Source organism: Hypanus sabinus, chromosome 6 (genome assembly GCF_030144855.1).
Source record: "Hypanus sabinus isolate sHypSab1 chromosome 6, sHypSab1.hap1, whole genome shotgun sequence".
NCBI lineage: Eukaryota > Metazoa > Chordata > Chondrichthyes > Myliobatiformes > Dasyatidae > Hypanus > Hypanus sabinus.
The window spans coordinates 5967091-7057698 of NC_082711.1; the positions used below are offsets into that span (position 1 = coordinate 5967091).

General features: G+C 47.4%; 9 protein-coding genes across 27 annotated transcripts; 4 read left to right on the forward strand and 5 right to left on the reverse strand.

Moving 5' to 3' along the window:
* Window positions 1-940: 940 nt before the first annotated feature.
* Window positions 941-184336, reverse strand: LOC132395266 (uncharacterized). Its single transcript, XM_059971599.1, has 30 exons — window positions 184045-184336; window positions 167305-167506; window positions 165340-165533; window positions 157240-157349; window positions 154803-154877; window positions 128307-137478; window positions 125988-127058; window positions 121104-121263; window positions 112902-113127; window positions 109243-109455; window positions 103175-103378; window positions 98901-99082; window positions 93328-93460; window positions 91854-91907; window positions 86096-86215; window positions 81430-81676; window positions 78579-78712; window positions 77779-77976; window positions 71603-71754; window positions 63640-63799; window positions 49236-49344; window positions 47666-47799; window positions 35838-35949; window positions 29475-29701; window positions 27570-27603; window positions 22414-22509; window positions 20964-21139; window positions 8007-8242; window positions 4094-4147; window positions 941-1460 (listed from the first exon to the last, which is right to left on the reverse strand). The coding sequence occupies exons 2-30, from the start codon at window positions 167400-167402 to the stop codon at window positions 1391-1393; spliced, it is 14151 nt and encodes a 4716-aa protein (XP_059827582.1). The 5' UTR covers window positions 167403-167506; window positions 184045-184336; the 3' UTR covers window positions 941-1390.
* A 96086-nt stretch (window positions 184337-280422) lies between these two features.
* hsf1 (heat shock transcription factor 1) lies at window positions 280423-462794 on the reverse strand. Of its 8 annotated transcripts, none has more exons than XM_059971620.1 (14): window positions 462461-462794; window positions 411681-411789; window positions 410316-410452; window positions 384114-384238; window positions 380554-380629; window positions 365925-365986; window positions 359737-359833; window positions 358680-358810; window positions 346196-346396; window positions 326472-326555; window positions 312762-312867; window positions 300977-301042; window positions 296959-297025; window positions 280423-289461 (listed from the first exon to the last, which is right to left on the reverse strand). In XM_059971620.1, exons 1-14 carry the CDS (start codon window positions 462554-462556, stop codon window positions 289250-289252), a joined length of 1569 nt encoding a protein of 522 aa, XP_059827603.1. In that variant the 5' UTR covers window positions 462557-462794; the 3' UTR covers window positions 280423-289249. The 8 variants fall into 8 exon arrangements, with proteins under 8 accessions (XP_059827603.1, XP_059827602.1, XP_059827601.1 ...); XM_059971619.1 differs by having other exon boundaries at window positions 346196-346393; window positions 358680-358813; XM_059971618.1 differs by having other exon boundaries at window positions 358680-358813.
* Window positions 452148-712862, forward strand: bop1 (BOP1 ribosomal biogenesis factor). 2 transcript variants are annotated; one of them, XM_059971616.1, is made up of 17 exons: window positions 452148-452197; window positions 463092-463239; window positions 483536-483727; window positions 489160-489282; window positions 632558-632712; window positions 633317-633434; window positions 655647-655748; window positions 660506-660718; window positions 661300-661461; window positions 662170-662250; window positions 664969-665038; window positions 668508-668640; window positions 682750-682930; window positions 695766-696054; window positions 697036-697120; window positions 704249-704356; window positions 710696-712862. In XM_059971616.1, the coding sequence occupies exons 1-17, from the start codon at window positions 452163-452165 to the stop codon at window positions 710847-710849; spliced, it is 2349 nt and encodes a 782-aa protein (XP_059827599.1). In that variant the 5' UTR covers window positions 452148-452162; the 3' UTR covers window positions 710850-712862. The 2 variants fall into 2 exon arrangements, with proteins under 2 accessions (XP_059827599.1, XP_059827600.1); XM_059971617.1 differs by lacking the exon at window positions 452148-452197 and adding an exon at window positions 462523-462620.
* On the reverse strand, window positions 538857-579800 carry scxa (scleraxis bHLH transcription factor a). 2 transcript variants are annotated; one of them, XM_059971628.1, is made up of 2 exons: window positions 579062-579800; window positions 538857-539085 (listed from the first exon to the last, which is right to left on the reverse strand). In XM_059971628.1, exons 1-2 carry the CDS (start codon window positions 579551-579553, stop codon window positions 538978-538980), a joined length of 600 nt encoding a protein of 199 aa, XP_059827611.1. In that variant the 5' UTR covers window positions 579554-579800; the 3' UTR covers window positions 538857-538977. The 2 variants fall into 2 exon arrangements, with proteins under 2 accessions (XP_059827611.1, XP_059827612.1); XM_059971629.1 differs by lacking the exon at window positions 538857-539085 and adding an exon at window positions 555054-555644.
* Window positions 711880-882303, reverse strand: mroh1 (maestro heat-like repeat family member 1). Of its 4 annotated transcripts, XR_009512556.1 has the most exons (44): window positions 882194-882303; window positions 880996-881180; window positions 849736-849881; window positions 846877-847008; window positions 844690-844852; window positions 843591-843689; window positions 842766-842917; window positions 840501-840641; window positions 838608-838700; window positions 835254-835332; window positions 832913-833026; window positions 828126-828202; window positions 820840-820962; window positions 819505-819615; window positions 799365-799509; window positions 797253-797290; window positions 790319-790460; window positions 780473-780525; window positions 777458-777571; window positions 774659-774778; window positions 773984-774106; window positions 769256-769402; window positions 759911-759937; window positions 757804-757926; window positions 755412-755491; window positions 754383-754518; window positions 753044-753139; window positions 752264-752368; window positions 751353-751488; window positions 749592-749704; window positions 747381-747533; window positions 735876-736030; window positions 732874-733039; window positions 732276-732478; window positions 730164-730301; window positions 729801-729915; window positions 725502-725648; window positions 723460-723648; window positions 722733-722888; window positions 720620-720754; window positions 718751-718853; window positions 714754-714819; window positions 712682-712956; window positions 711880-712195 (listed from the first exon to the last, which is right to left on the reverse strand). XR_009512556.1 is itself a non-coding variant. In XM_059971605.1 (43 exons), the coding sequence occupies exons 2-43, from the start codon at window positions 881015-881017 to the stop codon at window positions 712874-712876; spliced, it is 4959 nt and encodes a 1652-aa protein (XP_059827588.1). In that variant the 5' UTR covers window positions 881018-881180; window positions 882194-882303; the 3' UTR covers window positions 711880-712873. The 4 variants fall into 4 exon arrangements, 3 of the variants coding, with proteins under 3 accessions (XP_059827588.1, XP_059827591.1, XP_059827589.1); XM_059971605.1 differs by having other exon boundaries at window positions 711880-712956; XM_059971608.1 differs by having other exon boundaries at window positions 711880-712956; window positions 882181-882198.
* LOC132395276 (uncharacterized PE-PGRS family protein PE_PGRS54-like) lies at window positions 799516-803315 on the forward strand. Its single transcript, XM_059971627.1, has 2 exons — window positions 799516-801752; window positions 801924-803315. Exons 1-2 carry the CDS (start codon window positions 801597-801599, stop codon window positions 802674-802676), a joined length of 909 nt encoding a protein of 302 aa, XP_059827610.1. The 5' UTR covers window positions 799516-801596; the 3' UTR covers window positions 802677-803315.
* Window positions 882304-887111: 4808 nt separating the features above from the next.
* Window positions 887112-927440, forward strand: LOC132395268 (testis-specific serine/threonine-protein kinase 5-like). The gene is made up of 8 exons (XM_059971603.1): window positions 887112-888660; window positions 899203-899310; window positions 900627-900829; window positions 901849-901904; window positions 902552-902681; window positions 911955-912070; window positions 914643-914819; window positions 926905-927440. Exons 1-8 carry the CDS (start codon window positions 888565-888567, stop codon window positions 927309-927311), a joined length of 1293 nt encoding a protein of 430 aa, XP_059827586.1. The 5' UTR covers window positions 887112-888564; the 3' UTR covers window positions 927312-927440.
* Window positions 927441-928523: 1083 nt separating this feature from the next.
* Window positions 928524-963237, reverse strand: hgh1 (HGH1 homolog (S. cerevisiae)). The gene is made up of 7 exons (XM_059971604.1): window positions 963112-963237; window positions 960698-961272; window positions 959037-959137; window positions 957716-957814; window positions 950572-950663; window positions 946308-946430; window positions 928524-929139 (listed from the first exon to the last, which is right to left on the reverse strand). Exons 2-7 carry the CDS (start codon window positions 961237-961239, stop codon window positions 928960-928962), a joined length of 1137 nt encoding a protein of 378 aa, XP_059827587.1. The 5' UTR covers window positions 961240-961272; window positions 963112-963237; the 3' UTR covers window positions 928524-928959.
* Window positions 963238-1007714: 44477 nt separating this feature from the next.
* LOC132395271 (NFX1-type zinc finger-containing protein 1-like) lies at window positions 1007715-1082476 on the forward strand. 7 transcript variants are annotated; one of them, XM_059971614.1, is made up of 15 exons: window positions 1007715-1007786; window positions 1010237-1010390; window positions 1020814-1022195; window positions 1024465-1024975; window positions 1035555-1035695; window positions 1039375-1039520; window positions 1043083-1043223; window positions 1046487-1046673; window positions 1057230-1057344; window positions 1058766-1058888; window positions 1063862-1064016; window positions 1068163-1068305; window positions 1070451-1070561; window positions 1078002-1078073; window positions 1080098-1082476. In XM_059971614.1, the coding sequence occupies exons 3-14, from the start codon at window positions 1020837-1020839 to the stop codon at window positions 1078044-1078046; spliced, it is 3177 nt and encodes a 1058-aa protein (XP_059827597.1). In that variant the 5' UTR covers window positions 1007715-1007786; window positions 1010237-1010390; window positions 1020814-1020836; the 3' UTR covers window positions 1078047-1078073; window positions 1080098-1082476. The 7 variants fall into 7 exon arrangements, with proteins under 7 accessions (XP_059827597.1, XP_059827598.1, XP_059827596.1 ...); XM_059971615.1 differs by lacking the exon at window positions 1007715-1007786 and adding an exon at window positions 1007985-1008121; XM_059971613.1 differs by lacking the exons at window positions 1007715-1007786; window positions 1010237-1010390 and adding an exon at window positions 1010429-1010661.
* The last annotated feature ends 8132 nt before the right edge of the window (window positions 1082477-1090608 follow it).

Consider the following 1090608-nt stretch of genomic DNA (forward strand, 5'->3'; position numbering starts at 1 on the left):
GGTGTTCACTGTTCACCTCCCTCACCTCCATTCAGGGTCCCAAACAGTCCCTTCGGGTGAGGCAACACTTCTCCTGCAAATCCGCTGGAATAGTCTGTGTGGCCTCCTCGACACTGGTGAGACCCAGTGTGAATTGGGGGACCACTTTGTAGGGCACCTCTACTCCATCCCCAAAAAGCAGAAATTCTCAGTAATTCCAATCCCCATTCCTGTTCTGATACATTAGTCCATGGTGCCCTCTTCTGCCACGATGAAGCCACCCCACCCCCATTTGTCCCATTTACCAGAAGCATTGTTGAGGATCCCTACCACCCATCCCACAATCTCTCTGACCCACCACCGTCAGGGAGGAGGTTCAGGAGCATCAGGACTAGGGCTGGCAGACTGGGAAACAGATTCTTCTCTCCGGCTGTGAAGCTAATGAAAACCCTGTCACCACCGAGGTCTCATCACTAGGGCAGTGAGCTGTTTACCCCTGCTGTGCACTACTTGCACTTTGAATTATATTTTATTAACTTACTTGTGGTAATAGTTTGTGTTATGTGCGGTGTGTGGTGTACGTTTTGTAGGATGGAGGAACGTTATTTCATTTGGTTGTCTATATGTAGAGTTCCTTGTAAAAATATTCAGTCCCCAACCCTTTGTTCACATAAATGAGTGTTAGAACATAAAAATCTACAGCACATTACAGTTCCTTCAGCCCACAATGTTGTAACCTACTCTAGGAGCTGCCTAGAATTACTCTACCACAAGGCCCTCTATTTTCCTAAGCTACATGTACCCTTTGTACCCACCTCCACCACCTTCGCTGGCAGTGCATTCCACACGTACACCACTCTGTGTGTGTGAAAAACTTACCTCTGACATCCCCCTGGTACCTACCTCCAAGCACCTTAAAGCTACGTCCCCTCATGTTAGCCATTACAAGCAGGGAATTCGATCAATTTAACTGAAAATTTTTATTTGTGAATCACAAGTTCCTTTTCACAGCAGAGCCCGAAAAATGGAAAATTGTAAAATATGAAAAAGTAAAAATTCAAAACCTGAACAAGTGCTCCTCCTTGCCCGGGCATGGAACTATGTCGTCCCGTTTGACCCGGGACCTAGCTGCAGAACTCTTCCAGCAGACAGGCAGAAGCAGAAAAAAATCTGCACATCACTGCATGAGATTCAGCAGTTTGATAACATACCACTGGGAGCAAGCTGAAGGCAGAATCAAGCCCCCAAGAATAACCTGGCATTATCCCCCCATTGCCCTGCCAGAACGATAACAGTGCAGGGTCCTTGCAGAAACATCGGCCGAGCACAGGCCTGGGATGGAGGAGGCTGCTTTCCGGTATACATGGTCACCCTTGGATCCGGAGAGTGGATGGACGGCTGAAGATACTGGTTAGGCATTGTCGAAGTCCCCCCTTGTGGGGTACTTGTAGTCTTGCTTCTCTAACACAGGGGGCTCCGATCTGCAGAGAGGGCAAATCCATCAAACCTTCCTTCAGGCTCAACGAAGACCAGTTCATCACCAAACCCCTTCAAGTGTCATAACTCAGTGGGTCAAAAATCTCACCAGTGTGGGAGGGGGCAGTAACGATGGAGGGGAGGTACTGCTGGGGGGGTCACTGTCAGAGGGGTGGTACTGAGGGAGGCTCACAGTATCAGAGATCTCTCTCCTAAAATTGAACATTTGCTACAAAATCACTAAGGAGCCGTTTTGGAGACTGCCAGAAGATTCTGGGAGTGGAGTATCACATCAGGAGTAGACCGGTCCACGGTGAGGGTGTGGAGTGAGGGATGAGGTGGAGCCCGTGGTCTGGTCTACAGTGAGGGTGAGGAGTGAGGGATGAGGTAGAGCCCATGGTCGGGTCTAGAATGAGGGTGAGGAGTGAGGGATGAGGTAGAGCCCATGGTCAGGTCTACAGTGAGGGTGAGGAGTGAGGGATGGGGTAGAGCCCGTGGTCGGGTCTACAGAGAGGGTGAGGAGTGAGGGATGAGGTAGAGCCCGTGGGAGGGTCTACAGTGAGGGTGAGGAGTGTGGGATGAGGTAGAGCCCGTGGTCGGGTCTACAGTGAGGGTGAGGAGTGAGGGATGGGGTAGACCCCGTGGTCGGGTAAGGGTGAGGAGTGAGGGATGAGGTAGAGCCCATGGTCGGGTGAGGGTGAGGAGTGAGGGATGGGGTAGAGCCCGTGGTCGGGTCTACAGTGAGGGTGAGGAGTGAGGGATGGGGTAGAGCCCGTGGTCAGGTCTACAGTGAGGGTGAGGAGTGAGGGATGGGGTAGAGCCCGTGGTCGGGTGAGGGTGAGGAGTGAGGGATGGGGTAGAGCCCTTGATCGGGTGAGGGTGAGGAGTGAGGGTGAGGGTGAGGAGTGTGGTGGTCACATCAGGTGTAGATGACGACTACCTGGAGGGGGATGAGAGTACTGGACCCGGTGAGGGGGATGAGGAGGACTTTTTTGAGGCCAAGATGGCCGACTTCCTCGACCCCAGCCCCGAGTCACAGCCCGTCTCTCTCTGGAGGAGATCCGACAGTCCGTGCGGGATTACTGGAGGAAACCTCGAGGCCTCGTGGCCACTGATCGCTGGTCGGGTCTGGGAGGGGTCTCCAGTCGATCCACATGACCCTCCAAAAGATGGAGAGGGGAGCTGAGGTGACCCGTAAGGATCGGTGTCAGTTCAAGAGGCTCCTGGAGACGGTCACAGGGAGAGGGCAGGAGGGGGTCACAGGGAGAGGGCAGGAGTGGGTCACAGCTCCAGCACTCCGTCCACTTCCTCGCCTTGGCGGTCCGTGTTACCGTCCGGCAGCGGAGCAGGTGTCTCTGTACACCGGGGACCCGGGGAGTAAGGTGTAGCATCAGGCAGTCCCGTTCAACGGGCCCCTGAGCAGGTTTACTGTCCACCTGTCCATTCTGGGGGCGGGTCACAGGGCGGTCCGTGTTACCGTCCGGCAGCGGAGCAGGTGTCTCTGTACACCGGGGACCCGGGGAGAAAGGTGTAGCATCAGGCAGTCCCGTTCAACAGGTCCCTGAGCAGGTTTACTGTCCACCTGTCCATACAGGGCGGTCCGTGTTACCGTCCGGCAGCGGAGCAGGTGTCTCTGTACACCGGGGACCCGGGGAGAAAGGTGTAGCATCAGGCAGTCCCGTTCAACAGGTCCCTGAGCAGGTTTACTGTCCACCTGTCCATACAGGGCGGTCCGTGTTACTGTCCGGCAGCGGAGCAGGTGTCTCTGTACACCGGGGACCCGGGGAGAAAGGTGTTGCATCAGGCAGTCCCGTTCAACAGGTCCCTGAGCAGGTTTACTGTCCACCTGTCCATTCTGGGGGCGGGGGAGTCAGTGTACCATGCGTACACAGAATGCGAGAGGTCGCAGCCCCTGTTTGAGTGTCTCAGAGAGCTGCTGAGGTTCTGGCTGCACATTGGTCCCACACTCCTCATTTATGATCACCCAGATCAGAGGGGACAGGCAAGAGGAGGATCTCCTGCTGGGCTTGCTCCTGGGCCTGGCCAAGATGGCCATTCACGGGTCAAGGCGGTGGAAGATGGAGGGTGCTGCCTGCCCCTTTTCCGAGGATACGTCCATGCCCGGCTGTCCTTGGAGAGGGAGCACGCGGTCACCATGTGCACATTGGGGGATTTCCGTGAAGGATGGGCTCCACGGGGTGTTGACTGTTTTACAGACACTGGTAACTATATTCCAATCTGAGTATATTCAGTGCTTTGTAAATACTGAATAGTTGGACCTTGTGCATTTGTGATGTAAATAAACATTTATAGCTTTGTAAAACAAAGGGGTGGTACTGAGGGAGTGCTGCACAGGAAGTAAGGATGCACCGAGATGTTAACACCCAAACAATCCCAGTCCATACAAAGTGGACTGTGGCTCCCAGGTGCAGGCGGAGTCACTGCTCCCCCCTCGACGTTCCTGATGGCATGTGCCTTCATGAGCAAATCCGTGCAGAGAGACGGGAAAGGGAGAGAGAGGTTGGAATTCTGACAGAGGATTTGAAGGGGAGTTCATGTGTTGGTGGGGGAGGGAGTGAGGGTGCCTCACAGAGAGACAGAGAGAGCCTACCAGCTTAACACTTCAGTATCTACCTACCTGTACTCCCTGTTCGGAGGGAGGCCAGGGTCCACGCAGTCCCTCTTCTCTTTCCTGAGGGGGGAGAGAGAAGAGTGAATCCTCAACTGTGACAGGGGCAGTGCTCTGGAGCCTTGCTGGGGGAGAGGGTGGTAGGGGCGAGGGAGTGCCAGCCTCATGATTAAAATGGAGACTGAAGATGTCGGAATCTGGATCAACACACGATCCAGATTAGAGGGTAGGTCTTTCGGCTGAGCAATGTTCTACAGACAGACACATGAATGAAGATGTTGAGATGTGGACAGTGTGTAGGCAGGAGGGGTTAGTCCTCATTTTATTTATTTATTTTTAGCTGGTTTGGCACGTGGAGGGCCAAAGGGCCCATTCTTGTACTGTACTGTTCCATGCCAGGATTTCTGCAGGGATCACTCCCTTGTCCATCTGCCCCTCCCCACTGATCTTCCTCCCGGCGCTAATCCTTGCAAGTGGAACAAGTGGCCCCTCACCTCCTCCCTCACCACCATTCAGGGCCCCAAACAGTCCTTCCAGGTGAGGCGACACCTCAACTGTCAGTCTGTTGGTGTCATATACTGTGTCTGGTGCTCCTGTGTGGCCTCCTGTATATTGGTGAGACCTGGTGTAGATTGGGAAACTGCTTCGCTGAGCATCTACGCTCCGTATGCCAGAAAAAGCAGGATCTCCCAGTGGCCACCCACTTTAATTCCACCCCCCATTCCCTTTCCGATGTGTCCATCCACGGCCTCCTCCACTGTTGTGATGAGGCCACACTCAGGTTGGAGGAACAACACCATATATTCCGTTTGGGTAGCCTCCAACCTGATGGCATGAACATCAATTTCTTGAACTTGTGGTAATGGCCCCCTCTTCTTCACCATGTCCCAGCCCCTTTCCCCTCTCTCACTTCATCTCCTTGCCTGCCCACCTTCTCTCTCTGCTGCTCCTCCCCACCTTTCTTTCTTCCATGGCCTTCTGTCTCTTTCACCAACTTCCCGGCTCCTCACTTCACTCCTTCTCCCCCTCCAGGCTGCACCTACCACCTCGTGTTTCTCTCTCCCCTCCCCAACCTTTTAACTCGACTCCTCAGCTTTTTCCCTCCTGTCCTGCCAATGGGCCTCCACCTGAAACGTCGACTTTACACTTTTCCATCGCTGCTGCCAGTCCCGCAGAGTTCCTGCAGCACTTCATGTGCGTCGCTCGGATTTCCAGCATCTGCAGATTTACTTGTTTTATTTACCGAGATACAGTGCCACACTGCCCACCCATCACTGATCACTGGCCTAGTCACGGGACAATTACCGGTACGTCTTTGGACTGTGGGAGGAAGCTGGAGCACCCGGAGGAAATCTAGATGGTCATGGGGAAACATACAAACTCCCTGCAGAAAATGGCAGGGATTAAGCCCGGGATTGTGCCAAGCACTAAGCTGCCACACTGCAAGATGCTCCCTGGATTAGAGAGCGTGTTTAAGAAGGTAAGACATATCTTATGAACATAAGAACATAATAAGAAATAGGAGCAGGAGTCGGCCATCTGGCCCATCGAGCCTGCCCCACCATTCAATATGATCATGGCTGATCTGTCCATAAACTCAGCTCCATCCACCTGCCTTTTCCCCATAACCCTCAATTCCCTTACTATGTAAAAACCTATCTAGCCATGTCTTAAATATATTTAGTGAGGAAGCCTCAACTGCTTCCCTGGGCAGAGAATTCCACAGATTCACCACCCTCTGAGAAAAACTGTTTCTCTTCATCTCCACCCTAAATCTTCTCCCCTGAATCTTGAGGCAATGTCCCCTAGTTCTAGTCTCACCTACCAATGCAAACAACTTTCCTACTTCTATCTTATCTATCCCTTTCAAAACTTTGTATGTTTCTATCAGATCCCCTCTCATTCTTCTGAACTCCAGAGAGTATAGTCCCAGGTGACTCAATCTCTCCTCATAGGTTAACCCCTTCATCCCTGGAATCAACCTGGTGAACCTCCTCTGCACCGCCTCCAAAGCCAGTATATCCTTCCTCAAGTATGGAGACCAGAACTGCACACTATCTGGAGTCTAGATAGGCTCTTCTCTGGAGCAAAGGAGGATGAGAGGTGATTTAATTGAGGCATACAAGGTGGTAAGAGGCAGAGATCGAGTGGACCGCCACAGACTTTTTCTTAGCTAAGACGAGGGGGCATAATTTTAAGGAGGTTGGAGAAAGTATGGGGGGGGATGTCAGAAGCAAATTTTTACAGAGAAGGTAGTGGGTGCGTGGATCGTGCTGCTGGAGGCAGGTAGATTAGGGACTTTTAGAGCCCCTCAGACAGGCACATGGATGGTAGAAAAATGTGGAGGGTAGCGTTAGACTGATCCCGGACTAGGTTAAAGAATTGGTTCAACATTGTGGACGGAAGGGCCTGTACTGTTCTGATACCGCTCCATTTGTAAACTCCAAACCCTTTATGCAAAGGCTAATTCGCCATTTATAAACAGAAGAGATTCTGCAGAGGCTGAGAACCTTGGGCAATGCACACAAAATGCTGGGGAAGCTCAGCAAACCAGGCAGCATCTATAGAGGGGAACAATCAGTCAATGCTTCTGGCCAAGACCCTTCATCAGGACAGTTCCAAGGTTCATTTATTATCAAAGTATACAAGACTGAAATTCTTCTTCTCCAGGTAGACAGGAAGCAGCATGATCATCAACCCCCAAATCCCTCCTCCCACACAAAAATGAACAAAACAGAAGACATATCAACCCCCAAATCCCCCTCCCCTAACAAAAAAATGGGGTGAAAAACACATGAAAAAAGTCTATAGCAGGCTCTTCCCTCTCCATAGCAGAGCAATCCCCAGTGATCAAAAGGCAGGCAGCAAGCGCTCACCCTCCACAATTGCCTCAATGTTTCAATATCCCTCGTTGCTTTAATCTGCTTGCGACCCTTCCCGCAGCCTGCTCTCCATGAGGTTCACATACACCGTCTCTGCTCCCCGGAATCCTCTCAGATACCGCAGAGCGCTGAAGCACCAAAACGAACTCCAAACTTCCACACTCATCTCAATGTTTCAATCTCCCTCATTGCTTAATCAGCAAAATGGAGTGGAAGATGGGCTCGTGCCCCATCCCACAGCCTGCACGTGCTTGGCACCTCTGCCTCCCGAATCCTCTGGGAGAATGCCGCTTCATCAGGACAATACATCAATACGCGCCTTCTTTACTTGCAGCAACATCGACCAATCTGTTGTGATTCATGTACAGGAACACGTCCTGCTCTTCACTCCTCTGCAATCCGGCTCAGCCCACCTGTAGAATCCTCCTCCGCAAGCGCAAGACCTCACACTTTCACCCACTCACTCTCTGGTTGGAGAACACCACACACAGATTGAGCAGAATTAGACCACTAGCTTCACCACGTCATCATCCCTCTCAACCCCCTTCTCCCCATAACTTCCGACACTGACTAATCAAGAACCGATCAACCACTGCTACATATATACCCACTGACTTGTTCTTCAGTCGTCTGTGGCAATGAATTCCACTCTGGCTGAAGAAATTCTCCCTCATCCCTGATCTAAATGGACATTCCTCTATTCTGAGGTTATGCTCTCTGGTCAATGTTTCCCCCACTATAGGAAACATCCACTCTATCTAGGGTTGGGAGGAGGAGGAGATAGACAGAGGGGAAAGGTGAGAAGAGGAGCAGGCGTTACAAGGTGTAAGAAATCTCCAGCGAAGGACGAGTTTGTGGACAGGGAAGAGGAAGAACCCTGGGAAGGAGGGGGCAAGTGAAATAGCTAGGTTTGGATGGCAGGGATGGGAGGGGCATTGGCCAGGATCGAGTGAGCAAGGAGGGTGGGGATGAGGGTTGATGGGGAAGAGATGCTGAGGACTCAGGGCAGGGTTCGGTGAGGGGAGGGTCACAATACTCACTTCAATACAGGGGGCTGTGTTTGGGTTTCTGTGCTGATGTTTCTGTGTTTCTGTGCTGTGTTGACGAGCCGTGAAGTCTGTCCCCTAGGAGGTAATTCCGGATGGTCCATCTCACACCACGACCTCTTCCTGCTCTGAGAAAAACTGTCGCGATAGATACAGGAGGAGGAGGTTGAGGTTGAGGCACCCTCATTCGGTCCTGGCCAATTAGAGACCACTTCCTCTTTATTCGGCACCTGAGGGGAGACAGAAAGCAGCTCTGTGAGAGGTTTATTCACGGACTACGTGGGTGCAGAGGGGATTTACCCGGATCTGTCTGGATTAGACAGCGTGTCTGATGAGGACAGGTTGAACGACCTAAAGCTTTTTTCTTTGGAGTGAAGGAAGGTGAGAGGTGATTTGAGAGAGGAGTACAAGATAAGATGCACAGACAGAGTGGACAACCAGAGACTTTTCCCCAGGGCCAAAACGGCTGATACCAAGAGGCATAATTTTAAGGTTACTGGAGGGAGCTGTGGCGACCCATTTCCTGGCACATCCGAACCGACTCACAATTAGATAGCCTACGGGGGTTTGCGAGCACAGAGCTTTGGAGCCTCTGCGCCACGGGGAGCAGGTTGAGGGAGGCTTAAAAGTGAGGCTGAGGATTTCGAATAAAGTTTTTCCTTCGACTGCAGCTACCGACTCCGTGTCGTAATTTTAGCGCTGCGTGTAGCACACCGCTACAATTGGTGACCCCGACGGTCCAAACGATTTTTGGACCAGAAATGACCGACGCCGCCTCTGTTCATGCAGTTTCATTGAAACTGCCGGGTTTCTGGACACAGCGCCCGAACCTATGGTTCCAGCAAGCTGAAGCCCAATTCCACGTTCGCCAGATCACCTCAGAAGACACCCGCTACTACTACGTGGTGAGCTCCCTCGATCAGGACACAGCGGCCCAGGTCGCGGAGTTCGTACAGTCGCCCCCGGTAGACGGCAAGTACACGGAATTCAAAGCCCTGTTCCTCAGGACTTTCGGACTCTCACGGCGCGAGCGGGCTGCCCGTTTACTGCACCTGGATGGCTTGGGAGACAGACCTCCATTGGCTTTGATGAATGAGATGTTGTCTCTGGCCGACGGACACACATGCCTCATGTTTGAGCAGGCATTCCTGGAGCAGCTGCCCGAGGACATACGCCTGCTGCTGTCCGACGCGGATTTCAGTGACCCCCGGAAGGTGGCAGCCCGGGCGGACTTGCTGTGGAACGCCAAAAAGGTGAGTGGGGCGTCCATCGCACAGATCTCCCAGCCACGCTCCCGGCAGCAAACCAGTCCAGGCCCGGCCGCAGAGCCCGCCAACCCCAAGCCCAATGAACACTGGTGCTTCTACCACCAGCGGTGGGGCGCAGAAGCCCGCCGTTGTCGCCCGCCCTGCAAGTTCCCGGGAAACGCCAGGGCCAGCCGCCGCTGATGGCTACGGTGGCTGGCCATCGAGATAGCCCCCTGTATGCGTGAGATAGAAGGTCGGGACGCCGGTTTTTGGTCGATACTGGGGCTGAGATCAGCGTTTTACCCCCGACGAGTTACGACACCCGCAGCAGGGCACCGGGTCCCCCCCTGAGGGCCGTGAATGGCAGCACAGTAAGGACCTATGGCACCCGTCAGGTGCAGCTACAGTTCGGCTCCAGCCAGTTCACGTGGGACTTCACACTGGCCTCCGTAGCCCAACCGCTTCTGGGTGCGGATTTTTTGCGGACTCACAGCCTACTGGTCGACCTGCCCAGGAAGAGACTGGTACACGCCGAGACCTTTCAGACGTTCTCCCTGGGTACAGCCCAGTTGCCAGCCCCTCACCTCTCCATCACGCTGTCCGACAACGACTTCACCAGGGTCCTGGCGGATTTCCCATCGGTTCTGGCACCGCAGTTCACAGCGGCCATGCCCAGGCACGGCGTACAGCACCACATCCCGACCCAGGGACCACCCCTCCACGCCCGCGCTCGGCGGCTTCCCCCGGACAAGCTCCAACTGGCGAAGGAGGAGTTCCAGAGGATGGAGGAATTGGGGATCATCCGGCGGTCCGACAGCCCATGGGCCTCCCCCCTGCACATGGTGCCCAAAGCGACGGGGGGCTGGAGACCGTGCGGCGACTACCGCAGGCTGAACGAGGCTACCACCCCGGACCGCTACCCTGTGCCGCACATTCAGGACTTTGCAGCAAACCTGCACGGCGCACGGATCTTCTCCAAGGTAGACCTCGTCCGAGGGTACCATCAAATCCCGATGCATCCTGATGACGTCCCCAAAACGGCTCTCATCACCCCGTTTGGCCTTTTCGAGTTCCTCCGCATGCCGTTCGGCCTGAAGAATGCCGCACAGACGTTCCAGCGGTTAATGGACGCGGTGGGACGGGACCTGGACTTCGCGTTCATCTATTTGGACGACATCCTCATAGCCAGCAGCAGTCATCAGGAGCATCTGTCCCACCTCCGTCAACTCTGCGCCCGACCGAGTGAGTACGGTCTTACAATCAACCCCGCCAAATGACAGTTCGGACTCGATACCATTGACTTCCTGGGCCACAGGATTACTAAAGACGGGGCAACCCCTCTGCCCGCTAAGGTAGATGCGGTCCGCCTCTTTCCCCGACCCACCACGATCAAAGGCCTTCAGGAATTCGTAGGTATGGTCAATTTCTACCTCCGCTTCCTCCCTTCAGCTGCCCGGATCATGCGCCCCCTGTTCGCCCTGATGTCGGGTCCGAGCAAGAACATTACCTGGGACGAGGAGTCCGCCGCCGCTTTCGTTCAAACGAAGGAAGCTTTGGCTGACGCCGCAATGCTAGTACATCCCAGAATGGACGCCCCTACCGCCCTCACAGTGGACGCATCAAACACGGCAGTCGGTGGGGTGCTGGAGCAACTCATCGCAGGTCGCTGGCAACCCCTGGCGTTTTTCAGCAAACACCTGCAACCACCCGAGCTCAAATACAGTGCTTTCGACCGGGAACTGTTGGCGCTCTACCTGGCAATCCGGCATTTCAGGTACTTCCTAGAAGGTCGGCCCTTCACCGCGTTCACGGACCACAAACCGCTTACCTTTGAGTTTACGAAAGCGTCCGACCCCTGGTCGTCCCGCCAGCAACGCCACCTGTCCTACATCTCTGAATACACGACGGATGTCCGGCACATCTCGGGTAAGGACAATGTCGTGGCGGATGCGCTCTCTCGCCCTACCGTTCATGCCCTTTCCCAAGGGGTAGACTTTGAGGCACTGGCAGAGGCGCAGCAGGCGGATGAGGAGATTCCGAGTTACAGAACCGCAGTCTCCGGTTTGCAGCTCCAGGACCTCCCCGTGGGCCCGGGTGAGAGGACCCTACTCTGTGACGTCGCCACCGGCCAGCACCGTCCCGTCGTCCTGACAGCCTGGCGGCACCGCGTTTTCGACTCCATTCATAACTTGGCGCATCCCTCCATCCGGACAACTGTCCGGATGGTTTCCAGCAGGTTCGTTTGGCACGGACTCCGCAAACAGGTCAGTGAATGGGCCAAAATGTGCATGCACTGCCAGACGGCCAAGGTGCAGCGGCACACCAAAGCCCCACCGTAGCAGTTCCATCCCGCCCACCGGCGTTTCGACCACATTCATGTGGATATTGTGGGCCCCCTGCCAGTGTCGCGCAGAGCGCGGCACCTCCTGACTATCGTGGACCGGTTCACAAGATGGCCAGAGGCGGTCCCGCTCACCGACACCACCTCCGAATCTTGCGCCCGAGCCCTGATCACCACCTGGATATCTCGCTTTGGTGTACCGGCCCACATTACCTCCAACAGAGGCGCCCAGTTCACCTCCAGCCTGTGGTCAGCTATGGCCAGCCTTTTGGGGACTCAGCTGCACCACACAACTGCCTACCACCCACAGTCGAACGGGCTAGTGGAGCGTTTCCACCGTCACCTGAAGTCGGCCCTCATGGCCCTCCTGCGAGGAGCCAACTGGGCGGACGAGCTTCCCTGGGTCCTACTCGGCATCCGCACAGCGCCCAAGGATGACCTGCACGCCTCGTCGGCCGAGTTGGTATACGGCGCGCCCCTGGTCTTCCCCGGGGAGTTCCTACCAGCCCCAAGGGGGCAAGAGGAAGATCCCACAGCAGTCCTGGGCAGACTACGCGAGAAGCTCGATAACCTGGCCCCCATACCCACTTCACAGCACGGGCGGCACCCGACCTGCGTACCCAAAGACCTACAGAACTGTAAGTTTGTGTTTGTACGAAGGGGCGGGCATCGGCCACCGCTGCAGCGGCCATACGAGGGGCCGTTTATGGTGCTCCGGAACAACGGGTCCATGTTCGTGCTGGACGTTGGAGGGAAAGAGGAGGTTTTCACGGTGGACCGCCTCAAACCGGCCCATGTGGACCTGGCGCAACCAGCCGAGTTTCCGGCACCCCGGCGCAGAGGCCGACCTCCCAAGCAGGTTCTGGCCCAGACTGTGGACATTGGGGGGTGTATCGCCGGTTCTGGGGGGGGGTTATGTGGCGACCCATTTCCTGGCACATCCGAACCGACTCACAATTAGATAGCCTACGGGGGTTTGCGAGCACAGAGCTTTGGAGACTCTGCGCCACGGGAGGCAGGTTGAGGGAGGCTTAAAAGTGAGGCTGAAGATTTCGAATAAAGTTTTTTCCTTCGAATGCAGTTACCGACTCCGTGTTGTAATTTTAGCGCTGCGTGTAGCACACCGCTACAGAGCACAGGGGTAAGATTTTCACAGAGAGAGTGCTTGGTGAGTGGAACACCCTGGCAGGACTGGTGATTGAGGCACTTGGGGGCATTTAAGAGTCTCTTAGGTGCATGGATGATAGAAAAATGGAGGGTACGTGGGAGGGAGGGGCGAGATTAATTGAGTGTTAAAAGGTTAGCACAAAAATGTGGAACAAAGAGCCTGTACCATGCAAAAATGGCCTACATTCTACGACCCAAAGACATGTGACGGGTGAGGGAGCAGATGACTGGACAGCAAGGATAAGCCAGGTAACTACAGGCCAGTGAGTCTTGTAATGACTCCAACCTGATGGCATAAATATTGATTTCCCCCAGCTTCTGAGTGCCATCCACAAACTGATTGTCCTGTGCAAACGGTCGGTTTATTTCCTCTGTGTAGTTACAGAGGTGCAGAATCAGAATGCCCAATGCTGCAACCCGGAGCTTAAAAAGCAATCAGCTGGAGGAACTCAGTGGGTCAGACAACGTCTGTAGAGGCAGAGGGAGAGTCAGCATCAGGACTGAGTGAAACTGTACACAGTACTCCTGGTGGGATCCTCCTAAAGATCTACATGATTAGAACATTCTTATTCTTCCAATGAATAGTTCTTATGGTGGCTTGTTCTTCACACACAGGGTAGCCATGAGACCATCAGCATCATTCTGTGCTGTGTCATGACATCATTGTCATGTGTCATGTCATATGACATCATAATCACGTGCCATGTCCTGTGACATAAACATGTACCATGTCGTGTGACATCATCACATTATGTGCCAGGTTGTATGGCGTGAGTGATCACGGTCTTTGGCAAATTTTCCTACAGTGATTTGCCACTGCCTTCTTCTGGGCATTGTCTTTACAAGGTGGTGACCCCAGCCATTATCAATACTCTTCAGAGATTGTCTGCCTGGCGTCAGTGGTCACATGACCAGGACGTGATCAGCTCCCATGGCTTCACGTCATCCTGATTGGGCGCTAAGCAGATGCTACACCTTGACCAAGGGTGACCTGCAGGCCAGCGGAGGGAAGGAGCACCAAACACCTCCTTTGGTAGAGATGCATCTCCACACTGCCACACTCTCCTTTACTCATAAGACACTGGAGCAGAATTAGGCCATTCAGCCTATCAAATCTGCTCAGACTTTCCATCATGGCCGACTTATTATCCCTCTCAACCCCATTCTCCTGCCTTCCCCTTGTGACCTTTGACTCCCTGACTAATCAAGAACCTGTCAGTCTCCACTTTAAATATACACAGTGTATTGCAAATTATTGCACAAATCTTATCAGCTAATCCTGTGGCAGCAACTCAATGCATAAAAACATGCAAATGTGGTCAAGAGATACAGTTGTTGTTCAGACCAAACATCAGAATGGGGAAGAATGATTGCCGGTGCCAGACGGGGTGGTCTGAGTATCTCAGAAACTGATCTCCTGGGATTTTCACACACAACAGTCTCTAGAGTTGACAGAAAACGGTGTGAGAAACAAAAGGAAATCCAATGAGTGGCAGTCCTGAGGGTGAAAACAACTTGTTAATGAGAGAGCTCAGAGAACGGCCGGACTGGTTCAAGCTGAGAGGAAGGTGACAGTAACTCAAATAACCACACATTACAACAGCGGTGAGCATCCCTGAATGCACAACATGTCAAACCTTGAAGTGAATGGGCTACAGCAGAAGACCACAAGATCATGGCACAGGAGCAGAATTAGGCCATTTGGCCTATCGAGTTTTCTCCGCCATTCTATCATGACCGATATATTACCCTTCTCAACCCCATTCTCTTATCTTCTCCCTGTAATCTTTGACGCCCTAATCAACAAGGAACTCGTCAACCTCATCTTAAATATACCCAATGATTTGGCCTCCACAGCTATTTGTGGCAATGAATTCCACAGATTCACCAGCCATCTGGCTAAAGAAATTCCTTCTCATCTCTTTTGTAATTGGATGTCCCTCTATTCTGCGACTGTGCCCTCTGGTCTTAAACTCCCCCCCCCCCCCCCCACACACACACAGGAAACATCCTCTCCACATCCACTCCATCGAGGCCTTTCACCATTCAATAGTTTCAATGAGAACACTCCTTGTTCTTCTAAACTCCATTTAGTACAGGCCCAGAACCACTGAATGCTCCTTATATGTTAACCCTTTCATTACTGGGATCATTCTCGTGAATCTCCTCTAGACCCTCTCCAATGCCAGCACATTTTTTCTGAGGTAAGGGGCCCAGACTGCTGACAATACCCCAAGTGCGGTCTGACCAATGCCTTATCTCGAAGGCAGGTCATTCAGTTGGTGAGAATGCTGCAAGCCAAAGGACTTGTCTCTGTGGTGACTAACTCTCTGATTCCACACCATCCTGGCCCAGGGTTTCATCTGCACATTACTACACTGGATAATAAACCACTGGTGCAGAAAATCATAGAGTCATAGGTCACTACAGTACAGAAACAGGCCCTTTGGCCCATCTAGTGCATGTTGCACCATTAATCTGCCTAGTCCCATAGCTCTTCACATCTCTTCCATCCACGTACTTATGCAAACTTCTCTGAAATGCTGCATTCATCACCTTCACTGGCAGCTCATTCCACACTCTCACCATCCTCCGAGTTAGGCTCCTCCTCAGGTATTTCACCTTTCCCCTTTAACCTATGACCTCTAGTTCTAGTCTCACCCCTCCTCAGTGGAAAATGCCTGCTTGCATTTACCCTATCTACACCCTCTATCAAATCTCCCCTCAAACTCCTACACTCTGGGGATTAAAGTCCAAACCTATTTAACCTTTCCCTATAACTCAGGCCCTCAAATCCTGGCAACGACCATGTAAATTTTCTCTGTACTCTTTCAATCTTATTTTCATTTTCCCTGTAGGTGGGTGACCAAAACCGCACACAATACTCCAAAGTAGGTCTCACTGACATCTTATATAATTTCAACATAACATCATGAAGGACATGAAAAGTATGAACCTCACAGTCCTTCTTCCCCGCCCCCCTGCCCCCCCAAGGGAAGAGAAACTTTAAACTAGAAGTGGAGGTTTAAGGTTGAGAGGTGAACGATTGAGGTGTGAGGTTGAGAGAAGGACCCAAGTGGCAATTTCTTCACAGAGAGGATGTTGGGTGTATGGTGCAGGGGACGAGAACAGCACATACAGAGAGCGGGAGGCAGCCAATGGGCCAGGCAACAGCCACGGAGGGGGAGATAGAGTCCACATCTCGGACTGAGATCCTTCATCAGGACTGAAGGGAAGGGGCAATAAGAAGGTAGGGCCAGGGGAAGGAGTACAAGCTAGAATCAGGAGAGGTGGTTGAGGCTGGTCAGAGAGACCTGGACAAATGGGGTGGCTTGGCACCTTCGCGGTTAGTGCAACGCATATCAGCGCCAGTGATTGGGGACCATTCCCCACCGCTGTCTGTAGCTCTCCCTGTGACCTGATGCACTATCTCCGGATGCTTCGGTTCCCACCCCACAGTCCAACGGCGTACGGGTTAGTTAGTGAGTTGTGGGCGTGCTGTTGGCACCAGAAGCGGGTTTCCCCCAGCTCGTCATCAGACTGTGTTGGTCACTGACACAAAGCAACACATTTCACAGTATCTTTCAATGTATCAACGTCAAATAATAGACAATAGACAATAGGTGCAGAAGTAGACCATTCGGCCCCTCGAGTCTGCACCGCCATTCTGAGATCATGGCTGATTATTCACTATCAATACCCAGTCCCTGCCTTGTCCCCATATCCCTTGATTCCCCTATCCATCAGATATCTATCTAGCTCCTTCTTGAAAGCATCCAGAGAATTGGCCTCCACCGTCTTCCGAGGCAGTGCATTCCACACCTCCACAACTCTCTGGGAGAAGAAGCTCTTCCTCAACTCTGTTTTAAATAACTGACCTCTTATTCTCAATCCATGCCCTCTGGTACTGGACTCTCCCAACATCTGGAACATATTTCCTGCCTCAATCCTATCAAATCCTTTAATTATCTTAAACGTTTCAATCAGATCCCCTCTCAATCTCCTCAATTCCAGCGTGTACAAGCCCAATCTCTCCAATCTCTCTGCGTAAGACAGCCCTGCCATCCCAGGAATCAACCTAGTGAATCTACGCTGCACTTCCTCAATTGCCAGAATGTCCTTCCTTAAACCTGGAGACCAAAACTGTACACAATATTCCAGGTGTGGTCTCACCAGGGCCCTGTACAAATGCAAAAGGACATCCTTGCTCTTGTACTCAATTCCCCTTGTAACAAAGGCCAACATTCCATTTGTCCTCTTCACTGCCTGTTGCACTTGCTCATTCACCTTCATTGACTGGTGAACTAGGACTCCTAGGTCTCTTTGCATTTCTCCCTTACCTAACTCTACACCGTTCAGACAATATTCTGCCCTCTTGTTCCTGCTTCCAAAGTGGATAACTTCACATTTATTCACATTGAATGACATCTGCCAAGTATCTGCCCACTCACTCAGCCTATCCAAGTCTCCCTGTATTCTCCTAACGTCCTCTTCGCATGTCACACTGCCACCCAGTTTAGTATCGTCAGCAAACTTGCTGATATAGTTTTCAATGCCCTCATCTAAATCGTTGACATAAATCGTAAAGAGCTGTGGTCCCAATACAGAGCCCTGTGGTACCCCACTAGTCACCTCCAGCCAGTCCGAGAAACACCCATTCACTGCTACCCTTTGCTTTCTATCTGCCAACCAGTTTTCTATCCATGTTGAAACCCTGCCCCCAATGCCATGAGCTCTGATTTTACTCACCAATCTCCTATGTGGCACCTTATCGAATGCCTTCTGAAAATCTAGGTACACAACATCCACTGGCTTACTCTCATCTAACATCCTTGTTACACCCTCAAAAAACTCCAACAGATTAGTCAAGCATGATTTGCCCTTGGTAAATCCATGCTGGCTCGGCCTAATCCTATTTCTGCCATCAAGATGTGCCACTATTTCGTCCTTAATAATGGACTCAAGCATCTTCCCCACGACTGACGTTAGGCTAACAGGGCGATAGTTCTCCGTTTTCTCCTTCCCTCCCTTCTTGAAAAGTGGGATAACATTAGCCACTCTCCAGTCTTCAGGAACTGATCCTGAATCTAAGGAACATTGGAAAATGATTACCAATGCATCCGCAATTTCCTGAGCCACCTCTTTTAGAGCCCTCGGATGCAGACCATCTGGACCCGGGGATTTATTAGCCTTCAGTCCTACCAGTCTACTCATCACAGTTTCTTTCCTAATGTCAATCTGTCTCAATTCCTCTGATATCTTATGACCCTGGCCCATCCATACATCTGGGAGATTGCTTGTGTCCTCCCTGGTGAAGACAGATCTAAAGTACACATTAAATTCTGTTGCCATTTCCCTGTTTCCCATAACAATTTCTCCCAATTCATTCTTCAAGGTGCCAACATTGTTCTTAACTATCTTCTTTCTCCTCACATAGCTAAAAAAGCTTTTGCTATCCCCTTTTATATTCCTGGCTAGACTGCGCTCATACCTGATTTTTTCTCTCCGTATTGCTTTTTTAGTTAAGATCTGCTGTTCCTTAAAACTTTCCCAATCATCTGTATTCCCACTCATCTTAGCCCTGTCATACTTCTTTTTCTTTAATGCTATACAATCTCTGACTTCCTTTGTCAACCACTGTGGCCCCTTCCCCCTCTTTGAATCCTTCCTTCTCATTGGAATGAACTGCTTTTGCATCTTTTGTATTATCCCCAAGAATATCTGCCACTGCTGATCCACTGTCTTTCCTGCCAGGGCATCCGCCCATTTAACTTTGGCCAGCTCTTCCCTCATGGCTCCGTAGTCTCCTTTATTTAATTGCAACACTGACACCTCTGATCTGCCCTTATCCCTCTCAAATTGTAGATAAAAACTTATCATGTTATGATCACTACTTCCTAATGGCTCCTTTACTTCAAGATCACTTATCGATTCCTGTTCATTACACATCACCAAGTCCAAAATAGCCTCGTTCCTGGTTGGCTCAAGCACAAGCTGTTCCAAAAATACATCCCTTAGACACTCCACAAACTCCCTATCCTGGGGTCCAGCACCTACCTGATTCTCCCAGTTCACCTGCATGTTGAAATCTCCCATAACGACTGCATTACCTTTAGCACATGCCAATGTTAACTCCCTAATCAACTTGTACCCAATATCCACGCTACTGTTTGGGGGCCTGTACACAACACCCATTAGGGTCCTTTTACCCTTACTGTTCCTCAGCTCAATCCACACAGACTCTACTTCCCCTGTTCCCAAGTCACCTCTTGCTAAGGACTGAATCTCATTCCTCACCAACAGGGCCACCCCACCCCCTCTTCCCATATTTCTGTCTCTACGATAGCACGTATACCCTGGTACACTCAATTCCCAGGCCTGATCCCCTTGCAGCCATGTCTCCGTTATCCCAACAATATCGTAGTTCCCCATTTTCATCTGAGCTTCAAGCTCATCTGTCTTATTTCTGACACTACGCGCATTCAAGTATAGAATTCTTAGCCCATTCCTCCTCTCTTTGCTTAAAACACTGTCTACTGTACCTAACCCAGCTCCTTGAACTTCCATCGGGCTAATTGCACCCTGAATTTTGATGACCTTCTCAAGATCACCCAAACCTTCTACACATTTAACCCCATGCTCCTTCTGACCAACCCTCTGGATCTGGATCCCTGCCCCCTGCACATCTAGTTTAAACCCCCCCGAGCAGCACTGGCAAACACACCTGCAAGAATGTTAGTACCCCTCTGGTTCAGATGTAGACCGTCCCTTCAAAACAGATCCCAATGTCCCTGGAACAAAGACCAATTATCCAAAAACCTGAACCCTTCCTTCCTGCACCATGCTCTCAGCCTCGTATTAATGTGCATAATCATTCTATTCTTCACCTCACTCGCACATGGTACAGGTAGCAATCCCGAGATTGTCACCCTGGAGGTCCTGCCTTTCAGCTTCACTCCTAACTCCCTGAACTCTCTAAGCAGGACCCCCTCACTCACCTTACCTACATCGTTGGTCCCTACATGGACCACTACATCTGGGTTCATGCCCTCATTCTCAAGAATAGCCTGCACCCGATCTGAGATGTCCCGGACCCTGGCACCAGGGAGGCAACATACCATCCGAGACTCCCGATCTGCTCCACAAAATCTCCTATCTGCCCCCGACTATAGAATCCCCTAAAACTATCGCTCTCTTCTCTTCCCTTCTCCTCTTTCTAGTTGAGGGTTCAACCTCTGTGCCAGAGGCAGGACCACTACAACTCATTCCTGGTAGGTCATCCCCATCAACAGTATCCAGTATGGTATACTTATTGTTAATGGGAATGGCCGCAGGGGTGCTCTGCTCTCTCTGCCTGCTCCCCCTGCCTCTCTGGACCATCACCCATCTGCCTACTTCTTGGTTTTTTGGTGTGACCCTGACTTCCCACATACTGCATACGGAGCACACCACTGCTCTGACTGTCTCCCCCATACCTGAACTGGATTAATAGAATAAGTCTAAAAAGCACCTAGCGACCTTACCTTCTTCCCCTCAGCGAGCAATCACACAAGCTTACCGAAGTCCCCTTACGCCGAAGCCCACTTAGCCAAAGCCCACTTAGCCAAAGCCCAGGACTCTGCTTCCACGGACTCCGCTGCCCGCTCTGAAAAGAAGTCCTGCCTTTTAAAGTGCGCGCTCGACGCTGACGTCACTCGTGCCTGCGCAGTTCCCCCTCCTCCACAGGTATTGACCAGGTAGGCTTAAATCCTACCTACACGGTCGAATTCTCTGAGCTCCCAGCTGAATCACAAGCTGTAACTTGCTCCCGATTCAAATGACCACTCTGAAAAGAAGTCATTAAAGTTACTAAATAAAGAAGTAAATAAAGTTACTCTTTCATCTGGTTTACATGGGCATCCTGGATAGCATGAACCAGTTGGGCCGAAGGGCCTACTTCTGTGTTGTTTGACCAATGATACAACCACTCACCACTCACTTCACGGTGGTTGGGGGGGGGGGGGGTAATTGCTAATGTGTACGGCTTCACACCGTCACATGGAAACCCCTGTAACACACGCAAAGTGCTGGAGGAACTCGGCAGCATCTGTGGAGGGGAACAAACAGCTGACATTTCAGACCGAGACCCCTCGTCTGAAACTCTGAGCTTTGGAAGCACCAGAACTCATACTTTGTCACGATGGGCCGGAGACGTACCTTGTTGTCAGCACCCTGGTATATCACACGCAGAGACTGCAGCCTCTGGACGCCCTGATGCAGCTCGAGACGCCGAAGCACCTGCTGCCACCGGTCCATCAGCATCTCCATCCACAGGGCAAACGGCGAGGGCATCCGCTCATCATCCAAGACCACCACATCTATCCGCTCCATGCCTGGGGGGGGGGGGGGCAGGAAACAGAAAAACAGTGCAACTGAAGGAACCTTCAAGGTAAATAGGGGCCAGAAAGGAGCCAGGGGAACTTTGGAGCCCTCTGTACTGATCCCAGGAAGTCCCCACACACCCGTCCTGGGATTTCACTCCGAATCATTCCCCACATCCAATCCCATCTCTCTCACTCCCACACCGATCCCCGGAAGATCTCCATAGACCTATCCTGAGGTGTTCCTCCCAACTATCTCCGGCATCCAAATCCACCTCCCTTACCGTTGCACCTCCCCTCCAAGGCAACAGCGTTCTTACCTGTTCACCTGCATTTCCTTTTCCAGACCCCCCCACCCTCTCCTCACCATATCTCACCTCCTATTGCAAAACCCTCTCCGTAAGATCAGAAGACACAGCAGCAGAATTAGGCCATTCAGTCATGGCTGATTTAATATCCCGGTCAACCCCCATTCTTCAGCCTTCTCCCCATGACCTCCGACACCCTGACTAATCAAGAACCTGTCAACCTCCACTTTAAATATATCCAGTGACTTGGCCTCCAATGAATTCCACATATTCACCACCCTCTGGCTAAACAAATTCCTCCTCAACTCTGCTCTATTCTGAGGCTGTGCCCCCGGTCCCTGGGCCTCCCACTACGGGAAACATCCTCTCAATGTTCACTCCGTCTAGGTCTTTCAATATTCCTCCTGATGAAGGGTTTCAGCCTGAAACGTCGTCACTACCTCCTCCCATAGATGCTGTCTGGCCTGCTGAGTTCTGCCAGCATTTTATGTTTTTATTTATTTCCAGCATCTGCAGATTCACTCGTGTTGCCTTTGAATATTCGATAGGTTTCCCCGCATTTTTCTGAACCCCAGCACTTATAAGCCCAGGGCCATCAAATGCTCCTCACGTTAACCCTTCCGTTCCCGGGGTAATTCTCGCGATCCGCCTCTGGACTCTCCAGCTCATCCTTCCTTCGGTAAGAGGCCCAACACTCATAACACGCCAAGTACTGTTTGACCAGTGCCTAACAAAATCTCAGTGTTACATCCTCGCTTTTATATTCTAGTCTTCTTGAAATGAATGCTAACATTGCGTTTGCCTTCCCCACCACCGACTCCAGCTGAAAGCTTAGCTCTCTGTCTCAGCTCCACTCCCCGTCATCCCACCCACTTCCTGCCTTTACCGCCCACTTACCAAAATCACTGTCCTACCCAGCCTCATTCCACCCCACACCTCTCCCCCCTCCACCCCAGCCCTCACACGCCCACCACTCACCCTTGCTGTCCAGTCTGTGGGTCAGGATGAGGAAGGGTATGCCGACACAGAACTCACAGGAGGAGAGGAAAAGGAATGGAACGCGTTCCTCGCGCTCTGGGATCGGCAGGAGAGAGAGAGAGAAAAAGGGGAGTCAAGGCAGAGAAACATTTCCTTTCACACTCCCACATCACCTCTGTCCATCGAGTAGTAGAGCACGGGAACTGGCCCATCTGCCTGACTGGTCTATGCTGACCAAGATGCCATATTTTGTCCAAAATCAGGTTTACTATCACTGACATATGCTGGGAAATCTGCTCTTCTGTGGCAGCAGAGCAATGCAATTTATAATACAAAAATATAAAAAGTTTATACACAAATAGATAATACACATAAATATATAAAAATATACATACAGACATGTATATACACACACATATACACAAACACTGTGTGTGTGGTATGAGTGACAGAAAATAAAAAATAAGGCAGGCCATTTTATGAATGGAGCAGCGTTAGAGAGGGGAGGTTTTGGTGGAAACAGGAATGGATGAGATGCATATCAGGAAAGTTTCTTCTTTTTCATTCTTCAATAATGACTCCATTTCCATTTGTTAGTACATTGTTAGAGCAGTGATGATGGCTCCGTTCTTCTTCTGACAAACTGCTTTAAAAGCCATTTCATAGGCATTCAACAAATTCACTCTCCAGATCCATTACTCATCTACCTGCATGTTAACATCTCCCATGACTATCATGGCATTGCATTGTCGACACACTTTTCTACTTCCCATTGTAATCTGTGGTCCGCATCCCAGCTACTGTTTGAAACATAGACACATAGAAAATAGGTGCAGGAGTAGGCCATTCGGCCTTTCAAGCCTGCACCGCCATTCAGTACGATCATGGCTGATCATCCAACTCAGAAACCTGTACCTGCTTTCTCTCCATACCCCCTGATCCCTTTAGCCCCAAGGGCCATATCTAACTTCCTCTTAAATATAGCCAATGAACCGGCCTCAACTGTTTCCTGTGGCAGAGAATTCCACAGATTTACCACTCTCTGTGTGAAGAAGTTCTTCCTCATCTCAGTCCTGAAAGGCTTCCCCTTTATCCTTAAACTGTGACCCTCGTTCTGGACTTCCCCAACATTGAAAACAATCTTCCTCCATCTAGCCTGTCCAATCCCTTTAGAATTTTATACGTTTCAATAAGATCCCCCCTCAATCTTCTAAATTCTAGTGAGTATAAGCCTAGTCGATCCAGTCTTTCTTCATATGAAAATCCTGCCATCCCTGGAATCAATCTGGTGAACCTTCTTTGTACTCCCTCTATGGCAAGAATGTCTTTCCTCAGATTAGGGGACCAAAACTGCACACAATACTCTAGGTGCGGTCTCACCAAGGCCTTGTACAACTGCAGTAGAACCTCCCTGCTCCTGTACTCAAATCCTTTTGCTATGAATGCCAACATACCATTTGCCTTTTTCACCGCCTGCTGTACCTGCATGCCCACCTTCAATGACTGGTGTACAATGACACCCAGCTCTCGTTGCATCTCCCCTTTTCCTAATCGGCCACCGTTCAGATAATAATCTGTTTTCCTGTTCTTTCAACCAAAGTGGATAACCTCACATTTATCCACATTAAATTGCATCTGCCATGAATTTGCCCACTCACCTACCCTATCCAAGTCACCCTACATCCTCTTAGCATCCTCCTCACAGCTAACACCGCCGCCCAGCTTCGTGTCATCCGCTAACTTGGAGATGCTGCATTTAATTCCCTTGTCTAGATCATTAATATATATTGTAAATAACTGGGGTCCCAGCACTGAGCCTTGCGGTACCCCACTAGTCACCACCTGCCATTCTGTTGTAATCTGTGGTCCGCATCCCAGCTACTGTTTGCACACACCTTGTATTGCAAGGACACGCAGGTAAGCATGACTCTGTTGGTGACCTAGGACTGGAAGATGTAGAATCGTTGTGGGCAGCATTAAGAAACTGCAAGGGTAAAAGGACCCTGATAGGACATTATACAGGCTTCTGAACGTTAGCCAGGGCGTGGATTACAAATTACAATGGGAGATTTAAAAAATACATGCCAAAAGGACGATGTTATGATAGTCATGGGGGATTTCAGTATGCAGGTAGAGTGGGGAAATCAGAATTTGTAGAATGTCTAAAAGACTGCTTCCTAGAGTAGCTTGTGGCTGAGCCTACCAGAGGAATGGTTATTCTGGGTTTGGTTTTGTGTAATGAACCAGATTTGATTAGGGAACTTAAGGTAACTGACCCTTAGGAGGTAGTGATCAGAAAATGATCAAATTCGCCCTGAACTTTGAGAAGGAGAAGCTAAGCAATGATGTTTCAGTATTACAGTGGAGTAAAGGGAATTACAGGGGCGTCAGAGAGGAGTTGGCCAGAACTGATTGGAAGGGGACACTAGCAGGGACGACACCAGAGCAGCAATGGCTGGAATTTCTGGAAATAATTCAGAAGGTACAGAATATAATCATCCCAAAGAGGAAGTATTTTAAAGGCAGGGTAACACCACAGTGACTGACAAGATTAGTCAAAGCAAACATAAAAACAGAAGAAAGGGAATTATAGACCTGACGTCAGTGGTTGGGAAGACATTGCCCTATTGTCCTGTTTATTGTAATGCCTGTACTTTTTTGTGCATTTTATGCAGTCCTGGGTAGGACCATAGTCTAGTGTAGCTGTGTGTTTTTTTTTTCTGTGTTGTTTTTTTACGTAGTTCAGTCTAGTTTTTGTACTGTGTCATGTAACACCATGGTCCTGAAAAACATTGTCACATTATTACTATGTACTGTACCAGCAGTTATGGTTGAAATGACAATAAAAGTGACTTGACTTGATTGGAGTTGATTGCTAAGGATGAATATTCGGTGTTCTTGGAGGCACATGATAAAATAGGCCAAAAGTCAGCATGGTTTCCCCAAGGGAAAATCTTGTTTGACAAATCTGTTGGAATTTTTTGAGAAAGTAACAAGCAGGATAGACAAAGGAGAATCTGTGGATGTTCTGTACCTGGGTTTTCAGAAGGTCTTCAATAAAGATACTAACTTGGATAGATAACTAGCTGGGAGAGTGGGAATGATTGGAGCCTTTTCTGATTGACTGCTGGTGACTACTGCTTTTCCACAGGGGTCGATGGTGAGACCACTTGACTCTTACGTTGTACGTCAATGATTTGGATGACGGAATTGATGGCTTTGTGGCCACATTTGTGGATGATACAAAGATAGGTGGATGGGCTGATAGTGTCAAGGAAGTAGAGACACTGCAGAAGGATTGGGAGAATGGGCAAAGAAGTGGAAGATGAGATACAGTGTTGGGAAGTGTGTGGTCATGCACTTTGATAGAAGGAATAAAGACCCAGACTTTTTCTAAACAATGAGAAAATTAAAAAATCCAAGGTGCAAAGGGGCATCGTGCAGGATTCCTCAAGGCTAACTTGTAGGTTAGGTTGGTGGTGAGGGAAGTAAATGCAATATTAGCATTCTTTTCCCAACAATTGGGTACAAATGCAGACAGAGCAAAGAATTAAATTGTACCACAGGGGCAAAATACAAAAGGACGAAGAATGCAGGACTGAAGGTGCTGTACTTAATTGTACATAGCATTCAGAATAAGGTGGACGAACTTGTGGCGCAATTAGGAATTGATGAGTTTGACGTTGTGGGCGACCCTTTAGAACAGAGGTAAGGAGGAATTTTTTTAGCCAGAGAGTAGTAAACCTGTGGAATGCTCTAGCACAGACTGCGATGGAGGCCAAGTCCGTGGGTATATTTTAAGTGGGAAGCGGAAATTGATCATTTCAGGATTTGTCAAGGCATCAGAGGATATGGTGAGAAGACAGGTGTATGTGATTGAGTGGGATCCGGAATCAGCCATGATGCAATGGCGGAATAGAGATGATGGGCTGAATGGCCTAATTCTGCTCCTATGTCTTATGGTCTTATCTAAGAAAGGATTGGTTGACATCGGAGAGGGTTCAAAGGAGGTTCACAAAAATTATCTGAGAGTGAAAAGCTTGTCATATGAAGAGTGTTTGATGGCTCTGGGCCTGTACTCACTGGAAATTAGAAAGATGTGGGGGAATCTCACTGAAAGCGACCCAATGGTGAAAGGTATTGACAGAGTGGATGGGAGAGAATGCTTCCTATGGGGGGGGGGGGGGGGGGGGGGAGTCTACCACCTGGGTGTATCTGAGGCAGAGGTTGATAGTCAGGGCACGGGGAGAAGGCAGGAGATTGAGGCTGAGGGGAAATGGATCAGCCATGATGAAATGGCTGAGCAGACTCAGTGTGCCAAACACCCTAATCCTGCTCCTAAGTCTTATGGTTTTATAACTTTTAACCTCATCCCAAACAGAGATTAAGGATGAGAAGATGAGTGTCATTTGTCGTGTGTACATTGGACCATGTAGTGAAACGTGCCATTTGCAACAAAGCAGTGAGGATGTCGCCATGTCGCCAAATGTCCGGCCCCACATAGCATGCCCACAGCTTCCTGAATGCGGGAGGAAACTGGAGCACCCGGAGGAAATCCACATGGTCACGAGGAACGTACAGCGGTGAGAATCGAACCGGGGTTGCTACCGCTGTGCCACCATGCTGCCCTGTATACGACTTCCCTTAAAACTTGCCAACTGTCTGCTAAAAGCTTTTACTGTACCTGCCTTAAGCACTTCCTCTGGCAGCTTGTTCAACATAGATGTCTAAAGTAAGTTGCCCCTCATAGACCAGCACAGCACAGTACAGGCCCTTCGGCCCAGAATGCTGCGCTGACCCATTAACCTACTCTAAAACCAATCTAACCCTTCCCTCTCACATACCTTCCCATTTTTCTATCATCCATGTGCCTATCTGAGTGTCTTTTAAATGCCCCTAATGAATCTGCCTCAGATAACAGTAGGGGTCCATGCCATAAAAAGGTTTTGGAACCCCTGCTCTAACCCAATGCGTCCTTCTCCCATCTTCTCTCCCCTGGTATCACGCCAACTGGCCTCAGTCACAACAAACCCCCATCACAAACCCCGGAATGATGTACAGTGGTCCTCCAGGGAGAGGGCATTGCCCGCACACCTCACCCCTCAGAGCGAAACCACAATTCAGCAAACCCAGTGTATGTAAAGACTGAGACTGACCTTCGTACTTGAGAACCACCTCGTTTGCCGATATCTACGGAGAAGAGAGGGAACATACCAAATGACTGGAAGGAAAATAACTAGATAGGGAGACAGCACTGTCCGAGCTAAATCCCCCCACTCACAGGTCAACAGTAAACTCCCCCCCCCCCCCCCCCCGCCGACACTACACCAGGTCTCATGGCTCACCAGGCTCACCCATGGCTCACCAGGTCAACAGTCAAATCCCCATACCCACAGCCCATCAGGTAAACTCCCCCAACCATAGTCCACCAGGTCAAAGGTCAACTCTCCCACCCACAGTCTACCAGGTCAACAGACAACTCCCCCACCAACAGCCCACCAGGTCAATAGTCAACTCCTGCACTCACAGCCTACCAGGTCAACATTCAACTCCCCCCACCCACACTCCACCAGGTCAATAGTCAACTCCCCCACCCACAGTCCACCAGGTCAATAGTCAACTCCCCCACCCACAGTCCACCAGGTCAATAGTCAACTCCCCCACCCACATTCCACCAGGTCAATGGTCAACTCCCCCACTCACATTCCACCAGGTCAATGGTCAACTCCTCCTACCCACACTCCACCAGGTCAATAGTCAACTCCCCCACCCACAGTCCACCAGGTCAATGGTCAACTCCCCCACCCACAGTCCAACAGGTCAACTGTCAAGTTCTCCATTCCATGGCCCACCAGGTCAGTGGTAAACTCCCACCCCCATTGCTCACCAGGTCAACAATCAAATCTCCCCATCCAAAGCTCACCAGGCCAACTCTCCTACCCCAAAGCCCATAAAATCAAAGGTCAGCCCCCCTCTCACCCCAATTCAAAGGGTCAAATCCACTCACAGGTCACAGCTCCACTGCCCTCAGGTTATAAGGAAGTCAAAGGTCACCACTCAGAGTTCATACGATCCATGTCCAACCCCACCCACAAGCCATAAGGTAGCCTGAGTTGGTATAGGACATTCTGAAAGTGGAGGGTGAGCAACCGGAGGTTACGGTCCATATTGGTATAAAAAACGTAGGCAGGAAAGGAGATGAGGTCCTGCATTGTAAGTATAGGCATTTAAAAGACAGGTCCTCTAGCATTGTGACCACAAGATTATTGTGATGCAATGTGGAAATGAAAGGAATGAGCAATGCCTGAAGGGTGGTGTTGTAGGGTCAGCTTCAGCTACCTGGACAACTGGGATCTCCTTCAGGACACTGATGACCACACGAGAGAGATGGGATGTATCTGAACTGGAGGAACACCAATATCTTTGCAGGGCGGTGTTAAGAGTAAAAAGGTTGCAAAGGAAAGTGTTGTAATCTATGTGCAGAGCCACACAAATGTTCATGGTCTTAAATGAATACTTCCCGCCTACATTTAAGGTGAAGAAGGACTTGGACGCTAGGAATTCACCAATGGACCAGTGATATCCTGGAGCATATCAACACTATGAAGGAAGTGAAGTTCTGAAAGGGATAAAGGTAGATAAGTGACATGATGGTTGGTGGAGTTGTGAATAGTGTAGTATGTTGTCCTAGGTTACAATGGGACATTGACAGGATGTAGAGCTGGTCTAAGAAGTGACAGATGGAGTTCAACCCGGAAAAATGTGAAGTGATTGACTTTGGAAGGCCATATTTGAAAGGAGAGTACAGGGTGAATGGCAGGATTCTTAGCAAAGTGGAGGAAGAACAGAGGGAGCTTCAGGGTCCATGTCCATAGATCCGTCAAAGTTACCATGCAAGTTGATAGGATGGTTAAGAAGGTGTGGTGTATTAGTTGGGGATTGAGTTCAAGACAGTGAGGTAATGTTGCAACTGTATAAAACCCTGGAATATTGTGCTGAGCTCTGGTTGACTAATTATAGAAAGAGTGCAGAAGGGATCATTGAAAAACAATGGCAGGAACCTCAACAGGATCTGTCGGATTGACATCCGTTTGATTTATTCTCATCATCTTCACTTTGCCCAGGAATTTATCCAGCTCCTGGAGTGGCGGGGTCTCTGATGCCACTGGCTTCCTCAGAATCGTGGCAGGTTCTGCTTCCTCGTCGCTCTCTTCAATCTTGGGCAGACTGAAGTCCACTTGGGATCTCGCACACACAGCAGTCATCTTCTTACAGATTCTGATCAGCTCTACCCGGGAGAAAGAAACAATAAGCAGTTATCAAGTGTACGGAGGGGGGTAAAGAGTCGACATTTTGGGTCGAGACCAAAACAAAAAGAGCTTTGACCAGTGAGCAATCTGGACAACGGAAGTTTGGAGAGGAGGGGGCTTCAATCAGGTCCACTGCCCGAGGATAACAGGCAGCAGTGGGTCACTACAGTCGAAAAGAGCACTGACCAGTTGACCAGTGGCCAATTGGTGTTGGTGATTGATTAGCAACAGCAAATTAAAGGAAGGCAGGGCAAGCACTGTGGCCATCATTGCAGCGACAATCATCTGAGTGGACAGAGTCAGAGTGGTGATCTTGAGGCTTTTGCTCTTCGAGGCTTCAGTCAGAGAAAGCAAAGGGAAGGAAAGCTCAAGGTTAAGTTTTTTTTCCCTTCCCGTCTTTATATCTGCTCAGCTGGGACAGTAGAGATGCCCGGCAGGATAGTTGAGTGCTCCTCCCTGACCACTACATCTGCGAGAAGTGTATCTAGTTACAGCCTCTAACAAACCATGTTAAGGAGTTGCAGCTGAACTGGATGAACTCCGGATCATTCAGGAGGCTGAGGGGGTGATAGATAGGACTATAGAGAGGAAGTTACACCCAAGGTGCAGGACACAGGAAACTGGGTGACAGTCAGGAAGACGAAAGGGGTTAAGGAGCCAGTGCAGTGTACCCCCGTGGCCATCGACCCCCCCCCCCCAACAACAGCTACATCTCTTTGGATATGTCAGGGGGGTTGACCTATCAGAAGAAAGCCACAGACATCAGGTTTCTGGCACTGCCTCAGTGTCTCAGACGGGAAGTGGGGGAAAAGAGGTAAGCTGTGTTGATAGGGGATTTGTTAGTTAGGGGAATGGACAGGAGGTTCTGTGGGCGGGAATGAGATTCCCAGATGGAACGCTGACTCCCGGGCGCCAGGATCAGGGATACCTCAGACTGAGTCCTCAGCATTCCTAAGTGGGAGGGTGAACAGCCAGAAGTTGTGGTCCATGTAGGTACCAATGACATGGGTAGGATGAGTCATGAGGTTCTACACAGGCTAAGTTAAAGGGCAGGACCTCCGGGGTTGGGATCTCAGGATTGCCACCTGTGCCACGTGATAGGCTAGAAATAGGAAGATTACATGGCTAAGGAGTTGGTGTAGGAGGGAGGGCATAACGAACAAGAGGAAAATCTGCAGATGCCGGAAGTCCGAGCAACGCACACAAAACGCTGGAGGAACTCAGCAGGCCAGGCAGCATCTATGGAAAAAAGTACAGTTGGCATTTCGGGCCGAGACCCTTTGACAGGATTTTTGGATCCATGGTTTCTCTTCCAGGGAAGGTAGGACCTGAACAGAAGAGGCAGTTTGCACCTGAACTGGAGGGTGACTAATATCCTAACTGGAAGGCTTATTAATGGTGCACAGTGAGGTTTAAACTGGAGTTGCAGGAATATGGAAACCAGAGTGCCAGAACAGTTAGTGGAGAGTTTGTGGAGGCAGACGTCAGTAGGATCGCAGACAAAGTCAGGAATCAAAAGGCTGAGCGTGGTGTGACTGGTGTCCTGAGCTGCGTGTGTTTCAATGCAAGAAGTATCGTAGGAAAGGTGAATGATAGTGTTGAAGGTGAGGTGGCTGGTTTACAAATAGAGGCAATGTGTAGTGAGGAGAGGCTGTTGATCAGGCAAAATTGCATCAACAGGGTGAGTTGAAACATAAAGGGTAGAGTAAGAACTGGTGAGTACAGAACTGAAGGTGTGAACCTGAATGAGCGCAGCATATGGAATAAGGTAGATAAACTTGCAGCACAGTTGCGGATTGGCAGGTATGAAGTTGTAGGCATCACAGAGTCGTGGCTGAAAGATTACAGCAGGGAGCTTAATGTCGAAGGATAGACATTGTTTCAAAAGGACAGGCAGAGGGGGCAGCATTACTCTGTTGGTAAAAAATGAAATCAAATTATTAGAAAGAGGTGACAAAGGGTCGTAAGGTGTGGAATCATTGTGGATCGAGCTAAGGAACTGCAAGGGTAAAAAGACCCTGAGGGGAGTTGTGTACAAATCCCCAAATAGTAGCAAGGATGTGGCTCACAAATTACAACAGGAGATAGAAAATGCATGCCAAATCAGCGATGTTATAATAGTCACAGGGGACTTGTATGTGCAGGTAGATTGGGAAAATCAGAGCAGCTTGTGGTTGAGCCCATGAGGGGGTCAACTATTCTGGATGGGGTGATGTTCAATGAACTGGAATTGATTAGAGATTTTAAGATAAAAGAACCCTTAGGGACAGGAATCATAATATGATTGAATTCAGCCTGAACTTTGAGAAGGAGAAGCTAAAGTCAGGTGTATCAGTATTACAGTGGAGTAAAGGGAATTACAGAGGCATGAGAGAGGAGTTGGCCGGAATTGATTGGAAGAGAACACCAACAGGGATGACAGAAGAGCAGCACTGGTGGGAATTTCTGGAAGCAATTCGCAAGGCACAGGATATATCCATCCCAAAGAGGGAGAAGTATTCTAATGGAAAGATGACACAACCATGGCTAACAAGAGAAGTCAAAGCCAACATAAAAGCCAGTGAGAGGGCATATAATAGAACAGAAATTCGTGGGAAGTTAGAGGATTGGGAAGCTTTTAAAAACCAACAGAAGGCAACAAAAGAAAGTCATTAAGGTAAAGATGGAATACGAAAGTAAGCAAGCCAATACTATTAAAATGAGGACACCAAAAGTTTCTTCAGAAACATGAAGTGTAAAAGAGAGGAGAGAGTGGATAACTTCCAGAGTGAGACCACAGTAAAACGATGCTGAAGAGGTAGTAATGGGGGACGAGGAAACGGCAGGCGAACTGAACAGTATTTTGCATCAGTCTTCACTGTGGAAGACGAGCAGCATGGTAGAAATTCCAGCTGTCAGGGATCATGAAGTGTGCTAAGTTACCATAACTAGAGAGAAGGCTCTTGGGAAACTGAAAGGTAGATAAGTCACCTGGATCAGATGGTGTACACCTCAGGAGGCATCAGTAATGATCTTTCAAGAATCACTAGGTTCTGGAATGGTTCTGGAAGACTGGAAAATTGCAAATGTCACTCCAAGAAGGGAGAGAGGCAGAAGAAACTGTAGGCCAGTTAGTCTGACCTCAGTGGCTGGGAGGATGTTGGGAGTCGATTATTAAGGATGAAGTCTCAGTGTATTTGGAGGCACGTGGTAAAATAGGCCACAGTCAGCATGTTCTCCTCTAGTTTTTTATCTAACAAACTTGTTGGAATTCTTTGAAGGAATAATAAGCAGGAAAGACAAAGGACAATCAGTTGATGTTGTGCACTTGGATTTCCAGATGCCCTTTGACAAGGTGCCACACATGAGGCTGCTCATCAAGCTACGAGACCATGGTATTACAGGAAACTCTAGAATGGATAAGGCAGTGGCTGATTGGCAGGAGGCAAAGAGTGGGAGTAAAGGGATCCTTTTCTGACTGGCTGCTGGTGACTCATGGTGTTCTACAGGGGTCTAGCTGGGACCGATTCTTTTCACGCTACATGTCAATATTTAGATGGAATTGATGACTTTGTTGCAAAGTTGGCAGACAATATAATGATAAGTCAGGGGGCAGGTAGTTTCGAGGAAGTAAAGAAGCTACAGAAGGACTTAGACAGATTAGGAGACTGAGCAAAGAAATGGCAGATGGAATACAGTGTTGGGAAATATACTGTCATGCACTTTGGTAGAAAAAATGAAAAGGGTTGACTATTTTCTAAATGGAGAGAAAATACAAAAAGATGAGGGACAAAGTTAAAGGAGGGAAGTTTAGGGGAGACATCAGGGGTAAGTGTTTTACACAGAGGGTTCTGAGTGTCTGGAATGACTTGCCCGGGATGGTGGTGGAGGTCAAAACATTAGGGGTATTTAAGAGCCTCTTGGACAGGCACATGGATGAAAGAAAAATGGAGGGTTATGGGGTAGTGTGGTTTAGTACTTTTTTAAAAAAGGAATATATGGGTCAGTACAACATCGAGGGCTGAAGGGCCTGTACCGTGCTGTGCTGTAGTATTCTAGTGCTCTAGAGGGACAGGGAGCCCTTGTGCAGGATTCCCTGAAGGTTGATTTGCAGGTTGAGTCTGTGGTGAGGAAAGCAAATGTGATGTTGGCCTCCATTTCAAGGGGAATGAATTTGACAGTGGATATGCAACGGCAAGCATTTAAAGATCGCGTGGATGAACTACAACAATTGTTCATCCCAGTTTCCCGGATGAGCATTGTGTGCCCATGAAAGGGTGGATTTTGCTCGCAGTGTGGAAAAGGAGTGACCGGTGGAAGCCTATCAGTGTGTTTAACCCTTGCCTGCGTTGATAGCTTTACCGCATGAAGACGGTACCCTTTTGTGTGGTCACAGTCGGTGACTTTAACAGGACTTTGGAGGACAATGTGGGAGAATTGACGGCATCAGCTTACTTGGAAAAGAAATTCTCTCTCTCTCTCCTCAAATCTACTCAACTCTATATCACAAACTGAACTGACTTCATTCCTATACCACCGTAAGACTGTATCATTTACCACCTGAGCTTGAAGAAATTTGGGGTTCTATATTTCCACACGTATATATGCATAAACTCTGCTAACCTGTATGATTTATCTGGTTTTATATTACTAGATTATGTAGGTACTAATAAACTAGTGTTTTGTTTATAGCAAAACCAGACTCCAGGCATGTTCCATTTCTGCTGGTTCTTTTAACCCAATACGGGGTATGTAACACCATAGACTCAACCTGCAAATTAACCTTTAGGGAATCTGCACAAGGACTCCCAAGTCCCTTTGTACCTTAGATTTTTCATATTCTCTCTCCATTTAGAAAATAGACAACCCTTTCATTACTTCTACCTAAACGCATAACCATACACTTCCCAACGCCGTATTCCATCTGCCCATTCTCCTAATCCAAGCCCTCCTGTAGTCTCTCTACTTCCTCAAAACTACCTGCCCCTCCACCTGTCTTCACATTGTCAGAAAACTTAGCCACAAGCCATCAATTCTGTCATCTAATTCACTGACGTACAACATAAAAAGAATCAGTCCCACCACAGACTCCTGTGGAACACTGAGTCACTGGCAGACAACCGGAAAAAGGTCCCCTTTATTCCCATTCTTTGCCTCCTATCAGTCAACCAATTCTCTACCCGTGCTGGAATCTTTCCTGGTGTGGTTCTTACTCTGCATTATATGTAACACCCCCCCAACAAACCCCACTAATCCACAACAGGGGCTTATTTGTTAATATAGCTCGCGCGCACGCACACGCACATCAGGCACCACCTACAGAAATGAATAAGCAGTCAACGTTTCTGGCTGAAGACTTTCCTCAGGACTGAAAGGGAAGGGGAAAGAAGCTGGAATGAGAAGGTGGGGTGGGGGAGGGTAGGAGGACAAGTTAGGTGGTGATAGGTGGAAAGAAGTGGAGTGGGGAGGACAGACTCGATGGGTGAATTGCCTAATTCTGCTCAAGTCTTATGGGTAACCTAAGAAGCAGGGAGGTGATTGGGGAAAAAGCCAATTTACTGGAGGAGGAGAGCAGAAGGGACCATTGGAAGAAGAACAGGAGGAGAGACACCAGAGGGGGTGATGGGCAGGTGAGACCAGAAGGGATGAGAGGTGAACCACAATTGTGAAAGGGAATAGAGAGAAGGGGAAGGGGAAGAAATGACCAGGAGTTAGAATAATCGACGTTCCTCCTCCAACCCGAGTCTGGCCTCATTGTGGCAGTACAGGAGGCCGTGGACTGACACAAGATCACACGACCATAGGGTCAGAAATAGGTCACTGGTCCATCGAGGCTGATGCAATGACCTCTCAGTCCCTTCTTCCCATATCCCCTGACCAATCAAGAATCTATTAGCCTCTGCCCTAAATATACATAAAGTCTTGGCCTCCACTGCTGCCTTTGGCAAAGAATTCCACAGATTCACCACTTGCTGGCTAAGGAAATTCCTCCCCATCTCTGTTCTAAAAGGATGTTCACTCTTGACATGTTGGAATGGGATTGGGAATGGCAGGTTGAATTGAAATGGTGGCCACCAGGAGATCCTGACTTTGCTGCGGACAGAGCGGAGGTGTTCGTCAAAGCCCTCTACTTACTGGGGATAATTTCATCGATTATCTGCAGTGGCCTCAGAAGTGGTTCAAACTGCACCATCAATTCATTGCAGATTTCATCCAGAAACTGCTTCAGGCGAGAGTGGATTTCTTGCTAAACAGTAAGAGAGACGATGGTTAATTCACCTTATCCAAGTTCAAGGTTATTGTCATTTCAACCATAGGCACATATACCACCAAAGGAAACAACGTTCCTCCAGACCAAGGTGCACAACACAGTGTATAACTCACACACAAGACAAGGTAATGCGACCCAAACAAATTAACGAATAATTCCAATTCTTCCCACCACACAGTGGTAGTGTTTACCATCAACTTGTGGACAGTGTTTGATGAAAAGGGCTGATGGTTCTCGATCACCGCTCCTGTGTCAGGAGGTCACAAAGTGCAATGCAGCCAAAATTGGATTATTATTGTCACAGTGAAAAGCTTGTCCTGCACACGGTTTGTACAGATCAGATTATTACAGAGCACTGAGGTAAAACAGTAACAGAATGCAGAGTGTTACAGTGACAGAGAGTGCGCAGTGCAGACAAACTAATAAAGAATGAGGTAGATTGTGAGGTCAAGAATCCATCTTACAGTAATAGGCACATAAAATGGGGGTGTCACAGTAGTGCAGTGGTAAGGGTGATGCTACCACAGCTCGGGACATCGGAGTTCAGAGCCCCATCCCAGTGAACTCTGGAACGAGTCTCTGCATGTCCTCCCCGTGGGAAATGTGGGATTTCCGCAGGTCCTCCAACTTCCGCCCACAGTCCAGGACGTACCAGGTAGGTTAACTGGTCATTGTAAACTGTACTCGGTGACGCAGGACAAGGTAGCACGAAGCCAGCACGGTTTCCTTCAGGGAAAATCCTGCCTGGCGAACCTGCTAGAATTCTTTGATGTCCAGGACGTACCAGGTAGGTTAACTGGTCATTGTAAACTGTACTCGGTGACGCAGGACAAGGTAGCACGAAGCCAGCACGGTTTCCTTCAGGGAAAATCCTGCCTGACGAACCTGCTAGAATTCTTTGATGTCCAGGACGTACCAGGTAGGTTAACTGGTCATTGTAAACTGTACTCGGTGACGCAGGACAAGGTAGCACGAAGCCAGCACAGATTCCTTCAGGGAAAATCCTGCCTGGCGAACCTGCTAGAATTCTTTGATGAGATTACAAGTAGGATAGATCAAAGGGATGCAGTGGATGTTGTATATTTGGACTTTCAGAGGGCCTTTAACAAGGTGCCACACGTGAGGCTGCTTACCAAGTTAAGAGCCCATGGTATTGCAGGAAAGTTACTAACATGGTTGAGCATCGGCTGATTGGCAGGAAGCAGTGAGTGGGAATAAAAGGATCCTTTTCTGGTTGGCTGCCAGTGACTAGTGGTGTTCCGCAGGGGTCGGTGTTGGGACCACTTCATTTTATGCTGTATATCAATGATTCAGATGATGGAATAGATGGCTTTGTTGCCAAGTTTGCAGATGATATGAAGATTGGTGGAGAGGCAGGTAGTGTTGAGGAAACAGGTAGGATGCAGAAAGACTTAGACAGATTAGGAGAATTGGCAAGAAAGTGGCAAATGAAACATAATATTGGAAAAAGCACTTTGTTCGTAGAAATAAATGTGCAGACTATTTTCTAAACAGGGAGAAAATCCAAAAATCTGAGATGCAAAGGGTCTTGGGAGTCCTTGTGCAGAACACCCTGAAGGTTAACTTGCAGGTTGAGTTGGTGGTGAGGAAGGCAAATGCAATGTTAGCATTCATTTCAAAAGGTCTAGAATACAAGTACAGGATTGTGATGCTGAGGCTTTATAAGGCACTGGTGAGGCCTCACCTTCAGTATTGTGAACAGTTTTGGGCTCCTCATCTAAGAAAAGATGTGCTGGTGTTGGAGAGGGTCCAGAGGAGGTTCACAAGGATGATTCCAGGATTGGAAGGGTTATTATATGAGGAACGTTTGATGGCTCTGGGTCTGTACTTGCTGGAATTCAGAAGGATGAGGGGAAATCTCATTGAAACCTTTCAAATGTTGAAAGACCTAGACAGAGTAGATGTTGAAAGGATGTTTCCCATGGTGGGAGAGTCTAGGACAAGAGGGCACAGCCTCAGGATAGAGGGGCATCCATTTAAATCAGAGCTACGGAGAAATTTCTTTAGCCAAAGGGTGGTGAACTTGTGGAATTTGATGCCACATGCAGCTGTGAAGACCAGGTCGTTGGGTGTATTTAAGGCAGAGCTTGATAGGTTCTTGATTGGACACAGCATCAAAGGTTACAAGGAGAAGGCCGCGAAATGGGGTTGAAAACTAGATAAAAACGAATCAGCCATGATTGAATAGTGGAGCAGACTCAATGGGCTAGGGCCTAATTCTGCTCCTATGCCTTACAGGATTTGGTAGTTAGGGGAACGGACAGGTTCTGTGGGCAAGAATGAGATTCCCAGATGCCTCCTGGATGCTAGAGTCTGGAATATCTCTGATCAAGTCCTCTGCATTCTTATTGGGAGGGTGAACAGCCAGAGGTCGTGGGTACCAATGGCACGGTAGGAAGAGGGACGAGGTTCTGCTCAGGGAGTTTGGTGCTAAGTTAGAGGGCAGGACCTCCAGGGTTGTGATCTGAGGATTGCTAGTGAGGCCAGAACTATGATGATTATACAGTTTAATACATGGCTAAGGAGTTGGTGTGGATGGGAGGGCATCAGATTTTTGGATCATTGGGCCCTCTTCCAGGGAAGGTGGGACCTGTACAGGAGGGACGGTTTGCACCTGAAATGGAGGGGGACTGAGTCAGAAGGTTTGTTAATGATGCACTGGGGAGGGGGGTGGTGGCAGTTTAAACGAGATTTGCAGCAGAATGGGAAGCAACGTGCCAGGACAGTTAGTGGAGTGGTGGAGTGGTTGTGGAGAAAGATGTTGGTAAGACTTCAGACAATGTTAAGAAGCAAAAGGTTGAGCATGGTGTGACTGGTGTCCTGAGCTGCCGATATTTCAAAGCAAGAAGTATCGTAGGAAAGGGTGAGTACAGGACTGAAGCTGTTGTATTTGAATGCGCTCAGTATACGGAATAAGGTAGATGAACTTGCAGCACAGTTGCAGATGGGCAGGTATGAAGTTGTAGGCATCACTGAATCATGGCTGAAAGATTACAGCAGGGAGCTTAATGTCCAAGGATAGACATTGTTTCAAAAGGACAGGCAGAGGGGGCAGCATTGCCCTGTTGGTAAAAAATGAAATCAAATCATTAGAAAGGTAACATAGGGTCAGAAGGTGTGGATAGACCTAGGGAACAGCAAGAGTAAAAAAACCCTGAGGGGAGTTGTATACAGACCACCCCCCTCCCCCCCAAAGGGTAGTAAGGATGTGGCTCACAAATTACAATGGGAGATAGAAAAGGCATGCCAAAAGGCCAATGTTACAATAGTCATGGGGGATTTCAAAATGCAGGTAGATTGGGAACATCAGGTTGGTGCTGGATTACAGGAGGGTGAATTTCCAGCGTCCTATGAGATGGCTTTTTAGAGCAGCTTGTGGTTGAGCCCACAAGGGGATCAGCTATTCTGTATTGGGTGTTGTGCAATGAACCAGAATTAATTAGAGAGCTTAAGGTAAAAGAACCCTTAGGGGAAAGTGATCATAATATAAACAAATTCACCCTGAAATTTGAGAGGGAGAAACTACAGTCAGATATATTGGTGTTATAGTGGGGTAGAGGGAATTACAGATGCATGACACAGGATTTGATCTTGATCCGGAATTTCTGGAAGCAATTCGGAAGGCACAGGATATATCCATCCCAAAGAGGAAGAAGTATTCTAAAGGAAAGATGACACAACCATGGCTAACAAGAGAAGTCAAAGCCAAAAAAAAGCCAACAAGAGGGGAGGGCTTATAAAAATTAGCGGGAAGTGAGAGAAACAGGAAATTTTTAAAAACCAACAGAAGGCAACTGAAAAAGTCATTAAGAAGGTAAAGGTGGAACACAAAAGAAAGCTAGCCAATAGCATTAAAGAGGATACCAAAGGTTCCTTCAGATACATAAAGTGTAAAGGAGAGGCGAGAGTGGATATCGGACTGCTGGAAAACGATGCTGGAGAAACAGGGGACAAGGAAATGGCTGACAAACTGAAAAAGTATTTTGCATCAGTCTTCACTGTGGGAGATACTAGCAATGTGGTGGAAGTTAGGTCTCTATTCATTGGAGCGTAGAAGGTTGAGGGGGGATTTGATCGAGGTATTTAAAATTTTGAGAGGGATAGATAGAGTTGACATGAATAGGCTGTTTCCATTGAGAGTAGGGGAGATTCAAACTAGAGGACATGATTTGAGAGTTAGGGGGCAGAAGTTTAAGGGAAACACGAGGGGGTATTTCTTTACTCAGAGAGTGATAGCTGTGTGGAATGAGCTTCCTGTAGAAGTAGTAGAGGCCAGTTCAGTTGTGTCATTTAAGGTAAAATTGGATAGGTATATGGACAGGAAAGGAGTGGAGGGTTATGGGCTGAGTGCGGGTAGGTGGGACTAGGTGAGGGCCGAGATGGCCTGTTTCCGTGCTGTGATTGTTATATGATTATATGGTTCCATGTGTTAGGGGTCATGAAATGTGTGAAGCTGCCTTTACTAGAGAGAAGGTTCTTGGGAAACTGAAAGGTCTGAAGGTAGATAAGTCACCCGGACCAGATGGTGTACAGCCCAGGGTTCAGAAAGAGATGGCTGAAGAGATTGTGGAGGCATTAGTAATGATCTTTCAAGAATCACTGGAAGACTGGAAAATTGCAAATATCACTCCACCCTTCGAGAAGGGAGACAGGAACAAGAAAGTAAATGATCGGCCAGTTATCCTGCCCTCAGTGACTGGGAAGATGTTGGGAGTTGATTATTAAGAACGCAGGCTCAGGGTACTTGGAGGCACATGATAAAATAGACAACACACACAGAATGCTGGTGGAACACAGCAGGCCAGGCAGCATCTATAGGGAGAAGCACTGTCGACATTTCGGGCCGAGACCCTTCGTCAGGACTAACTGAAAGGAAAGATACTAAGAGATTTGAAAGTAGTGGGGGGAGGGGAAAATGCGAAATGATAGAAGACCGGAGGGGGTGGGATGAAGCTAAGAGCTGGAAAGGTGATTGGCGAAAGTGATACAGAGCTGGAGAAGGGAAAGGATCATGGGACAGGAGGCCTCGGGAGAAAGAAAGGGGGAGGGGGGAAGCACCAGACGGAGATGGAGAACAGGCAGGGTGATGGACAGAGAGAAAAAAAAACAAACAACTAAATATATCAGGGATGGGGTAAGATGGGGAGAAGGGGCATTAACGGAAGTTAGAGAAATCAATGTTCATGCTATCGGGTTGGAGGCTACCCAGCTGGTATATAAGGTGTTGTTCTTCCAACCTGTTGCTTCAACTTTACAGTAGAGGAGGCCATGGATAGACATATCAGAATAGGAATGGGACATGGAATTAAAATGTGTGGCCACTGGGAGATCCTGCTTTCTCTGGTGGACAGAGCGTAGGTGTTCAGCGAAACGGTCTCTCAGTCTGTGTCGGGTCTCACCAATATATAAAAGGCCACACCGGGAGCACCAGACACAGTATACCACACCAGCCGACTCACAGGTGAAGTGTTGCCTCACCTGGAAGGACTGTCTGTGGCCCTGAATGGTGGTGAGGGAGGAAGTGTAAGGGCAGGTGTAGCACTTGTTCCACTTACAAGGATAAGGGCCAGGAGGGAGATCGTTGGGAAGGGATTGGGGGGGGGGAACGAGTGGACAAGGAAGTCGCATAGGGAGGAATTACTGCAGAAAGCAGAAAGGTGGAGGGGGGGGAAGATCTGCTTGGTTGTGGGATCCCATTGGAGGTGGTGGAAGTTACGGAGAATTATACGTTGGACCTGAAGGCTGGTGGGGTGGTAGCTGAGGACAAGGTGATAAAATAGGCTGTAGTCAGCATGGGTTCCTCAAGGGAAAATCTTGTCAAACAAAATTATTGTGTGCAGTTTTGGTCACCAAATTACAGGAAGGATATTAATAAGGTTGAAAGAGTACAGAGAAGGTTTACAAGGATGTTGTCAGGACTTGAGAAACTGAGTTACAGAGAAAGGTTGAATAGGTCAGGACTTTATTCCCTGGAGTGTAGAAGAATGAGGGGAGATTTGATAGAGGTATATAAAATTATGATGGGTATAGATAGAGTGAATGCAAGCAGGCTTTTTCCACTGAGGCTAGGGGAGAAAAAAACCAGAGGACATGGGTTAAGGGTGAAGGGGGAAAAGTTTAAAGGGAACATTGTGGGGGGGGGGGCTTCTTCACACAGAGAGTGGTGGGAGTGTGGAATGAGCTGCCAGATGAAATGGTAAATACGGCTCACTTTTAACATTTAAGAAAAACTTGGACAGGTACATGGATGAGAGGTGTATGGAGGGATATGGTCCAGGTACAGGTCAGTGGGATTAGGCAGAAAAATGGTTCGGCACAGCCAAGAAGGGCCAAAAGGCCTGTTTCTGTGCTGTAATGTTCTATGGTTCTAAATATGTTGGAATTCTTTGGTGAAATACCTAGAATGATAGACAAAGGAGGGTCAGTTTATGTTGTGTACCTGGATTTTCAGAAGCCCATGGTATTACAGGAATGATTCTAGCTTGGATAAAGCAGTGGCTGATTAGCAGGGGACAAAGAGTGAGAATAAGGGGAGCCTTTTCTGTCTGTCTGCCAGTGACCAGTGGTTTTCCACAGAGGTCTGTTTTAGTTCCGTATCTTCTTACATTATATTTTGATGATTTGGATGATGGAATTGATGGCTTTGTTGCAAAGTTGGCAGACAATATGAAGATAGGTAGAGGAGTAGGTAGTTTTGAGGAAGTAGAAAGGCTACAGAAGGACTTTGATAGGTTAGGAGAACGGGCAAAGAAACGCCAGATGTAGTACAGTGTTGGGAAGTTCATGGTCATGCACTTTGGTAGAAGGAAAGAAAGGGCTTACTATTTTCTAAATAGAGAGAAACTACAAAAAAAAAGAAGGTGCAAAGGGTCTTGGGAGTCCTCATGTAGGGTTCCCTAAAGGTCAATTTGCAGGCTGAACCTGTGGGAAATGCAGTATCATCACTCAATTCAAGAGGAAAAGGTCTGGAAAGGTGCTTAGGAAGATTAATGGTCTGAGGGTGGATAAATCTCCTGGACCTGATGGAATGCACCCTCTGGTTCTGAAGGAAGTAGCTGGAGAGATTGCAGAGGCACTAACAATGATCTTTCAAGAATCGATAGATTCTGGCATTGTACAGGATGACGGGAAAATTGCAAATGTTACTCCGCTATTTAAGAAGGGTAGGAGGCAGCAGAAAGGAAACTACAGGCCTGTTAGCCTGACATCAGTGGTTGGGAAGTTGTTGGTATTGAATTGAATTGAATGACCTTTATTGTTATTATACACAGATACAATGAAACTCTGTTTGGCTTCCTCTCAGGCAATCAAACAAAGCGGTAGATAAAACAAGACAGTAATAGAAAAACAGTATTAAATAGATAAGTAGCAGAAAATAAGTTGCAGCAGCACCAGAATATCACAGTGATGCACAAAGTGCCGTTATTGCAAGTATTTGAGTCCTTGTGTGTGCTCACAGTTTCAGTCACTGTTCTGTGGGAGTGGTGTGATGGAGGCCACAGCTCTGGGGTAGAAGCTGTTCCTCAGTCTATTTGTTCTGGCTCTTAGTGTCCTGAACCTTTTGCTGGACGGCAGCGGGTCAGACAGGGAATGGCTGGGGTGTGTGACGTCTCTGGTTATGCTGATTGCTTTCCTCCTGATTCTGCTGGAGTAGATGGTGTCCAGTCCTGGGAGCTCCATCCTGACAATTCACTGGGCCACCTTCACCACGCGATGCAGGTCTTGTCACTCAGCGGCTGTGCAGCTGGCACACTACACGGTGGCGCTGTTGGTCAGGATGGTTTCAATTGTGCTTCTGTGGGTAGCAGTTAAGCAACATTTGTGGGAGTTTGGCCTGTTTCAGCTTTCAGAGGAAGAGTCGTCTTTGTTGTGACTTGTATCATGTGTATCAATTGTTCGGGATGAGATTACGAAGTACCTGGAGGCACGTCATAAGATAGGCCAAAGCCAGCATGGTTTTCTGAAAGGGAAATCCTGCCTGACAAACCCACTGCAATTCTTTGAGGAAATTACAAACAGGAATTATAGGAAAGATATCAACAAATTAGAGAGAGTACAGAGAAGATTTACTAGAATGTTACCTGGGTTTCAGCACCTAAGTTATAGGGAAAGGCTGAACAAGTTAGGTCTTTATTCTTTAGAGCATAGAAGGTTGAGGGGGGATTTGATAGAGATATTTAAAATTATGAGGGGGATAGATAGAGTTGACGTGGATAGGCTTTTTCCATTGAGAGTAGGGGAGATTCAAACAAGAAGACATGAGTAGAGAGTTAGGGGGCAAAAGTTTAAGGGTAACACAAGGGGGAATTTCTTTACTCAGAGAGTGGTAGCTGTGTGGAATGAGCTTCCAGTAGAAGTGGTAGAGGCAGGTTTGGTATTGTCATTTAAAGTAAAATTGGATAGGTATATGGACAGGAAAGGAATGGAGGGTTATGGACTGAGTGCGGGTCAGTGGGGCTAGGTGAGTGTAAGCGTCGGCACGGACTAGAAGGGCCGAGATGGCCTGTTTCCGTGCTGTAATTGTTATATGGTTATATAGGGTGGACAAAGGTGATGCAGTAGATGTGGTGTACTTGGATTTTCAGAAGGCCTTTTACAAGGTGTCGCACATGAGACTACTTAGCAAATTAAGAGCCAATGGAATTGCAGGGAAGTTATCAGCATGGCTGGAGCATCGGCTGATCAGCAGAAAACAGGGAGTGGGAATAAAGGGATCCTATTCTGACTGGCTGTCGGTTACCAGTGGAGTTCCACAGGGGTCAGTGCTGGGACTGCCGCTTTTTATGATGTATGTCAATGATTTGGGCTATGGGATTAATGGATTTGTGGCTAAATTTGCCGATGATACAAAGATAGGTGGAGGAGCAGGTAGTGTTGAGGAAACAGAGAGCCTGCAGAGAGACTTAGGGGAATGGGGAAAGAAGTGGCAAATGAATTACAATGTTGGAAAGTGTATGGTCATGCACTCTGGTGGAAGAAATAAATGGGCAGATTATTATTTAGAGGGAGAGAGAATTCAAAATGCAGAGGTGCTAAGGGACTTGGGAGTCCTTGTGCAGGACACCCTAAAGGTTAACCTGCACTTGAGTCGGTGGTGCAGAAGATGAATGCAATGTGGACATTCAGTTCTAGAGGATTAGAATATAAGAGCAGGGATGTAATGTACAGGCTCTATAAGGCACTCGTGAGACCACACTTGGAGTATTGTGTGCAGTTTTGGCTCCTTATTTTAGAAAGGAGAGGGTCCAGGGAAAATTCACGAGATTGATTCCAGGAAAGAAAAGGTTACCGTATGAGGAACATCTGGCAGCTCTTGGACTGTATTCCCTGGATTCAGGAGAATAAGGGGGGGATCTCAAAGGAATATATGGAATATACAGGAATAAACATTCTGAATGTTCAAAAGCCTGAACAGATTAGATATGGCAAAGTTATTTCCCATGGTAAGGGAGTCCAGAAGAACAGGGCACGACTTCAGGATTGAAGGACGTCCATTTAGCACAGAGATGCAGAGAAATTACTTTAGTCAGAGGTGGTAAATCTGTGGAATTTGTTGCCACAAGCGGCTGTGAAGGCCAAGTCATTGGGTGTGTTTAAGCAGAGATAGATAGGTTCTTGATAAACCACAGCATCAAAGAGGGGGAAGGCAGGGGAGTGGAAGAATTGGATCAGCCCGTGCTTGAATGTCAGAGCAGACTCAATGGGCCAAATGGCCTACTTCTGCTCCTATATCTTATGGTCTTATGGAAAAGCTAGGATGTAATGTCAAGACTTTATAAAGCACTGGTGAGGCCTTAATTGGAGTATTATAAGCTCTTTTGGACTCCTTATCTTTTATTTAAAGGATGTGTTTAAACTGGAGAGGGCCCAAGGAAGTTCACAAGGATGATTCCAGGATCGAAAGGCTTGTCATATGAAGAGCACTCGATGGCCCTGGGCCTGTACTCACTGGAATTCAGAGGAGTGACCTCACTGAAACCTCTCGAATGGTGAAAGGCTTTGATAGAGTGCCTGTGGAGAAGATGTTTCCTATGGTGGGAGAGTCTAAGACCAGAGGACACAGTCTCAGAACAGAGGAGCCTACTTTCAGGAAGGAGATGAGAAGGAATTTCTTTATGAATCTGTGGAATTCACTGCCACTGGCAGCTAAGGAGTCCAAGTCTTTACATATATTTAAGGCAGAAATTGACAGATTCTTGTCTGGTTGGGATATGATGGGCTATAAGGCTTAGACCATAAGGCATAGGAGCAGAATTAGGCCATTCGGCCCATCTAGACTTCTCCGTCATTCTATTATGGCTGATCGCAGATCCCACTTAATCCAATACACCGGCCTTCCCACCACATCCTCTGATACCCTGACCAATCAGGAAACGATCAACTTCCACCTTAAATAAATCCACAGACTCGGCCTCCACCGCAGTCTGTGGCAGAGCATTCCACAGATTCACTACTCCCTGGCTAAATAAATCCCTCTTTATTTCTGTTCTAAAGGGTCACCTTCAATTTTGAGGCTGTGCCCTCTAGTTCTGGATACCCCTATCACAGGAAACATCTCCACATCCACCCTATCTAGTCCTTTCCACATTTGGTAGGTTTCAATGAGATCCCCACACATTGTTCTAAATTCCAGTGAGTACAGGCCCAAAGCTGCCAAACTCTCTTCATACAGGGAGAAGGCAGGAGACTGGGGCTGAGAGGAAAATTGGATTAGTCATGATGAAATGGCAGAACAGATTTGATGGGCCAAATGGCCTAATTCAGCTCAGATATCTTATAGTCTTATGGCACAAATTTATTCTCAAAGTACATATGTGTCACCATATACTACCTTGAGATCCAATTTCTTGCAGGCATTCACAGTAGAAGATAGAATTGCAATTGAAACCCTACCCTCAAAGACCGACAAAATACCAATGTGCGAAAGAAGACAAACTGCAAGCAAAATCATAAGAAATATAGAAAATAGGTGCAGGAGTAGGCCATTCGGCCCTTCGAGCCTGCACCACCATTCAGAATGACCATGGCTGATCATCCAACTCAGAACCCTGTACCTGCTTTCTCTCCATACCCCCTGATCCCTTTAGCCACAAGGGCCATATCTAACTTATCTAAATATCTAACATATCTAAATCACTAAATAAATAAGTTAAGAAATAATACAGAAGTTGTGGAATCATTGAAAGTGAGTCCACAGGTTATGGAATCAGTTCAGTGTTGAGGAGAGTGAAGTTATCCACTCTGGTACAAGCCTGATGGTTGTGGGAGGGTAAATACTGTTCCTGAACTCGTGGCCGCTGTACCTCCTGCTCAATGGCAGCAGCAAGAAGCCTGGGTGGTGGGTCCTTGACGCTGGATGTTGCTTTCCTGCGACGACACTCCTCATAAATGTACTCAGTGATGGGAAGGACTTTTCCTGTGACGGACTGGGTTGTACCCACTACCCTTTGTAGCCTCTTCCATTCCGGAGCGTCGTGTTTCCACCCCAGGCTGTGAGTTGGTCGAAGTTTCAGATGACGTGCCGAATCTGTGCAAGTTTCTAAGACAGTAGAGGCAAAGCCATGCCTTCTTTGTCATGGCACCTAGGTGCCGGTCCCAGCACAGACCCTACGAAATGATAATGCCAAGGAATTTAAAGTGACAGCCCGCCCCAACACCACGGGCCCCTCACCTTTAAGAGATCCAGTTGGTCTGTCAGCTTGCGGCAGGCGTCGGAGAAGATCTGCTCCTTGTTCTCCTGGACGTGCTTCTCCATCTGGGATTTCATCCTGTCAAAGCAGCGAGTACCGTTCTCCGACGCGCACGCTGCGAGGAATTGGGAGCGTTAACAGACCGAGCCTTCAATAGCTACATCAGATCCACACTCAGCGTGCACAGCAAGACCCCACAGTAACCTGAAGCCAGCTCTAACGGCCTCTGAACAACCAGGCCCTGCTCCTGGTCTTCACGTGTGGCTAAGCCCAGCTGAACGGTTTCTACTGATAGGAACAGGAGCAGGGGCAAAGGGGGGTTACTGGCATCTTACAACCCGTCACTTCGGGCAGATGGGGTTCGTCAGCCGTGGTGGGCAGCTCATCGAGGAGAAGGAAAACTCTGCTCTCAGCCTCCGCTGTCTTGTGGCGATACCCACTCATGGGGAAGGCTTTGGGAGAAACCCCGAGGAAACATTTGGAACTGGGATCCCTAAAGCAGTCTGACGTTGAGTTCAACGCTGCTGCCAAACTGTATCGGTCTCTGCCGTTCCTCTGGGTTCACCTGCTGCGTGGAGAGGGGAGCCTGCTGAATGGGCAGCAGCTTGCCCTCCGTATCGTACAGTCCTGGCTTGTGTACAACACAGACAGCTGAGACACAACTTATACATGGTCGACCCCAACCAACCCCTATCATCTTTCGATAGTATCGATGGAGAACAATATTACACTGCTCCTGCTCAAAAAGTGACTTCAATACTGCCCACCAGGGTGAGACAGCCCCTTGACAACATCGTGTGTTCTGAGCACAGACACTCCAACACAGTCAGCTCACCCGAGGCACTGCCCCTCTGAATGAGTATAGTCCCTCCTACAGGACCTTGCTTTCTCAATACCACCCCTCCCGCAGTGTGACCCTCCCTCAGTACCGCCCCTCCCACAGTGTGACCCTCCCTCAGTACCGCGCCCCCAAAAGTGTAACCCTCCCTCGGTACCGCCCCGCCAACAGTGTGACCCTCCCTCATTACCGCCCCTCCCACAGTGAGACCCTCCCTCGGTACCGCCCCTCCCACAGTGACCCACCCTCGGTACCGCCCCTCCCGCAGTGTGACCCTCCCTCGGTACCGCCCCTCCCACAGTGTGACCCTCCCTCAGTACCGCGCCCCCAAAAGTGTAACCCTCCCTCGGTACCGCCCCGCCAACAGTGTGACCCTCCCTCATTACCGCCCCCTCACAGTGTGACCCACCTTCGGTACTGCCCCCTCACAATGTGACCCTCCCTCGGTACCGCCCCCTCACAGTGTGACCCTCCCTTGGTACCGCCCTTTTGCTTCTCAACTCGGCTACTGTTCTTCAGTCCCTGAAGTTGAGCTGCCTGTTTACAGTACGACAGGGCCTGGCATCGATGACAGCTCATAAATCACGCAGGTGCTGGGGGAAACGGCACTCCCTCTGTCTCACCACAGGCCTCGAAAGGGTCTGCCTCTGCTCACACCCCCAACAACCTGTGTTCTGTGGGCTCGTTTAAAGAGTCGGTAAAAGGCCGCTTACACGAGTAGGCTGGCGTCATCCTATTCTGCACGGTTGGAGTGAGGATGCGGGAGATGCTTCGCTGCCGAGCAGAGATGTCGTTGATGAGGAAGATGGCGAAGTTCTCCAGCTGTAAGTGTGGGGAGAGAGAGGGCGAGAGGGAGGAGGTGTACAGAAAGGGGTATACGCATACAGGAAGAGATAGGGGGAAAGACGGAGCAGAAAATATTGGAGAATCAGATTTATTACCAAAGTTCAAAGTAAATTTTATTATCAAAGTACCTACAGGTCACCAAGTACAATCCTGAAATTCATTTTCTTGTGGGCATCCCAGTAAAACAGAAAGAAACAGAACCAGTGAAAAATCTGCACAGAAGATGGACAATAATACTGAGAATATTGGAGGGGTCTTTGGAAGTGAGTCCACAGGCTGTGGAATCAGCTCAGATTTGAGGTGAGTGAAGTTACCCACACTGGTTCAGGAGCCTGATGGCTGTGGGGTAACAACTGTTCCTGAACCTGGCGGTGTGGGGCCTGAGGGCTCATTGTGGTGAGTGAAGTTACCCACACTGGTTCAGGAGCCTGATGGCTGTGGGGTAACAACTGTTCCTGAACCTGGCGGTGTGGGACCTGAGGGCTCATTGTGGTGTGGGACCTGAGGGCTCATTGTGGTGTGTGAAGTTACCCACACTGGTTCAGGAGCCTGATGGCTGTGGGGTAACAACTGTTCCTGAACCTGGCGGTGTGGGGCCTGAGGGCTCATTGTGGTGAGTGAAGTTACCCACACTGGTTCAGGAGCCTGATGGCTGTGGGGTAACAACTGTTCCTGAACCTGGCGGTGTGGGACCTGAGGGCTCATTGTGGTGAGTGAAGTTACCCACACTGGTTCAGGAGCCTGATGGCTGTGGGGTAACAACTGTTCCTGAACCTGGCGGTGTGGGACCTGAGGGCTCATTCTGGTGAGTGAAGTTACCCACACTGGTTCAGGAGCCTGATGGCTGTGGGGTAACAACTGTTCCTGAACCTGGCGGTGTGGGACCTGAGGACTCATTGTGGTGAGTGAAGTTACCCACACTGGTTCAGGAGCCTGATGGCTGTGGGGTAACAACTGTTCCTGAACCTGGTGGTGTGGGGCCTCGAAGCTCCTGGGCCTCCTGCCAATGACAGTCACGAGAAGAGAGTATGGCCTGGAAGATGGATGCTGCTTTTTTGTGCCAGAGCTTCGTCCATCATCAAGGACCCCGTCACCCAGGTTATGGTCTCACCACTGCTGCAACCTGGGAGGTGGTATCAGGCTTATTGCTCAAGAGAGGCTCTAACAATAAGCCATGAAATTATAGGCTAGTGAGCCTAACATCAGCCATTAGTAAATTACTGGAAGGTATTCTAAGGGACGAGATATATCAGTATTCGGATAACGGCCCGATTAGGGATGGTCTACATAGCTTTGTGTGTGGAAGATCGTGTCTAGCCAATCCTGTACAGATTTTCCAGGAAGGTCGGTGAAGGGAAGGCAGTGGATGTTGTCCACATGGACTTCAGCAGGCCTTTTGACAAAGTTCTGCTTGCGAAGCTGGTCCAGAAAGTTAAGTCACTTGGCATTCAGGGTGAAGTAGTCAACTGGGTTTGACATTGGCTTCGCAGACAAAACTACAGAGTGGTGTAGAGGGCTGCCTCTCTGACTGGAGGCCTGTGACTAGTGGAGTGCCACAGGGATGGGTGCCGGGTCTATCGTTGTTTATTATCGACACTAACAATTCAAATGATAATGTGGCAAACTAGACCAGCAAATTTGTGACACGTTAGGCACAAGTAACATAGACGGCCACATAGACGGAAGATGTCAAATCAAGGACTAAGAACTTTCTATAGGGGCACGATTGAGAACACCCTGACTGGCTGCATCATTGCCCGGTATGAGACCTCCCTCAATCACAGGACTCTGCAGAGAGTGGTGCAGACAGCCCAGCACATCTGTGGATGTGAACTTCCCACTATTCAGGACACTTACAGAGACAGGTGTGTAAAAAGGGCCCAAAGGATCATTGGGGACCTGAGTCACCCCAACCTCAAACTGTTCAGGCTGCCACCATCTGGGAAACAGTACCACAGTGTAAAAGCCAGGACCAACGGGCTCCGGGACAGCTTCTTACTCCTCATGTATGTGAAGGATGTAAGAAATAAAGTCAATTCAACATGGATGGTGTAGAAGGGAGGGGTTAGATTGATTGTGGAGTAGGTTTCGGACAGGCTGATACAACTCCCCAAGCCCGGCTGCAAAGGGTGGGGGGGGGGTTGGTCACGGAGCAAGCAACCACATCCCATTGAAAAAAAACCCAGAGCTACAGAAACACTAAGCTCCAAAAAGACCTCATCCCTGGGAGAGGAAGGATCTAAAGTATGGGTTACACTTGGGGACAACCTTAAAGACCGTCCCAGCAGAGAGGACTCGGGCAAGCTGCTGTCGGATTTCTATGACCCAGTAGGCATGATGGGGCTTAAGAAGAAAGAAGAGGAACATCACAGGCTGAAGGGCCTGTACTGGGCTGTACAATTCTGCACTCTGTGGACAGTTCAGACAAAGGTGACTAAGAATTGATCAGATCATCATCCAGGGGTCTCACTGCTCCTGCAGGACAGAACTCCCCAAACGAGAAGCTGGAGGAACCCAAAGGATAATCGGGCACTGGACACAGACTATCGGAGTTTTGTTTATTTGTGTGTTCAGGAAAGCTTCCTTAGTCAGCATGTAGAGGTCCCACAGAGAGTGTCTGATACTGGATCTGCTATGAGGGAATGAGACAGGACAGGTGACAGAAGTTTGTGCAGGGGAACACTCTGCGTCCAGTGACCGCAGTGCCATTCGTTTCAAAGTAAACATGAACAAAGTGAGATGTCTGGCCCGTGGGCTGAGGTTCAAAATGGGAGAAAGACCATTTTTGACGGTATCAGAAATTCTCTGGGAAGTGTGAATTGGGACAAGCTGTTTTGTGGCACAGCTATACTTGGAAACAAAATTTTGAGAGTACAAAGCTTGTACGTGCCTGTCAGAACAAAAGGTAAAGATAACAGGTGTGGAGAACCTTGGTTTTCAAGAGATATTGAGGTCCTGGTTAAGAGAAAACAAAAGAGGTACATAGCAGGTTCAGGCAGGTAGGAACAAATGAGGTGATTATGGAGTATGAGAAATACAAGAGAACACTTAAGAAAGAAATCGGGGGCTAAAAGAAGGCATGAGGTTGCCCTAGCAGACAAGGTGAAGGAGAATCTTAAGCGATTCTACAGATATATTAAGAGCAAAAGGATTGCAAGGCATAAACCTGGTCCTCTGGAAGACCAGAATGGTAATCTATGTTTGGAGCCAAAAGAGTTGGGGGAGACCTTAAATGCGTTCCGTGCATCTGTATTTACCCGGGAGAGACAGACAGAGTCCACAGAAGGGAGGAGAAGCAGCATCAACCTCATGGCCACTGTACAGAGCACTGAGCAGGGGGTGGCTGCTGCCCTGAGGCAAATTTGCGGGAGAAGCCAGAGAGTGGAAGAAGAGGGTTGCCCCTTTGACGGGAGGCCTTGGACAAGTGGTTTGCTACGGGGTCCGGTGTTGGGTCTGTTACGCTTGTGGCCCCTCCTTGTTGAGAATCGCAAGATCGCTATTAAGTCAGGTCAGGAGACCCAGGAAATGGGAGAGAGACGTTTGGGATGTCCGGGCCCCTCAGCGATACAAAGCTACGGGAAAGGTCATTGTCTCTTGGAGACGGAATTGTGTATTAAGCACTGCGCTATTCATCGACGTCCTCAAAGAATGAGCAATGTGGGCTAATTGACATCTGAGACCCTGTGAGTGGGGATAAAAGAGGGTCTGGGGAACAACCCCTTTCTCACACACCAGGAGAAACGCGAGAAGTCCCGTGACAGCGTTTAATAGCGACAGCCAGTGGAGGGCCCACGTGTGTCCTTTCCCGTTGCCCGGGATTGAGGCCCTACCACGGAAGGCGGCTTAGCTAAGGAAGAGATCACCACCGACGCCATTTCGAAGGATCGACATCATAAACTGGAAAACGGGCAAGTTCTAAACCTCCGTCTCTCTCTCCAACCAAAAGCTGCAGCTTGAATGAACTAAAGTGACTTTTATATTTCCATCGGACAATACATTATCCCCTAGACAACGATAGAGCTATTTCTTATTATTATTATACCCACGCTTTTAGATTTAGTATTGACGATGTATATTATCTGTATGTTTGCATTGATATTATTTTTGTGTATTTTTATCAATAAATATTGTTAAAAATAGTACCATCAGACTTCAACGGACCTCTCTATCTTTGCTGGTAAGTGACCCAGTTACGGGGTACGTAACAATTGGGGTTCTTGTCTCGGGATTTGACACCAAATTGGGAGGCCAGTGAATCTGGCTTGTAAGTCCAAACTTGGATCTGGTTACGCGGGTAGCCAGACGGGAAACCAGCAAAGATGGACGTGGATGAATTTATAGAAAACCCGATTCTGGAGGCACCAGAGGCGGCCACCAAATTGGACTTGATAAATCTGGCGAAGGGTCTAAACCTCGCGGAGGTGAGGTTGTCAATGAAAAAGCGGGAGGTGTGAAGGGCAGTAACTCAGTATTATATCGGGAAGAATGTGTTTGCAGCTGAGGTATTGGAAAATATCCCTGAAAAGGTACCAGCTAGTGGGACAGCTCAGTTAGAGTTGGAGAAACTCAGGTTGGAACATGAAATTAAGTTAAAGCAGCTGGAAACGGCTGAGAAAGAAATGGAAAGAGCCGACAAGCAAAGGGAGCATGCGCTCCAGCTAAAGGAGTTGGAGGTGAAACGGGAGCAGGACAGAGCTGAGAAGCAAAGAGAGCACGAAATTCAGGTAAAACAGCTGGAAGCAGCTGAGAAAGAGAAACAGAGGAAACATGACTTGGAGATGGAGAAGTTAAGGCAAGAGCAAAGAGTTCAAGGGTCAGACCAAGAGTAGCGGTTTAATGTTAGTCGGGAGTTGAGGTTAGTACCTCCGTTCGAGGAGACGGATGTTGATAGTTATTTCTTGCTTTTTGAAAAGGTGGCAGTGAATCAGAAGTGGCCCAAAGAGCAGCGGGTGGCATTGTTACAAAGTGTGTTAAAAGGGAAGGCTCAACGAGCATATACAGCATTGTCCATGGAGGAGGAAGAGGCGGAGAGTTATGACAAAGTAAAAACAGCCATTCTCCAGACTTATGAATTAGTACCTGAAGCGTATAAACAAAGGTTCAGAAATTCAAAGAAAGTGTGGAATCAGACGTATACCGAGTTTGCCTATGAGAGGGGTGTGCTCTTGGACCGTTGGTGTACAAAAGAAATAGTGGAAGAGGATTCTTGGCGTCTCAGGGAGTTAATTCTGATTGAGGAATTTAAAAGTGGTGTTTCGGAGGATATCCGGATGTATTTGAATGAGAAGCCGAATAAGTCCATCTCCGAATTTGCTAGGTTTGCAGATGAATATGCCCTAACCCACAAGACAAAGTTTTCCTCGAATAAAGGTTCCCAGAGAGACCGTGGGAAAGGTATAGAAAGCCCGCTGGCTGAGGCAGAGGTCCCGCCGGGAGCTAGTGGTAAGAGTGGGGAGGGGAGGCAAGACGGCCAGAGATTTCCGGGCTTGACCTGTTTTAATTGTGGAAAGGGGGGACATATTGCATCTAGGTGCTTTGCTCCGAGGAAGGAGACAGGAAAAGGGAAAGCAGCAGTCCCTATCGGATGTGGCGTGGTAATCAGTAAATCGACAAGAGATCCCCGGGTAGACAGAGTACGAGAAGGGTCTGAGACTTGTATGTCAAATGGAACCATGTCTGTGAGGGAGAGAGACACATCAGTTCCCATGCGGATCTGGAGAGACACGGGCGCTGAACTGTCATTGATTAGCAGTAAGATACTAGATTTTGGTCGCAAGACGGGAATGGTAGCTGTGAAAGGAATAGGAAAAGGGACCCTTGCACAGGATCATTATGAATTGTGAGCTAGTCTCTGGACCAGTTGAAATAGGGGTGCGATCAGACTTCCCGAGAACTGATGCGGACATCCTTCTGGGTAATGATTTAGCCGGTGGTAAGGTTTGGTCAGCAATGACGCTGACGAGACAGCCGGTGGAGGCTCCACCCTTAGATTCCAAGATCTATCCCACATGCGCGATCACTCGCAGCATGTCGAGAAAGGCAGCTGAGAACGAGAGCAGTTTAAATCCGGTCCGTATCGAGTTGACCGAGACGTTTTTACCGACCCTGTACCACGAGGGTTTAGAAGGTGGTAAAACTAAGAGTAATAAAGTGAAAGAGAGTAAGGGAGAGGAGGTAGACCTGCCCTTAGCGAGGAGAAAAGTTATACAGGCACGACGTAAACATGAGAAACAGATAAAGCTGTTAAAAGGTCCAGGGTTGGACATGGATGATCTGTCTGGTTTGGCAGAACTGTTTGAAGAAGTTGAAAATTCTAGAGGTGTTCCCGATAATGAAATGTTGGCAGTCCTAGATGAAAAGGGTGCCCTTACCTTGAAGAAGTCTGCTGGGTTGGCAGATGAGGTTGTTTCAGCCCGCGGGGGTGAGTTTACTCCGGAAGGGAGTTGCCCAGAGAGTAGCTGGGAGAATCAGGGGAATTTAGAATTTGGATCGGGTACAGGTATTGAAAGCCTGGAAGAGGCAAATGTCCCGTTTGAGTGTGTCCAAGATGTGGATTCACGTGGTACTGAACCTAGTAATGGAGCTCAGAAAAAGTCTGAGGTATTTGATTCAGTTGAAAAGGAATGCAGTCCTTGTGGGTCAGATGGACTTGGTTCAGTGAAGAAAGGGTTAACCTTGGTAATAGTGGGAAGTGAGAGTTCCCAGGTGTTTGTGCTTGAAGGTGTGTTAAAAGTTAGTGAGGAGATCAAAGGTGGGGAGATGAATATTATTATTGAAGGAAAAGGGAAATATGTAGTTCCCAAATTGAATGAAGAAAATTTAAAGGCTGGACTGATATCAGAAGCAACCACCAGGCTACAAAGACAATGGCTTGGTACCAGAAAGCCTGTGAATCAATTACAGGTTGAGTTGGAAGGTAAAGGGGCCCCACACGCTATTGTTATTCCAGAGTGTGGTGTAAAAAGGCAGAATTTGAAATGCTGTTTGAACAAAGAGTTTAAACTGAAAACTAATAGCCTGAAGGGTCCTGAAGAGAAAACTAGCAACTTGCTTAAAATTAAAGAATTGGGTGGAAATTCAGAAGATGGTCTAAGTTTGGAACACATTGTTGATAAAATAACTCCTATGGAAGGAGCGGACGAAAGCCTATTTCGCCAGGGTACCCAAGCTCCCCACGTGGGAATTAACCGGAAAAGAGGCAAGGGTTAATGGGGACGCCATTTTTAAATAGCAGAAGCCGGTTTTAAGGGATTTCAACAAAGCATGTGAATAATAAAAGACAACCCCCATGGAAGCCTGCCTGTTAAGTTTGAAAGCAACATAAAGATTAGTATTTGCATGAACTTTTGTAGTATACCCGTAAGCTAAGATCACGACTCTTTAGTTTTTGTTTGCTAAAGAAAAATAAGACCTAAAAATAGGTGGTTATTAAATTGGAGTCTGATGCTACAAGACTTTAGTAAGATACAAGATGTTAAGGTATTAAAGGAAGTGACAATGTAATCGTTAACTGTTTAGATGCTGAATTGAATGTATAACTGTATTACTCTGTAGTGAAAAAAAAGCTTTTGTATTGTGTTAGATTCTAAAATCCTGCAAGACTCTGTATTACTTCGTTTTTTTCCGATGGTAAAAAACGCGTTGAAGAAAGGGGGTTTTACACCTGCACCCTTCCTTTATTGAGAATCGCAAGATCACTATTAAGTCAGGTCAGGAGACCCAGGAAATGGGAGAGATACGTTTGGGATGTCCGGGCCCCTCAACGATACAAAGCTACGGGAAAGGTCATTGTCTCTTGGAGACGGAATTGTGTATTGAGCACTGCGCTATTCATCGACGTCCTCAAGGAATGAGCAACGTGGGCTAATTGACATCTGAGACCCTGTGAGTGGGGATAAAAGAGGGTCTGGGGAACAACCCCTTTCTCACGCACCAGGAGAAACGCGAGAAGTCCCGTGACAGCGTTTAATAGCGACAGCCAGTGGAGGGCCCACGTGTGTCCTTTCCCGTTGCCCCAGGATTGAGGCCCTACCACGGAAGGCGGCTTAGCTAAGGAAGAGATCACCACCGACGCCATTTCGAAGGATCGACATCATAAAACGGAAACCAGGCAAGTTCTAAACCTCCGTCTCTCTCTCCAACCAAAAGCTGCAGCTTGAACAAACTAACAGTGACTTTTATATTTCCATCGGACAATACATTATCCCCTAGACAATGATAGAGCTATTTCTTATTATTATTATACCCACGCTCTTAGATTTAGTATTGACGACATATATTACCTGTATGTTTGCATTGATATTATTTTTGTGTATTTTTATCAATAAATACTGTTAAAAATAGTACCATCAGACTTCAACGGACCTCTCTATCTTTGCTGGTAAGTGACCCAGTTACGGGGTACATAACAGGTCTGTCGTTGTTTGTCATCTATAACAATGGTCTGGATGATAACGTGGTTATCTGGATCCGCAAATCTGCGGATGACACCAAGATTGAGGGTATAGTGGTCTGTGACAAAGGCTTTCATGGCTTGTAGAGGGATCTGCATCAGGTGGAACAATACAGATGGAATATTGAATTGACATAGGATCAGAAGGTACAGAATCTTTATGGTTTGAGCTAAGAAATCGCAGGGGTAAAAGGACCCTGATGGCAGGTATCTACAGGCCTCCAAACAGCTGCAGTGATGTGGACTACAAATTACAACAGGAAATAGAAAAGGCTTGCCAGAAGGGCAGTGTTATGATAATTGAGGGGGATTTTAACATGCGAGTGGATTGGGAAAATCAGGTCGGCACTGGATCTCAAGAGAGAGAATTTGTAGAATGTCTATGAGATGGCTTTTTAGAACAGCTTGTTGTTGAGCCCACTAGGGGATCGGCTGTACTGGATTGGGTATTGTGTAATGAACCAGAGGTGATTAGAGAGATGGAGGTGAAGGAACCCTTAGGAGGCAGTGTTCACAACATGAATGAGTTCACTGTGAAATTTGAGAAAGAGAAGCTGAAATCCGATTTGTCGGTATTTCAGTGGAGTAAAGGAAATTACAGTAGCATGAGAGAGGAACTGGCCAAGGTTGACTGGAAAGGGACACTAGCAGGAAGGATGGCAGAGCAGCAGTGGCTGGAGTTTATGTGAGAAGTGAGGAAGGTGCAAGACAGATATATTCCAAAGAAGAAGAAATTTTTGAATGGAAAAAGGATGCAACCGTGGCTGACAAGAGAAGTCAAAGCCAAAGTAAAAGCAAAGCAGAGGGCATACAAGGAAGCAAAAATTAGTGGGAAGACAGAGGATTGGGAAGTTTTTAAATGCTTACAAAAGGAAACTAAAAAGGTCATTAAGAGGGAAAAGGTGAACTATGAAAGGAAGCTAGCAAATAATATCAAAAAGGATACTTAAAGCTTTTTCAAGTATATAAAGAGTAAAAGACAGGTGAGAGTAGATATAGGACAGATAGAAAATGATGCTGGAGAAATTGTAATGGGAGATGAGGAGATGGCGGAGGAACTGAACAAGTATTTTGCATCAGTTTTCACTGAGGAAGACATCAGCAATATACTGGACATTCAAGGGTGTCAGGGAAGAGAAATATGCGCAGTCACAATTACGACAGAGAAAGTACTCAGGAAGCTGAATAGTCTAAGGGTAGATAAATCTCCTGGACCAGATGGAATGCACCCTCGTGTTCTGAAGGAAGTAGCAGTGGAGATTGCGGAGGCATTAGCAATGATCTTTCAAAAGTTGATAGATTCTGGCCTGGTTCCGGAGGACTGGAAGATTGCAAATGTCACTCCGCTATTTAAGAAAGGGGCAAGAATTTGTTATAGGTCTGTTAGCTTGACATCAGTGGTTGGGAAGTTGTTTGAGTCGATTGTCAAGGATGAGGTTACGGAGTACCTGGAGGCATATGACAAGATAGGCAAAACTCAGAATGGTTTCCTTAAAGGAAAATCCTGCCTGACAAACCTATTGCAATTTTTTGAGGAAATTACAAGTAGGTTAGACAAGGGAGATGCAGTGGATGTTGTGTATTTGGATTTTCAGAAGGTCTTTGACAAGGTGCCACACATGAGGCTGCTAAACTAGAGCCCATGGGATTACAGAAAATTTACATATGTGGATAGAGCATTGGTTGATTGGCAGGAAACAGAGAGTGGGAATAAAGGGATCCCATTCTGGTTGGCTGCCGGTTACCAGTGGTGTTCCACAGGGGTCTGTGTTGGGGCCGCTTCTTTTTACGTTGTATATCAACGATTTGGATTATGGAATAGATGGCTTTGTGGCTGTTTGCTGATGATACAAAGATAGGTGGAGGGGCCAGTAGCGCTGAGGAAACAGAGAGTCTGTAGACAGACTTGGATAGATTGGGAGAATGAGCAAAGAAGTGGCAAATGAAATACAATGTTGGAAAGTGTATGGTCATGCACTTTGGTAGAAGAAATAAACAGGCAGAGTATTATTTAAATGGGGAGAGAATTCAAAGTTCTGAGATGCAACGGGACTTGGGAGTCCTCGTGCAGTATACCCTTAAGGTTAACCTCCAGGTTGAGTTGGTGGTGAAGAAGGCGAATGCAATGTTGGCATTCATTTCTAGAGGAATAGAGTATAGGAGCAGGGATGTGATGTTGAGGCTCTATAAGGCACTGGTAAGACCTCACTTGGAATACTGTGTGCAGTTTTGGGCTCCTTATTTAAGGAAGGATTGCTGACATTGGAGAGGGCTTAGAGAAGATTCACTAGAATGATTACGGGAATGAGAGGGTTAACATATGAGGAATGTTTGACTGCTCTTGGACTGTACTCCTTGGAGTTTAGAAGAATAAGGGGGGACCTCATAGAAACATTTCGAATGATGAAAAGCATGGACAGAGTGGATGTGGCAAAGTTGTTTCTCATGGTGGGGGAGTCTAGTACGAGAGGACAAGACTTGAGGATTGCAGGGTGCCCATTCAGAACAGAGATGCAACAAAAAATCTTTAGCCAGAGGGTGGTGAATCTATGGAATTTGTTGCCACGGGCAGCAGTGGAGATCAAGTCATTGGGTATATTTAAGGCACAGGTTGATAGGTAACTGAGTAGTCGGGGCATCAAAGGTTATGGTGAAAAGGTGGGGGAATGGGACTAAAGGGGAGATTGGATCAGCTTATGATGAAATGGCGGAGCAGACTCGATGGGCCGAATGGCCGACTTCTGCTCCTTTGTCTTATGGAATTTAATGCAGACAAGTGTGAGGTTTTGCTCTTCATTAGGACCAACCAGGGTAGGTCTTACACATTGAACGATAGGGCACTGAGGAGTGTGGTGGAGCAAGGGGATCTGGGAATACAGGTACATAGTTCATTGAAAATGGCGTCACAGGTAGATAGAGTCGTAAAGAAAGCCTTTGGCACATTGGCCTTCATAAATCAATGTATTGAATACAGAAGATGGGTCGTTATGTTGAAAATATACAAAATGTTGGTGAGGACTGATTTGGAGTATTGTGTGCAGGTTTACAGGAAAGATGTAAGTAAGGTTGAAGGAGTACAGAGAAAATTTACAATGATGTTGCTGTGTCTGGAGGACCTGTGTTATGTGAGAAGATTGAATAGGTTAAGACTGTATTCTTTAGAATATCAAAGATTGAGAGGACATTTGATGGAAGTATCGAGGGGGAAGGGATGCAGAGTTCTGGACCATTGGAACCTCCTTTTGGGCAGGACTGATTTATACAAAACGGACGGGTTGCACTTGAATCCGAGGGGGACCAATATCCTGGTGGGAAGGTTTGCTAAGGCTATTGGGGAGGGTTTAAACTAGAATTGCTGGAGGTTGGGAAAAGAACTGAAGAGACCAAGGAAGGGGCGGTTGGCTCACAAATAGAGAAAGCTTGTAAGTAGTGTGAGAGGGAGGATAGGCAGGTGATAGAGAAGGGATTCACTCACACCTATGGTTTGAAATGTGTCTATTTTAATGTAAGAAGCATCACAACCAAAGCAGATGAGCTTAGAGCGTGGATCAGTACTTGGAGCTATGATGCTGTGGCCATTACAGAGACCTGGATGGTTCAGGGGCAGGAAAGGCTACTTCGAGTGCCGGGTTTTAGATGTTTCAGAAAGGACAGGGAGGGAGGCAAAAGAGGTGGGGGCGTGGCACTGCTGATCAGAGATAGTGTCACGGCTGCAGGAAAGGAGGAAGTCATGGAGGGATTGTCTACTGAGTTTCTGTGGGTGAAAGTTAGGAACAGGAAGGGGTCAATAACTCTACTGGGTGTTTTTTATAGACCATCCAATAGTAACAGGGAGCAAATAGAGAGACAGATTCTGGAATGTTAAAATAATAACAGGGTTGTCGTGATGGGAGATTTTAATTTCCCCAATCACAGTATAACTTATTATTAACATATCCTATTGAAGGATATTTGCTTAAATTGAAAAGTCAATTCTATATCTCTGGGGATAAAAGTAATAAGCTCTCAGCTTCCCAACTAAGAGCAGTTAGGGCTAAAAGATAAATTTTAAAGATTCGTAAAAACAATGGAGATATAGTAACTATGAGGATATTAATAATACTTTTCAAGATTTTTATTCTGATCTTTATAGATCTCATTTTCCTGCAGATTACTCCAAAATGGAAGCTTTTTACTTAAGATTAAATTCCCACAAATTTCTGATTACGATCAACTGATGCTTGATGCTCCAATTACCGAGCATGAAATTCAGAAAGCTATTTTATCAATGCAATCGGGTAAAGCTCCCGGACTTGATAGTTACTTGATGGGATTTTTCAAACAATTTGGAAGATTACTTTCTCCGTATCTTTTGGAAATGTTTCATGAATCCTTTGAGAAGGGTAATTTACCTTCTTCTTTTTATGAAGCATCTATTTCCTTAATTCTTAAAAAAGATAAAGACCCTGCTGAATGTTCATCATATAGACCTAGTTCACTATTAAATGTGGATACAAAAATTCTTTCTAAAATAATGGCTAATCGCTTGGAAAATATTTTAATTAAAATTATCTCTATGGACCAAATGGGCTTTATTAAAGGCTGTTACTCTTTCTCTAATGCACGGAGATTGATGAACATTATTTATTCACAATTATCTAAGCAACCTCAATGTGTTATCTCTCTTGATGCAGAGAATGCATTCGATAGAGTTGAGTGGCCAGACATGTTCAAAGTATTAGAAAAATTTGGTTTTGGTAATAATTTTAATAGATGGGTTCAAATGATCGATAAGAACCTTATTGCCACTGTCATTACTAATAATTACAAGTCTTCTTTCTTTTCACTTTCTCGTGGTACTAAACAGGGATGTCCATTAAGCCCTTTATTATTTAATCTTGTATTGGAGCCTTTAGCTATAACATTATGGGAGGCCAAAAACATTCATGGTATTTCTATAAATGGAACCTTACATAAGATTTCTCTTTATGCAGATGATCTTTTGATTTTTATTTCAAATCTTGAGGAATCAATTCCTGATCTTTTGGAAACATTTTGGAAAATTTTGGAAATTTTTCAGGATATAAACATAATTTGAATAAAAGTGAATTGTTTCCATTAAATGCTCCTGTTAGTACATTGATATTCCTTTTAAAATTGTTAATACATTAGATATTTAGATATTATAATTACTAAAAAATATAAAGATCTTTATAAAACTAATATAGTTCCTCTAGTAGACTCCATGAAATTACTATTTTCTAGATGGAATCCACTTACTCTTTCTTTAATAGGTCATATCCATGTTGTGAAAATTATGATTTTACCTAGTATAAGATGATGAGAGGCATTGATCGTGTGGATAGTCAGAGGCTTTTTCCCAGGGTTGAAATGGCTAGCACAAGAGGACACAGGTTTAAGGTGCTGGGGAGTAGGTACAGAGGAGATGTCAGGGGAAAGTTCTTTTTTCCACAGAGAGTGGTGAGTGCGTGGAATGGGCTGCTGGCGATGGGGGTGGAGGCGGATACAATAGGGTCTTTTAAGAGACTCCTGGACAGGTGCATGGAGCTTAGAAAAATAGAGGGCTATGGGTAACCCTAGGTAATTTCTAAAGTAAGAACATGGTCTGCACAGGATTGTGGGCCGAAGGGCCTGTATTGTGCTGTAGGTTTCTATGTTTCGATCATGATGCAGGGGTATAGGTCATTAGTGAAGCTAATGAACTGATTCTCCCCCACCCACATGAACGATGATGGTCAGGGTGAGTCTGGTCATTGGACTGGACAGCTCGGGAAGACAGCGGGGTGACAAGTGAGGCTCAGCCTGCTGTACTCACTGACCTTGGCACGCACTGCCGACAGCTGCTGCCACTGAATATGATTGACGGGCCGAATGTCGCCTTCAATCTGTCTCACTCGCTGCAGCAAATCAGAGAAGAAATATTCCAATTTCTCCAGGACGTCCACTTTAAATTTCTCCAGGTGCTGGGGGATGGAGATACTGTGGGAGGAAGGAGCGGGCAGAGGGGGAGAGGGGTTAGTCTGTGCGGCACAACAGGCCTTTCGGCCCAAAACATCCATGCCAGCCAGCATCCCCGACAAAGCTGGTCCCAAAGAAGAGAAAATCGGCAGATTCTGGAAACCTGAGGAACACACACAAAACGCTGGAGGAACTCAGCAGGTCAGGCAGCATCTATGGAAAAGAGTACAGTCGATGTTTTGGGCCGAAACCCTTCAGCTGGTCCCATTAGTCTCCATTTAGCCCACATCCCTCAAATTGCCTGCAGTCCTGGACAAACCATGTACAAGTTCCCTTCCAATGTGATGGCTGTAACCAGCTCAATCACCTTCTCTGATAACTCATCCCAACTAACAAACAACATCACGAAATTACCTCTTGCTCCCTTCTAAACGTTTTCCTCTCTGAGGGAGCTTTAGAGCATCAGAGGGAGGGGTCAGGGGGACAGAGGGACGTTGGAAGGGTGGGGTCAGAGGGATGGAGGGATGGAAGAAGGGGGGGGTCAGATGGATAGAGGAAGTGGGTCAGAGGGATGGAGGAAGGGGGGTCAGAGGGATGGAGGGACAGAGGAAAGGGGGAGACATGAAGTAGAGACGAAGATGGAGAAGGGTAGGGGAGGTGGGGAGAGTAGGAGAGGTTGGGGGTAGGGGGGGTGGTGCTTGTGAAGGTGATAGTGGAGGTCAAGAAGACAAAAAGGGATTGTGAGGGTGAGTGTGATGGACTGAGGACGAGTGTGAGGACAGGGAATGTGAGGGTGAGTGTGAGGACAGGGATTGTGAGGATGAGTGTGAGGGCGAGGATAGGGATTGTTTTCACCTAACTCCACCCCCACACCCCACAAGGACATCCACCTCTCCCCCTCCCCTACCCCCACACTCCACAGGTATCACCCCCTCAGAGACATCCACCTCTCCCCCTCCCCTACCCCCACACTCCACAGGTATCACCCCCTCAGAGACATCCACCTCTCCCCCTCCCCTACCCCCACACTCCACAGGAATCACCCCCACAGGGACACGCTTATTTAAATCGTGCTTTTAGGGATCCAGTATGGAATTGACCCTAACCCTTACCCAACCAGCCACAACGCCCAGCAAAACTCTGACTTTAACCTTGCCTAATAATGGGGCAATTTACAACAGGAAATTAACCTACGAATCTATACATCTTTGGAATGAGGGCAGAATGTAGCGGAGACACACGCACTGACGGAATGAATTTACAAACTGATGAGAAAGGACGCTGGAACTGAGCTCTGAAATTGGACTCTTCAAGCTGTGATAACCTGGGCCAACTATGTTCACCCTTCACTCCACCCAGCTGAACCTCAGTACTTCCCTGCTCTGTCTGCTTCTCTTTTCCCTTGAGTACCCTACACCCCGCCCCGATAACCCTCGCCCATCGCCTGCACTCTCCCCATCCCAATAACCCTCGCACATCTCCTGCACTCTCCCCATCCCAATAACCCTCGCCCAAATCCCGCACTCTCCCGGTAACAATAACCCTCACCCACCACCCATAACTCCAATAACCCTCGCCGATGCCCCCCTCCAGCAGTCTCCCATAACTTCAACAAACTTCGCCCACATCCTGCACTCTCCCCACACCAATGACCCTTGCCCATGTCCACCTCCCGCACTCTCCCACAGCCCAATAACCTTTGCCCATGTCCACCTCCCGCACTCTCCCCACCCCAATAACCCTTGCCCATGTCCACCTCCCGTACTCTCCCACAGCTCAATGACCCTTGTCCATGTCCTCCTCCCGCACTCTCCCACAGCCCAATAACCCTTGCCCATGTCCACCTCCCGCACTCTCCCCACCCCAATGACCCTTGCCCATGTCCACCTCCCGTACTCTCCCACAGCCCAATGACCCTTGTCCATGTCCACCTCCCGCACTCTCCCACAGCCCAATAACCCTGGCCCATGTCCACCTCCCGCACTCTCCCCACCCCAATAACCCTTGCCCATGTCCACCTCCCGCACTCTCCCCACCCCAATGACCCTTGCCCATGTCGATCTCCCACACTCTCCCACACCCCAATGACCCTTGTCCATGTCCACCTCCTGCACTCTCCCCACCCCAATAACCCTTGCCCATGTCCATCTCCCACACTCTCCCACAACCCAATGACCCTTGCCCATGTCCACCTCCTGCACTCTCCCCACCCCAATAACCCTTGCCCATGTCCACCTCCCACACTCTCCACACCCCAATGACCCTTGCCCATGTCCATCTCTCACACTCTCCCACAGCCCAATGACCCTTGCCATGTCCACCTCCCGCACTCTCCCACAGCCCAATGACCCTTGCCCATGTCCACCTCCCGCACTCTCCCACAGCCCAATGACCCTTGCCCATGTCCACCTCCCACACTCTCCCCACCCCAATAACCCTTGCCCATGTCCACCTCCCACACTCTCCCACAGCCCAATGACCCTTGTCCATGTCCACCTCCCGCACTCTCCCACAGCCCAATGACCCTTGCCCATGTCCACCTCCCGCACTCTCCCACAGCCCAATGACCCTTGCCCATGTCCACCTCCCGCACTCTCCCACAGCCCAATGACCCTTGCCCATGTCCACCTCCCGCACTCTCCCACAGCCCAATAACCCTTGCCCATGTCCACCTCCCACACTCTCCCACAGCTCAATGACCCTTGCCCATGTCCACCTCCCGCACTCTCCGACAGCACAATAACCCTTGCCCATGTCCACCTCCCGCACTCTCCACACCCCAATAACCCTTGCCCATGTCCACCTCCCACACTCTCCCACAGCCCAATGACCCTTGTCCATGTCCACCTCCCGCACTCTCCCACAGCCCAATGACCCTTGCCCATGACCACCTCCCGCACTCGCCCCACAGCCCAATGACCCTTGCCCATGTCCACCTCTCACACTCTCCCACAGCCCAATGACCCTTGCCCATGTCCACCTCCCGCACTCTCCGACAGCACAATAACCCTTGCCCATGTCCACCTCCAGCACTCTCCCACAGCCCAATGACCCTTGCCCATGTCCACCTCCCGCACTCTCCCCACCCCAAAAACACTTGCCCATGTCCACCTCCCGCACTCTCCCACAGCCCAATGACCCTTGCCCATGTCCACCTCCCACACTCTCCCACAGCCCAATGACACTTGCCCATGTCCACCTCCCGCACTCTCCCCACCCCAAAAACACTTGCCCATGTCCACCTCCCGCACTCTCCCACAGCCCAATGACCCTTGCCCATGTCCACCTCCCGCACTCTCCCACAGCCCAATGACCCTTGCGCATGAACACCTCCCGCACTCACCCACAGCCCAATGACCGTTGCCCATGAACACCTCCCGCACTCTCCCCACCCCAATAACCCTTGCCCATGTCCACCTCCCGCACTCTCCCCACCCCAATGACCCTTGCCCATGTCGATCTCCCACACTCTCCCACACCCCAATGACCCTTGTCCATGTCCACCTCCTGCACTCTCCCCACCCCAATAACCCTTGCCCATGTCCATCTCCCACACTCTCCCACAACCCAATGACCCTTGCCCATGTCCACCTCCTGCACTCTCCCCACCCCAATAACCCTTGCCCATGTCCACCTCCCACACTCTCCACACCCCAATGACCCTTGCCCATGTCCATCTCCCACACTCTCCCACAGCCCAATGACCCTTGCCATGTCCACCTCCCGCACTCACCCACAGCCCAATGACCCTTGCCCATGTCCACCTCCCGCACTCTCCCACAGCCCAATAACCCTTGCCCATGTCCACCTCCCACACTCTCCCACAGCCCAATGACCCTTGCCCATGTCCACCTCCCGCACTCTCCGACAGCACAATAACCCTTGCCCATGTCCACCTCCCGCACTCTCCACACCCCAATAACCCTTGCCCATGTCCACCTCCCACACTCTCCCACAGCCCAATAACCCTTGTCCATGTCCACCTCCCGCACTCTTCCCACCCCAATGACTCTTGCCCATGTCCACCTCCCACACTCTCCCACAGCCCAATAACCCTTGCCCATATCCACCTCCCACACTCTCCCCACCCCAATGACCCTTGCCCATGTCCACCTCCCACACTCTCCCACAGCCCAATAACCCTTGCCCATGTCCACCTCCCACACTCTCCCACAGCCCAATGACCCTTGCCCATGTCCACCTCCCACACTCTCCCACAGCCCAATAACCCTTGCCCATGTCCACCTCCCACACTCTCCCACAGCCCAATGACCCTTGTCCATGTCCACCTCCCGCACTCTCCCACAGCCCAATGACCCTTGCCCATGACCACCTCCCGCACTCGCCCCACAGCCCAATGACCCTTGCCCATGTCCACCTCCCACACTCTCCCACAGCCCAATGACCCTTGCCCATGTCCACCTCCCGCACTCTCCGACAGCACAATAACCCTTGCCCATGTCCACCTCCCGCACTCTCCCACAGCCCAATGACCCTTGCCCATGTCCACCTCCCGCACTCTCCCCACCCCAAAAACACTTGCCCATGTCCACCTCCCGCACTCTCCCACAGCCCAATGACCCTTGCCCATGTCCACCTCCCGCACTCTCCCACAGCCCAATGACCCTTGCGCATGAACACCTCCCGCACTCACCCACAGCCCAATGACCCTTGCGCATGAACACCTCCCGCACTCACCCACAGCCCAATGACCGTTGCCCATGAACACCTCCCGCACTCACCCACAGCCCAATGACCCTTGCGCATGAACACCTCCCGCACTCTCCCACAGCCCAATGACCCTTGCCCATGTCCACCTCCCGCACTCTCCCACAGCCCAATAACCCTTGCCCATGTCCACCTCCCGCACTCTCCCACAGCCCAATGACCCTTGCGCATGAACACCTCCCGCACTCACCCACAGCCCAATGACCCTTGCGCATGAACACCTCCCGCACTCTCCCACAGCCCAATAACCTTTGCCCATGTCCACCTCCCACACTCTCCCCACCCCAATAACCCTTGCCCATGTCCACCTCCCACACTCTCCCCACCCCAATAACCCTTGCCCATGTCCACCTCCCACACTCTCACACAGCCCAATGACCCTTGCCCATGTCCACCTCCCACACTCTCCCCACCCCAATAACCCTTGCCCATGTCCACCTCCCACACTCTCCCACAGCCCAATAACCCTTGCCCATGTCCACCTCCCACACTCTCCCACAGCCCAATAACCCTTGTCCATGTCCACCTCCCGAACTCTTCCCACCCCAATGACTCTTGCCCATGTCCACCTCCCACACTCTCCCACAGCCCAATAACCCTTGCCCATATCCACCTCCCACTCTCCCCACCCCAATGACCCTTGCCCATGTCCACCTCCCACACTCTCCCACAGCCCAATAACCCTTGCCCATGTCCACCTCCCACACTCTCCCACAGCCCAATGACCCTTGCCCATGTCCACCTCCCACACTCTCCCACAGCCCAATAACCCTTGCCCATGTCCACCTCCCACACTCTCCCACAGCCCAATGACCCTTGTCCATGTCCACCTCCCGCACTCTCCCACAGCACAATGACCCTTGCCCATGACCACCTCCCGCACTCGCCCCACAGCCCAATGACCCTTGCCCATGTCCACCTCCCACACTCTCCCACAGCCCAATGACCCTTGTCCATGTCCACCTCCCACACTCTCCCCACCCCAATAACCCTTGCCCATGTCCACCACCCACACTCTCCCCACCCCAATAACCCTTGCCCATGTCCACCTCCCACACTCTCCAACAGCCCAATAACCCTTGCCCATGTCCACCTCCCACACTCTCCAACAGCCCAATAACCCTTGCCCATGTCCACCTCCCACACTCTCCCACAGCCCAATGACCCTTGCCCATGACCACCTCCCACACTCTCCCACAGCCCAATAACCCTTGCCCATGTCCACATCCCGCACTCTCCCACAGCCCAATGACCCTTGCCCATGACCACCTCCCACACTCTCCCACAGCCCAATAACCCTTGCCCATGAACACCTCCCGCACTCTCCCCACCCCAATGACCCTTGCGCATGAACAGCTCCCGCACTCTCCCACAGCCAAATGACCCTTGCCCATGTCCACCTCCCACACTCTCCCACAGCCCAATGACCCTTGCGCATGAACACCTCCCGCACTCACCCACAGCCCAATGACCCTTGCGCATGAACACCTCCCACACTCTCCCACAGCCCAATGACCCTTGCCCATGTCCTCCTCCCGCACTCTCCCACAGCCCAATAACCCTTGCCCATGTCCACCTCCCACACTCACCCACAGCCCAATAACCCTTGCCCATGTCCACCTCCCGCACTCACCCACAGCCCAATGACCCTTGCGCATGAACACCTCCCGCACTCTCCCACAGCCCAATGACCCTTGCCCATGTCCACCTCCCGCACTCTCCCACAGCCCAATGACCCTTGCGCATGAACACCTCCCGCACTCACCCACAGCCCAATGACCCTTGCCCATGAACACCTCCCGCACTCTCCCACAGCCCAATGACCCTTGCGCATGAACACCTCCCGCACTCTCCCACAGCCCAATGACCCTTGCCCATGTCCACCTCCCGCACTCTCCCACAGCCCAATAACCCTTGCCCATGTCCACCTCCCACACTCTCCCACAGCCCAATAACCCTTGCCCATGTCCACCTCCCGCACTCTCCCACAGCCCAATGACCCTTGCCCATGTCCAGCTCCCACACTCTCCCACAGCCCAATGACACTTGCCCATGTCCACCTCCCACACTCTCCACACCCCAATGACCCTTGCCCATGTCCACCTCCCGCACTCTCCCACAGCCCAATGACCCTTGCCCATGTCCACCTCCCGCACTCTCCCACAGCCCAATGACCATTGCCCATGTCCACCTCCTGCACTCTCCCCACCCCAATGACCCTTGTCCATGTCCACCTCCCGCACTCTCCCACAGCCCAATGACCCTTGCCCATGTCCACCTCCCGCACTCTCCCACAGCCCAATAACCCTTGCCCATGTCCACCTCCCGCACTCTCCCACAGACCAATGACCCTTGCCCATGTCCACCTCCCGCACTCTCCCACAGCCCAATAACCCTTGCCCATGTCCACCTCCCGCACTCTCCCCACCCCAATGACCCTTGCCCATGTCCACCTCCTGCACTCTACCCACCCCAATGACCCTTGCCCATGTCCAGCTCCCACACTCTCCCACAGCCCAATGACACTTGCCCATGTCCACCTCCCACACTCTCCACACCCCAATGACCCTAGCCCATGTCCACCTCCCGCACTCTCCACACCCCAATGACCCTTGCCCATGTCCACCTCCCGCACTCTCCCACAGCCCAATGACCCTTGCCCATGTCCACCTCCCGCACTCTCCCACAGCCCAATGACCATTGCCCATGTCCACCTCCTGCACTCTCCCCACCCCAATGACCCTTGTCCATGTCCACCTCCCGCACTCTCCCACAGCCCAATGACCCTTGCCCATGTACACCACCCGCACTCTCCCACAGCCCAATAATCCTTGCCCATGTCCACCTCCCACACTCTCCCACAGCCCAATGACCCTTGCCCATGTCCACCTCCTGCACTCTCCCCACCCCAATGACCCTTGTCCATGTCCACCTCCCGCACTCTCCCACACCCCAATGACCCTTGCCCATGTCCACCTCCCGCACTCTCCCACAGCCCAATGACCTTTGCCCATGACCAACTCCCGCACTCTCCCACAGCCCAATGACCCTTGCCCATGTCAACCTCCTGCACTCTCCCACAGCCCCAGCCCTTACTTGAATTGCTTGTTCCAAACCATCTGCAGGGGGGTGAGCAGTGGCCGGCTCAGCTCTTCATTGAAGTCGATGGCTCCACACGCAGGGGACGAGAAGGTCCCGTTACGACTACACGTTGCCTTGTAGGTTGGGTACGGAAGGCCACTAGGAGGCTGCAGAAGGGAGGCAGAGAGAGTCCAGTGGTTGAGATGCTCGGGACTCGCGGGACTCGGATCAGACCATCAGACTCAACCAGCTGGCCCGTCCATTTTCCTCCAACACATTCTCCAGTGATCCCTCTGTAACCTTTGATACCCAACAAACCAGGACCCCAGCAAACCCTGTGTTAGGGATTAGTGTGGGGACTGATACAGGACTGTGGGGAGAGAGTGGGACGGTGGGATTAGTGTGGGGAGAGAGTGGGACTGTGGGGAGAGAGTGGGACGGTGGGATTAGTGTGGGGACTGACAGGACTGTGGGGAGAGAGTGGGACGGTGGGATTAGTGTGGGGACTGATACAGGACTGTGGGGAGAGAGTGGGACGGTGGGATTAGTGTGGGGACTGACACAGGACTGTGGGGGGAGAGTGGGACAATGGGATTAGTGTGGGGACTGACACAGGACTGTGGGGAGAGAGTGGGACGGTAGGATTAGTGTGGGGACTGACACAGGACTGGGGAGAGAGAGTGGGACAGTGGGATCAGTGTGGGGACTGACACAGGACTGTGGGGAGAGAGTGGGACAGTGGGATTAGTGTGGGGACTGATACAGGACTGTGGGGAGAGAGTGGGACAGTGGGATTAATTTGGGGACTGACAGGGCTGTGGGGAGAGAGTGGGATTAGTGTGGGGACTGACACAGGACTGTGGGGGGAGAGTGGGACAGTGGGATTAGTGTGGGGACTGATACAGGACTGTGGGGAGAGAGTGGGACAGTGGGATTAGTGGGGAGAGAGTGGGACAGTGGGATTAGTGTGGGGACTGACACAGGGCTGTGGGGAGTGAGTGGAATTAGTGTGGGGACTGACACAGGGCTGTGGGGAGAGAGTGGGACAGTGGGATTAGTGTGGGGACTGACACAGGACTGTGGGGAGTGAGTGGGATTAGTGTGGGGACTGACACAGGGCTGTGGAGAGAGAGTGGGACAGTGGGATTAGTGTGGGGACATACAGAACTGTGGGGAGAGAGTGGGACGGTGGGATTAGTGTGGGGACTGACACAGGACTGTGGGGAGAGAGTGGGACAGTGGGATTAGTGTGGGGACTGACACAGGACTGTGGGGAGAGAGTGGGACAGTGGGATTAGTGTGAGGACTGACACAGGACTGTGGGGAGAGAGTGGGACAGTGGGATTAGTGTGGGACAGACAAAGGGCTGTGGGGAGAGAGTGGGACAGTGAGATCAGTGTGGGAACTGACACAGGACTGTGGGGAGAGAGTGGGACAGTGGGATTAGTGTGGAGACTGATACAGGACTGTGGGGAGTGGGATTAGTGTGGGAACTGATACAGGACAGTGGGGAGAGAGTGGGATTAGTGTGGGGATTGACACAGGACTGTGGGGAGAGTGTGGGATTAGTGTGGGGACAGAATCAGGACTGTGGGGAGAGAGTGGGACAGTGGGATTAGTGTGGGGACTGACAGGACTGTGGGGAGAGAGTGGGATTAGTGTGGGGACTGAATCAGGACTGTGGGGAGAGAGTGGGACAGTGGGATTAGTGTGAGGACTGACACAGGACTGTGGGGAGAGAGTGGGACAGTGGGATTAGTGTGGGGACAGACACAGGGCTGTCGGGAGAGAGTGGGACAGTGGGATTAGTGTGAGGACTGACACAGGACTGTGGGGAGAGAGTGGGACAGTGGGATTAGTGTGAGGACTGACACAGGGCTGTGGGGAGACAGTGGGATTAGTGTGGGGACTGAATCAGGACTGTGGGGAGAGAGTGGGACAGTGGGATTAGTGTGAGGACTGACACAGGACTGTGGGGAGAGAGTGGGACAGTGGGATTAGTGTGAGGACTGACACAGGGCTGTGGGGAGAGAGTGGGATTAGTGTGGGGACTGATACAGGACTGTGGGGAGAGAGTGGGATTAGTGTGGAGACTGACACAGGACTGTGGGGAGAGAGTGGGATTAGTGTGGGGACTGAATCAGGACTGTGGGGAGAGTGTGGGATTAGTGTGGGGACTGACACAGGACTGTGGGGAGAGAGTGGGATTAGTGTGGGGACTGACACAGGACTGTGGGGAGAGAGTGGGATTAGTGTGGGGACTGACACAGGACTGTGGGGAGAGAGTGGGATTAGTGTGGGGACTGAATCAGGACTGTGGGGAGAGTGTGGGATTAGTGTGGGGACTGACACAGGACTGTGGGGAGAGAGTGGGACAGTGGGATTAGTGTGGGGACTGACACAGGACTGTGGGGAGAGAGTGGGATTAGTGTGGGGACTGAATCAGGACTGTGGGGAGAGTGGGATTAGTGTGGGGACTGATACAGGACTGTGGGGAGTGGGATTAGTGTGGGAACTGATACAGGACTGTGGGGAGAGAGTGGGGAGTGGGATTAGTGTGGGGACTGACACAGGACTGTGGGGAGAGAGTGGGATTAGTGTGGGGACTGACACAGGACTGTGGGGAGAGAGTGGGATTAGTGTGGGGACTGACACAGGACTGTGGGGTGAGTGTGGGATTAGTGTGGTGACTGACACAGGACTGTGGGGAGAGTGGGATTAGTGTGGGGACTGATACAGGACTGTGGGGAGAGAGTGGGGAGTGGGATTAGTGTGGGAACTGATATAGGACTGTGGGGAGAGTGTGGGATTAGTGTGGGGACTGACAGGACTGTGGGGAGAGAGTGGGACAGTGGGATTAGTGTGGGGACTGACACAGGACTGTGGGGAGAGAGTGGGACAGTGGGATTAGTGTGGGGACTGACACAGGACTGTGGGGAGAGAGTGGGATTAGTGTGGGGACTGAATCAGGACTGTGGGGAGAGTGTGGGATTAGTGTGGGGACTGACACAGGACTGTGGGGTGAGTGTGGGATTAGTGTGGTGACTGACACAGGACTGTGGGGAGAGTGGGATTAGTGTGGGGACTGATACAGGACTGTGGGGAGAGAGTGGGGAGTGGGATTAGTGTGGGAACTGATATAGGACTGTGGGGAGAGAGTGGGACAGTGGGATTAGTGTGGGGACTGACACAGGACTGTGGGGGGAGAGTGGGACAATGGGATTAGTGTGGGGACTGACACAGGACTGTGGGGAGAGAGTGGGACGGTGGGATTAGTGTGGGGACTGACACAGGACTGGGGAGAGAGAGTGGGACAGTGGGATCAGTGTGGGGACTGACACAGGACTGTGGGGAGAGAGTGGGACAGTGGGATTAGTGTGGGGACTGATACAGGACTGTGGGGAGAGAGTGGGACAGTGGGATTAATTTGGGGACTGACAGGGCTGTGGGGAGAGAGTGGGATTAGTGTGGGGACTGACACAGGACTGTGGGGGGAGAGTGGGACAGTGGGATTAGTGTGGGGACTGATACAGGACTGTGGGGAGAGAGTGGGACAGTGGGATTAGTGGGGAGAGAGTGGGACAGTGGGATTAGTGTGGGGACTGACACAGGGCTGTGGGGAGTGAGTGGGATTAGTGTGGGGACTGACACAGGGCTGTGGGGAGAGAGTGGGACAGTGGGATTAGTGTGGGGACTGACACAGGACTGTGGGGAGTGAGTGGGATTAGTGTGGGGACTGACACAGGGCTGTGGAGAGAGAGTGGGACAGTGGGATTAGTGTGGGGACATACAGAACTGTGGGGAGAGAGTGGGACGGTGGGATTAGTGTGGGGACTGACACAGGACTGTGGGGAGAGAGTGGGACAGTGGGATTAGTGTGGGGACTGACACAGGACTGTGGGGAGAGAGTGGGACAGTGGGATTAGTGTGAGGACTGACACAGGACTGTGGGGAGAGAGTGGGACAGTGGGATTAGTGTGGGACAGACAAAGGGCTGTGGGGAGAGAGTGGGACAGTGAGATCAGTGTGGGAACTGACACAGGACTGTGGGGAGAGAGTGGGACAGTGGGATTAGTGTGGAGACTGATACAGGACTGTGGGGAGTGGGATTAGTGTGGGAACTGATACAGGACAGTGGGGAGAGAGTGGGATTAGTGTGGGGATTGACACAGGACTGTGGGGAGAGTGTGGGATTAGTGTGGGGACAGAATCAGGACTGTGGGGAGAGAGTGGGACAGTGGGATTAGTGTGGGGACTGACAGGACTGTGGGGAGAGAGTGGGATTAGTGTGGGGACTGAATCAGGACTGTGGGGAGAGAGTGGGACAGTGGGATTAGTGTGAGGACTGACACAGGACTGTGGGGAGAGAGTGGGACAGTGGGATTAGTGTGGGGACAGACACAGGGCTGTCGGGAGAGAGTGGGACAGTGGGATTAGTGTGAGGACTGACACAGGACTGTGGGGAGAGAGTGGGACAGTGGGATTAGTGTGAGGACTGACACAGGGCTGTGGGGAGACAGTGGGATTAGTGTGGGGACTGAATCAGGACTGTGGGGAGAGAGTGGGACAGTGGGATTAGTGTGAGGACTGACACAGGACTGTGGGAAGAGAGTGGGACAGTGGGATTAGTGTGAGGACTGACACAGGGCTGTGGGGAGAGAGTGGGATTAGTGTGGGGACTGATACAGGACTGTGGGGAGAGAGTGGGATTAGTGTGGAGACTGACACAGGACTGTGGGGAGAGAGTGGGATTAGTGTGGGGACTGAATCAGGACTGTGGGGAGAGTGTGGGATTAGTGTGGGGACTGACACAGGACTGTGGGGAGAGAGTGGGATTAGTGTGGGGACTGAATCAGGACTGTGGGGAGAGAGTGGGACAGTGGGATTAGTGTGAGGACTGACACAGGACTGTGGGGAGAGAGTGGGACAGTGGGATCAGTGTGAGGACTGACACAGGGCTGTGGGGAGAGAGTGGGATTAGTGTGGGGACTGATACAGGACTGTGGGGAGAGAGTGGGGAGTGGGATTAGTGTGGGAACTGATACAGGACTGTGGGGAGAGAGTGGGATTAGTGTGGGGACTGACACAGGACTGTGGGGAGAGAGTGGGATTAGTGTGGGGACTGACACAGGACTGTGGGGAGAGAGTGGGATTAGTGTGGGGACTGACACAGGACTGTGGGGAGAGAGTGGGATTAGTGTGGGGACTGAATCAGGACTGTGGGGAGAGTGTGGGATTAGTGTGGGGACTGACACAGGACTGTGGGGAGAGAGTGGGACAGTGGGATTAGTGTGGGGACTGACACAGGACTGTGGGGAGAGAGTGGGATTAGTGTGGGGACTGAATCAGGACTGTGGGGAGAGTGGGATTAGTGTGGGGACTGATACAGGACTGTGGGGAGTGGGATTAGTGTGGGAACTGATACAGGACTGTGGGGAGAGAGTGGGGAGTGGGATTAGTGTGGGGACTGACACAGGACTGTGGGGAGAGAGTGGGATTAGTGTGGGGACTGACACAGGACTTTGGGGAGAGTGTGGGATTAGTGTGGGGACTGACAGGACTGTGGGGAGAGAGTGGGACAGTGGGATTAGTGTGGGGACTGACACAGGACTGTGGGGAGAGAGTGGGACAGTGGGATTAGTGTGGGGACTGACACAGGACTGTGGGGAGAGAGTGGGATTAGTGTGGGGACTGAATCAGGACTGTGGGGAGAGTGTGGGATTAGTGTGGGGACTGACACAGGACTGTGGGGTGAGTGTGGGATTAGTGTGGTGACTGACACAGGACTGTGGGGAGAGTGGGATTAGTGTGGGGACTGATACAGGACTGTGGGGAGAGAGTGGGGAGTGGGATTAGTGTGGGAACTGATATAGGACTGTGGGGAGAGAGTGGGATTAGTGTGGGGACTGACACAGGACTGTGGGGAGAGAGTGGGATTAGTGTGGGGACTGACACAGGACTTTGGGGAGAGTGTGGGATTAGTGTGGGGACTGACACAGGACTGTGGGGGGCAGGACAGTGAGAGTATTTGAGGTTTGAGACGGGGCTACGGGGATTAGTCTCGAAATGAATCAGGTCGATGAGGGGAACCAGCACTGATATGACAGACCATCTGTCCACTGAGCACAGGAGGTGATTGGTTGTGAGTCGGTCGGGAATGCTGACTCCAGCTCAGAACACAGCCCACTGACCCGTGAACCCCAGCGCAGCACAGTGTCCAAACTGTTCTTCAACGCCATCTTCTTCCCAAAGCTCAGCTGTGTCTTGATTTCTGCAAACGAGCCCTCGATGTTCCAGCTGCAATCCTCGGCCGCCTGCTGGAATATCTCTCGGGCGCGGACTAGGCAGTGTCGTACGGCCTCGCGCATCTTTGCCTGGAGGGAGGCACTCTGCGGAGAGATATCCACAGTGAAACACAGTCGGGGCCCGGGGAGGGACAAGCGCAAACAATACAGCGGCCTCACCTTCGATTCCAGCACCCTCCTCCTCACGAGATGCTGCAGTTGCTGGAAGCCAGCATTGTGGCGAGTGCAACACTATTACACCGGCGACCCAGGTTCAATTCCCACCGCTGCTCGCAAGGAGCTTGTACATTGTGACCGCGTGGGCTTCCTCTGGGAGCTCCTGTTCCCTCCCGCAGTCCACAGGTTACGGTCAGGGCGCGAACTGTAGTAACACTCCCTGGGTGTCCCAACACATCCCCCTACTGCACTGCTTTTTGACACAGACATCACTTTGATGTACACGTGTGATAAAATAAAGCTAATTTTTAAAATCTTTTTCAACACACGCAAAATGCTGGAGGAATTCAGCATGTCAGGCAGCATCTTTGGAAAGGAGTAAAGTCTATGTTTCCTGCCATCATGGAGGCTCCCTAGATGGAATACGAGGTGCTGCGAGTCTGGCTTCATCGCAGCAGCCCGAGGACCGACATGTTGGTGTGGGTCCTCTCGCTGCCCGCTGCCATTCCACAACCCCCACCCCCACGTACCTGGGCTCTGCGATTGGTCAGGTAGTTCACTACGTGACTGACAAAGGTGGCCAACTTGCGGATGACCACCTCGGTGCCCAGCGCCCGTCTGGCCAGCGTGATCCGGTGCACGAATCTCTGCACGGCGGGAATCTCTGCGGGGAAACCAAGGGAAGGAAGCTGGCATCAGTGTTCCCAAGTGGGGCTTCTCAAACAGGAGAAAGTCTGCAGATGCTGGAAACCCGAGCAACACAAACAAAATGCTGGAGGAACTCAGCAGGCCAGGCAGCGTCTAACCCACCAATCTTTGGAATGTGGGAGGAAACACACGCGGTTACAAGGAGAACGTACAAACTCTTACAGACACCGGAGAGAATCGAACCCTGATCCGTAATCAACGGCACTGTAAATCGATTATGCTAACTACTGCGCTTCTGTTCCTGGGCTCGAGGGCCTGAGTTACAGGGAGCTGTTTAGCAGGCGAAGACTTATTCCTACAAAGATAGGGTATTAAAAAGGTGTCCTTATCACAAGATGTAAAATCATGAGGGCCATTATTCCGGGTGAATGCGAAGGCTACCCATCTGTCTATTGATTGACTGGTTGATTGACCGATTGCCCCAGCACAGCACAGGATATTCCAGCCCACTCAGCCACGTTGCTCAGCAACCAACCGATTTTAACCCAGGCCTAACCACAAGAGCAATTAACCTGCCGAAGGGGCGCCAAGGTAGCGCGACTCTAGTACAGCTCGGGGCATCGCGGTTCAGAGTTCAATTCCAGCGTCCTCTGTGAGGAGCGTTTGTACGTCCTCCCCGTGGAATGTGCAGGTTTCCGTGCTCCAGTTTCCTCCCACAGTCCAAAAACGTACTCACCATTGTAAGTCGTCCCTTGATTAAGTTAGGCTTAAATCAGGGTTGTTAGGGGTTGTTGGGGTAGGGTGGTGGGCTCGAAAGGCCTACTCCGCACTTCATCATTAAGTAAAAAGCTGGTAGGTCTTTGGACCGTGGGAGGAAAGCAGAGCACCCACACGGTCACGGGTTACAGACGACGTGGGAACCGAACTCTGAACTCCGACACCCCCAGCTGCAATGACATGGCTCTGTTCTTCTTCAGGTTTTGGGGTTTAAGGTGAGAGGAGAGAGATTTAAAACAGATCTGAGAGGAAACGTCTCTGCTCAGAGGGGTGGTGTGTATATGGGACGAGCTTGTCAGAGGAATGGGTGGGGTGAAGCTGTATAAAAACACTTACCTGGAGTTGGGTGTGGTGTGAGTCAAACGGGCAAATGATTCACTCAGGTAGGCTGGACCCATCAGAAGAATGAGATGGGGAGGTGGGGGTGGAATTTAATTGAATCTATCAAATATTGAATGGCTTAGAACAGGACTCATTCAACCTACAGGACATGCTCTCTAATCCAGGCAGCATCCTGGGGCAAATCTCCTCTGCACCCTCTCTAAGGCCTCCACATCCTTCCTATAGTCAGGGGACCAGAGCCGAACACAATGTTCCAAGCTCCTGGAAGCTGAGATTAGGGGTCTCTCCAGCACATGGGCACTCATGGGTAAAGGATCCTGTAGTTAAAGAGGATGTGGGGAATACGAAGGTACAGACTTCGTCCCTCTGTACCCGTCTCTACATCCTTCGGTTTCCTAGCAACACACACCAAGAGCTGGGAGAACCTTGCAGGTCAGGGGAATAAACAGTTGATGTTTCAGGCCAAGGCTCCTCACCAGGACCGGAAAGAAAAGGGGAAGATGCCAGAATAAAGCGGGGAGAGGGAGGGGGGGGGGTGGTGAAGCAAGAAGCTGGAAGCTGATTGGTGGACAGGGTAAAGGGGTAAAGAAGCAGCAATCCCATAGGATAGGAGAGTAGCCCATGTGAGGAAAGGAAGGAAGAGGAGGGGCAGAATGGGGAATCGAGAAATTGATGTTCATGCCCTCAGGTTGGAGACAATGTGAAAAATCATGAAACTACCCTCTAATAGTTCAAGAAATTACCTAGGGTGATCTGCATTAAAGGTGGGGACAACTTTTTTTGATGAAGGATTTTGGCCCGAAACATTCACTGTTTCATTCCCCTTCATGGACGCAGCCTGACCTGCCAAGTTCCTCTAGCTTTCTGTGTGTGTTGCTCAACGTTCCAGGCACCTTTGGAATCTCTTACAGTTTTATCTGCTTCCACTGGCAAGATGGATCCCACCACCAGTAAACCTAACTTCCAATGTTAATGTTACCCCAGAAATCACGGGATCCTTTTATCCCCTCACGGAACTGCCAGGGAACTCCGACATTGACCTGAAGAAGCAAAGGGGCCTTGGTTTAAACGGCCACCTAAACTAACCCAGACACCCCAATCTGAGAGTCAAAACACCCACAGACGCTGGAAATCCGATACAACAGCTGGAAACCCTCAGCAGTGGGTTTCCACGGTAACGTAGCGGTTAGCCTGACACTATTACAGCTCGAGGAGTCAGAGTTCGATACTGCGCTGCCCGCAAGGAGTTTGCATGTTCTCCGCGTGACCGCGTGGGTTTCCTCCCACAGTCCCAGGACGTACAGGCAATAGGTTAACTGGTTACTATAAATTGCCCTGTGACTAGGCAAGGGGTAGATAAGTGAAGATTGCTGGGCTGCCTGGCTCATTAGGCCGGAAGGGACTGTTTTCTAAATGAAACATTAAAAATAAATTTAAAAAGTCTGTGAGAAAAGAAAGTTAACGTTTCAGGTCTGACAGATCTGGGTCTCGAACCTGGAGAATTATCTTTGGTCCTTGTCCCGACTGGATACTTCCAGCATTTCCTGACTTTATTTCACACCCCCACCCCCTGTCCAAACCCCAGCGAGGGTGGCAGGCTCAGGAAGGTCTGACCTGTGTCCTCGATGTTGTGAAAGACCCGCGGAGGTCCATCCCGCTGAAGCTTGTCACGCAGTTTCAGGTACTCGGTGGAGCTGACCGTGAACACGGGCAGCTGGGTGCCCACGGGAGGGTCTGGGCCTGGTCCATCTGCCATCTTGGGATACACTTCGCACACATCATCCTCGTCCTCGTCCTCATCACTTTCCTCCTGATCCTCATCAGAATCCGTATCTTCATCTCTGGCCTGGCACTTCAGATCCTAAATGCACCAAAACAAACATCACAACCTGGGAGAACGCAGTCAGCTGGGCAACGCGCACCGATGGCAGACAGACTGGGGCGAGCTGATACGACGGAGGAGCCAAGCTAACATTAAGGGGAGTCTTCTGCTGAGGAAAGAATCCTCCTCTCTCCGCTACTCCCCGCAGCAACCAGGTAAATAAAGTTGAAAGACAACAGAGGAAATTAACAAGGATGATGCAGTGACTGGAGGACCTGAGGAATAAGGAAAGATGAATAGGTTAGGACTTTATTCCTTGGAATGTAAAGATTGAGGGCAAATTTGATAGAGGTATACAAACTTAAGAGGGGGCATAGATAGGGTAAATGCAAGCAGGCCTTTTCCCACTGAAATTGGGTGAGACGACAACTAGAGGTCATGGGTTAAGGGTGAAAGGTGAGAAGTTTAAAGGAGACCCAAGGGGAAACTTCACTCAGAAAGGCCACGAGAGTGTGCAACCAGCAGCCAGTGCAAGTGCTGGATTTCAACATTTGATGAAGTGTGGATAGGTACATGGATTGTAGGGATATGGAAGGCTATGGTTCGGGTGCAGATCACTGCCGCAAGGAAGTTTAAATGGTTCAGTCTGACCTAGATGGGCCAAAGGGCCTGTTTCTGCGTCATACTTTTCTATGGCTTAATATTAACTGAGGGACAGTGAAAATCTTGCCAGATCAAGTCATTCGCAGTGTATTGGCATGTGACAATGATAAACCCACTTCATTTAAGCCTGTGTAATTACTGCACGTGGTGACAAGGAGGAGAAAGTCTGCAGATGCAGGAAATCCGAGCAAGACACAAAAGAACTCAGCAGGCCAGGCAGCTTCTGTGGAAAAGAGTACAGAGACAGTGTCACACCATGGGAGGGGTAGTGCCAATCAGAGTACCACACCTCAGTATCACCCCTCCCACAGTGTGACCCTCCCCCTGTACCACCCCTCCCAGTGTGACCCTCCCTCAATACCCCTCCCACAGTGTGACACTCCCTTTGTACCGCCCCTCCCACAGTGTGACCCTCCCTCAGAACCGCCCCTCACAGTGTGACCCTCCCTCAGTACCACCCCCACACAGTGCCACAGTGTGACCCTCCCTCAATACCTCCCCTCCCACAGTGTGACCCTCCCTCAGTCCCTCCCCTCCCACAGTGTGACCCTCCCTCAGTACCACCCCTCCCACAGTGTGACCCTCCCTCAGTCCCACCCCCCCACAGTGTGACCTTCCCTCAGTACCACCCCTCCCACAGTGTGACCCTCCCTCAGTCCCACCCCCCCACAGTGTGACCTTCCCTCAGTACCACCCCTCCCACAGTGTGACCCTCCCTCAGTCCCACCCCCCCACAGTGCCACAGTGTGACCCTCCCTCAATACCTCCCCTCCCACAGTGTGACCCTCCCTCAGTCCCACCCCTCCCACAGTGTGACCCTCCCTCAGTCCCACCCCCCCACAGTGCCACAGTGTGACCCTCCCTCAATACCTCCCCTCCCACAGTGTGACCCTCCCTCAGTCCCACCCCCCCACAGTGTGACCCTCCCTCAGTACCTCCCCTCCCACAGTGTGACACTCCCTCAATACCTCCCCTCCCACAGTGTGACACTCCCTCAGTACCGCCCCTCCCTCAGTCCCACCCCTCCCACAGTACTGCCCCTCTCAATAGCACTGTCTGATCAGATTTAGTCAGTCATTTTTGAAGTCAAAAACCTCAGGGTCAGGCCTCACGGTTTTCAGCACTTGCCCAGACTGAGAGCGCACATGGAAATTTGTTACTGATTATTTATAACCGACGTTGATGATTTTCACGGGAATGCTGCCATATTGAACAATGAAGCTTCAGGCACTGACCTGCTAAACTTGGTACTATTCTCAGGCAAGTAGCTGGGTGTGAATCTGGACTGATCCTTGCTTCAGAGCATCTGAATGTGGACACAAGCAGCTTCAGGCAGTGACCTGCTAAATCTGAGACTGTTCTCAAGGAGTAGATATTTATTATGTGAAATGCCAGACTACTCTTGTTAGAGTCTGTCTGGTTCACCTAGTTTAACTGGTTTGGACTGTCAGAACCACAAGGGACAAAGCTATGAGGCTGAGGGTGGGGGCAGAAACCAGAGAACAATGTTGGCACAAACACGAAGAAATCTGCAGATGCTGCAAATTCAAGCAACACACACAAAATGCTGGCAGCAGGCCAGGCAGGGAACACCTGACGAAGGGTCTCGGCCCGAAATGTCGGCTGTACCTCTCCCTATAGATGCTGCCTGGCCTGCTGTGTTCCACCAGCGTTTTGTGTGTGTTGAACAATGTCGGCTGTAGCCCGGGCGCGAACCAGTAAGAAGGTGACCCAGGTAGGTCAGGTGACCTCGAGCCAATGGGATGCAGATCCACCAGTTCACTTGAAGAGGAACAGTACAAGAGTCGGGAGTTCCAAATACACAGGGGCGATAACTCTCCAGCAGGCAGAGACCAACCATCACGGATAAGGAGGACCCCACGGACACGAGAAACGCTGGGTCAGTGCAGACTCCTTTCCTGAGTAATACCTTTGCTCTGCATTGACTGTTAGTGGAGGGTCAGGGGTTCCAGTAGGGTGCATACGGAGACAGTTTGTGATCCCACATGCTTTTTAGTTGAGGCAATTAAAGTTACTTGTCAATACATTCAGATTCTCCGTGCCTCATTGATCATTATCACAGTGGAAATCGTTCTCATGCAGTACAGCTCCCTCTTCAATACATTTCCTCCAGCACTATCTACTAAGTGCAACGCCTTCCCAGTTTTTCAATGCAGTGTTGAATTTGCCATGTGTCTGTGATGCTGATACAAGCAGTTGTTTCACTGCACACGTGTACTTGAGAGTAAAAAACACTGGCCCTCGTCCCCACCGCTTTGTGTCATTTACCGGGAGAGTCGGAGACCGTCACGACCGGGGTCTCCCCACCCACCCGACACCCCACCGCTTTGTGTCATTTACCGGGAGAGTCGGAGACCGTCACGACCGGGGTCTCCCCACCCACCCGACACCCCACCGCTTTGTGTCATTTACCGGGAGAGTCGGAGACCGTCACGGCCGGGGTCTACCCACCCACCGCTCTGTGACATTTACCGGGAGAGTCGGAGACCGTCACGACCGGGGTCTCCCCACCCACCCGACACCCCACCGCTTTGTGTCATTTACCGGGAGAGTCGGAGACCGTCACGGCCGGGGTCTACCCACCCACCGCTCTGTGACATTTACCGGGAGAGTCGGAGACCGTCACGACCGAGGTCTCCCCACCCACCCGACACCCCACCGCTTTGTGTCATTTACCGGGAGAGTCGGAGACCGTCACGACCGGGGTCTCCCCACCCACCCGACACCCCACCGCTTTGTGTCATTTACCGGGAGAGTCGGAGACCGTCACGGCCGGGGTCTACCCACCCACCGCTCTGTGACATTTACCGGGAGAGTCGGAGACCGTCACGACCGGGGTCTCCCCACCCACCCGACACCCCACCGCTTTGTGTCATTTACCGGGAGAGTCGGAGACCGTCACGGCCGGGGTCTACCCACCCACCGCTCTGTGACATTTACCGGGAGAGTCGGAGACCGTCACGACCGGGGTCTCCCCACCCACCCGACACCCCACCGCTCTGTGACATTTACCGGGAGAGTCGGAGACCGTCACGACCGGGGTCTCCCCACCCACCCGACACCCCACCGCTCTGTGACATTTACCGGGAGAGTCGGAGACCGTCACGACCGGGGTCTCCCCACCCACCCGACACCCCACCGCTCTGTGACATTTACCGGGAGAGTCGGAGACCGTCACGACCGGGGTCTCCCCACCCACCCGACACCCCACCGCTCTGTGACATTTACCGGGAGAGTCGGAGACCGTCACGACCGGGGTCTCCCCACCCACCCGACACCCCACCGCTCTGTGACATTTACCGGGAGAGTCGGAGACCGTCACGACCGGGGTCTCCCCACCCACCCGACACCCCACCGCTCTGTGTCATTTACCGGGAGAGTCAGAGACCGTCACGACCGGGGTCTCCCCACCCACCCGACACCCCACCGCTCTGTGACATTTACCGGGAGAGTCGGAGACCGTCACGACCGGGGTCTCCCCACCCACCCGACACCCCACCGCTCTGTGACATTTACCGGGAGAGTCGGAGACCGTCACGACCGGGGTCTCGGCACCAGGACAGTCAGCTGTTTGCCGTTTACCTGTGCTTCGAATGATGTTTTATTAAATTATTTTTAGCAATATTTTGTTTGATGAGCTGAGTGTGATACATATTTTGTGGGTGCACAATGGTCCAGAGGAACGTTGTTTCATTTGGTTGTACATATGGATAGTCAGATGACAATAAACTTGAGCTTATTCCAACCCTGACTTTGCTCAACCTGGGCACTCACCTGCAGCCCTCTCTTGAAATTCAGGCAAATCTTTTGCTTGCAGAAGTGATTTCGGGCCCTGATGGCATTCAGGGAGAGTTCCCTCTGCCTCACGCCTTCCTCGTGGTGGAGTCCAGTCAACTGTGAGAAAAAGAGCAAAATGTCAGACTAGAACTCCTAATTTCAGGATCACAGCACCCTGCTAACTACAAATGAGCGAAAGAATGAAGCATCGCAGCTGAAAACGTCAACTATCCATTTCTCCTTCATAGATGCTGCTTGACCTGCTGCGTTGCTCCAGCTACTGGTTTCAAAAGACCTCTTCATCGTGGGAGCGAAGAAAAGATCTGAAAAATTTACTGCTGACTCCACCCACCGTAGCAGTCTCCTATTCACCAAGTTGCCACCGGGGAGACACCACGAATCTATCACTACCAGGACTACTCTTCATCTGCGAGGCTTCTTTCCTGTAGCTCTCCAGCTTCTCAACAAAACCGCAACTGTCCCTGAGCAACATCCGTGAAATGGTCTTTCCTGCTCTCCGTGTTCTGTTGATAATCATTGAGTCTGTCCACATGTTCACATTTATTGCTGTTTGCACACGTGACCGCTCTGCTAATTGTTGTTTGCTCATGGCTGTTTGCGCTATTGTCTTGTCTGTTCTGGTCTTGCCCTGTGTTTTTATGCTTGGCACTGAACCACAATCAATTCTAGTCTGTTTCACAGACTGGCAATAAAGAAATTCTGATTACAGACACAGCGTCATTGAGAAGCACAGCACAGAAACAGACCCTTCAGCCCATCTAGTCTATGCTAAACCATCTAAATCGCCTACCCCCATCAACGACCACAGCCTTCCATACCCCTACCATCCCATCCACGTACCTATCCAAACTTCACTCAAACATTGAAATCGATTACTGGCAGCTCATTCCACCCTCCAAGTGAGGTAGCTTCCCCTCGTGTTCCCCTTAAACTTCTCACCTTTCACCCTTAACCCATGACCACCCAACCTCGGTGGAAAAAGCCTGCTTACATTTACCCTAACAATACCCCTCCTAATTCTGATTCTGATCTTCTGTCTTGCCAGATTCCTCCAGCTCCCCAGCACCCTCATCACCAGCGGGAGAGCAGAGTGGGTCTTGGCTGAGCTCCTTCTTTGAAGGATTTGCGATATGGACTTGACTGATGATCGCTGGAAACTGGCACCACTGAAGCTCCTGGGATTGTGTTGGTGAGCTGGTACTTTCGGGCTGGACAGAAGAACGCTGAAGTGTTTCCCAGAAGCTGGTGTTGGGCTGCTGAACTCTGTGCTAGAGACAGCATGGTGGCCTAGCAGTTAGGGTAACGGTTTACAGTGACAGCTGTAAGACCAGGGTTCAATTCCCACCGCTGCCTTTAATGAGTGTGTACGTTCTCCCCGTGACCGTGTGGGTTTCCTCCCACAGTCCAGAGACGTATGACCAGTAGATCAAAAAACATGGTAGAATCGGGCCATTCGGCCCATCACCATTCACATACGGCTGATTTCCTTTCCCTCGGGGTAACTGGGAGGCTGAGGAGTCATCTTGTACAAGTACATTAAGATCACAATGGGCATAGAGGGGATAAGCAATCTTTTTTTCCAGCATTAGAAATCAAAAACTAGAGGGATAGATTTAGGGTCAGAGGTGAAAAGTTTAAGAGACTGAAGAACAACTTGGTATGTGGGTTTATTAATGTCACATGTACCGAGGTACAGTGAAAAACTCTTCCTGCATACTGGTCCTACAGATCGGATCATTACACAGAGCATTGAGGTAGAATAAGGTGAAACAATAACAGAATGTAGAACAGAGTTTTAGTTACAGGAAAAGTGCAATGCAGGCAGACAGGAAGGTCAAGGTCATAACCAGGTCGATTGTGAGGACAAGAGTTCATCTTATTGCACGAGGAGACTATTCAATGGTTTTATTACAGTGGGGTAGAAGCTGTCCTTGAGCCTGGTGGGTCAGTATATGCTTTCAGGCTTTTGTACCTTCTGTCTGATGGGAGGCGGAGAAGAGAGGATGTCTGGCATAGGAGGGGATCTTTGGTTATGCTGGCTGTTTTACTGAGGCAGTGAGAAGTTTACACAGAGAAACATAGAAAATAGGTGCAGGAGTAGGCCATTCAGCCCTTCGAGCCTGCACAGCCATTCAGTACGATCATGGCTGATCATCCAACTCAGAACCCTGTACCTGCTTTCTCTCCATACCCCCGATCCCTTTAGCCACAAGGGCCATATCTAACCTCCTCTTAAATATAGCCAATGAACCGGCCTCAACTGTTTCCTGTGGCAGAGAATTCCACAGATTCACCACTCTCTGTGTGAAGAAGTTTTTCCTCATCTCAGTCCTAAAAGGCTTCCCCTTTATCCTTAAACTGTGACCCCTCGTCCTGGACTTCCCCAACACTGGAAACAATCTTCCTGCATCCAGCCTGTCCAATCCCTTTAGAATTTTATATGTTTCAATAAAATCCCCCCTCAATCTTCTAAATTCCAGTGAGTATAAGCCTAGTCAATCCAGCCTTTCTTCATATAAAAGTCCTGCCATCCCAGGAATCAATCTGGTGAACCTTCTCAGTACTCACTCTATGGCAAGAATGTCTTTCCTCAGATTAGGGGACCAAAACTGCACACAATATTCTAGGTGCTGTCTCAGCAAAGCCTTGTACAACTGCAGTAGAACCTCTCTGCTCCTGTACTCAAATCCTCTTGCTATGAATGTCAACATACCATTTGCCTTTTTCACCGCCTGCTGTACCTGCATGCCCACCTTCAATGACTGGTGTACAATGACACCCAGGTCTCGTTGCACCTCCCCTTTTCCTAATCGGCCACCGTTCACATAATAATCTGTTTTCCTGTTCTTGCGACCAAAGTGGATAACCTCACATTTATCCACATTAAATTGCATCTGCCATGAACTTGCCCACTCACCTAACCTATCCAAGTCACCCTGCATCCTCTTAGCATCCTCCTCACAGCTAACACCGCCGCCCAGCTTCGTGTCATCCGCAAACTTGGAGATGCTGCATTTAATTCCCTTGTCTAAATCATGAATATATATTGTAAACAACTGGGGTCCCAGCCATTCTGAAGGGAGGCCCGTTTCTCTGATTTGCTGAACCCAGCAGTTCCACGCAGCCACAGGCAGAGCATCTGCCATTTCAAGATCCAGATTAGATGCTTTCTGTGGCGAATAGATAAAAATTGGTGAGGGTCAAAGGGGACGTGCAGAAATTCTTCAGCATCCAGAGGAAGGAGAGGCATTGACGAGCTTCCTTGCCCATTTACTGGCAACGCTCTTTACATAGTAGACAGCAGATGTATGGAATGAGGAAATGATAAAGGCAGGTACATTATGTGGGCAGGTATATGGATAACCAGAGCTTAGACAGATAGAAAACACGAGGAAATCTGCAGATGCTGGAAATTCAAGCAACACACACAAAATGCTGGTGGAACACAGCAGGCCAGGCAGCATCTATAGGGAGAAGCGCTGTCGACGTTTCGGGCCGAGACCCTTCGTCAGGACTAACTGAAAGGAAAGATAGTAAGAGATTTGAAAGTAGGAGAGGGAGGGGGAAATGCAAAATGATAGGAGAAGACCATAGGAGATGGGGTGAAGTTGACAGCTGGAAAGGTGATTGGCAAAAGAGATACAAGAGCTGGAGAAGGGGAAGGATCATGGGACGGGAGAAAGAAAGGGGAAGGGGAGCACCAGAGAGAGATGGAAAACAGGCAGAGTGATGGGCAGAGAGAGATGAAAAAAAAGAGGGGGGAAAACCTAACTATATCAGGGATAGGGTAAGAAGGGGAGGAGGGGCATTAACAGAAGTTAGAGAAATCAATGTTCATGCCATCAGTTTGGAGGGTACCCAGACAGTATACAAGGTGTTGTTCCTCCAACCTGAGTGTGGCTTCATCTTGACAGTAGAAGGATTAGAGGGAATAGCTTTTATTTTATTCGGAGATACAGCACAGTAATTGGCTTTTCTGGCCCAATGAGCCCACACCGGCCAATTGTACCATGTGGTCAATTAACTTACTGATGAGTAAGTACATCCTTGGCTGGTGAGAGGAAACCCACAGGGTCACAGGAAGAACCTTGTAGATAGTAGAGGGATTGGAGCTGGGTCACAAGCACCATACTAGCGTTTGGCTAGCTGTTACGATACCATGCCATGCCGCCAGGTGCAAGGAAATGGGAGCAGTTTGAACTGAGATCTTGGTCAGTAAGGACATGCATGGCTCAAAGGGCATTCTTCCTGGCTATCCACTCTCTGATTGTATGCCTGCTTTCTCAGAGAACCATAATAAGTACACAGAGTGGCTAATTTATGAGACACACCTGCTTATTAACACAAGCGTTTAATCAGCCAGTCATGCGGCAGCAACTCAATGCACAAAAGCATGCAGACACGGTCAAGAGGTTCAGCTGTTGTTCTCACCAAACATCAGAATGTGCTCTGAGAGGTTTTGACCGTGGAATGATTGCTGGTGCCAGACGGGGTGGTCTGAGTATCTCAGAAACCGCTGATCTCCTGGGTCTTTCACACACAACAGTCCCTAAAGCAGGGGTCCCAACCTGGGGTACTCGAACCCCTCTGTTAAAGGGATTGGTTGTGGGAACCCCTGCTCTGGAGCTTACAGAGAATGGTTTGAGAAACAAAATACATCCATGAGCAGCTGTTCAAGTGGGGAAAACACCTTGTCAGAGGAGAATGGCCAGACTGGTTCCAGCTGACAGGAAGGTGACAGTAACTCAGACAACTCCATCGTGTGCAGGGAGCTTCTCTGAAGGCACAAGCAGATGGGCTACAGCAGGAAAAGACCACAAACGTACAGAAATACACTCAGTTGTTGCTTTATTAGGCACCTCCTGCACCCAATAAAGTGGCTACTGAGTGCATATCAGATATGGTTTCCCCCACCATTAGACTATGCAACAGCAATCTGAGGAAGTGGAGCAGCTGGTGGATTGGTATGAGAAGAACAAGGTAAGCCTGAACGTGGAGAAGGCAAAGGAAATCATTGTGGACTTCAGAAACCAACCCCACTCCACAAATACATGGGTCCTCCACAGAGAGAGTAAAGTGCACCAAGATCCTGGGACTCCTCACCAGGTCCCTTCATATCACCTCCCTGAACAAGAAGGCACAGCAGTGCCTCTGCAGCTAAGACAACTGAGGCAAGCAAGGCTCCCCCTTCCCATCTGAACTGTGTTTTACAGGAGCACTATTGAGAGCGTCCTGACAAGTTGCATCTCCACCTGGTATGGGAGCGGTCGAGCATCGGCCCAGAAGGGTAAAAAATGGAGACACAGCAAAGGGTTATATCGTACCAGAGGAAAAATTCAAGAGGGTGAAGCATGCAGAACTGAAGGTACTATACTTAAACGCTAGTAGCATTCTGCATAAGGTGTCAGGAAATGTATGATAATGCATTTGCCATCTTTACCACAGACTCAACCTGTAAATTAACCTTCTGGGAGTCTTGCGCGAGGACTCCTAAGGCCCTCTGCACCTCTGATGTTTGGATTTCTTGACGGCTGGGGAGGCCAAGTCATTGGGTATTTTTAAAGTGGAGGTTGACAGGTTCTTGATTTGTCAGGGTGTCAAAGGTTATGGGAGAAGGCAGGGGAATGGGGTTAATAATAAATCAGCCATGATGGAATGGTGAACGAGATGGACCTGATGGCCCAATGGCTTAATTCTGCTCCTATGTCTTATGGACAATGATAGAAACACTCACGTCCGCTTCCAGCTGTTTGATAGCCAGTTCCTGCTTTTCGGCCAATTTTCCATTCTAGAGACGAAAGAAAAACATCATTGTAGGAATTCCTCTGAATAATAAATGATCCTCAAGAAAGCACGAGGGCTTGACAGCCTGAGCCAACTAGCAACTACCCAATTCATCGTAGAATTCTTGTGAGTTTTATGACTTGGCCGAGGAAACGGAAGGTGGGTTAGTAAGTTTGCAGATGATGCGAAGTTGTGAATAGTGTAGAATGTTGTCCTGGGACACTGACAGAATGCAGAGTTGGGCTGGGAAGTGGCAAATAGAATTCAATCTGGAAAAGTGTGAAGTGATTCACTTTGGAAGGTCAAATTTGAAGGCAGAGTACAGGGTTAATGGCAGGATTCTTGGCAGTGTGCAGGAACTGAGGGATCCTGGTTTCCATATCCATAGATCCCTCAAAGTTGCAGTGCAAGTTGATAGGATGGTTAAGGAAGTGTACAATATGTTGGCTTTCATTGGTCAGGAGATGGCTGAATTCAAGAGCCACAAGGTAATGTTGCATCTCTATAAAACTCCGATTAGACCATACTTGGGAGTACTGGTTCAGTTCTGGTTGCCTCATTTATAGGAAGGATGTGGAAGCTTTAGAGAGAGTGCAAAGGAGACTTACCAGGAGGTTGCCTGGATTGGAGAGCATGTCTTATGAAGATAGGTTGAGTGAGTTGGGGCTTTTCTCTTTGGAGTGTAGGAGGATGAGAGGTGACTTGGTAGATGTGTGCAAGATGATAACAGGCATAGATCGAGTGGACAGCCAGAGACTTCTCCCCAGGGTGGAAATGGTAATACAAGGGGGCATAATTTTAACGTGATTGGAGGAAAGTGCAGAGGGATGTCAGAGGTAGATTTTGTTTATATATACAGGGTGATGAATGTGTGAAAAGTCCTGCCAGAGGTGGTGGTAGAGGCAGATACATTAGGGGCATTTAAGATAAGCACATGGATAAGAGAAATAGAGGGTTATGTAGAAGGATAGCGTTAGATTGATCTTAGGTTAGGTTAAAAGGTTGGCATAACATTGTGGGCTGAAGGGCCTGTACTGTTCTAGGCATGTCTGTAGGGAGGGTAGCACGTCTGGTGAAGGGGCTTGTCGTGTCTATTGTGGGGCAGCTCACTCATCTTTGGTCCCCACTGGACACTCAGCTCTTACCCGTGGCTCTAAGCTTGCGACAGCAACCACACCCCGGTACACCACTTCCACAGACGAGAGTAACCGGCAGCTTTATACCCCAGGAATGTGGCGGACTGGGCAGATGAGATCCAATGGCCAAGGAGGTGGCTCTGCAACATTCCGTGGAGAGCATTTTCGGTCATATTTATGCAGAAATAGAGAATGTTCTAAAGGGCACACAAAATTCCTGGCACCACTGCAAGTGTTCATTCAAGGGCACACCCTGGGCATGCAAAGCCATTTCAGAGTGTCGATTACCTCACTGCTGGACCGTAACCATTCCAGCTCCAATTTCCAGGCTTTGTGGTCCTCTTGCTTCTGGTCAATCCGTCGCCTCAGCTCAGCAATCTGAGCTTCCAGGGAGCTGCAGGCGTCAGTCATAGACAGAGCTCTGGCAAAGGAGAAAGCAAGTCAACCCACAGCAAGCTTGAGTGCCAATCCACCGTCTGCACACCCTGCTGCTGCTGGCTTGTGTGGAGAGTGTCCTGAGAAGCTGCATCGAGAAGGCGGCTCAACATTGAGTAGCTAACACTGCCCAACGCATCACTGGCACCAACTTACCTGCCATCAAGGGCATATATATAGAAAGATGGTGGAAAGGAGCCAGTAATATCATGAAGGATCCCACCCTCCCTGCTCATGGACTGTTGGTCCCACTCCCATCGGGGAGGAGGCTATGTAGTAGGCACACCAGGAATAGTCTGAAAAAAAGTTCCTTTCCCCAAGCAGTAAGGCTGATCTACACCGCCACCCACAGATCTGAATCTGATACTCCTTCACCTCACTGCTGCCTGCACCCTGAACTACACCGTGGAGTCAGACTGCACAGAAACACATCCAGCGGCCCAACCAGTCCACACCTGTCACAGGAAAGCAGCATCCATCATCGGAGCCCACCATCTCTGCTTGCTGCCACCATCGGGGGGGCGGGGAGTACAGGAGCCTCGGGACTCTCACCACCAGGTTCAGAAACCCCTCAACCATCAGGCTCTTCAACCAGAGCGGATACTGAAACTTTTCCTACAACCTATGGACTCACTTTTGATTCTTCAGCTTATGTTTTTGATCTCTATTGCTCAATTTTCTTTCATCTTGCATTGGCACATTGGTTGTTTGTCCGTGTCGTGTGTGGTCTTTCATTGTTTCCACTGTGTTTCTTTGTACTTACTGTGAATGCCTGCACGGAAATGAATCTCAGGGTTGTATGTAGTGACGTATATACAGTACTTTGAATTTTCTCCATCCAAGCTGGTACCATTGGCCGTGTTTGACGCATATCCCTCAAAACCATTCCAACCCATGTACCTGTTCAAGAGCCTTTTGAATGTTAATGTCCCTCCCTCAGTCACTTCCTCTGGCATCTCATTCCACATAGGTACCACCCTCTGGGTGAGACGGTGTTCCTGTTAAATCTCTCATGTCAAACTCTGACCTATAGTTTTTGATTCTGGTTTAACGTGGTGCTGGTGAACTACAGTGACAACTTGCTGATAGCAACTGCTAGCTACTTTATTAATTACACTTTTCATCGAAAGGGACTGCAACCAACAGCTTGTAACTTCCCCTTTGGAGCTGAGCTTTTGAACTGCCTGCTGGGCTGCTGTTTTTGCAGTGTCTCACAGGTGCGGGATAGCTGGCTTGTGGTGTGTACAGGTGGGGCCCAGGACAACACTTGGCTGCTGCAACAGACGAGGAAACAACTTGAAGCAGCGGGATTTTTAGTATCCTGCTTTATATTATTGGCTACTTTTCCCTCATATTTCATTTTTTCCCTTCTTATAGCTTTTTTAGTTGCCATTTGTTGGATTTTAAAAGCTACCTTATATGCCCCTTCCTTGACTTTTATGCAGCCTTTAACTTCCCTTGTCAGCCACGGTTGCCTAACCCTGCTATTTGAGAACTTGTCCTTCTGTGTGACATATCTATCTTGCACCTTGTGAACTATTCCCAGAAACATCAACTACCTCTGTCTGTTCTGTCGTCATCTCTGCCAGTATCCTCTCCAATCCACCTGGGCAATCTCCTCTCCCAAACCTCTGTAATTCCCTTTATTCCATTGTGATATTGATACCTGTGACTCATGTACTATTTGTTTCTTTCAAATTGCAGTATGAATTCAAACATATTCTGATCACTGCCTCCTAAGGGTTCCTTTTCGTTAAGCTCCCTAATAAGATCTGGGTTATTACACAACACCCAATCTAAGATACCCTTTCCCCGAGTAGGGTCAAGCACAAGATGACTACTCACCGGGACCATAGCCCTCCATACCCCTACTATTCACGTACCTATCCAAACTTTTCCAAACATTGAAACTGAGCTCATATGCACCACTTGCTCTGGGAGCTTGTTCCACACTCTCACAACCCTTTGAGTGAAGAAGTTTTCCCTCATATTATTTTTAAACCTTTCACCCTTAACCCATGACCTCTAGTTGTAGTCCCATCCAACCTCAGTCGAAAAGCCTGCTCGTATTTACACTGTCTATACCCCCCCATAACCGTATATACCTCTGTAGGTACAGCTCTGTCAAATCTCCCCTCAATCTTCTTTGTTCCAAAGAAGAAAATCCTAACCTATTCACCCTTTCTTTATAACTCAGGTGTGTAGGCCCCCGTTAGTCTCGATAGACCATGGATTTGTGCCTTGGGAAGTTTCCAGGGCGTAGGCCTGGGCAGGGTTTTTTTTAAGGGAGACCGGCAGTTGCCCAAGCTGCAAGTCTCCCCTCTCCACGCCACCGATGTTGTCCAAGAGAAGGGCATTAGGACCCATACAGCTTGGCACCGGTGTCGTCGCAGAGCAATGTGTGGTTAAGTGCCTTGCTCAAGGACACACATACAGCCTCAGTCAAGGCTCGAACTGGCGACCTTCAGATCACTAGACCAACGCCTTAACCGCTTGGCCACGCGCCAACATAACTCGGGTATGGCAGGCCCGGCAACATCCTCGAAGATTTTCCCTGTACTCTTTCAATCTTACTTACATCCTTTCTGTAGATAGACGGCCGAAACTGTACAAACTGTAGAGCTCACCAATGTTTTGTACAACTTCAACATAACATCCCATCTTCTGTACTCAATACATTGATTTATGAAGGTCAATCTGCCAAAAGTTTTCTTTGGGACCCTGTCTACCTGTGATGCATACCATCACTCACAGGCCTCCAGTCAGAGAAGCAACCCTCCCCTCCACTACCACTCTCTGGCTTCTCCCACAAAGCCAATGACTAATCCAATTTACTACCTCATCCTGAATGAGCAGCGACTGAAACTTCTTCACCAACTTCCCTGGCAGGACCTTGTCAAATACCTTACCGAAGTCCATGTAGACAACATCCACTGCCCTGGCAACTTCCTCAAAGAGGTCTGTGAGATTGATTAGCCATAACCTGCCACACACAAAGCCACGGTGACTATCCCTAATCAGTTCGTATCTATACAAATGCTCACATATCCGGTCCCTTAGAATACCTTCCAGTAACTTTCCCACAAATGTTGTCAGGCTCACCGCCTGTAATTTCCTGGTTTCTGTTCAGAGTCTTTCTAACACGGCGGAACAACACTGGCTGTTCTCCAATCCTCTGGTACCTCCTGCCGCTAGAGGTAATTTACTTATCTCTGCTAGGGTCCCGCCAAGTTCTGCACCTGTTTCCTGTAGGGTCCGAGGAAACAGCTTGTCAGGCTCTGGGGATTTATCCGCCCTGATTTGCCCCAGGGTGGCAAACACCTCCTCCTCTGTAATCTCTACAAGGTCCATGAAGTTGATGCCTCACTCTTACAGGTGAAGGAGAACCCTAAGGGCCTCTACAGGTATACTAAGAACAAAAGGATTGCAAGGGACAAAATTAGTCCATGTGAAGATCACCATGCTCATCTCTCATTGGAGCTGAAAGAGATGGGGGGAGAGCTTAAACTGAACTTTTTTTGCATCTGTTTATACTTGGGAGATGGACACTGAGTGTATAAAGCTGAGGCAAAGTGTGTGGGAGGTTATGCACCATATTCGGATTTCCTAAGAGCAGGCACTTGCTGTCTTGAGTCAAACCAGGTGAATAAATCCCCAGGGCTTGACGAGGTGTTTCCTCAGACCCTGCGGGAGGCAAGTGCAGAAATTGCAGGGGTCCAGCAGAGATATTTAAAAGGTCCTCAGTCACTGGTGAGGACCGGAGGATAGCTAATGCTATTCAAAAAAGGCCCTAAATATTAGCCAGGAAATTACAGGCCAATGAACCTGACGTTAGTAGTGCACAAGTTATTGGAAAGTATTCTAACAGACAAGATATACAAGAACTTGACAGTCAGGGCCTGATTAGGGATCACAGATTGTTCACCCTCTGGCTAAAGAATTTCCAACTCATCTCTGTTCTAAAAGAATATCCCTCTATTCTGTGGCTCTGCCCTCTGACCCTAGTCTCCCCGAGATAAGAAATATCTTCCCCATGTTTACTTTGTCAGGGTCTTTCAATGAGATTCCCTCCCATTCCTCTAAATTCCAGTGAGTACAGGCCCTGAGTCACCAAACACTCCTCCCACTTTAACCCTTTCATTCCCAGGATATTTCTCGTGAATCTCCTCTAGATCCTCTCCAATACCAGCACATCTTTTCTTAGATAAGGGGCCTAAAACTGCCCATAATACTTCATGCAGTCTGGACAATGCCTTATAAATTCGGCACGGACTAGAAGGGCCAAGATGGCCTGTTTCCGTGCTGTAACTGTTATATATGGCTATATAAAGCCTCAGTATCACACCCTTGCTGTTACAATCTAGACTAGTCTTTTACATGCAGGATGAAACAGTAAATTGGATTAGACATTGGCTCAATGGGAGAAGCCAGAGAGTGGTAGTGGAGGATTGCTTCTCTGAGTGGAGGCCTGTGACTAGTGGTGTGCCACAGGGATCAGTGCTGGGTCCATTGTTATTTGTCATCTATATCAATGATCTGGATGATAATGTGGTCAATTGGATCAGCAAATTTGCAGATGACACCAAGACTGGAGGTGTAGTGGACAGTGAGGAAGGTTTTCAAAGCTTGCAGCGAGATCTGGACCAGATGGAATTTAATGCGGACAAGTGTGAGATGTCACACTTCGGAAGGACCAGCTCGGGTAGGACTTGCACGGTGAGCAGCAAGGCATTCAGGAGTGTCATGGAAAACTGGGATCTGGGAATTCTGTGAAAGCGGTGTCAGAGGCTCATAAAGAAAGCTCATGGCACGCTGACCGTCAGAAATCTAAGTACCGAGTGGGATGTTATGTTGACGTTGTATGGGACAGTGGTGCGGCCTAATTTGGCGCATTGTGTGCAGTTTTGGTCACCTACCTACGGGAAAGAGATCAGTGAGATTGAAAGAGTGCAGAGAAAATGTAAAATTACAGGGACTTGAGGGCCCGAGTTATAAGGAAAGGTTGAATAGGTTAGGACTCTATTCCCTGTAGGAGAATGAGGGGAGATCTGATAGAGGTATACAAAATTATGACGGGTATAGATAAAGTAAATGCAAGCAGGCTTGTTCCACTGAGACTGGGTGAGATAGAACTAGAGGTCATGGGTTAAGGGCGAAATATTTAAGAGAATCTGGGGGATACCACTCATTGGGTGGTGAGAATGCCAGCAAAGGTGGTCGCTGCAGATTTGGTCAATATTTAAGAGGAGTTTGGTTAAGTCCATGGGTGGAAGGCCTATGCAGAATGACAGCTTAGCATGGACTAAATGGGCTGAAGGGCTTGTTTCCGAGTTGTGGCACTCTATCACACACACACGCGCACACACACACACGCACGCACGCTTTCGGTCAACAGCCTGCCCTCCGAGTGACGCCCCTGGCCATACCTCATGATCTCAGTGACATTGTGGCAGTCGGTCTTGGTGCAGATGAATGCGATGCAGCCAAACTGACCGTCCATCAGCAGCTGCCTCCGGAGACTCTCATCCAGGGTCTCCTTGGCCGTCTTGTCGTCCACTGCTCGGGTCACGTTGGCAACAATCCACACCGCGTTGCACGTCTTCAGGTACTGATTTCGAGAGAAGTACGTTGGAGTCATCGTTAGTACGCGGTCACGATCAGCGGCCCTCCCCACCCAAAAGGGACGTCCAGGCCAGAGACCTCCCACCTGGCAAATCCCTTCCTCAGGACATAGCACCTGGCTCAAGGAAAGCTGTCATCCCGCCGCTGAGTGGCTCTCCAGTACGTTGAGATGGACTGGTGACCTGACAATCCACCTTGGGATGGCCTTGCACCTTAGTGTCTGCCTGCAGTGCACTCTCTCTGTAAGCAGAACACTTTAACCTGCAAACCGCAACCACACACACAAAACGCTTGAGGAACTCAGCAGGCTGGGGAGCATCCATGCAGATGAATGAACAGCTGACATATCTGGCCACAACCCTTCTTTAGCAGAATCTCATGTTTACATTCTGTACTGTTACTGCTTTCCCTTGAACTACCTCAGTGGACGTGGTGAAATAATCTGTATGAATGGCATGCCGAGGCCCTTCACCTGGACTGAACGATAGAGGGGAGAGAAAGAGGTGAAGGGAAGGGATGGAGCAAGACCTGGCAGGTGATGGGTGGGTCCAGGTGAGGAGGGGAGGAGGGACCATGGGCAGATGGAGGAGGGGAGAGTGGGAACGGTGACAGACTGGGAGGTGATAGGTGGTTCCAGGGGAGGAGGGACCATGGGGAGATGGAGGAGGGGAGAGTGGGAATGGTGACAGACAGGGAGGTGATGGGTGGGTCCAGGTGAGGAGGGACCATGGGCAGATGGAGGAGGGGAGAGTGGGAATGGGACAGACTGGGAGGTGATGGGTGGGTCCAGGTGAGGAGAGTCCATTGGCAGACGGAGGAGAGGAGAGTGGGAATGGTGACAGACTGGGAGGTGATAGGTGGGTCCAGGGAAGGAGGGACCATGGGGAGATGGAGGAGGGGAAAGTGGGAACGGTGAGAGACTGGGAGGTGATGGATGGGTCCAGGTGAGGAGGGATCATGGGCAGATGGAGGAGGGAGAGTGGGAACGGTGAGAGACTGGGAGGTGATAGGTGGTTCCAGGGGAGGAGGGACCATGGAGGAGGGGAGAGTGGGAATGGTGACAGACTGGGAGGTCATAGGTGGCTCCAGGGGAGGAGGGACCATGGGGAGATGGAGGAGGGGAGAGTGGGAACGGTGAGAGACTGGGAGGTGATAGGTGGTTCCAGGGGAGGAGGGGAGAGTGGGAACAGTGAGAGACTGGGAAGTGATGGGTGGTTCCAGGGGAGGAGGGACCATGGGGAGATGGAGGAGGGGAGAGTGGGAACGGTGACAGACTGGGAGGTGATGGGTGGGTCCAGGTGAAGAGGGACCATGGGGAGATGGAGGAGGGGAGAGTGGGAACGGTGAGAGACTGGGAGGTGATAGGTGGTTCCAGGGGAGGAGGGACCATGGGGAGATGGAGGAGGGGAGAGTGGGAACGGTGACAGACTGGGAGGTGATGGGTGGGTCCAGGTGAGGAGAGTCCATGGGCAGACGGAGGAGAGGAGAGTGGGAATGGTGACAGACTGGGAGATGATGGGTGGTTCCAGTGGAGGAGGGACCATAGGCAGATGGAGGAGAGGAGAGTGGGAATGGTGAGAGACTGGGAGGTGATAGGTGGGTCCAGGGGAGGAGGGGAGAGTGGGAACAGTGACAGACTGGGAGGTGATAGGTGGCTCCAGGGAAGGAGGGACCATGGGGAGATGGAGGAGGGGAGAATGGGAACGGTGACAGACTGGGAGATGATGGGTGGTTCCAGTGGAGGAGGGACCATAGGCAGATGGAGGAGAGGAGAGTGGGAATGGTGAGAGACTGGGAGGTGACAGGTGGGTCCAGGTGAGGAGGGACCATGGGGAGATGGAGGAGGGGAGAGTGGGGATGGTGACAGACTGAGAGGTGATGGGTGGGTCCAGGTGAGGAGGGACCATGGGCAGATGCAGGAGGGGAGAGTGGGAATGGTGAGAGACTGGGAGGTGATAGGTGGTTCCAGGGGAGGAGGGACCATGGAGGAGGGGAGAGTGGGAACGGTGACCGACTGGGAGGTGATAGGTGGCTCCAGGGGAGGAGGGACCATGGGGAGATGGAGGAGGGGAGAGTGGGAATGGTGAGAGACTGGGAGGTGATAGGTGGTTCCAGGGGAGGAGGGGAGAGTGGGAACAGTGACAGACTGGGAGGTGATGGGTGGTTCCAGGGGAGGAGGGACCATGGGCAGATGGAGGAGAGGAGAGTGGGAACGGTGACAGACTGGGAGGTGATGGGTGGGTCCAGGTGAGGAGGGACCATGGGCAGATGGAGGAGGGGAGAGTGGGAACGGTGACAGACTGGGAGGTGATGGGTGGTTCCAGGTGAGGAGGGACCATGGGCAGATGGAGGAGGGGAGAGTGGGAACGGTGACAGACTGGGAGGTGATGGGTGGGTCCAGGTGAGGAGGGACCATGGGCAGATGGAGGAGAGGAGAGTGGGAACGGTGACAGACTGGGAGGTGATGGGTGCGTCCAGGTGAGGAGGGACCATGGGCAGATGGAGGAGGGGAGAGTGGGAACGGTGACAGACTGGGAGGTGATGGGTGGTTCCAGGTGAGGAGGGACCATGGGCAGATGGAGGAGAGGAGAGTGGGAACGGTGACAGACTGGGTGATGGGTGGGTCCAGGTGAGGAGGGACCATGGGCAGATGGAGGAGGGGAGAGTGGGAACGGTGACAGACTGGGAAGTGATGGGTGGGTCCAGGTGAGGAGGGACCATGGGCAGATGGAGGAGGGGAGAGTGGGAATGGTGACAGACTGGGAGGTGATGGGTGGTTCCAGGGGAGGAGGGACCATGGGCAGATGGAGGGGAGAGTGGGAATGGTGACAGACTGGGAAGTGATGGGTGGGTCCAGGTGAGGAGGGACCATGGGCAGATGGAGGAGGGGAGAGTGGGAACGGTGAGAGACTGGGAGGTGATAGGTGGGTCCAGGGGAGGAGGGACCATGGGGAGATGGAGGAGGGGAGAGTGGGAACGGTGAGAGACTGGGAGGTGATAGGTGGGTCCAGGTGAGGAGGGACCATGGGGAGATGGAGGAGGGGAGAGTGGGAATGGTGACAGACTGGGAGGTGATAGGTGGTTCCAGGGGAGGAGGGACCATGGGCAGATGGAGGGGAGAGTGGGAATGGTGAGAGACTGGGAGGTGATAGGTGGGTCCAGGGGAGGAGGGACCATGGGGAGATGGAGGAGGGGAGAGTGGGAATGGTGATATAGGGTGGATATTTTACGTGGAAGCAACACGAAGGCTGCAGAAGATGGAATCTCATAGAGAAAGGTGATGGAGCATGGAACCAAGTAAAGGAGATGGGGCAGTGGAGAGAGAGTAGGAGATGTGTGAATACGATGAACAGACTGAGGGGGGTGAACAGCCAACACCCACGCCTCCTCCCTGCCCCTCAGGGTTTGAGAGAGGTGTACACATGTCTATCATCCCAAGCTTTAGACCATAAGAACACAAGATTTTGGAGCAGAATTGGGCCATTCAGCCATTCGAGACTGCCCCACCATTCAATCATGGCTGAATTATTTTCCCCCTCAATCCCAGACTCTGTAGCCTTTTCCATATAACCTTTGATCCCTGACTAATCAAGAACCTACTGACCTCCACTTTAAATATACTCAAAGACTTGGCCTCCACAACCATCTCCTCAACAAGTTCCACAGATTCACCAACTTCTACTGAAAGAAATTCCTCCTCACCTCTGTTCGTAAGGTACATCCCTCTATGCTGAGGCTGTGCCCTCTGGTCCTAGGCTCTCTCACGAGAGGAAACATCCTCTCCACATTCACCCTGCCTAGACCTTTCAATATTCAATAGGTTTCAATGAGGTCCCCTGCATTCTTCTGAACCCCGTTGAGTTCAGCCCCAGGTTGATCAAATGCTCCTCATACATTAACCCTTTCATTCCTGGGATGATTGTCATGGACCTCCTCTGGACCCTCTCCAATGCCAGCACATTCTTTCTTAAATAAGGGGCCTAAAAGCTGCTCACAATACTCCAAATGCCTCAGAAACCTCAGCATTACATGCTTATACGTGACCCAAGCACCCCGAAGCACAGCCACAGTGACTCACCTCCTTGGCCACGGAGTTCCTCGCAGCGTTGGAGTCCCTGACACCGGGCAGGTCGACCAGGACGGCGCCAGTCTGCAGCACCGGCGAGTTTGGCACTTGGACACGCACCCTCTTGACGATGGGCCAGAACTCTCCCCCACTGCTGTTCCAGGAATCGTTGCGGGAGTCGATGTAGGGCTGCACTTTGGAGCGGAAAGCACTGACCTGAAGGTGAGCCAGTGCACAGAGGCAAGTTAAAAAAATAAAGGCCACAGATCAGACTTCAGAACTACACGAGGCAACAGCCAGCGTGTGAAGAGAAGCTTTAAGATAGCTTATTTCAAAGTAACTTTATTATCAAAGTACATCTTCATCACCATACAATGCTGAGATTCATTTTCTAGCGGGCATTCACAGTAAATATAAGCAACACAGTAGAATCAGTGAAAAACCACACGCAACAGAAACAGACAAACAACCAATGTGTGTAAAAACACAAACTGTGCAACTACAAAACTCAAGTAATAATAATACTTAAGCAATAAGTATAGAGAGCTGAGATGAAGAGACCTTGAACATAAGTCCACAGGCTATGAGAACAGTTCATGGGGCAAGCAGACTGAATTTATTCCCTCCAGTTCAAGAGCCTGATGGTTGGGGGGTAATAACTGTTCCTGAACCTGGTGGTGCGAGTCCTGAGGCTCCTGAACCTTCTTCCAGATGGCAGCAGCCAGAAGAGAGCGTGGCCTGGGTGGGGTTTGTCCCTGATGATGGATGTTGCTTTCCTGCGACAGCGCTCCATGTAGATATGCTCAGTGGTAGGGAGGGCTTTACCCGTGACGGACTGCACCGCATCCACTACTTTATGTAGGATTTTCCGTTCAAGGGAATGGTGTTTCCAAACCAGGCTGTGATGCAGCCGGTCAATATACTCTCCACTACACATCTATAGAAATTTGTCAAAGTTTTAGATGTCATGCCGAATCTTCACAAACTCCGAAGGAAGTAGAGGTACAGCTGTGCTTTCTTCATAATTGCATTTATAAAACGGTCCCAGGACAGTTTCTCCAAACTAGTAATATCTAGGAATTCAAAGTTGCTGTCGGTCTCCACTTCCAATGAGGACTGATTCATTGGCCTCCGGTTTCCCTCTCCTGAAGTTAATTATCACTTCCTTGGTCTTGGAGACACTGACTGCTGTCATAACTTTCATTCTCCCTCCTACATACCGAGTCATCGCCACCTTTGATTCAGCTATGACAGTGGAGCCATTGCAACTTGAATATGGCATTGGAGCTGTGCTCAGCCACACAGTCAGAGGCATAAAGCGAGTCGAGCAGGGGATCAGCACACAACCCAGCCTTGTGGTGTACCTGTGCTGACGGAGATCAGGGAGAAGATGTTTTTTCTTTCTTTTTCAATCTTTTTATTGAATTTCACATATATATATATATATATATATATATATAAAGAGAAACATAACATAATATAAATAGGTTATAAATGCATTAGATTTAAAGTTAAATTTATAATAGGATAACAATATCTTATTAAATATCAACCAAAGAAAAACTTATAATAAACAATCAAACCTATTTTGACTGAACATGAAAAAGAATAAAAATAGTCATCAAAAGAAAAAAAAAGTAAAAATGCACGAAGAAATGTATATTAAAAAAAAACTAAACCTAGACTAACATGGGCAATAATACCAGTTTATATGAGTATGATAGTGTCAAAAACTCCAGAACTCCATACCAGAACAAGAATAAAAAGAGAAAAGGTCTGGAAGAGGCCAAATTAATTCATATGAAAATGTCGAATGAACGGTCCCCAAGTTTCTTCAAATTTAATTGATGAATCGAAAATAGTACTTCTAATTTTTTCTAAACTCAGACAAGAGATAGTTTGAGAAAACCACTGAAATGTGGTAGGAGGATTCACTTCTTTCCAATTTTGTAATATAGACCTTCTGGCCATTAATGTTACAAAAGCAATCATTCGTCTAATTGAAGGGGAAAACTGAATACCATCCTCATTTGGTATACCAAAAATTGCAGTAATAAAATGAGGTTGTAAATCAATATTCCAAATTGAGGAAATGGTAGCAAATATATCCTTCCAATAGTTATGTAAAGTGGGACATGACCAAAACATGTGGGTCAATGAAGCCACTTCTAGATGACACCTGTCACATTGAGGGTTAATATAAGAGTAAAATCGAGCAAGCTTATCTTTAGACATATAAGCTCTATGTACAATTTTAAATTGTATTAAAGCATGTTTAGCACATATAGAAGAGGAATTAACCATTTGTAAAAATTTTTCCCATTTATCTGTTGAAATATTATATTGAAGTTCTTTTTCCCATTCTTGTTTAATTCTATCTGATATTTCTGGTTGTATCTTCATAATCATATTATAAATAAAAGCTACTAATCCCTTCTGACAAGGGTTTAAGGTAAAAATCAAATCTGAGAAATCCACTGAAGTTGAATTGGGAAAAGATGGTAGAACTTTATGTAAAAAATTTCTGATTTGTAGATATCTGAAAAAGTTAGATTTAGGTAATTTAAATTTGTTGGAAAGTTGGTCAAAGGACATCAAAGTATCTTCAAAAAAAAGATCACGAAAACATTTTATACCTTTCCTTTTCCATATGTTAAAAGCTTGATCTGTCCAGGAAGGTTTGAAAAAAAAATTAAGTAAGATAGGGCTATCAAGAACAAAGTTTTTCAGAGTAAAAAACTTACGAAACTGAAACCAAATTCGTATTGTATGTTTGACAATAGGATTGGATATCTGTTTATTGAGTTTAACTAAATCAACCGGAAGAGAAGAACCAAGAATGGAGAATAAAGAATATCCTTGTGCAACATTACATTCTAAATTTACCCACTGTGGGCACAATGGTGAATCCAACTCTAGTTTCCAATATATTAAGTTTCGAATATTATTCGCCCAATAATAAAATCTAAAGTTAGGTAAAGCTAAACCACCATCTTTTTTAGATTTCTGTAACTGTCTTTTACTTAACCTGGGATTTTTATTTTGCCACACAAATGAGGAAATCTTTGAATCAATGTTATCGAAGAAAGATTTAGGAATAAAAGTTGGTAAGGCTTGAAATAAATATAAAAATTTCGGTAAAATCATCATTTTAATAGCATTAATCCGACCAACTAATGATAAGGATAAAGGAGACCATCTAGTAGTAAGTTGTTGAATTTGATGAAGCATGGGTAAAAAATTCAATCTGAATAAATCTTTATACTTCTTAGTAATGATCAGGGAGAAGATGTTGTTGCCAATCCAAACCGACTGGGGTCTGCAAGAGGGGGAATCCAGGATCCAATTGACAGCTGCTGTCTCCCTTGTCGCTTGATTTAACTTCATATGAACTGATAGCATTCAAGCTCTGCCACCACTGTCCAGCATCCCTCATTGATTCAAGTTTGGTCCGGGATTTACACTTCATATATGGGATGGCTTTCCAGAGATCGTACCTAGACCTCTTGTAACTTCCTTGGTCTCCAGACCTGACTGCCTCTGATCTGGTTCACAGATCTCATGGTTCATCCAGGGGTTCTGGTTGGGAATTCTCTGAATGAATTAGTGGGGACACGTTGAGCAGAGAGCAGACCGATGTGGATTGGGGAAGGAAGACTGAATGATGTGGTGGGGACACGTTGAGCTGAGAGAGCAGACCGATGTGGGCTGGGGAAGGAAGACTGAACGATGTGGTGGGGACACGTTGAGCAGAGAGCAGACCGATGTGGGTTGGGGAAGGAAGACTGAACGATGTGGTGGGGACACGTTGAGCAGAGAGAGCAGACCGATGTGGGTTGGGGAAGGAAGACTGAACGATGTGGTGGGGACACGTTGAGCAGAGAGCAGACAGATGTGGGTTGGGGAAGGAAGACTGAATGATGTAGTGTGGACACGTTGAGCAGAGAGCAGACTGATGTGGGTTGGGGAAGGAAGACTGAATGATGTAGTGGGGACACGTTGAGCAGAGAGCAGACCGATGTGGGTTGGGGAAGGAAGATTGAATGATGTCGTGGGAACACGTTGAGCAGAGAGAGCAGACCGATGTGGGTTGGGGAAGGAAGACTGAACGATGTAGTGTGGACACGTTGAGCAGAGAGAGCAGATCGATGTGGGTTGGGGAAGGAAGACTGAATCATGTAGTGGGGACACGTTGAGCAAAGAGCAGACCGATGTGGGTTGGGGAAGGAAGACTGAATCATGTAGTGGGGACACGTTGAGCAAAGAGCAGACCGATGTGGGTTGGGGAAGGAAGACTGAACAATGTGGTGGGGACACGTTGAGCAGAGAGCAGACCGATGTGGGTTGGGGTAGGAAGACTAAATGATGTAGTGGGGACACGTTGAGCAGAGAGAGCAGACCGATGTGGGTTGGGGAAGGAAGACTAAATGATGTAGTGGGGACATGTTGAGCAGAGAGAGCAGACCGATGTGGGTTGGGGAAAGAAGACTGAATGATGTGATGGGGACACGTTGAGAAGAGACCAGATCGATGTGGGTTGGGGAAGGAAGACTGAACGATGTAGTGGGGACACGTTGAGCAGAGAGAGCAGATCGATGTGGGTTGGGGAAAGAAGACGGAACGATGTAGTGGGGACACGTTGAGCAGATAGAATGGACCGATGTGGGTTGGGGAAAGAAGACTGAACGATGTGGTGGGGACACGTTGAGCAGAGAGCAGACCGATGTGGGTTGGGGTAGGAAGACTAAATGATGTGGTGGGGACATGTTGAGCAGAGAGAGCAGACCGATGTGGGTTGGGGAAGGAAGACTGAACGATGTAGTGTGGACACGTTGAGCAAAGAGCAGACCGATGTGGGTTGGGGAAGGAAGACTGAATCATGTAGTGGGGACACATTGAGCAGAGAGAGCAGACTGATGTGGGTTGGGGAAAGAAGACTGAATGATGTGGTGGGGACACGTTGAGCAGAGACCAGATCGATGTGGGTTGGGGAAGGAAGACTGAACGATGTAGTGGGGACACATTGAGCAGAGAGAGCAGACCGATGTGGGTTGGGGAAAGAAGACGGAACGATGTGGTGGGGACACATTGAGCAGAGAGAGCAGACCGATGTGGGTTGGGGAAGGAAGACTAAATGATGTAGTGGGGACATGTTGAGCAGAGAGAGCAGACCGATGTGGGTTGGGGAAAGAAGACGGAACGATGTAGTAAGTACACATTGAGCAGAGAGAGCAGACCAATGTGGGTTGGGGAAAGAAGACTGAATGATGTGGTGGGGACACATTGAGCAGAGACTAGATCGATGTGGGTTGGGGAAGGAAGACTGAACGATGTAGTGGGTACACATTGAGCAGAGAGAGCAGACCAATGTGGGTTGGGGAAAGAAGACTGAACGATGTAGTGGGTACACATTGAGCAGAGAGAGCAGACCAATGTGGGTTGGGGAAAGAAGACTGAATGATGTGGTGGGGACACATTGAGCAGAGACCAGATCGATGTGGGTTGGGGAAGGAAGACTAAATGATGTTGTGGGGACACATTGAGCAGAGAGAGCAGACCGATGTGGGTTGGGGAAAGAAGACTGAATGATGTGGTGGGGACACGTTGAGCAGAGACCAGATCGATGTGGGTTGGGGAAGGAAGACTGAACGATGTAGTGGGGACACGTTGAGCAGAGAGAGCAGACCGATGTGGGTTGGGGAAAGAAGACGGAACGATGTGGTGGGGACACATTGAGCAGAGAGAGCAGACCGATGTGGGTTGGGGAAGGAAGACTAAATGATGTAGTGGGGACATGTTGAGCAGAGAGAGCAGACCGATGTGGGTTGGGGAAGGAAGACTGAATGATGTAGTGGGGACACGCTGAGCAAAGAATGGACCGATGTGGGTTGGGGAAGGAAGACTGAATGATGTAGTGGGGACACATTGAGCAGAGAGAGCAGATCGATGTGGGTTTAGGAAGGAAGACTGAATGATGTGGTGGGGACACGTTGAGCAGAGAATGGACCGATGTGGGCTGGGGAAGGAAGACTGAACGATGTATTGGGGTGCAGACAGAGGCAGAGAAAACATTCACCCACCTGCACTTCGCTGATGGTTTTTGTTGTCCCCAGGTACTGGGTGACTTCCCGGATCTGCGCTAGCTCTGGGTACGGGAGGACTCGTCCGTAGACTGCCTTGACACGGCTGTACGCCACACTGGCCTCAGTACCAGGATCCGGTCGCCGTTTCTTCAATCGCCCCTTCTTGTCAGTCATGTCACTGAGCAGCGAGTGTAGCTCTTTATTCCATTCCTGAGCGCAGACAGCGAGGGATTAACACAAACCGGGACTCCACCATGGACAGTCCCAATTCCGGGTTGGGCATGGTGATAACAACATCATCTCGTAGGAACTCCAAAAACCCTAATCGGTACAGTCCAGCAAAGCTAAGAACACTTCCACCACTTTGTACTCAAGTGGACCTCTTTTAAAAAGTCTAATTGTGTTTTGTTGTAATAATCTGTCTAATTTATGCCTTTCTAGTTACTGCTGCTTATCTGATGCTCTGATCCTGTCACGAGCAAGATTTTCATTACATGTGGACTTGTGCAGGTGACCATAACCTTGACTTTGGAGTGATCTGCAAGCTGTCTAACAAGTCCAGCCAGATCCTCGTCTAAATCATTTACGTGTATCAAAGAATATCCTCCTACCAATTAACAGCACCAGGCTGAAGGACAGCTTCCACCCACTGTGTCAGACTCTCGCACATTAAAAGATAAATTATTTATTTATTGAGGTACAGAGTGGAACAGGCTCTTCAAGCCACGCCACACTGTCCAGCAACCCTAGCCCAATCGTGGGACAAGTTAAAATGGCTAATCAACCTACCAACCGGTTCGTCTTCGGACAGTGGTAGGAAACAGGAGCTTACAGAGGAAACCCACGTGCTCTTGAGGATAACGTACAAACTCCTTAGAGGCAATTTTGGGATCTGAACCCCAGACACTAGTTTGGCTAACCACCACAACTAACCATGGAGCCCCCATAATCTCAGTCTACCTGGTCACGGTCCTCGCACTTTATTCATCTCCATGCTCTGTAAGCCTAACACCAGAATCCACACTCTATTTTGCTTTACACTTGCTACTCTGCCGATGCCTTACATTAGGAATGATCTGCGCAGACGGCGAACAAAGCTTTTCTGTGCATCTTGATGCATGTGACAAAAAAATAAAAAAACAGAAAGGACAGCTTCTACCCTGATGCTTAAAGACTATCGAACGGCTTCCTAGTACAATACGATGGACTCTTGACTTTTTACTCTCTAATCAAGAACCTTCCAACCTCCACTTTAAATACACCTAATGACTTGGCCTCCACAGATTCACTAAAGGAATTCCTCCTCATCTCTCTTCTAAAGAGATGCTTTTGCATCCTGAGGCTGTGTCCTCTGGCTCTAGATGTACCCAGTACTGGAAACATCTTCCCCACACCCACTCTATCTAGGCCTTTTGATATTCGATCAGTTTCATTGAGATCCACCCCCACCCCCATTTGCCTAAACTCCAGTGTGAACAGGCCCACAGCTGTCCTGGGAGGGAAGGGTTCGACTGAGGCTAAAGGGCCAGCACAACATGATGGGCTGAGTGGCCTGTACTGTTCTATGATCTACATTCTGATGGTGTCTCGAGGTGGTACAAGGGAAATCAGCAGCAGAATAAAGTGTCAGTCACCATTACAGTGCAGCCAGACCATCAGGCATAAGATCGTCACCAGGTAGATTGGTTACGAAGATCTTTAGAAGTGAGATGAGGAGGAATTCCGTTAGCCAGACGGTGGTGAATCTGTGCAGGCCAAGTCACTGGGTGTATTTAAAGTGAAGGTTGATAGGTTCTTGATTAGTCAGAGAGTAAAAGGTTACAGGGAGAAGGCGGGGAATGGAACTGACAGCAGACTCAATGGGCTGAATGGTTCCTACAGAGCCCTCAATGGATCTACAGGATGTACCTAGAACCATAGAACACTACAGCACAGTACAGGCCCTTCAGCCCTCTATGTTGTGCTGACCCATATAATCCTTAAAAAAAGTACTAAACCACACTACCCCATAACCCTCCATTTTTCTTTCATCCATGTGCCTGTCCAAGAGGCTCCTTAAATACCCCTAATGTTTTAGCCTCCACGTGGCAAGTCATTCCAGGCACCCACAACCCTCTGTGTAATTAAAAAAAAAACCCCAAAAAAAACTTACCCCTGATGTCTCCACTAAACTTCCCTCCCTTAATTTTGTACCTATGCCCTCTTGTGTTTGCTATTGGTGCCCTGGGAAACAGGTACTGACTATCCACCCTATCTAAGAGTCTCTTAAACGTTCATGCTTCAATGCCCCTGTTGTAATGAAATGGTTTGTATGGATGTATCTCACACCGTGTCTCAGTACATCAACTAGTACTTTCTCCTTGGAGCGACAGAGGATGAGGTGATCTGATAGAGGTGTACAAGATGATGAGAGGCATTGATCGTGTGGATAGTCAGAGGCTTTTTTCAGGGCTGAAATGGTTAGCACGAGAGGGCACAGTTTTAAGGTGCTTAGAAGTAGGTACAGAGGAGATGTCGGGGTAAGTTTTTCATACAGAGAGTGGTGGGTGCGTGGAATGGGCTGCCAGTGAGTGGTAAAGGCAAATAAGATAGGATCTTTTTAGAGACTCTTAGATAGGGACACGGAGCTTAGGAAAACAGAGGGCTATGCGTTAGGGGAATTCTAGGCAGTTCCTAGAGTAGGTTCCATGGGCCTGTAACGTGCTGTAGATTTCTATGTTGTATGTTCGTTGTATATTCTGTGTCATATGACACAGACACTCTGGGCAAATCTTTCTACAGAAGTAGTTTGCTACTGCCTTCTTCTGGGCAGTGTCTCTCCAATACCGGTCAGCCCAGCCCAGCCCTTATCGTTGTCTGCCTGGTGTCGGTGATCACATAACCGGGATTGTGATCTGCACCAGCTGCTCCCGTGGCTTCATGTGACCCTGATCGGTGGTGGGGGGGGGGCTGAGCTGGAGCTACACCTTGCCCAGGGGTGAACTGCAGGCCAGCGGAGGGAATGAGCGCCTTACACCTCCTGATGTCTGACGGAGAGTCAGACACCCTGAGCCAATAGCCTGGTCCTGGACTTATTTCCACTTGGCATGATTTACTTATTATTATTTAATTATTTGTGGTTTTATATTGCTATATTTCTACACTATTCTTGGCTGGTGCGACTGTAATGAAACCCAATTTCCCTCGGGATCAATAAAGTATGTCTGTCTGATGCGTCTCCACCCTGCCAGGATAGAGATGTACAACACAATAAGAGGCAGAAATCGAGTGGGCAGCCAGGGAATTTTTTCAGGATGGAAATGGTTAATACAAGGCGGCATCATTTTAATGTAATTGGAGGGAAGTATAGGGGATGTCAGAGGTAGGTTTTGTTTTTAAATACAGAGAGTGATGGGTGTGTGGAATGCCCTGCCTGGGGTGATGGTAGAGGCAGATACACTAGGGGCATTTAAGAGACTCTTAGATAGACACATGGGTGATAGGAAAACGAGGGCTGTGTGGGAGGGGAGGGTTAGATTGATCATGGCGCAGGTTAAAAGGTCAGCACAACATTGTGGGCCGAAGGGCCTGTACTGTTCTAAGTGACAATAATAAACTATGCTTCCAGTGTAGTGGTGCAGTTGACATGAGCCCTTCATGCAAGTCGCCACTCTCACCTCCTCAGAGAAGAACTCAATGTCAGCCCTGAAGCAGCGCGAGCTGGTGTTGTGGGACACCTCGACAACCACGGCTGTGCAGGCTCTCATGGCCGACGTGGGCAGGACACCTTCCTCGTCCAACAGGGCATTCAGCAGGCTGCTCTTCCCCGAGCCCGTGTCTCCCACCACAGCCACGTAGGTCAGAGGAGGCACCGTCTGCTCCTGCAGCTCCTTGATCTGTTCCCTTTAGACAGGGCGAGACAAGGAAGAGAGGGAGCAGTATTGAGAAAGGTACAGCAGAGGACATAGGAGCAAATTAGGCCACTCAACCCATCAACTCCACCATTGCATCATGGCTGATTTATTATCCCTCTCAACCCCCCACCCGCAACCTTTCTTACCCTGACTAATGAAGAACCTATCAAACTCCACTTTAAATATGCTCAGTAACATGGCTTCCACAGCTGTCTCTGGCAATGAATTCCAGATTCAATACCCGCTGGCAAATGAAATTCCTCCTCATCTCTATTCTGAATGGATACCCCTCTGTTCTGAGGCTGTGTCCTCTTGTCCTGGACTCTGCCATCATAGGAAACATCCTCTCCGTATCTACTCTATCCAGGTCTTTCAATATTCAATATGTTTCAATGAGATTCCCCCTCATTATTCTAAACTCCAGTGAGAACAGGCCCAGAGAAATAAAACCGCTCCTCATACGTTAACCCTTTCATTCCTGGGGTCACTATCAGGAACCTCCTCTGGACCCCCTCCAATGTCAGATAAAGGGTCCACATCTGCTCACAATTCTCCAGAGCTTCAAAAGCTCCTCGTACGCTAAACCTTTCATTCTAGGGGTCACTCTCGTGAGGCAGCAGGCTCCATGGTGGCGGGGTGAGAGTGTTATGATGTACTTGTACATGCACTCGTGAGCAGACCATCAAAGTTGGTGTGCACGTGCCATTGCTTTTATCTGAAATATCTGTTTTGAAACATGGTGGCAGCCGTGGTGCTCAGAAAATTGCTTTTCACAACCGCAGCACCCAGCGTTTTCAACTTGCAGTTGGCAGCATAACAACAGCGCAACTCTGAAACAGCGGAGGGTGAGTGTAAGAGTAGAAGAATGTCAACCGAGACGAGAAACTAGCCACAAATAGAGACGGGTGCAGTAGCAATGCCTGGAAGTGAGACAGCAGAATCTCAGTGGCACCCAGCACCCGTGGGTGACACCGTGCTGGGGAACCGTGGTCGGGCCAGAAGTCCTCCTCCAGTCAGCGGCATTTGCCCGCCACCGCCCGTGATGGTCAACCACGGACTGATAGACGGATGGAAGACATGGCGGCAGATGTGGATTAACTACAGCGTCGTAGCACAACCGCACAAACAAGTTCCAGCATACCAGGCGGCATTATTTTTGCATACAATTGGACCGTCAGGACTTGAGGTCTACAACAGTCTTGTGTTTGCAGATGAGGCTGAAGGCCGATATCTCACAAAGGTTTTAGCTGCATTTGACAGAGATGCTATCGGTGAGAAAAATGAGGCGTGTGAACGGTATTTGTTCAACAAGTGGCAACAAGATCAAGGTGGGACCTTTGAGTCGTTTCTTGCTGCCTTAGATCTCTTGCAAAGACATGTAATATTTGCTCATGTATGTCAGACAGTCTGCTGAGAGACAAGATCGTACTGGGCATTTACGACTCCCAAACCAGAAAATGTCTGTTACAAGAGAGAAATCCAACGCTGCACTGACATCCGTAAAAGCACAGTACTGGCTGAATCAGCACAGCTGCAGATAGCAGGTCCGCTACTGTCCATGGGATTAAACCTCGAGCTAACAAGAAAGGTTCAAAGCATCCTGGGCAGAAGGATAGTGCTAGTGGTGGAGCCAGAGCAAAAGGCACCTTGCACAGCCACAGAAGCAAAGTGAACCCTTGCAAGTACCGTGGCACGGAACATGCAGGAGACGAACAACAACGCCCAGCATACGGACAAGTGTTCAAGGCGTGTGGCATTCAAAATTACTTTGCAAAGGTATGCAAGCAGAAGCCCGTGCATGAGGTGGAAGCACAACGCGATGACCAAACCGACAGTGACAGCAGCACCGAGTCTATCGACAATGTCATACTGGCGGTCAACAGTGTGAAGACAAAGCATGACGTATTCGCACAGATGCTCATCAATGGAAAGCCAATAGACTTTCAAGTCGATAGCAGGGCGAGCATTAACATTTTACCCCGGAAATACTTGGAGGGAGTAGATCACACACTAAGGCAATGCACAAAAAAGCTGATGATGTAGAACAAGACCACCATGGATGCAGAAGGGATGTGCAGAGTGAAATTGCGTAACCCCATGACGAACCACAAGTATTCTGTTGAATTTATCGTGGTCACTGACGGCTTGACACCATTGCTGGGAAACAGGGCCAGCCAACAAATGAAGCTGAATTACGGTCAACGACGGCAACTTTCGCAGGGTGCATGCATCGACACTCACAGAAAAACAATGCACACCAGGAGAACGCTATGCAGAGGTGTTCGATGATGCGCTCGGGGAGCTTCCGGGTGCAGCCCACCTGCAGAATGATGAGGAAGTTCAACCCAGTGTTACCCCCACGACATCTACCTCACGCTATGAAGCGGAAAGTGAAAGCTGAGCTTGATCAACTGGTAGACCCGCAAGGTGATAGCTCCAGCCCATGAACCTACAAGATGGCTTAGCCAGCTAGTGGTCGCAGAGAAGAAGAACGGCAATCTTCGTATATGCATTGACCCTCGACCATTGAACAAAGCGCTGAGGAGAGAACACTACCCTCTTCCGGTGATAGATGACACTTTGTCAGATCGTGACCAGGCTAAGTTTTTCAGCAAGCTTGATATGAGTTCTGCATTCTGGCAAGTGAAACTGGACAGTGAATCAAGCGTGCTCACCACCTTCAACACACCTTTCAGGCGGTATAGACGGCTCAGACTTCCGTTTGGAACCAGTGTTTCATCAGAGATCTTCCAGCACAGACTGCATCAGGCGCTGGAAGGACCACCGGGAGTGACTGGCGTCGCAGACGACATTCTGGTGTATGGAGAAGGGGAAACGCAGGGAAAGGCAATCGCCGATCATGATGTGAAACTTGAGCAGCTATTACAGCTATGCAGAGCAGCATATCAGGCTCAACAAGAACAAATCTGTCTTCAGAGCGACAGAGATACCCTTTTGGGGGCATCTCATCACAAGTGAGGGACTTCAGCTGATACTAAAAAGCCGCTGACGTTCTCAACATACCGGCACCCACAAATGTGCAGGGAGTGCAGAGACTGATCGGATTTGTCAACTACCTGCACCGTTTTCTACCACGTCTCTCAGATACCCTCGAGCCAATAGGACAGCCGACAAAGCCAGATGTAGCATGGGTGTGGTCAGCTGAGCAGCAAAACGCTCTCTGCAAGATCAAGCGATGGTATCCGAAGCACCGGTGTTAACATACTACAATTCAAAGGAAGAGCTGACCATTCAATGTGACGCCAGCAACAAAGGCCCAGGGACAGCACTCCTCCAGAAAGGGCCTCCGGTCACATATGCAAGCAGAGCGCTAACGGACACAAAAGTGCATTAAAAGGAAATGCTCGCAATAGTTTTCACACTTGAGCATTTTCATCAATACACTTTTGGCCGCTTCACAAGAGTACTCAGCGATCACAAGCCGCTGGAAATGATAGTTAAGAAGCCGTTGGTGAAGGCACCAAAGCACCTACAGAGAATGCTTCTTCACCTGCAGAGCTATGATTTCGACTTCACCTACCGTCAAGGAAAGCTCATGCACCTCGCGGATACACTGTCGCGAGCAGTTAGTGGTACTCCAGGCCAGACGAAGTCAACGTGCAATTCCACCTGCCAATCCGTGATGAGCGTCTAGAGCAGATTCGCACAGAAACAGCGACAGATGACACCCCACAGATGTTGAAACGCGTAATCGTCAGCAGATGGCCGAGCGAGCGCGATGCGCTACCACCTTTCTATAGCTATAGAGATGAGCTCACAGTCCAAGACGGCTTAATCTTCAAAGGTGAGCGTGCCATCATACCACAAAGTGAGCGAAAGCAAATGAAGAAAAGAATTCATTCGTCACACTTGGGCGTAGAAGGATGCCTCAGACTCGCACACGAATGTCTGCTTTGGCCAGGCATGAGCAGCAACATCAAGCAATATATCGCTACACGTGATGTTTGTCGCACATACGAAATGAGTCAGCAGAAAGAATCGCTTATGAGTCATGAGGTACCTGCTCGGCCATGGGAAAAGATAGGTTCCGACCTATTTACATTCGAAGGAAAAGAGTACCTCGTCACCGTTGATTACTTAAGCAATTTCTTTGAGGTAGATCTTCTTTGCAATACGACCAGCGCAGCCATTATTTGCAAATTGAAGGATTATTTTGTGAGATGTGTTAGCCCAACACAAGTGGTTAGTGATAATGGGCCACAATACATGTCAGCGGAGTTTCACAGATTTGCACGAGAATGGGATTTTGAGCACTTGTGTAGCAGTCCCGGAAATAGCAAAGCAAATAGAAAAGCTGAATCAGCAGTTAAAGCAGCTGAGCGGATCCTCACAAAGAGCAACAAATTGCGAGCAGATCCCTACCTCGCACTTCTAGACCATCGCAACACACCTCAGCACGAATCCTGCCCAGCGTCTGATGAATCGCCACACACACACACGCTCCTACCTACAACAGCGAGTTTACTGGAACCCAGAGTTGTATGCGAACTTGAGCGTATGAAACAACGCGTCCAGCAGCAGGCCGACAATGACAACAAATCAGCCAAAGATCTTGCCCCACTCGACGAAGGGGATACCGTGCGCATGCAACCCCTGGTGCAAGGTAAAAAGTACTGAGAGAAAGCAATCGTGTGTCGGCGCCTTGATGAGTGTCATATGTAGTTCAAACCCCTTCTGGGATCTACCGACGTAATCGCACACATCTACGAAAGACGCCTGAAAAGCTAATCACACATGAACAGGCAAAATCAGGTCAAACAACCAAGATCAATGACCACAGTGTGTCTACCGCATCAAATGCACACAGCCTAACACTCGCAGAGGCCAATGACAATGACCACAGTGTGTCTACCGCATCAAATGCACACAGCCTAACACTCGCAGAGGCCAATGACAATGACCACAGTGTGTCTACCGCGTCAAATGCACACAAACACTCGCAGAGGATGATGACACAATACAAACACTAACACAAACATTGAAACATGCAAATAACAAACAACAGGACTCGGACAAAACAGTGAAAACTGGCTGTACAGTGAAAAGGCCACAATATCTAGAAGACTTTGTCTCACATTGAATAATTGCATGAACAATTGAACAATAAGTCTGTGACATTATTTGGCATTTTAATGTCATGTTTATACCCAAAGAAGGACCTTGTCCTGTTTGAGGTTGTGTAGTTTGTAGTTTAAAGTTAAAGTCGAACTTTAGTACGTTTTATATTTTGTATATATGCTCATACAAACGGAAATAATGAGTGGTATGTATTTGTGACAGGCCTAAGAGACATAAGGCATGATTAATGAATGCTTTGAAAGTTAATTCCATGAAAATATACTGGAAAGCAGACTCCAGAGAAATTGAGTTTAATTGTTAATACAATTGTTCCTTTTCTTTGTTTTGATGAAAAGGGGGATGGTATGATATACTTGTACATGCACTCGTGAGCAGATGATTAAAGCTGGTGAGCATGCACCATTGTTTTTATCTGAAATATCTGTCTCAAAACAGAGAGATGGCCCACGATTTTGCAGAGAGTGGGCCCAATAATGCAGTGCGAAGAGATTATTGTGGCTTCTTTCAGATAAGACCCTGGACCAAGAACCTGACTTACAGTCACACAGGAAGCCCTTTTCAAGTTCAGCCACGATTTCTCAATTGGATTGAGGTCTGGACTCTGACTTGGCCACTCCAGGACATTAACTTTGTTGTTTTTAAGCCATTCCTGTGTAGCTTTGGCTTTATGTTTGGGATCATTGTCTTGCAGGAAAACAAATCTTCTCCCAAATCACAGTTCTCTTGCAGACTGCATCAGGTTTTCTTCCAGGATATCCTTGTATTTATTTTACCCTCTTGATGCACCATCAATAACTCACTCTGAGACGTAAGGCGAGATATCGGCTTTTATTGACTGAAGAAGGAACCAGCAGTGAGTGACCATCATATTACATCCTGGAGAATGAGGCAGAGGATCAGACCTCGATTGCCTTTATACAGGGGCCTGCTGCAGTGAAGCATCCCCACAGCGTGATGTAGCCACCACCATGCTTCACAATGGGGATGGTGTATTTTTGATGATGTGCAGTGTCTGGCTTACAGCAAACATAGCATTTAGTCGGTTGGCCAAAAAGCTCAATATTGGTTTCATGAGACCACAGAAACTTCTTCCAGCTGACTTCAGAGTCTCCCACATGCCTTTGGCAATTCCTAGCCAAGAATACAGGTGAGTTTTTTTTCAACAGTGGCTTTCTCTTTGTCACTCTCCCATAAAGCTGTGACTGGTGAAGCAACTGGGCAACAGTTGTTGTATGCGCAGTCTCTCCCATCTCAGCCGCTGAAGCTTGTAACTCCCCCAGAGTTGTCACAGGTCTCTTGGTGTCTCCCTCACTAGACCCCTTCTTGCACGGTCACTCTGTTTCTGAGGACAGCCTGCTCTAAGTAGATTTATAGCTGTGCCATATTCTCTCCATTTCTTGACGATCAACTTGATATTCAGTGACTTTTGTGTGACTCCTGTGTGACTGTAAGTCAGGTTCTTGATCCAGGGTCTTATCTGAAAGAAGCCACAATAATCTCGTCGCTCTGCATTATTGGGCCCACTCTCTGCAAGAAATTTTCCTGTATCCATCTCCTGACTTGTGCTTTTCAATAACCTTTTCGTGGAGTTGCCTGGCGTGTTCTTTTGTCTTCAATGTGTAGTTTTTGCCAGGAGACTGACTCACCTTCCAAATACAGGTGTATTTTTACTACAATCAATTGAAACACCTTGATTACACATGGTGATCTCCATTTAACTAATTCTGTGACTTCTAAAAGACAATTGGCTGCTCCGGTGATGATTTGGTGTGTCACATTAAAGAGGGTGAATACTTATGCAATCAATTATTTTGTGTTTTATATTTGTAATTAATTTAGATCACTTTGTGGGGATCTGTTTTCACTTTGACACAAAAGAGTCTTTTTCTGTTGATCTGTGTCAAAAGAAACTAAATTAAATCCACTGTGATTCAATGTTCTAAAATAATAAAACATGAAGGCTTCCGGGGGGGGGGGGGGAATAGTTTTTATAGGCACTGTAAATACAGTACTGTGCAAAAGTCTTAGACCCGAGATATAGGTAGAGCGCCCAAGGCTTTTGCACAGTATTGTAGTAATTTTATTTATTGCACTATACTGCTATAGCAGAAAAAAACTAATCTCATGACATATGTGAGTGATGATAAACCCGATTCTGATAATGGGTCTCTATTGTGGACTGAGAGTGGGAAGGGGACAGGGAGAGGGGAATCATGGTTGGGAGAAGGGATGGAGCGGGAAGCACCAGAGAGACATTCTGTAATGTTCAATAAAACAATTGTTTGGAATTGAATGACCTTGCCTTATATCTCAGGGTGTGTCTGCACCTGTCCCACACCCCCTCCCACAGTGTGCCATCCTCTCTATTCGCAGCATCCTTTGCTCCTGACAGATTTACAAACTTGCCAACAAATACAGTACTTTTCAAAAGTGTTACACACCCCAGCTATAGGTTTTGTGCCTAAGACTTTTTGCACAGTTCTGTAATTTATAGTTCACGATTACTGTGTACTGCTGTCACAACAAAACAAAGCCTACATTAGGTGAAGAAATTCCTCCTCATCTCCGTTCTAATGGAGAACCCTTCTACTCTGAATCTGAGCCCTCTGGTCCGAGGCTCACCCACAATATGGTACATCCTCTCCACAGGCACTCTTTCTAGGTTTTTCAATATTCAACAGGCTTTCAGCGAGGTCCCCTCCTAAACACCAGCAAATACAGGCCTGGAAACATCAAACATGCCTCCCACGTTAACCCTCTCATTCCCAGGATCGTTCTGATGAACCCCCTCTGGGCTCTCTCCAATGCCAGCGCATCCTTGCAGAGACACAGAGCCCACACCCCAAACTCTTCCCCGGTTCTCACCTCCACTCAGACACGTGCTGCTCGCTGACCCCCTCAGCCTCCAGGGCCTCCGAGACGTCCTGTAGCAGCAGGCTGCACTCCCTCAGCTGGAAGCTGACGTCCTCGTCAGATTTGGCCCAGCAATGCACCGGTGATGGTGGGACAAAACCCGTGTCGTCGTCTGGCAAAGAGGAGAAACATCGTATTAAAGACAACACCCCATCTCAGATGTACACTCCTGTCACACGTACAACAAAACCGAGTGAAATGTGTCATTTGTGTCAACAATCAAATCAATCCGAGGACGCGTTGGGGGCAGCCCACAAGTGTCATGAAGTCAGCACAGAAACAGGCCCTTCAGCCCATCTAGTCTGTGCTGGACTATTATCCTGCCTACTCCCCTCAACCTATACCTGAACCATAGCCCTTCATACAGCTCCCTTCCATGTTCCTACCCAGATTTCTCAATCGAATACTGAAAGGCCCAGACAGGGTGGATGTGGAGAGCATGTTTGTTATGGTGGGAGACTCTAGAACCACAGGACACCTCAGAATAGAAGGATGTCCCTTTTGAACAGAAATGAGGAGGAATTTCTCTAGCCAGAGAATGGTGAATCTGTGGAATTCATTGCCCGACAGCTGTGGAGGCCAAGACGCTGAGTATATTTAAAGATGTCGATAGGTTCGCAATTAGACAGGGTGCCAAAGGTAACAGGGAGAAGGCAGAACGGGATAGAAAGGAATAGTAAATCAGCCAAGATGGAATGGTGGAGTAGACTTGATGATATGTCTTATAAACAGTGGTGCCAGAAAGTTTGTGAACCCTGTAGAATTTTCTCTATTTCTGCATAAATGTGACGTAAAATATGATCATATCTTCATGCAAGTTGTCCTACAATGCTTCTGGGACAATGTTCTGTGGACTGATAAGACAAAAGCTGAACTCTGGCAGAACTGCAGACCGCTATGTTTGGAGGAAAAGGGGCACTGCACACCAACACCAAAACCTCATCCCAACTGTGAAGCACAGAGGAAAGAGCATCATGGTTTGGGGCTGCTTTGCTGCCTCAGGGCCTGGACAGCTTGCAATCGTTGAAGGACTGTACCAAGACATTTTACAGGAGAATGTCAGGGTAGCAGTCCGTCACCTAAAGCTTAATAGAAGTTGGATAATGCAATGGGACATTAATTGGAAAGACAAGAGTAAATCAACAACACAATGGTTTAAAAAGAAGAAAATTTGTGTTTTGGAATGGCCGAGTCAAAGTCCTGACCTTAATCTTATAAATATGCTGTGGAAGGACCTGGAGCAAACGGTTTATGCAAGGAAGCCCACCAACATCCCAGAGTTAATCGGGTTTAAAAGGAATGGCATAAAATTTCTCCAAGCCAACGTGCAAGACCGATCAACAGTTACCAGAGACATTTGGTTGAAGTTATTGCTGTACAAGGGGGTCACACCAGTTACTGAAAGCAAAGGTTCACATATTTTTTCCAACAAATACTCTACATGTAATATTGGATCATTTTCTCAATAAATAAATGAACAAGTATACTCTTATCTGTGTTATTTATTTAATCTGGTTATCTTTTATCTAGTTTTAGGACATGAAGATCTGATTCACGTTTTAAGTCATATTTATGCAGAAACAGAGAAAATTCTACAGGGTTCACAAACTTCCTAGCACCACTCAAGATCTAAATGCTGCAATAAAATTTGCATCCATCACTTCTTCTGACAGCTCGGTCTACACTCTCTCCAGGAAAGCATAAAGGAAATCTCACCATGCTTCTGGTGGGAATGTAGAACAGTCCAGCACAGGAACAGGCCCTTCAGCCCACAATGTTGTGCTGAACCAGTTAAATTTGTAATCAAATGGACAATTAAATTAATCCACTCTGCCTACACAACATCCATATTCTTCTATTTTTTCACATTCATGTGTCTATCTAAACATCTATTAAAAGTCTCTAAAGTTTCTGCCTCTACCACCACCCCAGACAGCACATCCCAGGCATCCACACCTCTCTGTGGAAAAACTTGCCCCTCACATCTCCTTTGAAATTTACCCCCTCTCACCTTAAATGTATGCCCTCCAATATTAGATATTTCAACCCTGGGAAAAGAAACTGTCTGTTTACACTATGTCTCTGATAATTTTATAAACCTCTGTCAGGTCTCCCTTCAGCTTCCGCCGTTCAGAGAAAGCAACACAAGTTTGTTCAACCTCTTGATATAGCACATACTCTCTAGTTCAGGCAGAAACCTGGTAAACCTCTTCTGCACCCTCTCCAAAACCTCGACATCCTTCCTATGGTGGGGTTCAAAGTATGCAGCTTTGAGATTTATCTCCATACAAGCAACCACTAAACAACCAGACCAGAACTGTACGCAATACTCCAGATGCAACCTAACTGGAGTTTCATAAAGCCACAACATAACTTCCTGACTTTTGAACTCAGCACCTCAACTAATAAAGGCAATAATGCCAAATGCCTTCTGAACCACGCTATCAACCTGTGTAATCGCTTTAGGGAACTATAAACCTGGACCCCAAGACCCCTGCACTTATCAACACCGTTAAGGGTCTTGTCCTTAACAGTGTACGATCTCTTTACATTTGACCTACTAAGGTGAAACCTTTTGGTCGGGTTAAACATCACCTTTCATTTTTCCGCCGATTTCATTTCATTTGGGGTTTGAGGAGATTGGGTTCGTCACCTAAAATACTTGAAAACTTCTACAGACGTACGGAGAGTATGAGCATTGTGTCTGGCTGCCTCACTGTCTGGTATGGGGGAGGGGGGGCTACTGCACAAGATCAAGTTGCAGAAAGTTGTAAAATTGGTCAGCTCCATCTTCGGTACCAGATTCCATCTTCAAGGAGGGATGGCTGAGTCCTTCATCAAGGACTCCCACCACCCAGGACACGCCCTTGTTACACTGTTACTGTCAGGAAGGAGGTACAGAAACCTGAAGGCACACAATCAGCGATTCAGGAACCCCCATGCAAGGCTGATTGAGAAAGTAAGGAGGCATGGGATCCAAGCGGACATTGTTTTGTGGATCTAGAACTGGCTTGCCCACAGAAGGTAAAGAGTGGTTGTAGACGGGTCATATTCTGCATGGAGGTCGGTGACCAGTGGAGTGCCTCAGGGATCTGTTCTGGGACCCCTGCTCTTCATGATTTTTATAAATGGCCTGGAGGAAGTGGAAGTGGAGGAATGGGTTAGTAAACTTGCTGATGAAACAAATGTTGGGGGTGTTGTGGACAGTGTGGAGGGCTGTCAGAGGTTACAGCGGGACATTGATAGGATGCAAAACTGGGCTGAGAAGTGGCAGATGGAGTTCAGCCCAGATAAGTGTGAGGTGATTCATTTTGGTCGGTCAAATATGATGGCAGAATATAGTATTAATGGTAAGACTCTTGGCAGTGTGGAGGATCAGAGGGATCTTGGGGTCCGAGTCCATAGGACGCTCAAAGCTGCTGCACAAGTTGACTGTGTGGTTAAGAAGGCGTACAGTGTATTGGCCTTCATTAATTGTGGGTTTAAGTTCAAGAGCCGAGAGGTAATGTTGCAGCTATATAGGACCCTGGTCAGACCCCACTTGGAGTACTGTGCTCAGTTCTGGTTGCCTCACTACAGGAAGGATGTGGAAACCATAGAAAGGGTGCAGAGGAGATTTACAAGGATGTTGCCTGGATTGGGGAGCATGCCTTATGAGAATAGCTTGAGTGAACTCGGCCTTTTCTCCTTGGAGTGATGGAGGATGACAGGTGACCTGATAGAGGTGTATAAGACAATGAGAGGCATTGATCGTTTGGATAGTCAGAGGCTTTTTCCCCATGGCTGCAATAGCCAACATGAGAGGGCACAGTTTTAAGGTGTTTGGAAGTAGGTACAGAGGAGGTGTCAGGGGTAAGTTTTTTACCCAGAGAGTGGTGAGTGCGTGGAATGGGCTGCTGGCGACAGTGGTGCAGGCAGACACGATAGGGTCTTTTAAGAGACTCCTGAATAGGTACATGGATCTCAGAAAAATAGAGGGCTATGGGTAACCCTGGGTAATTTCTAAAGTAAGTACGTTTGGCACAGCATTGTGGGCCGAAGGGCCTGCATTGTGCTGTAGGTTTTCTAGGTTTCTGTTTCATCATGGCTGATTTATTATCCTCTCAACTCCACTCTCCTGCCTTCTCCCTGTAACCTTTGCCCTGATTAATCAAGAACCTATCAATCTCTGCATTAAATATACTTAATGACTTGGCCTCAGGACAGATGGGGCTTGTTAACCATGGATGGTAGCTCATCTTGGAGAGGGAAAACTCTGATTTCAAGCCTCCGCTGTCTCGCGGCTACACCCGCTCACGGGAAAGGCTTTGGGAGTAAACCCTGAGGAAAAATCCGGAGTCGGAGTCCCGAAGACGGCTGACTGCTGTACCCAGAACCGGCACGGCAACTCCTGCGACGCTGCTGGCATCAAACCGTATCGACTTTCGTCGTTCCTTTGGACCCGTCATCAGCATGGAGTGGGGGTGGGGGGGTCCCACTGCATCGGCATCAGGCGGATCTCCATATCAACTCTGCCCTGGCTTGTGCCCTGGAGAAGCCACTCCCAGTGACTACCAGAGGCACAGTACCCATGGTCGACCACAACCGACGGAGGCCACTTGGCCTCCACAGCCGTCCACGCCAATGAATTCCACAGATTCACCACCCTCTGTCTAAAGAAATTCCTCTTCAACTCTGTTCTGAAGGGACGTCCCTCTCTTCTGAGGCGGTGACTCCCCACCCTCTCCAAGTCTGCTCTGTCTCTGGGAAGAGAAGGTCCGGCCTGTGACTGGACGGGTAAGACCGCACTTGGCCACAGAACCCGGTTGCCAGGATGGAGTTGCTCGCTGCTCTCACCTGACCGCTGCGAGGCTTCCTCGTCCTTTCTGCCCCAGTGCGCCGCAAACTCCGATCTCTGAAGACCTCCATCCATCGCCTCTGAACAGCGGCTGGCTCCGGCTGCCATGTCGTGCCCAGCAGGGTTCCGGCCAGGGCAGGGATTGTGCTCGCTCTGGGACAGGCGGAATTCTGTCCGGCTGGGAGGAGGCCCCGCCAAGTAGGATCTCACAGGGCCGGGGGAGAGGTTATAGGTGTTCTGCTGAGAACGCTGCCTCTCCTCCCAATCCTGAGAACACACTGCCTCAGCCGGCGGGAACAGCCTCTCACCGGCAGATCCACAGGAGAGACACCTCACCTCGTGGCAATCTGTGGGGGGCAGGGCATACTGGGACCGGGAGGGGGAGAGGAGGCCGGCCTCAGACTTGCACCTGGGCCTGGTGGGGGGGCTCTGGGGGCAAAGAACCTTGGTGGGAGGGGAGGTGGAATGCCAGGGGTCGGGATGGCCAGCAGGGGGGCGCCACCCCAGGCCCCTCTGGGGGATGGGCAGTGCGGGGCGGTGGTCGGTAGCAGAACGAGCCCCAGATGGAGTGGCAAAGCCTGCAGGAGGCTCGGTATGGCAGCCGGACACTGCCCACTGCCCGCAGGCATGGTTACCAGCCTCCCTGCCGCTCCCACTTTCCTTTTTGATGGGCTTCTGGATTCCACCGCTCAGTGAAGCGCTGGCATTGCCCGTCCTGGTACTTGGGTCACCGGCCCTCCTGCTGGTCAGTGACAAGATGCTGTGGTCAGCTGCCAATGGAGGATGACAGGCCAGAGGATCTGGACCGCCAGACGGAAGATGCCAGCTGTGGGGGACAACCTCCTTGGCACCCCCAGCATCATGCCTAGTAGTGTCCACGGCTGGGTGAACTGGCTGCTCCCTTCCCTGGGTGCCTGGAGCAGCCCAGGTTTCTGTCAACGAGGGGGAGACGTACTGATGGTTCCTGGTCACCGGCACGCTGATGGGTGGGATGTGGTCAAAAGGGCTAGTATTCACCCCATCAGTGGGAATACCATCTCTCTCTATCTTCACGTCCACTGCAAGAGGCACTGCAAGAAAGAAATAAGGTGAAGGGGGGGGAAACAGAATTAGAAGGGGCAGAAAGAGCAAAAACCCCCAGATGCTGTTAATTTCAAATAAAGACTAGGGTCCTAGAGCACTACAGCACAGAAGCAGGCCATACAGCCCATCTAGTCCCTGCTGAGCTGTTATTCCTGCCCCAGGGACTGCTGCCTTCCACACCCCTCCCATCCTAATATCTCCTCAACGTTGAGCGCGAGTCCACGTCCACCACTTCCGCAGGCAGCTCCTTCCACAGTCTCACCGGCCCGAGAATGTGAAGGACGCTTTTACAAAGAGGTATAACATAAGGGGTAATAGATGGGGTAAACAGAAGGAAAGTATTCCATTATCAGAGCTAGACTAAACTAGAGGAGATGAGGACAGTAAGTTTCCACTCTGAGATACAGCACACTGATAGGCTCACCAGACCAACGAGCCCGTCCCACCCAATTACACCCATCTGACCAATTAACCTACTAGTAAGGAAGGCAAGTGCAACGTTAGCATTCATTTTGAGAGGACTAGAACATAAATGTATTGCTGAGGCTTTCGAAGCCATTGATCAGACTGCATCTGGAGTATCGTGGGCCGTTTGGGGTCCCTTATCTAAAAAAGGGTGTGCTGACATTGGAGAGAACCCAGAAGATGTTCATGAGAATAAACTTGGCATTGAAAGGGTTAATGTGTGAGGAGCGTTTGATAGTTCTGGGCCTGTACCCACCAGAGCTTAGAAGATTAGGGGAGGAGGGAATCTCATTGAAACCCATTAAATATTGAAAGGCTTGGCGTGGGCATTGAGAAGATGTTTCCTATAGTGGGAGGGTCGAGGACCAGAGGGCACAGCCTCAGAATAAAAGGATGACCCATTAGAACAGAGATGAGGGGGAATTCCTTTAGCCAGAAGGTGGTGAATCTGTGGAATTTGTTGCCACAGACAGCTGTAGAGGCCAAGTCACTGGGTATGTTTAAAGCATAGGTTGATAGGTTCTTGATTAGCAAGGGCAGTAAAGGAGAATGGAGTTGAGCGGTATGATAAATCAGCCATGATGAGTTAGCAGAGTCAACTCGAAGGGCCCAGAGACCTAATTCAGCTCCCATGTCTTATGGTCTTCAACCCTCAGTTCTAAGACCCTTCCTCATTTTGAGAGCTGCCAGCCTCTCACCAGCTGCTTCTAAGCCTCCCCAAGAGCCACTGACAAAGTCACCCCGTGCTCCCCAGTCCATATCGAACCTACCGTGGCAGACTACGGGCTCTCCAGGGGCCTCCGGGTGTGCTGTCTCCTCTGAGTTGGTCCTTCCCCACCTCGGCTGGGACAAGGTCTCACTCCAGGCTGGATCCTCCACGGTGGTGCTCCAAGCTGCCGTTGTCAAAGGGTTTTTGAGCTGCAGCTCGGCTGGCCGGCCGGGGGATCGTGCCACACCGGACTCGTGTCCCCACAGTGATCTGCAGCCCATCGTCCCTTCCTGATCAGGGCTGTGAGAGTCTGGCAGCTCCCAGCTTTTCCTGTGACTCTGTCTCATTAAGGCACGGTCACCAGGGGCCACACTCCACGCAACACAACCCCTAGCACCTGGAAGACCATCCGCAAGTTCCTGCCATTCTGTTGAACATCCCAGAGCAGCTGCCGACCCTACACCTGCAAGGCTGCTTGGAGAACCGCGGCCAAGAGCCGACACATCAACAGAGCTGGCGTTATGACCCAAGTCCAGACATGACCTTTTTGTGATATCATCACTTTCCATCTTGGTGTTGCTGTGATTTAGGTTATTGCGGTGGGGGAATAACCATTCAATATTAACAGGATCGGTCTGATCATCACGATGACCCAGGGCATTGCTATCACGAGCAGGTGGTTTCGTAGTAACAACAGGTTCAGCTTCATTCTCACCACGACCCAGATCGCTACCGTCAAGAGCTGGTGGCTCTGCAATATTACTAAGTTCAGCTTTGTCGTTACTAAGACCCAGGGCATCGTCATTGAGACCTGATGATCCCGCTACATTAACAGGTTTAATTACACTGTCACTATGACCTACATCACTGCCGAACAGAGCTTGTGGCTCTGCAGAAATAACGGGTTCAGTTTCATCATCATTGTGACCCAGATCACCGTCGTCCAGAGCTGGTGGTTCTCTCATATTAACAGGTCCAACCAGATTGTTAGCACCACCTGGGTTGCTGCTACCCAGAGCTGGGGGCTCGACAGCAATAACGGATTGGATTTCATCGTTACTGAGGCCCAGGGCGTTGTTATCAAGACCTCGTGATCCTGTCATACCAACAAGTTCAAACACATTGTCACAACAGCTCAGGTCGTTACTGTCGAGAGTTGGGGTTTCCGCAATATTTACACGTTTGACTTCATCATCACTGTTGTCATGAGCTGATGGTCCTGCAATTTTATCGTTACTTAGATCCAGGACGTTGTTGCTGAGACCTGATAACTCTGTCACATGACAAGGCTGATGCAGGCCGTCACCACGGCCCACGTCACTGCTGTCCACAGCTGATGGCTGTACACTATCACCAAGTTCAAATTCATCTTCATTAAGACCAAGAGCAGGGTCACTATCAGCAGGGTGTCCTTTAGCATTAACGGACTCAGTCTCTTTGTCACTAAAACCCAGGGCATTGCTGCCAGGTTGTGCTTCACTGTGACTGATGCCATTGTCACTTTCCCGAAGACTTCCGAGGTGAAGGCCTGGTTCCACATCAATATGTTCAAGTTTATTGTTGGTACGATCTTGAAAATTGTCACCGAGGGCTGATAATTCTGCCAGGCTGACAGATTCAATCATGTCATCGCTACAACCCAGATGAGTGTCGTCAGGGGCAGGAGGTTCTGCTGTATTGTCAGGTTTGGTCTGATTGTTGCTACAGCCTAACTGGGCTGCGTAATAACCGTCCACACCATCACACTGAGCCAACACACAGCAGCCAGGAGATGATGGCTGTACTACACCAAGACCGTTCATGCCTTCACGGCTCTGAAAAGGGTCACCGCGTTCCATCACCTGACTGGGGTCGGTCGGGTGGGGAGCAGGACTGTCCCGACACAGGGCAGGTAAGCAAGCCGATATACCTGAACTGGATCTATCACCCCTAGCCAAGTCCGCGGTGCCCTCAGCTGGGCGGAAAGGGCTCCGCTCTCTCCAGGATTCCTCAACGTTGTCTACAAGGATACTGCTACTTGGCTTCAGGGGTGTATTAGGTGCTTTCAATACCAAAGACTCCCTTCCATCAAGAGCCATCTCCTCAGTTCCACTGACATCAGAAGAGGTCCCTTCCAGCATCAAGCTCTGGAGTTGAGGACATCCGTCATGTCTGGGCGCCCCAGGGGATTCAGCGATGGATGGAAACCAGGGGAGGGCGATGGGTCCTACCTCGTGTGAGCTGGCAGCCTCCGTGTAAACCTTTCTGCCTTGTGCAAAGCAAAAGGGAGACTCAAGGTCCTCAGCTGGAGAGTTCTCCGCTACCTGGGTGATGCCACATGTGTTTTGACCGAGGTGGGGAGAATGCTTGAGAAGGTCCGGGGTTGCATCCCGGCTATTTCCCTGGGCAGCTTCCGACTCCTGGGTCACGTCACTGCCTTCCGGCAGAAGGCATGTTTCCAAGTCTCCGATTATCCCACCAGATGCATGGCAGACAGGCAGGCCGCATTCTGCTGCCTGGGAGACCGTTGCCTTGGTATCATTAGTCACGTGTGTAAGGGCAGGCCCTGGACCAATCTCACAGAGCCTCTCAAGCTGCCTTTCCTGGTTCCCGGACACTTCCCCTGACTCTAAACCCGAGTGGCCGGGCCGCTGACTGCTGCCGGAGGACGTCATGCTGTGCTGAGGCCCGTCGACCACTTCGGCTTTGCACTGGGCGCTGAGAGATTCGAAGAAGACTTTAACGATTCTCGCCACCTCACTCTGCCGGTTCACCACCGCGAGCTTGGGAAGCCTGTGCTCCCAAGATGGCCTGTACTCAGCGAAGAACTGGCGGACCACACTGCCGATGTAGTTGGCTCGATACTGCTTCAGCTGCCTGGAGAAGGACAGCAGACTCAGATTTATTCTCCTCTCAGACCGGACCTGCTGATCAGAGCACTTCCGTTTACTGGGCGCAAAACTGGAATTGGAATCTGCTGCCTCAGTTTCACAAGGTCTCTTTAGTGCCACAGAACCAAGATGTCTGGAGCCATCTGATGTCCAGCTGCCTGCCAAGTCCTCCTCCTCCAGCTTAATCTCAGAGTGCTGCGGGTCTGGACACTCTGGGTTCAGTCTGGCATGGGTGGAGTCATCTCCAGGGTCCAACTCCACATCAGTCCTGCTTGCAAATTCAGCCCAATTCCGGCCCCGATCTTGGTGAGCCACATCCACTGTTTCTGATTCTACACCATGCAGAGACACAGCCATGGACTTGGCCCGACATATCTCGGAGAACAAAGATTCTTTCCCGTCACCAGCCAAGTCGGTTCTCTTGCCCGCCTGCCCAGACTCACAAGTGTCCATGCCCCCTCCTTCTCCATCTGAAGGTCCACACTTCCTCGAACTGTCTTCTTCTGGTTTTTCTGGCGTAAGCTGCAGTTGCGAGCTTTGGCCCCTGTCTCTCATGTCGTGGGCAAGGTCTGAGTAACATGAAGCTGTCTTAACAGCTCCAATGCCATCCTCCTCACCTTTCTCACCCTTTTCTACCTCTGCCTGGGGTTTTCCTGACATCGAAGCTGGTATTGCCTCGGTACAGGCCCAGAAGTGACCATCAGAGTCAGGTGTTGTGTGAGGTGGCTCTTTCAGTCTTCCAGATGACCAAACCTGCTGGAGTTGTGGTACCCATGAAGGTGATGGTCCTGAAGCTCTAGTTCCATTTGTTTCCCCGTACCTCTCGTCCACAAGTCCCTGATGGTCCGAGCCCCCGGGAACGAGCTTCACTCCTGCAGCAGTCGATGCCTTGCAGATGTTTCTCTCCTCGTTGGTATCCCACGTGGAACTTGGAGCGCTGGCAAAATGAGTAACTGAAGGCTGGAACCTTCCCTCCCCCTGGGTACCTGGTTCGCCAGGACACACCTGATGTAGTTCTGTTTCCAGCACACAGCCAGGGGCAGCCGGGTCACTGGACCCACGCTCTGAGCCGCCAAACACGTGCTCCTTCCTGCTTTGCTCGTCTTCCACCTGCTCAGTCCCAGAGAATGCATCCTCTCCTCCAGCTCCAGTTGCGGGAGGTGCTTCCAAGTCCACGACTGGATGTTCCAGGTGCCCGATCGCTGCGTCACGTAGTTCTGGCTCCAGCACCCCGGGCCTCCCTCCTTCCCTCTTCGCATCCGAGGGCGAGCGCCAGACTGCATCCTCTGGAGGTTCAGTCCCCTGGAGGTCACCTCCCGCCACTCCCACGACACCCGATGGGAACGTGGAAGCCCCAGATCCCCGGCACTCATTCGTTCCGACCAGCTTTCCCTCTCCAGCGCCGGCCACACAATGCCCTGGCTGGTCGATCAACCCCGCAGCCAAGGACGTGCCCACTTCACTGGAAGCTGACTCTCGTTTCTCGGGCACGAGTTCCCCCGCAAGTGCGGTGCTCAAATGCAACCGTGCGTCGAAAGCCAGGAGCCACTCATCTGGAACAATGCCACTGGGCCAGTGGGGGTCGTCTTCCACCACCCTCTGCTGCACCGTCGTCGTCCCAGCCACTGGAAAGCCGTCACAAGGAAGGGTTTCACCTCCCGGCAAGGATTGGTTCAACTGAGGATCACTTCCACCTCTGTAATCAGAAAGTATAATGGCCTTCCTCCCAAAATGTTCCTCCAGTTCAGCAGCAGGTGGTGTGGAGGGTCTGATTTCCCCCTCAGTGACACCAGGACCCCGTGGGGCAGAGATGTCCAATTCCCCCTCAGTGATGCCAGGACCCTGTGGGGCAGAGATGTCCGATTCCCCCTCAGTGACGCCAGGACCCTGTGGGGCAGAGATGTCCGATTCTCCCTCAGTGACGCCAGGACCCTGTGGGGCAGAGATGTCCGATTCTCCCTCAGTGACACCAGGACCCAGTGGGGCAGAGATGTCCGATTCTCCCTCAGTGACACCAGGACCCTGTGGGGCAGAGATGTCCGATTCTCCCTCAGTGACACCAGGACCCTGTGAGGCAGAGATGTCCGATTCTCCCTCAGTGACGCCAGGACCCTGTGGGGCAGAGATGTCCGATTCCCCCTCAGTGTCACCAGGACCCTGTGGGGCAGAGATGTCCGATTCCCCCTCAGTGACGCCAGGACCCTGTGGGGTTGAGATGTCCGATTCCCCCTCAGTGACGCCAGGACCCTGTGGGGCAGAGATGTCCGATTCTCCCTCAGTGACGCCAGGACCCTGTGGGGCAGAGATGTCCGATTCCCCCTCAGTGATACTAGGACCCTGGGGGGCAGAGATGTCCGATTCTCCCTCAGTGACACCAGGACCCTGTGGGGCAGAGATGTCCGATTCTCCCTCAGTGACACCAGGACCCTGTGGGGCAGAGATGTCCGATTCTCCCTCAGTGACACCAGGACCCTGTGGGGCAGAGATGTCCGATTCCCCCTCAGTGACGCCAGGACCCTGTGGGGCAGAGATGTCCGATTCCCCCTCAGTGACGCCAGGACTCTGTGGGGCAGAGATGTCTGATTCTCCCTCAGTGACGCCAGGACCCTGTGGGGCAGAAATGTCTGATTCTCCCACAGTAATTGTGAGACCCCGTGATGTGAAGCCATTGATCTCCAGTTTGGACCTTGTGATATTGTTTACCCCCTCAGGGACAGTGGGTTCCCCTGGGGTGGGAATGCCAGCTCCCCCTTCGGCAACAGTAGAGCCCTGCACTGTGGTGGTACTGGAGACGGTAGGACTCCCTGGGGCAAATGGGCCAGTTCCTCTCTCACAGTCGATGAGACTCTGTGACAGGAGAGGATTAGATCCTTGTTCTGACACAGAGGAACCCTGCAATTTTGGGAGGTCAGCTTCCTTCTCAGGGGCAGTAGGGTCTGGTGATATGAGGGTCTCAGGTCCCCCCTCTGGGACCATGGGACTCAGCAATGTGGGAGTCTCAGATTCTTTCTCAGAGGTGGTGGGGCCCAGTGATGTTGGGGTCTCAAATCCCTCCTCAGAGAGGGTGGGATCAGGTGATGTGGGGGTCTCAGATCCCTCCTCAGAGAGGGTGGGATCCGGTGGTGTGGGGGTCTCAGATCCCCTCTCAGAGAGGGTGGGATCAGGTGATGTGGGGGTCTCAGACACGGTGGGATCCAGTAATGCTTGGGTCTCAGATCCCTCCTCAGAGAGGGTGGGACCAGGTGATGTGGGGGTCTCAGATCCCCTCTCAGACACGGTGGGATCCAGTAATGCTTGGGTCTCAGATCCCTCCTCAGAGAGGGTGGGATCAGGTGATGTGGGGGTCTCAGATCCCTCCTCAGAGAGGGTGGGATCAGGTGATGTGGGGGTCTCAGATCCCTCCTCAGAGAGGGTGGGATCCGGTGGTGTGGGGGTCTCAGATCCTTCCTCAGAGAGGGTGGGACCAGGTGATGTGGGGGTCTCAGATCCCCTCTCAGAGAGGGTGGGATCCGGTGGTGTGGGGGTCTCAGATGCCCTTTCAGACACAGTGGGATTTTCCAACATTGGGTTGCAAACGATGGGACCCTCCCGATTCCCAGGTTCTCCTCCGAGAACCTCGCCCAGCCTCCCCAGGGCCAGTGGACCTCCCACCCCACCCTGCCCTATTTTTGGGGTAGGCCAGCAAACAAACGGGACAGCAGTGTTAGGGTCTCCGTTGGCCCCCGTCCCCATAGCCTCACAGCAGCCAGCCGCGAGGGCTGAGGACAAGCATGGGACCTGGCATATTTCTTCATCTCCTCTCGGTACAGCCCGGGAGGGACCTGTCTCCACCTGGGATGACACTTCCTGCCCATCATCCTCAGGCAGACGGACCTTCCCATTGTCTTCAGCAGGACTACCACGCAGCCCTGTCTTGCCTGTGTCAGTGAGGCCCTTGTGTCCAACAAATGCAGAAGGCTCTGGTGAGATGGGTTTACCGATAACTTCACAGTCCAACCTGGTTGCCAAGGCGATGGTTCCCCCACGTGGCAAAGCCGTCTTGCTCGCCACTGCTGTCAGACTGGCGCTGGCCACATCCACATCCTTGTCTGCACATTCAGACACCATGTCTACTTCCATACTTTTGTCCATGGTCTCTCCGATCTCCTCTGCATCAACTCTTAGAGAGAGGTGGAGCAGTTCAGAGGTCTCCTTGCCATCAGAATCCTCTTCTTCTCCATTAGGGCCACACTGTTTTATATCCACACCAGCTGCACTTGCCCCACCTTCAACTCGCCCGTGACTCGCCATCTCCAATTCCAGAGGAGCATTCAGGTGAATTGTCCCTTCCAAGTTACGGTCAGATTTGAGGTCTCCTCTTAGCCCACCCGTCTCCATCTCCAGAGATGCACCAGTCTCCATCTGCAGAGCCTTTTCCATCTCCATTCCCCGTGGTGCACTCATCACCGTCCGATGAGAAATCTCCACCTCCATTTCCTGTGATTCCGCAATCTCCGGTTCCCGCGATGTACCCATTTCGATCTCCGGTGACACTCTGGTCTCCATTTCCTGTGACATTTCCACACCCCACGACGCGCCCACCTCCAGTTCCTGTGACTCTGTTGCCTCCTGCAATGTACCCGCCTCCACAGCGCACGATGAGTCCACCTCCATCGACTCCTCGGTGTCCATTTCCTGGGCCCTTTGGTCAAGCTGTTTTAATTCACCCTGAGCTTTCATGTCCTCCACATCGACATCAGCTGAAGGCCTTGGTGACCTTCTGTGGGTCTCACTTTCCCCAAGGGCTCTGGATTTCTCTGCACGCGTCCTGCATCCGTGCTCTCCTTCCAGGGGATCCGTGGTTGTGCTGACTTGATCCCGTACTCCTCCCCGAGGCCCCACAGGCGAGGAGTGCAATTTGCAGCAGGGAATCACCGGCCTTTCGTTCTCACCCGGGTCAGAAGGGCCGAATGTTGGGAGGGTGGTAACCGGAACACTGTCATTGTTCTCGGCCAATTCAACGGGCAACTTTGACTCAAGTTTGGTCTCTGAGGCAAAGGTAGGTGAGAAAGGTTTTGGCACGGAATTGTCCAGTGTTGTACATTCGGCCCGAGTTGTGTCAGTAGCTGTTCCCATTTCCCTCACAAAGGATGACCCCTCTCTTCTTCGCTTTACCCACCTGGATTGCCCCACAGTCTCCAGCTTGTGTGGACCTTGTGACTCCATCAGGATCCCACGTCCTTTTGGCATCTCCCAGTTAATCAAACTCCCATCCTTTTCCATCTCTTCTGTGGGTGTGCTTGAAGTGTCTCCAGGCAGAGAGTCGGAAGTTTCTGTCCCCAGGACGGCTTCAGCCCGGTTGAGAACAACGGCGGGTTGGTGGAATTTGTCTGATGACAGTCGCTCCTCTCTCTCACAGGCTGAACCATTGCCACCAGTGATCCCGTCTGCAGTTGTCCCAGCGTCAGTCAGTTGCTCCAGACGAGTCAACTGGACATCCATGGGCTGAGGGAGCACATCATCTTCATGAGCTGCACCCACAAATGCTTTGTGAGGGTAACCATGCAAACCCTCATCCTCTCGACGCCTTGCTGTGCCCTCTGCGATTCCACCTTCCGGCAGGAAGTTTCGAGCGGGCATGCCTTTGCTCTGGCAAGCACCTCTCAGTCTGTCGTCAGGGTCTTCCAGAATTTCTAGGCTTTGGGCCCTAAGTGAATGCTCGGGTGCAGAGCGGCCCTCAACGAGGGTGCCCTCCGAGGGATTTCTCACAGCATCGTGCCGCCCCTCGCTTTTCACGAGGGGGGCTAAAGAGTCCGTCACAGCCGTCTCCTCCCAGTCTCGGTGGGGAGCACCCGAGATGACGCCCGGCACGGGTTCGCCCTCCCTGCTCGGGTGAGGCCGGCCTGGCCAGTCGGACAAAGCTGAGTCCTCACAAGCGTCACCGACGGGCGGCACGGAGCTCCCTGCTCTCCCAGCGGCCGGCGCCTCTCGTTTGAGGGTGCTGTCTTGCTCTGTGAATGGAATCTGCACGCCCTTCCCCTGACGCCGGATAAAGTTCCCGGTGGCAACGCGATCCAGGGTCGGTTCAGTCAGACGTGCTGCTCCAGCGGGAGGTGCCCTATCCGTTTCCAGCGCAGGCACGCGGCCGCGGCCCTGGATTTCATCCCGTGCAGTCCCCGTGCTGCTCGGACAGGGTGAGGCACTGGCAGCCACCACCATGCTGACTTGGGCTCTGTTTTCACCCCTCTCCTGGGAGGGCACGGCCACTGGTGTGGAGTGACAATCCGTCATGGCTTCGAAACCTGCAGGGTTGCCCTGACCAGGGCGAGCTGCCGGCCATTCCCACCCATCCAAGGACAGCTGACGTTCCCGGAGCTCCAGGACCTGCATTATTTAAAAAAAGGTTTCATACGTTAGGATTTTATTCCCTGAAGCGCAGGAGAATGATGGGAGATTTGATAGAGGGATACAAAATTATGAGGTGTGTAAGCAGGGTAAATGCAAGCAGACTTTTCCCTCTAATGTTGGGTGGGACTATAATTAGAGGGAATGGTTTAAGGGTGAAAGGTGGACATGAGGGGGTACTTCTTCACTCAGAGGATGGAGAGAGTCTGGAAGTGGTGGACGCAGGTTCGATTTCGACAATTAAGAGAAGTTTGGTCCGGGTGCGGCTCGATGGGACAAGATAGGTTGAAGGGCGTTCACTACAGGAGCAAACACTTCATTCGCAATTCCCTCTCGGGAAAGAAGTCTGTCCTGAACCGGATTGGACTTCGTTCACAATGACAAAAATGCAGCTGTTCTGCTCTGGGTGCCTCACTGCAGGAAGGAGGTGGAAACTTTAGAGAGGAGATTCACCGGGATGCTGCCTGGATTAGAGAGGGTGCAGAGGAGATTTACCAGGATGCTGCCTGGATTAGAGAGGGTGCAGAGGAGATTCACCAGGACGCTGCCTGGATTAGAGAGGGTGCAGAGGAGATTCACCAGGACGCTGCCTGGATTACAGAGGGTGCAGAGGAGATTCACCAGGATGTTGTCTGGATTAGAGAGGGTGCAGAGGAGATTCACCAGGATGCTTCCTGGATTAGAGAGGGTGCAGAGGAGATTCACCAGGACGCTGCCTGGTTTAAAGAGGGTGCAGAGGAGATTCACCAGGATGCTGCCTGGATTAGAGAGGGTGCAGAGGAGATTCACCAGGACACTACCTGGATTAGAGAGGGTGCAGAGGAGATTCACCGGGAGGCTGCCTGGATTAGAGAGGGTGCAGAGGAGATGCACCAGGACGCTGCCTGGATTAGAGAGGGTGCAGAGGAGATTCACCGGGATGCTGCCTGGATTAGAGAGGGTGCAGAGGAGATTCACCGGGATGCTGCCTGGATTAGAGAGGGTGCAGAGGAGATTCACCAGGATTCTGCCTGGATTAGAGAGGGTGCAGAGGAGATTCACCAGAATGCTGCCTAGATTGGAGAGGGTGCAGAGGAGATTAACCGGGATGCTGCCTGGATTAGAGAGGGAGCAGAGGAGATTCACCAGGATGCTGCCTGGATCAGAGAGGGTGCAGAGGACATTTACCAGGACACTGCCTCGATCAGTGAGGGTGCAGAGGAGATTCACCAGGATGCTGCCTGGATTAGAGAGGGTGCAGAGGAGATTCATCAGGATGCTGCCTGGATTAGAGAGGGTGCAGAGGAGATTCACCAGGATACTGCCTGAATTACAGAGGGTGCAGAGGAGATTCACCAGGACGCTGCCTGGATTAGAGAGGGTGCAGAGGAGATTCACCAGAATGCTGGCTGGATTAGAGAGGGTGTAGAGGAGTTTCACCAGGACGCTGCCTGGATTACAGAGGGTGCAGAGGAGATTCACCAGGATGTTGTCTGGATTAGAGAGGGTGCAGAGGAGATTCACCAGGATGCTTCCTGGATTAGAGAGAGTGCAGAGGAGATTCACCAGGACGCTGCCTGGTTTAAAGAGGGTGCAGAGGAGATTCACCAGGATGCTGCCTGGATTAGAGAGGGTGCAGAGGAGATACACCAGAACACTACCTGGATTAGAGAGGGTGCAGAGGAGATTCACCGGGAGGCTGCCTGGATTAGAGAGGGTGCAGAGGAGATTCACCAGGACGCTGCCTGGATTAGAGAGGGTGCAGAGGAGATTCACCGGGATGCTGCCTGGATTAGAGAGGGTGCAGAGGAGATTCACCGGGATGCTGCCTGGATTAGAGAGGGTGCAGAGGAGATTCACCAGGATTCTGCCTGGATTAGAGAGGGTGCAGAGGAGATTCACCAGAATGCTGCCTAGATTGGAGAGGGTGCAGAGGAGATTCACCGGGATGCTGCCTGGATTAGAGAGGGAGCAGAGGAGATTCACCAGGATGCTGCCTGGATCAGAGAGGGTGCAGAGGACATTTACCAGGACACTGCCTGGATCAGTGAGGGTGCAGAGGAGATTCACCAGGATGCTGCCTGGATTAGAGAGGGTGCAGAGGAGATTCACCAGGATGCTGGCTGGATTAGAGAGGGTGCATAGGAGATTCACCAGGATGCTGCCTGGATTAGAGAGGGTGCAGAGGAGATTCACCGGCATGCTGCCTGGATTAGAGAGGGTGTAGAGGAAATTCACCAGGACGCTGCCTGGATTAGAGAGGGTGCCGAGGAGATTCACCAGGATGCTGTCTGGATGATAGAGGGTGCAGAGGAGATTCACCAGGATGTTGACTGGATTAGAGAGGGTGCAGAGGAGATTCACCAGGATGTTGCCTGGATTAGAGAGGGTGCAGAGGAGATTCACCAGGATGCTGCCTGGATTAGAGAGGGTGCAGAGGAGATTCAGCAGGATGCTGCCTGGATTAGAGAGGGTGCAGAGGAGATTCAACAGGACGCTGCCTGGATTAGAGAGGGTGCAGAGGAGATTCACCAGGATGCTGTCTGCATTAGAGAGGGTGCAGAGGAGATTCACCAGGATGCTGCCTAGATTAGAGAGGGTGCAGAGGAGATTCACCAGGATGCTGCCTGGATTAGAGAGGGTGCAGAGGAGATTCACCAGGATGCTGCCTGGATTAGAGAGGGTGCAGAGGAGATTCACCAGGATGCTGCCTGGATTAGAGAGGGTGCAGAGGAGATTCAGCAGGATGCTGCCTGGATTAGAGAGGGTGCAGAGGAGATTCACCAGGACGCTGCCTGGATTAGAGAGGGTGCAGAGGAGATTCACCAGGACGCTGCCTGCATTAGAGAGGGTGCAGAGGAGATTCACCAGGATGCTGCCTGGATTAGAGAGGGTGCAGAGGAGATTCACCAGGATGCTGCCTGCATTAGAGAGGGTGCAGAGGAGATTCACCAGGATGCTGCCTGGATTAGAGAGGGTGCAGGGGAGATTCACCAGGATGCTGCCTGGATTAGAGAGGGTGCAGAGGAGATTCACCGGGATGCTGCCTGGATTAGAGAGGGTGCAGAGGAGATTCAGCAGGATGCTGCCTGGATTAGAGAGGGTGCAGAGGAGATTTACCAGGATGCTGCCTGGATTAGAGAGGGTGCAGAGGAGATTTACCAGGATGCTATCTGGATTAGAGAGGGTGCAGAGGAGATTCACCAGGATGCTGCCTGGATTAGAGAGGGTGCAGAGGAGATTCACCGGGATGCTGCCTGGATGAGAGAGGGTGCAGAGGAGATTCACCAGGACGCTGCCTGGATGAGAGAGGGTGCAGAGGAGATTCACCAGGATGCTGCCTGGATTAGAGAGGGTGCAGAGGAGATTCACCAGGATGCTGCCTGGATTAGAGAGGGTGCAGAGGAGATTCACCAGGATGCTGCCTGGATTAGAGAGGGTGCAGAGGAGATTCACCGGGATGCTGCCTGGATGAGAGAGGGTGCAGAGGAGATTCACCAGGACGATGCTTGGATGAGAGAGGGTGCAGAGGAGATTCACCAGGATGCTGCCTGGCTTAGAGAGGGTGCAGAGGAGATTCACCAGGATGCTGCCTGGATTAGAGAGGGTGCAGAGGAGATTCACCAGGATGCTGCCTGGATTAGAGAGGGTGCAGAGGAGATTCACCGGGATGCTGCCTGGATGAGAGAGGGTGCAGAGGAGATTCACCAGGACGATGCCTGGATGAGAGAGGGTGCAGAGGAGATTCACCAGGATGCTGCCTGGCTTAGAGAGGGTGCAGAGGAGATTCACCAGGATGCTGCCTGGATTAGAGAGGGTGCAGAGGAGATTCACCAGGATGCTGCCTGGATTAGAGAGGGTGCAGAGGAGATTCACCAGGATGATGCCTGGATTAGAGAGGGTGCAGAGGAGATTCACCAGGATGCTGCCTGGATTAGAGAGGGTCCAGAGGAGATTCACCAGGAGGCTGCCTGCATTAGAGAGGGTGCAGAGGAGATTCACCAGGATGCTGCCTGGATTAGAGAGGGTGCAGAGGAGATTCATCAGGATGCTGCCTGGATTAGAGAGGGTGCAGAGGAGATTCACCAGGATGCTGCCTGGATTAGAGAGGGTGCAGAGGAGATTCACCAGGATGCTGCCTGGATTAGAGAGGGTGCAGAGGAGATTCACCGGGATGCTGCCTGGATGAGAGAGGGTGCAGAGGAGATTCACCAGGACGATGCCTGGATGAGAGAGGGTGCAGAGGAGATTCACCAGGATGCTGCCTGGCTTAGAGAGGGTGCAGAGGAGATTCACCAGGATGCTGCCTGGATTAGAGAGGGTGCAGAGGAGATTCACCAGGATGCTGCCTGGATTAGAGAGGGTGCAGAGGAGATTCACCAGGATGATGCCTGGATTAGAGAGGGTGCAGAGGAGATTCACCAGGATGCTGCCTGGATTAGAGAGGGTCCAGAGGAGATTCACCAGGAGGCTGCCTGCATTAGAGAGGGTGCAGAGGAGATTCACCAGGATGCTGCCTGGATTAGAGAGGGTGCAGAGGAGATTCATCAGGATGCTGCCTGGATTAGAGAGGGTGCAGAGGAGATTCACCAGGATACTGCCTGAATTAGAGAGGGTGCAGAGGAGATTCACCAGGATGCTGCCTGGATTAGAGAGGGTGCAGAGGAGATTCACCAGGATGCTGGCTGGATTAGAGAGGGTGTAGAGGAGTTTCACCAGGACGCTGCCTGGATTACAGAGGGTGCAGAGGAGATTCACCAGGATGTTGTCTGGATTAGAGAGGGTGCAGAGGAGATTCACCAGGATGCTTCCTGGATTAGTGAGGGTGCAGAGGAGATTCACCAGGACGCTGCCTGGTTTAAAGAGGGTGCAGAGGAGATTCACCAGGATGCTGCCTGGATTAGAGAGGGTGCAGAGGAGATTCACCAGGACACTACCTGGATTAGAGAGGGTGCAGAGGAGATTCACCGGGAGGCTGCCTGGATTAGAGAGGGTGCAGAGGAGATTCACCAGGACGCTGCCTGGATTAGAGAGGGTGCAGAGGAGATTCACCGGGATGCTGCCTGGATTAGAGAGGGTGCAGAGGAGATTCACCGGGATGCTGCCTGGATTAGAGAGGGTGCAGAGGAGATTCACCAGGATTCTGCCTGGATTAGAGAGGGTGCAGAGGAGATTCACCAGAATGCTGCCTAGATTGGAGAGGGTGCAGAGGAGATTAACCGGGATGCTGCCTGGATTAGAGAGGGAGCAGAGGAGATTCACCAGGATGCTGCCTGGATCAGAAAGGGTGCAGAGGACATTTACCAGGACACTGCCTCGATCAGTGAGGGTGCAGAGGAGATTCACCAGGATGCTGCCTGGATTAGAGAGGGTGCAGAGGAGATTCATCAGGATGCTGCCTGGATTAGAGAGGGTGCAGAGGAGATTCACCAGGATACTGCCTGAATTACAGAGGGTGCAGAGGAGATTCACCAGGACGCTGCCTGGATTAGAGAGGGTGCAGAGGAGATTCACCAGGATGCTGGCTGGATTAGAGAGGGTGTAGAGGAGTTTCACCAGGACGCTGCCTGGATTACAGAGGGTGCAGAGGAGATTCACCAGGATGTTGTCTGGATTAGAGAGGGTGCAGAGGAGATTCACCAGGATGCTTCCTGGATTAGAGAGGGTGCAGAGGAGATTCACCAGGACGCTGCCTGGTTTAAAGAGGGTGCAGAGGAGATTCACCAAGATGCTGCCTGGATTAGAGAGGGTGCAGAGGAGATACACCAGAACACTACCTGGATTAGAGAGGGTGCAGAGGAGATTCACCGGGAGGCTGCCTGGATTAGAGAGGGTGCAGAGGAGATTCACCAGGACGCTGCCTGGATTAGAGAGGGTGCAGAGGAGATTCACCGGGATGCTGCCTGGATTAGAGAGGGTGCAGAGGAGATTCTCCGGGATGCTGCCTGGATTAGAGAGGGTGCAGAGGAGATTCACCAGGATTCTGCCTGGATTAGAGAGGGTGCAGAGGAGATTCACCAGAATGCTGCCTAGATTGGAGAGGGTGCAGAGGAGATTCACCGGGATGCTGCCTGGATTAGAGAGGGAGCAGAGGAGATTCACCAGGATGCTGCCTGGATCAGAGAGGGTGCAGAGGACATTTACCAGGACACTGCCTGGATCAGTGAGGGTGCAGAGGAGATTCACCAGGATGCTGCCTGGATTAGAGAGGGTGCAGAGGAGATTCACCAGGATGCTGGCTGGATTAGAGAGGGTGCATAGGAGATTCACCAGGATGCTGCCTGGATTAGAGAGGGTGCAGAGGAGATTCACCGGCATGCAGCCTGGATTAGAGAGGGTGTAGAGGAGATTCACCAGGACGCTGCCTGGATTAGAGAGGGTGCCGAGGAGATTCACCAGGATGCTGTCTGGATGATAGAGGGTGCAGAGGAGATTCACCAGGATGTTGACTGGATTAGAGAGGGTGCAGAGGAGATTCACCAGGATGTTGCCTGGATTAGAGAGGGTGCAGAGGAGATTCACCAGGATGCTGCCTGGATTAGAGAGGGTGCAGAGGAGATTCAGCAGGATGCTGCCTGGATTAGAGAGGGTGCAGAGGAGATTCACCAGGACGCTGCCTGGATTAGAGAGGGTGCAGAGGAGATTCACCAGGATGCTGTCTGCATTAGAGAGGGTGCAGAGGAGATTCACCAGGATGCTGCCTAGATTAGAGAGGGTGCAGAGGAGATTCACCAGGATGCTGCCTGGATTAGAGAGGGTGCAGAGGAGATTCACCAGGATGCTGCCTGGATTAGAGAGGGTGCAGAGGAGATTCACCAGGATGCTGCCTGGATTAGAGAGGGTGCAGAGGAGATTCAGCAGGATGCTGCCTGGATTAGAGAGGGTGCAGAGGAGATTCACCAGGACGCTGCCTGGATTAGAGAGGGTGCAGAGGAGATTCACCAGGATGCTGCCTGCATTAGAGAGGGTGCAGAGGAGATTCACCAGGATGCTGCCTGGATTAGAGAGGGTGCAGAGGAGATTCACCAGGATGCTGCCTGCATTAGAGAGGGTGCAGAGGAGATTCACCAGGATGCTGCCTGGATTAGAGAGGGTGCAGGGGAGATTCACCAGGATGCTGCCTGGATTAGAGAGGGTGCAGAGGAGATTCACCGGGATGCTGCCTGGATTAGAGAGGGTGCAGAGGAGATTCAGCAGGATGCTGCCTGGATTAGAGAGGGTGCAGAGGAGATTTACCAGGATGCTGCCTGGATTAGAGAGGGTGCAGAGGAGATTTACCAGGATGCTATCTGGATTAGAGGGTGCAGAGGAGATTCACCAGGATGCTGCCTGGATTAGAGAGGGTGCAGAGGAGATTCACCGGGATGCTGCCTGGATGAGAGAGGGTGCAGAGGAGATTCACCAGGACGCTGCCTGGATGAGAGAGGGTGCAGAGGAGATTCACCAGGATGCTGCCTGGATTAGAGAGGGTGCAGAGGAGATTCACCAGGATGCTGCCTGGATTAGAGAGGGTGCAGAGGAGATTCACCAGGATGCTGCCTGGATTAGAGAGGGTGCAGAGGAGATTCACCGGGATGCTGCCTGGATGAGAGAGGGTGCAGAGGAGATTCACCAGGACGATGCCTGGATGAGAGAGGGTGCAGAGGAGATTCACCAGGATGCTGCCTGGCTTAGAGAGGGTGCAGAGGAGATTCACCAGGATGCTGCCTGGATTAGAGAGGGTGCAGAGGAGATTCACCAGGATGCTGCCTGGATTAGAGAGGGTGCAGAGGAGATTCACCGGGATGCTGCCTGGATGAGAGAGGGTGCAGAGGAGATTCACCAGGACGATGCCTGGATGAGAGAGGGTGCAGAGGAGATTCACCAGGATGCTGCCTGGCTTAGAGAGGGTGCAGAGGAGATTCACCAGGATGCTGCCTGGATTAGAGAGGGTGCAGAGGAGATTCACCAGGATGCTGCCTGAATTAGAGAGGGTGCAGAGGAGATTCACCAGGATGATGCCTGGATTAGAGAGGGTGCAGAGGAGATTCACCAGGATGCTGCCTGGATTAGAGAGGGTCCAGAGGAGATTCACCAGGAGGCTGCCTGCATTAGAGAGGGTGCAGAGGAGATTCACCAGGATGCTGCCTGGATTAGAGAGGGTGCAGAGGAGATTCATCAGGATGCTGCCTGGATTAGAGAGGGTGCAGAGGAGATTCACCAGGATACTGCCTGAATTAGAGAGGGTGCAGAGGAGATTCACCAGGATGCTGCCTGGATTAGAGAGGGTGCAGAGGAGATTCACCAGGATGCTGGCTGGATTAGAGAGGGTGTAGAGGAGTTTCACCAGGACGCTGCCTGGATTACAGAGGGTGCAGAGGAGATTCACCAGGATGTTGTCTGGATTAGAGAGGGTGCAGAGGAGATTCACCAGGATGCTTCCTGGATTAGTGAGGGTGCAGAGGAGATTCACCAGGACGCTGCCTGGTTTAAAGAGGGTGCAGAGGAGATTCACCAGGATGCTGCCTGGATTAGAGAGGGTGCAGAGGAGATTCACCAGGACACTACCTGGATTAGAGAGGGTGCAGAGGAGATTCACCGGGAGGCTGCCTGGATTAGAGAGGGTGCAGAGGAGATTCACCAGGACGCTGCCTGGATTAGAGAGGGTGCAGAGGAGATTCACCGGGATGCTGCCTGGATTAGAGAGGGTGCAGAGGAGATTCACCGGGATGCTGCCTGGATTAGAGAGGGTGCAGAGGAGATTCACCAGGATTCTGCCTGGATTAGAGAGGGTGCAGAGGAGATTCACCAGAATGCTGCCTAGATTGGAGAGGGTGCAGAGGAGATTAACCGGGATGCTGCCTGGATTAGAGAGGGAGCAGAGGAGATTCACCAGGATGCTGCCTGGATCAGAAAGGGTGCAGAGGACATTTACCAGGACACTGCCTCGATCAGTGAGGGTGCAGAGGAGATTCACCAGGATGCTGCCTGGATTAGAGAGGGTGCAGAGGAGATTCATCAGGATGCTGCCTGGATTAGAGAGGGTGCAGAGGAGATTCACCAGGATACTGCCTGAATTACAGAGGGTGCAGAGGAGATTCACCAGGACGCTGCCTGGATTAGAGAGGGTGCAGAGGAGATTCACCAGGATGCTGGCTGGATTAGAGAGGGTGTAGAGGAGTTTCACCAGGACGCTGCCTGGATTACAGAGGGTGCAGAGGAGATTCACCAGGATGTTGTCTGGATTAGAGAGGGTGCAGAGGAGATTCACCAGGATGCTTCCTGGATTAGAGAGGGTGCAGAGGAGATTCACCAGGACGCTGCCTGGTTTAAAGAGGGTGCAGAGGAGATTCACCAAGATGCTGCCTGGATTAGAGAGGGTGCAGAGGAGATACACCAGAACACTACCTGGATTAGAGAGGGTGCAGAGGAGATTCACCGGGAGGCTGCCTGGATTAGAGAGGGTGCAGAGGAGATTCACCAGGACGCTGCCTGGATTAGAGAGGGTGCAGAGGAGATTCACCGGGATGCTGCCTGGATTAGAGAGGGTGCAGAGGAGATTCTCCGGGATGCTGCCTGGATTAGAGAGGGTGCAGAGGAGATTCACCAGGATTCTGCCTGGATTAGAGAGGGTGCAGAGGAGATTCACCAGAATGCTGCCTAGATTGGAGAGGGTGCAGAGGAGATTCACCGGGATGCTGCCTGGATTAGAGAGGGAGCAGAGGAGATTCACCAGGATGCTGCCTGGATCAGAGAGGGTGCAGAGGACATTTACCAGGACACTGCCTGGATCAGTGAGGGTGCAGAGGAGATTCACCAGGATGCTGCCTGGATTAGAGAGGGTGCAGAGGAGATTCACCAGGATGCTGGCTGGATTAGAGAGGGTGCATAGGAGATTCACCAGGATGCTGCCTGGATTAGAGAGGGTGCAGAGGAGATTCACCGGCATGCAGCCTGGATTAGAGAGGGTGTAGAGGAGATTCACCAGGACGCTGCCTGGATTAGAGAGGGTGCCGAGGAGATTCACCAGGATGCTGTCTGGATGATAGAGGGTGCAGAGGAGATTCACCAGGATGTTGACTGGATTAGAGAGGGTGCAGAGGAGATTCACCAGGATGTTGCCTGGATTAGAGAGGGTGCAGAGGAGATTCACCAGGATGCTGCCTGGATTAGAGAGGGAGCAGAGGAGATTCAGCAGGATGCTGCCTGGATTAGAGAGGGTGCAGAGGAGATTCACCAGGACGCTGCCTGGATTAGAGAGGGTGCAGAGGAGATTCACCAGGACGCTGCCTGGATTAAACAGGGTGCAGAGGAGATTCACCGGGATGCTGCCTTGATTAGAGAGGGTGCTGAGGAGATTCATCGGGATGCTGCCTGGATTAGAGAGAGTGCAGAGGAGATTCACCGGGATGCTGCCTGGATTAGAGAGGGTGCAGAGGAGATTCACCGGGATGCTGCCTGGATTAGAGAGGATGCAGAGGAGATTCACCAGGATGCTGCCTGGATTAGAGAGGGTGCAGAGGAGATTCACCGGGATGCTGCCTGGATTAGATAGGGTGCAGAGGAGATTCACCAGGATTCTGCCTGGATTAGAGAGGGTGCAGAGGAGATTCATCAGAATGATGCCTAGACTGGAGAGGGTGCAGAGGAGATTCACCGGGATGCTTCCTGGATTAGAGAGGGAGCAGAGGAGATTCACCAGGATGCTGCCTGGATCAGAGAGGGTGCAGATGACATTTACCAGGACACTGCCTGGATCAGTGAGGGTGCAGAGGAGATTCACCAGGACGCTGCCTGGATTAGAGAGGGTGCAGAGGAGATTCACCAGGATGCTGGCTGGATTAGAGAGGGTGCAGAGGAGATTCACCAGGACGCTGCCTGGGTTAGAGAGGGTGCAGAGGAGATTCACCGGCATGCTGCCTGGATTAGAGAGGGTGTAGAGGAGATTCACCAGGACGCTGCCTGGATTGGAGAGGGTGCCGAGGAGATTCACCAGGATGCTGTCTGGATGATAGAGGGTGCAGTGGAGATTCACCAGGATGTTGACTGGATTAGAGAGGGTGCAGAGGAGATTCACCAGGATGTTGCCTGGATTAGAAAGGGTGCAGAGGAGATTCACCAGGATGCTGCCTGGATTAGAGAGGGTGCAGAGGATATTCAGCAGGATGCTGCCTGGATTAGAGAGGGTGCAGAGGAGATTCACCAGGACGCTGCCTGGATTAAAGAGGGTGCAGAGGAGATTCACCAGGACGCTGTCTGCATTAGAGAGGGTGCAGAGGAGATTCACCAGGATGCTGCCTGGATTAGAGAGGGTGCAGAGGAGATTCACCAGGATGCTGCCTGCATTAGAGAGGGTGCAGAGGAGATTCACCAGGATGCTGCCTGGATTAGAGAGGGTGCAGGGGAGATTCACCAGGATGCTGCCTGGATGAGAGAGGGTGCAGAGGAGATTCACCAGGATGCTGCCTGGATTAGAGAGGGTGCAGAGGAGATTCACCGGGATGCTGCCTGGATTAGAGAGGGTGCAGAGGAGATTCAGCAGGATGCTGCCTGGATTAGAGAGTGTGCAGAGGAGATTCACCAGGACGCTGCCTGGATTAGAGAGGGTGCAGAGGAGATTCACCAGGATGCTGCCTGGATTAGAGAGGGTGCAGAGGAGATTCACCAGGATGCTGCCTGGATTAGAGAGGGTGCAGAGGAGATTCACCAGGATGCTGCCTGCATTAGAGAGGGTGCAGAGGAGATTCACCAGGACGCTGCCTGGATTAGAGAGGGTGCAGAGGAGATTCACCAGGATGCAGCCTGGATAGAGAGGGTGCAGAAGAGATTCACCAGGATGCTGCCTGGATTAGAGAGGGTGCAGAGGAGATTCACCGGGATGCTGCCTGAATTAGAGAGGGTGCAGAGGAGATTCATCCGGATGCTGCCTAGATTAGAGAGGGTGCAGAGGAGATTCACCAGGATGCTGCCTGGATTAGAGAGGGTGCAGAGGAGATTCACCGGGATGCTGCCTGGATTAGAGAGGGTGCAGAGGAGATTCAGCAGGATGCTGCCTGGATTAGAGAGGGTGCAGAGGAGATTCACCAGGACGCTGCCTGGATTAGAGAGGGTGCAGAGGAGATTCACCAGGTTGCTGTCTGCATTAGAGAGGGTGCAGAGGAGATTCACCAGGATGCTGCCTGGATTACAGAGGGTGCAGAGGAGATTCACCAGGATGCTGCCTGCATTAGAGAGGGTGCAGAGGAGATTCACCAGGACGCTGCCTGGATTAGAGAGGGTGCAGAGGAGATTCACCAGGATGCAGCCTGGATAGAGAGGGTGCAGAAGAGATTCACCAGGATGCTGCCTGGATTAGAGAGGGTGCAGAGGAGATTCACCGGGATGCTGCCTGAATTAGAGAGGGTGCAGAGGAGATTCATCAGGATGCTGCCTGGATTGGAGAGGGTGCAGAGGAGATTCACCGGGATGCTGCCTGCATTGGAGAGGGTGCAGAGGAGATTCACCAGGATGCTGCCTGGATTAGAGAGGGTGCAGAGGAGATTCACCTGGATGCTGCCTGGAGATTCACTGGGATGCTGCCTGGATTAGAGAGGGTGCAGAGGAGATTCACCGGGATGCTGCCTGGATTGGAGAGGGTGCAGAGGAGATTCACCAGGATGCTGTCTGGATTAGAGAGGGTGCAGAGGAGAGTCAACAGGACGCTGTCTGGATTAGAGAGGATGCAGAGGAGATTCAACAGGACGCTGTCTGGATTAGAGAGGGTGCAGAGGAGATTCACCAGGACGCTGCCTGGATTAGAGAGGGCGCAGAGGAGATTCACCAGGATGCAGCCTGGATAGAGAGGGTGCAGAAGAGATTCACCAGGATGCTGCCTGGATTAGAGAGGGTGCAGAGGAGATTCACCTGGATGCTGCCTGGATAGAGAGGGTGCAGAAGAGATTCACCAGGATGCTGCCTGGATTAGAGAGGGTGCAGAGGAGATTCACCAGGATGTTGCCTGAATTAGAGAGGGTGCAGAGGAGATTCATCAGGATGCTGCCTAGATTAGAGAGGGTGCAGAGGAGATTCACCAGGATGCTGCCTGGATTAGAGAGGGTGCAGAGGAGATTCACCAGGATGCTGCCTGGATTAGAGAGAGTGCAGAGGAGATTCACCAGGACGCTGCCTGGATTAGAGAGGGTGCAGAGGAGATTCACCAGGATGCAGCCTGGATAGAGAGGGTGCAGAAGAGATTCACCAGGATGCTGCCTGGATTAGAGAGGGTGCAGAGGAGATTCACCGGGATGCTGCCTGGATAGAGAGGGTGCAGAGGAGATTCACCGGGTTGCTGCCTGGATTAGAGAGGGTGCAGAGGAGATTCACCTGGATGCTGCCTGGATAGAGAGGGTGCAGAAGAGATACACCAGGATGCTGCCTGGATTAGAGAGGGTGCAGAGGAGATTCACCTGGATGCTGCCTGGAGATTCACCAGGATGCTGCCTGCATTAGAGAGGGTGCAGAGGAGATTCACCAGGATGCTGCCTGGATTAGAGAGGGTGCAGAGGAGATTCACCAGGATGCTGCCTGCATTAGAGAGGGTGCAGAGGAGATTCACCAGGATGCTGCCTGGATTAGAGAGGGTGCAGAGGAGATTCACCAGGATGCAGCCTGGATAGAGAGGGTGCAGAAGAGATTCACCAGGATGCTGCCTGGATTAGAGAGGGTGCAGAGGAGATTCACCGGGATGCTGCCTGAATTAGAGAGGGTGCAGAGGAGATTCATCAGGATGCTGCCAGGATTGGAGAGGGTGCAGAGGAGATTCACCGGGATGCTGCCTGCATTGGAGAGGGTGCAGAGGAGATTCACCAGGATGCTGCCTGGATTAGAGAGGGTGCAGAGGAGATTCACCAGGATGCTGCCTGGAGATTCACTGGGATTCTGCCTGGATTAGAGAGGGTGCAGAGGAGATTCACCGGGATGCTGCCTGGATTGGAGAGGGTGCAGAGGAGATTCACCAGGATGCTGTCTGGATTAGAGAGGGTGCAGAGGAGAGTCAACAGGACGCTGTCTGGATTAGAGAGGATGCAGAGGAGATTCAACAGGACGCTGTCTGGATTAGAAAGGGTGCAGAGGAGATTCACCAGGACGCTGCCTGGATTAGAGAGGGTGCAGAGGAGATTCACCAGGACGCTGCCTGGTTTAGATAGGGTGCAGAGGAGATTCACCAGGATGCTGCCTGGATTAGAGAGGGTGCAGAGGAGATTCACCTGGATGCTGCCTGGATAGAGAGGGTGCAGAAGAGATTCACCAGGATGCTACCTGGATTAGAGAGGGTGCAGAGGAGATTCACCGGGATGCTGCCTGAATTAGAGAGGGTGCAGAGGAGATTCATCAGGATGCTGCCTAGATTAGAGAGGGTGCAGACGAGATTCACCAGGATGCTGCCTGGATTAGAGAGGGTGCAGAGGAGATTCACCAGGATGCTGCCTGGATTAGAGAGGGTGCAGAGGAGATTCACCAGGACGCTGCCTGGATTAGAGAGGGTGCAGAGGAGATTCACCTGGATGCTGCCTGGATAGAGAGGGTGCAGAAGAGATTCACCAGGATGCTGCCTGGATTAGAGAGGGTGCAGAGGAGATTCACCGGGATGCTGCCTGAATTAGAGAGGGTGCAGAGGAGATTCAACAGGATGCTGCCTGGATTAGAGAGGGTGCAGAGGAGATTCACCAGGATGCTGCCTGGATTAGAGAGGGTGCAGAGGAGATTCACCAGGATGCTGCCTAGATTAGAGAGGGTGCAGAGGAGATTCACCAGGATGCTGCCTAGATTAGAGAGGGTGCAGAGGAGATTCACCGGGATGCTGCCTGGATTGGAGAGGGTGCAGAGGAGATTCACCGGGATGCTGCCTGGATTGGAGAGGGTGTAGAGGAGATTCACCGGGATGCTGCCTGGATTGGAGAGGGTGCAGAGGAGATTCACCGGGATGCTGCCTGCATTGGAGAGGGTGCAGAGGAGATTCACCAGGATGCTGCCTGGATTAGAGAGGGTGCAGAGGAGATTCACCTGGATGCTGCCTGGAGATTCACTAGGATGCTGCCTGGATTAGAGAGGGTGCAGAGGAGATTCACCGGGATGCTGCCTGGATTGGAGAAGGTGCAGAGGAGATTCACCAGGATGCTGTCTGGATTAGAGAGGGTGCAGAGGAGAGTCAACAGGACGCTGTCTGGATTAGAGAGGATGCAGAGGAGATTCAACAGGACGATGTCTGGATTAGAGAGGGTGCAGAGGAGATTCACCAGGACGCTGCCTGGATTAGAGAGGGTGCAGAGGAGATTCACCAGGACGCTGCCTGGTTTAGAGAGGGTGCAGAGGAGATTTACCAGGATGCTGCCTGGATTAGAGAGGGTGCAGAGGAGATTCACCGGGAAGCTGCCTGGATTAGAGAGGGTGCAGAGGAGATTCACCAGTATGCTGCCTGGATTAGAGAGGTTGCAGAGGAGATTCACCGGGATGCTGCCTGGATTAGAGAGGGTGCAGTGGAGATTCACCGGGAGGCTGCCTGAATTAGAGAGGATGCAGAGGAGATTCACCAGGACGCTGCCTGGATTAGAGAGGGTGCAGAGGAGATTCACCAGGATGCTGCCTGGATTAGAGAGGGTGCAGAGGAGATTCACCAGGATACTGCCTGAATTAGAGAGGGTGCAGAGGAGATTCACCAGGACACTGCCTTGATTAGAGAGGGTGCTGAGGAGATTCATCGGGATGCTGCCTGGATTAGAGAGAGTGCAGAGGAGATTCACTGGGATGCTGCCTGGATTAGAGAGGGTGCAGAGGAGATTCACCGGGATGCTGCCTGGATTAGAGAGGATGCAGAGGAGATTCACCGGGATGCTGCCTGGATTAGAGAGGGTGCAGAGGAGATTCACCAGGACGCTGCCTGGATTAGAGAGGGTGCAGAGGAGATTCACCAGGACGCTGCCTGGATTAGAGAGGGTGCAGAGGAGATTCACCAGGATGCTGCCTGGATTAGAGAGGGTGCAGAGGAGATTCACCAGGATGCTGCCTGGATTAGAGAGGGTGCAGAGGAGATTCACCAGGACGATGCCTGGATTAGAGAGGGTGCAGAGGAGATTCACCGGGATGCTGCCTGGATTAGAGAGGGTGCAGAGGAGATTTACCGGGAGGCTGCCTGGATTAGAGAGGATGCAGAGGAGATTCACCAGGACGCTGCCTGGATTAGAGAGGGTGCTGAGGAGATTCACCGGGATGCTGCCTGGATTAGAGAGGGTGCTGAGGAGATTCACTGGGATGCTGCCTGGATTAGAGAGGGTGCAGAGGAGATTCACCGGGATGCTGCCTGGATTAGAGAGGGTGCAGAGGAGATTCACCAGGATTCTGCCTGGATTAGAGAGGGTGCAGAGGAGATTCACCAGGAGGCTGCCTGGATTAGAGAGGGTGCAGAGGAGATTCACCAGGATGCTGCCTGGATTAGAGAGGGTGCAGCGGAGATTCACCAGGATACTGCCTGGATTAGAGAGGGTGCAGAGGAGATTCACCAGGATACTGCCTGGATTAGACAGTATGTCTCCTCAGCATAGGATGAGTAAGTCAGGGCTTTTCTCTTTAGAGTGGAGGAGGATGAGATGAGACTCGATTGAGGTGCACAAGACAAGACTGAGTGGACAGTCAGAGACTGCTTCCCAGGTTGAAAATGGATAATACAAGGGGCATAAATTCAAGGTGATTGGAGGAAAGTATAGGGGGGGATGTTAGAGGCAATCTTTCCCCCCACAGAGAGCAGTGGGTGTGTGGAACGTCCTGCTGGGGTGATACCAGAGGCAGATTCAGTAAGGAGTTTAATAGACAGGCACGTGGATGATAGAAAAATGAAGGCTATATGGTAGGGACGGTGAGATTGATCTTGGCATAGGTTAAAGGCTCAGCACATTGTGGGCCGAAGGGCCTGCATTGTACTGTAGTGTTCTATACTCACTAATATTGTCCGGGAAAGGAGAGAGGTGTCCTTTCCACTCAGTCTGTGCAATTCGTGCTTTGCTCTGTCCTGGCTCAGCAGGCCAGGCACCATCTCTGAGTGGAAACGGACAGCTGACTCTCCATCCGGACTGAAAGACAGAGAGGAGACACCCAGGGTAAATGGTGAGGGGAGGAAGGGTGGATCTACATGAGAAGTGGCAGTCAGATTGAAGAGGAAAACAGAGATGGTTATAGGGGCTGGCTGGAGGCAATTGTGGCCTTGAGGTTATGGTATCTGAGAGGAATTAGCCAGCTGGGAACCACAGGTACCCGATGGGCCAAATGGCCTGCCTCTACATCATAAGTATCGATAGCTGAGCTCGGTTTCTTACCGTCGGTGTGGTGTAAGGCGTGGAGTTATAGCTCGGTACCGGGCCTCGTTCCTGCTCGCAGTCACACAGCTCAAACTGGAAACACAAGGCGATAGTGTGGTTAAGGAGATACACAGCAGGCTTGCTTTGATTAGTCAAGGCACCGAGTTCAAAGGTCAGGAGGTTATGTTGCAGCTTTATAAAACCCTGGTTAGGCCACAGCTTGAGTATTGTATACAGTTCTGGTCACCCCACTATGGTAAGGATGTCGGGCTTTAGAGAGGATGCAGAAGAGGTTTACCAGGAGGCTGCCTGGTTTAGAGGGCATGGGCTATAACGGGAGGCCGGACAAAGTTGGGCTGTTTTCTCTGGAGTGGCAAAGGCTGATAACCTATGCCGAAATCGGTCTGTAATTTAGAGTCTTGCAAATTTCTGCAAGCTCTCCATGTTTGGGTCTCAGATCTCAGGCTGAATAAAGGTACCACTGCTTGAAGTCTGGTCTCTAAAGTCATTTTTCTTCCTCAAGTACTGAAAATAGAGGCACAACCAGCCTTTATCAGAGTCAGGGGATTATCATTGATGTGCGTTATGATATTTGCTGTTTGCAACAGGAGAAAGGCGTGAACATTACTCCAAGTTACATCAAACACTGGGTGGCAAGGTGGAGATACGTCTCTATGAAAGGAGGCGTGAGGCACTCCTTCCCTCCACTAGCCTGCAGGTCACCCTTGGGCAAAGGCACCCCACAATCTCTGGGGTATTGATAATGGCTGGGCTCACCTGTCTTATTAACACACTGCCCAGAAGGCAACGGGAAACTACTGTAGACAAACATTGCCAAGAACAATCATGGTCAAAGGACACGAAACCCACGTAAACGACACAGCACATAATGATAATGACAACGACAACTTCAAGGTATGCGGTGAAATGCGTCAAAGAGGATTGTGCTGGTCATCCCACAAGTGTCATCAACGTAGCGTGCCCTTAACTCCCTAACCCTAAACCACGTCATTGGAGACCTCACCATCTGACGGCAGAGGACTACAAGCTGTTCTTAAAACCGCCTTACCCATTGTAGGCAGATTCACCAGAGTGTCACTGAGTGTACCGCACAGGAACAGGCCATTCAGCCCATCGAGTCCATGTCAAACAAGATGTCTATCTATCCATTTGCTCATATTTACCCTTTATCCCTCTAACCCTTTTCTACCTTGTTGGCCCATAATCTGCCTCCTCAACCCACGGGCAATGGAAGACGACACTGAATGCCAACGTACGCAACACACGGGCACTGAGTGAGACATTGTGAACAGTTTGTGCCCTTTATCTGGAAAGGGTGTGGTATTGGAGAGAGTCCAAAGAGAATTGTTCCAGGAATGAAAGGGTTAACATACGAGGAGCGTTTGATGGCTCTGGGTCTGTACTTGCTAGAGTTTAGAAGACTGAGGTGGGGGGATCTCATTTAAGCCTACTGAATATTGAAAAGCCTCGATGGAGAGTCAGTTCCTATTGCGGGGGAGTCTAGGACCAGAGGGCACACCTTCAGTACAGACGGGCATCCTATTCGGACAGAGGTGAGGGGGAATTTCACTGGTCAGAAGGCGGTGAATCTGTGGAATTCATTGCCACAGACGGCAGTGGAGGTTAAATCAATGAGTATATTTAAAGCAGAGGTTGCTAGGGTTATGCTTTGCAACTTCAAAATATTAAACTAATTCAATGGAAGATATGGAGGCCCAGGAATGCAGGTCTAACTTCAGGCTTACTTTAAGCAAGGCGCATAGTATCATGTGGTAGCGTGTTAATGTATGAAATTCACATATTTACACATATAACCCACAATTAATTATTTAAACAAACAAGAATGCTTTACGTGTGTGTGTGCACGCGTGTGTGTATGTATATACACACACACACGCACACATACATGACAGGGCTAATAAATCAACCATGATGGAATGGCAGGTTTGATGGGCCGAATAGCCTAATTATGTTCCTGTCTTTTATGATCTTAAGGTTAAGCTATGATCTCCTTTCAGCCACGACTCAGCAAAGCCCACAATGTTGTACCTGCCAATCTCCAACTGCGATCCAAGACAACTTACCTTAGTCTGTAAACTGCGGGAATTCAAATATAACACTTTCAGTATTCATCATCCTTTTTGATTTTGTCCCCATTACACTTCAACTCATCCCACTGACTGCAATTTTACCCCATTATTTACCTGTCCTTCCTCAGTCTCACTACACACTGCATCTACTTGTATACCAACTGCCCCATCACTCTGGTTCCCATCTCCCTGCCAAATTAGCTTGAAACCTCGGTTGAGGTTCTTGCGAGGACCTTACAAAGGGATGGGATTCACTGAGAATGAGGCTCTGTCTGCTGTCAGGTATGTTCCAGTGATTCACATTACACTTAACAGTCAGTTCCAACCAAACACATTTCATTTACCATGAAATAAAATTCGGAGTTAGGCTGCCGCACCCTCTCTCCTCGGTCCACTTGAGAACTTTGGGGATGGCCAAACGTCACGGTGTCTCCTTCGCTTAGGACCACGTCACCTGGGAGAGGAGACGCAGGCGATAATCAAGGTAAGTTCCCTCATCACACAAAACAGAACAGTACGGCACAACACGTGGACATGTGCCCCGAAGCTGATGCCAAATTTAACAATCCCTTCTGCCTGCCCTCAATCTATACCCACCCACCCTCACCCCATTCCTGCATATTCCAAATCAAAGAAAATTGATAATACCGGACAACAAACTTTTTATATAGTGTTGCTTCCTCTTAATTTTTTTGTTTATGATAGATCGCTTGAAGCTAAGCACAAATATAATTTCAAACTATGTGTATCACGTAGGAGTCTGGAGAAACAAGAAATTAACTTATATTGAATATAATGCGTTTAATTACATAACAGTGCTGATGTTTTGCCATAGTTCAACTAAGCGAAAACTGTTTGTTGATGACTTTTGTCTGTAGTCAGTGTCTGAGGCTTCTCATTTAAGTGTCCAATAATTATCAGTCAGCACTGATGGATTCGTTACCCTGAGATACCACTTCTCCATGACCACAAAATCCCGATGAAATCTTTCACCGTGCTCATCACTGACAGCGCCAGGATTGCAGGAAAGAAGTCTAAATGAGAACGCAGAAAATTAATCTTTAATGACATGTTGCACTTCATGGTTTTGTATGCTTGAAGCATGTTGTCAACCAGCTGCACGTGGTTTGGTGCTCTGTAGTTGACAGAAAATCCTCAACAACGTCCTTGAATGCCTTCCACGTGATTTTCTCCGATCCCACTAGAAGTTCTTCAAATTGTCTGTCATTGATGACCTCTTTGATCTGAGGGCCAACGAAAATGCCTTCCTGAACTTTGAGATTTGAGACAGATGTTTCTCAGAACAAACGATGCCAAAATGCATCACAGAAATCTATAGCCTTTCTAAAACCCGTCCTGCTATTCAGCACGCGTGCCCAGACAAGATGGAAAACTTTTCAGCTTAGGTTGTGGGCAACATTTTCATTAATTATGAATTGAAATAACAAGTATAGGTGATTTCAAACAAACGTTGCGTGATAGGGAAATTCAATGGTGATTTTCATGATCAGCAGCCCAAAACCCATAAGATACACCTTACGTATTCAGGAAGCAAAATCCTTTGTTTTCAATTCCTTAGGTACATGTGCTTGCTATGTTTATTATATATAATTAAACTAGAGCAAAAAGAGAATGAGAAAGCAAACAATAGTGAGGTAGTGCGCATGTGTTCATTTCCATTCAGGAATTTGACAGCAGATGGCAGGAAGCTGTTCCTGAACATTGTGTCTTCAGGCTTCTGTACCTCCTCCCTGATGGTAGCGATAAGAGGGCGTGGCCTGGGTGATGGGATGCTGCTTTTTTAAGGCATCGCCATTTGAGGTGTCCTCGAAGGTGGGGAGGTGAGTGCCCACGATGGAGTTGAGGGCTTGATGAAGGAACCTATGAAAGAGCCAGGCCTTTCAGTAGTCAAGCCTCCATTCTGGTTCAAAGGTCATTTATTATCAAAGTATGTAACTCTAATATTCTTCAACTCACCAAGAAAGAAAAGTAAATAAATGCAGCACAAATCTCTCCAACCCACGTGCAAAAAAAATGAACAAAATGGATCAGACACATTGACCCCCCACACCCCCGAAAATCCCTCCTTCCCCACAAAACAGTGGCCACTGAGGAAGCATTTCTTTGAGATTCATTCTGTTTGCAGGCATTTTCAGGAAAATAAAGATATGAAAAGCTCTACATAAACAAAGACTGACAAACAACCAGCACGCAAAAGAAAACCAAATGAGCAAATAAAAAAATAACCGACTGTGTGTCTACACGCCTGGTAAGGCACCTCGTGACAACACGTAGCACTGCAGGATTCCTGCCTGCGATCCAACTGAGAATCCTGGCAGAAAGTTCAAGGATGCAACTAATTGAATGGTTCAGCGGGAAAATAAAGATTAAAAGATCTTAAAGATTACATGTACATCAAAACATCCAATGAAATGCGTCATTTACGTTAACCACCACGCAGTGTGAGGATGTTTCAGGGGCAAATCTGCCAGTGTCACCACGCCTCCAAAGTCCTCAACAATGAGGCTGAGCTCCCAATTAGAGATGATCACCATTATCACTGCGTGCCGTGCCGCATGACGTCATTGCACGCCGTGTTGTGTGACACAGGCAGGAATGGCTACTTCGAGTGCCAGGCTTTAGATGTTTCAGAAAGGACAGGGAGGGAGGCAAAAGAGGTGGGGCGTGGCACTGTTGATCAGAGATAGTGTCATGGCTGCAGAAAAAGTGGATGCCATGGAGGGATTGTCTACGGACTCTCTGTGAGTGGAAGTTAGAAACAGGAAGGGGTCAATAACTCTACTGGGTGTTTTTTTTTATATATAGACCAGCCAATAGTAACAGGGACATTGAGGAGCAAATAGGGAGACAGATTCTGAAAAGGAGTAATAATAACAGGGTTGTTGTGGTGGGAAATTTTAATTTCCCAAATATTGACTGGCACGTCCCTGGAGTGAGGGGCTTAGATGGGGTGGAGTTTGTTAGGTGTGTTCAGGAAGGTTTTCAATGGACTGAAAAGCTTGAACATGTAGATAAGATGATAGGAAGATGATGTGCTGGAGCTTTTGGAAAGCATCAAGTTGGGTAAGTCACCAGGACCGGACCGGATGTCACCCAGGCTACAGTGAGAAGCGAGGGAGGAGATTGCTGAGCCTCTGGCGATGATCTTTGCATCATCAATGGGGATGGGAGAGGTTCGGAGGATTGGGGGGGATGCAGATGTTGTTCCCTTATTCAAGAAAAGGAGTAGAGATAGCCCAGGAAATTATAGACCAGTGAGTCTTACTTCAGTGGTTGGTAAGTTGATGGAGGAGATCCTGAGAGGCAGGGTTTATGAACATTTGGAAAGGTATAAGATGATTACGACCAGTCAGCATGGCTTTGTCAAGGGCAGGTCATGCCTTACGAGCCTGATTGAATTTTTTGAGGATGTGACTAAACACATTGATGAAGGAAGAGCAATAGATGTCGTGTATATGGATTTCAGCAAGGCATTTGATAAGGTACCCTATGCAAGGCTTATTGAGAAAGTAAGGAGACATGGGATCCAAGGGGACATTGCTTTGAGGATCCAGAACTGGCTTGCCCACAGAAGGCAAAGAGTGGTTGTAGACAGGTCATATTCTGCATGGAGGTCGGTGACCAGTGGAGTGCCTCAGGGATCTGTTCTGGGACCCCTGCTCTTCGTGATTTTTATAAATGGCCTGGAGGAAGTGGAAGTGGAGGAAAGGGTTAGTAAACTTGCTGATGAAACAAATGTTGGGGGTGTTGTGGATAGTGTGGAGGGCTGTCAGAGGTTACAACAGGACATTGATAGGATGCAAAACTGGGCTGAGAAGTGGCAGATGGAGTTCAACCCAGATAAGTGTGAAGTGGTTCATTTTGGTAGGTCAAATATGATGGCAGAATATAGTATTAATGATGAGACTCTTGGTAGTGTAGAGGATCAGAGGGATCTTGGGGTCAGAGTCCATAGGACACTCAAAGCTGCAGCTCAGGTTGACTCTGTGGTTAAGAAGGAATGCGGTGTATTGGCCTTCATCAATTGTGGGATTGAGTTTAGGAGCTGAGAGGTAATATTGCAGCTATATAGGACCCTGGTCAGACCCTACTTAGAGTACTGTGCTCATTTCTGCTCGCCTCACTACAGGAATTATGTGGAAACTATAGAAAGGTTGCAGAGGCAATTTACAAGGATGTTGCCTGGATTGGGGAGCATGCCTTATGAGAATAGGCATGAGTGAACGCGGCCTTTTCTCCTTGGAGCAACAGAGGACAAGAGGTGACCTGACAGAGGTGTATAAAATGATGAGAGGTTAATCTTTTAGTAGTGGCACGGTAGGGTAGTGGTTAGTACAACACAGTTACAGTACCAGCAACCTAGGCTCAATTCCCATTGCTGTCTGTAAGGAGTTTGTACATTCTTCCTGTGACTATGTGGGTTTCCTCCCACAATCCAAAGACGCGCACCAGTTAGTAGGTACTGGTCAATGTAAATGGTCCTGTGATTAAGCAAGGGTTAAATTGGAGATTTCTGCATGGCACCTGTTAGAGTGATTTTTGGGTTTTGGTCATTTCCATTTAGCAAATGGCTTTGGCTACCAGACTTCTGTTCCTTGAAAATGGATTGTGGATTTAATTTGGAACAATGCATTCCTAGAAGCCGGGAATCCCAGTCCACAGACCTGCTGGCGTCTGTGGCATGGATGTGAATCAGAAGGTGTGAAGTTTGTATGTAGCTTCAAAAGAAAGCATTGCCGATACTTTGTAAATATGGAATTATCCTTTCTGTTTAGCAAATAACTATTGAGCCCCACATTGGGCCAGCAGACCTTTCCACTGAAGAGTCTCCGTATGATGCCGACTGTACCTGGTTTTGTTGAATAAAGACGCTGCTTTGCATCTACCAGTCTCTCTCTGGTGATTCCATTCACGCAACAACAGCACCACTCAGTGTTGCATCTCAGTAAATTAAATAGTTAATCTTCAGATGGAGAAATTCAGAGAACCCAGAGGAAACCCACACATTCACGGGAGAACGAACAAACTTCTTACAGGCATCGGCGGGAACTGAACCCTCATCACTGCTACTGTATAGCAAACACCACTATGAGACCTCCGTCGTTCAGGGTCAACCATGGATGTTGCTGCCTAGCAGTAGATATGGAGATCAAACTGTTGCCCATGTAGCAAGCTCCCTCTCTTCATGCATCTAATGAACCCAATGGGACAGTGGAGATAATGCAGTTTGGTACCAGCAGCATTGCAGAAGTTGCCAGTCAGCGTTGAACTCAACACACAACTGCCTTAGCGACTCCAGCTCCAGAATTTTCCCTCGGGGTTTACTCCCGACACCTTCTCATGAGTGGTAGAGTCAAGGCAGCGGAGGTTGAGATCAATTTTCCTTCTCCTAGATGAGCTGCCAACCACGGCTGACGAGCCCCATCTGCCTGAAGTGACTGGTTTTAAGGCCCCAGTAACCCAATTTTGCCCCTTCTCTTGTCGGTAGAAATGGTTCCTTCAGGCTTAGTAGCTAAGCCACACGTGAAGGCCAGGAGCTGGACTTGGCTGTCAGAGGCTACTTGGGAACATTTAATAGGTAGCGGGAGTTTATCCCCATTACCCTATTCCTGCCTCTCCCCCACGCACCCCCTTCTCCGCTACCACAACCTCCAGGAACCAGCATACATTGGCCACTGCACCATTTCCTCAACCCACATTCAAAAGCAAGTGCAGGAAATAACTCTGTGTTGCTGCTACTGTAAAACGCTGTGCTAATCACGACACGACCATGCTGCCTCGTGAGAGGCATGACCAGCTAGACAATCATCAATTTTCTCCCCAAGGATGCAGTGTCCAAACCTAGAGGGCACAGATTCAATTAGAATTTACTTAAATTATACATCCATCCCGCAACGTGATGGAGTAAAAATCTTTCTGTTATCACTCCGTCACAATGTACAGACAGGTCAGTTTGTAAGTCTACTAGCTTGTAGAGAGAAGCTGTCCAGTAGCCTGTTGGTCCTGGTTTTAATGCTGAAATACCGTTTGCCAGACGGAAGCAGCAGAAAGTTTTGGTTGGGGTGACTGGTGTCCCTGATGACCTTCCAGGCCTTCTTTCTGTGCCTGCTGCTGTAAATGTCCTCAGTGGAGGGAAGTTCACAGCCACAGATGCGCTGGGCTGTCCGTACCACTCTCTGCAGTGCCCAGCGATCAAGGATGGTGCAGTTCCCGTACCAGGCGGAGATACAGCCAGTCAGGATGCTCTCAGTGGTGCCCCTGTAGAGGATATGGGGGCTCAACCCGAACTTCTTCAGTCGCCTGAGGTGGAAAAGATGCTGTTGTGCATTTTTCCCCCCACACAGCCGGTGTGTACAGTCCAGATGAAATCTTCAGTGACATGTATACCGAGGAATTTAAAACTGCTCATCCTCTCAAATGCAGAGCCACTGATGCTGATCAGGGTGAGCCTTTCTCCTTTCCTCCTGTGATCCACAATCAGCTCTTTTGTTGTTTGGACATGAGGGAGAGGTTACTATCCTGGCACCACTGTGTCAGGGTGTCAACCTCCCCTCTGTAGGCTGTCTCATTACCCCTAGAAATAAGGCCAATCAAAGTCGTGTCATCTGTGAATTTGATCGACAGATTGGAGCTGTGTGTGGCAGTACAGTCGTAGGTGTAAAGGGAGTAGAGAAGGGGACTCAGGACACAACCCTGGGAGCACCTGTGTTGAGGGTCAGAATCCCTTCCTCCCTCCTCCTCCCCCATTTACAGATACCAGTACCTATATATTTAGTAATTATTCACTAAATATATAGTATTTAGCAAATAATTATACTTGTATAAATAATACCTATAATTACATATATAGATATTATTATAGGTATTATTTATATTATTATTTATTTGTTTGTAATACCATTATTATAGGTATTATTTATATATATAAACCAGTATATAGTACTATATATGTATATATAAATATATAGGTATACTGGTACTGGTACAAGTTTACAATTCACCATTTACAGTGACCAGTACCTACTAACTGGTGCGCGTATATAAATGATTTAGATGATGGAATAGGTGGCTTTGTTGCCAAGTTTGCAGATGATACGAAGATTGGTGGAGGGGCAGGTAGTGTTGAGGAAACAGGTAGGATGCAGAAGGACTTGGACACATCAGGAGAATGGGTAAGAGTAAAAATTGAAATACAATGTTGGAAAATGCATAGTCATGCACTTTGGTAGTAGAAATAAATGTGCAGACTATTTTCTAAACAGGAAGAAAATCCAAAAATCTGAGGTGCGAAGGGATTTGGGAGTCCTTATCCAGAACACCCTGAAGGTTAACTTGCAGGTAGAGTCAGTGGTGAGGACGGCAAATGCAATGTTAGCATTCATTTCAAGAGGTCTAGAATACAAGAACAAGGATGTGATGCTGAGGCTTTATAAGACACTGGTGAGGCCTCACCTTGAGCATTGTGAACAGTTTTGGGCTCCTCATCTGAGAAAAGATGTGCTGGCATTGGAGAGGGTCCAGAGGAGGTTCACAAGGATGATTCTGGGAAAGACAGGGTTATTATATGAGGAGCATTTGATGGCTCTGGGTCTGTACTCACTGGATTGAGAAGGATAAGGAGGGATCTCATTGAAACCTTTCAAATGTTGAAGGTCCTAGACAGAGCAGATGTGGAAAGGATGTTTCCCATGTGGGGGACTCATGGGCAAGAGGGCACAGCCTCAGGATAGAGGGGTGTCCATTTAAAACAGAGAAGTGGAGAAATTTCTTTAGCCAGAGGGTGGTGAATTTGTGGAATTTGTTACCACAGGCAGCTGTGGTGGCCAGGTTGTTGGGTGTGTTTAGCGTGGAGGGGGGAGAAGGATCAGCTGTGACTGAATGGCCGAGTGGACTCGATGGGGCAAATAGCCTAATTCTGCTCCTGTGTCTTATGGCCCAGAGTGCACCAAAAACCGTTCTCCATCTCAACGCTTTGACATCTCAAACAGGCTCTCTCTCTCTCTCTCCCTCTCGTTAATGAGGGAGGTGGCATGTTGCTATTGCGTGTATGGTGGGGGGACGTTGATGCTTTTGTTACAGCGGGGGTAGGTAGGGCTGATGTTTCTGGGAGGGGGAGGGGGGCTTTGGGGTTCCAACGTTTCCTGCCATTCATCCCTCAGGGCTTTTCCTCTGGTTTGTGGCTGTCTGTGAAGAGTAAGAATTAAGTCGGCTACTGTATATATTTTCAGACATTAAATCGAACCATTGATTTCTGGTCACAAGTGCTGTAAAGGATTACACTAACCGTGCCATCCAGTCAATATTCAGTAACAGATGCCACTAATAGAGGGACTTAATGATGTTTACAAATTGACAATTAAATTTTGCAGAGCCATTAACTATAGTTCACCCTGTCGGTAGCACTGAGTCCCAGCCGCACTCACCGTCCAGTCGCCGGTCATTGACGTAGACGCCGGTAAAGCTGGAGTCCACCAGCCGGTGCTGGTTACCCGAGGTGGAGCGGATCACGCGGGCGTGGGTCCGAGAGATACACCTCTTCTGCGACTCACTGGCAGACCTCAGTTCGTAATCAACCACCTTGCTGTTCCGTCCAATCAGGGTGACCCGCTTGGTGAAGCTACAAGGGGTGGGGGTGAGAGGAGAGAGGAGATCCCATCAGATCCCACCTTCTGTGCAAGCGAGTAAAGATTAATTCTATTTGTCACACGAACATTGGAGCATGCAGTGAAATGTGGAGTTTCCATCAATAACCAGCACGGTCAGAGGCTGCGCTGGGGGCAGCCCACAACTTACCAACCCCAACCTGCAGGTCTTTGGAATGTGGGAGGAAACCCGAGCAGCTGCAGGAAACCCATGTGCACATTCAGCAGGAGTTCAACCCTGCTCCCTGCCGCTACGCCTCCCTGTCACTTCCTCCATCAGCTCATTCCAGGTGCTCACTAGCCTCCGTGTAAAGACGTTACCCCTCAGGTCTCTTTCAAATCCTCCTCCTCCGTGCCCTGTAGGTTTGGACTCCCCAACCCCGGGGACAAAGACTGCGACTGTCCAGCTGGTCCACACCTCTCACAAGGCAGCAGGGTCGTGTCACGGTGATCAGAACGAAGGTGGAGTTATTTCATGCCACTGCCTGCAGAGAGCGGGAACATTCTCCCCGTCTGCACGCGAGTTTCCTCCCACTGTCCAAAGGCATGCCAGTCGGCAGGTTGATCGGTCAAGGTAAATTGTCCTGGGATCAGGCTGGGGTTAAACAGACGATCGGTCAGTGGTGCGGCACTGAGGAATGGATGGAGTCAGTCAGTGGTGGATGGAGTGAGTGAATGAGGGGTGGGCGGAGGGAATGAGGAATGGGGTGACAAGGGAGGGGGCGGAGAGGGAGAGTGTGGTGGAGGGTAGTTGGGAAGGTGGAGGGAGGAAGAGAGCACGAAGGAGTGAGGGGGCGAGTGAGGGCTGAGGGAGCCAGTGCGTGAGGGAGGGATAACATCACAAACTTCAGCACTTTGAGGCCTTTCTGCCCTGGTGTTTTACGACAATTTAACCTCAGAGTCGTCGAACCCTCTCATCACACATCGCCCTTTAGTTTGTTTTTGTAAAAATCATCACCTCACCTCCTGTCCATTGCCAATAGTCACTAATTTGCTTTTTAAAAAATCTTTGGAAACTCTTCCCATCCATCTTCATAACTCTAATTTGATCACATATTCTAATTTTTCATTCTTTATTAACGACGAGCCCTCGTTCTTGTCTGATCTGTCTCCATGAGACAGGAGTAGATTGGGTCTTTTGGCCCATCGTGTCTATGCCGCCATTCAATCATGCATGAGTTATTATGCCTCTAAACCGCCAAGAGAGTGGCTGTGGAGAGGATGTTTCCATAGTGGGGGGCAGGGGAGTCCAGTACCAGGGGGCACTGCCTCAGAATAGAGGGGCCTCCCTTGAGAACAGAGATGAGGAGGAATTTCTTTAGCCAGAGGGTGGTGAATCTGTGGAATTCATTGCCACAGGTGACTGTGAAGTGCAGGTCATTGGGTTTACTTAAAGAGCAGGTTGATAGATTTATGATTAGTCAGGGCATCAAAGGTTACGGGGAGAAGGCAGGAGAATGGGGTTGAAAGGGACAATAAATCAGCCATGATGGAATGGTGGAGCGGACTCATTTGGTCAAATGGCCTAATTTTGCTCCTGTGTCTTGTAATAGAACGCAGAGCAGTTCAGCACAGGAACGGGCCCTCCAGCCCACAATGGTGTGTCAAACCAATTAGATTAGTAACCCAATGGCGACTAAACTAATCCTCTCTGCCCACACCACGTCCACATCCCTCCATCTTCCCCACTTTGATAACAGATTCTGATCTTGTGGCTTTGGGCTTCATGCTCACTGTTGTACCTACTCAATGTAGTTGGTGATGTCGGGCAGCGAAGGTCTCCGGCCAATCCGCCGGAGGTGATAACGAGGAAGGCCATCGCTGTTCAAGCGATGACACACCATAGTCCCAGCCACAAGCTGTTATCGATATCCCACAATGGCTACAGCTGGGGAGCAAAACGAGCAGAGATTTGACGATTCAGCTTCCCACCACCGTCACACATCATCTGTGAAAAGAGAAAGAGTTTACACTCCATCTTGACGAACCCTCGATGGGCACAGATCGAGTGGACAGCCAGACACTCTCCCCAGACTGGAAATGGCTAATACAAGTGGGCGTCACTTCAAGGGTATTTTTTTGTACAGAGAGTGGTGTGTGTGTGTGTGTGTGGAAAATGCTGCCAAGGATGGTGTATACCCAGATATGTTAGAGACATTTAAGGTACTCTGGATTGACATGTAGAATCAGAGTATTACAGCACAGAAACAGGCTCTTTGGCCCATCTATACAATCTGGAATTGTTTTTTTGCCTAGTCCTATCAACCTACACCGTGACCACAGCCTTCCAGTCCGTTCCATCTATGTACTGATCCAAATTTCTCTTAAATGCTGCAATCAAAGAGAAATTTGGATAAGTACAGCAATGGGAGGGGTATTGGGACAATAGTTCAGGTACCTGTCGATGGGACTAGGCAGAAATCTAGTTTGCAACAGATGAAAGACAAACAGGAAGGGTTAGATTGATCTTGATGTAGGGTCAGTACAACACTATGGGCTGAAGGGCCTGGACTGTTCTATATTTTATATTCTATGGGTCGTTCCACCAACTTCTTCAGAAGGATTTTCCACAAATCTCCTCCTCATATGTAACCCCTTCTTACCCGGAATCATCCTCGTGAACTTCCTCTGGACTCTCCAATGACAACACATCCTTTCCGAGATATGAAGCCGAAAACTGCTGACAATACTCCAAGTGCGGCCTGACTAGTGTCTTATAAAAGCGCAGCAACACCTCCTTGCTTTTATATTCTATTCTCCTTGAAATAAATTCCTTTCTCACAGACTCAACCTGTAAATTAACCTTCTGGGAGTCTTGCACGAGGACTCCTTAGTCCCTCTGCACCTCTGATGTTTGAACCTCCTCCCCAATAAGATACCCTTACCAATTTGGTTCATCCAATCTATATGTAGATTGAAGTCATCCATTATAACTACTGTTCCCTTATTACATGCATTTCTAATTTCCTGTTTAATGCCATTCCCAACCTCACTACTACTGTTAGGTGGCCTGTACACAACTCCCACCAGTGTTTTCTGCCCCTTAGTGTTATGCAGCTCTACCCATATCGATTCCACATCCTCCAGGCTAATGTCCTTCCTTTCTATTGCATTAATCTCCTCTCTAACCAGAAATGCTACCCCACCTCCTTTTCTTTCCTGTCTATCACTCCTGAATATTGAATATCCCTGGATGTTGAGCTCCTATCCTTTGTCACCCTGGAGCCACGTCTCTGTGATCCCAACTATATCATATTCATTAATAACTATTTGCACGGGTATTAATAATATTAGATTCAACTTTATTGTCATTGTGTTGAGTACAGATACAAAGCCAAATGAAATGCAGTTAGCATTGAACCAGAAATGCAAAGAATAGTGTTATTTACAAAATAACTGTGAATAAAAAGTGCTCCAGCAGACAAATATAAAAGTACTGAGGCAGTCCAATATGGGTGCAATACTATGATGTGAGGGTCAGCAGGGTCACAGCCTCAGGGAAGAAGCTCTTCCTGTGCCTGCTGGTGTGGGAGTGGAGGCTCCTGTAGTGCCTACCAGATGGGAGGAGGGTAAAAAGTCAATGGTTAAGGCGAGATGCATCCTTGGTAATGCTTTTCGCCCTGCCCAGATGTTCTCAATAGTGGGCAACTGGGTGCCGATAATCCGCCGGGCAGTTTTCACCACCCGCTGGAGTGCTTTGCTGTCTGATATGGGACAATTGCCACACCACACTGAGATGCAGTTGGTGAGTATGCTCTCAATGGTACAGCGGTAAAAGTCCGTCAGTATCCTGGGACTGAGGCGAGCTTTCTTGATGCTCCACAGGAAATAAAGGCGCTGTTGTGCCTTTTTGATCAGGACAGAGGAGTCCAGGGACCAGGTGAGATCCTCGGAAATGTGGACATCAAGGAATTTGAAGCTTGATACACGCTCCACTACAGCTCCGTTGATGTATATGGGGACGTGAGTGTGGCTCTTAGCATGCCCGAAGTCCACAATGATCTCCTTGGTCCTCTGGGTGTTAAGGGCCAGGTTGTTGTCGACACACCACATGGCCAGGTGCTGGACCTCGTCCCTGTAGGCCGTCTCGTCATCCCCTCTGATCAGGCCAACCACCGTGGTGTCGTCTGCGAACTTGATTACGGAGTTAGAACCATGTATAGGAATTAAGTCATAGGTGAAATGGGAGTACAGAAGAGGGCTCAGCACACAGCCTTGAGGCATGCTGGTGTTCAGGAAGATATTTATTCTTATTATTAAATGAACAATAAATATCAAGAACATAAGATGAAGACTCCTTCAAAGTGAGTCCATCGGTTCCGGTGAAGTCATCATCCAGAATGGCAGCTTAAGTCACTAGCTCCTCCGGAAAAACGCTTATTTTGCCCCGTTAATCCATCAAATATAAGACCTTCAAAAATATCTGAATTGATAATGGGGGCAAGAATGAGGAAAAAGAATGGAGATAAAAAAGCATCACTGCGGAGCCTGTGGCTGAGAGGAGAGCAGCCAGCGGCTCTCCAACCCGACCGCGTGCTAGCGAGGCGGACGCTGGGCCTCGTTCAGGCGAATATGATAAAAATTCTGGAAGAGCTGCGGGAGTTCCAAAAAGATATAAAACAGCAACTAAATGATATCAAGTCAGAGCTCGCCAACATCAATCGAAAAATAGCGGTGGCAGAGACACGAATTGAGAAGGTGGAAGATAGCATGCAAAACGTGGAACAGGTGCTAAGTAAGAAGATAAAAATAATAAATCAACAAGAAGGTAAACTGCTTGACCAGGAGGGAAGATCACAGCGGAAAAATATCAGGATATACAAATACAATACAAATACTTTGTCACCTAACAATTGATACTAAAGCGCACAATCATCACAGTGATATTTGTTTCTGCGCTTCGTGCTCCCTGAAGTACATATCGAAGTAAATATAATAAAAATTTTAACTTAAATTTAAAATCATAATTAAAAAATAGAAAAGGGAAAGTAAGGTAGTGCAAGTCAGGTCCGGATATTTGGAAGGTACGGCCCAGATCCGGGTCAGGATCCGTTCAGCAGTCTTATCACAGTTGGAAAGAAGCTGTTCCCAAATCTGGCCGTACGTATCTTCATGCTCCTGAACCTTCTCCCGGAGGGAAGAGGGAGAGAAAGTGTGTTGGCTGGGTGGGTCGTGTCCTTGATTCTCCTGGCAGCACTGCTCCGACAGTGTGAGGTGTAAAGTGAGTCCAAGGATGGAAGATTGGTTTGTGTGATGTGCTGGGCTATGTTCACGATCTTCTGCAGCTTCTTCCAGTCTTGGACAGGACAACTTCCACACCAGGTTGTGATGCACCCTAGAAGAATGCTTTCTACGGCGCATCTATAAAAATTAGTGAGGGTTTGGGGACAGGCCAAATTTCTTCAGCTTTCTCAGGAAGTAAAGGCGCCGGTGGGCCTTCTTGGCAGCGGACTCTGCTTGGTTAAACCAAGTCAGGTCATTTGTGATATTCACCCCGAGGAACTTAAAGCTTTTGACCTGTTCCACCTGTGCACCACCGATGTAGATGGGGTCGTGTGGTCCACTACTCCTTCTGAAGTCAACAGCCAATTCCTTCGTCTTGCTGACGTTGAGGGATAGGTTATTGTCTTTGCACCATGCCACCAGGTTCTTAATTTCCTCTCCGTACTCAGACTCACCATTACCCAAGATATGGCCTACAATTGTGGTGTCTTCAGCAAACTTATATATTGAGTTCGATGGAAACTTGGCTACACAATCATGGGTGTACAGTGAGTACAGCAGGGGGCTGAGTACACAGCCTTGTGGGGCACCGGTGCTCAGAGTGATTGTAGAGGAGAGCTTGTCCCCTATTTTTACAGCCTGGGCCCTGTCTGTGAGGAAGTTGAAGATCCAGCTGCAGATCTGAGTGCTAAGATCCAGGTTCCAGAGCTTAGGAATCAGTTTATTTGGAATGATGGTATTAAAGTCAGAGCTGTAGTCGATGAAAAGGAGCCTTACATATGCGTCTATATTCTCCAGGTGTTCTAAGGAGGAATGTAATGCCAGAGAGATGGCATCTGCCGTTGACCTGTTGCTCCGGTTGGCGAATTGCAAAGCGTCGAGGTTGACTGGTAGGTTATGGTTGATGTGTGCCATAACCAATCACTCGAAGCACTTCATAGCAATCGATGTCAGAGCCACAGGTCGGTCGTCATTCAGGCACGTCACCTTGCTTTTCTTCGGCACCGGGATTATCATTGCCTTCTTAAAACACGAAGGGATCTTAAATTGAAGCAGGGAGCAGTTGAAGATGTCAGCAAACACTCAGGCTAGCTCGCTTGCACAGGTCCGGAGAACCCGTCCCAGGACGCCACCTGGGCCCGTCACCTTCCTTGGATTTATCTTCAGGAAGATTCTTCTAACGTCCTCCTCGGTGACAATGAATCTCAATGCCACCAGGTCTGGTTCATCCGGAGGGGGCAGGATGCTCCTCTTCTGCTCGAATCTTGCGTAGAATATGTTAGGTTCATCAGGAAGAGAAGCACTACAGTTATTGATATTCCCAGCCTTTTCTTTGCGCCCAGTGATCTCATTTAGACCCTGCCATAGTCTACTGGCATCCCTCTGGTTAGCCTGGGCTTCCAACTTGGCTCGATATTGCCTCTTGGCGCCTTAATGGCTTTCTGGAGTTCACGCCTAGATTCCGTGTAGCGACTGGTATCTCCAGACCTAAAAGCACAGCTCTGGCCTTCAAAAGGGACTGGACCTCATAATTCATCCAAGGCTTCCGGTTAGGGAATACCCAGATCGTCTTGTGAGACACACAGTCCTCTGTGCATTTCCAGATAAAGTCCATGACAGCTGAGGCATACTCATCGAGGTTAGCTGCCTCGTCCTTGAATACTAACCAGTCCACCGATTCAAAGCAGTCACGGAGCCATGATCACAGTGAATGGCGGTGCTGGCTTGAAGGGCCGAATGGCCTACTCCTGTACCTATTGTCTATTGTAAAAATAGACAGTGCTATACCTATCTGAAGAAATACTTATTATAATGTGGATTTTATATTAGTCAATTATTCTTTTTTATTCATTCATTCACTCCTTTTACCACACCTAAACGAGGATATATATATATATATATGGGAGGAATAAACAGGGAAATCTTTTCTGTGTAATGGATACAGATTTGTTTACTTACTTTCATGGGTACTGCAATGAGGGCCCTGAACTCACAGGTAGGAGGGGTTATCCCCCACAGCTAGACGTTTCCTCGAGCTCAACACAGGGTCATCTACTACAGACCTCCGCCTTGGAATCACACGTTCATTGCCTTTTCTTTTATTATTCACATTTCTTGGTTCTTATTTGTTCAGGGAGTAGATCGATTAAGTTTTATTCTAATTTTAATGATAGCCAAGCGTATTTAACTGTCAGTGTAAGGACAAAGAAAAATTCATTTCTTTTAATGTCAATGGGCTGTTAAATCCAATCAAACGCAGAAAAATTCTATCCAAAATGGAAAAAGAACAAGCCTGTGTAGTATCTTTAAGTGATAATGAGCATGGAAAACTAACGAGAGTGGGCTTCACTAATTTGTTTTTCTCCTCATATAAATCAGGACATAGGAGAGGAGTTGCTAATCTTACCTCAAACAAGCTAAATTTTGAATATGTATTCGAAATGGGAGATAAGGAGGGCAGATATATTCTGGTAAGGGGAAATACAGATGGAAATTCAGTTACTCTATTGAATATATATATCGCCAGGAAGCGATATTAGTTTCTTTCAGAAAATTACTGATATTACAGTAACAGAAACAGAAGGTCTCCTGATATGTGGGGGAGACTTAAATTTACAATTACAACCAAATTTAGACTCTTCCAATAGAAAAACCTATGAAACAAAATCCTTACATAAGAAAGTTAATACGCTTTTTGAGGATGTTGGTCTAATTGATATGTGGAGGGACCTTTTCCCCAACAGAAGGGATTACACTTGTTATTCTGGCCCCTATTCTGTATATAAAGAATAGACTATTTCATAACATTTGGAAAAGACAAAGACAAAATAAACATCTGTGGAATTGGGACAATGGATGTAAGTGACCATGCACCTATATATTTATCTGTTGATTTTGACCTACAACCAAAGAACACTATTTGGAAACTAAATTCAAGTCTACTCAATGATCTGTACTTTAACGAACAAATTAAAAAAGAAATTGGTCTCTGCTTAGAATTCAGTGATAATGGAGAGGTTTCACCTCCCATTCTATGGGAAGGCTGTTTTAAGAGGGAAAATTATAGCAATATCTTCATCTAAGAAAAAAATAAGGAATAAAACATTAGAGGAATTACAAAATATGCTGAAGGAACTAGAAAAAAAACTACAAATTGACTTTGGCACGGGATACATTAGAAATTTTAAAAATTAGGAATGAGATCAATAGTTTAGCTATGCAAGAAATCCGGAAAAATTTAATGTTTCTGAAACAGAGACATTATGAAAGTGGATCAAAATCTATGAAAATACTGGAGTGGAAACTGAAAAAAAAAGCAGAAAATACAATTCAGAGAATTAGGAATCCAAGAACAAAAATGATTTTAAAAAATAAGCTAAGTGAAATTCAAGAAGCTTTTGAAGTGTTTTACAAAATGCTATATTCCAAAGTTCCAGGGGGAAGCATAACCCAAACTGACACCTTCCTGAATTCTCTAGAGTTACCCACTTTAAACAAAGAACAAAATAGAACGATGACTACTGACATAACTGAAGTTGAATTAAAAGCTGCAATTAGTAGGCTTAAATTAAGCAAATCACCAGGATCAGATGGGTATATGGCAGAGTGGTACAAAGAATTTAAAAATGAGTAAATTCCTGTCCTACTCCCCACACTGAACTGGGCTCTAAAAAAGGCACAAATGCCATCCAGTTGGAAGGAAGCAGTAATCTCAGCTATACCGAAAGAAGGCAAGGATAAAATGGAATGTGGGTCATTTACGGTAGACCAATATAGATCTTAATATAGATATCTGATTATTTACCACCATCATGGCCAAACGATTAGAGGAGTTTCTACCCACACTGATACGTAATGATCAGACAGGTTTTATACAACAACACCAAACACAAGACAATATACGAAGAACACTTTACATTATGGATCATATGCAAAAAATTCAAAGCAATAGTGATAAGTGTGGATGCTGAAAAGGGATTTAATTCGGTTAATTGGAATTTTCTTTACAGAGTTTTACATAGATTTGGTTTCCATGACATAATTATTATAACTATACAGGCAATATATGACAACCCTACTGCTAGGATTAAAATCAGTGGATATTTATCAAATAGTCTTACCCTAGAAAGGGGCAGGAGACAGGGTTATGCATGGTCACCACTACTCTTCGTGTTATATCTGGAACCATTACCTCAATACATCAGACAAAAGAGAGGAGGAATGGGCTAAGAATTCTATACTTGAATGCGCGTAGTGTCAGAAATAAGACAGATGAGCTTGAAGCTCAGATAAAAATGGGGAACTACGATATTGTTGGGATAATGGAGACATGGCTGCAAGGGGATCAGGCCTGGGAATTGAGTGTACCAGGGTATACGTGCTATCGTAGAGACAGAAATATGGGAAGAGGGGGTGGGGTGGCCCTGTTGGTGAAGAATGAGATTCAGTCCTTAGCAAGAGGTGACTTGGGAACAGGGGAAGTAGAGTCTGTGTGGATTGAGCTGAGGAACAGTAAGGGTAAAAAGACCCTAATGGGTGTTGTGTACAGGCCCCCAAACAGTAGCGTGGATATTGGGTACAGGTATTAGGGAGTTAACATTGGCATGTGCTAAAGGTAATGCAGTCGTTATGGGAGATTTCAACATGCAGGTGGACTGGGAGAATCAGGTAGGTGCTGGACCCCAGGATAGGGAGTTTGTGGAGTGTCTAAGGGATGTATTTTTGGAACAGCTTGTGCTTGAGCCAACCAGGAACGAGGCTATTTTGGACTTGGTGATGTGTAATGAACAGGAATCGATAAGTGATCTTGAAGTAAAGGAGCCATTAGGAAGTAGTGATCATAACATGATAAGTTTTTATCTACAATTTGAGAGGGATAAGGGCAGATCAGAGGTGTCAGTGTTGCAATTAAATAAAGGAGACTACGGAGCCATGAGGGAAGAGCTGGCCAAAGTTAAATGGGCGAATGCCCTGGCAGGAAAGACAGTGGATCAGCAGTGGCAGATATTCTTGGGCATAATACAAAAGATGCAAAAGCAGTTCATTCCAATGAGAAGGAAGGATTCAAAGAGGGGGAAGGGGCCACAGTGGTTGACAAAGGAAGTCAGAGATTGTATAGCATTAAAGAAAAAGAAGTATGACAGGGCTAAGATGAGTGGGAATACAGATGATTGGGAAAGTTTTAAGGAACAGCAGATCTTAACTAAAAAAGCAATACGGAGAGAAAAAATCAGGTATGAGCTCAGTCTAGCCAGGAATATAAAAGGGGATAGCAAAAGCTTTTTTAGCTATGTGAAGAGAAAGAAGATAGTTAAGAACAATGTTGGCCCCTTGAAGAATGAATTGGGAGAAATTGTTATGGGAAACAGGGAAATGGCAACAGAATTTAATGCGTACTTTAGATCTGTCTTCACCAGGGAGGACACAAGCAATCTCCCAGATGTATGGATGGGCCAGGGTCATAAGATATCAGAGGAATTGAGACAGATTGACATTAGGAAAGAAACTGTGATGAGTAGACTGGTAGGACTGAAGGCTAATAAATCCCCGGGTCCAGATGGTCTGCATCCGAGGTTTCTAAAAGAGGTGGCTCAGGAAATTGCGGATGCATTGGTAATCATTTTCCAATGTTCCTTAGATTCAGGATCAGTTCCTGAAGATTGGAAAGTGGCTAATGTTGTCCCACTTTTCAAGAAGGGAGGGAAGGAGAAAACAGAGAACTATCGCCCTGTTAGCCTAACGTCAGTCATGGGGAAGATGCTTGAGTCCATTATTAAGGACGAAATAGTGGCACATCTTGATGGCAGAAATAGGATTAGGCCGAGCCAGCATGGATTTACCAAGGGCAAATCATGCTTGACTAATCTGTTGGAGTTTTTTGAGGGTGTAACAAGGATGTTAGACGAGGGTAAGCCAGTAGATGTTGTGTACCTAGATTTTCAGAAGGCATTCGATAAGGTGCCACATAGGAGATTGGTGAGTAAAATCAGAGCTCATGGCATTGGGGGCAGGGTTTCAACATGGATAGAAAACTGGTTGGCAGATAGAAAGCAAAGGGTAGCAGTGAATGGGTGTTTCTCAGACTGGCTGGAGGTGACAATTGGGGTACCACAGGGCTCTGTATTGGGACCACAGCTCTTTACGATTTATGTCAATGATTTAGATGAGGGCATTGAAAACTATATCAGCAAGTTTGCTGACGATACTAAACTGGGTGGCAGTGTGACATGCGAAGAGGACGTTAGGAGAATACAGAGAGACTTGGATAGGCTGAGTGAGTGGGCAGATACTTGGCAGATGTCATTCAATGTGAATAAATGTGAAGTTATCCACTTTGGAAGCTGGAACAAGAGGGCAGAGTATTGTCTGAACGGTGTCGAGTTAGGTAAGGGAGAAATGCAAAGAGACCTAGGAGTCCTAGTTCACCAGTCAATGAAGGTGAATGAGCAAGTGCAACAGGCAGTGAAGAGGGCAAATGGAATGTTGGCCTTTGTTACAAGGGGAATTGAATACAAGAGCAAGGATGTTCTTTTGCATTTGTACAGGGCCCTGGTGAGACCACACCTGGAATATTGTGTACAGTTTTGGTCTCCAGGTTTAAGGAAGGACATTCTGGCAATTGAGGAAGTGCAGCGTAGATTCACTAGGTTGATTCCTGGGATGGCAGGGCTGTCTTACGCAGAGAGATTGGAGAGATTGGGCTTGTACACGCTGGAATTGAGGAGATTGAGAGGGGATCTGATTGAAACGTTTAAGATAATTAAAGGATTTGATAGGATTGAGGCAGGAAATATGTTCCAGATGTTGGGAGAGTCCAGTACCAGAGGGCATGGATTGAGAATAAGAGGTCAGTTATTTAAAACAGAGTTGAGGAAGAGCTTCTTCTCCCAGAGAGTTGTGGAGGTGTGGAATGCACTGCCTCGGAAGACGGTGGAGGCCAATTCTCTGGATGCTTTCAAGAAGGAGCTGGATAGATATCTGATGGATAGGGGAATCAAGGGATATGGGGACAAGGCAGGGACTGGGTATTGATAGTGAATGATCAGCCATGATCTCAGAATGGCGGTGCAGACTCGAGGGGCCGAATGGTCTACTTCTGCACCTATTGTCTATTGTCTATTGTCTAAAATGAAGACATCAGGGGAATTACTATTAAAGGGACAGGGCATAAATTGGCCTGTTACGTGGATGACATTTTGATCTATCTGGGGCAATCAACATACTCTTTCACAAGGAAATCTGCAGATGCTGGAAATCCAAGCAACACACACAAAATGCTGGTGGAACGCAGCAGGCCAGGCAGCATCTATAGGGAGAAGCACTGTCGACGTTTTGGGCCGAGACCCTTAGTCAGGACTAACTGAAAGAAGAGATAGTAAAAGATTTTAAAGTGGGAGGGGGAGATCTGAAATGAGGAGAAGACCAGAGGGGGTGGGATGAAGCTAAGAGCTGGAAAGTTGATTGGCAAAAGGGATACAGAGCTGGAGAAGGGAAAGGATCATGGGACAGGAGGCCTAGGGAGAAAGAAAGGGAGAGGGGAGCACCAGAGGACAAAGAAGTCGCGTAGGGAGCAATCCCTGTGGAAAGCAGAAAGGGGAGGGGAAGATGTGCTTGGTGGTGGTATCCCATTGGAAGTAACTTGTCCATTCATGTCCCCCCCGCCCCACCCCTTCCCACCGATTTCCCTCCTGGCACTTGTCCTTGTAAGTGGAACAAGTGCTACACCTGCCCTTACACTTCCTCCCTCACCACCATTCAGGGCCCCAGACAGTCCTTCCAGGTGAGGCGACACTTCACCTGCGAGTCGGCTGGTGTGATATACTGCCTCCGATGCTCCTGGTGCAGCCTTTTATATATTGGCGAGACTTGAAGCAGACTGGGAGACCATTTTGCTGAACACCTACGCTCTGTCCGCCAGAGAAAGCAGGATCTCCCAGTGGCCACACATTTTAATTCCACGTCCCATTCCCATTCTGATATGTCTATCCATGGCCTCCTCTACTGACAAGATAAAGCCACACTCAGGTTGGAGGAACAACACCTTATATTCCGTCTGGGTAGCCTCCAACCTGATGGCATGAACATTGATTTCTCTCACTTCCATTAATGCCCCTCATCCCCTTCTTATCCCATCCCTTTATTTATTTTATATATTTTTTCTCTTTTCTCTCTCTTTTTTCTTGGTCCCTCTCACAATCACTCCTTGCCTGCTCTCCATCGCCCTCTGGCGCTCCCCTCCCCTTTTCTTTCTCCCTAGGCCTCCCGTCCCATGATCCTCTCCCTTCTCCAGTTCTGTATCCCTTTTGCCAATCAACTTTCCAGCTCTTAGCTTCATCCCTCCCCCTCCTGTCTGCTCCTATCATTTCAGATTTTTCCCTCCCCTCCTACTTTCAAATCTCTTACTATCTCTTCTTTCAGTTAGTCCTGACGAAGGGTCTCAGCCCGAAACGTCGACTGTACTTCTTCCTATAGATGCTGCCTGGCCTGCTGCGTTCCACCAGCATTTTGTGTGTGCAACATACTCTTTACCTAAATTGATGCAATCCTTTGAACAATATAGTCAGTTATCAGGATACAAGGTCAACATAGATAAAATCCAATTACTTTCATATAACTATAGCCAACCAAGAGAAATTGAAAGTAGATATCCCTGGGCATGGCAAACAGAGTCTTTCAAATATTTGGGCATCATTATGCCAAAAGATTTGGCAAAATTATCAGAATGCAATTATCAGCCTACATATAAAATAATAAGGAAAATATAATAAGATGGAACCTAATTCCATTTTTTAGTTGTGAGTTCAAGGAGTGAATCTATTAAAATGAACATACTGCCCAGACTGTTATATCTCTTTCAGACCCTACCAATAGAGATTAATCAAAATCAATTAAATGAATGGAACAAGATGCTATCAAGGTATATTTGGCAGGGTAAAAGGCCCAGAGTTCATCTCAAAACTTTGCAATTAGCAAAGGAAAAGGGGAGATGGGGCCTACCTTCTCTTAGAGATTATTATTTTGCAGCACAGTTGAGAGCTGTGATAAGTTGGTGCAACCCCTCATATGACGCTCAATGGAAAAACATTGAGGAGCGGGTACTTCCCATCCCCATACAAGCAATTTTAGCTGATAACAACCTACAAAGTTACATAGATACTACTGATAACCCATGGGTGAAATGGACTCTTAAAATAGGTAAAACTTTATAAAAGAATACAAACTAGAGGGAGATATGCATACCATTTAAGAATTGCAATATGACTTGGATTTTACACCGAATAAACTGGATGCTAGATTTAAGGACTGGACAGCTAAAGGAATAACAGTTCTTTGCAACATAATGAAAGAAGGAACATTGTTCAGTTTTAAAATGCTTAATGAGAAACGCATTAGAAAAACACGACTTTTATTGGAACTTACAGAAGCGACAATATGTTAATAGGATGGTTAAAAATGTAACCAAGGCAAGTAAGTGTTTGATAGGGCTATTTAGAAAAGCATATAATTCAGATAATGATAGTAGAATCATTTCAAGCATGTATAAGGGTTTGTCAAATCTTAAAACACATTCGACTTCATACATTAAAACAAAATGGGAGAAGAAAGGGGGGATAATTATATCTGAGGAAGAATGGACAATAATCTGGAGGTATCAATGGAAGTGTACCAGTTCACAGAAATGGAGGGAGTTCAGATGGAAAAACTTGAAGATATTTTGTAGCGTTCTCGCTCGGGTGTAATGAAAAGCCGAATTAAACGCCGAGATAAACCGTGGTCAATGAAAACAAGGTCGCAGTAAGATTAACCATTTATTGTTCACTCTTCACATTAACGTATGGTGAAAACTGTTGACAAAACAATACAAGATTGATACAGTATTTGTTCCCTTCTTGATATCACATTTACATTGTAAATACTTGTAAAAGTAAACTACAACTACATTGCATTAAAGTGCAGCATACAGTCAGAATCTACCTACACCATGGACCGCTTTAAATACACTTCAACACAAACTATCCGCAACTCTTTAACTAACGAAAACATAAACCTTATCGGCCGTCGTTACTTTTAACGGGATCGGCGTTAACATTTTAATTCAACATATCGATTATCTATTAACTTACAGCGTTGCTCTCACTGTGTTTTCTAATGCATACAAACAACTTGTTGCTCTGGTCGAGCCCCCGCCCTCGCGTTCATCGGTATTTTCCCTCAAGACGCAGCAAAACCGGATGTGACGTCATCGCATGCCGATATATTTTACAGGCAATGAATATACTTTAAACAATTCTAAATTTAACTAGAAAATACTAACAAATGAATTACTAAGCGAAAATATTATTAACTAAATAACTGCCATAAAGGCAACACATATTTTATTACACCCTCTCAGAAATCCCATTATGATAGTAACCTCACTGTTTGCTGAAGAAATTGTGGAAATCAAAATGCAAACTATTATCATATTTTTTGGGACTGCCCTGTTATCAAAAACTATTGGAGGGGGATACACAATGCGCTACAAGACATCTTTAAATGTGTAATACCCTTAGAGAGTAAGACAATATATTTTGGATATATCCCTCAAGAATGGTTGAAAAGAGATAAATATTTAATGAATATACTGCTGGTGGCCGGTAAATAGACTCTTACTAGGAAATGGTTATCACAAGACAGCCCAACTTTAAATACATGGATGGAAATTACAATGGACATTTACAAAATGGAGAAGATAACAGCATTTGTTAATCATAAGTTGGAACAATTTGATTCATAGTGGGAAGAATGGTTTAGCTACATAACACCTCATAGACCTGATTTTATCCTCACAAATCAATGAATAAGTTGTAAAAAAAAATCACTCCCTACTTGTGCATAGTTCTTTCCTTTCGCTTGTTCTTTCTTTCCTCTCTTTTCTATAAGTATATACCTCAGATAAATACTTTGTGGAGATTTGTGATATATATGATATATATGTACAATGTCTGAAATACATCTTATGGAAATGTTTATTTGATGATGAACTTCAAAAAAAAAATAAATTCCAAAAAAAAAGAAAGTGAGTCCATCATTTGTGGGAACATTTCAATGAGTGAAGTTATCCCCTCTGGTTCAAGAGCCTGATGGTTGAGGGGTAATAACTGTTCCTGAACCTGGTGGTGCGAGTCCTGAGGCTCCTGTACCTTCCTCCTGATGCCAGTAGTGAGAAGAGAGACTGCCCTGGATGATGAATGCTGCTTTCCTACGACAGCATTTCATGTAGATGTGCTCAATGGTTGGGAGGGCTTGACCCATGGTGGATGGGGCCGAATCCACTAGGTTTTGTGTTCTTCATCCTTTGTGATTTTTTTAATACTGCATTTGATCCAGAGTAACAATGATCAGAGGCATACGTTCTGAGATTTGTTGTCTTTGCGGCAATATGAGCAACACACAATAATAGAGACAAACAGTAAATTACAGAAACTATATATTTAATGTAACTATATAGAGTAAAAATAGAAGTAAAGAAGTAGAAGTAGTGTCCAGGGGTTCAATGTCTGTTCAGAAATCTGATGACAGTAGGGAAGAAGCTGTTCCTGAATCGCTGACTGTGTGCCTTCAGGCTCCTCCCTGATGAGAAGAGGGCATGTGCTGGATGATCGGGGTCCTTTTTGATGCATCACCTTTTGAAGATGTCTTTGCTACTAGGGGAGGCTGGTGCCCATGATGGAGCAGACAAAGTTTACAACTCTTTGCACCTTATTTCAATCCTGTGTAGTCACCTGCCCCCCTCATACCAGACAGTGACACAGCCAGTTAGAATGCACTCCACAGTGCAAATGTAGATATTTGCGAATGTTTTTGGTGACGTATCAAATCTCCTCAAACTCCAACTGAAATATCGCCTCTGTCTAGCCTGATTTGTAGCTGCATCGACATGTTGGGACCAGGTTAGATCCTCAGAGATTTTGACACCCAGGAACTTGAAACTGCTCACTCTCTCCACTTCTGATCCCTCTGAGGATTGGTATGTGTTCCTTCGTCTTACCCTTCCTGAAGTCCACAGTCAGCTCTTTTGTCTTACTGGCATTGAGTACCAGGTTGTTTCTGTGGCACCACTCAGCTAGCTGGTATTATCTCACCCCTGTACACCCTCTCGTCACCATCTGAGATTCTACCAACAATGTTAGTATCATCAGCAAATTTTTAAAAAGATGGTATTTGGGCTATACCTGGCCACACAGTCATGTGTATAGAGAGAGTAGAGCAGTGGGCTAAGCACACACCCCTGAGGTGCACCAGTGTTGATCATCAGTGAGGTGGAGATGTTGTTTCTGCACAGAATGTGGTCTTCTAGTTAGTTCTGTACCCTTTTACACTAGTGTACAGGAACTTACATTAAACAATCTCGACTCAGCTCATGTGGCGCCAAGCCAGGAATTAGATGCTGCTGTGAATCATCCTGGCACGTTTTACGCACAATGAATATACCCACTGTGGAAATGCACAGCTCCTGATACCTCAACCAAGCACAATTTCAGAAGCAAAACACATCTGAATCAGGAAGTTTGTTATGACTGAGTCTCTCCTGTGCCTCACCACCACGCTGCCACTCACTTCGGGCTGGAAGCTGCTAGCTAAGATCTCTGAACATGAGAAACGAAACTGAAACTGCTGAGATAAAACAGTGAGAAACACACGCAGTAACAGCAGCATAGTCAAAGTGTCCAATGACCTCTGACCCCACACTGCTCTTATCTTCAAAGTACCTCATTAACTAGCTAGATTAACATCAACTTACCCCCCCCCCCCCACTCAAGACTATCTTTTTCCCATAATTTTTTTAAAAACTGGATTTAAACTCTCCAATTGTCTTTGATGTCTCCTGTGGAGAATACTCCCTCCATTTTTCACATAATTCTGCAGAACTGTTGCAATGATGTTTGATGAGCCAACACATCTGTAAATGTATATGGTGAATTTCCTAATACATCCACTGGTTTAATTAATTACTCATTTAGTTGGTTTTGGCGAAACAGTGTGTGGGGAGGGGGCCTGTTCCCGCGCTGTAGCGTTTTATGTTTTGAAAGTAAATTCCTATTATATGTAAATATATACAATAAATAAAGTTCGCCCTTGGGAAAACCTGGCTCTCCCCCATCCTGCCCTCAACGCCCCAGCTGGCTTGGCCGATGCCATGCCAAGGAAAACTCCTTTTTAAGTGACCCCACCCCGATAAGGAGTCGTCCCAAAGATGCCCACCGCCCCTGAAGTACTTACTGGAGGGCGGCCACTGCGGCGACGCGGGACGCAGCGAAAGGCGACGGTGCTGTCAGGGAAGCACTGGCCGGACCGGACCGGGACTGGGACCGAGAGGGCTCCCCTCGCCCGAGCGCAGCCGGACCAGCAGCGTCTCGGTCAAATGACTGGGTGAGACATGCGCGCTCGCTGCGGCAGAAAGGGACGTCCCAGCCGGGGCTGCCCCCGCAGCGCACCAGGTGCCAGTCCCGAGCGATGAGCCCGGTCCCTCCGAGGAACCGACCAGTTAAATCGTTATATAACCATACAGCAGGGAAACACACTATTCGGCCCGACTCTGAGCTCGTCCCATGATCCTCTAAACTATCTGATAATTTAAATCTCACTCCCCAGCTCTTAAAGAACACAGGACAGTGCAGGCCATTCGGCCACGATGTTATGCTGGCCCTTTCACCTACTCTTAAGATCCATTGAGTGCTTCCCCCCCACGTAGCCCTCCATTTTTCTATCACCCACGTGTTTATCCAAGAACCTCTAATATATTGTATCTGCCTCTGCCACAATATCCTGAAATGGGAGGCTGAGCAGAGGTCGTGGTACATATTGGTACCAACGACATCGCCAGTAGGGTTGGTCGGTACCATCTGAGGGGGAATAATGCTCATGGTGATTTTTGGCAAGGTGTTCATCTCTAGAGTTAGAAAATATATGATAGCATTGCACCAGCGGTGGCTTTAGGTGTGGTATTATGCATTTTCTAACACTACCCTAAAATACTGTAGGCATTTCTGAGAAGTGGCCAATATAAAGTACAACATGCATATTCAACCTAGTGGTATTTTGTCATCAGTGATCCCTCAACATTGAAATTTGTCACAATGATAGCTGAGTTCAAGCACTTTTCATCAAATGTTGCTAGGAAATTCTACATTGAAAACTATGTCATTGGTGACACTCACAGTACAGTGCCCAATTTCAGTAGAGTGAAACATTTCATTTCAGAAAAATATTTGTCTGTTGTTTATTTTGGAAAAGTCAATAAAAACCCAGGACACATATAATCACATGGATTTGTAGAGAATTTGTTCAGGAATTCAAATAAGTAATCACTTTTTGTATATATTGCATATTAACATCAGTACAGCAAAAAATGTTACCCCACCTCAAAAGGTAAAAAATCTCATTTGGAGAGATTTCCGGACTTTTACCAATGTCGTGATATTTTCCATATTGTTGTATCAAATCAAAACAATCTTAAGCTTTTGTCATAGCATATAGAATTACAGTACAATAATTCAAATGTGGGGTTCCACACGGCCATAACCTAGGCCCCATTTGGTTGTAAAATGAATATATGTAATCAAAGACTGCTTTCCATACTTTGTTTTCCATACTTTCATAACCTTTTAATAATAATAGTTTTCCAAGTCTTCCACATCTTCATCTGAACTTTCCCCACTCTCTGAGGTGGATGCCTGGTTCTCACAGTCTGCCGGCCTACACGTGTCAGTACACCTGAGGCCATTTGCAACACACACACATCTTGGGAGTGAACATTTTTTTGGGCACGTTACAGACCAGTAGATCCAGGACGGCATCGGGTGCTGGCTGGCCTTCCATCCAGTGCACCAACAACTGTTCAGCTTCCTCTTCATTTTCCATCCCCTGCCAGGATCTTGGCATTTGTGGGTCCTTCTCCAAACATCTTCTCCACATACCAGCCTGGTAGTTGGCTCGCTGTGCATGTTTTGTTAAGCAGCCCTTGCATGGTGGGAGTTGATGACTTTTGATTTCACCTCTTTTGGCACAGAAAAGGAGATACCTGAGCTCATTGACCTTGGTGGCTGATGCTTCTGGGGCATACAGGAGACATGTAAATGCCCCCAGTTTGCCCATCAGTTCTGGGGAGAGGTCCCATTCCTGACCCAACCCTAAGAATGTGTCCTGAGTTTCCCTGTTGCTGGTCAGAAGTTTTAGGGCACTTGTCTTCCCTTTGCCTGAAAAAGCGCTTACAGTGTCACATCCTGTATATGCGTGCAACCCAACGAGAGACTGACAAATCTCTACGTCAACAGTGGCAGCAACCTTCCTGATGTCTACAAGCCTTGTACGGGTTCTAGTGCTGCACTTCTGGAACAATGGGGCCTTAATCTTGTCACAAAATGCTAAAGACATGATAAAGACATCTGTGTCTTCTGAGCAGATCACTACAGATTGGTATCCCTCTCTTGTGGCATGGCAGCATGGAGAAGTAGGTGGCCATTGTTGACACTGAAGAGCTGACACCTCCTCACTGTCTTGAGATGTGATTCTGTAACCTTTATCATTCACAGCTGCATACAGAATCTTCCCCTGTAGCTTTGCTCTGTACTCCGCCTTCCTCCATTCATGGACTATGAAGCTAATGAGACTATTTTTGTTACTGACTTTGGTTAGGAGGCTCCGCCACTGCCTCATCATCTGTGTGCCTGTGATACCTTGGAACTCACGACCAGTCTCTTCATCCCGTAGAGGTCTTTCACTATTCTTGATAGAGTTCTCCTTGTCTGTGTCGAACACAACATCTATTCTGCTACTCTGACTGCCTTCCCTCAGAGCCATACCCAGAATCGTTATGGCAACATCTCTGAAAGTAACTTTCACTCTTTGGACCAAGTTCATTCCATCAACCACTGTAGCAGAGTTTCCTGGGAGTTGCTCTTCTACTGCTACATTTTTCTGCAAGGTTGTGGCTAAAGTAGCTTTATTTGTCTTTCTCAGCAATCCTCCTGGTGTGGACAGGGCCCAGGGCAATGGTCCAAGGGGATGAGAAAGGATATCCTCCATACATAGACTGTGCCCTTGTGCCATCACTATGATGTGTCCAAACAAAGACCTGTCTGCTTTCAAGATGATCGCCCTCCCATTTGATTTCACTTCTCTCTTACACATATCACTGAATGTTTTCAGCTTGTTGGTTTTCATTGGGTCATGGAATTTCTTTGCTGGTGGATCTTCCTCTAGTTCCTCATCCTTGAAGGTTGCATAGCATTGCTCTCCAATCTCATATGCCTTCATCAGGTCAGAGACAATGTCCTTGGGGGCTGCCTTTGCCATAGAGATGCTAATGATGTCCCACTTCTCTGCAAATGGGTTGACCCCTTCACGTATGAGGCTAACCACTGCTGAAACTGCTCCCTCATCTTTCTGGATTCTTGGCCGCCGTAGCTGCACATGGCAAAGCTCTGATTTGTTGCTTTGCACCATCTCCCTTAGCTGTCCCAGGAACGCACTGTGGTGCTCAGCTGGTATGTAGCAACGCTTGATAGCTCCAGACACGCAGAAAGCCACCACCGCTGCAACGCTGTCACGTATTTTCCAGCACTGGGGCGTAGACCTCACCAAAAATCACCGTAAGAATTACTCCCCCAGATGGTACCGGTGGCCCAAATTTGGGGTCCTGGCTCGCAGACTATAGGTAGAAAAAGGGTGGAGGTCCTGAAAAAAGAATACAGGGAGTGAGGAAGGAAGTTGAGAAGCAGGACCCCGAGGGTAATAATCTCAGAACGCTGCCTGTGCCGCGTGACAGTGAGGAGTGGAATAGAATGAGGTGGCAGATAAACGCGTGGCTGGAGAATTGGAGCCGGGGTGGGGGCAGTGATTCAGATTTCTGGATCATTGGGGCCTCTTCTGGGGTAGGTGTGACCTGTACAAAGAGGAGGGATTGAACTTGAATCCCAGGAGGACTACCTGGCAGGGAGGTTTACTCGAGCTGTTGGGAGTGGTTAAACCTAATAAGGCGGGGGGGGGGGGGGAACCAGTATGATAGAGCTGAGGATGAGCCAGCAGGTTTACAAGCAAAATCAGAATCAGAATCAGGTTTATTATCACCGGCATGTGTTGTGAAATTTGTTAACTTAGCAGCAGCAGTTCAATGCAGTATATAATATAGAAGATGAATGAATAACGAAAGAAAGAAAGAAAGAACAGTATATTTATATTGAATAGACCAAAAATCATGCAAAAACTGAAATGATTTATATTAAAAAGTGAGGTACTGTTCACAAGTTCAATGTCCATTTAAGAATTGGATGGCAGAGGGGAAGAAGCTGTTCCTGAATCACTGAGTGTGTGCCTTCAGGCTTCTGTACCTCCTCCCTGATGGTAACAGTGAGAAAAGGGTGTGACCTGGGCGCTGGGGACCTTAACAATGGATGCTGCCTTTCTGAAACACCGGTCCTTGAAGATGTCCCAGGTCCTGGGCAGATGATGGGTGTATTATGAATATAAGGAAGGGCAAGCCAATGATTGGGTACCAATGCAGACAGAGCAAAGAGTTAAATTACACCACAGAGGCAAAATTCAAAAGGGTGAAGACTGCAGGACTGAAGGTGCTGTATTTAAATATGTGTTGCATTCGGAATAAGGTGGACGATCTTATGGCGCAATTACAGATTGGTTGGTATGACGTTGTGGACATCACTGAGCCGTGGCTGAAAGAAGCCCATATTTGGTAGTTTAATATAAAAGGATATACTTTGTATGGAAAAGACAGGCAGGAAGGCATAGGCAGAGGTGTGGCTCTGTTGGTAAGAGATGGAATTACATCTTTAGAAAGAGGTGACATAGGGTCAGAGAATGTTGAATCTTTGTGGGTGGAGTTCAGAAACTGTGAGGGTAAAAAATACCATTATGATCATACATAGGCCTCCAAATAGTAGCCAAGATGTGGGGTTGAGATTGCAAAGGGAGCTGGAAAAGGCATGTAATCAGGGTAATGTCACAATTGTAATGGGGGACTTCAATATGCAAGGGGATTGGAAAAATCAGGTTGGTGTCGGATCACAAGAGAGGGCATTTGTTGAATGCCTTTTGTTGATGGCTTTTTAGAGCAGCTTGTGCTTGAGCCCACTCAGGGAAAGGCAATCTTAGATTGGGTGTTGTGTAATAACCCAGATCTTATTAGGGAGCTTAATGTAAAGGAATCTTTAGGTGATATTGATCGTAATATGGTTGAATTCATACTGCAATTTGAGAGGGAGAAGCAGAAGTCAGATGTATCAGTGTCGCAATGGAATGAAGGGAATTACAGAGGCATGAGAGAGGAGCTTGCCCAGGTGGATTGGAGGAGGATACTGACAGGGATGACAGCACCGCAGAGTTGGCTAAAGTTTCTGGGAATAGTTCACAAGGCGCAGGATAGATATGTCCCAGAGAGGAAGAAGATCGCAAATGGCAGGGGTAGGCAACCATGGCTGACAAAGTAAATTAAGGGCAGCATAAAAGCCAAGGAAAGGGCATATAAGGTAGCAAAAGTGAGTGAGAAGTTAGATGATTGGGAAGCTTTTAAAATCCAACAAAAGGCAATTAAAAAAAGCCATAAGAAGGAAAAAGATGAAATATGAGGGCAGACTAGCCAACAATATACAGAAGGATACCAAAAGTTTTTTCAGTTATATAATGAATAAAAGGGAGATGAGAGTTGATATTGGACCACTGGAAGATGACGCTAGTGAGGTAGTAATGGGAGACAAAGAAATGGCAGATGAACTTAATGGGTACTTTGCATCAGTCTTCACTGTGGAAGACACTCGCATTGTGCCAGAGGCCCATGAGTGTCAGGGAGCAGGAGTGAGTGACATTGCTATTACAAAGGAAAAACTGCCAGGCAAACTGAAAGGTCTTAAGGTGGATAAGTCACCTGGGCCAGATGGACGACATCCCAGAGTCCTGAGAGAGGTTGCTGAAGAGATAACGGATGCATTGGTCATGATCCTTCAAGAATCACTTGATTCTGGCATGGTTCCAGAGGACTGGAAAATTGCAAATGTCACTCCACTCTTTAAGAAGGGAGGAAGGCAATAGAAAGGAAATTGTAGGCCAGCTAGCCTAACCTCAATGGCTGGCCACCAGGCCATTGTCTCCCAAACTACCACTGACCTTATTAGCTCTGGGGATCCCCCATCCACTGCCACCAACGTCACAGTTCCTGACCCCTGCCCCTCCCATTTCCCGTACTACGTATTGCAAAGCAGCTCTTATCACGTGCATTTCCTCAGTCTGTCGTGCTCAGCTTTCTCATTAAAGACGCTCTTGCAAATAAATCATTTGTCTTGTTTATTTAAAAGAATTATTTAGCTATACCTTGTGGAACAGGTCCTTCTGGCCCAGTGAGCCACTGACTTGAGGTGATGAGAGGCATTGATCATGTGGATAGTCAGAGGCCTTTTCCCCAGGGTTGAAATGTTGCCACAAGAGAACCCCGGTTTAAGGTGCTGGGGAGTAGGTACAGAGGAGATGTCAGGGGTAAGTTTTTTACTCAGAGAGTGCAAAGTGGTGTTATCCATTCTCTTCTAAGGAGATATCAGAATGTGTGATATCCTTAGACGCTGAGAAGGCTTTCGAGCGGGTTGAAAGGAATTATTTATTTAAAACCCTAGAAAAATTTTATTTTGGGCCCAATTTCATTCAATGGATCAAATTACTTTATTTATCTCCCTCTGCTTGGGTTCTTATTAATTTTCAGAATTCCAGACCATTTAAACGTCAGCGTGGAACCAGACAAGGCCGTCCTTTGAGCCCTTTGCTCTTTGATCTGGCCTTAGAATCCTTAGCCATTGCTTTTTGAGAATCTAGTGATATCACTGGCATTTTAAGGAGAGGTTCTACCCACAAAGTTTCACTCTGTGCTGATGTCCTATTGCTTTTTATTTCTAAGGTTGAGACTTTCTTTACTCTCCTGTTTCAGCCAGTTTTCAGGATATAAACTGAATTTACATAAGAGTGAACTTTTTCCTTTGAATAATTTAGTATCAATTAATACTAAATTAAAATACTAAATTTCTAAAGAAATACTAAAGCTGAGCACGACAGACTGAGGAAATGCACGTGATAAGAGCTGCTTTGCAAGACGTGGTACGGGAAATGGGAGGGGCAGGGGTCAGGAACTGTGACGTTGGTGGCAGTGGATGGGGGATCCCCAGAGCTAATAAGGTCAGTGGTAGTTTGGGAGACAATGACCTGGTGGCCAGCCACTGAGGTTAGTATTTTAATTTAGTATTTAATTTAATACTAAATTTCTTCCATTTAAAATTGTAAGAAATCAATTTACCTATTTGAGTGTAACAATTACTAAGAGTTATAAACACCTACTTAAAGAAAATTTTCTTACCCTATTGAATTATGTGAAAAGGGCACTATCAAATTGGTCACCCCTCTTGTTATTGTTGATTGGCCGAATTAATTCTATTCAAATAAATATCTTACCTAAATTTACATACCTTTTTCAGGCCTTACCTGTTTTTATTCCTAAATCCTTTTTTTGATTCTCTTGATTCTATTCTATCTTCTTACATATGGAAAAATAAACATTCTTGACTAAATCTTCAAAAAGCTAAAAAGAATGGAGGTTTAGCTTTACGAAATTTTAGGTTTTATTACTGGGGAGTCAATATATGAAATCTTACGTTTTGGACATATTATATTAACTGTGAAGTCAGTCCAGTATGGGTTTCTTTAGAAGCTAACTCTGTTAATAATTTTTCTATAATTTCTCTTATTGGATCCTCACTTCCTTTATCTTTATGTAAACTAACTGACAATTTGCTAGTTAAACATACTTTGAGGATCTGGGCACAATTTAGAAAATACTTTGATTTATTGAGATTTTCTCTTTCAGGTCCCATTTTTTCTAATTGTTTTTTTAAACCTTCTATGACCGATCTAGTTTTTAAAGAATGGGACAGATTGGGTATTAAATGCTTCCAGGATCTGTTTGTTGGAGGAAGTCTCTTTTTGTTTGAGCAATTGTCAGCCAAATATAGCTTACCAAGAACCCACTTTTTTCAATATCTACAAATTAGAGACTTTCTGTGATCTCGATTATCTATATTTCCCAAAAGTCCCGGTAAGAACTTATTAGATGTGATTTCTAATTTGAAACCTTTCCATAATGGTTCAATATCCAATATTTATGGCATGTTGCTGGGAATGAGAAATGCTCCTTTAGACAAAATTTAAAAATTTTGGGAACAATATTTACAGACTTCAATTTCTGAGGAAACTTGGAATGAAATTTTTAAATTGGTTAACACTTCATCGTTACGAGCCTGCCACTCCCTCCTACAATTTAAAGTGGTTCATAGGGCCCACATGACCAAGGATAAGCTGTCTTGTTTTTATTCAGATATATCTCCCTATTGTGACAGATGAAGCAATGGAGAAACTTCACTAATTCATATGTTTTGGAAAAAGTCTTGAAAAATACTGGAAGGAAGTGTTCCAAACTTTCTCTGTAATTTTCAAAGTAAATTTTAAGCCTAATCCTTTGACTGGCTTATTTGGTATTGTTGGAGGAAAAGATTTTATTTTGGAGGGGACCATTTCTGAACTATTTTCAAAACCTTTGATTTGCTGTTAAAGTACAGATGTTGGCTAATAACATATTTCACTATATGATAAGGATTTTTTTCCTTCTTTTTCTTCCTTTACTAAACAGCTTCGATCTTGATAGTGGGCTTAGATTCTTTTGTTTGTATAATACAATTATCACATTTCAATATTACGATTTCATTTAATTTACGTGAATATAGGGTAATGAGATTGAAAGTGTGATTCAAATATAAGGTATTTGGTATTATTTTATCTTCTTTTGACTTGTACATCTTCTTGTAGTCTCTATTCTTTTATGTACAAATTAATAAAAATATTGAAAGAGAGTGTGTGGAATGGGCTGCCAGCAACGGTGGTGGAGGCAGAGATGATAGCGTCTTTTAAGAGACTTTTGGATAAGTACGTGGAGCTTAGTAAAATAGAGGACTATAGGTAACCCTAGGTAATTTCTAAGTTAAGGACATGTTTGGCACAACCTTGTGGGCCGAAGGGCCTGTATTGTGCTGTAGGTTTTCTATGTTTCTAATTCATTGAAAGTATATTTTTCTGAATATAAGCCCTATTTGTGACAAATGTAACACAGAAGTGGCTACTCTAACTCACATGTTTTGGTCATGTGTAAGTTTAAACAATTTTTGGAGGGATGCGTTCGGAATATTATCTAAAGTTATAGACGTGGATGTTCAACCTAATCCACTTACAGCAACTTTCGGGATTATTCCAGAGGAAGCAGAGTGTCTGCTTCCTCCCAACGTGTGATAGCTTTTTCAACTTTACTGGCTCGGAGAGCTAGTTTGCTACACTGTAAAGAATCTAACCTGCCTACTGTTTTCTATCGGCTCTCCTCCATTATGTCATGTCTAAGCTTGGAGAAAATTAGAAGCCGGACATTTGATACATCCTTTAATTTTGAACAAGTCTGGCGACCCTTTCTTCAATATTTTCACATGATTTAATTTATTTTTATTTATTTATTTTTCTTTATTCACTTTGGGGAAAATCCTTATCCATGAAGGTTCGCAGATGACTGGAAGGATGTGTTTTTCCCTCTCTTTTTTTTTAATCCTCAATTGGACTGCCCAATCTTTCTTTTTCTTTCTTTCTTTTTTTGTTTCAGTTTAGTTAGTGGGTTTTTTTTCCTTATCAATAAAATCTCCAATTTTTTTTAATGATTGCTGTGAGGAGTTGTAGTTTTTTTTGACCATTGTATATATAACAGCTTAATATTTTACCTATTTGATTTTGACATTATATACTTTGTTTTTATTATTTCTGTTTAAATGTCTTTTATATTATCTGTTTGCTAAACTCCTCCTCTGATTTGTATATTCTTTATTTGAAAATCAATAAAAAGATTGAAAAATGAAATGAAAGTGGCATCACAGGCAGATAGGGTCATAAGCAAAGTGTTTGGCACATTGGTCTTCATAGATCAAAGTATTGCATGCAGAGATGGCCTGCGTTTGCTTTGTCATATGCTCTCTCTTTTGTTTTTACAATAGCTTTGACTTCCCTTGTCAGACACGGTTGTACTATTTTACCATTTGAGTATTTCTTCATTTTTGGAATTTTTCTAACCTGCACATTTCTCATTTTTTCCAGAAACTCATGCCATTGCTTCTCTGCTGTCACCCCTGCCAGCATCTCCTTCCAATTTACTTTGGCCAATTCCTCTCTCATACCGCTGTAATTTCCTTTACTCCACTGAAATATTGCTACATCAGACTTCACTTTCTTCCTATCAAATTCCAAGATGAACTCAATCATATTGTTGTCACTGGATCCTAGGGTTCTTTTACCTTAACTCCTTAATCACCTCTGATTCATTACGTAACACCCAATCCAGTATAGCTGGTCCCCTGGTAGGCTCAATGACAAACTGCTCTAAAAAGCCATCTCGTAGGCATTCAACAAACTCACTGTCTTGAGATCCTGATTTTCCCAATCTCCCATGACTACCATAACATTGACCTTTTGAGAGATAAGTGTGAAGTGGTTCATTTTGGTGGCAGAATATAGTATCAATGGTAAGACTCTTGGCAGTGTGGAGGATCAGAGGGATCTTGGGGTCCAAGTCCATTGGACACTGATGCACCATCAATAACTCTGAGATGGGAGGTGAGATATTGGCTTTTATTGACTGGAAGAAAGAACAAGCAGTAATTGACCACCATGCTACATCCTGGAGACTGAGGGCAGGGCTCAGGCCTCAATCGCCTTTATACCGGGATCTGTGGGAGGAGCCACGGGAGCAGTCAGCGGGGGGGGGGGGGGCATGTCCAGACAGGTATATGTAGTTCACCACATTCACCCCCCCCCCCCTTTGTTTTAAAAGAGTCCCCATGGGGCGAAGTTTCTTACAAGTATATTTACAGGTTAAGCCTATCAGGTGGTCGAATCTGTCGCTGCGATCTACGTAGCACCGGCGGTGATTCCACAGGTGCCGGTGGTGATTGCACCGGAGACAGCGGTCGTGCTGGTTCCGGCCTAACTGAAGGTGTCAGCCCACTAGGCGTCAGTGATCCCTCATGCGTGTGCGAGGCGCCTGGTTAATGCGCGTGCGAGATGCATCTTGTTACTGTTATTAAAAACCAAGCTGTAATTATTGCTAAAGCTTCATGAGACCATAAGATATGGGAGCAGAATTAGGTCATTCAGCCCATCGAGTCTTCTCTGCCAGTTCATCATGGCTGATCCATTTCCTCTCAGCCCCACTCTCCTGTCTTCTCCCTGTATCCCTTCAAGCCCTCATTAATCAATAATCTATCAACCTCTACCTCAAATATACCAAATGACTTGGTCTCCATGGCTGACTGCGGCAATGGATTCCACAGATTCAGCACCCCCGGTTAAAAAACAAAAATCCTCCTCATCTCATTTCTGAAAGGAAGCCCCTGTATTCGGAGGCTGTGTCCTCTAGTCTTACACTCTCAGGGGGTTGCTGGGCAGCAAGGCTCAAAGGGCCAGAAGGGCCTATTCCACGCTGTATCTCAATAAAATAAATAAATAGAATGGAAACTGCTAACAATATTCCAAGTGCTTTATGAAGTCTCCGCATTACACCCTTGTTTTTATATTCTAGTCCTCTCACATTTGCCTTCCTTCACCGTGGACTTGCCCTGCAAATTGCCCTTTAGGGAATCCTGCACAAGGACTCCCAAGACCCTTTGCACCTCAGTTTTTTGTATTTTCTCTCCATTTAGAAAATAGTCTACCTTGCCTTTCTTCTACCAAAGTGCATGACCATACACTTCCCAACACTGTATTCCGTCTGCCATTTCTATGACCATTCTCTAAATCTGTCTAATTCTTTCTACAGCCTCTCTACTTCCTCAAAACTAACTGCCCCTCCACCCATCTTCCTATCGTCTCAAACTTTGGCCAGAAAGCCATCAATTCTGTCATCCAAGTCATTGACATATAACATAAAAAAGCGGTCCCAACTCAGACCCCTGTGGAACACCACTAGTCACCGGCAGCCAGCCAGAAAAGTCTCCCTTTATTCCTACTCTTTGCCTCCTGCCAATCAGCCACTGCTTTCTCCATGCTAGAATCTTTCCTGTAATACCATGGACTCGTAGCTTGTTAAGCAGCCTCATACGTGGCACTTTGTCAAAGGCCTTCTGAAAATCCAACTACACAACATCAACTGATTCCCCTTGGTCTATCCTGCTTGTTATTTCTTCAAAGAATTCCAACAGATTTGTCAAGCGAGATTTTCCCTTGAGGAAACCATACAGACTATGGCCTGTTTTATCATGTACCTCCAAATACCCTGAAACCACATCCTTAACAATCAATTCCAGCATCTTCTCGACCACTGAGATCAGGCAACCAGGCTTATAATTTTCTTTCTTATGCCTCTTTCCCTTTTTGAAGAGTGGACTGACATTTGCAGGAGGCAAGGAGCGGGAATAGAGAGGCCCTTTTTGCAGACAATATGGGGAAAGGTTAAGGGGTGGGTAGTGTTGAGAAAGTTAAAAGGCTGCAGAAGGACTTAGACAGGTTAGGGGAGAAAGAGCAAAGAAATGGCAGATAGAATATAGTGTTGGGAAGTGTATGGTCATGCACTTCAGTAGAAGAAATAAAAGGGTTGTCTATTTTCCAAATGGAGAGAAAATACAAAAAAGCTGAGGTGCAAAGGGACTTGGGAATCCTTGTCAAGGACTCCCTAAAAGTTAATTAGTAGGTTGAGTCTGTTGGGGGAAGGCAAATGCAATGTTAGCATTCATTTCAAGAAGACTAGAATACAAAATCAAGGATGTACTGTTCAGACTTTATAAAGCACTGGTCATGAACATTTTTGGGCCCTTTATAGAGGTGCTGACTCTGGAGAGGGTTCAAAGGACATTTACAAAAATGAGACTGGTCAATCTGTGGAATTCATTGCCACAGGCAGCCGTGGAGGCCACGTCTTTATGTATATTTAAGGCAGAGGTTGATAGATTCTTGATTAGTCAGGGTGTGAAGGGATACAGGGAGAAGACAGGAGATTGGGGCTCAGAGGAAAATTGCATCAGCCATGATGAAATGGGGGAGCAGATTTGATGGACTAAATGGCCTGATTCTGTTTCTATTTTTTTGGTCCACTATTCTCACCTCTCCCTTACTGTTTAAAAATGTGAGAAAATGTTGGTATCCTCTTCGATATTACAGGCTAGCTTAACTTCATATTTCATCATTTCTCCCCAATGACTTTTCAGTTGCCTTCTGTTGGTTTTTAAAAGCTTCCCAATCCTCTAATTTTTGCTCTATTATAAGCCTTCTCACTGGCTTTTGTGTTGGCTTTGACTTCTCGTTAGCCACGGTTGTGTCATCTTTCCATTAGAATACTTCTTCCTCTTTGTGATGTATGTATTGTAGGAGTGTCGACAAAAATCGACACGAGTGTAATTACTTCTAACATACACTTTATTGAAACTGCCAACAAATGGCGATGTCATGTGTATATACGTTTGTATATATACACACATACACATGCACACAACAACCCACCCCAAAATGTAATAACATACAATGCAACATGTAACATACACGGTGAACTTAACCCTTCACAGTCTGGGTGAATTCTGCATAATGAAATTAACATGTCCCTACAATATCCTGTCATCCGAATTGCTTCCAGAAATTCCAGCCATTGCTGCTCTCCCGTTATCCCTGCTGGTGTTCTTTTCCAGTCAATTCTGGCCAGCTCCTCTCTCATGCCTCTGTAATTCCCTTTACTCCACTGTAACACTGATACACCTGACTTTAGCTTCTCCTTCTCAAAGTTCAAGGTAAATTTGATCATATTATGATCACTTACCCCTAAGGGTTCTTTTACTTTAAGCTCTCTAATCAATTCTGGTTCATTGTACAATGCCCAATCCAAACTAGCTGATCCTCTAGTGGGCTCAACCACAAGCTGCTCCAAAAAGCCATCTCATAGGCACTCCAGAAATTCCCCCTCCTGTAATCCAGCATCAATCTGATTTTCCCAATCTACATGCATATTGAAATGTCCCATGACCATTGTAACATTGCCCTTTTGACATGCATTTTCTACCTCCCATTGTAATTTGTAGACCACATCCTTACTACTGTTTTGGGGTCTGTATACAACTCCCATCAGGGTCTTTTTACCTTTGCAGTTCCTTAGCTCTATCCACAATGATTCCACACCTACGACGAACCTATGTCACCTCTTTCGAATGATTTGATTTCATTTTTTTACCAGAAGAGTAATGCTGCCCCCTCTGCCTGTCCTTTCAATACAATGTGTATCCTTGGACATTAAGCTCCCTGCTGTAATCTTTCAGCCATGACTCTGTGATGCCTACAACTTCATACCTGCCAATCCGCAACTGTGCTGCAAATTCATCTACTGTATTCTGTACACTGAGCCATTTAAATACAGCTCGTTCAGCCCTGTACTCACCCATTTTGATTTTGTCCACCTTTTACGTCGCAACTCACCCTGTTGATGCAATTTTGCCTCATCAACAGCGTCACCTCACTACACATTGCCTCTGTTTGTAAACCTTCAAGAGGATAGCTACAATAGAAGATTGCAAACATACACAACTCACTGGCCACCGAGGTGCAAAATACAGCGGCTACTAAGTGTATGTCAATAATATAAACCTGATTCTAAATTCATCCTGCAGTGGGGAGCCCAGACCTGCACACAGGAGTCCAGGGGCAGCCTAACCACAGCGGATACAACTGCACCAACTCCTGTGGTCAATGTATTGGTCAGCAGACAGGTATACACACACATTCTTCACATACACCCCCCCCCCCCCACCACCGCATCTCCTCATCTTTCACAAATCGCTCTGGAATTTCTCATGTTTCTCCGAGAGAGGATCATCCCAAAGCTGCAGATTAATCCAAAGGTGAAAGGGGCTTTGATGTTCCTGCTAGTCAGAATGAGGCAGCACTTCGGTGTAGTGTGCGGACAATCCACGCTTTGTTGAATGAAGCAATGTTCTGTGATTGTGGAGATGTGGAGAGGTAGGCTAGACACAGGGGCTAAATCACTGCCAAGACCAGTACTGAGAATTCATTACTGTTACTACCAGGACAGCCAACATTTTACTATTTTTTAATCAAAATACAAAAGGTGCTGGAATCACGCAGTAGGTCAGGGTAACACACAGAACAACAGTGTCAGTGGAAAGGAGTAATGAGGGTTTTGACCCAAAACATTGATTGTTTATTCCCCTCTATAGAAGCTGCCTGACCTGCTGAGTTCCTCCAGCACTCTAGATTTCCAGCATCTGCAGACTCTCTTGTGTTTATGCTCTGCTGGTCAGGCAGCATCTGCTCAGCTGGTCAGGCAGCATCTGCTCAAGGAGAAACAAGTGAGCTGGACAAGGAGAAACAGGACATCTGAGGAGGTCATTGTCTGCAGTCGACCATCACTGCAGGACGTGTGTGTCCTGGACAGGGGAGCGGGCAGAATAAATCCCTCAGGACACCACCCACCCAGCAAACTGCCTTTTGCAAGAGCTCCCTCCTGGAAAATACATGCTGGTGTATTTAGTCACATTTTATTCCACATCCACACTTTAAGCTCAAACATTACTGGTTTTTTAAATATTCTTTATAATGGTTGAATGTTGATTTTTTTTTTGTTGCTCGTCACACCCTGACCAACACTCCACAGCAAACTCCTTGTCCTTAATCAGAATCAGGTTTAACTCTCTGGCATCTCTTTGCAGCAACAGGACAATGCAATACAAATGGCAGCAAGGAATACAAAAAGGAAAATTAAATAAGTTGTGCAAAAAGGTGGGGGGTGTAGTGAGGCAGTGTACATGGGTTAATTGTCTATACAGATGGCAGAGGGGAAGAATCTGTTCTAAACTGCTAAGCCTTTGGGCTCCTGTACCTCCTCCTTGATGGTAGCAAAGAGAAGAGGGCATGCCCTGAGTGACAGGGTCCTTAATGATAGATTCCACTGTTTTGAATCTTTGAAGATGCTGGGGAGGTTAGTGTCCATGATGGAACTGGCTGAGATGACAACTGTCTGCAGCTTTTCCCGGTCCTGTGCAATGGCCCCTCTATACCAGACGGTGACACAGCCAGTTGGAATGCTCTCCATGGTACATCTGTAGAAATTTGCTAGTCTTTGGTGACAAACCAAATCTCCTCAAACTCCTAATGAAACATAGCTGCTGTCATTCCTGTAACTGCATCAATACGTTGGGCCCAGGAAAGATGTTCAGAGGTGTTAACAACCAGGAATTTGAAACTGCTCACCTTTTCCGCTGCTGATCCCTCCCCGAGGACTGGTGTGTGGACCCTCGATTTCCCCATCCTGAACTCCTTGGTCTTGAGTGCAAGGTTGTTGTTGTGACGCCACTCAACCAGCTGAGCTCTCTCACTCCTGTACGCCCCCTGTCACCATCTGAGACCACAGCTGTGCTGAGCTATCAGCAAATTTATACGGTGTTTGAGCAGTCATGGGCGTAGGGGAGAGGAGATTCACTAGTTTATTGTCTGGGTTCGAAGACTTCTGTAATGGGGAGAGATCGGGCAGGCTGGGTTTGTAGTCCCACGGTGAAAGGGGCTGAGGATTCAACATTCAAAATAAACTCATCATCAAAGTACACACATGTCACCAATGAGATTCATTTTCTTGTGGGCATACTCAGTAAATCCAGTAACCGTAACGGAATCAATGAAGGACCGACCAACAGGCTGGACAACAAACTGCGCAAATGCAAAAAGAAAGAAAAAATGAAATAATAATAAATAAATATCAAGAACATGAGATGAAGAGTCCTTGAAAATGAATCCATGGGTTCAGCATTGGGGTGAGTGAAGTTATGCCTTTGGTTCAAGAGCTGGCCTGACTGAGGGAGATACGAGAGGGGGCAGAGGAAGGCAAAAGGTCAGAATCCTTTCTCCCTGGTCGCAGTCTGAACCCTTAGTGCCCCAGTGGCACATGGGGCCTCCATGGTAGGGGTAACAAAAACACCGATTTAGAGAGAGATGGGCGAGGATCGAAGAAGCACGAGTGTTCTGACACAGAGATTGGTTGATATTTGGAATATGTTGCCTGAGGAGGTGCTACAGTCTGATACCATCATATTTGAATAGACAAGACATGAAAGATTGCCATCTTAATGTGGGCAAATGGGATGAGTGTAAATGGGCAAAAGGGATAGCACACTGGAGTTGGGCTGAAGGGCCCATTCTGTACAACTCCATGACAAAGGGGAAATCTCTGATCGGACAATCGTCAGGTTGCTGTGGTGAGCCCAATAACAGTGGAGGAGGAAGAAGACTCCAAGTGGAATCATCAGGACGCTGTCGTGATGGCGTTTTTTTTTAGCAGGCTTTCTGTTTTCACAAGTTGTTAGCTTGATGTTCAACGCCACGCGGATGGAAAGCGGGCAAGGGGGCCGGCTGGATTCGAACTCCGCATGGATGGGAAGCGTGCAAGGGGGCCGGCTGGATTCGAACTCCGCACGGATGGGAAGCGTGCAAGGGGGCCGGCTGGATTCGAACTCCGCACGGATGGGAAGCGGGCAAGGGGGCCGGCTGGATTCGAACTTGGGAGCCTTTGCTCCGAAGTCCGGCTCTGATGCCACTGCGCCACCAGCCAACCTGATGACAGCGGAGCTGTCTGACTTTGAAAGCAGCCTCATCCGTGTCCCTGTGACGTGCACATTATATTTGAGGTTATCCCCTTGCAACACTCCCATGCAGTGTGGACGTCCAGCAGGGTCTCAGGGTCCACATCCAGAGTTGCTCCTCAAATTGATAGGCTCGTTTAGTACGGTGTGTTGGACTTCATAAGACAGGGGCGTGAGTTCAAGAGCTGAGAGGAAATGTTGCAGCTTTGTAAAAGACAACACATGGAATATTGTGGCCGCCTCATCGTAGGAAAGACGTGGAGCTTTGGAGATGGTGCAGAAGAGAATCACTAGGATGCTGCCTGGATTAGAGAGGGTGCACAGGAGATTCACCAGGATGCTGCCTGGATTAGAGAGGGTGCAGAGGAGATTCACCAGGATGCTGCCTGGATTAGAGAGGGTGCAGAGGAGATTCACCAGGATGCTGCCTGGATTAGAGAGGGTGCAGAGGAGATTCACCAGGATTCTGCCTGGATTAGAGAGGGTGCAGAGGAGATTCACCAGGACGCTGCCTGGATTAGAGAGGGTGCAGAGGAGACTAACGAGGATGCTGCCTGGATTAGAGAGGGTGCAGAGGAGATTCACCAGGATTCTGCCTGGATTAGAGAGGGTGCAGAGGAGATTCACCAGGACGCTGCCTGGATTAGAGAGGGTGCAGAGGAGACTAACCAGGATGTTGCCTGGATTAGAGAGGGTGCAGAGGAGATTCACCAGGATGCTGCCCGGATCAGAGAGGGTGCAGAGGAGATTCACCAAGACGCTGCCTGGATTAGAGAGGGTGCAGAGGAGATTCACCAGGACGCTGCCTGGATTAGAGAGGAAGCAGAGGAGATTCACCAGGATGCTGCCTGGATCAGAGAGGGTGCAGAGGAGATTCACCAGGATGCTGCCTGGATTAGAGAGGGTGCAGAGGAGATTCACCAGGATGCTGCCTGGATTAGAGAGGGTGCAGAGGAGTTTCACCAGGATGCTGCCTGGATTAGAGAGGGTGCAGAGGAGATTCACCAGGATGCTGCCTGGATTAGAGAGGGTGCAGGGGAGATTCACCAGGATGCTGCCTGGATCAGAGAGGGTGCAGAGGAGATACACCAGGATGCTGCCTAGACAGAGGGTGCAGAGGAGAATCACCAGGATGCTGCCTGGATTAGAGAGGGTGCAGAGGAGATTTACGGGGAAGCTGCCAGGTTTAGAGAGGGTGCAGTGGAGATTCACCGGGATGCTGCCGGGATTAGAGAGGGTGCAGAGGAGATTCACCAGGACGCTGCCTGGATCAGAGGCGGTGCAGAGGAGATTCACCAGGATGCTGCCTGGATTAGAGAGGGTGCAGAGGAGATTCACGGGGAAGCTGCCAGGTTTAGAGAGGGTGCAGTGGAGATTCACCGGGATGCTGCCGGGATTAGAGAGGGTGCAGAGGAGATTCACCAGGACGCTGCTGGGATTAGAGAGGGTGCAGAGGAGATTCACCAGGACGCTGCCTGGATCAGAGGCGGTGCAGAGGAGATTCACCAGGACGCTGCCTGGATCAGAGGCGGTGCAGAGGAGATTCACCAGGACGCTGCCTGGATCAGAGAGGGTGCAGAGGAGATTCACCAGGACGCTGCCTGGATGAGAGAGGGTGAGAGGAGATTCACCAGTATTCTGCCTGGATCAGAGAGGGTGCAGAGGAGATTCACCAGGATGCTGCCTGGATCAGAGCGGGTGCAGAGGAGATTCACCAGGATGCTGCCTAGATAGAGAGGGTGCAGAGGAGATTCACCAGGATGCTGCCTGGATTAGAGAGGGTGCAGAGGAGATTCACCAGGATGCTGCCTGGATTAGAGAGGGAGCAGAGGAGATTCACCAGGACGCTGCCTGGATGAGAGAGGGTGCAGAGGAGATTCACCAGGATGCTGCCTGGATTAGAGAGGGTGCAGAGGAGATTCACCAGGAAGCTGCCTGGATTAGAGAGGGTCCAGAGGAGATTCACGGGGACGCTGCCTGGATTAGAGACGGTGCAGAGGAGATTCACCAGGATGCTGCCTGGATTAGAGAGGGTGCAGAGGAGATTCACCAGGATGCAGCCTGGATTAGAGACGGTGCAGAGGAGATTCACCAGGACGCTGCCTGGATTAGAGACGGTGCAGAGGAGATTCACCAGGACGCTGCCTGGATTAGAGAGGGTGCAGAGGAGATTCACCAGGATGCTGCCTGGATTAGAGAGGGTGCAGAGGAGATTCACCAGGATGCTGCCTGGATTAGAGAGGGTGTAGAGAAGATTCACCAGGACGCTGCCTGGATTAGAGAGAGTGCAGTGGAGATTCACCAGGATGCTGCCTGGATTAGAGAGGGTGCAGAGGAGAATCACCAGGACGCTGCCTGGATGAGAGAGGGTGCAGAGGAGATTCACCAGGATGCTGCTTGGATTAGAGAGGGTGCAGAGGAGATTCACCAGGATGCTGCCTGGATTAGAGAGGGTGCAGAGGAGATTCACGGGGAAGCTGCCTGAATTAGAGAGGGTGCAGAGGAGATTCACCAGGATGCAGCCAGGATTAGAGACGGTGCAGAGGAGATTCACCAGGATGCTGCCTGGATCAGAGAGGGTGTAGAGAAGATTCACCAGGACGCTGCCTGGATTAGAGAGGGTGCAGAGGAGATTCACCAGGACGCTGCCTGGATCAGAGGGGGTGCAGAGGAGATTCACCAGGACGCTGTCTGGATGAGAGAGGGTGCAGAGGAGATTCACCAGGAGACTGCCTGGATTAGAGAGGGTGCAGAGGAGATTCACCAGGACGCTGCCTGGATTAGAGAGGGTGCAGAGGAGATTCACCAGGACGCTGTCTGGATTAGAGAGGGTGTAGAGGAGATTCACCAGGACGCTGCCTGGATCAGAGAGGGTGCAGAGGAGATTCAACAGGACGCTGCCTGGATGAGAGAGGGTGCAGAGGAGATTCACCAGGATGCTGCCTGGATTAGAGAGGTGCAGAGGAGATTCACCAGGATGCTGCCTGGATTAGAGAGGGTGCAGAGGAGATTCACCAGGATGCTGCCTGGATTAGAGAGGGTGCAGAGGAGATTCACCAGGACTCTGCCTGGATTAGAGAGGGTGCAGAGGAGATTCACCAGGATGCTGCCTGGATTAGAGAGGGTGCAGAGGAGATTCACCAGGACGCTGCCTGGATGAGAGAGGGTGCAGAGGAGATTCACCAGGATGCTGCTTGGATTAGAGAGGGTGCAGAGGAGATTCACCAGGATGCTGCCTGGATTAGAGAGGGTGCAGAGGAGATTCACGGGGACGCTGCCTGAATTAGAGAGGGTGCAAAGGAGATTCACCAGAATGCAGCCTGGATTAGAGACGGTGCAGAGGAGATTCACCAGGATGCTGCCTGGATCAGAGAGGGTGTAGAGAAGATTCACCAGGACGCTGCCTGGATTAGAGAGGGTGCAGAGGAGATTCACCAGGACGCTGCCTGGATCAGTGGGGGTGCAGAGGAGATTCACCAGGACGCTGTCTGGATGAGAGAGGGTGCAGAGGAGATTCACCAGGAGACTGCCTGGATTAGAGAGGGTGCAGAGGAGATTCACCAGGACGCTGCCTGGATTAGAGAGGGTGCAGAGGAGATTCACCAGGACGCTGTCTGGATTAGAGAGGGTGTAGAGGAGATTCACCAGGACGCAGCCTGGATCAGAGAGGGTGAAGAGGAGATTCACCAGGACGCTGCCTGGATGAGAGAGGGTGCAGAGGAGATTCACCAGGATGCTGCCTGGATTAGAGAGGGTGCAGAGGAGATTCACCAGGATGCTGCCTGGATTAGAGAGGGTGCAGAGGAGATTCACCAGGATGCTGCCTGGATTAGAGAGGGTGCAGAGGAGATTCACCAGGACTCTGCCTGGATTAGAGAGGGTGCAGAGGAGATTCACCAGGATGCTGCCTGGATTAGAGAGGGTGCAGAGGAGATTCACCAGGATGCTGCCTGGATTAGAGAGGGTGCAGAGGAGATTCACCAGGATGCTGCCTGGATTAGAGAGGGTGCAGAGGAGATTCACCAGGACTCTGCCTGGATTAGAAAGGGTGCAGAGGAGATTCACCAGGATGCTGCCTGGATTAGAGAGGGTGCAGAGGAGATTCACCAGGATGCTGCCTGGATTAGAGAGGGTGCAGAGGAGATTCACCAGGATGCTGCCTGGATTGGAGAGGGTGCAGAGGAGATTCACCAGGATGCTGCCTGGATTAGAGAGGGTGCAGAGGAGATTCACCAGGATGCTGCCTGGATCAGAGAGGGTGCAGAGGAGATTCACCAGGATGCTGCCTGGATCAGAGAGGGTGCAGAGGAGATTCACCAGGATGCTGCCTGGATCAGAGAGGGTGCAGAGGAGATTCTCCAGGACGCTGCCTGGATTAGAGAGGGTGCAGAGGAGATTCACCAGGATGCTGCCTGGATCAGAGAGGGTGCAGAGGAGATTCACCAGGATGCTGTCTGGATGAGAGAGGGTGCAGAGGAGATTCACCAGGAGACTGCCTGGATTAGAGAGGGTGCAGAGGAGATTCACCAGGACGCTGCCTGGATTAGAGAGGGTGCAGAGGAGATTCACCAGGACGCTGTCTGGATTAGAGAGGGTGTAGAGGAGATTCACCAGGACGCTGCCTGGATCAGAATTGGTGCAGAGGAGATTCACCAGGATGCTGCCTGGATTAGAGAGGGTGCAGAGGAGATTCACCACGATGCTGCCTGGATTAGAGAGGGTGCAGAGGAGATTCACCAGGACACTGCCTGGATTAGAGAGGGTGCAGAGGAGATTCACCAAGATGCTGCCTGGATTAGAGAGGGTGCAGAGGATATTCACCAGGATGCTGCCTGGATTAGAGAGGGTGCAGAGGAGATTCACGGGGACGTTGCCTGTATTAGAAAGCGTGCAGAGGAGATTCACCAGGATGCTGCCTGGATTAGAGAGGGTGCAGAGGAGTTTCACCAGGACACTGCCTGGATTAGAGAGGGTGTAGAGAAGATTCACCCGGACGCTGCCTGGATTAGAGAGAGTGCAGAGGAGATTCACCAGGATGCTGCCTGGATTAGAGAGGGTGCAGAGGAGATTCACCAGGATGCAGCCTGGATTAGAGACGGTGCAGAGGAGATTCACCAGGACGCTGCCTGGATTAGAGAGGGTGCAGAGGAGATTCACCAGGACGCTGTCTGGATTAGAGAGGGTGTAGAGGAGATTCACCAGGACGCAGCCTGGATCAGAGAGGGTGAAGAGGAGATTCACCAGGACGCTGCCTGGATGAGAGAGGGTGCAGAGGAGATTCACCAGGATGCTGCCTGGATTAGAGAGGGTGCAGAGGAGATTCACCAGGATGCTGCCTGGATTAGAGAGGGTGCAGAGGAGATTCACCAGGATGCTGCCTGGATTAGAGAGGGTGCAGAGGAGATTCACCAGGACTCTGCCTGGATTAGAGAGGGTGCAGAGGAGATTCACCAGGATGCTGCCTGGATTAGAGAGGGTGCAGAGGAGATTCACCAGGATGCTGCCTGGATTAGAGAGGGTGCAGAGGAGATTCACCAGGATGCTGCCTGGATTAGAGAGGGTGCAGAGGAGATTCACCAGGACTCTGCCTGGATTAGAAAGGGTGCAGAGGAGATTCACCAGGATGCTGCCTGGATTAGAGAGGGTGCAGAGGAGATTCACCAGGATGCTGCCTGGATTAGAGAGGGTGCAGAGGAGATTCACCAGGATGCTGCCTGGATTGGAGAGGGTGCAGAGGAGATTCACCAGGACGCTGCCTGGATTAGAGAGGGTGCAGAGGAGATTCACGGGGACGCTACCTGGATAAGAGAGGGTGCAGAGGAGATTCACGGGGACGCTGCTTGGATTAGAGAGGGTGCAGAGGATATTCACCAGGACGCTGCCTGGATCAGAGAGGGTGCAGGGGAGATTCACCAGGATGCTGCCTGGATTAGAGAGGGTGCAGAGGAGATTCACCGGGACGCTGCCTGGATTAGAGAGGGTGCAGAGGAGCTTCACCAGGATGCTGCCTGGATTAGAGAGGGTGCAGAGGAGATTCACTGGGACGCTGCCTGGATTAGAGAGTGTGCAGAGGAGATTCACCAGGATGCTGCCTGGATTAGAGAGGGTGCAGAGGAGATTCACCGGGACGCTGCCTGGATTAGAGAGGGTGCAGAGGAGATTCACCAGGACGCTGCCTGGATGAGAGAGGGTGCAGAGGAGATTCACCAGGATGCTGCTTGGATTAGAGAGGGTGCAGAGGAGATTCACCAGGATGCTGCCTGGATTAGAGAGGGTGCAGAGGAGATTCACGGGGACGCTGCCTGAATTAGAGAGGGTGCAAAGGAGATTCACCAGAATGCAGCCTGGATTAGAGACGGTGCAGAGGAGATTCACCAGGATGCTGCCTGGATCAGAGAGGGTGTAGAGAAGATTCACCAGGACGCTGCCTGGATTAGAGAGGGTGCAGAGGAGATTCACCAGGACGCTGCCTGGATCAGTGGGGGTGCAGAGGAGATTCACCAGGACGCTGTCTGGATGAGAGAGGGTGCAGAGGAGATTCACCAGGAGACTGCCTGGATTAGAGAGGGTGCAGAGGAGATTCACCAGGACGCTGCCTGGATTAGAGAGGGTGCAGAGGAGATTCACCAGGACGCTGTCTGGATTAGAGAGGGTGTAGAGGAGATTCACCAGGACGCAGCCTGGATCAGAGAGGGTGAAGAGGAGATTCACCAGGACGCTGCCTGGATGAGAGAGGGTGCAGAGGAGATTCACCAGGATGCTGCCTGGATTAGAGAGGGTGCAGAGGAGATTCACCAGGATGCTGCCTGGATTAGAGAGGGTGCAGAGGAGATTCACCAGGATGCTGCCTGGATTAGAGAGGGTGCAGAGGAGATTCACCAGGACTCTGCCTGGATTAGAGAGGGTGCAGAGGAGATTCACCAGGATGCTGCCTGGATTAGAGAGGGTGCAGAGGAGATTCACCAGGATGCTGCCTGGATTAGAGAGGGTGCAGAGGAGATTCACCAGGATGCTGCCTGGATTAGAGAGGGTGCAGAGGAGATTCACCAGGACTCTGCCTGGATTAGAAAGGGTGCAGAGGAGATTCACCAGGATGCTGCCTGGATTAGAGAGGGTGCAGAGGAGATTCACCAGGATGCTGCCTGGATTAGAGAGGGTGCAGAGGAGATTCACCAGGATGCTGCCTGGATTGGAGAGGGTGCAGAGGAGATTCACCAGGATGCTGCCTGGATTAGAGAGGGTGCAGAGGAGATTCACCAGGATGCTGCCTGGATCAGAGAGGGTGCAGAGGAGATTCACCAGGATGCTGCCTGGATCAGAGAGGGTGCAGAGGAGATTCACCAGGATGCTGCCTGGATCAGAGAGGGTGCAGAGGAGATTCTCCAGGACGCTGCCTGGATTAGAGAGGGTGCAGAGGAGATTCACCAGGATGCTGCCTGGATCAGAGAGGGTGCAGAGGAGATTCACCAGGATGCTGTCTGGATGAGAGAGGGTGCAGAGGAGATTCACCAGGAGACTGCCTGGATTAGAGAGGGTGCAGAGGAGATTCACCAGGACGCTGCCTGGATTAGAGAGGGTGCAGAGGAGATTCACCAGGACGCTGTCTGGATTAGAGAGGGTGTAGAGGAGATTCACCAGGACGCTGCCTGGATCAGAATTGGTGCAGAGGAGATTCACCAGGATGCTGCCTGGATTAGAGAGGGTGCAGAGGAGATTCACCACGATGCTGCCTGGATTAGAGAGGGTGCAGAGGAGATTCACCAGGACACTGCCTGGATTAGAGAGGGTGCAGAGGAGATTCACCAAGATGCTGCCTGGATTAGAGAGGGTGCAGAGGATATTCACCAGGATGCTGCCTGGATTAGAGAGGGTGCAGAGGAGATTCACGGGGACGTTGCCTGTATTAGAAAGCGTGCAGAGGAGATTCACCAGGATGCTGCCTGGATTAGAGAGGGTGCAGAGGAGTTTCACCAGGACACTGCCTGGATTAGAGAGGGTGTAGAGAAGATTCACCCGGACGCTGCCTGGATTAGAGAGAGTGCAGAGGAGATTCACCAGGATGCTGCCTGGATTAGAGAGGGTGCAGAGGAGATTCACCAGGACGCTGCCTGGATTAGAGAGGGTGCAGAGGAGATTCACGGGGACGCTACCTGGATTAGAGAGGGTGCAGAGGAGATTCACGGGGACGCTGCTTGGATTAGAGAGGGTGCAGAGGATATTCACCAGGACGCTGCCTGGATCAGAGAGGGTGCAGAGGAGATTCACCAGGATGCTGCCTGGATCAGAGAGGGTGCAGAGGAGATTCACCAGGATGCTGCCTGGATTAGAGAGGGTGCAGAGGAGATTCACAGGGACGTTGCCTGTATTAGAAAGCGTGCAGAGGAGATTCACCAGGATGCTGCCTGGATTAGAGAGGGTGCAGAGGAGTTTCACCAGGACGCTGCCTGGATTAGAGAGAGTGCAGAGGAGATTCACCAGGATGCTGCCTGGATTAGAGAGGGTGTAGAGAAGATTCACCCGGACGCTGCCTGGATTAGAGAGAGTGCAGAGGAGATTCACCAGGATGCTGCCTGGATTAGAGAGGGTGCAGAGGAGATTCACCAGGACGCTGCCTGGATTAGAGAGGGTGCAGAGGAGATTCACGGGGACGCTACCTGGATAAGAGAGGGTGCAGAGGAGATTCACGGGGACGCTGCTTGGATTAGAGAGGGTGCAGAGGATATTCACCAGGACGCTGCCTGGATCAGAGAGGGTGCAGGGGAGATTCACCAGGATGCTGCCTGGATTAGAGAGGGTGCAGAGGAGATTCACCGGGACGCTGCCTGGATTAGAGAGGGTGCAGAGGAGCTTCACCAGGATGCTGCCTGGATTAGAGAGGGTGCAGAGGAGATTCACTGGGACGCTGCCTGGATTAGAGAGTGTGCAGAGGAGATTCACCAGGATGCTGCCTGGATTAGAGAGGGTGCAGAGGAGATTCACCGGGACGCTGCCTGGATTAGAGAGGGTGCAGAGGAGATTCACCAGGATGCTGCCTGGATTAGAGAGGGTGCAGAGGAGATTCACCAGGATGCAGCCTGGATTAGAGACGGTGCAGAGGAGATTCACCAGGACGCTGCCTGGATTAGAGACGGTGCAGAGGAGATTCACCAGGACGCTGCCTGGATTAGAAAGGGTGCAGAGTAGATTCACCAGGATGCTGCCTGGATTAGAGAGGGAGCAGAGGAGATTCACCAGGACGCTGCCTGGATGAGAGAGGGTGCAGAGGAGATTCACCAGGATGCTGCCTGGATTAGAGAGGGTGCAGAGGAGATTCACCAGGATGCTGCCTGGATTAGAGAGGGTGCAGAGGAGATTCACCAGGATGCTGCCTGGATTAGAGAGGGTGCAGAGGAGATTCACCAGGATGCTGCCTGGATCAGAGAGGGTGCAGAGGAGATTCACCAGGATGCTGCCTGGATCAGAGAGGGTGCAGAGGAGATTCACCAGGATGCTGCCTGGATCAGAGAGGGTGCAGAGGAGATTCTCCAGGACGCTGCCTGGATTAGAGAGGGTGCAGAGGAGATTCACCAGGATGCTGCCTGGATCAGAGAGGGTGCAGAGGAGATTCACCAGGATGCTGTCTGGATGAGAGAGGGTGCAGAGGAGATTCACCAGGAGACTGCCTGGATTAGAGAGGGTGCAGAGGAGATTCACCAGGACGCTGCCTGGATTAGAGAGGGTGCAGAGGAGATTCACCAGGACGCTGTCTGGATTAGAGAGGGTGTAGAGGAGATTCACCAGGACGCTGCCTGGATCAGAATTGGTGCAGAGGAGATTCACCAGGACGCTGCCTGGATGAGAGAGGGTGCAGAGGAGATTCACCAGGATGCTGCCTGGATTAGAGAGGGTGCAGAGGAGATTCACCACGATGCTGCCTGGATTAGAGAGGGTGCAGAGGAGATTCACCAGGACACTGCCTGGATTAGAGAGGGTGCAGAGGAGATTCACCAAGATGCTGCCTGGATTAGAGAGGGTGCAGAGGATATTCACCAGGATGCTGCCTGGATTAGAGAGGGTGCAGAGGAGATTCACGGGGACGTTGCCTGTATTAGAAAGCGTGCAGAGGAGATTCACCAGGATGCTGCCTGGATTAGAGAGGGTGCAGAGGAGTTTCACCAGGACACTGCCTGGATTAGAGAGGGTGTAGAGAAGATTCACCCGGACGCTGCCTGGATTAGAGAGAGTGCAGAGGAGATTCACCAGGATGCTGCCTGGATTAGAGAGGGTGCAGAGGAGATTCACCAGGACGCTGCCTGGATTAGAGAGGGTGCAGAGGAGATTCACGGGGACGCTACCTGGATTAGAGAGGGTGCAGAGGAGATTCACGGGGACGCTGCTTGGATTAGAGAGGGTGCAGAGGATATTCACCAGGACGCTGCCTGGATCAGAGAGGGTGCAGAGGAGATTCACCAGGATGCTGCCTGGATCAGAGAGGGTGCAGAGGAGATTCACCAGGATGCTGCCTGGATTATAGAGGGTGCAGAGGAGATTCACAGGGACGTTGCCTGTATTAGAAAGCGTGCAGAGGAGATTCACCAGGATGCTGCCTGGATTAGAGAGGGTGCAGAGGAGTTTCACCAAGACACTGCCTGGATTAGAGAGGGTGTAGAGAAGATTCACCCGGACGCTGCCTGGATTAGAGAGAGTGCAGAGGAGATTCACCAGGATGCTGCCTGGATTAGAGAGGGTGCAGAGGAGATTCACCAGGACGCTGCCTGGATTAGAGAGGGTGCAGAGGAGATTCACGGGGACGCTACCTGGATTAGAGAGGGTGCAGAGGAGATTCACGGGGACGCTGCTCGGATTAGAGAGGGTGCAGAGGATATTCACCAGGACGCTGCCTGGATCTGAGAGGGTGCAGGGGAGATTCACCAGGATGCTGCCTGGATTAGAGAGGGTGCAGAGGAGATTCACCGGGACGCTGCCTGGATTAGAGAGGGTGCAGAGGAGCTTCACCAGGATGCTGCCTGGATTAGAGAGGGTGCAGAGGAGATTCACCGGGACGCTGCCTGGATTAGAGAGTGTGCAGAGGAGATTCACCAGGATGCTGCCTGGATTAGAGAGGGTGCAGAGGAGATTCACCGGGACGCTGCCTGGATTAGAGAGGGTGCAGAGGAGATTCACCAGGATGCTGCCTGGATTAGAGAGGGTGCAGAGGAGATTCACCAGGATGCAGCCTGGATTAGAGACGGTGCAGAGGAGATTCACCAGGACGCTGCCTGGATTAGAGACGGTGCAGAGGAGATTCACCAGGACGCTGCCTGGATTAGAGAGGGTGCAGAGGAGATTCACCAGGATGCTGCCTGGATTAGAGAGGGTGCAGAGGAGATTCACCAGGATGCTGCCTGGATTAGAGAGGGTGTAGAGAAGATTCACCAGGACGCTGCCTGGATTAGAGAGAGTGCAGTGGAGATTCACCAGGATGCTGCCTGGATTAGAGAGGGTGCAGAGGAGAATCACCAGGACGCTGCCTGGATGAGAGAGGGTGAAGAGGAGATTCACCAGGATGCTGCTTGGATTAGAGAGGGTGCAGAGGAGATTCACCAGGACTCTGCCTGGATTAGAGAGGGTGCAGAGGAGATTCACCAGGATGCTGCCTGGATTAGAGAGGGTGCAGAGGAGATTCACCAGGATGCTGCCTGGATTAGAGAGGGTGCAGAGGAGATTCACCAGGATGCTGCCTGGATTAGAGAGGGTGCAGAGGAGATTCACCAGGACTCTGCCTGGATTAGAGAGGGTGCAGAGGAGATTCACCAGGATGCTGCCTGGATTAGAGAGGGTGCAGAGGAGATTCACCAGGATGCTGCCTGGATTAGAGAGGGTGCAGAGGAGATTCACCAGGATGCTGCCTGGATTGGAGAGGGTGCAGAGGAGATTCACCAGGATGCTGCCTGGATTAGAGAGGGTGCAGAGGAGATTCACCAGGATGCTGCCTGGATCAGAGAGGGTGCAGAGGAGATTCACCAGGATGCTGCCTGGATCAGAGAGGGTGCAGAGGAGATTCTCCAGGACGCTGCCTGGATTAGAGAGGGTGCAGAGGAGATTCACCAGGATGCTGCCTGGATCAGAGAGGGTGCAGAGGAGATTCACCAGGATGCTGTCTGGATGAGAGAGGGTGCAGAGGAGATTCACCAGGAGACTGCCTGGATTAGAGAGGGTGCAGAGGAGATTCACCAGGACGCTGCCTGGATTAGAGAGGGTGCAGAGGAGATTCACCAGGACGCTGTCTGGATTAGAGAGGGTGTAGAGGAGATTCACCAGGACGCTGCCTGGATCAGAATTGGTGCAGAGGAGATTCACCAGGACGCTGCCTGGATGAGAGAGGGTGCAGAGGAGATTCACCAGGATGCTGCCTGGATTAGAGAGGGTGCAGAGGAGATTCACCACGATGCTGCCTGGATTAGAGAGGGTGCAGAGGAGCTTCACCAGGACACTGCCTGGATTAGAGAGGGTGCAGAGGAGATTCACCAAGATGCTGCCTGGATTAGAGAGGGTGCAGAGGATATTCACCAGGATGCTGCCTGGATTAGAGAGGGTGCAGAGGAGATTCACGGGGACGTTGCCTGTATTAGAAAGCGTGCAGAGGAGATTCACCAGGATGCTGCCTGGATTAGAGAGGGTGCAGAGGAGATTCACAGGGACGTTGCCTGTATTAGAAAGCGTGCAGAGGAGATTCACCAGGATGCTGCCTGGATTAGAGAGGGTGCAGAGGAGTTTCACCAGGACACAGCCTGGATTAGAGAGGGTGTAGAGAAGATTCACCCGGACGCTGCCTGGATTAGTGAGAGTGCAGAGGAGATTCACCAGGATGCTGCCTGGATTAGAGAGGGTGCAGAGGAGATTCACCAGGACGCTGCCTGGATTAGAGAGGGTGCAGAGGAGACTCACGGGGACGCTACCTGGATTAGAGAGGGTGCAGAGGAGATTCACGGGGACGCTGCTTGGATTAGAGAGGGTGCAGAGGATATTCACCAGGACGCTGCCTGGATCAGAGAGGGTGCAGGGGAGATTCACCAGGATGCTGCCTGGATTAGAGAGGGTGCAGAGGAGATTCACCGGGACGCTGCCTGGATTAGAGAGGGTGCAGAGGAGCTTCACCGGGACGCTGCCTGGATTAGAGAGGGTGCAGAGGAGATTCACCAGGATGCTGCCTGGATTAGAGAGGGTGCAGAGGAGATTCACCAGGATGCAGCCTGGATTAGAGACGGTGCAGAGGAGATTCACCAGGACGCTGCCTGGATTAGAGACGGTGCAGAGGAGATTCACCAGGACGCTGCCTGGATTAGAGAGGGTGCAGAGGAGATTCACCAGGATGCTGCCTGGATTAGAGAGGGTGCAGAGGAGATTCACCAGGATGCTGCCTGGATTAGAGATGGTGTAGAGAAGATTCACCAGGACGCTGCCTGGATTAGAGAGAGTGCAGTGGAGATTCACCAGGATGCTGCCTGGATTAGAGAGGGTGCAGAGGAGAATCACCAGGACGCTGCCTGGATGAGAGAGGGTGCAGAGGAGATTCACCAGGATGCTGCTTGGATTAGAGAGGGTGCAGAGGAGATTCACCAGGATGCTGCCTGGATTAGAGAGGGTGCAGAGGAGATTCACGGGGAAGCTGCCTGAATTAGAGAGGGTGCAGAGGAGATTCACCAGGATGCAGCGTGGATTAGAGACGGTGCAGAGGAGATTCACCAGGATGCTGCCTGGATCAGAGAGGGTGTAGAGAAGATTCACCAGGACGCTGCCTGGATTAGAGAGGGTGCAGAGGAAATTCACCAGGACGCTGCCTGGATCAGAGGGGGTGCAGAGGAGATTCACCAGGACGCTGTCTGGATGAGAGAGGGTGCAGAGGAGATTCACCAGGAGACTGCCTGGATTAGAGAGGGTGCAGAGGAGATTCACCAGGACGCTGCCTGGATTAGAGAGGGTGCAGAGGAGATTCACCAGGACGCTGTCTGGATTAGAGAGGGTGTAGAGGAGATTCACCAGGACGCTGCCTGGATCAGAGAGGGTGCAGAGGAGATTCACCAGGACGCTGCCTGGATGAGAGAGGGTGCAGAGGAGATTCACCAGGATGCTGCCTGGATTAGAGAGGTGCAGAGGAGATTCACCAGGATGCTGCCTGGATTAGAGAGGGTGCAGAGGAGATTCACCAGGATGCTGCCTGGATTAGAGAGGGTGCAGAGGAGATTCACCAGGACTCTGCCTGGATTAGAGAGGGTGCAGAGGAGATTCACCAGGATGCTGCCTGGATTAGAGAGGGTGCAGAGGAGATTCACCAGGACGCTGCCTGGATCAGAGAGGGTGCATAGGAGATTCACCAGGACGCTGCCTGGATGAGAGAAGGTGAGAGGAGATTCACCAGTATTCTGCCTGGATCAGAGAGGGTGCAGAGGAGATTCACCAGGATGCTGCCTGGATCAGAGCGGGTGCAGAGGAGATTCACCAGGATGCTGCCTAGATAGAGAGGGTGCAGAGGAGATTCACCAGGATGCTGCCTGGATTAGAGAGGGTGCAGAGGAGATTCACCAGGATGCTGCCTGGATTAGAAAGGGTGCAGAGTAGATTCACCAGGATGCTGCCTGGATTAGAGAGGGAGCAGAGGAGATTCACCAGGACGCTGCCTGGATGAGAGAGGGTGCAGAGGAGATTCACCAGGATGCTGCCTGGATTAGAGAGGGTGCAGAGGAGATTCACCAGGAAGCTGCCTGGATTAGAGAGGGTCCAGAGGAGATTCACGGGGACGCTGCCTGGATTAGAGAGGGTGCAGAGGAGATTCACCAGGACACTGCCTGGATTAGAGAGGGTGCAGAGGAGATTCACCAGGACGCTGTCTGGATTAGAGAGGGTGCAGAGGAGATTCACCGGGATGCTGCCCGGATTAGAGAGGGTGCAGAGGAGATTCACCAGGATGCTGCCTGGATTAGAGAGGGTGCAGAGGAGATTCACCAGGATGCAGCCTGGATTAGAGACGGTGCAGAGGAGATTCACCAGGACGCTGCCTGGATTAGAGAGGGTTCAGAGGAGATTCACGGGGACGCTGCCTGGATTAGAGAGGGTGCAGAAGAGATTCACCAGGATGCTGCCTGGATTAGAGAGGGTGCAGAGGAGATTCACCAGGATGCTGCCTGGATTAGAGAGGGTGTAGAGAAGATTCACCAGGACGCTGCCTGGATTAGAGAGAGTGCAGTGGAGATTCACCAGGATGCTGCCTGGATTAGAGAGGGTGCAGAGGAGATTCACCAGGACGCTGCCTGGATGAGAGAGGGTGCAGAGGAGATTCACCAGGATGCTGCTTGGATTAGAGAGGGTGCAGAGGAGATTCACCAGGATGCTGCCTGGATTAGAGAGGGTGCAGAGGAGATTCACGGGGACGCTGCCTGAATTAGAGAGGGTGCAGAGGAGATTCACCAGGATGCAGCCTGGATTAGAGACGGTGCAGAGGAGATTCACCAGGATGCTGCCTGGATCAGAGAGGGTGTAGAGAAGATTCACCAGGACGCTGCCTGGATTAGAGAGGGTGCAGAGGAGATTCACCAGGACGCTGCCTGGATCAGAGGGGGTGCAGAGGAGATTCACCAGGACGCTGTCTGGATGAGAGAGGGTGCAGAGGAGATTCACCAGGAGACTGCCTGGATTAGAGAGGGTGCAGAGGAGATTCACCAGGACGCTGCCTGGATTAGAGAGGGTGCAGAGGAGATTCACCAGGACGCTGTCTGGATTAGAGAGGGTGTAGAGGAGATTCACCAGGACGCAGCCTGGATCAGAGAGGGTGCAGAGGAGATTCACCAGGACGCTGCCTGGATGAGAGAGGGTGCAGAGGAGATTCACCAGGATGCTGCCTGGATTAGAGAGGGTGCAGAGGAGATTCACCAGGATGCTGCCTGGATTAGAGAGGGTGCAGAGGAGATTCACCAGGATGCTGCCTGGATTAGAGAGGGTGCAGAGGAGATTCACCAGGACTCTGCCTGGATTAGAGAGGGTGCAGAGGAGATTCACCAGGATGCTGCCTGGATTAGAGAGGGTGCAGAGGAGATTCACCGGGATGCTGCCTGGATTAGAGAGGGTGCAGAGGAGATTCACCAGGATGCTGCCTGCATTAGAGAGGGTGCAGAGGAGATTCACCAGGACTCTGCCTGGATTAGAGAGGGTGCAGAGGAGATTCACCAGGATGCTGCCAGGATTAGAGAGGGTGCAGAGGAGATTCACCAGGATGCTGCCTGGATTAGAGAGGGTGCAGAGGAGATTCACCAGGATGCTGCTTGGATTGGAGAGGGTGCAGAGGAGATTCACCAGGATGCTGCCTGGATTAGAGAGGGTGCAGAGGAGATTCACCAGGATGCTGCCTGGATCAGAGAGGGTGCAGAGGAGATTCACCAGGATGCTGCCTGGATCAGAGAGGGTGCAGAGGAGATTCACCAGGATGCTGCCTGGATCAGAGAGGGTGCAGAGGAGATTCTCCAGGACGCTGCCTGGATTAGAGAGGGTGCAGAGGAGATTCACCAGGATGCTGCCTGGATCAGAGAGGGTGCAGAGGAGATTCACCAGGATGCTGTCTGGATGAGAGAGGGTGCAGAGGAGATTCACCAGGACGCTGTCTGGATTAGAGAGGGTGTAGAGGAGATTCACCAGGACGCTGCCTGGATCAGAATTGGTGCAGAGGAGATTCACCAGGACGCTGCCTGGATGAGAGAGGGTGCAGAGGAGATTCACCAGGATGCTGCCTGGATTAGAGAGGGTGCAGAGGAGATTCACCACGATGCTGCCTGGATTAGAGAGGGTGCAGAGGAGATTCACCAGGACACTGCCTGGATTAGAGAGGGTGCAGAGGAGATTCACCAAGATGCTGCCTGGATTAGAGAGGGTGCAGAGGATATTCACCAGGATGCTGCCTGGATTAGAGAGGGTGCAGAGGAGATTCACGGGGACGTTGCCTGTATTAGAAAGCGTGCAGAGGAGATTCACCAGGATGCTGCCTGGATTAGAGAGGGTGCAGAGGAGTTTCACCAGGACACTGCCTGGATTAGAGAGGGTGTAGAGAAGGTTCACCCGGACGCTGCCTGGATTAGAGAGAGTGCAGAGGAGATTCACCAGGATGCTGCCTGGATTAGAGAGGGTGCAGAGGAGATTCACCAGGACGCTGCCTGGATTAGAGAGGGTGCAGAGGAGATTCACGGGGACGCTACCTGGATTAGAGAGGGTGCAGAGGAGATTCACGGGGACGCTGCTTGGATTAGAGAGGGTGCAGAGGATATTCACCAGGACGCTGCCTGGATCAGAGAGGGTGCAGAGGAGATTCACCAGGATGCTGCCTGGATCAGAGAGGGTGCAGAGGAGATTCACCAGGATGCTGCCTGGATTAGAGAGGGTGCAGAGGAGATTCACAGGGACGTTGCCTGTATTAGAAAGTGTGCAGAGGAGATTCACCAGGATGCTGCCTGGATTAGAGAGGGTGCAGAGGAGTTTCACCAGGACACTGCCTGGATTAGAGAGGGTGTAGAGAAGATTCACCCGGACGCTGCCTGGATTAGAGAGAGTGCAGAGGAGATTCACCAGGATGCTGCCTGGATTAGAGAGGGTGCAGAGGAGATTCACCAGGACGCTGCCTGGATTAGAGAGGGTGCAGAGGAGATTCACGGGGACGCTACCTGGATTAGAGAGGGTGCAGAGGAGATTCACGGGGACGCTGCTTGGATTAGAGAGGGTGCAGAGGATATTCACCAGGACGCTGCCTGGATCAGAGAGGGTGCAGGGGAGATTCACCAGGATGCTGCCTGGATTAGAGAGGGTGCAGAGGAGATTCACCGGGACGCTGCCTGGATTAGAGAGGGTGCAGAGGAGCTTCACCAGGATGCTGCCTGGATTAGAGAGGGTGCAGAGGAGATTCACCGGGACGCTGCCTGGATTAGAGAGTGTGCAGAGGAGATTCACCAGGACGCTGCCTGGATTAGAGAGGGTGCAGAGGAGATTCACCGGGACGCTGCCTGGATTAGAGAGGGTGCAGAGGAGATTCACCGGGATGCTGCCTGGATTAGAGAGGGTGCAGAGGAGATTCACCAGGATGCTGCCTGGATTAGAGAGGGTGCAGAGGAGATTCACCAGGATGCTGCCTGGATCAGAGAGGGTGCAGAGGAGATTCACCAGGATGCTGTCTGGATGAGAGAGGGTGCAGAGGAGATTCACCAGGACGCTGTCTGGATTAGAGAGGGTGTAGAGGAGATTCACCAGGACGCTGCCTGGATCAGAATTGGTGCAGAGGAGATTCACCAGGACGCTGCCTGGATGAGAGAGGGTGCAGAGGAGATTCACCAGGATGCTGCCTGGATTAGAGAGGGTGCAGAGGAGATTCACCACGATGCTGCCTGGATTAGAGAGGGTGTAGAGGAGATTCACCAGGACACTGCCTGGATTAGAGAGGGTGCAGAGGAGATTCACCAAGATGCTGCCTGGATTAGAGAGGGTGCAGAGGATATTCACCAGGATGCTGCCTGGATTAGAGAGGGTGCAGAGGAGATTCACGGGGACGTTGCCTGTATTAGAAAGCGTGCAGAGGAGATTCACCAGGATGCTGCCTGGATTAGAGAGGGTGCAGAGGAGTTTCACCAGGACACTGCCTGGATTAGAGAGGGTGTAGAGAAGGTTCACCCGGACGCTGCCTGGATTAGAGAGAGTGCAGAGGAGATTCACCAGGATGCTGCCTGGATTAGAGAGGGTGCAGAGGAGATTCACCAGGACGCTGCCTGGATTAGAGAGGGTGCAGAGGAGATTCACGGGGACGCTACCTGGATTAGAGAGGGTGCAGAGGAGATTCACGGGGACGCTGCTTGGATTAGAGAGGGTGCAGAGGATATTCACCAGGACGCTGCCTGGATCAGAGAGGGTGCAGAGGAGATTCACCAGGATGCTGCCTGGATCAGAGAGGGTGCAGAGGAGATTCACCAGGATGCTGCCTGGATTAGAGAGGGTGCAGAGGAGATTCACAGGGACGTTGCCTGTATTAGAAAGCGTGCAGAGGAGATTCACCAGGATGCTGCCTGGATTAGAGAGGGTGCAGAGGAGTTTCACCAGGACACTGCCTGGATTAGAGAGGGTGTAGAGAAGATTCACCCGGACGCTGCCTGGATTAGAGAGAGTGCAGAGGAGATTCACCAGGATGCTGCCTGGATTAGAGAGGGTGCAGAGGAGATTCACCAGGACGCTGCCTGGATTAGAGAGGGTGCAGAGGAGATTCACGGGGACGCTACCTGGATTAGAGAGGGTGCAGAGGAGATTCACGGGGACGCTGCTTGGATTAGAGAGGGTGCAGAGGATATTCACCAGGACGCTGCCTGGATCAGAGAGGGTGCAGGGGAGATTCACCAGGATGCTGCCTGGATTAGAGAGGGTGCAGAGGAGATTCACCGGGACGCTGCCTGGATTAGAGAGGGTGCAGAGGAGCTTCACCAGGATGCTGCCTGGATTAGAGAGGGTGCAGAGGAGATTCACCGGGACGCTGCCTGGATTAGAGAGTGTGCAGAGGAGATTCACCAGGATGCTGCCTGGATTAGAGAGGGTGCAGAGGAGATTCACCGGGACGCTGCCTGGATTAGAGAGGGTGCAGAGGAGATTCACCGGGATGCTGCCTGGATTAGAGAGGGTGCAGAGGAGATTCACCAGGACGCTGCCTGGATCAGAGAGGGTGCAGAGGAGATTCAGCAGGATGCTGCCTGGATTAGAGAGGGTGCAGAGGAGATTCACCGGGACGCTGCCTGGATTAGAGAGGGTGCAGAGGAGATTCACCGGGACGCTGCCTGGATTAGAGAGGGTGCAGAGGAGATTCACCAGGACGCTGCCTGGATTAGAGAGGGTGCAGAGGAGATTCACCAGGATGCTGCCTGGATTAGAGAGGGTGCAGAGGAGATTCACCGGGACGCTGCCTGGATTAGAGAGGGTGCAGAGGAGATTCACCAGGACGCTGCCTGGATTAGAGAGGGTGCAGAGGAGATTCACCAGGACGCTGCCTGGATTAGAGAGGGTGCAGAGGAGATTCACCGGGACGCTGCCTGGATTAGAGAGGGTGCAGAGGAGATTCAGCAGGACGCTGCCTGGATCAGAGAGGGTGCAGAGGAGATTCACCAGGATGCTGCCTGGATCAGAGAGGGTGCAGAGGAGATTCACCAGGACGCTGCCTGGATTAGAGAGGGTGCAGAGGAGATTCACCAGGATGCTGCCTGGATTAGAGAGGGTGCAGAGGAGATTCACCAGGATGCTGTCTGGATTAGAGAGGGTGCAGAGGAGATTCAGCAGGACGCTGCCTGGATTAGAGGGGAGATTTTATGAAGATAGGTTGAGTGAGCTCAGGGTTTTCTCTTTGGAGCGGAGGAGGATGTGAGGTGACGATAGAGCGTATAAGCTGGTAAGAGGCTTTGAGTGGACAACCAGGGATTTTCCCCCAGGGTGCAAATGGCTAATACGAGGGGGCATAGTTTTAAGGTGATTGGGGGAAGCATAGGGCAGGATGTTAGAGATGGGTTTTATTGCACAGTGCGGTGGGTGTGTGGGACGCCATGCCCGGGGTGGGGGTAGGTGCAGATACATTAGGAACATTTAAGAGTCTCTTAGGCATATAGATGATAGTAGATGGAGGGCTATGTGGGGAAAGGTTAAATTGATAGGTTAAAGGATCAGCACAACATCGTGGGCCGAAGGGCCTGCACTGTTGTGTGTTCCCTCCGAACTCCCTGGCTAACTCAGCGGCCGAGGTCAGGGTGTCCGGTCAGGGGATCGCTATGCGGACTCAGGAATTTAATTTAATCGGTCCTGTTAATCCCGTTGACGCACGAGGTTGGAACTGGACTGTGTCCCCATTGTTCCCCGCCGGCAGGAGTCTGTCTGCAGACGGAGCCTCTTTCACGGGGGTGTAAAGTGACACCGGCAGACAGCCCGCTATAAAGCGGCATCGGAGCGAAGGCTGTGCGTCCTGGACCTCGCCTCCTGCTCACAGACACCATGTTATCCAGGTGGGTATCTCCGTCCGCACGTTCCCGGGGCATCTCCACCACCGGGCAGGGCACCACTGCTTTGTTTGGCTACAATCGTTTGACAAACCTCCCTCCCTCCCTCCCGCCCCAAACAGCCCTTCCAGCGGAGGCCGCCTGATGTACCCGCATCGTGAAGTGGGCTCCCGCGCACCATATTCCTTCCGCCAGCGTGACTGCCGAGTGGTCCAACGTTTTAATTTCTTGCTCCCATTCCCGTCCCGACTCATAGGTCCACGTCCTCCTATTGTGCCGAGATGAGGCCCCGCTCAGGTCGGAGGAGCAACGTCTTATATTCCCTCTGGGTACCTTCCAATCTGATGGCGTGAACATCTCCCTCTGCTAAATAATCCTCGGCCACCCCTCCCGTTCCTCACCTGGCCCCTGGGTCCCCTCCTCCTTCCCTTTCTCCCCTGCTCCACTCTCCTCTCCTATCAGGTTCCTCTCCAGCCCTTGACCTTTCCCGCTCCCTGGCTTCACCGCTCACCTTCCAGCAGACCCCTTCCCCACCCTTTCCATTTCCAGACATGCTGCCCCAGTTCCTCCAACATTTTGTGTGTGTTTAACCTACTCCAGAGACTGCCTAGAATTTCCCTCCTGCATAGCCCCCATTTTTCTAAGCTCCATGTACCTATCTAAGAGTCTCTTAAAAGACCCTGTAGTATCTGGCTCCATCACCGCAGGCAGTACATTCCAAGCGCTCACCACCAGGGTTGTTCTACCCAACCTCCTTCGGACTGAGATACAGAGCCCAGAAATGCTCAGCATACTTGTAAAACTTCAGCATTACCTCTTAAGTTCTTGTGGATGCTGGAAATCCAAAGCAACAGACACAAACTGCAGGAGGAACTCAGCAGGTCGGGCAGCATCTATGGAGGGGAATAAACAGTCAACGTTTTGGGCCAAGATCCTTCATCAATGAGGTCTGAAACGTTAACTGTTTATTCCTTTCCACAGATGCTGCCCGACCTGCAGATGCTGAGGCTTTATAAGGCACTGGTGAGGCCTCAACTTGAGTAGTGTGAATGGGTTTGGGCTCCTCATCCTAGAAAAGATGTGCTGGCATTGGAGAGGGCCCAGAGGAGGTTCACAAGGATGATTCCAGGAATGAAAGTGTTATCATATGAGGAACGTTTGACGGCTCTGGGTCTGTACTCACTGGAATTCAGAAGGATGAGGGGGGGATCTCATTGAAACCTTTTGAATGTTGAAAGATTGAGACAGTAGATGTGGAAAGGATGTTTCCCATGGTGGGGGAGTCTAGGACAAAAGGGCTCAGCCTCAGGATAGAGGGGCATCCATTTAAAACAGAGATGTGAAGAAATTTCTTTAACCAGAGAGTGGTGAATTTATTACCACGGGCAGCTGTGGAGGGCAGGTGGTTGGGTGTATTTAAGAGATTGATAGGTTCTTGATTGGACAGGGCATGAAAGGTTATGGGGAGAAGGCTGAGAACTGGGGTTGAGGAGGGGAAACAAGGATCAGCCATGATTGAATGGTGGAGCAGACTCGATGTGCCAAATGGCCTCATTCTGCTCCTTTGTTTTTTCAACATTTTGTTTGTGTTACTCTGCATTATCTCCCTGCTGTTACAGCCCAGACCTCTCGAAAGGAATGCTAACGTCGCACTCCACAGGGAAATGTTGAGGTGGTGCCTGCTTTCTAATGGGTCTGTCATTTTGCAGGTCGGTCATCTGCTGTGTTCTGCTGGTCCTGCTGGTCTCCCTCCAGGCTGCTGCGGAGGGAGGTAAACGAAGTAAAGGTAAAGAAAGATTCCCGTGAAACTGGGCTTTCCTAACCTCACTGATCCCAAACAACACCATCCCCCCAGCAAAACCCACCTAGCCCAGTAACACCGGGCTCACTCCACACCAAATCCCAACGGACCCCACCCCAATCACAAACAACACCATCCCCCAGTAAAACCCACCAAGTCCAGTAACACCGGGCTCACCCCACACCAAATCCCAACGGACCCCACCCCAATCACAAACACCATCCCCCAGTAAAACCCACCTAGTCCAATAACACCGGGCTCACTCCACACCAAATCCCAACGGACCCCACCCCAATCACAAACACCATCCCCCAGCAAAACCCACCTAGTCCAATAACACCGGGCTCACTCCACACCAAATCCCAACGGACCCCACCCCAATCACAAACACCATCCCCCAGTAAAACCCACCTAGTCCAATAACACCGGGCTCACTCCACACCAAATCCCAACGGACCCCACCCCAATCACAAACAGCATCCCCCAGCAAAACCCACCTAGTCCAATAACACCGGGCTCACTCCACACCAAATCCCAACGGACCACACCCCAATCACAAACACCATTCCCCAGTAAAACCCACCTAGTCCAATAACACCGGGCTCACTCCACACCAAATCCCAACGGACCCCACCCCAATCACAAACACCATCCCCCAGTAAAACCCACCTAGTCCAATAACACCGGGCTCACTCCACACCAAATCCCAACGGACCCCACCCCAATCACAAACAACACCATCCCCCAGTAAAACCCACCTAGTCCAATAACACCGGGCTCACTCCACACCAAATCCCAACGGACCCCACCCCAATCACAAACAACACCATCCCCCCAGCAAAACCCACCTAGTCCAATAACACCGGGCTCACTCCACACCAAATCCCAACGGACCCCACCCCAATCACAAACACCATCCCCCAGTAAAACCCACCTAGTCCAATAACACCGGGCTCACTCCACACCAAATCCCAACGGACCCCACCCCAATCACAAACAACATCCCCCAGTAAAACCCACCTAGTCCAATAACACCGGGCTCACTCCACACCAAATCCCAACGGACCCCACCCCAATCACAAACACCATCCCCCAGTAAAACCCACCTAGTCCAATAACACCGGGCTCACTCCACACCAAATCCCAGTAATCCCAACGGACCCCACCCCAATCACAAACAACACCATCCCCCAGTAAAACCCACCTAGTCCAATAACACCGGGCTCACTCCACACCAAATCCCAACGGACCCCACCCCAATCACAAACAACACCATCCCCCCAGCAAAACCCACCTAGTCCAATAACACCGGGCTCACTCCACACCAAATCCCAACGGACCCCACCCCAATCACAAACAACACCATCCCCCAGTAAAACCCACCTAGTCCAATAACACCGGGCTCACTCCACACCAAATCCCAGTAATCCCAACGGACCCCACCCCAATCACAAACAACACCATCCCCCAGTAAAACCCACATAGTCCAATAACACCGGGCTCACTCCACACCAAATCCCAACGGACCCCACCCCAATCACAAACACCATCCCCCAGTAAAACCCACCTAGTCCAATAACACCGGGCTCACTCCACACCAAATCCCAGTAATCCCAACGGACCCCACCCCAATCACAAACACCATCCCCCAGTAAAACCCACCTAGTCCAATAACACCGGGCTCACTCCACACCAAATCCCAACGGACCCCACCCCAATCACAAACAACACCATCCCCCCAGCAAAACCCACATAGTCCAATAACACCGGGCTCACTCCACACCAAATCCCAACGGACCCCACCCCAATCACAAACACCATCCCCCAGTAAAACCCACCTAGTCCAATAACACCGGGCTCACTCCACACCAAATCCCAGTAATCCCAACGGACCCCACCCCAATCACAAACACCATCCCCCAGTAAAACCCACCTAGTCCAATAACACCGGGCTCACTCCACACCAAATCCCAACGGACCCCACCCCAATCACAAACAACACCATCCCCCAGTAAAACCCACCTAGTCCAATAACACCGGGCTCACTCCTCACCAAATCCCAGTAATCCCAACGGACCCCACCCCAATCACAAACAACACCATCCCCCAGTAAAACCCACCTAGTCCAATAACACCGGGCTCACTCCACACCAAATCCCAACGGACCCCACCCCAATCACAAACAACACCATCCCCCAGTAAAACCCACCTAGTCCAATAACACCGGGCTCACTCCACACCAAATCCCAACGGACCCCACCCCAATCACAAACACCATCCACCAGTAAAACCCACCTAGTCCAATAACACCGGGCTCACTCCACACCAAATCCCAACGGACCCCACCCCAATCACAAACACCATCCACCAGTAAAACACACCTAGTCCAATAACACCGGGCTCACTCCACACCAAATCCCAACGGACCCCACCCCAATCACAAACAACACCATCCCCCAGTAAAACCCACCTAGTCCAATAACACCGGGCTCACTCCACACCAAATCTCAACGGACCCCACCCCAATCACAAACACCATCCCCCAGCAAAACCCACCTAGTCCAATAACACCGGGCTCACTCCACACCAAATCCCAACGGACCCCACCCCAATCACAAACAACACCATCCCCCAGTAAAACCCACCTAGCCCAGTAACACCGGGCTCACTCCACACCAAATCCCAATGGACCCCACCCCAATCACAAACACCACCACCCCCCAGTAAAACCCACCTAGTCCAATAACACCGGGCTCACTCCACACCAAATCCCAACGGACCCCACCCCAATCACAAACAACACCATCCCCCCAGCAAAACCCACCTAGTCCAATAACACCGGGCTCACTCCACACCAAATCCCAACGGACCCCACCCCAATCACAAACAACACCATCCCCCCAGTAAAACCCACCTAGTCCAATAACACCGGGCTCACTCCACACCAAATCCCAACGGACCCCACCCCAATCACAAACAACACCATCCCCCAGTAAAACCCACCTAGTCCAATAACACCGGGCTCACTCCACACCAAATCACAACGGACCCCACCCCAATCACAAACAACACCATCCCCCCAGTAAAACCCACCTAGTCCAATAACACCGGGGTCACTCCACACCAAATCCCAACGGACCACACCCCAATCACAAACAACACCATCCCCCAGTAAAACCCACCTAGTCCAATAACACCGGGCTCACTCCACACCAAATCCCAACGGACCCCACCCCAATCACAAACACCATCCCCCAGTAAAACCCACCTAGTCCAGTAACACCGGGCTCACTCCACACCAAATCCCAACGGACCCCACCCCAATCACAAACAACACCATCCCCCCAGTAAAACCCACCTAGTCCAGTAACACCGGGCTCACTCCACACCAAATCCCAACGGACCCCACCCCAATCACAAACACCATCCCCCAGTAAAACCCACCTAGTCCAATAACACCGGGCTCACTCCACACCAAATCCCAACGGACCCCACCCCAATCACAAACAACACCATCCCCCAGTAAAACCCACCTAGTCCAATAACACCGGGCTCACTCCATACCAAATCCCAGTAATCCCAACGGACCCCACCCCAATCACAAACACCATCCCCCAGTAAAACCCACCTAGTCCAATAACACCGGGCTCACTCCACACCAAATCCCAACGGACCCCACCCCAATCACAAACAACACCATCCCCCAGTAAAACCCACCTAGTCCATTAACACCGGGCTCACTCCACACCAAATCCCAACGGACCCCACCCCAATCACAAACAACACCATCCCCCAGTAAAACCCACCTAGTCCAATAACACCGGGCTCACTCCACACCAAATCCCAACGGACCCCACCCCAATCACAAACAACACCATCCCCCAGTAAAACCCACCTAGCCCAGTAACACCGGGCTCACTCCACACCAAATCCCAACGGACCCCACCCCAATCACAAACAACACCACCCCCCAGTAAAACCCACCTAGTCCAATAACACCGGGCTCACTCCACACCAAATCCCAACGGACCCCACCCCAATCACAAACAACACCATCCCCCCAGCAAAACCCACCTAGTCCAATAACACCGGGCTCACTCCACACCAAATCCCAACGGACCCCACCCCAATCACAAACAACACCATCCCCCCAGTAAAACCCACCTAGTCCAATAACACCGGGCTCACTCCACACCAAATCCCAACGGACCCCACCCCAATCACAAACAACACCATCCCCCAGTAAAACCCACCTAGTCCAATAACACCGGGCTCACTCCACACCAAATCCCAACGGACCCCACCCCAATCACAAACAACACCATCCCCCCAGCAAAACCCACCTAGTCCAATAACACCGGGCTCACTCCACACCAAATCCCAACGGACCCCACCCCAATCACAAACAACACCATCCCCCCAGTAAAACCCACCTAGTCCAATAACACCGGGCTCACTCCACACCAAATCCCAACGGACCCCACCCCAATCACAAACAACACCATCCCCCCAGTAAAACCCACCTAGTCCAATAACACCGGGGTCACTCCACACCAAATCCCAACGGACCACACCCCAATCACAAACAACACCATCCCCCAGTAAAACCCACCTAGTCCAATAACACCGGGCTCACTCCACACCAAATCCCAACGGACCCCACCCCAATCACAAACACCATCCCCCAGTAAAACCCACCTAGTCCAGTAACACCGGGCTCACTCCACACCAAATCCCAACGGACCCCACCCCAATCACAAACAACACCATCCCCCCAGTAAAACCCACCTAGTCCAGTAACACCGGGCTCACTCCACACCAAATCCCAACGGACCCCACCCCAATCACAAACACCATCCCCCAGTAAAACCCACCTAGTCCAATAACACCGGGCTCACTCCACACCAAATCCCAACGGACCCCACCCCAATCACAAACAACACCATCCCCCAGTAAAACCCACCTAGTCCATTAACACCGGGCTCACTCCACACCAAATCCCAACGGACCCCACCCCAATCACAAACAACACCATCCCCCAGTAAAACCCACCTAGTCCAATGACACCGGGCTCACTCCACACCAAATCCCAACGGACCCCACCCCAATCACAAACAACACCATCCCCCAGTAAAACCCACCTAGTCCAATAACACCGGGCTCACTCCACACCAAATCCCAACGGACCCCACCCCAATCACAAACACCATCCACCAGTAAAACCCACCTAGTCCAATAACACCGGGCTCACTCCACACCAAATCCCAACGGACCCCACCCCAATCACAAACAACACCATCCCCCAGTAAAACCCACCTAGTCCAATAACACCGGGCTCACTCCACACCAAATCCCAACGGACCCCACCCCAATCACAAACAACACCACCCCCCAGTAAAACCCACCTAGTCCAATAACACCGGGCTCACTCCACACCAAATCCCAACGGACCCCACCCCAATCACAAACAACACCATCCCCCCAGCAAAACCCACCTAGTCCAATAACACCGGGCTCACTCCACACCAAATCCCAACGGACCCCACCCCAATCACAAACAACACCATCCCCCCAGTAAAACCCACCTAGTCCAATAACACCGGGCTCACTCCACACCAAATCCCAACGGACCCCACCCCAATCACAAACAACACCATCCCCCAGTAAAACCCACCTAGTCCAATAACACCGGGCTCACTCCACACCAAATCCCAACGGACCCCACCCCAATCACAAACAACACCATCCCCCCAGTAAAACCCACCTAGTCCAATAACACCGGGGTCACTCCACACCAAATCCCAACGGACCACACCCCAATCACAAACAACACCATCCCCCAGTAAAACCCACCTAGTCCAATAACACCGGGCTCACTCCACACCAAATCCCAACGGACCCCACCCCAATCACAAACACCATCCCCCAGTAAAACCCACCTAGTCCAGTAACACCGGGCTCACTCCACACCAAATCCCAACGGACCCCACCCCAATCACAAACAACACCATCCCCCCAGTAAAACCCACCTAGTCCAGTAACACCGGGCTCACTCCATACCAAATCCCAACGGACCCCACCCCAATCACAAACACCATCCCCCCAGCAAAACCCACCTAGTCCAATAACACCGGGCTCACTCCACACCAAATCCCAACGGACCCCACCCCAATCACAAACACCATCCCCCAGTAAAACCCACCCAGTCCAATAACACCGGGCTCACTCCGCACCAAATCCCAACGGACCCCACCCCAATCACAAACACCATCCCCCAGTAAAACCCACCTAGTCCAATAACACCGGGCTCACTCCACACCAAATCCCAACGGACCCCACCCCAATCACAAACAACACCATCCCCCAGTAAAACCCACCTAGTCCAATAACACCGGGCTCACTCCACACCAAATCCCAACGGACCCCACCCCAATCACAAACAACACCATCCCCCAGTAAAACCCACCTAGTCCAATAACACCGGGCTCACTCCACACCAAATCCCAACGGACCCCACCCCAATCACAAACACCATCCCCCAGTAAAACCCACCTAGTCCAATAACACCGGGCTCACTCCACACCAAATCCCAACGGACCCCACCCCAATCACAAACAACACCATCCCCCAGTAAAACCCACCTAGTCCAATAACACCGGGCTCACTCCACACCAAATCCCAACGGACCCCACCCCAATCACAAACACCATCCCCCAGTAAAACCCACCTAGTCCAGTAACACCGGGCTCACTCCACACCAAATCCCAACGGACCCCACCCCAATCACAAACAACACCATCCCCCAGTAAAACCCACCTAGTCCAGTAACACCGGGCTCACTCCACACCAAATCCCAACGGACCCCACCCCAATCACAAACAACACCATCCCCCAGTAAAACCCACCTAGTCCAATAACACCGGGCTCACTCCACACCAAATCCCAACGGACCCCACCCCAATCACAAACAACACCATCCCCCCAGTAAAACCCACCTAGTCCAATAACACCGGGCTCACTCCACACCAAATCCCAACGGACCCCACCCCAATCACAAACACCATCCCCCAGTAAAACCCACCTAGTCCAATAACACCGGGCTCACTCCACACCAAATCCCAACGGACCCCACCCCAATCACAAACAACACCATCCCCCAGTAAAACCCACCTAGTGCAGTAACACCGGGCTCACTCCACACCAAATCCCAGTAATCCCAACGGACCCCACCCCAATCACAAACACCACCATCCCCCCAGTAAAACCCACCTAGTCCAATAACACCGGGCTCACTCCACACCAAATCCCAACGGACCCCACCCCAATCACAAACACCATCCCCCAGTAAAACCCACCTAGTCCAATAACACCGGGCTCACTCCACACCAAATCCCAACGGACCCCACCCCAATCACAAACAACACCATCCCCCAGTAAAACCCACCTAGTCCAATAACACCGGGCTCACTCCACACCAAATCCCAACGGACCCCACCCCAATCACAAACACCATCCCCCAGTAAAACCCACCTAGCCCAATAACACCGGGCTCACTCCACACCAAATCCCAACGGACCCCACCCCAATCACAAACACCATCCCCCAGTAAAACCCACCTAGCCCAGTAACACCGGGCTCACTCCATACCAAATCCCAACGGACCCCACCCCAATCACAAACAACACCACCCCCCAGTAAAACCCACCTAGTCCAATAACACCGGGCTCACTCCACACCAAATCCCAACGGACCCCACCCCAATCACAAACAACACCATCCCCCCAGCAAAACCCACCTAGTCCAATAACACCGGGCTCATTCCACACCAAATCCCAACGGACCCCACCCCAATCACAAACAACACCATCCCCCAGTAAAACCCACCTAGTCCAGTAACACCGGGCTCACTCCACACCAAATCCCAACGGACCCCACCCCAATCCCAAACACCATCCCCCAGTAAAACCCACCTAGTCCAATAACACTGGGCTCACTCCACACCAAATCCCAACGGACCCCACCCCAATCACAAACAACACCATCCCCCCAGCAAAACCCACCTAGTCCAATAACACCGGGCTCACTCCACACCAAATCCCAGTAATCCCAACGGACCCCACCCCAATCACAAACAACACCATCCCCCCAGTAAAACCCACCTAGTCCAGTAACACCGGGCTCACTCCACACCAAATCCCAACGGACCCCACCCCAATCACAAACACCATCCCCCAGTAAAACCCACCTAGCCCAATAACACCGGGCTCACTCCACACCAAATCCCAACGGACCCCACCCCAATCACAAACACCATCCCCCAGTAAAACCCACCTAGCCCAGTAACACCGGGCTCACTCCATACCAAATCCCAACGGACCCCACCCCAATCACAAACAACACCACCCCCCAGTAAAACCCACCTAGTCCAATAACACCGGGCTCACTCCACACCAAATCCCAACGGACCCCACCCCAATCACAAACAACACCATCCCCCCAGCAAAACCCACCTAGTCCAATAACACCGGGCTCATTCCACACCAAATCCCAACGGACCCCACCCCAATCACAAACAACACCATCCCCCAGTAAAACCCACCTAGTCCAGTAACACCGGGCTCACTCCACACCAAATCCCAACGGACCCCACCCCAATCCCAAACACCATCCCCCAGTAAAACCCACCTAGTCCAATAACACCGGGCTCACTCCACACCAAATCCCAGTAATCCCAACGGACCCCACCCCAATCCCAAACACCATCCCCCCAGTAAAACCCACCTAGTCCAGTAACACTGGGCTCACTCCACACCAAATCCCAACGGACCCCACCCCAATCACAAACAACACCATCCCCCCAGCAAAACCCACCTAGTCCAATAACACCGGGCTCACTCCACACCAAATCCCAGTAATCCCAACGGACCCCACCCCAATCACAAACAACACCATCCCCCCAGTAAAACCCACCTAGTCCAGTAACACCGGGCTCACTCCACACCAAATCCCAACGGACCCCACCCCAATCACAAACAACTCAGCAGGTCTGAGGGGGGAAATGGACCCCTGATATTTCAGTTCCATCCTGACTGAGGGTGAGTGAGCTCGGGCTTTTTGTAGTGAAGGAGAGGCGACTTGATGGAGGTGTACAAGATGGTAAGAGGCACAGATCGAGTGGACAGCAAGAGGCTTTTCCCCGGGCTGGAAATGATTAGTACAAGGGAGTACAACTTTAAGGTGACTGGAGGAAACTAGAGGGGGGGGATGCCAGAGTTAAGATTTTTACAGAGTGGTGGGTGTGTGGAATGTGCTGCCAGGGGTGGCGGTAGAGGCAGATAGATTAGTTGCATTTAAGAGACTCGTAAATAGGAAAAGAGAGGGATACGTGGGAAGGAAGGGTTAGACTGATCTTTGAGTAGGTTCAAAGGTTGGCACAACATCTTGGCCAAAAGTGTACTGTGCAGTAAAGTTCTACGAGACGCAAGAACTTAGAACGTTACAACACAGTACAGGCCCTTCAGCCACAATGTTGTGTCTGACTTTTAACCGACTCCAAGATCACTCTAATCCTTCCCTCCTCCATAACCCTCTTTTTTCTCTCTATCATCCATGTGTCTATATGAGTCTCTTAAATGCCTCTAATTTGCAGGTGCTGGAAATCGTGAGCAACACACACACAATGTTGGAGGGCCTCTGCAGGTCAGGAGCAACTATGGAGTTGACATTCAGGGCTGATCCCCATCAACGGCTCTGCAGGAGTAAGAGGGGAGATGGTTAGTAGAATATAAAAACAGGGGTGTGATGTTGAGGTTTTATAAAGCACTGGCAACACCGCACTTGGAGTTTTGTGTGCAGTTTTGTGCCCCTTATTTAAGAAAGGATGTGCTGACATGGAGGGTTCAGAAGAGGTTCACGAAAAAAAGATTCTGGGATTGAAAGGCTTATTGTATGAGGAGTGCTTGATGGTTCTAGGCCTGTTGAAATTTAGAAGAATGGGGGAGGGGGTGCAGGGATCTCATTCAAACCTACTGAATTTTGAAAGGCCTTGATAGAGTGGATGTGGAGAGGATGGTGAAGTCCAGGTCCAGAGGGCACAGCCTCAGAACAGAGGGACATCCTTTTAGAATGGAGCTGGAGGTTTTTTTTTGAAACAATCTCATTTCAAAATTCAAAGTCAATTTATTATCAAGATTTTATATAACGTCACCACCTCCCTCACTTGGTCCTGTATCCCACCTTCATCTCCTGTGAGATTCCCCCCATCTGAGTTCTCTCTTACCTGCCAGCCACTGCCTCCCTTCCTACTCTCCCCTCCTCCATCTGCCCATCGTCTCCTCACCTGGACCCTCCCATTCCCACCCTCCCCTCCCCCATCTATCGATAACCTCTCCTTCCCTGGATCCAGCTATCACTGGTCCCTCAGGTGAATCGTGGGAATTCTCTACAGGGAGGCTTGGCCATGTTCATTCAGAGCTAAGATGGAGGGCAATAGCACGAGGTAGACTGGCCACCTTCGGGGTCACAGCAGATAGAGAGTTTTCCCTGTTTCTGGTTTAAGGGATGGAGAACTGGAGCTATGGGGCACCACATCCGGGAGCTTGAAAACCACAGTGAATCAAGGAGGCATGGGATTCAAAACCAGCGGCTGGAACACCCAGACTTAGCTGGGAAGGGCTTGGGGAGCAGGTAGAGGAGGGAGAGGATGAAGGGTGAGCGGGTGGGGGATTGCCTGGAAACTGGGGGTTGAGTAGGAATATTAGCCAGGATGGAGGGGAAATTATATTTGGATCTGCAGTGTTCCGTCTCAGTTGTGTGTGGGCATGGTCGCGCAGTGGCTGAAACGCTCCCGTGCACATACCCCTTGTTCCCGCGCAGCTACAAAAAGTTTACAAAATGTGAAAGATGTTCTCTGTTGTGCTGTGTTTCATTATAATAAATAAACACAAAGTGTGTGATTTTTTTCTTTTTCAATTTCCATTCTAAACATTCAAGGCAAGCATTTACAAATATTTAAAGCGCCATGCAGTTTTGTGGCCGTGCTCAGAGTGATGCAGCTGTATAAGACATTAGAGGGAATGTTGTGGATCTCAGTATGGGGCACGGAGAGGGGTTGAGGTGGGGATAAACTCTTGGGGCTCAGATTTGATGTGAGTTCTTCTATTTCCAGGTCATGACAGGCACTATCGATCCACTGACTGCTGTGAGTAATAGTCTCCATATTTCCTTTCCTGGGGTTGGGAGAAGAGAATGGAATTTCCTAGTACGGTAACAGGAGCTGCCGCCTACCTCATCAGTGCTGACCAAATTGCCTCCTTGAGCTAATTACCTTCGTCTGTGTCTGGCCCATATCCATTCCAAACCATCTACCCTGTCCAAGTGTCTTTTAAATGTTGTTAATGTACCTCCTGTAATCACTTCCTCTGGCAGCTCACCACCTGCGCACTCTCTCCACTGTGAAGATTGGTATGTATTCCCTTGCTTTACCCCTCCCCAAGACCTCAATCAGTTCTTTGGTCTTACTGGTGTTGAGTGTCAGTCTGTTGCTGTGGCACTATTCAGCTAGCTGGGATATCTTGCTCCAATACGCCAATGATGTTTGTATCATCAGCAAATTTATAGATGGTATTTGATTTGTGCCTAGCCACACAGTCATGGGTGTAGAGAGAGAATTAGGCCATTTGGCTCATTGAGTCTGCTCCACCATTCCATCATGGCTGATTTATTATCCCTCTCAACCCCATTCTCTTGCCTTCTCCCCATAATCTTTGATGCCCTGACTAATAAAGACCCTAAATACACTCAATGACTTGGCCTCCACAGCTGTCTGTGGCAATGAATTCCACAGATTCACCACCATACGACTAACAAAATTCCTCCTCATCTTTGCTTTAAAGGGATGTCTGTCTATTCTGAGGCTGTGTCCTCTGGTCCTAGACTCCCCCACTATAGGAAACATCCTCTCCACAGCCACTCTATCTGTGTCCTCTGGTCCTAGACTCCCCCACTATAGGAAACATCCTCTCCACATCCACTCTATCTGTGGTCCTAGACTCCCCCACTATAGGAAACATCCTCTCCACGTCCACTCTATCTGTGTCCTCTGGTCCTAGACTCCCCCACTATAGGAAACATCCTCTCCACGTCCACTCTATCTGTGTCCTCTGGTCCTAGACTCCCCCACTATAGGAAACATCCTCTCCACGTCCACTCTATCTGTGTCCTCTGGTCCTAGACTCCCCCACTATAGGAAACATCCTCTCCACGTCCACTCTATCTGTGTCCTCTGGTCCTAGACTCCCCCACTATAGGAAACATCCTCTCCACGTCCACTCTACCTAAGCTTATCAATATTCAATAGGTTTCAATGAGACACCCCCCCCCCCCCCCATGATCTAACCTCCAGTGAGTACAGGTCCAAAACCTATCGTCCATTGTTCCGTGCTCTCACAAACATCTGGGTAGTGTTTCCTGTGGAAAACTCCTCACTGCTCTTGGCTCTTGGGTTCTAAAAATCATTTTTTGCTTCATTTAGTAGTAAAGACTCTTTTTATTATGGGTGGGGTGTGAAGAATCGGGGGGCGGGGGGGGGGGGCTGCACTGCATGCCCAGGGCTCACAAAATGTTTGTGCTTGCCACCTTGGGCGTGTGTGCCACAGGTTTGCCAACCATGCTGACCCCTCAGACCCCGACACTCCTTACTGTCTGTTGTGATGGAAATAACTGGTTCTTTGAGTCTCAACAGTAGAGGCCTGGACACACAGTTTTAATAATAAGGAACTTATTTACAAGGGGAAGTCGGGTCAGCACAAGCAACTACAATACACAGGAAGCGGTGTGGGGCCAGGGTACGGTTACACATACAAAGAACAAGGGAAAAGCACTACCACAGCTATCTCCCCTTGACCTTGGATAGCTGCGGCTCCCTTACCAGGACAAACGATAGGCCTTCCCAAACATAAATCAATGCACTTACCTCCAATGTGGTGGTCTGTAAGAGAGATCGAACCAGGCACAAGTCTCACCTTTTATAGCATGGGGCTGGGCGCGATAATCCAATTAAGGTGACCAATAATTTAGGTGTGCATTGATTAGTTGGGAGGGACCAAATGTTGATTGGCATGTGGTGTGTCCTCCGACCAGCCAGGTGGCAGTGGCCGGTATCTCTGGATACACTGTCTGTGTATCCTCTGGCTCTGGTTTCCCAGAACTGCCGGTGGTCCTCGGTTCCGGATGGATTCCCAGAGAGAAATTCCAGGCGTAAGTTCCTGGAGATTCCCAGGAGTGGATTCTAAGTGCTGGTAATCGTGGGTTGGATTCCAAGTGTGAATTCTGGGGTGGGGGGGAGTGGCAGAATTGCCATGGCTGATTCTCATGATATTCTTTCCTTCTGCAGCTTCCTCTGAGGATTGTCTTTACTCCTCCGATGGTAAGAATGCTCTTCCGCTTCTGCTTGTCTCTCGGGTAGAAAGTGACTGTATCTCTTCAGGAGTACTGAGGCCCCTTCCCCAGAACTACTGCCTTACGGCAGCGGTCCCCAACCACCAGGCCGCGGACCGGTACCGGGCCACAGAAACGATATGATTTGGTGATATGAGTGAGCTGCACCTTTCCTCATTCCCTGTCACACCCACTGTTGAATTTGAACACACGCAAGGTTATTATGCACGTGAAGTCATTGGCCACGTGAGGTCATCAGTCCCCTAAATGCAGTGATACCCTCGCGCCAGGGATTACTGGTTGTCCTCGGGTAACTGGCTGCCTCGCGCGGCCGGCGGGAATTGCCATTGCTACTGGCCTGGAGCGTGGACAGATGGACGCCGCCTCAAAACCTGTTCAGCACACCAAATGTTCGTGGGGAACCCGGTGCTAAAATATTGGCAGACGACCTAATTCGGGCTCAGGGTTTCGTAAGTAGCAGAGCAGCTACCTCGCTGTGATCTACTGAAAGTCATCCCTCGAGCCAAACTTTTGTCAGTCGATAGATCCTACGGGGGGGGGGGGGGGGGGCCTGTTGCACTCCTCGCTCGCTCGGTCGCTCTCTCCGGACTGCGACCGCTGCGGCCCCGGCACGGGGACCTCCGGCCCTTACGTCCTCTCACTGGTGTGTTGCAATGATTTTATATGTTCGTACGAGGAAAATATGCGCTGTGTGTTTAATATCCAAATGTTACTTAAAATGTTATGATGTTATAATTGACCTATCACTACATTCATGAAAGGAAAATATGTGCTGTGTGTTTAATATTAAATTTGTTAGATAAACCCTTTTAGAAACGAAACTGAGTGTATTAGCCAGTTATAAGTGACTTATCACCTATATTCCGGTCATGATTAACACCCCCCCCCCCCCCCCCCCCCCCCACCGGTCGGCCAAGAATACGGTCACTATTAAACCGGTCTGCGGTGAAATACAGGTTGGTGGCCCCTGCCTTACGGTGTCCAATCCCAGCTCAGGCTGCTGCCCTCTGGTTGGGATTTTCCTGTGTATGCCCACTGACATAAGCAAATGGTCAGTGACTGGTGGGTCAGGGGTTTATTGAGTGGCCACCTGTGCACCTGCTCGTTAATCTAATCAGCCATCAGCAGCTCAACACATAGAGGCACGCAGACATGGTCAAGAGGTTCAGTTGTTATTCAGACCAAACATCAGAATGGGGAAAAGTGTGATCTACGTGACTTGATTGTTGGTGCCAGATGGGGTGGTTTGAGTATCTCAGAAACTGCTGATCCCCTGGGACAACAGAGTTTACAGAGGATGGTGCGAAAAACAAGAAACATCCAGTGAGTGACAGTTCTGTGGGTGAAAACGCCTCATTAATGAGAGAGACCAGAGGAGAACGGCCGGACTGGTTCCAGTTGACAGGAAGGTGACAGTAACTCAAATAACCACACATTACAACAGTGGTGTGCAGAACAGCATCTCTAAATGTGGGCAGTTCTGGTCAATTACCAACAGGTAAGATATCAATAAGATTGAAAGAGTCCAGAGAAAATTTACGAAGGATGTTGTCCGGACTTGAGGACCTGAGTCATAGGGAAAGACGAGGAGTTTATTCACTAGAGCGTAGAAGATTGAGGTGAGATTAGGTGGAGGTGTACAAAATTCTGATGAGTACAGACAGGGTAAATGGGAGAAGCTATAGGTGGGATGGGTTTGGAGGGCTATGGTCCAGGTGGTGGTCGATGGGAATAGACAGAATAGTTTGGCATGGACTAGATGGGCCAAAGGGCCTGTTTCTCTGATGTAGTGGTCTATTTCTCTATTTAAAAGGAATATTAGGGGCATCTTCTTCACACAAAAGGTGGTGTGTATTTAAAATGAGCTGAAGAAATAGTGACTGAGGCAGGCACATTAGCGATATTTAAAATGCTTCTCGATAAGTACGTGGATAGGAGGGGCTTAGAGGGCTAGGGACCAAATGCGGCCAGATGGGTCGGTGGGGAGAGAAACTGTCTCTGTTCACCCACTCTCATCTCTTTGACAGATACCGCTTTCGGCCACTACGACTACCATGACTTTCTGCGAGGTATGTTGCACGTCTGGTTTTAGCATTCCAGAAGGCAGGAATCTGCCCGGATACTGGGCACAGTGTGTGCAGGGCACTATGCATCAACAGTAACTACAGAAGCCTTAGGCCCCACACCAGGAATGGTTATTACCCTATAACCATCAGGTGAACCAGTGTGGATAACATAACTCACCTCATCACTGAACTGATTCCTCAACCTATGGACTCACTTTTGGGGACTCGACAGCTCGTATCATTTTCCATCGATTTTAGTTTTGTACTTACTAGGAAAATGAATCTCATAGCTGTATATGGTGAATGCCAGACCCAGGAGGAAGGCCATTCAGCCCATCTAGTCTGTGTTAAATCTCTGCTCTAAGGAGGGCAAGGCCAGTTTATCCACTTTGTCTCTCTGTGAGTCATTGGTAATTAGTTTCTTACTGTCACACATACACTGTACATGTCATACAGACAGGTCAGTCCCTAGTTACAGTAAGAAGGAACAGAACAGGTTTTGTTTTGCCTCTGAAATGGCTTTTTAGAGCAGTTTGTTGTTGAGACTCTGCGGGGATCAGCTATACCGGATTGGGTGTTATGTCATGAACCAGAAGGTGATTAGGGAGATTAAGTTAAAAGGACTCTTAGGAGGCAGTGATCACAATATGATTGAGCTCTACGTGAAATTCGGTAGGGAGAAAGTAAAGTCTGATGTAGCAGAATTTCAGAGGAGTAAAGGAAATTGGAGTGGTGTGAGAGAGGAGATGGCCAAAGTAAACTGGGTAGCCCTGTTAGCTCTGAGCCTGTACTCATCGGAATTCAGAAGGATGAGGGGGATCTCATTGAAACCTTTCGAATGTTGAAAGGCCGAGACAGAGTAGATGTGGAAAGGTTGTTTCCCATGGTGGGAGAGTCTAGGACAAGAGGACATAGCCTCAGGATAGAGGGATGTCCATTTAAAACAGAGATGTGGAGAAATTTCTTTCTGGTGAATTTGTTACCACAGGCAGCTGTAGAGGTCAGGTTATTGGGAGTATATAAGGCAGAGATTGACCACAACATCCAAGGTTATGCAGAGGAGGCTGTGGAACTGAGGAGGTGAATAAAAGAATCAGCCATGATCCTTGACTGGCAGAGCAGACTCGATGGGCCAAAAGGCCCGATTCTGCTCCGATATCGTACGCTCCCGTAGTATCACAGTTCCAGAGAAAGTGCAGTGGGCCAGACCGTAAGCTGCGACGTCATGACGAGGCAGAGTGTGAGGCCAAGAATTCATCTTCATTATACGAGAGTTCCATTCAAGAGTCTGATGACAGTGGGGCTGGAGCCATCCTTGAACCTCATACTTCTGCTGAAATTTTTGTGTCTTCTGCCTGATGGGAGGATGGAGAAGAGAGAATATCCGGGTGGTGGGAGCTTCATGATGCTGACTGCTTCACTGAGGCAGGCTGAGTAAGGTGAGGGGAATGAAGTTTTATGAAGATCTGCAGGGCAGGATTATTTTCATACACAGAGGGTGAGTGTCAGACAGTGTTGGCGAGGGGGCCGCTGGATTATTTTAATACACAGAGTGGTGAGTGTCAGACAGTGTTGGCGAGGGAGCTGCTGGATTATTTTCATACACAGAGTGGTGAGTGTCAGACAGTGTTGGCGAGGGAGCTGCTGGATTATTTTAATACACAGAGTGGTGAGTGTCAGACAGTGTTGGCGAGGGGGCTGCTGGATTATTTTAATACACAGAGTGGTGAGTGTCAGACAGTGTTGGCGAGGGAGCTGCTGGATTATTTTAATACACAGAGTGGTGAGTGTCAGACAGTGTTGGCGAGGGGGCTGCTGGATTATTTTAATACACAGAGTGGTGAGTGTCAGACAGTGTTGGCGAGGGAGCTGCTGGATTATTTTAATACACAGAGTGGTGAGTGTCAGACAGTGTTGGCGAGGGGGCTGCTGGATTATTTTAATACACAGAGTGGTGAGTGTCAGACAGTGTTGGCGAGGGGGCTGCTGGATTATTTTAATACACAGAGTGGTGAGTGTCAGACAGTGTTGGCGAGGGAGCTGCTGGATTATTTTAATACACAGAGTGGTGAGTGTCAGACAGTGTTGGCGAGGGAGCTGCTGGATTATTTTAATACACAGAGTGGTGAGTGTCAGACAGTGTTGGCGAGGGAGCTGCTGGATTATTTTAATACACAGAGTGGTGAGTGTCAGACAGTGTTGGCGAGGGGGCTGCTGGATTATTTTAATACACAGAGTGGTGAGTGTCAGACAGTGTTGGCGAGGGGGCTGCTGGATTATTTTAATACACAGAGTGGTGAGTGTCAGACAGTGTTGGCGAGGGGGCTGCTGGATTATTTTAATACACAGAGTGGTGAGTGTCAGACAGTGTTGGCGAGGGGGCTGCTGGATTATTTTAATACACAGAGTGGTGAGTGTCAGACAGTGTTGGCGAGGGGGCTGCTGGATTATTTTAATACACAGAGGGTGAGTGTCAGACAGTGTTGGCGAGGGAGCTGCTGGATTATTTTAATACACAGAGGGTGAGTGTCAGACAGTGTTGGCGAGGGGGCTGCTGGATTATTTTAATACACAGAGTGGTGAGTGTCAGACAGTGTTGGCGAGGGAGCTGCTGGATTATTTTAATACACAGAGTGGTGAGTGTCAGACAGTGTTGGCGAGGGGGCTGCTGGATTATTTTAATACACAGAGTGGTGAGTGTCAGACAGTGTTGGCGAGGGGGCTGCTGGATTATTTTAATACACAGAGTGGTGAGTGTCAGACAGTGTTGGCGAGGGGGCTGCTGGATTATTTTAATACACAGAGTGGTGAGTGTCAGACAGTGTTGGCGAGGGGGCTGCTGGATTATTTTAATACACAGAGTGGTGAGTGTCAGACAGTGTTGGCGAGGGGGCTGCTGGATTATTTTAATACACAGAGGGTGAGTGTCAGACAGTGTTGGCGAGGGAGCTGCTGGATTATTTTAATACACAGAGGGTGAGTGTCAGACAGTGTTGGCGAGGGGGCTGCTGGATTATTTTAATACACAGAGTGGTGAGTGTCAGACAGTGTTGGCGAGGGAGCTGCTGGATTATTTTAATACACAGAGTGGTGAGTGTCAGACAGTGTTGGCGAGGGGGCTGCTGGATTATTTTAATACACAGAGTGGTGAGTGTCAGACAGTGTTGGCGAGGGAGGAGGTGGAAGCATATACAACAACAAAGTCCAAGAGGGGCTTAGACAAAGTTGAAAGTAAAATTATTATCGATGTATAAACATGTCACCGTGCACAACCCTGAGATTCATTTTCTTGCCAGCATTCACTTAGAAATAGAACAGAAGAATTAATGGAAAATTACAAACAACCAATGTGTAAAAGAAGACAAACTCTGCAAATACAAGGAAAAGTAAATAAATAATACGGAGATCATGAGAGAGAATGGAGGGATGCGGATCATAGGATTGTCTTCACGGTTAGCACAGACATGAGGGGCCGAAAGGCCTGTTCCTGTTCTTTGAGTGACCTTGGTTCTTGCTGGTAGCCATGGAGTGTGTGGAGTGTGGGAGGTTGGGAGGTGTTGGGGCAGTCAGAGGAGGAGGAATGTGAATACAGAGTCCATGAGACAGTGTTGAGGGTAGCACTCACATCCTTTCAATTTCCAGGTCACAGCAGAGGGGGAAGATCTGTCCGCACGAAGAAACAGGGTGAGTAACAGGAATCACAACGTGTCTCTGCACTTCCACTGGAACAGGAGGCAACTCGTCCCCTCAAGCCTAGCCTACAATTTAATGTGAACGTGGTAGATTTTCTCCAGCGCCATTCCCTGTGCCCCTCAACTTTGTGGTCTTTTGAAAACTGAACTACTTCCTCTTTCCACATCTCCGAAATGATCCAGCTTGCACCATCCATCCTTCGGGAGAGAATTCCAGAGATTCCGCACCCTCCAAGTAGTTCTGAAGCACTTCAGTTTTACACACAAACATGTAACAATGACTCCTTGTTTGAGATTCCCCCACCTGTGCAAACATTTCAGCATCAACTTAATCAATTTTATAAAAATTTAATTTAGAGCCACACCACGTTAACAGGTCATTCCAGCCCGATGAGCCTGCACCACCTAATTACAGCCACATGACCCATTAACCTGTACGTGTTTGGACTGTGCGGTGGCACCCGCAGGAAGCCCACGCGGTCACGGGCAGAGCCTACAGACTCCTTTCAGGCAGCAATGTTGAACCTGGGTGGCTGACACTGAGTTACGCTAACTACTGCGTTGCTCTGCCAGCCACTGTGCCGAGTTCCATGAAGCGTAAGACTCTACGTGGTGGAATACCGAGGTGGTGTGTTAGCCTGGCTACTGGGTTAGCAGGTTAACTGCTGATGTGGGTATAACTGGGCGTCGCGGGCTCGCTGGGCCAGACCGCCTGTATTGTGCTGTGTCAGAGGGACAGGCCTCTCTGCCCTCCATGTCTGTGATTTCAATGAAATCTCCTCTTCCTGCAATAATGAACCACAATCCTCTGTGCCCATTGAACAGTTACTTAAACACCTTGATCGTATGTGCTTGCAACACCACCCCTGGTAGCCCATCCCAGGGTCCTACCACTCCGTGTCTGTAAAACCTGCTCTCCACTTTCCCCCTCACCTTAAATATATTCTTTCCAGAACTTGACATTTCTACGCTGGGAAAAACATTCAAATGTTCCTGATGTCCAATGTTTGCTTGGAGCTCACCCCCCCCCCCACCCCACGTCACTCCTGTACTGAGATCCTACTCTCTAACTTCCAACTGAGCTCCCTAAAACCCCTGCTCCTGCCTTGTCATTGGTACGTGTATGGACTGCAACCCCCCTCTCAGAAGGTCCAGCATCTGCTGTGGGCCATCCTTGAGCCTGGCACCAGGGAGGCAACACACCATCCTGAAGTCTCGATTATGGCCACAGGAACATCTATCAGTGCTCCATTCTGTTGAGGCTCCGATCACCATTGCTCTTCCTAACTCTATCCTTACCCCCTTTGCCTCAGAACTAATGAGGCCCAGTCACCTCCAAAGAGATCTATACAGGATGCAACTGGAGAAATGGACCTGTGGCCTTCAGTAGCTCTCCAACCCTCCTGCACGTTGAAGCTCCTCCAGCCCACTCTCCGATTGGCTTTGCCACCATCCTCACTGAGGCTCGATGAGTTTAGCAGCAAGGGTTGGAGCCCAAGGCACAACCATGAATAGAGTTGTTAAAAGCACTGGAGAAGCTGTGACCTGCAGGTCCACCAATCCTGGTGGGAAGAGGTTAAACCAAATGGGCAGGACTTCCTGACTCAGGACGTAGCAATTCCATCAAATTATTGCTCAAGGCTTTCCTTTCCTTTTCCAGTTGGCACCCTGGTCCTTGAAGAAGGTAAGAATCCATTCAATTTCTGACTTTCTAAATGAATTACAGGCTGAAAAGACTGAGGACTGACTCCATCCCTCGACAACGTCCCATCACACACTCTCAGGATCATACAACATAGGAACAGAATTGGGCCATTCAGCCCATTGAGTCTGCTCCCCCATTCCATCTTGGCTGATCCCGGATCCCACTCAACCCCATACACCTGCCTTAGAAACATAGGACATAAAAAACCTACAGCACAATACAGGCCCTTCGGCCCACAATGCCATGCTGGAAATGTCCTTACCTTAGAAATAACCCAGGGTTACCCATAGCCCTCTAATTTTCTGAGCTCCATGTACCTATCCAGGAGTCTCTCAAAAGACCCTATCGTATCTGCCTCCACCACTGTCACCGGCAGCCCATTCCACACACTCACCACTCTCTGCATAAAAAACTTACCCCTGATATCTCCTCTGTACCTACTTCAAAGCACCTTAAAACGGTGCTCTCTCGTGCTAGCCACTTCAGCACTGGGAAAAGCCTCTGACTATCCACACGATCAATGCCTCTCATCATCTTATACACCTCTATCAGGTCACCTCTCATCCTCTGTCGCTCCAGGGAGAAAAGGCCAAGTTCACTCAACCTATTCTTGTAAGGCATTCTCCCCAATCCAGGCAACATCCTTGTAAATCTCCTCTGCACCCTTTCTATGGCTTCCACATCCTTCCTGTAGTGAGGTGACCAGAACTGAGCACAGTACCCCAAGTGGGGTCTGACCAGGGTCCTATACAGCTGCAACATTACCTCTCGGCTCTTGAACTCAATTCCATGATTAATGAAGGCCAGTGTACCGTGTGCCTTCTTAACCTGCGCAGCTGCTTTGAGTGTCCTATGGACTTGGACCCCAAGATCCCTCTGATCCTCCACACTGCCAAGAGTCTTACCATTAATGCTATATTCTGCCATCTTATTTGACCTACCAAAATGAACCACCTCACACCTATCTGGGTTGAACTCCATCTGCCACTTCTCAGCCCAGTTTTGCATCCTATCAATGTCCCGTTGTAACCTCCGACAGCTCTCCACACTATTTATAACACCCCCAAACTTTGTGTCATCAGCAAACTTACTAACCCATCCCTCCACTTCCTCATCCAGGTCATTTATAAAAATCACGAAGAGTAAGGGTCCCAGAACAGATCCCTGAGGCACTCCACTGGTCACCAACCTCCATGCAGAATATGACCCGTCTACAACCACTCTTTGCCTTCTGTGGGCAAGCCAGTTCTGGATCCACAAAGCAATGTCCCCTTGGATCCCATGCCCCCTTACTTTCTCAGTAAGCCTTGCATGGGGTACCTTATCAAATGCCTTGCTGAAATCCATATACACTACATCTACTGCTTTTCCTTCATCAATGTATTTAGTCACACCCTCAAAAAATTCAATCAGGCCATAACTTCTGATGCCCTGACCAATCAGGAAACTATCAATTTTTGCTTTAAAAGTACCTATGGTCTTGGCCTCCACAGCTGTGTGTGGCAGGGCATTCTACAGATACACTACTGTCTGGCTTAAAGAATTCCTCCTAAGCTTTGTTCAAAAGGGTTGCCCCTCAATTGTGAGGCTGTGCCCTGTACTTCTGGATACCCCCAGCAGAGGAAACATCCTCTCCACATCCACCTTATCTAGTCCTTTCAAAATTCGACAGGTTTCAATGAGATCCCCTGCATTCTTCCAAATTCCAGTGAGTACAGGCCCAAAGCTGCCAAACACTCTTCATATGTTAACCCCTTCATTCCCAGAATCATCCTCGTGAACCTCCCCTGGACTCTCCAATGACAACACATCCTTTCCGAGATATGGAGCCCAAAACTGCTGACAATACTCCAAGTGTGGCCTGATTAGTGTCTTATAAAGGCTCAGCATTATCTCTTTGCTTTTATATTCTATTCCCCTTGAAATAAATGGCAACATTGTATTCCCTTCTTTTTAACACATATACACAGAGTGAAACTCCCTCCACACCATCCCGTCACACACTCACGGGGTCAGACACAGAGTGAAACTCCCTCCACACCGTACCATCACACACTCCCAGGGTCAGACACAGAGTGAAGCTCCCTCCACACTGTCCCATCACACACTCCCGGGGTCAGACACACAGTGAAACTCCCTCCACACCGTCCCATCTCACACTCCCGGGGTGAGACACACAGTGAAACTCCCTCCACACCGTCCCATCTCACACTCCCGGGGTGAGACACACAGTGAAACTCCCTCCACACCGTCCCATCTCACACTCCCGGGTCAGACACAGAGTGAAACTCCCTCCACACCGTCCCATCACACACTCCCAGGGTCAGACACAGAGTGAAGCTCCCTCCACACTGTCCCATCACACACTCCCGGGGTCAGACACAGAGTGAAACTCCCTCCACACTGTCCCATCACACACACCCGGGGTCAGACACAGAGTGAAACTCCCTCCACACCGTCCCATCACACACTCCCGGGGTCAGACACAGAGTGAAATTCCCTCCACACCGTCCCATCATACACTCCCGGGGTCAGACACAGAGTGAAACTCCCTCCACACTGTCCCATCACACACTCCCAGGGTCAGACACAGAGTGAAACTCATTCCACACTGTCCCATCACTCACTCCCGGGGTCAGAAACAGAGTGAAACACCCTCCACACCGTCCCATCACACACTCCCGGGGTCAGACACAGAGTGAAGCTCCCTCCACACTGTCCCATCACACACTCCCGGGGTCAGACACAGAGTGAATCTCCCACCACACCGTCCCATCACACACTCCCAGGGTCAGACACAGAGTTAAACTCCCTCCACACCATCCCATCACACACTCCCAGGGTCAGACACAGAGTGAAGCTCCCTCCACACTGTCCCATCACACACTCCCAGGGTCAGACACAGAGTGAAACTCCCTCCACACTGTCCCATCACACACTCCTGGGGTCAGACACAGAGTGAAGCTCCCTCCACACCGTCCCATCTCACACTCCCGGGGTGAGACACACAGTGAAACTCCCTCCACACCGTCCCATCTCACACTCCCGGGTCAGACACAGAGTGAAACTCCCTCCACACCGTCCCATCACACACTCCCAGGGTCAGACACAGAGTGAAGCTCCCTCCACACTGTCCCATCACACACTCCCGGGGTCAGACACAGAGTGAAACTCCCTCCACACTGTCCCATCACACACACCCGGGGTCAGACACAGAGTGAAACTCCCTCCACACCGTCCCATCACACACTCCCGGGGTCAGACACAGAGTGAAATTCCCTCCACACCGTCCCATCATACACTCCCGGGGTCAGACACAGAGTGAAACTCATTCCACACTGTCCCATCACACACTCCCGGGGTCAGAAACAGAGTGAAACACCCTCCACACCGTCCCATCACACACTCCCGGGGTCAGACACAGAGTGAAGCTCCCTCCACACTGTCCCATCACACACTCCCGGGGTCAGACACAGAGTGAATCTCCCACCACACCGTCCCATCACACACTCCCAGGGTCAGACACAGAGTTAAACTCCCTCCACACCATCCCATCACACACTCCCAGGGTCAGACACAGAGTGAAGCTCCCTCCACACTGTCCCATCACACACTCCCAGGGTCAGACACAGAGTGAAACTCCCTCCACACTGTCCCATCACACACTCCTGGGGTCAGACACAGAGTGAAGCTCCCTCCACACCGTCCCATCACACACTCCCGGGGTCAGACACAGAGTGAAACTCCCTCCACACTGTCCCATCACACACTCCCAGGGTCAGACACAGAGTGAAACTCCCTCCACACTGTCCCATCACACACTCCCGGGGTCAGACACAGAGTGAAGCATCTTGAGTGGGGGAGATAGGAGAGACCACTGCACAAGCTGTAACTTGTAGGCCTTCAGGTCTAGCTGGAAAGGGGTTAACCCAAACGGGGAGGGCTTCCTGACTCTCAGGAGGTAGAGATTCCACCAGAGTTTCGGATGGCTGCTCAAGATGTTTCTTTCCTCTTGCAGCTGATGACCGGGTCCTTGACCATCACGTCCTTGAAGACATCAGACTTGCTGAGTGAATTACAGGGTGAGAGACTGAAATCCCTCCACACCGTCCCATCACACACTCCCAGGGTCAGACACAGAGTGAATCTCCCTCCACACCATCCCATCACACACTCCTGGGGTCAGACACAGAGTGGATCTCCCTCCACACCGTCCCATCACACACTCCCGGGGTCAGACACAGAGTGAAACTCCCTCCACACTGTCCCATCACACACTCCCGGGGTCAGACACAGAGTGAAGCTCCCTCCACACTGTCCCATCACACACTCCCGGGGTCAGACACAGAATGAAACTCCCTCCACACTGTCCCATCACACACTCCCGGGGTCAGACACAGAGTGAATCTCCCTCCATACTGTTCCATCACACATTCCCGGGGTCAGACACAGAGTGAAGCTCCCTCCACACCGTCCCATCACACACTCTCGGGGTCAGACACAGAGTGAAGCTCCCTCCACACCATCCCATCACACACTCCCGGGGTCAGACACGGGGTGAAACTCCCTCCACACCGTCCCATCACACACTCCTGGGGTCAGACACAGAGTGAAACTCCCTCCACACTGTCCCATCACACACTCCCGGGGTCAGACACAGAGTGAAACTCCCTCCACACTGTCCCATCACACACTCCCGGGGTCCGAAACAGAGTGAAACTCCCTCCACACCGTCCCATCACAAACTCCCGGGGTCAGACACAGAGTGGATCTCCCTCCACACCGTCCCATCACACACTCCCGGGGTCAGACACAGAGTGAAACTCCCTCCACACTGTCCCATCACACACTCCCGGGGTCAGACACAGAGTGAAACTCCCTCCACACTGTCCCATCACACACTCCCGGGGTCAGACACAGAGTGAAACTCCCTCCACACTGTCCCATCACACACTCCCGGGGTCCGAAACAGAGTGAAACTCCCCCCACACCGTCCTATCACACACTCCCGGGGTCAGACACAGAGTGAAGCTCCCTCCACACCGTCCCATCACACACTCCAGGGTCAGACACAGAGTGAATCTCCCTCCGCACCGTCCCATCACACAGTCCTGGGGTCAGAAACAGAGTGAAGCTCCCTCCACACTGTCCCATCACACACTCCCGGGGTCAGACACAGAGTGAAACTCCCTCCACACTGTCCCATCACACACTCCTGGCGTCAGACACAGAGTGAAGCTCCCTCCACAATGTCCCATCACACACTCCCGGGGTCAGACACAGAGTGAAGCTCCCTCCACACTGTCCCATCACACACTCCCGGGGTCAGACACAGAGTGAAACTCCCTCCACACCGTCCTATCACACACTCCTGGGGTCAGACACAGAGTGAATCTCCCTCCACACTGTCCCATCACACACTCCCGGGGTCAGACACAGAGTGAAACTCCCTCCACACTGTCCTATCACACACTCCCGGGGTTAGACACAGAGTGAATCTCCCTCCACACCGTCCCTTCACACAGTCCCGGGGTCAGACACAGGGTGAATCTCCCTCCACACTGTCCCATGACACACTCCCAGGGTCAGACACAGAGTGAAGCTCCCTCCACACTGTCCCATCACACACTCCAGGGGCCAGACACAGGGTGAAACTCCCTCCACACCGTCCCGTCACACACTCCCGGGGTCAGACACAGAGTGAAGCTCCCTCCACACCGTCCCATCACACACTTCCGGGGCCAGACACAGAGTGAAACTCCCTCCACACCGTCCCATCACACATTCCCAGGGTCAGACACGGTGTGAAGCTCCCTCTACACTGTCCCATTAAACTCTCCCGGGGCAGTTGTGAGTTGCACTGCTGTGTGTGAAAATGCCTGAGTGAGTCTGCAGCTCAATCCGTTGAGCTTTGGGGAGGGTGGCAGGGGTTACTGTGATGAACAGCTGAATGACATCCTCTCTCTTTGGTCAGATTTTCACTGCTCTCTCCTCTCTCTCCCTGCAGATGATTAAATTCACACTTGCTAACAGTGAGTAGTGTTTCTCTGCTGAATTGAGGTTTTGATGTTCTTCAAGTGTGGGACCATTCCAGTAAATTCTTCTTGGCCTCTCTCTGCAGCCCAGTAAAAGCTGGTTTTAGAACATAAAACAGTGGAATGCAGTAACAGGCCTGTCGACCCATCATGTTGTGCCGACCCTTTAACCTGTTCCGAGATCTGTCTAACTTCCCTCTTATGCAATCCTCTGTTTTTTCAACCATCCATGTGCTATCTAAGAGTTTTTAAATGCTCCTAATGTACCTATCTGCCTTTACCCCTGGCAGTTCGTTCCATGTACCCACCAGACAGTGCAAAAAACCTACTTCTGGCATGCCCTAAACTTTCCTCCAATCAACTTTGAAAAGTACGTCCTCTCATATTAGCCCTTGCCCCCTTGGGATATGGGCATAGGCTGTCAATTCTTATCATCTTGTACACCCCTATCAACCCCCTTCACTCCAAAGGGAAAAGGACCAGTTTGCTCAACCTGTCCTCAGTGAGACATGCTCCTTCATCCAGGCAGCGTCCTGGTGAATCTCCTCTGCACCCTCTCTAATCCAGGCAGCATCCTGGTGAATCTCCTCTGCACCCTCTCTAATCCAGGCAGCATCCTGGTGAATCTCCTTTGCACCCTCTCTAATCCAGGCAGCATCCCGGTGAATCTCCTTTGCACCCTCTCTAATCCAGGCAGCATACTGGTGAATCTCCTCTGCACCCTCTCCAATCCAGGCAGCATCCTGGTGAATCTCCTCTGCACCCTCTCTAATCCAGGCAGCGTCCTGGTGAATCTCCTCTGCACCCTCTCTAATCCCAGCAGCGTCCTGGTGAATCTCCTCCGCACCCTCTCTAATCCCGCAGCGTCCTGGTAAATCTCCTCTGCACCCTCTCTAATCCAGGCAGTGTCCTGGTGAATCTCTGCTCCCTCTCTAATCTAGGCAGCATCCTGGTGAATCTCCTCTGCACCCTCTCTAATCCAGGCAGCCTCCTGGTGAATCTCCTCTGCACCCTCTCTAATCCAGGCAGCATCCCGGTGAACCTCCTCTGCACCCTCTCTAATCCAGGCAGCATCCCGGTGAATCTCCTCTGCACCCTCTCTAATCCAGGCAGCGTACTGGTGAATCTCCTCTGCACCCTCTCCAATCCAGGCAGCATCCTGGTGAATCTCCTCTGCACCCTCTCTAATCCCGGCAGCGTCCTGGTGAATCTCCTCTGCACCCTCTCTAATCCCAGCAGCGTCCTGGTGAATCTCCTCCGCACCCTCTCTAATCCTGGCAGCATCCTGGTGAATCTCCTCTGCACCCTCTCTAATCCAGGCAGCGTCCTGGTGAATCTCCTCTGCTCCCTCTCTAATCCAGGCAGCATCCTGGTGAATCTCCTCTGCACCCTCTCTAATCCAGGCAGCCTCCTGGTGAATCTCCTCTGCACCCTCTCTAATCCAGGCAGCGTCCTGGTGAACCTCCTCTGCACCCTCTCTGATCCAGGCAGCGTCCTGGTGAATCTCCTCTGCACCCTCTCTAATCCAGGCAGTGTCCTGGTGAATCTCCTCTGCACCCTCTCTAATCCGGGCAGCATCCCGGTGAATCTCCTCTGCACCCTCTCTCATCCAGGCAGCATCCTGGTGAATCTCCTCTGCACCCTCTCTAATCCAGGCAGCATCCCGGTGAACCTCCTCTGCACCCTCTCTAATCCAGGCAGCATCCTGGTGAATCTCCTCTGCACCCTCTCTAATCCAGGCAGCGTCCTGGTGAATCTCCTCTGCACCCTCTCTAATCCAGGCAGCATCCCGGTGAATCTCCTCTGCACCCTCTCTGATCCAGGCAGTGTCCTGATGAATCTCCTCTGCACCCTCTCTAATCCAGGCAGCGTCCTGGTGAATCTCCTCTGCACCCTCTCTAATCCAGGCAGCGTCCTGGTGAATCTCCTCTGCACCCTCTCTAAAGCTTCCACATCCTACCCATAATGATGTCAGTAAACTGAATACAATACTCCAAGTAGCCAGGACCTAAGTGATGGGCCTCTTTCCGTTATTAGGAAGCCAGAATGTACAGTGAAATATTTGGATCGATGTCCACACTTGCCTGAAAGTGGGAATCAAGTAGAGAGAGTGGTAAAGAAGCCACGTGGCCACGGGCCTGACCAGTGTGTGTGTGAGTGAGTGTGAGTGAGTGAGTGTGTGTGTGTGTGTGTGTGTGAGTGTGTGTGTGAGTGTGTGTTTGTGTGTGAGTGCGAGTGTGCGTGCGAGTGTGGGTGTGCGTGTGTGTGTGAGTGTGTCTGTGTGTGAGTGTGTCTGTGTGTGAGTGTGTGTGTGTGTGTGGTGTGTGTGTGAGTGTGTGTGGTGTGTGTGTGAGTGTGTGTGTGTGTGAGTGTGGTGTGTGTGAGTGTGGTGTGTGTGTGTGAGTGTGGTGTGTGAGTGTGGTGTGTGAGTGTGGTGTGTGAGTGTGAGTGTGTGTGTGTGTGTGTGTGTGAGTGTGTGTGTGTGTGCGTGTGTGTGTGAGTGCGTGTGTGTGTGAGTGCGGTGTGTGAGTGTGGTGTGTGTGTGTGAGAGTGCGTGTGTGAGTGTGGTGTGTGTGTGAGTGTGAGTGTGTGTGGCTTTGGATTTTCAGTATCTGCAGTTACATCTCGTGTTTTTGATAGGTTTATAATATGAGAGGCATAGGCAGAGAAAACTTTTCTCCATGGTAGAAATACTAGTTATATGAATATGAGAGGCATAGACAGACAGTATCTTTTTCCCAGAGCTGAAATGTTGAATACCAGAGGGCAGGCATTTGGTGGGGGGGGGGGGGGGGTGGTAATCTCAAAGGAGATGAGAAGGGCAGGTTTTTTACACAGAGAGTGGTGGGTGCCTGCAGTGGTGGTAGAGGCGGATACATTAGTGACTTACTAGACATTTCGATAGCGACATGAACGTGAGGAAAATGGAAGGAAAGGGACATTGTGCAGGCAGAAGGAATTAGATTAGTTGTCCATTTGATTATTAATTTACTTGGTTCAGCACCACAATGTGGGCCGAGGGGCCTCTCCTTGTGTTGGACTGGTCTATGTTCTGTTTTCTAGAGGGCAGAGTTTTAAGGTGAGATGGAGAAAGTTTTTTTTAAAGGAAATAAGTGAATGTGTGGGGAAGGGATTTTCTCAGAGTGACGAGTGGTGGGAGAGGTAGATACGATCGTGGCCCTTACCAGGAGTTTTGACAGGCACATGAATGAAAGTACAGGCAAAAGAGATTATTTTGATTTGGCATCATGGTTAGGCCAGACATGGTGGGCCGAAGGGCATGTTCCTGTGTTGTACTATTCATTGGAATAGAAGACTACGTTGATCAGTGCGCATCTTGTTTTTATTTCAGAGAGAAGACTTCGAGAGATCTGCTGCTGACTCGAGCTGTCAGGCTTCACTATCACAAAATACTGTGTCACTGCGTTCAGTAACCGAGCATCACCTTGGCTGCACTCCCAACCTGGATGAGAATCACCACGGATCCCTCACTCTCTCTCTATCTGCATTGGGCTTGGGCAGGGACACAGTTCCTTCACTGGAGTGCCATGCTGAAAGCAGAGAGGCTGCAGAGTTTCCCGAACATGGAGACATGGGACTTGGCCCTCAACCACTCCAGAATCCTTACTGGTCTGTCTTTATACTTGGACCGGATCTCAGTTGTTAATCAAAGAGTAATCCAGTAGTTTCACTCAAATTGCTGTAGTGGGATTTGAACCCATGTCATAATACCCATAAAATAAGACATTGGAGCAGAATTAGGTCGTTTGGCCCAGCGAGTCTGCTCTGCCATTCCATCATGGCTGACTTATTATCCCTCTCAACCCCATTGTCCTGCCTTCTCCCTGTAACCTTTGATGTCCTGACTAATCAAGAACCCATTAAGCTCCATTTTAAATATACTCTATGACTGGCTTCCACTGCTGTTTCTGGCAATGAATTCCTCAGATTCACCATCCTCTGGCTAAAGAAATTCCTCCCTCATCTCTATTCTAAAGGGGTGTTCTTGTATTCTGAGGCTGTGCCTTCTGGTCATAGATTCTCCATGTCCACTCTCTCTCTCGGCCTTTCAATGACATTCCCCGTCAGTCTTCTTTTGGGATCCAGCACTAATCTGACATTCCCAGTTTGTCTGCATATCGAAATCCCCATGACTATTATAACATGACTTTTCTCTCTCCTGTTGTAAATTGTATCCCACATCCTGGCTACTGTTCAGAGTTTTGTATATCTCTAATCAGGGTCTTTTTACTCTTGCAGTTTCTTCACGCTACCCAGAAGGATCCTACATCTTCTGACTGAACGTCACCTCTTTCTAAGGATTTGATTCAATGCTTTGTTACAGAGCCACCTCCCCCACCTACCCACCTGTCCTTTCAATACAAGGTGTATCCTTGCACATTAAGCTTCCAACTATGATCATCTTTCAGCCATGACTCTGAGATGCCCACAACATCATACGTGCCAATCTCTAACTACACTACAAGATCATCTACTTTATTCTGTACACTGTGTGCATTCAAGTGTCAGTCCTGTGTTCATCACTCGTTTCAATTTTGCTCATCACACTTTAACTCTTCCCACTGACTGACATTTTGCCCTATCATCTGCCTGTCTGCCCTCAGTCTCATATAAACTGCACTGACTTGTACACCAACTGCCCCATCCTCAGCCCTGTCACAGTGGTGATCGGTACATGTGATAGAGAGTGAGAATGAACGTGTGAGAGAGTGTGAGGCTGTGTGATTGTTGACTAGGATTGATTTTGCTGAATTCTGCTGTAGTTTATTAACTGATGGTGTTGGTGAACTCTGGCCACTTGAGCCAATGCTCAGGCCCGTACCCGTATCGCAATGCTGTGCTATCATATGTGTTTCCTCAATCTGTCGTGCTCAGCTTTCTCATTAAAGACGCTCTTGCAAATAAATCATTTGTTTGTTTAAAAGAATTATTTAGCTATACCACGTGGAATAGGCCTTCTGGCCCAGTAACCCTTTGACTTAACCCCCAGTCTGCTCATGGGACAATTTACCATGACCAATTCACCCACCAACCAGTACCCCTTTGGACTGTGCAGGAAACCATGCATTCATGGGAAGGACATACAAACTCCTTACAGACAGTGGGACAATTAACTCTGACGCCCCAAGCTGTAAAAGCATCTCTCTAACCGCTACATGGCTGTGGCATTGCGCGTTTAAATTCCCTGCCTGCTTTTGTCGATGGCTTTTCCTTACTCAGTCACCCACCTATAACCAGTTCCCAAAGATTCTTTCAAAATTCATTGTTTTATTTGGAGATAATGCACGGGAGCAGATCCCCTGGCTCAACACGCCTGTGTCACACAACTACACCCATGTGTCCAATTCATAGAAAGGCAAAGGAGAAAATCTGCAGATGCTGGAAATCTGAGCAACACACAAAACGCTGGAGGAGCTCAGCAGGACAGGCAGCATCGATGGAAAAGAGTACAGTCGATGCTTCGGGTGAGACTCATCGGCAGGACTGGACAAAAAAGCTGAGGAGTAGAGTTAAAAGGTTGGGGAGGGGAGAGAGAGAGAAACACAAGGTAATGTAGCAAATTGGATCAGCAAATTTGCTGATGGTGCAAAGATTGGAAGTGTAGTGGACAGTGAGGAAGGTTTTCAAAGCTTGCAGAGGGATTTGGACCAGTTGGAGGAATGGACTGAAAAATGGCAGATGGAGTTTAATGCAGACAAGTCTGAGGTATTGCACTTTGGAAGGTCAAACCAAGGTAGAATATACAAGGTAAATGGTAGGACACTGAGGAGTGCAGTAGAACAGAGGATCTGGGAGTACAGATACACGATTCCCTAAAAGTGGCATCACAAGTAGATAGGGTAGTAAAGAGATCTTTTGGTACATTGGCCTTTATAAATCAAAGTATTGAGTGTAAGAGTTGGAATGTAATGGTGAGGTTGTATAAGACATTGGTGAGACCAAATGTGGAGTATTATGTGCAGTTTTGGTCACTTAATTACAGGAAGGTTATTAATAAGGTTGAAAGACTGCAGAGAAGGTTTACAAGGATGTTGCTGGGACTTGAGAAACTGAGTTACAGAGAAAGGTTGAATAGGTTAGGACTTTATTCCCTGGAGTGTAGGAGAATGAGGGGAGATTTGATAGAGGTGTATAAAATTATGATGGGTATAGATAGAGGGAATGCAAGCAGGCTTCCACTGTGGCTAGTGGAGAAAAAAACCAGAGGACATGGGTTAAGGGTGAAGATGAAAAGTTTAAAGGGAACATGGGGTGGGGGGCTTCTTCACACAGAGAGTGGTGGGAGTGTGGAATGAGCTGCCAGATGAAGTGGTAAATGCAGGCTCACTTTTGGCATTTAAGAAAAACTTGGACAGGTATATGGATGAAAGGGGTTTGCAGGGATATGGCCCAGGTGCAGGTCAGTGGGACTAGGCAGAAAAATGGTTTGGCACAGCCAAGAAGGGCCAAAAGGCCTGTTTCTGTGCTGTAATGTTCAATGGTTCTATGGTAATAGGTGAAACCTGGAGGGGGAGGGATGAAGTAAAGAGCGGGGAAGTTGATTGGTGAGAGAGATACAGGACTGGAGAAGGGGGAGTCTGATAGGAGAGGACAGTAGGTCATGGAAGAAAGGAAGGGGAGAGGATCATCAGAGGGGTCCGATGGGTGGGTAAGGAGATAAGGTGAGAGATGGAAAAGACACCTCCTCTTACTTACCCCTTGAACAGGACCCCACTGAGGAACACCAAGCCATTGTCTCCCACACCATTACCAACCTTACTGACTCTGCGGATTTCTCATCCAGCCCCATAGTTCCCGCATCCTGCAGCTCCCGTTTCTCCCTCCTATCCAAGATCCACAACCCGCTTGCCCAGGTAGACCCATTGTTTCAGCTTGTTCCTGCCCCACTGAACTCATATCGGCACACCTCGACTCTGTTTTATCCCCCCTGGTTCAGTCCCTTTCTATCGACATCCGTGACACTTCACATGCTCGGGATCCTTTCAATTTCAGTTTCCCTGGCTGTCGTCATCTTATTTTTAGTATGGGTGTCCAGTCCCTACACACTTCCATCCTCCACCAGGAAGGCCTCAAAACACTCTGTTTCTTCCTGGACACCAGACCCAACCAGTTCCCCTCCACCACCACTCTCCTCCGACTAGCGGAACTTGTCCTCACTCTAAATAATTTCTCCTTTGGCTCCTCCCACTTCCTTCAAACGAAAGGTATAGCCATGGGCATTCGTATGGGTCGGCTACGTGGAACAGTCTGTGTTCCAAGCCTACACTGGTGACCGTCCTGCACTTTTCCTATGCTGGATCGATGACTACCTTGGCGCTGCCTCCTGCACCCTTGCTGAGCTCACTGACTTCATCCACTTGCACTGCGCTCTCAGATTTACCCGGTCCATTTCCGACACCTCCCTCCCCTTTCTCGATCTCTCTGTCTCTGCAGACAGCTTATCTACAGTCTGATAGCTAATAGACAGTCTACTACAAACCCACGGACTCTCACAGCTAACTGGACTCTACCTCCTCTCACCCTGTTACTTGTGAAAACGACATCCCCTTCTCTCAATTCCTCGGTCACCACTGCATCTGCTCTCAGAATGAAGCTTTTCATTCCAGGACAAAGGAGATGTCTTCCTTTTTCAACAAAAGGGGCTTTCCTTCCTCCACCATCAACGCTGCCCTCAACTGCATCTCTTGCATTTCACGCATGTCTGCTCTTCCTCCATCCTCCCACCACCCTACCAGGGATAGGGTTCCTCTTGTCCTCACCTACCTCCCAACCAACCTCTGTGTCCGGCACATAATTCTCCAGAACTTCTGCCATCTTCAGCGGGATCCCACCACCAAGCACATCGTTCCCTCTCCCGCCCCCACTTTCTGCTTTCCGCAGGGATTGCTCCCTCCATGATTCCCTTGTCCATTCATCCCTTCTTACGGATCTCCCTCCTGGCACTTATACTTGCAAGCAGAGCAAATGCTACACTTGCCCCTACCCCTCCTCCCTCGCTACCTTTCAGGGCCCTCAACAGTCCTTCCAGGTGAAGCGACTCTTCACCTGAGAGTCTGTTGGGGTCACGTACTGTGTTTGGAGCTCCTGGTGTGGCCTCCTGTATATTGGTGAGACCCAACCTAGATTGGGAGACCGTTTTGCCGAGCATCTACGCTTTGTACACCAGAACAAGCAGAATCTCCCAGTGGCCACCCATTTTAATTCCACTTTCCATTCCCAATCCGATATGTCCATCCACGGCCTCCTCCACTGCCGTGATGAGGTTGGAGGAGCAACACCTTATATCGGGTAGTCTCCATTGATTTCTCAAACTTCCGTTAATAGACACCCCCCTTCACCATTCCCCATTCCCTTGTCCCTCTCTCACCTCATCTCTTTGTGCACCCATCACCTCCCTCTGGTGCTCCTTCCCCCTTGTTTTTCTTCCATGGCCGTCTGCTCTCTCCGATCGGACTCCCCCTTCTCCAGCCCTGTATCTCTTTCACTAATCAACCTCCCAGCTCTTTACTTCACCCACCTCCTCAGGTTTCACCTATCACCTTGTGTTTCTCTCTCCTCCCCCCCCACCTTTTAGATCTACTCCTCAGCTTTTATCCTCCAGTCCTGCTGAAGGGTCTCAGCCTGAAACTTCCACTGTACTCTTTTCCATAGACGCTGCCTGGCCTGCTGAGTTCCTCCAGCATTTTGTGTGTGTTGCTTCAGCGATTAAAAGGTTAGTGTTAGAGTTCACACTAGGGTTATTGTCAAAGTACGTACTGTTTATAAGACAGCCGGGGTGTAGTGGCATCAGCACCAGACTTTGAGGTGAATGGTCCTGATCTGAGGACGGCCGGCTCCTTGCACGGTTTTCTTTGTGATGGGTTGAGCATCGGGCTAGCGACTTGGCCTCGTAAAAAACAGTCAAATGCTACAGAAATGGCAAAAACACCACCCAATGTGCCGCAAGATGGGAAAAGGAACAAGCCAACGTACCATATACTATCCTGAGATTCATTTACTTGCATGCATTCACAAAGAAATACAATAAAATCAATGAAACACTGCAAAGGGACTGATAAACAACCAAAAAGGACAAGCTCTGCAAATACAAAAAAAATAATACTAATAAATAAATAATATTGAGAAGCTGAGTTGTACTTGTGGACATGCTATGTTGGCACCGGAAATGCGGCCACACTTGCAGGCTGCTCCCAGCACATCCTCGGCCTGTGTTGGTCATTGATGCAAACAACATATTTCACTCTGCATCAATGTACGTGTGACAAATAAAGCTAATCTTCAACCTACCATCCCCTCCTCAGGCACCAATCCCACATCATTTGACCATAATTCAAAATCTTGGTTCCTTAATGCTGTTACAGCAGTGGAAGTGGGCCCCCACTACCTATAAAATGCTCCCTCTGGCATAGAGTCTGGCCCTGTGGCTCAGAAGGGTAGGGAAAGGAAGAGGAAGGCAGCAGAGATAGGGGATTCTATAGTTAGGGGTTCAGACAGGAGATTCTGTGGACACAGGAAAGAAACAGGGGTGGTAGTTTGCCTCCGAGGTGCCAGGGTCCGGGATGTTTCTGATCACATCCACAATATCCTGAGGTGGGAAAGAGAACAGCCAGAGGTCATGGTACATATTGGAACCAATGACATAGGCAGGAAAAGGGAGGAGGTCCTGAAAGCAGACTACAGGGAGTTAGGAAAGAAGTTGAGAAACAGGACCTCAAAGGTAGTAATTGCGTGATTACTGGCTGTGCCACGGGACAGTGAGTATAGGAATCGAATGAGGTGCAGGATAAATGTGTGGCTGAGGGATCGAAGCGGGAGGCAGGATTCAGATTTCTGGATCATTGGGAATTCATCTGGGGCAGGGGTGACCTGTACAAAAAGGACTGGTTGCTCTTGAATCTGAAGGGGACCAATATCCTGACGGGGAGGTTTGCCAAAGCTATTGGGGAGAGTTTAAACTAGAATTGCTGAGGGGTGGGAACTGAACTGAAGTGACAGAGGAAAGGGAGGTCGGCCCACACATAGAGAAAGCTTGGTGATAGAGAGGGGATGTGCTCAGACCGATGGTTTGAGATGTGTCTATTTTAATGTGAGTTGTATTATGAATAAAGCGGATGAGCATAGCGCGTGGATCAGCACTTGGAGCTATGCTGATGTGGCCATTACAGAGACTTGGATGGTGCAGGAACAGGAATGGCTACTTCTAGTGCCAGGTTTTAGATGTTTCAGAAAGGACAGGGAGGGAGGCAAAAGAGGTGGGGGCGTGGCACTGTTGATCAGAGATAGTGTCACGGCTGCAGAAAAGGAGGAAGTTATGGAGGGATTTTCTACAGAGTCTCTGTGGGTGTAAGTTAGGAACAGGAAGTGGTCAAAAACTCTACTGGGTAACAGGGTTGTCGTGATGGGAGATTTTAATTCCCCAAATATGGATTGGCATCTCCTTAGAGCAAGAGGTTTAGTTGGGGTAGGGTTTGTTAGGTGTGTTCAGGAAGGTTTCTTGACACAATATGTAGATAAGCTTACAAGACGAGAGGTTGTACTTGATTTGGAATTGGGAAATGAACCTGGTCAGGTGTCAGGTCTCTCAGTGGGAGAGCATTTTGGAGACAGTGATCACAATTCTATCTCCTTTACCATAGCACTGGAGATGAATAGGAACAGACAAGTTAGGGAAACGTTTAATTGGAGTAAGGGGAAATATGAGCCTAAAAGGCAGGAACTTGGAAGCATAAACTGGAAACAGATGTTCTCGGGGAAATGTACGCAAGAAATGTGGCAAGTGTCCAGGGGATATTTGCGTGGGGTTCTGAATAGTTATGTTCCAATGAGACATGGAAAGGATGGTAGGTACAAGATCCGTGGTGCACAAAGACTGTTGTAAATCTAGTCAAGAAGAAAAGAAGAGCTTACAAAAGGTTCAAAAAACTGGGTAATGATATGAACCTAGAAGATTATAAAACTTGCAGGAAGGAGTTTAAGAATGAAATTAGGAGAGCCAGAAGGAGCCATGAGAAGGCCTTGGTGAGCAGGATGAAGGAAAACCCTAAGGCATTCTACAAGTATGTGAAGAGCAAGAAGATAAGACATGAGAGAATAGGACGAATCAAGTGTGACAGTGGAAAAGTGTGTATGGAACCAAAGGAGACAGCAGAGGTATTTAATGAATACTTTGCATCAGTGTTCACTATGGAAAAGGATCTTGGCAATTGTAGGGATAACTTACAGTGGACTGAAAACTTGAGCCTGTAGATATTAAGAAAGAGGATGTGCTGGAGCTTTTGGAAAACAACAAGTTGGATAAGTCACCGGGACCAGACAGGATATACCCCAGGCTACTGTGGGAAGCAAGGGAGATTGCTGAGCCTCTGGCAATGATCTTTGCATCATCAATAGGGACAGGAGAGGTTCTGGAGGATTGGAGGGTTGCAGATGTTGTTCCCTTTTTCCAGAAAGGGAGTAGGGATAACCTAGGAAATTATAGACCAGCGAATCTTACTTCAGTGGTTGGCAAGTTGATGGAGAAGATCCTGAGAGGCAGCATTTATGAACATTTGGAGAGACATAATGTGATTAGGAATAGTCAGCGTGGCTTTGTCAAAGGCAGGTCGTGCCTTACAAGTCTGATTGAAATTTTTGAGGATGTGACTAAACACATTGATGAAAGTAGAGCTGCAAATGCAGTGTATATGGATTTCAGCAAGGCATTTGATAAGGTCATATTCTGTATGGAGGTCAGTGACCAGTGGTGTGCCTCAGAGATATGTTCTGGGACCCCTACTCTTTGTGATTTTTATAAATGACCTGGATGAGGAAATGGAAGGATGGGTTAGTAATTTGCTGATAACACAAATGTTGGTGGTGTTGTGGACAGTGTGGAGAGCTGTCAGAGGTTACAGTGGAACATTGATTGAATGCAAAACTGGGCTGAGAAGCGGCAGATGGAGTTCAACCCAAATAAGTGTGTGGTGGTTCATTTTGGTAAGTCAAATATGATGGCAGAATGTAGCATAATGCTCTTGGCAGTTTGGAGAATCAGAGGGATCTTGGGGACCGAGTCCATAGGGCAGCTGCTACGCCGGTTGACTGTGGTTAAGAAGACGTACAATCTATTGGCCTTCATCAGTCATGGGATTTACTTTAGGAGCCGAGAGGTAGTGCTGCCGCTATATAGGACCCTGGTCAGACCCCACTTGGAGTACTGTGCTCAGTTCTGGTTGCCTCACTACAGGAAGGATGTGGAACCATAGAAAGGGTGCAGAGGAGATTGACCAGGATGTTGCCTGGATTGGGGAGCATGCCTTATGAGAATAGGTTGAGAGATCTTGGCCTTTTCTCCTCGGATGAGAGGTGACCTGATAGAGGTGTTCAAGATAATGAGAGGCATTGATCGTGTGGATAATCAGAGGCTTTTTCCCAGGGCTGAAATGGCTAGCATGAGAGGGCACAGTTTTAAGGTACTTGGAAGTAGGTACAGAGATGTCAGGGGTAAGTTTTTTATGCAGAGAGTAGTGAGTGTGTGGAATGGGCTGCCGGTGGTGGCGGTGGAGGTGGAAATGATAGGGTTTTTTAAAAGACTCTTGGATGGATACATGGAGCTTAGAAAAATAGAGGGCTGTGGGTAAAGCCTAGGTAGTTCTAAGGTAGGGACATATTCGGCACAACTTTGTGGGCCAAAGGGCCTGTATTGTGCTGTAGGTTTTCTATGTTGCAGTAGCATGCATCTCAAACAGCCTCTGATAACCAAGTCCAGCTCCTGACCTTCACGTGCCCAGCGGAACGGTTTCTACTGACAGAAGGGGCAAAGGCATGTTACTGACACTTTAAAACCAGTCACTTCAGGCAAATGGACTTGTCAGCTGTAGCTGGTGTGTCACTTACAGGAAAACTCTAATCTCAAACCTTGTGGCTCTACGCAGTCATGGGGAAGGTGTACTCATGGGAGTAAACCCCAAGGGAAAAGCCTGGAACTGGAGTCCCTGAATGGAAACCCCTGCAACACCACTGGTGCTGGTTGGGCAGTCATTCATTGATCCTGTTATGGTTATTATTCTATAGATTTATTGAGTGTGTCCACAAGAAAATGAATCTCAGGGATGTAAATGGTGACGTACATTTTGTTGTTGTTGCTCAGTCGTCGTGCCCGACTCTTCGTGACCCCATGGACCCTAGGGTCCACAGGGTTTCCATGGCAGGATACGGATCGCCAGGCCTTTCTTCCACGCAGATGCTGCTGCCCAGGGTGGGACCCGGCCGGGTTTGAACTCAGGACCATCTACCTTGCAGTCCAGAGCTGATGCCACCTCACCACCACCTGGCCCATGCATGTACTTTGATAATAAATTTCATGACATATGTTGGTGATATTAAATATGATTCTGAAATTTACTTTGAACAATGTCAACGGCAGACGCAATCTCAATGGCTCACCACGCGGTGTTAGTCCACCTGGACAACTGAAACACCTACATCAAGATACCATTCATCGACTACAGCTCAGCATTTAATACCATCATTCCCACAATCCTGATTGAGAAGTTGCAGAACCTGGGCTTCTGTACCTCCCTCTGCAATTGGATCCTCGACTTCCTAACTGGAAGACCACAATCTGTGTGGATTAGTGATAACATCTCCTCCTCACTGATGATCAACACTGGTGCACCTTAGGGGTGTGTGCTTCACCCACTGCTCTACTCTCTATATACACATGACAGTGTGGTTAGGCATAGCCCAGATACCATCTATAAATTTGCTGATGATACAACCATTGTTGGCAGAATCTCAGATGGTGACGAGAGGGTGTACAGGAGTGAGATATGCCAACTAGTGGAATGCTGCCGCAGCAACAACCTGGCACTCAACGTCAGTAAGACAAAAAAGCTGATTGTAGACTTCAGGAAGGGTAAGACGAAGGAACACATACCATTCTTCAAGCTTTGGACACTACCTCACTTTTTAAAAAAAAAATACAGTATTTCTGTTTTTGCACATTTATTTTTAATCTATTCAATATACATTATTGATTTACTTGTGTATTTATTATCATTATGTTTTATTTTATTTTTTGTCTCTGCTAGATTATGTATTGCATTGAACTGCTGCTGCTAAGTTAACAAATTTCTCGTCACAGACCGGTGATTCTGACGTTGTCCTGGTCCAGCTTGTTCTTCCACTGAATGAACACCTGAGGGCAGCGCTGAGCAAACAGAGACTTCAAGAAATGTTTAAACAGACACTATGAGGAAATTGGAAGGAAATGGACATCGTGTAGGCAGGAAGAATTAGTTTAATTATAGCCATTTGACTACTGATTTAATTGGTGTTGCACCACATCGTGGGCTGTACTGTTGTGTGTTCTAGTGGCCTGTTTAGCCATCTGGCATTTAGGGGTCCCCAGAGGAGATACGTCTAGCAGAGAGTCCTTTTCCTTTTGGAAGGAATCTGGGGTGAGATTTATATCACTTGAGTACTCCAAGGGCCTGCTCCTCCAGCCATGGCTGCGCTTCATCGCTACAGTCCTGAGCTTCAGGCAGCCAGTTCTGTGAGTGGGAGATCAGTCTGCTCTGAATCAGAATCAGGTTTATTATCACCAGCATGTGTTGTGAAATTTGTTAACTTAGCAGCAGCAGCTCAATGCAATACATAATCTAGAAGTACAAATAAGTAAATCAATTACAGTATATGTATAATGAATAGATTAAAAAACATGCAAACACCAGAAATAATGTTAAGTGAGGTACTGTTCACAAGTTCAATGTCCATTTAGGAATCAGATGGCAGAGGGGAAGAAGCTGTTCCTGAATTGCTGAGTGTGTGCCTTCAGGCTTCTGTACCTCCTACCTGATGGTAACAGTGAGGAAAGGGAATGCCTGGGTGCTGGAGGTTCTTAATAATGGACACTGTTTTTCTGAGACACTGCTCCTTGAAGGTGTCCTGGGTACTTTGTAGGCTAGTATCCAAGATGGAGCAGACTAGATTTACAAACATCTGCAGCGTCTTTCGGTCCTGGGCAATAGTGCCCCCCCCCCCCCATACCAGACAGTGATGCAGCCTATCAGAATGCGCTCCACAGTACATCTACATAAGTTTTTGAGAGTTTTTATTGACATACCAAATCTCTTGAAATTCCTAATGTAGTCGCTGTTTTGCTTCCTTTATAATTATCTTGATATGCTGGGACCAGGTTAGGTCCTCAGAGATCTTGACCCCCAGGAACTTGAAAATGCTCACTCTCTCTGCTTCTGATCCCTCTATGAGGATTGGTATGTGTTCCTTTGTCTTACCCTTCCTGAAGTCCACAATCAGCTCTTTTGTCTTACTGACATTGAGTGCCAGGTTGTTGCTGTGGCACCATTCACCAGTTGGCTTATCTCACTCCTGTACACCCTCTCGTCACCACCTCAGATTCTACCAACAATGTTTATAGATGGTATTTGAGCTATGCCTAGCCACACAGTCATGTGTATATAGAGAGTAGAGCAGTGGGCTAAGCACACACCCCTGAGGTGCAACAGTGTTGATAGCGAGGAGGAGATATTATCACACAGATTATGGTCTTCCGGTTAGGAAGCTGAGGATCCAATTGCAGAGGGAGGTATAGAGGCCCAGGTTCTGCAACTTCTCAATCAAGATTTTGGGAATGATGGTGTGAAGTGCCGAGCTACAGTCGATGAACAGCATCCTGACATAGGCATTTGTGTTGTTCAGGTGGTCTAAGGCTGTGTGAAGAGCCATTGAGATTGTGTCTGCCGTTGTCCTATTGTGGTGACAGACAAATTGCAATGGGTCCAGGTCCTTGCTGAGGCAGGAGTTCAGTCTCATCATGACCAACCTCTCAAAACATTTCATCACTGTAGATTTGTGTGCTACTGGGCGATAGTCATTAAGGCAGCTCAGATTATTCTTCTTAGGCACTGGTATAATTGTTGCCTTTTTGAAGCAACTGGGAACTTCTGCCCATAGCAGTGAGAAGTTGAAAATGTCCTTGAATACTCCCGCCAGTGGTTGACACAAATTTTCAGAGCCTTACCAGGTATAGTCAGGGCCTTCCACCTTGCAAGGGTTTACCCTATTTAAAGACAGCCTAAAATTGGCGTCTGAGACGGCGATCACAAGGTCCCCAGGAGCAGCAGGGATCTTCACAGCTGTAGTTGTGTTCTCCCTTTCAAAACTTCATCAGGGTCTTTCTTCCACCCATCAGAGATTTTTATCCAGGAGCACTGTGTACATAGGGCACTTAGCATTGTCAATGATCCCTCCCATCCATCCAACAATCTCTTTGATCCCCTACCATCAGGCAGGAGTTATGAGGACAGGATGGGAAACAGCTTCTTACCTCAGGCCATGAGTCTACTGGACTCCGTCACCACCCACGTATCATCACGTAGGAAGCAGCAGCAGAGTTATACTGTTTACTTTTTAACTTCAGTCATAAATACACCTTATTATTTGTTGCTTGCTTGTGGTTATTTAACTTTATGTTGTATATGTGACTTAAATATGTCGTGCACCTTGGTCTGGAAGAACATTGTCCTACGTGTGTACAACTGGATGACAGTAAACTGCACTAGAAAGTGAGTCTGGGGCCCTCCACACTGATCTCCAGGGCCTGTCTCTACTACTGGAGTGGATCCATCCAAGGTAACTGCCCAGCCCTCTTCAAAGGATACAAGGAGGCCCAGGTGGCCTGAGAAAGGGAGCAGATGGCTTACTGCATTCTAGTCAAGTAAACAAGAGAATATCTGCAGATGCTGGAAATCCAAACTGCTGGAGGAACTCAGCAGGCCAGGCAGCATCCAGGAGAAGGGTACAGTCGACTTTTCGGGCCGAAACCTGGAGACAGTATTTTGTTTTGTTTAAAAATACCTTAAAACACAACAAAAACAAACAGAAAGGGAAAGACAGAAGCTCAGAGGAGGGTGCAAGTGTAGAAAGAGCTGCCAGGGGAAGTGGTGGATGTTGGTTTGATTACAACATTTCAGAGAAGTTTGGATGGGAAGGGTACAGAGGGTTATGGTTCAGGAGCCAGTCAATGGGAGTGGGCAGGATAACAGTCCAACACAGACTAGATGGGCGGAAGGGCCTATTTCTATGCTCAATGAGTCTAGAAACACAAATAATGGCCAGGTTGGATGGAGTAAAGGTCCTTGACCCTGTTGTACCAGACAGCAGGTATTCAGTTGTCACCTGTATTGAGGTATAATAAAAACCCTTGGTTTACATACTGCTCACACAGATCAGTTCATTACAACAATGCAGAATGATTATAATAGAAGTAATGAGTAGACCTGCAGAGAGGGACATGTAATGGGTCGCCAAGCTCTGCTGCCATCTTGGTTAAGGGTAGAGAGCATCACTGCATTGTTCAGAAACTACGCAGCAGAGACAGGAAGACTCCTCATTCTCCTTTACAGTTGTGTACTGGAAATTATATTAAACAATATTGAATCTTGAATGTACATGAAATAAGCTCAGAACAGACCTGTTAGGAACTCAGCAGGTCAGGCAGAACTTAACTGTATGGAATAAACAGTCGATGTTTCGGGCTGAGACCCTTCATCAGTATTTCCAGCATCTGAAGAATCTTGTGTTTACAAATAGATCTGTCAGTTGGATTTCATCCAGACTTAAGCAGCACTCTCTCCAGGTGATGTTTTAGCACCGCCTCTGCTGCACCACCATTCTGTGAGTTTCCTCCTCCTCCTCCTCACTAAATGCCATCTTTATGGTATATCTGTGTAGATTAATAAAGCACTTATCCTATCTTTTTACACCATCTTTCATTGGATGTCACTGTTCTCACAGCCACCATTGTAACTTTACAGTGCAACTATTGTGCAGCTTCTAAATGGGGAGAAAATTCAAAAGCCAGTGGTGTGGTGGGACTGAGCTGCAGGATTCCCTAATGCTTGCAGGTTGAGTCAGTGGTAAGGAAGGCAAATGCAATGTTAACATTCATTTTGAGAAGACTAGGATATAAAAGCAAGGATGAAATGCTGAGGCATTATTAGACATCAGTCAGACTGCCCTTGGGAGCATTGTGAGCAGCTTTGGGCCCCTTATCTAAGATAAGAGGCTGGAATTGGAGACGGTCCAGAGGAGGTTCATGAGAATCATTCTAGGTATGAGGAGCTTTTGATGATTCTGAGTCTGTACTTGCTGGAGTTTAGAAGAATGAGGGGAGATCTTATTGAAACCTATTGAATATTGAAAGGCCTAGATAGAGTGAATGTGGAGAGGATGTTTCATATAGTGGGAGTGTCTAGGACCAGAGGACACAGCATCAGTATAGAGAGACGTCCATTGAGAACAGAGATGAAGAGTAATTTGTGTAGCCTAAGGGTGGTGAATCTGTGGAATTTATTGCACTGATGGCTATGGAAGCCAAGTCATTGGGTATGTAAAGCAGAAGTTGATAGGCTCTTGATTTGTAAGGGCATCAAAGGTTATGGGGAGATGGCAGGAGAAGGATGATAAATGGCCATGATGGAATGGTGGATTAGGCCCGATGGGCCAAATGGCCTAATACTGCTCCAATGTCTTTGGATTTTGGGGGGGGAGGGTATTCACCCTTAGTCCGTACATAATGCTGGAGGAACTCAGCAGGTTCGGCAGTGTCTGTGGAGGGGAATGAACAGTTGATCTTTTGGGCCAAGACCCTTCGCCAGACCTGCTCAAGATTTCCAGCAGCTGTAGAATTTCTTGTGTGAACTACACAAGCCCACCCAGTTTGCATCAGCATCAATCACTCAATAATTCTACAGTACATTATAGTACAGGACAGCATGATGCATGCCACATTTTAACCTACTCTAAAATCAACCTAATCCTTCCCTCCCACATAACCCTCCATTTATCTATCATCCATGTGCCCATCTCTTAAATGCTCCCGATTTATCTGCCTGTACCAACCCCCTGGCAGTGCATTAAAAATAACTACCTCTGACATTCCCTCTACTCTGATCACCTTAAAATTATGCCTCCTCATATTAGCCATTCCTACTCTGGCAAAATGTTTCTGGCTGTCCATTCGACCTATGCCTCGTACCATCTTGTAAACCTCTGTTGTTACCTCTTGTCCTCCTCCTCCTCTCCTTTTCCCCTTGCTCTCTAGATCCTCTTTTTAATATTCTTGCCATGTTACTTTCAACTCCTTCCAGACTCTATCATGGGGCAAAGTACTTTGGCTAATTAACTTACCAACTCCACAAGTCTTTGGGATATGGGAGGAAACTTGCACATCACAAAAACTGGATCAGCAATTTTGCAGATGACACCAAGATTGGGGGGTGTAGTGCAGTGTGGAAGACTGTCAGAGCTTGGAGCAGGATCTGGTTCTGGACCAGCTGAAAAACAGCAGATGGAATTTAATGCAGCCAAGTGTGAGGTGTTGCAGTTTGGGAGGACCAACCAGTTAGGTCTTACACAGTGAGATAGGGCACTGAGGTGCAATAGAATAGAGATCTGGGAATACAGATTCACAATTTCTTGCAAATGGCATCACATATAGATAGGGTTGTAAAGAAAGCTTTTGGCACATTGGCCTTCATACTGGTGAGGCCTAATTTGGAGTATTCAGGTTTGGTGTCCAGGTTTGGTCACCTACCTTCAGGAAAGATGTAAATAAGTGCAGCGAAAATTTACAAGGATGTTGCTGGGATTTGAAGGCCTGAATTATAGGGAAAAGTTGAATGGGTTAGAACTTTATTCCCTAGAGTGAAGGTGAATGACAGAGGTTTACAAAATTATGAAGGGTATAGATAAGGCAAGTGCAAGCAAGCTTTATCAGTTGAGGTTGTGTGAGACTACAACTAGAGGCCATGGGTTAACAGTTAAGTGAAATTTGGATGCGACTGGTATGGAGGGCTATGGTCTGGGAGCAAGTTGATGGGACTGGATAGATTAATAGTTTGGCACAGACTAGATGGTCTGAAGGTCTTGGTTCTGTATAGTAGTGTTCTATGACTCTAAACTGGAGCACCCAGGGGATGCACATGCAGTCACAGTGAGAACATGCAAACTCCACAAAGATAGCACTGGCGATTGGGATTGAGCTTTGTTGTATTTGCTCACCTGTAACTACTGATGAGACCCGAAGCCAAACAGCAGAACAAGCTGGAATTCAAAATAACCCTTTATTCAGTAAAACTACACCAGTCTCAACCCAATCTCATACACCTCAGTACATATGACTATTTAAATGGTTTACTCCAGGACAATTGAGTCCTTGCCTGGAACAATGACCAAACAGTGAAAGTCAGCCTGGGTTTGGTTTCAGCTGACCGCTAGGTACTCATTGCTTTGGCTCGCTCCAACACTTCCCTCTTGAAGCTGGTTATCTGCAGGATTTGAGCCGCGGATTGATTTGAAAAGCAACAACCGGTTTATGCCGGCTATCAGTCCTTCTTAGTGGTTTGCTAGCTGTTACTTGTCATGGTGGTGCTTGCCACTGTGCTGCGGCTGGTGGTTGGTTCAGTTGGGGGCAACTTGAACTCTTACCAGGAGATGAAGGTCCAGCTCTGTGTTTGAAGATCTACCTGATGAACTTGATGAATCTCCAGGGGCACATGGCTACAGCTGGCAGATGTGGTGATGCCAGCGACGTCCACCTATGATAACTTCATGCAGCACTTCCCAACTGCTTGACAATCTGACCTGGTACCCAGGAATTTTGCCCTTGTGATACCATCTTGAAATGAATTCTAACATTGCATTTGCCTCCTTTACCACTGACTCTACCTGCAAGTTAACCTTTAGGGTGTTCTGCACAAAGACTCCCAAGTCCTATTGCATCTCAGATTTTTGAATTTTCTCTGTTTTGAAAATAGTTTACACATTTCTACTACCAAAGTGCATGACCATCTTCCCCACACTGCAGCTCCGGGTTTGAGTGATTTCAAAGGTCGATGTGGCTGTCTCTGTGCACCTGACCATCTGCTGACTCAGATGTTGGATGCTGTGGCATCATCGATTCCAACACTGTGCACAGTTTTCTTCCCAAAAGTGCTTGAGATGGAGACCCTTTCATTCTAGGAATCATCCTTGTGAACTTCCTTTGAACCTTCTCTAATGCCAGCACATCTTTTCTCAGATGAGGAGCCCAAAACTGTTCACAATACTCAAGATGAGGCCTCACCTGTGCCTTATGAAGCCTCAGCATCACACCCCTGCTCTTGTATTTATGGCCTCTCAGGGCTTTCATTTGATTGATACCCAGGTGACCAAGGTGGAAATGTTTCAGTACATTTGGCTGAAGTATTCATGGATTATTATTCTTTCTCCAAACATTAGGCAAGAGCACACAGTTGAAAGAAGAGTACAGTATCAATGAGGTATCTGGAGATACGCTGAAGAAGATCAGCAGCTGTTTCTGTTCTGATCTTGTTGACTGTGACTGGAAGACCTTCAGCAGCATCCGATACAGCCCAGGGGACTTCACAATCAATTACTTCAATTCCCAGGGAACTACATCTGTGTGAAGCGCGTCCAGCTGAGCCTGCTTGAAACCCGTATCAGGGATCTGGAGTAGCAGCTGGATGACCTTCGGCTTGTACAGGAGAGTGTGGAGATAACCAATCAGAGTTACAGGTAAGTAGTCACCCCTATGTTGCAGCAGGCGAGAAGGCAGGTGACTGTCAGGAGAAATGGAAATGTGAATAGGAAGTTAGTGCTGTGTGGCCATTCCCTTCAATAATAAGTATACCACTTTGGATACAGTTGGGAATGCCATGGCGACCACGTTACTGGCACTGAGCATGGGTCCATGGTACAGAAGAGTAAGAGGGAGAACAGGGGAGTGGTAGTGATAGGGGACTCAATAATCAGGGGAACAGACAAGAGATTCTGCGGACAAGAACAGGACACCGAATGGTACGTTGCCTCCTTGGTGTCAGGGTCAGGGATGACATATATCGTGTCCACAGCATTTTGGAGGGGGAGGGATAGCATCCACATGTCTTGGTACATATTGGTACCAATGACATATGATGGAAAAGCAAAGAGGTTCTGAAAAGAGAATTAGAGAGCTAGACAGAAAACTGAGAAGCAGGAGCTCCAGGGTAGTAATTTCTGAATTGCTGCCTGTGCCATGTGCCAGTGAGGGTAGAAACAGGATGATTTGGCAGATAAGTGTGAGGCTGAGAAGCTGGTGCAAAGGGCAGGGCTTCAGGTTCTTGATGGGATCTCTTCTGGGAGAGATATAACCTGTACAAAAGGGACAGATTGCACCTGAATCCGAGGTGGACCAATATTCTCAGAAGCAGGTTTGTTAGAGCTGTTGGAGAGGTTTAAACTAATTTGGCAGGGGTGTGGGAACCAGAGGTGAAGGGACTCAGGATAGCACGGATGGTAAAAAAACAAAAATAGTATGCAGACTGTCAGATCATGCAGGCAGATGATACGACAAAATTGCAGCCAGTAGGGTGAGTATCAGTGCATCAGGGATGCACAATCAGAATGGGTAGCAAATGTAGTATTCAAGGTGTTATATCTCAATGCATGGAGTAAAAGAAATAAAGTGGATGATCTTGTTGCACAATTACAGGTTGTTAGATATGATGTTGTGCCCATCACTGAATCGTGGCTGAAGGATGGTTGTAGTTGGGAGCTAAATGTGCAAGGTTACACGTTGTATCGGAGGGACAGGAAGGTAAGCAGAGGGGGTGGTGGGGTTCTGCTGAAAAAGAATGGCATAAAATCATAGAAGGTTGTGACATAGGATCGGAAGATATTGAATCCTTATGGGTTGAGTTAAGAAACCGCAAGGGTAAAAGGACCTTGATGGCAGTTATACACAGGCCTCCCAACAGTAGCTTAGATGCAGACCACAGATTACAATGCGCAATAGAAATTACAACGTGCAATATTAAGATGGTCATGGGAGATTTCAAGATACAGGTTGATTGGGAAAATCAGGTTGGCAATGGATCTCAAGGGAGTGAGTTTGTTGAATGCCTACGAGATGGCTTTTTAGAGCAGTTTGTCATTGAGCCTACCAGGGGACCAGCTATACTGGATTGGGTGTTATGTACTGAATCAGAGGTGATTAGGGAGCTTAATGTAAAAGAACCTTTAGGAGCCAATGATCACAATATGATTGAGCTCAACTTGAAATTTGATAGGGAGAAAGTAAAGTCTGATGTAACAGTATTTCAGAAATAAATTTCAGAGTAAAGAAATTACAGTGGTATGAGAGAGAGGAGTGGCCACAGTAAATTGGAAGAAGATGCCGGCAGGGATGACAGCAGAACAGCAATGGCATGAGTTTCTGGGAAAAATGAGGAAGGTGCAGGACAGATATATTCCAAAAACGAAGAAATACTGCCATATATTGAAGGGTGTGAAGGAAGAGAAATGAGTGCAGTTACTATTACAAGGAAGAAGGTGCTCAAAAAGCTGAAAAACCCAAGGTTACATAAGTCACCTGGACCAGATGAACTGCACCCTCAGGTTCTGAAAGAAGTAGCGGCAGAGATCGCAGAAACATTAGAAATGATCTTTCAAAAATCATTGGACTCTGGCATGATGCCAGAGGACTGGACAACTGCAAATGCCACTCCACCTTGTACTAAAGGAAGGAGGCAGCAGGAAGGAAATTATAGACCAGTTACCAGTGGTTGGGAATATGTTGGAGTCAATAGTTAAAGACGAGGTTATTGAGTTCTTGGTGACACGGAACAAGATTGGAGTAAGTCAGCATTGTTTGAATTTCTTTGAGGAGATTACAAGTAGGATAGGTAAAGGGGATGCAGTGGATGTTGTATACTTGGATTTCCAGAAGGCCACTGACAAGGTGCCACACATAAGGTTGCTTACCAAGTTAAGAGCCCATGGTATTACAGGACAGTTATGGTTAGAGCTTTGGCTGATTGGTAGGAGGCAGCAATTGGGAATAAAAGGATCCTTTTCTGGTTGGCTGCCAGTGACTAGTGGTGCTCCTCAAGGGTTGGTGTTGGGACCATTTATTTTTATGCTGTATATAAATGATTTAGATGATGGAATAAATGGCTTTGTTGCCAAGTTTGCAGATGATATGAAGATTGGTGGAGGGGCAGGTAGTGTTGAGGAAACAGATAGACTGCAGAAGGACTTAAGCAGATTAGGAGAATGGGCAAGAAAGTGGCAAATGAAATACAATGTTGGAAAATGCATGGTCATGCACTTTGGTAGTAGAAATGTGTAAATTATTTTCAAAACAAAGAGAAAATCCAAAAATCTGAGATGCAAAAGAACTTCGGGAGTCTTTGTGCAGAACACCCTTGAAGGTTAACTTACAGGTAGAGTCAGTGGTAAAGAAGGCAAATGCAATGTTAGAATTCATTTCAAGAGGTCATAAATACAAGAGCAGGGGTGTGATGCTGAGGCTTCATAAGGCACAGGTGAGGCCTCATCTTGAGTATTGTGAACAGTTTTGGGCTCCTCATCTGAGAAAAGATGTGCTGGCATTGGAGAAGGTTCAAAGGAAGTTCACAAGGATGATTCCTGGAATGAAAGGGTTATCATACGATGAATGTTTGATAGCCCTGGGCCTATACTCACCGGAATTTTGAAGGATGAGGGGGTATCTCATTGAAACCTTTTGACTCAGATTGGATGTGGAAAGGACGTTTCACCTGGTGGGGGCATCTGGGACAAGAGGGCACAGCCTCAGGATAGAGGGCCATTTATTTAAAACAGAAATGCAGAGAATTTACTGGAGCCAGAGGGTGGTGAATTTGTAACCACAGACAGCTGTGGAGGCCAGGCTATTGGGTGTATCTAAGGCAGAGCTAGCTGATAGGTTCTTGTTTGGTTTTGGCATCAAAGGTTATCAGGAGAAGGCTGGGTAGTGGTACTGAGGAGAGGAAAAAAGGATCAGCCATGATTGAATGGTGCAGCATACTCAATGAGCTGAATAGCCTATTTCTGCTCCTATGTCTTATGAAATCATAGTTACAACTGTGTTTTCGTTTTCACTAACTTGCTAATTCATAACTCTGGAGAGGGCATCTGACCAAGTTTCTGAGTTGCTGTTTTTCATTTTGAAACCATAGGCTAATAACATTGTTGCCCACCTCTGCAGACTGTTGGCTGTATATGCTGTGATTCCTTTCTTAGATCGGAAGATGGACGACAGTAGTTTGTGATCAGTAAGGAGAGTGAAAAGTCTGCCATAATGCACCTTGTGAAATTTCTTCAGAGCAAAGATGATTCCTGGGGCTTCCTTCTTGATTGGTCCATTGATTTGGCTGCATGCATGACAGCTTTTTTGGAGCAATCAGGGAAGATATGACTGCTCCCACTTCAAAGTTGGTTGCATCCATTGCGATGATGATTGAGAACCCAGGGAAAAAATATTCAAGAGAAGGCTGTAAAACAGGGTTTTTTCACCTGATCCAAAGCACCTTGGCATTGTTTGGACCATTTCCACCTGGCCCTCTTGTTGAGTAGAACATTCAGTGGCTGCCTCAGCCTGTGCATTGGTGGAAAAAATGCTGAATAATGACTGATCATGCTCAAAAATGATTGTAAAGTGCTGACATCTGATGGCAGCAGCATCTTCAAAATAGCAGTGATGTTTTCAGGATATGGGTGATGTCCATACTCACCTATGATGAGTCCCAAATGTTTGATTGAAGTCAGCATGAAGGTACACTTTTCTGCCTGAAGTTGTAACCCAAAGTCTTGTAGTTTGTTCAAAACTCGGTGCTCATCACAATGATGTCGGTGAAGTAAGCGGCAACACGAATACCACTCAGCATGGCATCCACAAGGTGCTGGAAAGGCAGGATGAAGGAAAACAGCCCCTTATGTGCAGTAATGGCGAGAAGCTCTTGTGATTTTTCTGCCACTTCCACCTTGAGGTAGGCTTCAACCAAGTCCAACTTTGCAAAGAAGCAACCACCATTCAATTTTGTGAAAAGACTTACTGGTACTGGTAATGGTATTGGCATGTCTCCAGAGCTGCCCAAGGTGAGTAGTTGAGAGCTTTGATCACAGCAACTTGTTGCAGCCTATCTAGCTCTTGATCCATGATTGGTAAGGCTGCATATGGTACTGGTATTTTGGGACAGAAGACTGGCTTTGGATCTGGGTGGAGGTAGAGTTCTACTTCTTCTTTAAATACTGCTGCATAATGCTGTTACAGTTGTATGGTCTCAGCTACTGATGGTGGTATGGTGTTGACTGACATGATTTAAACAGCCATTATCTTCATATAGAGGGACGCTCCAGAGATCAAGCTTGTCCATCCATTCAATGCCAAGGACATTCATATCTGGCTGCTCTGTTCGGTAACACACACCATTGATTTGGTTACTATTCAGCTTCACCATGCAGTGGAGTTTGCCAATCAGCTGGAGGGTTCCAGCCAAAACGCTGCAGGTGGAATGATGAGTTGATGTGATTGATGGGGACCCTAACTCCTGCCATGTGCATTTGGAAATGAAGGTGATGTCTGACACCGTGCCAAATTGTAGCTTGACCAACTGATTGTTGATAAATATGTTGACCTACTGTCTCCTGATGGGCGAAGTCCATTTTGAACATGACAATAAATTCCTCGTGGAGTTTGAAACTTCTTGTCCACTGACAACAAAACTTACTCTGTGACCACAGCAATGGCATTCGCAGCATGTTTCTTATTATTTTCTTGCATAGTGCCGCACACCACAGTTCTAACAAAATATGTTTGGTCGGATGGAGACCCTGAGTGATGACGTCTGGGCCACTGGACACTGCATTGACCTTGGTCTATTCAACCAGGTTGGAATCATGTTTCAAGTTGATCAAATGTTGACATTCTTGAGCGACAGCTTTGTAGAGTCCTATCAGGGTGTTGTTCTAGTCTGGCCAGTAACTGTTCACGGATATCTGCTTCACCAAGTCCACAAATAAAAATCAGACATTTTAACTGTGATTCAGTCATGTTTCTCAGCTTCAACTTTTCATATTTGGGATTGACGATACTGGCATATGTAATAAAGTTATCAGTGTCTTGTTTAATGAGTTTTAGGCAATAGTAGTGACATTGAAGTCTCCAAAATTGCTTGTTAGTTGTTGGACAGTTTCATCAAGTGATAGGTCACACAAGTTCTTAGGCAGAATGAAGCTGAAATAACGTTAAGTACCAAATTTTCAAAGTGCACATATTCCAGGAATTGTCTTTACTGGTGAACTTGTCCCGGAATACATCTTCGTAGTGCTTGAACCATGATTCAAATGTAATCCCAAAGTGGCATCAAGCTGGAAATTGGAAATGGACGCAACAACTGACTCATGAGTTCTGTTTGGTGTTTTACACCAATATCATTGGACTCCCTGATAACCTGCTGGTTAACATTTCAATTAGCTTCATCTGTGCTCCCTTAAATTGAGCCTGCTGCTGTCATAAATTTGCATGCATGTCTTCTGATGAAATTGCCTAATCAATATAATACAGCACCTGATCACCAATTTGTTGTGTTCACTTGCCTATTATAACTACAGATGAGACCAGAAGCCAGACAGCAGAACAAGCTGAAATTCAAAATAACCCTTTATTTTGTAAAACTACACCAGTCTCAAATCTCAACTCAAACTCTCACTCCCCATTACGACTGTTTAGATGGTTTACTCCTGAACAATTGAATCCTTGATTGGGACAATGCCAATCAGTGAAAGTCAGCCTGGGATTGGTTTCAACTGACCACTGGATACTAATTGATTTGGCTCAGTGTAACAAATATGGGTGTCTGATGAGTGGGCAGTGGCTGAGATAGCTGTGCTACTGTACAGTGAGTGTAGCTGAGGAATAATAATAGGCTGGAAACAGAATGCACAGGGCTGCTTTACCCCAAAACGGAGGGGTCAATTCAAGTACAGCCCAAGACCATTCAGCCCATCAAATCCATGCTAGCCCCCTGCAGAATCAATCTCTCCCCCAGAATACACCTTTATTATCTGCAAAAATATTTACACTTAAAAAAAAACCTTTCACACACCCAATTGATTCATTCATCACTGACCTATTTTCCAGGGGCAAATTTCACTAATTAACCTACCGGCCTGTACATCCTTGGGAATATGGGAGAAGCCCCTGCAGACACAGGGAGAACGTGCGAACTCTATGCGGATAGCACCGGAGGCCAGAATCAAATTCAGATTCTGGAGCTCTGAAGTATCAGCACAAACTGCTGTGTTGCCAATAATCCCCTTAAACATCTCAGCCAAACGAGATGCAAGTCGTGACCTTTTTCTTATTGTAGATTTGCATATAGCACATATAACAGTAAATAGTCACACACAAAAAAGCCCAACTCTCTGAGTGTGATGTCCAACAACCCTCATCACATGACACTCAGGAACTTGGGCTATATAATATTATTTGTGTGATTGTATGTTTACTGCCATCTTATACAAACTAAGTGCAAAACACACTTGGCCCCAGAGGGACACTTTCATTTAGCTGTATTCATGTATGGTTGAATGAAAATTAAACTTGAACTTATCCATTACAAACTGGGTGCCTGCTATCCAAACTCTGCAAAACCCAGAAGGCTGGGGTAGGAAGCCCTCCCTACCATTGAGCACATCTACATATAGTGCTGTTGCAGGAAACCACCATCCAGGTCATACTCTTTTCTCATAGCTGCCATCGGGAAGGAGGTGAAGGAGCCTCAGGACCCACATCACCATGTTCGGAACAGTTATTACCCTTCAACCATCAGGTCCCTGAACCAGTGAGGACAACTTTGCTCACCCCAGCATTGAACTGATTCCACAAACTATGGACTCACTTTCAAGGACTCTACACCTCATGTTCTCAACATTTATTATTTATTTATTATTATTTTGTGCTTTTATTGTATTTGCACAATTTGTTGTCTTTTGCACATTGGTTGTTTGTCCATCCCTGTGTGCAGTTTTTGCATCGATTCTATTTGTATTTGTTTCTTTGTATTTGATGTGAATGCCCACAAGAAAATGAACCTCAGGGTAGTGTACAGGTGACATATTACTTTGATAATAAATTTACTGTGAATTTGAACCTCGTAGACTATAACCTTCCGTATCCAAGCATTCAAAAATCATTCATTCTAAAATCAGAGGAACAAAGAACCGCTTTGCTTTTTCCCTCTTTAAGGATAGATTATATATAAAACCATCTTTATTATCACATAAAACAGTTGCACTTACAATTTATCTACATTTCAGAATCCCTTCACTCACTCAAGGGATCTGGATTTAAAGCATTTAAATACAATATTGAAGACTGAACGTCTGATATATATTTGCCATCCGCCACAGGAACTAAACAAGGACAGTGCTACATGGAGCGCAGTGTCGTGTCCAAAGGTAGAATATGGTGTGTGGATAGTCTACATAAGGTGTGTAGGAATGTGGATGTGGGTGTCTGGCTAATTTGGAAGACCACCAATGTAAGAGGATGTTTGTTTTGCATATTGGATTTTAAAATCTCAAATCACCAGAAAGCCACTGTTAATTTTCGGTCTGCGGGGGGGGGGGGGGGGTGGTCAAAAGGCTTTGCGAACAGGTGGTAACAATGGAGTCAAAGACAAGTTCACATCAATTTTAATTTCAACAGGAGTGGTGGTGTGGGGAATTTAGGAACAGAGGCACAGCCTCAGAATAGAAGGACATCCCTTTAGAACAGAGATGAGGAGGAATTTCTTTAGCTTGAGGGTGGTGGTTCTGTGGAATTCACTGCTGCAGTCAGCTATAGAGGCCAAGTTATTGGGTACATTTAAAACAGACATTGATAGGTTCTTGATTAGTCAGGGTGTCAAAGGTTACAAGGCAAAGGCCGGAGAATGGGGTTGAAAGTGATAATAAATCAGTCCAATTTTGCTCCTAATGTCTTATGGTCAAATGACCAATTCCCGCCTGTTAAGATATCAGAAAGAATAAAATCAAATCCGTTTACACCCAGGAACATTTAAATGAAAGAGTGGGAACACTCCTCTTGTCAACTAGGTGGCATTTGATCCACAGGTCTATGCACTACAGCAAGCTGAAGGTCTGACTGATTCTGCAGGGATCATAACCACGGGCAAGGGGAGTTGTGGTCAGGACCTGCTCCAGGGTGACTGAGAAAGCACAGGCCTGTTTCCAACTTCAACAGGTTGTGAACTGTTCCCGTGGGTAGGGCAGAGGGAAAGGGACAGCTTCAGTTTCCTGATACTCATCTACACCCTCTCTTACTTTTAGGCTGCCCACTGTTCAAACTGCCCTAGTTTGAGGCCCCAGAGACATAGAAAACACTGACACCCATCTCCTCAACCGACCTGTTAGGTCCCTGTTCTGAACCATCAAAATTCGTTTGTTGAGACTTTGAGAAACACAAGCCCATACTGTTCGGTGTGAAAACAGCTCTAATATCCCAGGGATCTACCTACATTTGGGAAATTTAGGAATATCTCATCACAAACCATTCAAATTTCTTCAGGACTGAGATGTGAATGATAATTAAAAATCACCATGTTAACGGCAGAAGAGGAGGGCATTTATGAAAGAGAAATTATTTAATGGGGTGGTGAATCTTTGGAAATTCCCACTGAGAGGACTGTAGAGTTCAAGACCAAGTTCAAATGATTTTTAGGTATTAATTGGGATTCATGAAGAATAGGTTAGTGGCGTTATGGTAAAACAAGAACTTTAATCATTAGATGGCAGAGCATGGCAATGCTCTGTACCAGATGGTACTCCAGTCTCTTCACACTGAATTCGTGTTCATTTAGACTGTGAAGATCAAAACTGTACACACCACATAAGGACTTCCTACTCTTATACTCTGAGACCCTTGCAAATAAAGACTGCCATTTCATTTGCTTACCTAATAGTTTACTCTCCTGACATATCAGACATGTAACAATGTGTTTGTTTTTACATATTGGAATTACTTAAAAACCTCAAATCAGAATGGCAATATTAAACTTTAGTCTGAAAGTCTCAAAGGGCTTCGGAAATGGGTTGTAAAGTGGAGTAAAGTTCAGATCAGCTTGAACTTTAGAAATGCACACGGATGGGAGGGTTCTGGTCCAGGTGCAGTTTGATGGGATGAGGCAGAGTAACAGTTCAGCACAGATGAAGGGCCTGTTTCTGCTGTTAACTCTATGACTCAGCAAGTGTACAGGGGTATGGAGGGCTATGGTCCAGGTGCAGTTTGATGGGATGAGGCAAAATGACAGTTCAGCATAGATGAGATGGGCTGAAAAGCTCCTTTCTGTATTATAGTAGTGCTCAACGACTCTAATGACTATAACAGCAAGTATAGAGGGGTATGGAGGGCTTTGGGATTAGGTAGGAGGGCCAAAGGGCCTGTTTCTGTGCTGTAGTGCTCCATGACTCTATCAGCTTTCTTTCATTCATGTAGATTAATACCAGACAGGATACCATCACATTTTTGGTACTGGAACCCAGTGACCAACACAGGAATGGAACAGTATTCGGAGGAAGGAGACACCCCCTCAAGGAGGTAAAGGAGACCAGATGATACCTTTGATAACTAGGCCATCAATAGTACACTAGACTAGTGTCTGGGAACTGAGGCACAATCAGACAACTAATTCACATGCAGACTTAACGGCAAGAGGTAATTCACTGGTCAGTGTGTGAGATAGCTGCAAGGATGGCCAGAGTTCAGTTAAATGACTGGAAAGGGTCAGCAGTTGGTGGGGACTTACTACAGTGAATATGGGCAGTCAGGCTCCTGGACACTTCACCTGGAACAACACTCAGCATCAACCCCTCTGGCTTCAGAGAATCCAGATTGCTCTTCAGCTATTTCTTTTCCTTAGGGATACTGTGCGGAACAGGTTCTTTTGGCCCAAAGTGCTGCACTGGCCCAGCTACCCATTGATTCAACCCTGGCCTAATCATGGGACAATTTACACCAGCCCAGCTACACACTGATTCAACCCCAGCCTAATCACGGGACAATTTACACCAGCCCAGCTACACACTGATTCAACCTGGCCTAATCACGGGACAATTTATACCAGCCCAGCTACACACTGATTCAACCCTGGCCTAGTCACAGGACAATTTATACCAGCCCAGCTACACACTGATTCAAACTGGCCTAATCACGGGACAATTTATACCAGCCCAGCTACACACTGATTCAACCCTGGCCTAGTCACAGGACAATTTATAATGACAATTAACCTACTAAACAATATACCCTTGGACTGCGAGGAAACCAGAGCACCCGGAGGAAACCCACGGAAAAGAACCTATGAACACCTTACATGCAAAACTGTAATAGCATCCCCACTAACCTCTATGTAACTCTGGCACCCCAGAGACCATCTAGAGATGTTTTCACTGGTTGCAGCATGCTCCTTCTGCCCTGGAGATCAGCTTCCAGGCAGGGCTGAAACTCTTATCTGCTCTGTGGAACTGGAATTCACCGCATGCCTGTGGATGCTGAGGGAGTGCACAGGGTCAAGATAAGCATCTTTTGGATCAAGAGTTAAGTCAAAGACCGAATAATCTGAACTCTGGGAAAAATCATATGTAAATACCACTGTGGAATTTAAATGTCTGTTAATTAAGTCTGGAATAAAAAGCCTGTTTCAGTATTTATTGCTGGATACAGAGTAAAACTCCTTTACACTGTCCCGCTAAACATATCCACAGCAGGAACAAGAATGGGTCAGATACAGAGTGAACTGCCACCCCTCCCTACCTCCAGGGTAGGGACAGAACAGGATAGAAACAGAATAAAACTACCGATCACCTCCACACCCCGCCCAAACCAATACCCCAGTAGAGTAGGGACATGAATGGGTCAGATACAGAGTGAACTGCCACCCCTCCCTACTCCAGGGTACGGACAGAATGGGATAGTCATAGAATAAAATTACTGCCTGTGTTCGCCCCCCCCCCCCCCCCCAACCAACACCTCAGTAGGGTAAGGAAAGAAAAGATCCCTCCATACGTGTCCTGCCATACATTCCAAGCACAAGGAAAGGGGAGGCTGGATACAAGGTACAGCTCCCTCTTTCTCATCACCCACCTTTATATTGGGGGGGGGGGGGGGGGGTGGCAGTGGATGGGAAAGAAGACCGGGTCAGATGCTGGCCTAAACATGAGTTTGATCTCAAAAATATTATAGGTGACCCTTCTTAGTCACCTGAAATGGCACAGCAGATGTCTCAACCGTAAACATCTCCTGACAAAATACAACCATAAAACAACAGCAAGACCACTCCGGATCAATCTATCACTGGAACTGGAACTGGAACATCAACTTTCAGCCATGCCTTCTGAACAAATGGAGGAATCTGTGTGGTGCCATGGCCCAACAGCTGAAGTCAATTTCCTCCCACCATTTGACTCCATGACCCAACATCTCCTTGGATTCAAACTCTCGGAACAACAAGGACAGCATAGCAGGATTGGTAGAATCGTACTGAGACACATGGTGTCCTCTGCCATTAATAAGCCTCTTTCTATCTCAGCACTAGAAGTGCTGATGTCTATAAGACAACTGCTCAATATTCACTTCCATCTGCTATGCCCTTGATAATGAAGCATTTATGCCTAAAGGAACTGGATAACATTACAAAAATGAGATTCTGCAGGTGCTGGATGTCTTGAGCAACATGTACAAAATGCTGGAGGAACTCAGTATTTAAGGAGTGGAATAAGCAGTTGATGTTTTGGGTCCAGGCCCAGTCCTGAGAAACTGTCTCCGATGCTGACTGTTTATTCCCCTCCACATATGATGTCTGACCTGCTGAGTTCCTCCAACATTTTTTGTGTGTTGATTCTACCAAGAATCTAAACACATCACCTCAAGCACCTGGGAGACACAACTAGCCATGTAAGCTATACAAACAGGAGAGGAGCTGAGTAATCAGCACCAAATTCCCTGGAGCCTTTTCATCCACAAGGTGATGGAATTCTCTCAATGGCTGGATGGAGTGCAACTCCAGTAACCCCAAAGAAGATCAACATACCAATAACACATCTGAAATGCTGGAGGAACTCAGTAGGTCAGGCTGCATCTACGGAGGGGAATATACTATCAACATTTCAGAGTGAGGCCTGAAACGTCAATTGTTTGTTCTCTCCATAGATCCTGCCTGACCTGCTGAGTTCCTCTAGCATTTTTTGTATTACTCTGGACTTCCAGCATCTGTGGTATCTCGTGTTTAACAACTAGCCAAGGCTTCTGTGATGTCTCTTCTGTACATCAGAGAAGGTTGTTAGCAGCATGTGCATGTAAACACCGCATTTAGACCCCCTCAAAACCATATTACCATCTAGCTCTGGAAAACATATCACTGTCCCCTCTCTACTGCTGGGTAACAAGCCAGCAGCTTCATAATGTCTACAGATTGATGTAATGTCAGCACGTGAATTGCAGCAATACAGAGACAGATCATGGGCATCTTCTTTCAAAATTAATTAGGAACTACAATTAAATTGGAAGGGATTTGTTTTGATGTTGTGTCTGTCTTGCTGCATGTTGTGCTGCTAAACATTGTGGGCACGCTGTGTTGGCAACACCTGTGGGCCAACCCCAGCACATCCACAATGAGTGTGTTGCTTGAATGTGCAAACAACAAATTTCACTGCATGCTTTGTGTGTGATTAATGAATCGAATCCTGAATCTACTGACATTGTTTTCTCTGCCACCACTTAGAGCACTGCATGCAACCAATAGGCACTGAGCTCAACTGCTAATCACAAAAATCTCTAACAACCCCAGAGATGCTCATGCCACCTGGCAGTCCAGCAACTTGTGGTGAGCTCCTGGGTAACCACATGCCTTTGCACTCTTGCCCTTTCTATAAAGACCTTCAAATATTTAATTTGCCTTTTTGGCTAGTGTTCCTCATCCACCCCCAGTGCCACTCACAAATTTATAATGACCAATTAAGGCAAATTTGGGGCTCCAACTTGAAACAGCCTTTATCCTCACCCACCTCTCCCAACACCTCTAGAACAGGGATTCCCAACCTGGGGTCCATGAATCCCTCAGTTAATGGTAAGGGTCCAGGGCATAAATAAGGTTGAGAAATCCTGCTTTACAACATTTTTATTTCCAGAGGGAGGAATACTGTAGTTTCATCAGTCTTAAATTACAGATTTCATTAAATAGGCCATCTGTTTTGATCTGGACAAGCAGCCCAGTGTTGTGTCTTGTTAAATTTATATTCCAATGTGACAATCCGAGGAAAAGGAATTGTTAAAATCCAGTTTGTGGCTTAACCAGAAATGAAATGACTACATTCTGCCAGATTGAAAACCTAAATGGTTCACCGCTCCCTTTTCTGGATGAAGATACATCCCCTGCTGAGCTGAGCTGCAACCTCAGGATAACTTGCCAATAAATGGACCAACCCCTAACTGTTCAGGGCTCAGGAAAAGTAGCAAGGTATGAGGTGGCGGGAAGGCGGAAAGAGAAAGAGGAGGAGGGAATGGCAGCAGAGTGATGCAGCTTTGGCACTTTATGTGGGTAATTAAGATACTTGCTGAAATTACTATGCGCTTACATCAGGGGCTTCTTTAGAAGGCACATTTAATTGTATCCAGACTCCCTGGAGTGCAGGAGAATGGGGCGAGATTTGATGTATACAAAATTATGAAGGGTATAGATAGGGTTTACAAGCAGGCTCTTTCCACCGAGGCTGGCTGAGTCTAGAACCAGAGGTCATGGGTTAAGGGTGAAAGGTGCAAGATGACATCTTCACTCAAGAGGGTGGTAGGAGTGTGGAACAAGCTGCCAGCAGAAGTGATGGATGTGAGTTTGATTTTATCATTTAAGAGATATACGGATAAGAAGGGATGGAAGGGCATGATCTGGGTGCAGCGCAATGGGACTAGGCAGAATAACAGTTTGGTAAGGACTAGATGAGCGGAAGGTCCTGTTTCTGTGCTGTAGTGCTCTATGACTTGGACAAGTACGTGGATAGGAAAGGTTTAGAGAAGAGGTTCCCAACCTTTTTTATGCTGACCAATAACATTAAGCAAGAGGTCCTTGGACCCCATGGTGGGAATCCCTGGTTTAAAGGGATGTAGAAGGTAAATGCAACAAGCTAACAGGTAAATGAAAACTTGGTCAAATGGACAAGATTAACTGAAGGGTCTGTTTTCCGCATCTCTATGATGATTTCTTCATTACAAAGTGCATGATTTCAGTCACAATGCTGTTACGATTAAAGGTTGACAATGCGAATGAGGAAGACCATGAAACTCTATATTCAAAGTTTATCATTAATGATTCTTTGTTAATTGAACTAAACACACACTAACCAACAACGAAACCTCTGGGCAACAGCAAACGACAGAAGAGCTTACTTGCACAGCAAAACCTTCACATTTCCAAGTTAGAGCAGCCAATAAACACATTGGGAAGTGCAGCTAATGCCCAGCAGACACACCTATTGGTGGAACAAGCAAACCAACAGCAGGACCTTCCTCTGTTGGTGGACATCACCAGCACAAGGCTCAACCAATGGTTAGGCAGTTACAATGGGAGTACCATAGTTTCCACATCTGGCACCAGATTTATGAAGCAGATATTCTGAGCTGTGTCATGAACACGTCTCTAAAAATTTTCAGGAAAGAAACAACATATCATCAGTGATATATCTTTGGCTTGGGGCTGTGCAGAATTCCTGGATGGCTTCAAATATTTCAAGTCGCTTTGATGGAGGCCAAGGCAAAAACACAGGCGTGCCAAACTGCTCATCTATCCAACCTACCTACCTTGTCAAACCTTTTCTGCCCTACTCTGGGAAAGTCCAGAACAGTCTTGAGCCATTCTCAAGTGGACTGACAAATTGTATAATGCAAGGTCATACAAACAAACATGACTGGGCAACAAATGGCATGACCAGTTCAATGATAGCAGAGTGCAAGTTCAATCATGGTCAGGACGGTGTGAAAAATGTGCTTTGAAAAATGCCACTTACGCTCCTTTGCACAGAACTAACCTGACAGATGAAGTTACTGGGTGGGGATGGGGTGAACAAGCACTGGTTGAAACTATGCTTTATAAGTGTAAGCACCAAGATCTAATTTTTTAAAAACTCAAAATACTGGGAAACATACCCTTTAATTCCCTCTAACTAAGCTAGTGATAGAAAGAACATTGAGTTGAGTTCAATGGCTTGAACTCACCCCACTCTGGATGAGTATATGTGCAGGTTTCAGAGTGGGAAGTTGATATGAGATGTACATGGGTTACAAGTTGTTATAACAGATTCCAACACCCTCCCTATTCCAATTTCTGATTTTTCACAAAACCCTTTTACAAGCTTCCAAAATATAATGTATAAAAAAATAAACCTCCTTTCTACCACAGCATCATAGGATTTAGAGTACAAGCTGAAATATTTACTTGACTTTTAAAAAATTTTTTTTTTTAATAATATATGAATCAAAAATACATCTTCAGTATTCAGCAACTGGATTAACGTGTAAATATACAAGAACAAGGACAATGAAGGCAGGGTTTGGGGAAGGAGAAGTGGAGAAGAGGGGCAGAACAGAAGTGAATTAAACAAGACAGCAAATTATTGTTCCTCACCCAGGACAAAAATCAGAGTGGTTTCAGAATTGCCCTCAGACAGAACCTGATGCTCTTAGGATAGAGGTCAACCTGCTTCCCAAGAGGAGGGTGGTGTGTGGGGTGGACTATAACAAGACCATAAAATTGCCACTGCAATCAATCTTGCCCTTAATCACAACAGGAGCAGAAACCCTATGACTCTCTTCCCTGTCATAATGTACTCTTGCCATGAGAGTTTCAGGTTAGTAACACAAACTGGTCATCAAAATGAAATATTTATAGATACTGTTCACTCCTTCGTACTGCATCTGCATCCATTCCTGAAGCAGAAAGCTATGGGCCGAACAAGCATTCCAGCATGTTTGGGGGGGGGGGGGGGGCAGGGGTGGCGAGAAAGCAGGGGTAGAGAGTTTCTCCCATAGTTAGGAGATGGATGGGTCCTTCGTGTGTGTCAGGTCAGTGCTTGATAGGAGGGAGAGTGGGTCATCGTCCGTAGGTTCTGGATTCAGGTTCTCTTCTGGTGTGAAAAACGGAGAATCTCCAGCTTCAAATAAGACAGGGAGGTCTCCTGCATCATTGGAGTTGGAGTCGACCAGCAGCAGAGGTGGTGCACTGTACTGGACGACCTGTTTACCTGGACAAACGGGGGGCATAAAACAAATTACTGCATTGTAGAGGGAGACAGAAATGGTCAACAAATGAAGAGGGCTGAAAGCAATAACATGGCGATAGCAAGAGGGCCAGTGGCGGTCAAGAGTCAGACACCAGGGTGACAGGAATAGCATCAGTACATCTGAAAGCAATACTGCAAAAAGCACACTCCCATCCCACGGCAGAAAGAGGAAAATGGCAGCCTGATCATGATCAATCTAGAAAAATGAGAATATGTGGAGAATGAAAAACCCTTGAATCCACTTGATCTGTCTGATATCGAGGGGGCACTGAACAGAACTGGAAAAGGCTGCAGAAAGTTGCAAACTTTGCCAGTTCCACCACGGGAATAGATTCCCCAGCATCCAGGAATAGACAATGAGCCCACAAACACCATCTGTTTTTTGTTCTCTTTTTGCACTACTTATTTAATACATATTTTTTATTGTAATTTATAGTGTTTGATTTATGATGTATTGCCACAAAACAACAGATTTCACGATACATGCTAGTGATATTAAACCTGACTCTGACCTCAAACAGCACTAGACAATGTTTCTGACAGTTACAGTTGAGAGTGACCTGCTGATCGGGACCCTGAGACAACTGTATTGTATTCTAGACAAGGTACACAACACTCACTGGAAACAAGGAGCTTGATCACATCAAGGTGCGGCATAATCCATAAATCAGATGGGGAGTGTAAATATTATATACAACACTTTGTGGAAATTCAGCCCTTAATGTTAATTGAGGATAAGCTGATGTTTAAGCTGAAGCATAAAGCCAGCTTCAATCCTTTGTATATTTGCAAAATATACAGAGCCTATAAAAACTATTCACCCCCCCTTTGAAGTTCTCATGTTTTATTGCTTTACAACATTGAATCACAATGGATTTAATTTGGCCTTTATTTTGGACACGGATCAACAGAAAAAAACTCTTTGGTGTTCAAGTGAAAACAGATCTCTACAAAGTGATCTAAATTAATCAGAAATATAAAACACAAAATAATGGATTGCATAAGTATTCACCCTCTTTAATATGACACACCAAATTATCACTGGAGCAGCCAATTGGTTTTAGAAGTCACATAATCAGTTAAATGGAGAATCCTGTGTGCAGTCAAGGTGTTTCAATTGATTGTAGTAAAAATACACCAGTATCTGGAAGGCCCAATTGCTGGTGAGTCAGTCTCCTGGCAAAAACTACACGTGGAGACAAAAGAACACTCCAAGCAACTCTGCGAAAAGGTTATTGAAAAGCACAAGTCAGTCATGAGATGGATACAAAAAAATTTCCAAGTCACTGAACATCCCTTAGAGTACAGTTAAGTCTATCATCAAGAAATTGAAAGAATATGGCACAACTGTAAATCTGCCTAGAGCAGGCCATTCTCAAACTGAGTGTCCATGCAAGAAAGGGACTAGTGAGGGAGGCCACCAATGACATCTCTGGAGGAGTTACAAACTTCAGTGGCTGAGATGGGAGATTGACAAAGAGAAAGCCACTGCTGAAAAAAAACTCAGAGGTAATCTTGGCTAGAGTTTGCCAGAAAGCATGTGGGAGTCTCTGAAGTCAGCTGGAAGAAGTTTCTATGGTCTGATGACACCAAAATTGAGCTTTTTGGCCATCAACTAAATGCTATGTTTGGTATAAACCAAATACAGCACATCTTATCAAAAAAACACCATCCCTACCGTGAAGCATGGTGGTGGCTGCATCGTGCTGTGGGGTTGGTTCACTGTAGCAGGCCCTAGAAGGCTTGTGAAGTTAGTGTAAAATTAATGCAGCAAAATACAGAGAAACCCTTTTCTGTTTCTGTTTTCCTGTTGATCAACGTCAAAAAAGCCAAATTAAATCCTCTGTAATTCAATGTTTTAAAACAATAAAGCACAAAAACTTCCAAGGGCGGTGAATACTTTTTATAGGCACTGTAATTAGAAAAGGGTGATTTGAGCTGCGAGCATTGAGGTACTGTATGCCTGAGGGTCTTGTGTTCTCTGAGGGATTGACAGGAGTGGACGTTGAGTAATTTGGAGAGTCCCAGCTTCGTCCCAGTATACAGGGTAGGGGATTTCTTGGATTTCTTGGGAGTTTTTGGAAATCTTTATCCCACAGACTGAGGATGTTCTGGCGGTAAGTATCTTTGAGGCTGGCATCCATAGATCTTTGGGCTTTAAGGGGTTAAAGATAAGGGGATTGGGTGGAGTTGAAGCAGGGACCAGCCATTGGGGCTGGCACGAGATGAGGTGTGCAATGCTTCCAATGTTATTTTGACCCTCTTAGTTGTAATACATCTCAGAAACGGCCCAGCTGGCCTGGATGCTTTAAGTTGGCTTTATCTATACTCCACACTCAGATCTCCTATACCTCCAGCCACCCAATATTTGTTTCAGATTTGCCATGGATTTTTTGTTGAAGTCACTGAAGACAAGAGAAGGGTGTTTTCAAAATGCACAGGAAATGCAAAAGCTGAACAGTAAACCATTAAAATCATCAGTCTTGCATTTGTGCATGCAATTTAAAGTGGGTGTTGAAGCTGAATTACAGAACATAGAACAGTACAGCATAATACAGGCCCTTTAGCCCACAATGTTGTGTTAACGCTTTAACCTACTCCAAGAAAAGCGTTGGCTGTCTACTCTATCAATGCCGCTTATCATCCTGTACCCTTATATAGGTGTATTATGTGAAAGATGAGATTTTAAAATGAGACTTCATTTGATTTGGAATTTTTTAACAAAAAATGTGGATCATAATTTAAAAAAAAAGAGTTCCCACTCAAACTTCTAATCTTTTGCTGCAAGGTAAAATTTAAACTTAATGATAATGGCAGCATTAATTTGGGGAAGTTCAGAAGGAAGAATTATTAAAAGTTTAAGAGATGCACTAAGGTCGGAAGTTAGTCCCTCTCAAGGACAGTATGTGTGAGTGGATGCGTGGGCGGGCGGTACGGAGGAAGGTAAAGAGCTTGTTCCGCTGCTCCCAGCATAACCTTAGTTGCGTCAGTTGTTAATACAAATGACATTTTTCACTTCATGTTTCAATGCACGTGACAAATGAATCTGAATCTGGGCCTGAGATGCACTACTGAAAGAGAGGTAGGAAGAGCAACTCCCTAATTACTGTAAACTAACTGGTAACTAATTACACTCTGGGCCTGAGATGCACTACTGAAAGAGAGGTAGGAAGAGCAACTCCCTAATTAGTGTAAACTAACTGGTAACTAATTACACTCTGAGCCTGAGATGCACTACTGAAAGAGAGGTAGGAAGAGCAACTCCCTAATTAGTGTAAACTAACTGGTAACTAATTACACTCTGGGCCTGAGATGCACTACTGAAAGAGAGGTAGGAAGAGCAACTCCCTAATTAGTGTAAACTAACTGGTAACTAATTACACTCTGGGCCTGAGATGCACTACTGAAAGAGAGGTAGGAAGAGCAACTCCCTAATTAGTGTAAACTAACTGGTAACTAATTACACTCTGGGCCTGAGATGCACTACTGAAAGAGAGGTAGGAAGAGCAACTCCCTAATTAGTGTAAACTAACTGGTAACTAATTACTCTCTGGGCCTGAGATGCACTACTGAAAGAGAGGTAGGAAGAGCAACTCCCTAATTAGTGTAAACTAACTGGTAACTAATTACACTCTGGGCCTGAGATGCACTATTGAAAGAGAGGTAGGAAGAGCAACTCCCTAATTAGTGTAAACTAACTGGTAACTAATTACACTCTGAGCCTGAGATGCACTACTGAAAGAGAGGTAGGAAGAGCAACTCCCTAATTAGTGTAAACTAACTGGTAACTAATTACACTCTGGGCCTGAGATGCACTACTGAAAGAGAGGTAGGAAGAGCAACTCCCTAATTAGTGTAAACTAACTGGTAACTAATTACACTCTTGTTTATGACAATGTGTCTATTTTTAGAGACTTAGGAATGAAATGTTTAAAATGATGAGAAGCATTGATTGATAAGGTACACAGTCTTTTCCCAGGTTGGAAGACCCAAAACTATGGGGCATAGATTTAGGGCAGGGGCTCCCAACCTGGGGTCCACGGACCCTTTGCTTAATGGTATTGGTCCATGGCATAAAAAAGGTTAGGAATCCCTGATTTAGGGAAGGAAGGGAAAGATTAAGAAGGGACCTGAAGGACTTTTCCTTTGGAGAGAATGATGAATATACGGAATGAACTGCCAGAGGAAGAGGGAGATATCATTTAAGGAGAATTTGGAAAGATATGAGGATATCGGCTTGTAGCCAAGAAACTAGGACCAGGTGAGTAGGCACTGTGAATGTCATGGACTCCTTGGGCTGAGGGCCTGTATGCATGCTGAACTGCTCTATGACAATTTTTGCTGAGACTCCCAAGATAAGCAGTAAATGTGAGAAGTATTCAGCCCTCAAACATTTATTTACAAAAATGAGTATTAGAACCAGGGATTTTCATCAATTCAACTGAGAATTTTTATTTGTGGATCACATGTTCCTTTTTCACAGTAGATCCCAAAAAAACAGGGAAAAATATAAAGCATGAACTAAAAATTCAAAAACTGAACATTAGCAGTTCAAAAGTATTCATCCCCCTTTGCTCGGTACTTAGTTGAACCATTACAGTTAGTAGTCTTTTTACTTGGATAAGTCTCTATTAGCTTTGCACAAAGTGATGGAGCAAGATTTGCCCATTCCTCCTTGCAAAAATGCTCCAGCTGTGTATGTTAAATTGGAGAGCAGCGAAGGACAGCAATCATGAGGTCTTGTCAGAGATGTTTGATCAGGTTAAGGCCGGGCTCTGAATGGGCTACTCAAGGACATCAATTCTCTTCATTTGCAGCAATAATGAATGGGAAGATAGAGAACTGGGAAACTTTTAGAAATCTACAGAACACAACTGAAAGAATCATCAGGAGGGAAAAGATGAAACATGACAGCAAGCTAGCAAATAATATCAAAGTGGATAGAAAAAGCTTTTTCAAAGTATATAAAAAAATAAGAGATGAGAGTGGATATAGGACTGCCAGAAAATGAGACCAGAGAAATTATAACTGGGGACAAGGAGATGGCAGATGAATGAAATGAGTATTTAGCATCAATCTTCACTGTGGAAGACACTAGCAGTGTGCCAGGTGTTGAAAGGTGTGAAGGAAGAGAAATGAGTGCAGTTACCATTGCAAAGGAGAAGGTGCTCAAAAAGCTGAAAGACCTAAAGGTACAAAAGTCACCCGGATCAGATGAACTGCAGCCTCGGGCTCTGAAAGAGGTAGCAGTAGAGATTATGTAGGCATTAGCAATGATCTTTCAAAAATCATTGGACTCTGGCATGGAAGTCAATTGTTAAGGATGAGGTTATGGAGTACTTGGTGACACAGGACAAGATAGCACAAAGACAGCATGGTTCCCTTAAGGGAAAATCTTGCTTGATGAAACTGTTGGAATTCTTTGAGGAGACTACAAGAAGGATAGATAATGGGGATACAGTGGTGTTGTACATTTGGACTTTCAGAAGGCCTTTGACAAGGCGCCACGCATGAGGCTGTTTACCAAATTAAAGAGTTCATGGTATTACAGTAAAGTTACTGGCATGGTTAGGGCATTCGCTGATTGGTAGGAGCCTTTGAATAGGAATAAAAGGTCCCTTTTCCAGTTGCTGCTGCAGGGGTCAGTGTTGGGAGCGCTCCTTTTTATGCTGTATATCAAAGATTTAGATGATGGAATAGATGGCTTTGTTGCCAAGTCTGCAGATGATATGAAGATTACCACAGGCAGCTGTGGAGGTCAGATTGATGGGTGTACTTAAGGCAGAGATTGATAGGTTCCTGATTGGCCACGGTATCAAAGGTTACAGGGAGAAAGCCGGGGAGTGGGGCTGAGGAGGGGAAAAATGATCAGCCATGATTGAATGGCATAGCAGACTTGACAGGCCAAATGGCCTTATTCTGCTCCTATGTCTTATGGTCACTCCATGGTTGCTCTGGCAGTGTGTTTTAGGTCGTTGTCCTGCTGAAAAAGAAGCTTCCTCCCCAGTTTAAGCTTTCCAACAGAGGCTAGGCATTCCAGCAGGACAATATCTCAAGAGCAACCATGGAGTGAGTGGCTTCAAATGAAGAAAACTGATGTTCTTGAATGGCCCAGTCAGAGTCCTGACCTTAACCTGATTGAACATCTTTGGAAGGACAAACTTCAAGGCACAGTACAAAGTAAATGGCAGGATACTTGGTAGTGTGGAGGAGCAGAGGGATCTGGGGGTACATGTCCACGGATCCCTGAAAGTTGCCTCACAGGTAGATAGGGTAGTTAAGAAAGCTTATGGGGTGTTAGCTTTCATAAGTCGAGGGATAGAGTTTAAGAGACGCGATGTAATGATGCAGCTCTATAAAACTCTAGTTAGGCCACACTTGGAGTACTGTGTCCTGTTCTGGTCGTCTCACAAAAGGAAGGATGTGGAAGCATTGGAAAGGGTACAGGGGAGATTTACCAGGATGCTGCCTGGTTTGGTGAGTGTGGATTATGATCAGAGATTAAGGGAACTAGGGCTTTACTCTTTGGAGAGGAGGAGGACGAGAGGAGACATGATAGAGATGTACAAGATATTAAGAGGAATAGACAGAATGGACAGCCGGTGCCTCTTCCCCAGGGCACCACTGTTCACTACAAGAGGACATGGTTTTAAGGTAAGGGGAGGGAAGTTCAAGGGGGATATTAGAGGAAGGTTTTTCACTCAGAGAGTGGTTGGTGTGTGAAATGCACTGCCTGAGTCAGTGGTGGAGGTAGATACACTAGTGAAATTTAAGAGACTACTAGACAGGTATATGGAGGAATTTAAGGTGGGGGGTTATATGGGAGGCAGGGTTTGAGGGTTAGCACAACATTGTGGGCCGAAGGGCCTGTAATGTGCTGTACTATTCTATGTTCTATCTCTGGCATGACCACAAGATTGCTGTCCACCACCACTTCCAACTAACTTGGCAAAACTTGAGCAATTTTGCAAGGAGGAATTGTCAAATCTTGCTCCATCATATTGTACAAAGCTAATAGAGACTTATCCAAAAAAGACTACTGGCTGTAATAGCTGAGAGAGGTGGTTCAACTAAGTACTGAGTAAAGGAGGATGAATACTTTTGAACTGCTGACATTTCAGTTTTTGAATGTTTAGTTTTTCATGTTTTACAATTTTTCCTGCTTTTTGGGCTCTACTGTGAAAAAGGAGCATGTGTTTCACAAATAAAAATTATCAGTTAAATTGATCTAAATCCCCTGGTTGTAATATTTAGTTAGGTGAACAAAGGGTTGGGGACTGAATACTTTTATGAGGCACTCTATAACTCCTGTGCAGCTGTAGAGTGCCTTGAGAAGAAAACCAGATAATGAGAAATCTTGCCATCTACAAGAAACTGAAGAAATTCTGATTCAAACCTGTGAGTATTTGGGACAAATCTGACCTTAGGTTTATTGACATTCAGTGGTCTTTACATTACCTGTATCTTCTGTGTTTGTTTGTGTCTCTGAATATCTCTGTTCCTGTGAGCCCAATAGATCCTGCATCTGTGGAGAGATAGGGATAACATGGACAAAATTATTTTATCAAATTCTTAAATACATCTCAATAAAGTGGAGACACCACTGAACAGAAAATCTTACAAGTAGCAGCGGATACGGTCCAGTCCATCATGGGTAAAGGTCTCTGCACCGTTGAGCACATCTATATGTAGTGTTGTTGCAGGAGAGCAGCATCCATCATCAAAGACCCCCCCTCCCACCACTTAGGCCATGCTCTCCTCTCACTATGGCCATCAGGAAGAAGGTAAAGGATGCTCAGAACTCACAGCATTAAGATCAGGAATAGTTATTTCCCCTGAAGCATCAAGCTCTTGAACCAGAGGTATAACTTCATTCATCTTCACTTGTCCCATCATAAGATGTTCCCACAACCAATGGACTCACTTTCAAGGACTCTTCATCTCATGTTCTCAATATTTAATACTTTATTATTATTATGATTTCCTCTTTCATACTTGCACAGCTTGTTGTCTCTTGCACATTGGCTGTCTGTCCGTCTTGTTGGGTGTGGTTTTTCATTGATTCTATTGTATCTTTCTTTGGATTTATTGTGAATGCTCGCACAGAAATGAATCTCATGGTTGTATATGGTGACAAATATACAGTACTTTGATAATAAATTTACTTTGAACTTAAAGTACATTTTAAAGTTCACAAACACAGGAAATAATAATCTTTTGTGTAAAGTTACACCAAAGACAACAATCTCTAATGAGTTGTTGAGTTTTATGACTCCTTGGGGCTTCATTAGGTATTTGTTGATTGCTCACATTTTAGAATATAAAACATCACAGTACAGTACAGGCCTTTCGGCCTAAGATGTTGTGCCAGCCTTTGAACCTACTCTAAGATCAATCTATCCCTGCCCTCCATTTTTCTATCATCAATGTGCCCATCTAAGAGTACCTCTATCACCACCAGTGCACACCACTTGGTGTAAATGTTATGTACCCCTAGGGTTAATATTTTCTGACAGTATCATTTTACAATGTTGGGAGAATGAGACTGGCTTTTGCACACTGGTTGAGGAGGGAGGGGGAGAGGGGGAGAGGGGGAGAGAGGGGGAGAGGGAGAGGGAGAGAGGGAGAGGGAGAGGGAGAGGGAGAGAGGGAGAGAGAGAGGGAGAGAGGGAGAGGGAGAGGGAGAGGGAGAGAGGGAGAGGGAGAGGGAGAGGGAGAGGGAGAGGGAGAGGGAGAGAGAGAGAGAGAGAGAGAGAGAGAGGAAGACTGCTCAGAGATGGTGTTACCGTTTCTCTGCAAGCATGTTTACACTTTAACAAGGACACTGTCAGCTTCTGTATTCTTACAGAGAGAGAGGGACAAAGCCTGCCTTGAGATGGTGTTTAAACGAACTCTAAAGCTTGTTTTGAATATACAAGGACACTGCCTGCTTGTGAGTTCTTACAGAGAGCAACGAGCAGCTTGTGAGTCGCCATGGTGATTGAGGGCGGCTGTGGCGACCCACTTTCTGCGCAGGTGAACTGGCTCACAAATAGCCCGCGCGTGGGGAGAGACTTTGGTAATGCACCTCTGACGTCATTTCCATCCGGAGAGGGCAGGAACTAGGGATTAAAAGCCAGCGCAGCAAAGTTTGAATAAACTAGTCTCGAAACGACTTACTGACTGTGTGTCGTTATTTCTAGCTCTGTATGTAGTACATCGCTACAAGGTGTTATTTGATGGAGAGCTGGTGTTCAGCACAGTGAGTTAAATAGAAGGTCCGCTGATAGACCTACAGACACATGGTTTTAGACACTGAATGAGCTTTGTTGTGCCCACGGAAAAGGTGGGTTTTGGAGGATTGATCAGTGTGAAAGGGTGTGACCGGTGGGGAGTTATTCCTGTGTCCAACCCTCGCCAGGGTTGATAATTCCACCACGGAAGAACGGTCCCCTTTGTTGTGGTCACAGTCGGTGACTTCTAAGGGATTTCGGAGGACAACAGGACGATTGACGGCGTCAGCTCACCTGAAGAACTAAACACCTCTCTCTCTCCATCGCTACTCAATTCCATACCATGAACTGAACTGAACTTTACTCATCACCATAAGACTGTATCTATTCACCCCTAGGCTTGAAGAAGCTTGGTTTTCCTATTTCCACACTTAATCATTGCTAACCTGTTTAATATATCTGAATTGATATTACTGTATTGCGTAGTTACTAATAAATACCCTGAGTTAGTAGCAATACTGGACTCCAAAGTGTTTTCTATTTCTGCTGGTTCCTTAACTCGTCACGGGGTACGTGATATAACAAAAACACCTGTGACACCCCACCTATACTTCCCTCCAACCACCTTAATCATGTCCTCTCGTATTAGCCAGAGTAGACTACATACAGTCTTGCTCAGATTTGTTGTGGTTTGAGAGGAAAATCAAACTATTGACTGCAACTTGAGACATATTCTTGAAGCCACTGTGCCCAGGCATAAGACAAAGACAGGCAGTAGTGTCAGTGCTTGGAAGGTGGTGATACTCACAGATACTCAGTTTCTGTAGAACCTGGTCTATATCGATTAGACCACAATAGGAATGGTGTGTAGGAAGGATGTGGAGACTTTACAGAAAGTGTAGAGGAGATTTACCAGGGTGCTACCTGGATTGGAGAGCATGTCTTATGAAGAGTTTGAGCAAGCCAGGGCTTTTCTCTAGGAGGAAGGAGGCTGAAGGGTGACTTGATAAGAGGCATTGATCGTGGATAGTCAGAGACATTTTCCTAGGTGGAAACAGCTAATACAAAGGGGCATAGTTTTAAGGTATAGTGAGGGGGGTGTCAGAGGTAGTGTTTTTTTAACTGTTTTTTTTAATACTCTCTAGGGGTGGTGGTAGAGGCAGATACATCAGGGTATTTCAATACTCTTAGATATGCACAGGGATGATATAAAAACAGAGGACTACGTAGGAAGGAAGGTTAAATTGATCTTTAAGGGTAGGTTAAATGGTTGGCACAACATTGTAGCTATAGTGTTTTATGTACTATATTTGTAGTAGAGCAGACCCAAAACCAAATGCAGGGTATTTGACAATTAAAAAGAAGGCAGGCAAGAAAGACCAAACAGTATCTAAGATAATTTCAGGCTATAATGGCCCAAAAATTATTTCTAACTGGAGCTGTAACCTTTAACAACAGAAGCATGTTTTATTGGAGCCTCTACTGCAGCAAGAGACCAATTATTATCATTTTAAAGCATGCCAGAGACTATCTGTTTGGGTAGGTGACTGGAAGCTTGGTCAGGGAGACAGGTTTTAAGGAGCAATTTAAGAATAGAGACATTGGGAGATGTGGTTACCAATGATGGAGCAATTAAACTGGGGAACTTTCAAAGGCCAATTCAAATTATCTGTGGGTTACATGGAGATACTGAAACAAAGACAAATGATTTTGATTTCAAACTGGGACTTTGCCAGTGTGGGAGAGCAAGTACAGGTATGATTATGAGTTCCATTTGGCATAAAGGTTGGATGTTCAGAGCAAACGGGGAACATGTGACATCTCAGGGTAATGAGGACACAGATGAGAGCTTTCATAACAAATGAATTGAGGGAGGGATAGAGACAGGACATGTCACAGGCATAATGGTAGCAAGTTCAAGAAGAACCAAGAAGGAAATGGGCAGGGTGAGTAGAGAGAGGTTAGATGGGCTGTGTAGTAATGCTTACTTAACTGACAGGATTATACTGATATCAAATCTCAATAGCATGGAAAGTAAAAAAAGATCCCCACACCTATAAATCATCTCATTGGCAAAAACAGGAATGGACAGAAAATTAGTTAACAACAGTTGACTAAAAGGTTAATAAGGAAGAAAGCTCTCAGCATTTAGAGAAGACAGGATCCAAACAATCTGCACAATCTGCCTCCCCACTTTCCCACCACGGCTTGTCTCCGCCTCTTTAATTTAGCACAAAGCTTGAAGCAAAGTGCTGGGTACTTACTGCAGCAAGGTTGCCTTCCATGTCTGGCAAATTCAGATCGACAGTAGACGGTGAGGGACTGAACAGCTGCAGATAAGAGACCAACAGATTTATGCAGTGATATCGAGTTAATGTTTGTGCTACCTGACCTGGACTTTCAAAGTCAAGAGAGTGGAAATGCCCTGGCGCAATGGGTTTTCCACTTTAAAAACTCCCGCACAGGTCTCCTGTCATTGTTGGACACGAGTGACAACCACCACTGGGAGACAAGGCCACAGCTATTTAGAAATCTAGAAAATTACCCTACATTTCCAATTTCCCTTTTACACCTCCAAATGTCAGCAGCTTCATTGGAAAGCACAGCAATCCTTTTACCATTCTACTTTGGAGTGAGATTTGAACTCACAACTCACAGAAGGAAGTTCTAACATACTTCACTTAACATTTTGTCCATAGGATATGACTAATGACAGCATTGTCAAAATTTCTAACTACTCATGCTATTGGTGGCCAGATCACTGGTTCAGTGGGATAATCTGCAGTTATTGAATGAGACAGTATTAAAGAAAACCTTAGTAATTACGGTTCCTCAATGCATTACAGAGCAATAAATGAAGTTAATGTGGCAATAATTTAGATAATAAATGAGGTATATCTCAAAACTTTTACTCATCAGGAGATGACACATGGAACAAGAGGTGTGAGTTTCGAAACAATGTAGGTCTCTGATTTGCTGGTAAGTTTCCTAACAGAGGCACATAGCACAGTGGCCATTTTGGAACAGGTGGTACAATTAGGGTTTCTTTCTTTGCCTCATGATCAAGTGGACAGTTGGAATGGTAGAGAAATGGTATGTTCCTCTTGTATGATGTGGAGAATCAGGGAGACCTCCAGCGTCCTTCATTATTCCACTTGCGACCACAACAGGGAGCTAGATGAACTATGGACCATTCAGAAGGCTGAGGGGTTGAGGTACAGTCACAACTAGGATGCAGATAGCTGGCTAACTGTCAGGAGGAAAGGGAAAAGACATACAGTGCAGGGGTACCCAGTGGTCATTGTCCTCAAACGAGTATACTGCTTTGGATTCTGCTGAGGGTTTGACTTATCAAGGGAAAGCCATAGTGGGCAGGTTGCTGGTACTGAGACTGGCTCTGTGGCTCAGAAGAGAGTAGACCAAATAGTGATAGTGGATTCATTAGTTAGGGGATCAGACAGAAGATTCTGTGGACAACAATAAGATTCCAAAACGGTTTGTCCCTTTGAGGTAGGGAAGTATAGGAGGGTGAAGCAACCATGTTTGATGAGAGAGGTGGAACATTTAGTCAAGAGGAGAAAGGAAGTGCACTTAAGGCTTAGAAAGCAAAAATTAGACAGGGTTATAAGACCATAAGACATAGGAGCAGAATTAGTCCATTTGGCCCACTGAGTCTACTCCGCCATTCAATCATGATTGATCCTTTTTTTTCTCCTCCTCAATCCTGTTTCCTAGCCTTCTTCCCATAATTTTTGAAGCAATGTCCAATCAAGAACCTACCAATCTCTGCCTTAAATACACCCAATGACCTGGCTTCCACAGCTGTACGTGGCAACAAATTCCACAAATTCACAACACTCTGGCTAAAGAAATTTCTCCGCATCGGTTTTGAATGGACGAGACTCTCCCACCATGGGAAACATCCTTTCCACATCTACTCCGTTTAGGCCTTTCAACATTTGAATGGTTTCAATGAGATCCCCTCTCAGCTTTCTGAATACCAGCAAGTACAGACCCAGAGCCATCAATCATTCTTCATACGATAGCTCTTTCATTCCTGGAATCATCCTTGTGAACCTCCCCTGCACACTCACAAATGCCAGCATATCTCTTCTAAAATGAGGAGCCCAAAACTGTACACAATACTCAAGGTGATGCCTCACCACTGCCTATAAAGCCTCAGCATCACATCTCTGCTGTTGTATTCTAGACCTCTTGAAATGAATGCTAACATTGCATTTGCCTTCCTCACCCTTCATGTTAACCTTCAGGGGTGTTCTGCTCAAGGACTCTCAAGTCCCTTTGCACCTCATATTTTTGGATTTTCTCCTCGTTTAGGAAGTAGTCCACACATTTATTTCTACTACCAAGTACATGACCATGCATTTTCCAACGTTATATTTCATTTGACACTTTCTTGCCCATTTTCCTAATCTACGTAAGTCTTTTTGCATCCTACCTGTTTCCTCAACACTACCTGCCCCTTCACCAATCTTCATATCATCTGCAAACTTGGCAACATAGCAACATTTCGTCATCTAAATCATTTATATACAGCATAAAGAGAATTGATCCCAACACCAACTGCTAGTCACTGGCAGCCAACCAGACATGGATCCTTTTATTCCCACTCACTGCCTTCTTCCAATCAGCCAATGCTCTAACCATGTCAGTAACTGTAATACCATGGGCTCTTAACTTGGAAAGCAGCCTCATATGTGGCACCTTGTCAAAGGCCTTCTGAAAGTCCAAATATAGAACACCCACTGCATCCCCTTTATCTATCCTACTTGTAATATCCTCAAAGAATTCCAACAGGTTTGTCAGGCAGGATTTTCCTTACTGACTTAGTCCAATCTTGTCCTGTGTCACCAAGTAATCCATGACCTTATCCTTAACAATTAAATCTAAAGGCTGATTTACACTTATGCGTACGGGCTACGCCACAGCCTACGCCGTAACCCTGATTTACACTTCTGTGTTGCTCTACGGCGTAGTGAGCATGCGTTGATGTGCGCCAAAACACTAGTTGGTGGTGGGGTTTCTATGCCAGTGTTGAGCTTCTTCGTGAGAGACATGGACGAGGAAATGCACTTCAAACATTTTTGCAAGTCGGCGGGTAGATTTGACAACTTGGTTTATCTATTGCGCATCAGTATACACACAGTCTACAAACATGGCAGAGAAGAAGCAACCGGAAATGTGTAGGAGGAAATGTGATGCTACCAAGCGGACCAATCACAGTTGTTGCAGTCTGCGACATGGCGACGCGTGAGTAACTTTTCTGGAGAGGTGCATATGGTACAGCGTAGGTATGGCGTAGGGTATGCGATACCTACTGCATCGATGCGATGCACAAGTATAAATCAGCCTTAACATCTTCCCAACGATTGAGGTCAGGTTAAATAGGCTATAATTTCCCTTTTGCCACCTTCCTCCTTTCTTACAGAGTGGAATAACATTTACAATTTTCCAGTCCTTTGGCACTATGCCAGAGTCCAATGATTTTTGAAAGATCATTTCTAATGCTGCCACAATCTCTTATGCTACCTCTTTCAAAACCCTAGGGTGCAGTTCATCTGGTCCAGGGGACTTATGTACTTTCAGGTCTTTCAGCTTTTTGAGCACCTTCTCCCTTGTATTGGGCTCTTTGAGAATTACAAGGTAGTCAAGTAAGGAGCTTTAAGAAGAGACTTGGGAGAGTTAGAAGGGGCATGAGAAAGCCTTGTTGAGGATTAAGGAAACGCCAAGGTGTTCTACATGTACTGTATATAAAGAATAGGATGATGATTGGAGTGAGGTAGGACTGCTCAAGGATAAAGGAGGAAACGTGCCAGGATGTAGAAGAGGGTAGAGGAGGTCCTTAATGTTCATGAGGGACTTTGAATGTGAGGTCAGTGTAGAGCAGACTAACTTGCTGGAGCACATTGAGGTTAAGAAAGAGATAGTGTTGAAGCTTCTGAAAAATATTTGAACATGTAAGTCTTTGGGGCCAGACAGATTATACTCCAGGTTACTATGGGAAGGAAGGGAAGAGACTTGGAGCATTTATTGTGATCATTATGGGCTCCCTGGCCACAGGAGTGTTATCAAGGGTGCTCTGGTTAGTGCGTTAACTGGTCATTGCAGATTGTCCTGTAAGTAGGCTAGAGTTAGTTGGTGGGTTGCTGGGTGGCACAGCTTGGTGGGTTGGAAGGCCCTGTTCCATGCTGTGTCTCTAATAAATAAAATGGTAAAAAAAATAATGGAGAGGGTTCTTAGGGCTAGGATTTACAAGTATTTGCAGAAGCACTGTCTTATTAAAGATAGTCAGCATGGCTTAGTGAGGTGCAGGTTGTGGCTCATAAGTTTGAGTTTTAAGGCGGCGTCAAACAAATTGATGAAGGTGGATGTGGTGTATATAGTTTTTAGTTGGGGGGGGGGGGGATTGACAAGGTTCCTATGGTAGATTCATCCAGAAAGTCATGACACAGAGGATCTAGGGAAGATTGGCTGTGGATTTGGAATTGCTTGCTCTCAGAAGCAGTGGGTACTAGTAGATAAGAGTATTCTGCCTTAAGATAAGTGACTACTGGTGTTCCACAGGGATCTGTTCTGGGATTCCTGTTTGTTCTTAGTGGTTTTTATAAATGACTTTGATGAGGAAGTGGAAGTGTGCGTTAGTAAGTTTGCAGATGACTTGCTGTGTGGATGGTGCAAAAGGTTGAAGGCTATAGTGTGATATACAGAATACAGGGTTCATGACAGGATTCTTAGCAGTGTGGAGGTACCCAGGGATCTTGGGGATCCATGTTCATAGATGCCTAAAGTTGCCACAGAAGTTGATAGGGTTGTTAAGGAAGAGTATGGTGTGTTGGCCTTTGTTAATCAGGGGAATGACTTCAAGAGATTTGAGGTAAAATGTTGCAGCTCTATAAAACCCTGGTTAGACCACACTTGGGATATTATGTTCCATTCTGGCTGCCTCATTATATTTGGATGTGGAAGCTTTAGGGAGGTGCAGAGATTTACCAGGATGCTGCCTGACAAGAGAGGAAAGGTTCAGCGAGCCAGGGCTTTTCTCTTGGAGCAAAGGAAGCTGAAATGATTTGATAGAAATGTACAAATTAAGAAGTATAGTTCAAGGAGCTAGGCAGAACTGTTCCGCAGCATGTAAATGACTAATATTGGGGAGGAGGCAGGGAGGCATTATTTTAAGGTGATTTGAGGGAAGTACAGGAGGGATGTCAGAGGTAATATTTAAATATTTACACTGAGTGGTGAGTGTATGGAACACCCTGCCGGGGTGGTGCTTGAGGCAGATGTATTATGGATATTTAAAAGACACTTAGATTAATCTTAGAGTGGGTTGAAAGGTTGCCATAACATCAATTTGTACATAGGAGGGCACAACGTCATTTTATTCTCGCTGGTACATGGGAGGCTGAAGCCATTTTTAATTCTATACCATATTTACTTCCTAACACTCCTCACTTTTAGAAGATGAGAAATTTGCAATTATATAGGTTCTTGCAGAAGTTTATAAAATTGTGGAGCACAGATAATGCCTTTTCCCCAGGGCAGGGTCACATAGAACTAGAGGGGACTGGTTTAAGGTGAGAGGGGAGACATTTAAAGATGTGAAGTGTAAGCTTTCATACAGAATGGTGATTATGTGGGACAAGCTGCCAGAGGAAATGATGGAGGCAGATACAATTGCAATAGGCAAAGAGGCATTTGGACACTTACTTGGATGGGAAGGTGTCAAGGGGTATGGATCTAACGTGGGCATAAGGGATGAGGTGGCCGAAAATGCCTGTTCCTGTGTTGTTCCTTCTATGATATGAATATCTATTTAGCAATACAGTGTTGAGTAGGTCCTTGCAGCTCTTTTGAGTCGCATTGCCCCAGCAACCCCTGACAATTTTGATTTAACCCGAACCTGGCCACAGGACAATTTATAATGACCAATTAACCTACGTACCTGTATGTATTTTGGACTGTGGAGGGGGAACAAGAGCAACTGGGGGAAAACCCACACATTCCATGGGGAGGACGTACAGGGGCTCCTTACAGACGGCGCCAGAACTGAGCTTCGATTCCCGGGCTATAATAGCATCACGCTAACTGATATGTTACTGTGGAACCCATTATGATAAAACTGCATTTAATACATTAATGAGAGCTTGCCAATTGTTTCAAGAGTTTTGCTGATTTTATGAAATGAATAATATTAAACAAAAGCCACTAAAACTTGACTGCTCTGACAGAGGTGTGCTTTGGTTGAGTGTGGGTGAAATATCAGATACAGTAAATCTTCAACTTAAGATGAACAAGAGATAGACTTTAACCCTCTGGGAGATTAGTCAGTCAGAAAATCACCAAGGAGAAACCTGCATCCCTCTGCAATATCTACGGACTCATTTTCAAGGACTCTTCATCTCATGTTCTCAATATTTATTGCTTGCTTATTTATTTATATATATACATACATATATATATATATATATATATAACTTCTTTTTTTTCATATTGTTGCACACCAGTTTAAGGCTCAAGTTAATACAGTTTCATTGATTCTATTATAGTTACTGTTTGATTATGGATTTAGAGTAGAGATGAATCTCAGCATGACATATATGTACATTGTCAATAAATCTATTTTGAACTTTGAAAAGGATAAAAGCAAACTTCAGTTTGGCTGATGCTTCAACTATAGAATTCACCGAGCTGCAGTTGAACAATCTGCTGATTTGGTTTCACCATGCAGGACTGGAGACCCAGAGTCTCCCACGGAACTACACTTGCATGAAGTATATCCAGCTGCAGCTCCTTGAAGACTGCTTTAGGGATCCGGAGCAGCAGCTGGATAACCTTCAGCTTGTACGGGAGAATGAGGAGATAATCGATCAAAGTTTCAGGGAATTAATCACCCTTAAATTGCAGGAAGCAAGTAGCGGGGTGACTGTCAGGAGAAATGGAGAAGAGAATAGGCAGTTAGTGCAGAGCACCCCTGTGGCCATTCTCATCAATAATACTTTTGTGGGGGATGACCTCCCAGGGGAATGCCATGGAGGTCGGGTTACTGGTACTGAGCATAGGTCTGTGGTAGAAGGAGAAGAGGGAGAAGCCGGGAACTCAATGGTCAGGGGAACAGTCAGTAGATTCTAACGAGACACCCGAATTGTATGTTGCCTCCCAGGTACCAGGGTCAGGGATATCATGGATTGTGTCCACAGCATTCTGGAGGGAGAGGGGAGCAGCCAGATGTCTCGGTACATATTGGTACCAATCACATAGGAAAGAAAAGCAAAGAGGTCCTGAAGAGACAATTTAGAGAGCTAGGCAGAAAGCTGAGAAGCAGGATCTCCAGGTCAGTACTTTCTGAATTGCTACCTGTGAGGTGTGCCAGGAGGGTAATTTGGCAGATTAATACATGGCTGAGAAGCTGGTGCAGGGGGCAGGACTTCAGCTTCTTGGATCATCGGGATCTCTTCTGGGGGAAGGTATAACCTGTACAAAAGTGACGGGTTGCACCTGAACCCAAAGGGGACCAATATTCTCACAAGCAGTTTTGTTAGAGCTGTTGGGGAGGTTTAAACTTATTTGGCAGGGGTGTGGGAACAAGAGGTGAAGGGACTCAGGATAGGATGGATGGTAAATAAAAAAGTAAAGATAGTATACAGTAAGAATGTAGGAAGGACAGGTAAATCATAGGACAAAACTACAGCCAGCAGGGTGAGGACCAGTGCATTGAAGATGCAAAATCAAAAAGGGTAGCATATCAGAATCAGAATCAGGTTTATTATCAGTGGCATGTCTCATGAAATTTGTTAACTTCGTAGCAGCAGTTTAATGCAATACATAACATAGAAGAAGATAAAAAATAGTAAGTAAATCAATTATAGTATACATATACTGAATAGATTGAAAATCATGCAAAAAACAGAAATAATATATAGTAAAAAAGTGAGGTAGTGTTCACTGGTCCAACGTCCATTTAGGAATCGGATGGCAGAGGGGGAAGAAGCTGTTCCTGAATAGCTGAGTGTGTGTCTTCAGGCTTCTGTACCTCCTACCTGATGGTAACAGTGAGAAAAGGGCATGCCCTGGTTGCCGGAGGTCTGAAATAATGGACGCTGCCTTTCTGAGACACCGCTCCCTGAAGCTAGTACCCAAGATGGAGCCAACTAAATTTACAACCCTCTGCAGCTATTTTTGGTCCTGTGCAGTAGCCCTTCCATACCAGACAGTGATGCAGCCTGTCAGAATGCTCTCCACAGTACATCTATATTAGTTTTTGAGTGTATTTGTTGACTTACCAAATCTCTTCAAACTCCTAATGAAGTATAGTCGCTGACTTGCCTTCAATATAACTGCAAAGTGTTATATCTCAGTGCTTGGAGTACAAGAAACGAGGTGGATGATTTTGTTGCACTATTAGAAATTGTTGTGGCCATCACTAAACTATGGCTGAACAATGGTTATAGTTGGGAGCTAAATGTCCACGGTTTCACATTGTATCAGAGGGATAGGAAGGTAGGCAGGCGGAAGGGTGTGGCGTGGCTCTGCTAGAAAAAGATGTGAGGTAGCATTGGAAGATGCGGAATCCTTGCGGGTTGAGCTAAGAAACTGCAAGAGTAAAAGAACCCTGATGGTAGTTGTTTACAGGCCTCCTGTAAACAGTAGCTGGGATGTGGGCCACAGATTACAGTGGGAAACAGAAAAGGCATGTCATAAGGGCAATGTTATGATAGTCATGGGAGATTTCAACATGCAGGTTGATTGGGAAAATCTGGTTGGTAATGGATCTCAAGAGAGTGAGTTTGTTGAATACGCACAAGATGGCTTTTTAGAACAGTTGCTGTTGAGCCTACAAGGGAGTCAACTATTGGGATGTTATGTAATAGACTGGAGGTGATTAGGGAGCTGAAGGTAAAAGAACTGTCAGGAGGCAGTGATCACAATTCGACTGAATTCAACTGGAAATTTGATAGCAAGAAAATAAAGTCTGACATAGCAGCATTTCAGTTGAGTAAATGAAATTACAGTGGTATGAGAGAAGATTTGGCAGAAGTAAACTGGAAGGAGCTGCTGGCAGGGATGACAGCAGAGCAGCAATGGTGCGAGTTTCTGGAAAAAAATGAGGAAGGCACAGGATAGATGTATTCTAAAATCAAAGGAATACTCCAATGGCAAAATAGTGCAACTGTGGCTGACAAGGAAAGTCAAAGTTAATGTAAAGGTAAAACAGGGCATACAACAAAGCAAAAATTAGTGGGAAGCATTTGAAAATCTATAGAGAGCAAGTAAAAGCATCTTTAAGAGGGAAAAGATGAATTATAAAAGCAAGCTAGCAAACAATATCAAAATGGACAGTAAAAACTTTTTAAAGTATGTAAAAAAATAAGACATGTAAGTGGATATAGAACCACTAGAAAATGAGGCTAGAGAAATAATAACAGGGAACAAGAAATGACAGATGAACTAAACGAGTATTTTGCATCAGTCTTCACTTTGAAAGACACTAGCAGTGTGCCAGATGTTGAAGACTGTGAGGGAAGAGAAGTGAGTGCAGTTACTATTATAAGGGAGAAGGTGCTCAAAATACTGAAAGACCTAAAGGTACAAAAGTCACCCAGACCAGATGAACTGCACCCACGGGCTCTGAAAGAGGTTGCAGTAGAGATTATGGAGGTATTAGAATCATAGAACATTACAGCACAGAAACAGGCCTTTTGGCCCTTTTTGGCTGTGCCAAACCATTTTTCTGCCTAGTCCCACTGACCTGCACCTGGGCCATATCCCTCCAAACCCCTCTCATCCATATACCTGTCCACGATTTTCTTAAATGTCAAAAGTGAGCCGCATTCACCACTTCATCTGGCAGCTCATTCCACACTCCCACCACTCTCTGCATGAAGAAGCACCCCTAATGTTCCCTTTAAACTTTCCCCCCTTCACCCTTAACCAATGACCTCTGGTTTTTTTTCTCCCCTGGCCTCAGTGGAAAAAGCCTGCTTTATACCCATCGTAATTTTATACACCTCTATCAAATCTCCCCTCATTCTCCTATGCTCCAGGGAATAAAGTCGTACCCTATTCAACCTTTCTCTGTAACTCAAGTTTCTCAAGTCCCAGCAACATCCTTGTAAACCTTCTCTGCACTCTTTCAACCTTATTAATATCCTTCCTGTAATTAGGTGACCAAAGCTGCACACAATACTCTAAATTAGTATTAGTATTAGTAATGATCTTTCAAAAATCATTGGACTCTGGCATGCAAATCAATTGTTAAGGATGAGGTTATGGAGTACTTGGTGACATGGGACAAGATAGTACAAAGGCAGCATGGTTTCCTTCAGGGAAAATTCTGCCTGACGAACCTGTTGGAATTCTTTGAGATTATAAGTAGGATAAAGGGGATGTAGTAGATGTTGTACATTTAGTCTTTCAGAAGGCCTCTAACAAAGTGCCACACGTGAGGCTGCTTACCAAGTTAAGAGCACATGGTATTACAGGAAAGTTACTGTCATAGTTGAAGCATTGGCTGATTGATAGGAGGCAGCAAGTGGGAATAAAAGGATTTTTGTCTCGTTGGCTGCCAGTGACAAGTGGTGTTCCGAAGGGGCTGGTGCTGGGATCACTTCTTTTTATGCTGTATATCAATGATTTAGATGATAGAATAGATGGCTTTGAAGATATGAAGATTGGTGGAGGGGCAGGTAGCGTTGAGGAAACAGGTAGGATGCAGAAGGACTTACACTGATTAGGAAAATGGGCAAGAAAGTGGCAAATGAAATACAATGTTGGAAAATGCATGGTCATGCATTTTGGTAGTAGAAATAAATGTGCAGGCTATTTTCTAAACGAGAAGAAAATCTAAAAACCTGAAATGCAAAGGTACTTGGGAGTCCTTGTGCAGAACACCCCGAAGGTTAACTTGCAGGTTGAGTCAGTGGTGAGGAAGGCAAATGTAATGTTAGCATTCACTTCAAGAGAGCAAAGATGATTCTGGGAATGAAAGGGTCATCACACGAGGAACATTTAATGGCTTGTACTTGGAATTCAGAAGGATGAGGGGGGATCTCATTGAAACCTTTCGAATGTTGAAAGGCCTGGACAGAGTTGGATGTGGAAAGGATGTTTCCCATGGTGGGGGAGTCTTGGACAAGAGGACACAGCAGGATACAGGGGCATCCATTGCAGAGAAATTTCTCAAGCCAGAGGGTGGTGAATTTGTGGAACTTGTTACCACAGGCGGCTGTGGAGGCCAGGTCATTGGGTGTATTTAAGGCACAGCTTGATAGGTACTTGATTGGACACAGCATCAAAGGTTACGGGGAGAAGTCTGGGGAGTGGGACTGAGGAGGAGAAAAGAGGATCAGCCATGATTGAATGATGGAGCAGACTTAATGGTCTAAATCACCTAATTCCACTCCTATGTCTTCTGGTCTATGGTTAGCCAGAATAAGAATTTGCAATTATAGAGAATGCTGTAGGATGCTAACAAAACACTTCAGTAAAGTCACATCAGTTAGAAAATCTGGCAGCCATTTTCTGTCTGTATTGGCTAAAATAAGATTTGCTTTATTTGTCACATGTACCCTGAAACACAGTAAAATATACCTCTTGCATCAACATCCAACACAGTTTGAGGATATGCTGGAAGCAGCTTGCAAATGTTGCCATGCTTCCGATGCCAACATAGCATGCCTACAACTTGCTAACCCTAATCTGTATATCGTTGTAATATGGGAGGAAACCACAGCACCTGGAGCAAGCCTACATGGCCATGGGAAGAATGCCCAAACTCCTTACAGACAGTGGCAGGAATCAAATGCCAACTGGATATCGCTGGCACTGTAAAGTGATTGCACTAACCGCTTTGCTACCATGTTACATTGGTCTGGATCGTGTGCTGGTGCCTTGGGAGTAACAAGGTCATCTGGCTCTGTGTTGCAGCTGGGTTCAGAGGAAGTGAATGTAGTAGCCTGTAGAAGGGATTGTTATCTTTCTCTCCACATCAGTTAACATTCAATAACCTGGAAACATCACAAACAAACTTACATCTAACAGAGTGCTGGATTCCATGCTGAAAGTCTGTCCTGATAACAAGTTCTGTAGGTTATCCAAGCTGGAATCAATTCGATCCAAGTGATTATACAGATCATTTCTGTACATGTAAAGAAAAAAGAAATACTTTTATTAAATAACAGATAGACATTTAGACATTTCCTGTTTTACATCACGTCGACTTCATCACTCTCCTCACCTTTAAGATTCCAAGCAGCACAAAATGTCCTGTGTGAATTTAAATAAAGCAGCATATTCATCCAGTGAATTACACTGCTACTACCACACTGCACAGCATGCCAGTGACTGTGGGTGAGAATGCCCCAGCTTCCTCCCTCACACTGTCCTTGTGCAGTAGCTATCCTCTGGAGAGTGAACAATCCTGAGCAGAGCTGATACTGAAAACCCAACAGATGGCAGAAGCTAACTTACTGCAAGAAACTGAACCTCAGGATTATATATGGTAACCAATATGTACTTTGATAATAAATTTAACATTCTAATACTTGGGGGGAATCATAGTTTCAGAATAAAAGATACCAAGGGAGGTGGTGGCAAATGGGATTCAGGACCAAAAGAAGATGGGATAGTTGTCTTTAAATGGCACAGGAGTCAGAGTAATACAGCATGGAAACAGGCCCTTTGGCCCAACTGCTCCATGCCAACAACAGCATCTTCCTTGCTGGTCAAATTTGGCCTATTATCCCCCAAGCACTTAGCCAAATGTCTGTTAAATGTTGCAACTGCACTGGCCTCAAGAATTTCCTCTGCAGCTCATTCTAGCTACTTACTACCCTCTGTGTCAAGTTACCGCTGGGGTCTCTCAGTTCTTTCTCCTCTTATCTTGTAACTGTTCTTTCTCATTTTAGAACCCCTAACCCTGGAGAAAAGACTATGCCTATCCACCGTACCATAACCTTATCATGATTACATGGATTTTCTGAGGACACCCCTCATTCTCCTGTGCTCTAAGATTGAAAGAGTACAGAGAAGATTTACAAGGATGCTGTTGGGAGTTTAGGACCAGAGTTATCGGGAAAGGTTTTTTAAAAAATTTTTTTAATTGAATTTTCAAATAGGTTACAGAAAGAAAAAAAAAATTATCAACCCTTTCCACCCCCCCCCCCCAAACATATCCCTATAGGAAAAAAAAAGAGAAGAAAAAAGAAAGAAAGAAGAAAGAAAGAAAGGATGCCTGGATATCGGAAGATCCCCACGTGCTCCATGGAGTTCATAATAGCTTTAATATGTATATTTATTTCTTTCCCCAGATAACTAATAATTTTACCTTCGGAGCACCTATATATTTAATAATATCTTTTGTAAATAAGGGTGCCAAATTTTCAGAAATATTTCATATTTATCTCTTAAATTATAATTTTTTCAAGTGGAATGCAGCTAAAAATTTCATTCTTCCAACAATCTATACTTAAGAATGAATCCGATTTCCAAGTAACTGCAAAAGCCTTTTTGGCTACTGCCAATGCAATTTTTATGAATTCTTTCTGATATTTATTCAATTTGGATTTCAATTTTATCCCTTCAATATCGCCTAGTAAAAATAATGTTGGATTATGTGGAAGTTGTATTCCAATAATTTGTTCCAGTAAAACTCTTAAATTTGTCCAAAAAGGTTGAATTTTAAAACAAGACCAAGTAGAGTGTAAAAAAGTACCAATTTCTTGATTACATTGAAAACATTGATCAGATAAATTTGAGCTTAATCTATTTAATTTTTGTGGTGTAATATATATTTGATGTAAAAAGTTATATTGTACTAATCTTAGTCGAACATTTATTGTATTTGTCATACTGTCAAGACATAATCTTGACCAACTTGTTTCATCAATTTTAATATTCAAATCAGTTTCCTATTTTTGTCTTGACTTATGAATTCCTTGTTTAATTGCCTGTTTTTGAATCAAATTATACATACCAGAAATAATTTTTTAAATTTTTTCTTTATGAATGAAAGTTTCTATTTCATTAGGTTTCGGCAATAACATTGTTTGACCCAGTTTATCTCTTAAATAAGCCCTTAATTGGAAATAACAGAAAAGAGTGTTATTTGATATTTTATATTTATTCTTTAATTGGTCAAGTGACATTAATATACCTCCTTCAAAACAGTCTCCTATATATCTAATCCCTTTGTGAAACCAGTTATATAAAAGTTGATTATCCATTGTAAAAGGGATCAGTTTATTTTGAATTAAAGGTCCCTTTGCTATTAAGATTTCTTTATCTCATCATCAACATTTATCTTATTCCATAAATCAATCAAATGTTTTAGTATAGGAGATTCTTTCTTTTCCCATATCCATTTAGATTCCCATTTATATAAATAATCTTCTGGTATATTTTCTCCTATTTTGTCTAATTCTATTCTAATCCATGCCGGTTTATCTTCATCAAAAAAAGATGCAATAAATCTAAGTTGTAATCTAAGTTATTGGGAAAGGTTGAATAGGTCAGGACTTTACTCCCTGGTGTGAAGGAGAATGAGGAGATTTGAAAGTATACAAAATTATGAGGGTTAAAGATGGAGCAATTGCTTGTAGGTTTCCCCCCCTCAAGTTGGGTGAGATCAGGTTATGGGTGAAAAGGGAAATATTTAAGGGAAACCCAAGGGGGATCTTCTTCACTCAGAGGGTGGTGCAGATATGGAATGAACTGATAGCTGCAAACTTAATTGTAAGGTTGAAGAGAAATTTGGATAAGTATATGGATGAGAGAGGCATAGTGGGCTACAGTGGAGCTAGAAAGTTTGTGACCCCTGTAGAATTTTCTCTACTTCTGCATAATTATGACCTAAAGTATGATCAGATCTTCAGAAACAAGAGAAAATCTGCGGATGCTGGAAATCCTGCCTGAAACATCGACTGTACTTGTTTCCATTGATGCTGCTGGCCTGCTGAGTCCCTTCAGCATTTTGTGTGAATTGCTCAGATCTTCATGTAAGTCTTAAAACTAAATAAAGAGAACTTAAATAAATACCACAAAAAATTCTACTTCTTCATATATTTATTGACAAAAATGATCCAATATTACATGTATTTGTTGGAAAAAGTATGTGAACCTTTGCTTTCAGTAGCTGGGCTGACCCCCTTGTAAAGCAATAACTTCAACCAAATGTTTCTGGTAACTGTTGATCAGTTCTACACATCGGCTTGGAGAAATTTTAGGCCATTCTTCCTTACAAAATTGCTTCAAAACTCTGGGATGTTGGTGGGCTTCCTTGCAAGAACTGTTTGCTCCAGGTCCTTCCATGGCATTTCTATAGGATTAAGGTCAGGACTTTGACTGAGCCATTCCAAAAGACAAATTTTCTTCTTTTTATACATTCTGTTCATTTACTCTTGTCTTTCAGATCATTCTTATTGCATTATTCAACTTCTGTTAAGCTTCAGATGACAGACTGCTATCCTGACATTCTCCTGTAAAATGTTTTGATGCAATTTTGAATTCATTGTTCCCTCCAATGATTGTAAGCTGTCTAGGTAAAGCATCATATTTTGAGGCAAATCAGCCTTAAAACATGATGCTCCTTCCACCATGCTTTTCAGTTGGTATAGTTTTGGTGTTGGTGTGCAGTGCCCTTTTCCCTCCAAACATAGCAATGTACATTTCTGCCAAAAAGTTCAACTTTTATAGAACATAGAACAGTACAGCACAGTACAAGCCCTTCGGCCCACAATGTTGTGCCAACCCTGCCTCCCATATAATCCCCCACCTTAAATTCCTCCACATACCTGTCTAGTAGGCACTGGCTGTCCACTATACCTATTCCTCTTAATATCTTGTCTCCTCTCATCCTCCTTCTCTCCAAAGAGTAAAGCCCTAGCTCCCTTAATCTCTGATCATAATGCATACCCTCTAAACCAGGCAGCATCCTGGTAAATCTCCTCTGTACCCTTTCCAATGCTTCCACACCCTTCCTATACTGAGGCAACCAGAAATGGACACAGTACTCCAAGTGTGGCCTAACCAGTTTCATAGAGCTGCATCATTACATCGCGACTCTTAAACTCTATCCCTTGACTTATGAAAGCTAACATCCCTAAGCTTTCTAACTACCCTACCTACCTGTGAGACAACTTTCAGGGATCTGTGGACATGTTCCCCCAGATCCCTCTGTTCCTCCACACCAACAACTATCCTGCCATTTACTTTGTACTCTGCCTTGGAGTTTGTCCTTCCAAAGTGTACCACCTCACACTTCTCCGGGTTGAACTCCATCTGCCACTTCTCAGCCCACTTCCGCATCCTATCAATATCTCTCTGCAATCTTCGACAATCCTCTACACTATCCACACCACCACCAACCTTTGTGTCATCTGCAAACTTGCCAACCCACCCTTCTACCCCCACATCCAGGTCATTAATAAAAGTCACGAAAAGTAGAGGTCCCAAACCTTATGGGACACCACTAGTCACAACCCTCAGATCTGAATGTACTCCCTCCACCACGATGCTCTGCCTTCTGCAGGCAAGCCAATTCTGAATCCACCTGGCCGAACTTCCCTGGATCCCATGCCTTCTGACTTTCTGAATAAGCCTACCATGTGGAACCTTGTCAAATGTCTTACTAAAATCCAAATAGATCACATCCACTGCAATACCCTCATCTATATGCCTGGTCACCTCCTCAAAGAACTCTATCAGGCTTGTTTGACACAATCTTTTCCAACAGCTTTCCCACCGCAGATGTAAGGCTCAATGGTCTGTAATTATCTGGACTATCCCTGCTACCTCTTTTTTTTAAACAAGGAGATATCATTTGCCTCCCTCCAATCCTCCGGTACCATTCCCGTGGACAATAGACAATAGACAGTAGGTGCAGGAGGAGGCCATTTGGCCCTTCTAGCCAGCACCACCATTCACTGTGATCATGGCTGATCATACACAATCAGTACCCCGTTCTTGCCCTCTCCCCATATCCCTTGACCCCGCTATCTATAAGAGCTCTATCTAACTCTCTCTTGAATGCATCCAGAGGCTTGGCCTCCACTGCCTTCTGGGGCAGAGCATTCCACATATCCACCACTCTCTGGGTGAAAAAGTTTTTCCGCATCTCTGTTCTAAATGGCCTACCCCCTATTCTTAAAACTGTGGCCTCTAGTTCTGGACTCACCCATCAGCGGGAACATGCTTCCTGCCTCCAGTGTGTCCAATCCCTTAATAATCTTATATGTTTCAATCAGATCCCCTCTCATCCTTCTAAATTCCAGTGTATACAAGCCCAGTCGCTCCAATCTTTCAACATATGACAGTCCTGCCATTCCGGGAATTAACCTTCTGAATCTACGCTGCACTCCCTCAATAGCAAGAATGTCTTCCCTCAAATTTGGAGACCAAAACTGCACACAATACTCCAGGTGGGGTCTCACCAGGGCCCTGTACAGCTGCAGAAGGACCTCTTTACTCCTATGCTCAATTCCTCTTGTTATAAAAGACAGCGTGCCATTAGCTTTCTTCACTGCCTGCTGTACCTGCATGCTTACTTTCATTGACTGATGTACAAGAACACCTAGATCTCGTTGTACTTCCCCTTTTCCTAACTTGACTCCATTTAGATAGTAATCTGCCTTCCTGTTCTTGCCACCAAAGTGGATAATCTCACATTTATCCACATTAAACTGCATCTGCCATACATTTGCCCACTCACCCAACCTGTCCAAGTCACCCTGCATTCTCATAACATCCTCCTTACATTTAACACTGCCACCCAGCTTTGTGTCATCAGCAAATTTGCTAATGTTACTTTTAATCCCTTCATCTAAATCATTAATATATATTGTAAACAGCTGCTGTCCCAGCACTGAACCTTGCGGTACCCCACTGGTCACAGCCTGCCATTCCGAAAGGGACCCGCTAATCACTACTCTTTGTTTCCTGTCAGCCAGCCAATTTTCAATCCATATCAGTACTCTGCCCCCAATACCATGTGCCCTACTTTTGCCCACTAATCTCCTATGTGGGACTTTATCAAAAGCTTTCTGGAAGTCCAGGTACACTACATCCACTGGCTCTCCCTTGCCCATTTTCATAGTTACATCCTCAAAAAACTCCAGATTAGTCAAGCATGACTTTCCCTTCATAAATCCATGCTGACTCGGACTGATCCTTCTACTGCTATCCAAATGTGCCGTAATTTCCTCTTTTATAATTGACTCCAGCATCCTTCCCACCACTGACGTCAGGCTAACCGGTCTATAGTTCCCTGTTTTCTCTCTCCCTCCTTTCTTGAAAAGTGGGACAACATTAGCCACCCTCCAATCAGCAGAAACCGTTCCTGAATCTATAGAACATTGGAAAATGATTACCAATGCATCCACGATTTCTAGAGCCACCTGTTTAAATACCCTGGGATGCAGACCATCAGGTCCCGGGGACTTATCAGCCTTCAGACTCAACGGTCTATCCAACACCGTTTCTTGCCTAATATAAATTTCTTTCAGTTCATCCTTTACCCTAGTTCCTTTGGCCACTACTACATATAACCATATAACAATTACAGCACGGAAACAGGCCATCTCGGCCCTCCTAGTCCGTGCCGAACTCTTAATCTCACCTAGTCCCACCTACCCGCACTCAGCCCATAACCCTCCACTCCTTTCCTGTCCATATACCTATCCAATTTTACCTTAAATGACACAACTGAACTGGCCTCTACTACTTCTACAGGAAGCTCATTCCACACAGCTATCACTCTCTGAGTAAAGAAATACCCCCTCATGTTTCCCTTAAACTTCTGCCCCCTAACTCTCAAATCATGTCCTCTCGTTTGAATCTCCCCTACTCTCAATGGAAACAGCTTATTCACGTCAACTCTATCTATCCCTCTCAAAAATTTAAATACCTCGATCAAATCCCCCCTCAACCTTCTACGCTCCAATGAATAGAGACCTAACTTGTTCAACCTTTCTCTGTAACTTAAGTGCTGAAACCCAGGTAACATCCTAGTAAATCGTCTCTGCACTCTCTCTAATTTATTGATATCTTTCCTATAATTCGGTGACCAGAACTGCACACAATATTCTAAATTTGGCCTTACATTTGGCCTTGTACAATTTTAACATTACATTCCAACTTCTGTACTCAATGCTTTGATTTATAAAAGCCAGCGTTCCAAAAGCCTTCTTCACCACCCTATCTACATGAGACTCCACCTTCAGGGAACTATGCACTGTTATTCCTAGATCTCTCTGTTCCTCTGCATTCCTCAATGCCCTACCATTTACCCTGTATGTTCTATTTGGATTATTCCTGCCAAAATGTAGAACCTCAGCATTAAACTCCATCTGCCAATGTTCAGCCCATTCTTCTAACCGGCATAAATCTCCCTGCAAGCTTTGAAAACCCACCTCATTATCCACAACACCTCCTACCTTAGTATCATCGGCATACTTACTAATCCAATTTACCACCCCATCATCCAGATCATTTATGTAAATTACAAACAACATTGGGCCCAAAACAGATCCCTGAGGCACCCCGCTAGTCACCAGCCTCCATCCCGATAAACAATTATCCACCACTACTCTCTGGCATCTCCCATCTAGCCACTGTTGAATCCATTTTATTACTCCAGCATTAATACCTAACGACTGAACCTTCTTAACTAACCTTCCATGTGGAACTTTGTCAAAGGCTTTGCTGAAGTCCATATAGACTACATCCACTGCCTTACCCTCGTCAACATTCCTCATAACTTCTTCAAAAAATTCAATAAGGTTTGTCAAACGTGACCTTCCACGCACAAATCCATGCTGGCTACTCCTAATCAGATCCCGTCTATCCAGATAATTATTAATACTATCTCTAAGAATACTTTCCATTAATTTACCCACCACTGATGTCAAACTGACAGGTCTATAATTGCTAGGCTTACTTCTAGAACCCTTTTTAAACAATGGAACCACATGAGCAATACGCCAATCCTCTGGCACAATCCCCGTTTCTAATGACATCTTAAAGATCTCCATCAGAGCTCCTGCTATTTCTACACGAGCTTCCCTGAAGGTCCTGGGGAATATCCTGTCAGGACCCGGAGATTTATCCACTTTTAAATTTCTTAAAAGCGCCAGTACTTCCACCTCTTTAATTGTCATAGGTTCCATAACTTCCTTACTTGTTTCCCACACCTTACGCAATTCAATATCCTTCTCCTTAGTGATACCGAAGAGAAGAAATCATTCAAAATCTCTCCCATCTCCCTCGGCTCCACACATAGCTGACCACTCTGATTCTCTAAGGGGCCAATTTTATCCCTCACTATCCTCTTGCTTTTAATATAACTGTAGAAACCTTTTGGATTTACTTTCACCTTATTTGCCAAACCAACCTCGTATCTTCTTTTAGCTTTTCTAATCTCTTTCTTAAGATTCCTTTTACATTCTTTATATTCCTCGAGCAATTCCTGGGAGATTCCTGGGAGAATCCTGGGAGAATTCCTGGGAAAATCTGGGAGATTGTTTGTGTCTTCCCTAGTGAAGACAGATCCAAAGTACCTGTTCAACTCATCTGCCATTTCCTTGTTCCCCATAATAAATTCATCTGTTTCTGTCTTCAATGGCCCAATTTTGGTCTTAACTATTTTCTTTGCAATTCACATACCTTAAGAAGCTTTTACTATCCTTCTTTATATTCTTGGCCAGTTTACCTTCGTACCTCATTTTTTCTTGGCGTATTGCCTTTTTTGTTATCTTCTGTTGCTCTTTAAAAGCTTCCCAGTCCTCCGGTTTCCCACTCATCTTTGCTATGTTATACTTCTCTAATATTTTTATACTGCCCTTTACTTCCTTCGTCAGCCACAGCCACCCCTTACTCCCCCTTAGGATCTTTCTTCCTCTTTGGAATGAACCGATCCTGCACCTTCTGCATTATTCCCAGAAATACCTGCCATTTTTGTTCCACTGTCTTCCCTGCTAGGGTATTGTTCCATTGAACTTTGGCCAGCTCCTCCCTCATAGCTCCATAGTTCCCTTTGTTCAACTGTAATACTGACACATCCGATTTTCCCTTCTCCTTCTTAAATTGTAGGTTTAAACATATCATATTATGGTCACTACCTCCTAATGGTTCCTTTACCTTGAGGTCCCTGATCAAATCTGGCTCATTGCACAACACTAAATCTAGAATTGCCTTCTCCCTGGTAGGCTCCGGTACAAGCAGTTCTAAGAATCCATCTCGGAGGCACTCCACAAACTCCCTTTCTTGGGGTCCAGTACCATTCTGATTCTCCCAGTCTACCTGCATGTTGAAATCCCCCATGACAACTGTATCATTAGCTTTGCGACATGCCAATTTTAACTCTTCATTCAACTTACACCCTACATCCAGACTGTTGTTTGGGGGCCTGTAGATAATTCCCATTAGGGTCTTTCTACTCTTAGAATTTCTCAGTTCTATCCATACTGACTCTACATCCCCAGATTCTATGTCCCCCCTCGCAAGGGACTGAATATCATTCCTCACCAACAGAGACACCCCACCCCCTCTGCCAGTCAGTCTGTCCTTTCGATAAGATGTATATCCTTGAATATTCATTTCCCAGGCCCTGTCCATTTGAAGCCATGTCTCCTGACAACAAGGACATAAAGATCCTAGCCTGAGGCTCAGCAATCTCTTCCCTTGCCTCGTGGAGCAACCTGGGGAAATATTCCATCAGGCCCCGGGGACTTATCCATCCTAATGTATTTTAACAACTGCCAACAGCACTTCTCCCTTAATATCAACATGCTCCAGAACATCAACCTCACTCATATTGTCCTCATTGTCATCAAGTTCCCTCTCAATGGAACCGAAGAGAAGTATTCATTGAGGACCCTGCTCACTTCCACAGCCTCCAGGCACATCTACCCACCTTTATCTCTAATCGGTCCTACCTTCATTCCTGTCATCCTTTTGTTCTTCACATAATTGAAGAATGCCTTGGGGTTTTCCTTTACCCTACTCATCAAGGCCTCCTCATGCCCCCTTCTTGCTCTCCTCAGCCCCTTCAAGCTCCTTTCTTGCTACCTTATATCCCTCAATAGACCCATCTGATCCTTACTTCCTAAACCTCATGTATGCTGCCTTCTTCCACCTGACTAGATTTTCCACCTCACTTGTCACCCATGGTTCCTTCACCCTACCTTCACCCTTTATCTTCCTCACTGGGACAAATTTATCCCTAACATCCTGCAAGAGATCCCTAAACATCGACCACATGTCCATAGTACATTTCCCTGCAAAAACATCATCCCAATTCACACCCACAAGTTCTAGCCTTACAGCCTCATAATTTGCCCTTCCCCAATTAAAAACTTTCCAGTCCTCTCTGATCCTATCCTTTTCCATGATAATGCTAAAGGCCAGGGAGCGGGGGTCACTGTCCCCCAAATGCTCACCCACTGAGAGATCTGTGACCTGACCCGGTTCGATACCTAATACTAGATCTAGTATGACATTCCACTAGTAGGCCTGTCAACATACTGTGACAAGAATCCATTCTGGACACACTTAACAAACTCTGCCCCGTCAAAACCATTAGAACTAATCAGGTGCCAATCAGTATTAGGGAAGTTAAAGTCACCCATGTTAACAACCCTGTTATTTTTGCACCTTTCCAAAATCTGCCTCCTAATCTGCTCCTCGGTATCTCTGCTGCTACCAGAGGGCCTATAGAATACTCCCAATAGAGTAACTGCTCCCTTCCTGTTCCTGACTTCCACCCATACTGACTCAAAAGAGGATCCTGCTACATTACCCACCCTTTTTGTAGCTGTAATAGTATCCCTGACCAGTAATGCCACCCCTCCTTCTCCCCCCCCCCCCACCACTCTCTATCCTTTTTAAAACACTGAAATCCAGGAATATTGAGAATCCATGAATCCATTCCTGTCCTGATGCCAGCCAAGTCTCTGTAATGGCCACTACATCATAAATCCATGTATGTATTCAAGCTCTCATATCATCACCTTTATTCCTGATGCTTCTTGCATTGAAGTACACACACTTTAGCCCTTCTACCTTACTACCTTTACATCCTTTATTCTGTTTCTCTTTCCCTGTTAGATCTGGCTTTACTCCATGCACTATACTTGCACTTCTCGCATGACCTTTATCTTCCTCCACCTCACTATCTGCTCTGACACTCTGGTTCCCCTCCTCCTGCAAATCTAGTTTAAACTCCCTGGAGCAGCACTAACAAACCTTCCCGCAAGGATGTTAGACCCCCTCCAGTTCAGGTGCAACCCGTCCCATCGGAACAGGTCCTACCTTCCCTGGAACAAGGGAATTGTCCAGAAACATGAAGATCTCCCTCCTGCACCAACTCCTTAGCTACGTATTTAGATGCATTAGCTTCCTATTTCTAGCCTCATTAGTGCATGGCATGGGTAGCAATCCTGAGATTGCAACCCTGGAGGTCCTGTCCTTCAACTTCGCACCTAACTCCCTAAACTCTCTTTGCAGGACCTCCTCATCTGTTCTTAGGACATTGTCCCAAAAGCACTGTAAAATATCCAGGTGGTCTTTTGCAAACTTAAGATGGACAGCAGTGTTTTGCTTTGGAGAGCAGTGGTTTCCTCCGTGGTGTCCTTCCATGAATACCATTCTTGTTCAGTGTTTTTAGTATACTGGACACGTGAACAGAGACTTTAGCAAGTTCTAGAGTTTTCTGCAGGTCTTTTGCTGTTACTCCCAGAGTTCTGCTCAGCACTGGACAATGTGCTCTAGGTGTGACCTTTGCAGGATGCTCCCTGCTAGGGAGAGCAGCAACAGTACTGAGTTTCCTCCATTTGGAGACAATTTCTCTTACTGTGGACTGATGAAACACTCAGGTCTTTAGAAATGCTTTCGCAGCCTTTTCCAGCTTCATGGCTCTCTACGATTCTTCTAAGGTCCTCCAAAAGTTGTTTTGATCGAGGCATGGTGCACATAAACAGATCTTTCTTGAGAAGAGCAGGCTTTATCAGTAACCTGACTTTGTGCATCTTTTTTATAGGGCAGGGCACCTCTACAACCCACACCTCCGACCTCATGTCATTGATTGGAACACCCAACTCCAAAAAGCTTTTGTAGAAAGCACTACCCCAGAGGTTCACATACTTTTTCCAACAAATAAATAGAATATATTGGATCATTTTTCTCAATAAATATACGAAGAAATATAATGTTCTGTGTTATTTATTTAATTGGATTCTCTTTATAAAATTTTATAACTTACGTGAATAGATAATCACATTTTAGGTCACATTTATGTAGAAACAGAGAAAATTCTACAGGATTCACAAACTTTCTAGCACCACTGTATGGTCCTGGTGGGACTAGGCAGAATAAAAGCTTGTCATTGGCTAGATGGGCTGAAGGGCCTGGTTTTGTGCTGTAGTGCTTGATGACTTTATCTGCCAACATGATGTTCCTACTCCCAAACTTGATGCCCTCAAGTATGGCTTGTTCTTGTTCCTGTGACTTCTGAGTCTATTCTCCATGGAGTAACTGAGTGTAGAGCACCACCCACCAAAAGTGGCCCAAACAATTTAACAACAAAAAAAAGATTTTGTCCAGGAATACATGTTATAATTATCAAGACAGTGTCATGTTGAAAGCCTAAAAGTCTTTGCTGTTTACATTCTCTCTCAAATTCATAAAGAGACCATCAAACATACATAGAAATATGAACATAAGCAGACAACATATAGAATAAAAAGCAGCCATAAAAAGCGGAGATTGAAGCCATGCATTACTAAGGTAAAAGGCCATGCAGTTAATAACTGTGGAAGAGGAGGCTTGTAATTTATTTGAATTACTATCATCTTGGGGTTGGGCATTGAAGAAGACTGAGGCAAAGTCAGAGGGAGTAAGTCCTCATGGGGGATGAATTACAGATATAAAAGAAAACTCCACAACTTTATTAATGTTCATTGCAGATTTACTTTTTCATGAAGAGATTAATGTTGGGAGAAAGAGGTTGGTCAGGATCTCTTGGGTTCCTGGAAAGTTTATATAATCACAAATGAGATAGGAAATGTGAACTAACATTAAAAACAGATGTCATGCTGGACATCGCAAGGAAATATCTATTCATAGCTCATCAAAATTGGTGCAAGAATAACAGTGATGAAGAGTCACTTTAAAGGGTGCACAACTTGAAGACAGCGATCAGAATATACTAAGCACACACAACTAATACAAGATATTGCACAACATCAGCGTATCTAAAAAATAATAAACAGGAAAACTGCATTTTCTCTTGATAATACATCACCGTGTCTATGAGAGAACATTTTGCAACCTCAAATCACCTTCAAAAGGAGGACAGACAATTATAGATTTGTTGAATGTCTAACACTGACACTCCATTATGATTATAAATTTTATTGTCTCGAGCTCCCGATGGGTTTTCACAGAAAGAAGCGTGAGTGTTTACCTATCACTGGTGGAACAGTGAGATGTTGAATTGAGGGAGTTTAAGACCATTTGGCCCACTGTGCCTGCTTGCTTTGCCATTCTGTCATGACTGATTTATTATCCCTCTCAACCCCATTGATTCTCTTGACAACCCTGCCAAGAGTGTGTGATTAGAAAGCTCAATTAGGTGCAAGTGAATGCACTGTCCTGCCTCCCTTTGCTAAACCCACTGCACTCAAGCTGGAGATTTTGTAGTGAGACACGTTGTGCATATCTATGAGAGTGCAGCATAATAGAAGTGCTAACCCTAGCAGAGCTCTGGGATGAGTAGAAGAGGAAAGACTGGAGATAACGCAATTGACTTCTGACATCTGCTGGGCTTGAATCAAACTGAAAGATAAAAACAGAAGATCATGGGAGGCACTACACTGCAGAAGGAACAGCCACCATTTCCCAAATCACATCAGCATCCTCCAAACCTTATGCAAACATTATTTCACTGTAAAGGTGATAAAATGGTGTTTTTGGATATTAGGAAAGAATAGCATGCGCTTTTTGATGTGGTGTATACCACAAGACACTGAGGCCCATCTTTAAAAATAATTAGGTCGCTTGTTCCTACGATGTGGATGTCGCTGGCTAGCCCATCCCTTCACACCACCACTAATTGCTCTGAAGTTGATGAGTAATCTTCCCGAACTTTTGCAGTCTGAACAATGACTACATCTGACCACAACTGGTATCTGAACACGAGATTCTTTGCTGGAAATCTTAAGCAACACACAATCTTGAGGAACTGAGCAAATCAGGTAGCATTGATGGAGTAGAATGAACTGTCAACGTTTCGGGCTGAGACGCTTTATCAGAGTCAGAACTGCTTAACCACGATTCAACGGTCAGGAGTTGCTCAGTTGTATCAATGGTTAAGAGCAGTTTAAAAAGAGGCAAGTTGCCTTTAAGAACAAATAGGAATAGTTAATGAATACTGGCCTTGCCAGCAATGACTATGATCTGTAAATGAATACAGTTCCCATATTCTACTTAATGGACCACTTGGCTTGAATGGCCTGAACTAATGTGTGAAGATGTCGCTGGTGGGGTAAACAAGTAAAAGAGTTAAAATCGAGACTCTTGTTGGATTTACAGTTTACGTGAGTAAATGCAGCTATGTTCCAGGATGGTCCAACTGTTGTGTGCCAACCTGCAGTACATTATGCTGCCATCTCTCGTTACAAACTGAGAATGTTAATTAAATGGAATTAAAGTCACCATTCACAATGCATAGTGAGAATAACCAGATATTGTCAGTTCAGAGATTAAATCAAATTGGCCTTAAGTGTTTGTTACAGTAAGTTCTATGAATTGTTCTAACACAGGAAGTAATTAGACAAATATTTCATATACCACTATAGTCTAGTCTAAAGCACAAAACTCAGGAGACAAACCATCGACCAACATTTTTCATAACCTGATTCCCAGTTATCAACTCCACCCTGCCTCCTGTAAAACTGTTATTCATTTTCTCAGTTCCCTCATCTCCATATCCGACTCCAGGATGGACTTTCCTTTTCAGGTTATCAGATGACCTCCTTCAAAGAACAGGGTTTCCCTTCCTCCACCACTGATGCTGCCCTCACTCACATTTCCTAAACATCTGCGCTCACTCCTTCGTCCCACTGCCTTAACAGTGATAAAAGTTCCTCTCGTCCTCATCTACCATCTCATAAGCCTCCGCATCCAATGCATCATTCTCCACAACTTCTGCCATCTCCAAAGGAATCCAACTGCAAAATGCATCTTTGCCTCCCCCCACCTTTCCAGTGTGGTTCCCATCCTGATTCTTTTGACAATTTGTCTCTTCCCACCAATCTTCCTTCTGGCACTTACCACTGCAAGCAGCAAAAGTAGGGCCTAAGATTCCCACTTACCTCCTCCATCAACTCCAAACAGACCTTCTAGGCGAGGCAACACTTCACCTGTGAATCTGCTGGGGTCACCTATCGAGTCTGGTGCTCCTGATGCAACCTCCTCTGCATCGGTGAAACCCATCGTAAATTGGGGGACCTCTTAGTTGAGCATCTCCGCTTCATCCACCAAAGGCAGAACTTCCCGGTGGCCAAACATCTTAATTCCAATTCCCATTTGTTTCGACATGTCAGTCCATGGACTCCTCTTGTGCCAAGATGAGGACACCCTCAGGGTGGAGGAGCAAAACCTCATATTCTGCCGGAGTAGCCTCCTACCTGAAGGCATGAATATCAATTTTTCCTTCTGGTAAAAAATTCCCTCCACCACTCACCTTTTTTTATTCTTTACTCTGGCCTCTTACCTCCCTTTCACCTCCCCGTGTCCTCTCCTCCTTTCCTTTCTCCTATGGTCCACACTCCTCTCCTATCAGATGCCTTCCTCTCTGGCCCTTCATCTTTCATAGCCACTTGCCTTTACCTATCACCTTCTAGCTATCTTCCTTTCTCCTCCCCCACCACTGTCTTATTCTGACGTATTCCCCCTTCCTTTCAGGTCCTGAGGAAGCATCTTGACCCGAAACATTGACCGTTTATTCATTTCAATAGACACTGCCTGACCTGCTGAGCTCCCCAGCATTTTGTGTGTTGCTTTGGATTTTCAGCATCTGTAGGCTTCCTTGTGTTTACTCTTAAATCAATCCATTATTGACATTATCTAACTCTACCACAGCAAAATTTTTTCATTATGCTTTTCTTTTTCAGAGGCAGATTTAGAGCTCATGGGTGTCAGTTAGGTAACACTTTACAACTCCAGCTCTAAGATCAGGGTTCAATTCCTGCCACTACCTGTACATTCTCCGTGACTGAGTTTCTTCTGGGTGTTCCAGTTTCCACCCACGTTTAAAGACATACAGGTTAGGGTTAGTAAATAGCTATGCAAGTCTGTGGGTTAGTGTTAGTGAGTTGCTATGCAAGTCTGTGGGTTAGCGTTAGTGAGTAGCTATGCAAGTCTGTGGGTTAGCGTTAGTGAGTTGCTATGCAAGTCTGTGGGTTAGCGTTAGTGAGTAGCTATGCAAGTCTGTGGGTTAGTGTTAGTGAGTTGCTATGCAAGTCTGTGGGTTAGCATTAGTGAGTTGCTATGCAAGTCTGTGGGTTAGCGTTAGTGAGTAGCTATGAAAGTCTGTGGGTTAGCGTTAGTGAGTTGCTATGCAAGTCTGTGGGTTAGTGTTAGTGAGTTGCTATGCAAGTCTGTGGGTTAGCATTAGTGAGTTGCTATGCAAGTCTGTGGGTTAGCGTTAGTGAGTAGCTATGCAAGTCTGTGGGTTAGCGTTAGTGAGTAGCTATGAAAGTCTGTGGGTTATCGTTAGTGAGTAGCTATGCAAGTCTGTGGGTTATCATTAGTGAGTAGCTATGCAAGTCTGTGGGTTAGCGTTAGTGAGTAGCTATGCAAGTATGTGGGTTAGCGTTAGTGAGTTGCTATGCAAGTCTGTGGGTTAGCGTTAGTGAGTAGCTATGCAAGTCTGTGGGTTAGCGTTAGTGAGTAGCTATGAAAGTCTGTGGGTTAGCGTTAGTGAGTTGCTATGCAAGTCTGTGGGTTAGTGTTAGTGAGTTGCTATGCAAGTCTGTGGGTTAGCATTAGTGAGTAGCTATGCAAGTCTGTGGGTTAGCGTTAGTGAGTAGCTATGAAAGTCTGTGGGTTATCGTTAGTGAGTAGCTATGCAAGTCTGTGGGTTATCATTAGTGAGTAGCTATGCAAGTCTGTGGGTTAGCGTTAGTGAGTAGCTATGCAAGTATGTGGGTTAGCGTTAGTGAGTAGCTATGCAAGTATGTGGGTTATCGTTAGTGAGTAGCTATGCAAGTATGTGGGTTAGCGTTAGTGAGCAGCTATGCAAGTCTGTGGGTTAGCGTTAGTGAGTAGCTATGCAAGTCTGTGGGTTAGCGTTAGTGAGTTGCTATGCAAGTCTGTGGGTTAGAGTTATTGAGTAGCTATGCAAGTCTGTGGGTTAGCGTTAGTGAGTAGCTATGCAAGCCTGTGGGTTAGCGTTAGTGAGTTGCTATGCAAGTCTGTGGGTTAGTGTTAGTGAGTAGCTATGCAAGTCTGTGGGTTATCGTTAGTGAGTAGCTATGCAAGTCTGTGGGTTAGCGTTAGTGAGTAGCTATGCAAGTCTGTGGGTTAGCGTTAGTGAGTAGCTATGCAAGTCTGTGGGTTAGCGTTAGTGAGTAGCTATGCAAGTCTGTGGGTTAGCGTTAGTGAGTAGCTATGAAAGTATGTGGGTTAGCGTTAGTGAGTAGCTATGCAAGTCTGTGGGTTAGCGTTAGTGAGTAGCTATGAAAGTACGTGGGTTAGCGTTAGTGAGTAGCTATGCAAGTCTGTGGGTTATCGTTAGTGAGTAGCTATGAAAGTATGTGGGTTATCGTTAGTGAGTAGCTATGCAAGTCTGTGGGTTAGCGTTAGTGAGTAGCTATGCAAGTCTGTGGGTTAGCGTTAGTGAGTAGCTATGAAAGTATGTGGGTTATCGTTAGTGAGTAGCTATGCAAGTCTGTGGGTTATCGTTAGTGAGTTGCTATGCAAGTCTGTGGGTTAGCGTTAGTGAGTTGCTATGCAAGTCTGTGGGTTAGCGTTCATGAGTTGCTATGCAAGTCTGTGGGTTAGCGTTAGTGAGTTGCTATGCAAGTCTGTGGGTTAGCGTTAGTGAGTTGCTATGAAAGTCTGCGGGTTAACTCTGGTGAGTTGCTATGTTGCCGCCTGAAGTGTAGCAACACTTGCTGGGCTGCCCCAAGGACATCCTCAGTGTTGGTTGTTGACGCAAACCAACACTTTTCACTATATAACTTGATGTACATGTGACAAAGACAGCTAATATTTTGAATCTTGATTAAACAAGGTCTCGCTATCAACAGACAGCACACTGCAGACCACAACCACTTGGTAAGGAAAAGTTTATCTTTTGCTCTTCTGCTAAACACCTCAATAGAGACAGGTACTCCTTATAGTTCTTTCCATCTCAAATCTTCACTTCTTTCTTAAGGTTCAGAATCCATAACTGGATAAAGTGCTCTAGTGTAGGTCAAACTGCTGACTTATAGAAGTTCAAAGCTTTCTCATGTGTTCATGGGTTCTGCTTGTTGGCAATGCAGGCACTTATTCTTCACTTTTAGTTGTCCCACTGATCAGAGTGGCCACTTCAGAGATTGCACGGGTGGGGTTGGACACCAAAGCTAGCCTAGCCAAAGGCAGTAGATTTCCTCTTTCTGAATACCTAATAGCATCAGTGTTGTCATCACCATTAATAAATCCAAATTTACTTGTTACTTGATTTTAACTTCCCCACCAGTTTGGTGGGCCCTGGGTCAAAGGCTCAGGCATGAGGCTGCATATCTAGGTACTTAACCATAATGTAAATGTACTCATCTTCTCTTGCACTCAGATCAGAAGACACAGAAACAGGATTAGGTCATTTGGACCCTCTATTCTGCTCCATCATTCCATCCCTCTCAACCTCATTCACTTGCCATTTCCCTGTAACCTTTCCGTATATACATCCTTGATGGTGGGTTGACTGCTGCCAGTGATGCACATAACAGTTTCAACTAACATTGTAAAGTATCCCTATCTGCAGCAGTGCAGTTTCCCTACCATGCAGTGATGCAACATGTTAGGATACTTTTTACTGTGCATCTGTAGAATGACATGAGTATAGATGTGCATACCGCAGCTCTCTTCAGCCTGCTCAAAGGTAGAGGCATTGGTGAGAAAACAGCACTAACTTTCAATCCCACTGCTGATTGCACAAGTTCCTGAAAAGAATTTGTAGAGCTTGGAGGCAAATACAGGGTCCAGCCAGGTAAATTATATGCAGTACACAAGGGATTCTGCAGATGCTGGAAATCCAGAATTTAACGTATGGATTAGGGCTACTGTGTTGTGGGCATGCTATGTTGGTACTTCAAGCATGGCAACATCTTTGACCTGCCTGTAGCACAATCCTCACTGATTTGTCAAAAGGACACGAGTTTTGATATACATGCAAAAAATGAAGCTAATTTTTAGATGTTTAATTTTTATAAAGAGGGAAATGCAAAACACAACCATCTTGAAAGATGGAAAGACAGGAACAGAAGAATACATCAGTTTCTGCCATATTGATAGACTAATGATTCAGTTAGCTGGGTTGAAGTTATAGAGTCATAGAAAAGTACAGCACAAAAACAAGCCCTCTGGCTCATTTAGCCTGTGCTGAACCATTTAAACCACCTACTCCCATTGACCTGTACCAGGACCATAGACCCTCTCTATCATCCAGGTACCTAGCCACGCTTCTTGAAATTGTACGTTGAAATTGAGCTCACATGGATCACTTGTGCTGACAGTACATTTCACACCCATGACCCTCTGAGTGAAGAAGTTCCCCTTATCCCATGACCTAGGGTAAAGGAAAGCAGGCTTTTTCCACTATCTATAACCCTCATCATTTTCTATATCTCTATCAAATCTCCCTTTAACCTTCTACGTTCCAAGGAATAAAGTCTTTACCTATTCAATCTTTCCTCATAACTCAGGTATTCCAGACCTAGCAACATCCTTGTAAACTTTCTCTGTACTCTTTCAAACTTACTTAAATCTTTCCTGTATGTAGGTGACTAAAACTGCACACAATATTCCAAATTAGGCCTCACCAATGTCTTATACAACTTCAACATAACATCCTATCTCCTGTACTCAATACATTAATTTATGAAGTTTATGAACCTACCTACCTGTGACAACTCTTTCAATCAATTATGGACCTGTATTCCCAGATCCCTTTGTTCTACCACACTCCTCAGTGCCCAACCATTCACGGTGTAAGACCTACCCTGGCTGGTCCTACCAAAGTGCAAACCTTCACCCTTGACTGCAGCAAATTCTATCTACCATTTTTCCAGTTCGTCCAGGTTGTGCTGCAAGTCATGAGAGTCTTCCTCACTGTCCACTATATCTTCAATCTTGGTATCATCTGCAAATCTACTGATCCAGTTATCCACATTATAATCCAGATTATTGCTCTTGATGAAGAACAATAACAGATCGAGCACTGATCCCTGAGGTGCTCCACTAGTCACAGGTCTCCAGTCAGAGAGGCAACTATCTACCACCACTCTCTGGCTTCTCCCACAAAGTCAATGTCTAATCCAATTTACTACCTCATCCTGAATGCTGAGTGACTGAACCTTCTTGACAAACCTCCCATATGGGAGCTTGTTAAACGCCTTGCCAAAGTCCACATAGATAACATCCTCTGTCTTGCCTTCATCAACTTTCCTGGTACCTTCCTCAATAACTCTGTAAGATTGGTTAGAAATGACCTACCATGCATGAACCCATGCTGACTATCCTTAATCAGTCCTTGTCTATCCAAATACTCATATATCTGCTTCTTTAGAATACCTTACAACAATTTTCCCATGACTGATGCCATGCTCACTGGCCTACAATTTCCTGGTTTATTTTTAGAACCTTTCTTGAATAGCGGAGCAACACTGGCTGTTCTCCAATCCTCTGGCATGTTACCTGTTGCTCAGGATGATTTAAGTATCTCTGCTAGGTCCCTAACTTGCCCCCTACAGGATCTGAGGTAACACCTTGTCACCACCCTAATTTGCCCAAGACAGCAAGCACTTCATCCACCGCATTGTCAGGACCACGGAGCCTCTTTAAGCCAGAGGAAGCGGATTTATGATCAACTCATTGTGGTAAACACAGACACGATGGTTCTGTCTCAGTCCTGCTCACCTGACCTTGAACAGCTAGCAGTCAAATGTCATCCATTTTATCTGTTGAGGGAATTTTTTATAGTCATCCTGGTAGTGGTGTACATTCTACCTCTGGCCAACGACAGGCAGGCACTGGACGAGCTGAGCACTGTGATCAGGAGTCACAAATCACTCTAAAGCCTTCCCAGGAGATTTCCAGGGGATTTCAACCAGGCCATCTTGAAGAGGCCTGACCAACTACCACCATCACATCACCTGTGTAACCAGAGCCACCAACACACTTGATGACTTTTACACCACCATCAAGAATGTTTACCGTATCATCCCATGCCTGCACTTTGGCAGGTCCAATCACCAGGCTGTACTTCTACTTCTGGCACACCGGCAGAGATTGAGGACTACAGCACCAGCAATGAAGGGAAGTGAAAAAACACTTAAAGGACTGTTTCAATCAGTGGACTGGACAATATTCAGGGAATCATCTACTAATTGTCACTGAGAGTTCACCAAGACCTGCGTGTGCCTTCGAGAACATACCGGACATATCCAAACCAAAAGCTGGAGATGAACCATGAGCTTCAGTCTGCTGAAGGCTATCAATATGAGCTGAAAGAAGGACACAGTTGGGAGCTTAACATCAAAGGATATAGAAACATAGAAAACCTACAGCACAATATAGGCCCATTGGCCCATAAAGTGTACCAAACATGCCTTTACCTTAGAAATTACCTAGGGTTACAAACAGCCCTCTATTTTTCTAAGCTCCATGTACCTATCCAGGAGTCTCTTAAAAGACCCTATTGTATCCACCTCCACCAGCTCATTCCACACACTCGCCACTCTCTGTATAAAAAACCTACCCCTGACATCTCCTTTGTGCCCACTTCCAAGCACCTTAAAACTGTGCCCTCTTGTGCTAGTCATTTCAGCCCTGGGAAATAGCCTCCGACTATCCACACGATCAAAGCCTCTCATCATCTTGTACACCTCTCATCCTCCGTCGCTCCAAGGAGAAAAGGCCGAGTTCACTCAACCTATTCTCATAAGGCATGCTCCCCAATCCAGGCAACATCCTTGTACATCTCCTCTGCACCTCTTCTATGGTTTCCACATCCTTCCTGTAGAGAGGCGAGCAGAACTGAGCACAGTTCTCCAAGTGGGGTCTGACCAGGGTCCTATATAGCTGCAACATTACCTCTCTGCTCCTAAACTCAATCCCACGATTGATGAAGGCCAATACATCGCATGCCTTCTTAACCACAGAGTCAACCTGCGCAGTAGCTTTGAGTGTCCTATGGACTCGGACCCCAAGATCCCTTTGATCTTCCATACTGCCAAGAGTCTTACCATTAACACTATATTCTGCCATCATATTTGACCTACCATAATGAATTACTTCACACTTATCTGGGTTGAATGCCATCTGCCACTTCTCAGCCCAGTTTTGCATCCTATCAATGTCCTGCTGTAACCTCCGACAGCCCTCCACACTATTTATAACACCCCCGATCTTGGTGACATCAGCAAATTTACTAACCCATCCGTCCACTTACTCATCCAGGTCATTAGTAAAAATCACAAAGAGTAGGGGGTCCCAGAACAGATCCCTGAGGCACACCATTGGTCAGCAACCTCCATGCAGAATGTGACCTGTCTACAACCACTTACTGCCTTCTGTAGGCAAGCCAGTTCTGGATCCACAAAGCAATGTCCCTTTGGATCCCATGCCTCCTTACTTTCTCAATAAGCCTTGCATGGGATACCTTGTCAAATTCCTTGCTGAAGTCCATATACACTACATCTACAGCTCTAACTTCATCAATGTGTTTAGTCAGATCCTCAAAAAATTCAAACAGGCTTGTAAGACATGACCTGCCTTTGATAAAGCCATGCTGACTATTCATAATCTTATTATGCCTCTCCAGATGTTCATAAATCCTGCCTCTCAGAATCTTCTCCATAATTTACCAACGACTGAAGTAAGACTCATTGGTCTACAATTTCCTGGGCTATCTCTAACTCCCTTTCTTGAATAAAGGAACAACATCTGCAACCCTCCAATCCTCCAGAGCCTCTCCCGTCCCCATTGATGATGCAAAGATCGTTGCCAGAGGCTCAGCAACTTCCTCCCTTGCCTCCCACTGTAGCCTGGGGTACATCTTGTCCGGTCCTGGTGACTTACCCAACTTGATGCTTTCCAAAAGCTCCAGCACATCCTTTTCCTTAATATCTACATGCTCAAGCTTTTTAGTCTGCTGTAAGTTATCCCTACAATCGCCAAGATCTTTTTCCGTAGTGAATACTGAAGCTAAGTACTCATTAAATACCTCTGCTATTTCCTCTGGTTCCATACACACTTCCCCACTGTCACACTTGATTGGTCCTATTCTCTCATGTCTTATCCTCTTGCTCTTCACATATTTGTAGAATGCCTTGGGATTTTCCTTAATCCTGTCCACCAAGGCCTTCTCATAGCCCCTTATGACACTCATAATTTCCTTCTTAAGTTCCTTTCTGTTAGCCTTATAATTTTATAGAACTCTATCACTACCTAGCTTTTTGAACCTTTCATAAGCTTTTCTTTTCTTCTTGACTAGATTTACACCACTGTTCCTGTATCTTGTACATATTGTGTCAAGGTTTTTTGACACAATATGTAGATAAGCCTACAAGAGGAGAGGCTGTACTTGATCTGGTTTTGGGAAATGAACCTGGTCAGGTGTCAGATCTCTCAAAGGGAGAGTGTTTTGGAGATAGTGATCATAATTCTATCTGCTTTACAATAGCATTGGAGAGGGATAGGAACAGACAAGTTAGGAAAGTGTTTAATTGGAGTTAGGGGAAATATGAGGCTATCAGTTTTTTTATAAACCACACAGACTCAAGGCTGTAATTGCTGCCTAAGGTGCATCTACTAAATACTGACTTGAAACGGGTGAAAACATCATGCAATTAATTATTTTGTCTTTAACAATTTTAATAAATTTCAACCAATTTCTAGAAATTTGTTTTCAGTTTCACACGAAAGCATCTTTTCTGTTGACCAGTGCCAAAAAAAACCAAACTAAATCCACTGTGATTCAATGTTGTAAAACAATAAAACATGAAAACTTCTGGGGGGGAGGGAGGGTGAACACTTTTTAAAGGTACTGTATAGCTAGGGTGCCTAAGACTTCCACAGTTCTGTATTTATCATTGTGGAGCTGAGCATGAGCTTGTAAATCAGGCAAAATCAAAGGATGTTAAGAATAGAGAGGCTGGAGTGCCACAGGAAGGCATGGGACAGGTGGCAGAGGAGTGCCAGGGGTGGGTGGTGGCATTAGTGCAAACACACCCAGCCCTGACACACCAGGCAAGATCATTTGATTCCAAGCAATTAGTTTATTGATTATTACATAATGTCTCCCTAGTGTTTTCTGCTCCCTCCCCTCTTCCTTCCCCTTTTCCCAACCATGATTCTCTCTCTGCTCCCTTCCCATTCTCAGTCCATAATGGAGACCTGTATCGGAATCAGGTTTATCATCTCTCATGTTATTAAATATGATTTTTGCAGCAGCAGTACAGTGCAATACACAAAATTACTACCGTACTATTCAAAAGTCTTAAGTACCCTAGCTACATACAATAAAATGGCTTCCGCCTTTTGCATAATATTGTATATGGTGACATATTTAGATTTTGATAGTAAGTTTGCTCTCTGACTTGGAGAAAACAGGGTTTAATCTGGAACAGTAAGCATGTATTTATTAAGGGAAGATTAACCTAATTGAATTTTTTTTTTGACGAATCAATACCCATGTGGGATTACAAAATCCTATAATAAGAGGCTATTCAAATGAAGAAACATGAGATTCTCTGGAATGGCAAATCAGATCTAAAGATTGGCTCAGTGAGGGCACAGATCAGTCATATAACACTGAATAAGGCCCTTTATTCAACTTGTCTGTACCACCCATTGCATTACTTTACTCTAACACCATTAGCCTGCATTCAAAACTACAGATCGATGGGCCAAATGGCCTAATTCTGCTCCCATGTCTTATGCTCTTCTATACTTGGCTATTCAAGTACTAAATGCCTCCTAAATGTGGTGAGAGTATCTGCCTTTACCACTACTTTAGGCAGTGCACCAAAAAATGTGTAGAAAACACTGATCTCTTCTTACGCCCTCTTTTTAAGACACCCACAACATGGGTGTAAGATTTTTAATATCTATTCAACTCATAACTTTATATACACCCATAAGGTCACCCCTCAGGTTCCTCTTCTCCAGGGAAACTAAACAAAGCCAATTCAGTCCCTCTTTATAAAGTGATTCTCTCTTCCAGGGAAGATACTAGTGAATCTCCTCAGCAGCTTTTCCAGCACCACACACAAAATGCTGGAGCAACTAGGAAGGCCAGGCAGCCTGCTGAACTCCCCCAGCATTTTGTGTGTAGTGCTTAGATTTCCAGCATCTATAGATTTTCTCTTGTTTGTGATTGGATCTTCTCCAGCACAATCACATTCTTCATACAGCATGCAATGAGAAACACACATGCTGTTCCAGGTCTGGTGTAACCAAAGTTATAACATGATAGCCAGCTCTATATTCTATGCCCTGGCCAATAGAGGTCATATGTTTTGGGTGAAAGGTGAAATATTTAAGGGGAAACTTCACTCAGAGGGTGGTGAGAGCATGAAATGGACTGCTAGCGGAAGTGGTGGATGCGGGTTCAATTACAACATGTAAGAGAAGTTTAGATAGGCACACAGATGGGAGGGGTATGGAGGGCTATGGTCCAGGTGCTGGTTGATTGGAGTAGGCAGACTAACAGTTTGGTATGGACTAGGTAGGCTGAAGAGCCTTCTTGTGTGCTGTAGTGCTCTATGACTCTAAGCATACTATATGCCTTCTTCACTACTTCATCCAGCTGTGGCTTGATGATCTGTCCAAACGGTCAGAAAATATAATAATCCCAAAATGTGGGGCAATGTATTTGGGGAGCACCACTTAAGCGAAGGGTTATAGATATGTTACAATGACATGAGATTCTGAGGTAAGTGGAGGAACAGGAGGTGAATATCTTGGAATTGTATCTCCAAATCCTTAAAGGGCAGGAGGGCAAGATGTGGGTAAAAAGCCAGTAAAGTGAGACACCAAATACAAGATGAGGAGAACAGCAAGCAACACAACACTTGTTAGAGAAGAGCTAAACTGTACAGATTTAACAACAACGTCAAATGGGCTCCTGTTAAGATGATGACGCGCTTGGCTGCAGCGTCCTCTATGGGTCTGACAAATGGTGCAAATGTTTGTCTTAAATTTTTTTTGAGTGATCACAGTTGGACACTGGCAATCAGGTTAATTGATGAGTCAGACAGTGGGGGAGTTGCGTGGCCTCAGTTGGTGCACAGACCAGGACCTCATGCCCCTTTGTTACTTATTACAGCCGCCCATGGAAAGAAGAGATGCTGGAGGGGGAGTGGGAGAGAACAGAGGAACGATGGGCATACCAAGCCCTGCAGGCAGGCTCCCCCTGGAAGACAATTGAACTTGAACTTGATTATACATGAGATTTACAACAATGTTACTGGGAATGGAGAATTTTAACTTGAAGGAAGAAGAGAAGGTGGAGGTTGTTTTAATGGTAACAGAGGAAGATAACCAAGGTGTAAAATATTGAGAGGACCAGAAAAGAAAGTAGCTCCCTAAGTCGTGGGTCAAAAATCAAAGGGGACAGTACTTGGTAGGAGTAGGGGAAATGAAGAAAGGTTTTAAAACTCACTGTTTAAAATGCCGATGGAGTAAGAAATGGTCACATTTAAAAACAAATGTGTCTGCCATTGCCAATTAACTAGATTCTGAAAACTTGCACTCATTTCACAACCATAATTTTATTTACTAGTTGTGCACAAGAACAGCCTGGCCTGTTACCCAATTTCCCTCGGGATCAATAAAGTATGTCTGTCTGTCTGTCTGTTCTGAAGATTCAACAGAGAAATGCCATTTTTATACAGAACTGACTAGCAGTAACTGATGTTATCCTTTTGGTAAGCTGTACGTTCAAATTCCTTACTTGCAAGATCAATCGCCATTCACAATACAGGTGTTAAGTCAATAGACACTACAAGCAGACAACTGATGATAACTTAAAGTAGTGGTCACTAACCTTTTTAAGCCCAAGATCTCCTACCTCGGCCTTGGTGAAAGGCAAGATCTACTTACTAAATCGTTTAGAGAAACAACAGCTCAGATTGTACTTCCAACTTGAGGCCTTTTATTTGGGCTAATTGTTTTTGAATTACATCAAATGCTTTTGTCAAACTTTCAAATTAATTCAACCAAGAAAACACTGTAACTAGCATATCAAACAGGCCATAGCGCTCTTTCTTTAAGAATATTACAATACTTCATACCTTTAATTCTAAGTTTCATTATTTAATTTTATTTCAACACAAAAAATAAATGAATAAAAATTGACTGTTGCGCTCAGTGTGATGACTGGGGCTGAATACTTCCTGCTAGTTCCCTGAAATTTGGCTCATAACTACAGGCAACCAGTCTGAGACAGCCTGTGAGGTGTCTGTCAGTAAGATAGCTCCTGTACTTAAGATTTAATAATTTTCATCTGTGAAAGTGCAATTTCACACAGATACGTTGACCCGGAGTAGGCACTGACTTTTAGTGCACACATGGTGAGATGAGGAGACTCCTCCCTGCTGACAAGCCCCCAAAAGTCACCATCCCTTCATCTCGCTTTAAGCTCAACATCATTTTGCAAATCAATTACTTCCATTTCAATATCACTTGGCACACCATATACTGGATGGAATTTGGCTACTATCTGTTCTATATCGATCGACAGAAATGGGTTTGAAATAAATGCAGCAATATCTTTCATGAGGTTTGACTCCCCAAAACGCCGATCGAACTCTATTGTCTAGCTTGTCTAGGTAAGCACAGTACTGCTTAGGGCAAAAAGCATTTTTCTTGATGGCCTGTAACATTTTCTCCAAGTTGGGAAAATGTGTCAGGGTCCTGTTCTTTAAATTTGAAATCCAAACACCAAGTTTGGCCTTAAATGCATTTACTGTGCTTATCATGTGGGGCAGGTGTGGGTCTTTTCCCATAAGCTCGTTGTTAAGGGCGTTTAATTTAGCAGTTAGGTCTGTCAGAAACCCTAAATCCAGTAGCCACGCATCATCTGACAGTTCCTTGTGTTCCTTGTTTCTTGTCGACAGAAAAGTCTTTATCTCAGGCAACAAGTCAACAAATCGTTGCAGCTCTTTGCAAAGACTCAAACACCGAACATCAGCATGAAGATTTATGTCTCCGTAAGTGGCATCGAGCTCATCCAATCACACCTCGAAGAAGCGTTGCTTAAGTGCTTTTGCTCGAATCAAGTTTATCAGTTTGACCACCAGTGTCATTACATGAGAAAAGTCCATGACCCAGCCAAGGCCTGCTGATGAATCACACAGTGATAATCCAGGAAGTCAGGAAAATCAGGGTCATTACGGCACAGTGCTATAAAACCAACACACACACTGCCCATTGCTGGGGCCCCATCAATAGTAATTGCCACCAGTTTATGAATGGTGATGTCATGTTCGCGGATATATTTTTAAACTCATTGTAAATATCCTCATCTCTCGTTCTCTCCTTTAAATGCAAAAGAGTGAGGAAGTCCTCCTTTGTTGTAAAGTCCTGGAATGCCATTCTGACAAATACAACAAGCTGAGCTGTTTGCATTACATCCAGGGATTCATCGAACTGCAGTGAAAAATATTCAGAGTGACAAGTCCTTTAACACTTGTCGATCCACGTCCTCTGACAGTGACTCTGCCCTCCTTGTCACTGTTGCAGGGCCAAACAGTATGTATTGTGCAGGATGTTCTGTGAAAAACAACTGCTGGGCCTTCAACCCCGATTTCAGCTCCTCAGCTTTCCTGGCACGGATTGCGCTCTTTGGGCGGTAGCTGTCTAAATTTCTGGTGGTTGGTATTGTGGTGCTGCTCCACATTCCCTCTCTTCGTCAGTGCTTGTGATTGGTGGCACAACATACGTACACACTTGTCTTTCACCAAGGTAAATAGAAATTCCTCTTCCCATTCTGGATGGAATTTGTACGTTTTCACCTTCTTTTGTGGAGCCTCCGCCATGCTAGCTAGCTACCTTGCAGGATATCACCAGGGAGTGCTGTGTATTGATGTTTGCGACAGTCTGTACTCTTATCTAATCTGATTGGTCACTTTGATGCAGCACAAGCTACGCTGAAAAAATACAGCAGTCACATGATGTCAGCACACATGTGACGCACGACGCTGGGTAGTGGAACAAGAGAAACACAATAACCAGGGAAAGCAACTAGGTATGGGTTAAAGATGACTCACATATGCACTCTAGGGGTTAAATTTGCTTTTGCATCAAAAGGTTTATCAGGCATAATTTACGTGTAGTAACTTCTACTTTGAAAAAGGACCACGCGACAACTTCATGCTCAAAGGAACAACTTTATCTGGGATGGCAAAACCAATATTTAACATACAGGGGTTTTCACTGACACGTGGTGCATGGTGGAGGGGCTATACACACATGTGCACTGGGCAGAAAGAATGGAAGTAAAACCCCGCAACCCCGGAAACTACCTCTCTTTACCAAACAGCTTTCCGTAGCGGGAGTATTGCTATATTATCATTATCCAAATTAGTATTACTTATTTTTATAATGCTCACGCTATAACAGTATTTGTGTATTTATTTTTCTTTTTTTTTTGGGATCTACTGGGAAAGATTGACCAGTACTTTAAAGTTACATACAAGAGGTGCTGGAAATCCATGCAACACCACAATATGCTGGACGAACTCAACAAGCCAGGCAGAATATATGGAAAAAAGTACAGTCGACATTTCAGGCCGAGACTCTTTGGCAAACTGGAAAAAAAATTTTGAAGCATAGATTTAAAAGGTGAGGAAGGGCAGAATGAAACACAGGGTGACAGGTGAAACTGGGAGTGGGAGGGATGAAGTAAATAGCTGGGAAGTTGATTGGTGAAAGAGATACAGGGCTGGAGAATGGGGAGCCTGATAGGTGAGGATAGAAGGCCATGGAAGAAAGAAAAGAGGGGAGGAGCATCAGAGGGAGGCGATGTTCGGGCAAGGAGATAAGGTGAGAAGGAATAGGGGATGGGGACTGGTGAAAGAGAGGGCGGAGGCCATTAGCGGAAGTTCAAGAAATCGACCTTCATGCCATCAGGCTGGAGGCCACACCAATGGAATACAAGGTGCTGTTCCCCCAACCTGAGTGTGGTCCCATTGCGACAGTAAAGTGGATGGCCACTGGGAGATCCCACTTCTTCTGGAGGACAGAGAAGAAGCCAGAAGAGCAGGATCTCCCAGTGGCCATCTATTTTAATTCCACTTCTCATTTCCATCCGATATGTCAATCCATAGCCTCCTCTACTGTCACGATGAGGCCACACTCAGGCTGGAGGAATACTTTGAAGTTAGTAATTACCTCTGAGTTGGGGTGTGTTCCTTGAATCTTTCTGGAACATTCTTATCTAGTCTCCATATACCATTTGTGGAAAGAAAAGCTATGCACTTTGAAGGCTTTTCTCTTTTGGGTTGACTGCACCCTGCTTAACCCTCGCCTTGCTGCAACTTCCACACCTCCAAGTGTACCTGAAGAACCCTCAGCTGTCGATTTTGATATCAAGTGACAGGAAGTGAGTTGGGTACATCTATCTGGTATCAATGCAATGGGCCTAATGGGCCTCTGTTGCAAAGCGAAGTTCATTGGTGTATTTCAATTACACAGCTGGTGTGAAGTGCTTGTGAGGAACCTCAGCGGAGTATGCCTTGGATCATATCTTTTAACCAGCACCACACATTCCAAGCCCATAACACCATAAGACATAGGAGAAGAATTAGACCATTCGGCCCATTGAGTCTGCTCCGTCATTTCATCTTGGCTGATATATTTTCCCTCTCAACCCCATTCTTCTGTCTTCCCCCTGCTGAGAAGTGTGAGGTTCTACATTTTGGCAGGAATAATCCAAATAGAACATACAGAGTATATGGTAGGGCATTGAGGAATGCAGTGGAACAGAGAGATCTAGGAATAACTGTGCATAGTTCCCTGAAAGTGGAGTCTCATGTAGATAGGGTGGTGAAGAGGGCTTTTGGAATGCTGGCCTTTATAAATCAAAGCATTGAGTACAGAAGTTGGGATGTAATGCTAAAGTTGTACAAGGCATTGGTAAGGCCAAATTTGGAATATTGTGTGCAGTTCTGGTCACCGAATTATAGGAAAGATATCAATAAATTAGAGAGTGCAGAGACGATTTACTAGGATGTTACCTGGGTTTCAGCAATTAAGTTACAGAGAAAGGTTGAACAAGTTAGGTCTCTATTCATTGGAGCGTAGAAGGTTGAGGGGGGATTTGATCGAGGTATTTAAAATTTTGAGAGGGATAGATAGAGTTGACGTGAACAGGCTGTTTCCATTGAGAGTAGGGGAGATTCAAACTAGAGGACATGATTTGAGAGTTAGGGGGCAGAAGTTTAAGGGAAACACGAGTGGGTATTTCTTTACTCAAAGAGTGATAGCTGTGTGGAATGAGCTTCCTGTAGAAGTAGTAGAGGCCAGTTCAGTTGTGTCATTTAAGGTAAAATTGGATAGGTATATGGACAGGAAAGGAGTGGAGGGTTATGGGCTGAGTGCGGGTAGGTGGGACTAGGTGAGATTAAGGGTTCGGCACGGACTAGGAGGGCCAAGATGGCCTGTTTCCGTGCTGTGATTGTTATAAGGTTATAATATTTAACACCCTTGTTAATCAAGAGCCTACCAACCACAGTTGTAAATATATCCAAAGAATTGGCCTCCACAGTTGTCTGTCACAATGAACTCCACAGATTTGCAACTTTCTAGATAAAGAAAATCCTTCTCATCACTCTGCACCTGTTTGGTTTAAACTGCTAAAGAGCCAACAGGACTTTGTAAAAACATGCACAAGGAATTAGTATCTCCAAGCATTAGCGCAGCTCCCAAATAAAACAGTGTGCACATACAGGTGGCACAGTAGCGTGGTTATTAGTACAATGTTTTATAGTACTGGTGTCCTGGGCTCACTTCTCGCCACTGCCTGTAAAGAATTTGTATGTTCTCCCCGTGACCATGTGGATTTCCTCTGGGTGCTCTAGTTTCCCCCCACAATCCAAAGACTTAACAGTTAGTAGGTTAATTGATCATTGTAAATTGTCCAGCGATTAGGCTAGAGTTAAATCGAGGGACTAATGGGTGCTGTGGCTTGAAGGGCCTATTCCGTTTTGTATCTCAATAAATAAATCCAGGGTTAGATGAAGGCTCGCTTTCCTGTCTTTCCCAATTCCTGTGCTCTCAATGCCAGTAACTGCTAGGGTATAGTTCTGCTCCCTTGATGGCCAAGCCTATTCCATACTTGTTGGTCATGTACACCTCACAAGTGTTTGTTATTCTCTAATGGATGGATCCAAGTTCAGCCTGGTCCAAAGGCCATTAATGTACATTTCCAGTAAGACTGCAGGAAAATTAAAGCTTGTTTATTTTTCACCCCATCTTCAAACACACAAAAGAGTTAAATATAAACTTAGTGGCCACTTTATTAGGTACAGAAGGTACCTAATGAGATGACCAGTGAGTGTATGTCCATGGTCTTTTGCTGCTGTAGATCATTCACTTCAAGATTCGACGTGTTGTGCATTCAGAAATGTCCTTCTGCACACTACTGTTGTAACATGTGGTTATTTGAGTTACAGTCACCTTCCTGTCAGATTCAACCAGTCTGGTCATTCTGCTCTGACCTCGCTCATTAACAAGCCATTTTCACCCACTAAACTGCCAATGTGCTTTGTTTCTTGCACCATTCTCTGTAAACAGACTGCTGTGTGTGGAAGTCCCAGGAGATCAGCAGTTTCTGAGATATTCAAACCACTCCTTCAGGCACCAATGATCATTCCATGGTCAGTCACTTAGATCACATTTCTTCCCCTTTCCAATGTTTGGTTTGAACAACAAATGAACCTCTTGACCACGTCTGCATGCCTTTATACACCGAATTGCTGCCACGAGTGGCTGATTAGATATTTGCATAAACAAGGTGCACAGATGTACCTAATAAACTGACCACTGAATGTATAGATGTGTTCCTACAGTATGCAGATCATTCAGTAAGCCTCACTTGTAAATGGCAGCTAAACACCATATACAGCCACTTAAGGAGAGGAATATTGAAGTTACTGAATTGTGAAGGCAAGGGAATTTTACTTAATATAGTTTGTCCTTACTTGTCAAGACAGGCCACACTGAGACATTGGTCCTCAGGCTGTGGTTGTGTTGTGCCGGCATCGTTATCCTCAAGGATGGAATCGATGAAGGTTGATGGAGAGAGTGGCTCTTCGGTGCTGGTGCCTACAGTGACAACCTCAATATCCGGATGAGCTGTTGGACTTGGGGGTTCTTCTTTAATATGGAGCTGAGCACTACTTCTGGAAGAGACGAGTTCAAATTTATTCTCATTTCAACTGTTTACTGCCAGATCAGCATTCCTGTGGACCACAATACACAACACAAAGTAGTACCACCACAAATAAATTAACAAATAATAAGCTACATTTATGTCACAAGTTAAAATGTAAACACTGTAACAATACTGGCACTTCATGCATGTTGAAACCTGCATGGTGGCAGGGAGTTCAGTAGTGTTGCTCCCTCAGGAAAAGGCTTTTTTCCCCATCAGTTCTTGCCCTAATGCTATGGTACCTCCTGTCTGATAGTAAGGAGTCAAAGAGATTGTTGGACAAATGGTATGGTGCATTGACAATGCTAAGAGCCCTGAGAATGCAGCACTCCTGGTAAGTATATCGGATGGGTTGAAGAAAGCTGCAGTAATCCTCTGAGCAGTCCTCACGATCTTTTGTAAGGACATGCCTTGGCATTCCCATACCAGATGGTAAGGACACTCCCGATGGTGCTCCTGTAAAAATTGGTTAGAAAGGGGCAGGGGAAGTGGTGAATCTCAAACTCCTCAAGAAGTGCTTTCTTGACTAAAGAGGTGATGTTGAGGGACTAGGTGAGATCCTGTTATAAACTGGTGCTCCAAAGTCTCTCCACCGAGGACCCGTGTCTGTGCAGTGAGGAGTGTTCAGTCTGCACCTTCCTGAAGTCCACAATCATCTCTTTAGTCTTGTTTGCGTTGAGTCTCAAATTGTTGGGCTCACATCATTCTAAAAGCGCTCTACTTCCTCTCTGTATGCCGGCTCACTGTGTTTGTTGATGAGGCTGTTAAAAGAATTACCCCTTGTAATAATAAGTGAGGCACAGCGACGGAGCTCTGTACTTACCGACAAGTACCTTTACTGTCTAAAATAACCAGTATGTTAATTTATACACTAAATACCTTGTGTGCACACCAACTAAGTTTTCCTGATCTCCCATGAACAGTCAGAGAACAGAAAAGACATTACCAGTTAAAAAAAAAGGAGTTTCTGCTGCTGGCTGCATGTTCCTCGTAGTCCTGTTTTGAATCTCCATGTGTCTGGGGCACCTCACATTCACAGTAGTTGGTCTCCTGCAGAGTTACCGCCGTTAGGTATTTGGAGCTCCTGATTCTTATAGTGTTCCTCATCAGTTGATCTGATGGATCTCTATCCTATTGGCTCAAGGTCACCTTCTTACTAGTTCTAGTCCAGGATGACAACCCCCCAACCTTGTGCATTTGTGTCTTACAACTCTGACTGGTGCAAATCAGTTAAACTCGGCAACCCAGATAGAATCTAACAAAATTACAGATTGCTTTTTTAGTAGGTCTGGCACTTCACATAATAAATATTTACTCATCAGAGAATGGTCTCAGGTTTAGCAGGTCATTACCTGAAGGTCCACGTGTCCACATTCAATTGCTCTGATTAAATTATCCAGGAGCAAAAATCTGTTCTGAGTCCACAAAATGGGGGGGAAAACAAAGACAATTGGTTTGTCAACTTCTCCTGTCCTTGATTCATTCGAATCCACTATTTTGTAATTCATCAACTTCCCCTGCCCGTGATTCACCCGGATCCACTGATTTGCAGACTGTAGTTCCTTCTGGCCAACAAGGCTGACCACTTTTGTGTGACTTAATGATTTGGTTGGAACTGGATCTAGCAGTACAGTCAAGTGTCAGCAGCATGAACAGGAGATTAAGAAAACTATGTTTAATACACAGACAAGAGAAGATTGGCAAAAGAGGAGAGGCGAGAAGGATACCTTCCATGTACTGAAGGCAAATTACAATTGCAGATTTGACCACCTTTTTATTTTTTTGGTACATTTGGCTCTATATGTGCCAGGACAGGTCAAGCAGATTGCATTAAAAAATTATCTTCAGTTTTATAAATTTCCAGTAAGATGGCAGCATGCTTGATTGCATCAGCTTTTACGAGGTCAACCATAGGTGCTGTTGTCCTTTTGAACATTTTTTAAAAAACAATTGCAAGATCCTGTTGGACATCAAGAACTTCAAGTACGCTATCAGCAAGTTGATCATTGGCAAAGAAACTGAAGAAGTTGACCTGGGTGCAGATTGTGCTGCTGCTTATGACACAGAAGTGTCATTGCACAAAGGCACTGTGTACTCTAACCGTAAGCAATCATCTTAGTTGCTTATCTTGTGATTGTAAGACCCTGTTGGACATCATTAATATAGAATGCTGCAAGTCCGATTTACTGATTTGTTAGTGAATAGCAGAGGTGGAGAGTGTGGAGCTGCGTGGCTTCGGTCATTAGCAAGGACTAGGCCTTCAGCTGCGGTGTTGGCTGTGTACAGCCGCCAGGACAGTGGTGTCTGAGTTGCTGCGTTCCACTGGAGGCAGTGTGGCATGGCATCCAAGCTGGAGTCAATGCTGCTGCCACCCCCCTCACTGCCCTCCGAAGCCATCAGTAGAAGACGAGCCATGTTGTGTTCAACTGCACATTTCTGTAACATTCATGGCCTTAGAATCTTGTACTATAATACTAAATAATACATTTAGTGTGACTCTGTAGCGAAGTGCTACACACAGTGCTAAAATAACGACATGCAATTGGTAAGTCGTTTCGAGACTAATTTATTCAAACTTCGCGGCGCTGGCATTTAATCCCTAGTGCCCGCCCTCTCCGGGCAGAAATGACGCCAGAGGTGCATTACTAAAGTCTCCCCCCTGAACCGGCGATACACCCCCCCCCCCCCCAATGTCCACAGTCTGGATCAGCCTCTGTTTGGGAGGTCTGCCTGTGTGCCGCGGTGTCTTAACCTCAACTGGCTGCGCCAAGTTCACATGGGCTGGTTTGAGTCGGTCCACCGTGAAACCTCCTCTCTCCCCCCCAATGTCCAAAACGTACGTGAACCTGTTGTTGTTGATCACCTTGAATGGTCCCTCGTACGGCTGCTGTAGCGGTGCCCAGTGTCCGCCCTTTCGTACAAACACAAACTCACAGTTCTGCAGGTCTTTGGGTACATGGGTCTGGGTCCGTCCGTGCTGTGAAGTTGGTACGGGGGCCAGGTTGCCGAGCCTTTCGCGTAGTCTGTACAGGACTGCTGCAGGTTCTTCCTCTTGCCCCCTTGGGGCTGTTATGAACTCTCCCGGGACGGCCAGGGGCGCGCCGTACACTAAATCAGCCGACGAGGCGTGCAGATCCTCCTTGGGCGCTGTACGAATTCCAAGCAGGACCCAGGGAAGCTCGTCCACCCAGTTAGGTCCTCTCAGGCGGGCCATGAGAGCCGACTTCAAGTGATGGGGGAAGTGTTCCACCAGTCCGTTTGACTGTGGGTGGTAGGCAGTTGTGTGGTGTAGCTGCATTCCCAACAGGCTGGCCACAGCCGACTACAGGCTGGAGGTGAACTGGGCGCCTCTGTCAGAGGTAATGTGGGCTGATACCCTGAAGCGTGCTACCCAGTGCGGTCAGTGCTCGGGCACAGGAATCGGCAGATGTGTCAGTGAGCTGGACCGCCTCTGGCCACCTCTTGAACCGGTCTACCATAGTTAGGAGGTACCGTGCCCCTCGGGACACTGGTAGGGGGCCTACGATATCCAAATGAATATGGTCGAACTTCTGGTGGGTGGGTTCGAACTGCTGTGCCAGGGCTTTACTGTTCACCTTGGCTGTTTGGCACTGCATGCACGTTCTGGCCCATTCACTGACCTGCTTGCGAAGTCCGTGCCACTCGAACTTGCTGGAGACTAGCTGGATGGTTGTCCTGATAGATGGGTGCGCCAAACCGTGTATGGAGTCAAAAACTCGCTGCCTCCAGGCTGCCAGGACGATGGGGCGAGGTTGGCCGGTAGCCACGTCGCACAGGAGGGTCCTCCCACCTGGGCCTACGAGAAAGTCCTGCAGCTGCAAACCAGAGACTGCGGTCCTGTAGCTGGGCATCTTGTCGTCTGCCTGCTGCGCCTCCACCAGTGCTGCATAGTCCACCCCCAGGGATAGGGCCTGAACAGCTGGTCTGGAGAGTGCATCCGCCACGACGTTGTCCTTTCCCAAGACATGCTGGATGTCCGTCGTGTACTCGGAGATGTAGTACAGATGTCGCTGCCGGCAAGCCGACCAGGGATCGGACACCTTCGTGAATGCGAAGGTCAACGGTTTGTGGTCCATGAACGTGGTGAACGGCCTGCCTTTTAAGAAGTACCTGAAAAGCCGGATTGCCAGATACAGTGCCCACAGCTCCCGGTCAAAAGCACTGTACTTGAGTTCGGGTGATCGTAGGTGCCTGCTGAAGAACGCCAGGGGTTGCCAGCGCCCCTTGATGAGCTGTTCCAGCACCCCACCGACTGCTGTGTCGGATGCGTCCACTGTAAGGGCGGTCGGAACGTCCGTTCTGGGGTGCACCAGCATCGCGGCATCTGCCAAGGCTTCCTTGGCTTTAACGAAAGCGGTCGCGGCTTCCTCGTCCCAAGTAATGTCCTTGCCTTTACCCGACATCAGGGTGTACAAAGGGCGCATGATACGGGGAGTAAACGGTGGTATAAGTTCACCATACCAACGAACTCCTGCAGGCCTTTGACCGTGTTGGGCCGGCAAAGTGGTGGATCGCGTCTACCTTGGTGGGCAGAGCTGTTGCCCCGTCTTTGGTAATCCTGTGGCCCTGAAAGTCGATGGTATTGAGACCGAACTGGCACTTGGCCGGGTTGATCTTGAGGCCGAAATCACTCAGGCGGGAGTAGAGCTGGTGGAGGTGGGACAGATGCTCCTGACGACAACTGCTGGCGATAAGGATGTCGTCCAAAGAGATGAACGCAAAGTCCAGGTTGCGTCCCAACGCGTCCATTAGCAGATGGAACGTCTGTGCGGCATTCTTCAGGCCGAACGGCATTCGGAGGAACTCGAACAGGCTGAACGGGGTGATGAATGCTGTTTTGGGGATGTCTTCAGGGTGAACCAGGATTTGATGGTACCCCCGAACGAGGTCTACTTTGGAAAAGTTTCTTGTCCCGTGCAGGTTTGCTGCAAAGTCCTGTAATGTGCGGCACGGGGTAGCGGTCTGGAGTGGTAGCCTCATTCAGTCTGCGGTAGTCACCGCATGGTCTCCAACCCCCAGCTGCTTTGGGCACCACGTGCAGGGGGGAGGCCCATGGGCTGTTGGACCTCCGTACGATCCCCAATTCCTCCATCCTCTTGAACTCCTCCTTCGCCAGGCGGAGCTTTTCCGGGGGCAGCCTTCGTGCGCGGGCATGGAGGGGTGGTCCCTGGGTTGGAATGTGGTGCTGTACCCCGTGTCTAGGCATGGCTGCCGTGAACTGCAGTGCCAGAATCAATGGAATGTCCGCCAGGATTCTGGTGAATTCGTTGTCCGACAGTGTGATGGAGTCCAGGTGTGGGGCTGGCAACTTGGCTTCACCCAGGGAGAACGTCTGGAAAGTCTCGGCATGTACCAGTCTTTTCCCTTGCAAGTCGACCAGCAGGCTGTGAGCTCACAAGAAGTCCACCCCCAGGAGTGGTTGGGCCACGGCGGCCAGCGTGAAGTCCCACGTGAACCAGCTGGCGCCGAACTGCAGCTGCACTGTGCGGGTGCCGTAGGTCTGTATCGTGCTGCCGTTTGCAGCCCTCAGGGTGGGCCCTGGCTTCCTGTTGTGGGTGTCATACCCCATTGGGGGCAAGATGCTGATTTCAGATGCTCAGGTGTCGACCAAGAAGCGGTGTCCCGACTGTTTGTCCCAGATGTACAAGAGGCTGTCCTGGTGGCCAGCCACCATAGTCATTAGTGGCAGCTGGCCCTGGCCCTTGCAGGGCGGGCGACAACAGCGGGCTTTTGTGCCCCATCGCTGGTGGTAGAAACACCACTGTTCGCTGGCCTCTTCACTCCTGCCTCTGTGTTGTGTGCGCCCCCCTGCCGGGCCTGGTCTGGTCCACTGTCAGCCGGGGACAGTATCTCGTTCATCAATGCTGACGGCAGTCTGTCTCCCAAACCGTCCAGGTGAAGCAGGCGGGCACCCCGCTCACGCAGTGAGAGGCCAAAGGTCTCAATGAGCAGCGCTTTGAATGCTTCATATTTGCCTTCTTCCGGGGGCGACTGTATGAAATCTGCAACCTGGGCAGCCGTCTCCTGGTCAAGAGTGCTCACCACATGGTAGTAACATGTGGAATCAGAGGATATCTGCCAAATTTGGAACTGGGCTTCTGCTTGGCTAAACTCGCGTGGTTGCAGCGTCCAGAAAGTCGGCAGTTTTAGCAAAACTGCGTGAACAGATGAAGAGTCGGTCATCTTTGGTCCAAATCCCGTTTGGACTGTCGGGGTCATCAATGTAGCGATGTGCTACACACAGCACTAAAATAACGACACGCAGTCGGTAAGCCGTTTCGAGACTAGTTTATTCAAACTTCGCGGCGCTGGCATTTAATCCCTAGTGCCTGCCCTCTCCGGGTGGAAATGACATCAGAGGTGCATTACCAAAGTCTCCCCCCGCGCGCTGGCTATTTGTGAGCCGGTTCGCCTGCACAGAAAGTGGGTTGCCACAACTCTATATTTTACTGATATCTTACGTGCTTGCTAACTTATATGTGCTCTATGTGCTTTGTGCACTGTATGACCGTTGGAACCATGTTACTGTGGTTTGTATTTTGGCCCCAGAGGGGTTGTTGCATTTTGTGTGGGGACGGGGGACGGGGGGCTGAGGTTATGATCCTATTGCTTTTTTTTGTGTGTGAGTGATGTGTTCGCCGTTTCTCTTTGAATTTACTTCTGTGGTTTTCTTTGTTTCGTGGCTAACTGAAGAAGAGGAATCTCAGAATTGTATATGGCATACACTGATAATAAATCAACTTTTGAACGCTGTTTTGTTCGGTTGTATTCATGTATGGTTGAATGACAATTAAACTTGAACCATGAACTATAAACAAAGAAACAGGGGCAGAGGACAAATACATGTTGGATTTGTTACTTTCTTTGGAAATTAACAATTAATTATCTGCTTGTATTTTAAGTAATTCTTTTGCACGTAACAGTTCAATACGCTTCCTTGTAGTCACAATACAACATGTATTTGTAGTTGTTCAATGTGTCCCCTGGGCTTATATTGGCATGATTCAGGAAGCCTCTCTTGGTGCTGCATTTATTTGATAGGGGCTTTTTAATTGGTTGACTTATCTACAAATTTGAATGGATTTTTTTCTTATCTATAGGTATAAAAATAGTTGCCTACAAGGCAGCATCATCTTAATTCTTTTTTCAGTCCTGTCACTCAATAGAACTCCATCATTGTCCATTTCAATTTTCCTTTGTTCCATCAATGCTTAATAAAACAGTCGTGAAGCAACAAGTTCTGTGTTTCCTTGTTGGCTTTAGAAAGAACCTTGGATTAACATATCAGAATCTAATGTACATTACAAATAGAAGATTTTCTTTCTTCTCAGAGCAGGATTAGTTAAGGGGTCAATCAAAACTTTACTTTTATGAATAGAAAAGATAATAGATTAAGGATTTTGAATAAGTATAAGGGAAACAACAATATAAAGGTTTTATAAGGCACTGGGTTGGACATCATTTGGAGTATTGTGAGCAATTTTGTGCCCCTTATCTAAGAAAGGAAGTGCTGGTGTTGGGCCCAGAGGAGGTTCACAAGAATGATCCCAGGATCGAAAAGATTAATGTACGAGGAGAGGTTGATGGCTTTGGACCTATAATGCAACTTGCCAAAGACGGCTGTTGAGGGAAATTCATTGAGTACATATAAAGCAGAGGTTGATAGGTTCTTGATTAATAAGGGCATCAAAGGTTAAAGGAAAGAAAGGAGGAAATGGGGTTAAGGGGGATAGCATATCATAGCAATTGAATAGTGGAGAAGATTCAATGGGTCGGAAAGCCTAATTCTGCTCCTTTGACAAATGGTCATGGGAAGCTAAAGACCACAAGGTATATAGGAGCAGAACTAGGCCAATCAGCCCATTGAGTCTGCTCCGCCATTCAATCATGGGCTGATCTAATTCTTCCAGTCATTTCCACTCCCCTGCTTTTATCATATACCCTTTGATGCTCTGGCTAATCAAGAACCTATCTATCTCTGCCTTAAATGCACCCAACGTCTTGGCCTCCAAAGCTGCTCTTGGTAACAAATTCCACAGATTTACCACCGTCCGACTAAAGTAATTTCTCCACATCTCTGTTCTAAATGGATGTCCTTCAATCCTGCAGTCGTGCCCTCTTGTCCCAGAATCCCCTACCAAGGGGAATAACTTTGTCATATCTAATCTGTTTAGGCCTTTTAACATTCGGAATGTTACTATGAGATCCCCCTCATTCTCCTGAACTCCAGGGAATACAGCCCAAGAGCTCCCAGATGTTCCTCATACGGTAACCCTTTCATTCCTGGAATCATTCTCATGAATCTTCTCTGAACCCTCTCCAGTGTCAGTATATCCTTTCCAAAATAAGGAGCCCAAAACTGCACACAACACTCCAAGTGTGGTCTCACAAGTGCCTTACAGAGCCGCAACACCACATCCCTGATTTTATACTTTATACCTCTAGAAATGAATGCCAACATTGCATTCACCTTTTTCACAACAGTCTCAACCTGCAGGTTAACCTTTAGGATACCTTGCACAAGGACTCCCAAGTCTCTTTGCATCTCTGCATTTTGAATTCTCTCCCCATCTAAATAATAGTCTGTCTGTTTATTTTCTCTACCAAAGTGCATGATCATACACTTTCCAACACTGTATTTCACTTGCCACTTCTTTGCCCATTCCCTCAAATATCTTTCTGCAGGCTCTCTGTTTCCTCAACACTATCCGCTCCTCCATCTCTGTTTTCTACTGATGACCCAATGCTCCAACCAAGCTAGTAACTCCCCTGTAATTCCATGGGCTCTTATCTTGCTAAGCAGCCTAATGCGCAGCACCTTATCAAAGGTCTTCTGAAAATCCAAGTACACCACATCTACTGCATTTCCTTTGTCTACCCTGCTAGTAATTTCCTGAAAAAATTGCAGTAGGTTAGTCAGGCAGGGTTTTCCTTTCAGGAAAGCAAGCTGGCTTTGACCCATCTTAACACTGACCTCCAGGTACTGCATAATCTCACTCCTAACAATCAATTCCTACAACCTGCCAACCACTGATGCCAGGCTAACAGGTCTATAGATTCCTTTCTGCTGCCTCCCACCCTTCTTAAATAGCAGATTAACATTTGCAATTTTGCAGTCATCCGGTACAATGTCAAAATCTATCGATTCTTGAAAGATAATTGTCAATGCCTCTGCAATCTCTCCAGCTACTTCCTTCAGAACCTAAGGGTGCATTCCATCAGGTCCAGGAGATTTATCCACCTCAGACCATTAAACTTCCTCAGCACATACTCAGCTGTAATTTTCACTGTAATCCTTCACTTCCCTGACACTCTTGAATGTCCGGTATACTGCAGATGTCTTCCACTGTGAAGACTGATGCAAAATATGCATTCAGTTCCTCTGCCATCTCTGCATCTCTCATTACAATATCTCCAGCGTCATTTTCTATAGGTCCTAGATCTACCCCCAACTCTCTTTTATCTTTTATATACTTAAAAAAAACTTTTAGTATCTTTTTGATATTAGTCGCCAGCTTCCTTTTATAATTCATATTTTCTATCCTAATGACCTTCTTAGTTTCCTTCTGCAAGTTTTTAAAAGCTTCCCAATTCACTATCCTCCCACTAGCTTTAGTTTCCTTGTATGCCCTCTCTTTTGCTTTTACTTTGGCTCTGACTTCATTTGTCAGCCATGGAAGTGTCCTTCCATTTGAAAATTTCTTCTTATTTGTAAGATAATCTGTTTTGCACTTCCCTTATTTTTCGCAGAAACTCCAGCCACTGCTGCTCTGTCCTTCCTGCAAGTGTCCCTTTCCAGTCAACTTTGCCAGTTCTCCTCTCATGCCATTGTAATTTCCTTTATTCCACTGAAATACTAACACATTGAAATTTAGTTTCTCCTTCTCAAACTTCAAAGTGTACTTGATCATATTGGAAGGGTCTTGGCCAGAAACATCGACTGTACTTCTTCCTATAGATGCTGCATTCTACCAGCATTTTGTGTATGTTGCTTGAATTTCCAGCATCTGCAGATTTTCTCGTGTTTGCGTTCAATCATATTGTGATCACTTTTCCCTAAGAGTTCCTTAACCTTAAGCTCTCTTATCACCTCCGAATCATTGCACAACACCCAATCCAGCGCAGCTAATCCCCTAGTGGGCCCAACGACAAACTGTTCTAAACAGCCATCCCTTAGACATTCTACAAATTCTCTTTCTTGAGATCCACTGCTGACCTGGTCTTCCCAATCCACTTTCAGGTTAAAATCCCCAGTGATTGTCATGACATTGCCCTTCTGATACACCTTTTCAATCTCCTGCTGTGATTTGTAATCCACATCCCGGCTGCTGCTTGGAGGCCTGTATACAACTGCCATTAGGGTCCTTTTACCTTTGCCATTTCTTAACTCAACACATAGAGACTCTACAAGTTCCGATCCTATATCATCCCTTTCTAATGAGTTAATATTATTTCTTATATACAGGGCCAAACCACCCCCTCCGCCTACTATCCTACCTTTCCGATAAATTGTATATCCTTGGACATTCAACAGCCATCCTTTAGCCAAGTTTCAGAGATGGCCAAAAATGTCATACTTGCCAATCTGTAGCTGAATTTCAAGATTGTCTATTTTATTCCTTATGTTGCGTGCATTCAAATATAACACTTACCGTCCAGCATTTGTTGCACCACACCTCTATTGCCCGGTAACTCATCCCACTGGCTGTGATTATGCCTCATCTCCTGCCTGCCCTTTCTGTTGCATGCTATCTTTAATTTAATGCCCTTCCCCTTCCTCAGCCTTATCACTCCGGTTCCCAACCCCCCTGCCAAATTAGTTTAAACCCTAACAGCTCTATTAAACCTGCCTTCTATGATATTGGACCCCTTTAGGTTCAGGTGTAACCCGTCCTTTTTGTACAGGTTTTATCTCCCCCCACACCCCTCCAGAAGAGACCGCAATGATCTGTCCCCTACACCAGTCTCTCAGCCAAGCATTAATATGCCTGATCATGCTCTTCTTGCGCTTGTTAGCACGTGGCACAGGCAGCAATCCTGAGATTACTACCCTGGTGGTCCTGCTTTTCCTACCCAACTCCCTGAATTCTCTCTTCAGGACCTCCTCCCTTTTTCTACCTATGTCTTTGGTATCAACATGTAAAGGAGACTGAGATTTTTCTAAAAATAAAAGCAACAAACACGGATTTTACTGCCTGAATTGGTTTTGAAAAGAAACTGGACCAGGAGAAGAAATTGTTTGGGAAGAAAGTTCTTTTAAAGAGTTGACACAGCCACAGTATTCTCAGTTTGCTGTACTATCATGCTTAAGTAACAACATTTTTAAAATAAAGACAAAATTAACTGAAAAGATCATATAATCCACCACAAGAATAAAAGCACAATGTCTCAGAAGTTTGCATTGATTTGGCATGCCACCAAAAATTTGCATAGTGGAGAGTACCCTGACAGGTTGCATCACAGCCTGGAATGGAAACACCAATGCCCTAGAATGGAAAAGCCTACAGAAAGTGGTGGAGACAGTCCAGTCCAACATAGCCAAACCCTCCCCACCACTGAGCATATCTACTAGGAGCAGTGTCGCAGTAAAGCAGTATACAACATCAAGGACCCCCATCATCCATGCTCTCTTCCCACTATTACCATCAGGCAGAAGGTACAGACCCACATTGCCATGTTCACAAACAGTTACTACACTACAACCATCAGGCTCCTCAACCAGTGAGATATAACTTCACTCACATCAACAATGAACTGATTGAACAACATACAGAATCACTTTCAAGGTCTCTTTCCAACTCACATTCTCAGTATTATTTATTTTTTCCCTTGCACAATGTCTTCTTTTGCTTGTTGGTTGTTTGTCAGTCTTTGTTGATGCATACTTTTCCCATAAATTCTATTGTATTTATTTGCCCGTAAATACCCACAAGAGCATGATCTCAAGGTTACATATATGTACTTTGATAATTAAATTACTTTGACTATAATTGTACAGAATGGTTATTTATGAGAATTATGAACCATGCACTGAATATCTTTTATTATCTCTGATAACATGATACACTGCATCCCAGATGGTAGTTCTCCCCAGAAAGGGAGTTGACATCATAATGAAAATCATTACTTTGACCATCAATTCAGCCATCAATTTATGTGATATAAAGCCAATGTACAAAAGGCATTGGAGAAAGATTCAGCCTAACATCTGGTGGTGTTGATATACTCACCTTTCCACATTAAGAGATGGGGAGGGTGCAGGGCTGCACTGTGCCAGGTCCGTAATGTCTGAAATAATTGGACCAGATGACAAAGTGCTGTCTGGTGCATAACAGTTGTTTCCTGGGAAGTTTGCACAAGTCTGCTGTAATCGAAAGCATAGACAAGGATAAAGAGGCTGTGGACACTGCCCCAGTCAGAATATAACATTTAGATCATAAGGCCATAAGATATAGGAGAAGAATTTGGCCATTCAGCCCATTCAGTTTGCTCTGCCATTTCAACATGGCTGATCTAATTTTCCTCTCAGCTCCAGTCTATCAACCTCTGCCTTAAATATAAATAATTTGTGTGACTCCCCTCCAATTTTGGGTATTTTCCTGATTTATGAACAAAATCAACTGTTAAAGTTGAACCAGTTTGCAACATATTGAAAGACTGTGGTTACAATTACTGATACAAGTAATAGATTTTCCTTAATTGTCATGGGCTGATTTGAACCCCCGACAGCTGGTCAATATTCCAGGCTCACACTGTTATACAGCCAGGGCTTTCCTCTTTGTAGCAATGGAGAATAAGAGAAGACTTGATAGACGAGTACAAGATGATAAGAAGCACGGCTAATATAAGGGGGTATAACTTTAAGATTTTGAGAGGAAAGTACAGGGGGTGGGGGGAATCTCAGAGATAAGTTTTTATTGTTTTTTTAAAAAAAACACAGTAAATGGATAGTGCATGGAACATGCTGCTAGGGGTGGTGGTAGAAGTAGATACATTAGGGACATTTAAAAGACTTTTATATAGTTATATGAATGATAGAAAGATGGAGGGCTATACGGAAGGGAAGGGTTAGATTGATCTTGGAGTAGGTTAAAGAGTCTGGAAAACATCACTGGCCAAAAGGCCTGGACTGTTCTAAGTTCTAATAATCAGTAACATACTTAAGAGTCCAATTCTGTCACCAGTTTGTGGAGTTTCATCAACTGACTGTGGACAATTATACATGTACGCTCAGCATGAAATCAATTAAATATTGACGAAGATGCTCCGCATGATTCCAGCACTTACTGTCAGTACCGTTGATTCTTGCAAGGGTTCCAATGAGAACTGGCGACTGTACTTTGGCATGGAATGCGCTGAACTACTGTCATTTAGCATTAGAGGCCTGGAAGAAAGAGAAAAACATATACTTTGAATACTTGATATTCAAAGATCACATGGACACACAAACATCCATTACCTTAGCAATCAACTCAAAACCAAATTAAAGATAAATATTAAAGATTAGCTTAGTCACACATACACCAAAACATCAATATAGTGAAATGGATTGTATGTGTCAACAACCAACATAGTTCAAGGTTGTGCTGGGGGCAGTCACCAAGTGTTGCCATGCTTCTGGCACCAGCACAACTTCTCCACAACCTCCTTTGAGGGAAGAAACTCTTATGGTCATAGGGAGAACATACAAACTCCTTCAAGACAATGGCAGGAATTGAACCAAAATCTTACAGCTGGCATTGTAAAAAATTACGATGACCACTACACAACTTGACACCACACATCAAATTCAAACATCTTGTGCTCGTTGACTTAACCGCAACAAAAGTTTTTAAACTAAACTTAAAAATCTCTCTCTGCGTATCGACTTTGAATATGGAAGAGGAGATTTAAAAAAAAAGATGAAATAGCATTGGGTTATAGTTAGAGTGAGGTTGACAATAATCCACCCATAAACCTTTGCTGACAGTCAATTAGCAAATCTGTACCTCAATTTACCTGCCGGGGAAGCGTGGAAACAGGACAATAACATTGAATAGCATTTAGAAAGACACATGAAAAGGCAGGGAATGGAGGAATATAGACCACTTGCAGGCAGACTAGATCACTTTAAATTAGCATCATGGTCAGCACAGACATTATGGGACAAAGGTCTGTTCCCATGCCATACTGTTATAAGTTCTGATTTCATTAACCCAGCTTTTCTCCAAAACCACAGGAGGTTTTGCAGATGCTGGAAATCCACAGCAACATACACATGTTATGACATATACTGGTGATATTAAAACTGATTCTGAAATGTGGAAGAATTCAGCAGGCCATACAGCATCTATAGAAATGAATAAACTGTCAGGATTGGAAAGGAAAGGGGAAAGGCAGCAGAATAAGGTGGTGGTGGGATGGGGGGTGTGGAAGGAATTCTAGCAGGAAGGTGATGTTAACGCAGAGGGCCAGATAAGATATACCCCAGGTTACTATGAGAAATGAGGGAAGAGACTACCTTACTTTTGGCAATGACCTTTGCGTCCTCACTGGAGTGTTAGCAGATAATTGGAGAGTGGCAAATGTTATTCCTTTGTTCAGGAAAGGGAGTAGGGATAATAATGGGAACTATAGGCCAATGAGTCTTAATTAGTGGTGAACGGAGAAGATTCTTTCAGATAGGATTTATGGAGTATTTGGAGAAGCATAGTCTCTTTATGGATAGTCAAATGGCTTTGTGAGGGGCAATCATCCTTCACAAAACTGATTAAATTCTTTGAGGAGGTAACAGAGCAAAATGATGAAAGTAGAGCAGTGCATATGGTGTATATGGACCAATGGTGTTCCGAAGGCATCTATTCTGGGTCCCCTGTTCTTTGTGAATTTTATAAATAACTTGGATTGGGAAGGGGAAGGTTGGGTCAGTAAACTTGCAGATGGCATGAAGGTTAGTGGAGTTTTGGATAGTTGGTGGGAAGGTTATTGTAATTATAACAGGGCATTGATTGGATACACAGCTGGGCTGAGAAGTGGTAGGAGGAGCTCAGTACCTGAAAAGTGTGAAGTGATTCATTTTGAAAGGCCAGATTTGAAGGCAGAATACAGGATTAAAGGCAGGATTCTTGGTAGTTTGGAGGAACAGAGGGATCTTAGAGCCCATATCTGTAGATACTTCAAAGCTGCCGCACAAATTGATAGGGTTGTTACGAAGCGGTATGGTGTGTTGCCCTTCAATGAAATGGAGTTCAAGTGCTGTTGCAGCTCCATTAAACCCTAGTTAGAACTCACTTGGAACATTGTGTTCAGTTCTGGTTGCTTCATTATAGGGTGGATGTGGAAGTTTCAGAGTGTGCAAAGGAGGTTTATCAGGATGCTGCCTGAATTAGAGATCAGGTCTTATGAGGATAGGTTGAGCAAGATAATAGGGGTTTTCTCTTTGGAGTGATGGAAGATGAGAGCTGACTTGATGGAGGTGTACAAGATAAGAAGCATTGATCAACTGGACAGTAGGGCATTTTTCCCAGGGCAGAAATGGATAATATGAGAGAGCATAATTTAAGGTGACCAGAGGAAAGCAAATGGGGGGGGGGGGGGGGAGTGGTGGTTGTCAGCAGTTAAGTATTTTTTATAATCACAGAGAGTGGTGGGTATATGGAATGTCTTGCCAGAGGCAGATACATTAGGGACAGTGAAAAACTTAGGCACATGGATGACAGAAAAATGAAGGGTTAGAATGATCTTAAGAGTAGGTGACATTGACAACATCAGGGACCGAATAGCCTATACTGTGCTGTAATGTTCTGTATCCTTAAACCCTTCCACTATATGTACCTTTGCAAGTACTTCTTAAATGATGATTGTACCTGCTTCAACCACTTCCTAGCTACTAGGCAAAGGGATGATGGAACTGATGTATGCCACAAACTGAGGGAAATCCAACAAGCCATAAATCACTTCAGCAAAACATCAGGAACAACCTGATGTAACAGAGGAGGTTAGCAGCTGCAAACGAGCAATGCATTTCTACTGACAGGTTAGATCACCGCCTAGCAAGGAGACACCAATGCACAGGACTGAGGGCAAAACTGTAGAGGGTTGCAAACTCAGTCAACTCCACCATGGGACTAGTCTCCTCACCATCAAGGCTATCCTTAACTGGTGGCATCCATCATGAAGAACCCTCATGGTTTTAGGAACTGTTAATTTATAGTAACTTTTACATTCTGCACTCTACTGTTGCTGTAAAACAACAAACTTCACTGCATATGTTAGTGATCATTCTGTGGAGGCTTGTGTTGTTTCAGAAACTGTGTGTATATGTTTCTCTACTGGAATCAACAAGTTTCTACATTACCATACGCTTCAAATACATACTGTACATAGACATCACTGAAAGATACCCAACAACTGCAGCAGGGCTTGAATGGCATTATCTCCTACAAAGTGAAACCAAGTGACAAGGCTTCACTCTCAGATGAGTTCAATGCCTTTTATGCTCACTTTGACCGTCAAAAATTCGAGGAGCCAACATGTACTCCCACAGTTTCCAGTGCCCTGTAATTTTAGTCCCAAGGCTGATGTGAGAGCATCCTTCATGAAGGTGAACCCATGGAAAAAATCCAGCCAGATGAGATACCTAGCCAAATAGTAAAGACCTGTGTTGATTAACTGGCTGGAGTATTCACCTATATCTTTAACCGCTCACTTTGGCAGTCTGAGTTACCCTCATGCTTCAAGCAGTCTCCAATTATACTGGTACTATGAACATGGTATCCTGCCTCAATGGCTATCAACCAGTAGCACTTACATCCACTGTGATTAAGTGCTTTGAGAGGTCGGTAATGAAACATATCAACTTCTGCCCAAGAAGTGACTTGGATCCACTCCAATTTGCCTACCATCACAACAGTTCCACAGCAGATGCCATTTCACTGGCTGTTCACTCAACCCCGGTACATCTGTACGGCAAAGATGCATTCATCAGAATGCTAATTATTGACTACTGCTCAGCATTCAAAACCATCACCCCCTAAAAACTAATCAATAAGCTTCATGACTTTGGCCTTGATATCTCCTTGAGAGATTGATTAACAAAATTTCCTTACTTGCAGACCTTAGTTAGTTCTGCTTGGCAACAGCAACTGCTCCATAATCTCCAACAGCATAGGAGCTCCCCAAGGCCGTGTGCTTATCCCTCTGCTTTATTCGCTTTAAACTTATGACAGTTGGCTAAGCTCAGTTCCAATGCCATATTTAAGTTTGCTGACGACAGCACTAACATAGGCCGAATCAAAGGTGATGAAGGATCAGCACAAAGGAGGGAGATTGAAAATCTGGCTGAGTGGTGCCACAACGGCAACTTCTCACGCAAGAGAAATCTGCAGATGCTGGAAATCCGAGCAACACACACAAAATGCTAGAGGAACTCAGCAGGTCAGGCAGCATCTATGGAAAGAAGTACGTTGACACTTCAGCCTGAAAATTTGACTGCACTTTTCTCCATAGATGCCACCTGGCCTGCTCTGTTCCTCTAGCATTTTGTATCTGAACTTTTCACTCAATGTCATAGAAAACCTACAACACAATACAGGCCCTTCGGCCCACAATGCGTGCTGAACATGTACTTACTTACCTTAGAAATTACCTCAGCTTACCCATAGCCCCCTATTTTTCTAAGCTCCGAGTACCTATCCAAGAGTCTCTTAAAAGACCCTATCGTATTAGCCATTTCAGCCCTGGGAAAAAGCCTCTGACTATCCACATGATCAATGCCTCTCATCATCTTATACACCTCTATCAGGTCACCTCTCATCCTCCATCACTCCAAGGAGAAAAGGCCGAGTTCACTCAACCTATTCTCATAAGGCATGCTCCCCAATCCAGGCAACATCCTTGTAAATCTCCTTTGCACTCTTTCTATAGTTTCCACAACCTTCCTGTGATGAGGCAACCAGAACTGAGCACAGCACTCCAAGTAGGGTATTGATCCAAGTGGGAATACTCCAAGTGACCAAGGAATTGATTATTGACTGAAACTGGAGGTCCATAGGCCAATCCTCATTGGAGGATCAGAGACGAAGAAGGTCTTTGGTATTATTGTATCAGAGGATCTGTCCTGACTCAAGCATGTAAGTACTATTTCAGGGAAAGCATGGCAATACCTCTACTTTCTTAGAAGATTGTGAAGATTCAAAATCAGAATTATTATCACTGGCATGTGACATGAAACTTATTAACTTAGCAGCAATTCAATGCAATACATAATATAGAAGAAAAAATAATAAGTAAATCAATTACAGTATTCGTGTATTGAATAGATTAAAAATCATGCAAAAATCAGAAATACTGTATATTAAAAAAAAGTGAAGTAGTGTCCAAGGATTCAATGTTCATTTAGGAATCAGATGGCAGAGGGGAAGAAGCTGTTCCTGAAACGTTGAGTGTGTGCCTTTAGGCTTCTGTACCTCCTACTTGATTGTAACAGTGAGAAAAGGGCTTGCCCTGGGTACTTTGTAGGCTAGTACCCAAGATGCCATCAGGAAGGTGCCTCAGGATTCGCCACCAGGTTCAGACTCTTGAACCAGAAGGGATAACTGCACTCACCCCTTCATTGAGCTGTTCCCACAACCCATTATCTCACTTTCAAGAATTCTTCATCTGATGTTCTCGACATTTATTGCTTATTTATTCTTACTTATTTTTCTTCTTTTTGTATTTCCACAGTTTGTTGTCCTTTGCACTTTGTTTGTCCATCCTGTTGGGGCGGTCTCTCAATAAGTCCATTGTCTTTCTTTTATTTACTGTGATTACCCACAGGAAAATTAACCTCAGGGTTGTATATAGAGACATATATGTACTTTGACAATAAATTTACTTTGAACTTTTAATTCAAATGTTGGTAGACTATCACTCTGAAGAAAACATGGCAGTGCCTTTACTTTCTACATCACTCCCTACAGTATCATTGCTGTTCTGCGGCAAAACTAGAGAGACCCCCTTCTGACATTCACAACCTGTGGCAAACAAGTTAATTTTATTTTTATTTCGGAGTATAGCATGAAACAGTCCCTTCCAGCCCAACGAGCTGCACCACTCAACAACCCACTTGTTTAACCCCAGCCTAATCATAGGACAATTTACAATGACCTATTAATCTACTAACAGGTATGTATTTGGACTGTGGGAGGAAACTGAAGCACCTGGAGGAAACTCACGTGCACACAGGAAGAATATACAAATTTTCATACAGAGGATACCAGAATTGAACTCTGAACCCTGACGCCCTGACCTGTAATAGTGTTGTGCTAACTGCTATGCTCCTGTGGCACCCCAATGCGTCAATACAGCTTTCCATTAATAATTATAGTGCTGTCCACACAATGAACAAAAGACATTAATTTCATTCTTGTCACAAAATGCTACCAATATATTATTCGTTTATTATTGTTGCATGTATTGTGGAACAGTGAAAACCTGTTGGAGCTCAGACTCACATTTTCCTCTTCATGCCAATGACTCTGTTGGACTGCACAAGTGAAATCAGAAACTGAATTAGCTGCAAAAGAAAAAAAATTAAAAAGTTACAATTCTGTGTAAAAGCAAGCACCAATCCAAATTATAGCCATTCTGTGCCATCAAACGGATCCCTTCTTAGTCCCAGACTGAAAGAATCCTGTTCCTTACATAGACCCATCTCCACCTATAAATCCAATCGCACATTTTCCTTCAGGTCATGGCTCTCCACACAGTTGTTTGGTGAACTCGGTGCAAACGTGAAGTTGGACTGATTTATGACTACGGAGCACCCACCTCCTCTGGGAAAATAAAATCATCCAGTGCTATTCCATACCCATTTGATCATAATTTATTTCTTTAGAGATACAGAGTGGAACAGGCCCCACTGGCTTTTCAAGTTCTGCCACCAACAACACACCGATTTAACACTAGCTCAATCACGGGGCAATTTACAATGACCAATTAACCTACTAATGAATAAGTCTTCAGATTGTGGGAGGAAACTGGAGTACATGGAGGGAACACACACATTCCACGGGAGGACATACAAACTTATTACAGAGGATGCCGGGATTCAACTCCGAAGTCCAACACCCCAAGCTGTAATAGAATCTCGCTAACTGCTATGCTACCATAATTCATCAGCACTTTGCTCAGTTGGCTCACCCTGGTAACTAACCCACTTACAACCAGCTTACCACGTTGGGTAACTGAATAATCAATGCAAAGGTTGTACAGCAATAAGGGCGTGACAACTACTGCTGTAATCTGGCCTACTGTGGCACACTCACCCATCATAGTCACTTTGTCCCATCAAAAAGACCCCTTTTCTCAGTCCCAGACACTCCACTGCCTACACAAGACCTCACAGGGTGGGATACCTCCAAACTAACCTTTCTTGTAAGGCAAAATCCCCCAAACAGTTGTCTTCTCCCAAACGTCATGCCATGCAAACTAGCAAGTCCATTAAACTGACTGCATAATTCTCTGTGGGTCCAACCCTCCTGCCATTGCAACCCACGCACCACCCCAACCCAAAGATTTAAAGATAGGAGTGGAAGGTGAACCTGCGCCACACACCCTCAGCTCAGCTGAAGTCACAGGACAGCCGCCTTGATAATGGAGAGTCCGTTGGGAAGTGCCATTAGCAACATAGTCTAAAAATTAGAAATTTCACACATTAATCAAAAAGATGTCAGCTGATCAGCTAATGCTTTTATTCATTTTTGGGATGTGGGAGTCACTGTCATGGCCAGCATTTACTGCCTGGTCCCTCAATTCCCCTTCAAGGTGTTGGTGGTAAGCCACCTCCCCTGAACCATATCACATGAATTATCATGAATTTCGGTAAGGAGACCCAGTAACCATGAAGGAACAATAAGTAATATACAACTTTGTGGGGACTTGCAGGTCACTTGCCCGCTGTTTTGTAAGCATCTAGTTGATTTCAGTGGAATTGAGGAAGACTGGGCAAATCATTCTGTAGATGCAAGTAATGCTGGAAGTCAATGTTAAGGACAGAGATTGCCAATTAAACAGGCTACTTTATCCTGTGCAGTGCCAGGCTTCAGTGCTCCTGGTGTGGCACGCTGAGGAAAATGGATAAAAAGGGTGCAGAAGGTTCATTTGTTTATAGTATTGAAAACCATGCAATTCAAACAAATGGCTGACTATTAAACTGATCACCTTTTCCAATATCACAGTTATAAAGCTTAATCCCAAGGTTAAAAGTGCTAATGAAATTACCCAGCAGATCTTTCAGAACAAGGTACTGGTCCCATGACTTCAGGCAGCTTGTTCAATACATTGTCATTGTTGTAAATGTAAGTAATTTGGTCTTAAATATGAAACTACCAACCTATTATCCATTTGATGGAGTACACCCCATATTTGAAACCGAAACAACCATAATGCAATTTTCCATAAACACACCAACCTCTGCTAGGTTATCTTCCTGGTAAATACTGCAACACCTTTTCTATCCCACCCCAAGAGGAAGTAACTCACCTCTCAAATTCAACTGATCTAATATTCCACATTGCTACACATTAAACTGGCTAATCTCAGAGATAATCCCATCTACCTAATACTGACCGACTCGTCTGAACCAGATATTGCCAAACAACCACTGTCATGAAAAGAAGTGTGCCTTATTGTAATGGACCTCCATCTTACTTACCTGGCATCCACAGCCACAAATACGGATAAGAAAGTCAGTTTCAGACTTTACAGTAATTGCCTACTTCTCCAAAGTGCTAAGAAAAGGCTCTCCTACCAGATTTTCATCAGAATCTTCACCCAAACACTGAACAGTTCTTTTGCATTGTTTGTTTGTCTGTCTTGATGCATGCATTTTTAAATTTAAAGATACAGCACAGAATAGGCCCTTCCAGCATCTTGAGCCACATTGCCCAATAACCGCTGATAACCCCTGATTAACTCTAACCCAATCATGGGAAATTTACTATGATCAATTAACCTATCCGCTACGCCTTTGGACTGTGGGGGGAAACTGGAAAACATGAGGAAAAGTCATGCATTCCTTGGGAGGATGCACAAACTCCTTACTGAGGATGCTGGATATAAACTCCAAATTCTGACGCCCTGTGCTGTAATGGCATCACAGTAACTGCTACGTTGCCATTGAGTAGGTTCATTGATTCTATTGTGTTTCTTTGTATTTACTATGAATTTCCTCCAGAAAATGAATTTCAGTGTTGTCTATGGTGACATATATGTACTTTGATAATAAATTTACTTTGAACATTGACATTATATTTTTAGCAGCTCATGAGATTAAAGACTCAGAATCAGAATTATCATCATTGGCATATGACATGAATATGTTAACTTGGCAGCAGCAGTTCAATACATAATCTAGCAGAGAAAAAGATAAAAAAATAATAAATAAACAAGTAAATCAATTACATATATTGAATAGATTTTTAAAAAATGTGCAAAAACAGAAATACTGTATATAAAATAAAGTGAGATACTGTCCAAAGATTCAAAGTCCATTCAGGAATCGGATCGCAGAGGGGAAGAAGCTGTTCCTGAATTGCTGAGTGTGTGTCTTCAGGCTTCTGTATCTCCTACCTGATGGTAACAGTGAGAAAAGGGCATGTCCTGGGTGCTGGAGGTTCCTAATAATGAATGCTGCCTTTCTGAAGATGGATGAAGATTCGCTCCCTAAAGATGTCCTGGATACTTTGTAGGCTAGTACTCAAGATGGAGCTGACAAGATTTACAACCTTCTGCAGCTTTTGTTGATCCTGTACAGCAGCCCCTCCATACCAGACAGTGATGCAGCCTGTCAGAATGCTCTCCACAGTACAACAGAAGAAGTTTTTGAGTGTATTTGTTGACAGGCTAAATCTCTTCAAACTCCTAATAAGGTATAACCACTGTCTTGCCTTCTTTATAACTACATCAATAAGTTAGGATCAGATTAGATCCTCAGAGATCTTGACACCCAGGAATTCGAAGCTGCTCACTCTCTCCACTTCTGATCCTTCTACGAGGATTGGTACGCGTTCCTTCGTCTTGCCCTTCCTGAAGTCCACAATCAGCTCTTTTGTCCTATTGGTGTTGAGTGCCAGGCTGTTGCTGCGGCACCACCCCTAGTTGGCATATCTCACTCCTATACTCCCTCCCGTCACTACCTGAGATTCTACCAATAATGCTTGTATCATCAGCAAATTTATTGATGGTATCTGGGCTATGCCTAGCCACACAGTCATGTGTATATAGAGAGTAGAGCAGTGGGCTAAGCACATACCCCTGAGGTGTGCTAATGTTGATCGTCAGTGAGGAGAATATGTTATCACCAATCCACACAGATTGTGGTCTTCCAGTTAGGAAGTCGAGGATCCAGTTGTTGGGGGGGAGGGGGGGGGGGGGTAAGAGGCCCAGGTTCTGCAACTGCAACTTCTCAATCAGGATTGTGGGAATGATGGCATTAAATGCTGAGCTATAGTCAAAGAACAGCATCCTGATGTTGGTGCTTGTGTTGTCCAGGTGGTCTAAAGCCATGTGGAGAGCCACTGAGATTGCGTCTGCCGTTGACCTATTGTGGCAAGAGGCAAACTGCAATGGGTCCAGGTCCTTGCTGAGGCAGGAGTTCAGTCTAGTCATGACCACCAACCTCTCAAAGCATTTCCTCTGAGACAGAGATCACAAGGTCATCAGGTGCAGCAGGGACTCAATGAGTTTGCTGAAAGGAAATGTCCATTATCAATTCCAAACCCCACCAATGTCCCACTATTTTGTTTTGCCCAATTTCAAAAGGTAATTTTAATGAAGACTCCCATTCCATGTTAACATGCCAAGGATACTACTATCACATTAAGACGATGAACAAGTATGGGTTCCATTATCAGTTAAATCCAATTCCCAGATCGTTGGATGCAATTAAACATGACATATAAACAAGTGCACCATGAAGAGCATTCTAACTGGCTACATCAGTGTCTGAAACTGCAAAGGATTGAAATAAGCTACAGGAAGTTGTAAAGTCAGCCAGCTCCATCATGGGCACTGGCCACCCCAGCATCTAAGTATGGCCACAGTAAAAGAATCTCAGGTAGAGTATGTGTATGTGTAGTGTATGTGTATGTGGTGTACTCTGATAATAAATCTTACTTTGAACATCTCAAAGGGGCAATGCCTCAGAAAGATGGCATCCATCATTCTCATTGCTACCAGCAGGGGGGAGATATAGGGAATCTGAACATACAGACTCAATAATTCAGGAACAGCTTCTTTCCCCTGCCATCAGATTTCTGAATGGACATTGGAACCCTGAACACGAAGGGTCTTGGTCTGAAATGTCGACTTACTTCTTCCTATAAATGCTGCCTGGCCTGCTACGTTCCACCAGCATTTTGTGTGCGACAAGAGTGGGATGGCCAATTACAGGCTCAATGCTATGGATTGAACAGAATGCTCTGCACCTGTGTTTAGTACTTCCAGTGCAGAAGAGACTGTATTGTCTAGCAGATTATAAGTGCAAGTGAATCTCTAGGGTGGAAACTTGTTGGAATTGGTGGAAATTGCCAAGGGTGAGCTAATGAATGTGGAGGCTGTGGGCATGCTATGTTGGTGTTGGAAGTGTGGTGGCTCCTTCTAGCTGCTCCCAGTACATCCTCTGGATAGGTTGGTCATTAACGCAAAACAATGCATTTCACTGTATGTTCTGATGTACGTGTAACAAATAAAGGTAATCTTAAGCTTTTAAAAAGATAAATTAAATGCAGTTAAGCAACAAGTCATCTGTGATGGATGGGTAGACATCTCTTTTTAAATCTTTTTATTAATTTTTAAGCAAACATAAATGAAACATGAATACAGAGAGTTTGAGAGTACATAGTTAATAGTTTAAGTAGGCATTCAAATATATGATAATCAATATATATAATCTCCCAAACTCATAGTATTTATGAACAAAAGAAAATAAAAAAAACACTAACCAACATGGGCCATTGCATAATGTCAAATATATACAGTAGTGCCAATAACTCCGAACCTCCATCCAAATAATTAAGGATAATAAAAGTGAGGTTTAGGAAAAGACAATTTAACTCATATGAAAATGTTGAATAAATGGTCTCCAAGTTTCTTCAAATTTAACTGAAGGATCAAAAACAACACTTCTAATTTTTTCTAAGCTCAAACAGTTAGTTTCAGAAAACCACTGAAATATAGTTAGAGGATTAATTTCTTTCCAATTCAATAAAATAGATCTTCTAGCCATTAATTTAACAAATGCAATCATTCGTCGAGATGAGGAGGATAAACGACTATTATCCACCATTGGTAAACCGAAAATTGCAGTAATAGGATGCGGTTGGAAATTGATATTCAGAACTATTAAAATAATACTCAAAATATCTTTCCAATAATTTTGCAAACAAGGGCAAGACCCAAACATATGGGTCAATGAAGCAACATCAGAATGACATCTGTCACAGGTTGGATTAACATAAGAATAAAATTGAGCAAGTTTATCCTTAGACATATGAGCTCTATGTACAGCCTTAAATTGTATTAGGGCATGTTTAGCACAAATAGAAGACGAATTGACTAATAGTAAAATTTTCTCCCACTGCTCAGTGGGTATAAGACAATGAAGTTCTTTTTCCCATTCCTTCTTAATTTTTTCTGATACTTCTGGCTGTATTTTCATGATCATGTTATAAATGACAGCTACTAAACCCTTTTGACAAGGATGCAGAGCTAAAATTCTTTCCATAATGTCCAATGGACATAGTTTTGGAAAAGACTGTAACTCATTATACAAAAAAATTTCTAACTTGCAAATATCTAAAAAAATGAGTTTTAGGTAAATTATATTTATTAGATAGCTGTACAAAGGACATAACGCTATCATCCAAAAACAGATCACAAAAACATGTTATACCTTTTGTTTTCCATAAAACTAAGGCTTGATCCATAAAACAGGGCCGAAAAAAAAAGTTAGATATTATAGGGCTTGATAAAATGAACTTATTCAAACCAAAAAATTTACGAGATTGAAACCAAATTTGCAATGTATGTTTGACTATAGGATTAGTTATTTGTTTATTCAATTTAGATAAAGAAAAAGGAAGTGAAAATCCTAAAATTGAAAACAATGAAAAGTCTTGTACAGATTTATATTCCAAATTTACCCATTGTGGGCAAGCTGCTATAGTCGATTCTTGTGTCCAAAATATTACATATCGTATATTAACTGCCCAGTAGTAAAATCTCAAGTTTGGCAAAGCCCAAACCGCCCTTCTTCTTAGGCTTCTGTAAATATTTTTTGCCTAGTTTAGGATTTTTATTCTGCCACAGATAGGAAGATATTTTGGAGTCAATAATATCAAAAAAAGATTTAGGAATAAAAATTGGTAATGCTTGAAAGAATTTGAAGTAATAAGAATAAGAATTTGGGTAATACCATCATCTTAATAGCATGAATTCGACAACCAATGACAAAGATAATGGAGACCACCTGGTAGTAAGTTGCTTAATTTGGTCAATTAAAGGTAAAAAATTAACTTTAAATAAATCTTTGTTTTTTAGTAATTTTAATACCCAAATAAGTAAAATAATCTGTATCAACTTTAAATGGTAAATGTTTATAAATTGGAACTTGCATATTTAATGGAAATAATTTGCTCTTATTAAAATTCAATTTATCACCAGAAAAGTTACTAAACTGAGCAAGGACAAAATAGCAGGAATAGATCTCTCAGGGTCGGATATGTATAGTAACAAATCATCAGCATATAATGATAACTTATACATCCCCTCCCCGTGAGTAACACCCAAAATATTAGGTGATTCATGAATGGCTATAGCCAAAGGTTCCAAAACAATGTCAAATAGTAAAGGACTTAAAGGACAGCCTTGCCTTGTACCATGAAAAAAAGATCTTTGATTATTGGTAAAGACCGAAGCCAAGGGTTTATAATATATTATTTTAATCCATGATATAAATTTCAAACTAAAATTAAAATGCTGCAATGTATTAAATAAATATGGCCATTCAACTCTATCAAAGGCTTTTTCAGCAAATGACAAATTCTGGTATTTTGGGTGAAGGTGTATATATAATATTAATTTTCTAATGTTAAAAGATGAATAGCGGTTTTTAATAAATCCAGTCTGATCTTCAGAAAAAATTCGAGGTAATATATTTTATAGACAATAGATGCATAAGTAGACCATTCGGCCCTTCGAGCCTGCACCGCCATTTTGAGATCATGGCTGATCAATTACTATCAATACCCGGTTCCTGCCTTGTCCCCATATCCCTTGATTCCCCTATCCATAAGATACCTATCTAGCTTCTTCTTGAAAGCATCCAGAGAATTGGCCTCCACTACCTTCCGAGGCAGTGCATTCCAGACCCCCACAACTCTCTGGGAGAAGAAGATTTTCCTTAACTCTGTCCTAAATGACCTACCCCTTATTCTCAAACCATGCCCTCTGGTACTGGACTCTCCCAGCATCTGGAACATATTTCCTGCCTCTATCTTGTCCAATCCCTTAATAATCTTAAATGTTTCAATCAGATCCCCTCTCAATCTCCTTAATTCCAGCTTGTACAAGCCCAGTCTCTCTAACCTCTCTGCGTAAGACAGTCCAGACATCCCAGGAATTAACCTCGTGAATCTACGCTGCACTTCCTCAATTGCCAGAATGTCCTTCCTTAAACCTGGAGACCAAAACTGTACACAATACTCCAGGTGTGGTCTCACCAGGGCTCTGTACAAATGCAAGAGGATTTCCTTGCTCTTGTACTCAATTCCCTTTGTAATAAAGGCCAACATTCCATTAGCCTTCTTCACTGCCTGCTACACTTGCTCATTCACCTTCAGCAACTGATGAACAAGGACTCCGAGATCTCTTTGTATTTCTCCCTTACCCAACTCTTCACTGTTCAGATAATAATCTGCCTTCCTGTTCTTACTCCCAAAGTGGATAACCTCACACTTATTCACACTAAACGCCATCTGCCAAGTATCTGCCCACTCACCCAGCCTATCCATGTCACCCTGAATTCTCCTAATATCCTCATCACATGTCACACTACCACCCAGCTTAGTATCATCAGCAAATTTGCTGATGTTATTTTTTATGCCTTCATCCAAATCGTTAACGTAAATGGTAAACAGCTGTGGTTCCAATACCAAGCCCTGTGGCACCCCACTAGTCACCACCTGCCATTCCGAGAAACACCCATTCACCGCTACCCTTTGCTTTCTATCTGCCAACCAGTTTTCTATCCATGTCAAAGCCTTCCCCTCGATGCCCTGAGCTTTGATTTTACCCACCAATCTTCTATGTGGGACCTTATCAAATGCCTTCTGAAAATCAAGGTACACTACATCCACTGGATCTCACTTGTCTAACTTCCTGGTTACATCCTCGAAAAACTCCAACAGATTAGTCAAGCATGATTTACCCTTGGTAAATCCAATCCTATCACTGCTATCTAGATATGCCACTATTTCATCCATAATAATGGACTCTAGCATCTTTCCCACCACCAATGTCAGGCTGATAGTTCTCTGTTTTCTCCCTCCCTCCTTTCTTAAAAAGTGGGATAACATTAGCCATTCTCCAATCCTCAGGAACTGATCCTGAATCTAAGGAACATTGGAAAATGATTACCAATGCATCCGCAATTTCCAGGGCCACCTCCTTTAGCATTCTAGGGTGCAGACCATCTGGACCTGGGGATTTGTCAGCCTTCAGTCCCATCAGTCTTCTCATCACCGTTTCCTTCCGAATGTCAATCTGTTTCATTTCCTCTGTTACCCTATGTCCTTGGCCCATCCATACATCTGGGAGATTGCTTGTGTCTTCCTTAGTGAAAACAGATCTAAAGTACTCATTAAATTCTTCTGCCATTTCTCTGTTTCCCATAATAATTTGACCCAATTCATTCTTCAAGGGCCCAACGTTGTTCTTAACTATCTTCCTTCTCTTCACATACCTAAAAAAGCTTTTGCTATCTTCCTTTATATTCCTGACTAGCTTGCATTCATACCTCATTTTTTCTCTCCGTATTGTCTTTTTAGTTAAGTTCTGTTGTTCCTTAAAAACTTCCCAATCATCTGTCCTCCCATTCACCTTAGCTCTGTCATATTTCCTTTTTTTTTAAAATGCTATGCAATCTCTGAATTCCTTTGTCAACCACTGTGGCCCCTTTCCCCCCTTTGAATCCTTCCTTCTCTGGGGGATGACTGATTTTGCACATTGTGCATTATTCCCAAGAATACCTGCCATTGCTGTTCCACTGTCTTTTCTGCTAGGCTATCCGTCCAGTCAACTTTGGCCAGTTCTTCCCTCATGGCTCTATAGTTTCCCCTGTTCAACTGCAACACTGACGCCTCCGAGCTGCCCTTATCCTTCTCAAATTGCAGATAAAAGCTTATCATATTGTGATCACTGCCTCCTAATGGCTCCTTTACTGCGAGATCGCTTATCAAATCCTGTCCATTACATAACACTAAATCCAGAATAGTCTTGTCCCTGGTCGGCTCTCTTACAAGCTGTTCCAAGAAAGCATCCCGTAAGCTCTCTACAAACTCCCTATCCTGTGGTCCAGCACCAACCTGATTCTCCCAGTTCACCTGCACGTTGAAATCCCACATAACTACTGCGACATTACCTTTGCCACATGCCAATGTTAACTCCCTATTCAACTTGCACCCAATATATATACTGTTTGGTGGCCTGTAGACAACAACCACTTGGGTCCTTTTGTCCTTACTGTTCCTCAGTTCTATCCACACAGACTCTACTTCTCCTGACCCTGTGTCCCCCCTTGCAAAGGACTGAATCTTATTCCTCACCAACAGGGCCACCCCACCCCGTCTGCCCACATTTCTGTCCCTACGATAGCACATATACCCTTGTACATTCATTTCCCAGGTCTGATCTCCCTGCAGCCATGTCTCCGTTATCCCAACATCATCATAGTTACCCATTCGCACCTGGGCTTCAAGCACATCCGCCTTATTTCTGACACTTCGTGCATTCATATATAGAATTTTTAATCCATTTCTCCTCTCTCTGTTTGAATCGCTGCCTATTGTGCTTAACCCAGCTCCCCGAACTCCTAATCTAGTAGCCAAAATTTTACTAAAAATCTTAAAATCCGTATTCAGCAAGGATATAGGCCGATAGGATGCACATTCAATAGGGTCTTTATCTTTTTTAAGAATTAAAGAAATAGAGGCTTCATATAAAGATTGTGGCAATTTGCCTATAATTAATGCATCTTTAAAAATTTTACAAAGCCAAGGAGAAAGTATAGAGGAAAAGGATTTTAAAAATTCTGCAGTATAACCATCCGGACCAGAAGCTTTACCGGAATTCATTGAAAAAATAGCCTTTTTTATTTCAGTTTCCGTAATAGGTGTATCTAGGAATACACTAATCCTCTACTGTTAATTTTGGAATATTCAATTTTCTTATAAGTTCACCTATTATAGAAGAATCCTCAACAAATTCTGATCGATATAAGGGATTATAAAAATCTTGAAAGGCTTTATTTATTTCTTTATGGTCAATTGTCAGAGTGCCATCTTGTTTACGAATCCTAATAATCTGTCGTTTAACTGAAGCAGTTTTCAATTGATTAGCCAATAATTTGTCAGACTTATCTCCATATAAATAAAACTGGGTTCTAGATTTAATTAACTGATTTTCAATCGAAGAGGATAACAACAAACTATGCCCCATTTGAAGTTCCACTCTTTCTTTATATAAGTTCTTTACTGGGGGTCACTGAATAAATCTTATCAATTGCTTTGATTTTATCAACCAATGTTAATATTTTAGAATTAGTTCGTTTCCTAACTCCAGCAGAATATGAAATAATCTGTCCACGAATAAATGCTTTAAAAGTGTCCCATAAAATTCCACGAGAGATCTCTGCTGTAGAATTTGTTGAGAAAAACAAATCAATTTGTTGTTTAATAAAATTAACAAAGTCTAAGTCCTGCAATAAAATAGAGTTGAACCTCCAAGATTTAGCATTAATAGATGAATCCAATATCTTAATAGATAACTTCAAAGGTGCATGGTCAGAAATGGTAACAGAGTCATATTTACAATCGATAACATCTGTAAGTAAATGGTGATCAATGAAAAAGTAATCAATTCTTGAATAATTATGATAAACGTGAGAAAAGTATGAAAACTCTTTGTCATTGGAGTGTAAAAAACACCAAATTTCGAAAATTGCTGAATCAGTCATAAAGGAATTAATAAGAGAGGCCGATTTATTCAGAAGAGCTTGGGTGGGCTTAGATCTGTCCATCGAAGGGTTTAAACAACAGTTAAAATCCCCACCCATTATCAGCCTGTACTGATTCAAATTGGGAAAGGATGTAAATAGACACTTAAAAAATTCAGGACAATCAGTGTTTGGAGCATAAACATTAACTAAAACAACTTTTTGATTAAAAAGTAGACTGGTAATAAGCAAAAATCTACCTTGTGGGTCTGAAATTGTTTCATAGTGTATAAAGGAGGTTGATGAATCTATAAAAATGGAAACGCCTCTTACTTTGGCTTGAGAATTTGAGTGATATTGTTGGATTAGTGGATAGTCAACCTAAAAAAGCATTGACTATCCACCTTCCTTACATGAGTCTCTTGTACAAAGATAATATTAGCATTCATTCTGTGGAATACTTTGAATATTTTTTTCCGTTTGATCGGATGATTTAAACCATTAGTATTCCAAGAAACAAAATTAATAATCTTATCCATATTGACAATATTTATTAAAATTAATACATAAGGTTAAAAAAAAGATAAACTCATGAATCCGGAAGAGGGAAGTAAGTTCAAGGAGGAACCAGAAGTCATGACACAGCAACCATGTTTGTAGTTTCATATGAGCCCATGAAGTAAAACTAAGCATAAAGCAAGCAAAAAGAAAAGAAAAAAGAAAAGTCCCCCTCCCTCCACCCTCAAAACCCCAGGAAAAAAGCCAAAAAGAGGCAAGCAAGCAATCTAAGACTAAAACTACCCCCATGTCTCAAGATGGCAACTCAAACAAAAAAAAGTTGAATAAAAGATACAAACCACCCATATTATAAGAAAGGGTTGGTATAACAAAAAGTAAAATATAAAATTAGTATTATATATATAAAACAAAAGGATTTTAAAAAATTACAATGATAAACCCCATATATGGATAATATTGTATTAGTGTTTCAAAAGAAAGTCCTTAAACTTATTCAGACACCTCAAAATGGATGTGATGTTCCAAGCACTAAGGACTTTCGGGAAAAAGAAACAACATTTTATTTTTTTTTAAATCTTAATATTTAAACGTTAAAAATATTAAAAAAGTGTATACGAACTTAAAAGAAAACCCTAATGAATTACTTTCAAAACTAACACATTAATAATATGAAAAGAACAAACTCAGAATAAACCAAAAATGGACTTTTACCGTGTATAAGAAATACGTGTAAGCCATCACGTTAAAAAAATCATCATTTTATAAAAGACCCAAAATCTATAAACTAATTATTACATTAGTCAACCCATAGAAACAATAAAATGTTATTCTTCAAGGAATCTTTGAGCATCCGCTGGAGATTTGAACAGCTGATAAGTCCCGTCTTTGAGAGTAACTCTCAATTGTGCTGGAAATAACAGCGCTTGCTTGTAGCCTTCCTGATGAATTTCTGACATAACCGATTTAAAAGCCATTCTTGTCCTTAAAACTTCGGGACTGTAGTCTTCCAGAATACGGAATTTGAAATCTTGAAAGCTGATCATACCCTTTTTCCGGGCAGCCCGAATCAAATGCTCTTTGGTATGAGGATAATGGATCCGGAGAATTACTTGTCGTGGTTTCAAACTTGAATCTGAATGAAAACGAGAGACGCGATGTGCACGGTCGATTATTGGAGGGGAATCCAGTACTTCTGAGTCAAAGACATCCATTAAAAATTTGGAGAAAAATACAGTGAGATTGCCATTCTCAAATTTTGCCGGAATCCCAATTAACCGGAGATTTTGTCTTCGAGAGCGGCTTTCAAGATCAGTGATTTTAGATTTATAATGATCCATCTGTTGAGAAGTCAAAGCTTGCTGTTGTTGCAAAGTTTCAATTACACAATCTCTCTGGCGAGCGGCTTCTTCAAGAACTAAAATACTTGCTTGTTGTTTTTGTGAATCCAATGTATGTGCTTGAAGTTTTGAGTCAAATGCCTTTAAAATTTCATCGAACGTAAAAAGCTTTGCGGTTAATTTACTCTCCAGTTTTCCAAGTCTATCGTCCATAAGATTTGCAATTGCTTCTAAAGTTAATGGTTCTTTCGTCTGTTTCGATTCCTTTGGTCTAGACATTTCAGCGAGTTGAAAATGATTCAAACAGTTGAAAAAAATTTCATACGTTTAAACCCCTTTAGAATAGGTATAAAAAGGTCAATTAGGGGGTGTTTGTAGGTTAAAAAAAAATAAAAGGATTGGAGCAAAGCCTAAAACCGCTTCACTCCATAAGCGCCATCTTGAGACCTCAGGTAGACATCTCATGAGACACTTCGTACAAGTCTTGTAAAAGAGGAAATACTGCCTGGGAGGAGGAACAGACCCCCATCTTGTCTACAGTATGGAATCTATTCCATTCTTTCAGTTCCTCCATCATCTTTGAACCAACAATGTCATTCTACACTGGTGCCTGAGATTTCTTCCTTCAGCAAGTCCAGATGGTCCTCATCCATTAACTCTTACAAAATCATTCTCGTGAACCTCCTTTGGACCCTTACCAACATCAGCACATCATTTCTTTGATAACAGGCCCAAAATTCCTCACAATACTCTAAGTGCAGTCTGATCAATGCAGGACGTACATTAAACCCTCAGTATTACATTGCTACTTTTATATAGGTCACAGCTTAACTAACCAAGATAACCTTAAGAATAAATACATTAATTTTTGTGGAATAAACTACTGCAAATTCCATTCAGTGCTTTTGCCAAGAGAAGCTAAAGCTTTGTGCATTCTTCTTACTTGTCCTAGCATCATCTCCAATCATTTATTTTGCATGCCCTTCTCCCCAAATAATCTCCTCAATGCCTCACCTTATTTACGACTTTCTGCTGCTGTGCGTGTTTCTGCCGAAGACTGGCCACTTCGCGCCACAATGCTTCGTTTTCACTGAAAATGCCAAGAAAGATTAACATTAGCAATGCTAGAAAGTCATCACAAAGCAGACAGCACCAAATCAAAATTGTATTTAATAATTGTATTTGCAATCCAATGGCAGGATAACATTCCAAATGGTACCAAGATGCACCTGACCCAGGCACTTTAATTTAATTATAACCAGGGCAAAACCACCTTAATATTGTGGGAGAAATGAACAGTTGACATTTTAGGTTGAGATCCTTCATCTGGACTGGACTGACATTTCTAAGTCTCGACCCTGCTAATTCTAATATTTTAATTCAAGATTTTTTCAGAAGTCAAAGAGGAGGCACAAAACTTGGTATTTCACAATTGCTTTATTAAGCATTGATAGAATAAAGAGTTGAAAAATAGGGAGTGAGAGAGGTCTGCTAATTGAAGAGTAAGATGGAAGCAAAAAGAAAAAAGATGGCACAGTTACACAGTCAGCTATTTTATTTGGCAGACAAGAACGAGCCAGAAAACCCCTATTCAAATAATGCAGCACCAGAAGTTTCCAGAGCTTTTCGGAATCATACAAAGGTAACCACTAGGGGACACATTGAACAATTGAATATACTTACTGTGACCACTAGGACACATATTAAGCAGTTACTTGCAAATAAAAACAACTTAAAATATACAAGTTAAGCTGCAAAGAAAATAACAATTAAACAGTTGGATCTAGCAACCCAAAATATTCTCTGTTCAATTCTGTCCACTGATGTTGCAACTGGACCTACTGAGTTCTCCAGTATTGTCTGTGTTGCCCCACATTCCAGCATCTGCAGCCTCATGTGCCACAGTTTAATTTGGCCTTTGTAGCTCCCTTAGCTTTGGAACACAGCTTAAACCATCAAGAGGACTGTAAATATTTTGAATGAAATGAGAGTTTAACCCAACCAAATGTGAAGTGTACTTTGGGAGATGAAATGTAAAGAGACAGTACACAAGACTCTTAATATTCCCGAGCAAAAAGATCTTGGGGCTCAAGTTCACAGCCTCTTAAAAGTGGCTACACATGTTGATAGGGTGGTAAAGAAGTCCCATTGTGGCCAAAGTGCTACACCTCCCATTCACTTCTTCCCCCACCTCCAAACAGTCCTTCCAGGCATGGCTAGGGTTGTCTATTGTATACAGTGCTCCCGATGCAGCCTCCTCTACATTGGTGAGACCTGTTGTAAACTGGGGTACAACTTTGTTGAGCACCCTCACTCCATCTGCCAAAAGCAGAACTTCCCAGTGGCCAAGCATTTTAATTCCGATTCCCATTCCCTTTCCGATATGTTGCTCTTACGTAATAACGAAACCACTCTCAGGGTGGAAGAGCAACACTGTATATTCCAATCACAAACAAGACAAAATCTGCAGATGCTGGAAATCTTTTCCAGCATCTTGTGTGTTAGCTTATATTCCATCTGGATAGCCTCCAACCTGATGGTATGAACATCGATTACTCCTTTTGCTAAAAACAATCCACTCCCCCACTTCTTCTTTTATTCCCCACTCTGGCCTTAGTTCTTCTCACCTGCCTATCACCTCCCCCAGCACCCATCCTCCTTCCCTTTCTCTTATGGACCACTCTACTCTCCTATTAGATTCCCTCCACTCCCACCCTTTACCTTTCCAATCCACCTGGCTTAACCGACCACCTTCTAGCTAAACTGGAGTCTCCCCCCTTCCTTTTCAGTCCTGAAGAAGAGTCGCAGCCCAAAATGTGGACTGTTTGTTAATTTCCATAGGTGCTGCCTGACCCGTTGAGTTACACCAGCATTTTGTGTCGTTGATTTGAAATTCCATCATCTGCAGAATTTCTTCTGTTTATTATATAGCATTCTTGCCTTTATTAGTCAGGAAACAGACTTCAAGAGTTGGAAGGTTATGCTTCTGGACCAGCCTCCCCTGTGGGTTTTAGACAAAGCCCTTGTTAATGTCCACCTTCTTTCCTTCATCAATGTTCTTGATAACCTTTTTGAAAAACCCTAACATTGATTAAAAATGACTAACACGCACAAAGCCATGTTGACTATTGCTAATTTGTCTATCCAAAGATTTATACAATCAGTGCCCCCTTTGTTAGGTACTCCTGCTCGTTAATATAAACATCTAATCAGGCACTCATATGGCAATAACTCAACGCATTAAAGCATGCAAAAATGGTGAAGAGGTTCAGTTGTTGTTTAGACCAAACATCAGATTAAGGACAAAATGTGATCTAAGTGACTTTGACAGTGGAAAAATTGTTGGTGCCAGACAGGGTAGTTTGAGTACCTCAGAAACTGCCAATCTTCTGAGCATTTCACGCACAACTTAAAAAAAACACCCAATGAGTGGTAATTCTATGGACAAAAATCCCTTGTTAATGAGCGAGGTTAGAGAATGGACAGAAGGTGACTCAAATAATGGTGGTGTGCAGAAGAGCATCTCCGAACACACAACACATGAAACCTTGAAATGGATAGGCTACAGCAGCAGAAGACCACAAACATACATCCAGTGGTCACTTTATTAGGTACAGAATGTACTTAACAAAATGGCCACTGAGTGTATATCCTGTCCTTTAAAATACCTTCGAATAATTTACCCATATTGACATCAGGATCACTGGCCTGTAATTTCCTGGTTTATTCTTACCAACCATCCATTAATAATGAATAGGTATCCTCCAGTCCACCTGTGGCTAGGATTATTTGAAATATCTGTTACAAGTCCCCTGCAATTTCTGCACTAGCCTCCCACAAAGCCAGTTCATACTTTGTCAACATCCTGATTAACCTCAAGACAGCAAACATCATCTCTTCTGTAATCTGAATATTGTCCTTGACCTCAGTCTTTTTATTGCCTCAGTTTTAAAGTCAGTTTTAGTCCCACGAGCATATACAAAAGTAAAAATTTGTTAAAGATCTCCTCTTCCTTTCGATTCTGTGCAAAGATGACCCTGCCAATCTTCAAATGGACCAATTTTGTTCATGCAATGCTTTTGCTCTTAATACAACTACAGAAGCTCATGGGATTCTCTTTCATTTTGTTTGCCAGAGCAACCTCATGTCCTCTTCTAGCTCTCCAGATTTTTCCCTAGTATTCCCTTGCATTTTTATATAATTCCATGTGCCAATCTATGGTCTAAGCTCACCCGCCTTACCGACAATACTCCTTGCATTAAAATCAACACATCTCCACCATGGTTTCCTCTCCTAAGCCTCCACCTCCTAGCTGTAAATGAGGTAACAATAGCTGCACAGAATACTGCATAAATATGGCCTGAACAAAGTTTTAAACAGCAATAACTTGACTTACACAAGTTTTATACTCAGTGCCCTGACCAATGAAGCAGGTATGCTATGCATTTCTCTTTTCACTCTTCATGTACTCAAGTTGCCACTTTTGTGGTACCATGGACTCACACCCTATAATCCTTCTGCACATCGGAACTCCTGCCATTCCCTGTACACTTCCTTCCCATTTAACTACTTACTGCTTCATGGTCATGAGCTTGGCATCCAGTGTCTCCTGCTTCCCTTTCATGATTTGGACGTCACTCAGAATTTTACTGACGTCATCCGAACGCATTTTCAGCTCTTCAGGCTTTACATTTGATATCTGGATGTTTGAAAAAAAAGTTCCGTTAACTTAAGACAATGCTGCCAAATGAAGTAGCCAGTAAGGGTCCATCCACATACTGATTGGTGCAAATACACAGAAGTGTTGACAAAAATCACATTATTCAAAAACAAGAGGGAAATACTAAACCAGGTTAAAGAATGGAGAATGTTTGGAGGGGCTGACATCAGTACAGTTTGTGTTGCTGCCTGCTAATCAGAGTTGTTGCTCAAAATCAACACGCAGTGTAACTGTTAGTGACAGTCTTGGATGCTTCTCTTGCGATTGCAAGATCCTGTTGGACATTGATAACAAGAGATACCGCAGGCCTATTTCCCTCGTTTGCTGGGGAGACAGACAAGGAGGCAGCAGCATGGCCTTGGTTGTAGTGAGGGCAAGGGTGCAAGTGGGGTGACCTGTTACTGCAGTCCAGGTGAGATGATGCTGGAGGGGGTGTAGCATGGGGTCTGTGCTCACTTGGGATCTGGCCTTTCCTGTCAGTGCTGCCCTCCAGTGTTTGACTGGCGGAAGGACAGGCTAGATTGCTGGAACTGCACCGTCAATTTGCATGTTGCTCAGGGACTTGGACTATATGTGTGTGTTTTTTTTGTATAATGTGTGTTTCTCTCTCTCTCTCTCTCTCTCACTAACACTTTGAATGTATGTTATGCACCTGGGACTCAAAGGAACACTGTCTCACTCTGATTATCCACATATGGTCTGAATGATTATTAAATTTGATTTGATATGAATTGCAGGACACACACTGAAAAACTCCTGGTCTGAAGAGGTCAGTGTTGAGCCAAGGCAATGCAAACAGCAAGGTGCTTGACAATCAGTGTGTAGTCCCTTGTGAACTGACAAGTTTAAGTTAAGTCAAGTTCAAGTTTATTGCCGTTTGACTGTACTTAGACAAAGAACTGAACAAAACAACATTCCTCCGGACCACAGTGAATCCACAAAACACATCACACACAGCACATAAACCACAATATTACAAGTAAGTTAATAAATTATAATTCAAAATGTATCCAATTTGCAGCATAGGTGAACAGTAAACAGCTCACTGTCCTCGTGATGAGATTTCGGTGGTGGCAGGGTATTCATTAGTCTCACAGTCTGAGGGAAGAAGCTGTTACCCAGACTGGCTGTTCTGGTCCTGATGCTCCTGTATCTCCTCCCTGAAGGTGGTGGATCAGAGAGATTGTGGGATGGGTGGTAGGGATCCTCAACAATGTTTCTGGCCCTTCATATACAACACTTGCTGTAAACGTCACAGGACCCTGCTGATCTTTACTATCCTCTGTAAGGTCTTGTGCTCTAATGCCTTGCAGCTTCTGTACCACACGATGCAAGATAGGACAAAGGATACTCAAAGCTGCTCCTGTGAACAGTTGTTAGAATGGGGGGGGATGGGTGGGGGGGGGGGGGAAGCCTTGTACACCTTAATTTCCTCAGAATGTGCAGATGCTGCTGTGCCTTCTTGACTAGTGAGGTGTTGTGGGTTCAGGTTACATGCACACCAATTGACAGATTAAAAACTATATAACACAGAGCACAACACAGTGCAGGCCCTTCAGCTCATGATGTTGTGCCGATCTTTTAACCAGAAGAAGGCCCAGAGTGAGACAAGTAATCATGTTATAAATAACCACGAAGCAGCAGTCGCAGGAAGTTCTCTGTTCCTCTAGATTTCGGTACTTACAGATTGGTTTTGATTCCTAAGAATCTGTCTAGAATTGGGCCTACCTTCTAAAAAATGCTAGTTTTGGTCCAAAACAAATCTTGGGAGAAAAGGGCTTAAGTGTGAGATTCTGCAAAAGATATACGAATTTATCCTGCAGAACAGTGCTCAGAAAAGGATGCTGGTCATTTACAAAGCTGCCGCCAGGACCTGGCGACCCAAGTTATAGAGAAAGGCTGAATGTCCCTTTGCAGGTTGTTGTCAGCCAAAATTGCCTTTATGGGGATGGGGATGTTTTTCCATTGAGTGTCATATGATGGGTTGCACCAACATATCTCAGCTCTCAACTGTGCTGCAAAATAATAATCTCTAAGAGAAGATAGGCCTCATTTCCTTGGCTAATTGCAAAGTTTTGAGAACTCTGGGCCTTTTACCTTGCCAAATATACCCTGATAACATTTTGTTCCATTCATTGAATTGATTTTGATTAATCTCTATTGGTAGGGTCTGAAAGATACATAATAGTCTGGGCAGTATATTCATTTTAATAGATTCAATCCTTGAACTGAGACTAAAAAAAGGGATTAGGTTCCATCTTCTGATTTTTTTTATATATGGGCTGATAATTTTGCCAAATCTTTTGGCATAATGATGCTCAAATATTTGAAAGACTGTTTGCCATGCCCAGGGATATCTACTTTCAATTACTGTATATGGGCTATAATTATATGAAAGTAATTAGGTTTTATCTATGGTGATCTTGCATCCTGATAATTGACCATATTGCTCAAAGGATTGCATCAATTTAGGTAGAGTATGTTGGTTGCCCTAGATAGATCAAAATGTCATCCGCGTACCAGGCCAATTTATGCTCTGTCCCTTTAATAGTAATTCCCCTAATATATTCATTTTGTCTGATGTATTGAGCTAATGGTTCCAGATATAATGCGAAGAGCAGCAGTGACCATGCACAACCCTGTCTCGTGCCCCTTTCTAGGGTAAGACTCCATTGATTTTAATCCTAGCAGTAGGGTTGTCATATAGTACCTGTATAGTTTTAATAATTGTGTCATGGAAACCAAATCTATGTAAAACTCTGTAAAGAAAATTCCAATTAACCGAATCAAATGCCCTTTCAGCATCCACGCTTATCATTATTGCTTTGATTTTATTTTTTTGTATATGATCCATAATGTGAAGTGTCCTTCGTATATTGTCTTGTGTTTGGCGTTGTATTAAACCTGTCTGATAGTTATGTATTAGTATGGGTAGAAACTTCTAATCGTTTGGCCATGATGGAGGTAAATATCTATAATCTACATTAAGAACGGATATTGGTCTAAATGACCCACACCCCATTTTATCCTTGCTTTCTTTCGGTATAGCTGAGATTATCGCTTCCTTCCAGCTGGGTGGCACTTGTGCCTTTTTTAGAGCCCAGTTCAGAGTGCGGAGTAAGACAGGAATTAACTCATTTTTAAATTCTTTGTACCACTCTGCCATATACCCATCTGATCCTGGTGACTTGCTTAATTTAAGCCTACTAGTTGCAGCTTTTATTTCAACTTCAGTTGTGTCAGCAGTTATCGTTATATTTTGTTCTTCACTTAAAGTGGGTAACTCTAGAGAATTCAGGAAGGTGTCAGCTTGAGTTATGTTTCCCCCAGAACTTTGGAATATAGTTTTGTACAACACTTCAAAAGCTTCTTGAAATTCACTTTTTTTTAAAATCATTTTTGTTCTTGGATCCCTAATTCTATATTTTCTGCTATCTTTTTTTTTTCAGTTTCCACGGCAGTATTTTCATAGACTTTGATTCACTTTCATAATGTGCTTCAGAAACATGAAATTTTTCCTGATTTCTTGTGTAGCCAAACTATTAATTTCCTTCTTAATCTTTTTAATTTCCTTAAATGCATCCTGTGCCAAACTCAATGTTTTTTTCTAGTTCCTTCAGCCTATTTTGTAATTAATGTTTATTCCTTATTTTTTTCCCTCTTATATGAAGCTATCGCTATAATTTTCCCTCTTGAAACTTCCTTCAGAGTATCCCATAGAATGGGAGGTGAAACCTCTCCATTATCATTGAATTCTAAGTAAAGACCAATCTCTTTTGTAATTTGTTCCTTAAAGTAGGGATCATTGAGCGGACTTGAATTTAGTTTTCAAATAGCATTCTTTGGCTGTAGATCAAAATCAACAGATAAATATATAGGTGCATGGCTATTTACATCTATTGTCCCAGATCCACAGGTGTTTATTTTGTCTTTATCTTTTCCCAAATGTTATGAAATTGTCTATTCTTTATATACAGAATGGGGAGCAGAATAATGAGTGTAATCCCTTCTGTTGAGGAAAAGGTCCCTCCATATTATCAATTAGACCAACATCCTCACAAAGTGTATTAATTTTCTTATGTTAGGATTTTGTTTCATAAGTTTTTCTATTGGATGAGTCTAAACTTTGGTTGTAATTGTAAATTTAAGTCTCCCCCACATATCAGGAGACCTTCTGTTTTCATGACCATAATATTAGTAATTTTCTGAAAGAAACTAATATCACTTCCTGGGGATGCATATATATTCAATAGAGTAACTGAATTTCCATCTATATTCCCCCTTACCAGAATATATATGCCCTCGTCTCCCATTTCGAATATTTTTCAAAATTTAATTTGTTTGAGATAGGAATAGCAATTCCTCTCCTATGTCTTGATTTGTATGAGGAGAAAAACAAATTAGTGAAGCCCACTCTCTTTAGTTTTCCATGCTCATTATCACTTAAATGAATTTTCTATAAATATACTACATGGGTTTGTTCTTTTTTCATTTTGGATAGAATTCTACTACATTTGATTGGATTTAACAGCCTATTGACATTAAAAGAAATGAATTTTCCTTTGTCCTTAGCCATGCGTAGTTAACTGTCAATATATCATTAAAATTAGCAGAATAAAACTTAATCGATCTACTCCCTGAACAAATAAGAACCAAGAAACATGAATAATAAAAGAAAAGGCAACGAAGGTGTGATTCCAAGGCGGAGGTCTCTAGTAGATGACCCTGGGTTGAGCTAGAGGAAACGTCTAGCTGTGGGGGATAGGCCCCTCCTACCTGTGAGTTGAGGGCCCTCATTGCAGTACCCATAAATGTGAGTGAAAAAAATCTATATCCATTACACAGAAAAGATTTCCCTGTTTATTCCTCCCATATATATATTCTCATTTAGGTGGGGAAAAAGAAGTGAATGAATAAAAAATAATTGAGTAATATAAAATCCACATTATAGTAAGTATTTATTGAGGTCGGTATAGCACCGTCTATTTTTGCTTCCGTTTAGCTTATCAACATTTTTAAAGTTAGCCAAACCTTATAGTTCTTCTGGAGAGGGTGAGGGCTGTCTTCGGAAAACTAGCAGAAACATTTTCACCAGTTTATGCGTGCAAAAGTTTGCAGATCAGCAGTGACCCAACATACAAGAGTTTTCAGGCATTTCAGAATTTTCTCATCTGGAACAGAATTTCCAGAGCTCCAATCAAGAGTAGAAGAAAACTCACAGATCAGCAGTTCATGAAAGTCCTTGTTCCAGTATTTTCATACATGCACAGAAGCAAAGAATGCACAAACATCGCATCCCTGTGTATGTACACTGACCTAACTCAGCTTGGCTATTTCATCTTTTCTCTCTTGCTTCCTTTCATTTAACACGAGAAAGACTGGTGGAGGAAAGACGTACAGTGGGTTCAAAGTAAAAAGTACATGTATGGCACCATTTATAACACAGAGACTCATATTCATGTGAGCATACTCAGCAAATCTATAGAATAGTAACTATAACAGGATCAACGAAAGGTCAAGCAGAGTGCAGACTGTGCAAATGTAAATATAAATAGCAATAAATAATGAGAACACGAGATAACAAAATAAAGAGTCCATAAAGTGAGATGATCGGTTGTGGGAACATCTCAATGATGGGGCAAGTGAATGTCATTACCCTTTTGTTCAAGAGTCTGATGATTGTGGGATAGAAACTGGTTTTGAACTTAGTGGTGCCAGTCCTGAGGCATTTGTACCTTCTACCTAATGGCAGCAGTGAGAAATAAAAAGCATGCCCTGGATGATGGAAATCTTTGATAATGGATGCTGCTTTCCTATGACAGTATTTCATGTAGATGTACTCAATGGTTGGGAGGGCTTTACCCATGATGTACTAAGCCAAATCCACTCCCTTTTTCGATCAAAGGCTTTGGTGTTACCATGAAACAGCCAATCAACACACTCTCCACCACACGTCTATAGAAGTTTGTCTAAGCTTTGGATGAAACGTCAATTGCAGTTAATTGGGAAAAATCAGCAGCAGTACATTTCGGTACAAGTGGCTGCTCTGATTAGCCAGAGTTTCATGGAAATAGTTAAAAATGTATAAAAAAGAAAATGTAATAAAATAAAATACAGGACAAATTAGAACACTAACAATACCACTGAAGTACTACAAAACTGTATTAATTCCCAATAGTCACTGACTGAGGAATTCATCCAGTGTATGCTGACATTTTCTTTTGATTGACTGTAAATGAACAAAATCAACATAAGAAACTTAGCACAGATAATGGACTGCTTCCATACGATGCTTTTGACAACTGCATCCTCCAAAATCTTCATTTTCATTGTAACATTCAAGATGATTGTCGATACCTTCACATTCTTTGTAGTTCCTAACCTGCTGAAGTAGTGAAATTACTTAATTTTCACTCCTGGCCATTTCTGGCACCTCCAAGCCTGAATACTTGAAAATGCAGAAAGCAAAATAGTTTGAAATGTCTTCCAGCTTATTTCTTCCCAACTATCAGTGACAAAAAAACCATTGCATGTTGAATACAAGCACATGCAACTGACACTGTTTAAAAACTGTTTGCTCTAAGCACATGACTGATGCTAGTTAGAAACTGTTTGACAAGTCTCTTGCCCCAAAGTGTACCAAATAAACAAAGGGAATTGTTTATTCCCAGCTATTTTCTTGATTAGTTGGTATTCTTTAAGAGTTGACCCTAACAAGCAGCTGACCTGATTAACCAGAATCCACTATAATTGACCATAAGACATAGGGGCAGAATTAGGCCACTTGGCCCATTGACCTGCTCTGCTATTTTATCATGGCTGATCCATTTCCCTCTCAACCTCATTCACTTGCCTTCTCCCGTAACTTTTCATGCCTTTCATGGATGAAGCCACACTCAGGTTGCAGGAACACCACCTTATATTCCTTCTGGGTAGCCTCCAACCTGATGGCATGAACATTGATTTCCCTAACTTCCGTTAATGGCCCTCCTCCCTTTCTTACCACATCCCTGACATATTTATTCCCCACCCCCTTTTTTTCTCTCTCTGCCTCTTTCACAATCACTCCTTGCCTGTTCTCCATCTCCCTCTGGTGCTCCCCTCCCTCTTTCTTTCTCCCTAGATCTCCTGTACCATGATCCTTTCCTTTCTCCAGCTCTGTATCCCTATTGTCAATCACCTTTCCAGCTCTTAGCTTCATCCCTCCCCCTCCTGTCTTCTCCTATCATTTTGAATCTCCCCCTCTCACTTTCAAATCTCTTACTATCTTTTCTTTCAGTTAGTCTTGGAGAAGGGTCTCGGCCCGAAATGTCAACTGTGCTTCTTCCTGTAGATGCTGCCTGGCCTGCTGCGTTCCACCAGCATTTTGTGTGTGTTGCTCAAAAAGCTGTCAATTTTGACATCCAAATTATTGGCATAGAAAAAAAAGCTGTCCCAACACCCAACCCTGTGAAACAGCACCAGTCACTAACAGCCAATCAGACAAGACTCCTTTAATTTTCACTCTTTGCCTCCTGCCATCAGCCAATGCTCTAGCCATGCTAGTACCTTTCCTGTAATGCCACAGGCTCTAATTCTGCTAAGCAGCCTCATGCGTGGCATCTTGTGAAAGGCCTTCCGAAAATCCAAGTACACGATATCCACTGATTCTCCTTTATCTCTTTTGTTGTGTACATATATCTACTGGTGTCTCTGGACACATCTTCAGTGATGTTTCTGGAATCATCGGGTGTTTCGGGTCTTTCAATATCATACAGCCTCCTCCAGGTGACCCAGCCGGGCTGATCATACCCCAGCTTGTGTCCAGATGGCGAGCTACTTATGACTCTATGGCTCCCCTCTTTTGAGCCACAGCCATCTTGAGACCCTCTCTGCTGCATCGGTGGTACTGTGGATGGCTCTCCTCTTCCTCTCTCCCTCGATGCCCAAATTGCTGAAGGCTCTAGCTAAGGAACAGGCTTGCGAATCCCCTACAACCAATCTCCACTAGGAGACACATCACTCTCCATCCAGCCTGCTGACAGTTGCTGACCAGGTCTGCTTATTATTTCCTCAGAGAGTTCTGACAGATTAGTCAGGCTGTAGTGGTGTGCTACACGCAGCGCTAAAATTACGACACGGAGTCGGTAACTGCAGTTGAAGGAAAAAACTTTATTCGAAATCCTCAGCCTCACTTTTAAGCCTCCCTCAACCTGCCCCCCGTGGCGCAGAGGCTCCAAAGCTCTGTGCTCGCAAACCCCCGTAGGCTATCTAATTGTGAGCCGGTTCGGATGGGCCAGGAAATGGGTCGCCACAAGGCAATATTTTCCCTTAAGTAAACTATGCTACTGGCCTATTTTTCACATGCCTCCAAGAACCCTGAGACCTCATTCTTAGGAATTCTAACACCTTCTAAAGCAGAGGTCTGGCTAACTGGCCTATAATTTCCTTTCTTCTGCCTCCCTCCCTTCTTGAGTAGAGTGACACATGCAGTTTTCCAGTCCTCTGGAACCACGCCAGAATCTAGTGATACTTGAAAAATCATATCATTACTAATGCCTTCACGATCTGTCCAGCTACCTCTTTCAGAACAGTGAGGTGAAGACCATCAGGTCCAGTTTACTTATCTATCTTCCAAGCATCTTTTCCTCCATAATACCAACTACACTCATTTCTGTCCCCTGACAGTCTTGAATTTGTGGCACACTACAATATGTACCACAACCTCTGTCTATTCTCCCTCCCACTGCAGGATATCTTGGACGCGATCTGAAACATCCTGAAGCCTGGCACCTGGGAGGCAAACATCCATCTGAATTTCTTTCCTGCGTCCACAGAATTGCCTGTCTGACCCCCTAACTATAGAGTCCCATATCACTACTGCCTCCCTTTTCCTTTCCTTATCCTTCTGAGCCACAGGGCCAGACTCTGTGCCAGAGGCACGGCCACTGTTGCTTCCCCCAGGTAGGTAGTCCCCCCAACAGTACTCAAATAGAAGTACTTATTGTCAAGGGGTACAGCCGCAGGGGTACTCTCTAATACCTGTCTCTTCCCTTTCCCTCTCCTGACTGAGACCCACTTGTTTGTCTCCCGTGGCCGGTGTGACCACCTTCCTATAGGCGAAGGTCATCGAGCTGCATCCCCAGTTCCCTAACTTGGTCCCTTTGGAGCTGCAGCTCAACACACCGGGTGCAGATATGGCCATCCAGGAGGCTGGGAGACTCTAGGACCTCCCACATCTGACACCGAGCAGAGAAAACTGGCCTCGCACACATACTACTTCCTTTCTGCAATTAACACAGTTAAACCTATCTCCCCTCATCCCGTTACCCACTAAGCCCTATCACTCTGCTGCCTTTCACTCCGCTGCCCACTGGATATGGCAGTCTTCTTTTTAAACCTTTCCCACTCTACTGGCTGATGTCACACACCTGCGCAGTTTTGTCTCTCTTTTATTCCGAGTAGTAAAACTGCCTTCAGTCCGGAAATCATTAGCCGTTTACCCACGGCCTTCTTGCTCCGAATCAGTTGATGTTTTGGGCTGAAACTCTTCAGTAGGACCCTTGACTCCACTGTAATAGTCATACACTCTCTTAAACTGTAGGGAGAATTCTATTACATTATGATCACTGCTTCCCAAAAGGTTCTTTTACTTTAAGCTCCCTTATCAAATCCTATTTATTACACAACACCTAATATAGAAATGCATTTTTTCTATTGGGCTCAACCACAAGCTGCTCCAAACAGCCATCTTGTATGTATTCTGCAAATTCCTGCTCTTGATTTTCCCAATTTACCTGCATTGACCATACCTAATGACTATCGTAACATTGCCCTTTTGACATACCTTTCTTATCTCCCATTGTAATTTGTAGCCCACATCCTGGCTACTGTTAGAGGCACACATGTAACTCCCATTATGGTCTTTTTACTCTTGCAGAGAGGGAAATCAGCCAAAATCTAATGGCGATGCAGACTTGATGTGTTGAATGGCCTAATTCTGCTCCTCTGTCTTCTTATGGAAGAGGGAAGAATGCAACACACTCACACACACAAAATAGTTTAATTAAGACAAAATAATGTCTTACTATCTTTCCTTTCAGTTAGTCCTGATGAAGGGTCTCGGCCCAAAATGTCGACAACGCTTCTTCCTATAGATGCTGCCTGGCCTGCTGCGTTCTACCAGCATTTTTTGTGTGTTGCACAAAATGGTTAGGTAGCATCTAAGGAAGGAATAAGCATTTGACATTTTGGGCTGAAACTCCTTCATCAGGAATGGAAGAGAAGAAGAAAGAAGGCAGAATAAGTAGGTGGAGAGAAGGGAAGAAGTACAAGTTGGCAGGTAATATGTGAGAGCAGGTGAAGGGGAAGATGGATGGGTGGGGGGAGGAGGGGAAATGAACTGAGAAGTTGAAAGGTGTTGGAACCGCTGCTTTTTACAATGTATGTCAATGATTGGACTATAGGATTAATGAATTTCTGGCTAAATTTGCCAATGATACAAAGATAGGTGGAGGAGCAGGTAGTGTTGAGGAAACAGAAAGACAGCAGAGAGACTTAAGATAGTTCAGGGGAATGGACAATAAAGTGGCAAATGAAATACAATGTTGGAAAGTGTGTGGTCATGCACTTTGGTGGAAGAAATAAATGGACAGACTATTATTTAGATGGGAAGTGAATTCAAAATGCAGAGATACAAAGGGACTTGGGAGTCCTTGGGCAGGATATCCTGAAGGTTAACCTCTAGGTTGAGTCAATGGTGAAGGTGGTGAATGCAATGGTGGCATTCATTTCAAGAATATAAGAGCAGGGGTGTGATGTTGAGGTTCTAAGGCACTCGTGAGACTATACTTGGAGTATTGTGTGCAGTTTTGGGCTCCTTATATTAGAAAGGATATACTGACATTGGAAAGGATTCAGAGAAGATTCACGAGGATGATTCCAGGAATGAAAGGGTTACCGTATGAGGAACATCTGGCAGCTCTTGAGCTGTATTCCCTGGAGTTCAGGTGAATGAGGGGGGAATCTCATAGAAACATTCTGAATGTTAAAAGGCCTGAACAGATTAGATATGGCAAAGTTATTTCCCATGGTATGGGAGTCTATGACAAACGGTGGTGGAAGTGGATACAACAGGGTCTTTTAAGAGACTTTTGGATAGGTACATGGAGTTTAGAAAAATCGAGGGCTATGGGCAACTCTAGTAATTTCTAAGGTAGGGACATGTTCGGAACAACTTTGTGGGCCAAGTGGCCTGTATCATGCTGTAGGTTTCTTATGTTTCTAAGGGGGCATGACTTCAGGTTGAAGGATGTACATGTAGAACAAAGATGTGGAGAAATTACTTTAGTCAGAGGGTGGTAAATCTGTGGAATATGTTGCCATGAGCAGCTATGGAGGCCAAGTCACTGGGTGCATTTAAGGCAGAGATAGATAGGTTCTTGATTAGCCAGGGCATCAAAGGATTTGGGGAGAAGGTAAGGGAGTGGGGATGACGGGAAGAACTGAATCAGCCCATGATTGAATGGTGGAGCAGGATCGATGGGCCAGATGACCTACTTCTGCTCCTTTATCTTATGGTCTTACGATAGGTGGAAGAGGTAAAGGACTGGAGAAGAATGAATCTGTTAGAAGAGGAGAGTGGGCCACGGGAGAATGAGAAGGATGAGAACAAGAGGGAGGGGAGTCAGCAGGAGACGCTCATGGAGTGAGTACTGTTTCAGATTCGCTACATAACCTTTACTTTTTTTAACCTTTGATCACCCTTATCCAACTTATTTTTACCTACACCAAATGTTTTTTGCTATTTTTTTGAACTTATTAAGAGTTTATTGTGAAATTTTTGAAGATATGCAAACAGAAATGTCTATTAGATCTAAAGGACGAGAACCTGGGCGCAATCCGAACGGTAATGGAAAGAAGCAAGCTCATCCGCAACACACTCAATTAACTTATGAATTGTTTATGGAGGTTTTGGATAAAAAATTTGATGAACTACAACAAATTTTTAAACAAGATATAAAGGCTTTTCAAGATTATATGGTTAAGACAGATTCAGTAATTAACCAGCAGCAAGTTCTTATCGCATCTCTGCAAGAAGACGCTCGGAAACGAGATTTGACTATTGAAAAACTGCAACAAGATTTAATTTCGACCACTAAACCGGTGGAAACACTTAAAGCCAAGAGTGTCGACTTTGAGAATCGGTCCAGAAGACAGAACCTACGTATACTTGGTCTCCCAGACGGCACAGAAAAAGATGACCCTTCAAAATATTTTGCTCAACTATTAAAAGAAGCGTTTCAGTCGATTTTCCCAAATAATCCTCCGTTATTGGATTGCGCACATAGAATTTGGCGTCGATCATTGAGTGCTACAGCTAAACCTTCGGTTGTAATTGTCCAGTTATATTATGTACACGACAAAGAACAACTTATTCGTGCGGCTCGGCGGACAGGAATGGTTAAATTTCAAGATTACTATTTTCGTTTGGTTGAAGATTTTAGTCCTGAAGTTATGAAAAAAAGGCTTCTTTTTAAACTGCTGATGTCTGAACGTTATGAGAACAATCTAAAACCTGCGCTCTTATATCCTGCGAAGCTTAGAATTTCTCCACCAAATGCTCCACGTCAGGTTTTCCTTTCAATATCCGAAGCGAGAAGTTATCTGGAGGAGAACTTCCCTACTGCCACAGACACCAGTTTCAAATAAATGAATGATTCTGATTGTGTCAGATGGTTCTCGATTTCTTAAACCAGATTTAGCCTCTGGTTATTGGTGTAGGTTTATCCTATACTTGATATTTAAGTTAAAGTGTGTTTTTGTCATATTAATCGCTCTGTTTTATACACTTTAACCATTATACTACATTCTTGACTATTATTTTTGTTCCTTCGAAGGTGAATTCTTTTTTATTAAGATGGTTTTTTGAAAAATATTTTTGGTTTTGTTTAAGATGGCGTTATTTTTTTCTCTCGTCTTCTTCCTACAATGCACCGCTTATCATAGCTTAAATATTTTTTGTTTTGTCTGGGCTATAGCCCGATTTATAAGCTTTAGTGACTATATTCTTTTTTTTACAACTAACTATATTTAGAAGTATGGTTTTTAGTATAGTGACTTTAATTTTTAAAGTCGGGGTGGTTTTTTTAAATATATATCCTTTATATACGGAGTGGTCTTCCGCTGACAGGGGGGTAAAGTTAATCTCATTTTTTTCCTTTTTCTAGCCATATTTTGGCGTTTTCTTATCTTTTTCTTATAGGGGTGGGACTTAGTTTGTTTTCTAATTTTATTTTTCCTTCACCAGTTTGCTTTAGTTTTTTCATTTGGGCCGTTTTTGAACTTCAAAAATGTCTGCGTTGTCATCACTTCCGGGTCCGCTCTTTATTTTTGTTCCTCTTCCGGGTGCATGAGTTTATAATTTGGTTAACCCTTTTTATACCAAAGGGTTGGTTTTAGAATTATGGCTCAGACCATTAATTTTGTGTCTTGGAATACTAATGGTTTAAACCATCCGATTAAACGAAAGAAGATTTTCAAAGTATTCCAAAGACTTAATGCTCATATCATTTTTGTACAAGAAACTCATGTGAGGAAGGAGGACAAATATAGCTTTTTCAGATCTTGGCGGGATCAACAGTATCATTCGAATTCAAATGCCAAAGTAAAAGGAGTTGCAATTTTTATTGACTGCTCTATTGCATTTGTTCAACACGATATCTTTTTGGATCCGAATGGTAGATTTTTGTTAATTACGGGTTTACTTTGTAATAAAAAGGTTGCTTTGGTTAATGTTTATGCTCCAAATGTGGGTTGTCCTGATTTTTTTAAGTCCTTATTTACTTCTTTACCCAATCTAAATGAATATAAGTTAATAATGGGTGGTGACTTTAATTGTTGTTTAAATCCTTTGATGGATAAATCTTTATCTATTCAGACTTTACCCAATAAGTCGGCCACTTGTATTACCGTAAATTCCGGACTATAAGCCGCTACTTTTTTTCCCACGCTTTGAACACTGCAGCAACACTGCGGCCTATACTACGGTGCGGCTAATGCATGTTTTTTTTCATGCCGCCGAAAACATTTTGCCTCGTAACAGTAGACTGTTATGAATCCCGTAACTGGAGAACTTACCAGCAAAGATAGAGAGGTCCGTTGAAGTCTGATGTCACTATTTTCAAACGTTTTATTTATAAAGGGACACAAAAGTAGGGTTAATACATACATTCAGATGGTGCACATCATCAACACTCAATCTAAAGCACTGGTATAGTAATAATTATCATTAAGAAGTGAGCTCTATTGTTGTCTAGGGGTTAATAGATTGTCCGTTGGAAATATAAAAGTCACTCAGAAAGTCTGCAGGCCTCAGCCCTTTGAAAATCGCTGGGTTTCACGTGGGGCGACCGAGAGAGAGAGATTAGGGGAGAAGAGAAAGAACTTGCCGAATCTTGATGAATCTTCCGTGAAATCGGGGGAGCGTTGGTTTCCTTGCCCCGATGTTAGTTAAAAGCAGTTTTCTGTGATTCCAGCCACAAATTCCAATCCCGGAATCTAACGCACGTGGCTTCCTGCTGCTGCGGGAACACTCTCGTGTCTTCTTGGTGCGTCTGAGGGGGCTGTCCCCCTGAGACTCTCCTTTATACTTCCTCACGGGGTCGCAGGAGTCAATCAGGTTGGGAGGATGCAGTCTCTCTCTCAACCAGCCCACCTTGCCCGAGGGCTTTTCATGTGGTCTCCATGAGACAATAGTCGCTGTCGTCTTATTCTGTATCCTGGGTGGGACGTGCAATTTGGCACGTTTCTCTCTCTCTCTCTCTCTCTCTCTCACTTCCTGGGTCTACTGACTCCCCCCTCAATGGGTGCTCTTGCGATTCTCACAAAGGAGGGGGCTGGGATCACAGCAAGACCAATAAAATTGATGAGTGTGTAAAGAGGGTTTCTTCTTTTTTGTTGACTAGCAGGAATGCTGGTTTGCTGATGGCGAGAATGGTGTTCCTTTGTGGACCAAATGGGGATTAATGTTCTTTCTTCTGAGTCTGTAAGCTTTTGTTGACGGGGTTTTGGGCAGATCGCGCGAGGGGGTCGAGAGAGAGGACGCAATGCTCTAAGCTGGGCGAGGATCGGACCCCAAAGGGGGGTCTGAGGCCGGGAGATTCTCCGAGGAGGGGGGGGATGAAGCTAGATGTGCTTGGTTGACCACTCGGAGGGTCCTGAGCTGTTTGGAGAGTCGAGGAGTTCGGAGGGTCCTGAGCTGCGAGTCGAGGAGTTCGGAGGGGATCGAATGGTGGCCAGAAGACTTCAGTAATTGAGCTCCAACGGTTGTGCACGAAGTGGTTTGGACTTTGATAAGTTTGGCGCCTTTTCTTTAATTTTCTCTTCATATATACTGTATCGTTATTAATCACTTAGTTATAGTAACCTTTATAAATTGTACTCATTTAATCGCTTATGGTGTACTGTCTGTTTTTGGGCGAGGCAGGGACATCACACAGCATCCACACCAGCTGATTACCCAGTTTGGCGGGGCTGAAGGCTGCTCCCCCTAGACGAGAACGAGCTGAGCGAGCCTGAGGCGACCCAGGGTGTTACAAGTAGTTCACAGAGGTCCAATGAAATTGTACGATAAATCAAGCGCACTTTCACAATTAAATTATTGTAAATCAGTCATTTGTACTCACCCTCATCAACATGGAAAACACTCGAAGAAAAGCATATGATGCAGCTTTTAAGTTAAAGGCGATCAATAACTTTTCCTGGTAGGCTGCAGTATATATATTTTTTTACCAGTCGTTAGGAGATATTGGAATGTTGTTCGTGCACTGTTCAGTAAAAAAGTATATGCAACGTAATTTGTGTGTTACCAACACGTATGTATATTTAAAAGTTAGCTGTGTTACAGGCACTGTTCGAAAAAAAGCATTTGCAATATGTATTTGTTTATGTTACCATACAGATTTAATTAAAAGTTAAAAAATCCTCACATGTAATATTTTTCTGTGTAAATATCTCATATTATAACATGGGACACCTGCGGCTTAAAATCCGGTGCGGCCTGTACAAGTACAAATTGATTTTCTTTCTAAAATTAGAGCGTGCGGCTTTTAATCAGGTGCGCTCTGTAGTCCAGAATCTACGGTAACTCCTTTTTGACTGATAATGGAGTTTTTGATGTTTGGAGATTTCGGCATCCTAACGACAAGGAGTTTTCTTTTTTCTCACATGTTTATCATTCTTATTCGAGAATTGATTATTTTTTTATTGACTCTTGTTTTATTCCATCGGTAATCGGTTGTAATTACGATATTATAGCTATCTCTGACCATGCTCCATTAAAACTTTCTATTAAATTTACGGATACAGTTTCTAATGCCAGACAATGGCAATTTGACTCTACCTTACTGCAAGATCCGGACTTTATTAAATTTATGAAGGAACAGATCGATTTCTTCTTTTCAACTAATTCCACGGATGATATTTCTTGCGGAACACTTTGGGACACTTTTAAAGCATATATACGTGGACAGATTATCTCTTACTCCGTTGGATTGAGAAACGCATTAAGAAGGAAACTCTTTTATTGGCGATAAAATTAAAGAGATTGACAAGAAATATTTGATCACTCCTAGTAAGGAGCTTTACAAAGGGTTGAACTTCAAATGGAACATAGTTTATCACTTACATCTCCGATTGAAAATCAATTAATGAAAACCAGATCTGATTTTTATATACATAGTGATAAATCAGGTAAACTGTTAGCTAGTCAGTTGAAGAATGCTTTGGTTAAACGTCAAATCACTAAGATTCGTCAGCAGAATGGGGATTTGACAGTTAACCATGATGAGATAAATAAGCCATTTCAAGAATTTTATACCTCCTTGTATCAATCTGAATTCCCTCAGGTTCATAATACCATGTCTGATTTTCTTGGGAAATTAAAATTTCCAAGATTATCATCCAATGATCTTTCAATATTAGATACCCCTATTACGGACGCAGAAATCAAAGGGGTTATTTCCTCAATGAATTCTGGGAAAGCACCAGGTCCAGATGGGTATACAGTAGAATTTTTTAAATGTTTTTCCGCTACTCTTTCTCCTTGGTTATGTAGGGTTTTTGAGGAAGCAATTAGATTGGGGAATTTGCCACAATCATTTTATAGAGCTTCCATTTCTTTAATATTGAAGAAAGATAAAGACCCTACTGACTGTGCATCCTATACACCAGTATCTTTATTGAATGTAGACTCCAAGATTTTTTCCAACTTACTGGCATCCAGGTTGGAGAAGGTATTACCCCAAATTATTTCAGAAGATCAAACCGGTTTTATTAAAAATCGCTATTCTTTTTTCAACGTTAGGAGATTACTGAATATTGTTTATACTCCTTTACATTGCACTTCAGAATGCGTGATTTCATTAGATGCGGAGAAAGCATTTGATAGAGTTGAATGGCCTTACTTATTTAATGTGTTGGAGAAGCTTAATTTTAGTCCGACATTCATTTCTTGGATTAAATTGATTTATCACACTCCAGTAGCCTCAGTGTTTACTAATAATCAAAGATCTCCCTTTTTTCGTTTATTTCGGGGCACCAGACAAGGATGTCCTCTTAGCCCATTACTATTTAACATTGCTTTAGAACCTTTAGCAATTGCCATCAGAGAATCACAGGATATTTTGGGTATTAATCGTGGGGCAGATATTCATAAGTTATCTTTGTATGCAGATGATTTATTATTATTAATTTCTAATCCTGAGAAATCTATTCCAGCAGTTCTATCATTGTTGGCTCAATTTAGTGAATTTTCTGGGTATAAGTTAAATCTTAATAAGAGTGAATTGTTTCCTTTGAATAGACAGGTCCCAATATATGGAAATTTACCTTTTAAATTGGTTAATGACTCTTTTATTTACTTAGGGATTAAAATCACAAAAAAAAACCATAAAGATTTATTTAGGTTTAATTTTTTTACCCTTAATTGATCAGATTAAAGGCTTGTTTACTAAGTGGTCACCATTATCTTTATCTCTGATAGGTAGGATTAATGCTATTAAGATGGTTATTTTACCTAAGTTTTTATATATTTTTCAAGCGGTACCAATTTTTATTCTGAAATCCTTTTTCACTAATGTTGATTCAAAAATTTCCTCATATATATGGCAGAATAAAAATCCTAGGTTAGATAAAATATATTTACAGAAGACAAAGAAGGAAGGTGGGTTAGCATTACCTAATTCCAGATTTTATTATTGGGCAGTTAATATTAGATATTTGTTATGTTGGTTGAAAGACTGGGGTGGATCTTTTGGCCCTCATTGGGAGAGTTTAGAAATTAAATCGGTACCAGGGTATGCTCTGGGTTCTATTTTAGGGACTTCTCTCCCTTTTGCTCTTTCTAAATTGCCGAAACGAAACCCAATAGTTAAACAGACTTTACGCATATGGTTTCAATTTTGGAAATTTTTCGGGCTGACTCAATTCGTTTTAAATAGTCCTATTGTATCTAATTGCTTTTTCCACCCTTCCATTATAGATCAAGCTTACTCGGCTTGGAAAATTAAGGGATTACTAAGATTTTCTGATTTATTTTTGGACAATTGTTTTATGTCTTTTGAACAATTATCTAATAAATATAATTTGCCTAGATTACATTTTTTTAGATATTTACAGATTAGGCATTTTTTAAGTACTGTACTTCCTACGTTTCCAAATTTTGTGCCTTCAGATATTTTGGAGAGTTTGCTTGAATTAAACCCTTTTCAAAAAGGGCTTATATCAAAACTTCATAATATAATTATGAAGATACGTTCAGAGCCCCTTTTTAAGACCAAAAATGATTGGGAAAGAGACCTTAATCTTATTATTCCTATTGAGAATTAGGATAGAATTCTTCAATTAGTTAATACATCTTCAATATGTGCCAAACATTCATTAATACAATTTAAGGTTGTACATAGAGCCCATATGTCCAAGGATAAATTAGCTCATTTTTATTCTTATATAAATCCTATTTGTGATAGGTGTCAATTTGAAACTGTGTCTTTAACTCATATGTTTTGGTCATGTCCGCTTTTGAAAAAATATTGGAAAGATATTTTTGATATTATCTCTGCGGTTTTGAGTATCGATTTACAAACTCATCCTATTACCGCAATTTTTGGTTTACCAATGATGGACTCACTGCATTTATCTTCTTCTGCCTGTCGAATGATTGCATCTCTAACTCTGATGGCTAGAAGATCTATATTGTTGAATTGGAAAGAAATTGATCCTCCCACTGTATTTAATTGGTTCTCTGAAACTATGTTACGTCTAAATTTAGAAAAAATTAGAAGTGGTGTATTCGATACTTCTTTTAAATTTGAAAAGATATGGAGACTATTTATTCAATATTTTCATATGATGTAATATGACCCTGTTCCAAGTTCATTTGATTTTTCAGCTTTAATCTTATGTATGTTGAGAGGATCGGAGTGGATAACATTGATGATTATGTATTCTCGTGAGATATTATAAACAGCCCTTTTTTTTCTTCTCTTTTTTTAGTTTTTCTTCTTTTTTTGCTTCTTTTTTCTTCTTTATTAGCTATGAGATTAGTAGGTTAGTTAATTTGCATAATCTATATTTTTTTCTTTTTTCTGTTTTTTTTATATTATATATTATGAAATATCTAGATTTACCATGTTCATACATATACTGTATGGTTCATGTTTTGGTAAACTCATTTATACTGTAACCATTGCTTATGTATTTTTTTATGTGTAATGGGATTTTGTATGTTTGTAATCCCCTTATTAATATATCATTTGTATTTTGGTCATATTATTAATAATAATAAAAAGATTGAGAAAGAAAAGAGAACAAGAGGGAGGCGATGGGCAGGCAACGAGCAAAACAAGGTGTAAGAGGGGAGCTAGAATGGGGAATGGAAATAGAGAGAAGTGGCTAGGAGGGAGAAATTACTCAGCATTACAGGAGAATCATTTGCTATTTTGATTTAGTATTGTGAAGGAATTATTCAGCTCTTCAGTGGCAAATGCCATTTCAGTAGTGAATTGAATGACAACGACAAATTGAATTCATTGGGAATAGAACAATAAAGTCACCTCTTGGATAGCTCCATCCCTGTTGCTTTACTTTCATGCAACACCAACAACTGACAGAAAGTAAAACTTACAGGACCCTGGTCAGACCCCACTTGGAGTACTGTGCTCAGTTCTGGTTGCCTCACTACAGGAAGGATGTGGAAGCCATAGAAAGGGTGCAGAGGACACTTACAAAGACGTTGCCTGGATTGGGGAGCATGCTTTATGAAAAAAGGTTGAACTCGGCCTTTTCTCCTTGCAGCGACAGAGGATGAGAGGTGACTTGATAGAGGTGTATAAGATGATGAGAGGCGTTGATCGTGTGGATAGTCAGAGGCTTTTCCCCAGGGCTGAAATGGTTGCCACAAGAGGACACAGGTTTAAGGTGCTAGGAAGTAGGTACAGAGGAGATGTCAGGGGTCAGCTTTTTACTCAGAGAGTGGTGAATGTGTGGATTGGGCTGCGGGCAAAGGTGGTGGAGGCAGATATGATAGTGTAGCGGTGTGCTACACGCAGCGCTAAAATTACGACACGGAGTCGGTAACTGCAGTCGAAGGAAAAACTTTATTCGAAATCCTCAGCCTCACTTTTAAGCCTCCCTCAACCTGCCCCCCGTGGCGCAGAGGCTCCAAAGCTCTGTGCTCACAAACCCCCGTAGGCTATCTAATTGTGAGCCGGTTCGGATGTGCCAGGAAATGGGTCGCCACATAAACCCCCACCCCCCCAGAACCGGCGATACACCCCCCAATGTCCACAGTTTGGGCCAGAACCTGCTTGGGAGGTCGGCCTCTGCGCCGAGGTGCCGGAAACTCGGCCAGTTGTGCCAGGTCCACATGGGCTGGTTTGAGGTGGTCCACCGTGAAAACCTCCTCTTTCCCAACATCCAGCACAAACGTGGACCCGTTGTTCCGGAGCACCATAAACAGCCCCTTGTATGCCCGCCCCTTCGTACAAACACAAACTTACAGTTCTGCAGGTCTTTGGGTAGACAGGTCGGGTTCCGCCCGTGCTGTGAAGTGGGTATGGGGGCCAGGTTACCGAGCTTCTCGCGTAGTCTGCCCAGGACTGCTGCGGGATCTTCCTCTTGCCCCCGTGGGGCTGGTAGGAACTCCCCGGGGACGACCAGGGGCGCGCCATATACCAACTCTGCCGACGAGGCGTGCAGGTCGTCCTTGGGCGCTGTGCGGATGCCGAGTAGGACCCAGGGAAGCTCGTCCGCCCAGCTGGCTCTTCGCAGGCGGGCCATGAGGGCCGACTTCAGGTGACGGTGGAAACACTCCACTAGCCCGTTCGACTGTGGGTGGTAGGCAGTTGTGTGGTGCAGCTGAGTCCCCAAAAGGCTGGCCATAGCTGACCACAGGCTGGAGGTGAACTGGGCGCCTCTGTCGGAGGTAATGTGGGCCGGTACACCGAAGCGAGATATCCAGGTGGTGATCAGGGCTCGGGCACAAGATTCGGAGGTGGTGTCGGTGAGCGGGACCGCCTCTGGCCATCTTGTGAACCGGTCCACGATAGTCAGGAGGTGCCGCGCTCTGCGCGACACTGGCAGGGGGCCCACGATATCCACATGAATGTGGTCAAAACGCCGGTGGGCAGGATGGAACTGCTGCGGTGGGGCTTTGGTGTGCCGCTGCACCTTGGCCGTCTGGCAGTGCATGCACGTTTTGGCCCATTCACTGACCTGTTTGCGGAGTCCGTGCCAAACGAACCTGCTGGAAACCATCCGGACAGTTGTCCGGATGGAGGGATGCGCCAAGTTATGAATGGAGTCGAAAACACGGCGCCGCCAGGCTGTCAGGACGACGGGACGGGGCTGGCCGGTGGCGACGTCACAGAGTAGGGTCCTCTCACCCGGGCCTATGGGGAGCTGCAAACCGGAGACTGCGGTTCTGTAACTCGGAATCTCCTCATCCGCCTGCTGCGCCTCTGCCAGTGCCTCAAAGTCTACCCCTTGGGAAAGGGCATGAACGGTAGGGCGAGAGAGCGCATTCGCTACGACATTGTCCTTACCCGAGACGTGCCGGACATCCATCGTGTATTCAGAGATGTAGGACAGGTGGCGTTGCTGGTGGGACGACCAGGGGTCGGACGCTTTCGTAAACGTAAAGGTAAGCGGTTTGTGGTCCGTGAATGCGGTGAAGGGCCGACCTTCTAGGAAGTACCTGAAATGCTGGATTGCCAGGTAGAGCGCCAACAGTTCCCGGTCGAAAGCACTGTATTTGAGCCCGGGTGGCCGCAGGTGTTTGCTGAAAAACGCCAGGGGTTGCCAGCGACCTGCGATGAGTTGCTCCAGCACCCCACCAACTGCCGTGTTAGATGCGTCCACTGTGAGGGCGGTAGGGGCGTCCATTCTGGGATGTACTAGCATTGCGGCGTTCGCCAAAGCTTCCTTCGTTTGAACAAAAGCGGCGGCGGACTCCTCGTCCCAGGTAATGTCCTTGTTCGGACCTGACATCAGGGTGAACAGGGGGCGCATGATCCGGGCAGCTGAAGGGAGGAAGTGGTGGTAGAAATTGACCATACCTACGAATTCCTGAAGGCCTTTGATCGTGGTGGGTCGGGGAAAGTGGCGGACCGCATCTACCTTAGCGGGCAGAGGGGTTGCCCCGTCTTTAGTAATCCTGTGGCCCATGAAGTCAATGGTATCGAGTCCGAACTGGCATTTGGCGGGGTTGATTGTAAGACCGTACTCACTCAGTCAGGCGCAGAGTTGACGGAGGTGGGACAGATGCTCCTGACGACTGCTGCTGGCTATGAGGATGTCGTCCAAATAGATGAACGCGAAGTCCAGGTCCCGACCCACCGCGTCCATTAACCGCTGGAACGTCTGTGCGGCATTCTTCAGGCCGAACGGCATGCGGAGGAACTCGAAAAGGCCAAACGGGGTGATGAGAGCCATTTTGGGGACGTTGTCAGGATGCATCGGGATTTGATGGTACCCTCGGATGAGGTCCACCTTGGAGAAGATCCGTGCGCCGTGCAGGTTTGCTGCAAAGTCCTGAATGTGCGGCACAGGGTAGCGGTCCGGTGTGGTAGCCTCGTTCAGCCTGCGGTAGTCACCGCACAGTCTCCAGCCTCCCGTCGCTTTGGGCACCATGTGCAGGGGGGAGGCCCATGGGCTGTCGGACCGCCGGATGATCCCCAATTCCTCCGTCCTCTGGAACTCCTCCTTCGCCAGTCGGAGCTTGTCCGGGGGAAGCCGCCGAGCGCGGGCGTGGAGGGGTGGTCCTTGGGTCGGGATGTGGTGCTGTACGCCGTGTCTGGGCATGGCCGCTGTGAACTGCGGTGCCAGAACCGATGGGAAATCCGCCAGGACCCTGGTGAAGTCGTCGGACAGCGTGATGGAGCCGAGGTGAGGGGCTGGCAACTGGGCTGCACCCAGGGAGAACGTCTGAAAGGTCTCGGCGTGTACCAGTCTCTTCCTGGGCAGGTCGACCAGGAGGCTGTGCGCTCACAAAAAATCTGCACCCAGAAGCGGTTGGGCTACGGCGGCCAGTGTGAAGTCCCACGTGAACTGGCTGGAGCCAAACTGTAGCTGCACCTGACGGGTGCCATAGGTCCTTACTGTGCTGCCATTCACGGCCCTCAGGGGGGGACCCGGTGCCCTGCTGCGGGTGTCGTAACTCGTCGGAGGTAAAACGCTGATCTCGGCCCCAGTATCAACCAAAAACCGGCATCCCGACCTTCTATCCCACACATAGAGGCTATCCCGATGGCCAGCCGCCGTAGCCATCAGCGGCGGCTGGCCCTGGCGTTTCCCGGGAACTTGCAGGACGGGTGACAACGGCGGGCTTCTGCGCCCCACCGCTGGTGGTAGAAGCACCAGTGTTCATTGAGCCGGGGGTTGGCGGGCTCCGCGGCCGGGCCTGGACTGGTTTGCTGCTGGGAGCGTGGCTGGGAGATCTGTGCGATGGACGCCCCACTCACCTTTTTGGCGTTCCACAGCAAGTCCGCCCGGGCTGCCACCTTCCGGGGGTCACTGAAATCCGCGTCGGACAGCAGCAGGCGTATGTCCTTGGGCAGCTGCTCCAGGAATGCCTGCTCAAACATGAGGCAGGGTGTGTGTCCGTCGGCGAGAGACAACATCTCATTCATCAAAGCCGATGGAGATCTGTCGCCGAAGCCATCTAGGTGCAGTAAACGGGCAGCCCGCTCGCGCCGTGAGAGTCCGAAAGTCCTGAGGAGCAGGGCTTTGAATTCCGTGTACTTGCCATCTGCCGGGGGCGACTGTACGAACTCCGCGACCTGGGCTGCTGTGTCCTGGTCGATGGAGCTCACCACGTAGTAGTAGTGGGTGTCTTCTGAGGTGATCCGGCGAACGTGGAATTGGGCTTCGGCTTGCTGAAACCATAGGTTCGGTCGCTGTGTCCAGAAACCCGGCAGTTTCAATGAAACCGCATGAACAGAGGCGGCGTCGGTCATTTCTGGTCCAAAAATCGTTTGGACCGTCGGGGTCACCAATTGTAGCGGTGTGCTATACGCAGCGCTAAAATTACGACACGGAGTCGGTAACTGCAGTCGAAGGAAAAACTTTATTCGAAATCCTCAGCCTCACTTTTAAGCCTCCCTCAACCTGCCCCCCGTGGCGCAGAGGCTCCAAAGCTCTGTGCTCGCAAACCCCCGTAGGCTATCTAATTGTGAGCCGGTTCGGATGTGCCAGGAAATGGGTCGCCACAATAGAGTCTTTTAAGAGGCTTTTGGATAGGTAAATGGAGCCTAGTAATTTCTAAGGTAGGGACATATTCGAACAAATTTGTGGGCCAAAGGGCCTGCATTGTGCTGTAGGTTTTCTGTGTTTCTAACAAATTCCGAACTTCCACAATAATGATAGATTGTAGCAATGTGCTACACACAGCGCTGAAATAACGACACGCAGTCGGTAAGTCGTTTCAAGACTAGTTTATTCAAACTTCGCAGCGCTGGCATTTAATCCCTAGCGCCCACCCTCTCTGGGCGGAAATGACGTCAGAGGTGCATTACCAAAGTCTACCCCTGCGCGCTGGCTATTTGTGAGCCGGTTCGCCTGCGCACAAAGTGGGTCGCCACAAGATATTCTATTCTTTCTTGTGTTGCATGAACACAAATTAGAATTAAAAGTATCCTTGCAATAAGAAAGATACCATTGGTGCCATGGTAGCGTAGCAGTTAGTGAGACACTATTTCAGCTTGGGGTGTCAGAGTTCAGAGTTCAATCTCAGCATCCTCAATAAGCAATTCTGTATATTTTCTCCATGGAATGTGTGTGTTTCTTCCAGGTGCTCCAGTTTCCTCCCACATTACAAAGATGTAATGTTTAGGAGGTTAATTGGTCATTGTAAATTGCCCTGTGATTAGGTTAGGGTTAAATCAGAAATTTCTCCAAGAGGACCACGACCTTGTCATAGGGGTTGGAGGCTTGTATGCCTCAATGACCTAGAGCTATGCTGGCTAGAGTCATAGCCTTGTGCTTTGGCTCTTGGTAGGATCAACAATGCCAAAAAGGTCAAAGGGCAAAGCCCAAACTAAGAGTGGTCTACTGGTCCTCCAGATTCGGAGATTCAACTCACCACCAACACCATACCGGATCAAAAAGTTACAGAAACAGCAATAAAGAATCCTTCTATATCTGTGTGAGACAGTACAGACCTTCAGTGCTGCCCTAAATGCCAGTGGTATAACAAGCAATAAGTAAGTAAATCGGGGATTGCTAGGTATTGCGGCTCGCAGGGCCTACTACGCGATGTAGCTCAATAAGTAAATAATAATCATTCCTCCAGAGAAACTCGATGTCAGCCAAGCATGGAATCTTACAAGTCATAGAGCGATGTGTCTGTAGTGGCTGATGCAGTGAGCAGCAGAGGTTTGGTTTGGAAAGAAACAGTGAAGATAGAATCACGATAAGTTCTGTGGCTCTCAAGGACAAGCTCTAGCAGGCAAAGTTGAAATCCAACACTTTACAACAATGAGGAGAGATAAAAATGCATCAAAACTTAACTTGCACTTACATTTGTCACCTTCCTCTTGATATTTTCCAGTAAGTGTTCTTTGCCTCGGATAAAGTACATGTGTTGAAACTCTGTATCGTCCATCTCTGGCTTCACAAGGCCACCTTGTTCAATGTTCACAACTTTACGGAAGCCATCTGGATATTCATGGTGAGAAGAAACAACATTAGAGTAGTTACTTGCTTGTCCCCAGTCACCTGCTCATCATTCCCAGGGATAACAGCGTAATGCTAAACCATCAGATCTGATGACCCCTGTAAAGTGGAACTCTGCTAGAATTCTGTTAGATAAACACATCTAATTTCTCTGTTAAATACTTTCTCAATACATACATTGAAACATAATGCAGGCTTTCATTCTCCGAGCTGTATGCAGAGACAAAGCAAAGGCAGCTGATTGATTCTCTGATTCTTTGGCCACGATGAGGTTGGAGGAGCAGCACCTCATATTCTGTCTAGGTAACCTCCAACCTGATAACATAAACCAAAGCATACAAAATGCTGGTGGAACGCAGCAGGCCAAGCAGCATCTATAGAAAGAAGTACAGTTGACGTTTTGGGCCATGATAACATGAACATTGGTTTCCCCTTCTCCCCCACTTTCCACTTACTTTATTCCCCACTATGGCCTCTTACCTCGTCCTCACCTGCTTAACTTCTTCTTCTTCGGCTGTTCATCGATTTTCGATGAAGACTGAGGCCTGAGCAAGGTTGTATGGAAGACCTGCAGTTGCCCATGCTGCAAGTCTTCCATCTCCACACCACCGATGTTGTCCAAGGACCCATACAGCTTGGCATCACAAAGCAACGTGCCTTGCTCAAGGACACAACATGCTGCCTCAGCTGAGGCTCGAACTAGCGACCTTCAGATCACTAAACTGAGGCCTTGGCCATGTGTCACCTGCCTAATACCTCCTCCTGGTACCTCTCCTTCTCCTTTTTCTCACATGGTCCAATCTCTTCTCTTACCAGATTACTTCTCCAGCATTTTACCTTTTTCACCTACCTGACTTCACCTATCATCTTCTAGCTAGTCCTCCTTCGCCCCCCCTCCAATTTCTAATTCTGGCATCTTCCCCTTTCCTTTCCAGTCCTGAAGAAAGGCCTTGGTCCAAATCTTTGACAATTTGTTCATTTCCACAGATGCTGCCTGACCTGTTGTGTTAAATGGAAGCTTGTCTTTTCTTAAAAAAAAGTTTTAACTATTTCCATGAAACTTTGGCTAATTGGGGCAGCCGTTTAATTGGGACAAAATGTACTGGTCCTAATGTGTCCCAATTAACCAGAATCCACTGTAGTCACTCTTGTCAATTGAACACCTTCAGTTAGAAAAACAAAATCAAGCCCAGGATTTGTCACCACTTACACATGTTGAGCTGCCGTACAAAGCTGGCCATGTTGTTGTGCTTGAAGTATTTTGGAAGCACTTCTTTTGCAAAACGTCCTTGGTCAAAGACATGGAAACTATTGCCACTCTGTGGAGATAAAAGAGGAAGTATGAGAAAAGGAGGTGGACCCTAAATGATGAAGCACCAACTGTGATTTTATTTTCCAAAACATATGCACAATTGAATCATATTCAGTCCATTTAAAGCCAATGAGCTAAAACAAAATCAACGAGGATAACAGATAGAGATAACAGTAAGAGATATTAAACACAAAGTACACTAGATGCTGTGCTCAAATCGACACATACAAACAAGTTGCCCAACCTGCTGAGTTCATCCAGCTTGTTTGTACAGTAAGTGATATATTGGCAGAATATAGTAGTAATGGTAAGACTCTTGGCAGTGTGGAGGATCAGAAGGATCTTGGGGTCCAAGTCCATAGGACGCTCAAAGCAGCTGTGTAGGTTAACTCTGTGGTTAAGAAGGCATACGGTGTATTGGCCTTCATCTTTCGTGGAATTGAATTTAGGAGCTGAGAGGTAATGTTGCAGCTATATAGGACCCTGGTCAGACCCCACTTGGGAGTACTGTGCTCAGTTCTGGTCACCCCACTACCGGAAGGATGTGGAAGCTCTAGAAAGTGTGTAAAGCAGATTTACAAGGATTGGCAATGCCTGGATTGGCAAGCATGCCTTATGAGAATAGGTTGTGCGAACTCGGCCTTTTCTCCTTGGAGTGAAGGAGGATGAGAGGTGACCTGATAGAGATGTATAAGATGATCAGAGGCATTGATCATGTGGATAGTCAGAGGCTTTTTCCCAGGGCTGAAATGACTGCCACAAGAGGGCACAGGTTTAAGGTACTTGGGAGTAAGTACAGAGAAGATGTTAGGGATAAGTTGTTGTTTTTTTTCTTACGCAGAGTGGTGAGTGTGTGGAATGGGCTGCCAGCAACGGTGGTGGAAGCCAATAGGATAGGGTCCATATAACAATATAACAATTACAGCATGGAAACAGGCCATCTCGGCCCTTCTAGTCTGTGCCGAACGCTTACTCTCACCTAGTCCCACTGACCTGCACTCAGCCCATAACCCTCCATTCCTTTCCTGTCCATATACCTATCCAATTTTACTTTAAATGACAATACCGAACCTGCCTCTACCACTTCGACTGGAAGCTTGTTCCACACAGCTACCACAATCTGAGTAAAGAAGATCCCCCTCGTGTTACCCCTAAACTTTTGCCCCTTAACTCACAACTCGTCCTTTTGTTTGAATCTCCCCTACTCTCAATGGAAAAAGCCTATCCACGTCAACTCTATCTATACCCCTCATAATTTTAAATACCTCTATCAAGTCCCCCCTCAACCTTCTACGCTCCAAAGAATAGACCTAACTTGTTCAACCTTTCTCTGTAACTTAAGTGCTGAAACACAGGGAACATTTTAGTTAATCTTCTCTGTACTCTCTCTATTTTGTTGACATCTTCCCTATAATTCGGTGACTAGAACTGTACACAATTCTCCAAATTTGGCCTTACCAATGCCTTGTACAATTTTAACATTACATCCCAATTCCTATACTCAATGCTCTGATTTATAAAGGCCAGCATACCAAAAGCTTTCTTCACCACCCTATCCACATGAGATTCCACTTTCAGGGAACTATGTACCATTATTTTTAAGAGACTTTTGGATAGGTACATGGGGTTTAGAAAAATAGAGGGCTAGGGGTAACCCTAGTAATTTCTAAGGTAGGGACATGTTCGGCACAACTTTGTGGGCCAAAGAACCTGTATTGTGCTGCAGGCTTTCTAAGTTTCTATGTAAGAGAAAGGGGAAATTAGGCCATTCTGCCCATTGAGTCTGCCCCAACAATCCATCATGGCTAATCCACTTCCCTCTCGGTACCAATCTCCTACCTTTTCTCCTGTAACCTTTGACACCCTAACTAAACAAGAACCGACTGAACTCCATCTAAATATACCAAATGACTCAGCCTCCACAGCCGTCCATGGCAATGAATTCCACTGACTAAAGAAATTCCTTCCTCATCTTTGTTCTAAATGGATGTCCCTATATTCTGAAGCTGTACCCTTATGTCCAAGACTCCTCCACTGAAGGAAACATTCTTTCAACATCTATTCTGTTTAGACCTTTCAATATTTGATAGGTTTCAATGAGGTATCACCCCCACCCACCACCTCATTCTTCTAAATTCCAGTGAGAACAGGCCCAGAGTCATCAAATGCTTCTCATATGCTAACCCTTTCATTCCTGGAATCATTCATATTGGAAATAACCTGCTGCCAATTTTCAGCCTCTAATGTTTTAGATATCTTTCCAACTGCATCCCTGCTCAGTCGAGATAGAAGCTAATTATTTTGTCCAAATTCTTAGTGTCATGCGGAGAACAGTTTCTAAATAAACCAGTCACCTAAAAGCGATTTAAAATTTGGACATTGAAACGGAGAATGCTTTGCAAATTTACTGATGATTGTTGGTAGAATCTCAGGTGGTGATGAGAGTGAGATATTCCAACTAGTGGAGTGGTGTTGTAGCAACAACCTGACACTCAACATCAGTAAGACGAAAGAGCTGTTTATGGACCAGGAAGGGTAAGACAGAGGAACACATACCAATCCTCAGAGAGATCAGAAGTGGAGAGAGTGAGCAGTTTCAAGTTCCTGGGTGTCAAGATCTCTGAGACTGTCAAGACTGTGGCTATACTTTATTAGCAGTTTGAAGAGATTTGGCGTGTCAACAAATACACTTAAAAACTTCTATAGTTGTACCATGAAGAGCATTCTGACAGGCTGCATCACTGTCTGGTATGGAGGGGCTACTGCACAGGACCAAATGAAGCTACAGAAGGTTGTAAATCTAGTCAGCTCCATCTTGGGTACTAGCCTACAAAGTACCCAGAAGGACCTCCAGCACACAGGGCATGCTCTTTCCTCACTGTTACCATCAGGTAGAAGGTACAGAAGCCTGAAAACACACACTCATCATTTCAGGAACAGCTTTTTTCCCTCTGCCATCCGATTCCTAAGTGGACATTGATTCTTTGGACACCACCTCCCTTTTATAAAAAAATATTCACTATTTCTGATTTTGCACATTTTAAAAATCTATTCAATATATGTAATTGATTTACTTGTTTATTGATTATTATTATTATTTATTATTTTTTCTCTCTGCTAGATTATGCATTGCATTGAACTGGGCTGCTGCTAAGTTAACAAATTTCACGTCATATGCCGGTGATAATAATTCTGATTCTGAAGTTTATTAGCAAATTTATTGCCAAAGTATGTGACTATATGATACCACCCTGAGATTCATCTTATCGCATTCACGGTAGATTAAAAGAAACACAATGGAAACAATCTTACAGGTCTCAAGTTGCAAATTAAGAATTCCACAGATCAGATTTAGTTCAAAAGGCAATTTGTCTCCATGCACCTGGGGGCAGTCTTCACTTCCCTGCTCTCGGCTTTCAATATTTCCACCCCTCACTTTTCATTTGGTAAGAATTTTACTCCTGGTGGGAGATGTGGTAAGGCAAGTTCTAAATCCAACATCCAGGCGAGGATGATTGAAGGGTTATGTAGTCAAACCCAGACAAGACAGCAATAACAGAAGAATGTAAAACACACCCAACAACTCAGGGACAATTGCTTCACTAACTTTAAAGTGTCATCTGTAGTTTATATTGACATTTAACACTTCTACTCATCTACATGTTTACTCTGTGCTACACTGAACTACGGGTCTTGGATTCTGTTGGCTTCAGTTCAGAACACTATTTGGTTGCAGTTATCCTTTGCATGATTTGTCATCCCCCCGCCCCTTCACATCGGGTACTTGATTTTTTTTAATATATAGGTTCTATTGGCTTTCTTTGTTTCTAAGGCTTTCTAAGGAGACAAATCTCAAGGTTCTATGATGTATACACACTTTGATAATAAATGTATTTTGAACTATTGTGAATGGCCACTGATCTCGCAAGTAAGGAATACAAATGTATACAACTTACCAAATGATCAATATCTGTAACTGATTAGCCAATTCTGTATAAAAAATAGCGTTTTTCTGCCCCGGTTTCAAAACAGTGTCAATGACAGGCCATGCTTGTGCAGAGGTAAAATAAAGTGTGGCTGAGTCGTCAGAATGCATGCGTTCTAGGTCCAGTTATTTTATTATCAGCAACGACATCCCCAACAATCAGGATCTTGAATGAGAGGGGATAACTTCACTCACTCCAACAGTGAACTGTTCCCACACCTATATATAAGGAAATCTGCAGATGCTGGAAATTCAAGCAACACACACAAAATGCTGGTGGAACCTAAGAAGAAGTACAGTTGACGTTTCAGGCCAAGACCCTTCATCAGGACTAACTGAACAAAAAGATAGTAAGAGATTTGGAAGTGGGATGGGGAGGGGGAGATCTAAAATGATAGAAGACAGGAGGTGGAGGGATGAAGCTAAGAGCTGGAAAGTTGATTGGCAAAAGGGATACAGAGCCGGAGAAGGAAGAGGATCATGGGATGGGAGGCCTAGGGAGAAAGAAGGGAGGAGGAGAGCACCAGAGGGAGATGGAGAACAGGCAAGGAGTGATTGTGAGAGGGGCAGAGTAAAAAAGAGAGAAAAGAAAAAAGGGGGGAAATAATAAATAAGGGATGGGGTAAGAAGGGGAGGGGGCATCAACAGAAATTAGAGAAATTAATGTTTATGGAGGATACCCAGACGGAATATAAGGTGTTGTTCCTCCAACCTGATTGTGGCTTCATCTTGACAGTAGAGAAGGCCACGGATAGACATATCAGAATGTGAATGGGACATGGAATTAAAACGTGGCCACTGGGAGATCCTGCTTTCTCTGGCGAACAGAGCGTAGGTGTTCAGCAAAACGGTCTTCCAGTCAGTCCACGTTGGGTCTCACCAATATATATGTAAAGGGGGTTTCTTTTTTTTCTTTTTGTTGGGAAAGGGTTTCCTTTTGTTAACTCGCAGGAATGCTAATTTACTGATAACGAGAATGGTATTCCTTTGTAAACCAAATGGGGATTAATGTTCTTTCTTCTGAGTCTGTAAGCTTTTGTTGACGGGCTTTTGGGCAGATCGGCGCGAGGGGGTCGAGAGAGAGGACGCAATGCTCTAAGCTGGGCGAGGATCGGACCCCAAAGGGGGGTCCGAGGCCGGGAGATTCTTCGGGGGGGGGGGGGGGATGAAGCTAGATGTGCTTGGTTGACCACTCGGAGGGTCCTGAGCTGTTTGGAGAGTCCGAGGAGTTCGGAGGGTCCTGAGCTGCGAGTCGAGGAGTTCGGAGGGGATCGAATGGTGGCCAGAAGACTTCAGAAATTGAGCTCCAACGGCTGTGCACGAAGTGGTTTGGACTTTGATAAGTTTGGCACCTTTTCTTTAATTTTCTCTTCATATATACTGTATCGTTATTAATCACTTAGTTATAGTAACCTTTATAAATTGTACTAATTTAATCGCATATGGTGTGCTGTCTGTTTTTGGGTGAGGCGGGGACATCACACAGCATCCACACCAGCTGATTACCCAGTTTGGCGGGGCCGAAGGCTGCTCCCCCTAGACAAGAACGAGCTGAGCGAGCCTGAGGCGACCCAGGGGGTTACATATAGAAGACCGCACCAGAAGCACCGGACACAGTATATCACACCAGCTGACTCACAGGTGAAGTGTCACCTCAGCTGGAAGGACTGGCTGGGGCCCTGAATGGTGGTGAGGGAGGAAACGTAAGGGCAGGTGTAGTACTTGTTCTGCTTACAAGGATAAGTGCCGGAAGGGAGATCAGTGGGAAGGGATGGGGGGGTTATTAACGGACAAGGGAGTTGCGTAGGGAGCAATCCCTGTGGAAAGCGGGGGGGGGGGGGAAGAGGGAAAGAATGCATGGTGGTGGGATCCCGTTGGAGGTGGCCAAAGTTACGGAGAATTATACATTGGACCCGGAGGCTGGTGGGATGGTTGGTGAGGACAAGGAGAACCCTATCCCTAGTGGGGTGGTGGGAGAAAAGGGTGAGAGCAGACGTGCGTGAAATGGGAGAGATGCGTTTGAGAACAGAGTTGATGGTGGAGGAAGGGAAGCCCCTTTCTTTAAAAAAAAGACATCTCCTATGTCCTGGAATGAAAAGGCTCATCCTGACAGCAGATGTGGTGGAGATGGAAGAATTGCTAGAAGGGGATGGCACTTTTGCAAGAGACAGGGTGGGAAGAGGAATAGTCCAGGTAGCTGTGAGAGTCTGTAGGCTTTGTTATGCCTGCAGCCCCCTCCTTTGTGAGAATCGCAAGATCACTGTTGGGTTGGGTCAGGGGGCCCAGGAGAGGGGGGGAGGGGGGGAGGGGGGGAGGGGGGGGAGGGGGAGGGGGAGGGGGACACACACAGACGTGCGGAATGTCTCGTTCCCCCAGTGATGTAAAGCTACGGGACATGGCCATTGTCACCGGAAGGCGAATTTTGTGGATTGGAGACTATGCTACATGAACGTCCTCGGGCAAAGTGGGCAGGTTGAGGGAGAGATTGCATCACCCCAACCTGATTGACATCTACGACCCTGCGAGTCAGAATAAAAGAGGGTCTCTGGGAACAGCCCCTCAGATGCACCAGAAGAAATGCTAGCACTCCCGTGATAACGGGAAGCCATTTTGAAGGAGGCCACGTGCGTTCAGTTCCGTTACCTGGAACTGGTGGCTTGTTACAGGGAAAACGGCTTTTAGCTATCAACGGGGAAATCAACTCCCCGACTCAACTGATTGGCATCACAAAAGTCTGGGCAAGTTTAAACCGTCTCTCTCTTAAACCCAAAACGCTGCAGCTTGAAAGAACTAACAGTGACTTTTATATTTCCATCGGACAATACATTTTCCCACAGACAATGATAGAGCTATTGCTTATTGGTTATTATTATACCTGCGCTTTTAGATTTAGTATTGACGATGTATATTATCTGTATGATTGCATTAATCTTATTTTTGTGCCCCTTTATCAATAAATACTTTTAAAAATAGTACCATCAGACTTCAACGGACCTCTCTATCTTTGCTGGTAAGTGACCCAGTTTTGGGATTTCGTAACAGCTTATTGTAGGTATCAGTAGATAAACTGTCTCGAGAATAGAGACAGAAAGATCAAGAAAGGGGAGGAGGGGTGTCAGGGGTGTCTCCATTCCTCCTGAGTCGTTGTGTCAGAGTGATGACTTCTTCTCTGTAAACTGCCTCGTTATGATTTGAGATAAGGCCAGTCAATGTAGTATCATTAGCAAATTTAATGAGCAGATTGGTGCTGTGGGGGCACCTGTGCTGAGGTTCAGAGGTGTCGAGATAAGGGAGCCCACTCTTACCACCTGCTGGTGATCTGACAGGAAAACCAGTATCCAGCTGTACAAGGCAGGACGAAGGCCGAGGCCTCCGACCTTCGTCAAGCCTGGAGGGAATTATGGTGTTCATTATGGGGGGGGGAGGATTGTAGCAAGCTGCAGAGAGGTGTAAAATTAGTCAGCTTCAGCAAAACATACTAGCCTCTGTAGTAACCGAGACATCTTCAAGAAGCAGTGCCTCAAGTGACTTCCATCATCAAGGACCAGCACCTAGAACATGCTCTCCCTCCTTCACTGGTACAGAAGCCTGAATTCAGGCACAGCTTCTTTCCCTCTGCCATCCGATTTCTAAATGGACATTGAACCCATGAACACTACCTCACTACTTTTTTTTTGGACTACTTAAATTTTATGACATAATCCAGTAATATTAAACCCTATTCTAATTTATGGAAATGAATAAACACTCAATGCTTTGATTTGAGATCCTTCATCGAGACTGGAAAGAAAGGGGGTAGATGCCAGAATAAGAAGGGGAGAGGGAGGGGAAAGGAAGACAAGCTAGGTGATAGGTGAAGCCAGATGGGGCAGGGGAAAATAAAGAAGCTGGGAGGTGTTAAGTGGAAAAGGTAAAGGGCTGGAGAAGGAATCTGGTAAGAGAGGAGAGTGCATCATGAGAAAAATGGAAGGATGGGAACCAGGAGTAGGTAACGTACAGGTGGGGAGAAGAGATAAGAAGGCCAGAGTAGAAAAATCAAGAATGAAGAGGAGTGTGGAAAAAAACTACCGGAATTTGGAGAAATCAATTCCCATGCCACCAGGTTGGAGCCCACCTATAAGAGATGAAGAGGGATCAAGGGAGATACCTCAATAAGATGTTGCTCCTCCCACCTGACAATAGACAATAGGTGCAGAAGTAGACCATTCGGCCCCTCGAGTCTGCACCGCCATTCTGAGATCATGGCTGATCATTCACTATCAATACCCAGTCCTTGCCTTGTCCCCATATCCCTTGATTCCCCTATCCATCAGATATCTATCTAGCTCCTTCTTGAAAGCTTCCAGAGAATTGGCCTCCACCGTCTTCCGAGGCAGTGCATTCCACACCTCCACAACTCACTGGGAGAAGTTTTTCCTCAACTCTGTTTTAAATAACTGACCTCTTATTCTCAATCCATGCCCTCTGATACTGGACTCTCCCAACATCTGGAACATATTTCCTGCCTCAATCCTATCAAATCCTTTAATTATCTTAAACGTTTCAATCAGATCCCCTCTCAATCTCCTCAATTCCAGTGTGTACAAGCCCAATCTCTCCAATCTCTCTGCATAAGACAGCCCTGCCATCCCAGGAATCAACCTAGTGAATCTACGCTGCACTTCCTCAATTGCCAGAATGTCCTTCCTTAAACCTGGAGACCAAAACTGTACACAATATTCCAGGTGTGGTCTCACCAGGGCCCTGTACAAATGCAAAAGGACATCCTTGCTCTTGTACTCAATTCCCCTTGTAATAAAGGCCAACATTCCATTTGGCCTCTTCACTGCCTGTTGCACTTGCTCATTCACCTTCATTGACTGATGAACTAGGACTCCTAGGTCTCTTTGCATTTCTCCCTTACCTAACTCTACACCGTTCAGACAATACTCTGCCCTCTTGTTCCTGCTTCCAAAGTGGATAACTTCACATTTATTCACATTGAATGACATCTGCCAAGTATCTGCCTACTCACCCAGCCTATCCAAGTCTCTCTGTATTCTCCTAACGTCCTCTTCGCATGTCACACTGCCACCCAGTTTAGTATCGTCAGCAAACTTGCTGATATAGTTTTCAATGCCCTCATCCAAATCGTTGACATAAATCGTAAAGAGCTGTGGTCCCAATACAGAGCCCTGTGGTACCCCACTAGTCACCTCCAGCCAGACCGAGAAACACCCATTCACTGCTACCCTTTGCTTTCTATCTGCCAACCAGTTTTCTATCCATGTTGAAACCCTGCCCCCAATGCCATGAGCTCTGATTTTACTCACCAATCTCCTATGTGTCACCTTATCGAATGCCTTCTGAAAATCTAGGTACACTACATCCACTGGCTTACCCTCGTCTAACATCCTTGTTTTACACCCTCAAAAAACTCCAACAGATTAGTCAAGCATGATTTGCCCTTGGTAAATCCATGCTGGCTCGGCCTAATCCTATTACTGCCATCAAGATATGCCACTATTTCGTCCTTAATACTCAAGCATCAAGCATCTTCCCCACGACTGACGTTAGGCTAACAGGGCGTTAGTTCTCAGTTTTCTCCTTCCCTCCCTTGAAAAGTGGGATAACATTAGCCACTCTCCAGTCTTCAGGAACTGATCCTGAATCTAAGGAACATTGGAAAATGATTACCAATGCATCCGCAATTTCCTGAGCCACCTCTTTTAGAACCCTCGGATGCAGACCATCTGGACCCGGGGATTTATTAGCCTTCAGTCCTACCAGTCTACTCATCACAGTTTCTTTCCTAATGTCAATCTGTTGCAATTCCTCTGATATCTTATGACCCTGGCCCATCCATACATCTGGGAGATTGCTTGTGTCCTCCCTGGTGAAGACAGATCTAAAGTATGCATTAAATTCTGTTGCCATTTCCACGTTTCCCATAACAATTTCTCCCAATTCATTCTTCAAGGGGCCAACATTGTTCTTAACTATCTTCTTTCTCTTCACATAGCTAAAAAAGCTTTTGCTATCCCCTTTTATATTCCTGGCTAGACTGAGCTCATACCTGATTTTTTCTCTCTGTATTGCTTTTTTAGTTAAGATCTGCTGTTCCTTAAAACTTTCCCAATCATCTGTATTCCCACTCATCTTAGCCCTGTCATACTTCTTTTTCTTTAATGCTATACAATCTCTGACTTCCTTTGTCAACCACTGTGGCCCCTTCCCCTTCTTTGAATCCTTCCTTCTCATTGGAATGAACTGCTTTTGCATCTTTTGTATTATGCCCAAGAATATCTGCCACTGCTGATCCACTGTCTTTCCTGCCAGGGCATCCGCCCATTTAACTTTGACCAGTGAGAAGCACATGAGCAGGGGCACTGATTTTAAGAGACAAACAGAAGGTACTTTAAGGGAAAATGTGGAACTTTTCCTCTCTAAAAGAGGGAGTGATCATGATTTGGAACTCATCAACTGCAAGGGTGGTGCAAACAGCCAGGGCTTGGGAATGGCACTTGAGACAAAATATCAAACAGAGTTGCAGGAGGTGCAGGGCTTCAATGAATTCATCTGCCACGAGTTGGGGTGGATTCAATGGCAAATTTGGCTCCTATTGTGCTGCAGCAACTGATGAGGGAGAAGGGTGTCTGAATGAGATTAAGCAGATCTCTTGAGGCATGGAATTCATCAGCTGTAACTTCGTTAAATAATTTTCATTCAACACCACATGCACAGCAATTTTCAATGTCAAATGTAATGTTTAGTCTGGCCTAAACTTGACATATGCTAATTCCCTAAAGCTTCCTTTCAACATGTGCAAGAGTAATGTTTTATACTTTTTAATTGGAATTGGCTCATTATTGTAAGCATATACTGTACTTTGGGACTGCCACCAAGAAAGAAGCAAGTATACTTCAAATCTATCTTACTCTGCCATTCCTGGTTAATGCTATGCATCAATGAAGGGATAGTGAGACTGGTCAATTTAACTGATGACCAACTCAGAGGGGCGGGGGGGGGGGGGGGAAGGGAAATCAAATCCACAAAACGGGAATTAAAATAATCTGTTAGCAAATTATCCTAAATATACACAAGGCTTTCCTGACGTCCTTTCTTGTAACTCCACATTCTTAGTCCACTCTCTGAAGTGACACACGATTCACCTTGTGTATCAGAGTCAATCACCATATTCCCTGTCACGCCTCCGAGGCATCACATGAAGAGCTGCCACCTCACTGTTCCAGTGACCCAGGTTTGATCCGACCTCTGACTCTGTGTGGACTTCATACATGACTGCATTTATTTCCCTCGGGTGCTTGGTTTTCCTCCTAATTAACTAGAATTTAGGAAATTGTCTCGTTAAATTATGCCAGGTAGATGGAAAGAGTTAATGAGTAGGTATGAAATACATTAATTTTGGAGAATAGGACTTTAAGGACTTCGATGGGCCAAATGGTCCACATCCCTTAAGGAAGCATAAAAACAAACTATTGTGCAAATTGATTGGAAAGACCTGGCAGAGGTTGTGCTCAATGGTATCCAGTTAGAAAGGAAGATAAAAAGTTTCTCTATTTGTCACATTTACATTGACACACTAGTGTTGCCACACTTACTGCGCCAACGTATCATGCCCAAAGCTCACTAATCCTAATCACATATCTACTGCCCTTGCAATACACGTTTACACAGCTACAGAAGCTTTCTTTTTAAATAAGATCTTATTTGTGAAAAAATTTTGCTGTTTCAAGGGCAAATAAAGAGTGGATAGAAGTGAGTGTCACAGTCAGAAGGGGGAAGGGGAAGAGTCAGGTACTAGAGTATAGCCCTGTGGCTATACCCCTTGACAATAAATACTCCTGTTTTGAGTACTATTGGGGGGGGGGGGGGGAGAACCTACCTGGGGGAAGCAACAGTGCCTCTGGCACAGAGTCTGGCCCTGTGGCTCAGAAGGGTAGGGAAAGGAAGAGGAAGGCAGTAGTGATAGGGGACTCTATAGTTAGGGGGTCAGATAAGCAATTCTGTGGATGCAGGAAAGAAACTTGGATGGTAGTTTGCCTCCCAGGAGCCAGGGTCTGGGATATTTCAGATCGTGTCCAAGATGTCCTGTAGTGGGAGGGAGAACAGCCAGAGGTCATGGTACATATTGGTACCAACGACATAGGTAGCCATAGAAAGGGTGCAGAGGAGATTTACAAGGATGTTGCCTGGATTGGGGAGTGTGCCTTATGAGAATAGGTTGAGTGAACTCAGCCTTTTCACCTTGGAGCGACGGAGGATGAGATGTGACCTGATAGAGGTGTATAAGATGATGAGAGGCATTGATCGTGTGGATAGTCAAGAGGCTTTTTCCCAGGGCTGAAATGGCTAACACAAGAGGACACAGGTTTAAGGTGCTGGGGAGTAGGTACAGAGGAGATGTCAGGGGTAAGTTGGTTTTTTTTTAAAAACGCAGAGAGTGGTGAGTGCATGGAATGGGCTGCCGGCAACGGTGGTGGAGGTGGATACGATAGGGTCTTTTAAGAGACTTTTGTATAGGTACATGGAGCTTAGAAAAACAGAGGGCTATAGGTGAGCGTAGTAATTTCTAAGGTAGGGACATGTTCAGCACAACAACTTAGTGGGGCGAAGGGCCTGTATTGTGCCGTACGTTTTCTACATTACTCTAAAATATGAAAGCAAGCTAGCAAACAATAAAGTGGATAGTAAAAGCTTTTTCAAGTATGTAAAAGATAAGAGGTGAGAGTGGATATAGGACCGCTAGAAAACGAGGCCGGAGAAATAACACCAGGGGACAAGGAGATGGCAGATGAACCAAATGAGTATTTTGCATCAGTCTGCACTGTGGAAGACAGGAGCACTGTGCCAGATGTCAAAGGGTGTGAAGGAAGAGAAGTGAGTGTAGTTATTATTACAAAGGAGAAGTTGCTCAAAATGCTGAAAGACCTAAGATCACAAGACAAAGGAGCAGAAGTAGGCCATTCGGCCCATTGTCTGCTCTGCCACTCCACCATTTAGTTCCTCTGCCATCTCTTTGTTACCCATTATAATTTCTCCAGCATCATTTTCAATTGGTCCTATATCTACCCGTGTCACTCTTACTCTTCATATATTAAAAAAAACTCAGTATCCTTTTTTAATGTTAATTGCCAACTTCTGTCCATAATTCATCTTTTCTTTCCTAATGACTTTCTTAGTTTCCTTTTGTAAGTTTTTAAAAGTCGTCCAGTCCTCAGTTTTCCCACTAATTTTTGCTTCCTTGTATGCTGCCTCTTTTGCTTTTATTTTAGCCCTAACCTCTCTCGTTAGCCACATTTTTGCCATTTTTCCATTCATGATTTTCTTTTTTCTTGGAATGTATTTTTCCTGCAATTTCCTTATTTCTTGCAGGAATTTCATCCAATTCTGCTCTACCGCCCCTCCATCTAGCTTACTTTTCCAATCAACTTGGGCCAGTTCCTCTCTCATAACACTGTATGTTCCACTGAAATATCAATACACCTGATACCAGCTTCTCCTTTTCAAATTTGAAACTGAACTCGATCATATTACGATCACTACTTCCAAGGGGTTCCATTACCTCTAGCTCCCTAATCACCTCAGGTTCATTACACAGCACCCAATCCAAAACAGCTGATCCCCTGGTGGGCTTATGGACAAGCTGCTCCAGAAAGCCATCCCGTAGGCATTCTACAAACTCCCTCTCCTGAGATCCAGTATCTTCCTGACTTTCCCAATTCACTTTCATATTAAAATCTCCCATAGTTATCTTGACATTTTCCTTCTGACATGCGTTTTCTATTTCCAGCTGTAACTTGTAGTCTACATCCCGGCTGCTGTTTGGGAGGCCTGTATATAACTGCTATTAGTGTCTTTTTACCCTTGCCATTTCTTAACTCGACCCTACCTCTTCTGATCCTATGTCCCTTCTTTCTAGTGATTTGATATCGTTGCTTACCATCAGGGCCATGCCACCCCCTTTACCTACCTTCCTATCTTTCCTATACACAGTGTATACTTGGACATTCAGCTCCCAATCACATCCATCATTTAGCCATGATTTGGTGATGGCCACAATGTCATATCTTTTAGCCTGTAGCTGTACAACAAGGTCATCCATTTTATTTCTAATGCTGTGCGCATTTAAGTACAGTACATTTAGATCAGATTCTGTTACCGATTTTGCTATATTTCTATCACACAGCAAATTATCCTGTCTACTCACCTGCCTGTCCTTCTTGATCTCTTTGCTGCACAGCATCTTTGACTTATTTCTATTTTCCTCTTCCTCGACTCTAATACCTTGGTTTCCTTCTCCCTGCCAACTTAGTTTAAACCCTCCCTAACAGCTATATTAAACAATCCCGACAGGATATTAGTACTCTTTGAGTTCAGGTGTAACCCATCGTTTTTGTACAAGTCATAACTCCCCCAAAATGGATCCCAATGATCTAAGAATTTGAAGCCCTGCCCCCTGCACCAGCTACTTAGCCACACATTCACCTGCTTAATTCTGCTATTCTTACCTTCATTAGCGTGGGGCTCAGGCAGTAATCCTGAGATAATTACTCTGGAGGTCTGGCTTTTCAATTTTCTTCCTAGCTCCCAGTAATCTTCCTTCAGGACCTCCTCTCTTTTTCTTTCTATGTCATGGGTACCAACATGTACCAAGACTTCTGGCTGCTTGCCCTCTCTTCTCAGAATACTCTGGACCTGATCGGAGACATCCCATACCCTGGCACCAGGGAGGCAACACACCACCCGGGTATCCTTGTCCAGCTCACAGAATCTCTTGTCGGTTCCCCTCACTATGGAATCCCCTATAACTACGGCATTTCTCTTTGCTCTCTTGATCACGGCACTGGGCAGAGTGCCAGAGTCCCGTTCGCAGTGGTCTTCCTTTGTCAGGTCAACCTCTCCAACAGCATCTGAAACTATATATCGTTTTTTGAGGGGGACTGTCATGGAAGAGCTGTCCACTATCTCTCTATAGGTATTATCAATCACCAATACTGGTGAGACCCGACGCAGACTGGGAGACCGTTTTGCTGAACACTTACGCACTGTCCGCCAGAGAAATCGGGATCTCCCGGTGACCACACATTTTAATTCCACGTCCCATTCCCATTCTGATATGTCTATCCATGGCCTCCTCTACTGTCAAGATGAAGCCAACCTCAGGTTGGAGGAACAACACCTGATATTCTGTCTGGGTAGCCTCCAACCTGATGGCATGAACATTGATTTCTCTAACTTTCGTTAATGCCCCTCCTCCCCTTCTTACTGCATCCCTTATTTATTTAGTTCTTCCCCCCACTCTCCTTTTTTTCCCTCTCTCTGTCCCTCTCGCAATCACTCCTTGCCTGTCCTCCATCTCTCTCTGGTGACCCCTCCCCCTTTCTTTCTCCCTAGGCCTCCTGTCCCATGATCCTTTACCTTCTCCAGCTCTGTGTCCTTTTTGCCAATCACCTTCCCAGCTCTTAGCGTTATCCCACCCCCTCCTGTCTTCTCCTATCATTTAGGATTTCCCCCTCCTCCTCCTCCCTCTTTCAAATCTCTTACTATCTTTTCTTTCAGATAGTCCTGAAGAAGGGTCTCAGCCCAAAACGCCAACTGTACTTCTTCCTATAGATGCTGCTTGGCCTGCTACGTTCCACCAGCATTTTGTGTGTTTTGTTCAAACACATTTCACATGTTCAACACTATTTTCTTTCCCAATTATTTGTTATGCTGCCATGGTGCATTTTCTACGTCCTAGGAACCAATATACTGAAATTGACTAAAAAAAAATCCTTTTTTTGTCCATTCTACTGAAGTGAGTCAGTAATATTTTCTGGTGTTCTGAACTCTGCTATGACAGAGTCCTTCTGTCATCCTGCCCCCTTGCTTTGGAAAGCCGAGTAACCTATTACCCAACTATAAAGAAATCCCAATGGTTTAGTACCTGGCTCAACAGATGGTTTGTTTCCCACACTCTGACCCCACTTCCACACTCCTTTTGTACCTGTGAGATTTATTGGAAAGCTGAATAGGTGACATCTTATAAAAAAAGACATAAACTTAAAGTGTTGGGATAATAACGTAAATAACACCTGAGTTTCAAAATGGGAAATTAGAACTTGGATATTCAATATTCCATATAATATGCTAAAGTTCATGGCAAAGCATGTGATAACAAATCATTTATTAAAAAATCAATGTTAGGTGGTCAAAAATAGATTAATGGGAAGGGACATTACATTTGATAATTCCTGTTTTCTCCCCTCAGAATAAGGATGAGAGAGAAGCATTGAATATAGTCATAGAAATGAGTCCTGTGGCCAATCTAGTCTGTGCCAAAGTATGAATCTGCCTAATGCCATCAACCACAGCCCTCCATACCCCACCCATCCACGTACCTATCCAAGTTTCTCTTAAATGTTGAAATCGACCCTGCATCCACCACTTGCACTGGTAGCTTGTTCCACACTCTCACCTCTCTCTGAGTGAGGAAGAGTGAAGAATATAGTGATGGTATTTGGATTTTCAGAAATCCTTTGATAAAATTCTACATTCAAAGACTGTGTGTAAAATTAAAGACCATGAGATTGGGGAGTGGGGGCTGACACAGTACAAATAGGAAAAAGGATTAAAAAAAGGTATTTTTTGCAATGTCTAATGGGTACCACAGTGATAAGTGCTGAGGCCAGGTATTCACAGAGTCAGGGTATTATGGCATGGGGAAAAAAAGATCACTGGAGAACTTGTCCATGCCAAATAAGCTGGCCATTTGCTGTGTTTAACCCATATGTCTCCAAATCTTTCCTACCCGGAGAAAAATTTCAAGTTGTATACTTTGATAATAAATGAACCTTTGAATCCATGTACTTGACTAAGTTTCTTTTAACAGGTCTTTTATTCCTGCCTCAACCACTTCCTCTGGCAGCTCATTCCATATACAGTGATATGCAAAAGTTTGGGCACCCCGGTCAAAATTTCTGTTACTGTGAGTACCTAAGCAAGTAAAAGATGACCTGATTTCCAAAAGGCATAAAGTTAAAGATGACACACTTCTTCAATACTTTAAGCGTTTATTTTTTTAATTTCCATCTTTTATAGTTCCAAAATAACAAGGAAAAGAGCCCGAAGCAAAAGTTTGGGCACCCTGCATGGTCAGTACTTAATAACACCCCCTTTGACAAGTATCGCAGCTTGTAAATGCTTTTTGTAGTCAGCTAAGAGTCTTTCAATTCTTGTTTGGGGGATTTTTGCCCATTCTTCCTTGCAAAAGGCTTCTAGTTCTGTGAGATTCTTGGGCAGTCTTGCATGCACTGCTCTTTTGAGGTCCATCCACAAATTTGTATCAGGCTTGTTTAGATGTTCCTTTGCAAACTTCTGATGCTGAATTTTGTGGAGAGGATGCAGGAAAGGTTTTCTTCTGATGACTCTTCCATGAAGGTCATATTTGTGCAGGTATCACTGCACAGTAGAACAGTGCACCACCACTCCAGAGTCTGCTGAATGTTCCTGAAAGTCTTTGCAGTCAAACGGGGGCTTTGATTTGCCTTTCCCATGAGCAGTTCTCTCAGAAAGTTTTCTTGGTCTTCCAGACCTCAACTTGACCTCCACTGTTCCTGTTAATTGTCATTTCTTAATTACATTACGAACTGAGGAAACAGCTATGTGAAAACACTTTGCTATCTTCTTACAGCCTTCTCCTGCTTTGTGGGCATCATTTATTTGCAGCTGCTTAGAGGAATCCATGGCTGCTGATTGTTGGGACAAGGTCTGAGGAGTCAGGGTATTTATAAAGCTTTGAAATTTGCATCACCTGGCCTTTCCTAACCATGACTGTGAACAAGCCATAGCCCTAACAAGCTAACTAAGGTCTGAGACCTTGGCAAAAGTTATGAGAGCTCAAATCTCTTGCGGAGCCCAAACTTTTGCATGGTGCTCCTTTCCTTTTCCCACTCTAAAATTGTACAAAACAAAAATAATACACTAATCTTGCTTAAAATGTTGAAAAGGTATCATCTTTAACTTTATGACTTTTGGAGATCAGTTCATCTTCTACTCACTTAACTATTCACAGCAACAGAAATCTTGACCAGGGGTGCACAAATATTTGTTTGCCACTGTATATATTAAGAAAGCTTAAGAAAGGACTGAGGAGAGCTCAAAGGGGGCATGAGAAGGTCTTGGCATGTAGGATTAAGGAGAACCCCAAGGTGTTCTATGCGTATGTGAAGAACAGAAGGATGACAAGAATGAAGGTGGGGCCGCTAAAGGATAAAGAAGACAACATGAGCCTGGAGACAGAGGTGGTTGGTGAGGTCCTAAATGAATATGCTTCAGTATTCACAAGTGAAAAGGACCTTGATCAGGGTGAGGTCGAAATAAAACAGAGCTGTGTGCTGGACAACGTGGAGACTAAGGAAGAAGTAGTGTTGAATTTTCTTAAAAATATCAAGATTGGTAAGTCTCCAGGGCTGGACGTGATATACGCCAGGTTGCTGTGGGAAGTGAGAAAAGAGAAGAGATAGCTGGAGCAGTAGCTATGATCTTTGAGGTTTTTTTAAAGGAGGTAACAAAACAAACCAATGTGGGTAGGGTGGTAGATGTGGTCTACATGGATTTTAGCAAGGCATTTGACAAGGTTCCCCATAAGAAACTCATCCAGAAAGTCATGAGGCACGGGATCAGTGGAACCTTGGCTGTTTGGATAAAAAATTGGCTTACAGAAGAAAGCAGAGGGTAGTAGTGGAGGGAAAGTATTCTGCCTGGAGGTCAGTGACTAGTGGAATACTGCAAGGATCTGTCCTGGGACCCCTGCTCTCTGTGGTTTTTATAAATGTCCTGGATGAAGAGGCAGAAGGATGGGTGAGTAAGTTTGCCAATGACAGGAAAATTGGAGGAGTTGTGGATGGAGCTGTAGGTTGTTGAAGGTTACAAGACAATATAGACAGGATGCAGAACTGGGTAGAAAAATGGCAGATGGAGTTCAATCTGGATAAGTGTGAGGTGATGCATTTTGGAAAGACAAACCAGAAGGCTGAGTACAGGGTTAATGGTCGGTTATTTAAGGGTGTGGATGAACAGAGGGACCTTGGGGGTTCAAATCCATATATCCCTCAAGGTCGCTGCACAGGTTGATAGGGTAGTTAAGAAGGCCTATGGGATGCTAGGCTTCATTAACAGGGGGATTGAGTACAAGAATAGAGAGGTCATATTGCAACTCCGCAAATCTCTGGTGAGACCGCACTTAACAGTATTTGTTCAATTCTGGTCACCTCATTATAGGAAGGATGTGGAAGCTATGGAGAGGGTGCAGAGGAAATTTACCAGGATGTTGCCTGGATTGGAAAACAAGTCTTATGAGGCAAAGTTAGCACAGCTGGGACTTTTCTCTTTAAAGCATAGAAGGATGAGAGGGGATTTGATAGAGGTCTATAACATTATGAGAGGCATAGATAGGGTGGATAGCCAGTACCTATTTCCCAGGGTACGAACAGTAAACACTAGAGGGCATATGTACAAAATTAAGGGAGGGATGTTTAGTGGAGACATCAGGGGTAAGTTGTTTGTTTGTTTGGGTTTTTTTTTAATTACACAGAGAGTTGTGGGTGCCTGGAATGACTTGCCAGGGATGGTGGTGGAGGCTAAAACATTAGGGATATTTAAGAGCCTCTTGGACAGGTACATGGATGAAAGAAAAACAGAGGGTTACGGGGTAATGTGGGTTTAGTACTTTTATTAAAAAGGAATATATGGGTCGGCACAACATCAAGGGCTGAATTAACCCAAGAGAAAGAGATTATTCATTTTATTCAAATAGACACAAAACTTATTCAAGGATAGATTTTTTCCTACTATCAGCAAATATTCAAGACAGAGTGAAAAATATGGAATATAAACCAAGCATATTGTCAGATCATTCCCCTGTGATAATGACAATGCTAATGATGGATAAGGAGGAATCGATTTACAGATGGAGATTTAATTCAATATTATTAAAATGTCAAGATTTTTGTGATTTTATGAAAAAACAGATTCAGTTTTTTTTTTAGATACAAACTCACATTCAGTTGATGATAAATTTATATTATGGGAAGCGATAAAGGCATATTTGAGAGGCCAGATAATAAGTTATACTTCTAAAATTAAGAAGGAATATATGGTATAAATAGAACAATTGGAAAAAGAGATTACAAAATTAGAAAAAGAATCTCAAAGATATATGACAGAAGAAAAACAAAGTTAATAAGAAGCTGCAATATAATACACTTCAGATATACCAAACAGAAAAAGCAATTATGAGAACTAAACAGAGATACTATGAACTAGGTGAAAGATCACACAAGATTCTTGCTTGCCAGTTAAAAACAGACCAGGCCTCCAAAACGATAAATGCAATTAAAACAAGTGTAAATAAAATTACTTATAAACCTTTAGAAATCAATGAAACTTAAATTTTTTTATTCTGAACTGTATCAATCAGAATCACAAAATGATATTGTTGAGATAGAAAGGTTTTTATCACAAATAACTCTCCCAAAATTGAATTCGGAAGAACAGAAGGGATTAGATGTGCTTTTTACATTAAAAGAGGTCAAAGAAGCTCTAGGATTATTTCAGAGTAATAAGTCTCCAGGAGAAGATGGTTTTCCGCCTGAATTTTACGAAAAGTTTAAAGATTTATTAATTCCTCCTTTTATGGAGCTAATACACCAAGCAGAAAGACTGCATAAACTTCCAGAATCTTTTTCGACAGCTATTTTAATAGTATTGCCAAAAAAAGAGAGATCTTTTAAAGCCAACATCATATAGACCTATTTCTTTGTTGAACACAGGCTATAAAATAATAGCAAAGATTTTATCTAATAGATTATCTAAATACTTACCAAAATTAATACACATGGACCAAACAGGATTTATTAAAAATAGACAATCGGCAAATAATGTAACTCAGTTACTTAGCATAATTCATTTGGCACAAAAGAGGGAAGAAATGAGTGTGGCAGTTGCTTTGGATGCAGAAAAAGCATTTGATAGATTGGAATGGGATTTTTTTATTTAAGGTATTGGAAAAATATGGATTGGGAGTATCTTTAATAAAATGGATTAAAACCTTAAATACTAACCCCAAAGCTAAAGTGGTGACAAATGGGCAAATTTCAATATAATTTCAGTTAACAAGGTCAACTAGACAAGGTTGTCCATTATCACCTGCTTTATTTGTGTTGGTGATAGAACCATTAGCTGAATTAATTAGAACTGACTCAGATATTATGGGTTTCAGAGTTAATCAGGAGGATTACAAGATTAACTTATTTGCTGATGATGTTCTGATTTATCTAACTAACCCATTGCATTTGTTGCGTAAATTATCTTCTAGATTGGAAGAATATGGGAAAACATCAGGGTACAAAATAAATTGGGATAAAAGTGAAATTCTATTCCTTACCAAAGGAGATTATAGTCAATGTCAATTAATAACTCAATTTAGATGGCTGATTAATGGCATAAAGTATTTAGGTATAACAGTTGATGATGATATAAAGCATTTATATAAATTAAATTATTTGCCATTATTGAAAAAAATTCAAGAGGATCTTGATAAATGGATAGTGTTACCAATAACATTAATAGGTAGAGTCAATGCTGTAAAAATGAATATATTCCCTAGATTACAATATTTATTCCAAACACTACCAATACAATTACCGCAGAAGTTTTTTCAAGAGTTAAATAAATGTGAGGAAATACCTTTGGAAAGGTAAGATGTCAAGAATATCGCTGGAAAAACTGACATGGAAAATTGACCTAGGAGGGTTACAATTACCAAATTTTAAGAATTATTACAAAGCAAATCAACTTAGATTTATTGCATCTTTTTTTGATGAAGATAAACCGGCATGGATTAGAATAGAATTAGCTAAAATAGGAGAAAATATACCAGAAGATTTTATATATAAATGGGAATCTAAATGGATATGGGAAAAGAAAGAACCTCCTATACTAAAACATTTGATTGATTTATGGAATAAGATAAATGTTGATGAGATAAAGAAATCTTTATTAGCAAAGAGACCTTTAACTCAAAATAAACTTATCCCTTTTACAATGGATAATCAACTTTTATATAACTGGTTTCACAAAGGGATTAGATAATACAGGAGAATGTTTTGAAGGCGGTATATTAATGTCACTTGACCAATTAAAGAATACATATAAAATATCAAATTACATTCTTTTCTGTTATTTCCAATTAAGGGCTTATTTAAGAGATAAACTGGGTCAAACAATGTTATTGCCGAGACCTAATGAAATAGAAACTTTAATTCATAAAGGAAAAATTAAAAACTTTATTTCTGGTATGTATAATTTGATTCAAAAACAGGCAATTAAACAAGAAATTCATAAGTTAAGACAAAAATGGGAAACTGATTTGAATACTAAAATTGATGAAACAAGTTGGTCAAGATTATGTCTTGACAGTATGACAAATACAATAAATGTTTGACTAAGATTAGTACAATATAACTTTTTACATCAAATATCTATTACACCACAAAAAAATAGATAAAACTCAAATTTATTTGATCAATGTTTTCGATGTAATCAAGAAATTGGTACTTTTTTTACACTCTACTTGGTCTTGTTTTAAAATTCAACCTTTTTGGACAAATTTAAGAGTTTTACTGGAACAAATTATTGGAATACAACTTCCACATAATCCAACATTATTTTTACTAGGCGATATTGAAGGGATAAAATTGAAATCCAAATTGAATAAATATCAGAAAGAATTCATAAAAATTGCATTGGCAGTAGCCAAAAAGGCTATTGCAGTTACTTGGAAATCGGATTCATACTTAAGTATAGATCGTTGGAAGAATGAAATTTTTAGCTGCATTCCACTTGAAAAAATTACTTATAATTTAAGAGATAAATATGAAATATTTCTGAAAATTTGGTGCCCTTATTTACAAAAAATAGGATTAAATATATAGGTGCTCCAAAGATAAGATTATTGGCTATCTGGGGAAAGAAATAAATATACATATTAAAGCTATTATGAACTCAGTGGAGCGTGTGGGGATTTTCCAATATCCAAGGATTCTTTCTTTCTTTTTTCTTCTTTTTTTCTCCTATAGAAATATGTTAGGGGGGAGGGGTTAAGGGGGGGAAGGGTTAATTTTTTTTCCTTTCTGTAACCGATTTGAAAAGTCAATTTAAAAAAAAATGGATGCCACCTTTCTGAAGCAATGGTCCCTGAAGATGTCCTGGGTACTTAGTACGCTATTACCCAAGATGGAGCTGGCTAGATTTACAACCTTCTGCAGCTTCTTTCAGTCTTGTGCCGTAGCCCCCCGTACCAGACAGTCATGCAGCCTGTCAGAATGCTCTCCACGGTACATCTATAAAAGTTTTTGAGTGTATTTATTGACACGCCAAATCTCTTTAAACTCTAAATGAAGTATAGCCGACTTGCTTTCTTTATAACTACATCTATATATTGGGTCCAGGTTAGATCCTCAGAGATCTTGACACGCAGAAACTTGAAACTACTCACTCTCTCCACTCCTGATCCCTCTATGAGGATTGGTATGTGTTCCTTCGTCTTACCCTTCCTGAAGTCCACAATCAGCTCTTTCATCTTACTGACATTGAGTGCCAGGTTGTTGCTGCAGCACCACTCCACTAGCTGGCATATCTCATCCCTGTATACCCTCTCGTCATCACCTGAGATTCTACCAACAATGGTTGTATCATCAGTAAATTTATAAATGGTATTTGAGCTGTGCCTAGCTACACGGTCATGTGTATATAGAGTGTAGAGCAGTGGTCTAAGCACACACCCCTGAGGTGCAACAGTTTTTATCGTCAGCAAGGAGGATATGCTATCACCAATCTGCACAGATTGTGGTCTGCCGATTAGGAAGTCGAGGATCCAATTGCAGAGGGAGGTACAGAGGCCCAGGTTCTGCAACTTCTCAATCAGGAATGTGGGAATGATGGTATTAAATGTTGAGCTATAGTCGATGAACAGCATCCTGACATTGGTGTTTATGTTGTCCAGGTGGTCTAAAGCTGGGTGGACAGTCACTGAAATTGCATCTGCCGTTGATCTAGGCAAATTGCAATAGGTCCAGGTCCTTGCTGAGGCAGGAGTTCAGTCTAGTCATAACCAACCTCTCAAAGCTCACATCACTGTCGATGTGAGCATGACCGAGCAATGGTCATCAAGGCACTGGTATAATTGTTGGCTTTTTGAAGCAAGTGGGAACTTCCACCCGTAGCAGTGAGAGGTTGAAAAGGTCCTTGAATACTCCTGCTAGTTGGTTGGCACAGGTTTTCAGAGCCTTACCAGGTACTCCATCGGAACCTTCCACCGTGCAAGAGTTCACCCTCTTTAAAGACAGCCTAACACTGGCCTCTGAGACAGAGATCACAGGGTCATCAAATGCAGCAGGGATCTTCACAGCTGTAGTTGTGTTCTCCCTTTCAAAGCAGCCATACAAGGCGTTGAGTTCATCTAGTAATGAAGCATCGCTGCCAGATATAGCACAGCAAAAATAGTAGAAATTTAGAGGGTTGGAAAGCTTTTAAAAAGCAACAGAGGTAACTAAAAAGCCATGGGGGGGGGGGGGGGGGGGGGAGGAGAGATGAAATATTAAGGCAAGTTAGCTAATAATATCAAAGAGGATATCAAAAGTTTTTCAGATATATAAAGAATAAATGTGAGGCCTGAGTGGATATTGAACTGCTAATAATCGATGCCGGAGGGGTAGAAACGGGGGACAAAGAAATGGCAGACGAGCTTAAGTATTTTTCATTAACCTTCACTGTGGCAGACAACAGCAGTATGCCAGAAATTCACCTGGACCAGATGAACCACATCCCGGAGTTCTGAAAAAGGTCAAAAAACGAAGAGACTGTGGATGCATTAGTAATGATCTTTCAAGGATCACTAGATTCTAGAACGGTTCTACAGGACTAGAAGTTGGCAAATGTTACTCCACTCTTCAAGAAGGAATGGAGGCAGAAGAAAAGAAAGTAAAAGACAGAAGAGCAGAATTAGGCCATTCAGCCCATCCAGTCTGTTCGTCTATTCCATCATGGCTGGTGCCAGATCCCACTCAACTCTATACACCTGCCTTCTTGCCATATCCTTTGATGCCCTGACCAATCCGGAAATGATCAACTTCCACCTTAAAAATTACCCATGGACTTGGCCTCCACCACAGTCTACAGCAGAGTATTCCAAAGATTTACTACTTTCTGGCTAAAAGAAAATTCCTCCTTACCTCTATTCTAAAGAGTTGTCCCTCAATTTTGAGGCTATGCCCTCTAGTTCTAGATACCCCTATCATAGGAAACATCCTCTCCACATCCACCCTATCTAGTCCTTTCAATATTCAGCAGGTTTCAAATGAGATCCCCATGCATTCTTCTCAATTCCAGTGAGCTGCCAAATACTCCTCATACATTAACCCCCTCATTCCCAGAATCATCCTCATGAACCTCCTCTGGACTCTTTCCATTGACACCACATCCTTTCTGAGATGTGGGTCCCAAAACTGTTGAGAATACTCCAAGTGCAACCTGACTAGTGCCTTATAAAGTTTCAGCATTACCTCCATACTTTCATGTTCTATTCTCCTTGAAATAAATGCCAAACTGAAGTTCAGATCTTTTACTCCTAATGAAGGGTTATGGTCCGAAACATCGTCATTACCTTTTCCCATAGATGCTGTCTGGCCTGCTGAGTTCTGCCAGCATTTTGTTTTTATTGCATTTGCCTTCTTTACCACAAACTCAACTTGTAAATTAACCCTCTGGGATTCTTGCACGAGGACTTCCAAGTCCCTCTGTACCTCAGATGTTTGAATTTTCTCCCCATTTAGGTAATAGCCTGCACTATTGTTCCTTTTACCCAAATGGATTATCATACAATACAATCAACACTGTATTCCATCTGCCACATTTTTGCCCATTCTTCCAATTTGTTCAAGTCCTACCACAATTAACATAAGAACATAAGAAATAGGAGCAGGAGTAGGCCATCTGGCCCATCAAGCCTGCCCCTGCATTCAATAAGATTATGACTGATCTGTTCGCAAACTCAGCTCCATCTACCTGCCTTTTCCCCCCATAACCCTTACTATGCAAAAGCCTATCTAACAGTATCTTAAATATATTTAGTGAAGAAGCCTCAACTGCTTCCCTGGGCAGAGAATTCCACAGATTCACCACTCTCTGGGAAAAAGTTTCTCCTCATCTCCAACTTAAATCTTCTCACCTGAACCTTGAGGCAATGTCTCCTAGTTCTTATCTCACCTACCAATGGAAACAACTTTCCTACTTCTATCTTATCTATCCCTTTCAAAATTTAGTATGTTTCTATAAGATCCCCTCTCATTCTTCTGAACTCCAGAGTACAGTCACAGGCAACTCAACCTCTCCTCATAGGTTAACCCCTTCATCCCTGGAATCAACCTGGTGAACCTCCACTGCCTTCAAAGCCAGTATATCCTTTGAAAGGGATAGATAAGATAGAAGTAGAAAAGTTGTTTCCATTAGTAAGTGAGACTTGAACTAGGGATATTGCCTCAAGATTGGCTAGTCTGTTCTCATATTTCACCTTTTCCCTTCCTATAGCTTCTTGAATTGTCTTTTGATGGATTTTAAAAGCTTCCCAATCATCCAACTTCCCACTTACTTTTGCTACCTTGTACGCCCTTTCTTTGGCTTTTACGCAGTCCTTAACTTCCTTTTTCAGCCACAATTGCCTACCCCTGCCTTTGAGAACTTCTTCCTCTGTGGGACCCATCTGCCCTGCGCCCTGTGAACTATTCCCAGAAACTTCAGCCATCTCTGCTCTGCTACCATCCCCATCAGTATCACCCTCTAATCCACTTGGGCAAGCTCCTCTCTCATAATTCTTTTTATGCCATTATGATACTGGTACATGTGACTTGTACTTCTGCCTTTCAAATTGCAGTATGAATTCAATCATATTATGATCACTGCCGCCAAAACGTTCCTTTATGTTAAGCCCCCTAATTAGTAATACCCCAGATCTTAACACCCAATCTAAGGTGGCCTTTCCCTGAGTGGGCTCAAGCACAAGCTGCTCTAAAAAGCCATCCCGTAGGCATTCAACACAATTCCCTCTCTTGTGATCTGACACCAGCCTGATTTTCTTAATTCCCTTCCATATTGAAGTCCTCCATTACAATTATGACATTACCCTCATTACATGCATTTTCCAGCTTCCTTTGCAATCTTAACCCCACATCCTTGGTACTATTTGGAGGCTATATATGATTCCCATAATTATTATTATTTTTTTTTAAAAAACCCTTGCAATTTCTAATTCCACCCATAATGATTCAACATTCTCTGACCCTACGTCAGCTCTTTCTAAAGATGCAATTCCATCTCTTACCAACAGAGCCACACCACTATGCCTTCCTGCCCATCCTTTTGATACGAAGTATATTCCTTGATGTTAAGCTCCCGTCATGGCCTTCTTTCAGCCATGGCTCAGTGATGCCCACAATGTCATACCAACCAAGCTGTAATTGTGCCAAGTTTGTCCTCCTTATTCTGAACGTTTCGTGCATTTAATTACAACCCCTTCAATCCTTCATTCTTTGCCCTTTTTGAATTTTGTTTTTTTGGTACAATTTAATTCTTTGATCTGTTTGCATTTTTACCCAGCCATTGGATTGTCCTTCCTTACATTCATGTTACACCCATTATCTACTTGTAGGCAGGTTAGTCTCACTGGCCTATAGTGGTTAGGAAGATGTTCGATTCCATTATTAAGGATGAGGTTTCGGGGTACTTGGAGGTGTATGGTAAAGTAGGCCAAAGGCCCTCAGGGGAAATCTTGCTTGAACAATTTATTGGAATTACACAGAAACATAGAAAACCTACAGCACAATACAGGCCCTTTGGCCCATAAAGTTGTGCCGAACATGTCTCTACCTTAGAAATTACTAGGCTCACCTATAGCCCTCTATTTTTCTAAGCTCCATGTATCTATTCAAAAGTCTCTTAAAAGACCCTATCGTATCTGCCTCTACCACCATTGCCAGCAGCCCATTCCACACACTCATCACTCTGAGTTAAAAACTTACCCCTGACATTTCCTCTGTACCTACTCCCCAATACCTCAAACCCGTGCCCGCTTGTGGCAACCATCTCCCCCGGGAAAAAGCCTCCGACTTATCCACACGATCAATGCCTCTCATTGTCTTATACACCTCTATCAGGTCACCTCTCATCCTCCTTCACTCCAAGGAGAAAAGGCCGAGGTCACTCAACCTATTCTCATAAGACATGCTCCCCAATCCAGGCAACATCCTTGTAAATCTCCTCTGCAACCTTTCTATGGCTTCCACATCCTTCCTGTAGTGAGGCAACCAGAACTGAGCACAGTACTCCAAGTGGGGTCTGACCAGGGTCCTATATAGCTGCAACAGTACCTCTCAGCTCTTAAACTTATTGTTTGAAGGAATAACAGCCAGGATAGATAAAGGAGAGCAGATGTTGTTTACCTGGATTTTCAAAAGGCCTTTGACAAGGTGCCATACAAGTTAAGAACCCATGGTGTTACAGGAAAGAAACTAGTGTGGATAGTCGATTGATTGGCAGGAGTCAAACAGTCAGGATAAATAGGGCCTTTTCTGTTTGGCTGCAGTTGATTACTGGTGCTTCGCAGGAGTCCGTTTTGGGACGGCTTCTTTTCAAGGATTTGGATAATGAAATTGATGGCATTGTGGCTAGGTTTGCAGACAATATAAAGATAAATACAGGGGTAGTACTGAGGAAGCAGGGAATCTCCATAAGGACTTGGACAAATGGGAGAATTGGCAAAGAAGTGGCAGATGGATTATAGTGTAGGGAAGTGTATAGTCATGCACTCTGGTAGGAGGAATAAAGGTATAGACTATTTTCTAAATGAGGAACAAATTAAAAAACAAAATCAGAGCTACAAACGGACTTGGGAATCCTGCAAGATTCCCTGTAGGTTAACTTGCAGGTTGATTCGGTAGTAAGGAAGACAAGTGCAATATTAGCATTCATTTCAAGAGGACTAGAATATAGAGCAAAGATGTAATACTGAGGCTTTAAGGCATTGGTCAGACAGCACTTGGGACTATTGTGAGCTGTTTTGGGACCCTTGTGTAAGAAAATATGTGCTGGCATTAGATGGCTCTGGAGTTTAGAAGAATGAGAAGGGATCTCATTGAAAACTGTCAAATATTAAGGTCCTAGACAGAGTGGATGTGGAGAGGATGTTTACTATAATGGGCGATTCTAGGACCAAAGGGCACAGCCTCAGAATGGAGGAACATCAACAGGGTGGTGAATCTGTGGAATTCTTTGCCACAGGTATCTGAGGAGGCCAAGTCACTGGGTATACTTACGGCAGAGGCTGACAGATTCTTGATTGATCAGGGTATGAAGGGATATAGGAGAAGGCAAGAGATTGGGGTTGAGAGGAATTTTGCTCCTATACCTTATGGTTATGGGGAGGAGGCAGGAGAATGGGGTTGAGTAGCATTATTCTGTTCCTATATCTTATGTCTATCCTAAGACATGCTCTCTCTCATTGCTGCCATCAGAAGGTACTGGGGCCTGAAGATATCACAGAGGCATTAGTAATAATCTATTAATAATCATACTATATACTGGGATGATTCTGGAAGACTGGAAAATTGGAAATGTCACTCCACTCTTCAAGAAGGGAGATGCAAAAGAAAGGAAACTGTAGGCCAGTTAGTCTGACCTCAGTGGTTGAGAAGATGTTGGAGTTAATTATTAAGGATGAGATCTCAGGGTACTTTGAGGCACATGATAAAATAGGCAGCAGTCAGCAGGTTTTGTCAAGGGAAAAAGCAGGATCAACAGGAGAATCGCTTGATGTTGTGTATTTGGATTTTCAGAAGACCTTTGACAAGGTAGCACAAGAGGCTGCTTAACAAGCTATGAGAACATAGTATTAAAGAAAATATTCCAGCATGGATAAAGCAGTGACTGATTGGCAGGAGGATAAGGGTGGGAATATAGGAAGCCTTTTCTGGTTGGCTGCTGGTGACTAGAGGTGTTCCACGAGGGTCTGAATTGGATTTTTTTAAAAAAAATACATTTAAAAAATCAATTATTTGGACGAATGAATTGATGGCTTTGTTGCTAAATTTGTAGATGGTGTGAATATAGCAGGAGGTGCAGCTACTTTTGAGGAAGCAGAGAGGCTACTGAAGGACTCAGATTAAGAGAATGGGCAAAGAAATGGCAGATGGAATACAGTGTCAGGAACTGTATGGTTATACACTTTGATAGAAGAAATGAAAAGGTTCACAATTTTCTAAACGGTGAGAAAATACAAAAAACTGAGGCGCAAGGGGACTTGGAAGTTCTTGTTCAGAATTCCCTAAAGGTTAATTTGCAGATTGAGTCTGTGGTAAGGAAGGCAAATGCAATGTTAGCATTCATTTCAAGAGGACTGAATACAAAATTGTGCCAGAGGCCTCACTTGGGAGTATTGCGAGCAGTTATCTTAGAAAGACTGTGCTGAAACTGGAGAGGGTTCAAAGGATGTTCGTGAAAATGATTCCAGGATTTCATATTTCATATGAAGAGCGTTTGATGGCTCTGGGCCTGTATTCACTAGAATTCAGAATGAGGGGTGAACTCATTGAAACCTACTGAATGCTGAAAGGGCTTGATAAAGTGGATGTGGAGTGGATGTTTCCTATGAAGGGAAGAGTCCAAAACCACAGAACACCACCTCAAATAGAGGAGCGTCCTTTTAGAACAGAGATGAGGTAGAATTCCTTTAGCCAGAGAGTGGTGAATCTGTGGAATTCACTGCCACAGGCAGCTGTGGAAGAAAAGTTTTTATGTATATTTGAGGCAGAGGATTCTTGATTAGTCAGGGTATGAAGGGATACGTGAGAAGGCAGGAGATTGGCTGAGAGGAAAATTGAATCAGCTACGATGAAATGGTAGAGCAGACTCAATGGGCCCAATGGCTTAACTCTGCTCCTATAACTTATGGTCTTATTACAACAGAAAGAGCTCCTTACAAAACACAAGAATAGGACATTAACTGAAAACACAAATGGAACAAATGCATAGAAACTGTTATGACAAGTGACGACCAGAGGCAGAGTGTCCTTCAGGACAGATGAGGTCGGACTCCAACCTTCCCACCATCCAAAGGACATGTCAGAAGGGCAATAGTCACCACTTGCCTGGATGAGTGCTGCTCCAACATCTCAAGAAGGTGGACAAAAAGACCAAGTAGCTCACTTAATTTGAATCCGAACCACCAACAGAAACATTCACTCCCTTCAACACCCAGCATATGGTGGGGACCACCCACAAAATGTACTGCAGTAATTTCCCAGACTACAATAACACCTTTCAAAAGACAGATGGACAGGTACATGGATTGGAATGATATAGCCAAACAGGAATCTTGATTAGAATGAACCAGCTGTGCTGAGGGACCTGGCTCCATGCTAAATAAATCTATGACTACTGACATTATCTCTCAAACCCTGAACCTCAACAATCAATAAGGTTCATGCTAGCAGCTGCATGGAAGCTCAACAACTGTAGGTTCCCCTCCAAAATGCACACCACTTTGACTTGGAAATGTTTCATTTTAGGCCTATATGGCTTACCCCCTTTATCCTGAAGCTTCCGCTTCTAGATTGCTCAGATGGGGAAAACATGCTCCCAGTCCCTACCCTGCTAAGTCTTTTTATGGTAATGATAAGTACATAAAGCTCACTAAAACAAGATTTGCACTTATTATCAATGCATGCTGAATAAACTGAGCTTTAGACAGAACAATGAGGGATGGACAAAGGAACAGTTGTGCTTCAAATCCTTCAATGCGCCCAGCCTGAATGTGAAGATCTTTGCAACAATAGGGTCCAACCTGTACTGTTGCAAATTTATTAATTTCATTTGGAGATGTAGCTCAGCACAGGCTCCTCGAGTTATGCTGCCCATCTACTTAACCCTTGCCCAATCACAGGACACTTTACAATGACTAATTAACCTACTAACCCATATGCCTTTGAACTGTTGGAGGAAACTGGAGCACACAGAGAAACCCATGTGGTAATTGGGAGGACATACAAACTTCTTATAGATGACGCTGTAATTGAACTCGACTCCTGAGCTGTAATAACACTGTGCTCACTGCTTCATTACCTTATTCCTCCTTGCCATGGAGAGTATTGCAAGGTATTTTTGACTTCTACCTTAGCATTCTGGTAGTCTCAGAAAGCATCACAATCAAGTGCCAAGTTTCTCTTGAAAAAGATGTGCATTTGTAGTAAGGAGTACTGGCTAAGCGCAAGGACACAAATATTGTGTATTGTGGCGACCCACTTTCTGCGCAGGCGAACCGGCTCACAAATAGCCAGCGTGCGAGGGGGAGACTTTGGTAATGCATTTCGACGTCATTTCTGCCCGGAGAGGGCGGGCGCTAGGGATTTAAATACCAGCACCAGGAAATTTGAATAAACTAGTCTTGAAACGACTTACTGACTGCGTGTCATTATTTCAGCACTGTGTGTAGCACATCGCTACATTGGTGACCCCGACGGTCCAAACGGGATTTGGACCAAAGATGATCGACTCTTCATCTGTTCACGCAGTTTCGCTACAACTGCTGTCTTTCTGGACACTGCGACCACACGTGTGGTCCAGCCAAGCAGAAGACCAGTTCCAGATTTGGCAGATATTCTCTGATTCCACGCGTTACTACCGCGTGGTGAGAGCCCTTGACCAGGAGATGGCTGCCCAGGTTGCGGATTTCATACAGTTGCCCCCAAAAGAACGCAAATATGAAGCATTCAAGGCGCTGCTCATTGGGACCTTTGGCCTCTCACGGCGTGAGCGGGGTGCCCCCCTGCTTCACCTGGATGGTTTGGGAGACAGAATGCCAACAGCATTGATGAATGAGATGCTGTCCCTGGCTGACGGACACAAGCCCTACCTCATGTTCGAGCAAGCGTTCCTGGAGCAACTGCCCGGGGATATACATCTGCTGCTGGCCGATGCAGATTTCAGTGACCCCCGGAAGGTGGCGGCCCGGGCAGACGTGCTGTGGAAAGCCAAGAGGGAGTGTGGCATCCGTCGGTCAGATTACCAGGCCACGCGCCCAACAGCAGACCAGACCGGGCCCAGCAGGGGGGCGCACACAACACAGAGACAGGCCAGTGAACAGTGGTGTTTCTACCATCAGCGGTGGGGCACAAAAGCCCGCCGTTGTCGCCTGCCCTGCCAGGGCCAGCTGCCGCTAATGATTATGGCGGCTGGCCACCAGGACAGCCTCTTGTATGTCTGGGACAAACAGTCAGGACGCTGCTTCTTGGTTGACACCGGAACGGAGATCAGCATCTTGCCCCCGACGGGGTACGACACCCGCAACAGGAAGACAGGGCCCACCCTGAGGGCTGCAAAAGGCAGTACGATACGGACCTACGGCACCCGCACAGCGCAGCTGCAGTTCGGCGCCAGCTGGTTCATGTGGGACTTCACACTGGCCGTGGTGGCCCAACCACTCCTGGGTGTGGACTTCTTGCGAGCTCACAGCCTGCTGGTCGACTTGCAAGGGAAAAGACTGGTACATGCCAAGACTTTCCAGACGTTCTCCCTGGGTGAAGCCAAGTTGCTGGCCCCACACCTGGACTCCATCACGCTGTCGGACAACGAATTCACCAGACTCCTGGCGGGCTTCCCATCGATTCTGACACCACAGTTCACGGCAGCCATGCCCAGACACGGGGTACAGCACCACATTCCGACCCAGGGACCACCCCTCCACGCTTCTGCACGAAGGCTCCCCCCGGAAAAGCTCCGCCTGGTGAAGGAGGAATTCAAGCGGATGGAGGAGTTGGGAATCATATGGTGGTCCAACAGCCCATGGGCCTCCCCCCTGCACATGGTGCCCAAAGCAACAGGGGGCTGGAGACCATGCAGCGACTACTGCAGGCTGAACGAGGCTACGACACCGGACCACTACCCTGTGCTGCATATTCAGGATTTTGCAGCAAACCTGCACGGCGCACGGATCTTCTCCAAGGTGGACCTCGTCCGGGGATACCATCAAATCCCGATGCATCCGGATGATGTCCCCAAAACGGCACTCATCACCCCTTTCGGCCTTTTCGAGTTCCTCCGCATGCCGTTCGGCCTAAAGAATGCCGCACAGACATTTCAGCGGTTAATGGACGCGGTGGGACGCAACCTGGACTTCGCTTTCATCTATTTGGACGATATCCTCATAACCAGCAGCAGTCGTCAGGAGCATCTGTCCCACCTCCGTCAACTCTATGCCCGACTGAGTGAATACGGCCTGACAATCAACCTGGCCAAATGCCAGTTCAGGCTCGACACCATCGACTTCCTGGGCCACAGGATCACTACAGATGGGGCAACCCTTCTGCCCGCTAAGGTAGACGCAGTCCGCCATTTCCCCCAACCCAACACAATCAAAGGCCTTCAGGAATTCGTGGGTATGGTAAATTTCTACCACCGTTTCCTCCCTTCAGCTGCCCGAATCATGCGCCTCCTGTTCGCCCTGATGTCGGGTAAGGACAAGGCCATTACCTGGGATGAGGAGTCCGCCGCCGCTTTCATTAAAACGAAAGAAGCCTTGGCAAACGCCGCAATGCTAGTGCACCCCAGAATGGACGTCCCTACCACCCTCACAGTGGACGCATCTAACACGGCAGTCAGTGGGGTGCTGGAACAACTCATCGAGGGTTGCTGGCAACCCCTGGCATTTTTCAGCAAGCACCTACGACCACCCGAACTCAAGTACAGTGCTTTTGACCGGGAGCTGTTGGCACTGTATCTGGCAATCCGGCATTTCAGGTACTTCTTTGAAGGCAGGCTGTTCGGCGCGTTCACGAACCACAAACCATTGACCTTTGCGTTCACGAAGGTGTCGATCCCTGGTCGGCTCGCCAGCAGCAACATCTGTCCTACATCTCGGAGTACACAACGGACATCCAGCACGTCTCGGGAAAGGACAACGTCGTGGCGGATGCACTCTCCAGACCAGCTGTCCAGGCCCTATCCCTGGGGGTGGACTATGCAGCACTGGTGGAGGCGCAGCAGGCAGAAGACGAGATGCCCAGCTACAGGACTGTAGTCTCGGGTTTGCAGCTGCAGGACTTACTCGTAGGCCCAGGTGATAGGACCCTCCTGTGCGACGTGGCTACCGGCCAACCTCGCCCCATCGTCCCGGCAGCCTGGAGGCAGCGGGTTTTTGACTCCATACACGGTTTGGCGCACCCATCTATCAGGACAACCGTCTGGCTAGTCTCCAGCAAGTTCGCTTGGCACAGAGTTTGCAAGCAGGTCAGTGAATGGGCCAGAACGTGCACGCAGTGACAAACAGCCAAGGTACAGCGGCACACTAAAGCCCCGCCACAGCAGTTTGAACCCACCCACTGGAGGTTTGACCACATTCATGTGGATATCGTGGGCCCCCTACCAGTGTCCCGAGGATCGTGGTACCTCCTAATGGTGGTAGACCGATTCACGAGGTGGCCAGAGGCGGTCCTGCTCACCGACACATCTGCCGATTCCTGCGCCCGAGCACTGATCGCAACCTGGGTAGCACGCTTCGGGGTACCGGCCCACATTACCTCCGACAGAGGCGCCCAGTTCACCTCCAGCCTGTGGTCGGCTGTGGCCAGCCTGTTGGGAATGCAGCTGCACCACACAACTGCCTACCACCCAAAGTCGAACAGACTAGTGGAGCGCTTCCACCGTCACTTGAAGTCGGCTCTCATGGCCTGCCTGAGAGGACCTAACTGGGTGGGCGAGCTTGCCTGGGTCCTGCTTGGAATTCATACAGCGCCCAAAGAGGATCTGCACGCCTCATTTGCCGAGTTGGTGTACGACACACCCCTGGCCGTCCCGGGAGAGTTCATACCAGCCCCAAGGGGGCAAGAGGAAGAACCCGCAGCAGTCCTGGACAGGCTACATGAAAGGCTCGGCAACCTGGCCCCCGTACCAACTTCACAGCACAGACTGACCCCGACCCATGTACCCAAAGAACTGCAAAACTCTAAGTTTGTGTTTGTACGAAGGGGCGGACACTGGGCACCGCTACAGCGGCTGTACGAGGGGCCATTCAGGGTGATCAACAACAACGGGTCCACGTACGTTCTGGACACTGGGGGGAAAGAGGAGGTTTTCACGGTGAACCGACTCAAACCAGCCCATGTGGACTTGGCGCAGCCAGTCGCGGTTCAGGCACTGCGGTGCAGAGGCAGACCTCCCAAACAGAGTCCAACCCAGACTGAGGACATTGGGGGTGTATCACCAGTTCTGGGGGGGGGGGGGGGGGGGGGGTATGTGGCGACCCACTTTCTGCGCAGGCGAACCGGCTCACAAATAGCGGAGAGAGACTTTGGTAATGCATCTCTGATGTCATTTCCGCCCGGAGAGGGCAGGCGCTGGGGATTTAAATACCAGCACCAGGAAGTTTGAATAAACTAGTCTCGAAACGACTTAACGACTGTGTGTCGTTATTTCAGCGCTGTGTGTAAGCACATCGCTACAGTATTCTGCTTAATTGGGCAATGGGCTAATTAAGGCAGCTGCTTACTTGGGACAACTCTTAAAAAACAAAAAAACTAATTGAGAAAATTGCCTGGTTTTCCTTCATTTGGGACACTATGTTGCAAAGTTGGGATAAGAGACTTGTTGAACATGGCCTAACTAGAATCAGTCAAGTACACTTATGTGGCCATCAGAAACTGCATCTTGCTTAGTGCGAGCAGTTTTTAAAATAACAGTTTTGTGGCTCTGTGATCAAGAAGTAGATCAGTCATGATCTTATTGAATGGTGGAATAGGCTTGACAGGCCAGTTAGCCTACTCCTGCTCCTATTTCTTATTTTTGTTACTGATAATTGGTGAAAAACAATCAGCAAGGCAACTCAGAACTGTTTTGCTCACTGCGATTTCACGCATAAATGCCAGATATGGCTGAGACTGAAAATAAAACTCTTTCACTACTTCAGTGAGTTAGGAACTACTAAGAATTTGAAGGTATCAATCATTTTGAATGTTACCTTTGGTCTCCATTTGACACTCAGCTTTCACCTGTGGCTTCAAGTAATATGCGACAGTGACCACAACTCGGTACGCCACTTCGACAGGTGGGCTAAACCAGTTGAGAGTAGCCAGTAGGTCTCATACCAGTGAGAGAGGGACATGCCTGGCCTTGTATGCAAAGTCAGCTCCAGCAGATGGGCAGACAAGAGCTAACACGAGATCCAACCGTTCAGCAATGCAACGTCAAGAGTGAAGGGCAGGGCAAGGCACAGATGTCAACACAACCAGGAAAAACCCCAGTTGTGATGTCTACTTGTCACACTGGACCCACACTTCCAAGGTCGAGAGAATGGAACTGCTCCAGTGACTTTTCCACTATAAAAACTCTCCTGCATAGATTTTAGTCACTGCTGGATATGGCGGACAACCACCATTAGATTTGATACTGTGCTAATTTGTTCTGTACTTAATTTAATACACAACTTGTTACACGCTAAACGGTTTGTCTTTTTTTTTAACTATTTCCATGTAACTTTGCCTAATTGGGCCAAAATGTGCAGGACTCGATGTGTCCCAATTAACCAGAATCCACAACATTTCTCTTTTCGCAGATAAAGCTGAAATCAATTATAGCAACTCTTATCAGCCTGATCAACATCAGCTATCAAAGCACAGACTAAACATTCAAACGGAGGAGGTTGTCCATCTGTTACACTTCCAATTAAAACTGCTATTAGCATTAAGGTGATAGAGATTCAATATGTAGAACATAGAGATTCAATATGTAGAACAGCAAAGAAAACAGGCTCTTTAGCCTATGATGCCGTAAACATCTGAACCCTTCTAGCTGCACATGGACTATATCCCTCCATATTCATGTGCCTAAGAGTCTCCTAAATGCCTCAACCACCACTTTGGCAGCACAATCCAGGCACTCTGTATTGGAACATCTCCTTTGAACTTGCCCCCTCTCACTTTCAATACATGCTCTCTATTATTGGACATTTATACTCAAGGGAGAAATCCCAACTATATACTCTGCCAATGCCTCTTTTTCCCCCCTCAGGTCTACCCTCAGCCTATGCTGCTCCAGAGAAAACAACCTCTCGTTATAGCATATGCCCTCTAATCCAGGCAGCATCCTGATAAACCTCTTTTGCAACCTCTCCAGTGTCACCACTTCCTTCCCATATTGGAGCAACCAGAATTGAATGCAATACTCTACATCACCCAAGCAGTTTTATAAAGCTCCAATGTAATTTTCTGACTCTTGACTACCAAAGGCAAACATACCATTTGCCTTCTTTTCCACCGTCAGCATGATGAACTATTTTCTGGAAGCCATGGGCTACTGAAGTTTCAAGAACAGTGGGCAACATGGTTGCAAAGTATTGCATAGTGCTTAGTGCAATACTTGATGGTGCCAATGATTGGAAGATTGTGGTTCAATTTCCACCACTCCCTGTAAGGAGCTTGTCTGGTCCTACTTTGATCAGGCAGGTTTCTTCTGGGTGCTCCGGTTTCCTCTCACATTCCAAAGATGTAAGGGTTAGTATTAATAAGCTGTGGGCATGCAATGTTGGTGCCGGAAGCATGGCAACACTTACAGGCTATCCCTGACACATCCTCAGACTGATTATTAATACAAATAATCTACTTCACTGTACACTTTGATGTTTGGATGTACATATATGTGATAAATAAAGCTAATCTTTAATCTCCTTCATCTTTAGAATGTATAGTCGGCCCTCCTTATCCGCAAGAAATTGGTTCTGGGATCCCCTGCGGATACCAGAATTCGTGGATACTCAAGTCCCTTATTTAACATGTATCAGTGCAGTGGTCTTTAGGACCCAGCGGCGCAGCTCTGAATCTGCAATGTTTCTGTTCACGAAAATAATCACGATTGCGACCGAAAGTAAGGTAGAAGTAATAACGCAATCAGAAAGAGGTGAAACGCCATCGGTTATTGGAAAAGCGTTAGGCTACAATTGGTCAACGATTGGAACAATTTTAATGGAGCATAAGAAAGGCACTGCCCGATGAAAGCTACAATTATTACTAAGTAACGCAGTGGTTAAATTATTGAAATGCGTATGTTTAAGTGTTTTTATATGCATAGAAAGGTAAAATATATACTATATACTAAGAAAAACGTTTGACTAACTGACACTAAATAATACCGGATGTACCTGTTCCGACTTCAAATCCAACTTAAAGACGGACTCAGGAATGGAACTCATTCATAACCTGGGAACTGCCTGTACTTTTAAGTCATTTCTAGATAACTTATAATATCTAATACAATGTAAATGCTATGTAAATAGTTGTTATACTGTATTGTTTAGGGAATAATGACAAGAAAAAATAGTCTGTACATGCTCAAGCAACCAGTGCTGGAGAGAGAACTTCCGGGTATTCCCGATCCACAGTTAGTTGAAACCGCGGATAAGGAGGGCCAACTGTATGCATCATGTCTGAGATTTGAATGGGGATGAGTGAAATGTAAATTATAAAACTGTATAGTTTATAATGTATAAAATACAGTTATTTTGTCGAACCGTGCAAAAGTATACAAAAACAATAGGGGTGAAAAATTGAAATCAGTGATTGACACAATTACCTGAAACATTTTGCACTCTTTGCTTGGATCATGTCACAGAAATGTTGGCAGCCTGTGTGGTAACTCTGATTCACCCCCCAGCAATAATCATCCTAAAATAGCAGTATAAATAATTTACATCAGCTGTCATAAACCCAGTTAATATTTCTAACTCACCATCCTGTTCCAAATTGATGTTCTGTTTGTAACTGTCCAGAACTGGCTTATTAGGAATCAGTAAGCTATTTGTTCAATTAAAGGGTATCCACAGAATTCTAGCAGAGGAAGCACATGTGTCCGCTCCTCCTTCAGTGATCAGAGTCTCACTGCCCATTATAAGGCATCGATCAGACAGCATTTGGGAGTGTTGTGAGTAGTTTTGAACCCCTTATCTAAGAAAGGATGCGCTGGTATTGGAGAAGGACAAAGAAGTTTCACAAGAATGATCCTAGGAATGAAAGGGTTAATGTATGAGCATTTGATGGCCCTGGGCCTATACTTGCTGCAGCTTAGAAGAATAGGGGCAGGGGGAATTGAACCCCATTGAATATTGAAAGTCCTAGATAGAGTGGATCTGGAGAGTTTCTTATAGTGGGGGAGTCTCGGACCACAGGCACAGCCTCAGAATAGATGGACGCCCCTTCAGAACAAAGTCAAGGAGAAATTCATTTAGCTAAAGGGTGGTGAATCTCTGGAATTCATTTCCATGGATGGCTGTGGAGGCCAAGACATCGAATAGAGTTTGGTAAGTTACTGATTTGCAAGGCATCAAATGTTTTGGGGAAAAGATAGAATAATGGGGTTGATGTATAATAAATCAACCATGATGGAATGGACTTAATTGGCTAAATGGCTTAATTCTGTTTTTGATCTTATCCACTCGTGTAGTTCTGTAATTTGCTTCCCCCATGCCCATCTAATTACAATTGAGTTACCGTCAATTGTTTCCATCACCTTTACAGGGAGCAGGTTTCAGGTCATAACTGCTCTCGGCACACCATAAAAGACATAGGACTAGAACTAGGCCATTCTGCCCCTTGAGTCTGCTCTGAAATTTCATCACGGCTGATTCCAAATCCCATTCAAACCCATACACCTGCCCTCTTACAATTTCCCTTGATGCCCCGACCAATCATCTTCTGTTTTGAATATACCCCCTGGGCTTGGCCTCCATTGCAGTCTGTGGTAGAGCATTCCACAGATTTGGCTAAAAAAAAAATTCTCTTTACTTCTGTTCTAAAAGGTCACCCTCCCAATTTTGAGAATGTGCCCTCTAGTTCTGGATGCCCCCGCCCCAGGAAACATCCTCTCTACTTCCATCAGATTAATTCATGCTGATACAATTGTACTTCTACGCTATATTGACTGTTCTGTTATACATACTATTTATTGTAATTGATACTGTAATTTATTATTTTTTCTATATTATGTATTGCATTGAACGGCTGCTGCTAAGTTAACAAATTCCACGACATATGCCGGTGATAATAAACCCGATTCTAATTACAAATTACTATAAATGGCATATTCAGATGGACATGTAACATAAAGATTTTTACTCCTGTATGTTAAGGATGTAAGAAATAAAGTCAATTCAATTCCTTATCTAGTCCTTCCAATATTCGATAGATTTCAATGAGATCCCCCAGTGTTCTTCTAAATTCCAATGAGTACAGGCCCAAACCTGCCAAACACCCCTCACACGTTAACCCTTTCATTCTCCAAATCACTCCGTGAACCGCCTCTGGACACTCTCCAATGACAACACATCTTTGAAATATGGGGTGCAATATTGGTAAAAATACTCCAAACATGGCCTCAATAGTGTCTTATAAAGCTTCAGCCATATCTCCTTGATTTGATATTCTATTCCCCTTGACTCAACCAGTGAATTAGTCTTCTGGGTGTCGCTTTTGTTATTTGAATTTTCTCCCCATTTAGATAGTAGTCTGCACTATTGTTCTTTTTACCAAAATGCATTATCGTACATTTCCCAACACTGTATACCATCTGCCAATTTTTTGCCACACGTTTCTCTTCACCACCTCAGTCCTGACTTCTGCTGAGTTTAGTCTATGCCCCCAGTTCTCTAACTGCTAATAGAAACATTTCTCGCTCAACAACCAGAAAGCCGTGAAGGGTCAACTCATGTCAACCATGAAGGTAACTGATCAGCTTCGTGGCTGGGACTTGGATGAAGTATGGAACAAAGAAATGGGGAATAAACCGCCCCCTTCAATTCCCCAATGTGAGCTCTTACCTCTTCTCAACTGCCTATCCCCTTTCCAGGTGCCCCTCCTCCTTCCCTTTCTCTTCTCTATCAGCCCTTTGCCTTTTCCACCACTCATCTCCTAGCTTCTTACTTCATCCCCCCTCCCTCCACCTACCTGGCTTCACTCATCACCTTCTCACACTTGCCGTCCTTCCACTCCCTGCCCCGCCCCCCGCTATTCCAGTCCTCAAGTTTCACAGCCCAAAATGTCCATCCCAGCATCTGCAGAATCCCATGATTATAAACTTATGGAAGTAGAGAAAACACATTCACACAATAACACTATCACTATGATTATGATGAAATTAAAGCTTTTTTAAGTGGGATGCAGGGTTTGCAGTTTTCACCATTGATTGAACTTTGTTAGGAACACCATGTTTGGTGAGAAGGCAGGAGATTGGGGTTGAGAGGAAAATTGAATCAGCCATGATGAAATAGCAGAGCAGACTCAATGAGTCAAATGGCCTAATTCTGCTCTTGTATCTTATGGTTTGCTGTGCGTGACCCTTTACCATCTAAACGTTCAGGTCCAGTCACCTAAAGGAATACAGAAAGCTCATCATACAAAAAGCTCACAATTATTAAGGATTGAACTGCTCTGCCAATTGGTACTCACCCCCTTGGATTGGCTCACATCATACTTGCAGTGTGAATAGACCGGAGGATACCATGGAATAATTCACCAATTACTTAAGTGTCTCTCTCTTAGACAGGACTTCGGGCTAAAAATCCACTAACTTCTCTGGAATTATACTGCCTTCAACTCAACACGTCTCTAGGTCGTTCAGAGTCAGTGTGTCATAATCCTAAAGTCCACTTGACAACACCTGTGGAGAAGCAAGCATCTCAGCATCAAAAGTGGGTGATATATGCCGCCCTCAGTCAAGAGCAATTATGGGAAAGCTGGATGTGCTCCACTCCCTCCCATCTTTACTGATTCCTTCCCTGTGTACATAATATTATCTTTAATATGGTACCTCCATGATAAATAATATATGCAAAAGCTTGCAAACTCAGCCAGCTCCAAATTGTGCACTAGCCTTCCCAGCATTGAGGACCTCTTCGAAAGGTGATACCTCACAAAGGCAGCATCCAGCATTAAGGACTCTCATCAGCCAGGGCATACCCACTTCTCATTACTACCAACAGATAGGAAGTACAGGAGCTTGAAGACACACACTCACATATTTTAGGAAAAGCTTCTTTCCTTTTACAACAAGATTTCTGAACGGGCAATAAACTGACCCTCGAACACTACCTCATGTATTGCACTATACTGCTGCCACAAAACAAAAAATTTCACAACATGTCAGTGATGATAAACCTGATTCTGATAAACAGTTACATGTTGATAAAACTTTGAAGTAATACAACAAAGCGAGAAACATGAAAAGCAAAGATATGTTTCAAATATTTGGTATATTTTGAGAACAGCAAATGGAAACCTTTTTCCTTTAAGGCCAAGTGAGGTTTAATTCCAATAGTATCACATTTTCCTTCATTACAAGTGCTTTCACTTGTAATCTCAATCGATGCAAAGTAAAATCTAGTCCTGTGCAAAGTTAGCAACAAGTAACTCAAACTAGAGACTTGTTCAGGCTTGATATTGGCCCAAGGAGGTCGGGTGTTGTGGCTTTGCAGGCCAGTTGCTCTGCAAAGTATACGCTGCACTTGGGATCATGGGAGAGGGAAGGAGGAGAGCCATTTCTACCACCACAGATGCAGCAGAGAAAGCGTCAAGATGGCTCTGGATAAAGAGGGCAGATCAGTGGGTTGCTGCTAGGGCATAAGCCGGGGTCTGATCAACCCTGGTCAGGTCGCCTGGGCGAGGATGTATGATGTTGAAAGACCTGAAACACCTGACAACCGCAGGTAACATCACTGATGATGTGCCCTGGCTCAGCATCATGCAGATGCTTCTGTAAGAACCAAATCAGAAACAATATCACGCTACACCCCAGTAAAAACAACGAAGAGAGATGTTTTGTCACTTGGATAGAAGATTTTGAGCCCAAGTTCCATTCTAGAAATTACAATAAAAAGTCTGAAGTACATACATGTCACCATAGACAACGTTTAACATTTATTTTCTTGTGGGCATTTGCAGTACATCCAAGAAACACAACAGAATCAATGAAAGACGGCTCCCAACATGATGGGCAAACAACCAATGTGCAGAAGACAACAAACTGCAAATACGAAGGAAAAAAAGAAATAATAATAATAATAAATAAGCAATACATCTCAAGAACACAAGATGAAGAGTCTTTGGAATTGAGTCCATAAGTTGTAGAACAGTTCAGTACAGTATTGCAGTGAGTGAAGTTATCCCCTTAAGTTCAAGAGCCTAATGGTTGAGGGGTAATAACAGTTCCTGAACCTAGTGGTGAGAGTCCTAAGGCTCCTGTACCACCTTCTTGATGGCAGTAGTCTGATTAGAGCATGTCCTAGACAGTGGGGGTCCTTGATGATGGATGCTGCTTTCCTGCTCCATGTAGATGCGCTCAGTGGTGAGAAGGCTGTACTCGTGATAGATTGGGCTATGCCTACAAAATTCTGAGCCAATGAATCAGCTCTACAGTGCAATTTCAAGATGCTATCTGTTGGCTGAGATGCTAAAAAAAAATCCTCATCTGCTTTCTCAGAAGGAAATTAAAGATCCTATGATGTAACTATTTTGAGCAACAGATGAATTCCCCCACAATGCCTGGCATTTTTAACCTTTAATCAATATCCAGATCTATTCATTTCCATATTTTTGTTTGAAGCATTGTTTTGAGCAAACATAAAATCTGATTAAGCCACAAAAACACTTGTTTGGAAGGTGCCGATGCCAACTTTCTATGGATGATAGAAGCATCACGTCATTAATAAACATTTTTCTTGGGGGTATCTGGAATTTATTGCATATGAAGCTGATCAAATGTTCATTGGAATTAGAGTTACAAGTAGAAATCAGCAGAGATCCAGATGAGAGAGGAAGAATGTTGGACAGATTGTATTTTGCAGATCAAAGCATTTATCGCTCTAATTATGTTACTGTCCACTCTTATCTAATTTCTATATTTAAACCTGTTTACTTGATTCAAAAATTACTTTTGCTCTAAAGCCCATGTTAACAAAAATATAACAGGGAAAAGTAAAACTTGTATTTCTAAAATTGTTTAATTTAGAACTGAACTGTTACTGAAGTAATAATGTTAGTTCAAATGAGGCATCAGAACAATAAAGCTGAAGTAGGATTGAGGAAATTCAGGACAGGTTCCCAAACTGACATGCTTCTACTTGTCTGAAGTTTAGCCCAAGGGCAAGCAAGTTTTTATTAAAGTGTATTTTCTTCACAAGGGTCAGAACTGGCAGGACTACCTTACCTCCCAGAGATCTCATAAACCATAATTATACAGTACTCAGAACAATTAAAGCACTACAAGTGGCCATCGAGCTCATCAAGTCCACACCTCAGAACAATTAAATCCCATCCACTCTTTCCATGACATCTATCCAGTTCTCCTGGGGATGCACTCACTGAGACAACTGGCCCAAGATTATTAACAAAGGTTTGTATCTGGAAAAACAGGAACCTAATAGGAACAATCCCCCAACTAATGAATGTCAACACACCATGGCCTCATGAAGGTGGTAGAAGCAAACACTACAGCAATGATTAAATGGCATTTGGATAGAGATGTACGAACAGGAAGGGAATAGCTGGCTATGGTCCATGTGCAAGCAAGTGGGATGTTTAGACTGGCATCATGAGTCAAAAGGCTACTTTATTAAGTACACCTGCTCATTACTACAAATACCTAATCAGTCAATCATGTGGCAGAAACTCAATTCATAAAAGCATGCAGATATGATCAAAGGGTTCAGTTGTTCACACCAAACATCAAAATGGGGAAAAATGTGATCCAAATAACTTTGACTGTGGAATGATCGTTGGTGCCAAACAGAATGGTTTAAACACCGTAGAAACTGCTGATTGCTGGAGATTTTTAAGCGCATCAGTCTCTAGAGCAGGGGTTCCCAACCTGGGACCCATGGACTCTTGCTTAACACTATTGGTCCATGGCATTAAAAAGGTAGAGAACTCTAAACTTTAGAGTCTAGCGTTTACAGAGAATGGCATGAGAAACAACAAAAACAGCAGCTGAAGAGCACACAGGTTTCATCCGTCACTAATAAAGTGCACAATGAGTGTACATTGACGTACATCTTCCCTGATTGTTTTGCTCTTCACTTTGAATATGTGCTACCAAGTCCTTGAACCATCCACCAATGTAAATAGTTAATTTCCACATATCCTGTTTAAGCCTATTATAATCCTGCATACCTTTTAACTCTCAGTACCAAGGAAAACAACTGCAGCTTCTCAATTTAGCACATTAATTGCCCACATTATTGTAAGCATGTTTATCTACAAACTACTCAGGGCCCATGGTTGGAAACAGGTGATGTACTTGTAAGACAATGAGGATCTTGTGGCATGGGGCAACATTGTGAGTCTTAGCCCAAAACATTGACTATTTATTCCCCCCCTAGATGCTGCCCGACTTTCTAAGAACATTGTAATACAGTACAGGCCCTTTGGCCCAAAATATTGCGCCACAATATTTTAACCTACACCAAGATCAGTCTAAACCTTCCCTCCCACATAACCCTCTATTTTTCTATCATCCATGTATCTATCTAAGAGGCTCTTAAATGTATCTGCCTTCTCCCATTACCTCTGGCAGCACAGTCCATGCACCGTATATAAAAAAAATCTAACATTCCCTCTATACTTCCATCCAGTCACCTTAAAATGATGCCCTTTTGTATCAGCTATTTCCACCCTGGGAAAAGCTCTGACTGTCCACTCTATGTCTCTTATCATCATGTACACTTCTATAAAGTCACCACTCAACTCCTTCACTCCAAAAAGAAAATCCCTAGCTTGCTCTATCTATCCTCCAGCATTTTACAGTGGTATGCAAAAGTTTGGGCACCCCGGTCAAAATTTCTGTTACTGTGAATAGCTAAGCAAGTAAAAGATGACCTGATTTCCAAAAGGTATAAAGTTAAAGATGACACATTTCTTTAATATTTTAAGCAAGAAAGCTTCTTTATTTCCATCTTTTACAGTTTCAAAATGACAAAAAAGGAAAAGGGCCCAAAGCAAAAGTTTGGGCACCCTGCACGGTCAGTACTTAGTAATACCCCCTTTGGCAAGTATCACAGCTTGTAAACGCTTTCTGTAGCCAGCTAAGAGTCTTTCCATTCTTGTTTGGGGGATTTTTGCCTATTCTTCCTTGCAAAAGGCCTCTAGTTCTGTGAGATTCTTGGGCCATCTTGTACGCACTGCTCTTTTGAGGTCTATCCACAGATTTCCGATGATGTTTAGGTCGGGGGACTGTGAGGGCCAGGGCAAAACCTTCAGCTTGTGCCTCTTGAGGTATTCCATTGCGGATTTTGAGGTGTGTTTAGGATCATTATCCTGTTGTAGAAGCCATCCTCTTTTCATCTTCAGCTTTTTTAAAAAAAACAGACACTGTGATGTTTGCTTCCAGAATTTGCTGGTATTTAATTGAATTTGTTCTTCCCTCTACCAGTGAAATGTTCTCCGTGCCACTGGCTGCAATAGAAGCCCAGAGCATGATCGATCCTCCCCCATGCTTAACAGTTGGAGAGGTGTTCTTTTCATGAAATTCTGCACACTTTTTTCTCCAAACATATTGGCTCATTGTGGCCAAAATATTCTATTTTGAAACTTCATCGTCTACAGGACTTGTTTACAAAATGCATCAGGCTTGTTTAGATGTTCCTTTGCAAACTTCTGATGCTGAATTTTGTGGTAAGGACACAGGAAAGGTTTTCTTCTGATGACTCTTCCATGAAGGTCATATTTGTGCAGGTGTTGCTGCACAGTAGAACAGTGCACCACCACTCCAGAGTCTGCTAAATCTTCCTGAAGGTCTTTTGCAGTCAAATGGAAGTTTTGATTTGCCTTTCTAGCAATCCTACAAGCAGTTCTCTCAGAAAGTTTTCTTGGTCTTCCAGACCCCAACTTGACCTCCACCGTTCCTGTTCACTCCCATTTCTTAATTACATTATGAACTGAGGAAACGGCTACCTGAAAACACCTTGCTATCTTCTTGTAGCCTTCTCCTGCTTTATGGGCATCATTAATTTTAATTTTCAGAGTGCTAGGCAACTGCTTAGAGGAACCCATGGCTGCTGACTGTTGGGACAAGGTTTGAGGAGTCAGCGTATTTATAAAACTTTGAAATTTGCATCACCAGGCTTTTCCTAACAATGACTGTGAACAAGCCATAGCCCTAATGAGCTAATGAAGGTTTGAGACCTTGGTAAAAGTTATCTGAGAGCTCAAATCTCTTGGGGTGCCCAAACTTTTGCATGGTGCTCCTTTCCTTTTTTTCCACTCTAAAATTGTACAAAACAAAAATAATACACTAATCTTGCTTAAAATGTTGAAAAGAATGTTTCTCTTTAACTTTATGACTTTTGGAGATCAGTTAATCTTCTACTCACTTTTAACTATTTACAGTAACAGAAATTTTGACCAGGGTGCAAAAACGTTTGCATGCCGCTGTATATGTGTTGCACAAGATTTACAGCATCTGTAGAATCTCATCTTTGACTTATCTCAATATTATTTTCAGTTTTATTGTTGTAAATGGAATAAGGTTTACAGATATTATGGAAATTAGATAAATGCAATGTCAGCATTCCTTTTGAGAGGGCTAAAATACGTAAGGCTGAGACTTGGAGTCAGACCACACTTGTAGTATTGAGAGCAGTTTTGGGCCCCATATTGAAAAAATGATGGACTGGCATTGAAGAAAGCCCGGAGGTTCACAAGAATGATCCCAGGAATGAAAGGGTTAACGTACGAGGAGTGTTTGATAGCTCTTGGCCTGTACTCAATGGGGTCTATAAGAATGACATATGACCTCATTCAAACCCACCACATATTGAAATGCCCAGATAGTGGATGTGGAGAGGCTGCTTCCTACAGTGAGTGTCCAGGACCAGAGGGCACAACCTCAGAAAAGAGGGACATCCTTTTGGAAAAGAGATGAAGAGGAATTTCTTCAGCCAGTGGATACTGAATCTGTAGAATTCATTCCTACCAACAGTTGTGAGGCCAAGTCAAGTTGAAGATCACGTTTAATTATCATTCAACCTTACATGAATATAGCCAAATGAAACAGCATTCCCCTAGTGCTAAGATACAAAATATCACTAACAGCACGTAGCAAAAAATAGCACGTATGGTTATTTTGCATCAGGAGCATCAAAGGTTATGGTAATGGAATTAGCACAGTACAATTGTTGGGATGTGAGTGATCAGTTCAACCTTCCAGGTGTATGGGTGAGTGGTAGAATCTGGGAGAGGAGATAGATCACGAAAAATTGGGGAGAATAAAAAAAATTGGTTTAGTGTAGTATTAGTGCAAATGGGTGAGTTGATGGACTCAGTGGACAAAGGGCATGTTTCCATGCTGTTGACTCCTTGTAAGCACCATTATAAAGAAAGCAGTGTTTCCAATTCCTTAGATTTGACAAACTTCTATAGATGTGTGGTGCAGAATACATTGACTGGTTGTGTCACAGCCTGGTATTGAAGCACCTTAAACAGAAAAATCCTACAAAAAGTAGTGGATAAGGCTCAGTCCATCATGGGTAAAGCACTCTTCAACACTGAGCACATCTACACAAAGCCACAGCCACATTCTCTTCTCCCTGCTGCCATCAGGAAGAAGGTACAGGAGCCTCAGGACCCACACCACCAAGTTCAGGAACAGTTAATACCCCTCAACCATCAGGCTCTTGAACCAGAGGGGATAACTTCACTCATCCAATCAGTGAACTGTTCCCATAACCTATGGACTCACTTTCAAGGACTCATCTCATAGCCTCAACATTAATTATTCTCTTTGTATTTGCGCAGTTTGTTGACTTTTGCACATGGATGATTTGTCTGTCTTTTGCTGATTCAGTGGTTCTTTGCTTTTACTGTGAATGCCCGCAGAAAATAACTCACATGCAATATACACATGCTTCGATAATAAATTTAGCTTTCACTTTGATTCTACCTTAATGAATTGCTGAACAAACACGGGGGGGAGGGAGAGGGGGGGGCAGATAGCATATTCCCAATCCATTCTTTTCTCTCTTAAACCTTAGCCTTCTTACTAATAACTTGCAAAAAAAAATTGAGACTAAAGCAGCACTCAGCAAATTGCTGGAGAGAAAAATCTTGCTATATTATAAATGTAATCAGCTCTTTAAAATACTGCAATGCCACCGAACTGTGCACATAGCCCTTTTGAGGGGTGTTGTCTACAAATCAGTTCATCAGCTTTTCATTCCCCTCACGTGACAAGGGATAAGAACATGTCAGCCAGTTCTTCAGGCCTGTTTCAGCAATGAATTACATCATTATACTAAACCCCATGTATGCAGTAGCAATTAAGCTTTCTGTTTCACCTATATTGCTGCCGCAAAACAAATGTCATAGCCTATAAGATAGTGATAATAAACCTGATTCTGATTCTTACAATGAATCCGCTGATCCAACCTATCTGGTAAAATAGATATGTTTCACACCTCTCTACAACTACAGCGGCTAAAGTGAGGAAACTTCAGTAAAACGAAACACCATTACTGTAAAAATACGCTTATCGACATTCCTATTTGTTTGCACACAATTCCCAGCCTCTGTTCACTTACTGCGCTCCAGCAGATGAATTCATTGGTGTCAGGATCCTCGATTAAAGTCCACAGCTTGGTGAGGAAGGCGGGCACATTGCTGCCGTGCCCGTCCATCCGGAATCCGAGAGAGGCCTGGAGCCCAGGGTCGGGGCAGAAGAGGGGACCGAGGGAAACTGTTGTAAGGCCGCTCTCAACACCCGGCACCTCTGCCCGACCTTGCAGTCTTCCAAAACGCGCAGTTACTGAGAGAAATCAATTGAAGGGCAAAAGAAAACAACATTCACGGAGCCCTGACTCGCTGTGCCTAACCTGCCCCAGCACACTCCCCGGCAACCACCGCCATCTTACTCACGCAGCAACTTGGCGCCCTTCCCCCTCAACACCCCACCGTCGATTATTTTTACCTCAAATTATCCGCAGCTCCTTTCTTATTCTATTTATATATCAAAAATAAATGAATTTATTTAACTCTTGCGGCTCCCATATTGTGCTTCATTTTAAAAAGAGAAAATCATATTAACCTTTGACCTTTGTCTTAAAATATTTTAACTAAAATATATATATAGAAATATTTATCCACTATACTTTCTATGAGTCTTCTTGCTATAAATTCGATAACACTTTAATTTTTCTCCATAAAATTTACCAGCCGGCGGTTAACCTCTGACCTGCCTTCTCCGAGGCCGCAACATTCCTCTAGTAAGATGGCGGCGGAAAGCATGTCGGTGGCTGGGAGAAGCGGCGGCAAGAGCGGGGGAAATAAGAGGTCAGCTCCAGCGCTGGAGCCCGAGGAGCAGGTGAGTAGTTGCTGGTGGCTGTGAATTTGTGTGAGTTGATTCATGATCTCTGATGGAAGTGTGGGGAGGAGGTTGGAAGGGGAAGACGTAAGGAGACTCGTATTGGAAGTTTCCGGCGTGGGTCTGCGACCCGAACATGCGATTGCCACTTGGCTTGTTAAAGTGTCGTTTTGTTTCGAAGGGAGATTCGCTCCCACTTTTATTAGATTGAAGACTTTGAGTGGCGACCTGGAGGAATTCAAATAATTGGAAATTGGCCCGATCTGGGGATGTAATGTTTGTGGATTTCCAGAATGTCTGGATGCCAAAGTTCACTCCAACAAAATTCATGAGAAATTATATATCCAGTTAAAACTATGCAGTAGAATCATGGAGGATTTCATGTATACAAAGGGAATGTTGAAAACCAGGTATTCTATCTAAATTTACCTTGTAGTTCTGGGTCCATATCTCTGCAGTTTATGGCTCTTGAAGTACACATCTGACGACTTACTATTTAAGTGTGGTGAGGGTTACGACTTCTGATCATTCAAGCAATGAATATGCTTTCCACCACACATCTATAGAAGTTTGTCAAAGTTTTGGATGTCATGCCAGATCTCTGTAGAGGCACTGTTGTGCTTTCTGTGCACTTGCACTTGCATGCTAGGTCTAGGGCAGGTTCTCTGAAATAGTAACACCCAGGTATTTAAAGTTGCTAACAGTCTCCACCTCTGATCCTTTGAGGACTGGTTCTTGGATCTCTGCTTTCCCTCTCCTGAAGCCTAAAATCCGTTCACAAACTAGAGAAAATCTGCAGATGCTGGAAATCCAAGCAACACAAACAAAATTCTGGAGGAACTCAGAAGTCCTGCCAAAGAGTCTTGGCCTGAAACATCGACTGTACCTTTTTCCCCATAGGTGCTGCCTGGCCTGCTGAGTTTCTCCAACATTTTGTGTGTGTTGCTTCTATAATCAGTTCCTTGGTCTTGCTGACATTGAATGAGAGATTTCTTTTATGACAAATATTCAGTCTTCCTGCTGTTACACTTATGCATATTAAGAACATTTAAAAGTATCTTGGACAGGTTTGTGGGTTGGAAAGTTTTAGAGCAAGAGTTTCCAACTTGGGGTCCACAGACCCCTTGCTTAATGATATTAGTCCATGGCATAAAAATGATTGGGGCCCCCTGGTTTAGAGGGATGTGGTCAAATGGAAGAAGCTTGGTGGGCATTTTGGTTGGTATGGGCCAGTTGGGCCAAAGGGCCTATTTCTGTGCTATGTGATTCTGTGACTAGAACTTTCAGCCCTGCCAATGTCCAGACACTAAACACAAAGTACACTGCAGATGCTGGGGTCAAAGCAACACGCTGGAGGAACCCAGGTCGGGCAGCATCCGTGGAAACGAGCAAGCAACATTTTCAGCCGAGACCCTTGACTCCAAGAGGGAGGGGGCAGGGGCCCTGTAAAGAAGGTGGGGGGAGGGTGGGAAGGAGAAGGCTGGTAGGTGCCAGGTGAAAAACCAGTAAGGGGAAAGATCAAGGGGTGGGGGAGGGGAAGCAGGGAGGGGATAGGCAGGTACGGTGAAGAAGGAATTTAAGGGGAATGCACTGTGTAGTAGAAGAAATCAGAATCATGAGAGAAGTGATAAGCAGCTGGAAGAGGAGGCAGAGTGAAACTGGGATGGGTGAAGGGAGAGGGAGGGAATTATCGGAAGTTGGAGAATTCGATTTTCATGCCGAGGGGCTGGAGGCTACCCAGACCGTATATGAGGTGTTGCTCCTCCAGCCTGAGTTTGGTCCTCATAATGGTAGTAGAGGAGGCCATATATGGACATATCTGAATGTCTAGATACTCTTCTTCACACTCTCCAGCGTGATCCTGTCTTCCTTTAATGTAGTGAACAGAGCTTTATGTTATACTCAAGTTACAGTCTAACTAGAATTCTCAGAGTCCTAGCATAATCTCCTTTTGTTATGCCAAATTATACATACAAGGTGTAAACACAAGATCCTGTCAATGCTGGAAATCCAGAGCAACACATACACACAAAATATTGGAAGAACTCAGCAGGTCAGGTAGCATTTGTGGAGGGGAATAAACAGTCAACGTTTCAGGCAAGACCCTTCATTGGGATTCGTAGGACCAATATGTATTGGCTCAATTAAGTGGCTGCCCTGATTAGCCCAAGTTTCATGGAAATGGTTAAAAGCTATAATGAAGGTAAACAGCCATATGACTGAGTAACAAACTATGTATTTAAATGAAATGCAGCACAAATTAGAACACTGTGAATACCACTACCGTACTATAAAACTGTTCTTTTGACTGACTGTAAAAGAGCAAAATCAATGCAGACGCCTAGTGCTGATCATGGATAGCCCTCCTGCATAAAGTCAAAATAAAAGAAAAATCTCTGCTTTTTGAATCAGCATCCCTCAGCCCAAATGGGTAACATAACACAAACTCACATAACTGTCGCTATATAGAAACTGTTCGGCAACAGTCTCCTGTCCTAATTAAGAGGTATAGTGTCCAAAATAAACGAAGGGAATCCCGGCTATTTTCACGATTAATTTTGGTAGTTTAAGAGCTGTCCAATAAGCAGCTGTTCCAATTAACCGATGGCCCAATTAACTGGAATCTACTGTGTATCTATTTTGTTGGCTTTTTAAATTCTGTTTTCAATAATGTCTGAGGAACGGATCTAAAGACTCCCACAAGGGGTAAGATTCTTTGTCTCTTTCCTTGAAATAAGACTAACCCTATGCACAGTACTCCAGGTATGGACTCCTGCATGCCCTGCATAACTTTGCTGTTTTTGTATTCAGTTTCCACGGCAACAAATGGTAATATTTTGCACACTTTCCTGATTACTTGCTGTGACTGCATTTGTGAACAATGCACTAGCACTCCCAGATCTCTCTCTATCACCATTTAGAACATAGAACAGTACAAGCCCCTAGACCCACAATGATGTTCTAAGAGGATATCCTTGTATTCTGAGGCTGTTCTCTCTGGTCCTTGATAACAGTCTCTCCATGTCCACTCTATCAGCCTTCAAATATTTGACAAGCTTCAATGAGATCTGCTCCTTCATTCTTCTGAATTCCAGCAAGTCCAGGTCCAGAACCATCAAACACCCCTCATACATTAACCTTTTCATTCCCAGGATCAAGCGTGTACCTCCTTTAAGCTATTTCCAATGCCAGCACATCTTTTCTTAGATAAAGAGCCCAAAACTGCTCACAAGTGTGGTCTGACCAGTACCTTATGAAGCCTCAGCATTCCATCCTTGCTTTTAAACTTTAGTCCTCTTGAATTGAAGACTTATTGTCAGTACATTATATTGTTGTTCTGAGATGGATAAACTGACTGTGGCATCCTGGTGCAGGAGATTGTTCAAGGGGGAGATGGGAAATGGAATATAGTGATAAGGGAACAAGTGTGTTGTGGAGGAGCTTAAGGTAAAGGAACCCTTAGGAGGCCATGATCATAAACTGATAACATTGACCCTGCTGTTTGAGAGGGAGAAGCTAAAATCAGATGTGTCCATATTATAGTGAGTAAAGGGAACACAAGCAGGAATGACGCCAGGACAGCATTGGCTGGAGTTTCTGGGAACAATTTGGAAAGCATAGGATAGATATATCCCAAAAATGAAAAAATATTCTGAAGGGAGAATGAGGCAACTGTGGTTGACTAAGGATGTTTAACACAGCCTAAAAGCAAAAGAGAGGAGCATATAATACTGCACATATTAGTAAGAAGGTGGAGGATTGGGAAGCTTTTAAAAACCAACAGAAGGCAACTAAAAAAACTATAAAGAGAAAAGAAGAAATATGAAGGTAACTAGCCAATAAAGTAAAAGAGGATACAAACACATTTTTTCAGGTGTATAAGGGGTAAAGGAGAAACAAGAGTAGATGTTAGACTTTGGAAAAATTATGCTGGGAAGGGAGTAATGGAGGGCAAAGAAATAGTGAACAAATTTAAGTATTTTGCATCAGTCTTCACGGTGGAAGCCACTAGCATAATGCCAGAAATTGAAGAACATCAGGGAGCAGAAGTGAGTGTTATTGCTGTTTCTAAGGAGAGGTGCTTTGCAAGCTGAAAAGTCTCGAGGTAGATGGACTGTGCTCTGAAAAAGGTGGCTAAAGAGATTGTGGGGGCTTTAGTAATAATTCAAGAATCTCTAGATTCTGGAATGGCTCTGGAGAACTTGAAAATTATAAATGTCACTCCTTTCTTTAAGACCATAAGAAATAGTACCAGAATTAGGCCATTTGGCCCATCTAAACTGATCCACCATTTCATCAGGGCTGAGCCATTTTTCCTCTCAGCTCCATTCTCCTGCCTTCTCCCCTTAACCTTTCACAACAATGACCTTGCCTCCATAGCCACCTATTGCAGTCAATAATCAATTCAAGGGCAAATAGTTTCAATGTTTGTAAACAAATGGAAGAGAATGGCTAAAATAACTGGGTTCCTTGGCATCCATTGGTCAGGGTTGACCATGGATGTTGCATCCTCGATAGCTACGTGATGCCCAAGCCAGGGCAGTATATTATTGAGTGAAAGTGCTTGTCCATGTGGCAGTCTTCCCCCCTTCACACAACTGATGAATACAAAGAAATGGCAGAGGTTGATACAGTTTGGCACCGGTGGTGTCAGTCAGCATTGATCTCAACGTAGGACTGCCTTAGGGACTCCAGCTCTGGATTTTTTCCTCGGGGTTTATTGCTGAAGTCTTGCCTGTGAGTGGTTATAGCTACAAGGCAGGGAAGGTTTGAGATCAGAGTATTCCTTCTCTTAGATGCACTGCCAACCATGACTGTTTTTAAGGTGCCAGTAATTTGTCAGTAGAAATGTTTCTGCTGGGCTTAGCAGCTAAGCCGCACGTAAAAGCCAGGAGCTAGATTTGGTTGTCAGAGACTATTTGAGATGCCAGTCATTGGGAGCATTTAGTAGACGTGCTGGTTGTCTGTCATTTCCGACGATGATTTTTGTCTGTGCAGCTAAAGAACTGCTTGGAGAAAAACCTGAACAGGAGAAGTTTTATAGTAAAAAAGCTTTTGCACTGTTATAGTTCCTCTCTCTCGGCCTCAAAACTGTTGGTCCAATGGTACGAAAAATCATCACAACTGGAGATGTCCTCGGCTGCAGTGGATAACCATGATGCCTTCTGTGCCTTTCACACTCCACGAAGCGTTGTAGGACTGTCTTGGCCATTAGATCTGGTCTAGAGGTCGCCAACCTGTCGATCGCAATCGACTAGTCGATCTTTGAGATTTTCCCAGTAGATCCCAAAGAAAAAGAAAAATAAATACACAAATACTGTTGAGAAATTGTTTCCAAGTTGCGGGGTTTTAGTTCCATTCTTTCTGCCCAGTGCGCATATGTGTAGCTCCCCCGCCACGCACTACAGTGTACTTCAGTGGTCCCCAACCACCAGGCCTCAAGGAAATGATTTGAGTCAGCTGCACCTTTCCTCGTTCCCTGTCATGCCCACTGTTGAACTTGAATGCATGTGAGGTCATTACCCATGCAAGGTCATCAGTCGCCTAAACGCAATGATACATTCGCTCCAGGGATCACTGGTTGGTCTCGGGCGGCTGGCAGGAAGTGCCAACGCTAGTGGCCTGGAGTATGGACAGATGGGCGCTGCCTCTAAACCTCTTTACCACACTGAATGTTCGTGGGGAACCCGGGGCTAAAATATTCGCAGACGTCTTAATTCAGGCTCAGGGTTTCGTAAGTAGCAGAGCAGCTACCTTGCTGAGATCTACTGAAACAAACTTTTGTCGGCCGATGGATCCTACGGGGGGGTGGGGGGGGCGGGTGCCCTGTCACACTCCTCGCTCGGTTGGTCGCTCTCTCCGGTCTACGACCGCCACAGGGGCCTCCGGCCCTGACCTTGTCCTCTCACCCCACCCATGACCAGCCGCATCTGGCCAAGGCGTCTGGCAGCAGGTGGGTGGGAGCTGGAGTTCGGGCCCAGGAGCTGTCTGATGAGGCAATTGAAACCCTCAAAACTGCTCAAGTACCTTGAGGTCAAGCACCCTGCACTTAAAGGCAAACCCGTAGAGTTTTTGAGTGAAAAAAAACTTGAGCAAGCGGGACAGAAGCAAGTGCTGATAGCCACGTAAACTAAATTGCAGAATAGACAGGACATAAGGAACCTCCTTTGAGTATCGCTGTATTCCGGTCGTGTTTAACACACCCCACCCCCACCCCGCCGGCCAGTCTGCAAGAATATTGTAAATGTTAAACCGGTCTGCGATGCAAAAAAAGGATGGTGACCCCTGGTGTACATACATTATTCCCACTTCCGGGTCGCGGGGTTTAACTTCCGGTCTTTTCTGCCTGGTGCGTATGCATGTGACTAACTGATTTAGTAGGTTGATCTTGCCTTTCACTAAGGCCGAGGTAGGGGATCTTGGGCTTAAAAAGGTTGGTAACTGCTAATCTAGTTGTTGATCTCATCCGCCCAGTCCACCGGAACTGGCTTCGTGTGCTGGGGTAGGAGTAGCCCTATCTCACTGGGGTTGGGGGTTCCTGGCTACCCCCACCGGGTTTACCCGCCTGTCGACATGTGGCCACCGTCACATGCAAACAGTTACTTGGGGCCACAGGTGAGAGCTGGGTGGCAGGTGGGGACTATAGGTGGATGAGCTGCCCCTAGGTGGAGTACAACAAGCCCACCACCAGAGGTGCTACCTCTCCCTGGGCACCCCACACACCCCAATAGATAGTGGGAGCTTATCCCCACTATTCCCCCAGCCCTTGGCTATGACGACCTTAAGGAACCTTTGGAAATAAAAAAGTGGAATAATGGGTGGTGAGGATGTAAAATATTTTGTATCAGACTTCACTTCATTTAAAAAAATGATGATGGTGAAGATCTCATAGTCCTGATGCAGGGACTATGTAGACCTGCAACTACAATTTTTTCTTGCACCACCCTTCCCTCTCACATCCTCAGAGGACTCACTTGGTTCCTTTAGCTTGTTTTTCTTTATTTTCCCGTAAGCCTTTTGTGATGACTAATGTCATTAAAGAGAAATTAATTGGGACTTGATAAGATCCCTGTGCCTAAGCATTCTGAAAGGGGAGGTTTCAGAGGTAGTAGTTGTGCTGATAATGGTCTTTTAAATCTTTTAATTCTGGTGTAGCTTATTGGAGCACATGTAAACATTCAAAATGCTGGAGAAGCTCAGTAGGTCAGGCAGCATTTATGGAGAGGAATAACATTTCAGGCTGAGATCCTTTATCAGGAACAAAACATCAACTATTTATTCCTTTCCATTTTATGTGCATTTCTCTGGATTTTCACCATCTGCAGACTCTCGTGTTTATGATGTAAACACTCTTGCTTATGAAAGAGAGGAAAGAACAAAATAGGGATTTGCAAATAATTGGCTTGACATAAGTTATTCTTAAAAAAATGTTTGAATTTGTTATTAAGCAGGGTTTAAGGTTGAAAAGTCATTGCCAAGTCTACTATTCTTAAGATCTAACTAGGAGGCTAAATAAGGAGAGAACAGTAGATCTAGTATATCCAGGTTTTCAAAAGGAATTTGATAAAGTATATTGGATTATTATTGTCACATGTACCTAGGAACAGTGAGACTCGTCTTGCTTACTGTCACACAGGTCATTTCACTGCACACTGGAAATCCAAAGCAACACACAAAATGCTGGAGGAACTCAGCAGGTTAGGCAATATCTATGGAAATAGATAAATAAGAGCAGTGTGGAAGTTGGGGGCAAAGTTGATGAAATTGCTGAGCACAGCATGGGTTACGAAATAGCACCAATGCAGTTGTCAGTGTAGCGAGGGAAAAGTTGGGGACCATTACCAGTGACAGCTTGGAATATGGACAGTTCCACATTGCCAATGAAAAGGCAGGCATAGCTGGGGCCCATGCGGATGCCCATGGCTACCTATGGGTTTGGGGAAAGTGGGAGGAGTCAAGGGAGAAATTGAGGGTAGGACCAGTTCTGCCAGGTGGAGGAAGATGGTGGGAAGGCAACTGGTCAGGTCTGTTGTCGAGAAAGAAGCAGAGAGCTTTAAGGCATTCTTAATAGGGGATAGAAGTGTATAGGGACTGGACATCCATGCTGAAAGTGAGGCAGTCAGGGCCAGGGAATTGAAAGTTGTTGAGGAGATGGTGTGGCAGGCATCCATGTTGGGTTAGGGGCTGGTCTCTCCTGTCGGTGGTCATTTGGATTGCATAGGTCTGTGGCTGCACTAGCTCATGATGATCAGACAGCTGCAGGCTTGTTCTTGCCGACAACTGCTGTGCACCATCAATGTACAGGACATGACAATTGAGGACTTGGATGACTTTTTTCTGACTATGTTTACTCCTTATAAGTGCTAAATATGCTTTGTGCTGTCTATGACTGTTGCTGCTGTGATTTGCACCTTGGCCCCAGAGTAATGATGTTTCATTTGGCTGTATTCATGTATTGTTGAATGACAATTGAACTTGAAATTGCTTTGGGAGAAGGTAGAGAAGAGGTTCACCCAGATGTTCTTTGGATTGGAGTGTGTTATCTATAAAGAGAAACTGGACAAATTTGGGTCGTATTCTCTGGAGTGTCTATGGCTGAGAGGTGACCTGATAGAACAGGGATTCCCAATCTCTAAGTCATGGACCCCAAACATTAACCAAAGGGTCTGTGGACCCCAAGTTGGGAAACCCTGTGATAGAGGGATATAAAATTATGTGGGGCATCGTGAGAATATCGAATACCAGAGGGCATAGGTTCAAGGTGAGAGGGAAGATTTAAAGGTGCTGTGCGGACAATTTATTTTATACACACAGAGTTTGGTAAGTGCCTGGAAATCAGTGGTAGAGATGGTAGTGCGAGCAACTGCAACAGCAAATGTTTCAGACAGATGCATGAACAAGCAGCGAATGGAAATAAGCAGACAAGTTGGGATTAGTTACGTTGGTAACCTAGTCACTGCAGATCTGGTGGGCTGAAGGGCCTCGTCCTGTGTGGTATGGTTCTCCAATGCTTCATTTATTCAAATACATTGAATGTGGAAGAGAACTGAGTGGTTGGGAGGGGGCAAGTCCCTTCTTGCAAAGTGAGGTTTTGTGGGAAGGTTGGAACTCACAGGCTGGAAACAAACTTATTGTCATAATCAGAAGAAATTCCACAGACTCTTCAGGGTGGGGTCAGATGGCAGGAATGAGAAGGTGAGGGAGGGGAGGAGTACAGCCTGGCATGTGGTAGGTGAGACCAGGTGAGGGGGAAGGTGGGGGTGTGAGAAGCTGGGATCAGGTAGGTGAAAAGGGTAAAAGACTGGAGAAGAAGGAATCTGATGAGAGGAGAGTGGACCATTGAAGAAAGGGAAGGAAGGACAACAGACAGAGGTAATGATAGGTGAGGAGAAGAGAAAGGGTCAGGGGGGAGCCAGAATGGAAAATGTGTGAGATCGGTTTTGTTTGCACAGAGTGGTAGGTGTTTGGAATGGCCTGGTGGTCTAAGCAGTTATAACAGCAATAATTAAGAATCATTGAGACAGACCCTGGTCTCACCTGTCACCTGTCAACTTGTATGCCTTCTCCTCGCTCCACCTTCTTATTCAGGCATCTGCTCCACTTCCTTTCCAGTCCTGGCTTGAAACGTCAACTATTTATTCCCCTTCATAGATGCTACTTTACCTGCTGAGGTCCTCTAGCATCTTGTGTGTGTGTTGTTAATTTAATGGTTAGTTATCACTAGTGGATCCAAGGTTGTCAAGCCGAGGAGTGGTAGTGGGGACAAGCTCCTCACGGCGTGCGCCTGAAATAGCCTCTGATAACCAAGTCAACTCCTGGCCTTCTCGTGTGGCTTAGCCTCTAAGCCCGGCAGAACTGTTTCTACTGACAGGAGAAGGGGCGAAGGTGGGTTCTGTCACTTTAAAACCAGTGCTTCCGGTAGGTGGAGCTTGTCAGCCAGGGAAGGCAGTCCATCTAAGAGAGGGAAAACTCTGATTTCAAACCCCCGCTGCTTTGCGGCCATACCCACTCATGGGAAAGGCTTCGGGAGTGAACGCTGAGGACAAATCCGGAGCTGGAGTCCCAAAGGCAGTCGGACGTTGCCTTCAACCTCGCTCTGGCAGCTCCCGTGACAACACCAGTGCCAAACTGAATCGACCCTTGCCCTTCCCTTGGACATCATCGGTGGCTGCTTGCTGGTTAGTGCAATTGCTTTACAGAGCCAGTGATCACTGGTCGGGGTTTGATTCCTGGCACTCTCTTTCTCGAGTCTGTGATTTTTCCTCTGAATGTTCTGGTTTCCTCTCACAATCGGAAGATAGTAGGGTCAGTAAGCTGCAAGCACCAGAAGTGTGACCCAAGCATAATCCTTTCTGATTTGATTTGATGCAAACAATGCATTTCACTATATGTTTATTCCCAGCCTTTGAGCACCTCTACGTGAAACGTTGCCGAGTAAAGCAAGTCAAGTCGTCACTTTTTATTGTCATTTCGACCATAACTGCTGGTACAGTACACAGTAAAAATAAGACTTTTTCAGGACCATGGTGCTGCATGAAACAGTACAAAAACTACACTGATCTATGTAAAAACAACACAGAAAAAAACTACACCAGACTGTAGCCTTACCCAGGTCTGCATAAAGTGCACAAAACAGTGCAGGCATTACAATAAATAATAAACAAGACAATAGGCACAGTAGAGGGCAGTAAGTTGGTGTCAGTCCAGACTCTGGGTATTGAGGAGTCTGATAGCTTGGGGGAAGAAACTGTTACATAGTCTGGTCGTTAGAGCCCGAATGCTTTGGTGCCTTTTCCCAGATGGCAGGAGGGAGAAGAGTTTGTATGAGGGGTGCGTGGGGTCCTTCATAATGCTGTTTGCTTTGTGGATACAGCGTGTGGTGTAAATGTCCATGATGGCAGGAAGAGAGACCCCGATGATCTTCTCAGCTGACCTCACTATCCGCTGCAGGGTCTTGAGATCCAAGATAGTGCAATTTCTGAACCAGGCAGTGATGCAGCTGCTCAGGATGCTCTCAATACAACCCCTGTAGAATGTGATGAGGATGGGGGGTGGGAGATGGGTCATCAGAGATCCTCGCCACCCAGGCTGTGCTGTGTTCTCACTGCTGCCATCAGGTAGAAGGTACAGGTGCCTCAGACTGGCACCACCAGGTTCAAGAACGGTTTCTATCCCACAGCCATCAGGTTAACTGCACTCACTTGACATGTTCCCACAACCAATCATTTCACTTTATGGACTCTTTATCTTGTTATTTCATGTTCTTGTTTATATTTGCAGTTTGTTGCCTTCTGCACTCTGATTGCTCTTTCATTGATCCTGTTTTTGTTACTGTTTGATAGATTTGTTGAGTATGCCCACAGGAAAATGAATCTCAGGGTTGTATGTGGTGACATATGCATACTTTGATAATAAAATTTACTTTGAAATTTGACCTTAATCTATTAAGTTATTGAATTAGTACCATTGCTCCTGATCCATGTTCCTGAGTGTGCTAATGTTTCCCAGACAAGTACTTATCTGGATCCCTTCTGAAAGTTGCTGCTCAGTCTGTTTCCAGTGAAAGGACTTGCATTCCAGATTGCACCAACTTATTCACAAATGCTGTTTGCCATTGAACTTTCTTCAAATGCTTTGGGCAAATTAATGCCCAACTTGTAGATTTCTATGTTCTAACATGTCCCAATTCTGGTCTGCTCTTCTTGCTTATTTCCTATTTTAAAAAGCACCTTGAAGTAATTTCCTTAGGAAATTACTTAATGAGAATGAAGGGGGATTTTACTGAAACCTAGTCGGTAGCTGTCAATCCCAGGGGTCATAGGTTTATGCCTCTGGTGGGCTCTACTTGTACATTGAACGGATGTTGTGATGTCTGCTCTGGCTCAGTGGGTTGTATTCCTTCCTCCTCAGTTCAAGCTTTTTGGGTTCAAGTCCTACTCCAGAAACATGAGAACACAATTCCAGGCTGATGCTGTAGTGCAGTGAGATCTGTTCCTCTTGAAATCTCTCAGATGCTTGCTTCCAAATATTTCCCTTTCATTAGATCTGTGTAATTTGTCCCTTATATTCAACATGAATATTTCAGTACTATTGTTGTACCATTTTAATAGAGCGTAAAATTTTTATCTTTACGACCAGTCTTAAAGAAACCTTTACTTATTGTTGTGGAGCCCTGTAAGATATGAACACAGTACAGGCCCATCAGTTCATAATACTGTGCTGACGTTTTAATCTACTCCAACGGGTCAATCTAGCCCTTCCCTCCTACATAGCCCTCCATTTTTCTATTGTCCATGTGCCTATCTAAGAGTCTCTTTAATGTCTCTAATGTATCTGCCTCTACACTATCTCTGATAAGGAATTGGAGATATAAAAAAATCATTTTGAACCTATGTAACCAGCTAAAAGAATAATTGGGTCTGAATAGGAATTTTTGAACTGAAATAAACTCTGTCTTCAGCAGTCAGCTAAAACCAGCTTATACTAGTTCTCCCTTGGTTTGCAGAGAGACATTGAGAGTTTGATAGTCCACTGTACCCTTGTTTGAGTAGGGGGAGGAGGACTCACCGATAAGGACAGGAATGAACATCCATCTGTAATTAAGTCAGGGCCTAGCAAAGGGAATAACTGATAAGGACTGGACAGCACATCCATCTGTAATTAAACCTTGATCTAGCAGACTCTTCTTATCTGTCACTAAGTTTCGCACCAACAGATTAGGTGGGCGTACCAGTTCAAATGACATCTTGCAAAGGTAATGTATGGGGCTTACTATGTATAAATATACGGCTGTAAACGGAGAGAGGGGGCCCACTTGTCGGATGGTGGCAGTACTTCATGCCTTCCCTTTGATAACTGGGTCTCAAACTCCTGCAGAGGGTGTGTAATAAACTGACGTAACTATAAGAAGCTGGGCTCCCAAGTTTTATTCAGATTCTACTTTAACACTGGCAGAGCGTTCCATGCACCCGCCACTCTCTGTGTAAACCTTAAGCTCCCCCACCCCATACTTTCTTCCAATCACCTTAAAAGTATTCCCCCTCATTTCAGCCATTTTTCTCCCTGGTTAAAAAGTCTCTAGTTGTCTACTTTATCTCTGCTTCTTAACATCTTGAACACCTGTATCAAGTCACCTCTCATCCTCCTACTCTCCAAAGAGAAAAGCGCTAGCTCGCTCAGCCTAACCTTGCATTCGACATGAATACTTTTTCTGCATTTTTTTAATGCAATGTTAATTTTCTGTCTTCACAACTAGACTTTTCAAGAAACCTTTTCCTTTTGGTGCATAGCCCTGTGATATCTTATCGTTCTAGTTCATTTCCCTCATTAATATATCTGATCCAATCATGGCTTTATACTGTGACTTCTTCCTCTGTGTAAATTGGATTTTCATTAGAGATACAACACAGTAAGAGGCCCTTCTGGCCCAGTGAACCCACGCCACTTAATTATACCCTCATGACCAGTTTCACATGAGGAAACCCACATAGTTACAGGGAAAACATACAAACTACTTACAGTCAGCGGCGGGCAACGGCATTGCGTTACCGTGTGGCCTCTTCCAATCTTGTGTGCTGCAGTCATAATTCCCAGCTGGCCTCTCTTCTGTTTCCTCACTCTTCAGCTGGTTCTGGCAACACCTCCAGCCCACTCGCATACTTTTGTAGATGTTTTCGGAATTTCATTCCCATTTCTCCATTTAATGTTCCTCTGCCCAATCCATCTGAATCTCCGGAACAATAATTGTCGTATCTGTTCATTCCTTTAATTTCTCTGTGGATTTCCTCTTCCATTTACCTTACCGCAATTTTCCAAATTTTATTTTGCTTGACAACCGGTGTTTTGTTCAAAATTACAAATTTGATCTCGAGCCATTGTGTCTATCTCCACTTTGTGCCCAACTCTTAGCAAAGTTACAACTTTTCCTGTTGTTGTATAGTTTCTCCCTGGACTACTAAGCATTTATTCCACTGAGCATAATTGGCAGGGATCCGTGAGAGGGAAGTTTGTTGGGAACCGAAGGATGTGACTGCTTTACAGATTCATGGAAAACGGTCTCCCTTGCATAGATTCTGTCTACATTTCTCACTGTGTCGGTAAAACAGCCAGCATAACCTAAACCATATTCACTCTGCACATTCTCTGCTCTTCACACTCGCATTGACAGGTGGTGCAGAAGCCTGACAGTACGTGCTACCAGGCTCAAGGGCATGCTCTTAGAAGATTCTAAAATCCAACTCCTTGATCGTTAAAAGTGATCTCTCAGTCTACCTTGTTTTGGCCTTGCACCTTTATTATCCATGTGCACTGTACTTCCTCTGCAACTGTAACACTTTATTCTGCATTCTGTTATAGTACTACTTCATGCACTGTCTGAGAGTCATAGAGCATTCCAGCACAGAAGCAGGCAGGCCCTTGTGCCGAGCTGTCATTTTGCCCAGTCCCTTCGATCTGCTCCTGGACCGTAGGCCTTCCAAACCCCAACTGTGCATGTTCTTATTCCAATTTTCTTTGTAATGATGTCATCTGTATAAATGTTCTGTGAGGCAGGTTTTTCACTGTACTCAGTAATGGTTCACTCAGCTCAAGCAATTCAGAGCATGTGGAATTGGGGGCAACGTACAGGGCAGGAGAAGCTGTTAACAAAGACAAAAGAGTATCTCTTGTGTTGCGTACTGGAGTTGAGATGTGATGTTGAAGTTGTGTAAGGTGTTGGAGAGGCTGAATTTAGAGTACAGTCGGCCCTCCTTACCTACGGGGGATTGGTTCCGGGACCCCTCGCGGATGCTCAAGTCCCTTATTCAACCTGTCTCAGTCTAGTGGACCTGAGGACTCGACGGAACCCCAGACCTTATTCAACCTGTCTCAGTCTAGTGGACCTTAGGACTCGACGAAACCCCAGACCTTATTCAACCTGTCTCAGTCTAGTGGACCTTAGGACTCGACGGAACCCCAGACCTTATTCAACCTGTCTCAGTCTAGTGGACCTTAGGACTCGTCGAAACCCCAGACCTTATTCAACCTGTCTCAGTCTAGTGGACCTTAGGACTCGACGAAACCCCAGACCTTATTCAACCTGTCTCAGTCTAGTGGACCTTAGGACTCGACGGAACCCCAGACCTTATTCAACCTGTCTCAGTGCAGTGGATATTAGGACTCGTCGAAACCCCAGACCTTATTCAACCTGTCTCAGTCTAGTGGACCTTAGGACTCGACGAAACCCCAGACCTTATTCAACCTGTCTCAGTCTAGTGGACCTTAGGACTCGACGGAACCCCAGACCTTATTCAACCTGTCTCAGTGCAGTGGATATTAGGACTCAACGGAACCCCAGACCTTATTCAACCTGTCTCAGTGCAGTGGATATTAGGACTCGTCGAAACCCCAGACCTTATTCAACCTGTCTCAGTCTAGTGGACCTTAGGACTCGACGAAACCCCAGACCTTATTCAACCTGTCTCAGTCTAGTGGACCTTAGGACTCGACGGAACCCCAGACCTTATTCAACCTGTCTCAGTGCAGTGGATATTAGGACTCAACGGAACCCCAGACCTTACTCAACCTGTCTCAATCTAGTGGACCTTAGGACTCGACGGAACCCCAGACCTTATTCAACCTGTCTCAATCTAGTGGACCTTAGGACTCGACGGAACCCCAGACCTTATTCAACCTGTCTCAATCTAGTGGACCTTAGGACTCGACGGAACCCCAGACCTTATTCAACCTGTCTCAATCTAGTGGACCTTAGGACTCGATGGAACCCCAGACCTTATTTAACCTGTCTCAGTCTAGTGGACCTTAGGACTCAACGGAACCCCAGACCTTATTCAACCTGTCTCAGTGCAGTGGATATTAGGAGCCAGCCCCAGAGCTCTGAATGCGCAGTGTTTCTGTTCACGAAAATGATCACGATCATGATTGAAAATAAAGTGGAAATAATAAAGCGATCAGAAAGAGGTGAAACGCCATCGGTCATTGGAAAAGTGTTAGGCTACAGTCGGTCAACGATCGGAACAATTTTAAAGGATAAAGTGAGAAAGGCTCTGCCCCAATGAAAGCTACAATTATTACTAAGCATCGCAGTGGTTTAATTATTGGGTTTTGGGGTTTTGAGTTTTTGATCCTCCACATCGACCTGGCATGGTGGAGAGCGCACTAGGATGTAATCTGTCCCGAGTCCCAAGAACTTCCATTCCCGAGCCTGGTGCTGAAACATACGTTCTTAAGTGTTTTATATGCATAGAAATGTAAAATATATACTTTATACTAAGACAAATGTTTGACTAACTGACACTAAATAATACTGGATGTACCTGTTCCGATTTACTTAGTAAGAGAAATTCTGATTTTTTTCGATCCCAATGCAGGATAACCCATGCACATCCTCCCGTATACTTTAAATCATCTCTAGATTACTTATAATACCTGATACAATGTAAATACTATGTAAATAGTTGTTATACTGCATTGTTTAGGGAATAGTGACTAGAAAAAACTCTGCACATGCTCAAACAACAAGTGCTGGAAGAGCACTTCCGGGTTTTCTCGATTCGCGGTTGGTTGAATTCACACACGCGGAACTCGTGGATAAGGAGGGCCGACTGTATTGTGTTCAGTTCTGGTTAATGTCGTCTACTTACAGGAAACATGTCAATTAGATTGAAATAGTACAGAGAAAATTTACAAGGATAGTGAAAGGATTTCAGGACCTGAGTTAGAGGGAAAGGTTAAATAGGTTAGGACTTCTATTCTCTAGAGATTTGATACAGGTATACAAAATTATGAGGGGTATTAAAATAGGTAAAATCAACCAGGCTTTTCTCCAATCAGGTTGGGTGAGGCTAGAACTAAAGGTCATGGGTTAAGGGTGAAATATTTAAGGAGAGCTTGCAGAGAAACTTCTTCACTCAGACAGTGGTTTAAGCGTGCAGTGAGCCTCTAGCAGAAGTGATAGATGTGGGTTTGTTTGGGACGTTTGGATGAGTATGTAGATGGGAGGAGTATGGTCCAGGTGTGGGTTGCCAGGACTAGGCAGAATAACAGTTTGGACCACGTGGGCCGCAATGCCTGTTTCTATACTGAAGTGCTCCCTGACTCTGCTGAATGCCTTTGTCAGTTGGGAGGCTAGGATCAGTGGGACATTGTGAGGATCAGTGGGACATTGTGAGGATCAGTGCTTGATCTTCAGCTGTTTACAATCCACAACATGAATTTGACTGAAGTGTCACTTGTTCAAGTTTGCTGGTGTTGCAACACCATGTGAGATTGTGAATAGAGAGGAGGTTGTTTAGAGGCCACAAGGGGATATTGCTGAGCTGATCGAGTGGGCTAGAGAAGGGCAGACAAAACGTGCTGTGAAATAATGAAATCATTGCTGCGCTGCACTAAACCAAAAAGCAGATTATCTGTTAACTGATGACAGATTGGGAACTGCTTGCGTTCAAAGGGAGCTGGAGTTGCTGCACACTTGGAATATTGTATTCATTTCTTGTCATTTCATTATAGGAAGGATGTGGAAGCTTTAGAGAGGGTGCAGAGGAGATTTACCAGGATGCTGTCTGGATTAGAGAAGGTGCAGAGGAGATTCACCAGGATGCTGCCTGGATTAGAGAGGGTGCAGAGGAGATTCACCATAATTCTGCCTGGATTAGAGAGGGTGCAGAGGAGATTCACCAGGATGCTGCCTGGATTAGAGGGTGCAGAGGAGATTCACCAGGATGCTGCCTGGATTAGAGAGGGTGCAGAGGAGGTTCACCAGGATGCTGCCTGGATTAGAGAGGGTGCAGAGGAAATTCACCGGGATGCTTCCTGGATTAGAGAGGGTGCAGGGAGGTTCACCAGGATGCTGCCTGGATAGAGAGGGTGCAGAGGAGATTCATCAGGATGCTGCCTGGATTAGAGAGGGTGCAGAGGAGATTCACCAGGACGCTGCCTGGATTAGAGAGGGTGCAGAGGAGGTTCACCAGGATGCTGCCTGGATTAGAGAGTGTGCAGAGGATATTTACCAGGATGCTGCCTGGATTAGAGAGGGTGCAGAGGATATTTACCAGGATGCTGCCTGGATCAGAGAGGGTGCAGAGGAGATTCACCAGGATGCTGTCTTGATCAGAGAGGGTGCAGAGGAGATTGACCAGGATGCTGCCTGGATTAGAGAGGGTGTAGAGGAGATTCATCAGGATGCTGCCTGGATTAGAGTGGGTGCAGAGGAGATTCACCAGGACGCTGCCTGGATTAGAGAGGGTGCAGAGGAGGTTCACCAGGACGCTGCCTGGATTAGAGAGTGTGCAGAGGAGATTCACCAGGATGCTGTCTTGATCAGAGAGGGTGTAGAGGAGATTCACCAGGATGCTGCCTGGATAAGAGAGGATGCAGAGGAGATTCACCAGGATGCTGCCTGGATTAGAGAGGGTGCAGAGGAGATTCACCAGGATGCTGCCTGGATTAGAGAGGGTGCAGAGGAGGTTTACCAGGGAGCTGCCTGGATCAGAGAATGTGTCTTATGAATATTGGTTGAACGAGCTAGTGTTTTTTTCTTAGAGAAGGATGAGAGGTGTACAAGATAAGAGGGATAGAATGAGTTGACAACCAGAGAGACCTTTTCCCCCCAGGGCAGAAATAGCTAACATGAGGGGGGCATAATTTTGAGGTGCTTGGAGGAAAGATGGGGGGATGTCAGGGGTAGTTTTGTTTTACTCAGAGAATGGTGGGTGCATGGAATGTGCTGCTGATGGTTGTGATAAAGGCAGATATATTAGGGACGTTAAAAGACTCTTAGATAGGCATATGGATGATAGAAAAATTGAGTGCTACTTGGAGAGGAGGGTTAGATTGATTTTAGAGTAGGTTTAAAGGTTGGTACGTTATTGTGGGCCGAAGGGCCTGTGTGCTATAATTTTACATGTCTGACATATGGGGCTTGAAAGATCAGATAGGCTACTTCAGCTACTTCAGATATGCGATAGGTTGTCTCATTATAGAGCCTTATGGCCGAGGGTAAGAATGACATAGCAGCGCAGTTATCTTAGTCTATTACTGAAAATGCTCCTCTGTTTAGCCAAGGTGGCATGCAGGCCGTGAGAAACAGTGTCCAGAATTAACAGGATTTTCTGTAGGGTCTTTTGTTCTACCATAGCTTCCTATAACAAAGCCAGCCTTTCTAATCAGTTTATTGAACCTGTTGACATTACCCATGTGATGCCATTGCCGCGACACACCACTGCATAGAAGATTGTACCAGCAACAACAGACCAGTAGAACATGTGAAGGAGAGACCTGCAGACTCCAAAGGACCTCAGTCTCCTCAGGAAGTAGAGGTGACTCTGGCCTCTGTGTTGGTGCTCCACTCAAGTCCATCATCCAGGTGCACCCCCAGGTACTTGTAGGTCCTCATCATGTCCACATCCTCACCGTCAAGAGTAACAGGGAACAGTTACAGTCTTCCTAAAGTCCATCACCATCTCCTTTGTCTTACTGATGTTGAGCTACAGATGATTCAGCTTGCACTGGATGCATCACAGTGGTCTTCAACAGTGCTCACCAAGGAGCTGGAAAAACTCATTGGATCAGGCGGCAACTATGGAGGGAAATGGGCAGTTGATGTTTTGGATTGAGACCCTTTGACTTAAAACGTCGACTGTTTATTCACCTCTCCATATGCTGCCTGACCTATTGAATTTCCAGATTTCCAGTGTCTGCATTTTCTTATGCCTCTGGATTACAATGGTCTGCTGGACAGCATTTTACAAAACACTTACAGCTCAGGGCATAGGAGTTCAGAGTTCAATTCCAGCATCCTCTATAAACAAATTTGTATGTTCCTTCTCAAGTGCATGTGGGTTTCCTCCAGTTGCTCTGGTTTCCTCCCACATTCCAAAGATGTACTGGTTACAAGGTTAATTTGACACTGTGAATTGTCCCATGATTAGGGCAAGGGGTTCCTTCCCAACTTGGGGTCCATGGGCCCCTCAGTTAATGGTAAGGCTCCATGGTATAAAAAGGGCTGGGAACCCTCAGGCGAGTGTTAAGTTGGTGGATTGCTGGGCGTTGAGGCTTGAAGGGCCTGTTCCATGTTGTGTCTCTAAATAAAATAATGCTTAAACCCTCAAGGAAGCCGCTAAATTTCTGCAGATTTCTGGGAAATTTTTTCTCCCTGAAGTAGGAAATCTCTCTCATTTTGAGTTGATCATCAATTAGTGTAATGTATAATTGCTGAGTTGTTGCTTCTGCATATTTTTAGCTCTGCCACAAGTTATCTGTGACTTCTATTTGAATTTTTATGTGTGATCTTACTTTGCAGCTTCCCATCTTTGAGAACTCAGCACTTGATGAGGATGCCGGTGATCTGTCAGACAGTGAAGAGAGCATGTTTTCTGGTCTGGAGGATTCAGGGAGTGACAACAGTGATGAGGAAGATGACCGTGAGGGGGACGAGAGTGATGAAGACAGTGACAGTGGAGTTGAAAAGAATAGTGTGAAGAAGGATATCAAGGTGAGGTAGATTCAGATTGTTTTTAAACGTTTACTTCCCTTCCTAATCTAAATGAATATATGTTGATAATGGGTGGAGATTTTAATTGTTGTTTGAATCCTTCGATGGATAGATCTAAACCTATTCGTACTCTTCCGAACAGATCAGCTCTACTTATTAATTCATTTATGGTTGACTCGGGAATTACAGAAATATGGCGGTTTTTGAACCCTAAAGATAAAGAATTTTCATTTTTTTCACATGTATATCATAGCTATTCTAGAATTGACTATTTTCTTATTGATCATCGGTTATTAATGGATGTTATTGATTGTAAATATGATTCTATTACTATTTCGGATCATGCACCTTTGAAGTTATCTATTAAGATTTCGGACTATTCCAATAATATCAGATCTTGGAGGCTTAACGCTACTTTGCTTCAAGACCCAGAATTTATTACTTATATAAAACAGCAAATTGACTTGTTCTTCTCAACAAACTGTACTGAAGAAATCGACAGAGGAATACTTTGGGACTCTTTTAAGGCTTTTATTCGTGGACAAATTATCTCATATTCTGCTGGTAAAAGAAAACAAAGATATTTAGATATTGCTTTACTAGTGGATAAAATCAAGGAAATTGATAAGATTTATTCCGTGACTCCTACCAAAGAACTTTATAAGAAGAGAGTTGAGCTTCAAATGGAACATAGTTTACTATTATCTTCTTCAATTGAAAATCAATTAATTAGGACCAGGGTTCAATTTTATATTCATAGTGATCGTACTGGTAAACTGTTAGCTAATCAATTAAAGGCTATCTCGACTAAGCGACAAATTATTAAAATTCGCAAACAAGACGGTAATTTAACTACTGATCATAAAGAAATTAATAATACCTTTCAAGATTTTTATAAATCTTTATATCAATCAGAATTTGATGGTGACCAGTCCATGATAGATAATTTTTTTAACAATTTGAATATTCCTAAACTGATTGATGAAGACCATAGCCTGTTAGATGCTCCTATTTCTATGGTGGAAATAGGAGAGGCTATCTCATCAATGAATTCAGGAAAAGCTCCTGGTCCTGATGGTTATATAGTAGAATTTTTTAAAACTTTTTCTTCTTTGCTCTCTCCTTGGTTATGTGAAATTTTTAATGATGCGTTTGCTAAGAAGAGATTACCTCAATCTTTTTATGAAGCTAATATTTCTCTAATTCTTAAAAAAGATAAAGATCCTACTTTATGTACATCTTATCGCCCTATATCACTATTAAATGTAGATTCTAAGATTCTTACAAAAATTTTAGCTGTTAGATTAGAAAAAGTACTATCTCATTATTTCAGAAGATCAAACTGGTTTTATGAGGAATCGGTATTCCTTTTTTAATGTTAGAAAATTGATTAATATAATTCATACTTCACCACCCACAATCCCAGAATGTGTTATTTCATTAGATGCTGAAAAAGCTTTTGATAGAGTTGAATGGATATATTTATTTAATACATTGAGAAATTTTAATTTTAGTCCTAACTTTATATCATGGATTAAATTAATATATTATAAACCTGTTGCTTCTGTTCTTACAAATAATTATAGATCCTCTTTTTTTCAATTATCTCGTGGTACGAGACAAGGCTGTCCCTTAAGTCCTTTATTATTTAATATTGCATTAGAACCTTTAGCTATTGCTATTCGTGAATCTCCTAATATTTTTGGTATTACCCGTAATGAGAAGTTATACAAATTATCACTTTATGCTGATGATTTGCTGTTATATATTTCTGACCCTGATAGGTCTATTCCCGCTATTTTATCCTTGTTGGTTCAATTTGGTACTTTTTCTGGTTATAAACTAAATTTAGATAAGAGTGAATTATTTCCTTTAAATGCACAAACTTTATTGAGTGATAGGATACCATTTAAAGTTGTTACTGATAACTTTACCTATTTAGGTATAAAAATTACCAAGAAATATAAAGATTTATTTAGACTGAATTTTTTACCTATGCTTCATCAAATTCATCAACTTACTACAAGATGGTCTCCTTTGTTTTTATCATTAATTGGTCGGATTAATGCTATTAAAATGATGATTTTACCGAAATTTTTATACTTATTTCAAGCCCTACCAGTTTTTATTTCTAAATCTTTTTTTGATAACATTGATTCAAAAATTTCCTCATTTGTGTGGCAAAATAAAAACCCTAGGTTAAGTAAAAAGCAATTACAAAAATCAAAAAAAGATGGTGGTTTAGCTTTACCCAATTTTAGATTTTATTATTGGGCAAATAATATTCGTAATTTAATGTATTGGAAACTAGATTTGGATTCACCACTGTGCCCACAGTGGGTAAATTTGGAATGTAATGAGGTAAAGGGATATTCTCTATTCTCTGTTCTTGGTTCTTGTCTTCCTGCGGATTTAGTTAAATTTAATAAACAAATATCTAATCCTGTTATTAAACATACATTACGAATTTGGTTTCAATTTCGTAAGTTTTTTACTTTGAAAAACTTTGTTCTTGATAGCCCTATCTTACTTAATTTCTTTTTCAAACCCTCTTGGACAGATCAAGCTTTTAACATATGGAAAAGGAAAGGTATAAAATGTTTTCGTGATCTCTTTTTTGAAGATACTTTGATGTCATTTGATCAACTTTCCAACAAATTTGAATTACCTAAATCTAATTTTTTCAGATATTTACAAATTAGAAATTTCTTACATAAAGTTTTACCATCTTTTCCTAATTCAACTTTGGTGGACTTTACAGATTTGATTTTTACCTTAAATCCTTGTCAGAAGGGATTAGTAGCTTTTATTTATAATATGATTATGAAGATACAACCAGAAATATCAGTTAGAATTAAACAAGAATGGGAAAAAGAACTTCGATATAATATATCAACAGATAAATGGGAAAAAATTTTGCAAATGGTTAATTCTTCTTCTATATGTGCTAAACATGCTTTAATACAATTTAAAATTGTACATAGAGCTCATATGTCTAAAGATAAACTTGCTCGATTCTATTCTCATATTAACCCTCAATGTGACAGATGTCATTCAGAAGTGGCCTCATTGACCCATATGTTCTGGTCATGTCCCACTTTACATAATTACTGGAAGGACATATTTACTACCATTTCCTCAATTTGGAATATAGATTTACAACCTCATTTTATTACTGCAATTTTTGGCATACCAAATGAAGATGGTAATCAGTTTTCCCCTTCAATCAGACGAATGATTGCTTTTGTAACATTAATGGCCAGAAGGTCTATATTACAAAATTGGAAAGAAGTAAATCCTCCTACCACGTTTCAATGGCTTTCTCAAACTATTTCTTATCTGAGCCTGGAAAAAATTAGAAGCACTATTTTTGATTCATCAATTAAATTTGAAGAAACTTGGAGACCGTTTATTCGACGTTTTCATATGAATTAATTTGGCCTTTTCCAGACCTTTCTGCTTATTCATGTTCAGGTATGGAGTTCTGGAGTTTGTTGACACTATCATATACTTGTAAACTATTATTATTGCCCATGTTAGTTTAGTTTTAGAGTTTTATTTTTCTTAATATATACTTTTTTTCACATATTTTCAAATTTTTTTTTCTCTTTTTTAATGGTTATTTTTGTTTTTTTTTCATATATAATCATATGGACTTGATTGATTAAGGTATTTTCTTCTGTTGATGTTTAATAGGATATTGTTATCTTATTATCAATGTGATTTCAAGTCTATTGTATTCATAATTTACTCATTATTTTTTTTTGTGTATATATGAAAATCAATAAAAAGATTGAAAAAGAAAGAAAGATTCAGATTGACTTAATTATCATGTGTACAGTACTCTATATCTAAGACTTTTTGCACTACCTCAGTATTTTTCCTCTCTTTTTGTATTACTTATTTAATTTTTCTTTTTTATACAGTACTGTGCAAAAGTCTTGGGCACAGAATGAAGCAAAACACAAAAAGCAGTAAAACATCAGCAAAACAAGTCCCTTTCCTCCTTCCCACTGACACACCCAACTCCAGGCCTCTGGGCCTTCAGTCTCCAGTTTCCAGGCTTCCGTGTTAGGTATCTACCACTGGGCTAATTGCTGATGGGAGCTCAAGTTTGGGGTTCACCAGCCCTTGTGCCTCCTGCTTGTACTGACGTCTGATCCTGGGACAGCTTGACATCCATGGATACCCTTTGTTACCATCCCCATCACTGGACAGAATGGAGACCTGGAGTCTCGATGTCCTTCTTCATCCATCCACATTGCTGACGTAGAGCACCGAATCAGTTTCATGGTAGCACAGTGATTAGCGAGACGCTGCTACAGCTCAGGGCATCAGAGTTTGGTGTTCAATGCCAACACTATCTGTAAGGAGTCTGTATGTCTTTCCTGTGAGCATGTCGGTTTCCTTCCACGGTCCAAAGGTTGATTTGTGAATTGTAAGCTGTCCTGTGATTAGGCTAGGCTTAACTGGTTGCTGAGTAGTGCAGCTTGTTGAGCTGGAAAGGCCTGTTCTGCGCCATTTCGCTAAAGAAATAAACAAATAACTCATCCTACAAATTGTTTCTGTTTGCCCGTATATCTCTAAACTCCTACCATCTTGTATCTGTCCTAAATGTCTAAAACAGCAGCGTTAATATATGTTTTCCCCCTAGGAAGTGTGGGTCCTGAGCTTATGGACAGGATCCATTGGCTCTTTGATATCGATAAGACATCTCCTATAATGGAGCTTCTGAGAGTCTAACTGAGGAAGAGATCTGTGGTGATTTTTTATCAGCCACATGCTTTGTTTTGTAAGTTTGCTGCAGGTGAAAACTGGCTGCCTGTGATTCAGTTTAAACCATTCAGATTAGTTATGATATTTAAAGATAACATCAGTTTCGACTGTCCTACTGGGCCATAGGGTTCTGACAGTAGCTTGCCAGAGTCCTGTGTCCTGGGCCAGTCTTTCAAGTAGTTCCCAGGAATAGCCCATCTTTGAAGATCCTTCCTCTGCCAGGGATGAAGTCTTTCGAGCTTCTGTTTGCGTTTCTGTAGCTCAAGGGTTTTTGCAGGATGGCATTACTAGTCCCATGCCCAACCCTCCTCCTCTCGTAGCCAGACTTAGGACAGTCCATGACGGAGTTAAACTCATACTTAGGAAAAATAAACTTGACTTGGAATTTGAATGTGATGGTGGGATAAATTTATGCTGTTGTTGCTTGTATGCCAGATGTAACAATAAACCTGGAATCAGTCCCAAGGAATGTTGCTTTCCTCATTCTGATCTAGGACAGCTCTCCCTCTGGAGATTAATCTGTTTGTGCTGGTTCACAGGGTAATGTCTGACAGTACAGGCATATCAGCAAATAGACAGCTGCACAACATAGTCGTTGATCCCACAAGCACTTTTAATTCCAGCCTCCTTTAATTTTTCTTATGTTTCTGTCCCAGGTCAGGAAAGAGGAAGGTGAAAGCTGCGGAAAGTTGGTAGAGTCAGACAGCACCCTGCGGCCAGAGCAGTCGGGGTTGACCCCTCCTGTGGATGAATACAAGGAGGACAGCTCGGATGAAGAGGTACAAAGAAATGGGTTTTCTTTCTTGATGCTGATAATTGGGGTTTGATGTTTGAGCTGCAGTTGCTTATTTTAGCTCTGAAATCTCTAAAACCTGAGTCTCCTGCAGTTGAAAGCTTCCGGTGATAAAAGATTAGGCTGGGGAATCCTGGCCTCTGTCTTTGCTCTTTCCACCCTGCTGACTTTCCTCCTGTAATAGCTGCAGCTTGTATTGTTTCCTGGTGCATTGTCCAAGTGGTCATTTTTAATAACTGCACCTTCTGTTGCAGCTGTGATTCAGTGAGCCCTATTAACTGAGACACGAGGCCGTCGATTAAGTACAGATGGAAATGCAAAATCAACTTTATTCGCCTTATACAGTATATTTACATATAGTAGGAATTTGCTGTGGTGCATTGGTTAGGGTGTTACATGCAACAAAAAACAATGTTCAACGATATTAAGGAATTATATAAAAAGTAATTTTAGAGGTTCAAGTATGGAAATGGAATAATATGTGCATAAATACAAGCATGTATTTACAATCTAAACAACATTATAAAAAGTGATTGAAGTGCTTGCAGTACAGTGACTGAAGTTAATAGATAGGGAGGAGTGGGGGACAACTGATGTGGTTGATCAGATTAACTACCTGGTAGAAGAAACTATTAGGATGGCATGAAAGTTTTGTTTTAGTAGCCCTTTAGTGCTTTCCAGAAGGGAACAGGCAGTTTGCCGGCTGGGTAGTGTCTGCAATGATATTTCCTGCCCACTTGTCCTGTAGTGATGGTAGATTGCAGCCAATAACCTTTTGCGCTGACCTGACAGTTCTCTGCAGTTTTCGTATATTGTACGCATTTGGACCCCACATAGTGCTGATTTGTTACAACGTAGTTTTTCAATTCTTTATTGAAATTTTTTTAAATGACAAGAATTCATTCTAAACCACATGTAAAACTTCTCTGGTGGTTGCCATTGCAGTAAACATTTAATCAGTCAGTGAGTGCGCTTTACATACACTCTGAGCCCCTCCCTGCCAATCACATATCAGTTCACGCTCTGCCTCCCCCGCGTGTGTAAACATTCTTGCTCTCTCGCCAATTTATTCCATTTTTTCACCCATACACTCTGGAAAATGACCTGTAACTTGCAGTGAGGGTAGTACATCTAAGATACCTAGGAGAAGCATTAGCACGGATGTGAAACTGCAAGTGATACAGCGTTTGGAAGCTGGTGAGCATCAGGTTGATAGTGAAGATTTACTGATTTTTCATGGTGAGAGCTTCAACGATGAAAAGCTTTGAGAATTGGCAGAGCAACTCTTCCTGGGTGAATCTGAGGACACGGATGGAGAAGAAGAAAGACCAGTAAGAAACTTCACCACAAAATTCCTCACTCAAGTCATGGATCAGTTCATCGATAATGACCCTGACTAGGAGCGAAGCAATAAGACAAAGAGATGACATGATTTCCTGCTATTGAGAACCGCTCCATGAGGGGAGACTTAAGAAAAGGCAGTCAAATGTTTGAAGAAGAAGCCAAAGTTAGACGATAACCCACACTTGGTCCCTCCTCTAAGATGTAACCACCACCCACTTCCCTCCACCACTGCTGCGATGTGTTACTGTGCCACTAACGTACAGGATAGGGCTATTTACGTGTTTGCCATTCCACAAATTATATACATATTATATATAGATATAATTATGCATATATCTCAGGCTTGATTTTCTTTTAATCAGGTACACGTGTCTATTTACGTGCTGTTATAATAACCCCGCATAGCACTGATTTACATAGAGCTCCTCAGCATGAAGTGGGTCTGAGTGTATTGTCAAACCACAGTAATGGCTGACTTGAGTAAAGGCTCTCTATGATGGCAGTGTAGAATTGTACCAGAATGATGTGGGGAAGATGAAATTTTACCAGCTACTGCAAGAAATATGAGCTCTGCTGAGCCGTCGATAGAATGTGAAAACAGACTACTATTTTGTGTCATGATATCCGCCAGGAGCGTTTTTTGCTTCCTTGGCCACTACTTACATTTGAACCTGCATCGATGGCCGACCAGATTATTGAAGAGTATTTAATGTAATTTCCATACACAAATGTAAGGAGAATGGAATAATTGTTACTCTGGATCTAATACTGAACAGAAGTAACACAATAAGAGATAATCATAAAAGGTCAGAATAAGAATCAGATTTAATATCACTGGCATATGACATGAAATTTGTTCTGCTGTAGCAGTATAGTGCAATGCATAGAAATAAAAATATAAATTACAGTAAATATTTTTCTGTAAATGAAAATAAATTGAATAAGTAATGCAAAAAGAGAGGAGGAAAGTTTAAAAAAGATAATGAGGAAGTGTTCATTGGTTTATCGTCCATTCTGAAAGTTGTTGAAGGACGGGAAGAAGCTGTTCCTGAAACATTGAATGTGTGTCTTCAAGCTCCTGTTCCTGAAGCAGAGTATGTGTATCTCCATGATGGTAGCAAAGAGAAAAGGTCCAGGGTGATGGAGGTTCTTAATGACGGGTGCTGCCATTGCCCTTGGAAGGTATCCTGGATGTTGGGGAGGCTGACTGTGTTTACAACTTTCTGCAGCTTTTTCTGATCCTGTGCTCTGGCCCCTGTGTACCAGACAGTGATGCAACCAGTTAGGATGCTCTCCATGGTACACCTGTAGAACTGTGAGAATAATCCTAATGAAAAATAGCTGCTATTGTGCCTTCTTTGTAACTGCATCAATATGTTCAGCCCAGGATAGATTCTCAGAGATGTTGACATCCAGGAGGTTGAAACTACTCAAGCCAGCAGTATATGTATTTGGAGAATCTGTCAGTGGTGTTGAAGGCTGAGGGAAGAATGTTGGCCTTGAGGAAAGAGCAAACTTCTGGCAGTGGGTCCGTGGAACCTTTGATGTCAACCACACCACCAAAGGTGATTTGATACACAGAACAGTCCACCGTACAGAACAGTACATAAGACCTGGGAGCAGAATTAGGCCATCTGGCCTGTCAAGTCTGCTCCATCATTCAGTCATGGCTAATCTTTTTTTTTCTCCTCAACCTCAGTTTCCAGCCTTCTCCCGTAACCTTTGTTGCCATGTCCAATCAAGAACCTATTAATCTCTGCCTTAAATACACCCAATGGCTCAATCTCCACAGCTGTATGTGGCAATTAATTCCACAAATTTACCACCCTTTGGCTAAAGAAACTTCTTTGCATCTCTGTTTTGAAAGGGCGCCCCACTATCCTGAGGCTGTGCCCACTTGTCCTAGACTCTCCCAACATGGGAAGCATCCTTTCCACATCTACTCTGTCTAGGCCTTTCAACATTTGAAAGGTTTCAATGAGATGCCCCGTCATCCTTCTGAATTCCTGTGAGCACAGACCCAGAGCCATCAAATGTTCCTCCTATGATAACCCTTTCATTCCTGGAATCATTTGTTGTGTTAACCTTACTGATCTTTTGTTATGCGCCACATCACATAACTTGGTTGATCATGGTCTTTCCAGAACCATTGTCCTTGGCACTTTTTCTACAGACTGTTTTACCATTGCCCTCTCTCAGGGCAGTGCTTTTGTTACACTGATGACCCCCAGCCATTATCAATGCTCTTCACAGACCGTCTGCTTGGTGTCGGTGGTTGCATAACCAGGACTTGTGATCTGCACCAGCTGCTCGTACAACCGTCCACCACCTGTTCCTGTGGCTTCATGTGACCCTGATCGGGGGGGCTACACCTTCCCCAAGGGTGACCTGCAGGCTAGCGAAGGCAAGGAGTGCCTTACACCCCCTTTGGTAGAGATGTATCTCCAGGCCTACTCTAAGATCAATCTAACCCTTCCCTCCCACATAGCCCTCCATTTTTCTGTTGACCATGCGCCTATCTAAAATTCTTTTAATGTATCTGCCTCAAACACCACACACACCCCACTTTTCACTCTGTGTTTACGCAAAGATGTGTCTGACATCTCCCCTACGCTTTTCCACACTACCTTGATGCGTCCTGTGGTGTGTAGAGGTTGTTAAAGGGACTGATACTGCAGCATTGCTCTGTGCTGGGGGAGTGAGGTGTACTCCAGTCTTGCAGTCCCGTGCACGTTTGTGATCACCCTGTCATAGGAAGGATGCGGTTCCACAGGGAAGAGTGCAGAAAATAATTGGCAGGATTAAGAGAGCCTGAGTTATAGAGGGAGGCTGGCCAGGTTAGGACCTTATTCCTCGAAGCGTAGGAGAATGTGTGGTGACCTTACAGAGGTGAGGACACAATGAAGGGAGACCTTTTAGAAACAGTTACAGTTATGAGGGGTACAGATAAGGTGGGCAGTAACAGTCTTTTCCCCAAGGTAAGGGAGTCCTAAAACAGGTGGTGGTGGGGTGAGAGGGGGAAGATTTGAAAGGAGCCTGAGGGGCAACTGTTTCACACAGAGGGTGGTGGGTATATAGAATGAGCTGCCAGAGGAGGTGGTTGAGCAGATATACTAACTAGTATCATTTAAGAAACAGTTTGTCTTAGAGGGATGTAGGCTAAATGCAGGAAATTGGGACTGTATGGATGGGCATCATAGTTAGCATGGACTCAGTGGGCTGAAGGGCCTATATCCGTGCTGTATTAGACTCCAAGTCAGGCTGGGCTTTGTGATGAGGCCACCAGCGGAACCATACTGACAATATAATCCCCCCCCCCCCCGCCCATTTGTTGTTTCTGCTTTATTTATTTAGTTAGAGATTCAGCGCATAACAGACCGTGCCAGCCCTTTGAGCCACACCACCCAGCAACCCACCTATCTAACCCTAGTCTAATCGCAGGACAATGTGCAACGACCAATTAACCTACCAACTGCTGCATCTCTGGACTGTGCGAGGAACCAGAGAAAATCCATGCGCACATGGCGGGAAAGTGCAAACTTGCTTACAGATGATATTGGGCTGAGCTGTGACCTCGGCCCCGAGCTGTAATAATACCACGATAACTGCTGCAGGACCGTGGCGTTGTTCAATTCTTTTTTAACAATAAATCCTGCATGTTACCATCAATGATGTAAAATTGAGTTTTAGACAATTTTTTCGGTGGGGAGGCAGGGAGCAGCTGCCTGTTATCTGCTTCTGTGATAATTTTCTCTCCCCTTATTCGTGGAGCAGCTGATATTTTTCATTGTGTGCCTCTCTGTGCCGCTTTGACTGTCAGGTGGGTCTTCTTGGTGGGAATGTTAGGCTGTTCTACTGTAGCCAATATCCATGTCTAATGCACTTTACCCCTTCCACCTATCATCTCCCCGCTGCTGACTTCACTTCACCTCCCCAGATGCTGAGTGACGCCTCCAGCTGTGTTCATGTGCCCCACACTCTCAGAATAAGACCATAAGACTAGCAGAATTAGGCTGTTCAGCCCATCGAGTCTGCTCCGCCATTCCATCATGGCTGATCTATTATCCCTCTCAACCCCATTCTCCTGCCTGCTCCCTGTAGCCGTTGACACTATTACTCAGTGACCTGGCCTCCACAGTCACCTGTGGTAATCGATTCCACAGATTCACCACCCTCTGGCTGAAGAATTCCCTTGTCTTCTCTGTTCTAAATGGATGGCCCTCTATTCTCGGGCTGTTGCTGCTGGTCCTAGACTCTCCCACTACAGGAAGCATCCTCCCCACATCCACTCTATCTGGGCCTTTCATTATTTGATAGGTTTCAATGAGATCTCCCCCCTCAATCTTCTAAATTCTGAGTTCAAGCCCAGTAATACTCCTCAAAGCCGAGAGCCGCCTTTGTGGCTTGTATCTCCAATCAAAGAGGAGGCCAAAAACAGCCTACACTTAGCGGTTTGGCTGCCCACGAGCTGTCATTGGAGATATTTGCAGGGCCTGACACTGGTCTCGCTACCCTTAGCTGCTTTGGGGCTTCTGAATGTGTTGGCATTAGTGTTGTGGTGGCTGCCCACACCCGCTGTGTGCCTTCATTCCTGAGTGCTGAGGTGTTTGTTCCTGACATCTGGTTTCACTGCAGACTTGTGGGGAGATGGTGTGCTTGTCATGTTTCAGCTGTGGTTCCTGTGGGGATTGGTGTCAGCAGCTTAACGCTGCCGGATTAGGTGTTCCCTTTGTACTGTTTCTCCTTGGGACTAGTGTTGCGGGCCTGTCCCCTGCCGGCACTGAGGATGTCTGCACATTTTGGATCTGTTTAGTCTGGTTTCCCATTGGTAAATTTAACCCCCTCCCCACTCCCCCTTTCCTCCCACCTTCACTCAGTTCTTTGTTATAGTTTCAACAGACTCTCTGATTCCTGCCAGGAAGTTAACTGTTGCTGTCTAAAGATCCATAGTTTTAAACCCTCTGTGGTATTAATCTTTGTCTGTGTAGTGAGATCAGAGGTTGTATTAGATAAACACTGTCATTGTCAAGATACTTGTATAAATTTCTTTATCCCTTGTGCACGGTTTGATGGTTATGCTGTCTGAATTTTAACTGTCTTATTGCTGCTAAAATTAATTTTGGTGTGCAGTGATGTTTAGAAGATGGGGCTTGTCAGCCACGGTTGGCAGCTCGTCTAGGTGAAGAAAAGCTGATCTCAAACCTCCACTGCCTTGGCCTATTTGTTGAGAAGGCTTCTGGAGTAAACCTCAAGGCAAAATCTGGAGCTGGAGTCCCAATGTTGACTTCAATGTTGACTGACAACTCCTATGACACCATCGGTGCCAAATTGTATCGGTCTCTGCAGTTATTTTTGGGTTCATCAGCTACATGGAGTAGGGGAACCTGCTGCATAGGCAACAGCTTGCTCTGCATCTCGCACTACTCTAGCTCCCATACTGTCCTGTATATCAAGTAGACAGCTAGAACCAATGGAGGTCTAAAACACCATCAGACGAGGCCACTGGATCGACCCAGTATCATCTTGGCTAGAACATACAATACAGGCCAATGATGTGCCGATCTAATTAAACTACTAATTACACAGAAAATGCTGGAGGAACTCAGCAGGTCAGGCAGCATACATGGAGGGGAATAAACAGTCGAAGTTTAGACTGAGACCCTTCTTCAGGACTGTAAAGGAAGGGGGAAGATGCCAGGATAAAAAAAGGTGGGTGGAGGGGAAGGATGATAGCCGAAAGGTGACGGGTGAAGCCAGCTGGGCGGGAAAGGTGAAGGGCTGGAGAGGAAGGAATCTGATAGGGGAGGAGAGTGGACCGTGGGAGAAAGGGAAGGAGGAAGGGACCCAGAGGGAGGTGATAGGTAGGTGAGAAGAGATAAGAGGCCAGAGTTGGGAATTGAAGAAGAGGAGAATTTTTTTAATTGGAAAGAGAATCGATATTCACACCTTCAGGTTGGAGAATATAAAATACAGAATATAAAATGCTGCTCCTCCACCCTGTGGGTAGCTCATCTCGGCACAGGAGGCCATGAACCGACATCGGAATGGAAATACAAGTTGTAATGTTAGGTACTGGGTAGTTCCTAATTCAGCGGATGGTGCTGAGGTGCTCAATGAAGAGGTCCCCTGATTTACGACAGGTCTCACCAATGTAGAGGAGGCCACATTGGGAACACTGGATACAATAAACCACCCCAGCAGATTCACAGGTGGAGTGTTGCCTCACCTGGAAGGATTAGTCCTTTCTGCCTACACAATGCCTATAGCCCTCCATTCTCTGCACATTCACATGCTTAAGAGCCTCTTGAAGGGGCAAATAAAGCTAATCTTTCTGTCTTGATTATGTGGTGGAGTAGGTATGTAAATTGAAATGTAATAATGGGGCAGGGAAATTGTTAGAATCGGAATCAGGTTTAATATCACTGGCATATGTTGTGAAATTTGTTGTTGTTAGAATGTGTGCTGGTCCGTTTCCGTTCTGCTCCCCTTTCCTGTTTTAGTCACATTCCGATGAAAAGATCAAAACATCACAGTAGTGTAGCAGTTAGCATAACTTTATTACAGCGCTAGCGACCCAGGTTCAATTCCCACCGTTGTCTGTAAGGAGTATGTATATTCTCCCTGTGACCATGTGGGTTTCCTCCGGGTGCTCTGGTTTCCTCCCACATTTGGGTTAGTATGTCAATTGTTCACGTGTAATCGGGCAGAGTGGGCTGATTGGGCCTGGAGGGTCTGTTACAGTGCTGTATCTTAAAGTAAATAAAATGAAATTAAACTGGCGGCCTTCTGGACCTGTTTTATACTATTCTTTAATACAAGGTTTTTCAACAGACTTCTGGAAAGACGAAAACAGTCTTTGTCATTTTTAACAATAAAGATATTAGCTTTATTTGTAAAGAGTGCATCAAAACCTGCAGTGAAGTGTGTCATTTGTGAAAGGGAGATGTGCTGGGGGCTGCTCACAAGTGCCACCATGCCACTCGAGCATGCCCACAACATAATAACTTGTACGTCCTTGGAATGTGGGAGGAAACTGGAGCACCAGGTGGTCACAGGGAGAGGGTGACAGCCGTGAGAATTGAAGCCAGGTCACTGTGCTGTGAAGAGTTATGTTAGCCACCTTGCTACTGTGGCCCCCTATGGCTGCTGTTTCTTGTTGTTGTATCTATTTCAGAGCAGTCTGGCCAGTTGACCACAGCAGCTGGTACTGTTGATCAATCTGGTGTGCAGTGCCTGGATGTGTGAGTGATCAAGATTCAAGTTTATTGGTCACGTGTACATTGAAACATGCAATGAAATGTGACATTTGTGTTAACCAACACAGCCTGGGGCAGTCTGTAAGGAATGAGCCAGATTCACGAACAGCTGTTACCCTTCAACCATCAGGCTCCTGAAGCAGAGGAGGTAACTTCACTCACCCCATTACTGAACTCTCTCAAAGCTTACAGACTCTCTGTCAGACTCTCCATTTCATGCCCCCAATATTTATTGCTTATTTATGTATTTTTTTTCTTCTTGCACTTGCTGTTTGTTGTACTTTGCTCGTTGGTTGTTGTTGTGTGTGGTCTTCATTGATTCTAGTGTTTTTTTTGTACTTACTGAGAATGCCTGCAAGAAAATGAATCTCAGGATTGAATATGGTGATTTGTAAAAACTTTGACAATAAACTTACTTTGAAATGTTGCCACACATTCCAATGCCCAACAGAACAACAAGCAGTAAACAACAACCAAAAAAAAAGCTCCGTCCTGCTTCTCACCCAGTCCTTTTACCCCAGGACCAGGCTCAGTGTGGCCCCACGTGTGTGGGTTGTTCGTTTAATTAGCACAGGCGATGTGTCTGGAACAAGGGAGTGAAGCCAGTCAGGAGGAATTACTTCATGCTGCAAGCACGAGGGGTTGACACGAAGCCTGGCCAGCTTCTGCAGACTCACTTTGAAATAAAGTTCAAAGTAAAATTTATTATCAGAGTACATACATGTCACCACATACAATCCTGAGATTCTTTTTCTGCAGGCATTCTTCGCAAATCAATAACTGTAAACATCAGGAACTATGAACTAAACAAACTGTGTGCCAGTGCAGATATAAGTTAACATGACAATGTACCCGAGTCCTAAAATGAGTGTAGTTATCCCCTTTTCTTCAAGAGTCCGGTGGTTGAGGGGTGGCAGCTGTTCTTGAACCTGATGGTGTGAGTCCTGAGGCTCTTTACCTTCTCCCCGATGGCAGCAGCGAGAAAAGAGCCTGGCCTGGGTGGTGAGGATCTCTGATGATGGATGCTTTTTTTCTACAGCAACATTTCATGTAGATGTGCTCAGTGGTTGGGAGGGATTTACCCGTGATGTACTGGGCCAAATCCACTACCTTTTGTAGGATTTTCTGCTCAAAGAGATTGGCGTTCCCATACCAGGCTGTAAAGCGGCCATTTGGCACACTTTGCACTGCACATCTATAGATGACATGCCGAATCTTGGCAGTTTTCAGTCTCACTCTGTATGCTGATTCATCACTCCCTTTGGTACTGTCCATAACAGTGCTGTCTTCAGCAAACGTTGTCGGAGCTGTGCTTAACCACACCGTTATAGAGGTAAAGCGAGTCGAGCAAGGGCATTGCTCCTGTGCTGATGCAGATTGTGGAGATGTTTTTGCCAATCCGAACTGAATGGGGTCTACAAGTGAGGTCCAAGTGCACAAGGGGATATGGAGGCCCAGATCTTGGAGGTTAATGATTTAGTTTTGAGGGGATGATGGTGCTAAATGCTAAGCTGTAATCAGTAAAGACATCCTAATGTATGGATCTTAGCTGTTCAGATGTTCCAGGAGTATGTGAAGAGAATGAGGTAGCATCTGCTGTAGACCTATTGACTCGGTAGGAGAATTAGAGTGGATCCAAGTTGCAATTCAGACAGGAGCTCTGATGCGCTTCAACAGCCTCTCAAAACACTTCATCACTGTGGATGTAACTGCCACTGGACAATAGTCAAATAAGCAAACGGATTGAACAAAGTACATGTTGGGGTATACCAAGATTGGGGCTTAGGACGAGTGGACAGCCAGAGACATTTTCCCTGAAAGGAAATGGCTTATTTATGGGAAGGACGTGGAAGCTTTAGAGAGGTTGCAGAGGAGACTTACCAGGATGCTGCCTGGATTAGAGAGCATGTCTTATGAAGATGGGTTGACTGAGCTAGGGCGTTTTGCTTTGGAGAGGAGGAGGATGAGAGGTGACTTGAGAGGGTTGTATAAGATGATAAGAGACATAGATCACGTGGTCAGTCTGAGACTTTTTCCCAGTGTAGACCTCACTAATACAAGGGGGCAACATTTTAAGGTGATTGGAGAGGAGGGGATGTCAGGGTTAATTTTCTTTACACAGTGTGTTTCCTGCCAGAGGTGGTCGTCGAAAGCAGATTCGTTAGGGACATTTAAGAGACGCTCAGATAGGCACATGGATGATAGGAAAACGGGGGGCTATGGAAGTTTGATCTTGGAGTTGGTTGAAAAGCTGACATTAGATTGTGGGCCGAAGAGCCTGTCCTGTGTTCTGAGTAACACAGAACTTCTATTTTACATCAGGTTATAATAGCAAAGGATGCTTCTTGCTGTTGAACTTGGGCTACTTCAGTGGAGTGTTTGTTCTGACTGTGTTCGATTTGTGTATGGAAACATTATGGGAAGATCAAACCTGAGATTGTGTGCGCCAACAGCCTTTTCAGTTAGAAACCTTTCAGATGAGCAGTGTAAATTTCTGCTTTAAGTGAGTCCAGCTGGCCCTCTCCATCGGCAGTGGGGGAGCGGGGGGGGTGGGATTGCTGTGCAGGATCTTGTCTGTAAAGCCCCTGTCCCTGGAGGAGGCATCTGGTTGTTACTTTTCCTTTCTGAAAGCTTTTCTATGTGGTGTTTGCTGTACTGGATAGCCATCTGTTATTTCTGAGGCTAGAACAGTTCCTCCTAAAGTTACATACATTGGTTCCTTTGGCCGCCCAACGACTCCCTGGACCCCTCATTGTTTTCAGCACAAGCATCTCGTCCACTTCCATAGTTTTCCTCAGGGGCTTTAAGTCATTTTATCAGGTCTTGTAGGGGGTGGTGGTTGAGGGGAGTCATTCTGGGTAGAGAAGAGACCAGTAGGTAAGCCAGTGTTTTGTACAGCCAATGTTCAAAGTTCAGTAGGTTTATTAATAAAGTATATCTGTCACTATATATGAATAAACTATATTCATTTTCTTGCAGGTATTTGCAGTAGAATCAATGAACAACTACACACAAACATACAACCAATGTGCAAAAGACAAACTATGCATATACAAAATAACTAATAATAATAATAATAATAAATAAGTAATACCAAGGCCATGAGTTGTAGAATCCTTGAAAGTGAGTCCATAGGTTGAGGAATCTGGTCATTGTTGCGGTGAGTGAAGTTATTCGGATACCTGATAGTTGAACCTGGTGGTGTGGGACTTGAGGCTCTTGTCCTTCCTTCCTATTGGCAGAAGTGAGAAGGGAATGGAAAGGAATGTAAAGCTCCTGCAGAAACGTCTTGTTGGCTGAGAGAGAGCTGAATGGTCTTGTGTGTGGGGGAAACAACAGTCTCTTCACTGTTTGCAAGTGGTTTTGTTAAAGGTTTCAGGCTTCCGCTTGGGAAGTGGGCAGCACGGGGTGTAGTGTTAGAACAACACATCCTTGGGTTGTGTTGCTCGTTAACGCCAGTGACACATTTCACGGTACTGTATGTTTAGTTGTACATGTGATATATAATTCTGAACCTGAATCCTTTGCTCAAAACTTGGGACAGTAGTGTCGCGGATAGCATTAGACTGGAGTTCAGTTCCTGCCGTTGTCTAAGAGTCTGCTCCTCGTGGCCACGTGGGTTTCCTCCCACGTTCCAGATGCGTATGAGTTAGGTTAATTGGTCACATGGGTGTGATTGGGTAGTGTGGGTTCATTGGGCCTGAAGGATCTGTTACCGTGCTGTATCTCTAAATTAAAATTCTACAAATTAAAACTTAAAACTCATGCCAAAGTGTGTGGGAGCAAAAGAAATGCAAATCATTTCTGTATAGTGTCTCAAATAATGCTTTAAGATACTGTATATTAAGTAAGTATACTAGCAGAATTCTGAAGTGCAGGCACTAGTTCTTATTCAATCTCAGCAGCATGGAAACAGGCTGTTCAGTCCAACTAATCTGCACCAACCACGATTCCCATCTAAGATGGCAGGTAGAGTGAGTTTGATTGAAATTCAAGATTGTTTGATGTCATTTCCAGTACACAAGTGTAAAGGAGAACAAAATAGTTGTTATTCTGGATCAGATGCAGTGCAAAAAGAACACATGAAATATAAATACATCAGGTAGTTTATATTCATAGATTGTATGTCCATAAAATGACACAAGGCACAGGAAATGCTAAAGTAGTGGTGGTTGGAGGTGTGGAGGGGTGGGCGGAGGTGTTGATCAGCCTCACTGCTTGGGGATAGTAACCATTTCTGAGTTTGCTGGAGGGATACATAATTGATTTGCACTGTACATTTCATTGGCGTTGGTGTGAGACTCCTTCCCACCCGTTACATGTGGAAGACTACGCCTTGGTTTAAAGTTCTCCTGGCAAAGATCAGGATTGATACTCGAGTGCTGGCTTGGGCTGGTTGTTGCACTGCTCCACTCCTTGGAGTAGGGTGAGGGCCAGCAGAGACCGCAGTATGTTTGAACATAAAATGGCTATTCCGTGTGCCCCTTCTGTATCTACCCTTGCCCTCCCTCTCTGAAACAATCCTGGAAATTTTCAAAGCAGCATTGAAAGCCGGTGCCTCTTTAAATGTCCTGACGGAAGGAAGGTCTCGCTGCCGAATGATCATTCCATCTGTCTGAAGTCAGTGAGTGACGAGGCATTGTGGAATAGATTGCTGGCAGCCATCCGTCTGGTACTTCCTGACAGTCCCTCATGCCGGTAGCCTGCAGTCTCAGAGCTGACGGAAGTTCAGTCGCACAGTAGCTGCGGGGCTCTCCTGGAATAGCCATCAGGTTTCACTGGAAGCAGCTGCCTGCTTCCATTGCGCTAGGGAGTTGATGGTGGGGGGTGTCTGCCTGTTCACGTGCTCAGGGGGGACAGTGCTAACCTTGGGCCCTGCATCAACACTGTGGGCAGCAGCAGGTTGAATGACCACACATTCGCTACATCTGTAAAGGGCAACTCTTGGTGAAACCTGCATTTAGAATCCATCTGTCTAATCCACCTTGCGACAGTTCTCAGCCGTTGCCAGGAACTAGGAGCTCTGCCCTTTCACCTGCTTCGATTGCAAAGCCGGGGGCCTGAAACATTCCTGAACAGTGATTTCTTTCTGTTAGTAATTTACTGCATCAAATGAATCATTTGTGTGGCCTGCTTGTACTGGAGGGACTGAAGACAGATTAAAGATTAGCTTTATTTGCCATATTTACATCAAAACAGTGGAATGTGTTGTTTGCATCAGCTACCAGCACAGTCGGGGAATCTGCTGGGGGTATCTCGCAAGTGTCACCACATATCCATTGCCTCCGTAGTATGCCCACATCTCACTGACCCGAACATGTACGTCTTTTAGAATGTGGGAGGAAACCCATGCGGTCGCAGGCAGAGCGTACAAACTCCTTACAGGCAGGTAGGTCGCCAGACAACTTGCATCCTGTAACTACATTGTCATTGGGCAACTCTGACACGCTCAGTTTTTTGCCCTATTATTTTTTTAGTTTAGTGCTTGGCCAACTTTGGCTTGCTGATCCCAGGTAGATGGGCTCAACTGTGATGCTTTGGCACTGATTTGAAGCCTTCACCACCCCTCTCTGCCGTGGAGCTGAAAGGAGCCCTGTTGTTGCAGTCTCCATGATGACCACTGGAGGGGGCTGCTGTAACACGAGTCCCTTCTCCCTCCAGTAGCAGTACATACTATGGACAAGGGTGGTTCTGATGCCTCAGCAGAGAGCAAGTGCAGACAAGTAGCCCTTCAGGTGTTTTAAATTTCTCCTTTAAACCCAGAGCATAGGTCAGATAATGTCCTCCAGCTGGGAAAAGCAATTGGCCAGTCACCTCCTTCATTCAAACATACATGACTACCTAAGAATACAACCAAATGAAACAGCATTACTCAAAAGATCAGTTCTGGTCATCTTATTATAGGAAGGATGTGAAAGCTTAGAGAGGGTGCAGAGGAGATTTACCAGGGTGCTGCCTGGATTAGAGATCACATTTGATGGGGATGGGTTGAGTGAGGCAGACTTTTATCTTTGAAGTGAAGAAGGATGAGAGGTGACAATCGGGGTGTACAAGATGATAAGAGGCATAGATTGAGTGGACAGCCAGAATCTTTTTCCCAGGGTGTAACTGGCTAATACAAAGGACACAAATTTAAAGTGATTAGAAATTGGGATGTCAGAGATGGGTTTTTATTGTACAGAGGTTGGTGGGTGCAAGGAACATTCTGCCAAGGGTGGTGGTAGATGCAGAAACATTTAGGAACATTGAAGAGAGTTGGGTGATAGAAAATTGGAGGGCTATGTGGGAGGGAAGGGTGGCTTGTATTTCACTCACCAATACACTTCAGGTCAAGAACAGCTTGGATACAGTTTGTCCCATGAGAATCTCCTCTGTTCCAACATTCCTAAGTCACTCCTTACCCATTCCCAAATTTTCCATCATCTGAGAGCAAGGTGGTTGCCAAGTGTGATTCAAGATGGTCAACGCTTCACCTCGTTAGTGGCACCCAAATCGGGATCACAACACATGAAATCTGTTTTGCAGGAGTAGTACAGTGCAAAGACTTAAAAATCTATAAATTGCAAAAATAAATAGTGCAACTCTACCTCCCCCTCCCCCCTTTTGTGACCTTGTCCACCCTGCGTTGGCCTGAAGCTTTGTGAGATATTGGTGTGCATTATTGATGGATGTCATCGATGGAACTGCTTTGAGGGGTCAGTCCTCTTTACTTCTGTAGCTGCAAGGCAGCTGGGCAGTGAGTTTTACTTTTAGTAAAGAGCTGGTCCTGGGGTGTACCTGTGATTGGGAGATGTCTACGTAAGAGGATCAACACCACATTGTCAAGGCGGCCTCCAAACCTGATGGCCTGTACATCGATTTTTCCGACTTGTGGTAATTTCCCCCCTCCATTTCCAGTTCCCCGTTCTGCTCTCTTATCTGTTTTCACCTGCCTGTCACCTCTCCCTGGTGCCCCTCCTCCTTCCCTTTCCCCCATGGTCCACTCTCCTATCAGATTCCTTCGCTGGCCCTTTACTTTATCCACCCACCACCTCCCAGTTTCTTACTTCATCCTTCCTTCCCCCCCCCCCCCCACCCTATTCTGGCATTTTGCCCCAGTCCTGATGAAGGGTCTCCGTCTGAAACACTGACTGTTTATTCCCCTCCCAGCTGCTAAGTTCCTCCAGCAGTTTATGTGTGTTGCTCTCTGTAAGAGGCTTTCCTTTTGTTTCTCCTTCACTGGAAGCGACGAGTGATCTTTCCCTAACCGAGATCACTGCTGACAGAGATGAAGAGATGGTTTGTTTTGGCAACCTTTCACTGCGTGCTCCTGATGTAACAGCCAGCCGTGGCGGTGGGAGAGGGAGGCGGGAGGTGTGGGTGGAAGGATAGTGGGAGGAAACTGCACACAGGTGTGAGCCCAGGCAGTTACTGACAGACGGCCAAGCCACCTGTTACTCACTACTGTGTGTTGTATGTGTGTGCGTGTGTGTTTTCTTAAATGCTTCCTTTCATCCGGCTTCCCAGAGCTCCCATTCCTTTCCACGTGTGTCCCATCAGCTTCCCCTGATTGAAACCAACTGGCTGCGATCTGTTCTCGAGGGGCGCCTCAGGGAGTGGAGAAGAATGGGGGGGGGGGGGGGTGCTGCAGCTAGACTTGGGGAGCACCACAGGAACGGGGAGTAGGAGATTTCAGTGGAAATTACATAACGGCTGTCAGGGGAGAGTCTGATTACTCTGCTGTTTAAACAGTGTCTGATAGCTGCTTAGGAATCCCCATGCATTCTTGTTTTGACTGTGTGGCAGACTTTCCTTCCGTCCCTGGGCTCTCTGAATCCCAGATCGATGGTCTAATCTGCTGCCGGTGAGGCGCTCTGTCTGGGCATGACGGGTGACATGCACACTTGTTGCACGCGGGCATGTGAGCAGGGTAAAGGAAGGGGACCATCCGGGAATTGGAATTCTCCTCCTTTTCGTTTTACTTATTGATATATTTATCGAGACACCGCGCGGAATTGGACCTTCTTGGCTTTTGAGCTGCGCTGCCCAGCAACTCCTGGCTTAACCCTGGGCTAGTCAAGGGGCAATTTACAATGACCAATTCACCTATTAATCAAAACGTCTTTGGATTGTGGGCAGAAACAGGAGCGCCAGGAAAAATGCACTCATTCCGTGGAGAGGATGTCGAAATTGAACTTTGAACTCCGCCTCGAGCTGTAATGGCATTATGCTGACGCTCCACTACTGTCACTGTCCCAATGAGTTATAGGATAAAGGATTCTCTGGGAATTGTAATCCTCTACTTTTCTTAATGGTCTTTATTTTAAAATTGGGATCACTCCTCCATTTGGGGGAGTGTGGAAATGGATGCTATCTGCTGTAAAAAGGAGTATATGTTAAACAGTACTTGCCTCGATCAAAGCCTCTTTCAGTGAAGCCAAGTACAGCACAATCCCATGAACAGAAATTAAAGGATGCCCAGTGAGGGCAGGGCAATGAGGTTAATTGAGTAGGGTGCCATGGTAGTGTTGTGATACTTTAGTAATACTTGAGTAATGTTGTAAGTATGTTTGCTGAAGCATTCTTGGCCATTTACATAGTTCATTACTACTACTTTATTGCCACCAAACAATTGATACTAGAGCATACAGTCATGACAGCGATATTTGATTCTGTGCTTCGCGCTCCCTGGAGCACAAATCAAAGTAAATATAATAAAAATTTTAATAGAAAAGGGAAAGTACGGTAGTGCAAGTCAGGTCTGGATATTTGGAAGATACGGCCCAGATCCGGATTAGGATCCATTTAGCAGTCTTATCACAGTTGGAAGGAAGCTGTTCCCTGATCTGACCGTATGAATCTCCAAGCTCCTGAACCTTCTCCCGGAGGGAAGAGAGACAACAAGTGTGTTGGCTGGGTGGGTCTTGTCCTTGATTATCCTGGCAGCACTGCTCCGACAGTGTGCGGTGTAAAGTGAGTCCAAGGATGGAAGATTGGTTTGTGTGTTGTGCTGGGCTATGTTCACGATCTTCTGCAGCTTCTTCCGGTCTTGGACAGGACAACTTCCATACCAGGTTGTGATGAACCCTCGAAGAATGCTTTCTACGGTACACCTATAAAAATTAGTGAGGGTTTTAGGGGCCAGGCCAAATTTCTTCAGCTTTCTCAGGAAGTAAAGGTGCCTTTCTTACAGGTTAGATGTAAAAGAACATGAATGGCATATGTCATCATGCTACCACAGCATATATGTGTGCCTCACTAAGTGAAATGAAACTAAATGTACACAAGTTATCCCCGGCTCTTCTGTATGTTTCTTTCAATTAATATTGAAAGATATTTCATATTAGAGGATACTAGAGGAAGGTTTGTCACTCAGAGAGTGGTTGGAGCATGGAATGCACTGCCTGAGTCAGTGGTGGAGTCAGATACACTAGTGAAGTTTAAGAGACTACTAGACAGGTATATGGAGGAATTTAAGGTGGGGGGATATATGGGAGGCAGGGTTTAAGGGTCGGCATAACATTGTGGGCCGAAGGGCCTGTACTGTGCTGTACTATTCTATGTTCTAATATCTATAGTTACAAATCATATCAAATAGTGTGGTGGTTAGCATGATGCTAGTACGACTCGGGGCATTGGAGTTCAGAGTTTAATTCCTGTGTCCTCTGTGGGAAGTTTGTATGTGCTCCCCATGGAATGTTTGTGTTTTCTCCAGGTGCTTGGCTTTCCTCTCAGTCTAAAGCAGGGGTGGGCAAACTTTTTGACTTGAGGGCCACAAAGGGTTCTAAAATTTGACAGGGGGGGGGCCGGACCAGGAGCAGATGGACGGAGTGTTTTGGTAATACACCTCATAAGAGAAAATAAAATATCATGGGATATGTAGAAAACATGTGCTTTAATTTCAATTGAAAATGAACAAATGCATTACAACAAAATATCTGTCTTTGAAGTCCCATGGTATTTAGCTATTTATTGAAATGTCTTTTAAAACACTGAAAATTAAATGAATAAAATACAGTTTTTTTTAATAGTAATAGTTATTATTTTAAAGCACTGAAAATTCTGTTATCCTTCAAGATATTATCATCATCACTCTCCTCCTGACTGTCTTTATTTCAAAAACGGTAGGAGATGCAGTTCTACTTGTCCTGCACCTTCTTATTCAATTGTCCCCTGTGCCAAAACTCAACAACGACCCGCACAATGACAGAACAGTGAGAGCGCGCCAATATGCGGAGCTCTGTGCTCGCAAATCCCCGCAGGCTATCTCCCTTAGCCGGAACGCTGGCTAATTGTGAGCCGGTTCGGATGTGCCAGGAAATGGGTCGGCACAAGGTCACAAAGTAAAGCGCAAATGTGGAGTAATACGCTGCACCTCAACAAAGGTCAATGTATATAGAGTGCGTCATCTATTGGGAAAACGCCAGAATTGCAGGGAAAAAACGTTAACAAGGTTTATTAATATAATTTCATTGAGTTCTGCGGGCCGGATTAAAAAGCTTAACGGGCCGCATATGGCCCGCGGGCCGTAGTTTGCCCATGCCTGGTCTAAAGACATGCAGTTAGTTGGTCATTGTGAATTGTTCCCTAATTAGGTTAGGGTTTAATCAGGGGTTTCTGGCTGGATGGGCCTGTTCCACTCTGTATTTTGAAACAAACATAAATAAATAAATGGACAATCCGAAGTTATCCATTCACCAGATCAAAGACAGCGATTAACTATATTGTGCATGTACTGTGCATGGAAATGTGTCGTTTGCATCAGTGACCAACACAGTGTGAGGGTGTGCTGGGGCCGTGCTTCCGATGCCAGCAACTTACCAATCCTAGCCCATGCGACCTTGGAAAGTGCGAAGGAACCAGCGCACCCAGGCAAAACCCACATGGTGACAGGCCGAACATAAAAACTCCTCACACCAATCACCAAACACCCTTTTTCATGAAGATAAAAGGGAAACTAGGCAAGTAGTCTAAAACACGGTAAGACAGGGTGTTCAGCCCATCGAGTGTGCTACATCAAGGCTTAATTTATTATCCCTCTCAACCCCATTCTCCTGCCTTCTCCCTTTGATGAACTCTCTGCTTTACGTAAACCCAGTGACTTGACCTCCACAGCCATCTGTGGCAGTGAATTCCACAGATTCACCACCCTCTGGCTGAAGAAATTCCTCCTCATCTCTGGTCTAAGGAGATGCTCCTCTGTCCTCAGGTTGTGCTCTTTGGTCCCAGACTTCCACTATAAGAACATCCTCTTCACATCTGGCCCTTTCCATAATCACCACTGGAGCTCTTGCCTCTCTGACAGTGAAAGTGAGAGCTCTTTCCTTCTACCCATAAGTGTGCAGCAACTGAACGGCACGTCAGCAATGGTCAGTTGGTAAGTGTTAGATGCTGGAGTGAAATGAGAGGGTCAATAGCTGATTGAGTGCTAAAGGAACTCTGGGTCAGGCAGTATTTATGGAGGGTATGGATAATTGATGTTTCAGGTCTCTTCTGCCTGAAGCCATTGATTGTACATTTTGCTCCATTGCCGCTGTGTTCCTCCATCATTTTGTGTGTGTGTGTGTGTGTGTGTTATAGCATCTGCAGTCTCCACTCCCTTACTGAGGCAGAGGGCACCTTTGCCAAAGTGATAAAGGAGGATGCACCCTGACCACTGTTTACCTCCACAGTTTATAAGATTGAGAGGTGTAGAAGAGTAGATAAACAGTGTATTTATACTGGGGCCAAAGTATATTTTCCTGGAGTGCTAGAAGAGATGTGTGAACCAGTTTTTTAAAAACGGAGTGATAGGTGCCTGGAACACGATATAGGAGGCAAATACGTTCGAGGCATTGCAGGTCAAGTCATTGGGTATATTTAAACCAGAGTTCTTGAGTCAGGGCATTAAAGGTCATGGAGAAAAGGCAGGAAACTGGTGAACGGTGTTGAGAGAATAATACATCAGCCATGATGGAATGGCGAGGCAGGCACAATGGGCCGAATGGCCTAATTCAGCCCCTTTGGCCTTCTGGTCTCATGCTGTCATTTCAGACGCTCATACAGGTGCATGTCTGTGCAAAGAATGGAGCAATATGGACATTACATAGGCAGATGGGATTAGTTTGGTTATGCATTTAATTGCTAATTTAATATAACATTGTGGGCTGAAGGTTCTGCTCCTGTGCTGTATTATAAAAGAGGAACCAATTTAGCATTCAGCTCAAACACCTTCCATCCATGTGGATAATAGATATTTAACCTGAGATGTAAATTCACTTTCTCTTGCTGAGTTTCAGATTTCCAGCACATACTCTTACTTTTCGAGATCGTGCTCAAGCCCTTAATGCTGTGCAGCTTCCAATATTATCTTCCTAATGTGGCGGGGGCATCGGCACTTGAAGGGCCGCTCAGCGTGCGTCCCACCCTCCCATTTTCCTGTTGTGGAAGAGAGGGAAATATCCTGTAGGACCAGCACTTTTGTTAAATGGTTCTCCAACATATGGCTGGCATTAATCTACACTGTTATGAAATTTTCCTGTCTGCTATTGATCAGTTTGCTGGAGGAGCACAGCGGGTCAGGCAGCATCTATGCGGGAGAATGAACAGTCGATGTTTCGGGACTGGAAAGGAAAGGGGCAGAAGCCAGAAAAAGTATATGGGGAAGGGAGAGGAGTACAAGCTGGCAGGTGATGGGTGAAGCCAGGTGACATGGGGAGGGGATGCAGTTAGGTGGAGCTTTCAGGCGATGGGTGAGATCAGGCGAGAGGGAAGGTAGGTGGGTGGGGATTGGTGGAAGAAGAAGGAATGTAATAGGGCAGGTCAGTGAACCATGGGAGGGAGGTGGGAGAGGGAGATGAGGAAAAGAGTCAAGAGGAGGGTCAGAGTGAGGAATTGAAGCAGAAGGAAGGGGGAGCCAGAAAAATTACAGGAATTTGGAGTAATAGATGTCTGTGCAATCCAGCTGGAGGCTACATAGATGGGGTATGAGGTGTTGCTCCACTAACTCATATGGCAGGAGGAGGTCATAGACTGACTTGTAATGGGATTGGGGATGGGAATTAAGATGGTTGGCCACTGGGAAATAGTGCTTTTTCTCAGATGGAGCGAAGGTGCCTGACAAAGCGGAGCTCCAGTCTCTACTGGGAGATGATGGGCAGGTGAGGAGGAGTGAGAGGGTAACCAGAATGAGGAATGGAAAAAGGGAGAATGAAAGTTGGAGAAAGTCATGTCAAAATATTGAGAGTGCCAGTGAGGGTAGCATTGGAGAGGGCTGGACAGCATCAGAAGTGGAGCGTTGGACAGGCGTTACCTCGACGTTTGGTGGTTCAGAGCTTCCGTCAGGTGACATGACTCCAATTCTGGACAACCTGATGTGGCTGGAGCTGAAATTTGCAAGAGATCTTCTTTATATCTTTCCTCGATCAGAAGAACAGATATTAGGGTGATTACTGAAAATAGCAGAGAGCACGGATCCTTACAGCCCCCTTTGACTCACAATGTGCCAGGATTAATTTAACCCTTCCCTCCTGCAAAACCCTCTATTTTTATTCATCCTTCTACCTATCTTAAGAGTTTCTTAAATGCTCCTAATGCATCTGCCTCTATCACCACCCCCGGCAGCTAATTCCATGTAGCCACCACTCTTTATGTATTTAAATCATGGTGTGAGGTGTCCTTGACGTCTGTGGTGAGAAATCTCGGTGTGAGGTGTCCTTGCCGTCTGTGGTGAGAAATCTCGGTGTGAGGTGTCCTTGCCGTCTGTGGTGAGAAATCTCGGTGTGAGGTGTCCTTGCCGTCTGTGGTGAGAAATCTCGGTGTGAGGTGTCCTTGCCGTCTGTGGTGAGAAATCTCGGTGTGAGGTGTCCTTGCCGTCTGTGGTGAGAAATCTTGGTGTGAGGTGTCCTTGCCGTCTGTGGTGAGAAATCTCGGTGTGAGGTGTCCTTGACGTCTGTGGTAAGGAAATTTAGTCGTGCTCCTTTGTGCCTGATGTGAGACAAGCTGCTGTTCTGATCAGTCTCAGCATTCCTCTGTGGAATGGGCTTATGGAGAAATGGAATGTTGTGCAGTCTCTTTAGCCCACAATGTTGTCCAACCTTTTAATCTACTCTTAAGATCAATCTGACCTTTCTTCTTGCATAGACCTCTATTTGTCCATCATCCATGTGTCTGTCTACGAGTCTCTTAGATGTCCCTAATGTATCTGCCTCTCCCAGCACCCCCTGGCAAGGCATTCCACATGCCAACCATTCCGTAAAGAACATACCTCTCAGTCTCCTGCGCTCTGACTGAAAAAGCCGTCGTCTGACCAACCTCTCCCTGTAATTCCTTCCCTTGAGTCCTGGTAACAGCCTTATAAACCTATAATGCAATTTTTTTCAGTTCAATGGCATTTGCTGTTGACTGTTGAGACCGAGACCCCCCCACCATCACCATCCAGGTCATGCTGTCTTCTCACTGCTGGCATCAGAAAGAAAAATACAGGAGCCTTAGGACTCTCACCAGCAGGTTCAGAAACAGTTATAACCCCTCAACTCTCAAGCTCTTGAACCAGAGGGAATAACTTCACTCACCTCAATGTTGAAATGTTCTCACAACCTATGGACTCACGTAAAAGGACTTTTCAAAGGTTTCAAAGGTACAATTTAATGTCCGAGAAATGTATACAGTCGGCCCTCCTTATCTGCTAATTCCGCATCCGTGAATTCAACCAACCGCGAATCATGAAAACCCGGAAGTGCTCTTCCAGCACTTGTTGTTCGAGTATGTACAGACTTTTTTCCTTGTCATTATTCCCTAAACATTGCAGCATAACAGCTATTTTGCATAGCATTTACATTGTATTAGGTATTACAAGTAATCTAGAGATGATTTAAAGTATACGGGAGGATGTGCGTGGGTTATCGTGGATTGGGATCGGAAAAATCGTAAGTTCTCTTACTAAGTAAGTTGGAACAGGTACATACGGTATTATTTAGCGTCAGTTAGTCAAACGTTTGCATTCGTATATAGTATATATTTTACCTTTCTATGCATATAAAACACTTAAGAATGTATGTTTCAGTGCCGGGCTCGGGAAGTTCCCGAGTTCGATCTCGTGACAGATCGCTGTCTCCACCGTGCCTGGTTTGATGTGGAGGATCAAAATCCCAAAACGCAATAATTAAACCACTGCATTGCTTAGTAATAATTGTAGCTTTCATTGGGGCAGAGCCTTTCTCACTTTATCCTTTAAAATTGTTCCGATCATTGACCGACGTAGCCTAATGCTTTTCCAATGACCGATGGCGTTTCACCTCTTTCCGATAGCTTTATTATTTCCACTTTATTTTCCAATTGCGATTGTGATTATTTTCATGAACAGAAACACTGCGGATCTTTGCCACTGGGTCCTAAGGTCCACCACACTGAGACACATTAAATAAGGTCTTGGGTTCCGCTGGGTCCTAAGATCCACCGCACTGAGACACGTTAAATAAGGTCTTGGGTTCCGCTGGGTCCTAAGATCCACTGCACTGAGACACATTAAATAAGGTCTTGGGTTCCTCTGGGTCCTAATGTCCACCTCACTGAGACAGGTTGAATAAGTGGCTTGAGCATCCACGAATTTTAGTATCCGCAAGGGGTTGTGGAACCAGTCCCTCGCGGATAAGAGGGTGGACTGTACAATGTACATCCTGACAGCACACACAAAATGCTGGTAGAACGCAGCAGGCCAGGCAGCATCTGTAGGAAGAAATACAGTCGATGTTTTGGGCCGAGATCAAGGGTTTCGGCCCGAAACATTGATTGTGCTTCTTCTTATAGGTGCTGCCTGGCCTGCTGCGTTCTACCAGCATTTTGTGTGTGTTGCTTGAATTTCCAGCATCTGCAGATTTCCTCATGTTTGGGAATATACATGCTGAAATGCTTTTTCTTAGCAACCATCCACGAAAACAGAGAAGTGCCCCAAGAATGAACGACAACTAAATGTTAGAACCCCAGAGTTCCTCCCCCCAGCTCCCCTCCCTCCCTTGCGTAAGCAGCAGCGAGTAACAATCCCCCTCCCCCCACCAGCAAAAATAAAGCACATCCACTGCCAGCACTCAAGCGTGAGCAAGGCAATAGCAAAGACGCGGACGTGCAGTTACCCCAAAGCCTACGAGGGTGATTGATAAGTTTGTGGACTAAGGTAGACGGAGGTGAGTTATACAGCTCTCGTTATATGTGCATGCAGTCCAACTCTTTGATTATGCAGTAAGTTTGAAGTTAATAACTCAGCGGGGTGATTGATAAGTTTGTGACCTAAGGTAGAAGGAGCTGAGTTATTAACTTCAAACTTTCTGCATAACCACTCAGAGTTGAACTACACATGCATGTAATGAGAGCTGTATAACTCATCTCCTTCTACCATAGGCCATGAATTTATCAATCACCCATGCTGTGGGCACTTTCTGGAGATTCAAGATCCGTATGCTCCACGACCGCTGGATTAAGTGTGTAAATGTAGGAGGGGACTATGTTGAAAAATAAATGATCTAGGTTTTCTAAAACTGACTCCTACCTTGAGCCACGAACTTATCGTACATTGCCCCTCGTACATTGTTCACCCAGTAATTCAACATGCTGCAGGCTCTCTCTCTCTCCTTAATAAGGGAGAAAGAAGTGACTCCATTTTCCAACGAGTGGGGAGACATAACAAGCAACTCACTGGTTTAAGATGTTAAAAGTCTGTTATGATGTTGCTTTTTTCGAGCTCTGTGCCTTGTTACAGATTCAGGCAACAATAAATATAATGGGTCAGGCAGGAGGTTTTATAACAAATAACACGTTTATTAAACACTGAAAACAAACCCCTCAAAAGTAAACAAATCACTAACGTAACCGGAAATCAGCTGCTGTGCGGCAGCTTAAACAGTTCTTAAAGCAATGAAGCTTAAACAGTTCTTAAAGCAATGTTGCAAAAACAGTTCTTTTAAGTAGTATTGCCAAAAGTTCAAAATGCTCACAGTCCATTTAAGGGAGAGACTTTTTAAGACGATTTAAATTCTCTTTCATGTCGTGTTGTTTCAGTTCCCAAATCGAACTTTTCCCACGAAGAATTTACGAAAGAAAACGGCTTAAAGGCCCTGACCTTTCCTTTACAGAACTATTCCCAATCCTTTCTGCTATTTCGCAGGGATTAACATGGGGACAGTCAACGAATTCCTTCCGAATAAGGTTCAAACAAGGTCGAACCTGTTTCACCGTCGAAATCGATTCTCCTCGATCTTTAACTCCCGAACTCCGGTCTTCACTCTCCACTGATTCTCAACTAGCAGTATTGTAAAGAAACTGCTGGCAATGACCTTTTAAACATTAGGCATTAGATAAAACTTCATCTTTCAACTAAACTGCGTCATTGCATTAAATCATGCAGTGGCATGAAGTCAACTTGGCAAATCCAGCCACGAACTACCCCTCCTCACAGGGAGGGGTCCCTGTATAAAAAAACCTGTCACATGACCTCTACTGGCGGGAAAATGACGTCACTCCACCATCACAAGACCATTACCTCAAGTCCAGTACAGCTTCAACCCCAGTCACGTGACAAGGGTACCATGTACACGTGTCAGGAGTACGTAACACCTCCCTCCAAAAAAAACATTTTTGGTCTGACAAGAACAAAAATTTCAAAAATTATTTACTAGAAAAACAAATATATAAATTTTATAACATGCACAATATACAATACTATCATATAACATCTTACAACTCACAATACAGTAGGAGTGTTACAATTGGAAAAAAAAACACTCCATAAAAAAATTACATTGTACATTCAACATCGAGTTAGACAATCAGCCACCACATTATCTTTACCTTTAATATGAGTTATCACAATATTGTACTCTTGTAACATCAAACTCCAATTTAATAATCTTCTGTTTTTGTTTTTCATCTTACTCAGAAAAACTAACGGATTATGATCAGTGTAAACAATAAGTGGTTTTTGAGTTGTACCAACATATACCTCAAAATATTCCAAAGCTAACACAAGAGATAACAATTCCTTCTCTATTGTCGAATAGTTTCTTTGATGCTTATTAAATTTCTTAGAAAAGTAAGTTACTGGATGATCAACCTCATCACCCTCATTCCTTCGCATTAATACTGCTCCTGCAGCCTCATCACTAGCATCTACAGCTAATGAAAAAGGTTTTCCAAAGTCAGGTGCCTTAAGCACAGGTTGCTGACATATCATTGTTTTCAATTTTTCAAATGCTTCTTGACAAGGCACTGTCCACACAAACTTCACGTTCTTCTGCAAAAGGTTAGTTAATGGAAGGGCAACATTAGCAAAATGCTTACAAAATTTTCAATAATATCCTACCATTCCCAAGAATCTTCTGAGAGTTTTTTTCCCCGTTGGAGTGGGAATCTCTAAAATTGCCCGAACTTTTGCCTGAACAGGAGCTACCTTACCTTGACCCACAACATAACCAAGGTAAGTCACAGTGGCATGTCCAAATTCACTCTTAACTATATTAATAGTTAAGTTAGCTCTTGAAAGCCTTTCAAACAATTTCTCCACCGCAATAATGTGTGCTTCCCAAGTATAATTTCCTGTCATTAAATCATCAATATAAGCATCAGTATCTTTCAATCCCTGAATCACAGAGTTAATCATCCTCTGGAAAGTACCCGGGGCATTCTTCATCCCAAATGGAAGAACATTATATTCATATAGCCCAGATGGAGTTACAAATGCAGAAATCTCTCTACCTCTGTCTGTTAATGGAACACACCAATACCCTTTCAATAAATCAATCTTTGTAAGGAACTTTGCTTTTCCAACTTTATCTACACAATCATCTACTCTAGGAATTGGATATGCATCTGTTTTCATTACAGCATTCACCTTCCTATAGTCTGAACAAAACCTAATACTACCATCTGGTTTTGGCACCATAACACAGGGTGAACTCCAATTCGAGTTAGGAGGTCTAATAATATTATTCTCTAACATATATTCAATTTCTTTCTCAGCAAGTTCACATTTTCCTATGTTCATCCTATATGGGTGTTGTTTAATAGATTTGGCATCTCCAACATCTACATCAGGTGAAGCTATAGTAGTCCTTCTCGGAACATCTGGAAACAAATCCTTATATTTAAAAAGTAATTCCTTCATCTGTTGTTTCTGCTCTAGCTGTAAATGTGCTAATTTCACATCAATATTTTCCAGAATGGTTGAATTTGGTAACCTAACAGAAACAATGTTGGATTTAGAATGAAATTCAGATGAATCATCTATCATGTTCCTAGTTAAATCAAACTCATTCTCACTAACCACAACAGTCACAGTATCAGATTGTTTCTCATAATATGGTTTTATCACATTTATATGGCAAAGTTGTGTTGACCTTCTACGATCTGGAGTTTTTATCACGTAATCCACATCATTGATTTTAGACACAATTTCATAAGGACCATGAAATCTAGCTTGTAAAGGATTTGTCTGCACTGGGAAAAGAACCAATACCTTATCTCCAGGCTTAAACATCCTCATCTTAGCTTCTTTATCATACCAAGTCTTCATTTTCTCCTGAGCCAACTTTAAATTTTCCTTAGCTAAGCTACAAGCTTTATGTAACCTGTCCTTAAATTTCAAAACATAGTCCAACAAATTAGTGTGTATTTCCTTACTAATCTATTGTCCTTTCAATAAAGCTAAAGGTCCTCTAACCCTGTGCCCAAACACAAATGGACTAAAACCTAAAGATTCCTGTACCGATTCCCTTACTGCAAATAAAAGTAAGTTTATACCCTCATCCCAATCATTTTCATTTTCCACACAATATGTCCTAATCATATTCTTGAGGGTAGAATGAAACCTCTCCAAGGCACCCTGCGATTCTGGATGGTATGCAGACGAAGTGATTTGCTTAGCTCCCAATTTATAAACTATCTGTTGAAACAATCCAGACATAAAATTACTGCCTTGATCAGTTTGTATCTCCTTAGGTAATCCAAAATAAGTAAAGAATTTTATAAGGGCCTTTGTCACAGTTTTAGCTTTTATATTCCTAAGTAGTACTGCCTCTGGAAACCTAGATGAAGTACACATAATAGTCAACAAGTACTGATAACCAGTTTTTGTCTTCTGTAATGGACCAACACAATCTACAATAACTTTAGAAAACGGTTCACCAAATGCTGGAATAGGTTGTAATGGAGCCACTGGTGTAACTTGATTTGGTTTACCCACAATTTGAAAGTACGGCACATTTTACAAAACCTCGCCACATCTTTTCTTAGACCAGGCCAGTAAAAATGTTTTAAAATCTTGTCCACAGTTTTCCTTACCCCTTGATGTCCACCTAAAGGCACACTATGAGCTAAAGTCAAAATCTCATTTCGATAAACTTTAGGGACAACTACCTGGTAAACAACATCTCATGTTCTCAATATTGTTTATTTATTATGATTATTATTTATTTGCACAATTTGTTTTCTTTTTCACACTGGTTTGTCTGTCCTGTTGGGTGTGGTCTTTCATTGATTCTGTTGTGTTTCTTTGCATTTACTGTGAATGCCCACAAGAAAACGAATCTCAGGGTTGTGTACAATACTGTGCAAATGTCTTTATATAACTAAGGCTTTTGCGTAGTACAGAATGGTGACATACACATACTTTTATTATAAATTTACTTTGAACTCTGATCTTTCCTCTATATTACAAGGCAGCCAAAACTAATGTCCTGCATTTCCCTCCCCCAGCTGCTGGTGTCTGGATATCTGTCCCATAACAATCCTGGGGTCTCCATTGTTTCTCCCAGGCACAGCTTGTGTTGTGTGACTGCATTTTCTGTGAGTGCACTGTCACGTTGTTTGCTACTGTAATGTATTGTCAAGCTGATTTTCGTTCAGGGTGAGAGACGTTGAATGCCTTGGTGAACTGTTACACTACTTGACCAGTTGGCCCCAGGTGCAGGCTGACATAAGACGTTTAACTGCCTCAAAGGAAGGCCGTTGACAGTTGTTTTTCTTGGGAAAAGTAAACCTCCATAAATCAGTTAAGGGGCTGTGTGGTTCGCCAGTGGCTTTTCCCCACTGTACGCCACAGAGACCAGTGTATTGCACTCTACCCTGAGTGCTACCGCTTCGCTCGCTTGCAGCCTACCTGCTGTGTAAAACTGCGCTGCCAACGAGAGCCGTCCTCTTTGCACAGTACTGACCTGTTTGCCCACAGTATTGTGCTGACCCATGTAAAGAGAAAGAACATAGAACAGTACAGCACAGATCTTTTGGTGCCCGAGGTTGCGCTGAACTTTTAACCTGCTCCACTGTTCCCTGTCGGCTGGTGCAGTAACTGAAATGCTCCTGTGCAGTCTCTGTTGTTGCGCAGTTGTAATTGGAAAGTTTACAAAATATACAAGATCTTCTTTGTACTGTATTTAATTAACCCTTCAATTAATAAAATCAAAATTTTTAAAATTTTGATTAATAGGATGTATATTACAAATAAAGAGCATTTAAAGTGCCGCACAGTTTTCAGGCCATGTGAAAATTTCCTGCTCAGAGCAATGGCTGGTCCTCACAGTTGTTAAAAAAATAAAGGGAGTGTTGATTTAGTCAATGTAACCCTTCCCTCCCTCATAGCCCTCTATTTTTATATCATCCATGTGCCTGTATGATGTTAAATGTCCCTGATATATCTGTCTCTACCACCGCGCCTGGAGGGCATTCCACACAACCACCATTCTCTGTAAGAAAAATTAGATTAGAGTTTAAAGATTAGTTTTATTTGTCACACATGTACATCGAAACATGCAGTGAAATATGTTGTCGACATCAATGACCACCATTCTCCGAGGAAGCCTCATATCCTTGGAATGTAGCAGGAAACCTGTGGGGTCACAGGGAGAACATACAAACTCCTTACAGACAGCGATGGGAATTGAAATTGGGTCACTGGAGCTACATAGTGTTGTGCTAAATTGAGTGGCATGGTAGCATAGCACAATATAACCCTACACCGTGATCATAAGACAGTAAGATATGGGAGCAGAATTAGGCCATTTGGCCCATCGAGTCTTTGCTGCTATTTAATCAAGGCTGATCCATTTTCCCTCTCGGCCCAAATCTCCTGTCTTTTCCCTGTAACCCTTGTTGCCCTGACTAATCAAGAATCTATCAACCTCTGCCTTAAATAAGCCCAATGACTTGGCCTCCACAACCTTCTGTGGCAATGAATTCCACAGATTCACTTCCCTCTGGTTGAAGAAATTCCTACTCATCTCCATTCTAAAAAGATGCCCCTTCTATTCTGAGGCTGTATCCTCTGGTCTAGGATGCTCCCATTATAGGAATCCTCCTCTCCACATCTACTCTATCAAGGCCTTTCAACATTCCATAAGTTTCAGTGAGGTCATGTTTATTTATCTATCTATCACACATGTATCAAAACATACAGTGAAATGCATCCTTTTGTGTTAACAACTGACATGAGCGAATGATGTGATGGGGGCAGCCCGCCACTATTGCCATGAGTTACAGTGCCAAAATCCTATGTCCACAATGTTTGGCAGAACCCTTCCTTCCCCCACAACCCGTAACTCTCCATTTTTCTTGCATCCATGTGCCTGTCCTATTTTATCAACCTCGCCCAGCAATGCATTCCAGTTACCTACTGCTCTCCGTGAGACCCACCTCTGACAACCCCTTCAAACTTCCTTCCACTTACCTTAAATGGATGAATCAGGATGAATGTCAGGGTGTTCCTATGACTCTGATTTAGCACTGGAAACCCTCTCCTACTTCCTCCCCTCTCATTAACCCACCCACATATTAAACTTTGTTCCGAGGTGCTAGTGTGGTGCCGACTGAAGTTTAAATCCCTCTTTGATTAAAAAGAGGTTTTCATGACACAGGAAAGGTTGAATTCAGGCATTGTTTTTTATTGTGTCTCCCAGAAATTTCCCAGGGGTTCAATGAACTGGTGTGAAGTGCAATAACTGTGCACATAGCAACACCCCTGTAAAGGCAGGAGAGTGATAGATGAAATGCTCTAACACTGTTTGATCTACGTGGAGGCTGGACAAGGAGGGAACTTGTCTTCAAAGAGTGATTTAACTTCCACCTGTGTGATCCATCAGAACCTGACTGGTAGTTATATGCAGTGCTACTTCATCTCCACTGTCAACTTGTCCTTGCCTTTGTTCCCATGTTTTTATCCAGCCTGAATCCCTTGGAGTGTTCGTTCATTCACTCCTTTGTGGGATCGAGTTTCCTATTTTCTCCTTACCATGGGAAACAAGTTTAGTCTGCATTTGATAAGGTACTTTCCAATCAATTCAAAAGGCTAGTGTTTAGCCTTTCTTGGGATCATTTTCTCTACAATTACCTTACTGAATCTTCTTCGTATTAACTGGTGTGTGGGTGCCTGCCAGACAGTGGTAAATCTCTGAAATTCATTGCCACAGATGGCTATATCTATGCTCCTCAGTCCTGAGGAGTCATCGGATTGCACTTGATTACATGTTTGGCAAAGACCAATAAAAAGAAGTTAGATTTAAGTGGAGTGGCCATTGTGTGAGTGGGCCAGTGTTGGAGTGGGGTGTTGAGGCTTTGGCTCATCGAGACTTCAGTGAAGAGAAATGTAGATTTTCTTTTTCATTATTTGTTTTTTTTTTATTATTGCAGTGGGGATGCCAGACAGCAATCCTACCAATAGCCATACCTTCACCTGCCACCTCTCCCAACTTTGCACAAAGATTGCTCCCTCCATGGTTCACTTGGCCATTCGTCCCTCCCTACTAACCTCTCACCCGCTGCTCCTCTCTGCAAGTGGCCTGAGTTCCACACCTGCCCATTTTCCTGCATTCAGGGTCCCAAACAATTCTTCCAGGCGAACCTGCTGAGGTTATCTACTGTATTTGGTGCTCCCAAGGTGGCCTCTTCCACATTGGTGAGATCCATCATAAACTGGCAGTTTGCTATGTCAAGCACCACCGCTCCATCTGCCAAAAGTGGATCTACCCAGTGGCCGAACAATTTAATTCTGATTCCCATTCCTGTTCTGGCAGGTTGGCCCATGACCTCCAAGATGAGTGCACCCTCAGGGTGGAGGAGCACCACCTTGTATTCTGTCTAGGTATAGACAGCATGATGGCCTGAATATCGATTTCTCCTTGCGGGTTTAAAATCAGTCCCAGCCCGTCCCTCTTCCATTCCCCACTCTGGCCTCTTACCCCTTCTCACCTGCCTTTCCTCCCCCTGAGTCCCCTCTCCTTCCCTTTATCCAATGTTCCACTCTCCATTCCTTCCTCTCCAGCCCTTTATCTTTGTAACCCACCTGGCTTCACCTTCTAGCTATCCTCCTTTCCCTCCTCCCACCGTTTTAATCTGACATCTTCCCCCTTCGTTTTCAGGCCTGAAATGGTGACTGTTTATTAATTTCCATAGATGAGTTCCAGCAGCATTTTGTGTGTGTTGCTCTGGATTTTCAGCACCTGCAGACTTACTCATGTTTAGGATAGTTGAGTGCTCCTCCTGCTGCTGTGGAAAGGAACAGAGGCCTCCAGTGTCCCTGATGACCACCTGCAAGAAGCAGCTTCTAACAAACCACCTTAAGGGGTTCAAGCTGGAACTGGATGAACTCTGGATAATTCAAGAGACTGAAAGGTTTATGCACAGGATGTACGGGGAGGTAGTTACACCCAAGTGGGTAATCATTAGGAGGAGGAACAGGTTTAGGTAGCCAGTGCAGAGTACCCTTGTGACCATTCCCCTCAACAACATGTATACCACTTTGGATACAATTGGGGGTGATGATCTAGCAGTCACAGTGGCTGGGTGTCTGGTACTGTCTGGCTTTGTGTCTCAGGAGGGAAGGTGAGGGGAGAAGAAGTGAGCTGCGGTGATCGGGCATTCATTTGTTACGGAAATAGAACGGAGGCTCTTTGGATGATTTGGATAGTTTGGTGCCTCCTGGGTGTCGGTGTCCAGGACATCTCAGACTGAGTCCATGGCGTTGTTAAGTGGGAGTGTGAGCAACCAGAGGTCATGATCCATGTAGGCACCAGTGAGGTGGGTAGGAAGAGTGTTGAGGTTCTGCAAAGTGAGCTCAGGGAGTTAGGTGCTAAGTGAAAGGACAGAATCTCCAGGGTTGTGATTTCAGGATTGCTACTCGTGCCACATGATAGTGAGGCCAAAAGTAGGAAGATCATACAGTTTAACATGTGGCTTAGTAGTTGGTGTAGGAGGAGAGCTTCACGTTTTTGGATCATTGGGCTCTCTTCTAGGGAATGTGGGACCTGTTTAGAAGGAACAATTTGTACCTGAACTGGGGGGGGGGGGGACGACGACGACTAATATGCTAGCATGAATATTTGCTAATGCTCTCCAGGGTGTTTTAAACTGAAATATCAACTTCAGGGGGCATGGGAACCAGAGGTTGTCAAGTGGTTGTGGAGAACAATGTTGTTAAGTCTGCATACTAGGTCAGGAATCACAGGTTGAGAATGGTGGGACTAATGTTCTGAGCTGCCCATTTTTCAAAGCAAGGAGTATTGTAGGAAAGGCTGATGAGCTGAGGGCACGGATCAGCACGTGGAATTATGACATTGTAGCTGTTAGGGAGACTTGGTCGCAGGAGGGGCAGGACTGGTGGCTCAAGTGTTGCAAGGTTCTGTTGTTTTAGTCGTGGTAGAATGGGGAGGGGGTGGCACAAGTCAGGGTAAACAGCATGGCAGACTGGAGAGGTCTTCTGTGAAGCTTTACGGAAAACTGAGGAATAAGAAAGTTGTGACCACATTAATGGGGTTAAATTATAGACCACCTAACAATCTGCGGGATTTGAGGAGCAAGTTTGTAAAACAATTCCAGACTGTTGCAAGAAACATAAGGATGTGATAATAGGTGATTTTGTCTTTCCACATATTCACTGGGCCTCCCATACTGTAAAAGGACTGGATGAGAATGAGTTCATCAGATGTGTTCAGGACAGTTTCCTTAATGAGTACATAGAAATGCCAGCTAGAGAGATTGTGATACTTGATCTCCTAATAGGGAATGAGACAGGGCAGGTGACAGAAGTTTGTGTAGGGGAACATTTTGCATCTAGTGATCGTAATGTCATTAGTTTCAAGGTAATTATGGAAAAGGATAGGTCTTGTCTTCAGGCTGAGATTCTGAATTGGAGAAGGGCTGATTCTGATGGTATCAGAAAGGATCTGACAAGTGTGGATTGTGACAGGTTGTTTTCTGGCAAAGGTGTAGTTGTTAAGTAAGAAGCCTTCAAAACTGAAATTTTGAATCTACAGAGTCTGTATGTTCCTGTTCGGAATAAAAGGCAAGGATAACATGTTTATGGAACCTTGCTTTTCTAGAGACCCTGATTAAGAACTAGAAGGGGGTATTGGCAGGCAGGAACGAATGTGGTACTTCAGGAGTAAAAGAATTGCAAGAGAACATTTAAGAAAGAAATTAAGAAGGCAAAAAGAAGATGCGATTGCCCTAGCAAACAAGATGAAGGAGGATCCTAAGGGATTCTTCAAATATTTTAAGAGCAAAGGGATACTAAGGGAGAAAATTGGTCCTCTGGAAGATAAGAATGATAATCCATGTATAAAGGCAAAAGAAGTGGGGGAGATCTTAAATTGTTTTTTTTTGCGTCTGTATTTCCAACAAAATGAATCTCAGGGTTGTACATGGTGATGTATATGTACTTCGATAATAAATGTACTTTGACCCTTTTGAACTTTATTCGCAAGATAGATACAGAGTTTATGGAAGTGAGGCAAAGCAACAGCGAGGTCATGGACCCTATACAGATTACAGAGGAGGAGGTGTTTACTGCCTTGAGGCAAATTAGTGTGGATAAATCCCTAGGGCTTTGACTCTGTGAGAGACCGGTGCAGAAATTGTAGGGGCTTTAGCTGAAATATTTAAAACATCCCGAGGGTTGGAGGACATGTAATGTTGTTTAAGAAAGGGTATAGGAATAAGCCAGAATATTATTGGCTGTTGAGCTTGACATAAGTAGTGAGAAAGATATTCTAAGGGACCATATTTATAAATATTTGGATAGACAGGGACTGGTTAGAGATATCAACACGGCATTGTGTATGGTAGGTCATGTCTAACCAATCTTAGAGTTTTTTTGAGGAAGCTACCAGCAAAGTTGATGAAAGAAAAGCAGTGGATTTTGTCTGCTTGGACTTTAGCAAGACCTTTAACAAGGCCCCGCATGGGAGATTAGTCAAAAAGACTCAGCGGCTCGGCATTCAAAATGAGGTAGTAAATTGGATTTAGACACTGGCCTTGCAGAAGGAGCCAGGGAATGGTCGTAGATGGTTGCTTCTCTGACTGGAGGCCTGTGACTAGTTGATTGCTGCAGGGATCGGTGTTGGGTCTGTTGTTTGTCATCTGTATCACGATCTGGATGATAATGTGGTAAACTGGATCAATAAATTTGTGGATGACACCGAGATTAGTGGTGTAGAGGACAGTGAGGAAGACTGTGAAAGCTTACAGCAGGACCACCTAGACCAGCTTGAAAAATGACAGATGGAATTTAATGCAGTAAGTGTGAGGTGTTGCAATTTGGGAGGACCAACCAGGGTAGGTCTTACACAGTGAATGGCAGGGCACTGAGGAGTCTAGTAGAACAAAGAGATCTGGGAATACAGGTCCATAACTCATTGAAAGTGCCGTCACAGGTAGATGGAATCATAAAGAGAGCTTTTGACACATTGGTCTTCATAAATCAAAGTATAGAGTACAGGAAATGGTATGTTATGCTGCAATTGTATAAGACATTGGTGAGGCCTCATTTGGAGTAGTGTGTACAGTTTTGGTCACCTACCTACAGGAAAGATGTAAATAAGATTGAAAGAATACAGAGATAATTCACAAGGATATTGCTGAGACTTGAGAACTTGAGTTACATTTAGGGAAAGGATGACTAGGTTAGGAATTTGTTCCCTGAAACAAAGTAGATTGAAGGGAGATTGGATTGATAAAGGGATACACAATTATGAGGGATACAGATAGGATAAATACAACCAGGCTGAGGTTGGTGAAAATGCGACTGGGGGTCTTGGGTTAAGGGTGAAAGGTGAAATGTTTAAGGGGAACGTGAGTAGAATCTTCTCTCAGAGGGTGGTGAAAGTGGAATGAGCTGCCAGCAAAAGTGCAGGATGCAGGATCGATTTCAATACTTAAGAGAAATTTGGATAGGCAAATGGGTGGGAGGGATATGGAGGTCTGTGGTCTCGGTACAGCTCGATGAGACTAGGGTTAATGGGTGAAAGAGCTGTTTCTGTGCTGCAGTGTTCTATGACTCTAGGACTCCAGCCCAATCCGCAGCAGGAGCAAGCCACAGTGATGAAGTTTCACGTAGGTTGCTGACGCTTGTTTGAAAGAACAAAGGGGACAAGTGGACCAACCATTGTTGGGAGTAGGCCAGTGGTGCAGGTAGCAGTACCAGGCTTTGGCCCAAAGCAGGCTTTGTCTTGAAAAGGGTGTTGGCTCTGGCTAAGGTTCTCTTTTCGTATGATGGAGTCCTGGGAGACTCAGACTTTCCCAGGGAACTACATCTGCATGAAGTGCATCCGGCTGCAGCTCCTTGAAGTCCGTGTTAGGGATCTGGGGCTGTTGCTGGATGACCTTTGCCTTGTACAGGAGAGTGAGCAGATAATCGATCAGAATTACAGGGAAGTAATCACCCCTAAGTTGCAGGAGGTGAGTAGCTGGGTGACTATCAGGAGAAATGGAAATGTGAATTGGCAGTTAGCACAGAGCACCCCTGTGACCATTCCACTCAATAATAAGTATACCGTTTTGGATACTGTTGTGGGGGATGATCTCCTAGGGAGATACCATGGAGATGGGGTTACTGGCACTGAGCGTGGGTCCGTGGTGCAGAAGGAAAAGAGGGAGAAGAGGGGAGCAGTAGTGAAAGGGGACTCAATAGTCAGGGGAACAGACGGGAGATTCTGTGGATGTGAACAGGACACCAAATGGTATGTTCCCTCCCAGGTGCCAGGGTCAAGGACATCTGAGATCGGGTCCACAGCATTTTGGAGAAAGAGGGAGAGCAGCCAGATGTCTTGGTACATGTTGGTACCAATGATGTAGGAAGGAAAAGCAAAGAGGTTCTTAAAAGAGAATTTAGAGAGCTAGGCAGAAAGCTGAGAAGCAGAACCTCCCAGGTAGTAATTTCTGGATTGCTGCCTGTGCCACACACCAGTGAGGGTAAAAACATGACGATTGGAAGATAAACGTGTGGCTGAGAAACTGGTGCAGGGGCAGAGCTTCAGGTTTTTGGATCATTGGGATCTCTCTTGGGGGAGGTATGACCTGTTCAAAAGTGACAGGTTGCTTTGTTAGAGCTGTCGGGCAGGGTTCAAACTAATTTGGCAGGAGGTGGGAACCAGAGTGAAGGGACTCAGGATAGGTTGTTGGTAAAAAAGCAAAGGTGGAGTGCAGTCAGACTGTCAGGAAGGATAGGCAGATGATAGGACTTAATTGCAGCCAGCAAGGTGAGTATCAGTGCACGAAGGATACAGAATCAATAAGGGGAACAAATACAGTACTCAGAAGTGTAATATCTCACTGCACAGGAGTAATAGAAACAAGGTGGATGATCTTGTTGCACTTTTACAGATTGTGAGGTGAGATGTCGTGGCCATCACTGAATTGTGGCTGAGGGATGATTGTATTGGGAGCTGAATGTCCAAGATTACACATAGTATCAGAGGGTTAGAATGGTAGGCAGAGGTGATGGCATGGCTCTGCTGGTAAAGAATGGCATCAAATCAGTAGGATCAGAAGATGTTGAATCCTTGTGAGTTGAGTTAAGAAACTGCGAGGGTAAGAGGACCCTGATGGCAATTATATACAGGCCTCCCAACAGTAGCTGGGTTGTGCACCACAGATTACAAGATGAAATAGAAAAGGCATGTCAGAAGGGCAATGTTACTATGGCCATGGAAGACTTCAACATGAAAATTGATTTGGGAAAAGCAGGTTGGTAATGGACCTCAAGAGAGTGAGTTTGTTGAATGCCGAAAAGATGGCTTTTTAGAGCAGTTTGTTGTAACCCGACTAGAGGATCAGCTATACTGGATTGGGTGTTATGTAATGAACTGGAAGTGATTAGGGAGCTTAAGGTAAAAGACCCCTCAGGAGACAGAGATCACAATATGACTTGAGTTCAACTTGAAATTTGACATGGTGAAAGTGATGTAGCAGTATTTCAGTGGAGTAAAGAAAATTCCAGTGGTATGAGAGAGGAGTTGGCCAAAATAAATTGGAAAGAGCTGCTGGCTGGGATGACGGCAGAGCAGCAATGGTGTGAGTTTCTGGGAAAAAATGAGGAAGGTGTAAGATAGATGTACATCAAAAGTGAAGAAATACTCAAATGGCAAAGTAGTGCAACTGTGGCTAACAGGGGAAGTCAAAGCTAAATGTAAAAGCAAAAGAGTGGGCAAGCAACAAAACAAAAATTAGTGGGAAAACAGGAGATTGGGAAGCTTTTAAAAACATATAGAGAGCAACTAAAAGAATCATGAGGAGGGAAATGATACAATATGAAAGCAAGCTAGCAAACAATATCAAAGTGGGTAGTAAAAGCCTTTTCAAGTATGTAAAAATATAAGAGAAGCAAGAGTCGATATAGGAAATGGGGGGGGGGGAGGAGATGGCTGATGAACTAAATGAGTATTTTGCATCAGTCTTCACTGTGGAAGACACGAGCAGTGTGCCAAATGTTGAAGGGTGTGAGGAAAGAGAAATGAGTGAAGTTACTATTACAATGGAGAAGGTGCTCAAAAAGATGGAAGACCTGGACCAGATGAACTGCACTCCAGGTTTCTGAAAGAGGTAGCAGTAGAGATTGTTGAGGCATTAGTAATGATCTTCAAAAATCATTGGACTCTGGCATGATGCCTGAGGATTGGAAAATTACAAATGTTACTCCACTCTTTAAGAAAAGAGGAAGGCAGCAGAAGGGAAATTATAGACTAGTTAGCCTGACCACAGTGGTTAGGAAGATGTTGGAGTCAATTGTTAAGGATGAACTGATGGAGTACTTGGTGACACAGGACAAGATAGTACAAAGTCAACATGGTTTCCTTCAGGGAAAATCCTGCCTGACAAACCTGTTGGAATTCTTTGAGAAGATTACAAGTAGGATAGGTAAAGAGGATGCAGTGGATGTTGTACATTTGGACTTTCAGAAGGCCTTTGACAGGGTGCCACACATGAGGTTGCTTACCAAGTTAAAAGCCCATGGTATTACAGGAAAGTTACTGGCATGGTTAGAAAGATCATTAGCTGATTGGTAGGAGGCAGCGAGTGAGAATTAAAGGATCCTTTTCTGGTTGGCTGCCAGTGACTAGTGGTGTTCCGCAGGGGTCAGTGTTGGGACCACTTTTTATGCTGGATATAAATGATTTAGATGATGGAATAGATGGCTTTATTGCCAGGTTTTCAGAGGAGATGGTCCAAAGGAGGTTCACAAAGATGATTCTGGGAATGAAAGGGTTATCATATGAGGAACGTCTCGTGGCTCTGAGAGTGTACTCGCTGGAATTTAGAAGGATGGGGGGGGGGGGGAGATCTCATTGAAACCATTCGAATGTTGAAAGGCCTAGACAGAGTTGATGTGGAAAGGATGTTTCCCATGGTGGGAGAAGTCTAGGACAAGAAGGCACAGACTCAGGATAGAGGGACATCCATTTAAAACAGAGATGTGGAGAAATTTCTTTGGCCAGAGGATGGTGAATCTGTGGAATTTGTTGAAACAGGCAGTTGTGGAGTTCAGGTTGTTGGGTGTATTTAAGGCAGAGATTGATAGGTTCTTGACTGGACACAGCATCAAAGGAAGGCCGGGGAATGAAGGATCGACCATGGTGGGCCAAATGACCTAATTCTGTGCCGGTCTTGTGGTCTTACAGACTCTAGGGTGTGGTTGAGCCAGGTATATTAACAAGATTTGAAAGATATTTGGACAGGTACACTGAGAGGAAAGGTTTCAAAGTAAATTTATTATCAATGTATGTATACATATGTGACCTTGAGATTAATTTTTTGCAGGCACCCAAGTTAAACAAAGAAATGATGCAGGTCTATAGGAGCAAGCAGTTTTAATGGTCTTGGTATAGACTAGAGGGCCAAAGGGCCTTTTTCTGTGCTGTACTTTTCAATGAGTTTATATATAAAAAGAGTAAGCAAACAATATTGAGATTGTGCGGCCGGCAGGTTTTGCCAAATGTGGGCAAATGGGACAAGTTCATTTGGCAGTCATGTTTAGTGTGGGCTGAAAGGTCCATTTTTATGTTGTGTGGCTTCATCGTAGTTCCCAGATCTCTCCCAATCCTTTGTTGCTGACCAAGCTGTGTGTGCTCTTCTTGTTCTTCCTCCTCCAAGTGTCTCTGCACTCAGTTGTCTAGAATTTATTTTCCTGTTAATCTAATGCTGCCGACTCCCTCGTCAGATGGGAGGAATGTGGAAAAATACTTTGTTGGTGAGTTTTGAAATAGTGCTATGAATTTCTGTGTTCCTCTTTTGATAATGAATCATGAACTGGTGGTCCCAGTGCCATCTGACAGAACAGTACATTTCAACTTTAACTTGTATAATTAACATCCCTACTAAATACAGGTTCAACAAAGGGTAAAGTTTAAATGTGGGTTTTTTTTGTCTTCCTTATTGAATAGTTTCTGAAATGAACTGGGGAGAGTCAGAGTAAATTTATTCTCAAAATGACATATGTATTACTTATTTAATTGGTTTCTCTTTATCTAGTTTTAGGACTTGGGTGAAGCTCTTTATCTAGTTTTAGGACGGGTGAAGATCTGATCTCATTTTAGGTCATAGTAATGTAGAAATAGAGAAAATTCACAAAGTTTCTAGCACCACTGTGTATAGCTCTGAGTTTCATTTTCTTACAGGTGTACTCAGAAAATACAAAGAAACAAAACAAAAATAGGCAATAAATAAATGAATAAGCAATAAATATTGAGAACATGAGATGAAGAGAGTCCTTGAAAGTGAGTCCAGAGGTTGTGGGAACATTTCAAAGATGGGGAAAGTGAAGTTGAGTGAAATTATCCCCTCTGGTTCAAGAGCCTGATGGTTGAGGGATAAGAACTGTTTCTGAGCCTGGTGGTGTGGATCCTGATGCTCCTGTACTGTCTCAGGGCTGAAATGTCTAATACCAGAGGGCATGCGTTGAAGGTGGGCTCAAGGTGGATGTGAGGGGTAAGTTTTTTACTCGGTGGTGGATGCCTGGAATATGCTGTCTGGTATGGTGGTAAAGGCAAATGTATTAGAGGCTTTTAAGATACTTTTGCATAAGCATATGGATGTAAGGAAGATGGAGGGATATGGACATGGTGATTCTATGTGAGGCCATGAAGCAACAGTCAGTATATCTTCAGTGACGTGCCAAAATATCTCAAACTTCCAAGGAAGTCGAGGCTCTGCTGTGCTTTCTTTGTAATGGCACTTGTGTGCTGGACCCAGGGCAGATCCTCTGAAATGATAATGCGGAGGACTTTCCTCCTCTGATCCCTCAGTGACGACTGGCTTAAGGACCTCCAGTTTCTTCTTCCTGTAGCCAATAATCAGCATGGTAACAGGCCCTTGTGGCCCAATGAGCCCACTCTGCCCAGTTACACCCATGAGACCAATTAACATATTAACTCATTAACAATGTGCAAGAAAGCAGAACACCCGGAGGTATGTACAGTATGTCTTATGATCTTGTGAAGACCCATGTAATGATAGAACATAGAATTACCTTACAGTATTGAACCCAGCTTTGTACTCATTCTACCTATGCTTGAGTACAGAAGAATGAGGGTGTTTGCATTGATTGCTATTGAATGTTGATAGGCCCAGATGGTGTGGATGTTGAGAGGATGTTTCCTGTAGTAGGGAATCTGGAACCAGGGGGCACAGCCTCAGAGTAGAGGGACATCCAATTAGAACAGAAATGGAGTGGAATTTCTTTAGCCAGCGGGGTAGTGAATCTGTGGAATTCATTGTCACAAATGGCTGTGGAGGCCAAGTCTTTGAGTATATTTAAAGTAGAGGTTGATAAATACTTGATTAGTCAGGACATCAAAGATTACGGGGAGAAGGAAGGAAGGAAAATGGGATTGAGAGGGATAATAAGTCAGTCCGGATGGAATGATGGAGTATACTCCATGGGATGATTGGCCTAACTCTACTCCTTTGTCTTATGGTGTTATGACATAATAGAGGAGGGTTTCCCCGATCTGCTGTCCATGGACCCCTTGGTTAATGGTAAGTCCATGCAGGAACCCTTGTGACGGGCACTGCAATGGTCCTTCCGAGATTGAAAACCTAGCCGTTGTTGCACAGGTAGTATTGAGATGACTTGGAAAGACCTCACATTAATGGAGGAGTGTTGGGCAGGACGGGCCTACTGTGAGTGAGCTCTGACATCCACCTGAAGGAGCAGATGCCCTTTTGATGTAATGGCTCACCTCAATAGCTGGTGCGGTACTCCTGTTCTCTGCTAGATTCTGTGCGTCAGGTTCGATGTGAGGATCAAACCCGGGACCTTGTTCTGGGAGTAGAACCCTTACCTGCTGAGCCCAGTTGGCACTGAAACAAGTGAGTTGCTGATTCAGCCTGTGGCTCTAAACCCTCCCACCCCCAACCTCCTCTCCCCTGCGCCCCAGGATTTTAAAGCAGCCAATTTATTGACCGCAGCTGTCCTTTGGCTCTTTTGCAGCTTCTTGGTTGAATTTGTAAGGTGAACCGTCTGCTGGGGTAATCAATCAAATATGTACTTGGCACTTGCAGCACGCTCGGAGAAAGTGCTCTGATGTGAAGTTATGGTTTGCAATACAATTGGAAGGGTGGTGTGTGTGTGTGTGTGTGTGTGTGGGGGGGGGTTGCAGGGGAAAAGAGGAGAGCAAAAAAATATACAGCCCTCGAGGGAGAAGGGAGGAAGGAAGAAGAAACGAGTGTGTGGTTATACTGGAGAGCATGGGGCCTGCAAAGTAGCAGACACTGCCGTCATTGTGAAAGGAGGAGGAGGGGGTGAGAGAGTAGGATAGAGGGGGTTAAGGAATGGGAACCTCTCTCCTCTCCAGAGAGAGTGGACAGGAACTGGGAAAGTGAAAAAATTCCAGAGGTGGGGAATGTCTTCCTCTTTCTCCAGACAGCCGCCGGGCGCAGCGCCAGCTGCTGTACCTGCAGCTCGGATCGAGCGCAGACTGCCGGCCCTTGGCTGTGGAGCGGACTTGCCAAGTGCAGGCAGATGTGGGCTTTCAGTACATTAACTCTTTCACAGCCCGACCACAGCAGCGTGGTGGGAGTGACCTAGTGATTGAGTCCAGAGCGACCTCGTTCTTTAAGAGTACTTCCTGCTAATTTGTCACACTCCATGCCAGATCATTCTTTTTGGCATTTCCTCCCCCTTTGCCTCATCTATTAAAGCAATCCAGTACAGTCGGATGAAAATGGGAATTGCCGTGACGACCTCCTGTCAGAGAGTGGTTACATCGTGAAATTTGTTACCATGATGAGAAACATACTGTAGGTAGAACACAGGACAGAACCATGCCCTTTGGTTGTGGTCACTGTCCCTTCTGCCATGACAGTCCATGAGCCCATGAACGCTATCTCACCATGTTGCTCTTTGTTTTTGCTTATTTATGTTTTATATTTCTCACTGTAACTTAGGGTACCATTTTAATTTGTTGTTGCTGCTCAATATATTTCATGACATACAGTATGTCCATGATAATAAACCTGACTCTGACCCTCTCTGCCTGTCTACAATCCATATTCCTCCATTCCACGGTAGCTTAACGGGTTAGCGCAACATTATTACAGTTCGTGGTGTTGGAGTTCAATTCTAGCGTTCTCTGTAAGGAGTTTGTGTGTCCTTCCCAGGAATGCATGGGTTTCTTCCAGGTGCTCATTTCTCCTTTCACAGTCCAAAAACATACCATGTAGTAGGTTAATTGGTCATTGTTAATTATCCTTTGATTAGGCTCGGGTTAAATTGCTGGGTTGCTGGCTGGTGCTGTTTGTTGGACTGGAATAAATATTAAAATCCTGCATATTCATCTGTCTGTCTAAATGCTATTATTGTACCTGCTTGCAGCAGCACCCCAGCGGTCGCTCCTTATCGTCATCCTGGTGAGCCTTCTCCAAAGCGTCGATCCAAGTACGGTGCAGCCATCTTATAATCAGTGCTCAGTTTGAATGGCGGACTGACATTATCTCCCCAAGACGCAGAGCAGTTTGTCTACCAGTTCACGAGCATTGTTCGGTCATCATGAGAGAGTTAGGTGGCATTGGAGACTGCAGATGACAGAATCTGGAGCAACAACACATTGGGCAGAGGATCTTGGCAGGCCAAGCAGCACCTGTCAGAGACTCTAGATAGGCATGTGGATGCGATATAGCAGGGAAGCATTAGATTGATATTACAGTCTGTTAAAAGGTTGACACAATGTTGTGGGCTGAATAGTCTGTACTGTTCTATAAGATGTATGCAGGGGTAGTCCGCTTAGTTCCTAATGTTCACTGTGCCATTAAATAATATTGTTGCGGAGTTTTCACCTCAAAACCCCTTTTCTGTACCTGTTCACTGTTCCTCGATTCCTGCATTATTCAAACATCCACTCATCTGCAAAGTGAGGGTCAGGCATCCAAGTCCCAGGACATCACTCCAGGGTTGTGTTCTGGGCCAAGCCATCATCAGTAACCTTCCTTCCATCATGAGGCCAGAAGTGGGGATGTCTGCTGTTGATTTCACAACGCTCAGTTCCATTCACAGCAAACCATACCTGTATATGGTGTGACCAAAACAATATTTGGGTGTAGGCTGATAATGGACAAGTAACATGGCCAGACAGTGACTGTGTCCATTAAGATAAGGCCAGGTCACTTAACCTTGACGGTGGGGAAGCTGCGTTGACTTGGTTGTTAGGCGGACTAGCCTGACATACTGCCTGTTGCAACTGCCCAGGAGAGGAGGTGTTGTGGGAGAGAGCAGAGGCCTCTCTGAGTGTGCTAGAATCTATACTGGATTGGGGGGAGCAACACACACACAATGTTGGAGGAACTCAGCAGGCCAGGCAGCATCTATGGGAAAGAGTAAACAGTTGATGTTTCAGGCCAAGACCCTGCATCAGGACTAGAGAAAAAAGATGGAATTGATCCCATTGATGCTGCCCTCCAGTGTTTGCTCAGTGGATCAGGACAACATCCCATGTATTATCAATCTACAGGCCATGTCACTTAGGGACTTGGGTGATTTTTTTTTGTAAGTTATGTTGTTCTGCTATCATAACAATATGTACTGTTGGTACTGTGTTTTCCACCTTGGCCCAGAGGAATGCTGTTTTGTTTGGCTGTATTCATGTATGATTGAATGACAATTACATTTGAACTTGAGAAGAATCACCATTGACCAAGACTCAACTGGGCCAGCAAAGGAACCTTCTGATACATAGAGCATGAAACACAGGATAATAAGGTAGCATTCACGGGTTCATTGATCATTCCCAATCAGAAATGGCAAAGGAGAAGAAGCTGTTCTGAATCATTGAGTTGTGGGTCTCCAGGCTCCTGTATCTCTATCATGAACGTAGTAGTGAGATGAGGGCATGTGTCAGGTAATGTCCTGTCCTGTCTCTCTTTCTCTTCACCATCTACACCTCGGACTTCAGCTACAACACAGAGTCTTGCCATCTTCAGAAGTTTTCTGATGACTCTGCCATAGTTGGATGCATCTGCAAGGGAGATGAGGCTGAGTACAGGGCGACGGTGGGAAACTTTGTCACATGGTGTGAGCAGAATCATCTGCAGCTTAATGTGAAAAAGACTAAGGAGCTGTTGGTGTATCTGATGAGGGCTAAGGTGCCAGTGTCTCCTGTTTCCATCCAAGGGGTCAGTGTGGACATGGTGGAGGACTACAAGTACCTGGGGATACGAATGGACAATAAACTGGACTGGTCAAAGAACACTGAGGCTGTCTACAAGAAGGGTCAGAGCCGTCTCTATTTCCTGAGGAGACTGAGGTCCTTTAACATCTGCCGGACGATGCTGAGGATGTTCTACGAGGCTGTGATGGCCAGTGCTATTGTGTTTGCTGTTGCGTGCTGGGGCAGCAGGCTGAGGGTAGCAGACACCAACAGAATCAACAAACTTATTCGTAAGGCCAGTGATGTTGTGGGGGTGGAACTGGACTCTCTGACGGTGGTGTCTGAAAAGAGGATGCTGTCCAAGTTGCATGCCATCTTGGACAATGACTCCCATCCACTCCATAATGTACTGGTTAGGCACAGGAGTGCGTTCAGCCAGAGACTCATTCCACCGAGATGCAACACTGAGCATCATAGGAAGTCATTACTGCCTGTGGCCATCAAACTTTACAACTCCTCCCTCAGAGTGTCAGACACCCTGAGCCAATAGGCTGGTCCTGGACTTATTTCCACTTGGCACGATTAACTTATTATTATTTAATTATTTATGGTTTTATATTGCTATATTTCTTCACTATTCTTGGTTGGTGCAGCCAATTTCCCCCGGAATCAATAAAGTATGTCTGTCTGTCTGATATGAGGGTCTTTAGTGGTGGACGCTGCCATCTTGAAAGTGCTGTTATTGACCTGGTCCAGAACAGGTCCTCACGTACAGATGAGGGTTCAAGCTGTAGGTTTTGAAAGCGGATTATCAATTCCTGACCTCTTTTTTGCCACACTGGTTACTGCAGTCCTGGCTACATTCCAAGTGGATTGCTGTGTGTTCGTTCAGCATGGCCAGAATTCCATCGAGGTGTGAGAAGGACAGTGAACCTGAGGATTCCAGAAGTGAAAGGGCTGACACATGAGAAAGGCAAGGATGGGTCGGGGCTTGTTTTCGCTGGAGTTTAGAAGAATGGGGGTGGGGGGGGTCTCATTGAGACGTATAGAATATTGAAAGGCTTAGATAGAGTGGATGTTTACAGTAGTGGGGGAGTCTAGGACCAGACGCCACAGCCTCAGAATAGAGGGGCGTCCCTTTAGAACAGAGATGAGGATTTTCTTTATTCAGAGAATGGTGAATCTGTGGAATTCATTGCCTCAAACGGCTGTGAAGGCCTAGTCATTGGATATATTTAAAGTGGAGGTTGACAGGTTCTTGTTCAGGCAGGGAATCAAAGGTTACGGGGAGAAGGCAGGAGAATGGGGTTGAGAGTGTTAATAAATTAGCCACAATGGAATGGCGGAGCAGATTTGATGGGTCTAATTGCCTAATTCTGTTCCTGTGTCATTTGTCTTATGGTCTTGTTTTCTATCTTAATCTTGATAACCAGGCCACAGCCTCGTGTGGCCAGCATTTAAGATTTACTTGGCCGTGTTGTGCCGTGGTAGCATGACTACTGTATCTGTTTCCATTGATTTTTTTCAATTGATATATAAAACAGATCCCCCTCTTTAACGAGGAACCAGGACCCAGTGGAAAGTTGCACAACGCCAGATGGCCGTGGTGATATATTCTGATCCCATGTGCTTTGCCAGGAGTCCTGGTGCTGGCCTCTCTTTGCTCAGAAAACTGTGGGGATCGTCCTGGATGGGAATTCGCCTCGTCTCTCTCTAAACTGAGCATGCTTCTCCCGTTCTTACGAGTCCCATGTGATTGAGAGATGGGGTGAGACAGCTGTTGTTTGACGTAAAATATCACCAGTAACTTGTTCTGGTCTACATCGATGCCATGGCCAACAAGGCACACCTTCCTCAAAAGACTAACAGATCAGCATCTCACCATTGACCCCTACCAAAAGGTCAAGGTTCGAAGTACATATATGTCGCCATATACAACCCTGAGGTTCATTTTCCTGTGGGCATTCACAGTAGATACAAAGAAACACCATAGAATCATGGATTGGAGAGCGTGATTATGAGAATAAGTTGAGTGAACTCGGCCTTTTCTCCTTGCGGTGACGGAGGATGAGAGGTGACCTGATAGAGCTGTATAAGATGATGAACGGTGTTGATCGTGTGGATAGTCGGAGGCTTTCTCCCAGGGCTGAAATGGCTAGCACAAGGGGGCACAGTTTTAAGGTGCTTGGAAGTATGTACAAGGGGGATGTCAGAATTAAGTTTTTTTATGCAGAGAGTGGAATGCACTGCCGGCGAAGTTGGTAGAGGCGGATACAATAGTGTATTTTTAGCGGTACATGAAGCTTAGAAAAATAGAGGCAGTTTCTAGAGCTGGTTACATGGTCGCATAACATGGTGGGCCGAAGGGCCTGTAATATGCTGTAAATTTCTATGTTCTATCGACTGCACACAAGATGGGAAAAATGACCCATGTGCAAAAGACAGCAAACTGCACATACGAAAAGAAAATCAATAACAATTTATTAATAAATAAGCAATCTATATCAAGAAGATGAGATGAAGAGTCCTTGAATGGTTTACAGATGCATGATACGTAGCATACTATCCAGATGGGTCACAACATGGTAGGGCTTTTAACCTGCTGTTAGAAGACCCTTAAATAGACCTGTTGCTCAACAAAGATGAACTTTTGATTGCACTATTTTCTTCATTGTGGCCCTGGCACCTTATTCTGCCTGTGCTGCACTTTCTCTGTCATGGTAACTGTAACACTATATTCTGCATTCAGTTATTGCTTTTTCCTTTTGTACTCTCATGACGTACTTAAGTTTGGAATGATCTGTATTGATGGTATTCAAAACACAATTTTTCACACTCATTGGGTACAAAAACAGAATTGGGCTCTTCTGCCCATCAAGTCTGCCTTCTCCCTAAAAACCTTTGTCACCTTTACTGATAAAGTACTTACCAACCTCCTGTTTTAAATATATTCAATGACTTGACCTGCACAGCCATCTTTAGCAACAAATTTCACAGATTTACCACCTTCTGGCTAAAACAATTTCTACTCATCTCTGTTCTAAATGGATGTCCCTCTGGCTCACCAACTATAGGAAACTCCTTCTCCAGTTCTGAGTTGTGATTCAGAATTGACCCTTGGCAAATTACTTCTAAATCTGAGCAGTGTGAATGCAACATGCTTTATCGCAATCTGAGCCAACTTTGCATCCACACAGCCGTTTCCCCCTTTCGAAACACAGATGTGTGCGAGGGCTAATTGTGAAGAAAGGATAATAGTCTTGCAAACACGAGATTCTGCAGATGCTGGAAATCTTGATTGACACACAAAGTGCTGGAGGAGCTCAGCAGGTTAGGCGGCGTCTGTGGAGAGGAATACACAGTCAACTTTTCAAGCCAAGGCCCTTCAGTGGGATAGTAGTCTTTAAAGTGATATTAAAAAGTTATTTGTCCCCTCTCCCCTCCTGGCTCCGTCCACACACAGGTTTTGTCTCCCTCATCCCCACCTGGTTCCAACTATTGTTCACCTTTCCCCTTATGGTTCCCGTTCTCACTTCCTTTATTTATCCTGGTGGTGCTTGTCTCCCTCCAGCAGCCTCCAGCTTTCACACTCCTCCTCTGCCACTTTAATCCATCTGTTCTTTTTCCTCTTTCTCTGTGCCTGCCCTCATCTATCATTCATGTGACACCCACTCACCTACCCCATCTGGCACTACCTGCTTGTCATCAGACCCTCCTTCCCCTTCCCCCCCCCCCAGTTCACTACTCTCCTCGGACTCCCTTCTCTCTCAGCTGGCCATCGTGCCTCTCCTCTTTCAGTCCTGATGCAGGATTTCCACTCTGAACATTGAAAGTTTCTTTCCTCCCACTGGTGCTGCATGACCTGCTGAATTCCTCCAGCAAATTGTTGCTCAACGAACTAAATGGGCAGAAATATTACTGGTGGAGAAATGTTCTGTAATTGGAAGGAAAAAAACACTGTTTAAATGGTTTGGAACTATTGAACAGCGATGAATCTGAATCATGTTTAATATCATTGATGTGTGTTGTGAAATTTGTATAAAAATATTAAATATGTAAAAGGGGGCAAAATGCTTGAGGACATGTTTATTCAGAAATCTGATGACGGAGGTAAAGAAGCTTTTCCTGAAATGTTGTGTGTGTGTCTTCAGGCTCTTGTACCTCCTCTGTGATGTTAGCAATGAGAAGAGAGCACGTCCCGGGTGGTGGGAGTCCTTAATGATGCATGCCACTTTTCTGAGGCATCACTTTTGGATGATATTTAAGAGATCTCCAGGTTAGCTCATCGAGCTCATGTTATGTGTCTTTAACAAATCCTAACTAGTCTTTTTGTGAATTTCCTGATCTTTCCAAGTGAAAGCTTGTTGTCTGCGACACAGGTTTCTGATTACTTTCCTTCGCTGTTTGTCCAGGTGACCTGTAGTTTCCTGGTAAATCATGCTATCTGCTCTCAACTACAATTTAGTAACTGCCCTTTGGCTGAGGATTAAGTGCCTCTGCTTTTGCCTTGTGCTACTATTGTAGCAGTCAGTGTAATGATTCACAATGCCAGTGTTTGGGGTTCAATTCCTGTGAGGAATTTACACATTCTCCCCATGACTGCATGAGTCTCCGCCTGGTGCTCCAGTTTTCTCCCACATTCCAAAGACATACAAATTGGTAAATTCTGGACATAACTGTGTTGGCACTGGAAGCATGGCGGTTGCCACCAGCCATAAGACACATCCTCAGACTGTGTTGTTCGTTGGAGCAGACGACACATTTCACTGTACACACGACAAATAAGGCTAATCTGTAATCTGAGCTCTCTTATCCCTCGTTCATCTCTTCACCACTGCGCTCTCTCTCCAAGCATCTCGATTAGTCTAGGCACTCAAAAAGCGTAGTGCAAAATTATGCCACAGCACTGGGGGTGGGGTGGGCAGGGGTGGATAAATAACTTGTTTGGTCTTCAGATGAGCTACAGAGAGATCCCGTTTGGTTTCCTGATTGTGAAGGTGTTGACAATAATTTTTCAAGAATCGATAGATTCTGGCATTGTACAGGATGACTAGAAAATTGCAAATGTTTCTCTGCTATTTAAGAAGGGTGGGATGCAGCAGACAGGAAACTATAGACCTGTTAGCCCGACATCAGTGGTTGGGAAGTTGTTGGAATCAATTATTAGGGATGAGATTACAGAGTATCTGGATGCACATGACAAGATAGGCCAAAGCCAGTGTGGTTTCCTGAAAGTTAACTCCTATCTGACTAACCTAGTGCAGTTTTTTTGAGGAAATTACAAGCAGAGTAGACAAAGGAGATGCAGTAGATGTGTGGTACTTGGATTTTCAGAAGGCCTTTGACAAGGTGCCACACATGAGGCTGCTTAGCAAGATAAGAACCAGTGGAATTACAGGAGCATTGGCTGATCCGCAGAAAACAGAGAGTGGGATCCTATTTTTTGGGCTATGGGATTATTGGATTTGTGGCTAAATTTGTCAATGATACAAAGATAGGTGGAGGAGCAGGTAATGTTGAGGAAACAGAGAGCCTACAGAGAGACTTAGATAGTTTAGGGGAATGGGCAAAGAAGTGGCAAATGAAATACAATGATGGAAAGTGTATGGTCATGCACCTTGGTGGAAGAAGTAAATGGGCAGACTATTATTTAGAGGGAGAGAGAATTCAAAATGCAGAGATGCAAAGGGACTTGGGAGTCCTTGTGCAGGATACCCTAAAGGTTAACCTCCAGATTGAGTTGGTGGTGAAGAAGGCAAATACAATGTTGGCATTCATTTCTAGAGGTATAGAATATAATAGCAGAGATATGATGTTGAGGCTCTATAAGGCACAGGTGAAGCCACACTTGGAGTATTGTGTGCAGTTTTGGGCTCCTTATTTTAGAAAGGATATACTGACATTGGAGAGGATTCAGAGAAAATTTGAATTCGCGAGGATGATTCCAAGAATGAAAAGGTTACAGTATGAGGAACGTCTGGCAGCTCTTGGGTTGTATTCCCTGGAGTTCAGGAGAATGAGGGGGTTTCTCATAGAAACATTCCAAATGTTACAGGTGGAAAGGCCCGAACGGATTAGATATGGCAAAGTTATTTCCCATGATAGGGGAGTCTAGGACAAGAGGACACAACTTCTGGTTTGAAGGATGTCCATTTAGAACAGAGTGCAAAGAAATTACTTTAGTCAGAGGCTGGTAAATCTGTGGAACTTGTTGCCATGAGCAGCTGTGGAGGCCAAGTCATTGGCTTCATTTAAGGCAGAGATAGATAGGTTCTTGATTAGCCAGGGTATCAAAGGGTTTGGGGAGAAGGCAAGGTTGACTGGAAGAGTTGGATCAGCCAATGACTGAATGGTGGAACAGACTCAATGGGCAGAATGGCCTACTTCTGCTCCTATACCTTATGGTCTTAAATTGTGTACTAGTTCATTGCACTGGAAACTATTTTCCTTAATTTAATGCATTATAGTATCTAGTGATTTTTGTATGTTTGAATCAAATTAGTTTTTCACCTTTGACCCCTGGATGGGTCCAGAGTCTCGAGTCTCTTGAGATCTTTCTATTAAATTGTCCACTCCAGGCTCTTCACCTCCTTGGAGTTGGGCATGACTTCAAATAGAAATCTGGTGTGACACCGAGTCCTCCTGGTGGTCTGGCACCGACACCAAGTCTCAAGTGTGTAAAAGGGATTCATGTGTATTGTCATTTGACTCCAGTCCTGGTCCTGATGCACCTGTACCTCCCTGATAGTAGTGTGTCAAAGAGATTGTGGGATGGGTGGTACAGATCCTTAACGATGCTTTGGGCCCTTCGTATACAACGGTCCTGGCAAATGGTGCAAATAGGTGGTTTTTTTACTATCCTCTGCAGGGTCTTAAGGTGTGATGCCAATCTACCCTGATGCACTAATTTACTTCTGACTTTGGTTGACTCGGGCATGTTCTGTTTTATAAATGCAAGTCTGTTTTTGAAACAGGAACCTGAGAAGGGGAACTTAGGTACTCAGAAGATGGTGTGAGTGTGATACATCCTGTCGGTGGAGGCGGGTTCGCCTGCACCATTTGAAAGAAGTTTGGATAATTACATGGATGGGAGGGGTACGAAGGGCTGCTGTCCAGGTCCAGGAGCCTCTGGGCTAGGACTGCCAGACTGGCTAACAGCTTCTTCCCTCACGTTGTGAGACTGAAGAATACCCTGCCACATCGAGGTGTCATCACTAGGACAGTGAGCTATTTACTACTTTTTGTTTTGTTACTTGTGTTCTCATTTTATTGGGATCCCACTGGGCCCCCATATTGTGTCATTTTCTGTCTTTAGATGATGAATCCACTTTGAGAGGAAAAAAATATTTAAATTGGCTGTAAAGTGCTTTGGGACTTACTAATGTTGAGAAAGGCAGCTCTTAAACAGAAGTTCTTCCTTGCTTTAAGTGATGTTGTAGTCTTGGCCTCAATAATATGTGGTAAACCATTCCTTGTTCCAAGAGCCTTGTCTCTTTGCTTCCTCTTGTATTACTGACTATTTGCCGTCTGGGTCTGAGCGTCCAGTCTGAACGATTTTTGTTTTGATTGAAGATTCATTCGATGAGCAAACTTTTAGTCATGGTAAGAAAGGCATGAGTAATGCATACTTCTCGTCCCACTTTCCTTATCTAATCTTGCTGGCGTTCAAGTGTATTCATATAAAACCAATCTTAATTGAAATCTCCAGTGAAAATATCCAAGCTGGAGAAGTAACAGCCAGGCTAGAGCTTTCAGTGAAAGCCAGTTGAGCCCATTATTGCTGGAGATATGATCTCTACAATAACTTTGGGAGCTTGGTGCTGCTGTGTGCTTGGAAATTCCCGCAGGGCTTGAGTCTAAACGTGTGGTGAGGCAGGGTGGTGGGAGGAGCAGGGGAAGATCACTGAGCAACCTGGTATTGTCATCTGGGCCTGTAAGATGACAGTAAGCTGTTGGTCTTGGGAGTTGGCTTGTTGTCCTGTGCTACCTGTGAGCCACGGGATATATTTTTCCACAGGGTTTATTCGGGGGACTGAAGTCTGTGATAGCATGTTCGCCAGGCGTTCAGAGACCGGTTGGCTGAAGTTTCAGGAAAGGAGTGCTGTGGGTTGTGGCTTTGCAGACTAGGACAGTTCAGATTGCCAATGTGCTATTCCTGACTAATTAACTCCAGATCCGTGACCAGGAGTCAGACAAGACCTTTTTAACACAAAGCTGTCTATTCCTGAAGTAACGGAACACATAGCAGGAACAGAAGGGGTAATGCCCTTCGCTTATTTCTACCATCGAGATACAGGAGTCTGAAGATACACACTCAACATTTCAAGCACAGCTCCTTCCCCTCCTCCGTCAGAATTCTGAATGAACTCATGAATACTACCTTTCTTCTCTTTCTGCACTAGTTATTTAATTTTATATACATATTTCCTGGTGTGATTTATAGGCTTTTTATTATGTATGGCAGTGAACTACTGTGGCGAAACAGCAAGTTTCATGACATATGCCAGTGATATTGGGTACCACAATAGCATAGTGATTAACAGAAGCTATTACAGCTTGAGGCATTAAGGTCCAGAGTTCAATTGCGAAGTCATCCTTAAGGAGTTTGTATGTCCTCCCTTTGGAATGTGTGAGTTTCCTTGCACAGTCCAGAGATGTGGATTAATTGGTCATTGTAAATGGTCCTATGATTAGGTTGGGGTTTGTCAGGGGTTGCTAGGGCGGTGGTGCTCAAAGGGCCGTAATCCTTTGATGTACTGTTAAAAAAATAAATGATTGAATGAATGACTGACTGACTGACTGCTGTGTGGGCTCACCTGTTTGTGAGTACCTTGCCCTTTGAGGTGTTTTAGTGTATAAGGAGTCCTGTTGTAATGTCATATTCTATAATTAGAGTTTGGGAGCTTCTGTCTTCCCCCTTGACTTACACCCACCTAAGTTTGAGGCTCAGAAAGGTCTTGGAACTGCAGTGGTGTTTGTCCGTTAATTTCTTGGTGGTGAGATGGACTGTGCTTTCTGGATCCATTCATTTCTGTCCTTCATTTAGGGCAGTGTGACCTCTAGAATATGGATCCCATTTACAGATTATCCTTTGCTATTTCAGTGAACAGTACCTCAATGGTAGGAACTGTGTGTATAAATTTATTCTCTATTTAGAGGTGACGTTGTGCAGTGTGGCCTCTTGGTTGTACAGTGAGGCACCCAACAAAAGAATCGAGTCAAGTCCAGCGGAGTTTCTACACTGTTGTATTTGCAGTTTCTACTGGGTAGCTGAAGCAGCTTCTGTAGTTCAGGAGAAGCCGAAAGGCCTAGAAAGATTGGACATTGAGAGAAGTTTCCTAGGACCAGAAGGCATGTCCTCAGAATACAAGGACATCCACTTAGAACAGACATGAAGAGGAATTTCTTCAGCCAGAGGGTTGGTGAACCTATGGAATTCATTGCCACTGATGGCTGTGGAGGCCAAATCATTGGGTATATTTAAAGCTTGTTAAAGATTGTCAGGATGGCAAAGGTTACTGGGAGAAGGCAGGAGAATGGATTTGAGAAGGATAATAAATCAGCTGTGATTGTATGGTGGAGCAGACTGGATGAGCTGAATGGCCTGACTCTGCTCCATAGTGCTTAGCACGAAGCTATTATAGCTCGGGACATCGGAGTTCAATTTTGGTGTCCTCTGTAAGAAAGTTAGTATGTTCTTTTCATGAGTGTATGGGTTTCCTCTGGGTGCTCTGGTTTCCTCCCGCAGTCCAAAGAGAGAAGCCTCAGAAGGACTTCGACAGATTTGGAGAGTGGGCAAAGTGGCAGATGGAATATAGTGTCAGGAAGTGTATGGTCATGCACTTTGGTAGAAGAAATAAAAGTATACATTATTTTCTAAATGGAAAGAAAAATTCAAAACTCGGAGGCACTAAGGGACTTGGGGTTACTTGTGCATGATTTCCTTAAGGTTAGTTTGTGAGTTGAGCCAGTGGTGAGGAAGGCAAAAGCAATATTAGCATTCAATTCAGGAGGATCAGAATGAAAAAGCAAGGATGTGAGGTTGATAGATTCTTGATTAGTCGGCATGTAGGGATACAGGGAGAAGGCAGGAGATCGAAGCTGAGAGAGAAAGTTGGGTCAGTCATGGTGAGTAGACTTAATGAGCCAAATGACCTAATTTTGCTCCTACATCTTATGGTTAAATACAAAAAGAAAGAAAAAAAATAACAATGATACTAAAAATAAATAAGCAATAAATATTGAGAACATGAGATGTACATATCTTGAAAGTGAGTCCAGTTCAGTGGGAACAGTTTAGTAAAGTTATCCCCTTTGGTCTAAACAAGTTGTAAATTGCAGAGAGGGCAAGGGAGGAGTGGGTGGGACAAAGGTCACCCTATAGTTGCCTATAATGAAGTAAAGCAGGGAAGTGTCTCAACAGAGCAAATGGAAATCTGAAGGCTAATTAGAAACCCTGTAATTGCTAGAGATCTGAAATGAAAATAGACAGGCGAGAATAGTCATCAGGTCCTTATTGTTTTCTTAAAGTTTTGAGTGGCAAGAGTGTCGTTCCCATTGAGCTTCCAATTTCATGGATGTGACTTGGCTGCCTTTTGTTTTATCCGTGTCTGCCATGCATGACATACACAGTACGTTTATGTGCTCACAACCGTTCATAACGACGATTCCACACTCTGCTCGTTGAGAAATTTACTTGGTTGCCAAGGTATCAGCAAGACTATTTCAGAGACCTGTTAGGAGTCAGCCACTGTACTGTGGATCTGGCTAAGGACAGTGTGTCCACGTAGTTTTGTTGAAGGACATCCATGAACCATAAGGCTTTTTACAAGACTTGTAGTTTCTGGTAATTTCTGATACTGATTTTCCCATTTCAGATTTATTTAATTAAATGAGTTGAAAGCTGCCATTGTGGGATTTCAACTTGTGACACCGAATCCTGAACCCAGGTGGTGGGTATGTTGTGGCAAATCTTAGACCTATATATTTGTAACTGAAATAAAAACAGAAAAGGCTACAAACATTCTACACAGCAGATATATTAGGGACATTTAAGTGTAATCAGAATCAGAATAATGATGGATGCTGCCTTCTTGAAGCACCGCGTCTTGAATATGTCCTCAAAGGTGCCTGTGTTGAGGGCTGACTAAGTCTACAACCCATTGCAGATCTTTGCATCACTGTTTACTATAATCTCCATATCAGCCTATCATGCAACTAGACAGAATGCTTCCCCTCGTAATAGAAATTTGCAGATGTCTTTGTTGACATACCAAATCTGCTCAAACTCCTCATGAAGTAGAACTGCTGACTTCTTTGTAATTGCATTGATGTGTTGGCTCAAGAATAGGTCCTCTGAGAAATTGGAAGCTGCTCATTCATTCCATTGCTGACCCTTCAGTATTCCCCCAACTTCCCTTCCTGAATTTCCCAATCCTTGGTTTTACTGATATTGAGTACAAGGTTGTTGTCCATTCAACCAGCCTCCTCATCGCCATCTGAGATTCCAGCAACAGTGATGTCATCTGCAAGTTTATAGATGGTGTTTGAGCTGTGCGAAGCCACACAGTCATGTATAAAGGAAGCAGTTGGCTCGGCATGCATCCTTGAGGAGATCATATTGATAGTCAGTGAGGAAATGTTATTACAGATCTGCGCTGAGGAGAATCAAGCACTACAGCCTAGAAACAAGCTATTCAGTCCATCTCATTTGTGCTGACTTGGTCCCATCTACCTGCACCCAGGCCACAGCTCTCCATACCACTCTCATCCATCGGCTACCCCTCAGATTCCCATTCAGTACAATCGATTGGGACACATTGCGAAGTCGATTTTGGCCTAATAAGCAATTGCTCTAATTAGCTGAAGTTTCATGGAAATAGCTAAAAGGTATTAAAAAGGCAAAACTACCATTTAACCGAGTAACAAATTATGCATTTAAATGAAATACAGAACTAATTAGAACACTGCCATCTCTACTACAGTACTATAAACTATACATTAGTTCCTAATGGTTATTGACAGAGGAATTCACCAGTGTTCGCTGCCGTGTTCTTTTGATTGACTGTAAATGAACACTATCAGCACAGACACCTGGTGCAAATAATGGACTGCCTTCATTTTGTTCCTGCATAAAGTCAGACTGAAAACAAAATGATCAAAATCCACTGCTTTTTGAATCGGTGTCTGAACAGTTGGCTCCCTGGTGTCTCACAGGCACACAAGTGCATGTGACTTACACTTAATTGAAATTATATGACATCTGTCCCCTGTCCCAATTAAGCAGCATAGTGCCCCAAATAAATGAAAGAAGTCCGGGCTACTTTCTTGATTAATTTCTGTTCTTTAGGAGTTGTTCCAAATAAGCGGCCGCTCCAATTAACTGACGGCCCAATTAACCAGAATTCACTGTATTTCACCTTGCACCCTAAGCCCATGACCTCAGGTCCTAGCTTCACCCAACTTTAGGGGGTAAAAACCTGCAGACATTCATCCTCTCTGTACCCCTCACAATTTTGTATACCTTTGTAAGATCTCTGCTCGTATTTCTCCACCCCATGGAATAAAATTAGAAATCTTTTCAACCTTGCTCCATAATTTGGGTCTTCATGTCCCGGCAATGTCCTTGTAAATCTTCTCTGTACTCTTTCAAGCCTATTGATATTTTGCCTATAGGTAGATGACCAGAACTGCACAAAATGCTCAAAATTCAGCCTTATAAAGATCTGAAATCTACTTCAACATGGCATCCCATCTCCTGTACTTAATGCCATTGTGACAAAAGGAATATGGATTGGAGGTGGCTAAAATTGCATGTAGTCTTTTTTTTCCCCCAGTGAGGGGAACTAAAAACTAGGGGTCATAGATTTCAGGTGAGACATAAAAGATTTAAAAGGGCCTGAGAAGAAACCTCTTCATTTGGAGGGTGGTGTGTATATGGAATGAGCTGCCAGTGGAAGTGGTTGCAGCAGGTACAGTAATAACATTTGGACAGGTACCTGGATAAGAGACATTTTGGAGCATCATCGTCATGTGCCGTGTCATAAGACGTAGACGATCAAGGTCTTTGACCACGATTGTTGTTAACAAAATTTTTCTGCAGAAGTGATTTGTCATTACCTCCTGGGCAGTGTCTTTACAAAACGGGTGACCCCAGCCATTATCGATACACTTCAGAGCTTGTCTGTCTGCTGACAGGGCTTCTGATATCCACCACCTGCTTCCATGGCTTCACATGACCCCGGTCGGAAGTGGGGGCTAAGCGGGCTAGCAGAGGGAAGAAGTGCCTCTCACTTCCTTAGGTAGAGATGTAGTTCCACCTCACCACCTATTTAGGGGCATATAGGTCAAATACAGGTATATTGGACTAAGTTGGTGAGTACTGTGATCGGCATGGAGGATTTGGGCCAAAGGCTGTTTCTATACTGTACATTGTTGGTGTCAGCATTACAATGTAATAGAGAAAAATAAGTTACAATAAGAAATATATTTTAAAAAGCAGTGCAAAAAATGCAAAATAATGAGCAAGTGTTCATAGGTTCAGAGGGGAAGAAGCTGTTGAATGTGTGTTTTCAGGTTCCTGTACCTCCTCCCAGATGGCAGTAATGAGGAGAGGGCACATCCTGAGTGATTGATGCCAACTTCAGCCATGAGGCAGGGAGTGGTCATCTCCTGTTCCCAGCACTTCAATGAATCAAATTCTAACTATTTGACTGCTGAAGGTCTGCTATATAAGCCCACTATTGTTAACAACACAGCCACTTGTCCGTTGGAATTTGACATTATTTTCGTTTCCTCCTCATCTTGGAGGGGTCAGTAGTGTTGCCATGTCTGCCTGATTGCATCTGTCGAACTGGAAGCAGTGTTCAATCTGGAGCTCTGTGTGGCTTGATACCATCAGGTGCAGTTTTACCCACTAAGTTTCATGTGGATGCTGATGTAAGCTTCAACAAACTGCAAATCTTGCTCAAGGAGGATGAGAGGTAGACAAGGAGAGTGGACAGACATTACCTGTTTTCCAGGGTGGAAATAGCTAATATGAGAGGTCATAACATTAGTGTGTTTGGTTGAGACTATAGGGGGGATATCAGAGTAGGTTCTTTACACAGTGGTGAGTGTGGAATGTGTTGCAGAGGGTTGTGGTGAAGGCAGGTACGTTAGGGACATTGAAGAGATTCTCAAATAGGCACATGGATGAAAGGGCAATGGAGGGTTAGATTGATCTTGGAGTAGGTTAAAAGGTTGGCACAATACCGTGGGCTGAATGGCCTATGTTCCAAGTCTGCAGAAGCACTTACCCTGACTTAAGCTGTGAGAGTTGTAGGCAGTCCGGCTGAGCTGATAATTTTGTTTTTCTTTTGATTTACGGATTTGACTTTTTTAAAATTTTCTTTACGCAGTTTTACAATAGGCACAGAAATAAGTAGGCCTTTTGTAGTCATCTTTACTGAGATTGGGGAATGAAACTGGGTAATGCTGGATTCCATTTATTGTTTCCCTTCTATTCTCAGCCCAAACCTCCTCCTGCCCTCCTTTCTCCACCCCCGAGGGAGTTCCAGATAAATTATACTCTTTGCACTTTGCACTCACAGTTCAATCCAAAAGGAAAGATTGGGCTATAATCCAGGTTACTGTACTCTTCCCCATCAGGAGAACTGCTTTTTTGTGCTCATGGAGAGATGGCAATTTTAAAAAGTTTTCAAATCCACTTCACAAAAGAGCTTTGTGTTTTCAGTCAACAGTTGTCATTTAAGATCATGGTGTCTTGGCAAGAGATTTGGATTTGCAATGATCTTAAGAAGGTTAGTTAGCTTTAGTTGTCAGATGTACATCAGAACATACAGTGAAATGTGATGTTCTGCATCTATGCCCAACAGTCAGAGGATGTGTTGGGGACAGTCTTCAAGTGTCGCCGTGCTCCCGGCACCAACATAGCAAGCCCACAGCTTACTAACCGTGACCCGTGCAAATGGGAGTACCTGGAGGAGACTCATGCTGTCACGGAGAACAAGCAAGCTTCTTGCTCACTGCAGATCGCTGGCACTGCAAAGTGATTGCAGTAACCGCCACACTACTGTGTGACACATTGAGGTCCAGCTCAATTATTGTTTGTCTAGACTGAGTCACTAAAAGCTATTCCCTAACTCTCGTCACCAGCCTTCATTGAACCTGCAGTGTGCAAAGCTATTGCCAGTTTACCATGGTTGCATTGCTAAATTTTGGGTGTTTCATTGAAGGCTGAAATTATCATTCAGAACTTAAGAAATTTTCCCTGTTGTTTTTGGGCGAGCTAGGATTTTGCTTCTCGAGCTAGCCCTCCCCCAATTGAGATTGACCCTATTCCTCTGTTGCGGTATTTTAAGCAAAGGGGTCCCATATCTCCTGTGCTTTTGGCAGTCTTTATGATTATTGTACTGTGTGTGTGAATATACAGCCTTTGCATAATTTGCACTTACTAACCGTTGACGTTTATATGACTTAATTCATCTTTGGGTTTCTTTGCCCTCCTACTCAAGATTTGTAGTTTTCTCTTTTTAATGAGACCTTTAATGTATATAGTGCCTGAGGATACTCCAAAGTGTTTTAAAAGACATTGATGTACCTTTGATGTGCTGTCACCTTTGCAGAGCAGGGAGTGTGGGAGCCAAACATTACCCAGTAAACTCCACAATCGTGACCAGACAATTTTAACTGTAGAATAAATGCTGGTGAGGGCATTAATTTTTCACATTTACTGCTGTGCCACTAGCCATAGATTCTAGGAAGTTAGCCAGGAAAATCAGTGTAAAGTATAAAAATGAAAATAAATGATTCAGAATATTAAGGGAGAAGTTTTTTAAAAAAAACATTCTTTGGCCCAAAACCTGGTGCTTGGGATGTCCTGTTCATTTAAAGAGAATCAACCTCACAGATTATTAAACCATTTGAAGTTGCTGAAGGAAAGGCCTAGAAGCAGAATTATAAACACAAGAGATTGTGCAGATGCTGGGAAATCCAGAGCAACACATACACAAAATGCGGGAGGAGCTCAGCAGTCGGGAAGCATCTATGGAAGGGAATAAACAGTCAATGTTTCATTAATAGTCTCGGCCCGAAGCGTTGACTGTTTATTAATTTCCTTGAATGCTGCCTGACCTGCAGGAGCAGAATTAGGCCATTCAGCCCATCAAGTCTTAGCTATCATTTATCATGGTTGATTTATTTCCCTCTCAACCCCATTTTCCTGCATTCTCCCTGAAACTGCCCTATAAATTTGGCTAAATTTACATGGGTGGGAGGGCTATGGTCTAGGTCGGGGGTCGGCAACCCGCGGCTCCGGAGCCACATGTGGCTCTTTTACGTCTGTGCTGCGGCTCCCTGTTGCTTTGGGAAATAATTGGTTGTGGCGACCCTTTTCCTGGCACATCCGAACCTGCTCACTATTAGATAGCCTACGGGGGTTTGCGAGCACAGAGCTTTGGAGCCTCTGCGCCATGGGGGGCAGGTTGAGGGAGGCTTAAAAGTGAGGCTGAAGATTTCGAATAAAGTTTTTTCCTTCGACTGCAGTTACCGACTCCGTGTCGTAATTTTAGCGCTGCGTGTAGCACACCGCTACATGGTCAGTATTTAATTAAAATGTATTTTATGTTAGTTTGTTAGTTTTTGAAATGTAATTCTAAATTTGAAGATTATGGTGATCTTGTACAATCTAAATAAGACGTTGTGGCGACCCATTTCCTGACACATCCGAACCGGCTCACAATTAGCCAGCGCTCAGGCTAAGGGAGATAGCCTACGGGGGTTTGTGAGTACGTGCCTTTTGCAGCATCCGCGCCCATGGGGGGCGGGTTGAGGGAGGCTTAAAAGCAAGGCTGTTTAGTTCGAATAAAGCTATCTTTGACTGCAGTTTACTGACTGCGTGTAGCAACCGCTACAACGTGTTTTTATCGCTGGCTGTCCAGAGGGGAGGTGCTGAAACGCTTTGTCGCGTGTCTGGAAGAAGAGAAAACTTTCCTGGGCAGCAAAGGGCTCACCTTTCCTGAGCTGGAACAGCCAGAGTGGCTGGAAAAGCTACACTTCATGGTAGACATGACAGCGCACCTGAACACGCTGAACACAGCTCTTCAACGGGGTAAGGACGTACAGCCCTGCACATGTTGGAGGATGTTTTGGCATTCCAGCGCAAGTTGACGTTGCTTGCCAGAGATTTACAGAAAGGCACATTGTCTCACTTCCCCAATTTGAGAGAGTTCAAACAAGGTCACGACATGATAAATTCGGAGTATTTACATTCTGCAATCATTGCAATGCAAACATCGTTTGGGAAACGCTTCTGTGAGTTCAGAGAGGAAAAAAACACATTATCCTTCCCGGTCACTCCCCTAAGCATCGATCCATCCCTACTGAATACGACTGCATTGTCAGGTGTGAGTCAACCTGAACAAGTATGATAAATATTTTAGTTGCCTATTATTTTACGTATATTCATATGTTTTCATTGTTCAGTGAAATAGTCCTTTTATTTTTCAGGTTGACAGCTGGCTGACGTTATTTTTGGTTTGCTGCTGGTGGCAAATTTAAGTTTGGCGTTTTTCATAAATACAAGAAGGACTCAAATAGACGTTGAGTATTTTACTTAAAAGTAACCTTCAACCCAACGTCTTTTTTTTCGGAGTTCAAAATGTTTTTGTTGCATGCAGAAATGTAATTTCGTTTTCTCTGCAGGAGTTCATCAATTTCATAAATGCAACACATTATAGTTTGTTTATACATAGCATAAAGGCAAAACAAAACGTTGTATGCAGTGTTATTTCATTTTAAATGTCAAACGGGTTTTGCGGCTCCCAGTGTTTTCTTTTCTGTGGGAAACGGGTCCAAGTGGCTCTTTCAGTGGTAAAGGTTGCTGACCCCTGGTCTAGGTGGAGGGCAATGGGACTAGGCCGAGTAAACGCTGACTGATGGGCTGAAAGCCCTGTTTTTCTGCCGCAGTGCCCTGATGCTAATCTTTGTTGCCCTTACTAATCTGAACCTATCAATCTCCACTTCATATATTCTCAGTGAGATGCCCCGCACAGATTCACCACACTCTGGATAAAGAAATTTCTTATCATCTCTGTTCCAAAGGAATGACCCGGTCCTAGACTCTCCCAGTACTGGAAATGTCCTTTCCACATCTACCCTATCTTTCCCAATATTCAGTAGATTCAATAAGATGCCCACACTTCTTGCCGTCCCCCCAATTCTTCTAAAGTGCAAGGAGTACAAGGCCAGAGCCATCAAAAGCTACTCGTGTGGTGACCCTTTCATTCCCGGGACCCTCTCCATTGCCAGCACATCCTGAGGAATGGAGCTCCAAAATGCTCACAATTCTCCAGGTGCGGTCTGACCAAAGCCTTCATCCTCGCCTTTACATTCTCGTCCTGTGTAAGTGAATGAAAACATTGCATTTGTCTTGTTGCTGTGGACGCCTGAGTAAGCAGTTCTTCGTTACTGCATCATTGGTGGCATGAAGTCATTGTTGGCACAGGTCAGTGTGTCTGTACGTGAAGGAATTGGTGATAGCTGAGAGGCTTGTTTAGACCATTTCAAATGATAGCTACCAGTCAACTACACAGACTTGTTTCTTTCAGCGAAGCAGATTGGTTTTTATGATACTTTCATCATTTCTGCATCGAGCTTTTATTTCTAGAGTTATTTAATGAAGTGAATTTAAATTGTCCAGCTGCTGTGGTAGAATTTGAACTCTCTCATCAGTATTACTGTCAATACACCCCAATGTAAACCCAGAGTGGCTGGGAGAACAGACTGGCTCCAGAATCCTTGATGATTTTGCATGTTTTGATTGTTATCATTATGGTCCCCAGCATAATTTTTTAATACAACGTGGAACGGCCCAACAGCTGCACTACCCAGCAACCCATCTGTTTACCCTAATCTACAATGACCAGGGAACCTCTTTGGACTGTGGGATGAATCCCGAACACCCGGAGGAAACCTAGATCCTGAAGTGAAGAACATACAAACTTTCTTATAGAGGATTCTGGAATTAAACTGATCTCTGTCGCCTTAAACTGTAATAGTGCTGTGCTAACCACTATCCTACCCTGGTGCCACATTCCACATTGGAGCAGAATCAGGCCATTCAACCCATCGAGGCTCCTCTGCCATTCCCTGTAGCCTTTGACGCTCTGATTAATCAAGAACTAATCAATTTGCTTTAAATATACTCAGAGGAAATCATGTGTTCCCGGGTAGGATGTGCAAACTCCTTACAGATGTTGCCAGAATTGAACGTCCCTGAGCTGTAATAATATTAACTACTGTTAATTAATTAATTACTTGATGCTGAACTTCGAACTGCAGGGTCACTGGGGTGTTGCCGTTACCACGATAACCCATGACAGGAAACCAGCTGTGACAGGTTGAATTTTTTGTTTTATTTACAAAATTTTTGTTTTATATTACATTTATTACATTACAAACCAGCGTATGATAGTGAAGTTAATTGTGTAGTGAGTACTCCAGTTCGATGCAAAAGCCACTTTTGTAGTTTTGTCAATTTTTTGGTTGAGTTTTCCTCTCTCTTCAGCAGCAGCTCGACAGTGTGATCAGATCACTGTTCTGGCACATTGGTGAAGGGACAGGTCGGGGCCTCTCGTCCTTTGCAGCGCCTCCCAAGCTCTCCAGTTTTAAATGTAAGACAAGTATTGAGCATGGCCCAAGTGTCAAGGTTATGTTCAACTTCCAATATGCTGCAGGTTTTTAGAATTGTCCTCAAATACTCCTTCAATTTTCTTCCTAGCATGGGTGCACAATTGATTGCCCTTCCACTCTGAGTCTGCAGTGAGCTTGCGACGATGTGGGCCACGTTGCAAGTTCCTCTGTTAATTTCGAATGGTGCTCTTTCTGTCTCGTTCTTTGTTCTGTAGAAAGAAAGGAAGCCGGTTTTGAGTTTGCTCTCAATTAGGCACAAGTGTGACTTTGCCTTCTGGATTTCTAGATTCTCCTTAGCTGCAGGGAGCTGAAAGCTGAGTCACCCAGGTGCTGTCACTCAACCTCCCCCTGTGTTTTGCAGCAACTCGCTGAAATCCCCCTTTATCCCCGTTGGCACCTGTCCCACATTCAGTGGCGTTAATTTTTGACTGCCTCTCAAATGCTGGGGAGCCCTTGTTCTGGGTCCCTTGTTCTTGGTGTAAGCAGAGGGATTTCTGTCTGGCTGCTTATAGGAGGGGTAAGCTGCTGGGTTTGACCAAGTATAAATGAACTGGATTTCCCTGAGCAGTACTAACTGATTGAAGAAAGTCAGGTGCTTTTTATTGGCTAATTGTGTCCTGCTGGAAATTGAAACCCAGTTTCCCTGCCCTTCTCTGTACTATTAGAACACAGGAGCAGTCCCTTCACCCCGCCAAACCAATTAAATTCATCATCAAATAACTAAGTTAATCCCTTCTACCTACGCAATATCGGTATCCTTCCATTTCCCTCACATTCGTGTGACTGTCTCAATGTCTCTTAAAAGTCTGTAATGTATCTGCCTTCACCACCACCCCAAGCAGTGCATTTCAGGCACCTACCACTCTGTTTTTTATATAAAAAAATCTTGCCCCTCACATCTCCTTTCAAGTTACCCCCTCTCACTTTAAATGTATGCTATCTGGTAGCAGGCATTTCACCGCTGGGAAAAGATGCTATCTGTCTACTCTGTTTGTACCTCTCATAATATTATAAACCTGTTTCTGATCTCCCCTCAACCTCTCCATTGTCTTCCCTTTAATGCAGGGGTTTCCAAATGGAGCCCTGGGTTAATGGTAAGGGTCCAGGGCATAAAAAGGTTGGGAACCTCTGCTTTAATGTGTCAATCTGGTCATTGCATTGTGAGGATCTCCAACATTAAAACTGGAACACATTAAAATGAACCCATTCACCTCTGAAATGTGAACATTAACAAAAAAAAAAAAGAAAGTATTTGCTGTTCACTGAGCGGGAGGTTGTGAACACACTTACTTTTGCCTGCTATCTCCTTCTTTCTTTTCTCCTTCCCTCTCTGCTCTCACTTTTTTCATTTTCCTCTTCCTGCTCTGTCCCAAGATATAATATTTTTTGATCTCCTGAGTAATTTGATGGAGATGTTTGACAGCTCAGGAAGCCGAGGCTGGAAAACCCACACACTGAACACTCCTATCGCACCTCTTCAGCTTTCAGACATGTGCGATGCGTTAGTTTGATTTGTGGCTGCACGGAAAATGGGGCTGGAAATCTTTTCCTTGCTCGTGCCGAGACTCAAGAGAACTTAATTTAAAAACAAGAGCTCCTGGTTTCATTCCTCCCCCACTCAAACTGGGCTTTATTCTTCTGTGCGAAGTCTGCGATTCCAGACTGATTGTTTTCTCAATTGTACTTCTTCCACACGCCCACCCTGCTCCTGCTAAACCTGTAGCTCCTCAACTGATACCCCGACATATTCAGGTCAGTAATGGACCTATCCACTGCCACTGCTTCATGGGGGCTGACTTCCACTATTTTACCATTGGCAGAATTTTGGGCCCCTTATTTAAGAAAGGATGTGCTGGCATTTTAGAGGGTCCCAAGGAGGTTCACAAGAATGATCCCAGCAATGAAAGGGTTATCATATGAGGAGCATTTAATGGCTCTGGGCTCGTACTCCCTGGAATTTTGAAAAATGAGAAGGTATTCAAATTGGAACCTAGCAAATATTGAAAGGCCTAGATCCAGGGGTTCCCAACACAGGGTCCATGGCATAACAAAAGATGTGAAACCCTGGCCTAGATAGAGTGTACATGGAGTAGATGTTTCGTATAGTGGGAGAGTCTAGGACCAAAGGGCACATCCTTAGAATAGTGGGAAGTCCATTTAGAACAGAGATGAGGCAGAATTTCTTTAGCCAGAGGGTGTGGAATTCTTTGTCACAGACAGTTGTGGAGGCCAAGTCATTGGGTATATTTAAAATGGAGGTTGGTAGGCTGTTGATTAGTCAGGGTGTTAAAGGTTATGGGAAGAAGTCAGAAGAATGGGGCTGAGAAGGATAATAAATCAGCCATGGCTTGGCATCAATGTAGTGTGCCTACAACTCAGTAACCCAAACCTCTACATCTTTGGAATGTGTGTAGAAACCAGAGGAAACCCTCATGGTCATGGAGAGAATGTGTAAGCTCCTTACAGTCCACAGTGGGCATTGAACCCCCACTGGTGGCCTTTGTGAATTTTATCCTCTAGTTTCTTGATCTTCTGCACTCTGGAGTTGCTGGTGACGGATACACCCAGACATAGCTATCTGACTTTCAGTGGAAAGCTTCTGGTAGAAGCTTGAGTTATAAAGTATTGCTTTGATAATAAACTCCAGGGTGTTGCAACAAGATCTTGATAACTTTATAATAATTTGTACATTGCTCTTGAATAATAAGGCATGAATTACTTTCTGAAATGAAGTGCCTTTTGACATTTTGCGAAACTTTTCATGGCCATTAGCAGTTACTACATCACTTTGCAACGAGCAATCAGTGATTGGGGTTCATTTCCCAGTGCTGTTTATAAAGAGTTTGCAGGGTCTCCCCAAGACTGCATGGCTTTCCTGTGGGTGCTCCAGTTCCCTCCCAGCTTCCAAAGACGTGTAGTTTAGGGTAAGTAAATTGTGGACACGCTACGTTGGTGCTAGAAACATGGCAGTACTTGCAGGCTGTGCCCAGCACATCCATGGACTGTGTTGGTCATTTACACGAACAGTGGAATCGTTTACACACTGAGTATATCCCTTGTAAGTTAAATGTCCATGTTAAAGTGTCATTTTTACAATTTGAGACGGTTCCACGTCAGGCAGCGGGTACAAAATCCACCCCACCTGGTTCACAACCATAAGGCTCCTAACCTAGCATGGATAACTTCACTCACCAAAACATCAACTTGTTGTTCCTCTCCATAAATGTTGCCTGACCTGCTGAGTTCCTCCAGCAAATTGTGTGTGTTTCTCTGGGTTTCCAGCATTTCCAGAATCTTTTACTTTGTAGTCTACAACTTACAGACTCACTTTCAAGGACTATACAACTTCACGTCAGTATCATTTTTTAAAATTTTAATTTCCATAATTTCTTTTGCACATTGGTTATTTGTCAAATCATTGTTTATTTATAGTTTTTTTTTCATAAATTCTGTTGTATTTCTTTATTTTCCTGAAAGGAAATGAATCTCGGGGTGGTATATGGTGATATATATGTACTTTGATACTAAATTTACTTTGACATAGGGATATTATGGCCTGAATTGAGACCCAAATCTGAGCTGAAGGCATCTAAGTAAAAGTGGTAAAAGTGATTTTCAACGGTATGGAAGCTGTTGACTGACTAGCGCTAAGGGTCTGTGTCGTCACACACCACACTCTCCGAAAGGGAATGGCCTTCATTCCAACAAGAAGCAGAATCTGAATCAGGTTTACGATCACTGGCATATGTCGTGAAATGTATTGTTTTGCGTTAGCAGTACCTTGTAATACTTAAATAAAACTATGAATTACAATAATAAGTATACAGGAAGAAGCTATTCCTGAATCATTGAATGTAGGTCTTCAGGCCCCTATACCACCTCCCTGATGATCACATCATTACAGAAAATGCTTTGGAAATAGTTTGGTTTATTCAATAGCCACACGTTTCCAATCCCAGCGATAAGTACTGGAGTTGAACTTAATTTATCTGGTGATGTGTGGGCTGCACACTGGAAAAAATGAACCATTTGGAGCTGCCGGGGTTATAGATATTTAAAACCTCAAATGGTTTGCAAATATCCTTGCAAACTCGGTCAGTTCCATCATGTGCACGAGCCTCCCTAGCATCAAGAGCATCTTCAAAAGGCAAAAAGGTACCAACTATCATTAAGGACCCCCATCATCCAGGACGTGCCCTCTTCTCATTGTTACCGTCAAGGAGGAGGAACAGTAACCTGAAGACACACACTCAATGTGTCAAGAGCAGCTTCTTCCGTTTCACTGTCAGATTTCTGAATGGACAATGAACCTATGAACTCTACCTCACTCTTTTGTTTGCTCTCCTTTTTTGCAGTAATTTTCTTATTGTAATTTATAGATTTTATTGTTTTGCATTGTACTGTGCTACTACTGTAAGGTGACAAATTTCCCGACAGTCGCTGGTGATATTAAATTGGATTCTGATTCAGCTAGGGGAGTAGCTATCCTGAGCCAGTCTGAGAGCACGTGCCTTCCAGTTCCACATTCTGCGTTTACTGTTTAGTCACTCAATAAAATCTGCCTTGCTAGCAAAGGTCACATCTCAAATGTAAACTATTTTAAAAAGCATTTTCTGGTTCTGTTTTGCAAAGGAACGCCTGTCTAAATGTTGTCCTGACCCCACTCCCTGTGACATGAGATTGTACTCATTTTACTTTGAGGGGGTAATTTCTGGGACTGGATAGCGGGTGGGGGTAGTTACAGTGTAGTGAGGAATTTCCTGCTTTTTACGAAGTTGAGACGCACCAGCAATGAAACGGAGGTATTTCTGTGTAACATGGTGATCCGAATCCAGTTCGTAGCTTACTCACAACAGTAAGCTTGCAGAGTAACACCTTGTGTCCATCTCTCATCGTTGGCAGCCTGATCGGTTACCATACTTCATATTCTGAATAAAATCTACTTTTATTTTGGAACAAAGAGGTTACAAAGTCAGATTTTTTTTAGTCTGTTCCACTTGAGTGTTTGCCAGTTTTCATCTCTGGAGGCAAAGTGAAGTCACTGTGTCTCTGTCTCTGAGCCTGCCCTGCCCTCTGTGTCTCTGTTGTGTCTGAGCTCTGCAGAAGTCAGGAGGGCAAGTGTGAGAAGCCTAAATGGTCTGATTTTTGCCTACCTCATGCCCGTCTTCAGCTAATAGCTGTGTGGGAATTCTTGCCCAGTATTTAGTTCAAATTGCTGATCCTGTCATTCATTTGGTGAAGAGTGCTGCCAATCTTTCCATAATACATGCCTTATGTGTAAGGTGTGGTAAATAAACCGAGGATCCAAGTAGTTTAGAATGGGGCCTGGCTGGGAGGTAGAGTAAAGAAAAATGCAATTATGAAGAGAAATCTTTACCTTATCCTAAATATATTTTCTCAGTATTTTAAGGATTCAGGATTCAAGATCGTTTAATGTCATTTCCAGTACGCAAGTGTAAAGGAGAACAAAACAATTGTAACTCCCGATCGAATGCAGCACAAAAAACCCCAATAAGATAAAGAACAGAATAATTATAGTAGAACGATAAATATTAATACATAACATAGCTTACATACGTTGATTGTATGTCTATAAAGTTATACTAGGCACAGGAGTGTCTGTATATAAGGTGACTGACAGGAAATGATAAAGTAGTGTTGGTTGGGGGTGTGGAGGAGTGATTTTGTGGGTGGAGATGTTGATCAGCCTTTCTGCTCGGGGAAAATAACTGTTTTTGAGTCTGGTGGCCGTGGATGCTATGTAACCTCCTCCCTACTGGGAGTGGGACAAACAGTCCATGAGCAGGGAGGCTGGGATTCTTCATGATGTTACTGGCTCTTTTCTGGCACCTTTCTGTACATATGTCCTGAAATATGTTGATTTACAGAATATAGACAGAATCATAAGGATTCTTCTTCAGAAAGTGGCTATTTTGCTTCTCTAGCCCACATAGTCTCACTGTAAGAGTAATCTAGCTGCTCCTATTTCTGTCCTTTTCCCACAGCCCTGCAAATTCTTTCCTTTCAGATACTAATCCAGCTACCTTTGAACGCTGCAATTGGAAGTGCCTCATCTCCTGTCCCTGCAGAGCTTCTGAGCTGCAAACACACTTTATATATAAAAATAAATTATTCCTCCTGTCACTTTGGTCAGTTACTTTCATTCAATGTTCCCTATTTCTTGCTATCTAATCTCTGATCATACCCTTTGTGCTTTAAAATCAGACTTGCAATCTCTTCTGTTTCCTATGCTTCTCAAATCCATCAACACCGGAATCAAGTTGGTAAATCTTTTTATCCTCCCCAAAGCCTGCATATCTTTCTCAGAACTCAACACCGTAATCTAAAAATGCAATGTTACTTTCTCGCTTTCCTACTCTTGACCTCTGATATAACCTAAGCTCCCAAATGCTTCTTAACCACTTTCTCAGCCTGCCCTGCTACAGTGCACATACAGCAAGAGAGACTTTTCTGTGCTGTTTAGAATTGTGTCATCTAATTTTTGTCCTTTTCTACCAAAATGTAACATTTCATATTTTTCAGGATTAAATTTCATTTGCCACCTAGCCGGCAATTTCATAATTCTACCAAAGAATAGGCCCTTCTAGCTCACCAAGCCGAGCCAACCAGTAACCCACCTATGTAACCAAAGCCTAACATCTCGGATTGCAAGACCCTGCAGCGGATAGCGAGGTCAGCTGAGAAGATCATCGGGGTCTGTCTTCCCACCATCACGGATACTTACACTACACGATGCATCCGCAAAGCAAACAGCATTATGAAGGACCCCACGCACCCCTCATACAAACTCTTCTCCCTCCTGCCATCTGGGAAAAGGCACCGAAGCATTCGGGCTCTCACGACCAGACTTTGTAACAGTTTTTTCCCCCAAGCTATCAGACTCCTTAATACCCAGTGCCTGGACTGACACTAACTTCCTGCCCTGTTGTCTTGCTTATTATTTATTGTAATGCCTGCACTGTTTTGTGCACTTTATGCAGTCCTGGGTAGGTCTGTAGTCTAGTGGGTTTTTTTCTCTGTGTTGTTTTTTACGTAGTTCAGTCTAGTTTTTGTACTGTGTCATGTAACACCATGGTCTTGAAAAACATTGTCTCGTTTTTACTATGTACTGTACCAGCAGTTATGGTGGAAATGACAATAAATGTGACTTGACTTGATTTACAATGACCAATTAACCTATTAACCGCTATCTCTTTGGACTGTGAGAGGAAACCAGAGTATCAGGTGTAAACTTGTGTCTACGGGAAGGATGTACAAAGGTCTTACAGAGGACTCCTAACTCTGCTGCCCCAAGCTCTAGTAGGGTTATGTTAACTGTTTTGTTAACAGGCCCTTTGTTCACCTGATCCCAGTTTACTGAAAATGCAAGTTCTGTCATCTGCAAGTTTGACCTCTACACCACGTCCAAACTACTAATATCTATTAAGAGAAAGTATGTTCCTGCAACTGATCTGTGAGAAATTCCACTGTGCATTAACCTCCTGTCAGAAAAGTGGTCTCTTGTTACCTCGGCCTGGCCCACTGAGTTCCTCCAGTGTTTAAAGTGTTTTTACCAGCTCTTTGTTTCGTCTTTTAGCCAATTTCCTATCAATGCTGCTGCAGCCCCCTTTCAAGTTCAAGTTTGTCATCTGACCATACATTATACAACCAAATGAAACAAGGCTCTTTAGAACCACGGTGTGCACAGAAAACATATATCACATAGAGCACATAAAACAAAACATTTCCAAAATTAAGAGAATAAAATATAATTCAAAATGCATGTAGTCGCTGATCCAGTGACGAGACCTCGGAGGTGGCAGGGTATTCATTAGTCTCACAACCTGAGGGAAGAAACTGTTACCCAGTCTGCCAGTCCTAATCCTAATGCTCTTGTACCTCCATCCTGACGGTGGTGGGTCAGAGAGATTGTGTTAGGGGTCCTCAACAATGCTTCTGGCCCTTTGTCTGCTAAGCTCCCGGTAAATGTCACTAACGGGGGTGAGGGAGACCCTGGTGATCATTTCTGTGGTTTTTATTCCATCGTCTTTCTTATGGACGTGCAGTGCCTTGTGACAATCCAGCAGTTTTGTGCATTAACAGTGCAGTTTTTATTGACTTCAGTTTTAGTTTATTAACTGACTGAGGTTTAACTGATTCCCAACCACTGTGGTGAGATTTAAGTCTGTGTCCCAGATCAATGGGTTCAAGTCTTGGGATACCAATTAAGTACCTTCATATCAGTCACCTTACTCCAAAAGAGAAATATCTGTGTGCATGTGTATATTTATCTGTCGCTGTTTTCAAATTTCAAAGTAGATTTTTTATTAAAGTATGTATATGTCACCATGTCCTCCCTTGAGATTAATTTTTTTGCAGGCATTCGCAGTAGAACAGAGAAAAACAATAGAATTGGTGAAAAACTACACACAAAGACTGACAAACAATCAATACAATCAATGTGCAAGAGTGCCAAGATAGTGTAGCGATTCGGGTGACGCTATTACAGCTCAGGGCATTCTGAAGTTCAGAGTTCCATTCTGTTAATTGGTATTTGTAAATTGTCTGGTGATTAGGTTAGTGTTCGTCAGGTTTGTGGGGAAACTGGGGTGGCATGGCTCAAAGGGCCTACTCCATGCTGTATCGCTAAATTTTTTTAAAATAAAATGTTGTGCAAATAAATAAATAATACTGAGAATATGAGTTGTAGAATCCTTGAAAGTGAGTTCAATGGGTTCAGATTTAAGGTGAGTGAAGTTATCTGCCTGTAAGGAGTTTGTACATTCTCCCAATGACTGTCTGGGTTTTTTTCTGGCTGTCCGGGTTTTTTCCCACATCCCAAAGCCATATGGGTTAGTAGCTTAATTTGGCAGCAGGAGTTTGTTGGGCCGGAAGGTATTACCGTGTTGTAGTTATTTATTGTTTTTTTTATTATTTAGAAATACACCATCTCCAAAAGAAAATGAATCTAAACAACATAATGATAAGAAATAAGCAGTCAGTGACTTTGTGAAAAGAAATCATGTTTGATTTTGCCGTTGGCAAGATGGTGTCGTGGCGTAATGCTGTAAGACCAGGACTTCGTTCCTGCCATTGCCTGTGAGGTTTGTATGTTCTCCCCGTGACCCCCTGGTTTCCTCCCACATTCCAAAATCCGTATTAATTGGTTACTTGTCACATGGGTGTAATTGGGCGGCGTGGGCTCGTTGGGCCAGAGGGTCTGTTACTCTTTCTTGTATTGAGATTTTCTTGCTTGCACCCACGCAGGTGCATTCGTAATCACACCCACTCTTTCCTGGCAGCAACTTCTCACTTCTCCCCCTTCCTGCTAACTCTTAAGTAGAATTACACACCAGTCCTGTCTGAAAATGGTGTCTGACCCTCAGTCATTTAGTGGAGTGCAGTCACACTAAATGTAGACTCCTGTTATTTGAATCCAAGATGGTAGGGATTGTCACAATCACATAACCAAAGTGTTTTTAATGTTAATTAATTGGTCTTTGGACACACCCAAAATAAATCCTATATATTATAAACATAAGAGATCCTGTAAGTGCTGGAAATTCAGAGCAACACATACAAAATGCTGAATGAACTCAACAGGTCAGGCAGTGTCAATGAAGGGGAATAAACAGTGATAGTCCTGTGTATTAATTATGTTAACTTTAGGTTACCTCCAAATGTACATGAAGGCAGTGGGAGAAGGGGAAATGGAAAGCAGTGTTTTATTTCAATGTGTTAAATGTCCCAGAGTACTTTTCATGTCTGTTGTAAGCTGAATAAAAAATTATTTCTGTGTCGGAACGAGAACCCTCATGATCCCTTTTCACCTGTCACTGCACTGTAAACACTAAGCCACTTTTTATAATGCTGTTTACATTGTAAATAATAATTTATTTATAGAGCACTCAGATAGTGTAGTTCAAATAACTTCACAATGGGATAAAAAGCAAATATGAAAATAAAATAGTAAGACCATCAAATATAGGAACAGAGGTCATTCTTTACGGCCCACCAAGTCTGCTTCAAAAGGCAATGTTTAAAATACGGTTATATAAGTAGGTTTTGAGCTGGCAGTTAAAAGTGTCAACTGAGTCTGCATCCCTTGTAGTTTTAGCTATTGAGTTCCACAGTTGAGGAGCATAGTTCAAAAAGCCTGACCTGCCATTTATCATTTTGAGAGAGATTGTTTAAATTTGAGATACCGGCAGAAGGCGGCCTGTGAAAGCTCGAGCAGGATTATGAAATGAAAATGATTCTGTGACGTACTCCAGTCTTACCGTTGAGCACTTTAAAAATGAGGGAGACAAATTTAAAATCAATTCTAAAAGATACAGGCATACATTGTGGTATTTATGTACGTTTTATTCCATTGCCATACTTCAACCTATAACTTTGTTTCATGTAATTATTCTTTATAATTCCTGCCTAATACATGTAAATGTATAAAGGCGAATAAGGTGATTCTTGGTCTGTTCTGTTGGTCAGCTTTGGTGATTGGATGAGGAGCTGGTATATATTTCCCTCTCTAATTAGACTTTTTACTACTGTTTATCGCCTTTGGCCCTCAGTGGGGGTTACAAGGCTTCTGTTCTCACTGCAGTGCATGTGTGCAGGACCTCTTGGTATTTTCAGTGTATTGATACAACTGAGTGGCTTTCTTATGAATCAACACACATAAAATGCTGGTGGAACGCAGCAGGCCAGGCAGCATCTATAGGGAGAAGCACTGTCGACAGTCAAAGGGTCTCGTCCCGAAACGTCGACGGTACTTCTTCCTATAGGTGCTGCCTGGCCTGCTGCTTTCCACCAGCATTTTGTGTGTGTTGCTTGAATTTCCAGCATCTGCAGATTTCCTCGTGTTCTTATGAATCAGTCAGGAGAAGAGCACAGGTTTCTATGCCCAGAAGGCAATAGAATCCCATCTCCCTCCCCAACTTTATTTCTTTTCCCTCCTTTCCAGTTCTGATGAAGAGCCTCAGCTCAAAACAATGACTGTTTATGCATTTTCATAGACACTGCCTGACCTGCTTAGTTCCTGCAGTATTTTGTGTGTTGCTCTGGATTTCCAGCATCTCTTGTGTTAGTGAACCATCGGGCTTTTTCAGTAGGCTGATAACCCTATGACTGCTTTTTATGTGTTGTTAAATTGTTTATAAAACGAGTTCTTATGACCAATGTTCCCTCTAATATGTAATGACCAGTGGGTGCAAAAATCTTGTGCTGTGCAATTTTATGCCCAGCGACAACACGTGCTCACTGAATAATTTCTTCAATAAAGCAGTATGAGTAAGTCAATTCTAAAATCTGCAAACAAATCATCGCAAACTCCACATTGTCAACACCATCCACATCAAAAGGAAATGTGATTGTGTGCGATCATGAGATATACTTAACATGCCAATGAGGGAGAGGGTGACAACCTTTTGTGCGCTGGTAGTAAAAGATGTGTGCGTATGCATGCCTTAGAGGGAACATTACTTAATACCGGGGTGGAGAAACCAGGATGGTGAAATATTCTCTGAATTATTGGAACTTAATATTCTACTCAAACCAGTATGGATGAGTTTGAGTGAGAGTGTACATCCCATGTTTTTTTTTCATTTTTATTTTGAGATACAGTGTCAGGTAGGCCCTTCCCAACGAGCAGCAACCCACCTGTTTAACTGTAGTTTAATGGCAGGACAATTTACAATGATCAATTAACCTACTAACCCACATGTCTTTGGACTATGGGAGGAAATCAAAGCACCCAGGGAAAACCCACACATTCACAGGGATGGCATATGAACTTCTCATAGACAGCAACAGAACTCCAGACTCTGGTGCCCTGAGCTGTAAGAGCACCACGCTAACCGCTACGTGACCCTAACCTCCCACGGTATCTGTGTATCAGTCTGATATCGGTTACTGTAACGCTATTACAGTGCCAGCAATCTGGGCCAGTTCTGCTGCAGTCTGTAAGGGGTTTGTTTGCCCTTCCTGTGTACACGTGCGTTTCCTCCAAGTGCTCTGGTTTCCTCCCACATTCCAAAACCGTACAGGTTAGTAGGTTAATTGGTCACATGGGTGTAATTGGATAGCCTGGGCTCTTTAGGCTTGACAGGCCTGTTACCGTGCTGTATCTCTAAATAAAATGACATTGTCTAAGTTATATAGAACCGTAGAACATTACAGCACAAAAACAGGCCCTTTGGCCCTTCTTGGCTGTGCCGAACTATTTTTCTGCCCAGTCCCACTGACCTGCACCTGGACCATATCCCTCCATACACCTCTCATCCATATACCTGTCCAAGTTTTTCTTAAACGTTAAAAGTGAGCCCGCATTTACTACTTCATCAGGCAGCTCATTCCACACTCAAGTCTTTGGTCCTAAGTCTTAATATCTTAAGTCTTTGGTGAGAGAATCTTAATTTATGGAATGAAATAGCTTCTGCAGGTGACCGAACAGGAAACTTGTAAAGACTCTTGGGGAAAAAGTAGTGGCGAAGTTCCTACACCTGAACAATTAGCTTCTGTAAATGTTATGGAGACATCCCAAAGGGTAGAAAAAGGTTCATTTGATATTCTAGATATCTTTTCCATTCTGAAGTATGTTATTTTATCCTTGCTGAAGCAGGAACTGAAAACACATTTGTTAGCAGAGACTTTTATAGGCCCTTCAGCACATCTGGCCCATGCTGACCCAATGTCTTATCCAAACTAGTCCTGTTTGCCAGCTATTGCTGCATTACCTCCTAAACCTTTACACTGCATGAAAATTTTTAACTCTTATTTTAAAGTTAGTTTATCTGGTTTATCCTCCTCATATTTTATGGACTTCTAGACACAAAATTAATTAAATCTTGACCATGAAGAGCCTTTTTCTTCCAGCACCTGCTTGGCAAACCTGAGCCCAGCAAAGATTAAAGAGTTGAAACAGCCTTGTGAACGACAGCCTGAATTCTTTAGTTGGTTTAATGTGGCCCTCCATCCATTTAAAAAATCACTTGGAGATGAGGATATTGTGCAGTTAGTGTCTCTGGGCCGTCTTGCTTTCCTCAGTTACGTGTCTCTCTAGTTGTAGTGTAGTCATAAGGGAAAGGAGCCACATTTGATTTTGACCTGGTCTGTTTTTAAGTGATTTCCACACATTAGATTACTGAGGATACGATTTCAAAAAGTATGGGGATTGTGGTTGCCAACTGGGTGCACTTGCTTCTAACTTTGAATGTTAATTTAATGCTGTTGGATATAAAACATAGATTTAATTTAAGTTTAAAATTTTATAACACTTTGAAGCCCTTGTGGTGTGCTGACTTTCTGCAAGAGATTCTCACTTCATCCCACTTCCCAATTTTGCCTGTTCATTTTTGAATTCCTTTTCTTAGGGATTCTAAATCTTAGGATTAAGGTTAGAATTGGTAGTAAAGTACAATGAAAAGTTTGTCTTGCATACTGCTCTTACAGATTAACGTGTACAATGCATCACACAGTGTAACGGGTAGTCAAAACTGCCCAATGCATCACCGGCATCAGTCTGCCCACCATCAAGGACATGATGGAGAAAGGGCCAGTAACATCATGAAGCTTCTTTTCTGTAGCTCTCCAGCTTCTCAACAAAACTCACTCAGCTGTAATATCCTAACTGCCCCTGCACATCATCCGTTAAATGGTCTTTCCTGTCCTCCTTGTTCTGTTAATAATTATTTAATCTGTTTATATATGTACATTTATTGAGTTTGCACGTGACTGTTCTGCTAATGTAGATTGCTCGTGGCTGTTTGCACTATTGTCTTGTAAATTGTTGTTTGCTGTTGTGTTGTCTGTTATGGTATTGCCCAGTGTTTTACGCTTGGCACCGAACCATTTTCAATTTTAGTATGTTTCACATATATGCAATTAAGTGATTCTGATTCCAAACAATCCCAGCCACCCTGCTAACGGACTGGGATTAGAGAAGAGCCTATGTAACGTCCACACCAGGATCACCAGAAACAAAAGCAGTGAAGCTGATCAACCCAGCACCTTTCTTCTCATTAACCCAACCTTCCACACTCCCAACCACCACTACTTCCTGTACGTACAGACAGTCTTATGCCTAGTGTCACATGGACGTCCAAACAGTCTATGTATATAAGCTATTTTGTGTATTTATATTTATTGTGTTATTATTATTATTATTATTATTATTATGCTCTTTATCTTATTGTGTTTTTTTGTGCTGCATTGGATCCAGAGTAATAATTATTTCATTCTCTTTTACACTTGTGTTCTGGAAATGACATTAAGCAACCTTGAATCCTGAATTGAGTTACAAAATAAAAGTGATTCGATTTCAACAATAGTGCAGAATAATGAGTAACAGCTGCAGAGAAAGTGGAGGGGTAAACAGTAAATTGCAAGATCATAATGAGGTGGGTAGTGAGATCAAGAGTTCATTGTTACTGTTCTGGTTTGTAAGCGGCCCTGGGACGGATGGTGCTTTTCTACATCACTGTGGTTTGAAGATAGCTAGCTTGAAGATCTGCCTTGAACGATATGCAAGAAATGTATATAGACTATGTATATTAGTGCAGGTGGTCAATTGTATTCCTAGTTTGCTTCAAGCTAGACAATCTGGTTATTTTCACACCTTTAAAACTCCACACAAAATGGGTTAGAACTATAGAGTTGAATGGGAGCTTTAAAAACCCTGTGAGTGACTGTTGCCTTTGTGGAAAAGCCAGAGACGTTTGAACACATTCATTATTTTATGGGCTGGTTAGTTCACATTGGACAACACTACAGATGGTTTATAAATTGCAATCTACCCGCTGTATGTAGTAGGGTGTGTGATCAAATCGCAAGCTCTCATCCGTCATCATTTTTATCCAACGCTTTCAACAAGTGGCTCAAGAAATCTCTATTCATTTAAAAAGCAAGCACAAAATGGAGATTTGCGTGAGTCGCCAATCCCTTCCTAAGGTTGGAGAAGCTTTGCTAAGTTAGCACGTTTTCTTTCAAGTCAATTTGTCTGCTTCTGAACTAAACTTGTAGCCATTTTGGCTTACAGCACAAAAGGCTGGTTGTTCTGTCGTACTTAAATCAGGTGTTTATGATATCTGCCGGTTGGACGAGCCTTTGTTAAAGCATTGATTCAACCACATCGCACAGTTCAAACTTAAACTGATTGTAGTAGGAAGATCCGATTCCTAAATGGACATTGTATCTTTGAACACTACCTCACTTTTTTTTAATATACTGTACTGTATTTCTGTTTTTGCATTTTTAATCTATTCAATATACATAATTGATTTACTTGTTTATTTATTATTATTTTATTTTTTTCTCTCTGCTAGATTATGTATCGCATTGAACTGCTGCTGCTAAGTTAACAAATTTCATGTCACATTCCAGTGGTAGTAAACCTGATTCTGGACAGTGTTTAACAGGGAAATTCAACTTTGACGGATGACATCAGTGAGCCATTTTAAGGAAATTAGTACTCTCAAGTGCTAACAGTAATGTTTTTGACAGTTTTTACTACACACGATAGATTCAAGATTGAAGTTTGTCAAGTGCATCTCGAAACATACAGTGAAATGTGTTGTTTGCAATAACAACCAACACACCTAAGGCTGTACTGGGGGAGGGGTGGAGGGTAGACTGCAAGTGTTGCCACTCATTCTGGCACCAGCATAGCATGCCCACCGTGTCATAGGAGATGAGGGGTGATTTCATTTTATCATGGATGTGCGTGCTTTGAGCATTGCAGATGGGAATCTGCTTGGTTCACGGAGTTATTCAGGGAAAATTCCAGCGCAGTACAGTACCAGTCCCTAGAGCCCACGATGTTGTGCCTACTTTTTAACCTATGTAAGATTAATCTAACTCTCCCTTCCCACATAGCCTTCTGGTTTTTTTCTATCATCCGATTGCCTATCTGAAAGTTGAGAGTTTCTTAAATACCCCTAATGTATAGTACTCTGCAGTAGTCTTGGGCACCCCAGCTATATATGTGCCTAAGACTTTAGAACGGTACTGTGGTAATTTTATGTATTGCACTGTATTGCTGCCGTTAAAAAAACACACTGTGAGTGATGCTGATATGGACTGAAAGTGGGAAGGGGCAGGGTGAGAAGAATCATGATTGGGAAAAGGAGAAGGGAGTGGAAAGCACCAGAGATCCATTGTATAATGATCAATAAACCAATTAAATGCCCTTGCGTGGTGTCTCAGGGCTGGGTGTGTCTGCATCCATGCCACCCCCCCACCCCTGGCATTCCTTCTCTGTCACCTGTCCCACACCCCTCCCTCCCTTTGGTTCCGTCAAATTTACAAACTTGCTCTCCACTCCATGTTGACAGCTCCATCCTAGACTTTGTGCCTAAGACTTTTGCACAATACTGTATCTCCCTGTACCTCCACCCCTGGCAAGGTGTAGGAATGAGGGAAAAGATCGGCTTTCTTTTGACTTGTCTATGTTCCTCTCCCCTGCCTCAGATTCCTGAAAATGTACGTGGATGGCTTTTCTGTCATTCTCTATTTTCTCTGGTGATTCCTTGTTGGGGACTTCAGAAGAAATGTTATCGGGGAAGTGAAATAGAAAATGCAATTCAAATGAGAAGCTGGAAGTGGGGGAAGAGGTGCCTGCAAATTGGTGTAGCAGTTGCTTATTTTGTTGGAGAGGGCATGAAAACCCTGGAGACTGCCCCTTTCCAGGTGCAGATAAATGCTGTGAGAGAAGGTAGACTAGGTAGTCAGGAGTATTATGAGGTTACTATGGCAGGTACTATTAAACCAAAACTTAGCCACTAACATGTGTTACTTCCCCAATGCTGCTGAGGTTTGAAATTGATATTCTCTCTGATGGTAACGCTTGAATGGGAACAAATGATCAGCTATTGTCATTATGAATTGTGGCGAAATAGCGTAGAATTCTATTAATATTGTATGGCAAGGTGACCATGGAGCAAGCTTTATATGTTGTTTTGTGTACCTCATTACTGCTACATTAGCTTGTGTCTGAGACACACTACCGTACAGTTAATCCCAAATTTTATTTTGTAGAATGGATTATAAAGTTCTCTTACTTGTTTTTAAAGCTCTTAATGATCTAGGACCAAATTACATCACAGAATCGTTTTTGGTTTATAATCCTGCTCGAGCTCTTAGGGTTTTATTCTGCCAGTGTGTTAAATTTAAACGATCTCCCTGGAAAGATAATTGGCAGGTGAGGTTTTTTAAACTACTCTCCTAAACTGTGGAACATAGCTAAAACTACATGGCATGCAAACTCAGTTGACACTCTTCAGCGCCAGCTCCAAACCTATTTAGTTAACCTTGCTTTCAACTAGCACCTTTTTGTCTTTTATTTTTATGTTTGTACTTTTATCCCATTCTAATGCATTTTGAAGTACATTGTATGAAAAGTGGCCTTTAAATGAGTTATTATTATCTACGGAAGTTCCATGTGATTGAGGAGGTATGGACTGATCAACAGCATCGAGACTGGAAATGAGTTTTATCCCCAGAGCCAGCTCTAAACACGTTTGTGTCTGTCGGTGGAAACCTTCTCAATCCACCCCTCCGATTTTAGCATTGGTACTTTTATGTGCTGGAGGTACAGTCCAGAGATGATACAACCCCTAATGCTTCCTGTAAAATTCCCACTGAACCTGCACTTTTGTTCATCTCTCCTGGTGTCAGTAGTTTGTTTTAAATTTTTCTCTCGTGTTTCCTGATGTGTAAGTAGAGGCTGTGTAATTCCAGCAGTTTGGGGCAAGATAGGCTGAAAGTTAAGCACACCTTTCCAACATCTCTTTGCGATAGCATTGATATTGGGAGCATTAGATTCTTACTAAGTAAGGATTCAGATTGAGCTGGGAAAAGAAATCGTGTCTCCCTTTGCATCTGTTTCACCTGCTCTGGATTTGTGTGAATGTAAGTTGATTCTGGCTTGCGTTTTTTGTAAGTTTGAGATTAGTTTTACTTATCACATGTACATTGAAACATACAATGAAATTCGTCATTCTGCATCAATGATCAGGGATGTTCTGGGCAGCCCATAATTGTCTCTATGCTTCTGGCACCTAGTAGCATGCCCACAACTCACTAACCCCATGTCTTTGGACAGTGAGAGGAAACCTCACAGGGAGAATGTACAAACTCCTTACAGACAGTAATGAGAACTAAATCTTGATCGCTGGTGCTGTAGAGCTTTGCACTAAGCCTTCGGTTTTTAAAAAAGAGCTGCACGACGGTACAGCAGTGTAGCAGCTGCCTCAGTACCGGCGATCCAGGTTCAGGCATCACTGCTGGTGGCTCTCTGCAGCCTGCACATCATCCTAGTGACTGTGTGGGATTTTCCTGGGTGCCCTGCTGATTGAGGGTTAATTGCTCACTGTAAATTACCCTTGGTGAGGGTGGGTGGAGTTGCTAGACATCTGAGGGATGGAGGTTGGATGAGATCGAAAGGAAAGCTTTAGAGAGCCAGCGTAATAGTGATGACTGAAATGCCTCTTTGAACCTCTTGATATTCTCATTAAAAAATTATGGGAAATTCTGTACAGGGTTGGTGCAGAGATAATGTTTCCTTTGGCCATGGTGTCAAGGACCAGAGTCTTTATATAAATGGGTGCCTGGGTAGCGTAGCGGTTAGTGCGACACTGTTATAGCTCGGGGGGTGTACTGTTGTTTGGAGTTCAATCCTGGCGCCTTTCTGTCTTTATTTCCTCCCTACGGAATGTGTGGTTTCCTCCGGGGGCTCCAGTTGCCTCCCACAGTCTACAGATGGACTGGGTAGGTTAATTGGTCAGTGTTAATTGTCCTGTGATTAGTTTTTGGGTTAATTGGGTCTGTCAAGAGTTGCTGGGGCAGCATGGTTCAAAGGGCCCTTCACGCTTCAGGGCCATATAAATCCATACTTCCATATACAAGTGGTTAGCCACTCTGGACTGTGCATAGAACAATACGTGAAGTTGTGCTGACATTTTAACCTACTCCAATATCAATCTAACACCTCTCTCACATTCCATTTGTCTATCATCCATCTTCCTATCTGACAGTCTCTTAAATGTCCCTAACATACCTGCCTCTACCACCACCCCGACAAGGTGTTCCATGAGGCCTCTGTTTGAAAAAAACACTACCCCTGGTATCTTCAGTGGGCTAAGACTGAGGTAAGAAATTTCTCACAGAGAGTAATAAAGCTTCCGAGTGTCCCAAGTGGGAGCTCAGCTGCTTCTTCGGAGATTGAGGGTATGGGATGAGTGTAGTACTCTGGGGCTGAGGTCAAACCTCAGCTGTGAGCTTACTGTTGGCAAAGCAAGCACAAAGGAGAAATGGCCTTTTGTTGCAGATATATCAGAAGATTTGAACTTGTACCATGGTGTCAGATCGGTGGTCTTACTTCATCATTCCTGGTGGCGGTGCCCAGAATCACATTACATTGGTGCTGGAGTGCAGGGCAAGGTGAACAAAGGTACGTGCCACCTTTTGGATGACACCTGGATTATTGTGAAGAAGAACTAGTGAACTGGGCTGTTTGCCTTCAGCACAATATTTCTTCCTTAGACAGTTATCAGGTCATTTTCTCTTTGCTGTTACCGGAGTTTTATTGTATGCTAACTGGCCTCTGTTTTTCTCCTTGTGGTAATGACTATTTCTCGTAAGTACCTCAGTGGATACAGAACACTTTGGGAGATTCTAAAAGGGACGAGAGTTGTTGGATAATTGCCAGTGTGACATTTTTATAGAATGAAATGTACATCCAAGCAGTTTAAAAGGGTTCATATGGCCTGTTGTGACTGGGTTGGCAATTTAAAAGAGCTATCCAGTTCTCTCTCACTTTCTGCAAAGCAATATTTCTCATTTATTTAATTCCATTTGGAAAAGTTATTAAATAATCTGAATTAATTGCCTTTATATTCTGTGCATTCCTGATCATAAGTATCAACCAAAAGGAGGATGTTAATCCCAGCACATAACTTCAAATGTCTTAAACTGTGCACAGTGAAACTTATTTTTAATTTTATTAGTATCCAGCAGACGTTGGTGTGAAATGCAAAGCTTGCATGTTTGTATTTATGTGTGTGTGTGTGTGTGTTTAATTGAACAATGTGATATTCAGAACCCCATGACTGTAAAATTGGAGGGTCAGGTGTATTAGAAACTAGCTCTTTCAATGAGATCCCAAGCAGCAGAATAAAGCATTTTGACGGTCGGAAAGCAAAGGTTTTCCTATGTGGTAGGAGCAACTTGCGCATCCTTTCACGCACATCTGTGGGCTAAAGTGATGATTGAAATAAGACCGTAAGACAGGGCAGAATTGAACCATTCAGCCCATCAAATTTCTCATTTGCTTCTGTCTATTTTTAATGGCAAGCCCTCACCTAAAATTTAAATCTGGTCATAATCAGCAAAATAATTTTTACTGAGAGTGCCATGTTCTTGAGTGGTGACTTTTGTAGTCTCGGGGCTCCTCCCTACACTTAAAGCTAATGAATTGTTTTTGGGATATGAGAGACTGCAGATGCTGGGATCTCGAGCAAACTTGCTGAGGGGAATTTGGCAAGTTGAGCAGCAGCTGTGGAGGCAAAGGGTAAACATTTTACATCGGGGCCCTGCATATTGTCCCTACAAGGTGAAATGTGGTCATTAACTTTCAAACAGTGCGTGGCAAGCTCCCACTAATTGTTAAATATCAAAGAATACAGAGTTATTGTGGGAAAATGACAAACTAGTTTACCTGGTTCCAATGGACTTCTTGATATTTATGTATTTACTTGTTTGTTTGTTGGTCTGTCTGTTTTTATTGCTTATTTTGGCACGAGGAGCTGCACTGTCCAGCAGACAATTTACAATGACCAATTATCCTAGTAACCGGTAGACTGTCAGAGGAAGCTTGAGCCTCCAGGGAAAACCCACACTATACGTACAAGAACGTACAAACTTCTTACAGGGGATGTCAGAACTGAACACCAAACTCCGAGCTGTATAGTGTCACACTAACTGCTACGCTAGTTGCTCGAAGGGCAAGCACAATTCAGGAGTCTCTCTTAATTTTGCAACTGTGCTGTCGTATCATTCACATCCACAGGGCCTCTTAATTTCAGTAATTTTTCTTCAAGTGACTGCTGACAGTGCAGATTGCAATGGAGGATGTTTGTCCTTTTTGCCTTTTAGGATGGTGGTTAAGATCTGTCAGTTAAGAGTGACAGTTGATGTGTTGTGGTCTGTTTGTGCCAATTGGCATGTGGTGTATGCGATGTTGGCATCATATAATTTGCCTTGAAATCTTCCTGTGGTTTGTACACGTGCAGGCCCTGGGATATCATGCATCTTTCGACCACAAGGGACAATCATGTTGATTTGAAACTTGATGAAAGACAAATTTAAAAAAGCTTGCGTGGTATGGGGAATTAAACTAGGATTTGAATCAAAAATATTCTGATAACCAATCTCTTAACTTTTTTTGCATCTACATTATCTATTTAGTGGTGAGTCTCCAAATTATATGCTGCAAGGCATAAATAAAAACAAAGTTTGCGCTTCCCTACTGCCCCTGTGCCTTTCTGAATTTTCCAAAACTTCCCAGCAGTAAAATAGTCTGTCAGATATTCATTGTTAATGTAGGAAACGTGGCAACCCCTGGTGCATGGAAAGCTCCCACAGTCAGTATTATGGTGATGTCTACGTGGTTTGTTTCAAAAACATTGACGGAGGGTTTGGTTAAAATCAGCTCTTTTCAAAATAGCACTAAAGGATATTTTAGCATTGGAGGCTTAGTTAACAACTTGCGTAACATGTGCCCTATAATCCTGTTCGGGCTTTCAGGTCTTCGTCCGCTGCTCTCTTGACTTTAAACAATCTCCATCAAGAGATAATCGGCAGGTTTACGTTCCTAAACTGGAATTCAACACCTAAAACTATAAGGGATGCAGACTTAGTTGGCACTTTTAAACACCAGCCCAAAATCTATTTATCTAACCTTGCTTTAAACTAACATCTTTTATTTTTGTGTTTTTTTATATTATTTTCATGTTTGCACTTCGTCCCATTGTAAATCACTTTGAACCACATTGTGTGAAAAGTGCTCTATGAATAAGTTGTTATTGTTTTTATTTTTTTCACAGCTCAATCTGGTAAAACCTGAGATAGAGGCATAGTCAAGCACACTCATTTCTCAATTACTAGGAATTCTTTGGACTATTCTAGTGATGTTTAGTATTTGTGGCTTTCTGGAGATGTGCATAAATATTAAAGTGGAAACCTAATGTTTAATGCTATTGTGTATTGACTGAGATGACATCGGTTGAAGATATTATTATTGGGAGAATGGATACCTTGTTCATATTTCCAGTCTTTCAATTTCCTCTTTTAATTCAGCATATTTCTGGTGTTTTTCATCATTGACTTCTGTAAGTTATGTGTATTTGGATGGTTATTATGGATTGTCCTTTCTGTAATAATGGATCAGTCGTGATATAATTTATAGGAGTCATGACTCTAAAACTGGATTAGGCTTGTATTTATATTACTGTTATTATTATTTTTATTAGTAGTATTATTAGGACATCCTAAATGGGATAGAAGTCCAAACGCTCTGCTCAGATGAGAATGCAGTGCTATGCCCAATAGTGGCACAATTCCTTCTGCTGCTTGGGTTTAATGTAGCATTAAACATTCGTCACACTTTAGAGAATGAATTGCTTAGCTTGGCACGTCTGTGGAAATGCAACCCCAGTAAAAGGAATTGCTCGGGAATTAAATCCTCGTGCAGCATCATTTTGCACAAAATTTTTGAAAAGTTTGAGATTCTTGGTGAAGGCTGAGTAGTGCTCAAGGCTGCCTGTTGCACCTTGCATTTGGTTCTACATTTATTCATTGCCTGGACTAATCGACTACAGTTGACTATTGTTAGGAAGAATGTACTGTTTTCTAAACTTGCTGCAAGAGTTAATTTCTCAGGACTAGGCAAAGACCTAATGCAATTTAAAGTATTTGGAGATTCAGGACAGAGATGTGTAAAAACTCATGGTCAAGATTAATTGGCAATCCCCTTACTGTGCTACTTTTGACTATAAGACGTAGCAGCAGAATTAGACCAGTTGACCCATGGAGACTGCTTCGTCTGATTTATTATTCCTCTCAGTCCTATTCTCCTGCCTCCTCTCTGTAACCTTTGATGCCCTGACTAACCAAGAACCTAGCAACCTCTGCTTTAAATATACTGAATGACTTGTCTCCTCTGTGACAATGAATTCCACAGATTTCACTACCCTCTGGCTAATGAAAATCCTCCTCATCTCCGTTCTAAATGGACCTCCCTATATTCTGAGGCTGTGCCCTCTGGTTCTAGACTTGCTGCTATAGATCTAAATTATCTGGAGATTCGGGACAGAGTTGCATAGTAAAGATTAATTGTCAATGCTCCCTGTGTTACCTTAGCCTCAGTATAAACTCCAGTTCTCTAGTAACCAGCTGAATGAAATTTTACACATATGGGAAAAATAAATACAATGCTGGTCCTTGCAATCAAAGGCAGCTTTGCATGTTATTTGTGCGGAGATTGGGTGCAGACAAAGGCAGTCCTGGCTGAAAGTTAGAAGGTGACTGGCTTCACCCCCCCCCCCCCCCCCCCAAGAGGAACGTTTGTACATACCATTCTCCTTTGGTTGCTCAGGCAGAACGTGCAGATCTGTTTGGGCTGGCTGCTCTCGGTCTCAGTGACCCTACTGCCAGGGTAGTAGCTGGACGTGCTGGTGTGACAGGGTTGGCCATCCCCAGCTTCTCCCAGCAGCAGCACGTTCCCCAGGTGGGAGATGTAACTTGAAGCCAGTCGCAGCGTCTCTATTTTGGAGAGTTTCCTGTCAGCGGGTTCGGTGGGGATGAGGGTCCTGAGGGCCGTGAACGCCATGTTAACGCTGTTGGTCCTGTCTCTCTCCCTGGCATTTGCAGCTTGTCTTTGTCTAATGACTCCTGGCACCCTGGCCTTCCTCTTCCTCTTTCCTCCTGCACCACTGTAAGGTCCCAGGCTGAAAGATGTCTCTGAACCTGAGCTCTCGCTGTCGAGTTCCTCATCTCCTTCTGACAGCATGCTGATCTCCGGGTACAGGCAGCGGCTGGGCACCGATCTCAGCATGGCGAAAGACATCGGTGCAAAAGTGGGGTTTACTCGCCCAGAGGGCCCTTCCTGCTTTTCCCTTTCTCTTGTCCCTTAAAACCCAGCAGATAGAATCCGGCAAAACGAAAGGGACTCTTTTCAAAAATTCATATTTTGGTCACTGTCAGGACCTCTTTCCCTCACCAAGACAACTCTTTTCCCACTTTAATCTGGCTACTTCTTTTCAAACTTTCCCTCACTGCAACTTTCCACCCCTCCCTCCCCCTCTCCCCCTCTCTCCCCCCGTCTCTCTCTCTCTCTTTCTCCCCCCCCCCTCTCCCTGTCTCTCTGTCTCGCTCTCCTCCTGCTTTTTCTCTCACTGTATCTTTCTGTCACTCTATCTTTCTCCAAGTGCTTCAGACTTCGCGGAGATCAGGTTTTTATAAGTGGGAGGCGGGGTCCAGTTGGGGGCGTTTCAGGGAGCTCCATTCTCGTCTTAACCCTTTACCAGGGCTTTTCTCAGCCCTGAGGCACTTCACATGTGTTTGTAGTCACTGGCCGTGTCAGGGACGCAGTAAACCAACATCTTCTATCCTGATCACAGCCTGAGGTTTTGGTTCAAATCCAGCTTCGCAGCTTGAAAACTTTACCTTGTGGTTTTAAAAGCTTAAATTGATTCACAGAACTGAGCTAGCTGCTCCTCCAATCTGTGTTTGTTTTCACAAGATGTCTGGTCTAATTCCCAATATTTTTATAATTCAAGATTGTTTAATGTCATTTCCAGTATACAAGTGTAAAGGAGAACAAAATAATTGTTACTCCCGATCCGATGCAGCGTATAAAAAAGCAGGCGAAGGTGAAGAATACAGTAAGTATGATAGCTTCTATACATAGATTAAGTGTATGTCCATAAAGTGACACTGGGCACAGGAGTGACTCTGACAGAGAATGATAAAGTAGTGGTGGTTGGAGTTGTGGAGGGATAGTTAGTGGATGGAGGTGTTGGAAGGTCACTTTGATTAAACCTCATACCTTTAACCTGCTCCCACTTTTTTTCCCCATATGTCACTGACATTAGAACATCAGAAAGTTTTTGACAATAACAGGCCATTCAGCCCAACAAAGCTTGCCAAGTTCCTATTCACATAGTGTGTTGAAATAATTATTGAGTTTAGATTTGAAAGTCTCTAAGGTATGACTCTCAACTACACAACTAGGTAGTTTGTTCTATGTGTCCACAACTTGCTGTGTAGAGAATTGCTGTATGTTGTGAAATTTGTTGGTTTGTGGCAGCAGTACAGAGCAATAGATAAAAATTCCTGTAAATTACAAAAAGAAATATAAATCAAGAAATTACAGAAGTAGTGCAAAAATAGTGAGGTAGTGTTCCTGGGTTCATTGTCCACTCAGAAAGCTGATGGCGGATAACGGACCTGTGAACAGTACCTCACGATTTGTCAATATCCCGAATCCTAATATGTTCACTTAACCCAAGCAAAAGAGACTCTGCAGATGCTGAAAATCCAAGCATCGCACAAAAAATGCTGGAGGAGCTCAGCAGGACTGGAGAAAAAAAGATGAGCAGTCAGAGTTAGAAAGGAGGGGGAGGGGAGGAAGAAATACTAGGGGATAGGTGAGACCGGGAATGTGGGGGGAAGGGGTAAAGTGCTGGGAAAGAGATACAGGGCTGGAAAAGGGGGGATCTGATAGGAGAAGACAGAAAGAAAAGGGGAAGGAACACCAGAGGGAGATGATGGGCAGATAAGGAGGTAAGGTGAGAGAGGGTAAAGGGAATGATGTAGGAGGGGGGCATCAGCAGAAGTTTGAGAAACCAATGTTCTTGCCATCAGGTTGGAAGCTTTCCAGATGGAATATAAAGTGGTGTTTGTCCAATCTGAGTGTGGCCTCATCATGACAGTGGAGGAGGCCATGGACTGGCATGTCAAAATGGGAAGTGGAATTAAAATGAGTGTCCACTGGGAGATAGAAACATAGAAATCTACAGCATATTACAAGCCCTCTGGCCCACAACGTTGTGCAAACCATGTAACCTACTCTAGAAACTGCCTAGAATTTCCCTACCGCATAGCCCTCTATTTTAAAACCAGTGTCCAAGGTTTTAAGCAGGCACCAAGCAGTGGTCTTGCATGATGGCTCATGGGGTCAAATGGATATAAAAGATTAGTTTTATTTGCCACAGTAACACCGAAACAGACAGTGCAATGCGTTGTTCTATGTCAATGACCATCAGGGCCTGAGATGTGCCAGGGGCAGCCCGCAAGTGCTGCTGAGCTTCTGGCGCCAGCATAGCATGCTGACAGTTTACTAACCCATGTGCACGCTGAGGAAAGCCAAGCAGCCACGGGGAGAATGTCAGACAGTGGCTAGAATTGAATGTGAATCCTGACCTCTGGGGCTGTGAAGTGTTATGCTACAGAGCCCACCCGACTGCTAGCATTTCCTTTGGGAATCATGGTTAAAATGAATAATTACCTCAGAAAAGTATTGGAATGGACTGAGCGTGGCCTATCAAGGTGTCAGCGGGATGGGATAAAGGGAGTTGAGGGGTAGTTGAGCAAGGCAGAGATAAGACCATAAGATGTAGGGGCAGAATAGGCCATTTGACCCACCAAGTCTTCTCCCCATAATCTTTGACACCCTGACTAATCAAGAGCTTATCAACCTCTACTTTAAGTATAAATTACTTGGCCTCCACAACTGATATATTCCACAGATTCACCACCCTCTGGTTAAAGAAATTTCTCCTCACCTCTAGGGACATCCTTATATTCTGAGGCTGTGCTCTCTGGTCCTATACTCTGCCACTACAGGAAACATCCTCTCCATCCTCATGCAATAGCCCTTTCATTCTTGTGAACCTCCTCTGGACTTTCTCCAATGCCAGTAAATCCTTTCCTAGATAAGGGGCCCAAAACTGCTCTCAATATTCCAAATGTGATCTAACCAATGCCTTATAAAGCCTCAGCATTACACCTTTGCTCGTTTTCTAGTCCTCTCAAAATGAACGCTAATGTTACATTTGCCTTCTTTACCACCGACTTAACCTGCAAGATAACCTTTAGGGAATTGTGCCAAGTCCTTTTGCACCTCTGATTTCTGAATTTTTTTTCACTGCTTGGAGAATAGTTTATGCTTAGAAATTACTATACGCAAAGTTGGATTCTGATTCTATGAGCAAATTTGTTCCTGCTCTAATTATCCTTCACTGCTGATGGTAGTAGGGCTTGTAATTGGGGATCAGTTCTGATTCCTTGAGAGTGATGGCCAGGGGAGCAGAGAAATCAGCAGCAAAGCTGCTCTGCGTCGCATTTGCAAAACAATGGAGACCTTGCATCTGGGAAAGTCGTTGGAATAAATGAAATGGTAAGCGTTCGATTTGATATCCACACTGGGAGCTGGACAGTATGGAGCTGTCTCTTTCTCTCTACCATTTTGATATTGTTAACAGCATGGTGTTATTCAGTGGCTGACACTTCTTCAAAAGACATGTAAAATGGAAAAAAAAGCTTGTGTAACCTCCGCACTTCATTTGAAGTGGTCTCTCTGGTGGGTTGCATAAACTGACCTGAAATATGATGTGTTTGAAAGGACCGGTTCTTGGTAGTGAACTGTAGGTTCCACATCAGCACCTGTCCTCTACGATTCACCGTGCTGCCCCTCAGGAGGGGCTACATTCAGTTTAAATAGGCTCAAGAGGCTACGATGCAGACTTTCTTCCTCTAAGGCTCGGTTTTCACATTTGATCTTGTGATTTATGTCTTCCTTGTTGTGTTTATCTCCTCTCCCAATTCTCTTGTTTACTTCTGTTCAGTTTTAAACATTGCAATAGCGTCTGCAGGGATATAACTAGTGTAATGGATGTTGTTAGCATTAATAAATGAATTGATCTATAAATAAAATTTTAAGAATTCTATCCATCAGCCATATTTTTGCACGCTATGGTACCGTAGCAGATAGCGCAATGCTATTACAGGTCGGGGCGATGGAGTTAAGTTCCAGCATCCTCTGTAAGCAAGTTTGTACATTCCTTTCCCTGTGACTGTGTGGCTTTCCACCAGGTGCTCTGGTGTCTTTCCACAGTCCAAAGACATGCCAGTTACTAGGTTAATTGGACATTGTCAATTGTCCTGTGATTAGGTTGGAGTTAAATTGGTGGGTTGCTGGGTGCCACCGCTCAAAAGGCCAGAATGGTCTGTTTTGCACTGTATCTATTATCAATCAACAAATAAATCATCACCATCATAGTGTGTGCAGTGCCCTATGACGTGGGCAATCATGATCTCAGTGACCATGATCTTTCTTGGCAATTTTTTCGGCCTTTTTCTGGGTAGTGTCTTTACAAGATAGGTGACCTCCAACTATTATCGATACTCTTCAAAGATTGCCTGCCTGCCATCAGTGGTCACATTACCAGAAATTGTGACATCAGCAGCTCGGTCAACCATCCACCAGCTGCTCGCATGGCTTCACATGACACTGAGCAGGGGATGAAGCAGGTGCTAAACCTTACCCAAGGGCGACCTGCAGGATAGAGGAGGGAAGGAGCATCTTGCACTTTCCTTGGTAGAGATGTATCTGTACCCTGCCACACAAATAAATAAGTTCCATATGCCTGCTTGAGCTGTGCTAAGTAACCAGCAGAGTTCTGCATTTATTGAAAGCTTCAGTATAATTTCAACCAAATGCACAGAAGGTTAGGCAGCATCTTTGGAGGGGAATAAATAAGTTTGATTTTGGTGATGTCAGTTGAGTGGTTAGTGGTGATGGAAGGAACTGACAGATGCATGGAACGCTCTTGTGTAAATTGGTAAATTAGTTTATTATTGTTGCATGTACTGAGTGACAGCGTTGAGGTACGTCTTTACCAGCGTGGTGTAAGGCAGTCCTTCCCTCCACTAGGGCAAGGTGTAGCACCTGCTCAGCCCCCAGTCAGGGTCAGCAGCTGGTGGACGGTCGTACGAGCAGCTGGTGCAGATCATGTCCTGGTTACGCGATCACCAACGCCAGCAGACAATCTCTGAAAACTATTGATAATGGTTGGGATCACCTGTCTTGTAAAGACACTGCCCAGAAGAAGGCAATGGCAAACCACTTCAGTAGAAAAATTTTGTCAAGAACAATCATGGTCATGAGACCACGATCGCCCATGTCATATGACACAGCGCATAATGATGATGTCATATAACATGGCGTGTAATGAAGCCATAAGGCATGGCACATAGTGGTAATGGTGATGGGTGTAATTGGGGAGCTCAACCTCGTTGTTGTTGGTATTGGAAGCGTGGCAAACCACTTCATGAGAACATGATTGCCTGCATCATAAAACACAGCACATATGATGCTACAGTGGAAAATTGTGTTAACGCACACCATCAAAACGATCCTTTCATTACAACAGCGTATTAATGTAGTTCAAGGGTAAAACAGAGGTGAGGAATTTCTTTAGCCAGAGGGTGGTGAATCTGTGGAATTCATTGCCACTGGTGGCTGTTGAGGCCATGTCATTGTGTATATTTAAAGCAGGGGTTGATAGGTTTGTGATTAGTAAAGCCATCAAAGGTTATGGGGAGATGGCAGGAGAACAGCATTGCTAGTGATAATAAGCAGCTACGATGGAATGGAGGAACAGACTCATGCTGAATGGCCTGATGCTACTCCTATATCTTATGGTCTTAACAGAATATGTGTTCAGTTTTGTGTCCAGAAAATGCACGACCTCAGTAACTGGGTCAGTAACCTGGTTTAAGTACATGAACAAAACCTTAAGACGTATGATTGGAATTAGGCCATTTGGCCCTTTGAGTCTGCTCCATTATTCAATCATGGCTGATTTTTAATCTCTCTAAACTCCATTCTACTGTCTTCTCCCTGTAACCTTGATGCCCTGACTAATTAAGATCAGAAAGATAGTCCAATAATACATGGTAAATAGATGATTGTTCGATGCCAGACTACATTCAGATTTTTATACCCGGTATATATTGGGTCTTCAAACCTTGGCTTGACAGACGACCAGGAGCAAACTGTTTTCTCTGGCTTGGGCTAAAAGATTCACCATGTCATTGATTAAAGGATTTTCAGAGACAAAATTAATTTCCTAGACAAGAAAGGTCTAGGGTGGGATGTCACAGGTAGATTCGTTTTACAAGAGTGATGGGTGTGTGGAATGCCCTGCCAGGGGTGGTGAGAAGCAGATACATTAGGGACATTTTAAAGACTCTTAGATGGACACATGGATGATAGAAAAATGGAGAGCTGTGTGGGAGGGAAGAGTTAGATTGATTTTAGAGTAGATCAAAGGCAGCACAATATTGTGGTGTGAAGGCCTGTACTGTGCTGTCGTGTTCTATATTCTGTGTTATCAGGGTGATGTTGTCAAGTTATCAAACAGCACTGAAGCTAATGAATTTTCATTGTGGCATGGCGCCAGTTCGGGGACACTCATTCTTTTCACTTTCCAAGATGGAGAGGGCCTGAGTGCTTTTCAACTGGCCGTCAAGGCTGAGAGGCTGGACAAACTTTCCCAGCTACTTGGAATAACTTAAGTTCCAAGCTGTTGGCTAAGCACGCACACTCTCATCCTGGGCTGAACGCAGCATTTCCAAAGGAGCTGAATTTTTAAGCGATATTGCAGGCTTTTGGAAGACGTCTGGAGTGCCTTGCTCAGTCCGTGACTCCTTTAAGGCTTCTCCATGCGCCACGCTCCCTCATCTCTGACTCTGTTAAAATGGATATCTGTCCTGTTCTCCCAAAGCTAAATAATAACATTTTAGCAATGGTTGTGGCAAACCCGCTGATTCGGTGCTGGAAAGTGGTTAAATATCTTTGTGTGCTTCATCTCAACATCTTAATGGCCTGAAAAATTCAACAGTGGAAAACACTTTCACACATTAATATTTTAGTATGAAACTACCAAAGAAAACTATTTGTTCTTGAATTTGTATTATTATGTACAAGAATGGTGCCGAGAAAAACCCAGCAAAATCATGAAGGATCCCACCCACCCTGCTCATGGACTGTTTGTCCCACTCTCAACGGGGAGGAGGCTACATAGCACCAACACCAGAGTCATCACACTCAAAAAGTTACTTTCCCAGAGCGGTAAGGCTGATCAACACCTCCACCCTCTAACTCACCCCTCCACATCCCCAATTACCACTACACAATCATTTCCTGTCAGAGTCACCTTATGTACAGACACTCCTGTGCCTGGCATCATTTTATGGACATACAATTGATAAGTATTTATATCTATTGTGTTTTTTATTTTATTGTGTTCTTCATCTTATTCTGGTGATGTGCTGCATCAGATCCAGTATAACAATTATTTTGTTCTCCTTTACACTTGTGTACAGGAAATGACATTAAATAATCTTAAATTTTGATTTATCTTAGTTATTTCCAGACTTTCCCCATTATCTGTACAGTCTTGAAAGGTGTGTATTTAGACTGAAGGGGTTTGTAAAGCAGTGATATGTACTAGACTGTCAAATACTTGATGAGAGTTCTCTGTATTTTAAGTAGCTGGTTGGAATTCAGTCTTATTCTAGATTAGGAACAAGAAATCTCCAAAGCAATGCAACATTAGTCATTCACCTATCAAAAGAGTAGACAGCCATAGACTCTTTCCCCAGGGTGGAATTGGCTAATACTGGGGAACATCATTTTAAGGTAAAACACACAAAGTGCTGGAGGAACTCACAGCATCTATGGAATTGAACAGTTGACATTTTGGACTGAGACCCTTCGTCAGGACTGGAAAGAACCAGAGTAAAAATATGGGGGAGTGGAAAAAAGATACCTAGAGTGTGTTTGGAGGAAAGTTTAGGGGGCATCCCAGTTGTTTGTGCTTAGGACACCCTGCCGGCAGTGGTGGGAGAGGCAGATACATAAGGGACATTTTAAAGACTCTTAGATAGGCACATGGATGAATGAAAACTGGAAGGCTGTGTGGGAGGAAAAGGTTAGACCAATCGAAGAGTAGGTTAAAAGGTCAATAAACATAGAGTCAGAGTCATAGAACACTACAGCACAGAAACCAGGCCCATTAGCCCATCTTATCCATGCTATTATTCTGCTGGTCCCATCAACCTGCACCCATAACCCTCCATTCCTCTCCCACCCACGTACCTAAACAATTTTTTCTTGATTGTTGAAATTGAACCCATATCCGCCTTTTCACTGGCAGCTCTTTCAGTTTGTTCTTAGCACTTGTCCTCTGTACAAATCATCCTCTAGCCCTAAGTGAGTCCTGATGAAGGTTCTTGACCCAAAAAATCAACTGTTTACTATTTTCCATAGATGCTGCCTGGCCAGCATCTTGTGTCTGTTGCTTTGGATCTCCAGTGACTGTAGATTTTCTCATGTTGGTCTTCCTTTAGCCCTGAATGAATTTGTTGTCTGTCCTGTTTACCATAAATCAGGACTTTCAATATGCTCTGCAATTTTCTTTGCCTTCATCATTGTAAAGCTATACAATATTTTCTGCATTATAATTACTCAAGCCCCTCTCCTAAACAAACACTTATTATTTCTTCTGTTATTGGTTTTGGGATCTTCCACTTATAGTGCAGCGGACACTTGCATGCTGCCCCCAGCATGTCCTTGTGTGTGTTGGTTGTTAACAAAAAAGATGCATTTCATTGTCTGTTTTGATGTAGATGTGATAAATAACACTGAATCGGAACCTATGGTCTTGTAGTCTACATTTCCTACTGTATATCCCAGCTAGTGAGCATCCCACTTCCTTATATGCTTATCTGTGATAATTTAGTGCTTTTCTTGAATTAGAATAATACAGATATGTATAACCAGATTATTTTGTACTCCTTAATGCTTCCTTTTCTTGGAATGGCAATAACAACCCTATCTGACAACTTAAGAGTTGCTTATAACCACATAACAATTACAGCATGGAAGCAGGCCATCTCGGCCCTTCTAGTCCATGCCGAAAATTCTTAAGATTGTTATGAAGGTAGTGGGGGTAAGCTCACACTGCCTGTTAAATGCTCCCAATGGTGTGTGTCTCAAATAGCCATTGACAGCGAAGTTCATCACATGTGGCTCAACTGCCAAGCCCAGCGGAACCATTTCTACTGACAGGAGAAGGGGCAAAGGCGGGTTACTGGTGCCTTAAAACCTGTCACTTTGAGCGGATGGGGCTTGGTTGGCAGTTCATCTTGGAGAAGGAAAACTCTGCTGTCAAATCTCTGCTGTTTTGTGGCTATACCCACTCATGGGGAAGGCTTTGGGAGTAAACCATGAGGAACAATCCAGAGCTGAAATCCCTAAGGCATCCTACATTGAGTAGGACGCTGACTGGCAGCTCCTGCGATGCTGATGATCTCTGTGATTCTTTTGGATTCATCAGCTGCGTGGAGAGGGGGAGCTTGCTACACGGGCAACATCTTGCTCTCCATATCGTACCGCCCTGGCTTGTGTATCACATAGACAGCTGGGACGCAACGTCCATGGTCAACCCTGACCAGAAGAGAGCCTCAGATTAATGTATTGTCCTTTAAGTTTATAATTATAATTCTTTCTTGTTCAGTGCATCACAGATGTGTCTTACCACGATTAACACTTTAGATGTGCACAATATGACTTTTGGGGAGGATTGGTGAGATAATTTCGTGCCTCTGACACGCTAAGAATCCTCTTGTGTATTACAGGAGGTCCCCAGGTTACGAACGAGTTTCATTCCTAAGTCCGTCTTTAAGTCGGATTTGTAAGTAAGTCAGAACAAGTACATCTGGTGTTATATAGCGTCAGTTAGTCAAACGTTTTGTCTTAGTATATAGTATGTATTTTACCTTTCTATGCATATAAAACACTTAAGAAACGTATGTATTCCAATAATTAAACCACTGCGTTGCTAGTAATAATTGTAGCTTTCATCGGGGAAGGGCCTTTCACATACTCCATTATTCTCACTTTATCCTTTATCCTTTAAAATTGTTCTGATCGTTAACCGACTGTAGCCTAACACTTTTTCAACGACCGATGATGTTTCACCTCTTTCCAAACGCTTTATTGTTTCCACTTTATTTTCAACTGTGATTGTTTCCTGTCAATGGAACAGAATCACTGCGGGCGGCGGGTCCCGAGCTCAGCCAGGTTCTAAAGACCGCTGCACTGTGACAGGTTAAATGGGACAAGTGGGGGCTGTGCTGGGTTTGGGTTTGGGCATTTGATCCTCCACAATATTCCATGTGGGAATTTAAACTGTGGCAGTGCGAGGGATGGAGAACGCTCTCGGGAGTGGTCTGTCACTGGATCGAACTTGGGAACCTCGGTTCCTGAGCTTGACATTGATCTCACTGCGCCACCAGCCGACTGGAAAAGTGGAGGGGCGGCGGGTCAGGGTGAATCTCGCTAAGAAAAATTTAAGCCAAATACAAAGTTACACACTCAACACAGTGTCAAGGGCAACAACTTAAAATGGTGGACGGTGTTGCGATCCAATTTAAAATAGCGGATGGCGTCATGATCCGACTTAAAATGGCGGACGGCGTTCTCCTTCCTCAGTTCGTAAGTCGGATGTTCGTAACTCGGGGACTACCTGTACTTTGCATGTTGCTTCTGCAACCCTTTGTCATCTATTTTGGAAAAAAAATATTGGCTTCTCTTTTGCTTGAGCAATCCACATTAGATACTGTTTCTTTCCTGTATCCCTACAACTTCAGCTGTGTTAAATATTAATTGTCTCAATTACTTTGTAGCAAAGCATTAACAGCCCTTGGTATAATTCGGTTTGTTTTAACCTCTGTGATCTGTCCGTGGCCGATTTTAAGCTGATGTCAGATACAGTATCCATAACCTGATCAGAGGGCATGCTCACTATTGGAACCACAACCTATTTTATCTTCAAATTCATTGCTATTTTTTGATTAGTTTCTAATTTCCTCTCTGACAACTCTTATACTGTCAGAATTTGGGAAGAATGTGCCATTGTTTGTTTAAAATCTTGGGAAACACTCAGCTTGGGGGCCCTCTTGGCACCTTTTAAAATCCCTTTAACCTGTTCTAAAAAGCTCTTTGGTTTTTCCTTGTGTGGAGACATTTTTGGGTTTTTTTCCCCCTTCTGTTTCTTTCTGACTTCAGTTACTGTATCCATCCATTTTTGTGATGCCTTTAACACTTAGTTTTTCCTCTACACGTCAGTGCTATTTTTCTGAAGTCTTAATACCTTTCAGCACCATTTCTCAGTCAATATCACTTGTACTTGGCCATGACGACATCTAGTATTTCTCTGCTGGTTATTATTGGGGTTTCTTTTAGCAGATTATCTTGGTTTAATTCTGTCACTTTAGTAGATCCTGGTTTTGGAAAGCAATCCTTGGAACCTTTACTCCAGAGTTTTGGAAATAGGATAAGTTTGATTTTACGCTAACTAACCTCCCTCGGCTCCCCAAAGAAACCTTTCCTTCTGTTTTGTGGGCTGTTGCTCTTTGAGTACGTGTGTCTGAAGCTCTCATACACACGGCCTATACTAATCACAAGTGCAGATGTTCAGTGAAGTTAAACCAATATTATTTCTTTACTGCCTCGTGTAGAGAAAACTGTAGCTAATCACGAGGCCTTCTGGAGACGATTGTGCTTTTCCTTTTTGTTCATGTCAATTTAAGAGCGAGTATTCCGGGAGAGTGTATTGCTGGTAAACGTGCTCATTCAGGGAATGAAATCCAAAGAGGGTTTGTTCGTCAGGTGAAGGTTAGGAAGTGGTTGTGGTTTAAATTTTTTTCTATGTATAATTTTATGTTTTGGAATGGTCATTGTATCATTACTGACTGGGCAGAGATAGTGAAGTTATGTTTAGGACAGAACCTTTCATGTTCCGAGCAAGGGTTGAGAGGGATAATAAATCAGTCATGATAAAATAGCAGAGCAAACTCGATGGGTTGAATGGCCTTGTTCTGCTCCTATGTCTTGTGGTCTTATGATCTGCATGTGCATGTGAGGGAGAGAAGGGTGTATCTTTCTAAATTCAAGATTGTTTAATGTAATTTCCAGTACACGTGTAAAGGAAAATGGAATAATTGTTACTGTGGATCCGATGCAGCACAAAAAATACAATAAAGGACACAATAATAAATAAAATTGCTTATATACTTTGAGTGTCTGTACATAAAGTGACTGACGGGAAATGATATGGTTGGGGGTGTGGAGGGGTGGGTTGGTGTTGATCGGCCTTACTGCTTGGGGGAAGTAACTGTTTTTGAGTCTGGTGATGCTCACTCATTCAATCTGATGCAATCTATGGACTCTGGGTTTGCAGTTTACAGACACCTACAATTGCTCTCTGATTGACCAAAGGAGTTTACAGGCAGTCGTGCTTAAATATCTTTGCCTCTATTAAGGCACACTGCACATATTTCAATTAGTACATCTCTCAAGGACAGACCAAGTACAGAAGCCAGGAATTTTCCTTACAGTTTTTCCTGCAATTATTAAGACATGCTTTTTGGTTATATAATATTCTGGAATGCAGGGACCTGAAGTGAATTGCCGCTATTTACTGCCTACTTCCATAACGGCAATTTAATCTCTACAGGAGCACAATTATTGAATGGTGTGTGTTTGATGTAGGATCTTGCCAATGTGCCCCAGGTTTGAAAGGACTGTCTGCACTGCTTCTGTGCTCATTTTTCTTTTGTACACAATCATGCAGATTCATAAGGTTTTGGTTGCCTTTCTGTGTCAGTCCTTAGTGGCCCTCTAGTTAGTGTGGCTGCTTGGCAGAGATTTTCTACTCTTTCCACAGCTTACCCTGTCTCGCTGTTAAAGCCTTTTTGGAGCATTTCCAATTTGCTTGAACTTCAGAATGACATGAAGGCTCAGGCAATCATTCAGGGTATTACTGGCACACTGGCTTTGTTTTCCTCCAAGTGCTGATTTCCAACATAATCTCTGTTTCTGTCCTCTCACTGTCTTTGTCAACTTGTATCTCAGTCAGGTCTCTGAACCTGAACAAATGGCAAAAGACTCAAGTGCTTGTGACATGGTTATTGTACATAAGACATAGTAGAATTAGGCCATTTGGCCCATAGTCTACTCTGCCATTCCATCAAGGCTGATTTATTACCCCTCTTAACCCCACTCTCCTGCTATCTCCCCATACCCTGACTAATCAAGTACTTATCATCCTCTGCTTTGAATATACCCAATGACGTTGGCCTCTACAGCTGCCTGACGCAATAAATTCCACAGGTTCACCACTCTCTAGCTAAAGAAATTCCTCTTCATCTCTGTTCTAAAGGGATGTTCTTATATTCTGAGTCGCTGGTTCATTCAGAACTCATTGAACTAACAGCTCGAAGTAGTTTTTTGCTACTAATTCATCACAGACCATCTTTATCAGAGGCCATAGTTGCTTGGACAGAGAAGAATAACAATACTGTAAAGTAGTGGTCACCAACCCGTCGATCGTGATCGACTGGTCGATCTTTGAGACTTTCCCAGTTGATTCCAAAAAAAATTGAAAAATAAATACACAAATACTGCTGAGAGATTGTTTCTGGGTTGCAGGGTTTTAGTTCCGTTCTTTCTGCCCAGTGTGCATGTGTGTAGCTCCCCCGCCACGCACTGCAGTGTACTTCAGTGGTCCCCAACCACCGGGCCATGAGGAAACAATATGAGTCAGCTGCACCTTTCCTGTCCAGCCCACTGTTGAACTTGAACCCATGCGAGGGCGTCGGTTGCCTAAACTCAGGGATCACTGGGCGCCTCACGCGGCCGGCGGGAAGTGCTGTTGCTGCTGGCCTGGAGCGCGGACAGATGGTCACCGTCTCTGAGCCTGTTCAGCACACTGAATGTTCGTGGGGAAGCCGGTGCTAAAATATGCGCAGATGACCTAATTCGGGCTCAGGGTTTTGTAAGTAGCAGAGCCGCTACCTTGCTGCGATCTACTGAAACAAACTTTTGTCGGCCGATAGATCCTACGGGGGGGGGGGGCGGCGGGCCCGCTCCCTGTCGTACTCCTCGCTCGGTTGGTAGGTCTCCAGAACTGCGACTGCCGTGGCCCTGGCACAGGGGCCTCAGACCTTTACCTTGTCCTCTCACCCCACACATGACCAGCCGCATCTGGCCAAGGCGTCTGGCGGCGGGCAGGCGGGAGGCTGGAGTTTGGGCCCGGAGGTTGTCTAATGAGGCAATGAAGCCCTAAAAACTGCTTCGGTACCCTGAGTCCAAGCACCCTGCACTTAAAGACAAACCCGCTGAGATTTTTCAGCGGAAAAAACGTGAGCAGCACAGGACAGAAGCTAAGTGCCGAGAGCTGTGAAAACTAAATTGCGGAATAGACTGGACATGAGGAACCTGCTTCGAGTATCGGTGTATTCCCGTCGTGTTTAACACCTCCCCACCCCCCCACCCCCTGCCGTCGGCCGGTCCGCAAGAATATTGTCAATATTAAACCGGTCTGCGGTGCAATAAAGGGTGGGTACCCCTGATGAATATACATTATTTCTACTTCCGGGTTGCGGGGTTTTACTGTCCTGGTGCGCATGCGTGTTACTAATTGATCTGGGGTTGATCTTGCCTTTTACTAAGGCAGAGGTAGGGGATCTTGGGCTTGAAAAGGTTGGTGACCACTACTGTAGAGAATTCTTTATTTTAGTTGGGAGCAGAGATAGATTGTTGCCACAAAATTAAGGAAATCAAATCTCTTCGTTTTCTGTCAGGCAAGTGTTGGAACAGTGTGGAGGGAGCTTCCTCCTGCATCAAACTAAAGCTGTCCCTGCCGTGTGAGTGTGTGACGGGACAGTATAAAGGGATTTAATTAAATCAGAATGACTAGTGGCTTTCAGAAAGGTCAAAAGACACGGGGTCCCAAGAGTTACATCCAGAATTGGTTCTGCAGACCGAAGGCTAGTCGGTAAGGTTGTCCAGAGACAAATCTGTTGGGTTTTGTGTTATTGTAAATGTGGAGGCCATGGTGCTTAGGGAAAGTGCTATCTGAGGTACTTGCTTAAATGAGTGTAAGAACATAAAACACAGACCACTACAGCACAGTACAGGCCCTTCAACCCTTCCCTCCCACATCGTTCATTCATGATGTGCCGTGTCATATGACACGGGCGGTCATGGCCTCAGTGACCATGATCGTTCTTGGCAATTTTTTCTACCTGGGGGCAGTGTCTTTACAAGATGGGTGACCCAGGCCATTAGGTGCTACACTTTGTCTGAGGGTGACCTGCAAGCTTGTGGAGGGAAGGAGCATCTTACACCTCCTTTGGTAGAGACGTATCTCCACCCTGTCACCCATCCCTCCCACATAGCCTTCCATTTTTCTACCATTCATGTGCTTATCTAAGTCCTAAATTCTTAAGTGTCTCTATTGTATGTGCCTCTACCCCCACCCTGGCAATGTGTTTTACATATACACCACTGACTATGTTTAACAACTTAGCTCTGACATTTACCTCCCCACCCTCCCCCCCCCCCCCCCATACTTTCCTCCAGTCACCTTAAAGTTATGCCTCCTCATAATAGCCATTTCCATCCTAGGAAAGGTGGTAAGTGGAATTCGATCATAAGAATCATGGTGTAATACATACAGGAAGAGCAGAGGAAGAGATTTGGTTTTTTGCCTAAGAGAATTTTGACAGCCAGAATTGAGCTTTAAAAATGATTGTAATAAATTTAATGGATCTGCAAAGAGTTACCTCACTTCAGAGCAAGGTAAAATGTAACACTCTGCAAATTGCAGAGTAACAGAGAGATCTTGAAGTGTCCACCCACATCCTGAAGGTATGGGAATAGATATACACTCAGTGGCTACTTTGTTTGGTCCACCTCTGCACCTTGTTAATGCAAACATCTAATCAGCCAGTCATGTGGTAGCAGTTCAGTGTATGAAAGCATGCAGCCGTGGTCCAGTTGTTGTTCAGACCAAACATCAGTATGCAGAAGAAATGTGATCCAAGTGTGGAATAATTGTTAGTGATGGGGTGGTTTGAGTATCTGAGAAACTGCTGACCTGGGATTTTCATGCACAATCGTCTGTTGAGTTTACAGAGAATGGTGTGAAAAACAAAAAAAAAGTATCCAGTTCTGTGGGTGAAAATGCCATGCTAATGAGAGAGGTCAGTGGAGAGTGGCCAGAGTTGTTCACACTGACAGGAAAGCCACAGTATCTCAAATAACCACCTGTTACAGCAGTGGTGTGCAGAATGCACAACACATCGAACCTTGAAGTGGATGGGCTTCAGCAGCAGAAGACCACACCAGGTTCAACTCCTATACTTAATAAAGTGGCCACCGAATGTATAAGTGGTTAAAAAAAAAACTGGGACCCTTGTGTGGATAGACTGAGGTGCAGAATAAGAAGAAGGACATTATGTCGATTTAAACCACTGTTTAAATAACATGTAGTGATATCCCAATCTACAGGAAAAGTGTTAGCAGTGGAGGGGGTGTTGAGATTTACTGAGATGTTGCTGGGACTGGAAAGTAAGAGTTCTGAAGAAAGACTAGCTAGGCTAGGGTTGTTTTCTTTGGAACAGAGGTGGCTGAGGGGAAATTTAATGGAGGTGGATAAAATTATGAGGCCTAAGCTGAGTGAACAGGAAAAGCCTATTTCCTTTGTCAGGAAAGTCAGTAGTGAGGGGAAATTAGATTTATTTTTTCCTAATGTTACTTGCCTTCAAAGCAGAATTCACGAAAGTTTCTTTCAATAAGCATCCAAAAGCCTTTATTCTTGACTAAACAGCTTTCCTCCAGGGCCAAGGTGCAAAACGCAGTACCCACAGCCATATACAACACAAAGCACATACTGTAGAAGGTAACGCAGTCCAGCTTTTCTTCCACCAAGCGAACGCAGGAGGGTAGCACCAATGGAAGGGGCCAACTCCCAACCCATCATGGACACCACACTCTTCCAAGTCCTGTGTATCCTCCCCTGGTCTGTGCTACAACCAGGGCTGCTCAGCTCCCCTGCTGTCGTCTTGGCAGTGAACCAGACTTGCGGTAGTCCATATTGCCAACGTCCAACAAGAGAAACATCCAAGACAATCAGTGTTTGTTGGATTGCACACTGCCTCTGATTCTACCCTGGGTAGCTGAAACAGGCCGCAACATGGTGCGCAACGAGTTCAGCTCCACTGCGATTCAGCAGCTCACCAGTGGGTTAGAACCTGCAGTAACTGATGTTCTTGATAACCAGCAGTATCATGCAATCGTGGAAAAAGATATAAAAGACGAATGATTTCACCTTTGGTTGAACCCAGAGAGGCAGAGTGCACCGCCATTATCGTGATACTCTCTGGTCTTGCTGCTCGAGCTGGGTTGAACGAGCATTGGGTTTGTCAGACCCCCTATAGACAGATGGAATTTGTCAGTTCCCTTTCAGAGGTAGCTATTAAAATGGACATGGAGTAATGGGAAATTTGGCACTGTCTGTGCTGGAGGTAGAGAAGGAAGGGCAGTGAACAGGACCATGAATAGTAGTTCATGTTATCAATGCTGCTACTAGTGGTGTGCAAGTATGAGTGTGTGCTGTCAAGACTTAGAGAACATGCACTTAAGGTGAGAGGGGAAAGCTTAAACAAGATAGCAAGGCTATTTTAAGAGGACTGCATGTAAGATGAGGGGGGAATTTAAATGAGATAGCAAGAATTATTTTGCAGAGAATGGTGAGTGACTGGAACAGGCTGCTGGGACAGTAGCAGAAGCAGATAGGATAATGGTAGGTAGGACAGGATGGATAGCAGATAGGATAGGTGCTCAAGGAGCCTTGATAGTGATGGGGTAAGCTGATAGGATACTGTGCTCAAGACACTTTTATGCAGGGAATTGAGGTATATGGATCATGTGCAGGTAATTTAGTTTAGAATAGGCATCAACATCAAAGGGCATAAGACGAAGGAGCAAAATTAGGCCATTTGGCCCATTGAGTCAACTGTGCCATTTAATCATGGCTGAACCTTTTCTCCCCTCCTCTACCCCACTCCCCGGCCTTCTCCCCATAACCTTTGATGCCATGGCCAATCAAGAACCTATCAATCTTTGCCTTAAATACACCCAACGACCTGGCCTCCACAGCTGCCTGTGGTAACAAATTCTGTAAATTCACCAACCTCTGGCTAAAGAAATTTCTCCACATCTGTTTTAAATGGATGCCCCGCTATCCTGAGGCTATGCCCTCTTGTCCTAGACTCCCCCACCATGGGAAACATCCTTTGTCTAGGCCTTTCAACATTTGAAAGGTTTCAGTGAGATCCCCCCTTACCCTTCTAAATTCTAGTGAGGACAGATCCAGAGCCATTAAGTGTTCCTTGTATGATAACCCTTTCATTCCTGGAGTCATCCTTGTAAACCACCTCTGGACCCTCTCCAATGCCAGCACATCTTTTAGAAGTGGAGCCCAAAACCGTTCACGATGCTCGTATTCCTGTCCTGTTCTCTTAAGTGTTCTATGTGAATGGCTGTGGATCTAACTGATTATAAAGGCATAGACTTGTACAACCTTATGCTGACCATGTTGTCTAACTGTGTTTGACTGCATTTAACCCATGTCCCTCAGAGCCTTTCCAATTCTTGTACATTTTAAAGGTCAAAACTGTACCTGTCTCCACCTCTTCCTCTGGCTGCTTGCCCACCATGCTCTGTGCTCTCTGTTGTGGGGGGTTGGAATGGTGGCAGGTGATGAAGGAAAAGTACGTGGTACTGTAAGTTGACTAGGTCAGTTACCTTGTGACCCAGGAAACATGTTGCTATGAAAGATATTAGCATGCTCCCAGTGATTCTTTATTGATGCACCATTCTGTCTGGATGCATAATGACTGGTCTCCACGTGCCGAGGGTCAGCTCATCACAGGAACCCATCTCCCCTCTACGGACTGAATCTACTCCGCTTATTGTCACAGTAAAGCAAGAGCAATCTGTTATGGTGTCATAACACCTTTCATTTCTCTGGTTCTCCATGAGCTCAGTTCTACGTTGTTCACTTCTGACCTAAATATAGGCAATTGATTTTTACCAGAGGAAAGGAATTTCTTCCTGAAGGCTGTCTTATTTTTAATTAAATTATAAAATACAAACATTTTTCTCCTTGAAGTGTGTATTCACTCATTCCGGTTCATAGGTGTGCAGTGTGTGGGGAGTTGGCTTCAACTCGATGAGTGCTGGCATGGTAAAAGAGAGAATGTGTTTCTGGGGAAAAGTGCAAGGAGCTCACATACACTTTGGGGCCAAGTGGCTCACATCCCAACCTGGAAAATCAAGCTCATCAATTTAAAATGAACTGCAATTAATTGCAGTCCAACAATAAGCACAAGTACAAAGCTATAGAGATTTGTAAGGCGCATTTTGAATTTTGATATGCTTTTAATTCTGGCTAGTATTCTGATCTCCAATCTCGGCTGAGGTTGAGAAACTTGAATCACAGAGAAATACAGCGTAGAAATGGTCTCTTCAGTACCCAGTGGAAACCCACACGGTCCCAGGAGGAATGTACAAATTCCGTACAGAGCGTGACAGGAATTGAACTCGATCTTACAGCTGGCTGCTGTGAAGAGTTATACTAACCTCTGTGCTACCGGGATGCCACTGGCATAAATTACTATAAATTCCATAATATCACATAGAAGGAGGCTGTTTGGCCCTTGGAAGAGATGTTAAGTTAGATGAACTCTGAACTCCCGACACCCTGAGTTGTCATAGCGTCATGCTTACCACTACGTTCCCATCAGTTGTAACCTGTGGATTTCTTCCAGGTGATCCAGTTTCCTCCCACCTTCCGAAGGGTGAGGGTAACTAAGTTGTGGGCATGCTATGTTGGTGCCAGAATCATGGCAACATGAGGTGCCCCCAACACGTTCTGAGACCGTGTTGGCCGTTATTACAAAACAGCACCTTTCATTGTGTGTTTTGGTGTATAGGTGATAAAATATAGCTAATCTTTAATCTACACCCTCTGATTATTCAATCCTTTTCAGCGTTATCTAGAAGGCAAGTTTCTGACCTACAACAAGTGGCAGTGGGTTGGAGCTTAACATCACTTCTCTTCTCACTGAATGTGGGAAGTTTCAGAGCTGCTGCAAGTTCGGCTCCACTGACTGTTCTCTTGGATGAAGCTGCAGGAACTGGAATAAGGTGTTGCTCTTTGTAAACTGAGACCGAGGCAAGTGCTCAGCTTTGGATAGAGGGAGATTGAACTTGAACCTTGACATGCTGAAGATTGATGTTCTTCCAAACCAGGAGGAGCCAAAGGGAGAGTGTACAGGGGGCTGCAACTGTGTAGCTATTGGTGAATGTGTGGCATGTGCTTTGAGAGGTCTGGGGAGCTGATGGATGTTCGGAATGTTAAAATTGGTGTTGACAGTGTACGTACGAGAGGCTAGGTGATTGATGGAGCCAAGAGGAATAGTTCTATTTACCTCTTATATCCATACTGTAATTGTTTGGCTCAGTGAATAACACTCTGGTTTTGAGGTGTGATGTTAATGGGTGATGGATCTGTCCATTGTATTGAACAATGACGGTAAAACCTGTGAGAGAGTTTTTAAAGTGGAAAAAGCCATTGCATTGGAGCAGTTCAATTCTCTCAATCTTGGAAGTCCGAGTTTTGTGGTACAAGTAGTCATCACAGCTGGGGTCTTCCTTGGTTGCGGTGGGTGACCGTGACTACTTCTGTGCCTTGTCATGTCCTTCCCTCTGCACAGTGGCCTTTCTGGCCATTGGATCTCACTGGGGTATGTTACCCTCACCTTGTTTAGCCTGACTGTCAATGCGGTGTACCAGGGTGCGGCTGCTGTCACATGCAAACAGGTACTTGGAGTCAACGGTTTCATAACATCAGAGTGCCTGGTGGGGATCCAAGGTGAGTGCGCTGCCCCATATTGAGCACGACAACTCCCTTCACCAGAGGAGCTACCCCTTCCAGGACATGCCAGACACCCTTGTTAGTGATTCCTAATGTTTGAACTGAAGGTGAGAGAGGTTCAGATGAGTGAAAATCTTTTTAAAAAAAAGCAAAAGTAGTAACAGAATTCAGCTCAGGCAACATCTATGGAGAGGAATTTCAGGATCTGATGAAGGGTCTTGGCCCGAAACATTGACTGTTTGCATGAGTTACTCTGGATTTCCAGCATCTGCAGAATCTTTGTGTTTAAGAGAACAATAGAATGTGACAAGCAAACCAAAGATATGACTGTAATAGTGCAGCAGCAAATGGGATCCAAGTAGGAAAAATGTTTTATAAAGTAAGAATTAATTATCGGTTTATCTGAACACATCAATCATTGAGAATAAGGGGGTTTTCATTGAAACCTGTCAAATATTGAAAGCCCTAGATAGAGTGTATGTGGAGAGGAAGTTTCCTATAGTGAGAGAGTCCAGGACCAAAGGGCATAGCCTCAGATAGAGAGATGTCCATTTAGAACATAGATGAGAAAGAATTTAATCGGAGAGTGGTAAATTGCCACAGACAGCTGTGGAGGCCAAGTCATTGAGTTTAAGGTGGAGGTTAATAGGTTCTTGATTAGTCAGTGCATCAAAAGTTCTGCGTAGGAGAATGGGGTTGAGATGGACAGTAAATCACCTATGATGGAATGACAGAGCAGAATCGATGGACCAAACAGCCTAATTCTGCTCCAGTGTCTTCCGGTCTTATTTGTGAAACAATTTGTATACAAAGGTTGGTGTGTAAATTAATAAGCTTACAAATGACATGAAAACGAGGGTTGTGGACAGTGAGAATGTTAATTGTGGGCTATATAATAATATTGTGGCGGCTCATTTCCTAGCGTATGCGAACCGACTCACAATTAGATAGCCTACGGGGGTTTGCGAGCACAGAGCTTTGGAGCCTCTTCGCCATGGGGGGCCGGTTGACAGAGGCTAAAAAGTGAGGCTGAAGTTTTCGAATAAAGTTTTTCCTTCGACTGCAGTTACCGACTCCGTGTCGTAATTTTAGCGCTGTTTGTAGCACACCGCTACAATTGGTGACCCCGACGGTCCAAACGATCTTTGGACCAGAAATGACCGACGCCGCCTCTGTTCATGCGGTTTCGTTGAAACTGCCGGGTTTCTGGACACAGCGCCCGGACCTATGGTTCCAGCAAGCCGAAGCCCAATTCCACGTTCGCCGGATCACCTCAGAAGACACCCGCTACTACTACGTGGTGGGCTCCCTCGACCAGGACACAGCTGCCCAGGTCGCGGAGTTCGTACAGTCGCCCCCGGCAGACGGCAAGTACACGGAATTCAAAGCCCTGCTCCTCAGGATTTTCGGACTCTCACGGCGCGAGCGGGCTGCCCGTTTACTGCACCTGGATGGCTTGGGCGACAGACCTCCATCGGCTTTACTGAACGAGATGTTGTCTCTGGCCGAGGGACACACAGGCCTCATGTTTGAGCAGGCATTCCTGGAGCAGCTGCCCGAGGACATACGCCTGCTGCTGTCCGACGCGGATTTCAGTGACCCCCGGAAGGTGGCAGCCCGGGCGGACTTGCTGTGGAACGCCAAAAAGGTGAGCGGGGCGTCCATCGCACAGATCTCCCAGCCACACTCCCAGCAGCAAACCAGTCCAGGCCCGGCCGCAGAGCCCACTAACCCCCGGCCCAATGACCACTGGTGCTTCTACCACCAGCGGTGGGGCGCAGAAGCCCACCGTTGCCGCCCGCCCTGCAAGTTCCCGGGAAACGCCAGGGCCAGCCGCCGCTGATGGCTACGGCGGCTGGCCATCGGGATAGCCTCCTGTATGTGTGGGATAGAAGGTCGGGACGCCGGTTTTTGGTCGATACTGGGGCTGAGGTCAGCGTTTTACCTCCGACAAGTTACGACACTCGCAGCAGGGCACCGGGTCCCCCCCTGAGGGCCGTGAATGGCAGCACAGTAAGGACCTATGGCACCCGTCAGGTGCAGCTACAGTTCGGCCCCAGCCAGTTCACGTGGGACTTCACACTGGCCGCCGTAGCCCAACCGCTTCTGGGTGCGGATTTTTTGCGAGCTCACAGCCTGCTGGTTGACCTGCCCAGGAAGAGACTGGTACACGCCGAGACCTTTCAGACGTTCTCCCTGGGCGCGGCCCAGTTGCCAGCCCCTCACCTCGGCTCCATCACGCTGTCCGACAACGACTTCACCAGGGTCCTGGCGGAGTTCCCATCGGTTCTGGCACCGCAGTTCACAGCAGCCATGCCCAGGCACGGCGTACAGCACCACATCCCGACACAGGGACCACCCCTCCATGCCCGTGCTCGGCGGCTTCCCCCGGACAAGCTCCGACTGGCGAAGGAGGAGTTCCAGAGAATGGAGGAATTGGGGATCATCCGGCGGTCCGACAGCCCCTGGGCTTCCCCCCTGCACATGGTGCCCAAAGCGACGGGGGGCTGGAGACCGTGCGGCGACTACCGCAGGCTGAACGAGGCTACCACACCGGACCGCTACCCTGTGCCGCACATTCAGGACTTTGCGGCAAACCTGCACGGCGCCCGGATCTTCTCCAAGGTCGACCTTGTCCGAGGGTACCATCAAATCCCGATGCATCCTGACGACGTCCCCAAGACGGCTCTCATCACCCCGTTTGGCCTCTTCGAGTTCCTCCGCATGCCGTTCGGCCTGAAGAATGCCGCACAGACGTTCCAGCGGTTAATGGACGCGGTGGGACGGGACCTGGACTTCGCGTTCATCTATTTGGATGACATCCTCATAGCCAGCGGCAGTCGTCAGGAGCATCTGTCCCACCTCCGTCAACTCTGCGCCCGACTGAGTGAGTACGGTCTTACAATCAACCCTGCCAAATGCCAGTTCGGACTTGATACCATTGACTTCCTGGGCCACAGGATTACTAAAGACGGGGCAACCCCTCTGCCCGCTAAGGTAGATGCGGTCCGCCACTTCCCCCGACCCACCACGGTCAAAGGCCTTCAGGAATTCGTAGGTATGGTCAATTTCTACCGCCGCTTCCTCCCTTCAGCTGCCCGGATCATGCGCCCCCTGTTCGCCCTGATGTCGGGTCCGAGCAAGGACATTACCTGGGACGAGGAGTCCGCCGCCGCTTTCGTTCAAACGAAGGAAGCTTTGGCTGACGCCGCAATGCTAGTACATCCCAGAATGGACACCCCTACCGCCCTCACAGTGGACGCATCAAACACGGCAGTCGGTGGGGTGCTGGAGCAGCTCATCGCAGGTCGCTGGCAACCCCTGGCGTTTTTCAGCAAACACCTGCGGCCACCCGAGCTCAAGTACAGTGCTTTTGACCGGGAACTGTTGGCGCTCTACCTGGCAATCCGGCATTTCAGGTACTTCCTAGAAGGTCGGCCCTTCACCGCGTTCACGGACCACAAACCGCTTACCTTTGCGTTTACGAAAGCATCCGACCCCTGGTCATCCCGCCAGCAACGCCACCTGTCCTACATCTCTGAATACACAACGGATGTCCGGCACGTCTCGGGTAAGGACAATGTCGTGGCGGATGCGCTCTCTCGCCCTACCGTTCATGCCCTTTCCCAAGGGGTAGACTTTGAGGCACTGGCAGAGGCACAGCAGGTAGATGAGGAGATTCCGAGTTACAGGACTGCAGTCTCTGGTTTGCAGCTCCAGGACTTCCCCGTGGGCCCAGGTGAGAGGACCCTACTCTGTGACGTCGCCACCAACCAGCCCCGTCCGGTCGTCCCCGCAGCCTGGCGGCGACGTGTTTTCGACTCCATTCATAACTTGGCGCATCCCTCCATCCGGACAACTGTCCGGATGGTTTCCAGCAGGTTCGTTTGGCACGGACTCCGCAAACAGGTCAGTGAATGGGCCAGGACGTGCATGCACTGCCAGACGGCCAAGGTTCAGCGGCACACCAAAGCCCCACCGCAGCAGTTCCATCCCGCCCACCGGCGTTTCGACCACATTCATGTGGATATCGTGGGCCCCCTGCCAGTGTCGCGCGGAGCGCGTTACCTCCTGACTATCGTGGACCGGTTCACAAGATGGCCAGAGGCGGTCCCGCTCACCGACACCACCTCCGAATCTTGCGCCCGAGCCCTGATCGCCACCTGGATATCCCGCTTTGGTGTACCAGCCCACATTACCTCCGACAGAGGCGCCCAGTTCACCTCCAGCCTGTGGTCAGCTATGGCCAGCCTTTTGGGGACTCAGCTGCACCACACCACTGCCTACCACCCACAGTCGAACGGGCTAGTGGAGCGTTTCCACCGTCACCTGAAGTCGGCCCTCATGGCCCGCCTGCGAGGAGCCAACTGGGCGGACGAGCTTCCCTGGGTCCTTCTCGGCATCCGCACAGCGCCCAAGGACGACCTGCACGCCTCGTCGGCCGAGTTGGTATACGGCGCGCCCCTGGCCGTCCCCGGGGAGTTCCTACCAGCCCCGAGGGGGCAAGAGGAAGAACCCGCTGCAGTCCTGGGCAGACTTCGCGAGAAGCTCGGTAACCTGGCCCCCATACCCACTTCACAGCACGGGCGGCACCCGACCTGCGTACCCAAAGACCTACGGAACTGTAAGTTTGTGTTTGTACGAAGGGGCGGGCATCGGCCACCGCTGCAGCGGCCATACGAGGGGCCGTTTACGGTGCTCCGGAACAACGGGTCCACGTTCGTGCTGGACGTTGGGGGGAAGGAGGAGGTTTTCACGGTGGACCGCCTCAAGCCGGCCCATGTGGACCTGGCGCAACCGGCCGAGTTTCCGGCGCCTCGGCGCAGAGGCCGACCTCCCAAGCAGGTTCTGGCCCAGGCTGTGGACATTGGGGGGTGTATCGCCGGTTCTGGGGGGGGGTTATGTGGCGGCTCATTTCCTAGCGTATGCGAACCGACTCACAATTAGATAGCCTACGGGGGTTTGCGAGCACAGAGCTTTGGAGCCTCTTCGCCATGGGGGGCCGGTTGACAGAGGCTAAAAAGTGAGGCTGAAGTTTTCGAATAAAGTTTTTCCTTCGACTGCAGTTACCGACTCCGTGTCGTAATTTTAGCGCTGTTTGTAGCACACCGCTACAATATCAACCAATTGATAATATGGGAAGGTGAGTGACAAGGAGAGTTAATTCTGATAAATGTGAGGTCTTGACTTTATAAGGATTAATCATGGTATGACCGACACAGTGAATTGTGGGACCTTACACTGAGGAACAGAGAAATCTTTGTATGCACATCCTGAAGGTAGCAGTGCAGGTGAATAAGACTGGTGAAAAGGCATTTGAATGTAAGAACAGGAAGGTTGTGGTAAGCTGCACTGTGGTAAAGATGTGATACACGTGGAGAGTGTGCAAAGGATATTTGCTAGGATGTTGCCTAGGATGGCAGAAGGACGAACTGGGTAGGCTGAGGGAGACGGTAGTGTAGCAGTTAGCATAACACTTTACACTGCCAGCTGTAAGAGCAGGGTTCAGTTCCCTTCACTGTCTAAGGAATTTGTACGCTCTCCCTGTGACCTTGTGGGTTTCCTCTTACATCCATTTCAAAGACGTACATGTTAGGGTTAGTAAGTCATGGATATTTACACCAGGAAGCATGGCTACACTTGCAGGCTGCTCCCAGCACATGTTTGTACTGTGTTGATTGTTGACGCAAAACAATGCATTTCACTTTGTTTCCATGACAAATAAAGCTAATCTTTAATTTCAACATTAGGACGGGAATAGATTGAGCTGATATGAGGAAATTTTCCCCCATAGCAAAGGTGTTGAGGAGCAAGAGATTTTTTCCAGTAGAAGGTAGTTGCATTCCCTTACTGGGTGGTGGGAACAGGCACTGTGCCGAAGTGGAAGTTGGCTGAGCATTGGAATGACCAAAGTATAGAATACTGCAGACCAGGTACTGGTATATAGGATTCCTCCAGTCAGGTACTTACTGATGAGTATGGACAGAGTGGGTATTAGGTTCTGTCTCTATGACAACAATGGTAGATGAATTCATGGTGTTAACGGGGGGGGGGGGGGGGAATGTTGGATCTTGGCATGCCTATAAAATGGCTTCAGCTGGAAGCTGCATATTCTACAGTAGTGACATTTTTGAAAGATAGCCAAATGGAAAAAGGAGAAAAGGATTTTTTTTTGGGGGGGGGAGGGTGTTGGGATTCAGGAGAGGCAGGTGCCTTATCATTGACGGACGATAGGTATAATGACAAAAGCTGACCTTCAGGACAATTACCAAACAGTTCCGGAAGTAGAGTCATCTTTGGTGAGATGGAGGAATATAATAGGGTAGAAAATGTGGTTGGGAATAGTCTGTCAATTGTTAAACAGCTGTATTGTTGGTCAGACTGTAAGCTGAGGAATAATGAGGGGCTTGTAAACCACCGGGGAATGGATTAAGTGAATCAAATTGGAGAAAGCAGTCATAAAGAACAGTTCAATAGAACATAGAAGAGTACAGCGCAGGAACAGACCTTTCTGCCCACAATGTTGTGCCAACCAATTAAATTAGTAATCAAATGGCTAACTAATCGCTTCTGCCTACAAAATGTCCATACCCTTCTATTTTCCTCACATTGATGTGTCTATCTAAAAGTCCCTAACGTTTCTACCTCTACCATCATTCCAGGCACTCATTACTCTGTATTTTTAAAAATACTTGCCCCTCACATCTCCTTTGAAATTACCCCCTCTCATCTTAAATGGATGCCCTCTGGTATGAGACATTTCAACCCTAGAAAAAATATGCTGAATGTCTACTCTGTCTATGCCTCTCATAATCTTATTAACCTCTATCAGATCTCCTCTTAGCGTTTGCTGCTCCGGAGAAAACAGCCCAAGTTTGTCCAATAGTTCTGGAATACTTGAAGGTATCTTCAAGAAATGCATTCAAGATATTTTCCTAGAACAATGCATTAAAACAGCAGACTATTTTGGATCTGGTAATGGGAAAATGAGACTGAATTAATTAGAAATCTCAGTAAAAGGCCCTCTGGGAAAAAGTAATCTTATTGTGATGTAATTTCACATTCAGTTAGAGTGACAAATTCAACATCAAATCTTGGAGTCTTTAAAAAAAAGGCAATTACAGAGGAATGAGGGAGACTTGGCTAAACTAGATTGGAAAATTAGATTAAAAGGTATGGTAGATTAGCAGTGGCACATGTTTAAAGAGTTCTATTATAATTCTCTTGAATGTATATTCCACTGGGAAATAAAGACTGGTTGGGAAAAATGATCCATTCGTGGCTCACTAAAGAAGTTACTGATATTATATTGAATGAAAAAGAATAGTGAAGAATAACAGTAGGTTTGAGTGGATTTTCAAAAGCAGAAATCAATAGATGGAGAAACAAGATACAGGTGGAAGTTAAAGGAATAAAGAATGGATTTTAAGGTGGAATATTAATAAATATGAAGAGAGAATGAGGGATAAGGAATTAGCAGAGATGTTAACCGAATATTGTTTACCTGTCTTCACAACAGAAGCATTCCTAGAGAAAGAAAGTGGAAACCTTGAATTGGTTAATGTAATTAAAGAAAAAAGGCGAGGCAGACTCGAGGGAAGACCTTGGACTTGCTGCCTGAGCTCATAGTTGTTACATTCCAAAATTTCCTAGGTCCTGGGAAGTTTCCTCTAGATTGGAAAGTGGAATGAGGGGGAGAGAGAGAGAGAGAGAGGAAACTGGGAATTGTATGCCAGTAACATCTGTTGTCAGGATGTCAAAGGGCGTGGGGAGAAGGCAGGAGCATGGGATTGAGGGGGATAATGAATCAACCATGATGAAATGGTGGTGGTTTCTCGGTGGGCCAAATGGCCGGATTCTGCTCCTATGACTTGTGGTCATATGGAATCGTTGGAACAAAGTGTTAACAGAGCACTCCAGGAAACCTGAACCAACTCAAGTCTGTCCAGTCATGTTAGCAAAGAAAGGATAAGTTCCAACAAATTTATTAGACCTCTGATATTCAAGGTGGGCTACTGGCATCAAGAGCCAATAATGTGGTTAACGTGGATAGAGGATTGGAGGGTGGAGAACTTGACTTATTCAGATCATACAGTGGAGCGCTGTTGTGGGAAAGCTGCATCCATCATTAAGGGCCCACACCACTGGGTTCAGGAATAGTTAATACCCCGCGACCATCACTCTCTTGAACCAGAGGGGATAACTTCACTCAGCACAACAATGAACTATTCCCACAACCTATGACAAACAAGAGAACATTTGCAGGTGCTGGTAATCCAAACAACACTAACAAAATGCTGAAGGAACTCAGTAGGCCAGGCAACATCTATGGGAAAGAGTACAGTTGACATTTCGGGCTGAGATTCTTCAGCAGGACTGAAGAAAAAAAGATGAGTAGAGTTTAAAAAGTGGGGGTAGAGGAGAAAGAAACACAAGGTAATAGATGAAACTGGGAGGGAGAGGGGCGAAGCAAAGAGCTGGGAAGTTGATTGGTGTAAGAGATACAGAGCTTTCCAATATGTCTATCCATGACCTCCCCTACTATGGTGATGAAGCCACACTCAGGTTGGAGGAACAACACCCCATATTCCATCTGGATGGCCTCCAACCTGATGGCATGAACATCAATTTCTCAAACTTCTGGTAATGGCCTCTTCCCAAACCTCACTTCACCATTCCCCATCCCCTTTTTGCCCTCCCACCTTGTCTCCTTGCCTGCCTATCACTCTGGTGCTCCCTCCCCCCCACTTTTCTTTCTTCCATGGCCTTCTGTCCTCTCCTATTGGACTCAGAATCAGGTTTATTATCACTGGCATGTGATGTGAAATTTGTTAACTTAGCAGCAGCAGTTCAATGCAATATACCATCTAGCAGAGAGAGAAAAAAGTAATAATAAAAATAAATAAACAAGTAAATCAATTGCAGCATATATTGAATAGATTTTTAAAAATCTGCAAAAACAGAAATACTGTATATTAAAAAAAAGTAAGATAGTGTCCAAAGCTTCAATGTCCATTTAGGAATCAGATGGCAGCGGGGAAGAAGCTGTTCCTGAATTGCTGAGTGTTCAGGCTTCTGTACCCTGTACCTGATGGTAACAGTGAGAAAAGGACATGCTCTGGGTGCTGGAGGTCCTTAATAATGGACGCTACCTTTCTGACACTGTTCCCTAAAGATGTCCAGGGTACTTTGTAGGCTAGTGCCCAAGATGGAGCTGACTAGATTTACAACCTTCTACAGTTTCTTTCGGTCCTGTGCAGTAGCCCCTGCATACCAGACAGTGATGCAGCCTGTCAGAATGCTCTCCATGGTACAACTATAGAAGTTTTTGAGCGTATCTGTTGACACGCCACATCTCTTCAAACTCCTAATGAAGTATAGCCACTGGCTTGCCTTCTTTATGACTACATTGATATTTTGGGACCCGGTTAGATCCTCAGAGATCTTGACACCCAGGAACTTGAAACTGCTCACTCCCTCCACTTCTGATCCCTCTATGAGGATTGGTATGTGCTTCTTCGTCTTACCCTTACTGAAGTCCACAGTCAGCTCTTTTGTCTTACTGATGCTGAGTGCCAGGTTGTTGCTGCAGCACTATTCCACTAGTTGGCATATTTCACTCCTGTACGCCCTCTCATCACCACCTGAGATTCTACCAACAATGGTTGTATTGTCAGCAAATTTGTAGATGGTATTTGAGCTATGCCTGGCCACACAGTCATGTGTATAGAGAGAGTAGAGCAGTGGGCTAAGCACACACCCCTGAGGTGCAACAGTGTTGATCGCCCTCCAGCCCTGTATCTCTTTCACCAATCAACTTCCCAGCTCTTTACTTCATCCCTCCTCCTCCCGGTTTCACCTACCTCGTGTTTCTCACTTCCCTCCCCCCCACCTTTTAAATCTATTCATCTTTTTATCCCCCAGTCCTACTGAAAGGTCTTTTCCATAGATATTGACGGGTCTGCTGAGTTCCTTCAGCATTTTGTGTGTGTTGCCACAACCTACAGACTCACTTTCAAAGTCTCTTCATTTCAGGTTCTCAATATTTATTGCTTTTGGTTTTTTATTATTTTCTCTTGTATGTGCACAGTTTGTTTCCTTTTTCACATTGGTTGTTTTGTATGGTTTTACATTAATCCTACTGTGTTTCTTCTTCGTATTATTGTGAATGCCCACTAGAAAACAAATCTCAGGGTTTATATGGTGACATATATGCGCTTTAATAATAAATTTACTCTGAACTATGATTTTCAAGTTGGTAAGCTATGCTCAGTTTTGTTAATAATGAACATGTTGGTAAGAAAATCTAGTTTTGAGGAATCATAGTTTGCAATGAGGTCCAGATGAGTGGTGAATACTAAGATGGCAAATCAAGTCATACTGCACAGAAACTAGTTGCCGAGGGGGAATGATCGATCCTATGCCTATTCCTCACTTTGTACGTTCAAGTTCAACGTAGGCTTGTTATCAGATATGTAAGTATCAGCATATGCTACCCAAAGATTCATTTTCTTGCAGGCATTCTAAGAAGAGCAAAGAAATGCAAATGAATCAATGATTGGCAAACAACCAGTGGGCAAAAACAAAAAAAGACAAATAATAAATAAATAATTTTGAGAACATGACTGTAGAGTCCTTGAAAGTGATGGATGAAATTGCTGCAGAAGTTGTACGTATGGATTTTTAGAAGACCATGAAACGAGTAGAATTAGGCCACTCAGCCCATCAACTCTGCTCCTTCATTCTATCATGGGTGATTTATTATCCCTCAGCTCCGTTCTCCTGCCTACTCTATAACTTTTGGTTCCCTGACTAATCAAGAACCTATCAATCTCTGCTTTAAATATACCTGACTTGGCCTGTGCAGCAGTCTGTGGCAATGACATCTGCCACTCTCTGTTCTCTTCACTTCTGGGTCCTCCCTTTGCTTCTCTTGGCCTCCGAACAAACTTCTTTTCGTGGTACTTCCTCAGCTTCGTACAACCTGTCAAGCTGTCAAAGATGTCAAAAGTTGAAGATATCAGCATTCTAGCTTTGCCAGAGTTACTGGCTGTCTAGACGGCCTCAGTGTCGATTGGGGGGGAGAAAACGATCTTAGCATTTTATCAATTTTTCTTTCCAGGTGTTTGAGGGAAATGTCTGCATGGCAGTGATTATTTTTCAGCCTGACTCAAGCTAATTTAACGCAGATATTCCACCTGACTTTAATAAGAGTAGGGTTTGCAAACACTTGTTACACTTTGTATGCTTTCATTGAATCGACATTTCTGGCTGAGGAAATGGTGGCTGGATGAAGGTGGTGGACTGGCACAGTTTACATTAGAGTTCTGCATTAAATATCTGTGCATAGAGGAAATTGGGTATTGCTTGCAATCAAATTTGGTATCTAGTTGGTTTATTATTCCCATCTTTCTTCCCTCCCTTCTCTCCTCAAGACCACGTCCTGAATATGATGTCAACAATGCCCATCACTGAGCCAAGATATTCAAGATTGTTTAATGTTATTTCTAATACACAAATATAAAGGAGAACAAATAATTATTACTCCAGATCCAATGCAACACAAAAAAAACACAATAAGATTAAAAAAAACCACATAAATTTAAAAAAAAACACAATAAGGGGGAGATCTCATTGAAACCTATTGAATAGCCTCAATGTAGTGGATGTGGAGAGGATATTGTCCATAGTGGAGGAATCCAGGGCCAGAGAACACAGCCTCAGAATAGAGGGACATCTTTTTAGAACAGATGAGGAGAAATTTCTTTAGTCAGAGGGTGGTGAATCTGGAATTCATTGCCATAGAAAGCTGTGGCGACCAAGTCATTGGATATATTTAAAGTGGAGGTGGATATGTTCTTGATTAGTCAGGATGTCAAAAATTACAGTGAGAAGGCAGGAGAATGAGGTTGAGAGAGATAATAAATTGACTGATAGAATAATAAGCAGTCATATGGGACAATTGGCCTAATTCTGCTCCTACTGTCTTATGGACTTGTATACATAAATTGATTGTCTGTCCATAGAGTGATGTGAGGCACAGGACTGTCTATACACAAGGTGACTGACAGGAAATGATTGTGTAATGGTGATTGGGGGTGTGGCAGGGTGGGTTAGTGGGTGGAGGTGTTGATTAGTCTTATTGCTGTGGAAACTTAACTTTGTGAATCTGCTGGTCCTGGTTTCAATGCTACGTAGCTTCCTCCCTGATGGGAATGGGCAAACAGTCTATGAGCAGGGTGAGTGGGATCCTTCATGATATTACTGGCCCCTTTCTGCACCTTTCTGTATCAATGTCCATGATGGCAAGTGGGCTGCTGGTGGTAGTACAGCAGAAAAGAACACTTGCCTAACCTTATTCTCAAAGTTCAAAGTACATGTATACCACCACGAGATTCATTTTCCTGTAGGCATTCACAGTAAATGCACGAAACACAATGGAATTAATGAATGCCCAAACCCAACAGGTCAATCAACCGATGTGCAGAAACAAACCACCAAACTGTACAAATTCAAAACAAAATAATAAATAAGCAATCAAGCAATAAATATCAAGAACATAAGGTGAAGAGTCCTTCAACGTAAGTCTGCAGGTTGTGGGAACATTTTAAATGATAGGGCAAGTGGAGTGAAATTATTCCCTTTGGTTCAAGATATAACCATACAACAATCACAGCACGGAAACAGGCCATCTTGGCCCTCCTAGTCCGTGCCGAACTCTAAATCTCACCTAGTCCCACCTACCCGCACTCAGCCCATAACCCTCCACTCCTTTCCTGTCCATATACCTATCCAATTTTACCTTAAATGACACAACTGAACTAGCCTCTACTACTTCTACAGGAAGCTCATTCCACACAGCTATCACTCTCTGAGTAAAGAAATACCCCCTCGTGTTTCCCTTAAACTTCTGCCCCCTTAACTCTCAAATCATGTCCTCTCGTTTGAATCTCCCCTACTCTCAATGTAAACAGCCTATTCACGTCAACTCTATCTATCCCTCTCAAAATTTTAAATACCTCGATCAAATCCCCCCTCAACCTTCTATGCTCCAATGAATAGAGACCTAACTTGTTCAACCTTTCTCTGTAACTTAAGTGCTGAAACCCAAGTAACATCCTAGTAAATCGTCTCTGCACTCTCTCTAATTTATTGATATCTTTCCTATAATTCGGTGACCAGAACTGTATACAATATTCCAAATTTGGCCTTACCAATGCCTTGTACAATTTTAACATTACATCCCAACTTCTGTACTCAATGCTTTGATTTATAAAGGCCAGCGTTCCAAAAGCCTTCTTCACCACCCTATCTGCATAAGACTCCACCTTCAGGGAACTATGTGCTGTTATTCCTAGATCTCTCTGTTCCTCTGCATTCCTCAATGCCCTACCATTTACCCTGTATGTTCTATTTGGATTATTCCTGCCAAAATGTAGAACCTCACACTTCTCAGCATTAAACTCCATCTGCCAACATTCAGCCCATTTTTCTAACCGGAATAAATCTCCCTGCAAGCTTTGAAAACCCACCTCATTATCCACAACACCTCCTACCTTAGTATCATCGGCATACTTCCTAATCCAATTTACCACCCTATCATCCATCATAAAGATGCTGATAGTTGAGGGGTAATAACTGTTCTTGAAACTGGGTGGTGAGGGTCCTGGGGCTGATAGCAGCAGTTAGAGGAGAGCATGACCTGGGTGGTGGGTGGTGAGGATCGTGGGCTGATAGCAGCAGTTAGAGGAGAGCATGACCTGGGTGGTGGGTGGTGAGGGTCCTGGGGCTGATAGCAGCAGTTAGAGGAGAGCATGACCTGGGTGGTGGGTGGTGAGGGTCCTGGGGCTGGTAGCAGCAGTTAGAGGAGAGCATGACCTGGGTGGATGGTGCTGAGGGTCCTGGGGCTGATAGCAGCAGTTATAGGTGAGCATGACCTGGGTGGTGGGTGGTGAGGGTCCTGGGGCTGGTAGCACCAGTTAGAGGAGAGCATGACCTGGGTGGTGAGGGTCCTGGGGCTGGTAGCAGCAGTTAGAGGAGAGCATGACCTGGGTGGTGGGTGGTGAGGGTCCTGGGGCTGGTAGCAGCAGTTAGAGGAGAGCATGACCTGGGTGGTGGGTGGTGAGGGTCCTGGGGCTGATAGCAGCAGTTAGAGGAGAGCATGACCTGGGTGGTGGGTGGTGAGGGTCCTGGGGCTGGTAACAGCAGTTAGAGGAGAGCATGACCTGGGTGGTGGGGGGTGAGGGCCCTGGGGCTGGTAGCAGCAGTTAGAGGAGAGCATGACCTGGGTGGTGGGTGGTGAGGGTCCTGGGGCTGATAGCAGCAGTTAGAGGAGAGCATGACCTGGGTGGTGGGTGGTGAGGGTCCTGGGGCTGGTAGCAGCAGTTAGAGGAGAGCATGACCTGGGTGGTGGGTGGTGAGGGTCCTGGGGCTGGTAACAGCAGTTAGAGGAGAGCATGACCTGGGTGGTGGGGGGTGAGGGCCCTGGGGCTGGTAGCAGCAGTTAGAGGAGAGCATGACCTGGGTGGTGGGTGGTGAGGGTCCTGGGGCTGGTAGCAGCAGTTATAGGTGAGCATGACCTGGGTGGTGGGTGGTGAGGGTCCTGGGGCTGGTAGCACCAGTTAGAGGAGAGCATGACCTGGGTGGTGAGGGTCCTGGGGCTGGTAGCAGCAGTTAGAGGAGAGCATGACCTGGGTGGTGGGTGGTGAGGGTCCTGTGGCTGGTAGCACCAGTTAGAGGAGAGCATGACCTGGGTGGTGGGTGGTGAGTGTCCTGGGGCTGATAGCAGCAGTAAGAGAACAGCATGACCTGGGTGGTGGGTGGTGAGGGTCCTGGGGCTGGTAGCAGCAGTTAGAGGAGAGCATGACCTGGGTGGTGGGTGGTGAGGGTCCTGGGGCTGATAGCAGCAGTTAGAGGAGAGCATGACCTGGGTGGTGGGTGGTGAGGGTCCTGGGGCTGGTAGCAGCAGTTAGAGGAGAGCATGACCTGGGTGGTGGGTGGTGAGGGTCCTGGGGCTGGTAGCAGCAGTTAGAGGAGAGCATGACCTGGGTGGTGGGTGATGAGGGTCCTGGGGCTGATAGCAGCAGTTAGAGGAGAGCATGACCTGGGTGGTGGGTGGTGAGGGCCCTGGGGCTGATAGCAGCAGTTAGAGGAGAGCATGACCTGGGTAGTGGGTGGTGAGGGTCCTGGGGCTGATAGCAGCAGTTAGAGGAGAGCATGACCTGGGTGGTGGCTGGTGAGGGTCCTGGGGCTGATAGCAGCAGTTAGAGGAAGCATGACCTGGGTGGTGAGGGCCCTGGGGCTGGTAGCAGCAGTTATAGGAGAGCATGACCTGGGTAGTGGGTGGTGAGGGTCCTGGGGCTGGTAGCAGCAGTTAGAGGAGAGCATGACCTGGGTGGTGGGTGGTGAGGGTCCTGGGGCTGGTAGCAGCAGTTAGAGGAGAGCATGACCTGGGTGGTGAGGGTCCTGGGGCTGGTAGCAGCAGTTATAGGAGAGCATGACCTGGGTAGTGGGTGGTGAGGGTCCTGGGGCTGGTAGCAGCAGTTAGAGGAGAGCATGACCTGGGTGGTGGGTGGTGAGGGTCCTGGGGCTGATAGCAGCAGTTAGAGGAGAGCATGACCTGGGTGGTGGGTGGTGAGGGTCCTGGGGCTGGTAGCAGCAGTTAGAGGAGAGCATGACCTGGGTGGTGGGTGGTGAGGGACCTGGGGCTGGTAGCAGCAGTTAGAGGAGAGCATGACCTGGGTGGTGGGTGGTGAGGGTCCTGGGGCTGATAGCAGCAGTTAGAGGAGAGCATGACCTGGGTGGTGAGGGTCCTGGGACTGATAGCAGCAATTAGAGGAGAGCATGACCTGGGTGGAGGGTGGTGAGGGCCCTGGGACTGATAGCAGCAATTAGAGGAGAGCATGACCTGGGTGGTGGGTGGTGAGGGTCCTGGGGCTGATAGCAGCAGTTAGAGGAGAGCATGACCTGGGTGGTGGGTGGTGAGGGTCCTGGGGCTGATAGCAGCAGTTAGAGGAGAGCATGACCTGGGTGGTGGGTGGTGAGGGTCCTGGGGCTGGTAGCAGCAGATAGAGGAGAGCATGACCTGGGTGGTGAGGGTCCTGGGGCTGGTAGCAGCAGTTAGAGGAGAGCATGACCTGGGTGGTGAGGGTCCTGGGGCTGATAGCAGCAGTTAGAGGAGAAGATGACCTGGGTGGTGGGTGGTGAGGGTCCTGGGGCTGGTAGCAGCAGTTAGAGGAGAGCATGCCCTGGGTGGTGGGTGGTGAGGGCCCCCTGATGATGGAGGGTGTTTTCCTGTGACAGCGCTCTGTGTAGATGTGCTCAGTGGTAGGGAGGGCTTCACCCGTGATGGACTGGGCCGTATCTTCTACTGTTTGGAGGTTTTTCTGTTAAAGGACTTTGGCATTTCCATACCAAGCCATGATGCAGCTGGACAATAAGACCATAAGATAGAGGAGCAGAAGTAGGCCATTTGGCCCATTGAGTCTTTACTGCCATTCAATCATGGGCTGATCCAATTCTTCCAGTCAACCCCATTCCCCTGTTTTCACCCCATACCCTTTGATACCCTGGCTAATCAAGAACCTACCTATCGCTGCCCTAAATGCATCCAGTGACTTCGCCTCCACAGCTGCTCATGGCAACAAATTCGACAGATTTACCACCCTCTGACTAAAGTAATTTATCTGCACCTCTGTTCTAAAAGGTTGTCCTTCAGTCCTGAAGTCATGTTCTCTTGTCCTAGAATCCCTTACCATGGGAAATAACTTTGCCATATCTAATCTGTTGAGGTCTTTTAACATTTGGGATGTTTCTATGAGATCGCCCTTCATTCTCCTGAATCCAGGGAATACAGTCCAAGAGCGGCCAGACATTCCTCATACGGTAACCTTTCCATTCCTGGAATCATTCTTGTGAATCTTTCCACTCGCTGCCTCCTGCCTAGCATCCATTCCTCTATCCATGCCAGTATCTTTCCTGTAATGCCATAGTTAAGCAGCCCCGTGTGTGGCACCTTATCAAACACCACCTTGAAAATCCAAGTAAATGACATCCACTCCCTCTCCTTTGTCCACCCTGCTTGTTACTTCCTCGAAACCATGATGACTTTGATTTATTTCATCATTAGTCTCCAAGTACCTCAAAACCTCATCCTTACTAATAGACTCCAACACTCTCCCAACCACTGAGGTTAGGCTAACTGGCCTATAATTTCCTTTCTTTTGCCTTCTTTTCTCCTTTAGGTTTGGTTACTGAGATTCAGAATTGTATTGTGCTGTAAAAGTGTATCGAGGGTCATGTGATATTCAAAAGGTCATACTGTCGCAGGAAAGCAGCATCCATCAGTAGGGACCCCCACCACCCAGGCCATTCTGTCTACTCACTGCTACCATCAGGAAGGAGGTGCAGGAGCCTTTGGACACACACCACCAGATTCAGGAACAGGTAATACCCCTCAACCATCAGCCACTTGAACCAGAGGGGATGACTTCACTCACCCCATTGCTGAACTGTTCCCACAACCTATTGACTCACTTCCAAGGACTCTACATCTCATGTTTTTGATATTTATTTACCTGTCTGTCTATTTATTGTTGGTGTTTTCGTTGGCTTTTATTTTCTTTTTATATTCTCACAGATTTCTTTGCACGTTGATTGTCTATTGTGTCTTTTGTGTTTTCTGTATATGCCTGCAAGAAAACTGATGTAAACGACCAACCGTGACCTCCTTTCAGCCACGACTCAGTGATGCACACAGCGTCATACCGACTAATCTATAATTGCGCCATGGGATCACCCACCTTATACATTTAAATACAGCATCTTCAGTCCTGCATTCTTCACCCTTTCATTTGCTTCTGTGGTACAACTTAACTCTTTTCTCTGTCTGACTTTGTATCCAATCATTGGCTTGTCCTTCCTTACATTCACGTTACACCCATCTACTTGTAAATCTGCTGGCTCATCCTCAGCTCTGGTAAACCTGCCTGCAAGAATTTTGATCTCCCTCAGAATCAAGTGCAACCGGCCATTTTGTACAGGGCACACCTGCCCCAGAAGAGGTCTCAATTATCCAGAAATCTGAATCCTTGCTCCTGGCTCCAATTCTCCAGCCAGGCATTTATCTGTCACCTCATTCTATTCCTATCCTCACTGTAACGTGTCATAGGCAGCAATCCCGAGATTACTACCCTTGGGGTCTTGCTTCTCAGCTTCCTTCCTAGCTCCCTGTGTTCTGTTTTCAGAATCTCCTCCCTTTTTCTACTTATGTTGATGGTACCGATGTGTACCACGACCTCTGGCTGCTCACCCTCCCATTTCAGGGTATCGTGGATGTGTTCAGAAGCATCATGGACCCTGACACTTGGGAAGCAAACTGCCAACTGTATTTCCTTTTCAGATCCACAGATTGCCTGTCTGTCCCCGTAACTGCCACCATCCTCTTTGATTCCCTACCTTTCTTAGACAGACTCGGTGCCAGAGGTATGGCCGCTATTGCTTTCCCCAGGTAAAGCTTTTAGCACGTTGGCCTTCAGAGATCAGGAGATGGGAAGTTATGTTGAATTTGTACAAGACGTTGGTGAGGCCTAATACTTTGGAGTATTGTATACAGTTTTGATCACCCACCAAAAGAAAAAATGTAAATAAGATTGGAAGTACAGAGAAAAGTTACAAAGATGTTTACAAAGGACCTGAGTTATAAGGAAAGATTAAGCAGGTTTTTATTCCTTGGAATGTAGAAGATTGAGCGCAGACTTGATAGAGGGATACAAAACTATTAGGTGTATAGATGGAGTAAATGTAAGCAAGATTTTTCCACTGAGGTTGGGTGAGACTACAACTAGAAGTCATGGGTTAAGGGTGAAAGGTGAAATGTTTAAGGGGAATATGACTGGTAGCTTCTTCGTGGTGAGAGTGTGGAACAAGCTGCCAGCACAAGTGCAATTTTGATTTAGAAACATAGAAAATAGGTGCAGGAGTAGGCCATTTGGCCCTTCAAGCCTGCACCGCCATTCAGTATGACCATGGCCGATCATCCAACTCAGAACCCTGTACCTGCTTTCTCTCCATACCCCCTGATCCCTTTAACCATAAGGACCATATCTAACTTCCTCTTAAATATAGCCAATGAACTGGCCTCAACTGTTTCCTGTGGCAGAGAATTCCACAGATTCACCACTCTCTGTGTGAAGAAGTTTTTCCTCATCTCGGTCCTAAAAGGCTTCCCCTTTATCCTTAAGCTGTGACCCCCTTGTTCTGGACTTCCCCAACGTCGGAAACAATCTTCCTGTATCTGGCCTGTCCAATCCCTTTAGAATTTTATACGTCTCAATAAGATCCTTTCTCAATCTTCTAAATTCCAGATTTCAACATATAGAAGAAATTTGGGTGCAGGTTGATGGGACTGGGCAGGTTAAATGGTCCAAATCAGACCATATGGACTGAAGGGCCTGTTTCTGTGCCGTAGTTTTCAAAAACAAATCACTGTGACATACGCAGTGCCTAGAAAAACTATTCACCTTCCTTGGAAATTTCACGTTTTATTGTTTTACAACAATGAATCACAGTGGATTTAATTTGCTTTTTTGACACTGATCAACAGAAAAGAAAGTGAAAACAAGTTTCTACAAATTGGTCTAAATTTATTACAATTATTAAACACAAAATAATGGATTACATAATTACTCACCTGCTTCAAGTCAGTATTTAGTAGATGCACCTTTGGCTGCAATTACAGCCTTGAGTCTGTGTGGATAGGTCTCTATCAGCTTTGCACGTCTGGACACTGCAATTTTTTCCCATTCTTCTTTACAAAACTGCTTAAGCTCTGTCAGATTGCATGGGGATCATGAGTGAACAGTCCTTTTCAAGTCCAGCCACAAATTCTCAATCGGATTGAGGTCTGGACTCTGACTTGGCCACTCCAGGACATTAACTTTGTTGCTTTTAAGCCATTCCTGTGTAGCTTTGGCTTTATTTTTGGAGTCATTGTATTGCTGGAAAGCAAATCGCCCTTGTCGCAATTCTCTTGCAGACTGCATCAGGTTTTCCTCCAGGATTTCCCTGTATTTTGCTGCATTCATTTTGCCTTCTACCTTCACAAGCCTTCCAGGGCCTGCTGCAGTGAAGCATCCCCACAGCACGATGCAGACACAAGCATGCTTCACAGGAGGGATGGTGGTGTGTTTTTGATGATGTGCAATGTTTGGCTTAACCCAAGCATAACGTTTAGTCTGATAGCCAAAAAGCCCAATTGAAAGTGAGTCCATAGATTGTGAGATCAGTGCAGTGTTGTGGTGAGTGAAGGTGGCTCAGGAGCCTGATGGTTGAGGGGTAATGACTGTTCCTGAACCTGGTATGTTGGACCTAAGCTCCTGTACCACCTTCCTGATGGCCACAGCAACAAGTGAGCTTGACTGCGTGCTGGTGCTCCTTGATGATGGATGCTGCTGTCTTGTGACAGCGCTCCTTGATGTGCTCAATGGTGGGGAGGGCCTTGTTGTGTCCACCACTTTCTGTTGGCCTTTCTGTTCTTTCCATACTGGGGACTCTTAAAGCTAATTCATTTTCCAGTGTGTTGGGCAAACCAAGTGTTGAGGCAGAGACCGAGGAGACATGGTGGGGTTAAATTATTTTCTGGGTTAATTTAAAGGGGGTAATGTGAGGGATAATATTTCTCTGTAAACAAAGCCCGAGGTTGGGATTGAACCCAGGTCACTGGAGCGGTGAGGCAGCTGCTCTGCTCACTGTGTTGCCGTCTCGTCCTTTTAAATCAATCAACCTCACTTTCTAATCCCTGGTTGGCTATTGGTAACCATTTCACACTTCTCTAGGACTGTTCTACTGCAGAGGACAGTAGATCTTACTTAAATGACATCACTGTTAAATGTCAACGTCTGCTCTTAATGTAGTGTCCAAGTGAGCATTGGAAACATTTTCCCTCTTCTGTTTGGTATTGTGCCAAGTATTTGGGTCAGATTATTGGGGGTGGGCATGGGAATACCTAGAGTGCAAGAATAGGGAATAAAAGACCACATGTACGATAATTAAAAGAATATTTGGTTGAGGTCATTGCTTAACAAAGGACTATGAATCATTCCTGACTTTTAGTATGGCATTCCTTTAACTAACTATTCTCATTGCATTCTTCCTCTGTATTTCAGCTCCAGTTATTTTCCTCTACTGTTTTTGTGCAGTAGTTACAGATGGAAAACTGAATGAGGTGTGTTAATGGTGTGGAAGCTGGCGAAAGATCAGTCAGACATAATGGCATTTGGCAGGCCAAAAGGACCGCGCGTCAGAACGCGGTTCTGGTACCGTGAGGGGATGTGACCACTTGGCAAGGCCAGCTTCCTTTTCCCTGCAGATTAAGCCTCAATGAGCTCCTCGCAGACCATGCTGATGGCAATGCTTGGTGAGATAACTACCAATAGCAGGTTGCACAAACTCTTAACCACCTTCAGCTATTTACACACACCATGATTCTAAAGTTGGAACCAAGAGCACTGTGTTCCTTGAGGTCAGCTTTAATGTTCCTGCTTTCAAGTCTCGCTTCAGAAACCAGACTCCATAATCCAGGCTTGTGTGAGACTGAGTAAGCACTGCATTATTGGAGGTGCAGACCACCAACTTGAAAAGTTAACCACAGTTCTTAGCTGCCATTTCACGTGGGCTTAAAAATCTCCATTGCACTACTTGATGAGGACCAGGGAATCTGTATGCCTTAAACATGAGATTCTGCAGATGCTCCAGAATTCAGACACATAGAGACATGCACAATGCTGGAGCAACTCAGCAGGTCATGGAGAGGAACAAATAATCATTGTTTCAGGCTGAGACACCTCACCTGGTAATCTGTATACCTGGTGTTCTGGCTGTTGTTATCCATTCGATCATTTTAATACCTTTAACATCGAAGTTTGAGTTTAAACTACCTGCTGTGTTCCTACTTTACTTTAGTGCCTACTCTCCAGAAAGCACCTGTGTGTGCTAAATGTATTTGTGTATGAACACTGCTATAAAAATTCATGTTCTTTTCTTTCAAATTGACAGCCCAGACCTGGAGGGCTCAGTCTTTTGATTTCAACTCTGTATCAAGCACACCTGTCTACAGCTGGATTCATATTAAACCTCGTTCTGTTCTGTGCCAAAAACATGTCTTGGCTCCAATGCGCTCCTACTGCCCACCCTCTCCACCGCAGAACACCAGTACTACACTTCTCCCCTTTGTCCAATGCCCGCTGAAGCCGGGGCCGAATTAGGGTCAGTGCCCTGCTACGAGCACGTGCACGTGCACATGGGCAGGCAGGCAAGCTAATTTCTGATTTCGTTGTGGTGCAGAGCTGAAGACCCATGTTAAACTTGCTTCACCTCTCCACCAGGCAGCTGACAACGTCAATCAAAATGTGTTGACCGGAAAGAATTTTCACAAAAATATATTGCCATTGATTCTGGCACTTCCCCCTTCATTGTTCCTTCTAAAAATAATGAAAGGTCATTAACTAACCACAGGATTGGAAAAGGTTTAAATGCCTCCTCTTGATGAATTGTGGAACATATTAGACCTCCACAAGCATTCTAACCGCTGAATTTTATATTTATATTTCTCAAGTAATAATCATTAAGTGGTAATTAATATGTATGTGAAAGTTTCTGTGCTGTTTTAAAAAAAATAAATGACTGACTTATCAATCTACTGTACATCGACACAAGAGTGAAATGTGGCATTTGTATCAGCAACCAACGTAGTCTGAGGATGTGCTAGGGGCAGATCGCAAGTGTCGCCACACTTGTTCAATTCTAGTTCATTAAAGGAAGGATTTGAAAACTTCAGAGAGAGTGCAGAGGCTTTTCCTGTTTTGTTTCTACCCAGTGCCTGGACATTCAAGATTCAATTACATTTATAAATTACATTCATAAATTATTCAGCTTTGAGATTTATTTGATCACAGGTAGCCAAAAAGCAAGAAACCTGAAAGAACCCAACTAAAGAAAAAAAATAAAAATAAAAGACCAACATTTGATGTGCAAGAGAAAGAAAAAAAATACAAATCATGCAAAGAATTGAAGCGAACAACAGCATTCCAAATCAAATTGAGTCTTCAGATCCGCAGCCCAGAGTAGGCCCAAAGCCTCGTTTATGGAGCACAGCAGCTAGGGCAGTCTTCATAACCTCAGCACCATGGAGATGACCAGTGCAGAAAATGAGCAAAATTGGCTCTTGTCTCAACTGGCACCCTGCCTTTTCAGTATGTCTGGGCCAGTGTTTAAATTAGCGAAACAACAACACAGCACAAGGCTCAGGTGCGTTAGAGAGAGGAGTGACGGTCACAGTGAGCAAGCAAAATCTGCTCTCGTCTCCGATCAGTGTTTAAATTGTCTAACAGCGTGGCCTGGCTATGGCAAAAGGATCTGGGCCTGGACCAGTGACTCGCTCTGGGCCCAGATTTTGTCAGCCAGCCCAAAGTCACTCTCATTCAAATCAGCGTAGTGCCCAGAGCGGTCAAACCTCATACTAGGGCTGGTTGTCTGGGTACCAAATCTCCTCTGCTCAGTCCCCGACATCTCCTTTCGGTGTCCAGAGCGAACCAACCTAGCTACTGGGCCAACTGTATGGGCATCGGAACACCAACTAATGATTCTGCAGAGCACCATCTCTGCTCATCCCCCAAACTCCCTCACTGTCGCTCACCCCTTCACTGCTTGTGGTGATAACTAACACAATTTACCTCAGAAAAGGTATCCTGCAGGACAAAAGAAAAATGTTTGCAGTGAGGTCTTGCCTTTCACATTTTTTGCATATCCCTTTGCACTGTAATGTGACAAACCTGCAAATTTCAAGTCATATTTCAGTGCCCTTGTACAGAAAAGCCTACAGAAGATAGTGGATACGCCCTAGGCCATCACAGGTAAAGCCCTCCCCACCACTGAGCACATCAGAGTGCTGTCGTAGGAAAGCAGCATCCGTCATCAGGACCTCACCACCGGGTTCAGAGGGGAGAACTTCACTCAACTGTTCCTACAACCTATAAGCTCACTTTCAAGGACTCTTCATCTCATGTTCTCACTATTTATTTCTTATTTAATTATTATTAATATTTCATCTTTTTCTCTCTATTTGTATTTGCACAATTTGTTAGGTTTTTTTGCACATTGGCTATTTTCTGTCCTGGTGGGTGTGGCCTTTCATTGATTCTATTGTATTTCTTATATTTAGAAACATAGAAAACCTACAGCACAATACAGGCCCTTCGGCCCAGAAGGTTGTGCCGAACATGTCTCTACCTTAGAAATTACTAGGCTCACCTATAGCCCCCTATTTTACTAAGCTCCATGTACCTATCCAAAAGTCTCTTAATAGACCCTATCGCATCCGCCTCCACCACTGTTGCCGGCAGCCCGTTCCACGCACCCACCACTCACTACCTGACATCTCCTCTGTACCTACTCCCCAGCACCTTAAGCCTGTGTCCTCTTGTGGCAGCCATTTCAGCCCTGGAAAAAGCCTCTGACTATGCACACGATCAATGCCTTACATCATCTTATACACCTCTATCAGGTCACCTCTCATCCTCCGTCACTCTAAGGAGAAAAGGCCGAGTTCACTCAGCCTGTTTTCATAAGGCATGGCCCCCAGTCCAGGCAATATCCTTGTAAATCTCCTCTGCACCCTTTCTATGGCTTCCACATCCTTCCTGTAGTGAGGCAACCAGAACTGAGCACAGTACTCCAAGTGGGGTCTGACCTGAGTCCTATATAACTGCAACATTACCTCTCACTCCTAAATTCAATTCCATGATTAATGAAGGCCAATACACTGTATGCCTTCTTAACCACAGCGTCAATCTGCGCAGTTGCTTTGAGCGTCCTATGGACTCAGACCCTAAGATCTCTCTGATCCTCCACACTGCCAAGAGTCTTACCATTAATACTATATTCTGCCATCATATTTGACCTACCAAAATGAACCACTTCACACTTATCTGGGTTGAACTCCATCTGCCACTTCTCAGCCCAGTTTTGCATCCAATCAATGTCCCGTTGTAATTTCTGACGCCTTCCACACTATCCACAACACTTCCAAACTTTGTGTCATCAGCAAACTTACCAACCCATCCCTGTACTTCCTCATCCAGGTCATTTATAAAAATCACGAAGAGTAAGGGTCCCAGAACAGATCCCTGAGGCACTCCACTGGTCACCAACCTCCATGCAGAATATGACCTGTCTACAACCACTCTGCCTTCTTTGGGCAAGCCAGTTCTGGATCCACAAAGCAATGTCCCCTTGGATCCCATACCTTCTTACTTTCTCAATAAGCATTGCACAGGTTACCTTCTCAAATGCCTTGCTGAAATCCATATACACTACATCTACTGCTCTTCCTTCATCAATGTGTTTAGTCAGATCCTCAAAAAATTCAATCAGGCTCGTAAGGCATGACCTGCTCTTGACAAAGCCATGCTGACAACTCCTAATCATATTATACTTCTCCAAATGTTCATAAATCCTGCCTCTCGGGATCTTCTCCATCAACTTACCAACCACTGAGGTTAGACTCACTGGTCTATAATTTCCTGAGTTATCTCTACTCCCTTTCTTGAATAAATAAACAACATCCACAACCCTCCAATCCTCTGGAACCTCTCTCGTCCCCATTAATGATGCAGAGATCATCGCCAGAGGGTCAGCAATCTCCTCCCTCTCCTCCCACTGTAGCCTAGGGTACATCCCATCCAGTTCTGGCGACTTATCCAGCTCGATTCTTTCCAAAAGCTCCAGCACATCCTCTTTCTTAATATCTACATTTTCAAGCTTTTCAATCCACTGCAAGTCATCCCTACAATCACTAAGATCCTTTTCCATAGTGAATACTGAAGTAAAGTATTCATTAAGTACCTGTGCTATTTCCTCCAGTTCCATACACACTTTCCCACTGTCACACTTGATAGATCCTATTCTTTCACGTCTTATCCTCTTGCTCTTCACATACTTGTAGAATGCCTTGGGGTTTTCCTTAGTTCTGCCCGCCAAGGCCTTCTCATGGCACCTTCTGGCTCTCCTAATTTCATTCTTAAATTCCTTCCTAGTAGCCTTATAATCTTCTAGATCCCTAACATTACCTAGCTCTCTGAACCTTTTGTAAGCTTTTCTTCTTGACTAGATTTATTACAGCCGTTGTACACCATGGTTCCTGTATCCTACCATAACTTCCCTGTCTCATTGGAATTTACCTATACAGAACTCTACACAAATATTCCTTGAATATTTGCCACATTCCTTCCGTACTTTTCCCTGAGAACATGTTTCCAATTTAAGCTTCCAATTTCCTGCCTGATAGCCTCATAATCCCCCTTACTCCAATTAAAACGCTTTTCTAACTTGTCTGTTCCTATCTCTCTCCAATGCTATTGTAAAGGAGATAGAATTATGATCACTATCTCCAAAATGCTCTCCCACCGAGAGATCTGACACCTGACCAGGTTCATTTCCCAATGCTAAAACCTTCCTGAACACACCTGACAAACTCTACCCCATCTAAACCCATTGTTCTAGGGAGATGCCAATCGATATTTGGAAAATCTAAATCTCCCATCACGACAACTCTTTTTATTACTCTTTTCCAGGATCTGTTTCCCTATCTGTTCCTCAATATCCCTGCTACTATTGGGCAGCCTATAAAAAAAAAACACCCAGTAAAGTTACTGACCCCTTCTTGTTCCTAACCTCCACCCACAGAGACTCAGTAGACAATCCCTCCATGACGTCCACCTTTTCTGCAGCCGTGACACTATCTCTGATCAACTGTGCCATGCCCCCACCTCTTTTGCCTCCCTCCCTGTCCTTTCTGAAACATCTAAAACCCGGCACTTGAAGTAACCATTCCTGTTCCTGAGTCTCTGTAATGGCCACCACATCATATCTCCAAGTACTGATCCACGCTGTAAGCTCATCTGCTTTGCTCCTTGCGTTAAAATAGACACATCTCAAACCTTTGGTCTGAGTGCATCCCTTCTCTATCACCTGCCTATCCTCCCTCTCGCACTGTCTATAAGCTTTCTCCATTTGTGACCCAACCTCTTCTTCCCCAGTCTCTTCTGTTCAGTTCCTACCCCCCAACAATTCTAGTTTCAACTCTCTACAGTAGCCTTAGCAAACCTCCCCACCAGGATATTGGTCCCCTTGGGATTCAAGTGCAACCAGTCCTTTTTGTACAGATCACACCTGCACCAGAAGAGGTCCCAATGATCCAGAAATCTGAATCCCTGCCCCATGTTCCAATCCGTCAGCCACACATTTATCCTCCACCTCATTCTATTCCTATACTCACTAATGTGTGGCCAAGAATACTACTTTTGCCGTCCTGCTTCTCAATTTCCTTCCTAACTCCCTGTAGTCTGTTTTCAGGACCTCTTCCTTTTTCCTACCTATGTCATTGGTACCAATATGTACCACAAGCTCTGGCTGTTCTTCCTCCCACCTCAGGATACATTTACTGTGATTATATAACTTTATAACAATTATGGCATGGAAACAGGCCATCTCGGCCCTTCGAGTCCGTGCCGAACGCTTACTCTTACCTAGTCCTACCTACCTGCACTCAGCCCATAACCTTCCATTCCTTTCCTGTCCATATACCTGTCCAATTCTTTTTTTAAATGACAATATCAAACCTGCCTCTACCACTTCTACTGGAAGCTCATTCCACACAGCTACCACTCTCTAAGTAAAGAAGTTCCCCCTCGTGTTACTCCAAAACTTTTGCCCCCTAACTCTCATGTCCTCTTGTTTGAATCTCCCCTACTCTCAGTGGAAAAAGCCTATCCATGTCAACTCTGTCTATCCCCCTCATAATTTTAAATACCTCTATCAAGTCCCCCCTCAACCTTCTATGCTCTAAAGAATAAAGACCTAACTTGTTCAACCTTTCTCTGTAACTTAAATGCTGAAACCCAGGTAACATTCTAGTAAATCTCCTCTGTACTCTCTATTTTGTTGACATCTTTCCTATAATTTGGTGACCAGAACTGTACACAATACTCCAAATTTGGCCTTACCAATGCCTTGTACAATTTTAACATTACATCCCAACTCCTATACTCAATGCTCTGATTTATAAAGGCCAGCATACCAAAAGCTTTCTTCACCACCCTATCCACATGAGATTCCACCTTCAGGGAACTATGCACCATTATTCCCAGATCACTCTGTTCTACTGCATTCCTCAATGCCCTACCATTTACCATGTATGTCCTATTTTGATTAGTCCTACCAAAATGTAGCACTTCACACTTATCAGCATTAAACTCCATCTGCCACCTTTCAGCCCACTCTTCCAACTGTCCTAAATTTCTCTGCAAGCTTTGAAAACCTACTTCATTATCAACAACGCCACCTATCGTAGTATCACCTGCATACTTACTAATCCAATTTACCACCCCATCATCCAGATCATTAATGTATATGACAAACAACATTGAACCCAGTTCAGATCCCTGAGGCACACACCACTAGTCACCGGCCTCCAACCTGACAAACAGTTGTCCACCAACACTCTCTGGCATCTCCCATCCAGCCACTGTTGAATCCATTTTACTACTTCAATATTAATACCTAACGATTGAACCTTCCTAACTAACCTTCCGTGTGGAACCTTGTCAAAGGCCTTACTGAAATCCATATGGACACCATCCACTGCTTTACCCTCGTCAACTTCCCTTGTAACCTCTTCAAAAAATTCAATAAGATTTGTCAAACATGACCTTCCACACCCAAATCCATGCTGACTGTTCCTAATCAGACGCTGTCTATCCAGACAATTATATATACCATCTGAAAGAATACCTTCCATTAAGTATTATCCACAGGAAAATGAATCATGGTTGTTTATGTGACACAGATATATACTTTGATAATAAATTTACCAGAAATCCTTTGATAACCAATCTCACCCTGATTTTGTGTTGCACTTCTTAAGCCCATTGCCCCTCCTGGAGCATAGGCCGCTGCCCGCAGCTCGCCAGAGTCCTCTATCCTGCGCCGAAGTTCGATCAGCCCTCTGGCTTCTGCTCTTACCACGTGACTTTGTATGTCTTCCAGGTGAAGATCCTTCCTGTCCCAGGGATGAGGTCTGTGGAACTTCGGGTGTTTCCATTGCTCGGGGGTTGCTAGACCCACTCCCAGCCCTCCCCCCTCCATACAATTATACACCGCATTAAACTGGTTTTGTATAAAGAATAACTAGTGTAAAAAGACCATAAGACCATGCGGTCAAGGGGAGAAAGTTCAAACTCCTGATAGACAGTGGCGGGAATTGAACCCACGTTGGTGGCACTGCAGTAGCCTTACACTATCTGCTACACTATGGTGCCTTTCCTAAATTACATCAGACAGTGGGATGGTTTGCCCTGAGCCACCACTCTATTTTGCCTTTACGGGAAAGCCAGAGCTTTCAAATAATCCTGTTGAAATGATTTGGAGGGAATTGGCTATATTTCTCCCTTGAGAGAATCAGCTTGAGGAGTGCTGATACGTTTGGTGTGTTGCAGCCGTTTTTTCTGACACGGGTCCTGGATGAGTTCCTTGGCCACTTTATTAGGTACACCTGCTCGTTAGTGCAAATATCTAATCAGCCAATCGTGTGGCAGCAACTCAATGCATAAAAACATGCAAAAGTGGTCAAGAGGTTCAGTTGTTGTTCAGACCAAACATCAGAGTGGGGAAGAAATGTGATCTAGGTGACTGACAATGGAGTGATCTTTGGTGCCAGATGGGGTGGTTTGAGTATCTCAGAAGCCGCTGATCTCCTGCGATTTTCAGGCACAACACTCTCTGGACTTTACAGAGGATGGTGTGGAAAAACAAAAAACATCCAGTGAGTGGCAGTTCTCTCAGTGAAAATGGCCTTGTTAATGAGGAGAATGGCCAGACTGGGGGCAGCATCATATAATACAACAGTGGTCAGCAGAATACCACATTCACTTCACTCGTGGCCGTGTTAATAGGTACAGGAGGTACTTAATAAAGTGGCCACTGAATTTAGTCACCTGCTCTGAACAATGTAGCACGTTGCCACCATCAAAGTGGGAGTTTCCACAGTGCTACAGCAACCCTGTAAGATGTAAGAGCTGCATTTCAAAAGCTCTTACACCTTCTGACCCATTGAGAGTTGAATCTTCACTCCTGCTTTGTATTTTTGGATCTGGTTGCACTAATTACCTACTAATTATGAGCACCCTCAGCCGATAGCAAGTGTAGACTAGTCCTCTGCCACAGCGGCTCTTGCTCAGACTGCATTTGCAGCTACTTTCAGCTATATTTTCTTGAGCTTTGCATCACAGAGTGTTAACTGCATCATTGTTCCACTTCAGAAATCACTTTCCTTTACCATGTTGCGTTATGAACTTCTGAGTATTGAAAATCGACCTGACAGTGGCTGAGAGGAATTCAGCTTCAGTGGCATATAATTGAATTTTGAATATCCAGCCACACTGCTCAGGTAATTGTGTGGTGAAATACATTATTTAGCATCGTCCAGAGTTCTCAGTAAAATTGAAGCCGGTAGTACAAAAGAGGCATTGCCTATTGGCTTGGGTGGAGGCAAGGGTGCAGAAGGTGCTGACAAGATGGCTTGTCACCAGGAAGGGTGGAGCAGCAGGTTTTAAGATGATTCCGCTAGAGGAAGGCAGAGAGAGTAAATAATATTTTGCTGAAGAATTATGGTAGCAGAAGCAGATTCAATCAGAACTTTCGAAAGGCATCTGCATACATGTATACAGCCAAAGGAAAAATTGTTCCTCTGGACCCACAGTCCACCCACAAAACATATATCAGATGTAGCACATAAAACAAAATATTACCATGAAAAGTTAATGAAATATAATATAATTCAAAATGCATGTAGTGCACAGCATGGATAAGCAGCAAACAGCTCACTGTCCCTGTGACGAGATCTCGGTGATGACAGGGTATTCATCGGCCTGAGGGAAGAAGCTCTTACCCTGTCTGCCTGCCCTAATCCTGATGCTCCTGAACTTCCTTCCTGCCAGTGGTGGGTCAGAGAGATTGTGTGATGGGTGTTAGGGATCCTCAACAATGCTTCTGGCCCTTGGTCTACAAAGCTCCCAGTAAATGTCACAAATAGGTAAATATCATAAATTCTCTGCCAGGGATTCAGTGTTTTTGCGTCTTGAGTGCTATGTCTAACAACACAAAATCTGATTTCTTATAAGACTCCTTGACCAATGTCCATGTTGTACAAACAAGAAATTCTGACACTGGCCAATGCCTGACATATTGACTGTTCATTCCTCACCATAGGTGCTGCCTGACCTGCTGAGTTCCTCCAGCTCTTTGTGGGTGTTGTTCTGTTAATGGAAGTTTGGTAAATTGATCGATTATTTTCACTGCTCTGAGGTAGAGGGAAAAGCTTTGCTTTGCATGCCAGCCTTGCCGATCAGCAGTGTGTTGAGGTAGTACAGGGGAGAACAGTAACAATGCAGAATGTAGTGTTACTGGGGAAGTGCCGTACAGGCAGATTGAGATCAGGGGTCCATCATATTGTACTAGGAAACCGTTCAATGGTCTTGTAACATGGGAATAGGATCTGTCATTGAGCCTGGTGGGGCGTGCTTTGTATCTCTGCCGGATGGGAGGGGGGAGAAGGGAGAATGTCTGGGATAGATGAAGTCTTGGCTTCCTTACTGAGGCAGCGAGAAGTGTAGACAGTCCACAGAGGAAGGCTGCTTTCCGTGACGAGCTGAGCTGTGTGTGCAAGATTCTTTGCAGTTTCTTGGAGACTTGGGCAGAGCAATTGCCGCACCAAACCGTAATGCATCTGGATGCGATGCTTTAAGTTGTTGCGCCAATTAAAATGTGGTGAGGGTGAAAGGAGGTATTTATTTAGCCTCTGTAGGACGTGGAGAGCGTTCTTGGCTGTGTCATGTACGGGGTTGAAACAGAACAGGATGTTCATTCCTGGGAACGTGAAGCTGGAAACCTTGGCACTGTTGATGATATTTGATGGAATAATAACTTTTGATCTTGGCCTTTAATTATGATTATTAGTCCATAATGTAAACGCCAACTGTTTATTCCTTTCCATAGATGCTGCCTGACCTGCTGAGATCCTCCAGCATTTTGGATGTGTCAGTAATATATTTTTATTTGGATGAAATTAAATGTCTTTTATTTTCCCAACACTTTCATAGGATATCCGGAATACTGTGGGTAATATCCCTATGGAATGGTACAAAGACTATCCACACATTGGATATGACTTAGATGGGAAAAAGATCTACAAACCAATCCGAAATAAGGATGAACTGGATGAATTTCTGGATAAAATGGAGAATCCGGATTACTGGTATGGATAATGAATAAATTTATATTCTGTTTACTTTAGTGGGGCAGTCTAGGACCAGAGGGCACAGCTGCAGAATAGAAGGACATCCCTTTAGAACAGGGATGCAGAGGAAGTTCTTTAGCCAGAGGCTGGCGAATCGTGAAATTCATTGCAACAGGTGGCTGTGTGTATATTTAAAGCAGAGGTTGATAAGTTCTTGATAGTCAGGGTATCAAATGTTATGGAGAGAAGACAGGAGAATGGAGTTGAGAGGGTAATAAACCTACAGTTGTTTACCCCGTGGTGCACTGAACTGAGGCTGATGTTGCGGGCCAGCTCCGGGGTCCGTGTCTGAGGACTCACTTTCATTGTAAATGCTGCTTGCTTGCTTTTGTTGTTTGCACAATTTGCATTTTTTTCTCTCTGCACATTGGGTCTTTTTTTATGGGTTCTTTTGGGTTTCTTGTTTTGTGGCTGCCTGTAAGGAGACAAATCTCAAGGCTGTATAATGTATACACACTTTGATAATAAATGTACTTTGTACTCTGCATGTCGGAGTAGAGTCGATGGTCTGTTTCTGCTCCTATGTCCTATGGTCCTATTACCGCTTGCTTCTTGTCCACAGGCGTACCGTTCCAGATAAGATGACTGGCACTGACATCCGGCTTACAGATGAACAAATCGACCTTGTTCACAGGATTCAGAAGGGACAGTTTGGAGATGCCAAGTTTGACCCACATCAGGTGGGAATTAATCTTTTTGAATTATGTTTCTAAATGGTTGTGAGACCCTGATATCTGCCTGCATATCGGAACCCAGAGGTTAGAACAAAGCACTGGGGCTGAGCGGTGTACAAAATTATGAGGGGTATAGATAGGGTAAATGGAAACAGGCTTTTTCCGCTGAGGTTGGGTGAGGCTAGAACTAGAGGTCATGGGTTAAGGGTGAAAGGTGAAATATTTAAGGGAATCTTGGGGGGGAGGTATTTTCACTGATTGGGTGGTGAGTGTGTGGAATGAGCTGCCAGTGGATGCAGGTTTGATTGCAACATTGAAGAGAAGTTTGGGTAAGTACATGGATGGAGTGACATGGCCTTGGTACAGGTTGAAGGGATTAGGCAGGGTAATAGTTCAGCATGGACTAGATAGGACAGAGGGCCTGGTTCTGTGATTCTATGATGGGACCATTGTTGCAAACACGATGAAGTATTGTTCAACTTTTGAGTCTCTGCAAGGACCTTGCATGAAGTGAGTTAATTATGTGACAGATAGTGAAGAAGCTTGTAAAAGGATACTACAGGAGAGGGGTTAGTTGTAGATGTGAGCAGAAAAATGGCAGATGGAGTTTATCCAGGTGGCACCGTAACAAGGTTAGCATATTTTTCCAATGCCAGTGACCCAGGTTCAATTCCCACTGTTATCTGTAAGGAGTTTGTATGTTCTCTCCATTCCTGGGTGGATTTCCTCCGGGTGCTCTCGTTCCCTCCTTCGTTCCAAAGACCTGCTGGTTAGTAGGTTAATTTGTCACATGGCTATACTTGGGTGTCGTGGGCTCATTGGGCCAGAAAGACCTGTTACCAAGCTGTATCTCCAAATTACAAAGAAAATAAACTGTAAGGTATTGCAACTTGGGAAGTGAAGTGTTAGGGAAAGTATGCAATAAATGGCAAGATCCTTGGGAGTATTGAGTACAGAAGAATCCTGGGATGCAAGTCCATAGCTTCTTGAAGTAGTAACAGAAATGGTTAAGGTGGTTAATGACATACTTGCCTTCGTTGGCCCCGTCACTGAGTATGAGAGTCAGGAAGTCATTTGCAGCCATATAAATCTTTGGTTAGGCCACATCTGGAGTGCAGTGTGCAGTTCTGATCGCCCCATTACAGGAAGGATGTGGAGGCTTTGGAGAGGTTCACCAGGGTTTTTCCAGGATTAGAGAGTATTAGCTATAAGGAAAGGTTTTCTCTGGAGTCAGAGACTGGGGCAACCTGATAGAAGTTTATAAAATGGTGTGTTCGCCAGAGAGGATAAACAGGCAGTGTCGGGACTCTTTAATTTCATTAGGCAGAATCCTTAAGGGTTAAGTTTGCCCTGTATGTTAAGTGTTACGTTGTGTGTTATTATGTTTTGGGGATGGGACATTTTCATATATATATGAAGTCACCAATTGTTGACAGTTTCGATTAAGTGTACATTAGAAGTAATTGCACTCGTGTTAATTTTTGTCGACACTCCTACTTTGGTGACCCTGATGCTCCTCTGGACATTCCGGAGTGATTTCGCTTGTTTTACAATTATGACTGCAAACGTCTTTGCTCTTAAGCTCCCTGAACTCTGGCCGGAACATGCTGCCGTTTGGTTCACTTGAGCAGTGCAGGGAATCTGGCAAGCTGACACAAAATATTATGTTGTCACAGCATGAGACAGCTGTACAGCGACCAGGGTGATGAACGTTCTACAGCACCTCCAGAAGTCAGCAGGTATGAGAAGAAACTCCTTCTAGAGACTTCCAAACTTTCTATGTCTGAACGCGCTTGTCGGCTCCTCTCACTGCCTGGCTTTGGCGACTCCAAGCTGTCGGAGTTGATGGACCACATGTTGTCCCTCCAACAGCCGTGTTTCATCTACAGAGAGCTTTTCCTGCAACAACTACCAGGCAAGGTGCGGTTGGCTCTGGCAGGCTCTCCCCTCAAAGACCTCCAGGCTCTAGCGAGAGAGGCTGACGAGGTGTTTTCCATCATCCAAGAGGGCCTGTGTGACCACGTGGCTGGACGACTTCGCTGCCTGGCTGTCACCTTCTCATGACATGATCGCATCAGCTCAACAATGGTCTCCCACCCTGTGCCTCTACCATGCAACGCTTGGGCCGAGAACTAAGAACCCTGTGGGTTAATGGAGTCGGGAAACAGAATGGCCAGCACCCGTTAGCTGCTGTGGTTGTTGGCAGATCAGGCAGTTTGTTGTTCATTACAGACTCTGTTTCCTCTGTGACGCAGGCATGCAGGCGAGCAGCCTGCTCACAGCTAAATTGGACATACTAACTGGGGCATATGGGCCGTCTCTCAAGGCTGCGAACGGCAGCACCATCCGGACTTTTAGTAGCGTGAGATGGCAATGACATTCAGAAGTTCAGCGGGAATTTTGTGTTGGCAGCGGTGTCTACACCCCTGCTGGGAGCCAACTTCCTCTACACCCACAGCCTTCTCATTGATGTCAAGAACCGGGCCTTGTCAACGCAGAGACTTTCTACTCCCTCCCTGCCATACCCAGCCCCACCGTAACATCAAGGTTGTCCAGCGCACTTTCTGCCTCTGATAACTTTTGTCTGCCCCCTTGCTGAGAGTGGTGGGCACCTGAAATGTGTTACCAAGGGTGGTAGTGAAAGCAGAGACGATAAAGGCATTTACACAGATGCATGAACGTGCAGGGAATGGAGGGATATGGATCACATTCAGCTAGATAGGTTTAGTTTCATGGCCGGCACACTGTGGGCTGAAGGGGCTGTACTGATGTATTTGGAAGATGAATTTGGTGAGGTGTAGTAAGGCAGGGAAAAGAGGGAACTTGTCAGTAGGCGTTTTAAAGGTAGCAGACTGATCAATAAGAAAATATTTAGAACATAGGACAGTATAATACAGTACTGGTCCATCAGCCACAGTGCTGTGCCGACCTTTTAACCTACTTCCACATCATCATCGTCATCATTATGTGCCATGACGTTGGTGATCACAGTCCACTACCGAGATTGCTCTTGGCAAATTTTTCTGCAGAAGTAGTTTGCCATTGCCGCCTTCTGGGCAGTGTCAATGTAAGATGGGTCCCCAGCCATTATTGACATCGATACTCTTCAGAGGTTGTCTGCCTGGTGCCAGTGGTCACATAACCATCCAGCAGCTGGTCCCATGGCTTCACGTGACCCTGATCGGGGGCTAAGCAAGTGCTACACCTCATACAAGGGTGACCTGCAAGCTAGCAGAGGGAAGGAGCACCTTACACCTTCAGAAGAAACATATCTTGACCCTGTCACCCAGCTCCCACATTGGCCTCTGTTTTTCTATCGTCCATGTGCATATCTCAGAATCTCGTTAACATACCTGCCTCCATCACCACCCCTGGCAGGGTATCCACACGTCCACTGTTCACCATGTAAAATAAACTACCTGTGACATCTGAACTGATCACACCAGCTGCAAACTCACTTTCAAGGACTCTTCAACTCATGTTCTCGGTATTATTTATTGCTTTTATTTGTACAATTTGTCTTCTTTTGCACTTTGTTTATTTATCAGTTTTTGTTTATGTAACTGCCTGCAAGAAAATGAATCTCAAGTTAGTATAGAGTGACGTACACACTCAAGTCAAGTCAAGTCACCTTTTATCGTCATTTTGACCATAACTGCTGATACAGTAAAAACAAGACAACGTTTTTCAGGACCATGGTGTTACATGAAACAGTACAAAAACTAGACTGAACTACAGACCTACTCAGGACTGCATAAAGTGCACAAAACAGTGCAGGCATTACAATAAATAATAAACAAGACAATAGGCACAGGAGAGGGCAGTAAGTTGGTGTCAGTCCAGGCTCTGGGTATTGAGGAGTCTGATGGCTTGGGGGAAGAAACTGTTACATAGTCTGGTCCCGTGAGCCCGAATGCTTCGGTGCCTTTTCTCAGACGGCAGGAGGGAGAAGAGTTTGTATGAGGGGTGCGTGGGGTCCTTCATAATGCTGTTTGCTTTGCGGATGCAGTGTTTAGTGTAAATGTCCGTGATGGCGGGAAGAGAGACCCCGATGATCTTCTCAGCTGACCTCACTATCCGCTGCAGGGTCTTGCGATCCGAGATGGTGCAATTTCCGAACCAGGCAGTGATGCAGCTGCTCAGGATGCTCTCAATACAACCCCTGTAGAATGCGATGAGGATGGGGGGTGGGAGATGGACTTTCCTCAGCCTTCGCAGAAAGTAGAGATGCTGCTGGGCTTTCTTTGCTATAGAGCTGGTGTTGAGGGACCAGGTGAGATTCTCCACCAGGTGAACCCCAAGAAATTTGGTGCTCTTTACGATCTCTACCGAGGAGCCGTCGATGTTCAGCGGGGAGTGGTCAATCTGTGCCCTCCTGAAGTCAACAACCATCTCTTTTGTTCACGTTCAGAGACAGTTTGTTGGCAGTGCACCAGTCCATTAGCTGCTGCAGCTCCTCTCTGTAAGCTGACTCGTTCTTGCTGATGAGACCCACCACGGTCGTGTCATCGGTGAACTTGATGATGTGGTTCGAGCTGTGTGTTGCAGCACAGTCATAGGTCAGCAGAGAGAACAGCAGTGGACTGAGCACACAGCCCTGGGGAGCCCCCATGCTCAGTGTGATGGTGTTGGAGATGCTGCTCCCGATCCAGACTGACTGAGGTCTCCCAGTCAGGAAGTCTAGAATCCAGTTGCAGAGGGAGGTGTTCAGGCCCAATAGGCTCAGCTTTCCAATCAGTTTCTGAGGGATGATTGTGTTGAATGCTGAACTCAAGTCTATGAACAGCATCCGAACGTATGGATGCTGTCTTTTTTGTCCAGGTGGAGGGTGATGGCAATGACGCTGTCTGTTGAACAGTTGGGACGGTACGCAAACTGCAGGGGGTCCAGTGAGGGGGGCAGCAGGGTCTTGATATGCCTCATGACGAGCCTCTCAAAACACTTCGTAATGATGGACGTGAGTGTAGTCATTGAGGCAGGACAGTGAAGACTTCTTTGGCACCGGGACGATGGTGGCAGCCTTGAAGCACGTTGGAACGGTGTCACTGCTCAGGGAGATGTTGAAGATGTCAGTGAGAACATCTGCTAGCTGGTCTGCACATCCTTTGAGCACTCTACCAGGGATGTTGTCTGGTCCAGCAGCCTTCCATGGATTGACCCCACACAGGGTTCTTCTCACATCGGCTATGGTGAGACACAGCATCTGGTCATTTGTAGGAGGGGTGGACTTCCTTGCTGCCACGTCATTTTCCGCCTCAAACCAGGCATAGAAGTTATTCAGCACATCTGGGAGGGAGGCATCACCCGCACAGTCAGGTGATGTTGTCCTGTAATTGGTGATGTCCTGGATGCCCTTCCACATGCGCTGCGTGTCACCGCTGTCCTGGAAATGGCTGTGGATTAGCCGGGCATGTGCACACTTTGCCCCTCTGATGCCTGCGACAGTTTGGCCCTTGCTGTTGTTAGGGCTGCCTTGTCGCCTGCTCTGAAGGCGGAATCACGGGTCCTCAACAGCGTACGCACCTCCGCGGTCATCCATGGCTTCTGGTTAGCGAGTGTAGTGATGGTCTTGGCCACAGTGGCATTACCAATGTACTCGCTGATGTAGCTGGTCACTGATCCCGTGTACTCCTCTAAGTTGGTAGAGTCGCCATCGGTTGCAGCCTCCCTGAACATGTGCCAGTCAGAGTGCTCAAAGCAGCCTTGAAGAGCAGAGATGGCTCCTGCTGGCCAGGTTTTCACCTGCTTCTGAACTGGTCTGGAGCGCCTGACCAGCGGTCTGTATGCTGGGATTAGCATAACAGAGATGTGGTCTGAGTAACCGAGGTGGGGGCGGGGCTCCACCCGGTACACGTCGGGATGTTTGTGTAAACCGGGTCCAACGTGTTCTCCCCCCTCATTGCAAAGTCCACATGCTGATGGAATTTGGGGAGCACTGACTTAAGGTTCACATGCTTAAAATATCTGGCGACAATAAACAGTCCATCAGGGTGTGCGTTCTGCAGTTCGCTAATAGCCTCATACAATTCACAGAACGCCTCCTTAACATTAGCACTGGGGGAATGTAGACACCGAGTATGAGGACACTGGTGGACTATGAGGACTCAACGTTCAAAGTAAGTTTTATCGAAATTTTATTGAAGCTCCTTCATGTATACGAACCCTGAGATTTGTTTTTTGTGGGCATACTCATTAAATCTAATAACCATGACAGAATCAATAAATAATACATTCTTTATACTAAATTTTCTTCGTTTATGGCTTTGATAAAGCCAGAACACAGGGTTAATAGGATTCTTATCAGTGTGCAGGAACAGAGGGATCTTGGGCTCCATGTCCATAGATCCCTCAGGGTTGCAGTGCAAGTTGACAGAGTTATTCAGAAGCCATATGTCTTTTGGCATTTGTTAGCTGAGGCGTTGGATCCAGTCACACAAAAATTATGCCCAGTCACCTTAAAAATTCCTCCAATCACCTCAAAATAAAATTATTTGGGGTGCTTTTCTATTATTAAAAGAAGTATAGAACTGGACAATTATACTGGAACTGCATGCAGGATGAATTACGCCACAGTTTTTGTTCTGTGTATAGCTCTAGCCACCATATTACAGGGATTGAACTGGAGAGGGTGCAGGGGAGATTTAGAGGAATGTTACTGGGACTGGAAAATTGCAGCAACAAAGTAAGATTGGATAAGCTATGCCTGTTTTCTTTGGAACAGTGGAGTTGGAGACAAGACATAATTGAGGTGTGTAAAATTGAGGGGCCCAGACAAGTCAAGTAGGAAGATTTCTTTCTTCAGAGACCTCAGTAACCAGGAAGGTAGATTTAAAGTAAGTGGTAGAAGGATGAGTGGGGGATAACAAAAGCATTTAGTTGGGCGACTGAAACTTGCTGCCTAAAAAGTGGTGGAGGATTGAAAGGAACCCCATGCAAAGCTTATAGTGAAAGTAAGGAGCCATGGGATACAAGGGGACCTTGTTTTGTGGACCCAGAACTAGCTTGCCACAGAAGGCAAAGAGTGGTTGTAGACGGGTCATATTCTGCATGGAGCCCAGTGACCAGTGGTGTGCCTCAAGGATCTGTTCTGGGACCCCTACTCTTCGTGATTTTTATAGATGACCTGGATGAGGAAGTGGAGAGATGGGTTAGTAACTGATGACACAAAGATTGGAGGTGTTGTGGATAGTGTGGAGGGCTGTCAGAGGTTACAGCGGGACATTGATAGGATGCAAATCTGGGCTGAGAAATGGCAGATGGAGTTCAACCCAGGTAAGTGTGAGGTGGTTCATTTTGGTAGGTCAAATATGATGGCGGAATATAGTATTAATGTTAAGACTCTTAGCGGTGTGGAGGATCAGCGGGATCTTGGGGTCCGAGTCCATAGGACACTCAAAGCTGCTGTGCAGATGGACTCTGTGGTTAAGAAAGCATACAGTGCATTGGCCTTCATCAGTTGTGGGATTGAGTTTAGGAGCCAAGAGGTAATGTTGCAGCTAAATAGGACCCTGGTCAGACCCCACTTGGAGAACTGTGCTCAATTCTGGTCGTCTCACTACAGGAAGGATTAGGAAGCCATAGAAAGGGTGCAGAGGAGATTTACAAGGACATTGCCTGGATTGGGGAGCATGCCTTATGAGAACAGGTTGAGTGAACTCGGCTTTTTCTCCTTGGAGCGACGGAGGATGAGAGGTGACCTGATAGAGGTGTATAAGATGACGAGAGGCACTGAATGATGTGGATAGTCAGAGGCTTTTTCCCAGGACTGAAATGGCCAGCATGAGAGGGCACAGTTTTAAGGTGCTTGGAATTAGGTTCAGAGTAGATGTCAGGGGTAAGTTTTTTTTTAAAACAGGGAGTAGTGAGAGCGTGGAATGGGCTGCCAGCAATGGTGGTGGAGGTGGATACTATGGCATCTTTAAGAGACCCCTGGATGGCTACATGGAGCTCAGAACAATAGAGGGCTATGGGTAATACTAGGTCATTTGTAAGGTAGGGACATGTTCGGCACGGTTTTGTGGTATTGTGCTGTAGGCTTTCTGTGTTTCTAGAATTGAACTCATCATGGTTAAACACTACTGGGATGTTTAGAGCACAAGACATAGGAGCAGAATTAAGCCATTTGGCCTATCGAGTCTGCTCCATGTTCCATAGTGGCTGATGTATTATTCCTCTCAATTCTATTCTCTTGCCTTCTTCCTGTAACCTTTGACACACTAAGCAAGAACCTATCGACTTCGACTTTAAATAAACTCAATCACATGGCCTCAACAGCCAGCTGTGGCAATGAATTCCACAGATTCACCATCCTCTGGCTGAAGAAATTCCTCATAATCTCTTTTTGAAAATGGACATCCTTCAACTCTGAGGTTGTGCTCTCTGGTTCTTGACCAGGGTTCTGCTAGAGAAAATGATTTTTAAAAATAGATATTGGTTTTTGAACCGTGGGATGTACAATGCTAGCACTCGCAGTGACCGAGCAGCCCCGTTATCATTTCATTAGAGCTCTTTCAGCCCAGTGTGGCAGTGCACAGTAGAACTGTGTTTATTTCATTGAGTCCATTCTGAGTTTTTGACGTGAGGTAGGGGAGGCTGTTTATATTTGGTGAGCGCTATATTGCACGAAGGGGAGGACGGTAGGTAGGCTGATGGTGAGTGCTGTATTACACAGAGGAGAGGATGGTAGACTGTTAATCGATAAACACTGTATTGTACAGGGGAGGACAGTAGGCTGATAATTGGTAAGTACTGTATTGCACAGAGGGGAGGATGGTAGACTGATAATCGATGAACACTATTGTACAGGGGAGGACGGTAGGCTGATAATCAGTGAGCACTGTATTGTACAGAGGGGAGGACCGTAGGCTGATAATTGGTGAGCACTGTATTGTATGGAGGGGAGGACGGTAGGCTGGTAATTGGTGAGCACTGTATTGTATGGAGGGGAGGACGGTAGGCTGGTAATTGGTGAGCACTGTATTGTATGGAGGGGAGGACGGTAGGCTGGTAATTGGTGAGCACTGTATTGCACAGAGGGGAGGACGGTAGGCTGGTAATTGGTGAGCACTGTATTGTACAGAGGGGAGGACGGTAGGCTGGTAATTGGTGAGCACTGTATTGTACAGAGGGGAGGACGGTAGGCTGGTAATTGGTGAACACTGTATTGTACAGAGGGGAGGACGGTAGGCTGGTAATTGGTGAGCACTGTATTGTACGGAGGGGAGGACGGTAGGCTGATAATTGGTGAGCACTGTATTGTACAGAGGGGAGGACGGTAGGCTGGTAATTGGTGAACACTGTATTGCACAGAGGGGAGGACGGTAGGCTGGTAATTGGTGAGCACTGTATTGTACAGAGGGGAGGACGGTAGGCTGGTAATTGGTGAGCACTGTATTGTACAGAGGGGAGGACGGTAGGCTGGTAATTGGTGAACACTGTATTGTACAGAGGGGAGGACGGTAGGCTGGTAATTGGTGAGCACTGTATTGTATGGAGGGGAGGACGGTAGGCTGATAATTGGTGAACACTGTATTGTATGGAGGGGAGGACGGTAGGCTGGTAATTGGTGAGCACTGTATTGTATGGAGGGGAGGACGGTAGGCTGGTAATTGGTGAACACTGTATTGTATGGAGGGGAGGACGGTAGGCTGGTAATTGGTGAGCACTGTATTGTATGGAGGGGAGGACGGTAGGCTGATAATTGGTGAACACTGTATTGTATGGAGGGGAGGACGGTAGGCTGGTAATTGGTGAGCACTGTATTGTATGGAGGGGAGGACGGTAGGCTGGTAATTGGTGAGCACTGTATTGTATGGAGGGGAGGACGGTAGGCTGATAATTGGTGAGCACTGTATTGTATGGAGGGGAGGACGGTAGGCTGGTAATTGGTGAGCACTGTATTGTATGGAGGGGAGGACGGTAGGCTGATAATTGGTGAACACTATTGTATGGAGGGGAGGACGGTAGGCTGGTAATTGGTGAGCACTGTATTGTATGGAGGGGAGGACGGTAGGCTGATAATTGGTGAGCACTGTATTGTACGGAGGGGAGGACAGTAGGCTGGTAATTGGTGAGCACTGTATTGTATGGAGGGGAGGACGGTAGGCTGGTAATTGGTGAACACTGTATTGTACGGAGGGGAGGACAGTAGGCTGGTAATTGGTGAGCACTGTATTGTATGGAGGGGAGGACGGTAGGCTGATAATTGGTGAGCACTGTATTGTATGGAGGGGAGGACGGTAGGCTGGTAATTGGTGAGCACTATATTGCGCAGAGGGGAGGACGGTAGGCTGGCGAGGAGCATGAAGGGGGTTTTCCGAGCATTGAATGGACTCGCACAACTTGGGCTGTGACGTCAGCCTCTCCCTCCTGAATTACCTCCCTCATCTTCCTTTGACGCACCACTGACTGACTTATGGGAGTGAACAAACTCCACTGCTGTGGTAGAAAATTGGAGGGAAATTTTCATTCTGAAGAAGAAACTTTGACATGCCGCTACTCAGCTGCTGGTGTCCCACTTTGCTGTTATTGTAGGTATTACAAAAGGTGGATTGTGTAGATTAGAAGTGAGTTACATTGTGAAGTTTTCTTATTTTGTGCTGTTTTCTTGTTTAATCAATGTCAAAGAAACAAGCACAGGTTTCACATGCTAGCTCTATATTTGAGCCTGATCACGTCACTTAGTGAGAAAATGTTTCGTTCAAGGTCTTGTGTAAAAGTGTGTCTTAGGCTACGTTTTTATTCATATTACTTTGGCTTATGGTTTCTAGTAACTTTGCTATTCAACATTGCCAATAAATTTTCATGTTGTAAAATCAATTTACAACCTTTATTTAAATTAAATCTACTAAGCCTAACTTTAGAAAAATTAAATCTCAATTTGGGTTAAGCTAGTTATTTAACAGAAATTTATTATGCTTACCTTATGAATTTTTAAGATTTATGAAAGGGAAAGAAAAAGATTAATTTCAAGAAAGGTAAGCTAAGCCTAACTATCTGTTTATTTTTCAAGAAAAGTTGGCTACAAATTCATTCTCTACTCAAAAGAGCATTGACAATTTCTTTTGGATTATATCTACAGCTTACTGATCTCGCTAGTGGACTGTGAGCTGTCGAATCATTTTTACGCAGGGTCTCCCTGAGACCTAAAAATTATTTCAAAAGTTCCTCCAAGGCAAAAGCGTTGAGAAAGGCTGCTCTAGACTCTCCCACTAAAGGAAACATCCTCTCCACATACACTCTATCCAGGCCTTTCGATATTAAATAGGTTTCAATGAGATTCCCCCTCATTCTTCTAAACCCTGACAAACACAGGCCCAGCATTTGCAGGTCACAGCTCAAGTTTACTTCACCTGTGATCTACTTACCAGTACGAGAATGTGGATCAGTTTTGGTTACTTCTCGACCCAGCAACCAGCATCGAAGCAGTGGCCAGAGTGGATTGCTTCCTGTTCGAACGGTTCCCTGATTTTGATTGCACAGCTTGGACGGCGCCTTCCTCTCTCCCTCAAAGCTCACAGTATTTTTATTATCAAAGTACATATAAGTAACCATGTATAACCCTGAGATTGATTGTCTTGTGAGCCGACTCAATAAATCCACAGAATAATAACCTTAACAGAATCAATGAAAGACAGCACCCACTTGGGCATTCAACCAATGTGCAAGAGACAACAATAATCAATCAATCAATCATGAACATGAGATGAAGACTACTTAAAGTGAATCCATGGGTTGTGGGAACATTTCAGTGATGGATATGTGAAGTTGTCCCCTCCGGTTCCTGAGCCTGATGGTTGAAAGTTAATAACAGTTCCTGAACCTGTTGGTGTACCGCCTTCCTGATGACAGCAGCGAAAGGAGCGCATGGCCTGGGGTTGAGGGGTCCCTGGTGATGAATGCTGCTTTCCTACAGCAGCATTTCATGTTGATGTGCTTAGCGGTTGGGGGAGGGGTTTTACCCATGATGGACTGGGCTGTATCCACTGGTATTTGTAGGGTTTGTCATTCAAGGACATTGCTGCTTCCATACCAGGCTGTGATGCATCCAGCCAATATACTCTCCACCACTTGCCTGCCCATCACTTTTCTCTGGTGCCCCTCCTCCTTCCCGGTCTCCTGAGGTCCACTGTCCTCTCCTTTTAGATTCCTCCTTCAGCCCTTTGCCTCTTCCACCTAACACTGTGTGCTACTTCCTTCATCCCCCCCCCCACTCCCCTACCCTACCACCCTCCCTCTCTCCTATCACAGCCAGCTTGTACTCCTTCCCCTCCTCCCACCTTCTTTTCTGGCATCTCTCCCCTTTTTCTTTACTGTCCTGATGAAGAGTCCTGAACTGAAACTTCAACTGTTCATTGCCTTCCATAGACGCTGACTGACCTGCTGAGTTCCACTGGCGTTTTCTGCCTGTTCATTGCCTTCCATAGACGCTGACTGACCTGCTGAGTTCCACTGGCGTTTTGTGTCTGTTCATTGCCTTCCATAGGCGCTGACTGACCTGCTGAGTTCCACTGGCGTTTTGTGCCTGTTCATTGCCTTCCATAGACGCTGACTGACCTGCTGAGTTCCACTGGCGTTTTGTGCCTGTTCATTGCCTTCCATAGACGCTGACTGACCTGCTGAGTTCCACTGGCGTTTTGTGCCTGTTCATTGCCTTCCATAGACGCCGACTGACCTGCTGAGTTCCACTGGCGTTTTGTGCCTGTTCATTGCCTTCCATAGACGCTGACTGACCTGCTGAGTTCCACTGGCGTTTTGTGCCTGTTCATTGCCTTCCATAGACGCTGACTGACCTGCTGAGCTCCACTGGCGTTTTGTGCCTGTTCATTGCCTTCCATAGACGCTGACTGACCTGCTGAGTTCCACTGGCGTTTTCTGCCTGTTCATTGCCTTCCATAGATGCTGACTGACCTGCTGAGTTCCACTGGCGTTTTCTGCCTGTTCATTGCCTTCCATAGACGCTGACTGACCTGCTGAGTTCCACTGGCGTTTTCTGCCTGTTCATTGCCTTCCATAGACGCTGACTGACCTGCTGAGTTCCACTGGCGTTTTCTGCCTGTTCATTGCCTTCCATAGACGCTGACTGACCTGCTGAGTTCCACTGGCGTTTTCTGCCTGTTCATTGCCTTCCATAGACGCTGACTGACCTGCTGAGTTCCACTGGCGTTTTGTGCCTGTTCATTGCCTTCCATAAACGCTGACTGACCTGCTGAGTTCCACTGGCGTTTTCTGCCTGTTCATTGCCTTCCATAGATGCTGACTGACATGCTGAGTTCCACTGGCGTTTTCTGCCTGTTCATTGCCTTCCATAGACGCTGACTGACCTGCTGAGTTCCACTGGCGTTTTGTGCCTGTTCATTGCCTTCCATAGACGCTGACTGACCTGCTGAGTTCCACTGGCGTTTTGTGCCTGTTCATTGCCTTCCATAGACGCTGTCTGACCTGCTGAGTTCCACTGGCGTTTTGTGCCTGTTCATTGCCTTCCATAGACGCTGACTGACCTGCTGAGTTCCACTGGCGTTTTGTGCCTGTTCATTGCCTTCCATAAACGCTGACTGACCTGCTGAGTTCCACTGGCGTTTTCTGCCTGTTCATTGCCTTCCATAGACGCTGACTGACCTGCTGAGTTCCACTGGCGTTTTCTGCCTGTTCATTGCCTTCCATAGACGCTGACTGACCTGCTGAGTTCCACTGGCGTTTTGTGCCTGTTCATTGCGTTCCATAGACGCTGACTGACCTGCTGAGTTCCACTGGCGTTTTGTGCCTGTTCATTGCCTTCCATAGACGCTGACTGACCTGCTGAGTTCCACTGGCGTTTTGTGCCTGTTCATTGCCTTCCATAGACGCTGACTGACCTGCTGAGTTCCACTGGCGTTTTGTGCCTGTTCATTGCCTTCCATAGACGCTGACTGACCTGCTGAGTTCCACTGGCGTTTTGTGCCTGTTCATTGCCTTCCATAGACGCTGACTGACCTGCTGAGTTCCACTGGCGTTTTGTGCCTGTTCATTGCCTTCCATAGACGCTGACTGACCTGCTGAGTTCCACTGGCGTTTTGTGCCTGTTCATTGCCTTCCATAGATGCTGACTGACATGCTGAGTTCCACTGGCGTTTTCTGCCTGTTCATTGCCTTCCATAGACGCTGACTGACCTGCTGAGTTCCACTGGCGTTTTGTGCCTGTTCATTGCCTTCCATAGACGCTGTCTGACCTGCTGAGTTCCACTGGCGTTTTGTGCCTGTTCATTGCCTTCCATAAACGCTGACTGACCTGCTGAGTTCCACTGGCGTTTTGTGCCTGTTCATTGCCTTCCATAGACGCTGACTGACCTGCTGAGTTCCACTGGCGTTTTGTGCCTGTTCATTGCCTTCCATAGACGCTGACTGACCTGCTGAGTTCCACTGGCGTTTTGTGCCTGTTCATTGCCTTCCATAGATGCTGACTGACATGCTGAGTTCCACTGGCGTTTTCTGCCTGTTCATTGCCTTCCATAGACGCTGACTGACCTGCTGAGTTCCACTGGCGTTTTGTGCCTGTTCATTGCCTTCCATAGACGCTGTCTGACCTGCTGAGTTCCACTGGCGTTTTGTGCCTGTTCATTGCCTTCCATAAACGCTGACTGACCTGCTGAGTTCCACTGGCGTTTTGTGCCTGTTCATTGCCTTCCATAGACGCTGACTGACCTGCTGAGTTCCACTGGCGTTTTGTGCCTGTTCATTGCCTTCCATAGACGCTGACTGACCTGCTGAGTTCCACTGGCGTTTTCTGCCTGTTCATTGCCTTCCATAGACGCTGACTGACCTGCTGAGTTCCACTGGCGTTTTGTGCCTGTTCATTGCCTTCCATAAACGCTGACTGACCTGCTGAGTTCCACTGGCGTTTTCTGCCTGTTCATTGCCTTCCATAAACGCTGACTGACCTGCTGAGTTCCACTGGCGTTTTGTGCCTGTTCATTGCCTTCCATAGACGCTGACTGACCTGCTGAGTTCCACTGGCGTTTTCTGCCTGTTCATTGCCTTCCATAGACGCTGACTGACCTGCTGAGTTCCACTGGCGTTTTGTGCCTGTTCATTGCCTTCCATAGACGCTGTCTGACCTGCTGAGTTCCACTGGCGTTTTCTGCCTGTTCATTGCCTTCCATAGACGCTGACTGACCTGCTGAGTTCCACTGGCGTTTTGTGCCTGTTCATTGCCTTCCATAGACGCTGACTGACCTGCTGAGTTCCACTGGCGTTTTCTGCCTGTTCATTGCCTTCCATAGACGCTGACTGACCTGCTGAGTTCCACTGGCGTTTTGTGCCTGTTCATTGCCTTCCATAAACGCTGACTGACCTGCTGAGTTCCACTGGCGTTTTCTGCCTGTTCATTGCCTTCCATAGACGCTGACTGACCTGCTGAGTTCCACTGGCGTTTTCTGCCTGTTCATTGCCTTCCATAGACGCTGACTGACCTGCTGAGTTCCACTGGCGTTTTGTGCCTGTTCATTGCCTTCCATAGACGCTGACTGACCTGCTGAGTTCCACTGGCGTTTTGTGCCTGTTCATTGCCTTCCATAGACGCTGACTGACCTGCTGAGTTCCACTGGCGTTTTCTGCCTGTTCATTGCCTTCCATAGACGCTGACTGACATGCTGAGTTCCACTGGCGTTTTCTGCCTGTTCATTGCCTTCCATAGACGCTGACTGACCTGCTGAGTTCCACTGGCGTTTTGTGCCTGTTCATTGCCTTCCATAGACGCTGACTGACCTGCTGAGTTCCACTGGCGTTTTGTGCCTGTTCATTGCCTTCCATAGACGCTGACTGACCTGCTGAGTTCCACTGGCGTTTTGTGTCTGTTCATTGCCTTCCATAGACGCTGACTAGCCTGCTGAGTTCCACTGGCGTTTTGTGCCTGTTCATTGCCTTCCATAGACGCTGACTGACCTGCTGAGTTCCACTGGCGTTTTGTGTCTGTTCATTGCCTTCCATAGACGCTGACTGACCTGCTGAGTTCCACTGGCGTTTTGTGTCTCTTCCTTTGCTGCTTAATTCTGATAGTTTATCTTAAGTTTATTGCCAGGCTGTTACTAATTAACTGATGGAAAGAATGTTTCCAGTTGACTATTTAGGAATATTTCCTTGCTCTACTTCTCTCAGCTCAGTAATTTTCATTGCGTACTGTGACTGTTTTCATTTCATGCCTGATACTTGGGGTGAGTTAGTGCACTCTGCTGTTGCAGTGCAGATGTCTGTCACTAGAGGCTGTTGGAGAGCTTTGAAAGTACAAGGTGACATCCTCAGCTTTGGTAACATTAGCAAGTTCACTTATTCTCAGCTCAACATACAGAGGCTTTCCTCTGTTGTGTTTGCTCCTGACTTCCCATCCAAAACTGCCTCCCATTAATCTTCCACTCTCACTGTCAGTCTTCCTCTCACTGGGAGTTAGTGTCTCTCCATAATTGTACTGTATTTGAGGTGGAATTGTGATTGTGCCTACTTACCATCTCTCTACAACAATGGCCTTCTACCCAAGCAACTAGCCTCCTCTGTTCCATCCCTATCTTTCCGTCAGTGCTGGGACTTGAACTTCATATGCTGTTGCCGTCGTCAATTAATTGGACTCACTCATTCCTCTGGTGCACAGGGAGGACAGCATGGAACCTATCACCACACTGTTCTGAAGTCTGAACAAAGAAATGCCATTTTTATACAGAATTGGATGGACCGTTTGGTAAACTGTGTATGTTTGAATTGTTTACTTGCAAGATCCATCTTCATTCACAATTCCAGTGTTAAAAGTCAATAGACACTACAAGCTAACAACTGAAGGTACTTGAAAGTCGAAGTTTCAAAGTACATTTATTATCAAAGTACAGAGTGTCCGATCCTGAGCCTTGTCTTCCCGCAGGCAGCCACAAAACAAAGAAACATTATAACCCCACACAATAAAGCCCATCAAACACCCAAAAAAGGAACAAATTGTGCAAACAACGAAAAATGAGCAAACAACACACAGAACATTGAACATCAAACTGCAGACTCCCCAAAAGTGGCTACATTGCCACAGTCGCAGACTATTTCCAAGATGGCACCAGCTCAGGAAACTACTAAATACTTTGAAATTAGTGCAGTAATTGTCCCTTAGTTGGTATGTGTGCCCTGAACTCTTTCTGGTATATTCTTATCTTGTTTCTGTATGCAAAATGGCTCTGGTTCCCTGCTGTGCAAAGGGAAGCTATACTCTTCACAGACCTTTCTTGCCTGAACATTATCATGACCTTTAATCAGAGTTCAATCCCGTGCTGTCTGTAAGAAGTTTACCATCTCCATGTGAACCATGTGGGTTTCCTCCGGGTGCTCTGGTTTCTTCCCATAGTCCAAAGATTTATGGGTTAGTAGGGTTTTGGTCATTGTGAATTGTGCTGTAATTCGGCTAGAGTTGAATAGGTGGGCTGCTCGATGGAGTGGCTTGTTGGGCCAGGATAGCCTGTTCCACACTGTACCTCTAAGAATAAATAAAGATAAAAATGGCGGCGCTTTATGTTGTTAGAACATTGAGACTGAAGGTTGAGATAAGTCACAGTTGCTGATCTTGTTCAAAGAGGTTGGTTTTACATATAGGGAGAGAGGCATGGCTGCTGGGTTTGGGGAGGCTTGTGGGGCTGCAGGAGACTCCACAGACAAAAAGAAGCAATGCTATTCAGGAATTTCAACAGCTAGATGAGAATTACAAATGTAAGGCCATGGGGAACCTTGCAGCTGTGGAGGTGAGGGAGGAATAGACGTGGGTCCTGGTTCAAGCACCAGCACCCAAGCTCTGGCAGCGCACACAAAATGCTGGAGGAACTCAGCATGTCAGGCAGCACCTATGGAAAAGAGTGAATGGTCAGTGTTTCAGGCCGAGGCCCTGATGTCTTAATGAAGGGTCTTGACCCAAAACGTTGACTGTACTCTCTTCCATAGACGCTGCCTGGCCTGCTGAGTCCCTCCAGCATTTTGTGTGTGTGGCATAACGTTAAGGTGATTTTAGGAAAATACAGGGGGAATATCAGAGGTAGGATTTTATACACAGCATGATAACTGTGTAACAGATTGCCAGGGGTGGTGGTAGAGGCAGATACATTAGAGACATTTAAAATAACCTTTAGATAGGCAGTTGGATGAAAGAAAAGAAATGTGGGAGGGAAGTTTCCACATCAAGACCAAGGATGAGGGCCGGAGCTGCTGGGATTGTTTTCCGCAGAGCAGAGAAGTCACAGGGTACAAGATGGCGACTATATTGGTGTTTGAGACTGAGCAAATGAGGAAAGATGAGAGAGTGGTGAATCTGTGGAATTCTCTGCCACAGGAAACAGTTGAGGCCGGTTCATTGGCTATATTTAAGAGGAAGTTAGATATGGCCCTTGTGGCTAAGGGGATCAGGGGTATGGAGAGAAGGCAGGTACAGGGTTCTGAGTTGGATGATCAGCCATGATCATACTGAATGGCGGTGCAGGCTCGAAGGGCCGAATGGCCTACTCCTGCACCTATTTTCTATGTTTCTATGTCACCTACTGTGGCTAGGCAGTCACAGGTTACAAGGTGGCAACTCGGTGTTTGATACCGAGCAAGACAGCAAGGAGGAAAGCTGCTTATCGTAGGGAGAGAAAGACAAGTAGGCAGAGCCGAGTCCACAGCCAGATCTTGTGGTGCAGTGGGCCGACGGGCCAGGTGGACAACCTCAGCTCCTGCTCCTAGTTCTTAAGTTCTTCTCAGTAGATGGGAAGCAAAATGACAGAATTGAATTAAATTAATAAAAGGAAAACACTCTGAAGACAGGACAAAATTGCTGGAAGTCGCCCAGAGAATATAGAAGATGAACTTTATTCTCTAGAATATAGAAAATTGAGGGAGATTTGATAGAGGTTTACAAAATTATGAGGGATATAGATAGGGTAAATGCAAACAGGCATTTTACACTGAGGTTGGATGGGACTACTACCAGAGTTCATAGGTTAAGAGTGAAAGGTGAAATGTTTAAGGGAATGTGAAGGGGAATAACTTCACTCAGAGGCTGGTGAGAGTGTGGAATGAGCTGCCAGCGCAGCTGGTGGATGTGAGTTACATTTCAACAGTTAAAAAAAATTTGGATAGATACATGGTTGCAAGGGAAATGGATGACTGTGGTCTACGTGCCCGTGGATGAGTAGGCAAATTAATGGTTTGGCACAGACTAGATGGGCTGAAGGGCCTGGCTTTGTGCTGTAGACTACATTCTATGAATGTAGAGGAACACTCAAAGTGCCTGTCCATATAGGTAATGTGGTCAAAGAATATGGGGTACCTTCCCTTATTAGCCGAGGTACGGAATGTACAAGTGGTGAAGGTGGTCTGGAGTTGATAGCCTCAGCTAGAGTAAGGATTGTGGTACTGGTTGTCATAGGAACAATGACAGCACGAGAAGATCTAAAGTGTTCCTGACATATAAGACTCATAGCTGAGATTGATAAATCTCCACTTGGCCCCTCCTTCTTTAAAGTCAAGTCTGTAGAGGTTTGAAGGCCCAGGTGAGTGGGAAAGGGAAGGACTTCAAGAGGTCAAGGGCTTCGAACAAATTTAGGTTAATGGTTAGAAATACTTGAAATGTGTGGCGACACTTACTGTGTGTTGGTTGTTAATGCAAATGACATTTTTCACTGTATGTTTTGATGTGCATGTGATAAATAAATGTAAATCTATCTTTGAAAACGATTAGAAGAGAGGAGAAATCTTGTCACATAAAGAGAGGTGAGAGTCTGGAAATGATGGTGTAGACAGAAGATTCCATCACATTAGTAATGTAGTGCATTAGTGATGAGAGTCAACTATGGATGCTGTGTCGTAGCTGTGTAGATGCGCAAGCCTGGGCAGTGCATTATGGAGAGTAGGCTTTCCTTCTCCACACAGCTGATGAATCCAAAGGAACAGCAGAGACTGATACCGTTTGGCACCAGCAGCATCACAGGAATTGCCAGTCAGCATTGAACACAACGTAGGACAGCCTTGGGGACTTGAGTTCCAGATTTTTCCCTTGGAGTTTACTCCCGAAGCCTTCCCCATGAGTGGGTATAGCCACAAGGCAGCGGAGGTTTGACATCAGTTTTCCTTCTAAATGAGCTGCCAGCATTGGCTGATGAGCCCCATCTGCCCAAAACAACTGTTTTTAAGGCGCCAATAATCTGAATTTGTCCGTTCTTCTGTCAGTAGAAATGGTACTGCCGGGTTTAAAAGCTCAGCCGCATGTGAAGACCAGGATCTGGACTTGGTTGTCCAGACTATTTGAGATGCACGCCATTGAGAGCATTTAGTAGGTATTGGGAGCTTGTCCCCATTACCACCCTGGCTTTGACAGCCTTGAGGAACCACTACAAATATAACTGAGTGTGCAAAAGCTTACAGTACTGCAGACCAGGAGCGGAGTGGGTTAGGCTACAGAGCTTCTCTTTGAATGTCTGAAATTTTGGAGCACATAACAGTTCTGAATTTAAAGAGTTACTCCAACATTTTTTTAATAGTCTCTTAACTTGGGCTGAAGTTCAAAATTTCCATCCAAAGAATTTACACTGAATTCCTCTGAACATACTTCATCCCTATGCTTGTAGTCTGCTCTTTCAAAAATGCTCAGGATAGCCAGGAGATGGTGAAATGTGTCTAACCATCGGTCCCTGGGGACAGACTAAATGTCTTGAGGCAGGTGACCTTTGAAAGGAATTATTTCTCTCAGTGCTTAATAGAGTAAAGGATGTCGATGCTGGCAATGGATATTTCCAACTCCTTCACCCAGTCCCTTTTTTTCCTCTGTGTGTGTGTGTGTGTGTGTGTGTGTGTGTGTGTGTGTGTGTGTGTGTGTGTGTGTGTGTGTGTGTGCGTGCGCGCGTGCTTTGAGGAAGGTATAAGCTGACTAAAAATATTCCCAATTCTGCTTGTTTGATGCTCCCACCAACCTTGCAGGTAAATCTTCACTGCCCTCTGAGAACTGGGTTTGAGTCATTTGAATATGAAGGCAGAATACTTTATTACTTTATTGTCGCCAAACAATTGATACCAGAGCATACAGATATTTGATTCTGCGCTTCGCACTTCCCGGAGTACAAATCGATATTAAATATAATAAAAATTTAAATTATAAATCATAAATAAAAAATAGAAAAGGGAAAGTAAGGTAGTGCAAAAAAAGGGTTAATGGCAGGATTTGTCTTGGTGTGAAGGAACAGAGGGATCTTAGGGTCCACATCCATAGATCCCTCAAAGTTGTCACGCAAGGTGATACGGTGTTTAAGAAGGTGTGTGATGTGTTGGCCGTCATTGGCCAGGGAGCTGAGTTAGAGCTGTGAGGTTAGATCACACTGAGAATATTGGTTCAGTTTTGGTCACCTCATTATAGGAAGGATGTAGAAGCTTTAGAGAGGGTTCAGAGGAGATTCACCGGGATGCTGCCTGGATTAGAGAGCATCTTATGAGGATAGGTTGAGTGAGCTCGGGTTTTTCCCTTTGGAGCGAAGAAGGGTAAGATGTGACTTGATAGAGGTGTATGAGATGTTAAGAGGCATAACTCGAATAGACAGCCAGAAACTTTTTCTCAGGGCAGAAATGGCTAATTTTCAAAGTTCATATCTCAAACTTTTAAGATGATTGGAAAGTATAGGAAAGATATCAGAGGTAGGTTACTAACTCAGAGTGGTGGGTGCGTGGAATGTGCTGCCAGGATGATGGTGGAGGCAAGTATGTTAGACACATTTAAGAGACTCTTGGATGGGCACATGGATGAAAGTGGAGTGAAAATGGAGGGAGGGGTTAGATTGATCTTAGAGTAGGTTAAAAGGTTGGGAAACTTGGTGGACAAAGGGCCTGTACTGTACTATGTTCCAAATGATTAAAAAAATATTGGTATGGGTGTATCGGACCAAAAGGCCTGTTTCTGCACTAAACCACTCTGATTTCTATTTCCTTTCTTCATTCCTTCTCAAGCTCATTCTATCCTCCCTCACTTTTCACACATGTCAAATAAAATCTTTTCCAGCTAATTCCACCTGCACCTTTCTCTTGTGACCTCATTTCTTCTCTTAATAAACCTGATTTGGGCATCTGTTCGTCAGCTCTTGGTGGTAAATGAAAGGCTTTGGTGAGTGTGCATGCATACTTGGTCGTGTTTATGCTCTAAACTGTGTCATGTCATTACGAAAATATGTTTTGTACTAATACCACTCATACTTTCTCTTTGTGTAGCCCTCCATTGATTTCTTTACCCATGAGACGATGATTCACCCTGTGACCAACCATCCAGCTCACAAACGCAGCTTCATTCCATCACTCATTGAGAAGGAAAAGGTAAGATCCAGCAATTCCATTTTTTTTTCTTTTTTGCAGTCAAGGAGCAACTTTAATGTGATTCCTCCTGTTCTGTCCTTCCCCATTTCCTGAAAGAGCTGGGGGGTGGGGGGTGGAATGCAAGCACTATTGGACAAGGCTTCTGCCCTGCCGTTGCTCCAAGCACAAAATGCTGGAGGTTCTCGGCAGTTCAGACAGCATTTATGGAGAGGAATAAGCAGTCAATATTTCAGGTTGAGAATGGTCTCGGCCTGAAATGCTGACCATTTATTCCATTCCTGTCTGGCCTGCTGAGTTCCTCCATCATTTTGTGTATGTTGCTCTGGGTTTCCAGCTTCTGCAGAATCTTGTGTTTATGGACAGCAAACAAGCCCTGTTCCCCCCTCACATACACCCAGTACTCCAATCCCAGCCTCCTGCGGACTTGTGTTTATGGACAGCAAACAAGCCCTGTTCCCCCCTCACATACACCCAGTACTCCAATCCCAGCCTCCTGCGGACTTGTGTTTATGGACAGCAAACAAGCCCTGTTCCCCCCTCACATACACCCAGTACTCCAATCCCAGCCTCCTGCGGACTTGTGTTTATGGACAGCAAACAAGCCCTGTTCCCCCCTCACATACACCCAGTACTCCAATCCCAGCCTCCTGCGGACTTGTGTTTATGGACAGCAAACAAGCCCTGTTCCCCCCTCACATACACCCAGTACTCCAATCCCAGCCTCCTGCGGACTTGTGTTTATGGACAGCAAACAAGCCCTGTTCCCCCCTCACATACACCCAGTACTCCAATCCCAGCCTCCTGCGGACTTGTGGATTTGCAGACTTTGGTCCTTTGACTTCCCCAGTGGAGTCACAGACTCAGAGCTCTGGCTATCAAGCCTCAAATGCCGGGTTTCTGATCAACCAGGGAGAACGACAGGTTTTGACCCATTAACATTGCTAGTAAATGTGCTTGCTTTCTACAAACGTACAAGCATACAAATTAGGAGCACAAGTGAGCTGCTCAGCTTTGCCTTTCAAAGGCTGAGTATGTAAGACGGAGCAGAGTTAGGCCTTTCAGCCCATCAGATCTCTCCACCATGCCATCGTGGCTGATTTATTAACCATCTCATCCCCGTTTTCCTGCCTTCTCCCTGTAACTTTTAACAACCTGACTAATCAAGAACCATTCAACCTTTATTTTAAATACACCCAATGACCTGGCCTCCACTGCCTCCTGTGGCAATGAACTCCACAGGTTCATCACCCTCTGGCCAAAGAAATTCCTCTTCATCTCTGGGTCTGTTCTAAATGGATGTCCCTTTATTCTGTGGCTGTGCCCTCTAGTCCTAGACTCTCCCACTATAGGAAACATCCTCTCCACGTCCACTCTATCTCAGCCTTTCAGTATTCGATAGGCTTCAATGAGGTCCCCAGAGCCAACAAACGCTCCTCATGTGTTAACTCTTTCATTCCCAGAATCATCCGCTCAGGTTCAATGAAAACCTTATTTGTAGCAGCATCATGGGCGTATAACCAGATGAGCAATATTCACAAGAAGGAACACAATTATAAAGCATAAATTAAACATAAATCCTACACAATTTTTATATTTAAAAAAAAGAATCCAATTAGAAAAAACACGTCCATTCAGTGCAAAGTGGTCTCAGCATTGCTGAGCTGTGGAGTTGTGCTGGTTGGTTCAAGGACCGAATGTTTGCAGTGAGCTGTTCTTGAACCTGGTGGTGTGGGAAGTCAGGCTTCTGTACCTCGTACCCGATGGGAGTTGCAAGATGGCATGGGCCGGGTGGTGGGATCTTTGATGAAGGGTGTTGCCTCCTGTAGATACTCCCGGTCGTGAGGACAGATGTATTAGACCTGTGGTGCATTCGACATCGTTCACTACTCTCTGCTGTTTTTACACTCCTGTACATTTGGATTTCATGGCTTTTTTCCCATTGTTTTGGAATTACTAGCTCTGATGTAGCAATACACACCCATTACTAGTCCTCGTTTATGTGAGAGAGTGAGCTATGAGCTGTTAGAATCTCTGGGCCAAAAGCATGGTGCAATAGCCATCTGTAGATGCCCAACTGCTCTATGTTTTACTAGTTGTATGGAAAACTGCAGTTCACATCAACGGATTCTCAAATGACTTCATGCAACTTAGCACACTGCCAATTGTATGCTGACCAGCCATCGTACACCAGAGTTAAAACTCTGCAATGTGCACAGAACTAAATCAATCACGTTGACATAAACACAGTGACTGAGGTGGTGGCCATTCGAGATTATTTAATGTTTACAAGGGTGAAAGAGAACCAGACAGTGATGCCGCTTGCTAGGGTACTCTCTAGTGTGCATCTGTACAATGATGTGAGTGTAGATGTGCTTTGTTCAGCTTCCTTCAGCCTCCTCAGAAAGTAGAGCCATTAGTGAGCTCTCTCTCTTGACTGTGTACGATGTGTTCTGAGACCACGAGAGGTTGTGCGTGATGTGCACTCCCAGGAGTTTGAAACTGCTGTGCCACCAATGCAAAGAGGGGTATGAGTGGGACGAGTTCTCCTGAAGTCGATAATCATCTCCTGTGTCTTGATGACATTAAGAAAGAGGCTTGCATGGCAGTGTTTAGATCAGGATTTTAGTTACTGTAAAATGATGTCCTTGTCTTGTTCATCCTTGGCCTCTCTGAGTTATCTGGTGAAAACATCAGTGGGGATTTGAGAAGAGGCTCTTTCTGATCTACTACTCTGGATGTAAGTTGTTCTGCCAAGAATGCAGTTATTTTTAATCTCTATTTGCCCTGAAGACATTCAGCATTGTGAAACCTGATCAGAAAAGGGCCAGTAATATCATGAAGGATCCCACCCACCCTGCTCATGGACTGTTTGTCCCATCCCAACAGGAAGGAGGCTACGTAGCATCCACGCCAGGACCACCAGGTCAAAAACAGTTACTTTCACCAAGCAGTAAGGCTGATCAACACCCCCACCCTCTAACTCCACCACTACTTTATTATTTCCCACCAGTCACCTTATGTATGGCCTGGCATCACCTTATGGACATACAGTCAATCCACGTATAGAAGCATTCTTATGTATTTATATTTATTGTGTTTTTGTTTTGTGCTGCAATTATTTTGTTCTCCTTTAAAGTGGAAATGACATTAAACAATATTGAATCTTGAACAGCCCTGGAGGCCAGTGCTGAGACAGTCAGTGTTTCATGTATGTTTGTCAGTCTTTGCTTATGTATAGCTTTTCATAAATTCTACTGTATTTCTTTGTTTCCTGCAAATGCTTACATGAAAATGAATCTCAGAGTAGTGTATAATGACATATACATAGAATAGTACAGCACATTACAGGCCCTTTGGCCCACAATGTTGTGCCGATCCTCAAACCCTGCCTCCCATATAACCCCCCCACCTTAAATTCCTCCAAATACCTGTCTAGCAGTCTCTTAGGGGGACTACTTTGACAATAAATTTACTTTGACTTTCACTGGCTTCTTTTTGCTACTGGCACTGCACATCTTCTGATATAGTTCATGTCTTTCCAAGGATGGAATTTGGTATTTGAGTTCTTGTTATCGGCCCAGGTGAGTAACAGGTAACCTGTCTTCTGTCTAAGTAAGGAATGGTTACCATACCCTCAGTGGCCACATTATTAGGTATAAGACACAGGCACAGAATTAGGCCGTTCAGTCCATCCAGTGTGCTCTGCCATTCCATCATGGCTGATCCCGGATCCCACTCCATACACCAGCTTTCTCGCCATATCCTTTGAAGCCTTGACCAATCAGGAAACGATCAACTTCCAACTTAAGTATACCCATGGATTTGGCCTCCACCGCAGTCTGTGACAGAGCATTCCACAGAATCACTACTCTCTGGCTAAAAAACTTCCTCCTTACCTCTGCTCTAACAGGTAGCCCCTCAATTCTGAGACTGTGTCCTCTAGTTCTGATACCTCCACCATAGGAAACATTCTCTCCACATCCACCTTATCTGGTCCTTTCAACATTTGGTAGGTTACACATGTATACATGTACACTTGCTCATTAATACAAGTATCTAATCAGCCAACACACTCAAAATGCTGCAGGTCAGGCAGCCTCAATGGGAATGAATAAACAGTTCGCATTTCAGGTAATAGGTGAAGCCGGCCGCCAGTCATCTAATCAGCCAATCGTGTGGCAGCATCTCAATGCATAAAAGCACGCAGACAATCAAGAGGTTCGGTTGTTGTTCTGATCAAACATCAGAATGGGGAAGAAATGTGATCTAAGTGACTTTGACTGTGGAATGAGTGTTGGTGCCAGAAGGAGTGGTTTGAATATCCCAGAATCTGCTGATCTCCTGGGATTTTCACGCACAGTAGTGTCTGGAATTTACAGGGAACGGTGCAGTGAAAGTCCAGTGAGCATTTCTGTGGGTGAGAAGCCTGTGAATGAGAGAGGCCAGAGAGGAATACACAGACTGGCTCAAGCTGATGGGAAGGCAACTGCAACTCAAATAACCACGCACTACACCAGTGGTGTGCAGGGAGCATCTCTGATGCACGACACACTGAACTGAAGTAGATGGGCTACGACAGCAGAAGACCATGAACAGACACTCAGTGGCCACTTTAGCGTAGACTGAGAATTTGGGCCTGTCTGGTTTTAAAAGTATCTAAGCTCATGGCCTGGAGACATCGGCAGACTTGCCAGTTCTTCCCTTCTGAGCTTCAGTTGTGAATGCGTTGAACTTTTTTATTTTTCCCCACGTCACAGGTGTCAAAGCTCGTGCATGCAATCAAAATGGGCTGGATCAAACCGCGCAGGCCTCGCAATGACACCCCACGGTACTATGACCTGTGGGCGAAGGAAGACCCCAATGCAATCCTAGGTCGGCATAAGATGCATGTTCCTGCTCCAAAGCTGAAGCTCCCAGGGCACGAAGAGTCTTATAACCCTCCACCTGAATATTTATTAACAGAGGAAGAGGTGAGGAAATTGTAGACCAATTCAATACTTAATGATTGGGAACTTTTTTCACTTCCATGATCCTTACAGTTAGGCCGATGGAGGAACTAGTCCATGGCATATTAGCTCTTTATCACCTGTATTATTGAGGGATATCTGTGCAAATAAAAATTAACCAATACTGAGAACAGGAGTTGTGGAGTCCTTGAAAGTGAGTCTGTAGATTGTGGAATCAGTTCTGTTAGAGATTCCATCCCCCACCTTCCACTTCCCGCTTCTTCCATCTCCTTCCTCTTCCCGTCCCTCCCCCTCCTTCCTCCTCCTCCTCTCCCCTTCCTCACTGATTCCCACCCTTCCCACACTCCATCTCCATCTCCCCATCCTCTCTCCCAGCCCAATGAGCCCACACTGCCACCTATGTGACCAGTTAACCTACTGACAAGCATTCATGGAACAGGAGGAAACCGGATTGCCCGGAGGAAATTCACATGGACACGGGGAGAGTTTACAGACAGTGGTGGGGATTGAGCCCCGGTTGCTGGTTCTGTAGTAATGTTGTGCTACCATGTCACTGTCCTTCACTGACTCTCCTGTTTTTGCAGAGACTTGCCTGGGAACAGCAGGAGCCTGAGGAACGGAAACTTAACTTCCTCCCGCAGAAGTTTCCATCTTTGCGTGCTGTGCCGGCGTTCTCACGTTTCATCCACGAGCGCTTCGAGCGGTGCCTCGATCTCTACCTCTGTCCGCGACAGCGGAAGATGCGGGTAGGTTCAGTGGTAGATTCATTTATTTATCACTTGTACAGTACACGGAAACGGACCCTGAAATGTGTCATTTTCTTTAACAACCAACACACTCTATGGGTGTGCTGGGCGCAGCCCGCACGTGTCCCCACACAAGTAGTGCAAAATGGTGGGGTAGTGTACATGAGTTCAGTGTCCATTCAGAAATCTGACTGCTGAGGGGAAGAAGCTGTTTCTGAATCGTTGAATGTGTGTCTTCAGGCTCCTGTACCTCCTCCCTAATGGTAGCAATGAGAAGAGGGCATGTGCAGTGTGATGGGAGTTCTTCATTATGGTGTCTGCGGTGCTAGGAAGGCAAGTGCCCGTGATGGAGCTGACTGAGTTTGTAACTTTCTGCAGCTCTTTCCGATCCTGTGCACTGGCACCTACATACCACTGGTGTTGCAATCTGAATACTCCCCACAGTGCATGGATAGAAATTTGCAAGGGTCTTTGGTGACGTACCAAATCTCCTCAAACTCCTGACGAAATACAGCAGCTCACATTGTTTGTGATTGCATCAATATGTTGGACCTAGGATAGATCTTCAGAGACATTGACACCCAGCAACTTAGAGCTGCTCACCCTCTCTGCTGTGGCATTCTCTGCCCGGGTTTACAGAGCAAGATTACCACACTGAAACCCTCTGCCCAAGCCCGGAGTGAATACTAACTTTCCTGGTTTTCCTAGGTGAACGTGGACCCAGACGATCTGATACCAAAGCTTCCCAAGCCGAAAGACCTGCAGCCATTCCCAACCACTCAAGCTCTGGTGAGTACTTTCATGGATGATAGTGGGTTTCTCTTTATCAGAGAGGACAAGGTGACACGATGAGGTAACAAGTGACTGTGGATGCTGGAATCAGAAGTGAAAAAATAAACTGTTGGAAGAACTCAATAGGTCAAGCAGCATCATTTCAGGTTGAGACTGTGCATCAGGTCTAAGAGTGTAAAGGGGAGATAGGCAGAATATGGAAGTGATGGGTGTTACATGTACCACAATAACGGAGTAGTATGATCATGTTGGTAATGGTGCACACTGGGCAGCTGACAGTGGGACTGAGATGAAGACACAGGCACTCGAAGAGAGGGAGAGAGAGCCTTCTGCTTAGAGGAAGCTGCTTGTATGTCTGCCACATTCTCGCAATCACTCTGCTACAGTTCATCAGGGAGGGGTGAAACGTGGGCTGATATGCAGTTGATCCTCTTGCCTTTACCCTGTCAGTCCAGAGACAGCCACATCTCCCTCCTCAGGACAGCTTGGCAGCATGGTGGGCTTTGATTACCTTCAACTTTCGCTGAATCAAGCTTCCTGTAGCGCTGCCGATTGGAGACTTATGACAGCTCAAAGAAACCCAGAAGATCCCGGCTCCACCCTGCCAGAGCAATTATCAGTGGCTGTCCCTTTTGGAATGGATGGCATGGATAATTGGTAACAGACATCCCTTTCTGTCATTGGACGAGATGGATTCATGTTGTCTTGTTGGCATCTGCTTATGTTGTGAAGACTTGCATGATAATTCACTAAAGGCCAGAGTTATCCATTGGAGCATTCCAGTAGCCTGCACTGATAATTCAGAGATGCAAGCTCTAACCCCACCTTGATGGCCGTGGGGTTTAAATTATTTGTTTAAAAAAGAATCACAATGTTAAAAGTAGATCAGACTCTAATGTTGGTGGTAGTGGCTCTGAGAGTACCAGAATGTTGTGAATCCGATTCACTTTCTTGAGTGATTCCCTCTTACTTCTGTGTGACCTGTTGTACTGTTAAATGCCCTCTGAGGTGCCTGGACAAGCTACAGTTGTGTTGTTACCACTACATGACTGTAGCGATGTGGGACAGTGGCTGACTGCCACTGTCTCTGCTGCATCCTGCAAAACCCACCCATAGGCTCCCAGGTGCTTGTCTGTCCACTGTCAGCACAGTCTTCTTTCTCTCTATCCATCTATCTATCTACCTGTCTCTATCTTTATCTCCCTATCTACATATATCTATCTGTATTTCTCCGACTCTCTTTATCTACATGTATCTATTTATATATCTCTTTGTCTCTCTATCACTCTCTTTACCTACCTCTCTCTCTCCCCCACCATATCTCTCTATCGATCTCTTTACCTATCTATAGCTCCCTATCAACAATGCCTATAAAACGTATTCACACTCCCTTGAAAATTTTCATGTTTTATTGTTCTACAACATTGAATCACGGTGATATTAAATTTGGCTTTTTTGACACTGAGCAACGGATCTCTGCAGTGATCTAAATTAATTACAAATATAAAACACAAAATAATTGATTGCACAAGTATTCACCACCTTTAATATGACACCCCAAATCATCACTGGAGCAGCCAAATGCCTTTTGAAATCTCATAATTAGTAAAATGGAGATCACCGTATGCAGTCAGTGTGCTTGACTGTAGTAAAATTTCACCTGTCTCTGGAAGTGGAGAGTCAGTATCCTGGCAATAACTACACCATGAAGACAAAAGAACACTCCAAGCAACTCCACGAAAATGTTATTGAAAAGCACAAGTCAGGAGATGGATACAAGAATATTTCTAACTCACTGAATATCCCTCGGAGTAAAGTCAATCATCAAGAAATGGAAAGAATATGGCACAGCTGTAAATCTGCCACGAGCTGTCCCCTTACCCCGTATCCATGCACATTATTCCATCAGCTGCCTTTTGCCCCATATCTACATGAAGAAGTGACTATAGTGGTCAGTCAGCCTCACTGTGGGCTGTGGCAGGAAACCCATGTGGTCACAAGGAGAATATACAAACTGCACACAGCGATGTTCAGTGTCCTTGGAGCAGAGAGACTGCAGCACTCTGCTCAGCCAGTAGGCTGCTCTTGTTGACTTCTTCAGTTCCTGTTCTTCATTTTTTGAAATGAATTTTAACAGGATTTTTAAAATGATTAAGAATAAGACATCAGACCATAAGACATATGAGCAGAATTAGGCCATTCGCTAACAGAGTCTGCTCTCAACCCCATTCTCCCGCCTTCTCCCTGTGACCTGACTAACCAAGAAACTATCAACCTCCACTTTCAATATACCCGATCACTTGGCCACCACAGTCATCTGTGCCATGAATTCCACAGATTCATGACCCTCTGGCTTAAGAAACTCGTCCTCGTCTCTGTTCTAAAGGGGCATCCTTTTATTCTGAGGCTTTTTTGCAGAACTGCTGGAGGAATACAGTCAGTCAGGCAGTGTCGGTGGAGGGAAACGGACATTTGATGGTGAAAATAGACCTCAAGGTCAAGGCCCTTCATCTGGACCTGGGGTCTCACCTCTCTCTACTGTTGCTTTCCCTCTGACCCACTGAGTCCTCCAGCAGATTATCTCTTGCTCCGCACACCACATCTCCAGTCTCTTGTGTCTCCAAGGTTTTATTTGATATATTCATTTTCAGGTTGTGGACCTCCAGTGCTCAGTATCCCTTCACCTACTGAACCTGCCCTCTCTCTGTCTTACAGGTTTACACAGGCCACACGAACCTGGTACGGTGCATCAGTGTCTCTCCCAGCGGCCAGTGGCTGGCGTCAGGTAGCAGCACATTCCTTTTCCCTCCACGTTTGTGTAGTTAGCGCTGTAAAAACAACAAGCTCAGGGAAGTGACGGTGTTGAAAGGGAAGTTGGAACATTTCTGTGGCTACTGCTGCTCGGATCAGCAGCTTTCCAGCCGCTGAAATCATCCTGAGGGGTCTGAGGTAATGTTCTTTATTCAACAGTGCTTCAGCATAAGGTCGTGTGTGTCTGTGCATAGCTGGAGAAGAGAGTCCTCCAGTTCTCTTCAAACACAATCTGTTCACTTGTAATAAAGGTTAAAAAGACTAACTTTATTGTCACATGTACATCGGAATTTCACCTTGTCGTGGTGAGATCCTGAGGTCCCGAGAGTGATGCCGTCTGGAGCTTGGCTCCTGGTAGGGTCACCCATGGGGTAAGGTCAAGAGCGGTCCCACCACGACTTCGATGGTGGAGCTGGCAGAAGATGATGCCGCATCACAATGACAATGAAGGCAGAGGAAGACCGCGGCAGTAAAGGGTCCCCAATCGTCTTGCACACCGCGTCACTGATCCCTGAACCTGATCCGTCAAGGACTGGCCGTGCATTAGCCCCACCTCCCCCCAACCACCATGTTGAGCAAAGTCACGCACAGGTGTTCTCCATTAACCCACTAACATCCAGCTTATGTGGATCCCCAATCAGCCTCTACAGCAATAGAGTTCTGACCCTGGGGGGAACATCGTACTTGAATGATTGTACTGTAATATCAAAACATAGTGCATCATTTGCTTCCCATTAAAACCTTTGTTTCTGTTTGGATGGCAGGGTGGAGGTATGTTTCTACCAAGGAGGTGTAAGGTGCTCCTTCCCTCCACTAGACAGCAGGTCACCCTTGGACAAGGTGTAGCACTTGCCTAGCCCCTCGATCAGGTTGAGGTGAGGTGGATGGTCCTATGAGCAGCTGGTGCACATCACAAGTCCTGGTTATGTGGCCACTGATGCCAGGCAGACAGATGATGGCTGGGGTCACCCGTCTCGTAAAGACACTGCCCAGAAGAATTGCAATGGCAAACCACTTCTGTAGTAAATTTGCCAAGAATGATCATGGTCAAGACCATAATTGCTCACGTCATACAACTTGGCATATAATGATGATGTTGTGTGTTTAATCTTTTAGGGGCAAGTGTCCCCATTTTCCCTGCTGAGGACAGCATGTCTGGTGTGCCAGCTGGCACAGCGCCCAGTGCCAGGAGTGAGAACAGGCTGGGAGGTGACCCGACTGCTCCAGGGGTGGGGTCGCAGATCAGGAGCAAGGGGGAGCTGGGATAAACATCTCACTTGAATGAGTACAGATGGCATCGTGTCTCGAGTTCAGCCTGCCTGGCTGCAAACACTTTGCACTTACTCTGTTTTCAATTCAGATTTTCAAACCATTGCCCTTCTGTGAAATTAAACAATATATTTTTGATGTGATGATTTTCAGCTGCATAAAACTGCAGTTTCAGCAATGAGCTATTGGACTCATTAAGTTATACAGCACAAAAACAGGCCCTTCAGCCCACCTCATCCATGCCAGTCTGTTACTCTCATTTACCTGCATTTGGCCCTTATCCTTCTCAACTTTTCTTAACCACATACCTGACTGTATGTCTTTTGAACTACCACTTGTTCCACATACCTACCACCCTCTGTTTGGAAAAAGTTACTCATTAAATCTTAACACTCATCATAAATCTATATGCTATCTAGTTTTAGACTTTTCTATGCTGGGATTGTCCACCTCATCCCTACTCCTCAAGCTAGAACATAGAACTGTTTAGTTCAGTGCAGGCCCTTCGGCCCACTATGTTGTGCTGCCCCTTTAACCTACTCTAAGATCAATCTAACCATATGTTACTAACGTATTTGCCCTGTTTGCCTCTACCACCTCCCCAGCAGCACACTCCAGCAAGCTCCTATTAAATATTTCAAAGGTACATTTAATGTCAGAGAAATGTATATAATATATATCCTGAAATGCTTTTTCTTTGCAACCATCCACAAAAAAACAGAGGAGTGCCCCCAAAGAATGAATGACAGTTAAATGTTAGAACCCCAAAGTCCCTCCCAGCTCCCCTCCCTCCCGCACATAAGCGGCAGCAAGCAATGATTCGCCCCTCCACCCCCCCCCCCACACCAACGAGCTCTCAAGCATGAGCAAAGCAACTCATTCACCCAGTATTCAACATGCCACTGGCTCTCTCTCTCTCGCTCTCTCTCCCTAATAAGGGGTGTCTCCATTTCACAGCAAGAGGTAAGACATAACAAACAATTTGCTGGCTTACAATGTTATAATTCCGTTGCGTTGCTTTTTCCGAGCTCTGTGCCCAGAGATCTCAGGTCCCTAAGCACATAGCCATAGATATTCCGACTCCCACGACAACGCACTCATCTCCTGCCGTGACACTGACGTTCGATCCGCCTGCCTCCGGAGCCACAAAATCTCGGACATTCGTTGGCAAGCGAAGCTCAGGCCACACCCTTGGCCTGTCGAATAACGGCCAGTTGTGAAACCCCAAGAGCAAGACCCATTCCCGCAAAGAACCAAAGTCAGCGTGTAACTCCAGGTCAGGGGCTTCAAAAGAACCCTGAAAGGGAAAAAAAGAGATATTAAAGATGGAAATAGAGCTGTTTCCAAAGATGCAAGCAAAGGAGTCGCCGTTAGGCACCATTAAGCTCCTTCCACTTGACTGCCCCTCTTACCTTACTCTGTGCTCTCTAGTTCTTGCTCCTGTCACCTAGAGGGCACAGGTTTAAGTTGAGAAGGGTGGGCTCAATTTTACAGAGGATAGTTGGGGTACAGAGGTTGTTTACCAGGGTGGTGCCTACATCAAAGGGCATGTGATAGTAGGAGAGTTTGAACAAACTTGTGTTGTTTTCTCTGGAGGCTGAGGGGAGATCTGATAGAGGTTTACAAGATTGTGAGAGACATAGGTGGAGTAGACAGACCATATCTGTTTCCAAGTGTTGAAATGTCCAATAGCAGAGGGCATGCGTTTAAGGTGAGAGGGCGTCATTTCAAAGGAGATGTGAGGGGCAAGTGTTTTTTAAACAGTAGTAGGTTACTGAAATGTGTTGCCTGGAGTGGTTGAAATATTAGTGAATTTTAAGAAACACCCACCACTGTCTGAGTTTTGAGGAAAAAACCCTACTTCTGACATCCACTGTAAACTTTCTTCCAATCATCTTAAAGGTATGTCCTCTGGTATTAGCCATTTCCACCCTGGGAAATTATCTCTGGCTGTCCACTCAATCTATGCCTCTTGTCACTTTGTACACCTCGATCAAGTCACCAGGGCTATTAACCAGGACTGCTCGGGTGGAACAAGGCTAGATAGCGTTTATTTTCGGCTGCCAGAGAGGCTTAGTGACTACTTTCTGTGCTGTAAGTGTCTGTAGTCTGGTGATGTTGGCCCACAGGTGGAGCCAACATTCAGCACTGACCATTTTGCCCTCATTTCATAGGTTCAGATGACTACACAGTTCGCTTCTGGGAGGTTGCCACAGCCCGCTGCTTGAAGACCATTGAGGTGGAAGGAGCTGTGAAGAGCATTGCTTGGAGCCCTAACCCTGTTCACTGTCTTGTAGCGTTGGCTGTGTAAGTACTGACATGGCACTCCAATAAACCATTAAAGAACATGTTCATGGGGGTTGCAGAATTCCCCTGTCGCTGAACTTGGGGTAATGATCTGAGATTGAGTGTAATGGTGGATTGATTACACTTGGACAAGGTTTGTACCAGTTCTGGGACACTGCAGAGGGAGCTTTACTCTCTATCCTACGGTGCTAACCTTACTTTGGGATTGTGAAATGGGACAGCCCCATCAAAAGCACAGCAGAGTTTGTAGATGTGTGAAGTGGTGGGTGTGATCTCAATTAAGAACAAGTTTGGATAATTACACAGATGGGAGGGGTACGGAAGGCTATGGCCTGGGTGCAGGTCGATGAGACTAACAGAGTAACAATTTGGTATGGACCGGACTGAATCAGTGCTGGAAATCTAGAGCAACACACACAAAATGCTGGGGGAGCTCAGCATGTCAGGCAGCACCTATGGAGAGAAATGGAACCGTTTTGGACTGACATCCTTCTTCAGGACTGGAAAGGAAGTGGGGAAGAAGTCAAAATAAGATGATGGGTGGAGGGGTGGGAGTACAAGCTGGAAGGTGACAGGTGAGGGGGAGAGGGGAGGGTGGGTGAGGGAGGAGTGGTGATAGGTGAAAGAAGTAAAGGGATCTGATTGGAGAGGAGAGTGTTTTTTAGGGGAAAAGGAAGGGGGAGGGGGGGGATACCAGAGGGGGGTGAGGAGAAGTAACGGGGAAGCTGGAAAAATCACTGTTCATGCCGTCAGGTTGAAAGTTGCCCGGGAAGAATATGTGTTAGTGGCCTTGGTGAGAAGGCTGTCTCTTCAATGAGCACCGGTGAAAAATGGGGGGGAAAGTTACAGACCTTGCCTCACTCTGGGTATTTTCTGCAGCCACAGCTAATGTCAAAAAATAACATTTATAAAATAGGAGGCAGAGATCAAGTAGACAGCCAGAGAGATTTTCCCTAAAGTGGAAATAATTTTAAGATGTTTGGAGGAAAGCAAAGGAGGTTGTCAGATGCAGGTTTTACACAGAGAGTGGTGGGTGGTGCCAGGGGTGGTGATAGAGGCAGATTCATTAGGGATATTTAAGAGACTCTTTTGTAGGGACATGAATGATAGTAAAATGGAGAGCTATGGTTAGATTGATCTCAGAGTAGGTTGAAGGATTGGCACAACATTGTGCTCCTCTGTTCTGTGACAATATTAACAGAGGAGCACATTTATGCAGTGTTTAACATGAGGTAGACAATAGAACTAAATGGGTGCAATCTAACCTTTGCTATGGAGACCTAGTTGCAAAGAGTCCTATAAAGGGATTAAATGTTTCAAGATAACATTCAGAATCATCCTTATTCTGTGCCATGATGTGGGCAATCATGGCCTCCCGTCTGTCTTTAAATCAAGAAGTTCCAATAAACTCTTCAAAACTTTTGCCTGCCCATCCCTCTGTGACTCACGAATGTCATTCACTGTTGACATGACTTTTTATTTTATAAATTTTTCCCGTCACTGAAAGATGTTTGAGCTTTTCTTTCCTCAGTACATGTCCGAGACATCCCAGCTGTTGTTTCCTGATTGATGATATCAGCTCTCTTCTTATTCCAGCTCTTTGCAAAACTTCCCCATTTGTTACTCTGTCCTTCCATGAACATCTAGAAGAAATAAGCAAAAGTGGGCTTGGTTTCCCCAGTTATTAAATAAAGGAATGGGGCAAAGACAGTCAATGGGAAGGATCGTGGGTCGGAACATGAAGAAGGGGAATAGATTTTGGTGCAGCTAAAAGCCAGCAGGGGACAGGAAACTTTGGTGGGAGTCATGTGTTCATTCCCACACCCTTTAGGTAATGCAGGGCATACAAAATCAGGAAATTAAAAATGCATTTAACAAGGATAATACAATAACCATTGTAACCTGTATGTGTGGAGGTTGAATTCATGGAGTGTATGTGTAATGGTTTTTAAATCAGTCTGCTGAGGAAAGAAGAGGCTACGTAAGGTCTGGCACAGTGCAATGTCAAACTGGTTTAGGAGTCTTTTGGGAAGAGAGATCATAATATGAAATAAATTTATGATTCAAAATGATTTTAGTTTGGTCCTAAATGAAGGTCATGCATCTAAACATAGCAGACAATGGACATAAGTTGGCTAAGATGTAGGGAGAAACTATACGTGAATCACGCATTGCACACTGTCTGAGCTACCAACAGATACAAAGTGTTGGAGGAACTCAGCAGGTCAGGCAGTATCCATGGAAGTGAATAACGGACAACATTTCAGACCTGAAACCCTTCTTCAGGCTATACAGGCATGAAGAGATCAGCTGAAGTTCAAAGAATTACTAGCCCCAGCTATTTGTGATTTACCCCAAGGCTGGGGGAGCTGTGGGTTGGGAGAGAATAGAAGCTTTGAGGGCTACAAACAGGCAAAGTGAAACAATGCAAAGTGGCATGGCAGATGGAGAAAATGAGAGGCTGTTCACTCTTATTGCTCAACACTGCTGCACAGAAACAGATCCTGTGGTCCATGATGTTGGCACTGCCTGTGATGGCAGTTTAAACCCTGTCGATGGTGTATATACTCCACTCCCTGCCTCTTCCCAGGATTGTCTCAATGCCTCTAAGCTGATTCTGTCCTGTATGCTGCCAGCACTACCTCCACCAGTCCCACCCCCTTCTTCCACTCTCTCAGAGTCATAGAACACTACAGCACAGAAGCAGTCCTTTTGGCCCATCTAGTCTGTACTAAACCATTTAAACTGCCTTGTCCCATCAACCTGAACCCAGACCATACCTCTCCCATCCATGTACTATACCTGTTCAATTTTCTCTTAAGTTTTGAAATCAAAATCTCATCTATCAGTTGGCTGGCAGCTTGTTCCATAATCTCTCACCACCCAAGTTTCACCTCATGTTACCCTTAAACATTTCTCCTTTCACCCTTAACTCATGACTGCCAGTTCTAGTCTCTCACAACCTCAGTGGAAAAAGTCTACTTGCATCTCTGTCAAATCTCCCCACATTCTCCTCTGCTCCAGGGAATAACCTACTCAGTCTTTCCTGATAACTCAGGTCCTCAAGACCTGGTAATATCCTTGCAAATTTATCTGTGTGCTCTTTCAATCTCATTTACCTCTTTCCTGTAGTAGGTGACCAAAACTGCTTACGATACCCCAAATTAGGCCTTACTAATGTCTTATACATCTTCAACATAACATCCCAAATTCTGTACTCATTACTTTGATTTATGAAGGCCAATGTGCCAAAAGCTGTCTTTATGACCTTATCTACCCATGATGCCACTCTCAAAGAATTATGGATTTGTATTCCCAGATCCCTCTGTTCTAATGCACTCCTCCTTCGACACAGTTCACATCAGGCCCTGAAGACCTCTCTACTGTTCTGTTCTTCAGGACCCCTAACACCACAACCACCATGATATTAATTAACATATCCTAAACTATCTACAGACCCTCTCTCTGCTCTTGCTGTCCTCTGTGATTTCCTTGGGGAATACTGATGCGAAGTGCATATTTAGTACTTTGCCCCCTTCCTCTGGCTTTGGGCTTAAACTCCCTCCTTTGCCCCACAGTGGACCCATCCTCTAGCTAGTTACCCACATTTTTAATGTATGCATAAAATTCCTTTGGATTTTCTTTAATCCTGCTTGCCAAGGACAGTTTGTGGCCCCCTTTAGCCTTCCTGATTTCCTGTTTAAATGCTTCCCTTCCTTTGCATTCCTCAAGGGCCCTGTCTGATTTTGGCTTCCTGAACCTTGCGTCTGCTTCCTCTTTGTGAATAATTTGTAAAGTTGCTCATTATCCAAAGTTCCTGAACCTCGCCATTCTAGTCTGTCTTACAGCAGCCTATAGCTTCTGAATCCTGACCAGATGGTTTTTAAACAACTCCCACATGTCAGATGTGAACACAATAACATTTGCTTACAACACTGGCCTTGATGTTTTTTTGTAATTGAACCATAAGACATAAAAGCAGAATTAGGCCATTCAGCCCCTCAAGTCTGCTCCGCCATTCTATCATGGCTGATTTATTATCTCTCTCTACCCCATTCTTCTACCTTCTCCCTATAACCTTTGACGCACTGACTAATCAAGAGCCTATCGATGTCAGCTTTAAATATATCCAATGACTTGGACTCCACAGTTACCTGTGGCAATGAATACAACAGATCATCTTCTGGCGAAAGAAATCCCTCCTCATCTCTGTTCTAAATAGACAACCTTGTGTTCTGAGGCTGTGCCCTTTGGTCCTCGACTCTCCCACTATTGGAAACATCCTCTCAATGTCCACTTTATCTAGGCATTTCATTGAATTAGCTTTTCCCTAATTTAACATCCTCCCCCGCCCCCCCCCCCCCCACTCCAGGTTTATCCTCATCCATAGCGATTGAAAAATTAGAAAATTAGAAAATCAGGATTGTAAATAGCTTGTGTCCCAGCACTCAGCCCTAGATGGCTAAGGAGTTGGTGTAGGAGGGGGGGCATACGTTTTTTGGATCATTGGGCTCTCTTCCAGGGAAGCTGGGGCCTGGCAGGAAGTTTGTTAATGCTGCGCAGTGGGATTTAAATTAGAATTGCAGGCGATGGGAATCAGAATGCCAGAATCAGTGGAGGTAGATGTTGGTAAAACCTCAGACAAAGTTAGGAATCAAAAAGTTGATCATAGTGCAACTAGTGTCATGAGCTGCATATATTTCAATGCAAGAAATATCGTAGGGAAGGTGGATAATAGTGCTGATGGAGGGTCTCGGCCCGAAACATTGACTATACACTTTTCCATAGATGCTGCCTGGCCTGCTGAGTTCCTCCAGCATTTTTTGTGCGTTGCTTGGATTCCAGCATCTGCAAATTTTCTCTTGTTTGTAATAGTGCTGAAGATGAGGTAGCTGGTTTACAAACACAGGTAATGTGTAGAGAGGAGCGGCTGTTGATAGGGCAACATTTCAGTCAACGGGATGAGTTGCAACGTAATAGGCGGAGAAAATAAAAAAGGGTGAATACAGGACTGAAGGTCTTGTATTTGAATACACATAGTATATGGAATAATGTCGGTGAACTTGATGCACAGTTGCAGATTGGCAGGTATGATGTTGTTGGCATCTCTGAAAGATGGCTAAATGAAGATTATAGCTGGGAGCTTAATGTCAAAGGATTCACGTTGTATTGAGAGACAGGCAGGAAGGCAGAGGGGGCAGCAGTTGGTAAAATGTGAAATCAGATCGTTAGAAAGAGGTGACATAGGATCGGAAGGTGTTGTATCCTCGTGAAAATAGAGCTAAAGATGTGCAAGGGTAAAAGTCAAGTCAAGTCACTTTTATTGTCATTTCGACCATAACTGCTGGTACAGTACATAGTAAAAATGAGAATGTTTTTCAGGATCATGGTGTTACATGACACAGTACAAAAACTAGACTGGAACTACATAAAAAAAAACAACACAGAGAAAGCTACACTAGATGACAGACCTATACTGGCTGCGTAAAGTGCACAAAAACAGTGTAGCATTACAATAAATAATAAGCAGGACAATAGGGCAAGGTGTCAGTCCAGACTCTGGGTATTGAGGAGTCTGATGGCTTGGGGGAAGAAACTGTTACATAGTCTGGTCGTGAGAGCCCGAATGCTTCGGAGCCTTTTCCCAGATGGCAGGAGAGAGAAGAGATTGTATAAGGACCCTGATGGGAGTTGCTTTCAGATCCCCAGACAGTAGTAAGGATGTGTCCTACAAATTACAACGAGAGATAGAAAATGCATGCCAAAAGGCCGGTGTTACAATAGCCATTATGCAGGTAGATTGGGGAAATCAGGTTGGTGCTGGATTCCAAGAGGGGGATTTTCTAGAGTGCCTATGAGATAGTTTTTTAGAGCAGCTATTGGTTGAGCCCATTAGGGGATCAGCTTTTCTGGATTGAGTGTTGTGCAATGAACCAGAATTGATTAGAGAGCTTAAGGTAAAAGAACCAAATTCACCCTGAAATTTGAAGAGCAGAAGCTAAAGTCAAATGTTTCAGTATTAGAGAGGAGTAAAGGGAATTACAGTGGCGTGAGAGAGGAGCTGGCCAGAAATGATTGGAAAAGAACACTGGCAAGGATAATGGGAGAGCAGCAATGGCTGGAATTTCTGGAAGCAATTCAGAAGGTACAGAATATATACATTACAAAGAGGAAGAAGTATTCTAAAGGAAAGATGACATAACCCTGGCTAACAAGAGAAGTCAAAGACAACACATAAACCAAAGAGAGGACATATAAAGTGAATGGGAAGTTAGGGTATTGGGGAGCTTTTAAAAACCATCAGAAGACAACTAAAAAGTCATAGAAGGTCAAGATGGAATACGAAAGTAAGCTAGCCACTAATATTAAAGAGGATACCAAATGTTTCTTCAGATATGTAAAGTGTAAAAGAGAAGCAAGAGTGGGTATTGGACCAATGGGGGTGCTGCCAAGCGTTTCGGCCGAAAACGTCAACTGTACTTTTTTCCATGGATACTGCCTGGCCTGCTGAGTTCCTCCAGCTTTCTGTGTATGGAGAGGTAGTATTGGAAGGCAAGGAAATAACAGACAAACTAAATACTTTGCATCAGTCTTCACTGTGGAAGATACTAGCATATGGTGGAAGTTCCAGTTGTCAGGGGGCGGGAAATATGTGAAGTTACCATAACTAGAGAGAAGGTTCTTGGGGAAACTGAAAGGTCTGAAGGTAGATAAGTCACCTGAATCAGATGGTGTACAGCCCAGGGTTCTGAAAGAGGTGGCTGAAGGGATCATGGAGGCATTAGTACTGACCTTTAAAGAATCACTAGAATCTGGAATGGTTCCGGAAAATTGGAAATGTCACTCCACTCTTCAGGAAGGGAGAGGGCGGAAGAAAGGAAACTATAAGCCAGTTAATCTGACCTCAGTGGTTGGAAAGATGGGCAGTTGACTATTGGATGAGATCTCAGGGTACTTGGAGGCACATGATAAGAAAAGGCCATAGTCAGCTTGCTTTCCTCAAAGGAAAATCTTGCCTGATAAATGTGTTGGAATTCTTCGAAGAAATAACAAACAAGATTTGGAGCAAGAAGGCTGTGAGTGGAATGGCTAAGGATTTCCAAAGCAAAGGCATTTTTCTACTCGGGCTAAAGAGAGGCAAGATTGCGCAGGCGCATGACATCAGCCAGTAGAGCAGGAAAAGTTTTAAAAGGAGACTGCCATATCCAGTGGGCAGCAGAGTGAGGGGTGATGGGGCTTAGACAGTAACGAGGCGAGGTAGGTTCAGCTGTGTTAATTGCAGAAAGGAATTCCGTGCTCGGTGTCAGATGTGAGGGGTCCTGGGGTCTCCCAGCCTCCTGGACAGCCATATCTGCACCCGGTGCATTGAGCTGCAACTCCTTAGGAACCGCATTAGGGAACTGGAGATGGAGCTTGATGACCTTCGTCTGGTCAGGGAGAGAGAGGAGGTTATAGAAAGGAGTTATAGGCAGGTGGTCACACCGGTGCCACGGGAGACAGACAAGTGGGTCACAGTCAGGAGGGGGAAGGGGAAGAGTCAGGTATTAGAGAGTACCCCTGTGGCTGTACCCCTTGACAGTAAGTACAGGTAGTACCCGAGTTACGAACATCCGACTTACGGACAACTCATACTTACGAACCGAGGAAGGAGGACACCGTCTGCCAATTTAAGTCGGATCACAAAGCTGTACGCCATTTTAAGTTGTTGCCGTTGACAGTGTGTTGAGTGTTTAACTTTGTATTTGGCTTAGATTTTTCATGGTAAGATTCACCCTGACCCAGCCCCCCCATTCCGGTCAGATGGTGGTGCAGTGAGATCAGTGCCAGGCTCGAGAACGGAGGTTCAATCCAATGACAGACCACTCCCGTGCCGAGTTGATGTCGAGCTCGCAACTCGACCTCGTAAAAAAAAACTGCCACCTCCAGTTTAAATACCCACGCAGAATATGGTGGAGGATCTAATGCCGAAACCCAGCACAGCCCCCACTTGTCCCATTTAGCTTGTCTCAATGTGGTGGTCCTTAGGACCCAGCAGACCTCGGGAGCCGGCGCAGCTCAGGACCCTCCACCCGCAGTGTTTCTGTTCCACTGACGGGAAGCGATTGCGCTTGAAAAAGTGGAAATAATAAAGCGTTTGGAAAGAGGTGAAATGTTATTGGTCATTGGAAAAGTGTTAGGTTACAGTCGGTCACCGATCGGAACAACTTTAAAGGATAACGGATAAAGTGAGAATAATGGAGCATGTGAAACACCCTGCCCCGATGAAAGCTACAATTATTACTAAGCAACACAGTGGTTTAATTATTGGAATATATACGTTTTATGTGTATTATGGAAAAGTAAAATATATACTATATATTAAGACAAACGTTTGACGAACTGACGCTAAATAATACTGGATGTACTTGTTCTGACCTTACGTACAAATCCGACTTAAAGACGGACACAGGAACGGAACTCGTACGTAACCCGGGGACTGCCTGTACTCCTGCTTGAGTACTGTTGGGGGGACAGCCTACCAGGGGTGTGCCTCTGGCACAGAGTCCGGCCCTGTGGTTCAGAAGGGTAGGGAAAGGAAGAGGAAGGCAGTAGTGATAGGGGACTCTATAGTTAGGGGGTCAGATAGGCAATTCTGTGGACGCAGGAAATAAACTCAGATGGTAGTTTGCCTCCCAGGTGCCAGGGTCCGGGATGTTTCAGATCGCATCCACGATATCCTGCGGTGGGAGGGAGAACAGCCGGAGGTCGTGGTACATATTGGTACCAATGACATAGGTAGGAAAAGGGAAGAGGTCCTGAGTTAGGAAGGCAGTTGAGAAGCAAGACTGCAAAGGCAATAATCTCGGGATAACTGCTTGTGCCACGTGACAATGAGCTGAGGGATTGGAGCAGGGGGCAGGGATTCAGATTTCTGGACCTGTACAAAGAGGACAGGTTGCACTTGAACCTCAGGGGGACCAATATCCTACTGGGGAGAGTTTAAACTAGAGTTGTTCAGGGGTGGGAACCGAACTGAAGAGACTGGGGAAGAAGCGGTTGGCTTCTAGTAGAGAAAGCTGTGAGACAGCGTGTGAGGGAGGATAGGCAGATGATAGAGAAGGGACGCGCTCAGACTGAAGGTGTGAGATGTGTTTATTTTAATGCAAGGAGTGTTGTGAACAAAGCAGATGAGCATAGAGTGTGGATCAGTACTTGGGGTTATGATGTGTGGCCATTACAGAGACTTGGATGGCTCAGGGACAGGAATGGTTTAGATGTTTCAGAAAGGACAGGGAGGGAGGCAAAAGAGGTGGGGGCATGGCACAGTTGATCAGAGATAGTGTCACGGCTGCAGAAAAGGTGGACGTCATGGAGGGATTGTCTACTGAGTCTCTGTGGGTGGAGGTTAGGAACAAGAAGGGGTCAGTAACTTTACTGGGTGTTTTTTATAGGCTGCCTAATAGTAACAGGGATATTGAGGAGCAGATAGGGAAACAGATCCTGGAAAGGTGTGATAGTAACAAAGTTATTACATTAATTGTGTTATTATGTGGCATTGATCATGTGGATAATCAGAGGCTTTTTCCCAAGGCTGAAATGGTTGCCACAAGAGGAAGCAAGTTTAAGGTGCTGGGGAGTAAGTACAGAGGAGATGTCAGGGGTAAGTTTTTTACTCGGAGAGTGGAGAGTGCGTGGAATGGGCTGCTGGCAACAGTGTTGGAGGCGGATATGATAAGGTCTTTTAAGAGCTTTTTAGATAGGTACGTGGAGCTTAAATATAGAGGGCTATGGGGAAGTCTAGTCATTTCTAAGGTAGAGACATTTTCGGCACAAGTTTGTGGGCCGAAGGGCCTGTATTGTGCTGTAAGTTTTCTGTTTCTAGTTGTTGTTATTAGAGATATTAATTTCCCAAATATCGATTGGCATTTTCCTAGAGCAAGGGGTTTAGATGGGGTGATGTTTGTTAGGTGTGTTCAGGAAGGTTTCTTGACACAATATGTAGATAAGCCTACAAGAGGAGAGACTGTACTTGATTTGGTATTGGGAAATGAACCTGGTCAGGTGTCAGGTCTCTCAGTGGGAGAGCATTTTGGAGATAGTGATCACAATTCTATCTCCTTTACCATAGCATTGGAGAGGGATAGGAACAGACAAGTTAGAAAAGCGTTTAATTGGAGTATGGGGAATTATGAAGCTGTCAGGCAGGAAATTGGAAGCTTAAATTGGAAACAGATGTTCTCAGGGAAAAGAACGGAAGAAATGTAGCAAATGTTCAGGGGATATTTGTGTAGAGTTCAGCACAGGTATGTTCCAATGAGACAGGGAAGTTATGGTAGGGTACAGGAACGGTGGTGTACAAAGGCTGTAATAAATCTAACCATATAACAATCACAGCACGGAAACAGGCCATCTCGGCCCTCCTAGTCCATGCCGAACTCTTAATCTCACCTAGTCCCACCTACCCGTACTCAGCCCATAACCCTCCACTCCTTTCCTGTCCATATACCTATCCAATTTTACCTTAAATGACACAACTGAACTGGCCTCTACTACTCCTACAGGAAGCTCATTCCACACAGCTATCACTCTCTGAGTAAAGAAATACCCCCTCGTGTTTCCCTTAAACTTCTGCCCCCTAACTCTCAAATCATGTCCTCTTGTTTGAATCTCCCCTACTCTCAATGGAAACAGCCTATTCACATCAACTCTATCTATCCCTCTCAAAATTTTAAATACCTCAATCAAATCCCCCCTCAACCTTCTACACTCCAATGAATAGAGACCTAACTTGTTCAACCTTTCTCTGTAACTTAAGTGCTGAAACCCAGGTAACATCCTAGTAAATCGTCTCTGCACTCTCTCTAATTTATTGATATCTTTCCTATAATTCGGTGACCAGAACTGCACACAATATTCCAAATTTGGCCTTTTTAACATTTTAACATTACATCCCAACTTCTGTACTCAATGCTTTGATTTATAAAGGTCAGCGTTCCAAAAGCCTTCTTCACCACCCTATCTACATGATACTCCACCTTCAGGGAACTATGCACTGTTATTCCTAGATCTCTCTGTTCCTCTGCATTCCTCAATGCCCTACCATTTACCCTGTATGTTCTATTTGGATTATTCCTGCCAAAATGTAGAACCTCACACTTCTCAGCATTAAACTTCATCTGCCAACGTTCAGCCCATTCTTCTAACCGGCATAAATCTCCCTGCAAGCTTTGAAAACCCACCTCATTATCCACAACACCTCCTACCTTAGTATCATCGGCATACTTACTAATCCAATTTACCACCCCATCATCCAGATCATTTATGTATATTAATATCTATGTACATAATGTACATAAATACATAGATCTAGTCAAGGAGAAAAGGAAAGGTTCAGAGATCTAGAAAATTAGATGTTAGAGATCTAGAAAATTATAATGCTAACAGGAAGGAGTTTAAGAAGGAAATTAGGAAAGGCAGAAGGGGCCATTAGAAGGCCTTGGCAAGCAGGATTAATGAAAACCCCAAGGCATTCTACAGGTATGTGAAGAGCAAGAGGATAAGACATGAAAGAATAGGACCTATCAAGTGTGACAGTGAGAAAGTGTGTATGGAACCAGAGGAAATAGCAGCAGTACTTAATGAATACTTTACTTCAGTACTCACTGTGGAACAGGACCTTGCTGATTGTAGTGATGACTTGCAGCAGACTGCAAAGCTTGAGCATGTAGATATTAAGAAAAAGGATGTGCTGGAGGTTTTGTAAAGCATCAAGTTGGATAAGTCGCCGGGACCAGATGGGATGTACCCCAGGCTACTGTGGGAGGTGAGGGAGGAGATTGCTGAGCCTCTGGCAATGATCTTTGCATCATCAATGGGGACGTGATAAGTTCCAGAGGATTGGAGGGTTGTGGATGTTGTTCCCTTATTCAAGAAAGGGAGTAGAGATAGCCCAGGAAATTATAGACCAGTGAGAAGTACTTCAGTGGTTGGTAAGTTGATGGAGAAGATCCTGAGAGGCAGGATTTATGAACATTTGGAGAGTTATAATATGATTAGGAATAGTCAGCATGGCTTTGTCAAGGGCAGGTCGTGCCTAGTCATTTCTAAGGTAAGGACATGTTCAGCACAACTTTGTGGGCTGAAGGGCCTGTATTGTGCTGTAGGTTTTCTATGTTTCTGAGATAGACAATGGGGAATCGGTTATTGTGTTCTGGGATTTTCAGAAGGCCTTTGACAAGGTGCCATACATGAGGCTGCTTGACAACATCTAAGTCCATGGTATTACAGGAAAGATTCTAGCATAGATAAAGCAATGGCTGATTGGCAGGAGGCAAAGAGCGAGAATGAAGGGAGCCTTTTCTGTCTGGCTGCTGGTGACTAGTGGGGTTCCACTGGTATCTGTATTGGGACTGATTCTTTTCATGTTATATGTCAGTGATTTGGATGATAGAATTGATGGCTTTATTGCAAAATTTGTTGACGATATGATGATAGGTGGAGGGCAGGTAGTTCTGAGGAAGTAGAGAGGCTACAGAAGGACTTAGACAGATTGTGAGAATGGGCAAAGAGATGGGAGATGGGCTACAGTGTTGGAAAGTGTAAGGTCTTGTACTTTGGTAGAAGTGACCGTTTTCTTCATGTTGAGTCTGTGGTGAGGAAGGCAAATGCAATGTTGGCATTTATTTCAAGAGGACTTGACTATAAAAGCAAGGATGTAATGAGGAGCACTGGTGAGGCCTCACCTGCAGTAATGCGAGCTGTTTTGGGCCCCTTATCTTAAAAAGGATGCACTGAAACTGGGGAGGGTTCAAAGGAGGTTCACAAAACTGTTTCCAGGATTGAATATCTTGTCATATGAAGAGCGTCTGATGTCACTGGGCCTGTATTCACTAGATTTCAGGGGTGACTTCATTGAAATCTGTCGAACGTTGAAAGGCCTTGATAGAGTGGATGTGGAGAGGATGTTTCCTGTGGTGGGAGAGTCTAAGGTCTGACGATACAGCCTCAGAATAGAGGGGTGTCCTTGTAGAATGGAGGTGATGAGGGATTTCTTTAGCCAGAGAGTGATGAATCTGTGGAATTCTTTGCCACAGTCAGCTGTGGAGGCTGTATTTATGTATATTTAAGACAGAAGTTGATAGATTCATGACATGAAGGAACACGGGGAGGTGGCAGGAAACTGGAACTGAGAGGAAAATTGGATCAGCCATGATGGAGTGGCAGAGCATTCTCAATGAGCCAAACAGCCTAATACTGCTCCTGTGTCTTATTTATCCCTGCCCTCTGTTGCAGGCAGATGAGGAGCAAAGGTGTATGGAACAGAACATAGGATTTGTCATATAATATATGGAATTCTCTAACCAAAAAAAAAAATTCACGAGCACTGGGCAACAGAAACATCTGCTGAAAGGCTGAAGTGTTGGGGATAGAACTGGAAGAGGTTGCTTGTAAAGAACTACAGCCAGAAATAGGCTTTTTGGCTCATCTGGTTCGTGCCAAACTCTTATTCTGCCTAGTCCCTTCAGCCCACAGCTGGACCATACCCTTCCATACCTCGCACTAGTCTGCATTAAATTCCATCTGCTAATTTTCATTTCCTTTTTTCTAGCTGGTCCAGATCCCTCTGCCAGCCACGATGGTGTTCCTCGCTGTCCACCGCACCCCCAATCATGGTGTCATTTGAAAATTTGCTGATCCAGTTAACCGCATTATCATCCAGATCGTTGCTATAGATGACAAACAATGGACACAGCACCAATCCCTGTGGCACACCACTAGTCACAGGCCTTCAGTCGGAGAGGCAACGTCTACGACCACTCTCTGGTTTCTCCCACAAAGCCAATGTCTAATCCTATTTACTTCCTCTTCCTAAATGCTGAGCAGTTGAACCTTCTTGACCAGCCTCCCACGTGAAACCTTGTCAAATGCCTCGCTAAAATCCATGTATACAACATCCACCACCTTGCCTTCATCAACTTTCCTGGTAACTTCCTCGAAAAGCTCTGGCATTGGTTAGAGACAAGCTATGTAGACTATCCTTCAGTAGTGTTGAGCGTACATTAAGAATGTGAGCCAGCTGTATATGAATGCTGCCTTCACCGAGTGTATGTGTTTTGTCTGTTTTTGCAGTGAACACTCCGTCATCATCATCAATCCCTGTCTGGGTGATAAGTTATTGTACACCACCACCGACCAGCTAATCGCATCGTTCGAGAAGCCTGACGAGGAGCCGCCCCAGCCCGTGGAGTGGACAGTGGCTGAGGGAGAGACTTTTGATGCAGGATTCCGACTGATCATCAAGCACGACAAGGTCTCCACTCTTATCCGCTGCTGTCCCGTCCCTGAGTACCGTGCCTCACGACATCACCCTCCCTGACCAAAGTACCGTGCCCCGCGACCCCGTCCTCCCTGACCAAGGTACCGTGCCCCGCGACATCACCCTCCCTCGACCAAGGTACCGTGCCCCGCGACCCCGTCCTCCCTCGTCCAAGGTACCGTGCCCCGCGACCCCGTCCTCCCTCGTCCAAGGTACCGTGCCCCGCGACATCACCCTCCCTCGTCCAAGGTACCGTGCCCCGCGACCCCGCCCTCCCTCGTCCAAGGTACCGTGCCCCGCGACCCCGCCCTCCCTCGTCCAAGGTACCGTGCCCCGCGACCCCGCCCTCCCTCGTCCAAGGTACCGTGCCCCGCGACATCACCCTCCCTCGTCCAAGGTACCGTGCCTCGCGACCCCGCCCTCCCTCGTCCAAGGTACCGTGCCTCGCGACCCCGCCCTCCCTCGTCCAAGGTACCGTGCTCCGCGACATCACCCTCCCTCGTCCAAGGTACCGTGCCCCGCGACATCACCCTCCCTCGTCCAAGGTACCGTGCCCCGCGACATCACCCTCCCTCGTCCAAGGTACCGTGCCCCGCGACATCACCCTCCCTCGTCCAAGGTACCGTGCCTCGCGACCCCGCCCTCCCTCGTCCAAGGTACCGTGCCCCGCGACATCACCCTCCCTCGTCCAAGGTACCGTGCCCCGCGACATCACCCTCCCTCGTCCAAGGTACCGTGCCCCGCGACATCACCCTCCCTCGTCCAAGGTACCGTGCCCCGCGACATCACCCTCCCTCGTCCAAGGTACCGTGCCCCGCGACATCACCCTCCCTCGTCCAAGGTACCGTGCCCCGCGACCCCGCCCTCCCTCGTCCAAGGTACCGTGCCCCGCGACATCGCCCTCCCTCGTCCAAGGTACCGTGCCCCGCGACATCGCCCTCCCTCGTCCAAGGTACCGTGCCCCGCGACCCCGCCCTCCCTCGTCCAAGGTACCGTGCCCCGCGACCCCGCCCTCCCTCGTCCAAGGTACCGTGCCCCGCGACATCACCCTCCCTCGTCCATGGTACCGTGCCCCGCGACCCCGCCCTCCCTCGTCCAATGTACCGTGCCTCGCGACATCACCCTCCCTCGTCCATGGTACCGTGCCCCGCGACATCACCCTCCCTCGTCCAAGGTACCGTGCCCCGCGACCCCGCCCTCCCTCGTCCAAGGTACCGTGCCCCGCGACCCCGCCCTCCCTCGTCCAAGGTACCGTGCCCTGCGACATCACCCTCCCTCGTCCAAGGTACCGTGCCCCGCGACCCCGCCCTCCCTCGTCCAACGTACCGTGCCCCGCGACATCACCCTCCCTCGTCCAACGTACCGTGCCCCGCGACATCACCCTCCCTCGTCCAACGTACCGTGCCCCGCGACATCACCCTCCCTCGTCCAACGTACCGTGCCCCGCGACCCCGCCCTCCCTCGTCCAAGGTACCGTGCCCCGCGACATCACCCTCCCTCGTCCAAGGTACCGTGCCCCGCGACATCACCCTCCCTCGTCCAAGGTACCGTGCCCCGCGACCCCACCCTCCCTCGTCCAATGTACCGTGCCTCGCGACATCACCCTCCCTCGTCCATGGTACCGTGCCCCGCGACATCACGCTCCCTCGTCCATGGTACCGTGCCCCGCGACATCACGCTCCCTCGTCCAAGGTACCGTGCCCCGCGACATCACGCTCCCTCGTCCATGGTACCGTGCCCCGCGACCCCGCCCTCCCTCGTCCAATGTACCGTGCCCCGCAACATCACCCTCCCTCGTCCAAGGTACCGTGCCCCGCAACCCCGCCCTCCCTCGTCCAAGGTACCGTGCCCCGCGACATCGCCCTCCCTCGTCCAACGTACCGTGCCCCGCGACATCGCCCTCCCTCGTCCAACGTACCGTGCCCCGCAACATCACCCTCCCTCGTCCAAGGTACCGTGCCCCGCAACCCCGCCCTCCCTCGTCCAACGTACCGTGCCCCGCGACATCGCCCTCCCTCGTCCAACGTACCGTGCCTCGCGACCCCGCCCTCCCTCGTCCAAGGTACCGTGCCCCGCGACATCACCCTCCCTCGTCCAATGTACCGTGCCCCGCGACCCCGTCCTCCCTCGTCCCCGTCCTCCCTCGTCCAAGGTACCGTGCCCCGTGACATCACCCTCCCTCGTCCATGGTACCGTGCCCCGCGACCCCGTCCTCCCTCGTCCGAGGTACCGTGCCCCGCGACCCCGCCCTCCCTCGTCCAATGTACCGTGCCTCGCGACATCACCCTCCCTCGTCCATGGTACCGTGCCCCACGACATCACCCTCCCTCGTCCAATGTACCGTGCCTCGCGACATCACCCTCCCTCGTCCATGGTACCGTGCCCCGCGACCCCGCCCTCCCTCGTCCAAGGTACCGTGCCCCGCGACATCACCCTCCCTCGTCCATGGTACCGTGCCCCGCGACCCCGCCCTCCCTCGTCCAATGTACCGTGCCTCGCGACATCACCCTCCCTCGTCCATGGTACCGTGCCCCGCGACATCACCCTCCCTCGTCCAAGGTACCGTGCCCCGCGACCCCGCCCTCCCTCGTCCAAGGTACCGTGCCCCGCGACCCCGCCCTCCCTCGTCCAAGGTACCGTGCCCTGCGACATCACCCTCCCTCGTCCAAGGTACCGTGCCCCGCGACCCCGCCCTCCCTCGTCCAACGTACCGTGCCCCGCGACATCACCCTCCCTCGTCCAACGTACCGTGCCCCGCGACATCACCCTCCCTCGTCCAACGTACCGTGCCCCGCGACATCACCCTCCCTCGTCCAACGTACCGTGCCCCGCGACCCCGCCCTCCCTCGTCCAAGGTACCGTGCCCCGCGACATCACCCTCCCTCGTCCAAGGTACCGTGCCCCGCGACATCACCCTCCCTCGTCCAAGGTACCGTGCCCCGCGACCCCACCCTCCCTCGTCCAATGTACCGTGCCTCGCGACATCACCCTCCCTCGTCCATGGTACCGTGCCCCGCGACATCACGCTCCCTCGTCCATGGTACCGTGCCCCGCGACATCACGCTCCCTCGTCCAAGGTACCGTGCCCCGCGACATCACGCTCCCTCGTCCATGGTACCGTGCCCCGCGACCCCGCCCTCCCTCGTCCAATGTACCGTGCCCCGCAACATCACCCTCCCTCGTCCAAGGTACCGTGCCCCGCAACCCCGCCCTCCCTCGTCCAAGGTACCGTGCCCCGCGACATCGCCCTCCCTCGTCCAACGTACCGTGCCCCGCGACATTGCCCTCCCTCGTCCAACGTACCGTGCCCCGCAACATCACCCTCCCTCGTCCAAGGTACCGTGCCCCGCAACCCCGCCCTCCCTCGTCCAACGTACCGTGCCCCGCGACATCGCCCTCCCTCGTCCAACGTACCGTGCCTCGCGACCCCGCCCTCCCTCGTCCAAGGTACCGTGCCCCGCGACATCACCCTCCCTCGTCCAATGTACCGTGCCCCGCGACCCCGTCCTCCCTCGTCCCCGTCCTCCCTCGTCCAAGGTACCGTGCCCCGTGACATCACCCTCCCTCGTCCATGGTACCGTGCCCCGCGACCCCGTCCTCCCTCGTCCGAGGTACCGTGCCCCGCGACCCCGCCCTCCCTCGTCCAATGTACCGTGCCTCGCGACATCACCCTCCCTCGTCCATGGTACCGTGCCCCACGACATCACCCTCCCTCGTCCAATGTACCGTGCCTCGCGACATCACCCTCCCTCGTCCATGGTACCGTGCCCCGCGACCCCGTCCTCCCTCGTCCAAGGTACCATGCCTCGCGACCCCGGCCTCCCTTGTCCATGGTACCGTGCCCCGCGACCCCGCCCTCCCTCGTCCAACGTACCGTGCCCCGCGACATCACCCTCCCTCGTCCAAGGTACCGTGCCTCGCGACATCACCCTCCCTCGTCCAACGTACCGTGCCCCGCGACATCACCCTCCCTCGTCCAATGTACCGTGCCTCGCGACATCACCCTCCCTCGTCCATGGTACCGTGCCCCGCGACCCCGTCCTCCCTCGTCCAAGGTACCGTGCCCCGCGACATCACCCTCCCTCGTCCATGGTACCGTGCCCCGCGACCCCGACCTCCCTCGTCCAAGGTACCGTGCCTCGCGACATCACCCTCCCTCGTCCAAGGTACCGTGCCTCGCGACATCACCCTCCCTCGTCCAAGGTACCGTGCCTCGCGACATCACCCTCCCTCGTCCATGGTACCGTGCCTCGCGACCCCGTCCTCCCTCGTTCAAGGTACCATGCCTCGCGACCCCGGCCTCCCTTGTCCAACATGGAACATTATGTGGTTGTCATAGCCGGGGATGAGGAGATAAGCTCACACTACCTATTAAATGTTCTTTAGTTGAGATGGTGTGCATCTCATATAGCTTGACAACCAAGTCCAGATTTTTGCTTTCACCTGTGGCTTAGTTACTAAGGCCAGCGGAAACGTTTCCACTGACAGGAGAGGGGCAAAGCCGGGTTACTGCACCTTAAAACCTGTCTATTCAGGCAGATGGGGATTAGCAGCTCATCTTCGAGAAGGGAAAGTCTGATTGGAAGATCTCTTTGCTGAGCACCTACGCTCCGTCTGCCCTAAAAGGCAGGATCTCCTGGCTGCCACCCGTTTCAATTCTAACATGTCAGTCCATGATCTCATCTTCTCACACTCAGGTTGGAGGAGCAACACCTTATATTCTGTCTGGGTAGCCTCGAACTTGGGTAATTGCCCCCCCACCTCACAATTTAAACTGCCTACTCCCATCGAACTGCACTGGGGCCATAGCCCTCCATGCCCTCTTATCCATGACATATCCAAACTTCTCCTAAACATTGACATCGAGCTTGTGCGGACCACACTCTCACCACCCTCTGAGTGAAGCAGTTTCCCCCTCATGTTCCTCTTAAGCCTTTCACCTTTCCCACTTAGTCCTGCCCAACTTCAGGGGAAAAAGACCTGCTTGCATTTACTCTATCTATACCCCTCATAATTTTGTATTCCTCTATCAAGTCTCCTCTCCATCTTCTATGTTCTAAAGCATTCAGTCCTCCAGACCTGGCAACATCCTCATAAATTTTCTCTGTTCTCTTTCAAACTTATTTACCTCTTTCCTGTGGGTAGCTGTTACAAGACAAGCAGCCAGATATTTAAAACAAATTCCTGTGAAGGAATTTCTTTCTCATCTGCACAAGTACGCATATGCATGGGTGCAGTGAAAACTTACTTGCAGCTGCATCATTGGCTGAAAGAACACAATTAAAACAAAAAAAACCAAGTCCATCTTAGATCAGTGATCATTGTGTTGCTAAACTGTAGTGGTTAGGATTGTGCAGAATGGTTCAAGAACCAATTTTGGTTCTTCTAGAAGCAGCTGTTGCTGAACGTGGTGGTGTGAGACTTCAGGCTTCTGTACTCCTGCTCAGTGGTAGCTGTGAGAACATGACATGGTCTGGACGTTGCCTTGTGGAGGTGGTGCCTCCTGTAGATGCTGAGGAAGGATGTGTCCATGACGTACTGGGCTGAGTTCACTACTCTGCAGGTTCTTATCCAAGTAGCATCATGTTACCTCATTATAGGAAGCTTCAGAGGGGGTGCAGAGGATGCTGCCTGGATCAGAGAACATGTCTTATGAGGAAAGGTTGGAGAGTGTGTGGAGCACACTGCCAGGGTGGTGGCCAAGGCAACTACAGTAGATACATTTAAAATAACTTTAGGTAGTGCATAGATGAAAGAAAAATGCAGGGAAACTATAGATTGATCTTGGAGTAGGTTAAAAGGTCGGCACAACATCATGGGCTAAAGGGCCTGTACTGATCTACAGTGTATTCTATGTTCTATGAATTGCTGCATCAGATTATTAACAACCAGTCAGGATACATTGAAATGTCTATCTCGTTAACTGTTGGGTGACAAACTAAACCTCCTTAACCTCCTGAGAAGGTAAAAGCTGTTGCAACTTCTGTGCAATGAATTCCACAGATTCACCACCCTCTGGTTAAAGAATTTATGTGCTGGGCCCAGGGCTAAAATGTCTGCTATATTAACCCCCTGGAACGTGGGCTGCTGACTCCCTCCTCACTGATCCTGCTATCTAAAGTTCTGACCTTTTGGTTTAATGACATAGTACCACAATGCTTTACCCCACCAATAATCACTGATTAGGGTTTGATCCCCATCTCTGTCTGCAGGAAATTCGTATGTTCTCCCCATGAATGTATGGCTTTCTTCCAGGTGCTCCGATTTCCCCCCTGCATTCTAAAGATACGCAGGTTAGGGTTAGAAACAAGAGAAAATCTACAGATGCTAAAAATCCAGGCTACACACATAAAATGCTGGAAGAACTCAGCAGGTTGGGCAGCATCGATGGAAAAGTGTACAGTCAATGTTTTGGGCTGAAACCCTTCATCAGGACTGGAGAAAAAAGGATGAGCAGAGTTGAAAGGTGGGGGGGGGGGTGGGGGAGGGAGAAACACGAGGTGAAAGGTGAAACCGGGAGGGGAGGGGTGAAGTGAAGAGTGGGAAGTTGATTGGTGAGAGAGATACAGGGCTGGAGGAGGGGGAGTCTGATAGGAGAGGACAGTAGGCCATGAAAGAAAGAAAAGGGGGAGGAGCACCAGAGGGAGGCGATGGGCAGGCAAGGAGATGAGGTGAGTGAGGAAACAGGGGATGGGGAATGGTGAAGGAGGGGGAGAGGGCCATTACCAGAAGTTTGAGAAATCGATGTTCATGCCATCAGGTCGGAGGCGACCCAGACAGAATATCGGGTGTTGTTCCTCCAACCTGAGTGTGGCCTCATCTTAACAGTAGAGGACACCATGGGCTGACACATTATATGACCCCAAAAGGCTCACAGATGAAGTGTCACCTCTCCTGGAAGGTGTGGTTAGGGCCTTGAATGGTAGTGAGGGAGGAGGTGTAGGAGCAGGTGTAGCACTTATTCCACTTGCAAGGATAAGTGCCAAGAGGGAGATCAGTGGGGAGAGATGAGTGGACAAGGGAGTCGTGTCGGGAGCGATCCGTGCAGGAAGTGGGTGGAGGGAATGATGTGCTTAGTGGTGGCTTCCCATTGGAGATGGCAGGAATTACAGAGAATGATGTGCTGGAGGCGGAGGCTGATGGGGTGGTGAGGATCCTTGTAGGGTGGTGAGAGGATGGGGTGAGTGCAGACGTCCATGACTTGGAAGAGATGCGATTGATGGTGGAGAAAGGGAAGCCCATCTCCTTCATTCTAGAATGAAAAAGCTTCATCCTGAGAGCAGATGCAGTAGCAAAGGGGATGGTGTTTTACCAGAAACAGAGTGGGAAGAGTTATAAGTCCATGGGTTTATAATAGACATCAGTAGATAAGCTGTCTCCAGGGATAGAGACAGAGATAGATAAAGGTAAGGGAGGTGTCGAAAATGGACCGGGTAAATTTGAGGGCAGGGTGGACGGTGAAGGCAAAGTTGATGAAGTCGACAAGCTCCACATAGGTGCAGGAAGCAGCACCAATGCAGTCAACCATGTAGCATAGGAAAAGTGGGAGATGGCCACCAGTGTAGGCCTGACTTTTGTTTGAAGGAAGTGAGAGGAGCCAAAGGAGAAATTATTAAGAGTGAGGACAAGTTCTGGCAGACGGAGGAGAGTGGTGGTTCTGGAGAAACTGGTTGAGTCTGATGTCCAGAAAGAAAGGGAGTGTTTTGAGGATGAGGGAACTTGAAATCCTTGAAAAGTTCCAGACTGAACTGGGGTGATAAAACAGAGTCGAGGTATGCCGATATGAGTTCAGTGGGGCAGGAACAAGCTGAAACAATGGGTCTACCTGGGCAAGCATTTTAATTCCACTTCCCATTCCCATTTCGACATGTCAATCCAAGGCCTTAACTGTCGCGATGAGGCCACACTCAGGTTGGAGGACCAACACCTTGTATTTCATCTGTGTAGCTTCCAACTTGATGGCATGAACATCGATTTCTTGAATTTCCAGTAATGGTCCACCTTCCTCCCACCTTCACCAGTCCCCATCTCCTATTCCCTCTCACCTTATCTCCTTGCCTGTCCATCGCCTCCCTCTGGTGCTCCGCCCCCCTTTTCTTTCTTCCATGGTCTTCTACCCTCTCTTATCAGATTCCCCTTCTCCAGCCCTATATCTTTTTCACCAAACAACTTCCTAGCTCTTTACTTCACCGCTCCCCCTCTCCCAGTTTTACCTATCACCTACCACCAGGTACTTCTTCCTCCCCTCCCCCCACCTTCTTAGTCTGACTGCATCTTTTATTCCAGTCCCAATGAAGGGTCTTGGGCCTGAAACGTGTTTACTCTTTTCCATAGATGCTGCCTAGCCTGCTGAGTTCCTCCAGCATCTTGTGTGTATTGCTCGGATTTCCAGCATCTGCAGATAATCTCTTGTTTATTATCACTTTTTGAAGGCCAACGTGCCAGAATCTTTTTTTATGACCATATCTACCTGTGACACCACTTTCAATGAATATCCAGATCCCCTTGTTCTTCCACACTAGTCAGTGCCCTACCGTTCTCTGTGTCAGACCTGCCCTTGTTGGTCTACCGTTCTCTGTGTCTACCGTTCTAGGTCTACCTTGTTGCCCTACTGTTCTCTGTGTCAGACCTGCCCTTGTTGGTCAGACCAAAGTGCGGCACTTTGCACTTGTCTGCATTAAATTCCATCTGCTATTTTTCAGCTCTTTTTTTCCAGCCGGTCCAGATCCCTCTGCAAGGAATGATAGCCTTCCTCATTGTCCACTACACCCCCAGTCTTGGTGTCATTTGGAAATTTGCTGATCCAGTTAACTACATTATCATCTAAATCGTTGCTATAGATGACAAACAATGGACACAGCACCAATCCCTGTAGCACTCTACCAGTCACAGACCTTCAGTCAGAGAGGCAACCATCTACTACCACTCTCTGGCATCTCCCACGAAGCCAATGTCTACTCCAATTTCGTACCTCATCCTGAATGCTGAGTGACTGAACCTTCTTGACCAGCCTCCCATGCGGGGCCTTGCTGGATGCCTTAGTAAAGCTCACGTAGACAACATACACTTCCTTGCCTTCATCAATTTTCCTGGTAACTTCCCCATATGTTCCTTGTGTATACTTGTCCTTGAGCCTGGTGGTACAAGCTTTCAGACTTTTATATCTTCTGCCCAGTGGGAGCAGGGGAAGTGCAGTAAACCAGGAGGCAGCACAGTAATGTAATCCCATTATGGCACCAGTGATCTGGATTCAGTTCCCTCTCGTGTCTGGAAGGAGTTTGTACGTTCTCCCGTGCCCATGTTGCGCTCCTCTACATGCTCCAGTTTCCTCCCACATTCCTAAGATGTAGGGTAAAAATTTCAAAGTACGATGTACAAACCTGAGATACCTTTTCTTGCAGGCAATCACAGTAAGTACAAGAAACACAACAGAATCAATGAAAGACTCTGCACCCAGCAGGATGGACAAATAACCAATGTGCAAAGCACAACAACTACAACCACAAAAACAAGAAATAATAATAAATAAATAATAACACATCAAGGGCATGAGTTGAAGAGTCTTTGAAAGCGAGCCCATAGATTGTGGGAACAGTTCAGTGATTTCTTAAGTGAATTTGAATGAAGTTATCCCCTGTGGTTAAAGAGCTTGCTAGTTGAGGGGTAATAACTGTTCCTGATCCTGGTGGTGTGAGTCCTGTGGCTCCTGCACCACCTTCTCGATGGCAGCAGTTAAGTAATAGCATCGCCTGGATGCTGGGGGTCCCTGATGATGGGTGCTGCTTTCCTTCGACGGCACTCCCTATAAATGTGCTCAGTAATGTGGCGGGCTTCACCCATGTTCTACTGGGCCATATCCACTACTACTTACAGGGTTTTCTGGTCAAGAGCGTTAGTTTTTCTATATCACGCCAAGGTGCAACCAGTTAGTATATTCTCCACCACACATCCATATAAGTTTACCTAAGTTTTATGTGACTCACCAACTCTTTGCAAACATGTTAAAAAAAAAGTAGAGGTGCTGCTGTGCTTTCTTCATAATGGCACTTACATGCTGGACCCAGGACTGATAATAGTGAGCACATTAAAGCTGAGTCCCCAATGAGGATCTCCCGTTTTCTTCAGCCCTTGGTCTGGCTGGCTTTGAAAGAACGGTTACTGTTGTGGCATCATTCGGCCAGATTTGCAGTCTCCCTCCAAAATGCTGATTCATCACTATTTGGCCAATAGGCGTGGTGTCATCAATTTGGTATTCGAGCTGTGGTAATTGGACATATGGGTTCATTGGGTTGCATTTCGAAATCTAAAAACTCTGTGAGTTTGCATGCAACTACTTGCTTTTCCCTGTGTGCTCTGGTTTCTTCCATCTTTCCCACAGAATTGGAGAATCAGGAACTACAGGGCATAAAGGGTGAGAGGTGAAAGAGTTAATAGGAAACTGAGGGGCAGAGAAGGACTTGTTCCACCTCCAGACCAATCAGAGGAAATAGCTGAGGCAGGTAAACTAACAGCATGAGACATTAGACCATATAGGAGCAGAAATTGGCCATTCAGCCCATCGAGTCTGCTTCGCCATTCAATCATGGGCTGATCCAATTCTTCCATTCATCCCCATACCCTTTGATGCCCTGGCTAATCAAGAACCTATCTATCTCTGCCTTAAATACTCTCAATGACTTGGCTTCACAGCTGCTCGTGGCAACAAATTCCACAGATTTACCACCTCTGACTAAAGTAATTTCTCTGCGTCTCAGTTCTAAATGGACGTCCTTCAGTCCTGAAGTCGTGCCCTCTTGTCCTAGAATCCCCTACCGTGGGAAATAACTTTTTGCCATATCTAATCTGTTCAGGCCTTTTAACATTCAGAATGTTTCTATGAGATTCCACCCCCCCCCCCCCCCAATTCTCCTGAACTCCAGGGAATACAGCCCATGCGCTGCCAGATGTTCCTCATACGGTAACCTTTTCATTCCTGGAATCATTCTTGTGAATTTTCTCTGAACCCTCTCCAATGTCAGTATATCCTTTCTAAAATAAGGAGCCCAAAACTGCACACAACACTCCAAGTGTGGTCTCACGAGTACCTTATAGAGCCTCAACACCACATCCCTGATTTTATATTTTATATCTCTAGAAATGAACGCCAACATTGCATTCGCCTTCTTCACAACAGAATCAACTTGGAGGTTAACCTTTAGGGTATCTTGCACAAGGACTCCCAAGTCCCTTTGCATCTCTGCATTTTAAATTCTCTTCCCATCTAAATAATAGCCTTCCTGTTTGTTTCTTCCACCAAATTGCATGACCATATACTTTCCAACATTGTATTTTATTTGCCACTTCTTTGCCTATTCCCCTACACGATCTAAATCTCTTTGCAGGCTCGCTGTTTCCTCTACACTACCCACTCCTCCGCCTATCTTTGTATCATCAGCAAATTTAGCCACAAATCCATTAATACCATAGTCCAAATCATTGACATACATCGTAAAAAGCAGCAGTCTCAATACTGCCCTGTTGTGGAACAGCCAGCCAGAATATGATCCCTTTATTCTCACTCTGTTTTCTGCCAATCAGCCAATGCTCCACCCATGCTAGTAACTTCCCTGTAATTCCATGGGCTAAGAAGCTTCATGTCTGGCACCTTGTCAAAGGCCTTCTGAAACAAGTACACCACGTCTACTGCATCTCCTTTGTCTACCCTGCTTGTAATTTCCTCAAAAAATTGTAGTAGGTTAGTTAGGAAACCATGCTGGCTTTGGCCTGTCTTGTCATGTGCCTCCGGATACTCTGTAATCTCATCCCTAACAATCGATTCTAATAACTTCTCAACCACTGATGTCAGGCTAACAAGTCTATAGTTTCCTTTCTGCTGCCGCCCACCCTTCTTAAATAACGGAGTAACATTTGCAATTTTCCAATCATCTGGAATTAGAGTAGAATTAGGCCATTTGGCCCATCAAATCTGCTCTGCTATTTCATCATGGCTGATCCATTTCACTCTCAACCCCACTCTCCTGCCTTCTCCCCATAACTCTTCACTCCCTGACTAATCAAGAACCAATCAACTTCTGCTTTAGATATATCCAATGACTTGGCCTCCACAGCCATCTTTGGCAGTAAATTCCACAGATTCAGCACCCTCTGGCTAAAGAAATTCCTCCTCAGCTTTGTTCTAAATGGACGTTCGTACATTCTGAGGCCGTGTCCTCTGGTCCGAGACTCCAACACTAAAGGAAACATTCTCTCCGCAGTAACTGTATCAACGCCTTTCAATATTGGATAGGTTTCAGGGAGATTTCCCCCCACCCCCATTCTTCTAAATTCCAGTGAGTGCAGGCCCAGAGGCATTAAGTGCTCCAAATTTTCACTCCCAGAATCTTTCTCACGAACCTCCTCTGGATCCTCTCTAATGCTAGCACATCCTTTCTTAGATAAAGGGCCCAAAACTGCTCACAGTAGTCTAAATGTGGTCTGTCCAATGCCTTATAAAGCCTCAGCATTACATCCTTGCTTTTATATTCTAGTCCTCTCGAAATGAATGCTAACACTGCATTTGCCTTCCTCACCACTGACTCAACCTGTAAATTGTCCTTCAGGGAATCCCGCACAAGGTCCCCTTGCACCTCTGATTTCTGAATTTTCTCCCCATTTTGAAAAACGTGTAAAATAATTCTTTAAAGTACATGGATAGGAAAGGTTCATAGGGATGTGGACCAAATGGAATTAGCATAGATGATGTATTGGTTGGCACGGTCTGTGCTTTGTAACTATCCTCATAAGTAGGTGGTAAGCTATCCCCAGAGTGACTCTCTCTTTCCCTCCACAGCTGGTGAAGCAGGTAACGTGGCACGGCAAGGGTGACTACTTTGCCTCAGTTATTCCGGAGAATGGCAACGCCCAGGTCCTCATCCATCAGCTGAGCCGGCGGCGCAGTCAGAACCCTTTCCGCAGGAACAAAGGAATGGTGCAGTGTGTCCGTTTCCACCCTGTCCGGCCCTTCTTCTTCGTGGCCACACAGCGCTATGTCCGTGTGTACAACCTCCTCAAGCAGGAACTCACCAAGAAACTGATGACCAACTGCAAGTGGGTGTCCAGCATGGCCATCCACCCTGGGGGTAAGTGGCTCCACGGTACTGACCCTTCCCAGTCCAAGGGCTCCTCGTTCACATCCTTGTGTAAATCCAGCAGTCCCTCGTACATCCCCCACTCCACCTCAACCAACATAGAATGGTAGCCGTTGTGTAACACAAAAAGCTGGAGCAATTCTACAGGTCAGGCAGCATTTATGGAAATGAATAAACAATCGATGTTGTGGACTGAGACCCTTCATCGAGACTGGAAAGGAAAGGAGAAAATGTCAGAATAAGAAGATGGGGGGAGGGAAGGAGGACCAGCTAGAAGGTGAAGCCGGATGGGTGGAGGAGGGGAAATGAAGTAAGAATCTGGGAGGTGATAGTTGGAAAAGGCGAAAGGCTGGAGATGAAAGAATCTGATAGGAGAGAAAGAGAAGGAGGAGGGGACCCAGAGAGAGATCATAGATAGGTGAGGAGGAGAGCTAAGTGTCCAGTGTGGAGAATAGAAGAAAAGGAGGGGAAATTACTGGAAGGAGAAATTGATGTTCATGCCATCGGGTTGGAGGCCATCCAGACAGAATATGAGATGTTGCTCCTTCAATCTGAGAGAGGCCTCATCGTGCAGAAGAGGAGGCCGTGGACCAACATGGGAATGGGGATAGGAATTAAAATGGTTGGCTTCTAGGAAATTTTGCTTTTTGTGTGTATTGCTCTGGTTTTCCAACATCTACAGAATCTTGGACTCCATTTCTGGAGAATTTGCAGCTCCATTTCTGTGCTGTGGCTCTATAAATGAGAGCGGCTTAATCGCTTCCTGATCCTGCATTCCTTCCCCGTAGTAAGAAGCTCACTTGCAGTGATGTTGGCTGTTCAGTTAACATCCGCTGTGCCCCAGCAGGGCTATTCCTCTCTGCTTGGCTGCTGCCACCTTGCCTTTCTAACCTCCCCTCTACCTGCGTCAATGTCAGCTTTCCCAGCCTCATGCGCCAAGAGTTAACAGTCAATGTTGAATGTGTTCAACAGGAGATAATGTGATCTGTGGAAGTTATGACAGCCGCCTGGCCTGGTTCGACCTGGATCTCTCCACCAAGCCTTACAAAGTGCTCAGGTCAGTGCCACTCTGCAAAGCGGTTTATTGCCCGATCTGGCATGGTAACACGCCACATACATCACCGGCAGCCTGGGTTCGATTGTTGCTGCTGTCTTTACATGTTCTCCCTGTGACTGCCGGTTTCCTCCAAGGGCTTAGTGCCCTCCCACACTCCAAAGCCTTGGGGAGGGTAGTGAGTTGTGGGGTGGGTAGTGAGTTGTGGGGAAGGTAGTGAATTGTGGGATGGGTAGTGAGTTGTGGGGTGGGTAGTGAGTTGTGGGGAGAGTAGTGAGTTGTGGGGAAGGTAGTGAGTTGTGGGATGGGTAGTGAGTTGTGGGGTGGGTAGTGAGTTGTGGGATGGGTAGTGAGTTGTGGGGTGGGTAGTGAGTTGTGGGGAAGGTAGTGAGTTGTGGGGAAGGTAGTGAGTTGTGGGGAAGGTAGTGAATTGTGGGATGGGTAGTGAGTTGTGGGGTGGGTAGTGAGTTGTGGGATGGGTAGTGAGTTGTGGGGAGGGTAGTGAATTGTGGGGAGGGTAGTGAATTGTGGGGAGGGTAGTGAATTGTGGGGTGGGTAGTGAGTTCTGGGGTGGGCAGTGAATTGTGGGATGGGTAGTGAGCTGTGGGGAGAGTAGTGAGTTGGGAGAGTAGTGAGTTGGGGTGGGTAGTGAATTGTGGGGAGGGTAGTGAGTTGTGGGGTGGGTAGTGAGTTGTGGGGAAGGTAGTGAATTGTGGGATGGGTAGTGAGTTGTGGGGTGGGTAGTGAGTTGTGGGGAAGGTAGTGAATTGTGGGATGGGTAGTGAGTTGTGGGGAGGGTAGTGAGTTGTGGGGAGGGTAGTGAATTGTCGGATGGGTAGTGAGTTGTGGGGTGGGTAGTGAGTTGTGGGGAAGGTAGTGAGTTGTGGGGAGGGTAGTGAGTTGTGGGGAGGGTAGTGAATTGTCGGATGGGTAGTGAGTTGTGGGGTGGGTAGTGAGTTGTGGGGAGGGTAGTGAATTGTAGGATGGGTAGTGAGTTGTGGGGTGGGTAGTGAGTTGTGGGGAGGGTAGTGAATTGTCGGATGGGTAGTGAGTTGTGGGGACGATGTGTTGGTGCCAGAAGCGTGGTGATACTTGTGAGCTGTCTCCAACACTTCCTCAGACTGCTGATCGTTGACACAAACAACTCACTTCAGTGTACGTACGACAAATAAAGCTAATCTCACCTTTGAGGGACTGGTAATGGACCAGCTTGCTGTCACCCTGCAGGGCAGACGATGCTTTATTCTCCCTCGAGTGCACCAGACTCAGTTCTGTATTGGACTAGTGGATCTCATCCACCCTGCTCATGGACTGTTTGTCCCACTCCCATGAGGGAGTGAGGTTCCGTAGCATCCACGCCAGGACCACCAGCCTCAAAAACAGTTACTTTCCCCAAGGAGTGAAGCCGATCAACACCAACCACCACTACTTTATCATTTCCTGTGGCTAACGTCACGTTATGGACATACAATCAATCTATGTAGATTAGCTATCTTACGTATTTATAAGATCATAAGACATAGGAGTAGAATTAGGCCATTTGGCCCATTAAGTCTGCTCTGCTATTCAATCATGGCTGATACATTTTTCCCTCTCCTTAACCCCACTCCCTGGCCTACCCCCCCACCCCGCAACCTTTGATGCCATGGACAATCAAGAACCCATCAATATCCGCCTAATACACCCATTGACCTGGCCTCCACAGCTGCCTGTGACAACAAATTCCACAAATTCACCATTCTGGTGAAAGAAACGCCCCCACATCTGTTTTAAATGGATGCCCCTCTATCCTGAGGCTGTGCCTCTTGTCCCAGACTCCCCCACCATGGGAAACATCCTTTCCACATCTACTCATTCTAGCCCTTTCAACATTCGAAAAGTTTCAATGAGATTCCCCCCCCCACCCCATCCTTCTAAATTCTAGCGAGTACAGACCCAGGGCCATGAAACGTTCCTCATATGATAACACTTTCATTCCTGGAATCATCCTTGTGAACCTCCTCTGGACCCTCTCCAATGCCAGCACATCTTTTCTTAGATGAGGAGCCCAAAACTGTTCACAATACTCAAGGTGAGGCCTCACTAGTGCCTTATAGAGCCTCAGCATCACATTCCTGCTCTTGTATTCGTGACCTCTGAAATGAATGCTAACATTGCATTTGCCTTCTTCACCAATGACTACCTGAAAGTTAACCTTTAGGGTGTTCTGCACAAGAACTCTGAAATCCCTTTGCATCTCAGAATTTTTGATTTTCTCCGTTTAGAAAATAGTCTGCACATTTATTTCTACTTCATGCATTTTTCAATATTGTATTTCATTTGCCACTTTCTTGCCCATTCTCCTAATCTGTCTAATTCCTTCTGCATCCTACCTGTTTCCTCAACACTACCTGCCCCTCCACCAATCTTCATATCATCTGCAAACTTGGCAACAAAGCCATCTATTCCATCATCTGAATCATTGATATACAGCCTAAAAAGAAGTGATCCCAACACTGACCCCTGCGGAACACCACTAGTCACTGGCAGCCAACCAGAAAAGGATCCTTTTATTCCCACTTGCTGCCTCCTACCAATCAGCCAATGTCCTAACCATGTTAGTAACTTTCCTGTAATACCATGGGCTCTTAACTTGGTAAGCAGCCTCATGTGTGGCAACTTCCACTGCATCCTACTTAAATCTCCTCAGAATTTCAACAGGTTCATCAGGGAATATTCCTTTAAGAAAATCTTAACCACATAACCATATAACAATTACAGCACGGAAACAGGCCATCTCGGCCCTTCTAATCAGTGCCAAACGCTTACACTCACCTAGTCCCTCTGACCCGCACTCAGCCCATAACCCTCCATTCCTTTCCTGTCCATATACCTATCCAATTTTACTTTAAATGACAATACCGAACCTGCCTCTACCACTTCTACTGGAAGTTCGTTCCACACAGCTACCACTCTCTGAGTAAAGAAATTCCCCCTCATGTTACCCTTCAACTTTTGCCCCCAACTCACAACTCATGTCCTCTTGTTTGAATCTCCCCTACTCTCAATGGAAAAAGCCTATCCACGTCAACTCTATCTATCCCCCTCATAATTTTAAATACCTCTATCAAGTCCCCCCGTAACTTAGGTGCTGAAACCCAGGTAACATTCGAGTAAATCTTCTCTGTACTCTCTCTATTTTGTTGACATCTTTCCTATAATTCGGTGACCAGAACTGTTCACAATACTCCAAATTTGCCCTTACCAATGCCTTGTAAAATTTTAACATTATATCCCAACTCCTATACTCAATGCTCTGATTTATAAAGGCCAGCATACCAAAAGCTTTCTTCACCACCCTATCCACATGAGATTCCAACTTCAGGGAACTATGCACCATTATTCCTAGATCACTCTGTTCTACTGCATTCTTCAGTGCCCTACCATTTACCATGTAGGTCCTATTTGGATTATTCCTACCAAAATGTAGCACCTCACACTTGTCAGCATTAAACCATCTGCCATCGTCAAGCCCACCCTTCTAACTGACCTAAATCTCTCTGCAAGCTTTGAGAACCTACTTCATTATCCACAACGCCACCTACCTTAGTATCATCGGCATACTTACTAATCCAATTTACCACCCCATCATCCAGATCATTAATGTATATGACAAACAACATTGGACTCAGTACAGATCCCTGAGGCACACACCACTAGTCACCGGCCTCCAACCTGACAAACAGTTATCCACCACTACTCTCTGGCATCTCCCATCCAGCCACTGTTGAATCCATTTTACTACTTCAATAGTAATACCTAACGATTGAACCTTCCTAACTAACCTTCCATGCAGAACCTTATCAAAAATTTTCCTGAAGTCCATGTAGACAACATCCACTGCTTTACCCTCGTCAACTTTCCTCGTAACCTCTTCAAAAAACTAAATAAGATTTGTCAAACATGACCTTCCACACACAAATCCATGCTGACTGCTCCTAATCAGACCCTGTCTATCCAGATAATTATGTATACCATCTCTAAGAATACTTTCCATTAATTTACCCAACACTGACGTCAAACTTACAGGCCGATAATTGCTAGGTTTACTCTTAGAACCCTTTTTAAACAATGGAACCACATGAGCAATACGCCAATCCTCCGGCACCATCCTCGTTTCTAATGACATTTGAAATATTTCTGTCAGAGCCCCTGCTATTTCTACACTAACTTCCCTCAAGGTCCAAGGGAATATCCTGTCAGGACCTGGAGACTTATCCACTTTCATATTCTTTAAAAGCTCCAGTACTTCCTATTCTTTAATCATCATAGTTTCCATAACTTCCCTACTTGTTTCCCTTACCTTACAGAATTCAATATCCTTCTCCTTAGTGAATACCGAAGAAAAGAAATTGTTCAAAATCTCCATCTCTTTCGGCTCGACACATAGCTGTCCACTCTGATTCTCTAAGGGACCAATTTTATCCCTCACTATCCTTTTGCTATTAATATAACTGTAGAAACCCTTCAGATTTATTTTCACCTTACTTGCCAAAGCAACCTCGTATCTTTTAGCTTTTCTAATTTCTTTAAGATTCTTCTTACATTCTTTATATTCCTCAAGCACCTCATTCACTCCATGCTGCCTATATTTATTGTAGATATCTCTCTTTTTCCTAACCAAGTTTCCAATATCCCTTGAAAACCATGACTTTCAAAATTTTAACCATTCCTTTCGACCTAACAGGAACATAAAGATTCTGTACCCTCAAAATTTCACCTTTAAATTACCTCCATTTCTCTATTACATCCTTCCCATAAAACAAATTGTCCCAATCCATTCCTTCTAAATCCTTTCGCATCTCCTCAAGTTAGCCTTTCTCCAAACAAAAATCTCAGCCCTGGGTCCAGTCCTATCCTTCTCCATAATTATATTGAAACTAATGACATTGTGATCACTGGACCCGAAGTGCTCCCCAACACATTCCTCCGTCATCTGACCTATTTCATTCCCTAACAGGAGATCCAACACTGCCCCTTCTCTAGTTGGTACCTCTATGTATTGCTGCAAAAAACTATCCTGCACACATTTTACAAACTCTAAACCATCCATCCCTTTTACAGTATGGGCTTCCCAGTCGATGTGTGGAAAATTAAAATCTCCCACAATCACAACTCTGTGCTTACTACAAATATCTGTTATCTCCTTGCAAATTTGCTCCTCCAATTCTCTCTCCCCATTAGGTGTTTTATAATACACCCCAATAAGTGATACTACACCTTTCCCACTCCTCAATTCCATCCAAATAGCCTCCCGAGACGAGCCCTCTAATCTATCCTGCCAGGGCACCGCTGTAATATTTTCTCTGACAAGCAATGCAACACCTCCCCTTCTTGTCCCTCCGATTCTATCACACCTGAAGCAACGAAATCCAGGAATATTTAGTTGCCAATCACACCCTTCCTGCAAACATGTTTCACTAATAGTTACATCATCATATTTCCAGGTATCAATCCATGCTCTAAGCTCATCCATCCTTCTTACAATGCTCCTAGCATTAAAATAAATGTATTTAAGAAATTCTCCACCTCTTCCTCTCTGTTTATCTCTAACAGTACAAAGAACTTTACTGTCTTCTTTTTCTTCCTTCTCCCATACATCTGTTCCTACACTCTGGTTCCCCTTCCCCCTCATTCTAGTTTAAATCCACTGGAGCCTCTCTGGCAAACCTACCTGCAAGAATATTTGTCCCCCTCCAGTTCAGATGTAAACCGTCCCGCCGGAACAGGTCCCACCTTCCCTGGAAAACTGCCCAATTATCTATAAATCTGAAGCCCTCCGTCCTGCACCATTTCTTCAGCCACGTGTTGTTCTGCACTATCTTACTATTTCTAAACCCACCTGCACGTGGCACTGGTAGCAATCCTGAGATTGCTATCCTGGAGGTCCTGTCCTTTAACTTGGCGCCTAACTCCCTAAACTCACCTTTCAGGATCTCCTCACTCTTCCTACCCACGTCATTGGTCCCTACGTGGATCACAACATCTGGCTGCTCACACTCCCTCTTGAGAATACTGAGAACTCGATCCCAGATATCGCGGACCCTGGCACCATGGAGGCAACAGACCATCCGGGATTCTCAATCTCTTCCACAGAACCTCCTATCTGCCCCCTAACTATCGAATCCTCTATCACTACTGCTCTCCTCTTTTCCCTCCTTCCCTTCTGAGCTGAGGGTCCAGTCTCGGTGCCAGAGACGCAACCACTGCAACTTGTCCCTGGTAGGTCGTCCCCAACAACAGTATCCAAAACGGTATACTTATTGTTGATGGGAACAGTCACAGGGGTGCTCGGCTCTTCCTGTCTATTCCCCTTCCCTCTCCTGACAGTCACCCAACTACCTGTCTCCTGACTCCTAGGGGTGACTATCTCCCTGAAACTCCTGTCTATTTCTGCCTCTGCCTCACGAATGCTCCGAAGTTCATCCAGCTCCGGCTCCAGTTCCCTAACGGTTTGTCAGGAGCTGCAGCTGGATGCACCTTTTGCAGGTGTAGTCATCAGGGACAGCTGTGCTCGCCCTGACTTCCCACATACTGCAAACGGAGCACTCAACTGCCCTAACTGCTGCCTCCATTACCTACTAATCTAATCAGATTAATTAAAGGAGCTTACCCGGCCTTACCTCACCTGGAGTGAAGCTCGTACTCAGCCTCTGCTCACTTTTTAAATTCCCCCGCTGATCTCAGAGGCCGACTTTCACCCGCTTGCGCAGTCGTGCCCCATTCAACCTCACCTGTCTCTTCTTGCCGAAGCCTGATTGAGCCAAGCTGTCCCACTCTGCCTCAGTCCACTCCGACAATGGCTGCTACGACGATGGCCGCTGTATATGGCGGTCTTTCTTTTAAACCTTTGGCGCGCTACGTCACGCGCCTGTGCAGTCTAGCCTCTTTGCCCCGATCAGTTAAAGAAAACAGCTCCTCTCTGAGCTTCTTTTACCTCTTCCCTCTCCGCCTCTTGCTTCAATTTAAGGGATATATTTATTGTGTTTTTTTAATATTTTTTGCATGCTGTATCGGATCCAGAGTAACGCTTGTGTATTGGAAATGACAGTAAACAATCTCAAATCCGTATTTTTGTTGTTTTCTTTACAGGCATCACAAGAGAGCTCTGCGAGGTGTAGCTTTCCACAGGCATTATCCGCTTTTTGCCTCAGCATCTGACGATGGCACGGTCATTGTCTGCCATGGAATGGTGTACAGGTACATCGCTTTTCTTCCATGCTAGTCTCAGTTTCTGTATTGTGTGTGTGTGTCCCTCTCTTACCCCTCCCCGCTACTTCCCGTTCAATCGTGCGCCTCACACAGAGTGGAAGAGGCCTCAATTTGGGGAGTTTGGCCCAGACGGGTTGGAATCAAACTAGATGAAGTTTAGTGAACAATCTGAAGTTCAGGGGAGAGCTGAGGCAGAGGACAGGTGGTCTAAAACCTAAAGCTGCCAAGGTAGCGGGAGGTGTAGAGGCTGAAATGATGGTGAGGTTTGCTGAAGAACAGTATGGAGACAAGTCTGAGAATAAAGTGGAAGCTAATATTAAAGTTTGGGGGAGATGTGGATAGTGGAGCAGGCTGTTGTAAATTACAACAGGACGTTGGTAAGATGCAGAGTTGGGGTGAGAAGTGGCAGATGGAGTTCAATCTGGAAATGTGTAAAATGGTTCATTTTCGGAACGTCAGATCTGAAGGCAGAATACCAGTTTAACGGCAGGATTCTTTGCGGTGCAGGGGTTTATATTGAACAGTGGCAGGAGACGTGAGAAGACATAGCTCACTCAGGATTGCCAACTGAGTAATGATTCACGACAACAGCCAATTAGCGATTGGGATTGATTGGCAGGGGCAAGTGGAGTGGCCAGTGTTAAGAGTGGTTATTAGAGGCTTTAGTGAAAGAGAGTGCAAAAGCTGCAAGTAGATTTTATTTTTCCCCAGTTTATTTCATGTTTCTTTCCTTACATTTGCAGTTAGCACGATAGGGATGCCAGGATAGCTCTTCTTCTGGGTTGTGGGGAAGTAGAGAGACCACCAGTGTCCCTGACGACTGTAATTGTGAGAAGTGCATCCAGCTACAGCATCTATCACTCCACATTAAGGAGCTGGATAGGGTTCACAATTCTATCATTGGAGAGGGACAGGAACAGACAAGTTACAAAAGCGTTTAATTGGAGTAAGGGGAAATATGAAGCTATCAGGCAGGAACTTGGAAGCATAAATTGGTAACAGATGTTCTCAGGGAAATGTATGGCAGAAATGTGGCAAATGTTCAGGGGATATTTGCATGGAATTCTACATAGGTATGTTCCAATGAGTCAGGGAAAGAATGGTAGGGTACAGGAACCGTGGTGCACAAATGCTGTTGAAAATCTAATAAAGAAAAAAAGCTTAGGAAAGGTTCAAAAAACTAAGTAATGATAGAGATTTTGAAGATTATAAGGCTAGCAGGAAGGAGAATGAAATTAGCAGAAGAGGCCATGAGAAGGCCTTGGCGAGCAGGATTAAGGAAAACCCCAAGGCATTCTACAAGTATGTGAAGAGCAAGAAGACATGAGAGAAAAGGACCAATCAAATATGTCAGTGGAAAAGTGTGTATGGAACTGGAGGAGATAGCAGAGGTACTTAATGAATACTTTGCTTCAGTATTCACTACGGAAAAGGTTCTTGGATACGATGGGGTCTTTTAAGAGACTCTTGGACAGGTACATGGAGCTGAGAAAAACAGAGGGCTATGGGTAACCCTGGGCAATTTCTCAGGTAAGGACCTTGTGGGCCGAAAGGTCTGTATTGTGCTGTAGGTTTTCTATGTTTCTATGATTGTAGGAATGATTTACAGCAGATTGAAAAGCTTGAGCATATAGACATTAAGAAAGAGAATTTGCTGGAGCTTTTGGAAAGCATCAAGTTGGTCTCGGCTACTGTGGGAGGTGTGGAAGGAGATTGCTGAGCCTCTGGCGATGATCTTTGCATCATCAATGAGGACGGGAGAGGTTCCAGAGGATTGGAGGATTGCAGATCTTGTTCCCTTATTCAAGAAAGGGAGTAGAGATAGCCCAGGAAATTATAGACCAATGAGTCTTACTTCAGTGGTTGGTAATTTTATGGAAAAGATCCTGAGAGGCAGGATTTATGAACATTTGGAGAGGCATAATATGATTAGGAATAGGCAGCAGGGTTTTATCAAAGGCAGGTCGTGCCTTATGAGCCTGATTGAATTCTTTGAGGATGTGACTAAATACATTGATGAAGGTAGAGCTGTAGATGTAGTGTATATGGATTTCAGCAAGGAATTTGACATGGTACCCCATGCAGGGCTTATTGAGAAAGTAAGGGGGCATGGGATCCAATGAGATCTTGCTTTGTGGATCTAGAATTGGCTTGCCCACAGAAGGCAGAGTGGTTGTAGACGAGACATATTCTGCATGGATGTCGGTGACCAGTGGTGTGCCTCAGGGATCTGTTAGTAAATTTGCTGATAACACAAAGATTGGAGGTGTTGTGGATAGTGTGGAGGGCTGTCGGAGGTTACAGCGGGACATTGATAGGATGCAAAACTGGGCTGAGAAGTGGCAGATGGAGTTCAACCCAGATAAGTGTGAAGTGGTTCATTTTGGTAGGTCAAATATGATGGCAGAATATAGTATTAATGGTAAGACTCTTGGCAGTGTGGAGGATCAGAGGGATCTTGGGGTCCGAGTCCATAGGACACTCAAAGCAGCTGCGCAGGTTGACTCTGTGGTTAAGAAGGCGTACACGTGCATTGGCCTTAATCAACCATGGGATTGAGTTTAAGAGCTGAGAGGTAATGTTCCAGCTATATAGGACCCTGGTCAGACCCAACTTGGAGTACTGTGCTCAGTTCTGGTCACCTCACTACAGGAAAGATGTGGAAGCCATAGAAAGGGTGCAGAGGAGATTTACAAGGATGTTGCCTGGATTGGGGAGCATGCCTTATGAGAATAGGTTGAGTGAACTCAGCCTTTTCTCCTTGGAGCAATGGAGGATGAGAGGTGACCTAATAAAGGTGTATAAGATGATGAGAGGCATTGATCATGTGGATAGTCAGAGGCTTTTTCCCAGGGCTGAAATGGCTAGTATGAGAGGGTACCGGTTTAAGGGCTTGTAAGTAGGCACAGAGGAGGTGTCAGTTAAGTTTTTTTACGCAGAGAGTAGTGAGTGCGTAGAATGGGCTGCCAGCGACAGTGGTGGAGGTGAATACAATAAGGTCTTTTAAGAGACTCCTGGGTAGATACATGGAGCTTGGGAAAATAGAGGGCTATGGGTAACCCGAGGTAATTTCTAAAGTAAATACATGTCCGGCACAGCATTTTGGGCCGAAGGTTTTCTATGGTTTTTTTTAAATCACTAGATATTTGAATAGTTCCAGATGACTGGAAAATTGCAAATGTCATTCCACTCTTCAAGAAAGGAGAGAACCAAAAGAAAAGAAACCATAGGCCAGTCAGTCTGACCTCTGGTTGTGAAGATGTTGGAGTCAGTTATTAAGGATGAGGTCTCAGGGTACTTAGAGACACAGGATAAAATAGGCTGTAATGAGCGTGGTTTCCTCAACGGAAAGTCATGCCTGACAAAGCTGTTGAAATTCTTTGAAGAAATATCAAGCAGGATAGACAAAGGAGAGTTAGTTGATGTGTGCTTGGAGTTTCAGAAGGCCTTTGACAAGGTGCCACAGATGAGGCTGCTTAACAAGCTCTGAGCCCATGGTATTACAGGAAAATACTAGCATGGATAAAGATGACAGGAGGCAAAGAGTCAGAATAAAAGGAGACTATTCCATCTGGCTGCCAGTGACTTGTAGTGTTCACAGGGGACTGTGTTGAGGTAGATTCTTTTTACATTATATGTCAATAATTTGGATAATGCAGTTGATGGCTTTGTTGCACTTTGCAGATGATGTGAAGATAGGTGGAGGGGCAGGTAGTTTTGAGGAAGTAGAGATGCTACAGAAGGACTTGGGACAGATTTCAAGAATGGGCAAAGAAATGGCAGGTGGAATTCAGTGTCAGGAAGTGTATGGTCATTCACTTGGGTGGAAGGAATGAAAGGGTTGATTGTTTTCTAAATGGAGAGAAAATACAAAAATCTGAATTGCAGAGGCACTTGGGAGTCCTTGTGCAGAATACTCTGGAGGTTAATCTGCAGGTTAAGTCTATAGTGGGGAAGGTAAATGCAATGTTAGCATTCATTTCAAGGAGACTAGAATATAAAAGCCAGGATGTTGAGGCTTGTGAAGCACTGGTGAAACCTCACTTGGAGTATTGTCAGCAGTTTTGGGCCCCTTGTCTTAGAAAGCATGTGCTGAAATTGAACAGGGTTCAAAGGAGATTAACGAAAATAATTCCAGGGTTGAATGGCTTGTCACAGGAAGAGTGTTTGATAACCTTAGACGTGTATGCGCTGGAATTCAGGAGAATCGAGGGTGACCTCATTGAAACCTATTGAATGGTGGAAGGCCTTGATAAGAGTGGATGTAGAGAGGATGTTTCCTATGGTGGGAGACTCTAAGACCAGTAGACACAGCCTCAGAATACAGGGCAATCCTTATGGAATGGCAATAAAGAGGAATTTATTTACCGAGAGTGATGAATCAGTGGAATTCTTTACCACAGGCAGCTGTGGCCAAGCCTTTATATATATTTGTGGCAGAGGTTGAAAGTTTCTAGATTAGTCAGGGCGTGAAGGGATAAGGGGAGAAGGCAGGAGATTGGGGCTGAGGGGAAAATTGGATCACTCACGATGAAATGGTGGAGCAGACTCAATGAGCCAAGTGGCCTAATTCTGCTCCTATATCTTATGGTCTTACATGTCAGATCAAGTCCTCAGTATTTTTAAGTGGGAGGGTGTGAACAGTCATGGTCCATGTAGGTACCAATGACATGGGTAGTCAGAGGGATTAGCTTTTGCAAAGTGAATTCAAGGAGCTTGGTGATAAGTTAAAGGGCAGGACCTCCAGGATTGTGATCTCAGAATTGCTACAAAAGAGACAGTTTGCATCTGAACTGGAGGAGGACTATTGTCCAAGTGGGGAGCTTGCTAGAGTTGCTGGGGAATTGGAACCTGAGTGTCAGAACAGATAGTGGAGAGGTTGAAAATACTTGTGTGCAGGAACATTTTGCATTTAGCAATCATAATGCTATTAGATTTAAAGTAAATTTGGAAAAAGATAGGTCTAGTCCATGGGTTTTGATTGTAAATTGGGGGAAGGCCAATTTTAATGGTATCAAAAAAGAGCTGGCAAGTGTGGATTGGGACAGGCTGTTTTCAGGAAAAGGTGTACTTGGTAAGTGAATTTGTGAAGAGTACAATGCTTGTACGTGCCTGTCAGAATAAAAGGTAAAGATAGCAGGTAGGGAAGCTTGGTTTTGAAGAGATACTGAGGCCCTGCTTAAGAAATAAAGTGGTGCATAGTAGGTAAGCAGGTAGGAACAAATGAAGTGCTTGTGTAGTATAAGAATTGCAAGAAAACACTTAAAGAAATCAGAAGTTCTAAAAGGCGTGAGGTTGCCCTAGCAGGTAAGGTGAAGGAGGATCCTCAGGGCCTACAGATAAGACAAGGGACAAATTGGTCCTCTATGCATGATGCCAAAAGAAATGGGGAAGATCTTAAATGCACTTTTTGTATTACTTGGGAGAGGGACACAGAGTCTGCGGATGGAATTTAATGCAGCCAGGTGTGAGGTTTTGCATTTTGGTAGGACCAACCAGGGTAGGTCTTACATCGTGAATGGGGGGACACTGAGGAGTGTGTAGAACAAAGGGATCCGGGAATACAGGTCCAGAATTCATTGTAAGTGGCAGCACAGGTAGATAAGTTCGTAACAAAAGCTTTTGGCACGTTGGCCTTCATAAATCAAAAGCACTGAGTACAGGAGGTGGGATGTTGAAATTCTATAGGATATGGGTGAGGTCTAATTGGGAATATTGTGTGCAGTTTTAGTCACCTACCTACAAGAAAGGTGGAAATAAGAGCTGGACTGGAGGACCTGAATTAGAAGGAAAGGTTGAATAGGTTAGGATTCTTTTCTTTGGTACTTAGAGGATTGAGGGGCGATTTGATAGAGGTATAGACAATGATGAGGGGTATAGATAGGGTAAATGCATGTAGGCTTTTCTTGCTGAGGTTGGGTAGGACTACAACTAGGTGGGTTAAAGGTGAAAAGTTTAAGGGAACTGGAGGGGAAACTTCTGCAGAGGGTTGTGAGAGTGAGCTACCAGCACAAGTGTGTGCATGTGAGCTCGATTTTATCAAGGTGAGGGTGGATAGATGGTAGGGATATGGAGGGCTATGATCCCAGTACAGTTTAAATTGCTTGTAATGAACTAGATGGGCCAAATGCCCTGTTTCTGTGCTGTACTTTACTGTAACTAAGAGGAATCTTTGGGGTCCATGTCCTCAAAGTTGATAAAGAAGGTATATGTTGTAGTTGTCAGGAGACTGGGTTCAAGAGCCGTGAGCTAATTCTGTAGCTCCATTAAACTCTGATCAGACCACACTTGGGATATTGTGTTCAGTATTGTCTCTGTTGCTTACAGCGACCTGCTCCAGAACCCGCTGATTGCACCCGTGAAGCTGCTGAGGGGCCATGAAATCACCCGTGACCTGGGCGTGCTGGACGTCACCTTTCATCCCACCCAGCCGTGGGTTTTCTCCGCAGGAGCAGACAGCACCATCCGCCTCTACACCTAGTGCTTGCCCCGCAGCCTTCTGCTTCACAATGTTGCTCTCGGCAGAGGTTTGGGGGATGGGGGGGGGGGGGAGTAGAAGACAGCCCTTTCTTCAGGGTTACCTGGAGACAGATGGATCTAATCTGCTACGTACTGCCTCTGGATACAGTCCCACGAACGGAATCATCATTTGGACGCAGGCCCACAATCACACCTCTGCCTCCGGCAGACGCTGCTTCACTCCACTGTCCTCCAACCCGTGCCGGGTGCTGCCCCTCTCTGGAACAGGACTTCCCACACAGCACAGCAGGACTCTGCATTGCCAAAATGTGGTTCTTATTAAACTGCTCTGAATGATTCCACTGAAATGTTTCTGTTGAACATTTTCTCGAGCTGGTGTCTGTTTAAATAAGCAGGGTCGGTGCTGGATTCCCAACGGGCCTGAGCCCTTCAGGTTGGAAGATTCGCAGGCAACAAAGTTGAAACTGCAAATCCCTTTTCCCCTCCTTGCCTCAGACCAGGGTCGGAGGATGAAGGGAACTGAGAATCTCTGACTTAAAGGAATAAATGGCTAACCTTTGTGCTAGAGTTACTTCAGTCTCTCATGATCACTTGCTCATAGCCAATTCAATAACTTTCCAATTCATCAGCTAAGTAGAGAGCATGTTACAGCCACAGGAGCTATTACAACTCAGGGTGTAGGAGTCCCGAGTTCAAACACCCTTCCTGTGTACGCAGGCGTTTCCTCCCACCATCCAAAATGTACTGGTTAATTGATAATTCTAGCTTGTCCCAGGATTAGGCTAGGGTTAAACTGGAGTCTGCTGGTAGCATGGCAGGGCCTGTTCCACACTATCTCTCTAAGTAAGTAACTGAAATTCAGCCAAAGGTGGGGTGAGCCTCGCTCAGACCAATCTCCAACAATAGAGGTAAGAGGGCCACAACCCGGCCTGAAATATCAGCTGAGCCAGACACTGTTTGTGAAATGAATATATTTGGAGCAGATATACACTTTAAATCTTTGTATAATTTGACCCATATACTTTCTCCAATTTACATTGATCCTGCAATCAGCTCTTTTATTATTAAAGATTATTTCTGTACCATCCTTTGATCCCTAGTAGGTTCAAACATTTAAAACCCACACCAGGTGTAAGTGGAGGCATCTCATGTGGAACAGCTGCCTGGAGGTCACCGAGGGGGGGGAAGCCTGCACGCAAAAGGCCTGGCAGTAACGGGTACTATCTCCAGTGCCTGGAGCTCCTGTCGGCAGCCTCGCCCACGTGTAAAACACAGCAGGTATGTGGGGCAGGGACTCGGAATAATTCACAAAATGGTCTTTGCAGGTTCTGTGGAAGCCCTCTTCACCTGTAACACACATGAAGGCACAGGGAATAATTCCCCATCTTTCCAACTTACTGTGCTCTCCCCCCCCACCCCCAGTGAAGATAAACACTTGTTCCCTCCCTACGCCATGCTACTCTCAGACCAGCTGCAGTGGTATGCCCAATTGAAGCATCCAGTCCCACTCTCCACAGGTAACGGGGGCAGCTGAACCCACTCCCCTCAGATTCCAGGTGGCAGGGGCCACTGTTTACCACTCAGATGTTAATGGTGACTGTCTCCGTGGACAACGAGGGGCCAGGCCTCTGCCAGGCTGTTATCACCGCCACCAGACCTCCTCACTGGGAAGGGCAGTCCCGGTCCCACGCCCTGTGTCAGGGAAGGAAAGGCCATCTCAGGAGGTGGCACAGACAGATTCTGTGGGTCAATTCACAACTGTGGGCACACAACACCAGGTAAGCAGAGGCCTGGAGCATTTACAGACCCCCCCCAATCCCCAACAACACTCACTTGGGGCACACTGGAAACTGGCAGAATTACAATAGTGGGTCATTCTCTGAAACTTCAGTCAAATCTTTGGTTCTGGGCCATAGGATTGTCCGACCTTCCCCGCAAACACGTCACCTCCAGGCGAAGGTGGTGGGGGGGGGGGGGGGGGAGAGGGAGACAGGAGGAGGTGGTCTCGACCCATCTAATCAGCCTTCAGAGTTCGTGGAGGAGGCTGAGAGCTTCGGCAGCCTTGATCCGAACACTGGGCTCCCCGTCCTGTAGCAGCATGACGATGGCTGGTGAAGAGAGGAGGAGACAATGGTGTTACTCGCCGACTGTGGTCAGTGACCGTTCGTGCCTCAGCTACCCCCACTGTGAGGTGGCTCAGAGGATCAATCAGCAATGGAAGCAGTCCCTCCCACACACACCCTCTCAGCGCTGTTGTGGTGAAGGAAAGGAGTGGAGAGTGGGAAAGAGGGATTACATTTGGGCGATAGGGAGAGGAAGGAGGTGGGGAGAGCAAGGGAGGGAGGTGAAGACACAGCCCAGGAAACTGAGAATGAAGAAGAAACAAAGGAGTAAGTTGGGTAGGAGAGGGACTGAAGTTTAAATGCTGAGAGTGCTTCTCGCCACCTCCTACAATGTTTTTGGTAGCTTATAATGAATTTGAGAAAACCTAATTTGTTCTGAGAGATTTATTTGACAAATCGTTCCTGCGTGTCTCCCTACAACAGCTCCCGGAGTCGCGGCTGTCCCACAAACTATCAGCCCGTCCTCCTCCTCCCCAGGCACTTCTCCATTAGCCGGCCAACAACTGCCTGGACTCGCTCATCAAAGACACAGGTTCACTCAGCTGCCCCAAGACAGGTCTGTGCTCTCACTCCGACTGCCCTGCATCCCTCCCCAGCCCCAGGTCGACACGCAGGCCAATCCCGCTTCTGTTTGTTCACCTGTATCATTCCAATGGGGTGCTTTACACCCCAGCCCAGAATGGTCTGAAGGGAGTTTCACTGCGTAATCCATGTGTGATGGGATGGTGCTGAGAGAGCTTCACTCTGTGTCTGACCCCGGGAGTGTGTGATGGGACGGTGTGGAGGGAGCTTCACTCTGTGTCTGACCCTGGGAGTGTGTGATGGGACAGTGTGGAGGGAGCTTCACTCTGTGTCTGACCCTGGGAGTGTGTGATAGGACAGTGTGGAGGGAGCTTCACTCTGTGTCTGACCCCGGGAGTGTGTGATGGGGCAGTGTGGAGGGAGATTCACTCTGTGTGTGATGGGACGGTGTGGAGGGAGTTTCACACAGTGTCTGACCCCGGGAGTGTGTGATGGGACAGTGTGGAGGGAGATTCACTCTGTGTGTGATGGGACGGTGTGGAGGGAGTTTCACGCAGTGTCTGACCCCGGGAGTGTGTGATGGGATGGTGTGGAGGGGGTTTCACTCTGTGTCTGACCCCGGGAGTGTGTGATGGGACAGTGTAGAGGGAATTTCACTCTGTGTCTGACCCCGGGAGTGTATGATGGGACGGTGTGGAGGGGGTTTCATTCTGTCTGACCCCGGGAGTGTGTGATGGGATGGGGTGGAGGGAGCTTCACTCTGTGTCTGACCCCGGGATTGTGTGATGGGACGGTGTGGATGGAGCTTCACTCAGTGTCTGACCCCGGGAGTGTGTGAGGGGACGGTGTGGAGGGGGTTTCACTCTGTGTCTGACCCCGGGAGTGTGTGATGGGACGGTGTGGAGGGAGTTTCACTCAGTGTCTGACCCCAGGAGTGTGTGATGGGACGGTGTGGAGGGAGCTTCACTCTGTGTCTGACCCCGGGAGTGTGTGATGGGATGGTGTGGAGGGGGTTTCACTCTGTGTCTGACCCCGGGAGTGTATGATGGGACACACACTCACACACTCCTGGGGTCAGACACAAAGTAAAGGAGAGTCAGTGACTCACTCACTGCTCCGGGGCAACCTCAGCACTCACACCTCTGGGTGAACTGGGGCAATCTCACCACCGATACCCACTGTGTACACAATATACCCAATCACCAGCTCCCCCACCCCAAGATGATCTTGCCAGGGAGGAAAGCAGCTGAGACCACTCACCTCCACACACATGCTCCAGGGACACTGACTGAAGCTCGGTCTGTGACATATTCCCTAGAAGAAACCCTAGGAAAACACAAAGTTAAAAAGCCTCAAATACCACCCAGTGAGGAAACATTTACTGCTCTCTACATCTCACAGGCATCCACTCCACTCCAGGGCATCTATACAATATTGGTCTATGCTGATGGTTACACAGGGGATTGAGTTCAAAAGCTGCAAGGTAATTGTTAGTTTGATAAAGCATATTCGATACTGTGTTCAGATCTGGTCACCTCATTATAAAACTCATTTGAAACTTCAGAGATGGGGCACAGAGGAGATTTACCAGGATCAAACACGAGGAAATCTGCAGGTGCTGAAATTTCAAACATCACACACAAAATGCTGGTGGAATGTAGCAGGCCAGGCAGCGTCTATGATTTACCAGGATGCTGCCTGGATTAGAGAGCATGTCTTATGAAGATGGTTGGAGCAGCTAGAGCTTTTCTCTTTGGTGCAAAGGAGGATGACAGGTGTACAAGATGAAAAGAGCCACAGATCAAGTGGATAACCAGACACTTTTTCCCAGAGTGGAAATAGCTGATACAAAGGGGCAAGATTTTTGAGGTGATAGGAGGGAAGTATAGAGGGGAATGTCATGAGGTAGGATTTCTTCACACGTGGAATGGTGAGTGTGTGGAACACCCTGCCAGGGGTGATGGTAGAATTCCTTCACACGTGGAATGGTGAGTGTGTGGAACACCCTGCCGGGGGTGATGGTAGAATTCCTTCACACGTGGAATGGTGAGTGTGTGGAACACCCTGCCGGGGTGATGGTAGAATTCCTTCACACGTGGAATGGTGAGTGTGTGGAACACCCTGCCAGGGTGATGGTAGAATTCCTTCACACGTGGAATGGTGAGTGTGTGGAACACCCTGCCGGAGGTGATGGTAGAATTCCTTCACACGTGGAATGGTGAGTGTGTGGAACACCCTGCCAGGGTGATGGTAGAATTCCTTCACACGTGGAATGGTGAGTGTGTGGAACACCCTGCCAGGGGTGATGGTAGAATTCCTTCACACGTGGAATGGTGAGTGTGTGGAACACCCTGCCAGGGTGATGGTAGAATTCCTTCACACGTGGAATGGTGAGTGTGTGGAACACCCTGCCGGAGGTGATGGTAGAATTCCTTCACACGTGGAATGGTGAGTGTGTGGAACACCCTGCCAGGGTGATGGTAGAATTCCTTCACACGTGGAATGGTGAGTGTGTGGAACACCCTGCCAGGGGTGATGGTAGAATTCCTTCACACGTGGAATGGTGAGTGTGTGGAACACCCTGCCAGGGTGATGGTAGAATTCCTTCACACGTGGAATGGTGAGTGTGTGGAACACCCTGCCGGGGTGATGGTAGAATTCCTTCACACGTGGAATGGTGAGTGTGTGGAACACCCTGCCAGGGTGATGGTAGAATTCCTTCACACGTGGAATGGTGAGTGTGTGGAACACCCTGCCAGGGTGATGGTAGAATTCCTTCACACGTGGAATGGTGAGTGTGTGGAACACCCTGCCGGGGGTGATGGTAGAATTCCTTCACACGTGGAATGGTGAGTGTGTGGAACACCCTGCCGGGGGTGATGGTAGAATTCCTTCACACGTGGAATGGTGAGTGTGTGGAACACCCTGCCGGAGGTGATGGTAGAATTCCTTCACACGTGGAATGGTGAGTGTGTGGAACACCCTGCCGGGGGTGATGGTAGAATTCCTTCACACGTGGAATGGTGAGTGTGTGGAACACCCTGCCGGGGTGATGGTAGAATTCCTTCACACGTGGAATGGTGAGTGTGTGGAACACCCTGCCGGGGGTGATGGTAGAATTCCTTCACACGTGGAATGGTGAGTGTGTGGAACACCCTGCTGGGGGTGAAGGTAGAGACAGATACATTAGAGACCGAGATAGGCACATGGATGATAGAAAAATGGAGGGCAGTGTGGAAGGGAAGGGTTAGATTGATTTTAAAGTCGGTTAAAGGGTCAGTTCAGTTCACGAAGCGAAACGCCTGAACTGTTGGGAGGTCTACGCAAAACCCTACTTCTCATCCCAAACAAGAGAAAATCTGCAGGTGCTTCTCATCCAGTTACAGAAGTGAGGGAGATACAGGCTGGAACCAGATGGTTACGTACAGAGTGTGCCAATCACAATACCAGTCTAATCTCATCCCATCTACCTGCCTATAATCCATATCCCTACATTCCATGCCTGTCACCTCTCTGTCGAACAGCCTCAATCCCATCTGCATCCACCACACACCCTGGACAGCACATTCCAGGCACCTACTGTTTTCTGTGTGTTTAAAAAAAAAACCCACATCTTAAAGGTATCCTCCTCCTCAAGCCTATTGCCCCTACTGGGGCATATGCCACCAACAACATCTCGCCAGAGTCCTCCGTCCTGACCCGGTCTTTCAATTCCAGGTGTCACTTATCATGAAAAATCCTTCCTCTCTCAGGGATAAATTCTTTGGATGTTCTGTCGCTGTGGGTTTTCCCAGGATAGGGTTGCTAGCCCCGCATCCAGCCAGGCTTGGGACTGTCCATGTGGGGTTCACCTTAAAGCTCTGCCCTGTGCTGACTTTCTGTGTCATTCCCCCACCTCCCCTGTGAGATACAGATCCCTGGGATGACAGCAACATACAAAAACCCTGAATATCTGATGTCCTCTAATCGAACCTTCTGCTCCCACAATTAGATTCCAGCCTGTACCTCACGCATGGGTATTTGTTACCCCTCAATTCCAACACAACTCACTCCCAGCGGTAATGTAACACACACAGTGCTGGAGGGACTCAGCAGGCCAGGCAGCATCTGCAGACTGAGACCTTTACCAGGACGGGTCTTGACTCTCTTTTCCATCGATGCTGCCTGGCCTGCTGAGTTCCTCCAGCATTCTGTGTGTGGTGCTCTGAGTTTCCAGCATCTACAGACTTCCTCCTGTTTGTGATCCCAGCTGTAATGTTGTTGCTTGTACACGCTGGAATTAAGGAGATTGAGAGGGGATCTGATTGAAACATATAAGATTATTAAGGGATTGGACAAGATAGAGGCAGGAAATATGTTCCAGATGCTGGGAGAGTCCAGTACCAGAGGGCATGGTTTGAGAATAAGGGGTAGGTCATTTAGGACAGAGTTAAGGAAAAACTTCTTCTCCCAGAGAGTTGTGGGGGTCTGGAATGCACTGCCTCAGAAGGCAGTGGAGGCCAATTCTCTGGATGCTTTCAAGAAGGAGCTAGATAGGTATCTTATGGATAGGAGAATCAAGGGATATGGGGACAAGGCAGAAACCGGGTATTGATAGTAGATGATCAGCCATGATCTCAAAATGGCAGTGCAGGCTCGAAAGGCCGAATGGTCTACTTCTGCACCTATTGTCTATTGTATCTAACGACGACAGTGACGCCTGTGCAGGAGAATTTTTAAAGTGGTAAAGCTGTTGTACTGGGCAGTTCCACTCTCTCAACCTCAGAAGTCTGTGTCCAGTGGTATGAGTGGTCGTCACAAACTGGCTCTTCCTCAGTCACAGTGAATGACCATGACTTCTTCGATGCCTCGTCACGTCCTCCGCTTTCCAGAATCGTTGGAGGTCTCATCCTGCCGGGCCACCAGAGCTGATTTTGCATGTTAGGATAGGCACGTCCCTAACTCACCAGGGAGTGAGCGACCTGACCTGTACCTGGCAAAGCGGTGTAGCAGGTCAGACTGAGTGTCCGGTGTGGCCCAAAGAGGAGTGAGCTGCCCCAGAATGGACACAAGCCCTTTCCCCAGACACCCCATATACCCCTCCCGGCTATAACACTGCACACATAAATCACCCAGACCCTTTGATCAGATTCCAGCCTTTACACAGTTCCCAGATGACTAGCTCCAAATGGAAGCCTCTTCTCTCCGAATATTGCTATGTGGTGTTTTTGTACCAGCGTATCTTTATCATGGCCGCCTTCTCTCTCAGGTGGTTTACCTGTGAACATCACTGCGTTTCCTCGGATCTCTGGCCTGTTGCTTTTGAAGAATGAGACATTACCCATGACGTAGAAGTTAATTTTCTCCGGGAAATCACTGATCTGCGGAGGGAAAACAGCATCAAAAGCGGTCCTGTGGTTTTGTTTTCACGTAAAACACCTGTGGCTGTGTGATTGGGTCCGGGTTCAACTGTGTTAGAACAACGAGGGGGATCTCACCAAAACCTATCGAACACTGAAAGGCCGAGATGGTGGATGTATCCAATAGTGAGTGAGTCTGGGACCAGAGGGCACAGCCTGAGAATAGAGGGACATCCATTTAGAACAGAGATGAGGAGGAATTTCTTTAGCTGGAGGATAGTGAATCTGGGATTCATTGCCATGGATGGCTGTGGAGGCCAAGTCCTTGGGTATCTTTAAAGCAGAGGTTGATAGATTTTTGATTGGTCAGGGTGTGAAAGGTTAGGGGAAGAAGGCATGAGAATGGGGTTTACAGGGGAAATGAATTCCACAGATCCACCTCCTCTGGCTAAAGAAATTCCTCATTTCTGTTATGAATGGGTGTCTGTCGATTTTGAGGCTGTCCCCTCTGGTGCTAGAATCCTCCACAATAGGGGCCATCCTCTCCATGTCCACTCTATCTTTCAATATTCAATAAGTTCAAATATGATCCACCCTCATTCTTCCAAAGTCCAGCAAGTACAGGCCTAAAGCCAACAGATGCACCACAAAATACATAAAATAAGATGGTTTGCATCAGGTTTCTGCATGGCAGTCATAGGCAGTTTGGTTCTCTTAGGGGGGCAGGGTGGTAATGAGAGTTAGTAAATGCTCCCAATGGCGTGCGTATCAAATAGCCACTGACAACTAAGTGCAACAAACCGTTTCTACTGACAAGGGGCAAAGGCGGGTTAACAAGTTGCTTCGGGGAGAGGGGGCCCACCAGCCATGGCTGAGAGCTCATCTGGTCTCAAACCTCTGCTACCTTGAGGCTATATCCACTCAAGGGGAAAGCCATTCGGGGGTAAACCCCGAGGGAAATATCTGGAGCTGGAGTCCCAAAGGCAGTCCTACGTTGAGTTCAACGCTGACTGACAACCCCTGCGATGCTGCTGGTGCCGAACTACATCGGTCTCTGCCGTAGAGGGAGCTTGCTTACATGGGCAAAAGCTTGCTCTCTATACCGTACTGCCCAGGCTTGTGTATCTAGACAGCTAGGACACAACATCTATGGCTGACCCTGATCAACGGAGGCCTCACGTAGGCAGTTTGCTCTGCAAACAGTAATTTAGTTGAAGTTTGTGATACTATTGGATATAACCTCTCAGGCCAAAGTTGTACAAATAAACAAACAGCACAGGAACAGGCCCTTCGGCCCACAATGTTCTGCTGATCCAATTAAATTGGTCATCAAATCCCTTCTGACTACACAATGACCATATCCTTCCATTTTCCTCACATTCATGTGCCCATCTATACAGCTCTTAAAAGCCCCTGATGTATCTGCCTCTCCCAGCACCCCAGGCAGAGCATTCCACACATCCACTACCTCTCTTTATATAAAAAAATGCCCCCCACATCTCCTCTGAAATCACTCCCTCTCACCTTAAATGCATGCTCTTTGGTATCAAACATTTCATCTTTGAGAAAAAGATACTGTCTGTCTACTCTATCTATGCCTCTTATAAACCTCCATCAGATCTCCTCTCAGTGTCTGCCGCTCCAGAGAAAACAGCTCCAGGAGAAGGGGTTGCTGACAAGACCAGCACGTTGCCATCGAGATGGAGTCAGTGGCCCCTGTGCGACTGAGGGACGAAGGTTGGACAGGACCCAAGGGTGGATGTTGGCACCCTGAACAGACGACTCACGATGTGCTTGGACAGATCATTGACGAACTCTCCGTAGTGAAGATGTGCCTCCTCCAGTAGGTGCTTCTGAAACATTAGACTGACGTTGTCCGAGCCCATGATGGGGCCAATCAAACGCAGGGCAAATTTACAGGCCTGTTGAGAGACAGAGGGAGAGACCACAGACCATAAGACACAGGAGTACAAATGGGCCTTCCAGACCTTTAGATCCGCTCTGACATTCCAACATGGCTGATTTATTATCCCTCTCAACCCATATCTCCAGCTTTTTTCCCTTAACCTTTGAAGCCCTGATTAATCAATAGTCTATCAACCTCCACTTTAAATATACACAATGACTAGGCCTCTACAGCCATCCACAGACTCACCACACTCCGGCTAAAGAAATTCCTCCTCATCTCTGTTCTAAATGGACATCCCTCTATTCTGAGGCTGGGCCCTCTGGTCCCTGTCTCCCCCCTGAAAGGAAACATCCGCTCTATCTGCGATTTCACTATTCAGTAGGTTTCAGTGAGATTCACCTCTGGTGAGAACAGGCCCAGAGCCATCAAACACACCTCATAGGCTTAATTCCCAGAAACTCTCTCCAAGAAAGGGATCAATGGCAGAGCTGGCATTACATTGCAGACCTCAAAGTGCTATGTGTTTCATTCAATAGTGACTGCAGGAGCCAAGACACAGAGTGAAGCTCCCTCCACACCGTCCCATCACACACTCCCGGGGTCAGACACAGGGTGAAACTCCCTCCACACTGTCCCATCACACACTCCTGGGGTCAGACACAGAGTGAAACTCCCTCCACACCGTCCCATCACACACTCCCGGGGTCAGACACAGAGTGAAACTCCCTCCACACCGTCCCATCACACACTCCCGGGGTCAGACACAGGGTGAAACTCCCTCCACACTGTCCCATCACACACTCCTGGGGTCAGACACAGAGTGAAACTCCCTCCACACCGTCCCATCACACACTCCCGGGGTCAGACACAGAGTGAAACTCCCTCCACACCGTCCCATCCCTCACTCCTGGGGTCAGACACAGAGTGAAACTCCCTCCACACCGTCCCATCACACACTCCCGGGGTCAGACACAGAGTGAATCTCCCTCTACACTGTCCCATCACACACTCCCTGGGTCAGACACAGGGTGAAACTCCCTCCACACTGTCCTATCACACACTCCCGGGGTCAGACAGAGTGAAACCCCCTCCACACCGTCCCATCACACACTCCCGGGGTCAGACAGAGTGAAACTCCCTCCACACTGTCCCATCACACACTCCCGGGGTCAGACAGAGTGAAACTCCCTCCACACCGTCCCATCACACACTCCTGGGGTCAGACAGAGTGAAACCCCCTCCACACCGTCCCATCACACACTCCCGGGGTCAGACAGAGTGAAACCCCCTCCACACCGTCCCATCACACACTCCCAGGGTCAGACACAGAGTGAATCTCCCTCCACACCGTCCCATCACACACTCCCGGGTCAGACACAGAGTGAATCTCCCTCCACACCGTCCCATCACACACTCCCGGGTCAGACACAGAGTGAATCTCCCTCCACACTGTCCCATCACACACTCCCGGGTCAGACACAGAGTGAAGCTCCCTCCACACTGTCCCATCACACACTCCCGGGGTCAGACAGAGTGAAACCCCCTCCACACCGTCCCATCACACACTCCCGGGGTCAGACAGAGTGAAGTTCCCTCCACACTGTCCCATCACACACTCCCGGGGTCAGACACTGAGTGAAACTCCCACCACACTGTCCCATCACACACTCCCGGGGTCAGACACAGAGTGAAACTCCCACCACACTGTCCCATCACACACTCCCAGGGTCAGACACAGAGCGAAACTTCAATATTCAATAGGTTTCAATGAGATTCCCTCCAGCTCCCCCCCATTCTTCTGATCTTCAGTGAGTACAGGCCCTGAGCAATCAAACACTCCTCATTCCCGGGATCATTCTCGTGATTCTCTGCTGGACTCTCTCCAATGCCAACACATCCTTCCCTAGATACAGGATCCAAAGAGTTCAGAGTGCCCAGCTCACATTTGCACAGGCCCACGCATATCCCTGTCAGCTGCAGGACACCAGTACCTTCACCACCTCCGTGCTGCTGTCATTGAGGTGCAGCAACAGGCTGACCAGGCTGGAGTGGACCTGATCCAGGAAGTCAGCCTCCGACTCTCCCTTCCCGAATCGGGACAGGTTCCCAAAAACCGCGAAGGCGGCAGCTCGCACTCGGTCCTCGTCCTGTGGAGAACGAAGTCACCATAAACAACAGTCAACAGGCCCTTCAGCCCATCTTGCCCATGCTGACCAAGACTCATCCAAGCTGATCCCAACTGGCCCCTTCCTCTAAATCTTGTCCAAGTTCCCTTTGAAAGGAGCTAACATACACGCATCAACCACTTCCTCTTGCCCCTCAGGTTCCTATTAAATCTCTCCCCTCTCACTTTCGATCTGTGCTCTCTCTCTTGACTCCTCAACCATGGGGAGAAAGACTGTTCAGCCCCCCCATCTCTGCCCCTCATGATTTTATCCGCCCTCAGTCTCCTGCACTCGTGAAAAATGTCCCAACTTGCTCAACCCACTCTCCAGAACTCAGTCCCGAGTGTTTGGAATATCCTCCACTCAGCCTCCCTCAATATCCTCGTTATGTCCTCTGCACTCTTTCCATCTTTCCCGTCGTGGGCTGACCAAAGGTGATCACAATATCCCAACTGGCATTTCACCGACCCTGACCGATGAAGCCACACTTCTTCCCCACTCCTCGATCCCCAGGGCCTTGAACACCCTATCCTGGTCTGTCTCCCACACCCACCTTCTCGAAGAAGGGCCGGATGCGGAGGGCGATGTTGATGAGGATGGGCTGGACGCTGGTTTCCTGCAGCTGGCTCAGCACCTTCGACAGGCCAGACATGGCCTCCAGGGTGATGTGGTCATCGGGGTCGTCCTTCTCGTCCAGGCCAGCCACCATGGCCGACAGCAGCCGGGGGGAGAACCGGTGCACCTGTGGGCAGGGCAATAACAGGTCTGGGGTAATGCTGACTGCCCCCTCCCCATCCAAACACACACCACCCCTCCCACTTACACATCCCCTCCACCTTTCCCACCAAATACCCCCATCCAACTGCTCCACCAACCATTCCATTGTCTGATCTCCCACCCTGACCCCCCTCACCTCCCAATCCTGAACCCCCTCACCTCCCCACCCTGACCCCTCACACCTCCCCATCCTGACCCTCCTCACGTCCCCACCCTGACCCCCTGACCTCCCCACCCTGACCCCACCTCCCCATCCTGACCTCCCACCTCCATTCTGAACCCCCTTCACCTCCCCATTCTGAACCCCCTCACCCCATCCTGAACCCCCTTCACCTTCCCATCATGACCCCCCTTCAACCCCCATCACTTCCATCCTGATCCCCCTTCACCTCCATCCTGAACCCCCTTCACATCCATTCTGAACCCCCTTCACATCCATTCTGAACACCCCTTCACCTGCATCCTGAACCCCTTTCAGCTCCCCATCCTGACCCCCCTTCACCTCCCTATCCTGACCCCCCTCACCTCCCCATCCTGACCCCCCTTCACCTCCCCATCCTGACCCCCCTTCACCTCCCCATCCTGACCCCCCTTCACCTCCCCATCCTGACCCCCCCACCTCCCCACACTGACCCCCCTCCACCTCCCCATCCTGACCCCCTCACCTCCCCACCCTGACCTCCTGACCTCCCCACCCTGACCCCACCTCCCCATCCTGACCTCCCACCTCCATTCTGAACCCCCTTCACCTCCCCATTCTGACCCCCCTCACCTCCCCATCCTGACCCCCCTTCAACCCCCATCACTTCCATCCTGATCCCCCTTCACCTCCATCCTGAACCCCCTTCAGCTCCCCATCCTGAGCCCCCTTCACCTCCCCATCCTGACCCCACCTCCCCATCCTGACCCCCCTTCACCTCCCCATCCTGACCCCACCTCCCCATCCTGACCTCCCACCTCCATTCTGAACCCCCTTCAGCTCCCCATCCTGACCCCCCCTCACCTCCCCATCCTGACCCCCCTCACCCCATCCTGAACCCCCTTCACCTCCCCATCATGAACCCCCCTCACCTCCCCATCCTGACCCCCATCACTTCCATCCTGATCCCCCTTCACCTCCATCCTGATCCCCCTTCACCTCCATCCTGAACCCCCTTCACATCCATTCTGAACCCCCCTTCACATCCATCCTGAACCCCTTCACATCCATCCTGAACCCCTTCACATCCATCCTGAACCCCTTCACCATTCTGAACCCCCTTCACCTCCCCATCCTGATGCCCTTCACCTCCATCCTGACCCCCTTCACCTCCATCCTGACCCCCTTCACCTCCATCCTGAACCCCCTTCACCTCCATCCTGAACCCCCTTCACCTCCATCCTGAACCCCTTCACCTCCATCCTGAACCCCCTTCACCTCCAGTACTGCAACTGCCTCCATCCAGAACCCCAACTTTGCCTCCATCCAGAACTACCCCTTACGCCTCACCATCATCCCACATCTTCCCAAACTTCGAGATCATCCTTCGGCCTCCCCTCAACCCCACCCAACCAGAAGCCCAGCCCATTTCCCTCTACCGCTCCCCATCAGTCCCACAGGGGACAGGACAATATGGGTGAGGGAGGGTGGGAGGAGGTGACCCCAAGGGGGTGTGCATGAGGGAGAGTGGAGTGTGGCTGGGAGAGTTTAGGGGTTGGTGTGTCAGAGGAGAGGTTTAGTGTACGTATCCATGTGTCTGGTGTGTGCATGCATTTATGTGGGTGGGGGTTGGTGCGTGGGTATAGCAGAGGGCCTTGGTTTGGGGGGACTGAACCTACCTTGCCAGGGGCCCCGACCGTGGCGTTGCCCAGCCCGCGGATCGATAACCTCCGGACCAGAGCGGAAGGATCGACCAGGCACCGCAGGAGACTGCTGACCAGCGCATCGGTCAGGAGCAGGTCACAGGTCACATGGTGGTTCAGTAACTGTCAACGAGAAGGTGAGGAGTCAGCTGAGAATAGGCCACAGTCAACATGGCTTCGTCAAGGGAACACCTTGCCCGGCAAATCAGGTGGAATTATTTGAAGAAGTAACATGCAAGACGAGATTCAGTTGATGCTGTGAATTTGGATTTTCAGAAGGCCTTTGACAACAGACAGACAGACATACTTCATTGATCCCGAGGGAAACTGGGTTTTGTTACAGCCGCACCAAGAATAGTGAAGAAATATAGCAATATAAAACCATAAATAATTAAATAATAAGTTAATCATGCCAAGTGGAAATAGGGAGTTGTAAAGTTTGATGGCCACAGGTAAGAAATACTTCCTATTACACTCAGTGTTGCATCTCAGTGGAATGAGTCTCTGGCTGAATGTACTCCTGTGCCTACCCAGTACATTATGGAGTGGATGGGAGACATTGTCGAAGATGGCATGCAACTTGGACAGCATCCTCTTTTCAGACACCACCGTCAGAGTCCAGTTCACCCCCACAACATCACTGGCCTTACGAATGAGTTTGTTGATTCTGTTGGTGTCCGCTACCCTCAGCCTGCTGCCCCAGCACGCAACAGCAAACATGATAGCACTGGCCACCACAACCTCGTAGAACATCCTCAGCATCTTCCGGCAGATGTTAAAGGACCTCAGTCACCTTAGGAAGCAGAGACGGCTCTGACCCTTCTTGTAGACAGCTTCAGTGTTCTTTGACCAGTCCAGTTTATTGTCAATTCATATCCCCAGGTACTTGTAATCCTCCACCATGTCCACACTGACCCCTTGGATGGAAACAGGGGTCACCGGTGCCTTAGCCCTCCTCAGGTCCACCATCAGCTCCTTAGTCTTTTTCACATTAAGCTGCAGATGATTCTGCTCGCACCATGTGACAGATTTCCACCGTTGCCCTGTACTCAGCCTCATCTCCCTTGCTGGTGCATCCAACTATGGCAGAGTCATTAGAAAACTTATGAAGATGGCAAGACTCTGTGTTGTTAGTTGAAGTCCGAAGTGTAGATGGTGAAGAGAAAGGGAGACAGGACAGTCCCCTGTGGAGCCCCAGTGCTGCTGACCACACTATATATAGGTGCCATATATGAGGCTGCTAAACAAACTATGAGTCCATGGTACTACAGGAAAGATTTTAGCATGGATAAAGCAGTGGCTGATTGGCAGGAGGCAAAGAATGGGAATAAAGTGAGCCTTTTCTGGTTGGCTGCCAGTGACTAGTGGTGTTTCACAGCAGTTTGTGTTGGGACCGATTCTTCTTACATTATATGTCAATGGTTTGGATGATGGAATCGATGGCTTTGTTACCAAGTTTTCAGATGATATGAAGATAGGTGGGGGGCAGGTAGTTCTGAGGAACTAAGAGGCTACAGAAGTATTTAGATTAGGAGAATAGGCAGAGAAATGGCAGATGGAATACAGTGTCGGGAAATGTATGGTCATGCACTTTGCACAATAGACTATTTTCTAAATAGTAAGGAAGCACAAAAATCTGAGCTGCAAAGGGACTTGGGAGTGCTTGTGGAGAATTCTGAAGGTTAATTTGCAGGTTGAGTCTGTGGTGAGGGAGGTAAATACAATGTTGGCATTCATTTCAAGAGAACTAGAAAAGAAAAGAAAGGATGTAATGTTGAGACTTTATAAAGCACTGGTGAGGCTTCACATGGAGATTGTGAGCAGTTGTGGCACCTTCTCTTAGAAAAGACACGCTGAAACTGGAGAGGGTTCAAAGGAGGTTCACTGAAATGATTCCAGGATTGAATGGCTTGTCACATGAAGAGTGTTTGATGGCTCTGGGCCTGTATTCACTGGAATTCAGAAGAATGAGGGGTGATCTCCCTGAAACCTATTGAATTGTGAAAGGCCTTGATAGAATGGATGTTTCTTCTGGTGGGAGAATCTAAGACCAAAGGGGACATCCTCTTAGAACAGAGATGAAGAGGAATTTCTTTACCCAGAAGATGGTAAATCTGTGGAATTCCTTGCTACAGGCAGTCCTGGTGGATCCAAGGTTGTCAAGCCGAGGAGTGGTAGTGGGGACAAGCTCCTCACGTCGTGCGCCTGAAATAGCCTCTGATAACCAAGTCAACTCCTGGCCTTCTCGTGTGGCTTAGCCTCTGAGCCCGGCGGAACTGTTTCTACTGACAGGAGAAGGGGGCGAAGGTGGGTCCTTTAAAACCAGTGCTTCGGGTAGATGGAGCTCGTCAGCCTGGGAAGGCAGTCCATCTAAGAGGAGGAAAACTCTGATTTCAAACCTCCGCTGCCTTGAGGCCATACCCACTCATGGGAAAGGCTTCGGGAGTAAACCCTGAGGACAAATCTGGAGCTGGAGTCCCTACGGCAGCCCGACTTTGCCTTCAACCTCGTTCTGGCAACTCCCGCGACAACACTGGTGCCAAGCTGTATCGGCCCTTGGACAACATTCCAGGCGCAGATCCATGGTCTCGCAAGCCTAATGGATGCCACCAGGCAGTCCTGGAGGCCAAGTCTTCATGTACATTTAAGACAGAAGTTGACAGATTCTTGACTGGTCAGAGCGTGAAGGGATACGGGGAGCACGTAGGAGATTGGGCCTGAGAGGAAAATTGGATCAGCCATGATGAAATGGCGGCGCAGACTCAACGGGCCAAATGGCCTAATTCTGCTCCTATCTTATTGGGTTAAAATGCCTGAGGAGCACAGTTGGTCAGGCAGCATCTATGGTGGATGTTTCAGGGCGAGACCTTTCATCGCTGACTTACGAGGTATATGAAATCAAGAGGGGCAGACAGGGTGAATGTGCACAGTTTTTACCCTAGGGTTGGGAAGTCAAGAACCAGAGGGCAGAGGTTTAGAGTAGGAGGGGAGTGATTTAATAGGAACCTGAGGTTAACTTGTTCACCCAGAGGGTGATCAGTCTGTGGAACGAGCTGCCAGAGGGAGCGGTTGAGCCTGGTGCATTCACAGCACTTGGACAGGAAAGGGTGAGTGCAATATGGGCCGAGCACAGGCAAATGGGACTGGCTTAGATGGGAAAGGCACAGAGCAATTGGGCCGAAGGGCCTGTTTCTGTGCTGTATGGCAGCAGAGGTGGGGCAGGTGGCAATGAGGGAGGCAATGGAGGAGGGTTGTGGTAGGTGTGAGGAGGGCCACGGAAGCCACAGGTGGGGCAGAAACGAGGCAGCAGATCCGACGGGGAATGCGGAGAGGGGGGAGGGTCGGGGCTATGATCGGCAACAGCCCAGCAAGTCCTGGCTGGAAAGGGTTAAACTCTCCAGTGAGGAGTAGTCAGCACATCTGAGCGATGAAAGCATTAGCTAGCAGTATTTAATAAGAGATGGAAAATCTGAGAGGCTGGGGTTCCGAACATCCAGGGGGGAAAGCGTGTCCAAGAAAATGTCAAGTGGAGTTTTCCAGCCGCACGGCCAAGAGACTCCAAGATGTCCTCGCCGGGGATCCAGTTTCACGTCTTCCTCAGCACTGGACTGATTCCAATCGCCCGACTCACAACCCTCCTCACCTCCTACACCCACCCCACCATCCTCAAAAGGCCTCTCGAGGGCCAGCAAGTACGTGGTGCCTCAAGAAGACAGCATCCATCATCACGGACCCCCACCGCCCAGGACGTGCCCTCGTCTCGTCGCTGCCATCGGGGAGGAGGAACAGGAGCCTTAAGTCAGGAGTAACTCCCTCCCTCTGCCATCAGCTTTCTGAACAGACTGTGACCCCATAAACACTACCTCACCATTTCACTCTCTTTTGGCACCATTTCTTATTGTAATTTATAGTAATTTTTATTTCTTGCAATGTACTGCTGCTGCAAAACAACAAATCTTAAGACATATGTCAGTGATGATAAATCTGATTGTGACTCTGAAGCCCCAGAAGAGGTTTTAATGCTTGCCTTCATTTATCACGCATATATCGAAACACGCAGTCAATGGCGTTAAATCAAATCAGGTTCGCTGGTTGTGCTGGGGGCAGCCCACACGTGTCCCCAAACTTCCAGCACCAACGTAGCACACCCCACAATTCACAGACCCCAACTCCTGCGGCCGTGGAGGGAAGCCACACCGTCACAGGGAGGATGTACAGAACGAACCCAGTCGCTGGCGCTGAAAACCGTGACCGTGCCACCAATTCCCCACTCACCTCTCCGAAGAAGGCAGCCACGGTGACCCTCTGGCCCTCGTAGGGTGCGTTCAGGAAGGGTTCCAGCCTCTCCACGATGCTGCTCAGGTGCGATGTGCTGTGTCTCGCCATGGCCCTGCAGGAGCGTCAGAAACCCCAGTTAGACACCAATCCTCCCTCCCTCAAGTGCTGAAACACTGCCCCCAGCCCAGCCCACGGGAAGGGCCCCTCCCCATGGTCCCTCTCAGTAAAGACCCTGGAGCAAAATGAGGCCATTCAGCCCATCTGCTCCACCATTCTATCATATCTGATCTATTACCTGGCCACCGACTATGTGGAGAGTGGTTGACAGTTGCCGCATGCGGGTGGGAGAGAGACACTTACCTGGCCAGAATGGCCACCCCCTGGTGGTGTGTGTCAGGGCTCTTCAGCAGTTCCCAGCCTTCCTCGTCCTTCATGATCCGGAGTAACCCCTCATTCTGACTCTGGACCATCACCGCCCGGAGAGCGTCCACTGAACAGCTGCAAGACGAAGCGGACTCACTCACAATACCCTCATTCACCAGGAGACCCCACAGAGTTAACACCTCCTCCATACCGATCCACTTGCCTGCGTTTGGCCCACATCCTTTCCTATCTCCCCTGCCCCACCTTCTGAATTGGGCAGCTTCCCCCTTCCTTTCCAGTCCAAATCGGCAACAACCGTTCATTCATTTCCAGAGATGCTGAGTTCCTCCAGCATTCTGTGCGTGTTGTTTCACCTATGGACGTGTCTTTTATGTACTGTTAATCTGCCTGTCCCTAATGCAGCTCGTTCCATGTCCCCACCATCCTCTGGCTGATCAAAGTTGCCCCTCAGGTCCCTTTAAAATCTCTCCTCTTTCACCGTAAACCTACACCCCACCCCCAACTCGGTTTAATGCTCCTCTACCGGGAGAGACCGTGATCACCTGTACCCCTCAGGACTTTATGAAATTCTGCTACAAGGTCCCCTCAGCCTGTCCTTGCAACACAAGCCGCCTATCTTTGTGCTCTCCCCCCACCCTTCCCAGCAGAATCCTTGGAGTTCTCCAAATCCAGACCATGCTTTCTACATGATGTCCCACCTCCTGGCCAAGTATCCTGACCAAAGGCCAGTGAGCTGAACTCCTTCCTCAACACCCAGTCCACCTGCACCACCGTGTACTGACACCCAGAGATGCAAGTACATAGTTTCACTGGATAGACAGAGAGCTAGCGGTAAAGAGAGACAGATAGAGATGGATAGGCTGTGTAGGGTCCCATCAATTCTCTGTGCAAGTCCTGCCCTGATCTGATTTGTTTTCCTAAAATACAATGATCTAAACTAAACTCCATCTGCCATCCCTTGGCCCAGTTGATCAGGATGCTGTTATAATCTAACAATCTTCATTCTCTCTGTACCACCAGTTTCATTTGTCATTCCCAAACCATGTCGACCACATTCCCATCCAAGTTGTTCAACAGTGAACAGTACAGCACAGTGCGGGCCCCGTCACCCCACGGTTTCGCACAGTATGGGCCCCGTCACCCCATTGTATCATACAGCGACATCGTCACTAAGTGCTTCAATGTAGGTGTGGCCAATGTAACCCTGGCAAAGGTTTCACTGTAATGTCGGGTTTCTCTGTAGCAGCAGTGTTCGGGTCGTGACTAGAGATAACGCGGACTCTGGATTGTTTGTCATCTAATGAAAGGAAGTGAGTTTTTTCTTGTGTGTGCCTGAGACCAAGGTGATCTGGGTCTTGTGTTCAGTGAGAGATGAAGGGAGAAGATGCCAGAACGGAGAGGTCATAGACAGCAGGACGGAGTGGGCTTGGAGTGGGGCTGAAAGTTGACGAAGCCTGGGGAAATCGATGGGAGGACCAGCGGAAGGGAAACTGTGAACTCCAACTTGTGCACATCAGACTGTCTCATTAAAATGGACCCTTTTCATTTTGTTTTCTTTACTAAGCCTCAAGTCGAATGAAGAATTATAAAGCTGAATCGTCTAATTGCGTATGGTGTACTGTCTGTTATTTCGTGGTACTGATTTGTAACAGGGGAACGGATCACACAGCATCCACATGAACAGCAGGTTTTGCACCTCGATCTGACATGTTTGGTGGGGCCAGGGATCGTCTCCCCCAGACTTACACAGCTGACGGAACCTGAAGGTCACACAAATAAATTCAAAGCTGAAGATGGGCTCCTGACCTTGCTCACCGGCTGCCAGCACTGTGTTTTCTCTGTAAGTGTTACACTCTATGCTACATCCCGTTTCTGGTTTATCTCGTTCCTCCTCAGTGCACTGTGTAATGATCTGATCTGCAGAACAGTTTGCAAGACAAGCTTTTCACTGTGTATCGGTACGTTGACAATGTATTCCAGTGATACCTCGTGGGTCACTGGGCTGATGACATCACCTCAGAGAACCCACCAGCCCTCGGGATGGTCAACACAACAAGCCTCCCTCCGTGACCCTCCCCTCTCACTTACCTGCAGACATTGAGGGTCCTGGGGAAGCGGATCTGTACAGACCCCCGCCCCTCCTTCGCCTGATTCGATGAGTCTTTGGGCAACCGGACCCCCAGGGTGGAGCCAACGCGGAGGAGGGTGGAGGTGAACAGCAGCGGGTAGAGGAGACCGACGGCCTCGCGCATCTCAGGCTGGGACAGGAGCTCGGTCAGAGCACAGGTGATCTGTGGAGACGTGGTATGGCAGGGGTTCAGTGCAGGGGGAGCCCTACCGCCACCCTCAACTGCAGCAATGACCCCTGACCCCAACCATGAACCCCAACCCCACCCCTACATCTGACCCCACCACCACCTGACCTCAACTGTAATCTCTGACCTTGACCTGAACATTACCCTAACCATGACCCTGAACCTGACTGTGGCCCCACCCAGCCTCTGGCCTAAGCATGACCCAAAAACCCAACGGTGATCCCTCTGCTGACCCTAGCCCCATGACCTCTGACCCAGCTGTAAACCTGACCCACGACACCAATGGGACCCCAAACGACCCCGATCCTAATCTCTTCACCAAACCCCATTCCGACCCCCAGGGGGGGTAGAGAGGGCAGTTGGGGACTTACAGCCAGCGGCTGGAGAGTGGCCACACGGGCCACATCCTTTCGCAGAAACGACTCACTGCGTTCCTCGTACGGCAGATGCTTATCCAGCCGCTCGGTCAGCAGCTCCAGCGTGGCTCGGGTCAGGCTCGTGTCCACCGCCAGAGACCGCCACATCTCGCCCGTGGGTCTGTGGGAAGAGAGGGAGAGAGACTGCGGTTAGCTTCAATACCAGGACATCTGTCCCTGAAAACGGGTGGCAGATCGACGGGGCAGTGAGTACCGGGGTTGGGTTGGGACGTTACAGCACACTGTGAGTATCGTGTGCAACTCTGCTCACCCAGTTATAAGAAGGACGTCGCTCAGCAAAGATTCAGCAGGATGTTCCCGGGAGTGGAGGGTTCGAGTTGTATGGAGGGACCGGACAGGACGGGAGTGAAGGAGGCTGAGGGGCGACCTTTCAAAAGATTATAAGATCACAATGGGCAGAGTGGGTGGATGGTCTGGTGTTTTTGCTGAAGTAGCAGAGTCTAAAACTAGGTTTAAGATGAGAGGGGTAAGATGTAAACTTTAAAGAGAGCTGACAATTCCACACAGAGTGGATCAAGCTACCAGAACTGATTAAGGTGGGTTCAATTCCCACGTTTAAAAGCCATTTACAGGTCCATGGAGAGAAACACACACAAAATGCTAGAGGAACTCAGCAGGCCAGGTAACATCTATGGAAAAAAGTACAGTCAACATTTCGGGCTGAGACCCTTTATTTGGTCTTGTTGCTGGGTTTCGGCCCAAAACTTTGACTGGACTCTTTTCCATCGATGCTGCCTGACCTGCTGAGTTCCTGCAGCATTTTATGAGTGTTGCTCAGATTTCCAGCATCTGCAGATTTTCTGTTTGTGAGGTTCATGGAGAAGAAGAGTTGAGGAGGATCTGGGCTGAACTGGAGTCTGTCTGTCTGTCTATTTCTTATTTACAGTGTGGAACAGGACCTTCTGACCCTTTGATCTGTGCACCCCCCCCCCCCCCAATTTAACCCCAGCCTGGTCTCAGCACAACTTACAAAGACCAATTAACCTGCCAATCGGTTCATCTTTGGACTGTGAGAGGAAACCAGAGCACCCGGAGAAATCCCACACGGTCACAGAGAGGACGGACAAACTCTTTCCAGGCAGTGTCGGGAATTGAACCCGTGTCTCCTGTAACCGTGGTGCCAACCACTTTGACGCCCCAAATGGGACTTGCTGAGAAGCCAGTGTAACGGTTACGTAACATTGCAGAGCACCAGCAATCGAAGGACAGGGTTCAATTCCTGCCGTGGCACTGTCCACACTCTGCCCATGACTGCGTGGGTTTCCTCCCACAGACCGAAGACGTACGGGTTATGGTTGTTGAGTTGTGGGCATGCTATGTTGTCGACACTATTAAGCTGCCCCCCACTCCCCAGCTCATCCTGGGACTGTGTTTGTCGTTTCAACAAAAAACACATTTCACACACAAAATGCTGGTGGAACGCAGCAGGCCAGGTAGCATCCACAGGGAGAAGTGCTGTCGACGTTTTGGGCCCAGACCCTTCGTCAGGACTAACTGAAAGAAGAGATAGTAAGAGATTTGAAAGTGGGAGGGGGAAGATCCGAAATGATAGAAGACGGGGGGGGGGGGGGGTGAAGCTGAGAGCCGGACAGGTGATTGGCAAAAGGGATACAGAGCTGGAGAAGGGAAAGGATCGGGATGGGAGGCCTAGGGAGAAAGAAAGGGGGAGGGGAGTACCAGAGGGAGATGGAGAACAGGCAGAGTGATGGGCAGAGAGAGAAGGAAAAAACTAAATATTGTCAGAGATGGGGTAAGAAGGGGGGGGGGGGGGGGGGGAGAGAAGTCAATGTTCATGCCATCAGGTTGGAGGCTACCCAGCCCGTACATAAGGTGTGGATTCATCTTGACAGTAGAGGAGGCCATGGACAGACATATCAGAATGGGAATGGGACCGGGAATTAAAATGTGTGGCCACTGGGAGATCCTGCTTTCTCTGGCGGACAGAGCATAGCTGTTCAGCGAAACGGTCTCCAGTCTGCGTCGGGTCTCACCAATATATAAAAGGCCACACCGGGAGCATCGGACGCGGTATAACACACCAGTCGACTCACAGGTGAAGTGTCGCCTCACCTGGAAGGACTGTCTGGGGCCCTGAATATGGTGGTGAGGGAGGAAGTGTAAGGGCAGGTGTAGCACTTGTTCCGCTTGCAAGGATAAGTGCCAGGAGGGAGATCGGTGGGAAGGGGTGGGAAGGGATGGGGGGGGGGGGGGGTTGAGTGGACAAGATGAGGCCACACTCAGGTTGGAGGAACAACACCCGATGTTCTGTCTGGGTCGCCTCCAACCTGATGGCATGAACATCGATTTCTCAAACTTCTATTAATGCCCCCCTCGCCTTTTTACCCCATCCCCGATTTTTTTTTTCTTTTTCCTCTCTCTGTCCCTCTCACAATCACTCCTTGCCTGTTCTCCATCTCCCTCTGGTGCTCCCCTCCCCCTTTCTTTCTCCCTAGGCCTCCCGTCCCATGATCCTTTCCCTTCTCCAGCTCTGTGTCCCTTTTGCCAATCACCTTTCCAGCTCTTAGATTCATCCCACCCCCTCCGGTCTTCTCCTATCATTTCAGATCCCCCCCCTCTCACTTTCAAATCTCTTACTATCTCTTCTTTCAGTTAGTCTTGACGAAGGGTCTTGGCGTCGACTGTGCTTCTCCTATAGATGCTGCCTGGCCTGCTGTGTTCCACCAGCATTTTGTGTGTGTTTGAATTTCCAGCATCTGCAGATTTCCTCGTGTTTGCGTTTTTACATTTCACTGAGCGTTTTGATATACATGTGACAAATAAAATTAATCTTTTATGCTGCCCAGTATGGGTGAGTTGGGCTGAAGGGATTGTTTCTGTGTTTCTGACCTGCCCCAAGTTCCACAATCACCCCCCTTTCCCCCGTGACCGGGTTCTCCCCCCAGGACGCCAGGCTGGGACGGGACGTGGTTACCTACCTGTCGAAAGGCAGCGGGTGGGTGAGGAGATAGGAGATCACGGCCGCCAGGTTTTGCGAGGCGAGGAGGGAGACTGTCTGTAGAACGGATGTCCGTACCTGCTCCGAGCTGATGCACTCGAGGCGGGAGTGTAACCGTGCCATCATGTCCGGCACCTGTGGGCGACCGGCAGCGTCAGGGACCGTCCCTCATGGGTGAGTGAGCTGGGTCAGGGGCGCTAATGTCCAACACCACCTCCCCACCCTCCAAACTCCCCTCCCTCCCCTTTCCAACTTCCCTCCACCTCACCTCCTTGCCCTCTCCCCATCCTACAAACTCTCCTCCCCCTCACCTTTCCAACTTCACTCTGCCTCACCTCCTCTCCCTACCCCGCTCTCCTTCCCTCCCACCTCCCTCAGCCTTACGCCCTCCTTTCCGAACCCCTCCTTCCCAACTTCCCACCACTCTTCTTCACCTTCCCTCACCCCTCCCCTCCTCGCCCCACCCAGCCCTGAACCAATGCGTCACAGCTTTAGGTGGCAAGTGCCCTGTGTGAGACCGTGAAAAGCTGCAGAGAGTTACCAAAAGGAGTGGCTTCTCCCCCTTTAGTCCAGTCAAATCCTCCACAATGCCAAAAGGCATCGGAACAGAACCAGTCCATTCAGCCCATCAATCACTTACTATCCCTCTCAACCCCCAAACTCCCATTGTCCTGCCTTCTCCCTGTAATCTTCAACTCAAGAACCTATCAACCTCCACTTTAAAATATTCTCAATGACTTGGCCTCTCCTGCCATCTGTGGCAATGAATTTCAGATTCATCACCCTCTGATTAAAAAACTTCCTCCTCCCTGTTCTAAAGGGACGTCCTTTTATTCTGAGGCTGTGCCCTCTGGAACTAGGCTCCCTACATCTAACTAGGACTTTCAACATTCGATGGCTTTCAATGAGATCCCTCTCATTTTTCTGAATGCCAGTGAGTACCAAGCCCAAAGCCATCAAACACCCACATCGAACCTCTTTAGCTCCCAGAATCATTCTCTTCCAGCCCTTCTCCAATGCCAACACATCTTTTCTTGACTATGGAGCCCAAACAGCCCTCGACACTCTGTGCGGTCTAAGCAATGCCTTGTGACATTTCAGCGCCACGTCCTTGCCTTTTTCTCAGTCCCCCTACGTGCCGGATCGCAGAGCTGTAACGTTCAGAGCCATTGCTGAACCCAGGCTCTCAGTGAGAATGCTGGAGATATGGGAGAATGGAAGTGGTGTAATGGTGAAGACACCATGAGCTGGGAGCAGCTTCTGCCTCTCCACCACCAGATATCTGAACGGTCCCTGAACCCTTTTCTTTTCTGCGCTACTTACTTTTGTCATTTCCAGGGAGTTTTGTCCTACTGACACAGAAAAACAAATGTCACATCATTGATGATAGAGCCGATCCTGAACTCAGCTGGTCGGGCAGCATCTGTGCAGGGAAACGGACAGTCAACGTTTCAACTAATCAGGACAGATGACGAATTTCAAACTGAAACGTCAACTGCACATTTCCCTCCTCAGACGCTGCCTGGCCTGCTGAGTTCCACCGGTTTTCCACGTATTGCTCTCAATAACAAGTTACCTTCTCTTGATTTTGACCCAACAGTGGTGGGGTTATAGTTGTGAGCTTAACATCAGGGAATATACTTTGAACTGAAAGGACAGGCAGGAAGGTTTAGGAGATGTTAGTAAGAGATGGAATAACATCTTTAGTACCAGGTGACACAGGGTCAGAGAACGTTGAATCCTTGTGTGTGGAGTTAAGGAATTGCAAGGGTAAAAAAAAACATTATGGGACTCTTATATAGGCCTCCCAAATAGTAGCCAAGATGTGGGGTTGAGATTGCAAAGGGAGCTGGAAAAGGCATGTGATAAGGGCAATGTCACCATTGTAACTGGGGAAATCAGGCTGGTGTCAGATCGCAAGAGAGGGAATTTGTTGAATACCTACGAGATGATCGGAAGCTTTTTTGAGCAGCTTGTGCATGAACCTCTCGGGAAAAGGCCATCTTAGATTGAGTGTTGTGTAATAACCCTGATTTTATTAGTCAGCTTAACGTATGATCGTAATATGATTGAATTCATACTGCAGTTTCAGAGGGAGAAGCATAACTCGCATGTTAGTATCGCAATGGAATAAAGGGAATTACAGAGACTTGAGAGAGAAGCTTGCCCAGGTGGATTGGAGGGGGATACTGGCAGGGACAACAACAGAATAGAGGTGACTGAATTTTCTGGGACTAGTTCACACCACACAGGAATGATCTATCCCACAGAAGAAGTCCTCAAATGGCAGGGTAGGCAGCCATCATTGACAAGGGAAGTTAGGGACAGCATAAAAGCCAAGGAAAGGGCATATAAGGTAGCAAAAGTGAGCGGGAAGTTGGATGATTGGGAAGCATTTAAAATCAAACAAAAGGCAACCAGAAAAGCTATGAGGGAAAAGGTGAAATATGAGGGCAAACCAGCCAATAATATAAAGCAGGACTCTAAAAGCTTTTTCAGTTACATGAAGAGTAAAAAGGAGGTGAGAGCTGATATTGGACCACAGGAAAATGATGCTGGTGAGGTAAATGGGGGAACAAAGAAATGGCAGATGAACTTAATGGGCGATGATCTAGGAATAATGGTGCATAGTTCCTTGAAGGTGGAATCTCATGTGGATAGGGTGGTGAAGAAAGCTTTTGGTATGCTGGCCTTTATAAATCAGAGCATTGAGTATAGGAGTTGGGATGTAATGTTAAAATTGTACAAGGCATTGGTAAGGCCAAATTTAGAATATTGTGTACAGTTCTAGTCACCAAATTATAGGAAAGATATCAACAAAATAGAGAGAGTACAGAGGAGATTTACTAGAATGTTACCTGGGTTTCAGCACCTAAGTTACAGGGAAAGGCTGAATAAGTTAGGTCTTTATCCTTTGGAGCGTAGAAGGTTGAGGGGGGGCTTGATAGAGGTATTCAAAATTATGAGGGGGATAGATAGAGTTGACGTGAATAGGCTGTTTCCATTGAGAGTAGGGGAGATTCAAACAAGAGGACATGAGTTGAGAGTTAAGGGGCAAAAGTTTAGGGGTAACATAAGGGGGAACTTCTTTACTCAGAGAGTGGTAACTGTGTGGAATGAGCTTCCAGCAGAAGTGGTAGAGGCAGGTTCGATATTGTCATTTAAAGTAAAATTGAATAGGTATATGGACAGGAAAGGAATGGAGTGTTATGGGCTGAGTGCAGGTAGGTGGGACTAGGTGAGAGTAAGCGTTCGGCACGGACTGGAAGGGCCAAGATGGCCTGTTTCCGTGCTGTGATTGTTATATGGTTATATATGGGTACTTTGCAAAGTCTTCACTGTGGAAGTCACTAGCAGTATGCCAGAGGTCTGAGAGTGACAGGGAGCAGGAGTGAGTGTCATTGCTTTTACAAAGGAAAAAGTGCTGGCAAACTCAAAGGTCTTCAGGTGGATAAGTCACCTGGGCCAGATGGACGACATCCCAGAGTCCTGAGAGAGGCTGCTGAAGAGATAACAGATGCATTGGTCATGATCTTTCAAGAATCACTTGATTCTGGCATGGTCCCAGAGGACTGGAAGATTGCAAATGTCACTCCACTCTTTCAGAAGGGAGGAAGGCAAAAGAGAGGAAATTATAGGCCAAGTTAGCCTAACCTCAGTGGTTGGGAAAGTGTTGGAATCTATTAGTAAGCATGAGGTTCCGGGGTACTTGGAGACCAATGATAAGATATGTCAAAGTCAGCATGGTTTTTGTAAAGGGAAATCTTGCCTGACAAATCTGTTTGAGTTCTTCAAGGAAGTAACAAGCAGGGTGGACGAAAGAGAGGCAGTGGATGTCATTTACTTGGATTTTCAGAAGGCATTTGATAAGGTGCCTCACATGAGGCTGCTTAACAAGATAAAATCCTATGGTGTTACAGGAAAGATACTGGCATGGATAGAGGAATCACTGACAGGCAGGAGGCAGCGAGTGGAAGTAAAAGGAGCCTTTTCCGGTTGGCTGCCAGTGACTAGTGGTGTCCCTCAGGGGTCAGTATTGGGACCACTACTTTTCACATTGTTTATCAATGATTTGGATAATGGAATTGATGGCTTTGTGGCAAAGTTTGTAGATGATATGAAGACAGGTGGAGGCGTTGGTAGTGCTGAGGAAGCAATGTGATTTCAGCAGGACTTAGACAAATTTGAAGAATGGGCAAAAAGTGGCAGGTGGAATACAGTGTTGGGAAATATATGATAATGTATTTGGTAAAAGGAACAATAGTGCAGACTATTATCTACAAACCCCATTTCCAGAAAAGTTGGGATATTTTCCAAAATACAATAAAAACAAAGATCTGTGATATGTTAATTCACGTGAACCTTTATTTAACTGACAAAAGTACAAAGAAAAGATTTTCAACAGTTTTACTGACCAACTTAATTGTATTTTGTAAGTATCCACAAATTTAGAATTTGATGGCTGCAACACACTCAACAGAAGTTGGGACAGAGGCATGTTTACCATTGTGTTACATCACCTTTCCTTTTAATAACACTTTTTAATCGTTTTGGAACTGAGGATACTAATTGTAGTAGATTTGCAATTGGAAATTTTGTCCATTCTTGCTTGATATAAGACTTCAGCTGCTCAACAGTCCGTGGTCTCCGTTGTCTGATTCTCCTCTTCATGACGCGCCATACGTTTTCAATAGGAGATAGATCTGGACTGGCAGCAGGCCAGTCAAGCACACGCACTCTGTGTCTACAAAGCCACGTTGTTGTAGCCCGCGCAGAATGTGGTCTGGCATTGTCCTGCTGAAATAAGCATGGACGTCCCGGGAAGAGACGTCGCCTTGATGGCAACAGATCTCTCTAAAATCCTAATATATGCCTCAGAGTCAATGGTACCTTCACATACATGCAATCACCCATGCTGTGGGCACTGATGCACCCCCATACCATCACAGATGCTGGCTTTTGCACCTTTCGCTGATGACAATCAGGATAGTCGTTTTCATCTTTGACACGGAGAACTCGACGCCTGTTTTCTCCAAAAACTAGCTGAAATGTGGACTCATCTGATCACTGCACACAGTTCCACAGTCTTTCGGTCCATCTGAGATGAGCTCAGGCCCAGAGAACTCGCCGGTGTTTCTGCATAGAGTTGATGTATGGCTTCCTCCTTGCGTAATACAGTTTCAAGTTGCATTTCTGGATGCAGCGACGGACTGTGTTAAGTGGCAATGGTTTTCCAAAGTACTCCTGAGCCCAGGTGGCTATAATTGTCACAGTAGCGTGACGGTTTCTTAGGCAGTGGCGCCTGAGGGCTCAAAAATCACGCGCATTCAGCAGTGGTTTCCGACCTTGCCCTTTACGCACTGAGAGGTCTCTGAATTCTCTGAATCTTTTCACAATATTATGTACTATAGATGTTAAAAGACCTAAATTCTCTGCAATCTTGCGTTGGGAAATGTTCCTTTTGAACTAACTAACAATTCTCTCACAAACTTTGGCACAAAGTGGTGAGCTACGACCCATCCTTACTTGCAAAGACTGAGCCTTTGATGGACGCTACTTTTATACCCAGTCATGATACCTTACCTGCTACCAATTAGCCTGCTTAATGTGGAGTCTTCCAAACCGGTGTTACTTGAATATTCTGTGCATTTTTCAATCTTATTTTAACTCTGTCCCAACTTTTGTTGCAGCCATCAAATTCTAAATTTGTGTATATTTACAAAATACAATTAAGTTGGTCAGTAAAACTATTGAAAATCTTTTCTTTGTACTTTTGTCAGTTAAATAAGGGTTCACACGAATTAACATATCACACATCTTTGTTTTTATTGCATTTTGGAAAATATCCCAACTTTTCTGGAAATGGGGAGAAGGTTCAAACATCAGAGGTGCAGAGGGACTCAGGATTTCTCGTGCAAGACTCCCTGAAGGTTAATTTTACAGGGTGACTCTGTGGTAAAAAAGGCAAATGCAGTGTTGGCATTTATTTCAAGGAATAGAATATAAAAGCAAGGAGATAACGCTGAGCCTTTATAAGACACTAGGCAGGCTGCACTTGGAGAATTGTCAACAGTTTTGGGCCCCATATCTCAGAAAGGATGTGTTGTCATTGGAGAGTCCAGAGGAGGTTCACGAGGATGATTCTGGGAGTGAAGGGGTTAACATGCGAGAAGTGTTTGGCAGCTTTGGGCCTGTACTCACTGGAATTTGGAAGAATATGGGGGGGGGGGAATCTCATTGAAACCTACTGAATGTTGAAAGGACTGGATAGGGTGGATGTGGAGAGGATGTTTCCTATGGCGGGGATATCTAGAACTATAACAGAGGTAAGGAGGAATTTTTTTAGCCAGAGAGTAGTGAATCTGTGGAATGTTCTGCCACAGACTGCGGTGGAGGCCGAGTCCGTGCGTAGATTTAAGGCGGAAGTTGATAGTTTCCTGATTGGTCAGGGGATCAAAAGATTTGGTGAGAAGGCCAGTGTAGGGGGTTGAGCGGGATCCAGGATCAGCCGTGATGGAATGGCGGAGCAGACTCAATGGCTTGAATAGCCTAATTCTGCTCCTGTCTTATGCTTGTCCGGAGAACTGAAGCAACGTTGCCGCCTGCTGTCCGGAAAGTAAAACTGCAGCAAGGACTGAGATTCTCTACGAATGTCAAGTTTAACTGGCAGTCAATTATATGAGTGCATACAGCTAAACAAAACAGTGTTCCTCTGAGGCAACAGTGCAAAACACACCACGTACAGTCACACAGAGCACACAAAAAGTTACGATTGCACAAACAGTCACAAAAAATATTAGCTCAAGATCCCTGAATGGCATGATGGACACCAGCACAGACCAACAAGCTCCGTAGCAAATTCCAATAAACGTACAAACGTCCACTCCTACAATACAGCCTCCTCTCTGTCTTTCCCTGAGTCTGGCTGCTGATGTTTCCAGGGCCAGAGAATAGAGATCCGTCAGTGAGTGTGAGAGTGAGCAGGACACAGAGCAGGAGTGGGCAGGAGGGAGGGGTAGGGGGGAAAGAGGGAGGGGCGGCAGAGAGTGGGGCAGCAGAGGGGGGTGGTTGGAGGGAGGAGGCTGTGAGGGGTAGAGAGGGGGATGGAGAGTGAGAGGTAATGAATTGAATTGACTTTATTGCCTGCATCCCTCAGTAAAGAGGAGTTAAGATCTCAGTCTAAATGTGCAATGTGCAATTTCTAGTCATTTATAATGAATGGTATGTACAACAGGACAATCAATATAGCATAGGAATACAATTGTATCAGCATGAATCAATCAGTCGGATGGCCTGGTGGAAGAAGCTGTCCCGGAGCCTGTTGGTCCTGGCTTTTATGCTGCCGTACCGTTTCCCGGATGGTAACAGCTGGAACAGTTGGTGGTTGGGGTGACTCAGGTCCCCAATGATCCTTTGGGCCCTTTTCACACACCTGTCTCTGTAAATGTCCTGAATAGTGGGAAGTTCACAACTACAGATGCGCTAGGCTGTCCACACCACTCTCTGCAGAGTCCTGCGGTTGGTTGAGGGGTACCGTTCCCAAACCAGGCAGTGATGCAGCCAGTCAGGATGCTCTCAATTGTGCCCCTATAGAAAGTTCTTATGATCTGGGGACCCACACCAAACTTCTTCAACCGTCTGAGGTGAAAGAGGTGCAGTTGTGCCTTTTTCACCACACAGCTGGTGTGTACAGACCACGGGAGAACTTGATGCTGTTCACCCTCTCAACCCCAGATCCATTGATGTCAATAGGGGTTAGCCTGTCTCCATTCCTCCTGTTGTCCACATCTAGCTCCTTTGTTTTTGCAACATTGAGGGAGAGGTTGTTTTCTTGACACCACTGTGTCAGGGTGATGACTTCTTCTCTGTAGGCTGTCTCATTATTATTTGAGATTAGGCCAGTCAGTGTAGTGCTGTCAGCAAATTTAATTAGCAGATTGGAGCTGTGGGTGGTGACTGTCATGGGCATACAGAGAGTGAAGGAGGGAGCTTAGGACACGGCCTTGAGGGGCAACTGTGTTGAGGGTCAGGGGGTGAAGGTGAGGGAATCCACTCTCATCACCTGCTGGTGATCTGACAGGAAGTCCAGGATCCAGCCGCACAAGGCAGGGTGAAGGCCGAGGTCCCTGAGCTTCTTGTCGAGTCTGGAAGGAATTATGGTGTTGAATGCTGAACTGTAGTCCAAGAACAGCATCCTCACCTGAGCATCTCTCTTCTCCAGTTGTGAAAGGATGGTGTGTAGAGCTGTGGGTGGAGTGAGAGGGAGAGGGAGAGCATGCGCGAGTGAGTGAGAGAGAAAGGGGAGTGAGAGTGTGTGCACGTGTGTGGGTATGTTCGTGTGTGAGTGCGTGTGTGAATGTACTTGGGTGTGTGGGGGTGAGTGTGAGTGTGTGTGAATGTATGTGGGGGTGAGTGAGTGTGAACGTACCTGGGTGTGTGGGGGTGAGTGTGTGTGAATGTACGTGAGTGTGTGGGGTTGAGTGTGAGTGTGTGTGAATGTATGTGGGGGTGAGTGAGTGTGAACGTACCTGGGTGTGTGGGGGTGAGTGTGAGTGTGTGAATGTACGTGGGTGTGTGGGGGTGAGTGTGAGTGTGTGAATGTACGTGGGTGTGTGGGGGTGAGTGTGAGTGTGTGAACGTACGTGGGTGTGTGGGGGTGAGTGTGAGTGTGTGAACGTACGTGGGTGTGTGGGGGTGAGTGTACGTGTGTGAATGTACGTGGGTGTGTGTGGGTGAGTGTACGTGGGTGTGTGGGGGTGAGTGTGTGTGTGTGAATGTACGTGGGTGTGTGGGGGTGAGTGTGTGTGTGTGAACGTACGTGGGTGTGTGGGGGTGAGTGTGAGTGTGTGAACGTACGTGGGTGTGTGGGGGTGAGTGTGAGTGTGTGAACGTACGTGGGTGTGTGGGGGTGAGTGTGAGTGTGTGAACGTACGTGGGTGTGTGGGGGTGAGTGTGAGTGTGTGAACGTACGTGGGTGTGTGGGGGTGAGTGTGAGTGTGTGAACGTACGTGGGTGTGTGGGGGTGAGTGAGTGTGTGAACGTACGTGGGTGTGTGGGGGTGAGTGTACGTGTGTGAACGTACGTGGGTGTGTGGGGGTGAGTGTGAGTGTGTGAACGTACGTGGGTGTGTGGGGGTGAGTGTGAGTGTGTGAATGTACGTGGGTGTGTGGGGGTGAGTGTGAGTGTGTGAATGTACGTGGGTGTGTGGGGGTGAGTGTGAGTGTGTGAATGTACGTGGGTGTGTGGGGGTGAGTGTGAGTGTGTGAATGTACGTGGGTGTGTGGGGGTGAGTGTGAGTGTGTGAATGTACGTGGGTGTGTGGGGGTGAGTGTGAGTGTGTGAATGTGTGGGGGTGAGTGTGAGTGTGTGAATGTGTGGGGGTGAGTGTGAGTGTGTGAACGTACGTGGGTGTGTGGGGGTGAGTGTGAGTGTGAACGTACGTGGGTGTGTGGGGGTGAGTGTGAGTGTGTGAACGTACGTGGGTGTGTGGGGGTGAGTGTGAGTGTGTGAACGTACGTGGGTGTGTGGGGGTGAGTGTACGTGTGTGAACGTACGTGGGTGTGTGGGGGTGAGTGTGAGTGTGTGAATGTACGTGGGTGTGTGGGGGTGAGTGTGAGTGTGTGAATGTACGTGGGTGTGTGGGGGTGAGTGTGAGTGTGTGAATGTACGTGGGTGTGTGGGGGTGAGTGTGAGTGTGTGAATGTACGTGGGTGTGTGGGGGTGAGTGTGAGTGTGTGAATGTACGTGGGTGTGTGGGGGTGAGTGTGAGTGTGTGAATGTACGTGGGTGTGTGGGGGTGAGTGTGAGTGTGTGAATGTACGTGGGTGTGTGGGGGTGAGTGTGAGTGTGTGAATGTACGTGGGTGTGTGGGGGTGAGTGTGAGTGTGTGAATGTACGTGGGTGTGTGGGGGTGAGTGTGAGTGTGTGAATGTACGTGGGTGTGTGGGGGTGAGTGTGAGTGTGTGAATGTACGTGGGTGTGTGGGGGTGAGTGTGAGTGTGTGAATGTACGTGGGTGTGTGGGGGTGAGTGTGAGTGTGTGAATGTACGTGGGTGTGTGGGGGTGAGTGTGAGTGTGTGTGTGTGGAAAGGAGTTTGTGCTGTTGTTGTTTTGTCACGGCTGGTGTTGATCTGCTGAATGTTCTGGGTACATTAGTTTGGTGCTGGAATTAGTGACGACACTTGCAGGCTGCCCCAGCACACCCTTAGGTCAGTCACAGAGAAGCACGGCACAGAAACAGGCCCCTCGCTCTACTTAGTCTGTGGCAAATCATTTAAACTGCCTACCTGTACCCAAACCATAGCCCTCTCATCCACGTACCTATACAAACTATTCAAACATTGAGATTCAACCCGTATCCACCACTTCCACTGGCAGACTGTTCCACACTCTCACCACCCTCAGAGTGAAGCTATTCCCCCGATGTTCCCCTTAAATTTCTCACCTTTCACCCTTAACCCATGACCTCTGGCTGTCATCCCAGCCAACCTCAGTGGAAAAAGCCTGCTTGCATTTACCCTATCGATACCCCTCAATTGAATCTCCCCTCAGTCTTCAGTATTCCAAGGAATAACTGGTTGTGAGAGGTGCTAATGCCAACTGCACGTTTCAATAGGCACATCATAGATAAATTGGAATCCGAATTTAATTAGCCCTTCTCATCAGTTTTATATACACGGAACACTGGACGTTACCACAGTGTGGGAGTGTAGATAACACAGGGCGATGTTTGCAGATTTTCCAAAAGGGTCAGGGACACTGTTATCAGGCCCCAGAATGACAGAAGTGAACTCTCCATCTCTCAGTCTATCTCCGTGGCCCTCGTCCGTCTGCCTGCCTGCACCCTGAAACACTGAACGTGAAATCCCGTCGACTCCACCGTGGACGGTCCTCACCCAGTTGTGGGAGGAGGAGGGTCAGGCACGGGGCTCACAACCTCATCACAAAGAAACCCAGAGCGACAGAAACACCAAAGACCTCATCACTGGGAGAGGAAGGGTCTTCACGGATGGGCTGCACCTGGGGACAACTTGAAAAGCAGACAGAGGACAGAGAGCAGTAGATATAGGAGCAGAATTAGGCCATTCAGCCCATCCAGTCTGCTCCATTCCATCATGGCCGATCCATTTCCCTCAAACCCATTCTTCTGCCTTTTTCCCTTAACCCTTCACACCCTGACTAATGAAGAACCCAGCAACCAACACTTTAAATATACCCAATGGCCTCCACAGCTGTTTGTGGCAATCAATTTCACACATTCGCCACCCTCTCTTCTCAATGGAGGTCCCTCTATTCCGAGGCTGTGCCCCCTGCACGTACAGGGCTGCTGTTAAGCTGCCGGACAATGGGCTTACAGAGAAGGTCCTGCCGTGTTACCAGCAACCAGGTTTTTCGGTCGCTGCTTCACCTTGCCGACGGTTCTGGTTGCCCACAGTCTTTCACTGAACCGGTTACCGGTAGCTGGCATCAGCCACTGATCACTAACCTGGTCACCGAGGCTGCTGCCCCTGATCCTGACGATGGTATTGATGATGACAGAGGCTGCGCTGGAGCAGTTGGGGTGGGGATCTAGCAGACCCTCGAAGAGCAGGCGGAGTAGAGGATGCAGCTGTCCCTGGGGAATGGTCTTCGCAATCACCTGTGAACAAGGTGAAGAGTCAGAATCAAAGAAACAGGCCACTTCATCCATGCTTTACCCGTCTTTACATTAGCTTTATTTGTCATATGTACATAATGTACACCGACTGTGTCAATAACCAACACAATCGGAGGGTTATGCTGGGTGTAGCCTGCGAGTGCTGATGTTGTGATGTACCTGAGGCAAATAGAGCTAATCCACTCGCCTTCTGGCATCCTGTTCCGTTAACCCCTGTGTGAAAACCTTACCCCTCACATCTCCCCTCACCATAAACCCAAGCCCTTGAGTTCTAGACTCTTTTTACATTTTTTCCACATTTCTCAGTTAGCCACATTATTTTCCATCTGCCACTTCCATAAGTCAGAGGAGTAGACTTGGGCCATTTGGCCCATCGAGTCTGCACTGCCATTCCATTATGGCTGATTTATTACCTCTCTCAACCCCATTCTCCAGCCTTTTCCCTGTAACTTTTGACACCCTGACTAATCAGGAACCTATCAACCTCCATTTTAAATACACCCAATGACTTGGCCTCCACAGCCGTCTTTGGCAATGAATTCCACAGATTCACCTCCTTTATATTCCTGGCTAGCTTGCGTTCGTACCTCATTTTTCTCCCCGTATTGCCTTTTTAGTTAAGTTCTGTTGTTCCTTAAAAATTTCCCAATCATCTGTCCTCCCACTCACCTTAGCTCTGTCATACTTCCTTTTTTTAAAAAATGCTATGCAATCTCTGACTTCCTTTGTCAACCACTGTGGCCCCTTTCCCCCTTTGAATCCTTCCTTCTCTGGGGGATGAACTGATTTTGCACTTTGTGCATTATTCCCAAGAATACCTGCCATTGCTGTTCCACTGTCTTTTCTGCTAGGATATCCATCCAGTTAACTTTGGCCAGCTCCTCCCTCATGGCTCCATAGTCTCTTTGTTCAACTGCAACACTGGCACCTCTGATCTGCCCTTATCCTTCTCAAATTGCAGATAAAAACTTATATTATGATCACTACCTCCTAATGGCTCCTTTACTTCAAGATCGCTTATCAAATCCTGTTCATTACATCGTTTTTCTATTCTAGTCCTCTTGAAATGAATGCAAACATTGTATTTGCCGTCCTCACCACAGACTCAACCTGCAACCTTTTGAGAATCCTGCACAAGGACTCCCAAGACCCTTCAAGCCTCAGTTTTTTTGTATTTTCTCTCCGTTTAGAAAATAGTCAACCCTTTCATGTCTTCTACCAAAGTGCATGACCATACACTTCCCAACACTGAATTCCATCTGCCACTTTTTTTGCCCATTCTCCTAATTTGTCTAGGTTCTTCTGTAGCCTCTCTACTTCCTCAAAACTACCTGCCCCTCCATCTACCTTCATATCATCTGCAAACTTTGCAACAAAGCCATCAATTCCATCATCCAAATCATTGACATATAACGTAAAAGAATCAGTCCCAACACAGACCCCTGGGGAACACCACTGGACCCCAGCAGCCAACCGGAAAAGGCTCCCTTCATTCCCACTCTTTGCCTCCTGCTAATCAGCCACTGCTTTATCCATGATAAAATCTCGATCTCCTCCACCTGATGCTTCTAAACTCCAGTCAGTACAGACCCAGAGGCAACGATCTCAGATATCAGGTTAATTAATCCCGTGATTAGGCTAGAGTTAAATCAGGGGCTGCTGGTTGGGCCAGATGGATCTGTCCTGCACTGTAGCACTAAATAAATAGAATTTAATCTTCCTCTTATACCATTAACCTCAGTGTCAAAAAACTTACCCCTCAGATTCCCTTTAAATTTCTCCCCCTCCCACTTTAAAACTCAAGTTCTCACTCCCTTTTTGTTATTTTTGAGCCAATTTCTTATAGTTTTCCACATGATCTTTCATCTGCTACATCCATGTCAATGAAATCAGCTCAAGCATACCCTCGCAGTATCTCCTGGTCTCACACTGCCACCTAGCTCTCCCCGCTCATTGTCTACCAGTCACCTCAGACCTGTGACCTTGTCTACGGGCAGGATCCCGATCCCTCCCTGAACCACCTGCCCCACCCCGTCTCACCTGCCCAATCTCGGAGCAGGTACAGAAGAGAGCCCCACCCTCTGAGGAATCCAAGGAGTCTCGGAGAGTCTGGAGACGTTCCAGATCTTGGTCTCGATGGTCGGAGGCAAACCCTGCGGGCAGTGAGGTGGAGCGGGGGGGGGGTGTCAAACAGGGAGTTAGAGGTCGGAGGGGTTCAGACTGCAAGTAAAGACCAATCCCATTCATTGCTTCGTGTCCTGTTAGCCTCCCCAAAGTTTCCCTCTTCCCCATTTCCTATCCTTGCCCTTCTCACTCCTCTTTCTTCCTCCCCATTCAGTTCTCCCTCTTCAGCTGTTTCCCCCATCCTGCTCCTAAATCTCCATCTTCGCATCCTCCCCTATGTCGCTCCACTCCAGTCTCGCCCTCTGCCCACACCCACGCGACCCCACCTTCCATCTCCCTCTTCCTCACCCTCCCTCCTCCCGTCTCCCCACTTTGCCCCTTCAGTCATGAATACTTGCCCTTTCCCTCTCCACTTCCCCTGACCTAACCCTTCCCCATTCCCTCCACAACCCCATCACCACCTCCCCCTCCCAATTCCCACCCCTCCATCACCCACTGTCCCCCACTTCAATGCTTAACACTTGCCCTCTTCTTATCTACTGAAAGCTGAAAGTAAATTTACCATCCAAGTCCTTAAGTTTGTGAGAGGAGGAGGGTTGGACATGGAACTAGCAACCCCATCCTGTAAAAGCCCAGAGCTACAGAAACACAGGAGTTCCTGGGAGAGGAAGAATACACCAAGGATCATGGATTTACATGAGGACCATGAGGAGTGTCCAGATCTCTATCTAAGGAGTGAGGAGAGGCAGGACCCCCCCCCCCACCCGGCTGACCCAGACCAGATACAAACCTGCTGTCAGCCTCCGCTGGAAAGTGGAACGAGGTGGGACTGAATAGCACAGTCACAGAGGGCCGAATGGCCTCTACCACCTCTTTTCCTGTCTGAAGACATTCAGTGACTATCTGAATACATAATATACCGTCTCCTGCACTCCACCTGTCTCTTCTGTGACCAGGAGACAATGAATTTATTATCCAAGTACATATACATCACCATTTATTATCCCTGCAGATGATTCGAAGAAAGGTGGAGGGGGAGGTAGTTTGAGGAAACAGGGAGGCGACAGAAGGAGTAATGGGGGACAAGGAGAATGGGCAAAGAAGTGGCAGATGGAATACAGTGCTGGGACGTGTACAGTCATGCACTTTGGTAGAGGAAATGAAAGGTTTTGACTATTTTCTAAATGGAGAGAAAATACAAAACACTGAGGTGCACAGGAACTTGGGAGGGCTCCCTAAATGTTGATTTGCAGTTGAATGGTGAAAGGCCTTGATAGAGTGGATGTGGAGAGGGTGTTTTCCATGATGAAAGAGTCTAGGACCAGCGGACACAGTCTCAGAATACAGGGGTGGACTTTTAGAACAGAGATGAGGAGGAATTTCTTTGGTCACAGAGTGGTGAATGTGAGTGGCCAAACGTTGCCGTGGATTGGACTCGATGGTGGGGTCTGCAGGCTGACGTATCGGTTCTGTGTTGTGGTGAGTGAAGTTATCCTCGCTGGTTTAGCAGCCTGATGGTAACAACTCCCTGAACCTGCTGGTGTGGGACTTGCAATTCTTGATGGTTGCAGTGATCTCCCATGCATCACCTGCCTCCACTCCCCCCTCCTCCTCGCCCTCCATCGCATAGCTGCCCTCCAATCACTAACACTCCACCATGCTTCCCCCCACACTCACCGGCGTATCGCTGCTGGATGCAAAGAAGGGTGTGAACCCCCTCCACCGCGTTCCGCCGTACCGTCACCAGCGGGTCGGTGCTCCGGGGGACCAGGCGGCCGATGATTGTCCCCAGGTTGTGGAAGGTCACCATGGCCTTGGGGAACAATGGGAGGGGGCATCAGTTTAATGTTGTCACGTGTACCGAGGTACAAAGGCCTCGAAAAGCTAGATTGTCAGGTCAAGGGTTCATCCTATTGTGCTTACAAACCATAAGAAAGACTAGCTTGGAGTTTAGAGGATCTCAACTGGGAAATTATGTATGATATAGAGTGGAAAACCTGTCCAGCATACTGCCCATACCGATCTTTCATTCCAACAGTAGTACTGCCTAGAGCAAATGTTCATGGTGTTTATACCCTGGGAGTGTGTGCCCAATGTTATAAAGCACTACAGCACAGAAACTGCCCTTCAGCCCATCTAGTCTGTCCCAAAGCATATTCTGCTTAGTCCTATCGACCTGCACTTGCACCCTCCATACTCCTCCCACCCATGTACTTAAACATTACAGTCGAACCTGCATCCAGCACTCGTCCCACACTCTCCCCCCCGCCCCCGAGTGAAGAAGTTCCCCCTCAGGTTCCCTTTCAACATTTCACCTTTCACCCTTCACCCATCACCTCTGGTTGTAGTCCCGCCCAACCTCAGGGGGAAAGCCTGCTTGCATTGACCCTACCTATACCCCTCCTTGTTTTGTCCACTTCCATCAAATCCCTCGATTCTCCTAACATATTGAACCTTTCCCACACGGCAGTCCGAGGCACCATCTTTAGTAGACACATCTAGGTTTGAGACCCTGGAGATGGAGGGGTTCGGGTGTTCAGCTCGGCCTCTCACTGCCATCCCGCAGGGGGCTGATGGGTCACACTCACCCGGACGTTGAGTTTCTCCAGGTAAAAGGCCAGCAGATTGGAGAGGATGAGAACAGCGCGATCCCGCTCCCAGTCCCTGGCAGAGATGATCCAACCCTCGAGGTGCTGAGGGGAGCAGAGGGACGAGAGGAGGTGAAGATTAGATTTTGTCACCTCTACATCGAAACGGGTCGTTTGTGTCAAATCTGATCAGTGAAGATTGTACCTCCAGCAGCCCACAAATGTCCATCCAACAAGGCACAGCCACAATACCCTGACACTGGGGGGGAGTGGGGAGTGGGGGGGAGGGGGAGACGGGGGAGAGGGGAGGGGAGGGAGGAAGGGAAGGAAGTTATAAGGGTGGAGGGAAGGAGGGGAGGTGGGAGGGCGAAGAGAAGGGATGGGGAGGGAGGAGAGAGGGGATGGGATGGGGAGGGAGGAGAGAGGGGATGAGATGGGTGGGCATACATACCCTTCCCCTTCGCCCTGCTCCCAGCACATCACTGTCCCTCCCCAGCAGAGGGGGAGGGTAAGGTGTGAGAAACCGTTGCCATGTACCACCTCAGTGCCATGGAAATTGAACACGAAGGCCCTGACTCAATGGCGTGGCGTGGATGCACCTTAACCCGCCCATTTTCACTGCTCCCAGACCTCTGTAACCCAGCGTCCGCAAGCCCGGCGGGCTTCCCTTCTCCTGAATACCCGTTCGGTGTCAAGCGGGAACCCCAAGAGAGGCCACCTTCATTTCTTGAAGACCCCCTTCCCTCGACCACTCCACCCCTCTCCTCGGGCTCCCCATACCTTAAAGACAGCCTGCAGCCCATTGGGGCTCAGGTCCTGCAGAAGGACTTGCTTCAGGAGGTCCTGCAGGACGGTCAACGTTTCGGCAAAGAGGACCTGCAAGTGACAGCAGCTTCGTCAGAGCCCAAGACAAACACCTGCCCTGCCGGGGAGAGCTGCTCCATCAGCCCTCAAACGTCGGGTGCTCACCATGGGCCCCAGCGGTAAAGGCAACTCCACAGATACGTGAGGAGCTGTTTAGACAGACTCGTGAACGTGAGGAAAATGGAAGAATACGGACATTGTGTAGGAATTAGTTCAGTTAGTCATTTGACTGCTGATTTATTTGGTTCAGTAATTTAATTGTAGGCCGAAGGGCCTACCCGTTGCTGCACTGGTCAGTGTCCCCTAGTGTAAAGGCTCCACTCGATTAAGCCGACTATAACGTGTACAAAATGTTTGCCTTCACATCATCCCGATGGCGCCAAGTCCAGGCCGAGGACAACAGGTTGGAGGTCCGATGTCTGTGAGTCTGAGATTTGGGGCCAAGGACTGGAGAGGTGTGTGTGCACGTGTCTGTGTGCGTGTGTTTGAAAGGGTGGAAAGGTGAAAAAGTGGCCTGTTCTGCTGTTGTCAGTACAGCTACTTTCCTAAATGAACTTCCTTCAGTACCACCCCCCCAACAGTGTAATTCTCCCTCAAAACCACCCCCCCAACAGTGTGACCCTCCCTCAGTACCACCCCTTCCACAATCTGACCCACCCTCAGTGCCCCTCCCATAGTGTGACCCTCCCTCGTTACCGCCCCTCCAACAGTGTGACCCTCCCTCAGTACCACCCCTTCCACAATCTGACCCACCCTCAGTGCCCCTCCCATAGTGTGACCCTCCCTCGTTACCGCCCCTCCAACAGTGTGACCCTCCCTCAGTACCACCCCTTCCACAATCTGACCCACCCTCAGTGCCCCTCCCATAGTGTGACCCTCCCTCGTTACCGCCCCTCCAACAGTGTGACCCTCCCTCAATACCACCCCTTCCACAATCTGACCCTCCCTCGGTACCGCCCCTCCCAGTGTGACTCTCCCTCTGTACGGCCCCCCCCCCACAGTGTGACCCTCCCTTGGTACTGCTCCTCTCACAGAGTGACCCTCCCCCAGAACCGCCCCTCCCTCCGTACCACCCCTCCCACAGTGTGCCCCTCCCTCCGTACCACCCCCCCACAGTGTGCCCCTCCCTCCGTACCACCCCCCCACAGTGTGACCCTCCCTCGTTACCGCCCCTCCGACAGTGTGACCCTCCCTCAGAACCGCCCCTCCCACGGTGTAGGGATCCCTCATAGCCCCTGCCCACCCTGTTCCTCACCTCTCTCTCCTTCAGGCCGGGTCCACTCTCGTCCTTGCCTTTCTCCATGGCGGGGGGCAGCAACCCAAACACACTGTTCATGCAGGTTTTGACCAGTTCGAAGGTCTCCACCTCACCCAGAGGTGGGTCCAACTTACTGCAGACAGCGTCAAGGAGAACAGATCTACCCCTGCCAGGGAGAAACAATCTTCTGTCTGGAGTAGTGGGTGACCTACTGTTACTGGGGACGAAACACAACCTACTCACCGCTCTGCCTCAGTACGTACCGCCCCTCCCACAGCGCGACCCTCCCCCGGTACCGCCCCCCTCCCACAGCGCGACGCTCCCCCGGTACCGCCCCCTCCCACAGCGCGACCCTCCCCCGGTACCGCCCCTCCCACAGCGTGACCCTCCCTCGGTACCCGCCCCTCCCACAGCGCGACCCTCCCCCGGTACCGCCCCTCCCACAGCGCGACCCTCCCCCGGTACCGCCCCCCTCCCACAGCGCGACGCTCCCCCGGTACCGCCCCCTCCCACAGCGCGACCCTCCCCCGGTACCGCCCCTCCCACAGCGCGACCCTCCCCCGGTACCGCCCCTCCCACAGCGCGACCCTCCCCCCGGTACCGCCCCCCTCCCACAGTGCGACCCTCCCCCGGTACCGACCCTCCCTCAGGACTGCCCCCTCCCACAGTGTGACCCTCCCTCGGTACCGCCCCTCCCACAGAGCGACCCTCCCCCGGTACCGCCCCTCCCACAGCGCGACCCTCCCCCGGTACCGCCCCTCCCACAGCGCGACCCTCCCTCGGTACCGCCCCTCCCACAGTGTGACCCTCCCTCGGTACCGCCGCTCCCACAGCGCGACCCTCCCTCGGTACCACCCCCCTCCCACAGCATGACCCTCCCTCGGTACCGCCCCTCCCACAGTGCGACCCTCCCCCGGTACCGACCCTCCCTCAGGACTGCCCCCTCCCACAGTGTGACCCTCCCTCGGTACCGCCCCTCCCACAGCGTGTGGTTCCCCACGCCTATAGGTGCAATTTGTAGGATACAGCAGATGTGTGCAGGTTGTGATAGCTTGCTGTCTGATGGGGGTCCTCAGGCTGTCCGCTGGTTCCGCTCTGATCAAATCCTGCCTCCGAGGAAGGAACGGGAAGAAGATTAGTGGTCTATGTCCCTACACCATCTTGGAGTGCTACCCTATATAATGTGGCACAGCCATTGTATAGAACCACAGAACTCTACAGCACAGTACAGGCCCTTCTTGAAGCACCAGGTTCAGGAACAGTTACTACCCCTCAACCATCAGGCTCTTGAACCAGAGGAGATAATTTCATCCATTTAAGGACTCTGGTACAGTTATTTCTTGCTCATTATTTATTTATATCTGTTTATAATTAACAGTTCAAGATGTTTACAGTTTATAGTTATTATTCTATAGATTTGCTAAGTATGCCTGCAGGAGAAAGAATCTCTGGGTTGGATGTGGTGACATGTATGGACTCCGATAATAAATTTTATTTTGAAGTTCACTTTTAACTTTGATTATTTTATGCATTGTGCACCTTGGTCTGAGGAACATTGTTTCGTTTGGGGACACACGTGAACAGTTGTGTGTGAGGGACAGTGTTGCATTTGGTGATACACACATGTACGGTTACATGACAATAAACCGGAAGTATAAAATTGCCAGATTCATGCAGTGTGACACCTCCTACTGAGAAGTAATGTGTTTCTAGAAAATCAGTAAGTTTCTTCTGTACAGTTTTCCAATATATAACGGTATAGTTGTGTAAAGGGGGTTTCTTCTTTTTTCTTTGTAACTGTGTACGTAATCAAAAGGGCTTCTTTTGTTTTGTTAACTAGCAGGAATGCTTCTTTGTTGCGAGAGAGTGCTGGGAGAATTGTATTCCTTTGTAAACCAAATGGGGATTAATGTTCTTTCTTCTGAGTCTGTAAGCTTTTGTTGACGGGCTTTTGGGGAGATCGGCGCGAGGCGGTCGAGAGAGAGGACGCAATGCTGTAAGCTGGGCAAGGAACAGACCCCAAGCGGGGGTCCGAGGCCCGGAGGTACTCCGAGGAGCGGGGATGAAGCTAGAAGTGCTTGGTTGACCACTTCGGAGGGTCCTGAGCTGCGAGTCGAGGAGTTCGGAGGGGATCGAATGGTGGCCAGAAGACTTCAGTAATTGAGCTCCAACGGTTGTGCACGAAATGGTTTGGACTTTGACAAGTTTGGCGCCTGTTCTTTATTTTTTCTCTTCATATATACTGTATCGTTATTAATCACTTAGTTATAGTAACCTTTATAAATTGTACTCATTTAATCGCATATGGTGTACTGTCTGTTTTTGGGCGAGGTGGGGACATCACGCAGCACCTTCTTCGGCGGGGCCGAAGGCTGCTCCCCCTAGACGAGAATAAGCTGAGCGAGCCTGAGGCGACCCAGAGGGTTACAGTTGCTTCTATAGTTCTTTTAGGAAGCTTCTTGAGGCCTCACGCCAGGAGAATCTGACTATTCTATAATTAATTGTTCTCACTGGAATTCATGTTATCTCTCGTCTGAGTATGAGACAGCCACAGCAACTCTTCAGTCAGGTCTTTCTTTTTTTTGACCCCTGCTTCTTCTTGGTTCTTGTAAAACTTAATAAAGTGGCCATAGGACACAAATTTTATATCTCGTGTAGGTGATTATATAAAAATAGCCTGGCGGGGTAGTGATATGTCTCTACCAAAAGGGATGCAAGGCACTCCTTCTTTCTGTTAGCCTGCAGGTCACCCTTGGGCAATGTGTAGCCCCCTGATCAGGGTCAGGTGAAATCATGGGAGCAGCCGGTACATATCACAAGTCCTGATGCCAGGCAGACAATCACTGAAGAGTATTGATAATGGCTGGGGTCACCCGTCTTGTAAAGACACTGCCCTGAAGAAGGCAAGGGCAAACCACTTCTGTAGAAAAAGTTGCCAAGAGCAATCATGGTCAAGGAACCCATGATCACCCACGTCATACAGCATAGCACATAATGATGATGTCATATGACATGACACATAATGATGATGTCATATGACACAGCACATAATGGTGATGTCATATGACACAGCACATGATGATGTCATATGACACAGCACATAATGGTGATGTCATATGACACAGCACATGATGATGTCATATGACACAGCACATAATGGTGATGTCATATGACACAGCACATGATGATGTCATATGACACGACACATAATGATGATGTCATATGACACAGCACATAATGGTGATGTCATATGACACAGCACATAATGATGTCATATGACACGACACATAATGATGATGTCATATGACACAGCACATGATGGTGATGTCATATGACACAGCACATAATGATGATGATTATATAAAAATAAAAGGAAGCACAGTGCAGTTAAACAACTCTACATCCCAATCTAACATACCTGCATGTAGAGCAACAGCTCCCCCTTCTGTGAGAAGGTGTAGGGGTGGGTCTTCTCGCAGGCGTGAACTGCCCTGGCTATCAGGGTGAGGGTCTTCATCAGACTGAGCTTAATGGTCAAATCCTGGGGGGGGGGGGGGGGAGAGAGATCACAACCCAGGCAACGGCAAAACCAACAAAACAGGTCAGAGCACAGAAAAGCAGGCAGAGAATTAGTTGCAAACAGACATCAGAGGTTACAGTCCAGGAAGCAGCTTTGGAGAGATGTGGAGAGAAAGAACCCAGAAGTGGTAATTGCATAAACCGGGTGTCCCCAGACCCCTTCCTCTGGAGTGTGGGACATTCCTGTTCCATGCCAGGCACTTCAGCTGAGCTCTAACAGTGCCTGTGCAGGGATCAGTTGGAGAGGGCATTTGACAGGAGAAGGGTGGGGTTGGGTTAGAAGAGGGTTGTGGGGCAGGGTTACCAGTCTGGACTGGTAGATCAACTCCTTAAATCCTTGCATTCTCTGGCTGGCTTCATTGAGCCTGCTCCCTCAGGGGGAGGCACAATCCACCTGGATTCACAGGATGGACGCAGGTAAGGCCAGGCTCACTGCCTCGAATCCAGGACGTTCGGGAGAGGGAGGAGCACACAGGCTGCTGGGGAAGCTCCAGAGGCATTTGATATGATTGTGACTGCAATCCGATCTGAAGGAATTCGCAGTGGAACTCAGGAAGTCGAGGGAAAATGTGCCAATCCTCATCGAAGGGACAGCCGTGGATAGGGTGAGCAGTTTCAACTGTATGGGTGTCGACATCTGAGGATCCATCCTGGATGCAGCCATGAAGGTGGCATGCCAGCAGCTGTACTTCATTCGGGGTTTGAGGAGAATCAGTACTTAAATTCCTGCAGATGTACCGTGGAGAGCATTCGAAATGGTTGTATCACCGTCTGGAATGGGGGTGGGGGGGGCACTGCACAGGATCGGAAAAGCTGCAGAAATTGTAAACTCGGTCATTTCCATTGTGGGCACCAGCCTCCCCAGCATCGCGGTCACCTTCAAGAAGGTGGTAATCGTCACTGAGGACCCTCATCACCCAGCGCCGGCAAGCCCTCTTCTCATTGCTACAGTCAGGGAGGAGGTACAGGAACCTGAAGACACACACTATGTTTTAGAAACAGCTTCTTCCCCTCTACCGTCTGATTTCTCAATGGACCATGAACACCACCTCCCCTGTTGCTCGACTTCCGATCCTAATTTATGGTAATTATTTTTTACTGTGGCCTCCTCAGTCTCCTACACCAGTAAATAAAGTCCTAGCCTGCCCAACCCTCCCCCACAACTCAGGGCCTCAATTGCTGGCTACATCTATGCACGTTTTCCAAATCAATCACGCCTTTCCCGAGGAGGGTGAGACAGGCAGATTTCCTCCCTGCTCCGGACTGCAGCAGTCATCTCCCCCTCTATTCTCTCCATGCGCAACCTGAAATGGTGCCCGTCCTCCACAGGCCCCCCGAGTTCCACAAGTAGGTTCTGTGTCATTCCTGATTCCAGCATCTGCGGCTCCTTGTGTCTCTGTCTGGGAGCAGGAGCTTGAGGAGGGAGGAAGGGGTTTTTGGTAGGATGAAGGCACGAGGAGAGGGGAGAGCCTTGGAGGGTTTGTGGTGCTGTGGCGTGTGGGCAGGAGGTCCCACGGAGGGAGGGGATGGTTACAGACCATGGGACTGGGATGAGAAATTTCACACTGGGCCAGCACAGACAGGACGGACTGAGTGGCCTCCACCAAGCACAACAGACCACTGAGACGGGTCTTCCTTTCTCAATGGGACTGCCAGAGTGAACTCCTCCACCCGTCCACACTGACTCCAGGTGTTCCTACTTCAGAATAAATTGATGTCCAGAATGTTCTCCCTGGCCCGGATTCCAAGGCAGGTGACAGTGACGTGGCGGGAATGAGGCTGATGGACTGGGAACTCGAACGCAGAGCCAACAACAATCCCAGGACAGAGATCAGAGGTTAGACAGAGGGTGAAGCTTAGGATGCGAGTCAGGGAAGGGTTAAACTCCTCTGGAGGAGAGGGAGAGGACAAACCAGTATGGATGGAGTTGAGGGGTCACACTCTACCTTGGTTTCAACTTTAATGCCCAGAACCTGTGAGACAAGTGAGAGGAAATCAGCAAATCCCAGAGTTAATGTAACCAGAAAATTCCCACTCAACTCCAACAAGTCAGCTTGTACTCCCAGGATAGTGAAACTGCCCCCTACACCGTCCCATCACACACTCCCGGGGTCAGACAGACTGAAACCCCCTCCACACCGTCCCATCACACACTCCCGGGGTCCGACACAGAGTGAAACTCCCTCCACACCATCCCATCACAAACTCCCGGGGTCCGAAACAGAGTGAAACTCCCTCCACACTGTCCCATCACACACTCCCAGGGTCAGACACAGATTGAAACTCCCTCCACACCGTCACTTCACACACTCCCAGGGTCAGACACAGAGTGAAACTCCCTCCACACCGTCCCATCACACACGCTCAGGGTCAGACACAGAGTGAAACTCCCTCCACACCGTCACTTCACACACTCCCAGGGTCAGACACAGAGTGAAACTCCCTCCACACCGTCCCATCACACACGCTCAGGGTCAGACACAGAGTGAAGCTCCCTTCACACTGTCGCATCACACACTCCAGGGGTCAGACGCAGAGTGAAACTCCCTCCACACCGTCCCATCACACAGTGCAAGGGTCAGACACAGAGTGAAGCTCCCTCCACACCGTCCCATCACACACTCCCGGGGTCAGACACAGAGTGAAACTCCCTCCACACCGTCCCATCACACACTCCCGGGGTCAGACACAGAGTGAAGCTCCCTCCACACCGTCCCATCACACACTCCTGGGGTCAGACACAGAGTGAAACTCCCTCCAAACCGTCCCATCACACACTCCCAGGATCAGACACAGAGTGAAACTCCCTCCACACCGTCCCATCACACACTCCCAGGATCAGACACAGAGTGAAACTCTCTCCACACCGTCCCATCACACACTCCCGGGGTCAGACACAGAGTGAAGCTCCCTCCACACTGTCCCATCACACACTCCTGGTGTCAGACACAGAGTGGAGCTGTTCTGATTGCGCTGGGAGAAATCGGGGAAAAACTACTTTATGAAGGTCTTGAATGGCTTGGAAATTGGTTTCCAACGTCCCTTGAACTTCTAAGTGAGCGGCTGGTTTAGAGTGGAAGCTTCGTTTGGAGTTTTTCTGCCAGTTTGGACGGGGTTCGTTTACGGCTTCGAACTGCGTAGCACTCTGCTGTGGCGGCTGGCAACTCGCCGTGAAGCAGTTTCGCTCCCAAAACCGGAGGCAAACGACATTGTTTGTCCCCACTGACATCGGGGCAACCTCCTTCCATCTCTATCGTCGGGATTCTCGTTCGGTGTTGGAGCTGAACCGTCGTTTGGGACGTCTCGACCTCTCACGGCCTGGAAGTTTCTACAGGACTAACGGAGCCTTTCCTGGCGTTGGAATTTCTGGCATTGGGCCAGCAAGGTACCGTCGAGTACAAACTTTTCCCGCCAGTTACTCAACTCACTCCGAGACTTTATAACCAGCACCACCGTATCATTCTCGGTTCGGACACACAAGTAACATGCCGGACCAGTCTGCGGGGAGTCGCAGGCCTTCGGGGAGTTATGCAAAGGCGGCTGCCTCTCCGGCCTCGGACAACGCCCTGTTTCGGACGGTGAAAGTTGAACGCGGGGTGCAATGTATTTTGCGAACTGGAACTACCCTGGAAAAGTGCGCGGAGGCCATGGAGGACTTGTTGGGGAGAGATGGTGTTTTGGCCGCTGAGAAGGAGTTCGGGAAGGCGGTGTTTTACCTGAGGAATGATGAGTTGGTGCATCGGGCCCTCAGTAGAGGGATCACGGTGGAGAACATCTTTTTACAGATGGAGCTAGTGACAGCTCCCACACAACGCATCGTCCTCGGTCACGTACAGCCTTTCATCCCCAACGAGGACCTGCTTCCCGCATTGGCCCGCTTGGGGCAAGTACGGTCAGAGATAACTGCCATCAGGCACAAATTCAGGAGGCGCACCCTCCGGACCGTAATCTCTTTCCGGCGACAGGTATTCATGAAACTGGAAAGGGAGGATGAAGTTGAGGGACGGTTTACTGTCCGGCACGGGGGGGTAGATTATCAGGTGTATTGGAGCTCTGAGCGCCCACGGTGCCATGCGTGCGGGGAGGTGGGGCACTTTCGGAGGGACTGTCCTAGCACCCGAAAACCCAGAGAGTCCACTTCGGGAACCAGTGCCCCAGCTACCTCTGCCCCTGATCCCATCCCTGCTCCAACACCTGTGCCGACCCCTGCTCCTGCCCCTGACCCTGTCTCTAACCCTGCCCCTATTCCTACGTCTGCTCCTACCCCTGTGGTTCAGGCGGGTGATCCTGGGGCTACGTGTGGGGAGGTTCAGGCGAGGGACGGGGTGGAGTCCGGGCGGGGCAAGAAAGCGAGGAAGAAGTCGAAACACGTGAAGAAGTCGGCCCCCGAGACCGCAGAGCTCACGCCCATTTGCCCTGAGGTGGAGGGGGAGACTCGGGGAAGCGTACGGTTGGACGGGGCGATAGGAGCGGAGAGTACCGCGCTGTCGGTGAATTCCGCACCTGTGTGCTCCTCCGGCTTGAAGAGGAGATGGGATTGTTCCCCCAAGAGAGCAGAGAATGCAGATGAGGGGGAGTCCCAGAAAGGGGTGGGGATCCAGGTGGGAGTTGTGTCTAACCCTGAATCCCCGGATGTAGACACCAGTCCTGGGGTGGGTGGTGTGGTTATGCATGAAGCTAGTGCTGGGCCTGTTTGCACGCCTAAAACAGACCCGGAGCCCTCCACCCAGGACTTAGCAGTCAGCGCCTCCCTGGAGGCAAATGTATTAAGTAGTACAGGTGGAGAGGAGACCAGGCTCTCTCACAGTCAGCATCAGGCTGCCAGTGAATCCATTGGGCCAGAGCTGCTGGGGTCCCCTTCATGCCTGTCTCCTGGGGAGGGTGATGTAACCTGCATGCCGACCCCATCAACTAATGGCCTGCAGGGAGTCCCTTGGGATTTTCCCTCCATCGTCGCAACTGTGGGTAAGACTGCTGCGATGGTGGAGCGGGAAGGTATGGGGGAGGTACCCACTGTGCAGTGTAGGTTACAGGGGCAGCCACCTTATACACCACCTGAGGAGGACGGTGGGGGATCTGTCTGCAGTGAGGGGTTGGAGGGGGATTCATTTGACAGCGAGACAATGGACATCCTCACCCCTCCAGAGAAGTCCCCATTGATACCTGTGGAGGAGATCAGAGAGTTTATTCACTCCTCCGTTGGTGCAAAGCATCGGCCTAAACTAGCCTCGCTTCGCTAGCCTAGCATGCCGAGGCTGGTGAAGTCCCTGAGGGTCATCCTCAGACGGAAGGGGAAGGGGAAGAGGAATGCTGTGTCAGGGAATGACAGGCGGCAGCTGAAATCCTTCCTGGATGACCTGGTGCGGGACATCAGGATGAAAAGCAGCCTCGCTCCTTCGGGAGATGGTGGGTCACAGGGTAGCGATGGTAGCAGTCGGGCCCGGAAAGCAAAGGATATTCTCGGTTTTCTTCGGGAGAGTGCGGCTGAGGGCGCCATCGCTCTCAGTGGGAAGGGGACTGATGCTGAGGCCTAGTGTGCTTCCGACATGAAGCTTACCATAGCTAGTCTCAATGTAAATGGTAGCAGGGGCTCTCTCCGCAGATATAACAATCTCTCAGTCCTCAGGGACGGGAGATACGCGGTGAGTTTCCTGCAGGAAACCCATACCGCCCCGGGGGACGAGTCCGCTTGGCTCCTGGAGTGGCAGGGCGGGGTCTACATGAGTCACCTTAGCTCCAACTCTAGTGGGGTGGCGATCCTGTTGGCCCCAACCTTCCGGCCAGAAATCGTAGGAGTCCAAGATGTTGTGCCCGGCCGTCTGCTCCACCTGGCTGTGCACCTGGATGGTGTACCGTTACATTTTATCAACGTGTACGCTCCGAGGCGCGGGGTGATGCAGACGCGCCTATTCTGTCAGCTGTCCACCTTGCTGAGTTCCATCGACCCGGGGGACTGCGTCGTCCTCGGGGGAGACTTCAACTGTACCCTCGAGGTGGAGGACCGCTCGGGCCTCCAACGCGACCCGGCATCAGCGAAAAAGTTAAAGGAGCTAGTCGGCTCCTTTGACTTGGTGGACAGCTGGCGGAATCTTCACCCCGACTCTAGCGCCTTCTCCAGAAGATCGAGAGAGGGGGGTTCCCGGATAGACCGCCTGTATATCTCTCGAGCTTATGTCTCCCGCGTGTCGGCTTCCTCCATGCGGCCGGTGTCGTGCTCGGATCATCACCTTGTGTGGATGGAATTTACTCCTCTGCACCCTCGGGTGGGATCCGGGTATTGGCACTTTAACAACCGGCTGCTGGAGGACAGCCGATTCCATGATTCATTCCGAGCGTTCTGGGCCGCCTGGAGAGAGAGACGGAGAGAGTTCTGCTCCCTACGGCTGTGGTGGGATGTGGGCAAGGCCCACATCCGGTTTTTATGTCGGGAGTACACTAGGGGGTCGACAAAGAGGCGGGACTCTGAGATTGAGCGGCTTGAGAGAGCGTTGCTTGACCTGGAGACCCGTCTTGGTTCGACCGGTGGAGACCATCAAACGTGGCAGGAATACCAGGAGAAGAAGGACGCACTCAGGAATCTGCAGCTTCAGCAGTCCCGAGGTGCGTATGTGAGGTCGCGGATCCAAATGCTGCAAGATTTGGACCGCGGCTCACCCTTCTTCTACTCGTTGGAGAAGTGGTGGGGAGTTCAAAAGCAGCTGGTGGAGCTATTGGCTGCTGATGGTTCCTCCATCACGGATCCTGACGAAATTATCGAAGAAGTCCGCACTTTCTATCGGTCCTTATTCTCACCGGATCCGTCAAATGCGGGGGCGTGCAGTGAGGTCTGGGAAGATTTGCCAAAGGTCAGCCCTGATGACGCAGCGCGTCTGGACGCCTCCCTGACTGGGGAGGAGCTGTCTGCTGCCCTTCGGCAACTCCGGAGGGGTAAATCCCCTGGCTTAGATGGTCTGAGTGTGGAGTTTTATCAGGCTTTTTGGGATGTCCTGGGGGTCGATTACAGCCATGTTCTAGGGGAGAGCCTAGCCACCGGGGAATTGCCCCTCTCATGGCGGAGAGCTGTCGTGGTCCTGCTGCCCAAGAAGGGAGACCTTCGCCTGCTAAAGAACTGGCGCCCGGTCTCCCTCTTGTGCGCGGACTACAAGATCTTCGCCCGGGCAATGGCCAACCGTCTTGGTTCAGTACTGAGACAGGTGATTCATCCTGACCAATCTTACACAGTCCCGGGCCGCTCCATCCAGGACAATGTCCACCTAGTACGGGACCTGATCCACCTGTACCAGGAGACTGGGACCCCGGCAGCGTTTCTTTCTCTTGACCAGGAGAAGGCGTTTGACCGGGTAGACCACAGTTTCCTGGTGGGCACTCTGCAGGCCTTTGGGCTCGGACCACACTTTGTGGCCCGAGTTCGGCTTCTCTACTCTGCCGCAGAGTGCCTTGTTAAGGTCAATGGATCACTGGCAGCACCCATTCCCTTCAGGAGAGGAGTACGTCAGGGATGCCCCATGTCCGGTCAATTGTACGCGATCTGTGTCGAGCCATTCCTGAGCCTCCTACGGCGAAGGCTGACAGGTCTGGTTCTGCGTGAACCGGACATGGAGGTCGTCCTCTCGGCCTACGCCGATGATGTACTCCTCATGATGACAGATCCCAATGACCTGCGGAGGATGCGCGAGTGCCAAGACATTTTCTCGGCAGCATCCTCCGCCAGGATCAACTTGGCGAAATGTTCCGGACTCTTAGTGGGTCAGTGGCAGGTGGACTCCCTGCCGGAGGAGATGAGAGCTTTTGAGTGGAGTACTCGGCGTCTCTTCTATCTGGGAATCTACCTGAGTCCTTCTGGGGAGACCTGGCTGGCGAACTGGCAGGACCTGGAGATGAAAGTCATGGCCCGGCTGGGGCGCTGGTCAGGCCTTCTCAGGGTGCTTTCCTATCGAGGCAGGGTGGTGGTCATAAACCAGCTGGTGGCCTCCATGTTGTGGTATCGGATGGTCACCTTGGCCCCTCCTGCCCCGTTTGTTGCAAGACTGCAGAGGAAATTAGTGGACTTCTTCTGGGGCAACAGGAAACACTGGGTCTCTGCAGCGGTCTTGAGTCTCCCAGTGGGAGAGGGCGGACAGTCGCTGGTGTGCGTCCGAACGCAGCTGGCGGCTCTCCGCCTCAGGACTCTGCAGAGATTCCTGTACGCCGAGCACCCTCCCAGGTGGCACGTGTTGGCGACTTTCTTCCTCCGGAGGGGCTGCTGTCTTCAAGAAGACATGCGGCTACCACCGGCGGGTGTCAGCCGTACTGCTTTGCGGAGTCTGCCCGGCTTCTATCAGGACCTACTGAGAGTCTGGAACATGGTCGCCTCAGGCCGGGAATCCCCTCCTCAGGCGGAGGGCGAGGTCCTGGCCGGCCCTTGCCCTACCTCAGTGGCTGTCGGTGCGGCTCAGTTGTGTGGACCGACTCAGGCCAAGCTGCTGGTCGGGCCCAGACCCCGCAATCTTCTCCGGGAGCCGTGTCCGCACAACTTGAGCCGTCTCTCATCGATACCCACAGTCCCATTCAGGGATGCAAGTAGGAGGTATCTGTATGGGCTGCTACTCCACATCCTCCACTTCCTTGCCCTTGTACACCGTCCCGACACGCCATGGCGGTCGGTCCTTCCACCCAGAGGTGAGGAGGGTCCCCACTGGAAGTCCCTTTACGCCGGGGTTCTTCCCATGCACCTGGGGGATCTCGGCTGGAGAGTACTGCATAGGGCAGTGCCCTGCAATAAGTTTTTCAGTTTGTACATGGACTTCCCACCCGCATGCCACTTCTGCGGGCTGGAGGAGACCGTGTACCACATGTACATGGAGTGTGTGAGGCTGCAGCCTCTTTTTGCATATTTGCGTGGGCTGCTTCTCGCCTTCTGGCTGCGTTTTAGTCCCACCCTGTTTATATATGGTCATCCAGTAAGGAAGGGGGCATGGAGGGATGAGGATGTCCTAGTCAACTTGCTCCTGGGGCTGGCGAAATCCGCCATCCGAGGGTCTTGGAAACGGGTGGCGGGAGGATCTCCCCGGGCAGACTGCCTGGCAATGTTTAGGGGGTATGTTCGTGCTCGGGTAACTATTGAAAAGGAACACGCGCAGTCCACAGTGGCCTTGGAGGAGTTTCGAGACCGTTGGGCTCCGCGGGGTGTAAATGCCATCGTGGATAGAGATGGCAACATTCTGGTGTAATGTCTATTGTCTATTTGTAGTGCAGTAATTGTGTTTGCCACTGTTTTGTATATATTGTATAGCACCGAAATTTGTAATAAAGGATTTTGTAATAATAAAAAAAAAGGGTCAGACACAGAGTGAAGCTCCCTCCACACCGTCCCATCACACACTCTCAGGGTCAGACACAGAGTGAAACTCCCTCCACACCGTCCCATCACAAACTCCCGGGGTCAGACACAGAGTGAATCTCCCTGCACACCATCCCATCACACACTCCCGGGGTCAGACACAGAGTGAAACTCCCTCCACACTGTCTCATCACACACTCCCGGGGTCAGACACAGAGTGAAACTGCCTCCACACTGTCCCATCACACACTCCTGGGGTCAGACACAGAGTGGAACTCCCTCCAAACTGACCCATCACAAACTCCCGGGGTCAGACACAGTATGAAACACCCTCCACACTGTCCCATCACACACACCCGGGGTCAGACACAGAGTAAAGCTCCCTCCACACTGTCCCATCACACACTCCCGGGGTCAGACACAGAGTAAAGCTCCCTCCACACTGTCCCATCACACACTCCCCTGGTCAGACCCAGAGTGAAACTCCCTCCACATTCTCCCATCACACACTCTCGGGGTCAGACACAGAGTGAAGCTCCCCCCACACCGTCCCATCACACACTCCCAGGGTCAGACACACAGTGAAACTCCCTCCACATACTCCCTGGGTCAGAAACAGAGTGAAACTCCCTCCACACCGTCACATCACACACTCCCAGGGTCAGACACAGAGTGAAGCTCCCTCCACACCGTCCCATCACAAACTCCCGGGGTCAGACACAGAGTGAATCTCCCTGCACACCATCCCATCACACACTCCCGGGGTCAGACACAGAGTGAAAATCCCTCCACACCGTCCCATCACACACTTCCAGGGTCAGACACAGAGTGAAGCTCCCTCCACACCGTCCCATCACATACTTCCAGGGTCAGACACAGAGTGAAGCTCCCTCCACACTGTCCCATCACACACTCCCGGGGTCAGACACAGTATGAAACACCCTCCACACCGTCCCATCACACACTCCCGGGGTCAGACACAGAGTAAAGCTCCCTCCACACTGTCCCATCACACACTCCCCTGGTCAGACACAGAGTGAAACTCCCTCCACACCATCCCATTACACACTCCCAGGGTCAGACACAGAGTGAAACTCCCTCCACACTGTTCCATCACACACTCCCAGGGTCAGAAACAGAGTGAAACTCACTCCATACCGTCACATCACACACTCCCAGGGTCAGACACAGAGTGAAACTCCCTCCACACCGTCCCATCACACACTCCCAGGGTCAGACACAGAGTGAAACTCCCTCCACACTGTCCCATCACACACTTCCAGGGTCAGACACAGAGTGAAGCTCCCTCCACACTGTCCCATCACACATTCCCAGGGTCAGACACAGAGTGAAACTCCCTCCACATACTCGCAGGGTCAGAAACAGAGTGAAACTCCCTCCACACACTCCCGGGGTCAGACACAGGGTGAAACTCCCTCCACACCATCCCATCACACACTCCCAGGGTCAGACACAGAGTGAAATTCCCTCCACACCGTGCCATCACACACTCCCAGGGTCAGACACAGAGTGAAACTCCCTCCACACCGTCCCATCACACACTCCCGGGGTCAGACACAGAGTGAAATTCTCTCCACACCATCCCATCACACACTCCCGGTGTCAGACACAGAGTGAAGCTCCCTCCACACCGTCCCATCACACACTCCCGGTGTCAGACACAGAGTGAAACTCCCTCCACACCATCCCATCACACACTCCCGGGGTCAGACACAGAGTGAAACTCCCTCCACACTGTCCCATCACACACTCCCGGGGTCAGACACAGAGTGAAACTCCCTCCACACACAGACACAGAGTGAAGCTGCCACTGTAAGTACATCTGCCTTCATTGCTTCCCTGTCAACTCGTTCCATACACCAAGCACCCATGAAGAAGTTGCCTTCAGGTGGAATGCTGCCGGATGGACTGGGATGTTCGGGGAGAGAGCTGGGAAACAGCAAGCTCATACCTTGGTGTTGAAGTGGCTGAGGACATGTTTGACGACGTCTCTCTGCACCCTGGCCAGGATCCGGTCCTGGGGAGCGTGTAATGTCAGGTAGCCATAACACAGGATCAGTGTACTCTTTGCCTTCTCCACGTCCAGGTCTGACTTGTCCTGCGGAGGGGTCATGCACACAGGAGTTGGATCAGTCAGGTACGTCCCTGTGCTCAGGCATCCCCAGTCCATCCGTAAGGGCAGGAGGGCCCAGCAGGAGGGCAATTGTCTGGGGTTACCACATTGTCAGAGATATCGGTTTATTATTGTCACACGTACCAAGCTCTGTTTGCGTGCCAACCAGGAAGATCATTCCAGACGCCTGGATGGTGTGTTGCCTCCCAGGGGCATCTCGGATCGGGCCCATGACATTCTAAAGGGGGGAGGGTGAGCAGCCAGAAGACTTGGTACATATTGATACCAATGATATGGGCAGGAAAAGGGGGAGGTCCTGAAGAGAGAATTTAGGGAGCGAGGTAGAAAGCTGAGAAACAGGAGCTCCAGGGCAGTAATCTCTGGATTGCCATCTGTGCCACGTGCCAGTGAGGGCAAGAACAGGTTGATTTGATAGGTGAGGAACTGGGGCAGGGAGCAGGGATCTCTTCTGGGGAAGGTTGCACCGGTACAAAAGGGACAGGTTACACCTGAACCCAAAGGGGCCAATATCCTTGTGGGCAGGTTTGCTGGAGCTGTCGGGGAGGGGTTAAACTAGTTGGCAGGGGGAGGGGAATGGGAGTGACAGAGCTGTTGGTATACAAGCAGAGGCAGCATGTTCTGAAACTGTGAGGAAGGACAGGGCAAAATGGCAGTCAGTGGGATGAGTTGCAGTCTAACGGGGGACAACATCGAAAAGGGACTAAAGCATTATATTTGAACGCATGCAGTATACAGAACAAAGTAGATGATCTTGTAGTGCAGTTAGAGGTTGGCAGGTATGATGTGAACGTCACTGAGCTGCGGCTGAAAGAAGATCATAGTTGGGAGTTTAACATCCTGAGATGCATATTGTACTGAAACGACAGGCAGGTAGGTAGAAGGGGTTGGGAGGCTCTGTTGGTAAAAGATTAAATCAAATCCTTCAGAAGAGGTGACATAGGATTGGGAGATGTAGAATCCTTGTGGGTAGAGTTCAGAAACAGCAAGGGTAAAAATACTCTAATGGGAGTTATATACAGGCCCTTTGTCCTGACGAAGGGTCTCGGCCCGAAATGTCGACAGTGTTTCTCCCTATAGATGCTGCCTGGCCTGCAGTGTTCCACCAGCATTTTGTGCGTGTTGTAAAACAAGCAATGTTACGATAATCATGGGAGATTTAAATATAGAGGTAGATTGGGAAAATCAAGTTGGTACTGGATCCAAGAGACAGAATTTGTAGAATACCTATGAGATGGCTTTTCAGAGCAGCTCATGGTTGAGCCCACTAGGGGATCAGCTCTTCTGGATTGGGTGTTGTGTAATTAACCAGATTTGATTAAAGAGCTTAAGGTAAAAGAACCCTGAGGAGAGATCATAATATGATAGAGCTCCCCCTCTAATTTGAGAGGGAGAAGCTAAAGTCAGATGTGCGTGGAAGTTCATTTTTGACAAATCTTATTGAATTTTTTGAAGAGCTTACGAGGAAAGTTGACGAGGGTAAAGCAGTGGATGTTGTCTATGTGGACTTCAGTAAGGCCTTTGACAAGGTTCCGCATGGAAGGTTAGTTAGGAAGGTTCAATCCTTAGGTATTAATATTGAAGTAGTAAAATGGATTCAACAATGGCTGGATGGGAGATGCCAGAGAGTAGTGGTGGATAACTGTTTGTCAGGTTGGAGGCCGGTGACTAGTGGTGTGCCTCAGAGATCTGTACTGGGTCCAATTTTGTCTGTCATATACATTAATGATCTGGATGATGAGGTGGTAAATTGGATTAGTAAGTATGCAGATGATACTAAGATAGGTGGCGTTGTGGATAATGAAGTAGGTTTTCAAAGCTTGCAGAGAGATTTAGGCCAGTTAGAAGAGTGGGCTGAACGATGGCAGATGGAGTTTAATGCTGATAAGTGTGAGGTGCTACATTTTGGTAGGACTGATCAAAATAGGACATACATGGTAAATGGTAGGGCATTGAGGAATGCAGTAGAACAGAGTGATCGAGGAATAATGGTGCATAGTTCCCTTAAGGTGGAATCTCATGTGGATAGGGTGGTGAAGAAATCTTTTGGTATGCTGGCCTTTATAAATCAGAGTATTGAGAATAGGAGTTGGGATGTAATGTTAAAATTGTACGAGAGATCGGTAAGGCCGAATTTGGAGTATTATGTACAGATCTGGTCACCGAATTATAGAAAAGATGTCAACAAAATAGAGAGAGTACAGAGAAGATTTACTAGAATGTTACCTGGGTTTCAGCACCTAAGTTAAAGGGAAAGGTTGAACAAGTTAGGTCTTTATTCTTTGGAGTGTAGAAGGTTGAGGGGGGACTTGAAAATTATGAGGGGGATAGACAGAGTTGACAAGGACAGGCTTTTTCCATTGAGAGTAGGGGAGATTCAAACAAGAGGACCTGAGTTGAGAGTTAGGGGGCAAAAGTTTAGGGGTAACACAAGGGGGAACTTCTTTACTCAGAGAGTGGTAGCTGTGTGGAATAAACTTCCAGTAGAAGTGGCAGAGGCAGGTTCGATTTTGTCATTTAAAAAAAATTGGATAGGTATATGGACAGGAGAGGAATGGAAGGTTATGGGCTGAGTGCGGGCCAGTGGGACTAGGTGAGAGTAAGCGTTCGGCATAGACTAGAAGGGCCAAGATGGCCTGTTTCCGTGCTGTAATTGTTATATGGTTATATGTGTCATTATTACAGTGGAGTAAAGGGAATTACAGGGGCATGAGAGAGGAGTTGACCAGAATTGATTAAAAAAAAACATTGGAAGGGATGACAGCAGAGCAGCAATGTATGGAATTTGTGGAGGCATTAGTAATAATCTTTCAAGGGTCACTAGATTCTGGAATGGTTCCACAGGAAATCGCTAATGTCACTCCAGAAAGGGAGAGAGGCAGAAGAAAGGAAAGGATGTAGATTTGGGGCACATGATAAAATAGGCCGTAGTCAGCATGGTTTCCTCAAGGAAAAATCTTGCCTGACAAATCTGTTGGAATTCTTTGAGGAAATAACAAGCAGGATAGACAAAGGAGAATCAGTGGATGTTGTGCACTTGGATTTTCAGAAGGCCTTAATCCAGGTGCCACAAATGAGCCTGTTCAACAAGAGCCCGTGTGATGCACCATCAATAACTCACACTGAGACGTAAGGCGAGATATCGGCTTTTATTGACTGGAAGAAGGAACCAGGAGTGAGTGTCTATCATACAAGGTCTTGGAGACTGAGGCCGAGCGTCAGGCCGCAGATCTCCTTTATACAGGGACCTGTGGGAGGAGCCACAGGAGCAGTCAGCAGGGGCGTGTCCCGACAGGCACATAGTTCACCACACCGCGCTATTACAGGGATAAAGCAGCGGTTGATAGGCAGTAGGCAAAGAGCAGGAAAAAAGGGAGCCTTTTCTGCCTGGCTGCTGGTGACTAGGGGTGTTCTACAGGGGTCTGTGTTGGGACCGATTCTTTTGACCTTATACATCAATGATTTGGATGATGGAATTGATGGCTTTGTTGCAACATTTGCAGGCAATATGAAGATAGGTGGAGGGGCAGGTAATTTTGAAGAGGTAAAGGGATTGCAGAAGGACTTAAAACACATCAGGAGAATAGGAACGAAGTGGCAGATGGAATACTGTGTCATGAAGTCATGCACTTTGGTAGAAGAAGTAAATGCATAAACTGTTTTCTAAACGGGGAGAAAATTCAAAACTCAAAGGGACTTGGATGCTCTAAAGGCTCATTTGCAGGTTGAGCCTGGTGAGGAAGGCAAATGCAATGTTGGCTTTCATTTCAAGAGGACTAGAATATAAAAGCAAGGTCTAATGTTGAAACTTAATAAGGCAGTGGTGAGGCCTCAGTTGGAGTATTAGAGAGGAGTTTTGGGCTCCGTATCTAAGGAAGGATGTGCTGATATTGGAGAGGGTTCAAAGGAGGTTCACAGAAATGATTCCAGGAATGAATGGCTCTGGGCCTGTGCTCATTGGATTCAGAAGAAGGAGGGGCGACCTTATTGAATGTTGAAAGACCTCGACAGAGTGGATGTTTCCTACGGAGCGGAAGTTTCAGACCAGGGGCCACAGCCTCAGAATAGAGGGGCATCCTTTTAGAATGGAGATGAGGAGGAACTTATTTAGCCAGAGAGTGGTGAATCTGTGAAATCCGTTGCCACAGGCAGCCGTGGAGGCCACGTCTTTATGTATACTTAACGCAGAGGTTTACAGGTTCGTGATTGGTCAGGGCTTGAAGGGATATGGGAAGAAACAGAAGATTGGGGCTGACAGCGAAAATGGATCAGCCATGTTGAAATGGCAGAGCAGACTCGATGGGCCAAATGGCCTAATTATGCTCTTACATTTTATGGCTTTGTGGCCTTATAAGTACATTGAGGTAGTATAAAAGGAAAACAGAATGCAGAATAAAGTGTTACGGTTACAGAGAGAGTGCAGTGCAGGTAAATAAATAACAGACAAGAATTCATCTTTAAGACAGTTCAAAAATGCCGTAACAATGGGGTAGAAGCTATCCTTCAGCTCAGGGTTAAGTGCTTTCAAGCTTTTCTGCCTTCTCCTACCTTGAGGATGTTGAAGAGACTGGCAGATTTCTTGAAGATGTCAGACTTGCCAAAGTCCTCCAGTTTGGAGAGGGTATCGTCCAGGTGTGTGGTGGCACAGAAGCCCACGCAGACAGCCATGCCCTGTGTGGTACAGGTCAAGCGTGTTAGTCCGGTGAGGAGTCAATGCGGACATCTGGGAGCCCGCAGACTGGGAAAACATCACTCAGGAGTTCTCAATAAGATCGGCTGGGAAATTCAGTCTCTTTCCTCACTGGCCCTCCCATGGCACAGAACTCGCTCACTGCCCCTTCCCAAGGCTGGGTGCTCCCTCCTCACCACTCCTCTGCAGCAGAGCTCCCTCACTGCCCCTCCCCAAGGCATTGTGATCCCTCCTCTGCATCACAGAGCTCCCTCACTGCCCTTATTGAGGCAGGGCGTTCCCTCACTATTCCTTCACAAGGCAGGGTGCTCCCTCCTCTGCGACACAGAGCTCCCTCACTGTCCCCCCGCAAGTGAGCTCCCTCTCTCTTCGTTATCCCTCCCGGGAGCTCCCTCTGCCTCCCCACCGCACCCCCTCAACGCCCCCTTGTTCCCCACTGCCCTTTTCTCGGCTCCCCCGCCCCCTCTGCACATGTCCTGCCGCGCTCCCTCCCTCAGCACTCCCGGTCACAGGACTCTTCTCCCCTCTCTCACCTCCCGCTCCAACACCTCGGCGTGCCGCACACTCTGCAGTAACTCCATCAGCTGCCTCCTCACCAGATCGGTGTTGGCACTTTGCCGCAGAACCACGCCGGCACATTTGTACAGGAACCCCTGGGCATGGGAGGGTGAGGGGACAACATCAATAAGCTCAGGCACTCAGAATCACTATCAGGTTGTGGCAGCGGTAAAATACAATATACTATAAACAACAGTAAAGTTCATACACAAAATATTCATGCAAAATTAATTTATACAGTGGCTTGGGCCATTGGTACATTAGGGCAGCGGCTCGCTTGGGACAACTCTTCAAGAACAAAAAACTAATCCAGAAAATTGCTGGGATTCCCTTCCTTTATTTGGGACACTCTGCCACTTAATTGGGACAGGGGACTGTCGCTGAGCAGTTTCTAACTAGCGTCAGTCACGTGCACTTGCGTGGCTGAGACACTGCAGGGTGCTCAGTGCGAACAGTTTAAAAACAGCACCTGTTGTGTGTGTGTGTGTTCAAACAGCAGTGATTTTTGTCATTGATAGTTGGCAAGAAATAAGCAGCAAGACAATTCAGAACTGTTTTGCTCTCTGCGGTTTCAAGCATTCAGGCTTGGAGATGCCAGGATTGGCCAGGAGTGAAAATGGAACAATTTTACTACTTCAGCAAGCCAGGAAGTGCAAAGAATTTGAAGATATCGAGCATCACCTTGACTGGTACAATGGAATTGAAGACTTGGAGGGTGCAACTGTCAAAAGCACCGTATGAAGGCAGTCCACTATCTTCACCGGGTGCCTGTGCTGATTTTGTTCAATCTAAAGAACGCAGCAGCCTACACACTGGATGAATTCCTCCGTCAGTAACTATTAGGAACTAACACACAGTTCCGTAGTACTGTGAAGTATTGGTAGTGTCTAATTCATTCTGCACTTCATTTAAATACACAATTTGCTACTCTTAAATGGTAGTTTGTCTTTTTTATACCTTTTAATTTTTTCCAAGAAACTTTGGATAACTGGGGCAGCTGCTCGATTGGGCCAAAATGTACTGGTCCCGATGTGCCCCAAATAACCGGAACCCACTGTATTTCTTATTCAATGTGTAACATAACGTCTCATACAGCAGTTCCTCCTGCACAGGGACGTCAATTATTCCCACCCAACAGGGATCAGAGCCGGAACAGTACAGAAACAGGCCCTTTTACACACATTACTACCATATCCTCCTCTGCTTTCCTATTTGTGTCTGTCTTCTTCAATGTAGGCATTGTATCTGATTCCAGCAGCCCCTCGGGCGGGCACTGTGTTTCAGATAATGCTCAGGCTTTACAAAGCATTGGTCAGGATGTATTTGGAGTATTGTGAGCAGTTTTAGATCATAAAACAGGAACAGGATTAGTCCACTAAGCCTATTGAGTCTGCTCCACCATTCCATCACGGCTGATCTATTATCCCTCTCAACCCCATTCTCCTGGCTTCTCTTCGTAACCTTTGATGTTCTGACTAATCGAGAATCTATCAACCTTCACTTTAAATACCCCAATGATAAATCAGCCATGATGAAATAGCAGAGCAGACTCGATGGGCTAAATGGCCTAAACCTGCTCTAATGTCTTATGGAATTAAACAGCAAGACCTTGGCTCAATACCTCCTTGTGCAGTCTCCTCACCTGCAGACCCCAGTCAGAACAGATTGCCAGCAACATCTCCTCCACAATCTGCACCGCAAGGCCCTGTTCTACTCACTTTACACTTTGACTGTGTGGCCAAGCACAGCTCCAATGCCATATTCCCGTTTGCTGACGACACCACTGCCATTAGCCGAATCAAAGATGGTGAGGAGGGAGACTGAAAATCCGCCTGAGTCGTGCCACAACAACAAACTCTCACTCAATATCAGCAAGACCAAGGGGCTGATTATCGACTTCAAGAAAATGAAACCAGAGGTCCACCAGCCAATCCTCATTGGAGGATCAGAGGGGGAGAGGGTCAGCAAGTTTAAATTCCTCGGCATTACCATTTCAGAGGACCTGTCTTGGGCCCAGCACACAAATGCCATTACAAAGAAAGCACAGCTTTCTTTTCCGTTAACATCTAAAACTTTGACAAACTTTAATAGATGTGTAAACTGACTGGACGGATAACGGGCTGGTATGGAAAAACCAATGCCCTTGAATGGAAAATCCTACCAAAAGTAGTGATACAGCCCAGTCCATCACGGGTAAAGTCCTCCCCATCACTGAGCATGTCTACACAGAGCGCTGTCGCAGGAAAGCAGCACCCATCATCAGGGACCCCCACCACCCAGGCCACGCTCTCTTCTCGCTGCTGCCATCAGGAAGAAGGTACAGGAGCCTCAGGATTCTTGCCACCAGCTTTAGGAACAGTTATTATTCCTCGACCATCAGGCTCCTGAACCCAAGGAGATGTCGTCACTCACCCCATCACTGATCTGTGGCCAGATGGAGATTTTTTCCCAGGGCTAACACGAGAGAGCATCATTTTAAGGTGATTGGAGGAAAATATGGGGGGGGGGGGGGGGGGGAAGAAGTACCTTTTTTTTTAAACACAGTAGTTTATTTTGCCAAGCTGGGTGCAGATTATTTTCCACGCTGGGTGTGTGGAATGCCATCTCAGGGTGGTGGCAGAGGCAGATACATTGGGGACATCACATGGATGATAGAAAACTGGAGGGTGGTGTGGGAGGGAAGGGTTAGAACGATCAACATTGTGGGCTGAAGGGCCTGTAATGTTCTATGTTAAGTACCCCACCCTACCCCAATGTCAGGGCTTCCCACTCACCTTCTCCTGGGGGAAGCTGTTGTACTGGTGAAGATGTCGGCTCATCTCCTCACTCAGCTGACAGCACCAGGCCTCATCGCCAGGAGTCACTGCCTCCAAGCTCCTGGACAGCAGCTGTGGGGGCAAAGAGGCAAGCGTGGGCCGGAGAGAGAGCAGCATGAGGGAGATCAGGGACCCCAGACGGAAAGGCAGTAAGGAGAGTGAGGAACCCTGGTACAGCGAGGGGGCAAGATGGGAGGGGATCACCAGAGATGGGTGCAGGAGAGGGCAATGTCTACAGAGCTGGGTGAGAGGGGAGACGGGTCATGGGGATGGGTGCAGGAGAGGGCAATGTCTACAGAGCTGGGTGAGATGGGAGACGGATCCTGGAGATGGGTGCAGGAGAGGGCAAGGCCTACACAGCTGGGTGACATGGGAGACGGGTCATGGAGATGGGTGCAGGAGAGGGCAAGGCCTACAGAGCTGGGTGAGAGGGGAGACGGGTCATGGGGATGGGTGCAGGAGAGGGCAATGTCTACAGAGCTGGGTGAGATGGGAGACGGGTCATGGAGATGGGTGCAGGAGAGGGCAATGTCTACAGATCTGGGTGAGATGGGAGACGGGTCATGGGGATGGGTGCAGGAGAGGGCAATGTCTACAGATCTGGGTGAGATGGGAGACGGATCCTGGAGATGGGTGCAGGGGAGGATAAGGCCTACAGATCTGGTTGAGATGGGAGACGGGTCATGGGGATGGGTGCAGGAGAGGGCAATGTCTACAGATCTGGGTGAGATGGGAGACGGGACATGGAGATGGGTACAGGAGAGGGCAACGTCTACAGAGCAGGGTGAGATGGGAGACGGGTCATGGAAATGGGTGCAGGAGAGGGCAACGTCTACAGAGCTGGGTGAGATGGGAAACGGGACATGGAGATGGGTGCAGGGGAGGGCAACGTCTACAGATCTGGGTGAGATGGGAGACGGGTCATGGAGATGGGTGCAGGGGAGGATAAGGCCTGCAGAGCTGGGTGAGATGGGAGACGGGACATGGAGATGGGTGCAGGAGAGGGCAACGTCTACAGATCTGGGTGAGATGGGAGACGGATCCTGGAGATGGGTGCAGGAGAGGGCAAGGCCTACACAGCTGGGTGACATGGGAGACGGGTCATGGAGATGGGTGCAGGAGAGGGCAAGGCCTACAGAGCTGGGTGAGATGGGAGACGGGTCATGGGGATGGATGCAGGAGAGGGCAATGTCTACAGAGCTGGGTGAGATGGGAGACGGGTCATGGAGATGGGTGCAGGAGAGGGCAATGTCTACAGAGCTGGGTGAGATGGGAGACGGGACATGGAGATGGGTGCAGGAGAGGGCAAGGCCTACAGAGCTGGGTGAGATGGGAGACGGGTCATGGGGATGGATGCAGGAGAGGGCAATGTCTACAGAGCTGGGTGAGATGGGAGACGGATCCTGGAGATGGGTGCAGGGGAGGATAAGGCCTACAGATCTGGTTGAGATGGGAGACGGGTCATGGGGATGGGTGCAGGAGAGGGCAATGTCTACAGATCTGGGTGAGATGGGAAACGGGACATGGAGATGGGTGCAGGGGAGGGCAACGTCTACAGATCTGGGTGAGATGGGAGACGGGTCATGGAGATGGGTGCAGGGGAGGATAAGGCCTGCAGAGCTGGGTGAGATGGGAGACGGGACATGGAGATGGGTGCAGGAGAGGGCAACGAATACAGATCTGGGTGAGATGGGAGACGGATCCTGGAGATGGGTGCAGGAGAGGGCAAGGCCTACACAGCTGGGTGACATGGGAGACGGGTCATGGAGATGGGTGCAGGAGAGGGCAAGGCCTACAGAGCTGGGTGAGATGGGAGACGGGTCATGGGGATGGATGCAGGAGAGGGCAATGTCTACAGAGCTGGGTGAGATGGGAGACGGGTCATGGAGATGGGTGCAGGAGAGGGCAATGTCTACAGAGCTGGGTGAGATGGGAGACGGGACATGGAGATGGGTGCAGGAGAGGGCAATGTCTACAGAGCTGGGTGAGATGGGAGACGGGACATGGAGATGGGTGCAGGGGAGGATAAGGCCTACAGAGCTGGGTGACATGGGAGACGGGTCATGGAGATGGATGCAGGAGAGGGCAATGTCTACAGATCTGGGTGAGATGGGAGACGGATCCTGGAGATGGGTGCAGGGGAGGATAAGGCCTACAGATCTGGTTGAGATGGGAGACGGGACATGGAGATGGGTGCAGGAGAGGGCAAGGCCTACAGAGTTGGGTGAGATGGGAGACGGGTCATGGAGATGGGTGCAGGAGAGGGCAAGGCCTACAGAGCTGGGTGAGATGGGAGACGGGTCATGGAGATGGGTGCAGGAGAGGGCAATGTCTACAGATCTGGGTGAGATGGGAGACGGGACATGGTGATGGGTGCAGGAGAGGGCAATGTCTACAGATTTGGGTGAGATGGGAGACGGGTCATGGAGATGGGTGCAGGAGAGGGCAATGTCTACAGATTTGGGTGAGATGGGAGGGTCATGGAGATGGGTGCAGTAGAGGGCAATGTCTACAGATCTGGGTGAGATGGGAGACGGGTCATGGAGATGGGTGCAGTAGAGGGCAATGTCTACAGATCTGGGTGAGATGGGAGACGGGTCATGGAGATGGGTGCAGGGGAGGATAAGGCCTACAGAGCTGGGTGACATGGGAGACGGGTCATGGAGATGGGTGCAGGAGAGGGCAATGTCTACAGATCTGGGTGAGATGGGAGACGGGTTCACATGGGGGAGAGGGGGCTGAGAAGAGAGATGGTGGATGGTGAGTGCTCGCGGAAGGGTAAGTGGGGGGGAGGGTGAGAGGTGTGGGAAACGGGAGGGTCAAGAGCAAAGGAGATCCATGGAGGAGGACGAGGGGCAGAAGGGGCTGGAGAAATACGGATTGGGCTGAGTGAGAGGGAGGGAGGGTAGAAGACCCTGCATGGGGGGTGGGGAAGGAATGGGCTCAGGCCGCACAGGGTCCAGTCCAACTCACCAGCAGCAATTTGTCCTCCCATTGTCGCTGGGGCAAGGATTCCTCTGAATTCTCTGTGGGAAGAAAGGGACAGGGTTCACAGACCAGGAGCAGAAAGATCACACCAATGGGATAAAGACAAACAGACGTCCAACCCGCTACTCATCACCACCTCTGTCCACCTCAGCACTATCGTCCCCCCATCCCAATCTCCCTCGCTTCCCTCTGTCTGTCACTCCATCCTCTAATCCCCAATGATCCCTTAATCTGCCACTCTCTGACTGGCTGAGCCCTCCAAGGTAAATATTCCCAAGGCCTTCAACCCGAAATGGCCCTACCCCAATTCCAACACCACTGCCCATGTTCTAGACTCTGATTCAGTGTTTGCTTTATTTCTATTTAGAGACACATCTCAGTAACAGGCATTCCCAGCCCACAAGCCCACACCAACCCAATTACACCGTGTGACCAATTAGCCTGATAACCCATCCGTCTTTGTATTGTGGGAGGTAACTAGAGCACCCGGAGGAAACCCACATGGTCACAGGGAGAATGTACATACTCTTTACAGGCAGTGACGGGAACTGAACCCAGGTTGCTGGTGCTCTGAAGCCTTATGCTAACCGCAATGCGACAATCCCTCACTCCAAACCCCTTAAGGGAATTTTTCAAGTTTCAATGAGACCACTTCAGCCCTGCGTCTTTGGGAGAGGAGTGGGCTACACGGATCCCTCACGGGCACTCCCTGCGAGTCTGGTTTCGATTCAGTACTGAACAAGTTGTCGGGCATAGTGGGAGAGTCTTAACAGAGGGTACAGAGCTGGTCAGTTATAACAGCAATGGTCGAACTGTCTTCATGCAGAGGGTGGTGAACTGCTGGTATAGGAGTTGGGATGTTATTGTTGCAGTGTGATGACTCAAGCCAAGTATGATGTTTTCCTCAGTGATTGTCTGTTTCTGGGTCCATTAGTGATTGTAGAGGCTGACCCAAGACCCACATTTTCTGGTGAAATGTGTACACGAGTAAGTGATGGCTGTGCCGGTACGATACTTTGGCGAGCAACAATGATAAGCTGCTGGAAGAACTCAGCAGGCCAGGCAGCGTCTATGGAAAAAAGTAAATATTCAGCGTTTCGGGCCGAGATCATTCATCAGGATCTGACGAAGGGCTTCAGCCCAAACATTGACTGTTCATTCCCCTCCATAGATGCTGCCTGACCTGATGAGTTCCTCCACTGTTGCTGTAGATTTCCAGCAACCGCAGAATTCTTTGTGTTCAAGACCGCACTTGGAATATCAGGTAGTGTTTCAGTCACCCAGATTTAAAAACAAAAAATCATTTAACTGGAAAGAGAGAAAAGCTGACAAGGATTCTGTGGGACTGAGTTATAGGGAGAGGTGGATCTCTTTGCAGTTTGGTCACCTACCTGCAGGAAAGATATAAACAAGGTTGAAAGAATACATGATTCTAACCAACACTTTCAAACATTGCAGGGACCGTTTCTGAACTACTTTCAAAACCTTTGATTTGGTGTTAAAGTACAGATGTTGGCTAATAACATAAATCCCGATGTGATAAGGATTTTTTTCCATCTTTCTTTCTTTACCAAACAGCTTTGATCCTGGTAGTGGGCTTAGATTCTTTTTTTATAATAAAATTATTACAATTCAAATTACAATTTAATTAATGTACGGGTTTGATTATGAATACAGGGTACTGAGATTGCAAATGTGATTTAAATATAATGTATTCAGTACTATTCTGTTGAGAATGTGAAGAGGGCAAGGGGTACGTGTAGAGGGGGTGGGCGAGGGGTACGTGTAGAGGGGGTGGGCGAGGGGTACGTGTAGAGGGGGTGGGCGAGGGGTACGTGTAGAGGGGGTGGGCGAGGGGTACGTGTAGAGGGGGTGGGCGAGGGGTACGTGTAGAGGGGGTGGGCGAGGGGTACGTGTAGAGGGGGTGGGCGAGGGGTACGTGTAGAGGGGGTGGGCGAGGGGTACGTGTAGAGGGGGTGGGCGAGGGGTACGTGTAGAGGGGGTGGGCGAGGGGTACGTGTAGAGGGGGTGGGCGAGGGGTACGTGTAGAGGGGGTGGGCGAGGGGTACGTGTAGAGGGGGTGGGCGAGGGGTACGTGTAGAGGGGGTGGGCGAGGGGTACGTGTAGAGGGGGTGGGCGAGGGGTACGTGTAGAGGGGGTGGGCGAGGGGTACGTGTAGAGGGGGTGGGCGAGGGGTACGTGTAGAGGGGGTGGGCGAGGGGTACGTGTAGAGGGGGTGGGCGAGGGGTACGTGTAGAGGGGGTGGGCGAGGGGTACGTGTAGAGGGGGTGGGCGAGGGGTACGTGTAGAGGGGGTGGGCGAGGGGTACGTGTAGAGGGGGTGGGCGAGGGGTACGTGTAGAGGGGGTGGGCGAGGGGTACGTGTAGAGGGGGTGGGCGAGGGGTACGTGTAGAGGGGGTGGGCGAGGGGTACGTGTAGAGGGGGTGGGCGAGGGGTACGTGTAGAGGGGGTGGGCGAGGGGTACGTGTAGAGGGGGTGGGCGAGGGGTACGTGTAGAGGGGGTGGGCGAGGGGTACGTGTAGAGGGGGTGGGCGAGGGGTACGTGTAGAGGGGGTGGGCGAGGGGTACGTGTAGAGGGGGTGGGCGAGGGGTACGTGTAGAGGGGGTGGGCGAGGGGTACGTGTAGAGGGGGTGGGCGAGGGGTACGTGTAGAGGGGGTGGGCGAGGGGTACGTGTAGAGGGGGTGGGCGAGGGGTACGTGTAGAGGGGGTGGGCGAGGGGTACGTGTAGAGGGGGTGGGCGAGGGGTACGTGTAGAGGGGGTGGGCGAGGGGTACGTGTAGAGGGGGTGGGCGAGGGGTACGTGTAGAGGGGGTGGGCGAGGGGTACGTGTAGAGGGGGTGGGCGAGGGGTACGTGTAGAGGGGGTGGGCGAGGGGTACGTGTAGAGGGGGTGGGCGAGGGGTACGTGTAGAGGGGGTGGGCGAGGGGTACGTGTAGAGGGGGTGGGCGAGGGGTACGTGTAGAGGGGGTGGGCGAGGGGTACGTGTAGAGGGGGTGGGCGAGGGGTACGTGTAGAGGGGGTGGGCGAGGGGTACGTGTAGAGGGGGTGGGCGAGGGGTACGTGTAGAGGGGGTGGGCGAGGGGTACGTGTAGAGGGGGTGGGCGAGGGGTACGTGTAGAGGGGGTGGGCGAGGGGTACGTGTAGAGGGGGTGGGCGAGGGGTACGTGTAGAGGGGGTGGGCGAGGGGTACGTGTAGAGGGGGTGGGCGAGGGGTACGTGTAGAGGGGGTGGGCGAGGGGTACGTGTAGAGGGGGTGGGCGAGGGGTACGTGTAGAGGGGGTGGGCGAGGGGTACGTGTAGAGGGGGTGGGCGAGGGGTACGTGTAGAGGGGGTGGGCGAGGGGTACGTGTAGAGGGGGTGGGCGAGGGGTACGTGTAGAGGGGGTGGGCGAGGGGTACGTGTAGAGGGGGTGGGCGAGGGGTACGTGTAGAGGGGGTGGGCGAGGGGTACGTGTAGAGGGGGTGGGCGAGGGGTACGTGTAGAGGGGGTGGGCGAGGGGTACGTGTAGAGGGGGTGGGCGAGGGGTACGTGTAGAGGGGGTGGGCGAGGGGTACGTGTAGAGGGGGTGGGCGAGGGGTACGTGTAGAGGGGGTGGGCGAGGGGTACGTGTAGAGGGGGTGGGCGAGGGGTACGTGTAGAGGGGGTGGGCGAGGGGTACGTGTAGAGGGGGTGGGCGAGGGGTACGTGTAGAGGGGGTGGGCGAGGGGTACGTGTAGAGGGGGTGGGCGAGGGGTACGTGTAGAGGGGGTGGGCGAGGGGTACGTGTAGAGGGGGTGGGCGAGGGGTACGTGTAGAGGGGGTGGGCGAGGGGTACGTGTAGAGGGGGTGGGCGAGGGGTACGTGTAGAGGGGGTGGGCGAGGGGTACGTGTAGAGGGGGTGGGCGAGGGGTACGTGTAGAGGGGGTGGGCGAGGGGTACGTGTAGAGGGGGTGGGCGAGGGGTACGTGTAGAGGGGGTGGGCGAGGGGTACGTGTAGAGGGGGTGGGCGAGGGGTACGTGTAGAGGGGGTGGGCGAGGGGTACGTGTAGAGGGGGTGGGCGAGGGGTACGTGTAGAGGGGGTGGGCGAGGGGTACGTGTAGAGGGGGTGGGCGAGGGGTACGTGTAGAGGGGGTGGGCGAGGGGTACGTGTAGAGGGGGTGGGCGAGGGGTACGTGTAGAGGGGGTGGGCGAGGGGTACGTGTAGAGGGGGTGGGCGAGGGGTACGTGTAGAGGGGGTGGGCGAGGGGTACGTGTAGAGGGGGTGGGCGAGGGGTACGTGTAGAGGGGGTGGGCGAGGGGTACGTGTAGAGGGGGTGGGCGAGGGGTACGTGTAGAGGGGGTGGGCGAGGGGTACGTGTAGAGGGGGTGGGCGAGGGGTACGTGTAGAGGGGGTGGGCGAGGGGTACGTGTAGAGGGGGTGGGCGAGGGGTACGTGTAGAGGGGGTGGGCGAGGGGTACGTGTAGAGGGGGTGGGCGAGGGGTACGTGTAGAGGGGGTGGGCGAGGGGTACGTGTAGAGGGGGTGGGCGAGGGGTACGTGTAGAGGGGGTGGGCGAGGGGTACGTGTAGAGGGGGTGGGCGAGGGGTACGTGTAGAGGGGGTGGGCGAGGGGTACGTGTAGAGGGGGTGGGCGAGGGGTACGTGTAGAGGGGGTGGGCGAGGGGTACGTGTAGAGGGGGTGGGCGAGGGGTACGTGTAGAGGGGGTGGGCGAGGGGTACGTGTAGAGGGGGTGGGCGAGGGGTACGTGTAGAGGGGGTGGGCGAGGGGTACGTGTAGAGGGGGTGGGCGAGGGGTACGTGTAGAGGGGGTGGGCGAGGGGTACGTGTAGAGGGGGTGGGCGAGGGGTACGTGTAGAGGGGGTGGGCGAGGGGTACGTGTAGAGGGGGTGGGCGAGGGGTACGTGTAGAGGGGGTGGGCGAGGGGTACGTGTAGAGGGGGTGGGCGAGGGGTACGTGTAGAGGGGGTGGGCGAGGGGTACGTGTAGAGGGGGTGGGCGAGGGGTACGTGTAGAGGGGGTGGGCGAGGGGTACGTGTAGAGGGGGTGGGCGAGGGGTACGTGTAGAGGGGGTGGGCGAGGGGTACGTGTAGAGGGGGTGGGCGAGGGGTACGTGTAGAGGGGGTGGGCGAGGGGTACGTGTAGAGGGGGTGGGCGAGGGGTACGTGTAGAGGGGGTGGGCGAGGGGTACGTGTAGAGGGGGTGGGCGAGGGGTACGTGTAGAGGGGGTGGGCGAGGGGTACGTGTAGAGGGGGTGGGCGAGGGGTACGTGTAGAGGGGGTGGGCGAGGGGTACGTGTAGAGGGGGTGGGCGAGGGGTACGTGTAGAGGGGGTGGGCGAGGGGTACGTGTAGAGGGGGTGGGCGAGGGGTACGTGTAGAGGGGGTGGGCGAGGGGTACGTGTAGAGGGGGTGGGCGAGGGGTACGTGTAGAGGGGGTGGGCGAGGGGTACGTGTAGAGGGGGTGGGCGAGGGGTACGTGTAGAGGGGGTGGGCGAGGGGTACGTGTAGAGGGGGTGGGCGAGGGGTACGTGTAGAGGGGGTGGGCGAGGGGTACGTGTAGAGGGGGTGGGCGAGGGGTACGTGTAGAGGGGGTGGGCGAGGGGTACGTGTAGAGGGGGTGGGCGAGGGGTACGTGTAGAGGGGGTGGGCGAGGGGTACGTGTAGAGGGGGTGGGCGAGGGGTACGTGTAGAGGGGGTGGGCGAGGGGTACGTGTAGAGGGGGTGGGCGAGGGGTACGTGTAGAGGGGGTGGGCGAGGGGTACGTGTAGAGGGGGTGGGCGAGGGGTACGTGTAGAGGGGGTGGGCGAGGGGTACGTGTAGAGGGGGTGGGCGAGGGGTACGTGTAGAGGGGGTGGGCGAGGGGTACGTGTAGAGGGGGTGGGCGAGGGGTACGTGTAGAGGGGGTGGGCGAGGGGTACGTGTAGAGGGGGTGGGCGAGGGGTACGTGTAGAGGGGGTGGGCGAGGGGTACGTGTAGAGGGGGTGGGCGAGGGGTACGTGTAGAGGGGGTGGGCGAGGGGTACGTGTAGAGGGGGTGGGCGAGGGGTACGTGTAGAGGGGGTGGGCGAGGGGTACGTGTAGAGGGGGTGGGCGAGGGGTACGTGTAGAGGGGGTGGGCGAGGGGTACGTGTAGAGGGGGTGGGCGAGGGGTACGTGTAGAGGGGGTGGGCGAGGGGTACGTGTAGAGGGGGTGGGCGAGGGGTACGTGTAGAGGGGGTGGGCGAGGGGTACGTGTAGAGGGGGTGGGCGAGGGGTACGTGTAGAGGGGGTGGGCGAGGGGTACGTGTAGAGGGGGTGGGCGAGGGGTACGTGTAGAGGGGGTGGGCGAGGGGTACGTGTAGAGGGGGTGGGCGAGGGGTACGTGTAGAGGGGGTGGGCGAGGGGTACGTGTAGAGGGGGTGGGCGAGGGGTACGTGTAGAGGGGGTGGGCGAGGGGTACGTGTAGAGGGGGTGGGCGAGGGGTACGTGTAGAGGGGGTGGGCGAGGGGTACGTGTAGAGGGGGTGGGCGAGGGGTACGTGTAGAGGGGGTGGGCGAGGGGTACGTGTAGAGGGGGTGGGCGAGGGGTACGTGTAGAGGGGGTGGGCGAGGGGTACGTGTAGAGGGGGTGGGCGAGGGGTACGTGTAGAGGGGGTGGGCGAGGGGTACGTGTAGAGGGGGTGGGCGAGGGGTACGTGTAGAGGGGGTGGGCGAGGGGTACGTGTAGAGGGGGTGGGCGAGGGGTACGTGTAGAGGGGTGGGCGAGGGGTACGTGTAGAGGGGGTGGGCGAGGGGTACGTGTAGAGGGGGTGGGCGAGGGGTACGTGTAGAGGGGGTGGGCGAGGGGTACGTGTAGAGGGGGTGGGCGAGGGGTACGTGTAGAGGGGGTGGGCGAGGGGTACGTGTAGAGGGGGTGGGCGAGGGGTACGTGTAGAGGGGGTGGGCGAGGGGTACGTGTAGAGGGGGTGGGCGAGGGGTACGTGTAGAGGGGGTGGGCGAGGGGTAAGTGTAGAGGGGGTGGGCGAGGGGTAAGTGTAGAGGGGGTGGGCGAGGGGTACGTGTAGAGGGGGTGGGCGAGGGGTACGTGTAGAGGGGGTGGGCGAGGGGTACGTGTAGAGGGGGTGGGCGAGGGGTACGTGTAGAGGGGGTGGGCGAGGGGTACGTGTAGAGGGGGTGGGCGAGGGGTACGTGTAGAGGGGGTGGGCGAGGGGTACGTGTAGAGGGGGTGGGCGAGGGGTACGTGTAGAGGGGGTGGGCGAGGGGTACGTGTAGAGGGGGTGGGCGAGGGGTACGTGTAGAAGGGGTGGGCGAGGGGTACGTGTAGAGGGGGTGGGCGAGGGGTACGTGTAGAAGGGGTGGGCGAGGGGTACGTGTAGAGGGGGTGGGCGAGGGGTACGTGTAGAGGGGGTGGGCGAGGGGTACGTGTAGAAGGGGTGGGCGAGGGGTACGTGTAGAGGGGGTGGGCGAGGGGTACGTGTAGAGGGGGTGGGCGAGGGGTACGTGTAGAGGGGGTGGGCGAGGGGTACGTGTAGAAGGGGTGGGCGAGGGGTAAGTGTAGAGGGGGTGGGCGAGGGGTAAGTGTAGAGGGGGGTGGGCGAGGGGTACGTGTAGAGGGGGTGGGCGAGGGGTACGTGTAGAGGGGGTGGGCGAGGGGTACGTGTAGAGGGGGTGGGCGAGGGGTACGTGTAGAGGGGGTGGGCGAGGGGTACGTGTAGAGGGGGTGGGCGAGGGGTAAGTGTAGAGGGGGGTGGGCGAGGGGTACGTGTAGAGGGGGTGGGCGAGGGGTACGTGTAGAAGGGGTGGGCGAGGGGTAAGTGTAGCAAAATATGTTGACAGGACCAGGGAGAGGATACGTCATTGGGGAAGTGTAGGAGAACAGGGAAGAGGTAGCTAAAATAAGGTGCCAGACAGCATGTGGCCACCAGAAAGAGGAACCTTGCGACCACAAGACAATGTGTTCCGCAAAGTATTTTGAGCTATATACCTATTTCGAGTGTTTTGCTTGCTTCCATACCTATTCCAAGTATTACGCTTGTGTCTATGCTTATTCCGAGTATTTTGCGTGCTTAGCTATGCAATAGCCAATCAATTGATGAATTTGAATCGGTAACCATATTTGCGAATGTAGTACCCTGCTTTTGGGTATAAGTGTGACCTTTGTAAACCAACAAATTGGGAGTTGGCTACCTTACGCCTGAAGTGCTTGGGGCTGTGAACTCCTCTCTGAATAAAAACCATTTCAGAGGTAATTCCCTGTCTCTGGTGTTTTTCCCCAACTGAGCAGGTTAATAATTTCAGGTTGACACTGTCTTCTTTTTGATTCATAATATATATATACTCATGTACTCTGTATTCTTCTAAGTGAAAGTTAATAAAAATATTGAAAAAGAACGAATACAGAGAAAATTTACAAGTATGTTGTCGGGTCTGGAGGACCTGAGCTAGAGAGGAAAATTGAATAGGTTCAGATTTGATTCCTTGGAATGTTGAAGACTGACAGGAGATTTGATAGAGGTGTACAGAATTATGAGGGGTATAGATAGGGTAAATGCAAGCAGGCTCTTTCCACTGAGGTTGGGTGGGACTACAAACAGAGGTCATGGGTTAAGGGGTGAAAGATGGAGAAACTTCTTCATTCAGAGAATCGTGAGAGTGTGGAATGAGCTGCCAGCACAAGTGGTCCGTGCGAGCTCAACGTCAATGTTGAAGAGAAGTTTGGATTGGCACATGGATGGGGAATATGGTCCCGGTCCGGCAGGCCGATAGGAGTAAGTAGTTTAAATGGTTTAGCATGGACTAGATGGGTCAAGGGGCCTGTTTATGTGCTGTACTTTTCTATGGCTCCTTCCTCAGAATGTAGAAGAATGAGTGACGAGCTTATAGAGGGATATAAAATTGAGGGGGAAAGGAATAGTGAATGCACAGAGAAGACAAATCCAAAAGTGGAGGCTGGAGGCTTAAGGTGAGAGGGACAGCACAGTGGTTAGCATAACACTTCACAGTGCCAGAATCAACCGGGTTTCAATTCCCACCGGAGTTTGTACGTTTTCCCGTGACCCCGTCGGTTTCCTCCCACAGTCCAAAGACAAAGTGAGGGTGAGTGAGTCGCGGGCATGCTACGTGGGCGCTGGGAGCATGGCCCCCAGCAAACCCTCAGACTGTTGGTTGTTGACGCAAACAAAGCATTTCGCTGTGTGTTTGTTTTTCTGTATGTGTGACAAATGAAGCTCACCTTTACCTGTTAAAACCTGAGGGCTGAAGGGTGGTGGGAACGTGGGACCAGGGGAACTGGGTGGGGCAGGTACGTCAACAACACTTATAGTATGCTTGGAGAGGGAAGATTCAGAGGGACATGGGTGAATGCCGATCGGGATCTTGGCCAGGATGGGTGAGCTGGGCAGGTTTCCCTGCTGTTTGAGGGTGGACACTGCGGGAGCTGGTGGGGCAGGGTAAAGGCCCCCGGAAGCCAGACATGCCCTCTAGACGTGCATCGTGTCTCTGACGAGTGGGTATTCACCCCTGGACTGCCACTCCACCGGGATGTTGAACAGTGCCCAGATTCCTCAGAAGGGCTTCCCAGAACGGGCGTCCACAGGCCTTTCGGTTAGTGGTCGGGATCCATGGCATAAAAAAGGCTGGGAGTCGCTGTCCTGACTCCGAGGGTGGAACTGGAGGATCTGGGTTCCATTGCAATGGTTAAGAGAAGTTATATAGGTGCATGGATGGGCTATGGTCCAGGTGTGGGTCAATGGGATGGCAGAATTACAGTTCAACAGAAAATAGATGGGCCAAAGGGCCCATAAGAGCCCTCCGACTCTGACTCCTGGAGCCCTCTCCCGCCGCAGATTCTCGTACCTTCCAGGTGCTGGACAAGGGGGGGCACCTGCTGGTTCCAGACCTCCACCAGCTGGGGGTGAATGATTGGCGCCAGTACTTGCAGTAGCCTGAGTGCAGGGACCCCTCGGCCTCTCCCGCGGTAGGGGAATGAAGACACCACCTGAGCAGGCAAAGAGAGACACAGGTGAGGGTGACCCACTGCATCTGTAACACACAGGCAAGAGGCTAGAACCCTTTGACCGTAATACACAAGAACAAGCCCATTGAGTCTGCTCCTCGCCATTCCATCACGGCTGATTTATTGTCCATCTCAAACCCATTCTCCTGCCTTCTCCCCGTAATCTCTGATGCCCAGACTAATCAAAAATCTATCCCCCCCCCCACTTTAAATATACCCAATGACTTGGCCTCCAGAGACGACTGTGGTAATGAATTCCACAGATTCACCACTATCTAGGTAAAGAAATTCCTTTTCATCCCTGTTCTAAATGGAGATGCTCTGTTCTGAGACTGTGCCTCTGGTCCTAGACACCCCCACTATAGGAAACAACCTCTCCATGTCCACTCTATCTAGGCCTTTCAATATTCGGTAAGTTTCAATGAGATTGCCTGCAACTAAGTCCTGTGTTCTGAGTGGGGTGGATATTTGCAGCCCAGATGAATTGCTGATAAAGGTTTTACGTACCGCTAAAGTATTAGGGAAAGTAGTGATTGTGGAACGGCCAGTTTGACCAAACAGAGGGCAAAGATATCGTTTTAGTTCAGACCAGTGATGACATGATGGATGTGGATCTGCCTGTCACTACTGGGACCCGGGAGAGGGGCGTGGGGCCATGGGCGGTCCATGCTTTCAGAGAAGAGGGAAGTGTAGGCGAGGGTGCCGAGTTGGAAGCGGAGTTTCCCGCAACTGACTTTAAAGACAAGTTGCTCTCGTTTCTACGGAGCGAGGGGAAGGAGTTGTCTGATGAGTCCTTCAGGAAGGGGTGGAAATTCTGAGTTGGTGTCGGCAATTAGGAGCCGGGCGGATTAATGGCACAGTGCACCGGCGGAGAATCGGTTATCGTAGGCTGAGGATGTTCTCAAGGGGGAGGAGGAATACGAGACAAGGGCAGAGCAGACCTCTCAGATGTTGGTTGAGCGGCTGTGCTCTGATAATGTGAAAAGACAGCGAATGCTAAAGAGTTGAAAAGGTCCGGCTGCTGCGTTAGTGAAGTCCTTGCAGACAATCCCTTTGCTACTTCTGCTGTCTACATGCAAGTGTTAGAAAGCATTTTTGGCATGACAGGAAGCCCAATGGAGTTTATGGTGGGGTTTAGGAACACGTTTGAGGAGAAAGAAGAAAAACTTGCTGCCTGCATTTTTCAGCTAGATAGGTAACTGCTTTGCTTGTGCCGTAAAGGGGCCATCCACAGGCTGATATGAGTCAATTAAGGATGGACCAAGTAGTGAAGGGCGCAGTCACGTGACACGATTGCTTTCAGCCTCCAAATGTCCCGTCAGACGTGCCCCCTCCCTCGTTTGTTGAGCTGATCAGAGAAGTAAGAGAGGAGGAAAACACCAACACACACAAAATGCTGGTGGAACGTTTCGGGCCGAGACCCTTCGTCAGGACTACACCATGAGGAGGATGAAGAGGATCAAAACACAACGGAGGAGTGGGATTTGCAGGCGTTCAATCGAAAGCCGAGGTATCTCGGTTGATATCGGCTGGTGCTGTCACCAAGCATGACAAAGCCGATAGGGAGCCTGACGGGACAGAAGGCTGTTATTGAACGAGGTCCCTTCAAAAGAGGAGCGACCAGTATTGTCTGTTACAACTGGGGTGAGGAGGAACATTTCAAGGGTGAAGGATGGGAAAAACTTCGGAAAGTGAACTGATGGTTACTTAAAAAGAAGAGGAAGTTGGGAAACCTCAGCGAGATCCAGTCAGGGAATGGCCTGGCCTCTGGGGGAGGAAGACACATTCTAATCAATGTATCAAGAAAAACACTAAATTGCAAAACCCCATTCTTGACGGCTTTGTGGAGCCTAGCTCCAGTGTATCCATGTGGATCGAGGGTATTTATGCTGGAGCCATACTTTGCACAGGTTACTCCGCTGTTCAGATCCTTCTACAACTGGTACAAATCCGTTGAAATGAGATTTCTGTCTTCATCTTGTTCAGATCTCACTTCAACGGATGCTGCCCAACCTGCTGAGTTCATCCAGCTTGTTTGTACGTCTTGATTTGACCACAGCATCTGCAGTGTACTTTGTGTCTTCTACAACTGGTATTTGACACCACAGTGCCCCAGAGCTCTGGGGCCTGAGTACTGATGACTACCCGTATGATGTGGAAATTCTGGGGGCAGATATAAGAGGAGTTGAGGTCCTTGATACATTATTGTTGGTCTGTCTGGACCCGGTCGAGAAGGGTGGAACTTTAATTCTTGTGGGGACAAATACTTTGATTGTGAGGAGGCTAGTGGGAGCCTGCCAGGAGAGAATTGCAGCAAGCTGTCTGAAAACCTTGTCCATTCACCCTGAGGAAGTGCAGATGATGGGCACAAACCTGGAACTTCTTCCAGTGACTCCAACGTCTAGTGCAAAGTATGGCTCCAGCATAAATACCCTCGATCCACATGGATACACTGGAGCTAGGCTCCACTAAGCCGTCAAGAATGGGGTTTTGCAATTTAGTGCTTTTCTTGATACATTGATTGGAATGTGTCTTCCCCCCCCCCCCCCCCAGAGGCCAGGCCATTCCCTGACTGGATCTTGCTGAGGTTTCCCAACTTCCTCTTCTTTTTAAGTAACCATCAGTTCACTTTCCGAAGTTTTTCCCATCCTTCACCCTTGAAATGTTCCTGTGAGAAAAGCAGGAGGATGATCATCTCCCAGAACGGGAAGTTGACAGCCAAGTCTTCAACTTTGGTGACTTCCCGGTACCCAGGGGTTGGAAAAGGAGATTGACAGAGCAGATGTTAAAGTTCAAAGATGTCCTTTCTACAGACCAGTTTGACGTGGGTTGTTCCAAGAGTACTCGCCACACCATCCGAGTCTCAGAGAAAGGTCTCGGTGATTAGCACCAGCACAGATGGAAGATATTCAGCAGCATCTGCAGAAGCTGAAGGGAGCTGGGACTATCAGTGAGTCTGGGAGCCCCTCGACACATCCCCCACTGAGGTGTTGAGAAAGAAACAATGGGAGGTATGAAGATGTGTTGACTATTGGGCTCTGAACCGACACACAGTGCCCAACCAGTATGTGGTCACAAGAATCGAGGACGTGTTGGTTGGCTTGAGTGGTGCAAAGTGGTTCGGTCTGCTGGACCTAAGGAAAGGGTGTTATCAGATACCCATAAGTGAGGCTGACAAGGAGAAGACAGAATTCATAAGCCCCTTGGATTCCTTCAATTTGATAGAATGCCCCAGGGCATATCAGGAGCACCGGCAACTTTCCAATGTGTCATGGAGAAAACTGTTGGGGATATGAACTTGTTTGAGGTGTGCGCCCTGGAGGAGCATGAGGCGAGGCTACTGAAGGTGTCAGGCAGCCTGAAAGCTGAATGGTTAAAACTGTCACTGGACAAATGCCACTTCTACAAGACATCTGTGCACTATGTTGGGCACATAGTCTCATGGGATGGACTAGCGAAGGATCTGTCAAAGACAGAAGCAGCGAACACAAATCCCAAGGCTGTGAGTGCCCTGTGCTCGTTCCTTGGATTCTGTGGGTACTGTTGGAGATTCATGAAGCACTACTCCAAAGTGAGTCACCCTTTGAATCAGCTTCTGTGCAGTTACCTCCCTTGGGGTCAAAAGAGAGGAGGACGAAAAGAGATGGTAAAATTTATCTTAGCCCTTCAGAGCCTTTTGAAGCAAGATGGGATGTGAAATGTGAAGAGGCCTCTTTAGTCACTGAAGGAGCTGCTGACGAAAGCGCCAGTGCTGGCTTTGCAGATCCCAGTGGCCGTATGCACTTACAGATGCCAGCAGAGGGGGCTCGAGGGGTGTTCTGTATCAGGATCATGGCCTGTTGCTTTTGTCTGTCTCCCTCCTAGTGAAACTATCCCATGCACAAGTTGGGAGTTTCTGTCATTGAAGTGGGCTGTGGTGAATAAGCTAAGTGACTATCTCTAAGGTACCAAATTTGAGGTGAGGACGGACAATAATCTCCTAACTTATATCTTGACCTCGGCGAAATTAGGTGCCACAGGCCATCAGTGGTTGGCAGCGTTGTCTGCCTATGATTTCGGCCTGAAATACCAGATCGGTTCTACTGGCCCTGAATGAAGCCGGAGGTCGAAGAGTACTGCATACGGAGGAAGAGGCTGCCTACGAGGCCCGCTCCTTTGTCCCACTTGCAGAGTGTGGGGCCACTTGATCTGGTGTATATGGATTTCCTACCACAGAGCTTGATTCCACAACATGGCAAATGTCTTGGGAATTACTGATCGCTACACCAGATATGCTTAAGCCTTCCCTACAAAGGATCAGAGGGCAGCCACAGTATTTTGTTCGTTACGGTCTCCCCAGACGGATACACAGTGATCAGGGACGGGATTTCGAGAGCAGGCTCATACACCAGTTACTGAGCATGCTCCGAGTCAAGAAGTCGAGAACTTCACCTCATCACCCACAGGGTGATCCCCAGCCCGAGAGGTTCAACCGGACATTGCTAGACATGCTCGGAAACCTGGATATCAGCAAGAGGAACAAGTGGAGTCAGCACTTTGGGCTTTTGGTCCACTGTTTGATGTTTGGGCACGAAACAAGATCGCCTGAAGACTGTTTTGGGACTAGTGGGAAAGACTTGCCATGGAGGACCGATCTCAAGTATGTGTCTAAAATGAGGAGGGGATTGCAAAAGGCTCATAAGCTAGCAGAGGTATCTGATTGAAAGTAGAAGAGATTGACCCAGAGCCTGACATGGACCCTACACCTAGTAGGAGGACTGCAGCAAAATAGGAGAACAGAAGAATAATCAGTGGAGAGACCTGAAGGGGACTTAACCACTGAATGTGGTATGGAGTCAGAGGATGAGGAAATCGGGTGTGGTATTTGATACCTTATGCAAACCCCTTAATGATTGAAGAGACCCCCGGCACCTCTCCACACTGATGCGGATGTAGCCAGGGGTGGGGGGAGGGGGGAGGGGCAACAAGAGGCAGACAGGCAGGCTTGTAGCTGGGCAATGTGGGAGAGAAGCGCTAGAATAATCTTGGAGCAGGTTAAGGGGTCGGCATGATAACGAGGGCTGAAGGGCCCGTACAGTGTCGTACTGCTGTGTATACACAGAGCAACGCAGGAACACAGTGTCTGTACTATACACATTGCACATTTAGACTGAGACATAACATAAAGATTTTTACTCCTCATGCATGTGAAGGATGTAAGAAATAAAGTCGATTCAATTCAATGGCAAATTTATTCTGTCTACAACAGGATCCATGTCGCTCAACTGCCCACACAAAACAGCCCCCACTGTCTGAGTGATGGGGTGGAGATATGTCTCCACCAAAGGAGGTGTCAGGTGCTCCTCCCCTCTGCCAGCTTACAGGTCACCCTTGGACAAGGGGTAGCCCTGGCTTAGCCCCCGGTCAGGGTCACGGGAAGCCTTGGGAGTAGCTGGTGGACGGTCGTATGAGCAGCCGGTGCAGATCACAAGTCCTGGTTACGTGACCACTGATGCCAGATAGACAATCTCTGAAGAGTATTGATAATGACTGGAGTCGCCCATCTTGTAAAGACACTGCCCAGAAGAAGGCAATAGCAAACCACTTCAGTAGAAAAATTTGCCAAAAACAATCACGTTCATGGAAAGACCACGATTGTCCAAGTTATAGGACACGGCCCACAATGAATAAATGAACGTTGTGTAGCGATGTGCAACACACAGAGCGCTGAAATAACGACACGCAGTCAGTAAGTCGTTTCGAGACTAGTTTATTCAAACTTCGCGGCGCTGGCATTTAATCCCTACTGCCCGCCCTCTCCGGGCGGAAATGACTTCGAAGGTGCATTACCAAAGTCTTCCCCCGTGCGCTGGCTATTTGTGAGCCGGTTCGCCTGCGCAGAAAGTGGGTCGCCACAGCTGTACAGTATTCTGCTCGGGTGCCATCCGGGGCAGCCTGCTGTGTGTAAAGCTAAAACTTCCTCTCACCATAAATGCACGTCTTCTAGTACTTAACCGTTCCACCCTCGGAAATGACTGCCTCTCTATATCTTTCATCACTTTATAAACCTCTATCAGATCTCCCCTCAGCCTCCGACACTCCAGAGAAAACAACCCACGTTTGTCCAGTCTCTCCCAAGAGCTCATTCCCTCTGAGCCTTTGACTCGAAAGAAAACGTTTGTTCAACACTCTCTTACATGATTAATTTCCCACTCCCATTCTCCAAGGAGCATTCAATTAATAGAAGGATATGAAAAGGAAGAGACTTACTGCGTGTTTTTTAAATGTTAGTTTATCCTCGTCTACTCTTCCCCCATTTCTGTTTGAAGTCATCTGTTCGTGCTTTGTAAACCTACTTCGTTCCCAAACCTCCGACCTTCTGCTAATCTTTCCAACAGATTCCCTTTCACTAGCATTTCTACACAAATGTCTGTAGGACAGAATGAACTAGTCTTGAACCTCGAGCCAGTTTTGTCTTCCCCAGAGTGACCACTTTATTAGGTACACCTGCTCGGTAAGACAAATATCTGCTCAGGCAGAAAACCATATATTATATATACAAACAACTACAATTAATTATATATAATTTATTATTGTCATTTATTTATTTTTATAATTACTATGTGTACTGCTCCGTGCTGCTGCCGCAGATCAACATATTTCACTAGATATGCCAACAATATCAAACCAGACTCTGAAATCCAAGAAAAATCCATTCTTTCCTGTGCCCTCCCTCCCCGTAACTCCACCGAAACACGGGTTTCCAACCCACTCCCAACATTCAAACGTACTCACCAGAAGTCGCGTCAACAAGGCATGAGGTGTGGGCAGGTCTGCAGAGGGAGGGAAAGCACAGAAAGGTAAGAGGAGACACGGCATGTTCGGTCGTAATGATCGTACTAACAACCCCATTACACACCAAAGGACAGCACCACCCCATTACAGCAATAATTCCCAACAAGAATTCATCAATCTGTCTCTCTCAGTCAAAACCAAAAACAAACCAAAACTATCGAACATTCACAGGACAGAGGCTCTGGGTAAGGAAGACCCCCATCTGTTTATTCAGAGATACAACATGGAATAAGCCCTTGCTGCCCATTAACTCCCGATTTAACCCGAGTCTAATCACAGGGCAACTTATAGTGATTAACCCACCAACTGGTACATCTTTGCACCGTGGGAGCACCAGAGCATCTGGAGACAACCAACGCATTTCACTGAGAGGACGTACAGATTCCTTACAGATAATGTCAGAACAACTCCGATGTCAGGGACACGGCTAGACACAGAGTGAGGCTCCATCAGCACACTCACTCACACCCAGCACAGGGACACGGATAGACACAGAGTGAGGCTCCATCTACACACTCACTCACACCCAGCACAGGGACACGGCTAGACACAGAGTGAGGCTCCATCAGCACACTCACTCACACCCAGCACAGGGACACGGATAGAAACAGAGTGAGGCTCCATCTACACACTCACTCACACCCAGCACAGGGACACGGATAGACACAGAGTGAGGCTCCTTCTACACACTCACTCACACCCAGCACAGGGACACGGCTAGACACAGAGTGAGGCTCCATCAGCACACTCACTCACACCCAGCACAGGGACACGGCTAGACACAGAGTGAGGCTCCATCAGCACACTCACTCACACCCAGCACAGGGACACGGCTAGACACAGAGTGAGGCTCCATCTACACACTCACTCACACCCAGCACAGGGACACGGCTAGACACAGAGTGAGGCTCCATCTACACACTCACTCACACCCAGCACAGGGACACGGCTAGACACAGAGTGAGGCTCCATCTACACACTCACTCACACCCAGCACAGGGATACGTCTAGACACAGAGTGAGGCTCCATCTACACACTCACTCACACCCAGCATAGGGATACGTCTAGACACAGAGTGAGGCTCCATCTACACTGTCACTCACACCCAGCACAGGGACACGGCTAGACACAGAGTGAGGCTCCATCAGCACACTCACTCACACCCAGCACAGGGATACGTCTAGACACAGAGTGAGGCTCCATCTACACTGTCACTCACACCCAGCACAGGGACACGGCTAGACACAGAGTGAGGCTCCTTCTACACACTCACTCACACCCAGCACAGGGACACGTCTAGACACAGAGTGAGGCTCCATCTACACACTCACTCACACCCAGCATAGGGATACGTCTAGACACAGAGTGAGGCTCCATCTACACTGTCACTCACACCCAGCACAGGGACACGGCTAGACACAGAGTGAGGCTCCATCAGCACACTCACTCACACCCAGCACAGGGATACGTCTAGACACAGAGTGAGGCTCCATCTACACTGTCACTCACACCCAGCACAGGGACACGGCTAGACACAGAGTGAGGCTCCTTCTACACACTCACTCACACCCAGCACAGGGACACGGATAGACACAGAGTGAGGCTCCTTCAGCACACTCACTCACACCCAGCACAGGGACACGGCTAGACACAGAGTGAGGCTCCATCTACACACTCACTCACTCCCAGCACAGGGACACGGCTAGACACAGAGTGAGGCTCCATCTACACACTCACTCACACCCAGCACAGGGACACGGCTAGACACAGAGTGAGGCTCCTTCAGCACACTCACTCACACCCAGCACAGGGACACGGCTAGACACAGAGTGAGGCTCCATCTACACTGTCACTCACACCCAGCACAGGGACACGGCTAGACACAGAGTGAGGCTCCATCTACACACTCACTCACACCCAGCACAGGGACACGGATAGACACAGAGTGAATCTCCCTTCACAGTTGCCATGGAGTCCAGAGGCTGGAATCTACTGTAAAGAGCTGTGGAAGAAAACTGTTGGACAGCTGGGCCGTGGCTAACATCACCTACCTCGTCCCCTGTGGCTGGGTGAGAGCTTTGTGCCCTGGGCTTGCAAAGCCTTGCTTCCCAGGAAGGCCAGGCTGTGGCAGACGGGGCCGAGGGCCTGGAGGTACTGCACCGGCATCAGAAACTCCAAGAGGAAAGGCCACAACACCTGTAGAAGGACAACAGTCAGCAGGAAGTGAGGTGTAGCCCGTCCAGCCCAGTGGGACGGGTTCAGACCGTTCACCGCAGGATCCCTGCAGGTCAGAGATCGCTATCCCCCCACCCCATTGCCCGGATACACGGTGGGCACTTTTAACCCAGTTGACCTCAGAGGCAAATAAGGAGCAGGAATCCAGATAGAGATTTGGGGGCTTAAGAGGGGCCAAACGTATAAAAGGCGTTTGAAGGCCCTGGGCCTGCACTCAGTGTTCAGAAGATTGAGCGGGGATCTTGTTGAAATCCATCAATTGTTGAAAGTCTTAGATAGTGGATGTGGAGAGGATGTTTCCTATAGTGCGGAGTCTAGGACCAGACGACACAGATAGAGTGGATGTGGAGAGTATGTTTCCCATAGTGGGGGAGTCTATGACCAGAGGACACAGCCTCAGAATAGATGGATGTCCACTTAGAGCAGAGATGAGGAGAAATTTCTTTAGCAGAGGGTGGTGAATCTGTGGAATTCATTGCCACAGATGCCAGGTCATTGGGTTTATTTAAAATGGAGGGTGATGGGTTTGCTTAGTCAGGACTCTAAAGGCTTTGGGGAGAGAGCAGGTGGAAGAATGGAGTTGAGAAGAATAGTAAATCAGCCATAAGGAAATGGTGGAGCAGGCCAGGCCATTCAGCCCATGGTCTGCTCCACCTTTCCATCGTGGCTGATTTGTGTCTTGTAGTCTTATGGCAGGACGGAGAGCGTGAGATGAGCCATTTACAGACAGAGGGGGCAGGAGGGACCGGGTGCAGACAGAAGGGTGGGAAAAGGGTAGCATGGCCCAGACGGAGGCAGCAGAATCGAGGCAAAAGCCTGGGGTGAATGGGAGGGGCCAGGTGGATTGCGGGCGCTGGTAGGTTGTGGGCAAGGGATGAGTCAGGTACAGATGGACGAGGCAGATGAGGCAGACACAGACTGATGGGGCAGGAGAGATCAAATAGGGAGGAGCCAGGCCAGGGAGGGTGTCCGGACTAAGGGGTACAAGGGCAATGTAGAACAAGCGCAGGGGCTGAGGCCTGGGGCAGATCACCAAAACCACGTTGAACAGTGGGCCAGGCTTGATGGGCTGAATGGCCAGCTCCTGCTTGTACTTTCTCGTATTTCTTCGTTCATCCAATCGTTGGAGGAAGCAGATCACCTGAGCACACTGGCTTGAGAAGGCGGGGGTATCGGGGGCGTGGCGGGTGACGGGGACGTGGCGGGTGACGGGGACGTGGCGGGTGACGGGGACGTGGCGGGTGACGGGGACGTGGCGGGTGACGGGGACGAGGCGGGTGACGGGGACGAGGCGGGTGTCGGGGACGAGGCGGGTGACGGGGACGAGGCGGGTGACGGGGACGAGTCGGGTGTCGTGGACGAGTCGGGGGTATCGGGGGCGTGGCGGGTGTCGGGGACGAGGCGAGTGTCGGGGGCGTGTCGGGTTTCGGGGGCATGGTGGGTGTCGGGGACGAGTCGGGGGTATCAGGGGCGTGGCGGGTGTTGGGACGAGGTGGGTATCGGGGGCGTGGCGAGCGAGGGACGAGGTGGGTGACGGGGACGTGGCGGGTGACGGGGACGTGGTGGGTGTCGGGGACGTGGCGGGTGACGGGGACGTGCCGGGTGTCGGGGACGTGGCGGGTGTCGGGGACGAGGTGGGTGTCGGGGACGAGGCGGGTGTCGGGACGAGGCGGGTGTTGGGACGAGGCGGGGGTATCGGGGGCGTGGCGGGTGTCAGGACGAGGTGGGTGTCGGGGACGAGGCGGGTGTCGGGGACGAGGTGGGTGTCGGGACGAGGCGGGTGTTGGGACGTCGGGGGTATCGGGGGCGTGGCGGGTGTCAGGACGAGGTGGATGTTGGGGGGGGTCAGGGACGTGGCGGGTGTCGGGGACGAGGTGGGTGTCGTGATGTGGCGGGTGTCGGGGACGAGGGGGGTGTCGGGGACGAGGGGGGTGTCGGGGATGTGGCGGGTGTCCGGACGAGGCGGGTGTCCGGACGAGGCGGGTGACAGGGGGGGTCAGGGATGAGGTGGGTGTTGGGGGACGAGGCAGGTGACGGGGGGGTCAGGGATGAGGTGGGTATCAGGGGACGAGGCGGGTGACGGGGACGTGGCGGGTGGCGGGTGCCGGGGGTGTCGGGACGAGGCGGGTGTCGGGGACGAGGCGGGTGACAGGGACGTGGCGGGTGTCAGGACGAGGCGGGTGACGGGGGTTGTCGGGGACGAGGTGGGTGATGGGGGGGTCCGGGACAAGGCGGGTGACGGGGGGTTGTCGGGAGACGGGGGGGTGTCGGGTGACAGGGGTTGTTGGGACGAGGTGGGTGACGGGGGTTGTCGGGACGAGGTGGGTGACGGGGGTGTCAGGGACGAGGTGGGTGATGGGGGTGTCAGGGACGAGGCGGGTGTCGGGACGAGGTGGGTGACGGGGGTTGTCGGGACGAGGTGGGTGTCGGGGGCGTGGCGAGCGAGGGACGAGGTGGGTGTCGGGGACGTGGCGGGTGACGGGGACGTGCCGGGTGTCGGGGACGTGGCGGGTGTCGGGGACGAGGCGGGTGTCGGGACGAGGCGGGTGTTGGGACGAGTCGGGGGTATCGGGGGCGTGGCGGGTGTCGGGGACGAGGCGAGTGTCGGGGGCGTGTCGGGTTTCGGGGGCATGGTGGGTGTCGGGGACGAGTCGGGGGTATCAGGGGCGTGGCGGGTGTTGGGACGAGGTGGGTATCGGGGGCGTGGCGAGCGAGGGACGAGGTGGGTGACGGGGACGTGGCGGGTGACGGGGACGTGGTGGGTGTCGGGGACGTGGCGGGTGTCGGGGACGAGGTGGGTGTCGGGGACGAGGTGGGTGTCGGGACGAGGCGGGTGTTGGGACGAGGCGGGGGTATCGGGGGCGTGGCGGGTGTCAGGACGAGGTGGGTGTCGGGGACGAGGTGGGTGTCGGGACGAGGCGGGTGTTGGGACGTCGGGGGTATCGGGGGCGTGGCGGGTGTCAGGACGAGGTGGATGTTGGGGGGGTCAGGGACGTGGCGGGTGTCGGGGACGAGGTGGCTGTCGTGATGTGGCGGGTGTCGGGGACGAGGGGGGTGTTGGGGACGAGGGGGGTGTCGGGGACGAGGCGGGTGTCCGGACGAGGCGGGTGTCCGGACGAGGCGGGTGACAGGGGGGGTCAGGGATGAGGTGGGTGTTGGGGGACGAGGCGGGTGACGGGGGGGTCAGGGATGAGGTGGGTATCAGGGGACGAGGCGGGTGACGGGGACGTGGCGGGTGGCAGGTGCCGGGGGGGTCAGGGACGAGGTGGGTGACAGGGGTGTCGGGACGAGGTGGGTGTCGGGAACGAGGCGGGTGACAGGGACGTGGCGGGTGTCGGGACGAGGCGGGTGACGAGGGTTGTCGGGGACGAGGTGGGTGATGGGGGGGTCCGGGACAAGGCGGGTGACGGGGGGTTGTCGGGAGACGGGGGGGTGTCGGCTGACAGGGGTTGTCGGGACGAGGTGGGTGACGGGGGTTGTTGAGACGAGGTGGGTGACGGGGGTGTCAGGGACGAGGCGGGTGTCGGGACGAGGCGGGTGTCGGGACGAGGCGGGTGTCGGGACGAGGTGGGTGATGGGGGTTGTCGGGACGAGGTGGGTGTCGGGGGCGTGGCGAGCGAGGGACGAGGTGGGTGTCGGGGACGTGGCGGGTGACGGGGACGTGCCGGGTGTCGGGGACGTGGCGGGTGTCGGGGACGAGGTGGGTGTCGGGGACGAGGCGGGTGTCGGGACGAGGCGGGTGTTGGGACGAGGCGGGTGTTGGGACGAGTCGGGGGTATCGGGGGCGTGGCGGGTGTCCGGGACGAGGCGGGTGTCGGGGACGAGGTGGGTGTCGGGACGAGGCGGGTGTTGGGACAAGTCGGGGGTATCGGGGGCGTGGCGGGTGTCGGGACGAGGTGGGTGTTGGGGGGGTCAGGGACGTGGCGGGTGTCGGGGACGAGGTGGGTGTCGTGATGTGGCGGGTGTCGGGGACGAGGGGGGTGTCGGGGACGTGGCGGGTGTCCGGACGAGGCGGGTGACGGGGGGGGTCAGGGATGAGGTGGGTGTTGGGGGACGAGGCGGGTGACGGGGGTGTCGGGACGAGGTGGGTGTCGGGGACGAGGCGGGTGACAGGGACGTGGCGGGTGTCAGGACGAGGCCGGTGTCGGGACGAGGTGGGTGACGGGGGGTCAGGGACGAGGTGGGTGTCGGGGGGTCAGGGACGAGGCGGATGTCGGGACGAGGCGGGTGATGGGGGGGTCCGGGACGAGGCGGGTGATGGGGGGGTCCGGGACGAGGCGGGTGATGGGGGGGTCCGGGACGAGGTGGGTGATGGGGGTTGTTGGGACGAGGTGGGTGACGGGGGTTGTCGGAACGAGGTGGGTGATGGGGGTGTCAGGGACGAGGCGGGTGTCGGGACGAGGTGGGTGTCGGGGGGTCAGGGACGAGGTGGGTGTCGGGGGGTCAGGGACGAGGCGGGTGTCGGGACGAGGCGGGTGTCGGGACGAGGTGGGTGTTGGGGGGTGTCGGGACGAGGTGGGTGTCGGGGGGTCAGGGACGAGGCGGGTGTCGGGGACGAGGCGGGTTGTCGGGACGAGGTGGGTGTCGGGACGAGGTGGGTGTCGGGACGAGGTGGGTGTCGGGGGGTCAGGGACGAGGCGGGTGTCGGGACGAGGTGGGTGTTGGGGGGGTCAGGGTCGAGGCGGGTGTCGGGACGAGGTGGGTGTCGGGGGGTCAGGGACGAGGTGGGTGTCGGGGGTGTCGGGACGAGGTGGGTGTCGGGGGGTGTCGGGACGAGGTGGGTGTCGGGGGGTCAGGGACGAGGTGGGTGTCGGGGGGTGTCGGGACGAGGTGGGTGTCGGGACGAGGTGGGTGTCGGGACGAGGTGGGTGTCGGGACGAGGTGGGTGTCGGGGGGTGTCGGGACGAGGTGGGTGTTGGGGGGTCAGGGACGAGGTGGGTGTTGGGGGGTGTCGGGACGAGGTGGGTGTCGGGGGGGTCAGGAACGAGGTGGGGAGTCAGCTGGAGATGCTCATGGAGTGAGTACCGTTTTGGATTCGCTCCATACCCTTTACTTTTTTTAACCTTTGATCACCCTTATTCAGCTTATTTTTACCTATACCGAAAGTTTCTTTATTCTTTTTTTTTGGATTTACTGCCAAGAGTTTGTTGTGAACTTTTGAAGATATGCAAACAGAAATGTCTCTCAGGTCTAAGGGACGGGATCCCGGACGTAATCCGAACGGTAACGGAAAAAAGCAGGCTCCGACACAACAAACTCAATTAACTTTTGAATTGTTTATGGAGGTTTTGGATAAAAAATTTGCTGAACTACAACAATTTTTTAAAGATATAAAGGCTTTTCAAGAGTACATGGTTAAGACGGATTTAGTAATTAAACAGCAACAAGCTCTTATTGCGTCTCTGCAAGAAGAAGCTCGGAAGCGAGATTTGACTATTGGAAAACTGCAACAGGATTTAATTTCGACCATTAAGCTGATGGAAGCCCTTAAAGCCAAGAGTGACGATTTTGAGAATCGGTCCAGAAGACAGAACCTACGTATACTTGGTCTTCCAGACGGCATAGAAAAAGATGACCCTTTGAAATATTTTGCTCAACTTTTAAAAGAAGCGTTTCCGACGATTTTCCCGAATAACCCCCCTTTATTGGATCGGGCACATAGAATTCGGCGTCGATCACTGAGTGTTACAGACAAACCTTCGGTGGTAATTGTCCAGTTCCATTATGTACATGACAAAGAACAAGTTATAAGAGCAGCTCGTCGGGTAGGAATGATTAAAATCAAAGATTTTTGCTTCCGCCTGATCGAAGATTTTAGTCCAGACCTTTTAAAAAGAAGGCTTCTTTTTAAACCGTTGATGGCTGAATGTTATGAGAAAAATCTGAAACCTGCGCTTCTATACCCTGCGAAGCTTCGAATTTCTCCGTCGAATGCTCCATGACAGGTTTTTCTTTCAACTTCAGAAGTGAGAAAATATCTGGAGGAGAACTTCCCTACTGCTACAGACACCAGTCTTTAATAAATGAATGATTCTGATCGTGTAAAATGGTTCTCGATCTCTTAAACCAGAATTATAATCTGGTTATTGGTGTAGGTTCATCCTACACTTTATACTCAAGTTAAAGTGTGTTTGCGTCATGCTAATTGTTTTGCCTTATACACTTTAATCATTTAACTACATATTTGTCTATTAACTTTGTTCCTTCGAAGGTATATTTTTAATTCTTTGAAGGTAAATTTTTCCTCGATTAAGATGGTGGTTTTTTGGAAAAGATTTTTGGTTTTGCTTAAGATGGCATTATGTTTATATTTTTCGCGTTTCTTCCGTACAATGCATCGCTTATCTTAGCTTAAATATTTTTTGTTTTGTCTGGGCCAGAGCCCGAGTTATAATTGTTTTTTAGTGATTATATTTTTATTCTTTTTACAACTAACTAAGAAATATGGTTTTTATTATAGCGATTTTATTTTTAAAGTTGGGGTGATTCTTTTATACATATCCTTTTTATATGGAGTGTTCTTCAGCTGACATGGGGGTAGGATTAGTCTTACTTTTTCTCTTTTTAAGTCATATTTTGGCTTTTTCTCTTTTTCTCGGGGGGTGGGGGGATGGTCTGTTTTCTAATTCTATTTTTTTTGTACCAGTTTGTGTTAGTTTTTTTATTCGGGCTGTTTTTGAACTTCAAATATGTCTGTGTTGTCGTCACTTCCGGGTCTTCTCACTACTTTTGTTCCTCTTCCGGGTGCATGAGTTTACAAGTTGGTTAACCCTTTTTATACCAAAGGGTTGATTATAGAATTATGGCTCAGACCATTAATTTTGTGTCTTGGAATACTAATGGTTTAAATCATCCAATTAAACGAAAGAAGATTTTCAAAGTATTCCAAAGACTTAATGCTCATATCATTTTTGTACAAGAAACTCATGTGAGGAGGGAGGACAAATTTCGTTTTTTTAGATTTTGGCGGGGTCAACAGAATCACGCAAATTCGAATGCTAAAGTAAAAGGAGTTTCAATTTTTATTGACTCCTCTATTTCATTTGTTCAACATGATATTTTTTCGGATCCAAATGGCAGATTTTTGTTAATTACGGGTTTACTTTGTAATAAAAAGGTTGCTTTGGTTAATGTTTATGCTCCAAATGCGGATTGTCCTGACTTTTTTTAAGTCTTTATTTACTTCTTTACCCAATCTAAACGAATATAAGTTAATAATGGGTGGTGACTTTAATTGTTGTTTAAATCCTCTGATGGATAAATCTTTATCTATTCAGACTTTACCTAATAAGTCGGCCACTTGTATTAACTCTTTTTTGACTGACAATGGAGTTTTTGATATTTGGAGATTCCGGTATCCTAATGACAAAGAGTTTTCTTTTTTCTCACATGTTTATCACTCTTATTCAAGAATTGATTATTTTTTTGTAGACTCTTGTTTTATTCCATTGGTAATCGGTTGTAACTATGATATTATAGCTATCTCTGATCATGCTCCGTTATTACTTTCTATGAAATTTACGGATACAGCTTCTAATGCTAGACAATGGCGATTTGACTCTACCTTGTTGCAAGACTCTGACTTTATAAAATTTATGGAGCAGCAGATCGACTTCTTCTTCTCAACTAATTCTACAGATGATATTTCCTGCGGAACACTTTGGGACACTTTTAAAGCTTATATACGTGGACAGATTATTTCTTATTCTGTTGGTTTGAGGAAACGTATCAAGATGGAACTCTTTTATTGGTTGATAAAATTAAAGAGATTGATAAGAAATATTCAATTGCTCCTAGTAAGGAGCTTTACAAACAAAGGGTTGGACTTCAAATGGAACATAGTTTATTACTTACATCCTCGACTGAAAATCAATTAATGAAAACTAAATCTGATTTTTATATACATAGTGATAAGTCTGGTAAACAGCTAGTCAATTGAAGAATGCTCTGGTTAAACGTCAAATCACTAAGATTGGTCAGCAGAATGGGAATCTGACAGTTAATCATGATGAGATAAATAAGGCATTTCAAGATTTCTATACCTCCCTGTATCAATCTGAATTTCCTCAAGATTATAATACCATGTCTGATTTTCTTGGAAAATTAAATTTTCCAAGGTTATCATCTGATGATCTTTTGATATTGGATACTCCTATTACGGATGTAGAAATTAAGGGGGCTATTTCCTCAATGAATTCTGGGAAAGCACCGGGTCCAGATGGCTATACAGTTGAATTTTTTAAATTTTTTTCCGCTACTCTTTCCCCTTGGTTAGGTAAGGTTTTTGAGGAGGCCATTAGATTAGGGAATTTGCCACAATCTTTTTATAGAGCTTCCATTTCTCTAATATTGAAGAAAGATAAAGACCCTACTAATTGTGCTTCTTATAGACCTATATCTTTATTGAATGTAGACTCCAAGATTTTTTCTAAGTTACTGGCATCTAGATTGGAGAAGGTATTACCCAAAATTATTTCAGATGATCAAACTGGCTTTATTAAAAATCGTTATTCTTTTTTTAACATTAGGAGATTGTTGAATATTGTTTATACTCCCTCACATGATACTTCAGAATGCGTGATTTCATTAGATGCGGAGAAAGCATTTGACAGAGTTGAATGGCCTTACTTATTTAATGTGTTGGAGAAGTTTAATTTTAGTCCGATATTTATATCATGGATTAAATTGATTTATCATACTCCAGTAGCCTCAGTGGTTACCAATAATCAAAGATCTCCCTTTTTTCGCCTATTTCGGGGCACTAGACAGGGATGTCCTCTTAGTCCATTACTATTTAACATTGCCTTAGAACCTTTGGCAATTGCCATCAGACAATCACAGGATATTTTGGGTATTAATCGTGGGACAGATATTCATAAGTTATCTTTGTATGCAGATGATTTATTACTATTCATTTCTAACCCGGAGAAATCCATTCCAGCAGTTTTATCATTATTGGCTCAATTTAGTGAGTTTTCTGGGTATAAGTTAAATCTTAATAAAAGTGAATTGTTTCCATTGAATAAACGGGTCCCAATTTATGGAAATTTACCCTTTAAATTAGTTAATGACTTTTTTACTTATTTAGGGATCAAAATCACAAAAAACCATAAAGATTTATTTAAATTTAATTTTTTACCCTTAATTGATCAGATTAAAGGTTTGTTTACTAAGTGGTCACCTTTGTCTCTATCCCTAATAGGTAGGATTAATGCTATTAAGATGGTTATTTTACCTAAGTTTTTATATATTTTTCAAGCGATACCAATTTTTATCCCGAAATCTTTTTTTACTAATGTTGACTCTAAAATTTCTTCATATATATGGCAGTATAAAAATCCCAGGTTAGGTAAAACATATTTACAGAAGACAAAAAAGGAAGGCGGGTTAGCATTACCTAATTTCAGATTTTACTATTGGGCAGCTAATATTAGATATTTGTTATGTTGGTTGAAAGATGGGGGTGGATCTTTTGGCCCCTGTTGGGTGAGTTTAGAAACTAAATTTCGGAGATTTTTTGGGTTGACTCAATTCGTTTTAAATAGTCCTATTGTATCTAATTGTTTTTTTCACCCTTCCATTATAGATCAAGCTTATTCAGCTTGGAAAACTAAGGGATTATTAAGATTTTCTGATTTATTTTTAGATAATTGTTTCACGTCTTTTGAACAATTATCCAACAAATATAACTTGCCGAGATTTCATTTTTTTAGATATTTACAGATTAGACATTTTTTAAGTTCTGTACTCTCTACGTTTCCAAATTTTGTGCCTTCAGATACTTTGGAGAGTTTATTTGAATTAGACCCTTTTCAAAAAGGGCTTATTTCAAAACTTTATAATATAATTATGAAGATACGTTCAGAGCCTCTTTATAAGACTAAACAGGATTGGGAAAGAGAGCTTAGTTTTAGTATTTCTAGTGAGAATTGGGATAGAATTCTTCAATTAGTTAATACATCATCGTTATGTGCCAAACATTCACTAATACAATTTAAGGTCGTACATAGGGCCCATATGTCCAAGGATAAATTAGCTCATTTTTACTCTCATATTAGTCCTATTTGTGATAGATGTCATTCTGAAATTGCGTCTTTAACTCACATGTTTTAGTCGTGTTCATTTTTGGAGAAATATTGGAAAGATATTTTTGATATTATTTCTGCGGTTTTGAATATCGATTTACAACCTCATCCTATTACCGCAATTTTTGGTTTACCAATGTTAGACTCACTGCATTTATCTTCTTCAGCCCGTCGAATGATTGCATTTCTAACTCTGATGGCTAGAAGATCTATATTGTTGAATTGGAAAGAAATTGATCCTCCCACTGTATTTAATTGGTTCTCTGAAACTATGTTATGTTTAAATTTAGAAAAAATTAGAAGTGGTACTTTTGAGACTTCTATTAAATTTGAAAAGTTATGGAGACCATTTATTCAACATTTTCATATGATGTAATATGACCCTGTGCCAAGTTCATTTGATTTCCCAGCTTTTAGCTTATGTATTTTGAGAGGATCGGAAGTGACGGCATTGATGAATACTTATTTTTGTGAGATATTATAAACAGCCCGTTTTTTGTTTTTTTTTTTCCTTCTCTTTTGTTTTTTTCCTTTTATATTACTTATTAGTTATAGTTATTAGATTAGATTAGCTAGTTCTGCATTATATAAAAATTTTTTTTTGTTTCTTTTCTTTCTTTTTTCTGTTTTTTTTATATTATACATTATGAAATATTTAGATTTACTATGTCCATACATATATCTTATGGCTTATGTCTTGGTAAACTCATTTATATTGTAACTATTATGTATGTTTTTTTTTCATATGTAATGGAATGTGTATGTTGGTAATTTCTTTATCAATATATCATCTGTATTCTGTCCATATTACAATATTAATAAAAAGATTTAGAAAGAAAAGAAAAGGAACGAGGTGGGTGTCGGGACAAGGTAGGTGTCGGGACGAGGTGGGTGTTGGGGGGTCAGGGACGAGGTGGGTGTTGGGGGGTGTCAGGACGAGGTGGGTGTCGGGGGGGGTCAGGAACGAGGTGGGTGTCGGGACGAGGTGGGTGTTGGGGGGTCAGAGACGAGGCGGGTGTTGGGACGAGGCGGGTGTCGGGGGGTGTCGGGACGAGGCGGGTGTCGGGGGTCAGGGACGAGGCGGGTGTCGGGGACGAGGCGGGTGTCGGGGACGAGGCGGGTGTCGGGACGAGGCGGGTGTCGGGACGAGGCGGGTGTCGGGGGATGTCGGGACGAGGTGGGTGTCGGGACGAGGCGGGTGTCGGGGGGTGTCGGGACGAGGTGGGTGTCGGGGGATGTCGGGACGAGGTGGGTGTTGGGGGTCAGGGACAAGGTGGGAGTCGGGGGGTCAGGGACGAGGCGGGTGTCGGGACGGGGCGGGTGTCGGGGACGGGGCGGGTGTCGGGGACGGGGCGGGTGTCGGGGACGGGGCGGGTGTCGGGGACGGGGCGGGTGTCGGGGACGGGGCGGGTGTCGGGGACGGGGCGGGTGTCGGGGACGGGGCGGGTGTCGGGGACGGGGCGGGTGTCGGGGACGGGGCGGGTGTCGGGGACGGGGCGGGTGTCGGGGACGGGGCGGGTGTCGGGGACGGGGCGGGTGTCGGGGACGGGGCGGGTGTCGGGGACGAGGCGGGTGTCGGGGACGAGGCGGGTGTCGGGACGAGGTGGGTGTCGGGGGATGTCGGGACGAGGTGGGTGTTGGGGGTCAGGGACGAGGTGGGTGTTGGGGGTGTCAGGACAAGGTGGGTGTCGGGGGGTCAGGAACGAGGTGGGTGTCGGGACGAGGCGGGTGTTGGGGACGAGGCAGGTGTCGGGGACGAGGCGGGTGTCGGGGACGAGGCAGGTGTCGGGACGAGGTGGGTGTTGGGACGAGGTGGGTGTCGGGGGGTCAGGGACGAGGCGGGTGTCGGGGACGAGGTGGGTGTCGGGACGAGGTGGGTGTTGTGATGAGGTGGGTGTCGGGGGGTCAGGGACGAGGCGGGTGTCGGGGACGAGGTAGGTGTCGGGACGAGGCGGGTGTCGGGACGAGGCGGGTGTCGGGACGAGGCGGGTGTCGGGACGAGGCGGGTGTCGGGACGAGGCGGGTGTCGGGGGGTGTCGGGACGAGGCGGGTGTCGGGGGGTGTCGGGACGAGGCGGGTGTCGGGGGGTGTCGGGACGAGGCGGGTGTCGGGGGGTGTCGGGACGAGGCGGGTGTCGGGGGGTGTCGGGACGAGGCGGGTGTCGGGGGGTGTCGGGACGAGGCGGGTGTCGGGGGGTGTCGGGACGAGGTGGGTGTTGGGGGTGTCGGGACGAGGCGGGTGTCGGGACGAGGCGGGTGTCGGGACGAGGCGGGTGTCGGGACGAGGCGGGACGAGGTGGGTGTCGGGGGATGTCAGGACGAGGTGGGTGTTGGGGGTCAGGGACGAGGTGGGTGTTGGGGGTGTCGGGACGAGGTGGGTGTCGGGGTGTCAGGGACGAGGCGGGTGTCGGGACAAGGCGGGTGTCGGGGACGAGGCGGGTGTCGGGGACGAGGCGGGTGTCGGGGACGAGGCGGGTGTCGGGGACGAGGCGGGTGTCGGGGACGAGGCGGGTGTCGGGACGAGGCGGGTGTCGGGACGAGGCGGGTGTCGGGACGAGGTGGGTGTCGGGACGAGGTGGGTGTCGGGGGGGTCAGGGACGAGGCGGGTGTCGGGACGAGGCGGGTGTCGGGACGAGGTGGGTGTCGGGGGGTCAGGGACGAGGCGGGTGTCGGGGACGAGGCGGGTGTCGGGACGAGGCGGGTGTCGGGACGAGGCGGGTGTCGGGACGAGGCGGGTGTCGGGACGAGGTGGGTGTCGGGGGGTCAGGGACGAGGCGGGTGTCGGGACGAGGCGGGTGTCGGGACGAGGCGGGTGTCGGGACGAGGCGGGTGTCGGGACGAGGCGGGTGTCGGGACGAGGTGGGTGTCGGGGGATGTCGGGACGAGGTGGGTGTCGGGGGTCAGGGACGAGGTGGGTGTTGGGGGTGTCGGGACAAGGTGGGTGTCGGGGGGTCAGGGACGAGGTGGGTGTCGGGACGAGGCGGGTGTTGGGGACGAGGCAGGTGTCGGGGACGAGGCGGGTGTCGGGGACGAGGCGGGTGTCGGGACGAGGCGGGTGTCGGGGGTGTCGGGACGAGGCGGGTGTCGGGACGAGGCGGGTGTCGGGACGAGGCGGGTGTCGGGACGAGGCGGGTGTCGGGGGGTGTCGGGACGAGGCGGGTGTCGGGGGGTGTCGGGACGAGGCGGGTGTCGGGGGGTGTCGGGACGAGGCGGGTGTCGGGGGGTGTCGGGACGAGGCGGGTGTTGGGACGAGGTGGGTGTCGGGACGAGGCGGGTGTCGGGGGTGTCGGGACGAGGCGGGTGTCGGGACGAGGCGGGTGTCGGGACGAGGCGGGTGTTGGGGACGAGGCAGCTGTCGGGGACGAGGCGGGTGTCGGGACGAGGCGGGTGTCGGGGGGTGTCGGGACGAGGCGGGTGTCGGGGGGTGTCGGGACGAGGCGGGTGTCGGGGGGTGTCGGGACGAGGCGGGTGTCGGGGGGTGTCGGGACGAGGCGGGTGTCGGGGGTGTCGGGACGAGGCGGGTGTTGGGACGAGGTGGGTGTCGGGACGAGGCGGGTGTCGGGGGTGTCGGGACGAGGCGGGTGTCGGGACGAGGCGGGTGTCGGGACGAGGCGGGTGTTGGGGACGAGGCAGGTGTCGGGGACGAGGCGGGTGTCGGGGACGAGGCAGGTGTCGGGACGAGGTGGGTGTTGGGACGAGGTGGGTGTCGGGGGGTCAGGGACGAGGCGGGTGTCGGGGACGAGGTGGGTGTCGGGACGAGGTGGGTGTTGTGATGAGGTGGGTGTCGGGGGGTCAGGGACGAGGCGGGTGTCGGGGACGAGGTAGGTGTCGGGGACGAGGCGGGTGTCGGGACGAGGCGGGTGTCGGGGGGTGTCGGGACGAGGCGGGTGTCGGGGGGTGTCGGGACGAGGCGGGTGTCGGGGGGTGTCGGGACGAGGCGGGTGTCGGGGGGTGTCGGGACGAGGCGGGTGTCGGGGGTGTCGGGACGAGGCGGGTGTCGGGACGAGGCGGGTGTCGGGACGAGGCGGGTGTCGGGACGAGGCGGGTGTCGGGACGAGGCGGGTGTCGGGACGAGGTGGGTGTCGGGACGAGGTGGGTGTCGGGGGGGTCAGGGACGAGGCGGGTGTCGGGACGAGGCGGGTGTCGGGACGAGGCGGGTGTCGGGGACGAGGCGGGTGTCGGGGACGAGGCGGGTGTCGGGACGAGGCGGGTGTCGGGACGAGGCGGGTGTCGGGACGAGGCGGGTGTCGGGACGAGGTGGGTGTCGGGGGGTCAGGGACGAGGCGGGTGTCGGGACGAGGCGGGTGTCGGGACGAGGCGGGTGTCGGGACGAGGCGGGTGTCGGGACGAGGCGGGTGTCGGGACGAGGCGGGTGTCGGGACGAGGCGGGTGTCGGGACGAGGCGGGTGTCGGGACGAGGTGGGTGTCGGGGGATGTCGGGACGAGGTGGGTGTTGGGGGTCAGGGACGAGGTGGGTGTTGGGGGTGTCGGGACAAGGTGGGTGTCGGGGGGTCAGGGACGAGGTGGGTGTCGGGACGAGGCGGGTGTTGGGGACGAGGCAGGTGTCGGGGACGAGGCGGGTGTCGGGGACGAGGTGGGTGTCGGGACGAGGCGGGTGTCGGGGGTGTCGGGACGAGGTGGGTGTTGGGACGAGGTGGGTGTCGGGGGGTCAGGGACGAGGCGGGTGTCGGGGACGAGGTGGGTGTCGGGACGAGGTGGGTGTTGTGATGAGGTGGGTGTCGGGGGGTCAGGGACGAGGCGGGTGTCGGGGACGAGGTAGGTGTCGGGACGAGGCGGGTGTCGGGACGAGGCGGGTGTCGGGACGAGGCGGGTGTCGGGACGAGGCGGGTGTCGGGACGAGGTGGGTGTCGGGGGGGTCAGGGACGAGGCGGGTGTCGGGACGAGGCGGGTGTCGGGACGAGGTGGGTGTCGGGGGGTCAGGGACGAGGCGGGTGTCGGGGACGAGGCGGGTGTCGGGACGAGGCGGGTGTCGGGACGAGGCGGGTGTCGGGACGAGGCGGGTGTCGGGACGAGGCGGGTGTCGGGACGAGGCGGGTGTCGGGACGAGGTGGGTGTCGGGGGGTCAGGGACGAGGCGGGTGTCGGGACGAGGCGGGTGTCGGGACGAGGCGGGTGTCGGGACGAGGCGGGTGTCGGGACGAGGCGGGTGTCGGGACGAGGTGGGTGTCGGGGGATGTCGGGACGAGGTGGGTGTTGGGGGTCAGGGACGAGGTGGGTGTTGGGGGTGTCGGGACAAGGTGGGTGTCGGGGGGTCAGGGACGAGGTGGGTGTCGGGACGAGGCGGGTGTTGGGGACGAGGCAGGTGTCGGGGACGAGGCGGGTGTCGGGGACGAGGTGGGTGTCGGGACGAGGCGGGTGTCGGGGGTGTCGGGACGAGGTGGGTGTTGGGACGAGGTGGGTGTCGGGGGGGTCAGGGACGAGGCGGGTGTCGGGGACGAGGTGGGTGTCGGGACGAGGCGGGTGTCGGGGACGAGGTGGGTGTCGGGACGAGGCGGGTGTCGGGACGAGGCGGGTGTCGGGACGAGGCGGGTGTCGGGACGAGGCGGGTGTCGGGACGAGGCGGGTGTCGGGACGAGGCGGGTGTCGGGACGAGGCGGGTGTCGGGACGAGGCGGGTGTCGGGACGAGGCGGGTGTCGGGGGGTGTCGGGACGAGGCGGGTGTCGGGGGGTGTCGGGACGAGGCGGGTGTCGGGGGGTGTCGGGACGAGGCGGGTGTCGGGGGGTGTCGGGACGAGGCGGGTGTCGGGGGGTGTCGGGACGAGGCGGGTGTCGGGGGGTGTCGGGACGAGGCGGGTGTCGGGGGGTGTCGGGACGAGGTGGGTGTTGGGGGTGTCGGGACGAGGCGGGTGTCGGGACGAGGCGGGTGTCGGGACGAGGCGGGTGTCGGGACGAGGCGGGACGAGGTGGGTGTCGGGGGATGTCAGGACGAGGTGGGTGTTGGGGGTCAGGGACGAGGTGGGTGTTGGGGGTCAGGGACGAGGTGGGTGTCGGGGTGTCAGGGACGAGGCGGGTGTCGGGGACGAGGCGGGTGTCGGGGACGAGGCGGGTGTCGGGGACGAGGCGGGTGTCGGGGACGAGGCGGGTGTCGGGGACGAGGCGGGTGTCGGGACGAGGCGGGTGTCGGGACGAGGCGGGTGTCGGGACGAGGCGGGTGTCGGGACGAGGTGGGTGTCGGGACGAGGTGGGTGTCGGGGGGGTCGGGGACGAGGCGGGTGTCGGGGACGAGGCGGGTGTCGGGACGAGGTGGGTGTCGGGGACGAGGCGGGTGTCGGGGACGAGGCGGGTGTCGGGACGAGGCGGGTGTCGGGACGAGGCGGGTGTCGGGACGAGGCGGGTGTCGGGACGAGGTGGGTGTCGGGGGGTCAGGGACGAGGCGGGTGTCGGGACGAGGCGGGTGTCGGGACGAGGCGGGTGTCGGGACGAGGCGGGTGTCGGGACGAGGCGGGTGTCGGGGGATGTCGGGACGAGGTGGGTGTTGGGGGTCAGGGACGAGGTGGGTGTTGGGGGTGTCGGGACAAGGTGGGTGTCGGGGGGTCAGGGACGAGGTGGGTGTCGGGACGAGGCGGGTGTTGGGGACGAGGCGGGTGTCGGGGACGAGGCGGGTGTCGGGGACGAGGCGGGTGTCGGGACGAGGTGGGTGTGGGGACGAGGTGGGTGTTGGACGAGGTGGGTGTTGGACGAGGTGGGTGTCGGGACGAGGTGGGTGTCGGGGGTGTCGGGACGAGGCGGGTGTCGGGACGAGGCGGGTGTCGGGACGAGGCGGGTGTCGGGACGAGGCGGGTGTCGGGACGAGGTGGGTGTCGGGACGAGGTGGGTGTCGGGGGTGTCGGGACGAGGCGGGTGTCGGGACGAGGTGGGTGTGGGGACGAGGTGGGTGTTGGGACGAGGTGGGTGTCGGGGGGTCAGGGACGAGGCGGGTGTCGGGACGAGGCGGGTGTCGGGACGAGGCGGGTGTCGGGACGAGGCGGGTGTCGGGACGAGGCGGGTGTCGGGACGAGGCGGGTGTCGGGACGAGGCGGGTGTCGGGACGAGGCGGGTGTCGGGGACGAGGCGGGTGTCGGGACGAGGCGGGTGTCGGGACGAGGCGGGTGTCGGGACGAGGCGGGTGTCGGGACGAGGCGGGTGTCGGGACGAGGTGGGTGTCGGGACGAGGTGGGTGTCGGGGGGTCAGGGACGAGGCGAGTGTCGGGACGAGGTGGGTGTCGGGACGAGGCGGGTGTCGGGGACGAGGTGGGTGTCGGGGACGAGGCGGGTGTCGGGACGAGGTGGGTGTGGGGACGAGGTGGGTGTTGGACGAGGTGGGTGTCGGACGAGGTGGGTGTCGGGACGAGGTGGGTGTCGGGGGTGTCGGGACGAGGCGGGTGTCGGGACGAGGTGGGTGTGGGGACGAGGTGGGTGTTGGGACGAGGTGGGTGTCGGGGGGTCAGGGACGAGGCGAGTGTCGGGACGAGGTGGGTGTCGGGGACGAGGCGGGTGTCGGGACGAGGTGGGTGTGGGGACGAGGTGGGTGTGGGGACGAGGTGGATGTCGGACCAGGTGGGTGTCGGGACGAGGTGGGTGTCGGGGGTGTCGGGACGAGGCGGGTGTCGGGACGAGGCGGGTGTGGGGACGAGGTGGGTGTTGGGACGAGGTGGGTGTCGGGACGAGGCGGGTGTCGGGACGAGGCGGGTGTCGGGACGAGGCGGGTGTCGGGACGAGGCGGGTGTCGGGACGAGGTGGGTGTCGGGACGAGGTGGGTGTCGGGGGGTCAGGGACGAGGCGGGTGTCGGGACGAGGTGGGTGTCGGGGGGTCAGGGACGAGGCGGGTGTCGGGACGAGGCGGGTGTCGGGACGAGGTGGGTGTCGGGGGGTCAGGGACGAGGCGGGTGTCGGGACGAGGCGGGTGTCGGGACGAGGTGGGTGTCGGGGGGTCAGGGACGAGGCGGGTGTCGGGACGAGGCGGGTGTCGGGACGAGGCGGGTGTCGGGGACGAGGTGGGTGTCGGGACGAGGTGGGTGTCGGGACGAGGTGGGTGTCGGGGACGAGGTGGGTGTCGGGACGAGGTGGGTGTCGGGACGAGGCGGGTGTCGGGGACGAGGTGGGTGTCGGGACGAGGTGGGTGTTGGGACGAGGTGGGTGTCGGGGGGTCAGGGACGGGGCGGGTGTCGGGACGAGGCGGGTGTCGGGACGAGGCGGGTGTCGGGACGAGGCGGGTGTCGGGACGAGGCGGTTGTCGGGGACGAGGCGGGTGTCGGGACGAGGCGGGTGTCGGGACGAGGCGGGTGTCGGGACGAGGCGGGTGTCGGGACGAGGCGGGTGTCGGGGACGAGGCGGGTGTCGGGACGAGGTGGGTGTCGGGACGAGGTGGGTGTCGGGACGAGGCGGGTGTCGGGGACGAGGCGGGTGTCGGGACGAGGTGGGTGTCGGGACGAGGTGGGTGTCGGGACGAGGTGGGTGTCGGGGGGTCAGGGACGAGGCGAGTGTCGGGACGAGGTGGGTGTCGGGGGGTCAGGGACGGGGCGGGTGTCGGGACGAGGCGGGTGTCGGGACGAGGCGGGTGTCGGGACGAGGCGGGTGTCGGGACGAGGCGGGTGTCGGGGACGAGGCGGGTGTCGGGACGAGGTGGGTGTCGGGACGAGGTGGGTGTCGGGACGAGGTGGGTGTCGGGGGGTCAGGGACGAGGTGGGTGTCGGGGGGTCAGGGACGAGGTGGGTGTCGGGGGGTCAGGGACGAGGCGAGTGTCGGGACGAGGTGGGTATGGGGACGAGGTGGGTGTTGGGACGAGGTGGGTGTCGGGGGGTCAGGGACGAGGCGGGTGTCAGGACGAGGTGGGTGTCGGGGGGTCAGGGACGAGGTGGGTGTCGGGGGGTCAGGGACGAGGCGGGTGTCGGGACGAGGTGGGTGTCGGGGGGTCAGGGACGAGGCGGGTGTCGGGACGAGGTGGGTGTTGGGACGAGGTGGGTGTCGGGGGGTCAGGGACGGGGCGAGTGTCGGGACGAGGTGGGTGTTGGGACGAGGTGGGTGTCGGGGGGTCAGGGACGAGGCGGGTGTCGGGACGAGGTGGGTGTTGGGACGAGGTGGGTGTCGGGGGGTCAGGGACGAGGCGAGTGTCGGGACGAGGTGGGTGTTGGGACGAGGTGGGTGTCGGGGGGTCAGGGACGAGGCGGGTGTCAGGGGGTCAGGGACGAGGCGAGTGTCGGGACGAGGTGGGTGTCGGGACGAGGTGGGTGTCGGGACGAGGTGGGTGTCGGGGGGTCAGGGACGAGGCGGGTGTCGGGACGAGGTGGGTGTCGGGGGGTCAGGGACGAGGCGGGTGTCGGGACGAGATGGGTGTTGGGACGAGGTGGGTGTCGGGGGGTCAGGGACGGGGCGAGTGTCGGGACGAGGTGGGTGTTGGGACGAGGTGGGTGTCGGGGTGTCAGGGACGAGGCGGGTGTCGGGACGAGGTGGGTGTTGGGACGAGGTGGGTGTCGGGGGGTCAGGGACGAGGTGGGTGTCGGGACGAGGCGGGTGTCGGGACGAGGCGGGTGTCGGGACGAGGTGGGTGTCGGGGGATGTCGGGACGAGGTGGGTGTCGGGACGAGGTGGGTGTCAGGGGATGTCGGGACGAGGTGGGTGTCGGGACGAGGTGGGTGTCGGGGGGTCAGGGACGAGGCGGGTGTCGGGACGAGGTGGGTGTCGGGGGGTCAGGGACGAGGCGGGTGTCGGGACGAGGTGGGTGTCGGGGGTGTCGGGACGAGGTGGGTGTCGGGACGAGGTGGGTGTCGGGGGGTCAGGGACGAGGCGGGTGTCGGGACGAGGCGGGTGTCGGGACGAGGTGGGTGTCGGGGGGTCAGGGACGGGGCGAGTGTCGGGCAGTGTCAGCGCTCTAACCTCCTGCATCCTCTTCACGGTGGTGGTGAGCAGGTTCAGGATGTTGTCACACATGTCCCTCAGGTTCTCCTCAGTCACCTCCTCGGGATCGTATGTGCGGGGTTTCGGCGTCTGCCAAGGGCCAACAAGGCCAACGGTTAGTTCAAAAGTCAGGAAGTGACAGCTTTATAAAACCCCGGTTAGGCCTCGTCTGGAGTATTGCAAACAGATCTGGTCACCCCGCTATAGGAAGGATGTCGAGGCTTTGGAGAGGGTGCAGTAGAGGATCGCTGGGATGCTGGCTGGTTTAGAAGTCAACGAGATGTTGTATAAACATGGGCTGCTCTCTCTGGAGTGCTGGAGGAGGCTGGGGGGAGATCTGATAGAGGTTTATAAGATTATGAGAGGTTTAAATAGATAGACAGGCAGTTGAAAAGTCTAATACTGTACCAGAGGGCAGATGCGAGGGTGTAATTTCAAAGGAGACGTGAGGGGAGAATAGTGGGCATTAAATGTGAGGAAAATGGAAGGATACGCAGATTGTGCAGGAATAAGGGATTCATTTAATTGGCCATTTGATTACTAATTTAGTTGGGTTGGCACAACATTGTGGGCCAAAGGGTCTGGTCCTGCTCTACGTTCTCAGTCACAGTGATCGACAGAGCATTAATCCTTGGTCAAGGGTGGGGGCTCTGGTTGTCCCGGTTACATGAAGGGTGTGGTGCAGGTACACACGTTGCCTCGATTAGTGTATGGGAGCTACGAGGAGAGATGGGACAAACTTATACAGGATCAACTTTATTCGCCGTATACTGAATATTTACATGTTATTTAGCTTTATAAAGTATCGGTCAGGTCGCACTCAGAGCACTGCGAGAAGCTTTGGGCTCTTTCAAGGTGGATGTGCTGGCACTGGAGAGAGACCAGAGGTTCACGAGAATCATTCCAAGAACGAAAGGGTTATCATATGAGGAACATTTGATCATCTGGGCCTGTACTTGGAGTGGAGAGAATGGGGAGGGTGGGGGAGAGAATCTCATTGAAACCTGTCAGATAGTGGACTTAGAGAGGACCTTTCCTATCATGGGGGAGTGTCGGACCAGAGCGCACAGCCTCAGAATGAAGGAATATCCCTTTATAACTGAGGAGAGGAGGAATTCTTCTCCATAGAGGCTGCTCAGCCCTCTGTGTTCCTCCAGCATTTTGTGTGTATTACTCTGGATTTCCAGCATCTGCAGAATCCCTTGTTTCTGTGATCCCCCATGCTTACACAAATTTCACTCAAGGCCATTCCTTGGACACATTGTGCCACAGATTCCAGCCACTCCCCACCCTGATGTGTTGACCAGGTCTTACCCCTGGACTGCAGGGCAGGGCACACTGCTGGATAATAAACTCCACCATCGCCTCGCCTCCCTCCAGTTCCAGGTAGTCATGGTGGGCCATGGCGCTGATCACCTGGGCGATCATCCGTTTCACCTGCCGAGACAAGAATGTTAACCGACCCTCCCATCACACACGTGGGGGGGAGGGGGGGGTGCTGTGGTCCCTTCAAGCTCCAGGCAGGATGCCCCAAATTAAGAAAGATGGACCCCATCATCAACCACAGGGCTTTGAGGGGAGGGTTCGTTCAGAGCACCAGACTGGAAGGAGATACACGGGGTAACAGGTCAGAGGGCCCCGAGGAGCAGAAACAGCAATGGGTCACCAGGTAGGGTGTCGGAACTGGAAATGGTCTGTTATTGTCAAATGTAAGATGTGACACCTTGGCAGCGTGGTAGTTAGGGTCAACTATTACAGCTCCAGGCGTTCCACAGTTCAGAGTTCAACTCCGGCACCATTCTGTAAGGAGTTGCTGGATGTAGATTATCCCCCACAGTCGAAAGCTACACCGGGTAGGTTAATTGGTCATTGTAGATTGTTAATCAGGAATGTGGGACTGCTGAGGTGCCGTGGCTCGAGGGCCTATTCCACACTGCATCTCTAAATAAATAAACCAGCAGCATTTTTCCCCCATTCTCCTTCCCATATACAGGCGTCCCCCATTTTTCAAATATTCACTTTACGGCACCTTGCTGTTACGAAAGACCTACATTAGTTACCTGTTTTCACTGTTATGAGAAAAGGCAGCGCTTGCCGAGCATCCCATCTCCTCCCCCAGAACTGCATTGCTTAAACATGTGCCTGTGAGCATCTGCGCTTTATGTCTTTGTGCATCCATTAGCAAGGTGAGTTCTAAAGTATCGGAAAAGCCTAAAAGAGAATGTAAGGGTGTTACACTTAGCGTAAAACTAGACATAATTAAGTGTTTCGATTGTGGTGAACAAAGTAAAGATATAGTGAGTTTGGTTTGTGGAAGTTGACGAAGATGATGTTGAAGAGGTTTTGGCATCCCATGACCAAGAACTGACAGATGAAGAGCTGATGAAGAGGAAAGGATAGCAATTGAAGCCAAACGCAGTAGCCAACGGCCTGAAAGTGAAGACATCCAAGAACTGAACGTGAAGCAATTGTGTGAGATTTTCGCTGCGATTGACAACGTTGCAATGATTGCAGAAAAGTATGACTTTAATTTTGAAAGGGTGCATAGGTTTAGGGCATAGTTGCAGGATGGTTTGAGTTTACAAAGAAGTCTATGATAGAAAAATGCGCAAGGCTAAGCAGTCAAGCATACTGTCGTTTTTCAAGCCTTCCACATCAGCCACAGCAGACGACCAAACTCAACCTTCGACATCGAGGCAGGCAGACGTAGAAGGTGACCTACCTGCCCTGATGGAAACAGACGATGAGATGACACCCCAGTCTCCCACCAGCCCAACCTCCGACGACTCAGCCTAACACACCATCATCAGGGTCCTCACTGTCTTCCCGATTCCAGTAAGTGAAACCACACTGTACATACATTATTTCTACTTTATATAGGTTGTGCATTTTACGTGTTATTTGGTATTATTTGGCAGCTTCATAGCTTAAAGGTTACTGGAAAGAGTGGTTCTGCCAGAATGCTTTCTCCGAGAGTTTTTGCCGTGAGCGCTTATGTGAGATTTTCGTTACTGTGGACAGTGCTGCAATAATTGCAGAAAAGTATTCCTGCATTTTATAGGCTGTGTATTTATCAGATCATTCCTGCTTTTACTATACATTACTGTTATTTTAGGTTTTATGTTATTTGACACGATTTGGTAGATTATTTTTTGGGTCTGTGAACACTCACAAATTCTTTCCATATAAATTAATGCTAATTGCTTCTTCACTTTACGACATTCTGGCTTACGAACCATTTCACAGGAATGCTCTGCCTTCGAATAGCGGGGGAAACCTGTATGACATAGGTACTTTGATAATAAACTTACTATGAACTTTGAGGAACTTTAGATATCAGTCCATCATGGTTAAAGCCCTCCCAGCCATCGAGCAGATCCACACAAAACATTGTCACAGGAAAGCAGCATCCATCATCAGAGACTCCCACCACCCAGGTCATACTCTCTTCTCGCTGCTGCCATCAGAAAGAAGGTACAGGAGCCTCAGGAACCACACCATCAAGTTCAGGAACAGTTATTACCCCTCAACCATCAGGATCTTGAACCAGACGGGATAACTTCACTCAACTTCATTTGTCCCATCACTGAAATATTTCCACAACCTGTGGACTCACTTTCAAGGACTCTTCATCTCATGTTCTCAATGCTTATTGCTTCTTTATCTATTGTTGTCAATAGTATTTCATTTTTCTTTTTGTATTTGCACACTGGCTGCTTGTCTGGTTGTGTGTGGTCTTTCATTGCTTCTGTTGCATGTTTTATATTTACTGTGAATGCCCACAAGGACATGAATCTCAGGGTTGGATATTGTGACATACAAGTATGTTGATAATAACTTTACACTGAACCCTTCGACTGCATCAGGCAGGCACTCAATGTCTGACCCACTGGCACCGTCAGCTGAGGGTCAGTTCGGCAATGCCCTGCAATCGATGGATTTACAGGGGAATGTCTGGACTGCTTTGTCTGCACGACACAGGTGAAAGCCAGAGTTTATTGTCAGACGCACAGTACAGGTAGGCTCAGATGCAATGAACTTACTTGCACGTGGTACAGACAACACATCATAAATTCACATAAAATTACACCACGCAATGGGGATACAAAGACAGCAAAAGCCAGAAAAAGCAAACAAGAACCAAAGGCACAAGCGGAGCCCAGAGCAGTGCAAGAGGAGACCTACAGTGACCTGTTCCTGAGGTATGGTCTTGAACCAACCAGCAAAACGTTAATCATAGAACATTACAGCACAGGCCAGGGCCTTTGGCCCACTATGTTGTGCCAACCTCTTAACCTAGTCTGAGATCAATACAGCCCTCCCCTCCTACTTAGCCCTTCATTTTTCTATCATCTGTGAGCCCAGGAGTCTCTTAAGTGTACCAAATATATCAACCCCCACCACCAGCACCCCTGCAGGGCGTTTCATGCACCCACCACTCTGTGTACAAAACTTACCACTGATATTCCCCCGCATACTTTCCTCCAAATGCCTTAAAATTATGCCCCCTCGGATTAGCTATCTCTGCACTAGGAAAACATTTCTGGCTGCCCACTCTATTTATGCCCCTTATCATCTGTACGCCTCTATCAAGGTCACATCTCACCATCCTACACTCGAGAAAAGCCCGAGCTCACTCAACCTAACTTCATAAGACATGCTCTCCAATCCAAGCAGCATCCTGGTAAATCTCTGCACCTTCCCTAACGCTTCCACATCCTTCCTATGAGTTGACCATAACTGAACACAATATTCCAAGTGTGGCCTAACCAGGGTTTTACAGAGCTGCAACATTACCTCACGGCACTGGAACTCATTCCCCTGATGAATGAAGTCCAACACACCGTAGCCCCTCTTTACACCCTATCAACTTAGGTGTACAGTATAAGATGATGAGAGGCATTGATTGTGTGGATAGTCAGAGGCTTTTTCCCAGGGCTGAAATGGTTCCCACAAGAGGAAACAGATTTAAGGTGCTGGGGAGTAGGTACAGAGGAGATGTCAGGGGTAAGTTTTTTACTCAGAGTGGTGAGTGCGTGGAATGGGCTGCCGGCAACAGTGGTGGAGGCGGATATGATAGGGTCTTTTAAAAGACTTTTTTGGAGGCCTTGCTCTACCCAATTTTAGGTTATATTATTGTGCAATTAACATATGAAATCTTACTTTCTGGTTATATTATATTAATCGTGAGAATTGTCCAATATGGGTCTTTTTGGAAGCCAACTCTGTTACAAAATTTTCTATGATTTCTCTTCTTGGATCCTCTCTTCCTTTATCGTTAAATAAATTAACTGACAGTTCGGTGGTTAAACACACTGTGAGGATCTGGCTACAGTTTAGAAAACATTGCAGTTTATTGAGATTTTCCCTTTCTAGTCCTATTTTTTCTAATTTTTTTTTAAACCATCTACGACCGATCTGTTTTTCAGAGAATGGGATAGATCAGGCATTAAACAATTCCAGGATCTGTTTGTTGGAGGGAATCTTGCTTCTTTCAAGCAGCTCTCAGTGAAATATAACATCAAATACCCACTTTTTTCGATATCTACATATTAGAGATTTTTTAAGATCTAAACTACATATATTCCCTACCAGCCCAGATAAGAACATAATAGATGTAATTTTTAATTTGAAACCTTTTGATAATGGCTCAATATCTTATATTTATGGGCTGTTGTTGGGATTGAGAATGGCTCCTTTAGACAAAATTAAAAAAGATTGGGGGGAGAAAAGATTTTTGGATAGGTACATGGAGCTTAGGAAAATAGAGGGCCTAGTAATTTCTAAGGTAGGGACATGTTTGGCACAAGTTTGTGGGCCAAAGGGCCTGTATTGTGCTGTAGGTTTTCTATGTTTCTAACTTGCGTGGTAACTTTGAGGGGTCGAGGAACACAGACACCAAGGTCCCTCGACACTGCTAAGATTTCTGCCATTTACCCAATGGGTGGCAGGATGGAGTTACGTCTCCACCAAAGGAGGGGTAAGGCACTCCTTCCCTCCACTAGCCTCCAGGTCACCCTTGGACAAGGTGTAGCACCTGCTCAGCCTCCCCGATCAGGGTGACGTGAAGCCACGGGAGCAGCTGGTGGACGGTCGTATGAGCAGCCGGTGCAGATCACAAGTTCTGGTTATGTGACCACTGACACCAGACAATCTCGGAAGAGTATTGATAACGGCTGGGGTCACCCGTCTTGTTAAAGACACCACCCAGAAGGCGGCAATGACAAGCTACTTCTTGTGATGGCTCTCTGCCAAGACCATGATCGCCTATGTCACTCGTGGCACGTAGTGTTGATGACCTGCCTTCAAATTCAACCTTCCAAAGTGGATCACTTCAAACTTTCCCGATTGAACTCCATCTGCCAATTGTCAGCCCAGCTCTGCATCCCGTCAATCACAACCTTCTACACCTTCCACAACACCACCAACTTCCAGTTCTGTTTTCTTGTGAATGCTCTTGATAAGACGCTATGTTCCTGCAATGCTTCATTGTACTTGTTCCTCTCCATTTGTAAACTCAACGGCAGCTTAATGGAGAAGTTCAGAATGAAGGGGCTGGAAGTTTAAACTATTGTCTGTGCAGACCTTGGGTCAACCTTCCCTCTGGATGGGAGACAGAGAGGTGATGAGAATTAATGTAAGGGAATCGGGGCTGCAGGAATTCACATTAAAAAGGTTACTGAGCATGGGTGAGAGGGCACAGGTCAGGGTGCATTTAGTTTTCTTAAGGGATACAAGGGTTTTTTTTTAATAGGATATGATGGATAAGCAGGAATAGGGTACTACGATGGCCAAAGAGAAAAGGATAAAGTGTAGATTGGGTGGGGGGGGGGGGGGTGTGAGAGAGAGAGAAAGAAAATGGGTGAAGGGATTTAGAATGTGAGTCTACCGTCTGATCCACACTCCAGAGCAGCAGGTGACGGTAATGAACCATTAAACTAGGTGCCAACCGCCATAAAACAAGGAGGAAGGAAGGAAGTAACCTTCCCTCAACAGAAGGTCCATGAAACCTACCTCCAGACCCTTTCACCAGTTTATTCAGTGTTGGAACTCATCCCCCGCCCCCCCCCCCCCCCCACATCTGGATGAGTGTGACTGTAAAAAGTTCAACACATTGCAGGACAAAGCAGCAGGTTGACGGGGTCCCATCAACTGCGCTAACCGTCCTTCACAATGCGTGTCACCTACAAAACACACTCACCCAGGCTGTTACCGTTCTGTAGAGATGCTTAGAACTGGGAGATGGAAAGTAAGTATTCCTCCATACCCCTCACTGTCGGTAGGGGAACCACCTCAAACTATCCGAGCCCACACAATGATCTTCTCTTGTTTGTGGTTGGGTCACCACACAAAGAGGATATTTATTTATTTTATTTAAAGATACACCATGGAAAAGGCATGCCGGTCCTTCCAGCAGCCCCCAACAATCCTGATTTAACCCTAACCTAATCATGGGACAATTCCCAATGACCAATTAACCTGCTTTAGCTGTGGGAGGAAGCCCAGGCATCCCACAGGGAGGACGTACAGAAACTCCATACAAAGGAAGCCGTGGTTGAGTGCCGAACTCTGATGCCTCATGCAGTGATAGCGTCGCGCTAATCTCTTCGCTACCATGCTGCTTTTCAGTAGATTGGTGGAAACCACAGAACTGTGGGGACAATAGAGCAGGAGGTGTATAGACCTCTTTTGGCCAAGGACATTGCTGTGGAGTCAGGCTGGGTAAATCGGCTCAGGGCACTGATCTGACCGATGCCCCCGAAATCCAGGTCCGATTAGAGCTCTGGGATGCTGACCTGACCCATACCCCCCGAAATCCAGATCCGATTAGAGCTCTGGGACGCTGGCCTGACCCATACCGCCGGAAATCCAGGTCCGATTAGAGCTCTGGGACGCTGACCTGACCCATACCACCGGAAATCCAGGTCCGATTAGCGCTCTGGGACGCTGGCCTGACCCATGTCACTGGAAATCCAGGTCCGATTAGCGCTCTGGGACGCTGGCCTGACCCATACCACTGGAAATCCAGGTCCGATTAGAGCTCTGGGACACTGATCTGACCCATACCACCGGAAATCCAGGTCCGATTAGAGCTCTGGGACACTGATCTGACCCATACCACCGGAAATCCAGGTCCGATTAGAGCTCTGGGACGCTGACCTGACCCATACCACCGGAAATCCAGGTCCGATTAGAGCTCTGGGATGCTGACCTGACCCATACCACTGGAAATCCAGGTCCGATTAGAGCTCTGGGACACTGATCTGACCCATACCACCGGAAATCCAGGTCCGATTAGAGCTCTGGGACACTGATCTGACCCATACCACCGGAAATCCAGGTCCGATTAGAGCTCTGGGACGCTGACCTGACCCATACCCCCAGAAATCCAGGTCCGATTAGAGCTCTGGGATGCTGACCTGACCGATGCCACCGGAAATCCAGGTCTGATTAGAGCTCTGGGACGCTGGCCTGACCCATACCACCGGAAATCCAGGTCCGATTAGAGCTCTGGGACGCTGGCCTGACCGATGCCCCCGGAAATCCAGGTCCTATTAGAGCTCTAAGTTCTCAGAGGATGCGGGTGGGATGCCAATTACCTTGTTGTTGTTGTTGTCTTGGATTATGAGCTTCATGGCCATCAGTACCAGGGTTTTCTTGCCCTCCAGTTGAGTCGCTGCAGAGTTGGATACACACAGTATTGAACACTCCACTTCTTGCCAACACCAGGAGAATCCAAGCATCTCCTAGTCTGTCACAGACTGAGATGTCCAGCCACCAGTTCCCTTCAGTAGCCAGCCTATGACTTGGTCGGGGACATGGATAGGAGCAAGGGTTCCCAACCTTAATGGTAATGGTCCATGGCATGAAAAAAATGTCAGAAACCCCTGGTTTGGAGGCAAACGGGACTAGCTTAGATGGGCACCATTGGCCAACACAGTAGAGTAGGGCTGAATGGCCTGTCCCCACGTCCACAGGCGGGCTGCTTCTTCACAGTCACACTAGACAGGATCAGGCCCTTCAGCTTATCGTGTCCATGCTTACCACGAAGGACCCAGCTGCACTAACCCTATACCAAAAACTTCTGCCTTTCAGAGTCACTCAGTACAGAACAGGCCCTTCTGCCACACCAACCATGATGCCCAACTCACACCAGCCCACCAGGGACTCCCAAACATTTTTATGCCAACAGACCCTACCATTAATCAAGGGGTCTGTGAACTCCAGGTTGGGAACTCCAGCTCCAAGCCTTTCCTATCAATCTATTTAGTAAGCTAAAAACATGGATAAATGAACCAGAAGACAGAGGAACAGAATTAGGCCATTCAGCCCATCGAGTCTGCTCTGCCATTCCATCATGGCTAATGTATTGCCCTTCTTAACCCCATTTTCCTACCCAGAACTTCTGACACCCTGACTAATCAAGAGGCTATCAAACTCACCACTTTAAATATACCCAATGGCTTGGGCTCCACAGCCGTCTCTGGCAATGAATTCCACAGATTCACCACTCGCTGGCTAAAGAAATTCCTCCTCATCTCTGGTCTGAAGGGACGTCCTTCTATTCTAAAGTGGTGCCCTCTGGTCCTAGACTCACCCAGCAGAGGAATCATCCTCTCCACACAGAAGATTCTGGAGGAACTCAGCAGGACAGGCAGCACCTAAGGAAAAGAGTACAGTCAACGTTTCAGGCCGAGACCCTTCATCAGGAACCTTCACCCCGATGAAAGGTCTCGGCCTGAAACGTCAACTTTACTCCCTGACCTGCTGAGTTCCTCCAGCATTTTGTGTGTGTTGCTTTGGATTTCCAGCATCTGCAGATTGTCCCTTGCTTTGTGGTCATCCTCTCCAAATCCACTCTATCTAGGCCTTTCAATGTTGGTAGGTCTCCCCTCATTCTTCTAAACTCCAGCAAGTGCAGGCCCAGAGACATCAAATATTTCTCATACATCAACCCTCTCATTTCCAGAATTATCATGAACCTCCTCTGGACCTTCTCCAGTGCCAGCACATCTTTAGATAAGTGACCCAAACCTGCTCACATTCTAGTGTGGTCTGACCAATACCTGATAAAGCCTCAGCATCACATCCCACTCCTCTTGAAATGGAGGCCAACATCACATTTGCTTTCCTCACCACAGACTCAACCTGCAAGTTAACCTTCAGGGAATCCTGCACAAGGACTCCCAAGTCCCTTTGCACCTCAGATTTTTGAATTTTATCTGTTTAGAAAATCATCTATGTCTTTATTCCTTCTACCAGAGTGCATGACCGTATGCTTCCCAACACTGTATTCCATCTGCCACTTACTTGCCCATTCTCCTATCTGTCGAAATCTTTCTGCAGATAGTCAGATGTTGCTGCAGTGTTGGACAAACAGCAAGCTTATACTGAAAGGAAACCAGACACTGAAAGGCCCAGGTGGAGTGGATGCAGAGAAATGTTTTCTATGGTGGGAGAGCCCAGGGCCAGAGAGCACTGCCTTACAACAGAGGGACGTCCTTTTAGAATGGGCTTGACGAGGAATTTTTTTTAGCCAGAGGGTGATGAATCTGCCACATTGATTGCTACAGACAGTTGTGAATGTCAAGACATTGGGTAATTTAAAGCAGAGATTGGCAGGTTCTTGATTAGTCAGGGCATCAGAGGTTACAGTGAGAGGGAAGGAGAATGGGGATGAAATTTTAAAAATCAGCCATAAATGAATGGTGGTCAGACAACGGGCCCAATGGTCTTAGGTTCTCTCACTTCTAAGCCATATCTCCAATACTGCTGTCACGGGGGTCAACAGATAAATTGCCCCACTCCTGTCTCCCTCCCAACGTGGCTTGACCTGTGAACTCAAAGGGACAAATCAGGCAACTACCTGCTGTGACCTGAAGCATAATACAGAGGATTCCAGTTAATTGAGCCATCAGTTAATCAGGGAAGCCGCTTATTTTTGATAACTCTTAAGAATAAAAACAAATCAAAAAAATAGCCAGATTCTCTTCTTTTAATTGGGACACTATGATGCTTAATTGACACAGGAGACTGTTGCCGAACAATTTCTAACTAGTGACTGTCACGTGCACTTGTGTGGCCATTAGAAACTACACCGCACTCAGAGAATAGGTGTTAAAATAGCATCAGTTACCTGTGCTTGTGCTCAAAAAGCAGTGAGTTTTGTCACTGATAATTGCTGAGAAATAAGCAGCAAGACAACTGCTCACCGAGGTTTCAAGCACTCGGGTTTGGAGATGCCAGAAATGGCCAGGAGTGAAAATGAAACGATTTCACTACTTCAACAAGATGATAACTTTAAAGAATTTGAAGGTATCCAGAATCATCTTGAATGTTACAATGTAAATGAAGATTTGGAGGATGTAATTGTTGACAGTATTGTATGAAGACAATCTATCATCTGCACTTGGTGCCAGTGCTGACTGTGTTCCATTTACAGTCAATCAAAAGCACATGGCAGCGAACACTGGTGAATTCCTCTGTCAATAACTATTAGGAACTAATCTACAAGTTTATAGTACCAAGTGGTATTGATTGTGTACTAATTTATGCTGTATTTCATTTAAATACGTAATTTTGTACTCAGTTTGTCTTTTTTATGCCTCTTTAACTATTTCCATGATACTTCAGCAAATTGGGCATTAATTTATTTGGGTCAAAATGTACTGGCCCAACGTGGCCTTATTAACCGGAATCCAATGTACTACAGATATGCTCAGAACCTCAGGAAAGCCCCTCCCCAAACGAGGCACTCTCTCGACAATACCGCTTTTTCCCAAGACACCACTCCCTGGAGATGGAGCCCCACCCACTCCCTGGAGATGGTTGTCTGTCCACTCCCTGGAGATGGCTGTCCGTCCACTCCCTGGAGATGGCTGTCCGTCCACTCCCTGGAGATGGCTGTCCGCCCACTCCCTGGAGATGGCTGTCCGCCCACTCCCTGGAGATGGTTGTCCGTCCACTCCCTGGAGATGGAGCCCCGCCCACTCCCTGGGGATGGTTGTCTGTCCACTCCCTGGAGATGGCTGTCCGCCCACTCCCTGGAGATGGCTGTCCGCCCACTCCCTGGGGATGGCTGTCCGCCCACTCCCTGGGGATGGCTGTCCGTCCACTCCCTGGGGATGGCTGTCCGTCCACTCCCTGGAGATGGAGCCCCGCCCACTCCCTGGGGATGGCTGTCCGTCCACTCCCTGGGGATGGCTGTCCGTCCACTCCCTGGGGATGGCTGTCCGTCCACTCCCTGGGGATGGCTGTCCGCCCACTCCCTGGGGATGGCTGTCCGCCCACTCCCTGGGGATGGCTGTCCGCCCACTCCCTGGGGATGGCTGTCCGCCCACTCCCTGGGGATGGCTGTCCGCCCACTCCCTGGGGATGGCTGTCCGCCCACTCCCTGGGGATGGCTGTCCGCCCACTCCCTGGGGATGGCTGTCCGCCCACTCCCTGGGGATGGCTGTCCGCCCACTCCCTGGAGATGGCTGTCCGCCCACTCCCTGGAGATGGCTGTCCGTCCACTCCCTGGAGATGGCTGTCCGTCCACTCCCTGGAGATGGTTGTCCGTCCACTCCCTGGAGATGGTTGTCCGTCCACTCCCTGGAGATGGTTGTCCGTCCACTCCCTGGAGATGGTTGTCCGTCCACTCCCTGGAGATGGTTGTCTGTCCACTCCCTGGGGATGGTTGTCTGTTCACTCCCTGGAGATGGAGCCCCGTCCACTCCCTGGAGATGGTTGTCCGTCCACTCCCTGGAGATGGTTGTCCGTCCACTCCCTGGAGATGGTTGTCCGTCCACTCCCTGGAGATGGTTGTCCGTCCACTCCCTGGAGATGGTTGTCTGTCCACTCCCTGGGGATGGTTGTCTGTTCACTCCCTGGAGATGGAGCCCCGTCCACTCCCTGGAGATGGTTGTCTGTCCACTCCCTGGAGATGGTGCTCTGTCAGCTACTCTGCTCCTGACAGACGCGGTGCTTCCTTGGCAACACCCACACTCTCCCAGATACCCCTCCCTGGACACAGTGCTTTCACAACACCACCTCTCCACCCAGATATGGTCCTCACCCAGGATCTTCCCGCAGACGCAGCATTCCTTTGGCAACGGACCTTCTCCCTCAGGCACCCCTGTCTGAACAAGGCGCTTTCTCGGCACCGCCCATCGGGAAGTGGCACTTCCTTCACAACATGCCTCCCGGACACGGTGCTCTGTCAGTAACACCCCTCTCCCCTGCTGAACGTGGTACTCCCTCAGCAACACCACCACTTCTTCCCCGAGTGTCCTTTCCCAGGCATGGTGCTCCATCACCAAGGCCCCTTCACCCGGTTGCAGCAATCCATCGGCACAGACCACACCCCACAGCCCTCTCCCAGCCCCGCTTGCCCAGAGGTACGTACAGGCAGAGTTGATGAGGTGTTTCAGTACGGTCAACGTCCCAATGCGGACCCGCTCATTGTGGACCTCCAGCTTCTGTAGGAGGAAGGCGATGAGTCTGTCAGTGTAGGCACAGGCTGCAGATCAGGAAGAACAGAGAAGAGGGGTTACCGCTGGCTCACTGCAAGTGTCCTCTGCACTGGGTAAGCAAGTTCAGGACCTCTGGGCAAGGCCCCACCTCACCACCGGATGCAAGTACAGAACATGCACAGTGCAGCACAGAGTAAAGACAAAGATTCTGTAGATGCTGGAAATCCCGAAAAACACATACAAAATGCTGGAAGACACACCAGTTCAAGCAGCATCTATAGCGGGGAATAAACAGTCAACTTATTGAACTTTCAGTAATTCCTCTCCCCTCCCTTTTCTCTTTTCTTATTCCCCATTCCGGTTACACTCTCACCTCTCCCCTTCACCTGCCCACCACCTCCCCTTTCCCTTTCTCCCATGGTCCACTCTCCTCTCCTATCAGATTCTTTCTTCTTCAGCCATTCACCTTTTCCACCTATCACCTCCCAGCTTCTTACTTCATTCACCCACCTTCCCTCTCACCTGCCATCTTGTACTATTCACTTTCTGCACACCACTGTTGTAAAGTGTGGTCGTCTTCCTGTCAGCTTGAACCAGTCTGGTCATTCTCCTCTGACCTCTCTAACACGACCTCTCTGCCGACTGAACCACCACTCACTGGATGCTTTTGGTTTTTCTACACCATTCTCCGGAACTGTTGTTCATTAAAATCCCAGGAGATCAGCAGTTTCTGAGTTACTCATGCCATCCCATCCGGCACCAACAATCATTCAGACAGACAGACGTACTTTATTGATCCCGAGGGAAACTGGGTTTCGTTACAGTCACACCAACCAAGAATAGTGTAGAAATATAGCAATGTAAAACCATAAATAATTAAATAATAATAAGTAAATTATTTCAAGTGGAAATAAGTCCAGGACCAGCCTATTGGCTCAGGGTGTCTGACACTCCGAGGGAGGAGTTGTAAAGTTTGATGGCCACAGGTAGGAATGACTTCCTATGTCGCTCAGTGTTACATCTTGGTGCAATGAGTCTCTGGCTGAATGTACTCCTGTGCCTAACCAGTACATTATGGAGTGGATGGGAGTCATTGTCCAAGATGGCATGCAACTTGGACAGCATCCTCTTTTCCGACACCACTGTCAGAGAGTCCAGTTTCACAGTCAGAGTCACTTAAAACACATTTCGTCCCCATTCTGATGTTTGGTCTGAACAACAACTGAACCTCTTGACCACGTCTGCATGCTTTTATGCATTGAGTTGCTGCCACACGATTGGCTGATTAGATAGCAGGTGCACAAGTGGCCACAGAGTGCACATTCGGGACATTTAAGAGACTCTTCTGAGAAATGGAGGGTTTGATTGATGGTAAAAGTTTAAAAGGTCAGCACAACACTGTGTCGAGGGGCCTGTAGTGTTCTGTGTTTCATGTTCTAAGCTGTTCCTGAATCATTCAGTCTGGGTCTTCAGGCTCCTGTTCCTCCTTCTCAATGGTAGCAATGAGAAGAGGGCACGTCCTGGACAGCAGTGAATCTTTGGGATTCTCTTCCGAAGAAGGCAAGGCAGATCAACTGGACATTAAGGAGACAGTGCTGGCAAGTGAGGTTAAAGATCAGTCATGATCTTACAGAATGGTGGAGCAGATGACAGCATCTCCTCCAATCCCATCCCTGAAGGTGAATCTACACTGGAGTGTCAGTCTCAATTACGTGCCCAACACAAAGATGCCCCTTCAGGCTTCAGGGATGAAATGGTTCATCTATGAGGAGAGTTTGGTGGCTTGGGCTTGTATTTGCCAAGTTTAAAAGAGTTGGGGGGGGGGGGGGGGAGGTTCTCACTAAAGCCTATTAAATAATCAAATAATGAGAGGCCTAGTAAGGGTGGACGTGGAAATTATGTTTCCCATAGTGGGAGGGTCAAGGATCATAATTACAGACTCAGAATACAAGGAGGTTCCTTTAGAACAGAGATGAGGGGGAATTTCTTTAGCCGGGGGTGGGGGGAATCTGTGGAATTCATTGCCATAGACGGCTGTGAAAGGCAAGCCATTGGGTTTATTTCAAATAAAGGTTGATTGGTTCTTTATCAATAAGATTGTCAAAGGTTTCGGGAAGAAGGCAGGAGAATGGGGTTGAGAGGGACAATAAATCAGCCATGATGGAATGGAGGAGCAGTCTCAATGGGCCAAACAGCTACTTCTGCCCCTGTGTCTTATGGTCTTGGCTCCTGACCCCTTTTACCCAGGGGACAACCACTGAAGAATTCTCTTACCCAGGACAGTGAAACAGCGAAGGACTTCATTGTGGTTCTTGACAGCCAGGTGATTGGTGTACTCCAAGGGAGTGCAAATCTGTGGAGGGGAGACAAGACGCATCATAGAGTTATAGAACGAGGGCGGAATATTGCCACAGGAGGTAGAGCTGCTGCTTCTCTGCCCCAGAGTCGCAGGTTCAATCCTGACTTCCCCGGAATCAGAGAGAATGCTCTCTCTGCGACTCCAGGTGAAACTGGGATTGAACCTGCATAGAAACAGGCCCTTCAGCACATATAACACGAGCCAAATTGTTATTGTGATTAGTCCCATTGACCCACACCTGGCCCATACCCCTATCCATGCACATCCAAACTTCTCATTGAACCTGCATCCACCACTTCCACTGGTAGCTCTCACCACCCTCTGAGTGGAGAAGTTCCCCCTCAATATTTCACCTTTCACCCTTAACTATGACCTCTAGTTCGCGTCTCACATGACCCCAGTGGAAAAGCCTGCTTGCATTTACTCTATCTATACCTCTATCAAATCTCCCCTCATTCTCCTACACTCCAGGGAATAAAGTCCTAACTTATTCAACCTTTCCCTACAACTCAGGCCTCAAGTCCCAGCAACACCCTTGTGATCCTTCTCTGTACTCTTTCAATCTTATTGACATCTTTCCTGTAGGTAGGTGACCAGAACTGAACACAATACTCTGACCAACACTTTAAAACTTTAAAATATTATCCCAACTGCTGTACTCAATGCCCTGATTTATGAAGGGCAATATGCCAAATGCTTTCTTTACCACTCTACCTACCTTTCAAGGAACTATGGACCTGTATTAACACACCAGAGATTCTGCAGATGCCGAATATCCTGAGTAACACATCCTCTCCACATCCACTCTATCCAGACCTTTCAAATTTCCATAGGTTTCATTTGAGATCCCCCTCCCCCATCCTCCTAAACGCCAATCAGTACAGGCCCAGGCGCATCAAACACGCCTCGTAGGTTAACCCTTTCATTCCTTGTGAACCTCCGTTGAACTCTCTCCCGTGGCAGCAAAACTTTTCCCGTGGCCCTGTAACTGCTCACAGTACTTCAAATGCAGTCTGATCAATGCAAACTCAAAACGTGTGGATGGAAAATGCACGCCAAAAGGGCAATGTCATGGGGGATTTCAATACGCAGATAGATTGGGGGAAATCAGGTGGGTGCTGGGTTACAGGAGGGGAATTTGTAGAGTGCCTGCGAAATGGTTTTATAGAGCAGCTTGTGATTGAGCCCAATGGGGGTTCAGCTATTCTGGATTGGGTGTTGTGCAATGAACCAGAATTGATTAGAGAGTTTAAGGTAAAACAACCCTTAGGGGCAAGTGATCATAATAATATCAAATTCACCCTGAACTTCTCTAAGGAGAAGTTAAAGTCAGATGCATCAGTATTACAGCGGAGTAAAGGGAATGAGAGAGACGAGAGAGAGGAGTTGGCCAGAATTGATTGGAAAAGAACACCGACAGGGATGACAGAAGAGCAGCACTGGTGGGAATTTCTGGAAGCAATTCGGAAGGCACATGATGTATACATCCCAAAGAGGAATAAGTATTCTAAAGGAAAGATGACACAAACACGGCTAACAAGAGAGTCAAAGCCAACATATAAGCCAAAGAGAGGGCAAAAATTAGTGGGAAATTAGAGGATTAGGAAGCTTTTAAAAAACAACAGAAATTAACTAAAAAAGTCATTAAGATGGAACGTGAAATTGAGCTAGCTAATAATATTAAAGAGGATACCAAAAGTTTATTTAGAGACGTAAAGTGTAAAAGAGAGGTGAGAGTGCATATTGGGCCACCGGAAAATTATGTTGGAGAGCTAGTAATGGGGGACAATGAAAAGGCAAATGATCTGAATAAGTATTTTGCATCAGTCTTCACTGTGGAAGACAGTAACAGTATGGTGGAAGTTCCAGGTGTCAGGGAACATGAAGTGTGTGAAATTACCATAACTAAAGAGAAGGTTCTTGGGAAACTGAAAGGTCTGACGGTAGATAAGTCACCTGGACCAGATGGTGAATTCCCCAGTGTTCTGAAAGGGTTGGGTGAAGAAATTGTGGAGGCATTGGCAATGATCTTTCAAGAATCACCAGATCCTGGAATGGTTCCAAAAGACTGGAAAATTGCAAATGTCACTCCACTCTTCAAGAAGGGAGAGAGGTAGAGGAAATGAAACTATCGGCCAGTTAGTCTGATCTCAGTGATTGGGAAGATGGTGGAGTCGATAATTAAGGATGAGGTCTGAGGGTATTTGAAGGCACATGATAAAATAGGCTGTAGTCAGCATGATTTCCTCAAGGGAAAATCTTGGTTGATAAATCTGTTGGAATTCTTTGAAGAAGTAACAAGCAGGAAAGTCAAAGGTGAATCGGTTGATGTTGTGCATTTAGACTTTCAGAAGGCTTTTGACAAGGTGCTTTTGAGGCTGTTTAACAAGCTATGGGCTCACAGTATTACAGGAAAGATTCTAGCATGGATAAAGCAGTGGCTGATTGGCAGGAGGCAAAGAATGGGAGTAAAGGGAGCCTTTTCTGGCTGGCTGCCAGTGACTAGTGGTGTTACACAGGGGTCTGTGTTAGCATTCCTGATTCTGGGATTGAAAGGCTTGTCATATTGAGTGTTTGATGGCTCTGGGTCTGTATTCACTAGAATTCAGAAGAATGAGGGGTGACCTCATTGAAACCCATTGAATGGTGAAAGGCCTTGATAGAATGGATGTGGAGAGGATGTTTCCTATGGTGGGAGAGACTAAGACCAAAGGACACAGCTGCAGAATAGAGGGGTGTCCTTTTAGGACAGAAATGAGGAGGAATTTCTTTAGCCAGAGAGTGGTGAATCTGTGGAATTCATTGCCACAGGCAGTTGTGGGAACGGCGTGGGCAATCATGTCTCTCCACTCATCACGGTCCGAGTTGTGGTTGTTGCCTCCCGTTTCTAACCGTGATGCTAACGGTGATTCTCATCCTCTGCCTGCCTCTGCTGCAGAAACTACACATATATTTAAGGCAGAGGTTGATAGATTTTTGATTGGTCAGGGCATGAAGGGATAAAGGGAGAAGGCAGGAGATTGGAGCTGAGAGGAAAATTGGATCGGCCATGATGAAATGACAGAGTAGACTCGATGGGCCAAATGGCCGAATAATGCTTCTATATCTTATGGTTTTATGGATTATAAAATCTCAACATACAGCCTAGCTTTTATATTTGAATCCTCTTGCTTTTGTCTTCCTTACCACCAACTCAACCTGAAAAAGTTAACCCCCCCTCGTTACTGTTCTCCACCCTTGCGCTCCACCCACAACAGCCCTTCCCTTACCTGGGGGTGCAGTGCGTTGAGGAGGGTGTCGATCTGCGTCTCCAGCAGGCGGCTGCCCATCTCCACCGCGGAGTCCAGCACGTGGCACAGGCTCTGTGAGGCAAACACACAGCGAGAGAACATTAGGGTGGGAGGGACCAATTGAGAAAATCCCACACATTCATCTCACCATTCTGCCCATCCCCTCCCTCCCACCTCCAGTCTGCACCATTGCTCCTCCAGCCCCGCACATCCCCACTGCCAACCTTCTCCTCCCACACCCCGACACCTCGTCCCCACCCACACTGCTGCCTCTTTCTACATCGCTCTCCACCCGCAATCACCGTCACCTGCCCCCTCCCCTCTCCTCTTGTCCACTTCCTCTCTGTCCCCCGCAACCCCTGTTCACATCATCTACCCGTCCTACCTCCCCACAACCTCCTTCCCATTCTGTCACCTCCCCCCTCCCACATATGCCTCCCCTTCCCCATGCCGTCACCTCCGCCCCTACCCCGACAATCCTGAATAAAATTAACCTTTAAACTTCTTTAAGCACGTTGGCAAGGGTCAACACAGAGGCCCACAAGCCTCTTTCTCTCTAATAGTATTGCTGGAAAGGGAGATGTGACCACTAGGCATTGGAGCAGAATTAGCCCATTCGTCCCATCGAGTCTGCTCCGTCATTCAATCATGGCTCAACACCACTGTCCTTCTTTCTCCCTGTAACCTTTGACGCCCTGACTAACCAAGAACCTAGCAACCTCTGCTTTAATACATTTAATGACTTGGCCTCCACAGCCGTCTGTGGCAGTGAATTCCACAGATTCGCTATCTTCTAGCTAAAGAATTCCCTCATCTCCGCTCTAAAGGGACATCCCTCTATTCTGAGGCTGTGCCCTCTGGTCCTGGACTCTCCCACCGTAGGAAACGTCCTCTCCACGTCCACTCTATCGGGTTTGGAAAAGCGTGGCTACTGCAGGAAACCTGGCCAGGGAGCAAGGAGGGCTATGAGGAGGAGGGGTGATCTGATGGAGTTGGAGAAGATGGGCGGGTGGAGGCAGGATGAGCAGCAGTGAGGGAAGAGGGAGAACTGGAAGGGGTGATCTCATGTTGGAAGCAGTAGAAGGGCAGTGGGTGGGAGAGGAGCTGGAGTGACCTGGTGTTGGGAGAGGTTGCAGCTGGAGTAGGTCTGGACTTTGTGGGAGGGAAAGAGGAGCTGGAGGTGGGATGACCTGCAGTTGGGGAAGATTGGGGTTGGACAGGACAAAGGATTGTGGTCCTCAGGAGAGGGTGGGGGGGGGTGTAGGAGAGGGACTGGTAGAAGGGGATTTCAGTAAGGGTAATATGTTGTTAGCAGGGGTTTAGGGTTACCAAGGAAGGTCTGGAGGAGGTCAGAGTGGGCGTTAGGGAGGGAGGGGAGAAAACCAGAGAGGCAATGACATGGTGGAAGGGGGTGGGATTGGGAAGGAAGTGGGGGGGATGAGAAGATCTAGGATGGGTGGGGAGGGAGGAAGATGGAGGAGGTGGTGGTCAGAAGTGGGTGGTAAGAGGAGAAGAAGAGAGGGACCTGGTGTTGGGAAGGTTTGGGCTTGGACAGGAGCAGGTGAAGGTTTAGCGGGTGGTCAGGGATAGCAGATGGGAGAATGGGAATTGGAGGAGTGACCTGCAGTTGGGCAGGATTGGGGTTTGACAGGACAAGAAGATAGTGATGGTCAGGGGAACAATGTGAGAGGGAGAATGCGAATTGAAGGAGGGCATGTCTTGGTATTGGATGGGGTTGTGCTTGGGCAGGACGAGGTGGAGGTTTTGCTGGTGGTCAGGAGTAGCGGGTGGGAGAAGGGTATCGAGAAAAGGGGGTGACCCAGGTCAGGGTTGGAGAACTTGAGGAGGTAGCAGATCCAGTCCGGCACTTACCTGAGTGATGTGGAAATAGTCGGAATGCTTGCGGTATAGGCCGAGGATCCCAGGAATCAGCTTGGGAAGCTGTTCCTCCAGTTTGTCGTGAGGCATCAGGTGGGACATCTGACCGACTGCCTCCACCACACTGGTCCGCAGCTGGAGAGGCAAATGCACAGGGTGGGGAGAGGTTAGGGAACCATCTCAACCTTTCGGCCAGTAAACTCTGTCAACCCCACCCTACTACAGGAGAGGAAAAGTGTGCAGAGCAGATTTATGAAGATGCTCCAGGGCTTGACAGACTGAATTATGGAGAGAGGCTCCACATTGGGACTTCTTTCATTGGAGTGCAGGAGGCCAAGGGCTGATCTTACCAAGGTGGATTAAATCATGAGGGACAGAGATAGGGTGAACGGACACACTCCGCTTCTCAGGGCTGATGAATCAAGAACCACAGGGCCACAAGCTGAAGGTGAGAGAGGAGAGATTGAAGTGACAACATTTTCATACAGGGGATGGAAGGCATATGGAATGAGGCGCCAGAGGAAGTGGTTGAGACAGGTGGATCAGTATCATTTAAGAAACACCTAAGCACGGGCAGGGACGGGTGTGGACGGATGTGGGCCGAACACAGGGAATTGGAAGTTGCTGGGTGGGCTCCATCGTTGGTCAGGACTGAACACCAACAACATCTGAAAGGCATTTGGACAGGAAGTGTGAAATGTTTAATGGGAAATGGAGGGAACTTCTTCACTCAGAGGGTGGTGAGAGTGTGGAATGAGCTGCCAGTAGAAGTGGTGAATGCGGGGCTGATTTCAGCATTTAAGAGAAGTCTGGACGGGTACATAGATGGGAGAGGTATAGAGGGCGATGATCTGGGTGCAGGTCGATGGTCTAGGCATATTAATAGTTCAGCATGGACTAGATGGGCCAAAGGGCCTGTTTCTGTTCTATGCCCATGAACAGTTTGGAGGGGTATGGGCCAAACTCAGACAATGCATAGCAACTTGGTTGGAATGGACCAGTTGGCCCAAAGGGTCTGTTAGTGCACCATATAACTCCACAACATCACTGCAGACAGAGCAAGGACAGGTACGCACAGAATCACAGATGAGAGTGCAAGAGGCAATTCAGGTACCATCGAGTCCATACTGGCTCTATCAGCAATCCACCCAGAGAATCCTGTTCTCTACAGACCCTCGTCCGTTGACACTTACACTCCCTCGAGTGCTGCGTACGCTTCGAAGCAGCAGCTTCACATCAGAAAGGAGATGAAATTCAAGATCCAGATTCCAGACTCAGGTAGACAGGGTCGTAAAGAAAGCTTCTGGAACATTGGCCCTTATAAATCTATGTACTGAGTGCAGGAGATGGGACGTTATGCAAGATGCTGAAGAAGCCCAATATGGAGTTTTGGTCAGCTACCTACAGGAAAGATGTAAATAAGGTTGGAAGAGTGCAGAGAAGATTCACAAGAATGTGGCACTGAAGTCAGGTAGGACAGAGCAGATGAGATCTACAGTGAGATCCAATTCTCCGTGGAGAGCGAAGGGCACGACAAGGCTCAGAAGATGTCATGGTCACCCACTGCAACCAAGGAAGACCCCAGTTCATGACGCTTGTTCATGTCACAGCACCCGGACGTCCGAGATCGAGAGAGCGGAACTCCACCACTGCAATGGCTTTTCTACCTCAGAAACTCTCTCACAGGCTTCCCGTCATCCTGCTTGTGATATTTATTGCTTATTTATTTATTATTATTATTTCTTTCTTTTGCATTTGCACAGCTTGTTGTCTTCTACACTTTGGTTGGATGCCCAGTTGGACAGGACTTTCACTGACTTTGTTAATAGATTTATTGAGTCTGCCCACAGGAAAATGAATCCCACAGTATACGGTGACATATCTGTGGTTTGATGATTTTTCGTACCACTGGACCAAGATTTTTGAGGCCGAGAGAGAGGAACTGTCACAGTGCAAAAGCTTTTTTACTATAAAACTTCTCCCGCACAGGTTACATCATCATCAGAAATGCCAGACAACCAACAGATAGAGAGAGCAAAAGAGTGGAAGACAAATGGAGAGCTAAGTGGGAGGGAAGAGAGTGGAGGGCCCAGAGGAGGTTCATGAGAATGATTCTGGAAAGAAAGGGTTAACGTACGAGGAACCTTTGATGGTCTGGAAGAAGAGTATTTCGTTTGGTGTACCGTCATATGTACCGTCAGATGATGATAAACTTTAACGATTTCCTATGATTATTTACTTCATTAGTTCAATTCTCACCTTGGGGTCTTTGGTCTGTAGCCAGAAGTTGAAGAGCACATCGTAGGAAGTGTAGATCTCTGAAGAGAAGGCATCTTTCCTCACTGTCGGGTCTGGAGCCTTGTCCAGGTTTGCCAAGTACTCCAGGATGCTCTCGCTGAAGTGGCCCAGGGCTACCAGGGGGTGAGTCAGGAAGAAAGGCATTGGTGGGGGCCATAGATCACCAGGACAAGACTTGCAATGGGGAAAGGATGAACAACCCTTCTCTGAGACAGCACGTCCTGCTTACCCATCCCCATGTCCCCTCTGTACTGTCCCATCACACATTCTCTGGGTTAGGCACACAGTGAAACTCCCTCCACCCCTTCCCATCAGACACTCCTGGGGTCAGACACACAGTGAAGCTCCCTCTACATCATTCCATCATGAACACTTAGGATCAGTCACAGAGGTAAATGCCCTAAACACTGTCCCATTACACAATCCCAGTGTCTGACTCTGAAGGAAATCCCCTATGCACTGTCCCACTACCCACTTCCAGGGTCAGACCCTGAGGGAAATGCCCCATACACTGTCTCATTACACACTCCTGGGGTCAAACCCTGGGGGAAATGCCCTCTACACCGTCCGACCACACACTCCTGGGGTTTGACACAGAATGAAGCTCCCTCCACACCATCCCATTACACTCTCCCGGGTCAGACCCTCAGCTAAATGGCCCAAACACAGTCCCATTACACAATTCCAATGTCAGACCCTGAGGGAAATGCCCTATACACTGTCCCATTACCCTCTCCCAGAGTCACACCCTGAGGGAAATGCCCTATGGCCTGTCCCATCACTCACCAATGGTGAAGACCAATTTCATGGAGTCTTGCTTTGCCATTCCCAGCATGGGCAGCATCGTTCCCAGGATGGCAGTCAGGAAGGGCACCATGCCGTACACTAGGAATCAAACAACAGGTCAGCACACAGTCAGATGTCTTTGTATGGACCGTGCAGAGGAGAGAGAAAGAGCAGTCAGTGTTTTCAGAACTAAAACAAACCTAGCAGACGACCGAATATTGAAGGAGATGTTGGGTGAGCAGGGAGGTCATTTAATTCCCATCCCAGAGGAGCAGAAGGGGTTTTTGGGTGGTGCAGCAAGAAGGGCTGGAAAGGCCTGTTCTGGGCTGGGGTTCACTCAAACCTGGGGCCCACGGACTCTCTGCTTGACGGTACCAGTCCGTGGCCTAACACTGGTACCGGTCCGTGGCCTAACGATGACGCCGGTCCGTGGCCTAACGATGATGCCGGTCCGTGGCCTAACGATGACGCCGGTCCTTGGCCTAACACTGGTGCCGGTCCGTGGCCTAACGATGATGCCGGTCCGTGGCCTAACGATGACGCCGGTCCTTGGCCTAACACTGGTGCCGGTCCGTGGCCTAACGATGATGCCGGTCCGTGGCCTAACGATGACGCCGGTCCTTGGCCTAACACTGGTGCCGGTCCGTGGCCTAACACTGGTGCCGGTCCGTGGCCTAACACTGGTGCCGGTTCTTGGCCTAACACTGTTGCCGGTCCTTGGCCTAACAATGGTACCAGTCTGTGGCCTAACAATGGTTGGCCTAACCCCGGGTCGAAACAGGAGTATAACTTATTTATTTATTGGGACACAGCACCGAACTGGCACTTCCGGTACAGTGAATCACGCCGCACAGCACCCCCCATTTAATCCCGTCCTTATCCCGAAACAATTAACAACTATCCGCTACATCTTTACTGAAGCACCCGCAGAAAGCCCACATGGTTACGGGGAGAACGAACAAACTCCTGACAGACAGTGGCGGGAATTGAACCCCGAGCAGTGATGCCGTAAAACATTTCGCAAACCACCACACTGGAAACTCGGGAGCAAGAGTGTGACAGTGGTGGGGAGGAGGTGAGGAGGGGAACGTGGCCTTACCGTTGGCGGTGGACAGGCTGCCCAGAGTGTGCACCACATAGGGGTGGGGCAGAACTCCGGGCTGGAACTTGTGCAGAACTTCCTCCATCACCTCGTTGATGAACCTGCAGCCCAGGGCCACCAGCAGCCGGCTGGCCGAGGCCTGCCACTCAGGAACCACTTCCTGAACACAGAGAGGGGACTGGTCAGCATTTTCACCCACCCCACTCACTCTTCCAACCTCCCCCCTCGTCTCCAGCCCAACCCTCACACTCAATGACTACACACTCACTCCATCCGCGGGACAAAACTCCCACACTTTCACACTCATTCTCACAACCTCCTCCGCTCCCTCACGTCTCCTTCCCAGCCACTCCCCTTCCCACCCACCTCTCCCCTCCTCTGCGGGGCAACACACCCACTCCCCCTTCATCCCTCCACAGGGCAAACCCCCACCCATCATGTCTCCATTGGACAAACCACCCTCCTGCCTCACCCCTTCCACCCACCCTCACACCCTCCCCCTTTAACTCGCATTCCCACTGACCCACACCACTGCACAGAGTATCCATCCTCACCCCTCACCCTCTCGCCCCTCTGGTCTCTATCTAACATTGCTCTGCATCATTTCAGTGATCTTTTGTAACCTGTGTTGGGTTTGATGTTTAATTGATATTCTCCTCGCACCTTAACAATGAAAATTATCTGCTTGTATTTTATATCATTACCTGTATACAAGTAGCTGCCTAGTACACTTTCTAACTGCTTAGTATGCTTCCTAGTCCTCACAGTATGTATAGTATTGCAAAAGATTAAGCACATATATATATAAACCTACACACACATATAGTGTCTAAGACATCTGCACTGTACTGTATTTGTCAACATGGAGCGGAGAGCAAGTTGGTAAATCTGGTGAAGTAAAGGATGTTGGGAGTGGTGAGGGTGGAGTGAAGCAGGAGGGATAAGAGACAGGTGGGAGAGAAGTTCCGGGGGGTGGTGCATGTGCAGACATACCCACCCCTGAAACAACAGGAAAGGTCATTTGCTTCCAAACAATTGGTTTATTGATCATTACAGAATGTCTCTCTACCAGTTCTCTTCCCCTCTCCATTCCCCTTTTCCCAACCATGACTCCCCTCTCCCTGTCCCCTTCCAACTCTCAGTCCACAACAGAGACCCATATCAGAGTCAGGTCTATCGTCACTCACATATGTCGTGAGCTGTTTAATACGTCCCATGGTGGTTACACTGATATGGTTCTGGAAGCTTCTCTTGGTGTCGAATTATTTAACTCTTATCTACAAATTTGAACAGTTTTCAGATCCAAGTGTAATAAAAAGACTTGCTCCATGCTGGACATGATCTTTTTGAATTTCCCGCTCTTCAATTACATCTCTATCATTGTTCATTTGTAACTCTTTGTTCTTTCAACGCATAATTAAATGATCATGAAGCAACACGTTTTGTGCCTTTTTCCTGACTTCTGAAAGAAGCTTGGATTAAATTATCAGAATCCAATATTTATGCTAACTATCTACATCTCCACAAACCTTCACGTCATCTGCACTCCCACCGTTCCACTTCCTTATCCAAGTCATTTATAAAATCACAAAGAGCAGAGGTCACAGTTCACTGCATTATTTTTAACATTTCTTATTGTAACCTACAGTAATGTCTTCTGTATTGCACTGTCCTGCTGTTGCAAAACACCCTCTTCAAGGTTTGCCTACCCTGAAGAAATTTAAGTCTTCTCTTTGACGAAGGATCAGTCAAACCCTCGCTCACACTGCCCCTCTGTGACCCTCCGACTCTCGGATGGTGTTCTCTGCCCCTCTGTGACCCTCCGACTCTCGGATGGTGTGCTCTGCCCCTCTGTGACCCTCCAACTCTCTGATGGTGTGCTCTTCACCCATCACCTTCCAGCTATTCTCCTTCCCCACCCCCACCTTCTTATTCTGGCATCTTCCCCCTTTCTTTTCAGTCTTGATGAAAGGTTTTGGCCTGAAACATCAACAGTTTATTCATGTTCACAGATACTGTCTGACCTGTAGAGTTCTTCCAGCATTTTGTGTGTGTTGGTCCACATTTCCAGCATCCGCAGAACCTCTTGTGTTTAAAATTTTGTGAGATACATCAATGATAATGAACCTGACTGTGATAGCTCGGTACACATGACAAGAAATTAACGCTAACAGACACTCATACCTTAGATCGGGTCATCTCCTCTGAGGCGAGCGAGATGATCTTCCTGGCCAAGGGCTGGTCCAACTGATCTATGGTCTCTTTGACGATGGCCTCCATGTCGTTCAGGATAACGATGCGGTGAAGCTGGACCAGCTAGAGACAGACCAGGCAGATGTGAGACGCCAAGCCCAGGAGTGGTGATGTTTGGGTGGGCAGAGATTCAAAACATGAGGGTGGAGGAGGGATGGACCCAAACTTTCTTGTGGATCACGGAGTTATGCAGCGCAGAAAAAAGCCCATCAGCCCAACTCATCTGTACTGACCAAGCTTAGTTTTATTTGTCACATGTACATTAGAACACAGACCAGTACAGCACAGGAACAGGCCCTTCAGCCCACAATGTTGTGCTGAACCAGTTAGTAATCAAATGCACAACTAAACAAATCTCTTCTGCCACACGGTCTCTATCCTTCCATTTCCCTCACACTTCCCACGTCTAGCTAAACAGCTCTTAGAAATCCCTAATATATCTGCCTCTACCACCACCCCATACAGCACATTCCAGACACCCACCACTCACTCTGTGTAAAATAATTTGCCCCTCACATCTCCTTTGAAATTACCCCCTCACCTTAAATGTGTGCCCATCAATCATACAGTCAGATGCACTGTTTGTGTCAATGGCCAACAGAGTCCGAGGGTGTGCTGGGGGCAGCCCACAAGTGTCGCCATGCTTCCAGTGCCACAACTTTCTAATTCCAACCATACATCTTTGGAATGTGGGAGGAAACCGGAGCATGCAGAGGAAACCCACATGATCACAGGAAAAACATCAAAGCTTCTTACAGACAGCAGCGGGAATTGAAACCTGACCTTCCAACTGCTGGCGCTGTAAAGCGTAATGCAAACTGATCCGCTACCATGTCGTTCTACCTACCCGAGTTAATCTCACTTAACCTGTGTTTGGCGGGGATCCCTTTAAACCAGAGGCTCACAACCATTTTTATGCCATGGACCCCTACCATTTACTGAGGGGTACGTGGGCCTCGGAACCCCTATTCTAAACTCTTCCCATCCACACACCTTCCCCAACTATCTATTAAATGTTATAATTTTACCTGCCTCAACCACTTTTTCTGGCAGCTCATTTCATATACGGACCACACTCTTTGGAAAAAGAACACTCGCCCTCGAGTCCCTTATAAATCAGATTTCCCATAGACAGCCCTGAACCAAAGAAACACCAAACACCCAAAACGCAAAAAAAACAAATAACGCCAATGGCAAATAACATATAGAAGATAAAACATCAAAGCACAGAGTCCTCGAAACAGTCTAGGAATGCTCAGTTCACACAGCGTTGTTCACTGGCTGCAGGCCGCAAAGCCAGTTTGCCCTGATCATAATCACACAGCCTCAGAATAGAGGGACGTCCATTTAAAGCAGAGATGAGGAGCAATTTCTTTAGTCAGAGGGTGGTGAATCTGTGGAATTCATTGCCACAGACGGCTGTGAAGATTAAGGTGGAAGTTGATAGGTTCTTCCTTTGTCAGGGTGTCGGGGGTTACAGGGAAAAGGAGGAGTACAGTGTTGAGAGGGATAACTAATCAGCCATGATGGAATGGTGGGGCAGACTCGACGGGCTGAATGGCCTAATTTTGCACTTATGCCTTATGGCTTTAAACCTATATGCTCTCATGCTAACCTCCCCTATCCCAGGAAAATGACTGATCATCCAACTTAATTATCTCCATTTTAAAATCATCTGCAGAACAGAAACAGGCCCTGAACTACGGTAGAGACTGATAGGTTGTTGATTAGTAATCGGCTGCATGGAGATGAAAGACAGTGCAGACTTGATGGGCCAAATGGCATAATCCTTCTTCTATAATCTTGCCATTGGTGGAGGGTGGCTGGCAAAAGGGTTCCCAAAGCCCCTCATTCATCTACCCCCACCGAGACGGTTGTTACGTCTCCATAGACTCGAGGAGATTTCTGCAGATGTACAGTGGGGAGCACCCTAACCGGTTATTTCTGTCTAATATGGAGGGGGTCGGAAAAAGCAGAGAGTTGTGAACTCAGTCAGCTCCATTAAGGGATGTCTTCAAAAGTCCGTGACTCGAGAAGCTGCCATCCATCTCGAAGGACCCTCACCACCCAGGCCATGCCCTCTTCCCATTACAACCGTCAGGGAGGAGGTACCAGAGGCTGAAGGAACCGCTCTGTTCCCACCGCCATCTGATTCACAAATGGACAATGATCACAACCTCACTAATTTTGCCCACTTTTTGCACTATTTTTCAAAATATATTTTGCATGGTACTGTTGCCTCAAAACAACAACATACGTCAGTGATAATACCATAATAAGACCATAAGATAAAGGAGCAGAAGTCGGCCATTCGGCCCATCGAGTTTGCTACACCATTTCATCATGAGGTGATCCAATCTCCCCTTTAATCCCATTCCCCCGCCTTCTCACCATAACCTTTGATGCCCCGACTACTCAGATGCCTATCAATCTCTGCCTTAAATACACCCAATGACTTGGCCTCCACTGCCGCCCGGGGCAACAAATTCCATAGATTCACCACCCTCTGGCTGAAAAATATTTTTCGTATCTCTGTTCTGAATGGGCGTCCTGCAATCCTCAAGTCATGTCCTCTCGTACTAGACTCCCCCGCCATGGAAACAACTTTGCCACATCCACTCTGTCCATGCCTTTCAACATCCGAAATGTTTCTATGAGGTCCCCCCCTCATTCTTCTAAACTCCAAGGAGTACAGTCCAAGAGCGGTTAAACATTCCTCATATGTTAACCCTCTCATTCCTGATACACCCGATTCTAATTTCGATGACACTGCCCCCACCCCTCCCTTACCTTCGGATGCTTGCTGAGGTAGTCATGACAGGTGAGCAGGACTAGGGTGGGGTGTCGGCCCCCCAACACCCGCAGGGCCTGGGCGATCTCCTGCCGTACCCTCTCATCCTTGTCGGAGGCAGCGTCAATCAGGGCCACGGAGAAATCTGCAGGGGACGGTGAGGAGAGGGGACAACACAGGGATAAACAGAGTCAGATCACAACCTCCAACAACCAGCCACGCAGGACCCTCTTCTGGAAAGCCCCATTGCCTATGCGTCAGGTCCCACATTTATATAGCAACCACCGCATACAGGTTTCCCCCACAATCCGAGGGTACAGCGTTCCTATGAAACTGACTGTAAACTGAAATGGCGTAAAGCGAAGAAGCAATTACCATTAATTTATATGGGAAAAATTTTTGAGCATTCCCAGACCCAAAAAAAACCTACCAAATCAAACCAAATAACACATAAAACCTAAAATAATACTAGCATATAGTAAAAGCAGGAATGATCTGATAAACATACACCCTATATAAAGTAGAAATATTGTAGATACGGTGTAGTTTCACTTATTAATATCGGGAAGACAGCAAGCCAAAATCGATTTGGGGGGGGGGGGGAGGAAATCGGGACGTACATGCATGTACAGGTACACACCTACGCACATACATGCATACACACGTACACACATACGCAAACATCTGCCCGCACAAGGCTTCACAGTCATGGTAGTCTTTCTCGGGGTAAACACACGTACAAAGCGGAAGTCTTTTTTTCGTAAAAGCAAAAATCCCCTGGTTAGCAAAAACAGGTACTAATGAAGGCCTTTCGTCACAGCAAGTTGTCGTAAAGCGAATGTTCGAAAAATGGGGGACACCTGTATACAGCACAGCTCGACAAGCAGAGATTCCATAAGACACAGGAGTAGAATTAGGCCATTTAGCCCATCGTGGCTGATTCATTATCCCTCTCAACCCCATTCACCTGCCTTCTCCCCATAACCTTTGACACCCTGACTAATCAAGAACCTATCAACCTCTGCTTTAAATGCACCCAGTAACTTGGCCTCCACAACTGACTCTGGCAATGAATTACAAAAATTCACCATGCTCTGGCTAAAGAAATTCCTCCTAATTCTGTTCTAAGACGTCCTTTTATTCCAAGACTGTGCCCTCTGGTCCTAGACTCCTCCACTATAGGAAACATCCTTTTCATGTCCACTCTATCTTGACCTTTCAATATTCAATAGGTTTCAATGAGATTCCCACCCTCCCCAATTCTAAACTCCAGAGTACAGGCCCAGATCCAACAAATGCGCCCCATGCCTTAACCCGTTCATTCCCAGGACCATTCTCTTGGAATGTCTCTGGACCCTCTCTAACCTCAGCACAACCTTTCTTAGACAAACCTTCCTTGACAACGCTTCACAGTACCAGTGACCTGGGTTCAATTCCCGCCAATGTTTGTAAAGAGTTTGTACATTCTCCCTGTGACTGTGTGGGTTTCCTCCGGGTGCTCCGGTTTCCTCCCACAGTCCAAGATGTACCAGTTGGTAGGTTAATTGTTCATTGTAAACTGTACCGTGACTAAGCTAGGGTTAAATCAGCAGTTGCTGGGTGGCGTGGCCCAACTGTATCTCAAAAAGTAAATAAAAACAAGAGACCCAAACGCACTCACAGTGCTCCGTGGATCTGACCAATGCCTCATAATTGCACTGATGGGCTAGTGGAAGAAGGCTTGCCCCATGAGGTACCTCCCCTGCATACAGTCCATATCCCTCCTTTCCCAGCCTGTGTAAATATCGCTTAAACTCCCAGGATGCTGCCTGATTTAGAGAGTATTCGCTATGAGGAGAGAGGCTGGACAAACCTGGGTTGTTTTCTTTGGTGCATCGGAGGCTGAAGGGGTAACCTGGCCGACTAGGCCACGCTCTCCTCTTCTTGCCACCATTGGGAAGGAGGTCCCACACTACCAGGTTCAAGAACAGTTGTTACCCTTCAACCATCAGGATCTTGAACCACCTCACTCACCTCAACTCTGAGCTGATTAACACAATCTATAGACTTACTTATAAGGACTCTACAATTTGCACGATTTGCCTTTTACACATGGGTGGTTTGTCAGCACTTGTTATTTCTAACTTTTCATAAGTTTATTGTATTTCTATTACTTTCCTGTATGGTACAGTACGGCCTGGTACAGGAACACCAATGTCTTTGAGTGGAAAATCCTACAAAAGCTAATGGATTTGGCCCAGTACATCACGGGTAAACCCTCCCATCATTGAGCACATCGACATGAAACATTGCTGTTGAAAAGCAGCATCCACCATCAGAGACCCTCACCACCCAGGCCAGGCTCTTTTCTCACTGCTGCCATCGGGTAGAAGGTACAGGAGCCTCTCGACTTGCACCAGAGGTTTAAGAACAGCTACCACACCCACCCCCCCAACCATCAGGCTCCTGAACAAAAGGGGATAACTACATTAATTTAAAGACTCTAGTTATAGACAATAGGTGCAGAAGTAGACCATTTGGCCCTTCGAGCCTGCTCCACAATTCTGAGATCATGGCTGATCAACTACTATCAATACCCGGTTCCTGCCTTGTCCCCATATCCTTTGATTCCCCTATCCATAAGATACCTATCTAGCTCCTTCTTGAAAGCATCCAGAGAATTGGCCTCCACTGCCTTCTGAGGCAGTGCATTCCAGACCCCCACAACTCTCTGGGAGAAGAAGTTTTTCCTTAACTCTGTCCTAAATGACCTACCCCTTATTCTTAAACCATGCCCTCTGGTACTGGACTCTCCCAGCATCTGGAACATATCTCCTGCCTCTTGTCCAATCCCTTAATAATCTTATATGTTGCAATCAGATCCCCTCTCAATCTCCTTAATTCCAGCGTGTACAAGCCCAGTCTCTCTAACCTCTCTGCGTAAGACAGTCCAGACATCCCAGGAATTAACCTTGTGAATTTATGCTGCACTTCCTCTACAGCCAGGATGTCCTTCCTTAACCCTGGAGACCAAAACTGTACACAATACTCCAGGTGGGGTCTCACCAGGGCTCTGTACAAATGCAAGAGGATTTCCTTGCTCTTGTACTCAATTCCCTTTGTAATAAAGGCCAACATTCCATTAGCCTTCTTCACTGCCTGCTGCACTTGCTCATTCACCTTCAGTGACTGATGAACAAGGACTCCTAGATCTCTTTGTATTTCTCCCTTACCTAACTCTACTCCGTTCAGATAATAATCTGCCTTCCTGTTCTTACTCCCATAGTGGATAACCTCACACTCATTCACATTAAACGTCATCTGCCAAGTATCTGCCCACTCACCCAGCCTATCCAAGTCACCCTGAATTCTCCTAACATCCTCATCACATGTCACACTACCACCCAGCTTAGTATCATCAGCAAACTTGCTGATGTTATTCTCAATGCCTTCATCTAAATCGTTGATGTAAATCGTAAACAGCTGTGGTCCCAATACCGAGCCCTGTGGCACCCCACTAGTCACCACCTGCCATTCCGAGAAACACCCATTCACCGTTACCCTTTGCTTTCTATCTGCCAACCAGTTCTCTATCCATGTCAATATCTTCTCCCCAATGCCATGAGCTCTGATTTTACCCACCAATCTCTTATGTGGGACTTTATCAAATGCCTTCTGAAAATCAAGGTACACTACATCCACTGGATCTCCCTTGTCTAACTTCCTGGTTACATCCTCGAAAAACTCCAATAGATTAGTCAAGCATGATTTGCCCTTGGTAAATCCATGCTGGCTCGGCCCAATCCTATCACTGCTATTTAGATATGCCACTATTTCATCTTTAATAATGGACTCTAACATCTTCCCCACTACTGATGTTAGGCTGACAGGATGTTAACAGCATGTTAATTCATGCTTGTTATTTTTGGCTATTTATTTATATTTGCATTTGCAGAGATTGATGACAGTTAACAGTCCCTGATGTCTATAGTTATTGTTCCACAGACTTGCTAAGTATGCCCTTGGGTAAAAGAACCTCAGGGGTGGATGTGGTTATATGCATGTACTCTGGTAATAAATTCTACTTTGAAGTTAGACATATGTATGTGGATAATAAGCTTACTTTGAGCCTGGTCGAGGTTATAAAATTACAGGCAGTATCAAGCTAGTGTCTTTCTCCCAGGGTAGCAACTACAGAACGTGCATTTAAGAAGAGCAGTATATAGATGTGCGGGGCAAGCCGTTTCACACAGAAAGTGGCGGGTGCCCGGAATCGGGGCCACGGAGAAAGCTGCAGGGGACAGTGGGGAGAGGGGACAACACAGCCAGATCACCCACCTCCCACAACCAGCCACGCGGGACCCTCTCCTGGAAAGCCCCATTGCTCGTGTATCAGATCCCACATGCGACCACCTGTATACAGCACAGCTCGACAAGCAGAGATTCCACAAGACACAGGAGTAGAATTAGGCCAAGTGTCTCCCCAGGTTACTGAACACCTAACCTATGAAACTCCAACATCACACAGATTTTTAAAGCTTTATAATTACAAACACAAGCATCTTCAGCAGTTATGAAATGGAAGAGCAGCTAATTAAATCAAAGGACAGCTAGACTTTTATAAGAAAAGGCTTGTGTGTAACAGTCCTGCACTAACCAGACAGAGACCACTGTATTTGAGAACAAAGCTGCCAGTTCACAGCAGGAGGTGCCTGGAACAGTCCTTCCAGGTGAGGCGACACTGTACCTGTGAACCTGTTGTGTTCATCTACTGTACCCGGTTCTCCTGGTGTGGCCTCCTGTATATCAGTGAGACCCAAAGTACAAACCCCATTTCCAGAAAAGTTGGAATATTTTCTGTTATGCCCGCAGCCCCCTCCTTTATGAGAATCGCAAGAGCACTAGTGGGGGGGGGGGGTCAGTAGACCCAGGAAATGGGAGAGAGACGTGCCGGATGCCTCGTTCCTCTGCGATGCAAAATAACGCGGCATTGACCATTGTCTCCTGGAGACCACGTTTTATGGATTGGGGACTATGCTACGTGCAAGCCCTCGGGCAAAGTGGGCTGGTTGAGAGAGAGATTGCATCATCCCAACCTGATTGACATCTGAGACCCCGTGAGGAAGTATAAAAGGATACAACCCCTTCAGACGCACCAGAAGAAACGCTAATGATCCTGTATTAGCGGGAAGCCACGTGTGTTTGGTTCCCTCGCCTGGGAGCCAGTGGCGGGTACCACAGAACCGACAACTCACCACGGGGAACCAATTTCCCCGATTCAACGGATTTGCTTCATAAAAGACCCAGGCAAGTTTCTTTTCTCACAAATCTCTCTCTCTCCAACAAGTGAAAACCCAGCAGTCCCCAAAGGCTCAAGCCTGCAGGAACTGAGAGACTTTTATATTTCCATCGGACAATATATTATCCCCTAGACAAACGATCGAGCTGTTTCTTATTGATGGTTATTATTATACCCGCGCTTTTAGATTGAGTAGTGACGACGTATATTATCCGAATGTTTGTATTAATCTTATTTTTGTGCCCCTTTATAAATAAAGACTTTTAAAAATAGTACCATCAGACTTCAACGGACCTCTCTATCTTTGCTGGTAAGTGATCCAGTTACGGGGTACGCAACATTTCCAAAATGCAATAAAAACAAAAATCTGTCATGTTAATTCACATGAACCTTTATTTAACTGACAAAAGTACAAAGAAAAGATTTTCAATTGTTTTACTGACCAACTTAATTGTATTTTGTAAATATACACAAATTTAGAATTTGATGGCTGCAACACACTCAACAAAAGTTGGGACAGAGTTAAAATAAGATTGAAAAGTGCACAGAATATTCAAGTAGCACCGGTTTGGAAGACTCCACATTAAGCAGGCTAATTGGTAGCAGGTGGGGTATCATGACTGGGTATAAAAGTAGCGTTCGTCAATGGCTCAGTCTTTGCAAGCAAGGATGGGTCGTGGCTCACCCCTTTGTGCCAAAATTCGTGAGAATTGTTAGTCAGTTCAAAAGGAACATTTCCCAATGCAAGATTGCAGAGAATTTAGATCTTTCAACATCTACAGTACATAATATTGTGAAAAGATTCAGAGAATTCAGAGACATCTCAGTGCATAAGGGGCAAGGTCGGAAACCACTGTTGAATGCGCGTGATCTTTGAGCCCTCAGGCGGCACTGCCTAAGAAACCGTCATACTACTGTGACAATTATAGCCACCTGGGCTCAGGAGAACTTTGGAAAACCTTTGCCACTTAACACAGTCCGTCACTGCATCCAGAAATGCAACTTGAAACTGTATTACGCAAGGAGGAAGCCATACAGAAACACCGGCAAGTTCTCTGGGCCCGAGCTCATCTCAGATGGAGCAAAAGACTATGGAACCGTGTGCTGTGGTCAGGTGAGTCCACATTTCAGCTAGTTTTCGGAAAAAACGGACGTCGAGTTCTCCGTGCCAAAGATGAAAACAAACACCCTGATTGTTATCAGCGAAAGATGCAAAAGCCAGTATCTGTGATGGTATGGGGGTGCATCTGTGCCCACGGCATGGGTGCGTTGCATGTATGTGAAGGTACCATTGACTCTGAGGCGTACATTAGGATTTCAGAGAGACATATGTTGCCATCAAGGCGACGTCTCTACCCGGGACGTCCATGCTTATTTCAGCAGGACAATGCCAGGCCACATTCTGCACGGGCTACAACAGTGTGGCTTTGTAGACACAAGAGTGTGTGTGCTCGACTGGCCTGCTGCCGATCTTTCCTTTCGGTTAGTCCTGACGAAGGGTCTCGGCCCAAAACGTCGACAGTGCTTCTCCCTATAGATGCTGCCTGGCCTGCTTTGTTCCACCAGCATTTTGTGTGTGTTGTTGTTTGAATTTCCAGCATCTGCAGATTTCCTCGTGTTCACCCATCGTCACCTTGTGTTTTTCTCTTCTTCCCCCCCCCCCCCCACACATTCTCACTTTGACACCTCAGCCTTGTTTTTCCAGTCCTGATGAAGGGTCTCAGCTTAAAACATCGATTATTCTCTCTTCCACAGATGCTGTCTGGCCTGCTGAGTTCCTCCAGTGTTGTGTGTGTGTGTGTGTGTGTGTGTGTGTGTGTGTGTGTGCGCTGAGAGAGGCTCCCAACCTTTTTTAATACCATTAACTGAGGAGATCGTGGACCTCAGGTTGGGAATTCCTGTTTAACACAATACTCCTGATGGGATGTTGCTAAAGCCATATATAATTACAAGATGACACCTTTTTATTCCTGTTCTAATCAGTTTATGTTTTGTTAAGTTTCTCCAGATGGAGGGTGGTAGTGTATGGAACAAGCTGATATAATGTAGAAACTAACAGGCCCTTCGGCCCACAATAACCTACTCCAAGATCAATCCAATCCTTCCGTTCTACATAACCCTCCATTTTTCTCCCACCCATTTCCCGACCCAAGAGTCTCTGAAATATTTTTTACATCTGCCTCTGCCGCCACCCCTGGCAGGGCATTCCATGCACCCGCCACTTGGTGTAAAAAAAAAGTCACAATGCTTTAAACAACATTTTGACAGGTCCATGGATAGGAAAGGGTTAGAGTGCATTAGAGTGACGTCGGCCAAACAAGGATAAACGAGACTATCTTCAATGGGAATCTCAGTCAGCAGGGGCCAGGTGGGCTGAAAGGACTTTCATTCTGTATGACTCCAAGACATTTGGATAGGAAAGGTCTCCATGTTCAAAACTACGCATGTGTTACCACATACCTCGCTTTTTAAAAAAAAGACCAACACCCAATGCGCAGAGACAGAAAAACACACAATTCATAGAACCAGTAAAAGCAAGCAACAGCATTCAGAACAAAATGGAGCCCGCAGGCACGAAGCCTGGAGCAGGCCCCACAGCCTCAGTTCATCACACAGCAGGGCAAATCACACAGAGCCCGCAGGCACAAAGCCTGGAGCAGGCCCCACAGCCTCAGTTCATCACACAGCAGGGCAAATCACACGTATCCCACAGACACGAAGCCTGGAGCAGGCCCCACAGCCTCAGTTCATCACACGGAGCCCGCAGGCACGAAGCCTGGAGCAGGCCCCACAGCCTCAGTTCATCACACAGCAGGGCAAATCACACGGAGCCCGCAGGCACGAAGCCTGGAGCAGGCCCCACAGCCTCAGTTCATCACACAGCAGGGCAAATCACACGGAGCCCGCAGGCACGAAGCCTGGAGCAGGCCCCACAGCCTCAGTTCATCACACAGCAGGGCAAATCACACGGAGCCCGCAGGCACGAAGCCTGGAGCAGGCCCCACCGCCTCAGTTCATCACACAGCGGGGCAAATCACACGGAGCCCGCAGGCACAAAGCCCACGGTGGTCTCACAGACAGAGCTCTGCAGAGAGCAGCCCTTCAGCCCATAGCATTGCGGCAAACCTATCATATATGTAATGAAATAGCTAATTAATCCCTTCTGCCTACACAATGTCCCCATCCTTCCATCTCCCTCACGTTCTTGTGCCTAACTAAACATCTCTTAAAAGTCCCTGATGTATCTACCTCCTCCACCACCCAGACAGTGCATTCTAGACACCCACCACTCTCTGTGTAAAAACAACTTGCCCCTCACATCTCCTTTGAAATTACCCACTCCATCTTAATTGCATGTCCTCGACATTTCAACTCTGGGAAAGAGATACAGTCTGTCCACTCGACCTATGCCTCTCTATCAGAACTCTCCTCAGCCACTGATTCATCTGCACTATCATCCTGCTCCTGCCCTGACCAGCACATGGCACCAGAAGTAACCTAGAAATTACTTCAGCCTCTTGCCTACCCTCCACCCTCTGCGTAGGACCTCTTACCCCTTCCAGCACATTCAACTTTCAATGACTCATGTACAAGAAAACCAAGCTGCCTTTGGTTATTAAAACTTCTCAAACTCTCAGTATGTTCAAAATAAATTGTAGTTACTTCCCCAATTCCTCCCCAACTTCCCTCTGCTTAGCCTGAGCAAGATGCTGGTTACAGATTAACCTATAGTTCTAAATATAGACATGCAGAGGCATTCACAGAGCAGAAACCATGGGCACCACGAGCGTAGTGGTTGGTGCAATACTATTACAGCTCAGGGCGTCATCAGAGTTCAATTCCTTCGCTGTCTACAAGGAGTCTCTGTACATCCTAAACACAAGAGATTCTGCAGACACTGGAAATCCACCTCAACACGTACAAAATGCTGGAGGAGCTCAGCAGTCAGGCAGCGTTTATGGAAACGAACAGATGACTTTTCAGGCTGAGTCCCCTGTCAAGACTGGAATGGAAGGGGGAAAATAAAAAGGTGGGGGAAGGGAAGGAGGCCGGCCGGAAGGTGATGGCTGAAGCCAGCTGGGTGGGAAAGGGGAAGGGCTGAAGAACAAGGAATCTGATAGGAGACGAGAGTGGAACATAGGAGAATGGGAAGGAGGACGCCAGTGGGAGGTGATAGTCAAGTGAGAAGAGGGGAGGGTGAGGGAATAGAAGGGGGAGGGTGAGGGAATAGAAGGGGAGGGGGAGGGAACAAAAGAGGGGAGGGGAGCTCCCTCCGAACTACAACTAGAGGTCATGGGTTAAAGGTGGAAGGTGAGAAGTCTAAGGGAAACATGAGGGGAAACTTCTTCACTCGGAGGGTGGTGAGAGTGTGGAACGAGCTGCCAGTGGAAGTGGTGCATATGAGCTCAATCTCAATGTGAAAGAGAGGTTTGGATAGGTACATGGATGGTAGGGATACGGAGGCCTCTGGTCCTGGTACATGTCAATGGGAATAGGCAGTTTAAAAGGTTCGGCACAGACAAGATGGGCTGAAGGGCCTGTTTCAGTGCTGTACACTTGACAATATGATACTACTTCCCTCCGCCAGCAGATTTCTGAGCGGACAATATACCCAAGTACACCTCACTATTTTTGTTCTTTTTGCACTACGCATTTATTTTTTTAATAATATATTTATAATTGTAACTTAAGATTTTTTTCCTGTATTGTATTGTACTTCAGCATGGTAACAGTGCAGTTGGTACGACCCTATCCCAGCTTGGGGTGTTGGAGTTCAGAGCTTAATTCCAGCGGCCTCTGTAGGCCCTCCCCGTGACTGCGTGCGTTTCCTCCCACAGTCCAAAGACACACCGGTTAGTAGGCGAACTGGTCCTTGAACACCGTCCTGTGATTAGGCTGGGGTTAAAACAGTGTGTAGCAGGACGGTGTGGCTCGATGTTCTGTTCTGCACTGTATCGCTAAATAATCATTAGAAAGAGGTGACTATACTCCAGGGGATAGAGCTGGGAATAGGCCCTTGCAGCATTTTGAGCCATGCTGCCCAGCAGCCCGATCTGACCCGAGCCGAACTACGGGACAATTTACAATGACCAATCAGCCAACTAACTGGTACACGGGAGGAGAAAACCCTCTCATACCACACAGAGGACACCAGAACTGAACTCAAGCTGCAGCAGTGGCAGGCCAACTGCTGTGGCACCCATTAGCCATCAGCTACCCATCGCCGAGTTCTGCTCGGGATTGACCTGACCCATAGGTTCAACAGGTTAGGACTTTATTCCCTGGAGCGTCGAAGAACGAGGGAAAATTTAATTGAGGTATACAAAATGATGAGGGGTACAGAGACGGTAAATGCAAGCAGGCTTGAGGTTGGGTGAGACACTACAGGTCATGGGTTAAGGGTGAAAGGTGAGGAGTTCCTTACTCAGAGGGTGGTGAGAGTGTGTGATGAGCTGTCAGCGGAGGTGGTAGCTGTGAGTTTGATGCAACATTTAAGAGAAGTTTGGATAGGTACATGGAGAAACTCAGCAGGCCAGGCCGCTTCTAGGAAAGGGAATAAACTGTTAACGTTTTGAAACCCTTCATCAGGACAAGAAAAGAGAAGATGCCAGAATAAAAAGACGGGTGGAAGAGAAGGATGCCTAGCTAGAAGGCAGATTACTTCCTGAATGGTCTCAGTTAGGAAAAGGGGAAGTAGGCCCCACAGCCTGTCCGGGTCACCGTGGGGTACGGTCAGTGAGGGGTCTGTCCGGGTCACCGTGGGGTACGGTCAGTGAGGGGCCTGTCCGGGTCACCGTGGGGTACAGTCAGTGAGGAGCCTGTCCGGGTCACCGTGGGGTACGGTCAGTGAGGGGCCTGTCCGGGTCACCGTGGGGTACGGTCAGTGAGGAGCCTGTCTGGGTCACTGTGGGGTACGGTCAGTGAGGAGCCTGTCCGGGTCACCGTGGGGTACGGTCACTGAGGGGCCTGTCCGGGTCACCGTGGGGTACGGTCACTGAGGGGCCTGTCCGGGTCACCGTGGGGTACGGTCAGTGAGGGGCCTGTCTGGGTCACTGTGGGGTACGGTCAGTGAGGAGCCTGTCCGGGTCTCTGTGGGGTACGGTCAGTGAGGGGCCTGTCCGGGTCACTGAGGGGTACGGTCACTGAGGGGCCTGTCTGGGTCACCGTGAGGTACGGTCAGTGAGGAGCCTGTCCGGGTCTCTGTGGGGTACGGTCAGTGAGGGGCCTGTCCGGGTCACTGAGGGGTACGGTCACTGAGGGGCCTGTCTGGGTCACCGTGGGGTACGGTCAGTGAGGAGCCTATCTGGGTCACTGTGGGATACGGTCAGTGAGGAGCCTGTCCGGGTCACCGTGAGGTACGGTCACTGAGGAGCCTGTCCGGGTCACCGTGGGGTATGGTCAGTGAGGGGCCTGTCCGGGTCACCGTGGGGTACGGTCAGTGAGGGGCCTGTCCGGGTCACCGTGGGGTACGGTCAGTGAGGGGCCTGTCCGGGTCACCGTGGGGTACGGTCAGTGAGGAGCCTGTCCGGGTCACTGTGGGGTACGGTCAGTGAGGAGCCTATCCGGGTCACCGTGGGGTACGGTCACTGAGGAGTCTGTCCGGGTCACCGTGGGGTACGGTCACTGAGGGGCCTGTCTGGGTCACCGTGGGGTACGGTCAGTGAGGAGCCTATCTGGGTCACCGTGGGGTACGGTCAGTGAGGAGCCTGTCCGGGTCACCGTGGGGTACGGTCAGTGAGGAGCCTGTCTGGGTCACCGTGGGGTACGGTCAGTGAGGAGCCTGTCCGGGTCACTGTGGGGTACGGTCAGTGAGGAGCCTATCTGGGTCACTGTGGGGTACGGACAGTGAGGAGCCTGTCCGGGTCACTGTGGGGTACGGTCAGTGAGGAGCCTGTCCGGGTCACCGTGAGGTACGGTCAGTGAGGAGCCTATCTGGGTCACTGTGGGGTACGGTCAGTGAGGGGCCTGTCCGGGTCACCGCGCGGTACGGTCACTGAGGGGCCTGTCCGGGTCACCGCGGGGTACGGTCAGTGAGGGGCCTGTCCGGGTCACCGCGGGGTACGGTCACTGAGGGGCCTGTCCGGGTCACCGTGGGGTACGGTCACTGAGGAGCCTGTCCGGGTCACCGTGGGGTACGGTCACTGAGGAGTCTGTCCGGGTCACTGTGGGGTACGGTCACTGAGGAGTCTGTCCGGGTCACTGTGGGGTACGGTCACTGAGGGGCCTGTCCGGGTCACCGTGGGGTACGGTCACTGAGGAGCCTGTCTTGGTCACCGTGGGATACGGTCACTGAGGGGCCTGTCCGGGTCACCGTGGGGTACGGTCACTGAGGAGCCTGTCTTGGTCACCGTGGGATACGGTCACTGAGGAGCCTGTCCGGGTCACCGTGGGGTACGGTCACTGAGGAGCCTGTCCGGGTCACCGTGGGGTACGGTCACTGAGGAGCCTGTCTTGGTCACCGTGAGGTACGGTCACTGAGGAGCCTGTCCGGGTCACCGTGGGGTACGGTCAGTGAGGAGCCTGTCCGGGTCACCGCGGGGTACGGTCAGTGAGGAGCCTGTCCGGGTCACCGTGGGGTACGGTCAGTGAGGAGCCTGTCCGGGTCACTGTGGGGTACGGTCACTGAGGAGCCTGTCCGGGTCACCGTGGGGTACGGTCACTGAGGAGCCTGTCTTGGTCACCGTGGGATACGGTCACTGAGGGGCCTGTCCGGGTCACCGTGGGGTATGGTCAGTGAGGGGCCTGTCCGGGTCACCGTGGGGTACGGTCACTGAGGAGCCTGTCCGGGTCACCGTGGGGTACGGTCAGTGAGGAGCCTGTCCGGGTCACTGAGGGGTACGGTCACTGAGGAGCCTGTCCGGGTCACCGTGGGGTATGGTCACTGAAGAGCCTGTCCGGATCACCGTGGGGTACAGTCAGTGAGGAGCCTGTCCGGGTCACCGTGGGGTACGGTCAGTGAGGGGCCTGTCCGGGTCACCGTGGGGTACGGTCAGTGAGGAGCCTGTCCGGGTCACCGTGGGGTACGGTCAGTGAGGGGCCTGTCCGGGTCACCGTGGGGTACGGTCAGTGAGGAGCCTGTCCGGGTCACCGTGGGGTACGGTCACTGAGGAGCCTGTCCGGGTCACCGTGGGGTATGGTCACTGAGGAGCCTGTCCGGGTCACCGTGGGGTACGGTCAGTGAGGGGCCTGTCCGGGTCACCGTGGGGTACGGTCAGTGAGGAGCCTGTCCGGGTCACTGTGGGGTACGGTCAGTGAGGAGTCTGTCCGGGTCACCGTGGGGTACGGTCAGTGAGGAGCCTGTCCGGGTCACCGTGGGGTACGGTCAGTGAGGAGCCTGTCCGGGTCACCGTGGGATACGGTCACTGAGGGGCCTGTCCGGGTCACCGTGGGGTATGGTCAGTGAGGGGCCTGTCCGGGTCACCGTGGGGTACGGTCAGTGAGGGGCCTGTCCGGGTCACCGTGGGGTACGGTCAGTGAGGAGCCTGTCCGGGTCACTGAGGGGTACGGTCACTGAGGAGCCTGTCCGGGTCACCGTGGGGTACGGTCACTGAAGAGCCTGTCCGGGTCACCGTGGGGTACGGTCAGTGAGGAGCCTGTCCGGGTCACCGTGGGGTACGGTCAGTGAGGGGCCTGTCCGGGTCACCGTGGGGTACGGTCAGTGAGGAGCCTGTCCGGGTCACCGTGGGGTACGGTCAGTGAGGGGCCTGTCCGGGTCACCGTGGGGTACGGTCAGTGAGGAGCCTGTCCGGGTCACCGTGGGGTACGGTCACTGAGGAGCCTGTCCGGGTCACCGTGGGGTATGGTCACTGAGGAGCCTGTCCGGGTCACCGTGGGGTACGGTCAGTGAGGGGCCTGTCCGGGTCACCGTGGGGTACGGTCAGTGAGGCGCCTGTCCGGGTCACCGTGGGGTACGGTCAGTGAGGAGCCTGTCCGGGTCACCGTGGGGTACGGTCAGTGAGGAGTCTGTCCGGGTCACCGTGGGGTACGGTCACTGAGGAGCCTGTCCGGGTCACCGTGGGGTACGGTCACTGAGGAGCCTGTCCGGGTCACCGTGGGGTACGGTCACTGAGGAGTCTTTCCGGGTCACCGTGGGGTACGGTCACTGAGGAGCCTGTCCGGGTCACCGCGGGGTACGGTCACTGAGGAGCCTGTCCGGGTCACCGCGGGGTACGGTCAGTGAGGAGCCTGTCCGGGTCACCGTGGGGTACGGTCAGTGAGGAGCCTGTCCGGGTCACCGTGGGGTACGGTCAGTGAGGAGCCTGTCCGGGTCACCGTGGGGTACGGTCAGTGAGGAGCCTGTCCGGGTCACCCTGGGGTACGGTCAGTGAGGGGCCTGTCCGGGTCACCGTGGGGTACGGTCAGTGAGGAGCCTGTCCGGGTCACCGTGGGGTACGGTCAGTGAGGAGCCTGTCCGGGTCACCGTGGGGTACGGTCAGTGAGGAGCCTGTCCGGGTCACCGTGGGGTACGGTCAGTGAGGGGCCTGTCCGGGTCACCGTGGGGTACGGTCAGTGAGGGGCCTGTCCGGGTCACCGTGGGGTACGGTCAGTGAGGAGCCTGTCCGGGTCACCGTGGGGTACGGACAGTGAGGAGCCTGTCCGGGTCACTGTGGGGTATGGTTACTGAGGAGTCTTTCCGGGTCACCGTGGGGTACGGTCACTGAGGAGCCTGTCCGGGTCACCGTGGGGTACGGTCAGTGAGGGGCCTGTCCGGGTCACCGTGGGGTACGGTCAGTGAGGAGCCTGTCCGGGTCACCGTGGGGTACGGTCAGTGAGGAGCCTGTCCGGGTCACCGTGGGGTACGGTCAGTGAGGAGCCTGTCCGGGTCACCGTGGGGTACGGTCAGTGAGGGGCCTGTCCGGGTCACCGTGGGGTACGGTCAGTGAGGGGCCTGTCCGGGTCACCGTGGGGTACGGTCAGTGAGGAGCCTGTCCGGGTCACCGTGGGGTACGGACAGTGAGGAGCCTGTCCGGGTCACTGTGGGGTATGGTCACTGAGGAGTCTTTCCGGGTCACCGTGGGGTACGGTCACTGAGGAGCCTGTCCGGGTCACCGTGGGGTACGGTCACTGAGGAGTCTGTCCGGGTCACCGTGGGGTACGGTCAGTGAGGAGCCTGTCCGTGTCACCGTGGGGTACACATTTCACTGTATGGATCAATGTACACGTGACAAATAAGGCTGGTTACTTTAAAAATGATACCTAATCTCTTTCTATTTCTTAGGAAAATATCCCTCTTGTCTTTTCTGTCCAACTACATCTACTACTTCCTCTGGGAAGATCGTTCTATACACCCACCAACCTCGTTTTGGAAAAATTGTCGCCCAGGTTCGCTATAAATCTTTCTTCTCTTAACAACAAGCTCACACTCAACATCAGTCAGATGAATGAACTGATTGTGGACTTCAGTAAGGGGAAGTCAGATCACACAAACACAGACACCAGTCCTCATCGAGATATCAGTAGCTGAAATTCTGAGCAGTTTTAAATTGCTAGATGTCAACATTCTGAGCCAATCACAAAGAAAGCACAACAGCATCTGTACTTCATTTGATGTGTCACCAAAAACTCTGGTAGCATTCTACAGATAGACTGTGAAAAGCATTCTAACTGGTTGCATCCCGGCCTGGTTTCGAGAGGTCACTGCACAGGATCGGAACAGGCTGCAGAAGGTTGTAAATTCAACCAGCTCCATGATGGATACGAGCCTCCTCCGCATCCAGGACACCGTCAAAAAGCAGTGCCTCAAGGCGGCATCCGTCGTGAAGGATCCTCCCCACCTCGGGCATGCCCTCTTCTAATTAATCAGGGAGGAGGGACAGGAGACTGAAGACACACACTCACTGTTTCAGGAACAGCTTCTTCCCCTCCACCATCAGATTTCTGAATGGAGAATGAGCACTACCTCATTATGCTTCACAGTGATCACTTTTGTTAGTAACTATTCTGCCCTTGATCACGAGTTTTCCCCGTTTCCTTAAGCAATGCAGACAAGTAAACTCCAGGCCTGGTGCAGCTGGAGTTTGAAGGCGATTTTATTGTTCAACACGTTAGTGTAGGTCAGGAGCTGAGCAAACAGACAGTACTGACGAGCATTCTCAGGAGAGGTGGATTCAGATATTGATTAAAACTCCTCTGAGGGGAACACGGTGCTTCTGACAACTGATGAATAAATATACAGGCGATTATGTAATGGCCAACCTGACGTGGAAGGCTAATTGCTGAACAATGCAGGTATAAGTTATCAGGAACAGCTGTAAGCAATGAGACCGAGTAAGTAGAGATAAAGTAGTGAACCAAATTACCGGGGGGGGGGGGGGGGGTTGGAGTGGACATAACAGTAGCCTAGGGTAATACTTTCATCTTGCCATGTCAGAACAAATTTCACAACATATTTCAGTGGATGTGGAGAGAATGTTTCCTATGATGGGGGAGTCTAGAACCAGAGGACACAGCTTCAGAATACAAGAACATCCCTTCAGAACTGAGATGAGGAGGAATTTCTTTAGCCAGAGGGTGGTGAATCTGTGGAATTCATTGCCACAGGCGGCTGTGGAGGCCAAGGCATTGGGTTTATTTAAGGCAGAGGTTGATGGGTTTTTCATCAATCAGGGTGTTAAAAGGTTACGGAGAAAAGGTACGAAAATATGGTTGAGAGGGATAATAAATCAGCCATGATGGAATGACAGAACAGACTCGATGGGCCGAATGGGTTAATTCTGCTCTGATGTCTTATAGTCTCATACACCTAAATCTGATTCCTCATACCCATACCCACACTTCCTGATTTTAGTCTCCCTGCCCTGTAGCCATCTACCCTCGTCTATATAATGATCAATACCCCACTATCCACTAACTTTCATCACCAGACTTACTGATCATAAGACCATAAGGCAAAGGAGCAGAATTAGGCCATTCAGCCCATCGTCTGCTCTGCCATTCCATCATGGCTGATTTATTATCCCCCTCAACCCCATTCTCCTGCCTTGCCCCTGTTACCTTTGACACCCTGACTGATCAGGGAATCCCCCCTCCCCTTCTTACCCCATCCCTGATATATTTAGTTCCTCCCCACTTTTTTTCCCTCTCTTTCTGCCCATCATTCTGCCTGTTCTCCATCTCCCTCTGGTGCTCCCCTCCCCCTTTCTTTCTCCCTAGGCCTCCCGTCCCATGATCCTTTCCCTTCTCCAGCTCTGTGTCCCTTTTGCCAATCACCTTTCCAGCTCTTAGCTTCACCCCACCTCCTCCGGTCTTCTATCATTTCGCATTTCCCCCTCCCCCCAGTACTTTCAAATCTTTTACTACCTTTCCTTTCGGTTAGTCCTGACGAAGGGTCTCGGCCCGAAACGTCGACATCGCTTCTCCCTATAGATGCTGCCTGGCCAGCTGCATTCCACCAGCATTTTGTGTGACATTAAATATATCTTGGTTTTGGCTTGTTTAAGGCAGCTCTTTGCAACAGAAAAAGCTTCTTGAATTTCACCATCATTTACAAATCTTACAAATGCTGCAACGTGACATTTTCTGGTGAAATCTGTTGACACATCAACTTGGACAGAGAAGCGGTCGTTTTTCCAGTTTATCCCACAAAACCTCTTCAACATCATGTGGCATGTCATCAATACGTTGACTTATTGTACTGTTTGAGAGTGAAACCTTTTCAATTTCTTGTTTTGCATCTTGTCCTAGTGTTTTACCCACTATAATTTTACCTGCTGGTTCTCACCAACAGTGTGACTTTTCCTTTTCTGGGTAATACGTTCTGCTAATAAATAACTTGTTTCCCGAGCTTTTTTACTTGGATCACCAGTCCACGTAAAACCTATTGATAAGAAGCTTTCATTGTAAAGACAGACTTTTCTGTGTCACTCGTGCAGTGAAATGACTCAGGAGATTGTAACCTGATGAGAATCATCCCCAGCCCCAGGCGCAGAACCCTCTACTTCCATCTCACACCTCCTCTTAAAAAATAGCCACACTGGACCATCTTCAGAATGAAACTTTCCCTCCAATTTTCTACACCCTGGGAGAGTTTGTTCGCTCCCGTAAGTCAATCGGTAGTGCGTAAGAGGAAGTTGAGAGAGGTCATTCGGGAAGGAGATGCCGGCGTCACAGGCCAAGCTAGGGGAGTCCATTCAATGCTCGAATAATGCACTTCACACTCAACAGCCTACAGTCCTCCCCTGTACAATACAGTGCGCACCAAATACCAGCCTACCGTCCTCCCCTCTGTATAACACAGTGCTCACCAATTACCAGCCTACTGTCCTCCCCTCTGTACAATACAGTGCTCACCAATTATCAGCCTACCGTCCTCCCCTCTGTACAATACAGTGTTCACCAATTACCAGCCTACCGTCCTCCCCTCTGTACAATACAGTGCTCACCAATTATCAGCCTACCGTCCTCCCCTCCATACAATACAGTGCTCACCAATTACCAGCCTACCATCCTCCCCTCCATACAATACAGTGCTCACCAATTATCAGCCTACCGTCCTCCCCTCCATACAATACAATGCTCACCAATTACAAGCCTACCGTCCTCCCCTCCATACAATACCGTGCTCACCAATTACCAGCCTACCGTCCTCCCCTCTGTACAATACAGTGCTCACCAATTACCAGCCTACCGTCCTCCCCTCTGTACAATACAGTGCTCCCCAATTATCAGCCTACCGTCCTCCCCTCTGTACAATACAGTGCTCACCAATTACCAGCCTACCGTCCTCCCCTCTGTACAATACAGTGCTCACCAATTACCAGCCTACCGTCCTCCCCTCCGTACAATACAGTGCTCACCAATTATCAGCCTACCGTCCTCCCCTCTGTACAATACAGTGCTCACCAATTACCAGCCTACCGTCCTCCCCTATCCAATACAATGCTCACCAATTACCAGCCTACCGTCCTCCCCGCTGTACAATACAGTGCTCACCAATTACCAGCCTACCGTCCTCCCCTCCGTACAATACAGTGCTCACCAATTATCAGCCTACCGTCCTCCCCTCTGTACAATACAGTGCTCACCAATTACCAGCCTACCGTCCTCCCCTATCCAATACAATGCTCACCAATTACCAGCCTACCGTCCTCCCCGCTGTACAATACAGTGCTCACCAATTACCAGCCTACCGTCCTCCCCTCTGTGCAATACAATGCTCACCAATTACCAGCCTACCGTCCTCCCCTCCATACAATACAGTGCTCACCAATTACCAGCCTACCGTCCTCCCCTCCGTACAATACAGTGCTCACCAATTACCAGCCTACCGTCCTCCCCTCCATACAATACAGTGCTCACCAATTACCAGCCTACCGTCCTCCCCTCCATACAATACAGTGCTCACCAATTACCACCCTACCGTCCTCCCCTCCATACAATACAGTGCTCACCAATTACCAGCCTACCGTCCTCCCCTCCGTACAATACAGTGCTCACCAATTACCAGCCTACCGTCCTCCCCTCCATACAATACAGTGCTCACCAATTACCAGCCTACTGTCCTCCCCTATCCAATACAATGCTCACCAATTACCAGCCTACCGTCCTCCCCTCTGTGCAATACAATGCTCACCAATTATCAGCCTACCGTCCTCCCCTCCATACAATACAGTGCTCACCAATTATCAGCCTACCGTCCTCCCCTCTGTGCAATACAATGCTCACCAATTACCAGCCTACCGTCCTCCCCTCCGTACAATACAGTGCTCACCAATTACCAGCCTACCGTCCTCCCCTCCGTACAATACAGTGCTCACCAATTACCAGCCTACCGTCCTCCCCTCCGTACAATACAGTGCTCACCAATTACCAGCCTACCGTCCTCCCCTCCGTACAATACAGTGCTCACCAATTACCAGCCTACCGTCCTCCCCTCCGTACAATACAGTGCTCACCAATTATCAGCCTACCGTCCTCCCCTCTGTACAATACAGTGCTCACCAATTATCAATGGCCTCTCCTATCTCATGTCAAAAACTGAGAGTGGACTCAGCCAAATAAACACACGACTGCGTACTGCCACACTGGACTGAGAGACCTCTAATGCGATAGCTGATTGGGCTGCCTGTTCACTGCCCACCACTGTCAGCACTATCATCACCCGTGGTGCAAAGTTCAAAAAACAATGTTTCCTTTTTTAAAAATCACAGTCTCCTGCGGAACCCCGGTTGAGAAACCCTGGAGTAGACATCGTCTTTTTCCCAGGTTGGAAATATCTAATACGTTAAAGGTTTGAGGGGGAAATTCAAAGGAGATTCTTTTGTCGGAGAGGTGGGAGCCAGGGGGATGGTAGAGACAGCTACCATACAGACTTTGTACAGGCTCTTAGACGGGCACACGGATGTGAGGAAAATGGAAGGATATGGACCATCTGCAGGCAGAAGTGTAGCTACTAAGTTAATTGGCTCTGCACAACACTGCCTATTCCTGTATTGTGTTGTTCTGTTCACAAGCTCTGCCAACAAGCAGCTCAGAGTCTGAACTGAATGCAACACTTCAAACCTCAGGAACCTGGCCACAGTAGCGTCGCGGTTAGCAGAATGCTTCGCAACACCAACTGGGTGTTGGGTTCAATTCCCACCTCCGAGTTTCTACGTCTTTCCTGTGACCATGTGGGTTTCCTCCAGATGCTCTGAGTACCTACGGCTTGGGGTTAGTGAGTTGTGGGCACGTTCGGTGAAACCTGCACATCCTCGGACTGCGTTGGTCATCGAGCTGAACAATACATTTTGCTGTATATTTTGATGTTCAGTACCATGCAAGTCTGAGGCACCCTCATTTATATAGTTTCAGACGTATGGCCTCCACAGAGCCCTGATCTCAACATCTTCGACGCTGTCTGGGATTACTTGGACAAAGAAGCGAGCAAGACAGCTAAAGTGTGCAGAAGAACTGTAGCAAGTTCTCCAAGATGCTTTGAACAATTTACCTGTTTTTGATCAAATCTGCACGACAGTGTACCCAAGAGAACTGATGCAGTTTTAGAGGTAAAGGGTGGTCACACCAAACATGGATTTGATTTGCTTTTTCTTAATGTTTACTGCTCTTTATAGTAATTTTTTGATATTTAGAAATTTCCCATTTATTTTTGAAACCGTCTTCGCTTTACAGAATTTTTTTTACATACGCTAAGACTTTTGCACGTGACAAATCTAGTGTTCCAAGTCTTCAGCAATGTGTGAAAATGGCGAGTGTCTTACCCAGCATCCTCAGCTGATCTGAAAGCGCCCCAGCTCCCACAGTGGAGGCTGCTCTGCAGCCATGGGCACAGCATGCAATACACGGGCGTCCCTGTATGCTGTTGGACGCATGTGGACTGGTTGCAGCACAGTCTTGTCTGGCAATTTGAATGAACAGGAACGTCAGAAGCTGCACAGAGTAGTGGACAGGGCCCAAACCTTCACAGGCATGAGTCCCCACCACCACTGGGAGTATCACCTGGAGGCAATAACCATCATCAACGACCCCCACTTCACAGCTCCCATCAGGCAGGAGGAACAGAAGGCTGAAGTCCCACACCACCATGTCCAGCATCAGCCACTTCCCTTCAACCAACTGGTTCTTGAAAACCGTCACAACCCAAGTCACACACAAAATGCTGAAGGAACTCAGCAGGTCAGGCAGCATCTATGGAAAGTCGACGTTTTGGGCTGAAACCCTTTGGCAAGTTCTACCGAAAGGTCTCAGCCCAAAATGCCGACTGTACTTTTTTCCACTGATGCTGACTCACCCACTGAGTTCCTGCAGCATTTTGTGTGTGTTGCTTGGATTTCCAGCAACTGCAGATTTTCTCCTGTCTGTGATTTGACAACCAGAATCACTGCCATTTAGCAACACTAGAACCATTTTGAACGAAAACAAAATCTTTTATTGTTCTAATTGTGTTTCTTCATGTAAAAAATGTGTATACATTGTTACTGATTTCCTTGAGAATGCTGCTTATACCACGTGTCTGTGTTTGTGATGCTGCAAGTGTTTCTTTTCACCCATGACCTGTGTAGATGAAAACAAACTCAAGTTCAACCCAGGTTCAGTCCCGAACTCCATTGCTGTCTGTGTGGAGTCTGCATGTCCTCCCCGTAACCACGTGGACTTGTTCAGTTCTGCATTCCAGTGCTGTCTGTGTGGAGTCTGCATGTCCATGAGTTGCTGAGTTAATTGACCCCTGGCGTCTAGGAGAGTTGTTTGGCACTGAGATAGAGAATGACCTACATGCAGAGAGCCACCGAGAATGCACCAGGAGCTAGTATAGACAGTGGGCCGAAAGGTCAACTGGAACATCAAACAGTACAGCACAGCACAGCACTGGCCCTTCAGCCCAAGATGTTGTGCCAACCTTTTAACCCACTCTGAGATCAGTCTAACCCTTCCCTCCCACATTGCCCTCCATCTCTCTATCATCCTTGAACCTATCTAAGAGTCTCTTTAACCTATCTGCCTCTACCACCACTCCAGCAGCACGTTCCATGCACACACCACTCTGTGTATGTAAAAACCTGCCTCTGACATCCCCACCTTTGATTTCCTCCAATCATCTTAAAATTATGCCCTCTGCTATTAGGCATTTCTGCCCTGGGAGAAAGTCTTTGACTGTCCACTCGATCATCTTCTATACCTCTATCAAGTCACCTCTCATCCTCCTCTTAGCTCTGTGTACACCCAGGGCGAGTATAGGTTCAGTGGGACGAAAGGTCTTCATCTGCATGGTAAAGGAGAAATAGGAGGCGATACTCAGTTCAACAAGGACTGCAGACCTGATACCAGCCACCAAGGACATGTATAAGGACTTGGAAAGGGGCCAGTAACATCATGAAGGATCCCACTCACCCACCCTGCGTATGGACTGTTTGTCCCACTCCCATTAGGGAGGAGGTGACATAGCATCCATGCTGGGACCTCCAGACTCAAAACCAGTGACTTTCCCCAAGCAGTAAGGCTGATCAACACCTCCACCCACAAACCCACCCCAACCACCACTACTTTATCATTTCCTGTGTCACCTTATGTACAGACACTCCTGTGCCCAGTGCCACTTTATGGACTGACAATCAATCTGTGTATACAAACTCTTGTGTATTTATATTTATAGTGGTTCATTATTATTGTGTTCTTTATCTTATTGGTTTTTTCATGCTACATTGGATCCAGAGTAACAATTATTCCATTCCTCCTTACACCTGTGTACTGGAAATGACATTCAACACTCCTGAATCTTGGAGCGTGCTGAAGGTTCAGGCTCTCTGTTTGTTCCCAGCCTTGTGACAACGCACTCAAAACAAAGTCAACAGTCACACACCCAATGAAGCAGGCAGACACAATCCAGTCCGCTCACACTAATCACTCAAGGCTCCCATCCAACCAGGACACACATTCCACTCTTAATGAATCAGCAAGCAGCAGTAACCAGCGCATAACCACATCTGACACAGTCCTGACAAAAGGATTGCAGAACCTAAAATGTTGACTCAATCACGAGGAAATCTGCAGATGCTGTAAATTCAAACACACACAAAATGCTGGTGGAACACAGCAGGCCAGGCAGCATCTATAGAAGTACAGTCGATGTTTCGGGCCAAGACCCTTCGTCAGGACTAACTGAAAGGTGAGATAGTAAGAGATTTGAAAGTGGGAGGGGGAGAGGGAGATCCAAAATGATAGGAGAAGACCGAAGGGGGAGGGATGAAGCTAAGAGCTGGAAAGTTGATTGGCAAAAGGGTTACAGAGCTGGAGAAGGGGAAGGGTCATGGGATGGGAGGCCTAGGGAGAAAGAAAGGGGGAGGGGAGCACCAGAGGGAGATGGAGAGCAGGGGATAGATAGATAAATAAATAAGGGATGGGATGGGGTAAGAAGGGGAGGGGGACATTAACGAAGTTAATCAATGTTCATGCCATCAGGTTGGAGGCTACCCAGCCAGTATATAAGGTGTTGTTTCTCCAACCTGAGTGTGGCTTCATCTTGACAATACAGGAGGCCATGGATAGACATATCAGAATGGGAGTGGGATGTGGAATTAAAACGTGGAATCCCTCCACTCTGCTTTCCGCAGGGATCGCTCCCTATGCAACTCCCTTGTCCACTCATCCCCCCCCCCCATCCCTTCCTACCCCTTCCCACCGATCTCCCTCCTGGCACTTATCCTTGCAAGTGGAACAAGTGCTACACCTGCCATTACACTTCCTCCCTCACCACCATTCAGGGCCCCAGACAGTCCTTCCAGGTGAGGCGACACTTCACCTGTGAGTCGGCTGGTGTGGTATACTGCGTCCGGTGCTCCCGGTGTGGCCTTTTATATATTGGCAAGACCCGACACAGACTGGGAGACCGTTTCACTGAACACCTGAGGATCTCCCAGTGGCCGCACATTTTAATTCCACGTCCCATTCCCGTTCTGATATGTCTATCCATGGCCTCCTCTACTATCAAGATGAAGCCACACTCAGGTTGGAAGAACAACACCTTCTATACCGTCTGGGTAGCCCCCAACTTGATGGCATGAACATTGATTTCTCTAACCCGTTAATGCCCCCCTCCCCTTCTTACCCATCCCTTATTTATTTATTCATTCATTCCCTTTTTTCCCCTCTCTTTTTTCTGTCTCTGTCCCTCTCACAATCACTCCTTACCTGTTCTCCATCTCCCTCTGGTGCTCCCCTCCCCCTTTCTTTCTCCCTAGGCCTCCCGTCCCATGATCCTTTCCATTCTCCAGCTCTGTATCCCTTTTGCCAATCAACTTTCCACCATCCCACCCCCTCCGGTCTTCTCCTATCATTTCGGATCTCCCCCTCCCCCTCTCAAATCTCTTACTATCTCTTCTTTCAATTAGTCCTGACAAAGGATCTCGGCCCAAAACATCGACTGTAACTCTCCCTATAGATGCTGCCTGGCCTGCTGCATTCCACCAGCATTTTGTGTGCGTTGCTCCAGATTTCCTGCATCTGCAGAATCTCGTGCTTATGTCCGACAATGGGCAAGGGCAACACGTTTAATGAATTTACATCTTTGGATCATCAGACACAGGAGCAGAACTAGGCCACTCGGCCCATCGAGTCTGCTCCACCATTCCATCACGGCCGATTTATTTTCCCTCTCAACCCCAATCTCCTCGAAACCTTATCTGCCCTTAAGCACCTGTCAACCTCTACTTAAATATGACTTGGCCTGCACAGCTGTTTGCCAGGGAGGGGAGGGGTCGAGAGAAAGAATCACTCTCCCCAGCCAGCCGACCAGCGCGGGTCGGGGCCGGCTGCTCTCTGTGGGTTCACCCTTCTCACTGCAGCCTCAGCCGACTGAAATCTCAGTCAGTGGCGGCCCTGGGAAATCGTGAAGCTGCCTTCATGTTTTGACAGTCAAAGCAGCATCGAGGGCATTGAGCTCATCTGGGAGTTGTCACCCACATCACTGGGTTCACTCTGTAGGAGGTGGTGGCAGCTCCAGCTCCTGCCACAGCTGCTGGGCACCCTTCAGTGAGTCGTTTGGACCCCTTCGCACGTGAAATGATCATCAGCATTGTTCATGGGGACGTACGTGTACTCTGGTAATAAATTTACCCTGCATCCTGGAAGAAGCACCACAGGTGAAAACTACATTTGGCAAGCTGCAAGCACACAAAATCCTGCCGATGCTGGAAGTCCAGAGCAACACACACAAAACGCTGGAGGAGCTCGGCAGGTCAGGCAGCGTCTATGGAGAGGGATAAACAGTTGACGTTCCAGACCAAGACCCTCCCCGCCACACTGGTCCTCACCGGTAGAGGCAGAGTACAGCAACTGCAGCTGTACAAGGCTGAACTGAAAAGCTCTGAAGACCAGGCAGCATCTATGGAAACGAATGAACAGTCAACGTTTCGGGACTGGAAAGGAAGCGGGTGGAGGATAGCTGGGTGGTGGGTGAAGCCAGGTGGGTTGGACAAGGTAAAGGGCTGGAGAAGAAGGAATCTGAGAGGAGAGGAGAGTGGACAGAAGGAGAAAGGGATCAGGGAGGGGACCCCGGGCAGGTTGAAGTGAAATGTCAGAGTGGGGAATAGGGGTGGGGATGGGATTCTGTTCACCAGAAGGGGAAATCGATATTCATGCCACCAGGCTGGAGGGTACCCAGATGGAATACAAGGTGTTGTTCTTCCACCCTGAGGGTAGCCTCAACTTGGCACAAGAGAAGAGCTTTTGTTTGTCCCAAGTACGGCACTGAAACATACAGAGACATGTCTTGCTTAACGCCAATTACACCAGCAAGAATTGTGCTGGGGGGGGGGGGGCACACTTCCGGCACCCACACAGCATACCCACAACTCAGTAACCCCAACCCGCTCGCCTTTGGAACATCGGAGGAAACCGGATCACCAGAAGGACCGACAGTCATGGGGAGAACATGCAGACTCCTTACAGACAGCGATCTCCGGCGCGGTAAAGCCTTACATTAACTGCTACACCTCTCTGCTGCCCCACTGCGTACAGTAGTGGTCGACAACCCGTCGATCTTTGAGACTTCCCCAGTAGATCCCCAAAAAAATAAAAAATAAATACACAAATACTGTTGAGAGATCATTTCCGGGTTACAGAGTTTTAATTCCGTTCTTCCTGCCCAGTGCGCATGCGTGTCGCTCCCCCACCACGCACTACACAGTGTAATTCAGAGGTCCCCAACCACCGGGCCGCGAGGAAACGATATTTCCTCATTTCCCGTCATGGCCACTGTTGAACTGTGAGGTCATCAGTCACCTAAACACAGTGATACCCTCGCGCCAGTGTTCGCCTCGCGCGGCCGGCGGGAAGTGCCGATGCTACTGGCCCGGAGCACGGCCGGCGGGAAGTGCCGACGATACTGGCCCGGAGCGCGGCCAGCGGGAAGTGCCGACGATACTGGCCCGGAGCACGGCCGGCGGGAAGTGCCGATGCTACTGGCCCGGAGCGCGGCCGGCGGGAAGTGCCGATGCTACTGGCCCGGAGCGCGGCCGGCGGGAAGTGCCGATGCTATGAGCCCGGAGTGCGGCCGGCGGGAAGTGCCGATGCTACTGGCCTGGAGCGCGGCCGGCGGGAAGTGCCGATGCTACTGGCCCGGAGCGCGGCCGGCGGGAAGTGCCGATGCTACTGGCCCGGAGCACGGCCGGCGGGAAGTGCCGATGCTACTGGCCCGGAGCGCGGCCGGCGGGAAGTGCCGATGCTACTGGCCCGGAGTGCGGCCGGCGGGAAGTGCCGATGCTACTGGCCCGGTGTGTGGCCGGCGGGAAGTGCCGACGATACTGGCCCGGAGCGCGGCCGGCGGGAAGTGCCGATGCTACTGGCCTGGAGCGCGGCCGGCGGGAAGTGCCGATGCTACTGGCCTGGAGCGCGGCCGGCGGGAAGTGCCGATGCTACTGGCCCGGAGCGCGGCCGGCGGGAAGTGCCGATGCTACTGGCCCGGAGCGCGGCCGGCGGGAAGTGCCGATGCTACTGGCCCGGAGCGCGGCCGGCGGGAAGTGCCGATGCTACTGGCCCAGAGCGCGGCCGGCGGGAAGTGCCGACGATACTGGCCCGGAGCACAGCCGGCGGGAAGTGCCGATGCTACTGGCCCGGAGCGCGGCCGGCGGGAAGTGCCGACGATACTGGCCTGGAGCGCGGACAGATGGGCGCCACCTCTGAACCTGTTTACCACACCGAATGTTCATGGGGAACCCGGGGCTGAAATATTCACAGCTGACCTAATTCAGGTTCAAGGTTTCGTAAGTATCAGAGCAGCTACCTCGCTACAATCGGCCGAAACAAACTGTCGCACCCCTCGCTCACTGGGTCGCTCTCTCCGGACTGCGACCACTGCAGCCCCGGCACGGGGACCTCCAGCCCTGACCTTGTCCTCTCACCTCACCCACGACCAGTCGCACCTGGCCAAGGCATCTGGTGGCAGGTGGGCAGAGGCTGGAGCTCGGGCCGGGAGGCTGTCCAATGAGGCAATGAAGCCCTCAAAACTGCTTCGGTACCCTGAGACCAAGCACCCTGCACTCAAAGATGAACCCGCTGAGATTTTTCAGCGGAAAAAACGTGAGCAGGCGGGACAGAAGCTAAGTGCCGAGAGCCGTGAAAACTAAATAGCGGAATAGACTGGACATGAGGAACCTGCTTCGAGTATCGGTGTATTCCCGTCGTGTTTAACACACACCCTCCCCCACAAAAATATTGTCGATATTAAACCGGTCCACGGTGCAATAAAGGGTGGTTACCCCTGGTGTTTATGCATTATTTCTACTTCCAGGTTGCGGGGTTTTACTGTCCTGGTGCGCATGCGTGTAACTAATCGATCTGGGGTCAATCTTGCCTTTTACTAAGGCCGAGGTAGGGGATCTTGGGCTTGAAAAGGTTGGTGACCACTAGGGTAGAGTTTTGGGCACCCTGTTATCGGAGTGACGTTATTCAACTAGAACAAGAGCCAAAATGGATGCTGACTGGACTCGGGGCCCTGGGTTACAAGGAGAAGTCAGGTGGAGCAGGACTTCATTCTCCAGAACTTGGGGAATTGAAAGGTGACCTGATCAAAGGATAGAAGATCATGAGGGTACAGACAGGGCAAGAGATTTAAAAGGGACATCGGGGGCAGCAGCTTCTGCATACAAAGGACAGTGCACGTTTGAAATGAGCTGCCAGAAACAGCGATTGAGGCGGGAACATTACAAATGTTTAAAAGCCTTCTCAATGAACCGAAGAGATTCTGTAGGTGCTGGAAATCCAGAGTGACACGGAGGGGAAAGCTGGCAGGTGATAGGTGAAACCATGCAAGGGGGAAGATGCAACAATAACGACAGGAGGGGATTAGAGGGCAATGGGCCAAATGCTATCAAATGGGAAAAGCTCTGGGTGGGTTAGCAAGTTAATGGGTCACATCTGTGTCTCCTCCCCAGAAGTGTGTGGGTTTCCACCAGGTGCTCCAGTTTCCTCCCACCGTCCAAAGACGTACCACTAGATTAACTGGTCATTGTAAATTGACCTGTGAGTAGGCGAGGGTTAAATTGGAGGGTTGCTGGGTGGCAGTGCTCTCTGAGGCAGAAAGGCTAACCGCACTGTATCTCTAAATAAATAAATAAAAATAAACACAGTCAGCATGGAGGAATGGGCCAAAGGGCCTGTTTTCCTGTTGTATGACTTTGTAACACTAACATACCATGAACAGGCAGAGGAGACAGCTTTAAATTGCCATTATGGTTGGCACTTCCATCGTGGATCAAATATCCTGTCCTGCTCTTTGTTCATTTACTGACATACAGAATAATCACAGTGATTACACTGCAAAACCAATTGAATGCTGAAAGGCCTCGTTAGAGTGGATTGGAGAGGATGCTTCCTATGGTGGGGGGAGTCAAGGACCAGACAGAATAGCCTGGGAATAGAGGAACATCCAGTTAGAAGGGACATGAAGGGGAATTTCTTTAGCCAGAGAGGAGCGAATCTGTGGAATTCGTTGCCACAGGTGGCTGTGTGAGGAGAATTATCTGGGTATATTCAAGGCAGAGGTTGATGAATTCTTGATTAGTCAGAGCATCAAAGGTTATAGGGAGAAGGCAGGAGATAATAAATCAGCCATGATGGAATAGTGGGGCAGAAACAACGGATCAGAAGGCCTGATTCTGATCTTATGTCTTATCAAGTTCAAGTTATCATTCAGCCGTATACATGTACAGAACGTAGAGAGCCAAACAAGATATCGCTCATCGAGGACCAAGGTGCAAAAGACAGCACATAATTCCCACAGGGAATGTACAGTAATGTTAACAGATAACCCTGCCACGGACTATCCCAAACACAGCAGCAAAGTGAAAGAAGTTGGCCGTGGGGCTAGCTATCCCAACGAGACACCAACTGAAGCTTCATAGACCTCAACCCGAGGAGACTCGAAGAAGATGGGTGATGCCTGGACACAATGTGAAAGAGCGGCCCAGAACCAACGTTCCCTCAAATTACACACACCGACCATTGCTCTGAGAAGGAATTATTAAGACAGTCTGAAAACTGCATGGCACTTTATAAAGGCACAAAATAAAACTGCTTTGCTGTGCGGCCACGAAAGATATGTGCGTGGCATGCATTCAATTACCATGCAACCGTGCAGTTGAGAGGGAACGATATCCAGAGCACAGGCACAGGCTACTGGCAGCGGCTGGACACGAAGAACAATACTACCAGATAACAAAATGTATTCTACACACTGTATGCACAAGCTGACATAAAGTGCACATGCAACACAAAGCTCAACACACAGTACTATGATATTGCTCCTGACAGAAAAAAACATTTACCAGATTGAAGCACAGTCTCACACTAAAAGAAGAAGCTGATATCACCGGGAGTACAGACGGTGACACTGTCACACTAACTCACACCCGGGGGAAGCTGATTTCACCGGGAGTACACACGGTGACATTGTCACACACACTCACACCCGGGGAAGCTGATATCACCGGGAGTACAGACGGTGAAACTTTCACACTAACTCACACCCGGGGGAAGCTGATTTCACCGGGAGTACACACGGTGACATTGTCACACACACTCACACCCGGGGAAGCTGATATCACCGGGAGTACAGACGGTGAAACTTTCACACTAACTCACACCCGGGGGAAGCTGATTTCACCGGGAGTACACACGGTGAAACTTTCACACTAACTCACACCCGGGGGAAGCTGATTTCACCGGGAGTACACACGGTGAAACTTTCACACTAACTCACACCCGGGGGAAGCTGATTTCACCGGGAGTACACACGGTGACATTGTCACACACACTCACACCCGGGGAAGCTGATTTCACCGGGAGTACACACGGTGACATTGTCACACACACTCACACCCGGGGAAGCTGATTTCACCGGGAGTACACACGGTGACATTGTCACACACACTCACACCCGGGGAAGCTGATTTCACCGGGAGTACACACGGTGACATTGTCACACACACTCACACCCGGGGAAGCTGATTTCACAAGGATTACACACAGTGACACTGTCACACTAACTCACTTTCTGTGTAGCTGTTACTCATTGTTCCCACATCGCCGATCGAGCTTCTGACTTCTGCTCCCAGTCGCCACTGGCTGTTGACCCCAGTGCAATCCTCTCTCCTGGCTGCGCCGACTCTTACCCACGGTTAGATGGAGTTGCGATGCCAGGACTGGGCACACATGGACATTTCTTACCACCTGCGTCTGCAAAGGGTTTGAAATTATTCAGTTAAATACAGCCAGTTTCATCGGACTCTGCTCACATACTGCAGCCACTGAACACCGCAGATCTCATAGACATCAGATCAGAATTAGGCCATTCAGCCCATCGATTTTGTTCCACCATGACTGATGATATGGTTCCCTCACAACCCTATTCTCCTGCCTTCTCCCAGTGACCTTTAATGCCCTGACTAATCAAGAACCTATCAACCTCTGCCTTAAATATACCCAGTGACTTGGCCTCCACAGCTGCCTGTGGCAATGAATTCCACCACCCTCTGGCAAAAGAAATCCCTCCTCATCTCTGTTATAAATGGACGTCCCTCTATATTGAGGCTGTAGTCTCTGGTCCTCCACTCACCTACTATAAGAAACATCCTCTCCATGTCTAATGGGCCTTCCCATACATAAGTTTCAACGATATTTTACTCCCCCCCCCACCATTCTTCTAAACTCCAGCTCAAAGCCATCAAACCCCTTCATTTCCATGAAACTCCTCTGGACCCTCTCCAACATAAGCACAACCTCTCCTGGATAACTGCTCACAGATACTCCAAGACCAATGCCTTAAAGAGCATCACATCTTTGTTTTTATAGTCTAGTCCTCTCGAAATGAATGTCTTCCTGACCACCGACTCAACCTGCAAACTCACTTTTAAGGAATCCTGCACAAGGACTCCCAAGTCCCTTTGCACCTCAGATTTTTTGAATTTTCTCCCTGTTTAGAAAACAGTTTGTGCCTTCTCAGGTTTTACGCCTTTGCATTCACCGGCTCTGGTTCTATTTTCCTCTGTCAGTGGTGCAGTCTCTGGTTCACCCCACACCACCACCCATCTTTGTACTTGCCCCCTGCTCACCCATCCTGTTCGTGTCTGTCTGTCAAGCGCTACCTTGTTTGTCCAATGTTTCTCCCCATCATCCCGCTCCCCACAGCCATTCTCCCCTGTGCCTCCACACCTCCTGCTACACTCCAACCACTCACCCCGCACCCTCACCTTCTCTGTCTGGTCGCAAGCGCGTCTGAGGGAAGTCACATGATCGCCTGGGTCACGTGAGGGATCATGGGGAGACGGGCGCGGCACCGACACCCGCGCATACTCCTTTCGCGCACTGTCATAGCCTCGCCATGTTTGATGCTGGCGGGAGAGGCGCTGACTGGCGCCACCTAGCGTGGCGGAGGGAGCTCGGGAGAGGTGCTGTCTGGCGCCGCCTAGCGTGGCGGAGGGAGCTCGGGAGAGGTGCTGTCTGGCGCCGCCTAGCGTGGCGGAGGGAGCTCGGGAGAGGTGCTGTCTGGCGCCGCCTAGCGTGGCGGAGGGAGCTCGGGAGAGGTGCTGTCTGGCGCCGCCTAGCATGGCGGAGGGAGCTCGGGAGAGGTGCTGTCTGGCGCCGCCTAGCGTGGCGGAGGGGTGACGACCCCCGGGCTCCGACTCCTGCAACGGGCTTCACTCCCCGTCCGGCTCCGGAGGGATCTCGGTCACGGAACGGAGGCAAGCTGCGCCGCATCAGTCAGGCTGGCGAATTCTCCGTCTTCATCCCCCTACTAACCCTACCCTGAATCCGATTTATTATATTACTGATTTATACATAAAGTTGTAATTGCGGATGACTCCCTGTGCAGGTAGGAATGGGGTGATAGCACGTATGAGTGAGTGGCGGCGAAGAGGGTGGAGGGTTCTTCGGAAGCTTTACTGGGGAAGGGGTGACTTGTGCAAGAGGGACGGGTTGCACCTGGACTGGAGGGGAACCGGTATCCTGGCTGCGAGGTTTTCTACTCGGGAGAGTTGAAACTAATTTTGCAGGGGCTGGGAACCGGAGCCCCAGGTCTTACTGACTGGGCAGCGTCGGATTGGAAGGCAGATGTCAGGGAAAGTGGCGGAGGGCAAGATCAAAATAGCGGGTATGATGTGTATATTTTAATGCTAGGAGTTTTATGGGTAAAGGAGTTGAACTTGGAGCATGGATCAGTACATGGAACTACGATGTTAGGGCCATTTCTGAGACTTGGTTGAGAGAAGGGCAGGAATGGGTGATTAATGTACCAGGTTTTCGAAGTTTTAAAAAAGACAGAGGAGGAGGTAAAAGAGGGGGAGTTGCCCTATTAACCAGCGACAATATCACAGCTACACTCAGAGGAGGCATGATGGAGGGGTCAGACACTGAGTCCATTTGGGTACAACTCAGGAATAGGAAGGGTGCACTGGGATTATACCACAGACCCCCCCCCCCCCCACCATAGCCAGCGGGGACATCGAGGAGCAGATACGTAATCAGATTAAGGAAATGTGTGAAAAATACCGGGGTTGTTGTCACGGGGGATTTCAACTTCCCTGATATAAACTGGGGCCATCTTTAGATGGGGCTGAATTTGTTAAGTGTGTCCAGGAAGGTTTCATAAATCAATACGTGGATGGTCCATGTATTGGGGCCTGGCCAAGTGATTGACCTCTCAGTGCGTGAGGGAACAGTGACCACAACTTAACTTTCAGGATAACTGTAGATAGGGATAGGTATGGTCCTGTGGTGAACTACATATACCTGTCTGGACACGCCCCCCCCCCCCCCTCGCTGACTGCTCCTTGCTGTCTCCTCCCACAGACCCCTGTATAAAGGCGATTGGAGACACTGCTCCTCCCTCAGTCTCTGAAATGTTGTGTGGTCATTTCTTGCAGCTAATAAAAGCCTGTCATTCGCCTCCCGTCTCTGAGAGTTATTGATGGTGCATCAAGGTCCTTGTGGGACAGTTTTAAATTACAGGGCATTAGGCAGGGGCTAAGAACTGGGAACAGTATTTTTCACATGGAGGGTGTTTAACTATCAATTGCACAGAGTACAGGATCGGTACATTCCTGTTAGAAGGAAGGACGGGGATGAAAACCTTGGATATCCAGAGAGGTGATGAATTTAGTCCGGAAGAAAAATGGAGAAGTATGTAAAGCTGCATAAGTCAGGATCAAATGAAACACATAAAGTCTGTAAAGAAGCCAGAAAAGAAGGGAATTTGGAGAGCCAGGAGGGGCCATGGAAAGTCCTTGGCAAGTAAGATTAAGGTGAATCCTGAGGCATTCTATACACACACCAAGAGTAAGGGGATAACTAAGGAGAGGACTGGACAACTCAGGGATAAAGGGAGATTATCTGCTTGGATGCAGAGAATGTGAGAAAAGTCCCTAATGAGGATTTAGCTTCAGGTGGATAAGTCCCCAGGGCCTGGTAGGATTTACCCCAGGATATTGAAGGAGGCAAAAGATGAGATTGTTAGGCCCTTGACACATGACTTCATGCCCTCTCTAGGCACAGGCAAGGTCCCGAAGGACTGGCGAGTGGCTACTGTTGTACCTTTATTTAAGAAGGGACCGAGGGAAGATCCTGCGAACTATAGCCCAGTGAGTCTTACATCAGTTGTAGGGAAATTGCTGGAGAAAATTCTTAGGAATAGAATATATGAGCATTGGAAATCCGTCGCCTCATTAGGGAGAGCCAACACGTGGCAGGTCGTATCCTACCAGCTTGATTGAGTTTCATTGGAAATCCGTCGCCTCATTAGGGAGAGCCAACACGTGGCAGGTCGTATCCTACCAGCTTGATTGAGTTTCATTGGAAATCCGTCGCTTCATTAGGGAGAGCCAACATGTGGCAGGTCGTATCCTACCAGCTTGATTGAGTTTCATTGGAAATCCGTCGCCTCATTAGGGAGAGCCAACACGTGGCAGGTCGTATCCTACCAGCTTGATTGAGTTTCATTGGAAATCCGTTGCCTCATTAGGGAGAGCCAACACGTGGCAGGTCGTATCCTACCAGCTTGATTGAGTTTCATTGGAAATCCGTCGCCTCATTAGGGAGAGCCAACACGTGGCAGGTCGTATCCTACCAGCTTGATTGAGTTTCATTGGAAATCCGTCGCCTCATTAGGGAGAGCCAACACGTGGCAGGTCGTATCCTACCAGCTTGATTGAGTTTCATTGGAAATCCGTCGCCTCATTAGGGAGAGCCAACACGTGGCAGGTCGTATCCTACCAGCTTGATTGAGTTTCATTGGAAATCCGTCGCCTCATTAGGGAGAGCCAACACGTGGCAGGTCGTATCCTACCAGCTTGATTGAGTTTCATTGGAAATCCGTCGCTTCACTAGGGAGAGCCAACACGTGGCAGGTCGTATCCTACCAGCTTGATTGAGTTTCTTGGTGAGGATTGGGCAGTGGGTGTTGTCTACATGGATTTTAGTAAGGCATTTGGCAAGGCCCCTCGCGAGAGGCTAATCCAGAAGATGAAGATGCATGGGGCCTGTTGTGAATTGTCTGTTCGGTTTCAGGGTAGTGGTTGAAGGGACTGATCGAGCTGGAGGTCTGTACTTAGTGGAGTTCCGCAGGGATCTGCGCTGGGACCCCTGCTGTTTGTGATGACCTGGATGAATTGGCTGTTCGGTTTCAGGGTAGTGGTTGAAGGGACTGATCGAGCTGGAGGTCTGTAATTAGTGGAGTTCCACAGGGATCTGCGCTGGGACCCCTGCTGTTTGTGATGACCTGGATGAAAATGTAAGTGGGTGGGTTAGTAAATTTGCAAGATGGTGGAGTTGTGGCTAGTGTAGGCGGCTGATAAAGAATACAGTGCGATATAGATCAGCTGCAGAGATGGGCTGAGAAATGGCAGGTGGAGTTTAATCCGGTCAAATGTGAGGTGTTGCACCTTGGTAGGGCAAATGCAAGGAGACAGGACACAGTTAAGGTCAAGACCCTTAATAATATTGCAGAGCAGAGAGATCCTGGGGTCCAAGTTCACAGCTCCTTGAAAGAGGCTACACAGATCAACAAGGTGATTCAGAAAGCTTATTTTGTTAGCTGAGGCATTGAGTTCAAAAATCAAGAGGTCGTGCTGCAACTTTGTAAAACTCTGGTTAAGCCACATCTGCAGTATTGCGTAGTTCTGGTCGCCCCACTAAAGGAAGGATGGAGAGGCTGCAGAAGACATTTACCAGGACGCTGCCTGGTTTAGAGGGCGTGTGCTATCATGAGGGTTGTTTTCTCTGGATCGTTGGAGAGCTGATAGAGGTTTACCAGATTGAGAGGCATAGACAGAGTGGACTGAGACAACCTGTTTCCCAGGGTGGAAATGTCTAATACCAGAGGGCCTGCATTGAGGGGAGAGGGGGTAGGTTCAAGGGGGACGTGAGGGTAAAGTTTTTTACTCGGAGAGTGGTGAATGCCTGGAACCTGCAGCCTGGTGTAGATACAAATACATCGGAGGCTTTTCAGAGACGTTTAGACAGGCACATAGATGTGCGGAAGATGGAGGGATGGGGACGTGGTGTAGGTAGGAGGGATTCGTTTTGAGTGTTTTTCATTTGCTTTGTAGCTGGTTCAGCACAGCACTGAGGGCCGAATGGCCTGTTCCTGGGCTGAACTGTTCTCTGTTCTTTGTTGTGAATTGTTTTCGATTTGTGGCAGCAGTACAGTGCTGAGATATAAAATAACTATAAATTACAAAATAAGTAAGTAGTTTGAAAAGGAATAGCAAGGTAGGGTACAAGGGTTCAAGTCAAGTCACTTTTATTGTCATTTCGATCATAACTGCTGGTACAGTACACAGTAAAAATGAGACAACGTTTTTCAGGACCATGGTGTTACATGACACAGTACAAAAACTACATAAAAACAACACAGAAAAAAAACTAAACTACAGACCTACCCAGGACTGCATAAAGTGCACAAAACAATGCAGGCATTACAATAAATAATAAACAGGACAATAGGGCAGTAAGTTGGTGTCAGTCCAGGCTCTGGGTATTGAGGATTCTGATAGCTCGGGGGAAGAAACTGTTATATAGTCTGGCCGTGAGAGCCCGAATGCTTCAGTGCCTTTTCTCAGACGGCAGGAAGGAGAAGAGATTGTATGAGGGATGCTTGGGGGTCCTTCATAACACAGTTTGCTTTGCGGATGCAGCGTGTAGTGTAAACGTCCGTGATGGCAGGAAGATGATGAGGAGATGAACAGGACTGAGATAGGTCAGCTGGTTAACTGATGTCAAAACAACCTGGAACTCAACATTAGTAAAGACCAAGGAACTGACTGTGGACTTCAGGAAGGGGAAGTTGAGGGAACACACACCAGAGGGATCAGCAGTGGAAAGGGTGAGCAGTTTCAAGTTCCTTGGTGTTAACATCTCTGAGGATCTATCCCGGGCCCAGCATATTGTTGCAATTACAAAGAAGGCACGGCAGCAGCCATATTTCATTAAGAATTTGAGGAGATTTGGTACGTCACCAAGGACACTCGCAAATCTCTACACATGTACCATGGAGAACATTCTAGCTGGTTGCATCACTGTCTGGTATGGTGGGGCCAGAGCACAGGATCAGAAAAGGCTGCAGAAAGTTGTAAATTCAGCCAGCTCCATCATGGGCACTAGCCTCCCCAGCACGATGCCTCAATAAAGTCATATGTGTCAATACGGGCCTCTCATCACCCAGGACATACCCTCTTCTCATTGCTACCACCAAGGAGGTACAGGAGCCTGAGACACACGCTCAACATGTTAGAAACAGCTTAGAGCATAAGACATAGGAGTAGATTTAGACCATTTGGCCCATCGAGTCTGCTCTGCCATTTCATCATGGCTGATCCAATTTTCCTCTCAGCCGGAATCTCCTGCCTTCTCCCCGAATCCCTTCACGCCCTGACCAATCGAGAACCCATCAACCTCTGTCTTAAATATACATAAAGACTTGGCCTCCACAGCTGCCTGTGGCAAAGATTCACCACTCTCTGGCTAAAGAAATTCCCCCTCACCTCCGTTCTAAAAGGGCACCCCTCTATTCTGAGGCTCTGACCTCTGGTCTTACGCTCTCCCACCTTTGGAAACATGTTCTCCACGTCCACTCTAACAAGGCCTTGAAAGACATTGCCCTCATTCTTCTGAATTCCAGTGAATACAGATGCCAAACGGCGTCACCTTTGCTTACATCTTCAGAAACAGCTCTATTTCCATCTTTAATATCTCTATTTTTCCCTTTCAGGGTGTTTTTGAAGACCCTGAGCTGGAGTTACACGCAGACTTCGGTTCTTTGCAGGAACGGGACCCATCCTCGGGACTCAGACTGAGCCATTGTTCGGTACGCCAAGGGGTCGGCCTGAGAGGCGGCCTAGTGTTTGAAAGCCTCAGATCTCAGGGCTCTGGAGACGGGCGGATCAAAGGTCGGTGTCACAGCAAGAGACTTGTGTGCCGTCAAGGAGCCTGGAAAATCTTTCGCCACGGGCCCAAAAACCCAAGATCTTCGCAATCTTTGGGCACAGAGCTCGTAAAAAGCGACGAAACAAACTTTTTAACATCATAAACCAGCGAGTTGTTGTTATGTCTTCTGCTCGCTGTGAAAATGGGGGACACCTCCGGCTCCTTTATTAGGGAGGGAGAGAACCCGTGGGCTGCCGAATGCCAGATGAATTGCGATAGTCTTTGGGGTAACTGCAAGGTCTGTGTCTTTGCTATCACCCAGCTCACACTTGTGCTCTGTAGCGGGTGCACTTTTTGTTTTGCTAGTGGGGGGAGGGGGGATTGTTGATCGTCGCCGCTTACGTGCAGGAGGGGGGAGCTGGGGGGGGGGGACTTTGGAGTTCTCACGTTTATCTGTCGTTCATTCTTTGGGGCACTTCTCTGTTTTCGTGGATGTTTTGTGAAGAAAATACATTTCAGGATGTATATTGTATACATTTCTCTGACATTAAATTGAACCTTTGAATACAGGCCCAGAACCATCAAACACTCTTCATATGACAAGCCATTCAATCCTGGAATCATTTCAGTGAACCTCCTTTGAACCCTCTCCAGTTTCAGCGTGTCTTTTCTAAGAGAAGGTGCCACAACTGCTCACAATACTCCAAGTGAAGCCTCACCAGTGCTTTATAAAGTCTCAACATTACATTCTTGTTTTTATATTCAAGTCCTCTTGAAATGAATTTGCCTTCTTCACCACTAACTCAACCTGCAAATTAATCTTTAGGGAATCCTGCACAAGGACTCAATTTCATTATATTTTCTCTCCATTTAGAAAACAGTCAACCCTTTCATTTCCTCTACCAAAGTGCATGACCATACACTTCCCGACACTGAATTCCATCTGCCACTTCTTTGCCCATTCTTCTAATCTGTCTGTCCTTCAGTAGTCTACTTCCTCAAAACTACCTGCTCCTCCAGCTATCTTTGTATCAACTGCAAACTTTGCAACAAAGCCATCAATTCCATCATCCAAATCATTGACAAATAATGTAAAAGGAATCGGTCCCAACACAGACCCCTATGGAACACCACTAGTCACTGGCAGCCGACCAGGAAAGTCTCCCTTCATTCCCACCTTTTGCCTCCTGCCAGTCAGCCACTGCTTTATCCATGCTAAATTCTTTCCTGTAATACCACATGCTGATAGCTAGTTAAGCAGCCCCATGTGTGGCACCTCGTCAAAGACCTTCTGAAAGTCCAAATACACAACATCAATTGAATCTCCTTTGTCTGTCATGCTTGCTATTTCTTCGAAGAATTCCAACAGATTTGTCAGGAAACCATGCTGACTACGGCCTATTTTATCATGTGCCTCCAAGTAGCCCAAAATCAAATCCTTAACAATCGACTCCAATGCCTTCCTAACCAGTGAGGTCAGACTAACTGGCCTGTAATTATCTTCTTCTGCATCTCCTTCTTCTTGAAGAGTGGAGTGACATTTACAATTTTCCAGTCTTCCAGAATCTAGAAGTTCTTGAAAGATCATTACTAATGCCTCCACAATCTCTTCAGCCACCTCTTCCAGAACCCTGGGCTGTACACCATCTGGTCCAGGTGACTTATCTACCTTCAGACCTTTCAGTTTCCCAAGAACCTTCTCTCTAGTAATGGCAGCTTCATATATTTCATGACCGCTGACACTCTCGAACTATTGGCATACAGCTAGTGGCTTCCACAGTGAAGACTGATGCAAAATACTTATTCAGTTTGTCAGCCATTTCCTTGTCCCCCATTACTACCTCTCCAGCATCGTTTTCCAGCAGTCCGATATCCACTCTCACCTCTCTTTTACACTTTATGTCTCTGAAGAAACTTTTGGTATCCTTTTTAATATTATTGGCTAGCTTACTTTCAGATTCCACCACCATCTGCAGATTTTCTCTTGTTTGTCATTTGTTTACCTTCTTAATAACTTTTTTAGTTGCCTCCTGTTGTTTTATAAAAGCTTCCCAATCCTCTAACTTCCCATGAATCTTTGCCTCCTACTAATCTTATACACCCACACTTTGGCTTTTATATTGGCTGAAACTTCTCTTGTTAGGCACGGTTTGTCATCTCACCTTTAGTTCTTCCTCTTTGGGATGTATATATCCTGTGCCTTCCGAATTGCTTCCAGAAATTACTGACATCCTGCCAGTGTTCCTTTCCAATCAATTCTGGCCAACTGCTCCTTTATGCCTCTGTAATTCCCTTTACTCCACTGTAACACTGATACATCTGACTTTAGCTTCTCCTTCTCAAATCTTAGGGTGAATTTGATCATATTAGGATCATTTGTCCCTCAGGGTTCCTTTACCTTAAGATCTCTAATCAATTCTGGTTTGTTGCACAACACCTAATCCAGAATAGCTGATCCCCTAGTGGGCTCAACCACGAGCTGCTCTAAAAAGCCGTCTCCTCGGCACTCTAGAAATTCTCCCTCCTGTAAACCAGCGCCAACCTGATCTTCCCAATCTATCTGCTTATTGAAATCCCCCATGACCATTGTAACATTGCCCTTTTGACATGCATTTTCTACCTCCCATTGTAACTTGGAGACCACATCCTTACTACTGTTTGGGGGTCTGTATACAACTCCCATCAGGGTCTTTATACCCTTGCAGTTCCCTAGGGCTATCCACAATGATTCAACACCTTCTGATCCGATGTTACCTCTTTCTAATGATTTGACTGCGTTTTTTACCAACAGAGCAACGCTACTCCCTTGGCCTTCCTGCCTGTCCTTTCAATACAATGTGTATCCTTGGACATTAAGTTCTCTGCTATGATCTTTCAGCCATGATTCCATGATTCAGTGATGCCTACATCATCACACCTGCCAATCTGCAACTGTGCTACAAGTTCATCTACCGTATTCTGTATACTGTGTGCATTCAGAATCAACATCTTCAGTCCTGTACTCACCCTTTCCGATTTTGTCTGCCTTTTATGTTGCAACTCATGCCGTTGACAGCAATTTTGCCCCACCATCAGTTTCTTTCCCTCTGCCATCAGATTTCTGAATGGACAATGAATGCACGATTACTACATCTCTAGTTTCCCCTCTCTTTGTGTACTAATTAATTTTTTATATATGCTAATTGTAATTTACAGTTTTTATGACTTGCGGTGTAGTGTCCTGTTGCTACAAAGCAACTTGTTTCGTGACACATGCCAGTGATACAAAACCTGACTTTGAGTGTTTGAGTGTGGATCTTCAGGCTCCTGCACCTCCTACTGGATGGTAATAATGACCTCAGTGACCATGATTGCTCTTGGCAAATTTTTCTCCTGAAATGGTTTGCCATTGCCTTCTTCTGAGCAGTGTCTTTACAAGACGGGTGATCCCAACCATTATCAATACACTTCAAAGATGGTCTGCTGGCGTCGGTGGTCACATAACCAGCTGCTCATATGACCATCCACCACCTGCTCCCATGGCTTCGTATGACCCTGATCGGGGGCTAAGCAGGTGCTACACCTTGCCCAAGGGTGACCTGCAGGCGAGCGGAGGGAAAGGGCGCCTTACACCTCCTTTGGTAGAGACATATCTGCATCCTGCCACCCACACTGTCACAGTAAAGGCAAAATTAAGCCGAAAAGGGTGGAAACAAGATTTATGAGCGCGTTGCCCGGATGTGAGGGCCTGAGTATAGGGAGACATTGGGCAGGCTGGGATTTTATTACTCGGACTATAAGAGACCAAGGGGTGACCTTACGGAGGTGTATAAAACCGTGAGGGCAGAGGTAGGGTGATGCACACGGTCTTTTTTCCAAAAACCAGCATCTTGGGGGCATAGGTTTAGACCATAATACATGTGTAGAATTAGGCCATTTGGCCCATCAAGTCTGGTCTGCCATTCATCATGGCTGATTTATCCCTCTCAACTCCATCATCCTGCCATCTCCCTGTAACCTTTGACTCCCTGACAAATCAAGAACCTATCGGCCTACAGAGTAATTGATTTAAAAAGGCCCTGAGGGGCTGTTTCCCGACAAGGCTGGTGGACAAGCTGCTACAGAGTCATCTAGCCATAGGGCAGTACAGCACAAAAACAGGCTTTTCAGCCCATCTCGTCAGTGCTGAACTGTTACTCTGTTTAGTCCCATCGGTCTGCACCTGGGCCATAGCCCTCTTTATCCCTCCCATCCATGTACCTATGCAGGCTTCTCTGAAATGATGAAATTGAACCTGCATCCATCACTTCCACACCCACACCACCCTCTGAGTGAAGAAATTCCCGCTGACCTGCCCCATATTTCACCTTTCACCCTTTACCCATGACCTCCAGTTTTAGTCTCACCCAACCTCAATGGGAAAAGCCTGCTTGCATTATTTGGATAAGTACATGGACAGAAAATGTTCAAAGGCAAGAAAACGGGAGCGATTTAGGTGGAAAATGTGGACTGGGGCCTATACTGTGCTGAACTTTTCTCCGAGGTGGCGAGGCTTGAGAGATCCTGAGATCCCGAGAGTGATACCGTCTGGAGCTTGGCTCCTGGTAGGGTCAACCATGGGGTAAGGTCAAGAGCGGTCCAACCACAACCTCGGCGGTGGAGCTGGCAGAAGATGATGAAGATGAAGAATTTCACCTTGTCGTGGTGAGTTCCTGAGATCCCGAGAGTGATACCATCTGGAGCTTGGCTCCTGGTAGGGTCACCCATGGGGTAAGGTCAAGCGGGAGGATCTAGTCTACCAGTGATCCAATCAGGATCTCAGCAGTGGAGCTGCCGGAAGATGGGAATCATTAATGGAGTTACTCCGAGAGTAAGTCCCGTGGCGAGTGTTGGATTGTGAGGTCTGGAAACCCTTTAGAATGAGTGGATCCTGGATCACCTGAGGACCCACCGATACACAATCCCTCAGGAGAACATCACACTAGACTCGAGTGATCATGAGGAAGGAAAGGCTGTTTTACATTCAGAGGCCACGTTATTGTACCTCATGAAGAGGCTGCTGAGTGTATGTTTATGCTCTTCAGCTGCTGTAGCCCATCCATTTCAAGATTTGATGTGTTGTGCACTCAGAAGTGCTCTTCTGCACACCGCTGTTGTAGCGTGTGGTTATTTGAGTGACCGTCACCTTGAACCAGTCTGGCCATTCTCCTCTGGTCTTTCTTGTTAGCAAGGTATTTTCACCCAGAGAACTGCCACACACCAGAATTTCTTTGTTTTTCGCACTCTTCTATCAGGTATATGGAGGAATTTAGGGTGAGGGGTTATATGGGAGGCAGGGTTTAAGGGTCAGCACAACATTGTGGACTAGAGACTGTTGTGCATGAAAATCCCAGGAGATCAGCAGATACTCAAACCACCCCATCTGGCACTAACAATCATTCCGTGGCCAAAGTCACTTGGATTACATTTCTTCCCCATTCAGACGGTCTGAACAACAACTAAGCCTCCTGACCACATCAGCATGCTTTTATGCACTGAGTTGTTGGCACATGATTGGCCGATTGGACATTTGCATCAACGAGCAGGTGTAGTGGCCACTGAGAGTATGTGCTTCGTTGGGTGACAGGCCGAACTTCGTCCGCAAGGTGGTGGGCCGGTACAGATTCAGCCTGGGACAGCCTGTCCCAACAAAGGATGGAATGTAGAATTTCTGCGGGGAATCAATTCTAAAACGACGTATTTCACTGCTAACTGTATATCAGTGATAAACCTGATTCTGATTCTAAAATGTGTTCCCTCAGTGAGAGAAAAAAAAACACACACGCACATTCTGGAATCTTTTTGTTTTCCCTCAGAGAGTGAGGGAATGTGGAAAGTGGACTCCTAGGAAACGGTTGCTATGAGGCAGCGAGCAAGACCTCGATGTGAGTGGAGACGTTTGGACCAGAGTGACAGTTAAACCTAGCCGTCTGGAGCGAGTGGCCGGGAGCCACTGTCAGCTGAACGAACCACGGTCCCATCACCCTCGTCTCAAACCCCCCTCTCCCACCCACGGGCCTGGGCATGACGGAGGCGGCAGAGGTTGGGATAGACGAGGTGGGGGAGTGCCGAAAGAGGGGCTACTTGCTGAGCCGGAAGAAGATAGGTTCAGGGTCTTTCTCCAAGGTTTACCTGGGTGCGCCCACCCTGCAGAAGGTCAGATCCAACGGCCGGCTGGCCAGTGGGCTGAAGAACAGGAAAGGAAACTGGGTGAGAGCACACAAAATACTGGAGGAATTCAGCAAGTCAGGCAGCAGCCATGGAAAAGGACAAACAGTCAACATTTCAGGCCGAGGTGTTTCATTAGCACAGGAAAGGAAGGGGGAAGATGATAGAATAAGAAGGTGGGGGGCAGGAAGGCGGACGAGCTAGAGGGTGATAGGTGAAGCCAGGTGGGTGGGTGAGGGGAGATGAAGTAAGAAGCTGGGCGGTGACGGGTGAAAAAGGTAAAGGGTTGGAGAAGAAGAAATCTGATAGGAAAGGAGAGTGGACCATAGGAGAAAGGGAAGGGAGGGGGGATGATAGGCAGGCGAGGAGAAGAGGTAAACGGGGGCCAGAGCAGGGAATAGAAGGGAAGGGAGAGGAGGGAAAGAAATTACCGGAAGTTGGAGAAACCAGTATTCCTGCCATCAGGTTAGAGGCTACCTAGATGGAATACTTCCAGCCTGAAAGTGGCCACATCACGATAGAAGAGGAGGCCACGTACTAACATGTCGGAGTGGGAATGGGGATAGGAATTAAATGGTTGGCCATTGGCAAATGCGAACTCTTGTGAAAGGAGTGGAGGTGCTCAACGAAGTGGTCTTCCAGTTTCCACTGGCTCCCTCCAGTGTAGTCCAGGCCACATTGGGACACCTGTTGGAGGGGGAGGGGGGATAGTGTGGAAGAGTTCAGGCTGGGACTGGAAGACAGCAACCCACCCACCTGGATAGCCATTCAGCCCATCTAGTCTCTGCTATTTCCCAGATCAAGACCTGGAATTGGTTCAAAATTGTCACACGTTCCGAGTTAACAGGGAGCACCTTGTCTTGCACACTGTTCATACAGATTGAATCGTTGTAGAGTGCCTTCCAGTGCAGTACAAAGTGTAACAACCACAAAATGCTGCAGGAACTCAGCAAGTCAGGCAGCATTGTGAAGCCTCTTGGGACAAAATGTTGACTGTTCCTTCATTTCTATTGATGCTGCCTGACCTGCTGAGTTCTCCAGCATTTTGTGTGTGTTGCTCAAGATTTCCAGCATCTGCCGAATAACGTGTAACGTGACTGAGAAAGTAGTGTGCAGGTAGACAGTAAGGTGAGGAGTCACAGGGAGACCATTCCCCAGGGCCCTTGGTGAGGCCTCATTTGGAATATTGTGAGCAGTTTTGGGCCCCAGGACGTGCTGACATCGGAGAGGGTTCAAAGGAGCTTCACGAAAATGATTCCAGGCTTGTCACATGAGGGGCCTTTGATGGCCCTGGTCCTGTACTCACTGGAATTCAGGAGAATGAGGGGGATCTCATTGAAACCTATCAAATGTTGGAAGGCCTTGATTGAGTGCACGTGAAGAGGATGTTTCCTATGGTGGGAGAGTCTAAGACCAGAGGACACAGCCTCAGAATAGAGGGGCGTCCTTTTAGAACAGAGATAAGGAGGAGATTCTTTAGTCAGAGGGTGGTGAATCTGTGGAATTCGTTGCCACAAGTGGCTGTGGAGACCAAGTCATTGAGTATACTTAAGACAGGGGTTGATAGATTCTTAATTAGTCAGAATGAAGGGATACAGGGAGAAGGCAAGAGATTGGGGCTGAGAGGCAAATTGGATCAGCCATGATGAAATGGTACAGCAGACTCGATGGGCCAAATGGTCTAATTCTACTCCTGCGTCTTACGGTTTTAACTTGCCCTTTTCTCTCTCCGGTCACGTCCCACTCGGCTGGAGGCTAGCTTCTGGCCCGCCATTATCCAGCTTCTGAACAGACCTCGTGTTTTCTGAAGCTGAACTCTGGATCTCCCCCTCTATCTCGTCACAGCCCTCGCACCTTATTGTCTGCCTGCACGGCACTCTCTCTGCAGACGTGCCACTTTGTTCTGCACTCTGTTATTGTTGTCCCTTGTGCTGCCTCAGTGGAATGCATTGAAATGGATGGTATGCAGACTCCCCCTCTGCATGCAAAGGGCAGCAGATACAGAAGCCCGAAATCACACACCACCAGGCTCAAAGACAGCTTCTAACCCACTCTGAGTCACAGAAATCTACAGCACAGAAACAGGCCCTTTGGCCCATCTGGTTCCTGCTGAACCATTCTACCTCTGCACCATCTGCAAGGAGCAGTATTTCCCAGAGGCTAAATCCCATCGACCTGCCCCGGGACCATAGCCCTCTGTACCCCTCCCATCCACGTACCTATAACAACCTCTCTGTGAATGGACCCCTTGCAGCAAAATCTAACCATCAGCATATGTTGTGAAATTGGTTGTTTTGCTGCAGCAGTATGGTACAACACGTAAAAGTGGCTGGTTATCCTTCACATCTGACCATGACGGGAAGCTCCATACAGACAGTGAGGCAACCAGTCACAACACTCTCCACGGTACATCAGTCTTTAGTGACGTTCCAAATCTCCTCAAACTCCTAATGACGTCCGGCCACTGTCTTGTTTTCTTTGAAATTGCATCAATATGCGAACTCTTAATCTCTGTCTAACCTTGTATTTCATTGTCAGCCTGCACTGCACTCCCTCCAGAACTATAACTTTATTCTGCTTCCTGCTGGCCTTAGTGTTACCTCAATGTACTGAGTAATGGAATGATTTGTCTGATTATCAGTACACGTGGCAATAATAATTGAATTACTAATTCTCATCAACACCTCCCCCCAGGTTCTTCCCCCCCACCCACATGTGAAGTGTGGGAGGAAACTGGAATATTGTGTAGAACTTTGGTTAGACCACACTGAGTATTCTGCTCGGTTCTGGTCGCCTCGTTATAGGAAGGAAGTGGAAGATTTAGAGGGAGTTCAGAGGAGATTTACCAGGATGCTGTCTGGATTAGAGAGGGTTCAGAGGAGATTCACCGGGATGCTGCCTGGATTAGAGAGGGTGCAGAGGAGATTCACCAGGGTGCTGCCTGGATTAGAGAGGGTGCAGAGGAGATTCACCAGGGTGTTGCCTGGATCAGAGAGGGTGCAGAGGAGATTCACCAGGACGCTGCCTGGATTAGAGAGGGTGCAGAGGAGATTCACCGGGATGCTGCCTGGATTAGAGAGGGTGCAGAGGAGATTCACCAGGGTGCTGCCTGGATCAGAGAGGGTACAGAGGAGATTCACCAGGATGCTGCCTGGATTAGAGAGGGTGCAGAGGAGATTCACCAGGATGCTGCCTGGATTAGAGAGGGTGCAGAGGAGATTCACCAGGACGCTGCCTGGATTAGAGAGGGTTCAGAGGAGATTCACCAGGACGCTGCCTGGATTAGAGAGGGTGCAGAGGAGATTCACCAGGACACTGCCTGGATTAGAGAGGGTGCAGAGGAGATTCACCAGGATGTTGCCTGGATTAGAGAGGGTGCAGAGGAGATTCACCAGGACGCTGCTTGGATTAGAGAGAGTGCAGAGGAGATTCACCAGGATGCTGCCTGGATTAGAGGGGGTGCAGAGGAGATTCACCAGGACGCTGCCTGGATTAGAGAGGGTGCAGAGGAGATTCACCAGGATGCTGCCTGGATTAGAGAGGGTGCAGAGGAGATTCACCAGGACGCTGCTTGGATTAGAGAGGGTGCAGAGGAGATTCACCAGGATGCTGCCTGGATTAGAGGGGGTGCAGAGGAGATTCACCAGGACGCTGCCTGGATTAGAGAGGGTGCAGAGGAGATTCACCAGGATGCTGCCTGGATTAGAGAGGGTGCAGAGGAGATTCACCAGGATGCTGCCTGGATTAGAGAGGGTGCAGAGGAGATTTACCGGGATGCTGCCTGGATTAGAGAGGGTGCAGAGGAGATTCACCAGGATGCTGCCTGGATTAGAGAGGGTGCAGAGGAGATTTACCGGGATGCTGCCTGGATCAGAGAGGGTGCAGAGGAGATTCACTGGGACGCTGCCTGGATTAGAGAGGGTGCAGAGGAGATTCACCAGGATGCTGCCTGGATTAGAGAGGGTGCAGAGGAGATTCACCAGGACGCTGCCTGGATTAGAGAGGGTGCAGAGGAGATTCACCAGGACGCTGCCTGGATCAGAGAGGGTGCAGAGGAGATTCACCGGGACGCTGCCTGGATTAGAGAGGGTGCAGAGGAGATTCACCGGGACGCTGCCTGGATTAGAGAGGGTGCAGAGGAGATTCACCAGGACGCTGCCTGGATTAGAGAGGGTGCAGAGGAGATTCACCAGGACGCTGCCTGGATCAGAGAGGGTGCAGAGGAGATTCACCGGGATGCTGCCTGGATCAGAGAGGGTGCAGAGGGGATTCACCAGGATGCTGCCTGGATTAGAGAGGGTGCAGAGGGGATTCACCAGGACACTGCCTGGATTAGAGACAGTGCAGGTTAAATGGTTTTGGTATGGACCAGATGGGCCACAGGGTATTTCTGTGCTGAACTCTTCTATCACTCTACGAGTCTGCTCTGCCATTCCCTCATCTCTGATTTATTATCCCTCTCAACCCCATTCTTTGACACCCTGCCTAAAGCACTGAGTGACTTGGCATTTCTCTTAGCCTGATACATTGAGTGTGTGTTGATGGGGCCTGTCTCTGTGCAGAAGAGCTTGACGTCTCTGCATTGCAGCCCAGATGGTTGGGGTGGGGAGGGGTGGTCTCTCTCCTTCTAACCTGTGCACGTTCCCATTGGCAGGTGGCCATCAAGGTCGTGCCCATTTCACACACCCTACAGCAGCAGTCTCGCCATAGCCTCTCCCGGGAGGTCAACGCTCTGCAGACGACGTACAAACACCCAAACGTGGTAGGAATCCCCAGCCTGTCCGGTCGCTGCCCCCACCCTCACCCCCACCCACATCCAGCCCTGGGCAAAGTGACATGGGGGACAGTCACAGAGCCTGGACTAGGCCCAGGGAAGGTGTGTACACAGGCGCTGGAGGAGCTGCTCTCTCTCTGCCTGATCGTTCAGCCTTGTTGATGAGAATTGGCCCACACTTCAGTGCTGTGGATAGAGGCTGAGGCTTCTAGGATATGTTCCTATCCCACCATGCTTCTCCATGACGTTTTCCCTCTCCCTCTTCCCCTTGCTGTCCCTCTCTCCTTCTCCCCTCCTCTGCCCCCTCTCTCCCTCTGATTTATTTTCCCTCCCCGCAACCTTTGACACTCTAACTAAATCAAAAACCTATCAAACTCTGCTTTAAGTATACCCAATGACTTGGTCTCCACAGCCGTCTGTGGCAAAGAATCCCACAGATTCACTACCCACTGGCTAAAGAAGTTCCTCCTCATCCTGTTCTAAAAGGACCTTCCTCTATTCTGAGGCTGTGCTCTCTGGTCCTAGACTCCCTCACTTTCAGAAACATCCTCTCCATATCCACTCTGTCTTTCAATACTCAACAGGTTTCAATGAAATCCTCCCTTGTTCTCCTAAACTCCAGTGAGTGCAGGCCCAGAGCCATCCAAAGCTCCTCATATGATAACCCCTTCATTCCTGGGATTATCCTCGTGAACATCTTCCCCAATGGCAGCGTGCTCACAGTACCCCGTGCAGTCCGATCGATTCCTTATAAAGCTCCAAGATTACATCCTTGCTCTGAAATGATAGTCTTCCAGAAAGGAATGCCATCACTGCTTCCTCACTCAGTCTGCAAACTAACCCTTGGGGAATCCTGCACGCGGATTCCCAGGTTCTTCTGCACGTCTGATTTTTGAATCTTCTCGCCATTTAAGAACAGTCCAAGCCTTTATTCTATTTACCAAAGTGCATGGCCACACTATATTCTCTGCTACTCTGCCCATTCCCCTAATCTGCCTCAGCCTTTCGGCTTCCTCGATACTAACTGCCCCTCCGCGTATCTTCAACTTGGTCACAAAACCATCATTGGAGAGGTAGTAATGGGGGACAGGGAAATGGCAGTCAAACGGCATAAGTATTTTGCATCCATCTTCACTCTGGACTGTCAATGTTTTCCTTCAGACCTTTCAGCTTCCCAAGAACCTCCTCCTTAATAACAGCAACAACACTCACTTCTGTCATTTCCTTGCCCTCTTGTGTGGATGAGGTGGGGGGGGGGGACAGTGGTGAGGGGGGAGGGACTGACTCTCCCCGTATCCCCACAGATCCAGCTGTACGAGAGTTTCCGTTCACCGAGCCGTCTGTACCTGGTGCTGGAGCTGGCGTCCAGGGGAGACCTGCTGGAACACATCAACCGCAGGGCCGAGCGCTCACGGCTCCGAGGGCTGTGCGAGGCCGAGGCCCAGCAGATGTTCCAGCAGCTGGTGGGGGCCGTGTCCCACTGCCACACCAAGCACATTGCCCACAGGTACCAGCACACACAGCGTGATCACCACACCTCATTCCTGAACGCATGTGCGCTCTCGTCCCAGCACAAACCAGCAGGTACTGCCCATCCCAGCACAGACCACAAGACATTCATCATCCCAGTACAGTCTCGTACACAAACCTAGTACCATCTCACACACATTAGCCCAGTACAATCACAGACACATCCACAGTACACTCTCACTTTCTCACTTCCACAATCCCAGTACAACCACACACAAACATCCCTGTACAATAACATAGAAACATAGAAAACCTACAGCACAACACAGGCCCTTCGGCCCACAATGCTGTGCCGAACATGTACTTACATTAATTACCTAGGGTTACCCATAGCCCTCTATTTTTCTGAGCTCCATGTACCTGTCCAGGAGTCTCTTAAAAGACCCTATCGTATCCACCACCGTTACTGGCAGCCCATTCCACCCACTCACTACTCTGTGTAAAAAAAACTTATCCCTGACATCTCCTCTGTACTACTCCCAAGCACCTTAAACCTGTGCTCTCTCGTGCTAGCTACTTCAGGCCTGGGAAAAAGCCTGACTATCCACATGATCAATGATCATCTTGTACGCCTCTATCAGTTCACCTCTCATCCTCCGTCGTTCTAAAGAGAAAAGGCCGAGTTCACCATCACACCCACACAATACCAGTACAATTACACACACATTCAATACACTCACACACACACATCCCAGTACAATCTCACACACTATACGAGAACAATCACACATACACAAATCCCAGTACAATCACACACACACACATCCCAGTACAATCACGCGCACAATCCCAGTACAATCACACATCCCTGTATAATCGTACCACACACACACATAATGCCAGTACAGCCCACATTTCATACCCATGGAACAGACGTTCGGTGCCTGCGTCCCACACCCGCTGCCGCTCCCCATTCTCGCTGTCTGTCTGAGCTGGGTTGGACGGCGTGCGTGTTTGAGGAGCTGATGGAACTATAGGTGAAACCTCTGTCCCCAGAGACCTGAAATGTGAGAATATCCTGCTGGATGAGCGAGGATTCATCAAACTGTCAGGTGAGTGAGCAAAGACCATCTCTCCCCACCCCCCCCCCCATGTCATCTGGAGGCCACGTGGTGGGGTTCGATAACGGGGAAGGGGGTGGTCCTGACAACCTCGTGCCTCGAATCACGCCCCAGGGTCCAGAACAGGAGCTGAAATCTGCAGTGGCCAGGCAGCATCTGCAGAGAGAAAAACAGGGTTTGCGCGGGCTTCCAAGAGTGTCTGTGAGCTGCAGATGGGAGCGAGGGGTGGTCTGGGAGAGGTGAGGCGCCAAAGAGAACTGGACTAGACTGAGGGGTGGTGGAGCGGGCGCAGCGGGGAGTGGGGAACTGACTAATCAGGGCTGCCCAGGCCTGACAGATGTGTGAATGTGAGAGATGGATGCGGGGGGAAAGGGATGAGGGAGGAGAGAAAGAGGGACAGAGAGAGAGAGGGAGGGAGGAAATAGCAAGCGAGAGAGAAGGGCAGTTGGAGAATTAACCTCTCCATTAACTCCTCTCCACGCTGACCATCTCCTCTCCTCATTACCCTCTCCTGCTCATTAACCCTCTTCAATCCTTGTTATCCTACTCCTCTCTGCTATTAACCCTCTCCTTTCCCATATCCTCTCTTGTCCTGGTTAACCTTCTCCTATCTAAGTAACATCCTCCTCTTCCCCCAGACTTCGGCCTGGCCAGCAAATGCAGCAGGAACAGCCTGATGAGCACCTTCTGTGGCTCCTTGCCCTACACCGCCCCCGAGATACTGCAGGGCCTGAGGTACAGGGGGGACCAGGCCGACATCTGGAGCATGTAAGATCGCCCAGCCCTCAACGATGGGGTCTCAGCCCCAGATCTCTCCTCTCCTCTCCTCTCTCTCTATATATATATAGATAGATGACAGACTCATCAATGGCAGACTCTATAGTCAGGGAGACAGACGGGTGGTAGTTTGCCTCCCAGGTGCCAAGGTACGAGACGTTTCTGACCTGTCCACGATATCCTGAGAAGGGAGGGTGAGCAGCCAGAAGTAGTGGTACGTATTGGTTCCAACAATAGAGACAGAAGAAGGGACGGGGTCCTGAAAAAAGAATACAGGGTGTTAGGAAGGAAGCCGAAAACCAGGACCCCAAGGGTAGTAATCTCGGGACTGCTGCCTGTGCCACAAGACAGTGAGGATAGGAATAGGATGAGGTGGAGGATAAATGCGTGGCTGAAAAATTGGAGCAGGGGGCAGGGATTCAGATTTCTGGATAATTGGAACCTACTCTGGGGCGGGTGGGACCTGTACAAAGGGGACGGGTTGCACTCGAATCCGAGGGGGACCAATATTCTTGCAGGCAGATTTCTAGATCTGTTGGGAGTGGTTTAAACTAATATGGCAGGGGGATGGGAAGCTGTATGATAGAGCCGAGGATGATTCAGCAGCTTACAAGCAGATGATTAAGTATGAAGTACAAGCCAATAATTGGGTACAAGTGCAGACAGAGCAAAGAATTAAATTGTACCACAGAGGTAAAATTCATAAGGGTGAAGAATGCAGGTCTGACGGTGCTGTATTTAAATGCGCGTAGCATTCGGAATAATGTGGATAAAGTTGTGGCACAATTACAGATTGGTCAGTATGACGTTGTGGGCATCACTGAGTCATGGTTGAAAGAAGGCCATAGTTGGGAGTTTAATATCAAAGGATATACTTTGTATTGAAAGGACAGGCAGGAAGGCATAGGCAGTGTGTGGCTCTGTCGGTGAGAGATGGAATTACTTCTCTGAAAAGAGGTGACATAGGGTCAGTAAATGTTGAATCTTTGAGGGTGGAGTTAAGAAACTGCAAATATGGGAATCACATACAGGTCTCCAAATAATAGCCAAGATGTGGGGTTGAGATTGCAAAGGGAGCTGGAAAAGGCATGTAATCAGGGTAATGACACAATTGTAATGGGGGACTTCAATATGCAAGGGGATTGGAAAAATCAGGTTGGCGTCGGATGGCAAGAGAGGGAATTTGTTGAATGCCTACGCAATGGCTTTTTAGAGCAGCTTGTGCTTGAGCCTACTAGGGGGAAAGGCCAGCTTAGACTGGGTGTTGTGTAATAATCCAGATCTTATTCGGGAGCTTAATGTAAAGGAATCCTTAGGTGGCAGTGATCATAATATGATTGAATTCATACTGCAATTTGAGAGGGAGAAGCACAAGTCAGATGGAATCGCAATGGAATAAAAATGGAGGCACGAGAGAGGAGCTTGCCCAGGTGGATTGGAGGAAGATACTGGCAGGGATGATGGCAGAGCAGAGATGGCTGAAGTTTCTGGGAGCAGTGCACAAGGCGCAGAATAGATATGCCCCAAAGAGGAAGGAGTTCTCAAATGCTAGGAGTAGGCAACAATGACTGCAATGACTAGTGGGGTACTGGCTCGGTCCTGGGACCATAGCTGTTTACAATATACATTATGGATTTACATGAAGGGATTAAAAGTAACATAAGCAAATTTGCAGATGACACAAAGCTGGGTGGCAGTGTGAAATATGAGGAGGATGTTAGGAGAATGCAGGGTGACTTGGACAGGTTGGGCAAGTGGGCAGATGCATGGTAGATGCAGTTTAATGTGGATAAATATGAGGTTATCCACTTTGGTGGCAAGAACAGGAAGGCAGATTACTACCTGAATGGTGTCAAGTTAGGAAAAGGGAAAGTACAACAAGATCTAGGTGTCCTTGTTCATCAGTCACTGAAAGTAAGCATGCAGGTACAGCAGGCAGTGAAGAAAGCTAATGGCATGTTGGCCTTCATAACAAGGGGAGTTGAGTATAGGAGCAAAGAGGTCCTTCTGCAGCCGTACAGGGCCCTGGTGAGACCACACCTGGAGTATTGTGTTCAGTTTTGGTCTCCAAATTTGAGGAAGGACATTCTTGCTATTGAGGGAGTGCAGCATAGGTTCACAAGGTTAATTCCCGGGATGGCGGGACTGTCATATGTTGAAAGATTGGAGCGACTGGGCTTGTATACATTGGAATTTAGAAGGATGAGAGGGGATCTGATTGAAACATATAAGATTATTAAGGGATTGGACATGCTAGAGGCAGGAAACATGTTCCCAATGTTGGGGGAGTCCAGAACCAGAGGCCACAGTTTAAGAATAAGAGGTAGGCCATTTAGGATGGATATGAGGAATAACTTTTTCACCCAGAGACTTGTGGATCTATGGAATTCTCTGCCTCAGAAGGCAGTGGAGGCCAATTCTCTGGATGCTTTCAAGAAAGAGTTAGATAGAGCTCTTAAAGATAGTGGAGTCAAGGGATATGGGGAGAAGGCAGGAACGGGGTACTGATTGTGGATGATCAGCCACAGTGAATGGCGGTGATGGTTTGCAGGGCCGAATGGCCTACTCCTGCACCTATTGTCTGGTGTTTATTGACTGACAAGGAACGTTAAGGACTGTGTAAAAGCCAAGGAAAGGGCATATGAGGTAGCAAAAGTGAGTGGGAAATTGGATGATTGGGAAGCTTTTAAAATCCATCAAAAGGCAACTAAAAATTTTTAAGAAGGGAAAAGATGAACTATGAGAGTAAACTAGCCAATAATATGAAGCAGGATTCTATAAGATTTTTCAGTTATATAAAGGGTAAAAGGGAGGTGATCCCAGACCCCACTCAACCCCCTGACTTCAGGTCTAATGTGGCATCCTGAAGAACAGCAGTGAAGAACAGTCCAAAGAGAGTCAGAGCCAAAACACAACCTTGTTTTACACCATTGCTGACAGGAAATGGGTCTGACAACTTGCCACACATGTTGATGCAACCTTCCATGCCTTTGTGGGACTGATGGATGATGTTGGTTAGGTGTGGGGGGGGGGGGCAACTGAATTTTGGTAGGAGCTTCCACAGGCCATCTCTACCAACAGTGTCCAACACTTTGGTTAGATCAACAAATGTGACAGAGAGACTTCTCTGCTGCTCAACACATTTCTCTTGGAGCTGCCTCAATGAGAAGATCATGTCCACTGTACTACGGCCAGTTCGAAAACCACGCTGGCTTTCTGGAAGGATGTTGTCACTGATGTTGAACACCGAGTGTCTAAGGATGATCTCCGCGAGGCGTTTTCCCACAACTGATAGAAGAGAGATGTCACGGCAATTGTTGCAGTCTCTCTTGTTCTTGTACATGGTCACGATTGATGCGTCTTTGACGTCTTGTGGTAGTCCTGCAGCTCCCCACAACTTTGTGAACAGCCGGTGCAGGCATGATGTCAGTGTGTTACCTCCATACTGGTAGATCTCGGCTGTGATACCGTCAGGGCCTGGTGCTTTTGATGGCTTTGATGACCTCGTGAAGAGTAGGGGGAGCATCTAGCTCGAGGGTTGGTCGAGGGTGCTTCATCGGTGATGGTTCCTGGTCTGTTCAGCAGCTCGTGGAAGTGTTCTTGCCATCTTTTCATGTGCTCTGACGTCTCAGTGAAGATGGATGTACTGTCCTTGCTCAGGAGTTGTGAGGTGCCTTGTTTTGATGGACCATACACAACCTTGATTGCTTCATAGAAGTTTCTTGAGTCATTACAGTCAGTGAAGGCTTGTAACTCCTTGGCCTTGTTCACCCACCACTAGTCTTTCATAGCTCTGAGCTGCCTCTGCAAAGTTGATTTTTCACTCAAAAGGCACGTTTATTGGAACTTGAGTTTGGGTGTGGAAGAAGAGCCTGGTGTGCAGCTGCCTTAGCTCTTAGAAGGTCTTGCACAGATTGGTTGCTCTTATCAAACCAGTCCTGATGCTTGCACTTGACTTTCCCAAAGGTGTCCTGGGCAGCGCTGTAGACCGTTTCTTTGAAGGCATTCCAGTGCTCAGTAATATCGTCTGGTGGATTCTCAGCCAGTCTGCTTAGAGCAGTTTCCATAGAGGATTTCAGGGCATCAGCACACTCACGGTGTTTCAGTTTGGTGGTGTTCAGCTGTTTGGGTGGTTTGGCAGCATTCAGTCTGCATGGAGGTTTGATCGATAGACATAGGTCCAATCACACCATTTGATAATCAGTTGAGCACTCAGTTCCATGCTTAACTCTGGTGATACGAACGTCAGAGATGTTTTGTTGTCGGGTGATGACACAGTCAATGAGATGCCAGCTTTTAGATCGTGGATGCATCCATTTGTACTTGAGCTCGTCTGGCAATCTGAACAGTGTGTTACTAATGCACAGTTTGAATTCTGTGCACATCGCGAGGAGCAGTAGACCGTTACCGTTACTGTTGCCAACCCGTTGGCGTCCAATCACACCAGGCCACACAGTGGACTCCTTGCCAACCCCAGTATGAAAGTCTCCCAGCAACAGCAGCTTATTGGAAGTTGCCACACTACTGATGGTGGTTTTCAGCTCACTGCAGAATGCCTCCTTAACCTTGCTGGGATTAGTCGGAGTTGGGGCGTAAACGTTGACTACGATGAGGTGGCGCTTTCCTTGCAGAGGTGTACGCGAGGTCTGGATTCGGTCATTTACAGCAACAGGCAGGGTTGGTAGCTTTGCTGCCAGGCTTGTCACTGTCTGGATTTCACCCAGAGAGTGGCGGATATGTGGAATGCTCTGCCCCAGAAGGCAGTGGAGGCCAAGTCTCCGGATGCATTCAAGAGAGAGTTAAATAGAGCTCTTATAGATATCGGGGTCAAGGGACATGGGGAGAGGGCAGGAACGGGGTACTGACTGTGTATGATCAGCCATGATCACAGCGAATGGCGGTGCTGGCTCAAAGGGCTGAATGGCCTACTCCTGCACCTACTGTCTATTGTCCAGACCCACCCTCTGGACATCCCCTCCCATTTCCAGCAGAATGCTGGGGTCCAAGATGGCTGTGGGAAGTTCTGTTGCAGTGAATGGCCGGACCAAGCTTCGATGCAAGGGATGCCCTTCCGTGCTTCACGGCACGTGTTTGCTGGATGGCCATTGACCCTATGAGAGGGTTCATCGCCCTTTGGCAGGTCTTGTTTATCATTCGGCAGGGTGTCTAGCCCCCCCTCCTCACCGGGCAAGTCCGGGGTGAGCTCCTCCATCACTTTGTCAGTGCTACTCCAGAGTCGGGGAGTTCTGTTGCAGTTTGTGTAAATCTGGTCAGGCGGCATCTGGAGTATTGCTCACAGTTCTGGTCACCACATTACAGGAAGGATGATGATGCTTTGGAGAGGGTGCAGGGGAGGATCACCAGGATGGTGCCTGCATTAGAGGGTGTGTGCTTTAAGGAGACAATTGATAAACTTGTGTTCTTTTCTCAATTGATTGATGGAAGACCTGATACGAGTTTACAAGGTTAGATATAGGAGTCAGCCAGCAACTTTATCCCCAGGGATGAAATGTCTGTCATCAGAGGGCTTACTTTTAGGGTGGGAGGGTTCAGGGTTGAGGTGTGGGGTAAGTTTTTGTAACAGAGGGTGCAGAGGTGCTGCTGGAGAGAGGTGCAATAGAGGCATTTAAAAGACGATCAGAAAGGTGCACGAGTGTGCAGCAAAACTCATAAATACAAGAGATTCAGAATAAAAATCAGGTTTAGTATCGCTGCCATAAGTTGTGAAATTTGTCAGTATATATATAAAAAATAAATTAAATAAGTAGTTCCGAAAAAGAGGAAACCACAGTGAGGTGGTGTTCAGAAATCAGATGGCAGAGGGGAAGATGCTGTTCCTGAATTACTGGGTGTGTGGCTGGGTGTGTGGGTGTGTGGGCATGTTAAATATTTTTCACTATCACATTTCCTTTTCCATTTTCTGATGTGGATGGTGTTGACAATGTGGAATTTGCGATGACTTGCCTGCAGATTTTAGAACTGGCTTACTTGTACTCTTTTATTGAAGAAATTATTCAGTGTCCATGTGTTGTTGTCACTGGGCAAAAAATTGCACAGCACAAGATTTCTGCCCACACTGGTCATTACAAATGACAGGACCTTGGTGTTGGGATCCTTAATGATGGTTCCGCCTTTTGAAGGTGTCCATGATGCTGGGGAGACTAACGCCCACGACGGAGCCGGCTGAGTTCACAACTTTCTGCAGCTTTTTTTGATCCTGTGCAATGGCCGCTCCATCCCAGAGAGTGATGCAACCAGTTAGAATGCTCTCCAGGCTACAGAAGCTGGAAATCCAGACAACTCACACAAAATGCTGGTGGAGCTCAGCAGCTCGGGCTCACCCGTCACCGGGAACTCCTTCTGTTCCTCCCCACTTCTACCCCCATTCCTTTCCAGTCCAGATGAAGGGTCTCGACCCAAAAAGTTGACCCTTTTCTTCCTCTGCCTGATCTGCTGAGTTCCTCCAGCATTTTGTGTGTTGCTCACGTTGTGCAGAGAGTGGAGGGTTATTGTCCACGTTCAGGCAGCAGGAATTAATGATCATTATCTGAATTGGTTCAGCACAGACACGGTGGGCCAAAGGGCCTTTCCCTCACACAGTTCAGTGTGAGGAGACAGATTTCGGTTGGATCTAATCTCCGGCATCACAGAGTCTCTCACAGTTTCCCACTGGTTCTGGACTCGCGCTTGAGGTCAGCACAGTGGGGAGAGCTGCTACCTCACGATCTCAGAGACACGGATTCAATCCCGGCCTCCGGTGTTCCACTCGGAGTTTGTATGTTTTCCCTTTGACCACGCGGGTTTTCCCCACCGCTCTGGTTTCCGTCCACATCACAACAGCATGCAGGTCGGTGGTTTAATTGACCACTGTACATTGCCCCTCGAGTGTGGGTGAGGAGTGGAATCCGGGGCAGTTATTAAGAACAAAGTCAGGATGAAGTAAAATTTGTGTCAGATTTGTGTAAAAAGCTACTGATGGTCAGAGCAGACTTGATGGGCTGAAGGGCCTGTTTAGTGGAGAGGGCAGCGATTGATTGCTGCTTTTTTCAATTTTATTGTCATATGTGATGTGTCACCCTCTTGCGAGGACAAACCAGGGTAAGACAGCGGTAGAAAACAGTGGTCTAGGAATACAGGTCCATAGTTTTTTGAAAGTGGCATCACAGGTAGATAGGGTCGTAAAGAGAGCTTTTGGTACATTGGTCTTTGTAAATCAAAGTAATGAGTACAGCAGTTGAAATGTCATGTTTCATGGTGAGGCCTAATTTGGAGTATTGTGTGTGGTTCTGGTCACCTACCCAAAGGAAAGATATCAACAAGATTGAAAGAATACAGAGAAAATTCACAAGGATATTGCTGTATCTTGAGGAGCTGAGTTATAGGGAAGGACTGGGTAGGTTAGAACTTCATTCTCTGGAGCATGGGTGAATGAATGATCAAGGTATGAAAATTTCTGAGTGGTATAAATAGGGCACTGTAAATGCAAGCAGGCTTTTTCCACCAAGGTTGGGTGAGACTACAACTAGAGGTCATAGGTTAAGGGTGAAAGGTGAAATATTTAACTGGAACCTGAAGGGGAATTTCTTCACTCAGAGGGTGGTGAGAGTGTGGAACGAGCTGCCAGCGAAAATGGTGCATGCAGATCCAATTGTAACGCGTAAGAGAGTTTGGGTAAATACATAGATGGTAGGTGTACAGAGGGCTATGGTCCAGGTGTGGGCTGGTGGAAGTATTACAACTGTTCAGCACAGACTAGACAGGCTGTTTCTGTACTGTCATGCTCTATGACTCTGTAAACCTGTTTCTGTTCTGTATGACCTTATAAGGTGAGGGTGGGGATTTTATGTTTCTTTAGAATTTTTATTGCCATAGAGAAATCATTCATTTGTATGTCAGCCAGACAAATCAATTGGCACATATGCATTCGGTGTGGCTTAAAACAGACCACGCTATGTAAACACAGAGTCTGCAGAGGCTGAAAACCCAGAGCAACAGATGCAAAAGGCAGCAGGTCAGGCAGCCTTCAGAGAAAGGAATAACCAGTCAACATTTCGGGCTGAGACCCTTCACCAGCACAGTGGGAAGGGGGAAGATGCCAGAATAAAGAGGTGGAGGGAGGGGCAGAAGGATAGCTGGAAGGTGATGGGTGAAGCCAGCTGGGTGGGTAGGTAAAGGGCCGGAGAGGAAGGAATCTGATAGGAGAGGAGAGTGGACCATGGGAGAAAGGGAAGGAGAAGGGAAGGTAGGGAGAGGTGATAGGCAGGTGAGAAGAGGCAAGAGGTCAGAGTGGGGAATAGAAGAGGAGGGGAGAGGAAGGAGAAATTGATGTTCATGCCATCAGGCTGGAGGTTACCCAAACAATATGAAGTGTTGTTCCCCCACCCTGAGGGTGACCTCATCGTGGCACGAGAGGAGGCCACGGACCGGCATGTCGGAATGGGAATGGGAATTAAAATGCTTGACCACCAGTAAGTTTCACTTTTGGCGAATGAAGCAGAGAAGTACCCCAATTTAGGACTGATCTCACCTCTGCAGAGGAGGCTGCATTGGCAGCAACAGCCCCAGCAGATTCACAGTGAAGTGGAAGGGCTGATGGGAGGTGAGGGAGGAGGTGAACGGGTGGGTGGAACACTTGGGCCGCTTGCAGAGATAAGTACTTGGAGGGACCAATGGACAAAGGGGGTCATGGAGGGAGCGATCGCTGAGGAGACAGAGGCAGGGATGAATGTAAAGATGTGTCTGGTGGTAGGATTCCTTTGGAGATGGCAGTTGTAGAACATGATGTGTTGAATGCAGAGGCTCACGGGGTGGTGGGTGAAGTCAAGAGGAACTCTTATCACTGTTAGGGTGGCAAGAAGATGGGGACAGCTCGGATGTTTGGGAAATGGAGGAGTTGCAGGTGAGGGCAGCATCGTTGGTGAAGGAAAGTTGAAACCCTGTTCTTTAAAAGAGGAGGACGTTTTATCCTGGAACGAAACACTACATCCTGGGAACAGATGTGGCAGAGCGACAAAATTGAGGAAAGGGAGTAGCATTTTATACGAGACAGGGTGGGAAGAGGTATCGTCAAGATAGCTGTGGGATAAAAGATGTCCGTCAACCGTACATCTCCGCAGATGGAGAGAGAGAGATCAGGAAAAGGGAAGGAGGTATCAGAAATGGAACAAGTAAATATCGAGATAGAGGAGGGATGGTCTCTTGTTGATCCATGGATTTGCCCTGCATTTGGAGTGTTTTTTAACCCGTCATACCCTCTCTCCACAGGGGAATCATTCTCTATGCCATGGTTACAGGAAAACTTCCCTTCAACAAACTTCAGCCTTGCAAGCTATTGGAGGAGATAAAAGGAGGTGTGCTGTACCACGATCGACTTTCACCAGGTAGGTCACTCTGAAAAGAGGCCCGTCACTCCTATCACCCTGCAGGTGTTAGACCAGGAGTCCCCAACCTGGGCTCCATGTCCAGGGTTGTAAACTCCTATATTAGACCTTCACACCTCATTTTCCAAGGGGTGTCTGACCTGCCATTCACCAAAGACCAGGGTGCAGGCAACTGTTGAAGCTAACAGAACGTTTTTGTTTATTACATAAATGCTGATACAGAGATGTTTCAGTTCATAGAGCAGTACAGCACAAAATAGACCATTCAGCCCATCCAGTCCATGCTAACCTTACTTCCATCTGCACTAATCCTATTGGCAAATTTAAACATAAAACATTGTAAATGCACTCATCTCATTACAGCGATGTGCCTAACAAGTGCTACACCTGCCCCTACACCTCCTCCCTCACCACCATTCATGGCCCCAAATGGTCCTTCCAGGTGGAGTGACACTTCACCTGTGAATCTGTTGGGGCCATATACTGTGTCCAGTGCTCCCAGTGTGTCCTCCTGTTTATCAGAGAGACCCGACGTAAACTGCTTCGCTGAGCAAATACGCTCAGTCCGCCAGAACAAACGGGATCTCTCAGTGGCCACCTATTTTAATTCCACTTCCCATTCCCATTCCCATTCCTACATGTCAATCCATGGCCTCCTCTAATGTCACGATAAGCCCTAACTCAGGTTGGAGGAGCAACAACTTATATTCCATCTGGTTAGCCTGCAACCTGATGGCATGACCATCGATTTCTCTCCCCCCCCCCCACTTCACCATTTCCATTACCCTCTCTCATCTTATCTCCATACCTGCCCACCACCTCCCTCTGGTGCTCTTCCCCCTTTTCTTTGCTCCATGGTCTTTTGTCCTCCCTCTCATACTCCCGCTCCTCCAGCCCTGTATCTCTCTCACCAATCAACTTCCCAGCTCTTCAGTTCACCCCTCCCCTCCCGGTTTCAACTATCACCATGTGTTTCTCTCTCCCGACCCCCACCTTTAAAATTTACTCCTCATATTTTCTTCTCCAGTCCTGCTGAAGGGTCTTGGCCTGAAATGTCGACTGTACTTTTTTCCCTGAAAAAACTCAAAAGAACTCAATAAAAAACACAATCAAATAACCAATGTACAAAGAAAACTCAAATTGTGCCAACAAAAAAAAACAAGCAAATAGCATTTGCTTGGGTTTGGACACCGGGGTCCCTCGGTACGTCAGCGGGTTTGGACACCAGGGTCTCTCTGTACGTCAGCGGGTTTGGACACTGGGGTCTCTCTGTACGTCAGCGGGTTTGGACACCGGAGTCTCTCTGTACGTCAGTGGGTTTGGACACCGGAGTCTCTCTGTACGACAGTGGGTTTGGACACCGGGGTCTCTCTGTAGGTCAGTGGACTTGGACACCGGGGTCCCTCTGTACGTCAGTGGACTTGGACACCGGGGTCTCTCTGTAGGTCAGTGGACTTGGACACCGGGGTCTCTCTGTACGTCAGCGGGTTTGGACACCGGAGTCTCGCTGTACGACAGTGGGTTTGGACACCGGGGTCTCTCTGTAGGTCAGTGGACTTGGACACCGGGGTCTCTCTGTAGGTCAGTGGACTTGGACACCGGGGTCTCTCTGTACGTCAGCGGGTTTGGTCACCGGGGTCTCGCTGTACGACAGCGGACTTGGACACCGGGGTCTCTCTGTACGACAGCGGACTTGGACACCGGGCTCCCTCTGTACGTCAGCGGACTTGGACACCGGGGTCTCTCTGTACGTCAGCGGACTTGGACACCGGGGTCCCTCTGTACGTCAGTGGACTTGGACACCGGGGTCTCTCTGTACGTCAGTGGACTTGGACACCGGGGTCTCTCTGTAGGTCAGTGGACTTGGACACCGGGGTCTCTCTGTACGTCAGAGGGTTTGGACACCGGGGTCTCTCTGTACGTCAGAGGGTTTGGACACCGGGGTATCTCTCTACGACAGCGGGTTTGGACACCGGAGTCTCTCTGTAGGTCAGAGGGTTTGGACACCGGGGTCTCTCTGTACGTCAGTGGACTTGGACACCGGGGTCCCTCTGTACGTCAGTGGGTTTGGACACCGGGGTCTCTCTGTACGTCAGCGGGTTTGGACACCGGGGTCTCTCTCTATGACAGCGGGTTTGGACACCGGGGTCTCTCTGTACGTCAGTGGACTTGGACACTGGGGTCTCTCTGTACGTCAGTGGGTTTGGACAACAGGGTCCCTCGGTACGTCAGCGGGTTTGGACACCAGGATCCCTCGGTACGTCAGTGGGTTTGGACAACAGGGTCCCTCGGTACGTCAGAGGGTTTGGACACCGGAGTCTCTCTGTACGTCAGCGGGTTTTGACACCGGGGTCCCTCGGTACGTCAGTGGGTTTGGACAACAGGGTCCCTCGGTACGTCAGCGGGTTTGGACACCAGGGTCTCTCTGTACGTCAGTGGGTTTGGACACCAAGATGTCTTTATACATCAGTGTTTTTGGACACCAAGGTCCTTTCGAACATCATCTTGGTGTTAACATTATCCACACTCGCACTGCTGGGGTACGATTTGACTCCTTTTCTGTCTTTCAAAGCCTGCCAGGATCTCATCAACAAGATGCTCCAATGGACACCCTCAGCCCGTCTCACACTCAGTGACATCCTCATCCATCCTTGGATGCTCCCGGCCGCATCCTTCCTCTTCCAGAAAGTCGGGGTCTTCTCGGCTGAGTCGCCACCAAAGAAACAGGAGAAGGCAGCAGCCAAAGAAGGTTAGTGTGGTGGGGCTGCTCCATCTGCACTGCCCATTGTACACTGGGCTCACCACTCCTCCAAGCGGTCTAGACAGCCCTGTTGGATCCCGACCCCAGCGCTGTCTGTATGGAGTCTGCACAGTCTCAATGAGACATCTCATTAGAGTGACTATTGCAGCTGGGGCCGTTCCGGAATCCAGAGATCAGTTCCGGTACCATTCTGTACGTCCTCCCCAGGGAATGCATGGGTTTTCTCCGGGTGTTCCAGTTTCCTCCCACTGTCCAAAGACCTGCTGGGTTGGTAAATTGTCCTGTGATTAGGTTAGGGTTAATCGGGTTTGTCCAGGGTTGCTTAGATGCGAGACTTGAAGGGCTGGGACGGCCTACCTGCACTGTAATGATGAAGAAAATAACCATGGGCTTCCTCCGGGTGCTTCAGGGTCCTCCCACGTCCCAAAGACGCACGGCGTCAGTGGGTTAACTGGCCGCTGTAAATTATCCATTCTGTAGGTCAACACACCCTCCTCAGCTAGATCCACCTATCACCTGCTCCACCCCTTCAATCCACCTCTATCTCCAGGTTACCTCTGACAAGCTGTGCGGTAATGGCCCAAGTGCACAGAGTGAGAGCAAGAAAGAAAGAGTGAGAGACTTGAGTAGATCAACATTTCACTGACTTCAATGGGAACTGTGCAGAGAGAAGACAAACACGAGGCCAACACGGCTGCGAACTAGAACTGTCAAACGAAAGCTCGCACCCATACAGTGGCATTGCCGGCTGGTGGCGTACTGACATCAGCACTGGACTTCGGAGCGAAGGCTCCCGAGTTCGAATCCAGCCGGCCCCCTTACACGCTTTCCATCCACGCTGGGTTGAGCGTCGAGCTAGCAACTCGGCCTCGTAAAAATAAGAAGAAGCCGTCAGCTGCTAAATGACAAACTGCCAAAAGAAAATGACAACTGCTAAAAAACCGAGTCATGACAGCGTCCCGATGACTCCACTCGGAGTTACAGGCTTTCTTCTCCTCTTCATACAGTAGCATTCCCTAACAACATCAGGTTAAACAGTAAACACGGACAAACAGGCTGGATGAACTCAGCAGGTCGGGCAGCATCCTTTGAGAGGAGCTGTCAATGTTTTGGGCCAAGACCCTTGGTCAGGACTCAGCAGGTTAAACAGTAGTCTTCTTTCCCAGGACCAGGACAATGGTAAGCAGAAGCTCAGGTGTTGTTGGGCTTTTGGTCAAGTCTCAACAAGACTGAAATGAGAGGAAGAGACTTTTTAAAAATCTATTCATTTACGGGATGTGGGTGTCGCCAGCTAAGCCAGCATTTGTTGCCCATCCCTAGTTGCCCTTGAGAAGGTGGTGATGGGCTGCCTTCTTGAGCCCATGGTGCTGTTAGGAGGAAATTCCATGATTTTGACCCAACGACAATGAAGGAATGGTGATGTGTTTCCAAGTCAGGATGGTGAGTGACCTGGAGGGGGATTTCCAAGTGGGGGTGTTCCCAGGTATCCGCTGTTCTTGTCCTTCTGGATGGTCATGGTCGAGGGTCTCGAAGGTGCTGCCTTGGGAACTTTGGTGTGTTGTTGCAGTGCATCTTGTAGATAGTACACACTGCTGAGACTGTTGGTCGATGGTGGAGGGATTGGATGCTTGTGGAAGAGATACCAATCAAGTGAGCTGCCTTGTACTGGATGGTGTCAAGCTTCTTGAGTGTTGATGGAGCTGCACTCGTCCAGGTGAGTGGTGGGTATTCTACTACACTCCTGACCTGAGTCTCGTAGATGGTGGACAGGCGTTGGGGAGTCAGGAAGTGAGTTACCTGCTGCAGGATTCCCAGCCTTTGACCTGCTCCAGTAGCCATGGTATTTATATGGCTAGACCAGTTCAGCTTCCTGTCCATGGTAACCCCCAGGATGTTGATAGTAAGGGATTCAGTGATGGTGATGCCACTGAGTGTCAAGGGATGATGGTTAGAGCCTCCCTTGTTGGTGATGGTCATTGCCTGGCACTTGTGTGGCTCGAATGTTACTTGCCACTTGTCCGCCCAAGCCTGGGTCTTGTCCAAGTCCTGCCGCATTTGGGTGTGAACTGCTTCACTATCAGAGGAGTCACGAATGGTGCAGAACATTGTGCAGTCATGAAAGACAAACGTCCCCACTTCTGACCTTATGACGGAAGAAAGGTCATTGATGAAGCAGCTGAAGATGTCAAATGAGGAGTTCCCTGAGGAATTCCTGCAGTGATGTCCTGAGGATGAGACGATTGACCTCCAACCACCACAAACATCTTCCTTTGTGTCAGGTATGATTCCAACCAGCAGAGTGTTTCCCCCCCAATTCCCATTGACTCCATTTTAGCTAGGGCACCTTGATGTCATATTCAGTCAAATGCTGCCTCACTTCACCTCTGGTATTTAGCTCTTTGGTCCATGTTTGGACCAAGGAGGTGATGAGGCCTTGATGGAACCCAAACTGGGCATCCATAAGCAGTTTATTGCTGAGCAGGTGCTGCACGGTAGCACTGCTGATGACAGGGGAAATATGGCACAGTGGTAGGTACCACTGGATCATGCTAGGGATGAGCTTGAATCCCAGCATGGCAGATGGTGAATTTGAATTTGATAAAAAGATCTGATAATAATGAAACCATGTCGATAGTCGTAAAAACCCATCTGGTTCACTAATGTCCTTTAGAAGAGGAATCCTGCAGTCCTTACCTGGTCTGGGCTATGACTCCAGACCCACAGCAATGTGAGTGACTCTTAAGTGCCCTCCAAAATGTCCCATGCGGTTGTAACCAGCTGTTAAATACCACCACAGTGAAATTCTTCTTCTTCTTCGGCTGCCCATCGATTTCAATGTTGACTGTGCTAAGAGTTTACTCTCTGCAAGCATGTTTATGGGCCACAAGGCCAGCACTGGATTGGCACTGTCTCCCACGTCGGTTACATTTGTAATTTGACTGGTCTAGCACCGAATGTCTGCATTCATGACCTGCTTCATATTTCTTCTGCCTTTTCTCCTCAATAGCTGGGATTAACCACTTGGCGCGTGGCCATGTGGTTAAGGCGTTGGACTAGCGATCTGAAGGTCGTGAGTTCGAGCCCCAGCCGAGACAGTATATTGTGTCCTTGAGCAAAGCACTTAACCACACAATGCTCCAGTCCACCCAGCTGAAAATGGGTACCGGTAAAATGCTGGGGGTTAACCTCGCGATAGACTATTCCTATCGGGGGAATCGGGGAGACTCCTCCTCCTCCTATTCGGGGGAGGGAGTCTCATATTCTCAGTCACTTTACGCTAGGAAACTGGCATTAGAACAATGAAACACTAATTTGCTGGAATGTGTCTACCCGTTCTGCAGCTGGCCTGTCTGTGTTGTGACAATCTCCCCCTTTCTTTCCTGTCCAGATGAAGGTCAAATTGGTTTATTATTGTCACATGTGCCCAGGTAAAGTGAAAAATTTGTCTTGCCTAACATCCATACAGATCAATTCATTATAACATTGCATTAAGGGAAAACAGTAACAGAAAGCAGTATAAAATGTTCCAGCTACAAAGTGCAAAGCTGCATTTTTGTGGTACTCAGGGACCATTCAATGGTCTTATGACAGCAGGATGACTGATATTCTTGAGCCTGGTGGTACATGGATCCCTTTCATACGTCACTTAATCTCTTTGACCCACTACTGTAAGAAAGGAGGTATTGGAGCATCAGGACTAGGACTGTCAGACTGGCTAATAACTTCTTCGCTCAGGCGTGAGACTTTGAATACCATAAGACATAGGAGCAGAATCAGGCCATTTGGCCCATTGATTCTGTTCTGCCATTCCATCATGGCTGATCCTTTTTACCTCTCCTCAACCCCACTCCCCGACCTTCTCCCCATAACCTTTGATGCCATGTCCAATCAAGATCCTATCAGTCTCTGCCTTAAATACACCCAACGACCTGGCCTCCACAGCAGCCTGTGATAACAAATTTCACAAATTCACCACCCTCTGGCTAAAGAAATTTCTCCACATCTCTGTTTCAAATGGAAGTCCCTATAGTCCTAGACTCCTCCACCATGGGAAACATCCTTTCCACATCTACTCTGTCCAGGGCTTTCAACATTCAAAAGGTTTCAATGAGATTCCCTCATCCTTCTAAATTCCAGTAAGTAAAGATCCTTCCTTGCATGATAACCCTTTCATTCCGGCAACCATCTTTGTGAACCTCCTCTGAGCCCTCTTAAATGCTAGCACATCTTTTCTTAGATGAGGAGCCCAAAACTCTTCACAACATTGTATTTCATTTGCCACTCTCTTGCCCATTCTCCTAATCTGTCTAATTCCTTCTTCAGCCTTCCTGTTTCCTCAACACTACCTGCTCCTCCACCAATCTTTGTATCATCTGCAAACTTGGCAACAAAGCCATCTATTCCATCATCTAAATCACTGATATTCAGCATAAAAAGAAGTGGTCCCAACACCGACCCTGCAGAACACCACTGGTCACTGGCAGCCAACCAGAAGAGGATCCCTTTATTCCCACTCACTGCCTCCTGCCAATCAGCCAATGCCGAACCATGCCAGTAACCTGATAAGCAGCCTCAAGTGTGGCACCTTGTCAAAGGCCTTCTGAAAGTCCAAATATACCACATTTACTAAACACAAAATACTCTGCAGATGCTGGGGTCAAGGCAACACGCACAACACGCTGGAGGAACACAGCGGGTCGGGCAGCATCCGTGGAAACAAACAGTGAACGTTTCGGGCCGAGACCCTTCGTCAGGACTGAAGAGGGAGGGGGCAGGGGCCCTATAAAGAAGGTGGGGGGAGGGTGGGAAGGAGAAGGCTGGTGGGTGCCAGGTGAAAAACCAGTAAGAGGAAAGATCAAGCGGTGGGGGAGGGGAAGCAGAGAGGGGATAGGCAGGAGAGGTGAAGAAGGAAAGGGGAAAGCACTATGGTTAGTAGAAGGAGGCGGAACCATGAGAGAGGTGATAAGCAGTTGGAGGAGGAGGCAGAATGAAACTGGGATGAGGGAATTACCGGATGTTGGAGAATTCAATGTTCATGCCAAGGGACTGGAGACTACCCAGAGAAAACCTACAGGGATGTTGTCAGGTATGATATGGCCATCACTGAATCATGGCTGAGGGATGATTGTATTTGGGAGCTGAGTGTCCAAGGTTACATGTTGTATCTGAGGGATAGGAAGGTAGGCAGAGGGGGTGGGGTGGCTCTACTGGTAAAAAATGGCATCAAATCAGTAGAAAGATGTGACATAGGATCAGATGTTGAATCCTTATGGGCTGAGATAAGAGACTGCAAGGGTAAAAGGACCCTGATGGCAGTTTTACACAAGCCTCCCAAAAATAGCTGGGATGTGGATCACAGATGACAACAGGAAATAGAGTGGCATGTCAAAAGGGCAATGTTATGATAGTCATGGCAGATTCACTCTGCATCTATCCTGCACCTTCCTCATTTTTCCCAGAAACTCACGCCATTGCTGCTCTGATGACATCCCTGCCAGCATCTCCTTCCGATTTATTTTGGCCAACTCCTCTCTCATACCACTGGAATTTTCTTTACTCCACTGAAATACTGCTACATCAGACTTTGCTTTCTCCCTTTCCAATTTCAAGTTGAGTTCAATCATATTGTGATCACTGGTTCCTAAGGGTTCTTTAACCTTAAGCTCCCTAATCACCTCCAGTTCATTACTTAACATCCAATCCAGTATAGTTGATCCCCTAGTAGGCTCAATGACAAACTGCTATAAAAAGTCATCTTGTAGGCATTCAACAATTTTGCTTTCTTGGGATCCATTTCCAACCTGATTTTCCCAATTGACCTGCATGTTAAAATCGGCCATGACTATCATAACATTGCCCTTTTGACATGCCACTCTCTTTCCTGTTGTCATCTGTGATCCACATCCCAGCTATTTTTGTGTATAACTGCCATCAGGGTCCTTTTACCGTTGCAGTCTCTTAACTCAATCCATAAGGATTCAACATCTTCCGATCCTATGTCACATCTTTCTGATTTGATGCCATCCTTTATCAGCAGAGCCACCCCCTCTGCCTACCTTCTGATCCCTCCAATATAATGTGTAATCTTGGATATTCAGCTCCCAACTACAATCATCCCTCAGCCATGATTCAGTGATGGTCACAACATCATACCTGACAACCTGCAATAATGCAACATGATCATCCACCTTATTTCTTATACTCCATGCATTGAGATAACACTTTGAGTACTTTATTTGCTACCCTTTTTGACTCTGCATCCCTAATGCACTGATACTCACCCTGCTGGCTGAAATTTTGCCCTGTTGTCTGCCTGCCCTTCCTGACAGTCTGACTGCACACTATCTTTGCTTTTTTACCATGTACCCTATCCTGAGTCCTTTCACACTGGTTCCCACACCCCTGCCAAATTTGTTTAATTCCTCCCCAACAGCTTGCCCACGAGAATATTAGTTCCCCTCGGGTTCAGGTGCAACCTGTCACTTTTGAACAGGTCATACCTCCCCTAGAAGAGATCCCAATGATCCAAGAACCTGAAGCCCTGTCCCCTGCACCAGCTCCTCAGCTACACATTTATCTGCCAAATCATCCTGTTTCTACCCTCACAGGTGTATGGAACAGGCAGCAATCCAGAAATTACTACCCGGGAGGTCCTGCTTCTCAGCTTTCTGCCTAATTCTCTAAATTCTCTTTCCAGGAACTCGTTGCTTTTCCTTCCTTTGTCATTGATACCAATATGTACTGAGACATCTGGCTGCTCTCCCTCCCTCTAGGGATCCTGACCCTGGCACCCAGGAGACAACATACCACTCGGGTGTCCCAATCACATCCACAAAAAACCCTGTCACTACCACTCCCTTCTTCTCTCTCTTTCCGTTCTGTACCACGGACCCACGCTCAGTGCCAGTAACCCAGTCTCCATGGCATTCCTCTGGGAGGTCACCCCCAAAACAGTATCCAAAGCAAAATACTTATTATTAAGTGGAATGGTCACAGAGGTGCTCAGCACTAACTGCCAATTCACATTTCCATTTCTCCTGTCAGTCACCCAGCTACTCACCTCCTGCAGCTTCGGGATGACTACTTCCCTGTAAGTCTGACTGATTATCTCCTCACTCTTCCGTACAGCCCGAAGGTCATCCAGCTGCTGCTCCAGATCCCTAACATGGTCTTCAAGGAGCTGCAGCCGGATGGATTTCACGCAGATTTAGTCCCCTGGGAGACTGGGTCTCCGGGACGCCAATATCCAGTATGGAGAATACACAACAGCCAATCACTACACTAGGAAGAGAGAGAAAAAATGAACCCTAACAGAAGCTTACCTGGAGCCAACGCCTCTTTCAGAATCAGGATATTATCACTAGCATGTGACGTGAAATGTGTTAACTTAGCAGCAGCAGTTCAATCAATACATAATCTAGAAGATAAAAAAACAACATAAAATAATAAATAAATAAATCGGTTACAGTATATGTATATTGAATAGATTAAAAATCATGCAAAACACAGAAATACTATGTATTAAAAAATGTGAGGTAGTGTCCAAGGGTTCAATGTCCATTCAGGAATCGGATGGCTGGGAGGAAGAAGCTGTTCCTGAATCGCTGAGTGTGTGCCTTCAGGCTTCTGTACCTCCTACCTGATGGTAACAGTGAGAAAAGGGCATGCTCTGGGTGTTGGAGGTCCTTAATAATGGACACTGCCTTTCTGAGACACCGCTCCCTGAAGATGTCCAGGGTACTTTGTAGGCTAGAGCCCAAGATGGAGCTGACTAGATTTACAACCCTCTGCAGCTTCTTTCAGTCCTGTGCAGTAGCTCCTCCATACCAGACAGTGATGCAGCCTGTCAGAATACTCTCCATGGTACCATAGACGTTTTCGAGTGTATCTTTGACATGCCAAATCTCTTCAAAACTCCTAATGAAGTATAGCCATTGTCTTGCCTTCTTTATAACTGTTGGGACTAGGTTAGATCCTTAGAGATCTTGACACCCAGGAACTTGAAGCTGCTCACTCTCTCCACTTCTGATCCCTCTTTGAGGATTGGTATGTGTTCCTTTGTCTTACTCTTCCTGAAGTCCACCATCAGCTCTTTTGTCTAACTGACGTTGAGTGCCAGGTTGTTGCTGCAGCACTATTCCACTAGTGGTATATCACACTCCTGTACGCCCTCTCATCACCACCTGTGATTCTACCAGCAATGGTTGTATCGTCAACAAATTTATAAATGGTATTTGAGCTATGCGTAGCCACACAGTCATGGGTATATAGAGAGTAGAGCAGTGGGCTAAGCACACACCCCTGAGGTGCGCCAGTGTTGATCGTCAGCAAAGAGATATTATCACCAATCTGCACAGCTGTGAGCCAGTCTGATACTTCTACTCTCACCACGAGCCTATTCCTGATGATGACCACCCTGCTTGTCCCTTCTGCACGCTTAAACAAGCATCACCGACCTGCGGGAAACCTTGTCACTGTGGCCTGTTCCTGCCGCTGAGTGGGTATTCAGAATACCGTCACCAACGAGGTCTTGTCACTAGCACAGTAAGCTGTTTACCGTTTACCTGTGCTGCACAGTACATGCATTTTTAATTGTATCCTATTAATTTATTTATAGTAATATTTTGCTTTAGGTGCTGTGTGTGGTATGTTTTGTGGGTGCACCTTGGTCCGCAGGAACATTGTTTCGCTTTGTTACATCAGAATCAGGTTTAATATCACTGCCATATGTTGTGAAATTTCAAACAAGAGAAAATCTGCAGATGCTGGAAATCCAGCACGTTGTGCGTGTTGCTTGGAGGAACTCAGCAGGCCAGGCAACATCTATGTACAGTTGATGTTTCAGTCCTGCCAAAGGGTCTCGGCCCAAAAGGTCGACTGTACTTGTCTCCATCGATGCTACCTGACCTGCTGAGTTCCTCCAGCATTTTGTGTGTGTTGTGAAATTTGTCGTTTTCTGGCAGCAGTACATTGCAATAACTTACAGCAAGTATATTCTGTATAAATATTAAATTAGATTAGAGCAAAAGAGGAATAATACTGAGGTAGTTAGTGTTCATGGGTTCATTGCCCATTCAATCAGAGGGGAAGTGTGTGTGTGCGTGCGTGCGTGCGTGCGTGTGTGTTACTCACACGTCAGATAACAATAAACGTGAACTTGAACTTTCAAGTTTTTGTATCTTTCTGCTCAGTGGGAGAGGAGATAAGAGAGAATGTTCTGGGCGCATGGTGTCTTTGATTATGCTTGATTTTCTTTAGTCTTTTCATTTTATCTTTGATTACCTAAATGGAGAGAAAATACAAAAATATGAGGCACAAGGGGACTTGGGGTATTAGGGCAAGATTCCCTACAGGTTAGTTTGCAGGTTGAGTCTGTGGTGAGGAAGGCAAATGCAACGTTAGCATTCATTTCAAGAAGACTAGAATAAAAAAGCAAGGATGTAAAGTTGAGACTTTATAAAGCACTGGTGAGGCCTCACTTGGAGTATTGTGAGTGGTTTTGGGCCCCTTATCTTAGAAAATGAGCTGAAACTGGAGAGGGTTCAAAGGGGGTTCACAAAAATGATTCTAAGTTTGAACGGCTTGTCATATGAAGAGCGTTTGATGGCTCTGGGCCTGTATTCACTGGAATTCAGAAGAATGAGGGGTGACCTCACTGAAACCTATCCAATAGTGATAGGTCTTGATAAGAGTGGATGTGGAGAGGATGTTTCTTATGGTGGAGGTTCCAAGACCAGAGGATACAGTTTCAAAAAACGGGCATCCTTCTAGAACAAAGATGAGTAAGAATTTGGGGCTGAGAGGGAAAATGGATCAGCCGTGATGGAATGGCGGAGCAGACTCGATGGGCCGGGTGGCCTAATTCTGCTCCTGTGTCTGATGGTCTTACATTGGCTGCTTCACCGAGACAGCGGAATGTGTAGTCCGAGTCCAGAGACTTCAGACCCAAAATGCTGACTGTCCTTTTCCTTCCTCAGATGCTGACCCGGTGAGTTGAAGGGTGCTAGGTTTTGTCCTGCCCTGCCTCTCCGCATTAAAACAATTATTCTGTCTGAGCACTCAAAGGCAAGTCCTCACAGCAGGCTCGTGAACGCGACGCACACTTTGATAGTAATTGAAAGATTCGAAATCTGAAACAAACCCAAGATTGTAGGAACCAGTTGGTGTCTGTGGAAAAGGAAACAGGCGACAGCTGAGATATCTAATAAAACAATGATGTGGGAAAGGATAGAGTAGAAGTTCAAAATAAAGCTAATATCAAAGTACATACATGCCACTATATACAACTGAGATTCATTTCCTTGCAAATGTACTCAATAAATCTATAGATGACAACCATAACAGAATCAATGAAAGACTGCTGGTCATTCACCCAGTGTGCAAAAAACAAAAAGAAACAGTAATAAAAAATATCGAAAACATGAGACGAAGAGTCATTGAAAGTGAGTCCATGGGTTATGGAAACAGTTCAGTGATGGGGTGAGTGAAGTTGAGTGAACTGCTTTGGCTTCAAGCAGGGGTTCCCAACATGGGGTCCATGGACCCCTTGGTTAATGGTAAGTCTACATGGCAGAAAAAGATTGGGATCTCCTGATTTAAAGATACAGTAAAGAGATTGACGTAAAAGCCGCCAAAGGCGGGCCAGAGATGTGGATGAAAGTGGAAATCAAACAGAGAGTGCTCGAAATGCACAGCAGATCAGACAGTATGTGTAGGGAGAAAAACACCACGTTAATAATAGATGGCTGAGCTGGGATAATACAACAGCACTGCTTATAGAGCTGCTCCTTCCCAGCTCCAACTGCCCCGGCATAATCAAAGACCCCTCCCACCCCAGACATTCTCCTTCCACTAGGCAGAGGATTCACCAGGCTCAAGGACACTTTCTATCTCCCTGTTATAAGGCCACTATACGAGAAGATCAAGGATCAAAGACCTGATAAAGTGGCCACTGCATTTACATTTACGTGTTAGGAATATGCTGTGGTACACTGGCGCAACTTGCAACAAGAAAATGGATTCTTGATCTCACAATTTACCTCATCATGATCTTGCAGCTTATTGTCCAACTGCACTGCACTTCCTGCGTAACTGTAACCCTTTATTCTGCATTGTTTTTGCTTTCCGTTGTACTACCTTGACATTCTGTTGTACTGAAATGATCTGTTGCAGTTATGAGTATGAATGAAGCGTCTCAGCCCAAAATGTTGGATGTTTATTCCTCTCTATAGATGATGCATGACCTGCTGAGTTCCTCCCGTGTTTTGTGTGTGTTGCTCTGGATTTCCAGCGTCTGCAGAACCTCCTGTTTATGATTTGCTGCAACATAACATAGAGTCTTAGACTTGTAAAGCAATTTAGCACTGAAACAGGCCACTCAGCCCATCTAGTCAGTGCTGAACTTCCCCACTCTTGAGCAAAATCCTGGAGGAACTCAGCAGTTCGGGCATCTTTAGAAGGCAATAAGAGTCAACATTTCGGACTGACCAGAACGAGAATGTGGTGGGGAGGAGTAAAAGTGCAAACTGGCAAGTGATGGGTGAAACCAGATGAGGGGAGAGCTGGGTGGGTGGGGTGAAGTGAGAAGCTGTGAGGGGAAAGGCGGAAGAGGTAAAGGGCTGGAGAAGGAATCTGACAGGAGAGGAGAGTGGACCATGGGAGAAAGGGAAGGAGGAAGGGCATCAGAGGGAGGTGAGGAGAAAAGAAGGGGTGAGAGGAACCTGAGTGGGGAATGTTAAAAGAGTGAAGGGGGAACAGGGAGAAGTTACAAAAGTCACTGTCCATGTCATCAGTTTGGAGGCCACCCACAAGGAATAAGAGGTGTTCTGTAATTTGAGCGTGGCCTCATCGTGGCAGTAGGGGAGGCCATGGACAGACGTGTTGGAATGGGAAATGGATTTAAGTGTGAGGGGTGGCCACTGGAAAAGCCCGTGGCAGACAGAGCAAAGGTACACGACAAAGTAGACTTCAGGCAAGTGTGCTACAAAGCTTTTGTATCAGCCCATCCACCTGTGCAGTCAGTTCAATGGCGATCGAGGCCGCAGCAGTAACAGACGGTGTCTTCTCGCTACAGGGGGAAGTCTTCCATCGGCAGGGGCCACAATCGCGAAGAGGGACCTTGTCGTTTGTAGCTCTGGCAGACAGAAGGAGAAGTTGGCATCGCTGTGGAAGATGGTTCCAGGCCCTTTCACACCACTGGCACAGCCCGGAGAACAGCACCAACCTGTGTCCAGAGGACAGCCGCCTGCCAGCCGCCCAGATGAACTATTCACCCGGGTGCCCAGACCTCCAGCAGCCTCCAAGCCCCCCACCTGTCCCAGTGCTCGGAAGCGGCCGGTGTCGGCCTGCGTGAGGAAGGTGGAACTGGCTGGCAGGGTCCCAGGTTCCCAGGAATGGACCCAGCGACTGGATCTCTCCAAGTCCTCCCACCATGTCATCCCACTCGCCCATTACCTACCCCACTGCTTGAAAGGGTTTTAAATCAGAAAATTCACACCCCCACCCCTCATTGTTGTCTTCCCTAATGATCCTTCCTCTGTGTCTGAAATGCATCTGTTATCGTTCACCAGTTCTTATATCAAGAGACATTAACCAATAAAGAAAAGCATAACTGGCAGCCAATAGGGGTTCTGTGTCTCAAGTTCACTGTCATATGCACAAGTACTGTACACGTATGACCAGGTGCAATGAGTGACTTACTTGTGGCACCACAGACATATGACATTCTCCTGCCTTCTCTCTGTAACCTTTGACAGTAATGTTCCCTATAACTTATTTTCACAGCTGTGCGGACCAACCATTGTCCTGAGCACAGCCTGAAGACTGTGCAACACTTGAGATTTTTTTTGTTATATATGATGAATATTGAGAATGAAAATGGAAAACAACATACTTTTGATTTTATTAATTGAAGAGTATAATGCAAACTGTACAACAAAGAAAATCTTTCACATTTCGTAGACTTTTTGTAGCTGTGTCCAAATTCCAGAGCACAACATCAAAGGCTATGTGCACGGGAGCATTTCAGCTACTGCGTGGCTGTGCAGGTTAGAGAGAACAGTGTTTGACACCCTTACTAATCAAGAACCTACCAACCTTCACTTTAAATGTACCCAGTGACTTGGCCTCCACAGCCATCTGTGGCAATGAATTCCACAGATTCACCATCCCCGGATAAGGAAATTCCTCAGCTATGTTCTGTGGCTGTGCCCTCTGGTTTTTGGCTCCCCCAGTAAGGGAAACATTCTCTCCACATCCACTCCATCTAGGCCTTTTGAATTTTTGTTATTCAATGAGACCCCCCTCCCCCCAGCCCGTATAGGCCCAAAGTCATCAAACATTCTTCATATGTTAACCTTTTAATTCCCAGGATCATTTTCGTAAACCTTCCTCTGGACCATCTCCAATGCCAGCACATCTTTTCTTAGATACAGTGCCCAAAACCACTCACAATATTCCAAGTGCAGTCTGACCAATGCCTTCTAAAGCCTCAGCATTACATCTTTGCTTTTATATTCTAGACCTCTTGAAACGAATGTTAACATTGCATTTGCCTTCCTCACCACCAACTCAAACTGCAGATTAACCTTTAGTGAATCCTGCACAAGGACGCCGAAGTCCCTTTTGCACCTCTGCTTTCTGAATTTGCTCCTCGTTTAGAAAGCTGAGGAAAGACGATTCTTGACTGCCTACCCTATTTACGTCTCTCAGAATTTCCTAAACTTCTATCAGGCCCCTGCTACTCCAGAGAAAACCCATTCCTGTTGAACCTCTCATTATAGCTCATGCCCTCTGATCCTGGCATCATCCTGGTGAGCCTCTTCTGCACCCTCCCAAACTTTCGCATCTTTCCTATAATGGGGTGGCCAGAACTGTATCAACAGAAGAAAGGAGCACAGAAGGCAGGAGAGTTTGGAAATGATTTTATTTATATCAGTCAGCAAAGCTTGGGAAAATGAGGAGATCTCCGCTTGCTCCAGGGACATTAGGCAGGATCTGAACTTCAGCGATGGGGGCTTGTGACACAAGGGTGGTAACCGTCACCTCCCAACATCTACAAAACCAAGGTCTTCTACCAACCTGCCACTCTGAGCATGAAGTTATCGCAGGTCTCCACACAGGCATACCGTCATCTCTCCAGAACCTCTGGCATTTCTCCTGGCGCACCCTCTCCAGTCTTAAGAGGCTCGCCCTTGAGGCGCCTCTGCTCCTCCTCGTCCTGCCGCCTCAATGTCCTCTCCACCTCCTCGGGGATCTTCACCTCCAGCAGGTTCTCCATCCCAGCCTCGGGCTCGTCAGAAATCAGCACCTGGGGGGGTGGAGGGGATACCAGGAGACTGTGGACAAATCAGTGACACCGATGGCAGCCATCTCCCGCCTCTACAAGTGGGTCCCTGCCCAGTCTGATGGGGAGCAGATCAAAATGGTTTACCGGTGCAAGAAGATGAACTCTTGACTTCATAACGTACCTCTGAGTCATAGAGTACTACAACACAAAACAGGACTTTCAGCCCATCTAATCCCCATATCTACAAAAGGATAGGCCACGTATTTAAGAAAGCATGCACTGGCATTGCAGAAGGTCCAGGCGAGGTCTGAGAGAGCGTGCAAGACAAGCATTTTACTGGGTTTTGGTACACGTAACAACAATAAAGCAATACTAATTTTACCTGCTGCGGTCCTCCCTTGGTGACTGCATTTGATAACCCCACTGGCAGGGTGGTACTCCCACAGCACTGGCCAACCCATAACCCACCCCCAACTCTCTCCCTCAGCATTGACGAGTCCAGTTGAAAGATCAGCTGTTGATTCCTGTCCATGGATGCTGCCTGACTTGCAAAGTTCCACCAACATTTGCTACCCTTGGTACCGATTCTCTCCCAACACATTCAGCAAGACTGCATTCATTCGACACTGCCCTCCCCACAGGGCCGCACCCTCAGTCCCACAACACTGGAATGTGTTACAAAACAGTCGGGGGTTCTGGAATTATGACTAATTATGGGTGAACCAAAATAAGAACCAGTCTTTAAGGAAGAAAACTGGTACACAATTTAACTTCCAACTGAAACTTAGTAGCTACTGAAAACCAATCATTGGGTGTGGAACATTGCAGCTCTGTACGATTGGTAGGGGGAGACAACAGATGAATGTTCCTGCACAAATGCCAGAGCAATTCAGCAGGTCAGGCAGCATCTATGGACAGGAATTAACAGCTGACATTTCAGGCCAAGACCCTTCATCTGAACATCCTGATGAAGGGTCCCAGCCCGAAACGTCAACTGTATATTTCTCTCCATGGATGCTGCCTAACCTGCTGGATTCCTCTAACATTTTGTACCTGTTACTTTAGATCTCCAGCATCTGCAGAAACACTTGTGTGCCCCTGCCATTCGCACATTATTAAAGGTTTCTTGCTGCCACTTAAGGCACAGTTCTGATTTGTCACTGAACCTTCCGGTAAGTTATATACTCACGGAGACAGCCTTCAAAACTGTTACAAAGGGGGTACATTTTGGGTATCTGGCTTTTGGAACAGATACCAGCGTTGAATATTCAAAGGGACATGCTGCCATTGAAGAAATTCTGTAGATGTAGCTGACTACAGTCAGTGGCCACTAATGTAAATATCTAAACAGCCAATCGTGTGACAGCAACTCAACGCATGAAAGCATGCAGATATGGTCAAGAGGTTCAGTTGTTTTTTCAGACCAAACATCAGAGTGGGGAAGAAATGGGATCCAAATGTCCTTGACCGTGGAGTGCTTGTTGGTGCCAGACGAGGTGGCACCAGATCAGTCAGTGAGAAACAGCTGATCTCCTGCACAGCAGTCTCTAGAGCAGGGTTTCCCACCCTACTTTTGGTCCAGACATTACAGAGAATGGTGAGGGGGAGAAATAAAACATCAAGTAAGCAGTAGTACTGTGGGCAAAAATGCCTTGTTAATGAGATGGGTCAGAGGAGAATTGTAAGATTAGTTCAAGCTGACAGGAAGGCAACACCAATTCAAATAACCACCCATTACACCAGTGGCGTGCAGAAAAGCATCGCTGAATGCATAACACGTTGAAATTATAAGAAGATGGGCTACAGCAGCAGAAGACCACAGCAGGTTCCACTCATCTACCTAATGAGCTAAGTCAAGTTGTTAAGGTTCAGTCTGTGACTTCAGCAGGTGAAAATGTAGTTAATCGGTTATTGTTCTCTTTCAGTTGAAAAAGTTATAACATCGAATCTGAGGACTCATTATAACTGAGGACTCTCTCCCTTCTGGAGGTTTACTGTGTGAATAAAAACTTCTTCATTTCCCAGTTACAACCTCCGTGTGGTTCAGTGCTAGTGATTCTCAACAGAAAAGGATCACGAGAGGCCTCAGCAACAGGAGGAGCTTAGCAGGCCATGCAACGTCTGTGGAGGGAAATGGACAGTCGACTTTTCAGCTCGAGACCCTTCATCAAGGACTGGAGAGTGGGCAGTTTGCCAGAATAAAAAGGTTAGGGAGAAAAGTGGAGGAAGAGCTGGCAGAGGAAAAGTGGATCTAGGTGAGGGGTGATGGTAGGGGAGTGGTAAGAAGCTGGAGGTGATAGATGGATCTAGGTGAGGGTAGGGGAGTGGTAAGAAGCTGGAGGTGATAGGTGGATCTAGGTGAGGGGTGAGGGTAGGGGAGTGGTAAGAAGCTGGAGGTGATAGGTGGATCTAGGTGAGGGGTGAGGGTAGGGGAGTGGAAAGAAGCTGGAGGTGATAGGTGGATCTAGGTGAGGGTAGGGGAGTGGTAAGAAGCTGGAGGTGATAGGTGGATCTAGGTGAGGGGTGAGGGTAGGGGAGTGGTAAGAAGCTGGAGGTGATAGGTGGATTTAGGTGAGGGTGAGGGTAGGGGAGTGGTAAGAAGCTGGAGGTGATAGGTGGATCTAGGTGAGGGTGAGGGTAGGGGAGTGGTAAGATGCTGGAGGTGATAGGTGGATCTAGGTGAGGGGTGATGGTAGGGGAGTGGTAAGAAGCTGGAGGTGATAGGTGGATCTAGGTGAGGGTGAGGGTAGGGGAGTGGTAAGAAGCTGGAGGTGATAGTTGGATCTAGGTGATGGTAGGGGAGTGGTAAGAAGCTGGAGGTGATAGGTGGATCTAGGTGAGAGTAGGGGAGTGGTAAGAAGCTGGAGGTGATAGATGGATCTAGGTGAGGGTAGGGGAGTGGTAAGAAGCTGGAGGTGATAGGTGGATCTAGGTGAGGGTAGGGGAGTGGTAAGAAGCTGGAGGTGATAGGTGGATCTAGGTGAGGGGTGAGGGTAGGGGAGTGGTAAGAAGCTGGAGGTGATAGGTGGATCTAGGTGAGGGGTGAGGGTAGGGGAGTGGTAAGATGCTGGAGGTGATAGGTGGATCTAGGTGAGGGTGAGGGTAGGGGAGTGGTAAGAAGCTGGAGGTGATAGGTGGATCTAGGTGAGGGGTGAGGGTAGGGGAGTGGTAAGAAGCTGGAGGTGATAGGTGGATCTAGGTGAGGGGTGATGGTAGGGGAGTGGTAAGAAGCTGGAGGTGATAGCTGGATCTAGGTGAGGGTAGGGGAGTGGTAAGAAGCTGGAGGTGATAGGTGGATCTAGGTGAGGGGTGATGGTAGGGGAGTGGTAAGAAGCTGGAGGTGATAGGTGGATCTAGGTGAGGGTAGGGGAGTGGTAAGAAGCTGGAGGTGATAGATGGATCTAGGTGAGGGGTGAGGGTAGGGGAGTGGTAAGAAGCTGGAGGTGATAGGTGGATCTAGGTGAGGGGTGAGGGTAGGGGAGTGGAAAGAAGCTGGAGGTGATAGGTGGATCTAGGTGAGGGTAGGGGAGTGGTAAGAAGCTGGAGGTGATAGGTGGATTTAGGTGAGGGTGAGGGTAGGGGAGTGGTAAGAAGCTGGAGGTGATAGGTGGATCTAGGTGAGGGTGAGGGTAGGGGAGTGGTAAGATGCTGGAGGTGATAGGTGGATCTAGGTGAGGGGTGAGGGTAGGGGAGTGGTAAGAAGCTGGAGGTGATAGGTGGATCTAGGTGAGGGGTGAGGGTAGGGGAGTGGTAAGAAGCTGGAGGTGATAGGTGGATCTAGGTGAGGGTAGGGGAGTGGTAAGAAGCAGGAGGTGATAGGTGGATCTAGGTGAGGGGTGAGGGTAGGGGAGTGGTAAGAAGCTGGAGGTGATAGGTGGATCTAGGTGAGGGGTGAGGGTAGGGGAGTGGTAAGAAGCTGGAGGTGATAGGTGGATCTAGGTGAGGGGTGAGGGTAGGGGAGTGGTAAGAAGCTGGAGGTGATAGGTGGATCTAGGTGAGGGGTAAGGGTAGGGGAGTGGTAAGAAGCTGGAGGTGATAGGTGGATCTAGGTGAGGGTAGGGGAGTGGTAAGAAGCTGGAGGTGATAGTTGGATCTAGGTGAGGGGTGAGAGTAGGGGAGTGGTAAGAAGCTGGAGGTGATAGGTGGATCTAGGTGAGGGGTGAGAGTAGGGGAGTGGTAAGAAGCTGGAGGTGATAGGTGGATCTAGGTGAGGGGTGATGGTAGGGGAGTGGTAAGAAGCTGGAGGTGATAGGTGGATCTAGGTGAGGGGTAAGAGTAGGGGAGTGGTAAGATGCTGGAGGTGATAGGTGGATCTAGGTGAGGGGTGAGGGTAGGGGAGTGGTAAGAAGCTGGAGGTGATAGGTGGATCTAGGTGAGGGGTAAGGGTAGGGGAGTGGTAAGATGCTGGAGGTGATAGGTGGATCTAGGTGAGGGGTGAGGGTAGGGGAGTGGTAAGAAGCTGGAGGTGATAGGTGGATCTAGGTGAGGGTGAGGGTAGGGGAGTGGTAAGAAGCTGGAGGTGATAGGTGGATCTAGGTGAGGGTGAGGGTAGGGGAGTGGTAAGAAGCTGGAGGTGATAGGTGGATCTAGGTGAGGGTAGGGGAGTGGTAAGATGCTGGAGGTGATAGGTGGATCTAGGTGAGGGTGAGGGTAGGGGAGTGGTAAGAAGCTGGAGGTGATAGGTGGATCTAGGTGAGGGTGAGGGTAGGGGAGTGGTAAGAAGCTGGAGGTGATAGGTGGATCTAGGTGAGGGTAGGGGAGTGGTAAGAAGCTGGAGGTGATAGGTGGATCTAGGTGAGGGGTGAGGGTAGGGGAGTGGAAAGAAGCTGGAGGTGATAGGTGGATCTAGGTGAGGGTAGGGGAGTGGTAAGAAGCTGGAGGTGATAGGTGGATCTAGGTGAGGGGTGAGGGTAGGGGAGTGGTAAGAAGCTGGAGGTGATAGGTGGATTTAGGTGAGGGTGAGGGTAGGGGAGTGGTAAGAAGCTGGAGGTGATAGGTGGATCTAGGTGAGGGTGAGGGTAGGGGAGTGGTAAGATGCTGGAGGTGATAGGTGGATCTAGGTGAGGGGTGATGGTAGGGGAGTGGTAAGAAGCTGGAGGTGATAGGTGGATCTAGGTGAGGGTGAGGGTAGGGGAGTGGTAAGAAGCTGGAGGTGATAGTTGGATCTAGGTGATGGTAGGGGAGTGGTAAGAAGCTGGAGGTGATAGGTGGATCTAGGTGAGGGTAGGGGAGTGGTAAGAAGCTGGAGGTGATAGGTGGATCTAGGTGAGGGTGAGGGTAGGGGAGTGGTAAGAAGCTGGAGGTGATAGTTGGATCTAGGTGATGGTAGGGGAGTGGTAAGAAGCTGGAGGTGATAGGTGGATCTAGGTGAGGGTAGGGGAGTGGTAAGAAGCTGGAGGTGATAGTTGGATCTAGGTGAGGGGTGAGGGTAGGGGAGTGGTAAGAAGCTGGAGGTGATAGGTGGATCTAGGTGAGGGGTGAGGGTAGGGGAGTGGTAAGAAGCTGGAGGTGATAGGTGGATCTAGGTGAGGGTAGGGGAGTGGTAAGAAGCTGGAGGTGATAGGTGGATCTAGGTGAGGGTAGGGGAGTGGTAAGAAGCTGGAGGTGATAGGTGGATCTAGGTGAGGGTAGGGGAGTGGTAAGAAGCTGGAGGTGATAGGTGGATCTAGGTGAGGGTAGGGGAGTGGTAAGAAGCTGGAGGTGATAGGTGGATCTAGGTGAGGGGTGAGGGTAGGGGAGTGGTAAGATGCTGGAGGTGATAGGTGGATCTAGGTGAGGGTAGGGGAGTGGTAAGAAGCTGGAGGTGATAGGTGGATCTAGGTGAGGGGTCAGGGTAGGGGAGTGGTAAGATGCTGGAGGTGATAGGTGGATCTAGGTGAGGGGTGAGGGTAGGGAAGTGGTAAGAAGCTGGAGGTGATAGGTGGATCTAGGTGAGGGGTGAGGGTAGGGGAGTGGTAAGAAGCTGGAGGTGATAGGTGGATCTAGGTGAGGGTAGGGGAGTGGTAAGAAGCTGGAGGTGATAGGTGGATCTAGGTGAGGGGTGAGGGTAGGGGAGTGGTAAGAAGCTGGAGGTGATAGATGGATCTAGGTGAGGGTAGGGGAGTGGTAAGAAGCTGGAGGTGATAGGTGGATCTAGGTGAGGGGTGAGGGTAGGGGAGTGGTAAGAAGCTGGAGGTGATAGGTGGATCTAGGTGAGGGGTGAGGGTAGGGGAGTGGTAAGAAGCTGGAGGTGATAGGTGGATCTAGGTGAGGGGTGAGGGTAGGGGAGTGGTAAGAAGCTGGAGGTGATAGGTGGATCTAGGTGAGGGTAGGGGACTGGTAAGAAGCTGGAGGTGATAGGTGGATCTAGGTGAGGGGTGAGGGTAGGGGAGTGGAAAGAAGCTGGAGGTGATAGGTGGATCTAGGTGAGGGTAGGGGAGTGGTAAGAAGCTGGAGGTGATAGGTGGATCTAGGTGAGGGGTGATGGTAGGGGAGTGGTAAGAAGCTGGAGGTGATAGGTGGATCTAGGTGAGGGTGAGGGTAGGGGAGTGGTAAGAAGCTGGAGGTGATAGTTGGATCTAGGTGAGGGGTGAGGGTAGGGGAGTGGTAAGAAGCTGGAGGTGATAGGTGGATCTAGGTGAGGGGTGAGGGTAGGGGAGTGGTAAGAAGCTGGAGGTGATAGGTGGATCTAGGTGAGGGTAGGGGAGTGGTAAGAAGCTGGAGGTGATAGGTGGATCTAGGTGAGGGTAGGGGAGTGGTAAGAAGCTGGAGGTGATAGGTGGATCTAGGTGAGGGTAGGGGAGTGGTAAGAAGCTGGAGGTGATAGGTGGATCTAGGTGAGGGTAGGGGAGTGGTAAGAAGCTGGAGGTGATAGGTGGATCTAGGTGAGGGGTGAGGGTAGGGGAGTGGTAAGATGCTGGAGGTGATAGGTGGATCTAGGTGAGGGTAGGGGAGTGGTAAGAAGCTGGAGGTGATAGGTGGATCTAGGTGAGGGGTGAGGGTAGGGGAGTGGTAAGAAGCTGGAGGTGATAGGTGGATCTAGGTGAGGGGTGAGGGTAGGGGAGTGGTAAGAAGCTGGAGGTGATAGGTGGATCTAGGTGAGGGGTGAGGGTAGGGGAGTGGTAAGAAGCTGGAGGTGATAGGTGGATCTAGGTGAGGGTAGGGGAGTGGTAAGAAGCTGGAGGTGATAGGTGGATCTAGGTGAGGGGTGAGGGTAGGGGAGTGGTAAGAAGCTGGAGGTGATAGATGGATCTAGGTGAGGGGTGAGGGTAGGGGAGTGGTAAGAAGCTGGAGGTGATAGGTGGATCTAGGTGAGGGGTGAGGGTAGGGGAGTGGTAAGAAGCTGGAGGTGATAGGTGGATCTAGGTGAGGGTAGGGGAGTGGTAAGAAGCTGGAGGTGATAGGTGGATCTACGTGAGGGGTGAGGGTAGGGGAGTGGTAAGAAGCTGGAGGTGATAGGTGGATCTAGGTGAGGGTAGGGGAGTGGTAAGAAGCTGGAGGTGATAGGTGGATCTAGGTGAGGGGTGAGGGTAGTGGAGTGTTAAGAAGCTGGAGGTGATAGGTGGATCTAGGTGAGAGTAGGGGAGTGGTAAGAAGCTGGAGGTGATAGGTGGATCTAGGTGAGGGGTGAGGGTAGGGGAGTGGTAAGAAGCTGGAGGTGATAGGTGGATCTAGGTGAGGGTAGGGGAGTGGTAAGAAGCTGGAGGTGATAGGTGGATCTAGGTGAGGGTGAGGGTAGGGGAGTGGTAAGAAGCTGGAGGTGATAGGTGGATCTAGGTGAGGGGTGAGGGTAGGGGAGTGGTAAGAAGCTGGAGGTGATAGGTGGATCTAGGTGAGGGGTGAGGGTAGGGGAGTGGTAAGAAGCTGGAGGTGATAGGTGGATCTAGGTGAGGGTAGGGGAGTGGTAAGAAGCTGCAGGTGATAGGTGGATCTAGGTGAGGGTGAGGGTAGGGGAGTGGTAAGAAGCTGGAGGTGATAGGTGGATCTAGGTGAGGGTAGGGGAGTGGTAAGAAGCTGGAGGTGATAGGTGGATCTAGGTGAGGGTAGGGGAGTGGTAAGAAGCTGGAGGTGATAGGTGGATCTAGGTGAGGGTAGGGGAGTGGTAAGAAGCTGGAGGTGATAGGTGGATCTAGGTGAGGGTAGGGGAGTGGTAAGAAGCTGGAGGTGATAGGTGGATCTAGGTGAGGGGTGAGGGTAGGGGAGTGGTAAGAAGCTGGAGGTGATAGGTGGATCTAGGTGAGGGTGAGGGTAGGGGAGTGGTAAGAAGCTGGAGGTGATAGGTGGATCTAGGTGAGGGGTGAGGGTAGGGGAGTGGTAAGAAGCTGGAGGTGATAGGTGGATCTAGGTGAGGGGTGAGGGTAGGGGAGTGGTAAGAAGCTGGAGGTGATAGGTGGATCTAGGTGAGGGTAGGGGAGTGGTAAGAAGCTGGAGGTGATAGGTGGATCTAGGTGAGGGTAGGGGAGTGGTAAGAAGCTGGAGGTGATAGGTGGATCTGGGTGATGGTAGGGGAGTGGTAAGAAGCTGGAGGTGATAGGTGGATCTAGGTGAGGGTAGGGGAGTGGTAAGAAGCTGGAGGTGATAGGTGGATCTAGGTGAGGGTAGGGGAGTGGTAAGAAGCTGGAGGTGATAGGTGGATCTAGGTGAGGGTAGGGGAGTGGTAAGAAGCTGGAGGTGATAGGTGGATCTAGGTGAGGGTAGGGGAGTGGTAAGAAGCTGGAGGTGATAGGTGGATCTAGGTGAGGGGTGAGGGTAGGGGAGTGGTAAGAAGCTGGAGGTGATAGGTGGATCTAGGTGAGGGGTGAGGGTAGGGGAGTGGTAAGAAGCTGGAGGTGATAGGTGGATCTAGGTGAGGGGTGAGGGTAGGGGAGTGGTAAGAAGCTGGAGGTGATAGGTGGATCTAGGTGAGGGTAGGGGAGTGGTAAGAAGCTGGAGGTGATAGGTGGATCTAGGTGAGGGTGAGGGTAGGGGAGTGGTAAGAAGCTGGAGGTGATAGGTGGATCTAGGTGAGGGTAGGGGAGTGGTAAGAAGCTGGAGGTGATAGGTGGATCTAGGTGAGGGTAGGGGAGTGGTAAGAAGCTGGAGGTGATAGGTGGATCTAGGTGAGGGTAGGGGAGTGGTAAGAAGCTGGAGGTGATAGGTGGATCTAGCTGAGGGGTGAGGGTAGGGGAGTGGTAAGAAGCTGGAGGTGATAGGTGGATCTAGGTGAGGGTAGGGGAGTGGTAAGAAGCTGGAGGTGATAGGTGGATCTAGGTGAGGGTGAGGGTAGGGGAGTGGTAAGAAGCTGGAGGTGATAGGTGGATCTAGGTGAGGGTAGGGGAGTGGTAAGAAGCTGGAGGTGATAGGTGGATCTAGGTGAGGGTAGGGGAGTGGTAAGAAGCTGGAGGTGATAGGTGGATCTAGGTGAGGGTAGGGGAGTGGTAAGAAGCTGGAGGTGATAGGTGGATCTAGGTGAGGGTAGGGGAGTGGTAAGAAGCTGGAGGTGATAGGTGGATCTAGGTGAGGGTAGGGGAGTGGTAAGAAGCTGGAGGTGATAGGTGGATCTAGGTGAGGGGTGAGGGTAGGGGAGTGGTAAGAAGCTGGAGGTGATAGGTGGATCTAGGTGAGGGGTGAGGGTAGGGGAGTGGTAAGAAGCTGGAGGTGATAGGTGGATCTAGGTGAGGGTGAGGGTAGGGGAGTGGTAAGAAGCTGGAGGTGATAGGTGGATCTAGGTGAGGGTAGGGGAGTGGTAAGAAGCTGGAGGTGATAGGTGGATCTAGGTGAGGGGTGATGGTAGGGGAGTGGTAAGAAGCTGGAGGTGATAGGTGGATCTAGGTGAGGGGTAAGAGTAGGGGAGTGGTAAGATGCTGGAGGTGATAGGTGGATCTAGGTGAGGGGTGAGGGTAGGGGAGTGGTAAGAAGCTGGAGGTGATAGGTGGATCTAGGTGAGGGGTGAGGGTAGGGGAGTGGTAAGAAGCTGGAGGTGATAGGTGGATCTAGGTGAGGGGTAAGGGTAGGGGAGTGGTAAGATGCTGGAGGTGATAGGTGGATCTAGGTGAGGGGTGAGGGTAGGGGAGTGGTAAGAAGCTGGAGGTGATAGGTGGATCTAGGTGAGGGTAGGGGAGTGGTAAGATGCTGGAGGTGATAGGTGGATCTAGGTGAGGGTGAGGGTAGGGGAGTGGTAAGAAGCTGGAGGTGATAGGTGGATCTAGGTGAGGGTGAGGGTAGGGGAGTGGTAAGAAGCTGGAGGTGATAGGTGGATCTAGGTGAGGGTAGGGGAGTGGTAAGAAGCTGGAGGTGATAGGTGGATCTAGGTGAGGGGTGAGGGTAGGGGAGTGGAAAGAAGCTGGAGGTGATAGGTGGATCTAGGTGAGGGTAGGGGAGTGGTAAGAAGCTGGAGGTGATAGGTGGATCTAGGTGAGGGGTGAGGGTAGGGGAGTGGTAAGAAGCTGGAGGTGATAGGTGGATTTAGGTGAGGGTGAGGGTAGGGGAGTGGTAAGAAGCTGGAGGTGATAGGTGGATCTAGGTGAGGGTGAGGGTAGGGGAGTGGTAAGATGCTGGAGGTGATAGGTGGATCTAGGTGAGGGGTGATGGTAGGGGAGTGGTAAGAAGCTGGAGGTGATAGGTGGATCTAGGTGAGGGTGAGGGTAGGGGAGTGGTAAGAAGCTGGAGGTGATAGTTGGATCTAGGTGATGGTAGGGGAGTGGTAAGAAGCTGGAGGTGATAGGTGGATCTAGGTGAGGGTAGGGGAGTGGTAAGAAGCTGGAGGTGATAGGTGGATCTAGGTGAGGGTGAGGGTAGGGGAGTGGTAAGAAGCTGGAGGTGATAGTTGGATCTAGGTGATGGTAGGGGAGTGGTAAGAAGCTGGAGGTGATAGGTGGATCTAGGTGAGGGTAGGGGAGTGGTAAGAAGCTGGAGGTGATAGTTGGATCTAGGTGAGGGGTGAGGGTAGGGGAGTGGTAAGAAGCTGGAGGTGATAGGTGGATCTAGGTGAGGGGTGAGGGTAGGGGAGTGGTAAGAAGCTGGAGGTGATAGGTGGATCTAGGTGAGGGTAGGGGAGTGGTAAGAAGCTGGAGGTGATAGGTGGATCTAGGTGAGGGTAGGGGAGTGGTAAGAAGCTGGAGGTGATAGGTGGATCTAGGTGAGGGTCGGGGAGTGGTAAGAAGCTGGAGGTGATAGGTGGATCTAGGTGAGGGTAGGGGAGTGGTAAGAAGCTGGAGGTGATAGGTGGATCTAGGTGAGGGGTGAGGGTAGGGGAGTGGTAAGATGCTGGAGGTGATAGGTGGATCTAGGTGAGGGTAGGGGAGTGGTAAGAAGCTGGAGGTGATAGGTGGATCTAGGTGAGGGGTGAGGGTAGGGGAGTGGTAAGATGCTGGAGGTGATAGGTGGATCTAGGTGAGGGGTGAGGGTAGGGGAGTGGTAAGAAGCTGGAGCTGATAGGTGGATCTAGGTGAGGGGTGAGGGTAGGGGAGTGGTAAGAAGCTGGAGGTGATAGGTGGATCTAGGTGAGGGGTGAGGGTAGGGGAGTGGTAAGAAGCTGGAGGTGATAGGTGGATCTAGGTGAGGGTAGGGGAGTGGTAAGAAGCTGGAGGTGATAGGTGGATCTAGGTGAGGGGTGAGGGTAGGGGAGTGGTAAGAAGCTGGAGGTGATAGGTGGATCTAGGTGAGGGGTGAGGGTAGGGGAGTGGTAAGAAGCTGGAGGTGATAGGTGGATCTAGGTGAGGGGTGAGGGTAGGGGAGTGGTAAGAAGCTGGAGGTGATAGGTGGATCTAGGTGAGGGTAGGGGAGTGGTAAGAAGCTGGAGGTGATAGGTGGATCTAGGTGAGGGGTGAGGGTAGGGGAGTGGTTATAAGCTGGAGGTGATAGGTGGATCTAGGTGAGGGTAGGGGAGTGGTAAGAAGCTGGAGGTGATAGGTGGATCTAGGTGAGGGGTGAGGGTAGGGGAGTGGAAAGAAGCTGGAGGTGATAGGTGGATCTAGGTGAGGGTAGGGGAGTGGTAAGAAGCTGGAGGTGATAGGTGGATCTAGGTGAGGGGTGAGGGTAGGGGAGTGGTAAGAAGCTGGAGGTGATAGGTGGATTTAGGTGAGGGTGAGGGTAGGGGAGTGGTAAGAAGCTGGAGGTGATAGGTGGATCTAGGTGAGGGTGAGGGTAGGGGAGTGGTAAGATGCTGGAGGTGATAGGTGGATCTAGGTGAGGGGTGATGGTAGGGGAGTGGTAAGAAGCTGGAGGTGATAGGTGGATCTAGGTGAGGGTGAGGGTAGGGGAGTGGTAAGAAGCTGGAGGTGATAGTTGGATCTAGGTGATGGTAGGGGAGTGGTAAGAAGCTGGAGGTGATAGGTGGATCTAGGTGAGGGTAGGGGAGTGGTAAGAAGCTGGAGGTGATAGGTGGATCTAGGTGAGGGTGAGGGTAGGGGAGTGGTAAGAAGCTGGAGGTGATAGTTGGATCTAGGTGATGGTAGGGGAGTGGTAAGAAGCTGGAGGTGATAGGTGGATCTAGGTGAGGGTAGGGGAGTGGTAAGAAGCTGGAGGTGATAGTTGGATCTAGGTGAGGGGTGAGGGTAGGGGAGTGGTAAGAAGCTGGAGGTGATAGGTGGATCTAGGTGAGGGGTGAGGGTAGGGGAGTGGTAAGAAGCTGGAGGTGATAGGTGGATCTAGGTGAGGGTAGGGGAGTGGTAAGAAGCTGGAGGTGATAGGTGGATCTAGGTGAGGGTAGGGGAGTGGTAAGAAGCTGGAGGTGATAGGTGGATCTAGGTGAGGGTAGGGGAGTGGTAAGAAGCTGGAGGTGATAGGTGGATCTAGGTGAGGGTAGGGGAGTGGTAAGAAGCTGGAGGTGATAGGTGGATCTAGGTGAGGGGTGAGGGTAGGGGAGTGGTAAGATGCTGGAGGTGATAGGTGGATCTAGGTGAGGGTAGGGGAGTGGTAAGAAGCTGGAGGTGATAGGTGGATCTAGGTGAGGGGTGAGGGTAGGGGAGTGGTAAGATGCTGGAGGTGATAGGTGGATCTAGGTGAGGGGTGAGGGTAGGGGAGTGGTAAGAAGCTGGAGGTGATAGGTGGATCTAGGTGAGGGGTGAGGGTAGGGGAGTGGTAAGAAGCTGGAGGTGATAGGTGGATCTAGGTGAGGGGTGAGGGTAGGGGAGTGGTAAGAAGCTGGAGGTGATAGATGGATCTAGGTGAGGGGTGAGGGTAGGGGAGTGGTAAGAAGCTGGAGGTGATAGGTGGATCTAGGTGAGGGGTGAGGGTAGGGGAGTGGTAAGAAGCTGGAGGTGATAGGTGGATCTAGGTGAGGGTAGGGGAGTGGTAAGAAGCTGGAGGTGATAGGTGGATCTAGGTGAGGGGTGAGGGTAGGGGAGTGGTAAGAAGCTGGAGGTGATAGGTGGATCTAGGTGAGGGTAGGGGAGTGGTAAGAAGCTGGAGGTGATAGGTGGATCTAGGTGAGGGGTGAGGGTAGTGGAGTGTTAAGAAGCTGGAGGTGATAGGTGGATCTAGGTGAGAGTAGGGGAGTGGTAAGAAGCTGGAGGTGATAGGTGGATCTAGGTGAGGGGTGAGGGTAGGGGAGTGGTAAGAAGCTGGAGGTGATAGGTGGATCTAGGTGAGGGTAGGGGAGTGGTAAGAAGCTGGAGGTGATAGGTGGATCTAGGTGAGGGGTGAGGGTAGGGGAGTGGTAAGAAGCTGGAGGTGATAGGTGGATCTAGGTGAGGGTGAGGGTAGGGGAGTGGTAAGAAGCTGGAGGTGATAGGTGGATCTAGGTGAGGGGTGAGGGTAGGGGAGTGGTAAGAAGCTGGAGGTGATAGGTGGATCTAGGTGAGGGGTGAGGGTAGGGGAGTGGTAAGAAGCTGGAGGTGATAGGTGGATCTAGGTGAGGGTAGGGGAGTGGTAAGAAGCTGGAGGTGATAGGTGGATCTAGGTGAGGGTGAGGGTAGGGGAGTGGTAAGAAGCTGGAGGTGATAGGTGGATCTAGGTGAGGGTAGGGGAGTGGTAAGAAGCTGGAGGTGATAGGTGGATCTAGGTGAGGGTAGGGGAGTGGTAAGAAGCTGGAGGTGATAGGTGGATCTAGGTGAGGGTAGGGGAGTGGTAAGAAGCTGGAGGTGATAGGTGGATCTAGGTGAGGGTAGGGGAGTGGTAAGAAGCTGGAGGTGATAGGTGGATCTAGGTGAGGGGTGAGGGTAGGGGAGTGGTAAGAAGCTGGAGGTGATAGGTGGATCTAGGTGAGGGTGAGGGTAGGGGAGTGGTAAGAAGCTGGAGGTGATAGGTGGATCTAGGTGAGGGGTGAGGGTAGGGGAGTGGTAAGAAGCTGGAGGTGATAGGTGGATCTAGGTGAGGGGTGAGGGTAGGGGAGTGGTAAGAAGCTGGAGGTGATAGGTGGATCTAGGTGAGGGTAGGGGAGTGGTAAGAAGCTGGAGGTGATAGGTGGATCTAGGTGAGGGTAGGGGAGTGGTAAGAAGCTGGAGGTGATAGGTGGATCTAGGTGAGGGTGAGGGTAGGGGAGTGGTAAGAAGCTGGAGGTGATAGGTGGATCTAGGTGAGGGTAGGGGAGTGGTAAGAAGCTGGAGGTGATAGGTGGATCTAGGTGAGGGTAGGGGAGTGGTAAGAAGCTGGAGGTGATAGGTGGATCTAGGTGAGGGTAGGGGAGTGGTAAGAAGCTGGAGGTGATAGGTGGATCTAGGTGAGGGTAGGGGAGTGGTAAGAAGCTGGAGGTGATAGGTGGATCTAGGTGAGGGGTGAGGGTAGGGGAGTGGTAAGAAGCTGGAGGTGATAGGTGGATCTAGGTGAGGGGTGAGGGTAGGGGAGTGGTAAGAAGCTGGAGGTGATAGGTGGATCTAGGTGAGGGGTGAGGGTAGGGGAGTGGTAAGAAGCTGGAGGTGATAGGTGGATCTAGGTGAGGGTAGGGGAGTGGTAAGAAGCTGGAGGTGATAGGTGGATCTAGGTGAGGGTGAGGGTAGGGGAGTGGTAAGAAGCTGGAGGTGATAGGTGGATCTAGGTGAGGGTAGGGGAGTGGTAAGAAGCTGGAGGTGATAGGTGGATCTAGGTGAGGGTAGGGGAGTGGTAAGAAGCTGGAGGTGATAGGTGGATCTAGGTGAGGGTAGGGGAGTGGTAAGAAGCTGGAGGTGATAGGTGGATCTAGGTGAGGGGTGAGGGTAGGGGAGTGGTAAGAAGCTGGAGGTGATAGGTGGATCTAGTTGAGGGTAGGGGAGTGGTAAGAAGCTGGAGGTGATAGGTGGATCTAGGTGAGGGTGAGGGTAGGGGAGTGGTAAGAAGCTGGAGGTGATAGGTGGATCTAGGTGAGGGTAGGGGAGTGGTAAGAAGCTGGAGGTGATAGGTGGATCTAGGTGAGGGTAGGGGAGTGGTAAGAAGCTGGAGGTGATAGGTGGATCTAGGTGAGGGTAGGGGAGTGGTAAGAAGCTGGAGGTGATAGGTGGATCTAGGTGAGGGTAGGGGAGTGGTAAGAAGCTGGAGGTGATAGGTGGATCTAGGTGAGGGTAGGGGAGTGGTAAGAAGCTGGAGGTGATAGGTGGATCTAGGTGAGGGGTGAGGGTAGGGGAGTGGTAAGAAGCTGGAGGTGATAGGTGGATCTAGGTGAGGGTAGGGGAGTGGTAAGAAGCTGGAGGTGATAGGTGGATCTAGGTGAGGGGTGAGGGTAGGGGAGTGGTAAGAAGCTGGAGGTGATAGGTGGATCTAGGTGAGGGGTGAGGGTAGGGGAGTGGTAAGAAGCTGGAGGTGATAGGTGGATCTAGGTGAGGGTAGGGGAGTGGTAAGAAGCTGGAGGTGATAGGTGGATCTAGGTGAGGGTAGGGGAGTGGTAAGAAGCTGGAGGTGATAGGTGGATCTAGGTGAGGGTAGGGGAGTGGTAAGAAGCTGGAGGTGATAGGTGGATCTAGGTGAGGGTAGGGGAGTGGTAAGAAGCTGGAGGTGATAGGTGGATCTAGGTGAGGGGTGAGGGTAGGGGAGTGGTAAGAAGCTGGAGGTGATAGGTGGATCTAGGTGAGGGGTGAGGGTAGGGGAGTGGTAAGAAGCTGGAGGTGATAGGTAGATCTAGGTGAGGGTAGGGGAGTGGTAAGAAGCTGGAGGTGATAGGTGGATCTAGGTGAGGGGTGATGGTAGGGGAGTGGTAGGAAGCTGGAGGTGATAGGTGGATCTAGGTGAGGGTAGGGGAGTGGTAAGAAGCTGGAGGTGATAGGTGGATCTAGGTGAGGGTAGGGGAGTGGTAAGAAGCTGGAGGTGATAGGTGGATCTAGGTGAGGGGTGATGGTAGGGGAGTGGTAGGAAGCTGGAGGTGATAGGTGGATCTAGGTGAGGGTAGGGGAGTGGTAGGAAGCTGGAGGTGTTATGTGGAAATGACAAAGGGCTGAAGAAGGTGAAATCTGTTAAGAGAGGATGGTGAAGCATGGGATAAAGGGAACCATAGGAAGGAACGTGCTGGTGTCGGACAGATTCAGAAGGCTGGGGAAAGGAAAGGGATGGATGATGGGTGCCGGATGCCAGTGGGATAAGGTAAAAAAAGGAATGGGGTGGGGTGGCTGAGGGGAGTGGTTACCAGAAGTTGGAGAAATCGACATTCATGCTAATGATTCATAATGGTATTATTATTAGTTTATTATTGTCACGTTCCACTCAAGTGAAAAGCTTGTCTTCATACTGTTCATGCAGATCAAATCATCACACAGTGCCTTGAGGTAGAATTATATTGCAGAATAAAGTGTAAAAGCTACCAAGAAAGTGCAGTGCAGATAAACGATAAAGTGCAACACCGTCGATGTAGGCAGGTTGGAGGCGGCCAAGATTGAATACCAGGTCCTCTTCCTCTAATCTGCATCTAGCTTTCAATTTGCAGTAGGGTAGGCCGTTGGGAGACGTAATGTGGGAATGGGAAGAGGAATTAAAATGGCTAGCCAATCTTAGAGTTATTCACAAATTTGATGATTCAGTTTATGACACTATCAACCAGATGATTGGTTTAAGAGATGTTTGCATAAGTTCGTGGATAGGAGAGGTATGAAGGGCTATGGTCCAGGTGTGGGTCGATGGAACAAGGCAGATTTGGACAGACTAGATGGCCAAACTGCCCACTTCTGTGTTCAATGATGTTGGCTGGAATGGGACGCTTCAGTTACAAGGAGAGCTGGGGTCTGGGGAGAGGCTGAGGGAGTAGCTGTTACAGATAATATACATAGTAGGTAACAGAGGCCTGGTAAACACAACCCACTGAACCATATTACTGCCGAATCAGAACAACTCACTTCAATCAACTTCTCGCAAGCAGCCACAACGTCCGGCTCCTTCTCCCATTTGTGTAGTTCCCGTAGGATCACGTAGGTGTTTCTGTCCCTCACCACCTTACGCCCGTTCTTCGTCGCCACAAGCTACGACAGAATCAGCGGAGATAAATATAAAGATTAGCTTCATCACACGTACATCAAGGCCTGCAGGGAAATGCGCCATTTGCATCAACAACCAACACAGCCTGAGGATGCGCTGGGAGCAGCTCCTAAGTGTCACCAACATAGCTTACCCACAAGGTCATCAACGCTAACCTGTGGGTCTTTGAGACCGGAGCGGCCAGAGGAAACCCATGCAGTCGCAGGGAGCACGTACAAACTCCACAGACAGAGGCGGGAATTGAACTGATCGTGGGTGCTGTACGCAAAGTTACACAGGACTAGTGCCATCTTCCCACGAGGCTACAAGAAGCCAGATCGGGTGTTCAGTGAACAGTAGGGTTCTGAGGAATGTTACAGACCCGAGGGAACTAGATGTGCAAACACACCAGAATCAGGTTTCTGATGTGACATACGTTGTGAAATTTGTTTTGTGACAGTACATTGCAAATTCAAGGACAATTTTAACTATCATTCAACTATACATGAATACAGCCAAACAAGACAGTGTTACTCTGGGGCCATGGTGCAGAACACAGTACCAACATTCACACAAAGCACAAGGCACATAGGTTATATATAAGTCTAAAGTAAGTTTTATAATCAAAGTACATATGTGTCACCATAATCAACCAAAATTACTTTTCCTGCAGGCACACTCAATAAATCCATTATAGAATAATAGAATCAATGAAAGACTCACGAACTTGGGCATTCACCAATATGCACAAGACAAGAAACTATGCCAGTACAAAAATAAAGAAATAATAGTAAGTAAATAAATAAGCAAACAAGCAAGCAATAAGGAGAACATGAGATGAAGAGTCCTTGAAAGAGAGTCCAGAGGTTGTGAGGAACATTTCAAAGATGGCGTAAGTGAAGTTGAGCAAAGTTAATCCCTTCGGTTCAAGAGCCTGATGGTTGAGGGGTACTAACTGTTCCTGAACCAGGTGGTGAGAGTCCTGATGCTCCTGTACTTTCCTTCTGATGGCAAAGAGAACACATCTTGGGTGGTGGGTGTCCTTGATGATGGATATTGCTTTCCTGTGACAGCACTTCATGTAGATGTTCTCAATAGTGGGAGGGTTTTACCCGTGATGGACTGGACTGTATCCACCACCTTTTCTAGAATTTTCCATTCAAGGCCACTGGCGTTCCATACCAGCCTGTGATGCAGCCAGTCAATACGCTCTACACCAGACATCTCAGGAAGTTTCTCAAAGTTTTAGATGTCACTTCGAACCTTCACAAGCTCCTAAGGAAGTAGAGGCGCGGCTGCGCTTTCTTCATAATTGCACTTACCTGCTGGGCCCTGAAGAGGTCCTCTGAAGTAACACTGAGGAATTTAAAGCTGCTGACCCTCTCCACCTCTGATCCTCCGTTGAGGACTGGCTCATGTTCCCCTGGTTTCCTCATCCTGAAGTCAATAGTCAGCCACTTAGTTTTGCTGACATCGAATGAGAGATTGTTGTTATGGCACGACTCAGCCGGATTTTCAGTCTCCTGCCCACGTGCTGATTTGTCACCACCTTTGATTCGGCCTGTGTCAGTGGTGTCGTCAGCAAACTTAAATACGGCGCTGGAGCCGCGCTTAGCCACACTGGCATAAGTTCAATGCGAGTAGAGCATGGCCTTGCGGTGCACCTGTGCTGACGGAGACTGTGGACAGCAAGCCAATGTATCAATATAATACAGTCACACACAAATATAGAGCCCAAGTCCATGAATGTTGCAGCAGACGAACACCAATGCAGCTCATCTTCTTTCAAGCAAACACATGTGGGGGTGGGGGCCAACACCGACTCCAGCACTCTGGTGGAGTACCTGACTGTGCACCTCCCCAGACAGCTGCAAACAGGCAACACCACAGCCTGAGGCCTAGTCCTGGCTATGACTCAGGCCACGTAGCTCCACTGCTGCCTGCTCCCACAGTATATAATAAAAAAAACTATAAATTACTGTAAGAAATACATTTTTAAAAATTAAATAAGTAGTGCAAAAGAGAGCAAAGGAATAGGAGGTAGTGTTCATGCATTCATAGTCCATTTGTAAATCTGATGGCAGAAGCTGTTCCCAAAACATTGAGAATGTATCTTCAGGCTCCTCTACCACCTGTTTCTCCCCTCATTCCAAAAACCTAGGGTCAGATTTAATAAGGAATGAACATTTGTGTCACCGACCAAAGCAGTCCGAGGATGTGCTGGAGGCAGCTCACGAGCGTCACCGTGTTTCTGGCGCCAACGTAGCACGTCCACAACTTACTAACCCACACGTCTCTGAAAGTGGTGAAAAAGGCTTCTGGCAAACTGGCCTTCAGCAGGTTGAGCAGGTTGGAATTTGCTCCATCAGAGTTTGGGAGAATGATGGCTGATCTTATAGGTACATAAAATAATGAGTGGCAGAGACATGCTTTACCCCAGGATTGGAAAATCAAGAACCAGAGGGCACAGGTTGAAGGTGAGAGGGGAGAGAATTAATAGGGAACCTGAGGGGCAACTTATTCGCCAGGTGGCTGGTCTACATATACAGAACAAACTGCCAGAGAAAGCAGCAGAGGTGCAGTTCTAGTTTAAACCCCACCATGGAGCATTAGCAAATCTTCCTGCTAGTCCCCCTCCAGTTCAGGTGCAAACTGTCCCATCTGTACAGGTCTCACCTTCCCTGGAAGAGAGCCCAATGTTCCAAAAATCTTACGCCCTCCCTCCTACACCAACTCCTTCAGCACTTGCTAAACTTTATGATCTTTCTGTTTCTGGCCACACTAGCACAGGGTATGAGTAGCAATCCTGAGATCACAACCTTACCCTTTAACTTAGCAGCTAATTCCCCAAACTCACTTTGCAGAACCTCGTCACAATTCCTATCTCCGTCATTGGTACTTACATGAACCACAGCCTCAGACTGTTTACCCTCACACTTAAGAATGTTGAGGACTAGATTGGAGATGACCCAGACCATGGCATCGGGAGGCAACATCTTCGAATCTTGTTCTCATCCACCGAACCTCCTTTCTGTTCCTCAAATGAATCGCCCATCACCACGGCTCGCCCACCTTCTCTTCTGAGTCAGACTCGGTGCCAGAGACCTGACCACTGTGATTTTCTTCCACTAGGTCACCCCTACCCACCCCCAACAGTATCCGAAGTGGCATACCTGTTGTTGAGGGGGATGGCCACAAGGGTACTCTGCACTGGCCATTTAACCCCTGTCCCCTTCCTGACTGTCACCCAGTTTCCTGTGTCCTGGACCTTGGGTGTAACTACCTCTCTATACCCTACTTGTCACCCCTTCAGCCTTGGAGTTCATCCAGTTCCAGCTCCAACGCCTTAATGTGGATTATTGGAAGCTGCGGCTGGATGCACTTCTCACAGTTGTAGTGGTCAGGGACACTGGAGGTCTCCCTGCCTTCCCGCATCCTGCAAGGGGTACATTCCACTATCCTGCCCGTCATCCCTACTGTCCTAACTAAGCAAATACTAATATAAAGAAGGAAAAACAAGAAATTGTGTGTATGGGAGAGGGAGAAAATTCTACCTAGTTTTTTTTTGGCCTCAACTCACTGAAGCCTCTCCTTGTTGAAACCTTGAAGAGCTCAAGACTGTAACTCTGTCCACTCCGACGACAGCGCTTTGCTTACCCCGCCTTACTTTAATTTGTTCTTGCCTATCAATTCCGAACGCTGATTGGGCACTGCTTAATACTCGAAACCGCCACAAGTCGTTGCCTTTTCTACTCAGTCGGGGAACCTGAGTGAATAACGTCTTCTCAGGCTTCTGCTCTCTGACTGGGGACTGCGTTACTGCGCTGCATTTTACCACAGATCAGCTCGTGTGGTATATCACAGCATCTTGTTGTGCAGGAGCTGGCTACGTCTCCAAAAGCAGTCATTGCATTGGGACATGGCATCTTGCTGTGCAGGAGCTGGTACAATGTCTCCAAAAGCAGTCATCGCATTGGGACGTTGGATATCTCTCCCCACCCCCCTGATTGAGATAGTTTGTCTCCCTCTCCCCATCTCTCTCACTCACTCACACACACACACACACACTGTCCACATGTAGTGCTGAAAGCCAGTGTGAGTGAGGGGTCAGTGCCCACATCTCTCCCCCCTCCCACTGATACGCACCAGGTTAATGGCCTCAAGCAGCATCCTGCGGATATCTGGGTCCTCCTCACGCCGCTTGTCCTCGGGCAGATACTGTAGGTCCACGGGCAGCCCTGGGTCACAGGTTAGAGAGAGGCCAGAGGTCAGGGGTGTCTACGGGCATCATTAACAGACATTCATTGCTCCCAGAAAGTGAAGACAGGCAAACAGATTGAGTGGGGCCAAAGAGTGGCCACTGTCAGAAGATGAGGTCTGATGTCCCAACCCACCCTCAGTGCTCACACAAAACACTGGGAGACTGAGGTCAGGCAACATCTCTGGAGGGAAATGGACAGCTGACGTTTTGAGCCAAGGCCCTTCAATGGAACTAGACAGGAAAGTGGCGAGGGTATGGGTGGGGTGGGGGGAAAAGAGAAGATTCCAGAATAAAAGCATCCATCATCAGGGATTCCCATTGCCCATGTCATGCTCTCTTCTCACTACTGCCTTCAGGAAGGAGGTACAGGAGCCCCAGGACTCACACCACCAGGTTCAGGAACGGTTATTACCCCTTGACCATCAGCCTCTTGAACCAGAGTAGATAACTTCACTCATCCCAACACTGAACCTTCCCAGAACCTATGAACTCACTTTTGTGGACTTGTCCTGATATTTATTGCTCATTTATTATAGTTTTTTTTGTATTTGCACAAATTTATCCTTTGCACATTGGTTGTCTGGGTGCAGACTTTCACTGGTTCTGTTGTGGTCTTTGTATTTATCGAGTATGCCCACAAGACAACGAATCTCAGGGTTTTATCTGGTGATACACTGTCCACATCCCAACATTACTGGCGAAATCCTGAGATCAACAAACACGTCCACACAGATCCAGTATAGAACCCTTCTGGAGAAAAGAGAAACAACGGCATCAACAATCAGTGAATCGCCAGTAATCTCGGGATCTGGACAGAGCATCAAACATTTCCAATGGACCTCTCTCGAAGCTAGTCAATCAGAATCTTCTACTGCTAAACCGTTCACAGTGTTTCCAACCAGCCAACCAGATCACGGTGTCTAAATATCCATCCAGACCCCAGAGGAGTACACAAGCTGCCATTTTGAGACAACACCCTGAACTGCGCACTGATGCTAGTCTCTCGATTGGAACCGCAATGTCTGTAAACATTCTGCCAAGCTTGGCAATCAATCAAACTTCCCAATAGCCACCCGAGCTACTAATAGTCTGCAAGGTTATCTAAGTATGCATACAATTGAGATTTGTCCTCCCACAGGCAGCCACCCCTACAGAACTCTTCAGCTCATGTTCTCTGTTTATTGCTTATTTATCCATTATTATAAGTATTTTGCATTAGTCGTCATGGTGAAAGACATTAGCAGTATGGTGTAAGTTCCAGATGTCGAGGGACAGGAAGTGTGTGAAGTTACCATAACAAGAGAGAAGGTTTTTGGGAAACTGAATGGTCTGAAGGTAGATAAGTCACCTGAACCAGATGGTGTGTTCCCCAGGGTTCTGGAAGAGGTGGCTGAAGAGATCATGAAGGCATTAGTAATGATCTTTCAAGGATCACTAGATTCTAGTATGGTTCTGGAAGACTGGAAAATATCATTCCATTCTTCAAGAAGGGACAGAAGCAGAAGAAAGGAAACTATAGGCCAGTTAGTCTGACCTCAGTGGTTGGGAAGATGTTGGAGTCGATAATTAAGGATGAGGTCTGAGGGTACTTGGAGGCAGATGATAAAATAGGCCATAGTCAGCATGGTTTCCGCAAGAGAAAATCTTGTCTGACAGATCTGTTGGAATTCTTTGAAAAAAATAGCAAGCAGGATAGACAATGGAGAATCAGTTGAAGTTGTGCATTTGGATTTTCAGAAGGCCTTTGACAAGGTGCTATACAAGCTGCTTAACAAGCTACGAACCGACTGTATTACAGGAAAGATTCGAGCATGGATAAAGCAGTGGCTGATTGACAGGTGGCAAAGAGTGAGAATAAAGGGAGACTTTTCTGGCTGGCTGCCGGTGACTGGCGTTCCACACGGGTCCATGTTGAAACCGAATATTTTATGTCATATGTCAATGACTGGGATACTGAAATAGATGGCTTTGTGGCCAAGTTTGCGGCGATATGAAGATAGGTAGAGGGGCAGGTAGTTTTGAGGAAGTAGAGAGGCTTCAGATAGACTTAGATGAGGTGAATAGACAAAGAAATAGCAGATGGAATACAGTGTCAGGAAGTGTATGGTCACACACTTCGGCAGAAGAAATGAAAGGCTGACCATTTTCTAAATGGAGAAAAAAATACAAAAAAAAAGAGGTGCAAAGGGACTTGGGAGTTCTTGTGCAAGATTCCCTAAAGGTTAACTTGCAGGTTTAGTTTGTGGTGAGGAAGGCAAATGCAATGTTAGCATCCATTTCAAGAGGACTAGAATATAAAAGCAAGAATGTAATGTTGAGAATTTACAAAGCACTGGTGAGGCCTCACTTGGGGTACTGTGAACAGTTTTGGGTCCCTTATCTTCGAAAGAATGTGCTGAAACCGGAGAGGGTTCAAAGAAGAAAATGATTCCAGGATTGAATGGCTTCTCATATGAGGAGCATTTGAAAGCTCTGGGCCTGTATGTGCTGGAATTCAGAAAAACAAGGGGTGACCTCACTGATGATGAAAGGCCTTGATAGAGTGGAACTGGAGATGTTTCCTACGGTGAGAGACTCAGAATAGAAGGGCGTCTTTTTAGAATGGAGATGAGGAGGAATTTCTTTCGCCAGAGAGTGGCGAATCTGTAGGATTCTTTGCCAAAGGCAGCTGTACAGGCAAAGTCTTTATGCATATTTAAGGCATAGGTGAATAGATTCTTGATTAGTCAGGGCATGAAGGGATACAGAGAGAAAGCAGGAGATTGGGGCTGAGAGGAAAATTGGATCAGCCATGATGAAATGGTGGAGCAGACTTGATGGGCAAAATGGCCTCATTCTGCTCCTATATCTTATGGTCGTTATTAATCATTTTGAATTTGCCCAGTAGTTTGTCTTTCACATTGTCCATCTTGTATGCAGTTTTTCATTGATTCTATGTTGTTTGGAGTCCAAGTACTGCACAGAAACAGGCCCTTCAGCCCATCTAGTCTGTGCTGAACCATTTAAACTGCCCTAGTCTCATCAACCTGAACATCGCCCTCCATATCCCTACCATCTATCTATCCCTTAAATGTTAAAATTGAGCTCATGTATACACCTGCGCTGGGAATTTGTTCCACACTCTCACGGCCCCGAGTGAAGATATTTACCCTCATTTTCCCCTCAACTCTTTTCACTCTTAACCTCTCGTTCTAATCTCACCGAACCTCGGTGGAAAAGGCCTACTAGCATTTACTCTGTCTAAACCCTTCACAATTTTGTATACCTTTATAAAATCTCCCCTCAATTTTCTACTTCCCAAGGAATAAAGTCCTAACCTATTAAATCTTTCCTTATAATTCAGGTCCTCCATCCTTTTAATTTTTTTCTATGTTCTTTCAAACTTAGTTAAATCTTTTCACAGCTGTAGAGGACCCTGGTCAGACCCCACTTGGGGTACTGTGCTCAGTTCTGGTTGTCTCACTACAGGAAGGATGTGGAAACCATAGAAAGGGTGCAGAGGATGTTGCCTGGATTGGGGAGCATGCATTATGAGAATAGGTTGAGTGAACTCGGCCTTTTCTCCTTGGAGTGACAGAGGATGAGAGGTGACCTGATAGAGGTGTATAAGATGATGAGAGGCATTGAATGTGAATAGTCAGAGCTTTTTCCCAGGGCTGAAATGGCTGCCACAAGAGGACACAGGTTTAAGGTGCTGGGGAGTAGGTACAGAGGAGATGTCAAGGGTAAGTTTTTTTACTCAAGAGAGTGGTGAGTGGAATGGGCTGCCAGCAACGGTGGTGGAGGCGGATATGATAGGGTCTTTTAAGATACTTTTAGATAGGTACACGGAGCTTAGTAAAATAGAGGGCTACAGGTAAGCCTAGTAATTTCTAAGGTAGGGACGTGTTCAGCACAACTTTGTGGGCTGAAGGGCCTGTATTATGCTGTAGATTTTCTAGGTTTCTGTTTTTTGTTTGTAGGGGACCAAAACTGCACACAATACTCCAAATTAGGCCTCACCAATGTCTAATACAACTTCAACATAACATCCCCACTCCTGTACTCAATACTTTGATTCATGAAGGTCATCGTGCCAAAAGCTTTCTTTACAGCCCCATCTATTTGTACCACTATTTTCAATGAATTCTGGACAATTTCTTTGTATCCATTGTGAATTCCCACAAATAAATGAATCTCAGGGTTATATATGGTGACATATCTGTACTTTGATAATAAATTTACTCTCAGTGGCCACCCATTTCAATTCTATTTCCTATTCCATTAAGAGCTCTTAAAGATAGTGGAGTCAAGGGATATGGGGAGAAGGCAGGAATGGGGTACTGATTGTGGATGATCAGCCATGATCACATTGAATGGCGGTGCAGGCTCAAAGGGCTGAATGGCCTATTCCTGCACCTATTGTCTATTCCCATTCCGACATGTTTATCCGTGGCATCCTCCTTGCTACGATGAGGCCACACTCAGGGAGGAGCAACACTTTATATTTTGTCTGGGTAGCCTCTAAACTGATGACATGAACATCTTTTTCTTTTATAAATCCATTGATTCTCATGGCTACTTGGACTATACCTCTTCCCAGCCTGTCACTTGTAAAAATGCCACTCCCTTCTCTCAGTTACTCCGTCTCCACCGCAACTGCTCTCAGGATGAGGCTTTTCATTCCAGAACTACTAAGATGCCCTCCTTCTTCAAAGAAAGGGGTTTCTCCTCCTCCAGTATCAACGCTGCCCTCACTCACATCTCTTCCATTTTGTGCACATTTGCCCTCACCCCATACTCCTGCCACCCCACCGGGGATAGGGTTCCTCTTGCCCTCACCCCACCAGCCTCCACATACAACACATAATTCTCCATATTTTCTACCATCTCCAACGGGACCCACCACCAAGCACATCCTTCTCTCATCCATTCCCCCCCCCCCCACTTCCCACAGAGATCACTGCCTAAGCGACTCCCTTGTCTGTTCACCTGCAAGTGGAACAAGTGCTACACCTAACCCACATCTCCTCCCTCACTACCATTCAGGGCCCCAAACAGTCCTTCCAGGTGAGGTGACACTTCAACTGTGAGTCTGTCATATACTGTGTCTGGTGCTCCTGGTGGGTCTCCTGTATATTGGAGAGACCCAGTGCATATTTTGAGAGACTGTTTCGTCAAGCACTAGGTTACATCTGCCTAGAAAAAGTGGGTTCTCCTGGAGGCTGCCCATTTCAATTCTACTGCCATTCCCATTCTGACACGTCAATCCACGGCCTCCTCTAATGTGGCGCCGATGCCATACTCAGGTCAGAGGAGCAACACCTCATATTCCACCTGAGCAGCCTCCAACCTGATGGCATGAACATCAATTTCTTGAACTTCTGGTAATTGCCCCCCTCCCCCACTTCACCATTGCTGTTTCTTCTATCACTCATCTCCTTACCTGCCCCTCACTTCCCTCTGGTGCTCCTCCTCCTTCCCTTTCACTGTACGATGAAATATGTGACAATAGTCAACCAATTTTACTTCACCACTCTAATGGCTATAGGTTTCAATGCTTCAGGGAGAATGGAGGAAAAGGGGACCTAATTTCAAATGCTGCAGCATGTTTGATGGACTCCAGTACTTGACATTTTGGCACCATTGCATAGTGACTAGCAAAACACATTACAGAACCACCTGGAAGACCAGAGTTCAGTTCCCAATGCTGTCTGTGAGGAGTTTGTATCTTCTCCCTGTGACCTGTGTCCTCCAGCTTCCTCCCACATTCCAAACACAAGGGTCAGTGAAGTGACTGACGGACAATGAGAATAGAAGGAGGCAGCACAGTCGTGTCAGGCTAGCATAACGCTTTACAGTGCTATGACATGTGTTCATTCCGCCGCTGTCTGTAAGGAGGCTGTACGTTCTCCCTCTAATCACACAGGTTTCCTCTGGGTGCTCCCGATTCCTCCCACACATGGGTCTGGGTTAGTGAGCTGTGGGTACTATGCTGCTGCTGGAAGTTTGATGACACTTGTGGACTGCTCCCAGCACTTCACAGACTGCACTGGTCATTGACATATTTCACTCTATTTGATGTATATGTGACAAATAAAGCTAATCTCTAATCTCTCTATTTATTTTATTTCAAGATATAATATGGAAAGACCTTTCTGCCCCTTCGAGTTGTGCCGCCCAGCAACTCACCGATTTAACCCCAGCCCAATCACAGGACAATTTACAATGTTCAATTAATACCAGAAGATATAGGAGCAGATTGAGGCCATTTGGTCCATCTAGTCTGCTCCACATGGCTGGATCATCATGGCTGATCCACTTTTCCGCTCCGCTCCAAGCTTCTGTCTTCTCCCTGTATTCCTTCATGGCCTGACTAATCAAGAATCTAACAACCTCTGCCTTAAATGTACTCAATGACTTGGCCTCCACAGGTGCCAGTGGCAACGACTTCCACAGATTCACCACTCTCTAGCTAAAGAAATTTTTCCTCATCTCCGTTCTAAACGGACATCCCTCTATTCTGAGGCTGTGTCCTTGGGCCTCAGACGTTCCCACCAGAGGAAACATCCTCTCCACATCCTCCCTACAAGGCCTTTCACCATTCGATAATTTTCAATGAGATCTCCACCCCACTTCCACATTCTTCTGAATTCTAGTGAATACAGGCCCAGAGCCATCAAACACTCCTCATATCATAAGCCTTTCAGTCACAGAATCATTTTAGTGAACCTCCTTTGAACCCTTTCCAATGAAAGCACATCCTTTCTTAGATCAGGGGCCCAAAACTGCTTATGGTACTCCGTGAGGCCTCACCAGGGCCTTATAGAGTCTCAACAATACATCTTTATTTTTCTATTCCTAGGCTAACCTACTGCTCCATTTAACCCACTAGCTGGTACAGCTTTGGACTGTGACGTGAAGGAATGTACAAGCTTCCTTACAGAGGATGCTGGAATTGAACTCTGAGCTTCGACGCTGCAACCTGTAATAGCGTCACACCGAACAGTCAGACCCTGTTAATTCCCAGTGCTTTCTGTCATGTCCTACCTTCCGTTTCGTCTTCACTCAGCTCCTCAGGGCCGGCCAGAGGCAGCAGCAAGAAGGGAAGGATGTCGACGTCACTGCCAAGCAACCACTCGTGACAGGCTGTGGACGGAGATAAACACAGGCAGGAATTGCCGAGTGGTTTGGTGAGGACAAGGTACTTAGAGCAGTAGGCCAGGGGACGAACGCCTTAGTGGGAAACAGAACGAAGGGAGTGTGGAGTGATACACTCAGTGGCCACTTTAATAGGTACACCTGCTCGCCAATGCAATTAGCTAATCAGTCAATCACATGCCAGCAATGTAATAACAAAAGCATGCAGACATGGTCAAGAGGTTCGGTTGTTGTTCAGACCAAACATCAGAATGGGGGAAAGAAATGTGATTATTTGACAGTCAATGGTACCAGATGGGCTGGTTTGAGTATCTCAGAAACTGCTGATCCCCTGGGATTTTCACATAAAACAGTCTCTACAATTTCCCAAGAACAGTGTGAAAAACAAAAACCATCCACTGAGCAGAATCTGCCAAAGCCACTGGTTTTACCGTGCCAGTAACCCACCTTTGCCCCTTCTCCTGTCAGTAGCAACAGTTCCACAAGGCTTAGCAGCTAGGCTACATGCAAAGCTCAGGATTTGGACTTGGTTGTCGGAGGCTATTGGGATCTGAGCCCCACTATCTGCCCCAGCTATGATAACCTTAACGAGCCAGGGGTTAGTGATGGAGAGTGGTGACTGAGCCTGTTACGACATGTGAACGTGCATCATATTCAGGCAGAAGAGATTTAGCTTAATTTAGCACCGCATTTGGAGTACACATTGGGGGCTGTGCAATAATGCTTTTTAAATTAAAAACTATTTTTCCAGGACAGAAATGGTTAATTCGAGGGGGTATAATTTTAAGCTGACTGGAGAAAAGTTTAGAGGGGGATATCAGAGGCAAGCTGCTTTTTTATATATATACACGGGGAGCAGTGGGTGTGTGGAATGTGCTGCCAGGGATGGTGGTCGAGGCAGATACACTAGGGACATTCAAGAAGCTCTTAGACAGAGTCATAGATGTCAGAAAAATGATCAGCTATGTGGGAGGGACTGATCTTAACATAGGTTAAAAAGTCAGCACAACTTTGTGGACTGAAGGGCCTGTACTGTGCTGTAGTGGTCTATGTTCGATGTACACGTATGGAAAAGGAGTTGACTATAGTCACACAAACTGCTGTAAAATCAACGTCAAAGGTGTACACAAAAGGAATCTTCAAGAAGGCTCCTCACAGGACGACCGGGAGCAATGACCACTCTGAAACGAAGGCGAGATGAGACACTCACCATAGTCAAAGCAGCAGTTTCGTAGTGTGCCCACCACACCACCTCGTCGCACGCTGGACCCCTCATACTGAGTGTAAGGGAGCAATCGCTGCACAACGCACCTGTGGAACAAAACACACTGGCTGAAGGAGAGGGAACCACACTTGGAGAGGATGGCAGCACAGTGCAGTGCACCCAGTTAAAGTGAGAGGTGAAAGCTTAAAGTTCAAAGCAAATGTATTATCGACGTATATGCACATCACCATATACAACCCCGAGATTAATTTGCTAATGGGCATACTCAATAAATCTATAAAACAATAACAAAGCCAACGAAAAACCACACCAACTGGACATCCAACCAGTATGCAAAAGCCAACAGACTGTGCAAATACAAAAATAAAGCAATAATAGTAATAATAAATAAGCAATAAATAACGAGTACGAAATGAAGAGTCATTGAAAGTGAGTCCATGGGTTGTGGTAACAGTTGTAGTGCTGGGGTGAGTGAAGTTATCCTCTTTTGGTTCAAGAGCCTGATGGTTGAGGGGTAATACCTGTTCATGAACCAGGTGGTGTGGGCCCTGAGGCTCCTGAACCTTCTACCTGATGGCAGCAATGAGAAGAGAACTTGCCCTGAGTGGTGAGACATGCTCTCTTCTCGCTGCTGCCATTTGAAGAAGCTAAAGGGAGATTACAAGACAAGCTTTTGATTTAAACCCACAGAGGTGTGGGCACTTGGAATGTCCTGTCAATGATAGTGGTACGTGCAGGTATTGTTTTATTTACAGGTACAGAACAGAGCCTTTTGGCCCAACAACTGACCGCCCAGCAATTCACCCACATAACCCCAGCCGAATCATGGGACAATTTACAATGTCCAATTAACTGGTTCATATTTGGACTGAGAGAGGAAACCGGAGCATCCAGAGAAAACTCACAGGAAGTATGTACAAATTTCTTTTAGGCAGTGTCGGAATCAAACTCCAGACTCCAACGCCCTAAGCTGTGATAGCGTCAAACTAACCGCTATGTGTCCGTGGCAACCTAAGCTGTTTTTGATTTCCGTAGCTGGACGTTACGATCTCCTGGCGTGCAGGAGAATGAGAGGAGATTTGATAGAGGTATAGAAAACTATGCAGGGTATGGAAAGGGTAAATACAAGCAGGCTATTTCCACTGAGTTTGTGTGAGACTGGAGGTCATGGGTTAAGGGTGAAAGTTTAAGGGGAGCATGAGTGGAAACTTCTTCACTCAGTGTGGAATGAGCTGCCAGTGTAAAAACGGTGGACATTATAGTTATGTTTAAGAAGCATTTACAGATAAAAGAAAGATTAGCTAATCCTTGTCTACCTTTTAAAAACTCTTAAATCACATACAGCGAAAAGTGTCGTTTACATCAAAGCAAAGCAGCCAGGATGTGCTGGGGGCAGCCCACGAGTGCCGCCACACTCCCAATTCTAACATAGCAGGCCCACACATCAGTAACCTTAACCCGTACATCTTTGGAACGTGGGAGGAAACCAGAACATCTGGAAGAGACCCACGTGGTCATGGGGAGAACGTACAGGCAGTGACAAGAATCGGCTCCCATCAGCCATCGCAGACACTCTAACAGCGCCATGCTAACCACTACACTACTATGCCACCATGCTGTCACAAGTACATAGAAAAGCAACAGACCTGTCCTTATCCAGTATGAACCTCCTGGCTTCTGGGAGTTGGGTCAGGTTGGAGAGCAGAGGCCCGAGATAGTGAAGTGTCCCCTTCTTGTTGTAGCGGTCCGTGCAGAAGATCTCCACGATCTTGGCCAGGCCCACCTCTTCGCTCTGGATGGCGCGGAGCACTTCCCTGCCGGTGTCCTCCCTCCGCGACAGGTTGGACAGGATGGAGCAGACCTGGTCTGCGAAGTCGTGGTCGGGGTCACAGAGGCTGCTCAACAGGGAGGGGAGGAGGTCGGCCTGATGCAGCAGGGGCGCATGGACGCTCTCGTCCGCAGACAGGTTGACAAGGGCACAGTGGCAGTCCTTCGCCACGGCCGGGGAAACATCCCGCCTCAGGGTCAGCAGGGCCCTCAGTACTTCAGCATTGCTCGCCAAGAACCGCCGGCCGTCCGCACTCCCCGTCAGACCCAGCGCATATTGGGTGGCCTGGCTCTTCACGTCCGGCCGCGTGTCCGACGTCAGGAAGCCCAGCAGCTCTTGGGCCTGTGAATCTTCCAGCATAGCGCTCCCGTCGACCAAAGGCTGTCGGTCTACCTGCGGCAGATCCAGGAGCATAGAACATTACTGCACTGCCACAGGCCAATCAGCCTACGGACTCTCTGAGAATTAGCTTTATTTTCAGTGACGTACGCCATGAAATGTGTTACTTCAGCAGTACATTGCAATACATCGAAAAATTAATATGCTTAAATAATATAAAAATACTTTTTATAGACACAGTGGAGCTTATTCCCACCCCCTCACCACCACTACCCCGACGGCCATGACAACCTTAAGGAACCCAAGGCTCTTAAACTCTACCAAACCCATTTCAGGCATACCTACACTCACAATGTGAAGTACTTGCCCTCAAGATACGCTCTTTGAACTACCCACAACTTTAAAATCATGTTCTCTGGGGTTTCTATCCTGGGGAAGAGACTCAGATTCACGACTCCACTACGTATCTTATAAATTTACATCATGTCTGTCCTCAGTCGCCAACACTCTTGCAAGAAGAAGCAATGCATGAAGATATGACAAGCACAAGGGGTAGGGAGGTGGGGTGCAGAGAAACCTGCAGACAAGGACTGGGGCTTGAAGGCATCTGTAGGCAGGGCTGAGAAGGGAGGGGACAACAGGGGATGAGGGGGAAAAGAGGGACCAGCAGGTTGAGAGAACAGAGATGAGGAATTTCTTTAGCTAGAGGGTGGTGAATCTGTGGAATTCATTACTATGAACGGCTGTGGAGGCCAAGTCGCCGGGTGTTTTTAAAGTGGAGGTTGACAGGTTCTTGATTAGTCAGGGCTTCAAAGGTTACAGGGAGAAAGCAGGAGAATGAGGTTGAGAGGGACAATAAATCAGCTGTGATGGAATGTCGGCGCAGCCTTGATGGGACGAATGGTCTAATTCTGCTCCCATGTTTTATAATCTTATGGATAGAGACCAGCAGACGGGGAAGGGGTGGGAGAGGGACCAATCGACAGGGTGAGTGAGGAGCGAAAGGGGCCAGCTGATGGGGGGGGGGGGGGGAGGGAGAGGGTCCAGCACACAGGGTAAAGGGAAGGAGAGGGTCCAGCAGATAGGGGAGGGGGGGGAGAGGGACCAACTGATGGGGTGAGTGGGGAAGGTAGGGACCAGCAGATGGGGGGGGGGGAGGAGAGGGTCCAGCAGACGAGGGGAGGGAGGGAGAAGGTCCAGCACACAGGGTAAAGGGAGGGAGAGGGTCCAGCAGATAGGGGAGAGGGACCAACTGATGGGGTGTGGGAAAGGGTAGGGACCAGCAGTTGGGGGGGGGGGGGAGGAGAGGGTCCAGCAGACGAGGGGAGGGAGGGAGAAGGTCCAGCACACAGGGTAAGGGGAGGGAGAGGGTCCAGCAGATGGGGTAAGGGGAGGGAGAGGGTCCAGCAGATGGGGTAAGGGGAGGGAGAAGGTCCAGCACACAGGGTAAGGGGAGGGAGAGGGTCCAGCAGATGGGGTAAGGGGAGGGAGAGGGTCCAGCACACAGGGTAAGGGGAGGGAGAGGGTCCAGCACACAGGGTAAGGGGAGGGAGAGGGTCCAGCACACAGGGTAAAGGGAGGGAGAGGGTCCAGCACACAGGGTAAAGGGAGGGAGAGGGTCCAGCACACAGGGTAAGGGGAGGGAGAGGGTCCAGCACACAGGGTAAAGGGAGGGAGAGGGTCCGGCACACAGGGTAAAGGGAGGGAGAGGGTCCGGCACACAGGGTAAAGGGAGGGAGAGGGTCCAGCACACAGGGTAAGGGGAGGGAGAGGGTCCAGCAGACGGGGGGGGGGGGAGGATAGAGAGGGAGACGGACGAGCAGACGGGGTGAAGGACTCTCAGACCCCTATTTCCCCGCTTCACCGTTGCCACTCGGTCCCTCACTTCCTTACCCACTCACTCCACACACGCGCGACCACTCGACAACAGACAGGAATTTCCGCCCATTCGCACTGATCGATGGCCACCTTCACCAATGGAATTATTTGGCGCGGGCGTTCAGACGGAAGTGAAGCCCAGTAGTAACCGCTGTGTCTTCTGGGATTTGTATTCTTTCTGCATGGATGTAGGTGGGTTCTTCCGTGAGGGAGCGCTTCGCTGGGAACCAATATTGAGGGAGCGTCACGCTGACGAAGGTGCAGTACTAAAGGAGGGTCACACTGTGGGAGGGGTGGTACTAAATGAGGGTCACACTGTGGGAGGGGTGGTACTAAATGAGGGTCACACTGTGGGAGGGGTGGTACTAAATGAGGGTCACACTGTGGGAGGGGTGGTACTGAGGGATTCACACTGTGGGAGGGGTGGTACTGAGGGAGGGTCACACTGTGGGAGGGGTGGTTCTGAGGGATTCACACTGTGGGAGGGGCAGTACTGAGGGAGGGTCACACTGTGGGAAGGGTGGTACTGATGGATTCACACTGTGGGAGGGGTGGTACTGAGGGAGGGTCACACTGTGGGAGGGGTGGTTCTGAGGGATTCACACTGTGGGAGGGGCAGTACTGAGGGAGGGTCACACTGTGGGAAGGGTGGTACTGATGGAGGGTCACACTGTGGGAGGGGAGGTACTGAGGGATGGTCACACTGTGGGAGGGGTGGTACTGAGGGATTCACACTGTGGGAGGGGCAGTACTGAGGGAGGGTCACACTGTGGAAGGGGTGGTACTGAGGGAGGGTCACACTGTGGGAGGGGTAGTACTGAGGGAGGGTGACACATTGGGAGGGGTGCTACTGAGGGATTCACACTGTGGGAGGGGTGGTACTGAGGGAGGGTCACACTGTGGGAGGGGTGGTACCGAGGGAGTGTCACTCTGTGGGAGGGGTGGTACCGAGGGAGGGTCACTCTGTGGGAGGGGAGGTACCGAGGGAGGGTCACACTGTGGGAGGGGAGGTACTGAGGGATGGTCATACTGTGGGAGGGGCGGTACTGAGGGAGGGTCACACTGTGGGAGGGGAGGTACTGAGGGAGGGTCACACTGTGGGAGGGGCGGTACCGAGGGAGGGTCACACTGTGGGAGGGGAGGTACCGAGGGAGGGTCACACTGTGGGAGGGGTGGTACCGAGGGAGGGTCACACTGTGGGAGGGGAGGTACCGAGGGAGGGTCACACTGTGGGAGGGGTGGTACTGAGGGAGGGTCACACTGTGGGAGAGGTGGTACTGATGGAGGGTCACACTGTGGGAGGGGAGGTACTGAGGGATGGTCACACTGTGGGAGGGGTGGTACGGAGGGAGGGTGACACATTGGGAGGGGTGCTACTGAGGGATTCACACTGTGGGAGGGGTGGTACTGAGGGAGGGTCACACTGTGGGAGGGGTGGTACTGAGGGAGGGAGACACATTGGGAGGGGTGCTACTGAGGGATTCACACTGTGGGAGGGGTGGTACTGAGGGAGGGTCACACTGTGGGAAGGGTGGTACTGAGGGAGGGTCACTCTGTGGGAGGGGTGGTACCGAGGGAGGGTCACACTGTGGGAGGGGTGGTACTGAGGGAGGGTCACTCTGTGGGAGGGGAGGTACCGAGGGAGGGTCACACTGTGGGAGGGGAGGTACCGAGGGAGGGTCACACTGTGGGAGGGGTGGTACTGAGGGAGGGTCACACTGTGGGAGGGGTGGTACTGAGGGATGACCACACTGTGGGAGGGGCAGTACTGAGGGAGTGTGACACATTGGGAGGAGTGGTACTGAGGGATTCACACTGTGGGAGGGGTGGTACTGAGGGAGGGTCACACTGTGGGAGGGGTAGTACTGAGGGAGGGTGACACATTGGGAGGGGTGCTACTGAGGGATTCACACTGTGGGAGGGGTGGTACTGAGGGAGGGTCACACTGTGGGAGGGGTGGTACCGAGGGAGGGTCACTCTGTGGGAGGGGTGGTACCGAGGGAGGGTCACTCTGTGGGAGGGGAGGTACCGAGGGAGGGTCACACTGTGGGAGGGGAGGTACTGAGGGAGGGTCACACTACGGGAGGGGCGGTACTGAGGGAGTGTCACACTACGGGAGGGGGCGGTACCGAGGGAGGGTCACACTGTGGGAGGGGTGGTACCGAGGGAGGGTCACTCTGTGGGAGGGGAGGTACCGAGGGAGGGTCACACTGTGGGAGGGGAGGTACCGAGGGAGGGTCACACTACGGGAGGGGCGGTACCGAGGGAGGGTCACACTGTGGGAGGGGCGGTACCGAGGGAGGGTCACACTGTGGGAGGGGAGGTACCGAGGGAGGGTCACACTGTGGGAGGGGAGGTACTGAGGGAGGGTCACACTGTGGGAGGGGAGGTACTGAGGGAGGGTCACACTACGGGAGGGGCGGTACGGAGGGAGGGTCACACTGTGGGAGGGGCGGTACCGAGGGAGGGTCACACTGTGGGAGCGGAGGTACCGAGGGTCACACTGTGGGAGGGGTGGTACTGAGGGAGGGTCATACTGTGGGAGGGGTGGTACTGAGGGAGGGTCACACTGTGGGAGGGGAGGTACCGAGGGAGGGTCACACTACGGGAGGGGCGGTACCGAGGGAGGGTCACACTTTGGGTTGGGCGGTACCGAGGGAGGGTCACACTGTGGGAGGGTCACACTGTGGGAGGGGTGGTACTGTGGGAGGGTCACACTGTGGGAGGGGTGGTACTGAGGGAGGGTCACACTGTGGGAGGGGTGGTACTGAGGGAGGGTCACACTGTGGGAGGGGAGGTACCGAGGGAGGGTCACACTGTGGGTTGGGGGTTACCGAGGGAGGGTCACACTGTGGGAGGGGAGGTACCGAGGGCGGGTCACACTACGGGAGGGGCGGTACCGAGGGAGGGTCACACTGTGGGAGGGGCGGTACCGAGGGAGGGTCACACTGTGGGAGGGGGGGTACTGAGGGAGGGTTGATGCACCATCAATAACTCACACTGAGACGTAAGGCGAGATATCGGCTTTTATTGACTGGAAGAAGGAACCAGGAGTGAGTGTCTATCATACAATGTCGTGGAGACTGAGGCCGAGCGTCAGGCCTCAGATCGCCTTTATACAGGGGCCTGTGGGAGGAGTCACAGGAGCAGTCAGCAGGGGCGTGTCCAGACAGGCACATAGTTCACCACAAGGGTCACACTACGGGAGGGGCGGGTACCGAGGGAGGGTCACACTACGGGAGGGGCAGTACTGAGGGATGGTCACACTGTGGGAGGGGAGGTACTGAGGGAGGGTCACACTACGGGAGGGGCGGTACCGAGGGAGGGTCACACTGGGAGGGGAGGTACTGAGGGAGGGTCACACTACGGGAGGGGCGGTACCAAGGGAGATTCACACTATTGGAGGGGCGGTACTGAGGGAGGGTCACACTGTGGGAGGGGCACACTGTGGGAGGGGAGGTACTGTGGGAGGGTCACACTGTGGGAGGGGAGGTACCGAGGGAGGGTCACACTGTGGGAGGGGCGGGTACCGAGGGAGGGTCACACTGTGGGAGGGGAGGTACTGAGGGAGGGTCACACTACGGGAGGGGTGGTACCAAGGGAGATTCACACTGTGGGAGGGGCGGGTACCGAGGGAGGGTCACACTACGGGAGGGGTGGTACCGAGGGAGGGTCACACTGTGGGAGGGGTGGTACTGAGGGAGGGTCACACTGTGGGAGGGGTGGTACTGATGGAGAGTCACACTGGGAGGGGCGGTACTGAGGGAGGGTCACACTGTGGGAGGGGCGGTTCTGAAGGAGAGTCACACTGTGGGAGGAGGTACCGAGGGAGGGTCACACATTGGGAGGGGTGCTACTGAGGGAGATTCACACTGGGGTGTGGTACTAAAGGAGAGTCGTACTGTGGGAGGGGCGGTACTGTGGGATGGTCACTGCGGGAGGGGAGGTACTGAGGGAGGGTCACACTGTGGGAGGGGTGGTACTGAGGGAGGGTCACACTGTGGGAGGGGAGGTACTGAGGGAGAGTCACACTGTGGGAGGGACTGTACTGAGGGAGGGTGACACATTGGGAGGGGTGCTACTGAGGGAGATTCTCACTGGGGTGTGATACTAAAGGAGAGTCACACTGTGGGAGGGGCGGGTACTGAGGGATGGTCACACTACGGGAGGGGAGGTACTGAGGGATGGTCACACTGCGGGAGGGGAGGTACTGAGGGAGGGTCACACTTTGGGAGGTGGGTACTGAGGGAGGATCACACTGTGAGAGGGACTGTACTGAGGGAGGGTGACACATTGGGGGGGTGCTACTGAGGGAGATTCACACTGGGGTGTGGTACTAAAGGAGAGTCACACTGTGGGAGGGGCGGTACTGAGGGATGACCACACTGTGGGAGGGGAGGTACTGAGGGATGGTCACTCTACGGGAGGGGAGGTACTGAGGGATGGTCACACTGTGGGAGGGGAGGTACCGAGGGAGGGTCACACTGTGGGAGGGGAGGTACCGAGGGAGGGTCACACTGTGGGAGGGGTGGTACCGAGGGAGGGTCACACTGTGGGAGGGGAGGTACCGAGGGAGGGTCACACTGTGGGAGGGGTGGTACTGAGGGAGGGTCACACTGTGGGAGGGGAGGTACCGAGGGAGGGTCACACTGTGGGAGGGGTGGTACTGAGGGAGGGTCACACTGTGGGAGGGGTGGTACTGAGGGATGACCACACTGTGGGAGGGGCAGTACTGAGGGAGGGTGACACATTGGGAGGAGTGGTACTGAGGGATTCACACTGTGGGAGGGGTGGTACTGAGGGAGGGTCACACTGTGGGAGGGGTGGTACTGAGGGAGGGAGACACATTGGGAGGGGTGCTACTGAGGGATTCACACTGTGGGAAGGGTGGTACTGAGGGAGGGTCACACTACGGGAGGGGCGGGTACCGAGGGAGGGTCACACTGTGGGAGGGGTGGTACCGAGGGAGGGTCACTCTGTGGGAGGGGAGGTACCGAGGGAGGGTCACACTGTGGGAGGGGAGGTACCGAGGGAGGGTCACACTACGGGAGGGGCGGTACCGAGGGAGGGTCACACTGTGGGAGGGGCGGTACCGAGGGAGGGTCACAGTGTGGGAGGGGAGGTACCGAGGGAGGGTCACACTGTGGGAGGGGTGGTACTGAGGGAGGGTCACACTGTGGGAGGGGAGGTACTGAGGGAGGGTCACACTACGGGAGGGGCGATACGGAGGGAGGGTCACACTGTGGGAGGGGTGGTACTGTGGGAGGGTCACACTGTGGGAGGGGAGGTACTGAGGGAGGGTCACACTGTGGGAGGGGTGGTACTGAGGGAGGGTCACACTGTGGGAGGGGAGGTACCGAGGGAGGGTCACACTGTGGGTTGGGGGTTACCGAGGGAGGGTCACACTGTGGGAGGGGAGGTACCGAGGGCGGGTCACACTACGGGAGGGGCGGTACCGAGGGAGGGTCACACTGTGGGAGGGGCGGGTACCGAGGGAGGGTCACACTGTGGGAGGGGGGGGTACTGAGGGAGGGTTGATGCACCATCAATAACTCACACTGAGACGTAAGGCGAGATATCGGCTTTTATTGACTGGAAGAAGGAACCAGGAGTGAGTGTCTATCATACAATGTCGTGGAGACTGAGGCCGAGCGTCAGGCCTCAGATCGCCTTTATACAGGGGCCTGTGGGAGGAGTCACAGGAGCAGTCAGCAGGGGCGTGTCCAGACAGGCACATAGTTCACCACAAGGGTCACACTACGGGAGGGACGGTACCAAGGGAGATTCACACTGTGGGAGGGGCGGTACTGAGGGAGGGTCACACTACGGGAGGGGCGGGTACCGAGGGAGGGTCACACTACGGGAGGGGCAGTACTGAGGGATGGTCACACTGTGGGAGGGGAGGTACTGAGGGAGGGTCACACTACGGGAGGGGCGGTACCGAGGGAGGGTCACACTGGGAGGGGAGGTACTGAGGGAGGGTCACACTACGGGAGGGGCGGTACCAAGGGAGATTCACACTATTGGAGGGGCGGTACTGAGGGAGGGTCACACTGTGGGAGGGGCACACTGTGGGAGGGGAGGTACTGAGGGAGGGTCACACTGTGGGAGGGGAGGTACCGAGGGAGGGTCACACTGTGGGAGGGGCGGTACCGAGGGAGGGTCACACTGTGGGAGGGGAGGTACTGAGGGAGGGTCACACTACGGGAGGGGTGGTACCAAGGGAGATTCACACTGTGGGAGGGGCGGTACCGAGGGAGGGTCACACTACGGGAGGGGTGGTACCGAGGGAGGGTCACACTGTGGGAGGGGTGGTACTGAGGGAGGGTCACACTGTGGGAGGGGTGGTACTGATGGAGAGTCACACTGGGAGGGGCGGTACTGAGGGAGGGTCACACTGTGGGAGGGGCGGTTCTGAAGGAGAGTCACACTGTGGGAGGAGGTACCGAGGGAGGGTCACACATTGGGATGGGTGCTACTGAGGGAGATTCACACTGGGGTGTGGTACTAAAGGAGAGTCGCACTGTGGGAGGGGCGGTACTGTGGGATGGTCACTGCGGGAGGGGAGGTACTGAGGGAGGGTCACACTGTGGGTGGGGTGGTACTGAGGGAGGGTCACACTGTGGGAGGGGAGGTACTGAGGGAGAGTCACACTGTGGGAGGGACTGTACTGAGGGAGGGTGACACATTGGGAGGGGTGCTACTGAGGGAGATTCTCACTGGGGTGTGATACTAAAGGAGAGTCACACTGTGGGAGGGGCGGTACTGAGGGATGGTCACACTACGGGAGGGGAGGTACTGAGGGATGGTCACACTGCGGGAGGGGAGGTACTGAGGGAGGGTCACACTTTGGGTGGTGGGTACTGAGGGAGGGTCACACTTTGAGAGGGACTGTACTGAGGGAGGGTGACACATTGGGGGGGTGCTACTGAGGGAGATTCACACTGGGGTGTGGTACTAAAGGAGAGTCACACTGTGGGAGGGGCGGTACTGAGGGATGACCACACTGTGGGAGGGGAGGTACTGAGGGATGGTCACACTACGGGAGGGGAGGTACTGAGGGATGGTCACACTGTGGGAGGGGAGGTACCGAGGGAGGGTCACACTGTGGGAGGGGAGGTACCGAGGGAGGGTCACACTGTGGGAGGGGTGGTACCGAGGGAGGGTCACACTGTGGGAGGGGAGGTACCGAGGGAGGGTCACACTGTGGGAGGGGAGGTACCGAGGGAGGGTCACACTGTGGGAGGGGTGGTACTGAGGGAGGGTCACACTGTGGGAGGGGTGGTACTGAGGGATGACCACACTGTGGGAGGGGCAGTACTGAGGGAGGGTGACACATTGGGAGGAGTGGTACTGAGGGATTCACACTGTGGGAGGGGTGGTACTGTGGGATGGTCACTGCGGGAGGGGAGGTACTGAGGGATTCACACTGTGGGAGGGGTGGTACTGAGGGAGGGTCACTCTGTGGGAGGGGTGGTACCGAGGGAGGGTCACTCTGTGGGAGGGGAGGTACCGAGGGAGGGTCACACTACGGGAGGGGCGGTACTGAGGGAGGGTCACACTACGGGAGGGGCGGTACCGAGGGAGGGTCACACTGTGGGAGGGGAGGTACCGAGGGAGGGTCACACTGTGGGAGGGGTGGTACTGAGGGAGGGTCACACTGTGGGAGGGGAGGTACTGAGGGAGGGTCACACTACGGGAGGGGCGGTACGGAGGGAGGGTCACACTGTGGGAGGGGCGGTACCGAGGGAGGGTCACACTGTGGGAGCGGAGGTACCGAGGGTCACACTGTGGGAGGGGTGGTACTGAGGGAGGGTCATACTGTGGGAGGGGTGGTACTGAGGGAGGGTCACACTGTGGGAGGGGAGGTACCGAGGGAGGGTCACACTACGGGAGGGGCGGTACCGAGGGAGGGTCACACTTTGGGTTGGGCGGTACCGAGGGAGGGTCACACTGTGGGAGGGTCACACTGTGGGAGGGGTGGTACTGTGGGAGGGTCACACTGTGGGAGGGGTGGTACTGAGGGAGGGTCACACTGTGGGAGGGGTGGTACTGAGGGAGGGTCACACTGTGGGAGGGGAGGTACCGAGGGAGGGTCACACTGTGGGTTGGGGGTTACCGAGGGAGGGTCACACTGTGGGAGGGGAGGTACCGAGGGCGGGTCACACTACGGGAGGGGCGGTACCGAGGGAGGGTCACACTGTGGGAGGGGTGGTACTGAGGGAGGGTTGATGCACCATCAATAACTCACACTGAGACGTAAGGCGAGATATCGGCTTTTATTGACTGGAAGAAGGAACCAGGAGTGAGTGTCTATCATACAATGTCGTGGAGACTGAGGCCGAGCGTCAGGCCTCAGATCGCCTTTATACAGGGGCCTGTGGGAGGAGTCACAGGAGCAGTCAGCAGGGGCGTGTCCAGACAGGCACATAGTTCACCACAAGGGTCACACTACGGGAGGGGCGGTACCAAGGGAGATTCACACTGTGGGAGGGGCGGTACTGAGGGAGGGTCACACTACGGGAGGGGCGGGTACCGAGGGAGGGTCACACTACGGGAGTGGCAGTACTGAGGGATGGTCACACTGTGGGAGGGGAGGTACTGAGGGAGGGTCACACTATGGGAGGGGCGGTACCGAGGGAGGGTCACACTGGGAGGGGAGGTACTGAGGGAGGGTCACACTACGGGAGGGGCGGTACCAAGGGAGATTCACACTGTTGGAGGGGCGGTACTGAGGGAGGGTCACACTGTGGGAGGGGCACACTGTGGGAGGGGATGTACTGAGGGAGGGTCACACTGTGGGAGGGGCGGTACCGAGGGAGGGTCACACTGTGGGAGGGGAGGTACTGAGGGAGGGTCACACTACGGGAGGGGTGGTACCAAGGGAGATTCACACTGTGGGAGGGGCGGTACCGAGGGAGGGTCACACTATGGGAGGGGTGGTACCGAGGGAGGGTCACACTGTGGGAGGGGTGGTACTGAGGGAGGGTCACACTGTGGGAGGGGTGGTACTGATGGAGAGTCACACTGGGAGGGGCGGTACTGAGGGAGGGTCACACTGTGGGAGGGGCAGTTCTGAAGGAGAGTCACACTGTGGGAGGAGGTACCGAGGGAGGGTCACACATTGGGAGGGGTGCTACTGAGGGAGATTCACACTGGGGTGTGGTACTAAAGGAGAGTCGCACTGTGGGAGGGGCGGTACTGTGGGATGGTCACTGCGGGAGGGGAGGTACTGAGGGAGGGTCACACTGTGGGAGGGGTGGTACTGAGGGCGGGTCACACTGTGGGAGGGGAGGTACTGAGGGAGAGTCACACTGTGGGAGGGACTGTACTGAGGGAGGGTGACACATTGGGAGGGGTGCTACTGAGGGAGATTCTCACTGGGGTGTGATACTAAAGGAGAGTCACACTGTGGGAGGGGCGGTACTGAGGGATGGTCACACTACGGGAGGGGAGGTACTGAGGGATGGTCACACTGCGGGAGGGGAGGTACTGAGGGAGGGTCACACTTTGGGAGGTGGGTACTGAGGGAGGGTCACACTGTGAGAGGGACTGTACTGAGGGAGGGTGACACATTGGGGGGGTGCTACTGAGGGAGATTCACACTGGGGTGTGGTACTAAAGGAGAGTCACACTGTGGGAGGGGCGGTACTGAGGGATGACCACACTGTGGGAGGGGAGGTACTGAGGGATGGTCACACTACGGGAGGGGAGGTACTGAGGGATGGTTACACTGTGGGAGGGGAGGTACTGAGGGAGGGTCACTGGGGGGGTGGTTCTGAGGGAGAGTCACACTGTTGGAGGTGTGGTGAGGGAGTGTCGGACGATTTGCAAGGAGAAATGGACAGATTGAGTGATTGGGATAACCCTCACTAAATGGAGTTTGATGTTTGATGGGAAGTATGAGGACATGCTCTTCAGGAACAAGAATCAAAATAGGATGTTTAATTGGAGAGACCTGTGAGTCGAGTGGTGTGTAATACCGCGTCCGATGCTCCCGGTGTGGCCTTTTATATATTGGTGAGACCCGACGCAGACTGGGAGACCATTTTGCTGAACACCTACGCTCGGTCCACCAGAGAAAGCAGGATCTCCCAGTGGCCACACATTTTAATTCCCCGTCCCATTCCCATTCTGATATGTCTATCCATGGCCTCCTCTACTGTCAAGATGAATCCACACTCATGTTGGAGTAACAAAACTTTATATACCGGCTGGGTAGCCTCCAACCTGATGGCATGAACATTGACTTCTCTAACTTCCGTTCATGCCCCTTCTCCCCTTCTTACCCCATCCCTGACATATTTAGTTGTTTCTTTTTTTCTCTCTCTCTCTGCCCATCACTCTGCCTGTTCTCCATCTCCCTCCGGTGCTCCCCCCTCCCCCTTTCAATAGACAATAGACAGTAGGTGCAGGAGTAGGCCCTTCGGCCCTTCTAGCCAGCACCGCCATTTACTGTGATCATGGCTGATCATATACAATCAGTACCCCGTTCCTGTACTCTCCCCATATCCCTTGACCCCGCTATCTATAAGAGCTCTATCTAACTTTCTCTTGAATACATCCAGAGACTTGGCCTCCACTGCCTTCTGGGGCAGAGCATTCCACATATCCACCACTCTCTATGTGAAAAAGTTTTTCCGTATCTCTGTTCTAAATGGCCTACCCCATCAGCGGGAACATACTTCCTGCCTCCAGTGTCCAATCCCTTAATAATCTTGTATGTTTCAATCAGATCCCCTCTCATCCTTCTAAATTCCAGAGTATACAAGCCCAGTCGCTCCAATCTTTCAACATATGACAGTCCCGCCATTCCGGGAATTAACCTTGTGAACCTACGCTGCACTCCCTCAACAGCAAGAATGTCCTTCCTCAAATTTGGAGACCAAAACTGCACACAATACTCCAGGTGGGGTCTCACCTGGGCCCTGTACAGCTGCAGAAGGACCGCTTTACTCCTATACTCGAGTCCTCTTGTTATAAAGGCCAGCATGCCATTAACTTTCTTCACTGCCTGCTATACCTGCATGCTTGCTTTCATTGACTGATGTACAAGAACACCTAGATCTCGTTGTACTTCCCCTTTTCCTAACTTGACTCCATTTAGATAGTAATCTGCCTTCCTGTTCTTGCCACCAGTGGATAACCTCACATTTATCCACATTAAACTGCATCTACCATACATTTGCCCACTCACCTAACCTGTCCAAGTCACCCTGCATTCTCATAACATCCTCCTTTCATTTCACACTGCCACCCAGCTTTGTGTCATCAGCAAGTTTGCTAATGTTACTTTTAATCCCTTCATCTAAATCATTAATGTATATTGTAAACAGCTGCGGTCCCAGCACTGAACCTTGCGGTACCCCACTGGTCACAGCCTGCCATTCTGAAAGGGACCTGTTAATCGCTACTCTTTGTTTCCTGTCAGCCAGCCAATTTTCAATCCATGTCAGTACTCTGCCCCCAATACCATGTGCCCTAATTTTGCCCACTAATCTCCTATGTGGGACTTTATCAAAAGCTTTCTGGAAGTCCAGGTACACTACATCCACTGGCTCTCCCTTGTCCATTTTCGTAGTTACATCCTCAAAAAACTCCAGAAGATTAGTCAAGCATGACTTTCCCTTCATAAATCCATGCTGACTCGGACATATCCTTCTACTGCTATCCAAATGTGTCGTAATTTCCTCTTTTATAATTGACTCCAGCATCTTTCTCACCACTGACGTCAGGCTAACCGGTCTATAATTCCCTTTTTTCTCTCTCCCTCCTTTCTTGAAAAGTGGGACAACATTAGCCACCCTCCAATCAGCAGAAACTGTTCCTGAATCTATAGAACATTGGAAAATGATTACCAATGCGTCCATGATTTCTAGAGCCACCTCTTTAAGTACCCTGGGATGCAGACCATCAGGTCGCGAGGACTTATCAGCCTTCAGACTCAACAGTCTATCCAACACCGTTTCTTGCCTAATATAAATTTCCTTCAGTTCATCCTGTACCCTAGTTCCTTTGGCCACTATTACATCTGGGAGATTGCTTGTGTCTTCCCCAGTGAAGACAGATCCAAAGTACCTGTTCAACTCATCTGCCATTTCCTTGTTCCCCATAATAAATTCACCTGTTTCTGTCTTCAATGGCCCAATTTTGGTCTTAACTATTTTTTCACTATTCACATACCTAATGAAGCTTTTACTATCCTCCTTTATATTCTTGGCTAGTTTACCTTCGTACCTCATTTTTTCTTGGCGTATTGCCTTTTTTGTTATCTTCTGTTGCTCTTTAAAAGCTTCCCAGTCCTCCGGTTTTCTGCTCATCTTTGCTATGTTATACTTCTCTTTTATTTTTATACTGCCTTTACTTCCCTCGTCAGCCACGGCCACCCCTTACTCCCCTTAGGATCTTTCTTCCTCTTTGGAATGAACCGATCCTGCACCTTCTGCATTATTTCCAGAAATACCTGCCATTTTTGTTCCACTGTCTTCCCTGCTAGGGTATTGTTCCATTGAACTTTGGCCAGCTCTTCCCTCATAGCTCCATAGTTCCCTTTGTTCAACTGTAATACTGACACATCCGATTTTCCCTTCTCCTTCTCAAATTGTAGGTTAAAACATATCATATTATGGTCACTACCTCCTAATGGTTCCTTTATCTCGAGGTCCCTGATCAAATCCGGTTCATTGCGCAACACTAAATCTAGAATTGCCTTCTCCCTGGTAGGCTCCGGTACAAGCTGTTCTAAGAATCCATCTCGGAGGCACTCTGGGGAGGAGAGGAACCCTGGCACTAACCAAATCTCTCCAGGTCTTGCATTCGCAGGTGAAGGAGGCCCACTGGGGAGGAGAGGAACTGGAAAATGAACATCAAGTTCATCCAGGAGACTTTGTTCTTGTAAAGAACCACCTTAGAAAGAAGCTTGAACCTCACTGGAAAGGACCCTACCAAGTGTTACTGACCACTAGGAGTCAAACTACAAGGACTTCCAAAATGGACATATCTAAGACATGTCAAAAGTGTGCATTCATGACTAAGCTATTACTGCCTATACTTGTAATCTTCCGCACTTGTAGTAACCAAGCCAAACATCTTCCTGCCGCTTTGCTATAGTTATTCTGGGAAAACGAACTCATCTGCCTGCTGGGTGTGTGCAGCGATTCCTCCCCTATTTTCCCATAGGGGTAGCCATTCCGCTGAACAGCAGTGAATAATGGTCAGTCAGGGCCTTTTCTAATGACACAGACTAGTGAGGCCCAAAATTGCACCAGTGATGCAATTGGAGACTGTGGGTGCTCTGCTTTGATGGTTCCCCCCCTCGGAGAAAGCCATCCGATGGGGAGGTCAGACATCGTGGCCCACCACCATTGTCAGATTTGACAAACCAGTGAGTAGTATCTGCTACAGTAATTTTGAAGGTAAGGGGACTTGCTTTCTGGGCAATAGCACTTGTGCCATTTATACAACGGCCAAACCACTGTGCTCCAGAACGGAACTTAATGGATTTGCGGGGACACCCTACCTGTGGCTCCCAGGAGAGACAGCTAGCTGATGGGACACCCAGCAAGAGAGTAGGCATTGGATGGGATGCTGCTTCCTGGCCTACCTTGTACCCCACATGCGAATGCTGAAAACCCTGGACCAGCACCCTTCCCTCCTATGGCAAAAGCGAGGAATCTCACAACGGGAGTGCTTCTGGATGACAGCTTTCCCCTTCTACGGGGCGACCAGCAATTCAAGGGAAATCATCAGCCTGGCTGCAGTTTTAGAGGAGATGACCAGTAGTACCACTAAGGCCATGGATGGCATCCAGGATCAGGTGAGGGTCATCACTGCTGAAATGATGGCGCTGCGACAGACAGTTTTACAGAACTGAATGACCCTCGATTTTGTTCTGGCTGAGAAAGGAGGTGCATGTGCCATTATAGGACAGGAATGCACCTACACCGCAGATGAATTGGAGAACAGCAGAGCCCTGTTGCCAGCCGATGGACTAACATTGTTTTAGATTGCTTCCACCCTACTTACTTTATTGTCTCCTACCAGTTTGTCTTTTTTTTAAATCTTATTATAATACTTTAATACTGTTCTCCTATGGCTGGGTAAAGAACAAAAGCTATTGCAAAAGAAAGAGAAACACAAGATGAATCCCCAGTCACTCTGGATGCAACAGTGATTTCCTTAAATGGCAAAAATCAGAATTTTCTGAGGAGTTTCAATGACTTATTGGCAAATTGGATACAATCCAACAAACTTTAACTGAGCATGAGAACTGAATTCAGGAAAATACTGCAAAGTTGGTGACACTTTGTGGTAAACTATGTATACCTGTCTGGACACGCCCCTCTGCGGACTGCTCCTGTGGCTCCTCCCACAGACCCCTGTATAAAGGCAATTGGAGGCACTGCTCCCCCCTCAGTCTCCGAGATGCTGTGCTCTGTTTTGCTGCTAATAAAAGCCTATCGTCCGCCTCCCATCTCTGAGAGTTATTGATGGTGCATCACACTTGAAGAAGGTGTTGAAGATACAATTAAACTCTACAAGGAGTTATCCTTACCAATGAAAAAATGATGAAAAGGATTATCAGTCTAGAAAATAGAAACAGGAGAAATAACTTGTGAATTCTGGGTCTTGAAGAATCAATTGAAGGCACTGACCCTACGAAGTTCTTTGAAAACTTTCTGAAGCAGTTATTCCCTGTTTTATTCACTTCTGAGCCAAAGCTCGATTGAGCATGTCGTTCACTGACTTCGAAGCGATTGTCGTCAGCTGCGAGACCCAGGTCAGTCATTCTAAGTTCTCATGAATTTCGTATTAAGGACCTTTTAATTCGCCTTACCCGTCAACTAGGAATGATTGATTTCCATGGTTACAAGGTCAGATTTGTGGAAGACTATTCGCCTGAAGTTATGGCTTAATATATGAAATATAAAGAAGTTATGTCAGAACTTTACAATAAAGGATTTAAACCATCCCTTTGGTTTCCTACCTGTCTGAGTATTGTTTTGAAGAAAGGATTGTAAAGAAGAATAAAGTCAGTTGAAGATGCAAAGGAGTTTCTGAAGGCTGAAGTCTAAAACTTATATTTCATATTTGATTAAATTTTTCTTCTGTTAATATGAATCTGAAACAAGGTTTCAATAAGCTTACATTTTGGCTGATCATATACTGTTTTTTATGTGTCTTTATTATATCCCTTTTTGAGGCTTTATTTTAATATAGTTTTAACCATATAACCAAATTTTCTTTGAATTTGTTTAAATTGACCCTTTTGTATTTTTGCATACTGAGTTATTTGTCTTTTTATGTTGTGTCTTGGTAGGGACTTTATTGACCTCGAAGGACTGGAGTTTCTGTCAACAGGATCTTTTGGGGAGGGAACTTAATTGTTAGCTCATTGACTGTCTATTGGTCAGCCTTTGGACTTTGGGTGGGGGAGGGGCTAGGGCCTATTTCTTTCTGGGAGCTGTGTTGGGTTAATTATATGATTGCCTGTTTGACTTCCTTACCTTAAGATCTGCTCTCTAGATTTAATAACATATGGCCAGATCTTTTAATTACATGATGATTTGTATTTAAAATGGTTTGAAATATTAACTTATTTAGTTTGAATGTGAAAGGGCTGAATCACCCCATTAAACGGAACAAAGTGTTTGCTTTTATTAAAAAATTAAAAGCACCCATTATTTTCTTACAAGAAACACACATACGCAGCTGTGATAATTTACGTTTTTTTACTCGGTGGAAGGTTATGGAATTCCATTCAATTCCATTCCTCGTTTAATGCAAAATCACATGGAGTTTCAATTTTTGTAGATTGTACAGTTTCCTTTGTTCAGCATAACGTTGTTTCAGATCCTAATGGTTGATTTGTTATTGTATCAGGGAGTTTAGACAATAAATTGATTGTTTTTTGACAATGTATATGCCCCCAACATAGACGATCCAGGATTTTTTGAACGCCTTGTTTCATATCTGCCAGATTTGTGTACTTACTCTCTTGTAATGGGAGGAGATTTTAACTGCTGGTTAGATCCAAAATTAGATTGCTCATCTGTCAAACCAGCCACACATAATAAATCAGCTTTGTTTATCCAATCCTTTCTAACTAAATGTGGTATAGTTGATGCTTGGCCTTTTCTTCATCCAACGGACAGGTAGTGTTCTTTTTGCTCTTATGTCCATCATTCTTATACCAGAATTGATTATTTTTTTATTGACAGTCGAGTGATTCCATTGATTCGATCAATTGCATATAAAGAGATTGCTATTTCTGACCACTCTTCTGTACTTCTATCTCTAAATCACCCTGGTCCTATCCCTAGAAGTAGATTTTGGTGATTTAACTCTGTTATCTGATGAGGACTTTTAAAAATTTATGAAGAATCAAATTACTCTTCTTTTTGAAGTAAACATGTTGGAAGAGACATCTAGCCTTATTATATGGGATACTTTTAAAGCATATATCTGGGGTCAAATTATTTCTTATACTGCAAATATTAAAAAAGCTAACAAAGAGAGAAACAAACTAGCTAACTGAATTGTAAATATGCTTCATTACCTGATCCTGAAACATATAAGAGACGTATTGGTACCAAAACTAAATATGATCTCCTTTTAATATATCCAATTGAAAGCCAGCTATTAAAAAATAGAAGTCAATTTTATATTCACAGAGATAGAACTGGTAAGCTACTGGCAAATCAATTGAAACCATTTATAGCCAAGCCAAGCAGCAAATTAAAGAAATACGTAAAATTAATGGGGATATGACAACTGATCACTTTGAAATTAATGAAACTTTTTGGGAATTTTATTCCGAATTGTATAGTTCTGACTCTATTAATGATAATATTGCAATTTTTAAAAAAATTTTTAAATCTTTTGATAGATGAACATAGGCAATTGGATCAACCTATTTCTCAGGAGGAAATTGCTCAGGCTATTGGAGAATTGTATTCTGGGAAATCCCCAGGACCCGATGGATTCTCTGGAGAGTTTTATAAGGCTTTTCCCTCGTTGTTTATACCACACTTATGTTCTACCCTTACAGGTTCCTTCAAGATAGGAAGATTACCGCAATCTTTTTACGAAGCTTCCATTTCGCTTATTCTCAAAAAGAGTAAGAATTCTACTGAATGTTCTTCGTATAGACCTGTCTCTTTACTCAATTTTGATACTAAAATTTTATCTAAAGTGTTGGCTTGTAGACTTGAAAATATTATATCTTCTATAGTTTCAGATGATCAGACAGGATTTCATAAAAATTGATATTCCCATTTTAATATATGGCATTTATTAAATGTTATGCATTGTCCATCTAAGGAAATATTGGAATGTGTTATATCTTTGGATGCAGACAAGGCCTTTGACAGAGTTGAATGGAATTATCTTTTTACATCCTTAGAAAATTTTAATTTTGGACCTAATTTTATTAATTGGATTAAGTTACTTTATTTAATTCCCTCTGCTCAGGTTCTTACTAATCTTCAGAATTCTAAACCCTTTAAACTGCAATGTGGAACTAGACAAGGTTGTCTTTTGAGCCCTCTGCTTTTTGATTTGGCATTAGAACCCTTAGAAATTGCTTTTCAAGAGTCTAAAGAGATTACTGGTATTTTAAGAAGAGGTACTATCCATAAAAAGTCGCTCTATGCTGATGACTTATTGCTTTTTATATCTAATGTTACAACTTCTTTACCATTTTTGTTCCGTCTACTGACTAATTTTAGTCAGTTCTCAGGATATAAATTAAATTTACAATTTAATTACAATTTACAATTTAATATTTCTCTTTATTTTATAACTGTTGGCAGGTGTGTACATAATAAATAACTTCAGTTCCCAGTGGGCAATGAGGGTGATTCACCCTGGGACCAGAAGCTTCGATGGTAAGCTAGTCACACACACATAGTGTTGAGCTGAAGCTGTTCTGTAAATGAAGTGTTCTAGCATTTACCTGTGTTCAGTTTGTCTTTATTAAGAACAAACTTAACAAGGTGTCAGAAGTCAGTGCGAGGTCTAAACATAGATACTGAGAAAGAGACACTAGTGATGGAGAGAGGCTGACCAGTGAGGCGACAGAGTACATAGTGTTACAAAGTTCACCATAACCACCAAGAAATTCTGGTAACAGGCCAAAGGTTCCCGTCGTGGATAAGCTAAGTCCTCCCACACCTATGCAGTTTATTGGCAATCTAACTGATAACTGGGATCGCTTCAAACAGAGATTTAATATATAGTTAGCGGCTAGCAGAGTGTGAGGGGCCGATGAAAGATCGAGAGCGTCTATTTTTCTGCATGTAATTGGCGAGAATGCTTTGGACATTTATGACAGCTTTCAACTTGATCAAACAGCCTTTACAGTGGATACTCTGATGAGAAAATTTGAGGAATATTGTGTCTCAAGTAACAACATCACATTTGAGAGATACAAGTTCTTTTCCTGTTGTTAGCTTTGACCAATATTTAGCTGAGCTTCACACACTGAATGGGTGCTGTGAGTTTGGAGATTTGTGAGACTCACTAGTTAGACACAAGAGAGTTTGCAGAATCCCAAATATCGGGTTCAGAGAAAGATTGCTTTGTGAAAAAGATTTGACACTGGAAAATTCTGTGGATATGTGTGGGACAGCAGAACCCACATGAGCACAGTCTAAGGTGTTACACAAGGCAGATACACCGATACATGCTTTGAAAACAGAGGAGCAGTGCACAGGGTGTTTCCCAAAGCAAAAGCATAGCAAAGAGATATGCTCAAACAGTAAATGTGGAGGTAGGCACATTCCAAAGATGTGTCCTGCTTATGGAAAGCCCTGCAATAATTGTGGAAAGAGGAATCAGATCGGATGAGCTCGCTGGTCATGGTGCAAAAGAAAAAGAGCATCTTAGTTTACCAGCGCAGGAGGAGATCATGTCCTGGATTGCAGGTTCCAGGTGGCTTAGCAAACTCAATGCGTTGATGAGGCAAGTTCGAGACTATTGTTACGACTATGCCCCATCTCTGAGGGGCCGAAGGGTACAAAGTAGCCCCCTCCTTTTTGAGAATCACAAGATCGCTATTAATGTCGGTCTGGGACCCAGGAAATGAAAGAGAGAGACACAGAATCCACAAGGGGTTTGGAATGTCCTGGCCCCTCAGCGATACAAAGCCACGGAAAACGGCCATTGTCTCTTGGAGACGGAATTGTGTATTGAGTACTGTACTATTTATTTGAAGCCCTCAGGGAATGAACAAAGTGGGCTGGTTGAGGGATGGCATCATTCCAACCTGATTGACATCTGAGACCCCGTGAGTAAGGATAAAAGAAGGTCTGGGGAACAACCCCTTTAGATGCACCAGGAGAAACGCTAGAAATCCCGTGACAGCGTTTAATAGCGACAGCCAGTGGGGCCCGCGTGTGTCCTTTCCCATTGCCCGGGATTGGCGGGACTGACCACGGAAGACTGCTTAGCTAAAAGGAAAAGGACACCAACGACATTTCGAAGGATCGACATCATAAAAAGGAAAAACTCTGGCAAGTTCAAAAATCTGTCTCTCTTGACTCCAACCAAAAGCTACAGCCTGAATGAACTGAAGTGACTTTTATATTTCCATCGGACAATACATTATCCCCTAGACAACGATAGAGCTATTTCTTATTGATTATTATACCTGCGCTTTTGGATTTAGCATTGATGACGTATATTATCTGTATGTTTGCATTGATATTATTTTTGTGTATTTTTATCAATAAATGCTGTTAAAAATAGTACCATCAGACTTCAACGGACCTCTCTATCTTTGCTGGTAAGTGACCCAGTTACGGGGTACGTAACACTATCTACTTTTAACATCCCAAAGGGAAGATATAGCTTTCTTAGGCTACTGTATGGGATTCTGTCCACACCAGAAGTCTACCATAAAACATGACCTTTGAGAATATACCTAGTATCGAGACCATGAGGCATGATATCATTGTCTGGGGGTTCACCAAGGATGAACCTGATGCACGACCGAGACAGATGCTTGACAAGACACGGAATGCCAAGTTGAAATTAAATAAAGAGAAATGTGAGTTTGGGGTTAAGACATTGAACTTCATAGGAGATATCACATCGGAAGAGAGAGTGAAGCCTGACCTAAGAAAGACATCAGCCATTGAAAACATAGAGAGGCCCCAAAACAAGGAGGAGGTGAGATATTTCTTGGGGACGGTGACTTACCTGGTTAAGTTCACCTCTCAAATGTCCACTATGTCAGCACCACTTAGGTCACTCCTTTGGCAGCAAAATGAGTGGATTTGGTCTCATGAGCAAGAAGAGTGTTTCCAAATGCTGAAAAGAGTCCTAACTGAAGAACCTGTGCTGAAATTTTATGATCTAGTAAGGTGTACTAGGATCTTGGCTGATGCGTCTCAGCATGGCTTTGGAGCAGTACAACTGCAGCAGCATGATGACCCACGTGGCCTAGGCATCAAGGGCTTTAACAAGTGTGAAAGCCAATTATGCACAGATAGAGAAAGAGCTTCTTGCCAAAATATTCCATCAGTACATCTATGGACCATAAACCACTGGTCTCCATTATGTCCAAACCACTGAATGACTGTCCCATGATGATACAGCACCTGCTGATAAGACTGCAGAAATATGACGTGAAGATTATTTACACACTGGAAAAGTATATGTTTGCATCTGATGCTTTGTCTCGAGCAGTCATCGAGAAAGAAAAGAGTGACCAAGAGATTCGCACAGATATACAGGCCTATGTTGACATGATTCTCACCTCCTGATAGACTAGAGAAGATTAGAAAAACAGCAGGGACAGATGAAAGAATGAATGTACTCAAAGATGCAATACAGAAAGAATGGCCAGCAACCAAGAATGACTATCCAATGTGTATTTGGGATGCAGAACTGAACTGTCAGTGGGGGAAGATATGGTCTTCAAAGGGAACAGGTTTATGATTCCAGTGTCGCTATGCAAGAAAATGCGACAGAAGATAAAAGAAGGGCATCTTGGTGATGAAAAATGTAAATGTAGAACTCATGAAGTGATACTCTGGCCAAGAATGAACCAGGATATCAGCCAGATCTTTGTTTAATGTGAAATATGCCTTACCTACAGACCAAAGCAGCAAGCAGACTCACTTACATCATACCTTGTACCAGACAGGCTGTACTTCAAAGTTGTATTTGACTGATTGTAATGGGAAGAGTCATGTTGTTGTAATGGACTACTTTTCCAATTACCCAGAGGCTGTAACACTGCAATTAACATCCAGCAGAATGGTCATCACCTTCTTGAAAGTTGTGTTTGTGAGGCATGGAGTTCCACGTGAGGTGGTAACAGACAATGGTCCACAGTCTGAGCTGTGCATTTGAGTCCTTTGCCAGTGATTGGGGGTTTCAACATATCATTTCAAGCCCACATCACCTAAAATCTAATGGCCAGCAGATACTTCAGTCAGGGTAATGAAGAAAGCACAAGATGGATGAAAGGGTTTCTACAGAAGTCTAAAGATTTACAGAAGTATGCCACTCCAGAATGGCCTTTCACCAGTCCAAGTGCTAATGGGCGCAAATGCACTAACCTTCCAGTGCATGAAAACCTGCTGACACCTAAAGGAGCACGTGAGATCAAATTGGCTAAAGTGAAAGAGGAAGATAAACAGAAACAGTATCATGACAAGACTGCAAAAAAACTTACCAGTCCTGAAGCCTGGGGATCAACTGTGAATCTGAAATCATGGTTCATGCAAGGATATGTGCAAGAGGAAGTGGCTCCACATTCTTACTAGATCTAGATGGAGCAAGGGACGCCTCTAAGAAGGAACCCAGTGAATTTATGACCACAAACTCAAACCCATTGCTGTGACATGTCACCTGTCAGTACACCAAAGGGAGCAGCAAATGTAAAAATGAACTTGTTGATCAGAGTTCTCAGAAAGACACAAATATCAATGCAGCAAATGAAAGCAATACATCTGTGGAAACAAACAGCATACCAAAAAGGATCATAAAACCACCTCTGAGACTGATTGAATGTTGTGAGTGAGTAAGGGTCTGTATTTGCTTATTGCAATTGAAGTTCATGTAGATATCTTTGTTGGAAAGAATTATTATTTCTTGCAGGTTTATGAGGACATAGTATTGTGTTTGTTTTTCTTTAAAGGGGGGAAGGTGTGTTATTATGTGGTACGTAATAAAGAATTTCAGTTACCAGTGGGCGATGTGGAAGGTTCACACTGGAATCAGAAGCTTTGATGGTGAGCTAGTCTCACACACTCAATGTTGAGCTGAAGCTGTTCTGTTCTGTAAAATAACCTAGCATTTACCCATGCTAAGTTAGTCCTTATTAAGAACAGACATAACAGTTGGGGTTCATTGGAACTGGCGGAAATGGCAAAGAATGATATGGAGGTTAGTGGGGTAAAAGGTGAGGACCGAGGAAACTATCCTTATTCTGCCTCAGAATAGGGAGGGAAAGATGTGCAGGAAATGAAGAAAAAGTGTGGGGGGCTCCACCATCTATGGCAAAAGAGGAGACATCCTGAAGAAGGAAGACACTTCAGTAGTCTGAGGCCTTGTACTTTGAAAATAAGAGGTGGATTTTATCTTCAGCAACACACACAAATGCAGGAAGAACCCAACAGGTCAGGCAGCATCTATGGAGAGGAATAAAAATTCAACGTTTCAACTGAGACCCTGGATGCTGGACATCAGGACTGGAAAGGAAGGGGGCAGAAGCCAGCATAAGAGAAGGAGTACAAACTGACAGGTGATAGGTAAGACCAAGTGAAAGTGGAAGGTGGATGGGTGGGGGAGAAGGAAAGATCGAAGAAGCTGGGAGGTGATAGGTGGAAGAGGTAAAGGGCTGACGAAGAAGGAATCTGACAAGAGAAGAGATTGAATTATGGGAGAAGGGAATGGAACTACAGGGAGGTGATGGGCAAGTGAGAAGAAAAGGAGTAAGAAGGAGCCAGAATGGGGGATGGAAAAGGAGAGAAGGATGGAAGTTGTTGGAAAAATCAATATTTATGCCATCAGGTTGGAGGCTATCCAAATGGAGTATGAGGCGTTGCTCCTCCAATCTGAGTGTGGCATCGTTGTGGCAGAAGAAGAGGCCAACGACCAATGTGTCAGAATGGGAGGGGGAGGAGAATTGAAATAGGTGGCCACCGGGAGTTACAGATTTTAGCTAAAAGGACAGAAACCAGAAATGAATATTCAGATAGTTCTATGTCTCATGTATGACTCACTCAAAGTTAGCAGGTAGGTCCAACAGGTAGTTAAGAAGGCAAACAATGTTTGGACCTGTTGAGTCAAAGTTCAGTTCATTGTCATATGCACAGATGCATCATTGTCATACAGCATCAGAGGTACAGTATACAATCACAAGAAAAGTCTATATTATGTAGAAATTCTAAAAACATGTACAAGAAAGCACACCATGAGAATAAAAAAAGTCAATTTTAGTGCAAAGTGGTTAGTGTGTGGTCATAGTGTTGCTACTACTGAGGTAGTGAATGGGGTTGTGCTGGTTAGTTCAAGAACTAAATGGTTGGAGGGAAGGAGTTGTTCCTGAACCTGGTGGTGTGGGACTTAAGGCTTCTGTACCTCCTCCCCAATGGTAGCTGGGAGAGGATGTCAATGCCTGGGTGGTGGGATCTTTGGTGATAGATATTGCCTTCTTGAAGCAGCACTTCCTGCAGATCCTACGGATAACGGGGAGGAATGTGCCTGTGATGCATTGGGCAGATTTATTGAATAGATGTTGGATTTTAAGAATATGAGGATCTATTCCAGTTAAATGGGTGTTGTTGAGGCCGACCTGCACTACTGTGCAGTTACAATCCCCTTACCTGACGCACCTACCTGAGAAGCAACTTGGATATGCTCCAATTTGCCTACCGTCACAACATGTCAGGTAGATGGAGCTCATCAGCCTGGGAAGACAGTCCATATAAGAGAGGGAAAACTCTGATTTCAAACCTCCGCTCCCTTGCGGCCATACCCACTCATGGGAAAGGCTTCGGGAGCAAACCCTGAGGACAAATCCGGAGCTGGAGTCCCTAAGGCAGTCCGATGTTGTCTTCAACCTTGCTCTGGCAACTCCTGTGACAACACTGGTGCCAAGCTGTATCAGCCCTTGCCCTTCCCTTGGACAACATCGATGGTGTGGAGAGGGGAGACTTGCTGCTTGGGCAACTTCCGGTCTTCCATACAACCTTGCCGAGTCCTGTGCCTTGGAGAGGACTCACGCAAGACTTTGCAGGCGCAGATCCATGGTCTCACGAGACTAATGGATGCCATCCACAACATGTCCACAGCAGATGCCATTTCATTGGCTCTTCACTCATCCCTGAAATACCTGAACAGTGGAACCGTATACATCAAGATGGTCTTCATTGACTACGGCTCAGCATTCAATACCATCATCCCCTTAAAACTAATCCATAAGCACCAACTCCTTGCCCTCAATACCTCCTTTTGCAATTGGATCCTCGATTTCCTCACTTCACACCCCAGTCAGTTTGGAATGGCAAAAACATCTCCTCTACAATCTTCATCAGCACAGTGCACCACAATGCTGTGTGCTTGGCCCCCCGTTCTACTTGCTTTATACTTATGACTGTGAGGCTAAGCACAGCTCCAATGCCATATTTAAGTTTGCTGAGGACATCACTGTTGCTGGTCATATCAAAGGTGGTGAAGAATCAGCATTTAGAAGGGAGATTGAGACAACAACTTCTCACTCAATGTTAGCCAGACCAAGGAGCAGATTATTGACTTCAGCAGGAGGAAACTGGAGGTCCAAGAGATAGCCCTCATTCGGGGATCAGAGGTGGAGAGGGTCAGTTTGCTGTCCATCCTGTTGGGTGTGGTCTTTCATTGATTCTATTGTGTTTCTTTGTATTTACTCTATGCCCATAATAAAATGAATCCCAGGGTTACATATGGTGACATATATACAGTACTTTGATAATAAACTTACTTTTAACTGTCTTCAAAAGGATATACTGGCATTGAAGTCGATCCAAAGAAAATTCACCAGGGATGAGGGGGTTATCCAGTCAAGACAGATTAGACAGTTTAAGCCAGTTAACCTTTGAAGCTTTGAATGAGGGTGACTTAATGCAACATAACAGATCCTTATAATGGTCTCGGGAAGGGTCTTGGCCTGAAACATCGACAGCGCTACTCCCTATAGATGCTGCCTGGCCTGCTGTGTTCCACCAGGATTTTGTGTGTGTTGTTTGAATTTCCAGCATCTGCAGATTTCCTCGTGTTTGTTCCTTATAATGGTGTTGAGGTTGAGAGCTTCAGGTTCCTAGGTGTGAACATCACCAGTAGCCTGTTTAGGTCCAATCACATTGATGTCCCCACCAAGAATGCGCACCAACGTCTTTGCTTCCTCAGGAGGCGAAAGATATTTGGAATGTTCCCATTGACCCTTATCAATTTATAGCAGATTTTCCATCATCAGATTTCTGAATGGTCCATTGTAGTGCAATCACATGAATCAGGTGTGATATTCTCCTAAGGATTTGCCTTTTGTTGGGTCCTCATATGGCTGTAGATTTGGGATTCACTTACTCTGGTGCAGTATTTGCAAGAGTGAGTGGCAGCTGTTCATAATTCAAAGTAAATTTATTATGCAAGTACATATGCAAAGTTCAATGCAGGAAGTATCATAGGAAAGGTGGATGTGCTTAGGGCATGGATCAACACCGGGAATTATGATGTTGTAGCCATTAGTGAGACTTGGTCATAGGAGGGGCAAGACTGGTAGCTCAATATTCCAGGGTTCCGTTGTTTTGGACATGACAGAGTGGGAGGGATTAAAGGAGGAGGGGTGGCATTACGAGTTAGGGAAAATGCCACAGCAGTGCTCCGTCAGGACAGACTGGCAAACTTGACTAGTGAGGCGGTATAGGTAGAACTGAGAAATAAGAAAGGATATGGCCATGTTAATGGGGCCAATTTACAGACCACCCAATGATCCAAGGGATTTAGAAGAACAAATTTGTAGAGAGATCACAGACTGTTCCAAGAAACATAAGGTTGTTATAGTAGGTGATTTTAACTTTGCACAAATTGTCTGGGAAAAGGACTAGGTGGATAGAGTTTGTCAAAAGTGTTCAAGAAAGTTTCCTTCATCAGTACGTAAAAGTCCCAGCATGCAATACTGGATTTGCTGTTTGGGAATGAGACAGGACAGGTGACAGAAGTTTGTGTAAGGGAACACTTTGCATCCAGTGACCACAATGCCAATAGTTTCAAAGTAAATATGCAAAGACAGAGGTCTGGTCTGCAGGTTGAGATTCTAAATTGGAGAAAGGCCAATTCTGATGGTATCAGAAATGATCTGGCAAGTGTGGATTTTTTTTCTAGCAAAGGTGTACTTGGAAAGTGGGAGGCCTTCAAAAATGAAATTTTGAGAGTACAAAGCTTGTATGTTCCTGTAAGAATAAAAGGTAAAGAGAACAGGCGTAGGGAACCTTGGTTTTCAAGAGATATTGAGGCCCTGGTTAAGAGAACAATGGAGGTGCATAGCAGGTACAGACAGGTAGGAACAAATGTGGTGCTTATGCAAGAGAACACTTAAAGAAATCAAGGAGGCTAAAAGAAGGCATGAAGTCGCTCTGGCAGACAACATGAAGGAGAATCCTAAGGGATTTTACAGGTATGTTAAGAACAAAAGGATTGCTGGAGTCAAAATTGTTCCTCTGGAAGACCAGACTGGTAATCCATGTGTGGAGCCCAAACAGACAGGGGAGATCTGAAAAGGATTCATTGCATCTGTACTTGGCATCAACTTCTTGGAGCCTGTACAGGTTACAGAGGAGGTGGTGTTTGCTACCCTGAGGCAAATCAGGGTAAATAAATCCCCAGGGCCTGACAAGGTGATCACACGGACCCTACAGGAGGCAAGTGCAGAAATTGCTGGGGCCTTAGCAGAAATACTTAAAACATCCTTCACGACAAATGAGGTACCAGAGGACTGGAGGATAGCTAATGTTGTTCCACTGTTTAAAAAGGCTCTAAACAGGAACCAGGAAATTATAGGCGAATGACTCTGACTCTGGTATATATAATTATCTGAATAGACAGGGTCTGATTAGGAGCAGTCAGCATGGATTTGTGCGTGGAAGGGCATGTTTGAAAAATTATTGAATTTTTTCAAGAGGTTACAAGGGAAGTTGACGAGGGTAAAGCAGTGGATGTTGTCTATATGGACATCAGTAAGGCCTTTGACAAGGTTCCACACGGAAGGTTAGTTAGGAAGGTTCAATCGTTAGGTATTAATATTGAAGTAGTAAGATGGATTTAACAGTGGCTGGATGGGAGATGCCAGAGAGTTGTGGTGGTTAACTATTTGTCAGGTTGGAGGCTGGTGACTAGTGGTGTGCCTCAGGGATCTGTACTGGGTCCAATGTTGTTTGTCATATACATTAATGATCTGGATGATGAGGTGGTAAATTGGATTAGTAAGTATGCAGATGATACTAAGGTACGTGGCATTGTGGATAATGAAGTAGGTTTTCAAAGCTTGCAGAGAGATTTAGGCCAGTTAGAAGGGTGGGCTGAACGATGGCAGATGGAGTTTAATGCTGATAAGTGTGAGGTGCTACATTTTGGTAGGACTGATCAAAATAGGACCTACATGGTAAATGGTAGGGCATTGAGGAATGCAGTAGAACAGAGTGATCGAGGAATAATGGTGCATAGTTCCCTTAAGGTAGAATCTCATGTGGATAGGGTGGTGAAGAAGGCTTTTGGTATGCTGGCCTTTATAAATCAGAGTATTGAGAATAGGAGTTGGGATGTAATGTTAAAATTGTACGAGAGATCAGTAAGGCCGAATTTGGAGTATTGTGTACAGTTCTGGTCACTGAATTATAGAAAAGATGTCAACAAAATAGAGAGAGTACAGAGAAGATTTACTAGAATGTTACCTGGGTTTCAGCACCTAAGTTAAAGGGAAAGGTTGAACAAGTTAGGTCATTATTCTTTGGAGTATAGAAGGTTGAGGGGGGACTTGATAGAGGTATTTAAAATTATGAGGGGGATAGATAGAGTTGACATGGATAGGCTTTTTCCATTGAGAGTAGGGGAGATTCAAACAAGAGGACATGATTTGAGAGTTAGGGGGAAAAAGGTTAAGGATAACACAAGGGGGAATTTCTTTACTCAGAGAGTGGTAGCTGTGTGGAATGAGCTTCCAGTAGAAGTGGTAGAGGCAGGTTCGGTATTGTCATTTAAAATAAAATTAGATAGGTATATGGACAGGAAAGGAATGGAGGGTTATGGGCTGAGTGTGGGCCAGTGGGACTAGGTGAGAGTAAGCGTTCAGCACGGACTAGAAGGGCCGAGATGGCCTGTTTCCGTTCTGTAATTGTTATACGGTTATTAGCTGTCAGAAGTTATTGGAATGTATTCTAAGGAAATAGATATACAAGTATTTTGATAGACCATAGAAGATTACAGCACAGAAACAGGCCTTTTGGCCCTTCTTGGCTGTGCTGAACCATTTTTCTGCCTAGTCCCACTGACCTGCACCTGGACCATATCCCTGCATACACCTCTCATCCATGTATCTGTCCAAGTTTTTCTTAAATGTTAAAAGGGAGCCCGCATTTACCACTTCATCTGGCAGGTCATTCCACACTCCCACCACTCGCTGTGTGCAGAAGCCCCCCCCCATATTCCCTTTAAACTTTTCCCCCTTCACCCTTAACCCATGTCCTCTGCTTTTTTTCTCCCCTAGGCACAGTGGAAAAAGCCTGCTTGCATTTACCCTATCTATACCCATCATAATTTTTTATACCTCTATCAAATCTCCCCTCATTCTTCTACACTCCGGGGAATAAAGTCCTAACCTATTCAACCTTTCTCTGTAACTCAGTTTCTCAAGTCCCGGCAACATCCTTGTAAACCTTCTTTGCACTCTTACAACCTTATTAATACCCTTCCTGTAATTTGGTGACCAAAACTGCTCACAATACTCCAAATTTGTCCTCACAGACATGGACTGATTAAGGATAGTTAGCATGGCTTCGTGTGTAACTAATCCTTTAGAGTAGTTTGAGGAAGTTACCAGGAAAGTGGATGAAGGCAATGCAGTGGATGTTGTCTACATGGACTTAATCAAGGCACTTGACAAGGTCCCACCTGGGAGGAAGGTTCAGTTAATGGGCATTCAGGAGGAGGTAGTAATTAGACATTGGCTTTGTGGGGGAAGCCGGAGAGTGGTAGTAGAAGGTTGTCTCTCTGACTGGAGGCCTGTGACTAGTGGTGTGCTGCAGGGATTGGAGCTGGGTCTTTTGTTGTTTGTCATCTATGTCGATGATCTGGATGATAATGTGGTTAACTGGATCAGCAAATTTGTGGGTCATTTCAAAATTGGGGGTTTAGTGGACAGTGAGGAAGGCTATCATAGCTTACAGAGGGATCTGCATCAGCTGGAAAAACAGGCTGAAAAATGGGAGATAGAATTTAATGCAGACAAGTGTGAAGTTTTGAACTTTGGTAGAATCAACCAGGATAGTTCTTACACAGTGAATGGTAGGGCACTGAGGATGTGGTAGAACAAAGGGATCTGGGATCATTGAAAGTGACATCACAGTTAGATAGCGATGTTAAGAAAGCTTTTGGCACATTGGCCTTCATAAATCAAAATATTGAGTACTGTACAGAGATGGGATGTTCTGTTGAACGTATCAGACATTGGCGAGGCCTACTTTGGAGTACTGTGTGCAGTTTTAGTCACCTATCTACAGGAAAGATGTAAACAAAGTTGAAAGAGAGCAGAGAAAATTTACAAGGATGTTTCTGGGTCTGGAGGACCTGAGTTATAAGGAAAGATAAAATAGATAGGGATGTATTCTTTAGAAAGTAGAAGATTGAGAGGAGATTTGATAGAGGTATACAAAATTATGAAGGCTTTTTCTGCTGAGGTTGGGTAGGACTAAAACCAGAGGTCATGGATTAGACCATAAAACATAGTAACAGAATTAGGCCATTCAACCCATCAAGTCTGCTCCATCATTCCATCATGGTTTTTCTTCCAGATTGAGTCAACTCCATATACCTGCCTTCTTTGATATCCTGACTGATCAGGAAACAATCAACTTCCACCTTAAACATACCCATGACTTGGCCTCCACTGCAGTCTGTGGCATTGCAATCCCAGATTCACTACTCTCTGGCTAAAAAAAATTCCTCCTTACCTCCATTCTAAAAGGTTGCCCCTCAAATTTGAGACTGTGCCCTTCAGTTCAGGATACTCCCGCCATAGAAACCATCCTCTCCATATCCATCATTTCTAGTCTTTTTAACATTCGGTAAGTTTCAATGAGATACCCTGCATTCTTCTGAATTTCAGTGAGTACAGGCCCAAAGATGCCAAATTCTCCTCATATGCTCCTCAAATGCTCCCTTCATTCCTAGAATCTTCCTCGTGAACCTCCCTTGGACTCTCCAATTACAACATATCCTTTCTGAGATATGGGGCCCAACACTGTTGACAATTCTCCAAGTTTGGCCTGACTAGTGTCTTATAAAGCCTCAGCATCATCTCCTTGCTTTTATGTTCTATTCCCCTTGAAATGAATGCTAATATTGTATTTGCCCTCTTTACCACAGATTCACTGTAAATTAACCTTCTGGGAGTCTTGCATGAGGACTCCTAAGTCCCTCTGCACCTCTGATGTTTGAACCTTCTCCCCATTTAGATAATAGTCTGCAATATTGTTCCTTTAACCAAAATGCATTATCATACATTTCCCAAAACTGTATTCCATCGGCCACTTTTTAGCCCATTCTTCCAATTTGTCTAAGTCCTACTGCAATCACGTTGCTTCCTCAGCACTACCTACCCCTCCACTTATCATCCATAAACTTTGCCACAAAGGCAACTATTCCATTATCTAAATCATTGACAAACAATGTGAAAAGTAGTGGTCCCAATAATGACACTTGAAGAACACCACTGGTCACCGGCAGCCAACCAGAAAAAGCCCCCTTTATTCCCACTTGCTGCCTTCTGCTTGTCAGCCATTCCTCTACCCATGCCAGTATCTTTCCTGTAATGCCAAAGAATTTTATCTTGTTAAGCAGCCTCGTATCAAATGCCTTCTGAAAATCCAAGTAAATGACATCCACTGACTTTTCTTTGTCCACCCTGCTTGTTACTTTGTTGAAGAACTGTAACAGATTTGTCAGGCAAGATTTCCCTTTACAAAACCATGTTGAATTTGACTTATTTTATCATTAGTCTCCAAGTACCTCGAAACTTCATCCTTAATGATAGTTTCCAACACCTTCCCAACCACTGAGGTTAGACTAACTAGCCTATAATTTACCTTTTTTTGTATTCCTCCCTTCTTAAAGAGTGGTGTGACATTTGCAATCTTCCAGTCCTCTGGGACCATGCCAGAATCAAGTGGTTCTTGACCAATGCATCTGTTACCTCTTCAGCAACCTCTCACAGGAACTGACCTCTACCTGGCCGAGGCACAGCGACAACTCTCTGATACCTCCTCTTATTTACCCCTTGATCAAGACCCCACTAAGGAGCACCAGGCCATTGTCTCCTATACCATCACCAACCTTATCAGCTCTGGGGATCTCCCATCCACTGCCACCAACCTCATTGTTCCCACACCCCGCACGTCCCGTTTCTACCTCCTACCCAAGATCCACAAACCTGCCTGTCCAGGTAGACCTATTGTCTCAGCTTGCTCCTGCCCCACTGAACTCATTTCTGCATACCTTGACACTGTCTTATCCCCACTTGTTCAATCTCTTCCCACCTATGTTCGTGACACTTCTCATGCTTGGAATTTTTTCAATGATTGTAAGTTCCCTGGCCCCCAACATCTTATTTACACCATGGACGTCCAGTCCCCATTTAGCTCCATCCCCCACTGAGATGGTCTCGAAGCTCTTCACTTTTTTTTGGATTCCAGACCTAACCAATTCCCCTCTACCACCACTCTCCTCCGTCTAGCGGAATTAGTTCTTACTCTCAATAATTTCTCCTTTGGCTCCTCCCACTTCCTCCAAACCAGGAGTGCAGCCATGGGCACCCGTATGGATCCCAGTTATGCCTACCCTTTCGTTGGCTTTGTGGAACAGTCCATGTTCCAAGTCTATACGGGTATCCATCCTCCTCTTTTCCTTCGCTACATCGATGACTGCATTGGCGTTGCCTCCTGCACACATGCTGAGCTCGTCGACTTCATTAACTTTGCCTCCAACTTTCACCCTGCCCTCAAATTTACCTGGTCCATTTCCGACACCTCCCTCCCCCTTTCTTGATCTTTCTGTCTCCATCTGTGGAGACAGCCTATCTACTGATATCTACTATAAGCCTACAGACTCTCACAGCTACCTGGACTATTCCTCTTCCCACCCTGTCTCTTGCAAAAATGCTATCCCCTTCTCACAGTTCCTCCGTCTCCGCCGCATCTGCTCTCAGGATGAGGCTTTTCATTCCAGGACGAAGGAGATGTCTTCCTTTTTTAAACAAAGGGGCTTCCCTTCGTCCACCATCAACTCTGCTCTCAAACGCATCTCTCCCATTTCCCACACATCTGCCCTCACCCCATCCACTCGCCACCCCACTCGGGATAGGGTTCCCCTTGTCCTTACCTACCACCCCACCAGCCTCCAGGTCCAACATATAATTCTCCGTAACTTCTGCCACCTCCAATGGGATCCCACAACCAAGCACATTTTTTCCCTCCCCCCCCCCCTTTCTGCTTTTTGCAGGGATTGCTCCCTATGCGACTTCCTTGTCCACTCATCTCCCCCATCCCTTCCCACCGATCTCCCTCCTGGCACTTATCCTTGTAAACGGAACAAGTGCTACACCTGCCCTTACACTTACTCTCTCACCACCATTAAGGGCCCCAGACAGTCCTTCCAGGTGAGGCAACACTTCACCTGTGAGTCGGCTGGTGTGGTATACTGCGTCCGGTGCTCCCAGTGTGGCCTTTTATATATTGGTGAGACCCGACACAGACTGGGAGACCGTTTCGCTGAACACCTATGCTCTGTCCGCCAGAGAAAGCAGGATCTCCCAGTGGCCACACATTTTAATTCCACGTCCCATTCCCATTCTGATATGTCTATCCATGGCCGCCTCTACTGTCAAAATGAATCCAAACTCAGGTTGGAGGAACAACACCTTATATACTGGCTGGGTAGCCTCCAACCTGATGGCATGAACATTGACTTCTCTAACTTCTGTTAATGCCCCTCTTCCCCTTCTTACCCCATCCCTGACATATTTAGTTGTTTGCCTGTTCTCCATCTCCCTCTGGTGCTTCCCCCCCACTTTCTTTCTCCCGAGGCCTCCCGTCCCATGATCCTTTCCCTTCTCTAGCTCTGTATCACTTTCACCAATCACCTTTCCAGCTCTTAGCTTCATCCCACCCCCCCCCCCCCCCGGTCTCCTATCATATCGCATTTCCCCCTCCCCCTCCTACTTTCAAATCTCTTACTACCTTTCCTTTCAGTTAATCCTGAGGAAGGGTCTCGGCCCAAAACGTCGACAGTGCTTCTCCCTATAGATGCTGCCTGGCCTGCTGTGTTCCACCAGCATTTTGTGTGTGTTGTTGTTTGAATTTCCAGCATCTGCAGATTTCCTTGTGTAACCTCTCTCAGGACTCTGGGATGTAGTCCATCTGGTCCAGATGATTTATCCACCTTAAGACCTTTGAGTTTGCCGAGCACTTTTTCCTTTGTAATAGCAATGGCACTCACTCCTGCTCCCTGACACTCACGGGCCTCTGGCACACCGCTAGTGTCTTCCACAATGAAGACAGATGCAAAGTACCCATTAAATTCATCTGCCATTTCTTTGTCCCTCATTACTACCTCACCAGCATCATCTTCCAGTGGTTCAATAATCAACCCTTACCTCCCTTTTACTCTTTATATAATTTTACATTACTGGAAAGTTTGCCATCATATCTCATCTTTTCCCTTCTTAAAGCTTTTTTAGTTGCTTTTTGTTGGATTGTAAAAGTTTCCCAATTATCCAACTTCTCACTCACTTTTGCTACCTTATATGCCCTTTCCTTGGCTTTTATGCAGCCCTTAACTTTCTTTGTCAGCCATGGTTGTCTATTTGAGAACAACTTCTTCTGTGGGACAGATCTATCCTGTACCTTGTGAACTATTCCCGGAAACTTCAGCACTTCTTTCCTGCTGTCATCCCCATTAGTATCCCCCTCCAACCACCTGGGCAAGCTCCTCTCTCTTGCTTCTGTAATTCCCTTTATTCCATTGCGATAACGATACATGTAAATTATGCTTCTCCTTCTCAAACTGCAGCATTAATTCAACCATATCATGATCACTATCTCCTCAGGGTTCCTTTACATTAAGCTCCCTAATAAGATCAGGGTTATTACACAACACCCAATCTAAGATATCCTTTACTGGATTAAGCTCAAGCACAAGCTGCTCTGAAAAGCCATCTCATAAACATTCAACAAATTCCCTCTCTTGTGATCCGACCCCAGTCCGATTTTCCCAATCCCCTTGCATATTGAAGTCCCCCATTACAATTGTGTCATTACCGTTATTATACGACTTTTCCAGCTCCCTTTGCAATCTCAACCCCGCATCTTGGCTACTATCTGTGGCCTATATAGGATTCTCATAATGATTTTCTTTATCCTTACAGTTTCTTAACTCTACCCACAAACATTCAACATTCTCTGACTTCTTTCTAAAGATATAATTCGATCTCTTACCAACAGAGCCACACCATTGCCTATGCCTTCCTGCCCGTCCTTTTGAAACAAAATATATTCTCAAAATACATACTCCCAACTTTGGCCTTCTTTCAGCCACAACTCAGTGATGCCCACAACATGATACTGACCAGTCTCTAATTGCACCACGAGTTCATCCACCTTATTCCAAATGCTGTGCGCATTTAAATACAGCACCTTCAGTCCTGCGTTTTTTGCCCTTTTGAATTTTGCTTGGTCTGCATTTGTACCCAATCCTTGGCTTGTCCTTCCTTACATTCACGTTATTCCCATCATCTACTTGTAAACCTGCTGGCTTATCCTCAGCTCTATCATCCTGGTTCCCATCCCCCTGCCTTACTAGTTTAAACCACTCCCAACAGCTCTAGTAAACATGCTTGCAAGAATATTGGTCCCCCTCAGATTCAAGTGCAACCTGCCGTTTTGTACAGGTCACACCTACCATGGAAGAGGTCCCAATTATCCAGAAATCTGATTCTCTGACCCCACCACTCCAATTTTTCAGCTACATATTTATCTGCCACCTCATTCTATTTCTGTTGCGTGGAACAGGCAGTAAAATCCCAAGATTACTACCCATAGAAACATAGAAAACCTACAGCACAATATAGGCCCTTCAGCCCACAAAGTTGTACCTAGGGTTACCCATAGCCCTCTGCTTTTAGAAGCTCCATGTACCTATCCAGGAGTCTCTTAAAAGATCCTATTGTATCTACCTCCACCACCGGCAGCCCATTCCACACACTCACCACTCTCTGCATAACAAACTTACCCCTGATATCTCCTCTGTATCTACTTTCAAGCACCTTAAAACTATGCCCTCTCGTGCTAGCCATTTCAGCCCTGGGAAAAAGCCTCTGACTATCTACATGATCAATACCTCTCATCATCTTATACACCTCTATCCGGTCACCTCTCATCCTCCATCGCTCCAGAGAAAAGGCTGAGTTCACTTAACCTGTTTTCATAAGGCATGCTCCCCAATCCAGGCAACGTCTTTGTAAATCTTCCCTGCACGCTTTCTATGGATTCCACATCCTTCCTATAGTGAGGTGACCAAAACTGAGCACAATACTCCAAGTGGGGTCTGACCAGGGTCCTATGTAGCTGCAACATTACCTCTCGGCTCCTAAACTCAATTCCATGATTGATGAAGGCCAATACACCGTATGCCTTCTTAAACACAGAGTCAACCTGCGTAGCAGCTTTGAGGTCCTGCTTCTCAGGTTCCTTCTTAACTCCCTGTATTCTTTTTTCAGGACCTCCTCTCTCTTTCTAACTATGTTGTTGGTACCAATATGTACCACATCTTCTGGCTGTTCACTCTCCCTTTTCAGGACATTGTGTACACGTTCAGAAACATCTTGGACCCTGGCGCCTGGGAGGCAAACTACCATCCGTGTTTTCTTTTTGCATCCACAGAATCACCTATCTATCTCCCTGTCTATAGAGCCCCCTACTACTGCTGCCATTCTCTTCATTTCCGTACCCTTCTGAGCCACAGGGCCAGACTCAGTGCCAGAGCACAGCCGCTGTTGCTTCCACCAGGTAGGACCCCCAACCCCCAAAACAATACTCAAAATGAGGTACTTATTGTCCAGGTGGATGGCCACAGGGATGCTCTCTACTATTGAATGTTCTCCGTTCCATCTCCTGACAGTCGCCCAAATGTCTGTCTCCTGTTGCCCTAGGGCAGGGGTCAGGAACCTTTACCACTGAAAGAGCCACTTGGACCCGTTTCCCACAGAAAAGAAAACACTGGGAGCCACAAAACCCGTTTGACATTTAAAATGAAATAACACTGCATACAACGTTTTGTTTTGCCTTTATGCTATGTATAAACAAACTATAATGTGTTGCATTTATGAAATTGATGAACTCCTGCAGAGAAAACAAAATTACATTTCTGCATGCAACAAAAACATTTTGAACTCCCGCAAAAAAGACGTTGGGTTGAAGGTTACTTTTAAGTAAAATACTCAACGTCTATTTGAGTCCTTCTTGTATTTATGAAAAACGCCAAACTTAAATTTGCCGCCAGCAGCAAACCAAAAATAACGTCAGCCAGCTGTCAACCTGAAAAATAAAAGGACTATTTCACTGAACAATGAAAACATATGAATATACGTAAAATAATAGGCAATTAAAATATTTATCATACTTAGTCAGGTTGACTCACACCTGACAATGCAGTCGTATTCAGTAGGGATGGATCGATGCTTAGGGGAGTGACCAGGAAGGATAATGTGTTTTTTTCCTCTCTGAACTCACAGAAGCATTTCCCAAACGATGTTTGCATTGCGATGATTGCAGAATGTAAATACCCCGAATTTATCATGTCGTGACCTTGTTTGAACTCTCTCAAATTGGGGAAGTGAGACAAAGTGCCTTTCTGTAAATCTCTGGCAAGCAACGTCAACTTGCGCTCGAATGCCAAAACATCCTCCAACATGTGCAGGGCTGTACGTCCTTACCCCTGAAGAGCTGTGTTCAGCGTGTTCAGGTGCGCTGTCATGTCTACCATGAAGTGTAGCTTTTCCAGCCACTCTGGCTGTTCCAGCTCAGGAAAGGTGAGCCCTTTGCTGCCCAGAAAAGTTTTCACTTCTTCCAGACACGCGACAAAGCGTTTCAGCACCTCCCCTCTGGACAGCCAGCGATAAAAACACGTTGTAGCGGTGTGCTACACGCAGTCAGTAAACTGCAGTCAAAGATAGCTTTATTCGAACTAAACAGCCTTGCTTTTAAGCCTCCCTCAACCCGCCCCCCATGGGCGCGGATGCTCCAAAAGACACGTACTCACAAACCCCCGTAGGCTATCTCCCTTAGCCTGAACGCTGGCTAATTGTGAGCCGGTTCGGATGTGTCAGGAAATGGGTCGCCACAACGTCTTATTTAGATTGTACAAGATCACCATAATCTTCAAATTTAGATTTACATTTCAAAAACTAACAAACTAACATAAAATACATTTTAATTAAATACTGACCATGTAGCGGTGTGCTACACGCAGCGCTAAAATTACGACACAGAGTCGGTAACTGCAGTCGAAGGAAAAAACTTTATTCGAAATCTTTAGCCTCACTTTTAAGCCTCCCTCAACCGGCCCCCCATGGCGCAGAGGCTCCAAAGCTCTGTGCTCGCAAACCCCCGTAGGCTATCTAATTGTGAGTCGGTTCGGATGTGCCAGGAAAAGGGTCGCCACAACCAATTATTTCCCAAAGCAACAGGGAGCCGCAGCACAGACGTAAAAGAGCCACATGTGGCTCCGGAGCCGCTGGTTGCCGACCCCCGCCCTAGGGTGACTACTTTCCTCCTGTCTATCACTGTTTTACTTTCCCTGACAAGTCTAGCAAGAAGTATTCTAAATGAAAGATGACACAACGTGTCTGACAAGAGAAGTCAAAGCCAACAAAGCGTGGGCGTATAATAGAGCAAAGATTAATGGAAAGTTAGAGGATTAGGGAACTTTTGAAAACCAACAGAAGGCAACTAAAAAAGTCATTAAGAAGGTAAATATGAAAATAAGCTAGTCAATAATATTAAAGAGGATACCAAAAGTTTCTTCAGATACATAAAGTGTAAAAGAGAAGTGAGAGTGGATATCGGACGACTGGAAAACGATGCAGGAGAGGTAGTAATGGGGACAAGGAAACAGCAGATGAACTGAATAAGTATTTTGCATCAGTCTTCATGGTGGAAGACAGTAGCAGTGTGGTGGAAGTTCCAGGTGTTGGGGGCATGAAGTGTGTGAAGTTACCATATCTCGAGAGAAGGTTCTTATGAAACTGAAAGGTCTGAAGGTAGATAGATCACCTGCACTAGATGGTGTACACCCCAGGGTTCTGAAAAAGGTGGCTAAAGAGATCACGGAGGCATTTGTAATGACCTTTCGAGAATCACTAGATTTTGGAATGTTCTGGAAGACTGGAAAATCAGAAATGTTACTCCACTCTTCAAGAAGGGAGAGAGGCAGAAGAAAGGAAACTATAGGCCAGTTAGTCTGACCTCAGTGGTTGGGAAGATGTCGGAGATGATCATTAAGGATGAGGTCTCAGGGTACTTGGAGGCACATGATAAAATAGGCCATAGTCAGCATGGTTTCTTCAAGGGAAAGTCTTGCATGACAGATCTGTTGGAATTCTTTGAAGAAGTAGCAAGCAGGATAGACAAAGGATAATCTTCTGAATTTCAGAAGGCCTATGACAAGGTGCCACACATAAAGTTTTTTAACAAGCTGCAAGCCCATAGTATTACAGGAAATATTCGAGCATGGATAAAGCAGTGGCTGATAGGCAGGAGGCAAAGAGTGGGAATAAAGGGAGGGTTTCCTGACTGACTACCAGTAACCAGTGGTGTTCCACAGGGTTCTTTTTATGTTATATTTTGAAGACTAATTATTTTTACATTATATATCAGTGATTTTGATGATGGAATTGATGGCTTTGTTCCAAACTTTGCAGATGATCCGGAAAATTATAGGCCGGTAAGTTTGACGTCAGTAGTAGGTAAATTATTGGAAGGAGTACTAAGAGATAGGATTTACAAGTATGTGGATAGACAGGGACTTATTAGGGAGACTCAACACGGCTTTGTGCATGTTAGGTCATGTTTAACAAATCTATTAGAGTTTTTCGAGGAGGTTACCAGGAAAGTGGATGAAGGGAAGGCAGTGGATGTTGTCTACATGGACTTCAGGAAGGCCTTTGACAAGGTCCCGCATGGGAGGTTAGTTAGGAGGATTCAGTCACTAGGTATACATGGGGAGGTAGTAAACTGGATTCGACATTGGCTCAATGGGAGAAGTCAGAGAGTGGTAGTGGAGGATTGCTTCTGAGTGGAGGCCTGTGACTGGTGGTGTGCCACAGGGATCAGTGCTGGGTCCATTGTTATTTGTCATCTATATCAATGATCTGGATGATAATGAGGTAAATTGGATCAGCGAATTTGCTGATGACGCAAAGATTGGAGGTGTAGTGGACAGTGAGGAAGGTTTTCAAAGCTTGCAGAGGGATCTAGACCAGCTGGAAAATTGGGCTTTTAAAATGACAGATGGAGTTTAATACAAGTGTGAGGTATTGCACTTTGGAAGGACAAACCAAAGTAGAACATACAAGGTAAATGGTAGGGCACTGAGGAGTGCAGTAGAACAGAGGGATCTGGGAATGCAGATTCAAAGTTCCCTAAAAATGGCATCACAGGTAGTAAAGAGAGCTTTTGGTACATTGGCCTTTATAAATCAAAGTACTGAGCATAAGAGTTGGAATGTTATGGTGAGGTTGTATAAGACATTGGTGAGGCTGAATTTGGAGTATTGTGTGCAGTTTTGGTCACCTAATTACAGGAAGGATATTGATAAGGTTGAAAGAGTGCAGAGAAGGTTTACAAGGACGTTGCCGGGACTTGAGAAACTGAGTTACAGAGAAAGGTTGAATATGTTAGGACTTTATTCCCTGGAGCGTAGAAGAATGAGGGGAGATTTGATAGAGGTGTATAAAATTATGATGGGTATAGATAGAGTGAATGCAAGCAGGCTTTTTCCACTGAGTCCAGGAGAGAAAAAAACCAGAGGACATGGGTTAAGGGTGAAGGGGGAAATGTATAAAGGGAACATTGGGGTGGGGCTTCTGCACACAGAGAGTGGTGGGAGTGTGGAATGAGTTGCCAGATGAAGTGGTGAATGCGGGCTCACTTTTAACATTTAAGAAAAACTTGGACAGGTACATGGATGAGAGGGGTTTGGAGGGATATGGGCCGGGTGCAGGTCAGTGGGACTAGGCAGAAAAATGGTTTGGCACAGCCTAGAAGGGCCAAAAGGCCTGTTTCTGTGCTGTAATGTTCTATGGTTCTATGTTATGAAGGTAGGTGGAGGGACAGGTAGATTTGAGGAAGTAGAGAGGCTACAGTATGACCTAGGCAGATTAGGAGAATGGGCAAAGAAATGGCAGATGTGTCAGGAAGTGTATGGTCATGACTTTGGTAGAAAAAATGAAAGGGTTACCTATTTTCTAAATGAAGAGAAAATACAAAAATAAAATGGAGGTGCAAAGGGATTTGGGAGTCCTTATGCAGGATTTCCTAAAAGTTAATTTGCAGGTTACACCTGTGGTGAGGAAGGCAAATTCAATGTTAACATTCAGTTCAAGAAGACTAGAATATAAAAGCAGGGATCTAATGCTGAGACTTTATAAAGCACTGGTGAGGCCTCACTAAGAGTATTGTGAGCAGTTTTGTACCACTTAGAAAAGGCATGCTGAAATTAGAGATGGTTCAAAGGAGGTTCACAAAAATGATTCCAGGATTGAGTCACTTGTTGTATGAAGAGCATTTGATGGCTCTGAGCCAGTATTCACTAGAATTCAGAAGAATGAGGGGTGACCTCATTGAAACCTATCGAATAGTGAAAGGTCTTGATACAGTGGATGTAGCGAGGATGTTTGAAATGGTGGGAGAGTCTAAGACCAGAGGACACAGCCTCAGAATACAGGGGCATCCTTTTATGACAGAAATGAGGAGGAATTTCCTTAGCCATAGAGTGGTGAATCTGTGGAATTCCTTGCCATGGGCAGCTGTGAAGGCAAAGTCTTTATGTATATTTAAGGTAGAGGTTGATAGATCCTTGATTGGTCAGGGTGTGAAGGGATACAGTGAGAAAGCAGGAGACTGGGGCTGAGAGGAAAATTGGATCAGCCGTGATGAAATGGCGGAGCAGACTTGATGGGCCAAATGGCCTCATTCTGCTCCTATTTCTTAAGGTCTAAGTGCCACATTTCAGTTGACTTTTGGCAACCCCCTGACTTAACCCTGGCCTGATGACAATGACCAACCGACTAAACAGTATGTCTTTGGACTGTGGGAGGAAACCGGAGCACCGGGAGGAAATCCATGCAGTCACAGGGAGAACATACAAACTCCTTACAGACAGTGCTGGAATTGAACTTTGAACTCGGACACCCCATGTTGTGCTAACCGCGCTGCTACTAGGCTGCCCCAAGTTTCAGTCAGTGATCTATGGAACTCTGGAAAATAACAGTCTGTGCTGGTCACAAAGTCTCAGGGATATCATGTCTTTCTGTCCTATGTTTCAAAATAAAAATGCCAAAACCTGCGGTAAAGTTTTTAATCTGAAACATTAATTCTCTTCTCCTTCCTAAAAGCTGCTTGGTGCACTGAATAACTTGAGCATAGCAGAATCTGAATCAGGTGTAATATCACTGGCAGACTGTGTGAAATTTGTTGTTTTGCAGCAGCAGCACATTGTAATAATTAATAATAAAACTGTAAAATACAGAAAGTATATATAAAAATAAATTAAATAGGTGGTGCAAAAAGAGAGGGGGAAATATCAGAGAAGTGTTCATGTGTTCAGAAATCTGATGGTGGAGGGGAAGAAGCTGCTCCTGAAACGTTGAGTGTGTGTCTTCAGGCTCCTGTCCCTCTTCCTTGATGATTATAATGAGAAGAGGGCATGTCCAGGTGATGCGGGTCCTCAATGATGGATGCTGCATTTTTGAGGCATTACCTTTTGAGGGTGTTCTCAATGTTGGGGAGGTGAGTGCACATGATGGAGTTGGCTGAGTTTATAAGTTTCTGCAGATTTTTCTCATCTGCCTCCAGTTAGAATACCCTCCATGATACACCTGCAGAACGTTTCGAGTCTTGCCTGTTATGTTTCAGTTTCAATTTCAATTCCTCCCATTCTATATGGCTGCAATTTTTCATTTCCTTAAACTCATTGTTCATTCTCTGCCTGCTGTTCTCCACTTTTTCTGTACTACGGCACAGAAACAGGTTTCTCAGCACACCTCATCTGTGCTGAACTGTTATTCTTATTCTGGCTTCTTCATCTTGCTTTCCAGTCCTGATGAAGGGCCTTGACCCAAAACAGAACTGCTTATTCTTCTCCATAGATACTGCCTGACCTGCTGAGGCATCCACGCCAGGACCACCAGACCCAAAAACAGTTACTTATCCAAGCAGTAAGGCTGATTAACACCAACCCACCCATTAACTCAAAGTTCAAAGTAAATTTTATTATCAAAATACATATATGTCGCCACATGCAACCCCGAGATTCATTTTCCTGTGGACATACTCAGCAAATCTATAGCATAGCTTCTATAACAGGATCAATGAAATATCAACCAGAGTGAAAAAGGCAACTGAAAATATAAGTAAACAGCGATAAATATATAGAATATGAGATAAAGAGTCCTTGAAAGAAACTCCAACTTTGTACAACCTAGCACCACTTTATGGACGTACAAACAATAAATAAGCTAGCTTATGTTTTTATATTTATTGCATTTTTATTATTATTGTTTCAGGTAGATGGAGCTTGTCAGCCAGGGAAGGCAGTCCATCTAAGAGAGGGAAAACTCTGATTTCAAACCCCCGCTGCTTTGCGGCCATACCCACTCATGGGAAAGGCTTTGGGAGTGAACGCTGAGGACAAATCCGGAGCTGGAGTCCCTAAAGCAGTCGGACGTTGCCTTCAACCTCGCTCTGGCAACTCCTGTGACATCACCGGTGCCAAACTGAATCGGTCCTTGCTCTTCCTTTGGACAACATCGATGTCGTGGAGAGTTGAGACTTGCTGCATGGGCAACAGCTGGTCTTCCATACAACCTCGCCCAGGCCTGCACCCTGGAAACCATTCCAGGCGCAGATCCATGGTCTTGTAAGACTAACGGATGCCACCATTATTATTATTGTGTTCATTATCTTATTGTGGGTCTTTTTGCTACAGGAGTAACAATTCCCCATCCCCTTTTCTCTCTCTCACCTCATCTCCTGGCCCTCCCATCGCCTCCCTCTGGTGCTCCTCCCCCTTTTCTTTCTTCCATAGCTTTCTGTCCTCTCCTATCAGATTCCCCTTCTCCAGCCCTGTATCCCTTTCACCAATCAACTTCCCACTCTTCACTTCATTGAATTGATTTTATTTCTTACATTCTTCACATACATGAGGAGTAAAAATCTTTATGTTACAGCTAAATGTGCAATTACAGTAATTTATAATAAATTTATGTACAACAGGACAGTCAATATAATATAGAAATACTGTTGTGTCAGCATGAGTTAATCAGTTTGATGGTCTGGTGGAAGAAGCTGTCCCAGAGCCCGTTGGTCCTGGCTTTTATGCTGTGGTACTGTTTCCCAGAGGGTAGCAGCTGGAACAGTTTGAGGTTGGGGTGACTCAGGTCCCCAATGATCCTTTGGGCCCTTTTTACACACCTGTCTTTGTAAATGTCCTGAATAGTGGGAAATTCACATCTACAGATGCGCTGGGCTGTCTGCACCACTCTCTGCAGAGTCCTGCGATTAAGGGAAGTATACTTCCCATACCGGGCAGTGATGCAGCCAGTCAGAATGCTCTCAATTGTGCCCCTGTATAAAGTTCTTGGGATTTGGGGGCCCATATCAAACTTCCTCAACCATCTGAGGTGAAAGAGGTGCTGCTGTGCTTTTTTCACCACACAGCTGGTGTGTACAGACCACGTGAGGTCCTCGGTGATGTTTATGCTGAGGAACTTGATGCTGTTCACCCTCTCAACCCCAGATCCATTGATGTCAATAGGGGTTAGCCTGTCTCCATTCCTCCTGTGATCCACAACCAGCTCCTTTGTTTTTGTGACATTGAGGGAGAGGTTGTTTTCTTGACACCACTGTGTCAGGGTGATGGCTTCTTCCCTGTAGGCCACCTCATTATTGTTTGAGATTAGGCCATTGTGGTGAACTGCATATACCTGTCTGAACACGCCTCCTGCTGACTGCTCCTGTGGCTCCTCCCACAGACCCCTGTATAAAGGCGATTGAGGCCTGAGCCCTGCCTCTCAGTCTCCAGGATGTAGTATGGTAGTCACTCACTGCTGTTCCTTCTTCCAGTCAATAAAAGCAGATTTCTCGCGTTTACGTCTCAGAGTGAGTTATTGATGGTGCATCAGCCATCCCGCCCCGCCCCACGTTCCACCCATCATTTTGTGTTTCCCCCACCACCACCTTTGAAATCTACTCAACACACTCAAAATGCTGGAGGAACTCAGCAGACCAGGCAGTGGACGTTTTGGGCCTGGCCTACTGAGTTCCTCCAGCATTTTGTGTGTGTTGCTAGGATTGCAGAATTTCTCGTGTTTCCTTTCTGCTTTGCACATGTTGTACTGGAAATGACATTAAGCAATCGTGAACCTCAATCCTTGATCGTTCTCGCTGTCCATCACGCCCCCGATCTTGGTATCAGCTGCAAGTTTGCTCATCCGGTTTGTCATACCCTTGTAATTCTTGAATCTAATCTTCTAACTTCTTGATTATTCGATTGTCACTACTGTTTTGAGTTTTAACGGTGATTGTGATAGCTTTTTTTTAAACCGAGCTTTGTCTGTCAGAGCCCTCTTACAGAGCACGGTAACTATGTCAACATCGACACGGCCAAGAAGTTACTAGGTAAATGAGCGGGATTGGTGTTTGCTGACAGGAAATTTTTACAAGCATGTTTCTGTTTTGCTGAAGAGTTTCGATTTCTCTAGGGTTCACATATTTCGTCATTCCCAACTCGCACGAGTTCAGTGTTTACTTCACGCCATGCTCTCTTTGGGTCCTAGTGCCCGCGGCTCCCTTTGTGTCCTGCTGTTGAACATTAGGAGCAGAATCGGACCATTCGGCGCATTGGGAGGGATCCATAAATCGTGGCCGATTTATGTATTTATCGAGATTCAGCACAGAACTGACCATTCGAGCCGCGCCGCCCAGCGATCTCCTATCCCCAACCTAATTACAGTGGCCAATTAACCTACCAGCCCGTACATCTTTGAACTGTAGGAGGAAACCAACGCGATTACAGTTCACCCCCATTCTTATTTCTTCCCCCCTCCCCCGAGCTTTGACACCCTGTCTAATTAAAAACATACCCACCTCCGCTTTAAATGTACTCAATTATTTGGCCTCCGCAGCTGACTGTGGTAATGAATTTCACAGATTCTCCAAAGAAAGTCCTCCTTATCTCTGTTCTAAATGGACGTCCCTCTATTCTGAGGCTGAGCCCTCTGCTCCACCTAGACGATAGGGAACATCCTGCCCACATCCACTCTGTCGAGGCATTTACCTCGCTCACCACCGTTAATCTGCATGATAACGTTTGGGGAGTTTGCCCATTTAGATTTATCCAGTCCTGCTTGTATTTGCTGGCACCGTCCCACACAGGGTAAACTCCACATCACAATGATATGCCGGCTGAAGAGGACTTTTCCAGTGCCTTACCTGGTTCTTGGTCCTTGCACCCGGTACCCAGGAAAAGTGAAACATACTCCCACAGTCTAAACCATAACCATATAACAATTACAGCACGGAAACAGGCCATCTTGGCCCTTCCAGTCCGTGCCGACACTTACACTCACCTAGTCCCACTGACCCGCACTCAGCCCATAACCCTCCATTCCTTTCCTGTCCATATACCTATCCAATTTTACTTTAAATGACAATACCGAACCTGCCTCTACCACTTCTACTGGAAGCTCGTTCCACACAGCTACCACTCTCTGGGTAAAGAAATTCCCCCTCATGTTACCCTTCAACTTTTGCCCCCAACTCTCAACTCATATCCTCTTGTTTGAATCTCCCCTACTCTCAATGGAAAAAGCCTATCCACATCAACTCTATCCATCCCCCTCATAATTTTTAATACCTCGATCAAGTCCCCGCTCAACCTTCTACGCTCCAAAGAATAAAGACCTAACTTGTTCAATCTTTCCCTGTAACTTAAGTGCTGAAACCCAGGTAATATTCTAGTAAATCTTCTCCCTACTCTCTCTATTTTGTTGCTTACACGCGTAAGCACCTGTGGGAATCTGCAAACCGAGAGTTTTAAACGCGAAACAGAACAGAAAACATGATATTTGCAAAGGGAACTGAGAGAAATGATTAAATTAAAGACGGTACTTAAGGCGTCCATTTAGAATGTGTTGACACAGAAAGAGCGTGCAAAGCAACTTGCAGGGCAACGTATAAACCAATTTGCAAAATGAGGATGAAACAATAGCTTGCTGATTAAAGAAGCGATACGGGTAACGGGAAGACATGCTGAACGGTTGAACAATAACTGTCAAAATGCGCTGAGGCTGATAAGTGGGCCAAAGGGTAGTCACATTTGTAATTTTGTAATGAGATTAAGGAAGAATGTCTGCACCTCACATGGGTGCAACTCACAAAATCGTAAACAAGTAGGGTATAAAAAAACTGTGCAAAGTGTAATTCGGCACTCAATCTAGCAGGAGCTGGTTGGGTCCGACTCTGCAGACTCGAAAAATAAAGTTTACCGTTCTGCAAATTGCTGAGACTCAGTGTGTTTCTGACAGGAACTTTTCGCCTTTTAAATACAGATAACCAGAAATTGAATGAAAGGGTTCTGCTCAGAACGCCGTCGGGCAGCAGGACCCAGGAGGCAGCCTGTCAGTCAGGAACTGTACTTATAGGGGCGGCGGTGTTACCCAGAGCCAATAACGCGAAGTCACTGTTCGTGCTGGTGCTGCAGAGGTGAGTGCAAAAAGTTCCATTTCCAGCATCTGCAAATTTTCTCTTTTTTAACAATTGTTCCTACTCTGTACAACCTCGCAACTCTCCAAGGATCTCGGTCCGAAATGTTAACTGTACTCTTTTCCATACTATCTGCCCTGCCGAGTTCCTCCAGCATTTTGCGTGTGTTGCTTGGATTTCTCTTGTTTGTGATCGCAGGAAAGCAGCATTCATCATCAAGGACTCCAGTCAGCCAGGGCCATGCTGTCTTCCCGCTGGAGACAACAGGAAGGTACAGGAGCCTCAGAACTTTCGCCACCAGGTTCAGGAACCCTCAATCGTCAGGTTTTTGAACCAAAGGGCATAAATTCACTAAACTTTATTCTCCCTGTCGCTGAACTGTTCCCACAGCCTGTGGACTCGTTTCCAAGGACTTTTAATCTCATGTTCTCGATATTTCTGATTCGGAGCAAGATTTCCAGAGCGAGGGAATTCACCACTCGGAGAGAGGCAAGACTGCACAGGCGTGTGACGTCTGCCAGCAGAGGGGGAGTAGTTTAAAAAGACAGCGGGCAGCGGAGGTGGGGTGATGGGGCTTTGGCTCAGCGGGCGGAGGCAGTAACGGGATGAGGCGAAATAGGTTTACCTGCGTTAGTTGTGGAAAGGAAGTAGTACGTATGTGAGGCCGGTTTTCTGTGCTCGGTGTCAGATGTGAGAGGTCCTCAGCCTCCTGGGCAGCCACATCTGCAGCCGGTGTGTCGAGCTGCAGCTCCTGAGGGGCCGAGTTAGGGAACTGGGGATGCAGCTCGATGACCTTCGCCTGGTCAGGGAGAGCGAGGAGCTAATAGAGGGGAGTTACAGGTAGGTGGTCACACCGGGGCCACGGGAGACGGACAAGCGGGTCACAGTCAGGAGGGGGAAGAGTCAGGTACTAGAGAGTACCTCTGTGGCTGTACCCCTTGATAATAAGTACTCCTGTTTGATTACTGTTAGGGGGGGACAGCCTACCTGGGGGGGGGGGGGGGGGTCAGTTAGGCGATGCTGTGGATGCAGGAAAGAAACTCGGATGGTAGTTTGCCTCCCAGGTGCCAGGGTCCAAGATGTTTCAGATCGCGTCCAAGATATCCTGCAGTGGGAGGGAGAACAGCCAGAAATCGTGGTACATATTGGTACCAATGACATAGGTAGGAAAAGAGAAGAAGTACTGAAAACAGAATACAGGGAGTTAGGAAGGAAGCTGAGAAGCAGGACCAGTAGTAATCTCCGGATTACTGCCTGTGCCACGCGACAGTGAGAAGAGGAATAGGAGGAGGTGGAGGATAAATGTGTGGCTGAGGGATTGGAGCAGGGGGTAGCGATTCAGATTTCCGGATCATTGGGACCTCTTTTGGGGCAGGTGTGACCTGTACAAAAAGGACAGGTTGCACTTGAATCCCAGGGGGACCAATATCCTGGCAGGGAGGTTTGTTAAGGCTACTGGGGAGAGTTTAAACAAGAATTGATGGGGGGTGGGAACCGAACTGAAGAGACTGGGGAAGAGGAGGTTGGAGAAAGTGTGTGAGGGAGAATAGGCAGGTGACAGAGAAGGGACGTGCTCAGACCAATGATTTGAGATGTGTCTATTTTAACACAAGGAGCATTGTGAACAACGTGGATGAGCTCAGGGCATCGATCAGTACTTGGGGATATGATGTGGTGGCCATTACAGAGATGAGGATGGCTCAGGGACAGGAATGGTTATTTCAAGTGCTGGGTTTTAGATGCATCAGAAAGGACCAGGAGGGAGGCAAAAGAGGTGGGGGCGTGGCACTGTTGATCAGAGATAGTGTCATGGGTGCAGAAAAGGTGGACGTCATGGAGGGATTGTCTATGGAGTCTCTGTGGGTGGAGGTTAGGAACAGGAAGGGGTCAATAACTTGGTGTTTTTTTATAGGCCACCCAATAGTAACAGGGATATCGAGGAGCAGATAGGGAAACAGCTCCTGGAAAGGTGTAATAATAAGAGCTGTCGTGATGGGAGATTTTAATTTCCCAAATATTGATTGGCATCTCCCTAGAGTGAGGGGTTTAGATGAGGTGGAGTTTGTTAGGTGTGTTCAGGAAGGTTTCTTGACACAATATGTAGATGAGCCTACAAGAGGAGAGGATGTACTTGATCTGGTATTGGGAAATGAACCTGGTCAGGTGTCAGGGGTCTCAGTGGGAGAGCATTTTGGAGATAGTGATCACTATTCTATCTCCTTTACCATAGCATTGGAGAGGGATAGGAACAGACAAATTAGAAAAGCATTTAATTGGAGTAAGGGGAATTATGAGGAGGTCAGGCAGGAAAATGGAAGCTTTTATTGGCAACAGATATTCTCAGGGAAAAGTACGGAAGGAATGTGGTAAATGTTCAGGGGATATTTGTGTGGAGTTCTGCATAGGTACGTTCCAATGAGACAGGGAAGTTATGGCAGGGTACAGGAACTGTGGTGTACAAAGGCTGTAATAAATCTAGTCAAGAAGAAAAGAAAAACTTAAAGGTTTAGAGAGCTAGGTAATGTTAGAGATCTAGAAGATTATAAGGTTAACAGGAAGGAGCTTGAAAAGACAATTAGGAGAGCCAGAAGGGGTCATGAGAAGACATTGGCAGGCAGGATTACGGAAAACCCCAAGGCATCCTACAAGTATGTGAAGAGCAAGAGGATAAGATGTGAAAGAATAGGACCTATCAAGTGTGACAGTGGGAAAGTGTGTATGGAACCGGGAGAAATGGCAGAGGTACTTAATGAATACTTCAGTAGTCACTATGGAAAAGGATCTTAGTGATTGTAGTGGTGACTTGCGGCAGACTGAAAAGCTTGAGCATGTAGATATTAAAGAGGATGTACTGGAGCCTTTGGAAAGCATCAAGTTGGATAAGTCACCGGGACCAGACAGGATGTACCCCAGGCTACTGTGGGAGGTAAGGGAGGAGATTGCTGAGCCTCTGGTGATGATCTTTGCATCATCAATGAGGACGGGAGAGGCTCCGGAGGATTGGAGGGTTGCGAATGTTGTTCCTTTATTCAAGAAAGGGAGTAGAGATACCCCAGGAAATTATAGACCAGTGAGTCTTACTTCAGCGGTTGGTAAGTTGATGAAGAAGTTCAAGAGAGGCAGGATTTTTGAACATTTAGAGAGGCATAATATGATTAGGAATAGTCAGCATGGCTTTGTCTAGAGCAGATCGTGCCTTATGAGCCTGATTGAATTTTTTAAGGATGTGACTAAACACATTGATGAAGGAAGAGCCATAGATGTAGTGTATATGGATTTCAGCAAGGCATTTGATAAGGTATCCCATGCAAGGCTTATTGAGAAAGTAAGGAGGCATGGGATCCAAGGGGACATTGCTTTGTGGATCCAGAACTGTCTTGCGTATAGAAGGCAAAGAGTGGTTGTGGATGGGTCACGTTCTGCATGGAGGTTGGTGACCAATGGAGTGCCTCAAGGATCTGTTTTGGGACCCTGACTCTTCGTGAGTTTTTTAAATGACCTGGATGAGGAAGTGGAGGGATGGGTTAGTAAATTTGCTGATGACACAAAGGTTGGAGGTGTTGTGGATAGAGTGGAGGGCTGTCAGAGGTTACAGTGGGACATTGATAGGATGCAAAACTGGGCTGAGAAGTGGCAGATAATGTTCAACCCAGAGAAGTGTGAAGTGGTTCATTTTGGTAGGTCAAGTATGATGGCAGAATATAGTATTAATGGTAAGACCCTTGGCAGTGTGGAGGATCAGAGGGGTCTTGGGGTCCAAGTCCATAGGACGCTCAAAGCAGCTGCACAGGTTGACTCTGTAGTTAAGAAGGCATATGGGGTATTGGCCTTCATTAATTGTGGAATTGAATATAGGAGCCGAGAGATAATGTTTCAGCTATATAGGACCCTGGTCAGACCCCACTTGGAGTACTGTGCTCAGTTCTGGTCGCCTCACTATAGGAAGGATGTGGAAGCCATAGAAAAGGTGCAGAGGAGATTCACAAGGATGTTGCCAGGATTGGGGAGCATGCCTTATGAAACAGGTTGAGTCCACTCGGCCTTTTCTCCTTGGAGCGATGGAGGATAAGAGGTGACCTGATAGAGGTGTATAAGATGATGAGAGGCATTGATCGTGTGGATAGACAGAGGCTTTTTCCCAGGGCTGAAATGATTTCCACAAGATGGCTCAGTTTTAAGGTGCTGGGGAGTAGATACAGAGGAGATGTCAAGGTTTAGTTTTTTATGCAGAGAGTGGTGAGTGCATGGAATAGGCTACCAGCAATGGTGGTAGAAGCAGATACGATAGGGTCTTTTAAGAGATTTTTTGGATAGGTACATGGAGCTTAGAAAAATAGAGGGCTATGGGTAAGCCTAGTAACTTCTAAGGTAGGGACATGTTCAGCACAACTTTGTGGGCCGAAAGGCCTGTATTGTGCTGTGGGTTTTTTTCTGTTTTTCTATGTACTCTTCCATACTGTCTGCCCTGCTGAGTTCCTCCAACATTTTGTGTTGCTTGGATTTCTCTTGTTTGTGATGAACAAGGAGCGGATCGCAGGAAAGGAGCATCCATCATTAAGAACTTCACCAACCAGGGCCATGCTGTCTTCCCGCTGTAGACAACAGGAAGGAACAGGAGCCTCAGAACTTTCGCCACCAGGTTCGGGAACAGTTATTACCCCTCAACCATCAGGTTATTGAACCAAAGGGCATAAATTCACTAAACTTTATTCGCTCTGCCACTGAAATGCTCCCACAGCCCATGGACTCTTTTTCAAGGACTTTTAATCTCATGTTCTTGATATTTATTGCTTGGTTATTTTGATTATTGTATTTGCACAGTTTGGTGCATTTTGCACACTGGTTGGGCAGGTGTTCAGAGCTGCCTGCCTTTGTTTCAACTGGTCTTCCTCTCCCACCCCCCCCCCCCACCCCCGCTAGCTACTGTCAGAGGAAAGTGCAGGAGCCTGGGATTGATGGGTGATGCAGTGGACTTGTTTTGGGGGGGTTTATGTTGGATGTGTTCCTGGATTCTGGTTACTTTTTTTACTGTTTTTGATCGGGGCGGCCGATGAGGTCTGGGCTAGCAGCACGACGCTGAACTGAACTTGTCTGTTGTGTTCTTTGAGTTATCCCCTTGTGCAATTTGTTCTTTTTTTCACCCGATGGGTATTTGATGTTGTACGGATTCATTGATTTTGTTATGTTTCTTTTGATTTGCTGTGAAAGCCCGCAGGGAAATAAATCCGAGGGTACTATACGCTGACATATATGTAGTTTGATAATAAATGTACCTTAAACGTTTAACTTTGAATCTAAAGGTATAGAAGGGTCTCGACCAGAAATGGCGATTGTCCATTCCCCTGTTTTGATGCTGCCTGATCCACTCTCCAGCATTTTGAGAGTTGCTCTGGATTCCAGCGTCTGCAGCCTCGCGTGTCTCCTCTAGCACCTTGCATGTTGCTTCGTTCATTCGCTCTTCATGCAAGACTGCTTCCGCTAACGCTCTGTCATGAAGTTCCACAGCAGAGAGACGGGCCTTTTGGCCCACCCCATTCCTTCTACCTCTTGCACTTATACAGTGGCCACTTTATTAGGTACACCCGTACACTCGCTCGTTGATGCAAATATCTAATCAGCCAATCAAACATCAGAATGGGGAAGAAATGTGATCTAAGTGACTTTTCTATGGAATATTTGTTGGTGCCAGATGGGGTGGTTTCAGTATCTCCGAAACTGCTGATCTCCGGGCGTTTTCACATACAACAGTCTCTAGAGTTTACACAGAATGGTGTGAGAAACAAAAAACATCTAGTGACTGGAAGATCTATTCGTGGAAATGTCTTGTAATTGAGAGAGATAAGAGGAGAATGGCTAGACTGCTTCAAGCTGACAGGGAGGCGACAGTAACTCAAATAACCACACGTTACATCAGTGGTGCGCAGAAGAGCATCTCTGAATGCACAACACATCGAACTTTTAAGCAGCAGAAGACCATGTACAAGCGATACAGAATAAAGTGGCTCTGAGTGTATACAAATCCTATTTACCCACTTCGTATCTGTAGTCTTCTCGATCTTGACAATTCGAGCACTTACCTGTAAACTTTTAAATGTTATGAGGGTCTCTGCCTTCACACACCCTCACTTCATGCAGTGTGTTCCACAGACCAAGCACGCCCTGTGTGGGAACTCACACCCTTCCCATTCACTTTATACCTCCCACCTCGAATCCATGCCTTCTTGTCCTGAACACCCCTCCACAGGGAAAAGATTCAATCCACCCTATCAAACCCCTCGTAATACATAGATAAAGCACAACCAAATGAATGTTCTTACAGACAATGGCGCACCTTCACAACGTATATCACATGGTGCATAGAACAAAATATTACTACAAACAAGCTAATAAAATGTGTTTCAAAATGTATGTAGTGCTCAGCACAAGTAAACAGCTCGCTGTCCTATTGACTAGACCTTGGTATTCATGTCTCACAGCCTGGAAGTCTTAGTCCTGATCCTCCTGTACCTCTTTCATGACAGTATTGAGTCAAAGAGATTGTGGGATGGGTGGTAGGGATCTTCAACAATGCTTGGGGCCCTTCATGTACAATGTTCCCAGAAAATGTCACAAATGGGGGGGAGGGAGACCCTGGTGATCCCTCCAACAGATTTTACTTATTGTGAAGGCAACAGTCCATCTTACTGTAGAAGAGGTCTGTTCAAGATTCTGATAACAGCGGGATAGAAGCTGTACCTGAACCTGGTGGTACGAGCTTTCAGACTTTTGTATCTGCTGCCTGATGGGAGGAAGGAGAAGAGAGAATGTCTGGGGTGGGCGGAGACTGGTTATGCTGGCTGCTTTAATGAGTCAGTGAGAAGTGTGGATAGAGTCCATGGAAGGGAGGCTGGTTTCCGTGATGTGCTGAACCATCTACACAACTTTATGCAATTCCTTGCGGTCACGGGCAGAGCAGTTGCCATACCGAGCAGTGCGGTGCCCAGACGGGTTGCTTGTATGAACCAGCAATAAGAATTGGTGAGGGTCAAACAGTAGGAATGACATTTCTGAGTGGAGTTTGCAGGGTAGAAGCTGTCCTTGAGCCTGGTGGTGTGGGCTTTCTGGGTTTTGTACCTTCTGCCCAAAGGGATGAGGTCGAAGAGAGAATGTCGGGATCATTGCAGTTCAGTCTATTAATAAGTCTGCACCCTCCGTCAACCACATACTTCCTGGAACTGCCCAAAAAACTAGATTGTGGCCTACCGTAATCGTGTAGCTTGCGTAGGTGACTGTCTGTGCCATCTGTATAAATACCTGGAACTGAAAGGATGTGCTGGCATTGGAGAGGGTCCAAAGGAGGTTCACGACAATGATCCCTGGAAGGAAAGGGTTAACATGTGAGGAGTATTTAATGGCTCTGGAGTTTAGGAAAACAATGGGGGGAGTGGTTCTCATTGAAACCTATAAATATTGAAAGGCCTAGATAGAGTAAATGAGGAGAGGATGTTTCCAATAGTGGGGGAGTTTAGGACTAGAAGGCATAGCCTCCCAGTAGAAGGGCAACCCTTTAGAACAGAGGGGAGGAGGAAATACTTTGGCCAAAGGTGATGAATCTGTGGAATTCATTGCCACAGACGCCTGGGGAGGCCAAGTTATTGGTGGTATCTAAAGTAGAGATTTGGCTGGATAGCCTAATTCTGCTCCTATGTCTTATGGTTTAAGGTACATGAACAGGCCCTTTGGCGGACCATGATACCAAATTAAACTAATCCCATCTGTCTGCAGATGATCCACATCCCTCCATTCCTTTCCTGTTCATGTTCCCAATACATCGGGGCACATCCCTCCCCACCATCAGTAGTATCTATCTACAGGAGGCCCTGGCAACATCCATCATTAAAGATCCCCAGCATCCGGGCCACGCTGGCTTTTCACAGCTCCCTTCGGGCAGGAGGTACAGAAGCCTGAAGTCTCATACCATCAGGTTCTTCGACCGACCAGCACAGCTCTAATCACCGCCTTAGTACAGCTACAGTATGACTACCTTGCGCTAAAAGGGACTTTTTTATTTGTTCTATTTAATTTGTTGTAAAAAGAAAGGCTTTTGTTTTGGTTAATTCATGTTTTCTAGTTAATGTTCCTTATCTGATCAGAATCGGGTTTAATATTGATGGCAGATGTCAGGAAATCTGACTTTGCTGCAGTAGTACTATGCAATTGCCATGCACTTTTATGTTCCACTGCTAAGGTAATGGTTTCTCTGTAGCAGCAATGTTTGGGTTATGTCTAGAGATAATAGGGCTTTGGCATGTGGGACTATCCAATGAGAGGAATGTTGTTGTTTCTTGTGGGTCTGGGAGCAGGGATTTCGGGGAGAGATGAGGAGAGAAGACGGGAATGGAGAGAGTTTGTAGACCGCTGGATATAGTGGACTTGGAGCGAGGATCCCAGGGTTTGCTATACTCGGAGGAGGTCGATGGGATATCAGAAAGGACTGAACCGTGAGCTCCAACGTTGTGCGTTACGACTGTTTCATGAGAATGGGCCCTTTTTTGTTGTTGCTTTACTAACCATATAGTCAAATTAAGAATTATAACGCTCGATCATGTAATTGCATATTGTGTACTGTTTGGAACAGGAGACACATCCACCCAAACAAGATTTCTCAAGTTTGGCTGTGCCATGGGCTGTCTTCCCTTAGATTAAGCCACTAGCCGAACTGAGAGTTACACAATATTGTAGATAGGAAAATAGTGAAGTATGTGCTCAGGCATACTTACTGTGTGAGTGTGTCTTCAGGCTCCTGTACTTCCTCTGATGGTAGCAATGAGAGATGGCATGTCCTGAGTGTTGGGGGTCCTTAATGATGGATGCTTCCTTTTTCAGGCATCGTTCATTGAAGATGTCTGAATGCTGGGGAGGCTATTGTCCATGATGGAGCTGACCAAGTTCACCACTGTCTGCAGGTTATTTTGCTCCTGTGCAGTGGCTCCCTCCATATCAGACAGTGATGCAGCCAGTTAGAATGCTCTCCACGGTATACCGTAGAAATTTAGTGTCTTTGGTGACATACCAGTTCTCCTGGATAATAATTATTGCTGGTTGTGGATGCCTTTTGGAGGGCTACTGAGTCCATAGCACAGAACAGAAATGTTTTCAGTCAAGACCCTTTATCAGGACTGGAATGGAAGAGAAGAAGCCAGAGTAAAGTTGGGGGGAGGAGGACAAGTTGGCAGGCAATAGTTAGGCCAGGCTAGGGGAAGGTGAGTGAGTGGAGAAGGAGATGATTTGAGAAGCTGGGAGGTGATGGGTAGAAGAGATGAAGAGCTGGAGAAGAGGGAATCTGATAGGAGAGGATTTTGGACTGGGGAGAGGGGAAGGAGGAGAGGCAATAGTGGGAGGTGATGGGCAGGTGAGGTGAGAGGGGAGCTAGAATGGGCAATGGGAAAAGAAGATGGAGGGGGGAACCAGAAGGTAGAGAAATTGATGTTCATGCCATCAGATTGGAGACCATCCAGACAGATTGAGGACTTGCACCTCCAACCCAAGTTTGGCTTTGACAATGGCAGTAGAACCTAAACAATTAACCTACTTTGGACTGTGGGAGTAAACTAGAGCACCCGGAGGAAACCCCATGCACTCATGTACAAACGTCCTTGCACAGGACACCAGAATTGAACACTGACACCCCATGTGTCATGCTAACTGCCCTGCTATCAAAGCACCCCAATAATGCCCATGAATTTAAAATTTCTTGTATTGTTTTACCTTGTTTAATCCAAATATACTCTCTGCTTTATTGTAGAAATACATAAAAGCCCTTCACTGTACCTTGGTACATGGTTCCTTAAGGCTATTGCAGCCGGGGGCATTAATGGGGACAAGCTTTCACTGCCTATTAAATGCTCTCAATGGCATGCATCTCAAATAGCTTCTGACAACAAGTCCAGCTCCTGGCCTTCATGTGTGGCTCAGCTGCTAAGCCCAGCGGAACCATTTCTACTGACAGGAGAAAGGGTAAAGGAAGCTTACTGGCGCCTTAAAGCCAGTCGCTTTGGGCAGCTCATCCAGAAGGAGGAAAACTGATCTCAAACCTCCGCTGCCTTGCAGCCATATCCACTCATGGGGAAGGCTTTGGGAGTAAACCCTGAGAGGGAAAAATCCTGAGCTGGAGTCCTACATTGAGTTGAAAATTGACTGGCAACTCATGCAATGCTGCTAGTACCAAACTGTATTGGTCTCTGCTGTTCCTTTGGGCTCATCAGATGCACGGAGAGGAGGAGCTTGTTACATGGGCAACAGCTTGCTCTCCATATCGTACTGCCCAGGCTTGTGTATGTAGACAGCTGGGACACAACATCCATGGTCAGCTCCGGCGGACGGAGGCCTCAGGCAGAGGTACATCTAACAATAACAAACCAATTTGTTGATTTGTGTCTTCCAGAGTGGCACTGCCTCTGGCCTGAGATGGGCAGCCGGAAGCGGGGACACACTGACCTGCTGGAGAATGGCCTTGGGCGCCCCTCGGAGAAGTCCCCCCGCCGATCTGATGCGAAGCGGGGCGCTGCCTACCCTCGCTCCTGCCCGGAGCACCGGTCTCTGCTGGAATCGCTGGAGAGCCGCCGGAGGAAGCGGTTACCCATCTTGCCACTGCTGTTGGAGCGCCGGGACGAGCTAGAGAAAACCGTTGGTTCGACGGAGCTGAGGCGGGCAGACGTGCTGCTGCTGATCCAGGCTCTGGGGGAGGCGGCAGCGGAGATCCCCGAGGGGGGGCAGGAGGAGGAGGCGGGGAGCGAGGAGCTATTGCTGGCCATCTTCCAGCCAGTACTCCGCTCCTCCTTCCTGCTCCGGCACCTGCTCCGGTTCGTGGCTGGGATCGGGGAGGCCACGGCAGCAGCAGTAGAGGTGGAGGTGGATGCCGTAGAGACCATCCTGCGGAAGCTGATCCTGGTCGACCCCGAGGCCGTTCGGCCCCTCGTCCACGTGCCGGCTGACTTGCTGCATGCTCGGCTGCAGCGGCTCTGGAGCCAGGGACTCTCCCTCCCCTGGCCCACCCAGTGGCGGCTGTGCGACCTGCGGAAGACTGTCAATGCTCAATTCCCCCCTGCCGCTCCTCTGTTCCTGGAGGAGGCCACCTTCAGCAAGTCGCGTCCCCGGGACATCAGCCAGCTCCCCATCGTCCCCACACCTGAAGAACTGCTGGGTGGCCCGGACCCCTGGCTGCAGCCCAACATAGTGCAGGGACCCCACACCAGTACCCGGGCTTACCTGGACGCCCACTATCGCCTGCTGCGCGAGGACGTGTTGAGGCCACTGAGGGATGGGCTGGCGGCTTGCCTGATCGCACCTGCCCTGCGCCGCAAGCTGCCCGGTGCCCTCAAGTCCTTCCGGAGGCTCCGGCTCCTGGGCCCGGACTGCCAGTGGGAGGGAGTTGCGTACAAGGCTACTCTCAGACTCGGCTTACCCCCGAGGCGACTGGCCAAGGGCTCCCTGGTCTGCCTCTTCGCCACCGACTGCGAGCAGATCTTCCCCGCCACTGTGGTCAAAGGAGATGCCCGGGGCTTCCTGTGGCTTCGCTTCCTTGCCAGCCACCGGGAGCTGTCCCGCCATCTCTACCGGCACACCTTCTGCATGGTGGAGTCCCCAGCCTTCTTCGAGCTCTACCGCCACGTCCTGCGGGGTTTGCAGGAGACAAAGCCTGCCTACCTCCCCTTCCAGCGGTACCTGGTGAAGTGCCGACGCCACATCCGCCCGCCGCAGTATCTCCAACCGCACACCGCCCATTTGGACATGCAACCTCTGCTCGGGAACAGCAGCGTACCCCAGGTAGGTGGACTGCGGGCGTCAGTTGCGAGAAGTTGGGAAGCGATAAGTTGAAGGTGCAAAGGGCTGAAGAAGAAATTGGCTACAAGAGGGCAGGAGACCATGAAACAAAGGGAAACAAAGACCCTTTCTACTGACAGGAGAAGGGGCAGAGGTGGGCAGAATCCTTTCTACTGACAGGAGAAGAGGCAGAGGTGGGCAGAGCCCTTTCTACTGACAGGAAAAGAGGCAGAGGTGGGCAGAGCCCTTTCTACTGACAGGAGAAGGGGCAAAGATGGGCAGAGCCCTTTCTACTGACAGGAGAAGGGGCAGAAGTGGGCAGAGCCCTTTCTACTGACAGGAGAAGGGGCAGAAGTGGGCAGAGCCCTTTCTACTGACAGGAGAAGGGGCAAAGATAGGCAGAGCCCTTTCTACTGACAGGAGAAGGGGCAGAAGTGGGCAGAGCCCTTTCTACTGACAGGAGAAGGGGCAGAAGTGGGCAGAATCCTTTCTACTGAGGGATCTGGGGATACAGGTACATAATTCTTTGAAAGTGGCATCACAGGTAGATCGGGTCATAAAGAAAGCTCTTGGCACGTTGGACTTCATAAATCAATGTATTTGAGTACAGGAGATGGGATGTTACATAAGACGTTGGTGGGGTCTAATTTGGAGAATTGGGTGTAGTTTTGGTCACCTGCCTTCACGAAGGATGTAATTAAGGTTGAAGGAGTACAGAGAAAATTTACAAGGATGTTGCAGTTATAGGGAAAGATTGAAGATTGAATTTATTCCTTGGAATGTTGAAGATTGAGGGTAGATTTGATAGAAGGCTACAGAATTATGAGGGATATAGATAGGGTAAATGCAAGCAGGCTGGGACTACAGTTCGAGGTCATGGGTTAAGGGTGAAAGGTGAAAAACTTAAAGGAAACATGAGGGAACCTCTTCACCCAGAAGGTCATGAGAGTGTGGAATGAACTACCAACACAAGTGGTCCTTGCAAGTTTGATTTCAAAGTTTAAGAGACATTAGGATAGGTACACGGATAGTGGGGGTATGGAGGACTTTGGGCCTGGTGCAGGTTGATGGGAGTAGGCCGTTTAAATGGTTTGCTACAGACTAGATAGGCCAAAGGGCTGGTGTCGGTGCTATTTTCTATGATTCTACTGACAAGGGAAGGGGTGAAGGTGGGTGGAACCCTTTCTACTGGCAGAAGTGGTGAATGCAGGTGAAAACCAGTTGCTTCAGGCCTCCTCTGAACCCTGTCCACTGACGGAACGTCGTCATCTTTTGTTTTGATTGGATTTGATTTACTGTTGTTCCATGTACAGTGGAAAAACCTGTTCATACAGATCAGATCATTGATGTAGTACAAAGGAAAACAATAATGCTGAATAAAGTGTAACAAGTTTTTGTCAAAAAGATTTTGATTAAATGTTTACCTCTTGTGACGCTGTTTATCTGGCGCTTGGCCAGTTGTTGTCAGACCAAACATCTGAATGGGGAAGAAATGTGATCTAAGTGACTTTGACCGTGGAATGAATGATGGTGCTAGACAGGGTGGTTTGAGTATTTCAGAAACTGCTGATTCCCTGAGGTTTTCATGCACAACAGTCTTTAGAGTTTACAGAGAATGGTGCAAGAAACAGAAAATCATCCAGTGGGCGGCGGTTCAGTTGGCAAAAAAATGCCTTGTTAATGAGAGAGGTCAGAGGAGAACGGCCGGACTGGTTCAAGTTGAGAGAAATGTGACAGTAACTCAGATAACCAGATGTTACAACAGTGGTGTGCAGAAGAGCATCTCTGAACACACAATGTGTTGAACTATGAAGGGGATGGGCTACAGTGGCAGAAGACTGCAAAAGTACTCAGTGTCCGCTTTATTAGGTACCGGTGGTATCCGATACTGTGGCCACTTCCTGTAGCTCGAGTGACTTTTCTCTCCCATGGTGGAAATTTCTAATACAAGGAAGTGTCATTTTAAAATAGTGGGGTGGGGCTGTCAGAAGTAAAGTTAATTTACACAGGGTGGTGGGTGTGTGCAATGCCCTGCCGGGGTGATGGTAGAGGTAAATATATTGGAGGCATTTAATAGACTCTCAGAACCATGGATGATAGAAAAGTAGAACTACATATGTGGGAGGGAAGGGTTAGATTGATTTTTAGTTAAAAATGTTGCACAACATCATAGGCCAAAGGGCCTACACTGTGCTGTAGTGTTCTATGTTTCATATGTACATATGACAATAAACTTGACTTTAATATTGACAATCTTGCCCTTTTCCCCTAGACATGGGATGGACTGGATGAGGACATGGGGCTGGTGCAGGAAGAGGGGACGGAGTTGGATCACCTCAGCACGTCAGAGGGGCACGACTGCCCTGCTGAGGATGACTCTGAGGCTACAGGTTCGAGGGAGTCTCCCGCAGAGGTGGGAGAGTGTGCAGAGGATGAGGTGGGTCACCCTGCTGCAGAGGCTGGTAGGCAGGAGGAAGAGGAGAAGGTCACCAAAGGGGACAGCACGTGGGATGCATTGAAAGAGTTTATCAGCATCGTGAAGGAGGGAAGCAGCAAGACAGAGCAGCAGTCGGGAACAAAGAGCAGGCCTCCCGCCCAGCACAGCGGGGTCACACCCAGTCTGACGGGAAGCCCCTCGGAAGGGAGCAAGTACGTGGTCAACCCCTTCAGACAGGACCTCCGCACCGTGCCATGGCTAAAGCACTTTGACAGGTCGCAGCTCAAGGCTCTCCAGAAAGCCCTGACTCGGGAGTTTGCCATCATCGAGGGCTCGCCTGGCACAGGTGCGTGCAGAGTATTAACACTATGCATAGTGTTTCTGGGTGGGGTGGTGCTGGGGGTGGCCATGGACTGATGGGAATCAGAATTAAAATGGCCGGCCACTGGGGTGTTGTGCTTTCGGTGGATGGAGCGGAGGTGCTCGGCGTGGCAGCCCCCCGCGTTGTGGCGGGTCTCAGCAAAGTAGAGGAGGCCACATCAGGAACACTGGACACAACAGACAATTCCAGCAGTTTCGCAGGTGAAGTATTGCCTCACCTGGAAGGTCAGTTTGAGGCCCAGAATGGAGGTGAGGGAGGAGGTGAATGGGCAGGTGTAGCAGTTTGGCCGCTTGTACAGATAAGTGCGAGGAAGGATATAGTTGGGAGGGATGGATGGACAAGGGAATTACAGAGGGAGTGATCCCTGTAGAAAGCAGAGAGTTGGGGGGGGGGCAGATAAAGATGTGTTTGGTGGTAGGATCCCCTTGCAGATGGTAGAAACTGAAGTATGATGTGTTGAACATAGAAGTCTACAACACATTACAGCCCCTTCAGCCCACAATGTTGTGCCAACCATGTAACCTACCCTAGAATCTGCCTAGGATTACCCTACTGCATAGCCCTCTGTTTTACTAAGCTTGTACCTTTCTAAATGTCTCTTTCAAGACCATCGCTGGCAGTGCATTTCGCAAACCCACCACTCTTTGTGTGATTACTTACCTCTGACATCCCCCTTGTACCTACTTCCAAGCATCTTAAAACTGTGCCCTCTCATGTTAGCCATTTCAGCCCTGGGAAAAAGCCTCTTGACTATCCACACGTTCAATGCCTCTCATCATCTTATATACCTCCGTCAGGTCACCTCTCATCCTCCTTTTCTCCAGGGAGAAAAGGCCAAGTTCACTCAACCTATTCTCATAAGCCTTGCTCTCCAATCCAGGCAACATTCTTGTAAATCTCCTCTGCACTCTCTCTATAGTATCCATATCCTTCTTGTAGTGATGTGACCAGAACTGAACACAGTACTCCAAGTGGGGCCTAACCAAGGTCTTGTATAGCTGTAACATTACCTCACGGCTCATGAACTCAATCCCACGGTTGATGAAGGCCAACACACCAAATGCCTTCTTAACCACACTGTAAGCATGCACAGCAGCTTTGAGTGTTCTATGGACACAGACCTCAAGATCTCACATAATCCTCCGCACTGCCAAGAGTCTTACCATTAATATTATATTCTGTCATTATATTTGACCTACCAAAATGAACCACCTCACACTTACCTGGGTTGAATTCCATCTGCCACTTTTCAGCCCAGTTCTGCATCCTATCAATGTCCTGCTATAACATCTGACAACCCTTCAGACTATCCACAACACTCCCAACCTTTGTGTCATCAATAAACTTACTAACTTGCTACTATTTACTACCTACTTCTTCATCCAGGTCATTTGTAAACATCACAAAGAGGAGGGGTCTCACAACAGATCCCTGTGGAACACCACTAATCACCAACCTCCATGGAGAATACAAACCATATACAACCACCCTGTGGGCATGCCAATTCTGGATCCACAAAGCAAGGTCTCTTTGCATCCCATGCCTCCTTACTTTCTGAATAAGACTTGCATGGGGAACCTTATCAAAAGCCTTACTGAAATCCATATACACTACACCCACTCCTTTATCTTCATTGATGTGTTTTGTTACCACCTCAAAGAATTCAATCAGGCTCGTAAGGCACAACTTGCCCTTGACAAAGCCATGCTGACTATCCATAATCAAATTATGTCTCTCCAAATGCTCATAAATCCTTCCTCTCAGGATCTTCTCCAAAAACTTGCCCAGCACTGAAATAAGACTCACTGGTCTATAATTTCCTGAGTTATCCTTTCTCCCTTTCTTGAACAAGCTAACAACATTTGCAACACACAAAATGCTGGAGGAGCTCAGCAGGCCAGACAGCATCTAGGAAAAGAGTACAGTTGACACTTCGGGCTGAAACCCTTTGGCAGGACAGCATCTGCAGATTTTCTTTTGTTTGTGATTGGACAACATTTGCAACCTTCCAATCCTCTGGTACTTCTCCCATCCCTCTTGATGCAAAGGTCATTGCCAGCGGCTCAGCAATGTCCTCCCTCACTTTGCACAGTAGCCTGGGGTATATCTCATCTGGTCCAGGCATCTTATCTAACTTAATGCTTTTCAAAACCTTCAGCACATCCTCTTTCTCAATGTCTATACACTCAAGCGTTTCAGTCCACTGTAAGTCATCCGCACAATTGTCAAGGTCTTTTTCCCTGGTGAATTCTGAAGCAAAGTATTCATTAAGTACCTTCGCTATCTCCTCTGGCTCCATGCACTCTCACTCCTGACTGGTCCTATTCTCACACGGCTCATCCTCCTGCTCTTCACATACTTGTAGAATGGCTTGTGGTTTTCCTTAATCCTGTTCACCAAGGCTTTCTCATGGCCACTTCTAGCTCTCTTAATTTCATTCTTCAACTCCTTCCTAGCACACTTGCAATTTTCTGGAGCTCTAACAGTTCCTAGTTTCTAGAACCTTTCAAAAGCTTTTCCCTTCTTAAGCAGATTTTTTACATCCTGTGTACACCATGGTTCTTTTACCCTACCATCCTTTCCCTGCCTCAGTGGAATATACCTCTGCAGAACACAGCGCAAGTGTTCCCTGAACATTTGCCACCTTTCTGCCATGCATTTCCCTGAGAATATCTGCTCCCAATTTATGTTCCCAGGTTCCTGCTTAATAGCATCATATCTCCCCCTATCCCAATTAAATGTTTTCCCAAATTGACTGCTGCTATCCCTCTCCAGCACTATGACAAAGAAAATATATTTGTGGTCACGACCTCCAAAATGCTCTCCCACCGAGCGAACTGACACTTGACCAGGTTCATTTTCCAAGACCAGGTCAAGTACAGCATCTCCTCTAGTTAGAAACATAGAAACATGGAAAACATGCAGCACAATACAGGCCCTTCGGCCCACAAAGCTGTGCCAAACAGGTGCCTACCTTATAACTACTGAGGCTTTATCCATAGCCCTCTATTTTTCTAAGCTCCACATAGCCATCCAGGAGTCTCTTCAAGACCCTGTCGTTTCCGCCTCCACCACCATCGCCGGCAGCCCGTTCCACAGATTCACCACTGTGTAATAAATAAATAAATTTACCCATGGCATCTCCTCTGTACCTACTTCCAAGCACATTAAAACTATGTCCCCTCGTGCTAGCCATTTCAGCCCTGGGAAAAAGCCTCTGACTATCCACACGATCAATGTCTCTTGTCATCTTATACGCCTCCATCAGGTCACCTCTCATCCTCCTTCACTCCAAGGATAAAAGGCCGAGTTCACTCAACTGACCCTCATAAGGCTTGCTCCCCAATACAGACAACATCCTTGTAAATCTCCTCTGCACCCTTTTCCATATTCTTCCAGTAGTGATGCGACCAGAACTGAGCACAGTACTCCAAGTGGGGTCTGACCAGGGACCTATATGGCTGCAACATTACCTCTCAGCTCTTAAACTCTATCCCACAATTGGTGAACACACCAATGTCTTCTTAACCACATAGTCAACCTGCGTAGCAGCTTTGAGTGTCCTATGGACTTGGACCCCAAGGTCCCTCTGATCCTCCACACTGCTGAGAGTCTTGCCATTAATGTTATATTCTGCCATCATATTTGACCTACCAAAATGAACCACTTCACACTTATCTGGGTTGAACTCCATCAGCCAATTTTCAGCCCAGTTTTGCATCTTATCAATGTCCTGTTCTAACCTCTGACAGGCCTCCACACTATCCACAACACCCCCAACCTTTGTGTCATCCGCAAATTTACTAACCCATCCCTCCACTTCCTCATCCAGGTCATTTATAAAAATTACGAAGGGTAAGGGTCCCAGAACAGATCCCTGAGGCACTCCACTGGTCACCAGCCTCCATGCAGAATATGCCCCATCTACAACCACTCTTTGCCTTCTGTGGGCAAGCCAGTTCTGGATCGACAAAGCAATGTCCCCTTGACCCCAAGCCTCCTTACTTTCTCAATAAGCCTTGCATGGGGTTACTTATCAAATGCCTTGCTGAAATCCATATACACTACATCTACTGCTCTTCCTTCATCAATGTGCTCAGTCACATCCTCAAAAAATTCAATCAGGCTGGTAAGGTATGACCTGCCCTTGACAAAGCCATGCTGATTATTCCTAATCATATTATACCTCTCCAAAAGTTCATAAATCCTGCCTGTCAGGATCTTCTCCATCAAATTACCAATCACTGAAGTAAGACTCACTGGTCTATAATTTCCTGGGCTATCTCTACTCCCTTTCTTGAATAGGGGATTAACATCCGTAATCCTCCAATCCTCCGGAACCTCTCCTGTCCTCATTGATGATGAAAAGATCATTGCCAGAGGCTCAGCAATCTCCTCCCTTGCTTCCCACAGTAGCCTGGGGTACATCCCATCCGGTCCCAGTGACTTATCCAACTTGATGCTTTCCAAAATCTCCAGCACATCCTCTTCCTTAATATCTACATTCTCTTCAGGCCACTGCAAGTCATCCCTACAATTGCCAAGATCCTTTTCTGTGGTGAATACTGAAGCAAAGTATTCATTAAGTTCCTCCGGTATTTCCTTCGGTTCCATACACACTTTTCCACTGTCACACTTGATTAGTCCTATTCTCTCAAGTCTTATAGAATGCCTTGGGATTTTCCTTAATCCTGTCTGCCAGGGCCTTCTCATGGCCCCTTCTGGCTCTCCTGATTTCAGTCTTAAGCTCCTTCTTGCTAACATCATTTTCTAGATTCCTATAGTTACCTAGTTTTTTGAACCTTTTGTAAGCTCTTCTTTTGTTCTTGACTAGATTTACACCAGCCTTTGTACACCACGGTTCCTGTACTCTACCATCCTTTCCATGTCTCATTGGAACGTACCTACTCAGAAACTCATACAAATATCGCTGAACATTTCCACATTTCTTCATACATTTACTTGAGAACATCTGTTCCCAATTTATGCTTCCAAGTTCCTGCCTGATGGGCTCATATTTCCCCTTACTCCAATTAAACGTTTCGCTAACTTGTCTGTTCCTAATCCCCCTCCAATGCTATTGTAAAGGAGACAGAATTGTGATCACTGTCTCCAAAATGCTCTCCCACTGTGAGACCTGACACCTGACCAGGTTCATTTCCCAATACCAGATCAAGTACAGCCTCTTATAGGTTTATCTCCATTTTGTGTCGAGAAACCTCAGTGAACATACCTAACAAACTCCACCCTATCTAAACACCTTGCTCTAAGGAAATGCCAATCAATATTTGGGAATTTAAAATCTCCCATCACAACAACCCTGTTATCATTACTCCTTTCCAGAATCTCTCTCCCTATCTGCTCTTCATTGTCCCTGTTACTATTGGGTGGTCTATAAAAAACACCCAGTAGAGTTATTGACCCCTTCCTATTCCTGACTTCCACCCACAGAGACTCCATTGACAACCCCTCCATGACTTTCTCCTTTTCTGCGGACGTGACACTATCTCTGATCAACATCCCCACCTCTTTTGCCTCCCTCCCTATAGTTTCTGAAATATCTAAAGCCTGGCACTTGAAGTAACCATTCCTGCCCCTGCACCATCCAGGTCTCTGGAATGGCCACAACATCATATCTCCAAGTTGTCTTATCTACATATGGTGTCTGGAACCTTCCTGAGCACACCTGAAAAAAACTCCATCCCATCTAAGCCTCTTGTGCGAAGGAGATGCCAGTCAATATTCAGAAAGTTAAAATCACCCATCACAACAACCCTATTATTATTGCACTGTTCCAAAATCTGCCTCCCTATCTGCTCCTCGATTTCTCTGTTTCCATTTGCGGGGGAGATATTCCTCCCTCCCTGTTTCTAACTTCAAATGTGGAGGGTCGTGGGGTGTTATGTAAGGACAAGAAGAACTCTGTCACTGTTAAGGTGTCGGGAAGGTGAGGTGGGAGTGGATGTCCTGGAAATCGTGGAGATGTGGCTGAGGGCAACATCAGTGGTGGATAAAGGGAAGCTCTGCCCTGTGAAGGAGGAGGACACCTCTGATGTCCCGGAAAGGAAAGCCTCGTCCTGGGAACAGAGGGAACAGATGTGGTGGAGACGAATGAACTTTTTCTTTAAGCATATTACACCCGACAGTCAGCCGTTCTTGTCTGGCATGTGGTGTCAGGATTGGTCTCCTTTCAGATTAACCGGGTCATGGTATGAACGTTCCTGACCCGACCCTTGTATTTTTTACAAGGCCGAGTGGCGAGCTCGATGCTCAACCTGGCAAGGATGGAAAGTGTGCTCGGGGGGCTCGACTTGGATTCGAACTCGAGAAGTGTACAAGATGACAAGGCAACACACACAAAATCCTGGAGGAAGTCAGCAGGCCAGGCAGCATCTACAGAAAAGAGTAAACAGGCAATCCTTTTGGTTGAAACCCTTCATCAGGACTGGAGAAAAAAGATGAGAAGTAATTGTAAGAAGGTGGGGGGGAGGAAGAAATACAAGGTGGTGGGTGAAACCAGGAGAGAGGTGAAGAAAAGAACTGGGAAGTTGATTGGTGAAAGAGATAAGGGGCTGGAGAAGGGGGAGTCTGATAGGAGAAGACAGGCCATTATTGGGAGTGCAAGGAAATCAATGTTCATGCCAGCAGGTTAGTGGCTACCCAGACAGAATATAAGGTGTTCCTCCAACCTGAGTGTGGCCTCATCGTGACAGTAGAGGAGGCCATAGATTGACGTATCGGAATGGGAAGAGGAATTAAATTGGGTGGCCACTGGGAGATCCCGCTTGTTCTGGCAAACAGAGTGTAGGTCAGCAAAGTGGTCTCCCAGTCTACGTCAGGTCTCACCGATATACAGGAGGCCACACAGGGAGCACCGGGACCCCAACAGACTCGCAGGTGAAGTTTTGCCTCATCTGAAGGACTGCTTAGAGCCCTGAATGGTAGTGAGGGAGGAGGTGTAGGAGCAGGTGTAGCACTTGTTCCACTTGCAAGGATAAGTGCCAGGAGGGAGATCGGTGGGGAGGGACGAATGGACAAGGGAGTCATGTAGGGAGCGATCCCTGCAGAAGGCATTAATTGAGAGGGAGGGAAAGATGTGCTTGGTGGTGGGCTCCCATTGGAGATGGTGGAAGTTATGACGAATTATGTGCTGGATGCGACGGCTGGTGAGGTGGTAGGTGAGGACAAGAGGAACCCTATTCCCGGTGAGGTGGAAGGTGAGGACAAGAGGAACCCTATTCCCGGTGAGGTGGTAGGTGAGGACAAGAGGAACCCTATTCCCGGTGAGGTGGTAGGTGAGGACAAGAGGAACCCTATTCCCGGTGAGGTGGTAGGTGAGGACAAGAGGAACCCTATTCCCGGTGAGATGGTAGGTGAGGACAAGAGGAACCCTATTCCCGGTGAGGTGGTAGGTGAGGACAAGAGGAACCCTATTCCCGGTGAGATGGTAGGTGAGGACAAGAGGAACCCTATTCCCGGTGAGATGGTAGGTGAGGACAAGAGGAACCCTATTCCCGGTGAGATGGTAGGTGAGGACAAGAGGAACCCTATTCCCGGTGAGGACAAGAGGAACCCTATTCCCGGTGAGGTGGTAGGTGAGGACAAGAGGAACCCTATTCCCGGTGAGATGGTAGGTGAGGACAAGAGGAACCCTATTCCCGGTGAGGACAAGAGGAACCCTATTCCCGGTGAGATGGTAGGTGAGGACAAGAGGAACCCTATTCCCGGTGAGGTGGAAGGTGAGGACAAGAGGAACCCTATTCCCGGTGAGATGGTAGGTGAGGACAAGAGGAACCCTATTCCCGGTGAGATGGTAGGTGAGGACAAGAGGAACCCTATTCCCGGTGAGATGGTAGGTGAGGACAAGAGGAACCCTATTCCCGGTGAGATGGTAGGTGAGGACAAGAGGAACCCTATTCCCGGTGAGATGGTAGGTGAGGACAAGAGGAACCCTATTCCCGGTGAGATGGTAGGTGAGGACAAGAGGAACCCTATTCCCGGTGAGGTGGAAGGTGAGGACAAGAGGAACCCTATTCCCGGTGAGGTGGAAGGTGAGGAGAAGAGGAACCCTATTCCCGGTGAGGTGGAAGGTGAGGACAAGAGGAACCCTATTCCCGGTGAGGTGGAAGGTGAGGACAAGAGGAACCCTATTCCCGGTGAGATGGTAGGTGAGGACAAGAGGAACCCTATTCCCGGTGAGGTGGTAGGTGAGGACAAGAGGAACCCTATTCCCGGTGGGGTGGTAGGTGAGGACAAGAGGAACCCTATTCCCGGTGAGGTGGTAGGTGAGGACAAGAGGAACCCTATTCCCGGTGAGATGGTAGGTGAGGACAAGAGGAACCCTATTCCCGGTGAGGTGGAAGGTGAGGACAAGAGGAACCCTATTCCCGGTGAGGTGGTAGGTGAGGACAAGAGGAACCCTATTCCTGGTGAGGTGTAAGGTGAGGACAAGAGGAACCCTATTCCCGGTGAGATGGTAGGTGAGGACAAGAGGAACCCTATTCCCGGTGAGGTGGAAGGTGAGGAGAAGAGGAACCCTATTCCTGGTAGGATGGTAGGTGAGGACAAGAGGAACCCTATTCCCGGTGAGGTGGTAGGTGAGGACAAGAGGAACCCTATTCCCGGTGAGGTGGTAGGTGAGGACAAGAGGAACCCTATTCCCGGTGAGGTGGAAGGTGAGGACAAGAGGAACCCTATTCCCGGTGAGGTGGTAGGTGAGGACAAGAGGAACCCTATTCCCGGTGAGGTGGTAGGTGAGGACAAAAGGAACCCTATTCCCGGTGAGGTGGTAGGTGAGGACAAGAGGAACCCTATTCCCGGTGAGGTGGTAGGTGAGGAGAAGAGGAACCCTATTCCCGGTGAGATGGTAGGTGAGGACAAGAGGAACCCTATTCCCGGTGAGGTGGAAGGTGAGGAGAAGAGGAACCCTATTCCTGGTAGGATGGTAGGTGAGGACAAGAGGAACCCTATTCCCGGTGAGGTGGTAGGTGAGGACAAGAGGAACCCTATTCCCGGTGAGGTGGTAGGTGAGGACAAGAGGAACCCTATTCCCGGTGAGGTGGTAGGTGAGGACAAAAGGAACCCTATTCCCGGTGAGGTGGTAGGTGAGGACAAGAGGAACCCTATTCCCGGTGAGGTGGTAGGTGAGGACAAAAGGAACCCTATTCCCGGTGAGGTGGTAGGTGAGGACAAGAGGAACCCTATTCCCGGTGAGGTGGAAGGTGAGGACAAGAGGAACCCTATTCCCGGTGAGGTGGTAGGTGAGGACAAGAGGAACCCTATTCCCGGTGAGATGGAAGGTGAGGACAAGAGGAACCCTATTCCCGGTGAGGTGGTAGGTGAGGACAAGAGGAACCCTATTCCCGATGAGATGGAAGGTGAGGAGAAGAGGAACCCTATTCCTGGTAGGATGGCTGGAGGAACAAGCGGTGTCTCCCATTAGCTACCCATTTTAATTCCACTTCCAATTCCCATTCTAACATGTCAGTTCATGTTGTGAAGAGGCCACACTCGTGTTGGAGAAGCAGCCCCTTATATTCCGTTTGGATAGCTTCCAACCTGTTGGCATGAACATTGGTTTCTCAATCTTTCAGTAATGCCCCACCCCCTTCACCATTCCCATTTCCCTCTCTCACCTTAACTCCTCACCTGCTCATCGCCTCCCTCTGGTACTCCTCCCACCTTTTCTTTCTTCCATGGCCTTCTGTCATCTCCTATTAGATTTCCCCTTCTCCAGCTCTGTATCTCTTAAATCAATCAACTTCCCAGGATCTTTACTTCACCCCTCTCTTCCCTCCTGGTTTCACCTATCATCTCAAGTTTCTTCCTCCCTTTCCCCTCATCTTTTTTTTTCTCCAGTCTTGATGAAGAGTCTCAGCCCGAAACATAGACTTTACTCTTTTCCACAGGTGCTGCCTGACCTGCTGAGCTCCGCCAGCATTTTGTGTACGTTGCTTGGATTTCCAGTATCTGCAGATTTTCTCTTGTTTGTGTTTGGCTTGTTCCCATGCTGGACAATAGAGTGCTGAACGGTGGAGTGGTTAGGGAGGGAAGATCCCAGTGACAGAGGTGGCGGCACTGACCTCTATGGTGCCTCTCTGTGTGGTTTCTGGGTGTCAGTATCTCTGAGGATTGTAAAATCTGCAGAAAATTGTAACCTATCCAGCTCCATCGTGGGCACTGGCCTCCCCTGCATCTAGAACACCTTCAAAAGGTGATGCCTTAAAAAGACGGCATCCATCATTAAAGACCCCCATCACCCAGGACACGCTCTCTTCTCATCAGGGAGGAGGTGCAGGAGCCTGAAGACACACTCACCGATTCAGGACCAGCTCCTTCCTCGCGGCCATCAGGTTTCTGAATGGACACTGAACCCATGGACGCTACCTCACCATCTTATTTCTCCCCTCTTTGCAGTACTTATTTGTATACTGTATACCTGTAACTAAGTTGTTTTTATTGTGTATTACAATGTGCTACTGCCGCAAAACAACAAATTTTATGACATACTCCAGTGATTTTCAACCTGATTCTGATTCTCCAGGGAAGACCTTTGTTAAACTGAAGCTGGTGCAACTGCTTCTTCACAATCGGGGGCTGTGGCAGAACTCCGAGAGTTTGGGGCAGGATAGCCCTATCCTCGTCGTCTGCCACACAGACCACGAGCTGGACCTTTTTTTGGAAGGTGAGGTGCCCCTGTTCTTTACCATCTTGGTATACGTGGGAATGATAAAGCCAATATCAATTAACTTCTTGTCTCCTCACCTGCCTGTCACCTCCCCCCAGTGCTCCTTCCCTTTCCCGCCAGGTCCACCCTTCTCCTATTTCTCCTATCTGACTTCTTTTTCAGACCATTCCCTTTTCCACCTGTCACCTCCCAGCTTCTTAGTCCATTAAACCCTCCCCACCCACCTGGCTTCACCCGTCAGTTCCAGCTTGTCTTCCTTCCCCTCTTCCCCTCTTCCCCTCCTCCCCCCCGGCTTTTCTCCTCTGCCTTTCCTGTCCTGATGAGCAGTCTCGAACCGAACCATCATCTGTTTGATGCTGTCTCATCTGTGTTGCTCTGGATTTCCAGCATCTGCAGAATAGCTTGTATTTAGCAATTAGCCAATCAACATAGCCTCACCTCCGTGGGAGCTTCTCCACAGCTTTGCCTGTCAGTTCAATTCCACCAGCCAACTAACCCTGGTGCTTACTTGTACAGGTTGTCTTCGATTCAGTAATATCCACCATCAGACACACTGACCTCATCCACATTTGTCATTATCTGCCCACCGCAGAAGGGCCTTGTGTCCAGATAGCCGATCCTGCCTGACGCTGCAAGACTCCCAGCCCAGTCACTCTCTCTTCATCCCACTCAGCCACCCATCTTCCACACACACACACACACACACACACTCACACTCACACTCACACACTCACACACTCACACACACACTCACACTCACACACTCACACACACACACACACTCACACACACACACTCAAACACACACACACACACACTCACACACACTCACTCACACACACTCACACTCACACACACACTCACACTCACACACACACTCACACACACACACACTCACACACACACACACACTCACACACACACACTCACACACACACACTCACACACACTCACACACACACACACACTCACACACACTCACACACACACTCACACACACACACACACACTCACACACACACACACACACTCACACACACACACTCACACACACACACACTCACACACACTCACACACTCACACACTCACACACACTCACACACACACACACTCACACACACTCACACACACTCACACACACACTCACACACACACACTCACACACACACACTCACACACACACACTCACTCACACTCACACACACACTCACACACACACACACTCACACACACACTCACTCACACACTCACACACACACTCACACACACACTCACACACACACTCACACACACACTCACACACACACTCACACACACACACACTCACACACACTCACACTCACACTCACACTCACACTCACACTCACACACACTCACACTCACACTCACTCACACACACACTCACTCACACACACTCATACATACACACACACACACACACACACACACACACACACACACACACACACACACACACACACACACACACACACACACACACACACACCCTCCCCTTTCCCCCCCTCCCTCAAACCCAACCTACCTTCCTCCCTGGGACACCTATAAGACCATAAAATAGAGGAGCAGAATTAGGCCATTCAGCCCATCGAGTCTGCTCTGCCATTCCATCATGGCTGATTTATTTTCCATCTGAACCCCATTCTCCTGCCCTCTCCTCATAGCCTTTGACATCCTGACTAATCAAGAAATTATCAACCTCTACTTTAAATACATTCAATGACTGCGCATCCACAGCCGTCTGTGGCAATGAATTGCACAGATTCACTATCTTTTGGCCAAAGAGATTCCTCCTCTTCTCTATTCTAAATGATGTTCTTCTCATCTGAGTCTGTGCCCTCTGGTCCTAGACTCTCACACTATAGGAAACATCCTCTCCACATCTACTCTTTACAGGCCTTTCAGTATTTGACAGGTTTCTCTGGGCAGTACGACATGGAGAGGAAGCTGTTGCCCGTGTAGCAGGCTCCCCCCTCTCCATCAGAGACCCACACCATTTGGTGCCAGCAGCCGTCTGTAAGCAGTTTATACATTCTCCAAATGACCGCGGGGGTTTCCTCCGGGTGCTCTGGTTTCCTCCCACCTTCCAAAGGCACATTGGTTAACAGATTAATTGGTCATTGTAAACTCACTTGTGATTGGGCTGGTGTTAAGTCGCTGGGGTGCTGGGTGGTGTTGCTTGAAGGGCACGCAGGGCCTGATCCACTCTGTATCTCTAAATTAAAACAAAATAAATTCTATCATCCACGTGCCTGTCTAAGAGTATCTTCAACATTCATAATGTACCTGCCTCTACCACCACCCTCGGCAATGCGTTACATGTACTCACAACTCTGTCTAAAAACAACCTCTGATCTCAATCCTTACACTTTCATCCAATCAGCTTAAAGTCATACCCCCTCATAGGACTCATTTCCACCCTGTGAAAAAGACTCTGGCTACCCTCTCGATCTGGATGTCTTAATTCCTTGTGCCTCCGACAATGATGTGTATGGATGGCAGGTGACCAAAGCTTCTCTGTGTCTCAGTACATTATGACAAGATAACACCAGGACTGGGGGTGTAGTGGACAGCGAAGGCAATCAGAGCTTGAGGTGGGATCTAGACCAGCTAGAAAATGGGCTGAAAAACGGCAGGTGTGAAGTGTTGCACTTTGAGAGGACCGACTGGGTAGATCTTGCATCTTGAGCGGTGGGGCACTGAGGCATGTGGTAGAACAGACAGATCTGGGAATGCAGGTACATAATTTCTTGAAAGTATCGTCATAGGTAGATAGGGTCATGAAGAAAGTTTCTGGCACATGGTCCTTCTTAAATCAAAGTATGAAGTACAGGAGTTGGGATGTTAAGTTGAAATCGTATAAGACACTGGTGAGGCCTAATTTGGAGTATTGTGTGCTGTTTTAATCACCTACCTACAGGAAAGAAGCAAATGACATTGAAAGAGTACAGAAAAAATTCAAAGGGTGTTGCCAGGAACTGAGTTATAGGGAAAGGTTGGAATTTATCCCTTGGAGATTTGATAGAACTATTCAAGATTCTGAGGGGTATAGATGTGGCAAACGCAATCAGACTTTTCCCCCTCGGGCTGGGTGAGATGAGAACTAGAGACCGTGGGCTCAGGGTGAAAGGTGAAACAAACGTTCAAGGGGAACATCTTTACTCAGTGGGTGGTGGTGATGTGGAGAGTGAGAGCCGCCAGTGCAGGTGGTAGATGTGTGATGATCTCAACATTGAAGAGAGGTTTGGATAGGTAGGTGGATGGGAGGGGTGTGGGGGAGTGGGTGGGCTGTGTGATGCACCATTAATAGCTCTGAGACATGGGTTAAGGTAGGCTTTTATTGGCTGGAAGAAAGCACAAGCAGCAAGTGACCATCACACAACATCCTGGAGACTGAGGAAGGGTCTGTGCCTCCATTCACCTTTATACCGGGGTCCGTGGGAGGAGCCACAGGAGCAGTCGGTGGGGGGGGGGCGTGTCCAGACTGGTATATGTAGTTCATCACACTGTGGTCCCGGTAGGAAGAGGCATATTAATGGTTTGGCCTAGTAGTTGTATGAGTAGATGATTAATAATGAAGCCATGCCAAATTCAACCACATTAGGGAGGGACACCTTTCCATGGAACCACATTGATTTTCGCTTTTTAATCCTTCAGGGCTCCTTGAGTCTAACTGCTGCAGTATTGTGCGGATTGGCGGGGTTTGCAAAAGCCAGAAACTGCAGAAGTTCACGCTGGAGAACATTCGCAAGAAGAGGCTGCAGACAAAGTTGACGCCCCTACAGAGACGCCGATTCAAAGAGGTGGGTCTGTCTTATCGCCTCAATTTTTTGCGGGTATCGGGCAATGTCTCTCTCATACTCCTTGTCACTTATGGAGAGAGCTGCCAGGGGAAGTGATAGAGACAGGAACAATCACATTTAAAAATCATTTGTTCTGCTATTCCCACTTATGGGAAAGGCTTCAGGAGTAAACCCTGAGGGGAAAATCTGAAACTGGAGTCCCTACATTGAGTTCAATGCCAATTGGCAACTCTTGCCATACTGCTGGCACCAAGTGGTGTGGGTCTCTGATGAAGAGGGGGAGCCTGCTACATGGGCAACAGCTTCTTCTCCATATCATACTGCCCAGGCTTGTGTGTCTGGACAGCTAGGACGTTACATCCATGGTCGACCCTGACCGACAGAGAGCCTCTGGTCAGGTACGGAGTGGACGTTGAGAGGGTAGTAGTGGTGCCTATGACCAGAGGACGCAGTCTCAGAATGCAAGGACATACCTTTAGAATGGGGTGGTGACACTTTGGAATTCATTGCCATAGAAAGATGTTTGTCACAGACAGCCAATTCAAAGTTCAAGGTACATTTATTATTCAAGTACAGGTATGTATAAATTATACGAGATTCATCTGCTTACGAGAAAGACAATTTTAAAAAAGAAGAGGCCAACACCCAATGTGCAGAGAGAGATAGAAAAAAAAACACAATAGCACAAACAATAAAAGCAAGCAACAGCATTCAGAACCAAGCTGAGTCCATAGAACTGGAGCCCGGAGTAGGCCCACAGCCTCAGCCTCGGTCTCGGTTCATCGAACAGCAGACCGTGAAGTTGACAGACATGAAGCCTGGAGCAGCCTCAGCGGAGAGGAGAGCAAGCGTCAGGGAGCCAAACCCTCGCCTCCGGTCCTGACACCCTGCCTTATCGTTCTAGCTGGACTGTCCAAACCCCGCGCTGGGACCCAAGCCCCGCCACAGCAATGCAGCGAGCCTCAGCTGGTGGCCGCTGCAATGCTCTGGCCCACGCCCGACCTTTCCAAACCAGCCCGGCACTTAGACCAATCCAGCCTTGCTCCCAGTTTCGATGGACGGCCTCTGAAACTCCTCCGCTCCGGCAAGAGAATGGGCTTGAGAGAGATAATAAATCAATCGTGATGGAGTAGCAGAGCAGATTTGATGGACCGAATGTCCTAATTCTGCTCCTATGTGGTCTTGTGGTTACCGCGAGCCAGTTAGCTTAGTCAGTCACTGCAAAAATGCATGAAACGTGTGGTTTTTCTTCAGGCAGACTCCACATGATGTCATGAAAGACAGGTTTGACAAGCTTGTAGAATGTAATTCATTCAGTGGCTAGAGGGCAACAGGTAGATGTTTTACTTCTGGATCTCCAGAAGGCCTTTGATAAGGTGCAACATAAAAGACTTATCAAGATCAGAATCAGTGGCTCACTTTGCCACGTGGCCAGGCAGCATCTATTAAAGTGAATAAGCAGTTGGCATTTCGGGCTGAGACCTTTCATCAGGATTGTACTTGGGAAATTTTTCTACATGTAACACTTGCCCAACAGGCTGGTATATGTCTAGGGGAAAAGGAGATCCAGCCACACACCAACCCCACCTCCCGTACACGCAAGTGCTGTGAGAATCGAGTTTATGCCTCGCGCCTGCCCACAGTATCAAACCCACAATAAATACCGTTATGAAATACACTTTAAAGAGTTTACTAAAATTAACAGAGTATTAGACAATACAATATATATGCAAGGGAAAAAAAACAAAAAGGTGCCAACTTATCAAAGTTCAGTCAGTTTAGTGCACATCGTTGGAGCTCAAACATCAAACCATTCGACCTCTCGTCGCTTGCCTCCGACCTCCACGTCTTCGCACCTGGGACCACGCCCGATGGTTTTCCGAGCAGTGCAGCGCACGTCCACCTTCCTCGGCGCCGTCCTCCCGGCTCTCCTCCAAAAGCCCGCGAAAAACCCCTCCCCCAAGTTCCCAGCCTCACAAGACAAAATAACATTCCCCATTGGTTAACAAATGAATACAATTACCATATCAACAAGTATAAAGCAAAACAACTGCGAGCGAAACACTTATCAGACAAAGAAGCATTCCCACTCTTAACAAACCAAACCTGTGTGTGTAACATACGCAGGACATGGTACATACAGAAGTGGTTTCCCGATACCGCCTTCTGGGCAGTGTCTTTACAAGAGGGGTGGGTGACTCCAGCCATTAGCAATACTCTTCAGAGATTGCCTGAAGTCGGTGGTCACATAACCAGCTGCTCGTATGACTATCCACCACCTGCTCCCATGGCTTCACGTGACCCTGATTGGGGGGGGCTAAGCAGGTGCTACACCTTGCCCAAGGGTGACCTGCAGGCTAGTGGAGGGAAGCAGCACCTTTTTTGGTAGAGACTTATTTCCACCCTGCCACCATTAATCATAAACAGTTAATATAATATAATTCAAATGCATTCAACATAGGCAAGCAGTGAACAGCTCACTGCCCTAGTGATGAGACCTCGGTGGTGATAGGGTTTTCATTAGCTTCACAGCCGATGTCCTGATGCTCCTGACGGTAGTGGGTCAGAGGGATTGTGGGATGGGTGGTAGGGATCCTCAACAATGTTCAGGCCATTCATATACAATACTCCCTGTAATGTACTGGAGGGGGATTAACCCTTTACAATACAGTAGATTCTGGTTAATTGGGACACAAGACCAGTATAATTTGGCCCAATTAAACGGTTGCCCCAGTTAGTTTAAGCTTCCTGGAAATGGTTAAAAACATATAAAAAGGACAAACTACCGTTTAAGTAACAAATTGTGCATTTAAATTAGAACACTATCAATACCACTACAACTCTATGAAACTGTATTAGTCTCTATTCTTTTGATTGACCGTAAATGAACAAATCAGCGCAGATAATGGATTGCCTTCATATGATGCTTTTGAGGATCATATCCTCCATTTTCATAGTGACATTCCAAGATGATTGTTGATCCCTTCAGATTCTTTGTAGTTCCGAACTGGCTGAAGTAGTGATATCATTTCATTTTCACTCCCAGTAGTTTCTGGCATCTCCTTGAAACCAAAGTGAGCAAAACTGTTCTGAATTGTCTTACTGCTGTCAGTGACAAAAATCACTGCTTTTTGAACACACTGATCACTATTTCAGAAGCTGATTGCTCTAAGCAAGGTGCAGTGTCTAACGGCTAGACGACAGCACGCGATTGACATTAATTAGAAACTTTAACAACCTTCTCCCTTTGTAATTAAATAGCATAGTGTCCCAAATCACAGTTCTTTTCTTGATTAGTTTTTATTCATTTAGAGTTGTCCCAAATAAGAAGCTGCCTCAACTGATTGATGGCCCAATTAACAGAAATTCACTATACATGGTGCTGTTTCATGAAGGAAATGGAAGTGGGCGAGGAGCTGTTCCAGCGAGGGAGGGAAGGACTTTGAGGAGATTCCAGAGAGCAGGGTGTGGGCAGTTTTGAAATGCCAGAGGCAGGTAGAATTAAAATGTATAATTAACCCTCAAGAGGCCAGATCCCTGTGACAGCTCTGACTCGTTGCAGATTAAAGAGAAGATTGAAGTTACCAAGGCTGACATTGCTTACTGCTCCAAGGTCCTGGAGATGCTCCAGTTGGGAATCCTACGGGACGATGAGCTGGCCCCCGAAATAAAGGCAGATGCAAAGGAACTGAGGTTGCCCTCTGTAAGTGATGCCGGGGAATCCTTGGTCAGGGGATGGTGTGTCAGTGGGTCGGTTCAGGGTTGTTACAGCTGGGTGGGGACAGGAGAGCATGCCTGGGTCTTGGGGAGGTAGGCGAAGATGGGGATAGGAAAGGGAAGATGGTGGGTTCAGAATCAGAATTACAACCAGGCATAATACCGCTGGCATCTGTTTTGAATTTTGTTTAGTGGCAGCAGTACATTGCAATTCATATTAATCTTTTAAAAACTATAAATTACAAAACTAAATATATTTATGTCTCAGGGACAGAAATGGCAGCTGAGTATGCAGGGCTTTAGATGTTTCAAAAGGGACATGGAGGGAGGAAAAAGGAGGGGGCGTGGCACTGCTGATCAGGGATAGTATCATGGCTGCAGAAAAGCGGAAGTTATGGAGGGATTGTCTACTGAGTCATTGTGGGTGGAAGTCAGAAACAGGAAGGAAACGATAACTACTGGGTGTTATTTTTTCATATAGACCCACCCCGAATAGTAACAGACATCGAGGGGCAGATTGGTTGGCAGATTCTGGAACGGCGCAATAATAATAGAGTTGTTGTGATGGGAGATTTTAACTTTCCTTATGTTGATTGGCACCTCCTTAGCACAAGGGGTTTGTTTAGATGGGGTGGAGTTTGTTAGGTGTGTTCAGGAAGGTTTCCCGACACAATATGTAGATAAGCCAACTAGAGGAGAGGCTGTACTTGATCTGGTATTGGGAAATGAACCTGCTCAGGTGTCAGATCTCTTGGAGATAGTGATTACGTTTCTATCTCCTTTACCATAGTGCTGGAGAGGGATAGAGACAGACAATTTGGAAAGTAGTTAATTGAGGTAGGGGGAAGTATGCTATTAGGCAGGAACTTGCGAACATAAATTGCGAGCAGATGCTCTCAGGGAAGTGCACAGCAGAAATGTGGCAAATGTTCAGGGAGTATTTGCATGGAGCTCTGCATAGGTATGTTCCACTGAGGCAGATAAAAGAACCATTGTGTACAAAGGATGTACAAAATCTAGTTAAGAGAAAAGCTTTTGAAATGTTGTTCCCTTGTTCAAAAAAGGGAGTAAGGATAACTCAGGAAATTATATACCAGTGACTCTTACTTCAGTTGTGGGCAAGTTGTTGGAGAAGATCCTGAGAGGCAGGATTTTGAGCATTTAGAGAGACATAATCTGATTAGGGATTGTCAACGTGGCTTCGTCAAGGGCAAGTTGTGCCTTATACGCCTGATTGAATTCTTTGAGGAAGTAACAAAACAAATTGATGAAGGTAGAGCAGTGAATGTAATGTACATTGATTTCAGTAAGGTATTTGATAAGGAACCCCATGCAAGGTTCATTGAGAAAGTAAGGAAGCAAGGGGTCCAATGATATCCTTGCTTTGTGGATCCAGAATTAGCTTGCTCACAGAAGGAAAAGGATGGTTCGTATTCTCCATGGAGGTCGGTGACCAGTGGTGTTCCACAGGGATCTGTTCTGGGACCCCTCCTCTTTGTGATTTTTTTATAAATGATCTGGATGAAGAAGTAGAAGGGTGGGTTAGTAAGTTAGGGGTGTTGTGGATAGTCTGAAGGGTTGTTAGAGGTTACAGCAGGACATCGGTAGGATGCAGAACTGGGCTGAGAAGTGGCAGATGGGAGTTCAACCCAGATAAGTGTAAGGCAGTTCATTTTGGTAGGTCAAATTTGAAGACAGAATATAATATTAATGGTACAACTCTTGGCAGTGTAGAGGATCAGTGGGATCTTGGGGTCCGAATCCATAGGACACTCAAAGCTGCTGTGCATGCTGACGGTGTGGTTAAGAAGGCATATGGTGTGTTGGCCTTCATCAACCGTGGAAATGAGTTCAAGAGCCGTGAGGTAATGTTACAACTATATAAGACCTTGGTTAGACCTCACTTGGAGTACTGTGTTCATTTCTGGTCACCTCACTACAGGAAGGATGTGGATACTATAAACAGTGCAGAGGAGATTTACAAGGATGTTGCCTGGATTGGCGAGCATGCCTTAGGAGAATAGGTTGAGTGAACTTGGCCTTTTCCCCTCAGAGTGATGGAGGATAAGAGGTGACGTGATAGAGGTGTAGAAGATGATGAGGGGCATTGATTGTGCGGATAGCTAATGGCTTTATCCCAGGGCTGAAATAGCTAACAAGAGGGGACATAGTTTTAAGATGCTTGGAAGTCGGTACAAGGGGGATTAGAGGCAGGTTTATCACACGGAGAGTGGTGGGTGCGTGGAATGCACTGCCAGCAATGCTGATAGAAGTGGAGACAATAACGCCTTTTAGGAGACCCTTAGATAGGTACATGGAGCTTAGTAAAATAGAGGGCTATGTGGTAGGGAAATTCTAGGCAGCTTCTAGAGTAGGTTACAAGGTCAGCACAACATTTTGGGCCAAAGGGCCTGTAATGTGCTGTAGATTTCTGTATGTTAAATAAGTAGTGCAAAACTAGCAAAAACTGAGGTAGCATTCATAGGTTCAATGTCCATTCAAAAATCTGATGGTGGTGGGAAGAAGCTGTTCCTGAATCATTGAGTGTGTTTTCAGGCTCTTGTGCCTCTTCCTTGATGGTAGCAATGAGAAGAGGGCAGGTCCTGAGGGATGAGCATCCTTAATGATGGATGCTGCATTCCTTAGGCATCACCTTTTGTAGGTTGGCGTGGGAAAGTGAATGGTGTGCGAAGGAAGGGATGTTTCATGGAGGAAGAATTGGTGGGAAGCTAAGTGGGTGGGAGCTGTTCCCAAGAGGGAGTGGAGGTTAGTGATGGGCAATTTCTGAGGAAGATTGGGAGGTGGGGGATTTGTGTGAGGGACAAGCGAGTGGTGGGGTCCTGTGGAGGGAGGGGCAGGTGGTGCGGAGAGATGTGAGAGGTCCCAGGGAGGGTGGAGAAGATAGTGGTGTGGTTTGAGGGAAGGGAGACTCAAGGGAGAGAGGGAGGGAGGTAAGGGGTTCCAGGGATTCGGGGGAGGGAAGGAGGGATCCCAGGGACGGACAAAGGGCGATGGAAGTCTGGAGATGGGGAGATGAGGGTCATGGTTGCAGGAATTGAGGGGAAGATGGTGAAGAGAGATTAAGGGGAGAATGGAGGAGGTTTGATGAGGAGGGAGGGGATGGTCATGGGGAGAGAGAACAGAAGGGATTCGGGGGAGGACAGCTGGTGCATGGACAAGATTAGGGTTTGACTAGGAGCCCTTGGACAGGCAGTTACACATTCTCTGGCACTTTTCTCCACGCTACAGATTCCCCTCAGTGACTCGAAGAGAGGGGTTATTCTGGATTGGCTGAAGATACCCTTCCACCTCTGGCCTCCGATGGACATGGACTGGAACCCTGCACTGCAGGATGCGGGCAGAGAACAGGCACAGGGAAGGGCCAGTCCCATCCACCACTACCTGACGGGCCCAGTGCCAGAGGCAGCCACATCAGGCAAGTCTGCTTCACCAGCCCAGCGGACCTCATGCCTGCTGGGGGTCTGGAACCTGGCCAGTCTTCAAACCCTCCTCAAGGCTATTGGGTGGGTTACTGAGGGTAGGGGCTGGATTTCCCAGGGAATTATCCTACCCCACTCCCAGTCTCTCAGCAGGTCACGCAGCATCTATGGAGAGGAGTAAACTACATCAGGACTCTGGAATCAAGTTCAAGATTAATTGTCATTTCACCAGACACGAATACAGCCAAATGAAGTGGCATTACTCTGCGGCCAATGTACAAAACACAGTACCAATAGCCATACACAGCACAAAGCACAAAAAATACATATACGACAGCAGCAAACACACAAAAAATATAGTCAAGCCCCCAAGTCCCTGTGTGTCACGTCCTGTGGACCAATGGCGCATGGGATGTTGTTGGTTACTTCTTCAACGCTTTAGTCAGAGCACAAATGCGCAAGTGTGGACGTTGGCCCATGCGAACAGCGAGAAGGGTTTAACAGGAGACTCCTTGCAGAGTGGGCACAGAGTAGAGGGAGATAGAGTAGGAAGGCTGTGGCTCAATGGGGTTTAGGTGATAACAGGTCGAGGCGAGGTAGGTTGCCTGTGTTGAATACAGACAAGAGGAATGTGTGTGAGGCCTGTATTCTATACTGGGCATCAGATATGGGCTGTCTGGGAGATTCCCAGCCTCCTGGACGGCCACTTCTGCACCAGGTACGTTGAGCTCCTTAGGGACCGGGTGAGGGGACTGGACGGCCACTTCTGCACCAGGTACGTTGAGCTCCTTAGGGACCGGGTGAGGGGACTGGACGGCCACTTCTGCACCAGGTACGTTGAGCTCCTTAGGGACCGGGTGAGGGGACTGGAGATGCAGCTTGATGACCTTTGGTCAGGGAGAGTGAGGAGGTGATAGAGAGGAGTTATAGGCAGGTAGTCACTCTGGGGCCTGGGGAGACAGATAAGTGGGTAACAGTCAGGAGAGGGAGTCAGGAGTCAGAGGCTAGAGAGCACCTCTGTGGCTGTACCCCTTGACAATAAATAGTCCTGCTTGAGTACTCTTGGGGGCGGGGGGGGGAAATGGCCTATCTGGGGGAAGCAACAGTGGCTCAGAAGGGCAGGGAAAGGAAGAGGATGGCAGCAGTGATAGGTGACTGTATAGTTAGTGGGTCAGACAGGCAATTCTGTGGATGCAGGAAAGAAACACGGATGGTAGTTTGCCTCCCAGGTGCCAGGGTCCAGGACGTGTTTGATTGCGTCCAAGATATCATGAAGTGGGAAAGAGAACAGCCAGAGGTCATGGTACATTTTGGTACCAACGACATAGGCAGAAAAAAGGAGGTGGTCCTGAAAGCAGACTACAGGGAGTTAGGGAGGAAGTTGAGAAGCAGCACCACAAAGGTAGTAATCTCGGGATTACTGCCAGTGCCACGCGACAATGAGAGTTGGAATAGTGTGACCTGGAGCATAAATGTGTGGCTGAGGGATTGGAGCAGGGGGCAGGGATTCAGATTTCTGGATCATTGGGACCTCTTTTGGGGCAGGTGTGTCCTGTACAAAGAGGACGGGTTGTACTTGAATCCCAGGGGGACCAATATCCTGGTGGGGAGGTTTGCTACTGGGGAGAGTTTTTAAACTAGAATTGCCGGGGGCTGAGAACCAAACTGAAGAGACCGAGGAAGGGGTGGTTGGCTCACAAATAGAGAAAGTTTGGAGACCGTGTGAGAGGGAGAGTAGGCAGGTGATAGAGAAGGGACGTGCTCGGACCGATGGATTGAGATCTGTCTATTTTAATGCAAAGAGTATTATGAACAAAGCGGATGAGCTTAGCGCGTGGATCAGTACTTGGAGCTATGATGTTAGGAACATAGAAACTTAGAAAACCTACAGCACAATACAGGCCCTTTGGCCCACAAAGCTGTGCTGAACACATCCCTACCTTAGAAATTACTAGTCTTACCTATAGCCCTCTATTTTACTAAGCTCCATGTACCTATCCAAGAGCCTCTTAAAAGACCATATCCTATCTGCCTCCACCACTGTTGCCGGCAGCCACATACTCACCACTCTCTGAGTACAAAAACTGACCCCTGACATCTCCTCTGTACCTACTCCCCAGCACCTTAAACCTGTGTCCTCTTGTGGCAACATTTCAACCCTGGGAAAAAGCCTCTGACTATCCACACGATCAATGCCTCTCATCATCTTGTACACCTCTATCAGGTCACCTCTCATCCTCCGTCGCTCCAAGGAGAAAAGGCCAAGTTCACTCAACCTATTCTCATAAGGCATGCTCCCCAATCCAGGCAACATCCTTGTAAATCTCCTCTGCTCCCTTTCTATGGCCTCCATATCATTCCTTTAGTGAGGTGACCAGAAATGAGCACAGTACTCCAAGTGGGGTCTGACCAGGGTCCAAGATAGCTGCAACGTTACCTCTTGGCTCCTAAATTAACTCCATGATTGATGAATGCTAATACACCATACGCCTTCTTAACCACAGAGTCAACCTGCACAGCTGCTTTGAACGGCTATGGACTTGGACCCCCAAGATCCCACTGATCCTCCACACTGCCAAAAGTCTTACCATTAATATTATATTCTGCCATCATATTTGACCTACCAAGATGAACCACTTCACACTTACCTGGGTTGAACTCCATCTGCCACTTCTTAGCCCAGTTTTGCATCCTATCAATGTCCCACTCTAACCTCTGACAGCCTTCCACATTATCCACAACACCTCCAACCTTTGTGTCATCAGCAAACTTACTAACCCACTCCTCCACTTCTTCATCCAGGTCATTTATAAAAATCACGAAGGGTAAGGGTCCCAGAACAGATCCCTGAGGCACACCGTGCCTCCATGCAGAATATGACCCATCTACAACCACTCGTTGCCTTCTGTGGGCAAGCCAGTTCTGGATCCACAGAGCAATGTCCCCTTGGATCCCATGCCTCCTTACTTTCTCAATAAGCCTTGCATGGAATACCTTATCAAATGCCTTCCTCTTCCCTTCCCTACCCTTCTGAGCCACAGGGCCAGACTCTGTGCCAGAGGCACGGCCACTGCTGCTTCCACCAGGTAGGCTGTCCCTCCCAACAGGGCTCAAACAGGAGTACTTACTGTCAAGGGGTACAGCCACAGGGGTACTCTCTAATACCTGACTCTTCCCCTTCCCCCTCCTGACTGTGACCCACTTGTCTGTCTCCTGTGGCCCCGGAGTGACCACCTGCCTATAACTCTTCTCTGTCACCTCCTTGCTCTCCCCGACTAGGCGAAGGTCATCGAGCTGCATCTCCAGTTCCCTAACTCGGCCCCTCAGGAGCTGCAGCTCGACACAGCTGATGCATATATGGCTGTCTGGGAGGCTGGGAGACTCCAGGATCTCCCACATCTGACACTGAGCACAGAAAGCCGGCCTCACGCACATACTTCCTACCTCGCCTCAACCCGTTACTGCCTAAGCCCGTAGAGCCAAAGCCCTACCACTCTGCTGCCACTCACTGTGCTGCCCGTTGGATATGTCTGTCTTCCTTTTAAACCTTTCGCACTCTACTGGCTGATGTCATGCGCCTGCGCGGTCTCGCCTCTCTTTAACCAGAATAGTAAAAAACACTCCCTTCGCTCTGACAAATCAGCAGTTCACTCGGAGCCTTCTTGCTCCGAATGTTGTGGCCATTGCAGAGACTTGGATGGCTCAAGAGCAGAAATGGTTAACATGAGGAGATCTGCAGATGCTGGAAATTCAAACAACAACACTCACAAAATGCTGGTGGACACAGCAGGCCAGGCAGCATCTATAGGGAGATGCACTGTTGACGTTTTGGGCCGAGACCCTTCGTCAGGACACACCAGCATTTTGTGTGTGTTGCAGGAATGGTTACTTCGAATGCCAGGGAGGGGGGAAAAGAGGTGGGGACGTGGCACTGTTGATCAGAGATAGTGTCACAGCTGCAGAAAAGGAGGAAGACATGGAGGGATTGTCTACGGAGTTTCTGTGGGTGGAAGTTAGGAACAGGAAGGGGTCAATACCTCAACTGGGTATTTTTTATAGACCACCCAATAGTGACAGGGACATTGAGGAGCAGATAGGGAGACAGATTCTGCAAAGGTGTAATAACAACAGGGTTGGTGTGGTGGGAGATTTTAATTTCCCAAATATTGATTGGCATGTCCCTAGAGCGAGGGATTTAGTTGGGGTGGAGTTTGTTAGGTGCATTCAAGAAGGTTTCTTGACACAATATGTAGATAAGCCTACAAGAGGAGAGGCTGTACTTGATCTGATATTGTGAAATGAACCTGGTCAGGTGTCAGGTGTCTCAGTGGGAGAACATTTTGGAGATAGCGATCACAATTTTATCTCCATTACCGTAGTGCTGGAGAGGGACGTGAACAGACAAGTTAGGAAAGTGTTTAATTGGAGTAAAGGGAAATATGAGGCTATCATGCCAGAACTTGGAAGCATAAATTGGGAACAGAGGTTCTCAGGGAAATGTATGGAAGTAATGTGGCAAATGTTCAGGAGATATTTGCGTGGGGGTTCTGCATAGGTACGTTTCAATGAGACAGGGAAAGGATGGTAGGGTTCAGGAACAGTGGTGCACAAAGATTGTTGTAAATCTAGTCAAGAAGAAAAGAAGAGCTTATAAAAGGTTCAAAAAGCTAGGTAAGAGTTACAGAGAGGTAATGTTACAGCTATATAGGACCCTGGTCAGACCCCACTTGGAGTACTGTGCTCAGTTCTGGTTGCCTTACTACAGGAAGGATGTGGAAACCATAGAAAGGGTGCAGAGGAGATTTACAAGGATGTTGCCTGGATTGGGGAGAATGCCTTATGAGAATAGGTTGACTGAACTTGGCCTTTTCTCCTTGGAACGACGAAGGATGAGAGGTGACCTGATAGAGGTGTATAAGATGATGAGAGGCATTGATTGTGTGGATAGTCAGAGGGTTTTTCCCAGGGCTGAAATGGCTAACACAAGCGGGCAGAATTTGAAGGTGTTTGGAAGTAGGTACAGAGGAGTAGGTTTTATATGCAGAGAATGGTGAGTGCGTGGAATGGATTCTGGTGACAGTGGTGGAGGTGGATACGATAGGGTCTTTTAAGAGACTCTCAATAGGTACATGGAGATTAGAAAAATAGAGGGCTAAGGGTAACTCTAGTAATTTTTAAAGTATGTACGTGTTCTACACAGCATTGTGGGCCAAAGGGCCTGTATTGTGCTGTAGGTTTTCTGTGTTTCTAATGTGCAAAGAAAGGGGTCAGACTTCCCCACCATTGAGGGCATCTTCAAATAGACAGCTTCTATCCCACTGTTATCACTGTTAAATAGTTACTCATATGACAAGTTGTACTCTTTATCTTACAGTCTACCTCGATATGATATTGTACCTTATTGCCTGCCTGCACTGCGCTCTCTCTGCAGCTGTTACACTTTATTCTGCATTGTTCTACCTGGATGCAGAGTGCAATAATCTGATCTGTGAGAAGAGCCTGCAGAAAGCTTTTCATTGTACTTGGCAGAGGTGACAGTAATAAATCAATCACAGTTCCTATCTAAACTGGGAATAATCGCGTGCAACTTTTCACGATTCATTTGAGTTTATTTTCCAGTTTCCAATGTTCCAGCTTGTTCTTGCCTTGTTCAGTGAAGCACAGTGTTCCACTTCGGTTACTCTGTTAATAAAAAGGATGTGTTTAAAGTTGAAAGAGTGGAAGAGAAAAAGGGCTTTATGAAGATGATGCCAAGATCGAGGAACTGAGTTATAGGGAGTGGTTAGCTTGAGCTTTGCTCATTGGAGCATAGGAAACTGAGTGCTGATCTCGTAGGCAGAAAAAACTTGAGGGACTTGGATGGAGTGAATCGTCGTTTTTTTTACAAGGTTGGGAAATTGAAAATTAGAGGGCCTAGATTTGAGGTGAAATGTTTAATAAAGACCCGAGGAGCATTTTTTTTAAATACACAGTGGGTGGTGGATCAGAGGCAGCTACATTAGATACAATTAAGTAGTACATGTACAGGTAGAGTACTGTGCAAAAGTTTTAGGTACACATATATAGCAAGGGTGCCTAAGACCTTTGCACAGTACTCTATTTGTCAACGTGGAGCAGAGAGAGAGTTGTAAATCTGGCTGGGGCAGAGGATGTTGGGAATGGTGAGGGTAGAGTGTCATGGGAGGGTTGTGGGACAGGTGGTAGAGGAAGAGTGCCGGAGGTGGGGCGGATGCAGATACATCCAACCCTGAAACACCGGGAAAGGTCATTTGATTCCAAACAATTGGTTTGTTGACCATTACAGAATGTCTAACTGGTGCTTCCCGCTCCCTCCCCTCTCCTTTCCCCTTTTCCTGACCATGATTCCCCTCTCCCTGCCCCCTTCCCAACTCTCAGTCCACGAAAAGGACCCATATCAGAATCAGGTTTGTTGTCATGCACAGGTCATAAAGTTTGTTTTATTTTGGGACGGCAGTTCAGTGCCATACATAAAATTACTACAGCGCTGTACAAAAGTCTTAAGCACTCTAGCTATATATATGCGTGTAAGACTTTTGCATGTTACTAGGTTAGAGGATTATGAGCAAGGTGCTGGGAAATGGGATCAGCTTGAATATAATTCTTGGTCAGCATGGATACAGATGGGCTGAAGGGCCTTTCTCCTTGCTGTAGAACTGTATGATTCATATCAGGAGAGGTGGGGTAAAATAAGGAACTACTCTTCAGGAATCAGAGGGCAGTGGGTAGGCAAGGATGTTATGCTGAGGCATTGGTCAAACCACACGGAGTATTGTGAGCAGTTCTGGTCCCCTTAGCTAAGAAAGGAAGGAGCTTAAGAAATAAATTAAGAGAACCAGAAGGGGCCATGAGAAGGCCTTGGCGGCCAGGATGAAGGAAAATCCTAAGGCATCCTGCAAGTATGTGAAAAGCAAGACGATAAGACGTGAGCGAATAGGACAAATCAAATGTGACAGTGGAAAAGTGTGTATGGAACCAGAGGAGATAGCAGACGTACTTAATGAGTATTTTGCTTCAGTATTCACTACAGAAAAGGATCTTGCAATTGTAAGATGACTTACAGTGGACTGAAAAGCTTGAGCATGAGATATTAAGAAAGAAGATGTGCAGGAGCTCAGAAAAATAGAGGGTTATGGGTAACCCTAGGTAATTTCTGAGGTACAGACACGTTTGGCACAGCTTTGGGGTCCCAGAACAGATCCCTGAGGCACCCCACTTGTAATCAACCTCAATGTAGAATACGACCCGTCTACAACCACTCTTTGCTTTCTCTGGCCAAGCTAGTTCTGGATCCATAAAGCAATTTCCCCTTGGATCCCATGCCTCCTTACTTTCTCGCCTGATCTTCTTTTAAACTCTTCTCGCTGTTCTCACTGGCTGATGTGCATGCGCTTGTGTATTCGTGCCCCGATCAAACCGCTCAAGAAATAATCTGGACTGATAGTAGGAATATTTTCCCTCTGTGTGTGCATTACTGCCATTGATGCACCATCAATAACTCTCTGAGACGTGAGGCGAGATATCGGCTTTTATTGACTGGAAGAAAGAACAAGCAGTAATTGACCACCATACTACATCCTGGAGACTGAGGGCAGGGCTCAGGCCTCAATCGCCTTTATACCGGGGTCTGTGGGAGGGGCCACGGGAGCAGTCAGCGGGGTGGGGGGGGGGGGGTCGTGTCCAGACAGGTATATGTAGTTCACCACAGCCATGCGGGATGACGTGGGTGATCATGGTCTTTCCATGACTGTGATTGTTCTTGGCAAGTTCTACAGAAGTGGTTTGCCGTTGTCTTTTCCAGGCAGTGTTGTTACAAGGAGGGTGACCCCAGCTGTTATCAATTTTCTTCAGAGATTGTCTGCCTGATGTCAGTGGTCACATAACCAGCTGCTCGTACGATCGTCCACCACCAGCTCCCATGGCTTCACGTGACCCTGATCGGGGGTGGGGGGAAGCTAAGCAGGTGCTACACCTCGCCCCAGGGAGGCTAGCGAATGGAGGCAGTGCCTTACACCTCCTTTGGTAGAGACTTATTTCTACCTCACCACCCAATTCCTCTCTCTTGGGGGTATCAAAAACAGGAAGGCATAAAGTTTCAGATAAAAAGAAGACAGTTTCAAAAAGATATGAGAGAGGAACTTTTTTTTAATTTTAATTTTTTTTTGCTCAGCATAACAAAACTTTCAATTTCCGGATACATTTATATTTATTCCCCTCACAGATAATCGCGGTCAGAACAAAATATCAAAATATAGACATCACCACAACATCCTATACAAAAGCCCTTATTAGTATAGCAGACAGGGTTACATCCTGTTTTTCAGTGTACCATACATGTCAAAAAGTCCAAAGGAATGCATTTCATGATTAATTTAGGCTAATCAAAAAGTCCAGGGGCCTTATTGGATATCCAACAAAGTAAAATGTTCTTCCTCACACAACAAGTCAGGATGTTAAAAAGTTTTTTCTGATGTACATTAATAATACGACTGCTGGGTAAGCCTAAGAGAAAAGACACTGGGTCCAGTTCAAGCTCCAGCTTCAGAATCTTTTCTATTTCACCCAAAATATCACTCCAGAATGCCTGAAGTTTGGGACAAGTCCAAAAACAGTGGGTGAGAGTTCCAGTATTTAGAACACATTGCAGAAACCCCCGTCTTAAATTTTGAGAAACGATCTGGAGTCAGATGGGCTGTATGCAGAATTTTGAGTTGCAATGCTTTAGTTCTATTACAAACTGAAATCTTCTTTGCATTATCACTGATGTCTTCCCATGTTTCAGCTGTAATTTCTACTCCCAGCTCTTCCTCCCAGACCCTTCCCAGCTGCTCAGCCTCTCCACAAGAACATTCCCTCAGGATGCTGTAAAAAGTACTGATGGAGACTTCACTCTTAGAACAAAACACCCTCTTTTCTATGTCAGAACTATAGAAATCAGTTAACAATGATGTTTTTTCTGTATATAATCTCTTATCTGAAAGAAACGAAAAAGATCCTTGTTGGGTATGTTAAATTTCTGTACTATTTGACTAAAAGACAGCATCGTTACTTCATCAAACAAATCTCCTAGATGGAAAATACCTTAGAAATCCAAAGTTTAAATCCAGAATCCATCATGCCAGGCTGAAAATCTGGACTGCTGGTTATTGGAGTGAAGGTGATATTTTTGCTGCATTGCCCTCAATTTGTCGCACCACCCTCCAAGCCCTGACTGTATTAATTGTTATTGGATTGCGACAATATTCCCTAACTAGTTTCATCTTATTGAAGAAATGCAGATTAATAAGAGGGCATTTTGCTTGTGAAGCTTTGATGTCTAGCCAAATTGAGGAGGGGTCCCTGCAAACCCAGTCAACCACGTAAGATAAAAAGGAACTTAATTGATATTTTCTGATGTCTGGAAAATCCAGCCCCCCCCCCCCCCCCCCCGAGACTACTGGGAAGCTGTAACTTAGACATTTTAATACAGGGTCTTTTTTTGTTCCAGGTGAAAGAAACAAACCAGCCATTTATTTTTTTGAAGTGTTTGTTGGGTAAAAATGACTAGAATCATTCGTATTGGGCAGAGCAGATGAGGAAGAATGTTCATTTTGAGCAAGGATATTCGGCCTAGCCAAAAAATGGGAAGAATGCTCCATCGCTCAAGATCCTGTTTGATTTTGTGAAATAACTGTGTAAAATTAGCTTTGAACAATTGATCAAACATCGGAGTGATAAATATACCTAAGTAAACAAAACCTGCCTGCCACCATTTAAAAGGGAAAACACCCTGAGTGTCAGGTACCTGCTGCAGATTACCCAGAGGCATAGCCTTTGATTTAGTAAAGTTGATTTTATAACCTGAGAAGGTGCTAAATGAATTGATGCATTGTTTAAGGTGGTGCACTGATATAGCAGGGTTTGATAAGAAAATTAGAACATCATCTACATACAATGTAATTTTATGTGACTTTAGTCCGAGGTCTGGAGCAGATATTTTGGGTTCTAGCTGAATAGCCTCAGCCAATGGCTCGACCACTAGTGATGATAAAGGGCAGCTCTGCCGGCTACCCCTCAGAATACCAAAATTATCCGACCCAATACCATCAGTGAGAATCGCAGCTGAAGGGTCATTATAAAGAACTTTCACCTACTAATAAAATTATTGCCCAAACCAAGAGGGGGACTTGTTTTTTAAAAAAAAACACCCAGCCCCAGTCATTCACCCTTCCCCTCTCATCAGGCAGAAGGTGAAAAAGCCAGAAGGTACGCACCTCAAGGCTTGAGGACAGCCTCTATCCAGCTGTTATGAGACTATTGATCTGTCTCCTGGTATAATGAGATGTGCTCCTGGCCTTCTAATCTATCTTATTATGGTCTTGCACCTTACTGTTTACCTGCACTGCTCTTTCTCTGTAGCCATGACACTTCCTTTTGCATTCTGATACTGTTTTACCTGAATGTGCCGTGTACTGATCTGGTCTGCATGAACAGCATGCAAAATGAGCTTCTCACAATGATGAACCAATCGCAGCCTTTCCCTCTCCCACTGCAGCTAACTTTGTCTTTGCGGCCTCTGATGAAGAGGAGGGAGAGTGGGAGCAGCCTCTGTGCAGCGCAGAGCAGTGGGCCAGCGAGAAGTTTGCCTACATCGTCAACGCCAACACAAGGTACGGTGCCCGTGGTTCATGGAGGCTGCTCGCAACGCGGCAAAACGTCTCTGGGGTACGCTAGCTTCGAACCGGTGTCCAGTCTGTGTTCAGCTCCCAGTGCCCGAAGTTTCTTAATGGGCAAGTAGGAGCATAGAACAGTAGAATTTACAAACCTGCTGAGGACCCGAGATTTAGGGAAAGATTGGATAGGTTGGGACTTTATTCCTTAGAGTGTAGAAGAATGAGGGAGATTCTCTAAGAGTATACAAAATTATCAGTGGTATAGATAGGGTAAATGCAAGCAGGCTTTTTCCACTGAGGTTGGATGAGACTAGAACTAGAGGTCATAGGTTAAGGGTAAAAGGTGATTTGTTTGAGGGGAACATGAGGTGAAACTTCACTCAGAGGATGGTGATGTGTAGAACAGGCTGCCAGCGGAAATGGTCGATGCTGGTTTGATTTTAACTTTGAAGAGAAATTTGGATGGGTATGTGGATAGGTGTGGTATGGAGGGTTCTGATCTGGGTGCAGGCCAATGGGATTAGGCAGGTTAGTAGTCTGGCTCTGATTAGATGGGCCGAAGGACTGTTTCTGTGCTGTATTGTTCTATGACTCTAGAATGGTATCGGCCATTCTGTTCCCAGTGTTGTGCCAACCTGGATAAGCCTACTTCGATTGACCTCACCTGTTCCTCGATCCTCCTTTCATCCAGGTGTTAACTAAGAAATTCTATCCCAGATTTCTGATCTCCCAATCCAGGGAATTGTCCTCACTGTTTCTAGAGGATGAAGCAGAACATTACAGCACAGTACAGGGCTTTCAGCGTGCAATGTAGTGCCAACCTTTTAACCTACTCCAAGCTCAATCTACCCCTTCCTTCCCACATACCCCTCCCTTTTTCTATCACCCATATGCCTATCTAAGAGTCTCTTAAACGTCCCTAATGTATCTGCCTCTACCACCACCCCTGGCAGGGCAATGCATACACACCACTCTCACTGTGTGTAATTTTTAAAAAAAACTACACCTGACATCTTCCCTAACCTTTTCTGTGGAGGGGAGGAGCCGTCGTGGGGAAAGGTGTGCGTGGTGCCCCACTGTGACTGGGGCTGGTCGGGAGGGGAGGAGCCGTCGTGGGGAAAGGTGTGCGTGGTGCCCCACTGTGACTGGGGCTGGTCGGGAGGGGAGGAGCCGTCGTGGGGAAAGGTGTGCGTGGTGCCCCACTGTGACTGGGGCTGGTCGGGAGGGGAGGAGCCGTCGTGGGGAAAGGTGTGCTTGGTGCCCCACTGTGACTGGGGCTGGTCGGGAGGGGAGGAGCCGTCGTGGGGAAAGGTGTGCGTGGTGCCCCACTGTGACTGGGGCTGGTCGGGAGGGGAGGAGCCGTCGTGGGGAAAGGTGTGCGTGGTGCCCCACTGATCACCCCCTCTCCCGACCTGCAGGGACCAGCAGGAGTTGGCCATTCAAAGACACTTGACTGATCAGAGCATCATGAGCGCAGAGGAAGTGCAGAAGATCGAAAGTGTGTGGGATCTGTCCCTGGATCACCGCTGGCGCCTCTACAGGTACCTGCAACTGCAACTGGGAAAGCCGCCCTGTCGATGGGCTGAAGGGAAGAAGATCTGTAGGAGTACTGATTTTAGATCCTCCCAAGATGTTGCCCAATTCTCCTTGCTCAGCATTTTCGCTATTGCTTTAGTGCACAGTGCAATCCCAGTTTCAAGCAGGCATGTTAGCCCCTGATTGGCTAATTCGTTGTGCAGTCTGCCAACAGTTCATATGAAGAAACAGAATGCTGGATGAGCTCGATGGATCAGGCAGTATGTGTGGAGGGAAATGGATAGGTGATGTTTCAGACTGAGACCCTGCTTCAGGACTGGGAGGTGGAAGGTATAATGAGGTGAGGGGTAAACAGGTGATGGGTGGATCCAGGTGAGGGGAGGCGATGGGCAGATGGAGGAGGGGAAAGTAGAGGCTGGCAGGTGATGGGTGGAGGCAAGAGAGGGCTGCAGGTGGTGGAATCTATAGGACAGGAGGTTGGACCAAATGAGGGAGGTGAAAGTGGGTGCAGGTGGAGGAACAAAGAAACGGTGTGATAGGGGCTGGAGTGGGTGGCGGCAGAACTGGGTAGACCAGGAGATGAGAGAGAGAGAGAGAGAGAGAGAGAGAGAGAGAGGGGACAGAGTGGGCAAGGGCGCCTGAAAATGGTGAACACCATCAGGTTATGGATTAAAAATCAAAGATGAACTTTATTTGTTACATACCATCAAAACGTGCAGTGAAATGTGCCTCCTGCATCCAGTGCAGTCCGAGGATGCACTGGGCAGCCTGCCAGTGTTGCCATGTTTCCAGTGCCAACATAGCATGCCCACAACTCACTAACCCTAGCCGCTACGTCTTAGGAATGTGGGAGGAAACCAGTGTCCCCCAGAGGAAACCCACATGGTCACAGAGAAAATGTAGAGACTCCCTACAGACAGTGCCGGGAATTGAACCCCGCCCACTGCCACTGTAACCCGGCCCTCCCCAGGCAGAATACAGGTGCCAGTCCTCCAGCTTGTGTTTAACCTCACCCTGGCACAGTAGGCGCTTGAGTACAGACAGGTCAGTATGTGAATGGAAAAAGGTGCAAAGACCATGACACTGGAGCACAGGTGCTTGGAAAAGTGGTCACCCGATCCACCCTACAGTAAGGCCACTGATGGCCTGGGAATCTCTGCCAGGCAGGATCAGAATGATCACAGTCAGGTGTATTAAGTATTTATTTAGAGATGCAATAGGGAACAGGTTCTTCCAGCCAATAGGCCGCAGTGCCCGGCAACCACCGATTTAACTCTTACCTGATCACAGGACAACTTACAATGACCAATTAACTTACTAACTGGAATGCCTTGAATTGAATCGACTTTATTTCTTACACCCTTCATATACATGAAGAGTAAAGATCTTTACGTTACGTCTCTTTCTAAATGTGAAATTATAGAAATTTATAATAAATAGTATGTACAACAGGACAGTCAAGATAACATAGAAATACAATTGTAGCAGCGTGAATTGATCAGTCTGATGGCCTGGTGGAAGAAGCTGTCCTGGCTTTTATGCTACAGCTAAGGGAAGTACAGTTCCAATACCAGGCAGTGATTCGGCCAGTCAGGATGCATTCAATCATGCCCCTGTAGAAAGTTCTTAGGATTTGGGGGCTCATACCGAACTTTAGACTATGATATCACTGACATATGTAATGAAACTTGTTGTTTTGTGGCAGCAGTACAGTCCTAAAAATTGCAATAAGAACTGTATTTAGAAGGATAAATTAGTGCAAAAAGAGAGCAAAGTAGTGTTCACGGGTTCAATGTCCATTCAGAAATCGGAAGGCAGAGGGAAAGAAGCTGTTCCTGAATCGTTGAGTGTGAGTCTTCAGACTCCTGTACCTCCTCCCCGAAGGTAACAATGAAAGGAGGGCACGTCCTGGATAGTGAGTGTCCTTAATAATGGAAGCCACCTTTTGAGGCACTGCCTTTTGACAGTGTGGAGGGAGTTTCACTCTGTGTCTGATCCTGGGAGTGTGTGATGGGACAGTGTGGAGGAAGTTTCACTCTGTGTCTGACCCGGGAGTGTGTGATGGGACAGTGTGGAGGGAGCTTCACTCTGTCTGATCCCTGGAGTGTGTGATGGGACGGTGCGGAGGGAGTTTCGCTCTGTGTCTGACCCCAGGAGTGTGTGATGGGACGGTGTGGAGGAAGTTTCACTCTGTGTCTGACCCCAGGAATGTGTGATGGGACAGTGTGGAGGGAGTTTCACTCTGTGTCTGACCCCAGGAATGTGTGATGGGACAGTGTGAAGGGAGCTTCACTCTGTCTGATCCCTGGAGTGTGTGATGGGACGGTGTGGAGGAAGTTTCACTCTGTGTCTGATCCTGGGAGTGTGTGATGGGACAGTGTGGAGGGAGCTTCACTCTGTCTGATCCCTGGAGTGTGTGATGGGACGGTGCGGAGGGAGTTTCACTCTGTGTCTGACCCCAGGAGTGTGTGATGGGACGGTGTGGAGGAAGTTTCACTCTGTGTCTGACCCCAGGAATGTGTGATGGGACAGTGTGGAGGGAGTTTCACTCTGTGTCTGACCCCAGGAATGTGTGATGGGACAGTGTGGAGGGAGCTTCACTCTGTCTGATCCCTGGAGTGTGTGATGGGACGGTGTGGAGGAAGTTTCACTCTGTGTCTGACCCCAGGAGTGCGTGATGGGATGGTGTGGAGGGGGTTTCACTCTGTCTGACCCCGGGAGTGTGTGATGGGACAGTGTGGAGGGAGTTTCACTCTGTGTCTGATCCTGGGAGTGTGTGATGGGACAGTGTGGAGGAAGTTTCACTCTGTGTCTGATCCTGGGAGTGTGTGATGGGACAGTGTGGAAGGAGCTTCACTCTGTCTGATCCCTGGAGTGTGTGATGGGACGGTGCGGAGGGAGTTTCGCTCTGTGTCTAACCCCAGGAGTGTGTGATGGGACGGTGTGGAGGAAGTTTCACTCTGTGTCTGACCCCGGGAGTGTGTGATGGGATGGTGTGGAAGGAGTTTCACTGTGTCTGACCCCGGGAGTGTGTGATGGGACAGTGTGGAGGGAGCTTCACCCTGTGTCTGACCCTGGGAGTGTGTGATGGGACAGTGTGGAGGGAGTTTAACCCTGTGTCTGACCCTGGGAGTGTGTGATGGGAGAGTGTGGAGGGAGCTTCACTCTGTGTCTGACCCCAGGAGTGTGTGATGGGACAGTGTGGAGGGAGTTTCTCTCTGTGTCTGACCCCGGGAGAGTGTGATGGGATGGTGTGGAAGGTGTTTCACTGTGTCTGACCCTGGGAGTGTGAGATGGGACGGTGTGGAGGGAGCTTCACTCTGTGTCTGACCCCGGGAGTGTGTGATGGGACAGTGTGGAGGGAGTTTCACTCTGTGTCTGACCCCAGGAATGTGTGATGGGACGGTGTAGAGGGAGTTTCACTCTGTGTCTGACCCTGGGAGTGTGTGATGGGACGGTGTAGAGGGCGTTTCACTCTGTGTCTGACCCCGGGAGTGTGTGATGGGATGGTGTGGAGGGGGTTTCACTCTGTCTGACCCCGGGAGTGTGTGATGGGATGGTGTGGAGGGAGTTTCACTCTGTGTCTGACCCCGGGAGTGTGTGATGGGACGGTGAGGAGGGAGTTTCACTCTGTGTCTGACCCGGGGAGTGTGTGATGGGACAGTGTGGAGGGAGTTTCACTCTGTGTCTGACCCTGGGAGTGTGTGATGGGACAGTGTGGAGGGAGTTTCACTCTGTGTCTGACCCCGGGAGTGTGTGATGGGACAATGTTGAGGGAGTTTCACTCTGTGTCTGACCCCGGGAGTGTGTGATGGGATGGTGTGGAGGGGGTTTCACTCTGTGTCTGACCCCGGGAGTGTGTGATGGGACGGTGTGGAGGGAGTTTCACTCTGTGTCTGACCCCGGGAGTGTGTGATGGGATGGTGTGGAAGGAGTTTCACTGTGTCTGACCCTGGGAGTGTGTGATGGGACGGTGTGGAGGGAGCTTCACTCTGTGTCTGACCCCGGGAGTGTGTGATGGGACAGTGTGGAGGGAGTTTCACTCTGTGTCTGACCCCAGGAATGTGTGATGGGACGGTGTAGAGGGAGTTTCACTCTGTGTCTGACCCCGGGAGTGTGTGATGGGACGGTGTGGAGGGAGTTTCACTCTGTGTCTGACCCCGGGAGTGTGTGATGGGATGGTGTGGAGGGAGTTTCACTCTGTGTCTGACCCCGGGAGTGCGTGATGGGACGGTGTGGAGGGAGCTTCACTCTGTGTCTGACCCCGGGAGTGTGTGATGGGATGGTGTGGAAGGAGTTTCACTGTGTCTGACCCCGGGAGTGTGTGTGGGGACAGTGTGGAGAGAGCTTCACTCTGTGTCTGACCCTGGGAGTGTGTGATGGGACAGTGTGGTGGGAGTTTCACCCTGTGTCTGACCCCGGGGAGTGTGTGATGGGACAGGGTGGAGGGAGTTTCACTCTGTGTCTGACCCCGGGAGTGTGTGATCGGACAGTGTGGAGGGAGTTTCACTCTGTGTCTGACCCCGGGAGTGTGTGATCGGACAGTGTGGAGGGAGTTTCACTCTGTGTCTGACCCCGGGAGTGTGTGATGGGACGGTGTGGAGGGAGTTTCACTCTGTGTCTGACCCCGGGAGTGTGTGATGGGACAGTGTGGAGGGAGATTCACTCTGTGTCTGACCCTGGGAGTGTGTGATGGGACGGTGTGGAGGGAGTTTCACTCTGTGTGTAATCCCAGGAATGCTCAATGGGATGATGCAGAAGGAGTTTCACATTGTTTCTAACTTGGGGAGTGCATAATGGGGCAATTCTGGGGAAGCTGTGTACCACCTCCACCCCTCACTGGGTGTGTGATAGGACATCTGAACAGATGCTGGAGCTGCCCTGAGTGAGTGACGTCTAATACTCTAACATGAGCACAAAGACTGTAACATAGTTCTTCCTACGTGCTCACTGAGCTTGCTGTCTGTTATTTGTTCAGGAGATGGAGAACAGCCTACCAGGATAAACTGAATGCCTCCATGAATGACAACCTGGAGCTGTATGACAGCATCGCACAGGACCTCTCCGTACTGGACCTGGAGGAGACGGTGATGCTCTTGAGCGAGGCTGCTGTGTTTGGCATGACGGCTCTAGGTACAAGCAGACTGTAGACCTTAGACCATGACAGCAGAGTGCAAACCCTTCTGCCAAAAAGTGCAGCCCTTTGAACCTACTCAAAGATCAATCTAACTCTTCCCTCCAGTTTTCTGTCATCCATTCCTATCTTAAAGTCCCTTAAATGCCTCAGGAGTGTTTGCCTCGCTGCCACCCTTGGCAGCATGATCCACCTCCAACCCTTGTGCACAAACAGAAACAGCCTTTTCTGAAGGGCCCCCGATACTTCCCTCCAATCACCTTGAAATTATGTCCCATCGCATTAGCCATTTTTGCCCTGGGGATAAAGTCTCTGACTGTTCACTCGATCTGTGCCTCTTAACATCTTGTTACACCTCTATCCAACCTCCTTCACTGCAAAGAGAAAAACCCTCAGCCCGTCCTCATAAGACATCCTCATACCCAGCTAAGTGTGAGGTGGTTCATTTTGGTAGGTCAAATACGACGGCAGAATATAGAATTAATGGTGAGACTCTTGGCTGTGGAGTGTGGAGGATCAGAGGGATCTTGGGGTCCGAGTCCATAGGACACTCAAAGCAGCTGCGCAGGTTTACTCTGTGGTTAAGAAAGCGTTTGGTGTATTGGCCTTCATCAATCATGGAATTGAATTTAGAAACCGAGAGGTAATGTTGCAGTTATATAGGACCCTGGTCAGACCCCACTTGGAATACTGTGCTCAGTTCTGGTTGCCTCGCTACAGGAAGGATGTGGAAGCCATAGAAAGGGTGCAGAGGAGATTTACTAGGATGTTGCCTGGATTGGGGAGCATGCATTATGAGAATAGGTTGAGTGAACTCGGCCTTTTCTCCTTGGAGCGACGGAGGATGAGAGGTGACCTGATAGAGGTGTATAAGATGATGAGAGGCATTGACTGTGTAGATAGTCAGAGTCTTTTTCCATAAGGCTGAAATGGTTAGTATGAGAGGTCGCAGGTTTAAGGTGCTGGGGAGTAGGTACAGAGGAGATGTCAGGGGTAAGTTTTTTACTCAGAGAGTGGTGATTGTGTGGAATGGGCTGCTGGCAACGAGTGTGGAGGCGGATACGATAGGGTCTTTTAAGAGGCTTTTAGATAGGTACATGGATCTTAGTAAAGTAGAGGGCTATTGGTGAGCCTAGTAATTTCTAAGATAGGGACGTGTTCAGCACAATGTCGTGGGCTGAAGGGCCTGTATTGTGCAGTTGGTTTACTATGTTTCTATGGCCTCTAATCCAGGCAGCATCCTGGTGAATCTCGTCTGCACCCTCTCTAATCCAGGCAGCATCCTGGTGAATCTCGTCTGCACCCTCTCTAATCCAGGCAGCATCCCGGTGAATCTCCTCTGCACACTCTCTAATCCAGGCAGCATCCTGGTGAATCTCCTCTGCACCCTCTCTAATCCAGGCAGCATCCTGGTGAATCTCCTCTGCACCCTCTCTGATCCAGGCAGCCTCCTGGTGAATCTCCTCTGCACCCTCTCTAATCCAGGCAGCATCCTGGTGAATCTCCTCTGCACCCTCTCTAATCCAGGCAACATCCCGGTGAACCTCCTCTGCACCCTCTCTAATCCAGGCAGCATCCTGGTAAATCTCCTCTGCACCCTCTCTAATCCAGGCAGTGTCCTGGTGAATCTCCTCTGCACCCTCTCTAATCCAGGCAGCATCCTGGTGAATCTCCTCTGCACCCTCTCTAAAGCTTCCACGTCCTTCTGATAATGAGGTGATCAACATGTACATATGTACATATAGAAAGGTGCTGGAAAAGGGCCAGCAGCATCATAAAAGATCCCACCCACCTGCTGATGGACTGTTTGTTGCATTCCCATTAGGGAAGAGGTTATGTAGCCTCCACACTAGGACCACCAGAAGAACACAGACATAGAGCAAAATCAGACCATTTGGCCATCGAGTCTGCTCCAACATTTAATCGTGGCTGATCCTTTTCTCCCCCTCAGCCCAACTCCCCGGCCTCCTCCCAGAAACCTTTGATGCCATGTCCAATCAAGAACCTATTAAGCTTGGCCTTGAATAATCCCAACTACCTGGCCTCCACAGCTGCAAATTCACCACCGTCTGGGTAAAGAAATTTCTCTGCACCTCTGTTTTAAATGGATGCCCCCTATCCTGAGGCTGTGCCTTCTTGCTGCAGACTTTCCCACAATAGGAAATATCCTTTCCACATCTACTTAGTTAAGGCCTTTCAACATTCGAAAGGTTTCAATGAGATCCCCCCTCATCCTTCTGAGTTCCTGCAAGTACAAACCCAGAACCATCAAACGTTCCTTATATGATAGCCCTTTAATTCCCAGAATCATCTTTCTGAACCTGGCCAATGGCAGCACATCTTTTCTAAGATGAGGAGCCCAGACTGTTTGTAATACCCAATACACAATACCCAAGTCTCAGCACCACATCCCTGCTCTGTATTTAAGACCTCTTGAAATGAATGTTAACGTGGCATTTGCCTTCCTTACCACTGTCTCAACCTGCAAGTAAACCTTTAGAACCATAGAACATTACAGCACAGAAACAGGCCTTTTGGCCCTTCTTGGCTGTGCCGAACCATTTTTCTGCCTAGTCCCACTGACCTGCAGCTGGGCCATATCCCTCCAAACCCCATAGAACCATAGAACAAGGGTGTTCTGCACAAGGACTCTCAAGTCCCTTTGCATCTCAGATTCTTGGATTTTCTCCCCATTTGGAAAATAGTCTGCACATTTATTTCTACTACCAAAATGCATGGCCCATGCACTTTCCAACATTGTATTTCATTTGCCACTCTCTTGCCCATTCTCCTATTCTGTCCTTCTTCAGCCTTCCTGTTTCCTCAACACTACCTGCTCCTCCACCAATCTTTGTATCATCTGCAAACTTGGCACCAAAGCCATCTATTCCATCATCTAAATCATTGATATACAGAATAAAAAGAAGCGGTCCCAACACTGACCCCTGCAGAACACCACTAGTCACTGTCAGCCAACCAGAAAAGGATCCTTTTATTCTCACCTGCTGTCTCCTACCAAACAGCCACTGCTCTAAACATGTCAATAACTGTCCTGTAATACCATGGGCTCTTAACTTGGTAAGCAGCCCCATGTGCGGCACCTTGTCAAGGGCCTTCTGAAAGTCCAAATATACAACATCCACTGCATCCCCTTTATCTATCCTACTTGTAATATCCTCAAAAAATTCTAGCAGAGATAGCACAGGAAATTTTGTATGACAGTTGTCAAACACAAGGCAGTTCAAAGTACTTTACATAGAATAAGGTATAAAAGTCAAACATCAAATTTCAGACAATATATACGAGAATAAAATACAGTAGATATGATAAATGGAATGATTCTAACTAAAAGCCACAGTGAAAAGTTTTAAGGCTGGATTTAAGAGCTTAACTGGGGGCAGACTTGCGATCCTCTGGAAGGTTATTCCAGACATGTGGAGAATGGTAACTAAAAACTGCTTCACCATGTTTAGTTTTGACGCTGGGGACAGTAAGCAGAACCTCCCCAGGCGACTTGAGAGATGGGGAAGGCTCATAATGCATCAAGAGCTGGGAGGTGTGTTTTAGCCCGAGATCATTCAGTGCTCTATAAACCAGTAGTAATATCTTACAGTTAGTCCTCTGATGGACAGGAAGCCAGTTAGCGATCTGAGAACTGGAGTGGTGTGTTCTACTTTCTTGGTCTTTGTGAGGACTCTGGCAGCAGCGTTCTGAATGAGGGATTTTTCACAGAGACCTGTGAAAACACCATTACAGTCGTCAAGCCAATTAAAAATAAATGCACGAATGAGTTCTTCTGAGACATAAGCCCTTTAACTCTCACTATATTTTCAAGATGGTACTAAGCTGACTTTGTAATTATCTTAATGTGGCAGCTAAAATTAACAAATGGGCCAATTAACAGGAATCCAGTGTATTTATTCTGTTTTTTTATTTTTGCTTTTTATTATTATATTTTTATGCTAATTGTGTAGTTTTTAATGCTGTGTTGGATCCAGGGTAGCAACCATTTGGTTCTCCTTTAAACTCGTGTACTGAAGAACGAGGCTGAATAATCTTGAATCTTTAATTTTGTAACTTTTGACTTGAATACACTGTATCTGAGTGTGTGGAAGAAATAAATCCATACCCCTTCTGTGCCACAGGTACGGCGAGACACAGGACCCTGCTGCAGCATATTAAGCCGCGCATTGTGATCTTCGATGAAGTGTCCAAGGTTCTGGAGGCCCAAGTAGTAACCACCCTCACTCCAGCCTGCCAACACCTCATTATGATTGGTGATCGACAGGTAATGGTGTTGGGGTTGATTGGAATCTAGGATAGCATGGGTCTGCCAAGGGGGTAAAGAGTGATGGGGGCTGAGATGTGGAGCATTCTACTGGAAAACAGAATGGATTTGAAGGACTGAACACTGTTCACTGCTGGAACTGGAGAGGCTCCCCGTGCGAGGCTTGTTGGTGTGTCAGAAGGGGGAGAGCATGGAGAATTTTGTACTGGGGGATAGACTTGGGATTAGGGTACCAAAAGCCATAGAGACATGGAACCCAAGATCCCTCTGTTCCTCCACACTGGTTAGAATCCTGCCATTAACCCTGTAAACTGCTTTCAAATTTGACCTTCCAAAGTGAATCACCTCACACTTATCTGGGTTGAACTCAATCTGTCATTTCTCATCCCGGCTCTGCATCCTGTCAATGGCCTGTAGTAAGCTACGACGACCTTCTACATTATCCACACCGCTAGCTTTCATGTCATCTGAAAATTATTGGAAAGTTGGTGCGATGTTATTACTGCTCGGGTTGTCAAGAGTTCAATCCCAGATTCCTCCACAAGGAGTCCTCCGTACATCCTATCTGTGGGATGCGTGGGTTTTCCATGGCTGCTGCAGTTTCCTCCCACAGTCCAAAGACATACTGGGGAGGTTAGATGGTCATTGTAAATTGTCCCATGATTAGGTTAGGGTTAATTGGTGTTCTGGGGTTGCTGGGGAGTGGAGGTGCAGCTCGAAGGGCCAGGAGTGCCTAATTTATGTTGTTTTATGAAATAAACGCCCCGTAACTCAATGGCTTGACTAATGAAAGCCATCATGCCACATGCTGCCTTCAGCTCCCTATCACCTGTTTAACCTCATAGCTTGGGCCAAACTCCCATGGTTTGTGGAAGAGCACTCCTAAGCTTGTCACAGAGGACAGTGGAACAGTCCATTAAGACTGAGAGTCACCCCTGGGAAGCCGGCTACACTAAGGTGGGACAGGGCAGTGGGCGAGGTGGCGGTCCCAAAGTTGGTGTCTCACTCATTTCTGCTGCTTCCAATCACTGGAGTTTGGAAGCACGGGGTGAATCTCATTGAAACCTTTTGAATATTGAAAGGCCTAAAGGTGCAGAGGACGTTCTGAGTAGTATGGGAGAGTCTAGGGCCAAAGGGCAGAGCCTCAGAATAGAGGGACATCCATTTAGAACAAGGATGAGGAGGAATTTCTTTAACCTGAAGGTGTTGAATCTGTAGAATTCATTACCACAGGTGGCTGTGGAGGCCAAGTCACTGGAAGAATTTAAGATAGAGGTTGATGGGTTCTGGATTAGTAAGGAAAAGGCAGGAGAATGGGTTTGAGGTGGAAAATAAATCAGTCACGATCAAATGGCAGAGCAGACTCAGTAGTCTAATTATGCTCCTATGTTTTATGGTCTTCTGGTCTTGCCCAACAAGCAGTTTCAAACTCGTGGGAGCACACGTCACACACAACCTCTCACGGTCCCAGAACAAAGTCAGGAAAGCTCACCAACACCCCTACTTTCTGAGGAGGCTGAAGAGAGCTGGACTTTGCACATCTGTACTCACATCATTCCACAGATGTGCAGTGGAGGGCATCCTAACAAACTGCATCACTGCTTGGTATGGAAACTGCACTGGAGTGGGCAGGAAGGCTCTGTAGCAGGTTTTTAAAATGGCCCAAAACATCACCGGCACTGGCCTACCCACCATCAAGGATATGTATACCGAAAGGTGCTGGAACAGGGTCAGTACCATCACGAAGGATCCCACCCACCTTGCTCATGGACTATCTATCTCACTCCCATCAGGGAGGAGGCTACGAAGCATCCACACCAGGACCACCAGAGTCGAAAACAGTTACTTTCCCCGAGCAGTAAGGCTGGTCAACACCCCCACCCACAAACCCAGCCCTCCACATCCCCAACCACCACCACTTTATCAGTTCCTGTCAGTCACCTTAAGTACAGACACCCCTGTGCCTAGTGTCACTTTTTGGACATACAATCAACCTATGTAAATAAGCTATCTTGTGTACTTAACTGAGTTTTTTTTAAAAATTGTGTTCTTTATCTTATTGTGTTTTCTTGTTCCATGCTGCATTAGATCCAGAGTAACAATTGTTCCGGAAATGACATTAAATAATCTTGAATCATCTTATAGCTGAAACCAAAGGTGGTGGATTATGAGAACGCAACCAAGATGGGTCTGAATGTCTCGTTGTTTGAGAGGATGATCGGAAACCAGATTCCCTCTGTGCAGCTGGTTGAACAGGTACGAGCAGTGGACAGGCTTCCCCGGTGGGGTGGGGGTGGAGGTGGAGGATGGTGGGTTTGGAAGGTTTGAGGGAGCTGCACCTAACTCCGGTATCGGGGGAGATTCCTCATTCGCTGCCTGTATCAGTGGCAGCATTGACTAGAAATGTACAAAAGATGACAAATAGTGCAAATTAAAAATACTGAGAACATGAGTTGTAAAAATCCCGGGAAGTGAGTCCATGGGAATCAGTTTCGAGTTCAAGTGAGTAGTTACCTACTCTGGTTCAAGAGCCTGATGGCTGTAGGGTAATGACTGTTTCTGAATCCCGTGGTGTGAGTCCTGAGACTCCTGCACCTCTTGCCCAATGGCAGCAGCAAGAAGAGAGTATGGCCTTTTATGGTGGGAGGTCTTGTGTCTGTGCTGCTGGTCAGGGTGCTCATTGTGGGAAGATGAAGGAGGTGCTTTGTCAGACAGGGAAATGGGTACTGGAGTTGGGATGCCGTGCTACCATTCTAGTACTCAGACGGTGGAGAATTGTGTACAGTTCTGCTCACCTTCATATGGGAAGGATGATACTAAGATGGAAAAAAATTCAAATGGATGTTCCCAGGACTGGAGGGTTTGAGATTGGACAGTCAGTGAAGGAGGCTGAGGGGTGACCTGATAGAGGTTTATAAAATGGAGATGGGCACAGATAAGGTGGATGGTCACAATCTTTTCTCCAGGGTTGAAACTGAAATGCACAAGGTGAGAGAGGACAGATTTAAAAAGCACCTGAAGTGTAACATTTTCACCCTCAGTGTGGTCGGCACGTGGAACAAAGACTAGATTATATTGGTTTAATTTGTTACAGATGCTGTACATCAAAACATACGGTGAAATGTGTTGTTCATGTCAGAGACCAGCACAGTCTGCGGACCTGCTGTGGCCTGGCACAAGCATAGCATGCCCACAGCTTGCTTACCCTAAGGCATACGCCTTTGGAATGTGGAAGGAATCACACTTGGTCATGGGGAAAATGTACAAACTCCTTACAAACAGCAGCGGGAATTGAACCCTGATCATGATTGCTGGTGCTGTGAAGTGCTAACTGCTATGGAACAGTGCTGCCCCGAGATGCTGGTTGAGGCACTTCAAAGACAACAGGTAAATGCATAGGATATAGGCAAGTGGGCCAAGCTTGGGTATCCTGGAGTGGAGGACTTTAGTTCTGAGGAGAGACTGGACAGGCAGGGCTTGTTTTCCACAGAGTACATGCTGTGTGGCGATGTAGAGAAATTTGGGACGTTGGCCTAGATTACAGCAGGACATTGACAGCCTGAGAACCAGCAGATAGAGTTCAACCTGCAAAAGCATGAAGGAATTCATTTTGAAAGGTTGAATTTAAAGGCAGAATACAGGGTTAATGGCAGGATTCTTAGCAGTGTGGGAGAACAAAGGGATCTTTGGGTTCAATAGGTACATTTAATGTCAGAGAAATATATACAATATACATCCTGAAATTCTTTTTCCTTTGCAAACATCCATGAAAATGGAGGAGTGCCCAAAGAATGAATGACAGTTAAATGTTAGAACCCCAAATCACCCCCTCTCCCCCTCCCATGCACAAGCAGCAGCAAAGCAATGACACCCCCACCAGCAAAAAAGTACTGGTGCCCCCCACCGAGGACTCAAGTGTGCAGCAAATCATCAATAAAGATGTAGATTTGCAGTACCCAAAAGATTACTCATTCACCTAGTAATTCAACATACCACTGTGTGTGTGTGTGTGTGTGTGTGTGTGTGTGTGTGTCCCTTCCCCTTCCCCCCTCTTCTCCCCCCAATAAAGGAAAAAGAGGTGTCTCTGTTTCACAGCGAGGGGGGAGGCATAACAAAACAATTTGCTGATATATGGTGTTAAATGTCTGTTGCGTTGCTTTTCCAAGCTTGGTCTCTGGGCACACAGCCAGCTCGCTGCTTACAATCTTTCGTCTCCCACAACACCAGCTTTCTGTGGCAGCACTGACCTCAAATCCACCCGCCTGCAGAACCGCAAGAATCCAGCACCCTGAAGACAAGCTAGTCTTCTAGGTCGCATCCCTGGTATATCAAAAAGTGGCCAATTGTGAGACCCCAAGAGTGGGTCCTATTTCCGCAAAGAACCGAAGTCAGCATGTAACTCCAGGTCAAAAGAACCCTGAAAGGGAAAAATAGAGATATTAAAGATGGAAATAGAGCTGTTTCTGAAGATGCGAGCAAAGGAGTCGCCGTTAGGCGCCATCATCCTAAGCTCTTCCTTTCTCCGTATCAGAGTTGCTGAGCATGGTTAAGAGGACATAATGGAGTTTTTGTTAGTCAGGGGATTGAGTTCAAGAGCAGTGAGAAGATGTTGCAAATTTCTGAAACCCTGTTTAGACCACACTTGAAATATTGCGTTCATTTCTGGTTCCCTCGTTATAGGAAGGATGTGGAAGCTTTAAAGGCTGTGCAGAAGAGATTTCCTCGATGCTCTCTGGATTTGGAGAGCATGTCTGTATGAGGAAAGGTTGAGCAAGCTAAGGCTTTTCACTTTGGAATGATGGAGGATGAGAGGTGACTTGATAGACATGTATAAGGTAATATATACCTTGTATTGAGAGCCAGAGACTTTTTCCAAGAGTGGAGATGTTTAATATAAGGGAACATAATGTAAGGAGATTAGAGTCAAATATAAGGGGGGGGGGGATATTAGAAGTAGCGCACACAAAATGCTGGAGGAACTCAGCAGGCCAGGCAGCATCTATGGAAAAGAGTACAATCGACATTTTGGGCCGAGACCCTTCATCTGGACTGGAGTAAAAATGATGAGTCAGAGTTAAAAGGTGGGAAGGGAGAAGCACAAGGTGATAGGTGAAACGGGGAGGGGGAAGGGGAAGTAACGAGCTGGGAAAGAGATACAGGGCTGGAGAAGAGGAATCTAATAAGAGAGGACAGAATGCCTTGGAAGAAAGAAAAAGAGGAGGAGCTCCAGAGGGAAGCAATCGGCAAACATTGAGATAAGGTGAAAGAGAGAAGAGACAATTTCGAATGAGATTGGAGGTGACATCAGATGCACGACAACTCTGCCAGGGTTTGCAAGGCATTACTTCCTACAAAGCGAAACCCAATAGAATGAATGGCAGCGATGCTTCACTACCAGATGGACTCATTGCCTGAGAAAGAGAGAACACAACTACAGCTGTGAAACGCCCTGCTGCACCTGATGACTCTATGATCTGTTTCAATGTCAGGCTGTCTTTAAAGAGAGTGAACCCTCGTAAGGAGGAAGGTCCTGATGGAGTACCTGGTAAGGCTCTGAAAACCTGTACCAACCAGCTGGACTGGCAGAAGTTTTCACGGACATTTTCAACCTCTCATTACTACAGGCAGAAGTTCCCATTTGCCTCAAAAAGGCAACAATTATGCCAGTATTCTTCTTACCAGCTAAGAAGAATAATGTGAGCTGCCTTAATGACTATTGCCTGGTAACACTCACATCTACAGTGATGAAATGCTTTGAGAGGTTGGTCATGATGAGACTGAACTCCTGCCTCAGCAAGGACCTGGACCCATTGCAATTTGCCTAGATCAATGGCAGATGCAATCTCAATGGCTCTCCACGTGGCTTTAGAGCACCTAGACAACACAAACACCTACGTCAAGATGCTGTTCATCGACTGTATTTACTACCATCATTCCCACAATCCTGATTGAGAAGTTGCAGAACCCAAACCTCTGTACCTCCCTCTGCAATTGGATCCTTGACTTCCTAACTGGAAGACCACAATCTGTGCGGATTGGTGATAACATGTCCTCCTAGCTTACAATCAACTCTGGTGCACCTTGGGAGTGTGCTTAGCCCACTGCTCTACTCTCTATATACACACGACTGTGTGGCTAGGCATATCCCAAATACCATCTGTAAATTTGTTGATGATAGAACTATTGTTGGTATAATCTCAGGTGGTGACGAGAGGGTGTACAGGAGTGAGCTAGTGGAGTGGTGGCACATCAACAACGTAGCACTCAACATCAGTAAGACAAAAGAGCTGATTGTGGACTTCAGGAAGGGTAGGTCGAAGACTCAAAAGTGGAGAGAGAGAGAGAGCAGTTTCAGGTTCCTGAGTGTCAAAATCTCCGAGGACACACGTGCACACACAACCCAGGCTGTGCTCTCTTCACAAGCAAGAAAATCTGCAGGTGATGGAAATCCAAAGTGACTCACAAAATGTTGGAGGAACTCAGCAGGCCAGGTTCCACATGCCTCCCCCATTGGGGGGCCATAAAGCTCTCCACTTCCCTCCAGCGAGGCTGCAAAGTTCTCCGCTTCTTTCTGGACACCAGACCCAATCATCTTCCCTCCAGCACCACTCTCCTCCATCTGGAATGTCCTCACTGTCACTAACTTCTCTTTTGGCTCCTCCTCCTACTTCCTTCAGACAAAAGATGTCGCCATGGGAACTCGTGTGGATCCCAGCTATGCCTGCCTTTTTGTTGGCTAAGTGGAACAGTCTATGTTCCAAGCCTACACCGGTATCACTCCCACTTTTCCATCGCTACATCAACAATTGCCTTAGTGCTGCTTCCTGCACCCATGCTGAGCTCATCAACTTCATTGACTTTGCCTCCAACTTCCACCCTGCCCTCAAGTTTACCCGGTCCATTTCTGACACTTCTTTCTCTGTCTTTATCTCTAGAGACAGTCTTTCTATAGATGTCTTCTATAAACCCACTGATTCACACAGCTAACTGGACTATACCTCTTGCCATCCTGTCACTTGTACCATCGCATTCTCTCAATTCCTCTGTCTGTGCTCTATCTGCTCTCAAAATGAGGCCTTTCATTCCAGAGCTAATGAGAAGTCCTCCTCCTTCAAAGAAAGGGGGTTTCCTTCTTCCACCATCAACCACATCTCTTCCATTATGCGTACATCTGGCCTCACCCCACGAAAGGTAGGCTTCCTCTTGTCCTCACCTACCACCCCATCAGACTCTGCATCCAGTACATATATCTCCGAAACTTCCAACTTCCGCCACCTCCAACAGGATCCCACCAAGCAAAGCTTTCCCACCCCCCACTTTCTGTTTTCCACAGGGATTGTTCCCTAAATGACTTTCTTGTCCATTCAAGCCTCCCCACTCGATCCTGGTACTTGTAAGAGCGACACCTGCTCCTACACCACCTCCCTCACTACCATTCAGCATCCCAAACAGTCCTTCCAGGTGAGGCGACACTGCACCTGTTGGTCTTTTGGGGTCTTCTAGTCCTCCTGGTATGGCCTCCTGTATATTAGTGAGATCTAATGTATTGGAGACCACTTTGCTGAGCAGCTAAACTCCATCCGCCAAAGTAAGTGGGGTCTCCTGGTGGCCACCAATTTTGACTCTACTGCCATTCCCATTCCGACATGTCAGTCCATGGTCTTCTCCACTGCCGTGATGAGGCCACCCTCAGGTTGGAGAAGCAGCACCTTATTTTCCATCTGGACAGCCTCCAACCTGATGGCATGAACTTCCAGTAATTGCCTCTCCTTCTCCCACTTCACCATTCCCCATTCCTGCTTCCTTCTCTCACCTTTTCTTCTTACCTGCCCATCCCCTCCCTCTGGTACTCCTCCTCTTCCTCCTCCTTTCTTCCACGGCCTTCTGTCCTCTCCTATCAAAATCACCTTCTCCAGCCCTGTATCTCTTTCTCCAGTCAACTTCCCAGCTCTTTATCTACACCCCCTCCCAGTTTCACCTTCAGCTACCACATTATACCTCTTCCTCCCCTCCTTCCAGCTTTTTACTCTGTCTGCTCCTCTTTTTATCCAGACCTGATGAAGGCTCTTGCCCAGAAACATCGACTGTTTACATGGATGCTGTCTGGCCCGCTGAGTTCCCCCAGCATATTGTGTGTACGTCTCCAGGAAGGAGGCACAGGAGTCTCAGGGCCCAAGCTGCCAGGCTCAGGAACAGTTATTACAGCTCAACCATCAGGCTCCTGAGCCAGAGGGGATAACTTCACTTGCCCCATCACTGAACTGATTCCACATCTTGTGGACTCACTTTCAAGGATTCTCCATCACGTGTTCTTGATATTTATTGCTTGCTTGCTTATTATTATTTGTATCTGCACAGTTTGTTACCCTTTGCACATTGGTTTTACGTCCATCTTTTCATTGATTCTATTATACTTGCTGTGAGTGCCCACAAGAAAACAGATCTCAGGGTTGTATGTGATGACATGGTATGTACTTTGATTGCTCTAAGTGAGAGATTTCTTGATCAGGATGAGGCATCCAGCAGCCCTGGGAGGACCCCAAAGAGGGGGTAGGCAGTCAGCTCGGGTGGAACCTCCAGGGTCATTATGCAAACCTGTGAACAGTGACCCTGTCCTGGCCCAAGAATAGTTTGATATGGCATTCTCCGCTGCCCCACTCTCTGTGCACTGGGCGACCAGAAATCGGGAATGTGGGGCTGAAACGGAGCTGGGTGTGAGGAGCAGCCCCCTTCAGTACGCGCGGGTGGGGCTGTAACCTCTCACACTCAGCCTGTGTGTGTGGGCTCACATGGACTCCTCCTGAATACAGAAGCAGCTAGTGGACTGGTATTCTGCAATACACCGCTTTGTGCAACACCCTCCACAGCAGGTCTCTAGTGTAAAGGGGAGAACTCCCATGGTCTGGTGCTGTCTAACAGCTTAGAACAACATTATGCTGACCTTTTAATATGGTCCAAGATCAATCTAACGCTTTCCTCCATTTTTCTATCATCCATGTGACTAAGAGTGTCTTAAATGTCTCTGATGTATCTGCCTTTACCAGCAAGCCTGGCAGGGCGTTCCGTGCAGCTACCACTCTGTGTGTTTAAAAAAAGAGGAAAAAACTACATCTGACATCTGCCCCCTATGCTTCCCTCCGCTCCAAACACCTTAACATTATCCCCCTCGTATTAGCCATGATTAAGCCATTGGCCTGACCAGAAATTTTCTTAAACATTTCAAACCAGCAACTATCTCCTGATCCTGTGGCCTCTTACCTCTTCTCTTTCCCTCCTCCTTCCCTTCCTCCCATGACCCACTTTCTCTTATCAGATTCCTTCTCCAGCCCTTTACCTATACCTCAGCTGTTTAATCATTTCCATAGATACCGCCTGAATTGCCGAGTTCCTCAGGCATTTTGCGTGTTGATGCACCATCAATAACTCTCGGAGACGTGAGGCGAAATATAGGCTTTCTATTGGCTGGAAGAAAGAACAAGCAGCAATTGACCACCACACTGCATCCTGGAGACTGAGGCCGGGGCTGTGTCTCCAATCGCCTTTATACCGAGGTCCGTGGGAGGAGCCACAGGAGCAGTCAGCGGGGGGGGGGGGGGGCGTGTCCAGACAGGTATATGTAGTTCACCACACGTGTGTTGCCCATGACCCTGTAAAACTGTTCGGATTAAATTTCTCTGTATGTTGAACCTTTTCTAGCAGCAAATGCAGACCGAGATCTCCCAGGTGCCCACTAGTCTGTGATCCGCTACGAGGATTGAGGAGGTCCGGGTAAGTGGAGACGTTATTCTTATTAGCTTAGTACACCAGAAGATGGCATGACTGTCCAACCATGCAGAATCGGAATTAGGTTTATAATAGGTATGAGGTTCTGCAGATGCTGGATCCAGAGCAATGGACAAAATACCGGAGGAGCTCAGCAAGTCAGACAGTACCCGTGAATATAGTTTAATTTACTGTTGTATTTGGCACAGGTATTTCCCTTATTCCCATTCTCCCCCCGGAATGCTGACCAGAACCTTGTCCCTGCTCTCCTGGTGCTGCAAATCTCCCATTGTGGACTCCTGCAGCCAAATCAAGGCTGCCACCCTGGTCGGCTCGGCCCCACCACCCGCTTGTTCCCGACACAGCCCAGCTGGGCAGTCGATTGTCAAAGCCACTGGCCATGTTCGCAGGGGGGAGGCTCACGCCGATGCGCAGCAGTGGGGAGGGGGAGGTGGGACAGGAGCTGCCCTGTCTGGTGCTTTCTGGGGCTGGTGACCTGCTCACAGGGGGCACAGTGGCAGGGGTTCCCACGCATTAGGGTGTGAGCACGGGGACGGAACTAGGGAACAGTTTGGAGGGGGTGGGGAAAGCAGGGGCATGGGGGTGGGCCAGGGAACACGGCAGGGAGGCACAGGCACTGGCTTCTGTGCACCTGGTGCTGCCGGTATGTGAACCGGGGTTGGGGGGGGGGGGAAGGCAAAGAGTGTAGCCAGCCCTGCTCCTGACCCCCTAATGGACCAGTGTGAATTACATGACTCCTTGAAATAACTGTTGCAGAGAGAAAGGGAGGCAAAGGTGGTGTTTGGCACCTTGGTCTTCACTGGTCAGGGTACATGTTGTGTTGCAGTTTAGTTCCCCCTGCTGTAGGAACGGTGCCTTTAGACCCGACAGAGGGCAGAGATCCACAAGGATGTTGAGGGTGCTGGGATCTTATTCAGCAGAGTGCAAGTTGATCTTGGGTGTAAATGGACACAGTCTGTTTCCCAGGCTCGGGGGATCAAGAACCAGAGGGCAGAAATTTAACAGAGACTTGAGGGGAACTTTTCCGCTTAGAGGGCGGATAATTGTGGAACGAGTTGCCAGAGGAAGTGTTTGAGGCAGGTACATTTGCAGGTACAAGGACAGTTACAAGATCCTGGGAATGAAAGGGTCAGTGTATGAGGAATGTTTGATGGCTGTGGCCCGTACCTGCTGGAGTTTAGAAGAATGAGAGAGGATCTCATTGAATATTGAAAGGCCTATATAGTGTGGACTTAGAAAGGATGTTTCCAGTCATGGGGGAGTCAAAGTAGGTGGGCATCCATTATTTCTTTAGCCAGAGAGTGGTGAAACTGTGGAGGCCGAGTCATTGGGTGTATTTAAAGAGGAGGTTGTCAGGTCCCTGATTAGTCAGGGTGTCAAAGGCTACGGGGAGAATGCAAGAGAATGGGGTTGTGAGAGACAGCCCGTGTAGAAAAAGTTGCTCCTTGTTAACCACCTCCCACCTCACCTTAGAACTGTGCCCTCCAGTTCTGCACCCCTCCTCCCCGGGGGGGGGGGGGGGGTTGTAAAACAATGACAACCTGCAGTCTGTCAGGAAAGGTAGAGGAGGCTTGACCCAAAAGCAGAGCAGTGGAGACGATTCAGCGGTGAGTGATAGCGTCAATAATAGATCGCAAAACAACAAGCCACAGGAGGCCACAGAACGAGAGAGAACAGGAACTAAACACGACAGGGAACAAGGTAAACTTTACACAGAGAGAGTGATGCTAGGAGAAACTCTGGAGCCGGCTAGTTCGATGAGTGAACGAGGACTGTGGATGAGAACTGGGGTTAAATAGGCTGCCGGTGACGAGTCTGGAGTGAGCGGCAGGCGAATCCTATTAGCCAGGTGGAGATTGGGAGGTGTCCATAAGGGCAGGCCCTTGTGTTTTTATAACCATCTATAGAGTCATCCCTCAGCCTCCCTCACTCTAGGGAAAACAGTTCTAGCCTGTCAAGCCTCTCCTCCCCAGTCCACATAATTTTTATTTTTTTTGCACCCTATACAGTTTAGATATGTCGCTTCACTGGGATTTTCCACTGCATTGTGTTCTGTGCTTTCAATCTCTCCAACTCTCTTCTCTCGGAAGATTCAGAAGACGATTGGATGCTGATACTGAAGTTTACTGGGGCGTTGTGCCTTGCTCAGTTACCGCTCTGCACTCCTTCCTTATCAACGGCGGGTGATCTCATCACCACTGTGGATGGGGTCCATTTTTTTTTTCCGAATATACAAGTATACTTTATTCGTTGTACAGGAAATACAATCAGTAGATGTTTTTATGTTCTGCGTCCTTCACCTCCATACTGAGAATCAGAAACAGGTTTAATATCACCGGCTCAGGTTCTGGAGCTTTGCAGCAGCGGTACATTGCGATACGCGTTAATAAAAACCATTGATTAAGGAATAGTGTGTGTAGATGTAGATAATGAAGTAAGTAGTGCAAATGAGGGGCAGAAAATAACGAGGCAGTGTTCATGGGTTCACTGTCCATTCAGAAATCTGATGGCAGAGGAGTAGAAGCTGTTCCTGAAACGTTGAGTGTGAATCTTCAGGCTCCTGTCCCTCCACCCTGATGGCAACAATGAGGAGAGGGGATGTCCTGGGTGGTGGGGTCCCCTTTATCAGACATCACTGGGGAGGCGAGTGCCCATGGTGGAGCTGGCTTACTTTGAAACTTTCTGCAGCCTTTTCTGATAATATCCTCTATTGCCCTTTATTATAAAGTACCTGTGGAATGTTTTGGGGCCTGTTTACAGGGCCCAGACCACCGGTGTTGAGTGGTGGCTGTAGTCCTTTTCCCACAGCAGCCCATCCAGTGGCTGCGCAGGATCGGAAAAAGCGGCAGAAAGTTGTAAACTCAGCTAGCTCCACAACAGACACCAACCTCCCCAGCATCCAGGAAACCTTCAAAAGACAATGCCTCAAAAAGGCAGCATCCATCATTAAGGACCCCATCACCCAGAACATGCCCTCTTCTCATTGTTGCCATCAGGGAGGAGGTACAGGAGCTTGAAGACACACACTCACTGATTCTTCCCCTCCACCATCAGATTTCTGAATGGACAGTGAACCCATGAACACCATCTCAGTATTTTTCCCTTCTCTTTTTGCACTACTTAATTTATATATACGTATATATTTTTTTAAATTGTAATTTTTTGTTTTTGTGTATTGCACTATACTGCTGTTGCAAAACAACAAACTTTGCGACTTGCCTGTGATTCTGATCGTGACCCACTGCTCAGTACATTATCCTGCAGCCTGGGTTACGTCATCCAAAGATTTCCCAACAAGACTTCCACCTGCTGGACCTGATTGTGTTTACGTGATGATGACGCCCTCTCCTGATGAAGCAATCCGGGTGAAGAGCAAAACACCACATCTGCTGAAAGACTCAGCCGGTCAGGCAGCGTCAGAGTAGAAGAAGGAAAGGACGAGGGAGACACAGGAGAGTGCATATGTTGGAATCTGGATGAACTCAACGGTTTGAGCAGCCTCTGTGGGAGGAAAGAAACTGTTGTCATTTCAGGTCGAACCCTGCATCAGGACAAGAAGAAATAAACACAAGATCCTGCAGACACTGGAAATCCAGAGCAACACACAGAAAATGCTGGAGGAACTCAGCAGGTCAAATAGCATCTATGGAAATGATTAAACTGTTGACATTTGGGCCAAGACTCTTCATGACTGGAAAGGAAGTGAGAAGACACCAGAATAAGAAGTTGGGAAGGGGAGGAAGATAGGTGATGGGGAAGCCAAGTGGGTGGGAAGGGTAAAGGGTTGGAGAAGAAAGAATCTGATAGGAGAGGAGAGTGGACCATAGGAGAAAGGGAAGGAGGAGGGGCACTGGGAGCTGTCACCTAACCCATCACCTCCCCCTGGTGCCACTCCTCTTACCTAGTGCCAATCAAGATTTTCCATTCAAGCTCATAACCTTCTCAATATGTCTATTTAAGAGGTCCCCTGCCTCTTCTCCTCACCTGCCTATCGCCTCCCCCGGTTACCCACCTCTACCTCTTTCTTCCATGACCGACTGTCCTCATCTATCAGATTCCTTCTTATTTAGCCCTTTAAACTTTTTCACCAATCACATTCCAGCTTCTTCCTTCATTCCCCCTCCCCACTCACCTGGCTTCACTTTCTAGCTTGTCCTCCTTCCCCTCCTCCCACCTCCTTATTCTGGCTTCTTCCCCCTTCCTTTCTGCCCTGATGAAGGGTCAGAGGCTGAAACATCATTTCCATAGATGGTGCAAGACCTGCTGAGTTCCTTCAAGAAGATATAAAGTTTGTTTTTTCTCCAGGCTGATGACTGGGTGAATCTTAGGAGGACTACGGTGAAAGGAGATACATTCTGCGTAGTGTCAGTGTGCAATAAACCCATGGTTAGACCACAACTTGGCCGTCTCTTGTTTTAAATGGATCAGATACAGGGGAGAATGGATCGGGATCTAATATTTATGTCCTTGGCACAGATAGCTGGCCGTGACCTTGAACCTTGTTTGCTGGGTTCAGCTGTGTAGCAGTGAGCTTACTAATGGCCACACTTAGTCAGTGAGGAAGACTGCGCACCCCCTTCCTTGCGCCGCTAAGAGGAAAAGTGAATTACATCGCGAGTCCCTTCATTGATCGATTTGTGCCCCAGATGTCTATGTGATATGCAAGCCTGGGCAGTATGATATGGACAGCAAGCTGTTGCCCCTGCAACAGGCTCCCCCTCTCCACGTAGCTGATAAACCCAAAGGAACAGCAGCAGAGACCGATTCAGTTTGGTACCAACAGCGTCACAGGAGTTGCCAGTCAGCGTTGAACTCAACGTAGGGCTACCTTAAGGATTCCAGCTCCAGATTTTCCCTTGGGGTTTACTCCCGAAGCCTTCCCTGTGAGTGGGTATGGCCGCAAGGCAGCGGAGGTTAGAGTTCTCCCTCCGAGATGAACTGCTAAGTATGGCTGGCAAGTTCCATCTGGCTGGAGCGGCTGGTTCTAAGGCGCCAGTAACCCGCCTTTGCCCCTTTCCCCTGCCAGTACGAACAGTTATGCTGGGTTTAGTAGCTGAGCCACGCGTGAAGGCCCGGAGCTGGACTTGGTTGTCAGAGGCTATTTGAGGTGCACGCCATTAGGAGCATTTAATAGGCAGTGGGAGCTCATCCCCATTACCCCCCCCCCCCTCGGTATGACTTCCTTAAGGAAACAAATCAGATTACAGCCGAGTGTAATGGAATTCTTTGCTCATGTGAAACTCAGAGTAAACATTAAACAAACAGCAAATTCAGTCATACATGTGTATATCACCAAATGAAACCATGTTCCTCTGGACCAAGGTGCACAACACAGTATGTATAACCCATACACAACACGGTCCATCACAAGTAGTTCCAGACGATTGACGTTTAGCATGAGGTGCAGTTTTCGACAGGAGTCAAAACATAAACTGAATAATGCTACCGACGGAAACCAGAATGGTGGAAAGATTGTAGTATGATCTCAAGTACACAGAACAGTACTGGCCTTTTGGCCCACAACTTTGTGCTGACCCTTTAATCTACTCTGAGATCAATCTAACCCTTCTCTCCACATCATCCTCCATCTGTCCATCACCTAAGTGCCTGTCTAAGAGTCTCTTAAATGGCCTCAAAGTATCTGTCTACTACCACCACCCCTGGCAGGGTGTTTCATGCACCCACCACTCTCTGTAAAATACAGCCTACCGGTGACATCCCCCTCTATACTCTCCTCCAAACACCTTAAAATCATGCCCCCTTGTATTGGTCATTACTGCCCTGAAAAAAAGTCTCTGACTATCCATTCAGTACGACAGCACAGAAACAGGCCCTTTGGCCCATCTAGATTGAGGCCACTCGATCACTGCCTCTTATTATCCTGGCCGTTCACCGAACTAAACTTGCTGAGCTGTTCCTGTGCAGAAAATCAATCCTAAAGCCAGGAGCTGCTCCAGCGGCCTGTCTCGCTTGGTACACATACAGCCCTTGTCTTCATTACTACATCCAGAACGTTCCAATTCCCCCACACTCAGGAGCTCCCAGCCTTTTTTATGCCATGGACCTGCACCGTTAACCGACGGGGCTGCCGACTCCTGTACTAGATGCCTGAAGTTAACCCAAGGTACCAGAATCAGAAATCAAGTTTATTTTCACCGAGGGATGTCATGAAATTGGTTTTGTTGTAACAGTACAGCGTAAGACACGAGGCCTCCTTTGGTCAGGGTTGGCCATGGATGTTGCCCCCCCAGCTGTCTAGTGTGCAAACCAGGGCAGCACGATATGGAGGGCAAGCTGTTGCCCGTGCAGCTGATAATCCAAAGTAACAGCAGAGAACGACACAGTTGGGCAACAGCGGCCCAACAGGCATCGCACTGAACGTAGGACGGGAGTGAGATGTGCCGACTTAGGGACTCCAGCTCTGGGTTTTCCCCCAGGGTTGACACAGAAACCTTCCCCGAGTGGGTACAGCTGCAAGACAGCAGAGGAAGGCAAGTCTTAAAAATAAGGTACGATAAATAAAAGTGTACAAAGCAATGCTGAAGTGACGACAATGGAAGAGGCAGAGTTCAGTGTCTGAGGGAAACTCAGTGGCCTGAAGGTTACCGTGATTTAATTTCCAGCGCCGTCTGCAAGGAGTGTCTACACTCCTCCCGCAGCACAGAGCTGGGAAATCAGTCAGCTCCATCGTGGGGTCCAGCCTTTGTAGTGTAATTCGGAATTTTTCCTATATTTATGATGAATTGCACTGAACTGTTGCCGCAAAGTTGACAAATTTCACAGCATTTGCTGGTGATAATAAGCCTGATTCTAAACCATGTGGTTTTCCTCTGGGAGCTCCAGTTCTCCCCCACCCCACCTGTTCTGCATTGTATCTCTAAATTAATAAATAACGTGCCAGCTTCACTGGGAAGGGGATGTGGAAGATGTGACTAGTTCAGGAGTCTGTTAACAGTGGGGATCTGGACTTTCAGACCCCTGTATCTTCTCCCAAAAGGTAGAAGAGGGAAAAGGGAATGGCCAAAGTGGCAGGCACCTTTGTCAATTTTCATCACATTATCGAACACTACAGCACAGAAACAGGTCCTTCAGTCCATCTAGTCCATGCTGTACTATTAACCTACCTAGTCCGATCAATGGGCGCCTTGACCGTAGCCCTCCATTCTCCACCCCCATCCATGTACTCATCCAGTCTTAAACATTATAATCAGACGTACATCCGCCACTTCCTCAGGCAGCTTGTTCTACACTCTTACCACCCTCTGAGTGAAGTTGTTCCCTTCAGGATCCCCTTAAACATTTCACCTTTCACACTTAACCTATGACCTCTCGTTCTATCTTGCCCAACCCTAGCGGAAACTGCCTGCTTCTATTTGTTGTTGTTCAGTTGAATCCAACTCTTCGTGACTGCATGGACCATAAGGTCCACAGGGTTTTCATGGCAGGAGACAGAAGTAGATCGCCAGGCCTTCCTTCCACGCAGATACTGCTGTCCAGGGTGGGACCCGGCCGGGTTTGAACTCAGGACCATCTGCCTTGCAGTCCAGTGCTGATGCCGCCTCACTACCAGACAGCCCCTGCTTGCTATACCCCTCATAATATTGTACACCTCTATCAAATCTTCCCTTATTCTCCTACACTCTAGGAAATACGGTCCTAACCTATCTTACCTTTCCCTGTAACTCTGGTCCTCAAGACCTGGCAACATCCTTGTAAATTTTCTCTGCACTCTTTCAATCTCATTAACATCTTTCCTGTAGGTAGGTGGCCAGAACTGAACACAATACTCCAAATTAGGCCTCACCAACTTCTTGTCCAACTTCAAATAACACCCCATCCTGTAGTCAATACTTCATTTTATGAAGATTATATTGAGTAGCTCAGTTCACTGATGGAAGGAGTACTAACCCGCAGTTCAGTTGGTTAGAGTTGAAGTAATCAACTTCATTATATGCCATGTCGTGACATGGCCAATCATGACCTTTCCATGACCGTAATTGTTCAGTCTTTTGGGTGGCACTCTGTTTCTTCAGGATACGTCTCTGGACCTGTGGAGAGGCATCAGGTTTGGCAGGTGTCTTGTCAATGACAATTTTTCTGGTTTCCTGTGTCACGTTGCTGTCAGTGACAGGATCGTTACTGAGAGGTAAGTCTGGTGACTGTAATGTGTCTGTCTTGTTGGATGCATTCGGCTCAGGTGTGTTCTTTGGTTAAACATCCAGTATCTGGTCCAACCTGATGTCTCCACGTCTGATCTCTAACATCCACTGTGTACATCAGTGGTCCAGTTCTTGTAGTTATCTTACCGGGTGTCCACTTGTCTTTTTAGTAATGGTGCACTAGGACTTTCTGTCCAATCTCGAAGCTCCTTGCTGCTTCACTTGGCAACTGGCTGAATGGTTTATTCTGCATTTCCCTCTGTCGGTCTGGTTTCAGGAGGTCTATGTGAGATCTTAAATTCCTGCTCATGAACAGATTGTAGGTGTTTGATTTGTCATCGCCTGAACAGAGTTCTGATACTCAAAAAGGAAATTGTCCACCTTGTGCTATAGAGAAATGTCCTCTTTCTCCATCACTTTAATGGACTACTTGAAGGTTTGGATAAACCTTTCAACTAACACATCTGTTGCTGGGTGGTGAGGAGCTGACTTGAAATGTCAATTTTCTTCATGAACAGTTGTAATTCTGCTGACATGTAGTATGGTCCGTTGTCACTCCAATTTGTTCTGATAAGTCAAAGTACACTGCAGATGCTGTGGTCAAATCAACACGTACAGACAAGCTGGATGAATTCAGCAGGTCAGGCAGCATCTGTTGAAACGAGCAGTCAACGTTTTGGGCCAAGACGCTGCCTGCTCGTTTCAACGGATGCTGCCCGACCTGCTGAGTTCATCCAGCTTGTTTGTACGTGTTGTTTGTTTCTGGTGAAGATAATCCTCCAGGTGGAGACAGTCTTTGCTGAGGTGGTTGACTTCATTGGTACAACCACTGACCACTTCGAATGAGTATCCACAGCAATCAGAAACACGGAATCATTGAATGGCCCAGCAAAGTCAATATGTACTCTTTGCCACGGTGATGATGGCCACTCCCAAGGGTGTAACAGTACCTGTGGGGGTGCATTTTGAACTTTTTGGCATTCCAAACAGCTTTTGACCAAGCCTTCAATCTGTTTATCTATTCCCTTATTAGCAATAAGCAGCTGTGACAGCCTCTGATTAATGCTACTGTTTGGGCTGCAGTTGTCTGTTGTTGCCACATTGAGTGCCAGTCTAGTTGGATTTTTCTCAGCCATTCACATCCAAAAAGTGCTGGCCCTCTACTTTTCAATACATAAGGCTCTAACTGCTGTATTTGGCCTCCATACATCACGTTTACTTTCAGTTTGCCTTTGAGAGACCCTTTTTCACCTGTGTGAGTCATTAGCATCACTGAGGTCTTCTCTAATGGTATCTTAGAAAACAATCTGTTGTTGCCATCCTCTGGAATTATAGACATAGCTAACCCTGTATTCAGCTCCATTTCCAGTTTTACACCAGACACATCTATTGTGATGCATATAATTTTGTGATCTGCTTCAGTAATATCATGCTGTTGTAGGCATCACAGCACACCTTTGTCAGACTGTGTTGATCGATTCAGTTTCACATTTGCTTAGCTTTGTGTTTGAGACTTTTCACTGGTTGTGCATTTTCTCCGCCTGTACACTCTCCATGTGACCTTGTCTGTGACACTTCCTGCAGGCGTTTTCTTTCAACCAACATCCATTTGCATCATGGAAAGATTTGCCACGTCGATAACATCTTTGGCTTTTTGCACCATTCAGGGACATTTTGTGCATTTCCCATTCTAACTTTTTTCCTGTAGTTCTGCTGGATCCAGTGTCTCTGATGACATTGCAATGGTCAAAGGTTAGCTATCTTTTGGACATGTCCCTTAATGCATCAGAAAGTCCATCTCTGAAGTCACAGTACTGGGAAAGTTTGCACAGTTCTGCAATGTGTTCAGAAATGCTTTCATCCTTTGACTGGTTCCTTTTGTATAATCTAAATTTTTCAGCTATCACCAGGGCTCAAGTAATTATGTAAAATTGTAACAATTTCAGTGAATGCCTTGCTTTCTGGCTTTTCAGGGGTTGTAAGAGACTGTATGCTGTTGCACCCATTAAGCTAAAGTGTAGGGACTTTATTTTACTCCTCCACATTGTATACATTACAATATAGTTCAACCGTCTGAATTTACGACTCCCAGCCTTCATTAGTGCTATCAAATTTGCCGATTTTCCTAACTGACGTCATCACCACGTTACTTTCATTTAAAATTCTGTGCTTCTTTCACTGAGTACTATGCACTGTACTCGTGCCTCTGTTAGTGTCCGTGATGGCCTTCTCTGTTCTGTCAGACTCTTGCTGTTTGGTACTGTAAATGTTGTTGCAGTTCATGATGGCTCGAATTGGTGTATTTACATTGCAGCGAGAGCAATGCACATGACAGATAAAAGAAATAGATCCGTACATTACAATAATGTCACTCAATTTCACTTGCCCCATCACTGAAATGTTCCCACAAGCCGTGGGCTCAATTTCAAGACCTCCTCATTTCATTTTCTCAATATTTATTGCCTGTTTGTTTGTTTGTTTGTTTATTTATTTATTTTTGTATTTGCACTGTTTGTTGTTTATTGCGCACCAGTTGAACGCCCCAGTTGATGCAGTCTTTCATTGATGCTATTATGATTATTATTCTATTATGGATTTATTTAGTATGCCCACAAGAAAATGAATCTCAGGGTTGTATATGGTGTCATAAATGTATTTTGATAATTAACTTTGAACTTTGGATGTGCTGGCTTCAGAGAAGATCCAGAGAAAGTTCATGGGAATGACTGGTCAATGTATGAAGAGTGTTTGACAGCTCTGGGCCTGTACCCACTGGAGTATAGAAGAATAAGATTCGATTTCATTGAAAGGCCCAGGTGGAGTAGACATGGAGAGGATGTTTATAGTTGAGTCTAGAATCAGAGGGCACAGCCTCAAGAATTCAAAGATGCTCCTCTAGAACAGACGAGAAGGAATTTCTTTAGCCAGAGTGTGGTGAATTTGTGGAATTAATTGACACGGACAGCTGTGGAGGCCAAGCCATTGAATATACAGCATTGGGTATATTTAAAGTGGATGTTGATAGGTTCTTGTTGAATCAGGATATCAAAGGTTATGAGGAGAAGGCATGAGAATGGGGTTGAAAAGGATAATGCCATGATGGAATGGCAGAGAAGACTCAATGTGCTGAATGGCTTAATTCTGCTCCTATGTCATAAGGCCTAAAGATATAGGATCAGAATTAGGCCATTCAGCCCATCAAGTGTTCTACCATTCTATCATGGCTGATCCTGGAGAAAACAATCAACTTCCACCTTAAATATTTCCATGGACTCGGCCTCCACTGCAGTCTGTGGCAGAGCATTCCACAGATTCACTACTATCTGGCTAAAAAACGTACTCCTTACCTTAGTTCTAAAAGGTCACCCCTCTATTTTGAGGCTGTGCCCTCCAGTTCTGGATACCTGCACCAGAGGAAACTTTCTCTCCACATCCATATCTAGTCCTTTCAATATTCAAAGGTTTCAATGAGATTCCCACGCACTCTTCTAAGTTCCAGTGAGTACAGGCCCAAAACTGTCAAACGCTCATTGTATGTTAAACCGTCCTTTCCCAGAATCACCCTCGTGAACCTCCTCTGGACTCTCCAATGACAACACATCCTTTCTGAGATATGGGGCCCAAAACCGTTGACAATACTCCAAGTGCGGCCTGTCTTATAAAGGCTCAGCATTATCTCCTTGCTTTTATATTCTATTCCCCTTGAAATAAATGCCAACATTGCATTTGGCCACTTTACCACAGACTGGACCTGTAAATTAACTTTCTGGGAGTCTTGCATGAGGACTCCTAAGGCCCTCTGCACCTCTGATGTTTGAACCTTCTCCCCATTTAGATAACAGTCTGCACTATTGTTCCTTTTACCAAATGCATTATCAAACATTTCCCAACACTGTATTCCATCGGCCACTTTTTTGCCCATTCTTCCAATTTGTCTAAGTCCTGCTGCAATCACATTGCTTCCTCAGCACTACCTACCCCTCCACCTACCTTTGTATCATCCACAAACTTTGCCTCAAAGCCATCAATTCTATTATCTAAGTCATTGATAAACAATGTGAAGAACAGCAGTCCCAGTACTGACTCCAGAGTAACACCACTAGTCACTGGCAGCCAACCAGAAAAAGCCCCTTTTATTCCCACTCTGTCTCCTGCCTGTCAGCCATTCCTCCATCCATGCCAGTATCTTTCCTGTAATACCATAGGATTTTATCTTGTTAAGCAGCCTCATGTGTGGCACCTTATCAAATGTCTTCTGAAAATCCAAGTAAATGACATCCACTACCTCTTCGTTGTCCATCCTGCTTGTTACTTCTTTAAAGAAGTCTGAACAGATTTGTCAGGCAATATTTCCCTTTACA

Excerpts from the sequence above, each read along its gene's own strand:
- LOC132395266 (XM_059971599.1), bottom strand. The coding sequence starts at position 167,402 with ATGGTGTGTCATCGCTTGAACAGCGATGGCCTTCCTCGTTATCACCTC. Across the intron at positions 121,264-125,987 it reads GGAAGCCTCGCAGCGGTCAG|ACGACGACACGGGTTTTGTC; the intron begins GTGAGAGCAGCG and ends CCTCTTTGCCAG. Across the intron at positions 1,461-4,093 it reads CCTCCGAACAGGGAGTACAG|ATCGGAGCCCCCTGTGTTAG; the intron begins GTAGGTAGATAC and ends CCCTCTCTGCAG.
- scxa (XM_059971628.1), bottom strand. The coding sequence starts at position 579,553 with ATGTCTTTCGCCATGCTGAGATCGGTGCCCAGCCGCTGCCTGTACCCG. Across the intron at positions 539,086-579,061 it reads TGAGCAACCAAAGGAGAATG|ACGCCGCCTAACCTGCTGAG; the intron begins GTATGTACAAAC and ends TCCTCTCCACAG.
- LOC132395268 (XM_059971603.1), top strand. The coding sequence starts at position 888,565 with ATGGGGGACACCTCCGGCTCCTTTATTAGGGAGGGAGAGAACCCGTGG. Across the intron at positions 888,661-899,202 it reads GTCTTTGGGGTAACTGCAAG|GTGGCCATCAAGGTCGTGCC; the intron begins GTCTGTGTCTTT and ends TCCCATTGGCAG. Across the intron at positions 902,682-911,954 it reads CAGGCCGACATCTGGAGCAT|GGGAATCATTCTCTATGCCA; the intron begins GTAAGATCGCCC and ends CTCTCTCCACAG.
- LOC132395276 (XM_059971627.1), top strand. The coding sequence starts at position 801,597 with ATGAGGTGGGTATCAGGGGACGAGGCGGGTGACGGGGACGTGGCGGGT. Across the intron at positions 801,753-801,923 it reads CGGGGGTTGTCGGGGACGAG|GCGGGTGTCGGGACGAGGTG; the intron begins GTGGGTGATGGG and ends GTCAGGGACGAG.
- LOC132395271 (XM_059971609.1), top strand. The coding sequence starts at position 1,014,906 with ATGAACAAGGAGCGGATCGCAGGAAAGGAGCATCCATCATTAAGAACT. Across the intron at positions 1,024,976-1,035,554 it reads CGAGGGCTCGCCTGGCACAG|GGAAGACCTTTGTTAAACTG; the intron begins GTGCGTGCAGAG and ends CTGATTCTCCAG. Across the intron at positions 1,068,306-1,070,450 it reads TTATGATTGGTGATCGACAG|CTGAAACCAAAGGTGGTGGA; the intron begins GTAATGGTGTTG and ends ATCATCTTATAG.
- hgh1 (XM_059971604.1), bottom strand. The coding sequence starts at position 961,239 with ATGCTGGAAGATTCACAGGCCCAAGAGCTGCTGGGCTTCCTGACGTCG. Across the intron at positions 957,815-959,036 it reads AAACTGCTGCTTTGACTATG|CCTGTCACGAGTGGTTGCTT; the intron begins GTGAGTGTCTCA and ends CTCCGTCCACAG. Across the intron at positions 929,140-946,307 it reads CTTGCGAGAAGTTGATTGAA|GTGCTGATTTCTGACGAGCC; the intron begins GTGAGTTGTTCT and ends CCACCCCCCCAG.
- hsf1 (XM_059971618.1), bottom strand. The coding sequence starts at position 462,556 with ATGGACGGGCACGGCAGCAATGTGCCCGCCTTCCTCACCAAGCTGTGG. Across the intron at positions 411,790-462,460 it reads AATTCATCTGCTGGAGCGCA|AGTGGCAATAGTTTCCATGT; the intron begins GTAAGTGAACAG and ends TTATCTCCACAG. Across the intron at positions 297,026-300,976 it reads TGGAAGGCAACCTTGCTGCA|ATGCAGGATCTATTGGGCTC; the intron begins GTAAGTACCCAG and ends ATCTCTCCACAG.
- mroh1 (XM_059971605.1), bottom strand. The coding sequence starts at position 881,017 with ATGAGTAACAGCTACACAGAAA. Across the intron at positions 729,916-730,163 it reads GGGGTGGCCATTCTGGCCAG|GGCCATGGCGAGACACAGCA; the intron begins GTAAGTGTCTCT and ends ACGCTCCTGCAG. Across the intron at positions 722,889-723,459 it reads TCCGGCCCTTCTTCGAGAAG|GACGAGGACCGAGTGCGAGC; the intron begins GTGGGTGTGGGA and ends CGTTCTCCACAG.
- bop1 (XM_059971616.1), top strand. The coding sequence starts at position 452,163 with ATGGCTGTGGAGGCCAAGACATCGAATAGAGTTTG. Across the intron at positions 660,719-661,299 it reads ATTTATTAACAGAGGAAGAG|AGACTTGCCTGGGAACAGCA; the intron begins GTGAGGAAATTG and ends CTGTTTTTGCAG. Across the intron at positions 661,462-662,169 it reads CGCGACAGCGGAAGATGCGG|GTGAACGTGGACCCAGACGA; the intron begins GTAGGTTCAGTG and ends TGGTTTTCCTAG.